The sequence below is a fragment of the Ochotona curzoniae genome, unplaced genomic scaffold (assembly GCF_017591425.1).
Source record: "Ochotona curzoniae isolate NIBS_2020 unplaced genomic scaffold, NIBS_Ocur_1.0 contig_4516, whole genome shotgun sequence".
Classification (NCBI taxonomy): Eukaryota; Metazoa; Chordata; class Mammalia; order Lagomorpha; family Ochotonidae; genus Ochotona; species Ochotona curzoniae.
In genome coordinates this window covers 1,345,322-2,495,481 of record NW_024466313.1, presented here as the reverse complement: position 1 = coordinate 2,495,481, position 1,150,160 = coordinate 1,345,322, and the positions used below count along the sequence as shown (strand labels likewise).

Below are 1,150,160 nucleotides of genomic sequence, written 5' to 3'. Positions count from 1 at the left end.
GCCTCAGTTTCCTCGTTGCTAATCGTCAATTAATCTGCCCCAGCCTCCTCTCCTAACCTCAGCAGGATCTGGCAGGAGAACTGAGCGTTTTGGGGAGATGGGTACCCCATAAATGCAAGCTGTCATTAAAATAAAACATTGGCTCCTGCAACGGGGACCTAATTACAGGACTGCCAGGGGCTTGAGGAGGCTCCCCTGCCCCCCAACAGAAAGTGGGGTCGGGTCTGGGCCTAGATAAGGAGATGCTGGCCGCTGTGGACACAGCCTTTCACCTGCTGTCCCCTGACCCTGGAGGTCTGGGTGCCTCGCTGCTGCCTGGTTGACCAGAAAGGAGTCCCCGTGCATTCAGCCCTCCACAGCTGGGTCTGCCTTCTCCTCTGCTCCTCCAGCATGGGAGGGGAGTTGGGGTGGGATTAATGGGGTGACTTCTAACTTCCAAGGTAAAGAGTACACCCTGCCTCTGCCCTCTAAGTCCCCAGCCCGTCGCCAGCAGGTGCGGCCCAGCGTGTGGCTCCCAGGGGGTCGCTCTGGTACCTGGGGTCTGAGGACAGGCACACCCCCATGTCCCCTCTGTGACCCTATCTGACATGGCCCTGGGTGGCTGTGGAGGGAGAGTGGTCAGCTTCTTCTCTTTTTTTTTTAAGATTTATTCATTTTTATTGGAAAGTCAGATTTATAAGAGAGAGACAGAGAGAAAGATCTTCCATCTGCTGGTTTACTCCCCAGATGGCCACAACTGAGCCAGGAGCCAGGAGCCTCTTCCTGGTCGCCCATGTGTGCACAGGAACCCAAGGACTTGGCCCATCCTCAGCTGCTTTCCCAAGTGTGTTAGCAGGGAGCCAGATCGGAGGCAAGCAGCCGACACATCAACTGGCGTCCATACGGCATCCTGGCAGTTGGAGGTGGAGGATCAGCCAGCTGAGCCAATGTGCCAGCCCTGAGAGCGGTCAGCTCTTGACCTGTGCATGCTGTCCCCACCTGGTGGTCACTGGCTGTCACCTTCCCCAGCATCCGGGTGAACCTGAGTGTTGTTACCCAGTGGCTTCCAGCAGGGCCAGGGTTGTCCTGAGCCTGGCACAGGAGGTGCCAGTGCTGCGGCAAAGGACTGGCCTTTGGCACACGCACACGGGCTGCTCGGGGCTCCTGCAGCCTGCTCCAGGTCCTGGCTTTGGCACACACACACAGGCTGCTTGGGGCTCCTGCAACCTGCTCCAGGTCCTGGCCTTGGCACACCAGCTGCTCAGGACTCCCACAGCCCGTTCCAGGTCCTGGCCCTGGCACACGCACACGGGCTGCTCAGGGCTCCCGCAGCCCGCTCCAGGCCCATGCTTCCTGTTTCTGCTGAGCTGGGGTTGCCTGAGGACGTTGTCCTTGCCTGGGTGTCACAGGTGGTCCCCGGGCTGATTTCTCATGGTGGGGCGTCCTGTATTTGAAGGCCTGTGGGGTGCTCCTACCTCCCCCACTGGGTGCCAGCAGTGGCCCTGTGGTGCTGTGAGTGTGTCTTTGAGAGGTGCCTGCAGGGCTGGGGAGCGAGACTTTTGACTAAGCTGTCAGCAACCCTGAGCTCAGGGACTACAGGTGAGCTGGAAGAATGAGACACAGCCCATGGTGAGGGCAGCTCACCGCTGCTGGGAAGGCCCTGCAGTCCAGAACCCACACCCGGGCTGGCATGTAGCAGGTACACAGGGGTTGGTGCTGTAGCATAGCAGTCTAGCTCTCTATCTGTGGTGCTGGCATCCCATATGGTCCTGGTTTGAGACCCGGTTACTCCACTTGCACTTTCGTATCCTGTTTATGCCCCCAGGAAAGCAGCAGAGGATGGCCCAACTTCTTGGGACCTTGCATCCACATGGGGGACCTGGAAGAAGCTCCCGGCTCCTGGCTTCAGACTGGCCTAGCTCTGGCCACTGTGCAGGATGGAAGTCCCTTTCCGTCCCACCTCTCTGTAACTTTGCTTTTCAAATTAAAGTAGATAAATCTTGAAAACAAAAGTAAAATGCACACTCATGGGGTGTCAGCCAGGGTGCGGTCTGGGACCTTCGGCTCCCAGCCCCACACTGCTGCTGCTGCCCAGGGCGCCTCAGCAGGCCTCTGCTGACCCTGCAGCAGCCTGCCCCCTCCCAGAATGATGCATCCCGTTCTGCTGGATTGGGGCCGAGTGGATCCGTCTCCTTCCCCAGGTTCTGGGCTTTGCCGTGTGGGCGGCGGGCGAGTTCTCCCCTGCCATCTCCCAGGCCTGGGACTTGAACCCTGGTCCCTGAGTGTGCCCGGGGACTGTGAGAAGGGCACCAGTGGCTCTCAATGGTCCCTCCCCCACAGACCCTGCAGGTGCTGCCCTCTGACACGCTCCAGCAGCAGCGGTGACATCTTGTTTTCACCGATGTCCGGGGGGACTTTGGCCTCGCCTTCCACTTTGAGCTTACAACTTGCAGCGGAGTCTGCTGTCAGCCTGACCCGGCTCCCTGCAGAGGTCACCGCAATGATGATGTGATGGTTCTGAGATGGCGTACCTGGCCTGGCTGCTCCCCACCATAGCAGGGCCCAGGGTGAAGGGTGATGGGTGCTGCAGGGTTAAGCCTGCAGCTGGAATTGCCTGCTGCCCCAGTCAGTGCACCTGGCTTGAGTGTTGGCTCTGCTTCCTGCCCAGCTTTCCCGGTCATGCCCACCCTGGCAGCTGGCAGGTGAGGGATCCCTGCCATGCATGTGGGAGACCCGGATGGAGTGCCGGGCTTGACTTTGGCCCAGACCCCCCGCTGTTGTAGACATTTTGGGGGAGGGGTATGAACGCTCTCCAGTTCCATCTCCCACACGGATGTCGCAGCCCAGGTGCTTGAGTCATTGCTGCTGCCTCTCGGGCTCTCTTAGCACGAAGCTGGAGCCAGGGTCTCCGATAGCGATGGGGGCTGAGTTTCTGAGCGTCGCACTGTGCTAAGACACCGGAGTGAGGGAGCTGGTGTTTCCTCTGCAGGTTGGGAGTTACAGCTGGGCCCCTGGTGGAGGCCGGCGGGCTGGGGAAGCAGGTGTAGGGGATCCAGTGGTGATGGGCCAGGAAGCACCGAGGGAAAGCTGGGCCAGGCTAGGCTGAAGAGAGTGCCTTCTGAAGGGAGTCCTCCCGGCAGGCCAGGGCAGACCATCCACACCGTGGGTCCATCCATCACTAAGGTAAGAGAGGAAAGGCCTGCCTCCCCAAAAGGGCCTTGTCTCGGTCCTGGGGCCCCTCTGCGCCTGCCTCCTTTCCGGTGTCTTTGTTCTCCTGGCTCCCAGGTAGGGGTGGAGTGAGCTCATCTCTGCACGAAGCTCACAGCCTTATCAGATCTTCCTCTTGGCTGCTGGCCTGGCCCACGGGGCCGCTGCCCTGCACCTGCCCCTGGCCCCGAGGGGGCCCTCCTCTCTGCCTCCCACTCACAGTCCTAGCAGGGACTCCTCCTGGTCTGCAGTTTGCTGCTGCCAGGGTGGGGGTGCTGTACGGCTGCCTAACCGGTCTCTGAGGCTCCCATGTGACAGGGAAGGACCCAGGTTTCAGCCAGGGTGGTCTCAGCTGACTATAGGAGCTTCAGCGTCCAATTCTGAGTGTGACATCAAGCTTATGAGCAGAGACAGGCATCACAGGGCCCTGGGTGCTGTGCTTGGTGCTAACGGGCACAGAATATTCCCTTAGGGACTTCAGACCCTGGAGGGCCCAGAGAAGGGCTCAGGTTCTGTGGGGGCAGGAGGAGTGGGCCCCACTGGGGCAGCCTCTCTAGCCTGCAGTGTTCCCTGGTGTAGCTAAAGGGATGAGGCTGCTGTGAGCAGAGATGGGAAGCCAGTAAACAGTGGGTGATGGGCGGTAGCATCCATGTCCCTTCTGGCAGACAAACCAGGAGCCAGCTGGGGTCTGGCAGGCATGAGGACTCCTGAGTGTGGGACAGGGGCTGTGCATGGGGCAGGACCATGCGTGGGGCAGAGCTGTGCATGGGGCAAGGATGTGCGTGGGGCAAGGGTGTGCGAAGGGCAAGGGCTGTGTGGGGGGCAGGCCTGTGCATGGGGCAAGGGTGTGCGTGGGGCAAAGGCTGTGTGTGGGGCAGGGCTGTGTGTGGGGCAGGGCTGTGTGTGGGGCAGAGCTGTGCGTGGGGCAGGCTGTGTGTGGGGCAGAGCTGTGCGTGGGGCAGGCTGTGTGTGGGGCAGAGCTGTGCGTGGGGCAGAGCTGTGCGTGGGGCAGGCTGTGTGTGGGGCAGGCCCGTGCGTGGGGCAAAGGTGTGTGTGGGGCAGAGCCGTGCGTGGGGCAGAGCTGTGCATGGGGCAGGCCCGTGCGTGGGGCAAGGGCTATGCGCTGACCACAGGGTAGGGTAGGGCCAGGCGGGGATTTAGTTTGGTTGCTTTCCGTCGGTTTTGAGCACAGAATTCTGTAGGTTTTATGTAGGTGTATGTAGGTGCTGCCCTGCATTCCCCTGGAACCGATGGTGTGCTGAGAGCTGCCCGGTGCTTCTGCTGGGTCACGGGTTTAGAAGTCAATGGCTTGTACCCTAAGCTTTGGTGCCGTGAAAGGGACGCCAAGCAGCCATCGGTCGGATCTGACAGCTTGGGCAAGGGAAGATCTTAACTGGAGCATTTTCAGGTGGGAGGGAATGCACAATGCCCATTTAACCCCTTCCCCATACCTGCTTGCCAAGTGTGCTGGGTACCTCCTGCCCCACCTGCCCAGCCGTGGTACCCACGTGGGGCTGGTAGCAGCTTGCTGCCACCTGGGAGAACCCAGGGCTCAGAGCCCCCGGCATTCCTGTGCTGTTGTGATTGTGTCTGGAACAGGACCTGTCCCCTGGACACATACAGGAATCTCGTCCCCAAGGCACAAGTTCCTGATACTAACAGGATGAGAGCCTCATCCAATGACGGTTGTTTGGAGGCGGGACCTTGGGAAGCCATTAGACCTGGTTGGGTCACTGAAGTGGACCCCAGGGTTGAATCCTGGTGCCTTCCCAAAAGACCCCGCAGCCACAGACAAGAGAGCTCCCTGTGACACCCAGCTCCTGTCAGCTGGAGCCCCATTCTTGCAGGAGGAACTAGCCTGGAGGAAGAGCCATGGGATGGGGGCCCACCCACTTGGGTCATCCTCTATTTTCCCAGGCCGTAGCAGGGAGCTGGAGCAGAAGTGGAACAGCTGGGACATGAACCAGTGTCCGTATGAGATGCTGGCATCATAGGCTGCAGCTTAATCCACCACTACACTGGCCCCTCAAAACTTTTTAATTATTTGAAAGTCAGAATTATGGAGAGAGGGGCCCGGCGGCGTGGCCTAGCGGCTAAAGTCCTCGCCTTGAACGCCCCGGGATCCCATATGGGTGCCGGTTCTAATCCTGGCAGCTCCACTTCCCATCCAGTTCCCTCCTTGTGGCCTGGGAAAGCAGTGGAGGACGGCCCAAGGCTTTGGGACCCTGCACCTGTGTGGGATACCCAGAAGAGGTTCCTGGATCCTGGCTTCAGATTGGCATAGCACCAGCCGTTGCGCTCACTTGGGGAGTGAATCATTGGCTGAAAGACCTTCCTCTCTGTCTCTCCTCCTCTCTGTATATCTAACTTTCCAATAAATAAATAAATCTTAAAAAAAAAAAAAAGAATTATGGAGAGAAAGAGACAGAAAATTTCCATCTGCTGCTCTACTCCTCAAATGGTCCCAATGGCCAGGGCTGGGCCACACTCCATCTGAGTCTCCCACATGGTTGCAGGGGCCCAAGCGATTGGGCCATCCTCCATTGCTTTCCCAGCCCTTAGCAGGGAGCTGGATGGGAAGTGGAGCAGCCGGGACTCAAACTGATGCCACAATTTCCGGCTCTCAAAATATTTTTAAATGTAAAATACAAACCCACCCCATGTTAATGCGCTCATAGGTGCTGGCGCTACCCATCAAGCAGTGGCTACATCTGTCCTTCCCACCTGTCAGCCGGCCAGGGTCTGACCTCCCCACTGGCCGGGAGAAGGGCTGGGGCGGTGGCGCCCACAGACTGTGGGTCCAGGTGGGGCTGGCCACTCTGACAGGCTTGACCCTTGCTTCTCCCTGCCCCTGACTGGCTGGGCCGGGCTCTGTCACCCGTCCTGGCCTGAGATCCAGAAGAACTGGATTCCAGGCTGTGCTGCCGGCTGGGTGAACTTGGGCGAGGAACGCCACCTCCCTGGTTAGTCCTCTTCCTTCACCTGTAAACAGCAGGAAGTGCCTCGGGTCTGGGACCAGCTGCCTGCACTGGACGACTTAACCGGGCATGAGGCATGGCAAGTTCTTTAGCGTGTTTGTGATACATGCAAGTTAGGAAAACACTAAGCGCTGAAGAGGGATGTCTTTCATTTTATTGGAGAGGGAGAGAGAGAGTCAATCTTTAACTCAGTCCCCAGATGCTCCCAGTGAGTGGCCTGAGGCCGGAGCCAGGAGCCCGCGGCTCCAGCCAGGCCTTCCACATGGAAGTGGCAGGGACCGGCTGCCTGAGCCCTCGCTGCTGCCCAAGGTCAGCCTCAACAGCCAGAGTCAGCCTGGACTCAGTCCAGGGTCCTTCAATAGCGGATGTGGCTGTGTTGTTCTAAAAACGGTCTTCTATTTATTTATTTACTAGAAAGGCGGGGGCGAGTGGGAATAGAAAGAGGGAGAGAGAGGGAGAGAGAGAGAGAGAGAGAGGCCTTTCATCTGCTGTTTCTCTCTCCAGATGGTCACAATGGCAGAAGCTGGGCTTGTCCAAAGGCAGGAGCTTCTTCTGGGTCGCCCACGTGGGTGCAGGGACCCGAGGTCTTGAGCCATCTTCCATTGCTTTTCAGGACATAAGCAGGGAGCTGGATGTAAAGTGGAGCAGCTAGGACATGAACTGTTGCCAATCTGAGTTGCTGGCACCACAGGCAGAGGCTTAACAAGCTGCGCCCCCGTGAGTGTCTTCACTGGCGTCTTAGCTGCTAAGCCGCAGGCCTCCCCAAACCCGGTTTCCTAATTCCACTTCCTTCTGTTTGGAAGTGTACTTTCCGTTTCTCAAATGGGAATGTGTGAGAGGGATTTCCGAGGACTGCAGGGAGGAGGTGAGCCATTCTCGGCAGCGGTGGTGACACCCAGGAGGCAGTCCCCTGAGGCGGGGGGCAGCTGGGCTCCCATCACAGCCTGAGCTGTCCCCCTGGCTGCTCGCTGCCCTGCACCTCCATTCCAGGGCTGCACACGACCCAGAACGCAGAGCAAGGTGAGTCAGCCCTGGCGTGGGTATGGGGGTTTTAGATGTCTCCTTCGAACGTGCACGTCGAAGGAGACCTAGACATTGAACCTGGAACCACGGGCCATTCTCACCCAGGGTGAAGGGAACACGAGTGTTGCTTTTGGCTGCCAGGTCACCACTGGGAGGGGGGGAGTCCCACAGGGGGCCTCTCTACTTCCCACCTTGGAGAGGGGAAGGTCGTCACGGGACCCCTCCTGACAACGCCATCCCCCCTGCCCATGGCCAGCCCCGCACTCCTGACAGCCTTGGCACCCTCAGACCCTGTCTGCTGATGTCCAGAGCCTGAGCGGCCGCCCCTGTAATTTGAGCAGAAAACAGGGTGTCCCCCGAGACTGTCCTGGGGGACTCATGTGGGCAGTTGCTCCCCGTCTCTGCGTGCTACTTGGTGGGCGTGGCTTAGCATGTCTATGAGGTGAGGCACCACTTCCGGGCCTACGTGTGGAGTGTGACCTCCGACATGACTGGAAGGTCAAGGGGAACACGTGTGGAGCGTGACCTCCGACATGACTGGAAGGTCAAGGGGAACACATGTGGAGTGTGACCTCCGACATGACTGGAAGGTCAAGGGGAACACGTGTGGAGCGTGACCTCCCACATGACTGGAAGGTCAAGGGGAACACGTGTGGAGCGTGACCTCCCACATGACTGGAAGGTCAAGGGGAACACGTGTGGAGTGTGACCTCCGACATGACTGGAAGGTCAAGGGGAACACGTGTGGAGCGTGACCTCTGACATGACTGGAAGGTCAAGGGGAACACGTGTGGAGCGTGACCTCCGACATGACTGGAAGGTCAAGGGAAATAGACACGTCTTCTAGTCAATTACAGTGTCTGTGGTGGGTGGGGGGCCGCTGGAAGATGCCCTCCTGCCCTCCCCTTCCCTAACTTTTAAAAGTTTTACCTGTACACGTTAAAGCTGACATTCCTCACCAGCTTGTCTCTGGCGGTCCCTCGCCTGAGCCTCGGTGACCTTGGGCTGCTGCCGGGTTGAAACCCCGAGAAGCTCAGACTTGTTCCTTTCAGTGGCTGCTCAGCTCTGGCACCCAGGGAGATCCCGGGGATGCAGGATCCCATGGGTGCCTCGCATCCCGGATCCCACCCTTCAGCAGGCTGGGACGCCTCCTAGAGGAGCCAGGAACATGGATGGGACCGTATAGATTCGGGGCAGCTCGGTGCTAAGGGACCAATTTGGGCCTTTTCACCAGACGGTCTCCTGCTCGCCATCTTAGACTGCCAGGACCTTCTGCTCTGTGTCGATGAGCCCGGGTAGGCAGACTCCTGGTGGCCAGGTCCTCCTGTGTCACTGGGGTAATGGGCACCATGTGGCCAGAACAAGAAGACAGAGGCTGCACGTGGCCTCTGGCCAGGAAGGAGCAGGAGACACAGAGGGCTCAGGACTCGGTCGGCAGGGCTGCAGCTCTGTCAGGTTCAAGGAGCCTCCCCCGAGAGCATGAACTCCAAGTCCAGGCCCTGCAGATGCTTGCCAGGGTTAGGGCTTTGCTCAAATGCAGATTCCGACGCCTGGCTCAGACCTCAACACAAAACTAGGCTCAGGCATCTGCATATTTTATTTTGTTTGTTTTGATTTGAAAAACAGAGTTACAGAGAGATGAAAGAGTTCTTTCTGGTTCACGCTCCACACGGGTTCAACACCTGAAGCTGGGCCAATCTGAAGCCAGGAAGGGTCCAAGCACTTGAGCCATCTTCCACTGCTTTCCCAGGTACCTCAGAGGTGGAGCAGCCGGGGTGCGAACTGGTGTCCATGCGGGATGCCGGCGCCTCAAGCTCCTGGTTCCGATGCTCACAGTGCCTGGGCCACCCTGAGCGGTCCCAGAAAGCTGACGGTGTGGGCCAGGGCCCAGCAGGCAGTGCGAGGGACAGAACCCCTGCGGCTTCTGCACCCCTCTTCCTCCACCTGCCCAGGTGTGGCTGTCGGCACACTCGGGAGGTCTGAGGGCAGAGATTCCAGGTGAGACCTGAGTCACGGTGATGACAATGGCGACAACCCCAGGGGCTTCCTGTGAGATTTCACACGGTGGGAGGGGAGAGGGTGGGGTTCTTGCACCCTGCTTCCTGGCCCAAGGATCTTTATCTGGCACCCCCAGAACCAAGCACGGGGCTGGCAGGATCCACACTGGATGTGTGGGTGGATGAAGGAATGATGGTTGATGGATGAATGGGTGACCGGATCGAGTGAATGCACCATAGATGATACTATGGTTCAACTGAAACTTGATCCCCCGACTCACACAGGAGTTTAGTCCTCTGCGCATTGTTAACAAGGTAGAAACCCAACCCAGCAGTGGCATTTAGCATCAGGTAGCTTAGATCAGCTCTGACCTAGTTAGAGTGGGGCCGCCGTGGTTACATTCTGGTGACTTGGCATGGAGAGAAAGGCACGTGACATGCGTGCTCTTGCCATGATATGATGAAGCCTTGGGGTCCCTCATCACAGCCTAGATCATGATGTTCGGATTTTTGAACCTCCAAAATGAGCCTGCTTTCTCTATGCAATAGCTTGCCTCAGGAATCCTATTATAGTAATGAAAAGCTGGCTAATGTTGAATAAATGGATTGATGGATGGGTGAGTGGGTGGGTGAATGGATGATGGATGGACGGAGTGAATGAATGATGTGTAAAGGATGGAGTGACTGACTGGGTGGGTGAATGGAATGGGGGAAGGATGAATGGTGAGAGGCTAAGGCAGGGGAGTGAGTGCATGGCTGAGGCCCAGACAACTCTCACAGCTCCCCAGGGTCCCAGCAAGGCCTGGTGTCGGAGCTTCCAGCAGCAGCCTGCCAAGAGTGAGGGAGTCTCACGCTGGGAAAGTGTGAGGTGAGAGGAGGAGGGGAGAGAGTGTGGGGGCTGGAAGAGGGGGAACAATAGCAAGGCGTGGGGATGGGAGAAGAGATGAGAGAGCAAGCGGGTGAAGTAAAACCAAGCCTGCAGCTTTGAAGATCTCCCCAATCACGGGCTCAATTACTGCTAATGACAGCTTGGGGCTCCTTGGCGCCTTCCCCCCACTGCCCTCAGGAGCTCAAAGCCTTTTACTGACACAGGGCAGCCGTGTTATTATAATCCCTGCCAGGAGACCCAGAGCGGCCCAGGCACCTGCCAAGACCACAGGTCACCAGGGCAGGGACAGAGCTGGGCATGCACCCTTCCCCACCTCCTCAAGTTCCGGGCCCACCTGCTGATGCCTAAGAATTCCTGAGTGCCTCTCCGCTGCCTGCACGCTGTGAGGTCACAGTTTCCGACTGAGGGTGCTTGGTGACTCTCTCTCCTGGGAGAGGGCCATTTTAGTGTCAGGAGTGGTGGGTGGTTTCCCCTGGGGGCCGGCTCTGCAGAAGAGCAGCCCTGGAGGACCACAGGGCTGGCTCTGGTGCCTTCTGTGCCTCAGTGGTTTCCTCCAGGGGTTCCTTGCTAGTCCCTTCCTCTGCTGGGGGGAGCCCCATGCCCCCCTAGCCTGCCGTGATCACCTCACCCAGGCCCTGGCTGTTCTCTTGGGGTCACAGGCAGAGGCTTCGACCAGGTCGGGATGGAGGTGGGCGTGTTGGCATTCTCCTGGCCTGAGTCAGCGATATAAAGTACCCAATAAAGCAGCTACTGCCGCCCCCTCCAAGTCAGAGGCACTCCCCACACAGCAGCCAAGAATGGGCCAGGCCTACCCTGCTTGAGCGGTACCCTTTGTACCTTTATTGCAATGAGAAAAACGCAGTGCATTCCTGCACTGTGCAGACCCGCACAGGTGGGCGGCGCTAATCACCCAGCCCCCTGGGGCTGTGAGAGCTGCGGTTCCCAGGAGGTGGCGTGGGGGGCGGCCTCCCCATCCTGAACTGAGGCTCAGGCCCCAGAGCAGAGCAAGAGGGTGGAGGAGCAACTCCCCGAGTGCCCCACGCTCATGGCGTTGCTTCTACCCCCAATGGCGCACGCACGTGTCAAACACACTCCACAGACCAGGGATTCCATGGTGGCAGCCTGGCCTTTAACATGTGGCTCCAAGGAGGAAGGACAGTGGCTGGGGCGATCACAAGCGCTTGGTAACTTTCTGGGAGATGGAGGAAGAATGGTTGGTGGGTCAATGGACACAGGATGGAGGTGTACGTGTGTGGGTGGGTGAGTAATGGAGGACGGGTGATGAATGGTGGACGGAGGACTAAATGCTGGCTGTCGGATAGGTAGATGGTGCGTGAATAGATGGAGGGAGGGATAACGGGCGATTGCTGAATGATGGATGATGCATGGACGGAGGACAGATAGACGAGGCCAGATTGGTGGATGCATGGATTGCGGGTAAATGATGGATGGATGGAGGGATGGATGGTTTCTGAGTGATGGTTTGATGCCGGATGGTCAGATACAGGGAGGGATGAACAGAACTTGTGACTATAACAGAGAAGTTTGAGGAACTGGCCAAAATCCCTCCTGTAGCAGGCTGTTTAATGAGACCCCAACCTAGATACGGGGTGTACAGGGAGCAGCACCCTCTTGGCTTCCATCCGGGCATGCGTGAGTGGGCAGCATGACTGAGGCAGGGAAGCTGAGGGTCCAGGCAGTGACCTCCCACGCTGCTCTGCCCTCCCCCGGCAGCGCCAGCAGGTGCCCGGCCCCAGGAGCCTGGCCATCCTTGACTGTTCCTTCCGCTTGCACAGCCCATGGGAGCTGACCACAGTCCCTCCTACGTGTCGCCTGGCTTTACCAGCTGCCAACAAGCTCCTGGAGCTGGGGAAGTCCTCTGCCCTGGTCACTGGTCTGTGTCGGTGGCAAGGGCAGGTGGAGGGCGGCTGGAGTGCTGGACAGGAGCGTGACTGGCGCAGTCCAGCTGGGCTCCAGAACAGCCTCAGTCCCTCCCGCTGCCCAGGGGGCACTGAGTGCTACCCCCTCCAAGCCCTGCATCCGACTCCACACACTGCTGTTGACAGGTGCAGGCGCTGTGTGAACTTAAAGGTCATCTGAGTGTGCCCCCTGCCCAGCTCTCCCATGGAAGTGCTCAGAACCTGGGGAGGTATGGGGTGCTTCAGACAAGGAGAGAAGTGAGGACACAGTTTATACAGCTATCCTGAGTTCCTGTGACTCGGACAATTTCTAGAGGCTCTGTTCTATTTGAAACCGGAACTCAGACTGTTAGCTCCAGGGGAGACCCCTCCCACCAATAGCAGCCATCCACAGCTTCCCACTACATAACTACACAGAGTACAGACTCCCACGGAGCCCAGGTACTAAGCCCAGGGACGTCCTGGGGTCCTGCAGGCAGGTGCTGGGCCGTGAGCAGCCCCTATGGGCAGGGCCCCCCAAGGCCTCCTTGGCTCACCCATCCCAGGAGCGGCTGGGGAATGCCTTGCACTCAGAGACACTCTGTTGGGGACTAACCAGCTTTCTCATGCTCCTTCTGCCCCTGGGGTCACCAACAAAGCTGTTTCCAGGTTGGGGAGCAGCTCCTGCGGGCTGGACCCCGGGTGCCCCCATGGATGTCAGGCCTGGTACTTGAACCATCTGTGGGCTCAGCAATATCTCCTGCCCACAGGTTAGGTCCTGGGTGTACATGGGTATGGCTGCGTTTGGAAGTTGGGGCCTCAGCAGGTGGAAGAATGGGGCACCACTGGACCAGGTGCTGAAGCCCATGAGAACGTGCTGGTCAGAGGTGGCACGGGCCACTCTGGGAGGGCGAGGCTCTGTGAAGGCAGAGCCGGGAAGTGTCACAGGCCCGGCACCCACTGGGCATCTGGAACCGGGCCTTCTGCAGAACAAGCTGATGCCAATGTCACAGTGACTGTGGACTGATGACCTTCTGAACCATGACAGACATCGCTGCCACCTGCCCTGGCTGGTGGCCCTGCTCTTGAGCAGCTGGTAAACTCATGCAGGGCACAGGCAGGAGAGAGCAGTGACAACGCTGGGGCCAGCCTGGGCTCGCCCAGCCTCTGCTGCTGTCTCCCCCTCTCCCTCCGTCCACCCTTCCAGGGGCAGGGCCAGGGAGAAAGAACCCGCACCCACAGGGAGAAGTGCTTCCTGGAAACCACAGCTTGACACACATGTACGAGGTTTCCAGGTGAACAGTCCAACCACTGCAACTTGCATGGGGCTTCGCAAGGGGGATCAATGGCAGGTCAGGGCCTCGTGTGCCAGGCACGGCCAGGGGGATCAATGGCAGGTCACAGCCCCATGTGCCAGGCACGGCCAGGGGGGATCAATGGCAGGTCACAGCCCCGTGTGCCAGGCACGGCCAGGGAGGGGCTGACCCAGCTGGGCGAGGAGGTGGTGTGCAGGCCCACCCGCCCCACAGTAGTGCTTCCCTGCTTTGTGGTTTTTCTGTTCCTTGCAGTCAATGCATTGCCCACAGCACCAGGCACAGGCGCACACAGGGTGCAGCCCCAAGGGGACTTCGGTGCTGGGTACTATTATGACACGCATTTCCTGGGACTTTTTGGAAGTCTATATGCACATATGGAGTTTTATAATTTTTGCACCAGAATGAGTGCACCTCTTAACTCCATTTTTTTCCATTTATAAAATTATATTTTTAACAATCTTTACATAATTAATTAGGGTAAAAAGGTTCAAGGGCTTTAGGAAAGTGGGTAAGACTATTATTTCCACATTGTTTCCTTCATATATCTGAGGCAAAGGGAATACTGAGGGAGAAGCCCCAACCAGTCTCCCACCCATCCCAGGTCCCGGATGTGGGGCATACTCTGAGATCCTTGCTCAAGTGGTTTTGATAGTTCAGTTATGAATCGCTGCCAATTTCGCCACTCCAAGCACGATGAGGCTGTTGAAGAATCCACTGATTGACATAGTCCATCATAGAGTCTCCATTTGCCCCGTATTTCACTGCCAACATATGGCTGAGGTGGTTGATTGACCGGTTTTGTCTTCTGTCTTTTCTTGGTTAGGGTTCTGAGTCCGGCATTTCGGTTGGGGAGATCCCCAAAGAAACTTTGCCTGAGGTGTTCCCAGACCAGATTCTTGTATGTGCTAGCAAGTACAAGGCCCAGCACAGTCCATCGCCCAATCAGTTGGTGGTTGCAATTGCTGGGTTGGTTCTGTTTTCACTCCCGTCTTCCACTGGAACCAATGGGTGTTGCAGTCCAGCCTGGTTCTGCCCAGCACATACTCAGCCCTCGCATAAACCAGTGGGAGCTGCAGCCTTGTTAACTCCATTTTCCCGTAAGTTATTTCCAAATAGATTTGTTATTTGAAAGGCAGAGGGAAGGAGAAAGAGAAAAAGGGAAAGAGAGAGAGCTGTTCTACCTGCTGGTCTCTCCCAAGACACAACAGCTGGAGCAAGGCCAGGCCCAAGCCAGGAGCCCGCAGTTCCAGGCAGATGTGCCCTCCGGGTGGTGGACCCCAGCGTTTGGACCATCATCTGCTGCCCCCCAGGAGGAGAGGCGCCTGGAGCAGAAGCTGGATTGGAAGTAGCCAGGACCTGCCCAGGCACCCAGTCCGAGCGGGGGCATCTCTTGAGGCAGGCAGACCCTTGGCATGCCAGTACTCACCCTGGCTTTCGCGGCACCTGTGTGTTAGAGCTTGTACTGTATATGATGTAGGAGGGACCTCCATCTGTTTTGTTCAACTGTAGCTTGGGTGATCTGTGTCCATGAGCAGCGGGACGGGGCTGGCTTGGGATTCTGCCCACTGCCAATTCGAGGAGAAGCTGGCTTCCACCTCCACCGCAGGTGTGGTGCCACACTGTCACGTAGCAGAAGGGCCAGCGGAAGGGCCAGGGGCGGGCAGCCCACAAGGAAGGCTGAACCCATCTGCTGACACATCCATTCCCGCGAGGGAGGGATGATGTTAAGCGCTCACCAGGGCAGAGTTCCCAGGACTTAATCACCTGCCCCTGGGCCCCGCCTCCCGACACTGTCACACTGGGGACCTCAGCTCCAGCACTGTAACACGGAGCTCACTCAGGCTGCAGCAGCTAGGACACCGTGTCCCAGGCAGAGCACAGATGCTGCTGGTGTAGCACATGGAGTGGATGGATGCGGCTCCTGCCTGGAAGCCCCATCCCTGCTGCTCTATGCTCAGTGGGTCCAGCTCATCTCCAACGACCCACCTGTTCCCTGAAGCCTTCCAGGGTCACCGAACGCCTGTGAACCCACCTTCCCTCACTCCCAGGGCCCTGACTGTATGCGGGAACATGGACCACTCCTCTGGGGGGCGCCTTCTGCCTCTAAGCCGCCAGTTACAGACAGGCGGGCCAGAGACAAGGAGGTCCTACTGCTGACCAGGGCGGGGGATGGGGGTACCCACCTTGGACAGAGGGTCCTAGGGTGTGTGAGGAGACGTCAGTCGCCAGGGAGCGCTGGGGAGTGGGCGGATGCTCCGCAGTCATACGTACAGCTGATGGAGACACCTGCCCGCGTCTGCCCCAGGACTGCGGCACAGGACCACCTGAGCCAGGGAGCAGCCTCGGAGGGGCCATAGAGGCGGGGCTAGCCGGGTGGGGCGTCCCCTGCCTTCCTGTAGGGTGCGTGTTGTTAGACTGAGCTACGTTGAGCTTTTTATTTTTTTGAGTCGAGTTTTTAAGACTTGATTTTTATTTATTCATTTGAAAGACACATAGATAGGAGAGAGGGAGAATTTTCTATCCACTGGTTCACTCTTCAAATGGTTGCGATAGCAGGGCTGGCCCAAGCCGAAGCCAGGAGCCAGGAGCTTCCTCCAGGTCTCCCATGTGGGAGCAGGGGTCCAAGCCCTTGGGCAGCTGTGTTCGCAGGGCATAACCAGGTTGTTGAATCAGGCAAGCTGAGTAGCCGGGGCTGGGAGCGACGCTCTGATGTGCGATGCCAGGATGGTAAGTGTCACAAACAGGCGCCTTTACCGACTTCACACTGTGCCAGCCCCACGCTGGCAGGTAAGTGCTTGTCCAGCTAGAAAAGAGCCTGTCGTTTAACACAGAAGCTGTTTGTCAAAAGTTAGAGTTTCTTAGAGAAGAAAAAAACCCTAATGTAAAACTCTGCAGTTTTGATTTAATTTTCATTGAAATTAAAAATTTAATGCATTGTATTCTCAGAGTTGCAACAACTGTGTGACAATTGCCATCATCCTCATGTTATCTTGATGTTGATACAAAGGGAAAGAGTCAATGTGATTCACGGACAAAATTCCAATAATATAAGGGTCCTCCAACTGTGTGTGTGTGTTTTCTAAAATATTTCTTTATTTTTACTGGAAACGCAGACTCATAAAGAGAGAAGGAAAGACAGATCTTTCATCCACTGGTTCACTCCCCAAATGGCCACAGTGGCTGGAGCTGAGCCAACCCAAAGCCAGGAGCCTCTTCCAGGTCTCCCACGCGGGTGCAGGGTCCCAAGGCTCTGGGTCATTCTCCACTGCTTTCCCAGGACACAAACAGAGAGCTGGATGGGAAGTGGAACAGACGGGACACAAACTGGTGCCCACAAGATGTGCCAGTGCTGCAGGCAGAGGATTAGCCTACAGGGCCCCATACTGGCAACTGTGCATTTTGATTAGTAAATGGTACTGCATTTTCACTGGCTCATCAGTTGTAACTAACTAATCACACTATTATAAGATGATGAGAAGAGGGATGGGGAGTGTGGGGGATCTTTGCTCTGTCTACTGTTTGTCAGCTCAAAACTGTCCTAAAAAAATAAACCTGACTACAGAAAAAGATGGGCAGGCATGGGATGCTGAGGCTGGTCCATGGCCACTTGGAACACCTGCATCCCATGTCGATGTCTTGACTCGAGGCCTGGGAGATGCAGGGGTGGCTCAAGTGCCTGGACCCCTGCTGCCCCGGTGGGAGCTGTGCCCAGAGTTCTGCATTCCTGCTTTGCCTGGCCAGCTCGGGGAGGCTGAGGTGCACCTGCCCTTTCACAGTCAACAGCAAATGATCTCAAACCGGACCCGGGGAACGTCAGTCTCCCATGGTCTGGCCATGCCAGAGAGAGAGGGTCATTAGTGACCCAGCCAAGGGGGCTTGCTGGGCAGGACTGCTGGACACGGCCTGAGGTGGGCATTGTCAGGGTCACTGGAGGGACCCCCCAGACGGCTCCACATCCTTGTCTCGTGCCTGCATGAGTTAGCCACAGCGGCCTGACTGTGCTCAGCTACCTGTCTCGTGAGCTGTGACACACCTCTGAGTGTCATCCTGAGAAGGAGCCCCTCTGTGACTCAGTGCCCACCGAGACAGCCTGGGCTGACCCGCCCCCATCCTGAGTCCAGAGGACAACACATGAAGTTTCCAGAGCCTGAGTCATGCGGCGCCTTCACCTGGGGTGCCAGGAGACCAGGAGCTGAGAGAGCTTGCAGAAGGGGCAGGACAGGGAGGTGGGGAATGGATGGGAGGGACTGACAGAGATGGAGGGGCTGACAGGGTGGAGGGGCTGACAGGATGGAGGGGCTGACAGGATGGAGGGCTGACAGGATGGAGGGCTGACAGGGTGGAGGTCTGACAGGATGGAGGTCTGACAGGATGGAGGGCTGACAGAGATGGAGGGGCTGATAGGATGGAGGGCTGACAGGGTGGAGGGGCTGATGTGGATGGAGGGGCTGACAGAGATGGGAAGGGCTAACAGGATGGAGGGCTGACAGGATGGAGGGCTGACAGGATGGAGGGCTGACAGAGATGGGAAGGGCTGACGGGGATGGAGGGCTGACAGGATGGAGGGGCTGACACATCTCTTTCATTTGTAGTTTTATTGTAAGAGCTAGCTGGGCTTGGCAAGATAGCCTAGTGGCTAAAGTGCTTGCCTTGAATGCACCCAGATCTCATATAGGCCCTGGTTCTAATCCCAGCATCCCCACTTCCCATCCAGCTCCCTACTTGTGATCTGGGAAAGCAGTTGAGAATGGCCAAAGCCTTGGGACCCTGCACCCATGTGGGAGACCCAGAAAAAGTTCCTGGCTTTGGATTGGCTCAGCTCCAGCTGTTGCGGTCGCTTGGGGAGTGAACCTTCAGATAGAAGATCTTCCTTTCTGTCTCTCCTCCTCTCTGCATATTCGCCTTTCCAATAAAATAAATGATTTTTTTTTTAAAAAAGAGCTAGTTGCCTGAGATTGATTTTGTTCAGGACCAGGTGAAGTTGTTGACACCACCAGCATCCCATGTGGGCACCAGTTCATGTCCTGGCTGCTCCACTTCCCATCCAGTTCCCTGCTAATACACCTGGGAAAACCGCAGAAAATGATTTTCAAATAAATACAACTTAATAAAAGAACCGGAATCATAGTATTATTACGTTACCCCACAGTTGCTGCACATAAAAGTAACAGTAAAAGTAAAGTTGTGGGCACTTCACAGGTTGGTGGAAAATGAGATTAAAAGGAAACATTTCGGGCCCGGCACGATGGTGTAGTGGTTAAGGTCCTTACCTTGCACACACCGGGATCCCATATGGTCACGGGTTCTAATCCCTGAGGCCCCGCTTCCCATCCAGCTCCCTGCTTGTGGCCTGGGAGGGCAGTAGAGGACGGCTCAAAGCCTTGGGACCCTGCACCTGCGTGGGAGACCCGGAAGAGATCCTGGCTTCTGGCTTCGGATTGGCTCAGTTCTAGCCATTGTGGCCACTTGGGGAGTGAACCATCAGATGGAAGATCTTCCTCTCTGTCTCTGCTCCTCTCTGTATATTTGCTTTTCCAATAAAAACAAATAAATCTTTTTTTTTAAAAAGGAAATGTTCCAGTTGCAATGACCAGCATGTGCATTAGCTGATTGGGGCTGACAGACTGTGCCAGACCCTGTACTGGCAAGCACACACAAGAATCAGGTCTGGGACCTCAGACAAAGTTTCCTTGGGGTTCCCTCCATGAACTGCTGATCTCAGAATCCCAACCATGAAGAGACTATGTCAGCCAGTGGATTGTGAATACATTTCATCACGATTGGAGCGGTGAGATAGGCAGCAATTCAGAACTGTTGAACTCTCAAAACTGTATGAGCAGGACCCTCGGAGCACGCCGCACACCGGGGACCCGGGCTGGGTGGGAGGCTGGGTGGGGCTTCTCCCTTTGTTTCTCCCCTGATCCCAGATAGAGGGAAAAAATTGATGATATTAGCGTGGAAACAATGGTATTACCCACTTTCCTGTAGTCCTTGACCGTTTGGAGAGTGAACCACCAGATGGAAGATCTTCTACCTGCTGATTCGCTCCCCAAGTGGCCTCCAGGAGCCGGGTGCCTCTTCTGGTTCTCCTGTGCAGGTGCAGGTCCCAAGGCCTTGCTCTCCCAGGCCACAAGCAGGAAGCTGGATGGGAAGTGGGGCTGCCAGGATTACAACTGGTGCCCATAATGGATCTTGGTGCGCAAGAAGTGACAAGTTTAGCCACTAGGCTACCGTGCTGGGTCAACGGGCAGTGGCTTTAAATGGCTGTGCCACAACATTATGCTTGCATTGCATTGTAACTTAAACTGTGCGAACTGTTAACCTGCCTGAACACACATGTCTAAATGTACCCACATATGCATGCATGCTCGCACACGCACACGCATGCCAGATCCTTTTCCACCTCTTCTCCCAGCAGCCATGGCAGGGGAGGCCTACATGCGCCTGCCCTCGGTGGCTGAGAGCAGGTGCAACTTCCGCCTGCCGTGCCAGCCCCTCCAAGGTACCTGGTACCCTCTGAATGCCCATGGTTCCGTTCCTCATCCTGAAGCTGGCAGAGAGCTGAGTCATGTTCTCTCACTGTGCCCTTGGACGACAGGCTTCCTAGTTTAAGCCACACGCCAACCCCGCGAGCCACGACAAAAGCCGCAGGTGTCTTTGCGGCCACCCTGAGCTGCTCAGCAGAACGCTGGGCTTCTGATCCACACCTGACGCGCCTGCAGCGCGGAGCCGCCTGCTCTGCGGACGTGCGGACGAGCGCACCAGCTCCCTGCACCCGGCTGCAGTGCCCGCTCTGTGCCTGCATCCCCCACTGTTGCGCCCCCCACTGGGGCAGGGCCTCAGTGTGCTCCGCACGCCCGTTCCCACCAGTGCGTGTCCATGCAGTGCTTCTCAGCTGCCTGCTCTGACATCAGCGCCCTCCTGCCTGCCAGCCAGCCAGCCAGCCTGCCAGCCACAGAGGCTGCTGGGAGGGGGCCAGGCAGAGCCAGGAGGCCCCAGCCGGGCTGCCCGGGCTTGTTCCCGGCTGAGGCTCCAGCTTCCCACACTGCGTTCCAGGAGCCCCGAGGCCACACTGGCTTCACACATGCCTTGTGTCTCGGCAAGACGTCCTGGGAGAGGGGTGAGAGGGCGACCCCGGAGGCCCTGCGTCCCTGCTGCAGGGATGCCGGCCACCAGGAGGGAGCAGGTGAAGGCTGCGTCGCGCACCACGGCCAGGGCTGCAGTGGGGGTAGACTCTCGGCCAACCACGGTGTCTCGTGCCCCGTCCTGGGTGCCGCCCCGCTGCCCTGTCCTCCCCCGTCATCCCTGGGTGACCCTGGGAGGAAGGGCTTTGAGGATTCAGGGCCTGCAGTGGCCCGAGAACTCAGCACATGCTCTCCTGGAATGCCCGAGGGTGCTGAGCCAGGTACACCGGCCAGAGGTGGGACAAGGTCCCATCGGGTTCACCTCCTGTGCACCTTGAAGCCGTTTGGAGGGCTGACAGCTGCCTTGCTGGGAGCTGGGCGGGAGGCAAAGGTGCAGGCAAGGGGCCGAGGGCCCCACCCTGGAAGAGGCAGCTCTGGTCCCAGCTGCCCATCCGGCACCCAGGTTCCAGCAAACGGGAATCACAAGGACCCCTCCCTTCCTGAGGAGCAGCCACAGGTGCCGCCACCCAGAGACGAGAATGGGGCCCGTCTGCCCATCACACAGGTGCACCGCACCTGCTGCCCAAGCTAGAGGAAGAAAGAGCAGCCCTTGAGTTATCAGCCTGGGGCCTGTGGTGTGCTGGCCACCCCATCTTGCTCCAAGGCTCACCTCAATCCCTTTGGTGCAGGCTGTGCCTCTCCTGGCCAGAGCTCTCCTACCTGCAGCTGGAGCTTTGGACCATGGCTTGGTCGGCTTGGGCTCATCTGCAGGGCTTGTCCAATGAGCAGGTGGTCCTTTTGCTTCTTCTTTCTCCTGTAGGAGCTAGAGGCGCTTGTGGGTTAAGGGGAGAGGAATTACAAAGCTTTAGCCCTCTAACCTGGTTAGGGCAGAGGCAGGAAGAGGCCAGCAGGTCCCATGAGAGGTGACTTCCGGGTCAGGTGCTGGGTACCAGATGACTGTCCAAAAGGCGGGGGACAGGTGGAAATGGTGTGGGTTTTTAAACATATTTTATTTATTTGGAAGACAGATGCCAAGGGGGTGGAGGAGAGAGAGAGAGAGAATCTTCCACTTTCAGGCTGACTCCCTAAGTCGCTGTTCTGGCAACAGCCCAGGTTGGGCCAGGGAGAAGCCGGTCTCCCACGTGGGTGCAGGGGCCCAAGCACTCGGGCCATCCTCTGCTGCTTTCCCAGGAGCATTAGCAGGTAGCTGGGTGGGAAGTGGAGCAGCTGGGACTCAGATCAGCACTCCAGCATGGGATGCCAGCGTGACAGGCGGCAGCTTAACCTGTTGTACCACAGTGGTGCCCTGATCTTGCGAGTTTTAGGAACATGTGACTCTGCTTTTGGAGCCCAAAGTCAAGGCTTGCTTACTTTCTCTGCGGGAGTGGGGCCCCTCACATCCTGGGTTTCTGGCAGAGCCCTGGGGCTGTAGAGAGAAGGGAGGGAGACCTTTTTAAAGGATGGTTTGTAATACAGACTGTGCAAGGCTGAATAAGCAAATACAAACAGACAGCTAGCTCAGAGGAGCCCCTCGGGCTGTCCCAGCAGGACTCCATCCCGGCAAGGGCTGGGGAGAGGGTGGGTCCTCTCCCTGCAGACTACCTGGCCATGTGGGGTTCCTCCAAGACCCTCCTCCACCATGGGCTCACTGTTGCGGGACTCACAGCGTGTGAGAACGGATGTCCAAGAACGCAGCAACGAGACTGCCAGCATTCTCCCCAATTGGTCCCTGAACCCCGCCATGGGTCCAGACCTGCCAAGCCTGCCTGCCCAGGGGTCTGTAGGAGATGCCGCACTGCCACCTGCTGGCGGGAAGCAGCCTCGCCCCGATTCTGCTCGTGTGATGGGCTTGCTGGAATTGGCTGGAGGACACAACCTAACAGTGCATTTAGAGAAAGCCCAGCCTGTCCCCGGCCTAGGGGTGGGGGCGGTGAGCAAGGCTGCACAGGCTGTCTACAACTTGTGCCTGCCAACGTGACCCCAACACCACCTTACCCCCAACAGCAAGTGTACCAGGATCTTCCTGGGGAATCAACACTGGGTCCTTCCAGGACCCCCAAAGCCCGCCACAGCCTCCTGCCACTGGGCGCAGCAAGTGTACCTGTCCCCACCACCTTGGACCCTGAAGATGAACATGCCTGTCCCCCTAGGGAGCGAAGCCAAAGATATCACTGACTTAATTTCATCCCTCATGAAACTTACCATACCAGGTAATTCTGAAAGTTCACAGGAAATTGAATTAAAATAGGTCTGTTTGGGTGCAATTTTTTAAATCTATTTTTAAAAAGATTTAGTTATGTTTATTGGAAAGGCAGGTTTACAGAGAGAAGAAGATACAGAAAGCTCTTCCATCTGCTGGTTCACTCCCCAAGTGACCGCAATGGTCAGAGCTGAGCCGATCTGAAGCCAGGAGCCAGGAGCTTCTTCCAGGTCTCCCAGGTGGGTGCAGGGTGTCAAGGCTTTGGGCCGTCCTCGACTACTTTCCCAGGCTGCAGGCAGCGAGCTAAATGGGAAGTAGAGCAACCAGGACAGGAATCAGTGCCCATACGGGATGCCAGCGTTGCAGATGGAAGCTGCCTACTGGGGCAGGACACCAGCCCCTGAATGCAATTATTTTTGATTTATGCATTTAAGCAGACTTCAGGAAGTTCACAAACCTACATACTTCTTTTAAAAATGCTTTATTTTGATGGATGAGTGACAGAGAGAGAAAACAACATTCCATCCACTGGTCCACTTCCCAAATGGCTGCAGTGGCCAGGATGGACCAGGGCAAAGCCAGGAGCCTGGAACTCAGTCCGGGTCTCCCACAGGGGCAGCAGGGGCCCAAGTGCTCGGGCCATCTTCCTCTGCTTTCCCAGCTGCGTTAGCGGGGAGCTGGGCTGGTGGCGGGCAGCGCCCTGGCCGCATCACACGGGCTCATGGGCTGCCTTTTCATTCCCGGTCTCAAGAGCTGTGAAAGCACCCTTGCGTCAGAGCCCCTGCTGCTCACTGTATCTGACACACGCGCTGTCTAGTTCATGTGCAAGTGCAAGGAGAAGAAGCTGGGGGGTTACTTCCTGCCCCCCCCCATCAAAGATCCACTCTTTCCTCCACCCCGGCTGTCATAACCAGGTCCCACTCATGGGCTGCCTCTCCCCGGGCTGGACCCAGATGTGAGCACCCAGGAAGCGATTCGCTGGCAAACCAACCACAGTGGCCTGAAAGCCAGGGTCTCTCCCCATGGAAGCTGGTACCTCGCAGAGCTGCGAGCAGTGGGGGCCCTGGAATGTCTGCGGGGTGCTGGCGTGTGAGCGCCCCCTGCCTCCAGCGGGAGGAAGCGGCCCAAGCAGCAGAGCCGGATGCCCGAGTGCCTGGGCTGCCCCAAGGTGGCAGCAGGTCCTGTGTCCTGCCCAGCCTCTGCCGACAGGGTCCTTGCCCCTTCCAGCTCTGGCGGCTGCCGGGTTTCCCACTCAGGACCTTCCTCTTGCATGGTCACGTCTCTCCTTGCCTCCTTCTGTAAGGACCCTTGGGGAGACTTTTAGAGCCCATTTGGCGATCCAGGACAAATCAGCACCCTGTCCACCTCCCCGCCAGCAGTCCCACCACACTTTGCCAGCTCCTGTGAGCACCCAAGCACCTCTAGGTTCCAGCAATTAGGATGTGGGTGGCTCTGTGAGGCTGTTAGCCCAGGAGGGATGTGACAACAGGGCTCAGCGATGTACCAGGTGGTGCCTGCCAGGTTTGGGGTACCCCCTGCTTGCCTGCCCCTGGGACACCCAGAGAGGAGCAGGTGAAGACAACACCGTCTGGGGCTCTGGAAGACCTTTTTGTGGGGGAAGGTTCCAGGGGACTGAGGGCAGGCTCTCAGCCCAGAATCCACAACCCTGAGGGCACTTGGGCAGCTGTCCTGGGGCAGACCCCATGGCAGCCTGGCCACTGGACAGCCTCATGTCATCCCCTTGACCCCAGCCATGATGTGAGCTGCACCCAGTGGTGTGCTATTCAGGGTCTCTGCTGTGTGTGGCTGGATGCGGTCTGGTGGCCCTCGCTCCCTGTAGGGCCTGGGCCAGATCCAGCCAGCTCTGCCCCGGCGGCCGCATGGCCCGGCCAGCCTTTCGCCCCCAGCAGAGCTGTTTGTTGTCAGAGTGGCCAACGTCTGGGGTTTGGCAGGGGTCAGTCTGCGCAGATCCTCCCCCACTCCGGGCCCCCCAGTGTGCTCTGCAGGTGTGGCTGCACAGAGAGGCCGTGGACAGGTACCTGCGTGACTGTGGCCAGGGCCTGGGAGGAGGAGGAGGCTGTGGCGGCCTCCCTTAAGCTGTCCAGCAACTGCCTGGGGGGCCACTCCTGCCCAAATTGGGAGGGCCCCATCTTCAGCAGAGCAGCAGTGGAGCTGAACCCTGCCCCACTCCAGCAGCACGCAGCAAATGGCAGCTTATGTCAGCTCCCCTGGCTCCTCTGGTCAGTCCCAAGGTCCTTAAAAATCCACCCCCTACCTCCATTGTGGGAGGAGGAAGGCCCCAGAACCTCTGGAAGGCACAAAGTCTCCAAGAGGAGGCAAAAGTTTATCTCAATTGTTTGCCCAGCCACAGAAGTGGCTCTTTGAAACAAGCCTTGGGGCCACTGTGTCAACAGTGGTTCAGGCTGAGGGTCAATGATTAACGCGTTCCACAAGCAGAGGGGGGCCTCTGGGCTGCTTCGGGAGCGCCTCCACAGCGAGGCGAGGCGGCAGCTGGGCAGCTGGCCGCACTAACATTTTTCCTCTACATGGCGTGAAGGCATGCTGGCTCCCGGCAGCCGCGCCAGCCAAGGAAGGGGCTTGGCTTGTGTGGCCAAGTGATAGCTGGCCACCAATTGTCTGCCTGCCCTGGAAACCTAGGAATTAGAGCCCAAGCTTCTTTCTGAGGATTTAAAAATGTTAGTACTGGTCAGATCCCGCCTTGCTGAGTTTATGGGACGCTCTGCCACCTCCCCGGTCTTTGTGCTGTTAATCAAGTGGCATTGAGTGTCACCTGCGGGAACAGAATATTCCAGGGACAGCACCGCCCTGTTCTGGTTGCCAAGCAACACCCCCTTTGCCAGAGCTGGGCACAAACAGGTTCCGGGAGAGGCCCAAGACAAGTGTTCGTACTTCGGCCTCCCACGGCCCCTCCCTAGGGGCCACCCACACTGGTGACATTGCCGTCCTTTCTTGTCTGAGCCCCAGAGTTTGTGCAAGCGGCTGGTGAAGCCCTCGGATGCGGCCAGGTGTGTGTGACCACCACAGCCTGTCCTGCCAGCCTGCCGCTGAGCCCGCAAGCTCGATGCGGCAGTGGCTGCCTAGATGCTGGGGGCACATAGCCGATGGGCTCCATGCGCTTGGGGGGGGGATGCCAGCTGACAGGCGTCACATAATCAGGGGCTGGCTCATTGTCAACGATTTGCAGTCCAGGGACAAGTGAGGTTGACGTGGGGACAAGAAAGAGAGAGAGCCCTCGGTGCAGGAAGCTCTGTGGGGGATGGAAGATGTGGTCAGCTGTCGGAGTCAGTGCCAGCTCTGCCCTTGGCTGGCAGTGCAAGCCTGGCCAGGCTCAGCTTTCTCTGTTCTTAAAAATCCAGGGATGGGGACAGCGTGATGGCTCCTGCCTGCAAGCACCAGCATCCCATCTGGGCACCGGTTTGAGTCCCGTTTGCTCCACTTCCCATCCAGCTATCTGGGAAAGCAATGGAGAATGGTCCAAGTTCTTGGGACCCTGTACACACATGGGAGACCCGGAATAAGCTCCTGGCTTTGGGCTGGCTCTGCTTCCAGCCATTGTGGCCATCTCGGGGGGGTGAACCAGCAGAGGGATGCTCTCCCCTTCTCTCTCTGTAACTCCTTTCAGATAAAAAAAAATCTGAAAACCCACCCATCCATAACTTAAAAAAAAATACAGTCTCTGTGTGTGGCTATGATCCTTTTTCTTTTAAATGGTTTTTTTTTGTTGTTGTTGTTGGAAAGGCAGATTTACAGAGAGAAGAAGAGACAAAGACCTCAAATGGTCGCAACGGCTGAAGCTGAGCTGATTCAAAACTAGGAGTTTCTTCTGGGTCTTCCACACGGGTGCAAGGTCTCAAGGCTTTGGCCCATCCTCTACTGCTTTCCCAGGCCCCAAGCAGGGAGCTGAATGGGAAATGTGGGCTACTGGGATTAGAACCGGCGCCCACATGCGATCCCGGCACATGGAGCAGCCAGGACACGACCCCGCGCCATATTGGGATGCTGTGCCTTGAGGTGGAGGATTAGTCAGTTGAGCCATCATGCCGGCCCTGGGTCTGTGATTCTTATGTAGTACAGGCACCACAAAGAGAAGCGTTAGTGCAAAGCTGACGCCTCGTCCCACACTCACCTGATGACGCCTGTGTAGAAGAGGAAGTCAGGTCACTGACTTGTCCAGATCAGCCTGGGCAGCTCACACGGAGCTGGTCTGCGTCTCTCCGGTTCCTTCCAACCTACGGCCGCGCTCTGGCCCGTGACAAGTGCGAGCTAGGAAGCTGAGTTTTCCTGGTGAATCCTGTGTTCTTGATCAACTTTTGAAGATTTATTTATTTGGAAGACAGAGTTTCTTAGAGCTAGAAGTTACGTGGTCAGAGGCTGGAGGGCACACTGGAGCAGTGGCGAGGCCCTGGGGTCTGCATCATCTGTCCGCATACCTGTTGCCTGGCTCTGCCACTCGTAATGGAGTCCTTTTGGTCTACCCAGCCTCACGCTGGGGTGCACCTGCGCAGTCCCAGCTCCAGATGGCCAGCTAAGTTGTGTGGTCACTCAGTGTCTGTGCTTGGGACCCAGGGGTGTATCAGTAGTTGACTTGCCCCAGGATCTCTAGGTCCTGCTCTGTGACTGTCCCCTGGGGTTTACTGTAAGCTCCACCTGGCACCTCTTCCGGGGGATATCCCCTGGCACAGCATGCCAGCTGCCCCTGAGGTCACAGCCACGCCGGGCAGTCCCTTCGAAGCATGGGCATCTTCCAAGTCCAGCAGTCTGTGGGGCAGTGGCACAGGGGTGGAAGCCGCAATCCTGGAGGTGGGCGTGGTGGTCCCCAGACACCTGCCAGGTGTTGTGGGAAATGCAAGCTGTGGGCCCTGGGTGGCCCTGGGGGTGTGTGAGGTCCCCTCCCCTAGGCACTGCAAGCTGTGGTCCTTGGGTGGCCCTGGGGGTGTGTGAGGCCCCCTCCCCTAGGCACTGCAAGCTGTGGTCCCTGGGTGGCCCTGGGTGCCCTGGGGTGTGTGAGGCCCCCTCCGCTAGGCACTGTAGGTGTCTCAGCCAGGTCTGCAGCGGCCTGTTGGGGCGCAACAGTGTGAGGTCACCTGTGCAGTGGCCCCATGCGATGCTCTGCAAGGTGTCCCGAGGGGCCAGTACTCTCCTGTCTCATCCAGCAGAAGGTGCAGTGGAACGGTCAGGGCAGGCTTGTGTCCCTGTGACGTGGGTGGAACCCTTCTGCTCCCCGTGCTGTGGGGAGGGCCTCATACCTCCTCTTGGGCCCTGCTCTGTGTTCCCCCTGTCCTGAGCACCCCACTGGGCTGCAGCCAGAGCAGCAGCTGCGCCAGGGGCATGACCATCCTGAGAATGGAGCAGGACTGGCCAGAGCACAGACTGGTGAACCTAAATGCCAGTATTCTCTCCCTCTCTTGGGTTTTTTAGGTGGCACTAATTCTTGCAGTTCTCCCCTTCTCACCTCTACGCACACCCTGAGGCTCGGGGATGGGGGAGCAGGTCCAGAGGGGACCACGACAGCTCTCTCAGTGTGTGTCCCCCACAGCCTTGTGTTATCAGCTCCACAGGACGTCCACGCTGGAGGTGGCCCCCTGGGTCCACTCTGAGACAGGCACAGCCACTTCAAAGCTGCTGAAGTCGCAGCTGAGGCCTCGAGCTGCTGGGCTGGGGGGTGGGCTGGGGGCTCCTGGGCACGCAGTAGCCTTGTCATCCCTGGGAGCGAGCTGGCGGAACCGCAGGTGATGGAGCATCCTGAGAACTGAGGAACCTTGAGGGATGAAATACCGCACGATGAGGCAGTGTGCACAGACGTGGACAGACAAGGTGTCTGCTAAATGGGTCGAGCCTTTCTCCAGCGTGCTAACATCTCGCTTGCCAGAAATCCGTGTGAAAACAGGGGTGTGTGGAGGGGGGAGGCAAGTGTGTGACTGGGTGGGGGCAGCCACCCCTGGGAGCAGAACTGGGTCTGAGCCTGTCGCTAGATGGGATCCACGGTTGTTGCTAAAATAAAGCTATCAGGAACTTAGCAACCTGCAGGATTCTCAAACATTTAATCAAGGGCTCCCGGGGGCGGGGCAGGCCGGCTCCAGCTGGCCCAGCTTGGCTAAGCTGCCAATCGCTCCCCCGGCGGGGTTGTGTCCCAAGCACTGGTTCCAGGAAGTCTGCGAAGATACCCCAACTCTAAGCTTCCGCCCCGCCCCGTCCCTCACCCTTCCGTGGTACTTCCGGAACCTCTGGGTTGGTTGGTTGGTTTGTTTCATGTGACTTCAAAGGGTGTGGACGTGTGGGCACGTGTGTTTGAGTGTGCGCGACAGCCTCAACACCACACATACTGCTCCGAGTGGGCACCTTGCCTTCCCCCCTTCCCTGTGACAGGTGCAGGAGGGCCCTGGCTCAGCCCACATGCCTACAGTCTGCTAACCATCTCTCATAGATGGGAACAGTTCTCTTCCCCCACCCCAGCGCCTGAGACCACACACAGTGCCACCAGCAACGGACAGCATGGGCAGCTACGTCGTCCTTCTGCCAGTGGACTTTTTTTTTTTCAGATTTATTTTATTTTTATTGGAAAGGCAGATATACAGAGAGGAGAGACAGAGAGGAAGATCTTCCATCCAACGGTTCACTCCCCAAGTGACCGCAATGACTGGAGCTGAGCCAATCCGAAGTCAGGAACCAGGAGCTCTTCTGGGTCTCCCACACGGGTGCAGGGTCCCAAGGCTTTGGGCCGTTCTCCACTGCTTTCCCAGGACATAGGCAGGGAGCTGGATGGGAAGCGGGACTGCCAGGATATGAACAGGTGACCACATATGGGATCCCGGTGTGTGCAAGGTGAGGACTTTAACCACCATGCTATTGCGCCGGGCTCACCAGTGTACTTTTTTTTTTTTTTTTTTTAAAGATTTATTTTTATTATTTTTTTTTTATTGGAAAGGCGGATATACAGAGAGGAGATACAGAGAGGAAGATCTTCCGTCCGATGATTCACTCCCCAAGTGAGCGCAACGGGCCGATACTATGCCGATCCGAAGCCAGGAGCCTCTTCCGGGTCTCCCACGCGGGTGCAGGTTCCCAAAGCTTTGGGCCGTCCTCGACTGCTTTCCCAGGCCACAGGCAGGGAGCTGGAAGGGAAGCGGGGCTGCCGGGATTAGAACCGGCGCCCATATGGGATCCCGGGCGTGCAAGGCGAGGACTTAACCACTTGCGCCACCGCGCCGGGCCCCACCAGTGTACTTTTGAGATGCATATCTAACATGTATAGTCCAATGCAACACGCATGTGCATGTATGAATACATATGCATGTAAAAATGCAATTAAAATACATTTATTTTGGCACCTTTTACAAATATTTATTTACTTATTAAAAATTTACTTTCTACTTACTTTGAATGCAGATTTACAGAGGAGAGAGAGATCTTTCATCCGCAGGTTCATTCCTCAAATGGCCGCAGCAGCCAGACTTAGGCCGGACCGAAGCCAGGAGCCCGGAACTTCTTCTGGGTCTCCCATGTGGGTACCAGGTCCCAAGGCTTTGGGCCATCCTCTGCTGCTTTTCCAGGCTGTTAGGCAGGGAGCTGGATGGGAAGTGGAACAGCTGCAACATGAACTAGCACCTGTGTGGGAGGCCAGCGCTGCAGGTGGAGGCTTAACTTGCTACACCGCAGAGCACCGTCTCCCACACAGCATCTCTTCAGTCCGTAGCACACACACCCGTCCACGTCGCGCCTCGCAAGGGGGGCAGAAGGAGGCGCAGGCTGTCCCCAGCACACAGGGCTTCTGCCTTCCCGCTGTGATGCCAGGCTGTCCGCGCTGAGTGCGGGAGGAAGAGGGTGCCACCGGCCTGCTTGGATGTCCAGCCGCCCAGGCTGCCCGTGCCTTGGCTCCACAGAACCTGTGCTGGGCTGCATAGCTGGGCTGTGGTGAGGGAGGACTGCTTCCTTGCTTCCCCCGGCATGTTAGGGTGCCCGCATGGCGACAGGCAGCACCCTTGCAGCTACCCCCAAGAGCCTGCAGAGCCGTTAGGGCTCTGGCCACTGTCCAGGGCAGCGCAGCCGGCATCCCCGCAGCTGCCCTGGGACCCCGTACCACCTGAGGAGGTGGTCAGTGTCTGTTTATCTCCCACACACATCCCTGTCCCGTTCACATGTCCACCCAGCGTGGACCCCTGGCCGTGCCGGGACACTGAGTGCACGTCTCTCCCAGGCGGCCACGGCACAGGTGACAGGAACTCACGGAGCTGCTGGCCACATGGCCTTCCATTGTGACAGCTGCCTGTGGGGGGCAGGGCGTGTCGTCTGAGTGTGTGCTGTGTGCTGTGTGTTGTGTGTGTGTACAGTGAAGGTGTGTGGTGTCTGTGTGTAGTGTGAGTGTGTGTGGTGTGGTGTGTGTGTGCAGTATGACCTATGTTGTGCATGGAATGTGGAGTGTGCAATATACAATGTGTGTGTGTGGTCTGAGTGTGTGCTGTGTGTTGTGTGTGCAGTGAAGGTATGTGGTGTCTGTGTGTAGTGTGAGTGTGTGGTGTGCGTGGAGAGTCATGTGTGCTGTGTGTACTTGCGTCTTGCCACATGCCTTGTCCTGAATGTGTTTGTGGGGGACACCACGCCCCATGTACCGCGAATGGTCTAAAAGCTGCAGTTCAACCCCGAGGCCCGTGTGAGTTTAGCATCACACACCTGCCAGCGCCATGCATTTGTTAACCTCAACACCTGTTGGCATCACATACCTGCTAATACCACACGTGCCTGTTAGCAACATGCGCTTGCTAACATCACACACCCGTGGCACCACAATGCCTGTTAGTGCTACATACCTGTTAGCATCACACACTGGTTAACATCACACATACCTGCTTGCACTACACAACCTGTTGGCGTCACACACACATCTGTTAACCTCGCGCACACACACACGCCTGTTAGCCTCACCTACAGCTAGCTGGATTTCAGGAGCAAAGGGAGCCCCTTCCTCCGGGACCAAAGTGAAGCAACCTTTCCAGGAAGCACTAGTGCCCTGACCCTGCTGCCCGGCTCTGCCCAGCACGTGCACTGAGAATGCCTGTCCTGACCTGGGGAAGCTCACGGCAGGCTGTGAACTGGCTGGTGGAGGGGGACCTTGGCTGCCCGGCTCTGCCCAGTCTCCCACCCTGAGAATCTGCTGTGGAGCTGCACACGAGGACAGAGAAAAGGGTGGGCTGAGAGGACGTGATGAGGGCGCCCCAGGGTGGATGGGCAGAACAGGCCCACTGGGATCCAGTCCCATGTGGGACTTCAAACCCAGACTCGCTGCTGGTGGGCTGGGTGTCTCTGCACCTGCTGCAGGCACCATGTGTATTTGGGGGGGGGGGGGCAGGCTGAGCGTCTGCTGTGAGAGGAGGTGGATAGGTGCTGTGTCCTGCCCCAGGCCCGGCATTTCTGCCCAGGTACATGCTGGCACCTGCAGGACTTGTTGCCCCAGGGTGCGTGCCATGTCTCTGGAATGCAAATATTTGGACCCTGAGTGACAGAGGCCCCCGATTCCTGCTGTGTGTTCTTGCAGAAACCGGAAGGAAAACAGAATGTTTAGTGGATAAAAATAGCCCTGCTCCGTGTCCCCTGAGTGGGTGGGGCCCTCACATAAAACAGCATCAGTAAGGGAGGTGAGTTCATGTTAGAACCAGGGCAAGGTCAAAATGACAAAACTTGGGGTGCCGAGCTTTTGCCGCTCAGACCTCACCCTCACCCCAGTTCCTATGTCTGCACGTGTGGGCTCTGGGACAAACGAAACCAGTGTGGTCCATTCCCAGACACAGTTCGCACATGGCTCAGTAGGGGCAGGGACCTAGCCTAGTCCATCCTGCATCTACCCTGGTCCTCCAGAGCGCCAGATGGTGCTGGAGTCTAGCCCAGCTTGGTGTGTCCAGTCCCAGTCCACACTTGTGCCAGGGAGACTGCAGCCTTATCCAAACCAGAACGCAGCCCCACTCCAGCCCCAGCACTCACCAGTGGGAATCCCAACCCAGCCAGGGTGTCCTCTTAGCTCCCAACTGGGCCTGTTCCCAGCCATAGATCATGCTCATGCCAGTGGTTGCTCTGACCCAGCTTGGCACAGCCGTTCACCTGTCTTGGCCTTTGCCTTCGATGCTGTGGCCTGGCATCCCTGGCTCATGCAGACCAGTAGGTATAAGAACCCAGCTCAGCATGACCTGAAATCCAGCCTGATTTCTATTCCTGCTTGTGAGCTAAGGTTTGCTGGGCCCTGCCTGGTCTTCCCCTTCCATAACCAACCCATTAGCCAACCACTGGAGCCACTATGCCCAGCTTGCCCAACCCCCAGGCCTGGAACGTGTGATCATGAGTGAGAGTTGTGATCTGCTAGGGGAGTTTTCCAAGTTCCCCCACTTGACCCACTCCCAGCCCCTGTTCTACATGCCAGTGGGTGTCAGGCCAGTGCCCTGCACAATCTGCCCTTCCATTTTGGCCTTGTATGAGCTGGTGAATGCTGCAGCCCAGCTCACTCCACCCCCTGTTTAAGGATGCACATTCAGGTGCTGCTGCCTTGACCTGCCCAGACTATTGTTGGTTCCTTTACCTGTGAGTGATGGCACATTCCATGGTCACACCTAGCTTAGCCCATCACCATCCCAGCTCTTGAGCTAACCAGCAGGACTAGCACTTCCACAGGGCTTTGGCTCACACATCCCCCACAGAATATACCCTCGGACATGGTTCTCTCATGTGCTGGCTAATATCTTGGTCCCGCCTAATGTGACCTGTCCCCTGAACCAACATTCCTTCAGGTACTAGGATCTAGCCCTGCTAGACAAGCCCCCAGCCTTAGTTTTTGCATGAACTGGTGCATGGTGGTCAGCATTGTTTAGTGATAACAAGTTCTACACAGAACTCATAAGTGGGCTGGTGTATCAATCTGACCCATACAAATCATTTAGTCCCTCTCCTCCAAACCACCAGGTCTCAGGACCCTCGCTTACCTTCAAGGAGAAGTTACTCTGTTGTTGAGAGTCCCTCAGGGTTGATTCCTAACCCACACGCACAGTGGCCTCAACACGGACCTACCTATGCAGCAATCTCACCCCTCCAAGACCCCAGACCTCACTGCCAGGCAGCCAGCAGGCAGACCCCGGTGCCAATGACTCACTGGCTGCCTGAGCCCAGCTCACCACATGCTCATGGTGCCTGGAGCCAGGGCCCCAAGCATGGAGTCCCACTAGGCCTGGGTCCCTCCAGCAGCCAATTAGTCTGCTGGAAGTTCTCTCAGTGGAAACATTTTTTTAAAAGATTTATTTTACTTTTATTGGAAAGGTGGATATACAGAGTAGAGAGACAGAGAGGAAGATCTTCCGTCCAATGATTCACTACCCAAGTGAGCGCAACGGCCGATGCTATGCCGGTTCGAAGCCAGGAGCCTCTTCTGGGCCTCCGAAGCGGGTGCAGGGTCCCAAAGCTTTGGGCCGTCCTCGGCTGCTTTCCTGGCCCACAGGCAGGGAGCTGGATGGGAAGCGGGTCTGCCTGGATTAGAACCAGCACCCAAATGGGATCCCGGGCGTGCAAGATGAGGACCTTAACCACTACACCATTGTGCCGGGCCCTCAGTGGAAACATTTTTTTTAAAGAGATTTTTATTTATTTATATTGGAAAGTCAGATATACAGAGAGAGAGAGAAGAGACAGAAACAAAGATCTTCCAACTGCTGATTCATTCCTGAAGTGGCAGTAACAGCAGGAGCTGAGCTAATCCAAAGCCAGGAGCTTCTTTTAGGCCTCCCATTCAGATGCAGGGTCCCAAGGCTTTGGGCTATCCTTGACTGCTTTCCCAGGCCACAAGCAGAGTTGGACGGGAAGCAGGACCACCAGGACATGAACTGGTGCCTATAGGGAATCCTGCTGCATGGAAGGCAAAGACTTTAGCCACTAGGCTGCCACACTAGATGCCCAGCAGAAACTTTGAAAGGGAGAAATTTGGAGAAGATTGGAAATTCTGGAACTGAAAAAGAATAACCAACTAAAAAGACATTGAGTGTCTCATACAATATATTAGAAACAGTTAAAGAGAGAATCAGCAAAGTGGAAGATGGGCCAGAAGAAAATATCCAGGGGCACGCGATGAAGAGGAGGTGGGTGTGGTGACAAGATCAGAAATTTAGAAGAGAAGGAAGGATGCACAAAAGCAGTATTTGGGGCCCGGCGCGGTGGCGCAAGTGGTTAAGGTCCTCGCCTTGCACGCCCGGGATCCCATATGGGCGCCGGTTCTATCCCAGCAGCCCCGCTTCCCATCCAGCTCCCTGCCTGTGGCCTGGGAAAGCAGTCGAGGACGGCCCAAAGCTTTGGGACCCTGCACCCATGTGGGAGAACCGGAAGAGGCTCCTGGCTTCAGATCGGCATAGTATCGGCCCGTTGCGCTCACTTGGGGAGTGGGTCATCGGACAGAAGACCTTCCTCTCTGTCTCTCCTCTCTGTATATCCACCTTTCCAATAAAAAAAAATAATAAAAATAAATCTTTAAAAAAAAAAGCAGTATTTGAAGACATAGTCAACAAGAGCTAGTTTATTCCCTGTATTCTATGGAGAAATGAGTCCCTCATTCTTTTTGAGATTTTTTTAGGTGCTTTGGAAGTGCTCAGTAATTGGAGCTGTCACTGTGGAGCAGCACACCTAGCGTCTACCTGCAATGCTGGCACCCTACTGGGCACCGGTTCTGGTCCCAGCTACTCTGCTTCCTCTTCATCTCCATGCTAATGTGCCTAGGAAAGTAGCAGAGGATGGCTCAAGTCCTTGGGCCACTGTCAACCATGGGAGTAAAGACCTGTGCATGTGAGATTGGGACACAGGAGGATGGAAAGCAAGTCAGAACATGCTTATTAATCCCAAGCATGATTCCTGAGTTTGATGAATGGCAGAAGAAAGTTATCTCAGTCACCTGTTCTCTTGACACCTGTTCTGGAACTCTGGGACTAAACATGAATGGTGCTCAAGCAACTGAGAAGAAAACTGAGCTGGCTGTCTGAGAGTTACACTGGGACATAAACATAGCAGAGCAGGCTGTCACCCGGAGTAGCTGTGGCAGGAATGGTGGGATGACCGGATGCTTTCACCTGACTGAATGTGTGAGTGAAGAGACAGAACAAAAGGAAGATCTTAGGCGCAGGTGCTGGCAGGGCTAATGAACGCAACTCCTGGGCAGACTGTGGCTACTCTGTTTGTCCTAAGATTCCATCAACCTCTTCCCTGGTTTAACCCTGGGTCAACATCACCCGGCGTCCTAGGTAGTGTGACCATAGGGGAAAATTCTTCCTTTTGTGACAAGAGTGACTGGCATTCCAGATCAATTCTATCCTGAGTTAACGGTAGCTCAAGTAAAAAGTGCCGTGGGTGCAGCTGCGCTGTGGCCTGTCCGTGGGGCTGGCCTGAGGCTGTAGTTGACGGCAGCTGTCTGGAGGTGAAACACGGTGCTCTGTGAGTGCAGTGCAAGCTTGAGAAAGGACAGGTTCACACTCCGAAGTAGGGTTTCTATCGGGTGTGTGCCGCTCTTGCACCATCAGAAGCTCAGAAACAGTCCTAAGCTGAGCCACTCCGAGCCGGCTACTCCTAACTTCACTGTCCTAAGCTGAGCCACTCCGAGCCGGCTACTCCTAACTTCACTGTACATCGGGCTTCCCACCCCTCACTCAGTTCCAATCCTCCAAGGGCATTAACCTTACCTCCTATATTCTGGAATTTACCATGGAAACGTGTACACCCTTGTATGTCTTCTACTTGATCTTTACAATTGATTTTAAACTGCTGAGGACAAAAACTAGAAACATGGTACATCTGTACTCCCTGGGGAGTGTCACTGTGCTTATAGTCTTATTTCCCAGACTCGGTTGGCATTGGCTGGCATCTGCTGCCGGACAGACTCCTGTGCCGTCTTGCTTCCTGGTGGCTTCTCTCTTGCAGTGTTTTCTGTGGCCATTTATAATTTGGGGGGATGGTTTTGTTATTCCCAGAATACTTTCTGTGGTTTTCTTTCCATAATTTCTTTCATTTATATGTTTTGTGTTTTCCTTTTTGCTTCCTTTTAAAGAAGTAATTGTTTATTTTTAATGGGAGGGCAGATTTACAGGGTGAGAGGGAGAGACAGAGAGAAAGATCTTTCACCCCATCCAAGAGATTGCAAAGGCCAGAACTGAACCAATCCAAAGCCACAAGCTTCCTTTGGGTCTCCCATGTGGGTGGAGGGTCCCAAGGCCTTGGGTCATCCTCTTCTGCTTTCACAGGCTGTAAACATGGAGCTGGATGGGAAGTAGAACAGCTGGGACATGAACCAACACCCATATGGGATCCTTATGCTTGCAAGGAAAGGATTAGCCAATTGAACCATCATCATACCAGGCCCTGTTTTTCATACTTAAAAGTTTTGTCCATTGGGTTCAGTTTTACTAGTACATGATGGTTATCCCTAGCTGCATGTTTGAAGTTGATGGTGCTAAGTGGTGGGTGGCTGAGGTGGTGGAGGGGGTGAGGTGATGGAGGGGGTGAGGTGATGGAGGGGGTGAGGTGGAGGAGGGGGTGAGGTGATAGAGGGGGTGAGGTGGTGGAGGGGGTGAGGTGGTAGAGGGGGTGAGGTGATGGAGGGGGTGAGGTGATGGAGGGGGTGAGGTGATGGAGGGGGTGAGGTGATGGAGGGGGTGAGGTGGTGGAGGGGGTGAGGTGATAGAGGGGGTGAGGTGGTGGAGGGGGTGAGGTGGTAGAGGGGGTGAGGTGATGGAGGGGGTGAGGTGGTGGAGGGGGTGAGGTGGTGGAGGGGGTGAGGTGGTGGAGGGGGTGAGGTGATGGAGGGGGTGAGGTGATGGAGGGGGTGAGGTGGTGGAGGAGGTGAGGTGGTAAAGGGGGTGAGGTGATGGAGGGGGTAAGGTGATGGAGGGGGTGAGGTGGTGGAGGGGGTGAGGTGGTGGAGGAGGTGAGGTGGTGGAGGGGTGAGGTAGTAGAGGGGGTGAGGTGATGGAGGGGGTGAGGTGGTGGAGGGGGTGAGGTGGTGGAGGAGGTGAGGTGGTAAAGGGGGTGAGGTGATGGAGGGGGTAAGGTGATGGAGGGGGTGAGGTGGTGGAGGGGGTGAGGTGGTGGAGGAGGTGAGGTGGTGGAGGAGGTGAGGTGGTGGAGGGGGTGAGGTGGTGGAGGGGGTGAGGTGGTGGAGGGGGTGAGGTGGTGGAGGAGGTGAGGTGGTAAGGGGGTGAGGTGATGGAGGGGGTAGGTGATGGAGGGGGTGAGGTGGTGGAGGGGGTGAGGTGGTGGAGGGGGTGAGGTGATGGAGGGGGTGAGGTGGTGGAGGGGGTGAGGTGGTGGAGGGGGTGAGGTGGTGGAGGGGTGAGGTGATGGAGGGGGTGAGGTGATGGAGGAGGTGAGGTGGTGGAGGGGGTGAGGTGATGGAGGGGGTAAGGTGATGGAGGGGGTAAGGTGATGGAGGGGGTGAGGTGGTGGAGGGGGTGAGGTGGTGGAGGGGTGAGGTGGTGGAGGGGGTGAGGTGGTGGAGGGGTGAGGTGGTAAAGGGGGTGAGGTGGTGGAGGGGGTGAGGTGGTGGAGGGGTGAGGTGGTGGAGGAGGTGAGGTGGTGGAGGGGTGAGGTGGTAAAGGGGGTGAGGTGATGGAGGGGGTGAGGTGGTAACCCTCTCTGACACCCCCACCAGCTCCTCAACTCCTCACCCTTTCCTGTAGCTGAGGGACTTGAGATCTGCTTCCATTCCATCTTCTGGTTTCAGAGAAACAAGTGGTCATGCTAACCCATGGGGCAGGACGACAGGGACACTTCCAGACTGAGGTGGCCTATGGCCCACGGCCAACGGGAAGCGGCAGACGCCAGCTCCACCACCAGGGGCCCAATTCTGCCAACATGGTGGACTGCTGTGTAGCCAGGGTCACGTGGGACCAGGCCAGGCTGACCTCTGTGCACAGCCTGGGCTCAGCCAGGCCCTCCTAGACTCTGTTTGTTATGGAGACATTGAGAAGCTGATAAGAGGCTGCGTTGTTAAAGTTATGGAGTGCTGGAGTGGATGGGAGTGGTGCCCAGGAAGCACCAGAAAACAGCTCCGGGGAGATTTTGTGAGCTTAGTGCTCAGGCAATGAGCTCTCGCTCTGTGCCTATCGGGGTGCTTGGATCCAAGGTCCATGCCCAGCACCGGGGGCATGGGCACTGGGGGAATGCCATGGCGGAGAACAGCTGTGGCAGCCAGGGGCTCATCTTCCAGGGAGTTGACCCAAGTGAACCGGGGACCAGGATCGCACAGGAGCCTGCAGTGTGGTCACGTGCCACGGCTTCACCCAGCAGTGCTACCACCCGGAAGCCCCTAGCTGTCCATCTGTCCACCCCTGGGCGGGGAGACGGTGTGCGCACAGTGGGGTATTGTAGACGGTTAAAAGGAAATGAGCTGCCAGGCTGTAAAGTGTGTGGAGGAACCGCCAATGCCTTTCACTCCGAGAAAAGAGGCCGTTTGAACGGATATAAACTATACGAGAGTGCCTGCATGATTCCCGCGAGAGGGGGAGCTGTGGGGACAGTTAAGATTCGTGTTTGCTGGGTTGAGGGAGTACCCCGCACACAGTAGGAGCAGGTTCTCACAGATGTCACACAGCGCCAACGGCGAGCCTTAGTGTAAACCAGGATACACGGCACCAGGCCTGAGTTTACTGTGAGCTCCAGACTTGGGGTGACATCGGTGACTCACAGTAGGGTCATGGTTTGTGGATGTTGACTGAGTGAGTGTGTGTGAAGATATGGAGGTTGTGGCACATGGCTGTATCTTTTCCTGTGAGCCTGAAACGGTTCCAAAAATGAAAGCTGTGCCATAAAAAGCTACACGAAGGGGCTGGTGCTGGGTGTAGTGGGCTGGCTTCCACCTGTGGCATTGGCATCCCACATGAGTGCTGGTATGAGTCCCGTCTGCTCCACTCACCATCTGCTGGTATGCCTAGAAGAGCAGTGGAGGGTGGTTCAAGTCCTTGGGCCCCTGTCCCCATATGGGAGACCTGGAGGAGGCTCCTGGCTCCTGGCTTCGGAGCAGCTCAGCTTCAGCTGTTGTGGCCACTTGGGGAGTGAACCAACCTCCCTGTCTCTCCTTTTCACTGTGGTCCTGCCTTTCAAATAGAAATAAAATAAGTCTTTAACAAAGTTAAGTCAATCCTATAACCCTAATCCTGGAATTCAGCCTAGAAAAGTAAGAATTCACGTTCAGCGAAAGCCTGAACACCGCCGCTTACAGGAACTCTCATACTGGCTAAACACCGGACGCAGCCCAGCTGTGCTTCAGGAGCTTACAGGGAGCAAAGCACCCTGCTACTCAGCGACAGGAAGAACACGCCGAGCACCCGACCCCACCCAGCAGGGCCAGTCAGAGGCGGGGGCCACTGCTGCGGGATTCCCACTCCAGAAAGTTCTTACAAGACAACAGGATGATGGTTACAGCTGCTAGGGGCTTGGGGACGGGAAAGCAGTGTCTCAGCACAGCCCGGGGAACTTCTAGAAGTCTGGGGAAAATGGCATTGAAAGACACGTTCCTCTTGGTGCAACAAGGCTGAAACCTGTGCACAGCTTTTTTCCTGGTATGTATTTCTATGAAATTAGCTGCTACAGTCACCCCGGAGCCAGGCACCCTACAAACAGGGACAGACAATTCCTGGGGTTCTGGAGCCTGAAAACGCCAATCTGTGAGAAACCCTCAGAATCCCCTGTGAAAATGCATCACCCAGGGACCGTTTGTCTAACTTCATCTCCAAAAGCTGAGTGTCCCCTAACGGCGGAGCTTCGGCCAATCACAGGCAGCGGACTGTTCATGCTCCATCCAGGCAGGCAGGTGCCCTGCGGGAGCCAAGCAGGTGCCCCCTGAGGGCTGGCCCGCTGACCGCGAGAAAACGATCCTCTGAAGTGGAAGCATCAGAGTGGAAAGGTGTCCAGGGGGAGAGAAGGACAGCTGAACCCCCGTATGATTAGTGGCTGGTCTGCAGAGTGTGTGAACTACACCAGGTGCGCCACAGGCAGTCACGTGACTTGAAAATGAGCGATCAAGGGGCAGCCCGCTGACGCGCATTCCGTGTCGGAGCCCCCGCTCCTCTCTGTTCCAGCTTTCTGCTAATGCACTCCTGGGAGGCAGCAGCAGGTGACAGTTCAAGTTTCTGGGTCTGTGTCACCCACCTGGGAGATCCAGATGAAGATGTGGACTCCTAACGTAGACCTGGTCCGGTCCAGGGTGTTGCAGGCATGGGGGAGTGAACCAGAGGATGCGAGATGTCTTTTTGCCTTTCTGCCTGGCCCTGGAGGGTTTCCGCGTATGGGCCAGAGCAGGCAGAGGTGGTCTCTTGGGGGCCCAGACCAGATACAGCCTCCAGCGGAATCCACTGTGCCAAGGTGGGAGGCTAAGGTCAAGGTCACGGGAGAAAGACTTGGTTGTTACTGGGCCTTGGGGCTACAAGCCACACCCTCTCCTCAAGCAACACTAAATTCCTTCCTTCCTTCCTCCCTCCCTCCCTTCCTTCCTTCCTTCCTTCCTTCCTTCCTTCCTTCCTTCCTTCCTTCCTTCCTTCATTTGTTTCGACAGACTCACAGAGACATCTTCCATCGCTGATTCACTCCTCAGGACCACAATGGCCAGAGCTGAGCTAGGCTGAAGTCAGGAGCTAAGGGCTTCTTCGGGATCTCCTGCGTGGGTACAGCCACCCAAGGACTTGCGCCAGCTTCCATTGCTTTCCCAGGTGCGTTAGCATGAAGCTAGATTGGAAGTGGAACAGGTGCACAGCCTTTGACCCAACAATGGCAAACGCGTGCGCAGACACACACACATTTAGCCTACAGGCGGAACTGCTGGGCGTGTGGACTAGGCTAGCCGGGACGAAATACAGCGTTTTGTACATGCCTTGTGTGTTTGTTATCCTTCGGTGTAGGCAAACCATGCGTATGTTTGAAGTTCAGTTGCCAAGCCAGGCACAGGAAGAACAATGACTCTCATGGACTCACAAAAGAACTGAAAGGAGTGGCTGGCCTCCCGACACAAGCACATGATAAGGAAACAGGAAGCCCATTGCCTGGCTTAATTAGTTTGCACTGTGTGTGTGTCAGTTGAAGCATCGCCCTGTGCCCCAGGAAAATGTCACAGTGTTGTGTTTGTGAATTAAAATATCTGCAAGTGATAAAGTCTGTTGGCCAGGTTTCCCCTTTAGGGAGTTTGACTCTGCCTCCTGCCGCTGACCTGGTTCAACCTGTGAGCTCAGCAGCCTGTGCGCACGTGGTGGGTATTCCACACGGCGTGCCACCGTGCCGGCTGAGCGAGAGCCTGGCTTCCCTCCTCTGTTTCTCATCAGAGAGAGAAAGCCGCCGAGTGGAGGCCGTGAGTGGGCACTCTGGCCTCGAGTCCGATGTATTAAGTGTCTCTTGTTTAGCACTTCTGGTTTTTTTTGGTGTTTCTTTGATGTTTTCCAGTGACACGTTTGGATCTAGATTCTTTTTTCACTTTTTCTGGAATCACTCATTCCCTAGGTCTAAGATCTGATAGCGTTCAACATTCTGGAAAATTCCTGGTCGTCATCTTTTTGAATATTATTTTCCTGATCATCTCCTTCTGGAATGTTGACGATCAGATTTTCTCACTCCACCAACCATGCATGGCCGTCCTTGGGTATTTTCTCGGTTGCCGCTGGACAAGTTTCCGGTGCAGGGACCTTTAGTTGATGACCAAGTATGCATGTATATTTTCATCTCTCCCTGAGACTATTGCAGGATTGTAAGGAGGCAGCAACGCCTGGCGTGGATTCCTCGGTGGGGGATGTGTTCCTTAGCCACAGCACATCCATCCAGGATCTCAGAACATGAACGCCGTGCCACCCATGGCCCACCTGCCAGTTCCACCCGTTCCTCGCCAATCCACGTCCAGTCTCACAGTGTGCATGTGCCGTGGTCCTTGGGTGCCCTTGCAATTCTTTGGTCTCTCTCTTAACTCAGTAGGGAGTACCGGGGCCAACGTTCACCAGCTGGGTCTGCCAACACAGGTCCTTGTGACGATGTTCAGGCCGTGCGTTGTTTGTGCATGCGTCAGGCAGTTGGTCCTGGTCAGGGCCACACGACCTTGACTTGTGCTGTCACTGGGGTGAGGACTCATAGTTCTGCCAGGGTGGTGTCTGTAGGTTTCACTGCAATAAACTCTGTCTCCCTCCACCCACGCCTCCTGCGCGGTGCTCAGCAGTGTCCACTGGGGACACCAGGGCACCTGGGCAGTGCTGACATCCTGCCTTTTTTTGGTTTTTTGTTTTTTGTTTTATTTTATGACACAGTTTCATAGGTTCTGGGATTCCCCATGCCCTCCCCCTGGTGAATTCCTCCACATTGCTGCAATAGAACAGTTCATACCCAGTCATGATTCCTTCATTGCAAGCATGTACCAAGCAGAGAGTCCGGCATCTTATTGTCCAGATAAATTCAGCAGTTTCTTAGGGAGGCCATCTCTGGTCTGAAAGCAGAGCTGGCAGAATATCATCCCATCCAATGAAAAGCCACAACATATTATCAACAACAATTTACAACATTATGGAGTTAATTGACATGGTATTGAGTGACCAGTATGTTAGAAAATGCAAGTTCTTAACCACATCCTGTGACTACTTCCTTGACATTTCAATTTTAGTTTATACACAGAACCAGCTGCTCTACACCTTAAAATGGCTATAGGATACTATTCAGCTGTCTCTTGTCTATTTTCATTTTTATATTTATCAGTTTATAGTATTGAATCATAATTTTTACTGAACTTGACAAATTTTAGGATAGTCCAAACTGGCTTTTAATTCTAATAAGACATATGTCAATAGTTGAGGCACAGAACAGTTTTAGGAGGGGTGTGCAGAGAAATCTTCAACACCTCAGTGAGGAGTAACTAATCTTTGTGTCCTGCCTAGTAAGGTATGTGTGAGTCCACGCTGACCATTTCCTGTCTGGTTCTAAGCTTTCTTTATTGGTCTCTGTCCAGAGCGTTCCTGATGAGCGTCCCTTGCAAGAGAGGGTGGGGATCCAATGTTGGAACTAAGTAAGGACCAGGGAAAGCTCCCCTCCTGAGTCCCGAAGGCAGTTTACTGTTCTTCTGTTTCTAAGGACCGCTCAGGGCTCCTGGCTGTTGTTCCGATGACATTAGATCCTGTGAGGAAGAATCTGGGCATCTTCCATCCCACGTGGGAGATCCGAAAGGGAGAGGATGACTGCAGAGTTCTTGGCCTACAAGGGCAGTCCAACTCCCCGTGGTCTCCTTGGCAGTTGGGATATGGCCCTTGGTGCCCGTGCTGATAGTGCTAGGCGAGGAACATCCGGTTTCTTGGTGCACTCATTGACGGTAGCACCCATAGAAGCTCTTTGCTCCGAGCAACATGGCTTGGTGTCACCTATCTCCCTGCTTCCTTTCTCTTTTTGTTGTTTTATTATTTTTATTTGAAAAGCAAAGTGACAATGAAAGAGGAAGAAAGAGGGGTTTTCCGTGCACTGGTTCATCCAAATGGCCACAATGGACAGCGCCAGGCCAGGAGCTTCACCAGGCCTCCCTCGAGGGTGCAGGGACCCAGGTCCTTGGGCCATCCTTGTTGCTTTCCCAGGTGAGTGAGTGGGGAGCTGGAGGGCAAGCGGAGCAGCCAGGAACTGGTGTGAGTAAACTGCTGCCTCACAAATTCCACTCCAAATGCCAGTGTCCCCTGAGGGCTTGGGGCCACATGGGGAGTGAAGCTGGGCTGTCGGTCCTTGGCCCAGGATGCCAGCACAGGCTCAGTGCTCGGGTGTTGGCTCTTGTGTACAGTGGGCTGTGTGTCCTCATCCTGTTGCTGCATGTCCCCTCCTTGGTGGCCTAGAGTCCACAGGGCCCCAGGATACTAGGCGAGAGTGACAGGGCAGCTGTTGGTGGTGGGTGAAGCTGGCTGGCGACATCATGGCTACTCCAAATGGAGCCACTGAGATACACCCGTGCTGTGGGGCACCCCAGGAGCAGCCTGGACACCTCCCCCATGCCTTGGGTGAAGGCTGAGAGTCCTGCTACACCCACCAGCTTCAATCTGCCAGCCCTGCATCCCCGGCCCCTCTGGGATCTGCAAAGGTGGGATGCATGGCCCCAGGGCCCAGCCCAGATGCAGCCATATAGGGGGCTCTGCCAGCACCAGAAGGCAAAGCACTATCTGCCTGACCAGCAGGCCAGGACACACCCTCTGCTCTGCTCCTTCCCGTGTGTCCCAACCCCTGTGCAGGGCTACCTTGGATTTGATTTACCACTTTAGTGCCCAATAAAGCCAACGCAGCTCTAGGTTAGGGTTCAGTGCTGACCCATGTCCAGCTGCCTGTGACGCCAACCAAAGCAGCCTGGACAGGCCACCTCCACCCTCCTGCAGGGGTGCCTGTCCCTGTACTGCTCACTGCCTGGCCCATCCTTAAGCACCTCGGCGATGGCCCTTGCTATTGTCCTCCACCTGGAGGAAAGGGGGCCGCGCCTGGCCTGGTCACTCCTCCCCCTCCCATGGAGGGCTTCTTGGTCCAATTGTTTCTGGTCGTAGTGGACATTAACAGTGGCTGGTGGTCACAGCTGCTGGGGGGTCTGAGTTTAGACCCGAGTCCAGACCCACTGCAGTCAAGACCCTGAGTCCTTGTGCTAAGAGAGGGGTGACCATTCCTGAAGCTTCCTCAAGGTGACCCAGGGAATGCGGGGCGGCCAGCAGAGCCGGATTGCCCAGCCAGAGGTGCCAGGCTGCCCACTGACGGGTGGCATTAGGGGTGGCTAACACGAGGCTTTGCTCCCTGCACACACAATACCATGATGCCACACTGCCATACAACCCAGCAGACAGCAGGCAGGAGCTGACTGGTCCAGCGCCAGACTGGCCCCTGGCTGACACTCTGTCCCTCTTTGACTCTTCCTGTCCCTTCTCCCTGTCTCTCTCCCTCCCAGTACACCCCTCCCTCCCTGGCCCTCCCTGGCCCTCTCTGTGCCCCTCCCCACCTGTCTGGCCCTCTCTGTGCCCCTCCCCACCTGTCCGGCCCTCTCTGTGCCCCCTCCCCACCTGTCTGGCCCTCTCTGTGCCCCTCCCCACCTGTCTGGCCCTCTCTGTGCCCCCTCCCCACCTGTCTGGTCCTCTCTGTGCCCCTCCCCACCTGTCCGGCCCTCTCTGTGCCCCCTCCCCACCTGTCTGGCCCTTTCTGTGCCCCTCCCCACCTGTCCGGCCCTCTCTGTGCCCCCTCCCCACCTGTCTGGCCCTCTCTGTGCCCCTCCCCACCTGTCCAGCCCTCTCTGTGCCCCCTCCCCACCTGTCTGGCCCTCTCTGTGCCCCCTCCCCACCTGTCTGGCCCTCTCTGTGCCCCTCCCCACCTGTCCAGCCCTCTCTGTGCCCCCTCCCCACCTGTCTGGCCCTCTCTGTGCCCCTCCCCACCTGTCCGGCCCTCTCTGTGCCCCCTCCCCACCTGTCTGGCCCTCTCTGTGCCCCCTCCCCACCTGTCTGGCCCTCTCTGTGCCCCCTCCCCACCTGTCTGGCCCTCTATGGGCACTCCCAGCCTCCTGGCTCTTCTCCCTGTGGTTTCTAACTTGCACCTGGGGCAGTCCCTGCTTTCTGGCACCTTAATGCCTTCGGCTTTCCAGAAGCCAGCTGCTGGGCCACCTCCTACCTTCAGCTGAACTTTCTCAGCAGTTAAGAGGAGGGGAAGTTGTGAGGGACTGACACTGTGGTAAGTATCCCACCCGGGAGTAGCCGTGGACTCCACACGTGCGTTCTAAGAAGCAGGTGCAGCCCCCTCTGGCCCGGCTGCCACCCTCCCTGTGGCTGAACGCAGACACACCAGACATGCGATGTGCTGTTGTGATTGTGGAGCAGGCCCCTCCCAGGCAGCCTGTGGACAGTGGGGCTCAGCATTCTCGTGGTCCTGGTCTCGCAGGTCCCTCTGGATAGCCAACCGAGGCTCCCCGAAAGCCCAGCCATACAACGGCTGTCCAGTTGACCGCCATGGCCGGCTCTGCTTTCAGCTCAGAGGTGACTCTCCTGATGGTCTCGGGACAGTTACCTGACCTCCCCCAGCCTTGATTTCTGCATGTGTAAAATGGGTCACCCAAGGCCAGAGAACATGACCTCCCCACACACACAGCAGATACCTGCTTGTGTCCCAAAAGCACAGGAAAGGTGTGTGTGCTTTAAGGGCTCAAGGAGGCCCCGGGAGCCTTGGGGCCTCAAGGCCAGACTCAGCCAAGTTCAACAGCCAAAGGCAGACTGGAACACCCAGGTGGAGGGGCCAGGTGTGCCAGCTGCGAAGGCACGTGTGCTGGAGGCAGGGGGCTCTCCTTACACACGGGCAGGAGTGAGAGCACGGGGCTTGCTCAGCCAGCACAGCTCATGTCACCCTCTCGCCCTGTCTTGGGTGCTCGAATCTGGATGTCAACCAGCTTGTTCTCGAGGGTCTTTCTCGGAGGGGGTTGCTCGTGTCAGTGGAGCCCATGATGGATGCCATCCTCTTTCGCAGATTGGGGCATGCCCTCCCCACCTCTGGGCCCCAGCCCCAGCTTGCCCATGGCACCGAGGGCTCAGGCATGCGAAGGTGGCTGCAAGACAAGCTGGGTCATCTGAGACAGGGGTTACTGATTGTGACTGCCCGGAGGACCTGGGTGTATGTTGTGTTCCCAAAAGGGCTTTGACTTAATTTCCCTGATGTATTCAGTCTATGGTTTGCATAGAGCTTGGGGGAGGGATGTGGGCAGTCTCTGGAGCAGGTTGGGGGGTACATGGAGGGGTGGGGGAAGGGCAAGAGGATGAGACCTTCAGGTGAAGTGGGGTGTGAACAGGTGCAACTGGGAGTGAGTGTGAAGGGTGATTTTGCGGGAGGGATTAGCAAACCCAGGGAGCATGGTGTGCCGTCAGGGCGGGGATCGAGAGGGAGACAGGAAGGTTTGGTCCTGACTCAGCCTGCGGAGGCCGCTTTAAGGAAAGCCTGTGTTTTTATCAACCGAATCAGCAACCAGGAAGCAGCCAGGCATTTGGGGAGCAAACCCTTTGCTCCAGTTTCCAGAAACAAGTGACTCAGGCACCTCGCCGGTCACCCCTTGGAGCCCAAGTGTTCTGCCAAACCCACGCAGGTGTGTGCTAAGCAGGTAAATCCAAGCAGGTGGACCCAAGGTGAAAGCTAGAGGTTTGCTTTGAAGATATTGTAACAGTTACTCTAATGTTCAGATAGAGGGAGACCCCCTGGGGGTGAAGGGAACAGGGTCATTCGTTGGTCAAGACCAAGAGCCCTAGGTCAAGGCCAGGTGTTTTCTCACCACCAGTCTGTTTCCTGTGTCACCTGCTCACTCGGAGGGCATGCAGTGCCTGAGAGGTGTGTGTCCGGGGTAGGACACTCTGGCGGACAAGCAGGGAGACCCCCCCCCCCCCCCCCCCCGGTGCCTTAGCCTGACCGAGTGGCTCAGCACCTGATGAAGGACAGCCGCTGAGAGCGGGTTCCGGCTCGGAGATGAGCATGGTGTACAGTCAAGTAAACCAGGCCCCCGGGGTGCCGCTCTCAAGTGCTCTGAGCAGGAAGCTGTGGTCCTCGCGTGCACGGCGCACACCAAGCGTGAACACAGAGTTGTTTGCTTCAACTTCTCTCTGCAATGCCCCACGGCAGGACAAAGTGCCACATGGCCTGTTTCCCAAAAGTGGCAGGCGTGTCGCGCTGTCTGTCTGTCAGGGGCTGGCTTGGTGGTGCTGTGGATAAAACCCCCACTGATGATGCCAGCATCCCATCTGGGCACAGGTTCTAGTCCTGGCTTCCAGTCTGGCTCCCTGCTCATGTGCCTGGGACAGCAGCGGAAGATGGCCCAAGTGCTTGGGTCCCTGCCGCTCACACGGGAGACCGGCGGGAGTTCCTGACTCGGGTTTCAACCTGGCTTAGCCCCAGGTGTTGTGAGCATGAGCAGGAGTGAACCAGGATAGAAGAACTCTGTCTCTCTGTGTGACTCTTTCAAATAAATAAGTATGTCCTGAATAGTAAAAGCTCTCCAGCCACCTTCCTCTGTGATGCTCCGTCATCTTCCTTCCTCTCCCACCTGGCTGGACGCAGGTGCCGGATCCCCTTAAGGCTTCCCATCCAGGGTCTTCTCTGCCTCCCATTCCCCTTCATCCCCCATCTCATTTCCCTCTGGTTCTTGCAGGTCTCCCTCCCTGCCCTTCCTATTTCAAAGATGCCATGACCCAGAGAGAGGCAGAGGCAGAGACAAGGAGGTCTTCCATCTGCCACGTCTCTCCCCAGATGCCTGCAACACCCAGGACAGGGCCAAGCTGAAACTGGAACTCCCACATACCTGAGCCCTCACTATTTGCTGCCTGCCAGGCTCGGTAGCAAGAAGCTGGACCAGAAGTGCCAAGGTGGCTGGGACTTGAACTTGGCACTCTGCTATAGGATGCAGGCGCCCCAAGCAGGGACTCCACCTGCTACCCCACAATGCCCCCTGTCTTGCCATCCACCTGGAATACAGTACAAGTTCCTGGAGAAAGAAAAGCTTGGAAGGTGGTCTTCTTTAGGAGCCACTTCTTTCTCAGGGTCATTGACTCCTGGATCTCCCCCAGCCTGCGTGCAGTTTGGGTGCACAAGTCCCCTGCGGCCACCAGTTCCCTGTTTCTGGACCTAGGGGGTCTTCTTCAGGCACAGCCATGGGGGGAAGGGAGGAAGAAGGAAACTGGGGTGGGGGGCGCTGCTCCTGGTTGCACACTGGTTTTGAGCAGTGCCAAGGGGTTCTAGGCCTGGGTCTTTCCCTGGTCTCTGCTCTACAGCTCCCTGGCTCTGGGCTCTCTTGTCTCCCGTTGGTCCTTCCAAGTGACTGCGCATCAACCCAGCAGGACAAGCATGCTGACCCAAGGGCCTGTTGGGGAGTGTCGGGAAGAGAGGCAGGTGGAGTGGGCCTGACTGTAAGAGACTGCCAATGTGGAATTGTGACTCAAACATGGTGTCTCTGGGGGCGACCCAGCACAGGCCACTATTCTTGGAACTTTTGGGGGTTCATGGACTGTGACCTGTGGAATGCCAAGACCCAGTCCTTGATGTATCCTTGTCAGTATCAAATTGGGGACAGCGATGAGGCCATGGTACAACTCATGCACTCTCAGGATCACGCCGCCTTCCTGCTGCCAGAACTGTGACCTTGGCCCAAGGGGACCACTCTGACACAGACCCCTTGTGGCAGGTGTGTGTGTGTGTGTGCGTGTGTGTGTGTGTGAGAGAGAGAGAGAGAGAGAGAAGCCCACATCCTCCTGATAAGCAGCAGGTGTATCTGCAGCCTTGTCAGATTTCAGGTCTATTTCCTTCCTAGGAAGGCAGATGATTTGGCCCCGGATGGAGCCATTCCACCTGCTCGGGGTCACACGCACATCCTCCTGGTGGTATTGCTTTGCTGGCAGCGGGCAATAGAATCTGTGCCTAAAGAAGAGAGGCCCTCGGCTCACGGGAAGCTGGTTGGTTCAAAGGTAGCCAGCTCAACAGTGGAGAACTCATGCCCAGGGTGAGACAGAGTGAGTGGGGTTGGGTGGGAAACCTCAGTGCCACGCCTGGTCTTCTCGGTGCTGGGCCTCCAGGAAAGTCAGTGGCCTTTCCAAGCCTCAGTTTCCCCTTTTGTAAAGGGGTGGAGGCAGATCTGAGGAGCCCCCAGCATTGTTACAATCAGCCTCGCTCTCACTATTGCATCTGCTCGTAGGGACCTGGGCCACGACCTCAGGACTGGGTGGCCCTCGCAATGTCAGTTGTCGTCTGCTGTCATCAAGTCCCTGGCAACAAAGCCTCATGAATTACACTTCCGCATGCCTCCTAGCAATCTCTCAGCTGTGTGGGGAGTTTGGGGGCATCAGAGAAGCCATGCAGGCCCTGAGGATGTTGGCCAGAGGGGACAGAGAGACTTGCCTGGGTATCAGGGGAGGGGGCCTTCAGGAGGAGGTGACACAGAAGAGGTGGCTTTCCTCGGGGGCTGGCTTAAAATGCAGATTTTCAGGCCACACCTCAGACTTATTGGGGGCAGGCCTGGCGTGTGTATTTTGTACCCAGCACTCTAATATGAAGCTGGCTTCATGCTTAGGGCTTAGAAGGGACAACCCCAGCTCTCTATTCCAGGTGGATCCCAGGGTCAGTGCTGCTATGCCTTTGGCTGTTGGCTGCCCTCCCTGCCACTGCCACTGCCTGTGTTGGCTGCCTTCTGGATTCTTCCAGGGCTACCCTCTACTTCCCTAGGGCTCTGCAGCTGCTGGGAATGGAAAGGTCAGTGTCAGTGGCATGGGGGAGTCTCACTTGTCCTAGGCTGGCAGCCCCAGCACAGGGGACAGAAAGTGTAGCTAGGAGCTCAGGCCCTTGGACAAAGGTCTCTGGGCTCGGTGGCGGTCCCTTCAGTCCTCCTTATCTCACACGGCCCACCCAGTGCCTGCCCACGGAGTGCTCTTTATTAAATCGTTTTATAGCCACGCACACCACACCGCTGCGGGGAGGGCAGGCTTTCCCCTCTCGGCGGTTAAGGAAATCACCACACCAACAATGAACTGGTTTGTCCAAAGTCCCCGAGGGAAAACACAGTCAAAGTTCCTTCCCCACCCCCCCCTTTTTTTTCTCTCTCCTAAGATTTATTCATCTGTTTGAAAATCAGAGCTACACAGAGAGAGAGAGAGTCAGATCTTCCATCCACTGGTTCACTCCCCAGATGGCCACAATGGCTGGGGCTGGGCCAAACCAACAGCCAAGAGCCTGACCTCCGTCTAGGACTCCCGTATGCTGCAGGAGCCCAGCCCTTGGGCCACCCTCTGCTGCTTGTCCAGCCGCATTAGCAGGGAGCTGGATCAGAAGTGGAGCAGCTGGGGCTCAAACCAGTGTCCACATGGATGGCCTGTATAGCAGGTGCCAGCCCCAACACATTCAGGATTTCTAGGTCACCACCCTGATCCTCCCGTGAGCCGATAGGCTCAGATATGAAATGCAGAAACAGGCCAAGGGGAAATTCAAGAGTATGCAAAAAAAAATTCCCGGCAAGGTGAAGTTAAAATATAAATTGATTTTGTGGCAAAAATAGTGTTTGTGAAACCCAAACAGAGGGTTTTTGTTGGTTTGTTTGTTTGTTTACTGCAATGTATTTTCCCTGAACTTTTTGAAGAATCTTCCTTTTTGTTGGCAACAAAATCAACTTATTTTTCAATTCTGTGTTTCTATGAATTTTTAGAACAGCTTTGGGGTAAATGGGCGATTCTTTTAACTACTGACAATTCTCGACGCAGTTTCAGTTTGGTCTGAAAGAAGCAATTTGGTGACTGTAGGGATTCTGTGATGGTCCCTGGTGGAACCTTCTAGAAGACTCAGCCACCATTGTCTCATGAGGCTCTGGAGGAGTCCTGGTTCCCTCCTCCTTTGTGCTTCCTCTGGTGTTCTTGGCTCAGACAACCCCGAGTTCAGTGGCTCTCGAACTGGGACATCTCGGGTAGGTTTGCAAATAAAACCTCACCTTTATTCACTGGAGCAGAAAACCAGGGAGGGAGGCCCAGGCATTTGTCGTTCAACAGAAATTTCTGGATGACACAAATGCAAATGGCTTGCTAAATGACTAAGAAAAATTCACTGGAGGTGGAATAAACCAAATAAAGTTTGTACTATTCAAAGCCAAGCAATAAAATGGCTTCACAGAAGGCTTGCATCCCGACACAGCCCTTGGGTACACAGCTGAGGTCATTTATGGGCCCGCTGCCCTCGGCAACTCCTCCTGGACTCAGTCCTCTTCTTCCGGAGTCATGAGGTGGAACAGTGATATCAACCCTGGCTGAGCACTGGGTCCACCTGGGGAGATTAAAGGCAGCTGACGCAGGAGTGTGGCCAGGGCACTGGAATCTTCCCAAATTCCTGGGCATGCCTCTGGTGGGCACTCGAGGTTGCATCAAACATCTGGGTGGGCAGCCCTGCAGTCTTTTCAAGTCTGTGGTCTTCACATGGCAGGAAGGGGAGGAAGTAGCTGGCTCCTTGCAGTGTGCACGGCTTTCACGCACACCTCCCAGCCTTCTTGCGGGGGTGCCAGCGGTGCCTGGAGCGGGTTCCCGGCTTGACCTTTGGTGACCTTTGGTGCTCCTCTTCGGGCTTCTTGTTCTGCATTCTGACCATGAGTTTTTTCTTAGTTCTCCTGCTGTTAATTTTGCATTAGGAAAATGGCTTCCATTTTGGACCCCTGCATTGTTTTAAGATCTATTTTTATTGGAAAGGCAGCTTTACAGATAGAAGGAGAGACAACAGAGATTTTCCACCTGCTGCCTCATTCCCTCAAACAGCTGCAATGGCCAGAGCTTGGCCAATATAAAATCAGGAGCCAGGAGCCTCCTCTGGGTCTCCCATGTGAGTGCACGGTCCCAAGCATCCTCTACTGCTTTCCCAGACCATGTACAGGAAGTTGGATGGAAGTGCAGTGGTTGGGACACAGCTGGTGCTGCATGGGATACTGGTACTTGCATGTAGAGCTGAGCCACGGCCCTGGCTCCTGGATCCTTATATTGTGATTTGGATGTTTCCTCAGTCAGTTCTGAAGTTCCTATGCGATGTATCTGTTTCTTTTTATCCTTCACATTACTTATTGTATGGAATACCTTGGTTAACATTTCCATTCTGCCCATTCTCTCTTCGTGCCATCTGAGGGTTCTTCTGATGTGCATTATTTGTCCCAGTATTTAGTGTATTTGCTTTTTTTAATTCAGTGCTTTCGATGTGTATTGCAGAGGCGATGGGATGGCAGGTCCATGTGGGTTACTGCTTAGGTTGGAGAATGCTGGGGAGAGGGGAAGGTGAGTGAGGGAAGTTCCATTCTCCATCCTGCGCCTGGTTGGTGGGGGGAGGGGAAGAAGAGAGGCAACACTGCTCTTTGCTGTCAGACCACACCAGTGCCTCGGGGAGCATGGCCTTTTACGTTGCTTTAGGGACCCCAAGGTGGGAAGAGGGTCCCCAGGATGTTTCTTGAGTGGTCTGGGTTGTTCTGAGCTGTTGTTGACCTCATAGCTCTGGAGGTGAGAGAGGACTTTGAAGTCCTGCTGGCTGTCTTTGTCTACCTCGGTGTGTCCACAGACAGGCATTTGCTGTAGAGCTTGGCCCGAGATACTCAACCCGCTTTTCCCCCCACCTTTTGACGGTGCTTGAAATCTGCTGGATTAGCAGAGCCAGTTGGCTTGTCTTTTGTGTACGACTGGCTATGTTCTCCATCTTTGCGCAGGAGTCAGCGACAGTAGTCCAGTGTTGCAGCACCTGCTTTGAGGCCGGATCATTCATCCATGTGGTGTTCCCTGAGGCCGGGGAGCAGCTGACATGGTTGGATCAGGGAGAGCCCTGCGAACCCTGACTGCACAGGTCCTCACATGTAGGAGGACATTGTGACCCTGGAAGGTCAGCGAGCACAGGTTTGCAGTTCATTGGACAGTATTTGCATGACAACAACCGAATGGCCACCTTTGGTATAAACAGCATGTAAATGAGAACACCTGGTGTAATATACAAAACAAAGGGAATTCCAATCAAGAGAGGGAAACGGTATGGACTCTCAGAGTATAAAGTCTGATGCCCCTAATAAGCTTCCGGCTTTGACCATCAGTCAGGGTCCACGCGTGTTATTATCGGCTCCGTGCACCAAATTCGTCGCTGCGGGACAGCGACAAGTGGCGCCTGAACAGGGACTTGAAAGAAGAAGAGAAAGTGCAGAGGAGACCCCCACAGGAAGTGTGAGTGGGACAATGGGCCAGAAGCAGTGTAGAGCACAGTCGTTTATCTCTCTTATGCAGAATTTTTTAGTGAAAAGTGGAGCAAAGGTAACTAGGCAGCAATTGCGTTCTTATTTCGAGCTTATTGGTGAATATAATCGTTGGTCTCCAGATGAATGGACACTAGAAACTGGACTTAAGAATTTTACTCAGAGAAATGCTGAAAAGGCCGGAAGGATAGAAGATATTCAAGTTAGTTTTTGGATTATATCAGATTTAATTAGAGCTGTTATTATAATTTTAGAAGGGGAATGTGCAAGAAACTCCTCTAAGAGGAGACACCCCCAAAATGTAGCCAAAAAAGAAGTGTTTCATAATTCGGACAAGGAAGAAAAAGGGAACTCTTAAGAGGTCCACCTAACAGGAAAGGCTACCGTAATATTTCTGAAAAAGAAACGTCTCATAGTACAGATGAGGAGGATGGCAAAGAGCACCCTGTGGAGATTTCCCTACCGGTCGCCAACTCCCTGGAGGGGGGCAATTGACTTATGATATGTTAATCGGAGATGGACAGTGGGTTACTACAGAGCAACAGATACTGCTACCTCAAGCTGCACTCATTCATATACGAGACGTAGCATTGTTGGCATGGGAGAAAATTGAAGCTGGGTCTGAATTTGCAGGCAGTTATACAAAAGTCATTCAAGGAGCCAGAGAATCTTATGCTGATTTTGTAAGATGTTTGACAGACTCCATAGAAAAACAAGTTAGAGGAGAAGGCACTAGGAAATTGTTATTAAAGCAACTGGCTTTTGAGAATGCAAACGAGGATTGCCAGGCTGTTATTCGTCCTATAAAAGAAAAGGAAGATCTTTTGGGTTACCTCAAAGCCTGTCCCAACATAGGCACATTTAAACACCATGCCCGCCTAGCAGCACTTGAAACTTTTGCCATTCAAAAGCAAATGAATGCTAAATGTTTTAACTGTGGCATGCCAGGACACCTGAGAAAAAATTGCTGGATGCTTCCTATAACAGTCACTCCCCAGGAATATATCCTAAGTGCCAAAGCGGCCGGCACTGGAAAAAAGAATGTAAATCTGAATTTGATCCTAGTGGCAGACGCCTGTGGCCAGAAGGCTCCTGGAGAAGCCAGCCCCAGGACCCAAAGGAACATCCTATTCAATTTGTGTCTGCAGAAAAGCTTCAAACTTAAAACAACCAGCAAGTAAATCCTGGAGGCTGAAATTCCAATCAATTGTGGTGAATGCATGTTATTCATATAGCACTTTTTCTATACAGCATTGCTTAATCATGTATGCTAATTTTTAAGTACAAGTTTTTATATTAAGTTATGTTCTCTGTCTCATTAAGTTCTTATTGTTTAAAATTAACAAAGTGATGTTCTTGCTTTAAGGAGTATTTGGGTGATGGCATTATATCATTGTAAGGTGAAAGTTTGCTGGTTTTGTGTTAATGTACCCAGGTTGTAACTGCATGTCTTTTGGAATATTTTATAATGCTGAGGACACTGGGATACAAGAAAACTGGGATACAGGCCTTCAGTTTAACTTCTAGATTTCATAATATTGACCAATTTCAAGGTCTTTGTTGTGATAAATGTTTAGCTAACTGATCTCATCTGCATATCCATTGCAACTTTTGGGAAGAAAAGACTGGGCTTTTGTAAATCTTGAGGGTTATTTGGGAAGACATTTTTAAAAAGGAGTGAAATTTTATCGTAATTTTGGTATAGAATTGAACTGTAACACACTGTTAGATTATTTCAAACTATAAGTTAAATTAATGTGTTTGCATGTATTAATGTAATTCTTGTGCTTTTGGCTAGTTATCAAATCTCTCACTGCCTTTAATGTGTCAAGGTTTTGTATTTGTTTTAAAGATATTTGACGTTCTCACATCGATAATCAATTGTAATGTATAATGTGTCATGCTAACTTCGACAACAAATCTTTCAGATATTTTCAGCTACCTTTAAAAAAGCATTTAAGTATTCAAAGGTTTCAAATCCTAGGGCTTCCCTTGGTATTCTTCCGAGGCCTCAAGAATGCCAACGGATCTATCTCCTGTTTCGTGGAGACAGTTGAACAGGCTATTGAATTATATTAAGATTATTGCCAAATGCAAAATGGAGTAAAATTTTATTGTGTCAAAATATTGTATGCTTCCACGGAATTGTGAAGGTTTAAATTTTAGTTTACATGCTTTTAATGATTTAGCTCTAAAGTTGTATCTGGTTGTTAACTATGTATTCTTAGGATGCCTATATTACTGGGAAGACTGAAATTTGCATTTTTAGGTTGATAGAGGGATTTCATAGCGGCGATCAATGTTTTTCACTGAGTTTCTTGGCTCAAGATTATTGATTTAATATCATTTCACTTACAGATTTCTGGTGAACACTACTACTAAGCTTGGTTGAGAATGATATTTTAAGTCTCCAAAAGTGTGTGTGTCTGTGTGTGTGTGCATGCATAATGTGTGTCTTAACATTTTGTCTTTTGTAAAAGTTGTTTAAAATTGTTATCATGTGTTGCTGTTTGTTTAGCAACAAGAGCAGGTGGCCTTGGGATTATGGCAACCTACAGCCACTCCCCAGAGCTTTCTGATAGAATTATAAAATTATCTACATGATTTTAAACTGTTATTAAATCTAATTTACTTTGTCCAACAAAATATGTTTTAAAAGCAGAGGGGGGAATATGCTACCCCTGTGCGTGCATTAATTTGGTCTTATTCACCTTAAATTTTCTTCAGATTTTGCCTTCTAGTGAGCAGCAGCTCTGTGTTACTGGAGGCAGTTTGCAGGCCCAACGCAGATGTCTTTGGTTCGATGGAGGGACCCAGCCACTCACAAGTGTAGAGGTCCTGACTCCTTGCTAACTGTGGGAAGAGGATATGCTTATTTTCCCAGGAACTGAGCTGCAGCCTGTGTGGATGCCTACTTGTAAAGTCTTGGACTCCATTCACTGGAGGAAGCTCCTGCAGTAAGACAGCTTTAAGACCTCATCCTGAAAGATCCATCACCATCAAGGAAATATTGGAGGAGGAAGAAGCCAGACCCCTCCCAATACCAGGTGACATGAGGGGTTCTAAGAGATTGGTGCATCAAGCACAACTGTCCCTGACATGATGTATTTGATAATACAACTGAGTGACTGATACTGTGGAACACTAATAATCTATGGGAAAGGTTATGCTCTTGTCCCTAGAATTTCCTGATAGATCTTCAAAACTGTGGTTTCCCTATGGCTCATCTGACCTTGGAAGTGCAGCAACTCCCTTCAACGCAACGCTGCCCCTGGAGAAGATGGAAGCCCCAGTGGAACTGCATCTAAGAACTGAAAACTAAATTGGTTTAATATTCCTCTTGTTCCACTACAGGTCAGGAGTGCAGAGAAATTCTCCACCTTCTTAGGATGTTTGAGGAAGACTTTAAGTGTAAATTATTATTCATAGATAATAAATTCTCAACTGCCTTAGACATTAGAAAAGCCATATTAATTTGTGGTGGGATCCAAGGATGACTCTGACACCCTCTTAAAGGAGGCTGTGTGTACAGAGCAGGAGGGGATCTCAAGGCGGAGCAGGAGGATAAGAGGAGCTCTCTATCCTAGTCCCAGAGACCCCCGGAGGTCTCCCATGTGCTTTCATTGCAGAAGCAGTGGATGCCTGCCTTATCAAGGAGGACCTTATCCCGACTGCCAAGGGGATTACAAGGAAGGTGAGTGCCCTTGGAGGCCGAGAACTCTGAGGTCAGTCCTTTCCTAGTGAATTTCTCACACGGGATTGATAGGGTCTGGTGACATCGGAACTTCAGCCAGGAGCCCCGGGTGGCACTCAGAGAGAAGTGGACTCAGAGGAGGAGCTTGCTCTAGTTCTTACCTAGCTCCAGCCGTGGTGCCCAGCCCTCTCTTACACCGACCATCAGGGTTGCTTGTGAGCCCCAAAATTATTTTAGATACTAGACACTAATAAAGGTCAGCTAACTGATAATCACCCAACTTGTACCTAACTGATCAGGCTACAGAAAGACATGGATATAGAGTATTTGGAACAGTCAGAACAAAGGCCATTAACTTATAATCGCTCAGCCTGTACTTACTGGTCAGGCTCCCTATTTGCTTTTCATGGACTTTACTAGGTTAGGATATAGAGTTAAATTCTTCCTCATTCACTAGGTTGTTGGAGATTTCCCTGCTCACCTGCCTAACGCTTTTCTATGATTTGGTAGAATTATAAGACTGTTTTGATTATCCTAAATGCATAGAAATCTGTAAAATCACACTTCAATTATATAAATGGCAAGGCTTAAATTGTAAGTTGAGATTCTCTCCAAAACTTTTCATCAACTGTTAATACTAACTGTATAGAAACTGTGAAGTTAAGCTTATACTCAGCTGTTACATATGATGGATGTTAACTGTTCACTGTCCCTGTGCAACTCTGATTTAGGTTAAATTCAAAAACATGTTAGCTTGGAAGACATTATAGCTGTTAATATATATAACATTGTTTCTCCCCATTCTTCTGCTCTTCCAAGAGCATGTTCCCCCAGCTACAAGTTTCAGGCTTAATTTTATAAAACACAGAAGGGGGATTTGTAGGAGGACATTGTGAGCCTGGAAGGTCAGCGAGCACAGGTTTGCAGTTCATTGGACAGTATTTGCATGACAACAACCGAATGGCCACCTTTGGTATAAACAGCATGTAAATGAGAACACCTGGTGTAATATACAAAACAAAGGGAATTCCAATCAAGAGAGGGAAACAGTAGGACTCTCAGAGTATAAGGTCTGATGCCCCTAATAAACTTCGGCTCTGACCATCAGTCAGGGTCCACGCGTGTTATTATCGGCTCCGTGCACCAACTCCCTTGCTGCGGGACAGCGACACTCACACCCGGTTCTTGAGTGTGCTTGTGTGTGCAGCTGCTTTGCCCAGTCTGCCCCCAGCTCCAGTTCCTGCACGTATCAGTGGGTATAGTGGCCTAGTCCGGGAGACCCCTAAGAACTCCCTAACCCCCAGGCCCAGCTCTCACGGGCACTGGCAGATGCTGCAGCCTAGCCGGGGCTGGCCTACCCCCAGTTGGGGCTTACAGTTTCTTACTTGTAAGATTTCTAATCTCCATTTTCGTGGTGTCTTCTTCATCTGTAGCTGTCTGAGCCGGGTTATAACGCCCCATCGTGTGTTTGTTCCCAGTGTGGCCCTTCCTCTGCTTCGGTGAAGACCACACACTGAATGAACGCTGATAATTGCCCTGTTCCATTCTCGGCCACGTGGGGGAATGCTGCTTTACCATCCATCCCTTGCAAGCTACTGCTGACGTTTTCAAGGCAAGTGCTTTTCTCCTGGGCTTCGTGCTTTGGAAGCTGCCGCTGACATTGCTAGTCTCTTGCCCTGGTGTGGCTGGCAGCGGTAGGCTGACAACACCCCTAACTTCCCCCACTTCCTCTGTGAGACTTGCTGTCCTTATCCACAGGTGGGACACTGCCCCTGCTGCCTCTCCGCAGGCTCCTGGTGCACCCGGTACAGCTCGTCTACACACTATTTTGTTTATCTACAATTAATGAATGCAAGATCTAGATAATGCAATGCATAGTGACCGTAAAACAAGCACCTTTAAAGTGGAGGGGCAGCAACTTCAAGTCCAGCCGAGGCAGTCTGGGCTGCCTGCTCCATGGATTTCCACTGGCAGCCTACCTTGCTCCCTTCAGATTCCTGCCCGCCCCCCAGGACGGGCAGGTAGGTTGCGGTTGGATCTGGATGATGGCAAGTGTCTGCAGAAGATGGACAGGGAAGGGGAGGAGGCTGGGTGTCCGTTCTCCCAGCCCTCTCCCTGTCCGGTCCTGGGAAGGCACCTCGCCCACTTTCCAGAGATCCTTAGGGAAGACTGAGATGGGAACAGCTCTTCCCGTTGGTTTATGTTCCAAGCAAATATTACACCTTTCACAAGAGCCATTTCATGGTTGAATTGTCCTACTTCCAACACAGTGTCAGCTGTTAGCGTTCAGTGAGAGAGGAGAGTGAAGCCAGCTCTTTGGAGAAGGCAGAATACTTTACAGAAGGTTGCCCCAACCCCGGCCTCCCTCGCCGCTCCATTGATCTTAATGGGTCACATGTTCATTGCAGAACCAACTCCTCTCCACCACGGAAACACCGTGTTGGTTGGCTTAGACCCTGCCGCTCGGGGCCCAGGACTCAAGGAACCACACCAAGGAACCCGAGCTAGCCATGACGGGTCCCGATTCCCGCTCACAGGGCTGCTGCTCATTGTGGTGAAGGTAAGCAGACCCTGCTGTAAAATCTCCCAGGTCTGTAGCCACTTTTGGGATGTGCAGCAGCCAATCAGTGGTTCTGGGGAGGAGGGGGAAGCAGGTGCAGTGCCAGTGGTCTTCCAGCTGCTGCTTAATCACTACACTCCTTGAGGAGTCGGACATGAAGTTCAGCTGGCACGGGAGCTCCTGCTAGGTCTGCCATGCCTCTCTCCCCTTTTGTTGGGCATACTGAGTTCCTGCGGGAATTTCAATGGTGGCAAAGTAGGCTACAGGCAGTGTGGTGGTGCTGGCTTCTTGCTCAGGATCCGGGGTTCCTGGGGAATTCCTCAGTGGTCAGACCCAACATGGAGATGTTTTCTGCGGAGGGAGACAGTGCTTGTCTGCAGCGGTGAGGGCTGGCTGCACCCTTGCCAGCTCCCTCAGTTGGGTGAATTCACTCAGCAGGAGCGAAACCTCACTTAGCAGAGGGTGGGAAATGGAGAGGCTGGGAGACCAGGGTCCTGGTAGTTCCTGGTGCTGGTATCAGCGGCATGGGCAGGGCCCATCATTTCCACCAAGCTTGGGGAGCACTTGGGGGTTTGCCCTGTTACCTAGCATGCCACAGGAGTTTACCCTTCCGAGTTGTATTAATGAAGTCTTGATGCCCAAGTTTTCTTAGCCTCTAAGTGCCAAGTCTCTCACCAGGACACAAAATGCCTGCTGCCTCCTCACCTGGAGCAGAACTCCGAGAGGGAACGTGGCTGTGGAGACCAGTAAGATCTTGAGTCTCATGAGGCCTTGGCCTGATGGCCAGCCACAGGCTGGGCCCTGCACCTGGATCCCTTCCACACTGCATGTCCATGGTGCAAGCTGACCTGGTACCATCCAGAGCACCACCATCGGGATGAGACAAATGCCACCGCTGACTCATGTCAGGGTGACACCCTTACTTGTGTTTGGTGGCACCAGACCTTGCAGTCATTTGTTTCAAGATGTGTCATATCCTGCCTGAGAACGACTTCCTTCTGCTATCAGAACAACAAAAATGATTTATTTTATCTGAAAAGTGGATTTCCAGAGAGAGGAGAGACAGAGAGGGGCGAGAGAGAGATTTTCTATCCACTGTTCACTCCTCAAATGGCCCACCATGGCTGGAGTGGGGCCAGTCTGAAATCAGGACCCAGGAGCTTCATCTTGGTTTCCCCACGTGGGTGCAGGGACCCAAGGTTTGGGTGTTCCCAGGCACTTTGGCAGGGAGCTGGACTAGAAGTGGAGAAGCCAGGATTTGAACCGGCACCATGTAGGATGCCAGGCCCCCTGGATAAATCTTGATCCAGAGAATAGAGATGTTGAAAAGAAAACGAGAGGGGCTAGAGTGATGGAGCAGCAGGATAACGCTCTGCCCTGCGACGCTGGCATCCCACGGAGTGCCTGCCTGTGTCCTGGCTGCTTCACTTCCAGTCCAGCTCTCTGCTTGTAGCCTGGGAAGGCAGCCTAGAGGGCCCATGTCCTTGGGTCCCTCACCCACATGGAGACCAGGAAGAAGCCCCTGGCTCCCAGCTCAGCTCCAGCCATTGTAGAGTGAACCAGCAGAGAGAACACCTTCTCTCAGTTTTTCTCCCCCAAATCGCCTCCAGACTGGCTTGCTTTTCTTTCAAGTCTCTCATGCGAGAATGCTTCAAAAACTTGCAATTCCAGCTCCCTGCTGACAAACCTGGGGAAAACAGTGGAGATGGCCCACGTGCCTGGCCCCTGCATCCACGGGGGAGACCTGGATGAAGCTCCTGGCTGCCGGCTTTGTCCTGGACCAGCCCTGGCCATTGTGGCCATCTGAGGGTTAACCATTGTATTCAAGATCTCTCTCTCTCTGCGTAACTGATTTTTTTTTTTTTTTTTTTAAGGAAAGTCAGATATACAGAGAGGAGGAGAGACAGAGAGGAAGATCTTTGTCCAATGATTCACTCCCCAAGTGAGTGCAACGGCCGATGCTACGCCGGTCCGAAGTCAGGAGCCAGGAACTTCTTCCAGGTCACCCACACAGGTGCAGAGTCCGAAGCTTTGGGCTGTCCTCGACTGCTTTCCCAGGCCACAAGCAGGGAGCTGGATGGGAAGTAGAGCTGCCGGGATTAGAACTGGCGCCCATATGGGATCCCGGCATTCAAGGCGAGGACTTTAGCTGCTAGGCCACGCCGCCGGGCCCAGACTGATTTTCAAATAAGCAAATGTATTGTGTAAAATCTCATGGAAAATAAAATTAAAGAAAATTTGTTTTGGCACACAAAAAAATGCAATCCTCCCCGTGTCCCTCCTCTGCCAGACACAGGAAGAAGAAAAAGAAAATGTGTAAATAGTGGTGCTGCCCACTCCCCCGGTCCTCGAGCCTTCCCACCCTGATCAACTACATCATCATCAAAAATCAAATTAAAAAAATGGAAATCCGCAGTTTGTTTTTCCCAAGATGCTTTTCCCACGACCTGCAAGACTCCTCAGACTCGAGCGTTTTAATTATTTTTGCACCAAAACAAGCTTTCTTCTTATTTCCATTTCCCCACAAACTCTTTTGAGTCTCCTGCCCTCTCACACTCGCTTTCCAAGTCAGTGTTTTTACAGAGACAAGCTTTCGGTGGGGTTTGCTGTTTGCTTTGCCAGCGGCGGGTCCCGTCTCGGCGAGCCCGGCAGCCTGAAGTGACCCCGCAGGTCTGCGCACGCAGGATGCTCCGTGAGGCCTTGCCATTGAGTGGCTGAAAAGCCGAGATGCTTAACAGGATTGCAAGGTTCCAGAAGGGATGACCTCACCCTCAGAGGGATAGGGTGTTGAAAAAAAAAATGACCCTTTTAAGGACCCTGCAGAAAGCAACGGGTTGTCTGTGTTGTGTAAATTCTAGAGTGAGAACGCAGAGGAAAGTCTTCTACTCTTTTGTAAATCGCACTGACAGCTCAGGATCAGGTGTCAGGGCGGTGGCCTCCTGGGAGGGAGGGAGGGGGTAGGCTGAAAGGGAAGCTCTGGGGAAGCCCAGGCCGGACAGCCAGGCCTGGCGGAGCAGCCGCGGCCCACACCAGGCGAGCTTCAGCGTGTGGGTGGCTTCGCAGTGTGGCCTGGGCAGCTGCACTGGGGGCAGCACTGCTGCTGGCTTCAGCAGACACCGAGGAGTCTGCATCGTTATGATTTTTAAAGATTTATTTATTTATTGGAAACACAGCATGAGAGAGAGAGATCCTTCCATCTGCTGGTTCACTCCCCAACTTCCTCAGGCAGCAGCCAGGAGCCGGACCTCCACCCAGGTCTGCCTGCACGCCGGGCACAGGGATCCAAGCTTCTGCTCTCCCAGGCGCATCAGCAGGGAGTGGCTGGCGAGTGGAGCAGCTGGCACCAGAGCTGGCGCTCGGAGAGGATAATGGCTTGTAAAGTGGTGGCTGCCTCCGGTGCCTCAGCGCCGGCCCCTGTGTCACCGACTTTTTAATGGATTTCTCTCCGGTGGTCCATGCTGCCTGTCATCAGGATGCAAGGCAGGTTCATAAACGCAGGTGATGCTAGCCCTGAGGAGTGGCTGTGAATGCCTGGCGAAATTGCAGCGTGCAAAGTGTGCCTGGTGATGTATCGCTTCATAACCTTTTTCATAGGCTACAATAAACAGCCCCTTGTTGCACAGACACGGACACAAACATGTGCTCACTGTGCGCACGTACATACAACGTGCATGTACACGTGCACACAATGTACCTACATGCATATGTGAGTGGTCTGTATACATGCATGCTCACACAGGCACACGCATGCAGACACAACGCACACACATGATCCATAAGCTTGTGCTCACACCCACCAGGCACACACAAGCACACACAGCTACGTAAGAGTGCTCTTTCTGCCTGCTCACCTGCTGAGGTTCCCACCATGAGAATTCTGGGTGCAGATGGACAGGCATCTGGGGAGCTGCCCGGCCAGGTACAGTGAGCCGGGGGATGGAAGGGACCCCAGCTGTACCTGCAAAGTGGGCAGAGGGCAGACTCAGGGAGCCTAGGATGGGTCTACTCAGAGAGCCGGAGACGGGTCCACTCAGGGAGCCTAGGAGACAGGTCCACTCAGGGAGCCTAGGAGACAGGTCCACTCGGGGAGCCTAGGAGACGGGTCCACTCGGGGAGCCTAGGAGATGGGTCCACTCGGGGAGCCTAGGAGACGGGTCCACTCAGAGAGCCGGAGATGGGTCCACTTGGGAAGCCTAGGAGACGGGAGAGCCGGAGACGGGTCCACTTGGGAAGCCTAGGAGACGGGTCCGCTCGGTAACCATCATTTTCTCCTGCGGACCATCAGTCCACTCGGTGACAATAGCCAAACAAATAGATTTGTCATTGGTGCAGCGGGTTCCTTCAGGAGGTATGGGTCTCAACATGAGCCCGCCTTGGGATTCTCTGGGAGCTTAGAATCTTCCAGAGGCCCTAGGACTAAGTGGCCTAGGAGTTCCTGAATGAAGCTCCCAGCCAGGGCTCGGCAAAGCCCCTTGGTTCTTGAGCAGGGCCAAGGTTGACTGTCACAGCGGGCAGCTTCCTGCCCTGGAGCTCTGGACCCAAATGCACCCAACCATACAAGGTCAGGAGTTCCCGCCTGCTCCAGGGGTGGCGTCTGTACTTTGTAGAACTTCTGAGAAGTTCTAGAAAGACTCTTTTGACCTATGTCTCCACACCTCTGATGCCTCAGGGGTGGAATCCAGCAGATTTAGAATACGCATAGTTTAAATAAAGTGCCCTAACAACATCTAAATGACAACAGCCAGGGTCCAGCAAAAGTCCTGCCAGCCAGGTCTTCCTTTATATGCAGAAATGTCTTGGGCCAGCCGGCAGTCTAGCCTCACCTTACATGTGCCAGTTCATGTTCTGACAAACCTGTTTTCCATCCAGCTCCTTGCCTGTGACCTGGGGAAGCAGTAGAGAATGGCACCACAGCCTTGGGACTCTGCACCTGCATGGGAGACCCAGAGGAGGCTCCTGACTCCTGGCTTTGGATCAGCTCAGCTCCGGCTGTCATGGCCACCTGGGGAATTTTTGTATATCCTTCTCTGTAAATCTGCCTTTCCAATAATAAATAAATAAATATGAAAAAATTCAAACAGATTATGTTCTCCACCAACCTGCACTTGTGGTTCCGGGCAGTTTTATTCAAATAGGACGCTTGTGGCCACGTGTTGAACTCAGTGGGCTAAGCCGCTGCCTGGGCTGCCCCATACTCTACAGGAGTACCAGCTTGAGCCCTGGCTGCTCCGCTTGCCATCCTGGGAGGCAGCAGGTGCTGGCCCTGGTGCTGGGTCCCTACCTATTATGTGTGACACCAGGGGGAGTCCCAGGCTCCAAGCTTCAGCCTGGCCTGCTCCTGTGCTGACATTCCAGGAGTGAACCTGGAGATGGGCGGTTTCTCTCTCTTTTTCTCATTCTGTGTTGGCCAAAGAAAGAAGGAAAGAAAGGAAGGAAGGCAGAAGGGAAGGAAAGGAAGGGAGAGAAGAGAGGAGAAGAAAAAAGGAAAAGAACAGCTAAAGTCCTTGCCTTGCAACCACACGGATCCCATTAGAGCACCAGTTCATATCCTGGCTGCTCTACTTCCCTTCCAGCTGCCTGCTTGTGGCCTGGGAAAAGGCCTTGGGACCCTGCACCCATGTGGGGAGACATGGAAGTGGTGCCTGGCTCCTGGCTTCAGATCGGCTCAGCGCTGGCTGTTGCGGCCACTTGGGCAGTGAACCAGCAGATGGAAGATCTTTGTCTCTGTCTCACCTCTCTGTAAATCCGACTTACCAATAATAATAATAATAATAATAAATTAAAAGAAGAACAAAAGAGGTAGAGAATGGTATGGCAGTGCTCCTGCATGATGTGGGTCCCGTTTTAATAAATCCATCCTGAGCATAAAGTATTTCCAGCTAAAGTCACTCGAACACTGTGACTGCCCTGGACACAGCCCCTGCCCCGAGCTCAGCCCCTGCTTGGAGTCCTGCCTCTGCCCTGAGCCCTAGACCCCAGGCCTACCTCTTGCCTGGGCCCAGCCCCTGCCTTGGGCCCACCCTCTGCCCCTGGTCAAGCCCCTGCCCTGGACCTAGCCCCTGCTCTGGACCCAGCCCCTGCTCTGGACCTAGCCCCTGCCTTGGGCCCACCCTCTGCCCCTGGACCCAGCCCCTGCCCTGGACCCAGCACCTGCCTGGACCCAGCCCCTGCCCTGCAGGTATGAATTGTTTCCCGTGACCTTGGGTCACCTTGGGAGCAGGAGTGGTTGTCATCACAGCAAATCAGATTGTGAGTCTCTAGCCATGCAAAGCCCCTAGTCAGAAACTGGTCATTTCAGGAACAGGCACGGAGTTGTTGGAAGTCTGGGGCCTCTGTATTAAATATTAACAACCTTGAATTTCCCCCAAGGGCTAACAAAAGCCTCTTGCCACCCTTCTACGTTGTGGAAAATGACTCACCTGTTGTGTGCTTGGATGCCAGGCACCCATGCCTTCTACTTGGCTGGGTCAAGGCCAGGCACAGACCTTTCTGTTTAGTCTCAGAAACAATTGGGTAAATGATAGGAACAGTCTGACTATAAGTACTTCACACTTACATTGCTCCAGCAAAACATGACCATAAATAAAAATGGAGCTTTGGGAAATATGGGTTGGAGTACTATTAATAATCTTAATTGTATCCTCAATATTGTTATAGTTTTATCAGAAATTGATGACCCAGAGATAGCTGCAATAATAGACCTCCTTTGCAAGTTATGCTGTGACTTAATAATGGATATAGTGTGTATGTTAGAGTCTTTTAACAAAGGTGACTCCATCTTCCTAAACTACTGGTGAAATGGGGCCTCCTCTCCTACCGCTCCTGTCAAGAGACTCCTAGGCGCACAAGCCCTCCCCTTATCACCTTTGTCAAGAAGCCACCATGTACGTAAGCATGTCATGGTAGAAATGATAAAGAAGAAATAATTGTATACTAATGAATAAGTATGTTTTGAGAATGAATATGCATGTTTTTTAGAATTAAGAAAAAGCAAGTGTTACTGATAGATAACATGTAATAACCAATCAAACATTGTAAACAACTGCCTGTCTTGCCCCTGGATTTGTATATAAACCCATGCATTTGTCCCAGTCACTGAAGCCAGCAGGCTCCCACAAGGCCGGAGCCAAAAGCCCCTGGGCTTCCACTCGAACTTGCAGGCTCCCACGAGGCCGGAGCCAGAGAAGCCAGTAGGCTCCCACGAGACTGGAGCCAAAGGCCCAGCAGACTTCCACGAGACTGAAGTCAAGAGGCACTCTCGGTGGCTTCCCCCATCCTGTTTGGTGTGTGCTTGCCTGAATAAATGCTTGAATACTTGATTGCAAAGCACCCACTCTCGACTCTTGGCATTTGTTCTGGTGACCGGGCTCGGTGTTCGCGACAGTAAACTGCCGGCTCCTGCCTGCCCTCGGAACCAGCAGTTTGTCCATCACACTTGGCTTAAGTGTGTCTCCTCCTCAGGGACCCTGAACTCAGTCACCTTTAGTCTGAGCCCTCAGGCAGTCCCTGTTAGCAGAAGCTGGTCTCCAGGTCAGGCTCCCTTTGGCTGTCCTCCCTCCCACTCAGCCACCACACATCCCCAGACCCATTGGCCATGACAGCTGGGGCTGGGCCGGCTCCAAGCACCGCAAGCCTGGCACTCTATCCCATATGATGATGGAACCTGATCCCTCCAGGGTAAGTGGGTTAGCCGGAAGCTTGAGGAGAAAGTGAAGCTGGGGCTTGGACCCAGGCCCCGATATGGGATGTGGGTGCCGCAAACAGCAGGTTGGCCACTGAGTCAAAATCCTGCCTTTTGACTCAGCTCATTTCATTTTTAAAAGTTTATTTAGGCATGCAAAGCAACAGAGAAGGGAGTAGGAGAGATCCTCCGTCTGCTGGTTCACCTCCTTCATGTCCACCAGGGCTGGGCCAGGCCAAAAGCAGAAGCCAGGAACTTCTAGGCAGGTGGTGGGGACCCAAGTCCTTGATCTGCCACCTGCCGCCTTACAGAGTGTTGGGTCAGAGTGGCCGTGGGCTCAACCAAGCAGTGCCTTGCCTGACTGTCTTAATGCTTTCCTGGAAGATCCATTCTGCTCTCCTGGTGGGCTCGCCCCTCTGTCCTCCAGCACTGGAGCTGGGCCCAGAGCCAGCAGCCCCTGGAGGAACTCAGGCTCCCTGGCTAGCTCCCTTTTCTCCCTGTGGTCCACCTGTCCAGGACAGGTGTGACTTTGACATTCAAGGTCCCCTCCGGCATCCCTGGACTGCCCCAGGCCCAGAAGCACCTGGTTTACTGTGGTATGAATACATTCATTCCAAGTTCTTTCCAAAACTTGTATGCTGGGAACTTGGACTCCAGACTGGGTCTGGGGCAGAGGGCGGGCTTGGTCCCTGAGAGTGGCTCAGGCTAAGCATGGGAGGTGGGTTCCCTACCCTACTCTCGCTCTAGCCCTCACCTGCTCTTCTGCCTTCCATGGGGGGTGGGGTGGAGGAGGGTGACATGGCACAAGGGAGCTGGGGCCTCCCACATTGCGAGCTAGCCTCCTGCTGTTGGTCAGTGACCCCAGCCCCGGGTGTTCTCGGCAGCACCCACATGTGCCCGTTTCTGAGCCTGCAGTGTTTGGCGAGCCTCACGCATTTTGTGTGCTGTGGCTGTGTTTAAGGCCTTCCCTGTTTCTAGGAGCTGTTTTGAGGTTCGTCTGTTGCTTTAGGATCGGTGAAATGGCAGGCTCATCGGCCTGGCCTGGATGCGCACACTGCTCAGGGCAAGCCCGGACTCCGGGCCCCCTCCCAGCTTGTCAGCTGGAGGCTACAACACAACAGCAGGCCCCAGGGCCTTGCAAGGCACCTGTTTGTTGTCACATAGTCCTGGAGGCTAAAGTCCAGATCAAGGGACAGGCAGGGCTGGCTCTGGCAGGGTCCTCCCTCCTGCTCTCCCTCCATACCCCGTGACCTCACCTTGTCTTCCCTCTGTGTCTGTGTCCTAGAAGCTTACTAAAAGGACACCAGTCAGCTTGGATTAGCTGCCCCCTCCCCACGCTCCCATCTGCTCTCTGAAGTTCTTGCCTACAACAGAAGGGGGCTGGGGTCGTGGTGTGGCAGGTGAACTCACCCCCTGCAATGCCAGCGTCCTCTATGCCAGTGCTGGTTCAAGTTCCGGCTAGTCCACTTCCCCTCCAGCTTCCTGTTCACGCACCTTGGAAAACGACAGCTCACGGCTCCCGTGCTTGGGTCCCTGTCACCACACGGCAGACCCGGAGGAGATTTTGGGTTTTGAGTTGAGCTTTGCCCAACTCTGTTAACTACAGTTTGGGGAGTGAACCAGCAGCATCAAACGCCTCTCTCTACCCTCCTTGCTTCTCCCTCTCTCTGTCACTCCGCCTTCAAGTAAAACAAATCTTCAAAAAAATCTAAAACAAATCCAATGCCAGGGGTCTTCTTCAGAAAGCTCCTTTTAAACGCTTATTATGGAATCAAAATTGCATGGATTTCAAATCTGTTTTGCACTGGGGCCGGCATGGTGGGGCAGTGAGCTAAGCCGCCATCTGTAGTGCCAGCAATCCACATGAGCAGAGGTTTGTGTCCCAGCTGCTCCACTGGGACTGGCTGGCTCTGGTCATCTGGGGAGTGAACCAGCAGGTACAAGAGCTTTCACTCTCTCCTTCTCTCTTCTTATCTCTGCCTTTCAAATAAAGATAAATAAATCCTTATTGTTACTTTAACATGTGTTTATCTTTTATTTATTTGAAAGAGTTATAGGGAGAGAGACAGAGAGAAAGAGAGAGACAGAGAATCTTCCATTGGCTGGTTCATCCTCTACACTGCTATAACTGCCAGGCCTGGCACAGGCCAATGCCAGGAGCCAACAGTTTCATCCAGGTCTCCCACTTGGGTGCAGGGACCCAAGTGTAAGCAGCGGCTGGAACACAACACCCCGAAGACTGCCCCCTCCCATCCTGCTTCCCCAGCTCTACTGCAAATCCCCTAGGTCTCAGGGTCCTTAAGGTCCTTTCACAGCTGCCAAGGTCGAAGGGTTGCCTTACTGGATCTACCACTCTCACTTTAAACTTTTACCCCAGCTCCAGAAAGATCTGCAGATCTCCCCACCACACATCTGGATACACCCCAGAAGCCACAGAGATGCTTCCAGAAACACCCCAAAACTGGGCCCTTCATCTAAACCACCCTCGGAGACATGTTCCTACGAGCCCCGGAAGTGTTCCAATGAGTACCCGCCCCCAGCAGTTCTCTGTCCCCAACACCCCCAGAGTCCACAGGTTCCTGCAGACCTTATAGGAGAGTCTCAACTACCCAAACCCACCGGTCTACCTCCCTGGCCCCATCTCTGACCATTGTCTCCCAGGAACTTTCTCTACCTTTTGCTTATATTTCTTACTATAAATCCACACCCTGCCACCCCCACCATCTACTTCCTCTTGCAGTATAACCTTCATCTTTACGAGTGGCCTTGTAGTCGTTGCCCCAACAACTGGACGCTCTGTAACAAGCTCTCCTCCGCGCCCCTTGACCTTGTGTTGGTAGGCTGCTTTTCCACTGTTCACTGCTCGTCCTTCTCCCCCGGGTGACTTCTCCCGAGCCAGCGTCTGGCAGCTTCAGGTGAACAGTAGCAGGGAGGCACAAGGGCCATTGGGAACGTCCATTGCCCTGCAGCGGGCTGCTCCCACGCTGTCTGACTGCCCTTTCCACCCCACGCTGCACCCACAGAGCTACAATCAAGATGCCGATTCGTGCTTCCCCCAGGACCACACCCAGACGGTTTTGTAAGGCCGGGTCTGCCTACGGATATATATGGGGATGCCATCACCTGTCGTGCAAGATTCCCTTTGGGGGAATTGCCACCAAGAAAAAAACCCAGATCTTTTGTCTGTATTACAAAAGATCAAGGGTTTATTATACCAGACCCACGGTGCTCCATGTGGCCCATCCCCCAAGAAGGAGCTTTGTACCTTACCAGCCACAATAAAACTCCTGTTGCAAAAACTTTCATGCTCAGGTAGCTGGTTCCTGATCCTGACCTGGCAGCGGTCATGTCTTCTACCACTTTTTACTCCCATGCTTTCTGCTTTGAATGCCATGAACTCCAAGGAATATAACTCACTCTCACCCCCTGCCTGACACACCTCAAAACCCCTTAGATTACAATGCACTCTCTGAACCTAAAACCCCTTCATCATGGCTTGCTCTTCTTCCCATCCCGTTACAACTCCTAAATTCCACCCAAGCCCTCCTGCCCAGTGCTACTCATTGCTTTATTTGTAGTTCGCTCCAGTGGCCCTCATTGGCAGCCACCCTACCCACTGTAATAACCCCAGGGTTCATTCTTCAGCATTCCAAAGCCATAAACTGTGTCCCCTGTGGGAGCCGGCTCAACTATATTGTCTCCAACCTCACCCCTGCACCATTATGGACCTAGTTCTGGTATAGTGGGTCCATCTTTCCCTCTATTGGCCCTGCTGCCCCACACAGGGGACCCCACATTTCCACCTCAGTACAGACCTGTCCCTTCCTATCTCACTGACAGCCACTCCATCTTCCTGGCCCGGGGTCACTGAGTTGGGCATGCCCCCCTCTTCCCAAGTGACAGATCACAGTCATGGAGTGAGGAGGCCCCCAGGGTCATGTCAGCACCGGCATGCGCTGGGCTAGGTCCGAGGGGTCCTGGTGGGCAACATCCGGGCCAGGGGCTTCCCAGCCAGGCCGCCCTGCCTCCTTGTAGGTCCTCCCCAGCCCAGTGGGGCAGCTAGACAGGCTCTGCCCTCCCCAGTGTAGCCTGGAGCCCAGGCAGGGAGATCAGCTGTTCTTTCTTTTTAAAAATTCAATTTATTTTATGTATTTGATGGTGATTACAGGATTGACCAGGGTGGGAAGGATCAAGGATCAGGGGAAAGTGGGTGAAATAATTGTTTCCTAATTCTCCATTTCTTCTTGCCTCTGGGGGAAGGGGAGCGATGAAGGGGCAAGCCACGCCCAGCCTCCCAAATGTCCCAGTACCCAAGGATGGGGAACCGTCACCCAGTACCAACCCAGGGTCTTGCTGCAGGGCACCGGCCGTTTCCCTTCTTGGGCCTCTGCGCTGTGCATTCTGGAGGAGGACCGTGGAGCAGGAAAGACTCCTCTCCTGGCCAACCTTCAGCAGAGGACTTGACAATGACTCATGCAGGTGGCTGCCGGAGCTGGCGTCCCCCCCACCGCATGGCCCCGGAGGCAGTGGCCTCCCCGTGCAGATGTTGGTAATGGACTTGCATTTTCCTTGTCAGAATTTGAGTGTCCCCATAGCAGCCACCCAAGTACTGGGAAGGTTCATGTCTCTAAGCTGTGACATGGCACCTGCTGCAAGAACTGGATGGACGTGACTGGATTCACTTTGTCTGAACATCTGAGAATTTAGTGTGCCCTTTAAGGCAGCAGGAGCAGGTTCCGTCTGGCACACTTGACGTGCGGCAACCACACACCTTTGGATCCTAGAAGGGGTCAGAGGAGGGCCGTCAGAATCAGCCATGCAAGGTGCTTCAGGGAGGTCCCAGGGCTGTGTGTCCCCACTGCCCCCTGCCCCCTGGTGGGTAACAAGGAAGGAATGCCCCTGTTCTGGGCTGGCCTGAGAACCCTTCTCCCTCCCTCCCTGGATGACCTCCCATCTGTCCCCACTTAGGTACGCCAGTGCTGTGTCCACGGGGCGGCTCGTCCACAGCCGCCGTGGGCTGGACTTGGTGAGAAGTCCCTGGCGTTCAGGTGCTGGGGGTGTGGTCCGCAAGTGGTGGGGGGGGCCCAGGGCTCATGCCCGAGGGAGAAGTGTCTTGGAGTGAGCTGGGCTGTTGCGAAGCAAGGTCACCTGTGCATCTGGCCCCTTTTCCCTGATGGCCACTTGTCTTTGTCTGCCATGCTGTGAGGCAGCTGGGGCCCGCGCTGTCAAGCTGGGTCCATGATTTTGGGCCCTGCTCCTGTTACAGCCCAGGACAAGGCCCCGATTTCCTCTCCTGGGCCGCCTTGCCCCACCTCAGCCAATGGCCTCTAAGCATGGGTTGTGTGAGATGCAGAGGCTCTCCTTGGCCCAGGCTGGAGCCCCCTGTTCATGGCTCTCTCCACTTCCTGATTCAGAGACCTGCTGGCTGGCAGGAATTCCCAAGACGACAAGGAGGCACTCATGTGGGCACTTGCTGTAAGTCTTGGTCTCAGCAAGGCTTCCGTTAAGTCAGTTCTGCTGGAGTGCCCGTCCTGGCCACTTGGGCACCCTGACACCTGCTCAGGGACCTTGGTCGGTGGTGGGTGATCTGCTAGGGTGGCTTAGCCCCCTTCATGGAGGTCCCCTGGTGATTCTCCAACACCAATTCCATCCTGCTCTGCCACCTGGAACCCACACTCCATCTTTGGAGCTGAGCCCCCTCCCAGCTCCTTGGCAGAGCCCAAGGTGGAAGTGGTGTCTACATGGATACCCTGGCTCTGACAGGTGCTGGGAAGCCATGTACCCCATTACCAAGGGCAGCAAGCGTTGCTGGCTCTTGTGCACAGCCTGAAGGCGGGGCAGGTCTATGGGGATCTTACCTGGCCTCCTCCCAGGGCAGCCCCAAGATCTTGCCCTCCCTAACCTTCCCTTCAAAGTGGCCCTTTCCAATCAGCCCAGGACATAAGCCCTGGAGGCTGCACCTTCTCAAGGTTTGCTCAACAATAAACTGTTCTGAGCTTGCAGTGTAGCCAGTAAAACGCATTAGAGGGTACGACAGATGCCCTCCGAGCTCCTGCAGTCGGAAAGCTGGGCTGAGGACCGAGCTGCAGGAGCTGACTCCAGGACAGGCAGCAAGAAGCGGATGAATTCACACTGGCCTAGAAGTAAATTCTTTTCCGGCATGCTGTTTAGAGCCACGAGTGCTGTGGGAACTGGGTCCCAGTCGGGCATGGAGAAGAGAGAGTGGGGTGGGTTACGCTCAGGAGGAGGTTGCTCCTGAGTAGCAGCAGTAACACCAGTATCTGCCATGGTAGTACCAGCACTGGTAATGCCTGGGCACTTGTGACATAGCGGGTTAAGTCTTCACTGTTCACTGTAGTGCCAGCATCCCAAACGAGCAGCAATTTGTGTCCCAGCTGCTCCGCTTACCATCCAGTTCCCTGTTAATATTCCTGGAAAGGTAACTGAGGATGGCCCAAGGGCTTGGACCCCTGCACTCATGTGGCAGACTAAGAGGAAGCTCCTGGCTCCTGGCTTCCACCTGGCCCAGCTCCAGCTGTTGCAGCTGTTTGAGGAGTGAACCAGCAGATACACAGCTCTCTTGTCTTTCTTTCTGTTGCTCTGCCTTTCAAATAAATTAAAAAAAAAAATTCTTTAAAATCAACCTGTCTGTGTGAGGCTTTGTAACACAGAGTGGGGTGCCCTCAGGACAGCAGGCATTGAACCTGGCCCAAGCTAGCCTCTGGTAGCCTGTCCTGAGGGCTGAGCAGCAACAGTGGAGGCAGACAGGAGTGGACAGGCCTTCCACCTTGACGGTCACGGTTGCCCCACGCCCGTCCAACACCCTTGGCCTGCCAGTGCCTCTTGGGTTCCACAGCTAAGGGGCCTGTAGGTTTGGGGTCCCTGGAAACAGACCTCCCACTACAGGGACCCATGGTTATGCCATAGGCCCTGTTCCTGACGCTGACTCAGCCCTAGACACAGCCCTGCAACCCACTGGCTAAGTGACAGAGCCACGTCGCTTCTCCTCCCGATCCTGAGCGTCCTGCACTGTAGAAGGGGGACATGCCAGCTGGGTGTGGTGGGCGTGCCCTGAGAGGCCACTGTCCCGTCCACACGGACGCCGGAGCCCTGCGACCCAGACCGACCATGGAGCACCACACTCGTGTGAGCACCTTGTCCTCGTGTGAGTGGCTGGGATCCGAGCTCCCCGGAGGATGGGCTGGCAGCATGGCGAGTGCACCCAGGGAAGCCTTCCTCTGCCCAGAGCTGTGCAGGGGACGGACCTCCCTCCCTGCCCCTAGGGACCCTCAGGGCAGTGGAGAAGGCCTCCTGCCCGGGGCGGGGTGGGGAGGACAGAGCACTGGGCAGTGCCCACACCCACACAGCTGCCTCTTCACGGAGCCAGTGCCTGCTCCTGCTGCAGGCTCTGTGTCTTTGGGGATGCCAGGCACAGGCAGTGTGGGACCCAAGGCCGGGACTATCCATCCCACCCCAACAGTGGGGTTTAAACAATCACAGTAACACACTCAGAGATTGAGAACAGCTGCCACCTGCTGCTTCACTCCTCAAACGCCCTAAAGCCAACGCCAGCGGCCGGAAGCCCACCTGGCCTCCCATGTGGGGGGCAGGAACCAGACTCCCCAAGTCACCACCTGCGGTCTCCCAGGGTACACCTGAGCGGGCAGCTGGAGAGAGAGCAGAGCTGGGGCTCTGACCGGGGCCGGGTGAACTGACCGTGTCCCCAGCCATGTCCCCACTGCTTCCCAGACCTGCACGTGTCCAAGTCACCGACGTCAGGGATCACACACACGTCATCTTTAATCATGACACCCCCGTGCGTACAGATCAGACGTGCAATGTACCAAAGGCAACGGGGCGGGGGGGAGTACAACGGCGCTTGTATCTTGAGGACCTGGGTTGGGGACAGATCACGGACGCCAGCATGCTGCCAGGGCCCCCGGCTCACTGCCACCCTGCCCATGGCATACTGTGGCCATACAGGGAGGCGTTTGGGCAGCTTCTGGTCTCAGAAGGGGGCAGTGCCTCCTCGGGCCGTGGAATGTTCGGGTGTGGATAGGGACGGCCCTCAGCGTCACTGCCCGTCACCACAGCTCTCCAGGCGGCTGCTCCAGCTGGCACCCCATCCACTCTCCCTCCTCCAGCATGCTACACATGGTATCGGGCAACTTTTTTTTAGCCAATCGAGTGCATAAGATGATTGCACTTTTTTTTTTAAAGATTTATTTTATTTGTATTGCAAAGTGAGATATACAGAGAGGAGAGACAGAGAGGATCTTCCGTCTGATGATTCACTCCCCAAGTGACCACAATGGCCAGTGCTGTGCCCATCCAAAGCCAGGAGCCAGGAGCCTCTTCCAGGTCTCACATGTGGGTGCAGGGTCCCAAGGCTTTGGGCCGTCTTCGACTGCTTTCCCAGGACACAAGCAGGGAGCTGGATGGGAAGCAGGGCTGTAGGGATTAGAACCGGTGCCGATATGGGATCCTGGCACGTTCAAGGCGAGGACTTTAGCCACTAGGCCACGCTGCCGGGCCCGATTGCAGTGGTTTTTTTTTTTTTTTTTTTTGTGATTCAACCTATGTGATGTTACATACAAATAGCCATGTATTTAAAGATTTAGTTATTTGATAGTCAGAGGGAGAGAGATTTTGTGGCTGTTAGCTCTCCCCAAATGGTCACAACGGCCAGAACTGGGCCTGTTCGAAGCCATGATCTAGAGCTTTCTCCAGGTCTCTCACATGGGGACAGGAGCTCAAGTGCTTGGGCCATCCTCCACTGTTTTCCCAGGCACATTAGTAGGGAGCTGGACGGGAAGTGGAGCAGCCGTCCCGTGGGATGCTGGCGCCTCAGTGGGGATGTGGGCTTGCCTTCAGAGCTGCTTTGGCTCAGTGACTCAGTGAGATGGGAGGAGCTTGGTGTCCCAGCAGCCCCTTGCTGCAGCTTTTCCTGGGGAACTCCTCTCATGCGGGCCATAGTTCCCTGGTGAGGGGAAGGCGGCTGCCTGTGGTTCCTGGGACTACTCGCTTCCTCCTTGGAACACAAGCAAAATGGGTTCTAGAAGCTTCTTTAGACCAAGGAAGTCTTGGTGTATATTGTGGCATTGGACCAGCCGACCAAGGCCATGCCACACGGTTCCGCAGGCTGGCCGGTCGAGGAGGCCTGAGCTCACAGGTGGTCAGGGTCTTCTTGTTTCTTCATGCACAGCAGGAAGTACAAGGGCCAGGGCAGGAAGTGCATGGGCAGGGTCAAGGTCACTGCCACCAAAGGCCTCTTAGAAGTCTCACCTCTCAGCCCTGCTGCCTAGAGGACTAAGTTCCCAATGTGTGATATTCAGGACACGCAGGCAAACCACAGCCAGCAAGAACCCAGTCTTGGAGGACCATGGCATCCCCCTGGCTCTTAGGGAGACGCTACAGTGAAAAATGCACCCAACAGTGACCCTCTAATGTGACAGGGACAGCTGGGTCTCAGGGGCGCCAGGACCAGCTACCCCTTCCTCACCCAGACCTACAGCTTACTGCCCAGGGAAATGGAGATCATTATGCTGGGGAATTCACAGAGCCTTGCCTTGCCTTGACACTAAGACCAGGAGAGCCAGAGCATCCGCGTGACCGCTGGAGCTTCAGCTCCCCTGCACCCAGTGGGCTCCCTAACACAAGCTATGTGCATTACTGGGACCGACACATCTAGGAGCTGCAGGGTCCTGCCACTGGCGTCCCAGCCTGGCATCGTGGGAGAGGGGCATTTTCTGCCATCAGCGGATGCGGAAGACGCCCTGGCTTACAGACGGAGTTGCTCAGTGTCTGGACACCAGGTCCAGCGGACAGCAAGGAAGGGCAGGACGTCAGGCAGCCCAAAGGTGGCCCACTCCACCAGAAGGACGCGTGGCCACACGTGATGACGCGCCGACCCTTCAGCTGGGGCCTATGATGTGCGGCTGATCTTGAGGAACCTGGATTGGGAAATCAGTGACAGAACAGTACGGGGAAGAGAAGCACGTGGACGGAGAGACCTTAGAACGAGCAGGAGCCGAGCAGCCACCCGTGTCCTGGGGACGGCCCTCCAAGGGCGACCTCAGCAGCGGGGCGTTAGCCACCAGGAGGGAGGGACGGGATGACCCTGCTGTGGACACCACTCAGCTCTTGCTGTCATCTCCCTAAGGGCTCAGGAATGAAATGGTCTCAGTGACAGCCCAGGTGACTCTCCACAGCTAGGCTGGCCGTGGTCCCCCGGGAGTGTCCAAGGAGCCAGCAGCGGGGAGCCACAGGGCCATCGGAGCCCGGGGGGCCCAGGGGTGACGCTGGATCCTGACCGCCCATCAAGGCAGAGGCAGCGTCCGTCCCTGCTGGAGCAGATCTTGGCTCAGGACACAGACCTGCTGGTGCAGGGCGGTTTCTGCAGGAACTGGCCCGGGGGACCCCAGTGTCACGGCCTTCCCTGTGGCATCGCTGCTGGCCCCGGAAGTCACTGAGGTGACAGGACCCACTGTGCCGGACTGCCTGACCTCACCCTGTTCCTCACTGCCCCGAAGCAGCAGCCGGACACAGCAGGGGATTGGCTGCTCCACGTGGCCCCGCCAGGGACAGCTGGGGGCCTGGTCAGGGGGCCCCTCCAGGACCTGGGGAATCAGATGCTTCCTGCTGACTGAGCTGGGCCAGGATGCCCTGACAACAGGCTGAGCATGACCTATGGGGGCACCTGTGAGGGGCTTCTGCCCCAGGCAGGCCTTCCGACTCACGGAGTGGGGTGAAGCACACCCTCTGCCCCAGCAAGGGAGCCCCCAGACTCCCTTGGCCATCCTTCCTCTCTGCCCTCTGTGCTCCCCACGGGGGTGGGCTCCACCCCTCATGCCAGGGATGCCCCAGCTGGCAGGCCTCCACCCAGAGACTCCTGGAAGCTCAGACAGAGGAGCACTGGGCCTCGAAGGACCTGCACCAGCACGTCTCACGGGCACATGCGCCCAGTGCCACCTGCCTGTCATCCGTGCCTGTGTCTACCCCCGTGGGCTCTGTCTCCCTGGACGACGCTGACCACTGACGTGGGAGCAACGCTGGGTGTTGGGCAGGTTATACGGACAGAGTCACGCGGCACACTGTGTGTGGACATCCTGGCCCCTGGCCACAGGCACCAAGCACGCCCACCAAACGGGAGAGAGCCGCCCCCGCAGTGGCACCTGACCCGCGGTGGAGAGCCGCCCTGAGGTGCTCCCCAGGGAGGACGGCAGCAGAGTTCAGGACACAGGCCAGGCGGAGCATGCCTGGGTCCCCGTGGCCGCTGAGCGCAGAGGGAGAGTGACCCAGGCACAGGCGAGGGGCGAGGCTGCTGGGGGAGAGAAGGTGGGGTTGGGGTGACCTGGGGGTCCAGGCTTGCTCCCTCTTCCATCTGGTCTGAAAGCAGAGCCTGTCAGCTGGCCCACCGGGCAAGGGAAGGAGATGCCCGCCCTCCCTGGCTTCCAGGGTATGCGCTCATGTGAGAATCAGATCAATACGGCAGCCGCCAGGGGGGAATAGCATTGGCCTTGCAGGGACTCCTGCAGAACCCGGAGCCTCAAAGCCAAGGCCAGGGATTCCAGGCTGGGAAAGTCCCTGGGACACGTGGGCGGCGACAGAAATGAGGCACAGTGAGGCTTGGTCTCCAGGTGCTTCACACCCAAAGGAGCAGATTTTGAAGTTGCATTTCCACCAACTTGGGAAGCTCCCTGAAGCATCAGAGCGAATGGCGCGGGGGGTCGAGGACTGGGGACTCTGCAGGGCTGGGAAGCAAATTCAAGGTGGGGAAGGAGTTGAGGGGGTGGAAGCAACCAGGAGCTGCTCACTCCCGTTGCAGTTTGTTTTGTGGGTGCAGTCTGTCCCCACGAGCCTGCAGAGCCTCAGGCAGGGCATGGGGCGCCCTGTACTGGCACAGGCCTAGGTCCCAGAGCCAGACTTCAGGGTGTGTACGTGCTCTGAGCCTGCATAAGAAGACATGGCAAAGGGCCCCTGACCACAGGGTGCCCCCCCACTCCCTCCTGGGCTACCTGCAGGCTGCCCGGAGCCCTTTCAACCCGGATGTGGAAGGAGGCCAAAGGACTTTGGCCCCAAGGACGGAGGAAGCTGGCCCGGGCCATGGCGGGGGGTCCTTGGTGCCTGGAGCTGCGTCCTCCACGCTGCTGCCAGGGCGCCTCTTGGGTCTTCTGCCCAGGCCACAGCAGGTCGGCCACCGTGCCTCCTGAAACTCCTATGGGCCTCAACTGTCGTCCTTCCTCTTTACATCCAATCAGGTATGCGGGGGCGTGGGGACCGGGGACCCACGCTCCTCCCGCCCGCGGAGCAGGGGTGCGACCCGTCCGTGTTTGGGGCCGGGACGCAGCCGGTCCGTGCTTGGGGCCGGAAGCCCTTCGGGGTTGCAGCGCGCTGCGCCGGGCGCGGGCAGGAGCGCGTCCCGGGCTTTCCCTAGGGGAGACTCCTCCTCCCGCCGCCTCCGCCCCGGGCACGGCCCGACCCAGGCCATTCCCTTCCCCCTGCCGCAGGTGACCGGGGACCCGTGCTTGGGGGTGTCTCCCGGAGCCAGCGGACGCCGCCTCCTGAGATTAAAGCAACTGCAGGGGAAGGCCGGGAACCCGGCCCGACCCGGAGCAAAGGAAGACGCGAGCTCCCGAGGAGGCAGAGAAGGAAGGGCAAGGGGCGGGGAGCGCCGGCCAGGAGAGTTGCAGGTAAGTGGCGCGCTGTGCTAGGGCTCCCCCCCGCCCCAGGTGCGGCTATGAGTTTGTGAGGAGACCCTGCGCCTTCACCCCGGGTAGGAAAAGACCCGAGTTCCCCGCCCCCGTGTTGGGTGGGGTCGGGGTCAGCTGTGAGCCCTGGGACGACCGCAGGTGCGTTCGCCCGCGGTGGTTTGGAGCGTGCGGGGCGCTTCGGACCCCTTGGCGCGCGGCTGGCACCCCCAGACACCCTCGTTGGCTTCGCACGGCTGAGCAGGTGGTCCTGCGGGTGGAGTCGCCTGACCGGAGAGTGGCTGCCACCGGGGGTTCGAGTATTAGACGCGGAGCGGCAGGGTTCGTGGTCCGTTTCTTTGTTTCGGGGAAACCTCTGCAAGCCCGGCTGTTACCTGAACTCCGTTGCTCCCGGGTTCCCGGCCGCGGGCGGGAGAAACTGGAAACTCGCTCAGATGTCGGGAACGATACGGCCGGCGCGGCGGGGACCGCGGGGCCAGGCTCCGCAAGCGACCCGACCGGGCGCGGAATGGCCCCGCAGCCTCGGGGAGGCTCTGATAGGGGGTCCCGCAGCCTGGGCGCGGCGGGAGGGGCCGCAGTGATTTCCCGCGGCGTGCGCTCCGTGCGGGAGAACGCCGGCTCCTCGGGCTCCGCATTCCGTCCGCGGGTGGCCGGGCGGCGAGCTTCCTGTCCGAGGCCCCAGGGGCCCAGCTGGAGAGGCACTCTCCGGCTGGTCCGGGAGTGCTTGCGTTCCTGCCCCAGGGACCGAGGGTGCTGGTGGCCACCGGCGCTGCTGGCTCGTGCCGGCGTCTGCGTGCCAGGAGCCCAGGGCGGGCGCGGTGGAGGGGGAGCGCAGGTGCGCTGCTCCGGGGCAGGGTGCGGGGGCCGGCCCAGGTTCCTGGGGGCTGCGAAGGCGGAGGGGCGGGCCTGCGCGGGGAAGGGTCTGGGCGGCTTGTTTGCGAGGGAAAGGAGCGCAGGGAACAGGAGGAGGGCCGGGTGGGCAGGCTCCGGAGAGCCGCGCCGACGCCAAGGCGCAGGAATCTCGGGGCTAAAATGACAGCGCAGCTCGGGGAGGTGTTTGTTAGCACTCGGCTGGTGAAACCGCCCCAGTGGTGGAAAATTACGAGGGCCCCAAACCCTATTCTCAAGGTGCTTGGAAAGCTTAAAAGTGAGTCGAGGATTGTTGATCCAGCGGGGAGGTCTGGGAAGATTTTCCAGGAAGTGAGGATGGCGCCAATCTTCCCTGCCGGCCAGGAGGGGGTTGGGAGCTCATTCAGGCCACCTGGGGACCCTGGGTAGGCGTGCAGGTAGGGTCTGCCTCCAGGCGACGGGAAGGGCTGGCCGACTGGCCGGGCAGGGGTGGCGCGCAGGAACGGGTGGTGGTCCGAAGCTCCTCCTCGGGCCCTGCCTATTGCCTCTTCTCTACCCCTCGGGCTGCTGGGGACCGGGCGGTGAGGGTGGACCTCTCTGACACCAGGTGCAGGACACTGGGCTGCTGGAAGCTGCTGCTCTGGGTCCAGGAATGCCAGCCTGGAAGCCGGGCAGCTTCCCTGGTGGCCACAGCACACTCAGGGTGACTGGCCTGGGACTGCACTGAACCCCATGGGGACCCTAGAGTCGGCTGCTGACGAGTGCCTGGCACCCCGCAGCCCCACCCCTGAGCTCAGGTCACCTTGATTGACGCGGTTTCTTGTCCACCTTGGTATTACAGCCTTTGAAGGTAAAGTGGCCAGCTCTCCTCACCTCTGCACTCGCCCTTCCCGCCTCCCTCCCTCCTCTCCTCTCCCTCTGCCCTCCCTCTCTCCTGCCCTGCCCTCTCCCCTCCTCTCCCCTTCCTTCTCCGCCCCTCTTTCCTCCCCATCCCCTCCCTCCTTTCTCCCCTCCTGAAATCCCCTCCTCCCCCTTCCCTCCTCGCTCTCCTTCCTCCTCTCCTTTTCTTCTCCTCCCTCCCTCTCTCCTTCCACCTGGCATCCAGGCCAGCCCTTGTTGATGCAGCTGATTTGATGATGGGGAAACTGAGGCAGGGAGGTGCTGCCCCAGGTCCCATCACTCAGAAGGACAGGACCCAGGCTGTGGCTCCTAGTCTCCTCTGCTCAGTTCCATGTGGAGCTGACCCCAGTGGCAGAGGCTCCGGGCACACACCCAGTGCAGGGGGCTGTCCCCATCTCACCATGCCTGCCCCACTCTGCACCCAGCGTCAGGAGGGAAGAGGCACCCGGAAGTGGCAGCCTGGAGTCTGGGTTGGTGACTCCTGACCTGGAGTGGGACCCCAGGGCAGTGATGGGGTCCTGGTCCCTGGCTCCCAGAATGGGATCCAGGAATCTGGTCTTGTTTTCTAAGCTTGGTAGGAAACTTTGGGAACCACGGGTCAGGCCTCAGCCTTGGGCACTGAGTGGAAGGAGCAGGTGATTGGGCAACTATGTGGCTGGCCCGTGTTGGTCACCAGAGTCAGGGACAGGTTGGGGAGGGGGGTGTGGAGAAGCCCTCCAGAGCCAGAGCACCGCCCTCCCCCTCTGCCTCTCCCGCTGTGTTCCTGTGTCTTTGGCTCTTTAGCCTCTTCCAGCCCTGGCTCCTGCCAGGGCCCCCCCAGTGTGAGGCCAGCCAGGACCGGTTAGACCTAGGACCTGGGCTGGGGGACGGGTGGACCAGCTTGTGCGGACTGTCCCTAAAGGTTGACTTTGGAGAACCCCCGTGGGACTCCTACTAAAGAGGGCGGGAGCTCAGTCACACAAACAGCCAGCTCTGTGGGGGTCGGGAAGAGAACAGAGCCTGGCACCTGGCTTTGCGTAGGCACTGGGTGGTGGCCAGGAGAGGGCCTGGGACGTGGGGAAGCTGTGTGGAGTGGGCTGCTTCCACCGGGGGCGGGGTGTGAAGGTGTGCCTTGCGTTGTGTGTGGTGAGGACTTTCATTGGAAGGGCATCCCCTGGGAGCAGGTGGGCACTTCCCAGCGTGAGTCGTCCTTGGGGGCAAGCAGAGGGTTGACCTAGCAGACTGTCTCCCAGCTGAGGCTGGAACTGGCAGAGCCCCAGTGTCACCTTCCTTCCAAGGGGTCCTCCTGACCCGTTGCCCAGGGTGACCCGATGGGCATGCAAGCCCCTGGGGTGGCCCCAGATGCGACTTTGGGACGTGGGAGGCCCGTGTCTTCTAGGGCTTCCCTAGGGGTTCATTCTGTCAGGTTCTCAGTGCAGTGACTTTGCCGTAGAGACGTTGCTGATGGTCGGGTGTGTGTGGCTGAGAGGCCATTGTATCTGGGCTCTCTGCCAAGACCTGGCTCTATAATGTGCTGGAGAAATGGTCTCCCCTCGTGAATCAAGCTTTGTTGTTGTTGTTAATTTTTATTTTAAATATTTTTAAAAGGCTAAAGAGATAGCTTCCACTGGCTGGTTCGTTTCCTGAATGTAACAGCTGGCGCTGGCCCAGGCTGAAGCCAGCTGGCCTCTTGTCCCTCTCTGATTTCATCTGACTCCTGCCTGGTCTTTGGAACTCAAAAAATTTAAGCAGTTTTGTGTGATTTTTTTTTTTTTAAAGAAGAGGATCAACCCAACTCCTGCCCTGAAAAGTTTGTCCTGCTTGGGACAATGAGGCATTCAAGCAGAAGGAACTGGGGCGAGGCGGGCAGGGCCTCCTGGGAGGTGTCAGTCCCTCTGGGGAGAACCCTCTGGTGGTGGCAGCAGTCTTCCTCAGGCCCCTGGCTGCGAGATGCTTAGTGCAGGTGCTTGGGCCCCAGGCTTCTAACTGCCAGCTTCCCTTGCTCGTGTGGCGTGCTGGGGCCGCCGCAGGTGGTGGTTTGACCCGTCAAGTCACTCCGTAAGCAGCCGGATTCCGAGATCCCTGGAGGCGAAGGGCAATGGGAAGAGAAACGCAAATGCATCTGCGATGACCTCGCTGTGTGCTGGGCTGCACTTCTGTCCCACGGTGGCACGATGGCACAGTGCCAGGCCATGGGCAGCCAGGTACTGAGCATGGCATCATCCAGGCAGGCGAGGCTGGCTGCACTGCCAAGGGAGGAGCCGGCTGCCACCCAGGAGGGGTTCATCGTGTCAGCCGCCTTTGCTGTTTGTCCCTGGAAGGATGATGCCTCGGGTGCAGAGAAGTGACGAGAGGGAATGTTACCTAGTTGCGCCACCTCCTGTCCATGCAGAAGCCGGCTGGTACTGTCCATTATCTTGGGCAGCTGTGGCAGTGGCCATTTTGCGTAGGAGTGTGACTTCCTGCGTCTTCCTGGACATGTCTGCCTTCGCATCTGAGGCCTCAGGGACCCCTCCTCCTCCCGCTTTCTGTGCCTGCAGAAGATCTCGCATGACTTGAATTCTCTCCCAGAGTGCCCACCGGCCGGTCCCGGGCCCTCGGGGACTTGCGGCTGCTCTTTGTGGGCCCTGGGACGGCTGGATGAGATAGGAGTGTCCAGGCATTGCTCGGGCTCCCTGCCTTCCTCCCTTTCCTGTCTCGGCCCAGGGATCTTGACTGCGCAGCGAGTGTGGGTTCTGAGCGTTGATTCATCCTTCCTTTCAGACGACTCCGCACCCGGGAAAGCTGCCAAGCAGGATAGAATGTTCATTTCCTGAAACTCCAGTGCAACCCGTGTTGGGTGAGGTGGCCAGGGCAGCGGGTGGGAGCAGCCGCCGCGGGCAGAGGCGCTCCAAGGGGCAAGAGCCTTGGCCTGAGGCCGTGCACCTGACGGGGACGGTACCAGTGTCCCTCCGCTAATGACGCAGGCGTGCAGGATTTATCGTGTGGGTCTACTCTCTTCTGTTTCACTCCCCAAATGCCTGCAACGGGGGCGGCTGGGCCAGGAACTCCATCTGGGTCTGCACTGGGGTGCCAGGACCCAAAGCCTCGCTGCGACTCACAGGGTGCACACCAGCAGGAAGCCGGGGTCTGCCTCGGACTGGACCCCGGGTGCTCTTGTGTGGGATGCTAGAGACATGTTGGAAGCCAAACACCTGCTGCCCCAAACCGCGAAACTGCATGCCTTGGTTCTTCTGTCTGTCCGACCATCCACGAAGCGCAAACAAGTGTCCTGGTGAGGCCTTGAGGCCTGCTCGGCGAGGCGTCCCAGAGTGACCAGTGCGGCTCACAGGTGGACCCCGAGCTGGTTGTTGGCTTTGTGAGTCAGTGTGTTGAATGCTTCTGCACTGGCTTTGTTGAGGAGCTGGAGACGTGGCCAGCCTCGGGAGCTGGTGGACTCGCGTGGCGGCTTGGGGACGTGGATGAAATGCGAACGGGCACTGGCCCCTTCTCCCTCAGCCGCTAGCTGGTTAAACATTCCTCAGCTTTGGAATGACTTTTATGTAACTCAAGTTCCCAGAATGGCAGGAGGGGATATGTAGTCTGCAACGATTGGTTTTCTGCTCCCAGTGCTCCTGTGGTGGTTACACCTGCGGAGGGGGAGACAGCACTGCACCAGGAGCCTGGGTCACGGCCACTGGGTCCAGTTGTGGGCGTCATGAGCCTCAGTGCCGTGCCGTGCTGTGCTGCTGGCTGCCACTTGGCACCCCCTGCAGGCCAAGTTGGACAGATGACGGATAGCGAGGCCCTGATCTGTCCAGTGCTGACATCCGCCACACCCCAGGCTCCTCTCCCTCCTTGTTCTTGGGTCTGTGATTAGGTGAGTCCAAGACCCTCTGTTCAAATCCTGTTCAAGTCCATCAGGGAGCCAGAGAAAAGCTCTGAGGATGATCGAGATAAAAAAGTTCTAAACAGACTATCCAAGACCATGACCTTGAACTGGAGTTGATGAGTAAATAGAGGGGCTAGACGGTCCCAAAGCCAAGGGACTGGCACATTTGCTCAACAGGCTTATCTTCCACCTGCAGTGCTGGCATCTCACATGGGCATCGGTTCATGTCCTGGCTGATCCCACTTCTGTTCCAGGCCGCTGCTAGTGGCCTGGGAAAGCAGTGGAGGGTGGACCAAGTCCTTGGTGCCCTGCACTCTCATGGGAGACCCAGAAGAAGTTTCTGGCTTCAGATCGGCTCAGCTTCTGCCACTGTGGTTATTTGGGGAGTGAACCAGAGGGCGGAAGATCTTTCTGTGTGTCTCCTTTTCTCTGTAAATCCGCCTTTCCAATAAAAAGAAATAAATCTTTAAAAAAAGAATAACACTGGAAAATCCAGAGGGACCCGTCTGCTATGAGGCCGTAGGCGACGTGCGGGGTGGTAGTGCGGCACACACACCTGCCCAGGTTCTACAGGGACCAGCATCCACTGCCTTTGCTCATTTCACACCCTCCCTGAATAAGTCATCAACTGAATGGTGTTGGTGGTTGAGACTGGGACTTCTGGAAGGTTCGGTTAGCTGTCTAGGAAGAGGTGCTGCCGGAGCCTGACCTGTGCTGAACCTGGTGGGCTGACAGGCTCCCTGGCGCTGGGTCTGGTCCCTGTGAAGGAAGTCGTAGCGTCCCAGGGAGAGCCTATTTGGGGCACAGCACTTGCAGGCCTGAGCTTGGGGTAGGGGAGGTGTGGGATGGGCAGCCCTTCCCAGGTGGTGGACTTCAAGACTAGGCTCTCCTTGTCACAGCAGTTAAAACTGAACCCCCTCTCCCACCCCCGGGCAAGTCTGGATTCCTTGGGATGTCTGCTATAAATTCCTGGTGCAATACATGTGGCTGTAGGGACTTGAGCAAGCGTATGGAGATGTGTGTTATGACACAAAACGAGGCAAATGCCTGTGCAGGGCTTTCGAAAATAACTTGCACTTAAATAAACCAACGTTTTAATTGCCTCTTCCGCCAGTGTTTTGAAGTGTCCTTTTACTGCCAAGGTCTTAGGTATGCCGAGAGCTGGGAAACGGGGTGAGGTCGAGGGGGAAGCTGCAGCTCGCTCCAGTGCAAGGAACTTTCGCCCGGAATGATTACAATCTTGTCATTCTTTCTCACAGGTCATCTTGAACGGCCGCATGCCTCGCCTTACCTGATGTTGCTGATACGATCAGGATGGCTGTAGACTCGGTGAGTGGTTAATGGTTACCTTGCTGGCTTGCCTGTGTCCTGTGTTGCTCTGGCCTAGCCCCCGGAGCCGACCCCATCACACTCCCCGGGGCCGGGGGCCGGGGACGCCTGGGTCGGGCAGCACAGGGAGGAGCGAGCTTCAGTGGCAACTGCAGGTGGTTGCCATTGCAGTCAGCAGAAGCGGATGATGCCTGCTTGCACCCTGGCATCCTCCCCCCTGCCCAGGGTTGGGCAGGCGCAGGGCTGATGTCCAGGGACAGAGAGAGGGAAGAGGGACCAGAGCTTGCATGGGGCACCAAAGGTGCCAACAGCCTGGGAAAAGCCGGACGGGCGGACCCTCTCTCAGGAGCCTGCCTCCTCGGAAATAGGTCCCATTCTTGGTTCCCCATTCTATCTGACCACTTCCTCCTTCTGAAAATATTAATTTATTTGATTTCTCTGAAAGGCAAAGACAAAGAGCCGGGAGAGCCGAGCAGAAAAGGAGAGAATCTCAGAGCGGCCCCGGTGGCGTAGCGGGATAATCTTTCTTTTTTAAGATTTATTTTATTGGAAAGGCAGATTTACAGAGAGAAAAAGAGAGACAGAGAGAAAGATCTTCTGCCTGCTGATTCACTCCTGACGTGGCTGCAATGGCTGGAGCTGAGCCCATCCAAAGCCAGGAGCCAGGAACTTGCTCTGGGTCTTCCACTTGGATGCAGGATCCCATGACTTTGGCTCATCCCGGCTGCTTTCCCAGGTCACAAACAGGGAGCTGAATGGGAAGTGAAGCAGCCAGGACTCGAACCGGTGCCATATGGGATTCTGGCAGATGCAAGGTGGGGATTTCAGCCACTAGGCCATTGCGCCAAACCCAGCAGGCTAATTGTCTACCTGCAAACGCCAGCATCCCACATGGGCACCAATTCTTATCCTGGCTGCTTCACTTCCTATTCAGTTTCCTATTCAGCTAATCTACCTGGGAGAGCAGCAGAGGACAGCCCAAGGCTTGGTCCCCTGCACCCACCAGGGAGACCTGGAGGAAGCTGTTGGCTCCTGGCTTCGGATACCTCAGCCTCAGCTGTTGTGGTCATTTGGGGAGTGAGCCAGCAGATGGAAGATACTCGCTCTCTCGCCTTCTCTCTGTAAATCTCCCCATCAAATAAACAAAGGAATCTTAACAGAAAGACAGGAGGATCTTCTGTCTGTTGTTGCATTGCCCCCAGATGCCCACCACAGCCAAGGCTGGGCCAGGAGGTGGAAACTTCATCGGGGTCTCGCATGGCCGTGCCTGGGACCCCCATTGGAGGCGTCCCCGGCTCTGTGTGTACGTTAGCAGGAGCTGGAAATGGAACCTCAAACCCTGGTCTTGTGATGTGCCAGGTGGGCATCCAGAGTGGCACCGTCACCTCTGTGCCCCTTACCGCTCACCACACACCCGAAACAAGTTCCGTTAGCAGGGTTTGTGCTCAGAACGAGGTTTTGTAGATCTCACAGGAAAATATGCAGGCACTTTTTTTCCCCACAGAATGCATTTTTCTTGAAGTTTCTGATTTTAGAATTTTGGGGCACCAGGGTGCATTTATCTTTTTTATTTTTAAATTTTTTTATCTTAATTTTTAAAAAGATTTATTTACTGTTACTGGAAAGGCAGATATACAGAGAGGAGAGACAAAGATCTTCCCATCTGCTGGTTCACTCCCCAAGTGGCCGCAGTGGCTGGAGCTGAAACAATCGTAGCCAGAAGCCTGGAGCTTCTTCCGGGTCTCCCACATGGGTGCAGGGTCCCCAAGTTTTGGGCTGTTCTTGACTGCTTTTCCAGGTCACAAGCAGGGGGTTAGTTGGCTAGAAAATGGAGCAGCCGGGATATGAACTGGTGCTTGCTAGGCAAGGATTTATCCACTGAGCCATTGCACCAGGCCCTCCCAAGGAATTAAAAAAAAAAAATTATTTACTTTTGGTTGAAAGATAGGTTTTTACAGAGAAGGAGAGATACAGAGAGAAAGATCTATTTGCTGGTTCACTCCCCACGTGACCACAAAGGCCAGGGTTATGCCGGGCTGAAGCCATAACCATGAGCCACTGTGGGTCTCCCACATGGGTACAGGGCCCCAAGTACTCGAGCCGTTCTCTGCTTTCCCAGGCACATGAGCAGGGAGCTGGGTCACAGGTGGAATAGCCAGGACTTGAACCAGTGCTCCTATGGGATGCTGGCATCTGCAGGCTGCAGCTTAACCCACTGCCCCACGGTGCTACCCTCGTGCTCCTTCTCTGACTCGGCTTGCCTGGAGGCCCGTCGGGAATTCCTGTGCTCAGACTAGCTGCTAGCCTGTGGGAACCTCAGAGGTCAATGAAAGATGGGGCAGAAACGAACTGCACAGGCAGTGGAGAGGGGAGGAGGATCCTAAGCACGGAGCTGGGCCAGGGCTGCTTCCCCGTGTGTGTGTGTGTGTGTGTGTGTGTGTGTGTGTGTGTGTGTGTGTGCGCGCGCGCGCGCGCACGCGTGCACTTGAACCTGAAAACACATTGGAAGGATGAGGCTTGGCTAGAAGTGTGCCAGTCAGGTTAAGCTGCCGCCGGTGATGCCAGCATCACATGTGGGGACTGGTTTGAGTCTCGGCTGTTCCACTTCCAGTCCGGCTCCCTGCTCGCACACCTGGGCAAAGCTTGGATCCTCAAACCCATGTGGGAGACCTGGAAGAAGCTTCTGGCTTCGGCCTGGTCCAGCCCAGGTTGTTGCAGCCATCTGACGAGTAAACCAGTACGTGGGCCATCTTTCTCTCCTTTTGTCGCTGCCTCTCAAATAAATATACAAATCTATAAAAAAGAGAGAGAGAGAAAGGGGAGAGGCCCTGGGTCTCCAGGCCGCCTGCACAGGAGCTCACGTTGTGTGTTCACGGATTTTCTGTTTGCAGCCCCTACGTGGGAACCGTGCCAGGGTCTACTGATCCTGGCTGCCGAGTGTGACCTGTCTGGGAGGGTGTCCACACCTAAGAACCTCAGAAAGTTCATGGCTAATGCGACTGAAAGCTAAATCAGCTGGCGCGAAGAACAGCATTTTCACCATGTGCAAAGCAGCCAGAGCCGGGCCAGGCCGAAGCTCGGAGCCAGGGCTGCACTGGGCTGTCCCGTGTGGGTGGCAGGTGCTTGAGCCATGGCCTGCTGCCCGCTGGGACGTGCGTGAGCAGGGAGCCGGGATTCGGGGTAGAGCCAGGTCCTGATGTCAGACTGTGATGGGCTGGGGTGTCCCAAGCGGTGGCTCACCCAAACGTCTTTCCTGTCTATCTGGCACTGTTTTCCTGCTAAAGTTTGAGCAGTCAGGAACAGAGATGCTGACAGCTGAAGTCACTGGTTACTTTTCACCCAGACCATGCTGCATGATGGCGGTGGGGCGCACTTAGCTGCACACGGTGCCTGTCCATGTCTCGTTGGAAACGTGATGTGGGGTGTGTCTGCCTTCCTGCATGACCTGTCTTCTCTTTCTGTTCGCAGGGGCCAGCCCCAGATGTTGGGCCTTACTACGAAAACCATGGCTACCAACCGGAAAACTTATGTGCCCACCCGCACCCGGTGGCCCCCCAGGCCTACGCCGAGTACCCGACTCAGCACTACCCACCCACGGTCCCACAGTATGCTCCGAAGGTCACCACGCAGGCCACGACACCCGTGGTCCTCAGGAGTTCCAGGTCCCGCTTGCTGTGCTCCGCAAGTAGGCGTCTTTGCACTTGTCTCCCAGGACTGGGTCTGTGGTCTCTGGAGCCATCCCCCACCACCGCCCTGGTCTGCCCTGCCCTCCACCTGCCGGGGTGGTGGGGCCCTGTGAGCTTCTCTGTGCTTCTGGCTTCTGGCGTAGTGGAAGGCGTGGCCATGGCGCCACGCACCCCGCCACTGCGGAGGGCCCTGCCAGCGGCTGCAGGGCCTTCCAGCTGCCCAGCATTCTTCTGTCCCTCTCTCCCTGCCGGGCGCCTTCGCCATCTGACTCTCTTGCCTGCCAGGCTGCTGCCCCTCATGGCTCTCCAGACGCAGCCCCGTGCCCCGTCTCTTGGCTTTTAACTTGGGCAGTTTCCACGCTGCGAGCCCCCTGCTACAGGTAGCATGGGGGGCAGTCAAGCTGAGAGCTTTGCTCCGGCTGTGCTTTTGTGGTACCCCAAGGAAGGCAGGTGTCCATGCCTTGTATGGTTACAGACAAATAAGAAAACAGCTTTTAGCGTGCCGACCTCCAGCTTGTGCCGCGGGAGCCCTGTCTCCCTGCCCAGGCCTGCCACTTCCTCTGCCCCATGGTGGTGCTTCTATGACCCCTCTGGCCACCGCCCTCCTTCCCATGAGGCAGTCTCTCCCCTCTCTTGCCTCCGCCCTGTGCTTCTCTGACCCAGATTGGGGTGGAACTTGGCCTTGGCCTCAGTGCCTGTCCCAGAGGGAAGCTGAGCGGTGCAGGGCCACAGTTCTTGACCGGGGTGCTTTTGACCACAGGGGCAGTTGGCAGTGTCTGGCTGAGCGGTTTCTAACTAGGGTAGGGGACATTTCTGCCATCCCTCCTGTGGGTTAGGGATGCCGCTGGTCCCCTCCACCCCTGCCTGTTAGCCACGCTGGCGTCAGTGGGTGGAGAAATCCCTGTCTTTGTTAGCTGACACCCTGACACGTGACCAAGACTGCCAGCCAAGGGCCCCTCTGCGGTGTGCCCCCCAGGGTGGGCTCCGACTGTGGTGGGCAAGCCTGAGGGCCAGCTGGCGGCCAGTGGGCCTCGCCCCTGTGGAGGAGTGCCTTGTCCGGGACTTCCATCAGGAGTGTCTGCATCCCCATCTGGGGTTTTGCATTTTTAGTTTTTTATTGGAAAGTCAGATTTACAGAGCAAAGGAGAGACAGAGAGGAAGATCTTCCCTCTGCTGGTTCACTCCCTAAATGGCCACAATGGCTGGAGCTGAGCAGATCCAAAGCCAGGAGCCCGGAGCTTCTTCCAGGTCTCCCATGCGGGTGCAGGGTCCCAAGGCTTTGGGCCATCCTCTGCTGCTTTCCCAGGCCGCAGGTAGGGAGCTGGATGGGAAGTGGAGATTCAAGTGGCTATTGCAAGTGGGGCTGGCAAGGTGAGGATTTAGCTCATTTGCAAGGGGCTCAGCCATCCCAGGCAGAGCCGGGCATGTCCTGTGGCACCCTGCTCCACAGGAGAGTCCAGGAGACCCAATTCAATAGCCCAAAGTCAGCAGGCAAGCTGTTACGTGCAATAAAGTTTGTTTCTAATTTCATGTTTTAATTTCATTTTCCCATTTTTTAAAAAAAGATTTATTTATTTTAATTGGGAAGGCAGATGTACAGAGAGATTTTTTATTCACTGGTTCACTCCCCAGATGGCTGCAGTGGCCAGAGCTGATCCAGTTTTAAGCCAGGAGCCAGGAGCTTCTTCTGGGTCTCCCATGTGGGAGACCATCGTTGGGCCATCCTCTGCTGCTTTCCCAGGCCATAAGCAGGGAGCTGGATCAGAAGTGCAGTGGCCAGGATGAGAACTGGTGCCCATATGGGATGCCAGTGGTTGCAGGCAGAGGATTAGCCTGTATGCCATCACCCCAGCTCCTCAAATAAATTTTTAAAAGTAATAACAAAAAAGGCTTTCCAATCTCGTGATGGGGGTGAGTGTTCCTGCACACCCCTTGGTTCTGTTGTCCCGCACGGGGCTCCAACCCTGTGAGTTCTCTGACTAGACGGTAGAAAGGCTCGGTGTGAGGCTCCTGCCCACCACGAGCCGCGGCACGGGTTCTGAGCACAGATGAGGCCACGAGACTGTCGTCCCCACACCTTCACTGCCTGTCCACGACAGGTGTCTCGGGCCAGGGCAGGTGCACCTGCTCCACAGGCACGGCAGGGTGGGAGGGGAACGCGTGACCTCGGGCCGCCCCTGAGCCGCTCTCTCCTCTCTCCCGCAGAGGTCATCTTGGCCGTGGGCGCCGTTCTGGTGGGGGCCGGGCTGATCGCTGGCCTGCTCTGGAACTTCTGTAAGTGTGGGAGCTGGGCAGCCACCTCCAGCTGCACTGTCGTCTTAGGCCTGAACCCCATCTTGCCCTGGGGGCTGGCAGATGTGCAGAGGCCTCTGTGCTTGTCCCAAGCTTTTGCTGTGTCTTGTAGACGCACCTTCTGCAGGTCGGAAGGATGCCAAACTCCAGGCTGTTTCTCTAGCGTTAATATGCACTGCGGGAGATGCAGCTGGAACCTTCCTAGCGTTTGGGGGATGCTGCTAAGAGCCACCAGCTGTGGGATGGACAGGTCCCCCACTTGGCTCTGGATGCCAGATGCAGCAGTGGCTGCTGGGGCCTGGGCAAGCCCTGTCCACGGCACCTGCTGTTGCTGCATTCTGCCTTTTGCCCTCTGCTCTTGGGCATCCCTGAAGTGTCCTGTGTGGCACAGAAGGGGAGCCAGAACCTCACAGGGTCATCCTTTGACCCCTGTGACGCCACCTGCCCCTGCCCCAGATGAAGATGGAGACCCTCCCAGTGGGCCCCATGGCTTCCCCCGCCTGATGGGCGTCTCTCCCTGCCAGTGGAGAACAGGTGCTCTGGAATGGAGTGTGGCTCCTCAGGGATCTGCATCAGCCCCTCCAACTGGTGCGACGGCGTCTTCCACTGCCCCAACGGAGAGGATGAGAACCGCTGTGGTGAGTCAGCCAGGGGCACCCCCAGGGCGGGTGTGACTGGTGCCCTGGACCACCCCCACCCCAAGGCCTTCAGGCCAGCCCTGGGCTCGGGGTGTGTTCTAGCATCCCCCCGGGTGTGGCCAGCCGGCATCTATTTGCTTGCTCGAGTTTGCGCTCCGTGGTGGCACCTTCCCCTCACTCTGCTCCGGTCCTGGTGCCCACTGTTGCACCCTGGGTCTGTGAGTCGGGCTTTCCAGATCTCCCGAGGACCCAGCTTGGTCCTGGCGCCGTTTGTCTTTCTGCATCCGGCTTCCTTCCCGGGCCCTGAAGTCCTCCCGAGTTCCTCTCTTCCCGTGGCTGAGTCAGGCTGCAGCATGTCCCCCCACTTCTGTGGCCCCACCGTGGCAATTTTGCATGCCTGCCTTGGTGGCCGTGGTGCGTGCCGTAGGGCGTGGGGAGTGGGTGGCTCCTGCCAGCAGGGGGTGGGACACCCTGGGCAGTAGGCATTCTATCTGGACCTTTCTGAGGAATCTCTGAACAACCCGCAGCACACCTGTGCTGGCTCCCTTCCCCACCAACGGCACGTTGGGGTTCTCTGCTCCATGCCCTTGCCAGTACTTACTGCTGTTTTTATAACAGCCGATCTAACAGGTATTAGTGATATCTCATTGTGGCTCCTGTCACGTGGGTACCAGGCCCCAAGACCCCTGACCTTCATCTGCTGCCCCCAAGCACACTAGCAGGAAGCTGGAACGGAAGCAGAGCAGCCGGGATTTGAACTGGTGCTCACACGGGCAGTGGCGTTGCAGCTGGCAGCCTAACCGCTGTGCCAGAACTTCTCCAGCTACCTTGGTTGTGGCTTTCACTGCCTTCCCGTCCCTGGCTTGTTTGTCTTTGAAGGACATAGCCAGAGTGGCTGAGACCAAACAGGACTCGGGATGAGCAGCACACCAAGAAATCCCGCCGCCAGAGCTGAGCCCACGGCCCGTGAGCCAGGGTGCTCTGCCCGCTGTGGCAGGGCTCGCGGGCACCCATGCTCACTGAACGGAGGAAAGCGCCATGCCCCGTCCCGAGCTGGCCCGTGCGCTCTGCGCCAGCCTGGAGTTGGCCGCTTCTGCTGGCTCCCCCTGGGGTCAGGTCATCGATGGCCAGGGCGTGGGACACACACTCATGCACACACACTCACTCTCACACTCACACACACGCACTCACATACACACGCACACACACACACTCACGCACACTCACACACACACTCTCACACACTCACACACACATACACACACTCACACACACACTCACACACACACACACACACTCACACAACCTGGCAGGTTCACAACAGAACACTGTCTTTGAAAAATAGACATTTCTCAACTGCAGCATCAGGAGCGCCCCCAGAAACCTCTAGGTGGCCTTCCCGGCCCCCACTGCTAACTCCTCGGGGTTTGACGTAAGACCCACAAACCCGCAGGTGCTGGGGAGACGCAGCGGGCTCCCTCCCGTGACTCACGCGGGGCTCCAGTGCTTCCCTGGCTCTGCCTTGGGGGCGCCATGTCGGGCCCCCGATTTCCTAAGTTAAGCTTCCAGGGTGAAGCAGAGAGTGGCGGAGATCCAGCTGTATTGCCATGCTCCCGTGCCACGTGGCGTGTACCCCAATAGATCAAAGTCTGGGAAGTATAAATGGTGTGGTATGAAAAATGCTGTCTCCCCCACTCTGCCGTCATATGTACACATACATTGCACATCACACACCATGTAACATTGTACATCAGACACACCGTCCACACAACCCACACACGATGCTTTGTATTCCATACCTGCTTACCGCATGCCACACACACAAACCACACACACCACACATGCCACACATGTGAACTGCACATCACACACACACTCCGCATACATATAACACAGATGCGTGTTCACCGCCTGTCTTTGACAGTGCCGAGTCTGCTCCGCCCAGCAGATGTTTCAATAAAGGGAGCAGCGTCCGTTTCTCTTCCCTGACCGACGGCTGTTTCCTGGGGAGCCCTGGGGCTCCTCCCGTGCCATGCCCACAGATGCGCTGTGCACACCGAGCCCTCTGCCCTCTGCATGGGTGTGGTGGCACATGGGGCTCTGGGAGGGGGTACCCCAGGGTGCCCTTGTGGGCCACGGGGCTTCCCGGGGTGCCCAGAGCAGGGCTGCCTCCCCTGTGCGGGCAAGGAGTCTTCCAGCATGTCTTGTTTGTTCACCCGCAGGTGGGCGTTTGGGTCGCTGTGCCGCAGGGAGCTCTCACTTAAACCCCCGTTTTGAATGTTTTTGCATAAAGCAGGCATTTTAATGTATGCCCACAGCCTGGGGCTGGCGTGGCACGAGGACCACGTGGTGTGGGCTGGGGGGAGAGCCACAGAGCCACGCGACACTCACGCAGCGCTTCCCTTCTCGTGCAGTTCGCCTCTATGGTCCGAACTTCATCCTTCAGGTCTATTCATCTCAGAGGAATTCCTGGTACCCCGTGTGCCAAGACGGCTGGAACGAAAACTATGGGCGGGCGGCGTGCCAGGACATGGGCTACAAGTGAGTGCACCGCCACGGCCCCCATCGCCCCCTCTGGCTACCTCCACTTGCCCCAGAAGCACAGGTCTGCCAGCCTGCCCTGCTTGTGGGAATGCCCAGGGTCTCAGGTGCAGGCCTGGGCCTCGCGGCCAGGGTGGAGCCTCTGGCGGTCAAGGGCAGCCTGGCCCAAGCACAAAAACAGCCTTACTGACTGCCACTCCCAGGAGCGCCCTCTGCGGGGAACTCTTAGCACTGCAGGCTGGGTGCCAGGGACCCTCATCTGCTGCTGGTCTTTTTCCCGGAAGGGTCCCAAGGTCATAGTTGTATGTGTGACGTGGTGAGAGACGGGGAGCACAGCCGTGTGTGCCTTCTGGTCTCTTCCTCTTACAAAGGCAGCAGGTTGAACCCTGGGGACTCAGCCTGATTGTCCCCCAGGAAGCCAGAGCCAGGTGAAGGTCTACCCCCTCAGCCCCTGAGTCCCGTACAAGTGTATGCCCAAGCCACAGTCATGGGTGGGGTGGCCTGTGTGACTCCAGGGCATGTCCAGACTGTTCCACATGGGGTCTTTAAAAAGTTTCCTTAGAAATGCATCTTATGAGCCTGGCACAGTAGCCTAGTGGCTAAAGTCTTCTCCTTGAACATGCCGGGATCCCATATGGGCACTGGTTCATATCTGGGCAGCCCCACTACCCATCCAGCTCCCTGTTTGTGGCCTGGGAAAGCAGTCGAAGATGGCCCAAAGCCTTGGGACCCTGCACCTACATGGGAGACCCAGAAGAGGTTCCCGGCTCCTGGCTTTGGAGCAGCTCAGCTCCGGCCGTTGGGGCCGCCTGGGCGGTGAATCAGTAGACCGAAGGTCTTGCCCTCTGTCTTTTCTTGTCCCTGTATATCTGACTTTCCAATAAAAATGCATCTTATGAGATGAGGTATGGATTTCATGCCTTGAATTCTGTTGGTCAAGCTTTTCAAAGTTCTACCATGTGTAGCGGCTTTTGAAGTGAACCCTGCTTGGTCTGATTGCCGTGCTGCACCTTAGCGGGTGAATGATGCAAAAAGCCGTCTGGCCCTCCCTCAGGGTGGATGGCACAGTGGCACCGCCACCCCGCCCCAGCTGGGGGTGGTCAGACACCTGCACCCCTTGTGCGATGCGTGCACACACACATCCCCTACTGTCTTCATTTCTCCTTTTTTTCCTTTTTAAAGAATTGTGTATTTTACTTGAAAGAGCTACAGAGAGAGGAGGGACAGAAAGATCTTTCATCTACTGGTTCACTCCTCGAAATGACTTCCATGGCCAGAGCGGGGCTGCTCTGAAACCAGGAGCTTCTTCCGGGTCTCCTACACAGGTGCAGGGTCCCAAGGCTTTGGGTCATCCTTGATTGCTTTCCCAGGCCACACGCAGGGAACTGGATGGGAAGCGGAACCGCTGAGACTCAAAGCAGCGCCTACATGGGGTGCTGGCCCGGCAGGCAGAGGCTTAGCTTGCTATGCCAGCACATCTCCCCAGCTCCCCCACTATCTTCCTTTCTTTACCCTAACAGACGTTCAGCTCCCGTTGAAGGTCGCTGCGTTGAATCTGTGTGCTTCGGTTTTCCTAAACGCCGAGGTTTCCTCCCTCTGATTCCAGGGAGAAGCCAGGGAATTTGTGATGGCTGGCGGGCTGGCCCCTCGTGGACACAAGGGTTCTGGGTCTTTTCCAGGAGCAGTTTTTATTCTTCCGGTGGGATTGCCGATGACAGCGGGGCCACCAGCTTCATGAAGCTCAACCTGAGTGCCAGCACCGGGGACTTGTATCAGAAGCTCTACCACAGGTTCGTGCCGGGGACCCCGCAGGCGTCCCTGTCCCCGCGCGCTGGCGCCTGGCTGCCCCGGAGGACATTAGGGGCTACCTGGGGCGGGCTTGCTGGCTTTGTTCCTCGCGGAGAGACAGGTGGGTTGGCGCAGCCTCTGCTGCCCACCCCGTCGCTGAAGTGGGATTCGACTCCTTTTCTCTCCAGACCTCAAGGGCATCGGGGCGTATTCTCAGGGTGCCCACAGAGCGCGCCTGCTCTTTCTGGGGGTGCCAGGGCTTTGAGGATTTCCTAGGCACCTGTGCCGGCAGCTGGGGTGTTTGGTCCGTTTTATCCCAGCCATCTTGGGCATCATCGATGCCACGGGAGGGGTGGGTAGATCTGGGGCTTGGGGAGCCAGGGAAGGGTCAGTGGCATGAAGATTCCCTGCACCTGCTCCGCTGAGCTGACTTGCAGCTCTGGGCACGTCCAGTGCGTGTCCCGGGGGGTGGAAATGACCAGGGCTGTCCGTGGGCCTCGGATGGATGGCTGAACTGTTTGGGCAGGAGACCTGCATAGACAGATGTTTGCAGGAGCTTTGCTGCTCCCTGAATGTTTTGTGATGTCACCTGCACAGACTCCTCCCTCATTCTGGGTCCCCATCACTCACCTCAAGGGCATGGCCCTCGGCCCCCTGCCAGCCAGGTGCTGGGTGCCACATTTAGGGGAGGGCAAGCAGCAGACTCCCCACAGCGTTCCACCTGCCCTCTGGCTGGAGACTGGGAGCAGGGTTGCATTCCTGGTGGCTTCTGCCACAGCCTTCTGTCCTGGGAATGCCTCGGGGCTAGCCCTGCAGACACAGGGGACACACTGCCAGGTGCACCTTCCAGACAGCAGGGGCTGGTTCGACTGTCCCAGGAGAGGCTCAACACAGCTGCCTGGGCTCCTGGAAAATGCTGACTGGTTCTTTGTTTTTCTCAGTCACACAAGAAATCCGGAGCCAAGAAAAATCCAGGAGACCCAGAGCGGGGAGGGCTGGGGGGCAGGGAGACTGCGGTCCTTGGCAAGCACCTTGGGAACTCACACGGTGGCTGACGGTTTGAGGAAAGAGGAGAAGGTCATTGTCTGGGCCGCGGGCTCCGGCTGCGCCGCGGGAGGCGTGGGGCTCGGGAGAGCGTGGCTTTACCTACTTTGTGCACAACTTGTTCAGAGTCTTGGAGCTCACTTGGGGTGGCCCCCCCACTCTGAAAGTCAGCTGCACCCCAGATCCTGGTGGTTTCCACAGGGGGATGTCCCTGCTGGATGTAAGGATTCTAGGGAAATGTCCCCTGTTAGCAAGATGTGTTTGCGGGACGTTGTCAGGGCCCTGCAGCCAGAGTCAGCCTGGGATGGCATCTGCCGTCATGCCTATGAGAGGGCTAAGGAGGACTTGGACTTGGGTGGCATGTGAGTGGGCCCAGAATGCAGGGTGGGAAGCATGGGTGGCTGTGGATTTTCTCGAAGGTGCTTAAAGTGGAACCAGTCTCCGCTGCTCCGGAGGAAGACAGCCCGGCCGCGAGGGCTGGCCAGGATGGAGGGTGGCCAAGGCATCATGTTGCAGTCTGGACCAGGGCCCTGTGTGCGAAGGCAGTCCTGATTTTGGGAGTGGGCTGGCCTGGGTCTCGCCCACGCTCATGCCTGCGGTGGTCCGGCTAATTCTCAGGACTGAGGGCACGGGACATGCAGCCGCAGTGGGCAGTGCTGGGCCAGTTCTGGGCGCCACAGGCCTGCTTGTCTTAGGCCGTGCACCACTGGGGTGCAGGTACTGGGGTTTCTTTTCCGTGTTGAGCCTGGGCGGGGGAGCCTGAGCACCTCCCAGGGGTCACTTTGGTTTGATTTGGTGACATTACTTTTTCCTGGAGATATCAGTCACGTGACCCCGGAAGTTTCCTGTGACTTCTGGATAGAGCTACAGATTGCTTTGAGATCCCCAGTGTGCAGAGGGACTTTAAAAAGTTCCTGCAGTGTTGCACAAAGAACATGTTTGTTTTGCCTTAAAGCATTTTTGAGAGGGCTACTGTTGGGCACAGTGCATTAAGCTGCCACTTGTGATGCCAGCTCCGTGGATCAGATGGCTGCTTCCGATCCAGTTGCCTGGGAATATGCCTGGGAAAGCAGTGGAAGGCATTGCAAAGCTTTACAGCCCTGCCACCCATGTGGGAGAGCCAGCTAGATCTCGAGGCTCCTGGTTACGGCCAGGCCCACCTCCAGCTGCTTTCCAAGAGTGAACCAATAGATGGAAGACCCTCCCTCTTTTTTTTCTCTCTCAATCAATACATCTTAAGAATTAAGTTAAGAAAAATATTTTTGGCATCCATGTATGGATTTTTTTTTTCTTTTGTGCATAGAAAAGTTTATTTGTGAAGGGACCAGGTGAGCGGGGAAGGGAAAGCACCTCTGGAGGGGGAGGGAGAGACAGCACAGGTTGGAGGGAGGGTCTTGGGGTTTTAAGTGTTCCCTGATCCCTCCTTGTTGGGTGGGAGCCTACAGGTAAGATGTCCCCTATTGGTGGTCTCTTAACCAGTTAGGAAATGGCCGGGTGGTGCTTGTGCCGCCCACCTGGAGGTGTGGCCACGACCTCAGCAGGCCTGGAAGGTCTCAGACCGCCCTCTTTAAATCCCACCTCCTACTTCCACAGGGGTAAAGGGCATCGGTGTCTTCTGGCTACTTCCTGCTGGAACGGGGCATCGTTTGGGTAAAAGGGCCCTCCAAGGTGCGGGATCCACAGAGAGATGGTCTGGGTCATCCAAGCTACTATGGCAGAAGTTGGTCATACAAGTTTGCATGTTCAAGGCCACCTGGAGTCAGAAGACCCCTAAACGTGAAATGGAGAACACAAGCCAGTTAAGGACACAAGGGTCTGAACAGAACAGACTATTGAATGCCAGCCATGCCCCCTAGGCACTCGCACACTGAGGCATCACTCTGGCCAGCAGGTGCAGTTCTCAGGTGTGATGTGTGGCCCTGTGATACCTTGCATGGATTTTTTCTGTTGTTGGAAAGTCAGATATACAGAGAGAAGGAGAGACAGACAGAAGGATCTTCCATCTGATGATTCACTCCCCAAGTGACTGCAACGGCCGATGCTGTGCCGATCTGAAGCCAAGATCCAGGAATTTCTTCCAGGTCTCCCACACGGGTGCAGGGTCCCAAGGCTTTGAACTGTCCTCAACTGCTTTCCCAGGCTACAAGCAGGGAGCTGGATGGGAAGTGGAGCAGCTGGGATTAGAACTGGTGACCATAAGGGATTGCAGTACGTTCAAGGCGAGGACTTTAGCTGCTAGGCCTCTGCACCGGGCCCACATGGATTTTATAATTCATATTTTCCACAAGCTCTTTGGCTCCTTCTCATATGCACAGATCGGTTTTCCTAAGGACTTACCTTATTTTTGCTGGAAAGATCAGGTTTACAGAGAGAAGGATAGACAGAAAGAGCTTCCATCCACTGGCTCATGCTCCACATGGCTGCAACAGTCAGAGCTGAGCTGGTCTGAAGCCAGGAGCCAGGAGCCTCTTCCGGGTCTCCCACGTGGGTGTAGGGCCCAAGGCTTTGAGCTGTCCTCCATTGTTTTCGTAGGCCATAAGTAGGGAGCTGGGTGGGAAATAGAGCAGCAGAACTTGAACCAGTGTCCACTTGCAGGCGAAGGATTTGCCAGTTGATCCATCGCACTGGCTCCACACCTATTTTGTTTTACATCAAAATGATGTAATGTGTCTTCATGGATATGAAAGCTAGCGTGGCAGTGGGCTTCCTCCTCACTGCCCCCTCCCTGACCTGAGTTAGTACTCCAGAGCGAGAACCCCGTGTCCAAGGTGTTTGGCCCCACAGTTGGTTCTGCTTTGGCGAATTTGCGTGGGCATGATGGGAGCTCGGGGGAAGCGGACACTCCTCTGAAGCTGCACTTCATCCATGGTGCATGTGTGCCTCAGCCACTTCAGCCCGCGCCTGCTGTGTGCACCTGCTGTCTGGGCCCAGAGGTGCCATCCTCTGCTGGTGACAGCACGTTTGCTGCCCACCTAAACAGTGGGGGCGCTGCAGCCTCCAAATTTACAGATGATGGTGTTCAGCCTGTGAGCTTGCTTCATCGCCCCGACGGCCACAGGGAGGCCGAGGGAGTTGTGCAGGGACCCACAGCCCCAGCTGAGCTGGGGTCTGTTCTCTGAATCTGCTCTGCCGTCGGTACTGGCCCCTCCCCAGGAGCTCAGAAGAGTCTGGCATGCCCCGTTGTGATGACTCAGATGTCCCCCCGTTTTTTTTTTTTCCCAGTGAGACCTGCTCCTCCAAGGTGGTGGTGTCGTTGCGCTGTATCCGTAAGTGCCCCCGCCCCCACCCCATGCCCCTTCTTACAGCTCTCACCTGGGGGGTGGCCTGGCCTTCGCAGAAGTGCCCCCTGGGTTTCACCTGCTTCAGAAGCCTGCAGCCATGCAAGGGGGCAGCCTCGGGGACCAGCTGGGCCCTGCTCTTCGCGGCCCCGCAGCCCCAGCCGGAGGCCCTGTCGTGGGTAGGGTCACATTCCTGATCCTGTGGACTTGAAGCTGTGCAGTCCGGGGATGTGGCCACCCCGAGGCCTCGACACAGTGCCTGCAGGCCACGGCTCCCCTGCCATTTCTCTCGAGGCTTTGGGTGGAAGCTGAGACCTGGGTAGTGTCAGGTCTGTGGCTTGCCTTCCAGACCATGGAACAATGGAGAAGGAAAGGGGCGTCTTTTGCCCTACTCTGGGGTCTTGACCAGAGGGCATGCCAGCCCACAGGGTGACTTCTAGTGAGGCCGGGCTGGAAGCATCTCAGGTACCTAGTTGGTGTTGGCATAGCTGTGGAACAAGGGGTGCCGACCCTGCTCCCTGCCCGTACAGCCGTGGCAGGTGGTTTGGGGGTGCACTGAGTGAGCACTCGCTCCCCAGGAGCGACTTGGGGTGCAGAGGGTTCCGTTTTGTCCTGCTCTTTGGGCCCCTTAGCCACCACATCCTCTCCCTCCAGAGCCACCCTGCCTTCCTCTCCTTGTTCCAGAAGCTTCTGGCCTGGGGCTGTAACAGCCCTACTGGGGGCTCCAGGAGCCCCTCCGACCAGGAGACCCCACAGAGCCCCTGAGCAGTGGCCACCCCACCCCTGCACCCCCAGAAGGTGGTGCTGCCCCTTGGGGGGGGGGGCTGTGGCACATCCTCTGCTTCCTTGAGCTGGAACGTGGCCAAAGGGGGGTGAGGGTGGCAGGTGAGAGGGAGCCCCTGGGTGGGTGGGTGGGTTGGACGTGGCACAGGTGATCCCAGCTTCTTCTCTTGTGCCCCCAGAGTGTGGTGTGAAATCCTCCCCCAGCGGCCAGAGCAGGATTGTGGGTGGCACGAGTGCCGTGGCCGGGGAGTGGCCGTGGCAGGTGAGCCTGCATGTGCAGGGCGTCCACGTGTGCGGAGGCTCCATCATCACCCCGCAGTGGATCGTGACGGCTGCCCACTGCCTGGAGGAGTGAGTAGCACTGGGCCCCAGAGGGGATGTGCTGGCTGCCGGCAGGGGGTACTCCTGAGCGGCTCCAGGGGGAGCCCCCGAGTGGCATGTTAGGTCAGGAGGGTGCCTGCTTCACCATGCCCATCCCTGCCTGGCCAAGAGGCGTGGGGGTGGGGGAGGAATGACCGAGGACTTTCCGGCTGCTGCCTCCTCTGCCCCTTGGGGTCCTAGGGTGGGGTGGGGGTGCTAAGGCAGAGCTGCTGGGTTGGGTGGTGGGGCTAAAGCAGGGCTGTCAGGGACCCTGGCTGGGAGATCCTCTGGGGGTCCCTATTTAAGGTCCTGCACCCCCAGTTCTGAGCGCCCTTAGGAACCAGCTCCTCTTAAGAGCCCTTAGTAGAATCCCTGGATTGAGGGGCTACCTTGACTTTGAGGCCGTTCAACAGCACATATTTACTAAGCACCTACTGTGTGACAAGAAATGCTCTGGCTACACCTCCAGAAAAGGGGGAGAAAACTCGGAACAGAAGTGGGGGGCTTCCCGCAGACTGGGTGGAAGCCCACAGGAGTGCGGGGTCTTCAGGGGAGTGAGAAATAGCCAGGCTCGGGGTAAGAGGTGGTGGGGGAGCCAGTCGCCTCCCTTCTGCTGTGTGCTTGCGCAGGGACCTGCCTCCCCACTGGATTTGGGGCCCCCTACTCCCCAGAATGGGCCTCCTGACCGCGTCTGTCCCACAGGCCTCTGAACAGCGCCCGCTACTGGACGGTGTACGCGGGCATCTTGTCTCAGCCTCAGATGCTCTACGGAAGCGGAAACCGAGCAGAGAAAGTGATCTCTCACCCAGACTACGACTCCAAGACCAAGAACAATGACATTGCTCTCATCAAACTGCAGACGCCCCTGACCTTCAGTGGTGTGTGTGGTTCCGCCCGGGCTGGGGGTCTCGGGAGACGCCCCTAGGGAATGCAGGCTGTTCCTTGAGAAATGGCTTGTGGGCGCCAGGTGCTGTGGCCTGTGCGGAATTAGGCAGGCCAGAGTAGTGGCGGCTGTCCTGCCTCTGTCAGTCCCGTCAGCATATCCACCTGTTGGGATGGTCTGCGGATGTTGGCGTCTCAGCTGCACCACTGCCCCTGATGGCAGGGTAGGGTAACCCCCTCACCCTGAAGCCAGTGATTGCATCTGGAACATTCTCCTGCTTCCCAGCTATGACAACCAAGGACATCCAGGCACTGCCCACATCACCTCCATCTTGGTCTGTGGACCGCGTGCATGTGCGCGCACACACACACACACACACACACACTTTTTTCAGACATTCTGAAAGCAAGCTACTTGAAAACAGAATTCAAAGCAGCATGCCTTAGCTTGTTAGACTGGCCCTCCCTGGAGTCACCCAAGGACTTCTAGCTTTGAGTAGAGACAAGCCCCACCCCACACACGGCTGTGATGGGCCACAGGTGTGGATGCACCTGTTCTGGGAATGGGTGCAGTACGCTCCGCAGGCGCCATGCAGGCGCCCTGGCCTGTGAGTGTGTGTGTGTGTGTGTGTGTGTTCCCTGGGCATGCGGCCACCTGGAGAGTGCTTGTTGGGCTCACTCAGACCTCCGGTGATAAGGCGTCCCACTTTCCAGGGGTCTTCTAGGCCGTTAGCAAGAGGGCCTGGCAGGGGCAGAAGGTAGAGCTTTGGGGCATTTGCAGTCAGGGGTCTGGGAGAAAGGGCAGGGTGGAGCCAAGTGGACATGGTGGTCAGGGCTGCAGTGGCCACCACCCGCTCACCCACTGTCATTCCGCTTCTCCAGAAGTGATCCAGCCGGTGTGTCTGCCCAACCCAGGCCTGATGCTGGCGCCCAATCAGGAATGCTGGATCTCCGGATGGGGGGCCACGTACGAGAAAGGTAAGGGCCCCCAGAGGTCCCCGAATACAGAAGTGGGAGGGCAGGGCTTGAGTCCTGGTGCTGTGGCTCTGTGCCTCACCCTTCCCATCTGCTGCCTGGGAAGAACGGGGCCAGCCCTGCCCACTGTCACTCCTGCTGTGGGAGCGATGAGAGCCACGCTGCAGGCAGCAGGGTGACCACAGCTGGGGAAGGATGAGCTTAGAGCTGGCCCCTGGCTCGGCTCACTCATTGCACCCCTCTCCACAGTGCTGTCCCAGTGAGGGAGTCCTGGGGGGAGCCCAGCTCCGCTTCTCTGTGAGACAGGAGGCTTGAAGTAGGGCATGGCATGACTGGCAGCTCAGATGCTGTGATTGACAGCAGGGTGCAGTTGAGGGAGGAAGGCCGGTATAGCAGACAGGATCACAGACTGTCACACTGGCTTCCCAGGATGTGGAGGGGTGCACTAGGAGAGAGCAGGTTCCCAGGGGAGCAGGGTGGGGAGCTCTGCCATGCAATCCTGGCTGTTCCTGAGCCAAGCCAGTGATGGGCGAGCCTTGTGCCGGGAGCTAGATGGGAGATGCAGGAACCAGACAGCCCAGGGAGAGGGGAGAGAGGAGGGGACAGAGGCTTCGCAGGGACATATCCCTGGGAATGGTCCCAGGAGGAGAGAGACACGAAGCGGGGAAGCTGTCCCACAGAACGGGCTGCGGGACAGCTCAGGCCGATTCCAGGATGCTCACGGGTGGGCGGAGCCCCTGCTGGGAGGGATGACTGATCCGCAACAGGGCTCCGTGTTGGGCCGGGCCGTGGGGAGGAGGGAGAAGAACGGGGTGTGCTGTGTGGTCTGGTGGGGGGAAGGGCCCACTTTCTGATCGCTGGACACCCCCCCAGGGAAGACGTCGGACGTGCTGAACGCTGCCCAGGTGCCCCTCATCGAGTCCCGGAAATGCAACAGCAAATACGTCTACAATAACTTGATCACGCCCTCTATGGTCTGTGCTGGCTACCTGGAGGGCAACGTGGACTCCTGCCAGGTAATAGCCTTGGGGCGAGCAGCCAGGGAGCGGTGGCTGCCAGCAGGGAGGGCGGCAGCTGGGGAGGGCAGTGCCAGCAGGGGCGGCTGTGGTGGCAGCAGCCTGTGTGGGGGCCTGGTTCTCTCTCACACGGTTGGGGGCCCTGCTTATTGGAGAGGAGACCTGGCCGGCTGCTTGCTGCTGCATCATTCGGTGGTGGCCTTGTCCCAGTGACCTGTCTCTGCTGGTGGAGCCACGAGACCCCCGCTCCCTGCCCACTGCCCACTGCCCACTGCCCTGTGGGGGGGTGCCCACTCTCCTGCCATGTCCCCCTGACTTGCTGCTCTGGGTAACACCTGCCACGCCCCCAGGGTGACAGTGGCGGACCCCTGGTCACAGAGAAGAACAACATCTGGTGGCTGATTGGGGACACCAGCTGGGGCTCCGGCTGTGCACAAGCTTACAGACCAGGCGTGTATGGGAATGTGACGGTGTTCACAGATTGGATCTACCAACAGATGAGGGTAACACCCCCTGTTCCTGCTGACCCCAGCCCTGGGGCCCTGGGGGCCCCGGAGCCTGAACACATCAGGGTGCAGACAAAGCCTGTCTCCCCTCACACCTGCCCTGGCCCAGTCTCCCAGACTCCCCTGCTCCGATGCCCCCTTCCGCTTGTGCCCATGCCCTGTCCTCGCCACCTGCTGGTGCTGGGCAAAGCAGTGGACACCCCACCTGGACAGGGAAACCTCTTCCATCACTGCCCTGCACATTTGGTGCAGCCTTGGCTAACTCGGTTTACCCGTCCAACCCTGTGGATGAAGGCCCGAGCAGTGGGAAGGGTGGAGATGGTGCCCCCTGCCTGGTGTGGAGGGTCTTGGGACCCTGAGACTCTGGCAAATTGGGGAGTGGGCAGAAAGGAGGTCCCTGGCAGACGGCCAGCCTGGGCTGCCAGGAGCAGTGGCCTGGCCAAGTCAGGGCAGGAGCCGCATTGGAGCCTGCAATAAAGAATGCTCCCCCAGCTGCTGAGGCAGGGGACAATGTGCCCCCAGATGACCGCAGGGCCTTGGTTGTCAAGTGTCCTTGGCTGCAGGAGGGCTCCCAGCCTGCCCGGGAGGACGGGGAGTGTCTATTGGGGCAGGGGGTTCAGGAGCAAGTGCGCCCAGTGCCCGCAGTGCGAGGTGCCACTGTGGGTGGGAAGCAGTAGAGACTTGAGGAATAACGAACTTGAGGGCCAGCTATGGTCCGGGGAAGTCTTGTACCTGCCCTCTCACCCTGTTCGCCAGACTTCCACGGCAGCTGCTGCCTGCCAGGGACCCAGCTGCCCTGGCCACCTCCACGCTGAGCAGTAATTACCCTGCGCTGTGTTCCTCCGCTGCCTGGTTCGCCAGAGCGTCGAGTGAGCCCAGGGAAACAGCCCCACCCATGTCTCATTGCTCAGGAACACACTGTCTCTCTCTCCCTTCCGTGCAGGCCAACAGCTAATCCAGATGGCTTAGCCTTGACATTGCCCGTGCAGAAGCAAGGAGTCGACTCTTCTCCCAGCCTGGTGCATCTGCAGGCGAGCTCCGCCCTGCGCCTTCATTAAACCATGCCCTGTCTGCCTGGCCCTCTCCACGTCCTGTGTGGGCAGCGGCGTCTCTCCCTCACCCCGGGGGTCCTGGGGGTGCGGGGAGTGCAGTGGGCATTCCAGGTCCTTTCTCAGTCCCTGAGGACACGACGGAGCCGTGACCCTTCTGCTGCAGGCAGCCAGAGAGGGACAGGCAGGGACTGCAGGCACCAGGGACAGAGCTGGTCCGTCCTGGTGGCCCTGCCTGACCCCGCAAGGAGACAGAGGGCAGCGGCTCTTCGGCCTGCGGCAGGAGGTGTGGATGAGGCCCTGGGAGCAGAGGGCCAGGGCTGCACAGGGACCCCCGACCCAGCAGTGCAGCCTCCACCTGCGCCCTGGGCGGGGCCGCGTGCAGGGCCGCCCCCTGCCTGCTCCGCGCACCCCCTCCCTGGGAACCCAGGCCCAAGGGGAATGGGGCTCAAGTGCTTTGCTTGATCACTACCTCAGTCTGCGGGGATCCGCCTCCACCTCCCTGCGCATGCAGCCTTGCCAGGCTCATGCCAGGGAGGCCTCTCGCCCGCGGCTGTGCGGAACAGCGGCCCTGGACCCTCCTGTGCCCGCCCCGCGGAGAGTTCTCCCGCCCTGGGTCTCTGGTCTCCAGCTGTGCCGCCCCTGAGCTGTGGAGGCCCACTGTGAAATGTGGGAATAAAGAGTCCGTTCCTTTCCAGCGGTGAAGGCGTCTTTGGGGGCGCCAGGGCTGCTGTGCCTGCCTGGTGGGGCAGGGAGGGCTGAGCTGCACCCACCGAGGTCCTGCGGGCTGTGTCCTGCAGGTGGTGCCTGCGTGAAGGTCCAGACCCCCAGACCCACCTGTCCCTCCCTTGAGACCCTGCTCTCCCTCTGTTCTGCCAGTCCTGAGCCCAGCGTGGGTGCAGGTTCCTGAGGGCAGAGTCACATCCCCAAGCAGCGTCCGAGGGTGCCGAGGGAGGAGGCCCGGTCCTCGTCCTGGACCCTGGCTGTGCCAGGGATTGGGGAGGTGGCACGGGTTGGCCTCCTGAGGTCAGGGGCTGTGATGGTTCTGCAGGAGAGGGAAGACCCACTCCAAGTGGCAGCCCATGCTGCAGCCCTGGTACCCTGCAGCTCCGCTGAGCCCACAGGTTGTGCCATCCCCTGGGCCCGCCTTTGGGTGCAGGGTCTTTGTCAGGCCCCTGACACCCCACTTCCCTGTGTGGTGAGCATGCTGTCGGGGCCCTGCCTGCCTCATTGCAGAGCCAGCCCAGTTCCGGGGCGGGGACACACCCACAGCCCCGACCCTAGCAGCATGAGTGGTGTCCAAGGAGATAGGTGTCCCTGGAGGCCTGGCCCTCACCTTCCCAGGCTGAGGACCCCATTGGCCAGCCTTACACACGGTGTGAGTTTGAGGCTGGCAGTGGTACAACAGGTTATCTGTGACCCCCTATATTCCATATGGGCGGCAGTTTAGCCCTAGCTGCTCCACTTCCCATCTAGCTCCCTGCTTGTAGCCTGGGAGAGTAGCAGAGGATGGCCTAAGAGTTGGATGCCTTCCACCAGCGTGGGAGACCCAAATGGAGTTCCGGGCTCCGGTCTTCAAGCTGGCCTAGTCCTGGTTGTTGTGGCCATTTGGGAAGTGAACTAGCAGGTTCAATGTCTCCCTTTCTCTGTAACTCCTTCAGATCTTAAACGAAGGAGAAGGTGGGTGGGAAAGCCAGGCGCCTGGGCATGGACTGGAATGGGTACTTGTAGTCTTCATGGCAGGAAGAGGTCATTGCCTGAGGCAGGTGGGGCAGGGAGGGAGGTTCCCATGGCAGCTTTGAGAGGGTGCCCGCCGCTAGGAATGGCCTGCCCAGGGCAAGGCTGGAGAGTGTGCCCATGAAGGCAGCCAGTGGACATCACTTTGAGCACCTAGATGTGCTACGAAAGCCCTGGGGTCACACCTGCAGGTGGGCGGTTAGCACAAGGTGGGGCACCGGCACCCTGCTGTGCCTGTGCACTGGCCTCTGCTCTGCTGGGGCTTTCTCTTGCCAACAGATATCTTGTTTTGTCCACGGGTCATGGATAACCAGAGTCCAAGTCAGAAGGGAGCTGGGGCCGGGGGCTATCGGGGAGGGGGCGGTGCTACTGCCTCAGCCCATTGCTGCTGTCACCCACAGGGCTGGCCAGAGTGGGCGAGCCCTCCCCGGCCCTGGAGCACCCAGAGCTTGTCCATGACCTGGATGTCCTGGTGTCAGCATCACCCCCTCCCCGATTCCCTGGGGGCGTGGCTCCTTGCTGACTCCTCCCTGGCCTCAGCATTCCAGCCCTCCCCCCTCCCATTGGCTCCGCCCCCACTCCAGTCCAGCTACTTCACCTGTTCTCCAGCAGGGAGGCGCAGGGAGACGCAGGAGGAGACCCCATCAGCTCTGACTCCACGTGGGTTCCAGGAGGAGCAGGAGGACAGGGAGCCTGTTCTGACCCTCACCGCATCCTGCCTGGCCTGGTAGGAGTCTTGAGGACTCAGCAAGCCCCTTTAGGGCTTGTCAAGGTCACCGTGTGACTCCTGCCTCCCAGGGACCCTAGGGATCCTGGCTCTGCTGGGGCCACGAGTCACCCCCTCCCCTGCTCCCCAGGACAGCCGGGTCCTGCTAGCGGATTCCTTCCCCACTGGCACCACAGCTGCTTCTACTGCCAGCCTACCCACCCCACAGCACACAGGATGGGCAGGGGCACGCCGGCTGGCTGCCGCATGTTTATTATAACCGAGGACGGGTGGGGGCCAGTGGGGGGCTTCCTGCACCTGCAGACCTGGTGCCCTGGGTCAGCCCGGGAACTTGGCGAGCTGGCGCCGGGCCTGGGCCAGCCGTGAGAGCCGCTCCTTGAGGAACCTCCTCTTGGCGCTGGTGTCGCTGCGCTCCTTCAGCAGCCAGCCGCAGGTGTCCTTGTCCTGCAGCAGCTGCAGCATGGCCGTCTGCAGCCGCTGCCCGTAGGTGCGCAGGACGAAGAACTGCACCATCATAGGGATGTAGCTCGAGATGCGCGTGCTAGCCTCCTGGGAGGGAGAGCGCACTGGCATGAGCGGGCACGGGGCTTAGCAGGGGAGAAGGTAGGTGTGGTCAGCGCCCTGGGAGGGAGAGCGCACTGGCATGAGCGGGCACGGGGCTTAGCAGGGGAGAAGGTAGGTGTGGTCAGCGCCCTGGGAGGGAGAGCGCACTGGCATGAGCGGGGCGGGGAGCAGGATGAGGATGGGGAGGTCAGGGGCGGCTCTCCCCACCATGGACTGTGCTGCTCAGGGCAGGGGCGAAAGCACCTTGTGAGGGTCGCAGCAGGCTGCGGGTGACCAGCTGCCTGGGACGTGCCAGACACATGGCTCTTTTTTGGTCCTTGAAGCTGTGCTGCGTGCCCAGTGTGCCTGTTCACACTCTCATGTGTGTGAGCCACCAGGGACTGTGCTACGAGGAGCAGAGGCAGCTGTGCAGCCCTGCGGCCCCTCGCCTGGCTGCACTCGCGCCTGTGACGTGGCCGAGAGCCGCGCTGCCTGCGGTGGCCTCTTGCTGCAGCTCAGGCCTGCTGTGGGGGCTTCCAGACCTCCATTCATAGCCACAGCTCAAGCCCTCAGAGGGCCAGGCTGAGTCATGAGGCATCTGGTCAACCAGATTGCTTCTCTCATGCCTTCCTGAGCCCAGCTGTGCTTCCACCCCACTGTACTGTGGCTGATCCAGGAGCTGGTTCCTGCTGGCTGAGCTGCCCTTGCCAAGTTCCCGTGCACAGGGCTTGCCCAGGACAGTCCCCGGGGGCCCTGGCTCTGCCAGCTCACCTGGTGGTAGGCAAACAGGTGCTCCAAGATTTCGATCACTGCAGACTCCTCTGTAGAGTGGGTTTCAGTGGACTTGTTCTTCTGCAAAGTGGGTTTCTGCGAGCGTTCCTCCGCCTGCTTCTCTCTGACCTTCCTCAGGGCACCCCGGTACACCTGGTCCTGGCAGTAGACCATCTGCTCCATCTGGAAGTTCTGCCGGATGGCCTTCTCCGCCTTCTTCTCCTGCTCTGAGCGGATGTCCTCGATTTTGGCCTGTGGGGACAAGACAGGTGGGCAGGTGTCCTTTGGAGAAAAGCTGGTTGCACAGGGGTGGGCATAGGCACCAGCATGACCAGGGCCCATGTGGATGCTGCTCACAAGCCAAGACTTGGTACCACCCCCTCCTATGCACTGAGGCGGCCTGGCCAACAGGGCAGCCCAGGGACAAGGACGCATGTTAGCCTCCTGCTTGGCTCTGCAGTTGAAAAGCAGAACCCGGGGTTAGCGTGAGGTGGTCACTGGGCACCAGGGCGCCTCAGGCTGCCAGGCTAGGTTCATGGAGGGCTCAAGGAGGGCTCCCCCAGCCCAGAGGATAGATGGGGGCCGGGATTCCCGCTGGCCACAGCTCTGGGTCTGGGCCTCACCTTGGTGGTTTTGTGCAGGTTGAAGAACTCTTGGAAGCTCTTCTCTGAGACCTCTGTGAAGGCTTCCCGTACCAGATCTGAGAGAAGCAGGAGGCATGAGACGTGGGGAGGGGGCAGTGCAGCGGAGAGCCCCTGGCTCCCGGCCCTGACCTTGTGGGGAGAACCCAGGTGCTCCCCGTGCCCTGCCAGGCTGCAGCCTGGACCCCAAGTATGAGGAATTTCCCTGATGAAGATATTTGGCAGTTTCAGGCCATTCGCCTTTCATCATCAAACCTGCACGGCCCAGAGCCACGCGCAGGTCTCAGCGCCCGCACTGTCCAGCTCAGCACACATCCATGGTCCAAGCTTGCTCGGCAGTCAACAGTCACAGGGCTTCCCTTCCCATTCTGCTCCTCAAGGGGTCCCACCTGTCCCATGCTGCTGGCCCTGGGACCTCTTGCCTAAACCTGGCAGGTACACGCGAGGGACCCTCTGGACCTTACGGGGAAACGACTCAGAAAGCTGAGCTCATGTGGCTTCCCCACATTGGCACTGGTACAGACGCCTCATCTGTGAACTTGGATTTGCAGTTTTCTAGCACAAGGCCCTGTGTCCTGCAAACGCTGTTCTGGTATGAATGGTGCTGAGACTTTCAGAGCCTGGAGCCCCAAGCCCCAAGCATGGTGAAGGACCCTGGGAGACGCAGTGGTCTGGGGGCTCAGAAGTTGTGGAAATTCAATTTTCCCTCAAAGCTCCCTGGGAATGCTCATGGGGTTTGCTCGCTCTTCCCATCCTTGGCCCAGTGCTGGGTGCATCTACCATGCTGTGTGCTGAGAGAGCTGAGGAAGTCACAAAGCTATGAAACCTGTCGCTATCCCCTGTCCACGCCACACCCACCTCTCCCCTGTCCACCCCACACCCACCTGTCCCCTGTCCACCCCACACACACCTGTCCCCTGTCCACACCCACCTGTCCCCTGTCCACACCCACCTGTCCCCTGTCCACCCCACACACACCTGTCCTCTGTCCACCCCACACCCACCTCTCCCCTGTCCACACCCACCTGTCCCCCTGTCCACCCCACACCCACCTGTCCCCTGTCCACACCCACCTGTCCCCTGTCCACACACACCTGTCCCCTGTCCACCCCACACACACCTGTCCTGTCCACCCCACACCCACCTGTCCCCTGTCCACACCCACCTGTCTCCTGTCCACACCCACCTGTCCCCTGTCCACCCCACACACACCTGTCCCCTGTCCACCCCACACACACCTGTCCCCTGTCCACACCCACCTGTCTCCTGTCCACACCCACCTGTCCCCTGTCCACACCCACCTGTCACCGTGTGCAGCATGTCCAGCGCCGGCTGCTCCAGGGCTTTGATCTGTTGTTTTATGATGGTCTCGAACGTCCTGAAGTTCACAAACCCTGGCAGCTCTCTGCCGCGGTACTGGTTCTCAAACTTCCAGATCTGTTTGTATACCTCTTTGAAACCTGCAGCAGGAAGAGCGGCCTGGAGTCTTACACAGTCACCTGGCTCCAGGCTCCAGGCCAGCAGCACGGTGGCAAGGAAGCCCAGAATCCAGCCAGTCCAGATTGTATGCCAAGCAGTGCCTGGGGCGAGGGGCAGAGGTAGATTTGCCCCGCATCCCTGGCTGGCCCCAGGCTGGCAGTGCAGTGAGGCACAGTAGTGGAGCAGACTTGGGGCGACCTTGCCTGGGCCCTGCACCGTGGCCTGCAGCCGGGAGCACCCTAACTGCAGGGCACAAAAGGTCAGGGCCTTGGGTGTGTCAAGCCTGTCTCCACTCAGCACAGCAAAGCATTCCACAGTCTTCCTCGCGCTGTTGAAGGGACACGCAACCTTCCCTGGAGCAAGAGGACCCCTGCTTCCCATGCTCACACCCACAGCCAAGGCACACTCTGAAATCCCCTGGGACCCTGAGCACCCGCCTCACTACACACCCCTCATGTTGAGACAGCTGCACCTTCACCGCTACGTGCTCTCTGTGGATTCTTTAAACCATGAAAGCAAGAGTGTCAGAAGTGGACGTCCACTGAGGGTGGACTGGGGAACAGGGGTGTCCCACTGGGTGTCCCTAAGTGTTATCTAGGGAGGGAGCTGCCAGAGATGAAGTGGCTAGAGTTTCCTTAGTCTCTGCCTGTGTGAGAAGCCGCTTAGCTGGTACTATGGCGCAACAAAGGAAAAGAAAGCACACACACACACACACACAGCGCGTGGTCACACCCTCACAAACGCCTGTTCCCAAGAATCTCTGAAGAAATGGCAGCTGCCTGCTTGCTGCCTGTTGAAGGAGCACCCCCACAGTGGGATCAACTGGGAAGGGCCTGCGTGCACAGAACCGACCCCCAGCTTGCCAACAAGATGGGTGCCGGGCGAGAAAACTCGTGTAGGACCCACTAATGTGGGCTCTGGAGTTTCTATGCTTCCTGTATGCAGCCCCTCCCGCCAGCGCGGGGCTGCACACCTCGGGGGGCTGTTACTGCTGGACACGCGTGTTCTGCCGGCAGCATTCCTATAGAACCCGGGGGCAGCTGCGTGTCTGCATTATGGAACCACCGTGAGGAAGCCCACTGCAGCCCTCAGGTGCACTCAGACCTGCCCGCGGCACCTGAGGGCCTAAGGAGGCCGGGCGTGCTGAAGCCGCGTGGCCAGCCCTGTGCAGTCTCTCCCCTTAAGGGCCCCTGACATCAGAGGCATGCTGCCCCTGCCAGGGACAGCAACAGGACGCCTGGGGCTTCTGTGTCTCTTTCTCCTGGGCCCTCCTCACCCCAGCCAACTGGCGCTTGGACTGTGACCAGATGTGCTACTGAAAGCTCACTACATTGTACCCCAATTCCACGGTCAAAAACTGATACGCCAGGACTGGCAGGGTGGTCTAGTGGAAAAAGCCCTCGCCTTGAACGTGCCGGGATCCCATATGCGTGTCAGTCATATCCCGGTGGGCCAGCTTCCCATTGAGCTCCCTGCTTGTGGCCTGGAAGAGCAGTGCAGGATGGCCAAAATTGTGGCCTGTACTGCGTGGGAGACCTGCAAGAGGCTCCTGAGGCAACCCTGTACATTGCAGTCGCTTGGGGAGTGAATCAAAAGACAGAAGATCTTCCTCTCATCTCTCTTCCTCTCTGTATATCAAACTTTGCAATAAAAATAAATAAATCATTAAAAAAAACCCTGACACCCGATGGGCTGAGGCTAGGAGTGGGGTGTCTCTGGGCAGCCTCCAGGTCACAGGGCTCTGCCCTTGCCCACCTGCCCTGCCCTGCCAGAGGCTACCACTAGGCAGTGATCTCGGGGGCAGACATGGAACCCGACCCAGACAGGGATCCGCAGCAGAAGGGAGCTGGCCCTTGCAGGCCGTCCATCGGTCACACCAACCTGGCTCTGGGTCGGCTCCTGAGTGACCACTCACCTTCCTTAAAGTTGTCCTCAATCACAGTGTTCCAGCTGGAGAACTCCTTCCTCAGCTTGGTGAACAGCCGGCTGTCCTTCTCCCCGACCACCTCCTCCCCTTGTACCAGAGCCGTGATGTCCTGATTAAAGGCACTGATTTTCTGCAAGGAGAGAAGACCCAGGATGAGCAGGGGCACCAAGCTTGCACCAGGCTGGTGTGCTTGCAGAGGTGGGGGGGGCTGGGAAGGAGGAGGCGCTGGCCTTAAGCCTGCCCACACACGACCACCCTGCGCTGTGACCGCTCAGGGCCACAGCCAATGAAGGAGACCCTCCTCAGGCAGCCCCGCCTCCTGAGCAACGCCCTCCCTTTCCACTGGCTCTCCAACTAAGAGGGCAGAATGCCATGTGGGCCAGGCCCCGCCCCTCCCCAGCAGGCAGCAGGGCCTTGGGCTCCAGCAGGTGCATGGCTCACGTCTATGAGAAAGACGAGCCTTTCGCTGGAGTCCTCGGGGATGTCCACGCCGTACTTCTGCAGCTCCTCTGTGCATTTGTCGTGATTCTCCTTGATCTTCTGTTCCAACAGCGGCAGGGTTTTCTGTCAAGAGAGAGGGGGAGACCGAACATGTGGGCATGGGCAGCGATGGCGAGCCTGGGTCCTTGTACACAGCCACGCCCTCGCCTGCGAACCCACTCCCAGGGGTGGTCCTGAAGGCCAAGGGCAGGCCAGACTACCCCAGGGCCTGTTCGACTGGAAAAAGCTCCTGCCCCAGGACCAATTCTTTGGAAGTCCTGCAAAGGAAGCCCCAGAGCAATCTAGATCTGGAAACTTCCAGAGCTACAGTGGACCGGGGACTTCCACTCTTGACATCACAGGTCCAGCCCGTGTTGCCCACATCGGCGCCCCCAGTCAGTGGCCATGACTGTGAGCGACTGTGAGGTGTGGCCAAGGGACAGCAGCCAGCCAGGACCGGAACTGGAAAGCAAGCAGGGGCCAGTCTGGGCCTTGTGGCTCCAGTGTAGGGAGGGCAGCTGACTGGCTGCAGGGGCAGGGTGGAGCCCAGCGATGGCCCCACCTCCTGCACATGGGGGTGGGGTCGGGCAGGAGCCCTCACCCCCACCTGGCTCAGTCACATCACCCTGCTGTCCCAGCTCCCTGGACCCCTGCAGGGAGGCTCTGGGTGGCAGGGCAGGGCCCAGGGCACCAGGGCTGCAGGCCTGGCAGCCATCAAGCTCACAAGCCAACAGGAAGCTGGCAGAAGCAGCCCTCACGTTGGGGCGTGTGAGCACCCGGGCCCCCACAGGGAGACTGGTGGCAGACACACAGAGGTGTGGGTCCAGCCGGGCCCTCCCTGACACTGGGACAGCAGTGGGCAACAGACCCCAGCTGCTGAGACAGGGACGCCGGGGGAGGCCCAGGCTGCATGGGGGGCCCACTCTTGTCAAGGAGTGACCTCGGAGCCACCACACCCACAGGCCCGACACCAGCTGCCCAAGACAAGCCCCGTGCCCTCTTGGCTCCATGCTCTGGTCAGCTGAGTCTCTGCTCGCTGGCAGAACCCTGGGCATTGGTATGTCCCAGCATAGCTGGATTGCTGAATCTTGGGGCACCGGCAGAGCCCTTGGTACCAGCCCTTAGTCCCAGGCTGCTTGGGTTCCCTCTCTGATTCCAGGGGCGCCGTGGGCAGACCGCCCCCCAGGTTCTTACACAGATGTGCTCAATCAGCTCCGTGCTCAGTCTCTCGGCCAAGAAGGGCACCGTGGCCCGCCCTTCCTCCAGAAGAACCCTGGGCCAGAACGCAGAGGGACGTCACTGGAGCGAGTGCAGGAGCCAGACCTGCCAGGCTCAGCTGGCACTCAGCTCCACTCTGGACACTGAGGGCAGAGCTGCAGGGCCCTGGGGGATGTCACCCCAGTGTTGACCACAGCCCGGGGCATCCTGAACATGCCCAGAGACACCTGTGGGTCTGCTCTGCTAACACAACTGCCCCCCGTGCTCTGCGTGGCACATGTGTGCAAGGCCACACACACACACGCACACACACCTGCTCTGCTATCACACCTGCCCTTTGCCCCAGGCAGCACATGTGTCTAAAGGCTCTCTCTCTCTCTCTCTCTCTCTTACACCCACCCACACACACTCACAAATATACTCTGCTACTGCTGTGCACCTCGGGCCGGGAGGAGGCACACTGGGCCCAGGTGAGTGCTTGCTGCGGCTACAGGAAAGGCAAAGACGTGCGCCCACTCTGCATGCGTGTACGTCCCGGCTGAGCTCCGGTCAGGCTGGCCCACAGCCCGGGAGCGTGGTGCAGGACGACGGCTCAGGGACAGGAAGCTGGGCACTGGGCATCAGCCTCTGCTCCTGCTGCTACGCGAGTCCTTCACTCACTGCCCAGGACCTTCACATGCACACCCACGCATGCACACAGGAGCACCCTGCAGCCCTGGCTGTGCACAAACACGGGCTGAGACCCCATGAGCCCAGAGCCCCACTCCCACCTGAAGTGTGGGTGATCCTCAAAGAAGGCCTGCTCCCTCTGCAGGGCCTGGGCCAGGCTCAGCCGCTCCTGGATGTCCTGCTGGCCGCGGCACTTGACCACCAGGTAGCCCTTCTTCAGGGGGAACACCAGGTTCCGCACCACGTCCACCACCTTGTCCTCCGTGCCTCTGTCCACCAGGTCAGGCTTCGTCAGGATGCCTGCAGGCGCGCACCTGTGTCAGAGCTGTTCCTGGGCTCGGCGCTGAGGGACGGCCCGGCTGACACCCAGACACCGCCTCCAGGGTTCCTCCCCGCCTTGCTTGTGGGAGATGAGGATCCCAGAGAGCCCAGAGTCCTGCCCTGGGGAGAGAGGCAGGGCTGCCCCTGCAGGCAGCCAGGGCCACATCCCTTCTCCCAGGCCCCTGATGGACAGGTCACTCTGTGTCCCCGTACTGCCCATTCTGACATCAGAGGATGAGTGTCCCCATGTCACTGAGGTCACCCAGGAGCACTGTCGTCCTGTGGACCCCGCGGGCTCCAACCTCAGGTGCACCTGTGCAGTTGACCCCTGCTGGACACAGGGCCCCACCCTCACAGCTCCTAGCCGTTCACCTATGGTCCGGTCCCCGTCGGGGTCCACCTCCTGGGCCATGCTCAGAGCCTCCGTGGTGGCGATGTCCACGTTACTGGGCACCACCACCAGGTTGATGGTCTCCTGCCTCTGGATGTACTTCCGGATGAGCGCCTTGATCTACAGAGAGAGGGCAGTTGTGAACAGGGCCCTGTCAGGCCGGGGAGAGCTCCCGGGCCTGGCTGGGCTCAGGACCAAGGGTGCCCAGGGCAGCACCTGCAGAGACGAGAGCTTGAGGGACCTGCAGGACACAGTGAGGGAGGCTGAGCTTGTGCAGGGACACGTGGCTGAGCCTGCCCACACCACGGGCTGCAGCTAGTGGGAGTTCCTGGACATGCCATATGTCCTACCCAGTGCAAACTCAGGCTCTGCCCCTGGCTCTGTCTGCAGGGAGTCCCTGCTCAATGCCAGCCCTGCAGGGAGGCTCTGCCCGTGGTCAGCCCTTTCTTCATGGAAGCTCTGCCCCAGCCAGCCCTATCTGCGTTGAGGACCCACCCCTGGCCCTGTCTGCAGTGAGGTTATGCCCCTGTTTGGTCTTCACCGAGGCTCAGCCCTGGCTCTGTCAGCAGGGAGGCTCCCTTCCTGTAGCACTGAACCAACAGGTGCCTGAGGCCTTCCCTCTCCACCCAGCCCAGGCACAAGCATCTCACCTGGCATCCAATGTCAGCGGGCTGATCACCCACGGCCACCCGGGTGATGCCGGGGAGGTCAATGAGTGTCAGATCCGGGACGTCTGGGGAGCTGACCTCCAGGTTGATAAGCTCCGCACTGATGCCCAGGCCTTTCCCGGCAATCGTGTCCTGGGCTGAAGAAGAGGCACAGGGGACACTGGAGGCACTCAGAGTGGGGCCAGCTGCTGCTGTGGCCCCTGGTGCAGGGAAGGGCAGGTCGGCAGCACCTCACTCCCCCAGCTGGAGCCTAAGGCCCCAGGACTGCTCCGTGGGCTCCCTGCCTGCAGCCCTGTGTTCTCATGGGCCCCTGTGTCCCTGTCCCCAGTAGGGCAGGGACTTCCTGAGGTCACCTGATCCCACCCATGGCATCCCAAGGCAAGGGGAATCAGGAGCAGGGATGCCCCAGGACACTCAGCAGTGACTGGACAAAAAGGTAGAGGAAGAAAACCCCCAGGGGCTGAGTGTATCCTCCTTGGGTCCCCAGGTGCATTTGGTCCAGGAGAGGAGGGGCCATCTCGGCCGTCCAAGCACCCGAGGGTGGCCCACAGGTGAGGATATGGCACACACTCACCTTTGTTGATCTCCTGTTCCACCTGCGCTGGCTCCAAGATGTCCACCTCCTTATCCTGGTAGCTGACCTTGCCAGTCCACTTGCTTTCCGGTGGCAGCTTCTTCAGCTTCAGCACCAGGGGGCAGCGTGTGACAATGCCTGCAGGGCCAGGCCAGCTCAGCCCTGAGGCTACCCTGGGGCCTCCAACATATATGGCCACCCCTCAGGGGACAGTGACATGGACAACATCCTGGTCACACTGTGCATGACCCATCTGATGTGCATGTCCAGAGCAGCAGGCATCTGCACCACGCAGCTGGGCCTGTTCACTGCCCAGTGTTGCCAGCACCCTTGGGCTGCCGGCACCCTCCCCACACTGCCATCTGCTCAGGACACAAGCCCCTCAACCTGCAGAGTCCCCCAGCAGTCCGCACATTCTCATCTTCCCCCATTGGGAAGGACTGCTCCCACCAGGCCACCTTCCTACTATCCCGAACTGCAAACGCCTTCCTGCCCCAACCCTGTACAGTGCCAGGACTGGCCCAGGACCCAGCGCTGCTGCCTGCCATCCCTGTCTGATATCTTGGCTGTGCAGCCCAAGCACTGTCCCCAGCACAGCCAGTGTTCACCTGCTCAGACGGTGCCCCGTGTCTTGGGGAAGTCACCCACATGCCCGCAGTACCAAGCTGGGGACCCCCAGGAACTGATTCAGCTCTTCCATAAACTGCTGAACACACACTGGCTAGACAAAAATGTGCAGTGTGATGGCATCGCACAAGGAACTGTACCCCTCTAGCCTCCGGTGTGGGAGCCTGAGCCCTAATGTGCCTGCCAGAGCGGTCAGGGCCCTAGACGAGGTCATGAAGGTCAAATGCGGGGAAGAGGGCCAGTCCTACAGCACCGTGAGGACCATGCACTGGAAGTGGTGGGCGGGGACATCAGGGACGCAGTTGCACAGAGCAAAGGCCATGTGAGGGCAAGGTGAGAGGAGGACAGGGGCACGCCAAGGACAAAGCTTGGACACAAGCTGGCCAGGACTGTGAACTTCCCATCGACAGGAATGTGCGAGCGGCTGCTGCCAGGTCCCTGTCTGTGTGAGCTCTGGGGACCCCGAGAGGGAGGAGGGGAATTGTGTTGTCTCACCGCTGCCCCTGGGGAGGGCCACGCCCGACAGAGCCTCCAGCACGGAGCTCTTGCCAGAGCTCTGGTCCCCGATGACGGCGATGGCGGGCAGGGCCAGGTCCTGCTCCACGCCCAGGGCCCGCAGGGAGTCGATGAGGTCGATGCAGGGGCGCACCTTCTGCTCGTACTGCAGGCACAGGTTCTTCTCAGGCCCCTGGAAGAGGAAAAGCAGGAACTTCCATGACAGGTGCAGGTGGCACGCACCAGGTGCCCTGGAAGCAGGTGATGGAAACTCCCCAAGGAGTCACAGAGCAGGAGGAACGAACATCCACGGAGCAATGCTCGAGACCAAACCTCACGAACATAAACCCGAACCCAAGAGGCCCAAGGGACCCCCACCTGGAATCGCAAAGGAACCTGCGACCAGGCACACGGGATCCCACGGCTCAAGGCCAGGCTCAAACACACAACCCGAAGCTCAGCCGTGGGATGCCAGGTTGTAGTGAGAGCTGCGATGCGAGATGGACAGCAGATGCTCACAGAGCTGTGTCAGCTGGGGAGACAGTGGCATGATGCTCACATCTGTAAAGTTCCTGGGAGTCTCAAGGCAGAGAAAGTGCCTTTCAACACGCAGGTGGAGTGTGGAAGAACGAATCCATCTGTGCTGACTTGCAGCCCAGGAAGTGTGAACGGAGACCTACCTGCAGGGAGCAGGAAGCCCACCGAACCGGAATTCACATCTCGGTGGGAGCAAGCAGTGGCCGACTCACCTCCCCAGCACACATGCTCATGGGACAACGGACTGTCTGAACCCAAAGACGAGACGTGGTGGGGTTTCTGACAGGGGAAAAGCCTGCCAAGGCTGTGATGGGAGAACCACGTCTCTGTTGGGTTCTTATTCTGCACGGAACACAATAGGTTGACCTACTCAGTGAGCGACACCTACTATGTGCATGCAAGGTTACATTTAATGAAACCAACCAGGGGAAATGAGATCATCAGGCAAACCTGGTGACCCAAAAGGAGGCAGGAAAACTCACAGAGAGAATGAAGCCCAGAAGAGACAAACTCCTAGGATGACTCGAGCCCAGTTATGGCGCACATGGACTGTGAATGGCCGAAGCGCCCTCAGGTCGCTGCACCGGCTTTGATGACAAACAGGGAGCCAGCAGGACCCGCCATCCCTCGCTGTCCTAAAGCTACGATGACCCACACAGCGTGCTGCCAGTGTAGGCACAGAGAAGCCATGGACCAGAACAGGCATCCCGGAACCCAAGACCACTGGGGGGCGGGGGTGCAAGGTCAGGGCCAGGTGAGTTGCCCAAGTCCTTGAATGTGTGCAGTATCACGTGGAACCTGCCATCTGTGTGGGACGTGAAGGCCCAGCTGAACCAGGTGACCACGCCTTCACACGCGTGAACACGTGGGGCACCCTCTGGGGACCTGGCCAGCAGTCACAGTGGCTCCTCCCCCTCAACATAAGCAACAATCCCAGCCCAGCTTCCTGGTGGAAAGCCAGGCTGCAGACAGCAGCATGAACCCCCGAGCCCTGGCTCGAGTCAGGGCAGACCCCCAGCACCTGGCCCACACGTGGCTCCCAGCAACAAGTTCTGGATTCTGGGGTGCACAGCTCCACGAGCTCTCCGAGGGCTGGAGCAGAGGCTGAGCCGGGGGTGGGCAGCGGCCCTGAGCGCCTCAGACCCAGCCCTGCCTCAGCCGACCACATGCCCCAGAGCCAGGGTGCCTCGCAGCCGGGCAGCTCAGGCCGTCGGCCTGCACTTGGGTCTCAGACAAGGAGAGGACAGGATGCAGGAGGAAGGCGGCCGCACGCTGATGAAGGGGCAGCCCTCAGCAGGACACGCTCGACCTACAGGGACAGCGCCTGCGGAGCGGCCACCTACCCTCGGCTGCTTTTGCTCCGCTGGCTGAGCATCTCCATTGGTCATCACAGCACTGGATTCAGGACCTGAATCAAGATTGGCGGTTCCCTCTCCAGACTGCACCATGGTCTCGCGGTGTCTGCGGTGTTTCCTGCGACTCGTTCAGCTGATCAGAAAGGTGGCATTAGCAACACTGGCACACCCCACCCAGCTCCTGGTCCCCAGCTCATGCACAGCCCAGACACCCCTTGCCCTCCCCACCCCGAGCATGCACTGGGCTCTGGGCACTGCACACTTCCTGCAGGAAGCTCAAGGGCGGGGCGTCCCCACAGCACCCAGTTTACCAGCATCCTGTGCACCTGTTGCACCATCCCCATGCACTGAGTGGTTCACCAGCCCAGGGGGCCTGGGGAGGACCCTGAGGGGCAGGCTCTGGCTCGCAGCCCCACACAGGGCTCAGGGCCTCACCTACCCCTGTATGTGCAGGACACTGAGCCACACAGCAGGCGCCTCTGCCCCAACCCTGTGCCCTCTTCCAGCTCTGCGACCCTGGCTGCTGCAGACCCCACTGCGCGGAAGCTGTGTCCCCTTCCCACAGGCCTGGAGTTCTCTCCCAAGGTCAGGGGCAGGGAGGGGAGCCACTGTCCACGTGCGAGAGGCACTGCCCCTGCAGCCTGGGTCTGGACATCCAACCTGGAACTGTGCAGGCTGCTGCCCAGAGCCCACCTCGGTGCTGCCCACAGAGGCCCTGGGCACCTGGGGTTGTGCCCTTGTGGAGCGCCCTCAGCTCAGCCCATGGGGAACAGGAGGGGTCAGCCCTCCTCCCCTGAACCCTGAAGAGCCCCATGCCTTCCGGCACACTGCCTGCCCTGGTTGAGCCTGAGCCGCCCATCTTGCGGCCTCCCCAGCGTGGTCCCATATGCTTCAGGGGTTCCCTGGGAACCCCCTCCCCGACTGTCATCTCTGCACAGTGCAGTTTGTCAGGGTGCCAGGGTGACCACGGGCACAGACCTGAATGTCCACAGGCGGGCAGGGGGAGCCAGGTCCTCCCTGGAGGCCAGGGGGCTTCCTGGCCAGCAGCTGTGTCCCAAAGCAGAACAAAGCTGCCCTTGGCCATCCAGGAGCCCTCTGGGTAGACACACGGGCCCAGGGCTCCTGGACCCTCTGCTGCAGGAACACCCTCCAGGGAACATTGACCAGGCAGTGACATGGCTGGGGACCCCACTGAGAAAACTGCACCCCATGCCCGTGCCTGGGGCAGCTATGGACCCCCTCTCCCCCTCCATTCAGACTCAGCCAATGGGTCCCTGTCACCCCAGGGCACCCAAGGGGCCCAAGCTGCTGGCTCCTGGCCCCACCCGACTCTGGCCCAGCAGTCGCAGATAATGGACAACAGCCAGCAGAGGAGATATATGTCTGCCAGTCTTTCAACAAATTCGCTAAAATCAAAACCACAATTTTTTTCAATCTACGCTGTACCTGGGAGAATCCCTGAGTATTGCTCATGTTGACCCTGGCTGTAGAGCGGGAACTCCCCAGGTCAGCCCCCCACCTTTCTTGGGGGGAGTTCGGTCCTGCTCCCCCGCACTCTATCCCACATCCTCTACCTGGTGACTGCAGGTTCATGGTGTGGGCGGGGGGGCCCCCTCAGGTGTGTTTTTATGCTCTGCCTTTTTGTAGATGGTTCTGAGACCTGAAGGCAGGGTCAGTGACCCTGGAAACCCACGGACTGCATGTGGGTGGCCCTCGGAGCACATGGACATGCGTAGGAGCCGTCCCTGTCTAGCCCCTCACCCCAGATCCCTTTCCACTCCCTTCCCTTCCAACTTTCCCACCACTCTTCGTGTCACAGAAGGCAGGGGCCAGGCTGGAGTGTGAGGGTCGCCAGCGGCGCACGTCCTTCCCCACCCCTGGCGAAGGTCCCTGGGTCGGCTGGAACTCGCGGCCCCCAGCGGTGAGACTCACCCGTCAGCCCAGCAGCCGGTGCACGGTCTCTGCGCCCCAGTTTTTTATACCGCGGGCCCCCTCCTGGGAGCACAGCTCCGCCTCCTGCTGCTGAGAAACGAATCTAGCCCCCTGGGAGCACAGCTCCGCCTCCTGCTGCTGAGAAACGAATCTAGACCAACTTGTTCCTCAGGGAACAAGAAGGTGGGCAGGCCGAGCGGGAAAACGAAACTTAACTGAAGGGGTGTTTGCCTCTGGAGCTAGGGTGAGCCGGGGTGACCAGACCCTGCAATCGTAACTGCGTGCCAGCTCCACCCTGGCCGCTAGCCCTGGGGGATGCAGTTTCTGGCCGCCCCTGCTGCGAGAGAAGGAAGCCGGCGACAGGAGGAGGTTGGCTGCTGCGGATGCCCGGCTGACATTTTAAGAGAGACGTAACACAGTGGACATTCTGTGTACCTTGCAAGGCTGTGCACAGCCTGACCCAGCACTCATGCAGACCTGACCCAGCAATCAGGTGTTTTGTTGTCCCTTGGGGTGTTGCCTGATTCCCTCTTCGCACAGGAGAGCTGCGTTTTCACCCAGTGCTTGGAAATGTGCTGTGCGCACCTGATTTCCCACCACTTGCACTGTGCTTGTGTAAAAGTACAAAGACTCACTTTGTCGTGCTGTGTCATCCTGCGAGATACCTCGTTGTGTCTGGTGTTTTCAGCTCATGGTAAAGAACCAGGCTGTGGGAATTAGCTGCGCGTAATACTATCATAATAATAATGTATGGACTAGAACTATAGCCTTTTTAAGAGGCAGTCATTGTTATTTTAAAAACGTTAGCTGCCTCCCCCTCCCTCCACAGCACATCCCCTCCCCCTCCCTCCACAGCACATCCCCTCCCCCTTCCTTTGCAATCTCCTTGATATCCCTGGATTTGGCACTCTGTCCTCTCTTGGTGAACACTGGGTGGGGAAGGGGGACACACAGGCTCAGGGTGGGCCTCCCTTCCCTGCTCCGGGGCTGTGGTTGGGGAAGGACACCCCCTTACGAACCAGGGACCCCCACCTCCGTTCTCCTTGGCTCAGCTCAGAGCCACAGGCTCGGCTCTGTCCATAAGATAAGCATAGGTTCCTGTTTACCCTTTAGGCCAAGAGGTCAATGGGCCTACACATAGTATGCAACCGTTATCTTTACATAAAGTTGCCCTGACAGCATGTTGGCCTTGACCAGTCTACCCTATTGTGGAAACTTCCCAACCCCGAAACTTCCTCACTGCCTGCTGCTTAAATGCTGCCTAAGAAAATAAAGTTTTTGGAGCTTGAGCAGGCATCCTGTCTTGCTCCAGTCCTTTTGTGAGTCTCCTGTCCCCCAGTCGTCGGTTCTCTCTGTTAGTTATTTAAAACAGTTAGAGTTCTAGTTCATGTGCATACGATATTACTACACCAGACGCAACAGGGCATCTTAGGAGGTTTATTCCAGCGGGGCAGGAGCGGGGTGGAGGTGGTGCAGAGAAAAATGGGGGGGAAGAGAGGAAGGGAGGCCGAAAGAAGAGAGAGAGAGAGCCGCACCTGGGGGGCCTTTTTGTCTGCAAGGTGTGTGTGTGTGGGGATTGGGATGAGGGCAGGCCCCAGGGGATTGGTGCCTGCAGCTGAATGCCTGGGGATGATTGGTGAGCGGGTGGGGTTGGGGAAGGGGCTGGGAGATGGGGGTGGGATTCTCAGGAGGAATGCCGGGTTACATCTGATTGGTGGATGGCTAGACCTGCGTAAATTTTGTGAGCTGCGAGGAAGAGGAAATGGCGCTGGGTCCAGGGTAGGATATTCGAATAACTCCTTACAATCTCCCAGGTCTCCGTTGAAGACCCCGCGGGCCGGGGCAGCTGGTGCCCAACGTGGGGCCTGGGGCACGGGACCCGCGACGACCGTCCGCCTTTCCACGGCCGTGGACGCTTGGACCGCCGCGAGAGCGTCCCGTGAGTGAAGGTTCGCATAGCCATCGCAGCAGGAACGTCCTGCCTGCATGGCCGACACGCAGGTAAGTCGGCGCCACGCAATAATGGGGCAGGCATTAAAAAAGTATGACTTATTTTTACAGGGCCTCAAAGAGGCCCTCAAGACGCGAGGAGCTAGGTGAGAACATCCAGGTCCTCTGAGGTCTTGGCCACACCTTCAGGTGGGCGGTACCAGCATTGTCCACCCATTTCCTAATTAATCAAGAGATCACCAATGGGGAACATCTCACCCATAGGTTCCCCGCCCAACAAGGAGGGGTCAAGGAAGGCTTAAAACCCCTAGACCCTTCCTCAAACCTTTGGAGTCTCTCTCTCTCCTCTTTTGAGAGCACCCCACCTCCCGGCTTCTCTTCTGGAGGTGCTTCCCCTTCCCTCCCTTCCCTGCTCCCTGGTCCCTTCGCAAATAAACTTTTCTGTTTGCAACAGATTCCCGGCTTTTTATTTCTATACTAAGTTGAGGAAAGAACCCACCGGGCATTTCTGGTAACATATTTTCCCTGGCACACTAGGGTTAAAAAGAAGGATTTAAGAGCATTTTTTGAATTTGTCTCAGATGTTTGCCCCTGGTTTCCCCAGGAAGGGACTGTAGGTGAAAAGGGATGGGGAACAGTGGGAGATGGCTTGAGGGATCATTACAGGTCTTTTGGACCTGAGAGGGTCCCCGCAGTTGCTTTCTCTTGTTGGCATTTAATTAATGAGGTCCTTAGGACTGCTAATCATCCTGCAGAGGTTCAAAAGCGAGTCCAGGAGCGAGAGGAAATCCTGCAGACGGTGTCTCGATCCGCTCCCCCCGTTTGTGGTTCCGTAACTATTGATATCTCCGATAATCTAGAGGATGGACTCGATAAGGGACTGGTAGATTGGAGTAAATCCCCCCAAATCGCCAGTGATCCGGAGCGGCCGGTCCCTTTAAGCCCCCTCCTTGCATTACCCCACCTGGAGCTATGCCTTCTGCCGCTGTTTTGTGCAATCCTGTTCTTAATTCAGAATATGTGTTTGATTGTGTAGAGAAGGCTAAAGTTCAATTGGCCCGGGAGACCGCCTCCCTTTGCGAGGTTCTCCAACCGAAACGTGATCATTTACAATTCCTTAAGGAATTGAGAGAATTGGACTTGAAACTCCAGAGGAAGACTCATTTTGGTAAAGATTTTGCCAAAGGCGCTAAGCCAAAAAAGGTTTTACACGCTTCTCCGGCCACCCGCAGCAAGGTCAGGGCCGCCGTGGGCCTCATGCAGCTGGCAGGGACGATCCTCTCAAGTGGCCGGTGATGCCAATTCTGCATGGTCTCCCGAAGAGGACTCAGATGAGGAGCCCCTCACCAGTCAGATTCTGGGGGAGAGGAGCCCGCGGGGGCGGTGTCCAGACAAAAGTATCGCCCGCTGAATTTGAAACAGTTAAGGGAGCTTAAAGCGGCGGTTAGCGACTACGGCGCCACCGCACCTTACACCTTCACGCGTGGAGAGTCTCGGCGAGCGCTGGTTGATCTGCAATGACTGGTGTTGTTTGGCCCGAGCCGCCTTGAGCTCTGTGGAAGAGTGAATTTGCAGAGAATTGTAGGGAAACGGCCCAGCGTAATGCAGAACGAGCCTCCTCTAAAACCTGGACAGAAAACAAGCTGCTCGGGCAAAGTCCTTATGATACCAATGAGAAACAGGCTGCGGTTCGCCCTGGTCTCTTGGCGCAGACACAAAATGCTGCCCTCAAGGCATGGAGACGCCTGCCCGCTAAGGGTGCCGCCACCACCTCCCTGGCCAAAATCCTCCAGGGTCCTGAGGAGCCTTACAGAGGATTCGTCGGCCGTCTGACCGAAGCGGCCCAACCTCTGTTAGGTGAAGGCGAGACCGATGGTGTCCTTTTAAAATGCCAACCCCGCCTGCCAGGCCGCATTCCTGATTACATTCAGCTGTGTGCAGGCCTGGGTGCCTCTCACGTCAATGGCGTAGCTTTAAAGGATTTTGCTAAAAAGTCACCTGCTAAAACCTGTTATAAATGTAAACAGCCTGGCCATTTTTGCTGTGAGTGTCCCTCCCCCAGGGTGGTTAATCCCTTCCCCTCCCCCAGGGTGGTTAAACCCCTCCCCTCCCCCAGGGTGGCTAAACCCCTCCCCTCCCCCAGGGTGGTTAAACCCCTCCCCTCCCCCAGGGTGGTTAAACCCCTACCTGAGAGAGGCAAACCTTGTGCTAATGAGTGCAGGTCTAAAACAGATGCCCAGGGCAATCCCCTCCCAGTCTGGCAGAGAAACTTGCAGCGGGGCCAGCCCCAGGCCCCTCAGCAGGGACCGACCCTCGGGGCGTCAGGTTTAATCCCCGAGTCTTCTGGTCCCCAATGAGCTGTGGCAAATGGACCTTACTCATTTGAATGAGTTTGGAAAGCTAAAATATATACATGTCACTGTTGACACCTTCAGTGGCTTCAGTTATGCCTCCCTCCAGGCAGGAGAGGCTTCAAAAAATGTCACTGCCCACACCATTGTACAGGTCTCTGCTTCTCGGGCAAGCCCAGGCTCACCAAGACTCATAACGGCCCTGGTTATGTCGGCAAGCGTTTTCAACAATTTTGCTCCTGCCTACAAATTGAACATGTTACTGGGATTCCTTACAACCCGCAGGGCCAGGGCATCGTTGAACGTGCCCACCAAACCCTCAAAAATACCTTGGCTAAATAGAAGGGGGATCTTTACCCCATTCAAGGGGCGCCCAGAAATCTCTTACACCATGCCTTATTTGTCTTGAACTTTTTAACCTTTGATCAGCATGGAAAATCTGCCGCGGATCAGCTCTGGCACCCTGCAACTAATACTTCTCAGGCCACGGTGGTGTGGAGAGAACCCGTACCGGTACATGACAGGGACCTGATCCTGTCCTTATTTGCGGACGAGTTCTGTGTGCCTGTATGACACATGAAGGAGCTGCCAGATGCTACCAGAGCGCCTAGTCATGCAAATTGACAACCCTATAACCCCGCCTCCAGGAAGGGGCAGTGCTTCCCTGAGAGCCATTCTTTGTCTCTTCCAGAATGACGCTCATAGCGCTCCTGATCGCCCTGAAGTGGAAAGAATCAATGGGGGGCCCTGGTCGGCCTCCCGTGCAAACCTTATCTGACCTCTAGGCCCTCCCTGCGCTTGCTCTGGGGGCCACAGGCCACATCTTCCCTCCCACTGCCTTGCAAAAACAGATTGTGGAGAGAAGATTACCTGCATAGAAGCATCTCATGGCCAAAGACCCCAGTGGGTCTGTGTTACTAAGCCAAAATTCTTAATCACTGATACGTGTCCCATAAACTGTAATTATGTAGGACAGATGCATTCTGAATGTTATCAACAGTTTCAAGAATGTCACAGAAACGATAGAGCATTTTTTATTGCTGTACTGCATATGCAGGATCCTGGAAATAAGGATGAGGCGTCCTGCTTGGCGCCTGCAGGGCAACCAGCACGTTGGCCACAGCTGGCCCCGCCGCTGGCCCACAGACCAAGTGAAAGAACTTTTGGCTGAGGAAAAAATACGGGCCTTGGTCCCCAAGGTGGCCTATCACCCCCCTCCAGGACCAGGTCTAAATGTCAACCCACAAAACCCTTGATGTGTTAACTGCCACCCATACTGCCCTGAGTCGTATGAATCCCTTGCTGGCCAAAGATGCTGATTATGCTCGGCCCTGGGCCTTTCCTGGCCCTTAGCGATCCCCCCCCACATAATAATACTGGCTTGACTTTATATCGGGGTTCCTGCATCTTTTCTGTTCCTTGTAAGGTTCAACCTGTAGGTTTTAATACCACATCCTGTTTTTATAGTCCTGGGAGGAGTCCTAGTTTTCATATAGAAATGGGCGATGTTTCCTTTGCCGGTTGTGATGGGGTCATTATGTCACCGGATCTATATGTCTAGGCTCAGATAAAGTTTTCGTGTGTGGTAATAAGGCCTACCCTGCTCTCCCTCGGAATTGCACTGGTCTTTGCGCACCAGCTGCCCTGTTACCTGATGTAAATATATTCCCTGGAGATGCGCCCGTCCCCCTACCGAGCTTTGATACCTTTAACCCCCAGCCTTTCCCTTTGTTCCCACCCTTGTGGGGCTACGCGTTACCGGCGGCCTTGCCTCTGGATTAGCTGGGGTAGGCATGTCAGCTCATCTGTCTCAACAAGTTAGACAAGATATTCAATTAGTCTACGAATCTGTGAAAGATATTCAAGATCAGGTTGATTCCCTTGCAGAGGTCGTGTTACAGAGCAGGGGGGTTAGACCTCCGGCAGATGAGGGAGGCCTCTGGCCTTACAGGAACAATGCTGCTTGTGCGAGACCGAATCCAACAACATCAAGGAAAGCTTCGAAGCGGCGCAGAGAACTGCTTCAGAGCCCTGTATGGGCAGCCTGGGGCGGGACACTGCCATACTTCCTGTGTTGGGACTCCTGTCAGCCTTTTATTGATTGTTTCCTTTGGCCCTTGTATTGTAAATCGTATCACTCCGTTTGTTCGGCAGCAGATCGACTCTGTCAGCTAAACCCACCCAGATTCGTTATCGTTGTTGGCAGATCAGGGCTACGATGAGCCCATAGCTGATTAAGCTCCAGTGCGGGACTCAGACCCATGCCCGCTTGCTCAGTGCAGCGCTGGGCACCGTGGCAGAGGTGCAGGCAGCGCACTGCAGGGGGAAGGCCGCAAGTCCTGCTTCTGAGTCTCCTGAGAGGTAAGCCTGACTGCATAGGGGTTGGTGTCACTCTGAACCACACAGGCAAGAAGACAGCTCTGCCCCTCCTCTCCAAAAGACACCAAGAGCTGCCAGGTGGCGGGGGCAGCCGATCCCTGCGCCCGCGAGAGGAATCGGGTCAATGCCTCCCTCTCCGGTCAAGGCCCACTGCCCCATTCTAGGCGGGCAATATGAAGAAACATCCTGCCTTCAAACAAAATAAAAAGGGAGGAGATGCCGGGGACCAGACAACTGCCGAACAACAGAAGTGACTCCGCTCTATCAGAGCATAGGTTCCTGTATACCAAGTGGTCAGTGGGCCTACACATGGTATGTAACCGTATCTTTATATTGCCCTGGCAACATATCGGCCTTGACCAGTCTACCCTATTGTGGAAACTCCCCACCCCTGGAACTTCCTCACTGCCTGCTGCTTAAATGCTGCCTGAGAAAATAAAGTTTTTGGAGCTTGAGCAGGCATCCTGTCTTGCTCCAGTCCTTTTGTGAGTCTCCTGTCCCCCAGTCGTCGGTTCTCTCCCCAGGTCTCCATTGAAGACCCTGCGGGCTGGGGCACTGGCCCCGTCTGAGCTCCCCTTGCTGGGCAGGGCCCTTTCTCTGGAGGGGCCACCCCATTCCTGAGTGGCCACCCCATTCCTGGAATGGGCAGGCATTTCCCCCAGGATCTCCCCATGGTGCTGCCCGGTCAGGAGGGGCCAGGGCCTTGCGGGGACCTCCCAAGGGGACCTGCACACCCCTGAGGCTCTGCCCCCAACCCCGCAGGAGAAGGATTGATGGGGAGCTTGTGTATACAGAGGCCCCACGTGGGGCACAGCCTCCAGGGTCGTGGGAGAGGAGGCACTAGGAGGCCTGGAACTGGTCCATAGTTCTAAGGCACAGCTCACAGGTTGCACACCTGATCTGATCTGGAAGGAAGCTCCGAGACCCAGCAGAGGGCACCTAGAGCAGCCTTTGCCTTCAGAGCTGGGGTACCCGCAAGGCTGCTGCCACATGTTTGGTCCCCGCCTCTGCCCACCCAGGACATTGAACTGGTCCCTGGAGTGACCCCACAAGCCGGGCATGACCTTCCTAGAAGGGGCGGGAGGTGTGGCCAGGGGGCCGTGCCATGCTGGGAGCCTGCAGGGTCACTCCTGGTCTGTGGCCTTGCGTCACTGCCCCCTGCCCCTTGTGGTGCCCTTCCACTCCAGTTAGGTTTCACTTTCATTTCCCCAGAGCAGTTCCAGTCCAGTGGCTCTAGGCCAGCGTCCAAAGGCCTGACGACCACAGGAGGAAGAGTGTGGGTGGAGGAGGTGGACCTCCCAGGAGGGGGCGGAGCCTGGGAGGTGGAATGCCTGTGGTTAGGGAAACCAGGGTCTGCACTCCCTGGCTGTGGTGCTGCTGGACCCATTGCTAGGCTGAGATGTGCCCACATACCAGGGTGCAGGGTCCCAGGGCTCTGGGCCGTCCTCGACTGCTTCCCCAGGCCACAGCAGGGAGCTGGATGGGAAGTGGGGCTGCCGGAATTAGAACCGGCGCCCATATGGGATCCCGGCACGTTAAAGGCGAGGACTTTAGCCACTAGGCCACCGTGCCGCCAAGCCCCACAATTTAGTTTTAAAGCAAGATTTATTAGAAAAGTTGAGAAAAGAGGCTCCTGTCCTAGTGATGTGAGGGAGGCTCTGAGATAGAAAGGACCCTTGCCTCCTGCCATAGTGGCAGGAGGAAAAGTGAAATGACCCATATTAGTGGTGGGGAAAGCACCTTGTAAAGATTTACTTCCAAGGGGCTCTCCAAGGACATAAGGAAATTCCTGGTACCTCTGGTATCTGGCTTTGGGGCAAAAGACCGGACAGGTGTCAGACACTGGACATTCCTGGCCTCCAGTCCTTCCACGATAAGGGACCAGCCTGAGGCCCTCCCGCACAGTGGCTGGAGATAATGGCTGGTATTTCGGGCGGGGAATTGTCCCTTGGAAGACACTGATGCTCTGATAAATCCAAGACATCATGGGAAAATACCCCAAAAAATATGACTTGGGGACCCAGAATGCCCTAACTGCCTACCACGCAGTCTGACTCCTCACACAGCCCCGTACTGAGTCTCAATGCGGGTTTTGAGGAGAGGTACTTTGTGGCTGGGGTGGGGAGGCACTGCTGTGTCCACCCGGTACTTGGAGTGAGGAGCTCCGGGACCTTCTGGAAATGTCTCCCGATGGGCCAGCTGCCCTCTGGCGCCTCCAGCAGAAGTGAGTCTGTAGGGTTCAGAGACCATAACACGAAGCCTCACTGGCCTACCAGTGCCCTGTGTAAGAGGGACCCAAGGACACAGCCATGCCCGCTCCTCCTGCACACCAGCTCCCTTCCTAGATGCAGACACTGAGCTGCCCTCTGGCTCATGCTGGACGCTGTGGTCCACAGTGAGGCCAAGCACCTACTACTAAGGTGCCGGGTGAGCCAAGCAGCAGGTGCCAGAGCCAGGGGCTGCCCAGAGGGCTCATGGGTGTAGGTGGCTCCCGGAGCCCAACAGGAGCCTAGGGTCACAGAGAGGAGTGGGTGGGCCAACCCACAAGTCCAGTTTCTACTTCCCCACAGGGAGAGAGGACCAGAAGTGCCACACAGTGGCCTTGGCCTTGTTCCTGTCATTCTGGGCCCTCTCCCATGCTGGTCACTGCCAGGTCCGGGTGCTCTGGTGAACAGCCCAGGGACAGCCCTTCTGGCTCTGCAGCGGCCGCACTGAGTGCCCCCTGTGCCTGCCCTTTCCTCATCCTTGCTCCTTGATTCAAAGCCAGGTGCCAAGGCTGGCTCCTACAAATGCCCCCACAGGAAGGATGTGGGGTGGTGGGCTCCTGTGGAGCTCCTGAAGTGTCTAGGCCAGACCAGAGACATCGCATGTGCATCCCAGCACCGTGTGCTTGCGCAGTCGAGGTCAGCTTTGACCGAGACCATGGTCACTGGTTGACCGCCGGGCCAGGAGTCACCGGTTCAGTGCTGGGGGCAGCGGGCAGGTGCTTGTTGGTTATCGCACCCTGGATTCTGGTTCCCACATCCCTGGGTGGAGGCCCTCACCTCCAGGAGCACTGCATGTGGAGTCTGTGGGCTAAGGAGTTGATTAGCGCTCGCTGGGCTGGGCAGGAACTGGGCTTGTGGCTAAAAACGCCTAGACTAATTGGACTCATCTATATGCAATATCCTGGCTAAATTAAGACTTGGAGGAAGGAAGAGTGAGTATATAAGGAGAGGTGAAGGAGCAATAAAGGGAGGCTTCCAGCATCACTGGTCTCCTGTCGGTGCTTCATCCCCAGACCCTCTCCCTGTCCACGTTACTGGCTCTGCTGGCCAGAGCAGCCGGAGCCTTAAAGGAGATGAGTGAGGTGTGGTCAGTTGTAAGGTGGGGGTGGGGTCTCCGAGTGGCGTGGTGTGTCCTGGCAGCCCGTGAATTTAGGGATGCCATCTCTTTAACTATGTGCCTGTCAGGTGCATGTTCAGCGTGCCCCCTTCTGATTAGGGGCCCCTCCTTCCTTGCTCTTTCTGCCTCAAATCCTGCTGAGAGCCCTCCCCTGCCCCGCTCTGATTTCCACCCTGCACCATGCAGGGCCTGTGGCTCTCCATCTCTTTCCACCAAGCCGCAGTCTTAGGGGTCTCTCCTACTTGGATAAAGATGCAGTTTTGTTTTGCCTTTTTCTCTCCTCCAGCACACGTGAATGGCTGTGTGTCCCTCCAGTTCCGACAGCTGTTACAAGAGAATACCTGGAGTGGAGATGAACCTCCCCATTGTCCAGTTCACCCGGAAGAAAAGGGAAGGGCTGTGGGAGGGGTGGTGGCGCAGCGATCCTGGCAGCCAGCTCAGGACAGGTGCCTCCCAGCCTGCGTCTGTGGCTGCACGTGGGCGCCTGGGAGCATCCACCATGGGAGTCCAGCAGGTAATACGCCGCCTGCTGCATGGGTGTCTACCAGGGACTTCTCTGTGGTCAGGAGCCAGGCTGCTGCTTTCCCTGTAGGCACTCCCACCACCTTCCAGGCACACATTCCACCTCCAACCCTGTGACAGGCTAGCGAAGCATAATTTTTATTGTCTGACCTTTGAGAAACAGCACAGCATCGAGAAGAAAACACAGCTACCCGCCCTCCCTACCATGTGGGCCTCTGGTTTGGTGTGAAGTTCCAAGTCCAGTAAAATGCTTTGCCTTGTTAAAATTCCTTTTTGGGATGTCACAGAGGCCCCTGCCATGGGAATTTGGCTGGCAGAGGGAGGGATAGGTGCCTCTAGGGACTGGGAGCCTCCAGGGCTGCAACTGTGGGAGGAGGTTCCCTCTGTATCCCCCTCCATCCCTGAAAGTGACAGCCGAAGCTCCTAAGGTCTGGATGGCAGAGACGGTCCTGGACCATCCCAGCCCCTTACAGCCCTGAGCTGTCATTACATGGCCCCTGTGCTCTGGGAGACTGCCCAGCCCCACGCTGGGCAGTGCCTGTGGCATGAGAACGTGAGGGCAGGAGCCAGTGGCAGATGCAGCTCAGGGTGCTGCCTGGAGGCACCGGGACCCCTTCAGGGTGTCCCCTCTTTGGAGAACTGCCAGAGCCTGCTGCGCGCCTGGCTGAGCCTGTGGATCCTGTCCTTGAGCAGCTGCCGCTTGGTGGCCATCTCGCCGTGCTCCTGCAGCAGCCAGGCACACTTGTCCTTCTCCTGCAGCATCTCCATCATGGTTTTCTGCAGGTAGTCGCCGTTCTCCCAGAGGATGAAGAACTGAACCAGCAGCGGGATCTGGTTGGAAAGACGCTTGCTGGCTTCCTGTGATGAATGAGACCAGGTTAGTGGAGAGTCTTGGCCCCCCGGGTGGGGCGGATGGAGACAGCAACCAGTGACCCTGGGGTTCCCTGGTGAGTCCAGGTGCCTGGGGTGCTGCGAGTGTGCAGGTGGCCCATCAAGCTCATGCTGCCTGCTGGGTGGCAGCCTGCCCCACTCCTCCTGCTGCTCTCCGCAGTGTCCTGGGCCCGCTAGTGGGAGGGAGTGGGGAGAGAGGTGTATACTGCAAACACTCCTGTTGGCACCGGCATCATGGGTGAGGGCAGGTGGCTTGGCAGCTGGACCCCATGGTTACGGCCACTCCACCTGCCCAGTTTGGCTTGGAAAAGGAACCATAGTTGGGTTTCCTCACAATCTTTTTTTCTAATTTTCTCTCTTATTTTTTTTTAAATCTTAATTTAATTAATTTATTTTCCCCCTTCACAATTTAGATTCTGTGTTTTTCTGGGACTGGCACTGTGGCGTATTGGCTCATCCTCCACCTGTGTGCCAGAATCCCATATGGGCGCCAGTTCATGTCCCGGCTGCTCCACTTCTCATCCAGCTCCCTGCCTGTGGCCTAGGAAGGCAGGGGAGGACGGCCCAGCTGCTTGGAGCCCTGCACTCATGTGGGAGAACAGGAGGAAGCTCCTGGCTCCTGATTGGCTCAGCTCAGCTCTAGCCATGGTGGCCATTTGGGGAGTGAACCAGCACATGGAAGATCTGTTTGTTTCTCCTTCTTTCTATAAATCTGCCTTTCAAATAAAAATAAATAAATCTCTGATAACATTTTCTGTGCTTTCCTGTGCAGTCTCACACCTGGGACGGAGCAGAGGGACAGAAAGGGGAGTGGAGGGCACCGGGACCCGGGAAGGAACTCTCCTTCCCTCCAGGGTGGGGACAGGGAGGCTGGCAGTGCTGGGGCTTCCCAGTGCCCAGGAGGCTGATTCCAGCCAGCGTGGCTCACTGCTTCCTGCGACTTGCAGTGCCCCTGGTGTGGTATGAGGTGCTCCAGAGCAGGTGTCGCTGTCACCTTCCCCCACACAGGGGAGCTGAATTCACAGCGGCTCCAAGGTTTCCAGGAAGACTGTGGGTGACGTGGGGTGGGCGGCTGAGAGCACAGCAGGGCGGCTCACCAAGCAATATGCCTCCACATGGGTGGCGATTTCAGTCTTGCAGGAGACGGCAGATGGGTTGCTGGGCGTCCCCAGGATGGCCATGGGGAGGGTCTGTGCTGGCTTCGCCAGGGGCTGAGACGCCTCCTGGCGGACGTCCTGGAGAACCGCGCTGTAGATCTTGTCCTGGCAGTAGATGAGTCCTTCCATGTCAAACTGCAGCCGCACCATGCGCTCTGCCTTCTCCATTTGTACCTCTTTTAAGTTCTTGATCTTGTTCTGGTTGGATGAGAAGGGTGGTGTGTGACAATGGGTGACATGGTGACAGTGGATTCACACACACACACACACACGCGCGGTCATGGCGTGTAACAGCACGCCATTCCTCAATTTCCCAAATCCTTGCCCCCAGGGAGGGGAGACGGTGGACCTTTGGGACGCTGTGATATTGTGCGGGCCCTCATGGTGGTGCCCTTGTGGAAGCAGAAGTCCTGGACAGCGCTCTTGCTTGCTGTCCACCTGTCGAGGACGTGGGAGAAGGTGGCTGCTGTTTCCAAGTCCAGGGACACCCTCACCAGAGCCCAGCCAGGCAGTCCCCAAACTGGGAGGCAGCCCCCAAACTGGGAGGCAGCCCCCTACTGGGGCTGATCCTGCTCTGCAGGTCTGCATGGCAGACTGAATCCACGCCGAAGTTCCTGCCTGCCTGCCTGCCTGCCTGCCTGCCTGCCGGGTCTCACACAGACTTGGGGACTGGAGGCTCAAGGTTGGGGCTTGGAAGAGGTTGAGGAGGAGCACAGCCATGTGACAAAGGGTGTGCAGGGAGGTGGTATGGGCCTTGGTGAGATGAAGGGAAGGAGGCTGTGTGTCCTAGAGGCAGCAGGGATGCAGGTCCCAGAGGAGTGCTGGGCTGGCAGCAGCATCCTGTGGTGCCTCCCAGGCTGGCCAGCCCAGGCAGGCACCAGCCCTGCAGAAGGCCCCAGGGCAGTGAGCCTGCAGATGGGGGAGTCCAGCAGCCAACCAGGGAAGCCCCAAGATTCGAGCAATGCTGACCAGGACACCAGAACCAGTCCCCACCCTGAGTCCCCCGGTACCGTCCAAAACTCCCTTTGTCACTCAGAGCAAGGCCCCGCCCCACAGCTCATGTCAGGCAGGTGGAAGAGGTCAGCGTGTCCCCGTTCTTCTGGCTACTCTGGGAGCTGAAGTCCCCAGCCAGCCTTCGCCCAGCCCACCTGCCGGCCCAAGGGTGGGCAGCAGGCTGTGTCACCCCCAGGCACTTACCTGGACCATCTGATGAAGGTTGAAGAAGTCGTTGAAATGCTTGACAGCCACTTCACAGAAAGCCTGATGGACGATTTCTAACCAAGGTAAGAACAGAACATGGGTGAGATGCAGCAGGACAAAGCCCCACGCAGGGCAGAGCGCCCCAGAGGCAGGGGAAGGGCTGCACCTGGGGCGCCTCCCGCCCTGCCTCCTGCCTTGAGCTCTCGGCAAGGGTGTCACTGGACCATTCCTCCGTGCTCTGCTGGGAGCTGTGCACGGCGAGACGTGGGGCCCGGGCTGCACGGCGAGACGTGGGGCCCAGGCTGCGGGGCCGTCCCCCCCAGCTCCAAGCCTCCCAGGGCCCTGTGAGGCAGGCAGGGGCTCACCGGCGGTTTTGAGGACCACCTGCAGCGCAGGGCTGAGCAGCTGCCTGATGTGCTGCTGTACGATGCTCTCAAAGGTCTTGTAGCTGATGAAGCCAGGAAGCTCCTTCCCCCGGTACTGGCTTTCGTATTTGGAGATTTCTGCCTGGATGCTGTTTTTCGCTGAAATGTAAAAATAAACCTTTCACAAAATGGTCTGCTTCATTCTACAGCGTCTCCCTGCTGACAGCGGGCACGGGCAGACAGCGCCTGGCGGGGCCTGGGCACTGCAGCCGCAGCCCTCACCTGCCCGTCCTCTGCAGCTGAGTTCCTGTGGGAGTGTGCCTTGCTCAGGGACCCTCGGGGAGCTGCACACAGGACTGCAGGGGGAGAGGGGCCACACACACCACACAGCACACACACACAGCATGCACACACAGCACACACATACACACCACACAGCACACACATGCCACACCTCAACACCACATACACTGCACAGCACATACAACAACACACATATATACCACACAGCAGATACCATACACAGCACACAGCACACACTGCACACATAGCACATACAACACACAGGTACCACATACACACCACACAATACACACAGCACAGACCACACATATCACACACAAGCCACACACATAGCACTCACATACACATACCACAAACCACACATACACCACACCACATACACACCATACAAGCCACATACCATAATCCTGCATACCCCTACACACCTCGCATACTACACACTGCACACCACACACACACCCCACATAACAGGTACACACACCACACGATGCTACACACACACACTGCACAGAGCACATGTACCACACCCCCACATACCCCCTCACACAGCACACACACCACACACACACACGCCCCCATCACACACTGCTGGCAACTGGACAGGTGAACTTGTCATTGCCCGGCCAGGCCAAACAGGAAGCTCTTGCGCAGTCTTCAGCCTGTCTCCATGGGATTCAGGGCAACAGGAAGATGTCTGGGCCCCAGGGAACGGCCAGCCACCAGGGCCGCGGGCGAGCATGGAACAAGCCACACTCTGCTGCTGTCTTCCTAACCCTGGCCAGCCTGGTACACCACAGCCGAGACCTCCTCCCAGCATGCTGGGCTCTGCCTGGGGACCACTGCCCAGGAGTGCGGCTGGGAGGACCTGGAGGCTGGGCAGGAGGCAGTAGCCTCCATGGCTGGGATGGGGTGGCTGGGGCCGTCCCCATGCTGCGCTCAGGCCCCACCTTGCTGGATGTTGTCCCCACACTGCACTCATTGGCCTGCAGGAGCCAGGCCCCACCTTGCTGGATGCTGTCCCCACACTGTGCTCAGGCCCCACCTTGCTGGATGCTGTCCCCACACTGCACTCATTGGCCTGCAGGAGCCAGGCCCCACCTTGCTGGATGCTGTCCCCACACTGCGCTCAGGCCCCACAGGAGCAGGAGCCAGGCCCCACCTTGCTGGTTGTTGCTACTCAGCATGCTGTCCCAGGCCTTGAACTCCTCACGGACCTTGTGGTACATGCGTGTCTCCTTGCCTTGTACAAGCTCCTCCGCCTCCACCAACTTCTCAATGTCCTTGTTAAACAACTTGACTTTCTGCAAACGAGATCCAGTTGTCACAGGAGGGGCTGCTAGGGGCTTCTTCCTACTCCACTCTACCACCTTCCTCCCTGGGTGCCCAGGGGCTGGGCAGCTGGGGCAGAATGGGGGCGGTTCCTAGTTCCAACGCAGGCAGGAAAGCTGGGAAGCCCCAACCCTGCCGTGTGTAGGGCCCGTACAAGCAGGGGTGCAAACAGTTGCTCTCCCACAGCCACTTGGCTATTTGCTGCAGCATTGGCAGCCGTCCAAGAGAGGCCCTTTGGAGATGCATTCAATTTCTGGTTCTTTTGAGTCCCAGCTGTGGTGGTCTCTGCAGGGCCGGCTTTGGGCAGCCTCATGCGGCACACACACAGGCGCCAGGAGGTCCTCCAGGTCCTGGGGCCACGGCAGGAGAACTTGGTGCCCCAGGGTCCCCGAGCATCCCAAGGTCATCCGTACCTTAATCAGGAAGAGAATCTTGTCGACCTCCAGCTTGGGGATGTCCTCCCCATACTGGCACAGTTCCTCAGTGGCCTGCTGGTAGCGCTCTCTTATCTGGGTTTCCAACAGCGGCAGGGATCTCTGCACAAAGGGATTGCAGAGGGTGAGACCTGCAGCCAGGAGCGCTGGGGGAGCCCCCATGTGGCATGCCCGGAGGCAGGTATGCGGGTACTCCCAGTGTGAGCACACAGGGGCCGCCCCAGCTCTGGGTTCCTGCTGTTTGAGCTGTGTAGCAGGGTCTGAGGAATGTTCAGGGAAGGCCGGTGCTGTGGTGTATCAGGCTAAGCCTCTACCTGCGGGGTTGGCATCCCACAGGGGCGCTGGTTCAAATCCCAGTTGCTCCATTCCTGATCGAGCTCCTTACTAATGTATTGGGAAGACAGTGGGGATGGCTCAAGTCCCCACACCCACATGCGAGGCGCCGAGGGGCCTCCTGCTCCAGCCTCGGTTGTAGCCACTTGAGGAATCAACCAGTGAAAGATTCTCTGTGTCTCTCTGTAACTCTAACTTCCAAATATTTTGGAGTACCCCACTTCTCAGCAAGGCTCGGGCTGCCAGTTCCTTTCAGTTAATGGGGGTGTGGCTGTGGTGGCCTTTGTGAGATGACTGTCTCACAATGCTCACTTCTCACGGCTTGGGGCTGGGATGGCAGCTTTCACACCAGGAGGCGTTGCAGCCCCAGTCACTGTGCCCATGCCAGTGTGCGCTGTGGGCACCTATGCCAGCTCCACACTAGGGGGCACCCAGGGGCCGGCGGCACACTCACTCTGATGTGCATACTGAGTTCCTTGGTCAGTCTCTTGGCCAGGCAGGGCACCGTGGCTTGCCCGTCTTCCAGGAGGACTCTGAAAACAGAGGCGCGCATGCGTGAGTCGGGGAGGCCGAGCTGGGTGGCGGGGCTTCGTGGGACGGCAGGGATGTTCAGCCCCCGGAGGCTCATGGGTGCCAACAACAAAGCCTGGAGCGAGTGAGAAAGGCAGCAAGACAGCAGGTAGAGAGGGGGCGCGAGTGCACAACCGGGCAGGCCTGGTCTTGGACACCCCATTACATTGGGGCCGGCTTAGTTTGTGCAAATCTGTTCTATGGGGTGCACAAAACGGTGGACACAGCTGTGGACACATCTCTCCATCTCCCAGGGTGTGTCCCCACGGCTAAGCCATGCTCGCTGCATTTCATTCATTGCCATGGGGTCCATCCAATGCTTGCTTTGCCGGGCATCACACCACAGGCTCTGTGAATCTGCATGTGGCATGTGGTCCTGGGAGGGGCAGCCAGGCTCCCAAGAGCACATAGGTAATGGGCAGCAAGTTCACTACCCTAGGCTAATTCACCGTTAGCCTGCTACGTCTCTAGAGAGCAGCGGTGGCTTCTGCCCTCTTACCTGCTCTCATTGTCCAGCCATAGGAGGTTCCCGGAGGAGGTGGGGGAGCGAGCAGTGTGATCCCATATGAGCAGTACCAGGGCCCCCGCCAAGGGCAGTTTCTCGGTAGGGTGATTTCAAGTCAACCGCCACCCATCACTGTGCAGAGGAGTGGGAGGAGAGGGTCCCTCGTGTGCATGGACCACATACGATGGCAAACTCGGGCTGCAGGAAGTTTCCAGATCTTTCTCCAATCTTGTCTGTTTATCATTTGGCCTCCTTCCCTCATCTATGAACATGGGAAGACCTGGGGCTGGTGCCGACTCTCAGTCTGCAATGCTGGCATCCCACATGAGGATGCTTGTTCGAGTCCCGGCTGCTCCACTTCCCATCCAGCTCCCTGCTTAGGGCAGTGGAAGGTGGCTCAAGTCCTTGGGATTCTGAACCCACAGGGCAGACCTAGAAGAAGCTCCTGGCTCTGGATCAACTTATCTCCAACTGTTGTGGCCATTTGGGGAGTGAACAAGACCTCTTTCTCTAAACATTTTCAGGAAAAAAAAAAACCTTTAAAAAAGATATTTCACCTTGAAAAGAAAAGGCCAGGGCTCGGCAGGTGCTCACCTGAAGTATGGATGCGTTTGGAAGAACTGCATTTCTTTCTTGATCGCCTCAGCACAGGTCAGTTCGTTGAGGATCTCCTGCTGGGCCCGGCACCTCACCATCATGTAGCCCTTCTTGAGGTGGTACGTGAGGTTTTGCATCACCTGCAGGATGCCGGTCTCGGTGCCCCTGTCCACGAGATCTGGTTTGGTCAGGACTCCTGTGAGAAGGGCAAAAGGATGCAAGGATAGGCTTGGCTCTGCACCCACAGACGTGGGCACTGCCAGGGCCCTGGGCTCCTGTTGGGGTCAGGCCCCGCCAGGGACCTTCTGTAGCCGGACCCTCCTGTGCTTGCCGGCCAAGCAGCATCTCCAGGCCCCTCTTCTCCCTGTGTTGATTGGAGCCCGCCCACTCAGCCTTGCTCACCTGGTATGTGTGCCAGGCTCTGGGGCAATGGGGACCATGCCAGGGTCAACCACCCAGCAGTTTCCTGGAATACTTACCTGCTCCTGCTGCCAGGGGTTCCTGCGCGGACCCCACCCTGCCCTGGATCCCCTCCCTCCTGGGGTCCCACCTTGCCCGGACCCCCACCCTGTCCTGTACCCCCATCCTCCCCAGGCCGCCCTCCCTCCCCGGACCCCCACCCTGCCCTGTACTCTCTCCCTCTCCGGACTCCCATCCCCCCCGGACCCCATCCTCCCTGGACCCCCATCCTCTGCACCACGTGGGGCTCCTGTTTTGTTCCTGTCCTCCCCACCTTTGTCACCCTCTCTATCACCCCCATTTTGAGTTGAAAGTTTGTATTTCTGAATGTGCAACATTGTGCTTTTAGTTTCTGTGAGAAACCCCAACACCATCTCCTGTCTTGTCTCTCTTCCTACTGGTTGGTGAGATGTGGCCATCTGGTCTACCTCTACCCGGCACTTGGAACCATGGCTGAGCATGCATCTTCATTTCGCTCTAATCACAAGTTGTCTGCTTGTGTAGACCTCAGGACTTCAGCGAGTAGCTGAATTCAGAATGACACTGCCACAGTTACTGGGAACTGCATCTACCGCGTTCACAGGGAGCGAGGGGACCACTGCCTCTCAGTAAGAGTAGGCCTGAGTTTCCACAGAGATGTTAGCAACCACCTGGGCAGGTGGCACTGTCCATCGTGGCTGCCAGGGATGCCCCACCACACCCCCTGATTCCACGCAGCCACAGCAGTGCCCTCGCTCACCTATGGTCCGGTCCCCGTCGGGGTCCACCTCCCGGGCCATGCTCAGCGCCTCCGTGGTGGCGATGTCCACGTTGCAGGGCACCACCACCAGGTTGATGGTCTCCTGCCTCTGGATGTACTTCCGGATGAGCGCCTTGATCTGAGGCGGGAGAAATGCAGTTACGTGCCCCACGTAGTCAGCCAGAGGACGGGGCGTGGTGCGTGGCATCCTAGAACAGGATACCAGTCTAGCTGCCCTGCTGGCCTGCTCCTGCTGCCTCCCTTTCCCTGGTCCCTGAGCCAGGGTGCCACCTCTGGCTGGTTATGAGGACCGACAGGCTCCTCCCAGGGTGCCGGAAGGACTGGGGGCTGCTTCAGCTGGGCCCGCCCTCCCCCTGCCAAATTCCCGAAAGGCTCACCTGCTTGCCAATGTCCTGGGGCTGATTGCCCACGGGCAGCCTGGCTATGCCGGGCAGGTCGATGAGGGTCAGGTCAGGCACCTCGCCCGACGTGATCTCCAGGGAGATGAGCTCATGGCTGATGCCCATGTCGCTGCCAGCGATGATGTCCTGGGCTGCAGAAGCAGGGTGGGGTTGGCGGGCAAGAGCCCAGGGCCTGCTCAGTGATGCATCAGAGCAGGGAGACCCCTGAGGCTGCTCCTGCCAACCCCCCACCCCCCCGCCGGAAGCTAGGGATTTGCAATCTAGGGGTCCCTGGGGCTTCTGTATTGGGGTTGTGTTGGTGAGAGGTCATCTGTATAGAGAGCAGATGCCCCAGAGATTGGCTAAAGACCTCTAAACTTGGACTTGGGAGTGTACTGTTTGGGAAGGCCTTGAGCTGGTGCTCCTTACTGGGGTCTCCTGGGGCATCGCCTGAATGTGGGGGCAGGGACTGGGCAGAGTGGGAGCAGGGAGGGAACCCCAAGGTGCTTAGGGGGCAGTTCCAGCATCTGGGCCAGGCAGCCTGGGGACTGGCAGGGGGTGCCAGGTCCCCCAGCCCACACCATAGGGCTTGACTGTGGACTCCAACAGCAGTGGAAATTTCTGGTACTCAGCTGTGGCTGAGCGCAAGGCCAGTCATCTCCATTCACTCACTGCTTATGGGAATGGGAGTTGCAGAGGCTGCACAGGCAACTGTGGGCTTTGGCTTAGGTAGAAGCAGGGACTGAGGGAGAGAAGTGTGCTCCACCCCAGCTGGCCCAGGGACTACCTGGGAGAGCTTTCCAGAGGAAGACAAGCGAAGATCCAAAGAACCAGAGGCAATAGGCAGGAGGGGCAGAGGAGGTGGGCATGGGTGGGACAAGCCTACAGGGAAGATGGCATGCTCGTTGGCAAGAATGGAAGCCCTGAGCTGGGCAGAAGAGAGTAGAGGCAGCAGGGCCGGGCCAGGGCACTGAGGGAACCCTGGGTATGCAGCGAGGGTGGGACAGCAGGGCTGGGAGAAGTGATGCCAGCAGGGAGGTTGAGCCCTGTCTGGGAGGTGGGTGACCCTCAGGACCCGGGGGCTGCAGATGCCATGAGGGCCCCACCTTTTCGGATCTCTCTCTCCACATGCGAGGGGTCCTTCAGCGTTAGCCGCACTCCCCGGTAGCTGATTGTCCCATTCCAGGCCTGATCCCACGGCTGCTTCTTCATTTTCAGCTCCAGAGGACACCTGGTGATGATTCCTGAGACAGGTCCCCAGCACTCTAAGTCTCCTTTCAGATCAAGCATCTCCTCCTGGCCCTTTTAATTCTGGGCCCAACAGCACCTTACTAAACCTGATCTTTGCTGCTGCAAGAGAGGCCTGGGCGGGGTCTGGCAGGTGCACAGAAGCACAGGTTTCGGGATGTGCTGGGGCCGGCTGGAACCCCTTGACCTCCGACCACTATTGGGGTCGCTGCAGGTTTCAGGCTGGAGCAGCGTTGAGGGGCTCTGAGACCCTCAGGCCTCTGGGTCTGCCTGGGATTGATCCGTGGAGAGCCGGAGTGGAGGGGTCAAGCCTCTCTCTGCAGAGGCCACTCCCCTGGGGAGCCCTCCCCTGCCTGTACCCCTGGGAACCCCTTTGCTAAGCCCTCTGCAGCGTCCACCCTCTCTTCCTTCCCCGTTAACTGTGTTTTCTTTAATGACCAGCGACAGCAGCTTCCCCCTGCACACCCCCTTCAGCGTGTTGGCAGGAGATGCTGTGTCCTGGTCGGAGTCACCCGGCCCAGCAGCTGTGCAAACGGCCAACACGAATGTGTGCACAGAGCTCATGCCTCCTCCAAAACCTGCCAGCTGCACTGTCCCACGGAGCCCACCAAGGGGAGAGACGGGGAGAGGCAAGGACCCTGCCCCTCGCACCCCAAACTCCGCATCCCTGGGGTGCTTTGTGGCTGGCGGGGCTCTGCCACTGGCCTTGGGGTCCCACTGGCCACCGCACGTACCGCTGCCTCTGGGGAGGGCCACGCCCGACAGAGCCTCCAGCACGGAGCTCTTGCCAGAGCTCTGGTCCCCGATGACGGTGATGGCGGGCAGGGCCAGGTCCTGCTCCACGCCCAGGGCCCGCAGGGAGTCGATGAGGTCGATGCAGGGGCGCACCTTCTGCTCGTACACGTTGTACAGGTTGCACTCGGACTCCTGGAGGAGACAGGACACATTGTAGTTGGGAGGGCTGGGACAGGTGGGCACTGCTTGCTGTAGCGGGGGGTGGCGGGGTAGGATGTGCCAGGACGTGGATGGAGGTACATACGAGCACTTCCCTTTGCTCAGGCACTAAGTGGAGGAGGAGTTGAGTGAAGCCAGGCAGGAAGGGGTTCCAAAAGCTCCCAGCTGGAGGAAGGAGATGGGTTGGGCCTGAGGCTGGCACAGCTGGCTGGAGCTGTGCTGGTGGCTGGAGGAGAGCCAGGCACAGAGTAAAAGTCTCCAGGTACTCTCTCTCCCTTGCCTTCTCCGCTGCCATGGCAGGACCCAGCTGAGCTCTGGATGTGAGTGGGGTAGGGGATGCTGGGGCCGGTAGCCATGCAGCGAGAGGGCAGACCTGTGGTTGCATCCCTGTGGTGGGCTTCCTCCCCAGGTGTCCCTTCCCCAACCCACCTTGGCCTTCGGGGTCTGCTGCTCGCTCAAGCTCAGAAAGCTGATGTTTTCAGGGAGGGGAGCAGGGACATTCATTTCCTTCAGCCAGGGTGGGGAAGACTGCACTTCTCTTGACATTGGGACAAACGTCTGGTCCATGGGCCGTAAGAATGTTGTCTCTTGCTCGGGGTGCTGCTGGGAGCGGGGGGAACTGTGCTTCCTTTGCTGTTGGATCCTGTGCAGCTTAGACATTGGCCACGTCTGTGTCACAGCCTCCACTCAGGTCCTCCAACTTCCTCCTGTTGCTCTGCGGACACAGGTGAGAGAGGCCCCATGTCACCTACCTGACTCGGTGCCCCCTCCTTCTCACACACGGAGGAGGGGCTCTTGGTAGCCCCCCAAGCCCAAATGGGCTGTCTACAGGCCCTGGGCAAGATGCTGGGGGCAGTAACTCCGCACTCTCCAGGGACAGCGTCTTGTCCTGGGCCATGGCACCGCTGGGCATTGGCTCCCGGTGGCTCAAAATGGGCAGGAGAACGAAGGGAGTGCCTCTCAGAGCAAGCCACAGCCAGCCTGTGGGCAGTGCCACAGCGGGGCGCAGATGAGCTCTGCCCCTGCACTGCCTCCCTGTAGAGTCCTGGCTACGTGCTGGCCTCCCCAACACCCACAGCTCATGCGACCCGTACCTCAGCTTGCCTTGGCACCTCCCAGGGCCCTGAGCCCCGAGACCACAAGGCAGACTCCTGCTGTGACTCCCACACCCCACCTTGGCACTGCCACCGTGTGAATCTAGAGGGCTAAACGGCACCCCAGCTCCCCACAGGCATGGCTGCTGGACCAGCCATCCTGCTCATGGGTGCTAGGAGGAGGGTGCTTTCCTTGTTCAGAAGTTTGCACGCAGCCTCTTCCGAGGGGTCCTGCTGCCAGCCCCTTCCAGAGGCTCGGCTGTCGCACAGGCACGAGCTGGCTGGGCTCACAGCTACCCCAGACCACAGCTCCATCCCATCCTTGGGCTCAGGAGCAGCTCGGGGTGTGTGGCTCCACCCTAGCCCCCTTCAGTGGCTGACTTCTCCATGAACAGTGAATGTGGCAGTTCCCATGAGCCTTGTGGGCTTTATGGCTTCCTGGCACAACTTAAAGTGTAACCTCCTAGGCCCGGCGGCGTGGCCTAGCAGCTAAAGTTCTCGCCTTGAACACGCTGGGATCCCATATGGGTGCTGGTTCTAATCCCAGCAGCCCTGGTTCCCATCCAGCTCCCTGCTTGTGGCCTGGGAAAGCAGTGGAGGATGGCCCAAAGCCTTGGGACCCTGCACCCGTATGGAAGACCCAGAAGAGGCTCCTGGCTCCTGGCTTTGGATTGGCTCAGTTCTAGCCGTTGCGGCCACTTGGGGAGTGAATCATTGGACAGAAAATCTTCCTCTCCGTCTCTTCTCCTCTCTGTATATCTGCTTTTCCAATAGAAATAAATAAATCTTTTTAAAAATACCAGCTTTTACTACCATATTGTGATTCTGAAATAGTTATTGATATTTAGCAGGGGGTTAGATTATTTTATAGTGGAGACAAAATCATCAATATGAATGTTTCTATCTCAGGAAAACTTTCCTCTTTGGTTTCTGATGACTTATTTATTTGAAAGGCAGAGTTAGAAAGAGAGAGCATGCTCACTTGTGTGTTTAGGTTCACTTCCCAGTGGTCACAATGCCTCAGGCTGGGCCAATCTGAAACTAGGTCGGCCACGTGGGTGCAGGGATCCAAGCACTTGGGCCATCCTCTGCTGCTCTCTGGCGAGCCAGCAGCAGTCCCGGGAGCTGGATGCGCGTGGAACAGGCGGGACTCGAACTGGCACCCTCATGGGTTCTGGTATCACAGGCAGTGGCTCAACCTGCTAGGCCTCAACTGTTTTCTCCTGATCCAGACGGAGTCTGCAGGTCTCAGGCCTGCTGCTCGTTGGTGCCACGACTCTTCAGATGGAAGCTGGAGAAAATGTCCTACGTGTGTCATAGAAAAGACAAATGGCAGAGAAATTTGTGAGATCCGAAGCAGTAGACTTGTGTGTAGTCTGCAGGTCTGCACCGGCAGGAAGGATCTGGAACCTGTCCTCCTCAGTGTAAGATGGACTTTTGCTACCGCCAACGTCCCCTCTCAAGGCGGACAGTGCCCGCCTTCTTCTTATCACACCCTAGACTCCCCTTCCCGATGGAGACGCCTCCCTGAGTCCCTCTCGCTGTCAGCGTAGGACGCAAGAAGCCTCACATCACAGGTGAACTTGTCTTCCTGTGGCTGAACCCTGGAGCAGCCTGGGCCTTGGATTTGGCTGGCGGCTTGTCTCCATGGAGCTGCCGCAAAGCAGAAGTGAATGCCTTAACACCTGCACAGGTGCACAGGGAGACAGGCGGGAGTTGGCGGAGTCGCTCCGAGCCTTCACACGGCCCAGCTCCCTGTGAATCCTGCCTGCCGAGACGCTGTGTGGCTGCGAGGGACTCTGGCAGCCCCAGCGGGCTCTGCTGTGCCACCTGTGTGTGTCACCAAGGACTGGCCAGGGTTCACCTTGGGCATCAGATCTCAGCCTCGGAAGGAAATAGGCAACACCCGCCCCCGAGCTCGTTCTGGCCGCCGGCGTAGGAACAGGGTTGCTGGACGCTGAGACACAAACTCCCGGCATTCCTGGACAAGGCCACGGGGGGTCATGCTGGCCTCACAGGACAGCCCGGGGCTGAGGGGGTGGCCTTCATGTCCCTGGGTCTCTGTAGAAGCAGCCTATACAGGTTGACCACAACTGAGGCAAACCCCAAAACCATTAGTAATAAAGTTGAAGATTTTATCCAAATTCTAACAGCCACTCCAGGCAACTGTCCTGCAGAGTCACCTCACTGGCTTCTGCTAAAAGCTAGTCCCAGCTCTACAGGCACAGGTGCCAGGCTGTGGCCTGCTGCTGTTCCTCATGGGGACTGAGCACTGGGATGCAGACACAGCCGCTCGCGAGGGAAATGGGGACAACATAGACGCATGCACGGACAGGCTCCCCCAGGGTTGGCTCCCAAAGAACGCATGAGGGGCTCTGCTCTGCGCACAGCTCCATTTGCCCCACCTTGTCTGGGCAGAGGTGTGCTCAGCCTGGCCCCAAACCACAGTACACCTGGGGCTTCCTGGCCTCACTGTTGGGGCCTCAGTGCCTCTCCTGTCCCAGGCTCCAGTGATCCCCAAAGGCTTTCCTGGTGCAATTTCGCCAGAAAAGGCAGAGCCGCAGTGGTGTGGTCTTTCATCTCTGCCTGGGATTGCCAACTCAGCCGTCTCGCAAGTTCCTTCTGGCCACAGGGACCCCAGCCCAGCAGGGAGCATGCCCAGGGCTCTGCCCCCACACCCTGTCACCCGTTGCCGTTGGCAATCTTCCAGATAACCTCTTCAGGATGTGCACTCCGAACTTGGAATTTTTTCTCCTGGCTTCAGGAGACCCAGGAGGCCAAGGACTTCTGGAAGCTTCCAGACATCCCCGTGGGACTGTCTGCTCCTGGACCATGGTAGGCGTGGGTGTTGGTGCCTGGCCAGCCCTGGCTACAGAGGGCTGATGCCCAGGTGGGCTCTGGCTGCAGCATGGCCTGCATGAAGCTTGGGGGTTCTGCTGGGTCTGAGCCAAGCTACCATCAAGAAAGTTGGGGGCCTGCAGGCTTGCAGCGATGCCTCCCTGGCAAGGGCAGGAACTGCTCTAAGCCCCGGCAGCCCGGTGCCCTTAGTCTAGCTGGGACTTCGTGAGCAGCTTTCCTACTGGCCGGCCCTATTCGTGGAGGGTGCCCTCCTGGGCTCTGCCCTTGGCACGAGCCTCCTGCTGTTTCCCAAAGGGCCACCCTGCCTGGGGCTCGGCCTCCCACATCTTCTCCACTTCGCAGCCTGGAGACGTTTCAGGTGGAGACGGTGCTTCTGCAGGCCGGCCTCCCGACACCCCTGTCCCCCACCTTCACGCACACACTGCCAGGAGTGCCGCCTTGCACCCTCAGGTCCAGCCGCAGCAGGCTCTGCTGCCATGCTCATTGAAACACTTTCTTCCAGCACTTTCACTGGCACTTTCAGGCGTCCACAAGAGCAGAGGGACCCCGACAGCAATTGTGTGAGATAGGGGCACCATGAGGCTCTGTAAGGTTGGTACAAACAGATGCCACCTCTGGTGAGAGCCATCCCAGCTGGTGTCTCAGGTGGATTTGCTGGCTGAGGGAGCCAGCGCCCTCTGGGATATATCAGGATTCCCATGGCAACTCCCAGGGCTAACCTTGATCTTGCTCCCTGCACTCCCGGGGCAAGGGGAGTTCTATGCGCAATTCAGAATCACTTGACTCCCGCCCCTCCCTGTGGCCATTTCAAATTTCCCCACACCATCTCCCTCATCAAGCAATGAGACGCCTGCAAGCTTGGGTTGTTGGGGCTGGGGCCTGGGCTGCTGGGTAAAATAAAGGGGTGTGTGTGTGAAGGCTGGAGGTGGGTGTGAGCTGGGAGTGGCCTCTGAGAGGAAGACCCCACCCCTTCTCCTCACTGCTGCCACAGAGGCCTGCTGGGTAAGGAAAGCAGGGATTGGGTTGTGTGGCCGGAACCTCTTGAACCCTCCGGACCCTTCGGGTGCAAGAGGCTTCTGGAGGGAGCCTATGTCTGGTAGGCATGTGGGAGCCAGCGACAGGTGCACAGGGTGCACGTGGGCTGCATTTGACTGCCAGGGAATGGATGTTGCGTGGCTCAGGCACAGGGACTGTGCCCCACCCTGCTGGGTGGTCCTGGGAACCCACAGCCCTGCCCTGTGATGTCACCTCCAGTGCTGTGTCTCTGTGCACACATGGGTGTGGGCGGTCACGGGGCCAGCAGAGCCTGCAGGCGGGGACAGGGAGAGGAAGTGGACTAGCAAGGAAGCAGCTTGTGAAACAACAGGATAGAGACCAAGAAAAGCCCAGGGCTGGGGACAGGGTGACTCCTGGGATGGGCAGCGAGGCCTCAGAAAAGGCAAAGCCTGTGGGACTGCCTTCTGCCCCTCCACTTAAACCCTGACCCCTGGAAGCTTGGTGCTAGGTTCAAGGTCAAGGCAGCCAGGAGAGGAGGGAGCTGCCATAGGCTGGCCAGGAGAAGGCTGAGGGAGGAGGAGCCGCAGTTCAGAAAAGCCAGCACCCTGTCTAGGATGGGCCGGCCTTTCTCTAACACGGCTGCTGGAAAGTGCCTGTGAGCTGCAGGAAGCCGGGCTTTAGGTGGGAAGGGCACCTGCAGGCTGCTCTTCATCTCACTGTGCCATCTGAGGGGCAGCCAGAGGTCAGCTGGGCACCTTCCTGCCTCACTGACGCCTTCTTCTGGGTCCCCTTGGCACCATTTCTTTGACCAAACAGCCCCCTTGGGTCCAACAGGTGTTAGCAAAAAATGATCTCTGCTTGCTTCATTTTTACAAAATGTTTTGCATGATTGCTCTTAAAAATGTGCCCACTGAATTATGAATTTTTTTTCACTGGCAAGGGTCTGGCTGTGGCTTCCCTGTCCTAAGGAACCACACAGCCTTCTTCTGCTGAAAGGAAGGGAGACCACCGTCCTACCCAGCCCTGGCTGGGTATGAGGAGGCTCCAGGTCGGTCCCAGTGGGCCAGCGTCTCCTTAGAACTCTCTGGACACAGCTCTCCCTGCATCCCCTCCCCAGCCCTTACTGCATTATTCTGCCATTCTAGCTCCGCAGTGGCTGTTTTCAGAGCCTCCTGAAGCTGGTGTAGAGCCACTCTCTGGGACCCTGGGGTTTCTCTCCCTTGTAGGGGTGGAAGCTATAGGTGTGGGCAGGGGGAGGGGTTGGTTGACATGCCAACAGTGAGTGGCACCTGGAGTGCCTGTGTGGGCAATAGGACGTCAAGTCCTGTGCTGGCTGGAACAGAGTGGGTCTTGGTAGAGACAGTGCCAGGGATGGGGGTAATGAGAGCCACCCCAGCGCTTCTTTGCTTCCCAGGGCACCCAAGGGATCCCTACTTGTCCCCCAACTTCCTTCCAATCTGGATGCCCTGGAGGGGCGAAGCGGTGGAAGCCACATCAGACACCCAAGAGGAAAGTGAAGGGTGGAGCTTGGACGAGAGCAGAGCCCAGCCTGCTCTGTCCCTCCCCTCCCCCTTCTCCTGTCCTGCACAGAGCCCCAACGCCACAGCCCAGGACAGCCATCCTGAGCACTAGCCCTGTTCCCCACACCTCCCGTTGGGCCTCTTTTGGGTCTTTTTGTGCTCCAAGTTCTCCATGTCTCTTCCAGTCCCAGGGACCTTAAGTAGGTCCCGACACCCAAGCCTTGGACCCCATCCTGCTAGATCGCACTGGTCCCACGATCTCTGGGAAGCTGGCAGCTGCCCACACTTGTGTCTCTCTGCCTGGGCAGTGCCTGCAGACTCTGCCAGCCCCAACTGGGGGACACAGGGCAGAGAAGAGCTCAGCCTGGTGACTCATTTCCACCCAGGGCTAGAAAAGGATCAGAACCTACAGGGGCAGGGAAGGGGTTGGGATGCAAGGCACAGTGGCAGAGAGACCACCGTCCCACCCAGCCTGGCCGTGGCCACCAGCAGGCTTGGGGCCAATCCCAGCGGACAAACATCTCCTTAGAACTCTGCAGACACAGTGCTCCCCACACCCTCTTCCCAAGCCCATACTGCTTTGTATTCTTCCTAGTTTCAAAATTTCTGCTTTTATTCTCTAGCTGCCCTGGCTAGCGTCAGGACAGCGACACTCGCTGGGCTGTCTCAGGCCTGGGCCGCGAGGGCAGTCAGAGGCCAGCCCTGGGAAGCACTCTTCAGGACTGCCTCTGTCCAGCCCTGCTGTCTTCCCTGGTCTGCAGGCCGAGGACATGAGCAGTGCCTGGAACAGCGTGGACCTTGGCTCAGGAGCGCCAGGATGAAGGTGGACACGACTCTGCGAAGGTTGGCATAGGCTCGGGGTGAAGACAGAGCCTGCTGCCCACACATCTGGCTCAGCCACGATCGTTCGACTCTCCCCCAAGGATGTGTCCACTCGGCCCCTCAGCAGGGTCCTGCCATTCTGCCTGCTCCTGCTGCAGTCACAGCCCCTTCGGAGGACCGGCTGGTGGGGCTGACTCCCCTCCCCACGTGCACCTGCTGCTCTCCTCTCTGGGATAGTTGGGCTTCCTGGGACACATTGCGGACCCCACAGTCATAGGCCTGTGGCACTGATGTGGGAGAGTAGGGGGCCGCACCCTTCACACAAAGCTCAATGAAAGCTCCCATCCTAGGTCAGGGAGTTGTGGGTGCTGCTGGCAAAGAGGGGAGAGCAGGGAGAGAGGGATGGGAGCGAGGAAGGGGAGCCTGCGGCCCTGCTCCCCCACATCCCGCACACGGACCCTCACCGGGGCCTTGGAAGACCCCCAGAGACCTGGCTCTGAGGGAAGAGCCCTCCCAGGCCCAGATGCTGTCTGGCACTGTGCAGGTGCCCCCTGGTCCCCCACTTGCATCCAGACGCAGGCCTGGGGCTGCCTCTGTCCGGAGCGGCCCCTTCTCTCTGGACGCTGCCTTGGGTGTGCCCTGCTGGAACAGTGACAAGTGCTCATGTTTCTGGCTTCTGCCTCTGTTCCAGGCAGGGTCAGGGCACACTGTGTGTGACTCGGGCACACCTGCTGCTGTCAGCCGCACAGCCCCTCCCCAGGCTGGCCAGCTCTTACCTTTGCAGGCGCAGGATGGATGGAGAACAGTCACCCTCTCCCCTTTCTGGCTTCCTTTATATGGGCTGTGCTGGCCACGCCCTGTTCCCCAGCCTGGTCTCAAGGAAACTGAAACGAAACCAACTATTCCCAGCAGAAGTGAAACACAACTGGTGGTAGGCTCTCGGGTCAGAAGCCCAGGTCGGGGGAGACTGTGGACACAGGGAACTCTGGACTGTCTGGGTGTCCAGTGACGGCCACGCAGCTGCTGAGTGTGTCGGGGGGAGCAGCTGCCCACCCCCTCAGCAGAGACGGGTGTCCATTCCATGCAATTCTTCATGCAAACACACGTTCAGTCCCCGTTTCTGACTGGAGCAGGTGTGGCGCTGCCCCAGCCTGGCAGCCCTGGCGTGCCCTCTGGTGCAGGTCTGAGGTTTGGAGCATTTGTGTCTGCCCTCACACAGGGCTGGGCACGGTCACCCAGCGCCCCCTCCACAGTCAGCAGGTGCCGTCCTGCCGGGACAGAAGGCGGCCCAGGGCCCGCTGCTGTGGGGAGTCAACCAGCGGATGATCTGTCTCTCTCTGTCTCCCTCTTCTGTCTCAGATAAATAAATAAAACTTAGAAGTAATGTGTGCCAAGACTCTACAGAACCAACAAGTATTCCTTGGTTTGCAACAAACCTAACATACACATCAAATATTGATCATTGGACTTGGAGGGAGGTAAGAGTCTCAGACCACTCCAGGGGCGTCCGTCTACACGAGCGTGGCTCGCGCAGGACCTGCTCAGCGCAGCTCCCTGGGGATGCAGCCTTCAATCTGGATCTCCGCCGGCCAGCCTGAGTATCTGTTCTTTGTGTTATCAGAGTGGTTTATCTGCGGGTACAAAGAGAGCCACATTATTCCAGAAGCTCACCCAGCAGCACCTGCTGCATGCCAGCTGTGGGCCAAGTCCCAACAGTGTCATGCCCTGCACCGAGTGTGACCCCAACTGAAGGTGGCTGTCAGCTCTCCTCTTGAGCAGGTGTCCATGTGGCTTTGGAATGTTCTACAGTGATGACCGTTCTGTGAGCTGAGTCAGACCCCAGAGTGGCCTTGCTGAAGCCAGGAACCAGGAACTTCTTCCGGGTCTCTCATGTGGGTGCAGGAACCCTAGCACTTGGGCCATCCTCTGCTGCTTTCCCAGGTACGTTAGCGGGGAGCTGGATTGCAAGTGGATCAGCCAGGACTTGAACCAGCGCCCATATGGGGGTCCTGATGCTGGCTTTAACAGCCACGCCACGGTGTCAGCCACAGCACTGTGATTTGATCAGTGTCATTTGTCAGAAAGCTCTGGAGCTTGGGGCCTGGGAGCTCAGGTAACTCGGTTTTTCCTTTTCCAGACTGTCTATATGCCCCCCCCCCCAGGTTTCCGTCTGAATCTTGGGGAGAGGGTGTCACACGTGGAGAGGAAATGTGTTCACTCTGCAGACCAGTCTGGCGGGGACTGGCGTGTGACGACCTGGATGCTTCTGGCCCAGGACTGTGGAGCCCCTGTTTTCTGCAGGCAGTTTCTGTCCATCTCTTTCCACGACATCTCCCCAAGCCCAGGGTTTTCCTCCTGTGTCTCCTGCAAGTTTATTCTGAAGCGTTTCTGTTCTTTCTTCATGCTATTGCAAATGGCGTTGGTTTCTAGATTTCAGTTATAGGTTGTCCATTGCAAGTAAATAAAAAAAATGATTTTTAGTCATGCTGCTCATCTCCACAACCTTGGCAAGCTTGCTTATGGGTTTAAATACCTTTTAGTGGACTTCTCAGGCAGGCCCCGTTGTGCAACTGCAAGTAGACAAAGCTGGGCTTCCTCCATTCCCCTGTGCTTGAGTTCCGCTTCGTTTCCTGGCCTCAGTGCCCTGGCCGGCCCCTCTGGACACATTCATCCAGCCCTTGATCTTAAAGAGCCAGTCTACTCCCACCATTTGGGGCAGTGTTGGCTGCGGCTGACACCTGTTGGTGGGCTCAGCAAGTTCCCTGGAACTCCCGGCTTGCTGTGCATCTTGAGCGAGAAGTGGTGCTGAGCTTCTCTGTGTCTGTGGAGAGGTTTGCTGAATTTTTGGCTTTGCCCTGTCCCTGCTCCATGGATGGGGTTTTGGATGCTAAACTATCTTGGCCTTCCTGGGACCTAGCTCACCAAGTCCGTGAGCAATACACTTGGGACGGATGGGCAGTAACCCATGGAGATTTTAAGAACCATGATGTGGTTCCACGATGTGGAAGAAAGCGAGACGCCCATTGAGAGGAGAGCTCAGGTGGGGAACAGGGCTGCAGAAGCAGCCTGGAGACTCTGGGTAGGACAGCAGAGGGGGCAGCGAGGCGGGGCGCGCAGAGGGGCATGGGAGAACTGGGGTGCAGCAAATGCTGGAGCCTTGTGGCTCAGGTCCTGCTCCCAGCACTGAAGCTGGGACTGAGGGGTTTGGCTTGGACGCAGACAAGGGTGTCAGCAATAGCCTGCATCACCGAGGACCACACACAGATCACAGTGGAGGTGTGTACAAGTCCTCCTACTGGGCAGAGCTTCACACACACACACACACACACACACACACACACACACACGATGGACCCTCACCCAAGGGGGCCCGGGCATGGGATGCCTCAGGTGGCAGAGCCAGGGATGGCAAAGGCTGGACCTAAACCCAGAGACTTCCCTTAGACATCTTCACCCATTCTTCAGACTCTGCCCTGGTCCAGGGCCATCCTGCCAGTTTCTCCTCCTGGGGTGATCAGGTGGTGTGTTACCTTGCTCTGAGCATGCCCGCCAGCTGGTCCTGGACTCCAGCTCTGGGATCAGCAGGTAGATGGCAGGGAGGTGGAAGGGGGCTGGGCCCACCAAGGACTCGGCCCCGCCAGCCCAGGCAGGTGGTTCTGAGGGGTACTGCAGGCTGGAAGGCCACAATGGGAAGACATCTTGGAGTCCCACGCCATGACATCTGTCCTGAGAGTGCTCACTGGGGCCAGTGCTGCGGACTCAGCAAGCAGCTCGGGTCTCGGCATCGCTTGAGCCAGCATCCTGTGGTGCCCCTTGGCCACAGCAGCCCTCACAACTCTTGCACAAACTGCTCACGCCTGGTTTGGTCCTCTTGTGTAACTCGGGGGAAGGCAGACGTCACAGACGGAGAAGCTGAGCTGCAACCAGCCATGTGGGCATCCCAAATCAGAGTGTTGGTGTGAGTCCCGGCTGTTCCACTTCCCATCCAGTTCCCTGCATGTGGCCTGGGGAAGCAGTGGAGGACGGCCCAGAGCCTTGGGATACTGCACCCACATGGGAGACCTGGAAGAGGCTCCTGGCTCCTGGCTTTGGATCAGCTCAGCAATCACTGAAGGGCCCTATGAGATATCTGGCCATCTTGGTCCTGATTGCCTAGGGACACTGAGTGACTCCCCAGAGCCAGACTGTGGCAAGCCAAGGGTAATTGGGGAACAGCCTGTCATTGCACAGTGGCTGGGGCCTGGGCAGTTACCTGGCAGGGAGGCTGAGGCCTAGAGAGGCTAAAGACCCCATGTCCCAGTGGCGTGCCTGGCTCACCTGGGCCCTTGTGGTGCAGAGTGGCAGGGTCCAGGGAGGCCCCAGGCAGGGCCTTGCTCCCACAAGGTCTTGGCCATGCACAAAGGAGCTGGACATAATGCTTACCACCCAGTGGTCTGGGCCAGGGCCCCAGGGATCACTCCCTGCTCTGTTGCAGCTTTGGGGCCCAGCAACACAGTGGAGAACACGCATGTTTTTAAATGTACTTGAAGTCAGTCAGGGGTCTCTGTGCTCCAAGAGCATCAGCACGGAGGGTCTTGTCCCGGGATCCCAGGCCACCGGGCACAGGGGCCCAGGCGTGTGGCCTGCTCTGGAGTTTACCCTTTCCTAGCTCCTTGTTGGGGGTGATGTGGGTGCCTCCCGTGCTTCCCAGCCTGGCAGCCACAGCCAGGAGGGACTGGGGCCTTGTCCTGGCCAGTGGTCAGAAGTGAGCTGGCCTGCACACTGCAGACACCACACCCTTGGCTCTGTGGTTTGATAGGATTGAGGGCGTCAAACTCACACAAATCCCAAAGTCATGATGACTCAGACACCGAACTTCACCCTTGCCGGTCGCTGTGCTTATACGGATAAAGACCGACCCAGCACCATGGTAACCACGACGACAAGGACAGATGCCTGGAGAGCCGACCTGCCCTTTTCCAAGGGCTCGGCACACTTGTGTTGGCCTCCCACCCAAGGAAGGAGAGGGAGAGCTTGGGAGCTGGCCACGTAGCTGCATGTGGTGGAGAAGTGACCCCAGTGGCCCCAAGAGGTTTGGGGACCTTGAAGCTTCAGTCAAGACCCAGCTCCAAACCTAAGAAAGGGCAGCGAGCATCTTATACCATGCACAGGCAGTTAAAACCATAGCTGTGGCTTCTCCAGTTATCGCCCCAAGTCACAGCCCTGGCTGCTCCACCCCTCCACCTCCCCACCCCTGTAGCCACAGCCCTGGCTGCTCCACCCCTCCACCTCCCCACCCTTGTAGCCACAACCCTGGCTGCCCCACCCCTCCACCTCCCCACCCCTGTAGCCACAGCCTTGGCTACTGCACCCCTCCACCTCCCCACCCCTGCAGCCACAGCCCTGGCTGCTCCATCCTTGCCCTGGGGGACGCGAGACTCACCTTTTCCTGCTGCAGGTCTGCAGGGAGTTGGAAGCCTTTGGCAGCAAGGAACACCCAGCTGGTCCGGAACCGCATGTTCCGGATTTCTCTGCTCCCAAGTGCTTCTATGGCGTCCTTGGCATCTGCCTTCAGCCTGGGGATAACAGGGAAAGTGTGTAGCTGCCTGCCACTGGGACCTGGACTGTGGGTGGGCGCTCCAGCCCAGAGCAAGCCAGGGTCCCAGTGACCACACCTTTTCGGCCATGGGTCCTACAGCACAGAGCTGTTACTCTCACTTCTGCAAAGCCCTGGTGTCTGGGGTGTCACTGCCTCCTTTCACTCCACCCACTCAATCGTCAGCCTCTGCCATCCTGTCAGCTACCTGCGGCATCAGGAGCACAGACAGGGCTGCCTTGCTATGGTCTGAACAGGCAGCATTTAAAACGAGAGCAAATCAAACCATGTTATTGTGAGATAGCTACAATTTAGAGTAAGCCAAAGAAGGAGGGCAGAAAGGAAAAAAAAAGAACATGGTGACATGGTCCCTAAAAGAATTAAATCAGAGTTCTCCAAGGATTCTCAGGCTCTTGGGATGTTCCATGGGAAAAAGAATCTTTGAGCCTGTGCATTTGAGTGATGTCATGGTCAGTGGCATGCACCGTGGAGGGTACAAGCGTGTCATGGAGGGTACAGGTGCACCGTGGAGGGCACAGGTGCACTGTGGAGGGTACAGGTGTACAGTGGAGGGTAGAGGTGTACAGTGGAGGGTACAGGTGTGTCATGGAGGGTACAGGTGCACCGTGGAAGGAACAGGTGTGTCATGGAGGGTACAGGTGCACCGTGGAGGGCACAGGTGCACCATGGAGGGTACAGGTGCACCATGGAGGGCACAGGTGTGCTGTGGAGGGTAGAGGTGCACCGTGGAGGGTACAAGCATGTCATGGAGGGTACAGGTGCACCGTGGAGGGTACAGGTGCACCATGGAGGGCACAGGTGCGCTGTGGAGGGTAGAGGTGCACCATGGAAGGCACAGGTATACTGTGGAGGGCACAGGTGCGCTGTGGAGGGTAGAGGTGCCCCGTGGAAGGCACAGGTGTGTCGTGGAGGGTACAGGTGCACCGTGGAAGGCACAGGTGTGTCGTGGAGGGCACAGGTATACTGTGGAGGACACAGGTGCGCTGTGGAGGGTAGAGGTGCACCGTGGAGGGCACAGGTATACAGTGGAGAAGTCACCTAACTTCCCTGTCCCGGTTCTGAATACTCTCCTGATTTGGCTTCCCTGGACGGGATGTTAGCTTATTCCAGTTCGCGCAGTTGTGGCCTGCTGGCACTGCAGCCTCCGAGTGCTTCCCAGGAAGGGACCTCACTTGGCACTTCTGCCCACTTCCTCCTGATCCCTAGTGCCCCCACCCCCCCTCTCGTCCTGGGGGGTGGGTCGCCCTGCCACTCACCTGCTGCTCCCGTCATCGTGGGTCACCATGAGGAGCAGGGACTTGGCAGGGGCACTCTGGATAAACTTCGTCATGGGTCCTGAGTTATCTGGGGGTGGTGCAAGGCGGTGCTGGGCTCAGTCCTGGGCACTCAGGTCCCCCACGTGGCCGCTGCCTTTGTGATGTGCTCAGCTTCCTACCTGCCCCTACCCTCGTGGCCTCCTCCCTGCAGCCACAAGGGTCCCAGAACTCAGGTTTCACGGGAGCCACCTGAGGTCGCGGCTCACCATGGCACCCGAGGACCATGCCCAGGACAGCCATGGCGCTCAGGGGACAGAGGAGGTGAGGGATGTCAGTCTGTGAATCAAAAGGCTCTAGTCAGTCACTTCTGCCATCACCTGCAAAGAGCTGGACCCTGACGGCAGCTTCCTTAGGACACAGCAGCCTGGCGAGCTCACAGCCGCCCGCAGGCCACATCAGGCCCGGCACAGCTGTGCTTCAGGACAAGACTAAAGGTTCTACTCAAAGCCGCCATCCACCATTCGGCTCGGTCTTTACTGCTGAGCCAGGGGTGGTCGCGGAGGACACAGGTGCAGGCCCGTGTGGGGCGCGGGCACAGGCGCGTCACGTGTGCAGGCCCGTGTGGGGCGCAGGCCCGTGGGAGGCGCGGGCCCGTGTGGGGCGCGGGTCCGTGGAGGGCGCGGGCCCATGGGGGGCGCGGGCGCAGGCCGGTGTGGGGCTCAGGCGCACGCCAGTCAGGGGCATATGGGAGTTTCCCTTGGTTCTATCCATCCTCTCAGGGCACCTGCTGTCAGCCCTGCTCAGTGAGGGTGGGAAACACTAGAGGGGTGGGCAGGAGACAGGGCTGGGGCTCAGAGGGACCTTGAGGGTTGAGAGGGGGCGTGTGGGGGCAGAGAAAGGAGCCTGGGGGGATTCAGAGAGGGGTCCTAGGTAACCTGAAGGATCCATACAAAGACTGAGGGGGCCAGGAAGGTCAGTGAGCACCCTGGAGGACCGCAGGCCTTGAGGGTTTCGTGGGTTCTCTTGCTGGTCAGGCAGCTCTCACATCTGGGGACCTCACATCTGGGGACCTCAGGTGGTTCCTGCTCATTGGATCCGTGAGCTTAAAGGACACAACCTCTCACTCCCAGCCACCGCAGGAAGGAGATCCCAAGGAAAGGTTGAATGAGAAGAGACAGTGCAGAGAAGGCTTTGGCCACAGACCTCACAGTGTCCGTGCAAGGCCGGGCGTGTGTGAGACACACAGCGTGCTCCACGCTCCCTGCCTGCACTCCTGCTGTCTTGGTTTTATGTTTACAACCCACATTGAAGATAGGAAGGAAAGTTTCTTACCACCTGCGTACATGTCGAAATGCTGTGCTGCCTTCATTTTCCCAGTCACATCTGAAAACCAAGGAAGCAAGGATGTAAAAGGAAGTTCACAGATTAAGTTTGTGCCCCATTAGCCCTGTCTCCCTGTAGGAAACACGCATGACATCACAGCCTATCCACACCAAAACATGTGACGTCACAGCCACCTGCCCTTCTCTCCACCAGGACACTGTGACGTCACAGCCACCTGCCCCTTCTCTCCACCAGGACACGTGTGACGTCACAGCCACCTGCCCCTTCTCTCCACCAGGACACTGTGACGTCACAGCCACCTGCCCCTTCCCTCCACCAGGACACTGTGACGTCACAGCCACCTGCCACTTCTCTCTACCAGGACACTGTGACATCACAGCCACCTGCCCCTCCCTCCAACAGGACACTGTGATGTCACAGCCACCTGCCCATTCCCTTCACTATGACACTGTGATGTCACAGCCACCTGCCCCTTCCCTCCACCAGGACACTGTGACGTCACAGCCACCTGCCCCTTCCCTTCACTATGACACTGTGACATCACAGCCACCTGCCCCTTCCCTCCACCAGGACACTGTGACATCACAGCCACCTGCCCCTTCCCTCCACCAGGACACTGTGACATCACAGCCACCTGCCCATTCCCTCCACCAGGACAATGTGACATCACAGCCACTTGCCCCTTCCCTTAATGAAAACCGTGTGCTGTGATGGCTACCTGCTGTTCCATGCTTGACCGGCCTCAATCCCCTCTTCCTTCACCCTTAGGGATGGTACTTCGGGTTCTCAGGTAGGTAACCCCTGTCCCTGCATTCCATGCCTCACAGGCTCTTGCTATCAGCTCTTTCCAAGCCAGCGAGTTGTGTTGGGACCCCAGGGGTGGCTGGTCCTCACTCCTCCAGGGCCCTGGCAGCCCCTTTGTCACCAAGGGATGGTAACGGCTGGTGGTGTCACTGTCTGCTCAGACTCTGGGCCTCTGAGAGCAACCTGAAGTCCCTAACCTTAACCCTAATGGATGGTCTGAATACCGGCCACACCTTCAGGCAGGCGGCACAGGCATTGCCTGGCCATTTCCTAACTGCTTAATAGACCACCAATGAGGAACCTCTTACCTGTAGGTTCCCACCCAACAGGGAGGGGCCGGAAACACTTAAAACCCCAAGACCCTTCCTCAAACCTGTGCTGTCTCTCCCTCCCCCTCTGAGTGGCCCCCACCCCAGGCTCTCTCCTGGGAGGGGCTTCCCTCTCCCCTCTTCGTTCCCCGCTCACCTGTTCTTTTCACAAATAAACTTCTCGGGCCCGGCGCGGTGGCGCAAGTGGTTAAAGGTCCTCGCCTTGCACGCCCGGGATCCCATATGGGCGCCGGTTCTAATCCCGGCAGCCCCGCTTCCCTTCCAGCTCCCTGCCTGTGGCCTGGGAAAGCAGTCGAGGACGGCCCAAAGCTTTGGGAACCTGCATCCGCGTGGGAGACCCGGAAGAGGCTCCTGGCTTCGGCTCGGCATAGTATCGGCCCGTTGCGCTCACTTGGGGAGTGGGTCATCGGACGGAAGACCTTCCTCTCTGTCTCTCCTCTCTGTATATCTGCCTTTCCAATGAAAAAATAATAAAAATAAAATCTTTAAACAAACAAACAAACAAACAAACAAACAAATAAACTTCTCTGCCTGCAACTGATTCCTGGCTGTGTATTTTATATTAAACTGAGGAAAGGACGCGCCGAGCTTCTCTGGTAACAAGATTCAGCCCAGCCCCCACGTCCCTAGGCCTGCTGCCTGGGCGCTAACTCTGTCGGTCCTTTGCTTTCCATTCCAGCCTCTTTCTGTTTCGTTTCCACCCCATCTGTGGGTGCACAAATTGCATAAAAAGTGTGGCCAGAAAGGTTGACACCCAAACATTGGGAGTGCGTTACAAAGCAAACCTCAGGCGGACCCCACGCAAAGGCCTGCCAAGCCCCTCAGGACACCTGTTCTCACTCACAGTCCACGATGGCAATGTTGATCCCTCTGCCCACGTTTCCAGTCTTCTCTCCTATGAGCCTGGGAGAAAACCTGAGTGTCAGTCAAGGGGCGAGGAGCAGCGGTCCAATCAGGGGCCTCTCGGCGGCCTCTCTGCCCCGCCCACCGGCTGCACCTGCTGCGCGGGATCACCATGCCCACCTACCCCGGGCGTCCACCCTCCCCTCACGGACACAGACCCGGTCCTAGCCAGCAGGATGCCAGGCACCGCCTGGGAGAAGCACGCTGCAATCTCAGAACAGCATCGGGGGGTAGCTCTGGGCATTGCTTTTCTGTAGTGAGGACCGAGTCAGCCAGTGACCCTGAGAACCTAAACTCTCCATCCCTCCCTCCCCCCACGGAGCGCCACACCCCAAGACCCTGGCACCCAGCCAGAGCCATTCAGTGCAACTTATCTCCGCAAGAAAGCACCTTATCTCACTCACTGTTTGCTTTTACTTTTACTACAGATTTGTTTATTAGAAGAGTCACACGCAAAGAGAAACAGACAGAGATCTCCCGTCTTGTGGTGCATGTCCTCAGCGGCTGCACTGGAAGCCAGGGTCCCAGAGCTGCTTCGGCTGAGCTGTCAGAGCTTGGACCACCTTCCATTATCTTCCCAGGGACATCAGCAGGGTTGGAAGTGGAACAGCCAGCACATGGATAGGTGAGATGCCACAGAGATGCTGGCGCTGCAGGCAGCTGCTCTACCCTCTACACCACCACGGCGCCAGCCGACCGACTGTTCTCAAACTGGATGATATCACAAGACTGCTCCTGAGAGTTAGGCCCTAAAACCAGAGAGACGGGGTGACTGTGGCAGCCATGGTGATTCTCACTGATGACCATCTGCAGCGTGTGTGTGTGCAGGTGTGTGCGCGCAGGTGTGTGTGTGCAGGTGTGTGCGCGCAGGTGTGTGTGTGCAGGTGTGTGCGTGCAGGTGTGTGTGCGCAGGTGTGTGCGTGCAGGTGTGTGCGTGCAGGTGTGTGTGCAGGTGTGTGCGCGCAGGTGTGTGTGCAGGTGTGTGCGTGCAGGTGTGTGTGTGCAGGTGTGTGCGTGCAGGTGTGTGCGCGCAGGTGTGTGCGTGCAGGTGTGTGCGTGCAGGTGTGTGTGTGCAGGTGTGTGTGCAGGTGTGCGTGCAGGTGTGTGTGTGCAGGTGTGTGTGCAGGCGTGTGTGTGCAGGTGTGTGCGCGCAGGTGTGTGTGCAGGTGTGTGCGTGCAGGTGTGTGTGCAGATGTGCGTGCAGGTGTGTGTGCAGGTGTGTGTGCAGGTGTGTGTGTGCAGGTATGTGCGTGCAGGTGTGTGTGCACAGGTGTGTGCGCGCAGGTGTTTATCTGCACATGCACACACAGGTGTGTGACTTGCTCAAGTTCTGATCGAGTCTGGGTCACGAGGAGGATGTGGGCCATCCTTCCTCCTGTGTGCCTTGGAACAGGAACGCAGCCCCTGAATAGCCTGTCTCGACACATTTATTGAAACTTGCCCACGCACGTGTCCGCTGGGTCCTTTCGCCAGCTCCCCACCATTGGTTATTACTTGCACACTCAGCAGCAATGCATTCCTGAATGATCTTTACCAATTGTGATTCTTGGGCCTAGCACAATGGTTCAGTGGCTAGTCCTTCCCCTGCAAGCACCAGAATCCCATAGGGGCACCAGTTTGTGTCTCAGCAGCCCCACTTCCCATCCAGCTCCCTGCTTGTGGCCTGGGAAAGCAGTCGAGGCCGGCCCAAAGCCTTGGGACCCTGCACCTGCATGGGAGACCAAGAAGCTCCTGGCTCCTGGCTTTGGATCAGCTCAGCTCTGAGTGCTGTGGCCATTTTGGCAGTGAACCAGCAGATGGAAGATCTTTCTCTGTCCATCATTTGTAAATCTGACTTTCCAATAAAAACAAATAAATCCTTTATAAAAACAACCTGTGGTCCTTTTAATTCTTAAAAATAATCCATCTGCTCAGAGGGCAGCAAGCAAAGTGGATTGTTACAATCATCTCTCCTATGATTGGGTCATGTATTTGATAAACAGTAGGATACATGCCAGTTAGGGCTTAATTCTGATTTTTAAAATGTTGTTTCTTTGCATTTAATTTTCAAACATGCAACGCAATGCCCTGGTTCAGAAATTCACAGCATGTATGCAAAGGGCATTCAGCCAGCGCCTCCCTGCGTGTCCACCTCAGCCGGCGCCCCCTTGTGCGTCCAACTCAGCCGGTGCCCCCTTGTGCGCCCACCTCAGCCAGCGCCCCCTTGTGCGCCCACCTCAGCCAGCGCCCCCTTGTGCGCCCACCTCAGCCAGCGCCCCCTTGTGCGCCCACCTCAGCCAGCGCCCCCTTGTGCGCCCACCTCAGCCAGCGCCTCCCTGTGCATCCACCATTCCGCCCCACCTCCTGTTCCTGTCTCCATCACAATTGGTTCTTCCAGTGTTTGTTTTTATGTCAACATACGTGGGATGTTTAAATCCATCCACATCCATGTTGTGCTTTCTGCACACACGTGTAATCGTGATGTGTGCATGTGTATGTGTGGGAACCCACACGCATGCACATGAGTGCACACGTGTCCCCTCTCACACAGGAGCCAGCCAACTCTACACAGCAGTGCGTCTGGCTTCCTTCGCCTCACAAGCTGGAGACGGTTCTGTGGCACTACTAACGTGTGAACGGGATAAAAATACGGCATTGAGCACGGGGAAGGGACCTCAGCGGGGAGTGTGAGCTGGAAATACTGGCCCAAATTCCTGATTTACAGAACACAGCCTTGCTTGGCTCCGTGCCTTGGAAGTACCCCGAGGCAGGAGCCTCCCCCGGGCCCAAGAGTCCCTGCAGCTCCTGACCCTGGTGTCTGCACGCCCAGTGCCTCACAGCATGACTGCAGCGGTGTTCACTGCCTTGAGGGGCTGCTGCTGGGGCTCAGTGTTAAAGCCTCACTTGCAGTTCTGGCTCCCTGGGAAAGTGGCAAAAGATGGCCCATGTGGGAGACCTGCACGGAGCTCCAGGCTCCTGGCTTCAGCCGGGTCCAGCCCTGGCCTTTGTGGCTATTTGGGGAGTGAACCAGTGGATGGAAGTTCTTTCTTTCTCTTCCTTCCTCTCACTGTCACTCTGCCTTTCACAAATAAATCCTTTTTTTTTTTAAGAAAAATATATCAAGTAGTTTTACATCTATGAAAATAAGTTGACTTTACAGTTAAAACAAATTCTCCCAATGATATCTGCAGGCGCCCACAGCTTCCGGGGGAGGGGGCTGGCACTGCCTGTTCAGAGCAGGAGCTGCCGTGCGTGGTGGGGGTGCAGTACCCACCAATACCCACCACAGCTTCACCCCGATGGAGAGACCGCAAAGGGAGATGGGAGAGCAGCTTTAGCCCACCGAGCTGTGGGTTCTGCGACTTGCTGGGCCCCACGCTCAGTGTAAGCCGGAAACAGCTAGCCGAGGCTTGCTCTGGATGAGACTGGGCCAAGTCCACGGGGATCCCAGAGCCCCGACATCTTCCAGGGATCACAGCGCTGGTTCCGGCCGCACGTGTAGGCTCTCAGCCCTTGGTCTGTGATCAGGGGAGTGCAGAGCCCACTGCCTGCCTGCGCTTTCTCCCGAACCGCGGTACTTACAGCTCATCCTCAAAGCAGATCTTAGCATAGTTATCTCTGCCACCCCCGCTGAGCAGCCGGTAGGCGTAGGTATTGGGGGGACACGAGGTCCAGTGGTCACATTTCTGCCTTTTAGGGGCTGGAGCTGTAACGAAATAGGAAGGACATGGTTGTCACACAGCCGGACCCTGGCAACAGCGGTTTTCCCTCCAGCCCCCAAAACTTCCACTCAGCAGCTCTCATGGTGGACGGAGGGGACCTCCGAGGGAAGAGGCGCCCAGCATTCCTGGGGGGCACTGGGAGGTCCCCAGAGACGCCAGCTTGGTGCAACCACTTTTTGTTTCAAATAAGAACCAGAAGTGCTGAGTAGAAACAGTGATTTCAGGAGGTGGGGAGCTGTGGCCCGGGGCTGTTGCTGGAGCTGGCACTGGTGTGCTGGCCACGCACCCCACAGCTCTGCATTTGTGCCCACACAACTCATACCACGCAGTAGCATGCCACAGGCTCACACGACACCACAACTCATAGCACAACACACACACGGACCTTGCCACGCAGCACACCACAGAAACACAACAAGCTACATACAGATCACACGCAACACACAGCCCATGCAAGTTATCAACATACAACACACAGACACGCACGATGTAGCATATTTCACACATCCTGCTCTTCTACCTGACCCCAGGTGCCTCACGGATTCCACAGATTCGAAGAACATTGTTGGGGCCAGTGTTGTGCGCTGTTGGTTAAACCTCGCCTGTGGTGCTGGCATCCCATATGGGCGCCAGACTGCATGCCGGCTGCTTCCATTCTGATCCAGCTCCCTGCTGCTTTCTCTGGGAAAGCCGTGAAAGATGACCCAAGGGCTTGAGCCCCTGCGCCCACACAGGGGACCCAGTTGCTGTGGCCATTTGGAGAATGAACCAGGATGGAGGGTTCTCTTTTTCTCTGTTTCTCCTCTCTCTGTAAATCAGCTTTTCCAATAGAAATAAATACATATTTACAAAAAGGAAGAACATTGTTGCACTGTCCATTCTGCCCCAACTGATCTACAGCTTCAATGCAGTCCCCATCAAAATCCTAATACAGTCTTCCCATAAGAGGAAAAAAAAAATTCTAAAATTTTTAGGGAACCAATAAAGACCCAGAATAGCCAAATAAGTCTTGAGTTTAAAAAAGCAGGGGCCAGCGCAGTGACCTAGTAGCTAAAATCCTCATCTTGCATGTGCCAGGATCCCAGATGGGCACCAGTTTGTGTCCTGACTGTTCCATTTCTCATCTAGCTCCCTACTTGAGGCCTGGGAAAGCAGCAGAGGATGGCTCAACGCCTTGGAACCCTGCACCCGTGTGGGAGACCCAGAAGAAGCTCCTGGCTCCTGGCTTCAGATCAGCGCAGCTCCAGCCATTGTGGCTCACTTGGGGAGTGAACCAGCAGTTGGAAGATCTTTCTGTCTCCTCTCCTCTCTGTAAATCTGACTTTCCAATAGAAATAAATAAACCTTATTTTATTATTATTTTTTTAAAGCAGGCAGCATTATCCTATTTGATTTTAAGCTTTTCACAAAGCTACAACATTGAAAACCTCTTGGCACTACGATACAAACATACAAGTGCGCCCACACACTGCCATGCATCGCCAGCTAAGTGCCAAGGTCACACAACGACCACAGGACAAGCCCTTCAGTAAACTGCACTGGGGAAACATCTCACGCAAAAGCCTGAAATGGATCCTCATCTACACACACACAAACTTCAAATCAAAAGCCGGAAAGCAGAAAACCGGAAATTGCGAAACTACTGAATACACAAACACAAACAGGTGGCAAGCTGCATCTTGTTGGTCTTGGCCGTGAGCCTTGGGAACATGGCTCCCAAAGCATCCGTGTGCCACAGGAGCAAGACCAGACGCGGAAAACCAGCAAGCTTATGCAAACAGGGAAGAGATGAGCTACAGCATGGGTAAAAAGGATTTGCGAACCCGACATCTTAAGGGCCAGCCCGTGAAGTATGCCAGGAACCCAAACAAGCCAAGAACAGGAAGATGAAAAGCCTGATCCAAAATGGGCAAGGCCTGGACAAAGGAGGCATCTTCCCAGAGACGGCATGCCAATGGCCGTGAGGCACTCACAAACAGCACACACCGTGGGGAAGTGCAGGGAAGGCCACCGCAAGGCAGGGCCCATGCCTGTCAGGACGGTTTTTATCAAAGCCACGGATGCTCACAGCAGTTGGTGAGGGTGCGCAGGCAGAGGCACGCTGGCACACAGCTCAAACGGAAGCAGAGCAATCGTTAGGGAACCTGGTGCGAGGTGCCTTGGGAAGTTAAACACAGAACTCTTCCAGGCATCCCACTCGTGTGCCCACCTCCACAGGAGACACAACCCTCCTGTTGAGGCATCACCCACGTGCCCAGGTGCCCGGTGTCATCCACAACCGGCTGTCAGCTGATAAAGGAGCAAAGAACACACAGCACGTGTGTGCACGACAGCACACTATGCATCTTTAAAACGCAGACCCAGGAGCCTCATTCCTGCCACCCACGTGGGAGACCTGGAGGAAGGAGCCCTGGCCACTGTGGCCCTCTGGCGAGCAAACCAGGGCATGGATTTCTCTGTAGTCTAACTTTCCATCTCTGTGTTATTGCGCGTTTAAGAGAAAAAAAACTGTGATCTTGAGAAATATGAAGATAAAAACAAATGAGGTCCCTGGAAGGTCCCCCGGCCTCTCACCCACACCCACCATCTCCTTCCCTCCTCACCTCCTCTGCCCTCACCCCTGCCTGCCAGCTCCTTCTGTGCTTGCCTCCCCCAACCCCTCACCCCTGCCCACCAGATCCTGCCCTGCTTGGCTCTCCAGGCCTCTGATACCAACAGGCTCTGTGAGCCCAGGCAGCACCCTAAAGAGCCTAACCTTGCCTGCTACACTGGCTGCCCAAGGTGGGGTAGTGGCAGCTCCCACACAGATCAGGTGAGGGGAGGAGACCTGGGCTGGACCACTACCTGCTCTGTGTCCCCTCTCTTGCCTGCTCATGGCAATTGCAGGGGTCAGGACTGGGTGGCCAGGGCAGCAGGGCCAGCACAGTCCTGGACAAGAATCTGACTGCCCAGCATGGCCAGCCGGGAAGCCCAGACACTGGTGGCTGGGACGGCCATCATACGGTCCCTAAGCCTCCACCTAGGGGATCAACAGCATGTAGGGGCAGTCACCCGGCCAGGGCCCTGCAGTTGAGGCAGACACCAATGCCTGGGAGCAGGGGTGGGGTGGGGCAAGACCACAGTGACTGGCCAGGAGTGAAGTGTCCTGTGTGTTTTCCCACCTGTTGCCAGCCGCATCTGTATGCACTGGCCACATGCCGTACCCAAAATGGCGCCGGCCGGAGAAGCCACACCTTGGTGCCTGGTGGAGAGTCACGTAGCTTTCGCAGTACTGCGCAGGCACCTAGCGCATGCGCAGTGAGCTGCGGCGTGGCCGGCGCGTGAACACTGGGGACTGACGAATCCAGTCGCCCAGGACCCTGCGTGATCATGACACCGACCTATCATCGGCGGAGGCGGGGCCAGTCAGCACATAAGAGCAGGCAGCCTGCCAGGGTCAGGGCCCTTTCCTCTTCCTCATCTTGGTGTGTACAATAAAGATTACCACAGAAGACTTCACTTGCGTCTGCCTCTTATTGCTGGACGATAGGAGTCATGGGCGCGACACATAAGCCCCAGTGTACTACTTAGGGTGGGTGAGAACACGTGTGGCCCTGTGTGGGCGTGTGGAGCTCCACATAGACACGTGTGGCTCTGTGTGGGTGTGTGGAGCTCCACGTAGACACGTGTGGTTCTGTGTGGGTGTGTGGAGCTCCATGTAGACACGTGTGGTTCTGTGTGGGTGTGTGGAGTTCCACATAGACACGTGTGGCTCTGTGTGGGCGTGTGGAGTTCCACATAGACACGTGTGGCTCTGTGTGGGCGTGTGGAGTTCCACAGACACGTGTGGTTCTGTGTGGGCATGTGGAGTTCCACAGACACGTGTGGTTCTGTGTGGGCGTGTGGAGCTCCATGTAGACACGTGTGGCTCTGTGTGGGCATGTGGAGCTCCATGTAGACACGTGTGGTTCTGTGTGGGTGTGTGGAGCTCCATGTAGACACGTGTGGCTCTGTGTGGGCATGTGGAGTTCCACGTAGACACGTGTGGCTCTGTGTGGGCGTGTGGAGTTCCATGTAGACATGTGTGGCTCTGTGTGGGCGTGTGGAGCTCCATGTAGACACGTGTGGCTCTGTGTGGAGTTACATGTAGACACGTGTGGCTCTGTGTGGACGTGTGGAGCTCCATGTAGACACGTGTGGTTCTGTGTGGAGTTACATGTAGACACGTGTGGCTCTGTGTGGGCGTGTGGAGCTCCACGTAGACACGTGTGGTTCTGTGTGGAGCTCCATGTAGACACGTGTGGCTCTGTGTGGGCGTGTGGAGCTCCACGTAGACACGTGTGGTTCTGTGTGGGCGTGTGGAGCTCCATGTAGACACGTGTGGTTCTGTGTGGGCGTGTGGAGTTCCATGTAGACACGTGTGGTTCTGTGTGGGCATGTGGAGTTCCATGTAGACACGTGTGGTTCTGTGTGGGCGTGTGGAGTTCCACGTAGACACGTGTGGCTCTGTGTGGGCGTGTGGAGTTCCATGTAGACATGTGTGGCTCTGTGTGGGCGTGTGGAGCTCCACGTAGACACGTGTGGTTCTGTGTGGGCGTGTGGAGCTCCATGTAGACACGTGTGGCTCTGTGTGGGCGTGTGGAGCTCCACGTAGACATGTGTGGTTCTGTGTGGAGCTCCACGTAGACACGTGTGGCTCTGTGTGGGCGTGTGGAGTTCCACGTAGACACGTGTGGTTCTGTGTGGGCATGTGGAGCTCCATGTAGACACGTGTAGCTCTGTGTGGAACTCCAGGTGTTCATGTGCAGTTCTGGATGGATGTGAGCAGGTGCATTTGCTGCCCAGGAGGCACCTGCTGGCTCTCATGCGTCCTCCTTACCCTCTGGGGTGAATGGCTGTAGTGACTGCAGGTGGCACAGACAGGCCTGGGATCAGGCAGGGTGCCCGAGGTTGTGCCTTGTGAGAGGGCAAAGGCCACCCAGCCTGGGAGTCGGGAGCAGCGCCAGCATCCTTTGTGGTCCCGTGGGGAGCTGGCTTCTAAGGCCACCCAGGTCCTGGACGCCCAGTCAGAAGGTGACGCAGCTGCACCTATGACTCCCTGCCAGTCCTGCAGAGCTCCTTTCCTGGGAAGGCTGGTGGAAAGGGGTACCACTGGGGGCTGCCAGCTGGTTTGCCACCTGTGTGTATATGTAGTTCTCACCTGGCTGGAGCAAGGTCAGTATGAAGAATTGCAGAAGGCCAGTGGAGTCCCGGCCACAATGCAGAATGGGAAACAGATGGACCATAAACCCATGACGGACAAACAAAAAGCAGTGCCAAGGCTGCTCAGATGAAAGGCACTTAAATGCAGACGGGCACACCCTGGGGTGCCCCTGCCTTGCCCCAGTCCCCACAAAGCCTGAGGGAGCTCCGAGACCCAGGGCTGTGGTGTGTTCATACGCCAAAACTCGGTCCAGTTCGTCCTTGAGGCTGTGTGCAGCATGAATGCCCAAAGTTAGGGCACAGACCCTCCTCGGCCACTGTTCACTGTCCTGAGGGGAGGCTGATGGGCACATGTGGGTATCGCAGACTCCAGGCCTCGGCTCCTGCACCCCATCACAGTGCCCTTGCCAGGCCATCCCAGCTTGGGACCACTGTGGTCCTTCACCTGGCTGCGGTCCTCTGACCCTACGCTGATGTCTGCGGTCCTGGACACTTCACTTCTGCCTCTTCTCCCACTGTGCGGAGTCACCCCCACTTCAGCCTGCCCATTTGATGGCTCAGCCTGGGGCAGGTATTGTGGTGTTGTGGGCCTAAGCCTCTGTCTGCGATGCTATCATGCAGGCTCACTTTCAATCCAGCTTCCTGTTTACGGCCTGGGAAAGCAGCAGGAGATGGCCCAAGTCCTTGGGCCTCTGTGCTGTGGAATCTGGTCACAAAATGGAGTCACTTTGGTTCAGGCCTGCACGAATTTGCTAACCTGTTCTTTATGCATCTGTATAAGAGGCTTTGTCAGCTTCCTGCTCCTTGGGCCAGGTCACAAGGTGTAACACGCCCTGCCAGCAACCCTGAGTTTCACAAATTAATACTGTAAGATTTGTGTTGTACATTGTTCCTCCCCATGGCAGTCTCCTGTGGCTGCCCAACTGCCCTGGTCCCCATGGCTGTAGAACCCACTCCTTTTTTTTTTTTTAAATTACATTGCATTATGTGACAGTTTCATAGGCTCTGGGATTCCCCCAAACCCTTCCCATACCCTCCCCCCATGGTGGATTCCTCCGCCTTGGTGCAGTATTACAGTTCAGAGTCAGTCAAGATTCTTTCATTGCAAGCATAGAGTCCAGAAGCTTATTGTCCAGATAAATCCAATGGTTTCTTGGGGAGATCATCTCTGGTCTGAAGGTAGAGCCGACAGAGTATCATCCCAATCAATTAAAATCCACAACATAACATCAACAACAATTTACAACATTATAGAATTAATTGACATGGTATTGAATAACCAATATGTTAAAAAATGCAAGTTCTTAACCACATCCTGTGACTACTTCATTGACATTTCAATTTTAGTTTATATACAACTGGCTTCTATCCACCTTAAAATGGCTACAGGGTACTATTCAGCTGTCTCATGTCTATTTTCATTTTAGTATTTATCAGTTTATAGTGTTGAAGCATAATTTTGCTGAACTTGTCGGATTTTAGGGTGGTCTAAACTGGCTTATAACTCTAACAAGGCATATGTCAACAGTTGAGGTGCAGACCAGTTTTAGGAGGGGTGTGCAGAGAAATCTTCAATATCTCAGTGAGGAGTAACTAATCTTTGTGTCCTGCCTAGTAAGGTATGTGTGAGTCCACGCTGACTGTTTCCTGTCTGGTTCTAAGCTTTCCTTGCTGTTCTCTGTCGATCTATCCTAGTGTGTGTGTGTGTGTGTGTTGGAAACCCACTCTTTCTAGCAAAGCCCTTCTAACCATCACGTCAGGGTCACTCTGGTGGGAAGGGGAGCTGACCCCGGCAGGCTGGTTCATCTGACTCCTCGATAAACTTGGCTGCTTTGCAGAGTTGTTCAGGCTGCACTTCTTGGGGAGAGGCTCGGGTTGGCTGCAACAGCACCCAGGTGGGAGACTCAGAACTTCCTGGTTGCTAGGTTTGAACTGGCCCAACTCTGCTCATTGCTGCCTGTTGTGGAGTGAAGGAACAGACTGAAGAGCGTGCTTTGTAACTTTGCCTTTCAAATAAAAATTAGGTCAATCCCACCCCTATTCCCCCCCCCCCTTTTTTAAAGTGCTCATCCATGCTTCAGCCACTCAAGTCCCACAGGTTGTTTCTGGTCACTGGCGCCGGGCACTCCCTGTCCACGGATCGGGCACTTGGGACATTTGAAACAAAGGCTTCCCAGCATCTGTGTCACCTGCCCGAGCAAAGAGGAACCCAATTTCCAGAACCAGTGCTGAGAGCGGGGATGGCGGCTCACCCTTGAACTTAATCCAGAGTCAAGGACACCACAGGCTTGCCATCCACACGGGAGCTGGGAGCAGTGGACAGCAGGGCACCTGGGCAGTGGGTGAGGCACCCCCAGAGGTCCTCACTGGTCACAGCAGTGATGTAGCTGTGCTATCCCCAGACTGGTCCTGGGAGCCATGTGTCGCTGCTGCGCCCGGCCATTCCCTCCAGCACGCCCAGCTCCAAGGCCCAAAGAGTCCCCAAGAAGCCACATGTAGCCCCTCAGTGGAGCTTCTAGAAGGAGCCAGGGCTACCTGACACACCTCGGCCACCACCTTTGTTACAGTGCCATGAAAGTACCCCAGTGTGACCCCAACACACAGGTGCCTGGCCCAGCCTAGTGGGAAGCTGGTCACCCCATGAATGAGCCCCCTACAAGGGCTGGTCAGGACAGACCACAGTGTATGGAGACAGGACACTCCATGGGTCTCGCCCTGGCCCTGGACCATGAATAGGTGTGTAAGGGGCAGGTCCCAGGAAAGTCACTGCAAAATCCCACAGAAATAGGAACTAGGCAGCCTAGCCAGTTCCTAGAAAGTTCAGGAAGTTCTTCTTCCTTCTTTTGGTTTTGGCCACAAAAGACTTTATCTGAAAGGCAGTGGCTTTAAGAAACTTTTTTGAATCACTGTGCAGTTTTTAGAACTACCTGTTAACTTTTCTACTTCTCTTCTCTATTCATAGCTGCCAGCCTGGCCATTTGCACGTGTTAAATAGACCCATGTTATCTACACTGGAGCTATATAAACTCCAATACGGGAATAGTTTAAAGGATTTTGAGGGGAAGCCATTCGTTCTGTGATAACAACCTAGTCTTTCCAGGAACTTGGACCATAAAACTGGGAGTAGAATGACTCAGCGCCGTGTAGCCGCAGGAGCCAGGGCAGGCACCCCAGGGACAGGGGCTTCGGCCTTGGGGTCCCGGCCCTGCACCCCCACCTGTGCTTTCTGTGAAACCAGCCCTGGCAGGTGCAGCGGGATCTCAGGTCCCACTCCACCCAAGCTTGCAGACTGCCCCTCTGTGCCCTGCCGAGACTTCAGACCCGCCCTTGTGTTTCAAGGCCCCTGGGCACTGGGCCTTGTTGGATTTCAGGCTCCTGTGCGCACTCGCACACACCCCCTCTCTCGCGCTGGAGCTGTGTCCTGCTCTCGGCCAGCACTGGAAGCTGGACAGCAGGTTCCACCGTGCCCACAGCTCACCTCCTCCAGGCTGGCAGTTGCAAGCACCTCTGCCCACCCACATTGTCCACTCCGAGGTTCTTCTCACAGACGCTCCTCTCTACCTCCCAAGACTTTAAAGGCGACTTTCAAAAAGCTGCTTGGTCCCTGAGAGGCCCCTAGGATGACCCTAGGGTCAGGCTGTGTGTTGGGCCCGCATGAGTATGGACAAGCCACCCTCATCCAGGGCTGGGGCTGCGGAGCCCAGGCCGGCTGTCCCAGGCCACAGCACTCACCTTTGAGGACCGGCTTCTCCCCGATGCTCCGGATGTTGTACACCGCACTGGACAGGGGCGCGTCGGGGATGAGCTCCGCCAGCAGGTACCCCGAGTACCAGGCGCACACGGAGGCGAAGACGAGGAGCAGCACCCTGAAAGCACCTGCAGGCAGACGGCAGAGCACTGCACATGACCCTCCCAGCTTCCCCTGCCTTCCCCTGCCCCAAGGCGGCCTGTGTCGGCCGCACCTCTCGTGGTGGCCAGGAGGGGGCGCACGGGGCAGCCGGCTGCTCTCCAGGGCAAGTTGTGTTGGCTGCTGGTGGCTTGAGTCTGGCACATCCTCCAAAGGAGGAAGGGAAGGGATGGTCAGACCCGGGGGGGGGGCGGTTTGGGGACCCCCCTGGTCAGCCGCAAACGCATGTGGCCTCCAGGCTGTGGCTGGAGGTACACTTGAGACTTTACCGTGTCGGTGGGGGGGTTGGAGGAGCAGACGCCTGGCTGTGGTGGGGGGGTGCCATGACGGCCTGGGGCTGCTGCATACCCAGGGGCTGTCGGAACAGGTGAGAGCTTTGCTCTTCACCCCGGAGCCTCCTCGATGCATGTCCAACCAGCGGGCAGTTCTGGCCCACGGCCTTGTGCCCATGCTCATTCCCAAACTGGACCCCAAGCCCCCCTCTCCCAGCCTGGGGAAGCGCGTGGCTCCTCTGCCCGCTGTGCCTGCATCTCAGCCCCCCACCCCGTGTTTCCAGCACCTGCAGCTCCTGCCCTCCGTGCAACACACACTGCCCCACTTCCTGTGGGCACAGGCTATCCGTACCCCCACCTCCGCGCTCTCTGCCTCCTGGATTTAAAACAAGACGCTTCTTTCTGCTTAACCTGAGGGTTTTAGTTCTATGTCCCCAAGTACACAATTCAACATCACTTTTTTTTCCCTCTTCCGTTTCTTACAAACCTAAGCTCGCTGGAACAATATGCAGGGATGGGAGAGGGGAGACTTGGGGGGCAGGGAGCTGCAGTTCCTAGGGCAGTAGAGGCAGCAAAGGCCGAGAGGACGGGAGGACAGCAGGCCTAGACCCTCTCCTGCAGGCAGCCTGATCCTAGGGTCATCCTAGGGGCTTCTCAGGGACCAAGCGGCTTTTTGAAAGTCGCCTTTTGTCCTCCTCCGCCCAGCCCTGCTCCTGCACAGGTGCCCCTACGTGCCTGAGGCCTGCAATTGCCTGTCCTGCGGGCCAGCTGACAGCCTCAGCGGTACGGAATGCACTCACAGGTCCGGGAAGTCCGCTGTGACAGCTCCCAGCCTCTTCTCAAAAGTAATAAACTCATATGGGTTCACATCCCCCACTGCACCTGTTGCTTGGTCTCCTGCCAGCAGGAGAGCAAAGGCCAGGTCGTCACACGGAGAGCAGTCAACAAGCTGGCCCCTGGGCAGGCGTGTGCCAGCACATACGTGTGGTTGTACATGTGTGTACACGTGTGTCCTGCCCTGATCCCTCTCATACACACAGGGTCTTGGCAAGTCCCTGTTCCTTCCCTGAGAAACAGGAAGAAAGCAAAGTTGAAGCCCATGGTATCAGCCAGGCTCCGGCGGGAGGATCCCTGGAGTCCCAATTCCCCCCAGCCCCGTGCACCCGAACAGGAGCCCACGTCCTTCCCCTCGGTGCCCGCCGCCCTGCAGCACTGGCCACACCCACACCTCTGGAGTGGTGAGGCTGGCAGGGCGAGGGGAAGCAGGTCTTGGGCTCCACCATCATCACTGTCCTGGCCTCGGAGGTTCTTGGGCAGAAGGGCTGGGAAGGGTCACTTCCAGGGAATAAGCAGGTGGGTTGCTTGGTGTCCACATGGAGGGTTCAGGCCCATGGGCGGGAGACACGCTGGGTGGTGCATCCCCGGCCGAAAATCCCCCCTCACCCCGAAAACACCTGTCACGAGCCAGAGTGGCAAGGGCAAAGTCTATTCCTTGATCATGGACAAATCTTTCCCTCTGGAATGACAAGCTCCAAGTGTCCCTGCAAGTCACACACCCAGATAAACACCCATCTGGCAGAAAGGTCCCCACCAGGCAGGGCTGAGCTGGACGACACCAGTGTCACAGGCTGACACTGCTCGGTGTTATCCCAGGGTCATCTGTGCCGGAGCTCTTCGAGGCGACGCAGGAGCAGTGCGGAGCCAGCCTGAAAGTCAGAGCACAACTTGGGGCTCACACATCCCAGTGCCGAGGTCAGTCCGGACGGGTCTCGGGTCCAGCTGCCTGCTCATGTGTGCCGGGAAGCAGCAAGGAGGATGGCTCAGGAGTGTGGGTCTTTGCACCCCCATGGGAGACCTGGCTGGAGTTCTGATTCCTGACTGAGGCCTGGCCCAGCCCCAGTTGTAGTGGGCATTCGTGCAGCCAGTCATTGGGTGGAAGCCAAGATGTCTCTCTCTCTCCCTCTCTGCTCCCTCCTCTCTCGCCCTTCGCCTCCTGTCGCTTTTAGCTAAATAAGATGAAGAGCCGGCAGCTTCAAGCAGGTCTCCCAGGTGGGTGCAGAGGCCCAAGCACTGGGCCGTCCTCCACTGTTCTCCCAGGCACATCAGCAGGGAACTGGATCAGAACTGAAGCAGCAGTATCTTGAGCTAGCACTCCAGTATGGGATGCTGGCACTGTGAGTAGCAGCTTAACCCACTGCACTACAATGCCAGCCCCAAACAACAGTGTTCTAACAGGCCATCTACGGTGTCACCGAATGACCGTCCCCCATGCCCGGGTGCTGTTTGACGGCAAGGAGCCCCTCCCCTGCCTTTCCCCTTTGCAGGCACAAGAGGGAAAAAGACAACACTGCAAGCGTTCGTCCCGGCCAGCTTCCTCCACCTCTGACCCTCCACCTAAAAATACAATTAAAAATTTAAAAAGCACAACTGATTATAACTGGATCATATTAAAAATACCACGAAGACGCCAAGCGGTGCAAAATTTGGTTATAAACACGACACTATTGACGGGACTCTTCGAAGGTTACGCAAGTCTAACACCTTGTATTGCGCGTTATCGGTCATAATTGCTATCATAATGTGAAGGACCCAGAGGCCCAAAGGCGCAAGGTTCCATAAAACCTTTTATGTCCTTCCTACAATTCTGTGCTTCTTCATGATGATGGCTAATAATTTTATGAGTCCAGCCATGACTGTTCCAAATCCCTTGCCTGTTTGAAGTCTTTCTTGTGATGCACAATTTTGCCTTCTCCTCTAAAAACACTTCCAAGACTTCTGAGAAAAATACAGCAGACTCACGGTGCTAAGAGCCGGAAGGGATTCTAATCAATTGGCTGTAACTTTAAAAGCATCTAAAGACTTCTACCTTAAACTTATGAGTAAGGAAAATAAAAGCATCTAAAGACTTGAAGCCAGTTGCCGAAACCGGCTTGCCGTCCTGTCCTGGGATGCGTGCCGTGTTATGCGTGTGCCCGCGTGTGGCCATGTTGATACGCCGTAGCAGCCGCTTCCACTGGCTTGCAGATAACAGGACATTCTGCACACACACCAAATCAAATCAAATCAAACCCAAGCCTGGATTTCAAGGCTTTTGCATTAAAACACACTCGCTTCTTGATCCCACTTTCTGTGAAGTTCTGGAAGCAGCTTTACATACAGATATATATGTATTGCACCAGTTAGCCAATAATCCACAAGTTATTGAAAAGAGTTCATGAATTATTTTTACAGGAAATATAAAAATCTTTCACATACACACAATCAAAGACTAAACTATGGCTTTTCCACATTTGGGAATGGAGCAGGTGGGGTTAGGACACCCTGGCGTGTGGCCATGCCACCATGAGGCTGGTGTGGGCAGAATGCGGTCAGCACCCAGTCTCACACCCTCACTGTAGGACACCTAAGGACCCAGGGGAAAGGGCTGAGATCTTCCAAGGAAGCCAGCAGAACCTTCCATCTGCACATGCACGTGTTTGCATAAGACCGCCCTGCCCAGGAGGGATCAGGAGGGAACAGCCAGAAAAGGTACATGTGACAGAAGCTAGAGCGGGCCATGAGCCGGAACCCAGGACTTTGGGGACTGAGGGCTGCAGATGGCAGGTAAAGGGCAGGGAGAAGGAGCTGGGAGGCTCCGGATACAAGGACAGAGCCAGGAAAGCTGCCTGGCTGAGTGGGTCCCACTGGGTGCTATACACCCATAAAATCACCTAGGCACAACAGGAAACCAAAAACCTCCCAGGAAGACCAGCCCAGTGTATGCACTAACCACTGGTCATCTTTACAGCGCCAGGTAGTTGGGGCATCAATGAGGAGAAAGAGAAATGTGGGGCCACCATCAGCTGCCACTGTCCCCTGGGGCTCTGAGGGGGCTGTCCCACTGTCTGCTACCCCACCCGGGCTTTCTGAGCAGCAGTGCGGCAGAGGGCTCACAGTGCCCAGGCTGACCCTGAGGTGGGGAGCACCAGGTCCTGGCAGGCATAGGCTCCCCACCCCCAGGGAAGGAGGAGGCAGGGAGAGGCACGTCCAGGGACCCGCCTGTGGTTAGCCTGAGGACAGTGTCACAGCCACCATGGCCCCGTGCACCAACCCGAGATGTGGGAGCAGACAGACAGAGTCCCCCAGGAAACCCAGCCTGCTTGTGCACTCTTGATGCCAGCCCTGCTGACAGCCCCAGCCCAGGCTCTGCGTGCGAGGGCCCACAGGGGTGAGGGCTGAGTACTCCAACCCACTCCCACACTCACCAGCAGCCACAGGTCGCATCTTTCAGCCGCTACTCCCCGCCTGCCTGGCCTCCGGTGAGTGCCTCTCAGAGAGCCGGCAGCAGACGCACTAAGACTAGGGCCAGGGCCAGGACACGCCCTGGGGCAGGGCTAGCAGCCAGGCGGGGCGAGGGCGGGCCAGGTGGGTGAGCGTCCGGTTGGGTAATTACCAGGAAGGGACCTAACAGGCTTAAAGGTCACCGGCCAGGGCGGGTGCATGGGGCAGTCAGGCAGCTGTGTGGCGCCGGCAGGTGCTTCTGCTGTGCCCAGGGCGAACACTGCAGACAGAATGCCCCTCCAGTAATGAACCCCCAGCCAGAGGCATCTCAGCACAGGAAGTGGTCACGATGGTAAAGGTAAACGTGGCTTGAGCCTTTCCCATGCCACGGTTGCCACGCCCCAGGACACAGTCCTGAGGCTCTGGCTGCATCCAGCCCAGGCCAGCATCCTGCCTCAGTCATTCTCCTTTCCTGCTGGGGGGTGGGGAGCTTCAGGCACAGTCAGAGCTCTGCAGAGCCCCTGGAGACATGGAAACCAGATGACTGCAAGACCAGGGGCAGGGTCCCCAACCAAGTACATGGCAAACACCCACCTGAGCATGGCAGGGTTCCCAGGATAGCCAGTTATGCTGGGAGAAGGACAGTGTCTCAGAGGATGGCCCTGCTGGCTCCGGCAGCTGTCCTCCGCAGCCACATGAGCTGTGGTGTCCTTGCTGTCCAGCAGCTGTCTCAGTCCCTGATACTCCGCTGTGGCCTCAGCCAAGAAGCCTGGGAACACACATGCACTATGCAGTGTCTTCTTAGTCCTCAGGTCCCTTCCCCACCGCAGAGTCCCTTCCCACCAGAGCCATGCGCTCTGGCCCTGCCATCTTCTGGCCTTTTGGCTCGTGCCCATGCTAATGGCTGGGAAGCGATACCTTGCTGTGGTTTGGAAGGTCATTTTATATTGGTGAAAGAAATGATTCATCAGGAAGTAATTACCATCGTGAACATCTATGCACCAAATTCCAACGCACCTAGCTATGTGAAGCAATTACTTACAGACTTAAGGGGGGACATAGATACGCACACAATAATTGTGGGGGATCTCAACACCCCATTAACACCAATAGACAGATCAACTAAACAAACTCAACAAAGAAACAACAGAGCTCACAGGAACGATAGAATAACTGGCCTTGGTAGACATTTATAGAACTTTTTATCCTAAGGCCACTGATTATACATTCTTCTCAGCGGTGCATGACACCTTCTCCAGGATTGACCACGTGATAGGACACAAAGCAAATCTAAATAACTTCCAAAAGATAGGAATCATATCATGCACCCTCTCAGGCCACCCTGCAATGAAACTGGAAATCAACAGTTCAAAATGTCCCAGGAAATACAGAAACTCTTGGAGGTTGAACAATTTGCTACTAAACGAACAATGGGTCAGAGAAGAAATTAAAGACGAGATCAAAAAATTTATGGAAATGAACGAAAACTCTGATACAACATTCCAAAACTTGTGGGACACCGCCAAAACAGTGCTACGGGGTAAGCTCATTGCAATTGGAGCTCATGTCAAGGACCAAGAAAGGCGCCAAATACAGGAATTAAGCACACACCCCCAGGAATTGGAAAAGCGCAGAAGAGCACCACACACAATAGGAAACAAGAAATCATCAAAGCAAAGGAGGAGATAAACCAAATAGAAACTAAAAAAACTATACACAAAATCAACGAATCAAAAAGCTGTTTTTTGAGAAGATAAACAAAATAGACACCCCACTGGCCCAACTGATAAAGAAAAAACAAGAGAAGGCAAAAATTAACAGCATCAAGGATGAAAAAGGTAACATGACAACAGACATTGCAACCATTAAGAAAACAATTAGAAACTACTACAAAGAACTGTACTCCAATAAGTTAGAGGACCACCAAGAAATGGAAAAGTTCTTAGACTCCCACCACCTACCAAAACTTAGCCAGGAGGCAACAAAACACCTGAACAAACCCATAACCAAAGCAGAGACTCAATCAGTGATTAAAGATCTCCCAACAAAGAAAAGCCCAGGCCCAGACGGTTTCACCACAGAATTCTACAAAACATTCTGAACAGAAGTAACCCCAAACCTCTACAAACTCTTCAAAACAATAGAAAAGGAAGCAACCCTTCCTAACTCATTCTATGAAGCCAATATCACCTTAATCCCAAAACCGGAGAGAACACCAACAGAGAAGGAAACCTACAGACCTATCTCTCTGATGAACATTGATGCTAAGATCCTCAACAAAATCCTAGCCAATAGAATTCAAAAAACATCAGACAGATCATTCATTCAGACAAAGTAGGATTCATCCCTAGAATGCAGGGATGGTTCAACATTTGGAAATCCATAAATGTGATAAACCACATCTAAAAACTGAAAAACAAGAATCACATACTAGTATCAATAGACGCAGAAAAAGCTTTTGACAAAATCCAACACCACTTCATGCCAAAAACCCTAACCAAGGCAGAAGACTGGATAAGAAGCTATGGTTCATCTACTCCATGGAATACCACTCAGCTATTAAAAAAAAACACACAAAAAAACAAGATGCAGTTCTTTGTGGCCAAACGGGCCCAACTGGAAACCATAATGCTAAGGGAAATGAGCCAATCCCAAAAGGATAGATACCACATGTTTGCCTTAATTTAACCTGTAATTTTTTTTGAACCTGTAATTAATACTGTCTCAACCCATGTGTTTTGAAAAATTTAACTTCCATTATTTTTAACATATTGTTTACTCAATACTATATCAATTAACTCCATAACATTGTATATTGTTGCTGATGTTATGTTGGGGCTTTTAATTGATCAGGATTTTACTCTGTTGGCTCTACCTTCAGACCAGAGAAGGTCTCCCCAGGAAGCCGTTGAACTTATCTGGACAATAAGATGCTGGACTCTATGCTGGGTATACACTTGCAATGAAGGCAGCTCAACTGAACTTGAACTGTGGTTACACAACAAGGTGGAGGAATCCACCATGGGGGGAGGGGTGGGGGAAATCCCAGTACCTATAAAACTGTATCACATAATACAATGTTATTAACAATAATAAATAAATGAATAAATAAAGTAATTAACCATAATTCTTATATAATAAACCTATCTTGTGATACGATAATCAACTGTGATTTCACAAACCATAATTGTATCATCATGATAAATTTTGATGTTATAAATCAACACTTCATTGAAATAAAACTTTTATAAACTGCCCCCTCCCCCCTGCAAAAAAAATGAGCTCTTGTTAACTACCTCTGCTTGAACACAAGGGAACAGCGAGCAGCAGCGACCTGCTGAAAACACAAAGCCCCTTCAGCGTGAGGACACAAAAGCCCCAGGGAGGTCACCGTTCTGCAGGGAGCACACCCAAAGGTATGTCTCCCTAACAATGAGCACCGTGAAGCATCTTTTGTTGCTCCTGCTGGCCACGCCTACACTGTCTGCAAAACCTGGGCCCAGTTTTCCCCTGAGTGATGGACTTGTTCCCTTGCAGGAATGTTCGCATGCTGTGGGCAGTAGCTGCTGACATGATACAGGATCTGTGAGTGTCTTTGCACACTCACCGAGTCGAGTGAGCCCTCTGACTCACAGGAGAGCTGAAACTGGAGAGACCCCATATTTCCACACCTCCCGACTTTGCTTACAGGTCGCACGCAGAAGCACCAGCAGACTCAACAGCCCGAAGTTTCACCCTAGAAATGGGATAGCTATAGGCCTTCCACGTGGGCCTGTCCTCATTCAGTGTGTGTGTCTGCTCTCATGTCAGGGTCCCCGCTCACACTTCACCAGGCACATATTAGGTTTCCTGGGGAGCCATTCTTGGCACCAGTGCCATGGCGTCATAGATCGGGTTTCCACTTGTGGTGCCAGCATCCCATGTGAGTGCTGCTCCACTTCTGATTCAGCTCGCTGCTCATGTCTAGAAAAGCAATAGAGGATGATCCAGGTCCTCGGGTGCTACACCCACATGGGAGACCTAGAGGAAGCGCCTGGCTCCTGGCTTCTGGCTTCAGAATAGCTCAGCTCCAGTCATTGCAGCCATCTGGGGAGTGAACCAGCAGATGGAAGATCTCTTTCACTCTGTAACTCTACCTTTCCAATAAAAATAAAATAAAATCTTTAAAGATTGTTTTAAATTTTTATTGGAAAGGTAGATACACAGAGAGGAGGAGACACAGAGAGGAAGATCTTCCGTCTGATGGTTCACTCCCCAAGTAGCCACAACAGCTGGAGCTGAGCTGATCCAAAGCCAGGAGCCAGGAGCTTCTTCTAGGTCTCCCACATGGGTCAGGATCCCAAGGCTTTGGGCCGTCCTCGACTGCTTTCCCAGGCCACAAGCAGGGAGCTGGATGGGAAGTGAGGCTGCCGGGATTAGAACTGGAGCCCATATGGGATCCTGGCGCATGCAAGGAAAGGACTTTAGCTGTTAGGCCACGGCGCCAGATCCCAAATGAAAAATATTTTTTTTAAAGGGCCTATTCTTGTTTCTACTATCAGACCTTGTCTCCTCCGTTGAGGATCATTCGACTAAGAATTCTTTCTGGCCCGTCTGAGACAGGGGGCATAAGACTAGCAGTGAATTCCTGAATCAAGGGGCACGTGCATTCTGGGGTCCAGCAGAACTGCTCACACCACCCTGGTACAAGCCATCCCACCTCACCATCCATCAGCAGCACTGGACAGTTGCCCTGACCATCTTTGTTAATCCTCACAACAGGGATGGTGTCTTGACCACTTTATAAACAGCAACTCATATCATCCAGGGTCAACACAGGAAGACCAGGACAGGGCTCTGGGTTCCCCCCGCCCCTGTGAGTTGGTGTGTTGGCTTGGATCAAACCTGCAGGACACACAGGGTCAGCAGTAGCCATCTCTCACTAGCTGTGGGTCAGCAGTGGCCATCCTGAGTCAGCTGTATGTCAGCAGTGGCTGTCCTGCGCCTGTCATGAATCAGCAATGGCTGCCCCTACCAGCTGCAGATCAGCACGGCCATTCTGAACCAGTTGTAGGTCAGTAGTGGCTGTCCTGCACCAGTCATGGGTCAGCAGTGGCCATCCCACACCAGCTGTGCACAGGTCAGCAATGGGGGTCTTGTGCCTGCTGTAGGGTCAGCAGTGGCCATCCTGAGCCAGCCATGGATCAACAGTGGCCGTCCTGTGCCAGCTGGGAACCTGTGTGTCCAGGTGTCTGAGGAATGCCCTGGCTCTGCCCATCTCAAACCATGACACTGTGTGAAATGCTGGGAACCATAAGTGCTTTAAACTACTTGGATTAGCTTCTTTACAGATGAGTTGATTCTGTTCTTATTACTCATTACCTGTCAGTAATTAAATGTGTGGAACCACCTAGCAATTTCTGGAAATGAACGCTCTCACCCCTCCTCCTGTGACTGCCGTGTCTCCTGGACCTCGCTGCCCGCCCTTCCTGGTTTCTCACTTTCATTTTTCCTGACCTCACTCTCCAGCTCACAAAGCCTACACTTGGCTGTGTTTAATCTGCGTCAGACCTGCTCACGAAGTTTTGGTCTTTTTTGTGACTGCCCTCTCACCTAATTTTTGTTTAATTCTAGGAATTGTACTTGATTCTTTCCCTAGCATGTACAGTATTATTTTTACAACTTCCTGTTTCCTGAAGCCTGCTTTCATTTGTCTGGCCCTGCAGAGGCACAGACACGGAGGGAGAGCCCCCGCTTTGCTCAGTCCCTCCCTACATGCCTGTGACAGTTGGGACTGGGGTCTCAGGGAGCCATCACCACTGTATGCCAGCATCTGTGCTGGCCAGAAGGGGAACTGGGACTGGGGCCAGATAATGGGGGATGGGAGCCTGTGCCTGCAGCCCCAACTGCAGCCACTCAGCCTGTTCGTGGTTGGGGTCTGACTGTAGCGGTAACCCTGGCCCCAGCCCAGGGAGCTAAGAGTGCAAGGCCAGAGAAGGGAATGTCCCCAGGAAACACACATGCATTTGCCCCCAGGAGGCAGTGTAGCCACCACACTGAGGCCATCACTCCAAAAAGAAAGTTCCAGGCCCAGGAAACCCTGGGTACCCTGTTCCAGTGTGAGCAGTGGTGACTGACTTGCCACAGGTCCTGCATGTGTGGTGTTGCTAACCCGGCAGGCTGGCCTCCTGGCGGTTTTGTTAGTCTGTCGGGGTAGAACTGCTGTGGCCTCCTGGCTCGGTCCTAAGTCCTACTGTTTCTTTGTCTTAGGTTGGGAGGTCATGTCAGCTGTGAGCAACGCAATACCTATGTGTGCTGATGTGGTTCCGTGGGAGGGTCCTGCCTGCATACACAGAGTGAATCGACCAGACGTCAGACACCATCACCCTGAGAGATTGCTGTTGGGGAGGGGACACAGCTGAGTCCAGAGGGGACACAGCTGCACCCCAGAGAATAAACCACATCCACTATGTCTGTAAGATCCGCCGAGAATCACGCGCAACTCAGGAATCCACTAATGGACAGTGGATGTGCACAGCTCAGCCTGTTCACCTGGTGGGATACCAGTTGGCAGCCGAAACGAAGGCCGGGATGACCAAGCCCAGCAACATGGCAGCATGTTCATGCAGGCTCACCCTTCGGAGCGGCTGCCCCGGGCAGTGCATGGGGACGGAGGGCAGAGGAGCGGCACAGGGGCAGGCGGCACCTGGCAGAAAGCTCAACTAGACAGGTGTTGCGGCAAGGCTGTTTGTGTTTCCCTGTGGCTGAATCCTATATATAAAAAAAAAAAGTTATAGGGCCACATGCCCTTGGGATTTGTGCACTTTACCCCGTGTAATGATACTTTCTCGTAAGTATGTTATCAAAGATGAAGCAACAGACCGGAGTGACAGCCTAAGCCTTGCGCGCGGCGCCGGCCTCTTGAGTGGGTGCTGCTTCACGACCCGCTGCTCCACTTCGGATCCAGCTCCCTGCTTGTGGGAGAGCAGCATGGCTCCACGCTAGCGCCCCTGACCCACGTGGGAGACCCAGAAGCTCTTGGCTTCAGCTTGGTCCAGCCAACGGGGTGCAAACAGTGACTGCTTGGTGAGTTTGGGCCACAAGATCGAGGAGGCACACACGGTCCCTGAGGTCTGCCCAGGGCCGTCTCCCTGCTCAGCTGCCCACCTGTGTGGGGTCCAGCTCTCTCTACCCTGCCAACTGTAACACTGCCCACAGCTGACTGAACATAACCCAGCTGTCTTCCTCTGAGGACTTGGCAGAGAATTGCCAAAATACAACCTGGTGTCACTCTCCTTGTTAGATACTTGGTTTTGGGAAATCAGCTTTTTCTAAAAAATACAGATGCTAACGGGCAAGGGATATCTCATTGTGTTTGCGCTAACAAAAGCTTTTCAGATGCCTCACAGTCAACAACAGACAGAGCTAGCACGAAGCAACAGCGTGCATCGACCCAGCTCTAGGTTCAGCCCCCCGAGACACCAGCACCCTTTACAAGTCACGGTTCTAGTCCTGGCTGCTCCCCTTCTGATTCAGCTCCATGCTAACGGCCTGGGACAGCAGCAGAGGATGGTCCAAGTGCTTGGGCCCCTGCCCCGCTATGGGAGCCCTGGAGTAAGCTTCTGGCTCGTGGCTCCAGACCAGCTCGGCACCAGCAGCTGTGACCATTTGCAAAGTGAAGCAGTGGGTGGAAGATCCTCTGTGCTACCCTCTCTGGAAATCTGCCTTTCAAATAAAACACACAAATCTTTACAACAACAACAAAACTTATCAAAGAGCCAGAACGGTCTTGAGAATATCAGGAAATTCCACTTCAGATGGCCTGAATGACCAGGCAGACCCACAGACCCACAGACCCACAGCCCAGGCTGCAGTCAGCTAGACCGGACAATTTGGGGCAAGCATGGAGTCCCTGGGTGCTCAGCAGTGAGCCGTGGGACAGGGAGAGGGCTGTGCTTCTCAGAACTGCAGCAGTGTGACACTCAGGAGTGTCCTGCCACAGCAAGCCCCAGTCAGTGGGCCGTTGGACACGGTAGCAGGTGCGCCAAGGCTGTCCTGTGAGGCTGGGGTCAAGTGCAGACCCTGGCTGGGTCAGGACTGAAGTCCTTTGGAATCCCAGAGCATCGTGGGAAGGGCAGAGGAAGGATACTGACTGATTCCACAAAGCATCCCCAGGCCTGCAGGCAGAGGGGGGACCTGCCTGTCTATGGATATTCCAGGGCCCCCGTTGGTGGCTCGGCAGAGAGGACAGCTCCCAACCCGGCTTAATGGCCTCAGCCTCCTGCTCACCCCGCAGCTACTGCACAGCGGGCAGCGAGAGCCAGCCCAGGATCTGCATGGTCTGGGCTCCTGTGCCAGTCCTGGGGATGGAGCAGTAGCACCAGGAGTCCCAGGGAGGAGGATGGGCGCACAGACGGGGACCCCCGGGGAGCCTCGGCCACACAGAGCACAGCAGGGATCCCCCAAAGCTCCTGGGGACCCCGATGAGGCCAGGGGCTGGGCCGGGCATGAGCTCCAGTCTGGAACACAGCCGCAACAAGCCTGGGTGTTTCCAGGTAAGACTGGAAGGCCACAGCCGCCACTGGAGCCAGAAGCCAGCTGTGCAGGACACCTCCGAGCACCATCCTTCTTCTGTGAAGCAGCTGGTGGCAGCCAGAAGTGGGTTAGGAATCCCAGCTGGGCGTGGAAGAGACCCCAGGGGGACTGATGGGGGAGGAGAAGGCCGTGAACCTGGGTGACACGCACGTGTGAGCAGAGCTCCCGAGGGAGGCTAACACAAGGGTCCGTTTGTCTGGAAAGGAGGGTCTCTCGGCAGACTGGGGAAGAGTGTGGAATGCATCGGAACCGTCATCCACAGGATCACGGCCAGTCGCGAAGACGCATGTCACCTTCCTCGTGTGCCTGACCGGTGAGGCAGCTGCGTCACAGAGGCTAACAGGAACCCAGAGCCCTGGCCTGGACCCAGCAGCTCTCCCACCTCCCGCCCCACACCTCTCAGGTGTGAGGTTTTTATCCTGTCTCCTCATGCAACTGAAGGCAAAGCAGGAGGTGTCGAGGCCCTCAGCGGCCAACGGACAGGCCTGCAGGCTTCCCCAGCCTCGCGCACGCCCCTCCCGGCAGCTGCCTGGCTGGGCACACCACGCCTGCAGTGCAAAATGTGTGAGCCACCAGAACAGACACAGGGCATCCTCAAACCTGTTTTCCTGGCTGATTCACCACTCTTTCAAGCAAGCGTAGCCTGCAGCTGACCTCATGGAGCGGGCAGCGGGAGCTGGAGGAGCCTGCTCCTGCCTGTTGCTCTGTCTCCGCCCCCCGACAGCTGGGTGGTCTGTGCTAGCACCTCCACTGTGTGAGGAAGGCTAATGTGGCTCAGGTGAGACTGAAGGGCAGGTTCCTAGACCTACCCTGGATGCCAAAGAGGAGTGCCTTAAGTTGCCGGCGCTGTCATTTTAATGGACCCAGTGTTTTGGTCCTTTACAGGAAATCGTGGGGGGGGCGGGGAGGGAAATCGCTGAACGTCAACATGTTGATTTAGCCAATGGTTACAGAAGGAATCATCCAAGAAAAGCTACATGCCCCTTGTCTTGGAGCAGCCCAGCAGGAAAAGGCAGCTCCTAAAGGCCAGTTCTTGGAAAACATAGCAAAACCTCAACTGTGTAGGTACGAGTCCAAACACGCCATGCGGAAGGCAACGAGGCAGCTCCGCCATTCCCCGGGATTCCTGCGCCGGACTGAGTCCTGAGGTGGTGGCGGCGTCCTTGGCAGGGGCCCAAACAGCCCCCATCAGGACCGAGGGGAGTGGGGGCAGGGAGTGCGTGGAGCACCTTGCCTGCACCAATACCCTGAACCTGCCCCTGGGAGTCCTCACTCCTCTTCAGGCCCAGCCCCGGCTTTCATTCCTGGCTCCTTGCCTGGGCCGCTGGCCGTCAGCCCGCAGCAGGTGGGATGGGCAGTGGGGCAAGCAGGCACCTGCACAGCAAACCGGGAGGTGTGGGACAGTGCAAGGAGGGCACAGCAAACAGGGCGCCCCTCTGCAGGGACAGTGCAAGGAGGGCAGCCTCGCGTGAGAATTGCCAGAGCCCAAAGCGCCGCTTCCCTGGCGTGGCCCCGTGGATCCGCGCCGGGTTGTAGACGGTAACCCGCTGGAGGAGCCGCTGTCTCCCCCGACCCTCACAGTGCGCGCCCACCGCGCCTCGGCTCACCCAGTCGGCGTCTGTCTCTGCGCGCCCAGAGGAGCCGCCGCCGCCACGACCCCGCCATCTGCGCCCCGGGCGCAGCGCCCTCGCACGCACGCGGGCTGGGTCTACGCGGCGGGTAGGCCCAAGGGAAGCAGTCAGGGCCTACATGATCCCTTGTGGCTTGCAAACTCCAGGGGGCGCCCTGGGATCCACCCAAGGTGGAGACGCCCTTCCCTTTGGGTGGTCCTGTGCTCCCTGCCTCCCCCTGTGTCCTGCTGGGTGTGTCTGGTCTTTCCCGTGCGCCCCTCCACCTCCATGTGTCCCATTGGGTTCCGCCCATCTTCCCGAGGCGCACCTCCATCACGTGCTGCGTTGGGTCCCGCCCATTTGCTTCCTTTATCCCTCTCCTTGTGTCAAGAGCCTGTCCTGCGCCTGGTAGTGAGGAAGGAGAGAGACCTGCCCGGGAGGGAGCTGGGAGCCTGGGGTATCCTGGGGTGTCCTGGGGGTATCCCGGGGTGTCCTGGGGTGTCCTGGAGTGTCCTGGGGGTGTCCTGGGGGGTGTCCTGCCTCCCCTTTCACACTTCCTGCCAGCAGGGGGCCCAGACTTGCAGAATCTGTCTCCCACCACCCCCTGTCGATGACCTATGCCAAGGGGTGGGGCCAGCACTCCCAGGCTTGGGGTTTCTATAACAGCACCCCCAGTCCGGATTGATCTATCATAACAAGGTCAGGTTACAAGGGTCAGGAACGGCCCCACCTGCCGCCTGCCGCCTGTAGCCTCGCCTGAGCCTGCAGAGCGGAGGTGTTGTGTGTGTTGGAATGGCACAGCGTTGGCCCTGGGTTAAAGTGGTTTTCTGGGGGCAATGAATACACTGAGCCGGTGGCTTGTAGGGGAGCTGGCTCTGAGCAGGGCGGGGTGCAGGGTCTGGCAGGCGGTGGAGGCCGTGCCTGGCCTCAGCCACTCTTGGTCTCACTTGTTGGCCTCATGATTTTGTGTTACCGGCGACATGCACCCGGCTTGTCCTTCGCAAGGTGATACAGACACACACGCTGTTTCACTGTAACTCAACCTATCAAATAAAAATTAGAAATAAAAATGTTTTAGGCTGAGCAGCCAAGGGCAGGTGACTTCTCGGCTCCTGGAGTTAAAGGTTCCTGGAAGAGGAATTGTAGGATACACTCAAGGGGTGGGGGAGGGCCAGACGGCTTTGATCTTCTGGAAAAGGGGAGGTGATTTCCACCAGTCTGCCCTCCTTGTCGAGTCACACCCTGCGGTGGCCATGACAACAGCAAACCCCAATAGAGGAAGGGTTGTTTTGAGAATCAACTAGGCCAGCACACTGAAATGGGGTAGGAAGGAATTGGGCGGCCTGTGTTTATTCTGACGCCATGTTGGATCCAGCTGATTCCAGTTTCTTCTCTGAGTCTTGGGGCTTTAATCGGCTTCCTGGTGGATGCAGCTGGGCTTGCCACATGTGCTCTCATGAGCAAACATTCAAGGTTGCCCACACAGGAGTGGGTCTTGCACCAGGAATAGCAGTGGGCTTGCAGCACTGTAGTGTAATTGTGTGCTGTCCCCACCTCACCCGCCCCGGGCACATAGCTTGGGCAGGCAGGGTGTCTTCCTCCAGCTTATTTTTTTAGTGGCTTTTTTATTTATTTATTTATTTCAGAGGCAGAGTTATGAGAAGGAGATAGAGGGGAATGGAGGGAGGGAGGGAGAGAAATCTTGCATCCACTGGTTCACTCTCCAAATGAACACAACAGCCAGGTCTGGGCCAGGCTGAAGCCAGGAGCCAGCATCTTCCTCCTGCTCTCAAGTGGGTGTAGGCACCAGATGGGCCATCATCTGCTGTTTTCCCAGGTGCACTAGCAGGGAGCTGGATCAGAAGTGGAGCAGTAGGGACAGGAACCAGTGCCTAAGGGCTGTTGGCATCACAGGTGGTGGCTTTCCTCACTGTGCCCAGCCGGCCCCTTCTCCTGTTATGGGCTAAGGAGCTGATTGGCACTCCTTGGCTGAGCAGTAACAAGAAATGGGCTTGTGGCTAAAAGCACCTGGACTGTTGGGACTCATTGGCATCCTATTATTTGGCTAAAGGACTGGGGGGAAGACTAAAAAAGGAGTACTAAAGGAGTAATAAAGCAGTAATAAGGGGGGCTTTGCTTCCTGGAGACTTCTACCATCACCGGTCTCCTGTCGGTGCTTCATCCCCAGACCCTCTCCGTGTCCATGTTACTGGCTCTGCTGGCTGGAGCATTCTCCCACTTCTGCATTCCACATGGAGCAAACTGCCAGTGCATTTCTGATTGGAAGGAGTTATTCGAATATCCCACCCTGGACTCAGTTCTTCTTCCTCACAGCTCACGAAATTCATGCTAGTCTAGCCATCCACCAATCAGATGTAACCCAGCATTCCTCCTGAGAATCCCACCCCCATCTCCCAGCCCCTTCCCCAACCCCGCCCACTCCCAATCATCCCCAGGCATTCAGCTGCAGGCACCAATCCCCTGGGGCCTGCCCTCATCCCAATCCCCCCTACACACACACCTTGCAGACAAAAAGGCCCCCCAGGTGCGGCCCTCTCTCTCTTCTCCTTCCGGCCTCCCTTCCTCCCTTCTCCCCTCCCTTCCCCTTCCTCCACCCCCCTCCCCACCATTTCTGCCCCGCTGGAATAAACCTAAGATACCTGGTTGCGTCTGGTGTTTTCAGCTCACGGTAAAGAACCAGGTAGTGGGAATTGGCTGTGCGTAATAATATCGTAATATCGTATGAACTAGAACTCAAACTGTTTTAAATAACTAACAAGATTAGTGTGGGGTGCAGTGCGATGCCTGGTGGTGACCCCAAAAATACCTCCCTCGGGAGGCACAGTTGGCCCTTGTTGATCAGTGCTGAGTTGGATAATAAAGGGTGCAAGAAGAACTCGGGAGATTGTCCCGGGACCTGCCTGACCTGGGAGGCTGCTGGAACCTCACGGGGCCCTCGTCCGGCCCTGGCCTTGTGGTTCCTCATATCACCAGGATCCCTAGCTTTCACACAGGGCAGGGCCTGCCTTGCTGGGGTCAAGGTTAACTCAGACTTGCTGTTGTGAGGGTGTGGAGGGGGGGCAGAGGGCAGGACTGCCAGCTGGTACACCTGGGGCTCCTTTCTGGCCTCCCCAAGACAGGTGAGAGCCATGGGACATCCGGCTTTCTGCATTGATGGACGCTGGTGTGGCTGTCTCCAGAAGCTTCCCTCCTTGTGGGAGGCACTCATTTGGTAGCCTGTCTGTCCCAGCAGGATAACCCCCCCCCCCCCCCCCCCCCCGCCCTCGTCCTGCAGGCCCCTGTGTGTGCTGGGCCCACAGGGGCTTTGATTCTGTCCCGCAGAAGCCCCTTGGCCCAGGCAGGACATGCCCTGGCCTCGGGCCTTTGGTCAATATTTGTAGGAAGGCAGCATGAATGGATGAGCAAACAGAGTAGATTCCAACTTGCTTTCTTAGCCCTGAGAGGACCGCCTCTTCCTCCTTCCTCTTGTCAATCTGATTGATTGCGTATTTACCACTTTCTAAAAGGGGACTAGGAGTGGCATGTGGCTCTGAAGGCTAATCAGTCCCTTGTGACGCCAGCACCCCGCCCCCCACCCCATTCCAGCTCCCTGCTGATATGCCGGAGGAAGCAGCAGTGAATGGCCCAAAGGCCTGGGCACCTGCACACACGGGAGACCCAGATGGGATTCCAGGCTCCTGGTCCAGCCCTGGCTGTTGCAGCAAGTAAACTGGAAGATGAAAGATGTCTCACTCATAAGCAAATCTATAAAACTTAAAAAATAAAGCCACTGTGGCTTTCCCAGGAGAGGCCAAGAGGGACACATGCTCTGTCCTGTCGGGGATAGATTCAGTTCCATCTTGTGCCAGGCACGACGGCTCCAGAAGGATCCCTCCGTGCCAGGCACGACCACTGCAGGAGGATCCCTCCGTGCCAGGCACGACCGCTCCAGGAGGATCCCTCCGTGCCAGGCACGACCGCTCCAGAAGGATCCCTCCGTGCCAGGCACGACCGCTCCAGGAGGATCCCTCCGTGCCAGGCACGACGGCTCCAGGAGGATCCCTCCGTGCCAGGCACGACGGCTCCAGGAGCATCCCTCCGTGCCAGGCACGACCGCTCCAGGAGGATCCCTCCGTGCCAGGCACGACCGCTCCAGGAGGATCCCTCCGTGCCAGGCACGACGGCTCCAGGAGGATCCCTCCGTGCCAGGCACGACCGCTCCAGGAGGATCCCTCCGTGCCAGGCACGACCGCTCCAGGAGGATCCCTCTGTGCCAGGCACGACCGCTCCAGGAGGATCCCTCCTTCTATACGAGTTCGTTTCGCCAAGTGTACACACGCATGCGTGCTTTCGCGTATTTAATGGAAGAGTTGACGAGGAGCATTGCTACCTGCCGCGAAACTGTTGAGGGTTGGAACAGAAAGGAGAGCCGGAGGGTGACCTGTCTCATGTGTGGCTGGCAGTGGTAGTGGTGGGGAGGGTGGTCCCACCCATCGCAGCCCACCCCCTTAATAGGGAAGTAAGGGTCAGAGTGCACATCAGTGTTCGCACAGGCCTCAGGGTGGACGAGCGTGAGTCAGCTCTGGGTTGACTGCGCCAGGGGCTAACACAAACACATCGCTGCTCACTGTGGTCACAGCTGCAGCCATCACCCGTGCACGCAGGGGCGGGGTGGACGGGGGCTGATGGGGGACGGATGGAGGTCTCCTTGCCCCTGGGGCTCGGGCCAGTTCTTTCCTATGGAGTGCAGATGTGGCGGGTGGAGAGTGGGGTCTCAAGGAAGGGGCTGCAGGACAGAGGTAGATGGGCAGGGAGAATCACAGAAGGCCAGAAGCTGAAGGTCTCCACTTTAGGATAGCAGGAGGGCTGCCTGGGGGAGGTGAGGCTTGGCCAGGGCCTGAGGGGTGGGAGGCAGTGACCAAACAGGGAGTGTGGTGACAGTGGGGTCTGAGAAGAGCCTGTACTCCCGTGACCTGGCCAACGGGCCCACAGTTTAACAGTATCTCTCAACCTGACACCTGCCCAGGCCTGCAGATTCCGAGCCTGCTTCTGCCAAGGCCAGGGGGAGGTGGGGAGGATCACTGTGCCTGCAGAACCCTGAGAGCTCAGACAGAGCAAACTGCTCCCTGGGGAGCCACGGAGGCTGGGAGGAGCCGGGGAGCAAGCCGCTGACCTTTTCTTTAACAGCTGGCAGCCAGATGTGGGTGGGGGCCTCACACGCCCAGCTCTCCTGCCTGCCCCCCTGCTGGGTGACGATGGGTTAAGCTCTAGATGACTGCAAACGGGACCAGTCACCAGGCTCACTGGTGACTTAGGGCTGTGGCCGAGGGTGCCAGTGGCCATGGGATGTGCCTCCTGCCACAGGCGCTGGGTCACACTGGCCAATGGACACCCATGGCGCCATCAAAAGCACACTGAAGCTCCGATGATAAGACGCGCAGAGGAAGCTAAGCGCCATGCACAACCTGTAACGTGGGGATGACTACAAAAGCTCACTTTTTACAAAAAAGGTTCATTTGTTTGTTTTGAAAGTCAAAATTAGAGACAGAGAGGGCGGGGGTAGGGAGGAGCCTGCCTCTGTGGTTTCACTCCCTAGATGGCTGCAAGGGCCCGCACCGGGAGCCAGGCCAGAGCCAGGAGCCAGGAGCTTCCTTCAGGGCCCCCACATGGGTACAAGGGCCCGAACACCTGGACCCCCCTCCCTGTGCCCTTCCACGTACCAGAAAGCTGGATGGCAAGTAGAGCAGCTAAGACACCAACCAGCTCCCAATAGGATGCTGGCATGGCAGGTGGTGGCTTCACCCACTATACCACGGTGCTCTGTTACCTCTGAGGAGAGGACAAGAAGGCAAGAGAGGGTGCCAGGGAAGGGGCTGCTCTGATGCCTGGCAGCTGCTTTCATGGGGTACGGGCTGGGGCAGACATTGAGTGGGGTTAGTGCATGGCAGGGTTTGTAGGATCCTGGCACTTCCACGTGGAGTTCACTCGTGTTCGTGGCATCTCCTCGTCCCAGATGCCTCATGGGAAACGGGAGCGCTTGATTGACATGCAAGGGGGCGGGTGACAGCGCGAGACAGAAACAGTGGGGAACTCTCCCAGCTCACTTTTTCCCTTTCCGTATTGAGAAGCCCCGCTAGACATCTTCCGGGGCAAAACATCCGGTGAGACACAGAAGCATGGTGCCTCGGGCTCAGGATGGCTCCTGCCCTGGTTGGCACTGGTGCCACCTGCATGGTTAAAGGAATGGGTGGGTGCTGGTTAGGCTTAGTCCAGGATGATGGAGACAGAGTTCAAGGAGGAAATGGGGCACAGGTGAGCAAAGAAACAGTGCATATTTATTTGTGAAAGATTCATTTGGAAGGAAGTGAGAGAGCAACAAGGTCACTCCCCGAGTGAGTGGCCAGGTCCTGAGCCAGGAATTCCATCTGGGTCTCCCCCATGGCGGGCAGGGACCCAAGTGCATGGGCCATCTCTTGCTGCTTTAACAGGGAGCTGGGGCCAATGCTGGGATTTGGCGAAACCACCACACCACCAGTGCCCCCCAACCCCAAGAGTAATTGAAAGGCACACTGCCGTGTTTCGGCCAACTTTCACTGCTCAGAGGAAGGGCGTGGAGGAGGAGCTTCTGGCGGTCTAGCTTGTTGCCTCGCTGTTCAGCGCTTGGGCTTGTGTGCACCTGCCAGGAAGAGCCGGGGTCGCGGGGAATCCATGGTTTTCACTCTTCTTTAGGGGCCAGGTATTGTCCCGGTACAGTTTACCACTGAATCAAGCAATTGTCTCCCTGCACACATTCCTGCCGCGCCTGCTAGGCACCTCGTTTTCTCCAGGTAAGGAGCCTTTGCCCTAGTGAGCCAGCAAGGTTTGGTGACTGTCCTCGATTGTAGGGCTGGTGCCAGCAGGCCAGAGTCCCTGAGCCTGGAATGTGATGAGCAGATGGGCGCCAGCACACACCGGACGGCCCTGTCTGCCGGGCTTGGAATTTCCTGCTGCAGGCTCGGGAGGCCAGGGTCACGCTTACCCTAGGAGTGGCCTAGCCCGCAGAGCAGGTGGCTCCGGGTGGGGGTGGCGAGAGGAACGAGGAATCTGACTCAGAAGTCGCACCACTAGGACCAGCCTGGTGAGGGAGGGGAGCTTGGTGCGGCTTGGCAGGTGCAGCCCCGAGGACTAAGGACCAGTGCAGTGTGGGGAGAGAGGGAGGGAGGAGCCCGGAACAGCTCTATTTTAGAGCCCAGGCTGAGGTGCGGGTGGGGCCAAGAGACAGGACACTGGAACAGGGGGAGATGGGGAGAAACTGAAGCCCCCATGGTGGGGACAGGTGCCAGAGGGACGATGTCCTTGCAAGCTCCCACCATGAGGACTGACCTAGAACGAACCACATAGTTCTGGATCCTAGACCATGTTGCACTGCCAGAAGATTCCAGAAGACACTTCATGTTTCCACAAGAGTCCAGGTACAAACTGTGAGAAAGCAAAAGAGCCACCTCTAGTGGACCTTTCCAAACATCACCCTTCCACGTGGGTTCGAAGAGGAAGCATGTGGGACAATGGTAGAGTTTTAGAAAAGAATGAAGCATAACATGTCGGAATCTATGAAACACAGAGAAGTGGGGAATGTGTACCGAGGCTCAAATCAACGAGACAGAGCAGGGACAGACGAGTGGATCATGGGGCAAGAAGAAACCAAGGAAAGCGAGCAAGGACAAGCGACGGTGGAGACAGAGGCGGGAACCATCTGCACCGGTAAAATAAGTCTTAGCAAGAGAAATCCCAGGCCACTGCTGTGGCCCTGCTGCCTGCGATGCCGGCATCCCACACGGGCGCAGGTTCAAGTCCCGGCTGCTCTGCTTCCCATCCCGCTCCCTGCTCATGGCCCGGGCAAGCAGCAGAGGACGGCCCATTGCTTGGGCCCCTGCACCCACGTGGGAGACCTGCTTGAAGCTCCAGGCTTCAACTGGAACCAGTGAGTGAAAGATCTCTCTGTGTGTGTCCTTCTGTAACTCTCATAAGTGAATAATTTTGATTAAAAATTTTAAATGTTTTATGTTTATTGTGACCATAATATACATTTCAGCCTGCATTTGTGGAAGGAGAGGAGTCTCTACAACGGCTGACCTAAAAGTTGCCGTGGAAAAGCTCGAGCTAGCTGTGACAGTTCTGCAGAGCGAAGGTGACATGACCGAGGCAGCTGTGACGCTACCAGGACAGGGTGCATTCTTCGTCCTGCCAGGCGACTGCTGGACCAACAGAAGAGAACTACACAGGAGAGAGAAAGTCCCAACACTGAAGCAGGTGAGAGACCCTCGCAGCCCAGCGGGCGGGTGAGCCACGGAGTCGACGGCTCGGGAACATCGGAGCAAGACATCCACCGGCTGGCTAAAACCATGACTCATGCCTTGCACGAGCAGTAAAAATTTCAACATCAAAACCAGGGATCTGCTAGAATAAAACGTGAGCGGGTTTCTTTCTTTTTTTTTTTTAAAGATTTATTTTTATTATTTTTTTATTGGAAAAGCGGATATACAGAGAGGAGAGACAGAGAGGAAGATCTTCCATCCGATGATTCACTCCCCAAGTGAGCGCAACGGCCGAAACTATGCCAATCCGAAGCCAGGAGCCTCTTCCGGGTCTCCCACGCAGGTGCAGGGTCCCAAAGCTTTGGGCCGTCCTCCACTGCTTTCCTGGGCCACAGGCAGGGAGCTGGATGGGAAGCAGGGCTGCCGGGATTAGAACTGGTGCCCATATGGGATCCTGGGCGTGCAAGGCGAGGACCTTAACCACTTGCGCCACCGCGCCGGACCCTGAGTGGGTTTCTTTAGAAACTTGGAGAAATCTTTCTCCTCCTGCTGGTTCACTCTCCAGGTGACCTTCATGGCTCAGCACAGCGAGGCCAGGAGCCTGCAGCTACAGCCATCTCCTACGCGGGTGGCAGGGACCCACGCACTGAGCCCTCCTTCACTACTTTCCCAACTGCACTAGCAGAACACTTGATCGAAGTGGAGCAGCCGGGACTTGAACCTGCACTCACCAGGGGTGTCTGCCAGGCAGGTGGCTGCTGAAGCTGCTGAGCTATAGCACTGATCCAGGAAAGCCTTTTTAATAGCTCCGACTCCATTATCCTTATCAAAAAGGCTCAGTAAACTTGAACGTGTGTGTCCACGTGTACTGGAAAAAAATATTACAGAAGATCATCTCCCTGCTTAAAATCGTGTAGCCATGCTGTACTGTGCTTGCTGGGAGCTGGGCGCTGTGCTGGGCACACTTCCGCACAGCTCAGCTGCGGGGCTGGGCTTTCACAGCCCGGGAGCCCCATCATGTGCCACAGCCGCACAGTGACACACCATGGCACCACCACGTGTCCCACACCCTGTGGGGGTGGCCCGTGGAAGCCTTGAATGAACACAGAACCCCCATTCTCCTCAACAAGAAGACATCGCGCTCCGAAGATGCAAATTCTCTTTAAATTCATCTACACATTTTTTTTTTAAAAAGCTATCTTTATTTGAAAGTCAGAATGGGGCAAGGGGAAACAGATGTGTTGGTTCACTCCCAAGTGGCCAAGACAGGCGGGGCTGGGGCAGGCCGAAGCCAAGGGCCCACAGTGATTTTTAGGTCTCCCACATGGGCTCATTAGCAGGGAGCTGGTTCAGAAGTAGGATTCCAAAATAAGCCTCAACAGGACAACTTAAAGAAAAGCATTCAGTAGTGCTAAAGGGCATCTAGAAGAATCAAAAACGGTGGTAAGGGTGACGTTTCCCTGGAGGGATTTGTCATGGCAGAAAGTGTCTGCTCACTTAGCAGGGCGACCACTGTCCGCGGTGGACGCCGGAGGCCCGGTCGGCTCTCCCTTCAAGTCACATTGTTCCTTGTTTCAATTCTGAGCTCGGCTTCTGCCCGCAGCTTCCTGTCAGCACACGCCCCAGGAAATAGTAGGTGGTGGCTCTTTTACAGTTACAATGCAGACCCTAACACCCATGACTTCCTGCGATGCCATTCTTAAATTTGGAGCTTTTATGGGTTGTGTGCATCATAACCAAGAGCAGACATGAAGAATGTCTGTGTCCGGGTTACCTTAAATTGGTGGGAGTGATGGGTGTCAAAAGGTATGCCTGGGCTTAATGCTACGACCTAGCAGGCTAAGCCTCCACCTGCAATGCCAGCATCCCAAATGGGAGTGTCACCTCGAGTCCTGGCTGCTCTGCTTCCCATCCAGCTCTCTGTGAATGTGCCTGGGAAAGCCATGTGGAGTCTCCAGGATTCTGGCTACTGCCTGGGTCAGCCCTGGCCACTGCAATCTTGTGGGGGAGTGAACCAGCAAAGGAAAGCCATGTCTATGTATTATTTATGTAGCTGCATATCCATATATGTATGCATATATATATATGCAGCCTAGCTACAGTGAGTGTAAATTAAAGGAGGGAAAATTCTCTCTCTTTAAAATATTTTTTAAAAGGCCACTTGGGATGAGGTACCCTAATTTGGGGCATTTGCCTGTTCACAGGGTCCCCGGGTCCTGGTGGCAAGGGCTGCTGAGCAGTTTGGCACCAGCTGGGGGAACAGTGTGGCTTGGCCAGTCCTGGGCTCGCCCTGGGCTGAAGATGCTGGCACTGCATGGGGTCCCTGGAGGAACAGAAGCCTCTAGGATTGGCGGACAGACAGGCCAGGGCCACCTGAGTGTCAGGGTCGTCAGGGCTGCCGACACTGCTCGGGAGGTGTGTGTCTGGAGAGATGCTACAAGGACAAGTGTATACTTGGGACGAGGAACACCTGAGCAGGGCAGGCTGTGACGGGCCTTGGCGAAGGGGAACGCGGAGGGTGGCAACAAGGGGGTCGTGTGTTTGCACCACCATCCCTTGCTATGAGGATCACTACCGAGGGTGCCACCAGCCAAGACTGAACACAGCTGAGAGGCAGATGCCCTGGTAGAGGGGGCTGCCGAGCCTCTGTGCCAGGCCACAGTCACATGGCAGTCTCTGCCCGGAAGCCCCAGGCTCACACGATTTGTTGCTGACTGCCCTAGGCTGTGCGGCAGGAATGGGAGAAGTGGGGAAGCTACATTCAATTAGAAAAAGCGGTGAGATTAAAGCGGGGAGGAGATAGCAGCGGCTGCCAGAGGGATACCAGGCTGGCACCCCCATTTGGGCACCTGTTCGAATCCCAGATGCTCTACGTCTGACCCAGTTTCCTGCTGATGGCCTGGGAAAGCAGCAGAGGATGGCCCAAGTGCTTGAGTCTTTGCACCCGTGTGGGAAACACCGTAGAGGCTCCTGGCTCCTGGCTTTAGGCTGACCCAGCTCTGGCTGTTGTGGTCATTTGGAGAGTGAACCAGTGGATAGAAGATCTCTCCTCTCTCTCTCAGTAACTCTACCTTTCAAACAAAAAAGGAAACACATCTTTAAAAAGAAAACAGAGAGGGAGTTGGGGGACCCTGCTCACTTCTTCCCATCAGGCTTTGTCTTCTTGGGGTAGCAACTTTGCCTAGGAGGCGAGAGTCTAGAGTTGCGGCCTCATTCCCACTGCAGGCCAGACAAGCAGGAGGCCGTCACGTGACTGAAGGGAGGAGAAGGGAACTCCTTGATGAACGCCCGAGCCCCGTGTTATCTCCGCCAGGACACCTGCACACTTCCACCCGTGGCCTCTGCCCGCTGTGCCCGTGCCGCCCTAGACCGCCCTTGGTGCTCGGCTCAGGCCCGTCACCCCCTCAGCCTGTGGACGGCCATCTCCGTTGGCCCAGCGCTGGACCACACGCACTCTGCTTTCGGTTCTAGTTCTTTCACGCACAGGACTAGTCTAAAGCAGACTGCGGTGTGTGAGGTTAGTGACCGAGGACACGTAAGGCACTCCCCCCTAGCGCAAAGGAGGGTCCAGGTGTGCTAGGTGCCTTGTCTGGGGGTAGGGGTGACTGTGCCATATCAGCAGGGTGGGCTGCCTTTTGAGGGGGTGGGAATGGTAGGCCTCGGAGGAGGTGAGGGGCTCCTGCAAAAGTGGCAGGCCCGAGATGCCAGCGTTTGAGGAAGTGGGTACTGTCTCCACCCAGCGTATGAGAAAATTGGAGTGCTTTAGGGGAATTGAGATTCCCGTGACAGTCAGCTTCTGACGTAATTACTCATGCCAGTTGGAGTGCCCTGTGTTGGGGTGTGGGGCGTGCCCTGGAGAAGGCCGTACGGTGGCAGGGGCAACTGCCAGGGGGCACTGGGCAGGCCAGGCACAGGCAGGCCTCCTGAGTCCCTCCAGCTGGCAGCACCTAGAGGGCAACCTTGCCCCTGACCTAGACCTGTGGTCTCCTCACATTTCAGGGAACAGCCAAGGCAGCCACACCCATCTGGGTCTTGCCCCATCTGCTCCAACAGGCTCGTCTGTGGGTTTGGAAGGAAAGTAGCAGCGCGCCCAGGCCAGGGGTACTGGTGTGAGCACACGCAGTGCCCTGGGGCCTCTGAGGTTGGTGGTGACCCCACGGCCAGAAGGTGATTTGTGGGTTCAATAACCTCTCAGCTTGGGGTGTAGACATCCAGTGGGGGTGCATCTGTTTTGGGAATGACCTTCCCAAATAGACACCTGTCAAAGTGGACCAGCCTTGTGGTGCAGTGGATTAAGGCACCATCTGTGGTGATGCCCTCCCCTATGGGCACTGGTTCAATTCCCGGAGGCTCCACTTTGGATCCAGCTCCCAGCTAACGTGCCTGGGAAAGCAGCACTTGGCTTCAAGCATCTTCTGCTGCCTCCCAGAGAACATCAACCAGCAGCTAGATCAGAAGAGAGGGCGGGGGTCAATCCTGTGACCCCCTTAAAGACGACTCCTCTGCATCCCTGATAGGGTGGAAACTTTCTTAGCCAGGGAGGGCAGCAGAGCCAGGGCGTTTGCGGGCATTTGGGGGCGTTTGGGGGCAGGGGAGGAGTGGGCCCGAGGATAGGGACCAGATGCCAGGAGGACAGCAAGCAGAGCCTTCTCCCTCCAGAACCTTCCCTCCACCTGCACCTGCACACTTCCAGGGCAGGTGTCCGGCCTGGAGCCAACGGGCTCTCACAGCCCTTGATCCTTTACCAGAGCAACTGGACCTGGCAGTGACCAGCACCGGGGAGGGCCCAGAGTGACAGGAACAAGGCCAAGGCCACTGTGTGGCACATCTGGTCGTTTCTCCCTATGCTGGGAAGTTGAAGCTGAGCTTTGCGGCAGGGCAGTCTACTTCTCTCTGTAAGCCTCAGGCCCAGCTGGACTCTGGAGCCACCACCCCGTGAGCCCCTAGGCCCCTGCTGGGCTCCTACCTGCCATGAATCCCCAGGCAGCCCCAGCCCCACCTACCCTGTGAGAGCCCAGGGCGGCCCTTGGCTCTGGCACCTGCTGCTCCGCTCACCTGGCACCTTAGACGCCAGGGCTCGGTCTCACTGTGGACCACAGCATCCAGCATGAGCCAGCGGGAAGCTCAGTGTCTGTGTCCAGGAAGAGAGGTGGCATGGGTGGGGTACAGAAAGGGAGGGCGTGCTGGCATCGCAGCGCAGGCAGAGCAGGGCATGGTGTCACACCAGCCACCAGGTCACTGCTGACCCCCAGGGAGCCAAGCTGACCGGCTCCTTATAAGCAGGTCTTACCTCCCTCCAAGCCCAGTGAGCAATATTTGATGTGTATGTTAGGTTTGTTGTAAACCAAGGAATATTTGTTGGTTCTGTAGAGTCTTGGCACACATTACTTCTACGTTTTATTTATTTATCGGAGACAGAAGAGGGAGACAGAGAGAGACAGATCATCCGCTGGTTGACTCCCCACAGCAGCGGGCCCTGGGCCGCCTTCTGTCCCAGCAGGACGGCACCTGCTGACTGTGGAGGGGGTGCTGGGTGACCGTGCCCAGCCCTGTGTGAGGGCAGACACAAACGCTCCAAACCTCAGACCTGCACCGGAGGGCACGCCAGGGCTGCCAGGCTGGGGCAGCGCCACACCTGCTCCAGTCGGAAACGGGGACTGAACGTGTGTTTGCATGAAGAATTGCATGGAATGGACACCCGTCTCTGCTGGGGGGTGGGCAGCTGCTCCCCCTGACACACTCAGCAGCTGCCTGGCCGTCACTGGACACCCAGACGTATGTATACACCTGCCCCAGGCCCTGGACGCCCGGACACGCGCACACACCTGCTCCAGCCACTGGATGTGCACATGGATACACACCTGTCCAGGCCCCAGCATGGCAGGTTTAACCCACCCCGACTTCCAGCACATTGTACGAGCAACTCTGATCATGTCCCTGGGTGTGCATAGCCGTAGGCCTGCGGCTAATTCAGTTTCATTTCTGCTAGGAATATTAGGTTTCTTTTCTGCATTTGCTGGAGTCAGCAGGAAAGGCATATAAAAGAAGATGAGGACAGGGTGGTGACTGTTCTCCATCCATCCTTCGCCTGCAAAGGTAAGAGCTGGCCAGCCTGGGGAGGGGCTGTGCGGCTGACAGCAGTAGGTGTGCCCGAGTCACACGCGGTGTGCCCTGACCCTGCCTGGAACAGAGGCAGAAGCCAGAAACATGAGCACTTGTCACTGTTCCAGCAGGGCACACCCAAGGCAGCGTCCAGAGAGAAGGGGCCGCTCCGGGCAGAGGCAGCCCCAGGCTTGCGTCTGGACGCAAGTGGGGGACCTGCACAGTGCCAGACAGCATCTGGGCCTGGGAGGGCTCTTCCCTCAGAGCCAGGTCTCTGGGGGTCTTCCAAGGCCCCGGTGAGGGTCCGTGTGCGGGATGTGGGGGAGCAGGGCCGCAGGCTCCCCTTCCTCGCTCCCATCCCTCTCTCCCTGCTCTCCCCTCTTTGCCAGCAGCACCCACAACTCCCTGACCTAGGATGGGAGCTTTCATTGAGCTTTGTGTGAAGGGTGCGGCCCCCTACTCTCCCACATCAGTGCCACAGGCCTATGACTGTGGGGTCCGCAATGTGTCCCAGGAAGCCCAACTATCCCAGAGAGGAGAGCAGCAGGTGCACGTGGGGAGGGGAGTCAGCCCCACCAGCCGGTCCTCCGAAGGGGCTGTGACTGCAGCAGGAGCAGGCAGAATGGCAGGACCCTGCTGAGGGGCTGAGTGGACGCTGACCCACTGGATTTGGCTTGGAGCCTCCTTGTGGTCACGGCCAGGGCTGGGTAGGACGGTAGGCTGTCTCCCTGTCAGCAGACAGGGGCTGCATGCTTCCTTAGGACAGGAAAGCCACAGCCAGACCCTTGCCAGTGAAATAGATTCCATGAAAGGAAAAGAGTCTTGGTGACTCAATGGACACATTTTAGGAGCAATCATGCCAAAAATTTTGTAAAAATGAAGCAAGCAGAGATCATTTTTTGCTAACACCTGTTGGACCCAAGGGGGCTGTTTGGTCAAAGAAATGGTGCCAAGGGGACCCAGAAGAAGGCGTCAGTGAGGCAGGAAGGTGCCCAGCTGACCTCTGGCTGCCCCTCAGATGGCACAGTGAGATGAAGAGCAGCCTGCAGGTGCCCTTCCCACCTAAAGCCCGGCTTCCTGCAGCTCACAGGCACTTTCCAGCAGCCGTGTTAGAGAAAGGCCGGCCCATCCTAGACAGGGTGCTGGCTTTTCTGAACTGCGGCTCCTCCTCCCTCAGCCTTCTCCTGGCCAGCCTATGGCAGCTCCCTCCTCTCCTGGCTGCCTTGACCTTGAACCTAGCACCAAGCTTCCAGGGGTCAGGGTTTAACCCCGCTTTCTCCCTGGGTTCCCAGACACCTTTTTGAGGCTTTGCTGCCCTTCCCAGGAGTCCTAACCCCCCTTGCCCTGCGCCCACCCCCCAGCTTTTCTTTCTTCCTTTTTATTTTCATTCACAAGCTGTTTCTTCACTGCTTTCACTTCCCTTTCATGTCCAGGATCCATCCACTTCCTGGCACATCCTACCTGCCCTGCTACAGCAAGCAGTGCCCACCTGTCCCAGCCCTCCCAACTGCAATGTGTCCTGTCTCCTCCAGGAGTCCGAGTGCAACCTGTACAACGTGTACGAGCAGAAGGAGCGCCCCTGCATCGACCTCATCGACTCCCTGCGGGCCCTGGGCGTGGAGCAGGACCTGGCCCTGCCCGCCATCACCGTCATCGGGGACCAGAGCTCTGGCAAGAGCTCCGTGCTGGAGGCTCTGTAGGGCGTGGCCCTCCCCAGAGGCAGCGGTACGTGCGGTGGCCAGTGGGAACCCAAGGCCAGCGGCAGAGCCCCGCCAGCCACAAAGCACCCCAGGGATGCGGAGTTTGGGGTGCGAGAGGCAGGGTCCTTGCCTCTCCCCGTCTCTCCCCTTGGTGGGCTCCGTGGGACAGTGCAGCTGGCAGGTTTTGGAGGAAGCATGAGCTCTGTGCACACATTCGTGTTGGCCGTTTGCACAGCTGCTGGGCCGGGTGACTCCGACCAGGACACAGCATCTCCTGCCAACACGCTGAAGGGGGTGTGCAGGGGGAAGCTGCTGTCGCTGGTCATTAAAGAAAACACAGTTAACGGGGAAGGAAGAGAGGGTGGACGCTGCAGAGGGCTTAGCAAAGGGGTTCCCAGGGGTACAGGCAGGGGAGGGCTCCCCAGGGGAGTGGCCTCTGCAGAGAGAGGCTTGACCCCTCCACTCCGGCTCTCCACGGACCAATCCCAGGCAGACGCAGAGGCCTGAGGGTCTCAGAGCCCCTCAACGCTGCTCCAGCCTGAAACCTGCAGCAACCCCAATAGTGGTCGGAGGTCAAGGGGTTCCAGCCGGCCCCAGCAACCTGAGTACCTGCTGGTGCCTGGGATGGGCATTCCTCCTGGAGCACACAGCAGAGATTTGCAGGGCAAAGGTTGCCCGGGATTCCTCCCCACTGGACAAGGGGGCATGGAAGAAGCAGGTACTCAGGACTCCAATCCTGATTAGCTCCATCCCAGGGGTCCCCTCTGCCAGGTGGCACCTCCAGACTCTCCAGCGCCCCCTCCTGGGATTGCACAGCTCCACCCAGACAAAGAGCTTCCTTCTCCCATCCCTGAAATTCCCAGGTGCAGGGAAGCTGGGAAGGCATCCCTGGGTGCTGGCAATCTCCCAGCTTTGCCTTCCCCAAGTCCTATTCCCGGGCAGCCCTGTGGGATCCAAGCAGAGACCCCTGATAGGCCGCAGCCCCAGCATCCCATCGAGGACAGGGACGATGCTGACATGCAGGCTGGCAGTGACTACTCTGAGCCCCGGGGCACTCACTGCAGTGGCAGTTGCATAGACACATTCTGAACTCTGGCCTCCTGTGCACCTGCCAGGTCCCACCCTGCCTCGTCCAGGCTTCCTGCAGCAAGAAGGTTTAACAAGGTGTTGTTGGGCCCAGAATTAAGAAGGCCAGGAAAAGATGCTTGGTGTGAAAGGAGACTTAGAGTGTTGTGAACCTGTTTCAGGAATCATCACCAGGTGTCCTCTAGAGCTGAAAATGAACAGGCAGCCGTGGAATCAAGCATGGGAGACAATCAGCTACCAGGAGAAGCGTGTGACGGTGAAGAAAGAGATCTGGAAAAGTGAGGACAACCCGACTCCTGCAGCCCTTGGCCCTTCATCTGAGGCAAGATGGTCAGCTATCTCCCAGACAAGGCACAGCCTCCCTCCGGGCATCAGCAAAGAAGGGGGGTCGGGCCCCGGGACATTCCAGGAAAAAGGAAGGGGAGCTTGGGGCGGCTTCCCAAAGCCGCAGCAGTGCTCTGGCGCCCCCGGTGGAGAGAGCAGGTCATGCACCCCATCGCTGACCGGTCACTCCTCTTCCTCTGACGCTGGCCGCAGTTCCCGATCTTACCCTGATATCATCCGTGTCACTGGGTTCCAGGAGACATCTGCGTCAGGGGGCAGGGGATGGTCAGGAGCAGCCCGGGGCCGGGGCCGGGGTGGAAGTAGCTGGAAGAGGAATTTCCCCTAAGGGAAGCCAGGGACACCCTCCCCACCCCTGCCATGGGAGCTGGAGCTGCTCCACAATGCTTCCAACCCCACTCCACTTTTAACTCACCTCCAGCCCAGCAGAGCCCCCATCCCTGCACAGCCCCCTGACCCCCGCGCCATTCGCTCTGATGCTTCAGCGAGCTTCCCAAGTTGGTGGAAATGCAACTTCAAAATCTGCTTCTTTGGGTGTGAAGCACCTGGAGACCAAGCCTCACTGTGCCTCATTTCTGTCGCCGCCCACGTGTCCCAGGGACTTTCCCAGCCTGGAATCCCTGGCCTTGGCTTCGAGGCTCCGGGTTCTGCAGGAGTCCCTGCAAGGCCAATGCTGTTCCCCCCTGGCGGCTGCCGTATTGATCTGATTCTCACATGAGCGCATACCCTGGAAGCCAGGGAGGGCGGGCATCTCCTTCCCTTGCCCAGTGGGCCAGCTGACAGGCTCTGCTTTCAGACCAGATGGAAGAGGGAGCAAGCCTGGACCCCCAGGTCACCCCAACCCCACCTTCTCTCCCCCAGCAGCCTCGCCCCTCGCCTGTGCCTGGGTCACTCTCCCTCTGCGCTCAGCGGCCACGGGGACCCAGGCATGCTCCGCCTGGCCTGTGTCCTGAACTCTGCTGCCGTCCTCCCTGGGGAGCACCTCAGGGCGGCTCTCCACCGCGGGTCAGGTGCCACTGCGGGGGCGGCTCTCTCCCGTTTGGTGGGCGTGTTTGGTGCCTGTGGCCAGGGGCCCGGATGTCCACACACAGTGTGCCGCGTGACTCTGTCCGTCTAACCTGCCCAACACCCAGCGTTGCTCCCACGTCAGTGGTCAGCGTCGTCCAGGGAGACAGAGCCCACGGGGGTAGACACAGGCACGGATGACAGGCAGGTGGCACTGGGCACATGTGCCCGTGAGACGTGCTGGTGCAGGTCCTTCAAGGCCCAGTGCTCCTCTGTCTGAGCTTCCAGGAGTCTCTGGGTGGAGGCCTGCCAGCTGGGGCATCCCTGGCATGAGGGGTGGAGCCCACCCCTGTGGGGGGCACAGAGGGCAGAGAGGAAGGATGGCCAAGGGAGTCTGGGGGCTCCCTTGCTGGGGCAGAGGGCGTGCTTCACCCCACTCCGTGAGTCGGAAGGCCGGCCTGGGGCAGAAGCCCCTCACAGGTGCCCCCATAAGTCATGCTCAGCCTGTTGTCAGGGCATCCTGGCCCAGCTCAGTCAGCAGGAAGCATCTGATTCCCCAGGTCCTGGAGGGGCCCCCTGACCAGGCCCCCAGCTGTCCCTGGCGGGGCCACGTGGAACAGCCAATCCCCTGCTGTGTCCGGCTGCTGCTTCGGGGCAGTGAGGAACAGGGTGAGGTCAGGCAGTCCGGCACAGTGGGTCCTGTCACCTCAGTGACTTCCGGGGCCAGCAGCGATGCCACAGGGAAGGCCGTGACACTGGGGTCCCCCAGGGCAATTCCTGCAGAAACCGCCCTGCACCGGCATGTCTGTGTCTAGAGCCAAGGTCTGCTCCAGCAGGGACGGACGCTGCCTCTGCCTTGATGGGCGGTCAGGATCCAGCGTCACCCCTGGGCCCCCCGGGCTCCGATGGCCCTGTGGCTCCCCGCTGCTGGCTCCTTGGACACTCCCGGGGGACCACGGCCAGCCTAGCTGTGGAGAGTCACCTGGGCTGTCACTGAGACCATTTCATTCCTGAGCCCTTAGGGAGATGACAGCAAGAGCTGAGTGGTGTCCACAGCAGGGTCATCCTGTCCCTCCCTCCTGGTGGCTAACGCCCTGCTGCTGAGGTCGCCCTTGGAGGGCCGTCCCCAGGACACAGGTGGCTGCTCGGCTCCTGCTCGTTCTAAGGTCTCTCCGTCCACGTGCTTCTCTTCCCCGGATCCGTTTGATCACCAATTTTCCAGCCATGTCTTGCCAGCTCAGCCACATCCTGAGCCTTCGCAGTCGAGATGTTACTGCCAAAGTACAGGTGACCCGGCCGAGCAGCAAGTCAGGAGAGCTTCAAGGTAGGAACTGAACCCCCAGGGAGGCTGCGTGGATGAAACAGCAGGTGCTTGGCACACCGTACTCGACATGCTGGCCTCAGCCAGGACACCCTGCCAAAGCCGGGGAGCCTGAGCTCACGGTGGACAAGCTGGAGTAAGGAACTCCCGGAAACCCCATGAAGAAGCATAGTTTTGGGTATGTCAGGAGTGACAGGCAGGTCTGCACGGACAAGGTGGGCAGACCCGCTCCTGGCCGTGCTCACAGCATGCACACAGCCTGGCCTGGGCCCCCTCTGCTGCTACAATCATATGAGGCCCTCCCCCAAGGAGTCCCCATTCACACACCTGCCGCCCTGGCCTGAGCCCCGCCCAGACACATCACGTCAGGAGAACGCTGTAGGCTTCTAGGGGAGTCCTGCCGTGACCAGCACACTTACTAAGCTTAAAACACACAGATACTTTTTAAGGAATCTAACAACAAACAAAAAGTAAAGTTTGTGTAAAAACAGCTGGCCAGCACAGAAAAGCTAGAGGGAACTTCTTAGAACATGTAAGTTTCTAGTAGTTGTGGGGAGAATCAAAGATTCTGAGCTGTGACAGTGTGCAAAATTCACATGAAGGGACAGTTATAAGTGGGGGAAAGTGACTAAGTGCGACGAAGAGGAGAGCGCATGAGGCTGGTGCTGTGGCTCAACAGCCTAATCTGCCTCTTAGGAGCCATGTGGCCACCAGTTCAAGGCCTGGCTGTTCCGCTTCCAACCCAGCTCTCTGTGAATGGCCTGGGAAAGCAGCAGAGCATGGCGTAAGTTTTTGGCTTCAGCCATTCTGGCTGTTTGGAGAATGAAGTAGTGGATGGAAGATCTATTTCTGCTTCTCTCCGTCAGTCTGCCTTTGAAATGAAAACAAATTAACCTCCTAAGAGTAAAATGCAGCTACAGGTAATCTACAAGTACAGACACAAATGCTCTTGCAACGACTGGGAGACAAATAGTAGCCAACGAGTGCTCCAACATGTGAGAATTGTGGATGCTGCTCAGGGGACTAAGCTAGCCCAAGGTCCCTGGAGGGGTCATGTGCAACAAGGCAGGGGCTGCCAGGGGCTGGCGAGCAGGTGCCTGGTGGGTGGGCGTGAACATCAGTCTGGGAAGACGAGAGGCTCTGGAGAAGGGCAAGGATGGTGGCCCCCATGCACACATGCAGACAGCCTTGACCTGTGCCTTTAAACGCGGTTTCACGTGAGGGCCTCCAGCTGTGCCACCGACATCCCATAGGAGTGCTGGTTCAAGTCCCGACTGCTCCACTTCTGATCCAGCTCCCTGCCAATGCACCTGGAAAAGTAGCACAGGATGGTTCAAGTCCTTGGGCCTTGCATCCACTCACGTGGAAGACCCAGAAGTCACTCCTACTGCTGGCTTCAGCCCAGTCTGGTTTTGGCCATGGCAGCCATCTGGGGAGTGAGGTGGTGGATGGAGGGTCTCTTTCTCCCTCTCTGTCTCTGACTTTGATTCCCAAATAAATAAATAAATATTTAAAAACAAAGCTACTGCTTGCATGTGCTGTCACACGGGTCTTACTGCAATAAACCACACATGTCATCTCACATACCCCAGAAAGTTGCCCGATACCATGTGTAGCATGCTGGAGGAGGGAGAGTGGATGGGGTGCCAGCTGGAGCAGCCACCTGGAGAGCTGTGGTGACGGGCAGTGACGCTGAGGGCTGGTCCTATCCACACCCGAACATTCCACGGCCCGAGGAGGCACTGCCCCCTTCTGAGACCAGAAGCTGCCCAAACGCCTCCCTGTATGGCCACAGTATGCCATGGGCAGGGTGGCAGCGAGCCGGGGGCCCTGGCAGCATGCTGGCGTCCGTGATCTGTCCCCAACCCAGGTCCTCAAGATACGAGCGCCGTTGTACTCCCCCCCACCCCGTTGCCTTTGGTACATTGCACGTCTGAACTGTACGCACGGGGGTGTCATGATTAAAGATGACGTGTGTGTGATCCCTGACGTCGGTGACTTGGACACGTGCAGGTCTGGGAAGCAGTGGGGACATGGCTGGGGACACGGTCAGTTCACCCGGCCCCGGTCAGAGCCCCAGCTCTGCTCTCTCTCCAGCTGCCCGCTCAGGTGTACCCTGGGAGACCGCAGGTGGTGACTTGGGGAGTCTGGTTCCTGCCCCCCACATGGGAGGCCAGGTGGGCTTCTGGCCGCTGGCGTTGGCCTGCCGGGCCCTGGCTGTTGGGGTGTTTGAGGAGTGAAGCAGCAGGTGGCAGCTGTTCTCAATCTCCCTCTGTGTGTGTGTGTGTTTGTTTATCACAAACCATCGCCCCCATGGTGGAGAGCAGGGTGAGTAAGGGTCAGGGTGACTGCGGAGCAGGGCCCGTGCCTGGTCTTGATCCTTGGCACAGGGCGTGGAGGCCTGGCATCAAGCCTGCAAGTGAGCCATGTTCTAGAATGCAGGACAGCAAGGGGCTTCGTCTTGGAAGTTCTACGTACGAGCAGGAGGGAGCACTGGCTTTGTGAGGTTGGGTGCACTCGGTTCAGAGCCTGGAGTCAGAGCTCGTGTCCCAGAACAGGGCAGAAAACATATAGTGGACAATGACCTGAGCCCCAGGGGACAGGCATCCCGCTTTAGGCCAAGTGTCGCAAGCGCTGGCTGTGTCCCCGGGAACCAGCAGCTGCACAGGGATGGGGGCGCATCTGCTCTGCAGTGCAGGATCCCAACAAGGCAACCTCTGCTGGGGGCTCCAGCTTTACCGGAACAAGGAGCGCAGACCCCAGGGGGGAACCTGACGCACTGGGCTCCATGGTGAACAGAGTGTATGTAAGAGTTTAGAATAACCGCTTGATTCTGCTTCTGTATATTGCTTTCTGCTGAGCAAGAGTAGAGCCATGTGAGAATAACTGTAAAGAAGTCATTTCATGAAGCGAGTAAAAGTTTCAGTTTCCCAGACATGAACAAGGCAGCTGCAAGAATGGAGAAGATAAGGAAGCAAGGCCAATGCAACAAGGCCGATGCAAGAATATGAAAAATAAGAAAGTGAGACAGTTACAGAGAGATAAGAAGTGTGAGAAGGTACCGGGTCACCTAGTCCTAAGACGAGGAATGCAGACTGTCAACAGTTGAGAAAATATACAAAGTTAAGGGACCCCCGGGCTAACTAATCTGATAGTGAGAAATGCTGACTATTATGCAGAGTTTATAATTTTGCCCTATAAAAACTGTTTCAAAATGTTTGTGAGGCGCGCAGAGTCCTGGGTGCCTCCAGAGACTCTGTTGCTCATTCGCGAATGCTCAATAAAATCCTCATGCTTATTGCAGCCTCTGCGTTTGACTTGTGTTGCCAATGACGGTGTGGCTCCCCTCCACGGGGCTGGACTCTCCCCGAGTCTAACATGTAGACCCCAAGGAGGGGACCCTGATGCACTGGGCTCCAGTTTCATGGGGAACAGAGAGCAGACCCCGGAGGGAACCCTGACACACGGGGCTCCATGGTGAACAGAGAGGGCAGACCCCAGGGGGACCCTGAACACACGGGGCTCCATGGTGAACAGAGAGGGCAATCCCTGGGGGAGGGGGGCCTGAACACTGGCATTCTGCCTGGGATCTCCCCCACAGATGCCTCCTTCCCGGAACACCCCCTCCCCTGTCCCCACTCACTGGTTCTGTACAGGCAACACCTCCTTCTCCAACCCTCCCCCATCTCTCTTTCCTGGCAGCTCCGCCTTCTTCCCTGGCTCTGTCCCCTGCTTGCTGCTCCTGCTGCGGTTCTAGAACTGCTCCTGGGAAATGAAAGTGAAACTGAACTTGAGTGAATGGGGACCATGGTGGTGGGCAGAGCTCAGGGACCTGGAATGACCACAGGAGGCTCCAGGACAGCCTAGGACCCCACACGTTCTGGGAAGGTGGTGCCTGCCAGGCCTTCGGGGTCATCCCATGGAGCAGGTCCGTCAGTCCAGCCTGGCAGAATTGGGCCACCATGGGCCTCAGTTGGCCCGTGTGGGGAGTAGCTATGCAGGTTCCCCAGCCCTGGAGGGCGGGGTGTAGGTCATGGTGACTGGGGCGCCTGGAGCTGGATGTCAAGAGAGCTCCATGCCTGGGGCCAAGCTGCACACTCCTAGTCCCTCGGAAGCCGCACTGCCCCTCCACAAGGCACACCTGTCAGCTGAACTCTACAGCCACGCAGGCTCCCGGCTTCAGGCCAGAGGCTGTGCACCCAAAACCTCCTCCCCCAGGATCCTCCCAGTGCTGGGGGCCCCCTTGAGTCCCCCTGTACCCAGGGTCTCCCTCAGGTCCTTTTCATGCGGGGTCACCTTCTCATGCTGTGTAGCAGCACTTCTAGCAGCCAGTGCAGGGTGGGAAGAGCCTGGGGGAGGTCCCTACCCATTCCAGGGAAGGGGCCCCGGGCTCCCACCAGACCACCTCGGCACAGGGTGAGTCCTTCCAGTGAAGGCGCCCTGTCCAACAAGCGGGGCTTAGGCTGGTGGCCTGGGCAGCCCCTCCCCTTCTTTCTTTGCACCACCAATGGCACTGGACTCCCTGCTTAGGGGTTCCCAGAGCTGGGACAGGCTGCGGGCATGGGTAGGCTGGGCAGAGTTCAGTAAGCAGGGAAGGGGGCTATGGCCGCCCATCCAGGGAGGTTAGAGCTCCTGCCTGTCCTAGGAGAGTCCTGGGGACCATCTGCGGGGGTGGCCGCCAGGGTCAAGGAGCCCCTGGGTCTGAGACGGAGCTGCTGCCACTGCCTTCCCACTTTGCCGGCTTGCTTCCCTCCCAGCAGGGTTGGGGCCAGAATCTGCATTTCCCAACAGTGTGCGCTCCCTCCTGCAATGTTCATCCACCGAGTTTCAATTTCGTTTCTCCACAGCTCCCAGGCAGCGGGCCAAACGCTTGTCTGCTGTCTGCCGCCCCAGCCCCGCCCACCCTCCGGTTTTCTGAGGTCTGAGGTTTTTCTGAGGTTTCGTTTCTCAGGGACCTGAGAGGGGCTGACCAAAGAGGCGGATCCAGCACAGCACAACAACAAAACCAAACCAAACCTCAGAGACCTCCAGAACGCACGCAGGGGCTTCGTGGAGTGTCTTGCAGGGATGCCCGCAGGCTGTGGGAGCTTGAGGGGGGCAACCTCCACGAGGGGAGGACGATGTGGCTCTCTGCTCAGCGGTGACCCTCACCCTCCCAGCTGGCCGCGCTGGCAGCCTGCTCACAGTAACACTTGTGAGCCTGTCACTGCCCCGAGCTTGGTCGTAGGGAAACTGGCAGAGCAGCGAGTTGAAAAGGGTCTGGAGGAATGTCTGGGCACCAAGAAAGTTTCCTATCCATACCGCCAGCTGCCGCCCCCCTCCCTGCGCAGCTGTGGGTTTCCAGGTACCCTGGGTCCTCAATGCTCCTGCCTGAGAATCCCAGAAATAACTGCTTAGAATCAGAGCTCACAGAAACGCACCCACGGCCCCGCCCACACCGTGCATCTGCCTGTCCCCAGGTAGAGGATGTGGGATAGAATGGGGGGGAGGGGAGCAGGACCGAACTCCCCCCCAAGAAAGGTGGGGGGCTGACCTGGGGAGTTCCCGCTCTACAGCCAGGGTCAACATGAGCAATACTCAGGGGTACTCCCAGGTACAGCGTAGATTGAAAAAATTGTGGTTTTGATGATTTTAGCAAATTTGTTGAAAGACTGGCAGACATATATCTCCTCTGCTGGCTGTTGTCCATTATCTGCGACTGCTGGGCCAGAGTCGGGTGGGGGACAGGAGCCAGCAGCTTGGGCCCCTTGGGTGCCCTGGGGTGACAGGGACCCATTGGCTGAGTCTGAATGGAGGGGGGGAGGGGGTCCAGAGCTGTCCCAGGCACGGGCATGGGGTGCAGTTTTCTCAGTGGGGTCCCCAGCCATGTCACTGCCTGGTCAGTGTTCCCTGGAGGGTGTTCCTGCAGCAGAGGGTCCAGGAGCCCTGGGCCCGTGTGTCTACCCAGAGGGCTCCTGGATGGCCAAGGGCAGCTTTGTTCTGCTTTGGGACACAGCTGCTGGCCAGGAAGCCCCCTGGCCTCCAGGGAGGACCTGGCTCCCCCTGCCCGCCTGTGGACATTCAGGTCTGTGCCCGTGGTCACCCTGGCACCCTGACAAACTGCACTGTGCAGAGATGACGGTCGGGGAGGGGGTACCCAGGGAACCCCTGAAGCATATGGGACCACGCTGGGGAGGCCGCAAGATGGGCGGCTCAGGCTCAACCAGGGCAGGCAGTGTGCCGGAAGGCATGGGGCTCTTCAGGGTTCAGGGGAGGAGGGCTGACCCCTCCTGTTCCCCATGGGCTGAGCTGAGGGCGCTCCACAAGGGCACAACCCCAGGTGCCCAGGGCCTCTGTGGGCAGCACCGAGGTGGGCTCTGGGCAGCAGCCTGCACAGTTCCAGGTTGGATGTCCAGACCCAGGCTGCAGGGGCAGTGCCTCTCGCACGTGGACAGTGGCTCCCCTCCCTGCCCCTGACCTTGGGAGAGAACTCCAGGCCTGTGGGAAGGGGACACAGCTTCCGCGCAGTGGGGTCTGCAGCAGCCAGGGTCGCAGAGCTGGAAGAGGGCACAGGGTTGGGGCAGAGGCGCCTGCTGTGTGGCTCAGTGTCCTGCACACACAGGGGTAGGTGAGGCCCTGAGCCCTGTGTGGGGCTGCGAGCCAGAGCCTGCCCCTCAGGGTCCTCCCCAGGCCCCCTGGGCTGGTGAACCACTCAGTGCATGGGGATGTGCAACAGGTGCACAGGATGCTGGTAAACTCCTGGGTGCTGTGGGGACGCCCCGCCCCTGAGCTTCCTGCAGGAAGTGTGCAGTGCCCAGAGCCCAGTGCATGCTCGGGGTGGGGAGGGCAAGGGGTGTCTGGGCTGTGCATGAGCTGGGGACCAGGAGCTGGGTGGGGTGTGCCAGTGTTGCTAATGCCACCTTTCTGATCAGCTGAACGAGTCGCAGGAAACACCGCAGACACCGTGAGACCATGGTGCAGTCTGGAGAGGGAACCGCCAATCTTGATTCAGGTCCTGAATCCAGTGCTGTGATGACCAATGGAGATGCTCAGCCAGCGGAGCAAAAGCAGCCGAGGGTAGGTGGCCGCTCCGCAGGCGCCGTCCCGGTAGGTCGAGCGTGTCCTGCTGAGGGCTGCCCCTTCATCAGCGTGCGGCCGCCTTTCTCCTGCATCCTGTCCTCTCCTTGTCTGAGACCCAAGTGCAGGCCGACGGCCTGAGCTGACCGGCTGCGAGGCACCCTGGCTCTGGGGCATGTGGTCGGCTGAGGCAGGGCTGGGTCTGAGGCGCTCAGGGCCGCTGCCCACCCCCGGCTCAGCCTCTGCTCCAGCCCTCGGAGAGCTCGTGGAGCTGTGCACCCCAGAATCCAGAACTTGTTGCTGGGAGCCACGTGTGGGCCAGGTGCTGGGGGTCTGCCCTGACTCGAGCCAGGGCTCGGGGGTTCGTGCTGCTGTCTGCAGCCTGGCTTTCCACCAGGAAGCTGGGCTGGGATTGTTGCTTATGTTGAGGGGGAGGAGCCACTGTGACTGCTGGCCAGGTCCCCAGAGGGTGCCCCACGTATTCACGCGTGTGAAGGCGTGGTCACCTGGTTCAGCTGGGCCTTCACGTCCCACACAGATGGCAGGTTCCACGTGATACTGCACACATTCAAGGACTTGGGCAACTCACCTGGCCCTGACCTTGCACCCCCGCCCCCCAGTGGCCTTGGGTTCCGGGATGCCTGTTCTGGTCCATGGCTTCTCTGTGCCTACACTGGCAGCACGCTGTGTGGGTCATCGTAGCTTTAGGACAGCGAGGGATGGCGGGTCCTGCTGGCTCCCTGTTTGTCATCAAAGCCGGTGCAGCGACCTGAGGGCGCTTCGGCCATTCAGAGTCCATGTGCGCCATAACTGGGCTCGAGTCATCCTAGGAGTTTGTCTCTTCTGGGCTTCATTCTCTCTGTGAGTTTTCCTGCCTCCTTTTGGGTCACCAGGTTTGCCTGATGATCTCATTTCCCCTGGTTGGTTTCATTAAATGTAACCTTGCATGCACATAGTAGGTGTCGCTCACTGAGTAGGTCAACCTATTGTGTTCCGTGCAGAATAAGAACCCAACAGAGACGTGGTTCTCCCATCACAGCCTTGGCAGGCTTTTCCCCTGTCAGAAACCCCACCACGTCTCATCTTTGGGTTCAGACAGTCCGTTGTCCCATGAGCATGTGTGCTGGGGAGGTGAGTCGGCCACTGCTTGCTCCCACCGAGATGTGAATTCCGGTTCAGTGGGCTTCCTGCTCCCTGCAGGTAGGTCTCCGTTCACACTTCCTGGGCTGCAAGTCAGCACAGATGGATTCGTTCTTCCACACTCCACCTGCGTGTTGAAAGGCACTTTCTCTGCCTTGAGACTCCCAGGAACTTTACAGATGTGAGCATCATGCCACTGTCTCCCCAGCTGACACAGCTCTGTGAGCATCTGCTGTCCATCTCGCATCGCAGCTCTCACTACAACCTGGCATCCCACGGCTGAGCTTCGGGTTGTGTGTTTGAGCCTGGCCTTGAGCCGTGGGATCCCGTGTGCCTGGTCGCAGGTTCCTTTGCGATTCCAGGTGGGGGTCCCTTGGGCCTCTTGGGTTCGGGTTTATGTTCGTGAGGTTTGGTCTCGAGCATTGCTCCGTGGATGTTCGTTCCTCCTGCTCTGTGACTCCTTGGGGAGTTTCCATCACCTGCTTCCAGGGCACCTGGTGCGTGCCACCTGCACCTGTCATGGAAGTTCCTGCTTTTCCTCTTCCAGGGGCCTGAGAAGAACCTGTGCCTGCAGTACGAGCAGAAGGTGCGCCCCTGCATCGACCTCATCGACTCCCTGCGGGCCCTGGGCGTGGAGCAGGACCTGGCCCTGCCCGCCATCGCCGTCATCGGGGACCAGAGCTCTGGCAAGAGCTCCGTGCTGGAGGCTCTGTCGGGCGTGGCCCTCCCCAGGGGCAGCGGTGAAACAACACAATTCCCCTCCTCCCTCTCGGGGTCCCCAGAGCTCACACAGACAGGGACCTGGCAGCAGCCGCTCGCACATTCCTGTCGATGGGAAGTTCACAGTCCTGGCCAGCTTGTGTCCAAGCTTTGTCCTTGGCGTGCCCCTGTCCTCCTCTCACCTTGCCCTCACGTGGCCTTTGCTCTGTGCAACTGCGTCCCTGATGTCCCCGCCCACCATTTCCAGTGCATGGTCCTCACGGTGCTGTAGGACTGGCCCTCTTCCCCGCATTTGGCCTTCATGACCTCGTCTAGGGCCCTGACCGCTCTGGCAGGCACATTAGGGCTCAGGCTCCCACACCGGAGGCTACAGGGGTACAGTTCCTTGTGCGGTGCCATCACACTGCACATTTTTGTCTAGCCAGTGTGTGAAGAGCTGAATCAGTTCCTGGGGGTCCCCAGCTTGGTACTGCGGGCATGTGGGTGACTTCCCCAAGACACGGGGCACCGTCTGAGCAGGTGAACACTGGCTGTGCTGGGGACAATGCTTGGGCTGCACAGCCAAGATATCAGACAGGGATGGCAGGCAGCAGCGCCGGGACCTGGGCCAGTCCTGGCACTGTACAGGGTTGGGGCAGGAAGGCGTTTGCAGTTCAGGATAGTAGGAAGGTGGCCTGGTGGGAGCAGCCCTTCCCAATGGGGGAAGATGAGAATGTGCGGACTGCTGGGGGACTCTGCAGGTTGAGGGGCTTGTGTCCTGAGCAGATGGCAGTGTGGGGAGGGTGCCGGCAGCCCAAGGGTGCTGGCAACACTGGGCAGTGAACAGGCCCAGCTGCGTGGTGCAGATGCCTGCTGCTCTGGACATGCACATCAGATGGGTCATGCACAGTGTGACCAGGATGTTGTCCATGTCACTGTCCCCTGAGGGGTGGCCATATATGTTGGAGGCCCCAGGGTAGCCTCAGGGCTGAGCTGGCCTGGCCCTGCAGGCATTGTCACACGCTGCCCCCTGGTGCTGAAGCTGAAGAAGCTGCCACCGGAAAGCAAGTGGACTGGCAAGGTCAGCTACCAGGATAAGGAGGTGGACATCTTGGAGCCAGCGCAGGTGGAACAGGAGATCAACAAAGGTGAGTGTGTGCCATATCCTCACCTGTGGGCCACCCTCGGGTGCTTGGACGGCCGAGATGGCCCCTCCTCTCCTGGACCAAATGCACCTGGGGACCCAAGGAGAATACACTCAGCCCCTGGGGGTTTTCTTCCTCTACCTTTTTGTCCAGTCACTGCTGAGCGTCCTGGGGCATCCCTGCTCCTGATTCCCCTTGCCTTGGGATGCCATGGGTGGGATCAGGTGACCTCAGGAAGTCCCTGCCCTACTGGGGACAGGGACACAGGGGCCCATGAGAACACAGGGCTGCAGGCAGGGAGCCCACAGAGCAGTCCTGGGGCCTTAGGCTCCAGCTGGGGGAGTGAGGTGCTGCCGACCTGCCCTTCCCTGCACCAGGGGCCACAGCAGCAGCTGGCCCCACTCTGAGTGCCTCCAGTGTCCCCTGTGCCTCTTCTTCAGCCCAGGACACGATTGCCGGGAAAGGCCTGGGCATCAGTGCGGAGCTTATCAACCTGGAGGTCAGCTCCCCAGACGTCCCGGATCTGACACTCATTGACCTCCCCGGCATCACCCGGGTGGCCGTGGGTGATCAGCCCACTGACATTGGATGCCAGGTGAGATGCTTGTGCCTGGGCTGGGTGGAGAGGGAAGGCCTCAGGCACCTGTTGGTTCAGTGCTACAGGAAGGGAGCCTCCCTGCTGACAGAGCCAGGGCTGAGCCTCGGTGAAGACCAAACAGGGGCAGAACCTCACTGCAGACAGGGCCAGGGGTGGGTCCTCAACGCAGATAGGGCTGGCTGGGGCAGAGCTTCCATGAAGAAAGGGCTGACCAGGGGCAGAGCCTCCCTGCAGGGCTGGCATTGAGCAGGGACTCCCTGCAGACAGAGCCAGGGGCAGAGCCTGAGTTTGCACTGGGTAGGACATATGGCATGTCCAGGAACTCCCACTAGCTGCAGCCCGTGGTGTGGGCAGGCTCAGCCACGTGTCCCTGCACAAGCTCAGCCTCCCTCACTGTGTCCTGCAGGTCCCTCAAGCTCTCGTCTCTGCAGGTGCTGCCCTGGGCACCCTTGGTCCTGAGCCCAGCCAGGCCCCGGGAGCTCTCCCCGGCCTGACAGGGCCCTGTTCACAACTGCTCTCTCTCTGTAGATCAAGGCGCTCATCCGGAAGTACATCCAGAGGCAGGAGACCATCAACCTGGTGGTGGTGCCCAGTAACGTGGACATCGCCACCACGGAGGCTCTGAGCATGGCCCAGGAGGTGGACCCCAACGGGGACCGGACCATAGGTGAACAGTTGGCAGCTGTGAGGGTGGGGCCCTGTGTCCAGCAGGGGTCAACTGCACAGGTGCACCTGAGGTTGGAGCCCGCGGGGTCCACAGGACGACAGTGCTCCTGGGAGACCTCAGTGACATGGGGACACTCATCCTCTGATGTCAGAATGCGCAGTACGGGGACACAGAGTGACCTGTCCATCAGGGGCCTGGGAGAAGGGTTGTGGCCCTGGCTGCCTGCAGGGGCAGCCCTGCCTCTCTCCCCAGGGCAGGACTCTGGGCTCTCTGGGATCCTCATCTCCCACAAGCAAGGCGGGGAGGAACCCTGGAGGCGGTGTCTGGGTGTCAGCCGGGCCGTCCCTCAGCGCCGAGCCCAGGAACAGCTCTGATACAGGTGCGTGGTTTGCAGGCATCCTGACGAAGCCTGACCTGGTGGACAGAGGCACGGAGGACAAGGTGGTGGACGTGGTGCGGAACCTGGTGCTCCCCCTGAAGAAGGGCTACCTGGTGGTCAAGTGCCGCTGCCAGCAGGACATCCAGGAGCAGCTGAGCCTGGCCCAGGCCCTGCAGAGGGAGCAGGCCTTCTTTGAGGATCACCCACACTTCAGGTGGGAGTGGGGCTCTGGGCTCATGGGGTCTCAGCCCGTGTTTGTGCACAGCCAGAGCTGCAGGGTGCTCCTGTGTGCATGCGTGGGTGTGCATGTGAAGGTCCTGGGCAGTGAGTGAAGGACTCGCGTAGCAGCAGGAGCAGAGGCTGATGCCCAGTGCCCAGCTTCCTGTCCCTGAGCCGTCGTCCTGCACCACGCTCCCGGGCTGTGGGCCAGCCTGACCGGAGCTCAGCCGGGACGTACACGCATGCAGAGTGGGCGCGCGTCTTTGCCTTTCCTGTAGCCGCAGCAAGCACTCACCTGGGCCCAGTGTGCCTCCTCCCGGCCCGAGGTGCACAGCAGTAGCAGAGTATATTTGTGAGTGTGTGTGTGTGTGTGAGAGAGAGAGAGCCCTTAGACACATGTGCTGCCTGGGGCAAAGGGCAGGTGTGATAGCAGAGCAGGTGTGTGTGCGTGTGTGTGTGTGTGGCCTTGCACACATGTGCCACGCAGAGCACGGGGGACAGTTGTGTTAGCAGAGCAGACCCACAGGTGTCTCTGGGCATGTTCAGAACGCCCCGGGCTGTGGTCAACACTGGGGTGACATCCCCCAGGGCCCTGCAGCTCTGCCCTCAGTGTCCAGAGTGGAGCTGAGTGCCAGCTGAGCCTGGCAGGTCTGGCTCCTGCGCTCGCTCCAGTGACGTCCCTCTGCGTTCTGCCCCAGGGTTCTTCTGGAGGAAGGGCGGGCCACGGTGCCCTGCCTGGCCGAGAGACTGAGCACGGAGCTGATTGAGCACATCTGTGTAAGAACCCGGGGGGCGGTCTGCCCACGGCGCCCCTGGACTCAGAGAGGGAACCCAAGTAGCCTGGGCCCAAGGGCTGGTACCAAGGGCTCTGCCGATGCCCCAAGATTCAGCAATCCAGCTATGCTGGGACATACCAATGCCCAGGGTTCTGCCAGCGAGCAGACACTCAGCTGACCAGAGCATGGAGCCAAGAGGGCACGGGGCTTGTCTTGGGCAGCTGGTGTCGGGCCTGTGGGTGTGGTGGCTCCGAGGTCACTCCTTGACAAGAGTGGGCCCCCCATTCAGCCTGGGCCTCCCCCGGCGTCCCTGTCTCAGCAGCTGGGGTCTGTTGCCCACTGCTGTCCCAGTGTCAGGGAGGGCCCGGCTGGACCCACACCTCTGTGTGTCTGCCACCAGTCTCCCTGTGGGGGCCCGGGTGCTCACATGCCCCGACGTGAGGGCAGCTTCTGCCAGCTTCCTGTTGGCTTGTGAGCTTGATGCCTGCCAGGCCTGCAGCCTTGGTGCCCTGGGCCCTGCCCTGCTACCCAGAGCCTCTCTGCAGGGGTCCAGGGAGCTGGGACAGCAGGGTGATGTGACTGAGCCAGGTGGGGGTGAGGGCTCCTGCCCGACCCCACCCCCATGTGCAGGAGGTGGGGCCATCGCTGGGCTCCGCCCTGCCCCTGCAGCCAGTCAGCTGCCCTCCCTGCACTGGAGCCACGAGGCCCAGACTGGCCCCTGCTTGCTTTCCAGTTCCGGTCCTGGCTGGCTGCTGTCCCTTGGCCACACCTCACAGTCGCTCACAGTCATGGCCACTGACTGGGGGCGCCGATGTGGGCAACACGGGCTGGACCTGTGATGTCAAGAGTGGAAGTCCCCGGTCCACTGTATCTCTGGAAGTTTCCAGATCTAGACTGCTCTGGGGCTTCCTTTGCAGGACTTCCAAGGAATTGGTCCTGGGGCTGGAGCTTTTTCCAGTCGAACAGGCCCTGGGGTAGTCTGGCCTGCCCTTGGCCTTCAGGACCACCCCTGGGAGTGGGTTGGCAGGCGAGGGCGTGGCTGTGTACAAGGACCCAGGCTCGCCATCGCTGCCCACGCGCACACATTCGGTCTCCCCCTCTCTCTTGACAGAAAACCCTGCCGCTGTTGGAACAGAAGATCAAGGAGAATCACGACAAATGCACAGAGGAGCTGCAGAAGTACGGCGTGGACATCCCCGAGGACTCCAGTGAACGGCTCGTCTTTCTCACAGCAGTGAGCCATGCACCTGCTGGAGCCCAAGGCCCTGCTGCCTGCTGGGGAGGGGCGGGGCCTGGCCCACATGGCATTCTGCCCTCTTAGTTGGAGAGCCAGTGGAAAGGGAGGGCGTTGCTCGGGAGGCGGGGCTGCCTGAGGAGGGTCTCCTTCATTGGCTGTGGCCCTGAGCAGTCACAGCGCAGGGTGGTCGTGTGTGGGCGGGCTTAAGGCCAGCCCCTCCTCCTTCCCAGTGCCTCCTCCTTCCCAGCCCCCCCCCCACCTCTGCAAGCACACCAGCCTGGTGCAAGCTTGGTGCCCCTGCTCATCCTGGGTCTTCTCTCTTTTTGGCAGAAAATCAATGCCTTTAATCAGGACATCACGGCTCTGGTACAAGGGGAGGAGGTGGTCGGGGAGAAGGACAGCCGGCTGTTCACCAAGCTGAGGAAGGAGTTCTCCAAGTGGAACAGTGTGATTGAGGACAACTTTAAGGAAGGTGAGTGGTCACTCAGGAGCCGACCCAGAGCCAGGTCGGTGTGACCGATGGACGGCCTGCAAGGGCCAGCTCCCTTCTGCTGCGGATCCCTGTCTGGGTCGGGCTCCATGTCTGCCCCCGAGATCACTGCCTAGTGGTAGCCTCCGGCAGGGCAGGGCAGGGCAGGTGGGCAAGGGCAGAGCCCTTTGAACTACTGGGCTCTGGTGAGGGTGTCCTGGGTTTGCTGCACATCTGTGGTGCAGCTCTCGGCCTGGCACCTGCTCTGTGGCACCACTCTGTGGGCCGAGACGCAGATTGGGAAATCCTCCCCTGTACCCAGGGCCTGGTCGGTCTGCAGACCAGACGGGGGTGGATTCTGGGCTTCCTCACTGCTCGTGCTGCTGGCCTGGAGCCTGGAGCCAGGTGACTGTGGACTTGACCCCTCTTTCCTGCTGCAGGGAATGATGAAATACGCAGCCAAATGCAGGTGTTTGAAGACCGACTCCGCGGCAGAGAGCTGCCTGGGTTTGTGAACTTCAGGACGTTCGAGACAATTGTAAAACAACAGATCAAAGCCCTGGAGGAGCCGGCGCTGGACATGCTGCACACGGTGACAGGTGGGTGTGGACAGGGGACAGGTGTGTGTGGGGTGGACAGGGGACAGGTGTGTGTGGGGTGGACAGGGGACAGGTGGGTGTGGACAGGGGACAGGTGGGTGTGGGGTGGACAGGGGACAGGTGGGTGTGGACATGGGACAGGTGGGTGTGGACAGGGGACAGGTGGGTGTGGACAGGGGACAGATGGGTGTGGGGTGGACAGGGGACAGGTGTGTGTGGGGTGGACAGGGGACAGGTGGGTGTGGACAGGGGACAGGTGGGTGTGGGGTGGACAGGGGACAGGTGGGTGTGGACAGGGGACAGGTGGGTGTGGCGTGGACAGGGGACAGGTGTGTGTGGGGTGGACAGGGGACAGGTGGGTGTGGGGTGGACAGGGGACAGGTGGGTGTGGACAGGGGACAAGTGGGTGTGGACAGGGGACAGGTGGGTGTGGACAGGGGACAGGTGGGTGTGGCGTGGACAGGGGACAGGTGGGTGTGGGGTGGACAGGGGACAGGTGGGTGTGGTGTGGACAGGGGACAGGTGGGTGTGGGGTGGACAGGGGACAGGTGGGTGTGGACAGGGGACAGGTGTGTGTGGGGTGGACAGGGGACAGGTGGGTGTGGCGTGGACAGGGGATAGCGACAGGTTTCATAGCTTTGTGACTTCCTCAGCTCTCTCAGCACACAGCATGCTAGATGCACCCAGCACTGGGCCAAGGATGGGATGTAAGAGCAAACCCTGCAGGCATCCCCAGGGAGCTCTGAGGGAAAAGGAGTTATGAAAACTGTGTGGATTTCTGGAATCCCTTTGTGCCCAGACCGTCGTATTTCCCTTGGTCCTGCTCCGTGCCCAAGGGCTGTCAGCATGACTGAGGACCTGCCAAGTCCTGAGCCAGGAGCTGGGGTCCTGGCCGGGGGTGGGGCAGAGGACAGGAACTGTGCCTCTGACACTGCCCTGGCACCTGCGTTGCCTGTGCCCTCTCCCCACGTCTCATGCCTCCTGCGCTTCTCTCAGTTCTGGTGCAGAAAGCCTTCACAGCCGTCTCAGAGAAGAGCTTCCGCGGGTTCTCCAACCTGCACAAAACCACCAAGGTGAGACCCAGCCCAGGACAGGTGTGGTCCCCAGACGCAGACTGTGACTGGCTTATTCCTGAGAGACACCTGCTTGTCATTCCTATCCCCACAGGCCGAAATCGAGGACATCCGCTCAGAGCAGGAGAAGAAGGCGGAGAAGGCCATCCGGCAGAACTTCCAGATGGAGCAGGTGGTCTACTGCCAGGACAAGGTGTACGGGGGTGCCCTGAGGAAGGTCAGAGAGAAGACAGAGGGAAAAAGCTACAGTCCACAAGAACGCATTACAATCAAATCATTAGAAGAGACCACCAAGGCCGAAATGTTGGAGCATCTGATTGCCTACTACCAGGTGAGCCAGCAGAGCTGGGCTGGTGGGTTTCACCTGAGCTCCCTGCTGGGGCCTCCCACCATCTTGTCTGGGAGTGCACCCTCCCAGGGCGCTGACCACACTCCTACCTTCTCCCCTGCTAAGCCCCGTGCCCCCGCTCATGCCAGTGCGCTCTCCCTCCCAGGGCGCTGACCACACTCCTACCTTCTCCCCTGCTAAGCCCCGTGCCCGCTCATGCCAGTGCGCTCTCCCTCCCAGGGCGCTGACCACACTCCTACCTTCTCCCCTGCTAAGCCCCGTGCCCGCTCATGCCAGTGCGCTCTCCCTCCCAGGGCGCTGACCACACTCCTACCTTCTCCCCTGCTAAGCCCCGTGCCCCCGCTCATGCCAGTGCGCTCTCCCTCCCAGGGCGCTGACCACACCTACCTTCTCCCCTGCTAAGCCCCGTGCCCGCTCATGCCAGTGCGCTCTCCCTCCCAGGAGGCTAGCACGCACATCTCGAGCTACATCCCTAAGGTGGTGCAGTTCTTCGTCCTGCGCACCTACGGGGAGCAGCTGCAGACGGCCATGCTGCAGCTGCTGCAGGACAAGGACGCCTGCGACTGGCTGCTACAGGAGCGCAGCGACAGCAGCGCCAAGAGGAGGTTCCTCAAGGAGCGGCTCTCACGGCTGGCCCAGGCCCGGCGCCAGCTCGCCAAGTTCCCGGGCTGACCCAGGGCACCAGGTCTGCAGGTGCAGGAAGCCCCCCACTGGCCCCCACCCGTCCTCGGTTATAATAAACATGCGGCAGCCAGCCGGTGTGCCCCTGCCCATCCTGTGTGCTGTGGGGTGGGTAGGCTGGCAGTAGAAGCAGCTGTGGTGCCAGTGGGGAAGAAACCGCTAGCAGGACCTGGCTGTCCTGGGGAGCAGGGGAGGGGGTGACTCGTGGCCCCAGCTGAGCCAGGATCCCTCAGTGCCTGCTGAGCAGGATGGGCACAATCCAACCGCCTGCGATTCCGTCCCTGGATGCCTGGCTCAGGCTGTGTCTTTCCAAGGCCAAGGGGAACAGCTTGGCTGTTGGTGGGACACTGGAGACAGAAGGGGCACAGGGTGACCCTGACCAGCCTTTAAGGGGCTTACTGAGCCCCCATGGCTCCCTCCAGGCCAGGCAGGTTGGGGTGAGGTCCAGACACAGGCCCACCTTCTCTCTGGCCCCTCCTGGAGCCCGCATGGAGTCAGAGCTGAAGGGGCCTCCCCCTGTGGCTCCCTGCAGGTGGCTGAGAGCAGGTGATGCCGCTGGACTTGGGAAGGTTGAGTCACAGAGCCCTTGTGATGGGGAGGGCTCAGCAGGGAGCACACTGCAGGTGGAAATGCTGGTCTTTCTACCAGGACGTCCAGGTCAGGGTAGACACAGCTCTGGACGCTCCCTGGCAGAGAAGGGCATGGCCTCTCCGGCCAGCCCCGTTTGTGTGACAACAGGGATGGGCTGAGGAGCAGCACTGACCCCCTCCCCCGCGCCAGCCCCTTTCTGACCCACGGACTCTGTGGTCTCTGACCCGTGGGGAGTTGTGCTCCGTAATCTGTGCCAGTGCCGAGATTGCCTGAGGTCCGCACTGCACGTTCTGTCGCTTGCATCTGAGCGCCCTCCCTCCCCCATCCTGCCTGGGAGAGGCAGCCCCGAAAAGTCCCCTTGCATCTCTGGCTCCTGCTGTCTGCCCCCATAGCTCCAGCATGAGGCCAACACCCGTGACGAAGGTCCCAGAACATCAAGGAAGGTGCGCTCAGGGCTGGGCTCCTGGAAGGGGCTGTGCTTGGAGTAGAGCAGGGAGAGGCATGGGCTGAACTGGCCAGATAGAAGCCAGAAGCCCCGTTTCCAAATGTCAGGGTCCTGGTGGTTCCCAGTGCTTCATGAGCGCCTGGGCAGGTGCAGAGGGCACTGGGCGCTGGTGGCCTCGCAGGTCGCTCTGAAGTTCTGACACCTGCTCTGTCCCCCGTCCAGCAAAGCACAGGACAACAGCCACTGGCGCAGGGCACAGTTCCCAGCACTAAGAGCTCCTTCTCCCAGGGACAGGGGTGGAGCTATGTAAGGCCCCGCCCTCTGCAGCAGTGCTATTACACCCCCTGTGGTGCCAGGGCTTTCCATCCAAAGGAAGCCACCTGCCCCCCTCCCTGGGCACCCAGAGGCCTTCAGGGACCATGCTGGCAGCCTCTCTTCTGTCTCTAACCACAGCATGTGTGGGTTGCTAGTCCTGTGCCCTGTCTGGTACCCAGGGAAGATCTTCAGGCAGCAGGGACATGACTCAGCACAGGAAACCTGTGCCCACAGAGCAAGGGCAGGGCCCAGGACTAAACTCCAAGCTGCCTGCCTGTGTCACTGCCCAGGTTGAGGGCCTGCATCTGACTGGGCAGTGGCCCTGGGGTTACCACAAGCAACCTCCTGCTTAGTTGCCCACATGGCCATAACAGCCAGGACTGAGCCAGACCCAGGACAGGAGCCGGGAACTCCACCAGGGTCTCCCACGTGGGTGGCTAGAGGCAAGCACTTGGGCCGTCCTCTGCTGCTCTCCCAGGCCATAAGCAAGGAGCTGAATTCGAGTGGAGCAGCCGGGACTCGAACTGCTGCCCATATGGAATATAGGTGGTCATTGATATTCCAACCTGTTTCATTACTGCAAGCCTCAGACCCACACCGTGTGTAAGGCTGGCCAATGGGGTCCTCAGCCTGGGAAGGTGAGGGCCAGGCCTCCAGGAACACCTGTCTCCTTGGACACCACTCATGCTGCTAGGGTCAGGGTTGTGGGTGTGTCCCCACCCCGGAACTGGGCTGGCTGTGCAATGAGGCAGGCAGGGCCTCGACAGCACCCTCACCACACAGGGAAGTGGGGTGTCAGGGGCCTGACAAAGTCCCTGCACCCAAAGGCGGGCCCAGGGGATGGCACAACCTGTGGGCTCAGCGGAGCTGCAGGGTACCAGGGCTGCAGCATGGGCTGCCACTTGGAGTGGGTCTTCCCTCTCCTGCAGAACCATCACAGCCCATGACCTCAGGAGGCCAACCCGTGCCACCTCCTCAATCCCTGGCACAGCCAGGGTCCAGGACGAGGACCGGGCCTCCTCCCTCGGCACCCTCGGACGCTGCTTGGGGATATGACTCTGCCCTCAGGAACCTGCACCCACGCTGGGCTCAGGACTGGCAGAACAGAGGGAGAGCAGGGTCTCAAGGGAGGGACAGGTGGGTCTGGGGGTCTGGACCTCCACGCAGGCACCACCTGCAGGACACAGCCCGCAGGACCTTGGTGGGTGCAGCTCAGCCCTCCCTGCCCCACCAGGCAGGCACAGCAGCCCTGGCGCCCCCAAAGATGCCTTCACTGCCGGAAAGGAACGGACTCTTTATTCCCACATTTCACAGTGGGCCTCCACAGCTCAGGGGCGGCACAGCTGGAGACCAGAGACCCAGGGCGGGAGAACTCTCCGCGGGGCGGGCACAGGAGGGTCCGGGGCCGCTGTTCCGCACAGCCGCGGACAAGAGGCCTCCCTGGCATGAGCCTGGCAAGGCTGCATGCGCAGGGAGGTGGAGGCGGATCCCGGCAGACTGAGGCTCAAGCAAAGCACCTGAGCCCCATTCCCCTTGGGCCTGGGTTCCCAGGGAGGGGGTGCGCGGAGCAGGCAGGGGGCGGCCCTGCACGCGGCCCCGCCCAGGGCACAGGTGGAGGCTGCACTGCTGGGTCGGGGGTCCCTGTGCAGCCCTGGCCCTCTGCTCCCAGGGCCTCATCCACACCTCCTGCCGCAGGCCGAAGAGCCGCTGCCCTCTGTCTCCTTGCGGGGTCAGGCAGGGCCACCAGGACGGACCAGCTCTGTCCCTGGTGCCTGCAGTCCCTGCCTGTCCCTCTCTGGCTGCCTGCAGCAGAAGGGTCACGGCTCCGTCGTGTCCTCAGGGACTGAGAAAGGACCTGGAATGCCCACTGCACTCCCCGCACCCCCAGGACCCCCGGGTGAGGGAGAGACGCCGCTGCCCACACAGGACGTCTGGAGAGGGCCAGGCAGACGGGGCATGGTTTAATGAAGGCGCAGGGCGGAGCTCGCCTGCAGGTGCACCAGGCTGGGAGAAGAGTGGCCTGTGCGAAAAGGCATTAAGCCCCACTTACGACGTCACTGTCCCTACGGGAGCACCTGTTCCAGGTCCTCTGTCTCCAGCCCTGCTCCCTGTTAATGTGCCTGGGACACACACAGGATAGCCCGGCCTCCTCGGGCCACTGCCACCCACGTGGGAGACCCACAAGGAGCGTCCTGCCTGCAGATTTTCAGCCCGGCCCTGATTTGGCTGTCACAGGCCTGTGGGGTGTGACCCAGAGGGCAGAAGATGCAGCTGCCATTGTGCTCTCTCAAGAGATGAAAATAATAATTAAAAATTCACATTACAAACAAGAAATGCCCCCCCCCCCCCCACGTCAAGGGCAGCGGTGGCTGGACCAGGTGTTCGTGCACCAGGAAGGAAGGAGAAACATGTCATTCTTAGAGTGAGGCAGGGGCCACCTTTCCCCCCTGGACTCACACGAGCCTCACCCTGCAGGGGAGTCGCTGCCCAGTGCGGAGGCCTGGCCAGCCGCTCCGCAGGGGAGGGCGGGCGTGGAGTTGGCCCATAGCACAGCTTGTCCTGGACTCCTGAAACAGGAGCTGTGGTTCCCCCATCACCGTGTTCCAGTCCCGGGCACTGCCAAGGCTCTGCTTACAGCAGGACAGCCTGGACAGGTAAACTGAGTCAGCTGACACAGACCAGGAGCAGGCAGCCTGGCGGTTCAACTGCGAACTGCTTGGAAGCAGAAAACCAGAGCGAAAGCACGACTCAAAGGCGGCACAACACCGCCACCTAATGACAGATGCGTGATTGCGCCGTGGTCAGCAGAATGGGATGCACCTGCCAGCCTGCAGAGTGGAAGCCTGCAGCCACAGCCCCTCTCCCCAGCCCTCTAGGGTGAGCGAGTGTGAGTCCTGGGTCCCTCAGGGATTCTGCCTGGAAGCTGCTTCTTCCTTCCCTGCGGCTGTCACACGGAACGTGTGTGTGGCTGACAGAAGTGGCTTTAAAGGCTGGGGTGGCCGCCGGGCCCTGGCTCTGCAAGGGGCGGCTCAGGGGTACGGGGTGGGGAGGACAGCGGGGTGCACTGAGAGGGGTCGCCAGCGGAGACAGCAGGAGCTCGGCCTGAAGAGGGGGCAGAGCAGGGTCTGTTCCGAGGGCAGACCCCTCCGCACCTGGATCCCTAGGCAGGTTTCTGCTGATGCAAGCTTGCGGTGAGGGTGGCAAGGACCTCGTCCTAGGCCCCCCACGTGCTCATGCTCAGTAGGAGCTGCCCAGTCCCTTGTTTACGGCGGGGAAATGTGCTCACTGGGCTCTCCCCTCCCTCAGCTCCTCGTGTGGTCTCTGGCTTCTTACGCAATCTCTTCTCTTCCCGCCCTGAGCGTGCTGTGTGCTCTGCACTGCAGTGACTGTGACCGGCATATCCCTCTCAGGGTTATCCCAAGGTCATCTGCTTTTTGCCTCTGCGATGGCGGAGATCAGACACCACAGTGTCCCCTTGGAGTCCAGCCTCCTCTCCGTCTCCCTTAGCCAAAGGCGTCCTGGCTCGCCCTCTGCTAGGGACTTCACTGACAAGGTGCGACCCTGCTGAGCTCACAAGCTTGGGGAGTCACTGGCCTCTCCAGTGGACGAGAAGCCCAGTGGCCGCTGCCGTCCTGGAGTGGTCTGGGTAGCGGAATCTGTCACTGCCCAGACCAGCTGGAGTCCACCTGGCCACCCTGAACTCCCTGAAGGGTACAGCGTCACTGACCAATCACAGGAAGGTCACGAGTGCCACTGACCAAGCAGGGACTTGGATGTGGGTTGGTCATGTACCTCTTAGCCCAAAATTCAGTCTGCAAGAACCTTCAGCTTAATTCCTCGGAGTGGGAGCAGGAACTAGGCAGCAGCAGCCCGGCTCCTGGCTCCTGGCTCTCTGCTTTGCAACAAAGGCCTGCTTTCCTCACCTCCCCGATACCAGGGATTGGTTTTCTGCACCTCTGTGAGCTGACCCAGTTTGGGGATTCTGCGATAATGTCCCCAAGCAGTAAGTCCTTGAAAAACCCCACACCCAACGCGTTGGAAGTCTTATCTATTCGCACCAGAATGCTCTGTGCTCATTCAGTGCCGCAGCTCTTAGACTGGCGACACACACGCGTGTGAAATGAGTCTGTTAGGAAGCTGTCGTTCTGAAGGGCATGGAGGTGGTCTGGCCATTGGTCAGCAGTCGCGTGGCCACGTGGAAGACATAGCACGGGTCTCCATCCCAGCACTTCACGGGTGTTCTGGAAATAGAAGGAAATCCTGAAAGAGAGCTAGAGCAGTTGCAGCATGGTGGGGAATGAGTTATGCAGAAAACAAGAACAAAACTCGAAAGCTTGCTCCAGAGGACGGTCGTCTGAGATCTGCAGGAAGCGCATCCCGTGTGGGCAGGGCACAGGATGAACCCGTCCGCTCTGCCCCCGGCACCTGGCACACACGAGCGGCTACACCACCCAGCCTGGGCACCTCTTGTAAGAATGTGCGCCCTTGGGACCAGCGTGTTGGTTCAACTGAGTAATCCTCCCACCTCCAAGCACTGGCGTCCCACATAGGTGCCGGTTCGAATCCCAGGAGCTCCACTTCCCTTCCAGCTCCCTGCTGTGGCCTGGGAAAGCAGCAGAGGATGGCCCAAAGCCTTGGGACCCTGTACCGTGTGGGAGATTCAGAGGAGGCTCCTGGCTCCTGGCTTTGGATAGGCTCAGCTCCAGTTGTTGTGATCACTTGGGGAGTGAACCAACAGACAGAAGATCTGTCTCTCCTCTTCTCTGTAAATCTGACTTTCCAAGAAAAAAAAAATGTTTTACAAATATGTGCAGCCTTACACCTACAATTAGGAAACGAAGCCTGCACTCACTCTCCACTCTCCCTGCTCCTGGCCAAGGCCCTCACCGGGGCCAGAAGGACCCTGTTGCCCACCCTTGCTTAGGCTGCTGGCCAGGTCTGGAAGCCACGGCGTGTGCTCAGCTGACCCTGCCCTGGACGCAGGCTGCCACACGCTCTGCCCAGGTACAGCACTGGGATGCCAGAGGCCGGGGGTCTGGTAGAGGAGCGAGGGCTCAGGGCTGTCCTGCAGAAGGGGACAGGGCCAGGAAGCAGGTGGTGCTGAGACAGGTGGAGTGGCCCATGGGTGGATGTGGTGAGGCTGTGAGGCTGCTTGGACCTAGATCTGACTTCATAAGTTGTGACCTTGAACCTGAGGCCTGCTGACGACCTGGCTTCTCCAGTGTCAATGGATGGATCACCCCAGGATGTTCTCAGCTGGCCGAGACCTTCGGGGCCTGCAGGGGGACAGCAACAACTCCTGTGGATTCTCCTTGCCCTTGGAACTCCTCCAGATTCAGGAAACTGCCAAGTCCACATTAACCATCTCCTGCTCTCTCCGTCCGCGAGGGTGGCCTGGCTGGGCAATGCATGGACTGCTGCCCAGGGGGCACAGGGACACCTGAGCGCAGCATGGTGTTCTCACAGTTTTGGGGCACAGCAACTTCAGGGATAGGAGCAATTTGAGGACTGCCCCATGAACGCACCTCTTCCCACAGCCAAGCCTGCCCGCTGTCAGCTCCAGACTCACCTCCATCCCTCCCAGTGTATTGTCCCAGCTATGCTCTTCAGTCATTGAGTGCCAACGGCCCACCTCGGAACCCCTTCCGCCCCACAGAATGAACACACATCTGTCGTGCAGTTTGCTTGGCACACAAGTCTGGCATCTCTCTTGGCGACGCCCAGCATTTTGCTGTGTTGGATTGCTTTTCTTAAAAACAGAATCTTCATGTCAAGTTCATCCCCTGGATGGTTCTCAAATTGGTTCAGATTGAGTTTGTGCAAAGCACACGGTACTTGGAAGCAAGGATCTGGTTTCCCCTAATAAGGATGTAGCTGTGAAACTCAATTCTTGGGGTTTACAGGACAGATGGTTGGGCAGTGATTCATGCCCGGTGACATCAGGTGGCACCAGGCCAGGACTCAGAACCAAAGTGTGTGTGGTGGCTCCTTCAGGCGAGAGGAACCTAACAGGTGCCAAGCTACGGAGCTGTTAAGTAATCCCTCCTCACCTTCTAAAGGGAAGCCCCCCAGGTGGTACTTCTTTTCTACATCCATTACCGAGCCCCGTGGGGCTGTCGCTGCTGCTTCAGGTTTATTTCCAGTCAATGTCAGACTCTTCTAGAAGCATCTGGAAAAGTCTTCCCAAGTGGAGCGCATTCAGGAAGAACAAACTCCCTGGTTGCTCTGGAAGCGTCTTTTGGTGTTCACATACTATGTTTAATTGCAAGCATCTCTGGTAGGTTGTGAGTTTAACAGCAGCACCCACTGTCCAAAGAGACTGTGTACGCCTCCCGCGAGGCTCCTGGCGACCGGCGTGAGCAGCTGGTGTGGGGCCAGGCAGACAGGTGCAGCCCATCCAGGCCCAAAATGCCAAGTTGTTGTCAGTAGCAGCAGCTGCCCCGTGTTGTTCCCCACAAATGGCAGGTTCCTCTCTGCCTTCTGCACAGTGGCTCCTAGGTGCCAGAGGTCATGGCACTGTCCCAGCACAGCACGGCCAGGGACCCAGGGATGGAAGGAGGATTTACTGCAGCCCCACGCCAGTCTGGCTCCTCTCACGACCTCCCCCCGCAGCGGACTCCATCCCCGCCTCCCATAGCTTTCATTTCATCCCCAACCTCAAACACTGCCAGCAAGAACCTGAGCATTGGCCAGGTTTCTCACAAAGGCCCCGTGCATCTTCCAGGCAAGCATGCATGTTCTTCTGGCGCTTTCCATAGCACATCACTAAGAGCCAAAGGATACCTCGGGAGGCCGCCCGGCACATCTGCAGGGCACAGGTGCATCCGAGGCAGCCCCATCTTCAAGCCCAATAGGCAGCAGAAAGGCATGCTGGGAAAGCATCGCCTAGTCGGTGGTGCTAAGCTGTGCTTTTGTAAGTGAAACCTTTTCCCTCGCATGTCACATCCAATGACATCTGAGATGAAACACAGAAGCCCCAGTTCAGAGCCAGGACTGCACACCCGGTGTGTGTCTCTGCTGAAGGGGACCCCTCCTCCCCTCCGCCCGCCACTGGCACCGGGACGAGGACACACACGCCAAGCCTGCGGCAGGCAGCCCGGAGTTTCAGCGCAGCCTGGGGCACCGGCTGACCCCCTGTGTGCAGCAGCCCACACCGGCAGGATGAGACATGAGTGATCCCGCCCAGATGCCTTCTGAAGCTTTAGTGCAGACCGGGCACGGGCGGCGCCGAGCATCCCAGGGCAGAATCCCCTCCTCTCACTGTGTGCCCTCACCTGCCGTGGCTCTCGGGAGACACATGGGAGGGTCTGGCCGTGGGCCAGGGCAGGAGGGCACACCCTGGGTGTGAGCAGAACAGGAAGCTGGGTCCTACAGAAGCTGCCGTGAGCCCAGAACATGCTCCTGCTGCCGGAGGGGCTCCTGGGTGTGTCGGCAGGAACTGTCCCATCCGCGTCTTTCCAGCTCATCTCAACAGCGATGCGCGCTGAACTTGGCACACCCACGAGGAAAGGGAGATCTGCTCAGATACCCACCTTACAAACACCAGGTCGTAGCAGCCCCCACCCACCTTTGGTGCGGAAAAGGCCTTGAGTAAACACAGCAAGAGGGATGCCCCCAGCTGGGGCTGCCGCTGCCTACTGGCCAAAGGGAGAATGCCCACAGGACAGCAGACAAGAGCTAGAGCTGAGCCCGGGGGGGGGGGCGAGCTTTGGGGGCTTCTGTGCAGAGACCCCTGGGCGTCAGGCATGGAAGCCCAAGCTCCCCCAAGGTCCCAGTGAACCCTGCACGTTCCCCCTCCCGGTAAGCAGGTTGGAGGCATGGGCAGGCAGCCAGCCGTTTGCCGTTTCCCCAGAGACCAGCAACCAACCCGCTTCCAGATCCCAAGTGATTCACCAAAACCTACAACCCAGTTCATGTTTTTCTCACAGAAATATTTCTGGTTAATTCTAAGTAGGTGTGTGTGTCTGGAAGCGACTGGCCCGGCCTTGGAATTCTCTGGGTCCCCATGCGGGCTGGCACCCCACCTCTCTGAGGGCATTCTCTGGGCAGCGGCTGCAGCCAGCCTGCTGCTCATCCCACCCGGGCACAGAGGAAGTGTGCTTCTCCACCAGCTACACCGCAAAGAATGCTGGGTACCGCGGGGGTTATTTCCTCCTATGCCCCACAGGCCTTCGTCCTTGGAGGGGTGTGTGGGCTGCTGGCGGGGAGCGCCGACCCTCGCGTACCTGTCGCCACATCCCACCCCCCTGGACCACTGTGAAGCAGGCAGGCCGAGTCTGGCACAAAGGCAGCTCCAGTGCCAGGAGCACGGAAGCTTCCTGCAGGCTGACGGGTCACACACGATACCTGCTCATCTTTCCAGAAATCAGAGAGAGAGAGAAAGAGAGAGAGAGAGACAGAGGAAATAGTCAAGGCTTTGATTTTTTGGTTTGTTTTGGCTTTTTGGTGACACACCTGGACCATTTGGCATAACCAACCCTATAAAGCCTGAAGCCCAATTCACTCTGTTTTGGTTTAGAAGGTTTTTTTTTTCTTTTTCTTTTATTATTATATTTTTTCCCTTGGAAGTAGGAAAGATGAATCGAAAGCTTTAAAAAAATCAAGAATCAAAATACAGTTGACTCTGGAAGGCAGCAGGGGTAGACTGAGAGTCAAGGGCCGCGCACAGAGCAGGAAGCCCTCCCTGCCCGCGTGCTGGGCCCGTGGCCCACGGCGTGGACATCCCGGAGCCACGCAGTCCAAGGCCGCTCTGGGCCAGGGCACCTCATTTCCAGCGATGCCTGACGAGCGAGGATTCGTCGTTGACCACCTCGGGATCGCGGGCCCCCTGGCGACAGCGCAGCGGCAGCAGCAGCAGGGCGATGAGGGTGAGCAGGATGGCCCCGCACACGCTCATGAGCGCGTACGAGATGAGCCACAGGGTGGGCTCCGGCAGGGCTGGGGCCGGGACGCAGCTGCTGGCCAAGTCGTCCGTCGAGAAAGGCCCGGAGATCTCGGACACCGGGGCACCTGCGACTTCTGAGGAGACACAAGGGGGCAGGATGCTCAGCTGGGCCGGGAGCCATCCACCTGCAGCCTCCCCAGGGACCGGATGGCCACAGAACAGCAGACAGCAGACCCTGGGACCAGGATGGCCCAGGGCTCTGGAAACTCCAGCCAGAGCCAGGAGCCGGCCACCTGCAGCCTCAGGCACAGACAGCCTGGAGCTCCAAACCCCAGCTAGAGTCACTGAAGGAGTGTGCACGGCTGGAGGTCTCAGGCTGCTGTCTTCAGCGATCTAGACCCCCAAACAACGTGGTGCTCAGTATGTGGGTAATGCACAGCAGGGCCTGCCAGGGAGCACCCAAGGCTCCCCAGGAGGCTGTCTGGGGGCACACAGGATGGGGGTGTCGGGCAGGGCCTGCTGGCCCTGCTGTGTGGGCTGCAGTTCCTCAGGGCAGGGGATGAAGGCACAAGGGCTGGCTCCTGCAGGAGCGGCCATGCACCCGCCTGGCTCAGGCCAAGGTCACATTCCACAGATGATTCCACCGCAGGCAGGGTCCTCCTCCAGCCGGACCCACATGCGGAGTTCAGGAAGAGGGGCCCAGAAGACCCTTCCCTGCCCCCGTGTGTCCCACGCAGAACCAGCAGTGATGCCTAAATGCCACGTCTCATGTGTGACATTAGTAGTGACAAAGACACACCCTGTCTGACCCTGGAAGCCCTCTCGCCAGTGAGGGAGCTAAGATGGACTCTTCCAGGCAGGTCTGGGGGCGACCCCCCTCAAGCAGGTCTGGGGGCGACCCGTGGCTCCTCTTGTCCCGGCCTCACTTTCTTCCTTGTCTAACTTCCAAGGGAAACGCACTGGGTCCAAAAACCATAACTAAGATCACGAAGCACTCGAATGTTTTGGACCTAAAGCCAAAAGATCGCACCACCTGCCCAACCAGGCCCTCTTGACTACGCAAAGATAAAACAACGGTGGAATTAACAGCCGCAAAGAACGGCTTCCACGTGAAGGGAAATGGGAGGGGGTGGCCACGGGGCTGATTCCCTGGGCATGTGGCTTTTCTCAGAGCTCCTGCGGAGGGCAGCCCCAGCAGGAGCCGCCCGCACTGGGAACACGAGGACGCTGGCCTCACTGAAGCGGCATCCCCAAGCAGGCAGTGCCATGGTCAGCAAATGGAACACTTCCGCCGGTCAGCACTTTCTGGAAGCCACGATTTCCTGGCATGCAGCCACCTTCATGCATTCACAGGTGGTTATTGCTGGGGTCCGTGTGATGGGTGTGGAAGACAGGAAGGTGTGAAGAGTATTGTTCTGTTGCAGGCAGGGCCGCAAGGAATGTCCCGTTGCATGGCAGGGCCGGGGACGTCTCTACAACCACCTGAATGCACCTCCGCCTCCCTTCGCATGGACACCGGACGACCCCGCTGAGAATTCTGTAATCTATTTAGGCATTGTCTGCCTCTGTGGAGTTAATGTTTACTGCCAGTGTGAGCTTGGAAGTTGATGTTGCTGATACTGTTTTAGCCAAAGGCCTTTCATTATTGCTGCCCCCATTGATCATATACTAATCAAGGGTGTAAAGTCCCCAGGTGTAGTGGGAATCTATTCTTTCCCTCTTTCTTTGATCTTTAGGTCCTTCCTTCTGTGATGCACTTCCTCCCTTAACTGATTCTAGACTAAGCTGCAGAATGAGGATTGTAGTAGGAATGTGTTACTGATTGATATGCACCATCTATTGAACTTCCTAATCAGGGCGCCAGGATGGATAACATCCTGCTTTAGATGAAACAAAGGGCAGAATTGCCCTTGGAAACACCCACTTGACCATGACGTAAAGTCTGAGCCAGAGTTTGACTGGTTCCGTATAAAGTGGACAGCTTTCCTGCATTGTCCACAATGATCATGGAATCCTAGTAGTCCATCTCTCTCTTTCTCTGCGCCTCATCCACGCCCCCTTCTCGAGTTCCGAACTCCGCTGGAGCTGGACTCCGGCAGGTTGTGGTGACTTCTAAGCTGTGGCAGGGGCGGGATGGAGTCCGGGCTGCCCGCTGGCAGAGCCCTGAACCATGGTTGCTGGTACCCGGCAGAAGGGCTCACTTCTCAGAATCCTCAACGATCACCCCCTCTGCTGCTTGGCACAAGGGGCTCCGTGCTGCCCAGAGAACCAGGAACCCGCACAGCAGCTCACCAGCAAGCTGGCGCTGCGCCTGGGCGTGGTCCTGCTCTGTCGTCAGCATAGTAAGTAGGTGCCATGCTTGTCCCTGAGCGTTCTGCCATGGGGGACAGTAATCTTCATGGCACTTGGCTGTCAGCTGTGCTATATATACGTATTTTAAATTAGGCAGATTTACAGAGAGGAGAGACAGAGAGAAAGATCTTCCATCTGCTGGTTCACTCCTCAAATGGCTGCAATGGCAGAGCTGAGTCCATCCAAAGCCAGGAGTTTCTTCCAGTTCTCCATGGGTATGGGGCCCAAGGCTTTTGGCCATCCTCTACTGCTTCCCCGGGTGCTGGATTGAAGTGGAGCAGCTGGGACACAAAGCAGTGCCTATACGGGATATAGGTGCCGTAGGTGGAGGACTGGCCAGGTGAGCCACTGCGGCGGCCCCATCAGCTCAACTATTTTTATGATGAAAACAAAGCAGGCTATGGCCATGTGTGAGGTGTCCCTCGGCGTCCCCTCTGTGGCCATTCAGGCAGCTTCTAATCTTTCCCCCACCATCCCCCCCAGTGGAAGCAGCAGCTTTGTCTCCCCACAGCAGCTGTGCATGACTGGAGGGACGGTCCTTAGCCCGTGGGTTGTAAGGTCTCCAGCCCTCCAGCTATGAGCCGGGCGCTGCTGGGCCACATGCTGGCCATGTGCACTCCCTCTCTGATGGCCACCTCTTGCTCAGGGGTGCGGAAGGCTCCCTGGGATGGCACACACCTGCCCCTTGTCGCAAACATCTTCCCACAGCAGGCTGCTTTTCATTCTGCACAAGGTAAAGTTTTAACCAAGATGGTGTGGGGCTCAGGGGGCACGCAGGTGGAGCTGAGAAGACGGCAGCCCCAATGCACAAAGTGCAGGCAACCACCCAGGATGTCAATCTTCTCGCCCGGAACAACTAAAGTGTTGCACAGGAAAATCTGTTTATGCTTTAAGTCCTCCGGCTTTCAGCAGTGTGTCGTCTACTGCCGTTAAGACGATGACGTTTGTCTCTGGAGTGTTGTTAGGCCTTCCTTGGTCCTACTCGATGTGTATACAGTAACTGTCCTGATACTTAGCTATGAGAAGTCAGGCGCGGTGTTACCAAGCTGGTGGAAGTCAGGCAGAGGGGGACGCCAGCGCCCCCGTGAGCCTGCAGGGACACAGAGCGGGCACTGTGCCTCAGGGCTCGGCATCCAGAGTCCCCCGCTGGTGGCGGAGAAGACTGTGTGGGCCCTGAATGCAAAAGGCCGTTTTGAACCATAAACACTGTGTCTTCCATTTCTGGAGGCCAAGTTCAAGGCACCAGCGGATTCCGTGCCCGGGGACAGTCCCTTCCTGATTCCCACACATCTGTCTGCCATGGTGTCCTCAGGTACCGGGAGAGGTGTGGGGGCTCTCTGGGGTCTCCCTGTGCTAACACACTGGGGTTCAGCTTGCACACGGGCACTCTGGAGGGGTATACACATTTAGCCTGTGATACCAAAGACTACAATTCACAAGTGGGAAGTGGGGTGGGGGCGGGGATGGAGTCCATTGCACCTGAGCAAGGAATGACACATGCTGGCACTGGTGGACAGGGTGTGAAGACAGCCACTGGGCTGGACCCAAGCAGCCAGAGGAATGGGTCCACACACCAAGCTTTTTATGGGTCCCCCACATGGGTGCAGGTGCCCAAAGACCTGGGTCAGCTTTTGCTGCTTTCCCGGGAACATTATCAGGGAGCCAGACTGGATGGGGGACTCCAACTGGAGTCCATATGGGATGCCATGACACCGGCCCACGCGTTAAAATTTTAATTACGTGATTTTTCTGGGTTGTGCCTCAAAAAGTCAAGGCCAGGTGCATAATGAGCGCCTGAGGAAGGTACATCCTTTTACAGAGTGTAAAAATAATAACCGCCAGTTCTCGCGCAAGATCAAGACCAAGTGCTTAGGCTGTGATGCTTTTTTTAGTAGGCGTGGCTTATGTAGACGAATGTTCTGGATTTATGGACGGGGGTCTGCACCGTTTCCTCTGTAGGCACCCTTCAAGCGCTCAGCATCGGGGCCACAGTGGACTCTTCCATAGAGCAGCGATGCCAGCCCGTGGAGGCCCGGCGGTGGCAGCTCTGATTATACGCCCTGTGGGCGGCAGAGGCGAGTCCCCAAAATTCTATTCTTAACACCCAACTTCCCTATTTTTAAATGTGGGCATGTACCAGACGATCTACTTTAAGCCCAAGGCAAGAAAAATTCCCAGCGAAGTGATTGCCACGAGCCACGAGGCATCTCAGGTTGCACAGGCTGCAAGCCACAGAGTTCTGTCTGCAGCCAAACATCTTCAACTCTAAAGAGAGGAAGGGAGGTATTTCGGAACTTGGGCACGCATCCAGAAAGCCAGGACTTGTTGGTTTCAACACTATCCTTTCCCTGCCTACAGGACGCCCGCCCGGGCACCTTGCAGTGCACTCGTCATGTGACACACCCTTGACCCCTGCCTTACCGTCGGACTCTCAGCAGGGGACACGGCAGGTTGAGGAGAGGTAGGGAGGAGTTGGAGGACTTTTCCAAAACACTTCCCCACCTGCTGCCATTCTGGTGGACCCGGCTGGGAAGGGAGCGAAAATGCAGAGCGTGCTTGCTCAGAGAAGGCACTGCAGGGCAAGGCCAGCGCTTCCCCCTGCCCGAGCCCGCAGGCTGAGTCCCCTGGAAGCAGGGCCCGCTGGAGATGAGCTCACAGCAGCAAAGGAGAAGCCAGCAGGAAGCATGCGTGTGTGGAGCAACGAGTAGATGCCACGGCAATGTGAACGCCCTGGGAGCAAAGGACACGGCCACATGTGGTCATGCCAAACCGTGGACACGGCGATGACAAACTGGCTCACTTGGAAACCACCACACAGGCAGAGTGGGGTATTCGTAAGTGAAAAGGAAATGAAAAAACCGGAGCAGGGATTTTTGAAAAAAGAACAACGAGGGGCTGGCATAGCTGCTGCCTGTGGCACCAGTATCTCACACGGGTTCAAGTCCCGGCTGCTCCACTTCCAATCCAACTGCCTGCTAACGGCCGGGGACAGCAGTGGAGGACGGCCCGTGTTGTTGGGCCCTTGAACCCATGTGGGAGACCCAGAAGAAGCGCCTGGCTCCTGGCTCCAGATCAGCTTAGCTCTGGTCATTTGGGCCATTTGGGGAGTGAACCAGCATGTGGAAGGTTTCTCTGTGTCTCTTTTATTTCTCTTTGTTTCTGACTTTTAAGAAAAATTAAAAAGAGAAAAAAGAACAATGAGAGGGAATTCAGACTCTAAGACGCATCAAAGAAGCAGAATAGAAAAAGCAAAATGTCTTCGTTCACTGGGACTTGGTACGCAATGGCCGCGGGAAGGCAGGAAAGACAGATTCCTGCACAGACGTTAGAGGAGCAGCGGGTTAGTCGTCTCAGCGGCAGAAGGTGAATCCACACACTCTAGGGCGAGCTCATTCAAACGCGACACAACTGGAATAAACCACAGAGAACTATTTTACAGGGACGATCACCATTGAAAATGTGACCCAAAACTCAAGAAACTCAAAGCCACAGACTGAAATATTTAAACATACAAAAGTAAGCATTTGCATTCAAAATGCATCATACAGAAGCGAAGTTTTAAAAATGGATGAGGTATGAATCACAGGGCGTCTTCCTCTACACAAATGGTCGCTTGCTCCGTGACACTAAGAGCTGCTGCACATCGTGCCAGAAAACTAAACATCCCACAGGAAAAAAATGGGCGCAAGGTATGAATGGCAGACAGGTTAAAAAAAAATTAAAAGGACAAGTGGCTTCAGATGTAGGAGCGGAAATTCCAGCTCCTTAACAGGAAGTACCACAAGTGGAAGCAACCCTGAGGTCATCGCTGCCACCTGCTGGACTGGCAAGCACCCTGAATGGCTGAGGAGGCCACGCTGGCAAGGCTGCCCACCAGCTCCCCAAGGGACAGGCACAGCCAGGCCCAGGGTCACGGCCTCCGTAAGAGGCAACGAGACAGGATCGACCACAGTCGATCACTCAGCCCTTCCGCTTCCGATAGTCAGGTCGCAAGGTTTACTGCTATTCCTGCGAGTGGACATGTATCAATGACAGCTGTCGTAGCATGCGCTGCTGAAACAATAGATTGGATGCAAGTTTCACGTCCGCCCATAAGCAATCAGTTAAATTAACCGAAGAGCATCTCTGTATAACAGCCCAGGAGTCTAGCAAGCCTTTGAAGTACATGGTCTGATGGCTTCTTAGGCAGTGGGCACTACGTACCCTGTGGTACTTTATGGATGTTATGTGGCCATTTTAATTCCACACAAGACAAAACAGAGGAAGTCCCAGACCCAATAAAGATTATTACAGGATAACAGAGCCAAGCAAACGGGTACATATGAAAAAGTACAAAATAGAATTTCTGGAGATGAAAACAGTCGGTTAAAGTGGAAAACCACTGACTAGACCCAACGAGAGAAGTGGACAGAGCTGAAGCGAGCCCTGGGCCCGGGCAAGATGCAGCTGAGCTACTGGCACAGGGCGCAGCTCAGGTGGGGAGGGTACGGGCAGGGGATGGTCCCGGGGGCTGGGGGCAACCCGGGAACGCTCAGATGAATCTCAGAGGCGAGGCAGAAGAGCCTGGGGGGACGTGTGAGCAGCGGCCACGGCCAAGGTGACAGCTCTAGGACTGATGAAGACAGGTGTAAACCATCACATGCAGACAGCACAAGGGGTCTCGAGCAAGTAGCAAAAAATAACCTACAGCCTGGCACATCATGGCACACCTTCAACACGCGAGCTGCCTCAACGGCAGCCAGAGGGAGGATGGCACAGGGGCCGTGGGCAGGGGACCATAGGCTGGCACCTGCACTCTAAGGCCCCGGCCCTGGCACTGCACGTGTGGAAATGAAGATGCAAAAGATGGAGCAAAACGAATTTAACTTTCCAGGGACTCAGGAGAAAGAAACACTGTGAGACCGCCTTCTCAGTTCCCTAAGCCCGTCGGCGCAACAGCTGCTTGCATTTGCTTGTATACAGTGCCACAAGGCACCCCGAGGTGAACCTAGGCTCACAGGTGTGCAGGGGGCACATGCAGGGGCTGCGCCACGTTATACAGGGACCTGCCAACTTGCATATCTGGGGGCGCATCCCGGACCCACCCCCCACGGACACTGAGGGACCACCGTCTGTCATCTATACCCTCTTCATTGCTAAAACATCTTACAGGTAAAAGCAAGCACTTTTAAAAAGAAGGCAAGCAGGTGGCTGCTCCTTTTAGCCAAGTGCTACAGAGAAGCCCCACGGGCTCCTGCCGCTGCAGCCCCCAGCAAAGCGATTCCTCCAATGGCAGGAGACATGCATCATGTATACCACAGCCCACAGAACCACATGCTTAGGTACCCAGCACTTCAAAATGGGACAGTTGGGAAAAACAGATGAGGAATGGGACAGAAGAGGCCCACGAAGGATGCACAGAGCGGCAGTTGCGCTCTCCCGAGAGGCTCACTCCACAGCAACGTGTTTAGCAGACATTGTGGTACACACACATCACACGTGCTGGGGGGGCTGGGCCAGCTGCTGCCTGGCAGCCCCCACTTTAGGGGATGGGCACTGGGGGCTAGACTGGCCCTAGACCTTAGATTCCCTCGGTTACAAAGCAGTGAGCCACGCAGCAGTGGGCAGAGCAGGATTCCAGGCTGCAAGGTGCAAAGGCCCACCCTGTGAGCGGTCTCCCCTGGTGACGCCCTAACAGGCAGCACGAGCTGCCGCACCCTGTGAGGCGACTGCACAGAGAGGAAACCCATGGATGCTGAATTCTGCTCACCAACGCCGAGTCCCATCCGTCCACACTGAGATTTGAGATCCAGAGACTTAGGCCCGGTTTGGAGATTTCATCTGCAGGAAATCTGAATGGACCAAGTATGGGACTACTGCGAAAAGTCCATGGAAAAGTAGCAGCAAAGGAGAGGTTCATCTTGGTGTCACAGTATGTTGGCACGCAACCACACGCGGCCTCTTCCCACAGCTCACAGAAAACACATCATACAGCTCCCTTCCTGTGAACTTGGCAGTGCTAGCTTCACGCTCCAGTTGAAAAAGAAAGGTTTCCTCTCACTGTTTCCCCTTTACTTTTCTGAGATGCCTGGGTGCGTGGAAATGAGCACAGAGTGGCACCTCCTCGCTCTACTTACCAGGATCCCCAAGCAGAGAGCAGATTCACGGGCTAGGAAGCCACAGCCGCATCTCAGCCACCCTGGACGCCCACGCCGCACGCGCTCCTCCCTGGACGCCCACGCCGCACACGCTCCTCCCTGGACGCCCACACCACACCGCACGCGCTCCTCCCTGGACGCCCACGCCGCACGCGCTCCTCCCTGGACGCCCACGCCGCACACGCTCCTCCCTGGACGCCCACGCCGCACCGCACGCGCTCCTCCCTGGACGCCCACGCCGCACACGCTCCTCCCTGGACGCCCACGCCGCACGCGCTCCTCCCTGGACGCCCACGCCGCACGCGCTCCTCCCTGGACGCCCACGCCGCACGCGCTCCTCCCTGGACGCCCACGCCGCACGCGCTCCTCCCTGGACGCCCACGCCGCACGCGCTCCTCCCTGGACGCCCACGCCGCACGCGCTCCTCCCTGGACGCCCACGCCGCACGCGCTCCTCCCTGGACGCCCACGCCGCACACGCTCCTCCCTGGACGCCCACGCCGCACCGCACGCGCTCCTCCCTGGACGCCCACGCCGCACACGCTCCTCCCTGGACGCCCACGCCGCACGCGCTCCTCCCTGGACGCCCACGCCGCAGCTCCTCCCAGCTGCCCTTTCCCTGCTCCTGGAGCTGAGCTTGGAAGGGGGTCCCGGCTGAGGCTCTCGGGAAGGCCAGCCCAGCTGTGTCCCCTGCCCCACAAATCTACTGCATGTGTAAGCTCTCTCTCCACGCAACCCAGTGGCTTTTCCTTCCACTATTCCACGGCACGGGGATCTGGCATTTCACTGTGAAATCTGGTATTTCTCCCCTAGCTTTCACTTCCATACCCTTGTCCTAAATTTCAAACTTAATTCTTCTTTCTCATACGCATGTTCCCCACCTGCCTTTTGCGATTCCATTCTGTTCCTGGCTCCAAATTCAGGGTACCCTAAGATCCTTCCGGCCTAGTCTGCGGGGCGCACCTGTCCCAGCTAGCACCACTCTCCTCCAGCAATGCACTCCCATGCCCACGTTTAGGATGTGCCCCTTCCTGGCCAGCGCAGCCCAGGAACCAGGCAGACCTCTCCACAGCACGGGTGCCCTTGCCCCAGGCAGCCTTCCCAAGCCCAGGGCTTCCTCGGAAGCCCCGCCCACCTCAGAGCCCGCCCACACCACCCCTTCAAGAACATTCTACAAGGAAAATGGGCTTCATCCAGTGGAACTGGAAGCAGTAATGGGGAGGCATTCACTTATGACTTTGAGGGAACATATGGGCAGTCTATCTTTCTCAATCATTCGGCTTTGACTATCAAAAGAAAAAAAACAAAAAGAAAAACCAAAACCCAGTAACTCCCACCAACGGCTTGCTGCGAGTGGAGTGGGACCATCAGCGAAACGTGCTGAAGGTGCAGGGCCCCGGGTTTATCGAGTGTGTGTTTGCTGTTCCACGCCCTAAGTTTGACATGGGCGGTGACTTGTTTAATCGGCTCAGGAAACTCGGGACCCGTTTTATGGATGGTATTTGGTTACGGATAACAGCCATGAAAGAAGGAATTCAACAGCAATTGATACGTCATCAAGGAACAAGGCACAAAATGAACCAACGTGTGCACTGAGATGAATCAATCAACGGGTCACAGACACACAATGGGAGCTGTGTCCGCCACAAGAGGAACAGATTCTGGCGTGCGGAAAACGGACGGGGCGGGGGCTGCAGGGTCAAAGGAACAAGCCAGGCACGTTTCCTTTCATATGCAGAAGTTCAGCGCGCGCACACACACACACACACACACACACACAGCCAGCCTGAACACAGAATGCCGATTCCAGGCGGCTGGAAGAGCTGAGGGGGAGGCAGAGAGAGGCGGGATGACGGGCACCACCCAGGAGGAGATGGAAAGGATGCAATGCTGACGTCACACAGCGTGGTCAGGGCCTCGGGAGGGACGGCAACCTAAAGTGTGTTTCACAAGCAAACACAAGAAAGGAGGCCCAGAACGTCCAAGGAGAAGTACTGAGCCCCTGGTTCCATCAGCAGACACTGTACGCACACACTGAAACATTGCCCTGGACCCCACACACGTGTACGCTCACAGCTCACTCCAGTAGAGAACACTCCAAGCTAGTGCTCTCCTGCGTGGCTTTCCTGCCAGGAGTCACTCACCCGCACAGGGGCTGGCCGCGAAGCCCACCCGCTTCCGAGCTCGGTCGAAGACCACGTAGAAGCCCTCCATGACGGTGGCACCAATCACCAGCGCGTTCGTGGAGGCGGAGATGCCGAATCGGTAACACTCGTAGTTCAGGCCGGCCCCCATCATGGGCTGAATGTAGAGCTGTCGGGTGAGAAACACTGAGTCAGGCCACGGCACACCATGGCCGAGGGTGCCCGACCCTGTGTGTCACACCATGGCCGAGGGTGCCCCTGACCCTGTGTGTCACACCATGGCCGAGGGTGCCCCTGACCCTGTGTGTCACACCATGGCCGAGGGTGCCCCTGACCCTGTGTGTCACACCATGGCCGAGGGTGTCCCTGACCCTGTGTGTCACACCATGGCCGAGGGTGCCCCTGACCCTGTGTGTCACACCATGGCCGAGGGTGCCCCTGACCCTGTGTGTCACACCATGGCCGAGGGTGCCCCTGACCCTGTGTGTCACACCATGGCCGAGGGTGCCCCTGACCCTGTGTGTCACACCATGGCCGAGGGTGCCCCTGACCCTGTGTGTCACACCATGGCCGAGGGTGCCCCTGACCCTGTGTGTCACACCATGGCCGAGGGTGCCCCTGACCCTGTGTGTCACACCATGGCCGAGGGTGCCCCTGACCCTGTGTGTCACACCATGGCCGAGGGTGCCCCTGACCCTGTGTGTCACACCATGGCCGAGGGTGCCCCTGACCCTGTGTGTCACACCATGGCCGAGGGTGCCCCTGACCCTGTGTGTCACACCATGGCCGAGGGTGTCCCTGACCCTGTGTGTCACACCATGGCCGAGGGTGCCTGCCCCTGACCCTGTGTGTCACACCATGGCCGAGGGTGCCCCTGACCCTGTGTGTCACACCATGGCCGAGGGTGCCCCTGACCCTGTGTGTCACACCATGGCCGAGGGTGCCCCTGACCCTGTGTGTCACACCATGGCCGAGGGTGCCCCTGACCCTGTGTGTCACACCATGGCCGAGGGTGCCCCTGACCCTGTGTGTCACACCATGGCCGAGGGTGCCCCTGACCCTGTGTGTCACACCATGGCCGAGGGTGCCCCTGACCCTGTGTGTCACACCATGGCCGAGGGTGCCCCGACCCTGTGTGTCACACCATGGCCGAGGGTGCCCCTGACCCTGTGTGTCACACCATGGCCGAGGGTGCCCCTGACCCTGTGTGTCACACCATGGCTGAGGGTGCCCTCGACCCTGTGTGATGGGAGGAGCCTCTGGAAAGACACTGGATGGAGACATGGGATCAACATTATGAAAGGGACAGAAACACAATGACACCTGCGGACCACTTATAGCCACACCTGGGTCACATGACGACATACACAGCACACAACACACATACTCCAGGTTGTTAATATGGAGCTCCAGGTCAGTAGTGGGGCTGATGGGAGCAGTCAGGATGCCCGGATGGAGGAAGGAAGGGGGCACTGCATGTGGGGTGGGGTGTAAGATGCAGTGAGGGCCGTGTAGAGACCACCTAGCAGAGGGCTGCTGTAACAGGCCATCAGCACGGGAGGCGGGACGGGCCTGGGATGGCAGGTGGAAGGGCAACAGGGGACGCCACCCTGGGGAACCCCTGACCAGTGGCAGGTGGGGAGGTGAGGACAAAAGCTATGGTTGAAGGAGACTGGCCTAACCGTGATTGTGAAAAGAGGAGAGTGGGGGCTTGGGATGCAGTGACAGTCCCCTGCTGAGGACTCTGGGCTGGCCTGGGACTCGGTGGGCAGCACCGCAGAGGAGATGGGCGCCGGCTCTGAACTGCGACTTTAAGAACCTTGCTTGGATCTTGGCCCTTTCAGACCCTGCTACCAAGTGGGGTTCAGCCTAGCGGCCCCTTGGCCCTGGCTGCCCAATGGGTGGGTGATGGATGCTCTGTACCGCCCCCCCCCGACCATGCACTTGTGGCTGTGTGATGGGTCTGTAACACAGGGGTGTGGCCAGAGCATATGATTCCCCAGGACACACTGCCACGTTTGCAGACTGTGTGCCAAGAGGCAAGCAAGCACAGGCGCCGGCCCGTACCTGCGGCAGGATGGTGAGGCGGAAGGAGCGGCTGGCATTCTCGTCCCGCAGGTAGATGGATATCTTAGGGAAGTATGCCCACGGGCTCTCCGAGTTGGTCCAGCAGGCCAGCTGCGACCCAGTCCAGAAGCCGTCCGAGAACTCCGGGATCTAGACAGAACAAGAGCCTGTGGGCTGCCGGCGCTGGTCCCAGCTGGCCCCTTGCCAGATGCCCCACTGCTACCCACAGTCACGACTGTCACCTTCCCACACTCCGGCCATGGCAGTGATGTCACCCCTTGCTTCACACAGTGGAGACCCCAAAACACAGAGGGAGCAGAGACCTGGCCCAGGACACAGTGGTGAGCCATGAACCTCAGGAAGGAGAACAAATCTTATTTGCAACCCTCAAGCCCCATCCAGGCTCAGCTCTCCCTTCGGATTCCTCGGGCCCAGCAGAGGCCACTGTGGGCTCTCTGCTCTTCCGGAACATTCCTGTTCTCCTCTGGGCCTCCTTGTCCAGGAAGCCCTCCATGACTCCCCCAAGGGTCCCTCTTGGTCTTCCTGCACTGAGTCACACTGCATAGGGGTGACGAACTTGTTTCCGACACTGGACTCTGACCCTCAGATGGCAGAGGGGTCTCTCGCCTGTCCTCATTGATGTCCTCACAGTCAGCATGCAGAGAAACCCAAGATGTATCGGTGGGGAAGAGGGGGAGAGGGGGTTACCAACAGAGATTCCTGCCCCGCCCACCTGGGTGGGGAGGGTGGTGCTGAGGCTGGGAGGGAGCTGAGTTGTGGCTGCCAGAGTGTCCCCATGGACATGTGTGTCTCCTGAGGAGGCTGGGCGTCTCCGGAGCTGCAAGGGACGGGCCTGGGCTGGGTACAGCCCTGAGGGTTCCCAGCAGGGCAGTGGATACGGCAGTGCAGGACAGAGGGGCTTAGGCCCACCCGGAGGAAGAGGCCAGCAAGGGAGACCCCGTGAGGAGGGACACGAGGCAGACGCACGTCCCAGGAGGCGGGCAGCGGATGGCATGGGAGTCGAGGGGCCGACAGGAAGGTGGTCGATGAGATGGACAGAGCGTGGGAGATGTGGGTCCGCCCAGGGACGGCCACATGGTGAGTACTGAGCAGGTGCTGTGTGCTACCCCGCACACCTGCAGGGAGAAGGGGCCTCTTCCCAAAGCCGTCCTGACTGCTCTGCGAGAGTTCTAACACCGGCAGGAATAACTGTTGCTTTTCAAGCTCTTCAGGACCCAAAGGAAGGCATTATTTGATTATTCACATGGCAGAAGACCGTGTGGGGGCTGCTGTGGTGGCACTGCACGGTAACCGTCTTCCGTGGGGCCAGCATCCCATATGGGTGCCAGCTGGAGGCCCGGCTGCTCCACGACCCACCCAGCTCCCTCCTAACGTACCTGGGAAAGCAGCAGAAGATGCCCAAGTGCTTGGGCCCCTGCACCCACGTGGGTGACACAGATGAAGCTCCTGGCTCCTGGCTCCTGGCTCTGGACTGGCCAAGCTCTGATCACAGAGGCCATTTGTGGAATGAACCACTGAATGAAGGATCTCCCTCTACAACCCTGACTTTCAAGTAAAACAAATCTTTAAAAAACAAAATACCGTGAACTTACTACATGACAGCTCCCTTCATCACTGCCAGGTCACACAGCCTTACACAGGGAGCGCCAGGCTCCACAGCCCCGATCCTGGGTGACCCCAGCCCCAGGACTCACCAGAGACGAGCGGGCCACGCCTTCCACCACGGCGTCGAACACCTTCTGCGGCAGGCGCAGCAGCGTGGTGCCACTGTCCACGATGGCCTTGTCTGCGTTGTACTGGAACAGGTGACCCCGAGGGGGAGGGGGCAGTGAGTGACGGCGACATCGCCAGCCCCCGCCCCATCACCGAGGGCCAAGGACAGGGGAGGCGTGAAGGCGGGGGCGGGGGTGATGGTGACATCACAGCCAGCAGCTGGAGAATCTCTCCTTCTGTCTGTAACTCTTTCAAATAAATAATCATTTTCAAAAAGAGGAGTGAAAAATTAGTCACACGGACTGTGCAGTTCCACTCTATTTTCTCACTGGTGGAGACAGCCAGGCAGTTCGTCAAACGGCGTCCCACAGAGGCCACGGGGAGTGAGAGAGCCACGCGCACCCACGTGGCATGGCCAGGCCCGCCCTGCCTGCCACTTTATGCGGCAGAGCGAGCAGAAGGGAGGTGAGTGGGTCTGCACACGGGACCCCAGACCCCCGGAGGCCGGGAGCGCTGGCCACCTGGACCCTGCACCCCACGGGGGATCAGATGTGGTCTAGGTGCCTGGCCCAGCCCCAGTCACGGGGAACGCCTGGGCAGAAAACCAGTGGATGATCTTTCTTACTCTCTGCACCCATACCTTTCAAATAAATAAATCTGGGTTAAAAAAGAAGAAAAAACCCTGAAAACTTTGCAGACAAGGTGGCTTCCCAAAGTGCATGGAAGTGCGCATTACACACAAAGCAGACGCGTGTCAGGCTGGATCTGGCCCGCACTCAAGGCGCCTTTCCTGGGCTAGCTTTGCCTTATCGGGCAAGCGGCTGGAGGCAGTGGAAGGGATGGGAGCCACTGATTTAAATGATCGAGCCGGAGGCTGTGACGTGTCAGGAGGTAGTGCAGCTTCCGGCCTCTTCGGGAGCTGCTGGCTGTGATGTCCGGGGCCAGGCGCACACCGGCAGGGGACACCATGCATACCTCCCTGCAGTCCAGGTTCAGACTCTGCCCTCCGATCTCCAGCTTCAGGATCTCAATCTGGTAGTACCACTCCTCCTTAATCGGGGTATACCAGATGTCCCCTTTGTACAAGCTGGGTTCAATCCCACCTAGGACCTGGAAGAGAAATATTCATGGGTGTCAGAGAACAAGCCTGCAGAGACACACACATGCTACACAGAGTGGTCGAGCTGTAAAGCGTTCCCCGGAGCCAGCGCTGGCACTTTCCTGGGATGCTGAGGGGTTCAGGGAGCGTGTGGCCCTGGGGCTGAGGGTCCCTGCCTTCTTTATCAACACCCTCTGAATGTGGAGTTTCTGCCAGGAAACATCCACTCCCATGCCCCAGGCTACCTTCCTCAGGGGGCAGAACCTGACCCTTGGCAAGGCGGCGGCGGGGGGTCGCTGGGAGCAGGGCCTCAGCCCGGTCTCTGCTCCTGAGTGGGGGGGGTGGTGCTGTGAGCTCCTCCTGTCACCTCCATCACATGTCCAGGGGGACGGGGCTCTCCTGGAGCTGATGACTTTGATCCTGGGTATGCACGCACACACGTGTCAGGAGACAGAGAGGACATGCAAGCTGGCCGTGTCACAGCCATCATCCTGGCCTCCTGGGTTCTCACCTGCCCCCCCCCTCCCTCCTTCCAAAAGACAAAAGGAAAAGTCCTGGGTGGGTGGAGGGGGCATGGCGACACCCAGTGCTGCCCAGGTGTAGAAGCTTCCACAGGAAGTGGCACCAAACCCCACACTTCCTCCATGTGCTGCGACGCCCATCTCCTCCGACCAGCCCCGTGCGTTTGTGATTGTGTGTGTGTCCCCTTTAAGACTAAAAGATACCCACAAGACTACCTCCGTTGGTACCGGCTCCAGCCACGGGCAGGCCCGCCCCACACATCTGCATGGAGAACACATCTGGAATTCTCGCCTGCGCCACCAGGGAGTCGAAGAACGTCTCCAGGGAGCTGGAGGGCTGTGGGAGGGCGACAGAGAGATCACAGGGTCACAACTCGGTGGGGACCAGGAAGATGCCCCGTGCACACCAGGCACCTACACTCCTGGTCTCACTGTCGTGGAGGGCGGACAGGGGAGGGCAAAAGGCCCAGTCTACCATCCCTTGCCTCTCACCTGGCCTCTCCGGCTGCCCTAGCCACACGAGCATCAGAAAAGCATCACGTTCTGTTCAAACCCTAGCTGCACCTGCTCACCTGCCCCGGACAGGCAGGGCGGAGGGCAGGACCGCAGCACAACCCTGTCGTCATACTTCTGAGATGGAAAACATGGGCATGGCCTGGGGCAATGCCTTCTGGAGACAGCATGAGGAGACAGGTACACATGGGGATGGGAGGCAGTGAGGACCACCTCGTGCTGGTGTACGGGGGTCCCGGCTGGGTGAGGAGGAGGCGCCTGCCCCAAGTGAGTGTGTGTTGGAGAAGACAGCCCCACCAGGGCCCTCTGCAGGTGCAGCTCTCAGCTGACACCCGGCCTTAACTCCTTCCCAGCTCACCATCTCCATGGCTACCAGCTATTCGAGCACCTGCGTGTGGGTGGGGCCTCCCAGAAGTTCCTCCTACCGAGTTTGCCTCAGGCCACAGCTTGGGCTGTGAAAGCACGACAGTGTTCCGGAGCATAGAAACGAACCACGGATGCCTTGGGCTTTTCCAGGAGCTGCTGCTGCCCGTGGCATCTCCATGCCTCTCTAGGTGCCATCTCCCATCATGCAAATGGGGGGACAACCCACCCCCATAGTTCATCCCAGACCCTAGACCCAGGATGGAGCTCTCTGGCAAGGGGTGCAGTTCAGCTTGCAGAAAACGTCCCTGCTCTCCAGAAGGACCATGGGCAAGCGTGGCTTGGGAGGGCAGCAGGGCAGGTGTTAGGGGCCTGGAGGAAGCCTTGACAGGCTTGAGTGCAGAGTTGGGCTTGGACACCCGGGAGGGGAAACTGGCGCAGCCAGTCACTGTGCATCGTTAGGAGCTGGTGAAAGCTTCTCCCTGGGCTGCAGGAGCGAGCATGCCACAGGGTCCTGCGACTACTTGTGAGATCCCGAGCCCTAGTAGGGGCAGACCGGGGTACGTGGCAGAGCCCAGCAACAGCCCTATGCATGGTTCACACAGCGATGCCTTGTACTTGGGTCAAGGAGGGAGACAACACAATCACTTGAATGGGACTGGGGTTCCACTGTAGACGCCAGGGAAAAGAATGCTTACTCACACCTCAGCCAACCAAGGGACTCGGCCCCTTGCTTCTCTGAAAACTGGGGGTCACTCAGCCCTACAACGGCAGGGGTGAGCTGGACCAGTCCACATGGAAAGCCCTTGATCTGCCCTGTGACAGCCTCCTTGGGGCTCTGCCCCCTTCATGCCCCAGGGATGTCACTCATAGATACCCAGCGTGCTACTCTCCCCACACCTTGGGGAGACCTCACTCTGGCAGGTGTGTGGGGTCTCACCATGGGGTGCTCCAGGACTGACCAGGGAAGATAACTGTCCATGCCCACCATGAAGTGCGGGCGACCTGCTCCAAGCCCCCACCCTAACAGCTCGGTGGGTCCTGCTCCCAGCCCCAGTCTCCACCCGAAAGATGCTGCTACCGTCTCCTGGATCCCCGGGGGCTGGGGGCTGGGACCCTCACAGATGAAGAGAAGTGTCATGGTGGGAATGTGGACGCAGCCAAGGCAGTGTGCAGCGGCAGAGGTTGTGTGTGTCACCAGTTTCAGATAACTTCGGGCTCTACTTCTGCCTTCCGTAGAATCAGCAGAAAAACAGCCACTCTCACACCTCACACAGAGATCTGTTTTCAAAGGCTGCCCTGTCAGGGACATCTGATCCAGGAATTAAGTGTCCAGTAGTTTGCAAACCTGCACTTCTACCCTCCTAGGAACAGACTCCGGAGGACTCTTGGGGTCCCCCTGGCAATGAAGCCAGACCCTGGGCACTGCTCCCTCTGTCTCCACATCCCCGAGGTGGGGGCAACACAGCTGTGCAAAGACTGCTCCCCAGAAAGCCTGAGCATGGAGTGGACAGACCCCCCCACTCCCAGGCAGCCAAGGGCTGGAGGACTCCCCTCTTCCCCCAAGTCCTCACCTTATTTGGTAATGTCCCTAGGCTGGGACACATGGTCCGGCTTTGTAAGGGAAAGAAAGGCCTCCCTGTGGGTACCAGCGGGGCTGTTCTCCCTGCAAATTCCCTCTGCTGCTGCCACACTGAGCCAGGAAGCCAAGGGCTGACAGCAGGTTCAAGGCTAGCAGGTGGCTTCTCTCTGCCCTCCTCCAAGCAGCCTGGCTTGGAACACCCTGGACACACCCTGGCAGTTGAACCTGCCTGCCACTGGCCACCTTGGAGGGGGAAAGTCACTGGGAGCCTCCCTCCTGGCACACTGCCACTGTTAACTTTGTATCAGACTCAAGAACAAACAGCTGGCCAGCACCCAAGTCACCTCCCTGGTTTGGGAACACCCGGATGCCGAGAGGCAGGGGTCTGCCATCTCTTCTCCAGCTCAGCTCACTGCTACGAGGAGTCGCAGGTGTCTCCTGGGGGGACAAGCAAGCCCCCTGGGGTGGGCACTCTGTGACTCTCCCAGCACTGCTGCTGGTCCCACTGTTGTGCCAACACGGAATTCAGTGCACATGTCTTTGAGTCTTCCCCCGTCGCAGCTCCTAACCGGAGACCATATGCATTGTGATTCAGATGCTGTTAACATTTTAAAGCGACAGATTGAAAATAAGCAAAAACAAAGACATCAATGCTGTGAGTATATTTTACAGAAAGTTGCAAGGACATGTACTGTTTATCCTAAATTTTAAGAGCACTTCAAGGGGGCTGCTGCTGCGGAGGCTGGGTTAAGCAGCCATCTCGGAGGCTGGCATCCCACAGGGGCACTGGCTTGAGCCCCGGCTGCTCCAATCCAGCTCCCTGCTAATGCGCCTGGGAAAGCAGCAGAAGGTGGTCCAGGTTCTTGGACTCCTATACCCACGTGGGGCAACTGGATGGAGCTGCAGACTCCTGGCTGGCCCAGCCCTGGCAAGTGTACCCATTTGGGGAATGATCAAAAAAACAGAAGAGCCCTCTGTCTCTCCCTCTCACACTCTGCCTCTCAAATAAAATCAACAAAGCTCAAAGAAAATGCTTAGAAATAGACTTTCTCACTGTTTCTAACATGAGATCCTCACTGTGCCCAGTGGCAGCCGAGGGCCCACAGGGAAGCCCCTTGGCACCGGGCTCTGGGGACTCAGCCCGGAACTTGGTGGTCCTTACCTTGGCCAGCGTGGCGTAGGCAAGACCGAGTATTCCGTTCCATTTGATCCCCGGCAGAAAAAAATTCTCCGACTCAAAAATCGTGGCGACGTTGACGAGGAGGGACGTGTTGAAGCCCTTCGGGATGGAGACAAGGTCCTCGCCGAGGCTGCCCGTCCAGCTGCCCTGTGTGTACCTCACGGTGACGTCCACGCCCCTGGGGCGGTAAGTGCTGGACCTGCGGGGGAAGGTCTGTGGTCAGGACCCCTGCTCCGAGCCACGGGGCTGGGCGGAGCCCCGCAGCAGCCAGCTGTCTCCAGCACGTGAAGTCGGTGACCGACAACCAGCAGCGTGGATGGTGACAGGCTGACAGCTCCCCAGACGCCATCACGACACACTGACAACAGTGGTTTTCCTGCCACGTGGAACACGCTGCCTTGAGCTTCATCCTCCCACCCGGGCCCGAGTCAAACCCACAAGTCAGATGCTTGGCACGAGGACTTGGGCCTTTGAAGGGTGCAACCAAACTTAAAGACCCGCCTGACTCGGCTGCTGCATGGCGACTCAGGGAGGCGACCGAGCTCATGCCAGCAACGCCCAGGGCTCGGCGTCACACCCACTGAAACTCCCACACTGGATAAAGACCAAGCCCTTCCTCGCAGGCTCCTACAGGGCAGACCTCACACACCTGCTCAGGTGCGAGCTGCAGCGAGCAGGGACAAGGCACACATGACTCCCTGACACTGCATACAGCGAGGACTGGACGAGAGAGAGCCGGGGAAAGAGGGCAGGGCTGGGGACAGCATGACTTGGCTGCGAGGCCTCTTGCAGGACACTTGAGGACTGTGCACGCGGCTCTCTGGGTGACGGAGAACAGAACCCCTGCAGAGTACAATCCTCCCAGGAGCCTCTGACCCCCAAGGGAGTTGCAAGGTTCTTCTGGAAGACAGAAAGGAGCCCACAGAATGCACTCCAGCCCCTGGAAAATCCTCAGGCATGCCAACTACGCAGCTGGAGCTTGCTAGCTTTTCGTGACTATAACAAGATTCCTGAGGCAGGCTGATTTATATAGGAAAGAGGTTTACCGAGCTCACTGGTCCAGAGCTTCTAACCTCATAGGCGGAGCAAGGGAGACAAAGGGAGATTTCTACGCCAATCAGGAAGCCAGAGAGGCTAGGCGGGGCTCTGCCGAGAATGGAGCAGGGTCCCACGAGAAACACCTTCAACCCTACAAGTTGGTACCCCAGGTCTCAGCACCCCCATGGCAGACCAGGCTTGGGGCACAGCCACATCACAGCACCCCCCGACCCCCGAAAGGGACAGTAGTCACTAAAGGGAGTGTCCGATATACTGCTGCCCGCAGGAGCCCCGTCCCCGACTCAGGGCTGAGCCTGTGTCAGGTGTAACCTGGGAAGCCTCCAACACAGGGACACACAGGCCACATGTGTCGGGGCCAGGGAGGAAGCTGCCTCCTCTGAGATCTTAAAGATAAGCATTAAGGGGGCATGACTGAGCAGGACAAGGTCAGGTGTCTGGAAGGTCATGGGGACTGTGGGTAGGCCACCCTTTGGAGGCGATGCAGACACAGAGGCCCTGACACCCAGCTGGGCCTCAGAAAGCTCACCGAAAATACACATTACACAACAGCTACATGGGGCTGGTGCTGCAGCGTGGCACACTAATCCTCTACCTGCAGGGCCAGCATCCCATAGAGGTGCCGGGTCATGTTCTGGCTGCTTATGTCCTAGGAAAGCAGCCGAGGATGGCCCCAATCCCTGGGTCCCTACACCCTCCTGGGAGACCTGGAAGAAGCTCCTGGCTGTGGACCAGCGCAGCTTTGCCTGTCTCCCTGTCTTTCTCTCTCTGTTTAACTCCGACTTTTTAGTAAAAAACCCTGATTTAGCCTCCCCCCAGCACTCACCGGGTCCCTTTTCATCTCCTGAGTCTGCTCCTGAGCACCAGTGAAGGAAAACCAAGAGACTCTTTGCCCCAGCTCCTCCGAGGACTCCTCCCCGGAGCGGAACGGCATTTAACGAGAAACTAGAACCCTCAACTTGCCCACCCGTTGAGCCCAGGGGTCGAGGACTTGCACGCCCCTGGGTCTCTCCCCACACAGCCTCAGAGGCGTTTCCACTGGCAGAAAGGCAGCACATCAGGAAAATGCATGACCTAGTTTCGTTACATAGTAACTAACACCTGGAACATTCCAGAAAAGAGGGCTCAGACAGACTGGCCACTGACGCCAATGATGCCTCATTCCCAAATCAAACAGCCAACGTCCAATTACGGTGACATCAAGCCTGCACGTCCACAGCCCGGGACTGGCATCAGAGGCTGACAAATCCCACAGAAGCCCTATTATAACGGCGATCAGAGCAAACATCACAGGGCAGCCAGCGCAGCTCAGAAAAGAAACCTCTGTCGAGCAGGCAGAAGGGAAGAGAACATTCCCAGGCAGCGACCAGAGCTGACAGCACACCTTGGGCCAAAGCTGGGTGGAGCCTTAGGCAAATCCACAACACGCAACTTACAGAGAATGGAAATGGTCCTATTCTGATGCTTAGAAGGGTGGATCTAACTCCACTACAAGCCCACAAGAGCATGAGGAATGCAGAGAGGAGAGGAGAGAGAGGAAAGGGGGGAGAGGAAGAGAGGAGAGAAAAAGAGGGGGAGGGGGAAGAGAGAGAGAAAGGGGATGGGAAGAGATAGGTCAATGTCAAGTCAAGGAAGTGTTCATCCTGCAAAGTGAATGTGGGAGCCGCGATGCAGTGGACAGGACAGACTGCCGGGGAGCTCATCACCCGACAGCTCAGGAGCTGCCTCCCAGCCTTGCTAGAAAGTTCCCCCGAGCTGTAAGGTGTGCTAGGCTGAGAGGACGGGCAGGGCATCTGGGTAAGTCAAGCAGAGCCGCACCTGCAAAGGCTGGAGGCAGGCGGAATGCGGGAGGCAGAAGTGGCGACGGACGACGCTGACCGTGGAGGGCAGTGTGGGTTTCTCCCTGGACAGCGGTACGTCCTGTCGTTCCTCTCCACTTCACCCCAGAAATGTGAAGCAGATGGGAACCCCAGGAGCGCAGAGCTGACAGAGCATCGCAATGCTCTCGTGGGGTTAGTGGGAGGAATGATAAGCCAGGGCCAAGCCAGGAGGGATGGTACAAAGCCTGTCCTGCTAGAGCCCGAGGGACACACACAGCTCCGTCAATGCAGATGACGCTGTGTCGACAAGTGACAGATGAATTCCACAGAGATGAGACGACACGGCAATGCTGATGGGGACTTTAGCAATGGCATCAGCAGGGCCAAAGGAGCCAGGCTGCAAAGGTACACCTTGACCTGAGGACTCCAGGCGCCAGCCCTGCCCACTGACAGGTGCAATACGACGGCCACCCCACTCCCCGCCATCCTCTACGGTGGCTGTGCTCCCCGCTGCTCCCTGTGTCCGCAGACATGGGACAGGAAGTGACATTCTCAGATTGGGAGCAGGACTGCTGAGTAAGGGACAGTTCCGCTGTGCTCCCAGTGACGGCAGCCAGCACAGGCACAATGCTGGCTGTCCGCTGGGAGAGTTTAGGAAATGCTGGGGTTGCTGGCTGCCCCAAGAGGCTCAGGGGTGTGCAGAAAGAGGCACTGCTTCCTGTCCCACAGGAGAGATCCTCCGTGGACCTCATGCATGCATAATGCGCCCGCTGCTGCCAGGCATCCTGCACGGAGGTTTGACACGCGCTGGATATGAACTGCCGCTGAGGCCGGTGGGGGTGGGCTTGCCAAGATCCTTCATTGTGGAAAGCCTCGTCGGCAGCCCAGGCTGCTCTGAGAGTTGGGGTCTACCTCAATCTGCCTTTGTGTCACTCCCGCCGTCTCCTGGAGCTGTTACTTCCTGGGACAGAGGAGCCAGCTTGGCAGGCCGAACCCTCTCGCTTTGCCCACTGCGTGTTGCCTTCTTCATGCTGCCCTGCACACGGTGTCTCCCTTATCCAGAACGCAGCCATGGCATCCACGCCTCCACAGCAAAGCCCAGGAGGCGGGGCCAGAGGTGGAGGGCTTCCCCAGCTGCCTCTATTACGCTGGCTGGCATTTCCAGAAGCCACCCCCGGCTAGCACTCACTCTTTTATGCACCCCTGCTAAAGCCGCCCTTTATTCTCCGGAACAAATAGCTGAGGATAAGTGAAAGGGGGGGACATGAAAGGGTTTACAGTGTGGAAACCTGGTGTGGCACTTGCAGTCGCTGCACAGTTCATGGCCCTGCCAGGGCACTGCCAGCCGCAGCGTCCTCCAGCTGTTGAGTTGCATTTCACACACACAAGAAGGAGCTGTGAGGTCAAGATGTGCGCGGGACCAGAGATGCTGCAACTCGCACGAGTGACTCCAGATGTGGGCACCTCCAGAGCTGGGGACCCCCACAGCCCTATCCAGGGCTCCCCCAAAGCTGGGAGCCCAGAGTCAAGCTGGGATAGGAACATACTATTCTAGAAAGCTCCATTGGAGCTTTCATTAAGACAAAAAGACTTTATTTATTTGAAAGACATTTATGGAAGAAGCAAGCAGGAGAAAAAGAGACAGAGAAGGGAAGGGAAAGGAGAGAGAAAGGGGAAGGGGAGGGGAGGGAGAGAGGGGAGGGAGGGAGGGAGAGATGTTCCACCCACTAGTCCACCACTTTCTAACTGGTTACAATGTTCAGGGCTGGAACAGGCGGAAGCCAGGAGCTGTCCTCCGCTGCTTTCCTCCGCTGCTTTCCTTAGTGCATAGGAAGCTGGATCGGAAGTGGAGCAGCCAGGACTGGAATCTGTGCTCCCACGCATGCCAGCGTTCCAGAAGTGACTCAGTCTGCTGTACCCCAACTGCAGCACCAGGCTGCACCCCTTTCTCAGAAGCCCAGGGACTCCAGGCTCAGGCCTCAATGCTTTGCAACAGGTGCCTTTCTCCAGGCTCCTCCCACACAAACACCTTCCCGCAGAAACGGCCCCTGGGAGCACAGAACCCTGCTCTCCAGGACGATGCCCAAGTAGTCTTCTGTGTGTTCACCTTGGGAATTGGGGAAGCAGCCCTGGCCCCGGCCCTGCCCACACGGGGCTCTCCCCCCTGCCTCGGCCCGGTCCTGCCCACACGGGGCTCTCCTTTCTGCCTCGGCCCTGCCCACATGGGGCTCTCCTCCCTGCCCACATGGGGCTCTCCTCCCTGCCTCGGTTCCACTTCTACTTCAGCCCTGGAGGAGCTGGAACCAGCCCCAAAGGATCACAGTGCCCCTGCTACCCAGGTTGTCACAGAATGAGCCCAGACTGTCAGTGTGATGCCTGATGCTACAGTGAAAAACGTCCATGTGTGAGCACTAACACGCATGCCAACAGGCACAAAGCAACTGCAAAAAGCTCACGGAGGGCTGGCATTGTCATAGTATGTTAAGCCACCGCCTGCAGTGCTGGCATCCCACATGGGCGCCAGTTCCAGTTTCGGGTGCTCCACTTCCGATCCAGCCCCCTGTTGATGTGGCTGGAAAGCAGCAGAGGACGGCCCAGGTGCTTGGGTCACTGCACCCCCATGCAAGACCTGGAAGAAGCTCCTGGCTCCTGGCTTCAGAATGGCTCAGCTTTGACTGCTGTGGCTATTTGAGGAGTGAATCAGTGAACGGCTGTTTACAGTATTCAGATTACCTTCTAGTCGGGGGAAGATCTCTCTCCCTCTCTCTCCTAACTCTGCCTTTCAAATAAAAATAAATCCTTAAAAAAGAGGACTTATGGGGCCCGGCGTGGTAGCCTAGCAGTTAAAGTCCTCACCTTGCATGTACTGGGATCCCATGTGGGTGCTGGTTCTAATCCCGGTGGCCTCACTTCCCATCCAGATCACTGCTTGTGACCTGGGAAAGCAGTGGAGGACGGCCCAAAGCCTGGGACCCTGCACCCGCGTGCGAGACCTGGCAGAGACTCTGAGCTCCTGGCTTCGGATCGGCACAGCTCCGGCTGTTGCGGCTGCTTGGGGAGTGAATCAATGGACAGGAGATCTTCCTCTGTCTCTCCTCTCCATATATCTGACTTTCCAATAAAAGTAAACAATTTTTTTTTAAAGTGAAGTTCATGAAAAATGGAATTGGAAACAAGTGTATTTTTGGTCCCGAATGAGGAAAAGTCTTGAATGCATGCCAACAACAGGCATTTCCCATGAACTTCTGGAGGATTCCTCACACAGAACCCTTCCGCACGCAACAGCCTCCTGGCTGCTTGGTTCCGCTGCATTCCAAAGTGTGCCCGTTTACACGTGCCCCAAACCCAGCCACACCCACAATGGCCCCGCCATTTACCTGTCCGCCTCAAAGTAGGAATCCACGTAGGGATGCGGGGCCCCTGCCACGGCGAAGTTACTGCTGCCCGTGTCCACGAGAATCTGCAGCTTTCATCGGTCAGGGAGAAAAGAGAACAGCACAGCAGGTCACTGGGGAAGGCCAGGCTCGCGGAGAACGGTCCCTGAACGTCTACGCCCAAGTGTGCCCTGTGACTCCCTTGGGGAGCAGCATCCTGCACCCAGCCCGGCAGGGAGACCTCACCTCCCCGAGCACACACACACACACACACACACTCTGTGCCATAAGGGGGTTCCCTTCTCCAGCCCCAGGGACCTGCTAAGAACCCGTGGGCTTGTGGGGTGGCCCTGGGCACACCTGCTCCCAAGCACCCCCTCTTGAGTCTCCTGGAAGTTTAACTGGTGTGCAATAGAAACATAAGTTCCTCAGTGCCAGAATGGGTGACTCTGGGGCTTCTGGGGTCCCCAAAGGGTCCCCCTTCCCACCTCTTCCTGCCCTGACCCCAGAGGCCATCGCTCTCCGACTTCACCACCCTGCTTTCCTTTTAGGAACATTCCACTGCTGGTCTAGCTTTGGTCTTCAGCCTGGCTTCCTTCGCGCAGCCTGCTGGGGAGGCGCCCACGCACCTGCACCTGCACCTGCGCGCGGGGGCCCCGCCCTCCCTCTCGCAGTCAGTGACCCGTCTGGGCCGTCCCTAGTTTTCGGCCAGGCGATGGCCAAGGGCGTTCTTGGCTAAGTCTGTTTTGAAGCTACGTTCCCATTCCCCAAGGAGCGAAGCTCAGGACATGGGGCAGGTGACCTGCTCCGGGTTTAAGAAGCCACTGAGGCGTCTCCAACACAGTCACACTGCATCACAGGCTGGGAGCCATGTAACCATGCCCTCCCTCAAGTGTGGTGCATAAGAGCAGCTTCCCGTGGCACAGCCTGCATTTCCCTGGGGCCCAACGGCTCCGGGTCGTCACTCTCTCATGACTCCACCTCTCCTGCCTGGCAGACAATGATGCTTGAGAAAACACTGATTCTCATTTACTTGAGAGAGAGAGAGAGAAAGAATATCTTGTGTTTGCTGGGGTATTGCTCTCTAACCCCACAATACCCAGGGCTGGCCAAGGCAAAGCCAGGAACCAGAGCCTTCACCTGGTGTGCCAGGAGGACGGCAGGCCCCAGCACCTGAGCCTGCCCCCGCTGCTCCCAGGGTGCAGCAGTAGGAAGCCTGATCAGAAGCGGAGCACCAGGACTCAACCAGGAGTGTCGCACAGGCGGCTTAACCAGCTGCCCACAACACCCACTCGGAGCAGGCGTTCGCCGTTCACCTTGTTCTGCCCAGCAGGGAGCTCAAGGCCAGCCGTTTACAAAATGAACACGATTTTTAGAGTAAAACACAGAATAGACAGATAAAGCCCATGAGATAAAAACCAAGTTCAAAAACCAACAGATGAGGCCAGCGTTGTGGTGCAGCCGGCTAGGCCACTGCCTGCAGCACTGGCATCGCGTAGGGGTGCGGGTTCAAGTCCCAGCTGCTCCGCTTCCCATCCAGTTTCCTGTTAATGACCTTGGGACAACAGCAGAGGGCAGCCCAAGTCCCGGGCCCCTGCACCCACAGGGAGGCCTCGATGGAATTCCAGGCTCCTGGCTTTGGCGTGGTTCAGCTCTGGTTGTTGTAATCATTTCTGTAGCCAACCAGTGGATGGGAGATCTCTAACTCTGCCTTCCAAAGAAATAATAAATATTTTAAAAAGCATTAGATGAGGAAGGTGAGACAGGTAAGGTTTTCTTTGTCGAAATTATGTTCTTGTATTTATTTGAAAGGTGGGCTCATCCATAGGCCCACCGCAATAAGGCTGGGCCAGCAGGAAGGCAGGTCTCCCACACGCTGGCAGGCACCCAGCCACATCACGCCCACTCGAGCCATCACCAGCTCCTCCCAGGGTGCCTGCTCGTGGGACGTGGAGTCAGGACCTGGGCCTTGAACCCAGGCTCTCTGACACAGGACACGGGGCATTCCTTACAGCATCTTCACCACTGGTCTGGACACCCCCACCCCTGGACAGGCAAGGGTTAACCTTGGATCCTCCCATCAGCACTTGGGAGGCTGTCACTGCCCGGCCTTGCAGGAGGCAGGAGAGGAGGTGAGGAGGTAAGGAGGAGAGGAGGTGAGGGAGGCGAGGAGGCGAGGAGGAGAGGAGACCCCGTTCGCAGCCATTCAGGGTCAACACAGGCTCTTGAGCCACTTGGGCAGTCAGACGCGGCAGCCAGGCCTGGAGCTTTCCCTGTCCACGGAAAGCCACTTGTCCACGCCATGCCACTGCCCAGCGGCGGAGCCTGCGAGAGCTGGCACATGGGAGCCACGACCGTGAGCACTCACCGCTGTCCCCAGGGTGTGTGTCTTAACGTGTCCGGGGGCAGGGTGAAGCGAGAACACTGAAAGAGGAAATGAAGCACAAGGGATGTGTCGGGGGAGACCCAGCGGCCGCAAGGCCTTCGAGGGGGGCTAGAGGATGTGTGTGGTGTGAAAGGCTGCGGTGACACCGGGGTCCCACATGAGCGCCAGTTCGAGTCCCAGCTGCTCCACTTCCATCCAGCTCCCTGCTAAGCAGTGGGGGATGGCCCAAGGCACAAACCCATGCGGGAGACCTGGAAGATCTTGGCTTCACATCAGCTCAGCTTCGGCCACTAAAGTCATTTGGGGAGTGAGCCAGTTTATGGAAGATTCTTCTCTTTCTCTCTCTCTTACACTCTCCCCACTCTAGCCCTGCTTCTCCAAAACAAAAAAGACAAATCTTAAAAGAGAAAGAGAAGTTCTTCGTGCAGGAAATGTTGGGCGCCCTGAAAAAGTATGGGATTGCACAACAGTGAGGGACAGTCATCTGTTGGCCACCAAAGGTCACCAGGAGGGAAAGCCGCGGATTCCGGAGCGGCAGCAGTGCCCACACCCAGGGCCACGCACCAGACGCCACTTCCCAAGCGTTCCTGGCTCTGTAGGCAGCATGCCTAGGAAATGCCAGGGCCTCGGTCTGGGCCGTGCCCACGCGCGGGTGCCTGGCCGGCAGCCCCGGGCACACGGCTGCTCCCATACCCCAAGCCCAGCCGAGCAGGAGCCTCAGTGCTGCTGCCTACAGAGCACAGAGTGGCACCTTCTCAGACGCTTCTCCAGGCTCTTCTTGGCCAGGAATTCCAGCTTGGCTTGGGCAGCTCATCCCACACCCACCGAGGGCTCGCTCACACGCCCTGCCCTGGTAGGCCACAAACGCAGTGACCAACGGGTCCTCTCTGTATGCCTGCTTTCACACGGGTGGCTTCTTCGTGCTGGTCAGGTGCAACCACAACAGACACGTTCAAGAAAATCCCATGCGGAGTCCTGCCTTGGCTAGTGGGCACCAAGCCGGGCATTCTCGAGTCTAGAATCTGAGAAATGACCCCCAGATAAGCACAGGAGGTCAGGGAGGGGCAGGATTGCCTGGGGCCGTGTCTCATCTGAGCAGCAAAGGGAAGCTGGCACTGTAAACGGACATCTCTCACGCCGAATTCTCAGAGAGCGTCAGCCACCTGTGCAAGCGTCTCAAGCTCAAAAGCAAAACCAAGTGATGAGTGTCCCTCTCTCCCTGCGAATGTCACACGACGCTCTTGGAAAGCGACGAGAGCTCAGTAACACTCAGCTGTGGGTTTCTCCCACACACTCGTAAAGTGCTCTGCTGCCTGGAGTCTCCAAAACTACGGCCTGCCTGTTTGGGTTCAAGTTCATGTGCACCTAGGTGCAGGTGCACACACAGATGTACACACACAGGTGTGCACACACAGTGATCCAACTCCTGGGAAAACACTAAAAATACACACCCAGCTCCTAATTCAGAGAAGGTCTCTGCACTTTCAAAGCACAATTTACAAGGTCCTGAAACGCACACGAGGGGCATTAGCCTGGCATGCGAGTGAGGACACAGGGCAACGGCCCGGGAGCGCGGGTCCCCACCAAGCAGCCTCCTGTGGAAGCCACCATTACTGTCCAGTACCCAGCAATGAGCAACAAAAGCCAATTTCCACAGGCCTCAAGGGTCTTCAATTCTGACAGGTGTTGGCTGTCCCTGTTCTAACCCTGCCATCAGCACGGGAGGTCTTGGGCAGCATGGGAGGTGACAGTCAGCGAGGGTGGCCTGACGAGGACGGAGTCCAGGCCTGGGCAGAGGGGAGGAAGTGTGGGGAAGGATGGCAGGTGCTCAAACATCTGCCCTAAAGCTCCGTCCAAGTGACAGAGACGCAGGAGGGCGGGGCGGCAGGATCAGTGACCCCTTTGTTGCCAACTTTAAAAAAAATATCTAACGTTATTTTTATTCAAAATGAAGAGTTCCGGGGGGGGGGAGGACACACAGAGAGATTTTCCATCCACTGGTTCACTCCGAAACACCACAATGGCTGGTGCTGAGCCGATCTGGAGCCAGGAGACCCCTCCAGGTCTCCCACACAGGTGCAGGATCCCAAAGTTTTGGGCCGTCCTCCACTGATTTCCCAGGCAACAAGCAGGGAGCTGGCTGGGAAGTGGAGCAGTCAGGATACAAATCGATGCCCATACGGTATCCTGGCGCTGCAGGCCGAGGCTTAGCCTATCATACCGTGGGCCCTTTAAAAGCAGCAACCCCCCAAATACCCTCCCTGCAGCTCTGGCACCCTCCCTCTTTCACAGCCCCCAGAGTGGGCCACAGCCTGATGAGCCAGGCTCCTGCCAGCCAGGCCAGCTTGCCCAGGACCACAGCGCTGCCTCCCACTCAGTCGGCTCCACATCCCCTCCCTGCACTTCAGCCTCGGCCCTTCTGTGCCTTCCCTGCTGGGTGAGTCCTGCCCCTCCCCCTCTATCCTGGGACTTCAGAGCCCTGGTCCCCCGGGGCTGCTCTGTCCACCTGGGTGTCCTCTCCAGCCAGCAGCCCCAGCACTGGATGTCCTCCAGGGCACCGAAGCCCTTGGGAGCTGCCCTCCTGCACCCCAGCACTGTGCACAGTGCCTGGGTGCTCGGCAGGGGCCCAGGAAGCAGCCTGTGCTTACACCATGCAGAGGTTGCTGCGTGGAATAACCCTAGCCCCTCAGCCTGTGGGCACCCATGCAGCCTGGTGCCTCATCCCTCCTGGAGTCCTCCTGGCTCTGTTCCTTTCCCACAATGCCCCTGACAGCCCACAGCCCACAGGCTCTCACTAATCCCACGCCCCTAAGTGGCGCAAAGCCCGTGAGCTCACCTGGGAGTGGACGCAGCCCATGGCGGCAAACGTGCCGGGAGAGCAGTGGCCAGACCAGCTCTGAGGGTGCGTGGGCAAGGAATCCGCCTCGGTTTCCAGAACCGGCCAGGGCAAGCCAAGTCAGTGAGCAGCCCACGGCTCCATAAATAGCTACAAACTTTCCTCAGGTATGTCCACATGCAGTAGCCCCCTCTTACTGGCGGAGGACACGTTCTGGGACCCCTGCTAGACGCCTGACACTGCAGGGAGTCCCACCCTGTCAGACTGTGCCATTTCCTGGTTGTATGCCCTGGGAAAAAGTCTCATTTGCAGACAAGGCACAGTGATGAGTAAGTTTCAGGCAATGCAACGGAGCAATGGTCACACTGGGAGGGACGGCAGAGTATGCTTTCTCTGTCCCAGGCTCTCCGTGAGCCACTGGCGACTCTTTACTCTCCCACACTCCAGTAACAGAACCTTCCAAAGGTGAGCCCTAAGGGCGCTGTGGTCTGTGCAGGTGCCACCTGCAAGGTACCTGCAGCTGTAAGCATCTTAGCATCGGTACACTGAGGGCCCCTCCTCCCAGCGCTTCCACCCCCAGCCCTTGCCCAGCGCTCCCGCACACAGATCTTAGCGACGGCCTTTCAGGATGATGGTAGCTTGAGAGTGCAGCCCTATGAGTGGCATTAATGCCCAGAGAACTCTGTGGCCCCTTCTGCTACAATGGGACCGTGTGAGGCACTGCCAGCTTTCCCCAAACACCAGACTTTGACCTTGAACCTGTAGCCTTCAAAATGGAGAGAAATGTTTGGTTCAAAAGCCAATTGGTCCTGTATTTTCTTACAGCAGCTGAGATGGACAGAAACCCTAAGACCTTGAAGCCACATGCTCTGTAACTCAGAATGTCCCGAGGAGCCCCACCCTGAACCCCTGCAGGGCAGTGGCTCTGCTGCCTTCTTAGCTCTGAGATTCCTTGCTGCATCTTTCCCAGCAGGTGGAGATAGGAAAAGAAGCAGAGTGTCGGAACAGTGGCTCATGAGCGCGGTTCCTAAGCCCACCAGCCGCCCATCTGCAGGCCCAATCCCGGGGCAGTCACACCTGACCAGGTTCCTGGGGCCCTCTGAGCTCTGTGGCTTTGGAAATGCCATCTCTTTTACCCAAACGCATCTTGCTGGAGAGAGCAAACATCTCTGTCTGCACGCGTTGCTCTACTGCCTGAAACGAGGGCTGTTTAATAAACCGGGAGCAGGGGCTACAGAATGTGGCTAAAGGAATGTGAGAACAGTTTATCCCAGCATGTGCGCAGGCGTGCAGGTGCTGGTGCAAGCGCGGACATGCGGCAGGTGTATCACTTCACGGCTGCTGCCCAGGGTCCTGTAGAGAAACAGGACACACAGACAGGTGGAGGCCCCAGGGCCCGAGGGGGAGAAGAGGCTACGTGCTAGTGCACCAGGCCAGAGGCTCGCTGCAGGAGCCAGGGACATGGGCATGGTTTCCACTGAGAGCTCCTAGCTCTGCCCGCGAGGACCCAGCTCTGCCTGCGAGGACCCAGCTCTGTCCTTGAGCACCCAGCTCTGCCTGCGAGGACCCAGCTCTCCCGCGAGGACCCAGCTCTCCCATGAGGACCCAGCTCTGCCCGCGAGGACCTGGCTCTGCCCACGAGGACCCAGCCTGGCCTGCGAGGACCCAGCTCTGCCCGCGAGGATCCAGCTCTGCCCGCGAGGATCCAGCTCTGCCTGCGAGGACCCAGCTCTGCCCGCGAGGACCTGGCTCTGCCCACGAGGACCCAGCCTGGCCTGCGAGGACCCAGCTCTGCCCGCGAGGACCCAGCTCTCCCGGGAGGACCCAGCATAGCCCAGGAGGACCCAGCTCTGCCTGCGAGGACCCAGCTCTCCCGTGAGGATCCAGCACAGCCCAGGAGGACCCAGCTCTGCCCGCGAGGACCTGGCTCTGCCCACGAGGACCCAGCCTTGCCTGCTAGGACCCAGCCTGGCCTGCTAGGACCCAGCTCTCCTGCGAGGACCCAGCTCTGCCCGCGAGGACCCAGCTCTGCCCACAAGGACCCAGCTCTGCCCACAAGGATCAGCAGCTCTGCCCGCGAGGACCCAGCACAGCCCGCGAGGACCCAACTCTGTCTTCGAGGACCCAGCTCTGCCCGCGAGGACCCAGTTCAGCTCGCGAGGATCAGCCAGCTGCAGAGTGTGACACCGACAGGGCGGCCTTCCGGGCACAGGAAGGGCCTAAGAGGGTGCTCAGAGCAAGCCCTGCATCAGAATCCTGGACCACCAGACTAGGGGAGGGGATTCCTCCATGGAGCTTGGCAACTTCTGCAACAAGCCACCCTGGTTACAGTGTAGAGGACATCTCTAAGGGGACTTGGCAGCCAAGTCTGTGGGTGTGTGGCTTCAAGTCCCTTCTCCCCTGGACACATGCCCTCTGCCACATCTCTCCCTTGCTGCCTCCTGACAGGGTGCCACGCAGGCAGCCATGCCTCCGGGAGGCTCAGAGGAGGGGATGCTGCCATGGACGTGACCATGAGATGGAACACTTGCGAGTGACCTTGTGTGGCCCAGGACCTGGCAGGCAGAATTCTGCCGGGCCGCACATGCTGGCACCTCGGTGCCCTGCCTGTTTGCCTGTTGCCACTTCTGCCCATGACTCTTGTGTCTTCTGCCTTCCTCCCGAATCACAGTGGGTTTGCGCTGAAAGCACAGTGCCTGGTACTTAATAGCGGCCCACTGGATGGATGAATGAGTGATGTAACCATCATGGAGCCATTTTAGCCTAGATCTTGTCATCTCCAGTTGGTCTGGACCCTGGCTGGCTCCCTGCAGGCCTTTGGTGAGGTCCAGGTTCCCATGTGGGGTACTGCCCCCACAAACTCCCCCTTCCCTCTCAATGTCTGTGGCAGCTGCTGTCCCAAGGGGCCGGTTGCTTTGGTGATGGCTGACCCAGCTGGAGACAGGCAGGACTCAAGATGGAGGCAGGGTACACAGCCCAGCCCTTAGGACCCCTCCGCACGTGTGCCCAACCCGCGCCCCACAGGGCTGCAGTGTCGGCTGGCTGCGCTCTGTAAGGAGATGGCCCGTGTTCCTGGAGCTGCGGTCACGGCTAAGTCAAGGGTGGTGAGGGTCGCACAATGCTGGGAATGTATAAAAGCCTGCCAGACAGCTGCGAAGATGGGTGACGAACGACGGGAAGGCTTAGTGCAATAAAGCTGCGATTAGAAAGTTGTCAAAGAACAAAGAAGACTCGCTCCTCTCTCAAAGGAACAACGCCTGACCAGGAAGCAGCTCCCCTCACGTACGGTCAGGAACACTGGGGGTTTCCCTACGTCCTCCCGCCCCGCAGCCCTGGAAGGCCAGGGCCTGCATTTACACTCTTTCCGGCCCAGCAGCAGGTGCCTCAGGATGGGTGCTGTGTTCACTGCCTGGGGACCCTTTGGTGGAGGCCATGGCACAGGGAGAGCAGCCCCTCAGAGAGGAAAGGCCCTCCGCGCCCACAAAGGGGTCTGTGGGCGCCCTCTGTCAACTGCTCGTCTTTCCCGAAGGCTGCCCGGGTTTGTGCCAGCCACAGCCCCAGAACGGCGCCACGTGAGGCAGTCTCTTCTCCCTGCTTCCCCAGATCCCATGGCTGTGAGACTGGCACACAGCTGCCCACCAGTGACCTGCAGGGCCAGGCTGAGAGCGCTCACCGGGCAGCCCAAGCAGCCCCGAAGGCAGGTGTCCCATTGAGGAGCACCTGATCAACAGGTGCTCAGGGCCGTGTTGTCTTGGGAGTCAGGCCTCTTTCCAAGCAGAAACCAAAATGCGCTTGTTTGCACCGGTGACGGCTCACGGGACACCCCCGCCTGTTCCTCGGGTGTCTTTAGAGGCTCAGAGGCCAAGGAGGACAGGACAGCCTTGTGACTCGGGCAATGCCAGGCTTTCGCCGGGTTCCCTGACGCCTCTCGGGTTTTTTGGGCCGCCCACCTGCTGCAGAGCCATCTGTGGACCAAGGGCTGAAGCCCATGCCAGGATATTTGATAAGCCCCCTGAGAGTGTGTCAGGGCTGAGCTGCACACACAGCCACCAACAGCAATGAGCACTCTCCCCCACACAGAACAATCCACATGAGAACCAGGTCAGTAAAGCAAACTTGCAGCTTCATGCCCGTGTCTGGGGACAACAGGGCTGCCTTCCCAAAGGACAGCCAAAGCCACCTCCGGCCCCGCCCAATAACTCATGACACATCGCCCGGGAATGTTTGGAAAGTTCTGGAACTTTCCAAAGGACTTCAAGAGCGGTATGCAAATGTCTTCACTCTCAAGTCATATCTGGCAGCTGGTGCTGTAGCTCAGTGGGTTAATTCACTGAGCCATAAGCACTGGTTTCAGTCCTGGCTGCTCCATTTTGGATCCAAAGCCCTGCGAATGCTCCTGGGAAAGCCACAGAAAATGGTCCAAGTGTCTGGGCCTGGCACCCATGTGGGAGACCTGTGCCAGGCTCCTGGCACCATCCCAGTCCAGCCATGGTACCTGTGGCTGTGTGGTGAGACAAGCAGCAGAGAGAAGATCTCTCCCCACCATCCCTGTCGCTGTCTCTCCTGTCACTCTGCCTTTCAAATAAACAAGAGACACCTTTTCAGAAGATGCATTTGGAATTTTGTGGGATGCTGCCTCGTGCTCCATGGTTGACAACTGCAATGGAGAAGCCGTATCCGAGTTGAACTCAGCCTGGCTCAGCATTCAGATTCAGTCACTGTGTTATAACTGTGGAGAGAGAAGGCTGGCATACATGGCGTGCTGGGCACAGGTGGCTCTTGGACCCCTCCTCGACTTGGGAGTTCATTTTCCCCAAAACGTGGTAACACACACATCGCATAAAATATACCACATTTTTCCAGGTTTATTTATTTATTTGAAAGGAAGAATTATGGATAGCGAAGGAAGGACAGAGAGCTCTCCCATCCGCTGATTAACCCCACAGATGGGCCAGGCAGAAGCCAGGAGCCAGTAGCTTCACCGGGGTCTCCAATGTGGGTGCAGGGGCCCTCGGGCCATCTTCTGCTGCTCCCTTAGGTGCACGTGCAGGGAGTGGGGTCACAAGCGGAACAGCTGGGACTCAAACCAGCTCCTACATGGGTGCAGCTATATGTCAGTGTTACAGGCGGTGGGTAGCGGCGACACCATGGAGCTGGCCCCATACACCGCCCCCTGGGTGCCGCTATACGTCAGTGTTACAGGCGGTGGGTAGCGGCGACACCGTGGAGCTGGCCCCATACACCGCCCCCTGGGTGCCGCTATACATCAGTGTTACAGGCAGTGGGTAGCGGCGACACCATGGAGCTGGCCCCATACACCGCCCCCATGACGTGCAAGTGCTCAGATCTCTAGAACGCTTTTCTTGCAAAACTGCTGCCAGGCCCCTCTGTGCCTTCCCGGCCCCTGGCTATGCATGCGCTCCCCCTAGGGACGAGAACAACTCTGCAGCATCCGCCTGGTTATCGTCCGCCCCACAGGTGTCAGAACCTCATGCTTGTCAGGGCCGAGCGGCAGCCCCTTTGCAGGTCACACTTGGGGCGATTCCTCCCCGCAGGCTGAAATCCCGGCCCCCACACGGATGGTGCAGGACATGGGACTCGGGGTGACTTCGTGCAGGAAGGTGGAGCCCTCACGGACAGGCAAGCCAGCAGTCCACAGCCAGGCCCAGAGCCCTCAACAGAGCCCGACAGGACCAGCAGCTCGGTCTTGAACGTCAGGCTCCTCTAGTGAGCGCTGGTTTTACACTGTAACTTTTTCCATCTAAGGTGGTTCCCACAAGGCTTAGCCACCGAGTTACAAAACTAAGTCACAAGCACTTGGTCTGCCAACACACTTTCATTTATTTATTTTTAAAACTTTTTTAACTGGAAAGGCAAATATACAGAGAGGAAGAGAGACCGAGAGGAAGATCTCTGTCCACTGGTTCACTCCCTGAGTGGCTGCAATGGCCAAAGCAGAGCCGATCCAAAGCCAGGAGCCCTGAGCCTCTTCTGGGTCTGCTTTCCCGGGCCACAAGCAGAGCTGGATGGGAAGCAGGGTCACCAGGATTAGAACCAGGGCCCATATGGGATCCTGGGCATGCAAGGTGAGGACTTTAGCCACCAGGCTATAGCACCAGGCTCCATGAAATACTTTTAAAAAGTGTGTTGAGGGGCCCTGTGTGGTAGCCTAGTGGCTAAAGTTCTCACTTGCATGCACCAGAATCCTGCATGGGTATCAGTTTGTGTTCTGGCTGCCTGAGTCCTTGGGCCCTTGTGGGCTCCTGGGGAAGCAGGGCGTGGACCACAGGACTGAGAGCTGTGCTCTATTTAAAATTGACCTGCAGGCCCAGTGAGATGGCTCAGTAGACTAATTCTCCAATTCTAAGTGCCGGAATCCCAGATAGGCGCTGGTTTGTGTCCCGGCCGCTCCACTTCCCATCCAGCTGTATGGCCTGGGAAAGCAGAGGAGGATGGCTCGAGCCTTGGGCCCTGCACCTGCCAGGGAGACCTGGAGAAGGCTCCTGCCTTCAGACTGGTTTAGCTTCTAACCACTGCAGCATCTGTGGGATGAACCAGCACACAGAGGCTCTCTCCTTCTCTTTGTACATCCGCCTTTCCAATAAAAATGTATCTAAAAAAAAATCAGCACTTCGCCTGGGCCTCTTCAGGGACCTGAGCCTGGAAGGAGCGACTGGGAAAGGCCTGCCCTGCCTCCGCCAGGGCACGCTCCCCAGACCCCCACCCCACCCCGCCTTTGCCCTGCTCCCCTCCCCCTGCTGGACCAGCAGCTGCTTCTGCATGGTTCCTCCAAGGCTTTGAGGTCCTGGAAAACCAAAGGAAAACCACCACAATCAAAGGCAACACCACAGCCCCAGGCCCTTCCACATGGACTCCTCTGTGGAAAAGCATGCTGTGTGGGCTGACCCCTGCACTTCCGGGGTGCCCCCTAGGCATTAAGCAAGAACACCCAGAGGAAAAAGAGGAGCATCTGGTGACATGTGAGGCCTGGCAGGATCCCCGACAAGCAGGTGAGAGCCCCGTGCCCTGTGGCTGACCTGGGCCCAGGCACAGCGGACACAGCCACGGCCAGGCCTGCATCCCTTCCTGGGTGGACGGGCCTCAGTGTCTCCACTTCCTCCCCCTCGAGGCTCCGGGCCGTGCTCGGCCCCCACTCCCTGCCCACGTTGCCAAGGCCAACACTGCTGCCCTGCCTTCCCAGCTGTGGCCTGTTGTGGGGTGCCACACAACTTGTGCTGCTTCTTCCCTTGGCCTCGGACCCCAGGAATCCCAGCCTCCCTCACCTCCACGTTTTGGAGGTATCCCAAGCCCATCGCTGCACTTGGCGTCTTTTCTGCCTAGACCCACTCTACTGGGATTGCATACACTTGTGGGCATCAAAGACCACTCCATGGTGTGGACTCTCCAACCTGGGTGTTCAGAGACCCCTTATGCCCCCCGGACTGAGTCAGCTGCAGCGACAGGAGGGGGCCTCTTGATTGGCGTGTCGACAACCACACCCCTCGTTACTTTCCTTGCAGCCAGAGCCCCTCGGCCAACCTCCCTCCCACCCACAGCCACCATGCCTCCTTGGGGTCCCTGCAACAGGCAAGGACACCTGCTCAGGCCCTTTGCACGGGCTAGAGCACTGTGCCCCATACCTCCCTGCTGCTCCCTTGCTGTAGCAGCCACAAGCACAGACATGAATGACAGGTGCCCACGCTCACAGTCCGCTGTTCACACCCTCCTGTCTTCCACACCTCCCATCACTGTCCACACAGCGTCTGCCTGTCACTTCCATGCAAACGGGCGCTCCCAGAAGGAGGGGCTGCCAGGCACACTGCTCACAGACCAACGTGTGGCGTTGAGTCCCTGGCCGAGCAGGTGCCAAGTGCAAGGCAGAGCTGTGTGAGTGTGGATCACGCGTGCATTATGCTAACTGCCTCATCAAAGCAATAATGTAACCCAGCCCCTAGACCCAGTCTGAACACGGAAAGGAATCTTAGGGTCATGGTCCTGCCCTACCCAGTCAGGACAATCATGCCAGGAATTTACAGGAAAGACAGTCTCCCGCCCGCAGGATGGTGCCACGACCGCCTGTGGATGGCAGGGACCCCACAGGCAGATGAGCAGCCAAGGGCACCCCACGGGACTGTGTGTTATCCAACCCCAGGGGTGAGCCTGGCTCTGTTGGTCCCTGGTGGTGGGAGGGGCACCGCCAGGGCCGCTGCTCAACAGCACCCAGCCGAGGAACTCCACGCCAGGAGGGAGGCCTGGGGACCGATGGCTGACGAGAGGGACCTGGTGGCTTCTGGGTGGTGAACTGCTCCCAGTACCCTCCCACGCCCAGACCCTGGCCACTTCCTTGCAGTCATTCACTCTGCCACCCACGACTCGTGTCCCCCCTATCGTCCAGATGTCTCTCCTGTGGGCGTAGGTGGGCAGGCCGTGCACGTGCTGGGCGCACTGGACATGCAACATCACATCCCGCCTGTACCACCCCACACCAGCAGTGCCTCGGGCTCCCATTCAAAGTCAACATCTGGCCTCTGTCCCTCCTCCCACCACCCAAAAAGCAAATACACATTGGTCACCTGTCGAATCGCCACGATCCAGTTGCAGCAACAGCGTCGGCCCTGCCGTCCCAGCCGACCGCAGCGCAGCCAGAAAATTCCAATCCCTTGCTGACATGAGAGCTGCAATGACGTCACAGTACAAGGTGCCACGTGCAGGTGCGACAATGCCAGCAGCAACACTCCCAGAAGCGGTGGCCACGGTGTGGGTGGGATCTAACACTTGACAGTGGCCTTAAGGATGACGCGACACTACGATTCCAGTGTTTGCCACTGGACACTAGTCATCACCAAAGCCTCCACTTTCCTCTGGTGACTTCAACCGCATGCTGTGTGCTGCAGGCAGCAGCTCACACAGTGCCACCGGGAGGTCTCCCTGCAGCGGCCAGCTCACCCCGTGCAGGCCACACAATGCTCACGTCCCCAAAGACACATCCCCTGGGACGTCTCCTCCTTGCCCAGCCTCACAGGGCTGCCCGGTTCTCCCTGCGGGCCGAGCGTTACATGCGTGGGGCACGGGGGCATGCCTGATCAGGCAGCCCAGACACTTCAGAAACACTCCATCTGTGGGCTGCACACATGAGCTTGCCATTCCCTACGGCACTAGAAACGATACAGAAGCCCACAGTTGACAAAGAATGGGCTTTTCCACGTAGAAAAGCCAGCGCTGCAGTGCAGTGTGTTAAGCTGCCACCAACACTGCATCCACATGAACGCTGCTTTGAGTCCTGGCTGCTCCACTTCCCATCTAGGGCTCTGCTGATACACCTGGGAATCCAGCAGAAGATGGCCCAAGTGCTTGGGCCCCTGCACCCACATGGAGACCCAGATGATGCAGCTCCTGGCTTTAGACTGGCTCAGCTCTGGCTGCTGTAGCCACCTGGGGCGTAAAGTAGCAGATGGAAGATCTCTCTCTCTATCTGCAACTCTTTTAAAACAACTACTAAGTTTTTTCAAAAGAAGATGCACTCTTAGCACCCCAATCCCCCATCCCAGGGGTTAGAACACAAGCGAGGTCATGCGATAACCCAGTCTCTCCCTCAACCACTGCCAACATCCTTTAAAAATGCTGCTTTTGCAAGCTTGGAAAACACGGATTACTTTCGGGAATGGCCACAGTGAACTCTCATTTTATCTCCTCTGCCGCCAAGATAGGTTTCCTCCAGAAAAGCACGAAGCGGCAGACTTAGAGGAAACCTCAGTACCATTTCCTGGCACAAGATTGCTGCCTCTCCCACTCTTAAGATCCCAGGGTGTGCCCATGGGGGCACCTCTCGCTTCCTGGATGCAACAGCACCAGGAGCCAGCAGCCACAACTTAACTCTTCTCTCCCGGAGGAGGCTGCCGGGCTCTGGGATCAATGAGCGGCTGAGACGGAGGGAGCCGAGATGGCGCACATGGCAGCCGCCGGAAGCCTACTCCAGCTAAGTGCTGGGTCTCTGGGACAAACATCCCAGCCCTCTTGGCTTTGAGCACTCAGAAGGGCAGGCGCTGGCGGATCTCAGCTCAAGATAACCAGCAACATAAGACGCCATCCTCTTCCGACGATCCTGCCCCACGTGGATGTGTCTTCTTTGGTGACAAGCAGACCACCTGAACTCTGCTCCCCGGGCTTCTCTTACAGCCAGCCCGAGCGCATGAGAGCCAATCGGCTGCGGGCACTCAGTAGATGCTCGCGACATGACCAGCATCCCGACACACATCTACCGGGGGACCAAGGATTCAGCAGAGGCCGGGGACACAGCCACCCAGCACAATGTGTCCCCGAGCAAGGCCCAGGCCTGGAAGGGAGTCCAGGGAGGGGGACAGATGGGGAGAGAGGCTGAGAAGACGGGGCAGTGCGGGAGGATGGGGATTCCAGCCAGCCCGGGGCTGCCGTGGCAAAGCAACAGAGCTTGGCCTGACCTGGGTACAGCTTCTCCTCCCCTTGCATCCCCTAGGAGTTGGCCCCGAGAGAGGCGGGAGGTGGGGGTGGGGAAGAGGTCCTTATCTCCCCTTCCACTCTTTTTAAGTATTTAAAATATTTATCCACATTTTTTTTTATACTTAAAAGAGCATGACAGAAAGAGCACTCTACCCTCCAAATAGCTGCATCAGCCACGGCTGGTCCAGGAGCCCACGACTATACCTGGGCCCCCACCCCCACGGGTGTAGGGCCAAGCACGGCTGGTCCAGGAGCCTGCAACTCCCCCTGGGGCCCCCACACGGGTGCAGGGCCAAGCACGGCTGGTCCAGGAGCCTGCAACTCCCCCTGGGGCCCCCACACGGGTGCAGGGCCAAGCACGGCTGGTCCAGGAGCCTGTTACTCCCCCTTGGGCCCCCCACACGGGTGCAGGGCCAAGCACTCGGGCCATCCCTTGCTGCCTTCCCAGGTGCCCTAGCAGGGAGCTGGATTGGCTCCCAATTTGAGCGGAGGTGCCAGCCCCATCCCGGGCCTGATGGGGTGATGAAGCTAGGTCCGCATGCCGGGCTGGGGGCAGGGAGACTTGGGAACCAGCTCTTGTCCACCGAGTCCGGTCAGCAGCTTGGGCAGCCCAGCTCTCGGAAACCAGTCTCCCTGGCACAGGATCCAGGAAAACGCCTCTAATCCTTCAGTTATCACAGCTGGAGACCAATAGGTGGTGCCACTTGTACCCAGACACCCGATAAGGAGTTGGCACCGGGCAGGGCCACCCACACAAGCACACACACACACACACAGGAGGACAAAGCAAGTAGGTTCCAGGCAGCACCCTGCTTCCTGGGAAGAGTTCCTGCCAACAATGACAAAAAGTGGGCACTGCTACAAGTCAGGGGAGTGTGAGTCACGGGCTGGTGGGCACGAGGTTGGGGCAGGGCATGGTGGCGGAAGTCGGGCTGTGCCGTCCGGTAAAGCTCCCACACGGAGCTCCCTTCTATTCTGGGGCTGCCAGCAGCAGGCGTGTCCACCACGTCAGCGTCAGGAAGAGGCAGTAGGACAGAGAAACGAATGAGCATCTGCCGGGCATCGCGATGAGGCAGGAGCTGGCCCCAGTGCCGCGACCCAGGCTGGACAGCAGCAGGCAGCCGCCCCTGAAGTCCCAGGAGACCCTCACTCCTAAGAAGGCTGGAATTCTCATAGGTTCCGCATGGGGGAGGACAGAGGTGGGTGAGCTCAGCTCACAGGAACCCGCTCTCCATGGCAGGGATGGGTAGAGGAGAGGTGCCCACAGGCTCCAGGCACAGAGGGCAACACAATGGCATTGACTGGTCAGTGCTCACTGGGCGTATCTGTCGAGGTGGCCCACGGGGACGCCATGGGCTGGGGCGGTGAAGACATGCCAGCAGACAGCAACGCCAGCTAACCTGATTTTCTCACCACTCACTGGATACACACACCCAAGAGTATGTGCAACTCGGAGAACGGAAAGAGAGCTATGCCACTGCTTGTGACGCGCGCACACCACGTGAATGCCAGTTCAAGTCCCAGCTGTTCCACTTCCAATCCAGCTCCCTGCTACTGTGCCTGGGAAAGTATCAGAGGTTGGCCCAAGTGTTTGGGTCCCTGCTCCCCAAGTGGGAGACCCACACGGAGTTCGAGGTTCCTGGCTTCAGCCTGGCCCCACCCCAGCTGTTGTACCCATTTGGGGGAGCGACCCAGAGGATGGAAGAGTCACACTCTTTCCAATGCATGATTAAATATATAAAAGAAAAAACAATCTAAGCATTGTAAGACATGTGTCACATTTAACAAGTCAAGCAGGTTAGCAGAGAAAAATACACCTGCAGGATCAGCCGTCCATCGGAGATGCCGCTGCTGAGCACACACGTGGTCCATGTGGTCAGTCCCGGCCTAACCATGCCTGTGTCTATTTACCCACGCCCACTCCCGACAGCGCCACACGTGGCTTCCATCCGCAAGGACCCACAGAGACCACAGCTTCCCTACTGGGCCCCAGTGTCCTGCCAGCACCATCAGCAAAGTCCTCAGAGGTTCGAGTCCCAGCTGCTTCACTTCCCATCCAGCTCCCTGTTTAGGGCCTGGGAAAGCAGTGAAGGACCCGGGAAAGTCCTTGAGACCCTAAACCCGCGTGGGAGATTCAGAAGCTCCTGGCTTCTATCTGGCACAGTCCTGATCATTACAGGAAGTGAACCAGTGGCTAGAAGGTCTGTGTCTTTCTCTCTTTGTGTGAAAATAAATAAATCTTGAAAGAGAGAAAGAGAGAAAGAAAGAGAGAGAGAGAGAGAGAGAAAGAAAGAAAGAAAGAAGAGACTAACTCCTGACTCTAACCTCCTAGTCGGGCAGGGTGGTAGTTGAAGCCCCCCAGTTCCTGCCCCCGCAGGAGCCCTCCACTACGCTCTGGGCTGCCTCCTCCGGCCACTGCGCCATCTGGGAAGTGAACCAGCAGAAGGAACCTGTCCCCAGCAGCTGCCCTCCCTGTCCTCCTGCCCCTCAAATACAGAAACAAGACCTTCCATCACTGCCTCCCACACCCTGGCAATACTGAGAAGAGGGAAATGGAAAATTGCTTTTTTTGAAAAAAATTCATAATTTCTTAATGTGTTTCCTAAAAGCTTGTGAGGGTGTGTCATGTGGAATATTGTTGGCTGCTAAGTTCAACAGGAAACTACAGACTGAGTGTGGCTCAACAAGGAAGGCTGGATCTTCTGAACAGGGAACTGGCTACGTGTCCCAAGTCACGGGTAACGGGTGCACAGATCCGGGCAACTCGCAGCAGCCACCCTGCTGGCCCTGCTGGCCCTGCTGGCCCTGAAGGCCGAGGCTGGCTGCGCAGGGGGCTTTGAGACACTGGTGGGGAACGTGAACTAAAGGAGAGGGTGGTTTTTCTGAGCGCCACCTCCTCATGCCCCATCTTTGCATTTTCAGCACGGGTGGTCAGGAGGAGGAGAGGGTAGGACGCCGGCCATACTTGCCCCTGTAGCTAGGGAGGCACAAGCTGCCCTGATGGATCCCCACGTAGGGCCCACGGCCCATGAGCTGCCCGGCGAAACGCTCCGGCCACAGGGCCCGGGGTCACCCAGCCACCTGGTGAAAGGTTCCGACCACGGAGTGCAAAGGGCAGAAGGCATTTGTTTCAGTGCAAGACATGGTCACACAACACGGAATACCTCGTCACAGCCGAGAGTGGGCAAGGACTGAGAGCACACTGCTGTGCCTCGTGTGTACACGGCACCGTATTCCCGGCCAGCCTTTGGTTTTTTCACATAAAAAAGTACTACTAGAGGCAGAGAGATCTTCCACCCACCGGCTCACTCGCCAATGGCCATAACGGCAGGAGCTGGACCGGTCTAACGCGGGTGCCAGGAGCTCCATCCGGGTCTCCCACCTAGGTCATCTGCTGCTGCTTTCCCAGGTGCGTCAGCAGAAGGCCTGATCGACAGCAGAGCAGCCAGGACTCAGATCACAGCCCACATGGGATGCTAGCATCACAGTCTGAGGCTTAGTCCATGCCATGGTACCATGCTCCACTCCCCTCACCCCCAGCCAGTCTTTCAATGTTTGTCTTTCAGATACAACATGCAGCCAGGAATGCAACCTCATGGTATGACGCAAAACCACACACTGAGGAAGGCACCGGGTGGGGACAGAAACCACACTGGGTTTCCCCAGAAACAGAACAGCAACTACGACGAGAACAGGGTCGCAGCATCGAAGAACACACAGAAGCAGAGTTCTGCCATCAATGGCAACCTGAAGAGTGGGGGACAGGGGGAGGGGAAAGGGGAGGGAAGAGGGAGAGAGGGAGGGGGAGGGAGAGGGGGAGGGAGAGGGAGAGGGGGAGGGCGGGCAGAGCTGGATGCTGGAGAAAGCAAGCCAGAGGACCCAACGGGAGGAGAGGAGGTCCGAGGCCCGCACTGTAGGCACACACAAGAGCCAGGTAAGATTTCTTTGGGGAATCCCCCAACTGAACTGCTGGACTCAGAACCCCAACCGCAGAGAGAATCATCGGATCTGTGGTCTGATGGTGGAGTGCCTGTGTCACAGCTGGGTCTCCTCAGTGGCTCAAATGGAGCAGTGGACGGCATGCCCAGACGACATGGAGCCTGCACAGGGCAGCCGGTACCATAGCAGAGGAGGAGGACAGAACAAATTGGTCAACGACCCCAGCAAGCATTGACAGCCAGTATCTGGGCGGATGGAGACTCTGGGTTGGACTGTCAGTCAACGGACCTTGGAAGGAGTTCCTTGTCCTTGGTTCAGGAAATCGACAGCATTTCAGAACCACTGAAACCACCTGAGCAGAGCCCTCGGAGCAGTCTCCACACTGGGAACACTGGGATGACATTGGGTGGCCCATCCCCAACCCTGGGTGCTGGGGCGGCTGGGAGGCTGGGTGCAGCGTCTCCCTTATGCCCATCCTTCCCCAGACACAGGAAGAAAAAAAGGAAATTTGGAAACTTTGGTCTCACCCACATTCCCCTACTCCTTGGCCCTTCCCACCCAGATCAACTGTGTAAACATCATCAAAGATTAAAAATAAAAAAAAGAGGAGGTCCAAGAAGAAAGAGCTGGCAGTGACTAGAACATTCCTCAGAACGGGAGGGATGTCTGTGCTGAAAAGACTCCCACATCATCACCAGACCCCCATGGCTAAGGAGTCAGCAGGGAGAAGGGTCAGCTCCTTGCCCTGGGGCAGGCCAGGGCATCTCCCCTCAGCCCTGCTCTCCCTGGGCGGGGCTGACGTGTCCAGGACAGGGTGGAGCCTCGGGACACAGGGACTCCACCCTGGGTACACAGCCCAGCAGGCAGCCTATGGAGACAGGGAGGGCGAGGACCAGGTAACAGAAGCTGCCCCCAGGGGCTGCAGGGTCAAGCTAAAATGCGCACACACACTGCACGGATAATATAATGTTTCTTCGGGACACAGGCGTGTTTCAAGAAGTGCCTCACTGGTTCCCTCATCCTCCTGCACAGGGCAGCCTGCCACATCCCTGGGAGTGGCCTGAAGCCTGCTGCCTCCGCTTCTGCTCACCTGGGCCCCAGGGGAAACTGTTACACCATGCTCAGGGCTGGTGTGTCAACAGATCAGACCAGCTCACTGCATGGGGCGGAGGCTGCAGGATGGAGCTGAGCTGGGAGTGCGCGAGTGTAGGGGGCAAGTGGGGGTGAATGGGAGGTGAATGGGGATGAGCAGGGGTGAGTGGGGCTGGTAATGATGGCCTTGGACATCCTGTGCATGGGCTGGCCCTGATGAAGGTTGCACAGGCAGGTTCGGCTCCCTGTATCCACAGCCTTTCCTTCCAGAATACATTCACACAGCTTCTCCTCTTCCACTTCATGAACATCTTACCTGAATCCTAACGTGGAGCCTGAAACACATATCCACCTTTCTTTATTCTAGAAGCTTCTATTAATTCTTTTAAACTGTTTTGTACAGAACTCGGACACGCACACATCACTGCCATCCCACTGCTGAGGCTGCTGACCGCAGCACCCGCACGCCGTGCCTAACCAGGGGGGATGCTGCCCAGGAGACAGTGAAACCTGGCAGGACATGCTGTGATGCCCAGCGGATGTTTGGGGAACTGCCCTCTGCAGACCTCAGCAACGGGCCGCAGCCGAAAGCTTTTGAATCCCCTGATGTCCGCCTCGCTCAGTGTTCAAAGGAGTTGTGGCGGCGGCTTCTGACCTGCAGTGCCGTCTCCCTGGCACTCCACTTCCACATGTCTCCTACTGCTCAGCACCCTGCACCTCACATCCTCGCCTTCCGGACACAGTTTTAAAGCCCAACACAGTGGCTCTCAAAGGCACCTAATAGAGCCCACTATTTTCTCTTTCATTGCTTGATGTCAGCCTGACCTGGGCCCATTGCGGCCCCGCCACTCCAGTGCACCTGAGCAGAGTGTCCATTTGCAAGCAGCACTCATGGGAATGCACTCCAGCTTGCAACAGGCACAGGTGTGTGATGAACAACCAGCCACCCTCCTGTCTGTGGGGACAGCTGAGGACTAGACTCCCCCTCCCAGAGCAGCTGGACAGGCTCCAGCTGCAACAACTACAGCCTGGTCCATCCCAGGCACTGCCTCGCCCACGGCCCCTGGGACTCCCTCTGAGATAAACCGCCTGGGCTCTGAGGCAGAGGAACCTGACCGGGGCACTGGTGAGAAACGCCCCTGAGGCCTCAGAGGTCTCCCCGACTTCCCCAGCCCTGGGCACTCGCCGGGTGATTTTCCTTTGTAATTCAGATCCCCTCAAAGTATGCCAGTCCCCAACTCCTCGCCCCTCACACACACAGCCTGGAACCAGCGCTGTCCAACATTCCCACACTCTTTGAGAAACGTTTGTCCTAATGGACCCTCACCATATAACACACAGCAGACGAAGGAAGAGCTACACCCATGTGCTCTCACACACAGCCAACGCTCAGGGCGTGGCACAGGGGCCATGCACACACGTGCTCTCATAGCCAATGCTCAGGGCGTGGCACAGGGGACATGCACACACATGCACTCACACACAGCCAACGCTCAGGGCGTGGCACAGGGCCATGCACACTCATGCTCTCACAGCCAACGCTCAGGGAGTGGCACAGGGGCCATGCACACACGTGTTCTCATAGCCAATGCTGAGGGCGTGGCACAGGGGCCATGCACACATGTGCACTTACAGCACAGGCCTGCTCTCCCCTGTGGTGTTGAGCTCCCTGCTTCATCCAGAACACCAACGCCTCCAGCTTCCCAAGGCTCGGTCCTCATCAGGCCAGCCTCAGCTCAGCAGGCCCCCCCAACGCCCAGTCACCCCCAGCAGGGGGATGCCATCGGCTGTCTTGGCAAGCTTTCTAACAAGTCAAGGTTCTAAGAAGACGCAAGGCCGTCTTTGGCTGTTGCACTGAGGGGCTGAGAGTGGGTCCTGGCATAAGGTGGGTGTTTAATAAATGCTGAGTCTAGGTCAAATTGGTTGTCCTCGTTCACGGCCTCCTTAAGCGCCTTAAGGCACCTGGGAAGAAGCATGTGAGGCCAGGAACAGGACAGCAGTGCAACGGGGCCTGCGCGGGGACTGCAGGCTGCCACCTCTCACCGGCGATGTGAAGCACACAGGAGGCTGTGCCAGACTCTGTGCAACTGCCAGGAGGCCACGGGGACCTAATGTGACAGGAAGAGCAGAGGTTCTGCTTGCCTAATGAGAGAGAGAGAAGGAGGGAGGGAGGGAGAAAAGAAAGGAGAGAGGGAGGGAGGGAAGGAGGGAGAGAAAGAGAAAGAGAAAGATCTTATGTCTGCTGGTTTACAATCCACAAATGGTTCAATAGTCAGAGCCGGGCCAGGAACTCCACCCAGCTCTTGCTCACGCGTACTGGCCAGCACCTGCTGCCTCCCGTATGCTAGGTGTGCTAGGGTGGCCAGGCCTTGGCACCATCCCTCCAGTAAGCCTGGGCAAACCAGGTCCTGGGAGTCTGCATGCATTTATGGGCTTATTTTAATATATTTGAGACAGGAAAAGAGATTTTTTTGTATTCATCGGTTAACTTTCCAAATACCCCAAACAGCCAGAGCTGGGCCAAGCTGAAGCCAGGAGCTTGGCTCTGTGCCACCCACCCGCGTGGCAGGGCCATCTTCCACTACCTGCCCAGGGGCTCATTAGCTTAAAGGCGGATCAGAAGCAAGGGTGGGTCTTGAATGTAGGAACGTGATGCCCAGGTGGGGCACGGCCATCCCACCTGCTGCGCCCAAGGCCTGGGTCTGTATTTACCACCAAGTCTGTCGCAAGAGTCTTGGCTAGCTGGTCTGGGAAGGAACAATGCCATGTGCGCCCTCTGGGAAGCGGCCACCGTCCTGTGTTCAGGTAAGGCAGCATCGGAGTGAGGACAGACATCACCCCACGGCAAGTTCCCACACGAGGTACCTGACTGCACAGTCCCCGGGCTTCTAGGAGGGATCCTGGGGTCACTGGGCCAAAAGCCCTGACCGACAAGGAGACACACAGGACAGAAAACTTGTCCTCCAGGAGCTGGCCAATGGCAGATCGGGACCTGGCCGCTGAAGCCCTGTGCAAGCCGCCATGCCACCTGCTTCCCTGTTCATCCCCCGGGGAGGCGGCACGATGCCATGTGAAGGACTTCAGAAGTCCGTGCCTGCTTTGGCTCAGACACTGCCGTCTCTCCAAGGCTTGGGGTGTGGTCCTTAGATCCCTGGAGGGGCTGCTCTGGTCAGCTGGCTCCCCCCGGAGTTGCCAAGGCCAGGGTTTGGCTGATGCCCAGTCCCTCTGCTTCCTCATAACCCTGGAACCTGTGCTAGACCAGCCAGCATCCACTCCAAACCAAATGGCTCACTTTGTTTCCTGGGTGTCTGCACACAGAGTATTTTTCTTTTGAGAGTTTAAAAGCAAAAAGTGACATTTATTATGAAATAGCAATCAGTTAAAAAAAAAATAGCCAACATTCAGTGCGGGACAGAATCAAGCCACAGCCAGTTGCCCACCCTGTGTGTCCTCTCACAGATGGAAGATCCGTGAACTTGGCTTCATACCCAGAGGCTGTGCAGGGCTGTGCAGGGCTGCCCACCTGCCCAGGTATGCTGGGTGCTCCAAGGTGCCCGCTGGAGTTTCTAAGGTATGAATAGATCCAATGTCTGGCCTCGGCTGGACAAGCACTACAGGTGACCAGAAAATGCCCATGGCAGAGGGCAAGGGGCCAAAGACAAGCAGCTGGTCACTTCCAGGTGTGATGGGAGAACCTTAGGTGGGCCGCTCACCAGCACGCAGGGTCACTGCCAGTGAGGATGACACAGGGGTCGGCAGCAGCCATCAACCCAACCCTTGCCCTGGGCAAGCCGCACCTTGGATCCAGGAGCCAAAGGCCGAACTTGCCCTGTTCGGCAGCACACAGACGCAGGGCCAGCCCCACCTATCTGCCAGCTCCACACTCCCCATGCGGGTCCCGCACAGCTGCATGCCTCCAGCACACAGGACAAGCCCCAGTCCTGCTAGCCATCCCATGCTTTCCTTTTTGACTCTCAGAAGGAGGGGCCAGCAAGATTCCAGAAGAAGGAGCAACCAAGAAGAAGTGACGCCCCCTTCCTGCAACTAAAGGAATCAGGAGGAAGAAGAGAGAGGCGCGGCGGAGGTTATGAACGCACCTGTAGACACCTGCTCTGGTCCATGGGTCCAGCTGTGTGTGTACCCTGGCAGGCAGCAGCTGGCTATGTACTGTCCACGTGGGGGACCTGGATGGAGCACCCTGGCCTGTGGCTTTGGTCCAGCCCGCCCTGGCTGCTATGGGCAGGTACAGGGTGAACCAGCAGGCTGGCAAGATGCATTCTCACTCTCCCTTAAATCAATACTTTAAGAAATATATATTTTTATTAGAAAAGCAGATGTAGAGAGAAAAGGAGAGACAGAAAAATCTTCTGTCTGCTTGTTCACTCTCCAAGTAGCCGCAGTGGCCAGAGCTGAGCTAACCTGAAGCCAGGAAACAGGAGCCTTTTCCAGGTCTCCCACGTGGGTGGCAGGGTCCCAAGGCGTTGGGCTGTCCTCAACTGCTTTCCCAGGCCACAAGCAGGGAGCTGGGTGGGAAGTGGAGCTGCCGGGATTAGAACTGGTGCCCATATGGGATCCCGGGCATGCAAGCAAGGTGAGGATTTAGCCACTAAGCCATCTTTAAATGTATCAGTCCAAGCTTACGCACACTGGATCGGTTTATTCCATCTCACCCACGAATCCCAGTACTCACAGAATGAGCGAGTGCAGCCCCACGGCACACAGCCGACTGAGCAGCCACTCTCTATGGTGGGGAAGCCAACAGGGGGCACGGAAATGCAGAAGCCCCCACCCCCAGTGCACTATCTTGCCACGGCTCTTGCTTGGACTGCGCCAACACCACCATCTGCTCATTGCCACTGATGAAAAAAATACACCAGACTTCCAAACTGAAATTATTGGTAATTAAAAGGTGGGAGTGAAAGAGAAGAAAAGAAAAATCTATGTAACTATAAACATCGGTTGAACTTGTGTCCTGACCCCAGCCAGCACTTTCCGTGCAAAGGGGAGGTCTTGCAGTATGGTCAGGACAAGAGGCAGGCAGGGTGCGTGAGAAGGCAGTGCAAAGGTGGAGGTGAGGACTGGAGTGACACAGCCATGAGCCTCCAGGCGTCCTGAAGAGGCAGGAAGGAGCACCCCTCTCCTGCGGGTCCTCAGCAGGGGCAGTTCCCTGCTCAGTGTACTTCCAGCTGCCAGGACCATGAGCTGAGAAACCACCGTTGGCAGGTGCAGGTCCCCTAGGGTGTGGCAACCCTGGCCTTGCACAGCCCAAGGCAGCCAAAGCTCTGGCAGCCAAGGGAGACGGCCAGCACCAGCAGACAACCGGAACTTGCCACCACACGGGCTGGCCCACAGCAAGGAGGCTGTGCTGACTGCTTCCCTGTCCCTCTGAATCACAGCTAACCTACCCCAAAGCCGAAAAAGTGCAAATTCTATCACAAGCCGCAGCGGATCACGCAAAACACCCAGCATGGGGCCCGAGCCCCGCCGGGTGAGCAACAGTATTCTGGCTCCCTGCCTCTGGCTGCTCTGGGCCACCTCCCGGGTCCCTCGTGAACTGTCTGCAGTTCCAGAGCCTTCTATAGTTTTTCTCTGCTCTCGGGAGGGGGAGCCAGGTACACGCCGGCTCAGCCCCCTCCAGTCACATTCCTTCTTTGCCCTGATGGCTTCCCAGCCTCACCTACAGCCAGCATGGTGCCCACAGAATACCCTGGTTGGTTTGTTCTCACCACAAACTCAAACTGCACGTGCTTGGGCCTTAGCTCCAAGGTCAAGTCCTGAAAAATACCTGCATACTAAGGCACCGATGGTCACGCACAGCAGCATGATCAGAGCATGAGCTGAAACAAGCCGTGAGACCGGTGTCCCGCGTCCACATTCTAGGAGCTTGGCTATGTCTCCAGATGGCTGGAGGTGACAGAAACTCTTCCCCACCCAGATCCAAAAGCCTTTCTGAAGCCACTGCACGGTGCAGGCTGGTAGACCTCTCCCCAGCTTCAGGGAGAAGTATGATGTTAGCATGAACGTCCTTTTTTTTAAAAAAATAATGGAAATTGCTGTAATTATAATCACTTTAGAACACCATTATTATTATTAATAAGACCAAATTGCATAGTTCTCGCAGACACTAGCCGGCTGCTTTTGGAAAGGAGTCACCTAATGGTATCACTGAGCAACCCCTGGCTCCATCTCCATGCCAACCTGGGCCTGCTCACCGGCCCACGGGCTCCATGCCTCACGTGGGGCCTTCTGGGCAGACGTCCATGACCCATGCAGGGTCCCAGGGTGGAACAGCGGGCTATGGCCCACTGCACCAGGACCTCCACCTGTTCTTGCTGTAAGGACTGGTGTTAGCTTTGCATGGGGAGCCGGCATGTGTAGCGCCCTGACTCCTGGTCCCCTGCCTCCAGTTCTGTCACGTGCATACTCGGATCCAGTCACTCAGCAGCCGCTTGTCCCCAGCGGTACCCAGCAGAGCGAAGGTGAGCAGTCCAGGGGCCGGCGGGGGAGCAACTGTCTGCCTGGGAGAGCAGAACCTGGCTTCTTCCATCCAGCTCCCAGCTTGCTGCCTGAACTTCCTTGCCCCATGGTCCTGGCAGGTCGTCTGATCCTGCCAAGCTGCATCCCAAGTGCAGATGTGAGCACTCGCCCCGGGGTGGGCAGGTGGTGCCTCCCGGATCTCCCAAGAAGTGTACCCGTGGCCCACGGCACGGTGCTCGCCCTGAATCCAGCCCCTACACGCTGTGATGCTGCCGTAAGCCCAGGAACACCCATGCGTCGTCCATGGCTGGAATGGACAATGCCTCTGTTCTCACCACCTAAGCAATTTTTTATTTGAGTCTTTGGGGAATCAGCTTGGCTAGACTGGAAATAACAACAACAACAACAACAAAATCCATCTGATTTAAAACTTATCGCCTGCAGGTGACCACAGGTGATCCCACTGCCCCAGGCACCAACACTTAAGTTTGCACCTCAGGTGTGGATTCTACATCAGGCCAGGAGGGAGGTGTGTTTGTCCAAGTTCAATCTGTTTTTGTAAAAATCAGTCACCTGGAGACAAGCCAAAGTTGAACTGAGACCTAACCTTGAATGAACTGCTTCTTTGCTTGGCAGTGCTAAAGATGTGAGCATAAGCACTCAATACATTCCTGCTCATTAAATTAATTAAACTTCAGCATTTTAGAGTAAAGGTCAATGAATTAATTTACCAAGGCAAGCTATTACTTACAAAAGCCCCTCCCTCCCCTCAGGAGAGGTACTTCGGCCGCTGGAGGTCTTTCCCTTCCTCAAACAGATGCTTGAATCAGGGACTCGCATCTGACAAAACCTCCTGGACACGGGGGCTTCGAAGGTTCATGGAAAATGCAATTCAAAGACAAGGTGTGGGGCTGCTGTTGTGGCAGCCACAAAGGAGCTGCACTGCCTCCAATCCCGCACCCCCTCTACTGAGCCTGAGAAGGCGGCCGGCCTCCGGGTGGCCCAAGGTGCCGCGCCTGCCAGCCAGGGGCTTCATGGCGGGCCAGCCCTGGCAGGCATGGTAGGCAGCCATGGAAGTGAACCAGCAGACAGAAGCTCCCTGTCACTCTGCCAAAATAAATCTTTAAAAGAAGAAACAGGGCATGTGTGATGTCTCAGGCTTTTTCGAAGCCCCCTATGTCCTCCGGTAGAGAAAATCGCTCCCACTCCAAAACTGGCCTGGGTCTTTATCCGTCAGGGCGCGCGTTCCACACCCCGGCTCACAGCTTACACAGGAGTCACAAGGTCCTCCCCCCGGGCTGGGTTTGCGGTGGGTCAGGAGCACGCCAGGCCTGAGGCCGGCTTGGCTTCTCAGCTGACTCTTTCCCACGCACCCTGCCCTCCCTCCAGCCACCATTCCCCCTTGGGACCCTCACGAGGAGTCCCATGACCAAGCTGAAAGGCAACTGGGATCAAAGTTGGCCGCCACAGCACAGCCTTCTGAAGGTTAGAGAGAGAAAAAAAAAAACCCACCCTAATTAAATAGCTCCAGGACTTGAGTTTCCTTTTTTAAAAGAATTAACAGCTCATGTCTTTCCTCTGAAAGTCTTGAATAATTAGAGTTACACAAAAGTCATGAGTACCTGCTATTTATGGGGGAAAACCGTTGCTGCAGTCTTAAAAACCCAAATGACAACGTTAAAAATAAAAATAAAGTCATCTTTAGTGCGTTCAGCTGAGAAAACCTGACCTCACACGACACCTGGGTTAGAAGCTGGAGGGAGGAGGGGCGGACGAACTCCCCCGAGTCCGAAGACGAGCATGCCCGGGCGAGCACCTGGCTCCTCTCTGCACTGCTCGGCCCCGGATTCCTCCCTGGTTAGCCTGACTGCGCGTCTCACGCCGCACCGCGGAGTTCGAGGCGGGGCACGGCGCTGGCACACGGGGGAGGCTGCGAAGCCCTCTCGGAGACGGGCGCGGGGCGCACGCGTCTCGCTCCTCCCGCAGCCGGCGAGCCACCGGGGACCGGCTGGTTCTTGGCTGAGCTCCCGCCAGCCTGGATGCGCGCCCGCGCCTCTTCGGCCATGAGACAGCATGGGGGTGGGTATCACCTGAGGTGATTCCCCCCGCCAGGACCCGCGGCCTCTCTCCCCAGACCCCGCGGCACCGTCTCCTCCGGGACGGAGGCGCCGCTCGACCCGCGGGGCATCGCGCCAGAGGCAACTTTCGGGTCTCCCCGCGCCGCCCAGCACCTCCCCGGCGAGCTCTCAAGTTCCAAAGCCGGGCGCACAGCCCTGGGTCGCGCCCCAGCTTCCTCGACCTACGTCCCGCTGGCAACTGTGGCGAGGGGGGCAACCCCAACACTACTGGTTCCCAAGAATCCTTCCCCTTACCCAGGAAGGGGCTGGCGAGGGCGCGTCCCCCGACCTACCTTCTGCGGGGGAGTCCCGAGCAGCATCTCCAGGTAGTAGCCGCGGCCGGAGTCGCCCTGCAGGTTGTCCACCATGGCCAAGAAGTTAGCGGCGCCCCCCGCGGGCTCCAGGGCGAGCGCCAGGCCGTCGGCCCGGGGCGCGGCGGGAGTCCCGGGTCGGGGGCTGGGCGCAGCTCCGCCACCCGTGGCCGTAGCCACCCGGAGCGGCAACGTGAAGGGCGCGGGGGCCAGCACCGGGACTGCGCGCAGAAGCCACTGGGCCAGCAGCGGCAGCAGCAGCGCCCGGGCCGGCGCGCCCATGCCCGTGGCGGGGCCCGGAGCGCGCCCTGCCCAGCCCGGCCCGGCTCGCCTCGGCCCGGCCTGGCTCCGTCCGGCTGCGCGGCTCAGCGACTTGGGCGCGCGGGGGCTGCGAGACTGCTGGCTACTGCGCGGCTGCGGGACACGGCGGCGAGCGCATCGGCACCGGCGGCGGCGCAGGCAGGGAGGAGGACCCGGGGGAGGAGGCTCCGAGGAGGCGGAGGCCCGAAGGGGGCGGAGGCGCCGGGACCGCCCCAGCGCGCACAGCCAAGTTGAGCAAGTTCTCCAGCCGCTGCCGCCTCTGCCGGGCGGCGACGCGGAGCACAGGCCCCCGGCCACGCCCCAGCGGCCAAGGTCAGAGCCCCAGAGCACGCACTCCCCACACTCGTGGGGCCAGGACCGCGCCTCTTCCCCGGGAAACTCGAGTCCTGAATTTCCTCGGGACGCGCCCCGCAGGCCGCAGCCAACGGATGTGACGAGGCTCTTTGGATAACAGGGGGAAAGTTTCGGGAAGCCTTAAAGGGGAAGCGAGGGCGCGCCTTTGGGTGCACCCTGGCCGGGCGGGCGCTGCCGGGGTTGACAGGCGCAGAGGGGTCACAAGGTAGCTCTCGCTGGCTCTTCATGGCCCCATCCCGGCGGTTCCGGGCCTCGGGGTAGGGGGACTTTCCCGAGCGCCGATTCTCTCCCTTCTTGCCCCCATGGGGGCTTCTACGTGGAGCCCAGGAGGGTGAGGTTTGACGAAGACACGGGAGCTTTGGGACTCTTGGCCCCCGCGGGCGCAAGGGGCGATTTGGTTACACCTTGCAGTGCCGGCTGGGGAGGCCGACCCGCAGCCAGCCCGGAACCTGGGTGCATGCCTTGCTGCTTGCAGATGCTGTCCACAGCTGCAGCCTCACTTCCCCAGATCTCTGGTCGCCTCTGTAAGTTGCCATCAGGACCCACAATCAGGGCCGTGTCCCCCTGTCTAACTTCTCAGTGGACCTGTCGTTTATAATGATTGAGCTAAGCCACCAAGACCAGCAATGCACGCCCAGAGGGTCCTTCCATTGTAGGTACCCCGCTACCCAGGCGGGAAGCACCAACTGAACCCCACCCCCTTCCTACTGAAAGGAGGAGTAGAAAAACTTGCCTGCTTCCACAACTTTAAAAATAAATCTTTAGAACTTTAAAAAAACAAACCAGGCCTTCTACAAGCTGTGGGGGAGGCAGCCGGGGCTCCTCCCAACTGCAGGGTCTAACTACTGAGGGAGGATGCGGCTTGGGTTGCTGTCTTCCCAAGTGGAGGATGGCATCCTGCTGCTACGCTATGTACTTTTGGATGACTTTAATGGTGAGCTGCAAGTTCCCCAACTTGGAACCAAATCCTTAGCCAGGGCCAGGCAGGCCAGGCACAGGCAGAACCCTGGCTTGCTGGCTTCCCCATAACTGTGTAGTTGTGCCAAAGCTATTACATTCATATCTTCTGATTTCCAATTCAAGGTCATGCTGGGAGCATTTTTTTAAAAAGTGGTTGTTCAGGCTCCCCAGCGTGCAGGTCCTGGAGAAAGCCGACCTCTTAGGAAAGCTCACAGAATCTGGCAGGACGTGGATGAGGCTGCAGGCGTTGTAGGGCCAATATTGGAGATGTTTGTTCTCTCTAATAATTGAAAACCACAGGGAAATCTGTGGAGATGGACTTCTAATGAAGGTCTGTACTCGAAGCTTCTGATTCCAGCCAGGGCAAGTATTCCCACGCGTGTCCTGCAATGAGCCGGGTCGCATTTCCAGTAAATAGTGGCAGACAGTTGTGCGGTGGTGGGGACCTAGGTGACACCGGGCTCTGTCTCCTCTCTGTGCGTGAGGGACCCCAGGGCCGGTTGGGTGTTTGGGAAGGGGCCGTGGTGCTGGTCTCCCCGCTTTTGACCTTCCTTAACCTTGAAAGCTTCTCAGGAGGGCAGTCTCCCTTAGCTTCCTACTGAGCGGCTCAGAGCAAAGGGAGGAGGAAGTGACCCAGGCTCCTGGCTCGCTTGCCTTCTATCCCCCTCTTGTCTGCTCCCCTCCTCTGCCATCTGGTCCACCTCCCGCCACACCTCTGCGTTCAGCTGCAGGCGTTCTGCCTCCTTGTTGGGACCCAAGGTCATCACTGATGGAGGGTGAAGGGTCCCAGGGGTCCCCTCCGGAGCAAAGCCAGAGTGCCTGTAAGTGTGGAGCTCAGCCCTGGGTGCTGGTCTCTGCCTCCCTGGTCTCAGAACCCCTGTTAAAACCCCTGCCTCCCTGGTCTCAGAACCCCTGTTAAAATCCCTGCTTTTCTTGATATGGTCATACAAGTTCACGAGCCCGTGGAATTAGCAGATACGTTTATTTTGGTGTAAATTAATTTTTTTAAACATAGTGTATATTTTTCTGAATTATTTGAAGATCTCTTCTTAGCATGGATTATAAAGGGTTTTTGTTTTTTTTTTTACCAAAAAAATTTAACTTCATTTTTCCATGACCTTTTGGAAGTACCGTCATCTATCTCAAAAAAGACCGAGTTAGAAATTAACATTGGAAACTTGTCACAGTATGACATAATCCATTGAAAAATAACACACGGCCCTGGCATGGTCGCCTAGCGGCTAAAGTCCTCACCTTGGCTGTGCTGGGATCCCATTATGGGTGCTGGATCATGTCCCAGCCGCTCCACTTCCCATCTAGCTCCCTGCCTGTGGCCTGGGAAAGCAGTTGAGGACAGTCCAAAGCCTTGGAACCCTGCACCTACATGGGAGACCTGGAAGCAGCTCCAGGCTCCTGGCTTCAGATAGGCTCAGCTCAGGTCGTTGTGGCCACTTGGGGAATGAGCCGATCCAAAGCCAGCAGCCAAGAGCCTCTTCCAGACTCCCACACGGGTGCAGGGTCCCGGAAAATGAGAACCCGTATTAATGGCGGGGAATGCACCTTTTAAAGGTTTCCCTCAAAGATGTTTCTCCATGAACAAAGAAAATTCCTAGTTTCCATGGCACCTGGCCTTGGGACAAAAGGCCACAGAGGTGCCAGACATAGGACATTCCAGGCCTAGGGCAGATGTGTATTACTTCTTCCTGCTCTCCTTTCAATGATAAAAAGATCGGCCTGAGGCCCTCCCACAATGGCCAGAGGTAGTGGCCGATACTTCAGGTGGGGAATTGATATGCTAATAGCATCCTTGTCCCTTGGAAGAGATGTGCTCTGGTGAATCCAAGACATGGTGGGGAAATTCTCTTTTACTCGGGGACCCAGAATACCCTAACTGCCTACTACCCACTCTAACTCCTCTCTCACTAGGCTACCGTGCTGGGTCCATGAGAATTGTTTTTTAAAAACTGTGAACGAGTGGCATTATTTTTTGTGTATTTACAAAACTCCTTTAGTGTGTAGAGTAAGAAAAGGCCGCAAGATTGCTCTGTATTCTGTTAGGTTTGTTGGGTCCACTCAGCCACTGAAACAGTCGTTACATTCACCAGTCACAGCAACAAAGTTTTATTACAAATGAGAGGCAAGGCAACCGACTGACCGGCCGACCAGCCGGCCGGGACCAGCACCCCTTACCGGAGTGTGGCCCCGAACAGCACACTCACAGGGTTTAATGGGGGCCGTCCACACTAGCCTGCAAGGTGAGGGGAAATACCACACGTCCCCTACCTGTTGGCTGGACAGCCCAGGCCTGCCTCTTCTCTGGTCCAGCAGTTATGGTAACCACCCACTTAACTGCTTGGAGCCGCCTGCGAGATGACCAGACTTGAGCCTTGATTCATCAGAATTGGAGCCCATCAGTGCTAAGGGCCACACAGGCCATCTGGCCTGCAAGCTCACACAGTTTCCTAGTAGCAATGAGCCATGTTTACTCCATTTTGTTTTCGATTCTCGATCCCGAGAGGAGTGAGGGAACATGGTGGCGCCTGTGGAGGAGAAGCGGGCAGAGTGCCCAGCAGAGCAGCCCCGAGAAGCACTCGTCTCTGCACGTGTGTCCTGTGCCACGTGACCTGAGGTGAGCCTTGGTCCCAGGACTGTAGCTCATCAGGTGGCAGGAAGAGCCAGGAAGATCTAGCCTCTCCCACGACCTGCGTGTCTGAGGTGACAAGCACAGCCCCAGGAAAGCTTTCTGATTGTCCTTTTCCACCGGAAATGGTGCTTCTAGACTGTCCAGCAACTTGTCAGAGCCCTTGCTGCTGCCTCTCCCCTCCCCCTTCCATAGGCCTCTTCCCTGCTAACTGCTCCCCCCCCCCCCCCCCGCCCAGGCTCTCTCCGGTTACAGTCCCCCTTCTGGAAAGTGCCGAGTTCTTGCCTGAACTTCCTCCTCCTTGGCTCACTGCTCCCGCTGCAGAACTCTGAGCCCTGCCCCAGGACATTCCTGCCAGCCTGTTGGGAGCATCTGGGGACCCTTGGCGTCCCACGCAGCTGGGGCATCTCTGGACTGGCTCTCCTGAATGGGCTCTGGTGGGGCAGGGCGTCGAGCCTGGGAGAAAATGGGCCACAGGTATGTAGGTTGCAGGTGGTTCACTGCCTGTGGTGGTGAATTGATTTGCAAATTTCAGAATGTTTTCCTGAGGTCTTTTTTAAGACTTAGTTATTTGAAAAGAAGGAGAGCTAGAGAGAAACTTCCATCTGCCTATTCCCTCTCCAAGTGCTGGGGCTGGCCCAGGCTAGAACTGAGCCTGGGACACGAGAGTCTCCCACATGGGGGCAGGGACCATGCATGGGGCCATCTTCCCTTCCTCCCCAGGGACCTTAGCAGGGAGCTGGACCACAAGTGGAGCAGCCGGGACTTGAACCCTCGGTGCTGACATGGGATGTATTTTTTCTTTTTGAAAGAAATCATTGTTTGCTGTCTCCATGAATACATTCTACAACCAACGAACGACCCCAGGATTCTTCCGGATCGCTTCCCTCAGAGGAGCTGCTCTCGTAGAGGGGCCCGAGAGAACCCCGGAACACTTTGTCCTACGGGATGGCACAGGTGCTGTGGTGACATTCAGGGTCCTGCTCTGAGCTCAGGCGAAGCTGGGACAATGCGAACCTCACTCAACACAGTCAGCGCGACGCTCAGACACTTCAGTTATGCCAGAATCTATTAGTTCCTAATGTTCCTTTTAAAAAGTCCATTGTTCATAATATCCTTTTTGAAAGTACATTGATTACCTTTGCAGAATGCTAAGGAACTCATTATTCTTAAAAGCTGTGGGGAAAGGAAGGGGCGAGGAGGGCTTCTTCTTCTCACTTCTGCACAAACAATCCTTCCGTATAAACAAATCCTTGGCGAGGGCAGGCTTCCTGGCACAGACGCACGGGCAGGTGAGGGGAGAAGGGGCGACGGAGTGCTGTGCTTACCGTTTCCCAGCCCATGAATGAGTCCGTGGATGTAGAGACTGGCTGGCTGGTAGCACCACAGAGGGGGCAGGGAGGGAAGAGCAGAGAGGGAGTGTAAGATGGACTTTGGCAGTGCCACCTGTGGACTTCTTGCAAAAACAAAATTAAAAAAATTAAATTTGACTCTGTTTGCCAGCCGACATCCCAAGCGTGGCAAACAACCTTAGGATCAAATCTAACCAGCTGCTTATGGTTGTAAACAAAGTTTTATTGAAACAGCCGTGCCGGTTGGCTTAAGTCAGGGGTGTTATGGTCCACAAACCCAAGATGCCTAACGCCTCTCTCTCTCAGCAAGGGTGCGCCAACCCGTGTGATAGATCAGAGGGGGCCCTGGCTGGATCCTGACTTGGACAAAATAGCAAAATTGGGGGGCAGAAACTGGAACTCTGCTTTGGTGATGTTTGAGTTATGCATGGCATGAGATGCTCCAGTTTTGTGTGTGAGAGGTTGATCTTACCTAGCATAGCCAGGTGTGAACAGAAAAAAAGTTTGATAGTAAAATAAGTGGATGTGGAAGGCTGCTTAGAGCCCTGTTAGTGGCTGCACAGCAGGTCTGTGGAGCAGAATCCCCCAGGGGCAGGGTGGCCCTTTGCCTGGTGAGAGGCAGACCAGCAGCTCCTGGGCCTGGCTTGTAAGCACAGCGCCCTGCTGTGAGTCTCCAGGGGAGCACCTGTTGGGCAGCTGAGGAGGACTGAGCGGCCCAGGAGCTGGGAGCTAGGAGCCCTTTGTTTGCCAGAGGCACAGTGTGTCCTGTGCTGGGCACCCTCCCGTCGGAGGTTGCTCTCTGGTGAGGGGCAGGTGGCAGCTCCACTTCCACCCTTGGAAGGGCTCCAGCTCCCAGGGCTGCAGACAGGAGGCGAGGCCAGGACACCGCTGCCGCTGCTGGGATCCACAAGCAGGTGACCAGGTGGCAAAGCATCCATCATGGGGATGTGGGAGGTGAGCTCTTCCCAGCACAGAGAGAGGCAGTCTGGGACCTCCCAAGTGGCCTGTCTCACTCCGCTGCTGTGCCTGCCACATTCCTCAAGCACGAGTTGAAACACCAGCATCCCATCCAGAAGTGGCCCCAGCCCAGACTCGTCTTGAGCCTCACCCTCTCCCGTGTTCTCTGACCAAAGTGGATACCACGAGCCCAGCTCCGTGTCCACTGGTCTGAGATCACAGACTTTGATAAGACCCGTGGGGGAAGCAGCTCAGCCGGTTGGCCACTATCTCCCTTCCCTCGGCCCGATGCCTCCTGCGCATGACCGGATGCCCGGAGGACACGGGGAAGGGGGGCTCATCTCACACTTCTTTCCGGACCAACCTTCTCTGTGCAGTTCCAGAGGCCTGGATGCAGAAAGCCACGTGCACCTGCAGCATGCACGGGCGTGCTCAGGGAAACCCAGCCACATATCTGCCTGGCTTCAGGCCCTGGCTCCTTATTGGGGTGAACTTACAGTCTGTGGTCTCCCAATTTGGCTTGTTCTCAAGTCAGCCACTTGAAAGCCAGGGACACAGCCAATTGAGGCATACAAGGTGGTTGTTCTTGGTGCCAGGGATGGAAACCATTTCTCTCCCCATCCCAGTTACCGAATGCCTGCAGGTCATCTGACACTCCCCACCCCGCTAATGTCAGGGGAGTCCAGCATGACTTCCTGGGGGAGGAGATTGGGGCGGCAGTGTCCTGGTGGTTGGAGGACACTTCTTGTGGAGGGTGGGGTAATGGTCCTCCAATGATTTCCATGTCTTAATCCATGGAACTAGCCAACAATTAACTTCTATGGCAAAATGGACCTTGGGTGTGTAAGTGCAGGCTTTCATCCTGGCAGGACACCCAGATGGCTGGATGGGCCTAGCCTGATTAACCAGAACCTGGTCCAGCTGTGGTCAGCTGTGTGCGCACAGGAGCAGAGGTGCGATGTGGCTTTGAAGGTGTAGCTTGGTGTCTGGAAAAGTGGCCAGCGGTGGGCTGGGTGAGGGGAGAGCCCCCTGGGAGGAAGCCGACCTGTCCATGCCTGTCAGTCCAGCCAGGCTCTGATCTGGAGATAAACAGAATGCCGTTCCTCTCCTGTCCACTTCTGAGTCTGTGGTCACTCGTTACCACAGCAACAGGAAACCAACACACCACACTGAGGAAGCCGTCACCTGATACCCACTGGAGAGCCAGGTTACTGACCACCCTGGCCCAGAGCGGCTCAGAGAAGGAGGGAGCAGGGTGCAGACAGGCCTCGCCACTGCCACACTCATCCTGCGGTCCGGATTTCTAAGGGCGATGAGCTCTTCTTTCAAATTCACGAAGTCTGAAATGATGGCGGGTGGCATGCCATGGCGTGATGGCACTTTCCTTTGCTTCTGAGCAACAAGGAAAAGCCTGGGTCTTTGTGCCAAAGTGTGTGCAGCTGGGGAGAGAGGCACTGTGCAGAATGCCTGGTGCACAGGCGGGGAGCCACCCAGGAAAAGCCCCCTCACCTCCCCTGGAATCACTCTCCAGGGCTTTAAGCCGGCAACCCCTGGGAAGTAAGGGTGCGCCTTGAGGCCCTACCTTGGCCTAATGCCTTTTATTATTTGTTTGTCTAGGATCTATTTGTCTTTATTGGAAAGTCAAATTTACACAGAGAGGGAGAGACAGAAAGATCTTCCATCCACTGGTTCTCTCCGTAAGTGGCTGCAGTGGCCAGTACTGAGCCAATCTGAAGCCAGGAGCCAGAAACTTCTTCCGGGTCTCCCATGTGGGTGCAGGGTCCTAAGGCTTTGGGTCATCTGCTTCTACTTTCCAAGACCATATACTAGGAGGTGGATCAGCCAGGACACGAACTTGTGCCCATATAGGATTCTGGTGCTTGGAGGTGGAAGATTACTCAGTTGAGCCATCGCTCCAGCCCTCGTCCTAATGCCTTCCTCCCCCACTCTGGCTTGGCTCTCCCATCACACCTGGCACTGTTTGCGTGTCTCATTCAGCATACAGGAGCCATTGGATGAGGCCCCAGTGGGTGGCAGAGAAGCACCTCCGCTGGGACAGCCAGCATCCTTGTGGGATTTGTAGCAACTTCTTAGTTCTCAGAATTACTCAGCATGCTGGCTGAGATAAGCTGTGAGGTGGCGGGCTCCACTGACCCACCCACAGGGCCAGAGGAGCCACCTGCCTCCTGGCATGGCCTACCTTGGCTACTTTCCGATCACCCTCGTGCCTTCCTTTCCTGGCAAGAGTTTGCTGGAAAACAGATTCAACCTGGTGCCTCCAGATGTGTCCCTTCTATAACTGGGGCTGCTCGGAGAAGGGGGCTTTCCTTTCTGTGGATTTCTGAGTTTGTGGAAGGAGGGAGGGGACGAGGAGAGAACCTGAGAGTGGAAGATGCCAATCAAGCTGAGGGCATGAGGGGAGGGGCGAGGAGGGGTGATGATAGGAATCTACAAGCCCCGGCCTCCCAGGAGGACTTGCTCAGCGGGGCTGGGAGCTGCAGGCTGGTCCTGTTTCTGTGGGATGGGAGAGAAGCAACGTGGGCCCCAGAGACCGTCCATGCTGCAAGCTGAGGGCACGGAACCTCTGCGTACCACACACCCTGCCCGGGGGGCCACATCCCTGGCTGTGGCGCAGGCGAAGGCAGGGTTTCCCCAGGCACCCAGCAGCGTTGGCTGTACCTGGCTGCAGGTCCCAGAGCAGATGGCCACAAGGACCACCGGGTGGAAGGCAGCCTGCAGCCCAAACTGGGATGCCAAGGGTGGCGGGGGACTCCAAGCATCAGGGCATGGAGGTCCTCAGGCTTGGCCCATCCCTGACTTGATTGTCTCTGGCCCTCAGAGAACCCCAAAACCCTTAAGACTTCTCCCAGCCCCCACCCTTGCCACACCTGTGCATCACAGCCACAAGGCAATGGGGCTGTCCTATCTCCAGTTCCATTCTCTAATCCACACTCTAATATTTTTGTTTTAGGGAAAATTTTGGAAGTTACTATGTCAAGAAACAAGAACTTTGAATGTTTTAAAGAGTAACTGGGGGCACAGGTAAGGCTGCCACCTGCAATGCCAGCATCCCACCTGGGTACCGGTTCAAGTCCTGGCTGTTCCACTTCCCATCCAGCTGCCCTCTAATGCATCCGCGGAAGCAGAGGAAGATGGCCCAGGTGCTTGAGTCCCTGCACCCACGAGGGAGACCCAGATGAAACCCCTGGCTCCTGGCTTTGGCCCGACCCCGCCTCGGCTGTTGAGGACACCTGGGGAGGGAACCGGTGGGTGAAAGGTGTCTCTGTAACTGTGCCTCTCAAATAAATAAAGCTCTCAAAGGAAAGAAAAATATTTGGAGCTTTAAAACAAAAATAAAAGCATTGTTTTGGAGCAAAAAAAAAAAAAAAAACAAAAAAACACAACCCAGGAGAGAATGGATGGCAGAGGGGACCAGGCTGGTATAATTCCAGGATGGCAGCAGTTGGGGGGACATAAGCGTGAACCCAGATGGAAGGGGTGGTGACAGAAGGGACCCAGGGCACCGTCCCTCTGGTATTCCAGGAGACCAGGAAGAAAGGGCAGGAATGGTGCGGGTGAATCAGGACTTGAAGAAGCAGGACAAACAAGAACTTATGCTTGAGTTGAAGACACATCAGAAATGCTCACTTGACACCAGGAGGGGATTGAGAAGGGCTGAAGGGCCTCGCTGAGCGCTGTGTGTCCCGCTGGCCTGGGAGTCATCCCGGCAGACAATGCCCGCAGGACTCTGTACGGAGCAGAAGAAGATGCAGAATACAGTATCCAACAGCTGCCAGGAAGTTCTTAGGAAGCCAGGGTGCTTCAGAAAGTGCAGGGGCAGCTGGAAGGAGCGGCAGGCCACGTTGGGGCCAGAGTGAAATCAATCAGGAAAGGGACATCTTGGGGCATCTGGTGGCTCTTCCTGCTTCAGCCACATCAATGAATGACAAGGAAGCGTTTGGGGAAGGCGAAGTGAAACAATGGCACATCAGACTGAATCTGAACTGTTGTTACAATGTGTCAGTGAAGACAATGCAACAGTTAAAAGACAAGGTATTCTGGAACAGGGGAACCACAGAGCCACTAAGGATTTTCCAGACTGCACCTGTGATTGGACCAACTGCAAATAGAAAATGTTTGGGAGGAACACGACTCTGCCACTGAGCGTGCACAGACTTTTTTGTCATTATTTTCTAAACAGTGCGGTGTAACAACTGTTGGCGCAGCTCAGCGCTATGCTGGGTGTCCTAACTCTTCCAGGAAAGTTTTGAATTCCACAGGAGAGAGCAGGTGTGGGGGCCCAGTGAGTTAACCTCCCCCCCCCCACCCCACTCAAGCGTCTTGTATCGGAGTGCTTGGCTTGAATCTTGGCTCTTCCTGCCCCTAACTTTCGAGCTTTCTGGAGGCTGCCAGTGATGGCTCAAGTACTCCAGGACACAGAATTCCTGACTCCTGGCCTTAGCCTGGCCCGGCTCCTGCTGTGGCAGGCTCTGGGGGCGGAGGGGAGAGGGTGAACCAGCAGATAGATGATACTTCTTCTGCCTTCTCTTTCCTTCTGGCTTGGCAGTGCAAATAAACACACATTTAAAAAAACAGGATGTGTGTTTTCCTCAGAGGAGGAGTGTGTGGCTTTCGCTGTCTGCAGGCATGCTGGTGCCCGTCCCTGGTGTTGATACCCAGGGTTGCCTGCAGACCCTCACTGGGTATTTGTAAAACTGCAGGATCCCGTAGGTGGATCGCCTCACACGAAGCTGACATGCTGCAGGTGCTAGGCACCAGGTATTATTTTAATGAATAAAAATGATTGTTAAGGATGATGTAACGTGGGTGCAAACATACGTTTAACTCTTAGACATAAGCAGACGTTCTGGGTTGAGCATGTTGACGTTCCTCACCCAGGGTCTTGCCCATGACCCTGCGGAGGGAGGCATCTTCAGAAAGCTCCTGGGGTGAGGGCAGGTTTGGTGGCTAGGATGCCTGTGGAATGCAGAGTGCCTGGGTTCAAATCCTGCTTCCTGCCTGATGTGTGTCCCGCGAGGGAGCAGGTGATAAGCCAAGTACTTGGGCCCTGGCCACCACTCACCTGGGAGACCTGCCTTCAGCCTGGCCTAGCCCCAGGTGCCGTGGGCGCTTGAGAATGAACCAGCACATTCGAGTTCTTTCTCTCTTCAGCAGTATTTGGAGATTATTTCCATTTCAGAAAACGCCCTTTCACTTCTTGGCAGAGAAAGGCTCCACTGTGTCTTTCCAAGGACATGGACACAACCCTGCTTTATCTCGCCAAGGACAATGGCAGCTTCCCCCGCTTGCAGTTGGTGGAGGTGGAGATACGGTCATGAACTTGCCCGCTGCTGGCAGATGTGTTCAGGGTCGCTGACGGCACAGCTGGTGCTAGGGGATTTGGGCTCCGGGCTCAAAGGTCAATGTGGAATGCATGCTCTTGAGTCTCTGCTGGGGCCACAGTGGACCTTGACAGTCCGTGGACATGAGCTGCCAGAGCCTGGGAAGAAACAGTCCAGGGAAGGAACAGTCCCTTGGGAAGCAGATGGGGGCACCCAGCTCTGGTTGGCGTGGACACGCAGCCGGCCCACCTCCCCGCCACAGCACTTGCTGTCTGTAAGAAAGCCCACACATGACCCCTGGCACCATGGCCCCCTCCCTGTCTCCCCTCGAAGCCCCACCCCCTAGTGCATGACTCCACAAGGGACAGCCCTTGGGGCATGCTGTGCGCAGAACCAAGGTGGGCCAGCAGACTGTTGAGCAAAGGCAGGGGGACTAGCAGGGGTCCCAGCCCCCCTTCCTGCCTATGTCCCCAGCCTGGCCTGCCATCTGGGGGACTCTTCTCTGTGTCCCTCCTGTGTTGCTACAACAGTGCGCCGCAGACTGGGCCATCTGCAAAGAAAAGCCATTTCCGGGACTTTGCGGTGAAGGTCAAAGCCATCGCCTGCAGCCCCACCATCTGACATGGCTGTTGGTTTGAGTCCCTGCTGCTCCACTTCCCGTCCAGCTCCCTGCTCATGTACCTGGGAAGGCACTGGACAGTGGTTCAAATGCTTGGACCTGGCTCCTGGCTCCTGGCTTTAGATCAGCTCAGCTCCGGCTGCTGTGGCCATTTGGCCGTGAACCAGCAGACAGAAGAGCTCTCTGTGTCTCCTTCTCTCTGTAAATCTGCCTTTCCAATAAAAAATAAACAGATCCTTTAAAAAGGAAAGAAAAAAAGAAAATCTATCTTCAAGCATGTCTGTGTGTCCCAGTTCTGCAAGCCTGGAAGTGTTGGGGTGGCTACACCAGGGGGAAGAGGTGAGGCAGGGTAAGGACAGCCACAACTGAGACCAGTGTGAGGACAGGAACCTTGTGGGCGTGGTACCCAGGTCTGCTCACTGCTTCCTGGCCCCACCCCTTGAGCGCCAGCCTGCCACCAGGTACCACTGAGTTTGACTCTGACCTCTCTGGCCCAGTGCATCCCTGGTGACCACTCTGGGGTTCAAGGTTACTGCTGTCATGGGCCAGTGTGTGTGAGTGGACAGGGGACCCACAACTCTGCACTCTGTCCGGGCAGCCCCAATCTTACAGCCCCCAGCCCACCTGTCTCCACAGTCTCTTCATGCTTCTGTATTCCTTCCTCCCTTCCTTCCTTCCTCTCTTTCTGCCTTCCTCCTTTTCTCCCTCCCTCCCTCCCTCCCTCCCATCCCTCCCTTCCTTCCTTCCATCCCTTCCAAGTCTTCTGGAGTCCCTGCCTTCTCCCTAAAATGGGATGGCCGAGGCGTGCTGACTTCTCCAGCACAGAGGCTTGTTCTGGTCCAGGATGTTGGAGGTTTGCTGCCCAAGGCGGGGTGGACCTCACTGTTGTAGCCTCCCTGATGGTAGCTTCTTCCAAAGTGGATGGAGCCTCATGGGGTAAGATACAGGGTGTTGTGTGTGTGATCGCTTATAAAACCTCCATGAGTTGCCCGTGGATCCTGAACGCCCTGATCCAAGTTAAGCACCCCGCACAGGCCCTGCCATGAATAGACAAAGCATCCATTCTCTCTCTTTTTGTAAAAGCAGACTTACAGAGATCTTCTGTCCACTGGTTCACTCCCCAAATAGCTGCAGCAGCTGGAGCTGAGCCGATCTGAAGGGAGCTTTTTATAGGTGCAGGGTTCTAAGGCTTGGGGCCATCCTCCACTGCTTTCCCAGGCCTCAAGCAGGGAGCTGGATGGGAAATGGAGCAGCCTGGACACAAACTGGTGCCCATATGGAATGCCAGCTCCTTGAGTTGGAGGCTTAGTTGAGCCATCATGCCTGCCTCTTACGATCCTTCACAGGAGCCTGGGGCCTGAATGTGCAAACACTGGGAGCCCACATCCTGTGGTCCAGGGGCGTCTTCTGCCATGGAGGCTGCCTTATCATGGGACCCCGGGCCAAGCATCCCAGGCAAAGCAGAGCACTTGCGGATGCTGGCAACACTGATTAGGCACCACTGTGTACACAGGTGCAGATGTTCCAGGGAAACCAGGAACAAAGGGCGCATGGCAAGCTTGGAGTCAGGGCCGCATGGGGAAGCTGGTGTCCCTCGCTGAGAGTTTAGGCGGAGAGTATTCTAGGAAATGTCACGTCCTGTATGAATGCAAGTGCTCCCGTGTGCACTCTACCTGCAATGTCACGATACACTTCAACAGGACGATGGACTTGTGACTGTCGTTAAAGGACTACACCACTATAAAATACAGGGGAAATAGTGACGGGAGGATGGAAGGGGAGAGCCGAAGAGGGCAGGCCAGGGCACTGCAATGCCCGGTGGAAGAGAGAGCCCATAGGGGGCAGGCCAGGGCACCGCAATGCCCGGTGGAAGGAGAGAGTCCGGAGGGGGCAGGCCAGGGCACCGCGATGCCCGGTGGAAGGAGAGAGCCCGGAGGGGGCAGGCCAGGGCACCGCGATGCCCAGTGGAGGAGAGAGCCCATAGGGGGCAGGCCAGGGCACCGCGATGCCCGGTGGACTGCTTTGCTGCGTTGTTATCTGCCAGTGCTGACACAGCAGCAGCACCTGGGGCTTAGCTGCCACCCCAGGGCATTCTCTGCCCCTCTCACTATGCACAGCTGAGCGATGGAACCACTTCCAGGCTGTGTTTCTCCCACCAGTCACTTGCAATGGACGCTGTTCTCCCAAGGACACTGCACACGGAGCAGGAGGATGACAGGGCCCCACCCTGTCCACAGAGATGCTGCCCCTCATCGGACACAGTGCATGCCTGCTGTCCACATGCTACACACAGCATACACATGTGTGCAGCAGAACATGCCCACTGTGCACCACACATACAGGTCATGCCACACACGCCATGCACACGCCACATACACACACCACACACACTGTACACAACACATGCATCACACCACACATAACACACACTGTGCTCGCACACACAACACATACACCACAGCACACACTCATGTATACACAGATACCATAGCACACACACACCATACATACAGCACACACTACCACAAGCAGCATAGCATGAACAGGATTGGAGAGGAAGATGATGTGCAATCGAGAAAACAAGAGATGAGACAGACACAAGATAACAACTACAAAAGGCTCGTGGTTCCAGCCTCATATCAAAGTGCTGGGGGTGTCACATGACAGGAAGTGACGTGGCCCCAGCTCTGATGGCCATGCTCCATGTTGCGGCCTGATGACCAGAGGCAGCTGCAGGGCCAAGCACAGCAGTCAGCATGCGACCCTCTCCAGGCACTTCTGTGGCCTTGGGCTGTTGCCCAGCTGCAGCTCCTCCCCACAGGCCTTGACCTTGGCCTCAGACTCTTGCCCACCTCCAGACGGTTGCCCGCCGTTTGACCTTGGTCTTGGGCAATCTGTGAACTCCAGATTCCAGGAATAACCCATCCTGCTCTTCCTTATTAAGTCATGCTGCTATTACTATCATTTTTTAACAAACTGCATGTAGCACACACAACACATACACCACACCACACACACACCTTGCATGCACTGCACACAACACAGGCAGCACACATCCCGACAGCTGACACACACAACACATACACCACACCACACATACACACCTTGCATGCACTACACACAACACAAGCAGCACACACCCCGACACCCACCATGCTACATACATGACACACAACACCACAGACATGCATGTGACTGACGCTGCACACACAGCACATGCCACACAACCTGCATCACACACACACACCTGCATCACACACACACACCTGCATCACACACACACCTGTATCACACACACACACACACACACACGTACGTTGACACTGGCTGTTGGCCAGCCACAGCCATCTGGCCTCCTCCCACACACGGTCCTGCTGTGCTCATTCAGGCTTTCCTTGGACATGACTGCCCTGTGGCACATGGCTGGTCCCTGGCATCCCCTGCCCCACTCTGCTCTGGCTGACTAAGGGCGTCCAGCCTCACTGGCTGGCTCTGTCTACATGGGCTGGTCGGGGGCCGGCCATTCTCCAGGGCACAGACTGTGGTGGGCTGCTGGTGGTCGGTGTTTGCGTGGAGCACCTGCAGCAGGGGTCACTGGGCATCTACTTGGTTTTCTAAGAGACACTGGCAGGTGCTGCTAAAGGCCCCTGGGCTCCTGTCTCTCCCAGCCTCCCCTCTGCACACTGTGCACTCCTGGAGGAGGGGGAGGACAGGGAGGAGGATGGGCGATGGTCGTTCGGAGTCCTCTGGCCTCAGGGAAGATGAATGTCTGTGGCCCACGAGATACCCATGGGTTAACCCCTCCGCTTTTGGTCCCATCCCATCTGAGGGCCCTGGACCCCACACAAGTACAGGTGGTTGCTGCAGCGTATACCGAGGGAGGCTGCGGTCTCCTGAGCGGTGTGTGTGCATGTTTTGGCTTGGCTGGTTGGGTCTTCCTAACACCTTGTTAAAGATGCAGACATTGAGGTACGAACAGCAAGGCAGGAGCCTGACCGGAACCAGTGTGAGCCACAGGGAGGTACAGAAGTGACTGCCCTGATCCACCCATGCCGGCCCCAGGCGCTGGGGGTCATGTGCCCCAGTGGGGGGTAGGGAAGGTCACCTTCCCACAGTGTCCCAGGCATTGTCACTCTCTGGGAAGCATCCCATGTAGCCAGGGATGAGAGAATGATGGGCAGCAGCCACAGGCTCCCACCTGCATTATGGCAGCTGCTCTTGAACTTGCAGGAAATGCCATGTCCAGGACGAGGAAGATGGGGGGTGGATCCACTCTGGGTAAGAATGCATCACACTGGGCACCTGTTACGTCTGCCCTGATAAAGCAGTGCCCGGCCCAGCCTGGTGGTGGTGGTGAACAGGACCCGCCCAGCAGCGAGAGGCCAGCCCTCCCCTAGGTCGCTCCCTCACTCTGCTTGGTTCTGTGCCCCCTGGCTTCCTGGGCAGGCAGGGTCCTTCTCCCTGAACATCGCAGCTGTCACGGCCAGTTGAGCCCTCAGCTGCTGTCCCTCCTTCCGAAGGAGATTTGTGTTTCTGGCTAGAATGTGTTGAAAGCAAATAAATTCATCAGTGAAGAAAGGAAGAAAGGGGAAGACGCGTGCTGGGTGCCTTGCTTCGCGGGGTCAGTGAATCCGTCTTTGTCTGCTCTCACAAGCCCAGGCTTTTATCTCCCGCTCTGGTGGCCGTGCAGGGCCCCCCCGTACCAGGTAATGAAAGGGTTTTGCTCAGGCGTCTGTTCTTTGTTCCCAAGAGGGCATCTTCAGACAAGTGACCGAAGCCCCAGAAACAAGAGGCCCCTTCTTGCAAGGGTCTGGAAACCCCACTGATTTGCTTTGCTCTCTTCCTCTCTGCACCCTGACTCCCACACTCCTGGGAGAGGGGGTGACTGGGCCCATTTTGCCAGCCTTTGTGACTCGCAAAGTCTGCTGGGAGTTGGGCGACTGGGCGCTAGGGCAGCTTTAGTGGCCCCGCCTGGCCCAGAGCTGAGGGAGCCACAGGGTAAGCGCTGCCGTGGCCTCGCCTGCGCTCCTTCCTGCCAGGCTCCGAGGCACGTGGGAAACAGCAGGTGTATCTGCAAACTTCCCCGCCACTCCACCCACCTGCTACTGGAAGCCTCTCTTGCTTGCAGCAGCCAGAATATGGGAGCTTTTGGCAAACCACAGCCCTTCCGGGAACCCCTGGCTCCAAGGTCACAGCTTTGGGGGCAGCGAGGTGAAGCATGAGTGGCCATGCGGACCCCTCGGGGGCACCTAGGTCCTTGTCCGCCTCCCCTGGCTGGGCGTGGGCTGCAGAGGGAGCCAGAGCCACGGAGAGCGGTGTGGACAGCGAGCGGCTTTTGGTGGTTGCTGTCTCACCACGAAGGAGGACCGGGAGAGGCAGGCACAGGTGGCGCTCCAGGAAGCAAAGCCTGTCGGCTGAGCACTGCCTTCGTGAGGCTGGGGCTGCTGGGGGCCCCCTGCCTGGGGGGGGGGTGCAGTGCCAGGTGCAGTGCAAGTCAGGGAGGGACGAGATACCAGCCAAGGCCCCTCCGAGAGCCACTCTGCAGGTGTGCTTGTTCCCCATGCCTATCTGCTTCTATGCTCTGTCACCTCCCTTCCTCCTGCCTTCTTCCCCTCCCCCATTACAAAGGAGTTATTTGTTTTTATTTGAAAGGCAGATTTGCAAAGGACAGACAGTGAGGGGGAGAGAAAGTGCTGGATGGGAAGTGCAGCAGCCGGGACTAGAACCAGAATCCCTAAGGGATACTGGCGCTGCATGCAGAAGATTGGCCTGTTGAGCCACCACACTGCCTTCCCTGGCCTTTACAAAGAGAGATTTTAGTAATTCACTTGAAAGGCAGAGTTACAGACTGAGTGGGAGACACACACACTCATTTGCTAGTTCACTCCCTGAGTCATTGCAACGGCCCAGCCCTTAACGCCAGAGGCTAGAAGCTTCCTCTAGGTCTCCCATGCAGATGGGGGGGAGGGGGGACATAGCCACACTTGCGCCATCTTCCATTGCAATCCCCAGACCATCCTAGGGGAGCTGGATTGAAAGTGGAGCAACTGGGATATGAGCTGGTGCCCATATAGGATGGTGGCTTTGCTCACAGCATCACCTGTTCATGGACTTCAGCAGCTGTGGACTCAGGCCTGGCTCGGCTCTGGTCTCCTAGCTCACTCCCAGCAGTAGGAATGTAGGAGCTGCTTTTCCCAGCTCAGAGAAGGCCACGGTTCAGGAGTCCTTGGATCTTCCTGTAGCCAGCTGGTAAGGGAAATGGGAGAGGCGTGGATTACTGCTACAGAGTGGCACTAAGCTTTCCTGGCAGGTTCCCGGGAAGCCACGAGCTGGTTTACAGCTCCTCGGGCTGCAGCCTTTCTTTTCTTTTCTTTTCTTTTCTTTTCTTTTTTTTTCTTTTCTTTTCTTTTCTTTTTTTTCTTTTCTTTTCTTTTCTTTTCTTTTCTTTTCTTTTCTTTTCTTTCCTTTCCTTTCCTTTTTTTTTTTAAGACTTATTTGTTTTTATTGAGAAAAAAGATATACAGAGAGGAGAGACAGAGAGAAAGATCTTCCATCGATGATTCACCCCCCAAGTGACCGTAATAACTGGTACTGCGCTGATCTGAAGCTGGCAGCCAGGAGCTCTTCCAGGTCTCCCACACGGGTGCAGGATCTCAAGGCTTTGGGCCGTCCTCCACTGCTTTCTGAGGCCACAGCAGGGAGCTGGATGGGAAGTGGAGTTGCCAGGATTAGAACAGGTACCCATATGGGATCCCGGTGTATTCAAGGTGAGGACTTTAGCCACTAGGCTACCGCACCAAGCCCTAGAGCCTTTCTTTGAAGACACAGTGCCAGCGGCTGGCAGAGCCAGGATTCACTTGAGATGGTTAGGCATGTTCCCCAGAAGCCCTTCACTGGCTTCTGGAAGTGGCAGTGGCTGCATCTGGATACAGGAGCACAGCACCTGTCCCCTCCCTCCCAGCCCTCAGCCCCTGACACCTCACACAGGCGTGGTGACATCTGGCATGCGGACACAGTTGGGGTGGCTCCCCTGTCCCTGGCTTGTCCCTGCAAATCTAAACAGGAAAAGAAAGCTGCGAGACTATGTTTCCTGCAGGGTGAGTGAGGGCAGTCACAGGTGCCCGAGGGGGCAGTCTCATGGGCCAACAGCCTCGTGCCTGCCTTTCCCACTTCTGGCCTGGGGCACTGTCTCCTGGGTACTGGGGTAGTGACCAGCACGTGGTGGAAGCCCCAGTCCCGTGTGTGTGTGTGTGTGGTGGGGGGAGCCCTGGGGGTCGGGGTACTGGGCCAAACCAGAAGCCATAGGCGTTGGGGCAGAGAACCCCTGGGCTTGGGGAATGGGGAGGGGCCGGTGGAGGTTTTGCAGGCCCCCTGGTGAGGGGCGGGTCCCTGCTGTCACCTGCTGCTGAGTTCATCCAGAGAAACCAGAAGGACAGGTTCCAGGGCGGGTCCTGTCTACCTGCATCCTGGAGAATTCAGGACAGGAAGCTGTTTTTCTAAATCATAGGTGGGAGCCACAGGAAGGCCAGAAGTCCCGGTAGCTGCCAGATCTGGCATCACTCTGGTGATAGGGCTGTTTCTCCCCCCTCTGGAGCCTCGGTTTCTTTTACTGAGAAATGGGCATGTGGACGAGTGAAAGTGGAGATGCTGTTCAGAGCCAGTGTGGCGCCCGGCGCCTGGCCCTCCAGGTCACCAAGTCTCACTCAGTGAGCTCGCTGCCAGGGCCTCCTCGTCCTGCCTCGTTAACTAAGGAGTGGGCCTGCCCACTGTGAAAGGGTGGTTCACGCCTGCGTTCTGGAGGCAGGAACATGGGGTGCCCTCCCGCCCCCTTGTCCAAGGAGTTAGCCCCCACAGGAGTCGCTGCAAGCAGTGGGGCAGGCCCAGCCTGAGTCGGGGTGGAGCCTCCGCTGGACGAACAGGCTTTTATCCCCACGCAGGGTGGGGGCGGGGTGGGGTGGGTTCCAGGATGGGCAAGTGGTGCTCTCCTGCCCCCCGAGGGACCTCAGGAGCCCTCCCAGCCCGGGTCAGGATGCACGCAGAGACAAGAAAAGCCTGGGTGGTCTCGGCACTAGCGTGGGCAATGCAAAAGTGCCACACAGGGAGGTGCCACGTGATGGGCGAAGACCAGCCCTCCGCCATCTTTATATTACACCTGCAGCTCCCAAAGCCCTGAGCAAACAACCTCCTGCTAAGCCGCCCGCAGCCCTGCATCCGGCCGAAGCAGCGCACCTGGGAGGCTGTTCTCCCCCAGCTTGGTCCTGGGGAAGCCTGGTGGCGCAGGAAGCAGAGCGGCTTTGCATTGCACCACTGCCCAGGCTGTGGGCTGCAGTGCTGGCATCTGTTCATGCCATGTCCTGCACCTGCGACACACAGCTTCTCCCCCATCCCCCAAGAACCTGGGTGGGGCAGGTCCTGGGCTGCTGCGACAGCCAGACCTGGATCTGAGGGCAGAAGCTGGGCCCCTGTGCTCATGTGAGAGAGCACATACATGCCCCTGGCTGGCATCTGACCCCGAGGCGCTGGGGCAGCGGGTGGACCTGCCCTTACCTGGTGGTTCTAAGATGGACTTCCAGGGTGAGGCTTCTAAAGACAGGGCACAGCCAACAGCCACCTTCCCCACACCGAGGCCACCGGCGCTGATGCCTGCCCCTCCCTGGACACACCTGATCTGTTGTTCCACTCTCTGCAAATGGAGAAGTCCTGGTTTGTTTTTCCACATCAAGCAGGAGTGTGCGTGGCCGACAGCTGCGGGGGATAGGTGGGTGTTGACACAGATGGAAACGGACAGAGCAGAGGAGGCACGGCCAGCGCCAGCATCTGGACCTCGTGTTCCTTGCTTTTGCTTATTTGAAAGACGAGTGAGAGAAAGGGCAGGAGGGACAGAGAGAGGAGATATTTTCCATTTGCTGGTTTATTCCCTGAATGGCTACAATGGCCAGGGCTGGGCCATGCCAAAGTCAGGAGACAGACTCTCCCCGGCACCTTAGCAGGGAGCTGGATCAGAAGTGGAGCAGCTGGGACTTGAACTGAGATGAGATGCTGCCGTCCCGGGCAGTGAGCTGACCCTCTGTGTCACAGTGCTGGTCTCCACCCTCAGCTTGCAAACACGCCCGGGAAACACTCCTGATCCTCAAGTGGGTAGTTCCCATCTCCCACCCCACCCCCTCACCTCTCTGCTGGACGTTATTCAGACCAAAGCAGTAGAAAGGGAAGGGAGTTATCTTTAATTTTCTGGAATGCTGAGGACATGTGATATGCCTATGCCTGGCGCACAGGGGCTCTGAGCGTGTGCGTTGATCTCAAGCAGCCAAAAACGTGTCTCCTTGAGAGTCTGCCCTCTATATGGGACGCAAGATGGAAGGTTCTGAAAGTCCTGAATCTAGAACCTTCTGGACACTGTCTTCTAACTCCTTGTCCTTGGTGAAAGCAAGCATTGCCCTGGTCAGCTCCATAGCTACCTGGGCTATGGAGAGGTGAGGGACAGGCTGGCCCAGCCCACGGGAGAAAGGGTGCCAGGGGCTGGTGGAGTACCCAGAGGTGAACTGCAGGCTCTGTTACCTACTGGCTGTGTGGCTTTGAGCAAGTGTGTGCCTCAGTCTCTATTTCTGTAAAATGTCCATGAGAATCCTTCATTCCAACCTGTGTGCCTGGAAGCACGTGCTGGGAGACCCCCAAATCCTGACCCATGCTTGTGACAAATTCGAGGAAACTTCAAAAAGTTCAGGAAGGGGCTAGTACTACGGTGTAGCATGCTATGCTTCCGTCTGTAATATCAATATCCTATGGGACATTGGTTCAAGACCCAGCTGCTCCACTTCCTATCCAATGACTTGCTAATGGCCTGGGAAAGTGGCAGAGGAGGGCTCAAGTGCTTGGGTCCCTGCACTCAAGCGAGAGACCTGGAAGAAACTCCTGGCTCCTAGCTTTGGACTAGTCCGGCTCTGGCTGTTGTGGCTCTCTGGCGAGTGAACCAGCGGTTGGAAGATCTCCCTCGCTCTCCATCTCTCCTTCTTTCTGTAAAACTTTGCCTTTCCTGTAAGAATAAATAAATCTTTACGAATAAAAGTTCATGGTGAAACAACTTCAAGAAAGACTTGTTCTGGCATCAACACCTTGTAACCCGTGTGTGGTTTCTTCACCGTGGCCGCCAGAGACCTGACTGATGCTGTAAGCAGCTGTCTGGGGCAGGGTGGGCAGATGGGCAGGTGTGCGGCCCCTTGGGTGAGGCAGAGTGCTTGCTGGGCACCGTCCACCTGTTCCCCATGGTGTTTCCTGCAGGAGCAGAGCGTCACACACACACACACACACACACACACACACACACGCTCCGTCTTGTGCCAGAACGCCTCTTCTTAGCTCTGAACAAGCAGCTCACGTGGATAAGCAGGGGCCAGCTGGCAGGGACCGCCACTTTGGCAGCCGCTCAGCCCCGTGGGTGGTGGGGACGCGGTTCTCCGTGCCTTCCCACCGTGCCTTCAGCGCTGCCTCACCCTGACTGAGCAACATGGGGCTGAGTGAGGGCCGGCGGCAGATGGCTGGACTCTCCTCTGAGCCAACATCAAAACAGAGGGGGGAGGGGATGAAGACGCTGGCTTTCCCTTTTCAGAGATCTTTGCTTGGCAGACGCCATCTGAAGTGCAGTGGTCATAATGGGATGGGAAGAATGTCTGTCGACTGAAGAATTCCTCATCTCATTTGCAAAACTTTACCTGCAGTTGTCAACGCTGGTGATTCAAGAAGTGTGTGTGTGTGGGGGGGGGGGGGTGAGGAGTGAAAAGGGAGGGTCTGTGACACAGCTGGTAAAACCTGCACTTCCAATGCCAGCATCCCACACGGGAGCTGGTTCACGTTCTGGCTGCTCCACTTCTGCTCCAGCTGCCTGCTAACGCGCCCGGGGAAAGCAGTGAAAGATGGCCCCTGCGCCCACGTGGGAGATCCAGGAGGAATTCCACTCAGTCTAAAAGCACAAGACAAGCCATAGAGGGTGCTGGGTGCTGCGGCCTGTCCACTCCGCCCTCACCCGCCTGCTGGCTGCTGCTGAAGGCCCTTGCTATGTGCTTGGGGAATGAAGCAAGCTCTGGGTTCCAGGCTGGCATGCTCTGCCACCTAGCAGAGATGGCATGCGGGCAGCCCAGGCCCTGGCAGAGGAGCCAGAGGCCGTAGGTACAGGGCACTGGGGTGGGCATGCAGTTAGTGGCCAGGCAGTGGCCTCAGTGCTGAACAGGTGCAGGTCTGCCCGTGCTCCAGTGTTTCAGACCTTGTGGCCAGAGGACAGGTGTGCTGGCACCAGGTGCTGCTGTACCCGCTGCTTGGCACGGAAGACTGGGAAGGCCAGGACCAAGGTGCCTGTGCCTGGTGGGTTGTGGGGGAAGAGGACTCTGTGCTGAGTCATCAGACAGCTGAGGGGTCCAGAGTTTAGAGATTAAGTTTCTGGAAGTTTCCATCTCAGTGAGTTGGCATCCCCTCATGGACCCTGAGTGGAGGGGTCAGAGGCACCCTACCCTGTACCCCGTTCTTCCCCATCCCAGCAGAGCTTTCACGGAGTTTTCACGGCAGGAAGTGGGGGCTCCACTTGCATGGTGTGGAAGAGGGTACGTCCTGCGGGGCTCCACTTGCACGGCGTGGAGAGGGTACGTTCTGTGGGGCTCCACTTGCATGGCGTGGAAGAGGGTACGTCCTGTGGGGCTCTACTTGCACGGCGTGGAAGAGGGTACATCCTGTGGGATTCCCCTGAGCCCTGGAGTCCCGGCCCCACCTGTACCCTGGAGTCCAGCTTGGCTGCCAGTTCCAGAAGCAAGGGGTGTGCCTGCGTGCCAGTCCTGCTCCTGCTCAGGCAGGCCCGTTTGCAGCTTGTCAGGCACACTTAGGCACCGTGGGAGGTGTGGGTGTGCAGGCGCGGTGGTCGTGGAGCTGGAAGATTTGGGCTCTAAGGAGTCCTGGGTTCTTATCCCGGCCTGAGCCAACACAACCCTAGAAGAACTCCAAGCAACAGCACACAACATGTGACAACAGGCCCCGCGCCCAGGGCGGCACTCTGCGGGTGGAAGAGTGTGGAGGGCAGGGCCATGCAAGCCCAGGCTGTCCACAGAGTTAAGATGGAGGTCAGGTCAAGCGCAGGGAGCAAACAGCTCAGCAAGCTGGGGTGATCCAGGACGAGCACCCCGGAAGGGAGGGTGAGCCTGGGGCCTCACGCTCCTCTTGGGGCAGGTGGGATGGACTGTGCAACCCTCACTTGGCTCCTGCCATTCACTTCTGCTCCCTGGTGCTGCCCCCCTCCCACACAGCAGCGCTCCTGGGCTCGCTGCCTGGGGACCCCCGGGGCTCCTGTGTGCTGTCCGCAGCTGCTGTGCCTGCAACAGCCAGGGCTGAGCTGAGTCGAAGCCAGGAGCCAGGAGCTTGCTGGTTTTATGTATCTATTTTATGTGGAAGGCAGGGAGAAGACGCTGCTCTTCCATCCCCCAGTGCCTCTAACAGCCGAGGCTGTCGGTGACAGACCCGAGCACTAGTGTCTTGGTTGATGACAGACTACGATGGTGCCGAAATGTTCTATCAGCTGCCGCCTGAGCGTGTGCAGGGGCACCTATGATATTCTCATAGAGCCAGGCCCTGGGGCGAGGAGGCCGAGCTAGCAAAGGGGTGTGATGCCGAGCGAGTGGGGGTACCACGAGGAGCACGGTGTAGGGAGGTCCTAGGAGGGCACATGTGGATGCTGCAGTCCTGCTCAGAGGCAGGTGGTGGGGGCTGCAGGTGAAGCCACCACTGGGGCGCCCACGGCTTGAGCCCCCGCCTCGCTCCCTCCACTAGTGACCCGGGAGGCAGAGGGTGACAGCTCGGTATTGGGTCCTCGTCACCCACTGGGAGACGTGGATGGGGTTTCTGCTTCTCAGCTGTAGCCTGGCCTGGTCTCGGGGCGGGGGCGGGGCAGGTCAAGGAACTGGTGCGTGGAAGATGAGTCTGCCTTCCACACAAAATAATACTTTTTTTGCGTTGTTTTCAGTTTCTATAAACTCGTCCCCTCCTCCCTCCCTTTGTGCTCCCTTATTATTTTTTTCCCAAATTATTCTGATGGCATATTCATTCACTTCACGGTAATAGCAAGCATAACTTTCTTATATAAAAAGATAGCATGACATAGTAGAGGAAAATGGGAAAAAAATTAACCTAAAATAAAACATGGAAATTTCACTGTTTCTTGGGAGTATAGACACTTGCTGGGTCAATGAAACTTTTTGGAAAGAGGCTCCTGGGCAGCAGGAGGTGGGAGGGCTTCCCAGGGGGAGGGGAAGTGGGGGCGGGGCTAAGATGGAGGCAAGCGGCAGGAATGCAGCTGCTGTGATGCTGGTATGGCACGTGACCCCGGGTCCTGGAGGCGGCCGTGTGTTCCTTAGTCTTACCTTGAAGGCACCTGCTGTGATGCTGGGATGCCACGTGACCCTGGGTCCTGGAGGCGGCCTTGTCTTCCTTACTCTTACCTCGAAGGTGACCAAGTGAGATGTGAGACACCCACCACATTCGGATGGGTGCAGGACCCGCAGGGGAGTGAGGTCTGACCCACCACAGGCCCTCGGGGTCTAACCTTCCTGGGGCCACGCTGTCCTCTTGGGGGCCAAAGGCTGGGCTGACTCCGGAGGTCAGCACCTGGCGCAGACGGATCCCGGGCATGAGGCTGGGCTCCTGGAGGACGCTAAGGGCCAGCAGTTTCTTTTAATTTGGAAACAAATTATTTGAAAGGCAGGCACGAGTGAGAGGTCTTTCATGTGTGGATTCAGTCCCTAAGTAGCTGCACTGGCCAGGCTGGGGCAGGTCAAACGCAGGAACCAGGAGCTCCGTCTGGGTCTCCCTTGAGGGTACAGGTGCCCAAGTGCCGGGGCTACCACCTGCTGGCTCGCCAGGTGTGTTGGCAGGGAGTGGGATTAGAAGTGGAACAGCCAGGACGTGAATTGGCGACCATATGAGGTGCTGATGACAGACTGGCCTCACCCGCTATGCCACAATGCTGCCCCCTCAGTGGCAGCCTTTTTGAAGGACAGACGACAGTCCTGTTTCCTGCCACTTGAGTTTCCTGGGTGAGGCGAGAGGGGAAGAAAAGGACATTCAATACAAATGGCTGCCCAAGCCTCCCTTCTCTCTGGGCTGCTGGAGACCACGGCGGCAGCTCTGAGAGTAATTCATGGGGATGGGGTACGTGGCAACGGTTTGTGCCAGTCTTCCTTCCCTCCCCCATACCCATTTTGCCCAACACAGATGCCCAAAGAGAATGCAGCAGGACCCCCACTAGCTGGACAGCTGCAGGGGCAGCGGTGGATGCCAGAGGTGGAGGCTGTGTCCGGCAGACATGGCCTCAGGGATGGCTGACCAGGGAACTGGCGCCTGTTGAGCGTGGGGTCAAGTTAGCTCTGCATACCAAGCTGTTGCTACAACAGCGGCCTCGGATATAACACGGGTCTGAGGGTGTGGGCGTGGGAACTTGCCCAGAGATGGACACCCAGGACAGGGCACCCCTCACAGGCACTGGGTGTCCTGTGTTCTGGCCTTGGCCGCGGCCTCGGTAGGTGCTTCAGGACACCATCTCTGTCTAAGGGAATGCAAGAAAAAGGGAATGAACACAACACAATGTGAGTCCTGACTTCCATGAGTTAACCTTCTTGAAGATTCAGGAAAAAGAAGGCAGAGAAATCCATTGTGATCTTCTAGAATGTTCTAGAAATGTGTTTGATGTTTTTAGGGCCTGGTGTGGTGGCCTTGTGGCAAAAGTCCTCGCCTTGAACGTGCCGGGATCCCATATAGGTGCCGGTTCTAATCCCGGCAGCTCCCCTTCCCATCCAGCTCCCTGCTTGTGGCCTGGGAAAGCAGTGGAGGACGGCCCGAAGCCTTGGGACCGTGCACCCGCGTGGGAGACCTGGAAGAGCCCCTGGCTCCTGGCTTTGGATTGGCGCAGCATCGGCCGTTGCGGTCAACTGGGGAGTGAACCAGCAGATGGAGGATCTTCCCCTCTGTCTCTCCTCCTCTCTGTATATCCATCTTTCCAATAAAAATAAATAAAGCTTAAAAAAAAAAAGAAATATGTTTGATGTTTTTAAACAAAAGGCTCAATGAGCGTGTATTGTAGAATCCTACTTATACAATGCTAGGTAGTTTATAGAGGATCGAAACATTTAAAAATGGATATATTTTCTTTGATACAAGAATAATGAAATGAATCAGCAAAGTGCCTGGCCCGTGCCTCTCTGTGCTGCAGTGTGCTGTCTGTGGTGGTGACAACTTGGTCCAGGCCACTGCCAGTCATCACCTTGCCCTGAAATGGCCAAGTGGGTAGACCAGTTGCCTGGCTCATTTCTTGTCCCACAGTTTTTGGCCTTAGCTTTTTTTTTTTTTCCTATCCCAAACTCCTAAGAATAAACACTTAAGGAAGTTTAATTAGATTAAGAGGTGAGCAAGATCTTGCCATCATCTTATGGTTTGAATTCCTGGTGGGGGCAAAAAAAAAAAAATTTACACCAAATTTTAGCACAATTCTAGGAAGTTCTAGCAGAGTCTGGCAAATTCTAGACCATTCTAGCACAATGTCCACGTCAGCTCGTACCACCCTTGGCTTGTCCTTCCTCCTCCATCTCTGACCCATCCCAGCTGCACACCAGCACTTCTGGGGGCGTCCTGAACGTCTACCCCATAGTGCCGAGGGCGGCCGTCAGTGTTACACCTGTCTCTCTGCTCCACAAACTTCCCTGGTTACAGGTGCGTGTCCTCAGAGGACGTGGCCAGCAGGTGCTGTCTGGAGCAATCCCCATCAGTGGGAGTTCATCTCCACCCTGGGTCCACAGTCCTGGGCAGGACCCGCTGGGATATGCACCTTGTGGCATCTGAAAGCTGGCATCTGGGTTCCTCACACCACACAGCCATGCAGCTTGGCATGCCCTCTGACCTCAGTCGGCCCCCCAGGCCTGGAGGAAGTATTTCTCCTGCGAGAGTTACCTGCCTCCCAGGGAGACAGCAGACATCGCCTTCTGCCTCCTCAGTGCTATGTCTGCTCGGGTGTCACACCACTTCCTCTGTGTTTGTGGCTGCCTGGGGACAGCACTGTGCCTAAGACACGGACCCTGCAGTCCAGGGGTCTGGGCCTCATCTTGGACCCAGCACCTCCCCACCTGTGGGACTTGGGCAAGGCATCTGACCTTCTCAGGCCCTGCAGCAGTTGTGAGCATTTAAAAATTATTTTATTTATATTTGAAAAATAGAGCCAGAGAGAGAATGAATTTCCCATTTGCTGGTTCACTACCCAAATGGCTGTAGTGGCTGAAGCTGAGCTGATCCAAAACCAGAAGCCAGGAGCCAGCAGCTTCTTCTAGGTCTGCCAGGCAGACGCAGGGTCCCAAGGCTTCGGGCCAACCTCTGCTGCTTTCCCAGGCCACAAGCAGGGAGCTGGGTGGGAAGCAGGGCAGCTGGGACATAAACTAGCACCCGTGGGGTTGCTGGGAGCACAGGCAGTGGCTTAGCCTACTTGCCACAGCACTAGCCCCCAAGCACACAGAGCACTCGCTACGCGTTGGCTTTAAGTTGCTCTCTAAGTGTGCAAGAGGTGTTGCGTCATGAGTGTATGCCTGAGCAGGGTGCACGCTTGCTTTCCTGGAACTGCCAGCATTTGTAGCTGAGCTGGGAATCCTGGGAGCAGGGGACTGTAAGCAGGGGAGAGGTGAGAGGTGTGGCTTCACAAGATGGAACGTGTTCTGAACATGTGAACTTCCATATGAACAGCACACACGGCATATCAAAAGGGCGGGGAACAATGGAATGCAAAGGTGAGGTTTTTGAAGGTGGCTGTTGCAGTGCGCAGGCTAAGCTACTGTTTACAATGCTGGCATCCTTTGGTAGAGTGTTGGTTCGAGTCCCAGCTGCTCCACTCCTGACCCAGCTCCCTGCTGATACACCTGGGAGGGCGGTGGACCCCTGCACCCGCATGGGACTCCAGGATGGAGCTCCGGGCACCTGGTTCCAGCCCAACCTGTACCCGGTTGTTACAGGCATTTGGGAGTGAAATAGCATGTGGTACTTGCTCTCCTTTCTCTTTTGTGCTGATGTATCTTCTAAGTAAATAAGCAATCCCTTTTAAAATGTGTTAATTTTGATGCAAAAAATTGAAATACATGGGCCCGGCGCAGTGGCGCAGTGGTTAAGGTCCTTGCCTTGCACGCCCGGGATTCCATATGGGCGCTAGTTCTAATCTCGGCAGCCCCGCTTCCCTTCCAGCTCCCTGCCTGTGGCCCGGGAAAGCAGTCGAGGACAGCCCAAAGCTTTGGGACTCTGCACCCATGTGGGAGACCCGGAAGAGGCTCCTGGCTTCGGCTCGGCATAGCATCAACCGTTGCGCTCACTTGGGGAGTGAATCATTGGACGGAAGATCTTCCTCTCTGTCTCTCCTCTCTGTATATCCGCCTTTCCAATAAAAAAAAATAATAATAAAAAATAAATCTTCAAAAAAAAAATTGAAATACATGCCTCCCCTTTTTGGTGATGCAAGTGTCAGCTCACCTGACTCCGGAGCTGGGCGCTTCACCTGCAGGTGCAGTTTTTTTTTTTTTTTAAAGATTTATTTATTTATTTTTATTGGGAAGGTAGATTCACAGAGAGGAGGAGAGACAGAAAAAAAAGTTCTTCCATCCACTGATTCACTTCCCAGACAGCCACAATGGCCGGAGCTGAGCCGATCTGAAGCTAGGAGCTTGGAGTTTCTTCCAGGTCTCCCACACAGGTGCAGGGTTCCAAGGCTTTGGGCCATCCTCCACTGCTTTCCCAGGCCACAGGCAGGGAGCTGGATGGGAAGGGGAGCGACTGGGATGTGAATTGGTCCCCATTTGGGTTCCTGGCACGTGCAAGGGGAGGACTTTAGCCACTAGGCTACCACACCAAGATGCCATGCAGTCTAGGTCCCAAAGGGAGTTCCAGGCTTGGTGAGCATCAGGTGGGCGTGGCCCCAGCCCTGCCCAGCCTCATCCCTGTACCTGATTGGTCCCCACATAGACAGGTGAGTTTCTGCCATCGTCCTCTTGAGAAGTAAACTACTGCCTAGGTTATGTCCCTACGTTCCCCTTTTGGAAACAGAACTAGGCTTCGTTAAGACGAAAAGGTCCTCGTATGCCTATTATGAGATGCTGCCCACTCAACGTTGCTTTTTTCAGGACACATTTTTTTTTTTTTTTGGATAGGAGCTAAAATGCACAATCCAGTGAGTGGATACAAGAGGCCTGCATTTTTTTTTTCAGCTTTCTGCTCCATGGCAAGGACCACTGGTGTTTTGCTGCTCAAGGCCATGCCCTGCCCAGACTCCTTCCCCCAGGACACAGCTCTGTGGGGAATGAGATGGTATGCTTGGGTGGGTGTGGAGTAACAGTGACTGTTCTGACCGCATTAGTCAGCTGTCCCTCACGGGGCTTCATTGCAGCCTTGGTCTTTGAGCTGAGATGGAAGAGAACCTACCCATTGTCCTGCTGTGCTGTGGGCAGACAGTGCTGTGTGCTCCAGGACAAGTGAAGGGTGACCCGCACGCACATTCCCACAGCACGCCATCGGCAGGCACCCCGTGGGCTCTATGAGGTTCCCACGGGACGCCATCGGCAGGCACCCCGTGGGCTCTGCGTGGTTCCCACAGGACGCCATCAGCACGCACCCCGTGGGCTCTGCGTGGTTCCCACAGGACGCCATCAGCACGCACCCCGTGGGTTCTGCGTGGTTCCCACAGGCCGCCATCGGCAGGCACCCTGTGGGCTCTGCGTGGTTCCCATGGTTCCCACTGGATGTCGACGGCAGGCACCCCGTGGGCTTTGCGTGGATTCCCACAGGACGCCATCAGCACGCACCCCGTGGGCTCTGCGTGGTTCCCACACAAGGCCGTCTGGGGCTGAAGCTCCAGGCTGGGGTCTGTGCTTGTCTTGTCCCCAGGAGCTCGCTGTGGGGCCAGCTGCTCAGTGGCTCTGGAACAGCTTCTGTAAGAGCCGACGAGCTCGGGAAAGCTGGGGCAGTTTTCTGGGTTGCAGGAAGCTGCTAATGTAGGAGAGTAAGAAAGAAGAGCATGGATGTGTTTTTCTTTTTTTCCCCGATGAAGTCATACAAACAAAATTTGTGCTCGATGCAGCCCTAGCTTTGGAAAACGTGTCATGTGCGGGGGTTGTGGGAGGCGATTTTAATCCCCCCGTTGTTGCTTCCTTTTAAATGTCTCTGCAGATTTTATTAAGGGCATATCATGGAGAGACACATGAATTTGGTGCCTCCTCTTGCAGACAGCTGCCAATCATGTTCAAGAGTGTATTTTTGGTTGGGGTGAAAAGCAAATAGCTATTTCGAAGATAATCGTGTTGGCTGGGCGTGCTCTAATTTCTAGCTAGCATTTAGAATCGATGCTTACTGTGGCTGAATATTAATGACTGGGGACCTTCCCCTCTCCCGGGGGGCAGAGAGACCAGTGGCACGAAAGGACCTCTTTGGGATGCCCGGCGGGCTTGTTACTGCACTTCCTGTGACGCCTCATTGGGAATACGGAGGTGGTCTTTGAGGGATGCCCATTCTGTTTTTTTGATGGGTGTGTTTTGGGGAGAATCAGGGGATTTTCCCCAAAATTGGGGTGGACTGCACTCATCTTCCTCTATTCAGGCTGCCCTCGGCATCGGGGGATGCTCCCACTGAGCCCTCCGTCTCCCCAGCCAGCTGTGCCCGCCCAGAAAGCCAGGCCTACTGGTTTCTTCATTATTCAATGATTCCACAAACCCTGGGTGTCTGGCATGGGTGAGACAGTGGCATGGGACCTCAGCAACGCTCCCACATCGCGGATCTTCCGATCTTCCGTCCCAGCAGATCAGAACCAAGGTGCTGCTCCCTGACAGGTGCGTTTGCATCCATTCCCCAGCAGGTGCATCCACCTGGCTCCCCTCTGGGGCCAGGGCCTGTTCTGACCCAGCTTCCTGACTTCCCGCCACGCAGAGCAGGACACGACGTGGTCACCGCCGTCTGCAGCCTTGGGTGTGCATCGTGTGCGCCTCACCAGTGCACACTCACACTCCCTTCTTCTCTTCATCACAGGCAACCAGGTGGATGTGTTTTGAGGTGTCTTTCAGCAGGAAGATTAAGCCAAGTGTCTCCTGCAGTGTGTGTGTGTCTAACCCTTCCCAGCTTGGCTCCAGCTCTGGCACTCACACTCTGCCCGTGCCCTATGGGCTCTGTTCTGTTTGGCCATCTGTGGATCAGAGTGGACTGAAAGTGCAATGCCAGCTGACAGCAGCCAAGCCTCGCCTGTGTGCACTGCTGTCAGAAAAAAGAGTATCTGGCAGGTGCTCCGGGCAAGCCTGGGGAGGGCGTGGCTATCCCTGAACCCCAACAACGATGGTCTACCCCAGGGCACTAGAGCCTCCCAGTCCCCGCTAGTTCCCAACAACAAGCCTCTGATTCCCCTTGGCCCATTAATACTGCAGCTGAAATTCAAGCCTTTCACTGTGTACCAGCTCACAGGTGGCCACCGTGCATCGATCACTCGGCCTCCTGGACCCGGTCCTCGGGCTTCTCTGGGCGGACAGGTGGGAGCAAGGCGTCCCAAGTGGGTCTTGGGACGAGGGCTGCTGTGTTGAGAGGTTGTGGTGCAGCTGTCTGAGTTCAGGGAGACAATGGGAGACTGGGCAGTGGGTGGAGTCGCAAAGGCTCATTCACGGTGATGGCAGAGGAGGGTCTGTGGTACTGTGCAAGCAAGCCTGGGGTTCCAGCGATGCCCACTGGAAGTTAGAACGCACAAGGGCTTCGGGCCTTGCAGGGGCCAGCAGAGGACAAAGCAGTGGCCAGGCCATTATCCAGGACACCTACAGGGGTGTGGGCTGTGCAGTGAGGCAGGGGCTGGGGGGCTCAGAGTAGGACGCTGCACGACAGCCAGGTTCCCCATCGAGGGAAGCGCGGAGAGGTTGTCACCAGTGGAGGACAGTGGACAGCAAGGAGGGTGTCCTGCTGGGAAGCAGGGAAAGCCGCCGCTGGCTCCTGCGTGTCCCTCCGGCGCCCTCTGCTGTGGAAGTGCAGCATCGCGTCCCGTTTGCGAGCGCCTGGGGGAACCTCCCACGTTAACGCTGGTCCTGGTGGAAAGCTGCCCGACCCTTCCTGTGTGTCTGCGTACCTGTGTGCACACGCCTTTACCGGGGGATGCAGCTGCACGGCCGGGGGCAGACTCCAGGCTCACGCAGCCCAGCTTCCCAGCAAGGTGAACAAGAACAAACACCTGCCACCTGCCACGTGGCCAAGGAACCCCCAGGACACCGTGCTCCGGTCACAAGGACAGACTTTGGTGATCATGCTTAGAGGAGTCACCTCCGCAGAGGCCGACCGTGGAGTGTGGGCTGCCGAGCCCGAGGGGAGTGGGGATGGGGGTCGGTGTGTAATGGGGACTGAATTTCAGTTTGGGAAAATGAGTGCGTGCTGGAGGCAGGTCGAGGCGATGCCGGTGTAGCAAGCATGGCCTCAGCACGGCTGAAGCGCACAGGTGGAGCAGAGAATTCCAAGCTATGTGTGTCTGACCTGGCATTGGGACAGGGCGGCAGCCTTGCAGTGGCGGACGGTTCTTGTCCCGGCTGCCCCACCTCCCATCCAGCTCCCTGTGGCGGGGTGGAAAAGCAGGGGCTCGGGCCTCTGACACGCACGTGGGAGACTTGGAAGCAGCTGCTGGCTCCTGACTTGGTCTGTTGCAGCCACCTGGGAGTGAACCCAAGCGGATGTTCTTGGCATAACTGACTTTCCAAACAAACAAGCAAACAGATACATTGTCTTTCAGAGACACTGAGCTAGGGTGGCCGTGTCTGAGAGCCTCAGTCCGTGTAAAGCTCCCCTGGGGGTGGGCGTGTCTACTCTCCCCAGTTAGCTGTCCCCTGGGGTCTTCTGGAGCTCCGTGGTGTAGCCCGTCGTGAGCAACCAAACGCTGCCAGCTTTGGCTGACGATGTGCTGGAAGCTTAATTCTTCACTCAGTGATGCTGCAGAGGCGTGGCTTAGTCGGAGGTGGGTCAGGCAGGGACCCGGGGCTGTGGAACCATGGTGATGAGTCTTGCCCTGGCAGTGCAGTCTCCATGAGGCCCCTTCCTTCGCCATTTGGGCATCTGAAGGCAGCTAGGCACACACGCTTGGTAGCTTTGAGTAGATAGAGGCCATGTGGGAAGTGATTAACACCTGAGCATGCTGCAATATGCCCCCACCCCAACCCAAGAGTCCGCTGGGTCCCTGCCACCCCCGGAACACAGAGGCCGAGACAGCTGTTCCCTCCTCAATGTGTCTGCAGCACACATTTACCCTGTGGGAGGCTCTGGCTGGGTCGCACATCCCCAGTGTCTGATGGGTCGGAACCATTCTGGGTCGCACGCTTCACGAGGAGCCTGACTGCCATTGTGTCCAGTGCGAGCGAGTTTACACGTGTGGCAGATGTGCTTGGCTATTCAGGAAAGTAGGTGTTCCCAGGGGGTGTGAAAATAGCAGAGACTTGAAATCCTGGAACATTTGGAAGAGACAACGGCCGTGAGGCGCAATCTTGGGTGTCGGCATGATGCCATGGTCTCGAAGCCCAACAAGCGTGACCCATTCTCAGGATGCTGGCAGCACCTTTACGAGATGTCCCGCGTGGCTGCCAGCGCCTCACACACAATCTCCCGGCCCGTTAGTCACTCTCCCTGAGCGCTAGCTGCACGCCGCCTGCTTTGGTTAGTAGAAGTGATGGAAACCACCCTCGCGTATCCTAGCTCTTCCTTCCAGCACACCTGTGGAGCCAGCCCTTGGTGGGATGGAGCGGGTCGTCATCTGCAGATCCTGCGGGGAAGTCAGGGCCCCAGGCTGTGCTGTGTCACACAGGGCAGCGTGTGTGTGTGTGTGTGTGTGTGTGTGTGTGTGTGTAGCCCAGAGGGGGGAGGGCCCAGGGCCCCAGGCTGTGCTGTGTCACACGGGGCAGCGTGTGTGTGGAGCCAGAGGGGGAAGGGCCCAGGGTGCTGGGTGAGGCATGACCAGGGTGCAATCTAGCACCCTTCATGTTTCTCTTCAGACCAGGGGCAGGAATCTCCCATCCTTGTTCAATGATTCCCTTTCCAACCAGTGAGGCCTCTGCTAGGGGTGCTGTGGATCCCTAGTGGACCCAGTATATGTTGTACGGTTATGTGAGTTTGGGAAGGTTAAAGGTCGAATGAAAAACACACGCCACATTCCCAGTGACAGGTGTTCTGGGTGAGGGGAGCAGGTCCAGCGCTGACACAATGGTCTAGCAAGCTAAGCTTCCACCTGTGGCGCTGGCATCTCGTATGGGCACTGGTTCTAATCCCAGCTGCTCCATTTTTGTTCCAACTCCCTGCTTATGGCCTGGGAAAAGTGGCCGAAGATGGCACAATTGCTTGAGACCTTGCCTCGGCCAGGAGCTGGAGCCCGAGGAGGTGGGGGACCCTCCTCCGGCCAGGAGCTGGAGCCCGGGGAGGTGGGGTTCCTTCTCCGGCCAGGAGCTGGAGCTAGGACTTGACACAGCCATGCAGGCCGGGACGTCTTACCTGCAAGGCCGGGTGCGTGCTCGCCCCTTGCCCTCTCTCACCACTATTCTCAGTCTTTGTCGTGAGCTCTGTCTTTTGCCTAGGGTGCCGGGCCCTCCCTCTGCCCATGTCCTGACCCACAAGCCAAGTCCTCTCAGCTGTCTCCCTGGGCAGATCCCCCTCATCCCGGCAGGCTGGCATGGACGTGCTGCCAGCCTCCCATCTTGCGGCACTCTCCATCCAGCCTGCCTCCGCCGTGCTGGCCCCCGGAGGACGCAGCCCCGTTCGGCTGACTGTTCCAGTCCTAGGGCATCTCAGGTGACCGGTGGGCATGGCTCCACAGGGGTCTGTAGGAGGCAAGCGGGACCTGCATGTGCCCCCTCGCCGGCTTAGTCCAACCCAGGCATATAGGATAGCTGCCACGCACAGCATTCGGAGTGACCGCACGTGGCCATCCGGAAGTCGGCCAAGGTCACTAGCTGGACTCCTCACGGGTGCCAGGAGGGCTGCTGGCTGCTCTAGAGAGGGAGAGAGAGAGCGGGGAGTGGGGGGCAGGAGAAACTGCCAAACAACACAGCCCGGCTGCCCGGTTTCAGTCGCTGCCTGTCCCTCGTGGGGGAATGTCAGGTTGTTTCACGTCAGAGCGAGGCTCACCGTGCCCGGCAGGCATGCACACTGCGAAAGGAGGGCAAGGGCTCCGTCCTCAGCACAGTCGCTGTCCTGGGCAGGGCCGGGGCAGGCCGGACCTTGCGGCCTCGCGAAGCAGCTGCTGTGGATCGCTGGGGGCGGTGCGGCTCTGAACGCGGCTGAAGGTTGAATCTGCCTTGGGGGAACCCAAGGTCACGTTGAAGCCTTTTGACGCTGTTGTTTCGCAGCTCCGCTGTCTTGGGCTGCAAGCAGAGACAGGTTCCTTGTTCGTCCTCCCTCTGAGCTTCCCTGTCTGTGAGCTGGGCCAAGCTGTTAGTCACTGTGGCAAGATTCTGGTGAGAACGGCGGGTTTAGGGGCCTGGTGCTATAGCTTAACTGGCTAAATCCTCACCTTGAGTGCAGGGATCGCATATGGACATCTGTTTGTGATCCAGCTGCCCCACTTCCCATCCAGCTCCCTGCCTATCCTGGGAAAGCAGTAGAGGACAGCCCAAAGCCTGGGGACCCTGCATCCACACGGGAGATCTGGAAGAAGCTCCTGGTTCCTGGTTTCAGGTCAGCTGAGCGCTGGCTGTTGTGGTCATTCAGGGAGTGAACCAGCAGATAGAAGATTTTTCTGTCTGTCTCTCCTCCTCTCTGTAAAATCTGATCTGCCTTTTCAATAAATAAATAAATAAATAGGGCCCGGCGCGATAGCGTAGTGGTTAAAGTCCGCCTTGCGTGCGCCAGGATCCCATATGGACGCCGGTTCTAATCCCCACGACCCGGCTTCCCTTCCAGCTCCCTGCTTGTAGCCTGGGAAAGCAGTCGAGGACGGCCCAAAGCCTTGGGACCTTGCACCCACATGGGAGACCTGGAAGAAGCTCCTGGCTTCGGATCGGCGCAGCACCGGCCATCGCAGTCACTTGGGGAGTGAACCATCGGACAGAAGATCTTCCTCTCTGTCTCTCCTCCTCTCTGTATATCCGCCTTCCCAATAAAAATAAATACATCTTTAAAATAAAACTGAAGCACTTAAAAAAAAAATAAATGAATGTTTTCTTTTTTAAGAGTGGGTTTGGTCCTGGAGGCTTTTTGGCCCGCACGGGCGCCTGTAGCCGGGCAGGTGGCTTCCTCGGGCAGGGGAGTTCCGGTGAGGCGTGGGGAGTGCCCGCGTGGAGGTGCGCACTGGTGAGGCGGGAGCAGCATGGGGGCAGCAGGCTGGACTGGACATGGCCTCCACCGGCACGGGGTGCACTGGGGCTGGGGAGCCACAGGGTGGGCTAGACTCCAGCCCCACCGGTACTCCTGAGAGCCAGGCCGGGCTCGGTCTCGACTCCCGCGGAACCACACGAACGCTGTGACTGGGCAGCTCGTTTGGTGCCGCAGCAGAAGAGAACAGAACAAACTGAACAAGCACCCCGATCAGACGGTGATAGCCGAAAATCTCGGTGAATGTAGATTTGAGGATTACGATGTCAGCCAATGCACGTCATCGTCGGGAGGATGACGTCACCGTCGGACCGATGAGTCGTCAGCATTGAGCTACCCAAAGCACCGGGACGGAGCCCTTGGCGTGTGTGCGCACTGAGACCCTGGGTCGAGGTGAGGTGGCGCTTCCACATGCCTGGGTACTGGGACGTTTGGAAAGCCATGTGTGACTTCCCCCTTTGTCTCTCCCCTTCCCCCAGAAATAACAAGGAATAGTAAATTTAGAAAACATGAGTTCACCCAATTTTCCCTAAACCTTGATCCTTCCCACCCTCATCAACCATGTAATCATTAGAGAAATACAATAACAGACTGGATTTAAGACAGCTTGTTCCTTTGAATGGGTTGGTGGCAGGTGCCCTGCTGTGTCTGCGTGGCCATATTCCCACTCTGTGTCCCCCCAGTCCTTCCTGGGAGCAGCCCGGAGTCGCCCAGCATGCGGGAATACACAGGTGTGCCTGCTCTGGGGACCTCTGGACCAGCTGCTTTATTCAACGGTTTTATTGATTTGAAAGGCAGAGTTAGAGAAGGAGAGGGAGAGAGAACCCTTCTATCCACTGGCTCACTCCCCAGATGGCCACAGCGGCCAGAGCTGGGTTTGGACCGGGACCGCTGCTTCCCCAGGCACATTAGCAGGAAAGGGAAGCAGCTGGGACTCGAACTGCCATCTGTAGGGGCTGTCAGTGTTGTAAGTGGTGGTTTCACCCATTGTGCCACCACACCAGAGAGCATCTCAGCTGATGGGCTGTATTACAAATCAAGAGTGGGACAGGATCCAGACCAGCAGGTGCTGTGTTTTTTAATTAGGGGATACGGACTCCTTAAGGATACAGTTGGCCAAGAGCTGACGAAGCAGGCCTGGAAACAGGCTGCTAGGGCCCAGGACTGACTTCGTCATGGTGGACTGGTTACTTAGCCCCTCTGGGCGCTGGCAAGGCCATGGCGTTGACCCCAGGAGGTTGCTATGATGAGGGCCAGTGAACTAATCTAAGGAGAATGCTCAGGCTCATAACCCATGGAGGACGCCGGGTGCTGCATTACCACTGTTGCTCTAAGAGGTGCTGTGGGCATGTCCTGCAGATGGCCTTGGGGCCAGGCACCTTGCTATTGGGTGGCACCTTGCTCCTTGCCATCCTCACTGGGGAGCGGGGCACAGTCCACAGGGCCAGTGCCTGTGCATGTTGATACGTCCAGCAGACTGGTCCAGTCCATCCTGCAACCCATTCATTTCTTTCTTTTTTTTTTTTTTTTTAAGATTTATTTTTATTATTTTTTCATTGGAAAGGCGGATATACAGAGAGGAGAGACAGAGAGGAAGATCTTCCATCCGATGATTCACTCCCCAAGTGAGCGCAACGGGCCGACACTATGCCGATCCAAAGCCAGGAGCCTCTTCCAGGTCTCCCACGCGGGTGCAGGTTCCCAAAGCTTTGGGCCGTCCTCGACTGCTTTCCCAGGCCACAGGCAGGGAGCTGGAAGGGAAGCGGGGCTGCTGGGATTAGAACCGGCGGCCATATGGGATCCCGGGCGTGCAAGGCGAGGACCTTTAACCACTTGCGCCACCGCGCCGGGCCCACCCCATTCATTTCTTGTACACATCAATGGGTGTTGGAGCCCAGCTCAGCTTGACCAACCTCACTGTCCAGCCCACACTCATGCCAGTCGGTGCCAGTGCCTGTCCAGCCAGGTCTGCACCTAGTCCTGATTCCCATGCTCACCAGTGGGAGCTGCAGCCCATCCAAGAGGTGCCCACAGTTTTCCTACTAGGCCCACTCCCAGTCCCGGATCTTGTGATTTTCAGGTGGTTCTGTGGTCTAGCCTGTCAGGACTTGCCCCCAGTCCCAGTACCTGCTGGCCAATGCTGCGGCAGAGCGTGACCAGCCCGTACTTACTCTGGCTCATGCATGCACCAGTGGATATGTGCGCTTAGCCCAGCCTGGCTTCCCCTCTAACCCAGCTCTCACACAGCCACAGGGTTTTGTAGCCCTGCCCAGCCTGGTCTGCCCCCAGTCCCAGCTCTCATGTTCACCAGTAGGAGCAATGGCCCAGCAGGAGAGTCCCTGTGGCCACCCTCCCAGGTTCCTTGTCTCAGGTCTTACGTGTGCTGATGGATGTTGCGCCCCGGTCTGCTATGTCTTACCTTACCTCAGCATTCGGCAGCAGGTGCTGCAGCCTGGCCAGCTATGGTCTGCTCCAAGTCCCAGCCCTGACATGAACTGGCTGGTGTTGAGGCCCAATGGCCTGTCCTGCGCCCCATCCTGGTTCTCACATCTGCCAGTGGGTGTTATGAACTGGCCTAGCCTGGCCCACTCCCAGACCTGACCCACACATATGCTGATGCGTGCTGAAATCTGGCCTGATCTGGAATGCTCCCCGCCTTGGTTCTTGTGCTCACCTGCAGGGACTGTGTCCTGACAGAGAGTTCCCCAAGCTCCTCTATCAGGAAACTTCCCAGTTTCAGATTTTAAGCACAGTGATGGGTTATTGGCCTAGCCTGACTTGGCCCACTTCTCATCCTGGTAGGTACAGTGGCCTTGCCCCACCAGCCCATGCCCATTCCAGCTCTTACTGTTAGGTGCTACAGCCTAGTCCAGCCTGGCCCAAACCCAGACCCAGCTATCACGTGGTTCAGTGGGTGCTGAGACCGAGCCCAGCCTGACCTACACCCACCCTGATACCTGCAAACACTAGTGGGTGCTGGAGCTTAGCCCAGTCTGGCACACCCCAGTACCAGTCTACACCTGCGCAGAGGGATGCTGTAGCCATGCCTGCCTGGATCACCACCCCATTCCAGCTCTTGTGCTGACTAGCAGGAAGCTCAGCTCAGCTGGGGTGTCCCCTTAGTTCCCCAACCAGACCTGCTTCTAGCCACAGAGCTTGCATGTGCCAGAGGTTGCTCTGACCCAGCCCAGCATAACCCATCACCCGGCTTGTCCTTTGCCATCGGATACTGCAGCCTAGCCCTGCCCAGCTTGCTCCCACCCCTGGTTTTCATGCAAACCAGTAAGTATGAAAGCCTAGCCTAGCTCATCAATGCTTGCACCCCATCCTGCCTCCTGTGCATGCCAGTGAGCCACAGTTTGGCCTAGTCCTGCCAGTTTACCCCACCCCCTCCAGAGCCAACCCATATACCTGCCGACAAATGAAGCAGCCCTGGCTGGCATGACCAACACCCAGCCCTGAGTAACATGCTCACCAGTGGGAGCTTTAGCTCACCAGGGAAGTTTCCCAAGTTCCCCCACATTCCCTCTCCAAGACTCAGACTTCACGTGTGCCAGCGGATGTTAGGCCCTTACCCAGCACTGTCTGCTCCACCCAGTGCTGGCCTTTGTGTGCTGGTGGACATTGTGGCCTGGCCCACCCCATACCCAGTTCTTGGGTGCACCTGTGGGTGCTTCAGCCTGGATCAACCCAGCCTGTCCCTAACCCCAGCACCCATGAGTGTTGGTGAGTTCCATGGTCATGCCTAGCTCTGCCCATCACCACTCCCAGCCCTCAAGCATACCAGCTGGTATGGCAGTCACACAGGGCTGAGCCCACAATTCCCCACAGGATCTGTTCCAAGACACAGTTCTCTTGCATGCTGGGTAGTGTCATGACCCAGCCTGACGTGGTCTACCCCCTGCCCCGACCCTCTCTGATGAGTACAGTGGTTGAGCCCTGCCAGGCAGCGCCCCCTACCCCCTGCCAGCCCGGCTTTAATGCCAGTAGGCGGTAGCTGATACCCTGGAAGATCTTCTGGTTTCCCTTCTCCAAACCACCTGGTCTCAGCCCTCTTGGGGCGGGAGGGCCCACCTGAGCCTGCAGGACATGCAGGGCTGGGAGAGGTGAGCATGGAGCAGGATTCAGCCAGGAGCACCTGCCTGGCGTCCCTGACTATAGAAGCGTGTTTTCTTGTGGCGGATTAAGGGTTATGTCCCGGTGTTCCTAGTGAGCCTACGGGTAAGTCACCTTCATGAATACAGTGATTGCACCGAGGTTTGGGCTCCTTGGCAAATCCTTGCAGGATCGAACCTTTCCTTAGATCAAAGGTTGAGGGTAAAGTGGAGTTGAGCATCTTTCTCTTCCTGTTGGTTCTTAAGCAAAAGAATGTTGGTTTGGAATCAGAGAGGCCAGTGCTTGCCGTGTGAGAGAGACTGCAGAGGGAACGCGGTGGGTCTGAACGGTTGAGGGAGGAAGGCGCGCTGTGCCGTGCAGCGCCCAGGTCTGGTTACACGGACTGCATGACAAGTGGCTCTCCCTCACGCCATCCGTCTTAAAGGTACCACAGGTGCAGTTTTCCTACAGTTCACCCCAGATATACTAGGCTCTGTTGGTTTAGTGCATATTGCATTTATACAAAGTGGACTGCAGCTCGCAAGTTCTGCTTTGTGCCTGAAGCATTCTTCCTCAACGAAAATATCCTCTGGATTTTCCCATTTCAGGCAGTACGGGTTTATTTGATTCTTATTCCTGTCTCTGCATCCAGCTAAACTTCCAGCAGAGGCTGGCTTGGCTTATAGTTCTGGAGCGTGGGAGGACCAAGAGGTGCTGGCAGGGGCCTCGGTGCTGTCTTCCTCCTGTCGTGTCGGATGCAGAAGGGCAGGAAAGGCTGGGCAGAGGACAGGCGGAGCTGGGCTTGCCCTGAGACCAAGGCGCTGGTCTGTTTGTGTGGACGGTGCTTTGCAGTGCCTCCCGACCGCGGGAATCGGGTGTTCAGCACGTGTTTCTGAGAGCTCTCGTCCGTCTGCCTTAATCCACCCTTCCCTGAAGAGCCCGTCGGTTCCAACGAAAAGCCACGTTGCAAGAATGGGCCTGGTCTCATCCTTGTTCAGGATGACATTACTGGTAAATAATTTCAGATATTTCATATGAAGTCACTATCAAATTGCTTTTCTGAAGGCCTTGCCTCCCTGACAGAATATTCCAGTACGGGATTTCCCACATTCTTGCTGGAACCAGTACTGTCTGTTTTTCTTCTCTTAAGGAAGAGTAATCATGGTTCATTGTTTGATTTCTTTGTTCCATTGCCCATTTGTATTTACTTATTTTGGCCTTTTGTTTGTATTATTTGATCTTAATTGATGTTTCATTTAAAACATTTATATATTTTGCCATAATATTTGCTTTAATGGTACTTAATTTGTAATATTTGATTTTAATTATATTATCTAATATTTTAAAATTGTTTATTTGAAAAGCAGAGATAGAGAAGAGAGATGAAAGATCTTCTAAGCATTGGTTTAGTTCCCAATGCATTCAACCACGGGCTGGGCCAAGCTGAAGCCAGGAGCCAAGAGCTCCACTGGGGCCTCCCATGGGGGGCAGGAGCAGGAGGGCAGGAGCCAGGAGCTCCACTGGGGCCTCCCACGGGGGGCAGGAGCCAGGAGCTCCACTGGGGCCTCCCACGAAGCACAGGAGCCAGGAGCCAGGAGCTCCATCGGGGCCTCCATGGCGATCCCAAGCTACAGCTTAACCTATAGCACCACAAACCTGCCCTACTTGATAGTATTGAAATTAGGAATGCTTTATTTTATATAATTGAATATCACATTAATAAGTTCTAGAAATAAGTGCAGTTAGCCTCTTATGGGCTTTTTCCACATGGGGTGCTGCAGTGTCTTTGTAGTCATCCTTACTTGAGACTTCCCGATTATGGGGACCCCCAAGATGCTTCTGGTGAGACTGAGGGGCCTTTATTGGAATCAGGCTTTTTGTAGGCAAGGCAGGGGTCTGCAGGTGCTGCCCATCGAGGGAGGCCCTGTGTCAGTGGAAGAACGGGCTGGCTCGTGTCTTCCTGTACATTCCTTCTCCCATGCAAGAGATGTGGCTTAGGATTAAAGCGTTACTTCAAACTCCCAGATAACAAAGAATAAGGAAAACTTATCTGGGGAAAAAAACCCTCAATTTTTACCTCATTTCTTGTTAGCAAACTAGATGAAAGATGGATAAAGATTTTTTTTTTTTACCTTTTAAAATTATTATTATCATTTTATGATACAGTTCCATAGGCCCTGGGATTTCTCTAACCCCCTCCCCAAATTCCTTCCCTCCACCACTGAGTTCCCCTATGTCATTACTATAGTATAGTTCTTCATACACAGTCATATGTCCATCATTGCTGGCAGGGACAATGGCAGAGAGTCCAGCATCCTATTGTCAAGATATAGTAAACAGTTTCATTGAGAGTCCATCTTTGTCTGGAAGTAGACATGAATACTGCATTGTATCCTCACATCTGGATATGTTAGTCTCCATTTCACAGTTACTGTACATCCCCTTAAATGAAAAGCCACAATACAAAATCAACAAGAAGAAGAAAAGAAATTTAAGAGGAAAAGAAGTTAAATAACATGTTATTGAATGACTAAGGTGTAGCTGAGAAATGAAAAACAAATTGAGAACCTTCTTGAGGAAAATGATGCTATTGTATGATTTATGAGTCAGAAGAATTTAATGAAGAAAGTGTTTTGAAGAGATGAAACTAAATTTTAAAAAAAATCCATGAGATATAGTTTCTGCTGATCTTTTTAAGTGAGCTATGTATCCTGTAGGCAACAAACAGTTGGGCTTTGCTTTTTAAATCCAAGCTACTAATCTATGAAGTTTGATTGATGAGTTCAAGCCATTTACACTCAGGGTTAATATAAATAGGTGGTGATTTGTTCCTGTCATTTTAGCAGTGGGTTGTTTGTTGATTTAGTCTCCTGTTGTCATTTTACTGGGATGTTCTTCGCATTTGATTTGGTTTTGGTGGGTGCTATTCCTCTTCTCTGTCAAGAGAACATCTTGAAGTACCATTTGTAGGGCAGGTTTGGAAGAGGCATAGTCTTTTAACTTTTCCTTACTGTGGAAAAATTTTGTTTCATTTTCAAAGACAAAAGAAAACTTTACTGGATACGTTATCCTGGGCTGATAATTTTCTACTTTTAGAATCTGGAATATGTTGCTCCAATTTCTTCTGGTCTGTAGAGTTTCCTGTGAGAGGTCACCTTCAAATTTAACTGGCTTTACATTATATGTCAATTGATTTTTTTCCATGTACACATTTAAAGATCTTTTCCTTATGTTTGACTGAAGAGAGCTTGATGATCATGTGTCTTGGTGAAGATTGCTTTTGTCAACCCTGTTGGGAGTTCTGTGTCCCTCCTGGATCTTGTTTCCAATTCTTTCTCCAGATAAAGGAAATTTTCCTTTATTAGTTCATTGAATACATTTTTTAAGCCCAGCTTCTCTTTCTGCACCTTCTGGGACTCTCAAGACTCTTATATTTCATGTTTTAATAGTGTCTTTCAATTCTTGAATACTTCTTTTGGCCTGAACCAGCTCTGCTTCCAGCTTTTTGTTTACTCCCCCTGATGACAGGAAATATCTTCCAATTCTGAGATTCTTTCTTCTGCTTGTTTCATTCTATTTTGGAGACTCTCCACTGTACTTTTGATTTGCTCCACTGCATTCTTCATTTCTGATATATCAGCTTTCATTTGATTCATTTCCACTGTGACATGTTCCTTACATTTCTTGAACTCCTGTATTATGTACTTCTTGTTGTTGATGAGAAGCTTTATAACAAGTGCTTTGAATTCTGTATCCCCCATCTTCTTGATGTCTTCCTCAGTGAACCCTGAGGTTGACAGAGACTGTTGCTCCTTTGCAGGGGAGTCTTCAGTAATATTCATTGTGCCTGTGTCTTCTCTTTGGCTCTTGCTCATTGTACTTCTAGTTATCAGATTCTTCTTCTTCTTGGGGCAGGTTTCTAAGCTCTGTCACCCACAGGTCTACAATTTGATTTGGCTTATTGCAATTGGTACATGGCTCTTTGTTTGCAGTCACTTGTGCCACTGCCTCCAGCAAGTTCCAGGTCTGGGTTCTTATGTTAGATTTCTACCATGGTCTCTGTAGCCCCAGCCCCTGGCTCACCAGTCTCTATCTCCTGTGATACCGTGCTGAGGCTGCACCGTTGTCTGTACAACCCTTCTCCCACTTCTGGTTGGAGCAGGTCCTAGGATCAGGGAGACAGCAGGTGTCCTATATAACTAGGTTGTTGGTGGTGCTGATCTTGCCAGAAGCTTTTGGCTGTTAGGTCTGAGTGTCACACAGCCTTGTTTTGACTGGTACGATGCCATAGTTGGTACTATTTCCCTTGGGACCAGTGCAACGCACTGAGCTCAGTGAGTGCTCGCTCACTCTTGTCCCTGCGGTCCTTGTGTTTTTCCACACTGTAAAAAATGGTACCTGATGTGCCACTACTAGACTGCTTGATCTGCTGGCCATCACGTCTGAGGACCTCTTGAACCTATCTTGGGTGGTAATGTTTGATGGCACGTTGTTATGGTTCACTGAGCCATAAATGTGTTCACTCCCAGTTCAGTGCATGCGCAGTCCTGTCCCAAAGCCTTTGTCTTCTATACAAAATGGGTCCTGATTCGGCTCCAGAGAGGGACCTGGACTGTGAGGTTTACTCTTTTACCTCACCATCCATCTGAAAACTCTGGCTCTGTCTGTCCCTGGTCAAATCAAACAAACCAGCAAGACAGGCAGTTCTTTGGGCTCGCCTCCTGAGCTCCTGGTGAGCGTCCCTTCCCGCCTTGTTGCTGGTGGAGTTCGGCTGCCATGTGGTTCAGATCGCTTTCACTGAATGCCGCCGGGGTATCGGCCACAGTAACACCACTCCGTTGTGTCCGCTGCTTTCCTGTGTCTGTCAGTCTCCAGATGCCCCTTTCCCTTTGCTCTGTGCTCTCCTATTTCCTGGAATTGCCTTCTCTGCCTCACACTGGCTAAAGTTTCTCCATCTGTTAAACATGTCCTCACCCTATTCTGGATAAAGATTTTAATGGTGAAAAAAAAAATGTCTCAGAGAAGAGCTGGTAGCTGGGTAAGGAGGGAGTCCCGGAGGCAGAGCCACGGTTCTTTATAGCTTTGATGCCAGGGGTCTCCAGACAGGCTGATCTCGGCTGTCACTCCTGTCTTTGGGGGACACCCCTCCCCGGAGTCACCTCCCGAAATGATCATGACATCAGCCATGTGGCAGAGAAAACCCTTCTGATGGGCTGCGTCTCATGCCCTTCAGCTGCTTACCGGAAGGAGACCGGCAGCTTTTACCGTGTTTATGTTTCGGTGGAGGAGAGGTATATTCACTGGAACACCACGGATGGAAGGGTCCACGGGGCAGACTTTGGCCCCAGGTGCACAGCGGAGATGAGAAAGAGCAGCGTGAGTTTGCCAGGGCAAGATCCAACAAAAGGCCATTGTCCTAACCCGCTTGGGGCTCGCCAGTCCTCCGTGGGGAGGGACGTGATCTCTGAGTGTACTCCGCCGCTGTGAACACATCACAAAGTGAGTGGCCAAGTGGGTCATCCCTGGCTTACGCCTTGCTTGGAGTCAGCTGGCGTGTCATCACAGCAGGGTGGCGGACAACTGGGCATTAAAGTGACACTGCCTGATCTTGTGTCCTATGTTCCTTGTTAGCTTCTCCCTGCATCCAGGCCCAGAGGCCCATCTCGGGGCTGTCAGGAAGCCAGGCTCTGTGGACGGGGGCTTCCTCCCTCCAGCATGCCTGCGCTTGCCCGGCGGATGCCCGGGCTGTCGCTGCGGTGTGTGGTTCTACAGTGGACGTCCACTGCCTGTTGCCCCTGCCCCGCCCGCCTGCCTTGTATCTTCAGTCTGCACTCGGATTGTTAACCTGGCAGGATCACAGTCTGGAAGGCAAAAATTGATTTTGCTTTTTAACATTTTTATTATTATTTTTTTTATGATATGGTTCCATAGGCACAAGGAATCCTTTCCCTCTAAGCAGTGAGAGAGGAAGTGAGAGTGGAGCAGGATTTGTGTATTTGAAAGACACAGTGAGAGAGAGAGAGAGAGAGAGAGAGAGAGAATCTTTCATCCACTGGTTTATACCCCAGATGGCCGGAACAAAACAGCCAGGGCTGACAGGCTGTTGGAACCCCACCTGGGTCTCCCATGTGGGTGACAGAAATCCAAGTATGTGGCTGTCCCCTGCTGCCTTCCCAGGCACATTAGCTGGAGGCTGGATCCACAGTGCACTCGAACACCGGCTGCCTGGGTTGCTACTGGTGGCTGCGCCCAGCTGCCCCAGGACCTATCCCGGGAGGCTTGTCTTCATCTTCATCTTCCTAGCCCCTTCTGGCAGCGCCCCTCCCCCCTTCTCTCCAGCCTCGCTCCAGCCCCTCTTGGTGTGTCCTCCATAGTCACGATTCTCGCAGGATAAGCAGCACAGGCTGGGCTTCCCTCTCGTCTCTGTCCCAACTCCAGACAGGAGTCGCCATGCCCGGGGAGGGGTCGTTCTCTGTATGAAGGCTCCCTCCATCGTTCGTGTTGAAGCTGTGAGCAGCTCCCGTCAGAGGTGAGTCCCTTAGGGTGTGGTGAGGCCCTGGGGGCTTGCCCGCAAGAATGCGCTGGGCACTGAGACACAGAGGCCAAGGCAGGCCCTGCCCAGACGCTGCCAGCACCTGCACTCTGGCACTCCAGCCTCCAGCTGTGGGCCAGCAGCCCCTGCTCCTTCTGGGGCACCCAGCAGCTCAGCGGGCTCAAGTTGCTTTGCCTGTGTTCCTTTGGTCACTGGTGGTTTTCCTACCCACCTATGTTTATCCTTCCGTAATTCATTATTCCTGTTTTCATTGAATTCTAATCGTGGGTTTTTTTTTTCCTGTTCATTTACAGGAATATTGATATGTTTTAGCTAGTAGCCCGCTACTGATTTTCTTGATATGGTCCATTTCATACCTCTGGTCTTTCAGTGGCATTCATTACCCAAAGTTTTAGTTTTGCTGCAATTCTACATATAATAAATTAATTCCTGGTTTGCTCTCTTTTGCTTCCTATTTAGAAGTCTCATGTGACTTTTGGGTCCCAAAGACAGTTATCATGTGTTTGCAATGACTTTCAACTTTTGGGCTTTAAGTTGTCTGGAGTTTGGATGTGTGTGTGGGATAAAGCGACTCCACTTCTTGCCAACCATCTCCTCTCTGCTGTGCTTGTAGTTGCCCGGGTTGCCATGCAGCTGGTGCGGGGACCATCTCCGGTCCCTGCATGTTAACCTCGGGCTCGTCCTCCAACACCAAACCACAGCCTCCTCGCTTCCCTTGCAATGCACTTCTCGTGCCCCTCCCACCTCTCCTTTTACTCTTTTAAAAAATATTTATTTTTATTTGAAAAACAGATTTTACAGACAGTGAGAGACAGAGAGAGATCTTGCATCTGCTAGTTTACTCCCCAAATGGTCGCAATGGCTGGTGCTGAGCTAACATGGAACCGGGACCCGGGAGCTTCATCCGAGTCCCCCACAGAAGTTCAGGGGCCCAAGGATTTGGGGCATCTTATGTTTCTTCCCCAGGCCATAAACAAGGAGTTGGTTTGTAAGTGGAGCAGCCAGGATGTGAACCAGTACCCATGTGGAATGCCAGTCCTAGTAGGCCAAGGATTAGCTTGCTATACCACTGCACGGGCCCCTCCCTTTCCTCTTTATTAGCCGATCTCTTAAGCTATTTGTGGCTCTTTATTCTTTTTTGTAGCATTAAAGATTTATGATAAAGTTGATCAAACATGTTGATCAAGATTGCCTTGACTATACAAATTAATTTAAGGGTAACTGGTATGTCTACCACATTAAGTTGAAACAATTGCTGTATCGATTACCATAACAGAATATTAGGAATACTCTAGTTCCCTGGTTCATAGCAGGAACGTGATGCAAATCTTCAGCTTGTTCAAATTGCAGATACCCACTAACGATGTGGACATTTTCAGTGAGGTATCCTACAGTCACTGATAGGCTAGTTTGGGTGAACGAACAGATTTTAATTTACGCATTCTCAGTGGGGGTATTCTCCCTGGGTCCCCCACAGATGCCTGTGGAAACACGTTCCTGGCCGTGCGGTCAGTGGCCCTGCTCCCACAACTAGCCGGAGACTTCAGCGTTTCAGAAGCTCCAGTTAATGTGATTCTGCTGCACCGTGTGGGAGTGGTGAACCGGGCCTGAGTAGGACCATCACATCGTGGTTGTAACCCACAAACCGTTGACCCTCTGGGCACCCCTGCACCCTGGCTTGTCACCATGGCAGGCATCAAGGAGTGAGGTGCTGGGACCAGTGTGTTTGAAGGAAAGAGGCAGGCCATGGGCGCCTCTCTGGTTTTTGCAGCAGCAGGAGGAAGAGCTGGCCAGGGGATGGCCTGAGGTCCATGTGGACTTTGCTTTTATTTATGTTCTGTCTTCATTGCAAACTTTTATTTGAAATTTTCATTCTTTTCCAAGTTCTGTTGCATGTGATTTGTTTTCTCCAGGAGTAACCTGGTGTGAAGTGAAGTGGATGCTCGAAGAGGCCGCCTGCCCTTATGGCTTTGTGTGCCCCAAACCCTACTGGCCTGACAGTCCCAGGAAAAGCATGGCACCGTCAGTTCTTATTGCTGTTTTCTTGGGGGATGTCACAGCTGGAGTTGCCTCCCCACCCCACTGCCAGCGTGCAGTCCTAACCCCCAGGATGTGAGGCTAGGGTTTTGCAAAGGGGTGACTGGGTTAAAATGAATCTCTAACAGTGAGGGTCACTCCGTCATACACAGGAGCAGTCGCTAGGTACCAACCATAAGGGAGGCCTGCGCAGGAAGGCGATCTGCCCACATCTGGATCTCACACTCCTAGCCTGCGGAGCTCTGGCTTTGCCAAGCCATAAGCTGGGAGCTGGATGAGACATGGAGCAGCCAGGACACTAACTGGGGCCCATATGGGATGCTGGCACTTGCAGGGGGAGGATTAGGCAATTGAGTTATTGGCCAGGCCCCTCATCCTCTTGTGTATGCGTGTGTGGGATGGGGTGGGGATTGCCTGTTTCAGAGCTGGGCCATGGAGCTCTTCCTGTGTGGGCCCTAAGTGTGACATACGGAACTCGTCCCCGTGGAGGGGGAAGCAGGCGGCTGGCGGTGTTAACCAACCCCAAACTGTAGGATGTGAAAACAAGCAATTATTTTAGCAGAAAATGAGAGACCAGCTTCGTTTCCTTGTTCTGGGCTTGTTTCTAAACAGCTGAATAATTACTGTCATCTCTTTTAAGATTTCCAGATGGTTTTTAAATTTTTCTGCTTTCTTTAGAATTTCTCAGCCTCTTTACACTTGTCTCGAAGATTGCTATCCAATTTCTAATTGCATCAGCACACTTACAACAAACAATTCTGGGAGCCGCTCGGCTAGCCGCTGGGCTGGGAGGCACAAGGGCTCCTGGCGAGTGCTTGCTTTCTCTAAAGTTTGGCTTATTTGAAAAGCAAAGTTTCAGAGATGCACACAGAGGTATACTGGCTCCTCCCCAAATAGCTGAATGGCCAGAGGTGGGCTTATCCGAAGACAGGAACCAGGAGTTTCTTCTGGGTCTCCCACGTGGGTGCAGGGTCCCAAGGCTTTGGGCCGTCCTTTGCTACTTTTCCAGGCCACAAGCAGGGAGCTGGATCAAAGTGGAGCAGCTGGGATTCGAACCAACGCCCATGTGGGATGCCGTCGCCCCAGGTAGAGGCTTAGCTTACTACACTGTGGGGCTGTTTCAAGAGGATGTGAGGGTTTATAAGATGGGAATGCCAAAGAACGTCTGGATAAACAGTGCGTCTTACACTCTTTCAATCAAAATGGCATTTGAAATCTACCTTGAGACACAATACTATGTGCTTTTTTCCCTTTAACCTAAGGCCAATGGAATGTTTTATTCGTTTGCAGGAAACCTCGATCTTTTCGAGGTTAGAGGTTTCTCCAGTTTCTGCTTTTCCACTTGGAACATTCAGCAAGAGCTTGTCACAAGAGGAGAGGGCACGCGAGGCAGACGTTGTCTGTGGACGCATGTGTCTCTGTCAGCGTGTTGTGGGTCTGGCAGGGGACGGAGATCCCTGGCCTGACACTGCCCCCGCCAGATCTCCTGCTCTGGGGTCTCACTGCAGGACCCCATGCCTGAGCTCCCACGAGGGAAGGATTTGGGAAGGCTTGTTGATAACACTTGGTCTAGCCCTCAGTGACCTCTCTGCTCAGTGCCTTCTTGCTGCCTCTTACCCTCCTTGGTTTCCCGGCTCAGGGTGGCCTGGGACCTGAGGGAAGGCTGGGTTATAAGGAAAGAAGACAGCCTCTTTTTCTCATGGAACTGGCTCAGGCAGGCGGCAGGGCCCGGCACATCCTCAAAGATGATTCCTGAATGAGCAAAATCCTGCCAAGCAGGCAATCCCCAGGGATGCCCTGAGACCGGGGTTCTGTGTGTGGCATCTGAGACTATGGGTGCTGCGTGCTTTGAAGCACAGCTTGGAAGAGGCATTGCTTGTGTAGGTTGGGGCCTGTCGGGGAAACAGGGCTGCCTGGCACCTTTGTGTGGACCTGCACGCAGCAGGTGCATGCCCTCGGGGAGCAAAGAGGCTGGCCCCGACTTTGCTTATGGCTGGCAGCTCCTGTCGAGTAGGCGTGTGTGGCCTGACATTTCCAGCTGCCATGGGCTGTGGGGATGACGGCTGACATGGAGGAGTTCTGGTGCCAGGTAGTGGCCTGCTCGGAGGAGAGGGGGAGGGGGACCAGGACCCAGGAAGTCACCATTCCTAATATTTATTTTCAGAGAACTTTCTAATTGCTTATTTTGAAGGGCAGATTTATAGAGAGAGAAGGAAAAATAGGTAACTTCCTTTACTGGTTTACTCCCCAAAGGACCACAGTGGCTGGACCCAGGCCAGTCTGAAGCCAGGAACCTGGAACTTCTGGTTCCCCACATGGTACAGAGGCCCAAGGACTTGGGCCATCCTCCACTACTTTCAGGGACCCGGATGGGGAGTGGAGCAACTAGGACATGGACCAGTATCCAAACGACAGAGGCTTAACTTGCTATGCTACGGCACTGACCCCGTGTCTGACGTCAGCGGTGCTCCATGGGTGTGTGGGGGTTACCCTGTTCCCCAGAAACAGGTGCATTCACTGAGTAATAACAGGCAAAAAGAGGAGTCGATGAGATGGGAGTATGAGTTGCCTCAATCCGATCATTAGGAATTGTACCCAGATACGGGGGTGTCACACCGTCCCCCAACCCAAATGCCATTAGGATGTTGATTTCCCAGAACCCAAATGCCATTCGTTCTCCTGGGCTTGAAAACCTCTGTTTTCTTTGTAGTGGCTGGTGCCACGCTGATAGAATTCCTGCAGCAGTGGGCTACACTGGGAGGCCCGGGCTTTGATGGGTAGTGTGTGCAGGTGCAACATGCCCGGGTGGGTCTCCCTGATGAGTCACCTTCTGTACCTGTCAGCCGCACTTGGGCGGGGCGGTCGCCCTTCCCCTCCAGCCCAGTGGCCTGACCAGGCTGCAGTCCCCACGACCTACAGTCCTTCCTCCTCCTCCTCCTCACTGCCCTCCTCTCGCAGCAGCTCCTCCCTGCCTCCCCTCCCTTGGAGCACGCCTGGGTGCAGAGAGCATGGGGCAAGCAGGGCGCCCTTTTGTAATTACCCTGGGGCCACTGTCTGGCTTCTGCCTTGGAACCTGGCTCCTGGGCTGAGCTTTCCTAGCATGAACGGGCTCTGGCAGTGACCGTCCGCGGGGTCACCCATGCCCTCTTCTCCTTTATTCTACGCTTCTCCAGTGCCTGCTCCTTTCTCCCCCTCACACCCCTCAAGTCTTGGGAATGGGCTTGCATGGGTCTTTAAGCCTCCCAGAGCTCCACATTTGGGGGTCCTATGGTATCCACATTCTGGGGAGAGTGAAGTAGCAGATGGGGCAGCTGTGGTGGGCACACAACTCCTGCCCCCGTGACAGCACCCTCCTGACTGGGGCCGCCCTTGGGAATTTTCAAAGGGCCAGGGCATATACCAGACGCCCACACCTGGTTTGTAAACACACGGTGCTCTCTGAGTCACCTGCTCTCTCTGGCGCCTGTGTACAGTTGGCGCTCTGCGCCTTCGGGCTCTGCAGCCAATGGCGCTGACCAAGCTAAGATGGAAGATATTTGAACAAAACCAGCACACACTGCACCTGCTAGTTAACTAGTGCTGACGTTGTGGGACAGGCAGAATGTTAGAACTTGCAGGCTGATGTCATGTCATCGCGTGCCGGGGTATGGGCACCGGTAGGTTCCGAGGGACATATAAGTCATATGTATGTCATTGTGATAACACGCGACTTACCATCTTGGCAGCTGTTCTGTGCGTGGTCGAGGGGCCTTGCGCTGGTCCACAGTGATGTGTTGTGGATGTTATTCTTCCCTCTCTCCGCCTGTGACTGGTATTCACTCGTGCTGCCAGCAGAGGGGGCCAGCGGACCTTGCGGAGCCCAGCCTGGCTCTGCACAGTGGGCTGCACCCAGGACGGCAGGTGCTGGAGTGGCTGCAGTCACTGCCCAAGCCCTGCGTTATGCAGAGCTACACTACATCCTGGGTGAACAGAGTCATTCTTTCCTCTCCACTTTGGGCTGCTGGGAAGAAACACCAGAGCTGAACAGGACTCCACTTCCCCTCTGCACCAACGCGGTTTCAAATTCCAGTTCTGAGTGCCTTTGACCTCACTGGGGGAGTTGCAACCTTTGTGGGTGGTGTTCTTAAGTGGATGGGCAGTTCTGGGGTGTCCAGTTCCACTCACAGCAGCGGAGACACCCAAGGGTGCGTTACCTGCCCCGGTGTATCCTTCAGTGTGCTGTAGCTCTTAACAGTGGGATTACCTACAGGTGTTCCTTGCTTTACTGAGAGAAGATAAAGTGGGTCTCTTGGGGACCCTGTTCTGCACAGCCCAGGGCCACGCCCTTGGCATGGAGCGCTTTGTGGCTGCTGGCATCCACACACAGTAAAAACACTGGCAGCAGACTCCTGGAAGCTAACAGAGGAGGCTTAGCTAAAGATGCCAGCTGCTAGAGCCACGGGCGGTCCTTAACAATGACAGCCACCATCCAACACAGGGTACATCGAACAGAGATGACTCAGCTGTTTTTAAACCCCCCAAACCTGGAACTAATTGAGAAGAAAACTGAATTTAAAAGACAAAGTGGAGAAAAGCAAAACCCATGCCCCCAATATCCCTGACCCTTACAAAGCTCTCCTGGAAAACAAATGCTCGCACAGATGTGAAAAAAGAACCTCTGTCTCCTCGACCCTCCCTTTGGACAAGGTCAGAGAAGTCCCAACGTAAAAGCAAGCACAGAGCCCTTTTCCGGCTTGCTCGGGAGCGTCTTTCCTGGGCCCCATCTTGCCGTTTTCTGGGTTGTTTTCTAGGATATCAGCAAACACGCAATGACCTGTGGGAGTCTCTCGGCTTGCTCCCTCTTGCTGCAAGAGAAAGTTGTTTATGCAAATAAGTGCCTCCAGGCTGCCTCTCCCGGCAGGTCCAGTGATGGGGTTAGTGGCATTTCTTTGACCTCCCAGTAGGATAATTAGGCGCTCTTGTTACCAAGCAACAGGAAGTCAGCAGCTCCGGGGCAGAGAGCTCCATGCTGTCACAGTGGCAGCCTGGAGCCTTCTTCTGCAGGGACCAGTCCAGGGGTGGCTGCTGTTGGGAGGCAAGGAGGGACGTGGAACCCCTTGCCACCTCAGCATCCCCCCATCCCCAAAGCTCAGCTGTACCACACAGGCTTGTCTCTTACCTTGGTGGAGTGAGACCATCCATTGTGCTGTAAGGTTCTGAGTGGCACGTTTTGTGACCCAACCCACAGGTTTCCTAAGACAGGGGTGGGGAACATCCAGCCTCCTGTTGTCTGAGGCCTGGGAAATCACTGGGTCCCACCTTGACAAAGCAACCCCAAGTGGGACTCAAAGTTCAATAAATCCATGGCTGAGTAGTTAAGAAAAATTAAAAAAAAATTTATTATTACTTTGGGAGAATCAAGATGGTGGAATAGGGTAAGGATACATTTAAACAGATGGAGAAATATTAGCTAGTGTGAAGCAGAAAGGACACATGCCAGGAGACAGGAGAGGACAGAGCAACAGCAGAGGGTACCTGGAGACTGACAGACACAGGAAAGCAGCGGGCACGACGGTGTGGTGTTGCAGTGACTGATACTCCAAAGCATTCAGCCAGGGGCGATCAGATCCACCAGCAACAAGGTGGGAAGGGATGTTCCCTAGGAGCTCAGGGGTGAGCCCAGACAAAGAACTACTTGTCCTGCTGCTCTGTCTGATTTGACCAGAAACAGAGACAGAAGGGCAGGTCCCAGATGGGTGGTGAGAGAAAAGCAAATTTCACGGTCCAGGCAGTGTCCTAGAGCCGAAGTAGGTGCCATGTCGCTGAAGAAGGCAATGGCTGTGGGGCAGAACTGTGCATGCGCTGAGCCGGGAGTGGACTCTTCTGGCTCAGCAAACTGTAACAACATGGCATCCTACAGGTGCCACCCAAGACAGGTCAGGGTAGCCCTCCGACCTGACGGCCAGCAGATCAAGAACTCTAATGGCATCAGGTACCAAGGAATTTAAGACTACAGGGACAAGAGTGAACTGTGCATGCTCGGAGCTTGGTGAGAACTCACTGAGCTAGGTGCGTTGCACTGGTCCCAAGGGAAATAATACCAACTATGACATCGTACCGGTCAAAATAGGGCTGTGTGGCAAGATCAGCACCACCAACAATCTAGTTATATAGGACACCTGCAGTCTCCCTGATCCTGGGACATGCTCCAACCAGAAGTGGGAGAAGGGTTGTACAGACAACGGTGCAGCCTCAGCACGGTATCACAGGAGGTAGAGACTGGTGAGCCAGGGGCTGGAGCTACAGAGACCATGGTAGAAATCTAACATAAGAACCCAGACCTGGAACTTGCTGGAGGCAGTGGCACAAGTGACTGCACACAAAGAGCCATGTACCAATTGCAATAAGCCAAATCAAATTGTAGACCTGTGGGTGACAGAGCTTAGAAACCTGCCCCAAGAAGAAGAAGAATCTGATAACTAGAAGTACAATGAGCAAGAGCCAAAGAGGAGACACAGGCACAATGAAAGTTACTGAAGACTCCCCTGCAAAGGAGCAACAGTCTCTGTCAACCTCAGGGTTCACTGAGGAAGACATCAAGAAGATGGGGGATACAGAATTCAAAGCACTTGTTATAAAGCTTCTCATCAACAACAAGAAGTACATAATACAGGAGTTCAAGAAATGTAAGGAACATGTCACAGTGGAAATGAATCAAATGAAAGCTGATATATCAGAAATGAAGAATGCAGTGGAGCAAATCAAAAGCACAGTGGAGAGTCTCCAAAATAGAATGAAGCAAGCAGAAGAAAGAATCTCAGAATTGGAAGATATTTCCTGTCATCAGGGGGAGTAAACAAAAAGCTGGAAGCAGAGCTGGATCAGGCCAAAAAAAGTATTCAAGAATTGAAAGACACTATTAAAACATGAAATATAAGAGTCTTGAGAGTCCCAGAAGGTGCAGAAAGAGAAGCTGGGCTTAAAAAAATGTATTCAATGAACTAATAAAGGGAAATTTCCTTTATCTGGAAAAAGAATTGGAAAGCAAGATCCAGGAGGGGCAGAGAACTCCCAACAGGGTTGACAAAAGCAATCTTCACCAAGACACATGATCATCAAGCTCTCTTCAGTCAAACATAAGAAAAAGATCTTTAAATGTGTACATGGAAAAAAAATCAATTGACATATAATGTAAAGCCAATTAAATTTGGAGGTGACCTCTCACAGGAAACTCTACAGACCAGAAGAAAAGAATGGAGGGACATATTCCAGATTCTAAAAGTAGAAAATTATCAGCCCAGGATAACGTATCCAGTGAAGTTTTCTTTTGTCTTTGAAAATGAAACAAAATTTTTCCACAGTAAGGAAAAGTTAAAAGACTATGCCTCTTCCAAACCTGCCCTACAAATGGTACTTCAAGATGTTCTCTTGACAGAGAAGAGGAATAGCACCCACCAAAACCAAATCAAATGCGAAGAACATCCCAGTAAAATGACAACAGGAGACTAAATCAACAAACAACCCACTGCTAAAATGACAGGAACAAATCACCACCTATTTATATTAACCCTGAGTGTAAATGGCTTGAACTCATCAATCAAACTTCATAGATTAGTAGCTTGGATTTAAAAAGCAAAGCCCAACTGTTTGTTGCCTACAGGATACATAGCTCACTTAAAAAGATCAGCAGAAACTATAGAAACTATATCTCATGGATGTTTTTAAAATTTAGTTTCATCTCTTCAAAACACTTTCTTCTTCATTAAATTCTTCTGACTCATAAATCATACAATAGCATCATTTTCCTCAAGAAGGTTCTCAATTTGTTTTTCATTTCTCAGCTTCACATTAGTCATTCAATAACATGCTATTTAACTTCTTTTCCTCTTAAATTTCTTTTCTTCTTCTTGTTGATTTTGTATTTTGACTTTTCATTTTAAGGGGATGTACAGTAACTGTGAAATGGAGACTAACATATCCAGATGTGAGGATGCAATGCAGTATTCATGTCTACTTCCAGACAAAGATGGACTCTCAATGAACCTTTTTACTATATCTTGACAATAGGATGCTGGACTCTCTGCCATTGTCCCTGCCAGCAATGATGGACATATGACTGTGTATGAAGAACTATACTATAGTAATGACATAGGGGAACTCAGTGGTGGAGGGAAGGAATTTGGGGAGGGGGTTAGGGAAATCCCAGGGCCTATGGAACTGTATCATAAAATGATAATAATAAAAAGAAGTAAAATAAAAAAAGCCAAAAAATTATTATTACTTTTAAAGTCAGAATTACACAGAGAGAAAGAGAGCGACCTGCTGGTTCATTCCTCAGGGCTGGGCAAAGTCGAAGCCAGGAGCTAGGAACTTCTCCCATGTGGGTGCAGAGGCCCAAGCCCTGGGCCATCCTCTGCCTCTTTCCCAGGTGCATTAGCAGGGAGCTGGATTGGAAGTGGAGCAGCTGGGGCTTGAACATATGGGATGCCAGAGTCACAGGCAGAGGTTCATTCGCTATACCACAACGCTGGCCCCAGCAGGTCTGATTTTTAAGTTGACTGTTGCAAAGATGAACATGGCCCAGTGTAGAGGCAGGGTTGCCACCACTGCCGTGAATGATGCTGGAACAAGTCTCCTTTCTACCTCTGTTCTTCTCACACAACTCGGCAATTCCGAGCTGGCCAGACCCAGGAAAAACGGACCCATCGTTGTCATCCCAGCATTTCTGTGGGTGACTGGAATCCTCTAGACCTTGAAGGTCAAGTTCAGACATCAGCTGTGGCTGTGCTTGTTAGTGAGATGATGTGGCTGGGAGTGGCTCCTGATTATTTGCAAATAATCTCTGTATTATAAAAATAATTGAAATTGACTTCACCTTTGTATGAGAAAATACCAACATATCTGTGTAGACATGTTTATATTTATGTTGGGTGGAGGTACTTGCTTGAGGAAAAGGAAATTCACAGTGAGTTCACGGGGTTGGAATCATGGGTCGTCGCCGCCTCTCCCCTGGCATCCATCATTGGCACTGGTTTAAGTCCCGGCAGCTCCACTTCCTATCCAGATCCCTGCGTGTGCCTGAGAAAAGCACTGGAAGATGCCCGAAGTGCTTGCGTCCCTGTTACCCATAGAAAGACCTCGGTGAATAGAAAATCTCTAATATTGACTTCCAGATAAAGAAATAAAGACTTAAAAGAAAGGTAAATTTATTTGGCTGCCAAACTTTAGGAAAACCTATGTATAGTTTTTTTTTTTCCAAAACTATCTTATGTCCGTGAATATTTGAAGATGTTTCATATTTGTGAATTTCAATTTTTTTCACTCAAAATCATTTTGTTTATTGAAGGATTTATTTATTTATTTATTTTAAAAGATGTATTTATTTTTATTGCAACATCAGGTTTACAGAGAGGAGGAGAGACAGAGAGAGGAAGATCTTCTGTCCGCTGATCCACTCCTCTAAGTGGTGGCAATGACTGGAGTTGAGCCAATTTGAAGCCAGGAGCCAGGAGCTTCTTCCAGGTCTCCCATGCGAGTGCAGGGTCCCAAGGCTTTGGGCTGTCCTCCACTGCTTTCCCAGGCCACAGACAGGGAGCTGGATGGGAAGTGGGGTTGCTGGGAAATGAACTTGTGCCTATATGGGATCCTGGTGCATATTTCAGGCAAGAACTTTGGTCACTACCCTACTGCCCTGGGCCCTATTTATCTATTTGGAATTCAGAGTCAGAAAGGAGGAGAAAGAGGGGAGAGTGAGAGGGATCTTCCATCCCTTGGTTCACTCCTCACATGGCCACAAAAGTCAGTTCGTCTGGGTCTCCTCCACGGGTGGCCGGAGTGCAAGTGCTTGGCCTATCCACCGCTGCGTGGCATGCAGCAGGCCTCTGGGGAGTTTGGCCATGCGCTCCTGCCAGCTCTTGGGAATGCAGCTTCCAGGTGGGTGGTTGTGGTGGGGCCTACACTCCGGGAACTTCCAGGCCTGGGTGAGAATGCTGCCTTCTGTCCTAGCACAGCCCTGACCTGTGTGCCTGCCACTGGCCAAGGCCTGAACCCTGGCCCCTAGGGAAGACCCGTGTGGGCAGTGTGGGCAGTGTCCCAGTGATGCTGAAGGACGCCGAGTGGCTGGCTGGGGACATTGTCCATGTGTACATCAGGGAAGCGTGGCCTCCTGCCAGCACAGACCCCAGGAAGTGGCAGGCACGGCTGTGGGGTGGGGGCTGGGGGGACGGCCCAATTAATTGCTTCCCTGTCACTGGCCTGGGAGACCTGGATGGGGTCTTGACTCTTGGCTTCACTCTAGCTGAGCCTCAGCCTAGGGGACTTTCTCTCTCTCTCTTTAAGATTTATTTATTGGAAAGTCAGATATACAGAGAGGAGGAGAGACAGAGAGGAAGATCTTCCATCCACTGATTCACTCCTCCCTGCAAAGGCTGAAGCTGCACTGATCTGAGGCCAGGAGCCAGGAGTGTCTTCTGGGTCTCCTACACGGGTGCAGGGTCCCAAGGCCCTGGGCTGTCCTCGACTGCTTTCCCAGGCCACAAGCTGGAAGCTAGATGGGAAACAGGGCCACCAGGATTAGAATCGGTGCTCTTATGGGATCTCAGTGGTTGCAAGGCGAGGACTTTAGCCATTAGCCTTCCATGCGGTACCCTCTAGAGAAGGGGAGACACAGAAAGATCTTCTGCCCACTTGTGCACTCTCCAAATGACTGCAGTGGCTGGAGCTGAGCTGATCCGAAGCCAGGAGCCAGGAGCTTCTTCTAGATCTCCCATGTGGGTGCAGGGTCCCAAGGCTTTGGGCTGTTCTCGACTGCTTTCCCAGGCCTCAAGCAGGGAGCTGGAAGGGAAATGGAGCAGCTGGGACTTGAACTGGCACCCATATGGGGCGCTGGCACTTGTAGAGAGAAGACTAATCAGTAGAGCCATTGTGCCAGCCCCTCTGTCTTTCCGTTTAACAAATCAAGTGAAATTCAGGTCAACGACACTGGGAGGAGTTGCATGATGATTTTTCCCATGTGTCACTGCCCTGGGGCAGATCCCCAAGTTGGCTCAGCACTGAAGTTGGCCACAGCGGCCAGAGTCGCTGCTGAGTGGATCCGTATCCGCACAGATGTGTTAGATACAAAATACTTTCTTGAATGTAGATTTGCAGAAGTTTCATGTTCATTGTTTCAGCCAGAACTGCTTTTGAAAAAGACAAGGAAAGTCAAGTTAGTGTTTGGCCCAAGAACCACGAAGTCTCTCCAAAGAAAAGGGCTTTGACAAGTGGTGGGAGTGCCACGTGTGTAATCTTACCTGTCAGGTGTGTTACGTGTGAGGATGGTAGCGTGATGCCAGGGGTGGTTGGTCCCTGCTCACATTTGCTCAACTGAGAACAGGCGGGAGAAGACAGCTCCCTGCCCTCACGGATTCCAGCATCCTGCAGGAAACGGTGACGGGCTGGGTGTGGGGTGTATATGTGTGTATGTGTGTGGTCTTTGCCTATGTCATGGGTGTATGTGTGTACATGTTCATGTGGGACCCCGGCCCCGAGCTTCAGATCAAGGTCCTGCGCAGAGTGTGGCCATGCGATGGAAGCGGGTCCAGTGGCCCCTGGGCTGTGAATGGTGTCCCTTGGGAAGGGCACACAATTCCAGCTGCTCCTTCCCCCCACGATGCTCTCACTGTGACCCCTGTCGCCCGCATTCACCGCTCTGCCACGCCCACCCACCTCCTCAAGCAGCTGTGAACTCGGTTGTGGAAAACAGGCTGACAAAAGGCCATTGTTCAAAGCCTTTTGGGGGACTGGCCGCATATCAGGCCTTAGAATTCCCAAGCAAATTGCCTGTTTTGATGCAGAATGTATGGGGCCCTCGGCTTCTCAGCTGAGTCACTTGTCCTAACTGTGACATGTGCAAGGACACCCAGTGGCCTGGCCCCCCCTCCCTGGAAGCTGCTCTAAAATAGACCTGAAATAGAAAAAGTTTCCAACTTTTTCTCTGAGGATTGCCGCCGCTGTCTGAGGGGATGGTCCTGTCTCCTTGTGACCTGGCAGGAGGTGGGTGAGGAGGCCTGTGCTGGGGGACCATGTCTGGAAACACGTCTGCGTTTAAGAATCAGTATCTTCAGAAATTGGTGTGTGAAGGCCCTGGTGGTGCTGTATTCACACCAAGGGGTGGAGCACAGGGTAAATATCTTCCTGTTGTGTGCGAACTTGGTAAGTCCAGGTCTATTTTCGAGTACTGCGTTCAAATGTAATTACTATGTTTTCTGTGGGAGTTTTCTGTGTAATTGCCATGTAGTTTATTGCCTGGTAACTGTGCAATTAACTTGTCTCACTTCTCTAAATGGAAAATACTATAATTCTAATACAAATGGCTTGGGTGCTAGTTTTCTCAACTACACTTTAAGAATATCTGTATTTTAAATGCTTTCCACACTTCCTTCTTTCTCTTTCAAATAACAAATTTAGCTTAGTTATTGTTTTCTTTAATTATTTTTTTAGGCCCAGGAAAGGTGAGAGAGTGCGAACGGTTTACCGGGCAGCCCCAGATTATTGTGAGCTCCTGAATGACACGCAAGTATGCTGGGTCCGAGTCTCGGGGGGAGGGCCGCTTGAGGAGCAGCACGAGTCTGAAGCAGACAGATGCACCTGCCTCGACTTTTTCTGAGGGTTTGGGGAAATTTGCAGTGCTGCGTCCTTTTTGTTGCGCGTGAAGCTGAGTATGCCATCAGGGGACTATGTCAGGAGACCTTGCCTCCCGCTGTGCCAGGCGCAGGTGTGGCACAGAGAATGGGTGCCCCTTAAAGATGGGAGTGGGGAAAGCGGGGCACATCCGTCCACAGGCTTCTCCACATTTTCACCTTGTTTCTGCACGCGTGTGTTGGTAGTTTTTTTTAAAAGATTTATTTTTATTATTTTTTTATTGGAAAGGCGGATATACAGAGAGGAGAGACAGAGAAAGATCTTCCGTCCGATGATTCACTCCCCAAGTGAGCGCAACGGGCCGATACTATGCCGATCCGAAGCCAGGAGCCTCTTCCGGGTCTCCCACGCGGGTGCAGGTTCCCAAAGCTTTGGGCCGTCCTCGACTGCTTTCCCAGGCCACAGGCAGGGAGCTGGAAGGGAAGCGGGGCTGCCGGGATTAGAACCGGCGCCCATATGGGATCCCGGGCGTGCAAGGCGAGGACTTTTAACCACTTGCGCCACCGGGCCGGGCCCTGTTGGTAGTTTTGATAGCACTGGGCATGGCCTGCTGAAATGACTTAGGAATTATTTTTCTAAAGATTTGTGTATGGGTTAGAAAGCAAGAGAAGCGAGTGAGTGAGAGGAGGTCTTCTGTCCACCGATCTGCCCCAGATGGCTATAGCAGCCAGACCTGGGCCAGGCTGAATCTGGAAGTTCATCGGGTCTCCACTCTGAGAGGCAGGGCCCAAGCACTTGAGCCATCCTTTGCTGCTTCTCCCGGTGCTCGAGCAGATGAGCTGGGATTCACAGCATCACAGGCACCAGCTTAACTGGTGTGTCACAATGCCGGCCCTTGGTGGATTGTGTTCTAAAAGGAAACCCACTCACCAATCATGTTATGGACTCCAGGGCCAGCCCTCAGCGTTAATCCCAGCTCATCTAATCAAATCGTCTGCCCATCCATCCATCCACCCAGTCAGCCAATGGAATATTGACCGGTCACTTCCTGGGTTTCCACCAATAGGGAATAGCTTACATAGACTGTGTGCCGCTGAGTAACAGTCCTCTGGAGTCACGTGTAGGGAGAGTGTGTGTAGGTCCTAGGCAACATGAGGGATTTGAGCAGCCTCAGAGCTGGTTATCTTTGGGGGATGTAGAGGCCCAGGGGCCGACTGCCTATCTAGGAAGCAGGGTTAAGATCTGCCTGTGCCATGAGCACCTTGGAGTCCCTGTCACAGCTGGTGAGGATGCAGCAAGCAGGCATTGCAATGAGACCACGCACGGGTGCTCTCCCAGGTCCTGGAGATCCTGAGGCGATTGAAACCTGCAAGATCCCAGGCCTCGTGATGCACAAGCCCAAGTGAAGGCTTGTGCCATGATGGCATCTGGCGACGTGGTTCTGCAAGAGGGTGTGGGGAAACCCAGAGCTGTGTCAGCTTCTCAGAGTGTGTACCTCAGTTCTCCGCACCTCCGCAGTCCTGCTGTCTCTCCTCCTCCTGCTGCTGTCTCCCAGCTGCTCCGGTGGCAAGTGCATTCACTCCATCCTTGACACACAGTGCCTCCTTTTGGATTCCACCCTTGGTTTTGGTCACACCTACATCCCCAACAGTGAATTTGCAATGTGAGATGATGCCAGATTGTCTGAGTGGACTCAAAGCCACTCGGGGGACCTGGTAGGAGAGAAACAGGGATTTGGAGCCAGCAACGGGAACTGGAGCAGCTGTCAGAGATGGAGGGGGAGGTATAGGCAGAGGCTGCGGGCCAGGGGAGGCAGGTGGACTTCTGACTCCGGGACACGCAGTGGGAGTAGATCTTCTGGGACCTAGAGGAGCACTGTGCTGAGAGCACCTGCAGCTCCGTCCTGTGAGAGGCACCATGCTTCATGGGTCTTGGTCAGCAGGAGAAAATGGGATGTCATCCATTGACCACCGAAGCTGTGGTCATTTATTCCAGCAGCAGCAGCAGATAAATCAGGCCCCTTTATGGGGATGTTCTGGGTGTGAGGTCCACTTGATTGATCTTTGTGGAGCTCCACCCTGACTTCAGGCTTCTCATCTTGACACAGCAATGGCCAACAGGTGGCATCTGGAGTGTCAGTCGTGCCAGAAGCCACCTGTGCCTCAGAAGTCGCCATGCTGGCCCCAACCGCCGTGCTGGCTTGGCCACGTTCAATGTGGAGGCAGAGCTTCCATGGCACTGTGGCCGCTCAGGAGTGTGGGCTCTGCTCTTATTCCTAGGGGCTGAGGCTTTGACCTTTGGCCTTTGGTGTCTCCCCAGAGGATGATGAGGCAAAGGCCTGTCTTCGTCTAGTTCCAACGGATGCATCCTTACCCTTCGTGATATAGGAATGTGCTTGGAGCTGTCCCAGGAGCGGGGCATGGTGGCAGGGGTGCTGGGCAACGCTCAGTCCTCTGAAGTTGGAAGTTGCCACCCTCCCCTAGGGTGCACGTGCTCATGTGTCGCATGTATGTCCCAGGATAGGGCTGGGATGGCTGCAAGATCAGAGCCACACGTGGGCTGTGGTCGAGCAACAGTCAGAGGGACTTCCTCGAAGCAGGCCAGGAGTGTGGACTTTGTCCTTCCGCTGTTCCTGCCCTTCGTGGCTGGTGAAGAGGAGGCTGAGAGCATTCTGGAACTCCCACAATCCTGCATGCTGAGGATGGGAATTCAGACCTCACCCAGTCTCGGGGCAGCAGCCAAGAGCTGCTCCACTGTGTCCATCAAAGATGATAGCATGGGGATGTGCTGGGGTCAAATTGGCAGGCGTCTCTTCTTAAGCCAAGAAGGCTGGGCTAGGAGCGTGTCCTTCACTGTGGCATGCTTGGCATGAGCTGGTGGGTAAGTGACTGAGAACTGGGGCCCAGCCACAGCGGGAAGCCCCAGCCAGCAGGGAGTCACAAGTTGTCCCATGGTCAGCATGGTGCAAGGCCAGCTGCAGAAGACAATGGTCTGTCAGGGTCCACAGCTTCAGGACAGCCCATCCGTGTGGTCTTCATGCCAACCCTGCTCCTCCTGGGTGTGTACTGCGGGGTCCTACTGCCCCCCCCCCCCCCCCCCCCCCCCCCCCGCCTGTCCTGCATCTAGTAATGTGCTCCCCTCCTGGTAGGCCACCTGCTTTCGCAGATCCTGGTCCTGCTGCCTGTCTGGGAACTCGAGCGCCCCCCAGTGGCTGGTTGAATGTCCACTGCAGGAACAAGCGGTTTGACAAACCACCACCCTAGGACCAAGCCGGCCTCCTGTGTGCTTTTGTTGATCAGGTTTCATTGGAACACACACTCCACTGATGGCTCGCTGCAGGTGCGGGGGTGAGTTGAGGTGGCACCATGACTCACAAGGCCTCATGCAAGAACTCTGACCTTTTGGAGAAAATGAGTGCTGACCCCTGCTCTAAGACACTTCCACCTTCTCTTGGAGGTGCATCTTGGAGCACCTCATGGCAAAGCAATAAGAAGCTTCCGAAGGCTTCCCAATCTGTCATCGGAGATAATCGGTAATGGGATTGGGAATTAACGCCCTCTGCTCCCTTTATCAGGCCACTTGGTCCTTGGATCTTGGTCCCGCGAAGCAGCCTGCTGTGGGCGACCCAGGACACGGCTTCCCGGCCTGAAGGTGCTCCCTGCCTCGGGCGTCTGCTGTGTCTGCCGTTTCCTCCGTGGCTCCTGGGAGGATGAGGTGTGTTAGTGAACTTGTACTTTCTTTCCCTCACGCCCACCTAGGGTGGTAGCAGGGGTGCATAGGTGAAAGTGGGTGTTTCTGGAAGCCATGTGAGGCAAGTGAAGCTGCCCCGGTTACTTGGAAGTTTGGGCTCTTTGGAGAAGGGTGAGAAGAGGCAGCAGGTGCCCAGAGCCCTGAGGTCGTGGGGAGAGGCATAAGAGGGGGTGAGCCCAGGCCACCTAGCATAAAGATCTTCCCTCCTCACTCACTGGGCAAACTTGTGCCACCCACCCAGGGGTTCCCCTGTGGCCTCTTTTGCCTCCAAGGGTCTCTTGTATTTTCAAAGCACTGGAGGTGGTGTGGGACTAGTGCCATGCTGTGGGTTGAGACCACCCTATAAAACACAGGATGGCTCCCACCCTCTCCACCTTCCATCCACACACCCTGCAGCATCACCTGGTCCCCACCTGCTGGTGACCTGACCCTTGAAACAGCCACACACACCTTGTGACCTGAGAAAGACAGAGAGAACTGGGGATGAACCTGCAGGTTTGGTGGGGGCCCTGCGCCGACGGTTGCCTAGAAGGTGGCGGAGCAGTGAAGCGGGACAGCCACGCTCTGTCGTGGGAGAACGGGGAGCAGCATCTTGTCATCACGGGGCCATTATCATCTGAGTGTTTTGGCAGCACGTTGTGCTTTGCGAGGTAATTGCAATCAACGTGTAAGCGAGCTGGTGTTTCTGCTGCATGTCAGGAGAACATGACTAATACTGAGGTGCCAGCTCCGCACGAGTGGCACGCTTGGAAGAAGAGTTGGTGATGCAGTCAGCCACGCTGCTGGGTTGTTCCTCAGGCTCCAAGCTCTCCACTGGCCAAGAACGCCCCTGCGGGGTTCAGGAGCCACAGCAAACCATGCGTGTTGGGTTTGTCATAGGAACGTCCAATCACCCTGGGTCTTAGGAACACTTCCAGTCCAGTAAGGATTCCTGGGAGAGGCCAGGGGAGTCCTGACGGCAGAGAATGTTCTGTCTGAGAACAGTGGCTCATGGAGTTTCTCTTCCTGGTCCATCAGCTGTCCCAACCTGGGTTTAAAATGATCTCATTTTATGTTAGCATTCGCAAGAGTGTCAATTAAAAAATATTTTATTTATCGTTCATTTGAAAGGCAGAGTTAGAGAGAGAAAGAGGGAGACAAACAGAGTTTTCCATCTGCTGGTTCATTCATCCAGTGGCCACAAAGGAGGATCTGACAGCAGGAGCCAGGGGCTTCGTCCAGGTCTCCCCCGTGGATGCAGGGGCCGAAGGACTCCAGCTGTCTTTCACTGCTCTCCCACGTGCATTAGCAGGGAGCTGGATCAGAAGTGGAGCAGCCAGCACTTAAACCCTGCACCCACATGGGATGCTGGCTCTGCAGGAAGCGACTTTATCCCGAGTGTCATACTTTACTCTATTTTTAGTCACTGGATGTACGTGAATGTGCCACTCAGCAGTAACCTGTCCTTGGGATGCTCAGTTCAATAGCGACACTTTCAGAGCATGTTTCATCTTGAGTTGGATTCTTTCTTTGTTGTCTAGTTGCTTCTAGCACAAAGTGGGCAGCCGGGCAGTGTGCATGGGTGTCCAGTGGAACTTGGCAGGATTTTGTTTGGTTGCTGAAGTCTTAACTCCAGTGTCCTGGCCAGGGGCCTGAGCCCTGGCCTCGCTTGGCACCCACACGCTGTATGTAGTTGAAGACCAGCTGGTAGTGATGGGGGCCCTGGTTTGACTTCTGTCTTTCTGGGTCTAGGAACTCAATTCCGTGGGAGCCTGTGGGGCCACCAAGACCTTGGAATGCGCTCACACCTACTGGGCCTGCCCTCAGGCCGGGAGTCTGCAGGCTCAGCTGGGGACACTGCCATCTCTGTCCTTCATCTCCCTGTCCACTGTCCTCCGCCCGCTGTCCACTGTGCCCCATTCTCTGCCCACTGTCCCCCGTTCCTGGCTGTAAACCCCATCGGGCTTTCTTCCAGATGTAGCTGAGGTTTGGCAATGGCGGTGCCATCTTTAGTAGTCCTGGGTCTGTTCAGTTCCTAACTGCTGAGGACTTTATGTCCACACGGAGGGCATACTGCAAAAAGTCCATGGGAAGCTATAGTAAAAGGATACATTTAATTTTGTGCCAAAAATCTTGGAATTCATGCATTTAAACATTTTAAAAATTAGGCCTGGTTTAATAGCTCAACTTGCTAATCCTCCACCTTGTGGCACTGGCATCCCATGTGGGCATTGGATCATGTCCTGGCTGCTCCACATCCCATCCAGCTCCCTGCTTGTGGCCTGGGAAAGCAGTCAAGGACGGCCCAAAGCTTTGGAAAGCCTGCATCCATGTGGAAGACCAAAAGAAGCTCCTGGCTCCTGGCTTGGGATCGGCTTAGCTCCGGTCATTGAGGCCACTTGGGGAGTGAATCAGCAGATGGAAGATCTTTCTCTGTCCCTCCCTCTCTCTGTAACTATGACTTTCCAATAAAAATAAATAAATCCTTATGAATATTTTAAAATTAATTCTTATTTTAGAGACAGTTTTTAAAAGATATGTTTCATTAAGTTTTTTTTTAAATGACACATATGTAATGCTGATTTTTAAGAATTAAAACCTTATGTGTTCATTTCATTTTTCATGAACTTTTCGCTGTGCTCATGGCGGTCAGCCGCCGGAGTATCTCTGTGTTTGCCGTCTCCTCACCCTGCCTTAGGTGTTTTGCTTCTGTTCTCCGGGACGGATCCTAAGCTGGGTGCGAGGGAGGCTGCTGGGACCAAGTGTGCCTTCTGTACCCTGTGCAGCACTTGCTGGGTGCTCATCCTCAAAGACACAAATACACACTGCAAGAGACACACGAAAGACATCCAGAGAGTTCTTCATTCCCAGATGGGATGAGCGCTGTTCACCTGCCACGACCATGGTCGCTTCTCAGAGGGAGGTGTAAGGCTGCAGGTGTAGCCCTCTGTTACCGGCACTTCTGTGCTTTAGACCTTTGCAAAGCTATCCACTTGGTGGATGGAAAGTATTCATTTGCACGCAACTATTTATGCATTTGTTTTAATTGTTAAAAATAGTTATTTTTATTGGAAAGTCAGATATACACAGAGGAGAGACAGAGAGGAAGATCTTTCAACCGCTGATTCACTCCCCAAGCGGCTGCAGTGGCCAGAGCTGAGCCCATCTGAAGCCAATAGCCAGGACCTCCTCCGGCTCTCCCATGTGGCTGCAGGGTCCCACTGTCCTCCACTGCTTTCCCAGGCCACAGGCAGGGAGCTGGATGGGAAATGGAGCTGCCAGGATTAGATCTGGTGCCTGTATGGGATCCCGGCATGCAAGCGAAGGACTTTAGCTGTTAGGCTACTGCACAGGGTCCTATTTTTAATTTTTTAAAAGGATATATTTTCTTTGAAAGACACAGTGACACAGAAAAGGAGAGGAATGGAGAGAGAGAGCTTTTTTGATTCTTTATTTTATGACACAGTTTAATAGGCCCACCCCCGTTGTTCCCTCTAGTCTTTCACTAGGTGTCTTTCGAGGACCCCAGGAGTCCATCACACTGCCGCTGAGCTGTCTCCCAGCGCTGCAGGGCTTACCTGTTGCTTCACTGTGAGACTCCTTGTGCTGCATGTACGGGAATGTACTTCTCTCTTTCTGTCAATGGACATATTTCTTTCTTTCTTTTTTTTTTAAAGATTTATTTTTATTATTTTTTTATTGGAAAGGCGGATATACAGAGAGGAGAGACAGAGAGGAAGATCTTCCGTCCGATGATTCACTCCCCAAATGAGTGCAATGGCCGATGCTATGCCGATCCGAAGCCAGGAGCCTCTTCCGGGTCTCCCACGCGGGTGCAGGGTCCCAAAGCTTTGGGCTGTCCTCGACTGCTTTCCCAGGCCACAGGCAGGGAGCTGGAAGGGAAGCGGGGCTGCCGGGATTAGAACCGGCGCCCATATGGGATCCCGGGCGTGCAAGGCGAGGACCTTAACTACTGTGCCACCGGGCCGGGCCCATATTTATTTCTGCTGCGCCTCCATTATACTCCCCTTAGGTACAGTCCACTATGGGTTGAGACGAAGAAAAATAGATCAAATAGTGAATCTTCATCTCCATGGTGTTGTCGAACTCATAACGGAGGTATCAATGTGATGTGAGGGTGGCACAGGAGTGCCCAGTATCTTCCTGCAGGAGCGAATGCTAGCGTGTGACCTTGTGGTTCAAACGGAGTGCAGTATGGGCTGATCACTGCTGCCCGCAGCTAACAGTAATAGCAGTGATAAGAGGGATATTAACAATCTTGGACGATCACAAGCAATCGGTTTCTCATGAATCATTGATTAATAGGTTGCATCACAAGATCTTATTGCATGTGGTACAGACAGCTAGGAGATGCAGCAGGATACAACTGACAAGTAGAAATTTCAGATTTGACATCATACTATCTTATGTTAAGTTGAACACATGACATCTGACCTTTTGGGACTGTTCATTTCCCTTAGCGTAATGGTCTCCAATTCGGCCCATTTAGCCACGAAGAAATGAATTTCATTTTTTAAAAACAGCTGAGCAGTATTCCCTGGAGTAGATGAGCCGTAGTTTCCTTACCCAGTCTTCTGTTGGTGGGCGTTTCGGTTGCCTCCATGTTCTTGCGACTGTTGATGTGCTGCTGTGAACATGGGGTGCACGTTGGTTTCTCACGTAACAGGTCTTTTGGATCTACTCCTGGAAGTGCTGTTGCTGGGTCATGTGGTAGGTGGATTTCAGTTGTCTGGGTGTTCTCCATACTGATTCCCATAGTGTTTGAGCCTGCAATCCCACGAGCAGTGGGGCAGGGTTCCTTTTCCCCCCACGTCCTCCGCAGCAGGCATTGTTGGGGGTTTGCTGTATGTGAGCCATTCTCACTGGAGTTCGGTGGCATCTCAGTGATGTTTTTATTTGGATGTCCCTTATTGCCAAGGAGCTTGAGCATTTTTATCTGCCTGTTAGCCATTTGGATTTGTTCCTTTGTAAATTGTCTGTCCATTTCCCATTGTCTGTCCATGCCCATTACTTGATGGATTTGTTTGGTTGGTTGTTTTGGGAATCTTTATATATTCTGGAGATAGCCCCGTGTCTCTTGTGTTGTGTGCAAAGATTTTCTCCCATTCTTTGGGTTGCTTTTTTTTTTTTTTTTACTTTGTTGCTTGTTTTTACTTTGTTGCTTGTTTCCTTTGCTGTGCAGAGCTTCTTAGTCTGATGTCGTCCCATTTGTTCATTTTGGTTGTGACTTCCTTTGCTTTTGATGATTTTTCTAGGCAGTCAATGGCTATACCTGTATCTTGCAGAGTATTTGCAAGTTTTTCTTCCAAGAGTTTGATGGTTTCTGGATGTAGGTTTAGATCTTTTATGCATTTAATTTTGATTTTTATTTATGGTGAAAGGTGTGGGTCTAGCTTCTTATTTCTGCAGGCTATCAACCAATTGTCCCAGCACATTTATTGAAGAGACCACTCTTTTCCCCTGGATTATTGTCTGTTTTCTTGTTGAGGATTATTTGGCTGTATCTGTGTGGACTGCCTTCTGCTGCTTCTGTTCTGCTCCATCGGTCTTCCTCTCTTTGTGCCAGTACGAGGCTATTTTGATAACCATCGCCCTATAATATGTCCGAAGGCCTGGGGTGGTGATCCCTGCCGCTAGGCTCTTATTCTTCACGATGGTGCTGGCACTTCGTGTTTCTTTGTGTTTCCAGATGAACTTTTGTATCATTTTTTTCCAGCTCTATGAAGAATGTTCTTTCTAATTTGATTGGAATTGCATTGAATGTATATATTATTTTTGGTCATATGGATATTTTGCTGATATTGATTTTTGCCCATCCAGGAACATGGTATATTTCTCCACTTTTTGATAGAGTTCTCTTACTCCCCAAATAACTGAAACAGCCAGGCTGAAATCAGGAGCTGGAATCTCCACCCAGGTCACCCACGCGGATGGCAGGGGCCCAAGCACTCGGCCCATTGTAAGGCTGCTCTCCCAGGTACTTCAGCAGGGCAGCTGGGACTCGAACCAGCACACACTCATACAGCTGCACCTGCAGAATCTACTTACTGTAATTGTGCAAAGTGATACGGATGCAGTGTCTGTGAGTTGAAAAACATGGTCTTCATGTGATGAAGGGCAGAGCCCAGAGTGAGGCCTCTGTGAGTTCAAGCCCTTCCCTGCACACACGTCCCCTCACCCTGCTTAATTAGGCTCCTGCCCTTCACTGTCCCTTCTGTACAATCAGTTCATAACGGGGGCATCCAAGCTGCTAGTTTAATAATCTAGATAATGACACACTTGGTACAGAATCATCAGTAATAGCTGCATGTTCATAATCCATGCTGTGAGTGTTTTCCTTCTTGGAAACACAAGCATGAATTTCTCCCACCGAGGGCGAGTCCCTACATGCCCTTCGCTTCTTCGTTGTCACTTCCTCCTGCTGCTTTGGAGGCTGGGCACCTGCCTGCCTTCTCTTTGCACACTGTGTGTATAGAGGGAGGGTGTGGAGGAGAAAAGAGAGAGAGAGAAGAGACAGAGAAGAGAGAGATGGAAGGAAGATGGAGAGGGAGAGGAAAGGGAGAGAGAGAGGAAAGGGGGAGAGAGGAAAGGGGGAGCAGACAGAACCAGATTCCTAGTCATTCGTGGGTTCAGGCACCCCGGTTCTTGGAGCAAAACCCTCTCGGGTGGGCTCACTTCCTGGCGTAGTCCTGGGGAGACGCCTCTCTGCTCTGAGGGGTTCTACACGGGTCCTGGGAAGGTTTCCCAGGCTGCCTTGCTACTGGGGCTGCTGCACTCAGAGCCCGGGTCCTGTGGCGAGTGAGGGGTGAAGCAGTGTGCCGTATCCTACCTGTTCTGGCTAGCCCTGGCTGAGGTCCACCCTCCCCCACAGACTGCTTCTGGCCTCCCCACCGCCCCCACCCCCACTCCGCCTGCCCCCTACCCATCCCCCACACTAGTCAATCACCAAGGCCTTAGGAAAGCAGTGGAACTACAGTTAGACGGTTGTCCCACCCAGGCTGGTGTGAAATATTCATTCAACTACATTTCGCTGTCAGCTTTGAGCTTGGAGCACATGCAAGATCTGGGCTGAGCTAAAAATTCCATTTGAAGCTGTTCAGCCACTCGCCGGTGAGCCGGCAACTCCAGTGGCTGGTTTACACATGCCTGGAAGCGAGGTGTGTGTGCTGGGAGGCAGGACTTCACGCAGGAGTGTTCATGGTCCAGAGGCCCTTCTGGGGTGGCGGCTTGTGGCTAGGGCATACACAGCATAAACCCTTCCTGCCTGCCTCTCAGCCTGTGCCCACTTTATGGTTGTTAGCAAACATAACTGTGACGTGAAATTATGGAATTTGGATGGGAATAGGCCATTGAAAGTGGGTCATGAAGTGCACTTGGGCTTGTAGGTTATACTGAGGTCTTAACCAACGCATGTGTCGCATTTTGGAGCGCCTGTGCTCTGTACCTGGCCCTGGCTGCTGGCCGGGGAAGCTGCAGCGGTGGCTCCAAGGGTCCTGCCGTCCAGGTCGAGATTGGAGCTCCTGCCAAGCGTGGATGGAGACGTGCTTTCCCCTGCGACCGTGGCTTGGCCCCAGCCTCGAGGGCTCCATCCGGCCTGCTTCTCTAGACACCAAGGTTGTAATTTTTTCTCTTTTTGTGCCTGAGAATTGAAGCGTTTAGACTGTGAACGGGATGGAGCCTGGAGCCCTGCTAAAGAGGGTGAGGAACAGCAGGTCAGCATTCCAGGGATGTTTGCATTTATGTTGCTAAAGAATTGCAGGAGCAACACAGGACACTTGGAAAGTAGGAAGCATAGAAGGAAGTAGAATAAGTTACACAAAGCTATCTTAAAGCCTGTATTCTTTTAGCTTTACAAAAATACATACTTTCTCTTTCTCTCTCTCTTTTTCTTTTTTTTTTTTTGCAGATTTAGAATAAATTGATTTTTTTTCCCAACAAGCAAAAAATAGTGGACAGAAGTCAGCCAAATAGATCCAAATAAGGACTAATGGAAATTCTGATATTTTGTGTGATAAATACTTATACAAATGAAGGTTTAAGAAGGTCTGGTTAGGTCTAGCACAATGGCTCAATTGGCTAATGCTCCACCTCCAAGCACCAAGATCCCATATGAAGGCTGATTTGTGTCCCATCTGCTCCACTTCCCATCCAGCTCACTGCTTGTGGCCTGGGAAAGCAGTCAAGGACGGCCCAAAGCCTTGGGACCCTGCACCCGTGTGGGAGACTGGAAGAGGCTCCTGCTTCCTGGCTTGGGATTAGCTTAGCTCCGGCAAGTGCAGTCGCTTGTGAAGTGAAGCAGCAGATGGAAGATCTTTCTCTGTCTCTCCTTCTCTCTGTAAATCTGCCTTTCAAATAAAAATAATTAAGTCTTCAAAACAAAACTGAGTCTGGGAGAAATATTACCAACATGGTGATAAAACTGAGAAAGAAAGAGAATTTAAAGCAAGGAAGAGAAAACATATTTGTATTCTGTCGTCTTTGTGAGGGGGAAGTCAGACACGTGCTCCCGTGAAATCCTAGGTACCTAGTTAGTGCTCATAGCTCGTGGATAATAAAAGCATCTCTTCAACTGCACACATGTAACTTCAGTAATTATTTTAAGTGCGAATGATGGGTAAAATGTCACATTTATTTTTTGTATTCTGATTAGTTTCTCAAGCCTGGGCTGTTCCTATCTTGTGTTGGGAATCACTGAGGCCTGGGAAATCAGAAAAAAATTAAAACGATATTAGTGAGTTACTGAGGCAGATACACACACACACACACACACACACACACACACACACACACACACACACACGCTGCTTCCGTTTGCTGGTCCACTCATCCGGCGCCTGCAAGGACACGGGCATGGCTTGGAGTCAGGAGCTCAGGGCGGGTCTCTGCGGGTGGCAGTGACCTTACTGCAGGAACCGCCACCTGCTGCGTCCCAGGAGCTGCACAAACAGTAGGCTACAGCTGGCACAGGGCCTGAGCACTGCACCTGCTAGGCCGGACGCCTGCCTTCGAGGCCCAGGAGTGGAATCACACAGGGGCCAGTGGAAGACTGCTCCAGACTTGAGACTTGGGTCACTGACTCCCAGTGACAAAGCACTTTTCCCTTTCAGTGCTGTCCTCGGCTGCTTCCCTCCTCCTGGGAGCATCCCCCATGTGTACGCCACAGCATGACGTGTCCCAGTCATTTCTGACACGCTGAGGATGCCTTTGTGGAAATGGTCCCTGTCCTCCTGTGCGCTGTGCACCCAGTCTTACCCTGTCAGAGCTGTGTGATCAGGATACATTAAAGAAACCTCACATTCTTATTCCTGACATCTTTAGGCTTAATGAAGGTGAGCGAAGTGACACGGGGGAAGAGCTGTGATATTCTTGAAAGCTATGTCCTGAAATCTTAATGGATCACCAAACCCTTGAGATAAACGGTACGTGAGAAGTTCACGGTGAGTGGTCCAAGTTCTGCTGAGCAGCCGGCCACCTTGCCCCACAGTCCACCCGTGCTTGTCCCCCATTGTCCTAACTGGGTTCGAAGCAGAACAGGCAGGACTCAAACTATAGCATCAACGTGGGATTCCAGAATCACAGGTGATGAGCTAACCCACTGTACTACGATGATGATGTCAAACCTTGGTTACCCTAGCCCGTTGCACCGCAGCCTTGTCCCAAGCCTGGGTTACCATGCATTCTGGGGAGAAGAGGTGGTTGGTAGTAGCAGAGGCTTCAGTATCTCCCAGATGACCTCAGAGCTGCCAGCCACAGCCTGTGCTGCAATGCAACACCACGGCACTGCCCTCTACTCTGACCTAGTGGGGCTGGGGTGCAGGTAGTCTACACAGTAAGCCCGGGGAAGAATGTAGACCAGCGAGCCCTCCCCAAGCTCGTGATTCTTCATGCCGGCCGGGCTTCGGGGCTGTCGCTGTGGCCGCAGCCCGCCTGTCCAGGGCGATGGGCTTGACCCGAGGCCGTGACCATGCAGGGTACTGCCTCCCTGGAGGGCGCTCTCTCTGCATGACCACTTTGGAGAGCCCTGTGTTCAGAGGGAATGATGCCGTGTGTGGGTTATCTCAGGCATGGGCATAATTTCCTGGAAGTGGGATAGAAACGGAGGTCTCTCTGTAATAAACAGAAAGCATCGTGCATAATTTCCCACTGGTCTCTTTTGTTAATTGGGCTCTCATGGCTGAAGCCTTTAATGTCGAGGATGAATGAATAACGGGCTTTTAGGCACAGTCTCGTTTCATTATGCACCAGGACTCAAAACTTAAAGTGAACTATTTTTAGATGGTTCGTGATGATATAAAGGATTGTTTATTGCTGGTAATACAGGAAGCAAATTGCATTTCTGCTTCTGCCAAGCCTCCCCGTGGCGGCTTCTGCGAGCTCTTGTTCTTACTGATTCATTAATTATGTCCCAAAATGACTTGAGTCAACTCTGATCAACTCTGATTAGGCCGAGTGTGGGTCTCAGACACTGTGCTGTGGCCGATCAGGACAGCGGTCCTTAGGGACATGGTGGTAAGTATCTCTCATGGGACCTCCCACTTTGGAGTGAAACACAGCCAGGAGCTGCGTTGTCCCAGGGTCCACCACACCCTCCCCCCAGGCCTGCCCTCTTGCCAGCGTGTCTGTTCTGACCATGTTGCAACATCAGCGGTTTCTTGGCATGTGACGAAATGACATGGAAACCCCCTGGACTGGCTTGTCCTTGCACTAATTCCTAGAAATGGCACTCAGAGATGACTGTGAATGCCACAGCCTTCATCCTGATGGTTTCTGTAAACATCGAATGCATTTTATACAAACACGTGAGGATTTATGTTTTCAGTGAATGGACCAGCATGGACCCAAGGCCACCAAGCACAGCACTGCACCTGGCCCTGGGCTGGGAGCCAGTGAACTCATAATAAAACATGTTTCTGTTTATTCATTGTGGCTGATGGTGGCTGGCGCTGCTTCGGGCACTGAGGGACACAGTGAGCTTGGAGCTGTGTGACTCTGGGATGCTAGCTTGCAGGTAACAGCAGCCTGCTGCATTGAGCCAGGCCAGGAAGTCAGTGAGAACTGGCGGGTGGAGCATTCAGAGGTGTCCAACGAGTGTCCATTGTCATTTGTGCACACAGGTATAGATAGCATGGCCCTTTGTCCCAACCTCCTCAGCCCGGCCTGGATGTGCATGATGTGATGATTGAAACGGGGAGGGCTCTCAGCCCTTCTCCCCTTGGCAGGAACTGTCGCTTCTAGGCCTGTTGAAAGCGGTCTGCTAGGTGTACAGGGAAGATTTCTTGGGGGATGCCCCCTGAAGTAGCAGAGTCAGGAGGGAGGACCTTGGCCAGCACAGTGCAAACCCTGGGGTGGACATTACCCACCTAGAGTCCTGCCCTGCTCTGATGGGCTGCAGAACCCATGTGTTGCTGGCTCTGCCTGCGTGAGTACTGTGGAGGATTCTCCAGGTGCGCGCGTGTGTGCGTGTGCGTTGTGGGGAGGGGTTGATGGTTCAAGTGCCCTCCTACAGACTCCCCAGGGAGTGGTCTGGACAGCACTCTCCCACCCTTGCCCTCCTGCCTTCTGACTCTGGAGGAACTGCCAGGGGTGTGCCAGGCATAGGCTCCTTGGCCTCAGCACCCTTTCAAAAGGTTGGCTGCCACTACAGCTCTTCCTCTTGTGGCAAGGGCCTCCTGCGGTCCCTGTTACCACACAGCGCTAGCTGGAGGAGGAGCTCTGCTTTGGCCCTTGGCCACAAGGAGGAGCTCCTGGTGCCTGAGTCTTCCCAAGCAGGTGGTGCTGGGTGTTGCTCCCCCAGCGTCAGTTCATCCGCTGTGAGTGGACCCTCAGCTCAGGGACAGTGGCGACCCTTCCCCTTGTCTCCTCTTCCCCTCTAAGTGTCCTGCCTAGTCATTCCTTGCTTGTGCAGAAGTTGATCGGCCAGGGGCAGAGGCTGAGGCTTGGCAGCCTTCGAGGGACTCAAGGAGGGGAGTAGCCCCCAGCTATGGTGCGTCTTGAGGCTCTCAGAGACACGTTGGTGGAGCTGGGTGGGCATGCTTGGGCATGTGGCACACTCTGGGAAGTGACGTGCAGGGTGAAGTCTCCTGGGTCCTCGTGCCCCTTTTCATTGTGCCCTGAGCTGCTGGGGCAAAGCCAGTGCAGTTCTGCTGCACATACCAAGGAGCGGCTGGGGGCATCTGTCCCGGATGAAGACTTGGGGTGCAAAGAGCAAGTGTTTTGGCTGTGTGTTCTCTGTGTTGCCTTGAGGGCACAGGTGAGGGGCACAGCTGGTGAGGCCAACACTAACTTGGAGCTGCTTTTCTCCAAAGAGGCCCTGCCAGGAGCGTGAGCCATTTCACCTGGTGGGGACAACACGGAAGGCTGGGCCCACCCCAGCCTCGCATCCTTCGGCCCTGGGGTGGTGCTGTCTCAAGGCCTTTTTGCAGAGCCCAATGCCAAACAATCTTCCTTGTTAGCACTTTTCCAGCTGGTCCAGGGGCTATCCTTGGAGAACCATGGATGATGCAGGAGCCGGGGGTTGGGTTTGGCGCTATTTTTCTCCATGACGAGTAGGAACTTTCTGCCAAGTTGATGAGAAGGCATGGCTTTTCCTGGATCTGGGGAAAGTTCTTATTAGACACTGCCGTGTTGCCCAACGCATTCCCTCCTTTGTTCTTTGGTACAGCCTAAAACTCCCAGCAGAGGTGTGGATCAACTTTCACAGAAATGACGTATCTGACAGGAAATGATGAACCTCGCTTGAGTTGTTCCTGTGACTCATTTTGGTTTGCAAATAAAGTGAAATTGGGAGATCAGCGAAGCCTGGTGTGTGAACAGGTGCTGCCCTCTGCAGTTCAGGCTCCTGCCAGCAGGTGGGGGAGCAGCCAGGATCCCTCCTGGGTGTCTGCTGATCTCCGCACAGGCCTCTCCGCACCATCTCCACCTTCATGCTCGGCTTGCTGCCGGTTCGCGTCCCGGTTCTCCAGCTGTGTTCCCATTCTCCTCTTTCCATTGCCTCTTCACTTTCTCCACTGAGTGACCAGATTTCTTTAAGGTTCATGGCAAATGTTACTGCCTGCAGGAAACTTTGTCCTGTGCCCATGGTGCAGGGCAAATGGCAACTCTTTCTATTGATGATCTATGATAGACACTCCTGCCTTCCTTTCTGATAAAATGTAGCTAATTAGGGCAATAGGACATTTGCTTTGTGAAAGTTCCAGACGAGGGGGAAAGGAAGAAGGAGAAGGAAGGGGAGAGGAAAAAGAAGAAAAGTGAGAGGAGACTTCTAGAGACACGTGACAGGAAAGACATTGGTGCCAAAGAAAGCAGATACAAATACAAATGAATTGACAAGCCTGAATTCTGGCTCACACAGCTTTAGGAATGACCCGAGGGGGCTGGCGCTGTGGCGTTTCAGGCTAAGCCTCCACCTGTGGTGCCGTGTCCTCTATGGCCACCAGTTCATGTCCTGGCTGCTGCACTGCCCATTCATCTCTCTGATAATGTGACTGGGAAGGCAGTGAAGGGTGGCTCACGTCCCTCGGCTCCTGTACCCACAAGGCAGACCCGGGCAATGCTCTTGGCCCAGCTGCAGCCTCTGTGGCCATTTGGAGAGTGCAGCAGCAGATGGAAGCTCTCTGTCTCTCCGTCTCTGGCTGTAAATCTGCCTTTTAAATAGAAACAGATAAATCCCCTAAAGGAGAGATGTGGGCACGCCTGTGCCAGTCCTGCCACTCTGCCTCCTCAGCCTTTTCCTCCAGATCCTGGTGGGTAGTCTCTGTTAGAGAATGCATTTGACTGATAGCCTTGGCTGTTGGTCCTTGGAAACATCCTGGAGTTTCAGGCCCCGCCTGTTTAATGTGACAGCCCCAAGTACAATGGCCTCCGTGGTCTTCTCCTCCTGCTTTGCTGAGGTGTAAGGGACCAGTAAAACAAGCCAGTTAAGGTTTATTTACTCTGTGATGGTTTAGGACATGCCTACCGTCTTCAGGGAGTTGATATGACCATTGTTTCACATCGGTAGTGTTTTCTTGTATGTGTTGAGAATGCTTTGTACATATTTCCCAAGCAAATGCAAGCATGCAGTAGAGTAGTGGCAAGTGGAGTTGAATGAGCTGTCCAGAGCTGATGCACCTTGCAACGGGATTCTGTCCTCTTATCAACATTTTCCCATTTTCTCAACCTTCCCAACCCCTCCCTGTCAACCATAAATTTCTCCCTGCTTCGATGATTAAGCTATGCAAACAGAGGATCATGCCTCATGCCTTTGTGTGTCTAGCTCATTTTACTTATATCCTCCAGAAAACCTTTATGTCTCTTCCAATTCCATCCTCTTTTTGGTTGTTGTTCAGGCTGTGTAATTCACATACACATACAGCCACATGCACAGGCACACACACGTTTTCTCTATCAGTTCACCTGCCAACAAACTCTTAAGTTGCTTCTTTGCGTTGGCTACTGTGAAACACACTGCAATGAATGCGGGAGTGTAAGCATTTCCTGGAAATATCAGCTTCATTTCCTTTGACTACACAGTTGTCAGCCCTTGTCCACAGGACATAATCTTCCACGATCCCCAGTGGATAACAACACACTCTACGCACACCATGCGCTTTCTCCTATCCAGACTTACCCAAGATCATCTTTCTCTCATTTAAAGCAAGCTGCATTTGTGTCTCATTTTATTGATGGCTTCTTTTGTTGTGCAGAACAACTTCAGGTTTGTAATTTTTTTTTTTTAATTTGAAAGGCACAGTGACAGAAAAGAAGAGAGACTCTCCAAATGGCCACAACAGTCAGATTTGTGCCAGCTCAAAGCCAGGAGCCAGGAACTCCATCCAGGTCTCTCACATGTGTGGCAGGGACCCGAGCACCTCAGGCCATCGTCCACTGTCATCCCAGGTGTTAGCAAGAAGCTGGATCAGAAGCGGCGCGGCTGGGACTTGAACTGGCGCTGCTGATCTCAGGTCCAGGTGAGTTTGCCATTGTCCCACCTAGTTACCTTTCTGTTTTGTTGGCTGTGCTTTTGGTGAGTCTTTGCCAGCACCCGTGTCCAGGAGCTGCTTGTCATGCCTTCTCCTGAGTCTTACAGCTTCAAGTCTCCTGTTTAAACCCGGCTTGTTTGAGTTCAATTTTGTGTGTGCTGCAGGGTGAGGGTCTCCTCGCCCTCTTGAGTATGTGGGCGTTTGTTCAACCAGAGGGGTCAGAGGAAGCAGAGTGCTCTTTGCTCATTGTGTGTTCATGCTGTTTTTGCCAAGGATCAGTTGACTGTGCAGGTGCGGGCTCATTTCTTGGTGTTCTGTTGTGTCTGTTTTGATTACTGTTACCTGTTTTGTGTACTTCGAAGTCATGTAGTGTGATACCTCCTCCTTGATTCTACTCAAGATGTTGCTCTGCCTGCTTGGGGTCTTTGATGGTTCTGCATGAAAGGTAGGATTTTGACTTTTGCATTTCTGCAAAGAGTGCTGTTAGAATTTTGGTATGGATTGTGTTGGATTGGTAGATTGCTTTGTGACATAAGGACATTTTAACATTATGAATTTTCTAATCCAGGAATATAAGACATCTTTCAGTTTATATGAGTCCTTCTCAGTTTGTTTTCTCGGCTTTTCAGAGTCTTCACTGTACAAACTTTCTCCTCGCTGCTTAATTCTGTTCTTTCATATTTTATCCTTCTTGATGCTATTTTTTATGGAACTATTTTCCTAATTTCCTTTTGTTAGGGATAGCTGCCTATTAGTGTGGAGAAATGCAGCTGATTCCAGCGTGTGGATTTTATACCCTTCAGCTTGAGTAGAGTTGTTTATCAGTTGTAAGAGTTTTTTGGGGGAAGTCTTTAGGGTTTTCTACAGGTAAGTGCGTGTTGTCTGTACATGGAATGCTCAGTTTTTGGATGTGTTTCCCAGAGCTCATGTGTTGGAACCTTGATGCCCAGGGCAACAGTGTTGAGAGCTGAGACCTTTAAGAACCCTCTCCGCAGGAGTGGGTTAATGTGTGTTCGTTATCTTGAGGATGGCTTTGCTGTGCAACCAGGGCCTGCTAACTCTTCCTCTTGCCTGTGCGTTTCTGCCCCTTGCCCTTCTGCAATGGGGTGACATGACAAGGTCCTCATCAGATAGGGCTACTCAACCTTGGACTTCCCAGCCTCAAGAACCACAAGAAAGACAACTCTTTGCTTTGTAAGATATCCCATCTCTGGTTTTAGCAAAAGCAACACAACCTACCCAAAGGTTCAGAGGCAGTTTAACTGTCTTCTTTTCAAGGTGACTGATTTTTTTTTCTTGTCTGACTGTTCTTGTTAGTATTTACAGAATAATGGTAAATGGAAGTGTTAAAAGTGGGCATCCTGGTTGTGGTTAATGTGGCTTGGGACACTTCCATCCGATTTTGGAGTGCTTGTGGTTGAGTCCCAGCTGTGTTTCCAGCTTCCCACTAATGTCTATCCTGGCAGGGAGGGCGTGATGGTACCAGTACTTGGGTCTCTGCAATTAATCTGGGAGACCTAGCTTGAGTTCTAGCTTCCTGGCACCAGCTTGGTGCTGCCCTCACTGTTATAGGCGTTTGTGAAATGAAACAGTGGCTAGAAAATCTCTGTTTCTCTTATTCTCTGCTGTTCAAACAAGCAAATAAAAATTTGAAAAAGAGCGACACTCTTGTCCTGCTTCTGAGCCGTGTCTCCGTTGGCAGGGAAAGGCTTTCACCATCGCCTGTGATGTTTGTCTTACAGCTTTGCTACGTTGCCGGGCATTCTGCCTCTATCTGATCTGTTGAGAGTTTCCATCTTGAAAAGGTATTTAATGTTGACAATGTTTTTCTGTATCTATTGAGGTGATAAGATTATTTCCAGGTTTTATTCTGTGCATGTGCTAGATCATGCTAAATAATGGTTGCTTTACATGCCAGCGCTAAGTCCCACTTGCTCCTGGTGTCTGATCATCTAACACGCCACTGAGCTCAATTTGCTGGTCATTGAGGGTCTCGCCCGTGTTCATCATGGATACTGACTTGGAAAGCTTTTTCCTCCTAGTGTCTTTCCCTAGTGTAGTTATGAGGGTAAAGCTGGCCTTGTAGAGAAACTACTTTTTTTTTTTTTTAATGTTTCTTTCTTTTAATTGGAAAGGCAGATATCTATACAGAAGGAGAGACAGAAAGAAAGATCTTCCATGTGCTGGTTCATTCACCAAGTGGCCGCAACGGCTGGAGCCGAGCCAATCCAAAGCCAGGAGCTTCTTTCGGGTCTCCCACATGGGTGCAGGGTCCCAAGGTGTTGGGCTCTCTTTCACTGCTTTCCCAGGCCCCAAGCAGGGAGCTGGATGGGAAGTGAAGCCACTAGGACATGAACCAGCATCCATATGGGATCCTGGCACGTGCAACGCAAGGATTTAGTCACTAGGCTATTGCATCAGGTCCATAAGGAATTATTATTTTTTAATTGTTTTATTTACTGGAATGAGAGAGAATTCCCATCTAGTAGTTCATTCTCCAAATGCCTGGACCCAACCCAAATCAGGAGACAGGAACTCAACTCAGATCTCCGTGGATGTGGTAGGAATCGCCCTGATTGAACCTGACTTTCAAGGTGTCAACTCGCAGGAAGTTGGGATGGAGGGCAGAGCTGGGGCTCCAACCCAAGCTCTCCAGTAGGGATGCGGGCACCCCAGGTGGTAACTGCTGAGCCAAAGGCCAGCTCCGGCCTTTCCATCTTGGTCATTTGGCATCTCAGAATATTCCTTTTTGTTTGAGTTGACGTTGCTTGGAATTCACCAAGATTCCTGAATCTGGATGCCTGCCTCTCTCCTGAGATTAGGTGAGTTTTATTGACTAGTTCTTCAAACTTTTTTTTTTTTTCTTATTTCTCTTTCTTCTCCATCTGGAGATCCTATGATGCATATATTGACTCCATGCAGTTTTCATTTTTTTTTCTTTGTATTCCTTTACCTAGTTCATGTTAAGTGATCCTTTTTTGAATTTTCTGATTCTTCTGTATGACTGAATTTTTTGTTGAATTTTTTCCACTTCTGTCAATATCTTTCAACTGTAAGATCTTGTTTTTTTATGGTGTCCATTTCTTTATTATACTTTTCATTTTGTACCTGCTTGGTTTTCTTCTTCTTCTTTTTTTTTAAAGATTTATTTATTTTTATTGGAAAGTCAGATATACAGAGAGGAGAAGAGACAGAGAGGAAGATCCTCCATCTGATGATTCACTCCCCAAGTGAGTGCAATGGCCAATGCTATGCCGATTCAAAGCCAGGATCCAGGAACTTCCTCCGGGTCTCCCACACGGGTGCAGGGTCCCAAAGCTTTGGGCCGTCCTCGACTGCTTTCCCAGGCTACAAGCAGGGAGCTGGATGGGAAGTGGAGCCGCCGGGACTAGAACCGGTGCCCACATGGGATCCCGGCGCATTCAGGGCGAGGACTTTAGCCACTAGGCTAGGCTGCCAGGCCCGACCTGCATGGTTTTCATGCTTTTTTTTCTGGTTATCTAGCTTTTCTTTCTTGCACCTCTTTGGACTTCTTTAAAATTGCTATTTTGATTCCTTTTTGGGCAGGTCCTAGGTGTTCGTTTCTTTGGGTGATAACTGGATCTCTTCTATTTCCTTTGGCAGTACAGAGTCATGCCCACTTGATTCTTTGCGGTCTTTGTAGTCTCGCAAGGATGTCTGCACATTTGAAGGAACAATTCCCTCTTTTTACTTTATGGATTCTTTTGGCAGTTGAGGATGCTCAGCCAGGGCCCTGGGATGACAGGGTTGCTCCCGGGGTCGCTGTAGCAGTGGGTTGGAGCCGGTTTACTCTGCTGCCACTGCGCCCACAGTGAGGTCTTCAGTTGATGGGCTGGCTGTGTGGGGGATGACAAGACGTTATGGGTTCTGCCTGACGTCTTGGATGGCATGGCTGCCCCCAGACCTCGGTTTGTAGGATTGATTCTGTGAAATGGATCTGCTTCAAGGTCTGCACTTGGGATGATGAACGGCAGATCTGCTGCTAGGTTCAGAGACAATTTCAAAATGTCCTGTTGGGTGCCTGGAAGACTGCCTCCCAGTCTTGGGCAGGATTAGCTGCGGATTGTTACAGTGGCTGGAAAGAAGTCATGGGTTTCCTCCATGTGAGGGCTGTGAGCCTAGCTGTAGTTTGTAAGACTCTCGATCCTCCTGACCACAGCTGGGCTCAACTGGACTTAGGTCACAGCTGCTCCAGGATTTGTCACTGGACAAGGTTGATGTCTCCTGCTCCTGGACCCACTGAAGAGAGTGTCCCCCTGTCAGCTCCCTAAGCGGGCCACATTGAGTCTGGACTGAAGCTGGGAGGGGCTGGATACTAAGGTTGGCAGGTGAGTCGCTCAGCGCTGGGCAGGCATGGCTCCTCCCGAGTCCCCTAGGAGGTGGCACAGGACCAAAGCCATTTGGAGCTGGAGCTGAGTCCAGAGCTATTTTCAGGTTTGTAGCAGGCCCACCTGGCCATGGGTCTGCCCTGTTAACATGAACTTGTTGGTCTTGGGCTCCTCCTACTGGATCCTAAAGTTCCCTGAAAGACATTTGCCTGTGGATGGCTGCCAGATTATTCTTGTTATACGAGGACAGGAGTCCTCTGATGCTACCACTCTTCCAGGTCACTCACTGGCCACCATGTTTATGTTTTTCTGCTTCCTGCTCTGCGTTGGGTATAACCCTGCATGAGATGTATAAGGTCAATTCCCTCCCTCAGAGTCATCAGGTTCTCAATGGTCTCACCAGCAGATCCAGAGCTGTTCAAACTAAAGGTTGGTGAGCTGAGTAAATGTTCTCCAAGATGGCAGGCAGTGTTTCGCCCCATAGTTCCTGCCCTGAGGAGTGGATCTGTGTTCAGTGTGTGACTGACCAGGTCTGTTGCACCTTGGACTTGAACCTTCTGTAATGTGATGGATCTGGTGGGTTCTTGCAGCTGTGGATGGGACACTGTAGACCACTTATGAGCTGTAGGGAGCAAGCTTATTCTGGAAAAATGAGGAAATGCCCAGGAGAACGCACATGAGGCTTGCCTCTTTAGTGCACACATATCCAAAGGAAGTCTAAAGTCCCTTTGTAAACACTCCTCTTAGTGCAGAACTAGATTAAAACAATGTCCTGCGTGGAGCTGGATGTGCCAGGCTTATGGCAGAGTCGGTGTGGAAACAAACACTCCAGCCTCCATGCAGGAGACCTGTCTTGCTAACGGCCAGGGCTGTTTCCCGGAACGTCCCCAGTTCAGGGAAAGCACGTGTTGGCACTGTGCGTGAGGAATGCTAGGACAGGTTAACTGCCTGAGATGTTGTCCTTGTGAATAGAAGAGCATTCACATAAGTAGTTTAGTGCTTTTCTTTGCCTTACCAAAAATACGAAAGCCACTCTGTTTTGTTCAGTGAGTTTCCATGGCATCGCGAAGAGGATTTTTTTTTTTTTAACTATAACTGGACTCATCTTTTAACTTCTCGATGCTACTGTTGGTGAGCCGTTTTGAAATGGTCAAGAACATCTACAAATGGATGTTCATCAGTAATTAAGGTGCACTTTGCTGTACAGTTGACTGAATGTCAGCCTGTGTCTGTGTCAGGGACAGGGGTCTGCTGTGTTAGTACTGCTGGAGACAGCTGCTTGTAACATTTTTCAGGATTTTCATTCTAAGGGTTTAGCTTAGAAGTCCAGATGCATCTGTGGCCAGCATCTTGTGCAGGTGGCTTGCAAAGGAAACACTGCAGTGACAATGTTGGCCAAACCCTGAGAGGTTTGCCAAAGATTGGATCCTGGACATTCATGTTGAGTCATGTAGGATTGGACAGTCATGCCCAGCTGATGGTGGTTCTGTAATGTTGTGTGGGATTGGACAGTCATGCCCAGCTGATGGTGGTTCTGTAATGTTGTGTGGGATTGGACAGTCATGCCCAGCCGATGGCAGCTCTGTAACTCTGTTTTATTGGAACACACACTCTGTCTTGCTGCTTCTGTTTCTTAAGTTTTATCAATAGGCATCATAATTTGTGATGGCTGGTGCAAAGCGTGATGGGGCAGGCTGGGCTTTTCACGGGGAGAGTGGACTGAAGAGGGGCCATCTGTCTTTAGGTGGCTGTGGACATTCGGGGGCCTGGGCCAGCGTCCAAGTTCTCACTCTGGCTCTGAGACGTCTTAGAAAGGTGACCTTCAATAGACCATGTCTTCTCTCTGGGACTCCGCTGCTTGTCATCTATATAAGGCAAGGGACAATACTGTGCTCCCAGCAGGCTAACTCACTCAAGGCACTGAGCGTGTGTTTAGATGCACGAGGAATTGCACGCATGCTGGCTTCTGGTTACACTCCTGGTGAGTGAGAATCCCGCAGTGGTCAGTGGAGGAGTGAATGGCCCCTTGCTCACAGGGTGTGTTGGTCAGCAGTGTGGGCTCAGGGCTGAAGCCAGGCTTTTCAAGCTAGAGTTTGGCTGTTGAAGCAGGATTATGTAATCTAGCAAATATGCTTGACACGCTGCCTCGGTGCAGGGACTTGTTGGAGGTCAGAGGTCAAACACCGCCTAGGACGGGTTTGCTCAGCAATGAGCATGCATATCTCGCATCTTTCATGCAATGTTTTCATGCTAATATTGATGGCAAGGTATGTGAACTTGGTAAGAGTCTATTTTAGGATTGAAACCATTCCTTCTATAATGGCTCCCTTAAGTTTTCAGCACCCTAGAGTGGTATTATTTACTTGAAGCCTTATTCAGTTGCAGGCACGTCTATGTACCTCACCCTACACCCTTCAGGAGCGCATGTGTCCTCTGGCTTTCATTTTATTGTATGTATTTATTTGACAGGCGGTTACAGAATAGAGGAGAGAGAGAGAGAGAGAGAGAGAGAGAGAGAGAGAGAGAGAGAGAGAGAGAGAGATTGTTTCTCTTAATTTGGAACCCAAGTGGCCACAATATCTGGGGATAGAATCCGGGAGCCTGCAACTTCATCCAGGTGCCCCAAAGGGGTGGCAAGGGTCCAGGTACTTGGGCCACTTTCTGCTATCTCCCAGGTACATTGGAAGGACGTGCTATTGGAGGTGGACAACCAAAATGGGAACTGTGCTTCTGTGAGATGCCAGCATCCCAGACAGTGGCTGGAACGCCAGCCCTCAGGTGTCTTTTCAGCATCATTTGAAACACACGGTGCTCAGCACAAGCAGACATGGGTGTAAGGCAGAAGTGTCGTCACGGGAAACAGCACATGCGAGGAGAAGTAGAATTAAAGTATTCATTCTGGTTCCCAAATTTTTTAATGAGTGACCAGTTTTTAACGAGACTTTTTGAAAACTCTTAGGATGCTAAGACCAAGTGACTTGAGGGAGTGGGGGTGATGATGTGGTTCCTGCGGGGGAAGGAGGGCCAACTGTGTGTACAGTCTTTGGAGAAGGGGTGTCTCATCCTCCCTCCTGCATGTCAGGTAGCTTTCATGTACTTGGAGTGATCAGCGAGGTAGATAGGAGACCACATGTCCCTTCCCAGATGCCTTCCACAGCCGGGGCCGGCCAGGCTGAAGCTGGGAGCCAGCAGCCTTCATCTGCATCTCCCACGCACATGACAGAGGGCCTAGTAGATGAGGTGTCTCCCTTGGCCTCCCAGGACACATTAGTAGGAAATGGGGTTAGAAGCAGAGCAGCTGGGATTAAAAAATGTGCTACAATTTGTAAAATAGTGCTACAAAGTGGCACACAGGCATCCAAGTAGTGTGTTGACCTGCCTGTTACAAGACCTGCCCCATAACCCTATAATTTTTATCATTGTTTCAGTTCTCGTGGGGACAAACACATAACAGTACTTCCTTGCACGGCCACGCGGCCATGCGACGCTCTTGCAGTGGTTTTCTGTTCTTCCAAAACTAAAGGCTCTCCGTTACATTCTGATTCAAAGCCCCCCAAGCCCTGGCAGCTCTCAGGGTTTCTGACTGCAGTTAGGAGCTTACAAACACCGAGGCAAGCCCAAATCACGTGTCCTAAGTGAGTCACATGGGTTGTTTTATGCATAGTGGAGTGCACGGGCTTGCCTCTGGTTCCACTCCCACTTCCTGTTGTCTGTGAACACTTCCTGTTGCCTGGAAGGCAGCAGTGTTGAAGGCTGAAGTAGTTAGGTTCTTGCTACACAGGGAGCAGAACAGAATTGAGTTCCCACCGTTGGCCCTTCCTGGCTCTGGCTGTTAAGGCATTGCAGGCTGAGTGAGCAGATGGCAGATTCTCTCTCTCTAACACACACACACACATACACCCCTCTTTCAAAATGACTTAAAAAAGTGGAACGATGGGCCTGGTGCAGTAGCCTAGCGGCTAAAGTCCTCGCCTTGCATGCACCAGGATCCCATATGAGCACAGGTTCTGATCCTGGCAACCTCGCTTTCCATCTTCGCTGCTTGTGGCTTGAGAAAGCAACCAAGGACAACCCAAGCCATGGGACCCTGCACCTCATGGGAGACCTGGAAGAGGCTCCTGGTTCCTGGCTTTGGATTGGCTAAGCTTTGGTGTTGTGGCCACTTGGGGAGTGAATCAGCAGATGAAAGATCTTTCTCTCTGTGTCTTTCCTTCTCTCTGTAAATATGCCTTTCCAGTAAAATTAATAGATCTTTAAAAAGAAGTGGAACGGTGACCACTCTGATTATGATGCTGTAGCTTGTGTAAAACTTGCCTGGGTCGCCTTGGGTCTCCATCTGCTGGTTCTCTGGGACGTGCATCTGCTCGTCGCTCAGCAGCTGTCTCAGTGATGACGATGTGGTGTGGACAAGCGTGGGGTCGATCGATCTATCTGAGCTGGTCTTCCTGCCAGCCCTGCAGTGTCATGCTTGAGCGGTTCACCTTCCCAGGATGCACCTGGGTCTCTCACCCGGAGCCAGAAGGAAGAGCACCAAGGTGCCCACGTGTGCCCGATTTATTTATCTAATGAAGGTGCTATGAAAGGGGCCGAGGGCAGGACAGACGTCTCTCTCGGCTATAGACCATGTTTGGCTGCACTGTTCATTCTTAGTCTTTCGTGGGCAACTTCATGGCTCACGTGTGACAGGTATTTCTCAGCATGCACTCGCATGCGTGAATGTGTGTTTTCTCTCTCACTTTAAACGAAGCTTGTGCTCACTTGAGCTGTGAGAACATCCGCTCTGTGGGGGCGGGGTCAAGGGCCCGTGGGGGTGAAGGCGTGTCAGTCAGACAGACTGTTGCTGGCTCCCCGGACTTGTGTTCAGGCAGCTCTTCTGCCAATCACGTGTCCAAAGCCCAGGAGTGGAGGCTGGCCCTTCGGGTCTGCTCAGAGAAGGGCTCGCCGTGAGTAAAAACGTGCTAGGCTCTTTGGAAGGTACTAAGCCCGGCTTCGTAGGAAAACAAGCTCGCTGGGAACGTATTTCCGTGAGAGTAGAAGGTAGTTACAGCTGTGATGTGTTGGAGATTGGTACTAATCTCTTTCTGTGCCCATTTTATGAAGTAAAGCTTCCCATTGGAATGTGTATAGGAAAAAACGTAAGGGATCTGGGCTTTGGCCCTTCCTAGGGTTTCAGTCTTTGGTGAGAATCTGGCTCTATAACCCATGGCTCAGGAATGGAGAGCCCTCTGATTTCTAAAATCCATTGTGAAATCATTTGTTGCTCTGGCAGTTGAGTCTCATTTACCCGGCGCCCTTTCTGCCTCTGAGGCTCACCTGTCACGTGGCTGTGGTGGCTGCTCTTCACTGCTCTCTGCACAGAAGTGAGGAAGCCATGTGACTCCTCGCAGGAGTCGTGCAGCCCTCTGATGCCCAAGGTCTGCCAGGCTCCTTTCTCCCCGTTTCCTTGTCAATCCAGTATTCTCCCTGTAAGAGAATCCAGTCACGCAGTACTAACAATGAGAGGGGGCCGTGCATGACTGAAGAACTCAGCTCTTTTGGAGGGGAGAGGGGCTTGCATTGTTACCTGTGCAGTCCCTAGCACGGGGCAGAGAGGGGTCCAGCAGCGGCCAGTGGCGGGGGTTTCTGCCTCATGTCGACCATTTTAGGACACACTGTGTGGGTGCATGTGTACAATGTTCTGCATGAGTTATTTTCCTAAGTAAGTAGACATTTTCCTTGCAATTACAGTAATTGCAGCTCCAGTCCTCTTTAGCGTCTTCTGGAAAGTGTGCATTTTGTGGAGAAATGATCCAAGAGGCTAATGCTTGCTGGGGCATTGCTTAGCAGGAAGGCAAGCCTTCTGCCATTCCAGTTGTCAGCTCAGCTGGCTACTTTACCAATGAATCTACCCAACAGGCCTGTTTTGTCCTGGTCTGGTAGAGCTCTTGTTTCTCTCCCCTCATCTGCCCTGGGCCATGGTCACTGGACTCCACCTCCCAGGATGCTTGGGTGTTCTGGGCACAGAGGGGCGCCCTTCTAAGACCCACTGTTCCCTTGTCCAGACGCCCGTGCTTCCCGTCTACACTCAGTTCTGTCTGGAACTGGGTACGTCCTCCTACAGTCACTGCTGTGCCCATGGCCCTGCGCCCAGCAGGCACAGGTGCACCAGGACCCGTCCTGCCCCGGTGTGTCTGCACTCACTTTCGTTCCTTTCTTCTCTCACGTTCTCATAATCTTCATGTCTGTGTGATCCTATCCGACAAGTTCAACCAATTGCAAATGGAAAATATTTGAAATGAAATTATGTGTGGCCTGGACACATGCAGACTTTAGTCATTATCCCCAAATAGAATAGCAGAACAACTTTATCTTTTTTTTTTAAAAGATGTATTTGTTTTTATTTGGAAGGCAGAGTTAAAATGAGAGAAGACAGAGGAAGACAAACCATCTAGCAGCTGGTTTATTCCTCAAAAGACCTCAGAGGCAGGAGCTGGGCAAGACTGAGGCCAGAAACTCGGAATTCCATCCTAGTTTCCCACCTGGCTGACAGAGGCCCAAGAATCTGGGCCATCATCTGCTGCCTTCCTGGAAGCACTAACAGGGAGCTGGGTTGGAAGTGGAGCAACTGGGACACGAACTGGTGCCCACATGGTATCCTGGTGCTTGTGAGGGGAGGATTAGCCAATTTAGACACCATGCAGGACCCGAATAAAGAAGTTTTAAACAAAGTTAAATAGGGGAGAAATAAATCCTGCCAGCTTGAAGTTTAACATCTCCTATTAGCATGGCCAGTAACATGAAATTATGTCTTATTCTAGTGAAAATTAGGAAGTACCTTTAACTCTTATTTTTGGGAAACAACATGATTCCCAGTTTCTAGGAGCTTCTCCGTATCCAGGGTCCTTGTGGCCCTCGGGCTGCCTGGGCTAACTAGCCCTGGAAACCAAAGGCTGTTGTCACAGGATCTCATGGCGGTGTTTCCAATGATGGCAATCCTTACAGGTGGGCTGCACATCCCTGTGCGACCCCAAAGCTGGGGTGCGTCTCCAGGGCTCCCACAGCTCACGTCTCTGTACTTGTATGACTTTGGAGCTCAGGGTAAAGCATCGCCACGTTTCCCCCCAGAGCAGCCATCCCGGGGGGAAGAGCAGGGTGTCGTGTTTGCATGAGGAAAGCAGGACAGCGGGCTGCTTTGATGCCCCTCTGAGTATCAGGTGATGTCTCTTATGCTGCCAATTCAGAAACCTCTGGTGGTATTGCTGGTGTGGTCCTTTGCCGTGGCATCAGCCAGTAGTCTGCTTGTATGTTTAAGTTCTTGTCTTTGTCTTAGTAGAGATGCTCACAACATCGCCTAGGCTCAGAAGCTGAAAGAGCTGAAAGCTACAGAACCCGAGTCAGGACAGGAACGGACCTTTAATCCCACAGTCCCTTTGGCATGGGGGACTCTGAGCCTCTCCCCTGAACGGCTTGGTGTTGGAGCCCACTTTGCTAAGCACTGCCAGGTGGGAGCTGGCCCAAGCCCCTCCCCTCAGCACTGCCATGCTACCTTTTCCTAAACCATCCCTCATAGTAGGTGAGACAGACTTGAGCCCTGTCCCCATCCAGTTGTTGGTGACTCATGCTAGGAAAGTCACGCTTACCACAAGAGCCCAAGTTGGTGCATGGCTCCCTGTGTAGGTTGGGCAGCAAACATGCCTGGCATGCTGACACTCGGGGGGTAATGTGCACACCCAAAAGCTTCCACATTTCTGTGTGCCTGGACGGGACCTGAAGAATTATTAAAAATCACAAGACGCAGCAGGTTGAGATATTGTCGAAACCCTAGGACTGAGCGCGTGGTGACCTGACTCTGGTCATGGACACCTGGGTATGGGTCCTGTCTCAGCGTGTGAGGGGCACCTGCCAGCCCCACACAGCCTATTGGGAACTGCAGCTCTTATTAAACCGGGGTGTCCCCACCCTGAAGCCAGCCCTCAGGGTCCTCTCTCCCTCACTTCTTCCTCTCTCAGGGACATTTTTGTTCTTCTCCCCTCCCCTCCTGTATTGAGAACTGCTTTTCATGCGTTCCTTGGTTCTCCAATCACTCCCTGAGGAGACGCTGTGTTACCTGCCTGCGCCAGTCTGAGCTCTCAAGACCACAGGCCTGTCCCTCCCTCCCAGGCGCACCTGGGTGGCCCCTGTAGGACCCGGGAGCACACACCCGTGATGGCTGAGTTGTGTCTTTCTGTATGCAGCTCTAAAGGAGATGAATGGAACTTTGACTTTATACTTGGTTTGTGCGTCAGTTTCTCTAATAGGTAGTATTAGGTCATGGCTGTCTAACTTCCAGCAGATAGCTGGCTATTGGCCACTGGTGGTTAAATAAATACGTATGTAGAAAAGCCAGGAGGAGCTCTTGCAGGATCCCTTGCTTATCTCCCAAGCTTTAATTCTGGATGAACAACAAGAGCCCCTAACTTGGTGACATGGTGGCACAGCACTGGATGAAGGCGCTAGGGCTGGGTGTCTCTCTGTTCATGACCCCTTTGCCACCTGGACAGAAAGGAACTTACTCTGCGACATGCAACCCGATGAGCCAAGTCTCTTGTACTTTTCATGTCACATCCATGTGTGACAAAGCACACTGGAGAACTGTGCTGGGTATCCCTGGGGCAGGCAGAGCGCTGGCGTCTGCAGGAAGCTTGCAGCAACACTCACAGGTCCTGAGGGTCCAAGGGCACCACAGCTCGCTGAGGCTGCGGGGAGCACGTTGCCTTCTGCATACCTTCAGCTCGTCCTCTCTGGTCTGAGGATTTAACCACCCGAACCCAGAGATGCTTTCATCAATTCCTTAAACTCTTTGGGAGAGAGCTCCAGTCGACACCCAAGTGCCCACAGCAGTCAGAGCCGGGCTTGTCTGAAGCCAGGAGCTGGGAACTCCATCTGGGTCTTCCACGTAAGCGGCAGAGACTCAAGCACTAGAACTCTCACTGCATCCCCAGGGTGGGCGTTCGTAGGAAGCTGGAGCCAGGAGTTGAACCTGCACTGCAGGGGAAGGGAGCACGTGAGCCGCCAGGGTTTTTGTAAGGGTATGTGCCACTCTGACCAGCCGCTGGCACTGAGCATGCTCTGAGTAAATGTGGGCTGTCTTAGGGCTTGTAAGAGAAGGGCACGGTCAGCAGCAGCCAGGAGGCTGCCCTCCGCAGGACAGGGTACGAGGAGTTCTTTTTGTCAAGGGCATTTGGAGGTTGCCCTGTAACCCAAGGCGGGCATGTGGATGGGACTGTGTCTCTGGCTGCTTCTGAGGACGGTGGCCCCTAGGAGCTCAGACTTTCCATTTTAATCAGCTGCTGTGGCCAATGAATGACCTATTCTATTGTCTAGTACTGGGACCAAAATTACCCTGACTTGCGATTTTCCTGAAAAAATACCAAAAATGAAATAAAATAAAACTTCCAACCCTCTCTCACCACCACAACTTGCTTAATTTGTAGCCAGAGCTATTTTTTTTTTCTTTTTTAAGACTTATTCATTTTTTGTTGGAAAGACAGGTATACAGAGAGGAGGAGAGACAGAGAGAAAGATTTTCCATCTGCTGATTCACTCCCCAAGTGGCCATATGGTCAGAGCTGAGCTGTCTGAAGCTAGGGGCCAGGCACTTCTTCCAGGTCTTCCACGTGGGTTTGGGGTCCTGAGGCTTTAGGCCATTCTCAAATTGCTTTCCTAGGCCACAAGCAGGAAGCTGGATAGGAAGTGGGGCTGCCAGTATTAGAACCGGTGCCCATATGGGATCCTTGCATTCAAGATGAGGACTTTAGTCACTAGGCTACTGCACTGGGCCACAGAGCTAGGTTTTATACCACTGAGTGTCTGTCAGTGTCCTCTCTGAGGATGGTAGCAGAGCTGAGGACTCCAATGAGAAAGCTTGGTGCAGATAGGAATTGCCTGCCTTTGTATGTAGCTTAGAGATGATTAAAAACACACCAGCGTGGTAGCCTAGTGGCGAAAGTCCTCACCTTGCATCTGCTGTGGTTCATGGCCAGAATGTTCCCTGCTTGTGGGTCCCTGCTTGTCTGCGTCTTAGGGAAGGGACACCTGGTAGACCTAGTGCCAGCGCTTGATTGTTTCGGTTGGCTGCAGCAGATGGATGCCATGCTCCCTGAGGGGGTTGGTCGATGCCTCCTTGCAGAAGGCATTGCCTGTTTCTGTTGGGAGTCAGAGAATAAGAGAAAAGTGTCCATTAGTAGGAAAAGTGCTGCTCTGGGTGAGTCTCTGCGGAGAAGCAGGGGTGCAGCTGCTGGGAAGACCAGCAGGGCTGGGAGAGAGCGGTGGAGGGCGCTACACTCTGCGTGCATGAGCAGGAGCTCACCTCTGGCACTCAGCCAGGGAAATCTGGTGCAGGTGTGTGTCCCACACTGCAGCTCGAGGGATGCTGGGCATCTGGCCTCGGCCAGCACTGACTTCACAAAGCCCAGGGATATCAGGGCTGTCAGGACACCAACACAAAGCACGGAAAGGTCTTCTATATGGAGAGCTTTCATGTTGTCCCTGAAATGCAGACTTAGTGTGCTGGAACCACCACCTCTGTCCCTCGGGATGCAGGCTACCCTTGGATGGGTTGCTTGCCAGGCGAGTGCATTCACTGAGAGCCACCCTTGGATACACTCAACGTTCCATGACTCGCACAGGGCGCAGGTGGACAGTGTGTGACTTGCAGTGGAATGTCCATGCCTGAACTGGGGGGCAACGGCCAAATTCTACTGATTTATCAGTCCCATACCTGATGTTGATGCCTTCAATAAACTGGGTAGCTAGCAATGCCATAATAAGGTACATTTATTATTTTTTTTAAATTTTCACTGCTTTTCTAGTAAGTAAGTCAAACTTGCTTTCTTCTCAGGAGTGGTCCTCCAATGACAGTTTCAGATCACATTTTATTTTGTTCTTTTCTTCCTCTCTGGATTCTATTACAAAGAGAGGAAGTGAATGGAAAGCATATTAGCTTACAAGTACGGAAAGAACAGGAGGGGAGCTGCCAGGGAGTGGTAGCCTTCTACACACTCCCCCAGGATGAAAGGTGGTAGTTAGAGCAGCAATGACAGGGAGGGAGACACCCCCACTCGCATCCAGTAGGATCCAGGGTGGCTCTGACACGCGTTGGCAGGTGGATGTGGGACGCAGGTGGCATTAGGAAGAGCGGAACCCTTCCCACAGCAGGAGCATGGTACACCCCCTGGGCACATGTTCACCCACTGGAGAGAAAGCATTGTTCCCTAAGGAGTCTCAGGGTCTGAGCTGCAGCAGGGTGGTGGTTGACAACCCTGGCATTCTGGATGATACCAAGCTCATAGTCCTGTTAGAAAAACAGGGATAAACAGCAAAATTTTGGGCATTTGGGGTGTGTGTGCAACACAGAGAATAACCAAGATAAACAGATGAAAATGATCCAAGTGGAAATGATTAATTCAGGGCATAAAGCCATCAGTAAAAATCCTAACCCAGCAATGGATGTGATACTATGGAATGCTACACACACACACACGCACGAAATCCTGTCTTTTGCAACAAAATGGAGGCAACTGGAAACCATTATGCTTTGTGGAATGTCAACCTCCAAAAGACAAATAACATAGGTTTTCCCTGATCTATGGTACCTAAAATGTGAGGTACAAAAATAGTAATCTATATGGTTGAAATTGACATTTGAGATGTGATTGGTGTTTACAGTCTTTGAATATACTCTTGAGGAAAAGTGGCCTCCCCCGCTTCTTGCTGAGTTTGTTGAATTCCTTACCTGACGAAGTGTTAAGCCTGCGATTGTGAGTTAACAGGCATCATGCCATTGTAAATGATGGGACGAAAGAAGTCAGGAGGGAGAAGAGCAGGGGCAAGACACCGCTACACTCCTGGGTACGTGGTGGGAAATCCACACTCACGTTTTACCTTATATAAATAAAACAATCTATGAAAAATTTAGTATCCACAGAGGGATTTGAGAAGGTGTAAAATGCATAATAAGTACATTATCGGGATAGCATTTAAAATATTAAGTTAAAAAATTTTGACGATGGCTGTTTAACAATGAAAGCCCAAGAAATGTCTTATGAAACAACAAAATCAAAACGGAGGATAGATAGGTGCAAACCCTAGGAGACAGAAAATATGTACTTGAAAAGTGAACCCACTATTCCCAGAAGTTCCAGAAAAAAAGATCTTAGTGAACACAAGGAGGCTCCTTCTTGAAGGAATATGAGAAAATCCTTTGCTAAGACTGGAGAAGGCACAGGTGACTCTGGCTCCTGGCTTATCGAGAAGGCACAGGTGACTGGTCCTGGCTCCTGGTTTATGGGGAAGGCACGTGTCACTGGTCCTGGCTCCTGGTTTATGGGGAAGGCACGTGTCACTGGTCCTGGCTTCTGGTTTAATGTGTGAGAAAGACAACACTGCAACATTTTGTCATGAAGGTCTTAAATACATGGAGCAGTAAAGGACTTTGAAAGCCAACAGAGGGAGGAATATTGGCTGCAGAATTCTTAGCAGCAGCGTTTAACTTGCAAGACCAGGAGGGATGTTTTCTAATCTGATGCAAATGCGTGACAGATCCTACAAAGATGTGTAGCACAATGACCATCTGCATGAGAGTAGATTGTGAAATAACTCAGGGAAATCGTTGGGACGAAGCAGCCGGAGGACACGTTTCAGTGCAAAGAGGGTGTGCACCAAAAGGTCCTGTAAGAGTAGTTCCCATTCAGTGTGTTGTCTCTGAAACATTAGAGAAAAATTTGCTAGAGCAAAAGCTCTCAGGAAAGATGCAACAGAAAACAGCAGCAATTTAAAAATGTCACTGAAATGCAAGATGAAGCTAAGGCGTTAATAGAGGGCAGGCTTGCAAGATACAGACGCATGCGTAGACACAGACGGACTGGTAAATACTCTGGGAAGAGAGTGAAACTGATGCATGAAAGGAAGTTGATGATTGCATTTCTTTTCCCACGGAGGCATCCTGTTTGTGTGTATGTGCTTCCTGCTAGGAGAAGCATTCCCTCTGTGTTTTCTTCTCTGTGCGCTGGCTGGGGATGTTGGCATGGTGGAACTGACTGGCCTGATGGGAGCAGATTATTCTGCTGTTTGTCTAAATCTTGCAGTTGCATTTCAAATGTGGGGCTGATCTCTCCACACTTGCTTGCCCTACCTGTGTGATGTTCACAATTTTCTCAACTCTGTGATCTTCACTGTCTCCACACTGGTCATCACCACTTTGATTTGCTGTCCCTGTTGGGAACCTGACGGTGACTTGGGAACATGGCCTCGTAAGAGCCCGGCGTGTTGGTCTCTTCTTCCAGCATCATGGGCTCACCATGCTGGATGTCCATCCTGGTGGCAGGCATGGGCACATAATGAATGCCATTGACTTTTATCGTTTAGAGTAAATCTTGATGCCAACCAAAATTATGGTTGCAGAACAAATGTGTATCAGCAAAGGAGCCAAAAGAGATGCAAGCGAGGGAGGGAGATGCAAAGACGGTGAGAAAGGGATATTCCGCAGCTCACTTTGCACACGGAGTCAAGGATGTTGCCTGTAGTGGATTGAGAATGAGATACATTGTATCAATGGTCAGGTTACTTACTGTTTAATTTTTATCTTTCATAATACAGTTCCACAGGCTCAGGGGTTTCCCCTTTCATCCTCTCATCCCTCCCTCTCCCCTCTTGTTTTTCTCTGTATTATACTAGTACAGTCCTTCAGCAGCAGTCACAAGTCCATCATTCTGCTGTTTAAGTGTATCATGACATTGTAGGTATGGACAAGGATAGAAAGCCCAGCATCCTATTGTGAAGGTATATTCAACAACTTCATTGGGAGCCCATCTTTTGTTTGTCAGCAGAGATGCATACTGCAAAGTGTCTTCACTTCTCAGTGTGCTAGTCTCCATCACACAGCTGTAAGAGTTACTTACAAAGGAGCTAAAGCCAGCGAAGCCACTGGGAAGAAAGAAGAAAAAGAGTTTAAGATATCTTTGAGTACTTAGTTACCTTCTCTCACCTAAGAAGGCTGATAAATCATGACCACATTTTAAAAAATCTGAGTTTTCATGTTTGGAGAGGGTAGAATAGTGGCTAATTTTAATAATTAAAGTCACACTGAATTGAGGTGATTAGCAGATAACTATAGAAAACTTAACGTGGTTGCATTCAAGAAAAGCTAAAGCTACCTTGCTGGGCAGCTCTTGGGTTGATAACTCCTGTGACGTGCTCAAAACACCAACACAACACACGGACGTTTCTCTGCTGTAGCACTTCCTTTCTGTTTTTTAGCTTGTGTGTCTGTGTCAGCCTGATTTTGAACTTTCAGCAGAAAGCAAGGCCTTTGCTTTTTTCCTGAAAGATGGGGGCTGCACTGTCTCTTAAGGGACAGTGAGAGTCCCAGCCCAGGGGTCTTCTTCGTTTGGACTTACGTATAAGAAAACTCTGCAAGATTATATTTTTAGAAAAACATAGACCTTTTAAAAACTGTGTGAATACCCTCTTTGACAGTTCTGCTTAGCGCCCCGAGCACTCTTGGAGCTGATTGCTTCCTCAGGGGAAGCAGGGCCACAGTGGCCATCAGGCTCTGCTGCCCAGAGCGTAAGTGACTTCCGGACATTCCCCAGGTACTTTGTGGGACAGCTGGGCCACACCATCCCCTCCCGCAGGGAACGAGCACTTTTGTGCTTGACCTCATCTCTTACCCCTCATGGGTCTGGGCCTTGCTTTTCTGTTTATTTTTACTGGAAAGGAAGATTTACACGAGATGGCGGCCTCAGTGACTGGAGCTGAGCTGATCCACAGCCTGGAGTTTCTTTTGGATCTCTCACGCAGGTGCAGGATCTCAAGGCTTTGGGCTGTCCTCTGCTTTCTTAGGTCACAAGCAAGGAGCAGGATGGGAAGTGGAGCACTTAGGACATGAACCGACATCCTTAAGGGATCCTGGTGCTTGCAAGGTGAGGATTTAGCCACCGAGCCATCGTGCCAGGCCCCTGGGTCTTTCTTTGAGTGTGGTGGTGGTGATGGTGTCTGGGTGTCAGGTATAGTTCCAGGAGATCTCATGTCTTTGTTGTCCTGTCCTGTTATCCTGCATCCTGCAGTGTCTGTGACAGCTAGACTAGGCTGCTCAGCTACGCAGCGTGGAAGATGATGTGACACAGACAAGGGTGTCTTAGATGAGCCAGCCCCCAAGGGATGCCAGGTACCCATGAGCCCATTGGTCCAGCTCCATGCAATCATGAACTCCATAGAGGTCATGTCAGGGGCTGGCGCTTGGTACAGCTCTTTACAGGCGTAGGATGTCTGCCCTTTATACCAGAGCACCCGGGTTCTGATTCCACACGGCTCCTGATCCCAGCTTCCTGCTCATGTTCACCCTGGAAGGAAGCAGGTGACAGCTCAAGGCCTTCGTTCCTTCCAACAGTACGGGAGGTCAGAGCTGAGTTCTTGGTTCAGTCTGACCCGATCCCGCCTGTTACATTTATCTGGGGAGTGGACCAGCAAATGTGTGTGCCTGTGTCCCTATCATCCAGTCTTTCAAATAAAATGAAAGTAAATAATGAGAGAATTAAAACAGCTCTAACAACATCATTGTATGTTATTTTAATCCACTGACTCCTATGAGAATTTGTTCAAGTCAAGAGTTAACTCCTTTCTTCCCAAACCATCTTACTAAAATGAAGCCACATCAATTTCTGTGCATTTTTCTATAGTTAACAATGTCCTTCTATAAGCTTAATTAGGACAACACAAAGAAACAGCATGCATCCTATTGCTTCCTAGTGGGAGATCCCGGGACAAGAGTGGTTTATCTTGAGGTCAACAACTTCTGTGTGGAATTTCACTTTCTCTTTACTGTCACCATCCCCTCCTCACTATGAATGTCACTGCCAAGGACAGCTTTGGAAGTCTGAGACAGGCTGCCTCCAGCCCTCAGCGTTGGAGGTCTGAGACAGGCTGCCTCCAGCCCTCAGCGTTGGAGCTTCCCCATGGCCTGATCACGAAATGACCCAGCAATAACCTACAAGAACACCAATCCAACCTTGAACACAGAGGCACTAAAAGTTGTGTACATAGAGCTGTACCAGTCTGTGACATGGGCACTAATGAAATGGCCAAGGCAAACTGGTCGCATAACCAAGGGAGGCTTATCCAGCCTACAGTATTGGAGGTTTAAGGGCATAGCACTGGGATTGGTTTAATTCTACTAGGGATAGAACCAAGAATTGTTGTATCACTGGCTCGCAGGGACACGTGTGAGGCCAATGAGGTAACCCAGTCCCTGCCAAGGGTACACTCTGAACCACTTGAGGACCCCCACATCATGATCTTAAGCATGTTCCAGTACCCCCACACACAAACTGTATTCAATCATTGCAAACTTTTAGAGTCCAGTTTGATTTAACAACTGTTCATGGGGTAGGTATTTGACATAGGGGTGAACACACTTGCATCCCATCTTGGGGTGCCTGGGTTCGTGTTCCTGCCCTGTACCTGAGTCCAGCTTCCTGCTAAGGTACACCTTGCCCAGCAGCAGGTGCTGGCTCAAGCACTTGACTCTGCACCATTGCTGTAGGATACCCACACCTTTGCCCTTTCCCAGTCCCAGTTGTCATAGGTGTTTGGAGGAGTGATGGACTCTATTAACAAAATAAGTATTTTATTTTTTTCATTTTTATTATTGTTATTTTATGATACAGTTCCACAGGTACTATACTGTATGATACAGTTTCATACCCCCTACCTTGATCTCCCCTTCCCCACTGAGTTCTACCATATCATTACAACAGCATAGTTCTTCAGAAACAGTCCATCACCGTGGGCATTGACAATGGCAGAGTCCAGCATCCCTTTGTCGTGACATATCCCACAGTTCCACGGGCGTCCTTCCTCGATCCAGAAGTAGAGATGCCCACTGCACTGTGTCCTCACATCTGGACATGTCAGTCTCCTCTACACAGTCACTATAAATCACCCCCAAGTGAAAAGCCACAAAACAAAAACAAGATCAACCACAGGAATAAAAAGGAAAGTTACAATGCCCTGAAGTTAAACAATTTGCCACTGGATATGATAGTCTCCATGACACAGTTATTAGACATCCCCTAAAAAGGAAAAGCACTAGTACAAAATCAACAAGAGATGAAGTTAATACCACCATGAAGTTAAATAACATGCCTCTGATTGATTAATGTATAGCTGAGAAATGAAAAAGAAAATCAAGTACCTCCTTGAAGAAAATAATGCTACTGTCTGACCTTTAAGTCAGTGAAGAAATTAAGGAGAAAAATGTGTTTTGAAGAGATGAAACTAAAACCAGAAAACATCAAAATCCATGAGATATAGTTTCTGCTGATCTTTGTTGATGAGCTGTATCCCTTGTACGCAACAAATCGATGGGCTTTGCTTTCTTGATCCAGTCTACTAATCCATGACATTTGATTGATGGATTTAAGCCATTTACATTCAGGGTTGATATAAGTGGTGGCAGGAGCAGGGGAAATGGGAGACGCCAGTGAACAAGCAAAATTAGGAAGCACTTTCACTTGCAGGAGAAGAATAGCTCCTCTTCATGGACCCACACAGGTAATTTGGTCCTGTCATTTAGCAATGGGTTGTTTATTGATTTAGTCTTTTGTTGTTTTACTGGGATGTTCTTTGCATTTGTCCTTGGTTTTGTTGGGTGCTATTCCTCTTCTCTGTCAAGAAAACATCTTTAAGTATCATTTGTAGGGCAGGTTTGGAAGAGGCATATTCTTGTAACTTTTCTTGACTGTGGAAGAATTTTATTTCATTTCCAAGGACAAAGGAAAGTTTTGCTGGGCACATTATTCTGGGTCAACAATTTTTGCTTTTAGAATCTGGAATATGTCTCTCCATTTTCTTTTGGCCTGTAGAGTTTCCTGTGGGAGATCTGTGAGTTTAATTGCCATTCCTCTATATGTCAATTGATGTTTTTCATGTGCACATTTAAAGATCTTTTCCTTATGTTCAGTTGAAGAGAGCTTGATGATCATGTGTCTTGGTGAAGATCACTTTTGATCAAGCCTGTTGGGGGTTCTTTGCCTCTCCTGGATGTTGTTTCCCAATTCTTTCTCCAGATAAAGGAAATTTTCCTTTATTATTTCAATGAATAAATTTTTAAACCTAGCTTTTATTCCTGAACCTTCTAGGACTCCCATAACTCTTATATTTCATCTTTTAATAGTGTCCCTTAATTCTTGAATATTTTCATTTAGCTTGACCAAGCTCTACTACCAGCTTTTTGTTTGTTTCCCCCTGGTGACAGGAAATATCTTCCAATTCTGAGATTCTTTCTTTGGCCTTCTTCATTCTATTATTGAGACTTTCCACTGAATTTTTAATTTGCTCTATTGCACTGTTGATTTTCAATAATTTGGCTCGATTTTATTTTAGTGTTGCTATTTCCTGTGTGACATATTCCTTAAATTCCTTCAAGTGCTTCTTGTTGTTGATAAGAAGCTTTATAACAAGTGTTTTGAATTTTGTATTCCCCGTTTTCTTGGCGTATCCCTCAGTTAACTCTAAGGTTGGCAAAGGCTTTTGCTCCTTTGCAGGGGAGTCTTCAGTAATACTCCTTGTGCTTTGTCTTCTTTTGCTTTGGTCATTGCACTTCCGGTTAGCAGATTCTTCTCCTTGGGGCAGGTTTCTAAGCTGTGTCACCCACAGGTCTACAGTTTGATTTTACGTATTACAGTTGGTACATGGCTCTTGGGGAACTGTCTCCAGCAAGTTCCAGGTCTGGGATCTTATGTTAGATTTCTACCATGGTCTCTGTATCCCCAGCTCCTGGCTCACCATTCTCCACCTCCTGTGATCCCATGCTGTTGTTGCATGTTGTCTGAACAATGTTTCTCCCACTTTCGGTTGGAGCAGGTCCCAGGATTAGGGAGACAGCAGGTGTCCTATGTAGCTAGGTTGTTGGTGGTGCTGATCTTGCTAAAACCCATTGGCCATTAGGTCTGAGAGCCACATGGACTATTTTGACATGTATGATGCTGAAGTCAGTATTATTTTCCCCGTGGGACCAGTGTTATGTACTGAGCTCAGGGAGTTCACTCCCAGCTCAGCACTTGGACAGCTCACTGTTGTCCCTGCAGTCTCAAAATCTTTGCCACACTGCACGAATTGATGCCTCATGTGCAACTGCTAGAGTTCTGGATTTGCTGGTTGTTAGGTCTGGGGATTACCTGGAGCTCTTTTGGGTGGAACCTGTAGGATGCCATGCTGTTGCAATTTCCTGAGCCAGAAATGAGTTCACTCCCAGCTCCGTGCATTTACAGTCCTGTCCCATAGCCATTGTCTCCCTACACAAGCTGGTACCCAATTCGGCTCTACTGGGGGTTGTGGATGTGAAATGCTCCCTGTTCCCTCATCACCCATCTGGGACCTGCTGCTCTGTCTCTGATCTCGGTCAAATCGAACAAACCAGAAGGATAGGCAGTTCTTTGTCTGGGTTCACTTCTGAGCTCCTGCTGAATGTCCCTTCCCACCTTGCTGCTGGTGGAGTTTCTGCTGCTGGTGCAGTTCAGATCACCGCTCACTGAATGCTGCTGTGGTATCTGATCACTACAACACCACACTATTGTCTTTGCTGCTTTCCTGTGTCCATCAATCTTCAGGTACTCCTCTGCCAATGGTCTATCCTTTCCTCTCTCCTGGGATATGCCCTCTCTGCTTCACCCTGGCTAATGTTTCTCCATCTGTTTAAATGTGTTCTCATCCTATTCTGCCATCTTGATTCCCCAGACATGTTTTTAAAAAATCAACTCGATTGCTTAGGAGTGTCCCTGGTATTTATTGGAAGGAGACTGTGTTTTGATCACCATGTGCTGTCCTCAGATTGGGTTCAAATGACCATTTTTCCCCATGTACTAATTTGGAATTGTGTGCCTTTTCCCTCTTCCTTTTCAAGCAATCATGGCACATGTGGCTCTGTTCTGCATAGAGCTTGCAGCCCTGTGCAGCCATGTGGTCACAGCCTGACTTCACCACGTGGCTGTCGCTCTACAGCTGGAGGGTAGCACCTTGTCCTTGCATATGTGCCAACAGACAGGGTCATACAGGTGCGATGGACAACTACCTGCGTCAGCCTGTGCTCCCTGGAAATGTCACAGTCAAGATGGAGACCTGAGGATGGTGATTGTCTAAGTTTGCGTCTCAATTGTTGAATGCAGCCATAACCTGCCTACTGGAGAGACTGGATTTTGCTGTCTCTTTGTATTTGATTTTTCTATGTTGCTTAAATTCCTTTCTCAGCATTCAAGAATGGCTTTTGCTAGGCACAAGGATTATCTTGTTTATGGCATAAAACCCCAGGCCTGTAATTTCGTGTCCCACATGCAGCAGAAGCGGCATGACCACCCAGACCCTTCTTTGACTTCTACATCGGGTTGCAATGGCGGCAGGAGCAGCGGAAGTGGGAGGGGCCGGTAACACAAGTAAAATTAGGAAGCACCTTCATTGCAGGAGCAGGGCAGCTCCTCCTCCTGGACCCACACAGGTCGCATCCACTCTGACAGTAGAAGTGATGCTCTGTCAGTGCTGGCAGAAGCCTGGACCCTGAAGCAGGGGCTGCTTCTGCCATCCCGTCTTTCCTCCCTGCATCCTCACACAGCGGAGGAGGAGGGACGTAGCACACTGCGGAGAGGCCATGCACAGTTGGGGGTCAGCGGACAGTGGCCCTGTTAGACAGGGATCCCACACGGAGGCTGCGGATGTACTTCCACTGTGAATCTGCAGAGTACACACGCTCGCTGTAAGAAGTCGGGAAGTCCCAAGGTGAATCCAAAGCCACACACAGCAGCCAGTCTTCCCAATCCCGTGATTGTCCCTGGAGGTCTTTCTCCTGCCACTGACACGATGCCTCTGCCTACGGTGGCCGTTCCAAGGCTTCTCTGGTACACACACTCCAAGACGGCGCTTCCACTCCGCCATGTCTCTCCAGCACCTGCTTGGCACCTCAGCGTTGTGTTCTGCTGGGGCCCTGACAATTCTCCTGCTCAGCAGCAGGCAGGGCTCTGGCCACAGGGGATATCTGCTCACCACACTGGGCGTGGCATAGGATCCAAATCCACGAAGAATCATTTTCCTGCACTGGGTTTCATAGAGCAAGTTGCCGTGGCATGTCCGTGTATGTGTGGTGCTTTGGGATCATGCAGAATAGAACGAGATACACACGTGAGCACACTGCACACACATACATGTGCGTGCACGCATCATAACACTCGCTGAATACAGGCATACATACACACGCATGTGTACACACACATGCTCTCCTGTGCACACAGAGGACACACAGACACACACACATAAAGGTGTATGCGTGCACATATGTACACAGTGCTCTCATGTACACACACACAGGACACACAGGCATACACCCACACACACAAATGCCACTTCTAGTATCCTAATGAAGAAGACAGACTAGGCAGCCCCCGAGTGGGTGAGGGTGGGGATATGTGGTGGGGAGGAGTCTGCTTTCTCAGAATGGTGTTTCCTCTTGCACTTCCCGCACCTCTGGCTCTCATGGCTGTTCCCTAGCTGACTTGTGCTGTCTGGGACCTGAGGGCGGAGCTAGTGGTGTGAGGGAGGAAGGGGAACCCAGGATGTCATCTTGTGCTTCTTGCCATGGAGACGTCTTGTCACACTTCCCTGGGAATGGAACAGATGAAGGTCAATCAGGATGTCAGCTGACGTCTTGAGCATTGGGATACTCTTAGAGCCGTGGTAATCCATGCACCTGTTGTGCCGCTTGGTCCACTAAACCCGTGATGATATCACTGCAGGAGCCTGGAGGTTTCCATAGCAACTGGAGGGATGCTGTCACAGGAGGACTCTACAGAAGGAAGATAAAGAGGTCATTAGGAGGCAGGAGAACCCTGGAGTTTCCTGCCATGGGAGGGAAACTGGGAAGTTTCCTGATTTCCCGCCACTCCCTGCCCTCCCTCTGTGTTCTTTCTCAACCCTGTGTGGGTTACCCAGAAGTCTTCAGCTGGCTCAGGACCTAGGAAGCATCGCTATTGCAGACCTGTGCATGCCTCACTCCCTGGCCCAGTACTCAGTTTTGCAACCTGAGGACAATTCAAGGCCGTGGAGGGCAAGACTTCATGTTGGCATCAGCACAGGCCCTCCCCCAGGCATGAGTCATCGCTCAGGGTAGTCAAGGAGGCATCTTTGAGAGTTCAGATCTAGCCTTGGGCGCTGGTGACTGTTGAGAACTTCTGGATTGACTCCAAGCTCTGTGATTGACCGGTGCTGCCTGTGATGTGAGCAGGTTAGCCGGAGACTTGCCTGACTCCCGCTGTGACCGCCCAGCCGCTGGGAAGGCTGTGAGTGCAAGGAGCGAAAGACCAGCTCAGCTCAGCGACTGTGATGGCCTGCATAGAAGGGGGTCTTCCCCTCAGTCAGGAAACACGCCTGTATCACTGCATCCCTTGTCAGAGGAAGGGACCTTGAGTCTCAAAACATGAATCTTCCCATCTATACTCAGCTTGATTATTCCTTATTCAAGCCTTTCCCTCTGTGTGTGGTCTTCTTGCTGAGCAAGAGAAACCCAAGGTCCCCCATGTGTACCCACCTGGGCAATTTCCATGGGTCTTTCAGTGGCACAGCTCTCAGTGAACCTGGTTAATCTCTTTAGAAGACGATGAGGCAGGCTGGGCAGAGGCTGCCCGGGTCTTAGTGCTTAATTTATGTCTGTGTTAGAATTTCACACACGTGACATCAGCTGTGTGTCCTCTGGGTCCTCATTTTCCTTCACGAAAGTTTGAAGAATTTTGGAAGCTCTCACATATATCCATGACTTCTTCCCATTTTTCTTTTGGCTGCATTATATGGTAATATGTGTTTGTGCCATGCTGAGTTACACATCCCATTGTTTTAGTCATGTAGATGGTTTCCGGTTCTTGGCTATTACAAACAAATCTGCCTGGGACATTTGTGTAGGGTGGTTGTTGTTGTTTGGACAGCCACTTTTAGGCCCTTTGAGTAATAATTGTGGAATTGTTGGCTTTATGAAACGTGCATGTGCAAGGAGCTGCTGAATTGGTTTTGAAGGAGGTAGAACTGTAGGAAGGTAATTGATTAGTGGAGGATAACAGGAAATCTCACAAGTGTCAAACCACAAGCAGCTGTAATCCTACAGGAAAGCTCTAAGGATACAGGGAAAGGTCACGAGGCAGGGGACCAGCAAAGGTACAGGCCAGGAACCCCCCCAACCCTCCAGCTTTGTAACAGATGGAAGAAGGTGTCTGCCAGAACACACTGTTTACCTACAGAAGCCCCATTCCTGTCAGCATGTAATTCACATCCTGTCCCCAGCCCTCCCTCCTTAGGCCCATGTGACCCTCCGTCTCCAAAGGTCTTTGGTGTTAATAAACTTGGGCTATTGGCCACTGGTCAGTAGTCCATGAGAATCGGCTCAGCACACCACGGACCCTGGGACGGGGAACAGGAATGACTGTTCTCACAGTGGCATAGGAGAGAGGCGAACAGACCGATTTCTTGCCAGTGTTTGATATCATCTTTCTTTCTTTTTAGACATTGTAGTGACTTTCAAGATGCTTAATACATTCACTTAAAATAACTGCGTATGTACTGGCGTCACATTGACACTTCATACGATTGTACAGGGTGCACTGATCCACACAGCAGAGCCCCCTTTTAAAATTCTGCTTATTTTTTATTATCATTTTATGAACAGTTTCATAATTCATGGGATTTCCCTTATCCCCTCCACAAATCCCTCCCCCATCACTGAGTTCCCCTATACATTACTAACATATAGTTCTTCATACACAGTCATATGTCCATCATTGCGGTCATGGACAATGGCAGAGAGTCCAGCATCCTATTGTCAAGATATAGCACGCAGTTTCATTGTGAGTCCATCTTTATCTGGAAGTAGAGATGAATACTGCATTGTATCCTCACATCTGGATAGGATAGTCTCACTTCACAGCCAGTTACTGTACATCCCTTAAAATGAAAAGCCACAATACGAAATCAACAACAGGAAGAAAAATAGAAATTTACAATGCCATGAAGTTAAATAACGTGCTGCTAGATTTGATAGTCTCCATTACACAGTCACTATACATTTCTTTAAATGAAAAGCCACAAAACAAAACCAGAAAGAGAAAAAATAGGACCTTACAAAACCATAAAATTAAATAACAAGCCATTGAATGACTATTGTGTTGCTGAAGAAATGAAAAACAAAATCAAGAACCTTCTTGAAGAAGATGATGCTAATGGACCCAGTGCGGTGGCGTAGTGGTTAAGGTCCTCAGCTTGCACGCACCAGGATCCCATATGGGCCCCGCTTCTCATCCAGCTCCCTACTTGTGGCCTGGGAAGGCAGTCGAGGACGGCCCAAAGCTTTGGGACCCTGCACCTGCGTGGGAGACCCGGAAGAGGCTCCTGGCATCAGATTGGCTCAGCTCCAGCTGTTGCGCTCACTTGGGGAGTGAATCGGATGGAAGAACTTCTCTGTCTCTCCTCCTCTCTGTATATCTGCCTTTTCAATAAAAATAAATCTTAAAAAACAAAAAGAAAAAAAAAAAAGAAAACGATGCCATTGTTTGATCTATGAGTCAGTGAAAAATTTTAATCAGAAGAAACTGTTTTGAAGAGATGAAGATAACAAAAAAAAAATCCATGATATAGTTTCTGCTGACCTTTGTTGGTGAGCTGTATCCGCTGCACGCAACAAATGGATGGGCTTTGTTTCTTGATGTATTCTTCTAATCTATGAAGTTTGATTAATGAGTTTAAGACATTTACATTCAGGGTTAATACAAATATGTAATGATTTGGTCCTGTCATTTTAGCAATGGATTGTTCATTGATTTAGTCTTCTGTTGTTACTTTACTGGGATGTCCTTTCCACTAACCTTTGGTTTTGGTGGGTGCTATTCCTCTTCTCTGTCAAGAAAACACCTTTAAGTATCATTTGTAGGGCAGGTTTGGAAGAGGCATATTCTTGTAACTTTTTCTTAACTGTGGAAGAATTTTATTTCATTTTCAAAGACTAAGGAAAGTTTTGCTGGGTATGTTATCCTGGGCTGACAATTTTTTTCTTTTAGAATCTGGAATATGTCTCTCCATTTTCTTCTGGCCTGAAGAGTTTCCAGTGAGAGGTCTCCTATGAATTTAATTGACTTTCCTTTGTATGTCAATTGATGTTTTTCACATACACATTTAAGGCTCTTTTCCTTATGTTTGTTTGAAGAGAGCTTGATGATCATGTGTCTTGGTGAAGATCACTTTTGATCAAGCCTGTTGGGGGTTCTGTGCCCCTCCTGGATCTTGTTTCCCAATTCTTTCTCCAGATAAGGAATTTTTTTTTTTTATTATTTCAGTGAATACATTTTTAAATTCAGCTTCTCTTTCTGCAATTTCTGGGACTCCTGTCATTCTTATATTTCGTCTTTTAATAGTGTCTTTCAATTCTTGAATACTTTTGTTTTAGCTCGACCCAGCTCTGCTTCCAGCTTTTTGTTTGCTTCCCCCGGTGACAGGACATATCTTCTACTTTTGGCATTCCTTCTCCTGCTGGTTTCATTCTCTTTTGGAGACTCTCCACTGTACTTTTAATTTGCTCCACTGTATTCTTCATTTCTGATATATCAGCTTTCATTTGCTTCATTTCCTGTGTGACATATTCCTTGAATTCCTTGAATGTCTGCTTTACATGCTTCTCGTTGTTGATGAGAAGTTTTATAAAAAATGTTTTGAATTCTGTATCTCCCATTCTGTTGGTGTCTTCCTCAGTGAGCTCTAAGGTTGACAGAGGCTTTTGCTCCTTTGCAGGGGAGTCTTCAGTAATATTCGTTGTACCTGTGTCTCTTCTTTTGCTCTTGCTCATTGTACTTCTGGTTAGCAGATGCAGGTTTCTAACCTGTGTCACCCACAGGTCTACAGTTCGATTTGACTTATTGCAGTTGGTACATGACTCTTTGTTTGCAGTCACTTGTGGAACTCCTTCCTGTGAGTTCCTGGTCTGGAGTCTTATGTTAGATGAGCACCATGGTCTCCGTATCCCCAATTCCTGGCTCACCAATCTCCACCTCCTGTGATCCCATGCTGAGGATGCACCATTGTCTGTACAACACTTTTCCCCCTTCTGGTTGGAGCAGGTCCCAGGATTAGAGAATCAGCAGGTGTCCTATATAATTAGATTGCTGGTGCTGGTGCTGATCTTGCTGGAACTTGTTGGCTGTTAGGCCTGAAGGCCACACAGACCTATTTTGAGTTGTATGATGTTATTTCCCTTGGGACCAGTGCAATGCACTGAGCTCGGCGAGTTCTCACAACCTCAGTACATGTGTGGCTCTCTGTGCAGTGTTGAATTCTTTGCCACATCATATGAAATGGCTCCTGATTTGCCACTACCAGAGTTCTTGATCTACTGGCCGTCAGGCCTGAGAGCTACCTGTACCTGTCTTAGTGGAACCTGTAGGATGCCATTATGTTGCAGTTCACTGAGTCAGAAATTAGATCTCTCCCACTTCAGTGCATGTGCAGTACTGTCCATAGCTTTTGCCTGCTTAAGCAAAATGGCGCCTGATACAGCTTTAGGAGGTGGATTGGGTTGTGAGATCTACTCTGTTCCCGCACTGCCTGTCTGGGATTTGCTGCTCTGTCTGTTCCTGGTCAAATGAAATCCACCAGCAGGACAGGCAGTGTTTGGGCTCACTGCCCGAGCTCCCAGTGGATTTCACACTTCTGGCCTCCTGGGGCCTCTTTCAGTTACTGTCTCCTTGTTTGATGTGACCCTGGTAATTTGGAATAGTGTCATTACATTCTAGTCAGTGACAAGATATTTTGAGCTTGTCCTCTGTATTTCCTGCTTCTGACTTGGAACCAGACAATCCCCAAAGCCAGCTTGGCTCCTTTCACTGGGGAAAAGATGTGGTGGCCACTGGGCTTGGGCACTATATCTGATGCTTTGAGTCTTCCTGATAAAAACACAGAAAACAGACATGGCTATAGTTAGCGTATCTTGCCATGTACCTAGAGTATGGCAGATAGAGGAAGGTGCTTCTAACTGTCCTGGGAGTGCAAGTAAGACAAGCTTATTTTTGTGTTCTCATCCATAGGATGTGTCCTCTGGACCTAGGAACTTCTGCCAATGAGACCCTGGGCAGCGGGGGCCAAGTGTTCTCAGAGGGAGGCCCTGACTATTCCTGGTGCACCTGTTCCTCCTCACCTTATTCTGTCCCCAATGGGGACTATGGGGAGCAGGTTCTGGGGGGGTTCACAGATTAGGCTCTGAGTCAATGGTGCTATCTTATACATCTGTCAACTGGGGCCAGCATTGCGGCATGGCAGATTAAATTTATACCTGTCATTCCAGCATCATTTATGGGTCCCAGTTTGAGTCCTAGCTGCTCCACTTACAGTCTAGCTCCCTGCTGATATGCCTGGGAAGGCAGCAGGGGATGGCTCAAACACTTGGGCCCTGTACTCATGTGGCAGACCTAGAAGAAGCTCCTGGCTTCAGAGTGGCCCAGCTCTGGTCATTACTGCTATCTATGGAGTGAACCAGTGGCTGGAAGATTGTCCGTTCTCTTTTTATAACTTTGCCTTTACAATAAATAAAAAAATTAAATCTTTAGCAAAATGCATCAAATGTACTAAAATTACAATTGTAACAGAAGTTTTTTTTGGGAAAAGAACATGATGATCATCTGGAGGAAGGCTTATCTGTCACCTAGAACACTCGGGAGAGAACGCGGCCCAGAGAGTCACCACTCAGTTCCAGTATGGGCACTGTGAAATTCACCGGTGAAATAGAATAGAAGGTCCAAAGAGAGATTAAGAAACACAAGAACATCGAATTTATGGTAAAAATAGGCTTGACATTTTATTTGGCGAAACTGGCTTCTTTGGAAACGACGTTGGTACAAGTTACCAGCTGTCCATCTGGAAGAAAAGCGTAATGTTAGATCCTTAACGTCAGTGCAAGCCCAAAAATAAGTTGCAGAGGATTTAAAGACATATGTTACAAAAATCACTTAAAATGATCAGAGCCACTGCAAGGCTGAGGCTACCGTCAGTGGTGAACACACACACACACGCATACACGCACACGCGCGCATGCGTGCACACACACATACAGCTACAGATGCCTACGTCAGTGGGGACCAGGGCTAGGAGAACTTGTGGAGGGACATCATCTCTTGAAAACACACTGACAAGTGGCCACTGTGATGGCTCAATTGTCTAATTCTTCCCCTACAAGTGTCAGGATCCCATATGGACGCCAGTTAGTGTCCTGGATGTCCCACTTCCCATTGAGCTCCCTACTAGTGGCTGGGAAACCAACAGAGCATGGGCCAAGTCTTAGAGATCCTGCACTTGTGTGGGAAACCCAGAAAAAGCTCCTGGCTCCTGTCTTTGGATCAGCTCAGCTCTGGCCATCGTGGTCATTTGGGTAATAAATCAATAGATGGAAGATCTTTGTTTCTCTGTCTCTCTGTAAATCTGCTTTCCCAATTAAAAAAAAATAAAAAAATAGACTGACAAGTAATGGAGGATAAGGCATCAGGAAAATGGGCCCAGGAAGCCAATGGGGAGAGGACATGGCCCATTCTCACAGCAGGGCCCAGGGTAAGGAAGCCTGAGGCAGCTGCCAGCTTGGGATCCTTGAAGCTGCTGAAGGGGGCAGGTGTCTCTCTCTTAGTCTACTGGTCCTGTGTGGCCCTGTGGGCTCCCACGTCTGAGAGCCCAGGCTCTGCCTCCTTCAGAGCCCCTCAGATCCCATGGTCCCAGCATGACAGCTTGTTTTGCTGGGTTTTGGCCCCTAGCTTAAGCGCCCAGGCTTGTGTGTGACCCCCAGGGGCTTGTGTCTGGGAGCTCAGTTGCCATGCTGCCACGGTAGATACACGTAGGGGCAGGAGGAGAGCAGAGGTTGGGTCTCCAGGACAGTAGCGGTGGCTTTATGGGAACAGGGGACAGACCTTGCCTGCATTCTGGGATGTTCTGCATGCGGTGTCATGGCTGCAGGCCCACCCCAGTGCTGGGCAGACTCTGGGCTTTGTTCTCAACCTGCCAACATCCAGGACTGGAGCTCCTGCAAGTCTGTGGTCTTCATGAACTGCCCAGCCGTGGACACTTGGCAACAGCACCCAGAAGACGCTCAGTACGCTCCGCGTTTGTGTTTGTAGCTCTTGAAAACAACAGCCTTGTGCTTTATGTTCTGTATTTCTCTCTCTCCACACACACACACACACACACACACACACACACACACACACACTCATGCACACTATCACACGTGTGTGCAAGCATGTGTTTGTACCGGAGACCAGCTCCGGCTGACTTGAGAACTTGCAAAGGACGCGTAGATCAGCGAGGAGATAAGAAGAGGAAAGACGAGGTGGAGGAGGCGTGGACCACTATGGCATGACGCTCATGATGGACAGCTCAGAAAAGTTGCCTTCTTTATGTATATGCAAATCATCACAAGGTTTTGCACAACATCCGACTGTTTCATTTTTACTTCATTATAAAAGAATGATTACAAAATCAATCCTGAAAAACATTATTGTTATTTTACTTCAGAGAAAATATTTTCAGCAAGCTATTACTCATTCAAACCTGCAGTGACCCGGCTGAAGCCAGGAACTCCACAGTTAACAGTGCATGCAGGCACATAGTGACAAGTGGTTTACTTATATCCAAAATCAATTTTCACTAAACACAAACTAACTAATATTACTTAAAATATCGAGAGTACAGAATTAAAAGAAAAGATCATAAAAGCATATAAGATAGATTCTTTATTAAATCTTATAAATCAATCATGCATTAATTACCACCACCTTCACCTGGTGCTGATTCAGTTGTATTTTGTTCTTTTGTTAAAGGGCAGTGAGAGGGATCAGGGCAACTCAGCCTATCTACAGAGGGCCTTTACAATAAACTTCTTTTTATCTTTATAAACTGGTTTCTTTCCCTAAATATGAGTGCCAATATAAGGTAGAAATTTTAAGTCATTTTTGGGGGAAGGTTCACATTTGTTTCCCTTTAGAAAGTGTCCCGTATGCTTTCTGCTTTCCGTGGTGAGAAACCAAAATGCGCCATATCACGTGTTGTAACAGTTTGAGACGCATGTAAACAAACTCTTTGTACCTCCATGATTGCCATCTGTTCCAAGATATTATCAAGCCATTTCTTAAGGAAAACATTACTTATATTAGGGCAAGCTCCAGGACAAAGGTGGGCACATAACTGCATGTTTGGAGACATAGTGGGCTCAATTGTATTATTGTATACTTTTAGCTGTGTGTCATTGCCTTACGTCGCTAAAGATGTTTTTATCATAACATGATTGATCAGTTTGAGGTGTTATATCAGTTACAGGAATCATCTCACATTTGCAGAAAAACAACAACAGCCTCAGGAGAATTCTATGAAACATCAGAGAGGTGATTGAGTGTCTATACAGCGGAGTGAGGCAGCAATGAGATGACCAGAGACATCCTGCTGGGCCTTGCCACACAGCCAGAAACTCCCCGTAGCCTTGCTAACCGAGGGGTGGTGCTCATCACACACCCATGCCTTCCGACCCAACTGCGTGGCTTCCCGCACGTTTGTATACATAGGCACACACAGATGCACATCAGGTTTTAGGTTACCACCCTCCCAGGAATGAAGGTTTGTTGCAGTGGTCTGGAACAAGCAGGCTTTCCTGCCATTTGGGAAGGGGTGAGGTGGGGGCAGCACTCAGCCCCTCCCACTGCCACTGTGCCCTCCACTCCTGGCAGTGCTGGAGGCCCCCACAGGAGCAGTCCCCCAAGAGTCCCAGGGCTCTGGTCTGACTGATTCTTTTAGGAAAAACAAAACAATGCAAAACAAAAATCCAAAACCATTGGCACAAGAAAAAAAGGGGGTTCATTTAAAAAAAGTCTTCTTTTCCTTAGGATAAACTAGCACCATGAGGTGCATTTTTGAAAAAAAAGTTACTTAATTTATTTAAGGCATACTTCTAGAGAGAGTTCTTACATCCACCGTTTCACCCGCCCCCCCCCCCAAGTGATCACAATGGCTGTGGCTGAGTCAGGTCAAAGCCAGGATCTTCATCCGGGTCTCCCATGTGAGCAGCAGGAGCCCTGCCACATGGGTCGTCCTCTTCTGTTTTCCCAGGCGCCTTAGCAGGGAGCTGGATCTGAAGTGGAGCAGACATCACAGAAAATGACTTACCCCACAGCATGGTGGGCCACCCTGAGCTTGGGCCATTATCTACAAACTAACTGTGGCTGTCCTATGGAGCCCAACCATTCTCCCCAGGGACAGGTTGAATGGGGTGGTGTGCTCAACTCTGGCCTTGTGTCTTTCAAGACTGTTCTGCCTATCCTTCATTCTCTGATGGGACGTGCAGGCTTGCGATGCAGACGACAGGCAACTGTTGCTCCATGGTGTTAGTAGCCCCTACCTGCTGCTCAGTGCGTGGGCTCTGCTTGTCTGGCCACCAGACGGTCTCATAGCAATATGCACCACACAGCAGCTTCCTGAGACAAGCTAGGGATGATGTCCTGATGGACATGGGTGAGAACAAAAAGGACCGCAGATTCGGCAGTGCTGTTGGAGGTGGGGCTGGGTGATCGGGGATCCAGGTGACCATTTGGCTTGGGCCCATGCCAGCATCCCAGTAGCCTGATTTGTGGCTTGTGTTGCATTTAAATAAAGTCATGTGCGAGAGCCAGGACCTGCCTGTGCTTGTCCCTGCTCTCTTGGAGTCGGCAATGTGACAGTAAGTGTGCAGGTGTAGCTCCTGCTCTCTCCAAGAGCCCAGAGCTCTCACGCACTGCTGCTGGTAACCACGGTGGCTCTGCTTCCTTTTTTATCTTACCTCACACCTCTGAGGGGATAGCACCTCCTAGGAGAGAGGAGAAGTCAGGTGAGTGGCTCACAGCAAGGCTAGAGTTTGCACCTGACCTTACCTGACTCCCAGGTTAATGCTCATTGGTGGGACAAACTGGAGCTCGGCTGTTGGGAGTCAGCTGGCCTGGGACAGAACCTGGCCATCCATGACTGGCTGGCAGCCCATTCCTCTTGGGGATTCTTTCATCTATTAAACGTGGAGGGCAAAGTGCAACCAAGGACCTGGAACGCCTGATCCCTCAGCACGGAGCCTGGAGTGGCACATGAGAGCATGAGGTAGTCTTATGGCTTCATCTGATCAGATGGACAAGGAAAATTTCTTATTTAGAAATTAAGCTGGTGATTACCAGTTTGCTCAAGACCTGGCATAGGGAGAGGTTCTGGAGGAGGAGCCTGGGAAACTCCTCTGTCGGAACAGAGCCCCTACAGGTGAGCGCAGGAACCACAATATGGAGCAACCCAGACCAGGCCAGAGGAAGATACCCACCATCATACATATAGCATAGGTGGGGGTAGGCCAGGCTGGACCCATTCACATCAACCACGGGCGAATCCAAGCGCCAGCATAGAGTGTGGGTCAGGCCAATTTCGGTCGCAACACATACAAGTGCACATTAAGGAATGCCAAGGTAAGGTGAGCCATACCAAATGTGTTTGCAATGCCCGAACAGCACACGTGAGAACTGGCGGGCGGGGGGTGGGGGTGGGGGAGGAAAGCTGGCAGGGGAATGTGGGCTCCCCTGCTGGACACCCACATCCACTCCCATTGGAAAGCGTGAGTTGGGATGGGGACAGACCAGACCAGGCAGGACTTCAACATCTGTGGGCCTCATGTGAGCTAGATTGGGGAAGGGCTAGATTGGGCTGACTGTTCCTACTGGTGCAAGCCAAAACTAGAGTAGGTGAGGGTTGGTTGGACTTTGCCGCAGATTCAGATGGCAGAGGCTGGCACTGGGGGCTAATTCTGTTAAGTTAAACCCCAGAACCACCTGGAAAGTGTATAATCTGGAAGTTGGAGAGGCCTAGTAGAGAGATAGTAGGCACCTCTCTCATGAGTAACCACTCCCACTGGAGAGCACGAAAACCAGGACAGGGGCAGGGGTGGCTAGAGAGAAAGGTACCTGCCAGTATGTGTGTGGGCTAGATAGTAGGTTGGTTGGGTTGAACTAGGCTCCAATGCCCATTGACAAGTACAAGAGCTAAATGGGATGTGGGACAGACTGAACAAGTCTGCGGTACATATTGACATGCATGGAAACCAGGGTAGGGGCAGGCCTGGTGGGGGCTATGGGGAGTTGCCCCAACCAGGCTGCAGCTCCCACCAGTTTGCGTGAGGATGAGTATGAAGTGGGTAGGATCGAGCTGGACTACAACACCCGTTGGTTCACGGGGAAGACAGGGCTGGAAACAGAACTGACCCAGCAGTCGCAACGACCAGCATGTGCATAAGTTGATTGGGATGATGGACTGTGCCAGACCCTGTACTGGCAAATTCACACAAGAATCAGGTTTGGGATCATCTCAGATGAAGTTTCTTTGGAGATCCCTCCAACTGAACTGCTGATCTCACAACCCCAACCATGAAGAGACTATGTCAGTGGATTCTGAATAAGTTTCATCACGATTGGAACAGCGAGATTGGTAGCAATTCAGACCTGTTGAACTATCAAAACTGCTTGAGCAGGACCCTCGGAGAGTGCCTCACATCAGGACCTGGGATGGGTGGGAGGCTGGGTGGGGCTTTTCCCTTTGTTTCTCCCCTAACCCCAGATACAAGGAAAAAATATTAGTGTAGAAACAATGGTATAACCTACTTTCCTGCAGCCCTTGACCCTTTGTACCCTAATCAACTAAGTGAGATTATTTTTTAAAAAAGTGTATTCCCTAAAAAAAAAAAGATGTCTCCAAAAAAAAAGAAAGAAATTAAGCTGGTGATTAAAAAACCAGATTCCTTTATTTAGTTGGCAGGCAGAGTCTAGAGAGAGAAAGAGAAGGCAAGATGGAGAAAGAGATCTTCCATCCACTGGCTCACTCCCCAAATGACCTTGACGGTCAGGACTGGGCCAACCAAAGCCAGGATCCCAGATCTCCATCCGGGTCTCCCACATGGGTGGGAGGAGCCCATGACCTTGGTTTATGTTCCGTGTCTTTCCAGGGTATTAACAGGGAGCTGGATCAGAAGTCGAGCAGCCGTGATTGGAGCCAGTGTCCTGATAAAGAATAACAGTGTCACAGTGACTCAACTCCTATTCCCCAATGTCCTCCCTGGGAGCAGGACATATTTTAGACAAGTGTTAAACCCAGATCCACGCTGATTTCAGCATTTACCTCTGCTTTTTAAGTAGATTCCAACTGTGCCCAGTGTTTATTCTTCGGGAATGTTCCAGGTCCAGGTCCTACATTTGGACACACGGACCATCCTAGGAGCATCTCCCATTTCCAGCAGATGTCCATGTTGTCTGGCCACAAAGGGATGTCACCATTGGCATGGCCCTCCACCCCTGGGCTCCCAGTGGGCTCATCAGAAGCTTGAGATCATGGGGCAGCTCGGTGTCTTCTGCTGAGGCCTGTTGCTTTCTTGGTGTCGCAAGTCCTCGCAGGACCTCTGACCCCGTGTGGCCACTGCTGCCGACCACAGCTGTGGTCTGCCCAGCAGTTTGTACTGGTATTCACTCTTGGGTAGACACAGGGGTCTGTGGCCAGCAGCTCATGTCATCCCCTCTGCCTTTTCTCACCAGCACTCTTGCGGTCATGGGTCTTGCCCTCCACAGTCCCCGGTTGCCATGTCAACACCTGTCGTTATTGTGGGGGTGCTGTGAGGAACTGAATCACATCCCTCAACCTCCAAGGTAGCTCAGGGTGTGACTGTATTTGAAGAGAGGGCTTGGAAGGGGGTGGCCAAGAGGGAATGAGTCCGTCAGAGTGCATCCTTATCCCATGGGACCACGTCCTAAGGAAAGGAGGCGAGGACACACACATGACGCCCTGACTGCACAGGGAGAAGATGGCCACTACGCCACTGAGAGGTGTGAGATGTGCCACGCCCTTCCGCTCCCCGCGCTGCGAGAGCAAATTCAAGCTGTTCACTTGTTCTGGCAGCCCGGACGGGCACAGTCTGACTACATCTTCTGCTCCGGCAACTGGCTGCCCATGTCTGGGCAATTTCTGAGGATCATGGGCTTGTTTTGACTTAGGGTTCCAGGGACGGGGAGGTCTGTGACAGTGGTCCCAGCATCCCTCCAGGGTCTTGTGCTGTGTCATAACATCGAGGCGTGTGCATTCACAGGTGTGCACAGACGAACACTTGCATACACATTTCAGGCATGTGTGCACACGCCTCTTTAGAGACACTTTCACAAATACAGACACACACATAATGCTCCCTCATCTCACCCAGCACAATTCTCTTCCTCCTTTTCCTTTTAGACTTATTTACTATTATTGGAAGGACAGATTTGTAGAGAGGAGGCCCCAATGGCCAGAGCTGAGCCAATCTGAAGCCAGGAGTCAGGAGCTTCTTCTGGGTCTCCCATGCGGTACAGGGTCCAAAGACCTTGGTCCATCCTCTGTTGGTGTTTCCAGGCCACAAGCAGGAAGCTGGGTTGGAAGTAGAGCAGCTGGGATACGAACTTGTGCTCATATGGGGTGCTGGTGCTTGCAGGTGGAGGATTAGCCAGTTGAGCCATGATGCTGGCTCCTTTTTCTTCCTTTTGGTCACAGTGTAGCTCTCCTGTCAACAGACTACACAGGGGCCAAGCAAGGTAGCCTCGTGGCTGGGGTCCTTGCCTTGCCCGAGTCAGGATCCCATATGAGCACCAGTTCTAATTTGATGGCCCCGCTTCCCATCCAGCTTTCTGCTGGTGGCCTGGGAAGGTGGTCAAGGAGGTCCAAGGCCTTGGGTACCCCACACCTTCATAGGAGACCAGGAAGTGGCTCCTGGCTTTGGATTGGCACAGCTCTGGCGGTTGCAGCCACATGGGGACTGAATCAGCGGATGGAGGATCTTCCTCTCTGTCCTCTTCTCTGTATATCTGACTTTCCAGTAAAGATAAAAAAATAAATGAAAAACCAGGCCACACAGAAAGGCCTCCATTCCCCTGATGGAAATGGAGAGACTTGATGAGGTACCCCAGTGTCCCGCACTTTGCATTCACAGCACCTGCTTAGGTTAGAATGATATGACGTTCCCATCAGCTGCACTGTCTGCCTCTGGCACCCACCCGTGCAGTCTTCCTGGCTGCCGAGTCCATGAGAGGGCGGAGCTCAGAGCAGGGCCTCACCTCGCCACTGGCCGCTGGTGGGCGTCGAGCAGTCACGGTGCCTCTTCCTTCGGAAGTGGACGCTCTGTGGGGGGCTCCCGCCTAATGTTGCTAACTGATATTCATTAGCAGCTGGGAATGAATTTTTAAGTAGTTTGAACTGGAGGACAAGTTCATCACCAGAGGAGCGGAAATTACTCCCTCGTCTTAAATGAGGTCTCTGAAGAACGATTTGGTCTTAGTTCCCTTGACCTTGGGCAATTGCGAATTTTTCTTACATGCAAATGAGATAGCCCAGATATCCTTTTCCTGGCTGTGGCAGGAACACTGGATTGGTCATAAACAAAGGTAACAGGAGGCCCAGGGCTGGTGCAGTGCTAATGGGCTGCAGATTGCAACTGCTTGTGCAGGCGCCGCTGCAGGGGAGAAGGTCTCACTCGGCGTCATCCCGCAGGGGCCCCTCAGAAGGATCAAGCAAAAGGCTTTTAAACAATAACCCATGCATGCATGCCACATTTTCCTACACCAGGATAAACTTACCTTTTACCTCCTTTCCGCCCAAGGACTTTCTGCACTCCTTGCAAGCTGCCCAAAGCCTCGTGGGTCTTCCTGCCTTGCTGAGCGACGCTGCTTGTGAGGTGGGGGTTGGTAACTCAGGGAAGCGCATGACAGTCCGCTGTTTTTGCAGGAGCTGTGACACAAGAGTGTATCCCCAGCTTGGGTGGTTGGAACAGATGCTCCTTGTTGACAATGCCAGTGACTAACTTGGTGTTCAGCACTCATACCTAAAGTTTCCCTGGAACCCAGTCGCTCCCGGTCGTCGCGTTGCCTTATTTCAAGCAGTGGTTCAAGTGTGTCTGCGAGGCTGAACCTGTTCCCAGCAGGTCACTTGTAGGACGTGGTGACACACTCCCTGGGTTTCCATCCTGCACCTGTCAACTGAAGTTTTTTTCCTCCATTTTCTCAGCTCCAAAACAGCTTCTCCTGGGAGCGCCTCCCTGACCCCGTCTAGTCCAGAGCCTCGGTCCACACCTTCTTGTGACCTTTGTGGCTCATGCTCTAGTTCTCCATCCTGACGCTGCCTCCAGTCCACTCTGCTGGGAGTAGAGGGGCATAAAGTTATTCCTTCCTTGGAAGCTGCTGGCTTCACGAGCAAAGGTCCGTGTTGAATTTGTTGCCATGTGTCAGTGAGCCCAGGACAGTGCAGGCACATTTGCAGAGTAATAACTGGTGAGGTTTTCACTCTTGTCCCTGGCAGGGGAAGGAGGCGACTTCACATGTTAGAGAATATCCGTAGAAACCTGCTGATCAGGCATCGAGTGTCCACGCCGTAGGCCACAGGCTGGAGCAGCTCATTACATCCATGGGCTGTAAACCTTCCACTGTGTCCCAGGAAACTCCCCAGGAATCACCAATCAGAAGCGCAGTAGTGAATGCTTTTATTACTGGGTAGTTTTCCCAAATCATGGCATAGGCAGTAGCAAGCTACCCAAATGATGAGTTCTTATGAACCGGGGACCCAGACATTATGATGCAATTCTTACAGATGCAAGAAAAGGCGTGGTGGGATGTGTGATGTCTTTGTCCAGAGCTTGGATTAAAACCTAGATCTATTTGTTGAGTTGTCCCTGAAAGTGAGCAGGGCGCTCTGCGCCGGGCAGAGGTGGGTCTCCACCATGAAATGCTCATTACTGGAGTTTCACACGTGTTGTCCCTGCTGAGGGCTGCAGGGTGGAGCCAGGGGCCTGCAGGCCATGGGCTCTGCGAGGGCTGAGATGGTGCCCCAGCCCCTGCAGCTGCCAACGCAGGCGGCGTGTTTTACTCAGAGCCAGGGATGTGTTTCTAGCACAGCACTGTAAAATCGCATATTTGAATGTATTTTTCTCAAGATTTCTCCTGGGTAACTCTGAAGGGCAAAGTAATTTTGCACCCAAAAGTACACAGGGCTTACTGCAGTGCTTCACAATGGCAGTGTGGTCAGCTGAGCTGCTCGGGGCCGCTGAATTCAGAATGGAGCCAAGGGGTAGTGGGTAATGTGTGCTTTTCCCAAGACCTGGTTATAGACCATGAATGTTGTGTTTGGTAAATGCAATTTTTGATCACCATCAGCTAAAGATGTTGCTCCAACCTGGATGGGAAGCCCTGAGTTTTTCAGACTCTTAAAAGCTACACTGGAGACTGTGGCTTCAGCTACAAGATGTAAAGACCTTGAAAATCGTCCCTTCCGTCATGATCGCAAGGAAAAGCTGAACAAGTTTAAGAGCCAAGAATACCCTCTTCGACCTGCTGGAGGGGCAGGAAGATGCCATCCGCGGAAGTTGCCGGAACCTGGCCTCTGCTTGCAGCTTGTGGATGATGCTCCTGGCGACCTAACGTGCTTGTGAGGTTTACCTCCAGGAATGCGACCAGGTCCTTGCATTACCCTCTGTGTGCTTGGCCGGATGGATGAAGCTCTGAGAGCCTTGCTCCCAAAGTGCACAGGGCTTACTGCCGTGCTTCACAATGGAAATACGGAGAGCTGAGCTGCTGCGGGCCTCTGAATTCAGAATGGAGCCAGGTGGGGTCCCCTCCCTCAAGGGAAAAGGAAAACCTAAGTAACAGTGGCAGAGATGACAGGCCAAGGTCACGGTCCCACCAAACAGGACAGTGCAGCCAAGGTCACGGTCCCACCAAGCAGGACAGTGCAGCCGAGTGGTTTTAGAATGGACTCCCTTGAGGTGTTTTACCAGCACACATAACCAGGTTCCCGCGTGTCAATGGCTCGGAGCTGAAAACCCTGCAAGACAGAGTGAAGAGAGAGTAGCGCTGGAGAACAGCAGTGGAACCAGCACATCAGAGCACAGCTGTTAGATGAGTGTCAGCTCTGACGCCTCCCACCTACGGCAGTCGGCACCTCCTACTTCTTACATTACGGCCAGCTTCCAACACGGATTTACAAGACGTTTTTAGAAGACAAGGACAAAAAAAAAAGTACAGTCTGAAGAAGCTGATTATCCTGCAGCATGAGGGCAAAATTAAAACATGACTAGGAGTCTGGAGTTACCGGGCTGGGGACTGGTCCATGGGCGAGCGGAGGCAGGCCCCTGCCAGCGGAGCGAGGGCTGTGAAGGTGCAACGGAGAGGCAATGCTAGCGAGCAGAGCCGGAGGGACAGACTCAGGGGCCTCTGTGGGCTCCCTGCAAGTCCGCTTGGAGCTTGGCCGTGCACGCCAGTAGAAGCTTCCGTCTGAGATGCAAGAAGGAAAGCAAGCAGCACCTCCAGGGACTGAGGACGGTCTCAAAGACTGCAACACACACACAACTGAGAGAAGAGGAGTGGCAATGAATGAATTAAAGAGCTTCTTTCTCTCTCTGTCTTTTTTTTAAAGATGGAAATCTGTATTTCTGGTTGTAGATTTTTTCCCCCTACAATATGAATTTACTACTATTCTCTCAAAGCTGCTTTCCCTGCATCCAACTGATTTTGATACAAAATTTTCATTTAGATGAAAACATTCGATTTCTCGTGAGACTTCTTCTTTGAGCCAGATATTGTTTAGAAGTTTCTTGTTTAATTTCCAATTGTCTGGGGTAGCAGGGTAGGCGGAGGGTGGAGGGAAGGGCGGGGGCTGATTCCCAGACTTCTATGCTGAATTTCTGCTTTAAAAAATATTGTCATTTGAAAAATATCCTTGAAATTATTTATACTCTTTTTGGTTTTCAAAAAGGGATTTATTTCTGTACCTGAAAGACAGGGTAACTGAGTGTTGAAGGTTGAATGCTTCAGTAGTCCCCCTGGTGCAGTGTTCTAGAAATGTCTATAAAAGCTGTATGGTCACAGAGCTGGACAGTGAGAAGATGGACAGACAGATAGCAGCTAGAGCTCCTGTCTTCTACTTTATCCCCCAGTTGTCCACAACAGCCAGGGCAGGGCCTGGGCTGCTGCCAGGATCCAGGGATTGAATCAAGGTTTCCTAGGTGGGCCCAGGGCCCCAACTCTTTGAGTCATTACCATCCCGGCATCTACGGTGGCAGGAAGCTGGAGTCAAGAGTTAAAGCTGGGGCTCAAGGCCAGGTACCCCAATATTGGCTATGGGAATTTGAAGTGGGGTTCCAATCAATAGGCAAAAGACCTACACTAAGAAGACACACACACACACGCACACACACACACACACACCCCTTTATACATTATATTCAAACTACAGATCTAGAAAAGATCTAGAAAAACCAAAGATCTAGAAAAAAACCAAATACAACCAGAGAGGGGGAAAATGACTTCATGTATAAAGAGACAGAGACAAAACTTACTTATCTATCCAAGAGGGAATAAAGTGGAGTAAAATCCTTAAGGTTTGTAAAGAAAAGAAAGAAATGGGCCACCTAGAATTCTATACCCAGCAAAACTATCCTTCAGAAGTGAAGAGAAATAACGAGTTTTGGACAAACGACAGTGGAGGGACTTCATCGTCAGCAGACAGTTCTCTCCTGGAAGACATGTCAGAAGGAGAGCTTCAAAAGTCATAACAGGACGTGGATCCAGCTGAGTGTAAGTTCCCAAAGGAAGGCAAGTGGGGAGTCCTGATTACACGGGAAGCAGCTTGCTGTTATTTGGAAATGAACTTGGGCTAATTGAAATGCATACTCCAAACCATAGAACAAAACATTTTATAACAACAAATAGAACTGATCTACTAAGAAAGCTGGCAAGATGGGTTCTGTGGAATGTTCAAGTAAAGCTGGATGAGACACAAGTGAGGAAGAAACAACAACAGTAGGAATTACAGCAGAGAGAGACTGCGGCCAGTCTGGCCGACGGGAACACTTCTCTGTCACTGAGCACCTGAACACAGTCGGTTGAATGTAAATATAAGCCAGGGCTTGCCAGAGTGGACTGGGAAAGCCATGCCTCTTACAGAGCCCGAGAGGTTAAACAGAAGGAGGGCGAGAGACACGTTCTTCACCCTAACCAAAAGAAATCTGGAGTTCCTGCGTTGGTTTTAGGCACAGGGATAAGGAACGGCAACACGTGATGACAAAGGAATCCATTCTGCAAAAACTCACCAACATAATGAATGGGTATGAACCCAGCAGGAGAGCATCAAGATGTCTGGCGAATGCTTAAGTCGCTGAAAAGACAAATGTGTTGACAATTGTAATCGGAGACCTCCGTGTGCCCTTGCCAATGATAGGTCTCGCCAGAAAAACAGGGTGGGTGCAGGTGATCTGAACAGCAACACAAACACGTTCTATCTGGGACACATTTGCAGAGTACTTCCCCAAGGTCGGCAGAACACACATCTTCCCAAGACCCCCATCTAACACTTCCCAGGACAGTGGCCCTCAGGGAAGTAAAACCACCTTAAAAGGTGTGTGTTTTTAAAGATTTATTTATTTTTATTGGAACTTCAGATATACAGAGAGGAGGACAGAGGAAGATCTTCCATCCACTGATTCACTCCCCATGTGGCTGCAACAGCCAGAGCTGTGGTGATCCAAAGCCAGGAGCCAGGAGCTTCTTCTGGATTTCTCATGCAGGTGCAGGGTCCTAAGGCTTTGGGCCGTCCTCAACTGCTTTCCCAGGCCACAAGCAGGGAGCTGGATGGGAAGTGGGGCTGTCAGGATTAGAACTGGCACCCATATGGGATCCTGGCACGTGCAAGGCAAGAGCTTTAGCCATTAGGCTACCTTGCTGGGCCCAAAAGTTTAACAAAATGAAATGACTTTGAGTATGTTGTCAGACTACAATGGGGTTCAAGTAAAGACCAATCACAGAAAGTTGGAAAAGTCCCTAAATAACTGAAACTTAAACAGAACACTTCCAAACAGTATGTAGCTCAAAGAAGATGTCTCAGAAGAAATTAAGCATTTAAAAAAAATCTAAATGAAAATGAACTTGCTGTATCAAACATTAGTTGGCTGTGGTAGCAAGAAAAAAAAAAAGCTTTGAGAAAACTTATGGCATTAAAGTCACAGGTTTAAAAGGAGGCAAAGGCTACAATGAAAATCAAGTTTTCAACTTAGCCAGAGAAAGAGGAGCAGTGCAGCTCCAAAGCCAACAGAAGAGAAAGTAACCAATAGGGCAGCCGTCAATGATACAAACCAGAAAGATTGGGAAAAAAGGCAACAAAATCCAAAGCTATTCTATTTTAATAACAATGCATTGATAATTCTCTAGGGAAGACAGAAATGACAAATACTAAAAATGAAAGAAACATGATGACTATTATCATATTGATATGATAAAGGATATCATGGGGAGTGGCATCGTGGCATATCAGACCCAGCCCCTTCCTGCAGCGCTAGAAACCCACATGGGCACCAGTTTGTGACCCGGCTGCTTCATTTCCCATCCAGCTACCTGCTTGTGGCCTGGGAAAGCAGCAGAAGGTGGCCCAAGTCCTGGGAACCTGCACCCATGAGGGAGACCTGGAAGAAGCTCATGGCTTTGGACCAGCTCGGCTCTCATCAGTGAGGCCGTCTGGAGAGTGAGCCAGCAGGTGGGGGAACTGGAGGATCTCTCACTCCGACTCCTTTTCTCTATAAATCTGCCTTGCCTATAGAAGTAAATAATTCATTACAAAAGGGGTACTATGAACTACACCCATAAATCTAATAACCAAGATGGAATGTGCCGTGTTTTTGGGAAAGACATACACTCCATAAATTATACAAAAACAAATAGGAAGGAGAACCAAGATGACAGGATAGGGTAAGGACACATTGAAGCAGATGGAGAAACATTAGCCGGTGTGAAGCAGAGAGGGCACACTCCCCGGGCACCAAGCACGGAGCGAGTTCAGGTCCCTTCCACGCACAAGGCTATTACCATCTACAGTTAGTGGTGAAGATCATAGCAGCTAGGCTGCAGAATTTGGGAAAATTGACCCAAAATGTCCCGTACTTTTCTCTCCCCTAGAGAAACAATGTCTGCATCTTTGCCCTCCAGCTGTTCTGACCTGTGCCAAGACGACACCAACATGTGGTCCCCAGGAGTGGTTTCCGTAGAACACGAGCATGCTCCATTTTCCCAGTTCCGATGGAGGATGAAGACCAGAGGCCAAACCTCGCTGTCCAGTCTGCCTCTTTTCTGAGGTGCTTGATTTCTTCAAAGCTGCCTGCCAGTGCCGTCTCCCGTCCGCCGCCACGGTGCATCTGTACCATGGTGCGCCAATGGGAAGTGTTCCTGTAGAATTCTTTGCAAGCACCAACGAGCATTTTTTCTCCTCGTAAAATTGCCCCCAGGGGATGTGCTGCATGAATATGTAGAGGCTGTTGCCCGAATGTATGGTCTATAACAAACAGAGAAAGACACTTTTGCCTAGCAAAAGGCACCCTTGAGACTTGGAGAGAGAGAGAGTGAGCTGGGATGGAATAAGTCAAGTTCTTCCTAAAATAAGTGAGGGAAACTTAGAGGAAACCCATGCTGGCCTTTCACCATGCAACTGGCCGTTTCCCTCGCACTGGGCCTGTGGTGTCCAGCCCCTTGGCTGGTTAGACCTGGGAGACTTAACAAGAACAGCGAGAGATGCTTTTATTGGCAAGGCTTTTCTTCCTGACCTGCTGTTGGCTTCATCATGGTATCCCAAGGGACACAGTTGGCAGTAACATGCAGCGTGCTGTCATGGGTGGAAATGACAGAATGCGTCCCGTGAGATAGCTCCATTCTTCATGGCTGCGTTAGGAACCTCGGTGTCATCTTAGAGCCTCACTGTCTTCCCTTATGAAGATGGCGGACCACTCTGTATGCTGCAGGCTGCTTCTCCACCCTGGATCCCGAGTGACCCGGCAGTGTCTGGTTACCAGTGGGGCCCTAAGCAGGTTTGAGGGTGTGGGAGAGGCTGGGAAATGGCTCAAGCTTGCATGTGGTAACTGCAGAGCCCACACTCCCTGGGGACTTGACCTGTTCCCCTAGCTGCTTCACAGAGCTGGGACATTGCCAAGCTCGTCTCCGGTTTTGTCACTGAGCCTAAAAAAGGGTTTCCAAAAAGACCCAATCTGTCACCCTCAGGGATCACTCTCTCCCACCCGGAGTGCAGAGCCTGACACATTTTAAAGGCAGAAGGCACTTCAGGGTAATTTGGTAAGGTGGTGTTAGTAGAACTTGTGTCTTCTCATTCCAGTGGTGTGTGTAGAGTGCCTTTGTGTGTTGTGTGTGATCGTGGTAGTGTGTGCTAAGTGTGATGATGTGTGTTTCTGTGTTGTGTCTTCATGTATTTGCAGGTGCTGCTGCATTGTGATATGTGGTACGTGTGTGTGTGATTGGATGGTTGTGCGGTGTGTGTTTGCATGTGCTGCATGCTGCGTGTGTGGCATGTGGTCTTGTTTGTGTGAATGTGTATGCTGTGTGCCTGTATGTGTTGTGTGTGTGTGTCTGTGTGTGTGGTGTGTATGTGCACGTGGCGTATGTTGTCTGTGCGGTGTCTGGTACATGTCTGTGTGATGGTGTCCACGATGTGTATGAATGTGTGTTGTAGTTGCTATGTGTATTGTGTGTATCTGCTGCATGCTGCGTGTGTGCACATTTGTGTGTGTGATTGTGTGGTGTGTGATGTTTTCTGTGTGGGTGTGCGTGCTTTGTGTATGTTATGTATGTTTGAGTGGTGTGAAACTGAAAGGTGTGGCTTTGCAAAGTAGCAAATTTACTGTTAAATTAGACCTAGAACCCAGTGTTTCGGAGTGCAAGGGAATTTCTGTTATTTAGATATTTGCTTCTACACTTAAATTCCAAGATATCAAAATTTATTGTGCAAAATCCATTCATTTGGAACCAAACAGAGGCCTTTCTTCCCTCTTTTCAGGTGCTGCCTGGACCACAAGGGTGAGGGTTCATCTGAAAGCTCTACAGATTGCTTCCTCTCTGGTGGGTGGATGGTAGGAGCTCCCTGTGGCTTGCACCGGTGCTTCTGTCGCCAACAGGGATGGGCTACCTTGCCAGATGCCTGCTCGGTTCTTTTGTCCACGAGAAAGATGGGCTGTTACGTTTTCTGTATAGATTCTTGGAATCTCTTTCAAATGGGTTGGGATAAGATTACTGCATTCCTAGTACCTGTTGGCCCTTTCATTGTATTAGTGGTGTTAATTTCCCTAACTATATCTTCTGTTAGTTTTCATTGAATTTCATGGTACAATAGAAAGTTGGGGTAGGGGATAACACCATTCAGTATTCCAATAGAGACACATCTCATTTACTCACATCTTTCATGATGTCCATATAGAGTCATGGCACATGTCCTGTTCATCTGATCTCTGAAGGTCTTTGATGCCTCGGTTCTTCACTGAGCACACAGAGGGTCCAGCTTCAGGGACACTGAGCCTAGAGCCACCTGCAGGCAAGAGCGTTCACTTTTTAGATTTATCTAAATAAATAAGAGACAGAGAGAAAGCGCTTTCACCCACTCCTCAAGTGGCTACAACGACTGGAGATGAGCTGATCTGAAGCCAGGAGCCAGGATCTTCTTCCGGGTTTGCCGCACAGGTGGGCTATCCTCTGTTGCTTCCCTAGGCTTCAAGCAGGGAGCTGGATGGGAAGTAGAGCAGCCAGGAAATAAGCCAGTGCCCAGGATGGGATCCTGCTGCTTGCAAGGTGAGGATTTAGCCACTGAGCCATCACACCTGACCTGGCAAGAGCACGTCATTCCCAGGAAGCAAAGGAACCAGGTGAAAGCCCACAGTCCCTGATTACTGGAGGGACAGTTTCACATGACCTGTGCCACTCCTCTCTCAATATCTATCAGAGTTGTTGTGAAGGTAAGCGCCAGGGGCCAGTGCCACGGCTCAACAGGCTAAACCTCCAAATTCAAGCACAGCAGCCTAGGTGGATGTGTCCAGAACCTGTGGTTTCCAGAACCATCAAGGCCCCGCAGAAATAAATTCTTTTCCTCTACTTTGCCAGGCTGGTCTCTGTAACCGTACCTCCCAGACTGACTCCTGTAGCCCTAGGCTGCAGAAAGTTTCAGGATCCAGGCTTGTCTTGGGGGATCCCAGTACCAGGTCAGCACCCCCATGTCCAGTCTCCAAAAGCGTACCATGTAGACCTAAGCTCCAGGTTTTCACCCAGCCTCAGATGTTAGGCTAACCCCACCTCAGTGGCTCTATGCTCCAGGCAGCACCCATCAACCTAAACACCAGCCCCACCCAGTGGCTCTATGCCCCAGGCAGCACCCATAACCCCAAGGACCAGCCTCACCCAGTGGCTCTATGCTCAGGCAGCACCCATCAACCTAAGCACCAGCCCCACCCAGTGGCTCTATGCTCCAGGCAGCACCCATATCCCTAAGGACCAGCCTCACCCAGTGGCTTTATGCTCAGGCAGCACCCATAACCCTAAGGACCAGCCTCACCCAGTGGCTTTATGCTCAGGCAGCACCCATAACCCCAAGCACCAGTCTCACCCAGTGGCTTTATGCTCAGGCAGCACCCATCAACCCAAGCATCAGGGATATGCTATCACTCAGTGAGTTCTTGCAGAATTGGGCTCAACACCCATTCAAGGGACAGATCACCAGCTATGGGTCCAGGGTTGAGGCTGCCTCCCGTGGGTTAGGTCCCAGACCCAACCACATGGACTCAGCAAGTGGTCTACCCCAGTGGATCCCAGCTCCAAGTCCAGCCTTGCAGACTCAGGCATCAGACCTGCCTTACTGCTGACCCAAGCACCAGAGCAGCCTATTCAAGCAGGAAAGTAGTAAGCGCAGTCATGGGCCACGCCAGATGTCTTACCCATAACCCGTGGGTGGGACGGATAGGTCTCTCCCACAGTCATTATGGAAAGACTGGAGTTAAGTCTCTGTTTCTTCTTTAGTTAGCGATGTAAGCCAGCAGGAAATACGAAAAATCAAGCACACAGCATTGTCAAAATAGCACAACAGCCCCCCACTAACCAACCCAAGAGACAGGCAGATAGACAAGCTGCTTGACAGAGAACTCAAAAGGAATGTTTTGAGGAAGCTATTACACTTCAGGAAACACAGAGAAATAATTCCGTGAAATCAGGGAAAGAATAAACAACGATGAAAAACTTTACAGAGCAGTGTAAGATCTGCGACTGAAAAACACAATAAACAGCACGGACAGCAGAACAAGAATGCCAGAAAAATAACCTGTGACCTTGAGTGCAGATGATTTTAAATACACAGAGAAGAACAAAGAAACGGAGTGAATGAAGCTCACTGGGGGTCTTGGAACTCACAAAAACAGGAAGTGTTGGAGCACATGAATTGAAAACAAAAGAGAGAAATAAAAGGTTGTACTTAAAAGAAAAAATGATTTATTTATTTGTTTTGAATGTAGAGTTACGGAGAGGGAGAGACAGAGATCTTCCATCTGCTGGTTCACTTCCCGGATGACCGCAATGACTGTGGCTGGGGTGGACCGAAGCAAGGAGCCAGCAGCTTCAGCCGGGTCTCCGGTGACCGGGCCCTGTGCGCTTGGGCCTTCTGCTGCTGCTTTTCTCAGGCGTCAGCAGGAAACTGGGTGGGAAGTGGAGCAGCCAGGACTCGAACACATGCTCGCAGAAGAGGCCAACATCCCAGCAAGACCACGACACCAGCACCAGTAATTTAAAACCTCCAAAACCATAAAGCAAAAACCCTCCAAAGTTGTCCAAATATTTGGGAAGATGCAAATATCTAGAAATAAGAGGATTGAAAGTCTTTAGCCAGATTCAGACCAAATCGACATACCTTTAATCAAACTTGCAAAAAATCAAAGACAAACTGCTGAAAGCAGCCAGAGGAAAGGAGCAAATCACATGCTCAGGGAACTGAAATAGACCCAGTCGCATATTTTAAAAAGAAAGATTTATTTATTATTTTTGTTGGAAAGTTAGATTTGTAGAGAGAAGGAGAGATGGAAAGTTCTTCAATCTGCTGGTCCACTCCCCAATGGCCGCAACAGCCAGAACTGAGCCGGTCTGAATCCAGGAGCCAGGAACTTCTTATGGGTCTCCCACGCTGGTACAGGATCTCAAAGCTTTGGGCTGCCATCCACTGCTTTCCCAGGCCACAAGCAGGCAGCTGGATAGACATGAACCAGTGCCCATAAGGGATCCTGGCACATGCAATGTGAAGATTTAGCCACTAGGCTACTGTGATGGGCCCATCCCAAAAGCGTATAGTTTTTGATAACTATGACTAGGTTTGCTGCAACTATTGACACGTGCCTTGTTAGGTGTTTATGTTGCGGTGGGCTTTCAAGGTGGTGGTAGGTGGGTGCATGTGTACCCAGGGCACAGCTTAGGGGATTGTTTGCATCCTGAGCTGCCAGGCTGTCTACTAGAGTGGTTGTAGAGTTTTTCCTAATCTCAGCGACGGCTCAGCGCTCCCGATACCTTGCTGTCGTAGTTGCCGTTAGTTTATAAAGTGTAGTGACATTTCATCCAACAGGCTCACTTGCCACCTGCAGATTCTGCGCTGGGGTCTCAATTCAAATCTTTTGGCTAGTTTTCAGTTCTTTGTTTTATTTAGAGTTGTAAATATAAGTTGTCTATGTTATATGTTAAATGTATTTCCTTTAGTGTACAGCTTTTGATGTCATACTGGTTTTTAAAAGTATTTTTAAAATAGTGCTTTTATTTTATTTTTCTTGGAATGGTAGGCTACAAGCAGGGACTGGATGGGAAGTGGAGTAGCTGGGACATGAACCAGTGTCCACGTGGGATCTTGGTGCATGCAAGGGGAGGATTTAACCTCTGAGCTATTGCGCCAGGCCCCACTGTTATACTCTTATTTTTTTAGATTTATTTATTTTTATTGAAACTTCAGATATACAAAGAGGAGGAGAGACAGAGAGGAAGACCTTCCATCCTATGGTTCACCCCCCATGTGGCCACAATGGCTGGAGCTGAGCCAATCTGAAGCCAGGAGTCAGGAGTGTCTTCTGGGTCTCCCACATGGGTGCAGGGTCCCAAGGCTTTGGGCTGTCCTCCACTGTTTTCCCAGGCCACAGGCAGGGAGCTGGATGGGAAGTGGAGCTGCTGGGATTAGAACCGGCACCCATATAGGATCCCAGCACTTACAAGGCGAGGACTTTAACTGCGACTTATCGCGCCCGGCCCTTACTGTTATACTCTTAACAGGAAGTTTTGTGGAACAGATTTTAATTTTGGAAAACTGCAAGTGATGCATTTTTCTATCATAGATTGTGTTTTTGTTACTTCATATAAAAACTGGTTTCCAAACCCAGGATCTTGAGATTTTTCTCTTCTAGAAGTTTCATGGCTTTGCAGTACGTCTGGTTTGCCCTGCCCTTGTACATCCTCCTGGAAGCGGAAACCATTGACTAGTATTGATAAAAAAGAAAAGGTAGATTTATTCTTTGACATTGGCTTGTATCTGTAATGCAGGACAGCCACCGCAGGCTCATGGATTGGCTCATTGCACTGGCTGGGTGGACACCCACATATTTATTATTACACTAGCAGGAGTAGAAATCTAATATCTGTATTTCAAAATTCAAAAGATATAGCAAGCTTGCATATATCTACAAATCTTATGGGCATTTAAGGGACTATAGCAAAGACGAATTTAGGATTCATAAGGAGGAACAGACAGCGCAGTTTAAAAGAGAAGCACAATTTTGCATCAAGCAAACAAAAACCGGAGTATCCTGTGGGGCCTCTCAATTAGCCGGGAAAGTTGCTATTTCTTTTAGAAACAACACAAAGAACAGGAAATGTCCAGTGTAGATTCGCAAAGGACTACTTAAGGGTGTGTGAAAAAATGACACTGGGACTGGCAAAAGGGCAGAGCATTCCAGAAATCAAAAAGAAAAAGAAAAACTAACTTGAAAAGAGATCTCAAAATGTTTCCGCTAGGTGGGAAAGGAGACAGCCCCCGTTGTGGACGTGCCCGGCGAGCCTGTGAGTTGTCAAGCATGTGAGAAAACGTGAAGAAAGTGCTGAGTGACTTCAAGGTGCTGGGGCACAAGGAAGACGGAAGCTGGGGGGTGAGCCTTGGACACAAGTGCATCTTTGTTCATTTTGGATGTTCCTTGGGGTTAAAATGTTTGCCTGTTCTGAGGAGGCAGTGGCAGTGAAGGGCAAGGATGGGCTTGCCACTGTCTTGTCCTTCCTTCCTTCCTCCCTCCCTCCCTTCCTTCTTTCCTTCCTTCTTTCCTTCCTTCCTTCCTTCCTTCTCACCATCTCTGCCTTACTTCTTTCCTCCTTCCTTTTCTCTCTTCTTTCCTTCCTCCCGCCCATATTTCCTACTCCCTCCCTTCTTTCTTTCCTTTTTTTCTTTAACCATCACCAAAACCCATAGCACCATGCAGAGCTCTCCCTCTGGCCTGCAACAACTGCATAGAATTGTAGAGAATTGGGTTCCTGACAAAGAGGGGAGCTGGGGAAGACTGAACCTTCGGTATGTGAGATGCAGGCAGCACTGGGGTGAGCTCGTCGGGGCCTGGGCAGGATTGGCCGTAGCAGTGCTCTCTGGGTTGTTACCTTGGGTAGCTCTTGGTCAACACCCTTGTCCATGAGCCTTGTTGTAGAGCTTGGCTCTTGTCTGCTAATGCTTTGGCTTTGCCTGGGAAACCTGCAACTCCAGCTCATCCTGGGTCCTGGAGCGCGAGCTCTGCAGCTGCTCAGGTGGCAGGGGACCCTCCGCTTTGGGAGCCGGGGGAGCAGATCTCTCTGTGAGGCCGCCTGGGATCTGCCCTCGGAGACCTGAGGCTGTTGCCCCTTCCAGCTCTGGCTTTTCCAGGGAAGAAGTTTGGTCAAGCTGGCTCCTCTCCTCGTCTTCCTCTGGCACTGTGATCTTCTGGTGGGTGAGAATGAAGTTTTATAGCACCAAGAATCGGTCCGCAGTGCAGAGTGGGGGAAACCGAAGGCAAAAAAGGAGACCCTGTTCCATGTCAGGTGACCTCTTAATGGAGAGGGGAAACAGGACTGACTTAACATACAGTGGCCTGGGGTCGCCTGGTGCGCACCAAGACTCCGAGTGACAAAGCAACATCTTCTCATGTGCTTCCATGGAGGGTTGTGCTGTCAGTGAGCACAGTCTTGGACCCTGGTGTGGCTTAAAAATCCCAGCCAGACTTCTGGAAGGGTAGGTGAGAGAGAGAGATCAACGCAGGCCTTCATGGCTGTGACCCCACCTCAACGCTGACACCCAGCAGGAAACCTCCCTGCATCTTCTTTCAGAACTAAAGCACTTACAAATCGAAGAAGGTGAAGATCTTACCTGTAGGAAAATTGGCACAATTTCTGATTTTTCCCATCTGCAATGCCAAGCATACAAAATGCACTTGCTCTTTGGGGCAATTTTGCACAGCAGGCATTTTGAATTATTTACAGCTTTCCTTCTCTGCAGCCAGAGGAAACTTAGCATTTTCTACTCCATAATTGTTACACTGCAACACATTCTGAGTGTGTGTGTGTGGGGGGGGAGGAGGTTACTGACATGTATAAAAATCAGACAAGGTGCAAAGAGGACACCAAGACCAGCGGTGTTCTCGCCTTGTGACCACTGGGAACTTTCGTAGAAAAAGACCATCAGGGTTTTGGTTCTAAGAGAAGCCGTAGAGGAGCATTGAACCTGTCTGTGAGCCTGTCTGTGAGCTGGAGAGTTGGGTTGGCTGAGCCATGTCCGGGGGTTGTGCTGTGGGGAGTGGAGCTGGCGGAGCTGCACCCCGGAGACTGTGCCATGGCGAGCCAGGCTGGCGGAGCTGTGTTTTGGGTATTGTGCTGTAGTTATTCAGGCTGGCAGAGCCGTGTCCCAGGGATTGTGCCATGACACAGGCTTGTCTTAGAGGGAAGGCCAGCTGGGAGCACACCCTGGATGAATTTGGTCCTTCCAGTTTCCTGGGCACTTGTGTATGTGAGAACCAAAGACATCGTCCTTCTTCCCTTCTCCAGCCTGAGCTTTCTCAAGCCGCCGATCACTCTCCCTGGGAAGGAGTGGTCCTCTTCAGGTGCCATCAGAGTGAGGTGCCCCAGGCTAGGTGCTGCTGCTGCTAAATCCCGTGCTTCGGCTTTGCGTCTCTGTCTCCTGCCAGCTCAGCTGCAGAGAGTGGAGCCATCAAGGTGGCGTCCTTGAACTTGCAGGGTGTGAGGCCTCAGCTTACGCTGGAGGGAAGGCTGGAAGACCCCTCAGTTCTGTTGGGCACAATGGCAAAGACGATCCCGGTCACAAGCAGGTGCCATGGTGTGCATGAGGGTCTCCTGCCCAAGGCTCACCTCAGGTGAGGGCATAGATAAATACCAATCATGCCGTGTGAGACGTGCAGGTGCACACAGGTAGGAGCAGGAGGCGCATGGCTGGGGCACACCTGGCACTCTGCAGAGGCCTCACACCATCCCATGTCAGGGTGTGACACCTGCTACTCTCCTTCACTGCTTGCCTCTTATATTGCAGTGCTGTGGTTGGTTCCAGAGAGCAGTGGCCGAGTGTGTCACAGCCTGAAGGAGGTCCTCCCGTTTCTGTTCTCCCTGGAAACCCATAGCAGCCTCACTGGCGGCGAGACAAATGCTACAACCCTACCTGATAGGAGAAGAGCTTATCCCGGGAGGCACACTCCTGAATGTCCTTTCATGAGCAGGGCGACTAGACAGACTCCTTGACCGCTCAATCCCACCTGAGCTCTTTCCCCAGACTGTGAGCCCAGAGCGCCTCTTCTACTCTGGGAGTGTTTGTCTTCAACAAGGAAAGTATTTTGTAGTCAGGGCTGAGTGTCAGGGGCACAGCTGGCTGGAGCACAGTGGTGGGGAGCCAGGAGCAGAAGGCATCAGAGTACCTGGAGCATTTGAACTTGAACCTCAAACCCCACCCACCCCAGAGTCAGGAGAAAGCCTCCTGGAGGCTTCAGAAGCAAAGCCACCAGGGGAGCTGGCTGTGAGCCCTGGGCCGCTGGGCTCTCATCAGACGGGGATGGCTGCAGAAGCCGGTCCCTCTAAGTAAGTCGCAGTGGTCTGGGGCTGGCACATTGTGAGCAGAGGCACAAAACGAAGGAGGGACAAGGGCTAGCTCTGCAGGGTGGTGGGAATTTCTATGGAGCTGTCACTGGGGTGAGAGTGTACGAAGGCAACTTAGGCGCGGGTAGCAAGACAGCAAGGCAGCAAGCCAGCTGGGGCCAGAGAGAGGGAGAGAGAGAGACACAGAGACAGAGGAGAGAGGTCTGAGTCACCAGTTCCAGGTCTGTGTGCGGCCATCTACACAGAGGAATCAGAGGGGTCCCTGTCATGAGCGGCAAGGTCAGGAAGTGGGAGTTTTGGCAATGATGCCGTGGAGGAGTGGGTAAAACCACCACCTGTAATGCTGGCATCCCAGCTGGCTGTCAGTTCATGTCCCACTTGTTACACCTGGGAATGCAATGGGAGATGGCCCAGGTGGTTGGGCCCCAAACGAAACTCCAGGCTCTTGGTTTCAGTCTGGCCCAGCCCTGGCTGCTGTGGCCGTCTGGGAAGTGAGCCGGAGGATGGTAGCTCTCTGCTACACTGAGAGTACAAATACGTGCAATGCACACACACATACATAAATACATATTCTGAGAGTACAAATCAATACATACAAACACATAAAGTAATAGAAGATGATTTCTTTCCTCTTTTCCTTCTACTCACAAATGGCCTGAGTGAGGGCTGTTGCTTTACCCTAGGCCCAGGCAGCGGACTCCAAATCCAGTGGTTGGGATGTTCAGAAACCTATCCAGCGGGGTTCTGGGAGAGCCAGGGATGGCGAGAGGAAAGCTGCCTTCCATCCCTGTGGGCAGGCTGGCGGGGGGGTGGGGTGGGGGGAAGCAGTGTCTGCATGACTGCGTCCACATTCCTGACCCTGGGCAAGGAGGAAAATTCGTCCCGTGGCCAGGGCCCCTCTGTGCAGCCGATGCCCATGGGCGGTGACCCGGGGCCCCTCTGTGCGGCCGATGCCCATGGGCGGTGACCCGGGGCCCCTCTGTGCAGCCGATGCCCATGGGCGGTGACCCGGGGCCCCTCTGTGCGGCTGATGCCCATGGGCGGTGACCCGGGGCCCCTCTGCAGCATAAAGGCAAACCTCTTGGGGCATCACTGCTAGGGCCTTCAGAGCTACTGAGACGAACAGCATGGGAAGAAGGTGGTCCTGGCACAGGGGGCTGAGCCCAACCTGCCCTCAGTGAAGGCGCACAATCGGAGTGATCACAGTACCCAGGGTGACAGAGGAAAGATGTGCTTGCAGAGACGAGAGGCAGCAAGTGAGGGGCCAGGGTGGCATGTGGGGTGGCATGTGGGGTGGCATGTGGGGTGGCATGTGGGGTGGCATGTGGGGTGGCATGTGGGGTGGCATGTGGGGTGGCATGTGGGGTGGCATGTGGGGTGCCCGGAGTGAAGACAAGCTGGATGTGCAGCCCCGCCCAGCGTGGGGGAGGACCGCTTTCCTGCCTGGGACTGTCTCCAATACTAAGGTATTTAAGGGAATAGACAAATGGGGGAAATCTTCCTGTAAAATGTTAAAGGAGAACTCTTTTATCAGAGGTAATAAGACAGGTCTCTAGCCAGGGGCTGCAGCAGGCCGGGGGCGCAGGTGACAGGCCCCAACGCAGCGAAGTCCAAGGGCTGGCTGTCATACAGGTCCATCATGATTCACAGCTCCTCCAGCTCCTCCTCCAGCCCTCTGCCCTCCAGCTGTAGGAGCCCCCTGCTTTTAAACAGAAACCCAGGGAACACAGCTTGCTGTTCCACGAGCTTACCCCACACAGAAGGGCCAGCTTTCTTACCTAGAGGACTCGCAGTACACAGCTCGGTCACAGCCACCTCCGTGGCCAGGGAGTGTGCATCTTCTGCCCCCATCAGCTTGAGTTCTTATCCCACAGTGGCTGTCACTGGGAAAAAGAAAAGGTTTATTGTGGTCACCCCTCTGCATGCATGCACTTTCAGTTAATACTTAATTAAATATGTATTTAATTTTCAGAGCAAGATGAGTGTTGTCATGGCCACCTCCCAAGGCTGGACCAAGGCACAGGGACCTCAGTCACTGCAGGCAGTATGCCCGGGACCGTGCGGTGTGTGCCCGGGACAGTGTGGTGTGTGTGCCCGGGACAGTGCGGTGTGTGTGCCCGGGACAGTGCGGTGTGTGTGCCCGGGACAGTGCGGTGTGTGCCCGGGACCGTGTGGTGTGTGCCCGGGACCGTGTGGTGTGTGCCCGGGACCGTGCGGTGTGTGTGCCCGGGACAGTGTGGTGTGTGCCCGGGACCGTGTGGTGTGTGCCCGGGACAGTGCGGTGTGTGTGCCCGGGACAGTGTGGTGTGTGCCCGGGACCGTGTGGTGTGTGCCCGGGACCATGTGGTGTGTGTCTGGGCCCCTGCTGGGAGCGTCCAGCGGCCACCTCACAGTTGCAGCAGATGCTTGCTGATGCTGTGTTTGTACCAGCGCCTGAGTGTGGTGGTGAGACCTCAGGGACAGCCACAAGCCTCTGAAGGGGCCAGCTGGCCCTGCACGTGTCCTCTCTCCCAGCAGCTCTTCAATTCCAGGACATTTTGACTCAGACATTCAGATGCCGCTCTTTGACATCAGGTGGGTCAGGGTGACCCTGCCAATGGGCTAAGTGACTGCTCTCCACATGCCAGACGCTGCCAGCACCGGCGTGCCCAATCGTGTTAATATCCTGTATTTCATTCTGTGTTTGCTGGGAGGTGCTTTTTTTTCTAACAGTGGAAATTTCTGCAATGTCTTCTTTCGTTCCTTGTCCTGAGATCACACTGCTGTTATCAACAGGGAGGCAGCAGATTTGTAGAAGTTTGTTAGAGCAGGAGTTGTTCTAAGGCAGCTCGTGCAGTCACCCCGGCACATGCCTCTTCGCCACTCCCGGGCCACTCCACCAGCTGCACACTGTGTGGGGATGCAGCTGTGAAGCAGGGAGCTGCCACTCACATCCACGCTGAGAGCCGGCTCTGATGCCACAAACTGGCCTTCCTATGTCTTGTCTCCTTGCCCACTCACTAACACATATATTTATTATTGATTTTCAAAGTTTTATCTTATTTATTTGAAAGGCAGAGTTCCAGAGAGAGAGGGAAAGATGGAGAGAGTAAGTTCTGTCTGCTGGTTCACTCCCCAATAGCCTGAACAGCCTGCACCAAACCTGGCCCTAACAGGAGCCGGGAGCTTCATTCAGGTCTCCCAGGCGGGTGCAGGAGCCCAGGCACCTGGGCCTTCCCCTGTTGCTTTTTCAGGTGCACCAGCAGGGAGCTAGATCAGAAGACAAGTGGTCAAGATCAGAATTGGCAATCATAAGGGGTGCCGATAGTGCAGGCAGAGGCTTACACCTAATATGCCATAGTTCCGGGCATGCCATTTCTGTTTACTGCGTCCGAAGGGCAGAGTTCCCACACAGAGCAGGGCTTACAGTGTCTGAGGTTGATTTTCTGGAAAGTTAATTTGCACTTATTTTCCAATGAGAATGTCAAAGTGAAGTCACCAGGTACAATGTTTACCCAGACACATGAGAGCACTTGACATTCTCTTCCAGTTCTCTTCCCCAGCCGGAAGCTCCCTTCCTGGGGGCAGCCCTGGTCAGCAGAATCCTGCAGAGTGTCCAGTGCGTGCATACAGGGCAGGTGTGTGGGGGCATGCGTGTGTGCAGGCAGGGTATTGTCACAGCAGAGATCTTCAGGATATTCATGGGAAAACTATACAAGCACTTAAAAATGTTTTTGGCTCTTTTGATGCCATATCCCACAAAGTGTTTGCAGTACCTCCATCCTGCCCCCAGTAACGTAGATATGATGTAGAGAGACTTATTTCTGTTGGTTCACTTCGTGAGTGACCTCAGCAGTTAGAGCCATATGTGTCAGGCCGGAGGCAGGAGCTTTGCTGCGTCACCTTTGTGCGTGGTAGGAACTGAATCACCTGAGCCGCCACCTGCTGCCTCCCAGGGTGCACGTGAGCAGGAAGTTGGATTCCGGAGCAGAGAGGAGCCAGGACTCCAACCCCAGCACTCTGCCATGGGCTGTGGGCAGCACAAGCCATGTCCTGATTGCTCTGCCTGAAAGTCAGAATCACAGAAAGAGAGAAGGGGAGAAGATAAAGAAAGAGTGAACTTCCATCTGTTGGTTCACTTCCCAGGTAGCCACAGTGGTTGGAGCTGAGCCCATCCAAAGCCAGGAGCCAGGAGCTTTTTCCAGATCTCTTATGCAGATACAGGGTCCCAAGGCTTTGGGCCGTCCTCCACTGCTTTTCCGAGCCATAAGCAGGGAGCTGGATGGCAAGTGGAGCAGCCAGGACACTAACCGGCACCAGAAGTGGAAGATCGGTCTGCCATGCTACAGCACCAACCTCATATAGCTTTTATTTTTGAAAAAAGTTTTAAGAAAATTTTCTGGAAGTGGTTTTGATCTATGGTTTTAATATAGATTCATAATATTCTTTTCTAGATGGCTATCACATTTTCCCATATAAAATATTGTCATAAACTCATGCTGAAGTCTCATGTGTATTTGGACTCTCTGCTCTGTGTTATTTTAGTTGTCTGTGTGTCATGCCATGCAATTTTAATCAGTATAGATTTTTAATTTAACTTAATCATATCTGGACATGTGTTCTTGCATTATATTACTTTTTTGAAAATATTCTCGATGATTCTTTCTTATTTCTTTCCCCATGTGACTTCTGAAATGTATAGTATAATTACAAAAAAATGTTCTGCCTGAGTTTTCTCGCTGTGGCTACATGAGGCTAAGTGTTTGCATCCAAAAACAACATGATTGTTTCTGTTGTTCAGGTCCCCTGTTCGCTCTCTGCAGTGTTTCACTGCTTTCCTCTCGTTTCTTCCCTTCATATGTTGGTATCTAACAGAGTCTAGGAGCATTTGCTCATTGTTTGAATCGAGGTCTAGGCAATTGGTCCCTTTCCCTCTTAAGCCTGGCCTTGGCTATGGGGTCTCTCCAGCCCAACCTTGTGGCAGACTCCGCTTTCCCTACCCCCAGTTCCCATTGAGCCTTTTAGAATGCAGCCTGGCTAAAAGCCTCAGGCTTGACAGTTTGTGTGGAAGAACTGGAATAGAAATCTGGAGCCTAATTCTTGTTTCAAGTAAAATTTGTTACCCAAGAGTGAGTGCCAGAGGGCAAATGTCTACAGTGACTGAGATGTCACAGCAAGTGCAGATATTTTAAACAAAGGAGATGAAACTGCATCGCACAGCATGATGGCTGTGCCGTGGAAGTTGGGACTTAGGCAAAGGCTTCCTGGTTGAAAAGCTGCGTCACCTGCAATAGTTAGATCAGCTGTGACCAGGGAGCCTGGAGTTGTCTTGGCCCTTCCATTCAGGACAGCTGAGGAGGACTGCTAGCCTCGTATTACTGCTACAACAATTCTTCACAAACTTGGTTTTCTCATGGTTCTGAAGATCCAGCCTGGCACAGCTGGATCCTCTGCCTGGGTATAACAAGGTTAAAATCAAGGCCTGGGCTCTTACCTGGGGACTCACATCTTGGCAGCTGCAGTGGGAAGCATCTGTTGCCTTGCTCCCTGTTGGCCAGGGGTCATTCCCAGCTCCCAGAGTCCCTCTGTTGTCCAAGTCAGCTGCGGTATACTGACCATAACTCGTGCTTAAAACCTCTCTGACTTTCTCTTCTGCTATCCTGAAGGGCGTTGGGATTAACTGGACTCACCAAGTATAATCTTGGCCTTTCAAGATCATCTTATCAATAGCCTAATTACATCTACCATGAAGTCCCCTTTGCTTTGTGTTGTAACATTCACTGGCATAACATCTGGGGTCAGAGTGATGGGAACCAAAATGCTGCCTGTGATAATCTGCACTTCATCCCCATGATCCACCCCTCACCTCCCTACGATCCCCAAGAAGTCTCGGGCCACAGTCTTATTGGCTCAGAAATACCAAATCTCACCCTACAAATTGGGTATTAATGAGTAGCTCATTAGGCGAAATTCTTGGGCACAGTTACAGTCACTTGTGAACCTGCACCATGAAAGAGAAAAGCTGCAAAGCTGTATATTGGAGAAAACTCCAACATAGAGGGATGCCACATGCATGAACTCATTGGCACACACATGCATTCACTCCCCCAAATGGCCACAACGGGTTGGGCTGGGCCAGGCCAAAGCCAGGAACCAGGAACTCCATCAAGGTCTCCCAGGTTGGTGGCAAGAGCCTAAATAATTGGGCTACCTTCCATTGCTTTCCCAGGTGCATTAACGGGTAGCTTGCTCAGAACCGGAGCTCATGTGGGATGCTGGTACTCTAGGCAACAATGCCAGCCCTGTCATTTGGTATCTATGTCATTGGTTCCCCTCTGCGCTTGGGGTTGGAGATTCCATAGCCCATAGAATAGTAACAAAGACCCCTTACCTCACAGAACATTCATTTACCCCGAATGCCACATTGTCCTAGAGTGAGGACCCAGTCATATGCCTTTAGATGAGCTAGATCTCAGAGGGCTCACCTGGGATTCACCCACTTGAAGTGTACTGCTCCTGGCAGGTCTCAGAGCTCTTGCCACCTAGAGCTGACATGGTCATGCCATGGATAGAAGAGCGAGGGCACAGGCTGACCCAGGTGAGCTGTGGCGGTCAGCTGAGAGTGGCTCTGCAGTGTCTGGGCCATGGGCCTCAGAAGGAGGCTGTGTTACCCAGAATTCCTTGCACTTTGGTGGGCTGAGGGATTCCCTTGCAAGATAAGCAGCAAATCTAGTCAAATTAGTAGCTCGCCTAGTCTCCAGGAATACCTATTTTCTTAAGGAATTGCCAGCGAGATGTTCTGGGTAGGAAGGAGGCTCACTGGGGTGGAGCGAGGCTTACTTGCCTCTTATGAAGCACAGGTGGTCCCCTTGACCTTTGAGGAGTTGAGAAGTTCAAGGCAACAGGTGCAAGTGATGAGCATCCTCAGAGTGGAGCTTGCTGATGCTGGGTTTGAGCTTGGTGTGCTGGAAGGTGGGGCAGGTCTGCAGGAGGGCTTGACCCTACATGGACTCAACCACAGAACCTCTGCCCATGGAAGTTGCTGCCCATGCCAGGGTAGGGACAGAAGGACAATGGACAGGGGATCCATCGGACTGGAAACAATGCTCCTGAGAGCTTGGGAGGGAGTTGAGCAGGACTGGCTGAGCACTATGGGAGAGCTGGACAAACCTGGGCCAGGTAAGGCACAGGGAGCCACAGCCCACCTATGCTGGAGCCACTGAGCCCTCACCTCTAGGCTGCCATAAGCCACATGTGGCATCAGAGATGGGTTTTCTCCCCATGCAGGAGGCTGAGCTCAAGTCATTGGAGTTTAGTTCCAAGCCTCCCTCCCAGCCCTGGGAATTCCTGGCTGTTTCATGGATTCGTCACTCCCCTCTCCCTCCCCGTCTTCCTGCGGCCTTCTCTTCTTAAATCAGATTCAAGGCCCAGCATCATTCCAAGATGCTCTTATCCTGAGAATCTTAACTTGATGTTATCTGCAAGACCCTAGTTCAAGTCAGGTTCTGAGAACTGAGACTCAGACATATCTTTTGTGAAGCTGCTGGTCAACCTGGTCTGTTTTTCCCGTTTGGCCTTGCTTTCTCTGGGGACAGTATGGCCCTTGAAGGGGTGTAAAGATTTGTTGTCAAAGATACTCCATTGGTTTGTGGACTCCAAAGGGCAGTAGGACCCTATGTGTCTTATCCTTCGGTCTTTAGTGGAGGCCTCCTAGGGGAGTTTGGAGTCATCCTCTGCCCTAGGTGGGAGGCGCTGTGTGGCAGCAGAATTCTGAGGCAGCCTCCGAGGGTCCTGCCTGGTGGAGTGCACCCCATACAGTCCTGTACCCGGCAATGTGGGCAGACTCTGCAGCTGGGCTGATCACATCATGTGGAAAAGACAGAGGTTTGCAGAGGGAATCAAGTGCCAAATCAGGTGACTTTGGGTTAATTGAAAGGGTGACAATCACCAGTTGGTCTGGCATAATCAAGTGAATCTTTTAGGAAAAGCAGTCTCAGGCTGGGCGTGGTCCCATATGGGCGCCGGTTCTAATCCGGTAGCTCCACTTCCCATCCAGCTCCCTGCTTGTGGTCTGGGAAAGCAGTGGAGGATGGCCCAAAGCCTTGGGACCCTGTACCTTTGTGGGAGACCCAGAAAGAAGTTCCTGGCTCCTAGCTTTGGATTGGTGCAACGCCGGCTGTTGCGGCCACTTGGGGAGTGAACCATCGGATGGAAGATCTTCCTCTCTGTCTCTTCTCCTCTCTGTACATCTGCCTTTCCAATAAAATAAATGCTTTAAAAAAGAAAAAGAAAAGAAAAGCAGTCTCTTCCGCAGAGAGCAAGAGTCTGGGTGAGGAAGATTTTCCCACTGTGCTGTGGAGGGGGCTGGGAAGGGCAGGGTTAAATGCTAGGAAATGACATGAAAGTGCGCATCTCGGGCCTTAGAGCCACAGGAAGTGGGTATCTCAGGCCTTAGAGCCACCAGAAGTGGGTATCTCAGGCCTTAGAGCCACCGGAGGTGGGCATCTCGGGCCTTAGAGCCACAGGAAGTGCACATCTCGGGCCTTAGAGCCACCAGAAGTGCGCATCTCGGGCCTTAGAGCCACAGGAAGTGGATCCTCTTAGCAGCTGATATGCCTGATGGGGGACTCTGTGACAATGAAGGGTATCTTCTCTTATTGTATCTTAGCTTTATATTGTATTTTATTAACTTCTTCTCCATGAAAAACACAAGCTGGAAAGGACACTGACTGCCATTTCACTGGGTGAACGAGTGATTCCTTTTGTTTGGTTCATTGCCATTCATTGATGCCTTCCTCTGTGTGCCAAGCTGGGCTGTGTGTGGTCGAAGGCACCGTGTCCCGTGTCCTCAGCTGCTTGCTCTCTGCTTCTCTGCGTCTCACTTCTCTTCCTCTCTGTCTCAGTAGATGACCTTGTGTAGTTTTCTATGTATCACACAGCCTATTATTGGAATCGGCATGAGCTTCTACTTTTCTAAACCAGTAGTAACAACAGCTTTAAAAATCAGAAGAGGCCAAGCTGGTTTAATGTATTAACAGATTAACTTACTAGCCAATTTCCATGTCACCAGATTTTAAATGTCTAATACAAAATGGTCCCATGTGACATGAAAAAAAAAGGAATAGAAAGCTTAGCTATAGTATGCCCATCTATGACCTTAGGAACTTGTTATAAACTCTGTTAAATTTTGAAAGATTGGAATGAATGGTTAGAGAGACATTACAAAAAATTAGTACACAGTTGAACAATGCATCCAGAAAACTAAATAGGGCCTGCTTGCAGTAATGACCCCACCTGTCGCCCATCACCCACACGCCAGTCAACCTTGACAATGGGGACATTGTGTGTTCCTGCGACAGAGGGGATGGTGATATGAAAATTATCCTTGTGTTGCCTTCTGTCAGCCCCGACTTCAAATTGAACCCTTGGAGAATCATCTGGTTAGGTCTGTGCTTTCAAGAAAGCAAGTGCACTTGAAATCTTGTTTTATTTCCTTTTTTTTTTTAATAGACATAATGGCTATGCCAAAACCATGAGGATTAGGTGGAGTTAGCTATAATTTTAGACAAAACACCGTTTCGGGAGAGTTTGCATTGGGAGTTTTTAAAAGTTAAACACACCAGTGTAATGGCAGTGCCTGCTGACTTCCTGGTGACAGATAAATATGGCTTGGAGAGCGCCAGTCCTGGCCGATCACAAAGGGCTTCCGAGGCTAAAGAAAATTATCAGATGCACGCAACACCTGGAAGTTTCTACAGTTATCCACAATGTCTTCTGGCAGACAATGCAACCAGTTCTGGGCAGCACATGACGTCCAGGGGACGGAGGCCACACCCTGCCCAACTGGTGCTCATGCACAAAGGAGGTCACGCAGCCAGGACATCCAGGCTGACACACCTGCTCACGTCGCAGGTGCTGGCATCCATGGGGGAGATGGGTGGGACTGCATGGCGGGGTCAGGCTGCCAACAAACAAGCTTGCTGAAGAATCTGGCATTTCCTTCACTCCAGTCTTCCCCGCCGACCACTCAGTGTCTACGCTTCAGGATGGAGAGTCCTCCTGGCCTCACAGCACCCACCCCAACGTTCTTGCAGGCAGAGATGTTGCAGGTGGCTAAGTCCCTTCCCGTTCTGTTGCTTCCCTTTCTGTCACTCTGCCCACTCAGCTCGGAAAGCTCTGCTCTCTTCCTGAACTGACTGCCTCTTGTGAGGGATCTGCTGTTTTTCTTAGCTGCCATAACACGTTACCCCAAATTCCATGGCTTGAGACGGCTCAACCAGTCCTGGTTCTGGAGGTGGAGACTTGGAAAGGATCCTAAGAGTGCCGAATGGGCAGCTGCCTTCAGGTTAGCAGGTTACCGTCCGCATCTCGCCCGCACTGCCTGACTGGTGGCCACACCTTAGTGTGACTTGGAGCTGCTCCTTGGCTTCTCCCTGCGTCACAGGGTCTCTGTGCTGACAGCGGAGTCATCTCACTGCAGCCATACCAGACAAGGAGGCATGCCTGTGGGTCTGGGGGGTAACGCAAGGGTCTTGTGGAGCGGGGAGACAGGGTTATGTGCACCCCAGGGTCTCACTATGTTCTCCGTCACAGACTGTGTGTGTCTCCCAAGGCGGCAGCTTCCTTCTGTCTGATGCCTAGGGCAGTTGTGCTGGACGGCTGTTAATTACTTGTTCATATTTCCAAGAATTTCCTAGCTCCCACAGTAATCTGTGTTGGCTTCTGGTCTGCCCCCTTAGGTATACTCCCTGTCTCTTCCCTGCTCTACTCGCCCAACACGTTAGGGCTAGCCTCTGGAAATAGGCCTCCTGGCCCCATCTGCTGGTGTCGCTGTGAGCTGAGGTGGTGGAGGGAAGGACAAGGCAGGTGCAGCATCTTTGTGTTGGGTAGAATCCACTTTCTCTCATGGGTCTTTTCCATTCTTCTGAACATTCTTGAACTTCATTCTCCAAACTCTATCCCCTCTATGAACTCACTGGTCAGGGATGAAGTTGAGCATTCCTGGAGAGACTGTGACTGCTAATGATATCAACAGTGACAGTTGGGAAGGACATTACTCCTGGCAGTGAGACACTTGCACCACCTCTGAGGGCCTGGGTTTCACTTCTGGCTCCAGATTCCAGAAAAGGTAGCAGGCCCTGCATCCCACATGGAAGACCTGGATTGACTCTGGCTCTTGGCCTTGGCTGGGTCCAGTCCTGGCCATTGCGGGTATTTGGGCGTGAACTGGTGAATGGGCACTCTCTTTCTCTTCCTTGTGGGCAGAAGAAATGGTTCTCAGCTGTTCACAAATGTGGCACAGGATACAATTGAATGACCTACCCATGATGACACCAGGCAACTGGGAACAGGACGTAGGTCTGTCAGTAGTGGCTGATCCAGACAGATCCAGTAGGATCTCACCTTGATGACCTCTGCAGGGGCTCTCACTTCCAGATGCAAGCGCCATCCCAGCTGCGGGGATTAGGATGCCTGTTTGGGGTAAGTGTAATCTACTCACTGCAGGCTGCTTGATGGACAGGTTCAGGTACCGAGCTGAGCTGGGTGCATTGGGTGATGGGCTGTGGGTTCAGTGGGGGAGCAACGTGACGGGGACTCTGCTGATCCATGGTCGTGAGCACTGAAACCAGTCCCAGCCCTTCGCTTAGAAACAGACGTAAAACGAAATGGCAACCTTTGCCAGCTGCGTGTGTCCTGGGGCCTCCCTTCCCTACACAGGCCCATTTGTTTAGAGTACCCCCATCTACCCAAGGTGCAATCTCTCCCCACACCTCACCTCTGCTCCCTGCTCTCAGCCACCACTCTCCATTCACCCAGTTGTTGACAGTGCCCCGTCTGCCAGATAGGGTCGCTCACATGTCCCAGTCCACCTGAGCTCGACTTGCCCAAACTGAGGCATCCACTCTTCACCCACTCCTCTTTTAAGTTCCTTTATGGCCAATGACCAGTTATTAACCAGAGCTGCAAAGACATCCTTGCCACTTTTTTTTCCCACCTTATAATATCCCTAAATTGTGCTAACTCTATAATCTCTTGTCATGATTGTGGCAACTTCTAAATGATTCCTTGACCCTCAGATGAGCTGCGCTGCAATGCTTGCAGCAGCCTTGGTGAGCTGTCACCAAGGGGCATCTGACTGTGAGACCCTGCTGCTTCAAGTGTCTCTCTGCCTCTGATCAGCCTCTGCCTCCAGCACACACACACACACACACACACACACACACGCACACACACCTCCTATTGTTGCTGACTGGGCACTGCAGAGGCTGGGACTGGCTGATTTCCAGTTCTTACTGCTCAGGGCAGACAGTGTCTACAAGTGCTGAGTCAAGCCTTGCCCTGCCCCCTTTGTTGTAAGTGCTGAGTCAGACCTCGCCTTGCCTGATTTGCTGTAAGTGCTGAGTCATCACTGCCTGGCATCCCTTGTTGTAAGTGCTGTGTCAGAGCCTGCCCAGCCCCCTTGCTGTCCACTGACTGCAGACTTTATCAGGGACACTCTCCCGTGGCTTCACTAGGCCAGGGCCTGCCTGTCGTATGCTAATGATGCACTTGGCAGAGGGAGCACATGACCCTGAATATAGTAATTATCTTTCTCAGATCGCTGTGCCCTCAGCCTTCAACTCTTGTCATTAATATTATAAAATTTCTAAATGATGGGAGCACTTTCAACACTTGTCAGATCCCTAATGGAGGAGCTAGAACAAGCAGTTCAAGCAACTCTTTGATTCTTAAGCCAAGAAGATATAATTTACATAAATGATAGAAAATGCACGTTCTTGACATCAGAGCTGTACAGTTTGGCATGGACTTCACTGTCCGTGGAGGGGTGGGCAAACAATCCACTTTGAAATCCACTGGGGAAACTCACTGACTTATATATCAGTGTGAAGACCGTGGGAGCAGCTGGTCCACCCACGTGCTCAGCATGTGTTGCTGGAGAGAGCAGGATCAGAGCTCGAGAAAGGAATTTCATACAGAAGACAGAGAGTGGCTGCAAGCACGCTGGAGAAGTGTAATGACACACCAGGCAGGCAGCCCAGGAAAGACTTGAGGGCCCTGTCTGCTTTAGTCCTGAAGGTTTTTTTTTTAAAGACTCATTTATTTATTTTAAAGTCAGAAGTACACACCCACACACACACACACATAATCCATATTCCCTCCTTTGGTTGGAAATGGCTAGGATGGCCAGAGCTCATCTGAAGCCAGGAGTTTCTTCCAAGTTTCTCACATGGGTGCTGGGCCTCAGGCACTTAGGTTATCTTCTGCTGCTTTTCTAGGCCATTAGCAGGGAGCTGGATCAAAAGTGGAGCAGCCAGACTTGAAATGGGTTCCCTGTGGGATGCTGGCATTGCAGGTGGCAACTTTAGCACCTGAGCCGTGGTGCCAGGTCCAGTCTAGAGAAGGTTCCCTTGCTCCTGTCTCTCCTTCTGGCATACTGGTGGCTAGAAGGCTTTCCGGGCCTCGATGTGATTGATGCAGTTCCTCCTGGGACTTTGTCAGCAGAGTGTTAGTAGCCTTAGCAGCCTCCTAGCACAGGGCGGGGAGAGTCCCATTTGCTGCCCCTGGGAGAAAACTGGACCCACCAAAAAAGGTTGTTGAGTTTGGGCAAGATTTTGGTATGCAAATCTGGTCTGCCTCTATAGGCATTCTCTTTTTGAATTGCATCAAATCTTCCCTTGTATGTTTTAAAACCACCCACACACACACACACACACACACACACACACACACACACACACACACACACATTTAATGTCCACGTTGCTGCCCAGCACATGGTCTACAGCAGATGAACACAGAGAAACTAGAGACTCGTTAGGGTGATTGAGCCCATGAGGGCTCAGTAGATGGTAGCTCGCAGTGTCGCTGCTGTAGGCGCGTTTCACTCCTGATGCTGACAGCTTCAATGTCCCAGGAAGCTCAGAGTGTGTCTCTGGGAACTGCTCAGCAGCACTGCCATCCCAGGGAGGCCATTTGCCTTGGCACAGATTCCCCATCTTCCCCATTGTGGATAGAAATTGCTTTCTTGCAGAGTCGTCTCCTTGAGTCATTTGTTACCCAACCATGCTGGCACTCACTACCGGACTGAGTGCTGGGTACTGTGTTACTTGCTCAGTGCTGCAGCCAGAGTAGACAATGGAATGCTCCCACTGGAAGTCTCCAAGGGGCAGCCCGCTGACTCTGAGGAAGCTCACATTCATGCCCAGAGCCAGGAGCTCTTACGGGTCTCCCATGTGAATGCAGGGTCCAAAGGCTTTGGGCTATCCTCCACTGCTCTCCCAGACCATAAGCAGGGAGCTGAATGGGAAGTGGAGCAGCTGGGGCAAGAACTGGTGCCTGCATAGGATCCCAGGACTTACAAGGTGAAGATTTAGTCACTGAGCCGTCATGCCAGGCCGCATGCAAGGGTTTAACTCGCTGCACCACGGCGCTGACTTTAGCAACTATTCTTTGATGGCTGCTAACACACCTTTGCTTGTTCAAGAGCATGCCATGTGATGCACACTCCTGTATTGTGGTGTCCTCAGAAGAATGAATGAATGAACAGGGTTGCAATATGTGGGTTGCTGATTTCTTTTTCCAGAATCAACCTCTGCCTTAGGGTCCTTCCTTTTGCAGAGTGGCCAAAGTTTGTTGGCCCATGGTAGGGCCATGACTGGTTATATCCCAATATTATTTCCCTCTACAATGACAGAAGTCCTATGTTCAGCTGAATACATCACATCCTGAAGACATATTGCATGTCCAAGCTTTTCCCGCAGTCAGAGTCTAGCTTAAGGCTCAACTGAGAAATACATTTTGATAAAATGAAAAGAACCAGGAAGGACGGGCTAAAATGCAACCAAACAACAAGAAGAAAGTTAAGCACAGATGATGGCAAAACCATATTAATACAAAAATAGCTATCTTTATCACATTAATAAATGGAACTGAAATTAGACATGTAAGAGAAATATCTTTATCTTATCAAGAGGCTGCTAGAAGTTAGAAAAAGCTTTGTACACAATTAGAATTACAATTACATGTGTACATTAACAATCAAAGAGTGATGACCAAAGAACATCAAATAATTTAGAATTTACAACTCAATGGGAATAAAGCAATAGTGATAACCAATTCAGCAGAAGATAATAAACAAGAAGTAAAACACAGGAGAAAAGCACTATGGAAAGCAGGATGGAAGTAACATTGTAAAACATACCCCAATAAATGTTGGGTTGAATCACATGAAGCTGCTATCTTTTTTTTTGTTGTTGTTTTTAAAATTTATTTATTTTTATTAGAAAGGCAAATTTACAGAGAAGGAGAGAGAGAGAGAGAGAGAAAGCTCTTCCATCTGCTGGTTTACTCCCAAGTTAGCTGCAACAGCTGGCATTGAACCAATCTGAAGCCAGGAGCTAGGAGCCTCTTCCAGGTCTCCCACACAGGCTCGGGGTCTCATGTACTTAGATAATCCTCTCCCAGGCCATAGACAGGGAGCTGTATGGGAAGTGGAGCAACTGGGTCACGAACTGATGCCTGTATGAGATTCCAGCACTTGCTGGGGAAGGATTAGCCATTGGGCCATCATGCTGGGTCCAAGCTGCTCACAAACCCTCTAGGCCACTCTGCACCTGTAGACATCCTGGTACGCCCTCTTCTTGGCCACTTGGTGCAGGTGGATGTGGGAGATGTGTGTGTCTGTACATTTATGTTTTGGATGTTCAGAGTGTAAGTAAACAGAACTAACTATATTTTAGGTCTATCACACATCTGTGTATACATATATCCATCTACGAACAAGATTTTTAAATAAAGTTTTGCTCAGTTAGTTTCCCTAATGGGCCACCAAGCACTTCCTGGGTGACTGCACTGTTTGATCTGGGAGTGGTTTTACCACTATAAGGTGTCTTATGAAACTTAATCACCTGATTATGGCTGACCGTGTCCCTTCTGCAGTTATACGCACTTGTTCCTGACCCATGACCTCAGTTTATCATAAGGAAGGCTATAACTGAATACCTACCTCTACACCAAGGCAGGGTAATGAAAAATGAATGGGCATCCTAAGGAACTCAGAACTATTTTCAACCTGAAGATGCTGCGGGCTGGTAGGAGGGAGAACACAGAGGTATTTTTGCTATGTCTACGTGATAAAGAGGTGCCAAGGGAGAGGCTGTGACATTGGAAATGCATGGATTGGAGAAGACGAGGGAGGTAGAGAAAAAGGAGAGAGGGAGGGAGAAAGAGAGAGAGGAGAGAGAAGAGAGAGAAGAGGGAGAAGTAAAGAGACGTGGAGACAGAGAGAGGGAGAGAAAAGGAGAAACAGGAGAGAGATGGAGACATGAAGAGAGAAGGAGGGAGGGAGAGGCAGAGAATGGAAGAGAGGGACTGGAAAAGGGAGAGAGGTGGAAGGGAAAGGAAAAAGAGAATGAGTTTATGGTGATGTAACACTTAGCTGCGGCTGTCTTCACACAGTAGAAATTGCACCGATTAGTTTTAGTTACTGTGATGCTATCTGGAGCGTGGGGCTAGGCATTCCCTGTTGGGGTGGAATATGAGACAGTGACAAGGAACTCTCCTGGGAGCAGCACAGAAGGGCACCGGGAGATTAGAGGATGGGACTCTCAGATCTGCTTGATTAAAATGAGTGATTCATTCAAACAAGGTGCTGAGGAATGACTTTGGGGGTTCTGTCAGATGCTTGAGGATTGAGGGTCATCTCTCTTTTTGCCTCATCTTCTCTTTATAACTTTGCCTTTCAAATAAAAATGAAATAAATTACTGTTAAGAATAATGTGATGGGAAGCTCCAATGGGGAACTCGCTACATCGATCTGGTCTTGTTGGGAGGACAAGAAAGACCCAGGTCATCTCTGGGCTGTGGAGCAACAGATGAGCCCCACCCCCGCTTGCTCCTTGGGGTGTGGTGGTCTGCTTGCACTGAGACACAGACCTTGATGGATGAATGCACACATCTCTGAGAGGCCTTACCCTTTGCCCCGCCTACACCCACCCAAATTCCCAAGGGCTTCACAGTCAGCAGGCAAGGTGATAGGATGGAAGCAGAAGTTGGCTGCAGGGGTGGCCATGCCTTGCACTTTTGTCTCTGGACATGCTGTAATCTTTCCTAGCTCCCTGCATCACACGGGTTGGTCCTTTCTTTGCCCTCTCTTCCAATAACCCTTTATGAGCCTCCTGGTTCTTGTTGGCCCTTTGGTGGTGCTACAACGCCTCACCCTGTCTACAGCAAGCATAGAGTCTTCCAAAAGGATGTGCGAGTGATCTCTTCCCTTCTTTGGGTGTGGTTTGTCCTCTGAGTGTTTGCATGTGGGAGTCATGGTCCTCAGAGGTGGAGGTTCAATGGGAGGTGAGCCTGGTGGTAGGTTGAGTATTCCTGGAGCCTGGCAGGTCGCTGAAGGCAAGTTCCTCATCAGGGACCATGGCACTTCAGCCTTTTGGCTCACAGTTAAGTGATGTGAGCTCTTTGTCCTCCATGCAGTCTTGCCATGGTGCAATCCTCCAGGACACAGTTTAACTAAAAGGGCCCTCACTGGGGCTGAGCCATGTGTTTGCACCTGTGGGAACTTCCAGCATGCATATGGAGCCCCTTCTGTATGTGATGCATGAGGTATGAAGCGGGATAAGGATGAGCCGTTGCAGGTGCTGCCTGATTTCTTCTCATCCATGGGGAGTGGGGTTGTTTACAGAGGAGGGATGAGGGGTATGGCGATTAGCAGACCCCACTGCTCACAGGACCAGGACCCCGGACTGAGTCAGTACCCAGACAGCCCTCCCTGTGTTTCCTTCTCAGTAAGCCCTCATTTCCTCATTTTTCTGATTTTGTCCAAAAATATTTTTCAATTTTTGTACATATTAATAGCAAATCAGATGATATTTTAAAAGACTAGATATAAAAAAAAAGGTGTTTTGTTTTAATTTAGGTTGCCGCCAAAGTCATACATTTGGCATGGGTCGGGGACAGACCAGGCTGAACCAGTTCATGTCATCCACTGGCAAATCTGAGCACCAGAAGAGTGTGGGTCGAGCCAGGTTCGTTCGCAACAAAAACCAGTGCACATTGTGAAATGCCAAGGTAAGGTGACCCGTACCAGATGTGGCTGCAGTGAGAATCAAGGAGGGAGGGGCGGAGCCGGCAGCGGGAATGTGGAGGGTTCCCCTGTTGCACAGCCACTTCCACTGTTGGACAGCCACAACCCACTGGAGAGCATGGGTTGGCTTGGGGGCAGACCAGACCAGGCAAGGCTACAACACCTGTGGGCCTCAAGTGAACTAGATCAGGGAAAAGCCAGCTTGGGCTGACTATTCCGACTGGTGCAAACAAAAATTAGAGTGGGTGAAGGTTGATTGGGCTTTGCTGCAGCATCAGCTGGCAGGGGCTGGCACTGGGGTCTAAATCTGTCAAATTTAATTACAGAAACACCTGGAGAGTGCATAATCCTGGAGTGGGAGTGGCCAAGAAGGGAAATAGTAGGCACCCTCCCTCTCGGGTTACCACTCCCACTGGAGAGTATGAAAACTAGGACTGGGGCAGGGGTGGCTAGATAGAAAGGCAACCAAGAGTACGTGTGTGGGCTGGATAGTGGAGCTGGTTGGGTTGAACTAGGCATCAATGTCCATTGGCATGTATGAGAACTGAATGGGATGTGGGGCAGATTGGACTAGTCCGCTGCACATACTGGCAAGCACAGAAACCAGGGCAAGGGACAGGCCTGGTGGGGGCTATTGTGGGTCGCTCCGACGAGGCTGCAGCCCTCACTGGTTTGCATGAGGGCCCAGTGTGTGCTGGGCAGAATCAGGCTGGACTGAAACACCCATTGGTTCCAGTGGAAGACAGCGCTGGAAACAGAACAGACCCAGCAATTGTGACCACCAGCTGGTTGGGGTGATGGACTGTGCCGGGCCCTGTACTTCCAAGTATACCCAAGAATCTGGCCTGGGATCACCTCACACAAAGTTTCTTCTGGGATCCCTCCAATTGAACTGACCAACTTAGAACCCATGGTCTACCATGGAGTGCAAGTGCCAGAGCTGAGCCTCCTCAGAGGCTCATACGGAGCAGTGGACAGCATAACCAGCTGCACATGGAGGATATGGCAGTCTATTGGAACCTGCAGAGGACACCTGGCACCACAACAGAGGACAGAACAAATCAATCAACTACCCCAGCATATGTTGGCAGTGAAAAACTGGGCCAACAGAGACTCTAAGGTGGACTATGTCAACCAGTGGGTTCTGCTGTAACTTCGTTGTGCTTGGAGTGGCGAGATTGGCAGCAATTCAGAACTGTTGGACTATCAAAACCACTAGAGCAGGACCCTCGGAGCACGCCCCACATCGGGGACCTGGGGTGGGTGGGAGACTGGGTGGGGCTTCTCCCTTTATCTCTCCCTTTACCCCAAATACAGGAAAAAAATGTGGAAATAGAAGTCTCACCCACTTTCCTGTAGCCCTTGAATCTTTTGCCCTAATTAACTAGGTAAAGATTGTCAGAAATTTAAAAAAAAAATAGGTTGCTGACATAAACAAGGAAGATCCAATTTAGGGCCATTTATCAAATTTGAAAAGTTTCTTAACTTTCTTCTTAATATTTGTATCAGTAATTAAAACAAGTTGGTTTCATTTATCACAGCCATAGAACTAGTGCATGTTGTATTCCTCCAAATAAAACTGGTGAAAAAAAGAAAAGGTAAAATTTCTGAATTTCATGGAGACAGCTCATTAAAAGTGGTTAAAAGAAATTAAGTAGATTCATGATATAATTGGAAAAGAAATATCTTCACAATGTGTCAGATGGATGAGCAAGTGTGTATTTTGCTGGTATAATTTATCTGAAAACTGTTTTGTCATTTAGTTGGTCAATCATTATTTTTTAATTTTTTATTTATTTCAGAGGCACAGACGGAGAACTTCCACTCACTGGTTCGCTTTTCAAATGGTTGTAGCAGCTGCAGCTGAGCTGGGTTCAGGCTGAGAATGGTTGTAGCAGCTGCAGCTGAGCTGGGTTCAGGCTGAGAATGGTTGTAGCAGCTGCAGCTGAGCTGGGTTCAGGCTGAGAATGGTTGTAGCAGCTGCAGCTGAGCTGGGTTTAGGCTGGCAATGGTTGTAGCAGCTGCAGCTGAGCTGGGTTTAGGCTGAGGTTGCGAGCTGGCAACTCACTGCAGGCCTCCTACATGAAGGTAGGAAGCTAAGCAGTTCAGCCATCGCCATTTCCTCTGAGGGTTTACACTGGCAGGAAGCTGGAGTCCCAACAGGAGGTAAGACACACAACACTTTGGTTTTTACTCTGCCCTCTAATATTAGTTTGCATGTACTACATGTATTCCTCATAGTGAAACAATCTTCTGTTTTGCATTTTAAAATATTTGGCAAAATAATTATATATGTAAATATGTATATTTACTATATACATATGTATTTTTACTATTTTCACCATTTTAATTGAAACTGTCCTTCACTGGGGTCATGTGATGGTGCCATTGTCAGCAGCACTTGTCTCCAGAACGTTCATGTTTCCCAGTTGAATTCCTGTGGTGACTGTGGTTTTGGAGCTTGATTCTGTACATAGAGGGGTGTCTCCCTTTGGTAGCCAGCACCATGGCTGAAAGCAGCCTGTTGGTAAGGTATGAACTCCAGGAATCAAGTCACGACCCTTCACCATGTCCTTGGGAAGTCTCCTGGTCTCTGCAACTACCTGCTCATCAGCCCTTGGCAAGTAGCTGTCCAAAGGGTTAATTTCTCTCCTCCTAACTCTTCCTAGTGCTTCTCCAACCTTCTTAAAAGGATGAGGAAATCTTTACAAAGAGCCTGCTGAGGCCACCTGACAGCCCCATGTGATCTTCATTCATCTATCATCTTGCTTAAAAAAAAAAAAGATGCTTTCACCAGGACTCCTCGCCAACCACATGCTGGTTTTAGTTTCCAAGTGTTTGCTCTTAAGCACTCTTACAGACACACAGGTGTCCAACACATCACTTGTCTTCATCAGGAAGATTACAAGGTGCTACTTGTCCTGCTGCAGAATGGGCGATGTGGCATCCCCACCTGTAGAGGCCTGTCAAAGCAGGTGGCCCGGCCTCCAGAACTGTCGCTTGGTGGGGTCCAGCAACCAACTCTGCCCCCTGCCACTGTGTCATGCGTACACCCTCCTCCCTGGATACCCACCGTCCCCCCAACATGCTGGACATTCCCTGGGCTGGCCGTAGACTTTAGGTGACCCAGATGGCCTCCTGGCATATCCATTCCCTGTAGCCTTATTCTTTTCTTAAGATTTATTTATTTGAAAGGCTTACAGATGGAAAGGAGGAGGCACTGAAGGGGGGAGGGAGGGAGGGAGAGAGAAAGAGATCTTCCATACCCAGATTCACATTCCAAGTGGCTACTATGGCCAGGGCTGGGCCAGGCTGAAGTCGGAAGCTTGGAGCTTCTTGCAGATCTCTCACATAAACACAAGAACCCAAGCACTTGGATCATCTTCCGCCACTTTCCCAGTTGCATTAGCAGAGAGCTGGACTGGAAGTGGAAAATCCAGGAACCCTAACCAGCATCCATATGGGATGTTGGCTTTATAGGCAGCAACTTTCATTACTTTGCCACAACTCCTGCCCTACCTAGGCTATCATTTTGTGATGGCAGGATCCCTTCTTAATTGTGTGGCAAGCTCAACCCATCCCTTCTTTTGCAAGTTTGAGTTATCCGGCATTCCTCCTTCTTACCATTATGGACGTTCAGACACCGTCCCTCCCTTCTCCCCAGAGTCCTGGAAACTTGACTTTCAAATTTTTACTAAGCCAGTGTTTACATAACATCTGCCACTTGCCAGGCTTTGAGATAAACTCTTCTAACTCTTACAGAAATCTTTTTATGTAAGCAGTGTTTATTATGTCAGTTTTCAGAAGGACTGATGGTTTTAAAGATTTGTTTAAAAGGCACAGAATGAGAGCAAGAGTGAGCGACTGAGAGAGAGACAGAGAGAGAGAGAGAGAGAGAGAGAGAGAGAGAAATAGAGAATCTTTAATCTGTTTTATTCTCCAAAGTGCACAAAGCCAGGATTGGGGCAGACTGAAGTCAGGAGCTTGGCTCCTCTGGGTCTCCCACTTGGGTGCAGGAACCCAGTGCCGGGGAGTTGGAATTACGAATGGAGCTAGATTTGAGCCCAGGTCCTCCACCATGGGACATGAGCTTCCCAAGTAGGGTCTTAAGGGCTGTGCTGAAAGTCCATTCTGAGGGACTAATTCCAGAAAGATCAAATAACTTGCCCAAGAATGAGGGACATGTGAGTTGGTGCCCTCAGCTGAATTCTCTAGTGTTCACATCTCCCCGACACATCAGATCTTCTCTGGCACTCATGAGAAAAGCCCCTGTTCCTTCTCAAGTCTTCTGAGATGAAGGTTTTAGTGTTGCAGGCAAGTAGGTGATGTTTCTGAAGTTGCCGTTGAAGCCATTGAGCCTTCGATGGAATGCACACACAATGGAAAACAGACACGGAGGGTGGTTTCCTAGTACCTGCCAGGGGTTAGCTGTTTTTCCCATCTCTCCTTGATATATTCACACTTATTTTGTGCATTTTCAAAAAACAAAAAATTCAAGAGTCCTCTGGACTTAGCATGCCAAGAATTATTTCTTCAATTAACTATTTAATTTGAAAAAAAAAAAGAAAAAAGTAAGAGTAAACAGTGTAGGTCCGAAAGAAAGCCGTTTGTGCCACTGCTGGTCGGAACTCACGATGGGAAAGTCTAGCCCGTTCTGCAGTCCCAGTGCGCTCTTAGAACCTTGCTGTTCAAGTGACCGGGACATGCGCCCTGGCTAAGGTGCAGTGACTGAGCACAGGCAGAAGCTACCAGAAGCTCTTTTGACTGCAGGCATCGGGCGTCCTTTCTGAAGAGCTTACCCTAGCTGCTCTCCTGGCTGAGGCATGCCATGCAGTGCCCGTCAGGAGCATCCCTGACAGAGAAGGACGGAAATCCCGATGTCCTGCGAGAGACCCCAGGAAGCTCAAAGAATTTCTGAAATCTGAAACAACAACTCGAGCCTTTCAGTTCTGACACTAACACTGCAGGCAACCGTGACACTTGTCAGCATTTCCTGTGTGTAGCATCAACCACCTAAAACTTTTTATTACTTACGCTCACACACCCAGAGGTCACTCCTACAATTTATTACAGTCTTCCGTTTTCCTTTGTGAGATTTTTAATAAAACGATCCTTCCTGAGTGAAGTTGGCCTGACCTTGGACTTGGCCTGTCGTGGGCTTCCTGGAATACATATGCTTGTTGAAGAGTTTTGTAAACTGTGGTATTTGCTTAGACCACAGTCCCCATGGCGGCTTTTCAAAGTGGCATTATTGCTCCCAATTTACAGATTCTGAAGCTGAACCTGTGGGGTTTCACCAGCACCTCCAGGGTGTGGGAGCCGAGGGCCTCATGGAGATGAGGGAACGTCATAGCTCTGGCCACACTCTGGAGGGAATCCCTTTGTCTCCCGGGCTGGACCCTCTCCGCTGGCATCGTTATCTGTGCAAACCATTTCTGGGAGTAACAGAATAGGACATCTCCAGTATGAGGTTTTGGCTCAGTCTTTTTTACTTGGCCGTGCAGTAGAGTGTCCTGGCATTTTGCTGTGTATGTAGCACACTGCAGAGAGGACCCTCAAGAGTGGTCCACGTGGGTGCCAGAGCATGCATGGGTGTGGGCATTCACCTGTCCACCTTCTCGTGTTTCCCTTCCACCCCTGGTGTTTGTTGCACTCCCACCATTGCTCTGCCATGGGCATCTCTCTTGGCATCCCTTTCCATGGAGAAGCTAGCTTTGTGCCACCCTCACAGCTTTTGGTCTCTGAACGTGGTTCCAAGTTTCCTCTTCTCTCCTCCCTAAAGAGCAAACAGGATTTGCCTTCCGCTATGGGAGAGCTGGCAGTACCCCGTCTAACGAGGTCTGGTACTAGGAATCGGTGACGGAGAGCGGCACGTAGAGGACATGTGCCTCACAAGGTCGGGGACGAGATGTCCAGACTTCCTGTCCACAGTGTTCTTCCTGACAACTGGAGCCATGGGTCACAGTCAAGAGCACCCTGATGATGCACTACATCCACCATGATGAAGACTCCACCTTGCTCCCCAGTGCTGACCACACTCCAGGACCCAGCCCCATGTCTGTCCTTCCTGCTGTCTTCCAGCTCCCTGCAGGCCAGATCATTGCTCCTCTGTGAGCCACACACCCTGCTCATGGCTCTCTAGCAGCAAGCGATTGTCGGGAAGGCAGAAGCCACATTCCTCCCATGTCTGCTCCCAGCCTAGTGGAAGCTCAACACACTCCATGCAAAGTGTCAAAGTGGCAGACCCACCACTGTTCCTTCCTCACTGTAAACACCCTGATTAACAACCCAAACACTCCCAACGTCCTCCCTCCTGCTGAGTGGGTGGCGCGGGCTGTCTTTGTCTCAACCCTTGATCTGAGAGTCTGATGTTAGATCTGTCATCTATACTTGGAGTGTGGTCTCTTTCACAGTGAGTGTTCCATGCCTCCTCCTTGGTCACCTGCTCCTCGAAGGCAGTTTGTTTCCACAATAGAATGGAAATTCCTGGTCAAAGATAACTCCCTTAAGACAAAAATTCTCTCTCTCTTTCTGTGTATGTGATTTTTCTTCTTTTTTATTTTTTAATTATTGTTATCATTTTATGACACCGATCCACAGGCGCTGGGATTCCCCTAACCCCTCCTCAAATCTCCTCCCACCCCATCCCCCACTGATTTCCACTATATTGTTGTTATAGTATAGTTCTTCATAAATAGTCATAAGCCCATCATTGTGGCCTGGACAACAGCAGAGAGTCCAGCATCTGATTGTCAACAGTTTCATTGGGAGTCCATCTCTGATCTAGAAGTAGAGATGTGTACTTCAGTCTATCCTCACATCTGGATAGATGTTACTCCATCACATCTGTCCATTACATAGTTACTATACGTCCCCTTAGAGGAAAAGCCACAATACAAAATCAACAACAGGAAGAAAAATAGGAATTTGCAGTGCCATGAAGAAATGATATGTTACTGAATGTCTAATGTGTCTCTGAAGAAGTGAAAAAGCCCCAACCTTCCACCTAGGTGTTTTATAAATAATGCATTTAGTAGTCACTTTAAGGTCAAGGTGGGAAAAGAGGCTGAGGGATTTCCAAAGTGGAAGCAGTCCATACCAGAGGTGGGACTGGAAATTAGAGCAAGTGACCAGGAAGACCAGGGTCATATCCACTTTGCTCTGATGTCTCGAGTCCTTTGGTGGGAAGTCAAAGATGGAACTCAGTGTCTAGTTGCCTTCATTGTTAGCTGCGTGACCTTGTGCAGGACACTTGGCCTCTCGGGGGCTTGGATAAAAGTTCCTGCAGGGGCTTGGCAGGGATTTGGATGAAGAAGTAAGGGTAAGTGATGTTTGTGGCTGTGCATGGCAGACCTGCCTCAGTACATGGTAACATCTTAACGAAGCGAGGGCTCAATGCTATTTCCAAGTGTCACAAACACGTGTTCTTGATTTATTAGAACTGTAGTCAGTCACCCCTTGGTGTCTGTGGAGGATTAATTTCAGGACCCTCCCTCTGATAACAAAATCTGCAAATGCTCAAATCCCTTCTCTCAATGATGCAATGGTTCACGGAACCAAGGGCCTCCCTCCCCAGTCTCCACATCATCTCCAGATGATGCAGGATCCCAAACACAAAGGAAACACTGTGTAAATAACTGCTGTGCTGTGTGGTCGAGGGAACAGCCATGAGAACAAGCCTGTACGTTTTCAATAAAAGCGCAGTTTTTTTTCTTTTGAATTTCTTTGATCCACAGTTGGTTGGATCCTTACATTCAACCATGAAATCCTGGATACAAACAGCCAACTTATTTTCTACTATTTGAGGTATTTTATTTAACTGCTTTTTAGTGTATTGATTTTTTTTCTTCAAAATTTATTTCAGAGTCAGAGAAAACGTCCATTCTTTGGTTCACATTCCATATGCCTACATTGGTTATGGCTGGACCCCGGTTGGGGGCTGGGGAGCCTGTCCAGGTCCATATGTCTACATTAGTTATTGCTGGACCTGGGTTGGGGGCTAGGAACCCCATGTAGGACCTCCAGGATGACAGCCTCGGTGGTCTGAGCTGCCCCCACCTAGGGTGTACCTGGGGAGCCTGGAACAGCAGCAGCTCTGGGACTTGAACATATGTGCTCCAAGGTAGGTTGTGGGTGCTCCAAGGGGCCAATTTCTCATTGCAAAAGAGATTCCAATGGCTTTGATGTTGTCCTTCATTGCTAGAACAAGGGTCTGCCCTAGACCCTAGTGTGTAGATACAGGAAGCAGGTTTGGGTTAAAATCATAGATCCTAATAGGATGTGGCACTGAGCGATCTAGATATAAGTAGTGATAAACAGACATATACAACCATCTCACTAGTTGGTCTTCACAAGGTGGTTTTCTAGTGTGTGACGTCAAAGCTTGGTAACAATGCCTAATATTTGCTGAGCCAAGCTCTGTGGAGTGTGCTGCTGCAGCTCCATGTGGCTGATCACCATTCAGTGGATGAGGAAGCAGAGAAGGCAAGTCACCCAGCCTGGGTACTTGATGGGCGTTCTGGCCATGTCAGATGACAAGATGGTGCACTAGAAGTTTCTACAAGATGCTGCTGAGTTGGGAGAGACATGTCCGGGTGGAGCTGAGCCGGGAGAGGCATGTCCGGGTGGAGCTGAGCCGGGAGATGCATGTCCGGGTGGAGCTGAGCCGGGAGAGGCATGTCCGGGTCGAGCTGAGCCGGGAGAGGCATGTCCGGGTCGAGCTGAGCCGGGAGAGGCATGTCCGGGTGGAGCTGAGCCGGGAGAGGCATGTCCGGGTGGAGCTGAGCCGGGAGATGCATGTCCGGGTGGAGCTGAGCCGGGAGAGGCATGTCCGGGTCGAGCTGAGCCGGGAGAGGCATGTCCGGGTGGAGCTGAGCCGGGAGAGGCATGTCCGGGTCGAGCTGAGCCGGGAGAGGCATGTCCGGATGGAGTTGAGCCGGGAGAGACATGTCCGGGTGGAGCTGAGCCGGGAGAGGCGTGTCCGGGTCGAGCTGAGCCGGGAGAGACATGTTCGGGTGGAGCTGAGCCGGGAGAGGCATGTCCGGGTGGAGTTGAGCTGGGAGAGACATGTCCGGGTGGAGCTGAGCCGGGAGAGGCATGTCCGGGTGGAGCTGAGCCGGGAGAGGCATGTCCGGGTGCAGCTGAGCCGGGAGAGGAGTGTCTGGACTAGCAGTCGTTTCAAGCTCTGACAGCCTCCTGGACTCTTCCTCGCAGGCTGGTGGGTATCCTTTAGGAACTCCTCTCTGTGCTTCTCCAACAAACCTACACAGGGGCTCCCATGGCCGCTCTTGGGATGTTGGAATAAACCAGAGAAGAGCTTTTTGTCCTCATCTGACATCCCACACCCCCTGCTCTGGTCTGGTTACTTCACACCTACTGTCCTGTTTTAGAAATGAACGCTGGGGCTGGTTCTTTGGCATAGCAGGCTACTCTTCCACCTGTGATACCAGCATCCCATGTGGGTATTGATGGGAGTCCTGGCTGCTCCACTTTTCCAGCTCCCTGCTAATGCACCTGAGAACGCAGCAGAGGATGGCTCAAGTCCTTGGTCCACTGCTCCTACATGGGAGACCAGGAAGAAGCTACTGGTTCTTCGCTTTGGATCAGCTCAGCTCTGTCCATTGAAAGAATGGAAGAATCTTTATCATTGTCTTTCCGCCTTTTTGCTCTATAATCTGTCTTTCAAATTAAAATAAGTTTTTTTTTAAAAAAATGAATGATGAAGATTATTCCATAATCTGTATGTTTGGCTCCCTTGTGTTGTATTCCTGCAGGCAGGTACCTATTCCTGCCCTGCAGGTATCAGTTCATTGGTCCCCCCACAACATAGCTGCTTCCACCCTCCCTTGGTAGGTAGTAAGTTCAAGGTCACCTAGCAGCAGAATCTGAATATGGGTCATGTAAGAGAGTCTTCAAATATCAACCTAGCCTTCATGTGTCACTGATGGGAAGGCAAAATTGTGTGGTTCCCTTGGAAAATAGTCTGTCATTTTCCCCCCAAGGAGTTGGAGTCACCATGTGACTCAGCAGTTTCAGTACCAGGTGTGCAGAGTGATGGAGGCTCAACACATGAATAGCAAGGCAGGAGGCACAGCACCTGCCCACCAGAGGCACAGCACCTGCGCAGAGGCACAGCACCTGCCCACCAGGAGGCATAGCACCTGCCCACCAGAGGCACAGCACCTGCCTAGCAGGAGGCACAAGCACCTGCCCACCAGAGGCACAGCACCTGCCCACCAGAGGCCCAGCAACTGCCCACCAGAGGCACAGCACCTGCCCACCAGGAGGCACAGCACCTGCCCACCTGGAGGCACAGCACCTGCGCAGAGGCACAGCACCTGCCCACCAGGAGGCACAGCACCTGCCCACCAGAGGCACAGCACCTGCGCAGAGGCACAGCACCTGCCCACCAGGAGGCACAGCACCTGCCCACCAGAGGCACAGCACCTGCCCACCAGAGGCATAAGCCATCACTGTGTGCCACAGCATAGTTGCATGCCTGGAGGAGGAAGCAGCGTGTTTGAGGCCAGGCGGACAAGGGTACACAGTGAGAGGTTACTTCTATGAAGTGCCCGGCATGGACACCCCTGTAGGGAGAGAAGGAGACTTGGATGGTGCCTTCTTGGGCCTATAGGGTTGGAAAGAACTAGAAAACGGTTGATGGGTAGCATCAATTCAAGCATTAAAACCATCAGATTTGGCAGGGGTGCCCACCTCTGTGTGTATGTTAACCAGCAGTCTTTACAGCTGAGGCTGCTCAGGTGTGGGGCAGATGCAGTCTGTTCCAGTAATGCCCTGCAGGTCACAGTGAGATGGGTGTGTGACTTAGCACAGCGGGCGATGCCCTTGTCCCTCAGTCCCTCAGTCTGTCGCTGGAGGAGCAGGAAGAGTGACCTGTTGGCCTTTCAGAACTGTTTTGTTCTTGTGGATTCCTTGTTCCAGAGGAATACAGGCTGGACAGATTTTAACCATTCTCTTTCCAATGCTCATTCGTCTTTGGTTCACTGAGGAAACAGACAAGTAGTTGCTCCTGGAACACCATAGAATGATACAAAAAAAAAAATCACCTTAGTATTTGAAAAAAATTCAAGCTTTGGAGATTAAATATTAACAGGCAGAGTGTTCTCTGCAAGTTGCAGGAATCCGACATCATTATAGGCCTTTATGTATTCTTCCAGCCCATGAAACATGTCCTATGCTGTTGACATGGCTGTGGAAAATGGCATCAGTGATGCTATTTGCATTAATTAATGTCCAGGTAGACAGGTTGAGTGACGTGGACAATGGCACTGGTCCCAAGAAGATGCTAAAATCCAGGTGCCAAGATCCTCCCGGCTGCCTGGTCCATTTCAGCCCAGAGCAGACGGCTGCCATCCTCCCATCCTGCCCAACCAGCATCTTACGGATACACACATTATTTTACAGTTTACATGTGAAATTCTGTCTCAAACTCCAGTCTTCAATTTCTCTAGGCATGCACGATTTTAGAAACAAGTTGAGAGAGTTAAAGGGAACTTAAACAATCAGCACCCAGATGTGTCCCTTGAATGTCCTCTGTCCTGTCCCCACTAAAAGCCCGGAGAAGCTACAGCCTGGTCACTTCTCAAGGAAACACAGGATACCAAAGAAAAAGGAGGAGGGGAGTGGTTTGCCCTGAGGCCTGTCTTGTGGCTCATCTTTCATCCTTCATCAAATGAAGGAACTTGGCCACGTGTCATGGTGAGTCTCAATGTGGAAGACAAGTGGGATGGACGCTGACCCCTAGGGGGTAGGGTTGCCTGGAGAGATGGATCCTTGGCTGGAGTGGAGGCCCGGACGTGCCCTCTGCTCCGGCATCCCTGGCAGAGACATCTTGGTTGGGCCTATCCATGTTGTGTCTTGTTCACCTGTGCCCTAGGAGATGATGGTTGAAGCTCTTGTCCAAGATGGTCAGCAGGGAGGCAACTTGTTGATGCTAGTTAGCGACAGATGCACACAGTGGGCATTTCAGCGAGTGGGCTGGGCACTTCTCTGGACTTTCTGAGCATGATCCTGAGCTCAAGGTGGTACATGGTGAGGTGTCAGCCTCTGGTGGCTTCTCTATTGCTGGCCTCCACTCTGGCTATATGGTACCCCTGAGCGTCTCAAGGGCGGTTTCCTTTTCTCTAGTTTTGGGGGATGGGAGAGGCAGTAAGGAGCCTAGTGCTGGCTGAATCTACCAGTCTACCAGGTCCAGGCACTCTCCTGGGAATGCTAACACCTATTTACTCTGCTATAGAGCTGATAAGAGGGACTGCCTCTCGTAATTTGATAACTTAGGGGTGGGAAATTATGATTTAATGCTGAATAATGAAAAGAGACGAAATCTTGAGGATCAACTTCTGTGTTCCTCTCTTAATTCCACAAGCACTAGTTAAGCATCTGAGTAGCCGCCTGCTGATCTTGGGGCAGGAGGGGTTGAGAAAGCCCTCACTTAACAGCAGGTTTCCAGGCAGATTGTGGGTGCTGAGGGCTGGCCCAGCAGGGTCATGAGCCATCAACCAGACAACTTCTATGCAAATTCCATGAAATTGCCGAATTTCATCTTCCTCATCAGTAGGAGTGGAGAGCCATGCTCCCTCACAGGGGGTTTGAGCAAGAAGGTGTTGGAAAGAACAAGGCTGCTGGTGGCTCAGGGAGCGCCTGAAAAGCCTACACGAGCGTTTCAGTTGCTGTAAGCATTTCCAAATGTAGCAGCAGCTACTATGGTAAAGACAAGATCTGCTGTTATACGACCTGAAGCAAGGTCATGAACGCACACCACTGTGGCTAAGGCGGTCGTGGGAAATAGTGCCAGGTGCTTCGGCACCCATGAGACTATGTGACATGATTTGATTTGAATTGCTCTAATTTTTTAAATCAGCCCTTCAAAAGCCTGGCACAATCAGCAAAGTGTCTCTTCTCTGTGTCCTTGCTAGTTCAGGAAGAATTCTCACTTGTCCCAGGAAAGTACCAGTCTGTTAGTAAGGCTGTGCTAAACCCAGGAGATTAGCATTGAGTGGGCACCGCACGGGCCAGGAGCGGATTCACGGACAATGGCGGATGAGGCTCAGATGGAGATGCAGAGCAGGTCGGAAGCCAAGGGCTTGGGTTTTCACTCTGCAAGTGCACATGCTAGGGTTGGTGCTATGGCACAGCGAGCTAAACCATGCTAGTATCCCATACTGAAACACCTGTTCAGGTCCTCGTGCCTCCCCTTCCTATCTGGTTCCATACTGTTGCAACTCAGGAGGCAGTGGAAGATGGCTCGAATAGTTGGACAGTTGCTACTCCTGTGGAAACCAGGATGGAATCTGTGGCTCCTGGCTTTGGATTTGGAGAGTGAAGCAGGGGATGGAACCCCAACCTACCTTCCTTCCTTTCTCTCTGTGTGTATGTGTGCATGTTCTCTTTTCTCACACACTCTGTTTTTCAAATGAATATTAAAAATACATATACAGTGAGCTTTAAATATGATTTAGGTAATAAAATGTCTAACTTACTTAATTTTCAAAGATATTTATCATGTCAAAGACAGAGCTGTAGTGGGGCAGAGTGAGTGAGTGAGAAAGAGCGAGCCTTGCATCTACTCGCTCACTTCCTAAGGAACCACGACAGTCAGACCTAGGCCAGGCTGAAGCCAGGAACTTCATCCACAACTCCCACATGAGTGGCAGGGACCCGGGTATGTTGGCCATCTCCTGTAGCTTTCCCCGGTGCCTGAGCCGGATTGGAGGCAGAGCAGGTGTCCGAAATGGGATGCTGTCATCATCGTAGGCTGTGGCTTCACCTCCTTCACCAAAATGCTGGCTCTTATTTTTAAAAAAGAAATACTTATCTATTTTTATTGGAAAGTCAGATTTGCAGAGAGAAGGAGAGACAAAGAACTTCCATCCATTGATTCACTCCCCAAGTGGCCACAACGGAGCTAGGAGCCAGGAACCAGGAGCCTCTTCCAGGTCTCCCACGCAGGTACAGGGTCCCAAGGCTTTGGGCCGTGCTTGACACTGCTTTCCCAGGCCACAAGCAGAGAGCTGGAAGGGAAGTGGAACAGCCACAGTACAAACTGGCATCCATATGGGATCCTGGCACATGGAAGACAAGGACTTTAGCCACTAGGCTACTGCACTGGGCTTCTGGCTCCTATTTTTAAAAATAAGTAAAAAAATAAATAATGAAATCGTCTTAACCACTAGATCAAAACCTTGTTCTACAATGAGATTTCTTTTTTAAAAAAGTTATTTTATTATTCCATGATATAGTTCCATAGGCTCCAGGATTTCTCTTTCCCCCTCCCCAGATCCCTGCCACTCTTACTAATTCCTCCATGTAATTACAATAGTATAGTCCTTCATAAACAGCCCTAAGTCCATCATTCTGTTATTTAAGTGTATCCTGACATTGTAGGTATGGATAACGGCAGAGTCCAGCATCCTATTGTCAAGATACTTCAACAGTTTCAATGGGAGTTTATCTTTAATTTGGAAGTAGGGGTGCACACTGCATTTTATCCTCACTTCTGTATGTGAGTTTCTACCCCACAGTTACTATATATACCCTGTAAACTAGCACTGGTGCGGGCAGCCATGCGCCTTAACTCCCCTGGGCGGGGGACGTCTGTGTGCCAATGGTGCCAGGCGAAGCCCTCGTGGAGGGTGGGCTTACAGGGGGTCTGGGGGGTGGTGCAGGTTAGGGTGACGGTGACCTAAGGGTTCATGTCTAGGTGAAGAATGCTACTGAGGGACTTCCATAGACAAGGCCAATATATTTGCAGGTAAGCGAGGGGACTGAGACTGGGAGGGCCTTTAAGGGTCAGACCGAAGCCTTAGCACATGTGGGAGACCTGAGCTGGGGTAGTTAGCATTAACCATCTCTGAATATCCTACTCACTGTCACACACTGAGGCTGGGGCTATGGGCCAGCCTGGTGGGTTTAGATCATAGTGCCCACCACGGAGATTCAGAACAGGGATGGCTATGACACTAATCAACATGCAAGAGAATCAGGTCTGGGGACAGAATCTAGGGGTGGGGGTTGTGGGCTAAACCCTGTGGAACTGCAATCTTTGCTGGCACGTTCAAGATCTGTGACTGGGAACAGGTGTGGTTGAGGGCTAAAGGGATTCCCCAGCTGAGTTGGGGACAGTGGTCAGGGATGGACTGCAGTCTTCTTTCTTCAGCATGAGCGGGGACAGGGTCTGGGGCGTGCCAGGCTGAGCCAGACTCCAGCACCTACTGGTAATCATGAGAGGCAAGGTGGGTGTATAAAGGTCTGGGCTAGGTCTCAGCTCCTGCTGAACCATGTGAGGGCTGTGGTTGGGAGTGGACCAGGGGTGGCTGGTCCCAAGAGTTACTCCCAAGAGTAACAACTGGAATGGGTGTGGGCCGGCTGGGCAATGACACTGTACCTGTCAGGACAAGAGGTGGACTAAGTCAGTCTGGGTCAAGGACCTGCTGGTGTGCATGAGATCTGCCACTGGGGGGAGACCTGCTAGAGGAGCTTGGGGAACTCCTTAGTCAGGTTGCAGTCCCTGCAGGAGAGCACATGAACCAAAGCAAGGGGCAGCCCAGACTATGCTAGGTTACTGTACCTGCCAGCATCCACGGGAGTCAGGTCTGGGGCTGGGCCAAGCTGAGTCAGTTCATTACATCCACTGGCAGATCTGAGAACCAGGACAGGGTGCGGACTGGGCCAGGTCAGACCGCAATTTAGCCAGTCCACATTAGGGCAAAGACAGGGTGCTGGCTGGGCCAGGCTTGGCTGTGTCACCCACCAGCATGAGCTAAAAATGGGAGCAGGCTGGACTGTGCCAAGCTGTAACACCCACTGGCAGATACCCAGGTGAGGTGAGCCATGCCAGTGGGTGTTGGGTCCATGAGCTCTGGGGGTGTGTGTTCCAGTGGGGCTTGGCTCTCCTGGCCTGATCCTTGGTCCTGTCTACATGCTGGGTGCCGTGCCTGTGAGCCCCTGGATTGGGGGTCGTCTGGTGTGGCCAGGGTTGCCTGGCCTGGTTCCTTGGGCCCACCAGCGAGAACTGGTCCTCCTCAGTAGAAAAGAGAGCAATGGACGGAAGACCGTGATGCACATGGAGAATACGGCAGCCCACTGGGGCCTGCAGAGGACATCTGGTACCCTAGCAGAGGAAAGAGAACAGAACAAATTAGACAACTACCCCAACCAAGTGATGACAGCCAATATCCGGGTGAATGGAGCTTGTAAGAGCGACTGTGTCAGCTGTTGGACATTGGAAGGGTTTTTTTCATCTTTGAATCAGCAAGATCAACAGCATTTTAGAACTATCAATACCTCCTCGGCAGAATCCTTGGAGTATGCATCATATCAGGACCCCATGGGTTGATATCGGGAGGTTGTTTCCCATCCCTGCGTATCGGGATGGTTGGGAGGCTGGGTATGGCTTCCCCATTTGTGTATTCCCTTCCTCCAGAGACAGGAAGAAAAAATAGAAAATTTGAAGCAGTGGTCACACCTACTTCTCCCTAACCCTTGATCCTTCCCACCATGATCAGCTACGTAAACATCATCAGATTAAGAGAAAATCCATAAAACAAATCAACAAGAGATAAAAATAGAAAATATACAACATGGAGTTAAACAACATGCTACTGAATGACCAATGTGTCGCTGATAAAGTGAAAAACAAAGAGACCTTCCTGAAGCAAACGATGTTATTGTGTGACCTATGAGTCAGTGGGAAATTAGTAAGAAAAACAGAACTCTTTTTTTGAATTAATGAAAATGAAAACAAAAATATCCACCCCCCCCCCGAGATGCAGCAAAAACAGAAATGAAAGGGCTATTGATCTCGTGTTTTGCACGAAGGTTGCCTTATATCAGAGTGAACATATGCTAATTCTCCTTTGGGGACTGGCTTATTTCACTGAGCATAATGGTCTCTAGTTGGGACCATTTGGTTGCAAATGGCAGAATGTCATTTTTTTAATGGCTGAGTAGTATTCCATGGAGTAGATGTACCACAGTTAATCCACTTCTCTTTTGACAGACACCTGGACTGTTTCCATATCATTGCTATTGTAGCTTGTGTTACTATAAATATAGGATAATAGATCCCTTTTTCATATGCAATTTTCATTTCCTTTGAAGTGAGGTAGCTGGATCATGCAGTAGGTCAATTTTCAGTCCCTTAGCACTCTCCATGCTGACTTCCACAGTGGTTGTACTAGCCTGCACTCCCACCAGCAGTGAAGGAGGGTACCTTTCTTCCCACATCCACGCCAGCAGGTGTTGTTAGTAGAGTTCTGACTGTAGGTCAATCTCACTGGAGTTAGGTGGAACCCATGTGGTTTTCACTTGTATTTCAGCTCTGGAACCTGAGCATTTTTTCATTTGTCCATTAGCCATCTGAATTTGTACTTTTAAAAAATGTTCATTTTCTTTGCCCCTTTCTTCACAGGGTTGTTTGTTTTGGCTGTCATTGAGTTTCTGAAGCTTTTTGTAAATCCTGGATATTAGTTCCCTATCTGTTGTGTAGTGTGCAAAGATTTTCTCCCATTTTGTTGATTGCTTTTTCACTTATTTGATCATCTCCTTTGCTGTACAGAAGCTTTTTAGTTTGTGCACTGTGGCATGTGCAGTGAACTTTCAACAATCACCTCGATCTGAAATGGCTGAGAAGTCGTGCAGCGCCTAACGTTAGCTTGGTCAGCCACACACCCAGGACACGGCTTCACGATCTGCTCATGAACACTCCATCGCCTAGCGACATCCTCATGGTGAGGTGGTGGTGTAGGTACCTTCTCCCTGTGTGTTGATGCTGGTATAAACATCCTACATGGCCACCATACAGGGAATACCACGCACAAGTCTGTGTGATACCAGGATCTCCTGCACTACTGGTTTATGTAGGCTATCTATTTGGGCATTGTTTTAGAGTGTACTCTTACTAATCAAAACCTGAAGTTGACAGATTCTTGCAGTTGCTTCTGGAGGCGTCAGGAGCAGCCGTGTTCTCATGGGATGACAGCCGCATGCGTGTCACAGCCCCATGCGTGTCACAGCCCCATGCGTGTCACAGCCCCTGCATTCAGTGCACTGGGGTGTGGAGCCAAAGATAGAGGTGTGATGATCCTACTCTTTCGTAGGTCCAACCACTGCACGTGCGTCTTCGTACTGAACAGCCAGGCAGCTTCAAAGCTAAAAGTCTCTGTCCCCGAATTTTCTGATAGCCTGCACCAATCTACATGTGAGGTAGTCTGTGTCCTCCGGATTTGGGTAATGGCCCTATGTTGTGTTTATTCTACAACAGAATTTCCTGACCACACATTTGGCAGCATGTGGCCCTGTGTCAAGTGACATATGACTCTAATTGTGTGATAACATGGCAACCAGGCATCATTTAGGGTAGTGCATTCCAACTTGACTTTGACCCTCTACCATGTTGCTCACCAGGGCATTTCTAGACTCACGGAAGACTGGAAGCACAAAGCTGGCCCCACAGTGCCTTGTCACAGCATGTCTCATTGAGCAGAAGAGGACCTGTTGGGCCCGAGGGGCAGTAGGTACAGGAACCCTCCCCCCAGGGCCACGCGGGAAGTGCTGAGTCTGAAGGGTGCAGCCAATTCCTGCTCTTGAGCTTAGGCTGGTCCTGTTCAGGAGGCAAAACAGCCTATCTCCTCCTGTGAGACCCCAGCGGGGAAGAGATGGCCAGGAGCCAGGGAGGAACCATTCGTGGAGTGTGGGGACCAGTGAGAAGAGAGATGTGGCAAAGCAACTTCCTGTCAGCAGGTGCCTGGGCATGAAGGGAATGGAGAGAGGAGCCCTGGGACCGTTAGAACCACAGTAGTGGGGAATGAAGAAAGGGTTCATGGACAGAGTGGTGGAGGGGTGTGGCTGTGGCCAGACTGTGGTGGTGGTGGTGGCGACAGATTACTTCCTGCCTTCTGAGTCCCTGCTCATGTAGGTGTGGGCCAGGCTTGCTATACCAAAGCACCAGGCCTGTGGGATGTGTAAGCCGCAGATATTTCCTTCTCATTGTGACAGAGAGGTGGAGATCTTTCATCTGTTGATTAACTCCCCAAATGGCCTCCACAATCATGCCTGAGCCATTCTACAGTCAGGAGCTAGAAGCTTCTTCTGGGTGCCAGAACCTAAGGACTTGGGTCATCTCCTGTGGCTTTCCCAGGCCATCAGCAGGAAGCTGCATCAGAAATGGAACAGCCAGGGCTCAAGCTGATGCCCATACGGAAGAATGCTGGCTACACGGGCAAGACGTAACCTATTACGCCATGGTTCTCTTCAAAGTTCTGAGTGCTCCACCCTCATGACCCGGCACTTCCCGCAGGCCACACTTCTCACTCCTATTGTGTTAGCAGCGAAGCAGAGGTGGGAGGCGGGGCTTGAGCATTCTGACCTGTGCAATGAGGCAGCCAGGAGGGTGAAGTTCATGGAGACACCTGCTGCTGGATGAGACAGACACCATCCGCACACAGCACGGATCTGTCCGGGTTACGAGAGCTCGGTCCTCACCGTGCACTGGACACTGTACATAAAAGCTGGCTGAATGTGCCTTGTCATTCTGCTTCTGAATACTTGGGAAGAGGTCATCCATTGCTGCTCTGCTGAAACGGCCTCCCGTGAGAAAGACTGGGGATTCAGGGAGACACAAACAGTCCCCAGGAAGCAGCAGCCTCGCTCACCAAGACATTTACAGCGGCCCGTCTGCCTTTGATTTCCACGTGCCGTTTCAAACCCACTTGTCAGTTTCTGCAAAGATGTCAACCATATTTTGATAGAGAGCGTAGTAAATCCATATATCAATTTTGGGGGTATTCTTAGCAAATTGTCTTTTGACTGAAATCAATATTTTATGGTTTTCACGGTGTTTTTGCACATTGTTTTACTGGTCTTACTAAGTATTTCTGATGCTGTTATAAGTGGAATTATTTTCTCAGTTTGATTTTTAAGTTGTTCATTAAAATAATGTGGAAATACAATTGACTTTAGGATGTTGATCTTAAATACTCCAACCTTGCCAAAACTGGTTATTAGGTTTAGTAACTCAGTGGTAAATTCCTTAGAATTTAGAGCCATATTTATATAAGATCAATTTATTTTCAAATGGAGGATTTTACAGCTGCCTCTCTAATCTGAAGGTCTTTTATCTCTTTTCTTACCCAATTGCCTGTGGAAAGCTCACATTATCTTATTAAGAACACATGATAATGGTCTTTTTTTCTTTTTTTCCATTTTCTTTATGCTGGAATAAAAGAACATAGCCCTTCGGCATTAGGTATGATACGGGCTTTCCGATCTGGTTTTTCCAGCTACACTGAAAACCATCATCTACTTTCCAAAAAAGTTGGTTGCCTTTTATAGTGGATATGAATTATATTTTTTTGCCAATTATTCCTCTGCATCTATTGAGATTATTGTATGGATTTATTTTTTTTATTCTTCGGAATAAAATTCCAAGTGTTAAACTTGTATTCCTGGTGAAGATTTTTGGTCATGATACGCAATAACTTTTATGCTTTTGCATTCGATAGCTACATTCATAAGAAGCATTGAAGTATAGTTTTGTTTTCCTATTGTATCTTTGCTTAGTTCTAATATCAGATACTCTCCTAATAAAATGGGCTAGGAAAAATTACTTCTTTATAATTTTTGGAAAGTTAGGAAAAATAGGAATATCTTCTCTAAGTGTTGGGTGGGATTTACCAGTGACGCTATCTGGGTCAAAGTAGTTTTTTGTAAACGGTTTTTTAATCTCAGTTCAGCTTCTTTTGCTATAGGTCTACTCATCTTTTCTATTTTCTCCAGAGTCAGTTTTAGTATTTTTCTGTACCATGATTTTTCTCTCAATCCTTTTTGTTAGAACAGAGGTCATTTCTCTTGATTCTTCCCTAATTTTTGTAATTTGAAACTTCTATGTTCTTGGCTAGGTGTATGTGTGCTTATAATGATGGTGCATTTTTGTAAACAGCTGGTGCTTATCATTATAAAATGTCTTTGTTTTGGATGTGTTGCGTCTCATGCTCAGCACAGCTACTCTGCTTCTTCACTGCTGTGTGTCTCTTTCCATTCTTTACTTTGAACCTGTTTACATTTTTGCATCTAAATCATGTTTCCTGGAGATACCATCAGCTGAATCATTTTTTGTTTGCTTCATTCCATCCGGCAACTTTTGCCATCAGTTAAGCGGTTAAATACACTTCCATTTTTAAGTTCTTGTAGTCCATTATACGCATTTGAAGGAGTAGGTCCCCACCATTCTGTTCCTTTTCTCTCTCTTCTTTCTCCTCTTCCCGTTGTGCTCTGATCTCATAGTAATATAGTCCTTCAGCTGTCATCTCAACTCCAGCTTTCTGCTCTACACGTGTGCTGTGACATTGTAGCTTGAAGTAATGATAGAGTCCAGTGTTTGGTTATCAAGGCATATTTAACAGTTATATTGGGGAATAGACATGTGTGCCACCATTATTCTTTGTTTTCCAGTGCTCTGGTCTCATGACACCGTCGGTTTATAAGATTATAAGTGTATATTGGGTTTGTATTTTGGATGAGGTCGTCTCATACTGGACAGAACCTGTGACATTCATCCTTTGCGCTTGGCTTACTTCACCAAGTATAAATGTGTGCACTTGGGAATGCTGTGTTGCAAATGAATTTTTTCTTCTGAATGGCTGAGTGGTATTCCATAGAATAGATGTAACACAATTCCTTTAATCCATTCTCTCCATGGACGTCAATGTTGTCTCCATGCCCTTGCTGTTGTGGATCGTGCTGCTATGGATACAAGGGTGCAGGCCGCTTTCTCATAGGTAGGTATGACTTCTTTTGGATGTATTCTCAGGAACGGGATTGCTGGGTTATACAGCAGATGATTTTCAGTGTCTGAGCACCCTTCGTACTAACTTCCATAGTGGCCGCACAGGCCTATAGTTCCACCACCATGGGAACAGGGCCTCTAAAGATATTATTACTAATGTATTGGATCTACCTGTTTTTTTTTAAAGAATTTATTTTTTAACTTATTAATTATTATTATTATTTTATGATGCAGCCCCAAAGGCCCTGGAATTTCCCTTACCCCCTCCCCAATTCCCCCTTCTACTCCCTACTGGGTTTGCCTATATTATTACGATAATATAGTACTACATAAGCAGTCATATGTCCATCATTGTGGGCATGGACAATGAACAGAGTCCAGCATCCTATTGTCAAGATATAGTAAACAGTTTTATTGGGAGTCCATCTTTGTCTGGATATAGAGATGCACAGTGTATTGTATTATTACATCTGGATATGATAAACCTCCATTACACAGTTATTATACTTAACCTAAAATGAAAAACCACAATACAAAATCAGCAGAAGGAAGAAAACAAAAAATAAATGTAAAATGCCATGAATTTATCAAATAGTAAAGAATTTAATGAGAATGTGTTTTGAGGTGATGAATCTAACAAAAAATATCAAAATCCATGAGATATAGTTTCTGCTGATCTTTGTTGGTGAAATGTGTCTCCTGTAGGCAACAAACTGATAGTTTTTCTTTTTTTTTTTTTTATCCAAACAACTTATCTATGTTTGATTGATGAGTTTAAGCCATTTACATTCAGGGTAAATATGAATGGAAGGTAATTTGGTCCTGTCATTTTAGCAATGGGTTGTTCATTGATTTAGTCTTCTGTTGTTATTTTATTGGGATGTTCTTCACATTTGCCTTGGGTTTTGGTGGGTGCTATTCCTCTTCTCTGTCAAGAGAACATCTTGAAGTATCATTTGTAGGGCAGGTTTGGAAGAGGAATATTCTTGTATCTTTTCTTTACCGTGGAAGAATTTTATTTCATTTTCAAAAAACAAAGGAAAGTTTTGTGGGAACATTATCCTGGGCCGACAATTTTTTGCTTTTAGAATCTGGAATATGTCACTCCATTCTCTTCTGGCATGTAGAGTTTCCTGGGAGAGGTCAGTTGTGAATTTAATTGGCATTCCTTTATACATCAATTGATTTTTTTCACATGCACATTTAAGGGGCTTTTGCTTATGTTCAATTGAAGAGAGCTTAATGATCATGTGTTGTGGTGAAGATCACTTTTGGTCAAGCCTGCTGGGAGTTCTGTGCCCCTCCTGGATGTTGTTTCCCAATTCTTTCTCCAGATTAGGGAAATTTTTCTCATTATTTCATTCAATACACCTTTAATCCCAGCTTCTCTTTCTGCACCTTCTGGGACTCCTATAACTCTTATGTTTGGCCTTTTAATAATGTCTTTAAATTCTTGAATACTTTTTTTTTCAGAGTAATCCAATTCTGCTTCCACCTTTTTGTTTATTTCTCCTGGTGACAGGAAATATCTTCCAGTTCTGAGATTCTTTCTCCTGCTTGCTTCACTCTATTTTGGAGACTCTCCATTGTAGTTTTAATCTGCTCTACTACTATTCTTATACTACTATTCTTAATTTCTGATATATCAGAATCCTAATGTATTCTTAATTTCTGATGTATCAGCTTTCATTTGATTCATTTCCTGTGTGACATATTCCTTAAATTCCTTGAACTCCTGCATGTGCTTCTCATTGTTAATGAGAAGCTTTGTAACCAGTGTTTCAAATTCTGTATCCCCCATTTTCTCGATGTCATCCTCAGTTAATTCTGAGGTTGACAAAGGGTTTTACTCCTTTACAGGGGAGTCTTTGGTAATATTCATTGTGCCTCTGTCTCTTCTTTTGCTCTTGTCATTGCACTTCTGGTTAGCAGAGTCTTGTCCTTAGGCAGGTTTCTAAGCTGTGTCACCCACAGCTCTGCAATTTGAGTTTACTTTATTGTGATTACTATAGCTCTTTGTTTGCAGTCACTTGTGCCACTCCCTCCAGTGAGTTCCAGGTCTGGGTTCTTATGTTAGCTGCCCACCCTGGTCTCTGTAGCCCAGGTTCTGGCTGCCTACTCTCCCTCTGCTGTGATACCATGCTGAGGCTGCACCGTTGTCTGCACAACCTTTCTCCCCTTTCTGATTCGAGCAGTTCCCAGCATTAGAGAGACACCAGGTGTCCTCTATAACTAGGTTGTTAGTGGTGCTGCTCTTGTCAGAATTTGTTAGCGATTAGGTCTGAGGGCCACATGGACCTGTTTTGACCCGTCCAATGCAATAGTTGGTATTATTTTCCTGTGGGACCGGTGCAATGTACTGAGCTCAGTGAGTTCGCTCCCAGCTCAGCACAAGCATATCCCTGCAGCTTTTTTTTTTTTAGATTTATTTGATTTTAATTGCAATGTAAGATATGCAGAGAGGAGAAGACACAGAGAGGAAGATCTTCCATCCGATGATTCCCCAAGTTAGCACAATGGTTAGTGCTGTGCTGATTTAAAGCCAGAAGCCAGGAACTTCCTCTAGGTCTCCCACAAAGGGGCTGGGTCCCAAGGCTTTGGGCCTTCCTCAACTGGTTTCCCAGGCCACAAGCAGTGAGCTGGATGGGAAATGGAGCTGCTGGGATTAGAACCAGTGCCCAGAAGGGATCCTGGTGCATTCAAGGTGAGGACTTTAGCTGTTAGTTCACTATGCCCAGCCCTATCCCTGCAGTCTTAAAGCCTTTGCCACACTGTGCAAAATGGCACCTGGTTGCATTTACTTCTTGAGTTACTGGCCAGTAGGTGTGAGGGCTACTCGGGCCTATCTTGGGTAGAACCTGTAAGATGCCATGTTGTTGCAGTTCACTGAGTCATAGATGAGTTCAATTTCAGGTCAGTGCATGCTTAGTTCTGTCCCTTATCTTTGCCTCTCTGCACGAATTGGTGCCCACTTCGGCTCTAGTGAGCTGGTTGGTCTGTGAAATCCACTCTGTTCCAGCACCACCCATCTGGGATCTGCTGCTCTGTCTCTGCTCCTGGTCAAATCAAACAAACCCTCATGACGGCTAGTTCTTGTCTGGGATTACTTCCTGAGGCCCAGGTGGACACCTCTTTCCCTCTTGTTGATGGTGCAGTTCAGATCACTGCTTGCTGTGGTCTCATCACTGCAACACCACACCGTTGTGCCCGCGGCTTTCCTGTGTCAGTCTCCAGGTGCCCCTCTGCTGTCTTTCTGTCCTCCCCTATTTCCTGGGATGTGCCCTCTTTACTTCATCTTGGCCAATATTTCTTTGTCTGTTTAAATGTATCCTGCCATTTTGATTCTCCTGTTGTTTTACTTTTGGTTTTCTATTTGTCTATATCATTTTTGAACCTCTCTTTCTCATTTACCATGTTTTTTATATTAAGTAAATACTTCCCAATATAAAACTTTATATTTGTATTACTTGATGGCTTTTCACTATACAGTTTTCAGGTATTTTTTCTTAGTGTTCCTTTATGATTTAAAATACACATTTTAACTTATAACATGGTTGATATTTATAGTAAATATAACTTATAGCTAAGTTGAGAGATAGAAAAGGTTATTTCTATGTGGCTCTATTCCTTCCTCTTTTATTAGTGTGAGGTGTTTAATATTAACCTTTTCATTGAGAATGTCTAATTTTCATTTCTTTATGTGGATTTTATTAGTAATTTCAATAATTCCATTTACTTAATAAAAGTTTTTTCCCACCTAGCTCCTTTGTGTTATTCATGTAAAAAATATTAGTTTTATTAATTATTGGTCCAGTAACAGACTCATATTCATATTGTTCATATTAGTATATGAATATTAGTATACTAATATTAGTATATTAGTATATGCAAATGCACTTTATATATATATATGTTTTGAATTTTTGAATTATGTGATACAATTTTATATAGATTTTGATTTTCCCCCAAACTTCCACCCCCCAGACAGATTTTCTTCATTTTACTACAATGGTATTGTCATTCATGAGGAATCATAATTCCGTAAGTCTCTTATTGAAGTGTAACCTGACATTGCTGGCACAGACAATGTCAGACAGTCCAGCATCCCATTGTCTACACATGGCCAACAGTTTCATTGGGAATCCATCTTTCATCTGGAAGCAGGGATGCACGTTGCATCATACCCCCACATCCGGATATGGTAGACCCCACTATTCCATCACTACACATTTTCATAATTGAGAAGCCAAGAAACAAGGTCAAAAACTTGTATGAGAACAACAACCTCAACAACAATGACAATGACAACAAAAACAATAGATTACAGCACAATGAAAAAATGCACCACTGAGTAACCAACACATGGATGACAAAAAGGAAACATAAAAGTCTCTTGGGAAAAATGATGCCACCGTATGATCCATGAGCCAGCAATGAATCTGACAAGAGAAAAGAAAGCATTTGGCATAAATAAAACCGAAATTAAAAAAATCAAAACACTTGGGATGCAGCCAAAAAAAAAAAGTATAGATTAGATTAATGAAGTTACACTTTCCATGTTGGTTTCCTTATATAAGAGAGAACATATGGTATTTGTTCTTTTGTGATTGACTCATTTCACTGAGCATTGAGACCGCCTGGTGTAAATAGTATAATTTCATTCTTCTTAATAGCTGAATAATATTCCATGGAGTAGATGTACCACAGTTTCCTTGGATGCACATCTGGATTGTTTCCATGTCTTTGCTATTGTAGAATGTGCTGCTGTAAATACAGGATTACAGATCCCTTTCTCATATGCTGATCTCATTTCTATTGGGTATATTCCTAGGAGTGGGATAGCTGGGTCATATGGCAGATTAATTTGCAATTCTCCAAGCACTCTCCATACTGATTTCCACAGTGGTTGTACTAGCCTACACTCCCACCAGTAGTGAAGGAGGGAGCCTTTCTTCCCACATCCATGCCAGCAGGTGGTGTTGGTTGAGTTCTGAATGTAGGTCAGTCTCTCTGGAGTTAGGTGGTACGTCAATGTGGTTTTCATTTGTGTCTCTCTAATGGCTAGGGAGCCTGAGCATCTTCTCATATGTCTGCTAGCCATTTGAATCTGTTCTTTTGAAAAATGTTTGTTCATTTCCTTTGCCCATTTTGTTACAGGTGGTTTTTTTGTTTGTTTTGTTTTGTTTTTGTCCCTGGGTTTTTGAAGCTCTTTGTAAATCCTGGATATTAGTCCCCTATCTGTTGTGTAGTGTGCAAATTTTTTCTCCTATTCTGTTGGTTGCCTCTTCACATTGTTAACTGTTTCCTTTCCTGTACGGAAGCTTTTTAGTTTGATGTCCCATTTGTTCATTTTGGCTTTGACTGCCTTTGCTTTTGGCGTCTTTTCTAAGAAGATTTTCCCTGTTCCTATATGTTGGAGTGTGCTTCCTATGTTTTCCTTTAATAGTTTGATGGTTTCTGAGTGTAGATTTAGGTCCTTGATTCATTTACAGCTGATTTTCATATAATGTGACAGGTGTGGGTCTTGCTTCTTAATTCTGCAAGCTGCTATCCAGTTGTCCCAATAGCATTTGTCAAACAGACCAGGATTATACTTGGATTGTTTTCAGTTTTCTTGTCAAAGAACAACTACACTTTCAATCAACCAAGAGAAAAAAGTAGAAGAAATATACAATTACCTTGTCTTAAAATCAAAGTCATACTTATCATCATAGCAGCACATTTTGTGTAAATTGCTGACAGGTGCCACCTGCTTTCAGTCTGAAGCAACTCCTTCAGTATTTACAGTAGGGTTGGCCCTTCCAGGGACTAACGTCATTTTTTTCTCCCTCTTTGAAAGCCAGTCGTGGATGTGAGATTTTTGTCATTCTGCGTGCCATCCACTGTTTTTGCATTGTTTCTGACATAAAGTCAGATCTTCACATCGTCTGTGCTGCCTTGAGTGTCCCAGGTTGGTTTTCTTTTGGTGTGTGTGAGACTGTGGCCTGTGGCACTCGCTGTTACGCCTACGTGTTTGGACTTGGGTTCCTGCGTGTGCTGACTTGCATTCTTTGAGTTTCTGGTGCGTGTTCCAGTTTTCCTTAATAATGTAGCGTCTCCAGCTATTGCGCCTTTGTGTGCTGTGTGCCCCACTGCCCTCATGTGCTGCTCTCATGGTGGTTGTGCTCACTGTACTGACAGATGCTCCACTTGTCTTCTTGCATTTTTCTCTCTTGTTCTTCAGGTTTTATCATCGTAATCAGCTTTGTTTCGGACCTGCTCATTATTTTTCTGACAGTGCGTGTCAGGTCTCGGGATGCCTAGTGCAATGTGCATTTTGTTTAGTGTACTTTCTAATTCCACAGCTTTCTGTCGGTTTTCTTTTGTACTTTCCACTTCTTTGGTTATATTTCTATTTGATAAGACATTGTAAGCACACAGTTCTTTAATTGATTAATTATAAATGATTAATTGTAGTTCCTGGAGAGTTTTTTGATTTTGAGTGGTATCCATGTCTTGTCTACTGGCATTTTGAGCTGACAAAAATAGTTACTATTGCTTAGCATTTTGTAAGATTTCCTGTGGATGAGTCACTCTTTGCTGTCTCATTGCTTCATATAACAGCTTTGTCCTGCTTTTTTGTTTGTTTGTTTTCCTGAAACATAAAGCAACCCTGTGTACCAGCCCTTACGCTGAGGTTTTTTGGAATATTTGCTTGTTTCCATCTGATCATGGCTCAGCTGCCTCAGTGAAGTCCTCTTCCTCTGTAAGCTCCCATGGTTGGTATTTCCTTCACAGGGTACAGGCCTGGGCATGTAGTCACCCTGGCATCACCCCTCCCCAACCCCTGGCTCCTGCTGCCCTGGGCAGGAGAGCAGTGTTAGCTCTGTTGGCTTGGGCTGCCTCTGTGGGTATGTTAGTCTCTCCCACTTCTTGCTAACTGATGGCTCTACTGTTTTTGACAATGCCCCGGGGCATAACGAGCTGCATAGTTTAGGGCAATTAGAGTCCGGTGCCTTTAAGGGAGGAGTTATGAAGCTAGACTTGTGAGGCTTGCTTTGAGTCCAGGATGACTCTCGCTTTATTGCTGGTTTTTGTGGCTTGCTCCTTTCGAATTCCAATTGTCTCCCATTCATTTATTTATATCATGACACTATGAAGGTACTTCACCAGTTGTGGAAAAGAAAAAGAAAACCTTATTTGGATGCAAAATAATTGAAATCCATGGGTAATTTTCTTTTTGCATAATACATAGTATCCGTATTATTTTTGAGGGACCCTGGTATTGGTCTCGCTATAATTGTTCACACCCCAAGTCTGCATTGCCTGTGACCACGTCCCGCAGCTTCAACTGCTCTGTGCTGGGTTCCAGACAGTGGGAACAGAGGCCAGCTGCTCCTAGAATGCCCCTCGACCTGCGGGTGGGTGCTCACGAGGGTTGGTGGCCGCCGATAGTCTCACCTAGCTACTCTTCATGCTGCATTACTTGGATTTTTGGGGTTATTTTAATTCTTATTATTTTATTCTGTTTATTTTGCTGTATTTTACTTTATTGTTATTGTATTATATTTTGCCTATTATTTTTCTTTAGATTTAAATTTTTTTCTCAAATTTGGTGTAGGATTGCATAGTTTATCAGAGTTACTATGAAGCCAATGTCTTCTTTCCTATTTTTTTTTTTTCCTCTAGAGAAAACCACTTTCAGCTCTTTAATTAACCTTGCAATGATCTTGTTTGGAAATGACAAGATAACAATCGCAATCTTTTGTAAGCAAATATAAGCCAGCTTTATTAATTCCCAGGATAACAGGTGGAGACGGAGTTCCCATGGCCCATGCACGCTTGAGCTTTGGCCTTAACTCTTTGAGGCTAGTTGGGTATTCACTAGCCCCAGACACCTGCTGATATTTCTGGTATCTGAGTGTTTCTGAGCAGTAACAGCACTCTAGGTGGAGCCGCACACTGCAATGCCACTTGGCCTGTTCGTGTCTGATGCTTCTTTCTGCTGTCTGCGTTTGCATGGCCTCCTATGGCTTTGTTGCTAATTCCATGCTCTTCCTCCATGTGATTTTCCTCTCTGTGTATTCTCATGTACAGGTGGCGCCTCACCCCTATCTGTTCGGCACGTCACCCCAATCTCCGAACGCGTCTCTGCAGGATCTCCGGCCACGCACTCAGGGCTGGCTGTGCGTGCTCCTGGAAGCCCATTCCTCTCTGCCTTGTTTTCTAAATCTCCTGCTTTCTCTTTATTAGTCTCCAGTGTCATCTTAGTGGCTCTCATCCTTTAATTACTCCCTGAAAAAGGGCTTAGGATTGATGATTTTTTTTGACAACTTGTATTATAAAAATGCATTTATTCTAATTATTAAGAGTTGGGCGTGTGATTCCAGGTTGGAAATACATTTACTTGTAGGTTGGAATGATTTGGTCTTCCGTGTCCTAGATTCCAATATGCTGTGCGGATTATCAATCCTTCCAATTGAACTTGAACTGACATTTGTTTTCGCCTGTTTTTCTGTGTATTTGGAGGGTTCCTTCAGTTCAGAAAGTTATGACTTTATGTGGAGAAAGTTTCTTGGGTTTTGTTCTTTAATATCTCTCTTCCCTCTGAGTGGTATCTTCTCTCCTGCCACAAATCCCTCCACGTGGTTGTCAGCATCCGTGGACTGTCACTGTACAGTCTCAAACTACTTTGTGTATCCAGTTTTCCTTCTTTAAAGTCTTGCTTTATTTTCTGGGCACGTATGTCTTTTGCCTCTTTGACTCTATTTTAAAATTCTACCTCATGTTCTTAATTTCTAAAAGCTTGCTTTTCCATTGTTCCTTTAAAACATAATGAATTCATTTTTATAGATGCACTGTGGTTGATACAATTTTACAGATGCATTTAGTTGATTAGCCAGTTAAATGCTTCTCTAACACTGACAATACTAACCCTATTTGATATTCCCTTGTCCTCATAAAGCCCGATTTTGTTGAAAAAGGTTATTTATGAAGAACACGACATTCCTTGTTGATGTCATGGTAATGAGCCATTGCTATATTTACTTAAATATTACCCATAGGAGTAAATTGGATAATGGCTGCTAAATGTGAGATTTCAACACCTAATTACTTTTTATTCGTAACAGGTTAGGGGGCGAACAGAAATTAGAAAGCAGTCCGCTGTGTCTGGCTCCTTTTCCCCCTGCACTGCGAGGCACTCCCTCCCGGGGTTGCGTTGGCCTGGCTTCCCTGCCTGCCTCCCGGTGAGCAGCAGAGATGGACTCTGTGACCACATCTGGCCTCTCTCGTATTGGGCAAGTGCCTGGCCACCAGCAGCACGTTCTTTGTGGACTCTTCATTCTGAGTGGTTAGTTCAGATCAGATTGCTATCACAGGCTCATCTCATTCAAGTCTGAGTAAGAAAGAACTGGCGAGACCTGGGGATTTAGTCTGCCTCACTCGTCCTGTCTGCTCGTCGGCGAGTACACGGCAGTATTTCCCTGCAGGTTTTCAGCCATCTCCTTCAAGACCAAGCGGGTTGAGAGGGAGAACCATTTTGTATCCACCTCCTCTTGTGGCTGATCATAGAAACGGTCCTGCAGAACAAAAGGTCGGGTGAGGGCTCTTGGTGGGAGATGCGAATTGTAACAAGTGGAATGGCTCAGGAAGGCAGCTCTGCTGCTGGAAGATGCCTTGGTACGCCACTATCAAAAGCAGGAGGAGGAGAGGGCATTTGAATCAGCTTCTTCTGCCCGCAGGGCAAGGATGGGGGTTAACTAACTGGAAGAAAAGCCGTCCAGCCTGAATGCTCGCTTTCGCGGCTTTTGACCGAGGCCCATGTTCTGGTGGCCAGTATTCCGACTGAGAAATTCCGAGTTGGAAAGATAGGCAGACCTCAAATGATGCGCTGATTGTTTTTGGTCCATTGAGCCAAATGCACTAATAACATCCTTTAGGTTTGACTCTCAGCTGGAATGACAGTCATGGTTTCTTACTGTTGCGTGGGACCTCAGCTGCTCGAATGGGAAGTGAGCATTTAGCCTAGTGGTGGAGATGTTTGGTTAAATGCCTAGGTCCATACCAGACTGCCTGGGTTCAATGCGGGCAGCTCTGCACCTGTTGACTACAACTTCCTGCTGCTGCAGACCTGGGGAGGCGGTGGTGGTGACTCAAGCAATTGGGTTTTGGAGTTTTGGGTTTTTGGGTTTCTCCCACGTGGGAGACATGGGTTCAGTGCCCGGCTCCAGTTTCTCTCTGACCATTGGGGGTTTTCAGGGGACTGACCAGTGGATGAGAGATCTGTCTCTATGCCTATTTCTGTCTCTCTCCCTCTCTCCTTTCAAATAAATAAAAATAAAATGTATTTTTAACAAGTAGGCTGTACGAGTTAGAATAGGAGGAACTGCCTCTAAGAACTGAAAAACTAAATTTGTTTAATATTCCTCTTGTTCCACTACAGCTCAGGAATGCAGAGAAATTCTCCACTTCCTCAGAATGTTTGAGGAAGACTTTAAGTGTTATTATTCATAGATAACAAATTCTTATCAGCCTTAGACATTAGAAAAGTCATAGAAATGTGTGGTGGGATCCAAGAACCACCCTGACACCCTCTTAAAGGAGGTTGCATGCACAGAGCAGGAGGGGATCTCAGGGTGGAACAGGAGGACAAGAGGAGGTTTGTATCCTAGCCCCGGGGACCCCCGCAGGCCTCCCAAGCGCTTTCGCCACAGAAGCAGTGGATACTTCATGGAGGATTGTCAGTAAGGACACTGAGAACCGTATCCTGACTGCCTAGGAGATCACAGGGAATGTGAATGGCTGAGAACTATGAGGTCAGCCATTTCCAATTGGATCCCCCACACGTGATGGTAGCAGCCCCAAACCCTCTCATAGGATCTGGTGACACTGGAACTACAGCCAGGAGCCCCAGGTGGCACTCAGAGATCAAAGGATTGTAAATTTCCTTCTGGACTCAGGAGATCTTTCTCTGGTCCTTATCTATTTCAGCCTTGGCTCCCAGGCCTCTCCCACACTGACCATCAGGGTTGCTTGTGAGCCCTAAAATCATCCCAGACAGAGACTAATAAAGGTCAGCTGGTTGAGAATCACTCAGCTTGTACCTTACTGATCAGGCTTCCTATTTGGCTTTTCAGATAGACAGAGAGACACACTGATATAGAAGGTCTGGAACAGCCAGGGAAAGGTCAACTAGCCTATAATCGCTCAGCTGCACTTGCTGGTCAGGCTCCCTATTTGCTTCTCCCGGACTTTACTAGTTAGGATGTGGAGTTCTTCTTACTCACTAGGTTGTTGGGGATTTCCCTGCTCACCTGCCTAAAACTTTTCTATTCTTCAATTGTTAAAATGCAAAGTTCTTTAACACCGAGCTTAATCACTATATACTGTAAAGTTTAAATTGTGACTTAAGATTCTCCCCCAAAATCTTTATCAGTTTAGGACTGTTGATGCTAACAAGGTGTAACTGCAGAGAAACTTTGATGTTCAGTTTGTACTCAGCTGTTAGATATGATGGATGTTAATGTTGATCCTTTCACTGTTGCTGTGCCACTCTGATTAAGGTTAAACTCAAAAACATGTTAGCTTGGGAGAAAAAAAAGTGTTTACAGCAGCCGGTTGTGTATATACTAAAATTGAGATGCCAAGGAAGTAGTTACAGGATGTGGTTAAGAACTTGGATTTTCTAACATATTGGTCACTCAATACCATGTTAATTAACTTCATGATGTTGTTAATTTCCATGTTTCTTCCTGTTGTTGAAGTTGTGTAGTGACATCTCATTGGAGGGGATGATATTCTGCCAGCTCTACTTTCAGACCAACGATGGTCTCCCAATGAAACTGTTGAATTTATCTGAACAATAAGATGCTGGACTCTCCGCATGGTCCATGCCCGCAGTGAAGGAATCATGACTGGTTATGAACTGTACTACTGTAACAATGTGGAGGAATTCAACACAAGGGGAGGGTGTGGGCAGGGGCTGGGGGAATCCCAGAGCCTATGAAACCGTGCCATAAAATGATACATATAAAACAAAAAGAATAGGAGGAATATAAAAGTGAGGCGACACCTGCACAAAGGCAGCCATGCAGGTTATTTGTGCTTATTTCTCATGATTTGATACTTACATGAGGCATTCAGTAAGTATTGATCGATTGAGGAGGGTGTTAGGACAAAGCACTTGGGCATCGTGGCTCATAAAACACACTCAAAGCCTTGCTGCCCTTTCTAGGCAGGGTGAAGCCTGCAGGGGTGCGTTTCCCACTGTCCTGCCCGCTCGGAATTGGGGCAGGCAGCAGATGTGTGTCCGTTTCCGGGGCACCTGTCTTGTTTGACCATGTGCAGACTTGTAGCAAATCTTGCCTTGTGCTGCAACTTGTGAATGAAGAACAAAACTCAGCCATGTTATGGACAGTCCTGCCTCTAGCCTTGCAAATAGCGTGCAGCATTGTCCAGTGTGGCTGTAGACACAGACAGAAACGTCCTATGTCCTCATGGGCCAATGTGCGGCCACGAGTGTCAGAAATACTGGTGGTGCCACCAAGGAGCAAGTTTCACCTCAATGAAATCATCTCGACATGTAAAGATCTCATGTGGTTATGAGCTGACATGTTGCAGAGTACAGCCATGTATGCAATACCTTCTTAAGTTCATTGGCATAGTCTATGCTAATAATTTGACTTTAAGAAATGCAGCTACGTGTAGTAAAACACGAAAGTATGTATTTGGACAATGGCAGAGAGTCCAGCATCCTGTTGTCAAGAGATATTTAGCAGTTTCATTGGGAGTCCAGCTTTGAGGTAGAGATGTACTTACATAGCAGAATGATGGACTTACGACTGATTATGAAGGGCTAAACTATTGTACTAACATAGGAGAATTTAGAGATGGAGTAAGGAAAATCCCAGAGCTCATGGAACTATATCATGAAATAATAAAATAAGCAAATTTAAAAAAGAAAGCATACATTTGAAAATACCACCTCAAGGACGTATACATGTTTCCTCTTTCCTACTTCAGTTTCTAGCGTGTGATGCAACTAGAGATAACAGCTTCCCCAGACCCTAAGCAGGGAGCTGGGTGGGGAGTGGAGCAGCTGAGACAAGAACTGGTGCCCATATGGGCTCCTAGTGCATGCAAGGTGAGCATTTAGCCACTAGGCTATCACACCAGGCCCTGTTGGTTCATTCTTTAAATGTCTGCAATAGCCAGGGCTGGGCCAGAGCTGGGGCCAGGAGCCAGGAGCACAATCTGGATTGCCTCCATGGGAGGGAGAGATCTGACTATGCGTTCCTCTGTGGGGTGCAGACACCCTAACCTGTAGGCTAGGCACTTACCTCTGTTGGCCCACGTTAGTGGCTGCACGGTACCCCACCAGCCAGCTGCACTGTTACGCCCTGAATCGGCCCCTGCTGGGGGATCTTGGTTGTCTACCCCCAGTTGCTGCTGTGGACATTAGAAAGTGACCATTTAGCCACTTCAGTCTTTGCCTAAACACGTGTGGCTGGCATTGTCTATGATAGTAGATGACCCGAGAGGAGAAATCACAGACAACGCCAAGATGTGATCCCTTCAGGACTTTATACGTTCTCTTCTTCAAAGTACTCTGAGAAATGCGCATATTTGTGTCTTCACACGCTGAGCACCATGAGGACAGTGAGTGTCATGGGAAAAGGACTGGTGTCAGTTCTGTCCCCTTGTGGCCACTGCCCCAGGCCGTAGCAGGGGCCAGTCGGGCTCCGCTGAGTGTGGAGGTACCCAGGTTGGAGTCATGTTGTTCACCTGCTTTGAGAAGGATGTGCTGAAGATGGGACAGGCTAGCTACCCACCTTCGCTCCAGGTGGCTAGGTTATTGCTCATTCCCACAATTTAATGTTCAGGTTCTAGTTATTTCATATCCATCTCCAGAGCGATATCTATTATCACTGCTGAAGAAGCAGTAATGATATAAGATACAATATGGACAAATACTGAGTCACCCTTCAAGATTTTTCTCAAAATGTGTGAGCATCCCATGGAATTGGGTCTCAAGACATCATTGCTCAGCCTTGGGTTTGGGACCCTGACTTAGTTGCTCCCAAGGAACCTTGGTCAGTTAAGGAGTCTTTGCCCTTGGCCTTCCTAATGCATGCCATACTTCTGCAAGGTCATGGCCATGTACAGTGGCTAAGATAGTCAAGTGGGCTTGGAACCTGGCCTTCTCCATCTCTCCTCATAGCTTCCTCTTCAACCACAGCCTTCCATTGCCCATAAACAAGTCTCCATTGCTCTGAGACACCCCCACTGACAGTCCCAGTTCTTGGGGAACCCAGGACACAGGCTCCTCTTCCTCCTATCACGTCCTCTGTTCTCACTTGCCATCCCTAGTGGGGTGGGGGGCACTTTTGACTTCTGAGTCCTTTTCCTGCTGTGGCTCAGCCCTGTGTGGGACAGCAGGTAAGTGACCATGACAACTCTGTGGTGGGTCCACTTCACTTGACCATGGGGAGGCCATGTAGCTGGTCGTGAATGACTTCTGAGTGTAGTGGTGAGGGCATTTCTGGGAGAAGTCAGCCATTGAGCTGGTGGGCCAAAGAAAGCCAATGGGGTCTCCCCAGCACAGGGAGGGTTGTCTTCCTCATCTGGCTCGATGAGGCTCTGCCTACAGCAAAGACGCAGAGTGAGATGCATTTGATCCCTGTTTGGGCCAGCACCTCCATCTTCTGCCCTCAGACGCCTTGGTTCTCAGCTGTTTAGAGCAGATTGGGCTCTATTTCATCAGCTCTGGCTTTCAGACCTAAGCATGACACAGTCCAGCTTTCCAGGGACTCTAGCTGCAGGTGGTAGAGATGGAACTTGTCACTCTGCATAGTCATGGGAGGCTGCACCTTACATTTCATCCCAGTCTCTATCTCTACATACCATACTGATGGATTCACATACAGATCCTACCGTGGGAGACATCTTTCTTCAGAAATCCCTGAGTAACACAAGCATGTGTCTTTGCTTAGGGATTTCCATCAATGTGTTGGACTCTTATCCATCACAGTTCTGATATAGTGAGAGTTGAGAGTGAAGAGTCTGTCCAACAAACTGCTTGAGAACCCTCAGGAGCATGTGGAAGACACGGAGGAAAAAGAGCAGACCTTACGGGGAGAATAGACCTGTGCACCTGCACTTGTGTAGGAAGTGGGGTTCCCTGCTCTATAAATGTGCAACAAGGTTTCAACCAGGCATGGCCCATGGCATCTGCAAAGGAGCCAAGAATTAGGGATTGGCACAGTGGTGCTACAAATTGAACTACCATCTGTAGTACCAGCAGTTTCATGCCTTGTCTGCTCTACGTCTGACGCAGCTCACTGGTCCAGTATTTTGGGAAAAGGAGAAGGTGGCCCCATTCCTTGGGCTCCTGTACCTACATGGGAGACCACAGAAAACTCCTGGCTCCTGGCTTCAGCCTGGCCCAGCCCTGGTTATTGTGGCCATTTGGAAAGGATTAAGCTGATGGACAAAAGACGTCTCTCTCCCCATCCCCTCTCCTCTGTGTGTGTGCGAGCATATCTACATTTGTCTCTCTAACTCTCAAATAAATAAATCTTTAAAAATATATTGACACTTAATTCCAACAGGTACATGGATACTTGAGACCTTGTTTCATTGTATTATGGCACATAAGCAGTCAATTTCAATAGCTCAGTGTATTTATTGCCTTTTAGTTTGATCATATATGTTATTGTTAAGGAAATTTAAAAGCCCCAAGAGCCTAAAGATTAGAAAAAAAATTCTGATATTTTACTACACGGACAACTGCTGTTACTGTTTGCATTGTAACAGTTTTAGTTTAGAGAATCAAGATTATAAAGTAGGGTAAGGACACATTTAAATAGATGGAAAAATATGACCAGTGTGAAATAGAGATGGCATATTCCAGGAAAAAGGAGAGGACAGAAAGAGAGCAGAGGGGCACCTGGAGACTGACATACATAGGAAAGCAGCAGACACAATGGTGTGGTGTTGCAGTAATGGATACCACAGTGGCTTTCAGTGAACAGTGATCTGAACTGCACCGGAAGCCGGAACTCCACCAGCAATCAGGTGGGAAGGGGAGTTCAACCCGGGAGCTCAGGAGGTGGACCCAGACAAAGAACTGCCCATCCTGCTGGTTTGTTTGATTTGACCAGAGACAGAAGGCAAGTCTCAGACTGGTGGTGCAGTAACGGGGTGGATTTCACAGCCCAATCTGCCCCCCAGAGTCAACTTGGGTATCATTTTGTGTAGGGTGGCAAAGGCTTTGGGACAGGACTATGCCTGCACTGACCTGGGAGTGAACTAATTTCTGGCTCTGTGAATTGCAACAGCATGACATGCTGCAGGTTCTATCCAAGATAGGTCTGAGTAACCCTCAGACCTAATGGCCAGTAAATCAAGAAGTCTAGAAGTGGCACACCAAGGCCATTTTGTGCAGTGTGTAAAGCTTTAAGACTTCAGGGATAATAGTGAGCTGTGCTTGTGCTGAGCTGGGCGAACTCACTGAGCTCAGTACATTGCACCGGTCCCACAGGAAAATAATACCAACTATTGCATTGGACGGGTCAAAACGGGTCCATGTGGCCCTCAGACCTAATGGCCAACAAATTCTGATAAGAGCAGCACCACTAGCAACCTAGCTATAGAGGACACCTGGTGTCTCTCTAATGCTGGGAACTGCTCGAATCAGAAAGGGGAGAAAGGTTGTGCAGACAACGGTGCAGCCTCAGCACGGTATCACAGCAGAGGGAGAGTAGGCAGCCAGAAGCTGGGCTACAGAGACCATGGTGGGCAGCTAACATAAGAACCCAGACCTGGAACTCACTGGAGGGAGTGGCACAAGTGACTGCAAACAAAGAGCTATAGTAATCACAATAAAGTAAACTCAAATTGCAGAGCTGTGGGTGACACAGCTTAGAAACCTGCCTAAGGACAAGACTCTGCTAACCAGAAGTGCAATGACAAGAGCAAAAGAAGAGACAGAGGCACAAAGCTTTGACCAACCTCAGAATTAACTGAGGATGACATCGAGAAGATGGGGGATACAGAATTTGAAACACTGGTTACAAAGCTTCTCATCAACAATGAGAAGCACATGCAGGAGTTCAAGGAATTTAAGGAATCTGTCACACAGGAAATGAATCGAATGAAAGCTGATACATCAGAAATTAAGAATACATTAGGATTCTGATATATCAGAAATTAAGAATACTAGTATAAGAATAGTAGTAGAGCAGATTAGAACTACAATGGAGAGTCTCCAAAATAGAGTGAAGCAAGCAGGAGAAAGAATCTCAGAACTGGAAGATATTTCCTGTCACCAGGAGAAATAAACAAAAAGGTGGAAGCAGAATTGGATTACTCTGAAAAAGTATTCAAGAGTTTAAAGACATTATTAAAAGACCAAACATAAGAGTTATAGGATTCCCAGAAGGTGCAGAAAGAGAAGTTGGGATTAAAGGTGTATTGAATGAAATAATGAGAAAAATTTCCCTAATCTAGAGAAAGGATTGGGAAACAACATCCAGGAGGGACACAGAACTCCCAACAGGCTTGACCAAAAGTGATCTTCACCATGATACATGATCATCAAGCTCTTTTCAATTGAACATAAGGAAAAGCCCCTTAAATGTGCATGTGAACAAAAATCAACTGATGTATAAAGGAATGCCAATTAAACTCACAGCTGACCTCTCCCAGGAAACTCTACAGGCCAGAAGAGAATGGAGTGACATATTCCAGATTCTAAAAACAAAAAATTGTCGGCCCAGGATAACATACCCACAAAACTTTCCTTTTTCTTTGAAAATGAAATAAAATTCTTCCACAGTCAAGTTACAAGAATATTCCTCTTCCAAACCTGCCCTACAAATGATACTTCAAGATGTTCTCTTGACAGAGAAGAGGAAGGGTTACCCAATGTAACCAAGGGCAAATGTGAAGAACATCCCAGTAAAATGACAGCAGAAGACAAAACCAACGAACAACCCATTGCTAAATGACAGGACCCAATTACCTTCCATTCATATCAACCCTGAATATAAATGGATTAAATTCATCAATCAAATGCATAGATACGTAGGCTGGGTTACAAAAGAAAAACTATCAGTTTGTTGCCTACAGGAGACATATCTCCCCAACAAGGATCAGCGGAAACTATATCATGGACTTTGATTTTTTTTTGTTAGTTTCATCACTTCCAAACATTTTATTCTCTAAATTCTTCAATGACTCATATATCATACAGTAACATTTTCTTCAAGAAGGTTCTTGATTTTCTTTTTCATTTCTTCAGAGACACATTAGTCATTCAGTAGCATGTTATTTTTTTTGAAATATTTATTTACTTTATTGGAAAGGCAGATACACAGAGAGGAGGAGAGACAGAGAGGAAGATTTTCTTTCTGCTGGTTCACTCCCCAAGTGGCCACAGTGGCTGGAGCTAAGCCAATCCGAGGCCAGGAACCAGGAGATTTTTCCGGGTCTCCCGTGCAGGTGCAGCGTCCCAAGGCCTTGGGCCATCCTCGAGTGCTTTCCCAGGTCACAGGCAGGGAGCTGGATGGGAAGTGGGACTGCCGGGATTACAACCAGTGCCCATATGGGCTCCCCATGCAATCAAGGCGAGGGCTTTAACTGCTGAGCTATCACACCAGGCCCTCAGTAGTATGTTATTTAACTTCATGGCATTTTACTTTCTTTCTTTCTTCATGTTTTGATTTTGTTTTGTGGTTTTCATTTAAGGCGATGTACAGTAACTGTGTAATGGAGACTAACATATCCAGATGTGAGGATACAATGCAGTATGCATCTCTACTTCCAGACAAAGATGGATTCCCAGTGAAACTGTTTACTATATCTTGACAATAGGATGCTGGACTCTCTGCCATTGTCCATGCCCGCAATGATGGACATATGACTGTGTATGAAGAACTATACTAGAGTAATGATACCGGGGAACTCATTAGGGAGGTGGAGGGGCATTGGGGAAGTGGGTAAGGGAACTCTCAGGGTCTATGAAACTGTAGCACAAAATGATAATAATAATAAGCAAGTTAAAAACCTATTATTTATATACATGCTATTCTTTTATCTTTTTGCTATTTTCTCTCATATTTCTCCCTTTCTTGCCGTCTTACTTCAGTCACATGACAATTTTTGGTATGCAGGCTTTTCCATGTTTGCTTCGCAGACACTCTCAAACGCGGAGACTGAAGCTGGTTGAAACCATGAGGCTGGCATTCAGTCCTGGCCTGCAGAGCCCCAGCTCCTTGGCCGTCACCTGCTGCTCCAAGGGTGGCATTGGTGCAACCCGGATGGGAGGCAGAGCCAGGACCCCGACCCAAGCACTGCAGTGTGGACTGCAGGCCTCCTACGTAGGTTTCTAACTGATGCACAGACACCCGTTCCTTATGATGACTTATGCTCAGATAACTGCTTATTCTAAAACTTATATGCATCCCTCAGGATGGGACAATCACATGGCCTTCCTTACCCTCCCTTCCCTCTTTCTCATCCTTCCCTTCTTTCTTCATCTCATCCCTCAACAAGCCACATTCTGGCAGAGATCACAATCGCAGGTGTGGAGTGTGATTTAATTTTTCTCAGTATTATAGGTGCCTGACACTGAGCTTGCTAAATTGAAGGGTCGGTACTTTTGGTGGTGGTGGAGACTGTAGTCTTTTTCTTTTTTTTAAGATTTATTCATTTTTCATTGGAAAGGCAGATCTACAGAGAGAAAGATCTTCTGATCGCTGACTTATCTCTAAAAGGTTTTTATTTTTATTATTTTTTTTATTGGAAAGGCAGATATACAGAGAGGAGAGAGAGAGAGGAAGATCTTCCGTCCGATGAGTCACTCCCCAAGTGAGCGCAATGGCTGATGCTATGCTGATCCGAAGCCAGGAGCCTCTTCCAGGTCTCCCACATAGGTGCAGGGTCCCAAGGCTTTGGGCCGTCCTCGACTGCTTTCCCGGGCCACAGGCAGGGAGCTGGAAGGGAAGAGGGGGCTGCCGGGATAGAACTGGCGCCCATATGGGATCCCGGGCGTGCAAGGCGAGGACCTTAACCACTTGCGCCACCACGCTGGGCCCGCTGACTTATCTCACAAGTGGCCGCAATAGTCAGAGCTGAGCCGATCCATAGCCAGGATCCAGGAGCCTCCTCTGGATCTTTCATGCTGGTGCAGGGTCCCAAGGCTTTGGGTTATTCCTAGCTGTCTTTCCGGGCTACAAGCAGGGAGCAGGATGGGAAGTGGAGCAGCTGTGACCACGTTGGTTGCTGTAGAAGCCCGCGATGGCTGTCTCTCCCAGGCATGTCCCCTCCAAGCAGGGCTGCTGTGGGAAAGGAGAGGGGCATGGGGGAGCCAGAGCAAGCCGGCATCTGGGAACCAAAGACTCCGTTATAGCATTGGAACAGGATCCCTATGAAAGGTAAACCTCATGGCAGCAGTTCTCCGAGTGTGGTCCCTGGACTGGGAATGAGAAGGTTGGCACTGTCTGGAAATGTCGAGGACATTCAGATCCTCGGTCCCAACCTGATGTGCAGCATCAGGGTCCTGGTGTGGCCGCATGCTGCTTGGCAGGCCTACAGGTTCTTGGACACTGCTCAAGTCTGAGAACCCCTGGCTGACGCTTCCAAAGTTTTGAGGACTTCCAAAAGAATTGAGGACTTCTTCCATAAAAGCCTGACTAAGGATAACTGTAATTGCCAGGAGACCCCAGTAAAATCAGGAAATCAAGTTCCTTGTCCAGTGCACGGACAGGTGCATGTGCATCAGCTTGGGCTAGGGGGTGGGAGCGACCCCGGTAATCGTCCTGGTGGCAGCCTTCGTGGTAAAGACAGACAGGAAGTCTAGGGGCTCAGCCTCTGCTAGAAACGCTGGCCTCCCCAGTGCAGTGCTGCCCTGCATCCCGCCTACTCTGCTGCCAGTCCAGCCCCTTGCCATTAGTCCTGGGAAAGCAGCAGACAGCAGCTCAAGTGCTTGAGTTGCCTCTATCCACAGGGGAGACCAGACTGGGGGTGTTCCCAGCTCCTGGCTTCGGCCTAACTCAGTTCTGGCCACTGCAGCCATTTTCAAAAAAGAGATTACCTTTTGTTGGAAAGGCAGATCAGATTTATGGAGAAAAGGAGAGACAGATAAAAATTTATGTACTGATCTGAAGCTAGGAGCCAGGAGCTTCTTCCGAGTCTCCCACATAGGTGCAGGAATCTAAGGCTTTGGGCCGTCCTCCGCTGCCTTCCCAGGCCATAAGCAAGTAATTGGGTGGGAAATGGAGCAGCTAGGAAAAGAACCTGTGTCAATATGTGACCCGGCACTTGGAGGTGTAGGATTAGCAAGTTGAGCTATTGCACCAAACCCCTGTATTCATGTTTTTAAATAGATGCCATCAAGGTAAGGAAGTTGACCTAGCCGTCCAGTGTCACCTGCAGTGTCTGGGAGTGTGCTTTCTGCCCGCATCGTCAGTATTCACATTTGCCCCCTTTGTGGTGATGGGGGGAAGACAGAATGCGAGTGTCCACGTTACTCCTTTAATTGAGTGGGTGGGCACCTGCCCTCCCAAGGGCTGTGGGTGACTGGGTGGGCACCTTTCCTCCCAAGGGCTGTGGGTGACTGGGTGGGCACCTTTCCTCCCGAGGGCTGTGAGCAGGTGGGCACCTGCCCTCCTGAGGGCTGTGGGTGACTGGGTGGGCACCTGCCCTCCCGGGTGCTGTGGGTGAGTGCCTTCCCAGCTGGCCCAGCAGCTTTGTTTGCTTTCCTGGACGGGCCAGGCCAGATCCTGCACCTGTCATTTTTAGGCTTTGATTACACGAAGCCCTTCTGCTGTCGCTAAGTGCTGAGCGTGCCGCTCTGTCCGTTCCCTCAGCATGTGTCTTGCCCTTTGAGCGTATTCTGCCGTTCAGAGAATACTTTTTTCACCCCCAAATTATGTCATTTCTCAAGCCATTAAAATGTGGCTTGTGCCGATCCCAAGGAAACCCCTGGATAGTTCAGTCTTTATTCCTCCCACCAACTTCTTTCTCGCTGCCTTGGCCCATCTCGCCTCTGACTCCAGCTCTTGCTTCTTACCTCCAGCCGTAAACGTGCCCGCATAGCCAGCTGGTAGGGTAGGCTGTAGCCTCACATGCGCTGGGCCCTCTGCTCCCTGTCTGCCACCTTTGTTCCGGGCACCGGGCAGATGTTTGTATCTATCTTATAGACCTGTCCTTAGAAGTTACAGATGATGCCACCTGTGCAGGTCACCAGCTCAATCCTGTGCCATGCCCTGGCCATAATCAGTGTGTCCTCCAGGCTCAGGCCATGTGGTGTGGTAGAGCCCTTTGTCCTCACTGTCCACTGGCCCCCTGCCCAGGGACCCCAGGCATCCTTGAAGAGCCTCATCAGGCTCCTTTCTGAGCTTCCCACTGAGTGTTCCCCTATTCTTCTGACACCCCAAGGGCAGTGTGAGTCCTCTTCCCACACACCACCAGTCTGGCCCTAAACCCAAGGACACTTTCTGCATCTCTGAGCTTGGGGAACCTGTCCTGGGAGCCCTGCCCCAGACCCCCCAGGAACAGGAGGGGACAGTTGGCAGCCCTCGTGTCTTTGGGCCCAGGGTAGGTACTGCCTTACTGGCTGCCTGCTCACCACCCCGTGCAACTGCTCATGCTTGGCTCGCCCTTCCATGAATCCTGAGGGGCTGCCAGTGTCAGCAACGCCTCCCCATGCTGTTGGCGGTGGCTTCACTTTGAAGAGCTCTCTGCTTCCAAAATGAATTTGCCACAAACTCCACATTGACCCATCCTCGTGTTCCAAATCCCCAGACAGAGTGCCTGTCTCCACTGAAACAACAGCCAGTCAGAGCGCCCATCAGCAAGCTGCCTGCCCAGCGCTGATAAAAGAAATATTTATTCTGATGAAATGTTTATGCAAGCCGATTTGACATCTAAGAGGTTCTGTTTTTACTTCCCTTCCTTCGGGATGTCCCTTTTTAGCACTCCAAGTCTGTATCTCTTGGGACATGATGTAGAGGAGGGTGCTTGCCTTGCAGGCAGCTTCCCTGGAAAGCCCAGGCCTTTGGTCTCTGCACTGGGTAGACGCTGAGCATGCACAGCGTGTGGGGCCTAGTCCTTAGTGCAAAAGGACAGCAGCCACAAAGAGACCAGGTTCAGCTTTCCTACAGGTGAGCATGCCAAGGCATACGCATGTTTATAAGCCAGCCCTGACCTGGACAGGGTTGAAAGTGCACCTAGCACAGGAGGAAGGTGGGTCAGGGAGGGCTCACCTTGGCTTCAGGGGTGATGACAGTGGAGGAAGAGGGGTCTGTGCTGGAGGAGCGTGAAGTAACCTAGACATGGACAAAGGCCTACAGAGCATGTCGACAAAGAGACGCATGCAGACACGCACACACCTACATGTACACGGAACACACAGAGCACAGACACATGAAGGCACACAGAGAGAGCATGTAGACACAGACACACACACTATACACATACAGAATACATGGACATATGAAGACCCACAGCATATATACACGCAGAGCACAGAGGTGCACAGACACAGTGAGAGAAATGCTCACAATCCATGCACACACTGTTCTCTGTCACTCTGGGCAGAGCTACTTCCCAGAGATTCTGCCATCCTCTCAACGCCCTTCGACAAGAAGAGCCGATGTTAGGATGAGCGCATTGTCTGAAAAGAAGCTGAAGCTCCAGGACACAGTCTGAGCTCCATCTGTCCCAGTGTCCAGGCTCACTGTGCTGGCCTCTGAGGCACGCGGTGCAAATGAGTGCTGGGCAAGGCTGTAGCATCCTCATCCAAGCCTCAGGAGGCCCTTCCACGTCCTAGCCCTTTAGGGTCCAGATTCTCAGGGCCTGTTGTGGGTTGAGTGCTGCTCCCTTCAACCCCATAGGATAAACTGAACTCTTAACCCATGGCACCTGGAATGGAAGCTTATGTGGATGGAGGCAGAATGCAGGTTGTTGATGGAATAGCTAACGAGTCACATAGGGGTAGGGTGAGTCCAGAGTTCAGTGAGTGAATGCTGATGCTAAGAGAGCAGAGGGACATGGCCACGCTAGGCGGCCATCAAGCAGGCTCTGTGGAGACAGAAGCAGAGAGACCAGTGATGCCACCACAAGTCGTGGGACATGGAGGAAGCCAGGGTGAGGCCAGGAAGGGTTCTTCCTGACAGGTCTAAGTACTTCACATCTCAGAGCACCTTGGCTTTGGGTCTTTATCTTGCAGAGCTGCAAGGCTGAATGTTGCTGTCATTTCAAACCACCCAGTTTGCTACCCTTTGTTCAGGAAGCCCCGGGGAAGCAGCGCAGGTAATTCTTGTCTGGGTGAGACGAGCCTTCCCATCATGGTGACCCTTTTGCCTACCCACCCCTCCCTCACCCCAGTCTACCAGCGCCCCTTGCTTCAGAGACGTCACCCGCATTCCTCCCTCAGGACACAGGGCGACCAGGTGGCAGGGGAACTCAGGTTTAGCACCAGCAGAGTGACTCTATCTCTCTTCCACTGACGGTTGACCCAGAGCTTCAGGGAGATGGAGAGAGGATGGGCGAGGCCATGTGGGATTCAATCAGAGGATGCAGGGGAACTGAGCACCGCTCTCCTCCAGAATGCAAAAGCCTCCCACTGGGTGCTGTGGGGTAGTGGGCAGGGACCTTGCCTGGGGTGTCAGCCTCCCCGCTGGGTGCTGTGGGGTAGTGGGTGGGGCCCTTGCCTGGGGTGTCAGTCTCCCCCCTGGGTGCTGTGGGGTAATGGGCAGGGCCCTTGCCTGGGGTGTCAGCCTCCCCGCTGGGTGCTGTGGGGTAGTGGGTGGGGCCCTTGCCTGGGGTGTCAGCCTCCCCGCTGGGTGCTGTGGGGTAGTGGGTGGGGCCCTTGCCTGGGGTGTCAGTCTCCCCCCTGGGTGCTGTGGGGTAATGGGCAGGGACCTTGCCTGGGGTGTCAGCCTCCCCCCTGGGTGCTGTGGGGTAGTGGGTGGGGCCCTTGCCTGGGGTGTCAGCCTCCCCCCTTGGGGCTGTGGGGTAGTGGGTGGGGCCCTTGCCTGGGGTGTCAGCCTCCCCACTGGGTGCTGTGGGGGTAGTGAGTGGGGCCCTTGCCTGGGGTGTCAGCCTCCCCGCTGGGTGCTGTGGGGTAGTGGGTGGGGCCCTTGCCTGGGGTGTCAGTCTCCTGCTGGGTGCTGTGGGGTAGTGGGTAGAGCCCTTGCCTGGGGTGTGAGCCTCCCACATGGGCAGGCGTTTGCCCCATTTCTGATCCAGCTCCTGCTAACGTGCCTGGGAAAGCAGTGGAAGATGTCGCAAGTGCTTGGGTCCCTGTGGAGACCCAGAAGAATCTCCTGGCTTCAGAACAGTCTAACTCCGACTCTCAGAGTCATTTGAGGAGCGGACCAACAGATGGAGAATTCACTGTCTCATCTCTCTAACTCTTGCTTTTAAATAAACAAATGAGTCTTTTTAAAAATCCAAAGCAACAACAACAAGGAAATACAAACGCCAAATGTCAGATTTTTAAAAAAATGTATATTTTTGGTTGATGATATCTACTACATGACCCAGCCATGTGTCTCCTGGGCTTTTACAGAAAAAGGAAATGAAATTGGCATTTGAGTGATCCGTACCCCCGTGTTTATAGCAGCTCATCATGATATAAGCCATGGAATCAGCTGATGACTGAATAAAGAACATGTGGTATAGACATTCTACAGAATATTACACAGCCGTAAAAAGGAAGGAAATCCTGTCCTTTGGAACAAAATGGATGCAGCTGGGAATTATTACACGTAAAGAAACAGCCCAGTCTCATACGGACATATACCGCGCGGTTTGTATGGCAGTTAATAAAGATTGGAATGAAATGGTCACTTTGGGATATGATTGCTGTTTGATCCTGTGCAGGGATTGTGCTGTTCCTGCTTTTTACTGGTGAATATTGCTATTAACGGTAAATGAATCCCGTGGATATAGGGTGAATTAAAGTCATGATGTCTTTGTAAAAACTGATGAGGAGAGAGGGGAGGGAGAGGGTGTTGGGGAGGGGCAGAGGAGTCGGAAAAGCGTGGGTTCTCTTGGACTGCGCTTATGAAATACACAGAATCTGATCTGTTCATATTAATACATGTTCACTATGGAATTAATTCACAGATATTTATAATTCATAAAAGGCTCCATATTAACATTTTATAAAATGTTATTTATTAAAATAAGCTTTATTTTAATCAATTTATTAAAGTGAAAAAGTAAAATATTGTTTATTAAAATATGTATTTTTATTTGAAAGGTGTAGAGTGAGAAGGAGATAAGCAGAGAGATCTTGTACTTGTCATTTCACTCCCCAGTGGCCACAGTGGCCTCAGGTGGGCTGGTCCAAAGCCAGAATCCAGAAGCTTCTTCTGGGTCTCCCATGTGAATGTAGGAGCCCAATTATCTGCTGCTTTCCCAGACTGTCAGTAGGGAGCTGGATCAGAAGTGGATCATCCACCAGCTGTTGGCAACTGGCTAGACTGAATTGTACCTAGGTACGTGTTATAAGGCTGGGAGGGAAGCAGCCAGTGGATGGTTAGTCTTTCGGGCATGGTTAATGCCAAATTTGTGTTAACTATACTAGTATGCCAGCATAATTGCCTGTTCTTTTCTTTTTTCTTAGGGCATGTGTGGAAGGCATTGAGAGCTGGTGTGGGAGGCATGGAGTGCTGGCTGGGACCTGCCGCCCACAGTCCCAGGGTTGGGGTGTTGCAGACTGTCTGGGGAAGAGGACTTGAGGACGGGTTGGAGTGGGATCAGCTGAGGGCATGTTTGACAGGGGAGGAATAACTTCCGGGGTCTTCCACAGACTGAACCACTGCACTTGCAGGTAGGTGAAGGAGCCAATATGGAGTCGATGGTGGTGGGGGAGGCAGGAAATTGGAGGGCAAATCTTGGTGCCAAGGCATCTATCCACCCACATGGGAGATCTGGGCAGGGCTAAATAGATTTGCCAATTGCCCACTGGGCAAAAGCTAGGGCTTGGAGGCATGCCTGGCTGGGCTAGGCCAAAGTAGTTATGCATGGTTGGGCCACATCAGGCCCACAGCACCCACCAGAATGTGAGAGAACTGGTTATGGGGGCAGATTCTGCAGGGGACTGGTGAACTAGATGAGTGTGTGCGTGTGTGTGTGTGTGTGTGTGTGTGTGTGTGTGTGTGTGTGTGTGTGTATATGTGTGTGTGTGTGCAGGGCAGATACTGTAGGGAACTGTGGGCTTGTCCACATGAGGACTGCAGCACCTGCTGGCTTAGTGGAGAGCTGAGGGTGATGATGGGCTAAGCCATGCTGGACTATGGAACTCACCTGACACTCATAGGAGCCAGGCTGGGAGAGGGCTGGCCTGGACCAGGCTGCAGCACCATTGGCACATGTAAAGGCCAGACCTGAGGAAAAAGCACCTGCCTGCATGTGTGAGATCCATGGCTGGGAGGGGGCCTGTTGGGAACTGCTGGGGAACATAGTAGCGGGACTGGGGGTGGGCCAATCTAGGCAAGGCTACAGCACTTATCTGCATTGGTGTGGGCCAGGTCCGGGGCAGGCTAGGCTGGATCAGGCAACAGCACTCACTGGCATGCAGGAGAGCCAGGGCAGAGTATGGTCCACTCCTGGCTGGGCTAGGGTGCAACACCCATCAGAGAGCTAAGACTGCGAGTGGCCAATGCCTGACTGGGTTGAAGCATGCACCAGCACATGCAGGATCCTGAGGTGGGAACAGGTCTGGTAGGGGAACTCTGGGGACTCTTCTGATAGGCTACAGCTCCCACTGGTGAGTATGAGAACTAGGGCTGGTGGAAGACCAGGGCAGGCAGGACTGTAGCGCCCATGGACATATATGAATCGGGTCTGGGGAAATGGGCCAGGCTGGGTCAGTCCTCAGCACACACTTGTGTGAACAAGAGCCAGAACAGGGACAGACCAGGCTGGGTTGGACCCCAACTCCTGCCAGGCAGGTAGACCAGGCCAAGGCTGACCCAGGCTTCAGTACCTGCTGATAAATGCCAAGACTGGGGGTGAGGTGTATCAAACTGGACTGCTTCCCCTATCAGGCTTGCCCTCACTGGCCAGCATGGTGCCAATCTGGGTACAGGCCAGACTGGGCTAGCGTGCAGCACTCGCTAGCAAGTGCCAGGACTAGATATGAGTCATATTAGGCTAGACTGCAGTAACCCCTGGCAGGCACAAGATCTGGGGCTAGTAGTCGGGTTGGTAAGGGAATTGTGAACACTCGCCTGTGGGGCTACATGAGAGCTAGGGCCATGGTTGTGCCAGCTTGATCAAAACAGCAACACCCAATCGCATATGTGTGGCCCAGGTCTATCTGGGATGGATTGGGCTGAGCTCAGCTTCCGCACCCATGGGTGCACACAAGAGCCAGATGAGATATGGGATGGAGTAGGCTAGGCAGTAGCACATGCGACATATGAAAAACCGGGACTGGGGGTGGTCTGGTTAGCATTATTGGGGTCACCCTTAGTAGGCCATAGCATTTGCTGGTGTGTGTGAAAACTGGGCCTGTGGCAGGCTGGGCTGGGCTAGGCCGCAATACCCATCAGTTTGCATGAGCGATGGTGCTGGGGTGGAACTGACCAAGCAGCTGCATCCAACAGTAGAACATTAGCTGGTGCAGGTGACAGGGTGACTCACCCTGCACTGGCTGGCATACACAAGAGTCGAGTCTGAGGTCCCTCAGGTAAGTTTTCTTGGGGGAGCTCCCTAGCTAGATGGTTGGACTCAGATCCTGGCCACAGGGAAAAACACAATATATGTGGTCCAACCTTGAAATGAAGGTGTTGGGACTGGGCCTACTCAGTTGCTGATGCCTGTGCAGTAGACAGCATGCTCATATGCATATGGTGGACAAGACAGCCAGCTCACCTAGGCCAACAGAGGACGCCGAAAGCCTAATTAGAGGTTGGAAAACAAAGCAGTTCCTGGCCAAGGACTGGCCAAGGCCCTGTGGATGGGCTAAGGTGGACTTGGTCAGCCAATAGACCTTGAAAGATTTTCCCAACACTGGTGCAATGAAGCCAACAATCTCTCAAATAACACCTTTGGAACACTGACCCACACTGGGGTCTCTAAGGCTTCGTCAAATGATCCTATCCCCGGGTGTTGATGCAATTTAACAGCAAGGAGCGGTCGTCTCTCCGTCTCCCTCCGCACTCTGATTAGAGGCCCATTTGGGTGTGCATCCCTCTCAACTATGCAAATAATATTAAAGTAAAATAATATTAAATTAATCCAAATTAAATTAATGGAGCAGCAGAGATTCGAATCCGTGCTCATATGGGATGTGCCACAGGCAGAGGCTTAGCCTGATATGCCAGAGTCAGCATCAATCTCTCTTCAAGGCCTAGCCTGGCTTGGACCTGACTGGAGTGGAAAATGGAGCCAGGTCTTAATCCCAGGTAGTCTCAGTGGGGACGGGGATGCAGCCGAACCAAGTGGCATCTTAACCAGCGATTAAACTTCTAAATGCCGTTGTCTAGTGTGTTGTGTAAATACAGCTGAAGACACACCACTGGACCTTCCAGGCTGTGGCAGGTGCATAGATACATAACCACAGGACACTCACTTGATGGGCAGAACCAGTGTACTGTCCCAGTGTTCCCCTGGTCCCACTGTCATAAGGGCTTGCCCTTGAGATCAACTGCCATGTGCATATATTTAAAACAGTATCACTTCCAAACCAATGTTTTCTCAGTCTGTGGGGCAATGGGACAGTTGCTTAAAGCTCTGGACCCTGCAGCATCCTGCATCTTGCTGATACTTCCAAAGAGAGTAGCAGCTGTCCACTTCCTCTCCATGGTCTCCTGGGCCCAGGTCAGCCTCTGTCCTCGCAGTAGGGGACATGAACACGGCGTTCTGCCATTAGCTGTCACCCCAGATGGGAGCCTGGGCCTATGTGCAGCGAGGATCGAGAGTGGGCAGGTGCTGTACGGGACATCAGAGAAGGGCCTCATCCCATGCCCACTGTGCCATAGCATGGTCTGCAAGGGACTTGAATTTGGCCCATCTAGGATCCAGGCACCCAGAGCATCCCAGAATGGAGGCTATAATCCCTTTGGGGTGGGGGGTCCCCTGACTTCTGTTGGGGCAGTGGTCCATGGAAAAGGGAGACTGGCTTCTCCAGTCCCCCAACCCTGGCTATACAGAGAGCATGGGTCCAAGCGGAGGGACAGGAAATGACCCACGGACATGGGCTACTAAATCTGCGAGGGTACCTGATAGGGTCCTGGCACTGTGAGGGGCTGAGTGCATGCCAAGAGCAGGTGGCATTCAGTAACAGATCAAACCTTGATGGGAGGACTGGGAGCGGGGTGGAGAGACGGAAACAAAGGAAGAGGCTTTCCATTTCAGTACTTGGGCGCCTTTTCTGCACTGAGAAAAAAGGACCCTCCATTTTCATTTTACGCTTGTAACCAGTTCTGTTCCCAAACCCAGTCACTGCACCACGGTGAGACTGTGCTACAAGTGTGCGCGGCTGTGGATACCATGGGCGCGGGGTGCTGACCCCTGTGACGAGCCTTTGGCACTCAAGGTCAAGCTGAGCCTCACAGTGGTCAGGTGTGCAGTGAGCAGTGAGTGAACCGAATGAACGAGAAGTCTTCCTGGCTAGAGGCAGGAAGGGAGGCATCAGGCCCGCGGTGCCCGGCTTTCTGGAAGGCAGCGCCCAGTGCAGGCACAGCCGGAGGCCCCCGAGTGTGGCTCAGTGGGGCAGGATGCAGGCTGAGTGGGCGGCGGCATGCGATGCCCCACAGCTGCAGAGCCAGGGCAGCCCGCAGCCTCCGGGGCTGAGCTGACCCCTGCTAGCACACAGGGCCTGGCCATCTTGTGCCCAAGCCTGGTAAAGCACCATTTTGTTTCTGCCTCACCATTTGCTCTTCCTGTGTGTACAGCGAGCCGCCTCAGGTGCACCGACTTTCCTTTTTGGATCTGGAGAGGCACCTGCATGTCATGAAGAGAAGATGGTCCATCTCCCAGGAAAACAGGACCCTGTGTCCCCCCCACACAAGCCCTGCACCCCTCTTCCCCCCAGGGGGTCTTCCACAGGGATGCCCTCAGTCCTGGTGACTGTGGTTCTGCATAGCGCTGGCCTAGGATTGGGGATTTTCTGTGAATATTCCCATGATCTCAAGGGTCATGCAGGATGTGCAGCACAGGTTACCATGTTGGCTTCTCACAGGAATGTGGCAGGGGTGGCCCGTTCGGGATGACTCGAATTATCAGTTATTTTCATCTGCTTTAATCATTTCGGGCACCCTTCAGAGAGCAACATTAGAATTTGCTCATGTTTGTATTCCACCAGGTCCTAGAGCTAATTAAAAATTAGCCCATGAAATCACCAAGATCTTTCTGGTAGCAGCCAGAATGTGGTGACAGCATTTCCCTTTAGGCAAATGAACTGGACTTTTTTTTTTTCTCCGAGGGTAAATACGGAATCTGAATCCAGCGGCACACATGTCATTAAAATTGCGAACGTTTCATGGTCACCTCTGTTTGCCTGGCAACCTTCCGGAATGGTCACCCCTGGCCACGTCTTATTAGCAACCGGCAAGAAAATAACTAAAAATAATCGGCTGCTGAAATGATTATTTAAGCCTCTAAGAAATTCATCCCGATGACTGTGCGTGACTGTGTGGTGGCTGCGCTCTCGCCGGTCCTGCCTCCAGTTCGGCGGCTGCGTTCAGACTGCAGAGCGCCCCAGCGGCCAGAGGCAGGGGAGGGGTCCCCGCTCGCCTCCGCGCTCGGCTCGGCCCCGGGGCTCGCAGGCAGGGAAGGTTAGCAGAGGAATCCATGTGATCAAGGCCGGAGCCCAGGAAAGATGAGCCTGCCCGCCCGCCTGCTGCCTGGATGTGGAGGGTGAGGGCTGGCGCACGCGAGGCCGCTGGCTGCGCATTCGGGGCGCCGGGTGCCCGGGATGAGCTCACGCCCGCGTCTGCGGCTCTCTGCACCTGCCGACCTGCCGGCGGCCCCCTGAGCTGACGGCGCACCTGGGCTCTGGCCGCAGCGGCGGGCGCGGCGCCCGGGAGCAGGTGTGCAAGGAGCGCAGCCCTCGCCCCGGAGCCCGGCCGCGCCGCGTGCCTGGGCGGCTCGGCGGCGGCGGCAGCAGCGGCGGCGGGCGGGCGGGCTGCGGCCCCCGGGCAGGTGGCGAGTGGCGAGCGGCGAGCGGAGCCGGGCCGGGCGGAGCGCGGGGGGCGAGGCCGGCGCGTCGCTCGCGGGAGGCCGGGGAGCGGCAGGGGCATGTGGATACTGGCCCTCTCCTTGTTCCAGAGCTTCGCGAATGGTGAGCCTTTCGGTTTGTGATGAATTTCATTTCTTGTCATTGATCCGTGTGTGTGTGTGTGTGTGTGTGTGTGTGTGTGAGCGCGCGCGGTGGGGGTGTGGGGTAGATTGGATGCAAAGATGAATCTGCTTCCCTTTTTAATTCTTCATGCTTTTCTATATGTATATATTTAATATTATTACTAATTAAAAAAAATCTCCGGGTGAGGAGAGGCAGCGATGAAGAGAGGCCGGGGGAGAAATTGCTCTGTAATCGTTGGCAGACGCTTACCTAGCCAAGTGACGGCTCGGAGCCTCACTCCAGCACGGGAGAGCTACCTTATGCGGAGGAAGGCGGTCTGGTAAAAGCAGGAGAGACAGGAAACAGACTTGGAATATCACAGCCTGAACAGGGACGTACCCAAGCACAGGCAGGTGGAAGGGCAATTAAGAGTCTTCTCAGATTCAAAGCTTTTACAAGCCAGGTGCTTTAATTCTGCTAACTGATGGTGCTCCGACACCAAAGCAGGCTTTAAGGAATCTCTCTCTTTCTATGTCCTCCCACCCCGTGTTACTACGTATCCCTCACAGCCGTGCGTGTAAAAATATGCACCGAGAAGCATTACATCATCTTGAAATGTTGACGAATTAAACACACACATGTACACACACGCACGCACACACCTGTGTGGTTGTACAAATGAAATCAGGCAGGGTTCTGAATCTAGCATTCCCTACCCCACACCCAGCCAGTTGCTGTGTTTGGCTAGGCTCTTTTCCTGGGTGTTTGGAAAGCTCTTGCTCTCCACCAAGTCACACGCAATTAGTGAGTGAGGCTGCACCTTCGCCTGCCTGTCGTCGCGTAAATATGAACTCGCAGGTGTGAATGGCTGGCTCTCGTGTGCGGGTCAGAGGAAGCTGTCGTCTGGCAAGGCCGGGGAGTAGCTGCAGCTTCAATTCCTCACTTCAGAACGCGCATCTGCATAGAACCTAGAACCTGCCGCTGGTTAGAATTAAACCACGCAGCTGACTCCTTTCCCCGGGAGAAGGAGAGACTGAGCAAGTGAGCGAGAGAACGCAGAGCACAGAGGAAATTTGGCTCATGTGAGAACATACAGCAGGAGCAGGGGGATTTTCCTGGAAGCCTCGGAGGGGAGCTCAGGGTGCTTGTCACACATAGCAACGCGCTGCTTTTGCCAGCCAGCAGGTGCTTCTGGAATTAGCATCCAGCAGGCCAGAGGGGATGCCTACATGTTCTTCTTCTTTTAAATAAATTGATGTGGAAGCAAAAGCAGACCTGATAGCAGGAGCTCCCCAAACCCACGTTAGGACAGCAAGGTTGCTCTCTCTTCTGCAATGTAACAGTGTCGGCAACTTTGATTTGGAAAGCATTGCTCCAGGGGGTGGTGCTCTGTCCTGCCCTCTTCCCAGGTGCAGAGGGTGGGGAGAGGGGCTGATGTGCTCTGGGGAGTCAGGGGTGAGGTGCCAGGGGACGGCAGGCCTTGTGCAGCTCTGCTAACATGGACCATGGACAAACGCTTCTGAATGAATCCCAGGGCCATAGACCTCCAACGGCTGGTTCGCCCATCAGCCGAGCCCATCATCTGGGCTCCTTGGCAAGGCCCTGGTTACGGAGATGCGTGATGCTGGGAAGGATGATGGCGTGGGGAAGTCTGTGCTTACGGGTTCAGGCATCTGGTACCTGACTTGCAGCTGAAGCTGGAAATGGCAGGCATGCCGAGGGGGCTTCATGACACAGGAGGCCATCATGCAGGCAGGCTGGACAGTATGTGTGTGTTTTGTTTTGTTTTTTGAATCAGCGTTTCATAACTAAAATAATCTCAGGGCTGACTGATCCATGGGATGGCGACAGCACTGTGGAAAACCCACAACTCTGCTCGAAGAAGGAAGCAGACGCAGGGGTGAACGTGCTCGGATGTGCGTCTTCCCTTCTTTTTGCAGCTCTCCTGGTCCTGTGCTAATCCCATCGCCATGATGACTGCTCTCATGCACAGAGGGCCAGGAGGGATCCGGACAGCACCTTGCCCTGCTGTGTGATTTGATCCTAGGAGCCGGAGAAGGCTGTGAGCTGATCTCACAGAAAAATGGCCCTCTCTTTACAGGAGGGAATATTAAAAAAAAATCTTGACGGTGGAACTTTGGGGTCTTGTGTATTTTATTTCTATCGGAGGGGGAGTGGAGGTGGAACTTTAAGGAGCTTTTCAAGGCATGCTGTTCAGGCCAGATGTAAGGTGCGTCCAATCAGACAGGAGCCCCGTTTGGCTTGCCTCTGCCCGTGCATGCCAGCGTGTTTCCAGGGCCATGAGTGTGAATGCCCCTGCCTCTCGGAGTGAGACAAGCACAGGAGGACATTTTCCTTTTGGTCAGTGGCCATTGTGTTTGGGTCTGCCTTCTTCTTCTTTAATGCTACACAGGTGTGAGAAGAGATGATTTGATCCTAAAATACATTGATTGGTACTAGGCCTCGGAGATCTAAATGGCTGATCTAGACGGTGATGCCGTTGAGCATGGTGGCGGCAGCGACAAGGCCACAGGGGTGTACATCTCAACAGTAGACACTATGGCCTTTGTGCGGTTGTAGAATGTGTGCTGATGTCTTCCTGCAGCTGGGCCAGGAGGCGGGAGCAGGCCCTCTGTGAGTTAAACCCTTGAATGAATGACTTCACCTGCCAAGGGGGAGGACTGGTGCTTCCAAGCACCTGACATGTTCCGCAGAGCTCTGCCAAGGCCCAGCCCAGCACAGGGAGCAGGGGCGCACGTGTGCACAGGCACACACGCGCACACGGCGCCCAGTGTCTCCCAGGCAGCCTGCTGCACTCCGTGGCATCACAGTCTCACCATGGCGAGCCCAGCAAGCATGCTGCAGCTGAACATTCTGCTGAAAAGCACGGCGGGGCCTCCAGATAAACTGAATGATGCCTCGGCTGTACAGGTGCTGGGGGTCACACATTTTGTTGGCATGCTGACATCTCTGATTCTTGCACACACACACCTCTGACAGCCGTCTTAGAACCCTGGGATTCTGAGCTTTGCTGAACCCTGCTCCCAGCAGGCGTAGGTGTCCAGGTGACTAGAGGGGGCAGGGTGATAAGAGTGAGACCAGCGGGGGGTAGAAGAGGAGCCGGACATGAAGCCCCTTTGGGCACCATCAGTTCACTGGACAGCATGTCACAGCCACACACTCGGTCCTTGGGTTCAGTGTCGAAGAGGCTCCATTAAGCGTAAGGGTCCCTTGTAGGCTCAGCAGATGACTGTGTATTTAGTTCAAAGAAAATGTGGGTGAGAGCAGAGCACACGGCTGGGCGACTCATTCCAGGCCTCGCTTGCGTCTCCCCTCTCGCCCTCCTCCACGGTGATGGAGCAGATGGGGATGCTACGCTGGGATTGCAGAGTTCATCCACGAGCCTGCGCCTCTGTGCTCGAGCTGCGGGCCCCTACAAGATGCCCTCTGTAGAAGGATGAAATGTCAGCCAGACCTTTCCTAAATGCCAGCTGATCCCGCTCCACTTCTTGGTTCTCTCCTCGGCCACTTGGTTCTGACCACAGTCCGCTGCTGCCGTGGGGAGCAATGAGTCACCAAGCCCACATCGGTGCAACGCAGCACACTGGGAGGGGAGATGGTGTTGGCTAAGAAGACAGAATGCCGATTTAAGTGTCTGTGTTTCTGGACCTCCTTGCACCCGTCAAAGGATTTTATTGTTGATGTAGGTGGAGTCAGGGGCATGAGGTGTTTTGAAACGTGCATGAAGACTTGCTATGGGGAAGATTTTTTACAAAGACCTGGGAATACCATAGGGGATAGGTCATTTTCATATGTAAAATAAAGTAAAGGCTTTCTCCAGTGTTTACACAAGCCTACGGCATCTGCAAGGGGTTAGAGGAGCTGGATGTGAAGGGGGGAGATGGTGGATGGACCCACCAGGAATCGATTGGAGGCGGGGCTGAGAGAACATACTTCGTCTGAAACATGCATGCCCATTTCCTGCTTTCCCTGCGTGTGTCTGGCCCACCCAGTCCCGCAGCCTAGGGAGCCTGGATGGTGGCATAAGGCTTTCTCTTGGCTGAGGTGCGTGCTGGGCCCTGGTGCCTACCCAGTGCTGTCAGCCTGGGAGATTGAGAGCTGGCGCTACCTGCATGTCAATTGTGTCCCCGCGGTAGGACACTAGTGGGCGGCAGACCTCTCCCGACTGGTGCAGCAGCCATGGGCAGAGCAGGCAAGGAACGCTGCGCAGGCTGACTGGGGGCGGGGGGGGCTTCCTGCAAAGCCACTTGCTCGGCTTACTCCAGCTCACTGCAGCCGCACTCCTGTGACAGGGCAGCGTTGCCAAGGGTGCTGCAGCCAGGCAGGGGCCCGCAGTCTTGTGTTTGCCACTGTGCAAAGACAGGAAAGGTTTGCAGCAGGATTGAGGAAGCTAGAAGGCACTCAGAAAGGCACAGGAGGTGTGTGCTCTGGAGGAGGGGAGGGAGCAGGCTGGTAGGTCTGTAAATCCATTTGCATCCTGCCTTCCAAACCAACCAGGGAGCCCAGGCTGGCATGGCTGGCACAGCTGGCGTGTGTGTTTGTGTGAGAGTGTGTGTGTGTGTGTGTCTGTGTGTACTCCTTGGAGGTGGCATCTCTGCGCCTGATTGGCTGACCTTCCAATGTCATTCCGGGAGCCACTGCTTCGGCCTGCTGATGGTGACAGGGGTGACGCTGGCGTACTCCACCCGCTCTTTTCCTCTGCAGCCCATCAATCTCCCGCAGGCAGCTGCCTGTGCAAGGCTTGCTCCAGCGACTGGGACTGGGAGCCCCCCCAGCTGCCCCTCTTCCCCAGGCAAATTGGGGCAGCACCTGTTCCTCTGCCAGGGTTGTTAACTCTTCATGTGCCAAAGAGCCAGGCATAGGCATTCTCATTTTATTCTCTTTCTGCCCTTACCCCGTCTGCGATTTATTTCTTCTTTAATGTTTTAAACATGGAGGAAGATTCAAGTAGCATCTCTTGATGCATGTGAGATGAAGATGGGGGAGGGGAAGACCCCAGCAGCCCCAGGCTACATGCTGCATGCACTTGGTGCTCATCCTCCACCAAGATGCAGGGGAAGCCCCACCCACGGAGCAGGTGCAGAGCACTGGGCTTGGGTTTGGAGCTCAGGATGCTCAGGAGGACTGGATCCTGAGAGCTACTTCCTGCCATGACACCGTGACCTCTCCCTTAGCTGGTATTCAGTTCACCACCCCCCAGCATCAGCTAGTGACACGGCTGGCTGAGGTGCAGGTGATGCTGGGTCGTGTGGGACATGGAGTGGGTGGGAGCACGTGCCCCCAGTCTGGTGGAAGGAATGGGTGAGACCATGCACAGATCCCCTCCCCCACCCCGTTGCCTAAATCCCTTCTCTCTGTTCCTAGCTTTGTCTCTCAGCTGTGTTTGACAGTCTTGCTCTTCTTGCACCCAGACCCTTACTGTGGATGTGGAAACCACTGAGTAACACTGTGTATATGTGAGCTGCTGCGTGGCTCCTCACCTGTGGCCCCTCCCGTGTTCGCACACATTGACCCTACGGCTGCTGAGTGTTTACGTTCTAGAAACACCCGTGGACATTGTGTGCATCGGGAGCATGTGGGGGGCGGCATCGTGGTCACCCGGACTGACTTCATTGTTTTAGGTGTTGTTCTTAGGGGGCTAGATGGGGCCAAGCATCCCAGACGAATGTTCCATTGGTAACAGTGCATCCTTCACGTCCGGCTGTGCACTGACAAGTGGCAAGATTTAACATCCCCGAAGTTTACTACCCCTCTCCATTCCAGAAGCCAGGCAGAAACATCAAGCTGGAACCCAGGTGTCCCCTGTGGAATTCAGAAAGTGCCCCTCCTGCAACAAGACGGCGCAACAAAGCTTGCCTGAAACCTTGAGCATTTGTACAAAGTCACCTGTTGTCTCCCTAAGCGCCCTAAGGGCTTACAGCTTCCTTTCTGATTTTGTAGCAAAACTGAATGGAAAGTTATCTTCCTCAGAGTTTATGAGCAAACGAGTGTCGCGATCATGATGGAAATTTCTACCGGTATTCCAATACAAAGATCTGATCAGGTTCTCAGGGCTCCCAACTGTTCCACAGCTACGTTTGTTCATGCTGATCAATTCTGATATTGAAATCCTCCAATTGAGATGATTTTCTTAAAAAAAAAAGATTTATGAATTTTTATTGGAAAGTCAGATATAAAAAGAGGAGGAGAGACAGAGATGAAGATCTTCTGTCTGCCAATTCACTCCCCAAGCAGCTGCAATGGCTGGAGTTGAGCTGATCCAAAGCCCGGAGCCTGGAGCTTCTTCCAGGTCTCCCCCGCGGGTGCAGGGTCCCAAAGCTTTGGGCCGTCCTCTACTGCTTTTCCAGGCCACAAGGAGGGAGCTGGATGGGAAGTGGGGCCGCCAGGACATGAACTGGCGCCCTTGTGGGATCCTGGTGTATACAAGATGAGAACTTAAGCCACTAGGCTACTGTACTGGGTCCAAGTTGACTTTTGACTTTTGACCTCCAAGTTGCCCTAAATCATGTGACTTCATAGTATAGTTCAACAGGTAGGAGGTGAACGAGAACTAGAAGAAATGTGACAGGAGAAGAAAGTGGTTTCTGAGCAGAGAGACAGGGTGACCGGGACTAATGCATCTTGCCTACATCCTTATTTAAGTTATTTTTTTATGCAGAAGACAGTGAGTAAGATTTAAGAGTGAGCAAGCAGTCCTATTTATAGAAAGTCATTTCTAAATGCAGCGATAAAGCAGCATAAGAAAGGACTGGTAATACAAGATATCACCTCTGTAGTACGTGCTAGTATATGTAACAGCATCACTTTGGACTCTGTAGAATATTCTAGAAATGCTCTCAAACATGTTAGGGAAGTTGGGTGAGGAAACCGATACATGTGTTCTTAGGAGACAGTGTAGGTGGGTGTGTGCATGGGTGTGTGCATGGGCCTGGAGGTGAAGGGAGCAGACTGCAGCTGCCGTGTCGTTCTGCGTATTTCCCCAGCAGTTGACGTTGCGTGCATGTTGAGTGTGGAGCTATTCCCGAGAGAAGGGCTTGCACTTAGGGTCTGGAGTTCCCCATATTCACCTGTTCTTAAAATCTGGAGTTTTGGGTTGTGATCTGGGTGCTTCTTGTTGGTTACTCGTACTGGGATAGAGGACCCTGACTCCAGCCGTGTGACTGTCGTCCTTGGAGGCAGGAGACCTTCGAGGCTCTTTTTTGTATTAAATTATATTTATCAGTTGAGATCACGGATATTTTTTCTTCTTTGATCGTCTTAGTTCATTTTGCATAATAGCCCCCACCCCAGGTTCCCTACATATAAAGAATTTTCAAAATAAAGAAAAAAATGGAATGATCTTCTTTCCAAGGACCATGTCAGTTTTTTACCACATGTCGGCATTCCCAGTTTAAAGAGGGCCTGGTTATCAGTTCACTGCAGAGTCACTGACTTCCCACAGAGCCTCTGCTGGGCCAGATTTGCCCAGGTGTGACACTGTGTAACGCACTGGCCTTCGCTGGATTGGTCTGCGACCAGTATCCCCAGACACTGAAACAGGAGAAGGTCGAGATTTGAACAAGTTAGTGACTGATTTTGATTCTTATAAGCCTGAGCTCTTCAGGTGAAAAAGAAGAGGTGAAAAAGTAGTTGTGTCTCAGCTTTTGACAACATTTACATTTTTTTGCACCGTGCAGGTCAGTTGCCAGGTGGTTGGATTGACGACTGTTGGTTACCTCTGCAGGACAGTGATGACCTGATGACCTGGAGTCTGTGACCGCAAGATCACCACACAGGTCGGGTCTTAGCTGCTGTCAGCATGCACAGGAACAGCTCCCCACTAGGAGCCCACCTCTGAAAGGGTGATTGCATTGGAGACTCACATCATTGATTCCTCCTCCTGATACTGTGCGAAACATTGATTCTTCCAGAGTCCTGACTTTTTCATTCATCACATGAGCGGTAAGGTGATGAAGAAAGTCCTGTGCTTCTACTGTAAGACAAAGAAGAGTCCATGTGCAGCTGATGGAGGGCACGGCAGCTCTATGTACATTCAAACCTACTCCTTGCTCTTTCTATGCAAACATGATTTCTCTGTACAAAGCTACACTGCACAACTGCTTGAGTTTGAATCAACACTTTTCCATAAGAGAACCTCAAGTTTGATTTATTTGCTCTTTAAGGATCCCATTGGGTGGCTGTTCCCCATTCCTGGTTTCTGATGCAGTTAGGATGCTGGGTGTAGCTTCTCACCCTCCCCCTCTCCCCCAAATACAGGAAGAAGAAAAAGACAACTGGAAACAATGGTCTTGTCCACTTTCTCCAATTCTTTGACCCTTCCCACCCCAATTAGCTGTATGGGCATGCATACTTCTCAGTTATGTAAATATGATAAACGAAAACTGAAACAACAAAAGAGCCCCCCCCCCCGTGCCATCAATGGGTCTTGGGTTCCCAGAAGGCGCTGAAAGCCCCAGTCCCAGAAGGCTTAATTCCAGAGTTGCATTCATGACTGTTAGTTATTTAAGAGTGTAAGAGTTCTAGTTTTAGGTTATACGATATTAAGATACTTTACGCGCAGCTAATTCTCGCAACCTGGTTCTTTACCGTGAGCTGAAAACACCAGACGCAACGACGTATCTTAGGAAGTTTATTCCAGCGGGGCAGGAATAGGGGAAGGGGAAGGAGGGGGAAGGGAGGTAAGAAGGAGGAGAGGGAGAGCAGGGGAGAGGAACCAAGGAGAGAGCAAGAGCAAGAGCAAGAGAGAGCAAGAGAGAGAGAGAGAGAACCGAGTGGGGCAGGAACAGGGGAAGGGGAGGGAAGGGAGGAAGAGCAGGGGAGAGGAACCAAGGAGAGGAAGAGAGAGAGCAAAAAGGGGCGAACCGCACCTGGGGGCCTTTTTTGTCTGCCAGGTGTGGGGGGCGGGGATTGGGAGGGATTGAGGTCAAGGCCCCAGGGGATTGGTGCCTGCAGGTGAATGCCTGGGGATGATTGGTGAGTGGGCGGGGTTGGGGAAGGGGCTGGGAGATTGGGGTGGGATTCTCAGGTGGAATGCCAGGTTACATCTGATTGGTGGATGGCTGGACTGGCGCGAATTCCGTGAGCAGTGAGGAAGAAGAAATGGCGCAGGGTCCAGGGTGGGATATTGGAATAAGTCCTTACATTCCTCCCTTTTGTTATATATAAAGGAAGAGGGGCATTGTTCTCTATGGCTTCTAGGAGCTGTTTTCTCTTGGCAGTGGTTGCAGCCTGGTGGGAGGAATGGGAGATGGACGAACGCTTCCAGTCCTGCAAAAGAAACTTGTTAATGGTTTGATTAGAAAAAAAAATTTTTACATTTCAGTGGATGGGAATGGAGGGAAGGGTTATTAAGAGTCCCTTGGAAAAGCTGGCTTGAGTTCATTTTCTCTTAGCCAGGCCTTGTTATACTGGATTCTTCATTACTCCTGAACGGTCAGTGCAGACAAAGTAGCTTCACCAGGAACCAGAGACCCTGACTGCCTATCATACTATCTAACTCCTCACATTTCCAAACAGGAGTGAACAGGGATAACGGGACGACGACCGCTCTAGCTTCTTCGAGCTGAAAGGGGGCATTGAGCAACTGTAGCAGTAGGGGGGTTCTAGAGGTTCCTGGTAGAAGGTAGAAGTCATCAGATGTCTGAAGTACTACTGCCTGGCACTTGAAGGCTTCTCTTTCTTGGTCTAGATAACAAAACATATTAGAATTATAATCTTTCCCAACTTAGCAGGTCAGGAGTTCAGTTAGAAACCCAGATGGAATGCTTGGGCTTTCAAGCTTAGATATAAAAGAATTGTCCGGTTTCAACCTTTGTTAGAGGAAACATTACATTAGATTAAAACAATGGACTAGATTTATATTAGGTTTAACTAAACTATTTCATATCCCAAATTTTGAAACATACCCAATGAATGCAATGGAACACATGAAACCTTTTCGGTTGTATAAAATTGTTATCTGAAACAATGAAAGGATTAGTATGTGGCATCAGAACATACAGATAAATGCAAGCCAACTTCCATTTGGAAATGCTATAGTAGTTTTGCATCTAGCTAGGGAACGGGCAAGTGCTTGATTTTTCTAAACAATTATACTTTACCAATCATTATAAGCCCTAAGAGTCTCAGGAAGACATCTAGCCTAGAACATAAAGCACAGCACTTAAAACATTCTGGTACGAGACCTACTGGTCACATTGTAGATGGCACAAGATTTTAACTATTTAGTATTCCAACAAGATTTTACAGAACTTTACACACTTTAAGGCAGAGGCAAGCAATCTACTAACTTACAGGCTAACAAGCATGTACTAGCAATTGAGGAACATAAGAATCTTAAGCGGATGAGCTGAGAAATCCAAAATAACTTGGCAAATAAGCAAGACACGAAGTCTACCTTACAACAGTTCAGGGGTCCTACCTCAGTGAAGTCTAGTAAAACTGAAGAGCGAGATGGCAAATATGCCTATCAGCAGCCTGGTCATTGACGCAGGCTGAACAGTTACAGGTTAACTAACTTTTCCCTCAAAATGGCTTCTTTTCTGAGCTTCTAGATTACTCTGTCACCTAAGCTAATTTGGGGCTTCTGAGAGACCCTGATGGTCACTGTAAGAGAGGGAAGAAGCCAAAGCTAGCTAGGATACAGAAGGCAGTGTCCATATGGAAACTTACAGTTTTCCCTTCCACTGTGAGAACCACCCGTGACTCTTGGGTGCTGTTCTGTGGTGTCACCGAAGTCCGTGGATGGCCTTGAGCCTGTGCAGGTTCCAGGGCTGCTTCCGTCCCATGTGGGAGATCCAATGGGAAATGACTGACCTGAAGTACTTGGCCTTCAGGGGCAGTCACATCTCCAGTGACCTCCTTGGTAGCTGGGACATGGCCCTGGGTGTCCTTTCTGATGATTCTTCGCGAAGTGTCCATTGCTTCTGCAATGAAGAGCACTTGGGAGGCCTCCGGGGGTCTCACTGGAACCAGGAGCACACACCTCTCTCATCCTGCTCTGCCATGGGATCCCCTCCTGGTCTTTAAGGTAAAAGACCATAGTGACCTCTTTAAGAGGATATCAGGGTATGTTCAGGTCCCATTTGTAAGTTTCTAAAGTTCTGTCCTAACATCCAGGGTAGTTAAGAATCTAGCATCTATACAGCACCTATTCTCTTCTGTATAGGATCTAATGGAATATACTCAGTCATTCCTCAAGCATTCTAAGTTGGAGGATTTCTCTGTGGCCCTAATCTCAAGGAATTATTTACAAAATTAAGAGATTTAACTTAGCAATTCTCATGTATAAGTCAATTAGAATAGGTTACATAGCTTGCCAAGTAAACATGTTCATGTATATCAATTAACATACATTATAAAACAAAACAGCTTTTGTAACAGCCTTTGAAAAACAAGTTTAAAGTTTCAAAATGCTTTAAAGTTATCAGTTTAAAGTTACCAGTTATTTAGAATTATATCTTGCTCTCAGAAACCCAAATTAAAGATGCTTTCAGTTGGAACCTATAGCTTACTGTTTAACTTTAGCTCTATCTGCAATGGATGCAATAGTATCTATTGGAACCTAGAAACAAACATTAGCATCTATTTACTTCACATTACATTAAGTTACAGAACAAGTTGCACTTTTTTCTTTTCCCCTTTTTTTAAAAGGAAAGGCTAAATCACTTATCTCTTACTCCACCCCTCTCTGCTAAGGGGTGGGAGGGAAAGCTACAGAAATGTAGGCCCTTAGGGTGTTTGGATGTGGTCAAGACAAAAGAAACTGGGAGAGCAAGTTAGGCTAAGGGCTAAAACAGAAAAGTTCTAAACAGGAAATCTTTGCTTCCCAGTGGGGAGCAAATGGAGACCTTCAAACAGTGGGGGATGGCAGGGAGAGAAAAGGCAAGATGGCAGACAGAGAGAGTGGGGGTCGACTGCACATGGAAGATAAGATGGCGGTTGCACGTGGCACCAGAACCCTGGAAGAGGGCACTGGGGTTTCCTACTTCATGGCTAGAAAACTACGGAAAAGACAGACAGAAAGCCGAGAGTGAAGAGGAATGAGACTTCCCCCGATTTTTCCGAATGCATGCAGCAATGAGCTAGGTTCCGAAAGATGTCCGGATCCGAAATGCCATTAACTGGCCACTTGAAGGAGTTAGCTAGGGAATAGTGGGGCCAATCCACATCACAGAGGCGTATTAAAGTTTTAGGTAACAAGCCAATTAAAGGGTGTCTAAATTTGCTAGAAGACAGCCCAAAGGGGTGTTGGGAGGAACTGGCGATGAAGAAATAGCTCCCATTATTACAACTCAGGACTGATTACCATGGTGGACCCAGTGGTCCGTAAAAGCGACCCAGTGGTCAGGAAAAGACGGCTCTCGTAGAAGGTCGTCACCCCCTACGTAAGGGACGAGCCAGGTCCCCAAACACCGCCTGTATCCGAAGTCATTAACAGCCCAGTGGCCCGACTTGGAGGTACAGGGGGGCCCCCAGAGTGACCCAGTGGTCGGGGGACTTCCGCCCAGTGGCTAAGAGACACGGCACCCGGCTGGGGTTTACCATGGTGGACCCAGTGGTCCGTAAAAACGACCCAGTGGTCAGACCCAGTGGTCAGGAAAAGACGGCTCTCGTAGAAGGTCGTCACCCCCTATGTAAGGGACGAGCCAGGTCCCCAAACACCGCCTGTATCCGAAGTTGTTAACAGCCCAGTGGCCCGACTCGGAGGTACAGGGGGGCCCCCAGAGTGACCCAGTGGTCGGGGGACTTCAGCCCAGTGGCTTAGAGACACGGCACTCGGCCGGGGTTTACAGAACCGGTCTCCCAAAAACTCCCAGAAGTGGAAAATCAGACCTATTCAGAGGAGCACAAATATGCCAAGCCAAACCCAAAACTCCAAGGGCTGAGGAAGGCAACCCTATTTACAACAGTGTATGCATGCAACAACGTGGCATTCGGAAAGATGGGGAATACCTTGTGTGCTCCGCGTGGAGATGGAGTACCAGGGAGCATGCGTCTGGGCAACGTTGCTGCTGGATGGATGCAGATGCCAGCACGGTCAAGTTAGATGAACTCAGGAACGTGGAGGTAGAGAATTCTGGAACCAGCAGGCGAAATCAGGAACAGGCCGTTGGAGATGAATTCACGAACCAGCAGGCAGATGGAGACGGATTCTGATGGCTGCTGACGAGTCTCGGTGGCGCAGATGAAGACAGTTAACACTGATCACAGTTCTCACGGTTCGGGTCCCGGTAGTGGCCAAAGGCCCAAAGGCCACGTCACCAAGTGCCGGGGGAAACCGACCGGTCACGGCACCAAATGTTAGTTATTTAAAAGAGTGTAAGAGTTCTAGTTTTAGGTAACAGGATATTAAGATACTTTACGCGCAGCTAATTCTCGCAACCTGGTTCTTTACCGTGAGCTGAAAACACCAGACACAACAACATATCTTAGGAAGTTTATTCCAGCGGGGCAGGAATAGGGGAAGGGGAAGGAGGGGGAAGGGAGGTAAGAAGGAGGAGAGGGAGAGCAGGGGAGAGGAACCAAGGAGAGAGCAAGAGCAAGAGCAAGAGAGAGCAAGAGAGAGAGAGAGAACCGAGTGGGGCAGGAACAGGGGAAGGGGAGGGAAGGGAGGAAGAGCAGGGGAGAGGAACCAAGGAGAGGAAGAGAGAGAGCAAAAAGGGGCGAACCGCACCTGGGGGCCTTTTTTGTCTGCCAGGTGTGGGGGGGGCGGGGATTGGGAGGGATTGAGGTCAAGGCCCCAGGGGATTGGTGCCTGCAAGTGAATGCCTGGGGATGATTGGCGAGTGGGCGGGTTTGGGGAAGGGGCTGGGAGATTGGGGGTGGGATTCTCAGGTGGAATGCCAGGTTACATCTGATTGGTGGATGGCTGGACTGGCGCGAATTCCGTGAGCAGTGAGGAAGAAGAAATGGCGCAGGGTCCAGGGTGGAATATTGGAATAAGTCCTTACAATAACATCAGCTGTTGAGTTTTTAATAACTGGTGCGTAGCTGCCAGGGTGGAAATCACACTGCTTTTGTAATATGACTTGTGAGGCTTCGTGAATGAGCAGAAGATAAACTACAATGACAGCGACAAGCGGATCTGCCAGCAAAGGGAAAATCTTAACCCTCAGGGAAGCACTGGCATGCTTTATCATACTGGGGCTAGTTGCTGCGAAAGGGTGGCTGTGTGTCCATTTCATTGGCTGGTGAGCAGGGAATGTCTCAGAAACAGAGTAACTCACAGAAGTGGTCTGATCTGGCAAGCCAAGGGACCTGAGCCAGGAGCAGAAAGTGCATAGGATAGGTGATTGCCAAATGTGTGTTACGATGTGCCGGTGTAAGCTTTTCGTGATTGACTGAGAATCTCCTGGTCTGGCTATTTTTCTCAGAATCTACATAGGATTCTTTGACCTATCTTGCTATTTGTTTGGGGTCATTCGCTTTGGCCAGTGGCTGGCTGGTTCTTCTGGATCTCTTGGAAGCTCTCATCACCATTCGCACCATTCAGGATCCCCAGTCACAAAAGACCCTTCCCTACTTCTATCATCCCCTGGCCAGGGATGGGAGGCTTAGCACCTGCTGGTGTCTTTTGTGGTGTCAGATTTGCACTGCCCATGGGAACAAAGGTTCCCAGGGAGCCCACGAATCAAGGAAGAGGCTGTGTTGGCTCCTTCACACACCCCTCGGTGCAGGGGAAGAGGAGTGTGAGGGTGGGGAGGGAGGCACTTTCACCTGTGCTCCAGTGAATACCCTTCTGTCTAGCCCTTCCCTGGGAGGATCAGGAATGTGGCAGCTCAAAGCCCATGTGTGCTGGGCCAGAGAGAAGGAAGGAAGGCAATGAGGACACGTGGCTATGGTCTGAAAAATCTCCCCAAAGGCTGTGAATTTGGGAGGGATCTTTGTTATTCCTCGTCTACAGCAGGTGACTCCCAAATTGTGGTTCACATAGTTCATTACATAGTTTCCTAACCTTAACTCTGACGCCACGTTGTGTGCATGGCCAGGATCCTTGCATTATCAACACATGCCTTTGGATATTAATCCACGTGGTCCAGGATCCAGGGTTCGCAAGACATACTTGGGAAGGGACTGATATGGGGGATCAGATACTAAAAGGGACTGGCCCTGTGGCACAATGGGTAAAGCCTGCACTACCAGCATCTCATATGGGCACTACTTTGAGTCCCAGCTGTTCCATTTCAAATCCTGTTCCCTGCTTTCTGTGGTGAAGTGGCAGAAGATGACCTAAGTGCAGGGGCCCCTGGGTCTTTGTGGGAGACCTGGATGAAGCTGCTGGCTGTGGCTTGGCCTCGCCCTGGTTGAGGCAGCCATCTGGGGAAATGGCCAGCGGATGGAAGAGCTCTCTCTTTGCTTGCTCTTTTCTCTCTATAACTCTGCCTCTCAAATACGAACAAGCCATATATGCAGCAGTAAGAGAGCCAACCAAGGCAAGGTTCAGCTACATCTTCAATACACTGTAAGGGAGTTCTCTACTGGTCACTGAGTTATAAGACATTCAGGACCAGGGCTTTATGAATACTCTGAGGATTTGAGCAAGCTTGGAGAGACTTGCTGATGGAGTTAGCAATGGGGAAAACAGAGCCCAGGATGGTGTAGCCCTACAGTTGGCATTCCCCAGGTGGAAGCTGAGAGCATCAGAATCTACATGGTGGCATGTTTCTGTCATGTTATTTCGTCTAGTTTGGGCACGTTTGAATGCAGGGTTGTCGATGGCATGGGTTTTGCTGATGGGCCTGATGTTACTGATGTTGTTGCAATGACCCCTTCTCTGTGGAGGTCAGGGCCCTCACAACTGGTCCCCAGATTGCTAGTGGGAAACTAGCACTGGGTTGTGCTATTAAGCAAATGTAAGAAGGGAGTTGGGAGAGAATGTACGAGACCATCACCACATTGGATTAAAAGGCGTCTGGGGTCATCTTCTCCACTGGCTTTTCCTGGCTTCTGTGGCTGTCCTTTAGGCCAATGGCCACAAATGGGCTACAATTCTCAAAGTATGTGTCACGATGCTAAGGCATCAGCACAGGGGAAGATGGCTGGTAAGGACATACATGCATTTTAGACCACAGAGATGACCAATTAAAGATGGCTATTAGAGGCAGAATAATTCTTTCCAAATATGGTGCCTTTGATTTTTGAGTAAAAATAGACTTGAATATGTGCTGGGCAGAGGCCTAAATGCAGAACCTTAAAAATATCTTTTATGTGTCCCGCGATCTGATTTTAGATAATATTAAAAATAACTCTCCGTCCCAGGCATCTTAAACCAGGTTGATGGCACCGCCCTTTAGCGGTTTTATTGTGATTCATTCTTGAGCATGATCCTGCGGAGCAAAGGCAGGACAGCCGCGGGAGGCTGAGGAGCCACAATTCCTGCTTACTCATCGCTACAGAAATTAGGGTGGACTCTTTCTTCACAATAATAGGCTCCTATAGCTCTCTTCCGTTATAAAGGGGCGAGCGCTATATGAAGAAGTCACAAGTTCTGCTCAGGGGTTTGCTGGCAGAAGATTCTGGTTTTAAACAGCTCACGCCTGCTCTCTGGCTGGGGAGCTCTCACTATCTGCCTGGCGGAGCACGCGCTGTTCTCTTCCCCACATCTTCTGGCCAGCCTTTCGCGTTTCTCCCCCACGAGAAAGGCCAGACCTGTTTTCATCACCAGGTTTCATAACCTACCAAGGCCCTATGAGTAACTGTCAATGAGAGACGCTTGGTGCAAAAGAAAGATGAGGGATGGTGTGACTCAGGAGCCATTCCCTTCATTCCCCACTCTTCCCAGGATGCATTTCTTGCACCCTTCAAGAGGTGTTGAGTGTTTCCCCTTGGGGATGTTCCTAGCGGGCCTCCTATAGGAAGAGCTGCCACTAGGAACTGTGGTACTAGGAGTGATTGTTGTTGGGCTGTGTCAGAAAGACATGGTTTGATTATCTGTAAGAATTACCTGTGCCACAAGCTCATCTTCTCTCTCCATCTTGGAGACTATGAGTAAATGTCAGTGCTTACTTGCACACTAAGAGAAGTGTGGGAAGACAACGCTGTGTCCCCAGGTCCATAGAAATCCTTCCCTGTTGCTGCCCTCATACTATGCAATAACCATAGAGGCAACTCACATGAATGGGGCACCTACCATGTGGGCCACCCGTGAGAGTCCTGTGATGCTTGCCAGGGATGGGGGATGCGTGTGGTCCTAATCGTAGGTGACACGCCTTGCTTGCTGTTGGATAGGAGGTAGAATATTTTGTGCACAGTGTTTCCTGCAGCACTGGAGGCTGGGAGGCAGGTGTTGTTGCTATCTCTGTTGCAAAGAAGGTGGACTGAAACCAGTTGTCAATGGTTACAGTGGCTAAGCGGGAGAATGAGTCTCAAGCTCCCACGGACCCTCACCCACGCAAGTGGCTGAGCATCGGCAGCCTTAGAAGCCCAGCCTGGGAAGCTGTGGCTTTGAGAAGCTGAGGCTTTGAAAAGCTGATTGTTGGTTGGCCTGCGGTCAGGTGGTGACTAACTGAGGGCTGCCCCGGGACCTGGTTCATCTGCTGTCACAGTCATTGCTTTCTCCACATTGAACCTTCCTCAGCCCTTCTAAATAAAGCCACGTTTCCTCAGTTCAACTTTTTAAACTGAAAGTGACCGCATAAGTTTGCTTTAGAGTTGAGACATAAAGAGTGGTTTGGGGCAGGTTGGGGCAAATGAAATATTGATGTTGAAAAATCAGTGAATGGGACCAGTGTTGTGACATAGGCTGTTAAGTCACTGTGACAGCAACACCCCATGTGGGTGCTGGCTTCTGTCCCAGTGGCTCTCCTCCTGGTCTAGTTCCCTGCTAATGACCTGGGAAAAGCAGTGGAAGTGCAGGTGCTGCAGCCCCTGCCACGTGGGGAACTTGGACAAAGCTCTTGGTTGTAGCCTGGCCTGTTGCTGGCTGTTGCGTAGTCCTGGAGAGTTTGCACCAGCAGATGGAAGCTCTCTCTCTCTCTGTAACTCTGGCTTTCAAAATAGAGAAATAAATCTTTAAAAGCCAGTGAATAAACATGGAAAATGCATTAGATTTTGCCGGTCTATTTACTGAAGCTGAGTAGGAGGCAGGCTACTTGTCCTTTCCCCATGGCAGGATGGACACATCCCACCATCTTATGCTCTATGATTAAGGGTGAAGTTGAGTGAGAGAGAACAGTACACTGTTGCTATAGGCGGGATCTTTCACCACCTCCCCAGGTTAGATTTGCTCTTATTTGACCATCAATTTTTAAATGCCAAAAAATATGTTTGAACTGCTAGGTAGGAAATAAAATTCGAGATGAGTTTTGTATCCAATGGGGAATCTTGTGAAAAAAGTCTCGAACCAGTCTTGCTAATCCAAGTCCAACTCTTACGGCAGCTGGATTATTCCGGAAAGTCAGTGGAAGACACATATTGTGAAGCTTTTAGACATCTTGGGAGGGAACTTTCATAGCGAGTGAGCCTGTCTTCTGTGGGGTTGTGGTGAACACTCTGTGGGTGGGGACTTGGCCTGTGGATCCCACCGGGAGGATTGCCTTTAGCCCAGTTCCTTGGTTTGTCATCATTATAGCAAGTGCTAGAGAGGGGCTTCCTAAACAGCAAGAGAAATTATTGTGGCTCGTGGTTTCAGGCTCTGCAGTTGAACCACGTGAGGGCCCATTGGTCCGGTGTTTTATGAGGGTGATGGATGGCAGAGTGGGTGCAGAGGACAGATCTCACGTTGAGCCAAGAAGCAGAGGAAGGAGCTGGGCCTAACTAAGTCTGCCATCCTCACCTCCCCTTGGTAGGATTTATTTATCTATTTGAGTTGCAATGAGAAAGAGAAACACACACACACAGGTCTTAACATCCCCTGCTTCACTCCCCAGATAACTGGAAACACCCAGGGCTGAACCAGGCCCAAACCAGAGCCTGGAAGTCCATCCGTGCCCCAGATACTTGGCAGCCTCTCAGTGCATTTTCTAGGCCCTTAGCAGGAAGCTGGATTAGAGGTGGAGCTTTAGGAGCACAATCTGGGTGGCAGGGGCTCAACCGCTGAGCCATGGTATACTGCCCTCAAGGTACACTTCAGCAGGAAACTGGAATCAGGTGCAGAGGTGTCCCAAACTGATACAGGATGCAGACACCCCAAGGGGCGGCACAACTACTGTCCCGAACACCTACCCTTCTGCCAAAACTCAGGGTTTACAACCAACTCTTTTAGAGCAACATCCTTTTGAAGGCAAGCCCTGAATGACCTGGAAATCTCCCACTGGGTTCCCCTTCTAGATGCCATGGTTAGATCAGACCTCTGTCCTTTGTTAACCACTAACGTGTAACTTTGGGAGCCAACTTATGCATGGACTATTAGGAAATACTCCAGCTACATCTGAACCATGACACCTGTTCCAGCCACGCTTTCCAAGGCTTGAGTCCTCGTGCCAGAGTGGGTCTGGTTGTGGAGAAACTTAAGATACTCAGTTCCTTCTCTGCTGGCTAATCAAGCTGAAGTGTGCAGTCATGATGCCACCTACGGGTGAAGCCACAATTACTCATATCTGTGGGGCTGTCATGTCTGAGGAATTGTTCTGTGTGCTTTTTTTATTTTAAAAAAGATTTATTTATTTGTTGGAAAGGCAGATATACAAAAGAGGAGGAGAGACAGAGAGGAAGATTTTCCATCCGATGATTCACTCCCCAAGTGAGAGCAATGGTCGATGCTATGCTGATCCAAAGCCAGGATGCAGAAACTTCTTCCAGTATCTCATATGGGTGCAGGTCCCAAAGCTTTGGGCCATCCTCGACTGCTTTCCCAGGCCACAAGCAGGGAGCTGGATGGGAAGCGGAGCTGCCGGGATTAGAACTGGTGCCCATATGGGGTCCCGGCGTGCTCAAGGCGAGGACTTTAGCCTCTAGGCCACACTTCTGGGCCCGTTCTGTGTGCTTTTAAAAATCATCTCACCTAATCTCCAGGCTAGTCGTTGAGATGTTTCCTCGAATGCTCCTCATTTTATGCCCGGAGAAGCCTAGGCTTACAGAGAAGTCTCTTTCCCGCTGTCCGTCACATACCCAGCTAAGAGTGGAGGCAGGTAGGGCTTAAACCTGCAATCTGATTATTGAAACCCTGTGCTGGACTTCCATGCTCTATTCACTTATGGCGATCCTGCTATTTAGGCGTACATCCTATTTTAAATGAGTATGCTTCTCTGGAGAACTGGAGATATTAAGTTATGTCAGTGCTTTGGAATGGGCTCATCCATATTGCTTTCTCAAGTGTTTCTGTTAGAAGATGCTGGGACAATGTAGCAATTTGGGCATAGTTTTTGGGTCTCAGGGTTTTGTTTGCTGGCTTGAATTACAGAATCCCTAGAGTCTTAGCTCAGCAGAGACGCCGCATATTCCATGCCACTAAGTACCCGATCCATTCTACCCCACAGTGTGCCAGCAGTGGGATTAAAAATTTGGTAGATGATTCTAGCAGGCAGGAACCTGTGCTGTTCTTCAGTCCTTGTCCAGTGCAACTCTTGGCATCTAGCATTGCGACATTGTTGCCTTTGACCTGTCTCATCAGGTATTCTTGCCTTCCTTGAGATCCTGTGTCTCAGAGACTTAAGGATGCTGACACTGAACTTACCAGGGGCTGCCCATGCCTGCACCAGAACAGACAGGTATGACTGGGGAGAGAGGCAGAGGGAACCTACACATGTTGGTGTTCCAGCTGGCCTCATTTCCAGTATGGTCCACACCTCAAGGAGGGCTCTTGGCTCTGCCTTCTTTCCCAGTTCACTGCCCGGGTTGAGTCCTGCTTTTGAGGGGAGGACCTTGTAGCTTGCCTACCCAGACCTCAGCCTCACCTTCCCTTTCCATACTGTCAGGGACCTCGTTTTATTTACTTAGAAAAATCAGCTAAATGGTAGAATATCCTTGACATGCACACACAAGCTCAATGCTTTGTTCCATCGGCACATGTCCTGCTCACCTCACCCCCTGGGTGAAGGAAGGACTTGGTTATAGGGAAGGAGACACACCTGTCCCTGGATAGATGTGAACATGGCATCATTTCAGTCTTGTTTTCTCAGGGTGAAAGGACATGAGCCAGGTCAGCTGGCAGCCGGAGCCTGTTCCTCAGGGTAAGAGAAGGGATGCTTGGCCACTTCAGCCATGAGAGAGGGGCAGGGGAGAATAGGAAATTGCTGGAGACTACAGTTTTCCCGACTTCAACGCAGTGCAAGCTGAAGAGTCTTGGGTTCAGGTCTTGCAACACTGCACCTGTGTGTGGTACCTGCGGTCCTGTGTTGGTGGAAGGGCTGACCTCGCCCCATCCCCCTTGAGGAACGTATCCTTGCATTTGGGATCATGCCCTCAGTGTCTCCTCTGGCTCGGCTGTCACTCTGTGTGGTCTCCAGGGCTGAGACACACCCACTGCTGTGTTGTGCTTCCTCACCTGCCTCTTTTCCCAGGCCTCAGTTCCTTGTTCCTATGTACTCTGGGACGTCTGTGGATGATGATAAGGTGGCAGGGTGCTGCCGGTCATGTGGGAGGACTGGATGGAGGCCCTGATTCCTGGTCTCAGCTTGGCCTTGGCCTGGCTGTTGTGAGCATTTCAGAAGTCAACGACTGGCTAGAAGAGATCTGTTTCTCTGCCTTTTAAATAATATAATAATAATAATAACTATGGCTTTCTACTGAAATGCGAGTCTTTATTTTAAAACATTTTCAAACTCTCTCCTTTCTGTAGCAGAATTTCCAGCTGTTTCTCCGTGCTCCGGTTCCCATGTCACCTGTTGCCCGCCTGCGTTGGGCCTCGTCCTTCACTCACGGCTCAGAGCAGAAGCTTCAGGGTCATCTCTGATGACTCACTGTTCTCACATCCGGATGACTGCATCTGACCATTTCTTGCCCTGCTACCTCAATCCCAGCTGTTCTCTCTTGCCAGGATGGTGGTAACCATTGGTTAGCTGCTTCTGCTCTTACCCCACACTCTTACCCTTGGTGGATTTCCACCAGTGGCCAGACGGATTGGCTTGAGTTGTAAATTCCGACCATCAATTTTCTGTTCATGGCCTGTAAGCACCCTGAAAGGGAACCGGGATTCCTCCTGCAGCCCAGATGAGACGTCCCCCATGGCACAGCTTAGCTGACCACACCTCATTCCCTTTCTCCAGCCATACTGGCGTCTTGGTATTTCTTCAACTCACTGAGTTTGTTCCCAGATCAACAACCTTCTCTCAGTTCTGGCTGTTGCCTGGGCCCTTGTCATGCTGGGCCTTGGTGCTCCATTCTGTTCTCTGTCCATGGAACTCCTCCTAAGAGCAACACCCCTGGACCATTTGGTCTAAAGGGATCATTCATCATGACAGCCATGACTGCTTGGATGGACACAGTCAGTTTTGATTTATTATCCACCTCCCTCTGTTGCAGGAATCCAGACCTTGTCTGCTGCTCCCACCTCTGCATCTGGTAACCCAGATGAGCATCTGACAGAGGGTAGACACCTGGGAAGGTTCACTGATTGAATAATTACAGCAGCGAATGCTGCGTTTGGGGCCTGACATCACTGCTTCCCTCCATTCTGCTTTATTTCTGATTCAGACATGGCATCTTCCTAGAGGACACGAGTTGTTTCACTTGGAAGATCTGAACGTGAAAGGTCAGAAAGTGTGATCCCATTACACAGGTGCAACAGTAAAAGTAGCCAACTTTAAACAGTCTTAAATCTGTGCTATTTCAGAAATTCTATGTAGATTTTGAGAAATATAAAGCTTTTTGGTTCAAAAACTGGCTGTTTACTGTACACCTACTGCATACATTCACCCATGAGATCAGGACCGAGGGATTTTGTTTGGCTCATTGCAGTATCTGCAGTTGCTGGAACAAGAGTGCTCTGTTAAATGAATCAATGAAGGGAAACCCCTAGCCCAGGGACTAAATAAGAAATAAGACTATTCCATCTTTTATAGCTCATGGCAATGTCCCAAGAACACAGGGTGTTGCTAGGATCCGAACAGGTCCCCAGAAAGCTTGTGTATTGGAAACCGAATCCGTAGCTCCCGGTGTCAGTACTGTTTGGAGGCATGACCATTGCAAGATGACTGGGCAGACACGAGGTCCATGTGCTGTAGGGGAAGAGGAAGAGACACTGAGCTAGCATACCTGCTCTGCTGCCTCGTGGGGTCCTTTGCCACATCAGGATGCAGCAGAAGAAACCAGAAGCAGAGCAGATGCCAGCTCTACGCTCTTGCACTTCCCAGCTTCCGAGACAATGAGAACTAACCCTGTGTTGTTAGCAGTTGTGCAGTCTCAGGTGTCCAGTTATGGTAACTGAAAGCAGAATGGGTCAGGCATGCTCACAGCTTGGAAAGCTGTACTTACCAATGATCCCATGAGGGACATGCTGAGGCCGTTCAGGTCGCACTTGGCTGCATTTTTGCAGCTTGAAGATCTGTGGTCTTCCTCTCTTGAGGAGCTCTCTCTGCTCTTTCCCATGGCTCAGATGGCCATTAGCCTGCTCTGGCATTAAGATCTTTTTAAATAGTTGTGAACTTCTTCTTAAACATAATGCTATTATACAATTAGTATACTATTACGATGTGAGCGTGGCTCTTACATGCTTTAGGGAGACAAAAAGCAGGAAGTCACTTATTTTATTATGGTATTTGCTTTCCTGGAGTAGTTAGAACTCAAATCCACAGTATGTCTGAGGTGTGTGCATATCTTTAGGGAAGCAGAGGCTTCTGACCAGCCTGTTTAAAAAGAGAATTCACAGGCTGGCTTTCAGACAAGCAGGCATGGGATGCCAGCATCTCATCTCCAGAATGCCTCGTTTTGAATCCCTTCAGCTCTTCCAATGCAGCTCCTTGCCAATATTCTGGGGAGCCAGCAGAGCATGGCCCAGGTGCTGGAGTCCATGCCACCTATGGGGGAGACCCAGGCGGAGCTGCTTGCCCCTGGCTCTGGCTTGGGCCTAGTTCTAGTGATTGCAGGCGCTTGGGGAGTCAGCCAGCAGATGGAAGGTCACCCTCTCAGTTCTGCCTGTCCCTCTGTCACCCTGCCTCTCAATAAATATTTTAAAAAGTACAAACTAAAGTGTGACTTTGAAGGAAGTCTATGTGTTTGATTGGGAAAGGTGAGTGATGTAAGGATTGGCAGAAGTGGTGGCAAGGAGAGGAAGTTCCCAGCGTGGAGGGGGAAGTGTGCAGTTCACTGCCCCTGGGCAGTCTTAGGGGGACTACCATGTAAAACTGTAGCAGGAAGCAGATCATGCAGGGATTGGAATTGAAGTTCAAGTTGGATTGAAAACTTCCGTGCTGATGTCAAGACCGGCACTTGAGTCACCGCTGCTGTGTTTGGCTGCGGTGTGCAAGAAACTTGGCAGAACAGAGAGAATTGGTGGAAAGGTAACCAAGCAGCAAGCTGGGGTCTGGGAGCTGCAGGGAGATGCTAGTGGTTGACTGGCTGCAGAGGGGAGGAAGCAGGGAGCTCGGTGGGCTGGGCAGCCAGTGAAGTCAGGTGAGCGATCCCTGGCGGCTGTGTGAACCTAGTGGCAAGCCAATGGGGGTGGACACTCGCATGGTTCCTTGCTGCCTGCGCTACTGCTTGAGTCCGTTATAAAATGGAGACTTTGTGAAATTTGTGGAATCATGGGTAGGGGTTTGAGAGCCTCTGGGAAGGGCCATCCTGTTGCTTATTATCACAGAGTAACTCAAGGGATGGCAAAAGCTGCCTGCAGCGTGAGCAAGGCGGAGGACATGCCCTTAGCCAGTAGCTAACTTCCATCAACTAACAATCTGATTTTTTCTAGTTTTGCATTTCTCTTGAAAATAAAGCATATTGGCAGGGTAAGTCTGAGTCAGGTTTTTCTGTGTCAATCACCATCTGTTCTTTGATAGATACGTGAATGGAAAAAAATTTTAAATATTTATTTTTACTGGAAAGGCAGAGTTACAAGAGAGAAAAAGAGAAACAGAGAGAGGTTTTCTATTCAGTGTATCCCTCCCCAAACGGCCACAGTAGCCAGAGGTTGGTTGGTCTGAAGCCAGGAGCCTGAAACTTCTTCCAGGTCTCTCAGTTGGGTGCAGGGTCCTCTGAACTTGGGAACTATCTTCTGCTGCTTTCCCAGGCACATTAAGGGAGCCAGATTGGAAGTGGAGCAGCTGGGACTTGAACTGGTGGCCATGTAGGCCGCCAGCACCGTAGGCAGTCACTTTGCCTACTACACCCCAGGACTGGCCCCAGTGTATGAAATTTTGGTTTCTTTTGGATTCCATAATCATCGACAAAAGAAGGAATGAAGAGCTGGCATCGACGTTTAACTCAGTGCGTGCTGCGTTTCCATCACCACATACCTGGGATTTGGTGCTTTATACGGAAACCAGACTTATTTTGCTGGGATGGGAGTAGGCAAGTCCAAGGCCGGGTGGCTGCATCCGTTCAGCCTTCTGATGAGGGTCCCCGAGCTGTGTGACCGTGTGGGGGATGGCAGCACACGCGTGAGCTCACGTGAGATGGAGCTTGTGTGGGGAGGAAGGACAGAGCAGCCTGAGATGAGCAAGTGGCACCTGCTTTGTAACGACCCATTGTGGGGAGAATCAAGCCAGTTTCTAGGCAGCTGAGCCACTGGAGCCCAACTCTGAAGAGGAAGCTTCTCTTGAACCCCCTGCCTCTTTCAGTGGTTCAGCCAGCTCAGCACCATGCCCCTAGGGACCCAGCTTCTAGCACGGGGGGCCTCTGGGGACAGCCTTCTGCCACACACTGTCCCTAAACCAACCTGGAGACCTCCTTGTGTCAGATGTCATCCGCAGAACTTCCATCTTCCCTCCCTCTGTATTGTGCTAAATGAAAGATACACATGCACAGTGATGGTCTTCGACCCGGGCTCATGGCACACAGCTACTAAAGCCCTTGGTGACAGCAGTGCTGTGAACATGCCAGCGAGGAGGCTGAGGGCTGGAGGCCCTGAAAGCAGCTATAGGACAGGGTCCGGCCACCAGAGATAAGATGGGCTTTCAGGGTTAGGACTTGGACCCAGCCTTTGGAGGATAGGGAAACTGGAGATTGAGTTGATCCCCGTGGTCAAGGATGCGATGGGTGACACCGAGAGGATGATGGAGCCTCCATAAAACCCCACAGGGACCGTGTTCAGACAGCTTCCAGCTTGGTTCGGGGGCAGAGGGACAGGGGAGTGTGCCCCAGACCGGGAACGGGCCCCCGACATCAGGTCCATTTCTCAGCTGACTGCTGACCCGCATCTTTGGAAATAAACTGCTCAGGGGATGTCTGTGTTGCCCAGAGTTCTGCAAACTCTCCTGGAAATTCAGTGGATGCCAAGCAGAGCTGGTGGAGGCCCCATGTATTCCTGGTGAGCTGGAAATACAGGTGACAGCCTACGGCATGCGTTTGGCCCAGGACAGTATGGTGGATCTAAGCCTTAAATCTGTGAGATCTGAGTCTCTCTTCAGGTGGACAGTTCAGAATGGACACTTGCAGCTGCCCGCTATTGGAGAAGTGCCCTGAGTGTGTGGGGGCAGAACTCCACTTCCAGTCACAGAAGTGTTCTATGTTGCCTGTCTGCTGTGTGTCCTGAGATGAAGTACTATTTTACAACACGTGGTTTCCAACAGCCCTCTGCCTTCCTACTTATGGATGAAGAGTTTGTCTCACAGGTGGGAGCTAAGGTCAGAAGTAAAGGGGCACACACAAACCCGTGCCTGGCACCAGGCCTGGGGCCCTGGCATTGCTCGAAGCGTGATGACACACAAAGTTAGCAGTGTTACAGCTGACTGGGAAGGCCAGGGCACACCTCCCGGGGTACTGTCGCAGAGGGAGGGGCTGAGCTGAAAATATTTATCTGCTATTTTTTTTAAGTTTTATTTATTTATTGGAAATCAGATACACAGAGAGAAAGATCTTCCATCCGATGATTCACTCCCCAAGTGAGTGCAACGGCCGATGCTATGTCGATCTGAAGCCAGGATCCAGGAACTTCTTCTGGGTCTCCCACATGGATGCAGGGTCCCAAAGCCTTGGGCCGTCCTCGACTGCTTTCCCGGGCCACAAGCAGAGAGCTGGATGGGAGTGGAGCTGCCGGGATTAGAACCGGCGCCCATGTGGGATCCTGGGGCGTTCAAGGCGAGGACTTTAGCCAGTATTCCACGCCACTGGGTCCATATCTGCTATTGTTAAAAAGATTTATTTATAATATTTATTTAAAAGTGAGGGAGAGGGTGGTAGAACAGGAGGGAGGAAGGAAGGGAGGGAAAGAGAGAGAGAATCTTCTATCTGCAGGTTCACTACACAAATGATTACAATAGCTGAGGTTGGTCCAGGCTGAAACCAGGAGCAAGCAATTTTATCTAAATTTCTCATGTGGTGGTAGAGCCCCGACACTCAAGTTACTGTGCTCCACTTTTGATTCGGACATATTAGCAAGGAGCAGGATTAGAAGCGGAGCGGCCAGGCTCCAAACAGTGCCCACACGGGCTGCTGGTGTGGCAGGGAACAGCTCTACAGACGGTGCTGCAACAAGGATCCCTATTGGTACAATGTTCATGCTCACTTGGAATATGGAAGAAGATAAAGAAAATGTGACCATGATATCCGTTCCCTTGGGAAATCACGGTGCAGACAATACAAGAGAACAAAGTATCTTTTTTTAAAAAGAGTTATTTATTTTTATCACAAAGTCAGATATACAGAGAGTAGGAGAGACGGAGAGGAAGATTTTCTGTCCGATGATTCACTCCCTAAGTGACTGCAACGGCTGGTGCTGTGCCGATCCAAAGCCAGGAGCCAGGAACTTCCTCCAGGCCTCCCAAGCAGGCGCAGGGTCCCAAGGCTTTCGATTGCTTTCCCAGGCCACAAGCAGAGAGCTGGATGGGAAGTAGAGCTGCTGGGATTAGAACTGGCATCCATATGGGATCCCTGTGCATTCAAGGTGAGGACTTTACCTACTAAGCCATGCCGCTGGGCCCAGAGACCAAAATATCTTAAAAACCAAAGTACTGCAAGCTAAGCCATAAGCTGAAGGTAAGTCAGCTGAATGTGGGTTTGCCTAAGCGTCTGCACATGTCTGCATGTGTCTTTATGGGATATGTGTGTTGGGAGTGTGGGTTTCCATGTATCTGTGATTGTGGTGTGTGTCCGTGGTGTGTTTGTTGTGTCTATGGAATGTGCATGTGTGTAGAGAGAGGCATGCATGTGCGTGTTAAACATGTGGAGTATGTACATGTGTGTATTTGTGTGGTGTGTTTGTTGTGTCTGTGGGATACACGTGTGTTATATGAATGTGTGTTGTCCCTATGGGACGTGTCCGTGTATGTGTGTATGTGGGCCCGGCCCCCTGTGACTGCAGCAGTTTCAGAGCACAGGCTGTGCTGGAGAGGTGGAGGCGGCCCATGGGAGCACCCTCACTCAGACGTTGTGGAATATGGAGAGGTGATTTTGACAAAATCTAGAAGGTGATTCAAGAAACGGGGGAGACTCCCTGCTGCACTGGGGTGTCCACGCTTGCCGTGGTAGAGGATGGGCGGCTTGTGAGCATGCAGGCCGCTGTCATGATTCTCAGTCGATGATCACGCACGCGGTGGAGAGGCTGCAGCGGATGGGTGGAACAAAGCTAGCGCTCCATCTGGAGGTCACGGATGCCCAGGGGAGCAGAGGCCCTACGCCCAGGGCCGCGTTGGGTTCTTCACCCAAAGTCCAGTTCCCCGGTTTTCTCTTTGTTTTCTCTCATAGATGTGTCATTCAACTGCAAGTTAACATTTGTGTTTTTTTGTTGACAAATGCCTGTGGCCCTTACCTCGCAAACCAGGTGCTTTTTATGTTTCTGACCCCATGAATAAACCCCAGCGTAATCCTCTTCCCACCTGCTTCCATTCCTTACTCTGTAAGACCAAGGCCTCAGAGAGTCCTGGAACCATGGACAGCCGATGAAGAAAGAACCCTGGGTGACCACCTCCCATTTGTTGGCGAGACAAGGGGAAAGGGTGGGCCAAAAGTACCCTGACTTCCTTAATCAGACAGCAGGACTTGGATGGGGCTGGCACCCGAACCTGGCTGATCTGCCTGCCAGCTCAGTTGGTTTCCATCATGGCAGTGTGGGAGAAGCTAGGAACTGGTGCATGTGTTACAGCACGTCAATTTGTCATACAACGAGGTCACTTCCAAAAGCTCATGATGGAGTCTTGGTGCAGTGAGTTAAGTTGCTGCCTTAGGTGCTGGCACAGTGGGCTCCAGTTCAGGTCCTGGCTGCTCAGCTTCTGTCCCAGCTGCCTGCTTGGTAGAAGAGTAGCTGAAGCAGCTCCCGTAGTTGGGCGAGTGACACCCACATGGGGCTGTGGACAGAGTTCCATGCTCCTGGCTTCAGTCTGGAGAGCCCCAGGCCTTGCCCGTATCCACAGAGTGAACCAGTGCATGAAAGATCATTCTGTCTTCGTTTTTTTTCTCTTTCTCTCCCTCTTTATGCTTCCGTCTCTCAAATAATAATAATAATAAATAAATTCCTTTTTAAAAAAAAGTTTCTGCACAGCTAGAATGAAAAGGTTAATATGATGCAAAGATTTCTTGAACTCCATGCCTAGCTTTGTCCTCATGCACATTTTCCAAGAACTTTGTTTAGCTGTAGCATGATGGTGCCCAGCAGCTCAGCTCTCAGTGACACAAGGCCGGCTGGCTGAGATGAGTTCTCTGTTCTAGCAAGTTGTGCAGCTGGAAGCTCATGGGATGTCCTGTCATGTCCCTGATCTGAGGCTTGGCGGATGCTCACATGGGCTGCCAGTACAATCGTGTAGTGGGTGACCGGCCTTCACTGCTCTCCCTTGTCCCCAGTGCCTTTCTGTGTGTGAACCCAGGAAGATACGCCAACGGCCAGTCTGGCTCCCGTGGGAGAGGCCCATGCTCCATGGAAACTTCCCCTCCCTAGTGCCACCCAGCACAGCCGTGCTTTCGGGCTATCTGTGCTCAATTATAGTAAAATGTTAAATTAGCTGAAAGAGAATCTTTTCTGGTCGCTTGAGCCTGCCTTTTAGACTCCATTAATCATTCAATCATTAACTCATTTACATTAACCCTTTCTAACCAGGCCTAGAGCCTTCAGCTTTGTGCCTTTGTTGCCCAGCCCACTGTCACTGGGAGGAGCAGGTGGCTGCCGCAGCCACCTGCCTGGGGCTTCTGGGAGCTCCTCTCTGGCTCCTCCCACTGTTGCCACAGGAAGCCTGGCATTTGTTTGCTTCTTTGTGTTTTAGATGTGGCAGAATTCTTTCTTAGGCAGTTCCCTTGTGGCCCTTTGAAAGTAACCCAGCCTCGTTCCAAAGAAATATCTGGTTTCGGTTCATTTGTGGTTCAATCATTATTTAAGTTTAGTATTACGTTAGATTTTTGCCACATCTTGCACAAATCTGTTTCAGAGCAAAGATGATTTTTATGAAACATGAGTTAATCACATTGAATTAAAAAAGAACAGCCTTCAGGGCCACCTGCAATGCTACTATTCTTCGAGTGTAGCTTAGTGTCCTAGCTCTCCACCTCTGACCCAGCGTCCTGCTAACAACCTGGGGAAAGCAGCAGAGAAGGGCCCCTGGCAGCCCATAGGGACCTGACCGAAGCCCCTGGCTCCTGCCTTTGGCCTGGGCCAGCCCCAGCCACTGCAGCCCTCTGAACAGTGAACTCTCTCCTCCCTCTGTATCTCTGTGTTCCTCCCTCTCCAAAACTCTTTATAATAAATATTCAAAGATCTTTATTTAAAAAAAGATGAAGAGAAATTTTCCACCCACCAGTCTACTCCCAGATGCCTGTAATAACCCAGGCTGGGCCAGGCCGGAAGCCTAAATGTAGGCCAGGCTACCCCTGGATGGGCCTGGACTCCTGGTCCATCGCCTGCTGCCTCCCAGGTGAGCATTCACATCGGATTTGGAATCAGGAGTGGGGCTGGTCCTTTATCCAGGCACTCCCATGTTAAACAGGCTTCAAGCATCCCAAGCAGCATGTGACCCACCACACCCAACACCTGCCTCAAGGATAAAAAAATCTGTCTGTTGCTCTCCCTCCTTGAACCCCACTTGGGGGAGTAGCAGCTTGCGTGAAGTTAAGAATTTACTGGCAAGCCTTCAGGTCATTAGCCTTCCTGAGTGTAGATAGGTCTACTGGTATGAAGCATGGGGCCGCCCTCATAGTGACTTTGTCAGAGTTGTCAAAGGAAGCGATGCACTGTGGGGTGTGCTGTGCCTGCGCCGTGCTCTGGGTAGCCTCCTCGGCCTGTTCTGCTCTGCTCAGCCTGGGAGCTGCATCCCCAGCAGGCTGCAAGTTATGAAGTGTGCAGCCTCATGCTTCCTCTACCTTCTTCTCGCTCATCTAAATGATGACAAATTGCCTTGCTGAAAATTTGAAAGTCCCTAAATGGCATTTTTGTCAAACCCTTTAGAACAAAATGCTTACTCGGAGAGATTCTTTTTTTTTTTTAATCTTGAGAGACGAGGTGGTGGGGAGCAGGCCTAATTATTATGCATCATGACATAATGCATTATGCATCATGCTTGCTTTTCTGCTTTTAAACACTTGTTATGGATGATGAGTCTAATTTAAATGGACAAACAGGGTGCGCTCCAGCACATTGTCCTGTAATGTCATCTCCGGCAGGATGGGGTCGGAGTCGCGGCCACCTCCCCTGGGACCCTTGCCATGCACATTTGAATGATGACATTTTGGGGGTTTCCAATGAGGGGCATCACCTTGGATCGTAAGTGCCTTGAAAGCAGTGTGTTCCAGGGACCAACATGCAATCTGCTGTTCACCTACGCTTCCTCCCTTCTCCCTCCTGGTATGTGTGTGGAATCAAATCTTATAACGCGAGAGGAGTGCAGAAGAGGGAAAGTGTGGGTGTGGGAGGGAAGCCGGAGCTGTCAAATTGTTAAGACAAATGGGGCTGGGAGAATCCTAATTAAACCTGAAATTGCTTAGAAACAGGAAGTGTGTATTCCTGATGGTTGGCACCTGAAAAAAAAAATCTAATGTTCTGCATATCTTTAACTAAGGATAACCCATTATTTGGTTGTGTGAGGTTTCAATCCTCACCTACTGAGTGGGTGTGCACGGTGATTCTCCAGTGCTCTGAATTCACCTGTGAGCTGCAGCGTCAGATGCAGAGGAGTTTAAAGAGGAGCAGAACTGGAGACCAAAGGTAGAGGTGTGCTTTTCATTCTCTTCTCCTGATGTTCATCTATTCAACTCTCCGAAATGTTGTTTAGCTGAGGAGTGAACAGGGCATGTATCCTCAGGACTCCAGAAGACATCTCTGCGGTGCTGCTTTAATAGTAACAGTACAATAAGAATAATCACAGGGTGGTCCCTGGGAGTCTGAGTCTGGGACGGTGAGGAAGAACTCTCCTGCATGTGGTGGCCAAGTTGCCCTGTCCTGTAGGTGCACCTCTTGGTTGTTGGCCACCAGCCACCTGCTTCCTCTTTGTTGAATTCTGTTTGGGGGTGGGGTAGTGCTTACTGCACCCTGAAGACTTGCACTCAACATCGCCTGGCTCAGGAGATGGTGAAGGACAAGCCATTACCTTTGGCAGGTCTGTGCCCAAGCTGCGGATCAGACCAGTCCTCTTTGCACGGCACTTTAGCTTCCATTTGCTTTTGAAGAATAAGTAACTCTAGATCCCTCACCCTTTCATCAGACTTCTTCTTTTCCCTTCCATCTTGGCAGTGGCTCCATGATTGATTGGACGAAGTGATTGCCTGGGCTCTGGATCTGCACCTTTATGTCTGGCCACGTGTGTCTGGTTCAGGGATCTTCTGAATCTTCTCTGCCAAGGAGGGGGACAATGACAGAAGGTTCTAGTGCAATCTACAAATGCCTTGACACTAGCCATCTTCCCGGGTCCTTCTCAGAGTAACCTCTCTGCGTGGACACGTGAGCAGACGAAGCCCCAGGAGACTTGAGAACATTGCTAGAGGTCATGAAAGGTGACCTTCAGCTTGAAGCCCCAGTGGCAGGACAATATCCATAAGAATCCGTGAAAGCTGTCTCATCTCTCCCCTCTCATTTTGGCCATCTGGTCAGATGACCATCATACGGCTAATGACACCTTGGAAAAAACAGCATGCCCTAGGTGTCTGTCACACTGTCACAATTTCATATGGAAAAACCAAGATAATTGCATCTGCCCTTGAAGATGGCTGTGTTCATGACGTAGAAGAGGTGTGATTGGCATTGGAGAGTTCAGCCTTTTCGTTTTTCTCATAGACGTTGGTGCCGGTTCTCTCATGGTCAGCGGATGGTTCTTGTGTTGCTGGGAGGGAGTAGCTTGCTTTGAAGGATTATCTGTGTCCACCCATGCAGTAGGACTCAGCATGGACCTGGAGGAAATAAGAGCACTTGGGAGGAGAGCCTTTTATGCTGGGGTGTCCTGTTGGTTCTTGCCAATACTAGGGAAATGAATGCATGTTAGGCCCTCATGGTTTATCACAGCATTGCCTGAGGTTACTCCATTTTGTTCTTTTTCTGGCAAAAAGGAATGCATGGAATGTACCAGTCTGAAGAGTGTGGGTGGGGAGGAAGGATCTGTGCCCAGGCCCTGGACCGTCAGCTTGGACAGCCTCCTCCTGCCACAGTGCTGTAGCATGGAGCCCACTCTTTCTCAGAAGGTGATCGCTTTGGTCAGAGGGTCTGGTATGTGGCTGCTCCCATGTGGTCGATTGAACTTGTAATTTGCCCTCGCAGTTTTAGGTGTTGTCATGATTTCTCAAATTGCTATTTTTTATTTTATTTTATTTGTATCTTTGTGAATGAGATTTTGAATCCACAGGCCTTCAGTGTATTTTCCTTTGTTATCAAACAGTGAAAGGTGGACTGGAACCCCTGGTGTTTGTGACCTGGTGAGTGTCCTTGCCAGAATGACTACCTAGAACATTCTAAGTGTTTCCGTTCATGCCTGCAACGGGAAGGCTGTGGCTCCAAGCCAGCCTCAATGTTTCATCTTAATTTCTATCATGTCCATGTCTCTCTTCCTCCAAGCTTGAATAAGAATCTTCTGACTTCCCTGGTGTCAGTGCGAACACTGGTGAACCTCTGGAATGTTAAGCATTGAGAGAAGTTTCTAAAGGGCTTACGACAGTTGCATGGGACATGCAGCCACATAGGGAGTCTGTGGGTCACTGGGGGGGTGACACAGTTAGCAGGACCAGCTCCTCGTGGAGGGCACAGCTGAAGGTCCATCTCAGCACACTGCAATGGTGCCATGTGCATGAGCTTTCCTCAGCGTCTTGGCTCCCTGCCTCCTCCTGGGCATTCCACAGTTTCTTGGCTACAGCAGTGAACTGCGGCTCTGTCTATGACTACTGGCTAGTTGGGAATCACCAAGGAAACTTGGGAGATGGGGCCTACCTCACACCCATGCCTTTGGGGGCCACAGTCATTTAGACCGATGACAGTATATTTGCTCTCATAGTTTCCCAGTACTACCCTGGTCTTTAGGACCAAGAGAAATGCAAGCAAAGCAGCTCCTGCCTCTGGTGGAGTCACAGGGGCTTTCATGTGTGCTGTTTCCATCACCTGCTTTGAACTCCTAAGTGTCATTAGGATGCATCTTCATGCATATGAGCCGTTTTTGACTCCTCCCACTTTCTGCTCTCCTCTCATTCCTTTGGTCATCATGAAAAGCTGAATCTCTCTAAAGACAATGTTGACACTCATTTTGCATCTGGCCTATCCACTGAGCGACCGCCCATCAGTCAACTCCCACCTCGATGCTTTCCCTTCCCTAACAACGGGGTATTGCCAAATCCAGGGTGATCCTCAGTCCTCACAGCAGTTTCCACACAGGAGACCAGCTCTTCCTAATTGAAGCCTTTTCTTTGTCCTTTCGACTTCTCACCTTCTCCTGTTTCTCCAGCATTAGTCTCAGACTCCTCCACCAGGCAGTGCACGGTCTCACAGGGCCGGAAGTTTTGAAAGCTCTACCCCTGCTCTTGTGCACCCTGTGCCATTTTTCAGGATGAGGACAGCATATATCCAACTTAGCTTGACTCAGAGCTTCAAAACCAAGTTTCATTGTATCCACTGGAAGCTCCCAGTCCCCACCAGGCCCCACTTGTTCCTTCAGTACCCTACAGATGCCACACCAAGTCAGTGTAACAATTGCCCCAGCTCTCCATGCAGACAGGAGAGGAGGCAGGAGGCAATGCATGGGTCATGCAGCCCTAGGTGGCCACCAGGGAATGAGAGCGGCTGCTTGTGTGACAGAGGACACCAAGACCACTGCAGTCTTAGGGAGACTTCTTTCAGATGCTCCAGTGTGAGGATGCTGTTGTCTTTGGGCTGAGCACCTGCAGGACAAGTTCAAGTGCAGGCTTGAGAAGAGGCATGCTGCGAGGGCAGATGAGAGCATTTCTGGTCACCTGATGTGTAATACTTTCTGGCATTACTTCCTGATCTGTTTTGGTTGCTTCTTTCTCCCTTGGAGAGCATGCCACTCTCCATGTATTCAACCAATGTTTACCGGAAATCTCTAGGTCTTTCCGTGTTCTGTTACTCTTCTCCTCTGGTCAACTCTTCTCTGTAATACTGGGCACTAGGGGTAGAGAGGGTATAGTTTCATCACTGGAGTATATTCATGCCTCAAGTGGAAACATAGTGACATAGTATGATCACAAGCAGGGAGAACAGCCAGGACGGTAGCCCATGTCGGACTTACAAGGTTCCAGGGAAGCCTCCCATCTCTGCCTCCTCAATGGGTGAATCGCATTTGTTTATAAGATACTTTTTCTTCCTGGTTCACATTGGTGAACATGGAGGAATAAATAAGTTAATGGAAACTCAATGAGTATTTCAGTGTGAAGTCAAAATTTGTTATTGGCTGATTAAAACATTCAAAAAAGAAGTGGCACTCCTTGAAATGCAGAAAATGGATGCAAAACCAAGGTCCTGGCTGCTTCATGTCAGTCTGTGTTCAGAGCGACACGAGCAGGTGGTGTTTTTTTTCTCCTGGGCTCTGTGCTCTGGAATAAGGCACAGTGGGAGCAGACCCTTCTCTTCCCCCATTGATGCCCATGAGCCAGACTTTTGGGAACTTTGACAAGGACACGCTGTGCCTTCCAGGTAACCTGATGTGTGGGTGACTTTGGTCGGCTCTACTTGTCCAGGGACTGAGATGCCTCCACCATGATGCATCGGTAACCATCCTTGAACAAGGTTTCTGCTCATTCATTCATACAAACAAGAAAACTAGAGGTTGGGAAAGTTCGAGCTGGGGTGGCCTGTTCATGATGGGGGCTGAGCCGTGGCCACCAAAGCTTGCAGCTCCATCCACGCTCTCTTGACCATCAGAGATTATCCATCCATCCTGCATTCTTGCTTAGTCTACAGATGGCTTCCCATAAACCCATGGCCCTTTTCAGTGAATCTCATGAAACAGTGACCAATGTGAATGTCCTCGGTATGAGATTTTCCCCCTGAAAGCCTTCCTAGGCACAGTCTTGGGAGTGTAGCAGGCGCAACCTTCTAGCCACCCTAGAAACATTTGTCAAGGTTAATGACCGAGCTTGCTCAGCACTGAAGCTGTGTTAGTCAGTCATTCTGCAAGGAGGTGCCCGTGGCATCCATGCTCAGATACAAAGCTGTTCCATCTGTCAACATTGTCCTTAAGTTCAGCTCTGTGGACAGTAGTCAGACGAGGCCCACAGAGGCCCACAGAGAAGCCCACAGCCACCCTGGTATTACAGAGTGGTGCTGGTAGACACTGCCCCATGGAGCCAGCACTATGTGCATTGTTGATCGCTGGCTCAAAGACTAGCTTGCCTAGTCCTTAGCTAAATGTCATGTGTGTTTATCACGTCTGTATGTCCTTGCACTTTTTCTGGACAATTGGCTGTGAGAGTTGCTTGCAAGGAGCCATCTCAGGGGAGAGTTTTTCTAGACCTTTCTGGAAAGTTTTATTATTTTGGTGCCTTGGAAAATGCCTTCTTCCCCCATTGGAGGTCAATTTTGTAAAAAAAATTATGTGACGGTCATTGCAGGGAAGGGGCTTGGCAGGGAACATAACAAAGATGGAAATGCTGATTGCCAAGAAGCCTGGGGTCTTACAGGCCACACAGATGCAGAGGAAGGAGCGAAGCATGGGGTCTTACAGGGGACACAGATGCAGAGGAAGGAGCGAAGCATGGGGTCTTACAGGGGACACAGATGCAGAGGAAGGAGTGAAGCATGGGGTCTTACAGGCCACACAGATAATAGTCCACTACAGATAATAGTCAAGCAAACATCACCCAGTGCAGACCAAAGGCACTTCTGAGTTCCAGCTGTAACTGCTTCCTGGCATAGATAAATAACGTATATGCACAGATGCCCCGGGGTTGGTAAAGAAGGAAGAGGATGTGAACTCAGACACTTGTCCCTTCTCAGCTTTCTCTTCACACTCTGGTTTATTGCCCTTTTCTCTTCTTGTGTCTTGGCAGAGCTTGCCTTTTTATGATTCTCCATTTACTGTACTTTTCTGCTTCACTTGCAAGGCACTCTCTTTCCTTGAAAGATATCTCTTCTCCCCTCCCCCTTCTCTCCCCTCCTCCTTCTCTCCCCTCCCCCTTCTCTCCCCTCCCCCTGCTCTCTCCTCCCTGTGCTCTCTCTTCCCCTCTCCTCTCCTCTCCTCTCCTCTGCTCTCCTCTCCTCCCCTCTCCTCCCCTCTCCTCCCCTCCCCTCCCCTCTCCTCTCCTCTCCTCTCCTCTCCTCTCCTCCCCTCCCCTCCTCCCCTCCCCTTTTCTCTTCTCCCCTTCCCTCCTCTCCCCTCCTCTCCCCTCCTCTCCCCTCCTCCCTTCTCCTCCCCTCCCCTCCCCTCTCCTTTCTTCTCAATCTTTTTGTTGTCAGGTGTATCAGTGAACAAAGGATTTCCCCCTCTTGATGTGTTGGTGAAACGCTGGGGTATTGTGTTCACTTCTGAGACATGAATGGGACCCTGGAGTGGACAGATTTCCATGGAGAGCAGAGAGGATGACTGTCCCCCAGAGGGACAGAAAGGCAGGAGGACCAGGATCTTGCAACTTGGTTTATGGCACTTGATTGGGTAATCAAAGGCCCAAGGTACAGGGTCTGCCTCCCTAGTGACCATCTGAGGCTCAAGAGGCTGCTCTGGCCAGCTTCACTGGGATCACAGTTTGAAGGACGAAGGTGTTTTTCTCACAGAGAAAAAATTTGAAGACCATACAGCTAAGGTGGTCTGCCAGCAGCAAAGTTCAATAGTAATAAACCACTGATCAAATATTTATAGTGCTTTTCACCATCTATTACCTTAGGTCTCTCTGAAAGATTAATTTCTCCTGATGATGGAACTGATGGAGAACCAGCCCTTGGATCCATCTGTACATATCATTGCGTTTACATATTTTTTTTTTGGAGGGGGGAAGCTGGCTGATGACTGTTGAAATGAAGGATGAGTTTTGAATACCTCTAGGATTTGGAAATAAATAATGTCACTTTTTGCCCAAAGTCATCTGAAGCTATTTGGAAAGCCATTCTATATTTACAATGTAAGAATTAGGATGAAACTTCAAACCATAATCAGATACCTGCCCAGGAAACAGAAGTCTTCTGGTTCATGTGCATTCATTCAGCATTTCCAGTGTTCCAGGCACTGGGGGTTTGGGGGAACCCTGAGTGATCCTTGCCCTTGAGGAGCTGGCATTAAAGGGACAGAAAATGATGTCAGCATTTCAAGTGTATCCTGTGGGAGCACTCAATGAGGGCTTAACCTCTCCTTGGCCCAGGCAGGGCAGGGCTAGCTTTGGTTGTGCAAAGTACTCCAAGGAGGTGAAGATATGACTTGCCTGAGACCTTTGCAACATGACCAAGAGAGGACAGAGCTAGCAGGGCTGGGCTGTAGAGGACAAGTGTCCGTGAGGCAGGATCCCAGTGGGCAACAAGACATTTCAGGTTAGACAGCAACGTGAGCACTTTTGGAGAGGATGATGATGGTGGTTTGAGCTGGGTGTGTGGACTGCAGGAAGGAGCGTTGCGACACTGGGTTCTGATGGGAGATCTGACACTGTCCTAAATCCAGAGAGGTGAGGGATGATGAGGTTGCCTCTACATCCCGAAGCAGGAGACACTCTTGGTTGATGTTTGCAGGGAGCTAATGAGATCCATCAGGGAGTGCGCCAGAGGATAAACACGTGATTCCAGTCTCCCTTCAAACTTGTTGTCTCATGGCTCCCACTTCCCTATCCCACAAGGGTCCAAGGGCATACATACATAAGCAGCCCATTGGTGAAATCAGGAATAGCCAATCTCATGGACCAGAGAACATGAAGAACAGCAGAAAGGATCCTCCTGTAGAGAGGAGAGAGACCGAGAGCTGGGGAGGCAGGCAGCGATGGCTTACATTGAGAGTTAGGTTTTCTCAAAGGTCTCTGGGCAGTCACTGAGCCATGCAAGCAGGACATGGTGTGATCACATTGTTAAAGGGAGACAGTGAAGTAGCAAAGTAGGGAATGGGTTTGAGGGGCACAAGAACAAACTCTGGAAGGTCACTGAGAAGGTCGTTATGGCTCTTGAGGGGTTGGAGAAAATGGAGGGAAATTCAAGAGATTCAGGAGAGAGTTCAGGATGTGAGTTGGGCGTGCCGCTCACTGAGGTGGAAATCACTGTGATTAGGGCAGGGAGGAAGGAGGCTGTCTGGGTTACCTGGGGTCTGCAATGCCTGTGGACACGATTGGATTCCAGTTGTAGGTGTTTCTGGAGTATAGGCGCCTGGTCCAGTAAAGGAGGGTACTGGTAAGGACTGAGCAGGTCTGGTGGAGGTCCCCGAGGAGCAGATGTCATCTGAGAAGAGATGAAGGCCTGGGGTGAATCCTAAATGTACCAACATTTCAGGACTGGGCAAAGCTGACTCAGGAAGGAAGCATACGAAGGAAGGTCATGAATAACAGACCAGCAAGATGGGGTGGGAAGTGGGTGAGGATGGGTTGTGGAACCATGGGCAAATGGAGCCTGTCCAGAGGTTTGCAGGGAAGGGAGAGGTCTGTAGTGGACACAGGGATGATAGGGGCAGAGAGGGTCGTGCTCGCAGGTGGGGGTGGGTTTTCAAGGGGAGAATCAGTGGTGATGAGCAGGGCTGGGTACAGGCAGATGGGCACCATCGGTACAGAAAGGCTGGAATGAGCCTGCCAAATTCTCAGCTTGCCCTGACCTTATCATTCCGGAGTTCTGTCACCCTCTAGAGAAGGACCATTGCATCCTGAAAGGTAACTTATAGACTTGGGACTCACCTGCCCCTGAGCCAGACAGTATCAGCCAGGCCAGGCCTGCAGCAACAGGACACCTGCTATCCCTCACCCTGTGGACAGGCTCACCATTCTCACTTGTCTGCACTAGTGACTGTGCAGTCTTGTGGGCACAGACTCTAAGCTGTTAGCTCTAGGTGATGAGCTTGTGCGGCAAAGGGGAGGGCAGCATGTGGAGGCCTAAGGTTACACAGCAGGGCTGCAGACAGGTTCTGCGTCTTTTTCGGGGTGCCTGAGTCACCTCCATAGATTGCTTCAGTTGTGGTTGTTAAGATGTTTTTCCTGCTTCAGGTGGAGGAGGTGGCCTCTGCACGCCCCTGAGGCTGAGTGACATCTTCTTGTCTCACTGACTGCTTGGCAAAGAGAGGTTCTGAGAACATCAAAGGCATCGTTTGCATTTGGGAAGGGAAAGCCAGCGATCACATCTGTATCTGCCATATGGCAGATGCTCTGTAATTGTCTTTAAAAAGCATGTGAGTTTTCAGCTGTGCAGCGCTTCTTGGGGCCTGAGGGGAAAGTGCGAGGGGCGCTGCTTTCCCTCCTAGAAACCTGCTTCTCTGACTCACCTCCAGCTCAGTGCATTGGAAGGGAATCCAACAGCTTTTCATTTCTATAAAATGCCAGCACATGCAAATCCCAGGGCTGCTCTCTGATTGGGAGCCCTGCAGATGGGACGCTGCCTCTGGAGCCCTGGAGTTTGGGCAGAATAATGCCACTGCATACCCAGGATGGCCATGCACCTGTTTTCCCTAGGGCAAAGGAGTTTGGCAGGCAATAACCATGGGATATCTGTGCCACCATAAGCCCAGGGAACCTTGCAAGAGAGGAGATCAGAGGGCAGTGATGATGGGAAGTTGGGGTGATGGGGGAAGGGCGGCGAGCCAAACAATGCAGGGTTTGTCAGACAAGGAAACACGTTGGTTTTGGATGTGGGTTGGACTTGGGCTTGTGGCCTCTAGAACAGCAGACAACCACATTTGTGCTGTTTGAAGTCATGGAATCTGTGGTTACAACATCAACAGGAAACTAAGCGCCGAAGGGTGGCTTCTTGTGTGGTTTCTGCTTGCGTTTCCCTGGTCTGTTTTCTGCTGGAATTTGTGTTACTGGTTTTCCCGCCCAAGGGAAGTCTTGCCGGCCATCAGCTCCCGTCAACTTGGGGCACCATGCTCATGCATCCGTTTCTGCCCGTGGGCCGTGTGCATCCTCAGTGGAGAGATGCAGTCCAGTGCAAGGCCCCTGTGTCCGATCCCCTAATCCCGCTCACCCCAGAAGTCTGCAGCTGTTCTGACAAGAGAGCCTCTGAAGTTGCCAACAGAGGTGCTCAATTAAGAAAATGACATTTAAAGGTTTTTCTGGTTCAACCTTGTTCCTCACATATGTGCGTTTGCATTATCTGTTGCAAACATAGAGCATGGTGTCTAAAAATGACTGTGTGAGGTAAGAATATTTGCCCAAAATAAAGCAGCCTACTTTTGAAAGTAAAACATTGAGAAGGTTTAGGCTAGAGTTTCCTAAGTTTGACAATGGAATTTTCTACCTTATTTATACTGCATAACTTGATGTAAGTTGCTCTACTTAAATCTTTAATTTTTGCAATGTTTATCATTTAAAATTTTTTTCATTTATAGAAAGGGAACAAATGTCCTATATTTCATACATACAGGCCTATGAGCATCATGAGACTTTCCCCTATTTTCCCTTCTTCCCTCCCTCCCTTCCTCTTTTTCTTACGTTAATTTTTACAATGACATGCTTCATTCTATGATCTCAAGTTCAGTCTCCACTAAATGAAAGATCAGCAGGCAGTGAGCAGAAAAAGCATGGTTCCTCAAGAGAGTAGATAACCAAACCTCAAAATGTCAATTTCACTATCAGACACTGACTGAAAAAGCGTAGTGAGTAGGTAGTGTGTAACACACTGAAAGCACACAGGCTGGCAAAACGACACAGAAAACTTATGAGCAAATGCGTGTCACCCTACAGTGTAGAGACGGGCGTTTAACATTTTGCTGTGTCGCTTGTAAGATGTTTGCAATGAGATGCTTGTGTAATATTTTTCTTGCTTCATCAACATCTACCCATATCGGCACAAGTTCTTCTATGTGCTCGTAGTGTACTGTTGTGTTACACTGTGTGCCTTCCACTGTTTGGTCTTTGTACATTTGGGTTTTGCTGCAGAATTTTAACCTTGCTGGTTTGCACAGTCTGTATGATGCCTGTGCGTGGGCTTTGCTCATTTCTTGTGTAGCGTGCTGTATGAAAATCAGACTTGCAAGTTTTATTTTGGGTTGCTTTTGTATGTTAAGGATATGTTATTTTTTGAGCAGATATGTACAAATTTTGAAGGCCGTTGTTTTTTTAATTTTGTTTTGATTTTTTTCCATATAGAAATGTTCTTAAATCTTATGTCATTTAAGCTGTTTCCATTTTTTTTTTCAATGTGTGGTGATGTTTGCTGGCTCCTCTTCTTCCACACTGATGGCTCACTGCATTTGAACTATCTTCCCTTTTAGATGAGGTGCACATGTTCCCCGTCCTATCTTAATAGTTCCCGTCCCCCTTGGCATATATTTGACCCTAAATATCCTGCTGACTAATTTGATAGCTTGCCTGTGTGACTTCACTTTCAGCAGCTGTAACTGAGTTAAATACACACAAGGACAGGGTTATGTGAATCTATGAATGCACACATGCTTACTTTATGAGTTGAAGAACTAAAAACAAAAAAGTTTGTATCTAATGACGGACTTCTTTTTTTTTTTTGCCTCAGATGTTACATAATCCTATTTCTCATGGTTTGGGAATGTCTCCAGCATTAGCAAAATCACCTGATAAATATGGAAAAAAAAAAACCAGATTCTTTCTTTTCATTGTTTTAACGTTTGAAGGAAAAGAAAAAATGTAGGAAAAAAAAAAAAGAAAAAAAGAAAAACCCACAAGCTGAACAAGCTCCTGGAATTTCTCCATTCAGCTCTTTCTCTGCTTATGTTCCAAACAATTGTATAAAAGCAATCCCAAACAAATGTTTACGGTGGCTGCACTCTGAAATACTGATAATAAATTCTGCATAACAAGTGCACTCTTTCCCACGGCTGTCTGCATTTAAAGTATACATTTTGCAGTAATTTTGATGACTTCATTTGGAAGTAGTTCTTAACAGACATTGTGGAAATATCTCATGTCATGAATTTATTCATAAACCAGCCTGTCAAAACCCCTTCCCACTCTCTAGGGTGATTGGGTCTCTGATGTGGGTAGCTGGCCCGCCCGTGTTGCCTGCCATCTTGGGGGATCATGAGTTGGTTCTCTTTTTTCCTGGATTTCTGGATGAGTGCCATTGGGCTTTAGGACTGTAGGGGACGAGAGGGCATGGCACTGTGTCAGCTTCCTGGAAGTGCTGTCATCCTCCTCCAATTGGGAAAATAAGTGATGTCTGGTAAGCTATGGTGTTTCTTGTGGTCAATGCCATTTGTTAAAAAGAATGCTGATCCAATATCAGAATCTTGGTATACAAAAGAACATATATGAACAGCCTCCTAACAGGTTTTAATATGCAACTGTTTAGTAAACAGGCCACTTGGTTGTTTTGGTATAGCCAGCACTGAGGTGTGTGCTCCACCATCAGAATATTACTTGGTGGCCTGAGCAAGGGCTAAAAGCTTTATGATAGTAATATGATAGCTACAACTTGGCTTACCTCCCTGATCTCAAAGAGACAAGGAAAGTAAGCCAAAACTCTTGTCTCTCCAATGTGGATATTGGAATGGGGGGAGGGGTTTTCTTTCCAACTCTAATTCATGTCTCTTTGGTCTTGCCTGTTGGTGGGGTGGGCATCCATGCTGATGGGTTAAATCCACTCTTACGCTGGAGTGTGAACATTCATCTCTGGAGATTTGGTTGAAATGCAGGTTCTAGAGTGGGGGCTTCCACATGGTGATCACAGTATTGGTGGGCCATGAACCACAGTGAGAACGACACTGATTCCAGCAGCAGAAAGGAGCAAGCCAAGGGCCTCGTCTGATAGGAGGGCATGTACAGAACATGGCAGAAGAGCAGGATGGGTGCAGGTGCAGGCTCTGAGTGTGGACTCTGGCCTTACTATTGTGAGGACTCATGCAGGACCAGCCATCCCTATGGTCTGCATTGCCACTGACTAATAACGATTTCTTTTATATTCACACTGAGTGTCAGTTCTGTGTGTTCATTCTGCGACACACAGTGAAGGCAGTCTTATCTGGGCCATGCTGCTTTCCCTGCATTTAGTCAGATTCTTCAAGAGCTAATAAAACTTCAACTCTTGTTATTAAAGACTGTATCTACTCCTTTGCTGTTGGCTGCAGCAAGTCATGTGGCACGCCTGAAATCAATGAGAGAAAGACGTATAGACTCCTCCCATGTGCAGCAGGTGCAGAGGTAGCACCCTTCGCCTTGTCCAGCAGCTCTGTGTTCCTGTTATTGTCACAGGACTGTTATGAGCAACGAAGAAACTAAAATGGATGGTACATGGCAACTGACACATGTGAGAGGTCTTCTGAAAGTTCCTGGGAAATTTGTATCATGCAACCAAAAAAGATACATGAGTTTCAAAACAATTTCATTTACATCGTGAACCTTTGCATGTAATCTCCCAGGAATATCTGTAACCATAGTGATAGCTGCTCCTGCTCTCCTCCCTCACCCTGAGGGATGGGTACACCTGGGATGCTGAGGCCTGCTCTCTCCACTCACCTGCAGGATGGGTGCACCTGGGAAGCTGAGGCAAATTCCTCTGTCTGCCATCACAGTATGCAGAACACACTGAGGTACTAGGTACTCAACAGACAGAAGGCCTGAGGCTTTCTGATCACCTAAGCGTGTACCTGCAACTCTAGATGGCTAGATTACTATACAGGCTGTTGCTTAATCTTGCACAGTAGTTTCCTCTTTTCTGTGGGTTTGGCCTCCATGCCAGGTCACTTGCTTTCTTTTGTTTATTCCTTGAAAGTTATTCTGTAGCCTGCTATTTGATCATCTATTTTATAGATACTCGATGATTACTCAGAGTAGGCCGAGAAACAGAGAAACCCGTCAAGTATGGTTTCTGGTGAATGGAGGGTGATGGATGAGTGACATACGCAAGTCCTCCATTTGTATGATCTGTTGGTGCGTGAAGGGCATCGGTAGAATCCAGCCTGAGTAGGAGGGCATCTTGGAAGCTTGCAGCTGTTGGTGAGCTCACAGAATCATCCTCACTTGTGGGCAGGTTATGGGGGTAATATGCTGGCTGTAAGGATCATCAGCAACCAGGGACTTAGGTAAAGTGAATGGGGTATTGACATCTGGGCTTACGGGACAGGACGATAATGAATGACCGTGGGGCTTTGGTGCTGGGCCAGAGACACTGCAAACAGGCAAAGAGTCCTGGTGAGGGAGGGGGGAAGGCAATCAAAAGCATGAACAGAGATTTTGGAAAACGGGGATCAGATAATCTATAAACCACCGGGCTGCTCAGCCTGTTGAAGTCCACAAGTTGTGATAACACAGTCGTGGTGTGGAAAAGAGTGTGTATAGACCCAGAGAGTGAAGTCTTATCAGCAAAATGGTTCACCTTGGCAGGTTGACACCCCTGGCTGCCCAGTTTGACTATTTGCCATTCTTGTTTTGGGGCAGTGTGTGGGAAACAGAATTAATGCAATAGATTTCAGTGTGTTTCAAACTGATGCTGTACAAGTCCCCCGGGACTGACAAGACACAAGCGTGGTGGAAGACGGCAATCGTTGCTTTGGTTACCTAATGATAGCAACAATCTTTGAATCACACACACGCTGCATTTGCCTCTCTAGGCAGCAAGGGGAAAAAGCGAATTAATTATAAATAAGATGAATAAATAATTTAAATATATCATTTATTGCCTCTTTATTGCTCAACACTTGAAAAATTATTTCAATTAGAAACTTAAACTTGGTTTGATAGACGAGAGGAGCATGCAGCCCAAGATAAATGTAAATCTCTTTGTGATATAAAAATTTGATTTTGCTGTATGAGCTCTATTAAAAAGAAATTAATAATCTCCAGGAAAAAAAAAGAGGTGGCACCAAGAAAGGCTTGCCTTTTCCCACAGCTATTGCTTATGTTAAGAGGCAAATTCAATAAGCTTATTAGAGAGATAACTTAAAAAATCCAAAACCACAGTATGCTAACTACTAAGCCCACAAACAACAAAATTAATCGGCATCCACTTCTCTGGATTTCATCGTAAAATCATAGATTGGGTGAGCTACTTACTTTTCTCCTGACTTTAATTTTCCTCCATGTCCCAGAAATGCTTCCTTATCTGCATGTGTGTTTCCTTCATATAAAAATGGCAGTGCACGTTCCATCGGGTTGCACCTGCAAGGGGAGGGACTCATCTGGCGGAAGCCATGCTGGACCTTGTCCAAGACAAGAGTGTCCTGGGAGGTCTGATCGATTTCCACATACCCATGATCTGGTGCAGAGTGTTTGTTTTCCTCTAACCTCCCCCACCGCCAGACTGGCACATGATAGCCCTACTACTGCCTGTTCAGTTGCCACCCTCCCTGTGTTTCCCTAGAATGCATATGCTGACACTCTCCCTTCCGAAGTTGGTATACTTGGAGATAGAGTCTTTAAGAAACTAATAAAGTGGAGTTATGAGAATGTATTCCAGAATACAACTGGTATTCTTATAAGAATTAGAACACCAATACATGCTGCCTGAGACCATGGGAGGACACAGGGAGACTGGCCATCTATCAGCGAGTTAAGACACTGGTCCTATTCCTGAAACTAAGGATGTAAGGCCTCCTTACCTGGGTCTATTCAGTGACCTGTGGGAAGCACCTGTAGTACAGCTTTAGGGCACTGGTCTCTTCAGGATCAGGACCATGTAAGGGGATCACACTTGTTAGCCTGATGCTTATCTACTTATTAGCACTCGGACAAGAAATACTTTAACTATCAGCACTGGCCCCAAGATAGGACTTCTGTTCATCTGTTTTGTAAGAGAAGCTCATCACTATAGAAAACATGTGGAAGGCAAAACCCAACTTCCCATTCGAGGCAGATGTGTTCAAGGGCATGTCATAATCAACTGCCAAGATTAACTTATCAATTGCTTTTCTCATTCTGCAACATAGCTTAAGACTAAACCTTTAAAAGACTGATGTTCTACTTGGCAATAAGAATTTAAGTCTAGAATTTCTACTTGAAAATATTAATATGTTCATGCCACTACTGGCACATGGTTGCCCCTCCAGTAGAAATAGCTATAAAATAAGACTAACGAGCTATGAGAAGAGCTTACTGTAAATTCTTCATCTTATTATTTGGAACAATATGAGGATGTTACATGTTGGAAGGCCACGGATGGAGCAGGTGAGCTTGATAACATTTCAAGAAGACAGAGAAGCTTGGTGTGTGTGTGGGGTGGGGAGGCTTTAGAGAGAAGGAGAGAGGAAACTGAGAGTAGACACCAAAGGAATGAGCTGTTTCCCAGAGTGATGCAAATCCTAGTGCTTTGTCTCCAGAAGTTGGGGATGGGGGGGAAACAGTAGTCCAAGTGCACTGGCTGCGATGAAATATTGAAGGAACTGTGCTGTTCCGCCAGTAACTGGACAAAGTTCTCTAATCACAGCAGCTGCTTGAGTGTGACCCGACAAGCTTCCCCAGTCATTGAAATGCCACTCATAATGCAAGGAAGAGACTGGCTTCTCAACTCCATTTCTTGAAGCTAAATGTCTGTTGCTAGAACAATGGTTATCTCCACAACACTCATGGGGAGCAGGCCTGGGCTCTTCTGCATCAGCAGGTTCCACTTTGTAATTTTCAGCTAGAGCTCAGCCTCGGTCCAAGAAGAAAATGTCTTTTTTCTTTTAACTGCATCGGAGGTAAGTCACAATCCAGGAGCCTCAACCCCGTCAGTGGAAAATGCCTCCAGAGTGTGGGTGTTGACCTCCCCCAAGCTTCTCACGCTAGTCGTTTCTCATAAAAACCAACTAAGTGCACGTTATCTTGGCTTGACGGAAGCCACACTGATCTCGATGAGCTGCTTTGGTCTCTTCAAGGGAATTATTTTCAGGCTGCTTGGAATGGGCTAGAGCTACGTAAGTTGTTTCCCAGAAGACATTCGAATGCCTGTTGTTCTATCATCTTGTTGCTTGGCATCACTTAAACAGGCAACTGAGATCAGTTGGCCATTGAACAGTGTAGTTGTGTGTGTGTTCATGTAAGAATGCTGCTTTACATGTAATAAAGCTTCAAAGATGTTTGATATTCCATAGGATATGGCACAAGAAACAAATACAAATCTATTTTATGTTGTAGGGACTACTTAAGAAATCAGAAGTAAATATCCCACTCAGAGGGGTTGTTTCACCCAGAAGGCACACTTGATGCTTCAGGAGATGGGCAGGGCGCCTTCACCTCACCAGCTCCGGTTTTGGCTGGTGAGAGCAAGACAAGCTCTCGTGTATTCTCACATCAATGTGAGATGGATTTCTACCACTTTGAAGCAGCTTTGGTGCAGAAGGAAACAGCGTGCAATGCTCTGACATGAACCTCTGAAGTAGCCCTACTAGTGGTAGTTGCCATAGTTACTGGCGCAACAGACAATGAAGTCTGGGGACTGATGTTGTGGCACAGTGAGTTAAGCCAGTGCTTACAATGCTGGCATCCTATATGGTGTTGGTTTGGGTTCCAGCTGCTTGGCTCTGATCCCAAGTACTTGAGCCTCTGCCTTCCATTGTGGGAGACTCCAGGCGGAGTTATAGACTCCTGGCTTCAGCCTGACCCATCTCTGATCATTGTGGACACTTGGGGTAGTGAATCAGTGGATGGAAAATCTCTCTGTTTTTCAAAGAACATCCCATCCCCACCTCCACCCCCTACAAAAGCTCTGAAAAGAATGAAATCTCAAAAAGTGTAATTCTAGTTCTTAGGAACTGAAGCCTCTGTCTGCAATGTCCTCATCCCGTAGGTGCCCTGGCTCAGGTCAGCTTCTCCACTTGCAACCCCAGTTCTCTGCTAATGGCTTGGGAAAAGCACAGAAGATGACCCACATGGGGGACACAGATGAAGCTCCTGACCCCAGCTTGGCCCAGCACTGGTCACTTGGGGAATGACCAGTGGGTGGAAAATCTCTCTGTCTCAACCCTTTTGTAACTCTACCTTTCCAATATAAAATATTATTAAACAATAAGTAATACAGTGATCTCAGATGAAAAGCAAATGAAGGGAAATGATCTCATGGAGGCTGTGTGTTGTTTCCACTTTGCGTGGGATTGCCACGCTAAGGTATTTTCTCTAGGGAAGCTACAGAAATGAAGGTGCTTTAATGCAACTCTCAAATGCTGTAACCCAAAGGAAAACCAACTTCCCTTACAAGCAAAATAAATAAGGACAGGCAGGCCAGATCCCATTTGCCCACATTTCCATAGCTGTTATGTTCTTGCATGTTAAAAAAAAAATGTGTCATGGTTAAACATTTCTATTCTGAGCACAAAAATCCAGTTTTTGAAATAAAAAAAAAGTTCAGATTTCCAGGTGTGATGTTCCCTTTGTGAATGGTATGAATTCACTTCAGAATGGAATGGGTTCAGTTCCTTGTACATATTTGGGGAACACTTGGGACAGAGATGAGGGGAGTGGAGGCCATTTTTGATCCTGGTGTTAATTCATGTGGGAGTTACATAGTCAGTAGAGCCTTTTTGTAAATAAAATAAAATCTAAACTGTGGCAACTTGAACACTCAGAAGAAGGATTCTCCTTCCAGGGCATACAATGTGGTGTCCATCATTTTGTGGTTTCTTTTCCTGCTTTAGTTTTGTGGTTAGTGGTCATTTTGAATTGATTTCCTTAGTTTAAAAAAAAATAAGGAAGGGATAAAGAAGTCCACATTGCTGTCTGATTGTTCCCTCATATCTTCCAGATGTGACCTTGAATTATTATTCTCATATTCCTTAAGTCGTATTAATGAATAGATTATTGTATCAGAATATATAAAATAATTGATGGAAATTGAAGTAAAAGATACATTTATTTTGATGCAAAAACTGTTTTCAATTCCACGGGGTAGTTTTTCTCACACTGTGCATGATGTGTGAGCTTTCTGAAGATCCTTCATCTTCCAGTGGCTGCCGGTGTTGGATGGCTGTTCATTATGGCTGGAGCTCACTGTTGGTGGATGTTGTGACTGGAAATGGAAAGAATCCTGTACTGCTTGGGACTAAATTCCTACAAAGAAGGCTGAATGGGATGGATAAACAGATGTGAAGATGAGTAAGCTGTGATGGGGGTGTGAAGATGAGCCCCCATTCCATAGTTGAGCAAGATGACCTCATGTGCTGTTGGGATAATGAGGAAGATGAGGCTCTACTTGAGAGGGGGTGCCGGAGTGTGTAAATCAGAAGCCTGCTCCGAGCAAGAGGCAGAGCCCTGGGAACCAGCTCTTGAGTGATGGTGAGGGACACTGCTGTCTTGCTTTAATTATGACTCATCCCATGAGGTCAAGTGTGACTGTTCCACTCGTGATATCAGAATGGTGCTCAAAACGTCTTAGAATTTGGAGCACTGGAGATAGCCTATTGTTTTTTTTTTTAATTAGCTTAACCTGTAATCCAGAGGTATGCAAAATGTTAGAATTGTGGTAGCATATGAGAACATTATTTCCTTTCGTTTGAAAAAGATCCAGAAGGAGAAGAGGTTGGGGAGGCAGAGGAGAGAGAGAGAGAGAGAGAGAGAGAGAAAGAGAGACGGAGAGAGAGAAATCTCCCATCTACTTGTCCACTCTTCAAACCACAATGGCCCAAACTGGAGCAGGCCAAAACCAAGACCAGAAGCTGCATCCAGGCCTCTTGACGGGTAGCAGGAAGTGTGTGCGTCATGTTCTGTTGCCTTCCTAGGCGCAGGGAACCACAGAGGAACTAGAGCAGCTGCACCTCCGACCGATGCACCACAACACAGCACTATTCCTGTGTGCCATTTGCTGACTGTTTCTGCCTGTTAGAAGTCTTCACAGATGTACTCAGATCAGAGTGCTGACCGCTAAGTTATCGTGCCTTGAGGAGCACCAGGAACACGGTGTGTCAGAAAGACATTTTTCCATGAGGGAAATCCTGGGAAGCGAACTTGGATAAATTCAGTACCTTCTCTTACAACCGCCCAAGTACTCCGCATGGAGTGCCTTCTCGTTCCCTCCTGGGGCCAATAGGCAACCCGTGGAGAAACCTGCAATGAGGCTTCTGGCAGACTTCCCACTGGGATGGTGCAAGCCCCCAAAATGATCTATGGCTGCAGACAAATCGCTTTGCTCAGATGTGAATTTATTTTCACTTTAATTGTATTGGCCTCTACTTCTATAAAAAAAAATGTTCATGCAGAGCTGTTTGGCTTATTCGGAAACATTTAGACTTTATGAGCTAGTAGACTAAATGGTGCATTTTAAGTGGGTATGCAAGGCATCGAATCAATAAACTGTGCCTGGGTAGGCCTGGTCCAGGGTGACCGTTGTTTTAGCCCAGGCATACTGCTGTGACGGAATATTGTAGAGCGAGGGCCATAGAGTCTTTTTTTTCCTTATGGTTCTGGAGGGTGGAAGTCCAAATTCAAACTGCTGGAGGATTCTCCATCTGGGCAGGGCTGGCTTCTCTGCTGGTAGGGGGTTGGCTTCTCCCTGCATCATTGTGTCACAGAGGGACCCCACACAGAGTCACTTTGATAAGGATATTCATCTCACTCCCAGGGTCTACTCTGCTTTAGTTATCTCTCAGGGTTGCCACCTCCTAATGCCATTGAATCGAGGGTTAGGAGCTCTACATAGGAATTCTGGGAGGGTGTGCATATTTGATTCATTGCAAAAATGACCATGGAAAGGTGACTCTAGTGTTGACTGATTCCTAGATATTAATACAAAGCATACGTTGTATATTCTCTATTAACATGTTTCACGGGAGTCACTCTTTCAAAAGCTTGTTTTCTTTTGCTTAACCCCCACATTTTTTTTTTACATATTTATTAGATCAGATGCAGCAGCATTGAATTTGATCTTTCCACCCTTTAAAAGCTATGAGGTCAAAATAAATAAATAAATAAATAAATAATAGAAGCTATGAGGCAGAAGAAAGAAGGAGTTGCAGCTTTGCCAGCTGCTCTGGGAGGTGTCTCCAGGCTGAGGTTTTTGGAGAACGATGGAGCAGTCAGTTTGGGCAGCTTGGCAGCATCAGTCATTTGGTTTCAGTAAGTTGGTGCTGTGGAAGTGGCAAAGACGGCTTAATGCAATTTCATGGGTGACATCAAATATTAAAAGTCTCAGCAAACTGGGTATTGGGTCCGCCACTCCGGTGTTCCACCACTCCGGTGTCCCGCCGCTCCGGTGTCCCGCCGCTCCGGTGTTCTGCACTGTGATGCAGGAGGCTCGGTTACTGTACTCTGTGCACCTGTGGCCTTGTGGCCTTGTCTCTCGCTTTGGAAAGGATGTTCCCAGGAAAGTTCCATGAAAAAGAGATCAAGCCATGGAGCGTATCTTGTATTTGCCTCCATTTGAAGCACCTGCTCTTCTGCTCCTGTCTGGAGTGAAGTGCCCCTCCAAGCCTGGCCCCAGGCTCCCATGGCTGATGTTTCACAAACTCGCGCAGCACTGCACCCAGAGCAGCAAAGCCACATGCGCAGCATCCCACTTTGCCACGTTTTGTTTCACAAGGCCACGGGCCAGCTTTGCCACGGCAAACAGCTGTGTTACTGCAAGTACAAAGATTGCAGGGTTGTTATAGCAGTCTCATGGACTGCCGATGGCCATGACTGGAAGGTCAGTGGCTTCTCCTCCTTTGTGCTAAGCCGGCACTGAACTCCGTGTAAACCACCTCCCTTCAGTGAAGTCATAACCTGCGCGTGTGGCTGTCTGACCGGCTCTGCAATCTCTGACCCCTTCTCTAGAATATTGCTCTTGAAATGGAACCACTGTTCCCGTGCCCCCTGACTGCATTGCTCTGACTGCAGGATAGATGACAACACAAGTAAGTACATTCGCCATCTCCCAACAGGTCATGGCCTGAGTTCCAGGGTCTGAATTTTTCTGATGTGAAGGTGATGGAGCAATGAAAGCAATCATGCCAAAGAATCACCTGCCCTAATTCTCAACAATGCATTATGCCAGAATGGGAGGAAAGGCATCTGCCTGAAAGAGAAGTAATTCTTAACACGAAATTTTATTTAATTAATAAATACACATCTTATTCCCAATCAGTGCAAAATAGGAAACATTTTAAAAATATTTAAATCATACTTGCTTTCTCTTAGAATTCTGTAATCTAGGGGCCCGGCGCAGTGGCGCAAGAGGTTAAAGGTCCTCACCTTGCATGCCCGGGATCCCATATGGGCGCCAGTTCTAATCCCGGCAGCCCCGCTTCCCTTCCAGCTCCCTGCCTGTGGCCTGGGAAAGCAGTCCAGGACGGCCCAAAGCTTTGGGAACCTGCACCCGCGTGGGAGACCCGGAAGAGGCTCCTGGCTTCGGATTGGCATAGCATCGACCCGTTGCGCTCACTTGGGGAGTGAATCATCGGACGGAAGATCTTCCTCTCTGTCTCTCCTCTCTGTACATCCGCCTTTCAAATAATAAAAATAAATCTTTAAAAAAAAAGAATTCTGTAATCTAGGGAGATACACAGGATGGTATCTAATCATGACAAAGGAACTCTAATGATGATTCAATCTGGAATAGCTATTAGGGCAGGCAAAAGCCACTTACAGCTGGTTGATGAAGAAATAGTTCTTGCTGTGGCACCTTTGGATGTCGGGTTGGAGAGCAGGCTGGGATGTGTGACAGGTGTTTTTAGTGGAGGGAAAGGTAAGGTAGATGCAGTGGAGTACCCATTTCCGTGGCTCGAAGTGGTGCAGACCAGCGCAGGCTCACGGTCCGGCTAGGGTGGTTTCTGTGCAATGGGCAGCCACAGTTTGCAATGAAGATGCTAACTTGTGATGGCATGTGCTAACTGCTACTCCGATGCATTGCGTGGCAGTCATTGAACAGTAAGCACGTGGTAAATCCTTTCAAAATGGGAAAGTGTTAGTGCTGAATTTCAACACTGATGATAATTTAAGCAGCAAATATTTGTTTTGCTTTTTGCATGACTCACCTGAAATGAGGTCGCAGAAACCTTCAAGTGTTGATGTCATATTTAGTAGAGCTACAGAAATATTCCATGGATTCCGTTGTGCTGGGCCTGCCACTAAAAGGGCTGCAGCTGAGTGCCTTAGACAACGGGAGTTCATTTTCCCACAACATGAGGCGGAGAGTTTGCTCTTAGGGTGTGATGGGGTTACCTTCATCCTGTAGCTACTCCCGTCGGCTTGCGACAACGCTTTCTCCTTATCAATGTCTTCACGTGCGTCCCCCTCTCTGTATGTCAGAGTTCTCATCACGACTTCTTACAAGGACACAGTCTAATTGGGTTAGGGCCCAGCCCCATGACCTCATTTTACCATCATCACCTCTTTAAAGGTGCCGTCTCCAAATGGCCCACTGGGAATTAGGGCTCAGCTGTAGGAATTTGGGAAGGACACAAGTCAGCCCATGTTCCTGTTCTATGTCTAAAGGCTTTCCATGCCTGCAGTGTTAAAGCAGGACTCTAAGTCAGCACCATGAAGAAGTGATTAGACTAAGGGACTTTAAATTCTGTTGCTTTGGGCTGTGACTTGTCTGTCAAGTTCAAAGCAGTTATGTTAGCACAAGGTCTTCCCTGCCCAGGTCGCAGCCTGATTACACCTAGGGCTTCATTTTCCAAGGTAGCATGCTCACCTCTGCTATTTCTCCCTTCGGTGGAACCTTAAGAGGGACACGAGGAGGAAGGAGCAGGCCTGCTTTGCCATCCCGGCTGGAGATCCTGGCGCAAGCACCTTCTCTAACCTTGCTGGGGACTTCACTGTTTGGTCCTAATGGTGCCTACCAAAACCCTCTTTGGTTCTTTCTGGGAAACAGCCCCATCCAAGAGCCTTTTGTGGATAAACCAACTTGTTATGTGCTCCAGTCACACATTTGAGTTTTCTTCTTCCTTTGCTTCTTCAAGTCACCTTAACTCTTCAATTTTCTTTCCAAGGAAGAGGAAGGAACGGCCTGCCTCAGCCCACCACTTGTCCTCAAGGTGGAACCTGTTGCTTGGCTTTTCACTAAGCTGAAAGTCCATTTTCCAGTTTCAGTCTTTGCAGGAAGGGGAGCCAACTACTTGAATGATTCTGGTGCTTTTCTTTTCTGGATTGGCTCCAAGGGCGACAAAGGGAAAATGCTTCATCTTCCCATCCTCAGGTAGACATCAACAGATGGGAAATTCGATCTGTTCCTTCTCTGCTGTTTCTTCTCTGAATGTGTCTGGTATAAATGGTATGTTAGACAGACTTTAACTAAGGCTCCTGACTTGCTGCGTCAGAAATACAGATGGGCATGTGGCTTTTCTCCAGGAAAGACTGGCCTGAATTAGTCAGTAGTGCATGATTAGCCATTAGATGGCCCAACCTGGGCTGCAAGTGAATGGCAAATTATCTGATAAGCTGTACACAGAGATTTACCCACACAAATCTTTACCTCTTGTTATGAAATGCATTATGAATTTTAAAATATGAACCAAAAGTTTCTAGAAAAATGTTTGGATTTAAAAAAAATCTTGTAATGGTAGAATTCAAAATGGAAAGTTCCAACAAGGCTTCTGCTTGGAATCTTCTATGGAATCATAGAAGATTCTGCATGATAATTCTATGCTCACAGCTGCTCTATAAGATATCTCATTCCCATCAGAGTGAGGACATCTGTGTGCACCAGGACCGAGCAAATGACAAGCAGGTACATAGAATCTTGCCGATTTTAACCTTATTTACATCTACCTAAAGTGCGTCCTTATACTTTCCTGTGCACATATAGCAGCGATCTGGAAGAATTCACATGAATTTATATGTAACTGTTGCTCAAAGTGTTTTCTCTTCATTCTTGAGGTTGACAGCATAACCCAAACTCTTACTGTATAATTATACCTTCTGTACCTTTAAATGTGTTGAGCACTAAAAAAGGAAACTATCATTTTCTCCCAAACTGAGTGAGTTGTGATAGCTGCTAGTAGCAAGTTTGGGTCCGTCCATGCATGTTGGGCACAGTGCGAACCAAGGACTAATTCTGGGAAGATCAGGTTCCCAGTAGTGATTCCAAGGTGGAGAGGGGGAGCTTGGTGTCCTTGCAGGCCTCTAGCTCTCAGAGCAGTCTCCAGTATTCTCAGCTCACATTCTGTGGCCTCACAGAGTTGAATAATCACTCCAACTCCTGCTGCTAAAAGCAAGCTCTCCTGAGATCTTATTTCCCCAGGGTTCTCTTCTTCCTCTGAATCAGGCCTGTGTTTTTCTTAAGCTCTTCCCCCTTTCGGTGCCTTCAATGGGGTCTCAATGCGTAGAGCACATGTTTAGCAGTTTCCTTTCTAAATGCCCAATCTTCTTTTCAGTGTCTTATGGCTCCTGGTTGGAAGGATTGGTTTCAGATTCCTGCTCATTGATGCTTACTGCTTTCCCCTCCCCGTCACAGGGCCACCTATGGAAACCCAAGGACCTATTCGTCTGGAGCATGCATATCCAAGAATCCAAGTGCTCTCAAGTACACCATGTTTTCCTTTTTAAAAATGATTGAGGTGGCCACTCCCAACATTTCCATTTGCAGTTTGATAAAGAGTTGGTGGTTAACAGAAGCAAGCACTGGTATTAAATAAGATGTGTCTATCAGGAGTTCCATTCATAGTGCCAGTGTGGCAGCTGGCAGTCCCTTAACTTGGGGCTAAAAACACAGGATTCAGATCTTTGGAAAGAAAGTGAACCTGGACACAATTTGAAGGCAGGATCTCCTGGGTGTGAACTGCGTGACTTGTCTAGCTCTGTTGCCTTGACTTTCAGTATGACAGCATCCGTGATTGTGACTTGTGACAACTGAAAAAGATTGCATGCATATAGCACTGTTTAATAATGATGGGATCACAGGAATGCACACGCACCTGCACCTTCGATGCGTCCATGAGCTGTCTTTGCTTCTTCTCACAGGCACTTAGGCATATATGTCAGCCATTATTGTTGACTTACCATGATTCCTACTGGTCTCTCACCTCTGCTTGTGCCACCCTGGCCACCAGTACATTTGTTCTCTTCCTGTACCACGTGCAGGGAGGTCTTTACAGCCTTTAGATCTCGGATACAGACCCTTACTGCCTCCGAAGACCCCTCTCAGCAGCTCACTGTTCTGTTTTCCTCCTAATATCTTTTTGTTGTTGTTGTTTTTAGTTTGCAAAGCAGGATTTATTTAGGAAAAAGGGAAGAAGGCTCCTGGCATGGTGGTAGGAGGGGGGCTCCATGAGTCCCCAAGGAAAAACCTCAGATCATCTTCCACAGTGGCTGGAGGAAGGAACAAATCAAGGGCGATGGTGGAGGTGGTGTCTTTTAAACCCCATCTCAAAGGAATTTCTCCAAGAACAAAGGAAAGCATTTGTTCTCAATAGCACCTGGCTCTAAAACAAGAAGCCTCAGAATGGTGGGGTCGGTTAAATTCCTCATTCCCTTCTAATGATAAGCTGATCCTTCAGGCACTATCTCCTTGACAGTGACTCAGAGATGAGGTTGTATTGAGTCACTTCTTGATGGTGAATGGATGTAGTTCTCTCAAATCACTGTTGTTGGGCAGTACATATCCTTGCGCTTTCCCTTCTCAGCTTAGAGGGCAGGTCCAGGGACACAAGGACTTTGTCTATCTCCTTCCCCATTGTACACTGCAATAGGTTCTGCATTTGGTACCTGTGCAATGAGCACTTGGTGGGAACATTTTATAAATGTCTTAGCAACATCAATGGCAACAGTTTCTGGTGGGAGATTTGACAACCTATACTGAAAAACGATCAACACTGGCCTCTGCTTGATCAGGTTATTTCTTTTTCAGATTTTATCCATGAGTGTGGTGTTGTGGGATGCGAGCGTGATCACACTAGACATGTCTAAGGTTTATGAAGTAGTTTTTATTAACCAAGCTTGGTGACAACAGGGCCCACTAGAAATAGCAAATCACAAGCCCATATGGCAATTCAATCAATCATAATCCAATCAATCATAACCCCAAGAGGAACAAGTGGTCATCACCCAAGTCCATCCGTTAAGCTGAAGACCTGTGTCCCAGCTTCCCCAACAATAAAAGTTATTCTAAGAGTCATGCAACGAATAACCTGGGCATACTTTCAAAGGTGCAGACATTCACCTTTCCCTGGCTTCTCTGCCCACATTCCACTACTTCCAGTCCTCATCTCTCCTGGAACTCCCAACAACACACAAACCAGAAATACAAAGCATCCTAACATTGCTATCGTCATTGTCCCATCTAAGCTGAAAACAGAAGGTGAGGAATGCAGAGACATAGGAGCCATCTCAGGGGATACCTGTCCTGGGGAGGCCAAGAGTCCAGTGCCAGAGCAACAGGAGCACATGACCCAGAGAGTGAGCCGCTCCCTGCCATAGGCCTTTAAAGGGGCTTCAGAGGGGAGTGGTTACACAACAATGCAATACCGCCCCTCTCAGGTGATAGGTGAGAGTCACAGGTGGGCAGGAGGGGGCTTCCAGGTGGTGCTGGGAAGTGGCTTCCAAGCTCGAGATCCTGAACCAGCTGACTACCTCACTGCACGTGGCTGAGTGTCTTCCAAAGCTGTTCTTCAGGAGTGTACAGTCACTCCCCAAGCTCCTGTGATCTCACCCTGACACTCAGCTCTTCCTTCTCTCTGTCCTTTGCCCTGTGCTCCGGTCAAGGTCACCTTTTGTTCCCTGTTTTAGAAATCTTATTAAAATGATTATGGTCCAACAATTAAAGTCTAATCTAACAGGAAAGAATAGTTGGTAGTATCTAGACTACATTCAAGTGTCCTCCACTTCTATCATGATCATTGATCTATGGAACATATTCTGCTGCTTTTTTTTTTTTTAACTTTTGTCACATTGTTGCACACTTACACTGTCACCTTTTTTGATGAGTTTTCTCTTTGTGGTAACTGACATTCAGGGTATCAGAAAAGCAAATACAAACAGGTGACACTGCTATTTTCAGATTTGATTGTTTATGGCCTTTGTGTATACCCTAGGGAGGTAGTGGTTTTCCTTCTTGCTGCCTATTGAATTCTTTGCTTATGGAGGGTTCAGCTTGCGATTACAAAGCCAACTGAAAGAACGCCATTGCAAAAAATTGAAAAACAAATAAGGAAGGAAGGAAGAGGAGGATGGATGGGAGAAGGATGGAGGGTAGGGAGAGAAATATCATTATGCTCCTAAAACTGAATATATTACATAGGTGAAATTTGTTACCTTTAAAGTACAAAAATTTTAAACATTTCTTGCCCAACCCTTTTAGGATTTGTGTTTTATTCAACTAATGATATCTGCAAATTTTGCCAAGTAGAGTTCAGCTGACAAAAATACTCAGTAAAGCAATTACCTAACAACACTCCTCCATGAAAACAAGTCAAATAGAAAAACAAAAATCAAGTATAATCTTGGAGCATTTTGATTACAACCACCCAACCCAAGACCAACATGTTGTTGGTGCTTTGTATACTTCTGTTTTTCTCTTTTCAATACCAAGATAGAAGGTTTTATTTTAACGGTGCCTTATTCACATAGCTTGTTTTGAATTGTTTATAGTTTTATATTTTCATTCATTCATTCCTACTTGGATCTCAGACCATCATTTGGGACACTATTGCTTTCTCTTGGAAAACATCCTTTACAATCTCATTATTTCAGCTTTCTTGATTGTAAAATCTGCTTTTGTTATATCTGAATGCCCTTGTTTTACCCTTCCAATGGGAGGCTATCTGGCTGGGCAGGTGTTTCCACATCCATGTTATTTGCCATTGTGTGTAGTGATTGGATGGCAACTGTTTCCCTTTAAGGATTGCAAGAGCAATGCTGTGCAGTACAAACGTGGAGTCAGCTTGCACTTTGGGTTTGGAATGTTGCCCTTGTTTCAGGCTAGTGATGTGTGTTAGGATTTTTTTCATGATGTTGAGTACCAGCACTTGTGGCTCCCAACAACCCGGTGAGCCTGCTTTGCAGGATAGTCTCCTACTGAGCTGTGAAGTTGGGTACACTCAGTATAGCAAATGCGTTTCCTACTCATGGTGAGTTTGTTGGGCTGTAAGCCCCTTTGTAAGTTAAAGAGCAGCTGTTCTTCGGTAGGACATGGCCTTGTGGCTTTTGTTGCTGCTGTTGCATGCTCTGCTGGCCATTAGGTTGTCCCTTTTTGCAGGTGATTTGTCTTTCTGCCCAGCTCATTCAAGATCACTTTGTTGCTGATGTTCTGTAACTTGATGAAAATGTGTTTAGATGTGGATTTGTTTTTATACGTCTTACTTTCATTAATCTTTGTATATGGCATTGCATATTTTGGATTTTTAATCCACATTTTTTTTTAATTGTTGCTTACATTGTATTATGTAGTACAGTTTTATAGGCGCTGGGGATTCCCCCCACCCCTCCCATACCCCTCCCCCCATGGTGGATTCCTCCACCTTGTTGCATAACCATAGTTCAAGTTCAGTTGAGATTCATTGCTTGCAAACACATGCCTAGCATAAAGTTCAGCGTCTTATTGTCCAGATAAGTTCAGTGGCCTCTTGGGGAGACCTTCTATGGTCTGAAGATAGGTCTAACAGAGTAAAGATCCAGTCAGTTAAAAGCCCCAACGAGGCCTCAGTATCAATATACAACATTATGGAATTAATTGACATAGTATTGGGTAAACAATATGTTAAAAATAATGCAAGTTCCATTCTTCGAAACATCTGGGTTGAGACAGTATCAATGACAGGTTCAAAAAATAACAAACAACCATACAAAAATTACAGGTTAAATCAAGGCAAACATGTGGTATCTAATCTTTTGGGATTCACTCATTTCCCTTAGCATTATAGTTTCCAGTTGTGCCCATTTAGCCACAAAGAACTGCATTTTGTTTTTTTTAATAGCTGAGTAGTATTCCATGGAGTAGATGAACCAAAGCTTTCTTATCCAATCTTAATCCACATTTTCTGACAGTTCTGTAATAAATCATTAAGCATTATTTTCTTTTTATTAGTTTTTAAAAAAAATTACTTATATATTTTATTATTTCATGATATGGTTCCATAGGCTCCAGGATTTCCTTTGCTCCCCCACCCCATGCTCTCTCCAGTAATTTCTTCCATTTCATTATGATAGTATAGTCCCCGTAGATGAGAAGCCACAAGACAAAATCAACAACAGAGAGAAAAATAGAAAATGTACAACATGAAGTAAAATAACACGCTACTGAGTAAACATGTGCCGAAGAAATGAAAAGAAAATCAAAAACCTTCCTGAAGCAAATGATGTTATTGTGTGACTTATGAGTCAGTGAAGAAATTAATAAGAAAAACAGAAACTTTTTTGAATGAATGAAAATAAAAAGAAAAATATAAAACCCCCTGAGATGTGGCACAAACAGAAATGAAAGGGCTATTGATCTTGCACTTTGCATGAAGGTTGCCTTATATCAGAAAGAACGTATGATAGTTGTCCTTTTGGCATGAACTTGTTTCGCTGACCATACTTGTCTCTAGTTGGGACCATTTGGTTGCAAATGGCAGAGTCTCATTCTTTTTAATGGCTGAGTAGTATTCCATGGAGTTGATGTACCACAGTTTCTTTATCCAGTCCTCTTTTGATGGGCATCTGAGTTGTTTTGTAGTCTCTGCTGTTGTAGCATTTGCTGCTGTAAATATAAATTAGAGATCCCTTTCTCATATGTAGATTTCATTTCCTTTGGCTATATTCCCAGAAGTGGGATAGCTGGGTCATACGGCAGGTCAATTTTCAGTTCTCTAAGCACTCTCCATGCTGACTTCCATGGTGGTTGCACTAGCCTGCACTCCCACCAGCAGTGAAGGAGGGTACCTTTCTTCCCACATCCACGCCAGCAGGTGTTGTTAGTAGAGTTCTGACTGTAGGTCAATCTCACTGGAGTTAGGTGGAACCTCAATATGGTTTTCATTTGTATTTCCCTGACAGCTCTGGAACCTGAGCATTTTTCATATGTCTGTTAGCCATCTGAATTTGTGCTTTTGTAAAATAAGTGTTCATTTTCTTTGCCCCTTTCTTCACAGCGTTGTTTGTTTTACTGTCATTGAGTTTCTGAAGCTTTTTGTAAATCCTGGATATGAGGCCCCTATCAGTTGTGTAGTGTGCAGAGATTTCCTCCAATTGCTTTGGCTGTTTTTTCACTTATTTGATCATCTCCTTTGCTGTACAGATGCTTTTTAGTTTGATGTAGTTCCATGTGTTTATTTTAGCTTTGATTGGTTCTACGTTTGGTGACTTTTCTAAGAAGTCTTTACCAATCCCAATATCTTGGAAAATGCTTATTATGTTTTTCTCTAATAGTTGGATGGTTTCTGGGTGCACATTTAGGTCCTTGATTGATTTGGAGCTAATTTTTGCATAAGATGACAGGAGTGGGTCTTGCTTCTTACCTCTGCACACTGCTATCCAGTTGTCCCAACAGCATTTGTTGAAGAGACCAGATTTTTCACTTTTCTTGTCAAAGGTTAGTTGGCTATTCATGTGTGGCCTTCTGTCTGGTGTTTTTATTCCGTTCCATTGACCTTCTCTGTTTCTGTACCAGTACCAGACTGTTCTGATGACCACTGCTCTGTAGCATGTCTTGAGGTTTAGAATGATGATTCCTCCAGCTTGATGTTTATTCTTCGGGATCTCTTTGGATGTTTGTGATTTCTTGTGTTTCCAGATGAACTTTTGTGTCATCTTTTCTATTTCTGAGAACAGTGTTGTTGAGATCTTAGTTGGAGTTGCATTGAATCTGCATATTCCTTTTGGTAATATGGACATCATTTTTCTTAAAAATATTTCCATATTTTAATTTTCCTGAGAGTCCTTTAAAATACATATTTTGTTTTCTAATCTTATTATTTTAATTAGATTTTTTTTTCATTTGAAAGCCAGAACTAGAGAGAGAAGGGAAGGAGGGAGAAAGAGAGAGATGTATCATCCATCGGTTCACTCCCCAGAGAGCTGCAACGGCCAAGCCTGGACCAGGAAGAAGCCCAAACCTTCGTTTAGGTTTCTCACAAGGGTAGCAGAAATGAAAGCACATTGTCAATGAGCATGCTGCTTTTTTCTGGCCATTATCAGGGTACTGGATGGGGAGCAGATTAGCTGAAACACAAACCAGCACCCGCACGGGATGCCAGGGTTGCAGGCGGCAGTTTTGCCTGTTACACCGCAACATTAACTCCTGATGCTACATTCTTCACTGCCCTTAATGTCTCTTTCACAATCTCCATCACTCTTCTGTGACTGTCTTACAGAGAGGTTGTCTTTTGGAATATTTGATGGTGATGATTTCGTCTTGCGTTTTCTGAGTTGTGTCTGTGGACCTTAGCTTTCCTCTTGGTATCTGAGCTTTCCATCAATACCTGCTGGCTGTTGCTTGTCTGGGTAAATGACTGCATGGAAACAAAGGCAAAAACCTGGAAGCACTGTGGATAGTCATTGGTGCTGTGAGGCATCCTGTGGACTGAATGTTTATGTCCAGTCAAAATTTATGTAGTCAAGGCTAATCCCCAGTGTGGTTGTCTTAAGAGGTGGCAACCTTTGTAGGCAATTACATCACCAGTGCAGATCCAGCATGAATGGGAGCCTTGTCCTTATGAGGCACCCAAAGGGGCTCCTTGGCCTGGACATCCTGTGAGGACACAGGAAAAGACACCGTCTATGAGGTAGGGCTCCTTGGGGTGGGCGGCCTGTGAGGACACAGCAGGAAGACACCATCTGTGAGGTAGGGCTTCCACTACATATCAAGACTCCTGGTGCTTTGATCTTGGACTTGCAGCCCCCAACACTGTGAAAAATCAATGTTTATAGCCTATCTAGTCCACAGTGCTGATGGCACAGTGGTCTGGGTGATGTTCTGAGAGGATCTCTGTGCTGATTCTGTTGCTGACAGCTCTGCTCAGTCCCATCCACCAGCGTAACTGCTATAAGGAAATGATGACATGTCGTGGGGCTAACCACTTGATTCCTTAGCTTTAATTGAGTAAATAGATGCTTAAGTGAATGAAAGATGGACCTGAGATGGCTTGTTCTATCTTAGGTGTTTCCTTTTTGAGGATATTCAGAAGGTCTGGGTTGAGCCTGTTGAGTAATCATGGCAAGATATTTAATTAAAATGAATCAGACTCATGTGAGACAGGCAATTTAAATCATGATTGATATGTCTTCTGGTAAAAATATGCCTTATATGTCTACTGATGTTTCACATTGGCATAGAATCTGATGCTTTTCTCATATTACGGCCAGCTTTACCCTAATAATAAAGTTAGGATATTCTGTAGCTCATTTGAATGAATTAGAGTAAGAGTGAGTTGTATCACAGGATTATACAGGATGTATCAGGCATGGCGTACTGAATCCTTAACCCCATGGCCAGGTATCACGGGTGAAAAGACACTGTGGACCAGCTGGACCTTTGGAAAAGCAGGAATGGGCAGGCAGCTCAAGCTTCCACGAAGTCTTGGAGACCGCGTGGTCCCGTTGACTGTGTGTGCTGTCCCTAGGTATTTGTTCCTCGTCTTGTAAATGCTACTTGGGTTCTTGGCATGCTCATGTCTCTCCCTCGTCTTTCTCTGCGACTTCCGCTATGAACTATGCTTGCTCTTTCCCTTTGTCACATTAGTGCTCTTTTGCTCTGTGTTTTCCAATAAAATCTCACAGAGAAAGAAAAAAAAATGAGTCTTATTGTGATTGAGTAATAGGCTGGTTGTGCTGTCCAAAGCCATGCTGGGAACTGTCCCCTTGCTGCTGAACAGTATCTCAGCTGGCACTTTCCCCATGTCCCTGGCAGGGAGGGCTCGACCTGATTTCAGCTTCCTCTGGGACCGATGGCTTCCTTCCCAGCACAGAGATGCACCTGAACCCAATCTGCCATGGATCCCCAAGGCTCCCTGACACTGGGCATCTGGTCTCCCCAAACAACTGCTGGCAACAGCTGGCATATGCCCGACCTCCCAACCCCCGCCAGTGCCTGGTGCCCCAGGGGCCTGATCACTCTTTTGCTTACAAAACCACTCTCACTTTTGCATTATAACATCAGAAAATAAGAGGGGCATATCATCTCTGGACTTCACATCTGTACTGCCGGCCCACAACCGCGCTTTGACCCCAGATGCCTTTTGTGGGATCAGAGGAAGGTTCAGAGACCTGTATGTTCTCTTGGCAATTTCTGTAAGCACTTGGTGACGTTAAGTGGAAACAGGGTCTCTGCGGAGGAGCTCTGGAGTAGTGTCCTGTGGTGTTTGTGTCTGGGTTCTGGGTCAATGGAGAGGGGAGCACCCTGCATCAGGAAGTAGCATTGGTAGGTATAAGACAATTGTCTAGGTGAGTCAGTGAAGTCGAGCTGAGAGGCAGTGGTAGCTAACATTTATGCAGCAGGGAAACTAGGCATGACCGCTCGGGCTGGGGTCTCCATGTGAAGCTACCAACAGCAACTGTTTTTCCATCCAAACCCTGTGAGCTTTTCCAGGCTGAGATGTATGATGAACCACAAATACAAGAGATATTCCTTCTGGCACTGGTGACACCAGAAAAGGGTGCTGTGCTCCATACCATGTCAGATGTCCGTCATCCTTCCATCCCTTGCGAGTGAGCAGGGGAAGGGCATGTGGGCCAGAGGGCAGCCGGGTGTCTGGCCATGAGTGCTCCCTAAGATAGGAGCTGCACAGGTGTGCCGGGCTCCTGTTGAGGCAGTCAAGGCAGGTCTCAGGATGAGCAGAGCCCCATGTAGAACCACAAATGGAGGCAGGTGTAGGACAACTTCCTGAACCTGGGACTAAGTGAAATCACTAAGAGTTGTCTTGTGCATCTACTGCCAGCAGGACACCTCTCCACTGAAGTAGGAATTGGGTTTGCATTGGCGTCACTGGGCCATTTTATCAACTTAAGTAATGATGACGTATCAATCCCCATCCATCTTGCGAGTTTCTCTGTATCTGGAGCAAAAGGGACGATTCTGCTTTTATGGCCTATTTCACATTAACACTGCCACATTTTATGAAATCACAAAAAATTCGCATAAAGATTACATCATAAACCCCAGTCTCCATTGTGTGCAACATGTGCATTCTCACTGGAAATAAAACCTGCATGAAAAGTTAACTGGTGACTCCAGTTTGGGTGCCCAACTGCGTACCTACTTGGAATGTCTTTCTAAATCAGTGCAGGATTTGAGGCGGTGGCAGTTGCATCACAAATCAAACAAACTAGCTCCAGAATTTTATCTGAAGTCACTGAGAATAAAAAGCAGGTTGTGCATGGCCCCTCAGATACAGACAGAGGAAGCAGAGCAACCCATTCCAATGCCTACCTCAGGGCAGCTGGGTCAGTGCGGGGCCTTGTCTCACACCGAGCTGAAGGCAGGCTGCCCTGGTCGCAGTGCTGGCAGTTAGTGCGCACTAGTGCACCTTTTGCAGGAGCCCCAAATTCAGGAGAAGTTTCCAAACCACAGTCTTCCTGGAGGCCCCAGCACTGCCTGCCATAGGACTCCCTCAACCTCATTGTGACCTCAACAGGAGTCAAGCCCGTGGCTTGCAGAACCCAGCCTGGAGCCTGCCTGACCCAAGGCGCTTAGAGAAGCTCCTGCCCTTAAGATACCTCTGTTCCCTTGGATGCTCAGTGCCCTGGGGTGGTTGTTGCATCTCCCAGCCCTCCCTCATCTGCCCCAGGCCTTTCACCTATTGTACCCCACAGGGCCCTTTGGAGACAGCCAGGCTGGGAGCTGCATTGATGAACTTCACCAAATGGCCTTGTGTTTACCACAGTCCCCTTGAAGGCTCCATTCCCTTCCAGCTACCTCAGATCTGCTGTGAGATCCCAGGATAAAAGACAGCCCAAGACCCCCTGTGCTGCTCAGGCCCATCAATACCTCTTTCGATTCTGCATTTCATTTGCACAGTTAACATGCCCTGGTGTTTTTAGCTCCTAGAAAACTTCACTTTGAAGGAAAGGTTGTGACTATTTCTGGGGTTGAAGTTTCGTTTCTCTTGCCCGCGATGTGGTTTGGACTACTTGCTTAACCTCTCCTTGGCTCAGTCATCTGGAAAGTGGGAACAGCCTCCTGGAGGCCCGTGCTGAGGAGGAAGTGGACTCACAGTGGTGTCTGCCCAGTGGCAGGTGCTCAGGGTTGGTTCCATTTCCTTTGCTTCAGCTCCCAGCTCTGCAGCAACCTGCAAACTGTTGTATGCCTAAAGCAGTGACTGGGACAGCCTGTGTTCTGGGTTTTGTGGAGAAAATGCAATTAAACAAGCTCTGGTAGATGCATTCCAAGGTCATCCCAAGGTCAGACTGGATTTGAATACCTGTGTCCTGGTTTATAAATTTCTCAGACATTGGAATTGAAACGTTGAACACCAAATTTAGAATCGGCAACCCACCTCTTGCTTCTGTGATCCTAATAAGAATGTTGAGTTTAATCAGGGAACAGATTCTGCATTTGGTTTTGATAGTTCAATAAGAATAAAGAGAAACTGAAAACTGGAAGGAAATAGTTTCTTTTTAGAAATGTGAAAGGCCATTTCCTGTTTTGTCTGGGGCAGAATGGAAGAGTAATTGCATAACAACTCTGCTATCTCAGAAGATCATGGATGTAGCTTAGATGTTCCTAGATGCTAGCACTGGTGTAAAAGTGAAGTTAGTCCATAGCACTTGCCCTGGACAGTGAGTTTTTTCAGACAATCAGGATAGGGTAGAGTTCTGCAGTGGCTCCGAGAGTGTGGTCTGCACCCTGAATCCAGCAGGCATAGTGCGGGTGTATGGCCAATGGGCAGCTGGGTGAGTGGACGGCATGTTTGTGCAGGAAGCCCCAGGTTTGGGGTAGCTCTGGCTAAGCTGACCTAGTGGCATTCCCACTGCAGGCAGCCATAGCAATCAGACCTCCCCAGGGGAGCAGCGGGACTGGCTCAGCCGACACAGCAGGTTCCTGCAACAGTTGGGCATATGGGGCGAATGTAGAAGCTCACAATCACAGCTATTTGAAAGGAGAGTGCAGAGTTTGGTCAATGAAAGACGTGGTTATTGCTGAGAGCAGGGAGCAGGCACCCTGGTGAGGCAGGAAGCTCCACCTTTCCAGCATGGAGCCCAGGAGGCACAACTTGCATTTTCATTCTCTGTGTAGATGTCTGTGATGACATCAGGGTGCTGGCCACACTCACCTACTGTTCCTGAGCTCACACACTCATCTCCTCTTGCCCCCGAGGGTACAACACTGCAGGCTGGTCTCCATCTGTGAGTCTGGGCTGGGGCTCCCACACTCCTTGCCAAGAATGTAGTCTGCAGTGTTTACTGTGTTCCAGTATCTTTTCCAGAAAGCCTGCGTCTAGGTATTCAAAAGAGGAAGAGTGCTCTAAAACCTTATTTGAAAGACAGCATTACAGGGAGGTATCAATATCTTTCATCTGCTGCTTCATTCCCCAAATGGCTGCAATGGCTCAAGCTGAGCTGATCCGAAAGCCAGGAGCCAAGAGTTTCTTCAGGGTTTCCCACATGGGTACAGGGGCCCAAGCACTTGGGCCATCCTTCACTGCTTTCTTTAGCCCATAAATAGGGAGCTGGATTAGAAGTGGAGCAGCCAGGACTTGAACTGGTGCCATATGGGGTACCAGCAATGCAGGCTGCATGTGGCTTAACCCTCTAGGTCACAAAACTGATCCCGAGGAAAAGAAACAGGGTTGGGGGAGCAAGTAGTTTGTCACAAAGACAGAAGCATCGTGCTTTCTTCTATGTGCTCCTTTCTATAAGCATTTGGCACTAGCCATGGCCACTTAGAGTCTCAGGAGTGAGAAAGGGCTGAACAAGGGCCTGGGTGACGGCCGGAGGAGGTTAGGCAGGCAGGGGCCTGGGTGACGGCGGGGGGAGGGCAGGCTTCAGCAGGTGCATCTGAGTAGACAGCCCCTACCACCTTGCCCTGCCATCACAGGAGGCCTTGACATCCACATCATTGTCGGCCTGAACCTCAACCTCACAGCCTAAGGGCCTCCACCTCCTTGCCTTGCTGGAGCAGCATCTGTCCCGGTCACTGCTGGTGCTGGTTGCCAGCACCCTCCCCATGTTGCTAAGGAGGCCTGCTTTCACCTTGACCTCCTTCCATGTTGAGCAGCCCACGTGTTGGAGCTTCCTGGGACACAGGCTTCTCCGAAGTGGCTTGAGAAAGGCTGCCCTGGGTGTTCCCCAAGCCTGCCTGGCACCTGGATGTCAAGATTGTGTTGGATGAGAATCAACCAAGGCTGTATCACAGATGTTGGCACCTCTAGGCGTGGCCCCGTGGCTGTGCTCTGTGGGGATTGCTGGGAGCCACAGAGGGTATGGTGTGCAACAGTGGAGGACAGTGGTGCTGCTGGAAGCAGTGGACGAGCTAAGGCAGAAACACGCACGAAAACGTGGGGGCATGCATGTTGTGATGCTGTTCCCCGAATGATGTCACCAGAACATGGGCACTGGTGGCGGCTCTGAGCTGAGGGTGCACTCTGGGGTGACCTTGACTGACTCAGTGACGCCATCGCAGCCTGTGCTCTGCTCAGCCCAGGTGGTGTCTACAGCCTGCTTTCTCCTGGTGTGCCCGGTCACCAGCAGGGGATTTTGTGATTTTCCACTTCCTCATTCTGTTTTTTTATCCTTGGTTATGATTCTTTTTATCCCGGTTACTAAATTTCTGCTTATGTAGCAAAAATAAAATGCTATGTGTCCCTTAGTGAGACTACACATGCACACACACATGCACATGTGTACAGCCATGAAACACATTCACACACGTGAATCCACACACCAGAACACACTTCTATGGTACAAATACACATGCACACAAGATACAGAGCACACACAAGCCCTCACCTCACATATACACAGACACACAGACAGGCACATTCACAGACACAGAGACACATGCAGAGGCACTTACACACACTCACGGACACACAAGCACACCCAGAGGGCCACACACAGGCATGCACACGCCCGCTCACACACACCCGTACACGCAGAGAAAGAGATGATGGTGACCACGTGTAAAGCGCCATGATTGGCAGCACTGGCCTTGTCAGGGGACACCAACCATGCACCGGGCAGCTCATCCTGTCAATTAGCTGTGATGCCCGGGACCAAGCATGAGCAGGGCTGGAGCTAATAGCCGGCCATCGTTTGCACCTGACACCCCGTGGGGAGCTGTTGGGAGGCTGCTAGCCGTCAGCCAGGGTGGTGGTCTTGAGCAGCACTGATTTCAGTCCCATTTTATCTCCCATTCCAATGACATGTCACCTGAAAGGCCACCCTGTCCGGGCTGGAAATGACAGAGGTGTGGCATGAAGGCACAGGAAGCATGGAGACTCCTCCTGCCAGCACTTCCCTGGTGCATTGGCTGTGTGCGCTACTCTCAGGACCTGGACTCAGCCTGTCACATCCACAGGCCCAGCTCTGTCTCTCTCTCGCAGGCTGAATAGCTGCATGGGAAAGCAGCTCCAGGAGGAGCATAGCCAGGGGTGGCTCCCGGTACAGACCAGGTTGCTTTCCTGCAGTGCAGTGCAGTGCAGCTAGTAGCTGCTAGCATCGTGGTGAGCACGCTCTCTTCCTCTTTCCCTTGCTCTGCTCCCTATCCATGGGTTGTATACATTCCCAGTGGAGTAGCCTTCCTTTTAAAAGGTTTTGCAGCTGCTGTTTTGTTATTATTTTTTTCAATAAACTAATTGTCATTTGAAGGTTTGAGCTATGTCTGTCTTGGTAGCAGACATTTCCTTGTGGAATGTGGGATGCATCGGAAATGACCTAGTTTATACCTGACATGAAACCCAAGAGTTGATGCTCACTGCAGCTCCGTGTCGCTCAACGTCTCCCTTTATTGCCTGTCACCCGCCATTACACATCAGACGGTGACACATCAGTTCTTCTGTTTCCGGTGTGCATTTTGGTTTTGGATCTACCTGCATGTACTTACCAAATGCATACAAAAATGAAAGGTTAGCTCTTGCATCTTTCTTCAAGGAGGGGAGTGAAAATGAAGGGTAAGGATTCCAGCTGATTTGGCCCTAATGGTTCGTTATTTTTAATGAAGCCGCAGACTGACTGGCCGGACTTCCCCACTGTAGATCTAATTAGTCTTTCTCCCACCCCCACCCCTTGCTGGCTGTCGGAGCCGAGGAGGGAAACGGCGGCAATTTGAAACCTTGTTAGAAATTTATGAAGTGCTAAAATGTTTTATTCCCAGAGGCTGCCTCGCCAGCTGTCACCGGAGCACATGGCTGCCTGCCTCCCTGCTCAAGCGCTTGTTGGGGGAAGAGCGGAGGGGCTGTGGTGGGCGATAGGAGGGAGCCCCTGCCAGAGTGCAGAGCTGGGGAAGACCTTGTGGGCTCATCAATCTGACTGCGCAGGTCCCGTGGTGCAGTGGGTGAGCAGCCTGTGTTACCGGGACACGCTCGTGTGCAGTGGGAGGATGTGCCCATGGCTATGGCCCCTTACGGCCTTCAGTAGGAGATGCAGGCAGTGCCATGTGAGGGGTGGCTGTGTGAGTGGAAATTAAACAAACAAATGTCTGTTTTGTGGATGGAGTCTGGCAGGTAATTAGTTTATTTTTAGCAAAATGTCCCTGGAGGAACATGGGGAGAAAACCCCTCTTCACTTCCATCCATCTTATCAGAAGGTGATAGCAACTGGGAAAGCCAGAGGAGGCTCCTCCCCCGCCATCTGCCCCAGTGGCTGCTGGCTGCTCAGGAGCCTCTGCTTTCTTACTCAAGGGACTATGCTTGTTCCCTGAGGCCATCAGGGGCCTGGGCTTGGCAGCTCCTTGGGGGCACATTTGCACCCACTCCTGGAAAGCATACTTCTGCTTTGCCAACACATCCTGTTTTCCTGTCCTCACATCCCTTTCTATGTCAATGATAAAAAGCCCGGGGTCCTTAACTGGCCTCTGACTGCTGGGTTCTCCAGCAGGGCTGCAGTCTGCACTTGGGCTTAGCAACCCAGGACAGCAGCCTGTCATTGCTAACTGGTGACTTCCCAGATCACATCCTCCGTTCTTCTTTGCCCTCCCCTCTGCACTTGGCTCCCTTCCCTACCTACAATTCCTGAAATGACCCCCCAGGCAAATGACTTTCATATGAATTCTTGGCTCCCAGTCTTCCTCCAGGGAGTCCAAAGGCAGGCAGGTTTACTATGTCCCAAATGTTGCTTGTTTTGCCCCATTCGTAGGGGAGTCTCTGTTCCTGGGAGTGGATTCCAGAGGAGGTTGTGGTCCTGGTTCAGGCTAGGGTCCTGTGTGTGAGCAAACACAAGCAGGTGTTTGTCGCGCCCACGTGTCTTACCGCCCAGCAGTAAGAGGCAGACGCGAGTGAAGCCTTCTGCGGTAAAGTTTATTGCGCGCACAAAGATGAGGAAGAGGAAAGGGGGCCCCAACCCCGGCAGGCTTTCTACTCTTATGTGCTGACCGGCCCCGCCTCCGCCGATGATAGGTCGGCGTCATGATCACGCAGGGTCCTGGGCGACCGGATTCGTCAGTCCCCAGTGTTCACGTGCCGGCCACGCCACAGCTCACTGCGCATGCCCTAGGTGCCTGCGCAGTACCGCGAAGGCTACGTGACTTCCACCACGCACGAAGGTGTGGCTTCTCCGGCCAGCGCCATTTTAGACACAGCATGTGGCCAGTGCATACAGATGCGGCTTGCAACATCTCTCCCCTTCTTATACAATAGAAGAAATAAGCTGGTATGGGCCTGTCTTAGGTTGTAGACTCAAGGCGCACGATCCGTCATAGGGAGGCTGCGTAGCTTGACGTAGTCCCTGTCTTAGACCGATAATTGTCTGGGTCTATCTTACCCGTCATGGGCTACAACCGCGGTGGTTGTAAAGAGCAATGTCTCGACAAGGCAGTTATAAGAGTGACTACCCTCTCGCGTGCAATGGATAAGTCCTGCGAGGTGCAAGGGCTAGTCAGGTGCATCATGCTCGAACTCAGTGCAATGCCATAATGGCCTGAGGTGCAGGAGCCATGATGTCCATGCTCTTAACTAAACCCGTTGAAGCATGCTCAACCATACCATGGGGGAGTCACCATACTGCATGGCTAATAGGGCTTGATGTATTGCCACACGATCTCGCTGAGTGCGGCGTCTCAGACGACACAGGCAAAAAAGGCATAAGGCACAGCCTGCACACAAGAGCAGAATCAGCACAACCACTCCCACCCATTCCTTAATATGGGAAGTGATGTTCCAAATCCAAGTGGCCAGGGTTTCAGCAACAACAGGATCCACCCGTGTAAAATTAATCTGGACAATGGCAATTCACAACTCAGACTGTGGAATATCAAATTCTCTCGTCCAATTTCCTAAAAGATAAGAAGAAAGCTGGCAAGAAAGATTAGCAGCCGTTGAAACATTTTGAAAAGGAATAGAAGTAATACATAAACCTTGACACTAAAATTCTCAGGAAATGCTTGAAAACAAAGCGCGTCCTGTAGGGGGAATAAAAAATTACTCACACTCTCCTTAATATCATCATAAGGGAGAAAAGGTAAATCCAAAGAAGAAAAAATCAAGGAAACACTCGGGCTGAGTAGGCGACCGGTAAGGGTCGTGGAAAAACACTCAGAACTCCTCATCGTGGCTCAGCAATCACGGTCCTCACAAGCGCCATACAGACCCTTAGTTGCACCATCAGCCATGTTTGCACTGGGCGGGGCACCATTGTCCTGTGGGATTGTAGGAGGAGTTTCTGATTGCGGGGTTGCATGAATCTTCCCCAAGTCAGATCCTCGTGCAAGTGCTCCAGCGGTTGCAGAAATGTCAGAAGGCGGTGATGGACAGGAACCAGTCAATCGAGCTGGAACCCAAACCGGAACTGGGGCGTCCTGTGGAAACACACAAATGGCTCCTCGAGCCTGCCTAATAACTGGGTCTGGGCCCTTCCATTTGGACTCCAGAATATCCTTCCACTTGACCCAAGATTGCTCTTGCACCGTGTTGAGGGAATGACGATCTGCAGCACTGAGGCCTTGCTCATCCAGCTGTAAAAAATTGATGGTGAAGAGAGCCAGGGCTAGAGTGGCCCGAGGGCTCTGACTGGCGAGGCCAAGTGATTCCCAGGTGGTTTTTTGTTTTTGTAACAATTCCTTAATAGAGCGATGAGCACGTTCGATTATCCCCTGACCTTGTGGATTATAAGGGATGCCAGTCACTAATTTGACACTCATTTTCTGCATTACACGTGCCACAAAATCAGCAAAGGGCTCATCCGGCTCCTGTTTAACCTGTGTGATGCCCAATTTCTCTTGCCCTTTAAGTGAAAGGGCCTTCCATGCCTTTATAGCTGCAGTAGAAATTTGGGTATATACTGGCCATGGATATCTATCCAAAAGCTCCTGCCATAATCCCTTCCAATTTAGATATGATCCCATATTAGGGAGAACAGCCTTCACCACAAATTGCCAATCAGAGGGAGTCATATTCATTCCCCCCATACGTTCTAACAGGGACAAAGTATAATTGGCGTGAAGACCATATTGCTTTACAGACATGGCCAATTCTCGCACTAATGCTGCATCTACCTGTCTGTAAACTCTTTCCCTTTCTTCTTCTAAGACGGGGAACATATTTTGAAGTTCCCGGCGTGTGGCTGGATCAATGAGGGAGGAGCCGGCGCCACAACTCATGGGCGGGGCAGATGGCTTCACAGCAGGAGGAGCCATTAGTGAAATGGCTCCAGAGCCCTGAGGCCATGGGCTGAGCATGGCCGGCGCAGTAGCACCGCCATTCTCTTTCTTCTCCTTTTCTGATCCTCCTCTGTCTCCTGCGGGTTGTTTGCGTTCTAAGCGCCTATCCCGCTTGTACCCTTCCTCTGCGTCAGACGTCTCCGAACTTGATGAGGAAGATACTGCTTTCAATTTCACCTCTATTTTTTGCTTCAAACCGGTTCTCCTCTCCCGCTCTGTTTCTGAGAGACTATCCTGGGCAGACTGAAGGGCTTTGTCACTCTCTCTGACCGCTCCCTTACGGAGGGCATAAACCCTCTGCAAAAATTTCACCAGAGAGATCCGTGCGCCCATGTCTATAACCAGAAGCGGTGGTTCCTATACCTCCGATTTATGCTCCTAGTCACCCGAAAGTTCTCCCTCTCAGAGCTCCTTACCTGTCTTATGGCCGCAGTTCTGACTCCGTCCCGTTTGAAACGGGAGGCCCCCTCCAGGTCCCGGGTTTCGGGCACCAGTTGTCGCGCCCACGTGTCTTATTGTCCCGCAATAAGACGCAGACGCGAGTGAAGTCTTCTGCGGTAAAGTTTATTGCGCGCACAAAGATGAGGAAGAGGAAGGGGGCCCCAACCCCGGCAGGCTTTCTACTCTTATGTGCTGACTGGCCCCGCCTCCGCCGATGATAGGTCGGCGTCATGATCACGCAGGGTCCTGGGCGACCGGATTCGTCAGTCCCCAGTGTTCACGTGCCGGCCACGCCACAGCTCACTGCGCATGCCCTAGGTGCCTGCGCAGTACCGCGAAGGCTACGTGACTTCCACCACGCACGAAGGTGTGGCTTCTCCGGCCAGCGCCATTTTAGACACAGCATGTGGCCAGTGCATACAGATGCGGCTTGCAACAGGTGTTGGGGGGAATCAGGGCTCAAAGAGTAGCAGTGCCAACACATGCCTGGAGCATGGCTCCAATGTGGGTGTTGATAAGAGTGGGGTGCAGATTGGGGAGACATTGGCCTTACCAACATCTGACTGGGGAGGAGGAGCAAGTCTGAGGACACAAAAGGCCCTGCCACCATTCCTTTCCATTTTGGTTATGACTACACTAGTGGATTTGCTGCTAAGAGCCTTGGGACAGCTGCTTTGGATTGCAGATGGAGTTTGTAAATGTAGAGAGGTTAAGGAACAAGTTCAAGGTCATAACACAGGCTAGCTTAGGAGCCCTGAACAGTGCTTGGTAACGTGTGCTATGGTCAGTTCCACAGCAGCCAAAGGTTGGACTGTGTTTGGCTTCATTCGTTCTACAAAGTTTCACTTTTTGCTTTTTCATTTCTTGATTCTCCCAAGTGTCCTGTGTGCTCCATTTGGGATGAGTCTACGGCACTAATGCTGCAGCGAAGAAAGCTAAATCAGACGTTGAAGATGACCCTACTCATCGTGAGGTTGTTTAAAAGCGATTACTGCCATTACTGGCAAGTTCTACCTCAGGCAACTTGCATAGTAATGCGCACCTAATAATCCAATTAGTCTGGAAATGGATTAGTCTATTTCTTGACCAGTGCAAGTGGTTTGAATGCCGTGCCTCATGGGTCTAAGATTGGGTCCATTTGTTTCATTTTAAGTAGAACATCTACACATCCCCTTCATTTATATTCTGACTTTCTTAACTATGACATGTAACTTTTTGTGTTCTATCATTATTTCTGTATTCTTAAGAGGGTGCTTCAAGGTGTTCTTGAAGAGTGGAATTAAAAGATAAATTTATGTTTGTGTGAAACATTTTTGAAAAAAAATTTTTAGTAATATGTATTGTCTATGGGTTTTTGAAGTTCCCTGGAATTTGGTGTCCTTGGAATAGTTGTACTGGACTGACTGCTCATGTGCAAACAGAAGTTCCATGGGCTGAGATTATTTTCCAGACACTAGTAGACCACAGATGCCTTCTGATACACTGAATTTAATGAATCTTTGTAGATACTTCTGTTTCTGTTCCCTGCTAATGTGTACCATGGTAGGCAACAGGCAGTGGCTCAAGAACTTAGCCCTACCGCCCTACTGAAATACTCGGGTGTTTCTGTTCATGGCTGTAGCCTGGCTCAACCCCTAGTTGTTTTGAGGAAAACTACATTCATTATATAATCTCCGGTTCATCAGACATGGCCCACACAGAGCAGCACAGACAAGCTGGTGCCCAAAGGCCATGGGTCCTGGGCTTAAAAGATGGAAGCGAAGGATTGTCGCCCACTTGGCTCTGCCGTCCACTCCCAGCGAAGCTGAAGGACCAGTTGTAGCATTCCAGGTGTAGGTTACTCAGCCACATGTTGATGTGGGATCATATTTTATCCCATTGTTTGGCATCTACTACTGCGTTCATCCCTCTAGCAGATATTCATGGGGTATAACACAGCGCACTGTGCACCATATAGGAAAGTTCTGGCTGCCAACGGACTGCAGGTGCACATGCCAGGGTGTCTCTAAATGATGTCATAGTGTATGTTACAGCAGGAGAGGATGCTCGTACCATGATGCCACTGGCTGAGGACACCTGGCTCAGAGTGCAGTCCCATCAGAAGGACACATCCTTGTCACTTCTGGAAGATTCCCTGACTAACCTCCTCCTTCCACTTCCTCCTTGCTAGAGCCTTGTCCATTCAGGGGTTTCCTTTTGTCTGGGTTCTTATCTCATTGTATAACAGCATTTTTAAACTGCTTACATTGTTACTTCAAATCATTTGTTGAGATTGTTAGATGTCAGCGTTGTCATGGTTTATGTTCCTAAGGAAATAAATTTAAAAAATTATTTTTTAAGAGATTTAATCATTTACATGAAAGAGAGAGGAGAGAGAATGAGACAGAGTAAGTGTTTATCCGTGGTTCACTCCCCCAAGTGCACATAGAAGCTAGGGGTTGGGCCAGGTCAAAACCGTGAACTCAGAACTTTTGTCTTTCACATGGGTAGCAAAGTCAAGTTCTTGAGCCACTGCATGACACTTCTCGCAGTGCACGTCACCAGGGAATTGATTGGAAGCAGGGAATAGCTGGGACTGAATCGGGTGCTCTGATATGGAACACAAATGGTCCACAAGCTCCTTCATTCGCTGAACCTAATGAAGGACAGACAAGATCGTCTCCATCTCTTGCTGTGCTGTCCACCAGGGACGGTCACATTTCCCCAAGCCTCCCAGGAGAGAGCCCAGCATGGCCGAGTGAGGCCACAGCAGGAGCTGGTTTGGAGAAAGGAGAGGACGCAAGGGAAAGAAAGGCCTCTAGATGAAGGCTTCTGGGACCTGTTCTCCTTCCAGGGCACCAGCCCTTGGGCCTCTAAGTGACAGCCCACATGCAACAAAGGTACTTCTGCAGTTCCCTTGTTCGGCTAGCAGGAATTTGGGTTGTCAGTCTTTCTTATATTTTGTTCCTACCTCTCACTAATTCAGCTGTAATCTGCATTTTCCATTTAACTAATGAGATTGAACTTCATTGTATGTGTGTGTGTACATCTTGTGCTTCCTGCACTGTGAAATGCCTCATGGAGTCCTGAACTATTTCCCTTTGGGATCATGTTTTTTTTTTTTATTCCCCCAGTAGGATTTCCCCTTGTAGTCTTCATACTAACGTTTTGTGGATATATTGTTCTAGCAAATTCAGATAACAAAGTTCGTGTCTTACGTTTCACCTTTTTGTTGTGTTGCTTGATGAATAAGCGATAATAACCTTGTAATTTTTATTAGTTTTTATCTCTTAAGAAGTGATTTCCTACCACACACACACTTCAGGTCTCCATCCCTTCACCGGTCGGTCTCTATTCCACCACCCTACTGGTCATCTTGGCACTTGAGCGTTCTTGCAAGAGTGAGAGGACATGGTTACTTTTATTTTTGTTGGGTTTGCTTTAGACCTATTGAACAATAGACTGGATGATAGGCATTTTTGGCTTCAAAGTGAAATCTTGGGGGACGATATAGCCAGTTCTTTCGGTCAAGACCCAGTGGGAAATCCAGAGCCCATTGGGTCTGATAGAAACATGGGATGTGAGGGTGCTTGAACAAGTTTCTGGAAAGACTGAATTGAAGGATGAGTTTGTGTGGATGCCCAGAGTTTTGAAGGCTTTGTGCAGACTGTCTTTGTAGTGGGTAGCTCTTTTGTGTCTTGAGCTGTTTTCGTTGTTTTGAAGCAACATTTTATGTCCATCTGCAATAGTAATTTTTATACAAATTGGATTTTTTTTCCTTTTTAGTATGAATACTTCTTCATTACATCTTTGGGGGAGTCTAATTCAACAGTGCTAGCAGGTCAACCTTTTCTATTATGTCAGTGTAGGGGAAAAGTACAGAAAATGAGAATGTTTTCTGGAACCTTCTAAAGGCTTGTTTTGTTCCAGGGGACAGATCCATTTGACAGGTCTGGAGTGGGGTAAGAGGACATGATTGTGACAAATGGCAATTCAGCTATAGCAGAGATAGTGCCAGGAGTTGATGATGCAGAAATAAGGTTCGGGCAAGATGACAAGAGCTTGGGGAGTCTGTTAGTGGCATTTTGCCATGTGACTGCCTCATAAGTACCAGGTAGATGCCACAGAAACTGGGCCTGTGGCATAACCCTATGCTCAGAAGTGGCTGGGCTGCCAATGCCGTGCACACTGCATCCCTGTGGAAATGGGTGACCCAGACACTCTGCTTTCAGAACACAAAGGTCATTCAAGGCAAACCTACTAAACCCTGCTTAGAGGTGAACTGCACAACTCAAGGCAAATGCATTTCTTAGAGACAATGTCAGTTTGTGTGGTGCAAGGTGCCTTCGAAAAATCATACATGTGTCTTTCTGAATACTGCTGCTTACCCACTGGGTGATCTGGAGGACACACTTAACATGTTTCGTCAATTTATTTCCCTCTCTTTGAAATGAAAATGACCTTGAAGATGTTGATCACAGCAAAGACAATGGTGATGATGATTGCAGCGATGGTGTTGACAGCGATGGCATCTGTAGCCATGATGGTAACCATGGAAACAGTGATGATGTCACACCTCTATGATTGATATGAGGATGGACTTTGAAGCAAATCAAGAACCCAGCCCAGATCCCAATACACTAAATGGGGTTTATGCAGTTACAGCTGCCCTTAACCTTCTCCTACCAATCAGCTTGGTGTGGTAGGTGCTCTTTGACTATGCACAAGGGTATCAGTTTCCTATTGCTGCCGTCACAAACATTCACAAACTTCATTGACTTAATACACACTTGTCAAAGGGCAAATGCCAGAGTCTCTGGACTGAAATCAGTCCTGGTGGGCTCTGTGAGAGAGGAAGGATGCTTTCAAACATGGTGCTGGGAAGCCTGGAGATCCATATACAAATGAGGAAAATTGGACTCTGTTTTACACCATTCACAAAAATCCACGCAAACAGATTAAAGCATTAGGTGTAGGATTGGGACCAAAAGCCTCCTAGAAAAAAACATCAAAAGGAATCTCAATGGTAATGACGTCATGGTTATGAGACCCAAAACACAGGCAGTAAAGCAGAAATGGATGAGTGGGCCCACTCTATAAAGTGTGGACACTTGATATTTTGGGAATTAATTCAGCTAAAAAAAAAGATATCAAACTCAACAAAGCCTTATACCAAATAATGTCTCTCTCTAGTGAATAGAAAGGTTGCACATAATGATATGGCAAGAAATCAGGGCCTGCCATGGTAGCCTGGCAGCTAAAGTCCTCGCCTTGCATGTGCTGGGATTGTATATGAGTGCTAGTTTTAATTCTGGTGGCCCCACTTCCCGTCCAGCTCCCTGCTTGTGGCCTGGGAAGGCAGTTGAGGAAGGCCCAAGGTCTTGGGACCCTGCACCCACATGAGAGAACCAGAAGAAGCTCCTGGCTCCTGGCTCCAGCCATTGTGGCCACCGGGGGAGTGAAATCAATGGAAGGAAGATCTTCCTCTCTCTCCTCCTCTCTGTATATCTGCCTTTCCAATAAAAATAAATAAATCTTAAAAAAAATGTCATTGTCCTTGGCCCTGTGCCTGGATGAAATGCCGGCTCTTGGAACTTGCAAATTCAGCATCTCAAGGCTCCATGATCACCCTGGGCTTCAAATTCAGATGTGGGGTGTCACCGACCTGCAGCGACACTACCTACGAGGCACACTCTTGAGGGTCTGGGAAAACAGGAACCGCAACTGGACCCCTTATTGCCAAAAGCGGCTGCTTTTATACCCTTTCTCTGCTGCTTTTCTGCTTTTCTCCCTGCCTTTCTTCCCGAAGGTCTTAGCTTTTGTACCCCTTCTCTGCTGCCCAGTTCTTCTCCCCGGCCGTCCTATTGCTTTAGTGGCTGCTTTTATACAGCTCTCCACCAATCACATCTCCCCGTGGGTCCACTTGGCGCTACCTGATAGGCCAGTAGCAATGACATAATCGCAGCAAGGGCATCAGCCTATCCCTGTGGCTTCCTGTTTACCTGCTGGCCAGACCAACCCCGCCTCTTGGCCTGGGCCAGCCGCCATCCTGCCACAGCCTTTGCTATTCCTGGGAGCGGCTCCGGTACCCTGCTCCGCACAGTGGGGTGTGGCCATACATGTTGGATAGGAAGATGTGTGGGACTTCCATGCAAGTTGTGAAGTGTACACCCTATCTGACTGTACGTGGTGGACTTCTGATGCTCTCCATGCTGAAAACTCCAGCAGGGGTGTGGGGTGTGGTCCTTGCATGCCTGTATCCTCAGCTCCTCCTGCAGTGCCTTTAGGAGACAACCAAAGCATGGATGCACAGTACATGAGCCACCAAGTATGGTTTCTGTGTGGTGATTTCTGTCACTGTGATTGAAGCCTTGTTCCCTAGGGGCCATGGACGCTTTCAGAGATGGAAGCAGGAGAGAGGTTCTTGAGTCATTGAGGGCGTGAAGCAATCCTGGTGGACCCCTTGAGTTCTTCCCAGGAGGTTGTCATGAGAGGCGCCAGCCTGCTCCTCCCAGCTCTCTCCCAGACCTCTGGTTTGTGACATGCTAGCTCCTCTGCTTTTGCTTCACCATCTGCCCTTTGCCATGGGATCCTCAACAGTGTTGACTCGGTGCAGGTGCCATGCCCTTGATTCACCCTCGCCTGCTAGGGTCAGCTGCAAGGCTGGGAGAGCTGAGCAGTGCAGCCCTGGTCTGGTGCTTCTCAGAGCAGTGGCCATCAGCCTCAGTGCCTTGCAGGCCTGTTAGAATCACCTGGGGCAGAATTGTCCCTACCCTGTTGACTGAGCTCCTGATTATGGATTTTCTGTGTTAGAAGTAGTTGAGGTGAGTCTCCTGTACGTCCAGGCAGCTGTGGCCTGTGATGTTCTAACAGCCTCACACATTGCCTTCAGCTGGAAGGCTCCTTAGCACGCAGCTGGTTTGCTGGTTCCATTAGTCTCTAGTTGGAGGCTGGAGCTGTGGATCTGGGACCATGCTTTGTGACCTGTGCTCTGAAGGTAATACAGTTCTTCAGTGTGCTCAGAGACAGGACAGCTGGAACTTTCTGGAACACCGTGTGTACTCACATGTTTTAAATAGGCAGAAATGATGCTAACACTCTGCTAACACACATGAATTTTGTAATTTGTTTCCTTCTTCCTAGCAAAAATGTGCAGGAAGGCATTTTGTTTAGATTCAATTATTAATGAGAGGAAAGAGAGAGAGAGAGACTGGCTCACACCCCACATGACCCCAACAGCCAGAGCCCGTCTTGGTTTTCCTCTGGTGTGGCAGGGGTTCTACTTCTTGGGCCAGCCCCTGGTGCTTTTACAGGTGCATTAGCCGGGATTGGAAGTGGGGTAGCAGGGTCCTGAGGCAGCACTGAAGTGAGATGCCAGCATTGCAGGCAGTGACTTTAGTGCTATGCCACAATGCTGGCTCCAGGTGGGCATTTTTCCTCTTGAGTGTTTTTGCTGACAAGCTGGAGAGCCATGGAGGTAAACTGTGCTGCCTCAGTGGTATTTGAATGAAGAGCGTGTGGCAGACTCTTGCACCGAGGGACACTGGGGACCAGCTGTGCTGTTTTGTCTACTCTGACTTGAGCTGATGTCTGTACCAGGGTCTTGCCCTGCCCTACAACTAAATTCTGTGTCAGCAGAAGAGCCCCTGCCCGCTGCCTGGTTCATGGGCTTGTCTGAGATCTCTGGGGTTGATGGACTTTGGCTTGGGAAATGACCGCTGTTGTAGATTGTGTCTGTGTCATCCTAACCTCTGGATACATGCACTGGGACCTTGGCCAAATGCAGCAGATCTATTCAGGGCTGGGCCATTTGTCTTGAAGCCCCCTGGCCATGTTCAAAGTCACCTTTCTAAGGCTTCCTTCCCCACCCTCCACCTCCTTACCATGGTTCTCAGTGCCTCAAAGGTCTTGACTCCACCCGCTTGGGCCCATTACATATGCGTTATGTGCTTTGAAATTGTCAGTTTTTGAAATGTAGCAGGGCACAACAGATGCCGAAAATGATGGTTTCAAAGCAAATCCCACTCCAGTATCAGCAAGACTGGCTGCTCTGTGCTTGCTTGGGTTTGAAGGAGGGCCTCGTTAGTTCCCCAGTCTCATGTGTGGGAAATTGCTGGGGAGCCCCCCATCCTCACAGTGTGATCACGGAATGCTAGGTAGTATCCTGACGTTCTTGCCTGGGCTGCCACTGGTGGTTTGTCGCAGAAGGACAGAATTTGAGTTTTTAGTGTTCTGGCCGAGCCATTCATCTGCTGGTCTTCAGCTGTTGGCATACTGGTGATGCCTGGGTTGACCAGGTGCTGGTGACGCCTGGGTTGACCAGGCTCAGCACTAACTGGGTATTTTATTCTTTATTTGAAAGACAATAGCAAGGAGAGAAAGAGAGACAGAGAGACAGACCGATTGTCCATCTGCTTGTCCACTCCTCAGATGGCTGCAATGATCAGCGCTGGGTTGGACTGAAGACATGAGCCAGGAGCTTCTTCCAGGTCTCCTACATTAGTGAGGGGCCCAATGCTTGGATCATCCTCAGTTGCTTTCCTAGGTATATTAGCAGGGAACTGGACCAGAAGTGGAGTAGGCAGGACTTGAACTGGCACTCATATGGGATGCTAGCACTTCAGGCAGAAGCATAGCCTGCTGTGCCACAGCACCAGCCCCCTAACTGTGGTGTGGAAAGCTCAGGTCTCAAAGCCAGAAGAAGCCCTCAGTAGCTCATGGCTTTCTTCATCCTCACTGGAGCTGTCAGTTGCCTCTCTTGACATTTTCTGAGCTTGTTTTTAGCAACAATGCCAGCAGTGGGGGATCTTCTGCCCTCACACCGACAGTGCCTGGTGTACTGGGTTTTCAGAGCTAGGAAAGGTGAGTGGTCGGTTTCAGTTAAACACTAGCAGGGAGTAGCAACACCTGCCTCAGTGGAAGTAAGCCTTTGTGAAAAAGACTAAATGTTGGAAATCAACCTTGCAAACTGAGGACTAACAAAGGTACTCCTGACCCTCATCTTCCCCTGAGCCAAGATCTCCTTGGCTGGAGGAAGTAGATCTGTCAGTTTTTTGTTTTGTTTGTAAGATTTTTTTACATGCACTGGGACCTTGGCCAAATGCAGCAGATCTATTCAGGGCTGGGCCATTTGTCTTGAAGCCCCCTGGACATGTTCAAAGTCACCTTTGTGTGCATAACTCAAAAGAGTTATGCACACATAGAGTGAGAAGGAGAGACAGAGAGAGAGATCTTCGATTCACTGGGTCACTCCACAAATGGCTACAGTGACCCGAGCTGGACAGGTCTGAAGCCAGGAGCCAGGATCTTCTTCCAGCTCCTGCATAGCTGCAGGGACCCAAGTCCTTGGGCCATCTTGTGTTGCTTTCCAGGGCCATTAGCAGGAAGCTTGATTGGAAGTGGAGCAACTAGGAGATGAATAGATGCACATATGGGGTGTCAGTACTAAAGGTAGATTAGCCTGAAATGCTGATGTGCTGGCCCCCAATTCTGCGATTTTAGTGACCTTGGAAAATAAATGCCATATGCTGAAGTTTTGAGCTCCAGGAATGTAGCACGTGGTTGTGCCTAGACATGGGTCTTCAGAGAAAAAAAATATCAGTAAGGGTGGCTCCAGACCAATAGGGCTAGTATGCTGAGGAGAGCAGGAGGGGAGAACAGGAGGGGAGAACATGTGAGGATCCTGGGAGAGGAGGCTGCCTGCAGACCCCAGAGTGAGACCGTGGGAGGAAGCACCTCAGCTGATTACTGGACATCGGTGTTCAGAGCAGGACATCATAGGATTCCTGTGGTTGGGGTCTCTGCCTGTGGCACTCTGCTTTTGCAGCAGATGAAGTCGCTCATTATACTGACAGCAAGAGAGACCAGTTGTTGCAAGCATCTCTTTCTAACACCAGGGTCTCTCCAGCATGCTGCCCTTCTCAAGTGTGGAACTTTCTCATTGATCGGGGAGAAGGGTGTGCCCAGAAGCATGATGGCTGCAGGATTCTGTTCCTCTCTTTTGTTGTCCCCTGCTCAGGGCTGGATGCCTTTTCCTGGCACCTCTGTCCATGGCTGTTGATGGCTGAGATGCAGACAGGTGAGCAGAAGGGGGAAGGAGATGCTGCCTGCCTATCAGCCTGGGAGCAAGGGAGTGCCTCCCCGGGGGTTCCTGGGAAAAGAGTAACTGGGCACTCACTGAGACAGCCCGCTTCCCCAGAGCCCAGGCTCCCATTCCATCCTTACTGTTACCCGCCAGCACCCTGCATGGTAGTAAGTCTTCCTGCTGGACCAGCTTCTCCTATGGGTACTGGTTGGAGTCTTGGCTACTCCACTTCTGATTCAGCTCCCTACTAGTGGCTGGGAAAAGCAGTGGAAAGGGCGCAAGGCCTTGGGCCCCTGGACCCGCATGGAAAACTAGGATGACACTGTTGCCTTCCGATTTCAGACAAGCTCAGCTCCAGAACTGTGGCTGTTTGGGGAGTGAATCAGCACATGGAAGATCTCCCTCTGTCTCTCCTCTGTGTGTAACTGCCTTTCAAAGAAAAATAAATGAATCTTTTAAAGAATTTTAGCAGTTTATTTCAGAATAAATTTAAATTTGTCAAACAAAAATTGTGAGGGAGTAATACAAAGAATTCTCCTAAAACCCTCACCCCTTGACCCCTATTAACACCTTGTTAGTATCTTCTATAACTTAGCTGTTAACACAATTTTGTTGCTGGCATTGCTCTTGCATTTAAGAAATATTTACATTTTTTAGATTTATGAAGTATGTGTTTTATGAATATTTTCTTTCAGGGCATAGCTTGTCTTCTCTTTTCTATTTTGTTAATTTTGAAAATGGGCTTATAAACGTTGCACATATTTATGCAGCATAATGCAATGTTTCAACACGTATACACTGTGCAATGTTCGAGTCAGGGTGCATTACATGTTTCCTCATTATATGTGTTTTTTCATAATTTCTTTTCTATTGTGTTTTTAAACTCTTTTGTTATTTTCCATGATATGTTGTTTTAAGGAAAGGATTCCTCCCCGCTCCGGTTCCACGTCTCACAATGTCCCTCTGTATTACATTAGTGTAGTTCTTTAGCAACAGTTAGCAGTCTAACATTCTGCTGTTTAAGTGCATCATGGCCTTGTAGGTATAGATAAAGGTAGAAAATCTAGTATTGTACTGTCAGGGTATATTCAACTGTTCCACTGCAAGTCCTCCTTTTATTTCGGAGTAGAGATGCATACTGCAATATTTCTTCACTTTCCACTATGCTAGTCTCCATTATACAGTTCATCTATGAAAATATAAGTATATACATATTCATCTATGTATTTGTTTTGTATTTTGCCTTAATTCAGACAGAACATATAATCTTTGTCTTTTTGGGATTGGCTTGTTTCACTGAGCATGATAGTCAAGAGTTGGGCCCATTTTTGTTACAAATGGCAGAAGTCTATGCCTTTTAATGGCTGAGTAGTATTCCATAGAGTAGACATGCCACAGTTCCTTTATCCATTCCCATTTTGATGGGCATCTGGGTTGTTACCTGGCCTTCACAACTGACTGTACATTGTGCTGCTATAAATGTAAGGTTGTAGGTTGCTGTCTCATTTGCATTTTTCACTTCATTTGGATATACTCCTAGGAGTGAAATAACTGGGTCTTAAGGCAAATCAATTTTCAGTTCTTTTAGCACTGTCTGTACTGACTTCCATAGTGGTTTCATTAGCCTACAATCCCACCAACAGCGAAGGAGGGTTCCTTTCTCCCCACGTCCATACCAGCAGGTGTTGTTGGTAGAGTTCTGAATGTGGACCCTGCTCACTGGAATTAGGTGGAACCTCAATGTAGTTTTTATTTGCATTTCCCTGACAGCTCTGGAGCCTCAGCATTTTTCACTGTCTTTTAGCCATTTGAATTTCTTTTGAAAAAGGCCTGTTCATTTCTTTTATCCCTTTAAAGATTTATTTATTTTTATTGGAAATGCAGATTCAGAAAGAGAAAGAGAGACAGAAAGATTTTGCATCCAGTGGTTCACTCCTCAAATGACCACAATGTCTGGAATTGAGCTGATCTGAAGCCAGGAGCTTCTTCCAGGTCTCCCACGTGGGTGCAGCATCCCAAGACTTTGGGTCATCCTGCACCGCTTTCCCAGGGTCTAAGTATGGAGCTGGATGGAAAATAGAATAGCTGGGCATGAAATGGCATCCATATGGGATCCTGGCATGTACAAGGTACAGGATTAACCAATCAAGCCACTGCCAGGCCCTCCTTCATCCATTTTTAAACAGGATTCTTAAGCCATTGCCAGGCCCTCCTTCATCCATTTTTTAACAGGATTCTTTGTTGTTGAGTTTCTCAAGTTCTTGGTAAATTCTGGATGCTATTCCTCATCAGTTGTGAAGTGTGCAAAGATTTTTCTCCCATTCTGTTAGATGCCTTTTTATTTTGTTGATGGTTTCCTTTGCTGTACAGAAGCTTCTTAGTTTGGTGTAGTCCTATTTGTTTATTCTGTTCTTGACTACCTTTGCTTTTGGTGACTTTTCTAACAAGTCTTCAGCAATTCCTATATCTTATATAAAGGGCTTCCTATATTTTCCTCCTTTACTTTGATGGTTTCTGGGTGCAGATTTAGGTCCTTGATCTGTTTAGAACTGCTTTTGGATAAGGTGAGGTGGGTGGGGGAATCTTGTTTCTTATTTCAACAAGTAAATATCCAATTGTCCCAATAGTATTTGTTGAAGACACTAACATTTTACTCTGGATTACATGTGTGGACTCATCCCTGGGGTTTCTATTCTGTTCCATTGATCATTTTCTTTGGTTTTATATCAGTACCAGACTATTTTTTTTTATTACTATTGCTGTATAGTACGTCTTGAAATCTGGAATTGTGATTCTTCCAGTTTTATTTTTATTTTTCAAAATAGCTGTGGCCATTTGTGATCTCCTGTTTTTCCAAATGAATTTTATATCAACTTTTCTGTTTCTGAGAATGTTTTTGGGAGTTTGGATTGGGATTGCCTTGAAAATGTGTATGCCTTTTGTTAAATGGATATTTTGATGATGTTAATAAGATCTGCCCAGGATCATGGGTAAACTTCTCTGTCTTCGAATATCTTCTTCTATTTCTGGATTTGTCATTTTCATCATAGCATTCTGCCATGTCTTTGGCTAGGTTTATTCTAAGGTATTTAAGTTTCTTTTCTGCTATTTGAAAGGAATTGTTTGTACAAGTTCTTACTCAGCCATGGAGCTGTGTATACTTGGACGGAGCTTCTAAAGCCAGGGCTGTGGAACTTCATCTGAGTCTCTCATGTAGGTGGCAGAGACCTAAACATTTATCATCCGCTCCCTCCCAGGGTACAATAGTAGAGAGTTCTGGATCAGAACTGGAGCAAGTGGGATTCAAATTGGTACTCTTAAATTGTGCGACTATGTCCACCCCTCTCCTTAGAATGGGACGAGTGACTTCCAGATAAGATTATTGTTGCCGGGGTTTGATGTTTCCGGGATACAATGCCGTAAAGTTTCTTAGCATGGTGGGGGAGGGCAGCTAGTTAGATGCTGCTCATCCATGTAACAGGCTGTGAGCAGCAGGAATTTGAGTGGCAAGTTGCAGCCTCTTTTAGGATCTTGATACTTGCTACCAAGTGGCCTGCTGAAAGCAAGGAGAGTCTTTCTACTCCGAGGTAGTGTGTGGCTTTTCTTGCATGACTCCAAGTTCTATACGTTCCTTCACTCCTTGTATTTCCTCTTGTTGGCTTTGTCTGCTTGCTCATGTATCCCTTCAGTCAAGTTGAGTTCATTCAACCAGTAGGCAAGAAAGATGAATTCCTTTGCCATTTATTTATGGATGTTTACCAATTTTAAGAATTGGTTTATGAAGAGTGGGCTTGTTTGAGTTTCAAACCAGTGAGCACTTCTGTTTGGTGTCATAGATGCAGGTGAAGATTGTTAGAACTGCAGACTCATTCACTTTGTCTAGTGTCTTCCAGTGGTTTGTCATGATTTTCTAACTTTAAACAGGAGATGCCATTTGGAGCCCAAGAAGGTGGAGCTGCCAGAGGCTGGGGGAGCAGAGACGGCATACACAAGGGTATTTGAGATGGATTCAAAGACAAATTCATGATGGTGTAGAAGATTTTTGAAATCCACACATGCAGGGGGTCTTTAGAGAGTTCGTGGAAAACCCCGAGAAAGATAAGCTGTGAGGGGAATGCACATATGTGCTGTACCAAATCCTTTGCTTCATTTTTCCATGAACTTGGGAAGTATGCCTGTATTAATAACCAGGAAACCACCTTCCAGAGTTTGCCCTTCCACCTGCTATTTATAGGGAAACCAGAAAGCCATTCGACAGAAGGGTGTGGAGAATCAGAGCACTCAATCTGGGTTGTGACTGCAGAGGTGGATGGAGCTTTCAGTGGGGTATCTTTGAGAGGATGCAGCCATAAAGGCAGGTGCCCGCTCACCCTGCGAGAACTCAGTCATGGGCTCCATGCCTATAGTAAGTGCAGTCGTCCAAGCCAGGCCCTGCGTTCTCTCTGCAGACTTGGCAGAGCACCCAGCTCTGACCAGCTGCCTCTTACGTCACCCCTTCAAGGCGGCTATTGACCATTTACACAGCCCTCTTCCAGGCTTCACCCGGGGGAGCCCTGCAGCTGGGCTGTTCATCCCTGGGTAATGGTTTCCTTGCATCTCCAAGCAAGAATTCAGGTTCTGTGGGGGCAGTCACTGCTCCCCAGATAATCCCTAGTCAGTGCTAATCTCCTTCAGCCTACAGTGGATTCATCTTCTTGTCTTTCATTCTACATCAGCGTCTACAGTATTTTGAATTAAGACCTTTCGCTTCTGATGGGTTTGAAGGCACCTGATGGTGAGGTTTTAGTGATACTAATGAGACATCTTGGTTTCTTGCTTACATCTGGGGTCAATTAACAAAAGAGACATGCAGAGAGACAAATCGACAGGCATGCATCCAACCCAAATATATTAAAACCACATAATAGTTTCAATAGATGCAGAAAAAGCTTTCGACAAAATCCAACACCTCTTCATGCTAAAAACTCTAGCCAAAGTAGGCATAGATGGGAAAATCCACAACATAATCAAAGCAATTTATGAAAAACCCAACGCCAGTATCATACTGAATGGAGAAAAGCTAGAACCCTTCCCACTGAGATCTGGAACAAGACAAGGGTGCCCGCTATCACCACTGCTATTCAACATAGTCTTAGAGGTACTTACAGAAGCCATAAGACAAGAAAAAGAAATCAAAGGCATACGTATAGGAAACGAAGAAGTCAAGCTTTCACTATATGCAGATGACATAATCCTATACATAGAAAAACCAGGAGACTCGATACAGAAACTGCTAGAACTTATACGAGAGTTTGGCAGAGTGGCGGGGTACAAAATTAATGAATGAAAATCAACAGCCATAGTGTACGCAAATAACACCAAGATGGAAGAAGATCTAACCAACAGGATACCATTCAAAATAGCAGAGAGAAGTATGAAGTATTTGGGAATACATCTAACCAAAAGCGTAGGAGACCTATTCGAAGAAAACTACAAACTATTTAAAAAGGAAATTGAACAAGACTTCAAAAGATGGAATAACACCCTGTGCTCCTGGATAGGCAAAATCAATATCATTAAAATGTCTATACTACCACAAGCAATATACATTTTCAACGCAATTCCAATCAAATTGCCCAAAACATTCTTCATGGAACTGAATACAATGATTCAAAAGTTCATCTGGAAACACAAAAAACCACGAATAGCTAGAACCATCCTGAAAAATAAGAAGTTAGCAGGGGGAATCACAATCCCGGACCTCTGGACATACTATAGAGCAGTGGTTATCAAAACAGCCTGGTACTGGCACAAAGACAGAAAAGAAGATCAATGGAATAGAATAGAAGCACCAAAAGGGAACCCACACAGATACAGCCAATTAATCTTTGACAAAAAGACCAATGACAGTTCAAGCAAGTGGGAAGGCCTCTTTAGTAAATGTTGTTGGGACAACTGGCTGATAGCCTGTAGAAACAAAAAGATAGACCCACATCTATCACCATACACTAAGATCCAATCTACATGGATAAAAGACCTAAACCTACATCCAGAAACCTTCAAACTCTTGCAAGAAAATGTAGGAAATACCCTGCAAGACCTAGGAGTAGGTCCCGACTTTCTAAGAAGGACACCAAAAGCAATAGCAGTTGAGAACAGAATAAACAAATGGGACCTCATCAAACCAAGAAGCTTCTGTACAGCAAGGGAAACAATCAACAAAGTAAAAAAGCAACCCACAGAGTGGGAGAAGATCTTTGCACACGATATAGGCGATAGGGGGCTAATTTCCAGGATATACAAAGAACTTCAAAACAACCAAAAAACCAAAACAAACAAGCCACTCAAGAAATGGGCACAGGAAATGGGCAAACATTTCACAAAGGAACAAGTCCAAATGGCAAACAAACATATGAAAAAATGTTCCAGCTCCCTAGCAATAAGGGAAATCCAAATTAAAACATCAATGAGGTACCACCTAACACCAGTAAGATTGGCCCACATAAACAAGAACACCAACGACGCTTGCTGGCGAGGATGCGGGGAAAAGGGAACCCTACTCCATTGCTGGTGGAGCTGCAAATTGGTACAGCCTTTATGGAAATCAGTCTGGAGAACACTCAAACAACTCAAAATCTGCATACCATATGACCCAGCAATAGCACTCCTAGGAATATATCCAAAACACCTGTTTCACGACAAACCAACATGCATCCCTATGTTCATTGCAGCACAATCAGTAATTGCAAAAACATGGAAGCAACCGAAATGCCCATCAGCAGAAGATTGGATAAGAAAGCTTTGGTTCATCTACTCCATGGAATACTACTCAGCTATTAAAAAAAACAAAATGCAGTTCTTTGTGGCTAAATGGGCCCAACTGGAAACTATAATGCTAAGGGAAATGAGTGAATACCAAAAGGTTAGATACCACATGTTTGCCTTGATTTAACCTGTAATTTTTTGTTTGGTTGTTTGTTATTTTTTGAACCTGTCATTGATACTGTCTCAACCCAGATGTTTCGAAGAATGGAACTTGCATTATTTTTAACATATTGTTTACCCAATACTATGTCAATTAATTCCATAATGTTGTATAATGATACTGAGGTTTTGTTGGGGCTTTTAACTGACTGGATCTTTACTCTGTTAGACCTATCTTCAGACCAGAGAAGGTCTCCCCAAGAGGCCACTGAACTTATCTGGACAATAAGACGCTGAACTTTATGCTAGGCATGTGTTTGCAAGGAATGAATCTCAACTGAACTTGAACTATGGTTATGCAACAAGGTGGAGGAATCCACCATGGGGGGAGGGGTATGGGAGGGGTGGGGGGAATCCCCAGCGCCTATAAAACTGTACTACATAATACAATGTAAGCAACAGTAAAAAAATATATATATTTAATATATATTAAAATATATATTAAAACATATTAAAAAATTTGGTCTGGGATTGAGATGCTGATGAGTGGCAACAGTGGCCTTCCCATACTGACCCCAGGACCAGAAACAGCTGGGTCCCTAAAGCCCTTCCTCTCTCCACAGGCAGGCCTTGTCACTTAAGACAGGGACGCTTGTGCAGTCTAGCAAACGCCAGTGAGATGGCAGAGGAGAAGGGGGTGATCCTCTTGTCAAACACCTCTCCAGTAAGTTACTCATAACGAACAGGAAGAAAGGGTCTACAACTTCAGGAGTTCTGTGTAATGCAAGGTGATTGTTTTAAGATGTATTCGTTTCTTTATCTGAAAGGCAGAGTTACGGTAGGGAGACAGGGGAAGAGAGAGATCTTCCATTGTCAGGTTCAATTCCCAAATGGTCATTATAGCCAGGGCAAAGGTAATAGCCAGAATTTTTAAGTGGGTTTCCCATGTGGGTTCCAGAGATCTAAGCACTTGGACCATTTTCTACTGTTCTCCTGGGAGCATTAGCAGGAAGCTGAATGGGAAGCAGAGCAACTGGGCAAGAACCACTAACAAATGGGATTCCTGTGTCACAGGCAGTGGCTTAATTGGCTGTACTCTACCAAAGGGGGTCTCTACTGTGGCACACTGGATTCTTTGGGTTGGGTGGCACTTTCCAGCAGGAACCATCCTGTGTGCTCCAGGATGTAGACTCCACCCTGCCCTATGCTCGTTGGGTGCCAGGCGTCTCCTGAACCCAGGGCTGATAAGAACCCGTTTTGCAGACATGACCCTAAATTGCCACCACCGTGGGAAATCCCTATTCTCTAAGGTAGAGTCTGCAAAGGAAGAGAAGGTGAGAGTAGGAAACTGAACTATATAAATGAAAGGCAGGCAGCTTTCCCCTCAAAGGCGCTCCTCAGATCCCACCAATCAGAATCCAGCTCCTTTATCCTTCCAGGCTCCCATCTCTCCACCACCCTTCTCTGTGCGTGCAGCACCTGCAGACCGCATGGGAAGACGGCAACAGCTACCTGGCTCTGTCTGTGATGATTCCTTTTAAATAAAGATTTTACAAAGGAAAGGGAGAAGCAGGAATTGGGACATAGACCACCTACAGAAGGAAGACCTTGCAAGGACATGGGGAGGAGACAAGCAGACGCTGTCTGCAAGCCCACAGGGAGGCCTCCAGGAGAACCAAGTTACCTTCACCTTGAGCCTGGACTTTGAGCCCCAGGACTGTGAGTCAGGAATAGTCTCTTGCCTAAGTCCTCCAGTCTCCAGGATTTTGTAATGGAAGCCTCAGTGTGGGGAGCGAGGTGCCAGGAGCCAACCCCACAGGTATGATAGGCGTGGCAGGATGGCAGCAGGCTGAGGGCCAGGAGGTGGGGTTGGTCCCGCCAGTCGGCAAACAGAAGGTCACGGGGATAGGCTGATGCCCTCACTGCCATTATGTCATTGCTACTGGCCTATCAGGTAGCGCCCAGTGGACCCACGGGGAGAAGTGATTGGTGGAGAGCTGTATATAAGCAGTCCGCTTTCGGCAATAAAGGGTCTTGTTTGTTCGTCTATTCGGGTGTTTGTTCGGGTGTTCGTGTGTTCGTCTGTTCATGTGTTCGTCTGTTCGGGTGTTTGTTCGTCTGTTCAGGTGTTCGTCTGTTCATGTGTTCGTGTGTTCGTCTGTTCATGTGTTCGTCTGTTCGTGTGTTCGTCTGTTCATCTGTTTGGGTGTTTGGGTGTTCGTCTGTTTGTTCGTCTGTTCGGGTGTTCGTCTGTTCAGGTGTTTGTCGGTTCGTGTGTTCGGTTGTTTGTTCGTCTGTTCGGGTGTTCGTCAGTTTGTGTGTTCGTCTGTTCGTGTGTTCGTCTGTTCATCTGTTCGGGTGTTCGTGTGTTCGTGTGTTCGGGTGTTTGTTCGTGTGTTCGTGTGTTCATCTGTTCGTGTGCTCATCTGTTCGGGTGTTCGTCTGTTCGGGTGTTCGTCTGTTCGTGTGTTTGTGTGTTTGTGTGTTCGAGTGTTCGTGTGTTCGTCTGTTCGTCTGTTCATCTGTTCATCTGTTCATGTGTTCGGGTGTTCGTCTGTTCGTGTGTTCGTGTGTTCGGGTGTTCGTGTGTTCGTCTGTTCATCTGTTCGTGTGTTCGGGTGTTCGTGTGTTCGTGTGTTCGTCTGTTCGTCTGTTCATCTGTTCATCTGTTCGTGTGTTCGGGTGTTCGTGTGTTCGTGTGTTCGTGTGTTCGGGTGTTCGTGTGTTCGTCTGTTCGTCTGTTCGTCTGTTCATCTGTTCGTGTGTTCGGGTGTTCGGGTGTTCGTGTGTTCGTCTGTTCGGTCATTCGTTCGTTCGTTTGTTCGTTCATAGTGTTCCGGTTGCGGTGGTGGTTCCTGTTTTTCCAGACCCTCGAAAGTGTGCTCGTTATTTAGTGTCACAGCGGGACGGCCGACAACTGGTGGCCTGCACGGGGCATTTTCAGGCCAAGAACGGGGAAAAGCGGCAGAGAGGGGTACAAAAGTGGTACAGAAGCAGTAAGACCTACCTACGGGGAGTTCCCAGCCTGCGCTGGCGTAAGTGTATGGAGTAAAAGTTATTTTATTTTCACCTTCGAGGTGGTGGTTTTAGCCCTAAGAGGTGGTGGTTTTAACCCTAAGAGGTGGTGGTTTTAGCCCTAAGAGGTGATGGTTTTAGCCCTAAGAGGTGGTGGTTTTAGCCCTAAGAGGTGGTGGTTTTAGCCCTAAGAGGTGGTGGTTTTAGCCCTAAGAGGTGGTGGTTTTAGCCCTAAGAGGTGATGGTTTTAGCCCTAAGAGGTGGTGGTTTTAGCCCTAAGAGGTGATGGTTTTAGCCCTAAGAGGTGATGGTTTTAGCCCTAAGAGGTGATGGTTTTAGCCCTAAGAGGCAGGTCAGCCCGAAGAGGCGGTGATAATAGCCCGAAGAGGCTATTTTAACCCTAAGAGGCAGTGGTTCTTTGTTTCTGAGAGGCAGCAGGATTGTGCTCCCTCTTATTCCCTCACATGGGGTCTGAGGTTTCACGCCTGGAGGGGCCGTTAAGGGGTTGTTAAAGGCGAATGGTACTCCCCTTCAATCGGTCACTGCCCGTGCATTTTTAAGGACCGTAGAACAGATGAGTCCGTGGTTCTTAGAAGAAGGCCTCCTTACCTTCCGTCAGTGGGAACAGCTGTGGGACCTGAGGCGAGCCAATAACCAACAGCCTCTTCCCCGGGGAGTCTATCCGGAATCTCATCCGGACGTGTATTACCTCCCAGAGGTCTGGGGTGCGGGCGCAGCTAAAAGCAGGAGAAAGGAGGCTGGGAAGCAGAGGGAGGATTATCTATGCAAGGAGGAAGTCGATTCTGACTCCCAGCAAGGAAGTGATAGTGAGAAAAGGGAACTCAGGGCAGGAGCTGGAACGGCACTTTTTGAGGCTGCAAATGGTGCCGTCCGCCCCTCTCCCCCTGCTGGCTGCTAACCCCATCGGGTCATGCTGCCATGGGGCATGTGTCTGCAGTGCCAATGCCCCACGGGGATGAAAGGAAGCTATGTCTTCCTCCTCTGTGTTTCCAGTTCTAGAGGACCAAAATCAATAGAGATATTATCAGCCTATAGATTTTAAGATGATAAAACAGCTGAAAGAGGCAGTCACGTCCTATTGACCCCAAGCCATTCTTATGATAGCATTATTGGAGACCCTTACCACCCGGCTCGTGCCACCCTTTCTGGTGGTCAGTGTTTAAATTGGAAGGTGGCATACTGAGAGTTTTGTTCAGACACTGCGCGGCGTAGTGCTGCTGCAGGAAACCCCCAGTGGCATTTAGAGATGCTTACTGGTTCCGGCCCTTACACAGGGCAAGCCAATCAGCTTCAATATCCTCCTGCGGGGTATCTTCAAGTAAGTGCAGCTGCCACTAAAGCATGGAAAACGCTTTCAGGCAATGGGGATTTACAGGGAAGCCTCTCCAAAGTTACTCAAGGAGCCAATGAGCCAGATGCTGATTTTGTAGCTAGACTTATTCAAACTGCCTCGAGAATTTGGGGAGGTGGAGCCAGCAACGCCTTTGGTAAAGCAGTTAGCTTATGAACAGGCTAATAAATGGTGCCAGGAGGCAATAAAGCCGTGGAAGGGTGAAGATCTCTCCACCTATCTTAAGGTCTGTCGGGACATAAATGGCCGTTGTTGAAGCACAGGTGATGGCTGTGGCCATTACCCAAGGCCTTAGAGGGGAAGGGGCCCCACGGAGAAGTGGACCTAACAGTGCAATAGGTGTGGCCAAGGAGGGCACTTCAAGAGGGAGTGTCCTGAGGGAACAGCCCCCGGTATGTGTCTGAGATGCAGCAAAGGAAAGCACTGGCTGAGTGAGTGTCGGTTGATCAGATGTACGGCTGAAAACCCACTGCCTCCAAGAAACGGGGCATGGGGCCCAAAGCCTCGGGGCCCTCAAATATACGTTTTTTTTTTTTTAATTTTTAAACTTTTTAATTTAATTTAATTTTTTAAATTTTAATAATCTTAGTTGATTAGGGTACAAAGGGTCAAGGGCTACAGGGTGAAAGTGGGTAATATCATTGTTTCCACACTAATATAATCATTTTTCCCTGTATCTAGGGTTAGGGGAGTAACAAAGGGAAAAGCCCCACCCAACCTCCCACCCATCCCCGATCCCCAACATGAGGCGCTCTCCAAGGGTCCTGCTCAAACTGTTTTGATAGTTCATCAGTTCTGGATTGCTGCCAATCTCACCATCCCAACCGCAATGAAACCTATTCAGAGTCCACTGGCTGACAGTCTCTTGATGGTTGGGGTTCCAAGATCAGCAGTTCAGTTGGAGGAATATCCAAAGAAACTTCATCTGAGATGATCCCAGATCTGATTCTTGTGTGAGTTTGCTAGTACAGACTCCAACACCGTTTGTCACACCAGTCAGCTTATGCACATGCTGGTGGTTGCGACTGCTGGGTCAGTTCTGTTTCCAGCCCTGTCTTCCTCGTGAACCAACGGGTGTTGTAGTCCAGCTCGATCCTACCCACTTCACACTCAGTCTTCATGCAAACCAGTTGGAGCTGCAGCCTAGTTGGGGTGACTCCCCCAAACCCCAGCAGTTCTGCCCCCTCCCCTGGTTCCCATGCATGTCAGTGTGTACCACATACGGGGTTTTTCAACGATCAATTCAAGTTGTGCCGTGGACACATTACCTGTTGAACCCCCGGCCTCACAAATGAGAGGAAGTGCGGGTTTGGACCTCTTTGCCTCCGCCAGAGCAGTATTAACTCCATCCCCTCTGCGGCCCGGGATTTAGTTCTGCCCGGGAAGGTGGGACCAGTGCTCAGACGTAGCTCATCTGCGTTAAAAGGGCTGCATATTATTCCTGGAGTTATTGACCCCGATTATACTGGTACTATTCATATCCTTGCCTCTTCCCCTTGAGGAATAGCAGTTATTTCCCCTGGAGACAGGATCGCTCAATTATTAGTTCTGCCCAGTGAGCATGAACAGTTTCCAGCTAGGGAGAGAGTGAGGGGCACTAAGGGATGAGGCTGTACTGGACAAGAGTTTGCGATGCTTACCTTGAATTTGCAAGATAGACCCATGACCACCCTAGTTATAGAGGGCAGAGAGTTCAGCGGATTATTAGATACTGGGGCAGATAAGAGCATTATTACTTACACTGATTGGCCGGAAGACTGGCAGCTTCAGCAGGCAGAGCAGACACTCAGAGGCCTCGGGATAGCCGCCAATCCAGATCCAAGTGCGGCTATCTTAAAATGGAGGGATAGAGAAGGACATGGTGGTATATTTCAGCCTTGTGTACTGTCTCATTTGCCCTAACCTGTGGGACCGAGAAGTGATGGCACACATGGGGTTATGTTTGACTTCTGATATCCCACATGCTAACCCAAAGCAAATGAAATGATGTTAGTCCGAGGACATGTCTGGGGAAAAGGATTGGGAAAACAAGGTCAGGGCAGGATAACCCCAGTACAGTCCAACCTCCAAAGAGGCAGGCAGGGTCTGGGTTTTCATTAGGGGCCCCTGAAGTGATTAAAATTAAGTGAAAATCTGATAATCCAGTTTGGGTCCTGCAGTGGCCCCTATCCAGAGAAAAACTGGAGGCGGCCTAGACCTTAGTCAAGGAACAATTGGAAGCTGGTCATATTCAACCCCACACTTCAGGGACCCTTCCATGGGACCCTCTCCCCACTGCCTGCACCTGAACTGTCATGTCTCAGTGCTCTTGCTCCACCTTCTCTTTCATGGCACCTGTCAGTGGAGGGGATGGGATTTTGCTCATGTCATTGCCATCATTGCTGCGGTTGCCTTTCCCATGTTGAAGGCACTACGGCAAGTATGACGTGTCAAGGTTAAAGCAGTCCAGTTCCTTGTGGCTACAGAGTTTGTGTGTGAGCTTGACCTGGATGCATTTCTGAAGTTTCATACTCATGGCATTCATTACTTGCTGAAGTGCAGAGTTACTGCTCTGATCTGTTTCCAGTTTTCCAGTTTGCATTTTAAAGACATGATTTGAAAGTAATTTATTTTTTAATATGGGGAGTTAGTTCAAACATGTGAGCATTTAAGTAGTTCTTATCACAATGACTTGGGGCTGAGTGTTTAGTTTATATTGGCCAAATTATTTTCAGCTGCTGACAGAATCACCTCATTGTATTTTCTAGTAATTTCCATGTTGGCCTTTAGAAATCCCCATGACAGCTTCACACACAGTACTGTATGCATGATAAGCAAATGGCCATGGGCCTGGTACAATGGCCCAATTGGCTAATTCCTCCTTTCAAGCACTGAGACCCTATATGGGTGCCAATTCATGTCCTGGCTGCCCCATTTCCCATTCAGTTGCCAGCTTGTGGCCTGGGAAAGCAGCAACAGATGGCCCAAATCCCTGAGACTCTATACCCACATAGGAAACCTGAAAGAGGCTCCTGGCTCCTTTGAACATGTCCAGCCTGAAGTGTCTGTGACTCAGCAAATCAATTTATAAGTGATGGGAAACTCAGAGTCCATGGATCCCCACTAGGCATGCCCTCTTGCCAATGGTGGCCCCCAACATCAGTGCCATCTTTCATCACAGATGGGGGCCTTGAGGAGGCCTTTGGCAGAAACTGATCTGCCAGAGTCACATTTTCTGGTTTGGGTGTTTCCATCCCAGGCTGAGTTTTAATTCTGGGAAGACAATTTGGGAATGTAGAGAATTAGAATTTTCTAGAACAAAAAGAGACGGAGGTTTAAATGCTGTCACCAGAGACATTGTGTCAGCAGAGCTCACTTTATTTTTGTGCAGCTGTCATTTGAGGACATGCCTGTCGAGGCTCAACCTCTCTAAATGGAAGAGACTTTTAGAAAGAAAGTGGCTTTGCAGCTCTTCCAAAGGCACCACATGGTGCCTTGGCATGGACAGAATGCGGAAGGATTTTTTTTTAAGTGCTTATTTTACAATAATGCTTAGATCAAGGGTGTTCAATTCTGGGATCTTAAGCTTTAAGGGACTTTGTGTGCTTCTTCTCAGATGATATCCTTTGAGAGTGCAATTTCACAGAGGGTTCTGTGTCCAAACCCAGTCCCTCTTTGGTTAACTTCCTGACCCCTAAGCCCAACACTGGGAGAGTTCAAAGTTCATGTGGGCTTTCACCCCTGACGTAAGAGCCATCATGGCTGCCTGGGACACGGCTTTTAAACCAGGTTCTGGGCTGTGAGTCTTTTATCGTCAGTGCTAGCTGTTCCTTCAGACCACAAACAAGGCCAGGAGGATGAGTTTCCAGCTGAACTGTGAAACACGGCTGTGAGGTAGTGATTCAAGATTCTCACAAGAAGTGCTGGGCTCCAACACTGGGCGTGTTGGAGCTCGTTCCACACAGCCTTACACAGTGTAGCAATGCACTTGGTGGTGCTTCCGTGGTAGAAATGAGACTAGCACTTTAGTAAGTGGAGATTAGAACAATGCCCTTTGGAGAGTTCCTGCCACTAAGCAAAGAACAGGAAGGCCCACTCTGTACTGCACAGACCTCAAAATATGGAGTCCTGAGTAACAAATCTCCTCCCCTCCCTGGGGTCTCTCTTCCCACCTAGTGCAGTCTGTAGCAATAAAAAGCTCAGGTGATGGAATCAGACAGGGGTAGGTGAAAATGCCCAGGCAAGGCTTCAATGCCCTATACATATGAGCAGCATTACAAGTCATTTCTAAATGAATAATTCATCTGAGAATGTTCCACATCAGGGACATTAATTTCTTGATGCCTTATTGAGTTTGGTCTAAAAGTTATGCATACAGAAAGTATTTATTGAGATTTTACTATGTGACAGAAAGTGTTCTGGGCATGGGATACATCACAGAAAATCAACAGACACATCTCCTGTTTAGGGCCTGGACTTTTAGGGTGGCTGTTGAGATGGACATTTTAGCAAATGTAGCACATCTGGGTGTCAACACAAAGCAGGTACACAGGGCATGTGCTTCAGCTGGGCTGGTCGGAGGCTGCAGTGGGGACACAGGGTGAGCAGGGCATGCCTCGTGGAGAAGGAGGTGGAGCAGGGAGACTGAGAGCAAAGGAGCAAGCCTGATGGCTCCTGGAAACAGGGACTTGGCAAAGGTGACTGGCAGGCCACATGGAAGGATGCATGGTGGGAGTGGAGTCAGCACAGGAGGGGAGTAGGAGAAGCCATCCCAGAAGTTAGGAGAGAGACTCCTGGCATCTTTGGCTGATGGGTTAGAGTGTGTGTGAGAGCCAGGGGAGCACCCAGCGACACCCATGGGGCACCGTGTGGTGGCGGCTGGGATGAGGCAGGGGGCAGAGGAGATGGCATGTTTGGAAGGTGCAGCCATCGGACATCCTGCTGAGGCAGATGCGAGGCTGGAGGGGGGCAGAGCCACGTGGAGCCACGTGAGGAGTTGTGGGGACTGGGGGCGTCCTGTGGCACTCAGATTACGCGTGACTGGTTCATGGTTAGAACGGCCTGGGTGTGTGCTTGGGTGTCTCCTGCACTCACACCGGTGGGAAAGAACCATGTCTGTGACAGGAGGGTAAGACAAGTTCAGGGAGGCTGCGGGTGGGAACCCAGACATAACTAAGTGGACTGGGAGGTCAGGGCAGCCATATACCAGGGCGGTAGTCAGCAGAGTTCCTTTTTGGGCTCTGTGTGTTTGAATCTCCTCAGGTTGCCTCTGCAGGTGAGTTCCACAGCCTGGGGGTGTCGTCAGGCTCCATGCCAACTGCGGGGGTGTCTGTCTGTGACATGGGGAAGGAAGGAGCAGGAACTGCGATATGGACCACGTGGGAGGAAGCAGGCTCCTGGATACACACCCTTCTCTAGGCTTTGCTGTCTGTGGTTTCCTTGTTAAGCTGTGCCTTCTAGTGTTTAGGTCCATATTTGTAAATGCTCCATGTGGATGGGAATGCTTAATCTTTTGCTCTGCATATGAATTCATTTTTAAAAACAGGTTTATTTATTTTTATTGCAGAGTCAGATAACAGAGAGGAAGCGACAGAGAGGAAGATATTCCACCTGTTGACTCACTCCCCAAGTTGCCCCAGAGGCCAGAACTGTGCCAATCTGAAGCCAGGAGCCTGGACTCTCCTTCAGGCTCCCACGTGCGTGCAGGGTCCCAAGACCTTGGGCCGTTCTCAACTGCACTGTCAGGCTACAAGCAGGGAGCTGGATGGGAAGTGGGGTCCATATGGGATCTCAGCACATGCAAGACGAGGATTTTAGCTGCTAGACTGCCGCGCTGGGCCTAGATTAATTTATATTTTTGAAGGTACATTTATATTACTTGATAAATCCCAGGGTGAGATTAGACACAGAAAGAGAGAGCTCCTCCGTGGATTGTTTTGCTCACCATATGGTCACCACAGCCAGAGCTGGGCTGGTTGGAGCTGGGAGCCAGAGGTTTCCTCCAGTCTCCCATGTGAGTGCAAGGCCATCCTTTGCTGATTTGCTGGGCTGTTAGCAGGAAGCTGGGTTAGATGCAGAGCAAGCAGAACATGAAGCAGCATCAGTATGGGATGCTGGGGCCACAGGTGCAAGATCAACTTGCAATGCCACAGTTCCAGCTCTAGATATGGCATTCACTTAATGTTATTGGTGCTAAATGTTCTGCTCTTCTATTTTTTCCATATGATACTTCCCTGTGGGGGTTAAGTCAATATTGAGGGTTTACATTATTATGGCTGTGTAAATATTAGCTACAGTGGAGCTAGAAAGTATACAGAGAGACCTTTCCTATCAATTCGGGCTTTGTTTTTCCCTAAGATTAATCAACATTCACTTTCCGCTGCATGTGTTACCAGTCCCTCTCTGCCAAAACACCTGACTCTCCAGCAGGACTCAGGATTCCTCTGGCTACGCCGGTCTGTCCTGGATACCTCTCTCTGGGGGAACCCTCTGGCCGCAGTCTGAAGGAGTTTCCACTACAGGTTGACACCCCTGGCATAATGATATTCACAACCCCTTGGGATGTTCGCTTTGTCTCTCACCTTCCTTGGCACCACTGCTTCCCGAGTGGTACCCACTCCTATCCCTTGGTTTGTTGCGCTTTTGCTCATCTTCTGGCAGTCTTCTGAAAAACAGAACATGAGAGGTAAACATTCTAACTGTGCACTATCGAAGTGTGTCAGGTTACATCGCATGACTCACTGGGCGTGGAACCCTAGGCCAGGACGTGGCGTTCTCTGGGTGCACAGATGCTCTGAGGGGAAGCCCCTTGGCCCCACACTTCCTCGATCAGAACTGGATGGCCAGTATTAACCACGAGAAACCCACACCTCAAGTGATGACACCCTTCTCCTCAAACAAACCAAAAAAAACCATTGCCTTGTCTGTGTGCTAAAAACTTGTGCGAGCAGGAACATCTATTGTAACACTGTTGCAAGCTAAGGTACTTATATTCCTGCAAAAGTTTAAAGTCACATAAATGAGCTGTATCCTGATGATACAGGATCACCAGGCTGGGGTGGGGCAGGTGACGAGGAAGTGCACATGGCAGTGCTGTCCACTGAGTCCGGTGTAGCGTTCCCCGGGGTTGTGTGGAAAAGTACAGCATGAGCTCAGGCTTGGAGCCCAGGTGAGGCTCTTCCCATCGGGACTTTGCAGATGGTAGACAGTGCCTGGTAACCCCAGCCTGCACACTAAAGTTCGCTAGAATGGCAGCGACAGAATTTGCATCTATCTCTAAGGACTCAGAGGAGGATGATGGTGCCAGGAGACACCAAGAGCCGTGGAGCCTGGCCTGTGGTTTCACATCCTCGGCAAAGCCAGAGGAAGCAAGGAGCAGGTGCTGCGTTCAGGCCAGGTCAGCTTGCAGCTGCCGTGCCCAGAGCCCGTCCAACTCAAAAGATCATTGTCCCTGATGACTTAGGGCGCATTCACAGTTTTGACAATGGTCATTCATTTCCTCAAGAAGAGAGAAATTACTCGAAAAATGAGGTTTGTCTCCATCCTTGGGGCAGGGCCAATCGGAGAGTGGAAAGGCAGTGAGGAGAGTACAGTGGTAGTGAAAGAGAACGATGCTTAATGCTTTCCTTGGTCAGTGTGATGAACTAACAAGACTGTGTATTTTTGTCATCCAGTTGCAGTGCTATCACTAATACAGCTATAAGTTTAATCACTGAACTTGGATTTTACACTTCTCGGTTGTGCTGCCATTGCAATCTCTGGCTATAACTCGTCTTGTTCTCTGGATGATGTAGTTGGCTCCTGTTAATATCATCATCCCTGTTGGCGGTCTTATTTTGCTGGTACTTTGTGATTTAGTTGGTTGCTTGTTGCCATGCTTGGGGAGAGGCAATTCTGTGTCTCCCCCCTTTCTCCAAGCTGTTGCCTTTTCATGTACAGGAAGCAGTTCTGTCCATATTACGGTGATGCTGTCTTTAGCACTTGCTTATTTCAGCTGGTTTTCTTCATGCGTACTTTGGCACAGGAAGGTGCACTCATCCCTGTTTGTCCTTAGTCTGCCTGCGTGTGCTTCCGGCTCTTAGGGAGTCGCTTCCCCCGGTCTGGCTCAGTCAGGTGTGCGGCTGTTTGTGATTGAAATTCCCACGGTGTCCCTGGTGTCCCTCACCCTTCAAATGGCCACTTAGTGCCCTTTCGAAACTTGGAGCTCCGCTGTCAACACTAGAACATAGCAGACTATTCACATTCATCTGTGACAGAGTCTGAGGATGCATGTTTAGTGATGTTAATGAGGGGGATTTCCTTCCAAGGAAGGGGCTTTTCCACCGGAGGCAATATTCTCTTCCATTACTGAGAGAACCATTCCAGGGAAGGGGCCACAAATAAAGGTAGACAATTTTTGGAGGGTAAAACCCCAACTTTTTTTTTTCTCCAGAAGTTTGTAAAATGCATAGCAAAAATTGAGTTCTGTGTTTCCACGCTGCAAAATCTGCGCAAATAAGGCGTGAAAAGCACACCCTTCCAGTAAGCAGCTGAAGCCTCAGGAACGTGTGCTGCGAATGTCCCTTCCTCAGCATTCAACTCTGTGAGCTTCTGAAAGCAAGCGATGGAATTTGCATTGTAGCAGAAGATTACGTGAAGTACAAACCAAGCACTATCCTTTGAAAGGCATCTCTTTAGTTGAATACGTAATCTTTGACTTTTATCTTTATTTTTAAAATATGTATTTATTTATTTGAAGGCAGAGTTAGAGGAAAAGGGGTCTGTCTGCCATTCACTGACTCATCACTCATATGGCTGCAATGGCCAGAGCTGGGCCAGGCCAAAGCCAGGAGCCTGGAGCTCCATCCGGGTCTCCCAAGTTAGTGGTGGGGAGCCAAGCACTTGGACCGTGCTCCCCTACCTTCCCAGAAGCAGAAGGAGAGGCTGGATCAGATGTGGGATGTCTGAGACCTGAACCAGTGCCCACATGAAATGCCAATGTTACAGGTAGTGTGTTAGCTTATTGCACTACAACAGCAACCCCAAAGTTGTCCTTCTAATGTTTACTCATCAAATAGAACCTTGAGGGCTTCTGCGTTATGCTTGTCAAATCTCTAGACACCCAGAATGGGCCCTTGTAGCAGGTTGCCTCTTCCAGATTACTGCACAGTGGGGGACACCCTCCCAACAGCCATGAATGAAAGCACAGATGACTCGGAAGGCGGACATGGGGTCTGTCCCAGCAGGTGGGAGCCAGGGAGAAGCCAGCAGCCAAGGGATCCATGTTCAAGCTGAGAGTCAGGGAAGAGGTGGGAAATAATCAGGCAGAGTGTGGTGCCTTGCCCTGTCTTCTTTCACCATGACAGGACGCCTGGAACAGTTATAAAGGACGTGGATTTGTCGAGCTCTGAGTTCTGGAGCAAGTAGCTATTCCTGGTGCTATGGGTGCAGAGGGCAGGGAAGCACAAGGATGAGCAGGTGTGTGCAGAAGAGCTCTATTCTCATGGCTACCCACTTTCCCCATCACTGACCCAGTCTGCAAAGAGCCAAATCTGTCCTGCTCAGGGACCTACTTGCTTCCCAACTGCTCCCTTCCATCCAGTGCTGCAATGTTGAGAACTGGCGGTAACCATGTTCAACTCACAGCAGGTGTGAAGTGTTCCAGCCCGGGGTCTCACGCAGGTGCAGGCTCTGGGTTGGGAGTGGTGGTGGAGGTGGTCTGTGTGTATGTGTGTCTGTGTGTGTGTGTGTGGCAGGTGCAGGCTCTGGGATGGTGGTGGTGGGTGTGAGACAGGTGCAGGCTCTGGGTTGGGAGTGGTGGGTGTGGTGGTGGTGAGTGTGAGACAGGTGCAGGCTCTGGGATGGTGGTGGTGGGTGTGAGACAGGTGCAGGCTCTGGGATGGTGGTGGTGGGTGTGAGACAGGTGCAGGCTCTAGGATGGTGGTGGTGGGTGTGAGACAGGTGCAGGCTCTGGGATGGTGGTGGTGGGTGTAAGACAGGTGTAGGCTCTGGGATGGTGGTGGTGGGTGTGGGACAGGTGCAGGCTCTGGGATGGTGGTGGTGGGTGTGGGACAGGTGTAGGCTCTGGGTTGGGAGTGGTGGAGGTGGTGTGTGGGTGAGACAGGTGTAGGCTCTTGGTTGGGAGTGGTGATGGTGGTGGTGGTGGTGGGTGTGAGACAGGTGCAGGCTCTGGTTTTGGAGTGGTGGAGGTGGTGGTGTGGCAGGTGCAGGCTCTGTGTTGGGAGTGGTGGAGGTGGTGGTGGTGGTGGGTGTGAGACAGGTGCAGGCTCTGGGTTGGGAGTGGTGGAGGTGGTGGTGGTGGTGGGTGTGAGAAAGGTGCATGCTCTGGCTTGGGAGTGGTGATGGTGGTGGTGGTGGTGGGTGTGAGACAGGTGCAGGCTCTGGGTTGGGAGTGGTGGTGGAGGTGGTCTGTGTGTATGTGTGTCTGTGTGTGTGTGGCAGGTGCAGGCTCTGGGTTGGGAGTGGTGATGGTGGTGGTGGTTGTGGGTGTGAGACAGGTGCAGGCTCTGGGTTGGGAGTGGTGGTGGAGGTGGTGGAGGTGGTGTGTGGGTGAGACAGGTGCAGGCTCTGGGTTGGGAGTGGTGATGGTGGTGGTGGGTGTGAGACAGGTGCAGGCTCTGGGTTGGTAGTGGTGGTGGAGGTGGTCTGTGTGTATGTGTGTCTCTGTGTGTGTGTGTGTGGCAGGTGCAGGCTCTGGGATGGTGGTGGTGGGTGTGAGACAGGTGCAGGCTCTGGGTTGGGAGTGGTGGGTGTGGTGGTGGTGAGTTTGAGACAGGTGCAGGCTCTGGGATGGTGGTGGTGGGTGTGAGACAGGTGCACACTCTGGGTTGGGAGTGGTGGTGGAGGTGGTCTGTGTATGTGTGTCTGTGTGTGTGTGGCAGGTGCAGACTCTGGGTTGGGAGTGGTGATGGTGGTGGTGGTGGGTGTGAGACAGGTGCAGGCTCTGGGATGGTGGTAGTGGGTGTGAGACAGATGCAGGCTCTGGGTTGGGAGTGGTGATGGTGGTGGTGGTGGGTGTGAGACAGGTGCAGGCTCTAGGATGGTGGTGGTGTGTGTGAGACAGGTGCAGGCTCTGGGATGGTGGTGGTGGGTGTGAGACAGGTGCAGGCTCTGGGATGGTGGTGGTGGGTGTGAGACAGATGTAGGCTCTGGGATGGTGGTGGTGGGTGTGGGACAGGTGTAGGCTCTGGGTTGGGAGTGGTGGAGGTGGTGGAGGTGGTGTGTGGGTGAGACAGGTGTAGGCTCTTGGTTGGGAGTGGTGATGGTGGTGGTGGTGTGTGGGTGTGAGACAGGTGCAGGCTCTGGTTTGGGAGTGGTGGAGGTGGTGGTGTGGCAGGTGCAGGCTCTGGATTGGGAGTGCTGGAGGTCGTGGTGGTGGGTGTGAGACAGGTGCAGGCTCTAGGTTGGGAGTGGTGGTGTGTGGTGTGAGACAGGTGCAGGCTCTGGGTTGGGAGTGGTGGAGGTGGTCTGTGTGTATGTGTGTCTGTGTGTGTGTGGCAGGTGCAGGCTCTGGGTTGGGAGTGGTGATGTTGGGGCTGGATGTGAGACAGGTGCAGGCTCTGGGATGGTGGTGGTGGGTGTGAGACAGGTGCAGGCTCTGGGTTGGGAGTGGTGGTGGAGGTGGTTTGTGTGTATGTGTGTGGTGTGTGGGTGTGAGACAGATGCAGGCTCTGGGTTGGGAGTGTTGGTGGAGGTGGTCTGTGTGTATGTGTGTCTGTGTGTGTGTGGCAGGTGCAGGCTCTGGGTTGGGAGTGGTGATGGTGGTGGTGGGTGTGAGACAGGTGCAGGCTCTGGGTTGGGAGTGTTGGTGGAGGTGGTCTGTGTGTATGTGTGTCTGTGTGTGTGTGGCAGGTGCAGGCTCTGGGTTGGGAGTGGTGATGGTGGTGGTGGGTGTGAGACAGGTGCAGGCTCTGGGTTGGGAGTGGTGGTGGAGGTGGTCTGTGTGTATGTGTGTCTGTGTGTGTGTGGCAGGTGCAGGCTCTGGGTTGGGAGTGGTGATGGTGGTGGTGGGTGTGAGACAGGTGCAGGCTCTGGGTTGGGAGTGGTGGTGGAGGTGGTCTGTGTGTATGTGTGTCTGTGTGTGTGTGGCAGGTGCAGGCTCTGGGTTGGGAGTGTTGGTGGAGGTGGTCTGTGTGTATGTGTGTCTGTGTGTGTGTGGCAGGTGCAGGCTCTGGGTTGGGAGTGGTGATGGTGGTGGTGGTTGTGGGTGTGAGACAGGTGCAGGCTCTGGGTTGGGAGTGGTGGTGGTGGGTATGAGACAGGTGCAGGCTCTGGGTTGGGGGTGGTGGTGGAGATGGTATGTGTGTGTGTGGCAGGTGCAGGCTCTGGGTTGGGAGTGGTGGTGGTGGTAGTGGTGTGTGGGTGTGAGACAGGTGCAGGCTCTGGGTTGGGAGTGGTGGAGGTGGTGTGTGGGTGAGACAGGTGCAGGCTCTGGTTTGGGAGTGGTGGAGGTGGTGGTGGTGGCAGGTGCAGGCTCTGGGTTGGGAGTGGTGATGGTGGTGGTGGTGGTGGGTGTGAGACAGGTGCAGGCTCTGGGATGGTGGTGGTGGGTGTGAGACAGGTGCAGGCTCTGGGTTGGGAGTGGTGGAGGTGGTGGTGGTGGTGGGTGTGAGACAGTTGCAGGCTCTGGGTTGGGAGTGGTGGGTGTGGTGGTGGAGGTGGTGTGTGGGTGAGACAGGTGTAGGCTCTGGGTTGGGAGTGGTGGTGGAGATGGTATGTTTGTGTGTGGCAGGTGCAGGCTCTCGATTCGGGGTGGTGGTGGAAGTGTGTGGTGGTGGTGGTATGTGTGTGGCAGGTGCAGGCTCTGGGTTGGGAGTGGTGATGGTGGTGGTGGTGGTGGTGTGTGGGTATGAGACAGGTGCAGGCTCTGGGTTGGGAGTGGTGGAGGTGGTGTGTGGGTGAGACAGGTGCAGGCTCTGGGTTGGGAGTGGTGGTGTGTGGTGTGTGGTGTGTTCGTCCCCATCCCTGAGCCCTGGAGAGCAAGGCTTTCAGTTTCTAGTCTCACCTCGTTTCCCGCAGATCTGTCACGGACCTTGCATGCATGGATGTTGAAGATTGCTGCACGCACTTCATTGTCATTAGGGAATTACCAGTTATCACTTACCGTAATTTTTCTACTGAAGTCTGATTTTTTTCCGATTTTTAAAAAATTATTGAGATAGCATTTTTATTTTACATGACGAAGACCTGGTGTTCTGTCAAATAAAGAGATCCAGAAATCAGAAGTACAAAGGAGCTAGAAACAATAGCCAGATGAAAAGATGTCAATTTCATGCGCATACAGTACATTTTAAAATAGTCCGGGTCATTAAAACTGTAGCCATTCCTTTGGCAAAGATTTAAAACAAGGTGTGATGAAGGCCTGGGTGTGCAGCAACGCTGACACAGAGGCAGTTCGCTTTGTTTTGTTTCTTCATTTTTGCTCGCACAGGTGAGGCGAGCACGCAGCGTTGGTCTCACCATGTCCGTCTCGTTCCGCTTAGCGTTGTGGCTCCTAGTTTGCAATCTATGATAATGGGATTACTCATGCTTTCTAAGCAGTATTAGCATGATCCACTTTTCTTTTTCCTTATAATTTACCAAGTTTTTTTTTCACATTTAAAACAGATTTTTTCCTGGATAGCAACTGATTGGATCTTGCTTTTTATCCAGTCTGACAATTTCTGCTTTTTCAAATTGGAGCGTCGAAGCTGTTCTTGTTTACGGGATCATCAGTGTAGTCGGATTTGTATTTGCCGTCTTGCTAATGACTCCCTGCTCGTTTCATCTCTTCATTTTCCCCTTTGCTGCTGCGTTTTGAGTTAATGGAGTACTTTAAAATGATTGCTGTATCTATATTAAGGACTTGATATCTAATTTTTTGTGTGTTTTACCTGTTTTTGGTAATGCTATGAATGATTGCCTCGGGGATTACATCTTTCAAGTCACATGGCCTGCTTTCAAATAATATCCCGTTTGATTTACGGTAGGAAAACAACGCAATGGTAGAACCTGATTTCTCTTCTCCCTCTTGCCTTTTTTAAAATATTTATTTTTATTGGAAAGGCAGATATACAGAGAGGAGGAGAGAGAGGTAGGCCTTCCGTCCACTCCTCAAGTGGCTACAATGGCCAGAGCTGAGCCAATCCGAGGCCAGGAGCCAGGAGCTTCTTCCGGGTCTCCCATGTGAGGGCAGGGTACCAGGGTTTTGGGCCATGCTTGACTGTTTTCCCAGGCCACAGGCAGGGAGCTGGATGGGAAGTAGGGATGCTGGGATTAGAACTAGTTTGCATAAGGGATCCTGGCACATGCAAGGCGAGGACTTTAGCCACTAGGCTACTGCACCGGGTCCTTATTTGTTTTTTTAGAAAAAGAATGTTTGGGGGCAGGTATGATGGTGTAATGGGTTAGACTACCATCTGAAATGCTTGCATCCCATATAGGTGCTGGTTTGGTTCTTGCCTTAACTGCTCCGTTTCCAATCCCTCTCCCTGCTTATGGCTTGGAAAAAGCAGCAGGAGATGGCTCAAGTGTTTGGGTCCCTACAACTGGGGTGAGGGTCCTTGCCGCTGGCTTCAGCCTGCCTTGGCACTGGTCAATATGGCAATCTGGGGAGCGAGCCAACAGATAGAAGATCTCTCTCCCTCTCTCTTCAACTCTGAGTCGGACTATGAATCAATCCTTAAAAAGAATAATGCTTTGAATTATTCTCTGTGTTATCTTTTGCCTTGAGTTCTGTTATTCATTTCTCCTGTTAGTTTTATTTACCTTTACAATTTCAGCTACCCATATTTATGAGCTGTAGTACGATCATCTGATGCACGTGCTCACGGTGTGAATATCAGATTAGGTTAGGTAGAACTGCCAGCCAGTCACACACTTACTGATTCCGTTGTGGAGTGTGGTTGTCCTCGTCATGTCTCACTTGCACTCCCCCATCTTCCTAAGCATTTAAAAATTTTTTCCAATGGCAACTTAATGCTTATGGGGTACAATGTGTCATGCCTGTATTTTAACAATGATTGTGTGTGGTACAATGGGATATTTTGATAAATGTATGGGATCTGTCCTCATTGGCTCGGAAGAATCAGCGTTTCTCTGTGCTGGTCGCGCTCACTGCTTTGTGACTGGAGCCTGGGAGCCCCTCCGCCCTGCCCTCTCAAGGCGGTCAGCAGGTGTGGTCGTGTGTGTGACACTAGCAGCTTGTTCCTTGTCTGCTGTGTGTGGAACCCGTTCCCCAGCCTCCCTCGGAGCCCCCCAACAAGCCCCAGGCTGGAGGAGTGAGCACCCCAGGTTCGGGTAACTGAACTTTGGCTTTCACACATGGGGGACGACATGGGCGTGGCTTACTTCGCTTGCACCCTGTCCACGACCTCCACCGTGTTGCCTGTGAGCTCATCTCCCCTTCTATTAATTCAACGTTTGTTCCTTCTGTACCTTTTTTTTTGAGTTTTTTTTTTTTAATAATGATGGGATGCACTCCACTTCTGCTGAGAAATATGCTGTTAGTCTCAATCTTATTTCTCCACGCAATGTGTGTCTCATTAAATCCAGCTGCCTTTAAGGGGTTTTTTCTTTGTGATTTCGTTTGAGGGATTGTGACGTGTCATGTAAAGGGTTTCTTCATATTTGGGGAGGAAGTATCCACTGAATGATTGAGTTAGGAGATTCATGGTTCAAAATGCTTTATCACATCCTCTTTCAGAATTCCAGTTGTGTGTATATTAAGCAACTCATAACGCTCCGCATGCCATTGTTTTTAAACCACTTTTCTTTTGTAGTAAGTGTGCTTTCTGCTGTTCTTCCCTCTGATAACTACCTCGGCGGTCTAATTCAGTAGAGTTAGCTCGTAATTCCTTCGGTAGAAAGTGATTCTCCATTTTATCTGTATTTTAAGCCCTCATAGTTCCTCTCTGGCTACTCCCTGTCTCACCCACAGGCTCCTCCTCCCTCCTGCAGGTTCCTCCTTCCTCCTGCCGCCTTGAGCATCTGGGGAGAATGTTGGCTGCTCTGATGTCCGTGTGCTCATTCATTTCTCATGTCAGTGAATTACCTTCAGATCATGTCATATTCCTGATTGTCCTTAGTTTTGTATTGGAAGCACTTTACATTATTGACTGTTGCAGCTGGCTCCTTTCTGCTGATGGGTGTAGCGGTTGGCCATCCAGTGAAGCTGCTTGGAAGCGGTTGGATTTCTTCAAGGAATCCTTTTCAAGTGTGTTTCCTATTAATTTGGCCACCGCTGCTGTGATGGTACACTTCTGGGTGCTCCTTCTGGTGCCTCATCTCTTGGGATTTGTTTCTTCCTTGACTGGCTGGAACATGAACTGTGGCCTCCCCATGTGAGCTTCTAGGGTTTTCCACCTGCTCCGTTCTGGTGAGCCTTGGCTTTTGTGGGTGATTTGCTCGCAAGCACAGGGATGCCAGCGCAAGAAAGGGGGTAGCTTCAGCGGGTGCATCTCGTCTGCTTGGCAGATCCGAGCCGCTGTGCCCTCCCCACCTCGGCCTTTGTCTCGTGTGTCTGGAATTCCACCAAGCACATTCAAGCTGCTTTATCTGCAATGATCATGGCAACTCCCAGGAAATCGTGGCACTCCTGGGACCCACACTGTGAGAGGGAACGTCCTGTCCCTGTTTGCTTTCTGATGGTTATTGTGCAATGCGAGAAGGCAATTTCATGTTTCTAAGTTCTGCATCACTGTGGAGTTGAATCCTCCAATCAAATTGATTTAAGATCTTGGTGCACGTGCAGCACACACACACGTGTTCTGTACAGTGCAGTATTTTAACATGTCCACACGCACCATTGGCTCTGGACCCGACAATCGATGGTGTCAGAGTTAAATGAGCACTTGCTGTGTCATATGAGTGTATTTTTATAGCCTGACTTGGAACTTACTCACAGAAGCCTGCGTGCTCACCGAGCTGAATGAGACCCTTGGCCATCTAGCTTCAGATACGCTGAATTTCTGAGCGTTCATTCCAATAGAAAGCTCAAGGTTACACTTTCTCAGGGTATTTACCTAAGGCTGACTTATGTTCTTTCACATTCGAGAAGGCCTTGGTGCTTCCTGGTAATGAGCTTACCCTCTTGTGTAGCCCCATACAATCAATACAGGTGTCTCAGGTCCCCATGGAATCTTCATCCAAAATGAATCGCTCTGATCTCTGCATTCAGCTGCCCTTCTCAGTCCTCACATTTGCTGACCCGGCGGAAGAAGCCCGTGTCGCTGGCGGCCAGTGCTGGACAGCTCCAAACGCTGCCCTTTTGTTCCCAGGACTGCGTTTCCCCCAGGGTCTGGGTCACCCAGCTCTTCACTTTCCCTGCCTCTCCCAGGTGGTTCATGCTTTCCTCAGTTCTCAGAGCTCTTTTACAGTTTTAAGTAAATATAAAATCTGAGCAGGTCACTGTGTGCGTGTCACAGCTCAATGTCATTTCCATTAGCCAAGCACACAGGTGCATTTGGCACACAGACCAGAAAACAAAACAAAACAAAATAAAACAAAAAACAAGCTTAGGTTAGATGCGCTTGGATGCTCCTCCCTATGCATTATTCCAACTCTTTACAACACGTCATTTTGTCATTTTTCCTCATTTTTAAGGTTGATGAAGATGATATAGCACAGTGTAGACTCCCTGTAAGTCATTTTGTTCATTCTCATTATGGAGCCATCCTGTGGGTAAGTACACCATGGTAGACCAGCTTTACTGTGCATCGATATCTGGGCCGACCCTAGGCTTCGTGTGGACAGAGTTACTACTCTAACTCTTGGCAGTGTGTGTGTGTGTGTGTGTGTGAGCTGAACACCTGAGCCACAGAATGTGCAGCCTCTGCAGCTCCTGGCAGCTTCCCTCAATGGCTCCAGCAACTTCTACCTGTCGCGTGCAAGGATCCCGGTGCTCCGTGTCTTTGAGACACTCAAGGTGTATTTTCATTTTAGTGACTCTGAGGTGTGTAGTGTGTAATGCGTAACTCTCGTGGTAGTGTCCTTTTCTTCTGATGAGTGGTGACGCCGGGGGGACCTGTTCATGAACTTTTTGATCACTTGGACATCGCCTGGTATGACGTAACTACCGACATTTTCTGCCCCCTTAATGGTATTTTTTGTTTTCTACTGAAACGGAGGAGTTCAATATACGTGTTGGGAACAGGTCTCTGTTGAAGGTCTTTTCCCCGCCTTAGCAATTTTACCTATCCTTGAAGCCCCATAGCTGGTTCTTCTTTTTGTCATTCTTTTAACTTTTTCTTAGGATAGCTTTGAGTGAATCCCAGCTTTCTAAAACCAACCTTATTGATGTGTGATTTGCATATCATGAAACAAATCCATCTGAGAAGCGTGCAGCTCGGTGTTTTGTGCTTCCGCACACGCGTGTAACCCTCATCACAGTCAACTTGAGCACCTTGCCGTCAGCTCACAAAGAAGTCCTGTGTGTTGTGGCTGTCCCTCTCCTACCGCTTGTGCCCACACACCCACCTTCCGTCCCTGGTATTTCCGTCCTGAGCAGCTTTTGTATGCACCCGGTCACCCGGGTGGTCCCACGGGCTGGCCTTTCCCGCCTGGTGCAGCTCTGCTGAGGACGCCCACGCTGCAGCACCCCTGGGTGAGGCCGTCCTGCTGTGTTTGTTTACATGTGGCTGTTACAGTGACGCTGCCTGATGTCTGTGTGGTCTTGTGTTCCCAGGGCTCTGGCGTGTGTCTAGCCATGGGGCATCTGCTTGCTGGCAGGATAACACCCAGCATGGCTCACGACCGAGATTTTCCTGGTATGATATGCGAGATGTTTATGCCCAGACATCAGCAGCCCTCATGCCCTGGTGGTCAGTGTGCGTGAGCTCATGTTGTACGGGCATGACAATAGGTCCTTCCTGGGTGCTAGGCCAGCATTTGCAGGTAGGTGGGCTTCAAGAAATGGAAGCTGCCCTCTGCAGTCCTGTGCCAGCTTGGGCTTTGCACTCAAGCTGCCATTGCCCAACACCTTCTGCTTCTCTTCTGACTCTAACAGCTCTGGGTCTGGACGTCGTCCACGCCTTCTGCGGGAATGGGCTTGCCTTTCCTCCCGTGGGCAGTGCTCCCTGTCCCCCCAGAGTGGGCTGATTTCTCCATCAGCCCTGCATCTGTAGTGTACTGTGAGTAGTTATGTCCCGACAGTCAGCAGAGTGAACTGTGGCTGATCTCTGTCCTGCAGCGGCGTTCTCTCCACGGTGGTGTTCTAGTCTTCCAGACCTGTATTGTTGGGATGTGATGTAGACCTGGTGTATAGCAGGTGCTCAGCCAATGCTCAGCCAATGCATGACCGAGTGATGTGTCACTCATCACTCACCCCCTTTTTTACCCTTCCATGATTGTGAGTTTAAAGCAAATTCATATATTAATTTGTTTTTCCGTTTTTGTGCAGCATTCTCCTTTGTCACTGGAGCCTTGGCTAGTCCATCTGTTATTATGATACAAAATATTGGGAAGTCTGCAACTGAAGGGAGGGTCAAAAATGCCTCCAAAACTCACTTCATGTTTGTTCTGTGGGGAGTTTATGCTGTGAATTTCCTTGCAATATTTTACCAATGTTTTCCTTCCTTTCTACTGTTAAAGTGCAGCTATTTCTAAGGAACGTCTCACACACACACACACACACACACACACTCACAGAGTCACACAGAGATGTGTGTGCCCCCACGGAGGGGCACAGAAGTGAGTGAACTTATGCTTTCCACAGAATGAGGTTGTTTGATTGCGGCAGATGGATGGGTCCTTGACTGGAAGAAACAAAGCTGTTGGCATACAGTTTTCCTTTTGCCGGTGGCCATCTGATGTGTGTCTTATAGAAGGAGCTTATGTTGCAGGATTAAACTCACGGGTGGGAAGGGAAAAAACTGACATGAAATGCCTTCCAAAAGCATAAGGGGAAGTGATAGGAATCCCCTGAGGCTCTCTTATCTTTTTAACAACCCAGATTAAATATTTATTTATGATCTTTTCCTGTAGTCATTTACATAACTCCACAAATCAATCCTTAAAAAAACAATTTTTAACATTTATTTATTTTATGTATTTGTAACGTAGAGAAAGATAAAGAGAGAGAAAGATCTCCCATCCGCTGATGATGTCCCGGAAGTGTGTAGTAGCCAGGGCTGGCCAGGCTCAGTTCAAGTCTCCCCTGTAGTGTACGTGTTGCCAAAGTGGGCGCTCACGTCTCCCATGTGGGCAGCAGTGACCCCAGTACCTGAGCCATCTCCTGCCACCTGCTAGGGTGCACACCAGGAAGCTAGAATTGGGAACCAAGCCAGGATGCAAATTCCACCTCTTGAACTTGAGCTGTCAGCGTCCCACTCCGTGGCTTGAGAGCTAAGCCAGGAGCCTGCTCTTGCGTGTGAATTACAGTCAACAATCCTACATGCCGCGAAGCAGTATCTCAGGCGAATTGCTGTGGCTTAGGCAGGGTCTGTTTCCTCGGGGCTCAAGAGTGTGTTCCCAGTGTGGTGGCATTGAGGTAGTAGCAGTTTTCCAAAGGGGGTCTTGGTGTGGGGTGATTAGGTCACAGGGCTCAGCCACAGGGATGGATGAATGCTGCTAGGCCTCTCGGAGCCAAATTAATTCCTATAGCAATGGGTTATGTATGGGGATGGCATTATGGCATAGCAGGTAAAGCTGCCACTGAGATGCCATTTATAGGTGCCAGTCTACGTCCTGGCTGCTCTACTGCCCATCCAACTCCATGCTAATTGTCTGGAAAGTAGCAGAAGGGGGCCTGTGTGGGCCCCTCCTCCCATGTGGGAGACCCAGAAGAAGCTCCTGCTCTGGGCTTCAGCCTAGCCCAGGCCTGGATGCTGCAACCATCTAGAGAAGGAGCCGGCAGACAGACCACTGGTCTCCCTGTTGCTCCCTCTCTGTTAACTCTGAATTTCAAATAAATATGTAAATATTTTAAAAAATAAACAAAAAAGGATGGTTTAAGTGACCTTGGCACCTCGCCCCAGAGCTTCATTCTGCTTGCTGGCCCTGATTCTCTGCTTTGTTAACTGTTTGTGGTCGTGAGGACAGAGACAGCCGAGAATTCCCGTCGGCTGGCTCACTCCCCAAATGCCTACCAGAGGCTGACACTGTGGTCGGGAACTCAGTGCAGGTCTCCCAGGGGTGATGGGACTCAGCCACTTGCATCATCATTGCGGCCTCCAGGTGTGCATTCACAGAAACCAGACTTAAACCCGTGCCTTGGTGTGGGTGAGGCTGTAGCTGCTAGTCTCAAAGGCTGCTTTGCCTCCCCTGGGGTCCAGGCAGGAGGGACCTCACCAGATGCCCGCGCTCGCAAGTCAGGGGCAGAGGCAGCCTTGTTCTCCGTCAAGTTCCTTGCTGTGGATGTGTTATAACCAAAGACTAAGTTGCACATATTCACGTTTTCAAAATTGGCATTTAAAAAATTTACTTATTTATTTATCTGAAAGGCAGAGCTAGAGTCTCTCTCTTTCTCTCCCACCCCCCTTCTCTCTCTCTCTCTCTCTCTCTCTCTCACACACACACACACACACACTGAGAGAGATCTTGCATCTACTGATTCAGTGCCACAAAATAGACTCAATGGCTAGAGCTGGGCTGATCAGAAGCCAGGCGCCAGGAGCTTCTTTTGAGTCTCCATGTGAGTGCATTGTGCTTCCTCAGACATATAAGCAGGGAGCTGGGTGGGAAGTAGAGCAGCTGGGACTTGAACCGGTGCCCATATGGGATGTCAGTACTGCAGCTACTGGCCTTGCACACTATGCCACAATGCCTGCCTCACCTTGAATATTCTTAACAAGCTACTTTTAGGATAATAGAGAATAAATTCAAATATGACCAAGTTTTATGTAGTTCAAATTACCTGCCTTCGAGTTAACAGAGGCGTAATGTGGAGTTAATTAGCCTCACAGGGTGACAGTTGCTTCATTTCTGCAGTGCTTGGGGTAGTGTTGGCTTCTTGGAAAGCTCAGACGTGAAGTTACAGTGCTTGCCTAAGCAGCTTTATTAGGGGCATAACCTGCCGCATTGAACTGTTACCTGTGCATCTGATAAGAACTGATTTTTTATTTAGCAACAGTTTTCATCTTCTGATTTATGAACCAATATAAAGACTGTAGTTAGGATCAAGAGAAAAAACAGTACTCCTTGTAAGATTTACCGTTTTGAAGAAATACATTCTTTCTCTTCAATTTCTGACCAACGGCCTTCACCTCCCAGCTCAGCCTTGCCAGTCTTGTGTCTTGTGATTGGGGAAGACCAAGAGGAAGAGGATGCTTCAGGCAAGAAATATCAGAGGGAGGTTGGATGCCATGATGTGTCCTTCTGGAGTAAAGGCAGCCATAGTGTGAAACTAGCACTGGGTGTGAACAACTCTCTCCAGTTCTGTTGACTGTAGCCAGGGGAAACTGGGAGTTGTGCAAAGTCATGGGCGGGTAGAGGAAAGGAGTGGAAGGGATGGAGCCGCTCTGCTGGTTACGAGACCACGGCCTCCCAAGCCATCCCCTTGCAATTCCTCCACTGTTGGGATGGACTAGCACCCGGGCTTACCCGTGGCTGCTCACCGTGCCGCTGACTCAGCAAGAGGTAGTGCTGGAACACAGCTCCGCTTTCCCCAACTTAATACTTTTTTGTGTTTTGTGTCTGTTTTATTTACTTTTCGTAGTTTTCTGGGGGATGTCCAAGGGGTATTATTAGGTGCTTTTCAATGACTCGACTGGACTAGGATAGAAGTGAATTCATTGAGAAGCACCAGGTCGCAGAGGTGTGCTGGAGCAGAATCAGTCGGGTTGGCGTCACATGTTGGGCTCCTGGGGTGGGATGCTCAGAGGTAGGACTGCTCCCTGTGGGTTCTCAGGACAGGAAGTGAGGAAGGCCTGACAGCCAGAGAAAGGAGCTGGTCTTCAGTCCAGCAGCAACAGTTACACAGGGCTCAGCTGCCAGGCCCCTTGCAGGTTACTCCAAATGGACACGAGGGGCCAGGCACTGGGCCTGCTTGGAGTGGTCAGTCTTGGGGCTGAGCTGACCCCGGTGCACAGCCCAGCAGAAGCCATGTCCAGCAGCGAGGGCGGGGAAGTTCACAGGTGATGATGGATGTCGATCCAGCTTCCATCCACTCCCACCCGGCCTCCACAAAGTTCCCCGAAGCTCTGCTAGTGGCAGAAGGGGGACCAGCCCCTCTTTCCTGCTCCTGTAGGAGATTAACTCTGGTTATCCACAAAGCCTCTTTCTTCCCAGTCTTTGACACCTCTCCCAGCCCCAGCACCGAGCATCAGCCACAGACCCAGGCTCCATGACACCTCTCCCAGCCCCAGCACCGAGCGGCAGCCACAGACCCAGGCTCCATGCCACCTGCTCAGATGAGGGACACTACTTTGATTCTAAAGAGAAAAAACTGTAAATCACAGAAAACTCCACTGGAAAGCCTAATTTGGTGCAGTACACTAAGCCACCACTTGCAAGGCTGCATTCCATAGGATCGCTGGTTCAAGTTGTGGCTACCCTGTGTCCCAGCCAGCTCCCTGCTGATGTGCCTGGAAAGGAGCCCAAGATGGCCAAAGAGCTTAGGCCCTTGCCACTCGTGTGTGAGACTTGCATGGAGTCTCTGCATCCTGGCTTTGGTCTGGCCCAGCCCCTGGCTCTGCAGGTATTTGTTGAATGAAACACAGGTGGAAGACTTCCCATCCCTTTGTCTTTCCCTTTCTCACCATTACTCTGCCTTTCAGTTAAATAAATGTATCTTTTTTTTTTTTTAAATAAGAGTGGAATTTGGTTTCTACTTTCTAGCCATGTGTGCTTGGTGCACGGCACAGTTCTGCAGCACCGTGTTGCCTTCTGCAGTAGAACGTGGTTGAACCCAGCAGAGCCGTCTCCCCAGCAGTGAGTCACCCTTCGGGGCTCACGGCATGGCCCGGAGCACAGCAGGTGCTCCCTAAATGTTCTCATCTGTGGGCTGCTCCTCTGTTGAGGAAACATGCAACTGGGCAAGTACCTGCCTTCCAAAAGGCACAGATAAGCACAGACAGCTGGGTAGTGGATCTTGAGTGTATTTATATATTTTGTTTCGTGTTTTTGGGTGCTCCCAGTTAAGTTTCACTTATCCCCATGAGCAGTTCTCCTGAGGGTTTGTTAGTGAAATATGAACACTCAGCAAATGAAGTAGAAAGTCGAATATGCATGTGAGCAGGTTTGTAGACAGCTTATTTGTAGGAGTGAAAGCAGGAAAAGAGGATTATACAATAAGATCAGGAAAAAAGCTTAGAAAATCAGATGATATAAAATACGCACACTAATATTGACTTGCGGAGACTCTACAAAAGGCTGGAACTAGGTACGTGATAGAATGAGCTAGTCCATCGTGAGGGTGTCATGTGGGTGTAGACACCTCCATACAGCAGTACTTCCACAGGTGAGGCGTGGAGGAAGGTAGACCAGAAAAGAAAATGGGGACATCAACAGAGTCTGAAGGCAAGTGGAACTGGGGATGGTTTTGTCAAAAATTCTCTTTGGTTTCCAGCAAAGCTGCACTATTGTCTTGATGCTTTCTTAAATAGACATAATGTTTATTATTATTATTATTAATGTATGTGGCATGTTGAAAGACAGAGTGAGTTCCTAAGCCCTAATTTATTCGCTGCCACTCCTGGGGCATTGCAGCCAGGAGCAGTGACCTCCGTTCGGATCTCCCACATGAGATTCAGGGACCCAGGGACTTGTGCCATCACCCGGTGCCTGCAGAGGTAGACAGCTGTAATGAGGAGTGAGAACTGGACGAGGAACCTGGGCATTCCGCTGTGGGAAAGAGCCTGCTTGCTGGGCCCAGTAATGCCGCCCATGTTATCATTTGGTGAAAAGTTGCAGCTAGTTACATTGAACAGAGTCCTCCATTTACCTAATAACCATAGCAATCGAATCAAGCAACTTGATTTGGTACTTTCTGCAAGTATAAGATGGAAAGTTACGTGCTGGAGCCCCAGGGCAGGGATTAACAATGTGGCTTCCGTCATCATGGGCATGTATCTTGGCAGGAAGACGGATGACAGAAGAATACAAAACACTTCAGAAAGCGTCCAGGCATGGTCAGTACCGGGGGACCGCCGGGCTGGGGCAGACACTATTAGAAGTGAGGATCCAGGAGAACGTCTGTGTGTCCCGAAACAGGAAGTGTGGGTGGCATCTGGCAGAACCAGCCTCTGGCCGCGTGTGCTTTTGAACAGTGTTGAACTGTGGACTGGGTCTCCATTGTTTAAACTGCTAGCGGGCAGAAACGCTTCAGAGTTCAGATATTCTAAGACTGGGATGTCTTGGGGATGCGACCCAAGTCTCCACACGAAATTCATTTGTGTTTTGTAGACACTGTATGCCCACACCTTACAGGTACTTTACATGCTGTTTTAAAATTATTTTTGTTTATACTTATGGTAGATTTGTTTTCTTGGTGTCATGTCAGTGACTACAATGTTTTTAAACTATGTGTTAGTTCCTTGTCAACCAAATCAATACACATTATATACTGCTGGTGTTCTAATGATTTCCTGATGATTTTAACATGTATGTTACATGAATGAAATTGGAATCACTTTCGTCCTTATTCATGTATTTTGTGTTACCCTCTGCCAATTATCCCTGCTCAACTATACTTTTATATTTATTTGGTGAACTCTTCATTTAGTGGAGCCAGTAAAGCTAGAATATAAGCAAAATTGAAAATGGAGTATCTCAAAAAAAGCCTGGAAATTAAGAATTCTATTTTAACCCCAGTACAGCATACTATGATATTATAAAATCCATTTCAGTAACCCCTTAGATTAAAAATAAATAAATGAAACTTCAGAGTTGGTGAGACTTCTGATCTGGGTGGTCAGGGATTCGCAACTTGTATTTCATGCAGTTGGACCTGATGGTTGTTGCACAGGGCCCGGCGACGCCTGCCGGGCGGAGGGCGCATCACACTCACCGCTTCCTGTCTTGTCTTCTAGTTTTCAGTGAAGACCTACACTCCAGCCTCTACTTTGTCAATGCATCTCTGCAAGAGGTAGTGTTCGCGAGCACCTCGGGGACCCTGGTGCCCTGCCCGGCCGCAGGCATCCCTCCTGTGACTCTCCGATGGTACCTCGCCACAGGCGAGGAGATTTATGATGTGCCCGGGATCCGCCACGTCCACCCCAACGGCAGTCTCCACATCTTCCCCTTCCCGCCTTCCAGCTTTAGTACCTTAATCCACGATAATACTTACTACTGCACAGCTGAAAATCCTTCAGGGAAAATTAGAAGTCAGGATGTCCACATCAAGGCTGGTGAGTACGCGCGTGTACGGGGCGACCTTGGCGCCTGCTGGGGAGTGGGGGCCGTGACAGCGCCACCCCACTGAGGATGGGGGTAGCTCTGACCCTATCAATGGTCCCTGCTCACTCCATGTGTGTCTTTGGAGAGTGTTGAAACCATTGCTTGTTTAGATTTCAGCTGGCCCTCCGATGGGGAACCAAACTTCAAAAGCAGTGATTATCAAGTTGGTTTCATTCTCAGTGACACATGGGTCTGGTTTTGATGTCCTGTCCATGTTCAAAGGTATCGCATCATTATTTTGCCTGATGGATTTTCTTTTTTTTAAAGATTTATTTATTTTTATTACAAAGTCAGATATACAGAGAGGAGGAGAGACAGAGAGGAAGATCTTCCGTCCGATGATTCACTCCCCAAGTGAGTGCAACAGCCGATGCTATGCTGATCTGATGCCAGGATCCAGGAACTTATTCTGGGTATCCCACACAGGTGCAGGGTCCCAAGGCTTTGGGCCATGCTCGAGTGCTTTCCCAGGCCACAGGCAGGGAGCTGGATGGGAAGTGGAGCTGCCGGGATTAGAACTAGCGCCCATAAGGAATCCCAGCGGGTTCAAGGCAAGGACTTTAGCCACTAAGCCACACCGCCAGGCCCGCCTGATGGATTTTCAACTCAAGCTAACTGCATTTCTATCAGCCCCTCTAACCCCACCAACTCCTACTCATCCTTCTCCACCCCACCTTAGGGAGGTGGGAAAGGAGAAAGAAAACGATACTTGGTTGATCCGGAATAAATGTCTACTATTAGAGAAAGCAAAGTAAGGTTATAATTTTTACTTCCCCAACAAAAAGCAAAAAACAAACAAACAAACCCACAGAACTATTTTCACTCTGTTACACATTACTCAAATATTATCAAGACTTAAATCCCAAATTGGATATGGTCTTCTTAGCAACTTGCCATAGCTTGTTAAACAGCCACCGCTCCAAGTCCACCCAGGAAAACCACCTGAGACACACAGGGATCCAAGGCTGTAGACACAGACGAATGGCTACCACTCTACGGAGTTTATACAACCCTCACAACAACTACATTCCGGATAGCAAGCAGGATTTTACTGTTTTCTTTTAAAAATTGATTTAATTGTTTGAAAGAAAGACTTACACACACACACACACACACACACACACACACACACACACACACACACTGATTTTCCACCTGCTGATTCACTCCCCAAACGGCAACAACAGCCAGGAGGCTGAGCTAGGTCAAGACTGGAGCCTGGAAGTCCATCTGGGTCTCCCATGTGGATGTCAGTGGCCTGGGCATTTGAGAGTTGCATAGGAAATAGAGCAGCTGTGAATTCACCTGGCACTCATGTGGGATGCTGGCATCATAAACTGAGGCTTCACACACTGTGCTCGATGCCAGCCCCAGGGACTTTAAATGTTGAAGTCTAAAAAATACTGGAATAGACTGGAATCCTTGGGTAGGCTGACAATCAGTGATGACATGGCACAGAGACTTTGACTTGACTGTTTGCTGTGCACCAGGTAGCTGGAGGAGCTTTGTAATAATTCCCAGAGGAAGTGAGAGGGTGTTAGTGGAATACATCACAACATGAGAAAATCTGAGAAAATGAGCTGTTTCTGCATTCCTGAGTATGATCTTTTTGATACAAGCCATCACAGCAGTCTATGACTCAGTCTGTCTCCTCGTCATTTTCCCAACTGTATTTTGATTTCCATGACATGTTCATGAATTCCAAGCCTGGCACAGAATGCACTAAAGAAAGGAGAAAAAACTGATTTCAATCAAGAGATTAAAATTGATATGTCAAATCATTAAAGCAAATGTAATTTGGATCTGGATCTCCACACCTGACAAATACAACTATAGAGTAGATGCTTCGTGCTTGGCAGGCTGAAAATTTTAATGATTTGTTACAAAAAACATATTAACGATCAACAAAGCACTTACAGAGAAACCTAGATCTGTATATACCAACCCACCTTTTTTTTTTTAAAACCATTTTGAGTTTCCTGTCAGATAGAGGAATTAAATGCTTCCTCCTGTTCCCACTGCTGCTTTTAAATTGGGTCCCAAGATGGACTGAATGATGCTGAGCATTTTGGAGGGACGAATGTTGCGTTCTACCACCTGGCATTTCTGCCACCTGCCTCCTGCTTCACAGATGTACTGTTGTTGACCTGCTGCTGTTGTTGACTTGGGGAAACCCATTAAATGGGACTCAGAACACACACAAGCAAGCTCTCAGTTTGCACTTATAAGAGCAGTTTAAAAAGTTCATGGAAATTGAGGTTGAAAACTAAGTTTATCTTGGTTCAAAGACAGGTGCAATCTATGCAGATTCTTCCCATACTGAAGGTTCCTTGCTGGACAACCATAGTGACCAATGACCGTTCTGTCAGTTATTTTGATTTTCTATTACATATACATTGTGGTCATAATAATCTTGCAGATACTTGCTTTACCTTAAAACCTGAATTTTCCATGGCTACGAAGATAAACTAGTGCAGAAGCAGTTGGTTATTCAGTAGGGAAGGTGAGGGACAAATGCGGGGTACATTTCAGGTTTTATGTGAAATGAGTGAGACAGGCTGCTGGTATAGCAGCTAAGACATGGGTTAAGATGTATGAATCCTTTATCAGAGTTGCTGGGTTCGATTCCCAGCTCTGTGCCTCACTCTGCTTGCAAGCTAATGTGGACCCCAGGGATCTTTGGATGATGTCTCCAATGGTTGAACGTCTGCCACCCACGAGGGAAGCTAGGGTCTTTGTGGGCACTTGGAAGGTGAGCTGGTAGGTGGAGTAGCTGGTTGCCTTCCTACCTCCCGTCCTTCCTCACTCTCCTTTCTCTGTATATGTGTGTCTTTCTGGCTCTCACACAAATGAACAAACCAACAAAGACTAAAGGAAAAAAAACTTAATAGAAAACAGAAACAGAATTAGAAGATACGTTTTCTACAAAAACTTCAAGTACCCAGAAGAACAATTCAGTGCCGATTTGCGTCTCTGCACTGAGTCAGGGCATGCTCTTGCCTCTCAGGCCCTCCTACGTGTCTGCATGTCCCTCTGGACTGGTATCAACATTTTCTTGGAACAGTCCATTAAGTAAAATGGCTTCATAGTATTTTCCCTTTAGTAGCACGAAGTATTGTTTTTAAAAGATTTATTTTATTTTTATTGGAAAGGCGGATATACAGAGAGGAGAGACAAAGAGGAAGATCTTCCGTCCAATTATTCACTCCCCAAGTGAGCGCAATGGCTGATGCTATGCCGCTCCGATGCCAGGAGCCTCTTCCAGGTCTCCTACATGGGTGCAGGGTCCCAAAGCTTTGGGCCGTCCTCAACTGCTTTCCTGGGCCACAGGCAGGGAGCTGGATGGGAAGCGGGGCTGCCAGGATTAGAACCGGAGCCCATATGGGATCCCGGGCGTGCAAGGTGAGGACCTTAACCACTGCGCCATCGCACCGGGCCCACGAAGTATTCTTCTTACCCATTTCCACCAGTTTTGACCTATGTCTGGGTGCCAGCAATGGAAGGAAGGTTCTCCCATAGCAACAGTCTTTGTTCAGCTGTAAAAGGCTTTCTTGCCCTTCCAAATCTGCGAACCCAGCTGCAGGTGCAAGCAGCAAGGGCTGATACCATGCTGCATTTGTTCCTCAGCCGCAGGCTGTCAGCTGGGGGCACTGGGGGCAGGCCAGAACATTCCTGGTGTCGCTTCCTTCTTAACCAACTGCACCCAGCAACATTTGATCACATCAGCTCATGGAGGCTAAGACAGAGTAGCAGGTTCTTTTTCTGTTAAACCACCTCCGAACAGAGCAAGATGAAGGCTAGGAAACAGCTGTTTTCAACCTTGGACTTCAGGCTGAGAAGGAAAAAGTTCCTTTGAATAACTTTGAGCAACAGCAGGTTGAGTTTGTACCTGTACCTCCAGCTTCTTACTGAAGGGCACCAGAGTCGGAGCACGTATTTGTCCACAAGTTTCAGACACAATTGCCCAGACGAGGGCTGTGAAAGGACAGGGACGATGCCTCTCTCCTCTGAGCACCTGCCAAAGGTTGGGGTGGGGCCAGGAAGGAGACTGCTGTTCCACTCAGGTGTTTGACGTGGGTGGTAGGAACTGGAGCGTCCAGGCCATCATCAGCTGCCTTGCAGGTACATCAGCGGGGAGCTGTATTAGCAGTGCAGAGTAACCCAGACTCAAACCAGACTCCTTGATGGTGGGGTCCACATGCAGTAGCTTAGCATGCTATGTCACAACACCCACTGCTATATTATTTATGTTCACTTTCTAAAATTAAAATTTTGTATTTATATAAGGTAAAGATTTCATGCATTTATATTTTTTAAAGATTCAGTTATTTTTATTGCAAAGTCAGATATACACAGAAGAGGAGAGACAAAGAAGATCTTCCATTTGATGATTCACTCCCCAAATGACCGCAGTGGCCAATGCTGTGCTGATCCAAAGCCGGGAGCCTCTTCTGGGTCTTCCTTGTGGGTATAGGGTCCCAGGGCTTGGGGCCATCCTTGACTGATTTTCCAGGCCACAAGCAGGGAGTTGGATAGGAAGCAGGGCTGTCAGGATTAGAACTAGTGCCCATATGGCATCCTGGCACGGTCAAGGCGAGGATTTTAGCCACTAGGCCATTGCGCTGGACCCTGTGTACTTCTTATATACTTAGATTATATAAGATAATAATCTGGGAAGCCCTACAGTAAGCAGAAACAAATTATACCTGATGGCAGCTGGAATCTGCTCCAAGGAAAGAGTGAAGGAGTTGGCAACTCTGTGACAGAATAAGTCAGAATTTTTAAAACTGCAAATCCTTTCAAAGATGGTTGACTATTAATTTATTTTAAATACATGGAGTTAAAATGTATGACCAAAGTAGCATTAATCCCTAAAGGCATAAAGTATAATATTCATGAGTTTGTTTTACTATACGAACTTGTGTGATGTTATTCCCTGTATGTGATGACAAATGCCAGAAGTGTACTGTAAACCCAAGAGAGCTATTGAAGCCACAAAATGGAGAGTTGTAACTAATAAGCCAATTATTAAAAACACCCAAAGCAAGTAAGTACAAGAAAAAGGAAGCTAAGATTAGGTAATGAAATAGAAATCAAATAACAAGATGACAAACGCAAACCTCACCCTGTTTATGTTAAATACTTACGCTGCATTCATCTGAACTAAAAGGGAGGGATGTCCAGATTAGATTCACATTACCTACAAGAAAAATCATTTAAACATGAAGACACAAATAGATTAAAGATGAACCAATGGGGGAGAAACACCATGGCCAGCAAAGCAAATTAGGCCAATCAAAGCAAAATATTGAAAGAAAGCTGAAATACCTGTCATAGTCCCCAACACATTCATTGTTAATGAAACAAACATGACAGTTTAAGTATTTATGCCTCTTAACAGCTGAAACAGACGAACCTTTGGTTGAAGCTTTCAGTACGCCTCTTCTAACGTCTGCCAGGAAGGAGCAGGGAGGGTGAAGCGCTCGTGCGTGACACCGTCAACCAACGTGGCTAAGGGGTTTGCGACAACGTTCCGTCCACAGGAACACGCTTCTGGGACACACAGACATTTGCCAGCATGGACTCTGTTCTGGGCAGCAAAGCAATCTTAGGCAGATTCTTAAAAATCCAAGTACGTTCTTGATGACAATAGAAATGAAATTAAATGAGACATCACTAACAATAGCATTTCTGGAACTTCCCATGTCTCCAAGTAAACAGCATATTTCTCTACCATTTCTGTATCCAAGATAAAGAAGATGGGAAAAGGAAATGTACTAGAGAAGAAAATATAAAGTTGCTGGAAATGAATTAAATGCAAAATGACATAATTTTAAGGATAGCTACTATGTCACCGAAGCTGTATTTAAGGGGTGAATTTTCACTTCTCAAAGCTCATACTAGGAAAGACAAAATTCCTCAACTGGTTGTCATATCTTCCATCTTAAAACAAGAAGATATGATTTAAAAAATAATAAGAAAATGAAAAAGATTGATATGGAAATCAATAAATCATGGCAAAGTAAAAGTCAGATATTCAGAAATAACAACTGGGTAACATTGCTACAGGAAGATGAGCCAAAGAGGAAAACGAGAGACGTCAAACACATATCCTCATGGGGATGAGCTGCACCGCTGAGCTGTCCGCAGATATTGGAACAGTGATGTTAAGAGAAAGCCTATGTCAGGAAGACCCACAACCGAGGTGAAATGAAACATCTTAAAATAAATTCATAAAGCGAACACATTTCATCCACAGGAACACGCTGTATTTCACAATACAGATCCCAGTGCGTTGTGGTCCTGCCCCCCATCTTCCCTCCTGCCCACTGAAAAATGAAATATGAAATACCAAAACCCACTCAAGAAGGAATAAGAAAAAGGAAGACCCTCACAGCTATGACCAAATTTGATTTGTAGATAAAAACTTTCCCACAACTACTAAGATCAACTACCTTCATTGTTGAGGTTTTTTTTTTTTTTTTTTAAATTGTTTTAAATTTTTACTGGAAAATCAGATGTACCAAGAGGAGGAGAGACAAAGAGGAAGATTGTCCTTCTGCTGATTCACTCCTCAAGTGGCCTCAATGAACAGAGCTGAGCTGATCTGAAGCCAGGAGCCAGGAGCTTCTTTTGGGTCTCCCATGTGGGTACAGTGTCCCAAGGCTTTGAACTGTCCTCAACTGTTTTGCCAGGCTACAAGCAGGGAGCTGGATGGGAAGTGGAGCAGCCAGGACATGATCCAACACTTAAATGGGATCCTGATGCATGCAAGGCGAGGACTTTAGCCACTAGGCTTATGCGCTGGGCCCAACTATTGGGTTTTACTGAACATTTCAGAAGAAGCAAGAGTCCAAGCATTTTTTCCAGAGTATTGAGCAATCCAGAAGAATGGGCAAATTGTTTATTGTAATCAGGATTACTTCATGCTAAATTATTTGAGGCATTACCGGAAAAGAAAACTGCAAGCAAATGCCTCCTGTGTCTGTAGGTGTAAATATTGTTGAAAGATAATACGTCATGACTATGTAGGGTCTGTTTCCAGAATGAACTGTTAGTTGCACATCTGTTGCATCACAATCTAAGTCATCATTTTATTTTGAAAGTAACCATGTGATCATTCCCACCTGTGCAGAAAAGCTTTGATAGCCCTGGCTTTGTGGTAAATTCCTCCTGTGACGCCAGCATCCCATATGGGCACTGCTTCATTGCGCGGTAGGTCCACTTCCTAGCTGGCTTCTCCTGCTGCATCTGGGAAAGCAGTGGAAGATGGCTCAAATGCTTGGGCTCGTGCTATCCACGTGGGAGACCTGGGAAAGAACTCCTGGATCTTGGCTTCAGCCTAGCTCATCCCTGGCCATTGCAACCATCTGGAGAATGAACCAGCACATGCAAGATTCTCTCTTTTTGTCTCTCTCTTTTTCTCCTTGGCTTAAAATTAATAATTAATTAATTAAGTAGTTAACCTGAAAAACAGAGAAAATCCAATATCCACTGCAATGATAATTTAAAAATCGCTCCGGAAACTAGGAACAATTTCCTCAAACTGATGAAAATGTGACTTCAGCAGCATCCTACTTAGTGGTGAATGCTTTTCCCACGGCTGAGGAGGAATACCACTTCCATTCTACACGCGTGGGAGCGTCTTGCCAGAGCAACCTAAGAAAAAGGAGGGTAAAGCTACCTGGATTTGTAAGCAACATGTCCATGCGACTTCATAGGACACAACCATCAATGAACAAAATCCAATGACTCCGCAGAGAAAGTTACTGGAAATAATAAACCTCTCATAATTGCCATGTGCAAGACACACACACACACACAGGAGTAATAGGAAGGCATTTTTGAAAACATTAATAGAACAGAATCAAAAACCAAGAACGACTCTGGAACAAATCCAGCCACACAAGCAAAGCACTTGTGCACTGAGGACAGAATGTTGCTGAGAAAAGCGAGCGGAGCTGTGAATCCAAGAAGAAACGTACTCTTCTGTTTTGAGTTGGAGGAATCGGCCTTTTTAAGATGGCGGTGCTCCTGAACATGCTGGAAAGACGCAGCACCAGCCTGCTGCACGGGGCCCTTTTCAAATAAACAAAAGCAAACTGATGACTCAGTTCTAAAACGGAGCTAGGATAGCCAGAACACCCTTGAAAAATAGAAATAGTGGTTTGGGATGGCTCGCATAGCCCAGCTTCAGTATTGACAACTCCAATAATTATAAATACTAGCATATAACATAATATTATGTAGTTTAGAAGTAGCATACATATCTAAACAGCTAAAAACCACACAAATTCACAGTGTACAAAAATTCAGTGGATAAAGAATGGCTGCATCAACAGATAATGCCAAAAAAATTTACATATCCATGTGTGAAAAGTGAGCTTTATTCTGTACTTTGTTTCATATTTGAAAATCAACTCAAAATGAACCATGGAGCTACATGCAACTATACTACTTACAATTTAAAACTATACTTACAATTGTACTACTTACAACTCAAACCTATAAAACTTCTTATAGAAAAATGGAAAGAAGTCCTTGTATTTCTGAGTTATGTAAAGACTCCAAAATCACACCAAAATGACGCTTCCTCTGTGGTCTTTTGCCCCATACAAGGGCCTGGTTCTCTCTGAGTCCTGCCATTGTAGGTCCCTTTTCTTATGATTTGCACAAATCTTGTGCATCTACTTAAGGAAGGCTCATGCGGTTGTTCCAGACACTGTTGGAAGCCCTTGAATCTGAAGCCCTGGATTTGTGCTGGCTACTAGGATCTCAGGTCTGTGCCTCCAGAGGTTTGCTGAGGCGTGTACTAGACCTGCTTCATGCAGATTCAAGTGGGAAACTCCTGGGGAATCTGCCCCTCTCCCCACGAACCCACCCCGGGGCCCTCCCTGGGCCAATGACACCTGTTGGGACAGCGCAAATCCCCACCTGCTCTGCCTGGACGCAGAACAAACTCTCAGGCGTATGAGCTCTCCCTGGGCGCAAGCGGGGCTGGGCTTGGCTGAAATCCCAACCTCACACAAATGCTTCCCTTCAGCACCCCACTTCTGGCCGGCTCTCAGAGCATCTCCTGGGATTCCCCTCCTTAGTCAGTGGCCTGAACTCAACTCCTCCTCTTGGAGGTCTGTTTCTGGGACGAGTCCAATTTGTAACATGAGCCATCAGCTTAGGTGGTGCTGTATCTTGGAGTGCAGATACTAACCAAATTTAAAGTGTATTCTGTCCTGTGTCTTAGGTTTCTAGCCCAGTGCCTATTGGAATAATTCATGGTGGTTGGATGTAGAATGGGGAGTCTGCCCAGTCTCTTGGGAGGCTGTGATACCAAGAAACTTAACTTCCTTTTGACAAGTCCATCTAGGTAGATGGCAGTGTGGCCTTCTGCCCCGAGAAAAAAAGGACTTTGCTAGAAATACGGAGACCTCTAGTGAAAATCCATAATTTACATGCCTCTTTGTAACCTGTTCCCAACCTGCTGGTGTGATCTCAGCTCTCCCTCAAGAGTTGTTCATGCTGGTGTTTTCCTATACAAAGTCAGCTCTCCCCTGGGCATAATGATGCTATTTCTGAGATCAGACTTGTGGGCACCCTGAGTTATTGCCCAGGAGACTTCCTACCAGAAGTGTGGAATTGCTCCCTGGAGCTTTCCCTCATGCTGCGCAGCCAGTCCAGTCAGTGATGGAGGTGTCACAATCAGATGCAGCTTGAAAAGTCCTTTTTAGATGAGAATGTAAAGTTCTCTGGGCCAGAGTGGTAGTATGTCAGACTCACTTGCCTGCACTGCCAGCAGCGTAAATGGGTGTGGTTCATGTCCCAGCTACTCCAATTATGACCCAGCTCTCTGCTTATGGTCTGAGTAAAGCAGCAGCAGACAATGACCCAAATCCTAAGGCCCTGCACCCTCGTGGGACACTTAGAAGAGGCTCCTGGCTCCTACCTTTGGATCAGCTCAGCTCCAGGTGCTGTGGCCATCTGGAGAGTGAACCACTCTCTGGTTCTGGAGAGCTGGCTCTGCTTCTGATTCCAGCTTCCTGCTAATACGCATTCCTGGAGGCAGCAGATGGTGGCTAAAGTAGCTGGGTCCCTACCAACTCCATGTGAGACCTTGACTGAGTTCTGGGCTCCTGTCTTTAGCCTGGTCCAGCTGCAGCTACTGCATGCTTTTGGGGGATGAAACAAAAGATGGGAGCTACTCTATCAGTGTTCTCTACTTTTAAAGTAAAATAAATATGTAAAAGATGAATAAATATAGATAGATACATCGATTGATAGATAATAGATACTGCCCCATTCATGGTGACTTTTAGGGGTTTGATAAACTGTTTTCAGTTATATCCTTGATTTTAATGTAGAATGTTTATGTATTATTAATGGATATATATGTATATGTGGAATGATGAAAAACATGAAATGTACATGTTTTACCTTTATTTCTCTAACAAGTATATATTTTTTACAGCTCATATATTTGTATTTGCACGTGACACTGTACTTTTAAAAGTTCATGAGAAAATGAAATTGAAAAATACGTCTATTTGGGTACCAACATTTTTGAAAGGCCTCTGAAAAGTTCATGGAAAATGCATTTTATGACAAAAACCAGAATGACTTGACAGCATTCCTAGCTTTGAATTCCCTTCTCCATGAACTTTTCTACGACTCTCCTCAGCTGTCAGCACCTGTCTCACCCAGATCCCCTTGCTGTCTTGCAGTTTTACGGGAGCCCTATACAGTCCGTGTGGAGGACCAGAAAACCATGAGAGGCAATGTCGCGGTCTTCAAGTGCATTATCCCCTCCTCGGTGGAGGCATACATCACTGTCGTCTCATGGGAGAAAGACACTGTCTCACTTGTCTCAGGTAGGCTTTGCGTGGCCGGTGAGCAGGTGCGCGGCTCAGCTTCCAAGCAGGTTTAACAGATGGCCTTGAGTCTCCCTGAGCTGTCTGATCTGTGGATCCCGTGTCATCCAACAACCTGCTGGAAGGGTTTCACGGAATCCTGCAGTGGCACAGCTCAGATTTTCTGCGGTGAATTGATGGATGCTTAGAAATTACTTTCTTGCACCAGCCATTAGGTTGGCCTTTATGAGGGAATTGTAGTTTTGTTTCTGCCAATAGAAACAGCAGTAGCGGCACTGCACCTGGCAGAGACCTCAGGGATGCACGTGTGATTGGTAATCTGAAGCTAAGATCTGGAAAGTGGATACACTGATTTCATCATCTTGTATCTCTAACTTCTTTCTTGGACTCCTGTTAAGAATGTTGGTTTTGGCATTGATGTATATATTTGTGCACCAATCATTGTTTGGTTGATTGCAATGCCAAGAAATGAACCACTGAATATTGTGAGAGTTGGGGGTCTTGACTACTCATGGCGTTGCGGGGATCCCTATGTGGTGTGATCCACCTGCCGACGGCTCTGCCCACATGAGCTCGGTCCTCCTGTTTTGCACTTCCTTGGATGGTGTTTGCTGATTTATCCAAAAATGAGTTGGCTGCTGTGGGAAAAGAACCATGAGGAGTGTAGGTCCATATCCTAATGTAAGAAAGAGGTCGTCTCCTTTCTGACCAATTTGCATGGATATGGTCATGACTGTGTGCTCACACACAGCATACATGATAAGAAACTCTTGACTCATACCAACATTTTCTCAATTTACAGGGAGACTTGGTTTTAACCCCTCAAGAAAACATGATGGCATTGGCTTTTCAGCTCGCTGTTAGCCATAGAACATGGATTACTATTCAGTGAGGATCAGAAGCCATTTTGAGGTCCATACTAAAATGGACATATTTTATCTTGATGCTGTTCCAGGGAACCAAGCTACAATGGCAGTTTCTGTTTCTGAGTGTCTTTTTTTTAAAACAGAGAATTCAAAATCCCTCACACTTGAGTGAACAATAAACTTTCTCTGCTGTAATGTTGATTAGTCATTATCGTTTGTTAGCTTAGGGTTTTGGAAAATGCTGAGCTTAATGATTGCAGTGATCAGGGTCGAGGCTCATCCCACTTGCTCATTGGCTTCCTGATCTCAGCCATGCCTCTGTAGGATCCTTTCGGTTTCCTGAATGGCAGGTGGGCAGATTCTGTGACAGTCCTCCTGCAGAGCCCAGAGTCAGAAAAGCACCGTTGAGTTTAGAAGACATGGGGTTATGAATCGTGAACAGGAGGCATTGGGTGTGTGTCTCCTTCCAGTCTCCCACACTGGGGGACCAAGACAGGGTGAGCCTCTCCCATTGATGAAATTGATACCCGAATTCAGGTCTGCCTGGGCACAGAAATAACACCTGGACCAGTGATGATCTGCCTGGGAGGGTTTCCATGTGGAGGTGAGACATGGCGCTTCGCCTGTGTTTCATTGGCCATGTCTGCCATTCAGCAGGACCCATTCCTGGAAGGCTAAGAGCTGGAAACACGCATGTGTAAGGGAAATGCCTGCCACGGAGTGTCCCACCTCTCGTGTGCTGTGTGTGTCCTGTCTCCTGCACATCTCTGACTCATGGTGTGTTTTTGTCATCTGTGTGAGTGGATATGGTATTTGATCTCTAAAGAGTAGGTGGAGCTAGAGGCCAGAAGGCAGGGTTCAGGTGCTGCTGATGAGGACTGGACTGGAGCTTCCTGTCTTCCTTGCTTCCCTCCTTCCTTCTTCCCGCTTTCCTTCCCTCCTTGTCTCTAACATTTAAAATGTATTTACTGTATTAGTAGATTTATGGAATACAGTGTGGCACCTCGATTTTATTTTTCAGGATTTGTCACACACACACACACACACACACACACACACACACACACACACGTGTGGAGAGAGACTCCAAAGCAGGGAGAGAGAAAGAGAGAGAGAGAGGTGAGTTTTCTATGCACTGCTGGTTCACTTCCCAGATAGCTGTAACAGGCAGGGCAGGGCCACACTGGAGCTAGGAACCTGGGCCTTTATCTAGGTCTCTGCATGGATAGCAGAGTTCAAGCCCATGACTGGCCTATCTTCTGCTGCTTTCCCTGGTCAGGTTAGCAGGAGGCATAATTGGAAGTGGAACAGCCAGGGTGTGAACTGGTGCCAGTATGTGATGCCGGATTCATAGACGGTGACCTACCTAATGTGCTGCACTACCATGGGCCCTTCCAGTTCAAATTTGAAGGAAGTGATACAGAGCAGGATGCAATTTTCTTTTCTCAAAGTGCCCCTGCAGAAACAAACAAACAAACAAACAAAAACCAGTGTCCAGGTATTTATCTCCTAGAAGAGGACAGCAGCAGAAGTTTTTAGCTATTTGGAAGTCAGGCATTGGGAGAATCAGGGGAGAGAGGGCAGGAGGCAGGGCGGGGCAGAGTCCATACACAGGTACTAAAAGCAGAGCCTTGTGAACCTGTAAAGAAGCTGATGTTGCAGGGACAGGTACTTGGCCCAGCAGTTAGGTGCTGCTTGGGACGAATGCCCCCATTTGTGGGTGCTTCCAGTTCCAGCTGCCTGCTTTTAATGCACACTGGGGAAGCAAGAGCTTCTCTGCCCCCTTGGGAGACATGGGCTGGGTTCTGGAGCTCCTGGCTTCTGTCTGCCCCAACCAGCTCTGGTGAGTGTTTGGGGAGGTGAAGCACCAGATGGACGTGTTCTGTGTGTCTCCTTCTCTGGGTCTCTTCTTCTCTTTCTGCTTTTCAAATAAATTTAATTAATACATTTAAAAAAACCTGGCAGATGACAATAGGATTCCAAAGGAAAGGTGTGATCTGCCAGTAGGGCGTCTGGAAGTTAGCCTGAGACTCTGTCCTCAGAGCCGGACCTCCATTGCACTCTGGAGGAGGTCACGGCGTCACAGGGATTGGCACAGTGCTGCGAGACATGGGAGACAAGGAACAGGCCGGCTTCAGGTTATTCCTCATGGGGAAGGCTCCATTTCTCTCCAGTGACCAGGACAGGACACGCCAGGGGCAAGAGTAGCTACGGGGTGGGGAGAGGGGAAGCTGGAGTTCCTGTCATCTTCATCCAAGGGACTGGGCAGCTGGAGAAGTCATAGTGGGGTCCTCAGTCACCCGGGATCATGTTGAACAGCTCCAGGAAGGTGGCTTTTCTGAATTAGCACCAAGCCCAAGAGGGGGTCTTGAGTGCTGGAGGGACAGTGGATGATCTGAAAAGAAGCAGGGGTTTCCATGTTATCAACAACCCAGAGCATCTCCCTTCCCCCATAATGCTCTGAGCTAGTTCACATTCAGCACCTGGTGTGGTCGCTAGCTCAGTGCCCCCTTCTTGGGATGACCTTGTCATCCCAGCCTGCCATGAAGCCAGTAGGACTATTTGTCCCCCGGGGGACATTCCTCCTTGGTTCTGAACACTTCTTTGGTGGCCAAATTCTTCCTATGGAGAAAAATGATGGACTAAGCCAGGGCTGACCAAAGCCTGGGGAGGTCTCTTGCACAGGGAGCTGGGGGTGGTGGCAGTGTAGACAGGGTAGGGATCTTGGAAAGCTGGGTCAGATAGTAGCCATGGGAGTAGGTCAGCTATGGCTCCAGTTCCCAGTGCCAGCCTGGCATCTCGTCTCTGTTTTCTTCTGATAAAATTTTGAGAATCTCACCAGGGGATTCGCTACATTAACATCAAAGACGCAGCCCATGGGTAACTGGATTTGGGAAATGGATAAAACGAACACTGCTATTCCCAGGGAAACGGTCTCTGTCCCTGACAGTGGCCTGACTTGGCTGTTCCAGGCATTCCTGTCTCAGTGACACTAGCAGGGAGGAGTGAATTGCCAGGGAACCCTGAGCTGCTGGATCAATGAGTTCTAGTCCAAGTAGGCTGATCTGCTCTCTGAATATTGGGGAAAAGGGAGCTGATTTCTGTCTGCATTGAGTGTTGAAGGACACAGACCTAGTGTGCTCTGTTTGGGGGTGGGCATCGCTGATCACACAGAGCCTGGGATTTGAGGGACACCCCCTGCCCCCACTGAGCCAATCACAGAGCCTTGGTCCCTAGCAGGCAGTGGATAGGCTGCTCCAGGACTGCCATGAGAAGGAAGGAGCCAAGCTGCAGGAGGATGTGGCCTCAGGCAGGAGGAGGCTCTCTAAGGCCAGCCTTGCATTCCAGCAAGGGGAAGACAGTTAACGGGTACGCTGGATTGGGTAAGGCTCTGCTTAAGCACACTCCGACAAAGCAGACCCAAGTGGGAGCCCTTCCTTTTTCGCAGAAGAGAGAGTCTCGGTGTGGCCCCGTGGGATGCAATGGCTGCCGGCTCTGTGGGGAGGCGCTCCTGCCTGCCCAGGCTCTCTGGGGCTTTGGTTTCACTGTCACTCACTGAGCTGTTCCAGAACCTTCTGCTGCCTCTCTGCTTGTGATGCCAGCCCAGTTCTGGCTTCCATGTGCTTAAGAGTTAAAAGAACAAGATCAGCCTTAAGTTTATACAGGACACCAACCCAACCACACCTGCCAAGTTAACCTGGGATCTGAAAGCCGCCCTAGAGTCATGGAATCAGAGAAGCAGCTCTTGAACGTTCCCTTGTCTAAGAGTGTGAAAGGGGCATTTTCACACCTGTTTATCTCTGTCATCTTCTGACCTTTCATTGATCAGTACACCTGATTTCAAGCTCAGGTGGTTAGATGACATATGCTGTACATTAACTGTGACACATCCATGGCATAGCAAGAGAATCTGACACAGGGTTAGGGAAGGTAGACAGTGCCACCTGATTGTGCTGTGATCTGAGGGGTGAGATGGCTGAGGAGGCATGCCACATTGAGGAAAGACCTGCTGGATTCCTTAAACCATGTATGGTCAGAAGCTTGCCTCTTGCATCCAGGTTGAGAGCTCACTGAGTTGGTATGAAGTGTTACTGCACTGCTGCTGGTTGAGGTCCTGCATCAGGCAGGGCCGTGCTGGGTGTGTGTGAAGGCACTCGGGAGAGCCAGGGACATCTATGGGTCATTGGCCTGCAGAGAGAAGAGAATCGTGGCTCTCAGGTGTGTGTTGTGGCATAGGGCCCCAGAAAGTTCTGACTTTAACTTCCAAAAGATTCAAAGAGGGGAACAGACAGGTAGAGATAGCTGTGACCATGTGGATCTCTTATAAAGGGAAGCAGCAACGGTAGCCTAGAGAATCTCAGGAGAGGCGTGTGTGTGGTGTCCGCACATGTGTGAGTGTGCTGTATGCGTGTGCATGTGTCTGGTACTGTGTGTGAGTGCCTATGTCTATACATGTCCAGTGTGTGTGTATCCATGAGTGTGTGGAACGTGCAATTGTGTGTAGGTATGTGATGTATGCAGGTGTGTTGTAAGCACAGGTGTATGTGGCATGTGATCCATGCTGTGGTCTCTGTATATGTATAGCACACACACGCTTGTAGTTATCTATAAACCCTGTGTGCTGTGAAGGTGATGGGCCAGGAAGCCAGGCTAAAACAAATGACAGCAGGGCTAGATTTGTCCTCAGGAGCACAGCTTTCCTTCCTCTTTTAGGTTTTTTGCTACCACTCCCTGTGTCCATGAACCCCACAGGTCCCTACTCCATTCTGGGAGTAAAAGACCAAGATGCTGACATTTCAAATGCATGTGCCATTCCTTAAACCAGTTCCTGTCCAAGCTACCTTTCTGCCATCTTAAGTTCACCTTTACAAAGGTACCAAGAGGCCCCTCACCCTGGCCTTACCCTGCTCTGGATTCAGGGATTGGCTGGGAGGCTTCACAAGACCCAGGGTGGAGGCGTTTCACAGTGAAAGGACCTGGGGCCCACCCAGTGACAGGGAATGGTACATTAGGTGCAGCTCAGAGGAGGCCCAGCTTGGGCTCCCATCATCCTGTCCCTCAAGGACTGTGCAGGATGCTCCCTTGTCCCCAACCACCTGTAACAGACAGACAACATTGTCCATCTGGGGTACTCAGGGAGATTTGGGCCCGGGGTTCTCATGGAGGAAGGTGAGGGGCAGAGGCTCTGCTTGGGGAAGCACCCTCTGCCTGGCACATAGCCAAATTCCAGACCCTCAGAGAGAATGGAGCTCCTTGTGTAAACTGTGGTTTGCACAGCGAATGTGGCATGGACCCTTCCCACTGGGCAGTTCCCAGCAAAGGGGTGACCTTGCCGTCCTGACTTTACCCTGCAGGACTCTCAGATGTGGGACTGTTAACTCTACGCAGTGCAGATTGTTCTGTGCTGGGACTTCATGTATTTTTTTTTCATGCATTCAGTGAATATTCTTTGAGTCATCCCATCACCAAATGCTGGAGAAAGCAAGTGAGTAAGAGCCTGAGCTTTAGGGAACATATTGCCTCGTATCCAGACACCCCAACCTTGGGGTGGCCTCTCTCCGAGTCATCGCAGTGTCTATAAACGCTGCTCCACTTTGAGGTAAAGTCTGTGTTTAGCCCTGAAGGTCCTTCTTCCCGTTCTCCTTTCTCTCTGGTGTTCATGCATTTTTAGTCATGGGAGACAGGTGGCCAGTCATGTCTGTGGGATTTTATGTGGAGCCCAGCATATTCTCTGGCCTGTTATTGATCCATGAGTTTCCCTTTAGACGAGTTTCAAACCATCACAGGATCACTCTCAACATAACAGGTGGCAGTGGTGACAAGTGCGCCATCTGCATCCTCATGAGAACATCCACAGTGCCAACACTGGGCGTTGCAAACCAGGGCCTACACAGGAACTGTGCTGTGGTGTTGGAAAAAAATACACTCAGGACTTAGACATGTAATTTTGATTCACAATAGCTGATTGGCTACTTGTAGAGTGAATCCACACTGTGCTGCTTGCTCCTCACTGGCCTGGAGCTAGTGCAGGAAAGCCATCATGTGTGTCAGTGGCAGGAGTTCCAGAAAGGCAGCCAGGAGGCAGAGCTGCCGTGGAGGCTGTTGACGCTCTGTGGCCTTGCTTCAGAAGGACCCCCATCTGGGTGGCCACCACCAAGAGTCCTCCACTGCCGGCTCCAACAAGGCAGGCGCCACAGACGCCGCAGTGACAACGTGAGTGGGCTGGTTTTCATGGCCCTTCACGGTCCCCGTTTTCCCACGGGTCCTGAGGAGTCCTCGCTGTGTCGCCAACGACGTTGCTCCCCAAGCATTGCCTTGCCAGCCTCCTGCATCCTCTGGCAGCATGCCTCCTGTTGGGAGTGAGAGCAGCTCTCCCCGGGCCCTCTCCTGTCCCAGGCTCTGCCCTGCGCTTGCTTCCCTCGCAGGAGGGCTTTTTCCCTCCCGTGGAATCTCCCATCACAGGGCTACCATGAGTGTTTTTGTACACATTTCCTATTTGATCACATGTTTCAATTTTTGCTGGTAAGACATATTTGAGCATCACTTTAAACAAAAACATGTGGATTCAGAAAGCGTATTTTTGGCTCATTTTTTCCCCCGTTACATCAGACTGTTTTAAAAATAAAGTCAGGTTTTGTTTTTTTTTTTTTTTTTAGATCTTACAACAGTGAGCAGTGCTGTGATCATGTTTCCCCTCCCCCATACGTGTCTGGTACCTCGTGTCATTGGTTCTCTGGTGCTGCAGTCAACATCTGTTTATTTCTTGTGACACAGGTGCTCCAGTCCCCAAATTTTAACAAAAAATTGTGCCAATGTTCATACTGTAAGCTGGCTTTGTTCTTTTGTCTTTTCCCTTCCCTTCCCTTCCCTTCCCTTCCCTTCCTTTCCCTTCCCTTCCCTTCCCTTCCCTTCCCTTCCCTTCCCTTCCCTTCCCTTCCCTTCCCTTCCCTTCCCTTCCCTTCCCTTCCCTTCCCTTCCCTTCCCTTCCCTTCCCTTCCCTTCCCTTCCCTTCCTTTCCCTTCCCTTCCCTTCCCCTTTTTCTCTCCCTCTTATTCTTTCTCAGTATACATATCGAGAGAATAAACCATCTTGACTGCTATTCTTCGCTTTGTGGCTTGGGCCCTGTCCCTCTCACACTCTTGACTTGAATTTACTGTGTGAGGGTAGATTCCAAGGATCCCTTGTGATCCACTTTTTCTATTGGTTTTCTTCTTTCTTCAGCTACTGGCAGAACAAAATGTCACATGGTGTGTGGTGCCTGTTGGCAGGGTGCTGAGGGGCTCCTGGCCTGGCTCTCAGGCAGTACCTCCTTGCTGTGCCTCCACGTGTCTTTCTTTCAGCTCCTTGCTGACAAGGCCCCTGATTCTATCCATTGAGAGCTCACCCTTATGGCCTCACTTAACCTTGCTTGCTTCCTTACTCAAGTGCAGTACATGAGCGCTCAGGGCTTAAGCGGATAGCTTGGGCAGGGCTTAGGTCAGCTCGGAGCAGTCACCCTCTGTTCACGTCCACACAACGACCCTGCCTGCTTGGCCTTTCCGCTTGTTGCAGATTATTATACTCTTGTCTTGGGTTTCTGTCTTTTACCACCCGATCTACTTCTATGCACTTTCTCTGTGGGTCACCCTACCCGACCTCCCACGTCATCTGTGCCCAGTCCACCTAAGCCTTGCACCTGCCTGCTCTCCTGGCTAGTCCACTCAGCATCCTGGCACCGTACGGCCCAGCAGAACTCAGCTTCCTTCACAGCCACATGTGAACTCGCCTTTGTGTTCTTTCACACACTGAGTATCTTCAGATAATAGAAATTTATTTTTATCACAGTTCTGGATCCCCAAAGTCCAAAATGAAGGTGAAGCCAGGGTTATGTTGACTCTGAGAGCACTGGGGAGGATTTAGCTCATACCCCTTCCCAGCTCCTGGCCTGTGTCCTCACTGCTTGGTGCTCTTAGCTGTGTCATCTGCTGTCTTCTTTCATCGTCACGGACCTTCCTCCTTCTGTGTGTCTTTGTGTATTTCCCTATAAAGACACCAGTCATGTTGGATTAAGGACAGCCATGTTCCAGTATGATCTCATGTCAGCCCATCACATCTTCAATGACCCCCTTGCCAAATACCCTCACATTCGGAGGTTCTGGGAAGGAAACTGCTGTGGGTGGGAGGGACATTATTCAACTCACAACCGTAACTAGTCTGACATGCTCTTTCTATTTTTCTGATGCCCTCTCACACATGTTTTTAGCTAGATAACTCCTGCTTGACACAGAGCAAACAACTGGTAAACGTTTATAGGAGTTTCTTAAACAGTAATGATTTTTAAAGGAAAAGAAACAAAAAGTGGAAAGTCATCAGTGCAACGAGAAATGCCCATGCCCGCTCCCTCCCCCTGCTGTCCTTCAGCCCATACGCACCTGCCTTAGCCCTGCAGCTGGCAGCCACACCATCAGCTGCCTCTTCCGCAGCTGTGGGGCTGCCCTTGTGTCAGCCTGGGCTGGGAGCCAGGATCAAGATGATCCAGGGCCAAGACACCAGGGGCTGCACAGAAACATCCTGGCTTGAATTTTTCAGGTCACAGGAGCATAAACTCCCTTTCTGAGTCTAAGTTCTGTAGCTTGTCAAGTCCACGTGTTTCATTGTTCCCCGAGCAAACTTTCTGGAATACACCACATTAGTACTACTACAGGCTGCTGCAGGAAGCGTGGGCTGATACCCCCCCACACACTCACGGCTGTGGACAGACATTGTGATGTCAGGGGCAGTGGATCGTGTGGACTTTGAGTCATGTGTTCCCTTCCCCTAAAGGAAAACGAGGAAGGGGGTGTAAGTGAAAAAGTGAAGAATGACTTCCCAAGTGATCAGTGGCCTAACATTTTTTGTGCATTAAAAATGTTTTCTCAAAAAGGATCCCATGTCCCCAAATCTGTTGCAAATAAGCAGCCATTGTGCTGCCTGAACTATCACAGATGTCGTTTGGATATGATCTGGCTATTCGTTCCGGCAGATGTTCAAACCCCAAAGTCCCGTGGGTTGGTGGTCCTGGGAGGGAGGGAGCTGGATCCGGCTGCAGGGTTAGGAGAGTGGAAGCAGGGACAGAAGTGAGCCCACTGGAAGATGCTCAGATCAATGAGAGAGTGACCTCAGAAGGCACTTTTCTAGAAAAGGTTGGTTAGAAAAGTCACGTTAGGCTCAGCTGCTCGCAATGGTTTGAGGTTAGGCTGCTCCACTTCTGGTCCAGATCCTGCTGATGTTTCTGGGAAAGCAGTAAAGAACAGGACTCATGCTTGGCTTCTGAGAGCCTCAAGGAAGAAGCGTGGCTGCTGGCTTCAGCCTGGCCCAGCCCTGCCCATTGCCACCGTGCAGGGAGTGAGGCGATCAATGGAAGGTCTCTCCGCTTCTCCTTTCACTTTCTCTCCCTGTCTCTGACATCTTTGCAAACACTTCATCAGAAGTAGCTTCCCTCGGGTATTTCGATTATAGTGACAGAAAGCTGGCTGATAAAATCGCTTGGGCTTGGAACTTGCGTGGCTGAACCCTGTGTGGAGTGTTCTGTAAGCAGAGTGGTATTGTTCAGCATCTGGGAGTGCAGCAGACTCACTGAGGGTTGGCTTGCTGGCAGTGGCTTTCCTGAGCAATAGCCTGTCTCAGTCTGGCACACAGTGCCCTGCTCTGGAATGTGGTTGGGCTGTCCTTGATGGGGAAGCATGTGAGTGGTGGCAGTACAGAGGCAGGTTTAGGGGTTCCAGTGGACCCGGAACTTTCAGGCAGAATGGTTTCAGGCTTCTGTTTGTCTTCCACTCTGTCAACAGTCAGCATGTGGCTTTGGATTTGAATAGAGAGACATGATTTGGAGGCCCAAACACTTCTCAGAGCCCCCTGACAGTTTGTTATCAATCTCTGTGTTTCCATGTGTGTATGCATGTGTTTAATAGAGGTGAGAATTACTGAAGTTGGAATATCAGATGGAAAAATGGTCTTCATGAATCTTCTGTCGTAGCCAGTCCCAGGTGTGTATATAGGCATGCATCTACTGAGCTGGCAGGAACTAGAGAGGACCCTGAAGCTGGTGCTGAGGCCTACCCTGAGACCCAGCACATGGCGTGCTGTAGGACCTGGGATTGGCCCCATAGCCATGTGCCAATTTCTTCACCTGCCAAATGGAAACTAGTTTACCTAGCATTCTGTGAGTTTTCTCTAGCATTCCACGCGTGGCTGTAGACAGAGCGCGTGACACGGGGCTTGACGTAAGTGCCAGCCTTTGTGGATAGTCATCTTCTTATCCTGGAAACTGGAAGGGTGGGATACAATGGCAGACATCTGTGTGGTGTGTCTCAGGGAGCCCACAGCACCCCATTTAAGAAGAGGTGCTGAATGCCATGTGCTGACATGGCTGTATGCACTGCCCAAATGCTGTGATTTGAGTACAAAAACACAAGCGTGTTACGCACCTCTTCCCTACCCAGTCAGACGACGTTAAACAACAAGCAGAAATAAGGGACCTTAGGGTTGGCTTAAACACCCTAAGAAAGGTCAGCATGCATATTGGAGGAAAAGGCAAGGGCTTATGTTAAACTGCTTGGGAGACCTTGAGGTCATCAAAATAGCCAGCAACTACTTAGTACCCAAACTCCAGCTTCTTTTCTAGTGACTTTATAGCAGCTCCACTTCACAGATAAGAAAATCAAGGCATAAAGCATTTCAGTCATTTACCCCAGGTTCTCTTCCGGTTATCGATTGAAAGTTCTCTCTATAGAAGATAATGTTTCTTCTTTTTTTAAAAAAAAACATTCAGCTTTCTAGAGGGCATAAACACACAGGAACGACAAATCCTGCCAACGGAATGGCATGGTGGTTATCACAGCCAGGACTCCTGACACTGAACACTGTGTCAAGCACAAACACGCTGCAAGTATAAGAGCCAAGCTGGAGTTAACCTTCAGGGTACTGGCCCATTGGGAGCATTTTGCTGTGGTGTGAGGACCATATGGAGAATAAAATTCTAAAACTAGAGAAACTAGAAATGAAATGATGTCATCTAAGGTAAAAAATGATAGAGTTCAATTTCACTTAAAATCATCCCTTTACATAAAACCATCCCTTCTCATTCACCTCAAAGATGGCCTGATAGCACCCTTCACCCAGCCGGAGCTCAGTGTGTATCCACTGATGAGTTGTTATATTATTCATTGATCTGAGACAAAGCAAGCACCCATCTGCTTGTTCTTTCCCCACCTGCCTACAATGGCCTACAGCCAGAAGCTAGAGACGCAGTTCTCACCCAGTGCCTTGAGCCATCATTGCTGATTCAGGGCACCAGTAGTCAGGAACTGCAGTGAGCTTGAACCTGGGCACTTTGACTCAGGATGCAGAGATCTTAAAGGCCAGACTCTTGGAGCGAATTTTAAAGGATCAACATTTGGATCCAAATGATGGTGCCATTTGCTTTGACATTATTCTCAATGCTTTTAGAATACTCAATACTTTTACTTTTCTCCTACTTCTCTGCAACATGCTATTCTAACAGGCCCTCCTCCTGGTACAGTGTCCCGGGAGGCGAATCAGAGACAAGTCAGGATTTCTCAGCTGACTTCTGCACAGGGCTGACCTCAGGAATCAGCGTGTTCCAGACTCACAAGCCGAGGATGCCTGTGTTCATTTGATGGCATGGTTTTCTCATGTTCTCCTTATGATTTTTACGTGGCATCGCCTGTGAGCACACATGTGCATAGTGTAGCACAGGTTCTTGGAAGCCCTTATGTCCCATGAGCTGCGTCTGCATGCCATGGCATGCCCGTGATCTTCACCTGCATACCATGCTGCTTCCTGAACTGTTGTACCTGCAGCTGAATCACTGTCCTAGAGCTTTGCATTTTCTGCATGATCATGAGAGCCCATGCTACATGTCCAGCATTTGAGTGAGCGAGCGTGCGTGCGGCCGCATGCTATGTCAGACATTGGCCAGGCCATTTCAGCAGGTCATCTCCCAGTGCTGTATGGCTTTGCATGGTTGTGCATGTCCTTAGGACATGGACAGTTCTGGGGAGGCTCCACATGGTGAGTGGGCAGCAGGAGCCCACACCAAGGCACCCCACCAGAACCCAGATGTGAGGGGGAGCATTCCACAGAGTCCTCTGATTTCATCCCAGGACCCACATTTGCTCTTGAACATTTGCTTGTCTGATGAGGAAAGGAGTCCAGAGGGTTCAAGTCAGGAAGCAATGCCAGAGTAAGGACTCGAACTCTAGACTGTGCTGGGCTGCATTTGTGCTGCTCATTGCTTGCTGTTTAAAATATCTTCATGATATTGGAGGGAGTGATACTGCAGCCCATTGAGCTAAGCTTCTGCCTATGGTGCCGGAATCCTGTATCGGAGCACTGGTTTGAGTCCCAAGTCCTGGCTGCTTCTCTTCCAATTCCACTCCTTGTTAATGTACCTGGGAAAGCGGTGGAAGGCCCCAGAGTGTTTGAAACCCTGGCAGCCATGTGGAAGCTCTGGGCAGAGCCCCAGGACCTTGGATTTGGCCTACTCATCTCCACACGCTGTGATCATTTGGAGAGACCTCTCCCTCTGTCTCTCCCCTTCGCTCGGCCACTCTTCTTTTCTAATAAATAAGTAAATGCTTGAGAGGCTTCACTGCTTCCAGGTCAGTGTTTACTATGAAGAAGCCATTGCTTTACAGGTGGCTGTTGTGTGTGCTATGGGCTGCTGTAAAGGGTGAGACTCAGGCACGCCGGTTCTGACTTACACACAGGGCACAGGTTCATCATAACAAAGGAACTACAAATGCTAACTGGCTTTATTTCAAACAAGCTCACTGAAAGCTGCCCTTCCCGAGATGCATCACTTTGAGATAGACTTGTAATGCTGAGTGGCACTTTAATGTCAAATATCTAAAGTGTGTCGTGTGTCTGGAAACATATACCTGTCGTTTCTGAAGGAAAAGAAAAGCAAAACTTTATGACCTATTCTGTTTGGGCTGCTGTAGAACCAATGACCATAGACCAAGTGGCTTGGAAACGAGAGACATTTATCTCTCCCAGTTGTGATGACTGGACATTCTATGAGCATGTGCTGAGTCTATATCAGGGCCATTTTGCTGCTTGCTTGTGGCTGTCCAGCCATCGCCACCCATGGTACAGAGGCCGAGAGTCTCTGAGAAGGCTCAATCCCACACACGACAGCTCCAACTTGATGAGCCAATCCCCTCCCAAAGACACCACCCACTCACTTGCTCACACACCGTCACACTGGGGATTAGGTTCCAGGGCATAAGTGTTGGGGTCCCCAAAGGGAGATAATCGCTGACAGATGAACGTATCCTGGGGCGATGATCAGGCATGTGTTGAGATGACAATGAAAGCTCTGAGGACCCAGCACATCAATTATTTGCATGATGTCACACATCTGTACCTTCGCGCCTGCATCCCTCCTTCTCCCAACCCAGATTAACCTGGTGCTCCTGCTGCAGACGCCTCGGTGGCAGAAGCTGGAAGCATGTGTCACTTTGGCCTACATCGCCTGTTGAAGTCTTCATCCTCATCCTTGAATCCTCTCTTACTTGTCCTTGCTTCCTTTGTTCCTTTTTTCTACATACATTTTTTTTGTGTCCTTCTCTGCCCATTGCGTCATTTTATTATCTTTTACTACAATTGTTCTTGTACCAGGAAATGTAAAGGGCTTTTACAAAAGGCCTTCATTAAGTCATTTTCAGGCTAGGGATGATATTAGGAAAGAAAGGCCATGCTGTGTCCCCTCCCCCTAATTAGATGGTGGAATTTTTAGCTCTTGGCATTGCTATCCCTTTGAATTGAAACCCTATCATTGAGAAAGCCACATGAGTTTGAAATTGAGGAGGGCTGTTTCCCAAAAGGGAATGCCACCAGGCTGGGTCCCTCCGTGCAGAGCCAGAGTGCAAGGCCTGGGTGTGTGGGGCCCGTTTTCACAGCTACTGCTCCCAAGTGACTTGTATGTCATTATTCTAGAATGTACTATTTTCAAATTCTTTTTTAAGAATTATTTCTTTGTTACTTGGAAGTCAGAGTTACAAAGAAATAGAGAGGATGGGGAAGAAGAGAGGGAGAGAGAAAGCTTCCTTCTGCAGCATCACTCTCACCAGCTGGTCGCGATGGCCAGGGAGGGTTGGCTCAGAGTTCCCTGTAGGTTCGTGGTCCCAAGGCCTTAGGCCATTAGCAGGGAGCTGGAGCAGTGACGGAGCAGCTGGGATGTCCGCTGGTGCTGACAGAGGATGCAGCACTACAGGGAAACATTGGCGTGACGAGCCACTGTACTAGCCCCGAAGATTTTCAAAATTTAAAATTTTCAACATCTTAAAGATTTAGAATTTTTATGTTAAAAATGATACAAGAGAATTTGTGGAAGACAGAATTTAAAATGATACACACTATAGCTATCTAAGTCCCCATCTTTGAGGGGGCCCCACTTCTCTCTCTCCTGCTGAAGTCTACACATTTCCTCACCTTCTAAGCAATGGGAAGGAAGCCGATGTTCGCCAGATCCTTGCATTTCTTGCTGCATTTTCTACCGTCTGTCGCCAGCTGATCAGGGTGGCAATGCTGCTGCCGGCTGGGCTGTCCCACAGTTCCTGTGAAGCCGTATGTCCATTTCGGATTCAAGACAAGTCTGATGGTGGCTTGGTCGGGAAGCTTCATGCTTGCATGTCCAGGCCATGTGGAGTGTGGCTTGACTTTTCTGCATCACTTGGTCTCTGTTTACTGACTGTGGTTTGTGCGTGTCAAAGGCAAAACAAAAATGTCTCTTTCTTACTTTCTCAAAGCATCATCATGTTAAATTGTTTTTATAATGAGAACTTTTGTTAGAGCTTTTGTACAACATGGAGAAGCATTTTCTTTCTAGGGAGATTGGTGCAGGTGGAGGACTAATTTTATGTGTTTGAATATATATTTTTGTCCCTCCACCACAAATGAGCTCATCAGTGTTATGTCTGTTTGCGGGTGATGGGAAGATAGCATGCATCTCTCGTTGTTTCTGTTTTAAATTCTGGGTGTAAACAGAAGCTGCTTCTTGCTAATGGTGTCTGTTAACACGTGTGTGCCCTCATAAAATGAGCCTACAGAAGGAGATGGAGGAACTGCAACCCTGGCTTAGGATGCTTCTATTTGGAAGGGTCAGTGACCTTGAGATGACAGCATCGGTATCATTTTTTTTAAAAAAAGATTTATTTCATCTTTCTGAAACAAAATGACAGAGAACAGGGTGAGGGAGAGAGAATCTTCCATCTGTTGGTTTACTTCCCAAATGTCTGCACGTCCAGGGTCTGGGTCAGGCTGAGGCCAGGAGCCTGGGGCTCCATCTGGGTTTCCTAAGTGACAGGCAGACGTCCAGTCACTTGAATTGTCTTCTGTCGCCTGCCAGTTGCCCTAGCGGGATAGGAAGCTGAGCAGCTGGGACTCAAATCAGCACTCCAACTTGGAATGCTGGCCTCAGGTGCTACCCTACCTGTGCTAAACATTTGCAGCCCATGTGTGATGACAGAAAGAGACAGTCAAGGTAAGTGAGAGTAGCGGCCTACGCAACGGTTTGGTTCAGTTCCCTTCAAACACCATGATCTTACAGGTGATGCAAAATCTGGCTTTATGGCAAGTCTCATTGACTTGCTTATATTGTTTGTGATATGATATGATGTTGTATGCGATTGGAATATAAAAACCCACAGAAACACAGCCATCCAAAATGCTTTTCTTATGGTCTGCTTTTGACTCATTTATCTTCAGGTTCAAATCCTTTCCCTAAGGAATTGGGCGGGATAGATACTATGCAGGGGGGCTGTGACTTGCGGCCAGTCACAGAGGACTCCTCCAGAAGGGGCTGCATATCAGAGGGAAGGGAAAGGACAACAAAGAAACCCGATGCATACATTGCATCCCAATTGCCCATGATTCTCCCTGACAGCTGATGATTAATTCAAAGATTTATTGATTTTCCCCCCCTCCCCTTCTCAGCTCAAGCCTGCTGACCCGGTTTTGTTGACAGGTTTGTGAGGATCAGACTGATCCGCCAGATGAAAGCCTGCTACCAGAGGATTCCCCACGGTCTGGAGCAAATATTTTATACTGAGTCTTTATCCGCAGTAACAAAGCACCTGGGAGACACACATCCATGCACTGTGCAGGCTGTGAGGTCAAGGCACGGATGCCAGCTTCACACATCAGCACTGCAAATTGTTTTCATCAGCATGTACTTTGCATGCATATATGCGCTCAGGCTAGGGTGGAGTCTGTCTTTCTTGCTCTTAGCAATAGACCTTAACTCACACTTTGTGTTTTGTTTTTTCTTACAAAACACCTTTATGATGTTGGAATTTTGCTTCCAAATGTGGGAGATGGAGCTGAGCGAAAACAGACCATGCGAGATACAGTGAGGCGTCTCTCAGAGAGGCTGGAAATCTTTTCCCATGAAAGGATGAGGGGGATCGCCATGGTTGTGATCACGCTATGGTTTACTGGGACCATTCACGCACTTGGTTAGACACGGGCAGTCGGCACCCCATCAGGACAGGCCTAGGCTGATTAAGAATGTCACCTTTGAAAAATTAATGCCTTATTAAGTGAAGTCTTGTTTTCCTGCTGGGCGTGAGGCCTGAAGGTCTGGGACAGGATTAGAGATGTGAAGAATGGGGGTTCTTAGAGGCAAGTCAGCCTCCGCTTTGGGTGAGGCCTTTCCGGGGCCTCAGAGGGCATGCTCATGACCAGCATGTCCCAAACCGTGTCTGTGGCACAAGTCAGAAAGTGGATTCTGGTTCAGATGTGTGTGTGTGTGTGTGTGTGTGTTTAAGCTTGATGAAACATTGATGGTAATTTCACTGAATTTGTAAACTGATTTGGGGATCAAATACCTTTTAAGAAATAATCACACAGCAACAGTTTGGTTCTAGGTACCATGAGTTCTAAAATGGCAGCCAATTTTATTTCTTTCAATTATTTGCTTGATTAATTAATATTCGTTTTTGTTTCGTCTTTCCACATCTCGCCCATGTTGGGTCTGTTTTAAGCTGTGGGCTGGTGATTAGGGGTTGCATATGTTAAATGTTTTCATAGGAACAAACATCCATTCCAGGTGGAAAGGTACTAGGAATTCTGTTGTTGCAGAATCAGGTGTACTTTGATTCTGTTTTTATTGGATTCTAATTCCATTTGATACCCTTGGGGCCATTTATCCTATCCTTGCTACTATAAAACCACCATGGCCTGATCCGGAGGGGTCAGGTGGAGGAAAGATGGAGCGAAGGGTGTGAGCACAGGTGGGCTAGCATGAGTCCTCAGTGGGCTGAGGCTGCGCAGGTGCGAGGGGTGGGCAGGGCTAGCTATGCAGGAAGGGGATTGTTGCATGCTGGGAGATGGACAGGACAGTGTGTCTGGGTGAAGACAGTGGCAAAGAGGGGCAGACGCACCATTGGTCAGGCAGTGAGGACACTGTGGATGAGAGGATGTGATTGGGAAGGAGTATCAGGAGAGGCTGCTATGGTTTGCCTACTGTTTGAATTCTTCTCCAAAGTTTCATGTTTGCAGTTTGTTTCCTAGGGTGGTGGAATTGGGAGGGGTAGGCCCTTGAAGAGGTGTGGCCTATCCGGGGGCGGTTGCCCAGGCAGAGGATTAACAGCCCTCCAGGGGCACTTGGGTTCCACTGTGACTGAAAAATTCTGAGATCTGTCGCTGCACACCCACTGCTGCCATAACCTGTGGCCTGTGCCAGGGCTGTGCGGGCACTTAGCCTCTACATCCGGACGCTAAATCACTGCTTTTCCTCCTGATAGCTTCTCCCAGGTATTCCATTAAAGCCACAAAATGCTGAGTAGCAGAGAAATGTGTCTGCTGACAGTTATGTATGAGCCAAAATCACAGAAAGTGACTCAGCATTTTAACTTGAGTGATTTGGTGCTCGGTATTTCTGTTAGTAGGTGGAGGAATTCTCTTCTGATCAATCAAAAAGTAATTAACTAGTAACAGGCAAAGCCTAAATGTAAGAACTCTGTGACCATGTGTGAGTGTAAGGTTTGTGTGTGATGGAGAATGTTTAAATGTACAATGTGTGTGTGATGGGGTGTGTGGTGTGGGCGTGTGCTCATGCGATATGTGTTGCGTGCATCTGTGGGGCATGAATGTGGTATTTGTGTGTGGTATGCGAGTGTTGAGTGTATGAATGTAGTGGTGTGTGTACTTACTGAGTGATGGTGATATTTGTGTGTGTGACGTGAATGTGTAGCGTGTGGTGTGCAAGTGTGTATAATATGTGAGTGTGATGGTGTGTGCATGTGCTGGTATGTGTTCATGCATGTGTGATGGTGTGTGTGTGGTGTGCACTGTGATATATGAGTTTGGTGTGGTACAGAGTGTATAGTGTATGCATATGATGGTATGTGCCGTGTGTGAATGTGATGGTGTGGCACGTGTTGTATGGGTGTGAGACACAGGAATGTGGGGTGTGTGTGTGTGTGTGTGTGAGAGAGACACAGCCTGTGGTTCCTGCCCTTTGCCTCATCAAGCTGCTTCCTGTTACGCCCTTGTTGGCTGCGCTGAAGGCCTGACCGCCAATGGGATGTGTATAGCTCAGGGTACCAAGGGCAGCTCGGAGGTGACCAAAGCCGAGGCTGCATGTGTGGGTCTACGGCAGGAGGATGGGGTCTTTCCAGCAGGTGCAGGAACCGCCTGAGAGCTGGGACTGTGCCCACTGTGAGGCTGAGGAAGAGGATGAGTGGCACATTCACCTGAAACCAAAGTGGCTGTGATGTCGTTTTGGGATGCCTGCCGGTTGGTGTGGGAAAGCCATCCCTGGGTGGCGGTTTTTGGTGAGGCCTCTCGGGCTCTGCTGTGTGACCCCAGGGTCCTGGCACTCTGCTCTCTGGCAGTGTTCAGCATCCACAGTGCTCTGGGTGGTCCGCCTGTGATTCCTCTGTGTAAGTTTAGGCTGTCTTTCTATTCTTTCTCCCAGACAGGTCCCTTAGCTTTTGCTTCTTTGGAAGCAGTACTTCCAACTTGCATTCATAAGTTCTAAGGTTGCTAAACTTTGGATCACTTCCTTGCTGTCTTCGATCCCTCTGCCTCTCTCCAAACATCCCTTTGCTCAGCACAGTGCCTGCATTTTCTTTGAAAGTCCTTCAGTGAGGACAATGAGTGTGTATGTCCCTTGAAGACACATTCAAAGACGCCAGTTGGTCCCTCTGCAGAGAGGTTGAGTGGATGTGCTTCCGCTAGAACTCGGGGGGTAATTTTGTCTTCTACCTGAACCTTAGCTGTCCCACTGCGGACCTGCTCACGTTCTGAGCTCCCACCTGTGACTCTGGAAGCATCTTCTCATCATAAATGTGTTGCAGCATCAAGAGTGGAAACAATCCCCCAAATATCCCAAATGTCAGAAGAAAAGTGGGTAAAGGTGCAGAGTGGGAGCTAGGGCCCACTGTGGTGGCCTCGTGGCTAACGACCTCACCTTGCATGTGCTGGGATCCCATATGGGCACTGGTTCCTGTCCTGGCTGCTCCAGTTTCCTTCCAGCTCCCTGCTTGTGGCCTAAGAAAGCAGTTGAGGATGGCTCAAAGCCTTGGGACCCTGCATCCATGTTAGAGACCCGAAAGAAGCTCCTGGCTCCTGGCTTTAGATCTTTCTTTCTTTCTCTCTGTATATCTGTCTTTCCAATAAAATTGATAAATCTTAAAGATGGAATATATAATGGAATATATTTCAGCCTTAACGAACAGGGAATCATGAAACATGCTGGAGTATTGATGAATCTTGAAATGCTATGCTAAGTGAATGAGTCATTCATCAAAGGGCGATACTGGAATGGTGCTACTTCTAGAAGGCATGAGGCTAGTCAGACACGCAAAGACAGGAAACAGAACAGTGGTTTCCAGGGAATACAAGGAAAAGGGAATGGAGAATTGCTATTTGATAGATCCACAATTTAATTTTGCATGTCCTAAAGTGGAATTATGGTGATGGCTTGACAGTGACACGAATATGAATACTACTTAATAGGACTCTAAAAACAGTTAAGGTGATGAATTTCTTATTATGTATAGCTTATCATAACTGAAATTTGAATAATAAATATTTTGTATTTTCCCCTCTAAGTAAGTTAATAGGAGAAGTAATAGTATTTCTAAAGACCAAGATGAATTTTTAAATTTCAATACTTCTCTGTTTCAAACCATTGAAAGGCATCATAAGAATTGTTTTTGTTTTAGTATTTGAAAGAATGTGGTTGGTGAGATTGATTTTAGATTTTTTTAAAGAGACTTATGGGCCCTGCACAGTTAGCCTAGTGGCTAAAGTCCTCGCCTTGCATGCCCCAGGATCCCATATGGGTGTCGGTTCTAATCCCAGCAGCTCCACTTCCCATCCAGCTCTCTGTTTGTGGCCTGGGAAAGTGGTCAAGGAGTGCCTAAAGCCTTAAGAACCTGTGCCTGTATGGGAGACCTGGAAAAGCTCCTGGTTCCTGGCTTCAGATTGGTTCAGTTCTGGCCCCTTGAAGAGTGAACCAGCGGACAGAGAATCTTTTTCTATCTCTCCTCCTCTCTGTATATCTGATCTACCAATAAAAAAAAAAATACATCTTTTTTTTAAAATCATAGCTATATGTTGAAAAAAGTCAACCCTTATAAAACGTGAAATCAGTTAGCTGTGGACTTGGGCATGCTGCCAGGGACAGGTGCTGTGGCACACAGGGCAAGCTTCCATCTGGGATGTTCACACTGCATAGCACGGTGCTGCTTCGAGTCTTAGCTCTTCTGCTTTCTAACCAGTTCCTCCGTAATGCACATGAGAAGGAGCAGGTGATGGCTAAAGTGCTTGGGGCCCTTGCACAGATGTGGGAGAACTAGGTGGAGCTCCTGGCTCCTGAAGCGTGGCCCAGCCCCAAACATTGCAGTCATTGGGGGAGTGAATCAGTAGATGGAAGATCAGTGTGTGTGTGTGTGTGTGTGTGTGTGTGTGTGTGTGTGGTATTCTGCCTTTCAAGTACATAGATACATCTTTTTAAATTTATGATAAAATTTAGAAAACATTATGATAGCCATTGATGGTAATAATTCCCCAGATTGAATCTTTCTTCACTTTGTAGTGCCTGGATGCCAGACGGCAGAGATGTGAGTACAGGCAAGCATTGCACCTGTACTGCTGATGTTGGAGGAGTAGCCCAAGTACCGTATGTAGTCACTGTGCAGACCTGAACTCTATGCACACGAAGAGCGCGTGTGGATGATCTGCCATACAAACCACTCTGGGAACCTGTGGCTGGCACAGGCCCAGTCTCCTCAACCACTCAGGGCTCCTACACAGAGCAGCTTTCCATGTGCCCGATGATCCCAAGACTATTCAATTGTGAGCTCCCAGCTCCTGAGAACTTTCTGGGCATCCATCATTAAAGCTGATCCTACGGACAGCATGCTGGAAGGTCAAGTAATGTAGCATTTGTCCTGCTGTGTCCAAATGAATGAACAGGTGGTTGTGCCCTACTCAGTCTCTCAACTACACAGCAACTATTTGGTAAACACCTCTTATGTGCTTCTCCATGCTTGTCTTCACAAGGATAACATGTATGCGAGCAGTGTACCATCTGTGGTGTGTGGGTGGAGGTGAGAGTCAGGGAGGGGAGTGGTACCACTGTTTCCCAGCTGTATCCTGTGTACCCTCCACCACACATGGTTGTATTGGTCTTACCCTCTGATTATCTTTTTTCCCCCCCAAACACCATCTTTCAGTAGCATTGTCCTAAAGAAAGCAGTGTTGTCCCCAGGCAGTTCCAGTTGGTCTACATTGTAGTACCTATCATCGCATCACCCTTGGATTCGCAAATGATACAGCATGGTGCCCAGTTGTTGCAAACCTTGGGGCCATTCAAGCCTCATTATGCCATCTCCCAGAGTAGTGTTTCCCAAACTGGTGTTTGCACGTGTAGCACTTCAGAATGATGTGAAAATGGAGATCCCACTGAGAAGTTCAGGATGGACCCGAGTCTGAGTCTGCTGGTCCAGGGCTGCACTGTGATGGGAGAACCTCAGTTTTGTTGAAAATGACCATCACCTTACAGATCCTCCTTGAAATCCTTGAGTGCTCTGGACTTGGATCCCCACATCTGGATTTTGTAAAGCTCTCCAAGGGTGTTGGGTGTGCTCCCAGCATCAGAGACCAAAGCCCTGGCCAAGTACACCTGCCAATGCCTGTTGGTGCATAGGGCTGGATGCTCTGTGTGCATGACCAGTGTCTTGTGGCTGGGAACAAGGGCTGGGGAAATTGTAGGAAGAGCCCAGAGCATAGATCTGGTACCAGGAATATATTTGCTGAGTGAGTAGCAGAAATGACTGAACTTTTCCAGACATTGCAGACTACACTGAACAACTTGATTCCAGGGCCACCATTCTTGAACTTGAATATCCCTAACAATGCTGTCCATGCAATGACAGAGTTCATGGAGGAACAAGGGGTCTCATACTCTTAAACAAAAATTGGGGGAATATTAGAAACAATCCCCTAAAAACTTGTGTCTATTTGGGGCAGAGAAGATGGGAACCAAGCAACAGTGAAGATGGGTGAATAAGAAGAAAGAGGCACAGCGTCATTTTTGTGGTATAACAAGTTAAGCCAGTACCTGAAAGCCAGCTTCTCTTAAAGGAACTTATTTGAGCCCCAGCTGCTCCATTTGCAGTTCAGCTCCATGCGGATGTACATGGCAAAGCAGCAGAGAATGGCTCGAGCGCTTGGGTCCCTGTGACCCTCATGGTAGACCAAGATGGAGGTCCAGACTCCTGGCTTAGGTCCAGCCCAGTCTTGGCCACTGCAGCCATTTAGAGCGCAAATCAGCAGAAGGAATATCTCTGTGTTCTTGTCTCTCCCTCTCACTAATCAAATAAGAGGCACAAACTGCAGGTAGCTTTTGTGAAACTGAAGTCAGAGAGCCACAGGGCAGAAGACACTGCAAGTGTGTGGTTTCAGCAAATATTCAACAAATCAACCATGCTCATTTTGCAATAGCATATTCAGATGAGGTCAGACTCCAAACCTTCAAGCTGCGTCTTGAGGAGAACAGCTTTCTCTCTCCCATGCCGTCCTTTTCCTTGAACCCGTGCTTGGCTCTTGTGAACACAATGGCCTACTTGTGTGGGCAGAAGTGGAGAGGAGGTGTACTCCTTTAGCCGAATCAAAGATGTTCTGTTGGTTTGCGCTCTCTGTCTCAGAGAGAGAGAGAGAGAGAGAGAGAGAGAGAGAGAGGCTTTGCTGAGGATGGGACTAACAGGGGCTTCATTTTCATGATCATTTCAGCAAGGCAAGATTGGGGAGGTCTTTCTCGGTGGGACTGAGCATGATGTTGGCTGCTTGTGTCGCTGCACAGGCACAGGTACGTCTGTCCACGAGGCCAATTGCTGAAAACACGTGCTGTCTGCCATGTGTGCAGGCGGATTCCAGGCAGGGGTGTCTTCTGGGGGTGCACATGGGTATCAGTTTATGCTCCCCTGGCACAGGGCAGAGAGAGCACATGAGCACCTTAGAACTCCTACAAGAGTACTCACTCCCACCACGGCCACATTGTGGGGAGTGGGCTTTGACACAGGGATCTGGGAGAGATGTGAACAGCCAGTCCCTGACTCCCTTGTTGCCCTAAAGAGCTTTAGAAGGGGTAGATGAGCTGCCGTCGCAGGGCTGGGGCACAGCACTGCAGATGCCTGGTGTTGCTCTGAGCCGCAGACAGGAAGCCGCATCACTTGGAGCCAAGCAAGCATGGTGCTCTTACAGGGCTAATCTCACATGTGAGGACACCGGGTCCAGCACGGTGGTATAGTGGGTAAATCCGTTGCCTACAGTGCCAGTATTCCACATGGATGCTGGCTCAAGTCCTGGCTGCTCCACTCCACTCCAGCTCCCTGCTCATGTACTTGGGAAAGCAGTAGAGGATGGCCCATCTGTTTGGGATGCTACACCCACATGGGAGACCTGGCAGGAGCTCCTGACTCCCAGGTTCAGAGCGGCTCAGCTCTGGTTATAGCAGCCATTTAGAGAATGAACTGGCAGTGGGATCTCTGTCTCTTTTTAATCTGACATTCATGTAAGATCAATAAATATTTTTAAAAATACTCAGAGCTTTGTGTAGACCTTGAGAATGGGTCCCAACTATTAAGGTAGTCAGATCATCTTTTTGTTTTTTTAATCAGCCCAAACTTCTCTAAAGCAAGAAAAAGTAATTAAAACAATGCTCATTTATACTAAGGTCCGTTTTTTTTTTTTTTAAAGATTTATTTATTGGAAAGTCAGATATACAGAGAGGAGGAGAGACAGAGAGGAAGATCCTCCATCCAATGGTTCACCCCCAAAGCAGCCTGAATGGTAGGAGCCAGAAGCTCTTCTGGATCTCCCACATGGGTGCAGGGTCCCAAAGCTTTAGGCTGTCTTCCACTGCTTTCCCAGGCCACAGGCAGGGAGCTGAATGGGGAGCGGGGCTGCTGGAATTAGAACTGGCACCCATATGAGATTCTGGCGCATGCAAGGTGAGGAATTTAACTACTATGCTATCATGTTAGGCCCGGTCAGTTTGTTTTTTACCCCTGACAAGATAGTCAGCTGGTATCTGTGTTTGATTTTGCTAGGAAATTTTTCAAGTAGAGGCGTTGCCTGTTCTCTTTCTTCCTTTTCCCCATACTGGGCCTGGGAAAATGGTAGCATCTTCCAAGGTCGTCTTTGTTGCTAGGTGTGTCCATGCGAACAGACAAAGCACACACGATGATAATAAGTCTGGTGATTACAATCTAACATAGAGAACATGTGTGCGTGTTATCTCGTCCATCTGCTTTCTCTGCATCATCTTGTTTGCTAGAGAGAACTGAACTTCTATTCACATTTTTCTCCACTTGTTTTCAAAAGTGTTGCTATGGAGTGGTGCATCAGTGAACCCTAAGGGGACTGCTTGATGTATTTTGTTTAAAGATGTATTTAATTTTATTGGAAAGGCAGATATACAGAGAGGAGGAGAGACAGAGAGGAAGAGCTTCTGTCCGATGATTCACTCTCTAAGTAGCCACAATGGCTGGAGCTGAGCCAATCTAAAGCCAGGAGCCAGGAACCTCCTCTAGGTCTCCCACAGGCGGTGCAGAGTCCCAAGGCTTTGGGCCATCCTCGACTGCTTTCCCAAGTCACAAGCAGGGAGCTGGAAGGGAAGTGGAGCTGCTGGGATTAGAACTAGTGCCCATATGGGATCCCGGTACGCTCGAGGCGAGGACTTTAGCTGCTATGCCATCACGCCAGGCCCATGCTTGATGTATTTTTAAAATGCATGCACAGTCGGGAGCCACCTGCATGCAGTTTCTCTGATATTTCTTAGAAGTCATTGCTGAGGACATCTGCCCTTGTGGCTACAGAATGGCACAGGTGCATGCTCTGCTTCCTAAGATTTCAGTGTCAAGCACTGGGGGGTCTGGGCAACCCATGTGAGCAGAGTCCAGAAGGGATTCTCACTCAGGCTCAGACTAAACTGAGCTAAGGGCTTAGCCCGAGGAGAAGGTAGTGATGTTGGTTCTTGATGGGTTTTCCTTAGCGGAGAGCAGGCTGTTTCCCATCATTTCCTGAGAGGTGTGTCTCCTTGTTCCTTGAGGTGCTGTTGTCATTCTTTTGATTTGACTGCAAGTTGTTTCCTGGATGCTGTCATTGTCAAGGTTTGAATGGCAGTGGTAGTCTCCTGTCCGCAAGCACTGCATGCTCTCAGTCCCTTATCCAAGCTCTGGAGGCCACATGTGTTTCAGACTCACTCAGATTTACCCGGAGCCCCTCTGTGCCCTCTCTGTGCCCTCTGTACTCTCTGTGCCCACTGTGTGCCCTCTGTACTCTGTGCCCACTGTGTGCCCTCTGTACCCTCTGTGCCCTCTGTACCTTCTGTGTGCCCTCTGTGCCCTCTCTGTGCCCTCTGTACCTCCTGTGCCCTCTGTGTGCCCTCTGTGTCCTCTGTACCCCCTGTGCCCTCTGTGTGCCTTCTGTGCCCTCTGTACCATCTGTGTGCCCACTGTGCCCTCTGTGCCCTCTATGCCCTCTGTACTCTGTGCCCACTGTGTGCCCTCTGTGCCCTTACTGTGCCCTATGTGCCCTCTGTGCTCTCCGTGCCCACTGTGTGCCTTCTGTGCCCTCTGTGCTCTCTGTGCCCTCTGTACCCTCTGCCCTCTGTGCCTGCTGTGTCCTCTGTGCCCTCTGTGTGTGCCCTCTGTGTGCCCTCTGTGTACCCGCTGTGCCCTCTCAGCCCTCTGTGCCCTCTGTACCCTCTGTGTGCCCGCTGTGTCTTCTGTGTTCTCCATGTCCTTTGTGCCCTCTCTGTGCCCTTGGTGCTCTCTGTGCCCTCTGTACCTTCTGTGTGCCCTTGGTGCCCTCTGTACCCTCTGTGTGCCCTCTCAGCCCTCTGTATCCTCTGTGTGCCCTCTGTGCCCTCTGTATCCTCTGTGTACCCTCTGTGCCCTCTGTACCTTCTGTGTGCCCTGTGTGCCCTCTGTGTGCCCACTGTGCCCTCTCAGCCCTCTGTGCCTGCTGTACCCTCTGTGCCCTTGATGCCCTCTGTGTACCCTTTGTGTACCCTCTGTGCCCTCTGTACCCTCTGCATGCCCTCTGTGTACCCTCTGTACCCTCTGTGCCCTCTGTATGCCCTCTGTGCCCTCCCAGGGATGGTGAGTATCCACAGCAGTGCCCTCGCACCTCCATCCACGGAGCCTGTGGTTGACTCATCTTGGGGTCATTTGGGATTTGGGAATTGTGGATAAGGGATGCCAGAAGAGTACTGATGTTTCTGCTATGAGGTTGCACATCCATGCCCTTCCTGGCCAGTCCACAGCATCACCCTCTGCTTCCTTGTCTTTATTCCCAGTTTCTTCTTTCTCCTCTCCCGTCATTTCTGTAGGTGTGAAATGAAGGAAGACTGTCCTCCAGCACTTCGGTTTTCACGTTGCTCAGATCAGTACTGCAGTCATTTCTGTCCCTCCCTGTTGCTGCTGGCAACTACAGTGGCTTCAGATCCTGAGAGCTTCATGTGTGCCACCAGGTGCCTTGAAGATGTAGTGGGGTGTGGTTGTGCAGTCCTGGACAGGGACCCCAGCCCTCTGGGGATCACTGCAGCTGGGGCAGTCCCCCACATCAGACAGTAGCTGCTGTTGTCATGTTGACAATGACCAATTCACGCTTAATGGTTTTGAAACATTTGAAATGCACTGGGTGTTGGCTTACCTGGGAGCTCTCTGGCAATATCTGTGTGATCCTATCATTCATCACGGATGCCATCCTGACCTCAGCTTGCCATGTTGCACTGCCATGTGTGACCCTGGGGGATCCTCACACTGCCCTGTGAGCTGCTGGCAGCCTGAACGTGACAATAGGGCACAGGCACAGAGAAGAGAGACTTGTGTGAACATGAGTGCTAGGGGCGGGGATGAGACAGGAACTGGTGCATTCACTGAGCGTAGCAGCACACAGGAGAATCTGAAGGGGTGAGGGAGGAAACAGGTGAGGATCTGCCCATGCTTGCACATTGTAACCCTCTTGAAGTTCCTCCAATGCTGAGAAACATGAACACATAGCTAATGTGAGAAGGCCCTAGGCAGGACCCAATGAGGGTGGTATCTCCCAGGGTCCTCCTGTCCCCGGTGGCTAAAGGGCCACCTCTGTCTTATTTTAGTCGCTCTCCCACCTGCCCCCAAAGGTGCACTTGGTCCTTACCCCGATGACTGCAGGGGCTTGAGGCTGCAGCCTAGGTGGGCTGGTGAGCAGAACACACAGGCGTGAATGCAGTCTGCACCCCCCTGCCTCCTGGTCTCAGCGGCTCCCGATGGAATCACCTCTGGACTCATGTCTTAAACTTGTGGCTGAGTTTGGAGAATCTGGTTGGTGATGAGCCTATTTGGCTGCCACCTTTTGAGTCTGGGTGAACAGAAATTTCTCTCGATCTGTTTGTTTTTCTGCCACCCCTCCTCCCCGACCAGTGCTTTTCTGCTCAGACCGTAGGCGTGTCCCAGCGGGACCGCAGTCTCCTTGTTCACATTTCAGACTTGAAAGTGCTATTCGCACACAGCCCTAGTTTACAGATTGGCAATTTTGCTATAATTAAGCTTCATGAATATGAAGATTTTCATCAAATCCCAAGGACTGCCCATGGTGAGGATTTGCGTTGCATTGCTGGGATTCCTTCTCTCTGCTTGCAGGATGTGACCTCCTGTGTGTGTGTGTGTGTGTGTGTGTGTGTGTGTGTGTGTGTGTGTATGTGTGGTGTCAGGGCAGCTCTGTGGCTCCCACTGAGTGTGCACCATGTCCTAGGTCATATTTAAGTCATGGCAGAAGTGGACTGAAACAGATGCTTTTCCAAAGGGTTTAACAAACAAGATCAGTGCCTTCATGAATCTGAGGCTCAGAAGCGACTCAGGAATTGTAGGGAACTGGCAGAAAGTGCCATTTACACGGTTGTCATCCTTACGATGTCTTCTGCCATGACTGGTTTAGTGGAGGCAAAATCTCACCACGTGGCAACCTAGAAGGTCCTGACATGGCGCCTCTGCCAGGAGGGACCCTGTGGGTGACAGTCCATTGTCCCCAAACCCTGTGCCCTGACCTGTTCGCAGTAGCGTGCATGCATTCCTTCCTGGTGTGCATCAGGACCTCAGCAGAAACCTTTGGGGAAATGTGTTTTCTGCCAAGTGTCTTTTGGATATTTAAAGCATCATTTATGGATATACAAAATGATGAGCCTAAAAAGTTGCCTACTTTTAGATTTGTTGAATTTTGAGCCCTGCCTGCAGCTGGTTTGGCAGGGCCAGCCCAGGTGATTTTGTGGGTGCTGCACACCCTGGTGGGGACAGCACCAGAAAACTTGACTGGGCCAACTGACAGCCATGAAGCAGTCTCTTCTGAACTAGAGGTCACTGTTGGCTGTACACTTATAAATAGATAATCCTTAATCATTCAAAACTCCAAATTCTGCTTCTACTGGAGATGCTCAACCTCCCCATCTCACATGTCCAAGATCCTCCCTCGAATGGGTTTCTTTATTGGTCCTCTAGCCTGCTAGAAATTCTCTCCACCAGCAAATGGAAATATGTCACTGTGTTGTGAGTCCCCACCATGTTAGTGTAACCTTGGTGCTTCCTCGTCCCACGGCTACATTGCAGAAGATGTCTTCCTGCCCGCCACTGTTATTTCCTGCATTGCGTTAGGGTTTGTCGCCAGAGAAGGAGTGCTTCCACATAGTTCCCTGGCTCCCCTGTTCTCAGCTGAATATAGATGCCCCAACTTGGTTCATTTCCTTTTTGCTTGCAGTGTGAAAGGCATTTGAGCCAGCCCCCCGATGTGGCTTTTAACTCCTTTTCTGTTTTTAAAAGGAATTGCACTCTGGTTTATTTGAGTTTATTGCCTGTGAAAATGGCCTTGGTAATTAGGCCAACAGAGACTCACATCTTAAGGACTAATTATTGATGTATTCCTTATGTCAGTCCAAAGAAGGCCCTGGGGATAATGGATTAAACTGAACACCTCTGGCCTGGGACTGTCCACTGCTCGTGATCCTGCAGGCTTGAACCCACCCAAGATCATACTGCACTGATGTCACCCACTTGGGCATGGTTCCTAACGATGGGCAGACAACAGTAGAGCCTATGGTTCCCTCTCGCACCCAGCAGTTCATCCTTGTAATGGAAGATGTGAAAATTCCTTCCAAACACTTGAATAAGCACAGATCTTAATTAAAAAACACGTTTGACAGACATCACACAGATGGGGGGCCTATACTGCGTCAAGGGGTTTATCCCGAGTGGTGCTCCATATGCAGTTGGTTCTTCATTATTTTCTTGTCTAGTGAATGAGTGGATATATCCTCAACTTGTATTTAGTCTAGTTAAAGCGTGCGCTCCGTGCCAGAGCTGGGATTCTCTGGATTTCTGTCTCTCGCGTCCCTTGCCATCGGGTTCAGACGAGCAGGCATCATCTTTTCTGTCCTGGTGTCACATGTAATTAAACTCCAGCTGTTCAGCTACCAGCATCAAGGACAGCGAGGAAGATGCATTCTATTACTGCGACTCACTATCTTGAGATAGAAGCCAGTGTGAGTGTGACACAGGAATGGGGTGCTGGTGAACAGGAATGGGGTGCTGGTGAACAGGGATAGGGTGCTGGTGAACAGGGATGGGGTGCTGGTGAACAGGAATGGGGTGCTGGTGAACAGGGATAGGGTGCTGGTGAACAGGAATGATGTGCTGGTGAACAGGAATGAGGTGCTGGTGAACAGGGATGGGGTGCTGGTGAACAGGGATGGGGTGCTGGTGAACAGGGATAGGGTGCTGGTGAACAGGAATGAGGTGCTGGTGAACAGGGATGGGGTGCTGGTGAACAGGAATGAGGTGCTGGTGGAACAGGGATGGGGTGCTGGTGAACAGGAATGGGGTGCTGGTGAACAGGAATGGGGTGCTGGTGAACAGGGATGGGGTGCTGGTGAACAGGAATGGGGTGCTGGTGAACAGGGATGGGGTGCTGGTGAACAGGAATGGGGTGCTGGTGAAGCTGATAATATTAATAAACCTCCCCTTGCTCTTTCTTCTGAGGAGAACGCAGCCAGCTTGTGCAGGCAGAGCTTTCTTTGCTGAAGCATCGGATAGTGCATCAGGGCTTTTTCCCTTGCCAATTTGAGGCCAGAGTGTAGAAGTGACACACGCAGCTTCTTTGACAGTGCAGCTATTAGTGGAGCAAGTGACAATAGCTTTCGCTCCGCACAACAGGTCTCGGCTATGAGGTTTACAGAAAAAGAGAGAGATGAACGTTTTTCACATTAGGATTTTCAGGAGATTAGCGAGAAACCTGTAGATCATTAGCATTTGTGTGTGAAAACAGAAGTTCCAAGAAAGAGAGGAAGTCATTTTGAAAGGTGACAGAAAGGAGAACTGCAATGGGAACAGCTGGGCCTTGAGCTCCTTAGAGTGCTGTGTCTTCTGTGTTGGACTTCAACACCAGATATGATGGTAGGAAGGTGTGGGAAGTGATTCAGGCATGAGTGCTCCATCCCAGGAATGGGATCAGTACTTCTACAGAAGAGGTGGAGGGGAGCACACCTAGCTGTCTTTGCCCTTTACCGTGTAAACTTTGAGCCCAGCATGGTGGCCTAATGGTTAAAGTCCTTGCCTTGCATACCCAGGATCCCATATGGGCAGTGGTTCTAATCCTTGTGGTCCCTGCTTCCCATCCAGTTCCCTGCTTGTGGCCTGGGAGGGTAGTTGAAGATGGCCCAAGGCCTTGAGACCCTGCACTCACATGGGAAACCTGGAAGAGGCTCCTGGACTCGGATTCGGATTGGTTGACTTCGGCCATTGTGGCCGCTTGGGGAGTGAATTATTGGGTGGAAGATGATCTTCTCTTTCTCCTCTTCTCTATATATCTGATTTTCCAATAAAAAAATTAATGAATCTGCATAAAAAAGAGCAGTCTAGGGGTAGAGAAAACTGGCTCAGATGGACAAAGGCTCCAGGACGTGGACTTCTGGGGCCCAGAGCTTGCTGCTGAGGAATACAAGTAATTTGAAGTGATCCGTCCTTAGAATCTGCCTTTTCCTTGAAAGAATTCCACTAGATGACAGCTATAGCCACAGAGAGCACTGCATTCTGGGGGAGAGCAGCTGTATCCTCTTGTTCCATCCCTAGTTGGAGGAAATCCTCTCCCAGAAGCTCCCAGCAGGTGTCTGCTTTCCTCGCATGGGCTAACACGGGGCACGTATCCACCTCTCTGCTCAGCACTGGCAGAAGAGACTGGTCTTGGTCAGTTTAACTGTACTTATTTCTGTCCAAACAGCATCAATGTATTTCTTGTTTAGTTTATACATTGCTGTGGGATAGAGGACACGTGAGTACTGCTGATATTATGTGGGAAGTGAGCTCCTAAAAGAGCAGAGAACCATTGTCTTTCAATGATTAAGTGCCCCAAGTTGTACTGGGGTGAGGTGACTTCACGGGGATGTTCAGGTGGCTAGAAGCCAGTAACGGCCTATAGGTGAATTAGTCGAGAGTGGAAACTTCTGATGGCACGGAAGATAAGAAAATACTCAGAATCAAGGTGCCTTTGTGATGGGTATGGAGAGTCAGCAGAGTGGTCCCCAGGGGTCACACTGAAGCCCACACGAGACTCAAAGTAGACGTGCTGTTGAACCAAAGAAGAACTCATAGGAAAAAGAAATAAACAATGAAGTCCTACCTTTATTGGTGTAGATTTCATTGCCTCCTGCTTCACAAATGTGCTCAGAAACTTACCCATGACCTCAGTCCCATGTGGGCTGAAACACTGGGATTCAGTTCTTCTGGAGAAGCTGGGGGCAGCTGGTTCAGTTGCCACTTGGGATGCTTGCATCTCATATTGGAACACTTGGGATCCAATCCTGCTTCTGCTTCCAGTTCATTGTCCCAGTGATGCATGTCCTGGACAGCAATGGCTGATGAAGGCGCATGAATGTGGCTCCCTGCTGGGGACCCAGTGGGAGTTCAAGGGTCCTAGCCACAGCTGGGCCCAGTTCTAGTTGTTGAGTACATTCAAGGAATGAATCAGAAGGTAGAAAAAATCGCTCTCTCTTTTTCTCTTTTATTTGTCTCACTTTTTCACTCTGCTTTTCAAATGTATTGATAATCTTTAAAAATACAGCTCTTGCCATGGTTAACTCTGTGTTGGAGCTTTTCTGCCCCTGGAACCTGGGCCTGGGCTTGGTTTACGTGCCTTGAACCTGAGAACTAGAGACCTGAGCTGCCAGACCCTTATCCTATGTTTCTCTTAATTACCCCAAAGATGCAGCACTGGTGCAACTGGTGAACCTGCTCCCTCTCCTGGAAGGGCTAAGATCTTGGCCCCATCTTCTGCTTCATCCACCTTCCAGTCAGCCCCTTCCCTCTTCCTTGCCCCTCTCACATTCCAGCTCACCCGGGATGCCTCTGGGCTGGTACAGATGAAAGATTGTACCTGGGGGTGGGGAAGGGGATGATTTAGTCACCATGAGTGTATTGCCATCCGTCGCTGACTGAGCAGTGTGATTTTCTCTATCTCCTTCTCTCTCTCACTCCAGGAGGCATGGATGTGTGGTTAGAGAACTTATAATTACTGACTTAGGTTGTGCGATTTGAGTATTATCCATGAGAATTTGTACTGTGAAGAAGCTTAGGGTCTTCTTCCCGTTTTCCACAATCCCATTCTTATTACTACAACGATGTGAACTTTATCGTAGTTGGGCCAGGTTTTTTTTCCACTTCTTTTTCTTGTTTCCTTACATGTTACACACTTTGGTTCTCTGAATAATGAGAATCTGTTTCCTTTGATCTGTGTGGTGTACCCTGCCCACTCCAATTCCTTACTTGATATTTTCAATGTGAAAGAGGCACGGGCAGATCATCCAGGAACATCTGAGTGGTAGAAATCACTTGACGATGCTATGTGCCTTATTTTTCATGCCACATTTTATTTTATATCACTAAGCCCTAGGGTCTCCAGCTCATCAACTGAAGATTAGCTGTCACCTACTCTTGTCTGGTGAGTTTGGAGTACCAGAAAGAATATTTTTGAATGTACATCATTTCTCTAGTTGAACATAATTTTTATTTTAACTTTACCATTGGTGCTGCCTTAAGCTGTGCTAGCAGTTTTTCCAGTTGGGGCAGAGGAAGCAGGCCTTGGACTGTGGTCTGTCTAACAAAATTTCTGAGAGGTTGCTCAGTGTTATTTGGTTGTAATAAAGACTTGTGTCAGAATAGCCATAATTCATCAAAGTATAAGAAATCAGCACGCAGAATATCATGTGACCAGCACACTTCTTTTAGTGATTGTTGGAATAATTACGTTCTGGGCTATATGTACTTCCACTTGCCCCCTCCCCCAGTATCTTCCTTTTGAACTGTGGCTTTATCTGTCTTCTCCCTTCACTGGTGGGACCTCAGGGTAGTGGATTCTTACCCTGGCCCCTTCCTCTGGGGGGTTGTCTCTATAGTTAGCCCAGCTAGTTTTATGGGCCACAGTACTTGTGTTGTTTCATCAGGTGCTGTCCACTCTGTATGCATTATACTTTATCGATAAATAGCTTTCAGTGTGTAAGACAATTTAAATGATTGAAATTCTCCCTGCAGCTCACTAAGTGTCTTTTAGTTTTAACATTCCCTTCTGCTAAGTTGGGATGAATTTAGAAGTGAATGGGGGGCCCATCGCGGTGGCGCAAGTGGTTAAAGGTCCTCGCCTTGCACGCCCAGGATCCCATGTGGGCGCCGGTTCTAATCCTGGCAGCCCCGCTTCCCTTCCAGCTCCCTGCCTGTGGCCTGGGAAAGCAGTCGAGGATGGCCCAAAGCTTTGGGACCCTGCACCCACGTGGGAGACCCAGAAGAGGCTCCTGGCTTCGGATCGGCATAGTATCGGCCCGTTGCGCTCACTTGGGGAGTGAATCATCGGACGGAAGATCTTCCTCTGTTTCTCCTCTCTGTATATCCGCCTTTCCAATGAAAATAATAAAAATAAAATCTTTAAAAAAAAAAAGAAGTGAATTGGGTGAACCAATTGTGGAGTAGCATATAGAGTGTATAACACACATGGTCTGACCTCTCCCCAGCAAATATGACAGGTGTTGCAAATGACGCTCATCTCCTCTTCGTGGAGGACTGAATCGCACGTGTAGAACACAAGACAGAGAACCCTTGTATTCCTGCAGATTCGTGTGAGGGGTGGACATGAGCTGCTGCTTCACGAATGCCTAAACATGGAGGATGTTAGAGCGCTGTATTTACTTGTTGACTACAATCAATTAATATCCTCTCCAATGTTATCTTTTTGTGCCATCACCTCTTAAAACATGGCAGGCTCTTGTTCGCTGATTCACATTGTTCCTTGACAGGGACTTTAGAGCTGGTGATTGCACCTTGGCGACTTTCTGAATGTCAATGCCATGTAATTAAACCACCAAAACTATGAGAAATGATGTTGAGCAGTATTCCTCTGCCCACGTATGTATTTTTTTTTAGTTGTCATGGCTTGGGGGACATCAAGCAACCACTACAGAAGGAAGAGGGAGGACCTGCTGAGGGGGAAATGTGAGAAGAAAGTGTATGAATTCTTCATGAGAACAGGCAATGTACTATTAACAAGGAAAACACCCCGATTGTGACAGCTCCTGGTACGTGCTTCTGTGGCCATCATCTGAAGCTGAAACTCAAGGCAGGGTCCCTTTTGTGTGTGTATACTCGTATCCTTACTTGTTACATGTAATTCAAGGGTCTGAGTGCCTAGTTTATTTGCTCAGAAGTAACGTTTAAAGCCATACAGCTGTATTGTGAACATGCGTTTTTGAGGATGAGCACTGCTGTACCTCATTAGCTGTGAATTATGGGTCGTAGTGTTCAGTGCTGCTTCACATTGCAGATTCACTAATGAGCATCCTAACTGCGCATCAATCACTAGAATCTTTCCAAAAACACCAGCTAAAGTGAGACATGTCATAAAATCATCTGAGTTTGGTTTTTTATTCTTGTTAGAATGGGCCCATTCATCTATCTAACTGTCATCCATCCTTCAGCCCTTCCCTTCCTCCCTCGCTCTCTCCCTTTCCCCACTCGTCAATTCATCCCTCCAATTACCCACACATCCTCCTCCTTCTCCATTTATCCATTTGTCTCTACCCAGCCACCTTTCTTCCTCCCTTCCTTCCTTGCATTCATACACCTAACAAACGAACCAACCAGAATGTATCTACTTCAAGCCATCCAATTACAGAGCAGAAGCACCTGCCCTTGACTGAAGTAACCAAGCAGATTAGCCCTCAGCTATCCCTAGTAGCTGTGCCCTCAGTAAAGCACCAGCAGGTGTCCTCCGGTGTAGTCTCTTCTGAGAACCTCAGGGGAGCACAGTGAGCCAAGCAGGATCGGTGACTTCAATTCGCCCAGGGTTCCCTATATTTATTTGACTATGATGCCCAAATGTTTAATAAAAAAATCCCCGGTGATAACAGTTCACTCACTTGTATATTGTCTCTACAATGTTGAGAAAATAATGCAGAGAGATTTCTGGCCCCTTTTTGAAGTTGGGTGAGTCCTCCAAAATAGTGGATGCTAAGAAAAACATCTGGAGTCTTCAGATGGCAGAGCCATGTCCACCCTGCCCGTGTGTAACACAAGGTCAGCTTCACCTTTCCCCTTTTTTTTTTTTTGGTAAAATGTCTTTATCATGTGAGGACTTACAATGCAACTATGTGCTGTGAAAAATTACTGGTAACAGTGGCTTAATTCTCAAGGGCCAACTACTGTAGACTTTAAAGGTTTGATTAACCAGGGACTACCGGTCTCTGGGGGAACTCATTTTCAAATAAACCCACTGAATTGGAAGCCACGTCTAAGAAGTCAGAAGCCTTCAGGCTGTTTTCTCTAGATCATCTCTAGATATTTACAATCAGTTTAAATCTCTTGTTTATATATCCAAAAGTAGGAAAAGGTAAGCTTCTTGTAAGAAAATATTTATTTGGAAGGCAGAATGACCATGAGGGGAAAAAAATGAAAATAAAAGAGGGAGGGAGTGATGGAGGGAGGGAAGGAGGGAGCCTGGGCCAGGCTGAAGCCAGGGTCCAGGAGCTCCATGAGGGGTCACACACAGGAGCGGGTACCCAGGTATCTTATCTGACAGTCATCCACTGCCATCACAGGTGTATCAACAGGTGGCTGGATAGGAATTAGTGCAGCTGGGATTCAAACCAGCAGTTACATGGGAGGCTGGCGTCTCCTTGCTCCATAGCGCTGGCCCCAGGAAGCTGCTTTTGGTGGTCAGTGGTCTTTGATGACCGAAGAAAGCCTCTCACAGGCTGGTAGGTTTATTCCCGTTTCTTGTTCTTCACCACCACCACAGTGGGCCAGGTTACATGGTCTGTTTGTGTCCTCTGGAAGGGGAGGTTTCTAACCTGCTCACATACTGCTACAGATTCAGTGTGTAGGATTTCCTCAGCTTATTTTTCATGTGCAGCCCTTGCAGTGTTTCTGTGGTGGTGGTGTATACACAGTGTATGAGTGATGCATGCTGTGTGTGGGGTATGTGTTTGTGTGCTGTGAGTGCAAGCTGCGTGTGTGTGTCTGGTATGTAGAGGATATGTATGCATGCGCAGTATGTGATATATGTGGGTGGTATGTGTGGCTGCATACATGTGATCGGAAATGTGTGTGCTGTGTGTGGAGTGTGTGGTATATGTGTGCGATGGATGTGAATGCAGTGCAAGTAGGGGCGTGTATATGAAGTATAGTATGTATGTGTGTGATTGTGTGTGAATGTGGTATGTTTAGGGGTATGTATGTGAAGTGTAAGGTGTATGCGTGGTGTACATGTGTGAGTGCGATGCCTGAGGTTGTATCTGTATGGTGTGTGTTAGGTATCTGTGATGTGTCACATGTGTGGGTGGCCGCCAGGAGGCAGGGCAGAGCAAGGTGCAGCTCTTGGATGCTGTCATTCTTCCCAGCCCCATCCTTCCTCTAGACACGTAATGCAGATCCCCAAGGCTGCGTGAGCTCATGTGCAGTTGAAATGTGTTGCATACGACCTCTGCCTCTGCAACTGCTTCTGCACTCTGCTTTCCATGCTGCCTGTCCCCCCATGCCTCCCAGATGTCACCCCTCACTCTCCATACTCAAGTTTCGTCATGACCATCCAGACCCAGCCGACTGTTCTCGGAGCTTTCATCACACTCCCTGCTTGCTGTGCCACATTTTGCAATATGGTTGTACATAATTGCAAACAGAGCTGGCCATGCTGTGCCTCCTAACCCTGGGTGAAGGGTGCCTGTGGTTCTGGGAAGGGACAGTGAGGGTCTCATCTTTGACCAGAGGAAGCTCCCAGAGCACTGAGTGCTGCTGCAGGGTGAGGTGTGAGCAGCAGGCTGTGCAGTCTTCCTCTGGGTTGGGTAGGTGGCAGCTGCAGCATCTGCTAGGATGCTCCCCACTCCTGCTCAAGTCTCCCTCCTGCTTCTTCACACGTTGGCCCCCCTTTTGTGACTGCTACGAGGCAGTTTTCTACACACACACATACCTGCTTTTCAGCTTCCATGCCGGTGGAAGCACGCATGGAGGCTCGTTAAAGGAACTAATCAATTCCATGCTTTGCGCCAGCTCAGCAGATCCCGCACAGGCAGGGCCATTAGCGAGTGCGTGTATTAACACATGGCATTTCCACAAATCAATATGGAGTCCATGTAGAACAAGGAGTCACCCCCACCCCTGCCTTCTCCCATTAAGGAAAATGGATGCCCCAAACAACTTTTCGGATTTCCAAAGATGCGTTTTGGGCAGGGGAAAGCAGGGCTGTTTGTTGTGTTTAAATCCTACTTTCCTGGGGGTTCATGTGAACTGCATTGGATTTTGTTTCTCATGGTATTTTGAAATCATACTGTGGTTAATCATGATGCAGACACATGTAAACACACACACACACACACACACACACACCCAGCACTGTTGAGAACCGCACAAATCAAATGGGGGCTGCGTGAGATGGCAGACAAGGAAGTGATTGGAAATAGATAACGATTTTCAGTGTTAACTAAGACCCACACTCATGGCGTGGCAATTCCCTATGTGCTCATTTGTCATCCAGATGTCTTTTAAAATCATGTAGTTGGCTAGCCCACATCAATTACATATTGACCATAGCGGCTAAAAATGTGGTTGCTAAACATGCATTCGAGTGTGTTCCATTTTTGCTATCCATGCCCCTCACACATTCATACTTTGTTAATTACTGACCTGTAACTGCCATGATGTGGACCCGGATGTCACTTGCAGTGAAGTGCTCCTGAGGCCAATCGCACTGGGAAACTCAGTGTCTTTATTCTGCAGGACAGCACATAATGAGAGGAAATTTTGCAGTGACGGAAGATGTAGACATGCATTCCTCAAAGCCCTGCCAACCGTGGCAAGCTCACACTTCTGTATTATTCAGTTCAGGCTGACCCTGTACACAGCGCCTGAGAGCCTCCGAAGCTACGGTATGCAGCATGCGTGCAAGCTGCCCAGGGGGCTTGGACTTGGCCGCATTCTTGGTTGACACGGGAGTTCCTGGCTGAGAGGCAATCACAGGACCAACGCTCCTTACAGTCTTAGCAAGGTTCTCAGGCTTTCCATGGGCTCTGAAATGAGAGCTCTGTCACTGTGCAATGTGGAGAACGGCTTCCTTCTATTTTTAAAAAAAGACCCACCATCCATGGTTTTCATATTTTTGTAGCCTATAATTACTCTTAATCAAAGTACAACAAACAGTAAACAGTAAAAAATGAAATAAACGTGGTGACAGTTTGCCAATAACGTGGAGAGCGCATTCCATCTGTCTGGCCGCGAGTGAAATGGGTGTCATTACTGCTCATTTTCCCCATAATTGCTGAGTTATTAGTTTAAAGCTTACACACGACTGGTGAACAGTGAGTACAGCTCATTCCCTAATTACAGCCCTGTACTGCCACTCTTGAAATCAGGAAATGCAAGAACCGAGGAAAAGATCTGCTCCCGTGGAACTGTGGCTGTCTAGCCAACTTGAACGTCTTCAACTCTGACTTTGCTTGCCACCAAATATTCAACCCCAGTGCCCAGTACCGTGTCTGTGTTCCAGTTTATTTTTAGGCTTACAGTCTTGAGTCCATGTCCAACGGTGAACTCTTAAGATCAGTTGTGCTGGCAACGACAGAAGCACACATCCGCTTGGAGCTGTGCGTGAGGAAGGTGTGCAAAGCTCCCTTGTATCTAGACTCTGTTGAATGTGAAGCTTGTCTCTAGCTCAGGACCCTATGTGGGCAATGAACACATGCAAGTACAGATTCTGTACCTGGACAAATGCAGAAAAAAAACAAAACCAAAACTCCCTTGGACAATGTTATTTGTTCTACATCAGAGTCTCTGAGCCTTGAGGCAAATACCGCTGTAGCTTGCTTATTCTTCCATTATGTTGGTTTGTTTCTGAAGTGTATCTAAGAAAGAATAAGTTCTATTTTGTTCTCCCGGTGTGTGACTGTTGTTGCTTAGAGCTGATTTGCCTGGGTTCGTTGTGCAAAGACCCTGTGGTTTGGTTTTAACGGGGAGCTCAAGTCCCTGTGTGTGGATGGCGTCAGTGATGAGAGGGCTCCAGGGCGGAATTTGCTGTGTGCCTCTCATCTGGGACCACTGAAGAAACAGCCTGTGTACAGAGCTTCAGATTCGTGCTGGCTGTGAGAACCCTGGGTGTTAGTGCTCGAAGAGGTGATTTTTTAAAAAATTTTTTGACAAGTCATTAGAGGAAAGGAGACAATGCAACCATAGCAGGTGAGGTTCCTGTTGCTGCTCTTGCTGGAAGGGAGGCTGAGGTCTGTACTGCAGACACTGCCCGGAGAAGCTGAGGGTCAGCGGGGCAGTGTGCATGCTCCTTCAGAGCCTGAGCAGGGAGAGGGGCCCTGGGTGATGGTTAGCGCACCCAACACTCTCCCCTTCCTAGCTGCAGAAGCACCAAATCCAGTGCTGACTTTCTTCCCATCCTTTCTCTCTTTTAGAGGGAGACAATTTAACCTCCTGGTTGAGATAAGCTGGTGAAAATGCGGCAATGTATTTTCAAGATCTTCATTCTCAGCCCTGGAGAAGGGCAGCAGCCCAGCCCCTTTGGAGCTCTGTGCCAGTGTCTTTGCTGGCCAGGTCACGTGGGTGTTCTGCATAATCCTTTGGTTGTGCTCAGCAGCTGGGGAGCAGAGATAGCAGTGCTGGGCTTTATGGCTTTCAAACCGTGCTGATACTTCACCCCAGAGCAGAGAAATGAGATGAGTATTTGCATAATCTATGTACAGTCGCTGAGGTTTCTGCCAATCTTCTTATCATGTTAAGAAAAATCTATTAAGAAAATATTAGAACAGAACATGTATTTCTCTTCAGAGAATCTTTTTGCCTCTGTCTCTGAGTCCTGGAGAGCTTTTCTTTTCTTTCTTTCTTTTTTTTTTTGAAGAATTGGCTTTGTTTCTATCTTTCCTATTGAGCCTCCAGCACATGTTTAGATCCATTCCTTTGACTTGAAAGCTGACTTCAGATCTATCAGTCAAACGTTTATGGGAAAAGCTCCTTGGTAAATTGAAGTTGTGAACACTGCAGTCTCTTAACTCCTGGAACTGAAAACTCGGAGGCAACCTGGAATTCCTGGTGTGCTTTCATTCAAGGCTAATTTCCTCCATTTGCTTCTGAAAGACATTCTGGTGTACTTAGGTCCTGTACTTGACATGGGTGCTCCTGGGTCCTCTACCAACATACATGCTACACATTCGCAGGCACACACACACAGTCACAAAGACATACACAGAGTTACACAGACAGACACAGACATGGACACACACACACACACACACAGCTCCCAAAATAATAAACCCTCTCTCCAGCTCTCCGTCGCTGAGCCTGGCTGTTCAGCCTGCCCTCCCTGCTCTCCCTTCCTGGTACATGATTTTCGTGAGCTCCTCCACACGTCTTCCTTTGAGTCTCTGGCAGTCTGTATTATTCGGCTGGAGCTTTCTTCTTCTTGAGCTTCTCCACAACCGTTTGATTTTGTGACTCAGTGGCCCTCACATGACTGGCTCTGCACTGGCAGCTAGTGCCACTGGAGGCCCTCTTTTTGTCTGCACAGAAGCCTCTCCCTCCCCAGTTCCCCTCCATCTCTCTTCCTTTTGTCTTTCTCACTTTCCCTTTCTTATTTCTGTTATCAGGATTCCCTGTACCCCTTCATCCTTCAACTATGATCTCTGTACTCATTTTTGCACTCATTTTTTTTCCCTCCGGAGATTATGCCAGGTGCTGCTCCTGGCATAGGGAAGACAAAGGAAGTGAGGAATCTGCTTCCTGTCTCCGCAGACCTCTGTACAAGGCAGCTGCTATTCACATGACACGGAAAATAGGGTATGTCTGTGATCAGTGTGAAGGACAAAAATCAAGGCAATGTGCTGGGAGTCTGTCAATGGTAAACATTTCACATAGGGTGGCCAACAGACATTTTCTTGATGGGGGACATCCAAACAGACCACGAACCAGATGCTGGGGAGATGTGTGAGCATGCTCCTATTGGGAGAAAGGGCTTTATAAGACAGCCTGTGAGTACAACTGTGGAGAATGAGTTCCATTACATTTTTCCAGGAGGAGCTGAAGTGGGGAAGGTGGGAAAGGGGAGTCAGTGCCACAGATAGGAATTCCTTCTCTGGGCAGAGAAGAGCTGGGATCAGCTCCCTGTGTTGTCAGCAGTTTACATGAACATGCACGGGTAGACCAAGAAAGGTCATGAACTTGGCCTTCTTCCCAATGTGCTACCTGAATGCTTGCAAGGTTCTTAAATTGAACACATTAGCACTCCTTAGAGATGCTCTGTTTTTGCATCTTCAGAACCTTTGTAAGGGACATCTGCCAATACACTTCTGCATACAGCGCTGCCATGTATCATTTTGCTTTTCCTCTAAAGTAAGTCTGTGTTCCTGGGACGAGAAAGCAGAACAGCAAAGGTGTGCTCCTCCATGGAGACGCACGTACCTGTGCTATCAGTATGCTTCCCTGCAGCTTACTCAGATCCAAGCCTCTTGGCGCACTGAACTGGCTCCCTGTGGGTTTTCTCCACTTATTCCCCACCCAAGTATCCTTAGCTGGCAGTCCCGTAATGCCCTCAGTTTACAGCTAATCCCTAAAATTTTCTCCCAAAGTTCATTATCTGGATGAAAAATTCCACATGTCATACATGCTGAGGACATGGCTGAAAATAAATTCAATGAAGTTAATGCCTTCCTCTCTCATAGGCTTTCTTACACATATATTTAGATTTGGATATTTTTCACGTTCCTCATTGTCTGTTTGATCGGTGAATTTATTCGTATGCTATTGGCCAATAGCAGAATTTCCAGGATGCGTTGATGAGAAGCGAGGGCTGGTTGGGATTATGCGTGCCAGTCTTCACTGACCCCTGGATGGCCAAACCAAGAGAAGAGATGTGAGAGTGAGTCTTGCCGTCTGATCTTGCAGAGCCGGTACCTGCCTCCCAGGACCACACCCACTTAATACACATATTCTGTATTCCTTCATGGCCTCATGGTAGAAGACATAGAAAACATGAGTTCTTCGTCTGTTACAATGGCTAAATCCTCACTTTACAAGCACTGGGGTCCCAGGTAGGCACTGGTTGGTGTCCCAGCTGCTCCACTTCCCATCCAGGCCCTGATTGTTGCCTGGAAAAGCAGGAGAGGATGATCTAAAGCCTTGGGACTCTGTACTTGTGTGGGAGACCTGGAAGAAGCTCCTGGCTCTCAGCTTTGGAATAGTCCAGGTCTGCCAGTTGCAGCCATTTGGGAAGTGAACCAGCGGATAGTTTCTTTCTGTCTCTCTTTTTCTGATCTGCCTTTCTGATAAAAATAACTTAAATTTTTATAAAAAGGAGCCATCGGTTCACACTTGCACTGTTTCCTCCTGAAACCCAAGAATCACGCTCAGAGTTGGAATCTCCTAAAGCGGCTGGCACAGAGCATGGCGTTTCCTGATGAGGACGCTGCAAATGGGGAGAACAGGCTGGAGGGCGTTCAGTAAAGGAGGTGTTGGTTTGCAAATCAGTGCAGATCGAGGAATATGCTACGACCGTGAAATGGGTCTGCAACACCTTCCCTGCTGCCTTGTAAACCCTCTGTGAAGGAACCCCTCTTAGTGTGAATACCAAGGAAGTGCAATGCCTGTGAACACCTGAAGTGATCCGAATGTTTAGACCTACGGTGTCTTGCTGTGCAAAGGAGGTTCAGTCCTCCTAAAGGGCTCTCACATGCATGGTCACATCCTTTGCACAGTCCTAGTGCTCCTGGGCTTCATGTGCAATACTGTGGTGTGTCCCCTCCATCCTGAAACTTCAGTCCGCAATAAGAAGACCACAGGAAGCTCAGGTGCAGAAAGGAAGAGCGAGGGGGCAGCAACTGCAGTTCCACTGGATGATGCGAAGCCATCATGTGAAGTCATGCTCCAAATATGCAAAATGTGCCCCTCCGTTTGGGACTCAGTGTCTGCTCACTAGTGGCGATTGTCAGCGTTTGTGGAGCACAAAGCACAGTCCAGGTACGTCAGCTATGCAGTCAGGCACAGCCTGGTACTGGCACAGTCCGCCGGCTGCCTGTGATCAGTGAATTCCCATCGGAGGCGGTTTTCTTCATTACCTCTTCCCTCCTATTTCTGAAAGGGCTGCAGAGTCGCGAGTGCATGGCTGAGCGCAGACATGAGCAGCTGCGCTCCAGAAGCCAGCGCAGCTCCTTGGGGCCCCAAGGATGGTTGTGTGCTGTCCGGGCTAATTGAGACTCACTGGTTCAGGTGCTGGAGCTTGTGTTCTCTCAATGTGGCAACACAAGAAGGTAGTGTTACCAGTACTGTCCCAGCCCACAAGGAAAGCACTGATACCCCCCATTTAGGAGCTCAGTCATGGAGTGCAGTGTTGTGGCATAGCCTGTTAAGCACACGCTTCCCATGTGGGTCGTAGCAGAAGCTGGTCCAAGACCCTGGCCAGGTTCTTCCTCTCTGATCTCCCTAGTGTGGGTAGCTTTCTTGTCCTGATTGGCCTAATGGTACATAGCCTTTAATGCTTCCTTCACTTGGTTACATGGTGATCTCCCAGCCTGCACCTGCTGTGGACTCACTGGTGCCCCACAGTCTTCTCTCCTTACCTCTGGTTACTGTAGGTTATTTGCCTTCATGCATTGGTCCATTCAACAGATACAGAGTTGTCAGTGTAGACCAGGCAGTGAACTAGATGCTAGGAAAGCAAAGATCATCAACAACTGAAACATATATGCTCCCTGTCTTCAGTCATGTGTCTTTCTTCCTAGCTGGACTAGGAGTTACTTGAGGACAGCCATAATGGAAGTATCAGGTGAAGGGAATGTGGTTTTGTTGGTGCTGTTTATGTGAAGACAAAGAACCTGCTTGTATGCAGACCACAGTGACCCAATGGAGAACAACACGCGGGGGGTGAGGACATAAGATGGGGAGAAGGATGATAGAAATGAAGTCTCTTAGAGGACATGGAGAGGGGGTTCCACGTCCTGGCCAGGCTGTGCCCTGGGGCGTGGCTAGGAGCAGGTGCAGGGCTGAGCCAGTTCTGTTCCAAGAAGAGGTGTGTGGGTAAGGTTGCCTAAGGGCTTCTAAGAAGGAGGGTAGAGGGGTGAAGCTCGGAAGTGGGTCTCCGGGGATGGAGAGGATCCTGGAGACACAGAGCAGCAGTCTCGGTGCCCAGCAACACCTTCTGCAGACTGGCATTATAGTCCAGGGTCCTACTTGTTCCAGCACAGTGTGGGGCAGTGTTCTCCTCCAGTTCCTGGGGTCCTTTACTTTCCTTTGCAAAATATGGACAAGTTGGTCTCCTGGTGTATATCTTGTCTCCATGTTGTACGACTGTTACTGCAGGTCTTACGTCTGTGGAATTTTGTGAAGCAAGTATGGCGTTTGTCTTGACCATTCCTTCCCCTTTCCTGAATCACATGAAAAGTCATCTAAAACAAGATGGATAGCCAAGGACGAAAGATTTCAATTAAGAACTACCATCCATCCATACATGTTAAACTTGAATGTAAATGGCTTAAGCTCAATCAAATGTCATAGATTAATAGACTGGATTAAAAAACAAAACCTGTCTATTTATTGTCTAGAAGAGACACACTTTACCAACATAAATCAGCGGAAACTATATCGCATGGATTTTGTTGTGTTCTGTTAGTGTCATCTCTTCGAAACACTTTCTTCTGATTAAATCATTCAATGACTTGTAGATCATACAGTAGCATCATTTTCTTCAAGAAGGTTCTTGATTTTCAGCTCTTCAGCTACACGTTAGGTATTTTGTAGCATGTTATTTAACTTCATGGTGTGGTTAATTTCTTTTTTCTCCCTGATGTTGATTCTGTTTTGTGGCTTTTCATTTAAGGGGATGTATAGTAGCTGTGTAATGGAGACTGTCATATCTAGTAACATGTCATTTAACTTCTTGGCATCATAAATTTCTATTTTTCTTTTTATTGTTGATTTTGTATTATGACTTTTCATTTAAGGGGATGTACAGTAGCTGTGAAATGGAGACTAACATCCAGATGTGAGGATACAATGCAGTATGCATTTCTGCTTCCAGACAAAGATGGAGTCCCAATGAAACTATGTGCTATATCTTGACATTAGGATGCTGGACTCTCTGCCATTGTCCATGCCCGTAATGATGGACATATGACTGTGTATGAAGAACTATGTTTTAGTAATGATATAGAGGAACTAGGTGGGGGGAGGAAGAGAGGGAATTGGGGCTGGGATAAGGGAAATACCAGGAGCTATGGAACTGTATCATAAAATGATAATAATAATAATAATAAAATGTTTAAAAAAAAGTTACTTAGCTTCCAGATGCCTGTGTGAGGATGCTTAGCAAACTTCAAGGAAAGGGGGATTAAAAGGTAGAGCTATTCTGCTGCAAATCCATTGTCAAGATACCCCCCCCTTTTTTTTCACCGTCTGCTTGTTTTCCATGAGTTTTTAAAGATCCTTGGTATGTGAGATGGTGGATATGTTCATTTACACAGAACATCGGGCTGCAAAGTTCAAATACGAACAATAATGTTTATCAAACATAAAAAGAGCAAGTGACTTCTAGCTAGAAAGAAGGCAAGCTCCAGCATCTTGCTGGGGATCTTCCTTCCTGAGCTGGGGGAATATTCTTCTAGAGATGTTTGTGTAAGGCCTGTCTGAAAAAAAGGATCTGTCACTGTCTTGGAGCTGTATTCATCCGTTTCCTCCTTGCTTCCCGTTGCCACAAACAGATGCATAGAAGGTCAGTGGGGTTTGATTTTGTTTGAACCCAATGTCATGGGTTATAATGTCAGAGAAATGGGAGAGCAGGAGAGGACAGAAGCCCAGCCACAGGAGGCTCACCTCCACAGGGATCCTGCAAGCAACATATAGTTTCCCAGGGAATATACCAGAAACCTGTCCTGCCCACGAAGTGTCTGCTGGAAGGCAGGGTCCTGCATTGAGCTGTGTAGGGTGCAGCATGACTGACCCAGACCTGGGGAAGGTGCTGGAACTTCTAGTTTGATGACCCTTTAAAAACAAAAACTCAACAGAGCAACAAGACCTGTTGTCCTTGGGCTGACATGAATTGTTTCTGGAAAGAAGAAAGCCACCTGAACTCATTCCCTTTGCATCTGTCCTCAGCGGGAGCAGCTTCTCTCTGAGAGGGGCCCCCTGGACCCCATGGTGTAGAAACAAACACAGTCCCTGTATTTATTTAGCCTCCACTCAGGACAATGGAAAAGTATTCCCCATGCTTCCAAAGAAGCTCCTTGCGTATCACCATCACCTTTCTGTCACCAAAGATACTTCCTTGAAATGAAAATGGGATGAGCGTCAGATCAGTAGCGTGTAGCTGCCAGGCAATCACTTTGATCCAATGTGGAATGCATTTGTTAAAATGAGGCTTTATTGACTTTTAGCTTGCTTTTTCGCTGTTTGGATCATTTGTACATATGCGCATCAGACTTTCTGCTACATCAAAGTGATTAATAAGTTCACCGCACTCTGGAAATGGCACACCAAGCAAAGGGACGTGGTTCTAGAAAGAATTCTGTCATTTAGTCTCTGGTATCAAAGCTGTTTTTCATGCTTTCTCTCTACATGGCTTCAAAAGATGGTATGCAATCTTCAAGGAAGGAGTCATTCTGAGTCCACCTCCAAAATTCCTTCTATGTAGATGTTTCCTGGAAAAACAGGCCCTGCACAGAGTGACTTATATGCACATCTGTCCTACTGGAAGGAAGCCATTTTACTTTAATTATTTAATGTGTGAAATCTGTGGGTGGCATTAGCTTCCAGGAGAGAGTTAATAAGATGTGATGTATGTGAAAATGGCCAGTAATTTATATATACATTCACATTTGCTTTGGTAGCTTCTTTATTAGGCTTGATTCTACAACAAGGAGCAAGCACATTCTACTAGCCTTTAATGATGATTCCATTTATTACATTCTTATTATTCTACATACTGGGTACAGGCATGTTAGCTTTAAGAGCTTGTAATTCTAGATTTTTCTTTTTGAGGCTGGCTCTGTGACAAGTACTAGCATCAGAACAGCTGGGGTGGGTCCAGTTCTGTCCACAAGTTGAAGCAGCCCAACTTTGACCCTGTGGGGTCTACACAAGGCACCTGTCAAACCCAACCCCCAAACTTGCCCTCCAAGGTGTTAGATCAGCACCACTCATGGACCGTCCCCTGCTAACAGACAAATGAGCCCGTGGTCAACATTCCATGAGGGAGCTGGGAATGTTCAGAGTGCTTTGGGGATAAAAACAGAAACATGAATTCATCAGTAATTTTGGAATGAATTAGTCAATAAAGGCAAAACTGGGTTTTCTTTGGGAATGATGTGTGATGGGCAGAGAATTCAATCAGATCTTTGATGAGGTAAAGCCAAATTTCAGCATCTATCAGTTTCCCAACGATCTACACCAACCAGTTGTAAAATAGCTCACAAACAAGGCGAGCCTAGATTTTAGCCAGCCTGATTTTGCAGTGAACCCACATTTTGTGCACACCTCCAGCAGCATGCCTGACTATGAGGTGGGAGAGGAACCTTAACTCTCGATGCAGGAGCTCAAGCATTTGAGCTGTCCTAAAGTGCTTTTCCCAGGTCATTTGCATGGTGTTGGAGCGGAAGTGTAGCAGCCAGGACTTGAACTGGTGCCCTGTGGGATAGTGACATCGCTGGATGTAGTTTTACCTGATATGCCACAATGCCAGCCCCAAAGCAGGCTTCTTTCACTTATCACAGTAGTTTTGAGATTTTTTCCTGATGTGGATATACAAGCATAAATGGAGTCATATTCTTCTGTTTTTATGATTGAGTTATCGCTGGGTCTGAAAGTTCCTTTAAAGAACTTCTTGGAGCCCATGTTGTGGTTAATCTGTCACCTTTCACGCCAGTGTCCATTGTGGGTTCTGGTAAGAGTCACAGCTGCTCCACTTTTGATTCAATGCCCTGCTCATGTTTCTGGGAAAGCAACAAAAGGTGACCTAAATAGTTGGACCCCTGCACCCACATGGGAGACCTGTATGGCATTACAGCCCCCTGGACTGAGCCTGATTCAGGCCGTTTCACCATTTGGGGTGTGAACAAAAGATTCTTATTCTCTCTTTCTCCACCCTTCTCTTCTATCTCTCTCACTTTCTCCCTTCTTTTTCTCCCCGCTTTCTCATCTTCCTCCCCGACTCTGCCTATACCTCTGCTATTGAAATAAATTAATAAATCTTTCCAAACAGGCAAAGTGCACTTCTTCAGTCTTGGCATGGATTTTATACAAATGAAGCTTGCTTTTCCAGAAACAGTAAGAAGCTCAATGACTAACAATGTGCTTAGCAGTGATGCTTATGGAAACACAGCACCTTGATTTCTTACTTCAATGAAATATTTTGCATCAATCCCACACGGCTCTGAATTCAGGAGATAGGCTGAGCCTACGCAATAGAGATCTAGCACTTCCTGTTCCCTTTGAATATTCACTTTTTAAAAAAGGCTATCATATTAGCAAAGTCCCCAGTTAGGTTTCAAATTGGGTTGGTGCTGTTTTTGTTTGGTTGGCATCAGAATGCCCTCCCCTGGCTGGAGAGTGGTCTGCCCCGTGGGTGCCCATGAGCTACAGAGAAGATGCAGAAGCCGACCCGTGGAGCCTGAGTTCCCCAGGTCCGCGCAGCCTGCCTGAATGCCAACCTAGGCGCTTCTAATTCAGCTGTCCTCACCTGGGAGTCACACGACAATATCAGCAGATCCTTAGAACTGTCACACTCGGGAGTGGAATCCTTGTGCTTAATGCGCACAGAACATAGATTCTGCATGTTACACAAAGTGTCCCCACCACAAAGAGCTATTTTGTGCCAAGTGTGTACCATGCCAAGGTCGGGCAATTCTCTTACAGTAGTTGGGAGGTCAGAGGTCTAGACAGGAACCCTGAGGCCTGCTCCCACTTCAGTCTACTGGATGTCCAGGGAATGGCAGTAGAGCAATGATAGGCTCAAGTGTCCAGTGCTGGTGACCGTGGCAGCTGGGGAGGCTGCCTGTGGCCTCTGCCGTGTAGCAACCATAGCAGCAGCATGTCCTCTGCTTTTCTTTGTCATGGCTCTTGACTTCCCTCTGTTTTTTTAAAAGATATATTGATTTTTATTGGAAAGGCAGATCTACAGAGAGCAGGAGAGACAGAGAAAGACCTTCCGTCTGCTGGTTCACTGCCCAAATGGCTGCAACAGCTGATGTTGAGCCGATCTGAAACCAAGAGCCAGGAGCCTCTTCCAGGTCTCCCATGTGGGTTCAGGGTCCCAAGCGTTTGGACCATCCTCTACTGTTTTGCCAGGCCACAACCAGGGAGCTGGATGGGAAGTGGGGCAGCCGAGACATGGACTGGCACACATACGGGATCCCAGTGCATGCAAACTGAGGATTTAGCCACTGATTGAGCTATCGTGCTGAGCCTACCTCTTGCTTGTGTGTTCTCTGATATGCTAGAAGTTCTCTCAGGACCCAGATTCAGTTAGTGACATTGACATGAATAGGAGATACATCAGGAAAAGTGGGTCAGGAGCTCAGTAGCAGCTTCCAATCTCATCCAGGGTCATCCAAGTGTTGCTCAGGGTATTCCTCACCCTCCAGTGGTGACAACATGGACTTGAGTGAAGGGTCTCAGGCCAGCGACCACAGTTGGAGTGTCTGAGACCAGAGCCTTACTAGGGGGCTGGACACATGGGTCCTGACAGCTAGAATGAAAGTGGGTGACCACCACAAATGATGCTGCTGGCACAATGCAACCTGCATCAGCTTGTGCAGCATGTAACAGGGCATCCCATGAACAACACGAACCCATGAACTCATTCCCCAGGAGCAGGCCAAGGGTCTGTGTGCAAGCAGCCCGCTGAGGAGCTCCCTGAGGTCGTTGGAATGTCCCCAGTGAGTCACCAGGACACGTCCTGCTGCTGCAGCCAGTCTGGTTTCTCCCTGGTTGCAGCTAGGAAGTGGCTCCGACACAGTGTAACTGAGGAACAGCTGAGTCCACTTTTCTGCTTCTCACTGATGGTGTGTGTGTGTGTGTGTGTGCACTCACACATAATTTCAAACCATCAGCTTCATTTACATCAGAAAGTGTAAATTTCAAAGCCTCATTGCAGACTACACATGAATCAATAGGAAGCCTGACAAGGAGTTGTTTTTTTGTTTGTTTGTTTCCAAGAACCTTTTAAACACACAATTTTAATAGTTTCTTTTGCTTCTTGATTGCTCCCTGCACCCAGAAGGAGCACAAAGCCCTTGGTCATGCCATGTATCAGGCGACTGTGGACACTCCCTTTTTGCTTGGGAGTGACATTGTTACGTGTCTTGGGACACTCCATAGGCCCAGTGTTTCTGAGGATCCAGAACAGATCCCAACATTGGGTAGCAGTCCAGGAGCCCCCCCTCCGTGCAGCTGCACCCTAAGACATTCAGACTGTCTTCTGGCCTACAAAGGCACACCTGTGTGTTCATTAAATAAGGCATAGGAAGAGAGGGCTAGAACAATGGCATGGGTATGCTGTAATGAAGTTATGCACCTGTGACCGCTTTCAAATTGCTATCATGCTGAATTCGCCATTCCTTTGGGAGAATGTGAGACCATGCATAAAGGAAGCATGTCTGAGTTCTTTCTCCGGCACACCCCATATTGCAGCATCTCTGCTCTTGCACTTGCTGCGGTAATTGGCCTGACAAGCCACATAGCTCTCAGTGGCTAAGAAGTGAACAGTAAGTATGGCGTGGGTACACTGGGCAGGGGGAGGCTTCACCTCCTGGGCAGGATAGAAAAGGGGATTCGTCGTACTTCTCAGAATACCACATAACTTAAGTTAGGTATTTTTAAAACTTTTTGGAATATTTTGAGACTCTGGTTGATGATAGCAAAGTGATGCCCTGGGTTAGAAATGGCTGTATAAGCACTCAGCATTCCGCGGCTCGGTGTTAAATGGTACTGATGGGCTCAGGGACGTGTGGCTGTATTATCTCGCTTTACTACGGCCTTCCTCTCTCTCTTTCAGGGCAATTGCAGGCAATGGTGAGGGGCTGCTCTTACAGCAGTCCCTTTGTTGTCTGTCTTTTCTGAACTTCACATTTATGAAAATACATAGAAATGTGAATTTGACAATGAAAGTTAACAATAATTCCTTCGTTTAGAAAAAAAAATACTGGTAACCTTTAACGAGTAATGTCCACATTTAAGGCACACACATACCCACAAACGCAGGCACGCACACTCAGACACACACACAGACATCAACACACACATTCCCACAAACGCAGGCACGCACACTCAGACACCCACACAGACATTAACACACACATACCCACAAACGCAGGCACGCACACTCAGACACCCACACACACATACCCACAAACACAGGCCTGCACACTCAGACACCCACACAGACATCAACACACACATACCCACAAACGCAGGCACGCACACTCAGACACACACACAGACATCAACACACACATACCCACAAACGCAGGCACGCACACTCAGACACACACACATACCCACAAACGCAGGCACGCACACTCAGACACACACACAGACATCAACACACACATGCATACGTGAAGATTGTACATACAGATACACACGTGCATACCCACATATGAACATAGACACACAGGCAGTTGGGGTCATTCTCCACAGAATTGCTCCTAAATCCAGCCTGGTAGTCCATGAGTTTGCTGGTATCAGTGGTTCTGATTTGTCTAAAAATAATTAAAGCTTTGTGTTTGTAAATACTGCTTCATGACGATTAAAATCATTCAGATAAATAAGGGGTAACCAGAGACCCTTCAAAGCCTGGCAGGTGCTTTTTTATCCATCAGAGTGTCCACCTACTCAAATTCCCCCATAACATAAAGAGCAAGACAAAACCCGCCAAGCCCTCCACAGAGGCCTGGCCATGGGGAGCCACGGGGCACTTGAAACCTTCACCTGGAAGCTGGTCCTTCGGGTTGCAGATCTGGCTCCCATGGGATGCTAGGAGAGGGCTCAGCGGGGCTGGGTCTGTGGCTGGCACAGAGTCAGGACTGCCCTCCTGCTCCCACTGTCCCTTGCAGCAGAACTAACCCCTGGTGTCGAGGACCCAAAGACTCTGTCTCTTGGTGTACAGGGAAAAAATTTTTGTTCCCCAACTTTTGATGCACTCCCGCTCATTCCTTTTCTAATTGTCTCTGTATTTGTTAAATGCACGATAATGAATTCTGACAAACAATCAGCAAATGGGTTCCGGGTGATGCGCTTCATTTTAATTGGCCTGCCTGTTTCTTCTTGGCTGCTAAATCACAGCCCATCAGCATGCGATTCCCTGCGGTGAGCGGCTAATAATATGCCCAGGTGCAGCCAATTTCACTTCCTCTTGAGGAAATAATAGCTACGGATCCCCCAAATGTGAAGCGGCAAAGTGGGCGGTAATTGCGCCTCTCAGTGGTACTAGGTACTTAGAGGAAGTTTTACATCCGGGACTCGATTCCAACAATTTCCCTTCAACAATGTGATTACTGGGCATTTGCCATTGTCTTCATGACACCCATTTCCTGCAAACAGAAGACCCTCACAGATTCAATGAAAGTGAAATGTGCTTTCAAAACCACAAGTGATTGTGATGAGTCTGCATTGCTCTGATGAGTTGAAAACAATGATCTTCAACTAAGGCTCCATAGTCCTTTTTTAGTGACTTCTGAGAAATCTCATATTGAATTTTACCTTCAGCTTCCTTAAGAGTTAGGGCTACATGGGCCAGCATTGTGGTATAGCAGGTTAAGGAGTTGGTTGTAATACTTAAGAGCACTGGTTTGAGTCCCAGCCACTCCACTTCAGATTCAGCTCCTTGCTAATGCACCTGGGTGAGTGGCAGATGATGGGCCAACTACTTGTGCCTTTACCTGGGTGCAGTTCCTGGCTCTTGACTTTGGCTAGGCCAAGTTCTCACTGATACAGCTATTTGGGGAGTGAACAAACAGAGAGAAAGCATCTTTTTATTTTTATCTGTCCCTGTATGTCACTCCACCTTTCAGGTATATAAAATCAACTTTTACAACAAAGAATTAGTAATACAAAACTAAATGATAGGCAAAGGTGAAAACATCATAGATAAATGACCCAACAATACAACTGCACCATCTGGGTATATTTTAAAGAAGGGAGGCTGTGTGGGCTCATGGTTCTGGCCCACAGTGGCATCCATTTGGCTGGCAGAATGAGGAGGAAGCCCAGGGCAGCTAAACTGGCCTGTGCAGCAAGGCTACCCTCAAGATAACTGTGTAAATGTGTTGAGGCATTCATGGGGTCAGGGCCCTCTTAGAGCTTCTCACTTAGTCCCAAAACATGAATCTAGTGAGTATCCTAAGGGTAAAATGCATACCCTGTTCCCAATACCTGAATCAGAAAAAAAAAAAAAAGTAAATTGCCTGGTTAATATTTCCTGTGAATTACATATTGAAGAGATAATAGTTTTGACAGAATGCTTATTGAACTGTATTATAAAAATTTATTTCACCTGTTTATTTTTACATTTCTAACACAAGCCTTTGGAAATCAAAATCACATATACAGACCTTACATATACCTTATACTGCTTAACCATTTTTTTGAAGGCAGAGTTGCACAAAGAGAGAGAGAAAGAGAGACAAAGAGATCTTCCACCATCTTCTAGAATGGCCACAATGACCCACAATGACCCAGCCCAAGGCTAGGAGCCAGGAGCTTCTTCTGAGTCTCCTATGTGAGTGCAGGGTCCCAAGACTTTGGGCCGTCCTCCACTGCCTTCCCAGGCCACAGGCAGGGAGCTGGGTGGGAAGTGGAGCAGCCGGGACACAAATGGGCCCCTTATGGGGTGCCAGTGCTGTCGATGCCATCCTTTTCCACTCCTGGACTGAAGTTATTCTCACTGGGCTGTTTCTTAGTTTGCTTTCTTTCCTTCAAGTGCTTGGTTTACTGAAGAGATGAACCCAAGGCAGCCTGGAGCTTCAGCCCTTGGGCAAGGGTGGGTGGAGGGTCTGAGTGGCTGGCTTCAGGGGAAGGACTCCTCACTGTGTGGTCAGCAAAGCACGCTACCACTCAGCAGCTCTTGCAACAGCTGCCATGGACATGGTCATTTTGTCCTTTGCACCAACGGGGTTGGGGATGGATAGTTTCTCACAAAGCATTTGGAATTTCTCAATGGGAAGAACAAAAGACATTGGGGACTGCATCTTTGCTCTCCTGGACACTGTCCTGTGCTCCATTTTTGCTTCAACAGTGCTTTATCCTGTGGCTCCCAGAGCCTGGGAAGTAGCTTGTGTCTCCAGATTGCAGAACGGCAGCCTCTTGCAAACTCCCCTCCTGCAGACGGGGACATCTTTGTTGCACTGCTGTCAGAGTCACCTGGGAGAAAGGGCACTGAATCATAAAAATTTTCACCAAGCTCAGGGCAACTTCTAATGTACTTACCTGCCCATCCCAGAGCCAGGTTTCTCAAGCAGGGCCAGCCCACAGCCCTGCCATTGCCAGGGCTGGCATCCAATCAGGGCCATATTACTATCGGGCATGTCCCTTTGACACACGTTGTTCCTTTACTGTTAGTATTTTCCAATGGTGTCATTGCCCTTGCCTCAACAACAGGGTCCTGGCAGTTATCCTGTCTCAGGGTATCTTTGCTCATGAAGTCCTTCGCCCCTTCCTATTGTGTGATTAGAAGTCACAATGCATCATGCTTTTCTACACACAGAGAGAAGCTCAGCGTTTCTCATGAGCATAAATCTTCATTTTCATCTAAGCTATCAATCACAAAGAACCTTAATCCCAGTATCTTCACACAAGCAAAGAAGGAAGCCATACAGAACACAAGCAAAAGTTTTATAACACCAATTTTGTTTGATTGCTTTTTCTGATCCTGAAAATTCCATACAATGTACACATTTGAACTCTTTCTAGACCTAATGGGCAAAAAAGGACACCCAACAAAAATTGACTTAAACACCTAGTGCAGTTTATTCAATCAAGACATTTTGCCTAAAAAGAACAGATGTATTACATAAGATATGTATATGTGGCAGTCAGAAGCAGTAATCATTTTTTTTAAAGATTGATTTATTTTTATTGCAAAGGCAGATAAACAGAGAGATTAAAGAAGAGACAGGAAGATCTTCCATCTGCTGGTCCACTTGCAACAGCTGGAGTTGAGCCAGTCTGAAGCCAGGAGCCAGGTGCTTCTTCCAGGTCTCCCATGTGTGTTCAGGGTCCCAAGGCTTTGGGCCACCTTCTACTGCTTTCCCAGGGTACAGGCAGGGAGCTAGGTGGGAAGTGGAGCAGCCAGGATATGAATTGGTACCCATATAGGATCCTGGTTTATGCAAGAAGTACTCATCTTACATTTAGAGAGAGTTAGATAGTCTCATATTGTTATAACAAAATTATTAAATTGTTTAATAGAATTATGAAGGTAAAATTCTTAATACGTGAAGTTATTATTTTTAATTTCCCTACAAATCAGTCAATATTTCCTAAATTGTGACAGTTATATTTTCTGGCAGAATTCAAGAGTTGTCTTTTGAGGATGGGCTTTCATGATCAACAAGCTTAAAAACAAAACAAACAAACAAATGAAAAACCCTCAGAGGAGACCGCTTGCCAAACCATGGGAGAGAAGAACCGGGGGTTTCAAAGGTTTGTGGAAATCTGCAGTAAGGTTAGGTTCCTCTCGGTGCCAAAAGTCTGGAATTCATGCACTGTGGTGCCGTGAGCTAAGCCAGTGCTTGCTGTGCCAGCATTTCATAGCAGCTGCCCCTTTGGAGACCCAGCTGCTCCACTTCCAGTGGATGATGGCCTGGGAACTCTCTGTCCTCCACCAGGAAGTTCCTGGCTGGCTGGAGTTCCTGTCTCCCGGCACTGGCCCAGCCCATCCCTAGTTACGGCAGACTTTGGAGAGGTAACCAGGGGTGGGAACATCTGTTTCTCTCATTTTTTCCTCTTCCTATTACTCTGCTTTCAGATAAATATAATAAAGAACAAAGCGATATGTGGGAATAGTTCTTTTCAACATAAGTATTTCCCTAAACATTTTTGAAGGACATTTGTGTGCATTTATTTCATTAGTTTGTATAAAAATTATCACGTACCCTCAGAAATACGCTGAAGGATTCATATCTGCTTAATTCAAACTTGTTTTGACAGAGACAACTTAGTTTGAATCTTATGTCCACTTGTTTTTTGTTTAGAATGCCATTTTAGAAACTCTTGCAACACACCGTGTTTCTTTTTTTTTTTTAAAGATTTATTTTATTTTTATTGGAAAGGCAGATATACAGAGAGGAGAGACAGAGAGGAAGATCTTCCGTCCGATGATTCACTCCCCAAGTGAGCGCAACAGCTGATGCTATACCGATCCGAAGCCAGGAGCCTCTTCCGGGTCTCCCATGCGAGTGCAGGGTCCCAAAGCTTTGGGCCGTCCTCGACTGCTTTCCCAGGCCTCAAGCAGTGAGCTGGAAGGGAAGTGGAGCTGCTGAGATTAGAACTAGTGCCCATATGGGATCCCGGGCGTGCAAGGCAAGGACCTTAACCACTGCGCCATCGCACCGGGCCCACACCATGTTTCTGACACCTAAGAGATTGTTTTCTCTTTGGGTTGTCTCCCCAGCACATCCGGCCCTTGATCTCAACTTTTGATGATGGCATTTAATCACAGAGTATTCTGCTGTTCCTTCCAACTGAAAAAATATTTTTGAAGCACCTGTTTTTATGCAATCATGTGCATAAGAAGTATCTCTATGACCTTGCAATACTATAACCAAAACATGTGAGAAAATATGATGTCATGGAGTTTCCAAAGGAAATCTTTGCGTGGCTGTTAATATGATCATACCTATTTCACCGTTAGGTGTTTCTTACCTTTGGTGTGGTGCCTAGAGATGTTTCTTGTGTGTGTGTGTTTAATGACTTATTTAATTTTATTGGAAAGGCAGATCTACAGAGAGCAGGAGAGACAGAAAGATCTTCCATCCACTGGCTCACTCCCCAACTGGCTGCAACAGCCAGAACCGAGCCCATCTGAAGCCAGGAGCCTCTTCCAGGTCTCTCACGTGGGTGCAGGGCCCCAAGCCTTTGGGCCGTCCTCTACTGCTTTCTTAGACCACAGGCAGGGAGCTGGAAGGGAGGTGGAGCAGCTGGAACATGAGAATTGAGCCACTGAGTCTTTGCACCAGTTCCACCCGTGCGTTTTGAAAGACTGAGTCCCAAGATGTAGTGGAAGAGCCATGAGGAGTGCCAGCTCAGAACAGTCCTGAACTCGCTCAGTGGAAACTTCTGCCCTCCTCTCTGGCCTTCACTCAGCCCCTGCAGAGTCCTTGACCCTCCTCCAGCTGGCATGGGGCATGTGGAAGGAGACTTGTCAGTATGAGGCTGTTGCCACAACTCAATTATTCTCTTTTGACCAAGAAAAGATTTAGCGTTTCTCTCCAGGGAGCTGAAGTACCTGGAAGGATGTGACTTTTTTTCCTGGAACAATTCAGGATTATGAGGAATATAAGTTGACTCTGAGTAGCTGGAAGGACGTTTTTACATTCCGTGTTCTGCGAACTGCCGGGGCTGATTGGAGTGTTTATCTCGCTGTGACTGCACAGCACACGCGTAATTATGATTGTTTTATTGGTTCTTTGCTGATGAAGCGAAATATGATTATGCTCTTTGAAAAAAATAGAAAAACTGTGAAAGTAGTTGATTTTAAAATGCTTCAGAATGTGAACCTGCAGATTGTTAATAGCGTCTGAGGCAGAAAGTGACTCAGCGGGAGGCCTGAACACAAAGCCAGTGCTCAGCCGTGATTCCTGCTTTTACACTTGAAGGGAGCTAGGAGCTGACTCAGGAAAGTGGGCATTGAAGAAGATCAGACCAGCTCCTTCTGCCGAGCGTGGGGAATCTCCTGGGGCATGGCGGGAGCTTCTGTTTTACACAGGTGCAAGAGTTCTTGAGATTAAAGTGGGGAAGGAGGAGCCACCCCCAGACCGTGGCTACTGTCGTCCATCTGGTTGGCCTTTAGGGTCTTGGCAGGACCGGGCACTGATGAGAACACGAAGGGACACTGCTCCAGATATCCCAGCCTGACTCCTCCAACCCACGAGGCACCAAAGAGAGTCCTTCAGGGTGTAACAGGAAGAAGGGTTTGGCTTGAGTGGGAAAATCTAAACGGAACCTCTACAGTTGTGTCGTGTGGGCCTGTTTTGGTTTCTTCGCTTGAGCCTATACAGATTGCGCGAAGCAGCACCACCCTCTGGAAGCAGAAGTGGGTGGTGGAGGAAGACCGAGTGCTTGGGGATAGAAATGAAAGTGTTTGTGGATCCCAGTCTCATGGATCAATCTTGGGTGCTGCATATATCCGGAGTCTCCATTTGCTTTCTCTGTGGCAAGACAGGGCAATTACGGGGGTTGAGGTGCTGAGGAGGTCTTTGTAAGCCCACACTTGAGGAGCTGGACGGATGGCATTGTGTCTTTCACAAAGTATAAAGCAGGGTCTGGGAATCTTGCTCGGACGGTCTGCATAAATTTTGCCCTTTCAGCTTTCTTACTGTTCTGTGCTGGGTCAGAGACCCAGGAAAGGCTGTTTCTCTTCTGTCACTTCTGTAATGGTCAGAACAGGAGAGTGGCTTCTATACTGCCCTTCATGTGGACTAGGCTTCCTGGTTTTATGGCTGTATTTGGGTCAGCCCATCTTTCAGAGTGCACCCTGCTGGGAGTCGGTGTCTATATTTGCTTGGCCCTCCTATTGCCACTGGGTTCTTCTTAGTTTGATGAGGCTGTGGTTGTTGTACCACATCCACTGTCATCCTTCTGCCTTGAAAGCAATTAAAGCAGCAAGTACTGCCAGCTGCTGCAAACCATGCCAAAGAAAAAGCCAGTTCCTTCCCAAACCTAGATAAGGTAGGCAGGTGAGAGCACTGGAAGCTAATGCTGGGCAGCACCCGGGAGCACAACACAGAAGATGTTTAAAGAGGAGGGAGGAGAGGACAGCGTTGGCAGGGGCTCGGTTCAGAGAAAGTCTACACACATTAACAGCAAGGAGGATAGGATGAATGATAGTAATTTGAAACATATTTAATCAACCTCAATATTTGTTGAGGCTTGAGGACTAGATCAAAGAAATCACAGGACAAGGTATCCCAATGTGTCAGACTGGTGGCTTTCAGGTGTGTATGTGTGTGTGTGTGTAAGGTTTACACACTCTTAAAGGTTTCTCTAAAGTGAAAAAAATGAGATGTCGCTATAAGATGTGTTAGTGTTTCCAAAGACTTTGCGAGTGGTGGGAACAGGAAAGAAGAGACAATCCTCAGGGCTGCCCCTTCAGCGGCCCTGCTGATGAAGCTGAGAAGGAATCCGACAGCTCTGGGGAAGAACGGGGGAGAAGGTGCTGCTTGATTTAGGGCCTTTGAGCATCCCCATAGAGGAAACAATGGCTCATTGGACACAGAGGGCAAGAACAGAGAAGCAAGTGAAAGAATTCTAGCCAGTCAAGGTGGGCAAAGAGAGACATTGCTACCAACCTGAACAGAAGAAAAAGACTTGCTGGGCAGGCTCCTGTGTGCACATGCACCCCCGGGACTTCCATCTGGCAGTGTCTGCGTGGATCTGCACAATGTGGAGTGTGAGCTCTCACGTGGAGGATGGAGCTGTGGCCTCGAAGGAAGCCACGGATGACTCCAGATGGCTCAGACATTCTAGAATATCTGTCTAGAGTGTCATTTCCCCAACTATCATGTTCTGGAAAGAAACCCTTGCTTCTGCTATTGCCTAGAGCCAACAGTGAAAGATCTGGGGCCACAATGTTTTGAAGAAATAAGAAGAAATGAGGCAAAGTAAGTGTCTGTTAACAGATAAATGGACTTACCAGAAGAAGCAACCGATGAGGGCAAGCCTCTTGATTTGGTCCTCAGGCAGCTCTGCTGGCTGTCTCCTGGCTGGCTTACCCAGAGAGACAGTGATGGATGGTGAGTACTGCCTAGTACGCAGGCTCTTGAGTAAGATGGAGGATAGTGATTGTTGAGCAGCAAGTGCTTTGTGGAGAAAGCATACCTGCACTATTCATAGCCGGAGCATGGGCGTGTGTGGAGGGAGTGGTTTCATCTCAGAGTGGTATGTAACAGCAGATGGGTGGTTACTGTAAGGGGGCACCCATTCTGATGAAGTGAATCTGTCTTCCTTTCTCATAAGCAGGTGGAAATTTCCTGGAATATAGCTATGCCTCTTTTTGATCCTGTGATGTCTGTATGTCTCCTGCCATAGTGGTTGATACATGTGTCATTTGCTATACAAATGTGTTACGGTGAGGGCATAAAGGGCGGTAGGTCAGTCTGTGTCATCTCTGGTCTCTTACATGGGGACAAATCTGGTCCAGAGCTCTTACAGGCTTAAGAGAACAGGAACCACCGCAGGAGCACAGCTGTGCCTGGTGCCTCCGGTTCCTAGACCCGTTGCTGTGTAGACACTCTGTTCTTGGGGAAAATATCTCTGCGTAGCACACCATCGCATCTGTGGATGCTCCCACTGTTTAAAAATGCATTTTCAATAATGGCTAACATTTAAATTTTTAAACGTGACATACAACCTGCATTTCTAGCTGATCTTGAAAAGCTGTACATCTGGTGGATTTACTGGTTCCCAACTGGCCACACTAGCAGCGGCCTCCGTGATCTCCATTCCGGTTCACCAATGTCCCCAACAGCCACTTGTGCCCTGAACAGTCACAGCTTCCATCTGTGATCACGTAGATACCTATTTCCTCATAGTAACTCGGAAGCATTTGATGATTAATGTACTCACATACCTATACAAAGCATAGTATTTGTCTCATGATAGAGTAAACTACAGCATGTTTTATGGAAAAATGTATTTAATATCCAAGTAAATAATATTTTGCTTTTAAAAAACCTCATTTAATTTTGCTCAAGTTCACTAAATCTTGATCCCCTGATGGTATTTCTAATTTGTGGTCTTTGATCTTAAGTGGGGGTCAGGAAACTAGGGTTCATAGACCACGCTTGGTCCACCACTGATTTATAAATAAAGTTTTATTGGCACATAGCCATAGCTGCTCTTACGTATTTGATAATAGCACACTCAAATTGCTATAATAGGGCCTGTGTATCTCAAAGCACCAAAATATTTGCTATTTGACCCCCTTTTCAGTTGGCTGAATTCCATTTTTAGCAAGAATTCATGGCCTCACAAGAAGAAACAAATGCGAATAAACTAAAAAGCGTTGACTCTCTTTAGATCTCTCAGAAGGCTGAGGTCACAGGGTGGATTGTCTCTGAAATCTAGAGAGACAGACAGTGGCAGCCAAGGTCAACTGGCTGAAGCCAGTGATTGGCAGGAACTTTTAAATGGTGACTTGGCGGAACTGTGAGATCGTGAATTGCTTATACATTAAAATTTCCTGAAGGGCTCCATACTTTCCTGGGAATTACACCTAGAAAACAAGATTCCCTGAATGTTCTAAGCTTTGGAAGTGGAGAAGCTAGAATCTGAACCCTTAGCAAAGTCCTGTCCTCACAGGTGAACCTTACTAGTCCAGAGAAAGGGCACTTAGCTGGTCACAGGCTGTTCTGGTTTTCCAGCCTCGTGTACAGTATACAGAGTGGGAGCAGCATCACAGTCCTTACTCAGATGCAGGTGGGCCTTAAGAGTTAGTTACAAAGCTTCGTCCTGCCCAACACCTCACCTGCCCGAGGCACAGCCAAATGCACGGCAGCGGAAAGAACTCAAGTTGCAACGTCTATCAGAGAAAGTTCAAACTCAGCTGCCCCATTCCCGATCCAGCCCCCTACCTGGGCACCTGGGAAAATATGCAAAATTAATCAGACACCACCACACAGTGAATACCAAAACGCTCCATGAATACCATGCTAGGTTGGTGCTTGAAAGTGCACACCTAAGCACGTGACATCCAAGCTACGGCAAATCAAAATAAAACCCCAAATGCTATAGGATGGCAGGAGAAAACCCACTTTACATGAAGAGGAACAGAGGCAAAAATCGTACTGACTTTTTGCCACAAAACACACCAGCAAGAGGCAGAAATAAACCATGCGTTGAAAGAAAACACTATTACTGACATAGAGTTCTTAATTCAATGCAGTGTTTCTCCAAAAGTAAGTGAGAAATCAAGATTTTCTCCAGTACATGTTGAGAGAATTGATCACCAGTAAACTGACTTGTAACCCATGTTAAAAGTATTTGTTGGAACCGATGTCATGGCACAGTGGGTTAAGCCATTCTCTGAAACATTGGCATCACATAAAAGCATCAGTTCAAGTTCTCAGTGTTCCACTTCCAACCAGTTCCCTCTGAATGCACTTGTGAAAAACAGTGGAGGATACTGGAAGTCCTTGGGCCCTGCCTCCATACAGGAGACTAGATGAAGCTCGTAGGTCCTGACTTCAGCCCAGCTCCCCCAGTTCCAGTCACTGCGGCCATGTGGGAAGCTGAACGATCACTCTGTCTCATCTTCTCTCTCATCTCTTCTCCTTCCCTCTCCTCTATCTCCCCTCTATCTCTCCTTCCCTTCCACTCTGTTTCTCCCTCACTCTGTAACTGCATTTTTAAAAGATGTGTTTATTTTTATTGCAAAGTCAAATATTAAACAGAGAGGAGGAGAGACAGAGAGAAAGATCTTCCATCTGCTGATTCACTCCCCAAGTGACCACAACGACCAGAGCTATGCTGATCTGAAGCCAGGAGCCTGGAACCTACTCAGGGTCTCCCAAGCAGGTGCAGTGTCCCAAGGCTTTAGACTGTCCTTGACTGCTTTCCCAGGCCAAAATCAGGAAACTGGATGGGAAGCGGGTCCGCTGGGATTCAAACTGGCACACATATGGGATCCTGGTGTGTTCAAGGCAAGGACTTTAGCTGTTAGGCCACCACCACGCTGGGCCTAACTTTGCATTTTAAATAGATATGTAAATCTTTAAGGAAAATTCATTTGTTAAGAGAGGAGGAGGAGGATGTAGGTCAGAAATGTAAGTTTGCATGAGGAAAGTGGACTATGGCACTAGGAATGAAGTGATGAGGGAATGACACTTGCAAAGAGAAATAAACAAATTCCACTGTTATAATTAGACACTGCCGTCCATATCTAAAACAAAATGAGAACCAGCAGACACCAAAGGGAGCTGATGTAACAAAACCATAAAAGGCTGAATCTGATAGACATTTATAGAATACTTCAGCAGCAAAAGAACAATAGAGGTTACTTTCACATTCACATGAAACGTTCACCAAGACTCTATTCGGGGCCGTAACAGACACGCTAAAATCATAGAACTCAAACAAAATGTTATCCCAGCTAAGGATTAAACAAGACTGAAATTAAATAACAGAAAAATAGCTCGGAGGGTAAAAACATACTTCCAAACAATACATGAGTTGAATCATAGGTTTTGAAACATACTTAAAAATATATTGAACTGAATGAAAATGAAAAGACAAGTTATCAAAATGTGTGGGTGTAATGAAGATATCACTTAATTGGAGCTCGTTGAACTTAACAGGAAAACATTATAAAATCCAGGCATCCAGGCCCGGTGCAGTGGCCTAGTGGCTAAGGTCCTCGCCTCGAAAGTGCCAGCATCCCACATGGGCACCGGTTCTAATCCTGGCGGCCCCACTTCCCACTCAGCTCCCTGCCTGTGGCCGGGGAAAGCAGTGGAGGACGGCCCAAAACCTTGGGACCATAGGGAGACCTAGAAGAGGCTCTGGGCTCCTGGCTTCGGATTGGCTCAACTCCAGCCATTGCAGCCGCTTGGGGAGTGAACTATCGGACAGAAGATCTGTCCTCCTCTCTGTTTTCTGACTTTGCGATAAAAGTAAAATAAATATTTGAAAAAAATCCAGGCATCCATCTTAGGAAACAAGCAAGAAAAAAGGTGAAGTATAAGCCTAAAGCAAACAGAAAAAACAATGCAAATTAGATCAGATAGTAACTGAACCGAAGGTAGGAAGCCAGTAGATAAAATCAGCAAAACTAAAGTCTGTCTGAAAACATCGAGATGATTGGTAAACTTCAATGTAACTACTAAGATACAAGGAAAAGGAAAATTGCTAACATCAAAAGTGAAAAGAGCTAATCATTTATGATCCCATGAACACTAGCAGGTAATAAGAAAAGGAAGATAAGGTTATGAACAACCTCCTCCCTCCCCCTCCCTCCCTCCTCCCTCCCCCTCCCTCCCTCCTCCCTCCTCCCTCCCTCTCCCTCCTCCCTCCTCCCTCCCTCTCCCTCCTCCCTCCTCCCTCCACCTCCCTCCCTCTCCCTCCTCCCTCCTCCCTCCCTCTCCCTCCTCCCTCCTCCCTCCCTCTCCCTCCTCCCTCCTCCCTCCCTCTCCCTCCTCCCTCCACCTCCCTCCCTCTCCCTCCTCCCTCCTCCCTCCACCTCCCTCCCTCTCCCTCCTCCCTCCTCCCTCCCTCTCCCTCCTCCCTCCTCCCTCCCTCTCCCTCCTCCCTCCTCCCTCCTCCCTCCTCCCTCCTCCCTCCCTCCTCCTCCCTCCCTCCTCCCTCCCCCCTCCCTCCCTCCTCCCTCCTCCCTCTCCCTCCTCCCTCTCCCTCCTCCCTCCCCCTCCCTCCCTCTCCCTCCTCCCTCCCCCTCCCTCCCTCTCCCTCCTCCCTCCTCCCTCCCTCCTCCCTCCCTCCCTCCTCCCTCCCTCTCCCTCCTCCCTCCTCCCTCCTCCCTCCACCTCCCTCTTCCCTCCTCCCTCCTCCCTCTCCCTCCTCCCTCCCCTTCCCTCCCTCTCCCTCCTCCCTCCCCCTCCCTCCCTCTCCCTCCTCCCTCCTCCCTCTCTCCTCCCTCCTCCTTCCTCCTTCCCTCCTCCCTCCCCCTCCCTCCCCCCCCCCTCCCTCCACCTCCCCCTCCTCCCTCCTCCCTCCTCCCTCCCTCCTCCCTCCTCCCTCTTCCCTCTACCTCCCTCCTCCCTCCCTCTTCCCTCCCTCCTCCCTCCCTCCATCTCCTCCCTCCTCCCTTCCTCCCCCCTCTCCCTCCTCCCTCCTCCCTCCTCCCTCCCTCTCCCTCCACCCCCCTCCCTCCTCCCTCCTCCCTCCTCCCTCTCCCTCCTCCCTCCCCCTCCCTCCCCCTCCCTCTCCCTCCTCCCTCCTCCCTCCCTCCCTCCTCCCTCCCTCCTCCCTCCCTCTCCCTCCTCCCTCCTCCCTCCTCCCTCCCCCTCCTCCCTCCACCTCCCTCTTCCCTCCTCCCTCCTCCCTCCCCCTCCTTCCCCCTCCCTCCTCCCTCCTCCCTCTCTTCTCCCTCCTCCCTCCCTCCTCCCTCCTCCCTCCCTCCTCCCTCCCCCTCCCTCCCCCCTCCCTCCCTCCATCTCCCCCTCCTCCCTCCTTCCATCTCCCCCCTCCCTCCTCCCTCCTCCCTCTTCCCTCCTCCCTCCCTCCCTCTTCCCTCCCTCCTCCCTCCTCCCTCCCTCCTCCCTCCCTCCTCCCTTCCTCCCCCGTGTCTCCCTTCTCCCTCCCTCTCTCCCTTCTTTCCTTCCTCCTGTCATCTCTTCTGTTCTTTCCTTCTTATCTTTCTTGTAAATCATTTTTTGAAAACATGGCATTGTCAGAATTCTATTTTCCACATAATATTCAGAGATTTTTCAGTTGGATCCTGATAATTGGACCTGAAGTGTGTGCTTGAATTCAGTGCCTCATAGTTTTCTGTTTATAAATATTGTTTCTAATCTGGTTGCCAAGGAGGTGATGAATTTAACCTTAAGTTGAGTTGGTAAAATAAATCTTGAAAACTTTCCTCTCAAATAAGTAGATATTTCATTTAAAAATTACCCATAAAATTTACACTTCACGGAGATTAAGGTAAACAAGTCAAGTGTTACTTTTTATTTAGTTTAGGGAGATTTCACAGCAAAGGTATTCTCTTATTATCTTATATGTATTCATTTATATCAGGGCACTTGAAAGCGTATGTGCAACTAAAATTTTGAGAGATAAGTTGATTTTAGTGCAAGAAGGAAATTTCTGAGGTGCTCATCAACATAGTCCAATTGCTCTGCAGAGCTAACTCGTGCCAAGTTCTAGGATTGAAAACATGGCTATATTACTTTATGATGAAAATGGGTTTTCAGGAAAAATATGGAAAATCTCATTTTCAGCTAAGAGAGATGTGCTTTCACTCTGCGTGGTAGAGGGAACTGCTGCTTTCACAGTTGGAGTCCTTGGTGTAACTGGATGGGGATGGCTCTTCAGTCCGACAGGTGTGCAACATCTTACTGCACATGAGCTAATGTGCTTGTCCATTCAACTGCTCAGTCGCTGCACTGCGCTTGTCACGAGCTAGGTTCAGATTGAGATTTGTTTTGGAGAAGAGGCAGCTCTTGGGTCATACCAGTATTAGGAACAACTGGTGTGGATTGACAGGTGTGAAAGCAAAGAAAATGAGGGTGTGGAAGTAAGAGGGGAACACCAAGGGAGGTGTGGCCGGTGCTGTCCGAGCTGGGCAGGTGTCAGAAGGCGCTGGTTGAGAAAGGGCGTCCAGTCATCACTTCATCCCAATCTGCTCTTCCCATACAAAGCCCCCGGAACTGGGGACAGGAGTGGGAAGCATTCCTAAGCAATAACTCTTTAGTCTCATCTCTCCCCGGGGAAGTCTGGGACAGGGGACAGTCGTTCTGTGCAGTCAGCCTGGGACCAGGTTCTCATCCTACTTGGACCTTTTATTAATCAGTGATCTCAGACAAAATGTAATTGCTTATACTGATTCGGTGGAGTCGTCTTTCCCCAGAGAGTTAAAACCACATGATGCCTTCAGGTCATTTCAAATAAAGTTGCAGTACTGAAGTTTTGGTCAGAGGAAGGCAGGAATTGGAGGGCTGAGTGGTGAAGGGTAAGTTTGGTCAGAGGAAGGCAGGGAATTGGAGGGCTGAGTGGTGAAGGGTAAGTTTGGTCAGAGGAAGGCAGGAATTGGAGGGCTGAGTGGTGAAGGGTAAGTTTGGTCAGAGGAAGGCAGGGAATTGGAGGGCTGAGTGGTGAAGGGTAAGTTTGGTCAGAGGAAGGCAGGGAATTGGAGGGCTGAGTGGTGAAGGGTAAGTTTGGTCAGAGGAAGGCAGGGAATTGGAGGGCTGAGTGGTGAAGGGTAAGTTTGGTCAGAGGAAGGCAGGGAATTGGAGGGCTGACTGTGGTCAGAGGAAGGCAGGGAATTGGAGGGCTGAGTGGTGAAGGGTCCAAGTTAGGACATAAGGGTAGAAGTTTAACTTTATCTCATTAGTCAGTGATTTCAACAAGGGTTGACTGCACAGATGTTAGGCAACTAAGGCTCAGGAGGTTTTCATTAGAATCTCGGGACAGCAAGCAACTCCATTAAGTGTCAAACACACCCTGGGGCTTAACCCAACTGGTGTCTAAGGCAGCACTCAACCCTAGCTTGGGACACTTAGTTCTGAAATCCCGATTTTGAGCTTTTCTCCAGGAACTATCGTTGCTGTTCATACATTTAAATTTGTCATATATGTTTTGCTTTCTATGGCTTCAAGTTCCACTTTGATTTTAATGGTAAGGGTCTTGGGTTATTTTCTAGGAACTTTTCCTTCAGCTTGGAGTCAGCAATAAGCATGGAGGTCTACATCTTCATGGAGCTGATAATTGATGAGAGAAGGGAATAAGTCACGTTGCATTTGTATGCAGGCTCCACATTCACAGGGTTGACTGAACAAGGATTAAAAATATCCTAAAATAAATCTGTTATAAATGTCTACAAACTTTTTCTTTATTTCTTCCCTAAACAAGAAACAGAGAAGCTGTTTACAACTATTATGACTTAAAGTACAAGGAGGGTATGCGTAGGCAAAGAGTCCAGCTTTGCCTAGAAGGGCTTGACCATCCAAAGAGCCCTGGAACCCGTTCCCTGTGGACACTGAGAGAACCCTTATGTGAGCCCAGGGAGACTGACCATTGTGGTGGAAGACAGCAGCATGGGCAGCATGTGGTGACAGGAAGGGTCCTCTGAGGGCTCTGGGAACAAGTGACAGTTCTGTCAAGCCCAGAGTGAGAAGGAAGCAGCCAGGAAGAAGAACGGCATGGGTTTACATGCCCAGAGGCAGGGAGGGGTAGGGTGATTTGGAAAGACAGGAAGGAGGGATGGCTCAGAGCAACCAGCGAGAAGGGACTGCGTAGTGCAGTAATGGTCAGGAGAGGTGGATTCCAGCTGGACCGTGCAGGCCACGAGGAGGCCCTTGCATGCACTTCAGCAGCAGCACCCAGGCTTGGCTGTCCATTCGGGTCTCTGTCACTCCTTAGGGGTGTTAGGAAGAGCCACATGGCCGTACAGCCATGAGATACATCCTGGATGCTTGGCTGACAGAGCTCCTTTTTCAGCTTCTGGGATTTCCTGCTCCTTGACTTATCCTTTACAAAATGCCCTGCCTTCTAGAACGAGCTAGAGGCAAGCTTCAGGGAGCAGTTACATCTTCAGAATGAATTACTTCCCAGGAAACTATGATATTTTATTTATGCAAAACTAAGTTTTGAAAATCATATTTTGCTTTTTTGAATATATATATTAGTATTTGAAAGACAGAGCTCAGAGAGAAGGCAAGACAGAGAAATTTTTCATCTACTGGTTCACTTCCCAAATGGCCACGATGACCAGGCTTAAGGCAGATACTGAGAACTGCCTGGGTCCCTCCCATGGATAGAGGGGCCCGAGCGCTTGGGCCATCTTCTGCTATGTTCCCAGCTGTACTTAGCACGGAGCTGGATCTGAAGTGGAGCAGCTAGGACTCAAACTGGTACAACTTGCTTGTACAGCTTGTCAGAACCATAGGGTCTTATTTACTCACATCACACTTTTAAAAACAAACAACTTTTGGAAAAACATTAGGAAGTGGGCAAAGTTGGAAAACTCTCTGGAATGACATTCAAAGTCCAAAAGGCATCGCAGACATTTTCTTTTAAACCAGGCAAAGTCGCCTTTTTGTTTGAATCTCCTTCAATCATCTGCACTTCCATTTAACAATCGCCTGCTCCTTGAGGCTGTCTCCTGGTCTCTGGCTGCCTCCCACATCACTGCCCATTTGCTCATTCTTTCTGAAGAGCTGCCACTACCTGCAGTGGCAAGATGCCAATCGCCAGTTTCTTCGCTCATCTGCTCCAGACAGGGAGTGCTCAGGAGGGGACGCCCTGGAGCTAAGTCATGAGGAAAAATGGGTGTTTTTGGGAGTGCCACTGTCCACCTCCTGTTGATGTGCTATAACTACTTTGGGGAAAGCTGCAGGTTCAGTTTCCACCAGCTAGATGATAAACTGAGGCCTTTGCCCCACTCCTGGGCTCGGTTTTTCCCTTTGGACAGGAAGCTGGTATCCCTTTGGGTCTATTTTTCAGATACAACAGGGCTTTGATTTCAGGTGGGCTTCCTGGGAATGTGGCAGACACAGCCTCCTCCAGTCCACAGCTGGAAGCACAGCTTCTTCTGTCAATTAAATGCTGATAAAGAGGAGTTTTCTGTGTTTACATTTATTTCTCCATTCTTGCAGAACCTAGAGGGGAAGGGATGTACTGCTTTGAAATACTGGATTTAGAGGGAAGGAGAGCCAGGTCATTTATACAGGATTTTGACAGCATTTCGCAGGCCTAGGCTATCAGTCAATAAAGGAGTGCAGAATGTCTGTAATTTTGCAGGCCGTTTGTACTAAGTTCAGGGACAAGAATGGCTTTAAAGCAGTTATAACGCAGGCGCTTTAATTCACCATTTTCCCACAACTGGAAAATGTCCTCTACAACACCAGGCCTGCGTTGACAAGGAGTCTGTGTGTTCGGTCCTCTTCTATCCTAAAAGGATGGTGATCTTTTCAGTTTGGTTGGTGGAAAACTATGCATTAAACGTTACATTCTACACCAACGGCTGTCAAAGGATAGAGACTGTATTTTGAACGTGAGAGCTGTAGGGCAGCTTGCTGCTGCTTCTTCATTGATCATTCCCATAGCAGGGGCGGCCGGGAGTGACTTGTTGATAGATTGCCTTTTTCACAGGCTGAAAATGACGCTGGGTAGAGCAGAGGGACACAGCACTGGTACACCACCTGAAATCATTCACATGGATTCTCCTGTAAAAATGCAGACTGCAGTTCCTAATTATTAACTGGGGAAAGCAACTCCTGCCAAGAAAGCTAAGGGATAATGACGATTGATTGCAATTTTGTTGCCTTTACTGTCAAAGTTTCATTTTGTTTTCTGTGAGAGGCAACTTTTCCTTCTTTGCCCTTGCTCAGTATAATTTCCTTTGTTCTTATTCAGTCATGCTGTTAGACATTGGTCTACATATGACCACGACAAAGCCAGCGGCAACACACAGGAAGATCTTTGTTGATATCTTTTTCACCTAGGTCGTGGAACAATGACAAACGAGACTCTTCACAAGCTTTCCTTGCCACAGTTATTTCTGTTACATGATTACCAGCTTCCACTTTGCTGAGGACTCATGCTTTGTCGTTATTTTTAATGACTTTATAGTTAAACAAAAGTAAAAATGCGGGCCTCACGTTTTCAGCCCAGAGAGCCGATCGCTCCTGAGATGTCTGTGTCACCACAGGTCTTCTGTATCCCTGATGCCTTTGACTTGCTGCGTTCATTGATGCTTGCAGATATCCACCTTCAGTTCCTGTTGAGATGAATTGTGGAGATATTCCTCTCCTTTAAAGATGTGCTGATCGGTGTTGCAAACAAAGCTCATGAACTTGCTTTCCCTGAACACAGGATCCAATGAGGGGTTTTCCAAATAGTCCACGAACTATCTTAAAACATGGATTGTGAAAAAAATCATGTGTGGAGTTCAAAAATGTTTGCATCAAAGCAGACTGATCTTCTCATTTCATTTCCAAGAACTTTTGGAAGTGCCTTGGTCTATGGTCTCACGAGAACAGGAGACACAATTTTCAGAGGATAGGATTGAGGTTCAGATGGGCTCTGCCTTGACCTGAAGTGGACAAGTGGCTTGCATAGGTCCCTTGTGAAAGTTTGGGTTGCACAGCTAGCTCATGACTGCGATGAGTGATGCCTGATTGCTGAGCTTTCATTGACTGGCTGGATACCAGGTCGTTTGCTTGCCAGGTAGGGCGCAGAAGAAGGAAAAGACTTCCATCTGTGCTTTTAAATGCCAAATCCTCAGCACCCATCTGCATTTTGGCTTCTTCTTGGATCAATTTTTCAGAGCTCTGCAGCTTTGCAACTCCCCACATCCAGTTGTAGGCAAGCAGGAGAAAACAAATCCCATGGAGTCGCATCACGTGGGCATCAATGCGCCAGGAGCCGCCCTTTGTGCTCCACAATCAAATGATTGACAGTCGGCAACGATCCAAACCCGGGCTCACAGACGCAGCGGAAATCTCAAGAGAAGGTGGCACGGATTTCTTAAACCAAATGCAAATACGTGTTGAACTTCTAACTCCAATTCACTACCAAAGACGTTGGGAGTTCATCAAAAGAAGAGTTCTGGTTACAAGTCAGGAAATGTTGATTTTCAATAAAATGTCATATTCCAGTTGGAGTAGAATGCATCTTTAGCATATATAGATATAAAAGCTCATAATTCTTTTAATAAGGGTTGCACATGCATGAGAAGGTGAGGCAGCATTCCACTGGTTCTCAGGAAGGTTGTTTCAAACAGGGATCTTTGTGTAAGCTCTTCTGCCCTTTTGGCCCAGCTGTGGCTGTCAGTGTCCGCTTCAAGCCAGTCAGGAATGCAGAATCCCCAGCCCTGCGCCAGACCTCCTGGGTCAGATCTGCATTTTAAGGGAGAGCCACAAGGGGGCCAGTGTTGGGTTATGGCACCTTAAGCTCCTGCTCACCTGGCCGCCATCCCACCTAGGATGCTTGTTGGAGTCTCAGCTGCTCCCATTCCAGTCCAGCTTTCTGCTAATGACTTGGGAGGGCAGTGGAAGGTGGCCAAGTCCTCGGGACCCTGCTGCCAGTGATTGGAGACCTGGACAGAGTCCCAGGCCCCTGGCTTTAGCCTCCTCCAGGCCCAGTTGTTGTGACACTTGGAGACTGAAACAACAGATTCTCTCCCTCTCTTTCTCTGCTACTCTGCCTTTAAAAACAAAGATAGATATATATCCACAAAGTGCTAAAAGCTAAGACAAGTTAACTTTAATAAATTTAGTAAAGTTCATGTGTCAAGAGCCAGCCAGCCTCCTGGACCTAAATGGTGTGGAATGTCCTAGAACTGCCTGATGTGGTGCATATATAACCACAGAAGCAGGAAGTGATGAGTAGAGACCGCCTGCTTGGTGCAGTTCAGGGTTTGCCTTATATGGGCATCATTTGGCATCCTGCAGCCCGGGAATGGCTGACAGTCTGGCTGCTGTGACTGGCTGAGGCTGAGTGGCTTGGTTACCATGGTGAATGCTCAGGTTAGGTTACAACTTGCTTGTATATCAAGCTGGGTTGCAATTCAGAGAGGCCACTTCCTGCCTTTTTTTTTTTCTCTCTCAAGTGCAAGGGCCAGTTGAGGCCAAATTTATTTTGATTTAATCAGCAATTGTTATGCAACTGAACTTTGAGGAGCTCAAGGCGTTAGTCTCTGCCCTTGGTACCAAAGCGGGACCAGATTGCTGATGCTCCATCTTTGGAGCAATATTCTAAATCTTGATCAACTTTCCCTCTGGGTCTTAAATGAGCAAGGCCCCCTCCTTTCATCAGCTACACTGCTAATAGCTCATTTTCTCTCTAGCTTTAAATAAGGGGAAAAATTTCTCTGAAGTTATCTGTGTGCCTTGCTTGGTGTAGCACTTTTGTCCTTAAACACACACACACACACTTTTTTCAGTCTCTGTCCTGTTTTTTTTTTCTTTTTAACATCTTAGAGCATGTCCTCATGGAGCTGACAGGCTCTGTCTCTAATCTTTGCCATCATTCTATTTGTGTTCTTACACTCATGGGTGTCCAGGATTACCAAGGTAGATCTCTTTATTTTTTGTTTTTGTTTTATTGATTACCTTGCATTATGTGACACAGTTTTATAGGCACTGGGATTCCCCCCACCCCTCCCCAAAACCCGCCCCCCCCAATGGTGGATTCTTCCACCTTGTTGCATTACCACAGTTCAAATTCAGTTGAGATTCTTTCCTTGCAAGCATCTACAAAGCATAGAGTCCAGCATCTTATTGTCCAGATAAGTTCAACAGTTTCTTATCTGTTATCATCTCTAGTCTGAAGGTAGAGCTGACAGAGTATCATGCCAATCAATTAAAAGCCCCGACATTACATCCGTAACAATTTATAACGTAATGGAATTAGTTGACATGGTATTGTATAACCAGCATGTTAAAAGAGAGAGAGAGAAAAAAAAGAGTGCAAGTTTTGAACCACATCCTATGACTTCTACATTGACATTACAATTATTAGTTTATATACAACTGGGTTCTATACACCTTAAAATGGCTATAGATTACTATTCAGCTGTCTCATGTCTATTTTAATCTTAGTATTTAGCAATTTATAGTGTTGAAGCATGATTTTGCAGAACCTGACTGTTTTTTGGGTAGTCTAACTCTAAATTCTAACAGGACATATGTCAACAGTTTAGGTGAACAGTTTTAGGAGGGGTGTGCAGAGAAATCTTCAATACCCTAGTGAGGAGTAACTAATCTTTGTGTCCCACCCAGTGAGTTATAAATGCATTCCCACTGCCCGTTTCCTGTTTCTAAGCTTTCAAGGTAGATCTCTGATAAGTGCAAATTTGTAGTTCCTCCCGCCAGAACACCCCTGGAGACCCACCCTAGGGAGTAGCACCGATGAGGGATGCTCTGGGCTGTGTGGTGTTCACCCTCCGGGCAGCCTGTTCACCTGACTTGCTGAGCCTTCCTTTGCTGCGGGAGATCTGGGTATGGAAGGAGAGTGGTTCCACTGCAGCACACATGACCATGACCGCCTGGCTTTGGTCCTTCCGTTCTGCAGTTCTTCCTCAGATTCTAGATCTCTGCTTTTCTGGCATGCTGCACCTGCCACTGACACTTCTGAGGACAGATTTGATGCCATTGCATATCATTCTGAAAACCCCCAGCTTTATGCCGTGTGCCAGTGCCCAGATATCCTTCCCTTGATGTGCATGCGGGTTCACGAGATACTCCTGTGTGCTGCTCAGTTAACACCCAGGCCCCTCAGTGAGCCCTGCTCAGGCTTGCATGCCGGGGTGATGGATGCCCTGGCTGAGCTGTGCCCATGCCCACTCCTGGCAGAGGGCTTGCATTTTCACGGGAGGAATGCCAAGCTTTTCTTCCTTTTCTTCCCAGTTTTTCCATGCCAGGCCGGGAAGGCAGGAATCAATCAGATTGCAGGGTTTCTCTGGCTGGAAGGTAGAGATTCTTCTCTCCTGCTTTTTCTGGAATTTTGCTTTAATTTTGCTAAGTTTTGCTTTAATTTTGCCTGAATTTCCAGTAATCTTACCTTTCAAATTGCAGTCACTTTGATCCTCGGCTGTCTTGCTGGGCTGTGTTTCTGTGTGTGAAATGAACTTTAGTTTTCAGAGGATACCAAGAGTCCACACATCCCCTCTGTGGTGGCCAGCATTGCCCACCAGAATGGCACAACCATTACCACCAAGGAATCTGGAAGGACTCAACAGTGATTACCCAGGTCCACAAGTCACATGGAGACACACGTTCTACCCTGTCCATTCTGTGGGACTGGACACATTTGTAATGGTGCAGACCCGCCGTGACTCTGTCACTCTCCACTTCCAAGCCCTGGCAACCACAGAGATGTGCATCTGTATTATTATTGTTGTTGTTATTTTTAATGGTCTCCACAGTATTCCCTTCCATTCCCTTCCCCAGAGTGTTGCATTGTTCTGATCATACAGCATGAAAGGCTTTCCAGATTGGCTTCTCTCACTTAAGAAGATGCATTTACACTTCCTCCACGTTTTACTCACAGCTTTACTAACTTTATTTTTATACCTAAGCTTAGAGCAAAGCCCATGGTCCAACTCTAAGAGGCTTACAGCCTTGAACGCACAGACCCACTGTGCTGACCTTGCCCCAGGAATTCCCAGCCTGTACCTTTGTGTCTGGGCCACAGCTGCCCATGGATGGATTTCAGAATGTCATGTGAGGTTGGCCATCAGGATCTGATGCTGCTGGGGCATACTTACAGGGGGCTGATTTTTCTTCACGAATGGGGTGACTTTCTTCCACATACAAGAAATCGTTGCTCCCACCCCTACTGACTGTGTCAATGGGTTTCACAACAATGGGCTCAGTAGACTGAGACCAAAGTTGAAAGCTTTTCCGGGATTCAGCTGTGCCATCTGTGGCACAAGGTGGGCTGACTGGAATGTTTCGCAACATGCCTTCCAGGTCTGTGAGAATTCCTTAGTTGTGTATGTACGCGGTCACACCCCTTCAACTCCCTGCTGTGTCTATCCAATTATTTGGGTTTCCCTTAAAGTTTGGAAAGATGTACAGAGTTGCTTGGGAACAGTTTACCAGCTGAAAGGGAATTCACATTTTTTCAAGACAGGAGACGTCTCTCCGCTCCCTGAGGTCCTCTCTGTCCTCTCCTGCCCACCCCTCACTGCTGGCTGGAAGAGGGTCCCTGATCAGGAGTGGTGGAGGAAAACTGGGCAGCTCATAGTCCATTCGCCTTGCCGGGACACAGCTTCTCGTCCACGGGCTCACCTCTGGCCTTTAGTTCTGAAAGCAGGCAAAGCATACCCAGACATGGAATTAACCGGAATACAATTCAACCTGGATTGTCAGTAGACTCTAGGGTTCGAACGGTGGACGGTGTACCTGCCTGGAGTCATTTGTCAGCTATGTTTACTTTTCCTGACTCTGCCTTTTGGGAAATCCAGCACTAATCTTAAAAACTTTTCTGATTTTTTTAAAATACATATTTGTTTAGGTTCTGAAATGATCTTTCTTCCATAGTTCCTACAGAGCCAGTCATTCTATTTTGTGCTTTTATGATAAGTTTAATTCACTTCTCTCAGGGAGTCCTGTCTCCGACTAGCTCTTCCACATGCTGGCTGTCTTTCCCATTGCTGAGCTATCAGTGAGCGGTTCCCGTCGTCTTTGGAACATGATGCCTTGGCCTTTCCTGCTCTGTCTGGCTAGGAGGAGGGTTTGACACGGGAGCAGGGTACTCTGCTTCAGGCAGTGACATTCTCCTCATGAGGCAATGTTCAGCTGCTATCGAACATTTGTATGTGAGTTTACCTGCTAACAAACTGGGCCCGATGCAATACCGTAGCAGTTTAAGACCTCGCCTTGAATGCGCTGGGATTCCATATGGGCGATGATTCTAATCCCAGCTGCCCTGCTTCTCATCCAGCTCCCTGCCTATGGCCTGGGAAAGCAGTCAAGGATGGCTCAAAGCTCCTGGCTCCTGGCTTCGGATTGTGGCCACTTGGGGAGTGAACCACTGAATGGAAGATCTTCCTCTCTCTCTGTCTCTCCTTCTCTCTGTATATCTGCCTCTCTAATAAAAATAAATAAATCTTTTAAAAATAAAACAACGACAACAAAACCAAGGTGTATGTCTCCCAGATCTTGTTGTTACATGCCTGGTGCAGGTATGGGATCCCGGTGACTGGAAATGCCATGGGGCGCTTTTTGTTTGAGGCTGTGTCTTTCTACATTGTGGTCCTTCCTCCTGAGTCTAGGGTTGCATTTAGTATACACATATTTCGGTGAGCACTTAAGATGACATCCCAAAACCCCTTTCTAGAACTCTCACTATGGCATTTCAGGCTGATCATCTGCCTGTGGCGCTCTCATCTCACATGGGTGCCAGTTCAAGTCCTGGCTTCTGATCCTATGCCCTGCAAATGCTCTAGGAAAGCAGCGTAGAATGACCAGCACACCGAGCCCTGCACCCACATGGGAGACCCGAAAGAAGCTTCCAGCTTCTAACTTCAGACCCCCTCAGCTCTGGTCGTTGTGGCCATTTGTGGAATGAACCAGCGGGCAGACAATCTGTGTCAGTCCTTCTCTCTAACACTTTCAGTTAAAATAAATCTTTTTAAGTCCTTTCTGAGAATTTTCATAAAGGTTGCGTGTTTGCTGTGGTGTTTCTAGCACCTGACCTGGGGATGCTTTGTTCTTGTATCTTCTGGCTCAGATGGTTGTTAAGTGTCTGCGAATGTGTGTTTGTGGATCCGCCATGCCTGTGTTTCTTTGTGTGTTTGTGGATCCGCCATGCCTGTGTTTCTTTGTGTGTTTGTGGATCTGCCATGCTTGTGTTTCTTTGTGTATTTTGCCCCATTGAGGTACTAAGCTGAGCATCTTGGTGCATCCTGGGAATGCAGGTGCTTTTGAATAAATACTTCGTGAATAATAGGCATTCTCTACTTAAACACGGTTGTAATAGTTTACCTTTCCCTCTTTGCCATCTGATATGAAGATTTGGATTTAAATCTTAAATCATGGCTGTATGTACAGAAGGAGTAATTATCAAATGAGTTACTCACAGGTTTTATTGCATATGATCCCCAGGGTTCAGGGGGTTTCATCAGGGACCATTAGACACCAGGCTTTAGAACCATAATCTTAAACCACAGAATTGCATTTATCTGAAGTAATTACCTTGTGATTTAACCACTCTTCCCTAGCATTTGCTAATCTCAGCAGCATATGGGATCAGGGAATTAAACATAAGAAGCAGATTCAGTAAATTACATTTCACAGTAATACTTTGCGGCTAGCATTGGACTCTGGAAGTAAAGATAGATTTGAATGAGTTATTCGCTTTTTCTTTTTTTTTTAAGGAAAACAAAAATACATTCTCCCTATACAAAGATGCCCTTGTTGGAAAATGCTGTGTAGATTTCAAAGAGAGAAGAGTAATACTTATTATCAGCTGTGAGTCAGCCGCGTTAGTGCTGTCTCACCAGCTGAGATCTGATGTTCCTGGAACATGGGGGTGACAGGTGTGCAGGAGGACCTGGATCCTCACCTGGCAGGTTGGATTCCTAACCCAGCTCCTGCACATGCACACCTGGGAGGTCACGAGCTTTGGAAGATGATAAACATGGACTTGAAATCTGACTTGCTCCCTGCCTGCTTGGGTCAACTGAGACGCCTACAGTTTAGTATTCCAGAGCCTTCCCTGCCTCACCTGTAAGACAGGGATGAGTGTGCTCATGGCACAGGTGTTACAGAGAAGACTCAGGTTAAAGTGCACACTTCCAGTCCAGAGCTCTGCACATAGCTGACAGTGACTCATGTACCTGCGGCACCTGGGATGGGCAGATGGTGCCCTCTGGGGGTCATGACTGACCTGGGGCTTCCTGTCCTGCCCCAGGGATAGCAGGGCACTGCCTCAGCTTCTGCAGGAGGACCACGGTGCTTCCTCCCTTCTTGAAAGCAAGGAGCCTTACAATTTAACAGAGCTTAAATAACCAAATGCTACGTTTTCATCAGTCCTATTCACCACGTGTCTTGCTGAAAAGTCTTTAATCTTTTAAAGCATCAGTTTTGCTTCCTTATGCTTTTCTACTCTTGTGTCTTTCAATTTTTTTTCCTATTTCCTTAAACTTTACTTACTCTTCCAGATTATTGAAGATGAGCTAAGTTTTTAAGTCTTCCTACTTTTGAGAAAGAAATGCTTAGAAAGCTAAGAAGTTCTGTCTTTTCTTGCTGAATATGTATTTATCCATCTATTTGAAAGAGTTACACAGAGAGGGAGGGTCAGAGAGAGAGAGAGAGAGAGAGAGAGAGTGACAGAGAGAGAGAGAGAGAGAGAGAGAAAGAGAGACAGAGAGAGAGAGAGAGAGAGAGAGAGAGATTGATTGATTGTTGGTTCATTCCTCAAATGGTTGCAACAGCCAGAGATGGGCCAGCCCAAATCCAGGAGCTAGGAGCTTCTTCCTGGTCTCCCATGTGGTCAGGGGCCCAAGCATTTAAAATTATCCTGTCTTTATCAATAATGTTTGATAGTATTTGTTACTTTTGTTGCTTCTATATGGTCTATGATGTAAATTTCCTTTTAAAAAATCTATTTCCAGCCCTGTGTGATCTAGGCCATTGCCCCAAATCTGGATTTTTTTCAATTTCTATCTCTTCAAATATTGTTTCTTCCTTTGTTCTTCCATCTTCCAAGTTAAAGGAGTATTGGGATGTATGATTCGTTTCTCCACATCTTCTTCCTTTCCTATAGCTCAACTCTTCTTCACTGATGATCTTGTGGTGTTAATTTACATAGTGGAGTGGTGCTCTGTTATTTTGCACCAACACTGTGTTTAAGTATCTTGTCACGTGTCTTGTCATGTGTGAACCCCTGTGGATCTAAGCGTTGTCGCACCTCACGCTCTGGGATCAGCACCTGCTCCCATGTTTTCTTCAAGAGTCCACAGCACAAATGCTAGAACAGTGGAATCCTTGGTATGTGTGTGTTTGCATCTTTGGGAGGCAACCACAGAGAGACTTCCCTGCACACAGCCAGCTTGTTGAGCTTCCGGCTGCATCCATCTGCACTGTGTTCCCAGCATCTGAGGCTTTCTCTTTCCCTGTACTCACGCGCCCTTGCAAATATTTTATTTTCAACTTTTGATAGATAAAATCTGTATAGTGATATCTCATTTTGTGGGTGTTTTTCTTGCTTCCTTTGATTTTAGGATTCTTTTCTATCTATTTGAACTTTGTGTATGATCTCTTGTGGAAATTATCCATTTGCAAACTACGCCTTATGTTCCTTTTGCGGTTTCTGTCCTTTGATTTTTGATTTTTTAGCAGTTCCATATATATTCTAAATATTAAAGTGTGTTGATTTTAAACATTAAAGATAATCTTGCATTTGGTCACTCATTAATTTTGCCCACTATCTCCTGTACTAAACAGAATCTCATAATTTTTTTTCTGTTTATTCATTTGAAAAGCAGAGAAAGGGAGAAAAAGGCATAGAGAGAGAGAGAGATCGAGACCGACCAACCTGCTGTATGCTGGCACGCCCCTCAGTGGCCCCAGTGGTTAGAGCTGGTCCAAGCTGAAGCTGAGAGTCCAAAGCTCCACGTGGTCTTCCATGACTGCTCAAGCCATCACTGCCCCCATCAGCAAGAAGCTAGAGTCAGAAATGGGATTCAGACCCAAACCCCCTGCTACTAATAGGGCACATGCATGCTGAGCAGCTTTGTGCATGCTGTGCCACAACCTGACCCCAAAGATGCACTTCAGTGACTTTTGGAGTTAGAAGTCCGTGTGCCTTTGTGCTCAGCAACGATGGCTCTTCTGCGTCATGTAAAGCGACTCCAGAGGGCTCTTGTGCTCCTGCGACTGGGGCCCATCCTCCACCAGGATACAGCCTCTCTCTAGTTCTGACAGCACAGTTTAGTTTTACTCATTAAGGATGTTGTCATCACAATCGAGTTGCATGCATTCCTTTTCTCAGCAAAATCCTTCGGACCCTCAAGGGAGTTGTTAACAGTTTCAGAAGTTGGGTAGTGTTTATTTAAAATTTTTTTTTCCTATTGTTCTCTAGCCAGATGCTTGGGCTATTTTTAGTACCTGACTAATATGGAAAAGGTTGGATGGAACTTCTTGCAGAGGTGCCTGTATGCACATCTATTACCATTTCTCCTAGCTAAATTCTAGGGATAAGGTTGCATGTTAAACCTAATGAGAAACTTCAGAAATCTGCTGTTAAACCCCTGCTAGCCGTTTGTGATGGTTCTTATGACCTCGTGCTCTCCGAATGCCACCCCTGGCAGTGTTTCACCTTTAACCATCCCAGTGTGTATGAAGTGATAGTTTTATTAACATATCAATTTGCATTTTTCTGATGACAATGGGCACTCCTGTGCTTGCTGGACACAGTGTCTTCCTTTGTGCCATGATTTGCCTAGTTTTGGAGGAAGGGGGTTGTTTGTCTTCTGATCACTGAGTTGCAAGAGTTCTTTATGTATTTTGCACATGAATCATTTTGTCAGGTGTAAAATTTGGTTCCAACTGGCAGGCTGTCTTAACGAAACGCTTCAATTTGCTAAGTGGTTGTGATGAAGTCCAATTCTTTGATTTGTTTTTCTTTTTTTCTGTTAGTGGCTTGGTGTCTGTCATATCTTTGGTTATCACAAAATCTCAAAGACCTCCTGTGCTATCCTTCAGAAGATCCATGCTTGACATTCATATCTTAAACTCCATCTCAAGTTCCACTTTTTTTCCTTCTGTCAACCTGAATCACGTAGTGTTGCTGGGAGAGACTCTCCTCTCCTTTAATAGAATTTGCATATTGGTTTTAAAAATTAGTTATTTCCATGTGTGTCTTTCTGTTGCATTCCATTGATCTATTATTGTCATACCAGCACCCCACCGTAGTACATGGTTGAATGCTCATCAAAGGTGAATAAAGGTTATATGAGAGTAGATACAGCTCCAAATGGGAGGAGTAAGCGGCTATGCCTGGGAATAAAGCAATCGCAGGCTCTTGCTAAATTTGTGGAGTGCTAGTTTTGAGCCAACAATCTTTAAGATAAAATCATTACTGTTAGTTTTCCGTTAATGTCTTGCATGATTTGGAATGTTGCCATGGTAGGAATATGTTGATGGTTTTATTGAAATAAATCTGTTTTTCTTGTGTAGTGGAAAAAAAGAGAGCTATAGTTCCTTGTTGTTAGACATAAAGGGAAAATAATCAACACTTCAGCATTATGTATAGTATTATTTGTATATTTTCCAAAGAGGCCTTTTATCTGATTTCATAATGTCCCTTCTGTTCTTGTTTTTTTGAGGACTTTATTATAAAATGGGAGTGAATGTCACCAAATATGTGGTTTTACTTTGCATGCATTGAGATGGTCATATGGACTTTCTCGTTTATTATGTTTGAGTAATGAATCGTTTTAATTAATTTTTGATGTTAGGCCAGCTCTGCATTCTGAGATAAACTTGACTTGTGATGTGTTAGTGTAAGGCTCATAGCATCCCTGGAAAGTATGATCTTAACAGGCAGTTATCTCTTTATAATGTGTTGATTATACTTTAATACTGCATGAAAAAACCTCTGAACATGATCATGAAGGAGGTGGCTCTGTATTTTATGGGACTTTTGTAAGGGGTTGGTGTCATTTCTTCTTAAATGGCAATGTATGATCTTAGCTTTTCTCCCCTCATTCTTTTTCTATTTTTATGGGAAGGCTTTTGATTTAAATTCCAGTTTTCTTCCTTCCTTCCTTTCTTCCTTTCTTTCTTTCTTTTTTTCTTTCTTTTTTTCTTTCTTTCTTTTTCTTTCTTTCTTTCTTTTTCTTTCTTTCTCTCTTTCTTTCTCAATCTATCTTTCTTTTTCTCTCTCTTTCTCATGCAGGTAAGCCCATCTAGATTTGCCATTTCTTCCTGTGTCAATTGCCATGAACATGTGTTTTGCAGGGATATCTCCATATAAGTTTCAAATCTATCACCGAAACAGGCAGCATTGTAGTCCAGTTGGATCACACATTGAGAACCCCACTCTCTCATTAAATAGCTAGTATCTGTGATATTGCTAATAATAAAATCTGCACAAGTGCTGCCTCTTCTGCATCCCTGCTGGGGCCGGGGGGAATGTTCCATCTCCTTCCTTCGATGGTTTTGTTAGAGGTGTCTCCATTTTATTAATATTTTCAGAAAACCAGCCTCTCACTTTGTAGATATTCTGACATGTTTGTCCCCTTTATTTTGTCTTCTCTGTGTTATGTTCTTTCTTCAACTTCAGCTTACTTTGTTCTTTTTATAGTTGGCCAAAGTGTAAGCTTTTTAAAAAAATTTTTGCAGCTTATTCTTTTTTCAATTTGAGCAAGCAACAAAAATCCCAACTCTTTTCTCAGCTCTGCTTCCTACACACTGATGTGTCATGTTTTCATTGTCACTGAGCCCAAAATTTTTCCTGTCTATCTTTGAGGTTTTCCTGTAAGCCATCATCTAGTTAGAAATGTGTCATTTTTCAAATATTTGGGTACATTTTTTAAAATGCCTTCTTATTATTGATCTCGATTTTAACAAAAATTTCTGTCAAGGAATATACTTTGTATGAGCTTTCCAAAAGCTTCATTTGAAGGGTACAGACAGAAAATGAAAGATTCAGTCTTTGACTCAAGAGTTTGCAAAAAATGATGGTGGCTTAATTGGCTAATCCTCCCCGTGCAAGCACTGGGATTCCATGTGTTTGCCAGTTTTTGTCCTGGATGCTCCATTTCCCATCCAGCACCCTGCTGATGGCCTGGGAAAGCAGTACAGGATGGCCCAAACCTTGGAATTCTGCACCCATATGGGAGATCCAGAAGAAGCTCTGGGCTCCTGGCTTCGTCCATCTTCTGCTGCTTTTTCAAGACTGTTAATAGGGAGCTAGACTGGACGTGGAGCAGCTAGGCTACAAACCTGGCACCCGTTTGGGATGCTGTGCTGCAGGAGACTTTATCTGCTGTGCTATGATACCGACCTTAAATGTTAATTAAAAATGAAAGCCTTCAGTTCCATCATTTGTTACATTATTTTGAAGCTCTTTTACAAGATGTATGCAATTTTAGGGTTATTATTTATTCTTGAATATTACTCGTTGTCTCTAATGTAACATTAACTTTGAATTGTACCCTGATGCTAACACAGCATCCCGGATTTATGGTGCATGTTGATTGCAGGGTATTGTCAGCTTCTTATTTTCAACCATTTATTTCTAAGCATGTCTCTTGAAAAGTTCTATATCCTTATCTCTTAAAAATTTGGCTTGTCGGTGTTTAGTCCATTTATATTTAATGTAATTATCAGCACAATTGTGTTTGTCTTTGATCTTGATATTTGTCTCATTTTCACATTCCCTGCCTTATTGTGTTTGATCAAGTAATTACTTAGCTTTATAAACTTTGTAAGTATATTTTTAGGGTTTGCTGGAAATGATGGTATGTATCTTCAGTTCATTGCAATGTCACGGTCTATTATATTAAACTCTTGGAAGCATTTGACAGCTGTAGACCTACGGCCCTTCCTCTTCCTCTCGTCTGTTTTTACCCTTACTACCAAGGAGTTCCCAAAAAGCTCACGGAAAATTCATACTTTCAAAAAAGAAAGAAGAAAGCTATGCATGTGTGTCACATGTTTTTTCACCAGAATAAACTCACGCTAATTCAACGTTCTATGAACATCTTCAGTACCCTCGCATTCTGTGAAATGTGTTGTTGCCAATATGACTTAAACTATTAATTCTATAGTATTACACTGATATCTGAATGTGTATTTATAAAGATGCACACAGCCATTCATATAAAACATTAGAAATTTGGGCTCTTTATTTTTGCCACATATTAAAATTTTAATGGTTTTACATTTCTTCTTATAGACTTGGTATTTTCTTTGATATCGTATTTTCTAACACAAAGTCCTTTAAGAATTGAAGCATCTTTTTAGTATTTTAAGTATCTTTACATCCTGAAGGTTTTTTTTTTAAAGATTTTATTGTAGCCCAGATTTTCCAGCTAGAAAAATCTCTGAGTGCTTTTCTAAAAATTCCTCTGTATTTTTAATTCTATATTGGCAAGTTGGATTTGTTCAGCATCCCAGACATTGTACTCCGCTGTTAAAAAGTCAGCCATTGTCCTTGTCATGCTCTCTTTCCTGTAACATGGGCTGTACTTCTGGCTACTTCCAAGATTTTCTTTCAGTTTAAGTTGTTTAGAGTTTGTCTCTGATAGGCCTAGCTGTGATCAATGAGTTTTAAATAAGCTATCATATGGTTTGCTGACCTTGGATGACTATACTTTAAAATAGTATAGATTATTTTACACTGTGGTTTCTCAACTAGCTCTCTTTCTTCTGGGACTCCAAGCACACTGTATCATCATACACAATACACAGTGTTTAGTGTAAATATTATTGTGCCTGCTAACTGCAAAATCGTGCACATTAGCACAGGAACATAGCAGTGTTGGAAACAGTAGTAGGTTGGTAAAATTGCAATCAGCCTTCAGACTTTGGGTTACAAGTGAATACTAGGAGTAAGTGTAGAGACCATCAGTGCCTAGTACAGATGTGAAGTTGGTGAAGCTGTTTGATGGTGCTGTTGCTTTTCCCACTAGATGACAATACTTCAAGTGAGATTTGTACTGCAGCTCTCTTTGGGCTCTCCTGAAGAGCCAGCTGTGCCTGGCATGAAGACACAGGTCCTGATTGCTTGCTTTCACTTTGCCACTTTGGATCCTTCTGGCTCCTCCGTTTAGCTAGTCTGTTAGCCTGCTTTAGGTTTCATGGAGTCTTGTCTCTACCATCTCCTGTTATAAAGCCCCTCCAATGACTTCTTTCTCCTTGGGACCCTTCCATGACAGGACGCACTTCTGTTTGATTTTTGCTTCCACTGTTTCCATCTCTACTGTGACTCTCACTCTGTTGCCAGTACTTCATGTCCAAGTCTGAGTCATCCTTGAGGACCTCGAGGCATCTGGGCCTTTCGCATGCTGACTTTGATTCACTGTGTCTTCCTCTGGCAAAGGTCTCTCACCTCCATGCTGTTCCATGTGTCTTGTGCTTTGTCATTTCATGCTAAACATTGTGTTGCGTTGCAGTGAGGGATGCACAGCTGTCGGGAAACACTTACCTTTTGGTCAGGCTGGTGGTGCCTGGTGAGTCAATGTGACCTGTGGGTGGGCTCAGCGTGGGCCTAGTTGCAAAGCTTTTTCCCAGTGGACTCAGTTCCCCATAGACATCACCTGCTGTGGCAGTGGGATCAAGCACTCTGCCTTCACAGGCACTTGGGCTTTGAGCACGCACCCAACTCAGGGCATCTCTGTGTATGTGACAGGCCAACCACTAGCCTTCCAAACCCTGGGTGAGCTCGTCCAGCTCTGGCAGTTCGTTCGCATCTGGAAAGTCCTCTCATCTCTCTAGATGAGTCCTGGACACTTATACCTGATTTTATACCTGCCCTCTGCCCTTGGCAACCACTGCAGTGTGCTTGGTGAATATCCAACCATGCTTGTGGAAAATCATGTTTTTTACCTTTCTCCTAGCTTTTTCTGTGTATTTTGTTCAATAAATTTATCTTTGGCTCCGGACCTTCCAACCTTAATATTTCTTTTACTATTAATTGAATGTTCTCTGTGTTATTTTTATATTTCAGATGTATCTCTTGTGCTGATGATATCTTAAATGCAGTTTGTAAAAAATAATGACATCATAAAATAACACATAGAAAGTAAGTAGGGGGAAAATCCAAAGTTTCACAAAACTTAACCTAAGCTAGTCATTTTTCATTGATACCGAGCTTAAATCTATGGAAAATATAAAGCAAAGAAGCCACACAGACTCAAATCAGGGTTGCCTGCAAGGCGGGTGCCTCGTGGTTTCTCTGTGAGAGACTCATGGACTTGTGTGTGTGAAGGGTGGGCAGGAGCGCTGCAGGAGGACTCTCTGGGGAAGCTGACTGTGAATTTCTGCTGGAGCGTTGACCTCACAGTCTGCACCTCAGCAGGTGTGGTCATTATTTAACTGCTGCACCATGGCAGCCAGAGCAATACCCTGATGACATCCCCCCAAACCAGGACCTGGACCCTCGACTGCTCAGCTGTCTTCCCTGAGACATCTTCCAGCTCTCGCTGGCTGCTGCTTTGAGCCTGCTCTGTCTTCAGGATCCTGTCTGGAAAGCTGCTTTTCAGCTCCTGTTGCAATTATTCTAAGATGTAATTGAGGGTCTTGACCCCGTTTCCTTAAAGTTGCCAATGGTAGCTTTGGCCTTCCATGCAGCTGGTCTGGGGGTGATGGTGTTGGTACCCATGGAGGATAAAGTTTGCTTCCCTTTAATTTTTCAGTCAAATGATGTCAGTGGAACCAGTTGAGATGTCTGTGTTGGTTTGTGTGTCTCCTGTTTGGTTAGGGTGTAAGAAACATGATTCTATCCCTCACGCGTCAATGTGGATAACATGTTGCTATAGCTTCATGGTCAGTGTCATCTCTTCCCATGTCAGCATGTGTTACACATTCCTAAATAGATGATTTCTCGGGGGGTGGGTGGGCGTGACTACCTCAAATTTTTCAAAATGCATAAATGACTTTCCCATCATTTCCACTCAAAATTCACCACCACCAATTTGATGCTTGCTCCAACTTCAGTTTTAGCAGGACTCCTACAACCCTTAGGGCTCTGTTTGAACTGATGTCCATCTTAGTGTCTTACACTATACCCAACTCAGTCACATTACAACAAGCTTACTTTTGTGCAAAATGTGAATTGCATGCATCCCTTTCCCACAAGGCTTTTGAGGAGGATTCAGGTGGCTGTGGTGCAGGGTGAGTGTACCATCCAGGATCCATGCTAGGAGCAGAATCAAGGAGAGGTATCCATGTTGCCTCGGACAATTGCTGTAGCAAGGAGCTGGTAGTTACTTAGCTCACGATACATGTAGCTGGGGAGCCTGGTGCCAGTATGGTGCCTGTGTCTGCTCTGCTCCCATTGAGCACATTTTTGCTGCATCACAGATGGGAGAGAACATCACAAGGCATGGACAAGACAGAACATCCAGAGGGAACCTGCTGCGGAACAAAGCCCTTCCTCTGAAAGCCCATTAATCCATGCATCTTATTGGCTCTGTTGCTATGGTGATCTCTCACCTTGTGCCAGAGCTACACGTGGTCTCTTCATAAAGGTCATGGGAAAGCTCCACAGAGCCTTCACGACTCGTGTACCTTCCTGAAGATGTACTGTGCAACATTGCCACCTTGGGACCCAACATCCAGCATGTGAGATGTTGGGACACATCAACCCTTGGTGTCTGAGTGTGTATCAGGAGGACAGGCCGGAACTCTAGGCGAAGGGCCTGGATCCACGTTCACGTGCAGGGTTGCCTCTTCCCTAGGGAAACCTCCGTTTTCTTGTTAAAGCCTTTCAGCTAGATGAGGTCCTCCCAGCTTACCGAAAGTCATGCCCTTTACTGAAACGATTGTCAAGGTAGGCTGGATTTACAGGACACCAGCCAAGGAGCACCTAGATCCCCATATCCATGAGGTACAGCAGTGTATTTTGGGGAATAAATTTTAAGGACAAAAATTAGTGAAAGCAAGGAGGTGCAAGGTTATGGTCTCTCCCTTGGGCACAGAGAGGCAGAGTCAGTACATGCCTTGGCATAGGAGCATAGGCAGTCCCTGTGGGTGCCCAGCTGCCTGGCACCTGCTGAGCCCGAGGCCCAGGGCAAGGGTTGGGCCCTGCAGTTTGCTGTAACAAGCGTCGTTTGGATGTAGCCCCTCCTGCCAGCAGAGGATGAGGCAGACTGGGGGGATAGGGATGCTTCTTGCAGAGGCTCGCTGCCGGGGCGTCCCTAGGTGCGCTTTTAAGGACCTTCACCCCACCGATGCACTAAAGTACTTCTGGAACTTTATGTTCATGTTCATTGGACGTGAACAGAAGCTCTTGGTTTTCAGTGTGAGTTTATCATCCATTTCTGTTTTGTTTTCTACCGGACCATATTTGTCTACCGACATTTTACAATGTGGCTGAAGGCTGAGTATCTGTCATTCAAACATGTAGAATCCCAAATACTCCAAAATCCAAAACTTTTTGAGTGCCAGTCATGAACAAGTGGAAAATTCTACACCACGCATCTGTGCCATGCACGAAACTTAAATATAACATCTAAAATTATCTCTGGGCTATTTCTATAAGATGTATGTGAATTTCACATTCACATTGAGTCCCATTCCTAAGATTGGATTATGTATGTACAAATATTCAAGAATTGGGGGAAAAAAAAGTGAAATCTTGTCCCAAGCAGTGCAGGCAAGGGATGGCCAGCCTGTGCCTTAGCTTTGCAGTGTCAAGTCATAAACTACAGTCATTCTAGCTAAACGAGGAGCCCATCGTCCATGAGAGAGAAAGTTCCACCATCTGTGTTGCTCTCGTTCTTGGGGCTCCTCTGCAGTGGGTAGCCGGGAGTGTCTGGCTGGAGGAGTTCTGGGCAACAACAGAGGCCACACCCCATTGTGTGACTTCTCTTTGTGGAAAATTGGATACTTTGTATGTTCAGAAGTGATAAATACTAATCTACATCTCTTTTCAAGTAGTGCAGCTCACCCTGAGAGGAAAAGGTATATTTCAGTCATATCCAAATTTACATGTGCTTTAGTGAGGATACCCCAATGTCTTTTTCAAAGAAAATTTATTTGAAAGAGTTGCAGAGAGGAGGGGAGTGTCCATGCACTGGTTAACTCCCAGATGACAGCAATGGCCAGTGTTGGGTCAGTTGGAAGTCAGGAGCTTCTTCTGGGTTTCCCATGTGGGTGACAGAAGTCTTGGGCTCTGGCCAAGGTCTGATGCATTTTCTAAGGCAATAGCAGGGAATTGGATTGAAAGTGGAGCAGCCAGGACATGAACTGGCATCCACACGGTATCTTGGCATTGAAGATGGTTGTTTTACTCACTATGCCACAATGTAGGTCCCACCCAGTAACTTTTCTTTGCCCCTTTTTTCTTGATAGGAAATTCCAGTTGTAGAGAATGTAAATTAGAGACTGCTGTGCAGACAACAACCAGACAGAGGAAGGGGAGGAAGATGCTGATGGCATCTGTCCACATGGGGGACAGGGAGCTGTGACTGGCACATGTGTTTGTTGGAACCTCCCCTTGCAGCATGGGATCAGGAGTAAGCAGGTGCTTGCTCCTGTTGGGTGTACTCTGCAGACCCAGAGGTGCTGAGTGCAAACACGCATCTCCCACTCTTCATTTGCAGGACAGGAATAGCTCATGACGAATTTGGGAAATAAATTGCACTTTAAATGTGTTGGGTGGCCTAGGGAACATTAGTTGTGGGTCACTTGTCTCTGAAGGCAATAGCATCAGGTTGCTCCAGGAGCACAGAGATATTTTCCCTTTCTTGCATGGGGCCTGACAGCAGCCTGCTGCTCAACACCTTGCTGGCCAGCCTCTGCCACTAAGAGGCCTGAGTAGTCACAAGGAGACCCTGGGGCAGGGGATGCCTTACTGGGCTGCTCCAACTCCGCTCATCTCCCCGTTCCCTTCCTGGAGCCTTTCTCTCACTCATCATCCCCGCTTTCTTCTGCTGATTGCAGAACTGTGGCCCTTACCCGACAATAAGCACAAGAGGATTCTGTCCCATTCAGCAGGAAAGCCAGGGCAGAGCTTCACATGTGCAGATGTGAGACCCCGTACAGAGCTCCTGACTCAGGAGACCTGGGAGACCATGAATGCTGCAAATCAAGGTCTGGCATTGGGAAGCAGAGGACCAGGAACAGACCTGCACTGCCTCCATGGGTTGGTGATGAACCCACTCAACCTCTCAGCCTCTACTTGTTTTGTTTCTCTAAAATGAGCATGAGAGGGTTTGCATCAGTAAAGAGCAATGCCAGGAGTTCCCACTAGCCCAGAATCTGCCTTCCTGCTTGACAATGCTCCCTACCTTGAAGTATGCTGATAGCCTGCAGTTCATCAGTAGCCTCAAACATACCGGCTTCTTGCCTGGCCTTCAGCTTCCTGGAACCAATTATGAAGGATGGGATGTGAGTAGATCGACAGGGGTCCATCTTTTTAGCAATGGTCACTCTATTTTCATTCTTAAATACCCAGTTTATATAGCAGTCAGGTACTTGAACTATGCAGCAGGGATGAAATGGGTGCAAACCACGCATTCTTAAAAGCCCAGTGGCATCTTTGCTCTGATGATGGCTTACAGACTTCTCATCTCCGCAGACCTGTGCATGGTCTTTGAAGTCTGCTGAAACTTGGCCAGGTGACTCACCAGTCTGTTTCAGCAGGTCTGGAATCCCAGGTCTCCTGAAGTCCCACAGTGCCTCCATCAGAGCTGAAACAGGAAGTCTTCCTGGGTTTCTGGAACTCCCTGTGTCAGCCTCACTCTACTGTAACTGCACTATCATTTTTGTTGCTGTTGTTTTAAAGACTTCTCCATTTACTCAAAACTCAGCAGAGAGAGAGTTTACGACCCCTTGTTCATTCTATAGGTAGCTGCAATGGCCAGGGTTGGTCAGTCCCAAGCCAGGAACCAGAAACTTTACCTGGGTCTCCCATGTGGGTGGCAGGGGCTCAAACACTTGGGTCTTCTGCTGCTTTTCTCAGTCATTATGTGGTATCTGAATCAGAAATGGAGCAGCCAGGACATGAATGGGTGCCCATGTGGGATGTTGGGATCACGGGCAGTGCTTTATCCATGTGCCACAATCGTGCCGCACAACTGTCCTTTGAGGATATACAAGAGCTCACACTCGGTGAGTATCCATCAGGAATCAGACATGGAACCTGTGTTTTCACATGCTTCTTCTAATCAGCGATGGTGGCTGTCCCATCTGCAGAGCTAGATATAGGGAATGCAGTAGAGTGGATCAGAGCGACCTTTTTGTGGGAGACAGGCCTAGCATGAGATGAATAAGGGGCTTGATGCCATCCCTGGTCCCAAGTCCATGTCCTGAAACAGGACAAATAGAGGTCAACTAGCTCCTGGCAAAGTGGATAAAGAGACAGAGTTGAGAAGCGTGAACCAAGTAAATGGGGCAATCCTGGTCTGCACTCCAGCTTCTCTATATGCAGCCCCCTACGTTAATCAGATTGATTCTCTGACATCTGCCAGACTTCAATGAGGCCAATGCATCACTATTTACGTTTCTATCCCTCGTGGCAAACTCCAGGCCTTATAATCTCTTCTCTGCTCAGCCACCATAAAATACTTCCTTTTCCACGGCAGCTGCATACATTCCTCTAACACGGGTTTCAGGGACAGAAATCTGCCTGGTGTTGTGTGACGATTTCCTTTTCCACATTCAGGAAGCCTGGCCACGTATATTTATTGTTGTACTTGTTGCATGCTTGATGTTTCTAACCAGGGCAGGGGATAGGAGTTCCCTTGAAGGACAGATAGCTGCAGGTCAAGGATTCCCTTGTCTTCTTGCTGTGACTGGGCCCTCCACACAAAGTCAGCTTTTTCACTGTCCTTCTATTTCTCCAATGAGACCTGCTGTTCTTAAGAGCCTGATCTTGCAGCACCTGATACCCCATGGATGCTATGCCGGTGGCCATCATTCTGTGTTGCCCAGGGTGTAAAGACAAGAAGGAGATGCCCGTCATCCAGGTTGGTTGACTTTGTATGCTCTGAACCCTGGGATAGAGAGCAGTGACTGTGCCCGTGTATTTTCCTTTCACAGTCTTGTCAAAGCTGCAGTAATTGGGGAGAATTGGTGAACTTCTGTGTTGTTTCGCATTGCTTCTCTGCAGTGGATTGCCTGAGCTCGCCATCTCTGCTGGAGTGAAACAGGGTGACGAGTTGCCCTGAGTCAGCATGGTGGAAGGGGTTCACTAGTGTGTGTGTGACTGACAGTGCAAAAATCTGGAGAGACTGGGAGAGTGGAAGCCTGTGGGTGCTCTTAGTGGTAAATCAGTGATCTTTCTGGGCAGTGGGCTCACGGCTGCTCCTGGGAGGGCTTCTCTAGGGGGTCAGCCCAGCTGCTGAGTTCTGCCATGGCTTTGTTGCAGCCACTTTCTTCTGTCTGCCAGCTTCCAGAATGTGGTCACCAAAGTCCCACCGCTGCCATCATCCCTGGTCCCTTCTCTACAAAAACACCAGGAGCAGTTAGACTCTGTGTGTGCACCAGGGTCAGTGACGACCAGTCCCTGCTTCCCTTTTAGGATCGTGGAGCTGACCTGGGGTGGCATTACTGTGGAATCAAACCCACGGAGCAGCTCTCTCAGACTCTGACCCAGTGTGGGGGCACCCCGGTTGAGATGGGTATCATTTTGTGTAATTACGTTCAATTGCTCGCTCCATCTCTGATCACTTCCTAACGAGCTGTTATTTTCAGAGGGAGTGGAAAGCGAGGTTCAGGACAAGATGTGCATGCAGGGGAGATCAACAACAGAGCGGCTGGGAGCCAGCAGGCTCAGGAAAGGAAAACTCACTGTTTTTTCCCCAAAGACCACAACAGCCAGGGGTGGGCAGAATCTGGAGCTTGAGAGCTCAGAACTCCATCCAGGTCTCCCCTGGGGGTGACAGGGACCGACCACTTGGGCCATGGGGGCTCCCCCCCCAGCGTGTGCTGGAATGACAAGCTAAGGTGGAACTAGAACTCAGTCATTGCCAAATCAGATGCATGCTTCTTAACCAGAGGCATGGTTGCTAGGTTAAAGTTCTGCCCCAAAGTCACTGTTAAAAATAATAACATAAAAGGTGAATTGAGGAGTTTAAAATGGGAAATAGAGCCAGGTGTTATCTACAAGCTTGGGAGCCAGGCTCCCCTGTATTTTTGCCTCTGCTTTCCCTCAGTGATTTTAGTGACTCCTACACTGTCTGTGTGCAAACTGAGACTGGTATGTCCGCTTGTCCTTGTCACTGCTGTGATTCATGACGGCATATCATTGGGACATCTGAGACCTAAACTAAGCAGGGAGAGAGGTGGGTGGAGAGAGAAGGAGTGAGGTGGAGAGGGGGAAGAGAGAGAGAGAGAAGGGAGTGTGAAGACCATAATATCAACCCCATGCACCCCATGTTTTCTCAACATGGGGGTTACTTAAAGAAAAGCCAGCTGATGTAGAGCAAATGCTAAAGGCCACCCTGTAAATGGTCTCAACTGGCAAGCCTGGAAGCAGCAGCCAGTTGCCATGGAAACAGGGTTTAGTAGAAACTGACTTCAAGAAAAGCAAATGTCCTGCAGGTGAGGACGGGGTAGCTGGCTACCAGAGGGCACTGGTGACTGCATATTTACTCTGGATTCTGGAGTTTGCAGACTGGTAGTTCTTGTGGGTACTCAGGCGCCGGTCCACAGATGTGGGGGTGGAGCCCAGCATCTTCTCCCTTCAGAGTCTCTGCATGTGACTTTCCATGGCTCCCCAGTGCCTGTTTCCGCAGGGCGCGTGTTCCAGGGTTGCTTGTGGATGCTTGACTGTGGAGAGAATTGAGTTCTGTGCAGACTCTCTCCGGCACATGCATTCCCACAGCTAGCTTTAACTTATATGTTAGGTACAGTCAGAAATGAATACCCATGTGAGTGTATTTATCGCTCTGGTAGTCCAGAGCCTCAGTGTCATCCCCGTGAATAAAGTAGACTTGGACAAATTATGTTTCTTCAGTTTTTTTTCTCATACTAGGCAGACTTCAAACACCTGTGTCTGTACCTGGTTTGGCACAGGGCTGACTTAGCATCAAGGTTCCTGGGATGTCTACAAGAATAAGGGTTATGAAAGCTGGAGTTGGCCAGGAATTTCTGGACCATATTCTCCCACTTCCCACCTGGTTCACAAGAACTTGTTCTACTCAGGTGCCTGTGTCCAACCCCCACAGGTTTATGGTGGGGCGTGCCTGTGGCTTCCCTAAGCATGCTACGTTTTTTCTCTGGTATCTCCTGCTGGGAGGGGAATTGGGTCTAAGTGTCAGGTGTGTTAAACGAGATATTAAGAGACCTCTTTCTTCTGGGGCCTGCTGTGCTGCTGCAGTGACTTTAGGCCTGCTCTGTTTACAATGCCCGCCTCCCATCTGAGCACCAGCTGCTCTGCTTCTGCTTAAGCAGAAGCTCCCTGCTAATGTGTCTTGGAAAACAGTGAAAGATGGGACAAGCATCCAGGCCCCTGCACACCTATGGGAGACCCGGCTGAAATTCCTGGCTCCTGGCTTTACCCTGATTCAGCCACCGCTGTTGGGGCCATTTGTAGAATAAATCAGCCAATGGAAAATCTCTATGTCTCTTTTTCTTTCTCTTTGTAACTACCTTTCAAGTAAATAAATAAATATGCAAACCGCCAATTTTAAAAGCACTTAAGCAATCCTTATAGCAGGTAATAAAGTGTTCAAGAGTCTTTGTACTACCACATCTCAATACGCCTTGAGGGAAGACGGCTTCCATTCATTCCTTTGATGCTTCCTACAGATCTCCATAGGGAAAAAACAGATCCACTCACAGTGCCATCCACAATTCACAGCAACACAATTTTTAAAAAAGATTCATTTATTTTCATTTATTTATATTGGAAATGCAGATTTGCAGAGAGAGAAAGATCTTTCATCCACTAGTTCACTCCCCAAGTGGCCGCAATTGCCAGAGCTGAGCTGATCCAAAGCCAGCAGCCAGGAGCTTGTCCCAGGTCTCCGACACAGGTGCAGGGTCCCAGAGCTTTGGGCCGTCCTTGACTGCTTCCCTAAGTACATTAGCAGGGACCTGGCTGGGAAATGGAGCAGCCAGGAACACAAACTGGTGTGCATGTGGGAAGCCCGCCCTTGAAGATGGAGAATTAACATATTGTGCTACAGTGCCAGCTCCCAAACAAAGTAATTTTAATGTTGAATTTTGATTCATCTTTCTCATCCTGTTAACTTGACTAATTTGTCAAACAAGCCACAGGAGAAATAAAGAAATGTAATAACAACAAAAATGAATATTCTCTACGATTCCCAAATCTATTAGCTTCCGTAATTCCAATTTGGTTTCAGTCATACATGGTAGGCAGAAAATAAATACTTCTCTAGGTCCTATGTTGAGACAGGAAAGGGGTAACAAAACTCTGTCAGTCCTAAGACAGAATCAAAAGGAAAGAACGTGGATTTGAGATTGTGTTCCTCCAAGAGCCACAGCAAAGAGAGAGAGGCTTGCTACAGCCCTGGGTTTCTCATCCCAGGCAAATCACCCACAGAGAAAACGTGGAGACAAAATTCCGAGCAGGGAGCACGTGCGAGTGGAAGTATGGGCGCGTGCTGCCTCAACACCCAGGCTGGATTTCTCCACGTGGGCCAGCTTGCACCTCACGTGTGAAGTCCCAACCCTACAGAGGGTCTTTTCTCCCGGGGAAGGCAGAGAAGGCAGCTGGACGAAACTGCCTGCAGTGAGGCCGGTCCTCCCTCCTGCTCGCGAGGGGAGTGGGGACCTCGGCCAGGACGCCAAGGAAGCAGGATGGTGCACAGTGCGCACCAGGGCAGGGGCCTCCCAGTCTGCGTGTGCCAGCTCTACTCTCCACACACACACACCACACGAGATGCACACATCATACATAGTCACACACCTCACACATACCCCACACATGAGAAATACACATAGCACGCAGTCACGCACACATCCCACACTTGCACCACATATGAGAAGCATGCATCGCAGTCATACATGCAATCCTTCCTCACACTGCCTATGCACACCTCAAATAAACACGGAACACACACATTACACACAACACTCACATGCATACTCCGTACACACACGCCATATACAGCAAACACACATCTCACACATTCACACACACAGCCATACACAAAACATGTATTGCACAGAACAAATACGTAACACATACCAAGCACCATGCACAGTACCATTCCAGATGTACATATCACACACCACACAGAACAAGCACACATCACACAGTCGTGTGTACATGCACCTGACACTACATACATGCAAATGTAAGCTCACACACACCACATACATGACAATATTCTATCTCTGGCTCACTCAGTAGGTGGTTGCAATTTCTTGTTCCTTTTTTTAAAAGATTTATTTTTATTGGAAAGGCAGATTTGCAGAGAAAAGGAAAGACAGAAAGGTCTTCCATCCACCAATTGGCCACAGCTAAACCAACCTGAAGCCAGGAGCCAGGAGCTTCTTCCAGGTCTCCCACACAGGTACAGGGTCCCAAGGCTTTGGGGCGTCCTTGACTGCTTTCCCAGGCCACAGGCAGGGAGCTGGGTGGGAAGGGCTACATCCTCATCCCCTAATCCTAGCTTTTAATTTCATTTTCCACAAAGTTTTTGAAGTGCCCTTTTGTACACTTGTATATTGTTTTTGTAGATTTACATACTGCTATCGATTTTTTAAGGGATACATGGGTGTTTGACATATAAGCATACTTATAAGCAGTGATTTATACTTGATTTTTATTATTTTAAATGCTATCTCTGGGCCTGGCACCATGGCGTAGTAGGCTTTGCTTTTATTTGTGGTGCCAGCATTCCATACGGGCACCAGTTCAAGTCCTGGCTGCACCTCCTCTAATGTAGCTCTCTGCTGATGGTCTGGGAAAGCAGCAGAGGATGATTGGCTCATTGATTAAAGTTTCCTATGGGCCTACCTGCAGCGCCAGAGTTGGAGACACAGAGCAGCTGCGCTGGGCGTCCTGCGAGCGTAGCGAACCACACACACGCTCTACGGACATCATAAGTGCCTCCAGTTGAGGAATCTGGATACAGTGGATGGAGATAGACTCTGGTCTATGGCATGGAAACTAGTGACTCTGGCTTTAAAATTAGATAATTATGAGTAAAAGTATTGTATTTTAAGAAGGCTAAGCTTGCAAATGTATAAGTTGTCATGAGGCACTGAGGCATATGGGTAATCTGTTCAGTCTAGCGGTTGATAAACTCAATTATAGTAGAAGCTGCAAAGTACACATGTGGGGGGGGTGTATGGGGGGGCATTGCTGGGGCGGGTTAAGCGTGGGTGGGTATGGTGTGAGAATGCTTGTAATGCCTGTTGAAGTGAGGTTGTTACTTAAGCACTATGATGAAAAGCAGAGGGAGAGTATTTGCGGCGCGAGTCGGTGGGGCTTGAGGGGGTAGTTTATACTCTCACCACAAACAGCTCCTACGACGCAGGTTGAAGTGGTGCTAGAGTGCCAGGGCATTAACAGTAGGTGTCTAACTGTGAGTGTGCTCGTGTCTAGGAGTGGCCCCCTGTGCCCTAAACCTAGGTGTGTACAATGAGTGGGAATCCGGCTAGTCTTATGGCCATTGGATCGGTAGAGGTCTGTGCAGGTGATCTGCAGGCCTGGTGTTAAAGTGGGATTCATCTCATCGCCCAAAAGTGCCAGGGATTCCTGGAAAGTCCTGGTGGGCACTGAGGAAGGTGCTTTGGTGTCTGCCTTCCTCTCGCACTGCCCTGAAGTCGGGGACTTTGACCTGCCAAAGGAGTGAGTGGGTCTTTGTCTCAGCTTTGCCTCCTTGCACCCCATGTCTTTGTGAAGGTTTCCAATTTAAACTTAGAGCTCCCTTGTCAGGTTCCCTTGGGAGAAGTTTGCTTTCTGGAACCCAGCAGATGATTTGTCAGAGGAGAATCAGGCCACCCTATAATCGGCGCTGTTTCATGTACGGAATAAAAAGACTTGTGCCTCCTTCTTGGGTCTACCGGCGGGCTCGTAAATCTGCTGTCTTCTGGCATCCTCCTGAAGGACATTCTTCCTGGCAGTGTCAACAATAATGAAGGGTTAAAGTCACGTGCAATGGCCATAAAATCACTAGGATGCTCTCTGAAAAGCAATGAAAACATGGCAAAAATAATTGCACAGTCTCACCATTTATTGAGGGGGGAAGTTTGTCTCCTTTGCTTTTTAGAATATTTATTTATTTATGACTTTGAAGGGCAAAGTGGGTGAGATACACATGTGCTAATTGACTCCCCTCTGGCTACAACATCGGGCTTGGGGCAGGCTGCAGCCAGGAGCCAAGATCTCCATCCAGGTCTCACACGTGGTGGCAAGTGCCCGGGTACTGGGCTCATCTTCCACTACCTCCCCAGGCCTGCAAACAGGGAGCGGGATGCAAAGTGAGCTGAACTTCCGCTGCAACAGGGGATACGACACAGGAACTGCAGGAGAGATGGAGAGATCTGTCAGTGAGTCTACTGTCCAAACAGCTGCAATGGCTGCACTTGAACTGCTGCAAAGTCAAGAACTAGGAACGTTTCCTGGTTCTTTCACCTGGGCACAGGCTCCTGAGGACTCAGACCATCCTCTCGTGCCTTTTCAGGCCACAAGCAGGGAGCTGGATCAGAAGTGAACCAGACAAAACTTGAACTGGCACTCACATGGGATGCCAGTGCTGCAGGTAGAGTTCTGGCATGCTATGCCACTGTGCCAGCTCCAGTCTAAAATGAAATATATATTCACTTAAATGAAATTATATATATATATATATATATATATTCTATTATCAGAATGAAAATTTAAAAATTGTCAAAGTGTCCTGCTTTTATGCTTAGAATAATTGTCTTGTATGGGGAAGTAAAATTAATATGTCATCTTCTATAATTAAATAGGCGATGATGTAAGTCTAACATCAAAATTTCTTTTTGATTCTTTCCTTAATATCATTTAAAAGAAAAGTCCTACTGCAATTGAATCTTGGTACTAAGCTGATTTCAGAGGCCAATGAACAGGATCTTGATAACTCAGCTCCTTAGAGATGAACAAGAAGGATGGTTATGATTCCTAAGTACTTATTAAAACACTGAAAAGATGCATCTGGAACAGACTACAGCAAGACCTGTGTGCTTGGTACACTTGAGCCATGTGCTTGTCTGCCCTGAGCAGGTGCCATCTCAGGAAGATGTGCCAGGACATCCTGGGGTAGCAGCATAACCTGCTTGAGTTATTTTGGCTGTATAGGACAACATTGCCAGAATATGGAATTCAGCAATGCAAATGTTAACGTCTGTGAGGCGAACCTGCATGGGATTACATGGTCTTACTGTGCCTGGCTGGTTTTACCTGGCATAATGACCTCCAGTTCCATCCATGTGGTTGCAAACGACTTATCATTTTGTTTTTCTGGCTGAATACTCTTCCCTGTGTTTGTGGAGCCCACCTTCTTCATGCCTTGATCAAGAGATGCACAGGTGTCTCCATGGCTTGGCTGCTTGTAAATACAGGGGAGAATAGAGGACTCTTGGCCATACCAACGCCCGGTCCTCTGGGCATGTCTCAGTAACAGAAGTACTGCATCATGCGGTAGTTATCTTAGTTTTGCCAGGAGCCTTCACACTGTACAGAGTACGTTATAGTTCACACTTGCATTTCTCCAATGAGCAAGGATGCTGACTGCTCTTTCACATGGTTGTTGCCCATCTAAATGCCTTCCTTGGAGAAGGAAGTCCGCTTAGGTCTACTGCACAATTCAAAACCAGATTGTTTGGGGCTGATACAATAACTCAACTGACCAATCCTCTACTCTGCAGGACCAGCATCCCATATGGTTGCCAGTTTAATTCTGGGCTGCTCCACTTCCCTTCCAGCTCCCTGTTTGTGGCCTGGGAGAGTGGCAGAGAACGGCCCAAAGCCCCGGGACCCCATACCCACACAGGAGTCCTGGGAGAAGCTCTTGGCTCCTGGCTTCGGATGGGCTCAGCTCTGGCCATTGAGTCTGTCTGGGGAGTAAACCAGAAGATGGAAGATTTTTCTAACTCCTCCCTGTAAATCTGCCATTCCAATAAAATTTTTAAAAATGAAAATAAATAAAAGTAGACTATTTTCTGTCTTGCTACTGAGTTGTTTGCTTCCCTCATACATTCTCCCTTGTCAAGCGTAACTTGTAAATGGTTTCTCCAAATCTGTGGTTGCCCTCCACTCTGTTTATGGTTCTCTCTGTGGCTGATCCTGCGTCTTTGTCATCGGTTTGGACTGCTCTGCTTTTGGAGCCTGATCCAAGACAGAAATCACCGTTCCGGCCAGTTCTTGAGTGTTTCCTTGTGATTTCCTCTAACAGTCTCCGAGTTTCCAGACTTCTGTGTAGGTCTTCCATCCGTTTTGGGCTCTTTGCTGCGAGAGGAGGGAAAGAGCAGCCAGTTTCCATCCTGTGCTCTAGGAGGTCAGGCCTCCCCCCAACCCCCCGCCCCCCGCATCATTTCCTGAACAGGTGCCTTCCCCAGTGCATGTTTGCTGCACTGTCATCCAAACCCAGCTGGCTGCAGCGGTTCGTTGATAGAACCTGTTCTGTTCCATTGATCTGTGTGTCTGTTTTTAAAATTATTTACTTTTATTGGAAAGGCAGATTTACAGAGAGAAATAGAGTCAGAGGAAGATCTTCTATCACTCCCCAAATGGTTGCAACGGAGTTTAGCTGATCCAAAACCAGGAGCCAGGAGCTTCTTCTGGGTTTCCCATATGGGTGCATGGACCCAAGGACTTGAGCCATCTTCTGCTGCTTTCCCAAGCTGTAAGCAGTAAGCTGTATTATTATTTTTTATTTGAAAGGCATAGTTTACAGAAAGGAGGAAAAACAATGAGAATTCTTTATCCACTGGTTCACTCCGCAAATGGCTGAAACGGCCAGGGCTGGGCGTGGAAGGAGCCTGGAGGCCATGGCTAGAAGGTCTCCCATGCTGATGTTCCAGGCATGTTAGCAAGGAGCTACACGGGAGGTAGAGCAGCTAGGACTCGAACCGGTGTCCACATGGAATACCAGCACTGCAGTCAGAGATCTGGCTTGCAATCCCACAGTGCCGACTGATTTTCCCGAGCAGCATTTGGCTCTTACAGATCTTGGTTAGAAAAGAGAGAAAGTTGGTTCGGAAGCAGTTAATGGTTTTGTTTATATTTGGCACTTCAGTGAGTTTATAGAGAAAGAATTAGAAAATCATTTTAATGTGATGCAATACATTTTGAAATATATACATAGCTTTCTTGGAAGTTACGTTTTCTACAGAAATTTACGTGTGTGTGTGTGTGTGTGTGTGTGCGCGCGCACGTGCACCTGATCTTACTTGCTTACCAAATAGTAAAAGAAGAAAGAAATATCTCCTTTTTCTAGTTTGTGTTGTGAGGCAGGGGCCATCTCAGACTCCAGGATGCAGTCCTCCTCTGTGACCACTACCCCTTGCCAACCGTCCCCCGGGCGTGCTGCTGTTGTGCCATCTCAGCCGGAAGCAAGGGATGCCCACCTTAGAGCAAAAAAGGGAGCCCCTGAGAACGCACATCTCAGCCTCACTCAAATATGTGAACCGGATGGCATGCGGCTTTCCACAAGTCGGCCGGAAGTGTGACTTCTACTCCTTGTATTTTCAGATTCCTCCAATAGAGAGTAGGAGGCTTTGTCTTCTAATCCGAGCTGATTGCCAAATGATTTGTTGTCTTACAATTAAGTGCAGATGGTTTTGAGCAGTAATCAGATAAACAAACATGCTTAGTGATGGTTCAATTTCCGGGTTGGATTTGTATCCTAATCCTGAACTGAAACAAAATGAGGATGCTGCCTCCAGATGCTCCTTAATGTTTCTGTCCCACACGGAGCATCAAGAATAATGCCCCTTACTATGTGCAGTGAAGAGAAAGCTTTCCAAGGGCACGCCATGCGATGGTTGTCTTCATGCTGCTGATCTAGCACACATCAGAGGGAGATTGCTTCATAAAGGTAGATAAAGAGGGAAAAATGCAGGAAAATTGTATCAGTGCCAATTTTCTTAGATTAAAAAAATAAACAAGACTCTCCCCAGATATGGTCAGCTGTGTTCAGTTCAAATGCAATTTGAGATGTGGACCCCATGCAAAGTAGAGGAGACGGTTAACTTTGGCAAGCAGCCTTGGACTGGGATTATTAAATTGTGTGTGGTTGAAGAAGGTAGAGTTTTGGTGTTTTGATATATGTATTTTTAGATTCATTTATTTATTTGAAAGGTAAAAAGTGATAGAGAAAGAGAGAGAGAGAGATCCTATCTGTTCTGGCTCATTCTTCGATTGGGTGCAGTAGTCAGAACTGGACCAGGCCAGACCCAGGAGCCTGGAACTGAGTCTGGAACTCCTAGGTGGGTGGCAGGGCTCCAGGCATTTGTATCATCTGCTGCTGCTTTCCCAAGCACATTGGCAGGACACCACAAGGGTGGGCCTGATTTAAAACCAATCACCCATTAGATATGAATCTAGAAGTCAGAGCAAGAGACGACTCCATGAGATGGGGGCCACATAGCAGCGGATGGAGGCAGCTTACAAGGAGCAGGGGCAGGTGGTTGCTGATGCTGTGCCAGCCTACCCTAAATCCACAAGGGGCTGGGCTTCTGCCAGCAAGAATGAGCAAGTCAGCAGACTTTGCCTACTGATGAGTCCAGCCTTTTGGGACGGTGAGCATGAATCCAGTCTTCCTGTGCACACAGTGGTAAACCACAGTGAGAGCTGCATTGCTTGAGTTGTCATGTCCATGGGGACTTGGTTCATAGCAGTACAAGACGTGCACCCAGGCACCTTAGCCATCTGGCAGGCCATCGTATATGTCTGTTTATCAACTGCTTTGTCTCAGAGCTGCCCCCTCCTCTCAACCATATTACAATAACCATGCTCTGGGACGCCATTGGGTGTTGTGGTTCGGAAGCTTTAGGAATGCCCACATCCGATAGCCAAGGATCTGAGTTGAAGTTGTCCCTCTGCTTCTGTTTCCAGCTGGCTGCTGGTGTTCACTGGGGAGACAGCAACAGGGATGGCTCAGGTGCTTGGATATCAGCTCCCAGTGTGGGAAGCCAAGCTCCAGTTCCCATCCCTGGCTTTGGCGTGGCTTGGTCCAGTCCAGCTCTGGCTGCATGGGCATGTGGAGAGTGAACGAGCAGATGCTGGTCTCTGTCCTCCCCTCTTTTGGTGTTTCTCTTCCTCTCACATCAACACATCGGAATCAACTACATGTAGAGTCAGTTCGATTCAGACACAAACACATTTAAAGGACTTTTGTGGCTTGGTCACATGATGACCCAGCTGGGGGTGCATAACTCAGGTTCAGGCTTTAATCTCCAAGGAAATGACTGCAGAATCTTCTGGAATGAAAACATACTTCCATGACCTATTTGGAGCTCCATGCTTGCCTTAGGAATCTTCTGCTAAACTTGTTTTAGTTGCAAATTGAATGTGTGCATCTTTAACTTCTCTCAAAGCAAGAAGATAAATGGAGTTGTTCATATTTTATATTATTTTGACTTTCCCCTGAGTTTTGTGAATGCAATGGATTTGAATTCTTTAGATCGCTCTCAGATGAAAATTTAACATGTGCTGTTCTTTGCCTATTAACCTGTCTTTTGAAAGACAGTAGGTACCCCAAAGTTGGGGCTGTGGTATTTTGGAAAAAGGAGCTGATTAGGAAGTAGAGAAGGTGTCACCTTGGCTTTTCAAATGCATTCCATTCAACTTGTAAAGCTGAGCGGGGAGTTACAGAGTGGTGACCTCCTTTGTTTTTTAAAATAGATTTAGTTACTTAAAAGCCAGAAAGAGAGAGAGGGAGACAGAGAAAGAGAGAAGGGGATCTTTCATCCACTGGTTCCTTCTCCAAATGGCTGTTCTGGTTAGAGTTGCGCTGGCCTGAATCTGGGAGCCGGGATCTTCTTCCAGGTCTCCCATGTGGGTACAGGGACTCAAGGGTTTGGGTCATCTGCATCTGTTTTCCCAGACCTTTAACAGGGAGTTGGATCAGAAGTAGAGCAGCTGTATAGGATACTCTCAGCACCAGAGCAGGTGGGGTGTTGTGCTGCTCTGCTAGCACCAGGTTCCCTCCTCAACTGCAGAGAGCTTGCTCCCTGCTGCTATTGCCAAATTAAAACAACCAGAACAAAGTTTGGAGGTAAAGGAAGAAAATATCCAATCTGTCAACAGATGAGGGGGTAGCAGACATCCATCTCAAGTACTTCTGTCCAGCTGCCTGAAGATTTTGGGGGTTTTTAAAGAGGTGGCCAGGAAGTAGTGGGCAGGACTAAGGGGATGAGATGCAGGCTAAAGATAAGCCAGCTGCACTTGGCCTTCACCAGGCACAGAGGCCTTCTCTATGTCAGGCGCCCACTGTCTGTGAGAGAAGCAGAGCTAAAAAGCAAGGCATGTGCACATAGGCCCGGTCAGGGTGGGAAGGCAGCAGTGCATCCTGAGCCCTCCCTGCAGCTCCCAGAGCCAAGTGGGCAGGGTGGGAAGGCAGCAGTGCGTCCTGAGCCCTCCCTGCAGCTCCCAGAGCCAAGTGGGCAGGGTGGGAAGGCGGCAGTGCAGCCTGAGCCCTCCCCGCATCTCCCAGAGCCAAGTGAGCTGCAGGCAGTGGTACCTATTATACCCGGACGTGGGATTCCTACCTGCGCTTCCACACCCCCAAAACAGAACTCCTGCAAATGGTGCTGGCCACCAGCAAGTCAGCCACTGGGAAGCTGAGAATCTCATGTGTCCTGTGACTAGACTCCCATAAAGCTGCCACTCCCACTCCCTCAATCCAGCGAGCTTAAGCAGGTGGATTGTAGCCAGAAGATGGGGGCTCGTGGTTTCTATAGAACGTGCATTCAAGGTATTGTCTGGAGGACTCCATTCCAATCTGTGGGAGCCAGAATTAAATGGCCGCATTCATAAAATTGGAGCTTGCATTTACTAAAGACTTCTTTCTTGAAAATTCAGAAGAGGAAACACAAGTTCACCTCATTTGTCTATGGCCTTACGTATTTTGTAAATATTGGCGTGCCTGTTTTCTACTCTTGATTTTCTGTGGGCAATGAACAGCTCTGGGGTTCTCAATTGCTCATGGCTCATTACCAGTCACCTCCCATGTCACCACTGAGCAGGGAATCAGAGGAGGGAGCCTAAGCAGGGGCTGGGTTAGCATTTACTTACTTAGTTAAAGATCATCGCCAGGCAGAACCCCCTTGGGAGGAGTCCATGGCTCATTGGGCCCCATGGGGAGGGCGGTAATTAAACTCCGAAGGCAGCCCTGATGTTCTGCTAAAAGCTTGTCTTTAAATAGTAATACACTCGCCTTGTAAAGTGGTAGGCCCTCGGGTGGCTGTTGACACAGTGTGCAGAGCTGGCACTTTTTTCTCTAAAAGTCAAATTGGAGAAACTGTTAGGAGCTCATCTGCATAAAGCAATATGATTCTGCCTGAGGGTGCAGGCAGTGGGGAGTGATTAACCAACCGACTCTCTCTCTGCTCCAACGCAGCAGCTCTGCGAACACACCACTTGTCACGGCAAAATTGGAGGCACCATATGCCAGGCTGACGACATGCGAGAAGGAGTTTCTAGGAGGCCCAGTCTGTGGGCGCCCTGTTGTGTCTGCTGCCTCATTCCTCTAGCCTCATTATTCCAGGGATGGAGGATGGAGGCTCCTTGGAAGGACATGGAAGCTTTGGGTACCCTGCTTCCTGCTGCCCCAGCCAGGAGTGACCACTGTGCAATGGGGTCCCCTGCCCCTTCCCCCTCCAGTCCCTTTGGTAAGTGCACAAATATCCCTGCAGGGTGCATCTTCCTCCTTCGAGCCTCTTCCGCCTTGAAAGCATACTTTGTGCCCCAAGTCTTAGATTTTCTGAGCTCCATTAATTATGCATGTGTCTCTTGCTTCTGTGTATAAGCAGTGCATTAAAGTTTTAACCTTGAAGAGGATGATTTTCATGTGGCCTGACAGCTGAATCCCAGGGCTTAGGGCACAAGAAGGTTGTGTAAAGCTTTTGAGGAATTTGTTTTCCAGGGCTTGGGGGGATGGGTTGGGATGCAAGCAACTTGGATTCTGATAAGCGCCGTCATGTCATCACACTTCACTCTTGGTCATGGGTTTGGGGACCCTTCCTGCTGCAGGCACTGGGGCAGGGAAGAGAAGATTGGGCAGGTGCCATGTTGGACCACCATCTTAGGATGTGGTCATTTTCTCCCTGTTGCTATTCTTCTGGGAAGTGAGATGGGCCACTGAGAGCTCTGGTAAAACCCTGTACCTCACTGGTACACACAGGAACTGGACTTGGCAGGACTGCGATGTTCAGGCAGTAGAGAGCTTGGCGTGCACCTGTTGGATTCTAATGTTCAGGACACATTAGCTCCCACTTTCTGGGGGGAGAGCAACCATGTGCAATGCTGCCGGTTCATCCAGCAATTTAGCGACTTCAGTGTAGTTTGCATGCAAGTGGTCTGTTGGTCTGTAGAACAATCCAGGTCATTGACTTCCTTTAGGACTGTGTCAGACAGGTGTCTCAGAGAGCTAATGGTGCATCAGGGAGAGCAGCACACTCTGGCCAGTGGACCCACAGAGCAGCAGTGGACTCAGACTCACAGCTCGTTCCTGGGATCCTTTCTGGGTGAAGATCAGCATGGAGCAAGATGACATTGTTCTGCCCTGAGCATTGGAAGACTTGATTCTAGCTACAGTGTGTCAGTCTTTACTCTGGGAATTACACATCTTTGCTTTTTTTGAGTCTTCCTCACCTACATGAGAGACCTGAGGGTCTTCATGTATTAGCTGTTGGAACCAAGTACCCCAGAGGGGGTGGCTTTGCAGCGATAATGGCTTCTCACAGCTCCGAGGGGGGGGGGGGGGCTGGAAGTTGGAGACTCTTGGAGTCTCTGTTTTGTGAGTCCCTTTTCTCTGGACTTCAGATACCATCTTCACACCGTTCTCTCCAGAGGTAGAGAGCAGAGAAAACAAGGAAGCAGGTTCCCATGCATGTCTTCGGAGCATGAACTCTATTCTTAAGAGCCTGTGTTAAGAGCACCTAATCAACTCCCACAGCCCCAGCTCCTGCTACAGCCACCCTGGAGGTTAGTGTTATGATGGGGCTATCTATTAGGGAATGCTAGCTCTCTTTGCATTGAGCAGCGAGCACCCCATGAAAACCACCGATTTACCTCCTACGCTCTGTGGGAGCAGGCACCAGCCTCCAGGTGTGTCCTTGTGACACTTTCAAGTCTAGGTCCATTCTCTTGTTAAAGTTTCAGAATTGAGGTGAATGAGTCCATAGACAGCATTTGCATTTCTTTTTATTTGATTATTGAAATTGAATGTTCATTTTTGGAAATTTCTGTTTTGGCTAATCCAATGCATTTAGCAAAACCAGTCAATGAGAGAGAACACATGGGTATATGGTCTCAGTGAAAAACTAAGCAAAAGGCCAGGTGTTTCTGGGAAAGGTGCCCTGTGCTGATGCCTCAGGCCGCCTGTGCCTCCTTCCCTCCCTCCCCCGTCTGCAACACTCACCTCCCACCCTTCTCGAGCCCTCCTACACGCACAACCTCATGCATGAGTGTCAGCATCACAGCCTAGTCCCCAGTGACTTCTCTGATTATAAAATATGGGAATGAAGGCCATTAGCCACACGCCCTTCTGGTGTGCTATGACATCCACTAGGTCCAAAGCAAATAGGAATGAAGTTACCTTCACCGACGACTTGCTATGACATCTGGAGCAGGCAGTGTTGCTGAATAGGGGGATATTTCCTTCAGGTCTGGGTAGACACCGAGGTACTGGGAAAAACAGTCCATTCTCAAGGATAATATTATGATTTCACATATGGATGTCCACTTTAGTAGATTTCATAGCATCACGTCTTTCAAAAGTTGGCCTTTCTCTTCATACCCTCATGGGTTTACACATGTGTGTGCAGATGGGCATATACATAAAGGTGTATATTAAGCATTCTTAAAAATTTTTGTCTTTGGAAAAGTCTCTATGCATTTAATGAGGGAGAAATGCCCAGTTTGTGGTGGGGACTAGGCCACGAGGTGGCACAGATGAGAGCACGCGGGAAAAGCTGAGGTGTAACTGCTCTCTGAAAGTGCTGGCATTGATGTTTTGCAACTTATTTTTATGTGCTTAGAGTATTTATTCTCTACTGCTTTTTGCCACATGCCTTATTTATCTATTTATTTATTTTTGTAAACTTGCCTTCCACAGGGGTCTTCTTTTTCAGAGACACAAAGGCTGGCATAAGTGTTGTAGCAATGTCACTTAGACCGTTATGATGTGAATTGCTATTTTCTGATTGGAAACTTTCCGTTGTTTCCTGTAATAGGCAGAAAATGCAGGAGGGCGAACAACACAATGGCCTATAAAAAAACAATCATTACTACTTTGTGTGTAGAAAGGTCACCCTTTAGCCATATCATATTGATTTATAACCAACATTTTTCCTAGCACATTTATGGTTTTGTTATTACATCTGGTCTTTGAATATTGATGTCACTTGTGTTGGGAAGATGTCTCCTCTCCATAGTGAGCTGGTGGACCCCGTGGTATTTATGATGAAGGGCAGGGTCAAAACAGACTGCAGGGGACCCAAGAGGCACAGGCTGGAATAGAAAGGACGGAAGATGCTCTCAAGGTACTTGGACACAAAACTCAGGAACTGCAAGGGGAAGGGCGTGACAGTCAGACCCTGTCTTTCCATAAATGCTTGCTGTTTGCCAGTCTTGCTCTGATTGGACAGTTAAAGATGTTGTATCCTGGAAAGTGTTATTTCTTGGCTCCCCTACAGAGAAAGCCTCAACAGTGACAAGGGCACAGAAAGGGAAGACAGCACAGTGTGGTTTTCCAGAGGCCTGGAGTCCACCCTGGAAAGGGCAGAGGAGGGCATTGCCAGGAGTATCTGTGTGTGTGTGTGTGTGTGAAGAGCGTGAATCCTGTGTGAGGTGTGAGTGCAAGATTGGCTCCACCTGGACAAGCAGTGGATCTGCGCATTACCTTCTGAGAACCTAGCAGATGCTTAGTGCATGGTTAGTAAATGAGTTCAGGAACGTAGAATTTTTGCTTTCCTTTCTTTGTGCACCTGTTGGAGAGGTGAACAGAATCAAATGTCCAAGGAAAGGCCATGCAGACCTGAGAGCTGATGATCAATGTTTGTCAGGAAATCAGAACTCTTCCAAGTGCATTGGGAATGGAGGAGGCCTGGAACTAGAGTAACCCTAAAATTAACGGAGCTCAAGCTCAACCCATCTACAGCAAGTTACCTGCTCTGAAGCTGCAGGTGCTGGGAGTGCTAGGAAATGTCTGTTGTTGTGTTTTTCTTCCACAACAGAAATGTGAAATATTTGTTGTGGAGAAATGGAAAAGTGACTTTTTGTTAGTGAAGCCATAGGACGAATGAAGCCCATCAGTAGTATTCTCATACAGAGAACATGTTTTAACCCAAAAGGCAATGACTAACCTATATTTTCAAAAAATTCAGAAATTCTTTCTCGGTTGACCTATGGCAATACCCAGTCTCACCACTTGAGAAGCAGAGAAAACCCGGGGGCAGCACGAGAATGCACCCTTGGCTCCAGCTCTGTCACCAACAGCAGGTGACTGCATCTTAACCACAGCTCCCCTCTCTCATTCTGTTTCGATTTGCAAAACAGTTTATGCTTGAAATTGCCTTTAAAAAAATATATATTTTTTTTCTGAAATAAGATCTCTGGGGCAATCCCAGCTTCTGTGATCCGTCATCTCAGAGCTGTCCTAGTTGCCTGCATGTGGAGTGCAGCCCTCTAGCTGCTCTGAGCCTCATGTACCTCCCAAGGACCCCAAGGCTTTTCTGGAAAGCCTCGGGCTGTGTGTGACCCTTTAGGCTCCTTCCTGGCCCCAAGTCCAGACCTTTAAACAGTCTGTGGCAGGCTTGCCTTTTGTTACCTGCAGTGCTAGTCTTTCTTTTAGCTTAGACTGGGATTTAGCTTAATGCTGTAGTTCTTCTCATCCTCCACTAGTTGGCCTTGTCTAAGGAAGACAAAGAGGTAGATCTTACCCTTTGAAGAATTCATCAGAGTAAGGACCACTGTCTTGTGTCTCCTCCTTTGTGTCAGGAGCCACAAGGTCCCAGCTGGAAACAGCACTCTCATGATTTTAATAGCAAGTGACTTAATGTTGCCAAATGGGTGACATTTGGAGAAGAAGAAACCAAAATAATTAAAATTATAAAACAATCGTTTCTGAATTCACAAGTTTGCCAGTAGAGAAAGTGCAGATACCATGGAACAAATATTGATTTTATGCTGAAAAAATGCTCTCTTTTAAGTCTGAGCCAATTTCATTCAGTGCTAAGACAAAAAACACAGAATTGTTCGAGAAAGATGAAGTGTCTCCTGGGAATAATATAATGCTCAGACGCTGCCTGGTTTGGTGGCGTATGTCACAAGGTGTTGGTTTGGGGAAAGTAGTGCCTTGTGGGTGCAGCCCAAAGCTGTGACCTAGCGCCTAAAGTCCTCGCCTTGAACACGCCAGGATCCCATATGGGCATAAGTTCTAATCCTGTTTTCCATCCAGCTCCCTGCTTGTGGCTTGGGAAAGCAGTGGAGGATGACCAAAGCCTTGGGATTCTGCAGCCATGTGGGACCCCTAGAGGAGCTCCTGGCTGCTGGCTTTGGGTTGGCACAGCCTTGGCCGTTGTGGTCACTTAGGGAGTAAATAATTGAATGAAAGATCTTCCTCTCTGTCTCTCCTCCTCTATATATCTGACTTTGCAATAAAAAATGGATAAATACATATATTTTTTAAAAAGACTGTTCTAAAGGAGCAGCCCAGAATGGGAGTGAGGCCTCACTGCACGGGACTCCTTATGGAAGGGCCTGATTGCTCCTGTCTCGACTGCAAGCAGGGAACACGCAGTCTTCTGGTGAAGGAATAGAAGGGCTCTCAGATGCATGGCTGAGGTGGAGTGCTATTCACCTGCTGCTCGGGGCAGCTCTGCCTGACCTTGGCCTCAAAGAGACGCTGCCCCTGCTGGCTCCTGTCCTGGCTCTGCACCTGACCCACCCCGTGCTGCTCCACATGCGAAGCAGCCAGATTTGGAGGTGGGGTGGGAGGGTCTGTCTCTGCTCTAATTTTCTCTAGACTTGTTGCCCTAACAGTGGGATTTGGATGTGATATTTCAAGCGCCAGCGGGAGCGCTGTTGAGTAGAAAGACAAATCATGAATGTTGTTCAAAGTGTTTCAGGGCTAAGAGACTACAGGTGTCGCTGGGGCTCACAGTTATTTCTCAGCTCCCACAGTGGGGTCTCCTGACAACGTGGTGTGGCATCCGAAACGTTGGCAAGTAGCGGAGCATTCTGATTCTGGGAGCCTTGAGCAGGGGGTAGTCACTGGTGGCACAGTCCCAGACCAGGGTTGCATTTACAAATGCTGGGTCCATCACGACCATTTCAGCATTCCTGTATATATGGTGAAGTTCAGAAAGCCTTGCTGTAATTCTGTGCTGTGAATCCATCCAGCAACTCTGTGTGTGTCATGGTGTTGTATCCCTGCTCCGTGTGTGTGTCCTTAGGTTTGGAAACTCAGCTGGTACAGTTTTGGGAAACCTCTGAGTTATCTGGTTTGGCACAACCTTCATAAAGGCCTCACTCATCTCTTCCTTAAATTAAAGCTTGTTTCTCAATCTGCATCTTGAAATGATCAGAACCCTTTGGACCATGTGTAAGTTACCTCCTCCACACATGCTCAACACTTCAAGATGGTTTATCTTCTTTTTTTTGATGTTTGATGTTCATAGTGGAAGAAATGTATTTATTGCTGATCAGTCCAGATCAGCCCATGATCCTGTTTACATATTTTTTGAAAACCAAATGGACTTTGATTGACTATCTTTTCAGTGACTGTGTACAATGATTCTGCTTGTCCCTCTGAGAGGGTGATGTTGGGAAGGTTGGGAGAGCCCAAAGAGATGGTTGTGTCTCTTAATCTGGAGCCAGAGAATTCTGGAGGATTCTGGAGAGTTCCAGGCCCTCTGTACAGTTTCACTAACCAAAAACAAGATGGATGCATACCACAGAACTTTGAATTCTCCCAGAGATCTTTGGAACTAAGGGGCTTATATCTGAAACCCAATGAGCCCTGTGTCAGGCTAGGGTCTCTACTGAGGGGACGTGATTTAGGATTGGGGTGAGTGTGGGGGTTGGGAGCAGGGGTGTGATTTAGGGTTGGGGTGAGTGTGGGGGTTGGGAGCAGGGGTGTGATTCAGGATTGGGGTGAGTGTTGGGGTTGGGAGCAGGGACGTGATTTAGGGTTGGGGTGAGTGTGGGGGTTGGGAGCAGGGGTGTGATTTAGGGTTGGGGTGAGTGTGGGGGTTGGGAGCAGGGACGTGATTCAACCCAATCAGCATCCCAGGCAAGTGGATCTTTTCCTCCAAAGTCACTGAGATCCTGGTTGACCTTCTCTGAACAACAAGTTTCATTGCAAATATTTTTTGAGTTTGGTCAGTTCACCTGTCTGGAAGTCTGCCTTTAGCCGCTTGGCCCCAGTAAGACCCCTCGTGCAGGTTCTCCTACTAGTTGGTCCAACTGTCTCCAGTGTCACCCCCACCAACTCTTAATGTATCACGTACAAGAGAACCTCAAAACATTCACGCAAAACCAAATTCGAAGGTAAATTTATTTTGGCACAAACAAGTTTAGAGTCATATATATGGGGCATCTTCAAAAGAGTCTAAGACATTGGGTACTATATAAATACTATCATGTATGAATTTCAAACATTTTTATAGCAAAATACATTCTTTTTAAAGAAAGTTTAGAGAGAAAGAGAGGGAGAGAGAGGAAGAGGTTGACAAACAATGGAGAGAGAACCCTCCCACTCACCGATTCACTTTCCAAATACCTTCACTGGCCAGAGATGGGCCAGACCAAAGCCAGGGGTCCAGGTCTCAATCCAGATCCACACATGAGTGACAGGGGCCTGCTACCTCCCATTGTCAGCCTTATCAGAGAGTTGAAGCAGGGAGCAGAGATGGGACTCAAATCCAGGCACTCATATGGGATGTGGTGTCCGAAGCAAAAATGCAGGCATCCCAAGTGGCATGTTACCCAGTGGGCCAAACGCCTGCCCCTAAACTCATCTTTGAATTCTGTTTATCCGTGAGTGAATTGAAGTCCACTCCTAATTATTTGCCTGTTTTCCCTATAGGACTTTGAGTTTGTCCAGGGCAAAGGTTGACTCCCATCCATCCCTGCATCCTCATGCACCTCGGAAAGCACCTGGGTCCCGGGAAATACTAAGCTGACAGTGTTGAGACACAAGATGGATGTCATTTTAAGGAAGGCATTCTTATTTCTAAACTTGAGTTTGCACAGTATTGTTGAAACCAGCAGCTTGGCTTTTGACATCATCAAACATCATGGATCTTACTTCATGAGTAGGAAATGCAGAATGAAGATTAAAAGGAACCAGAATGCAAGGAGAGGCAACAGGGCGGGCGTTGGCCAGAATCTCAGCCTACCCTGTCACCTGGGGACCTCACCAACAATTCTCATAGGTTTGCTTGGCATTTTGGCTGCAGGCATAATTTTGGGAAAGCTCTTTTCCTGCGTTTTGACAGAGCATTGATAAGGATGAAATGAACATTTTGTTTTTGCCACTGTTCAAGCTCTTTCTGTATGTTTTCATTTTACTCTCCTTTGCAACAGGAAGTGTTACTGTTTACATCTTTTTGAGTGATTGCACTGTTAGCTCTGACTACCTTTGGGAAACGGAGTCAAGCTCAGGGATGTTCACCCTTTCCCCCCAATCTGGACCACCTCATGGTCCTTTGTTACACCTCTCCAGATCAGAGCCGTCCTCACTGCTATGGTGGCCCCAAGGGAAAGGGGCTGCTGGGAGAGATATCAATGGTCACTTCTGACTCAGTGTTATGCCACATGTGCTCTCTTTAGCAGAGAGTGATAAATAATCAAGTAAGGCATAAAAAAATGGTAAGGGCTAATTTCTTTCTCCAAATATTGAATAGTACAATCATCGGATCTTAAAAATACCATCACTTTTGTCATTGTCCTGAAGAACAGGCAAGACACATTCTCCTTGAGAAGATCATGTTCAAGACAGCAGTTCATGAAATAGGTTCATGCCAATGAGTGCCAGCTGATAAATGCCACCACCCAGTGGATGACACCAGAGCCCTGGGGAGGTGCCTGCAGGGGCTGCAAGCTGCCACACGGAGCTGCCGCTGCATGTATCACGCCTGGTCTGCTCACAGCGCTGGGCTGCCCTTCAGCTATGCGCAAATCATGTGCATTTTCTACTTGGTCTGCCTCTTTCCTCTTTTTTTTTTTCATATCTAGGGAAAGCAAACCCTTGACTTTCTTCTGAACTGTCACAGATGACATTTACTTTTTTCCCCAGCAGAAATGATTCAAAATAATTAATATCCGAGAATATCGACTTTACACCGCTGCCTTGCTCCTGGAGAAAATTCCAAGGTTAGAAAATGTCAAAAGGAATCTGAATTAATTTTGCCACCTGGGGTCACATTTTCTATTCTGCTTATAAAAGTCAATTTTCATACAAAAAAACCTTTCTCATACTATAACTTGGGAATATCCTAATTTCAGCAGATGAAAAGTATATGGTTGCCTATTTACATTTTTGATTATTATGCAGAACATATTATTTTGCTTTTACTTTCTTTCATAAACTGCTGGTCTTCTATGGAAATGACATGTATACTTATTCACTCAGATTTGTTTTAAAATAAATATTATTCTACAATGTAACTATACTGCTCAGTGTTCAGGAACAGAATACTTACTTAAAAAAATAAGACCACAAGAAAAACTCATATCATGGAGTGAACTTCTAAGTAGCTGGACTATTCGAGGATCACATAACATCACGTAGATGGGTCAAACAACTTTGTTTTCAAACCTGAGTGGATGATGGAAGAGATTAAAGGGAAGATAGGTGGGTGGATGGATATGTGGATGGATGGTTGGATGGTTGGATGGATGTGTGGGTGGATGAATGGGTGGATGGATAGATGGTTGGATAGATGGATGGATGGATGGATGGATGGATGTGTGGGTGGATGAATGGGTGGATGGATGGATAGATGGATGGATAGATGGATGGATGGATGATGGATGGATGGATGGATGGATGGATGGATGGATGGATGGATGGATGTTTGGATAGATGGATGGATGGATGGATGGATGGATGTTTGGATAGATGGATGGATGGATGGATGTGTGGGTGGATGAATGGGTGGATGGATGGATAGATGGATGGATAGATGGATGGATAGATGGATGGATGGATGATGGATGGATGGATGGATGGATGGATGTATGTTTGGATAGATGGATGGATGGATGGATGGATGGATGTGTGGGTGGATGAATGGGTGGATGGATGGATAGATGGATGGATAGATGGATGGATGGATGATGGATGGATGGATGGATGGATGGATAGATGGATGTGTGGGTGGATGGATGGATAGATGGATGGATGGATGATGGATGGACGGACGGATGGACGGATGGATGGATGGATGGGTGGGTGGGTGAATGGGTGGATGGATGGATAGATGGATGGATAGATGGATGGATGGATGGATAGATGGATGGATGGATGGATGGATAGATGGATGGATGTGTGGGTGGATGGATGGATAGATGGATAGATGGATGATGGATGGATGGACGGATGGACGGATGGATGGATGGATGGGTGGGTGGGTGAATGGGTGGATGTATGTATGTATGTATATATGGATGGATAGATAGGTGAGTATATGTGTGGGTGTTGGAGAAAGGGAAAAACATGTGTGTTCAGTTTCTTTAACAATAATGTAGGTTACATTTTATGTTTTAGGTCTTTGATTATGAAGCCAGAGAAAGGAACATTTTTCCTGAGTATTTGAAAGACAGAGCTACAGAGAAAGAGAAATGGAGACAGAGTTCTGTCATCTGCTGGTTCACTCCCCAAATGGCTGCAATGGTCAGAGCTGGGCCAGGCAAAAGAAAGGGACAGGAGCATTTTCTGGTTCTCCCTGGTGGGTACAGGGGCCCATATAACTGGGCCATCCTCTACTGCCTTCCAAGGTGCATTAACAGGGAGTTGGATTTGAAAGGAGGCAGCTAGGACTTGAATCAACACCATATAGGATGCCGTTACTGCAGGCAGTGGTTTTGCATGCTATGCCACATTGCCAGTCTGGAAACATATTTTTGGATTGTTTAAAATACTCTTGATAAGTTCATAGCATGATCTAAAAAGAATTGGTTTTTAACTTTTATTATTGCATTAGAGAATGCCTGGGGCATGGTAGGTTAAGCCACTGTTGAGAGTGCTTGCATACCTTGGCATGCCTGGACAGACCACAGGCGAGGGGTTTGACCCTTTGAAGTCAGATGGTGAGATACTGTTTACTGTTTTACAATATCCTGAAATAACCACAGAAGCCCAGCTCCCCTTTCACTCAGCTTCCCTGCTCTGGCTGACCAGCTCCACCAGGGAGAGATTTTCCCCAATGAGGTGGAATAAATCCAACACATTGATATTCTGCCTTTCAGCATGCGTGTGAGGCCAGACATTGGTCTGAGAGAGTGAGGCAGTATCAGTTAAGAATCTCATGAGGCCCTTGCATTCTGCTGAGATGCCACCATGCACACTCAGTTCTGGTCACAACACCTCCCGGAAGTGTCTACGCACACACTCCACCCAGGGTCATTCTGTGTGCTGGGGTCCCTGCCAGGAGCCCTCTTCCCCCAGGTAACTGTCAGCTCACTCTCTTTTCCTTTGGATTTTGGCTTCTTTGCCTCACTCTCAATGCAGTTGTGAACATCATACATGAATCGTGATGTACTTCAAATGATCCCCCATGCCCTTTGTTTCTGGCTTTCTTTTTGTACTTGAGACGCCAAGTTCCCCATTCTTCTTTGGGCTCCATGTGACGTTGCACACAGCCAGGAAGCATGGGTGCCACATGGAAGAGAAGCAGTGATCAGAAGAGATTTACCCCTGCTCTGAACAGACTCCCTGAGAGGCTGCCTGGATAAGCCAGGACACTGCTCTGCACTGGGGTGGGACGTGGACACGCTGGTCTGTATGTCAGGAATGAGCCCAGCTGCTTGTGGAGGAGCTGTGAGTGTGCTTCGTGTAGGAGAGCAGAACAGGACTTCTGGCATGTCAGCACCAGACAGGACTTCTGACAGGAGTGGTGCCCTGAGACCTAGGGGAGACCTCAGTGGGCTATCAGTTGATGCTGATGTTCCCCCTAGATTTCTAGGTGCAGAGGATACTGCCTCTCAGTATAGGAAAACATATACTCCTGGGGCATCCCAGTATCAAATGGAGAGTGTTTTTATCTATGTGGCTGACTGTAACCAGAGTCAGATGTGGGTAGTCAGATCTGGGATGGTACACAGAAGGGACCCAGTTTGGGCTTTTGTATAAAAGCAGTGAGAGGGACCACTTGACATCAGAGCTTCCAATAGATGCCTTGTAGGCTATTGGTTAACTAGGCAAGTTGTTTTAAAAGCACTTTAAAATATTTATTAATTCTTTCATTTATGAGACAGAGTTCTCTCATTTGCTGGTTTACTCCCCAAATACCTGCAGCAGCCGTGGCTGAATCCAGGAAACTAGGAACTCAATCCAAGTCTCCATATGGATGGCAGGGACACAACCACTTGAACCATTACTGTTCCCTCCCGGAATGTGTGTTACGAGATGATGGAGTTAGGGCCCAGACTCAGGTATCGATCCCAGGCATGCCGATGTGAATGCCCACTCCCCTAAAACCTTCTTGAACTCAGCACCTTTGCTTACCAACAAAAGGCAGACAGAGAAGAGAGAGTTGGCCAAGTTCATGCATGATGTTTCCATTCTGGAACAGAAAAAAAATGTTCTAGAAAGATTTTGCACCTGAAAGGGTGTTTCTCTGTGCAGAGTTTGTGATTTCCCTCCGTCCGTCTGGGGCAGCGTGGAGCTGAACCAGAAAACTGCTGAGAAATGCACACGGGACAACCACAAGCCATGTTGGTTCTTCCTGTTTGGTCCAACTCTTAAAATAAATAGCACCCTCTAACTTAAAACAATATGTCTGTAACATAGAAATTGTTCTAAGCGTTCCCAGGACCCGGATAAAGTCTCCAGGCTGCTCGTAAGTTTTATTGCCTTCAATAGAGGGTTTTTCTAGGTTAATAAATGTTCTTGGTTTGGTTTTTCCAACAGAGGAGGAAGAAAAAGGAAGTGTCAGACTAACAGATGGCCAAGTGTTACTCAATTTTCTTTTAAAGTTTTGTAATGAAAAATAGAATTCCTCCAGAAGGAATGGGGAAGTCCTGAAGGTGGCTTTGACTATGAAGGGTCTAGGAGAAGTTGGTAGAAAACACATGTTGCCAAAAAAAAAAAAAAGAAAGAAAAAGCACATGGATTTCAAAATTCTTGTGCCAAGATAAATTTATCAACTCATCTTTTAATTCCATTCTCCATGAATTTTTTAAAAAGTACATTCATGGGTCCAGCGTGGTGGCTTAGCAGTTAATGTCCTCACTTTGAATGCACCAGGATCCCGTGTGGGTACCAGTTCTAATCCCAGTAGCCCCACTTCCCATCCAGCTCCCTGCTTGTGGCCTGGGAAAGCAGTCTAAGATAGTCCAAAGCCTTGGGATTCTGTACCCACATAGGAAACTCAGAAGAGGCTTGGAAACCTGGCCTCTGATTGGTTCAGCTCCGGCCTTTGTAGCTGATTGGGGGGTAAATCATCAGATCGAAGATCTTCCTCTCTGTCTCTCCTCCTCTCTGTATATCTAATTTTCCAATAAAAATAAGTTTTTGTTTTTTTAAAAGCAGATTCATGCTCTTCCAAACTCAGGGATGTGTCTATGATCTGCCCGTGGTCTTCCACCTGGAAATCTCAGGGGCGTGTGTCTGCAGTCGGATGAGCGTGCAGGTGGGAGCTGCTGTGAAGAGGGCCTAGCTGCAGCATCACTGCTGTCACTGGGATGGGGTGTAGACCTGGGAGGTGCTCAGGACCAAATCCCCAGGAGGTCCTCGATGTTTTGAGTGGCGTGTTCTAACGACCCACAGCGGTGTGGGTCAGGCTATGCAGCTGATCATAATGTAAATGCAAATCCTGCCTAAAGGGAAATCTGTGTTATGGTCATCAGAAGCTCCCACGTTCTGGGAGAACATGTGAATCTAGTAAGGATGGGCCCGGCCTCCCTGTCATTGACAGTGTGGTCAGAGCTCTCCCACTGTAGACACTGTCCACAGTGGACGTTGTGCTTGCTTTGAGAAACAGGAGGAGGTAAAAATGGAAAGTTTGACATAAACAAGAATAAAATACATCCTAATTCCTGCTTGGAAGAATTCTCTGCCTGCGACTTACACAGCTGAGTATTGCCACACACACAATCTCTCCTCCATGATTCTCACACCGGAGAGCCTGATTTAACGTGACTCACTGGGCCAACTGAGCAAGAAACAAGGGCATTCCAAGGCTCCTACAGCGGAGGAGGAGAGCGAGGGCATCCTTCCACCTGTGAGCCTGGGGAGCTGACTATTCTGAAAGACGAGGCCTCTGTGTGCACAGTCCACCAGCCACGTGAGACAAATGGTGCCAGGGAAGTCACAGACAGGACGAGTCCAACAGAGGCAATCCCCTTTGTGTTCATGGCAGAGCAGCTTCCACTACACATGAGGAATGCTATAGGCCAGCGCTGTTCCAGAAATCCGGACGATGCTCTGCCTGCTCTGCCTATAGAACCATCGGGATGCGTCCTCTTTGGCATAACATGATCGTGCAGTGCAGGGATGAATGCCGCGGAAGGATCCCATCTTGGGGGTCAACTTCTACTTTTGTCTTTAAATGAACGGGCTGAGTCTCTTCTATCTCTTATACCTTATTTGAGCCACTCAAGGGGAAGAGGAAAATTCTGACATGTAAGGGACTTCCTCTTCCATTGGGCTCAGGGCTAGGTTGTGCCTGTGCCTACACTGTGAAGCCCATTGTGAAGCTAAACATGGCTCGATTTGTAAAGATATTATCAAGATTTTGATATAGGGATAGTGCTCATGTCCCGAATGCCGAGGGGTGTGTGCAGGGGTGTCTCGATGATTATTATCTTGGTTCAGAAAAGGTAAATACGCCCTGAGAAGCCACCGGCTTAACAGCTTAGAAAAGTCAACGTTTTAGGGACGGGCACTGTGATGTGCTGGGTGTCAGTTTCAGTCTCTGTTACTCCACTCCCAGTCCGGCTCTCTGTTAATGTGCCTGGGAAAGCAGTGCAGGATGGTCTAGTGCTTCAGCCCCTGTGCCCATGTGGGAGACCTGAAGAAGCTCCTGGCTCCTGGCTTCTTCCCAGCCTAGCTCCAGCCATTGTAGCTCCTAGGAAGTGAACTAGGGGATGGACAGTCTTTCGCTTTCCACATCCCTCTTTCCATAACTGTGCCTTTCAAATGAATAAAGCAATCTTTAAACTCAAGAAAATCACCTTTTTATACTCAGGAAGTTGTTATCAGCAGTGTCTCATTTATCCAAGTAATTTTGTTTCATGTTCGTTTTGAGACCTGTCATTCAAAGACCGTATGGTGTGGTGGACGGTGGTGTGTCGTTTACTCAGCGCTTGTACCAACTGCCAGTCCTGGCATATCTAGCTGGTCTGCTCGTGATCCAAGTCCTGCCCACTGCCAACAGGGTCATCCCTGACTTTTACTTTACCCCCTTGATCATATGTGATCATATGCGTATATTTGCCAGAAGATAAACCTGTAGTAAAGAAAACCCACTTTGGGAGTACAGCATTGTGTAAAAACACACGGAGAATGAGCACACTTTGTTTTAAAGTAATGATGAATAGGGGAATAGCTGAGCAGGTTGTCAAGAAAAGAGGTTAATTTGGGATCAAGGTTTCAGGGGTCTCCTGCCGCCTGGCTTGTTTGAAGTGTCAGGACCATGTGGCAAGGAACATGGAGCACAGGGACCGTCTTCTCCATCTGCCCTTTTCAGCCACTGATGGGGGACCCTAATGCCTGGGTCCAACCAGTCTGCCTCCCTGGAGCCTCGCCTGTAAGAGACATCATTACATCATCTTTGTACCATTAACATAGGATTTTGGAGACTACACTGCCTGTTTTGGGGAGCAAACCATATTCCAAACATAGCGATGAATTTCTCTGAGAGTTCACTAGCACGTGAGTCATATCAGCAATGTGTATTTAAAATAATGCACTTGGATTTCACAGGGGACTGTGAGCTTTGAAAGCAAACATTACATAAGGAACGTTGCCCTTCACTCATTTTAATATAAAAGCTTTTCCTGAAGCTAAGAAGTCAGCCTTAAGCAGAAAATTCAAGCAAAGCATGAATGAATGAGTGTCACAGTTTGGATTCTGGGTTTAGCTGGAACATTGTACTGTTTCTGTCTTAGTATAGACAGTGCTGGAAAGTGGTGACTCACGCTACAATGTTTGTGTCTGAATGCAAACATTTAAGATGATAGGTGGCAATGATTCCCTATTGCTGAAAATCTGAAAGCAGAATCAAATGGTTTGAATTCCTTTATCTATCGCAAAATTGGTGGAGAGACTAAAAAATGAAAACCTAGAAAAAGAAAAGGAAAGCCCTTATGCCTAATTTGCCAACAAACCAGTAATCAAAATGTTGCTGTCACTTGGTTACTTTTTACTTTTTCAAATTTTAGAATTTTATTGCAATTACATTGAAAATGATATGCTTAAAATAAAAGTTAATTTTGGCAAAATTTCCCTTGAGGTTTGTAGCTTTAAGTTGCACACAATCTGTATTTTCTCAAGGTACCACAGCACTACCGATATGGTCTTGCAATATACATTGCACCATTTTTTTTTATGGACCAAATTTCTGTCATCAAATCAAACTCACACGCTCAGTGAAGGAGGTCTTGAGACACTGTCCTTTGATCAATTCAGCATCTACCATTGTGCTTAGTGAAATAAGCCAATCCCCAAACAGGCAAATAGAGCTTTCCCTAATTTATAGTTATTACTGGGCAAAGAACCAGAAACACAGTAAGGTGTATGAATGAGACAGACCACTTGAGGTTGTGTTACTGGTTACAGACTTTTCCTATAGTCTAGAGGATTTCTGCCTATACTTGCTCTATTCTCTATTTAGTGGGGGATTAGGCTTGTGACTGTAAAGACAATTGGAAGTATATCATTGTAAAATTTAAAATAAGAATAAGAGGAGGAGGAAGAGTAGGGTAGGAAATATCATTACGTATGAAATGTGTCCCCTCTCTAGAAAAATACACAATTAGGTAATTTCTGAAGTGTTCAGTTACTTTTAAACGTTAACCCTTTAGGGATCTCCCATGGGAGAGTTGTGTTACTTCTCCACGGGCAGCACCATTTGTGGACATGAAGCCTTCCTCAGGTCTTGGTTTGTCAGTGCCTGCTTGAGGCTGTCTGTGCTATATGTCATCTCGCCGTGAAGCCAACTACTTGCTTGCTCTTGGTGTCTGCTCTTCATCAGATGTTTGTAGGGGCTTGATTTGCTGAGTACATGCCCATGTGTCCCTCACACATTGCTTCTTACCTGAGTACCAGGCCACTGCCCACTCTGCATCACACACTGGTCTCAGTTCATGGGCTGAGACTAGGGAGCAAAGCAGTCATTTCCACTTCCAACATTTGACACCCAATCCTGCAAACATTTGGTCAAAACCCAATTTACTGTAGAAACATAGCTTTCTGAAAAGAAAATTTACCTTGTTTAGAACCAACTATATATATTGGCTGATCATTTTATGTTTTCCTTTTTAAAAAGGATTTATTTATTTAAAAGGCAGCGAGAGAGAGAGAGAGAGAGAATATCTTCTATTTGCTACAATTCCCAGAGTTGGCCACAATCAGGAACCATGTATTTCATTGGGTCTCCCACATGGTTGCAGGTGCCCAAGTACTTGGGCCATCTTCCACTGCTTTCCCAGGCACATTCGCAAGGAGCTGGATTGCAACTGGAGCAACCAAGACTTGAACCAGCTCTTGTATGATATACTGGTCTTGCAGGTGGCAGCTTAACCCCTTACACCACAGTACCCCTAATCTTGTCACCTACTATGTTCTTTTTAAGGGAAAATGTGTCTCGCGCATGTGCAAGAATTCATAAAGTGTAGGTTAAAACTGTCATCATGAAGAGTTCCCCAGCTTCAAGTTGAACGAACTGAAACTCTAAGAGACACCGGGACTCAGATTTAGTTATCAATATTTGTTGTTTGAAAAGGAGGAGAAATCAAATTAATGAGGGTATTTAAAAGTACATTGCATTCTTATTAAATATATTTTGTAGGATCTGAACTTGATGATCATGAACATCAAATCTTCCTTCCCCGTTGAACAAAATGAGCTATAATCAAGTGGAACAAATTGCATCGCTATTACCCCATCATGTCGAATTGAGCCATCGTGTGCTCTCAGGGCTGGGCTGCTAGCTTCGCGCCTCTCCCAAGACAACAGCATGCATGTCATTCCTGCGGTGCGAATCCACATTTTGTACACCAGCTGCTTGGGCTTGCCCCTTGCATTCATGTCAACCTGGCTCTCACCCTGCCAGAATGGCTGCTTACATCTGCTCGTGTTCTAAGGCTTCATGACCTCAACACGTTCAAGTTTCAGCCACAGTGACACTTTGTGTTAGGTGATGGCACTGAGAGGAGGGCTCCCTGTGCATTTGGAGAGTTGACCAGAAGCTGTCCTAAACTGCTCCCACCTCCATGTCCTACTCCTGTTGTGGCCATCAAGCGTGTCTCCAATGTAACCAGATGTCCTCTGGATAGCCCCTGGTTGAGAATTCCTGTTCTGTATACAGTGGGTATGATGCCATGATTGTGAAACCACAGGGAAATGCTCAAAATGATATCTGTACAGTCACTTAAGCTTGTTCTAAATTGGGAGGGGTTGAGAGACAGAAAGAGAGGCAGAGAGAGAGAGAGAGAGAGAGAGAGAGAGAGAGAAAGGAGATAGAGGTCTTCTATCCACTGGTTCATTCCTTAAATGACTCCAGGTCTGGGGATGGGCTAGGCCCAAACTAGGGGCCAGGAGCTTCCTCTGAGCTTCCCGTGTGAGTGCAGTGGCCCAAGCTTGTGAGACATCTTTGATTGCTTTCCCAGGTGTGTTGGCAGGGAGCTGCATCAGAAGTGAAGAATCTGGGACTTGAACCAGCACTCACATTGGATGCCAACACACATATCCAGGAAGAGTAAAGTAAACTAGAAGGGTGGTTTTCTCCCTGAATTCTAGATTTCTGATCATCAGGATGCTGCTGAGATTTCTGCTCAATATTCCACAAAATGACATTCCACAGGAGTTTGGGATCATGGATAAATCCAGCAATGCCTCCTTAGAAAATGCTTCCATGATGATTTTTGAGGCTCTCTAACAGGTAGATTGTCATCTCTTAGCAGACAAACTTGTTCCATGAGCAAACATGAAGCAGGGCAATTTTCCTCTAGCATCTGGAGTTTCATGCAAGTGATAAGGGTACAAGGGAGATGTTCTTTCATACCTCAAGTCCTTTAGAAGGAAGGTCCTGTTAGGATCCTGTTGGATGGGGGTCCTGGTCATTCAGGCTGTATTCAGGAACATTCGCTATCAAAAAGTCAGCTTCCTCTACTTGGTCCCTGGTACTCCTGGACACATCCTCCCCTGGCATTGGCTGGCAGCATCTCTGTGAATGGAGAGTCTGCAGGTGTCAGCAGAGCTCGAGCACACTCTTTGAAACCATGGACTTGCAGGTGGTTAGCCTGGATGCCCACACCCTGGCCCAAGTCCAGAGCAGGCAGCAGCAGCAGCAGGCGTCCTGTGAGCATAGGAAAGAAAGCAGGATCCTTGCAGCCAGAGACCTTTGTGGTCAAGAGTGTGTGGCTTCCACATGCCCTTGACCTTCCGTAGCATGATTTGTGCCAGCTGAGGGGCTGAGTACTCACAACCTACACCCAGAGCTGCAAAGAAGGGCTGAAGCGTTTGCTTTCTTTCCTCTCTTGGTTTCTGAGTGCTCGCTCTTTGCAACTGCACATCCGTCATGGTCATCTCTCTCATGTTCTACATGGAAAGGCCGTGCAGACGCTGCTGCTAACAGCATGGTTGATGGCATCTCGGGGCTATGAGAACAGGGAGCCGGGAGCACATCTAGGTCTGCACACAGGAAGCCTAGGCACCAAAGGCCCTGACACTGTTCCTTGGTGGATCTCCGAAGAACACACACACACACACACACACCTGGATTTGGCTCCTGTCAAGTGGAAACTATTTCAAGGTGAACCTCAACCATGCGTGTAAATCCCAGCAGAAAAATCAAGTCAAATCTCCCTCACCCTGCAGGGCACTGCAGAGAGTCCCTCCCGTCCGCATTTTCTCCCTGGCATTGGAGTTGTGCTTTTTTTTTTTTCTTCCTTTCTGACCCCTGCCTAGTTGCAGAGAGAGATGGCTTTTGACAGAACCAGGAAGAGTTGTTCCGTTTCCATGGCGATGTCAATTCACATTCTGCAGGTACACTGGCTGCCACTTAGGCCACTGACTTAAATGCAGGCTCCGGAAGGCTCCGTGTGCCACTGTGCTGGGCTGAAAATAACTTGGCATGCCACGGCTTCTCACAGCCCCGTGCAGAGAGGCATTAAGCCGAATGGATGCCAACTGTCATCTCCATTCGGTCCGCCTGCCAAGCAAGAGGTGCGGAGAGGGGATGGGGGCAGGGCGTGCGGTCTGCCTCCATCCTTTCCTTTGCTGAACGGAACGTGAAATATACTCTCTCTGACTCACCCCAGGGGCACCGGATCATTTGTCTTTCAGCACAAGTATTATAATTACATAGTTTAGAGTTGAAATTAATTAGCATTGGGGAAAGCAGTGATAAAATCAAGCAGTTATTAAAAATTAATTTCAAGAGAAGTCACTTTGGAGAGACTTGGTTTTCTTTTGAATGATTTTCTTTGACTCCTTTCCCTGCCCACTTCCCACACACACCTTGCCATGGAGAGAGACAAAAGGACAACATCCTTGATGCCTTAACCTTGTGTGTTAGACTGAGATCCCAATTCAATGGCACAGAGGCTGAACATCCCTAGAAATAAACTGAGAGAGAGGTTAATGCATGAATGTTATCACTGCCAAATCAGAGTCAAGTACAGTCCTTTAAAACTATAGATCCTGTGTGTGAACGCCAGGGTCAGAGCCCTTAGTGCTATGAGGCATATCACCAATCTAGCTGGTCCACAGAACACTGAATAATCGGCAAACACCATCCACGTGAGGACTAGGAACCTCAAGGTGGCCAAGAATGGAGAAGACACAGATTCACTCACCCCTCTCCCAGGCCCCTGCTTTGTTCCGGGCAGCATAGAAGGTTTCAGATCACAAGGAACCAGGAGTGTGTTTTCCAGTTAGACTCACCACACTACAAGGTCAGGGTCCTTCAAATCAAAGACACATTTAGAATTTTTGATTTCTGATGCCCATCACTGTTGCAGTGCTGTAACTTAGGTTGCCGGCACTCCTGGAAGGTTGTGGAGAACTGCTCAGGAGGCGAGAGGCATCCCGGGTGTGGCTTGTCCTTGCCCTGCTCTGCAGCACAGGTCGTAGTAACAGTTACTATGAAAGTGCAGCGAACTGTTACCCTGTTACCGAGCAGAGACCAAAAGGAAAATGTTGCAGATTGCTGTAACAATGTCCTTTAGGCTGCCTTTTTCTTTTTTTCAAAATGGTAAGTTTAAAGTAACACAGTATGTAGCTTTTGATGAGAAGATGTCTTTCAGATTTGCCAAGGCATGGTGTAAGACTTGAGGAGTGGCATTGCTTAAAAGAAGTCAGTTGCTTCCAGCACAAGATTTCAGAACAGCAGTTTCCTTTTTATTCTGAGAACCGGAGAAGTGTGGACTCAATGAATCTTGACGTTAAATTCTAATGAAGAGCCGGTTTTTGAAGGAAAAACAAAAGCTCCACCCCCTTTTCTTGTAAATACCACATCACACTCTTTCCCTCCAGCCCTCCCAAGCCACACACCCTGGGTGCTGTGACCCAACTGGCCCATCTGTCTGAGTTAGAGCTGTAGCCTTCGGAGGGAACAGGTGGGGACTTGAAGAACGCACGGGAACGGATGGAGTCTTTTGATAAACCTATGCCAGTGATGATGTAGTAGCTGTGATTAGTTAATATGCATTATACATCTCTACTAGTACAAGACAGAAAGTAAGAGCGAGAAAGAGCAAGTTCTGCTGCAGGGGGCATGTGTGCATGCTGGGACCATTTCTCTTCAAAGGAACTTAAGTCTTTCTTATTTAAATGGATGCCAGCATTTTTTCATCTTGAAACCATTAGAGAGAGCAACAGGCCAGTAGGATGTATGATCAGCAACCTGAGGGACTGCCATGGATTGAAACCTGTCCATTTGCTGCGCCATCGGAAGGGAAGACAGAGATGCAAAGATGCCAAGGTTTTTCTGAACCGGGAGATAAGCTGTTATGTTTAAAGAGTGCTAAATTGGAGCTGGCGCATTTCCTACAAATCCTGAATCATAGGCGTGAGCAATGTTTAAAGAGCAGTAAGGGCAAGCAGCAGCACAGCCCTGTTCCTTTTCCCTGGCTCCAGGAGCACTGCTGTCTCCCTAAGCCGATGGAGACCCAGGGAGAACTAAGGGGATTCGGGATTTGTGAAGGGAGCACAAAGGATGCCTGGGAAACAATTAAGGAACAGAAGCATGGCTTGCCACGTTTTCCTAGGCTTCGCAGGTGCTTGCTACTGGGTTTCTAGAGTTATTGGGTGAAGAGGGTGTTGAGGCAAACTTACAGAGAGAAGGTGAGATAGAGAGGAAGAACCTCCATCTGCTGGTCCACTCTGTAATAGCCATAATGGCTGGAATGAACCAATCCGCAGCCTGGAGGCAGGAGTTTCTTCTGGATCTCCCACGTGGATGCATGCCACAGCGCCTGTCATCCTCCACTGTTTTCCCAGGCCGTAAGCAGGAAGCGAGATCCCAAGTGGAGCAGCAGGTGGCTGGGAGGCTGGCTGTGGCTTCTCCCTTCTCTCCCCCCTTCTCCCAGATGCAGGAAGAAAAAGAAAATGTGGAAACAATGGTCTAACCCACCTCCCCCTAATTCTTGACCCTTCCCACTGGTATCAACTAAAACTGTAAAAAATACAATTTAAAAAAATAGTAAAGAATTGGAGCAGCTGGGGCACACTGTTGCCCATATGGGGTGCTGGCACTGCAGGGGGAGGATTAGCTGGCTATGCCAACCTGCTGGCTCCAGAGGTGACTTCTGAAGTCTCAGTCTCTCACTTTCAAAAACATTCAATGGAAACTTCCAGATCGAAGCAATAACTATCTTTTAAAATAACTGTGATTACAGGACACGGTTAAAGTTCTTCTGCTTTGTTTATTACTGTTAATCTCTACCATGCCTAATTTATAAATTGAATTTTGTCACAGATGTGTGTGTATAGGAAACAATATTAGGGGTCATCCCAGTCTTAAAGATCCTCAAAGAATGCATCCCCCAGGGGTAAGTAAGGAGGCAGGGTGCAGGAGTATGGTGGAAAACCAAAACAGAAGAGCAGGGGCTGGAAAGGTGGCAGCAGAGCGCAGGAGGAGTCCTGAACCAGGCAGACAAAAGGCAGGCATACAGGACAACAGAAAGGGTTCCTGGAGTAAAGGGTGAAGGAGCGTCCTGCGAGACACACAAGCGGGACTCCTCAGAGAGAGAGACCCGGGGACCTGGGACTTGGTGGTCCCCTCCTGCAGTGGTGGACATGGCCATCAGAGGCGCAGCTGTGCTGCTGCTGGGTCCACAGCGAGACCCTCCCCAACATGAGCAAGGGTGTTTAAAGCACCTTGTCCTTCACAGCCTGGAGACCACACGGTGCACATTCACATGCAAGATGAACAGCGCAGTAACATTTCAAGACTTTGTGCAAGGGTGAATGGGCAACACTTGCCGTCAAGGATTAAGAATCCTTGGGAAGTGGAGCCCAACATAAGAACACTCGGTCCTCTGTGTGTCCCTGGCGACAGAAGGAGAGAGTGATGTGTCAGAGGTGTGGGGAAAGACCACAAAGAAACACTCCTTCTCTGTGTCTCGGGCACCGTGGAGTCCAGGACATGCCCAGAGCTCCGGGGTTTCTGACACCTGGAATGACTTCATCCGGCAGTGGACCCACCTGTCCCTGCACGTGGAGTCCCCACTGGTGGCCCAGAGCAGGTGTGCAGTAAGGCTGTGAGAACTGATGCACAGCAAGGAAGACAGATGTGGAGAGAGATGGGCCTGTCCTGGGTGAGAGAGGCGTGGTGTTTCTTCGCATTGTTTTCCCTGGCTCCTGTTGAGTGGGAAGGACAGCACTGCTTCTGTGTGGATTCTCTTCTGCAACCACGTATCCAGATCTGCTACAGCAGCTATGCAACCGATATTGCTCTCTGTTCTCAGCTTGGGGAATTCTTCCTGCACACACACCGTCTTCCCAGAAACCAGACCATAAACGTACTACTTCCTAGACCAATGAGGAGGTGGCGTGAGTATGGGCAGAGAGACAAAGGGTCTGTTTCATTGGAAACGAGAAGTGCAGCCTGATTCAATCAAGGAAACATAGAATTCAGACTCATGGAATGGGGGGATAGAAGGAAATCCCAGGGGTCCAATTCTGTTTGAATCAGGCTTCTAGCTCAGAAAACTTGTCCCTTGGAGAAGTAATGACCTTTAACCAAGGTCACATTCACCTGGAATATTTCTGTAAGTTAGTGTCATACAAGGAAATTTATGTGTTGTGCAATAGGTGCTCTCCTGGGTAACTAAAACTGCGTAACTAATGGAATGATGTACATGAAGCCAAATTCCTTGCACTTTCAACTGCAGGCTTTCCACACCTTTGCTTCCGCTGTGCGTTCTTGGGGGTTACTGGGAAATTTCTCTCTAGAAACTGAAGATGTCGTAGCATCGGTTGTGCTCCCTCCTCTTCCTCAGGCGTCAATGAGAACATACCAGAACACGTGCTGCCAGGCAATTTACCACGAACACAATCACACACATGATAAAATGTTATTATCGTCCCAATGCATCCAATTTCTGCCGTTAATGCATGTGCTCAATGTCAGGATGTATTGCCTTTTTCAAAAGGCACAGAATTTATGGAAAGCTTGAACTACAGAATAAACAATGTGCTTATTCTCAAACATGAATTTCTTTTATTCCAAAGCATAAACAGGCAGGATGCTAACATATTGGGCAACTTATGATATTAAAATTCAGGTACGTATTTACTCCTCCCAAAAGGATTTATTACAAGGTAACCACCATTCAAATCTCCCTACACAGCTGGAACACTTTGTCATAAAATGCAGGTTGTCCCCTCAATGTGGTTGCCTTTTGTTGAAACACAGGCTGGGTACAGTTTATTTTATATTGGGCTTAGCTTTGCTCATCAGTGATCTTTTTTTTTTTTTTTTGAGTGTTTGGAGGGAGATAATATTGGAATCTTTCAGAAAAAAACAATGATTTCTATCATTTCTCATAGCAGTTCATTTCTGTTTTCTGTTTGTTTTACTTTACACCACACACATTTTTATCAGGTCACAGCGTTTTGCTTGGTGTTCGTTACGCTTGCGTCCTCTGGGTGACTTGCCCTGCTGTACTAGAAATGAAGCTCCGAGTATTAGAAAGACCCGCTCCTTCAGGCTGAACGGATGCCACTGGCGTTTGCACGAGAGCTGAGTAAGCACAGTCTTTTGGGGAAACCAGGGTCAGCTCCTGGCTGCACAAGAGGGCAGCAAAGCAGAGGAGAGCTGTCCCCTTCCTACGCCTGGGGCCATAAGCAAGTCCCTGGACTGCCATGTGCTGGACAGGTCCTCTTGGCTCTTTGTCCAGTGTGGGAGGGAATGGCATTGGAAAATGGCCCAATGCCGTATAGAGACTGGGAAGTAGTAGAGACATCAGCTTGGGTGTTTGTGCTTGCTCTCCATACCACTTTTGAATTGCCTAGTGTTTGGTTTTCCCAGAACCTATGACTGCAAATGGCTGTGCTTTTAGAACCAAAGCCCCCACAAAACTTCATTCTCCTGCGTAACACACTACCCCCACTGGACTGACACCAACCCCCAAACATCGGTGCGAAAAATGTCCAGCTCTTCAGTGAGCACGTTGTGCCGTCGTAACAGGTGTATCTGACGCGTCCCATATGGGGCAGGGTGCCCACATCCAGGTGTTCGTACCACCTCCCTGATGCTCAGGCCCCAAGTGATTAGGCAGAGGTGCAGCATTTTGTCTTTATGCTTTTTTATCAAAATGCTTTTCTAAATATTTCTATCAAAATATTTAAGTGCCAAATGATTCAGCGGATTTCCAATTAAAATTGACCTAAGGTTTGAGATCTTTTGCCATGACTTATTGCTAAGTTATTCTAATGATCGAAAACAGACTCTCGGATTCTTCACCTTCTCTTTTGAGTTACAGGAAGTGGCCAGTGCTCACTTAGCATGGGGAAGCAGCTTGGGGCCCACGGGTTCCAGCCCGGTAACTTCATACTTGGTTGATTTATTTTCCCAAAATTACAAAATCAGTGGCTGCTGCTTTCACAAATGAAATAATTCAGAATGATGAATGCCCCGTGTTCTCTGCTCCCTTCCTTGCATCTCTGTGGGAGCTGCGTCCCTTCCTGTCCCTATAAGCACATCAGACTTGCTCTCTCTCTTGTTTAAATGTAAGGCGGGGAAAGACGCATCTATGTTTTCCCACAACTGCATTCTCCGATGCCTGCAGCCTCAGGTCTCGGAGGGCCAGGCTGTAGTGCTTCAGGAGGACAACTGTGCAGGAGCCAAGGACATAGGCAGGAAAGGGCAGTAGAAGATTCAGAGAGAGTGGCTGAGGTCCCTGTGGCCCAAGGGCAGACACTAAAAATACAAAATGTGCATTACAAGTGCGAGATGCCCCTGCTATGGAAGTGAGGAAGAGTGAAGTTGTGTTGGCCTTCATCTACCAGATGGAAGAGCTGTGTTGTAAGGTGCTGTACTCAGCCATTTGATGAAACTAGACCTCGGCATTTAGTCCTTGCTTTTGTCATTTCAATACAACAAAATTGGCACTCAATTCAGGGTGTGGTTTATATGACAAAATGTGTCATGTTTTTGGTAATGTTTGAGTAATAATAGGAGAAAAAAATGACTAGTTCTCCCTGCTTTGGTTACCAGCAAAGCAATATACATCTTTTCTTTGGAAGTTCACATTTTAATCACACAATAAATAAGCCATCCATTTTTAGTTCCAAGATAGGCATGAATCCATGAAACAATTTTTAAAAATTCTCCTTCCTGGGGCCCGGCGCGGTGGCGCAAGTGGTTAAGGTCCTCGCCTTGCACGCCCGGGATCCCATGTGGGCGCCGGTTCTATCCCAGCAGCCCCGCTTCCCTTCCAGCTCCCTGCCTGTGGCCTGGGAAAGCTGTTGAGGACAGCCCAAAGCTTTGGGACCCTGCATCCGCGTGGGAGACCCGAAGAGGCTCCTGGCTTCGGATCGGCATAGCACTGGCCGTTGCGCTCACTTGGGGAGTGAATCATCGGACGGAAGATCTTCCTCTCTGTCTCTCCTCTCTGTATATCTGCCTTTCCAATAAAAAAAAAATTCTCCATCCTGGATCATCCGGTGAGTCCAGGAGTTTCTGCTTGAACTCAAGCCTTTGTATTATCCTGAAACACCTGTTCTTTCTAGATGTAACTTGCCTTTAGCTATGTATATCGAGTTGGCATTTTTTGATTGCTTATTATTCAGTTTGAAAGACCTATTGACAGAGAGAAAAGGAGATGGAGGTGTTCTCTCTGCTGGTTCCTGCCTCCAAATGGCCAGAGCAGCCAGTACAAAGCCGGGATCCAGCAACTCCACTTTGGTCTCCCACATGGGTGACTGGTGTCTGAGTCCTTGGGGTCCCTTCTACTGCCTTCCTAGAGAGAAGACATTAGTAGGGATCTGGAGTGGCTGGAAGTCAATGGACTGTCCAATATTGGATACCAGCAATGCAAGCAGTAGGTTAAACTCCTGTGCTATAATGCCCGTCTTTCAACCTTGCCACAATATATTTATTTCAATATCTATTTTATTTATTGGAAAGGACAGAGAGGGAGAGGGGGAGAAAGAGATTGAGATCTCTGATCTACTAGCCTGTATTGGTCAGGGTTGGACCCGGCAGAAACCAGGAGCCCGGAACAAGGCCAAGGACTCAGGACTCCCCCTCAGTTCCTCGAGCCAGCAACATTTGCTTCCCAGTGTGCACATCAGAGGGGCCGAGGACTCAGGAGGGGAGTCAGGAGCTAAACCCAGCCCCTGCAGCAAGAGCTGTGTGCATCCCAAGGCGTCCTAACCGCAGAGCCAGGTGCCTGCCCTCAGACGGTGACATGTTGCGGAGCCAACAGTGTGGGGAGGGTAGCGAGCCCCTTCTGAGCTGCTGCTTGGCTTCAGTCATTGATTCTCCAATCCTGTTAACCTCTTTCTGGGAAAATATTGGAGCCACTTGATTGTCCCAGTTATGCCAAAAGAAGCAGATACGAGATAAAAACTACCTTGCATTCCTCCATCTTTCCCCCAGCACAGCCGGGGCAGAGAAGAGGGCAGCAGCTTCCACTAATATTTACTTATTTACAAGTACAGTCCCAGACAGCGGTGGGTATGAAAGCTTCAGACAGTATGTGCATTCTTCCAAAGATTTATTTTATTTTTATCGGAAAGTCAGACATACAGAGGAGGAGAGACAGAGAGGAAGATCTTCCATCTCTTGGTTCATTCCCCAAGCAACTGCAACAGCCAGAGCGACACTGACCAAAAACCAGGAGCTAGGAGTCTCTTCCAGGCCTCCCACATGGGTGCAGGGTCCCAAGGCTTGAGGCCTTCCTTGACTACTTTCCCAGGCCACAAGCAGAGAACTAGATGGGAAGTGGGGCAGCCAGGTTAGAACCAGAACCTGTATGTGATCCCAGCATGTGCAAAGCAAGGGCTTTAGCCTCTAGACTACTGCTCAGGAGCCAGTATGTACATTCTTAACTGCTTGTCTGGAAGCCCACAAGGTGACTGGGGTAGCCACAGCAGCACTCAGGCCTGTGGTGGTGAGGATGGGATGGGGAGTGAGCACTCAGGCCCGTGGTGGTGAGGATGGGATGGGGAGTGAGCACTCAGGCCCATGGTGGTGAGGATGGGGAGTGAGCACTCAGGCCCATGGTGGTGAGGATGGGGAGTGAGCACTCAGGCCCGTGGTGGTGAGGATGGGGAGTGAGCACTCAGGCCCATGGTGGTGAGGATGGGGAGTGAGCCTGCTCCTTTGTCTTTGCAGTGAAGAATAGCTCACTACAAGGTCAGGTATTCTGTCGTCTTCGTGAGCAAGCTTCTCTTTTAAACAAATCTCCAGGAAAGCACGAGGCAGAATTTTCTATGCAAACTCTGCTTGGCAGCGGTGACTCCCCTTCTGGTTGGGCTTCTGATGCTGGCACCATTTTGGAATGAGGGAGACCTAAGAATGGTGGCGTTGAGTGTCTCCCATAGAGTCACACTCAGTTTAATTAGCATGTTTCCAGCAAAGTGTCAAAAGTCAAGAATGTCATTATCCATGCACATGGGTGGGCTGGATCTGGGAGGGCAGTGGGACATAGAGCCAGGACATCCACATGGAGCAGCATGTGCACAGCTCCCAAATGCTTTCCCATACGTGCACAGTCTGCTTGGTGTATTTGCTAGAAGGTTCTGAAGACTACCTGTACCTTAGCAACGGCTTGCTCACCTCAGAACCTGACAGTCTCTGTGGATGGGTGGGGAAATGGAGGACCGTTAAGTGTTTGTGCTGGGGCGAGAGCTCACTGTAGCACTGTCCTCACGGTGTGCCCTGGAATTCCATCCGGCAGTACTGCCTTCAGCAACAAGCAGTCCTCCAGGGACTGAAGGAGCTTGAGATGGCATTTTTTCCAAGAATGCACCAGATCTTGATACTCTGACTGTTGTGAACCACTTCTATGGGGTCTCTAGACATTCCTGTTCTCATCACATACTGAACAAAATGATCAAAAAATGGACAGCAGTCTTTAGCAGGGAACAACACTTGGTCTGCGTGGTTGTTAACTCAGTTCTCAGTGCTTTTCTTTGCAAACGACAGTGGTAGAAAACTGACCCTTGCACAAGCTCCACTGGGTGTCCCTGATAGCTTGCGTCCTCCTGTCCTCTCGGAGTGATGGGTCCTGGTGCATATCCGCTAGTCTTCCCAAGGCAGCCTCAAAGCACTCATGCATGCGAGGTGGGTAGCTGGGCAGCGTGGTACAATGGCAACCCTCACACAGAACCATCAGTAAGCATTCACCTGCCAGGTGGTGACACCGCTGTCCTCAATGGCATCTTCTGAGTGGTGAGACCAGAGTTGGTATCACAGTGTCCCTGATTCTTATTTCTCAAATATTAAAGAGTTTTTATGGTAATGAAATCATACATTTTGTTTTTCCTGTGGGTGATTTAAAAGCAGCAGAAAACAAACCCTAGGAAGAAAATTGCATCCCATTGCAACTTCCAGCCTCCCCTGGAGCCCAGTGTAGATGAGCAGCCTTGGGAAATCTGTACCTTGGGGGTCCTGAGCCTGTTCTTGGTTGATGGTGTGTGTTGTGCAAGTCCTTCCTTCACCTACCTAGTTTTCTTGCTTTGCTATATAAAACTGGCATCATGCCATACTGATTATTTCAAACTTATTCCGTGGACAGGTCTGAGAATCCCAAATCTGACGAGTTTTAGGATTTTGAAATTTTGCTGAGGCTTCAGACACACCGAGTCATGATGACTCAGCACAAAGTGGCTTCTGCCCCAGCATCCCATCTGCCCAGGTGCTGCAGCACTCCCCAGGGCTGCTTGTCATTCTCCTAGGAACACTGCAAACACGCCGAAGTGTCACTCCCATTGTTAGTGCCGAGTCATTGTGAATCTCAGTGAATTTTACGGCTTTGAGGTGAGAGTAAGTTTTATTTTGAGATGAATTTTCAAAGTCTCTTTGGTCAGGGACTCTCACAAGATGAACATTGAGTTGACATCTAATTGGTAAGTTACTGCTTCACCTTGTTAACTCCTGTTTCTTGGGGCAGATTTTCTAGGAGAGAAAATGTGCTAGCATTCTTGGGAGAGGAATCAGCATGGTTGACATCTTTTCATTGTCAACTTCCTCTACCAGAAAAAGAGGAAACTTCCATGGAAGATTCAAGAAAAGTCATTTATTAGCTAAGCCTCATTACCTGTGGGATGGATGGTTGTTGCCATGTGCCATGAAGGGGGCCATGTGTCATTTGCACATGTGCACCTGAGCAGATCTGGAAGCATCGCTGAAGCCAAGCCAGGTCCTGGGTCACCTGTTAGGATGGAGAATATACAAGATCATTTCAGCTAGAATGAGGAAGAAACGGAGCGGTGCTGAATATAACTTTAGAACCCCAAAGTAAGAGATGTGTTAATTCAGGAATGACAGAGCTGAGCCCATCTCTTCCTTGTTTCTTATTTAACAGTTCCCAGGGACATTAAAAAAAAAAAAAACCACAAGTAGATTTCTGCTTTCTTTAGGGCAGCCAGTCTAGACCTCCACGGCTTTTGTATCCCATTTATGCAGACCTCCGGCTGGCAACATTTCAACAGTTGTGTTCACCTTGGTCAGATCTTGCCCCGTGTGGCCACAGGCTCTTGGCTGATGTTGAACTTCAAGGGGCCAGCAGATGGTAGCCTAAACAGCTCTCCTTTGTGCCAGGCCACTGTTTCCTGGAACCTCTCAGATCACTGCCTCAGGACTAGTCTGGTCTTGACCTTTGTGCCAGGCCACTGTTTCCTGGAACCTCTCAGATCACTGCCTCAGGGCTAGTCTGGTCTTGACCTTTGCTGCAGGTTCAAGTTCATCTTGCCCCAAATTCAAATTTGTTCAAGTTCTAACCCTTGTGTCTCTGAGTGTCAGTTATTTGGGAATGAGGCTGTTGCAGAGATAATTGAGTAGAATGAGGTCTTATCAGAAATGAGTGACTGCCACATGCACTTACAAGGAACACCCCAAGGATCAGGGTCCTGCAGTCACACACAAACTATCCTTCTAAGCTTTTGCACAGCCCTGCAGTCTCCGCTCTGGAATGCTGTTCCACCTGCCCAGTCTGCAGTTCTGGCCATGGTGTCCCGAGTAACTAACTTCACTCTTTCTGCCTGCTCCTGCCAAAGGCAGCCAAGGTGCTCACCCAGCGTTGGCACCAGCCAGGTGTCTGATTCTATAGCTGATTCTGGCATCTTTATCCATCACTGTACTTGTCTGGGTCCAAGTGTTATTTGCCTGCTAATTGAAAAAAATTGAGCTCATCTCAAATCTTTTTATTTAGCTACCCCTACAGGCAACAGAACAGAAAAGCCTGCAGGGTTTGAGATTTGCCCCAAGCAGCTCACTGCCAACTTAAAACACTTGTAATATCTATATGAAGTACTGAAAATTCAAATTCATGTGATTTATTTTTGTCCTTTGCCAAATATCAAATAAGTGTTGACACTGCTCAGTAAGTAATCTTGAAGCATTTGCAGTATGAACACACACTCACACCAAGGACTCCTGCTCTCTGATACCTTGCCCTGAGTACTCCACTGGCATGAGAACCACGTGGCAGTGTTATTGCGTCCCCTCCAGCTGTAGCTGTAGAACTATAGGGTAGCTCCATATATCACTAAAGACCTGGTTAGTCGGAGCTGACACCCGTCCGACCCTCCCCCACCCCATGACGCTGATCTTGTGACCACAACAGGTGCACTGACTGAAGGAGCTAGCTCTACACTGAAGGATCCACCACAACATGTGTGACCAGTGTATTTTTGTGCCCCTGTGTCTGCCAAGAGGCTCTTCAGCACGGTATCTTAGCCACAGAAAATGGCTTAAGAGACCCTCAGATGTTGTGTGCTGAAACTGATGATGGGAGTTTGGTAGAGAACCTAAAACCAGGGTCTGTGTCCTCCACCACTGCCTGTCTTCTCTACGGCAGAAATTTGTGACCCTTAGAGCTATGAGGGACAGCAGCCCTTGGGGATGGGTCAACTCCGTGATCCTCAGCCTTGCATGAAACCTTGGGAACCTGGCAATTTCTCTCACCTGTGAACATTCAGACAGCGAACTGTCACGGTCTACTGTGAAGACTAAAACTAATAGGTATTAAATATTTCCAAAGTGTACACTGATGAATAGATCTGGTGAATTTATGAATACATCCAAAGGGTGTTGGTGGAGCTACTGATGATGCTAGAGAGCCTGAACAATGTCGGTTTATTTCATGCTGTACGTAAACGGAGTGAGATGCAGAGAACAGAGGCCTCAAGATGTCAGTGACGCTGAATATTTTCAGGGAAATTAAGAGTCATGGCACATGAAAACCTGAAGGGACCTAGTGGGCTGTAGATACAGAGATCAATGGATGTTAAATTCAGGGATCCAGAGCGGCGATATTCAGGGGGGCCTTGTTGGCGAAACACCAGGACTCATCAGTGAGGTGCCAGAGGATGCTGGCACTCATTAAGGGCAGAATCAAATGCAGGCAGGCTAGATGGTCTGACCAGCTGTCAACATGGCCAGCTTTTGATCATGTGGCACTCAGCTTCAACATAATTTGATTTTAACTTCTTTAAAAAATGAAGGAAGGAAGGAGAGAGAGGCCTTAGCTGATTTGAAAATGTAAAAGGGAATTCTTTAAGAATAGCTACTTGCAAAGTCAGCTGGCGACTACCACCACCAGAGCTTGAGGGAAAAAATGCATAACGTGGATCACCAGGGGGTGAGGATTAGGCATCTGTTTGGAGACTGTCTACACGTGCTGGGAGATGCACAGTAGACACTGGTATATGGCAGGAGACAAAATCCAAAAGGACACAATTTGCTAGCTTCATAGAATTTGCATTCTGCAGTCGAGAAGACAGACCAGTAATTAGTATTCAGGAGGCAGTGGCCAGTGCCAGAAGAAAAGAAACGTAATAATGAGGGCCAAAGGGCAGGAAGTGGTGAGGGTGATGGTCTCCAGGAAGACCACTGGAGAGCATGAATGAGCCCCGTGGAAATGGGAAGAGGGAGAGGGAGGAGCAGGTGCACAGCCCTGCCCTGGCCATCTGTGTGGACAACTGGGGCCCAGCGAGTGGTCAGTGTGGTCGGAAAAGAGCAGCAAGGAAGAAGGAAGACCAGTCACAGATGGTCTCAATGAGATATCAAAGCAGAATATTCTCAATGGGAACAAGCATTTATATCAGATGAATGAAGCTAGGAAGTGTGCTTTTCAGAGAGGGAGGAGCCAAGGATTAAAGTGAGAAAGGAAGTAAAAACGTGAAACTCATGGGACCAGGAAGTATTATATAGTACAGGCACAGACACCTGTCAGAAGCTCCTGGTTCTTAAACTTCTGGAGCAAAGCAGCAATTTTGAACAGAGAAATAGGGCTGTCAGGATAATTTTATATTAAAATGACTTTGAAACATTTTATTTATTTGAAATGCATTTCAAACCCATTTCACAGGATGAGAAATGGAGAACGAAAGGAGAAAGCTCTTCTACCCATTGGTCCACTCCCCAGTGTGGCCACAGCAGCTGGTGTTGGTCCTAGCCAGGGTCAGGGACCCAGCACTGCCTACAGGTCTTCACACAGGTGTCAAGTATGTGGTCCATCTTCCTCTGCTTTCCCAGATACATTAATAGGGAGCTGAACAGCAGATAGGTTGGCACTCCCATGTGGCATGATGGCATTGCAAGGAGTGGCTTAACCCGTGGATCACAATGCAAAACTCGAATTCCTGCAAGAATAAATTTTAGTATACATGTATCTCACAGGCTGTATGGGAGATATTGAAAATTCTCCATTTTATTGAAATTCAGATTTAGCTGATGTCCTGCATTTGTTTTAGCAAAATCTGAGGCTTCCATGTGGCTCATTCTCTGCAGGCCAGCCGTACAAGGAGGGTCACATCGGCCATAGCAGAGGGAGTGAGGAGTCAGTGCATCTGACATGCTCTTTGACTTTGCTCCAAGAGCAGTCTGCTATTGCATGCTTGCCATGGCCTGCTGCTCCACACCAGGCCACGGTGTACTGTGTCCACCCTGCTCTCAGCTCCAGGAGCTCTCTGCATCAATGGGATCCCTGCTCACAAGGCTTCCTGTTTGGTTCAGCCAATGAGAGGCGATTCATTTTATTGCACCTGCTCTAAAACCACTCTCACCATTAACCCTCCAGGGATGGAACAGCTTTGAGCTGCTATTAGCTCTTGGGCAGCACACCAGCTTTGTCCTGTGTCCCTTTATTAAATTTTTCTCAAATGATTGGGCTTGCCTGAACCATCTCTCCCCTGCTGACACTTTAATGGACTAAAGGATAGGAGATAGTTACCCAAAGCCAAGGGTGCAATCTTTGTCCACAAAAGGGTGAATTAGAAAGAAAAAATCAAGAAGGAGGATTTGGGAAGGAAATGACTAAGTTGGCATTCTGACTGTGCCGTTCCAGCTATGGGTTCTTGAGGGTCACTGAATCTCTCTCATACAGTGGATGCGTACCGCTCAAAGGTGTCCGGAAGAATTCATTGAAACACAAGTTTTAATCAACTGAAAGAATTGTTTAAAATGACTTGCAGAGATAAACAATTTATTGATGGAATGCCTACATCCACGATAAAATAAAACTATAAATCCAGCTTTTAAATCCTGTGTGTTCAAAGTGGTTTCATTGGGAAATGCAGAAATGAAACTGTTGAGCAGGTGTTTAGTAACTGTTCAGGGAAAAGGCAGAAAACCCTCCTTGTGTCTTTCCTTTATCTTTCTTGCCCACATCCATGCTGCCCTCCTCATTCATCAGGTTGGAGTGATCCCTTCTCAGGAGTCATTCCCACACTGCCAGCTCCAAATTTTGGCTGAGTCCTTTCTTTGCAGTTGGCAGAGTTGCGAAAATAGAACTACAGAATGGGCAGGCGTTGTATCATAACAGGTTAAACTCCTGCTTGTGACACAGGCAAGACACACTGGTGCTGGTTGCTGTGTCTGCGGCTCTGCTTCCAATCCAGCTCCCTGTGGATACACCTGGAAAAGCAGTGCAAGATGGCCCAATAGCTTGGAAACTTGACACCACCTGGGACATACACAAAGAGTTCTAGGCTCCTAGCTTTGGCCTGGCCCAACCCTGGCTATTTTTGCCATTTGGAGAGTGAACCAGCAGATGAGAGATCTTTTACTATCTATTCCTTGTACTTCAGCTCCACCAAGCTATGGGCTCAACCTCCAGCACAGGGATCCTTGGTGGTAGGGATGGGCTGTGTGTGTATGGGGGGGGAGGGGACACACTCAAATCATTGCAGTTTCTCTGGAGGACAAGTGTGCTAGGTTGAATTTTTGCTTTTGAACTCAGTCGGTTTGTCCTTCCATGGAGAAGTAGCTAGACTTTAAATGGTGTCTGATCAAGATGACTTGAGAGATTAGTCCAAGGGCAAGGAAATCATCTCTAAGAATGTGTTGGGGTAATAATGAAATGAAGCCATTTCCTTTCCACTGCCCAGCTGCATTTCTGCTGCTTGATAGAGATTTCCCAGCTGTGGTCCCCGAGCTGAGCTCTCACTGGCCTGGCATCCTTAGTGGAATAGTTTGATCTTGACTCTCTTATTTGGGTAGTTGGACACCTGCCTCTTTGAGAGTATGGTTGTGTTGTTCTGCTTTCTGCATTCAGAAGAGAATTGAAAGCTAATTTTTATCCAGCAAATACAGCAGGACCCAGTTACCTCTGCTTCAAAGCAGTAAGCTCATGATGCGAAAGAGAATGTAGGAAATGAATGAATCAACCAACAGTTGTTATGGGGACCAAAGACTCCCTTCTTGTAGCCCCATGAATCAATAGTGAGGGGCTCCACAGAGAACTTCCTGGACACTGACCAGCACTTAACACAGCGTTGCTCATGTAGAAACTGGGGTGTAGAGAGGCAGGTCCCTGCTCCGGGTGGAGCCCAATGAGCACGTGTCTGCTGTGTGCTGCTAGGTACTGCTCAACGTGTGGAGCATAGAAACATGAGCACATATTCAGAGTCAACACTAAGAGCATGGAAGACTGCTGTGTGAGAAGAGAGCGTGTGTGTGACCTGGGGTCTTAAGCCCAGGACTAGCCACATGAGCATCACATGACAGAAGAGCAGGCACGTGCACCCACCCTGGACCCCAGGTGCCTCTGATCCTCCCCGAATGCCCATAGGATTCACATGTGCACTGGCTTGAGAAGCTCTGTTGAGGTGTATAAGACCTGAACGGTGTATGCATGGCAGTCTCACCTGCCACCCATCCACTTGTGTTTTAAGACTCTGGCTTGCTCCCTGTGAACGGCAGAACCATCTTTTGTTCCCTGGGTTGGAAACAAGGCTATTTCCCTAGAAGCCACCCAACCCACCCTCAAGCAACTCTATTCACTGCCCCCTGAGTCTTCTCGAAGCTGTGGGCTCAGTGCCCAACCCCTGGTTCTCCCATATCACTTTGCGTTGGCTCCTAAGTCTGCACGCTGGCTGGCTGCCTTCCAGTGGACTCCCTGCCCGGTACTCAAGGCTCACTTGGCTTGAATTAAAATCTGCTCATGCTGCTTTGTTCTTGGGAATGCTGAAGTCAATCACACCCCTCGGGGGCAAGTCCATGCAGCTTCATGGAGCTCCCAGGTGTCCTGGGCTGTCCTTGCCCTTGAATGTCCCTCCTGCTGCACCCAAGCATTCAAGGCAGAGGGCACTGCGTGGGTCAGCGGTGTCTCCACAGGCCTGTATGCTCACCCTCTTCTCTCCTGCAGGGAGGTCTGGCCCAAGTGAAAGGCTGAATTTGAATAAGGTGTCTTTGTGCCCTAGACCCTGCCTCTCCAGCATGCACCCCTCCTCACGGTTTCATTGCTTTGGTATCAGGTGCATCTGATTGCTTTGCTTACTGGTACTCACAGCCTGTTAGGAGCAGAAGTTGAGGGCAGATGTGGTCACACACAAGTACAGAAGCAAGCACAGAGTCCCCCAAGCCTGGGGGCCAGGCACCGAGCAAGGAGCAGAGCGTGAGCCGCAAGAGCCCTGCAGCGGGCACAGATGCCCTACAAATGTCCACTCTGATCTCTCTTTGTCGCAAGCCCGGTATGGTAATGGGAGTGGACTATGGTGACCGCAGGCTCATGCTGCTCGGGGAACCGAGAAGCAGGCAAGGACGCTCAGCTGACTTCCTGGAAGGCCTGCTTACTCTGGAGGAAAACTCAAGGCAGAGGTCTTGGTTCTGCAATGCTGCTACCTGATAGGTCAGGCTAACATGAAAATGTTAAAACAGCACCTTTTGGGCCCGGCGCGGTGGCGCAAGTGGTTAAGTCCTCGCCTTGCAACCCCGGGATCCCATATGGGCGCCGGTTCTAATCCCGGCAGCCCCGCTTCCCTTCCAGCTCCCTGCTTGTGGCCTGGGAAAGCAGTGGAGGACGGCCCAAAGCTTTGGGAACCTGCACCCGTGCGGGAGACCCGGAAGAGGCTCCTGGCTTCGGATCGGCATAGTATCGGCCCGTTGCGCTCACTTGGGGAGTGAATCATCGGACGGAAGATCTTCCTCTCTCTCTCTCTCCTCTCTCTGTATATCCGCCTTTCCAATGAAAAAATAATAAAAATAAATCTTTAAAAAAAAAAAAAAAAAAAAAAAAAAAACCAGCACCTTTCACGGTGACAGGGCCCTGGGATGCTGCGAGGCTGGGACCCTGGAGGTCATAAGTAACTTGCTGGAATGGGCATAGTTTCTTTCCTTCTTTAACGATTTACTTATTTTTATTATGAAGGACGAATTACAGAGAGGGAAAGACATACACACACAGATCTTCCATCCAGTGATTCATTCCCCAAATGGCTGCAATGGCCAGAACTTGGCCAATCCATAGCAAGGAATAAGGAACTTCATCCAGATTTCCTACATGAGTGCAGGAACCCAAGCACATGGACCATCCTCTGATCTTTTCCCAAATCATTAGAAGGGAGCTGGATTGGAAGTGAAGTGACTAGGACTCCCACCAACACCCACGTGGGATGTCAGCTCAACAGGTGGGGGCGTAACATGATATGCCATAGCCCCCCCCCCCCCCGTGATCTTTATTTCTTCTTTTTCCTTTTTCACCTTCTCTTCTTCCCCCTTCCTCCTATCTTGCATTTATCAAGGAGTAATTACTTTGTGATAGGATGAGGTAACAGCCCCCACAATTAGAGTGCAAAGTCTAGGGTCACCTGCAGAAGATGGAACGGTTGAGAGGAAAGGAGTCTGAGATGACAGCCATGCAAGCAGTGGGCAGGTCCTCTCGCTGGTCACGGCAGGCCTGGCCGCAGTCAGGGCGCACGTCGGGCCTCAGCCACTGTGTCAGCTCCTGCTGATATTTAAGTGGGCCATGGGCCTCAGGTGTGACCTTAGGATCTGTGTGCCAAAAGGAACTGTTCTCCTGGCAGTATTTTATCTTTGCTACCCCAAGTTTGTAGGACATACTCTTATAAACAGAATAAAGCAAAAGGCAGGATTGGAATAAGGTCCTGGTTTAAAACAAAACAAACTTTAAACAGTGGCGTTCAGAATTAATGTTGATTCCCCAAAGCTAAGTTTCAAGCTCAGTAGATGTGGAAGGTGAGTGAGAGCAGACATTTGGCACACACGTGGCTTCCTTAAATAGATCAGGGGAAATGTGCATTAACTTTTAATGTTTTTCCACAAACTGCCTGAAGTATCTTCATTATGTGTGTTAGTGTAAAATAATGGATAATATATGATAAATGTATTTGTGTTTCTTACACTTAATTGCATGTAATTATACGTTTAAAATTTTAAATTCAATATTCAACTATAAATCATTCATAATTGGGTCCTTGGATGGATGGAAGCATACCCCCTCCCAGTCTCATTCTCTTTCTCTCTTTCTCTTTCTGTCACTCAAATTAATAAGCAAAAATTTTAAGTAGACTCTTGCTAATTTAGCATTAGCACTTTGTGCTTATCTGGCAGAGCACATGTGTGTCTCTGTTCCTACTAAGCTAAATGCCATCGTGAACTTCTGATGATGGAAAAATTAAGAATCAAAACTCATGATTTTTAAAACATTAGTAATTGCTAATGTTTCATCAGATTTTGTGCAATGCCTTTTGCTGACATGGTGCATATGTGTTTAAGATGCAAGTCAGATGTATTTTTTAAAAATTACAAGCTCAACACCACGACTCAGCCTTAATTCCCTTTGCACAATTAGGCAGGCTCTGTGTCATTAGCCTGTCTGGTAGTGTTCTGCGTATTATCACCTCATTTGCAAGCAGGGTTCTTCCAGAAGGAGTGGCTTTGCTATTTCAACCTCATCTTTGCCCATCTGCACCTTGGCAAGAGTGGAGGCAGACAAAGCACTAAGAATTGTAAAGTGTCTTGATGGAATTCTGGGGAGCATTGCAGGAGGTGCACAGAGGATATAAACAGAAGAAATGAAAATTTCTGTTGGCCAAGTCTGCATCCCTAGCTGGAGCCCAACCCCTGGGGATATGTGTTCCCTTTTGCTCTAATTCCTGTTGAAATGTTGCCAGAGATGGTAAAAATGTCGAGATTTCTCTGGTCTTGGGTCTTCGAACCGACATCGTTTTCCATTAGCCCAATTTCAAAAACATACATTCTTTTTATCATCATCATTTTTATTATTTTTTTAAAAAACTATTTTTATTGGAAAGGCAGATTTACAGAGAGGAGAGACAAAGAGAAAATTCTTCCATCTGCTGTTTCACTCTGCAAGTGGCTGCAGCAGCCAAAGATAAGCTGATCTGAAGCCAGGAGCCAAAGCATCTTCAGGGTCTCCCAAGCAGGTGCACTGTTCCAAGGCCGTGGGCCGTCCTCTGCTGCTTTCCCAGGCCACAGCAGGGAGCTGGATGGGAAGTGAAGCAGCTGGGACACAAACCGATGCCTTTATGGGAACTTGGCCCGTGCAGGGTAAAGACTTTAGCCACTAAACTACTGTGCCAGGCCTAACATGCAATTCTTTCAAGCAACAGCTATGTTGTCCTGATAAAAATTGGAAGGGAATGACGGAAGTGCCCAGTGTGAATTATCTACATGTGACAAAAGCAGTCATTTGATTTGTTATGCTGGGTTTTCAGCATGTGCGATTAAATGGTCCAGGGAAAGCATCTCAAGGATGTTAGACTGATGCAGACGCTAATCAGCAGGTACTCACCATTGATGGGCACATCAACTACTCTGATTTGACCAGTACACCTTGCATTCATTTCTTTAAACAAACGCTCTGTACCCATTAATAGCTGCAATAGTGGGTGCAGCAGAAATGGTGAAGGAGATGAAATGCATCAGAGACTGGATGTGATCTCCACACATGGAACATGTGGACTGAATGACCACTCTGTGTCTTCGAAGATTTATTTATGATTAAAATAATATGCTTTTCTTTCCTTAAGAAAGGCATGCCCAGTTACATACCTACCTGGTCTTGCTGGGGAGTGAGGAATTATCCACAGGAAGGTGGAACATGAAGCATTGGATGTCAGGAATGTGGAAAGTAATTGGAACCCTTACAAAGCCAGAGTGGAATGAACGACTAAGATCTGAATATGCCAGAATGAGTAACTAAGACTTCAACTGAACAGGCTGATCATTTTGAATGCGAAGGTCAGCTCTTGCATTAACAAGCACATTGGTCATGCAGCTGAGGAAAGCAAGATTCATAGGACAGCTGGACTTAGACAAAGGGCATCGAAGCCCATTGTCATCACCGTGGGGACACCTGTCGAGTTCTAGGGGAAGCCCCTCCCTCGCCCAGTGCCTTTGCACTGGATGAGATGTTTGATATGAGAAGGAATCTCACCGGTCCACTTAGAGTGACCAAGTCCAGCCCTGCAGCATCTCACACCCTCAGCCTGTGTCCTGTGTCCTTCTCAAGGGCACTGCTCAGAACATCAGCCCCTACAGCAAGGTGGATTTTGAAGTCTTCAATCCAGAGGACACTCGAGAGTGACCCAGAGGGGCTGACTCAAGTGCTAACACACCCTGAGAAATGAAAGGTTGGCATAAATTGTGCATGCAAGGTGGAAGGAGGGATGCAGAGCATCTCGCTGCCAGGGAGACTTGTGCGGGTGCCCTTCAGAATTTAGGGCAGGTGCGGCAGCAGTGAGCTAATCGATTACTTAGGAGAGACTGAAGTGACCTTGAGGGACAGCAGAGGCCTTTTGAAGGTCACTCAGCCGGGTACTGGGTCCACCTGCTCTGCATGTGGGAACCAGCCTGAGGCGAGCTTCCTTGTAGGAAGCCTCAGCAGGAGTGTTAAGAGCAGCCTTCCCCAACCTCCACCTCTGTTGGATGTGGGCTTCCCTCTCCCAGCCCGCGCGCGCGCGCGCGCACACACACACACACACACACACGCTGCTCACACAGGCCTTGGGGTCATCATTATTTATGATGTCTGGGGACCACTGCCGTCCTCCGTGCTGCCTGTGATTAATGATAATGTGCAAACCTGGGGTCATTTGCTGACATGTTAGATCTCTGCAAGGCAGGGAATGGAAGCAGCATTTTTCAAACTCTCCTCTGCCGAGCCCCAGGAGGTGGAAGGCGAGGGCGGTGCTGCCTGTGGCGGCTGCTCCATTTTTAGCTGTGCTATGTGTTTTACTTGTTTATCATTCCTGTTAAGAGCACTAGAAGAAGTAAAAGTAATCACTGTTCACAAAAAAAAGGGGGTGGGGGAGAAAATGATGGAATGAAAAATGGAATGTTATATGTTGTAAAGGAACATTTTCTGGAATCTTCTAGGACTCGGGGTGTGTGTGTGTGTGTGTGTGTGTGTGTGTGTGTGTGTGTGTGTGTGTGTACTGATATCTCACTTGGGATGGCTTGAACAACAGGGACTCCACGTTTTCCAGCTCATGGTAGCAGCAGTGCTGGGTTCTCCTGAGGCGTCACTCCTTGATTTGCGAATGGTTACATCACCCTGTGTCCCACAAGATCACCAATGTGTGTAGGGGGCGCCTGGGTATGTGTGTGTTGGGGGTGGTTGAGTATGTGTGGGGGGCGGTCGGGTGTGAGGGGGGTTCCCCTAAACTGTTCTTATAAGGACAGTGATCACATTGGATGGGAACCCCCCCATATCTTGAGTTCATTTCTGTTCCACCTTCCAAATGTACACATTCCACAGTACAGAGAATTAAGGCTTGCACATAGGGATGGTGGTAGGGCACAATTCATTGCACAACAGCCTTTCAAATAGTTATCACTGCGTGTTCCGGATCACATGACATCCACACGAGCTTTGTTATGTACTGCCCATTGCCCCATCCCGAGCCCTCCAGGCTCATTGTGCTTACGGTGACATTGACACGAGATGTCTCCTAAGGAGGCAGAGGTGGCGATCTCCTAGCAGGCAGGAAGGAGCGGCTGTCTTCAGGCGAGGCCATTACTTAGCTTCCTCTGCATTTTGTAGTGACCTGTTACTACCCAGAGCTGTGTTACCCAGCACCAGCATGTGTCTCATTGTATTGGATGTGCACATTTGCTGTGTCCCAAAAGCAATGGGCTGCTGTCACATGTCCACAGGTCGTTCTGTTTTCTACGTCAGACCAGCTCTGGTTATGTTCATAACAAGTTCCTGGATGGAGCTTGTAACTCCTGGCAGGGAACCTGAGTGAACCAGCTGTAGTTCTATTGGCTCTGCCAGTTGGACGAACTGGCCCTCCAGGGCCTCAGAACTGTATTGACGCCCCTGCCCAAATAAATCAGTGCTCCATACAGACTGTACCATTGGCTGGGGGTCTAACAAACTCAGGGCCCATGGATTGGGGTGCCCCTTTTGACCTGCATAACGCACGACTGGCAGCACACTGCCACATTTATGCTAATAAGCCCTGGGAAATCACGCACTTTTTCTGTGTCTTTCATGGGGCCAGACGCCAGCCGAGTATGGGGAACTTTGCGTTCCAGGGGAAAGGGGAGCAGAAGACACATCGTGTAGCTGCGCTAACGCATGGGTACTTGTGGTGCTTTTCTTAGTTAACTCAAAAAATGTAAATTAAGGCCAGCTCATTGACTCAACTGGCTAATCTTCCACCTCTAAGCACTGCATCCCAGATGGGAGCTGGTTCATGTCCTGGCTACTCCATTTGCCATCCAGATCCCTGTTAACGGTCTGGAAAGCAGTCGAGGATGGCCCAAAGCTTTGGGACCCTGCACCTACGTGGGAGACCTGGAGGAAGCTCCTGGCTCCTGTTTGGATCAGCTCAGCTCTGGCCATTGAGGCCACCTGGGGAGTGAACCAGTGGATGGACAGTCTTTCTCTCTGTATTTTCTTCTCTCTGTAAATCTGCCTTTCCAGTAAAAATGAATAAATCTTTAAAAACATTTTAAATAAACCACTCCCTCCAAAACAAACATGATGTGAAACAAAACAAACTGCCCATGTGTTAGAAATTGAGCTCTCTGAAATATCACCTTAGACCTCTAAGCTCCTATACACTGTTTTTGGTAATTAAAAATTCAACATAAAATTATTCCAAAGGAAGGTTTTATCATTTGTTGTTGGCTTACTCCCCCTCTCCCCCCTTAGGAAACACTGTATCTTCAATGGTAAGATGCATGTGGATCTTTTTGTAAATGAAACAGTCTAGAATTTATATATTGACCGATTAAAAGATAATTCATTCTCGGGAGTTTTCTTTAACTTTTTTTAAAGGCTTCACTTCAGGGTTATTTTAGTAGATCTAAAATATCGTTCAATCTGAAAAAGGCTTTGCACTCATCTTGTCAGGGACACACGTGCAGTTCTGCAATGGAATCTTGTGTTCTAAATTTAAGAATTAAAGGAGGAAACATCTGTATTCTACATCTGTACATGGAAACCCTCATCTGTTTGACATTTGGAAATGACTTAGTGCACCTGAATGCCGCCACAAGGGGATGGAGCGTCCAGAACAGGCTGCAGGCTGACCCAAAGACTGGACACGTACCGTGGGATTTGTCAGGTGGCCAGTGGCTTTGCCGTCTTCCTCACTGGCTCGGGGGAACGGTGACTCTAAAGATGGCAGCTGAGTGGGAGTGAGAAACAAGACTCCCAGAGCTTATACTGGCTCCAAACTCATGCATGGCCTTGGGTCAATTTTCCCACCAACAAAATAAGTAAAAACTATTAATACCTTTTTTTAAGAAAAATCACAGAAAGTGATTATCATGGAAGCACTATGCATGGATTTCCAAACTTTCATCAAAATAAATGTATCTTTTCATTTTGTGTTTCACTTCTCACAAGCTTTTTGAAGTTCCTTCCAGATCCTCAACTAATCAGGTTGCTGGGAAGTATTAAATTCTTTTATCCTGGCTACACACTTAGCACCGAATTGGGACCCTACAGCCAGTCCATTTAGGATTCTGACTGTTACTGTCTTGAAATTACTGAATAGGGGCAGGAAACTGGTGCAGAAGTGAAAGCTCTCCATTGGCATGTGGGCAGTTGCATATTGGAGTGCCCATGTTTCAGTCCCGGCTCGACCCTCTGACCCAGCATCCTGCTGACAGGGGCAATGGCAGGCACCAGGGATGACGCAGACGATCAGGTCTTGGCCACCTGTGTTGGAGAGTCCAGTGTAATTACTGGTTCCCAGCCTCAACCTGGCCTAGCCCTGGCTGTTGCCAGCACTTAGGAAGAGGAGGGCTATTTCCTCGCACACTCTCTCTCTCTGTTTCAAACACATATCCCTGCAAGTATACATAAAATAAAAGCGCTAAGTTAACTCACTGCACCCGAAATGCACCCTAAAGCAGAAGTCTATGCTGGCTCTGCTCAGTTAGTGGCCAGACAAGGGTTCTTGAATGTCCCCAGAGGCCCCCAACTGGTGATGTATATTCAGTGACAAATAGTTTTCTTTTTGCAGCTACGTCTGACATGACCAAACCTATATTTTATGTTGATGTTTATAGTTGCTTTGCTTTATTGTGGGTTGTTCATGTAAAAACAAATGAGAAAGGCACTACAAAAATTCAGAGAATGGCAGTGATTGTTAAAAAGTGAGAACTCCAGAATTGTAGCACATTGGGTTAAGGCACCTGCTGCGATCTTGGCATACCATGTGGAAACTAGTTCAAGTCTCAGCTGTTCACTTCTGATTCAACTCCCTGCTAATGGACCTGGAAAGAAGCAGAAGATGGCCCTCGTGTCAGAGCCCCTGATGCCCACATGGGAGACAAGGATGCAGGGCAAGAATCCCTGGGGAGATTAACTCTGTGACAGTCTCCAAGCCTCAATGGCTGAGGAACCAGAAGGGCTGGGGTTTGTGTCCTTGCTCCATCAGTGGTCATGTGAATGATCAGGTGGGCTCTGAGAAATGGGGGTGTTCAGTCAACCTTTCCTTGCTCAGCCTCTGCAGACTTCCCATGCTTGTCGTGGTTCCAGCTTTTGAAGCTGTTTATGTGTGAGTATGTTTTTATATACAAATGCCTACACACAAATACCGCCCCCCCACACACATATCCATGTGTTAGCTGTCCTGTCCAGTCCTTACCTATAGGCACTTGAGTTTACTGCCTGATTTCCAAGACTAGAGCTTGCATTTCTGGCCAGTTCCTAGTACTTAACCCCAACACACTCCCATCTCGGACAAACTATTCCTTTCCCTTCCCTCTTCCCTACCGTGGAACTTCACCCACTGATGCACTTCTGATCTTTCCCCTCATATTCCCTTTTACAAAGATTGTGATGAAAGTCTCAGCATTAGTGTGTTTTCTTTAGTAATTAGATCATGCATTTTACAGTATGCTATCACTGAACAAATGACTCCCAAAATACATCAAGTTGTTCAATTCTGTTGGTCCTTATTTTATCGTTGCCACTACTAAGCATATCGCCTTTATTTTTATCATTTTCAATTTTATAGGAAAATTAGTTTCCTGTCATCATTCATACTTTTAAATATATGCCTTCAAGGAGCTCTGTATGCATTTCAGGAGATAGAGCATTCTATAGTCAGTTAGAAAATTCGATATAAATATAGACAAGCAAAACATAAAATTTTGAATAAGTGTATGGATGAAGAGCAATTAGATACTAATTTTTGCAGGTGAAATTGTGTGTCATGTGTGCATAGTTATTTTTAAGGAGATAAAGTATTGGGATTAAGAAACAAAGATGAATCTTACTGTTTATAAAGATCTTCTGTTGTGCACGTGTATCAGGAAGAATGTATTTTTAAATTTGATTGTTGTTCCTGTAAATCTCCTTTATTTTATTCGTTGTTTAAATACAGATAAGGAACCACTGACCAAAATATGGGAGCCCTCTGGTGGCCACAGTACCTTCATATACACACTAATTTTTTTTCTCCTTTGGTTGAATTCTAGATTCTTTTAAAGTTCCTAAAAATTATAGGCTCAAATACACACACACACACACACACACACACACACACACACACACACACACACACACGAACACATGAACCAAGTTAACTAGTTAAAAAGAAAAAAAAACATTTAGGTGTAACTGCATTAAATAAAAGATAGATCCTCTTAATTATTCTTGGAATTCAGCAGAAATCCAGTCTGTAGTGCACAGAGGAATGACAGTATATTTGAAATGCTCAAGGATATGATCAAGCAACTCAAAAGCAAGAGATTAGTGTTAATGTTAGGAAAGCGGGAGGTAGCTATCTTCAAGGGCCAGACTGCTGTCTTTGTAATAAGAGGCCAAGCCTCGCCTGGCCAGTGAGGGCTAAGATAGACAAAGCTTCAAGTTCAACCAGTCAATAATAGCTTGTACAAAACATGGACTGTGTCTGAAGTGCAGGATGGGCACGTGCTGGTCCATGGCCTTGGAGGAGTCTGTGGGCTCCTAGATGGGATCTGACTGCATGCGCCCTTCTTGCCTTGCAACCCTAGAATCTGGAGGTCAGCGAGTAGTAGGCCTGTGTGACCTCTGAGGACACTGTGGGGACAGTGAGTGTCAGCGCCTGAGGTCTGGGTCTGCGTGGAGCACCCTTTGAGTCCCAGAGTCAGTAGCGGCATCCTCGTTGTAGGGTGGAGTCAGAAGTGACTCTAGTTCCGCCATCACTGCTTGGTGACTTGTGAGCAGTGGCCTTGGAATTGCACTTGTGAGTTCATGGACAGACTCTGGGGTGTTTCGGGGTAGCAGCTCCATTTCTGCCACACATATGACCATGTCTGAATGTTTTATAATCTGGAAAGTTTACAATCATGATAAGGTCACCCCAAATAGCATGAGAGGCTCCAGTTTTATTCCTATGCTTAAAACAAATGTAAAATGTTGACAGTCTAACTGAATATACATAGCTTTAATACCATGTGTTTATAATCAGATTGTTAGCACAAGGGATTCCTGCTCCTTCCTTAAATATCTTAAGGGTTAGCCACAGTGGAAATTTGAAGAGAGTGTGTCGTTTTCTTCCCAAGAGGGCATGGGATCGGAGACCTCACCTTGTGATTTTTCATGGGTTGCTGTGTGTGCATGCGTGCAGGTGACTCCACCTGCCTGGTGCCACAGGCTGCTCACCATTAAAGGTGCCTTGCTGTGTATTTCTGTATCACACCTCCCATAGGCATTTCCAGAGATGTTTATGTTGATCCCTGAAAGGTGAGAATGAGCCATTCGTGAGAAGCAGCAGAGCTGAGCATGCTGGGTAGACAGCAAAGCTGGTGTAGAAACCCTGAAGAGGAAAATGCATGTCATGCCACCAAGAAAGGAGCATACATTCAAAGCCATGTGTGGGCTGGACATACAGACGGGAGAAGATGATGACGAGAGAAGGAAGCCAGACCAGGATTCTGAGGAATCTGGCATTAAGGCGCAGAGAGAAGCCTCGCTGATGCATTTTCATTTACTTGTTTACAACATGTTGGTGGACAGTCAATTAGAGAGGTTGCAGGGATGGAAGTAGAGGGTGCAGGCTAACTTGGAACTCCATGAGGGCTGGAGAGAAGTGAGGGGAAGTGGGATGGGCAGGATGACCTGATGCCATTGGTGCTGAGGGTGAAGAAGCAGGCTCATGATAGTTCCTGCTATCTCTTGACTTGAGCTGAGAAGCGTCTGGAAGCCCACTGTCGTGTCATGTGGGGAGGGCAGCATGAGGAATCGGGGACCAAGGTGCAGATGGGGAAATGAGTTCAGCCATTCCTGCCTTGCTCTGCTGTTCTCCACCCCGGCTCGTCTCACCTTCAAGGGTGCTACACCGCTAACTTGTTTATCTTCTTTCTGGTGTCTAGTTAGCCCTCTCCTTCCTGGTACAAAGTAAGACCAGAATGTCCCTAATGCATCCTCTACAGTGCTGGCCTTGTTAAGCAAGAAATTGGGTGTGGGGCTTAGATATTCTGGAGGTGGGAGTAGCAGTAGTTTGGTATAAAATGGGCTGAGATTGGGTCTACAAGGAAAGGGAATTTCCCTAAAGGAATTTCCTAAAGAGGAATTTCAGCAAATTCACTGAAGAGACTGAGGGGAAAGAGTTTGGTGATTGGCTAGGTGAGCATGTGTTTGGTGCAACATAGGTGCTCTGGGATGATCCAAATGAGCTCAACAGGAGGACACCAAGGCACTGGAAATAGTGACTATTGGGCTTTTGGCTGTGTCGTGTCTACCGATAATGATTTATTGAAACTAAGCATTCAGCATTAATTTTTAAAAAGTGCTTTTGGAAATTCCCACATAACTCTTTATTTGGAAGCCATTATCAAGTAAGTGGGTAATAATGTATAGGCACTGGGTCCTGTAAATGTTGATTAACAGCATTTTGGTAATCCTAGGAAATATATTACTAATCTCATTTATCAGGCTGACTGGTATGAAACTTCTGTTTTCTGTATCAGATTTGGGCTAATGAGGCAGTTCCAAATGGTTCCTCTTTGTAGCCATCTTGACAGCAGAAATATGTCAATGAAGAAAGAGTAGCATCAAACACGACCATGGAATGAACGCATGGTGACAACCCCTTGGACCCCGTGGAATAAGACGTGACTCCAAATGTCCTTTAACAGCATTGTTGATCAATGACTTTTTCAGAAACCACTGAGGGGAATGATGCCTTCTGCTGCTCCCCACATCTGTGGCTCTTAGCTGGGTTGTATATCAGGACCATCCTGGAGGGCTACTCAAGCTGTCACCCAGCCACGTGAATCATGAGGACTGTGCTGGAGCTCAGGAAGCTACATATTTTAATCTTCCCCAGGTGACTTTGATATGTCAAGATGGAAAACCATGCTTCTAAGCTAGTGCTGTCATGCTTTTTTATATTTCTGGGTCACCTGGGGTTCTTTATGGCCAACACTACCTTCCCCACAGAGCATTGTCCTATACTTGGTCAAGGTGTTGGAACTTTGTGAAAGATTCTCTACTAATTGTGACATGGGACAGAAGTCTGGAAGCCCTTCTAGGTATAAAACAAGAGCGATGGTGAAGACGATGCTGCTCACAAGCACTTGGAAGGTTTGTAGGCCGCACTAAGCACCACACCATCTCCAGCTTCAGCCAAGAACTTGCTGTTCCAGCCTGTGTTCAGGTGACAGTGCTGCCGCAGTCTGAGAATGACAGTCACTGTGCTGGGCTCTGACAGCAGCCATGGGGTTCTTGTTTGCAGCTGGTGTAACTGGGACCTCATGTACTTCCTGCATGAAATCTCACGTAATCCCACAGAAAAGACTTCCTAGAACAAAGACATGCCTCACTGCCCTCTTCTCTCCTTGCAAACACTCTTCTGTCCTTATCTGCTTTATCAGTCCCTGTCTCTGTTTTTGAAAAATTAGCATAAACCTAAGTGGCTGAAATAAGACAGAGATGGACTCTTACAGCCTTGGCAAGGTCAGAAGTCCATGGATTAGTGTCCGCCCTGGTCTAAAGGCAAGATATGGTCAGGGCTCTGCTCTGGGCTCCAGGGTAGGCCTGTGTCCTTGCACCTGCTTGCTGCTTTGGCCAGCATGTTTCCTTGGCTTTTGGCCCCTTCTCTCTTCCAAGCCAGCCACAGCTGGTTAAGGTTCATGTGGCATTATTGTGACATTGATGTCTACTTTAGAGACATTTAAAAATGTTATTTATTTGAAGGGCTGAATTATATATAGAGAGGGAGAGATAAAGACAGAGAGAGAAAAATAAAGAGAGGAAGAGAAAGAGAGAGAGAACTATTTGATCGGTGATTCATTCTCCAAACACTTGCAATGGCTGGAGCGGCTGGTCCCAGGCCGCAGCCAGGATCTATTTCCCTGTCTGCTGTGTAGGTGTAGGAACCCAAGCACTTGAGCCATCCTCCCTCTACTGATTTTTCCAGGTCGTTAGTGTGGAACTGGATCAGAAGCGGAACAGTCGGAATTCGGCTGGCATGCATATGGGATGCCAATGTCACAGGCAGTGTCTTTAGCCACTTTCACAGTGTCAGTTCCAGAGAATTCTTTTAATTACTGAATAATCCAGGCTTCTCACCTACTTCGAAGTCAGCTAAGTAGCAGCCTTAATTCTGCTTTGCCATGAAAATCCAATGTATTCATAAGTAATGGGGCATAATGGAGTGGAGTGTGCCAGTCACACCTGCTTCCAGACACAGGTCACTGTGTTCTATCACTGACAAAGCCAGCTTTGTAACCTTTCTAAACTCCTGTGACCCAGGAAATTTAAAGTGCCTACCCCAGAGAGGTAAGATAGGAATATATATATTTGGCTTGACTACTAATGCAAACCTGTGTCAGATCCTAGTAGTCATATTAGAAAATGAGTTATTATTGTTACACCTGTTAGCATTTTCCGTCTTAATGGAGTGATGTGGCTCTACCTGCATGACTTGTTCTTCACTTCTTGGGCAAAACGCTGGTACCACCTCCTTGGGTCTCCTTCCAGAGCCTTTAGAGGAATACAAACATCCACATGTGTGTCATTTGTACATGTGATCGAGTATTGCAGCTTTGTGAATGAAGCTTCCGTCTGTGTTAGCTTCCTCACGCTAACAGCTGTGTCCTTTCTGTATTACGAGTGTGCTGGACTGACCTAGCCAGTTTTTAACTGACGCAGAGTTAGTGTTCAACGCTTCTGCAGTTACAATCAGGGCTGTGACACACTATCTTACAAATCAGCACGTGTGCACATGTGACTACATAACTATTACGTCAAAGTAAAATAGGAATCTTCTGAATCAAAGATGATATGCGCGTTGCAATCTGATTGATGCTGCCAAGTTTGTCTTTACGTGTCTTCGATCGTTTTCAATGCCATGTGTGTTTTATAGACACTTGGCGGATTCGTGTCATCGAGCGTTTTGATTTCCGCCAGTCCAACAGATACGGACAGTATTTCCTGGGTTGGATTGCTTTTTCTGTGGCTGTGAATGAAGCAAGCATCTTTGAATATATCTCCTAACATTCATACTCCTTTTTCAATTAACTTCTGGTCTATATCTCTCATCCGTCCTGTGAGAGGTATTTTTTAAGGATTAATGAATATGATTTAGTCACAGTTAAAGGAAAGATATTTTCTGTGATGTGAGTAACAAAAAGATGTTCACTTACGTTGCTTGTTTTTGGAAATCGATTTACAGACACATTTTGTTTTTGAGGCATTTAATTTCTTTTTTTTTTTTAGGATTTATTTTATTTTTATTGGAAAGGCAGATATACAGAGAGGAGGAGAAACAGAGAGAAAGATCTTCTGTCTGATGGTTCACTCCCCAAGCAGCCCCAGCAGCTGGAGCTGAGACGATCCAAAGCCAGGGGCCTGGGATGTCCTCAGCATCTCCCACTCAGCTGCAGGGTCCCAAGGCTTTGGGCCGTCCTAGACTGCTTTCCCAGGCCACAAGCAGGGAGCTGGATGGGAAGCGGGACTACTGTTGGTTCCCATATGGGATCCTGGTGCATTCAAGGTGAGTATTTTAACCGCTAAGCTATTGCACCGGGCCTGAGTGTTTTTATTTCTAAATTGTTTAATGGAAATGCAGTTTTGTGTCATACATCCTTGTCTTAGGTGTGTAAGAAGAAATTTCCCAGATTTCCTTTAATAATTACATATGCAATCTTTCTTCTTTATATCTCTGAGAGCTGCACAAATAGCTGCAACCACTTGGGGTGGGCCAGGCTGCAGAGACCCAAATACTACAACATTAGCAGGAAGCTGGATGGGAGGTGGAGCAGCCGGCACGCCTGTGGGAGGCCTGCATTGCAGGCTATTATTTCAGCTGCTGTGCCATAATGCCAGTCCTACCCAATATTGCTGTTGGTATAGCAATATTGCCTGCTAACATTTTACATGCATTGTCTTTCTGATTCCTCCTTTCTGTTCCATTCCCGTGTCTCTTTATGCCTCTGTGCTACAGACGTAAAATCTGTTGAAGAAAGTGACGCATCTCTTTCTGCCTATTTATTCTTTCTTGGGCATTTTTTTTTTGCTAGTTACTTCTGCATATTTGTTTTGTCAATGGTCTGAAATGCATGGACACTTGCCCTTTGGAGATTTCTGAGTGTTCCTATCCTTCACAGAGGTCCTCTTGTGGACCAGAGACGCCATTCCACGTGCATGCGTGTGGTTCTTACCCTTTTTGAACAAGATCTCAGCTTCAGGCCGTAGTTATTTCCACATATTTCAGCAACCTATTTCTGGTACTTTCTGTTCTGTGACTTCACAGAATTCTATTTACATTGTAATAGTTTTTCAATTGATTCTCATGAATTTTTCATTTATGCAATTATATTGTGTGCAAATAATGATAATTTCCCTCTTCTTTTTAATATGCATAATTTTAATTTCCTTCTCTTATCAGTCTGTGTGTGATCGCATTTAATTTTGTTACTATCTATTATTTATTCCTCATTCTTGCTTCTAATTTCATTTTGTTCTTGGTTAAGTTTAGCCAGCAATTTATCTATTTGATTATTTTAAAACTTTAGATTTATTTAATGATTCTCTCATGAGTCTCTATTGTCTATTGCATTCATTCTTTATATTTTTATTACCTCCTTTTGATTTGGTTTCTCTAACAGCTCTGATATTTGTTTCCTAATGTGTTGAGTCTTGGGTTTGTTCTTCATTCATTTGCTCCTTTTGCTTTGTTTGATGGATCCTTTTATTTATTATTTTTTGCTTTTAAGTTGGTTGTGTGCCTCTTGTTATCATTCTTTCTTATTATCTGTATAGCACTATAGCATTTCTTCTGACCATTATTTTTGCAGAACACATAGATTTGACATATGAACTTTGACATATGAACTTTGCCCATTCACATGATCTTCTAGAGGTTTTCAAATCTCTATTCTGGTTTCCCTTGTGGTTCAAGAGTTAGGGTTCTGTTAAATTATTGTGTTGAAATCTGAAAATAGTCACCTGTAAAACTTTAGGGAACTTTACCTCTGGACCCAATATATCTTCAAGATTGGCAATCTGTGCTTTGGGTTCTGGAAAGGAAAATGGATGAGCTGACTTCAAGTTATAGGATGAAATGAACTAGAAATAACTATTGCTAATTAATTGCCTTGTTTAAGCCTTTCTCATTTTTTGCTTTAAGACACATTAAATTATATAGACAGACAAATAGGTAAATGGTAAGTGAAAGGGATTGAAGGGAAAAGACAGGGAAAAAGAAGAGTTTCGAATCTTTATGACTAATATTCTTGGGGAGGAGAATCAGGTAACTGAATTAAAAGTTTGAAAATATTATTTTAAAAATAATATAAAACATCAGTATAAGAAGACAGTGGATATGCAAATGAAAATGTTCTCACAGTGTCCTGAGAAATCTGATAATAAATACACAAACAAGAAAGTTATATAATGTATTTTATTTTAATGGACTTTCTTAAATACAGGAACACTTTATATTAAGGTTCAAAAAAGTAAAGCAAATTGAAGTAGAATTATACTGATGTCAGAGTTTTCACAGTAACATTTCTCATGTACATATAATAAAATGATATCTCCAAAACACTCAAGGGAATAAAATACTCTTCCAGGCTAAAATGTCATTCCTTTGTAAGACCATATTTTTAAGTGTATTCATTAGTAACAGTTCTAATTGCTGGGAAATCTTCCTGAGAGTTAGCCAAAAGAATTAAGCAGTAGAGAAAATGGGAGCAGCACTGACAGTGAACACTAGTCAGCAGTATGTCTGGGAGGGACTCGAGGCTGCTGCTACCACCAATCCCTTTTGAAATACACCAGGAACTAAGGGATCAATGACTGCATATCTCAATGACAGAAACAATGTCCCAAATGGTGTTGGTAGAATTGAAGTGATGACAACGTGTGGTCACCTTGCATCTGTTTTTCTGCACATTTAAGAATTTTGGTAAGGATGAAAAATGCATCACAGATTCAGAGCTCTCCATTTTTATTCCACTCTAGGATTTGGTATTTAAAACAACAATGGGGATTACAAAACATAAATCAATTGGAAATTTAGAATTGCTCTAACCAGTAAGTACTTCTAGAAAGGAGAGGTAAGAGAAGGTGCAGAGATATCTCCAATCATGGACCAGCCATCCGTCTTTAACGGTGATAATTTCAACATCATGCATGTTAATATCAGAAGGACTAATAGAAATACGACCAGTTAAGACTGAAGAGGGTCGTGGTCAGGACACTTCAAACTTTCATCCCTCTTCAAGGTGGCCACTTGATACTGTCTGTAGAAAAAGAATCAAGTATATGTATGAGAGATTTTCAGAAAGCTCTTGGAAAATGTGTTGTAAAGAATTGTGCGTAAATTTAAAAATGTTTGCATCAAAATTCAGTAGTCTTTTAATTCCATTTCCTCATGTATATTCTTTTTGTTTTGGCTTATTTTTTCTAACTTGGTCTTTCCTGTTCTCAGCAGTGACTGCTTTGCTTGAGTTGGTCACAACAGGGCCGTCAGATTGCATTCTGTGGCTTGTTGTTGTTGTTGTTTTTTTCTTTTTTCCTGTGATATGACAGTTTATAGTCCTGCTGGTCTGCATTCAGTCTCCAGTGGGCTATTGGTTTTATTAACATTGCGTGCATTCATGGCCACGGACTTGGCTGAAATTAGCTACCTGCGCTTTCTGGCTGGTTGAATATTGCTGGTCATTGGTTTATGAAGCTTTTTCTTCATTGTTTTTCCCGGCCTTGTCTGGTATTGTATTCACATCAAGCCCATGCTGGAAGGTGTGGAAAGTGTTTTTACCTCTTGAGGGAACACCTGCTTGGGTTGGCACTTGAAGGGCTTGTCGGGGACGGAGGCATCATTAGTGCAGAAGACACACCTGCTGTGACTGGCAGTGTCCCCGAGGCACTGCACTGCTGTGCAATGCAGGCAACAGAGGCCAGGGCGCTAGAGGCTGTGCCTGCTGCAGACCTCCTCACACGTTTCCTGTAGCAATGAGGACAGAGTTGGTCCAGCTCTGCCTTCCCTGCTGTTCTCTGGTGGCCATGACTGCGCCAGGCCGAAGCCAGGAGCATAGAGCTTCTTCTGTGTCTGCCACGTGCTGCAGGGTTTCAAGCAGTTGGGTCATTCTCTGCTCTTTTCCAGGCACATTAGCAAGGTGCTGGATTGGATGTGAAGCAGCTGTTCTTGAACTGGCACCCAAGTGGGATGCTGGCACTGCAGGTAGCTGCTTGTGCCTGCGATGCCACAGCATTGGCACTGCCTAACAAGTTCTGGAGAAGCCCTCCCTGCTGTCCCATCGCACGGGCATGTGACCACACTTGGGGATCAGCTGAGCTGTGGGGAATTAGCATCTCAGTGTAGCTTCCCGCTTTTCCATGATCGCTCCCTTCGTTCTCGTTTTATGTCCCCTGCTCCAGGAAGCTCATTTGAGTTTACGAATCTCTCTGTTCTTTTATTTGAGACAAATACTCTTCGAGCCTGCTGATGGATGCTTCCTGTTTGCAAAGATCATCCTAGCAGAATTCTTTGCTTGCTCCACATCGTGTCTTTTAAGTTCCTGTATTGCTTTATCTGTTTCATTCATAGATACTTTAAATGTAAGAGCAACAGATCAATGAAAATCAAGTGCTCCAGAGTAGTCTTGCCAGCAAAGTTCTGTGTGCACAGCCCCACTGCATCCTTTTGACAATCCCTCCGAGGGGGTATTGTTATCTTCCCATTGCAGATGGCGAGAAATTCAGATGGATCACAGGCTGGGCTGAGCTCCCATGCTCACACACGGCTGAGCTGAGGCTGGCAGCCTCATTGTGTCATGACGCCGTCTCTAAGAACTGGGAAGGGTCCTGAATGGGAAAACAGTCCCCGAATACGAGGGAAGCATTGACATTTGGAATAGATTAGCAAAAATAGAAAATTGCCCTTATTTATCAAGAGCCGACTTTGCCATGGTGACACCCCACCTAATTGGCTCATATATATCCTTCTGTTTCAGGGTACAGTTCTGCTCATTAGTATGCAGTTCCCTTGCTCCTAACTGCGCATGGATCAGGGGATGCATGGGTGGATTGCTTTCTCCCACTGGACCCCGTTGGAGACTAGAGTGACTTCTGTGTGGTGTGGGTATCAATGAGCAGCTCACGCCAAGCCTTTGCCACCAACCCCGTACCGTACCTAATGCCTGACGGAAGCCCTTGCTGGCCCAAGGAGCACAGCTTTTACTGCTTCCTTACATCATGCCAGCAATCACTTCATTCCCTGGTCATTTTGGTTGCGGTAATTTCACAGGAGGGCAAGGGCTGTGTGCTCCTGACCCGATCAGTGCTTACAGCATTTTAGGTTGCCGTATAAATGCTTGTTAATTGAGTGTTCTCTGTTCTTGAGTGTCTCTTAATTGAGTGTTAGAGCTGTCACACTGGTGATGATTTACTTCAGCCCTCATCATGAGCTGCACCACCGCGTGTTTATCATGACTAGTTCTAACCAAGATCCGGATGCATCATTATGCTTTCACCCTGAAGTGCTGGCTTAGTACCTGGGCTGTGGTCCCCGGGAAACTTGAGGAGAGATGGGGAGGCAGATGAAGCATCGTGAGGCATTCCTGAGATATGCACAGGAAAGCAACCATCTTGTGATGGAAGGCATTTTCTTCATTGAGGATATAAAATTGGTTGCTAGTTGCAGTGCCGTGTCTTCAGAATTGCATCTGTCAGCTTGTCAGTGTGACCTTTGCAAGAGTAACGTGCCACGGACTTTCATGTCAGACTAAAGACAGCCACTGTGTTTTCAGTAATTTCCTCATTCTTGGCGTTGCAAGAGGAGATGCCGAGCAGCGTAGCACACATGAATCCCGCCAGTTCAGAATGCACAGCGCAAGGCTGCACCTCAGGCTTTGTTTTGAGCACTGTAGATCTGAGTGCACGTACACGCACACATAAAAATATACATAAACTCTGCCTTTTAAAGCAGAGAGACTCATGTTTCTCTCTAGCAGCAGAAAAGGAAAAATCAGAAACAGCAAGTCGGATGAATGTCATTTTGAATGTCATCCGAATTGAATATGGAATTATCTCATCATATTTGATTCAGTAACTAATACATAAACTACTAATTCTAGCCCAGGCAGCATTTTGCAGATTTCCCCCAGTTTCCTATACAGAACATAATTCTTGGCACGAGTCCTAGATCAAGCTTTCTCTGCAGCTGGATTGCTACGCGTTAGCCTTGGTAGGGAATTGGCTGTATTGCACACTGAAAGAAGGGGAAAAATTCTGACATTCCCAGAATCTTCTTCTTGACTGCTAAGGAATTCTTAAAAAACCTAATGCTCTGTCCTGCAAGTGTTCCACTGTCTGCTAGAACATGCATACCACGTGTGTGCTCCATGCAAACAAAACATAAGCATTGACTGTTTCCCAACAGGTCCTTAATACATGCTAGAACTGGAATTCATTGTCCAATATTAAAAGCTGCCATAAAAAAACTTTATGCAATATCACTCTTGATTAATATTAACACTTCCCTTAATACCGTTGTCTTTTAGAATATGGGGTTAGGTGTGGGGGCAAATTCCAGGGCCCTTGCAGACCACAACCCAACAGGTGCACAAGTCCCTTCCATTAAACAGTTGGATGTGCATAGAACTGTCAGGCCGCCCATGTTGAAGTCACCTTTGGCTTGCTCAGACTAGTGACATGTTGCCATTGCAGAAACAGCTGTTATAATGTATTGTTTAGAAAACGATAAGGCAGAGCATGTTTGTACATGTTCAGTCCAAGGTAGGTGTTTCAGGGATATTTTTGACCCCACAGACGTGCATAATGGCAGTGTTTGGAACGTGTTCATGTCTGTTTGCACAGGTCTTCCCAAGCAACTTGTGTAAGATAGGCATTGTTCAGAAATTCACTCTCTGACGCATTCCTGGATTTTGCCATGCATCCCTCTCCTTGGCATTTGCATTTAGTTCTGTGTTGACTCACAGGATGCACTTTATCCAGTTTTCATTATCATGATTTTAGGGATACGAGGTAGAGTATAAATTTCTGAGCGTCTCTTGGTCTTGGAAGCTCCTCGTATTTCTGCGTCATGGGGAAGTGGCAGTGCTGTTGACTGAGCAGGTACCTCGCTATCCTAACCAGTGTTGTCACTCCGTGTCGAATATTCCACTGGCGTTAGGAATCCCAAGAGGTTCTATTATGCACACATCACGTCGCTTCCCTGAGAGTCTAAGCACAATGATTTGACTTATTTGTATACTCCCATGCAGTCCGGAATGTGTTCTGGAAACAGTTCTGACTAAATTACTATCATTATTGTGCTTTGCCACGCTGATGTTTGATGCAATTGAGAAAGCAATTTTAATTTAATTTATTCTGACAAGTGTATGTGGCTGGTTCAGACTTCCTAAGATCCGAGTCACATACACACTCAGTCACATGTGAGCCTCGGAATGCGCCGCATGGGTCCTGGAAGCAAGAAACGCTCAATTAGCTCACATGTTTGATGTGGAAATCCCTCCACCATCCCGAATCTGTTGCCTTTCATATACTGCTAGTGTAGCCCCACTTAACTCTATAAAGATTTATGTTTGTTTCAAAAGGAAGGGATGTCTGAGCTGGTAAAAATGTCATGGGGCGCTGGCCTACAATAGTAAGAACGTTCCTTTCATGCAATTCAGCCTGCTTTCTTCTCTAAACCCCGTGCCTAGTCATCTCTCACATTCTTCAGACACTGAGAGGAGACACAAACTCCAATTGAGTGGCAACACTGAAGGATGAGGTGCAGAGCCCATCGAGGATTTGCTGGTTACCCACCTCTTAACCCCAATGTACCAAACAGAAAACTCGCAAAGTGACTGATTAACCTCGTCTTAAAGGACTAGGCTTCTAGGTCTTCCTCCCACCCAGTGATGTGGTCAGATCTAAAAAAGGAAGTCGGATGACACCCCAAGAAGTTTAGATAGTAGATACTATTGAAATGCTAAGCAACGATGAATCATTGCTGCTAATTTTTCATATGAATTCCTTTACTAAGCAGACTCCTCATCACTGCCTTTGTAAGATAAAATGATGTTTGTAATTAAAAAGCAACCATAGCAAAACATGCCCTCCCAATGTGCTTGGTAAACAGCTAACAGAAGTGGCAGGTCCGGCGAGCCCTGGTGACGTCAGGACGCCTAACATCCAACAATATTCTGTCACAATTTGCAAGAAAGTTTCATTCCTGATTGGAAACCTAGAGGAAAGGTGGGGAATCATTCAGACACTTAGTTGTCCAGGAAAGTCATGTGAAATCATTAGAGAGAGCTTGGGGGCTCAGTGCCTCTATAGATTCTTTAGATTCTTTCATTTTTTTTTAGGATTTTTTAAAAAAATTATTGGAAAGGCAGATACGGAGAAAGGAGGAAAGATAGAGAGGAAGATCTTCCAAACAATGATTCACTCCCCAAGTAGCTGTAATGGCTGGATGTATGTGAATCCAAAGGCAGGAGCCAGGAGCTTCTTCCAGGTCCCCCATGTGGGTGCAGGATTCCAAGGCTTTGGGCTGTCCTCAACTGCTTTCCCAGGCCACAAGCAGGGAACTGGATGGGAAGTGGAGCCACCAGCACATAAATCAGTGCCTGCATGGGATGCTGGAACCACAGTTGGAGAATTAGCCTGAAGTACAACCACACTAGGCCCAAGCATTTCAGTTCTTACTTGGTTTATAAAAATTTTGTCATAATGCAGTTTGGCTAGTAGATTATTAGCTATTTTACTGCAATAAAGCAGTGTAGCATATATCCCCTGAATCGTAAAACAAAGCAAAAACAACAACAATAAGACCATGTGGTTACCTTTTGCTCATGGATGCGCTGCTCAGTGGGTAGCAGGCTTCAGCTGGCCTGAGCTGGGCTTGTTCACCAGGTACAGGCGAAAGTCAGATCATTTCCGCTGGATGGTTTCCTTGGAACAGTAGGTGAGCAGCACTGTCCTCAGGGAAGATCACAGCAGTGGCAGCCACAAGGAAAGCCACACACGCACATTCATAGCTTTTGTCCCAGAGACTTAACTCAAGTGCCCTGGTTGCAGGTCCCAGGCTGAAGCTAAAATCAGTAGCCCTACAAGGTGCATGTGCCCTGCTGTGGGGGCGGGCCAAGGGAGAGAACGGTGAAGGGTAGACCACAGTTCACCATCCCGAGTCCTTCTGCATCCTCCTGGGAGGCCGCTTTGATGTATCACAAACTTGAGAAAGCCAAGAGTAACCCCTGTTGATATTGACCAGAAAGAATAAAAGAAAAAAAGGCAGCCTTCCCCACTCCCCACCACCACTGTGTGCCATATCCCATGGCAAGGCAAGTGTCATTCTGTACATAGGATCTTAAAATTGAAAAGAACTTGAGCTGTTATCTTGTCTACTTCCTTGTAAGCACTGTGGCATGTGGTCCATAAGGGTCATGGGCCATTGTGTGGCAGGACAGAGCCCGGACCCCATGGCCTCACATTCCAAGTCCTAGACCAATTCCACCTGCCAAGGAAGTTTCTTATCCATCAGAGGCTGGCTTTGCTGTGTAGTGAGGGGAGCCAGGTCATAGCTTCAAGGTCAGACCTGGCAGGGCTCAAGGTCAGGCTGAGCCTTGTGCAACTGTAAGGTTCAAGTGTTGCTGTGGGTCAAGTTACAGAATTTGAATAACCCAGGGACCCAGTCTGCGAGGCTCTTCGTGTTGGGTGTGACCTTCGGTGAGTTGTTTAATCTTTCTGGGCCTCAGGTCCTTATTCACAGAACAGAGACAGTGGTCGTGGGATGCTTCAGGCTTGCCTGTTCCAGGAACTTGGAGCAGTATGGCTCCTGTTATTGCGCTTTGTCATTTATTATCATGTAGCACCTCTGTGACTGTGAGCACCCTGGTGGCAGGCAGACTTTGTGTTCTCGAAGCTTCCTGGGAGTTCTTACAGTGAAAGATCTCTACTTGAGAAGGGACCTAAATGTGCCGTCACACTCTGCACATCCCTTGAAAGAAAGCCACCTATAGATATGACTCAAGTAGACATTGGACTTCACTTTATGAATTTTAGCTTTTTCAGGAATTCTAAATCCAAATTCTAACCTTTTAGTCTAATGTAATTCATTTCCTCTGTCTAATGCATTTTATTACACAATGTATCTGCAATGAGCTCAGCACACCATTTCCCCAAATTCAGTCACAACTCAGAACACACACACACACACACACACACACACACACACACACACACACACACACTTATACAGGGCTAAATACATCTGGAAAACCACTTAGACCCTTCCTACAAATCCAGCATTTACCAATTTATTTTATTTTATTTTTCCTGGAAAACCATATTTGCAGAGAGAAGGGGAGACAGAGAGAAAGGCCTTCCATCCACTGGTTGACTCGCCAAATGGCCTCAATAAACAGAGCTTAGCTGAGCTAATCTGAAGGTAGGAGCCAGGAGCTTCCTCCAGGTCTCCCATGTGGACACAGGGTCATAAGGTCTTGGGGCATCCTCTGTTGCCTTCCCCGGACACAAACAGGGAGCTGGATGGGAAGTGAAGTAGCTGGGATATGCACTTGCACTCATGTGGGATGCTCATCTTGGAGGTGGTGGATTAGCCAGTTGAGCCATTGCAACAGCCCCTACCAGAACTTCTTATACACATGAGTGGAGTCATGAAAACTGGATTCTATAGCTGGGCAAGGGACAACCTCAGTGCTGGCCTCATAGGTGTGTGAGAGTGCAATCACACAAGCGCCTTGCACTTACACAGCACGGTCCCTTCCTAATGTTTTAAAAGTGGTTGCACAACTTACTTTGCACTGGGCCCCCCAGTTTAGTAGCTCTTCCTGATAACCTTGTCACACCCCTAGTGTTCTGCCAAATATGGGCTCTGGTGACACCCTTGTGTCTGTTTCCTTAGATTTGGGTCAATAAAGGAGATACTTGGGGGAGTATGCAATCTACATCGACTGTGAAAAACACACAGCAGATTTTCTACTGCATGTCGAAGCATACCCCACTAGATGCCAGCATGAACCCCAGCAGTGAGATGCCTGGCCAAATAGAATTCAACTCAGTCTAACTTAGGGAACCAAAATTCCAGATTCTTTCCCCACAGATCTGTGGTAAAGCCCTTTTCCTGGAAAACATGAGTAACAGGCAATTTGTGTGACAAAGCATTTCAGACAGCAATCTCATGCAATTGACCTTTACATCCAAGTCCTGCTTTTAGATGAGCAGTGAATAACTTTCGTTGATACAGATATATCCGGAGTGGTTTTGGAACCAGAACACTGGAACCATTCCGCAGATCCATAGGATGGAATTGAGAATCTAGAATGGACAACTAATGATAGGCAAAGACACACAAATGTTCCCATGGAGGATACACGGTCTTGTTTTCAACAAGTGATGTGGGAGAAAATGAATATATGTAAAATACAAATCCATAAAAGGTATGTCCTGTATAATCCCAGTGCAATCAGATCCCACTTACAGAATTACAGATTGAAAGTTTCAAGTACACTAATTCATCTAGCCACTAGAGTGTAGTTCAACCCAGCTAGTGAAGTGAACGAAGACTTGACCCCACGTTCTTCGTGTATGATTTAGTCTGGCTACAATGAAGCCAGGCCACCGTCTCCCCTGCCACTTCTTAGCACAGCCATCTCATCCAAGCTTCTCCGTGATGAGATCCCTTCTGTAATCTTGGTGTTTGGCCACCCCCGAGATGTCCCATTGTTGAAAACCTTCCAGAGCAATGGAATGGGATAGGGGAGAAGTGCCCATCTTCAGTGCCCTTTCATCTTCCCAGCAAACTCTCCTCCATTTTCTTCTCACCCAATTCTACAAACTCAGCTGTGACTCCAGACACAGCCCCAAGGGGAATGTGGTCCATGGCAGCCTAAGCAGGTTTTGTACATAGGGAAGTGGTGGCGCCCCCTGTAGGTCTTTGTGTCCTGTCTAATCAGGCATTTCCCATGATACCCAGTGTATTGCTGATGATCAATTAAAGTTTACTGGAGATAATAGATAATTATGCAAATCCAAAAATCCTTTTAGTTTGCATACAGAAGACATGTTGGAATTGCTTTTTGTAATTACAGTTGAGGTATTCTGCATTCTTTCAATTCTTCCCTCTTGATGGCATGATTAGGCAAAATGTTCCCCTTGTTTTCCCAGCGTGATGCTGCCTCAGAAGGAGAGATCACTGCAGAGTCTGCCCCCCCCCCCTCGCCCAGCAGCCATCCCACAGCTAGCAGAGTCCAGGCAGGGTTCGGATAGACTGAGTTCTGCCAATATTATTTCCAGAATAAAACAAAGCAGTGGGTTTCTCAAGGTCAGTGTTGGTTTAAAACGTGGTTCCCCGGGATGCCGATTTTCCTCCCTCCCCATTGCTGCATCTGGAGCATCCTGATACCTGTGGAGCCTGCACCCTTTCTCCTGCTCAGGGGCTGCACCCACAGCCTCCCTGACGGCTTGGTGTGGCCTGGGCTCTAGAGGATAGGTGTGTGGCCACACACTGCACAGCTTCTACAGTATTGTGGAGACCCAGGCAGGAGCTGGAAAAGGCAGAGTTTTGAATCAGACACCAGATCTAGATGCTGCCCAAGCCCTGGACTTCTTCCAGGTACGCTCATATGGCTTACATTTGAGCCACCTTAGGGACATTATCCAATTTTGATCACATCATCCACCTTCAGGAGACATTGTCTACCTCTGATGACATCATCCCTTAAAGATGGTGATGTAAGCCTCAGGGGACAAGGTCTAGTTCTGGGTAGCAGTAGTGACTCTGGGCAATAATGTCCACCTTGGGTGATGTCATGGACACTCAGTAATAATGTCCACCTCAGGCGATATCCTGGACACTCAGTAATAATGTCTGCCTCAGGTGATGTCATTGGCTCTGTGTGATACTGTCCAGCCTGGATGACATCATCCACCCAAGTTGAAGCTGTCAGGTTGTTTTGTCCATGAAGATGGGTCTTGCAGGTGCCACTAGCAGGTGTGTCTCTGTGGTGTGAAGGAACCACAGGTCCCTGGACCTTTGCTGTCCTGCCGGTGGTGTCCGATGACAGGAGCATGGCTTCCAGGAGAGATGAGATCTCCTGTAGAGGTGGCAGGGGTAGGGGGCAGCCAGGCTTCTCCACTGTCCCCATGCACCTGGGGCAGTGGGGGTTGGTGCCCATCTCACTTCTGATGAACACATCTGTGAAAGAGAAAAGTGGCTCCTTTCTTTTTTGCTATCCCTGCAAATTGCTGATAACGCGAAACAAGGAGGGCTGAAATGTCACCTGTCAGAGGCGGGAAGTACGCAGCAGGGAGGTGGCTACAACAGCAGGCTCAGGCAGAATGGGGTGACAGGAGGCCCCTGGGAGCCCTTCAGGGCTTCTGTTTTACTCTGCCTGCTCAGAGTTCTCTCTTTCCAGCCTCCTTGTGGGAAGAGGATTTTTTGGGTTTTTTTTCTGTGTCAAGGTGAGAGTTCTGCGTTGCCCCCGTGGAAGGTGGAATGTGTCCAGGCCAGGATCTCTTGGGGGTGATGAGGCACAGGTGCTCAGGTGTGGTCAGCGTGAGGGTCTGTCGATGTGGGGATTTCCTAGGTTAATGGAGTGGGCTCTACACGCAGTCCCCAGGGGAACCAGAGGGCTTTGTGGCGAGATGTTGTAGGGATAGAAGCAGAAGGAAATGTATTAAAAACAACAAAACAGTTATGCTTAGTAAAATAAGCCAATTCCCCAGAGACAAGTGTCCTGTTTTCCCCAATCTGTGATAACTAATGCACAAAGTACAAAAAAACACAGCCTGTAGGTGTGAGAGTCACATCCTAGGCTTTAATTATGATGTACAGCCTTGCTTACACGCTCAGGAATGGATGCTGCTTGTTTTGCCTTGCTTTTGTTTTTTGTCCTTTTTATGATTTCCTGCCTGCCATGCATTGGTATCTGTACCTCATGCAGGGCTCAACCCGTGAATGCAAAGTGAAAGAAAATGTGCTATCATAGTTAGGCGAACAGAGGGGAGAAGGAGGAGGCTGGAATGTCACTAAGCTCCCAAATCTGTATTGTTATGTATGTGAAATTTGTCCACTTTATCTAAATAAAAAAAAAGAAGTGGAGTGGCTGATATTTGAACAGGCACTCATGTGGGAGGTTGGCATTGGCCCACAGTGTTGGCCCCTGAACAATCACCTTGACTCACAGACAAGGATATCCCCAAGTTAGAGCTGGTGGAGCTCCTGGGTGACTGGGGGATGACTTATCTATGGATTTCAGAAGAAAGACAAACTTTAACATTGTGTTAAAATATGTAGCTTTCTCATCCTGACCTTAAAAATGTGTGTGAATGTGTATGTGTGGGTGCTTGTATGTATGTGCACGTATGTCTGCAAGCACATGTGTGTATGTGTGCACCCGTGTGCATGTGCATATTTGTTTATGCACACGTGTGTGCTTGTGTGTGGATAGGGTTTTATATGTGGATGTGATGTGTACTTGTGCAGCATATGTGCAAATATGTGTGTATGTGTGTTTGAGTGTATATGCATGTGTGTATACCTATATATTTATACACGTCCAGTGAATTCTGGCTGTTAAGAAAACACTGCGATGTGTGTGTGCACGTGCTGGGCCATCTTCTGCTGACTTTCAGGTGGACTAGCAGGGAGCCTCGTTGGGAATGCTTCAGCTCGAATCTCAACTGGTGCCTGCTGCACGACGATGCTGGCCCTTGTAACCAAAATATCATATTACCATGTGACCTCAGAGGAAAGTTATTGAATTGTAAAAGGAACTGACAGTTTTTAAATTTTTGTAACATACTGTTTGGAAGTCACCTGTAGCTATTAGAGTAATAGCTGTGCATCAGGATAAAGTGTTAGCTCTGGCACCGGGAACAGCCCTCCAGGTGTGTGTGTCCTGGCTGAACGTTGCTCCTTTTGGTGGGAACAGCAGTCCTTTTGGGTCAGGATGCCCTCTCATGATCTCATTTAACCAGGTTACCTCTGAAGACACCGTGTTATGAATAACAGTACAACGTGAGGGAATAGATGTCCAAAAGTTTTGCAGGGAGTAGTAGTTGAGATTACATTAGGGAGAGAGAGAGAAAAAGAGAGAGAGAGAAGTATATTCTATACCAGGTCTGGGTGTCCAGGTATTTTGAAATTTCAAAATCGAACCTTCTTAGAAAAAGTCATTATTTTTATAGTACTTTATTTCCTAAAGAGGAAGCAGTGATATTTGTGATGTATACAAAGAGAAATGGACAATGGGAAAGAAGTGAAGTTAAAAGCAGGTGTGCTATGTTTCTGTAAGGTTGTAACCAGCAGCGTCTCGTCTGCACCCTACCCGGAAGCCTACACCCTTGGCCTCTGCTCCCTGAGACTGGCAGCAGGTGCATTTAGAAGTGTCTGCATTAGCTTTATTTTACCACTGATGCCATCCCAGACCAACCTGCCTGTTCTCAGGTGTGAATCTGGCAGGATCCTGAGCCACAGCTAAAGATGGAGGAGGATTGACTGAGATGGGCAGATTTCAGTGCCCTGAGCTGGTCCAGTTGTTCCAGAAACTCCTTCTCCACCCTCAAATGACCTCTTCGGCTTAAGTGTTTGATTTGGGCCCAACTCTTTTGGAGTGTTTAGGCATTAAGCTGAGGCCCAACCCATTTTTAAAGAGTTGATTTTTGAACAAACAGCAGTGGGGCAGCTCTAGGCTAGCTCCAGCGAGGTCAAAGGTGGTGGAACTTCAACAGCATGGACAGGAGAGTCAGGCAGAGGCCCGTGGCTGGAGCCTTGTGTACTTGACCTCATGAAAAGACCCTAGTTACACAATTCTAAGTTTTCTGACTTCTACTGTATTGCACTTAGGCTCTGCTTTATTTAAAATCAGCATTTAGAAGATATGGCTCAAGTTCAGGTTCACTGTGTCTGCAGTTCTTTCAAGGTTAAAGTCACTTGTGAGATCTGACTTTTTTTCCTCCTTTTTTCTGCTCAGGGAGTCTTCAGGCTTGGTCTTCATTTTAATGTTTCCTGTGGGTAAGAAATCAGTTGCTAATGAGTAACTTGTTTTTCTTTAACTTGCGCTTGTTAAGAAAACCTGTGCCCGCTCTTGATGGTAAGAATGTTCCACAGTAGTCGGCATGAGTGGTTGATACCCATGGCTGAGAAATGCATTCCACCACCGGGCCAAGTCGGGAAAGGGGAAATACAGTCCCTCCCACGCCCTCTGGATGGTGGGCGCTGTGAATGGCCACGGATACAGGGAGGAACAGTGGAACTCTGGGTTGCCAGGGTGACATGTCAGTCTGTCAACACTTCGGGCTCCAGCAGTGACAAATGGTACTTATTACATCAGGACCGATTCGCCGGATTCTGCTCAGATAAAGATACTTAACCTTTATGGATAAAACTGTGTCGTTGTAATTACTGAGTAAAGACCTTATTAGGCTTCAATGTTTTATGTCTATAGACACATATTTTATTGAAGCCTGTTACATATTCTATGGCCAGCATATTTCAGAGTGGGATTTTTCTACAAGACATTTACTTATTGGAAAAACCTGCTGTGAGGAGATTTTAGTGGTGTGATGGGTTCATTGGGGGAAGGGGTGGGACTGTGATTCTTGAAAGCTGTTGTAGGAAATCCTGAAAATCAGCTTGTTCCACATCTCCTTCCGTGCATCTCATGCTCTGCTCAGGAGATGGGAGTGCTTGGGGCTTTCTTGGCACCCGCATCTCTGCCTTCACCTTCAATGGCGTCTGCTGTGAACCTGCGAGTGTCTGCACTTTTTCTTGAGACTCTCCCGCAAAGTGGATCAAGGCTTACTTGGCAAACCTCATGTTAGCTAATTTTTTCTTCAAGGACATGATTCCCCAATGCAATGACATTCTGAGGTCCTGGAGCTTAGGACATGATCCCTTGCATTTGGGGAGACACAATTCCTCCACACAGCAGCCATACTCAGCTCAAATTCCATCTGCCTGTTGCTCTTCCAGTTCTCCCATGGTCTTCTCTTTCCATGCAAGTCCTAACGTGCGACTTCATTCACTCAGTCCTCCTTAAGATTTCGGCTGTTTCCATCTTTAGCTAACACAGGGGCCACCTTTCATGAATATGAGTGCGATCATTTCCCATTCTTGCAACTTTAGAAACTTGTGCACTGGCTAAGGGACAAGCAGGAAATCCCAGGAGGACCCATCACACGTGGACCCTTCTTCCACGCTCCCACCTGTAGGTACTCCTGGGAAATGGAATTATAAGATGTCTGCTTTGGGTCCAGAATAAAATAAGATCCAGGCATCAAGAGGAAAAGGTGGGGATTGTGGGAGGGGAGAGGCGGGAAGCTGTGCATGGGTTTCCATTATTTCCCCACTCACTCAAATTGTCTTCTACTTTCATTTTCTGTGAACTTTACCATTTGCTGTTTAAGGTGTGCAGGCACTTGGTTCAACATAGCTTGATTTTCCTGATCTTCATTAAGTGTGAAATCTCTTATTACGTTATATACGATAATTTACACGAAGGGATTCTGGTTGTTTTCTACTCTGCTCAGAAACACAGCATGGTTAAAAAAATGTTATGATTATTCATGTTTCTTCAGTTTCCTGACTCTTATTACCTTCGAGTGAAAAGATTAAATTACACATGAAACACCACATATTAGCATGAAATAAAAGATGAAATGAATGTGAATACATTCACTGAACTTTTTACAACTTGACAATGGTCTGAAAAACATAATTTCAGGAAATTTCCTGTCTTGGAGCTGTCGTATAGGAGATGAAAACGTGGATGTCAGGTTACAGGTGTTACCAGCTGCCTCGACCAAAGTGACGTGTGTCACCTCATCGGGTGACAAGGTCTGAAGGAATCTGTATCCCACACTTGCGGCCTGAGAAGTTCTTGAATTCTGAAATGATAGCGCCTTTTAGGTGCCAAAAGTTCGTTGAAGAATGATGTTTTGTTAGAATGTGTGTTATCCTCTCCCCCTTCCTGAGAAGATCCTGGGTTGAGTCTGAAAACATCGTGCTCCAGGAGCCAGCCGCTAGAGAGAACTGTGACCCCACAGCTCACCACCGCGGGATGGGAAATCCTGTGACTTTCTTTTAAGATAGTCCACAAAGCTGTTCCTTTATTTTTTTTAATTTTTGTGACTCCCTCGGCCTTCATGTCAGTCTCCGTAATTTTCCTGTCAAACCGCTGAGACAGCCAAAATGTCAGTTTTCATTTTGATGTTACTTTATCTTGAGATGTACAAATATATCACTCGCATTATCATATTGTTTGCTTATTTTTACTAGATGGAGGGAAATGTCTGTTTAGTTTTACATGTTCACCCAACAGCGGGCACCTACCAGGAACAGGGCCTAGTACCAAGGTCTTGATAAATGGTTGATTGCAAACCTCCCTCTTCATGGACCTATGAACTTCGTCTGAACTCCTGGTGTTATGGGGGAGACAGGAGGAGGTGGGCGCACACAAGACAGGCAGGACTGGTGCAGGTTGGGTTGTCAGAAGGCAGCACATACTGAGAGAAGGCTGAGCCCTACGGGACAGGTGCAAAGCGGCGTTCCATAGACTATGGAGTGTTGAAGAGAATCATCTAGCTGAGTGTCACGTTGGAGAGAAGCGTTTTCCTGAATGATTGATGGGTCTGGGTTGTCGAGGGCCTCTCAGGTCTGAACCAGAAGGCTGAATAGAATGCCGTGTGCTGGAATATGCCCACTTGTTTTCCACTTAGAAAAACAAAGCTGAGATATAAAACACACACGTTTTTACTGAGCATGGGGACTTCGTAACCAAGATGTGTGACGTATTTGTGCCCTCTAGGGAGGTGGTGAGGGCTGTGTATGGGAGTGTGGGAGTTTGGGAAGGAAGTTAGGAGAGAGGAGCTTGGAGAGGGCCTCCCAGTGTGTCTCACGTGCCTGCTGTCCTGTGTGTGCAACTTGTGTCCTGCCAAAGGTTAGGTCGTCAGCATATCAGCTGTCCAGTTACAGGGATGGGGGTGCTTGTCCAGGAGGGCCATCGCCCCATCCAAGCCTGGGTGTTCGTCCTTGCCTCCTCACCCACGCCCCAGCTGCACCTTGCCCCTTGCAGACATCTGGTCTTCTGCAGTTTCTTGTGCAGCGACCTTCAATACCGGCAAGGCTCTTGGCTTTCCCCATCTTTTCATCGTGTCCTTCTCACACACACCTGGAGCTTCTTTCTTCAGCTGTGCCTGCAATCTGGAGAGTTGAATAGCTGTGTCACCACCTTCTGGATAATTCTATTAAGGACAGTGCAGATCGCACAGATTGGCCGGTTTGCATTGTTATTTTACTCTCCAACGTGAACCCACTCATCTGCACCCTTCCTTATTTTATAATAACTATTATAAAATTGCAACGACCTTGTTTAACCACAGCTACGGTCACTGGAAGCATCAGTCTCTCTCATGTTAGCCCTTCCTTGGGATCTCACACTTGCACATTTCCTGAGTAACATGTGCCAGCCATGTCTGAGTCAAATTCTCAGTGTTTTTCCTCTTGGATTGTTCCCACCTTTGGTTCTCAGTTGTGTGGGTTTTTTGGTATGCTTTTTTCTGGAAGAGTGTTTAAGCAGATTTGCTAAATCGTGCTGCATGTAGCCATGGATGTATTTTATGAAGTGTGAGAACATTTTCTTCAGTTTTTCATGAATCTCTATATGCAAGCCAAAGGCCAGCTATTAGACGCTGCTTCTTTGCTTCCTGCTATGTCTTGATAAATCTCTTTGCTTCTCAGGCCGGGAGACTTCCTGCTGTTAGCAAAAAGCTTTGTAGCCCGAGGCAGGGTCGTCTTGGCAGGAGAGTGAACTGCTCAAGACCGTCTGTGCGTTTTGATGATGATAATCTGTGATTTTCCAAAACCTGCCTCCCTAGCGATCTGGAGAATTTTATTTTGAACTATAGATTACACCCCGTGTTGGTTTAGGGAAAAAAATTTAATCTTTCATGAGTAGCATTAAAGAAAAGGGTAAACTACATGGTATATGTCTTCCAAGCCTGTTTCATTCGATGTTGTTTCAGATGTTCTCCAAGTCCAAATTTCCTTACACATTTTAGGATCAGCTTCTCAGTAGTTTGCTAAGATTATTATTGAGATTCTGCTGAATCCATGATAAATGTAGGGCTAATAATCCTTTAAACAGTGACTGAGACTGATTCACTCACTCATATTTTGTAGACTTTTTAGTTCATATGTTGTACACCTTTAAAAAGTTACCTAGACATAATTTGCCCTATAGTGAACAGTGTGTTTTTATGTTAAATTTTTTGATTGTTGTTAATATATAAAGACACACTTGTAATTTTTGATAAATAGATTATATGAAGTTAGCACATTCAGTTTTTAATCCTGGTACTTTTCTCTACTAAATTATTACTGGCTCATTGGATAGAGACAAGTGTGTGTGTGTCGTACTGCTTGCTTTATAAACTGCATCCATTTCCCCCTTCGTTTATCCCCCGGCTGAGCTCTGTGGAGCAGGGCTGCAGGGATGTGGAGCAGGGCTGCAGGGATGTGGAGCAGGGCTGCAGGGATGTGGAGCAGTGCTGCAGGGATGTGGAGCAGTGCTGCAGGGATGTGCTGCGGCAGGCAGTCTTGCCGCTGATTCTATGCAGAAGGCAGCTTGGATTCCTGACCTATCTCATCCATCAGAGTTGAATTTCATCAGTCATCTCTCATTCTTTGCTTGGTTTTTGCATGTGCTGAGATGATCACATGCGTTTTCTTCTTGAACTTGAGGGTCCTTGTGGGTTTTCTTTAGAAAGCTATGAAGACACAACACATTCAGCAAATATGTTGGTGTAACACATGCGGCAATAGGAGCAGGAGTGAGTGGGGAGAGCCAGCTGACCACTGTGCACCGCTGACCACTGTGACAGAAAGATGGAAGGATGGAAGGTCCTCTGGCTGCAGTGCTTCTGAAAGATCTGACAGGCCAATGGGAACCCTGAGGAAGACGTTGAGACGTGTGTGTAACCAGCAGAAGCTACCCACCCTATCACCTCTCCCTTTCCAGTCTTCCTCAGGGAAGAGCCTTCTGACGCTGGTGTAGTCGGCAATCAGGAATGTGCCATCGGATGCCCTCTGCTGCGTGGCAGCCCCAGCCCACGCTGCAGGGCACACCCTGTTAAATACCACCTTCTCTTCCCAGCATGGATCTCACTCCATTGTGCTGTATATGCCATTGGGAAGAATTTCTTAGTGTATTTTTTCTCTTGATTGCTTTTGGAGTAATTCTCACGCCATGAATGAGAGATCGTCTCCTACTGATCTACTTACTAGAAGGTTGATACAAATTGTGTTCTTTTTCTTCTTTTTCTTTTAATGTGGATGAAATTCATAGTGAAATTATCTTTGGGTGGTTTTTGGTGAAATCATAAATTCAGCTACCTTAGTGGTTACAGGTTTATTTAAATCATCTGTTTCATACCTTGTGAGTATTGGTCCTTTGTGAATTTTTCAGAAACAGGTGCATTTCAAGTAAGAAGTTTAATTTATGAGCATGTTAACCCGATAGCAGAGAGGTCTGTACTGATAGCTTCCAGATCGTTGCTAACACTGCTGATTGACATCTTTCTCTCATTTTGTCAATCTCATTACAATTGACAAGTTTTAAATATTTTTAAAAATATTTTTTTTCAAAGAATGACAAAGGGAGGATAAGACAGAAAATCTTGCGTTTACCAGTTTAACACCCAGATGATCAAGAGCCTGGAATTTCATCCTGGTTTCCTGTATGGGAATAGGGTCTTACACACCTGTTTGCTTTCCTGGGAATATTAGCAGGGAGCTGGGCCAGAAGCAAGGTAGGACCAGAGTGGAACTCAAACCAGCACTCTTGTATGCCAGACTGAAATCATAGCAACAGTATAACACAGTTCACTGTGATGCCAAACCCATCAATCTTATTTGGCATATATGTTTTATCAGTGATATTTACTTTTAACTACATTGAGCTTTGCTTACATGTTTTTTGTCCTTTTTATTACCCTTTTAACTACCTTCCGACATGGTATGCATTCCTGTTCCTGTGAAGCTAATATGCAAAGGGAGCAGTTTCAGTGTTGCGGCTTTGCTCGTAATCCTTGTTTGTTTCTTTCACAGGGAATCTAGCTGCATCTGGTCTTTCTCAATCACACAACAAGTTCTCCTTTGTAATTGAAATAGACTGTAATGAATGTGATTCTTAACATTTATTTTTATTTTTTATTATTTTCTTAAATACTTATTAATTTTGATTGGAAAGGCAGACGTAGAAAGGAGGAGGGACAGAGAGGAAGATCTTCCATCTGACGGCTCATTCCCCACGCAGCTGCAGTAGCCAGACCTGAGCCAATCTGAAGCCATTTTGAGTTGAAATCTTCTATTTTGCTACACATTTTCTATGTGTCCTAATTTCTTGTCATTTTTTAGAGTAGATATTTTATTAACTGCATAAAATGTATAAAATGTCATTCTGTCATTTCCTGATTCCATTGATTATAGATATTTGCTTGTTGGCTATTTTTCTATAATTTTGCATATATGTTTAACTCATGATGTTCCATCTTCAAGTAATATTATCAGTTGGCACAAGCCTAGCCAGCAAGTTGTGGCAATAGGTTTTCATTTCTTCCCTCCAGAATTCTACATTTAGTTTCTGTATATAAAGTCTTCATTGTTAAAATAATTCTCTTTTAAATGTGCTGTGAATCTGATGATGGAACTGTGTGTATCTTGCCACACATTTCCCTCCCACTTCATTCTTCTAGGTTCAAGTCTGTAGCTGCAGCTGGAGTTTTCCCAGTGGATGTTCTCTCTTTCTTATATAAATATGATTTATTTATTTTTGTTGGAAAATCAGATTACAAAGTGGAATAGAGACAGAGAAGAAGATCTTTCATCCAATGATTCACTCCCCAAGTGGCCGCAATGGCCAGAGCTGAGCCGATCTGAAATCAGGAGCCTGGAACCTCCTCTGGGTCTCCCACACAGGTGCAGGATCCCAAGGTTTTAGGATTTCCTTGACTGCCTTCCCAGGCCACAAGCAGGGAGGTAGATGGGAAGCACGGCTGCCGGGACTAGAACCAGTGCCCATATGGGATCCTGGCGCATACAAGACAAGGACTGTGGCCACTAGGCTACTGCACTGGACCTTTTTATTATATTTTTTACTGGATATATATTTCTGCATGGGCAGAGTTGCCTCTAGAGCTTTGTAGATGATTATTCTAGTGCTTCATCAGTCAGCTGACCCTCATTTTGGTGTAGTGTTACTCTGACTTGCCTCAATATTTTCTCAGTCCCCCATGTTTACCAAGTCAGTACGGTTGTACCTTAGTATTGTCTCTGTATTTCCTAGGTTTCGAATCCTTCTTGGCTCCAGCAAACTGAGAGCTATTTCTTTCACTATTTCCTGCAGCCGGAGTTCCTCTCTGCCTCAAGTGCACATGCTCAGGTGGCGGGCACGTCTTGTTTCTGGTTGTGTGTTCTGTTTTCTTTTTGGCCTAAATTCCTTTTGGTGAACTTCACCGTCTGCACCTTGCCCGGTAAACTCTTACTTGCCCAATCCCAACCAGTGGTGATTTCTTATTTCACATTTTGTGTCTCTCACCTCCTGAAGTTTTACTTGAGTCCAGCTCTAGATTCCATGTTGAATTTCATCCATCTGTAATTGTTTTGGTTTCTGATGTTGTGGAATCTCTCATCTGCGTCATTGCCTCCAATTCCTCAGCCAGCTATGGCCCACCTTGAGCTGTTGCACAGGCAGCCCAGGATTCGACAGGGTTTTTGTCTAGAACTGATGTGCATCTTCCGAAAGGTGACATGAACAGACACCTGTGGTCCCTGCTTGGTCCCCATGTGGCCACTGTTTCATGGCCTGTGGAAATAAACTATTCCCAAATCTGCATAAACCCCAGTGATTGAGTGTTCTGCTGTTCACTCCTGGTGCTTCCTGGCCGGCCTTGGACGCTCTGACCTTCTTATCTACAGTTCATGTTTGTCAAGACATCAAGGCAGCTCTGCACAACTCTGCATCTTTCTGTGTGTCTCCCTGACAACAGCATCCTCCTCTGGTGTTTCCCCTGTACATTCCGTCGCCCTGGCATTTCAGTTCAGAACTCTGTGCTCAGACGGGCGACCACAGTGCTGCCCGACTTGGGGAGTGCCCAGCAAGCATGGGGCCGGAAAACGGAGATGACCTTTTCCTTATCCTTGGGCTCAATGTGCATCTATAAATCCCTGTTTCCTGGACTCTGGTTGTGTTTCAAGCTTTTTACCTCAGAGGATAGATTTGGGGCTTGATATAGCACTGGCCATTAAGCGATTTCACTTTTCAAATATCTGAGTGTTCTGCTGTAGAAGCCTCCCGTACTCAGGAACTGAAAGGACCTGTCATTTGTGACATTTTTGTGCGAGTGAATGGTGGCTGAATGGCGTCCCTGTCTAGCCTTCAGCTGGGGCAGCTCACCTGGCCATGCTTAAGGTGTTTGGGGCCTCACTCCTCTTCCATGGGCTTTCTCTTTTGTACAGAGGACTTGGTCTCCAGATCTCACTCTGTGTGGTCTCTATGTCCAGTGGGAGGGCCTTGAATTCTCCATGGATGCCAAGTTCCACCTGAGCATGAGTACGAAGGGCACCTGCCCCTCCAATCTGGTTTCTGGTAGATGGTATCACAGAGAGGCTTGGTGTGTCAGGGACCTTTAATTTTTTTCTACTTTACATCTTTTATTTAGTTGGAAAATAAAATTCCATATATTTGTGGCATACAACATGACATTTTGACAGATGTGCACATTGGAAAATCACTTAAATCTAGTTAGTACATCTTTTCATTATCTTCAAACCCTTTTTATGTTAATAGTATTTAAAGTCCATTCAGCCATTTTCTGATACATAATGTTATCGCTAATATTATTAAAGAGTTATCCATTTTTATTTGAAAGCAGATTTACAGGGCCCAGAGCTATAGCTCACTGGCTAAATTCTCATTTTGTAAGCACCGGGATTCCATATGGGTGCCAGTTCAGGTCCCAGCTGCCCCACTTCCCACTCAGCTCCCTGCGTGAGGCCTGAGAAAGCAATAGAGATAGTTCAGAGCCTCAGGCCCCTGCACCTGTGTGGGAGAAGGAGCCTGTGACTCCTTCCCTGGGATCGGCTCAGCTCCAATCCAGTGCAGCCGCTCGGGGAGTGAACCAGCAGATGGGAGATCCTTTCCTCACGTTCTCCTTCTCTCTGTAAATCTGCCTTTTCAATAAAGATAAGTAAATTTTTAGAAACAAAGAAGATTTATGGAGAGAAGGCTAGAAACACAGAGAGTTCTTCCATCTTCTGGTTCATTCTACAAATAGCTACAATGGCCAGAGCTGAGCTGATCCAAAGCTGAAGCCAGGAGCCGAGAGCCTCTTCCAGGTTTGCCACATGGCTGCAGGGTCCCGAGGCTTTGGGTCATCGTCTGCTGCTTTACTAGGCATATTTTCAGGGAGCTGGATGGGAAGTGAAGCAGCTGGGACACAAACTGGTGTCCATATAAAATGCCAGCACTACAGGCCGCGGATTAGCTTGAGCAGCAATTTGCTTTGTTAAGTAGGCTCACGGGCATTGCATTTATTCTTCCTGATTAACAGAAAATGCACATTGTTTGCCGCACCTCTCTCCAGTCTCCCACTCCCCAGCTCAATTCTGCTCTTATAATTTTGGTGGCTTTAGACCCCAAACAAATTAGATCACAGGCTAGTTACCTTGCAGAGCTGGGGTTAGTCCAAATGGCACAGTACCTGCCAGGTTCAGTCATGTCGTGGCACATGGAAAAGCCCCTTTTGAAGCAATGGCGTCCTCTTGTTTATGAACCACAGCTGCTTGACCCGTTCATTCAGTGAAAGACAGGCAGGCTCTTGCCCTGTTGTGGCGATGGTGGATCATGCTGCCAAGCCCACAGCAATGCGACATTCCCTTGATCACTCTTCTCACCTCCATTGGATTTAGACCCAGTGATGGGGCGCATGTGTCATTTGAGGATTCTGATTTCAGTTTGCTGTTTGCATCCCCACCGCCGCATGCAGGGGCCCACTCTTCTTCACGGTCTTGGCAACAGGGAGCTTGCATCTTGTTGGTAACAGGCCTTCTAACAGGCGACATTGTGGTCTTTGGCATTCCGGCACTGTTGGGAGATGGCAAGAATGTTTTCGTTTGTTTCCTGGCACTTGTATGCCATCTTTTGAGACTTGTCCATTCAGATCCTTCACTGATTTTTAAATCAGGTTATTTTTGTTTTTGTTTTCTTACTTTCTTGTTGTTTTAAATATTTGTTTATTCAAAAGGCAGAATTGCAGAAAAAGAGAGAGAAGGAGGGAAGGAGGATGGCAGGGGAGACAGAGACAGAGAGAGAAGAATCTCCAACCTATTGGTTTAGTCCAAATGGCTGCAACAGAGGGCTTTGGGCCAGGTCAGCCACGAGCAAGGAGTTTCATAGTGTTGTTTCCCAGTCGTGCAAGGGCTCAAGCACTTGGGCTACCAGCTGCTCTTTTCCCAGGCCATAAGCAGGGAGCCGGAAACAAAGCGAAGCAGGTGAGACTCAATTGACACCCATGGTTGCTGGCGTTGCAGGTGATGGCTTTACCTGCTGTGGGTTTTGTTTACATTTTTTGATTATTATGTTATTTGGGATCTTTATACATTTTGGATATTGGCCCCTTGTCGGATGTGTGATTTGTCAGTATTTTGTCCCATCTTGTGTGTCTTTTCTCTGCTTTACAATACCGAAGCTTTTTGGTTTGATGCAATCCTGTGTGGTTAATTTTTTTTTCTTTTGTTACATGGGCCCTTGGGTGATGAACCAACAATCCCCCAGACCAACATGCTTTTATGTTGGGGATTGCTTCTTCTATTGGTCACTATCACTTATCCTAAGCTACGCCAGGAATTATCCTCCTGGATCTTGAGAAGTAGCACGACTTCCAAGCTTAAACAACAAGCACACACAGTAGTAAGATCCCCGCCTGACCGCACAGCGTGGACGCAGAGCTCCTGTGCCTGGCACTCTCAGATTGTCAGTGCCACTGAGAGTGGACGCTGTCCCACCCCTCCGTGCATCCTTGCACCAGGCCCTTGATCCTTGGCTGTATCCCATTCTTCTTCGAGGTTCCACACGTACACAAGCCCTGTTATAAAGAAGTCAGATGTTTGCTGAATAGAATGAAAATGCTCAGCTTTCACAATGCAGATGTTGGATAGGACCACACTAAACCACCTGCTCAGTAAATGACCCCACTCGACTGCTTTTTCCTACCCCATGGATCTCAGCTGCTCAGACTTATCACTCTGGTGTGCTTGAGTGAGAAAAGTAATTTTCAGGTTCCACCATGATCTTCCTTGGGTCACACTTCTCAATCTGTGGGAAGAGGGCTGCTCATCAACTACTGTGGCTCAGTAGGTTCATTGCAGGGGATGAAGCAAGGCTCTTCTTGAGCCACTGTTGAAGCAGTCTTTTGTTCAATGAATTAATTCTGATATATAAAATAAGGGTGTCTAGCTGCCTGAAGTGTGCCTGTAGACCTCACATATCAGTTTTGTAAATGCAAATAAAGCAGTGGAGATTAGACGTGTGATTGGATGAGAGGGACCTGGCTCCAGCCACAAGGGGCCATAGCTTTCACGCTCGTGGTTCTATTCCCAGTCCCCAGCCCAAAGGCAGGTGGAAGAGGGAACCTGCTTGCTGAATGGCGTTTCAGCAGGGCTAGAGAATTCTGAGGAAAAGGACTAAAATTTGGAAGCTTCTCTGTGCTTATTGTACTTAAATCAAGTGCCCTTCATAGAGAATATTTCTAAAGACATGCAGCAGGTGCCTGGAGAATATGCAATGCCTGAAGGGATGTGCACTGTGTAGAAGAGACGCCACGTTGCCAAGGAAACCTCTTTAGCCTCATGCTTAACCTTTAGTCTTGCATCCTCAAGAGGCTGCAGGCATACACAATGGCTTCTAACTGCTAAGAGACTGGGTCCCAGGAGGCCATTTGCAAAATGTTATTCTAAAGTCATGAACTTCCTTGAAAAACCTTCCATGCCACAGATCCCCCAGCGTCTCTTGCTTTATAGATTCTCGATGATTCTCCCAAGCTTTGCGACTCGACACTTTGCTTTTGCCCTTTTGATGCATCTGTGGGGTAGCTTGTAGATGTGCAGTGTTTGTGGGTGCAGTGGGGGGAGGACAGCATTCCATCCACACCACAGAGAAACTCTCAGCTGCAAAGGGCTGTGTTACAGACTTGTACTTGGAGAAGAGGGGGATTGTAGCAGACATAAATTGCGTACAAGAGAAGCAGTGAGGAGGTCCAGCTCAAGCGTCTTGTGTTTATGTTCCTGAGAGAATTCGAGTGAGCAGTAGGGTTGTGCTTGAGCCAGTGTGCAACACAGTTACCTAGCTCAAGCGTGCTGTACCGAGATGGTGATGATGGTGGTTGATATGCTACCTGACATGCCTGGTTTTCATTCAATTTCCAAAATGTTTTACTAGTCACGTTTTCTGTGCACTTGGTAGGTGAGTGTCCTGCATGTAGGTATCCATCAGCTAAGCATCCTTGAAGAGCTTGATGACAGCCACTCTTCAGGTCTTCCTTTCACATTGTAGGCTCAAATGGCTCTTGGCTTAATTTTGTCATTGCTGTTGTGATGCTGCAATCCGAGGCTCTGGTTGTAATGAAAGTGCCTCTGTGTTTAATGTGTGTTGATGATAACCGTCAGCCTGCCAAAACACCTGTGTAGCATAAGGTCACACAGGGCATCATGTGTTAAACTACGAGTCTGATGTTTAGGATACTCGGTTCCAGAGAAAATTCTGGTGAGTCCCATCTTGTTCTTTACCCAGTGTGGGTCATCCTCAAAGAGTTCATGCAGAATGTATACTATGAAAAAAAAATCCATGGAGGTTTAAATGTTTTTGCACCTAAATAAATTTACCCTTAATTCTATTTTATTTCTCACATGTCTTTTGAAATTCCTTCATAGGTTTACTAACCTCTTGAACGTTAGCATTTTGTTTGGTATTTTGTTCATGTTGGAATACAGAGGATTGCAGCCAGCACTTTCCTTTGTGGCATGTGAAAGGCCCTCTGGAGGTGTGAAAGGACAACATTGGTAATTGTGTTCTTCCAGAAGACTCTGCACCATGGACCACCTCTTTGTTAAGTGGCTGCCATGTCAGCTATGGTACTTGCTGGGAATGACAGGGCTGCTAAAGGACATATCTGCTTTAAGTGTCTGCTGGAGGAGGTGGGCAGATAACCAAATAGACCATGGTGGGTATGCATGGGCTAAAGAAAGAGAGGGGAGAGGCATAATTTGTCTTCCACAGTTTCTCAAATGCATTAACTCATTTTCTCCATTTGTATCCCCCAAGTGATGTGAAGGTTTAATTCATTGTTAGTTGCTGCAGTTTAGCATTATGTTAAAATAGTCTTCAACATTCAAAAGCCAACAAAAGTATACATGAGACCCCGTCTTCCTTCAAACTCCAAATTTTACGTGCTTGAGTTAGTTGAACTTGCTCCTTTAGAAATAAGAATTTTTCCTTCTAGAAAGGATTATTACAAACAAATGAACAAAGGCAAATCCAGTGTTGAGATATGTCTCATTTTCCCGTTTTTGATTCAGTTAACCTACAAGGAGTTATATCCCACCAAAATTTAGATAAAGAAAAGCTGTATCATTTGGAATGTGCATATTTTTTACCCTCGTTGCAAAATAGTCTTTTCTTCATTTAGAAATTATCTCATTTCTGGGCTCTCCCTAAGTTTGCTCTTTTCCTAAACAGATGCTTTTTGCAATAATCCAAGTTGCTAAAATCTCTAAGTGCCTCTAAAGGAATCAAAAGTCATCTGTCTCAGAAAGAATGCATTTTGTATGACCATTCAGAAATCACAAAAGTCCCCATCAACCCACCAAGGATTTCAAATGAAAAACATTTGATTCTTTAGTAGCGACAGGTGTATTCTAAGCATACAGACACATTGCCCATAAAAATGGATAAAATAGTTGCATCCATTCCTTCTTTCTTCATTCTTTTTTTTCTTTGTCTCCCCTCCCTCTCCTCTTCATTCCCCTTTTCTTTCTTGAAGTGCAGAGTGAAACAAAATAACAGAAGGTTGTTGCTGTTGCTTTTCAAAGAAGTGTGGAATGGATTCTTCACAGAGTCTGTTATTGAAATGGTATTTTATACAGAATCCCCGATGAGAAACAGACACAGGGCCGGCATCGTGTCACAGCAGATCCAGCTCTGCTGGTGACGCTGACAGTCCACACCTGAGTGCTAAGCCTCATCTTTGTTCTTCTCCATTTTCACCTCCCTCTCCTTCGTCCTCTGCTTTACACATGCAAGGCAAAGACTTTAGCCATTAGGCTACTGCACTGGGCCTGCCATTCTGCTTCTAACCCAGCATCCAGCTAATGTGCCTGGACAGTGGCAGGTGATAATCCATGCACTCAGTCCTTGGAATTTCTGACTCCTGGATTCAGTCCAGCCCAGATTTGGCTGCTGTGGCCATTAAGGGAGGAACCCAGGTGATGGAGCATCTCACTCTCTCTCATGAACATCCTGCATTTCAAATAGAAAAAAGCAGGTGCAGTGCATCTGCTGTGACTGAAGCAGGCATGGCAGGCCAGCCCACCGCCAACCGTCCAGGTCCCAGCTGCAGAGGTGCCTTCTGCCAGGGCCTTGTAGGTCTTACAATGTTCATTCTCAGTACTCCTTTTTGCATTCTTAAAGATAATCAAGGAATCTTTAATCACTTCTAGCTATTAATATTTGGTATTATAGAGATTTTCAATATTTATTTCTTTTTATTTGAAAGGCACATTTTACAGAGGGAAGGAGAGACAGAGAGAGAAGGTATTTCATTTGCCTGTCCGTTGCCCAAATGATTGCATTGGCTAGAGCTGAGCTGATCCAAAGCTGGGAGGACCTTCTTTCAAGTCACGTAGACTTGCATGAATCCAAGGACTTGAGCTGTCCTCTGCTGTTTCCTCAGACCGGAAGATGAGGGCTGGGTCAGAAGTAAAACAGTGGGAAGAACCAGCGACCATATGGGTTGCACACACCAGAGGCAGGGGATTAGTCTACCTGCCACATCACTGGTCTGAGATAATTAAAATATATTTTCAAATATTTTTGAAACAAGTGAATGGAAAAAATTCACATTTTCCAAACTTTTTTTTTGGTTAAAAGCGTAATACTATTCCTATAAATATGTATTAAGGTTTGCCTTTTTAGAAGACTGATTTTCACTTACATGTCTGCGTTTTATCTCTTGTAGCTTGTATTTTTAGTTGAAGTAAATCAAGACAAATTGATTTCCCTCTAATGTGTAGTAAGAAAAGAGATGGATGAGTAATTTTTTAGATAATTATGATTATTCTTCTGTGCTTATTTATTTTGAAAAATATTATTTATGTACTTATTTATTTTAGTTGGGAGAGAGTGTATGCGCTTCCATTTACTGGTTCACTCCTCCCGTGTTTGCAACAGCTGACTGGGAAAGGGGCACAGCTGGGAGCCAAGCACTCAGTCCAGCTCTCACACGGCAGAGGGCCGGGGCATTTCAAGTGAAGTATGTTGTCCACTAAAGCACCTGCCTTGGAAACACAACAACATGCATGAGATGTCACTTGCTCCCATCCCATGTACATTTTTTTAAAATTAATTTTCCTGTTAATATTGTTTACCTGATTGAGAGGGATGCATGCTCACGTGGGCCTCTGAATAGGGTGGGGAAGGTCAGGGATGGAAGAAGGTGGGTGGGAAAAATGCATCCTTTTATTTATTTATCTTTTCTTGTGTGTCCGCGAGGAGAGGGAGGTTGCTGCTTCTTACTGTCAGGCTACATGAGCACCCTGGGGTGAGGGCTGGTTGTTTGGTGATGCCTCAGAGATGACAGCCTAGAAATGTGGAAGAGCATTTCTGAGGGTGTTATTTGAGTGGTTTGGATTGTCCTGATATGTTGTCAGCTTCATTGCAGCAGGATTGAAAACATCTTTCCAAGTTCTGTTGGCTGAAAAATCCCACCTTAGTGTATCCACAGACCCAGGAACATGTTGCAAAGTTTGGCCAGCAGAATTGTCCAGCCCATTCTGTTTTTGCAAACCCCAGCTTCTGCTGCGACTTAGCCTGGCCCAGCTCACATTCTGTCTGGCTCTTGTGCACACCCATGAGTGCTGTGACTTGGCTCAGTTCACCCAACCCCAGCCTGGTCCTCATGTGTGTTGACAGGTGCCACCTCCTTATTCAGCCTGGCTTGCTCTCAGCCCTGGTTCTTGTGCTTACCAGTGGTAGGTGCAGGTAGCAGGGGGTTTCCCAGTTTCCTTGCCAGGTGTGCTCCCTGCCCCCGATCCTGCACCTGCTAGGTCTACTGCAGTCAAGCCTCCTATGATTTGTACTCAGATAGGCACCTGCCAGCTGATGTTATGGCCTAGCCTGGCTGGCCTGCACCCATGTGGCTCCCATGTACTTCTCAATTGCTCATCCTTATCACTCAGCTGAAATTACCACTTCATAATTCAAAACATCTTTGTTTTGGGGATCATACTTGTTACAGCAGCTATAAATGAGCATTAAATCTGATCTAACTAAATTTAGCTAATTCCCCAAGTTAGAAATTTTCTGAAAAGTTTAAAAGGTTGCAAAAACAAGAGTTTATCTAATATTTGTAATATCAGTGAAGTTTTGTTGCTGAACTGCTTGTCGTTAGAATAGCCTCTTAATATACTTTTGGGAAGCCAAATGTGTAATTTTTAATTAGAGCCATCAAATTCTCTGAAAAGCCAATCTGTAAGATCATGAGTGGTACCTTGGTCAGGAATGTGAGTGGCATACGGGCTCTGTTCTGAAGGGTCCACTTGTGGGCCAGTCATTGCCCCTTTTCCTACCTGCTAATGTCTGCACGCAGGCCCAGAGAGAGCTCTGGGCATCAGACCTCACCTTTAACTGCTGAGGGATGTGGAAGAGCCCCAGTAGGAAGTAGGTTGTAAGAGCTTGGGGTAACATGGCAGGTGCCCAAGCCAAATGACTAGAAGGTGACTGCCAATATCCTCCGATCCATCGCTTTTCCCCAGAGCAAAACAGGAAACAAAACAGAAGAGATTTGAAATGAACAAGGAGACTGACTCTTGTAAAGTTGTTCTAATATCCACTTTCTTTGTCTTCATTTAGAGAAAGAGGAAGTAATATTCAGGTCTCGATATTTGTGAAATTTTAAAGCTTTTGTGATTTGAGAAAAAGAAATAGCAAACACAAAATTCCTTGCAGACAGGCACAGAACAGGCCCAGGAAGATCTGAATTTTCTTCCACTGGTTGTAACTAATTTCAGTGCTCTGGGAAAAACAGAAGCACCCTCAGCTCGTGTTCAGCTCCAGTGTCCTGATCTCCGGGCAGGGAAAACACACTTTGTTTTAAAGCTGAGTACCAAAGCTGCTGACATTTTTGCACCAACCACCACCCCTGCTCCAACAAACCTGGAAGGCAAGGAAAAAATTGACCTGACCTTTGGACAGAGAAATTACTTGTCTTCAGTTTGAAGTGAAAAAGGAATGTCCCCAGATATCTGCTTCTTCAGTTAAATTATTTTTAGAGTTGGCTGGGAAAGAAAAGGGTGGAAGAAGCCCAAATATAATAAGTAATAATTTCTTTTGGAATTAGGGTTTTCATTAAAGTCTTGCAAAGCTTTTTGCAAATGAAGTCATCTAAATTCGGTGTACTCGTGTCAACTCTCACAGCAGGGGTTGTCTGATTATCTAATTTGTCCATATAAAGTGACCTAACTGGTCCTTTCCTTTGTTTTAACCTTTCCTTAAGATTTATTTGTTGCACGCTCATGATCCTGAGAGTCCCTCATGTTAAAATTCCTCCTGTATGCAGGACCATCCCTCTCTCGATGCCGACCTGCTTGGGTGCCCTTAGTTTCAGAGGAATCTGAGTTTTGCCTGGTGTGACTCTGGTCCTGCCATTTTTTAGTGCTGAAAAACCCCACTCTCTTATGTAACATCAGCTCATCTTTCAAAAACTCAGCCTAAAACACTCCCACCTCCTTCTGCCTCCATCCTTAGTTACTCCTGATCACGTGTGGAGTTTGTGTCATTCCATGAGGCATCCCTACCTTTGTAAGGTTCACTTGCCTGGACTGGGAAGCAAAACTTGCTTTTCAGATGGCTTTGCTGCCAGGGCTCAGAAAGTAGAAAGGAAGCAGTAAGAGTGGGTGCATGCTCAACAGCACCCCACTATTCCGGTCTCTGCTCCCTAGTTTAATTTACCTGTGCCCCTACACCCCAAAATACTAAATCAAACAATGCGAGGTGTTGTGCTGAGTCTGAGGAGCTCTCACACTGTCCTGCTCTGAGTGCCTGGAATATGGCCCTTCAGTGTATCCACAGTGCATAGAGAATGCAGGTGTTTACCACTTGTATCTGAGCATGACCCATTAGTGTTTCCACAGTGCACAGGCTTTGGTCACTTGTACCTTGGACATGGGTTCTCAGAGTATCCACCGTGCACAGACCATGCACATGTTGGCCACTTGTACCTAAAACATGGCCCGTTAGTGTGTCTGCACTGCACAGACCATGAACATGTTGGCCACTTAGGGGCTATCCTGGTGATCCAGTAGGCTGTTGTAGCACCATAATGTTTGTGTTCTATTTGCTTTTGCACTATTTTAATTAATAATGGAGCCAACACACAAGGAATAGTGACACTCGTCATTTGGATATTTAAAAGAGAGGCTATAAAATAAAAAAGGTCTGAGTTATTCAGTTAATAGAGAGAAAAAGACATTGGTAAGTGCTGAAGTTGCTGAGATCTATATTATGATAAAATATTCTGAGCAAGACCACATTCACAAAATATCCACTACACCATATTGCTGTAACAGCTCTGTTTCTATTGCTATTGCTCTTTATCTCTATTGTACCTAACTTACACATTAAATTATATCTCTTATAAATTAAATTAGATACGTCTCAACAGAAAGATACAGAATCTGTATGGGCATATAGGCATATAGTATCATCTGTACTAGCAGCATCCACTGGGTCTTGGGCTGTTTTCTCGGCAGATAAGTGGGGGTGATTGCAGAGAGCTGGGAACCTGTGGGGTCGTGTTGGTTCAGATTCTGCCCATGTTACCTTGACTGTGTGAAAGTCATAGGATATGAGGAAAGAGTGTCACTTTGGTCCTCGCATTCTATACCCTTCCACATCCCTCCTCTAACTCACAGAGATGCTGAGAGGAGAGGAAAAAGGTGAAAACCCTTGGAGGGTATTGTTCATTAACAGTCATTACTCCTTTATCTCTGGGTTGTTGGTGTTGCAAATCCACTGCTGTCATTGTATTAAACCACTCAACAGCTCTATCGTAAAATTCATTCTTAAATCACTCCAAGTCATCGATTACACATTTTTTGAAAGATACTTATTTTTTATTTGTGATTTTTGGAGAAGAGAGACACAAAGATGACTGTGTGCTGATTCATTCCCCAAATGTTCACAACCACCCGAGTTGATCATTCTGTGAACACTGCTCACATCTGAAGCCAGAGCCAGGTCTGCCACGTGGGTGCAGGGGCCAAGCCTTTGAGCCGTTCACTGCTGCCTTCCCAGGGCGTAACCACGGGGCTGGATCGAAGTTGAGCAGCTAGACTGCAACTGGTGCCCAGATGGGATGCTGGCACACAGAGTGTTAGTCTCATTGGCACCATCCTCTCTCCGTCCACTCCCTTTTAAGTGTCACTTTGACCCCAGAAACTTCACTTTAGGGGACTGTATTAAAAAAATATAATTAGAGTGAAAGGTAAACATTTATATTGTAAGTATGTTTTATTTCAATATAAGAATGGACTATCAGAAGCACCCAAAATAGGTAGGTTAATTAAATTGTTGTCACCCAATGAACTATTATATAGTATTAGGAGGATGTATTTAAACTTTATAATGAGAGGAAATCTGCCATGATTTAGCAACATGCATGGAACATCCATTAAGCATACACATCTCATAGAAACGTCAGATAGCCTGAATGCAAAGCCATCAAAATTACAACATAACCCCAGTCATCCAAATGTGCACAGGATTGTCCCTTGGTGACCAGGTGTCCCACAGATGCTTAAGTGTGCTATGCAAACTGATGCAGTCATTTTGTATAATCGAGGCCTACCTCCCTAGAGTGCAGGTCATGTTTCCATGCTGTGTAAATAGTTATCATGAAGTATTGCTTGGGGGGAATGACAAGAGAAAAGTCTGCTTGTTCCAGACAGCCGTCAAAGTCCCGACCGTACAGCTTCTGTCATCGTAGCACAGCATTGCTGCTCATGGGTGGGTTCATGTGTAATTCTCAAATAAGAAGGGCCCACTACACATGGACAAGGTGAAGAAGTACAGAAGGAAGCATGTTGAAATGTCACTACTGATATTCATCATCATTGGTGATGGAATTACGAAGGATTCATAACACTTTATTATATGGCTTCTTTATTCAGATTTTTCACACTGTGTCTGTATTTGTAATCGCAGAAGTGTCAAGTAAGCAGTACCATGAAGTTAGAATGTAGATTTATTATTTGCCTTGATTTTTAAAATATGTTTTAAACATGTACATTTCATAGTGTTCTCGAGATAGTTTTCTGAGCCAGCGTTGTGTTACGACACCAGTTCTAACCCAGCTCATTGCTAATGTGCCTGTGCAATAAACAAAGGATGACTCCAACACCTCAAGTACGGGCCACCCAGGTGAGAGACCAGATGGACTTGAAGGCTCCTGGCTTTGGCATGGCTCAGCCCTAGCTGTTGTAACTACTTCCCTTCCCTGCCCTTCCCTTTTCCCTCCTCCCTCTCTTCCCTTCTCTGCGTCTCTTCCCTTCCCTCCTCTCTCCCTTTCTATCTCCTCCTCCCTCATTCTTACCTTCCATTCAAGGAGGCTTAATGTTCTCAGTCCTGAATCTGACTCAGAGGACCGTGTGTTTGGGACGAGGTGCTCTTACCCTTGGCGTGAAGGAAGCAAGCTGTCAGTGATGTTTGACTCACCCTGATTATCACCCATGAACACATTAGTCATCGCCTGGCTCTTTCACATGTGTTCACAGAGATAACAGATACAATTTCATGGTTCAGAATGAACCTAGGGTTGATGATACCTACAGCCCTCAAGCTCCGTCGTGTTGACGGTGCATCCGGTTGCCTTTTTGCCTGTGTCATGGTTGTTAAGGTCCTGCTGGGTCGTACATCTGCTCTGATGTTGCATCCTTTGTGGGAAGTTTCATTTCAGCTGTATCCCATAGAGCTTTGTGGGTCAGAGGCAAGAGCTCAGTGTTAGGCGCAGGTCCGGAGGTGTGCCACAATGTGCATGGGGCCGTTCTTCTCACTGAGTCACAGACGCACAACCCAAACCTCATCCTGCAAATGGGGCATTTAAGAATCAGTTCTAGCCATCATTGTCACCTAAAGGCATATTTATGGCCTATCTTGATCAAGTTCAGGTATACTTATATTTTCCACGTTTAATTTTGTTACTTGCTTAGAAAATAGTTACAATTAATGTTGTATGGAAGATTGTAATCTACTCTTATGTCATTAATATTTCAAAATATGTTTTATTTTAGGAAGACTCCGGACTGCAGATAAAATTTTGATTTATCATCCAAGGGTTGTTTTATTGGTGTTTTATTTTTTCGAGTCTCTGTCAATCACACTTGGACAGCAAGTGATTTTTAGAAGTCTTAATGAATATGTGGCAATATTACTTACAGACACTGATTTTGTTGAAGTACTAATGGGATTGCTTGTTCAGCAAATATTAAGAATTCACATTCAGAAATGCCTTTCCTTTACCCAAATTTGAAGTGAGATATTTAAGAAATCTGTTGGGCGTTTGACAATGTGATACAGAAGAGCCAGGGTTACAATGAGCAAACTGAGGAAGGACAGGTCCAGGCACTGTCCTTTAAAAGGCATGCCTTAGGCAGGCGTTTCTGGAGAGGTGTAAGTTCACGTAGAATGAGATTCCCCTTCTGTGAGGCCCTGGGGGAGGGGTTGTCTTTGTTGGAAGTAAGTAAGGAGCCACACTCCCTTTCACCCCACGTGAGCATGTGTCACATCCCAACTCTTAGCGTATGCAAATCCTATCAACACAGGATTCTGAAAATGGCATTCTGCAGTACACAGTTCCTCACAATTTTGCAATAAGGAATATCCCACAAAAGCAGTGTGGGAAGTCACTTCTCTGAGATTTGTAAGTCAGTGTTTATTGAGTGGACATGCCTGGTGCGATGTGCAGACATTCACTTGGGCTAGCTCGTTAGGAACCTGCAGGTGGACATGTCACTTCATTGACATCATACTCACTCTTAAACCTGCCTGACGTAAAGCCCAATGGTGAGGCAGACAACTGCAAAGAGGAATAGATCAGCGTGGGGTCGACAAAATAGAACGTGCTTCACCACAAAGAAATGCTAGAATTCTTGATCGCTGCACTTCTACATTATTTTCAAGCATGTTTTTCCCTTACATTAGATTGAACTGAGGCTTCCTCTGCCTTCTCAGCGACCTCCAGTCTTCACAATTGGTACTGGAAATCATGATGGTTTTATCTCAAACAAGAGATGGGCAAATTGTACTAAGAGTCAGCCTCTCTCAAGAAATCTATATTTCTCATTTATGTGCTAGCAGGCTTTTAAAAACGATTCACTTTATTTATTTGAAAGGAAGAATTAAGAGGGTTGAGACAGAGACTGGGCGAGAGGGAGAGAGATCTTCCACTCATTGGTTTACTCTCAAATGGCTGCCAGGACTGGGTCTGGGCCAGGCAAAGCCAGGAGCCAAATACCCCAACCAGATCGCTCATGTGAGTGGCAGGGGCTCAAGCATTTGGAACATCTTCCTTTGCTTTCCCAGGCACATTAGCAGGGAGCCAGATCAGAAGTGGAGCAGCCAGTACTTGAACCTGTGTTCTAATATGCCATGCCACTATCATAGGTAGGGCTTAACCACCCGAGCTGTGAGTCCAGCCTCAGCACTGGCAGACTTTTAAACATAAACTTGGTTTCTTAATAGGAATGTTTTGAATGAGCAAAACACACCTGCTCATAGTAATAAACCTGTGCTTATGAACTTGTGGCAGTGTAGCTGGTAGAGTTCTGGGAAGTGAATTTTACACAACCGTTACCTCTGATATGAAATGTGGCATGCCTTGGAAATTTCTCTTCATATTCAAGCTACTCCAATGGTTGAACCTCCCCCAACCTTTACAAAGAGCTGTAGTTCTCTTCTCCTTGTTCTAGCTTATTTCTTTGAGAGATAGGCAGAGAATGAGCAGCTTGGAGATACTGCTGTGGATTTGTTTGTGTTCCACATGGTGAGGTCCTAAGCCCCTGAGAGCTTAAAATGTGACTGTGTTTGGAGATGCAAGATGCAGAAGTGATCAGACAGGAGTCGGTTGGGCCTGAATTCAATAGGACTGCTGTTCGTGCAGGGTATAGACATAGAACAGACATGACCTCATGAAAGGAGAGGCAGAGATGGGTCTGATGTGGCCACAAGCCAAGGACCACTGAGAGTCCTAAGGTGCCGGAACATTCAACCAAGGATCTTTCCTTAGGGACTTTGGAATAATCCAGGCCCTGGGCATGATGTGATTTCACAGCCTGACCTCCAGAATGAAGACAATTTGCTGTTCCGATGTTTGAACCACTCACTCGGCAGCCGCAGTCCTGAGCAAGGGCTGCAGATGACTACTGGGAGGCGAATGTCAAGTCAGCTGCCCAGCGAGCATCGGCTTCTTGCAGGGAGTCATTCACCTGTCTTTCTGTGCCTGCCATTTTGAAGCAGACAACGAACCCTCTGCGGTTGAATCCATTAGAAGTTTTTGCTGGCTGACCGCTGCCTGATAAACCCCCAGGTTTTGTACTTGGTGTGATGGAGACAAAAGAGTGAGAAGTCATTTTTGAGTAAACATGTAGATTCGGCTCTGTGTCCTGGGGAGCAGGTTGGACTTCCAGCACACGGGAAGATGTGCAAGAGGGGTGAGCAGAGACTGGGTGATGCAGAGCTAAACTGACACTCCTCTCTGTGCCACAAGCAGATCACACAACCCTTTCTCCCAGAGATCTTAAGAATTAACCATCAACAGGTCACCCATGGCTGCCAAGAACGTGGCATGGTGCCCCAAAGGGGGACACCCACACCTTTGGCTCTCGAGCTACTGTCTGCCCTCTCGTGGTGCGTGTTCACTCTGACTGGATCTTTTCCTGCTGTTCTGTGCATTCTCTCTCACTTCTGCAACCTCTCAAAACCTTTATTCTCAGGTGTTATTTTTTTTTCTACTGTATCTTTTTACCTAACAGATGTGTGTGATGATCATTGAATAGAAAAAATGAAGGTAGAAAATGTCAAGCAGCATACACAAAGAAGGTTTTGGGGGTGTCCTTACCCATCTGGCCGTTGCAACAAGCTGTACCAACAAGCTGTACCTTTCATTCATTCAGTTCCATTTAATGCAGATCTCTGTTGTGTTTTAGGTTCAGTGGAGAACCTATTTGGGGAATTTAATAAAGAATTGTAAAGCGTATCTGCATGGAATAAAGCCTTGGCTCTGTAAAGGAAATTCACTTTTGATTTTTGTATAATCTGTTGTGGCATATGCTAAACATGCTGCAAATCTTTAGATTAATCCAGAAAAAATCAGAGTCAGAGATTTTTTTAAAAAAATAACATTAGCTTTTTTTTTAATAGCCCTCATTTTTGCTATTTCTCTTCATAAAATATCACTTATTGCAAAGGATATTCTCTAATGAAAATTTAATATCCAGAAATGAAAGAAAGATGGCTTCAATGCTAGACATTTATAATGGCTTTATTATATCCTCGCTCAAATGACAAGTTGGAGTTTCCTCAGCATGACATGAGAATAATTTATCAGAAGCTATCAAAATGAGTAAAATGTACGTTGGAAAAACCCTTTTGTACTCTCTCACAAGAAGAGAACAAATTATCTTAACACACCAGGGATTTTTTTATTCATCTCCTACGAGGAATTTGCTGCTTTTATTAAACACATGTTGCCTTGCACTGAGGGTAATGTAAACTTAGCCTATTGTCTTCGCCAGGATCTGAATGGCACAGAAGGGGCTACCCTGAGCACTGTAATTACTCTGAGATTAGTAATACAAGATGATATCAAACAAATGTGTTCTACATGAAATTCATAAACAACGTCTAAGTGGAAAAATGCGGGGGAAAAACAGGAAGTGCATTGAAGACAAGCCATTTGCCTGTGAACGTGTTCCACTTGGCTTCGGTGGGATGGGACACCATTCCCAAGAGATCTGGTTGGTCATGCTGAGGGTTTGCAAAGATTTTCTTGGAACATGGCCTCTCAGCATTGCGGCTGGAGCATCCTGCAATGGCTTGGATCTCTGTGGATGTCCTAGGAAGGTTGAATGAGTAAGCATGGGAGCCTCATGTATGCTGCCCAGCACAATGTCTGCCTTCTCAACGCGGCCGGTGGAGGCCGGGAGGACCAGTACCGGGGGAGGTGGAATGTGAGGGTCAGCAGCACCCAAGTACTAAAGGGATGGTTTTACCTCTGAGCAACAAGCTGGTCCCATGGAGAACGCAGGACTCAGACTTTCCAGCTCCAAGGACCTCCTTCCCGTCTTGCAGGCTCTCTACATATACTGAGTTTTAAATATAATAAGATAATATAATTTATATAATAAAAGTATATATAGTTTACCATTATACTGTTTTATAGGTCTAGGGGTTCTTCTCCCTCTCGCCTTTGCCCCCTCCCTCTCCATCCACATTCTGCCCCCATTGTTATTCCTCAAATTATCACAGTAGTGTGATCTCTTTGTAACAGTTCCAAGATTGACTTTCAGTTATTTAAATGTATCATGATGTAGTAGCTACAAGGAGAGATAGGCTATCCAGTGTCATGCTGTGCAGCTGCATTTACATGTTTCAAAATGGGAGTCCTACTTTTACTTGGGAGTACATACGTGTACTTTAGTGTGGCTTTACTTCCCAGTGTGCTGGTTTCTGTTGGCATTCGATTACTTATGCAAGTATTTATTTTCTATATGCTGAGGTTGTATACCCATTACTTTCATTTTCATTTTTTTAAAGATTTATGGATTTGTTTATTTACCTACTTATTTATTTTGGAAAGGCAGATTTACAGAAAAAAAGAGACAGAGTAAAATCTACCATACTCTGGTTCTTCCCCAAGTGTCTGCAACAGCTGGAGCTGAGCCGATCTGAAGCCAGGAGCCAGGGTCTTCTTCCGGGTCTCCCATGTGGGTGCAGGGTCCCAAGACTTTGGGGTGTCTTTTATTGCTTTCCAGGCCACAGGCAGGGAGGGGGAATGGAAGTGGAGGATGCAGGATACAGACTGGAGCCCATATAGGATCCTGGCACATGCAAAGCAAAGGTTGAGCCACTAGGCTACCGCTCCAGACTGTTTTCAGATTTGTCATTACTATTGCTTCACACAGTTTGCTTGGGGTCACACAGCCATGTTGATGTCTGTGCTCAGCTTTGCTTCTGCAATGCTAGCTCCTTTCCCAAACTTCATCTTATTGATTTGGCGGTAAGCCTGCTATGAACGGGCACTATCAGTTCCTATCAGTTCTGGGGCAGATTTGGAACCGTTGCTTCTATGCCAGGCTTCTCCTTTCTCCTTCTAGAACTGCATTTAGCCCCTAAATCTGCTCCACCTTCCTATCATCTCTCAACTTCCTTCCGTGTTCATGTGTTTTATGCATTTTTAGGCAAGATCTTAGGTAATGTCTTCAGTTTCCCATTCAGTAATTTTCTGCAACTGCACCTAACCTAAATACCAGGAGTTGTGTGGTTCATTTCTACATATTCTATTCAATCTTGAATTTATCTGCCCTTAATAACTGAACTTTTATTTCTTTTATTTTTAAAAGGTTTATTTATTTTACTTGAGAGTCACAGGTGGGCTGGACCCAAGCTGGGAGCCAGAAGCTTCTTGTGGGTCTCCCGCATGGGTGCAGGGACCAAAGCAGTTGGGCCATCCTCTGCTGCTTTCCCAAGCCATCAGCAGTGAGCAGGTTTGGAAGTGGAGTGACTGGGACTCAAACCTGTCCCTGTATGGAGTGCTGGTGCTGCAGGCAAAGTATTAGCTTGCTACACCACCATGCCGGCCCCTCTTTTATTTTTCATTTCATGTTAAAGCTGCGCAAACACTTAAAATAGTCATGGTGCCATGGTAAGGAATGTTGGCATGTACCTGTGCAAAACCTTTGGAATCATTGGGCCTGGCTCTGCAAGGCAGCCACGGGCAGGATTCAGTAGTCGGCAAACCCAAAACAGCTCATTTTCAAGTTGATAATTTGGCCCACGTATGATGCTCTAAGACCCAGTGGCCCTTGGCAGAGGAAGGGTTCCCTGCTTTTGCGTCGGAATGCAGTCATTCCATGACCACTCCTGCCAACTCTCCATTATATAAGAAGTGGTTCCCTAGATCACTCAGCGGCCTTGCACTGGGAGCTTAGCGTTGGGTGAGCAGAGTTGAGTGTGGGCTGACGGCCATCCCTCTGGGCCTCCTCATCTCTGTCAGATGGTCTGAGACGGGTCACTGGATGATGGTTTCCAAGGTGAGGCTCATGGGCCTCCGCAGGTGGCATCCATTCCGGCCTCCTGCCTGGCAAGGCCGTGACTGTGACTAGATTCACCCCCTACTCAAAGATTAGCTTGGGACCGGGGGCATGGTGACCGACTTGGAGCGTCTCTTCTGCCCCTGGCCCAGGTCTGATGTTTTAGGGAGTTCGTAGCCTTCTGCAGAGATCTCCTGAGCTTGTGTGAGACTAAAACCGTCCTTTTTCTTCATTGCTGTTAGAGTGTCTTCCTCAAAGCACAAAGGTGTCCGGGAACCAGCGGCTTCCGTGAGCTATCCGCCCCAGGAATTCCCTCTAACTTTGGCTGCAGGCCACCAGGGATTTCCATTCCGCAGTAGACCTAAGTGGATATTTGCTCGGCTTTTGTAGCGTGTCTACATTTATCATACCCGCAGGGCTTTCAAACGTTGTCTTTGGCAGAGTCAGAAATGAACGTCACTACACCTCACAACTGATCCACCCAATGATCTGAATAAGAAATAGAATTCCAAATAACCCACCACAGCATACTTTTTCAAAAGTATTTATTTATTTACCCCACAGAGAAAAGCTGGTAGAGAGAACTCTTGTCTCTTGGCGCACATCCCGATGGCCCACAGTGGCCGGAGCTGAGGCGAAGACTCACTCCACGATAGGACCATGCTGAGGCAGCCCTGCTGCTGGAGTCGGGAGAGGAGCCAGCATAGGAGCCTGATACGAGTGTGTGTGTGGACGTTGGGCTCCCTAGGATGCATATTTCGCAATGGAAATACCAACACGTAATGCTAGGAGGGATTTTGTTTCAATTTCATAAAAGAAAGTTCCTTGGGTAGCTGTATGAGAAAAAAAAAATTTAGAAAATAATGAATCGGTGTGGAGTACAAGGGGAGGGGGAGGATAAATCACCACTCCTGCTTTCAATTGAGAGATAATCTGACATAATATCATGGAAACATACAATTGTTCTTCTATCACAACCCAAGAAGAGGAAACACAGGAAATAGAGATTGATGAAGCATGTGGTTCGGGAGGATGGCTGACGCAGTGAGTGGCACAGGAGTGCCGGGAGCAAGTACCACACTCGTCTCTGTCATCCTTCCGCTCTGCCCCCTGCCCGGGGTCTGTGCAGTGACACCCTCCAGTCCAAGTGAGCGTGCCTCAGTTTGACCAGCAGCGGGTACTGGGCATGGTGCAGGGACTGGGCATGCATGGCCTCCGTAGAGCAAGTCCTCAGCCACCTGCCTGCACCTCATCCCAGGGCAGCTCTCCGCAGGTGTGTGTTCAGGAAACAAGAACCGCCTTCTGTCATGGCAACTGCCTCCCTTGAGGATTCAGCAGAGAGAGCTAATGGAGGAAGCCGCTCAGGGCACCAGCATCCTACCTGGTAGCGCCTGGGTTTGAATCACAGGGTCTTCCACAGCCCCACTAATGCCTGCCGTGGAAGACAATGGTGAGGGTTCAGCTAGGTGGGTCCCGGCCTCCCAGTTGGTAAACCCGAACTGAGCTGTTGGCTTTGATTCTGGCCCAGCCTTAGGTATTGCAAGCATTGGGGGAGTGAAAAAAATGGATAGGAAAATTCTCTCTGTCTCTCTTTCTCTCTTTCTCACATACATACATAAGTGAATTAATTTTAAAAACTAAGTCTCAGATCCTGACAATATATGGAGCAATCTAACACCTTGTATGTGTTTCCTTTTAATTTATAGAAGTTATAAAACCTAGCAAGAGTTATTTTGCAATGAAAACTAAATATAAATATTTTATCTAGATTTTCATCTTTTTTCAAATGGTTTATTTCATTTTTAGTTACCTTTGAGGTAGCCCAAGGCACAATGAAACAGAAGCATGGTGTGAGGATCAGTTGGGCTGTATTAAATTGCATCCAGTGCAATTAATGGGGCGTGATATTGCTTGGCCATAGCAAGGCACATGAGCAGCCTAGGATGGCCTCAGGCTAGAACCAACAGCACCTGCTGTTATCTGTCAGAGACAGTGGCCGTGCTTTAAAGTACTGAGGCTGACACGCTGCAGAGCCACCACCTGGTACCATAGCTGTGATCGCTTTGTCCTCGATGTTGTACACTGGTGATTTTTTTTCATTACTTAGATTAATCCGACTTCTTCTTTTGGATAAATATATAGTAATTTTTTTCAGTGTATATCCTGTCTTGAAGAAAGACAAACCTCGTATAGATGTAGGAGGGGAATCAAGAGACCTCCAAGATGAGTATACAGGGAGGAACACAAAGTCTGCAAGCAGTGTGGAATCATCACTCACCGGGTCACATACACAACCCAGTGTGTGTCCAGGCAAGCCCGAGAGGAGTCACACAGAGCCTCCTGGGGCCGTGACACTCCACCGCACAACCAGCGCACTCCTGGGGACATGGCCGTGACACTTCACCGCACAACCAGCGCACTCCTGGGGACATGACACTTCACCACACAACCAGTGCACTCCTGGGGACATGGCCGTGACACTTCACCGCACAACCAGTGCACTCCTGGGGCCGTGACACTCCACCGCACAACCAGCGCACTCCTGGGGACATGGCCGTGACACTTCACCGCACAACCAGCGCACTCCTGGGGACATGACACTTCACCACACAAGCAGTGCACTCCTGGGGACATGGCCGTGACACTTCACCACACAACCAGTGCACTCCTGGGGACATGGCCGTGACACTTCACCGCACAAGCAGTGCACTCCTGGGGACATGGCCGTGACACTCCACCGCACAAGCAGTGCACTCCTGGGGACATGGCCGTGACACTTCACCGCACAAGCAGTGCACTCCTGGGGACAGTCTTGGGGGGATCCCACCTGTGTGCCTGGGACATCTTGTTAAAGTTTGTATAAAACAGGCTTCTGTTTCCTTGGCGTTCAGCAGCAGATCAGTATGCTCATTGATTCCTTTCTTTGACAAACAACGCATAAATAGCTATTCCATATGTGCTTTGTACTGTCTTGGAGGCTAGAGCTGCTTCAATGAGAAAAAGAAAAATAAAATAAAACTAGAAAAACCCATGTCTTGATTGAACTTCTGTGGCAATTTAGCATAAGTTGTACGATAGAGCCTGTATCTCCATTAAAATAAGTGAACTAGCTCTCTCCATGTTAACATATCTCTGTAAGATACTGAGAAAACATCATGTTGGGTAAAAAATACAATTTTTGCAAGATGAATAGTAAGTTGTTTCAGTAAATTTGAGAAAATAAATAAAACACTAAACAATAAAGTGTGTTTTATGGATGTGTGTGTGTGTGTGTGTGTGTGTGTGTGTGTGTGTGTGTGTAGAAGCAGAAATGTAAGCTGGGACTAGGCAACTTCATTTCTGATAATGGTCACTTCTTAGGATAAAATGACAAGATAAGGGAAAGAGCAAAGAGGGATATAACTTTATTATTATTATTATTAAGACAGGTAAAGCCGGGCCCGGCGCGGTGGCGCAAGTGGTTAAGTCCTCGCCTAGCACGCCCGGGATCCCATATGGGCGCCGGTTCTAATCCCAGCAGCCCCGCTTCCCTTCCAGCTCCCTGCCTGTGGCCCGGGAAAGCAGTCGAGGACGGCCCAAAGCTTTGGGAACCTGCACCCGCGTGGGAGACCTGGAGGAGGCTCCTGGCTTCGGATTGGCATAGCATCGGCCCGTTGCGCTCACTTGGGGAGTGAATCATCGGATGGAAGATCTTCCTCTCTGTCTCTCCTCTCTGTATATCCGCCTTTCCAATAAAAAATAATAAAAATAAATCTTTAAAAAAAAAAAAGACAGGTAAAGCCAATAAGGTAATGAGCATGTCACCAGCGGCCGCTTCTGACACGTGAGGGCAGATGCGCCGAGAGATGGTCCTTATGCACCTGTGGATGCAGTGTGTGCTCACAGCAGAGTTTGAGCATGGGACGGAAGGAGAGGTGGAGGAAGGGACGGGAGGGAAGAAATGAAGTCTCAGGGACGCCACACGCTCCCGGTGGCTTTCCCTTGCTTTGCTCTTCCCTCCATTGACGAGGTAGCCCACCTCTGCTGGGCAGCATCATCGATGCCCTGCTTCAAGTGCGTGCACTGCCTTTTGGGCTGTCGCCGTTGCTGAACATCACCTGCACAAGCATTTATTTTACTCTCTTAAACACATCTTGTTTACTTAAGCGATGTAATCTTAAATAATATTTGCATTGTTGCTCTTAAATAGAAAATTATTATAACTAGCAAAAAATGTGCGTGTGTGTGTATGTGTGTGTGTGTGTGTGTGTGTGTGAGATGTAATGGAGATAGAACAATGCTCAAGTCTCAGCAGATACAATTGTTGGCAAGGTTTCTGAACAGGTGACCAATGGCCTTCACTCAACCAAAGTGATAGAAGCCGAACCACGGTTAGAGGGGCTGTCGAGATGTCTCAGAGCCACAAGCTCAGTGGGGGATGGTAGCTGGGGCAGGCAGGGCATTGAGGGAGGCAGAAGCTCCACGGGCTCAGTTTGTAATCTTGGAAGGATTCTGAGGGACAGATACTGTGATTTGGGGAAGCAATGCTTCCTCTGGTTTTGCTGTCATTTCTCTGCAGCCTCTCCCGTCCCCACGCCGCCCGTGCCTGCATCACAGATGTGTTGATTTTCACTCCCTTGACCTTATGTAGGATTTTACTGTGGCGGGGATGGTTAGCACTTTGATTTGATGTTCTGTATCTTTTTTCCCTGTAACTGGGAGGTGGCCGTTAGCTTACCTTGAACTCAGGACTTCCTGTCCATATGGTAGATGATTCATGCCTCTTTTTAAAATTTTATAATACAATCCCGTAGGCTCTGGCATCCCCTTGACCCTCAATCACCCCCCTCACACACACACTGATTTCCCCCGTATTATTACAGTAGTATAGTTCTTTATAAACAGTCACTATTCTATTATTTAAGTGTATCTTGACGTTGTAGGAGTGGACAATGGCAGAGAGTCCAGCATCCTATTGTCCAGATGTTTCTTTGAGAGTTCACCTTTTACCCGGAAGTAGAGATGCACCTTGTGTTATATCTTCACATCTGGGTGTGATAGTCTCCACTGCACAGTTGCTGTACATCCCCTTAAATGAAAAGCCATAAAACAAAATCAACAACAGGAAAAGAAATAGAAAACTTGCAACAACATGAAGTTAAACAACGTTCTACTGAATAAGCAATATGTTGCTGAAGAAATACCAAAGAAAATAAAAACCTTGAAGACGGCAATGCCACTGGATGAGCTATGTGTCACTGAAGAAATTAGTAAGAAAAAAACTTTTTTGAAGAAATCAACATAAAAACAAAACTGTCAGAATCCATGCGATGTAACAAAAACAGTATCAGAAAGGACATTTATAATGTCTTCCCCCCTCGTCGTCCCCTGTGCTTTGTATTAAAACAGTCCATCAGGTAGTCTTGACTCCAGCTTTCTGCTCTTTTCGTGGGTCATGACGCTGTTGGCAAGGGTACTGGTAATATTCTGTCATCTAGGTATACTTAGAAGCTTCTACTTTTAGAAACTTCTGTCGACGTTATCTGATTCCTGGTCTGGTCTCCGTAACATCCTGCGTTTGTGAGATTACATCTGTATGTTCACCTTACCTTGTGTGTTGCATTTGTGATGGAGGTTGTCTTAGAGTGAACATATATTTGTCCTTTGTGGATTGGCTCATTTCACTGTGCATGATGGTCTCTATTTTGGGACCATTTGGTTGAAACAGTAAAAGTTCATTCCTTTTAATAGCTAAGTAGCGTTCCATAGAATAGATGCACCACCGTGTCTCTAACCAGTCCTCCCTCAATGGGTTATCAATGCGTTACAGAAGCTGCTGGCCCACCAAGGACAAGGGGGTATGCTAGATCTGGAGAATTTGTGCAGGAGAATTTCTGTGTGTCCTGGAAGCCTACAACAAATGTTTGGAGAGGGTGTGTGGGGCTAAGAGTGAAGTGTGATTGGGGCTGCAGTGATGTGGATGGCTCAGGACATTCATTAGGATCCTTTAGATGGCTTAACGTAACATCAAAATGAAAGCAGAATCTAAGGACGTTGAACAACAGTGCACCACAGAGGTCAGTTTTCTTCTCTGTAACTCCTGCCATAAAGGCAGTCACATGTGTGGCCTCAAGAGCAAGCTCTGAGAAGCTCAAAAACACCAGCTGTTATGCCTTTGGAGCCTGGATGTGCTCGGATGTGATGGCCAGGTCCTAGAAGAACATCGCAGTCTCTTGCACATTGGTTGTGGCTCTTCAGTCATCATTGGATCTGACTCACAACAAAAAATCCTGTTGAAAAGAGCAGTTTGTCTTGGGACTCAGCCCGCACACATAAATGTATGTCCACCCTCAATACTATGGATGTACCACTGAGCCAAAACAACTCCTTCACTGAGCCAAAATAAAACCTTCACAAAACTTACATATCCCGCCCACTTGATGCACACAGATGCTTTGGGTGAACTTCTATTTTATTTTGAAAAGCAAAGTTACAATCCATGAAATTGATTTTATGACCCATCCATAGGTTGCTACTCATGATGGGGAAAACCATTACCCTGTAAGGTTGAGCGACCACAGAGCAGGGTCTGTTTTCTTGCTTTATGATGATTGTTTTTCTAAATTCTTTTCCATCAGCGTGCGTCATCTCCCTCAGACAAGCACACTCTACAATTCACTCTCTGTTTCTCTAATAAGCTCAGTGTTTGCTTTTTGATTCCATGTGGGTCAGTGACTTAGATTGTGGGTGGAACCAACCTGCTCAGCTCTCCCTCAATCTCCCCGATTTTAACGTGCTGTTTTAGAAACAGCACAAGCTTACACAGCCGCGTCTGGGACAAATAATCCACAGGGTCTTGGGTTCCTTCCCAGGCTCAGATCAGACATTTTTGGACCAGTGCTGTGGGCTACGGCATTGGCTTCCTCTGTGGGAGCCAGTTTGGGGCCCAGCTGCTCTGCATCTGATCCAGCTGCTTGTTAACACACCTGGGAAAGCAGCAGACAGTATCCAAGTATGCTGCTTAGAAATGCAGGCGCTCGAGCTCCTGTGACCCACTGTCAGACGGGGATGAAACTCCTGGTTTCTATCTAGGCCATTGTGTCATTTTAATTGAACCAGTGAGTAGATATTCCTTTCTCTCTCTCTCTCTTTCTCTTTCTCTCCCTCCCTCCCTCTGTGTCTTCTCAACTCTAAATCTGAAATAAGGAAACAAATTTCTTTTCTAATAAAGCACATTTTTGGGACAGCGAATAATGGTGGTGCATGTTTATCGATATTTTGTAACACAATCTAGGAAACATACGTAATGGCATTCTTTTTCTGTTTATTCATCTCCTAAAGGCTGGTTTGTTGTTGTTGTTGTTGTCTTCTTACCTTGTCTACTTGTCTACCAAGGGTTACTCCCCTGAATCCAAAACAAGGTAACCATGGCAGGCTCCACCTCGCCCCAACGCCGCTGCTTTCCAGCAGGGGATCCCGCTTGGCCATCCACTTCTTTGAGCCTGGAAGTCCCCTTCATCTTCATTGTCTTTGTTTTATTGCAGTTTCCGGTGGATCTTCTGCCTTGACAATTACATTTTCAATATGCATCTTATTTCCTTCCTTGAAAGCACCAGTTTTTCCACTTTCATGCCCTCCCTCTCACCTTGTTCCTAGGCCTGGTTTTCCCAAGGATAACAGCTTCTTGTCTTTGCATCCATGCCACAACTGGCAAGGCAGCTTACTCTCCCTATCTAAGCAGTGCACATCTTCACCGTCTCGGCCAACTCCACGCTCTCAGCGTGCTGCTCACGGCTGTTTGTTGGCTCTGATTGTCTCTGGTAACTCATTCCCCAAAGTGCCACATGACAACCAGAACTGAACTAATCTCAAGGTGGGAATTAGAAGCTTCTTCTCTGACTCCCACATGGTTGCAGGGACCCAAGGACCTGCGACCTCCTCTGCTGCTTTCCTGGATGATTAGCAGGGAATTGGATCAGAAGTGGAGTAGCTGGGACATGAGACAGCACCCATGTAGGATGCTGGTGCCACAGACAGGAGATTAGCTTGCTATGCCACTGTGCTGGCCCTATACAAATGAACACTTAAGACTTTGACACAATGAGATGTTCATCCAACAGTGTATTTCTTGCATCATGCCACTGTGGTTAAGTGGCGCCTGTCTTGTCTCTTCCTAGAGAGCCCTGGCCAAAAATGGTCTCACTCATCGTATAAATGAATAAGTACAACTTAAGATTTTTTAAGCTCCTCTGGTTCTTCTTTTTAATAATCCTGAAAATAGTTCCTTTGAAGATCAAATTACATTCCGAGGATGTGTTCTTTTAAATAAGCAGAAATCCAACTAGAGCAAAGATTAATGAGAGGCGCAGCTATCTCCAGATGCAGAGTCTGATCATTAACAAACGGAGATGGGTAATTAGGTAGCTGGCTGGAACACCGTGTGCAGGCTTGAGTTAGTCATTTAGGACTGAGTCTCGCCTAATAGCAAGAGAATTTCACCAAGAGATTTTTATTTACACAAGAAAAATATCTTTATGAGACTGCTTTGAGAGAATTTAAACATTTATGTGCCAAACTTATCAAGTTCAGCCTGGGTTTTCTGGCTTAGTCCTCCCGGCCTGATGTGGGTAAGGCTATGTCATCGTTTCTGCCCGACCGATTTTACTCCAGGTCCAAACAGGGACCTCTCACATACAACTAGCCCCAGTACAATGTGGGAGAAGTGAAAGGAGGAGGATTCCGTGTCCTTCCTATGACACCTTACGTTACTGACCCTGTCATGTATGTACATCTTCAATTGCCAAATGAAGTGCCACAGGGCCAGATGGAAGGGAAGTGGCAGGGAAGTGAGGCCGATCGGGGCAGCCCTCAAGATGCTGTTGTGCGGAAGGGCAGTACTGACACATGCGAGCCAAGTGGTTGGCCGTGATGCTGGGTGCTGTGGGGAGTTACCTGGCTAGCTGAGGAAGATAAAGGCCTGGGCTATGTGGTGGGTTTCTTTTGTACAGTATGAGGTCCTGAGACAAGAGGTTTTATCAAGATCAGGATGAGTGTTGGAGGCACTCTGATGGACTAGAGCAAGCACTGCTGTCCCCTGCACACCCTTAATCCATTTGTGACTTCAAATGCCTCCACCCTAAAATCTTCAGATCTCACTCTCTCTGTTGTTCACATATGTGCACCAATTCATGAGCTCGTACACTCCCTGCCTTTGGTACAAAACGTTATGTATCATCCCATTGTGTCTTTCTACAAAGAACACGCAGATCTACCTTTCTGCTTTTAAATGTCTGAAAAATATAGATGCATCCTAATGTATGTATTTATTTATTCCTTTGTTGGCATTTTGTTTATATAAATATATGTATAAATATAACGATTTATATAAATCTGTATAAATACAAAGATATGTATGTTTATATACATATAATAATCTTCAAGCAACACTGCAGTGTGTTTTGGGCACATATATCAATCATTCTACATCAGAATGGCTTCTTAGGAGGGAGACTTTCACATGCCAACAGGATTGAAAGGTGTGCAGGTGTGCAATTTCCACATTTGAACCAGAAGACGACTGCCTTCCCGCATACACATGCCTGCCACCTGCTGTTCATTGCTCCCATCCTTGTCAAGACTCCATCTTATCAAAAACTTCATGTTTCCTCTAATCTCCTAGATGAATATGCCACCTCAATTTAATTTGCAGTGATTTGAAAAAGTTCTAAATAAATTTTGTCCAGCAGTTAATGAACATGGAATTAATTTCTTTTACAGAAAATTGATGTCTTTTCAGTATCAAATGATCTGCACTAGAATTGATATGCCTATTAATTATCCCAGTTCCATGAAGCTACTTGGTAATGAGTTAGAGTTCCTTAGGTCCATGTTGCACCAGCTTAGCTATCTGAGGCTAGATAGTTGCATTCTTGCTGGACCAAAAGGAGATTTTATCATATTTTATGACAGATAACAGCTGTCTTTCATAGACACTTACACAGATGGCCCCAAGAAGAACTATTGCTCTGTAGTGCAGAAGGAGGACCTGAGCCACTCTGGGTTACTCAAGTTCTCAAGGTTGGGCTGATGGAGCTGAGACTGTCCTCATTGTGGGTTGGGATGGCCCTCTCGTCTCCAGCCTGTCTGAATTCCCTATTGATTTGCAATCTCCTTTGCTCCCCTATTCCTTTGCTGTGTCCTTGAATGGCCCTTATCATCCTTATTTACCCTCCTTAGCAAACTGTGGGCGTCAAGTCCCAAAAGGGTCCCTCTTGCACAGGCACATTTGCCTCCCCAGGGTTCTGCCTCCAGCTTGTGAGCCAGCAGGTACTGTCTGCAAGTTGGCACAGCCCCGTGTGAACTGGAGTCTCTCCATGAACAGGCTGCTGCTTTCCTCCTTGACACTGTGAATGTCCCCAGGGTTCCATAGATCCCTGAAGCTTGGCCTGAGCTTCTCCTTAATCAAACTCAAGCAACCCTTCCCTTGAAATGTGTCTGTACTCCCTGCCTTGACTCTACTTCCCCTGTTCCTTCACATGCCCCAGGCCATGCCATCTCATGAAAGGCTGGTACCCAGACCTGGGAAGGTGGTGGAACAAAGCACCTGCTTGGAGCCAAGTGGTTTAGGTATCAACCTGGCTTAGATACTTCTAGTTACAGCAGCAGGGCCAACCTGCTCTCTGTTTATCCATTTTCCCATCAGAATGGGAATCACAATATCTTCCTTGCAGGGTCCTTGTGAGAACTAGATGGGTCCAATAGCCACAGTTGTCAAGGCAGCCCTGGTCATTACCAAACCCCTATATTTACTGGCTCTGATTAGGGCTACCAATAGTATTCCAATGGCTTAGTCCATTTGTACAAGAATGCCAATCATATTGAATAAGGGACCCACCCAATCCCGGAACAGCCTTGCCTTAACTCAAAATCATGTTGTGGCAACAACTCTGGTCTTGTAACAGGTGCTCCTGTGTTTCCTTCTTCCTAACCTGCAGCTGAATAAAGAGAGATTGACCATTCGAGTCATGGTATATGTTTCTTTTTCTACTATCATTTTGCTTAATATCAAAAGTGTTAAAAAAAACTATTTTGGTATTTTGGACCTGACATGATGGCTTAGTGTCTAAATCCTCACCATGCAAGCGCCGGAGCCTCATATAGAAACCAGTCTGTGTTCAAGCAGCTCTACTTCCCATCCCGCTCCCTACTTGTGGCCTGGGAATACAGTGGAGGATGGTCCAAAGCCTTGGGTCTCTTCACTTGTGTGGGAGACCTGGAGGAAGCTCCTGGCTCCAGGCTTTGGATCAGCTCAGCTCTGGAAATTGCAGCCACTTGGGAGTGTATCAGTGGATGAAAGAGCTTTCTGTATGTCCTCTCCATGAATCTGATCTGCCTTTCCAACAAAGATAAATAAACCTTTAAAATCTTGGGTATTCATTGAAGGGTTCATCTTGTATCTCAGACTGCATACTTACATCTCAATGTGATGTTCACCTCGTTTCTCAGAACTGTCATGCTTTGGGGAGAGCCTTTTTGCAGCATGGCTGTTAACAGGAGGTGGCAGGACCAGCTGAAGGAGGCTTCACTGTGTTGTGCTAGTATTTGGCATCCTACTAGCATAGCCATATGTTTGTAAATGTTTATGTATTTATTTTTATCTACTTGAAAGCAGCAGAGAGCCAGGAAACAAAGACACAGAGAAAAAGAGAGATCTTCCACTTGCAGGCTTGTTCCCAAAGTGACCACAGTATTTGGCACTGGGCAAGCTGAGTCCAGACGCCTGGAGCTCCAGCAAGGGCTCCCACTTGAGTGGCAGGAAACCAAGCCTTTTTCTGTTACCTCTTGCAATGCTTAGCAGGGAGCTGCATGGCAAGCAGAGCAGCTGGGATGGGAATCAGCCCTCCAAGTGGAAGGTGAGCATCTCAAGCCAGAAACTAACTTGCTGTACCACAAAGACACCTGCTCAACCCTCTTCCACCAAAAATTTTATTCCTTGAATAACCATTAAATCAGTTCAGGTAGCAATGGCAAAAACAAATATATTCTTGTGACTAAGTGGAAAGTTAAATAGGCTTTAAAAATCTCCCTGAAAATAACATTGCCCTATTAAAGATCTAACAGCCCTGTTACACAGCAAAAAAAAAAAAAAAAGCATAATGGAAGAGCAATTAACATCAAGTTGTAAAACATGTTCATTTGCATATAGAATATTAAAGTCATCCCTAAAGGGGAAATAGCCCCTTTCATGTATTAGACATGAGGAACTATCATGTTGAATCATGAAAAGAGATATTTTAGCTTATGTTCACTCTATTCAGATCTGGGAGGAGAAATTTTGAATGTAAGCCATGATAGGCTATTTCTTCTTTTGTTTTCCGAAAGCATAGCCAAGTATCATTCTATACAATGGAAATGGAGGAATGGATAAGAAAAAGCAAGTCCCTACTACTCTAGGTGAACGAGAGAAATGTTACATGATATGCATGCACACATACACTCAAGATTATTTCACATTGAGAAACATAGAACTAAGACTATTGATGAGCCTCCATGAATGTGGTTCGTAGGGACTGATATTATTAGAAAGTTAAGCATGAAACACAGCCTCTCCCTGCGGTAGGATCCTATTCTACAGGCCCCTTGTCTCTATCAACACCCGGTTGACACTTCACTCTGCCACTCCCCTCTAATTTCCACTCCAACACTTTTTCTGCTAAATGAAATTGCTTCTCAAATGCAAACTAATGAGTGAGTCCTGTAAAAAAAAATCTTTAAAAATAGAATTCCAAGATATTTATTTTGTTGTAAAATTTTTTTAAATCTATGTATATGACAATCTCCAAAATGTTCATGGAATGTACCCTTTAAGAATGGCACATTGGGTCCATGAGCCCTGGGGACAGAGGGGGCTGGAGTGGGCCAGGTCATCTAACTGGGGTCCCTGGCCTACCTGCATGGTGAGGGCTGGGTCCATGAGTCCCAGGGGTGAAGGGTCTAGCAGAATCTTGGTCGCCTGACCTAGGCCCTTAATCCGCCTATACAGTTGGTGCTGGGTCTCAGCACTGGGGGTGGAGGTTCTGGCAGGGTCTTGGTTGCCTGACATGGGTCATTGGCCCACTTGTACAGTGGGTGTTGGGTCCATGAGACTTAGGGGTGGGTGGTCTGGTGGAGCCTGGATCCCCTAGCTTAGGTCCTTGGCCTACCTGTGAGAACTGGTCCTTCTTAGTGGAAAATATGGAGTAGTGGACAGCTGGCTCAGATCCACAGGGTGGATATAACAACCCAGTGAACTCTACAGGGGACCTCTGAACCATCCCAGAGGAAGGAGGACAGAAAAATTAGACAGCTACCCAAGCCAAACAATGACAGCAAATATCTGGGCGAATTGAGACTTTGAGGTTGACTATATCAGCCGATGGACATTGAAGGGGTTCCCTCATCCTTGGATCAGTGAGATCCACAGCATTTCAGAACCATCAAAGCCACCTGGGCAGAACCCTTGGGGTGTGTGCCACATTGGGACCCTTGGTTGATATCAGGTGACCATTCCACATCCCTGAGTACTGGAGCAGTTGGGAGGCTGGGTGTGGCTTCTCCCTTTATCTATCCCCTGCCCCTGCCCCAACACAACAAGAAGCAGAAAATCTGTAAACAGTCATGATACCCTCTTTTCCCTAACCCTGGATCCTTGGATCCATCCCACTCTGATCGACTATGTTATCATCACCTAAGATTAAAAATAAATTAAAAATAAGAATGACTCATGCTTGGAGATATATATATACATATATACATATATATATATATATTTTTTTTTTTACCAAGATAAACATGTCTTTTCATCTCACTTTTCATCAGACTTACTGCTGCGTCCTCATGTGTGTCCGTCGACTATTCCTTGACTGTTAGGCAGCTTTCTATACCATCAACCAAAAATGTCTGATTGGGTATGAACTTTTAAAATTTGTTCTATGGACATTTTAATTGGAAAAAAATCACAATTGTATAAAACTCTTGGGATAACATGTATATATGCCTCGTTTGTGTGTGTGTGTGTGTATGAAGCAGCTAAAATATACCCATCAGCCCACAAAGCTCTTCTCAGTGATGAGATATTTGAAGTGTAAATGACGTGTTATTCTTGACCGTGGTCACCCTGCTGGGCTCGAGGTGTGTGACTACTGTGCCACAGCAGCTGCTGTTGTCATCAATGACAGGATGAAGACACCCGTCCCTCAGCATCTCTCCCAGAGGAAGAAGCCTGTATTTTGGGGGTGGTGTGATGTGACCAAGGGTGCACAGGTGGAAGTGGCACTGGCCATTGTAGGGTTCATATCCACTAGATTTCGATTCCCAATATAATTTAAAAAAAAAATGGAGCAAACTTTTGGAGTGAGCCTGTTCTTCCTCACACTAGGAAAAGATGCTTGAACTTGATTCTTAATAGGAAGAGGAAAGAATAGCCGTGTAGCTCAAACAAGCATATTAGTGATGGACACTTTAGCATATGAAGCTAATCTTATCAGATGAATACACCAAGATGGATGCAGGATTAGAAATAAATATTGATTTTTCTCTAATGTATTGGCGGTTTTCTTCACCTGGGAGAGATTAAAAATAAAGGCTCTTCTCCCTGTCCTGGAGAAGATTTGCATCTGTTTAGTGAGCAAGCTGCCTGACAACCAGGCCTGTGACCCCTTCCTCTGGGCGTTCCTGAGCCTGTAGCATCGTCAGATGCACCCCTCGCTTCTACAAGTCTTCTGCTCACTGTGACAGCTAGTACCTTCTGGAATTAGCTGTGGCTTCTCTCAGAGGTCACACATGTCTGCTTCCTCCAGCTCACATCTTGAAGTCTGGACTTTGTGCTGCAAGTTCAGCCACACAAATTTTTAGAACTGTTTGTGGTTTAACCTCAGCCACTGACACAGCTGAGCTCTTTTTCATTGTGTAAGCTTCGCCAAGCATTGTGACAATGAAGAGAATACACATGTGGAGCAACTCTCGGGAGCATCCTGGTGACATTCTCCTATCAGGCAGGGCCCCTTCACTGAGGCGGCTCTCTATGTTCTAATAGAAATATCCTGCCAGCCTCCGTGCTGAGCTTCACCCAGCAGGTTGGACTTGTACCAAACGGGTTACTCCAGTACCACTAGCATGCTGGCTTGTGATAACTGATGTTGGAGAGCCACCATCATACTTAGCTTTTAAGCGCTCTATTCCCAGTTTACATAAGTTTATAGCAGTGTGCTGCTTCTGCTTTCAGTGTATTGAAACCACACATTAGAGCCAGTGGTGAGAAGTCGCTGCTGACAGCGTGGTGTTAAAGCAGGAATCGGGAAAGCTCCTGGACACAGGCCTAGGGACCCGAGCACCTGGCAGTCTGAGGCTGCCAAGACGTGCCGAGACAGCTTCTGATGTCCACCCCCCACCAACACACACCTGGCAGAACTGAACCGCCTAGCTCAAACAACATCCACAGCCATGACCCTGCGTCAATGCACTCCCCACTCTTCAGTATGTTGAACGTGAAAATTATGAACTGTGTTTTAGGAAGGTCTTCATCTAAAATGTTAGTAATTTTTCCAGAAAGAAATTTTATTATCAGAAAGTCAGATTTACAGAAAGAAGAATATACAGAGAAAAAAAATGTTTTCATCCACTGGTTTACTCCCCAAGTGGCTGCAATGGCTGGAGCTGAGCCAGTCTGAAACCAGGAGCCAGGAGCTTATTCTGGGCCTCCCACTAATGTGCAAGGTCCCAAGACTTTGGGCCATCCTCTACTTCTTTGCCAGGTCACAGTCAGGGAGCTGGATGGGAAATGGAGCAGCCAGGATAGAACCAGTAACCATATGGGATCCTGGTGGATGCAAGTCAAGAATTTAGCTACTAGGCTATCATGTCAGGCTCTTTCTAGAAGACCATTCTACCTGTGTGTAGTTGTCTGCTACCAGAAAGTTTTTGAGTTGTCAGGACTGTGTGTGTGTGTGTGTGTGTGTGTGAGAGAGAGAGAGAGAGAGAGAGAGAGAGAGAGAGAGAGAGAGAGACGAGACTCCCAATAATTCCTAATTAAAACAAGCAAACTCATGTTTCAGTTTAATCAAGAGAAAGCAAGCAAACGCACTTGTGGTTTTTTGGCGTGTTTCCGAGAGAGACGATCCGTTCTGGGAGGCTCGTGGGGTGTTTTCTGGATTTTTGATTTAGATATTGTGTACTTGCACGAAAATGCTTCAAATTCAGTTGAACATTCATACTTTTACAACAGAGAAATTTGCAATCCGGAGTTTAACAGGGCGCCCCCCTGGCAGTGGCTGGCCCTGCTTCTTCTCCTCTTCTCCGCCTCCGCTTCCTCCTCCTCCTCCTTCCTCTGTAATATACAATGTTGCATGCACATTCCACAGAACCCACACTTAGAATCTTGGATGTTGGTCTTTCCCAAGCTGGCAGTAACTGGATGGTGATGATGACCTTCAGGTCTTTGTCTACCACAAGATGAAGTACAACTCATCTATAGTACAACCAAGCTGTGATGCACATCAGGCTAGGTGCGTCTGATGCACTTTTGACCTAAACTCGGTTCAATTCCTGATGTGTTTATCTGGCTGTAACCTCGCAGCAAGCCCAAAGCAGCATCTGTGTTCCCTCCGGATGTCACCTGCTAAGTGCAAGTTGACCATGCATGAAAATTGTAAGTTAGCTACACACCACTCACATATTCTAAGATAAATGCATGAGCTAAATGATTTATGAGATTAGAGTTGCTAAGTATGTGTTTGCTGTGTTAATATACTTACAACTTGTGATTTGGACTGGTTAGAAAAGTATGCAACTTGGGCCCTTAAATAACACACACACACACACACACACACACACACACACACACACACACACACACACAACTTGGCTTTATCTGTGAATGAGATTTTTCCAGACAAAAACCATCGCTCATGGACTTGGTGTGTGTGGCTGAGTTGCTTCTGTTCTATGTTAACCAAGCTCCCCCGACTTTCCCTCTGTTCCAGGATCTAGATTTCTCATCACATCCACGGGAGCCTTGTATATTAAAGATGTACAGAATGAAGATGGATTGTATAACTACCGCTGTATCACACGGCACAGATACACCGCTGAGACGAGGCAGAGTAACAGCGCTCGACTTTTTGTATCAGGTAAGACAGCTCACGATGGGCACACGTGTCTCTGCCACTGCTCACACAATGTCTCAGGGTTTTTCCCATGGTGTTTTAGCAATTGTAAAGATTTTTTGAGCAACATTTATATAAATACAGATACCCTGAGCATAGGTATTTCATGTTTTATAAAACTCCCAGTGAGATTTTTCCTCTGTAATCCACATTTCCTTGCCATGTGTATGCATGTGGTTTGTCCCTGGCAATCCTGGCCCGTGTTGTCAGGCCTGGCTCTGGAGAACCGCAGCGTTACATGGAGCGTACCCTCGTTCACGTAGGGTGCCTACTCGTGTGTGGGACTCAGCCACATTTACCTCGAAAGCAACCTATGCCCGCCAACTTCTGGCAGCAATTATCCTCATGTGAGGGCACTCGGGAACCAGCCACACATCTGGTAAGGGTGGCAGGTGTGTGCTTCCCCTTATGGGTTCACACTTTGGGAAAATAGCGACATTTCCTGGGATCCCTACACTTTAGGAGCTCCCTGTCGTCCCACCGCGAGGCCATCCAGTCACGCTCATATGTTAGTCTTTCAGGGAGTAATTTGGGAGTGTCAAACCATCAGGTCAGAACTAGAGAATGAAACTGGAAACACATACCTTGGCCCTCGCAGATTAAGAATGTAAACTGGTTCCATGTGGCATACATCTTATTTGACCACAATGGTGAGATGGGATTGAACAAAGGTGATTTGCTTTCTATTTTTAGGGAGAATCTAATTTTTATGTGCCATGTTACTTTTGGGGAAGAGCTACTAAAGAGTTGTTTAACATGTGATAGCAAAATATCTTTGCTTGTGCACCCACTCAGTGTCCTTGAGGGTACTCTATTACAATTCGTTTTCCCCATTTGCAGGTTCACAGTAGCTAAAGTCAGCTCGTCCATCAAGGTCCAACACAAAACAAGTTAGAATTAAATGATTGTTCTCTCGGAAGTTGTAAACCTTTTCCTTTATCTGTTCCTTTTCATGCCAGTTGCCATGTTTTCCTTTATTGAAAAATTGTTTTATAGAATGAATGGCACCTGTTGTCTTAATCCAGGTAGAATTGATGACAGTGCAATGTTCCACTTATGATATTCTAGAAAAGGTCTTATTTGCATTGAAGAGGAAGCTCTTAAAGGCAATGTTGAGACAAGAAAGGAGACTTGTGGGGGTCATGTTGGTGTAAGATTAACTTGGGTATTTTAAAAAATCAGTAAACAAGCCCTTCTATATCCAGATTTGAATTAAAGGAAAATGGTCAGGGAGCCCATATTTCTCTTTTGAGTGATCTTGCTTATCTCAAGTCATAAAATGCTGATTTCACATTTAGCCCTTAGGATGGGAAAGGAGAATGTCTGTTTTGGAATGAGTCACTGTTTTCTGAATGGACAGTCATATTGGAGCAGTGGTCAGCATGGAAGCTACCAGAGTCCCTCGGTTGCAAAGGGAGACATGAGGGGCAGCAGAGTGCTGCACCCTGAGACACCTACAGAAGAGCATCCACAGAGCTCAGGTGCAGGTGAAGACAAGGGGAGGGCAAGGACCCACGGCCACACACGTTATGGAAGAGGTCAGAGGACGGTCTGTTGTATGTGGTGGTGAATTACTTGTGAGATTTGAGTAAATATTTAAAACATTGATTTGACTTATTTGAAAGGTTGAAAGGCAGAGCTAGACACACACACACACACACACACACACACACACACACACACACACACACACACACTATTTTGTGGTTCATTTTCCAAACGGCAGTAATGGCCAAGGTTGAACCAGGCCTAAGCCAGGAACTGAGAGCTTCTATCAGGTTTCCTGTGTTTGAACCATCCTCTGCTGCTTTTCCAGCTTTGTTAACAGGGAGTTGTTTCAGAAGTAGAGCATCCTGGACTTAGGCTAGTGCTACAAGTGGTGGCTTACACTGCCATGCCACCATGCTGGCTCTAATTTTTAGTAAATGTTAACAAGGAGGCCAAGGGAGACACTTGCTCAGGCTTCAGAGAACGCACACCCCAAGTGTAGACTCTGTTGGAAGATGCTTGCTTTTGAAGGCAAAGATAGGTGAATGTCATTTCAATTAGATTTCAAGCTGTCTACAAATACATAGAAAGAGTTTGGGTGATGGTGGGGCCATGCTAGCAACATGGCCATTCATGGTCCTAAACTCCCTTTGAAATTGGAACAGATAACATAGGATAGCTAAGAGAAAGCCAGTGTGGGGGCACAGAGAGTTCCTCTGCACCTGCAATGCCAGCACATCATACGGGAGTGCTAGTTTCAGTCTTGGATACTCCACCTGCTATTTCACTTCCTATAATGCAACCAGGGAAGCAGCAGATGATGGCCCAAGGACTTGGGTCCCTGGCACCTGTGTGTGAGACCTGGAGGGAGAGTCAGGCTCTTGGCTTGGCTTCTGTGTCCATTTGGAAACTTCATCTCTCTCTTTCTCTCTCACACTCTGCTTTTCACATAAACAAATCTTAAAAAAAAAAAATAGAAGGCATGTGAAAGTAGATAGCATTTTCCATAAACATAAGTGGTAGGAATTCCCAGAAATTGATGAAGCAGTGGAGCAGCCTGTGGGACTGATGTGGGGACTAGACCTGAAGGACTCGGCACTTGCTTATCCGTGCGTGGAGAGCTGGAGCGCGTCTTAGGCTGCTCGTGGCACTTGGGGAGGACTGAAGGAGCCTGGGCTGGAAATGAGAGCGCAGAGACCACGAAGGTCCTTTGTGCTGGTCACACACTAGTGTTAGTCTGTGTCCTTGAAGATCACAGACATGTTCAGAAACACGGTTCCCTTTGAGAACCGTGACCCAGCCCGTGTCTGCTGTGTGAGGGCACTTAGAAGAGTCTGTGGGAAAAATGGAATTAAAGCAGAAGCTTTTTTAGATGGAAAACATCTTGTGATGTGTGCATAGTTTCTTTTTCATGATACACATTTTTCCAAGAACATTTTGAAAATTCCCTATGTGGATTTCAAAAATTTTGTTCTAAAATACATTTTTTTTATATTTTGAAGATTTATTTATTTATTTTAATTTGAAAGGAATAGTTATAGCAAAAGAAGGAAAGAGAGAGATATCTTCCATCTGCTGTTTTACTCTCCAGATGGCCACGATGGCTGGAGCTAAGCTGATCTGAACTCAGGAACCAGGAGCTTCTTCTGAATCTCCCATGTGGGTGGCAGTGACCCCAGCCTTAGGCTGTCCTCTGCTGCTTTCCTAGGCCATGAACAGAAAGCCAGATCAGAAATGGACCAGCTGGGACTCAAACCACCACCCACGTGGAATGTTGGCACCATCAGCAGGGGCTTAACCTGTCATAGTGCCTGCCCAAGTTGTTTCTTTTGTTTTGAAATTTTAGCTCCTACGTATAAGGGAGAACTCCTATTTGTGTTTCTGTATCTGGCTTAATTTCACTGAATGCGATATCCTCAAGTTTCATACTTTCACTGCAAATGACAGGATTCCCCTTGTTTTAATAGCTGAATGATCCCGTTGTGTGCATAGACCACATTCTCTGTCTATTCATTGATGAGTGGCACCTTGATTGATTTTGTATTGTGACCATTGTGAAGAGTGCTTTTATAAGCATGTTGGAACAGGTGTCATTTTAATATCATGAGTTGGTATAAGTGGTGGCATCTTGGATGAGACCCCAAAAACACAAGCAACAAAAACAAAGCTATGCAAATAAGAGTGTATCAATTTCAGAAGATTCTGCACAGCAAAGAAAGAGATCAATAAAGAGAGTTCCAAGAGAATGGAAGAAATGATTTGCAAGCTCCCTGACAAAGGATTCATAGACCAGCAACTCAAGAAACCTGACAGCGAAAACAATACAACGCGTCAAGTTAGGAAATGTGCAAATGACCTGAAGAGACAGTTCTAAAAAGAATAAATACAAATAGGCAACAGATATTTGAAACAAAATTGCTCAATGTCGATAATCTTCATGGAAATGTATGTCACATCCACCGGGAGATATGCCCCCACCTGGGTCAGAATGACCAGTACCCTCAAACTGGAGAGCCACAATGGTGGGGAGTGTTGAGGAAGGGGAATCTGCAGTGAAGGTGGAAATGTAAACTGGCAGAGCCACCATGGAGAACAGTGTGGAGTTGCCACTGGACCCAGCAAGGCCACCACTGCGGGTACGCCCACCATGGAAGTATCTTTGTAGTTCCAATAAAACAGGTGGATGCAGTTACTCAATTTTCCTTCTTCTCAATTGGCATTTTGAGTTTAGTCATGTGGGTTGGTAAGCCAACATGCTTGTCTCCTTTTAACTGGTTAGTCCATAAGCAGCTAACTCATTCATCTCACGTACTAAAAACAAGGCTGGGAGCTCATTTGGCAGCTTTAAGATCACCTGGGACCCAGAGCTGATCACTCTGACCTGTCGTTGTTGTGTTGGATTCCCTTTCTGCAGAGTCACACGTGACGGCTGAAGTCCCTGACTTTACAGCCACATTTCAGGTGGTAGGAGGGAGAAAGAGGGAAAAAAAAAAAAAAACGTGAAAATGTCCCTCATAATGAAGTCGACAAACTTAACGTAGCCTTTTCTAGTTATTCGCGTATTTTCTCCCACTATGTCTCAGTTTATTTTTTTCAGCTTTATCTGGGTATATTTGACACATGAAAATTACATATATTCAAGTTGTACAATGTGATGTTTTGGTATACAAGTACATGTACTTTATGAAATGATTACCACAATCAAACCAAATAGCATACCCATCACTCCACCCTAACATTTTGTGTGTTGGAGTGTGTGGTGAGAATATTTAAGATCTACTTTCATTGCAAACTTCAAGATACAATTCAGTATTATTATTTTTATTATTTTTTTATTGGAAAGGTGGATATACAGAGAGGAGAGACAGAGAGGAAGATCTTCCATCCGATGATTCACTCCCCAAGTGAGCGCAGCGATACTATGCCGGTCCGAAGCCAGGAGCCTCTTCCGGGTCTCCCACGCGGGTGCAGGGTCCCAAAGCTTTGGGCCGTCCTCGACTGCTTTCCCAGGCCACAGGCAGGGAGCTGGAAGGGAAGCGGGGCACCCGGGATAGAACCGGTGCCCATATCCTGGGCGTGCAAGGCGAGGACCTTAACCATTGTGCCACCGCGCCGGGCCCCTAATTCAGTATTATTAACTACAGTCTCTGTGATCTGCATGAAATCTCCGGAACTAATAAACTGTATGACTGGAACCGTGTGCCTTTCAGCTCACCACAGAGTCCATGAATCCCTCTCCTGGATGTATACCCCAAGGAGATGAACTCAGTAAGATTTCAAAAACATACCTGTCTTCTCATGTCGTTGCAGCACTAGTCACCGTAGCCGAGATATGGGAACAGCATAAATTTTTGTCAGCAAATGAATAGATAAAAAATGCGATGTGCTTCTGTGTGTACAATATATGTGTGTGTACAAATATATGTGTGTGCATATACTGTGATCACACACATGTATCAACATACATGCACACAAACGTATGTGTGCAGGCATATTATCTATGTGCATACAAGTGTGCTTTGTATATATGTGTTTATATGTATTATGCTTGCACATATACATGTCTACGCGTATATATGTTGATATCTGTGCATGTATGTATTCATGTGTGTGCATATATAAAGGAACATTTTTTCAGCCTTAATAAAGAAGGAAATTCTTCCATCGTGACTTCATGGATAAACCTGGAGATCATTATGCAGACTGGAGCAACAAAGATACAGAACAACAGTTGAACTCCTAGAGGCAAAGAATCAATGAGGGTTTCCAGCAACTTAGAGCTGAGATCAATGGAGACATCAACTCTGTACAAAGTTCCCTGTGGTCTCACTTGCTGGGGTTAATGGAACGTGGAGCATCCGTTCTCTGCTGTCAGGTCCGCTGAGGGTTGGTAAGAAGAGCCACGGTGCTTTGCCAGCTGAGGACCTGGGAGAGATCTCAGGAGCAGGGAACCACATGCAGCGCCCCAGTTGCTGGTGGAGAACAGTGTGAGCGTGCACGCTTGTAGCTTGGTGCAGTTTTTAAACAAATTGGAAGGAGCATGGAATTGCCATTGAACTTCCCATTCATCGTCCAGTTGCTGGTTACTGCTTAATTCTTCATGATAACACAGAGCTCATTCCCCCGGGACCTCACTTCCTCCACACGCACTTCCAGGCCGCTGAGCTGAGTCGTTCCCTCGGATTCCATTCCTGAGACTCTATCACCCTTTTCTTCCTAGAGCTCAGGAATATAATAGAGGCTAGAAGTCAGTCAGAAGCACAGCAAATTACACACCATTGCTTCCTAAAAAGAGGGTAGGGTTGAAGTGATACCTGCAAAGTTCCTCTACTGTTTCTTTGCTTCTTTTATGTTTTAAAATGTTTTGGCACATTATCTTCAAGTGTAGACATTATGTAAATACACATGCGTCACAGTGTTTATGAATGCAACATCTGAACATTTTTATATGCCATGTATACATATAACTTCCACATGTTTATAGCTTCCATAAATATGAGAAAACATGATGTTTGTCTTTTTGAATTTGGCTTACTTCAGTTAGCATAATGATCTATGGTTTCAGCCATTTTGTTATAAATGTCCAGATGTCATTCTATTTTATGGCTCAGTAATAGTCTCGTTGCTGGTCTTTATTCCTTTACCTCACCTAAAATGTCATGACTGAAAGTCCGGTCCTTGTCAGTGGTGCCAAATGAGAACAAGCTTTGAGGATAAGGGAAAGAGGAAGCTGAATCCATCCATGAGTGAGGATGGGAGCAGACTTGGGTTCTCAAGAATTATCTGCTTGGTAGAGTAAGCTGGGGAGTTCTAAGGAGTGTAGGGCGGGAGTCTGGGCTGCCAAGAATGTGGCTAGTGACAAGTCAGGAGTAGACGGTCCATGGGGAAGCTGGCAGTGGTTCTACCCACAGGACATACCTGGCATCAATGCAGTTCTGTGAGAACCCCACTGAAGAGCCAGCAGCTACAAAGAAGTAATGTGGCTGAAATCTGAAAGAAGCAGAGTGTCCTGAACATTCTGTTGTCAGACCCCCAGTCCTCTGTGCTGGCCAGCAAGGGCTGATAGTTTTTCAAGGCCAGTTTCTGGAATTCGCAAGCCAGACACTCTAGTCCAGGGATGGGGAGCACCCAGCCTGCTGCAGGCTACTTAAGGTCAGTAAAATCATGTGTTCTTGCCCTGCCCAAATAACTGCAGCTGGGATCTGAAATTCCACAATTCTGTATCAGGCTAAATTTTAAGTTAATAATTTTGAATGGCCTATAAATGATGGTATAAACATGCAAACACACAGGGAAAGAGTAAATCCCCCACCATCCCTTGCTCTAGTTATTCCTAAGGCCATCAAGACGTGAGAACGGAAAGAAAGGTGCAATCCATGCAGTTACAAATTCATCTCCTGGGAACCATCCCTGAAGACCTTCACACTCCTCACTCTCTCTACTCCCCCCAAGCACCCCATTCCCTCTCCTTGTTATGCAACCCCACGTTGTTTCCTCCACCGCACTTAGTAAAGTTATTGTATTTGCATACTTGTGCATGGCCTGGCTCCATTCACACCTCCCCAAAGACTGAACACTCTGGGAGGCATCATCTTCTCTGAAGTGTCTACCATGCCAAACTCCATGCTGATCCTGAACTTGGGAATCAAAAGATACTTGTGAAATGCATCAACAAAGGACTTGCAAAGTCACCAACTTGGTGGAAAACCCTGGAGAGATGACATTCTCCCATTTTAGGAAAGGGTCTCTGATACGCCGTCCCTCTGAAAGCCACTGTCTGATGTTCCAGGTTTTGAGAATGTGCATTTGAATCCATTAAATACAAGGTTCTGGATATTATAGCTATTGAGTAGGAATTGCAAGAAGACATATCCAACTTTGCATAAATGATAAGCAGAAGGCATGTCTGTGAGTAGGGTGTCTTCTGTCCACACTCAAAATCTCAATGATGTGTGTCAAGAGCTGATGTGAGGGGTCTTAGGTGTATTTGGAGCCCAGTGATCCTACAAGACAGTGTCAGTTCTTCATTTCTGCCTCTAAGAGCCTCTGTTTCCTCTGCAGACCCAACGAATTCAGCCCCATCCATACTGGATGGGTTTGACCATCGCAAAGCCATGGCAGGGCAGCGTGTGGAGCTGCCTTGCAAAGCGCTTGGGCACCCTGAGCCAGATTACCGCTGGCTGAAGGACAACATGCCCCTGGAACTTTCTGGAAGGTTCCAGAAGACCATAACTGGACTGCTCATTGAAAACACCCGGCCATCAGACTCAGGCAGCTACGTGTGTGAAGTGTCCAACAGATATGGAACTGCTAAGGTGATAGGCCGCCTGTACGTGAAACGTAAGTTGGGTGGTCACTCATGATGGTCAGTGAGGCTGGCCTCTACACTTGAGCTCCTGTTATGACTTTGCCACTCTCTGTAGTCCCTGCACTGATCTCACAAGAGTCCTCTGAAATCAATCTTACCCACACTTTGCAGAGGGGGAAGTTGTTGCTCTGAGAAATTGCACGAGGTAATGCATCTGTAAAGTATTAGCTGTGTGATTTGGCTTTGGATCTGCCTGATGCCCTACACTTTGAGGTTTCCATTCGGTGACAGGACTTCGACATTTCCAAAGCAATATCAGCTTTTGAATTCAGGATGGCCAGCCTCTGTGAAGACAGAGGGCCAAGGCAGGGCTGTTCTTTTCAGTACCAAGTTGCTAGCCAATCATAGTGGCTAGCCATGGCCTATTTCCAGAAAAAAATTCAAATTCTTGAATGGGACTATTACCAGCAGAAATACAGACCCCCTGGTGATCCAAATGTTGGATTTAGAAGCAGTATTATACATTATAGTTCAAGTGCAATGGACGTAATTCATCTTCAGCTGATTCTTAGAGCTGTCTGTAGAGATATGCTAAGAAGGATGAGGAAGGCAGACTTGGAAGGGGGACAGTTGTGAGTCTGAGGGGCGGGGAGGAAAGAGCGTACTCTAGTCAAGCTCCCTCAGTCATACTCACATGGAGAACAACTCCAAGTGGTTTATCCATGAGAACCTAGCCAGTGTGCCATCGCTGCTGGTCAGTGGTCATCCAGGATGATCTTAGCTCACGTTAAGAACTGTGATTGTGCAAGTGCGTGTGTGTGCATTTGTGTGTGTGCGTGTGTGTGTTTGCACGCACATGTGTGTGTTCCCCTCATCCATGAGCTGTTTTTGGAACTGCCTCTTCGGCGTTATTCACAGTTCAGGCTGCCTTCCTACAGCTTCAGTCCAAGAGAACACATTTAGATTAAACACCCAGATGCCCAACTGGATCCAGCTGTCTAGCTGAAGACCTTCAAATGTCATCCCAACATGCTTAGGCTGTGCTTAGAGGGAACTGAAAGGTAGCATTCACATGCATGAAGCTCATGAAGAGGTTTGAGGAAGAAATGATTTGGCAGTGAATAGCCAGGAAGGTTATCACCAGGTAACCATTCCCGTAAGCCCAGAATGTCTCCTGGGTCCCTATGTCCTGGGGAAACAAGGTCTTAAAATAGCATTGAAGGCTCCTTAAGCCAACCTGTGTGGTCACATTTGCCAATGTTCCAGTTCAGAAAAGTTACTCCTGCCAAATCTCGCTTCTTCCCAATTCCCCTCTATGTCCGTTCTGCACTTGGATTCAATGCCTGTTGCTCCCTGCACGTAGAAACACATCTGATCCTTAGCTACCTAAAACTTCCCATCTCACTTGATCCATGACATGCTCCCCAATCCCTGTTGTCATATACGCAAAGGCTCATTTTGTTTTATTTCCCTCTGTTAGGCATTTATCACTATCTACGTTGTAAAAGTTCTCTGTGGAAATGCCTGAGTTACAGCTGTGCTTGCTCTCATGGTTGTAATCTTTGCCATGTCTGGAGACCTTCTCCAGTGCCTCTCACACGTTGCCTCCTTCCCTTCTGACTAGATGGGACTTTGCTTTTCTGTTCCAGGCTTTCTTCTTCAGATGGAAAGTATTTGGTTGGGTTTCAAGCTCTGAACTCTGCTCTTTGGGCTCTTCCATTTTAGTGTTTTCATTTCTGTGGCTTCAGGTTCTTTCCTTAATCTCCATTTTTTGCCTTGTTGGCTTCCCTCCTAAGTCTCAGAATGGCCTATCTTTCAATTTTATAGCAGGTGACCAGTTATGTTAAAAGCAGGGTAGGATAGCACACAACATCCCAAACATTCTCCTCCTTCTAAATGGCTCTTCTTCCTTATATATGCATCCAGCTAATTACAAATACCAACTTTAAATATTGGATCCTTGGCCCATCCTATCTATATACAAGTCCTTGCCTAAACATATATTTAACTGTAGCACTCACTTACTAAGCATTCTTTTTTTTTTCTAATGTATTTATTTTTATTTGAAAGACAGAATTACAGAGAGAAGGACACATACACACACACACAAAATCTTGTATCTGCTAATTTACTCACCAAATGGCTACACAGCTAGAGTGGGACCAGCGTGAAGATAGGGGTCAGAACATTTTTATGGGTCTCCCAAATGAAGATCCAAGTCCTTGGGTTATCCTCCACTGCTTTCTCAGGCAATAAGCAGGGAACTGGTTCAAAATTGGAACAACTGGGATTTAAACCAGTAGCCACATGAAATGCTGGTGTTGCAGATGGGGGATTAGCTTGCAATACCATGGTGCTGGCCCCTAGGCTTTCTTGAATGTCTGCTCCACGCTCTTTACATTCTTGCCCATGACAGCACTTACAGTTTGTCTCCCTCTGTTCTCTCTCAGGGACATTCTATTGCATCCAAACTGAATCAGAGGCTCTTCCCCTGACATGGCTGTGCTTATTCCCTCTTTCACATGGTTTCTATGCTCTGAGAAGCACTCCTTCATCCTAGTTTTTATCAGCTCTCTGCATGCTGATAGCTAAGGATGCTCCTGGTTTGCATGTGACCCCTGCCCCACCTAAGATATGCCTGTCCCAGCCCCTTCTTCCTCTGCCTGGTTGCTAGGAACACTTTCATGAGAACCAAAGACCAAAGGGTCTGGACCCAAATACATCAGTGTGGTTTGATGAGATGTCAGGAATAACTACAGCTAAATTCTGTTTTTGGTCATTCACCTGTTGGATGCTTTAGGCTATTTAATTTGAACAACTGTTTCTTTCTTGGTAAAGTGGAGGTGGTAACACATCCAAGAGTACTGTAGAAAGATTTATTTACATTATAAAAAGTGTTTGGCGATTTAATGTGCATGCTAGTTGCAACACATATCATTCATTTTTTCCTTCCTGTGAGCCTAATCCTACCCAACAACATGGAGATATTCATTAAATTGTACTTGATATTGAATTAAGTTAATCACATTGAAACACCAGAAGTTAAGGATGGGAATATCATCCCTGTCCAACTCCTTTACTACATCTCAAGGAAAAATTCTGTTTTATGGTCATAGATTCTAATATCAACTTATATTTTCACAGCTGTGTAAAATATATGGGCTTAATTGGACCACACATAGCATTTGAGGTTGTATGCATATGTCTGTGTGTGAGTGTGTGTGTGAATGACCCAGGGCAAACTGATCAATGCTTCCTTGGAATAAGGCAAGCAGAATTTGTGTATTCAGGGCACTTACAGTTCTATTGAAAACCAACATATTGTATTTCTTGTTGTCACTGGGTGAATACCATCATCCTCACATATACTCAGTGATAAAACAGCCCGACCAGCACCATCCTACTAGATACACAGAGAAGCAAGAGCAATCAAGCATCTCAATGGGTGCATTTCTAGAATAATCCCCAATGTGAGACCCGGATAAAGCATGTGTGTGTTGGTGTGCTTGCCTTGCCGAAAGCCTAGGACAGTGTTCCAATGCGTTCTGTGCATATGACGATCTTGCCTTACATCTCTCTTGTCCACATCTCTAGAGCCTCTGAAAGCCACCATCAGTCCCCGGAAGGTTAAGAGCAGCGTGGGGAGCCAGGTCTCCTTATCCTGCCGCGTGACAGGGGCTGAGGACCAGGAACTCTCTTGGTACCGCAATGGCGAAATTCTCAATCCTGGCAAAAACGTGAGGATCACGGGGATCAACCACGAAAACCTTATCATGGATCACATGGTCAAGAGTGACGGTGGCGCTTACCAGTGCTTCGTGAGAAGAGATAAGCTGTCGGCTCAGGACTATGTGCAGGTGGTCCTGGAAGGTCAGTATGTCTTGGTGGAGGGCTGTGGCGGAAAGCAACCCAAACCCACAGCACCAAGGAAAGTGGAAGAAAGGATGGAGCAGAGCTGATAACTGATGGCTTTAGGATTTCTGTCTGCCCAGCTGCCTGACAGCCCCAATAGCTTTAGACTCACTTGGACCAATAAGAAAAGCATACTGATGAGGATGAAATGTTAAGTAGCAAACACACAGACCTTTGGGTGTTTAACAACACTTGTGAAGACATAAACCTCAGACACTGGAACTTGGCATTTTCTTGGAGATTCATTGAGCCCTCCAGGTCAAGGCTTTGTCAGGTCTGGTTCGGTACCTGGTGCAGGATGTATTTGCAAGGTATTGAACAGGATCTCTGCCCACTTGCGCCGGTAGCATCCCATGCCACATGGTAACCATCAAAGATGTCCTCAGCTGCTGCCTGGTGTTATGGGTGACCCTGAGAAGTGAGGTTAGAAGCAGTAGCACAGAATCCCAGCCTCGTGCTTGGAGGAATGACACGTAGCATCCAGTTGGCCCCAGTGGAGTCCAAATGTTCATACACGATATGTGGGCGGGAGAGTAATGAGGATTTACTCTGCGGTATAGTATGTCTTGGGTGTGTTTTATTGTTAGTGTTCCTTAACTGGTGATCATATATTTAAAGCTCTGAGTTTAGTCATGAGCCAGAAAAAAGAAATTATCCAGGCAATGCTGAAACAAAGTGCTTATTTACCCCTGGATCGTTACAGTCGCTTGCATCCGTGCCTTCTGTGTCTTTCCTCTGCCTTGCTTGTGATTTAAAATTCATCTGCTATCGTCAATTGAGTCAAATAATGAAACAATTTTCCTAGAGCCAGGAGATAGAATAAAATTCATTTTATATGAATTTGGGTTAAAATGTGATATGATACTAAAAGATATTTCTATGACTGCTTTTTAAACCTCACCTGATTTTTAAGAAGGCTCCAGCTTAGAAGTGAGATCTGGATTTTGATTTGAGCATTTCATCTCAGCGAGTGACTTTGTAAAGCAGAGATGAAGTTAACCCAAGACATGGCCCTCATATTAAATGCCCGGCACAGTAATTAAGTGCACAAAGTAATCAATTTGTACAGAGCCAGAGGGTCGCTCATGATGCCCCGTGGTACTTTCATAGGCCCTATTTTTAGATTCTTCATAGGAAAAGGAGTGATTACCTGTCTAGGCCTCCATTACCTTGGCAACCATCTCACGTGACCACGGAGACCTAAAGAGCATATTGATAATCCATAATGATGTCAAAGGAGTTCAGCTTGTCAGAGAGTGACAGCAAGAAAGATTTCAAAGATACACTCAGGTCTCCCTGGGAAAATAGTATCTGCTTTCATCTCCCAAAAAGCCATCACTGGAACAAAAAAAGGGGGCAGGGGGAGCATGCCCAACACACTCACCGGTCTGTTTGTCGCATGTCAGCTTCCATTCAGGACAGAGGCTTCATTTTATTTCTTTTTCTTCTGAGAGATGACAGCACTAATGTAGCAAAAGAGAGAAGAAATGGAATTACACATGCCTGCCTTGTACCTGCTTTAAAATGGTGCCTAACTAGGAACCTCTGGGGAAGCTTCCTGTGGCTCCCACTGAGATGGCTGTGGATGGTAGTAACATGACAGAAACGCAGGACACCAAGAACAGGAAGTGACCGTGGACTGAAAGAATGGAGAATCTGGGAGATTCTCCTGCAAGGTTAAGAAAATCAGACTTTAATCATACAGGCTTCAACTATAAATATGAAAAAAGTACTGAGAAGTGTTCAAAAATGATTCGGAGTACTCATGCTGCTAGATTTAAACAAACTAGCTGTGTAGCACAAGGGAACATAACAGCCCAGAAACGTGGGCACACACTAGAATGAAGTGCTGACTTTTAGAAAGACACGACATTCAACTGCTAACCAAATAGCACGGACACAACGCAACACATATGTAGCAAAAAAGGTGAGCCTCCATCCTGATTTCGTGTGTTATATGATCCTTAATTTCATGTAAATTATAGACTCATGTGTAAAATGGGAAACACTAAAGTCTCTAAACTGAAAAAAAAAGTTTTTTTCAGGATTTAAGGGAAAGCAAAGATTTCTTAGAACATGGAAAGAACTGAATTTCAAAGACAAAGACACCATTAAAAAAATGAGAAGATGTCCACAGACTGGGCAAAAAGATTTTATGTACACGTATATGCACAAATAAATAGCATATGTGACACGTATCTGACATAGTTCACAAATAAATACATACACTTAGTAAAACAGCTCATAATTGTGTCCAACCATTAGAAGCTGGTTGTTTATTTGTCTCCACATGCCTAAATTACATCTACAAACCAATGACAAAAGGAAAACAGACTCATATAAAAATGAGCCCAAAATTCAACCAGACACTACTCATAAAGAAACAAACCTGCAGTTATTTTTGTCAAAATGGCATAGCTGGTATCAAACCACATAGAATTACGAGCCAATTCTGATTTTAGCAACTGGCTTCCAAATTCCTCTTCAAAGTTGTCAAATTCAAGAAATACAAAGGAGACCAAAGAATATCACAGAGGCAAAGAAACTAAAATGGCTAAGGAAATGTAAGACGTGATGCTGATTTCTTTGAGGTGTGGTCAGTGGCATTCTTGGTCAGTGGGAAGAATTTTGCTAGAGGAGAGCATGTTTAGGAGTGGGGCTAGTTTCCTGAATATGCACATCCTGAATTTACTAACCATCCAGTGGCCGGGATAGCAGATGCTCCTGCATGGGGGGAGGGGTGCGCAATCTCTTCTCAATATGTATTGGAAGTTCAAGAGCAGACAACATTAACTGCTGGACGTGGAAATTCAAATGGCAGCTCTTTGTAGTGAATCAGCCACCAAACGTAGCCCTACAGGAAGTGTTTTAACTTGCACACCGTGCTGGTTACAAAGGTGTTTCCACTGGATGAAACTCACGCACACCCTCAAGATCTGTACTTTCCACTATGTGGACAGCTTACCTACTTAAAAACAAAAGATAAAGGAAGAACGTTTTTCTAAACAGATTAAAAAACACTTATGCTTTCAGTGCTGAGTACAGAAATCAATACAGGCAAATTTTCAGCTAGGTGCATCCCACAGAAGCTGTGCGTTATACGAGCAAGCAGTTGCTAGTTTGAATAGGTGATTATCGGCAGAGAAGAGTGCAGGCTGTGTCCGCACAGTGTGAAAGGCCCGGTCAGATGAGCTGGAGGGATAACAGGAGCTGGAGAAAGGAGGCAGGAGCCCCACCATGTGTAGAGTTCCAGCTGAGCACAGGGGCGTCAAGGTTTGGAGCTGATGCAGAACACGTCCGTTAGGGCACGGGGAGCTCTTCGTGGTCTCCTGTCTCCATGAACTTGCGGGACATCCTCAGAGTCCTGTGTTGCTCCTTTCACAATTCTATATTTTCCGGGTTTCAACCATGGAGAAATAAGTATCTATCTAACAAAAATGTAAGTTAAAATTCTTTAATCATTAGCTCCATTAGAACACAAGTCCTTTGATACAGCATAAAACAATAGTTTAAAAAATGAAGCAAAAAAAAAAAAAATGCCAGGCACCAACAAAGTTTATTACCAGGCTTAGAAATGCCATGTGGTCATGTTATGTCAAAATGACCCACTCACCTTGGAAAACTCATCCTGAGGCCGATTTGTACATCTGAGTGGTGGCCTTTGGATAACCCATCCTAGCTTTGTTTGCCATAGCTTTTCTTTATTACATTTACTTTTCTAAATGGAAAGATATGTTTTGAAAAGAAGGTATGTGATTATAATGATTATAATGAAATAAAAGGAGTATATGTGTATATAGAAAAGTAACAGAAAGGACCAATTTGAACTTTGCTAAACTCATTGGGAAGTTCTCTACAATTAAGACCCCAATTTACCTGAGACAGGTCTGCTTCGTGTCTCATCTCTTGACACAATCAACAGTAGCATCATTGTCACTCTCGGCAGCCTCCCAGGTTGGGAAGTAATATGGTAACCAACTTAAAATTGCATCATCCTGAGGTATTCCCATGCGCTCAAGGTTTGTAGTGGAAAGATGAGCTCACCAGTGCCTCAGCAACTCCCTTCACAACGATTCCCTCACCACAGTTCCCTTGTGAGAAGTCCCTAACTCATTGGAGGTCTGTACAAAGCTAGCATGACACGGAGGGAGGTGAAGGCTTCTGTGTGGATGACTTTGGGCAGAAGAGAGCCCGCGGCCACTGCCAGTGTTTAACTCAGGCTTCTGAGTCACACTCCTGTCCTTCTGATGGAAACAGTCAAGGAATGCATGGTGATGGCTGGAAGCCTGCCAGGATGGTGCATCTTTGCTTCCATGGGATGTCTAATACTATGTCGGCCTCCTAGCCATGAAGGGAATGCACTCGGAAGTTGTTTGACTGTAAATGCCACTTGCACCTGTTCACATGTTTCCCTGCAGATGGAACTCCCAAGATTATTTCTGCCTTCAGTGAAAAAGTGGTGAGTCCAGCAGAACCTGTGTCCCTCATGTGCAACGTGAAGGGAACACCACTGCCCACGATCACGTGGACCCTGGATGACGACCCGATCCTCAAGGGCGGCAGCCACCGCATCAGCCAGATGATCACGTCCGAGGGGAATGTGGTCAGCTACCTGAACATCTCCAGCTCGCAGGTGCGGGACGGGGGTGTGTACCGCTGCACGGCCAACAACTCGGCGGGAGTCGTCCTCTACCAGGCTCGAATAAACGTAAGAGGTGCTTGTCAGATCAGCTCCTCCGAAACACACATACCTCATTGTAGCGGACAAGGGGGTGCTGCATGCCCCGGGCTGAGGCTTGGAATGCCCAGATGGACCAGCTGTTGCTTCCCAGTTCCTGCCCTCTCCTTCCGACTCGGGAATGGCGCTGACGGGGCTGGTGTCGGACATGGCACTTGGGTTTCTGTAGTCAGCTTGTTCTCCTGTATCACTCTTAGACGTGCCCTCTTAGCTTCCCTCTCCCGGTTTCCACTCTGCATGGCCCTTCCTCTCTCCTTTCCTTCTGTTTGATTCCATCCATGGTAAACCCTCCTGTCCATGGGATTTAACTTGCATTCATAGTGCAACATGGCATAACCTCCATCCTCACCATCTCTTTTAGAGGGAGAGCTAAGCAATTGCTCAATTGCTTTTTGTGTCTCCACCACAAAAGAGCATGCTTGTTCAGTGTAGACTAGTTACATTGCGTGGACCAAACTGCCTTTTCTCTTGTATTTCCAATGATGTCTTGAAAGTGGTTGATAAAGTGTCTAACACCAATTCTATTCCTTCATGAGTAATAAAAGCGTTTCTTAGCACAAGAAGCCAAATGTAGTCAAAAAATGTTTTTAAATGAAAAAGAGGTGCTTCCATGAAAATCAAAATTGATCTTTTTCAACTCAAGCAGAAGTGTCCCTGTGTCCCTACACGTGACGTACCCTTAAATTATTTTCAAGAGTTTTTTTGTGTCTCTCTAGGGCCTGCAAGCATTCGACCAATGAAAAACATCACGGCAATAGCAGGCCGGGACACCTATATTCACTGCCGAGTGATTGGCTATCCCTATTACTCCATCAAATGGTACAAGAACTCCAATCTGCTCCCTTTCAACCACCGCCAGGTGGCCTTTGAGAACAATGGAACTCTGAAACTCTCCGATGTGCAAAAGGAAGTTGACGAGGGAGAGTACACGTGCAACGTGTTGGTTCAGCCACAGCTCTCGACCAGCCAGAGCGTCCACGTGACGGTGAAAGGTAAGCTCCACTCTCCTCCGTGTTGCCCAGAGGATACGGAACCCGGGAATCTGCACCTGTCCGGCAGGAGAATCACAGAGACTGCGGAGTGCCAGTGCATTGCATGTCCTCCTCAGCTCAATCCTCAGGGCGCTTGTAGCTGAGCGTGGTGTGTGTTGCTCTTGTTAACATAAGAAAAAATATCAAATTTTGCCTTCTGTCAGATAAGCTAAAAACACATGTCTCGCTTTCCCAAACAAGTCTTAAAAGGTGAGTGATTTCAGAACCCAGCTGGGATTTTTCATAATTAATTGAATCTTTTTTAACATTAACATATCACTTAAGAATTTTCTCAAATAATCATAAACTCCTGGGTAAATCACAGCTGCAACAGCTGCATAAAACTTCATCTTGTGGTGGTGTTATTCTCTCGCCCATCGTTGGCGGAACATCTGCTTCATGCCAAAGACCACTGAGGAAGGTGGTGAGGAAGGAGCCAGACTCGTCCTTGTCGTTACTCAGCTCCCGTGCAGTCAGGAGAAACAATCAATAAACAATAAGCAGATGAGATGAGACAGATCAGGAGCACGATGCAGAGCCGCACGTGGACAGGGTATTCAGATGAGCCACAACAGGCAATCACAGGAGTCCTAGGCACTTCTCACTTTTAGAATTCATGCATCCACGTGCTGCGAGAGCAAACGTCCTGTTCTTCCTACATGTGCGTCTGTGACGTGATAAATTGGTCATTGGAAAATGATTGGTTCACTGAGTTTCACGGACCTTCCCAATAGAGACATGTGTCATTCATTCATGCTCAAAATGTCATACTCCTATCCCCAGAACGGAGACGCACACCCTACGTTCTCAAAATGTCACGTTCGTTGAGCTAATCACAAGAGTCCATGGATTGCTAAACTGTCAAGCTCATGGTGGCATATGAGTTTCCTGAAATTCTGTTTTTCACTCAAAAGCTCAAAGTTGGTCATCGACAACAAATGTTGTCGTTTGTGATCCTGGGAGCAGGAGACTCATGTCTCTATGACACGTGTAGGCAGCTGCTCCAGAAAGAGCCGGTGAACCCGCAGCTGCTCCAACACACAGACCTCCACCTAGAGAAGGCCCTGCTCTGTCAGAAGCAGCTCCAGCACGAGCTGTCTTCTTCCGATTCTGTTATGCTGAATACGGAACAGCAACGAAGACATCAGTAATGATGTCATGATGTAACAAATTGCTATGGTGGAGGAGTGCTCGAAACTGGCCATTTTGTTGTCACGACTACGATAAGTCCTAAAGACCCTAACAGTGTCTCCCACGGTGGATTTTGCACCAGTAGTGTGAATTTCTCAGCACAGTGAGAAAAAGACCATCTTAATATTACAACGAAATTGTTTCTCTTCTGGCAATCTCCCTAAAATGGTCTCGTGGCACCCCATGGGTCTGTGAACCTGCGTTTTGAAAACACCCAACAGCAGCTGGCTGTGACGTCTCAGTAGTTAGATCCTCGCCTTGAACGTGCAGTTCTGATATGGGTGCCGATTCATGTCCCAGCTCCCTGCTTGTGGCCTGGGGAAGCAGTCGAGGACAGCCCAGAACCTTGGGAGCAGGCACCCATGTGGGAGACCAGGAAGAAGCTTCTGACTCCTGGCTTCAGAGCAGCTCAGCCCTGGCTGTCGTGGCCATTTAGGGAGTGAACCAGTAGATGGAAAATCTTCCTCTCTGTCTTTCTGTCTGTCTGTAAAATCTGCATTTCCAAGGAAAAAAAAAACTTTTAAAAAAAGAGAAAATACCCAACTGGTGCTGAAAACTCGATTTGTTTTTGGTTATTTAGTTACTATGAATGATGCATCAGTTGAACTTCCTAATGCATTATCCTTTAGGCACTCTGAAGATGATTTACCTCCAGAAAAAACGAAGAAGTGTGACCATTAGACGAAAGTGTTTATATTCTTAATGCAAATTTTAGGAGACATATTTAAACGAAGCCCATTAGAGTAACTTATCTTATTCTTAAAATTTGCCAGATCAACATAAACTTCCTTTTTACAAAAGTTATGATTTGAAGTGATGAAAACCAACTTAAATGAACTATATCCACAAAGAAGGTGGATTGGTTCTTTTAACGAATAGATTCACAATTTTCAAAAGGCAATTTAATCATCAGTTTTAATTTTTTTAGGAGCTTCTTTTATGCATATCTAATACAATAAAGACTTTTCAGGTTGTCTACAAAGAGTTCCCACAATAAAGAATGGGGATATGTTTTCATGGGTATCTCATGATGGTTGTTAGTGGGAGGTGCCTGGAAATGAGCCCAAGCATTGCTGGAATTGGGGGTTTGTGGATCTCAAGGGGTGATCAGGAAATGCTGCCTTGGGAAATTGAGATGTGGGCTGAAACAAAGAGGATGCAGGTAGCAGGTATGTATCTGTGAGAATGTGCCGATCAGGGTTGCAGATGTAGAAGCTGGTATGGATGGAGCCCAGAGACAATGGGGACGCTAGCAGGAGAGGAGGCAGGAGGAACAGGATCCAGGAGCTATCACGATTGGAGATACTCCTGTAAGTGTGACAAGGAAGTCACATAATCTGACTTCGACATTTTAGGGCAAGATAGATAGGGAGAAACAGAAAGAGATCTTTCATCTGCTGGTTCACGCCTCCTCGTGGCTACCATTGCCTGAGCTGCTGCAGGCTGAAGCAAGAAGCACTGAGAAGCATGGAACTGCACCTGAGTCTCCCACCTTGGTAAAAAGGGCCCAGGTGCTTGGGCCATTGTCCACGGCTTCTACAGATGCTTTAGTAGGGAGGTGGCTGGTGAGTGGAGAGGCTGAAAGGCAAACTGGCACTCCACTATAGGGTGCTGGCATCCCAAGTGGTGGTTTACCAAGCAGACCTCAATGAAAATTACACCAAACATATAAAACCAGAGCCTTCTAGATAGGCTACCTCTTTTGCTGACCTCATGCCTTGAGTCTATCATGCGCTGATGAAGCCTTGGTTGGAAAAGCCTGACAACAGATTTCCAGAAACTGCTCAGACTTGCTCAGAATAGGCGTGGTCCCATCATTACATGTGAATTAATCGTCTGTGCACCCATCTTGGCAGGCGAGAGTACCCATCCTTTTTGTTGATCATAATTCAGAAGTCATTTTGTTCTATGAAACATTTTCTAAACTAGAATGCAATTGATGGCTCTCTATAATATGGCAGGCTAGCTCATCTTACTTTCATTTAATTTCATCTTCCCTGCATTGTCAAATATATTGAAGCTGGAAATGCCTGTCTAGAGCGTATCTGATGCGTGAGAGTGACTTCTCATGCCTGTGTGTGACCCGAGGGCATCCTTCCACTATTGTCATGCCACCCACGCCTGGAAAGGGGTCAGCAGGCACTCAGCCCCACATACCATTTATATTTTCAGTTTGAGCTGATGTCTCATTTTCAATATAGCAACAGTTACACATCATAAACAATGTTAGCGTTTTCTCAGATGTTGAAGGTTTTTCAACACTGACTTTTGACTGCTCACATCTGCTTTTTAAAATGTTTGAAGTAGAATTTATAAATAAAAAAGTCACACTTTGGTGGTCAGGACTTTGGTCATTGAGGCTTTCAAAAGGGTCATGTTGACTTTTTTCCAATTACAGGGAATCAGGAGAAGATAAGGAATCAGCTAAACCACTGGAAAGTACTGAAAACTTGACCCTTTGTGGAGCGAGGTTGAAAGGCAGTCTTGCTTGTTTTATTCATATAGATGTAGCTTCATTACTATCCTTATTAGGCTACTCAGTGGGTATTTTATTCAGGTAATTTTGACAAGCAGTTAAGAGCCTCCAAACTGGAGTTCCTTGGGAGGTAGAAGCAGACACACTTGGATCAAATGAAAACGCTGCAAGTGTGAAGCCAAACGTTCTTATCTCATTCTCATTAAGGTCTCCTTAACACTGAGTATAGTGGTGTGTGTGTGTGAGTGTGTGTGTGCCTGCAGGAATACGTGAGTGTAGAGTGTGTGGAAATGTGTGTGAGTACAGAAATGTATGTGTGTGTGTGTGTGTGTGTGCGTGTAGGAGTGTGTGAATACAGGCATGCATGAGTGTAGGAACATGTGAGTGTGGAGTGTGTGTGAGTGTGGAAATGTGTGAGTATAGAGTGTGTGTATGTGAATATAGGAGTGTGTGTAAGTGAAGTGTATTTTGTGAGTGTGTCAGTGGTATGTGCAAGTATCTATGTGTGTGCATGAGTATGTGTGAATGTGTCAGTCGTGTGTGCAAGCATTCGTGTGTGTGTGTGTGTGTGCTTAGCTGATGCTTCAACACACTGCTATTTACATCTTTATGTATATCAGTCACAGCTCTTATGCTTATTTTGTAACATATTCTTGGAAATTTTAAAATGAAATTCTCAAAGATTGATATCAACAGCATGCTAATTATTTGTAGTAGTTGAAACTTAAGCTCTGCAATAAATCTGACAGACCAGAAGTGCAATTTTTCTGCCTTTAAGTGTATAGACAGAGATGAAAGTCAAAATCTCCTCTTTCACTTTATTTCAATTTAACAAGCGATTTCACGCTTAACACATTTCAAAGCATTTTCTTTCCTATTTTTGGTGCCACATTTGAACTTCACAGTGCCTAATTGAGTGTTCTAATTGCTGGGGACCAATGCTGCCAGGAAAGTTAATTGGTTGTGAGATAAAAATGTCACCCTCTATTTATATTTATATTGAACTTTATAGTTTACAAAACACATTCCTTCGTGTCACCTTAATTAGTCCTCATAGTGACTCTGCGATGTAGATGGAACATAACCAGAGAAACAGAACAAAGGTGACTTGGAGAAAGCCGTGCAGTGATGTATTCAAGAATCAAATGCAGGTCGTCTGAGACAAACCTGAGTAAAGGAATTCATTTTGGAATGGGAAGCTGGGGAGGACAAGAGGTAAAGACAGACAGCCAGGAAGAAAGCTATTAAAAAAATGGAGAAATTGTTTAGAAAGTCAGGCAGAAGAGAAACAACAGCTAGCTGAAATCGGGAAAACAAGGAGATCAATTAGTGAAAGAAAATAAAGGGTTCTATTTGGAGAAAGAGAGCAAATCAACAAATGCATTTCCAGAAGCTCCATTAGGATGATGGAGAGGCTGAGAAGGGTGCCCTGGACGGAGGGGCTCAGTCACAGCTCGTGAAAGGCAGGATTTGGAATTCACTGGATCCAGACCAGGGAATTTTAAAGCACGGGTTTGAGGGAGAAGGTTGTATTAGTATTGGAAGAAAGTTGACCCTGAAAGAAGATATGCATCTAGGAAGGTATCCTGGCTGCAGCTAGTTGTCAACCGCTGGCTCTCCTCTGCTGTCAGGACATCTCACTGCACGGCTGTGACACAGCCGGATGGGAGAGCCTTCCACTCAAAGGGCCTGGCTTACAGCGTGGGTGGGAATGGAACCTTCTATTGATGGTCCTGGTGACTAGCAGCGTCTGACCCAGGGGAAGATGCAGCTCCTTCCCGACATGGCCTCCTTAGCTGTTCTCTCCAGGGCAGCCTCAGCTCCCACCCTGCTCCCAACTGGCATGGATCAGAAGCCAGTGTCTTTGTCTCAGGTCACTGCAGCTTGCTCTACTCTCCCTTCTGAGCTGTGCTGCACCTGGAATCACAAGTTTGTTCAGAGAAAGCACAGATGCTGGGAGTAGTGGTCGTCTTTTAGATTTGATTACTCTGCGCAATGATTAGTGCAGGATCACATTTGCTGGTGGTGTTCATGTGTACCCCTCAACTATGCAGATCTACAAACAGCTTCACGTTGATTTTTCAAACTATGTTTTGAGGAATGCATTAAGTTCCTGTTAAGAATAGCCTAAGAGGAAAGTAGCTCTCAGGGAAGACTCCCCTTTTAGGGAGTGATGGTTTCCAGTAGGAATTTCAATTCTCTTTGTGGGTTTTATACCCTATAATGATGAAAAGAAGACTCCTGAACCTAGAAGCTTCCCTGTCACAGCTTACCAGACCACCTAAGAAAGTGTTCCTGTTTAAAGAGGCTTGCAGGGCTGTTTTTCCTCACACGTCCTGTCCTGCTGGGGAAGTCAGGATATCACGGGAGCCCAGAGCCTGGTTGCAGTGCCCTCGCACAGGCGATTATAATAGAGCGATTATAATCAATCCTTCACCTATTCCAAAAAGAAAGCCAGTCCCTTCCTTGAAGGAAATGATCTGCCTAAGAATTCATGAGAAATGTCTTAAATTTATTTCCCTTAACTCAAGGTGAATAGAAGACTGTGTTAGCATCTTTTGTAATGTCTAAGAATGCATTTTTTGTGTTAAGTTGAAATTGAAATTATGGTGAAAGTTCATGTTTCACGATGCTATTTGTGCTTAGTAAACACGGGAGCCTTACAGGTGACGGGAAAATCCTTTGGCAGGGTTAGTAATAATGATCTCGTAATATTGTGTAGAAAAACATCAGCTCTCTGGTTTTCAAAAGCTTACAATAGGATCTTTTCTGTGGATTGGCACAAAATAAAAATAATTGTCCAAGCATATGAATTCAACAAAAATATGTGGTCTATGTATATATTTGGCATAATATTTATACTATAGTTATCTATAAATATGTATGCCTATATAGATATAAAATGCATGCATTTGTTAGAACGCGCATACATTTATGTTACTGTATTCATAGGCATACATAGCTAAGTATAATATATGCTTGTATTTATGCAGGTTATAAGAATCTATTATAAAATCTTAGGGGATAAAGAACTTGAAGTTCCTGGAGAAAACTCCATTGTGCTCTGGGATTGCACTCTACCTTTTTTGTTGTTTAAATGTGAGAGGCAAAGGGGCAGACAGAACTCCCATCTGCCGATTCACCTCCCGAATGTCCACATTGGTTGAGACTGGCTACAGTGAGGCTGAGAGCTGAGAACTCAATCCAGGCTGTGGTGGCAGGAAGCTAATCACTTGAGCCATTCCTGCTGCCTGCCCGGGTTTGCAACAGCAGGAACCTGGAGTCAGGAGCTGGATGTGGGGCTTGAACCTACGTGTTCTGGTATAGGTACTGGCAACTTAGCTGGCAGCCTAACCACTGTGTCACATGTCCACCCCACTACCCATAGTTTTTCTAGACTCTGCCCATCTGGTCTGCAGTGGGTCTCAGAGCTCAATGTTCCTACAAGCCGGTCTGATCAGTCAGTTCCACCTGCTGAGGACACAGATTGTCTCTCTCTAGTGCGAACTTCTTTCGGGTCCACTTATGCCCTCCAGCTGTCAGTTATGTATAACAGCGAGGCACTGTCTTGGCTAACCATCTCTCACATCCCCTATTTGTTGAAGTATTCTGTATACAACGGAGTCTCGCAGCTCACCTGCACTGTGAAGGGGTGTGCCTTACCTACCCTCGGAGAAACAGAGCCTTCGGGGCATGTCCTAATGTCCTGAAAAGGAGAAATTTCAATGTCCCCTCCAGTCATGCGGGTGGGATTTTGTTGTCACATGTGTTCCATGTAGAACCATAGTCTTGAACCTAAAACAAAACCCCCAAAGATTTTTGCTACACTAATCATCAGTCTACACAAGAGCCTGATTTCATTTTAACTTGGCTCTAAAGAAAATAATCATCCATCACTTTGATATCAATCCTCCATGTCTCCTAAACATGTACTAAATCTGCAAAGAGATTTATTTATTTATTTTATTGCATTTCATTTTATGACATCTTTCACAGGCTCCTGGGTTATCCCAACCCCTCCCCATACCCTCTCCCCATGGTGGATTTCTCCACCTTGTTGCAGTATTACAGTTCAAATCCAGTCATAATTCTTTCATTGCAAGCATGTACCTTGCACAGAGTCCAGCATCTTATTGTTCAGATCAATTCAACAGTTTCTTGGGGAGACCATCTCTGGTCTAAAAGCAGAGCTGGCAGAATATACTTCCGACCAATTAAAAGCCATAACATAACATCAGCAACAGTTTACAACATTATGGAGTTAATTGACATGGTATTGAGTGACCGATATATTAGAAAATGCAAGTTCTTAACCACATCCTATGACTACTTCATTGACATTTCAATTTTAGTTTATATACAACCGGCTTCTGTCTGCCTTAAAATGGCTACAGGGTACTATTCAGCATTTAATCTACTTTATGTGCACTTAATGTATTTAAGTCTGTGTTCTGGCCTTTACTTAGGTCTCCCTCTCTATCTGAACGGGACTCAGTGCCTCTGATAGTTCATTTTCTCTATCAACCTGACTGTTCATGGCAGATCCAGATTAAGGTATCAATATAGAGAGAGAGTAGAGGGAGGGTAGAAGCTCCTAGGTTTGCCTCTAGCTCCTTGACGATGCACAAATGCTACTGTGAATACCCTGTAGGTGTGCCCCCGAATAATATTACTGTTACTACAGATATAGTGATAAACTTGTTAGATCGTATCGATTCACTTAATTTCATTAGGGATCGCATTGCCACTCTCCAAAATTCCACTGCTGTTTCATGAGCCCTCCAGCCATGCATCGGAAGCCACGATAGTCTCAGAGTCTTGGTCTGGATAATCTATTTATGTGAATGAAAACACTTTTCTTGTCATCTTGTCTTTCACTGTATTTCCCATTTCCTCACCTGCTGCTTTTCTGTAACCTTTTGATTAGGATGTTGTTTGGACTCTGTGCTCTTTTTTTTTTTACATTTTATATTTTATTATTATTATTACTATTATTATCATTTTATGATACAGTTTCATAGGCTCCTGGTATTCCCTTATCCCTGCCCCAATTCCCCCACCACCACCTAGTTCCTCTATATCATTTCTAAAGTATAGTTCTTCATACACATGAACTCTGTGTTGTATGTATGTGCAATTTGTGTTGAACACATAGATGTTTGCTTTAATTTTATATCAAGAGTTATTTATCTATATTATTTCCTGTTTTCTATGTTCTCTCTCATGCCCTATTCTCTTTTGAGTTTGCTCTAGAATCAAATACTAATGAGCTAACCATTCATCCTGATCACGTGAACTGATCATCATATGTTGCCATTATTTTTCAATGAACAAGAATTTCATTGTGAGACTCTTCAATTCAGGCAACCAATGGCTTGATTTTTCTTTGAGCTAGTTGCATTGTCTAGTCTATTTGTTGCTATAGTCTTGGGAACCCTTGTTTTGTAGGCCTGTTCCAAAATGACGAAAAATTACATACCTGTAAGATTTCATTCTAAGCTTCATTTGGAAAATTAGAGCACATACTTCTGGATGCCAGCTTTTTGGAATCCTCATCAAGAAGAAACTGAGACCAGAGAGGTGGGGACTTTTCCAGGGACACATGGCAGGCCAAGGAGGCAGCAGGGCTACATGCAGTCGTAGGTTGCTTAGTGGTGGGATCCATTGGGGAAATGTGACATTTGGGTGATCTTTCCATCACTGAGCCAGCGCCACAGTGTTCTCCTTTTTTCTTTAATTTTTTTTAGGTTTATTTATTTTTATTGTAAAGGCAGATTTAGGGAGAGAAGGAAAGAAAGATCTTGCAACTGCTTTTTCACTCCCCAGATGGCTACAAGGGATAGAGCTAAGCTAATCTGAAGCCAGGATCCAGGAGCTTCTTCTGGATCTGCCACTTGGGTGCAGGGTCCCAAGGCTTTGGGCCGTCCTCAACTGCTTTCCAGGCCACAAGCAGGGAGCCGGGTGGGAAGTGGAGCAGCTAGTATGTGAATTGGTGCCTATATGCAGTCTTGGTGCTTACAAGGGGAGGATTAGCCAGTTGAGCCATCACACTGAACCCTGTCCCCCCAGAGTGTTTTTATACAAACCAGGATGGCTACCATGTGGCTAGACTATACATTATATTGTTATGGAACTACCATTGCAGATGAAGTCTGTCCTTGACCAAAATACCTTCATGTAATACATGATATTACATTTGTTTTCACAGATATATAGTAATATGAACATTATATGGGTGTTCATTGTATGCTCCTTAAGTTCATAGAAAAATGAAAACATTCAGTTTTGAGGCAAGCCTTTGGTCAGTGAGTTAAGGCACCAGTAAGTCATTGGCCTCCCATATCAGAGTACGTGGTTTAATTCCAGGCTGTGGTCTTGATTCCAGCTTCCTGCTGCTGTGTGGTAGTTCATGTGGGTTTTTCCCTACCTTTCAGACAAGAGACCAAGATTAAGATCCTAGATTCCAGCTTTGGCCTTGCCCATCCTGGCTCTATATTAGCATTATGTCTGCAAATGGGAACTTGTTCCCCATGCTACCCCCTCTCTCTCTCTCTCTGTAGATATTGCAAATAAATAATGAAAATAAAGCTTGGAAATCCATGAATAGTTATTTTGACAAAACACACATTTCCATCAACTTCTTGAAGATCCTTTTCTCTAAAGATTTACCTTTCATTGGTGTAGCTGCCATTACTTAATAATATGGTTTACTCATTTTGTCAATAATACCATTCCCCAATACATGTAGAGATAACTTACTTGATGCATAGCTTTGTTGAAATATGGCAACTACCTTTTTATGTGCCTGTCACTGCTGTGATCTAATTCCAGCACCTTTAAGAAGGCAGTCATTTTAGGTCAGTTGCAATTACTAGCCAAGCCAATCAAGTGAGATGATCTTTTGTGTCTCAAAGCTGCGGAAGATGTTCTTCAAGTAAGTAGTCCTCTTTACTAGCAATCATTATTAGCAAGCTCATTGGGAAACAGCGTGCTGAGTTTTAAGATGAATGGGACTGTACGATCCTCACAGAGATCATCCTCTCTGCGTTTGCTCCCATCCATAGAAACACAAGAGACGTCACGGCAGCCCATCTGGGTGAGACCTCCCAGATGGAGTACCACAGGTGCTGGACATCACGACGACTCAAATGGCTTTCATTCACTGGGAGAGAGGCAGGCTACCCTGGGTTAGCCAGAAAGCAGAAAGCTAACCCCTTGTGTTACCAAGCCTTCTGTAGAAACCGTCAGAAAAGTCACTTGAGTTTTAATGGATTCCAAATTTGCTCATCAGTTTAAACTGGTATAGGAACCCTACTAGACTCAAAGTGATCCAATTATTGCTCTAAAACACCTTCCTTTAAAAACTGCTTGTGCCTGAAACAAGACACGCCCATCCCTCTTCCCCTAACCCACCCAACACACACACACCCTCCAATTCTGTATATATAAAGTTTTGAGTCCAGCATTGGGCTGTCAATGTTATACAAGAACCATTTTTGCTTCCTAGTCTTTTGGAAGAAAACAGGTGTTTAGCCTCCTGGTTAAACATATGCACCTTGCACTTGGTCTCAATTCCTATCCTCGCTCCCAATCGCAGCCTCCCACTAGTGTAGACTCTGCAAAGGCAGTGGTAATGGATTAAGCAGTCTGAGTTTGGGATATAGGCAATGTTTTAGGAAATTTATATGGTGCAAGTCTAGCCAAATATGCTTCAAAACCTTTCTGCAAAATATCTGCTAAGGCAGAGTCTCCACATGGGCTCTGGAGTAGCTTATCCTAAAAATAAGCATGCTCTGATTCTAATTTTCAAGCACAATTTGAAGTACTATCTTAAGCTGGATTGCTGCGTAATCAAAGATGTGTGTGTGTGTGTGTGTTTTAATATAAGAATAACAGTTGTGAGCTAGGTTTGAATGTCTTAATAAAAGTGGATGAGAGTGTTTTCAACAAAGAAACCACATGGAAGACATATGGGGAGATAAGTGGGTGAGGTAGAGTGGGCTGCTGGGAGTGGGAGGGGGCATTTGGGGAGTGGACTGGGCGAGGTAGAGTGGGCCACTGGGAGTGTGAGGGGAGTGGACTGGGCGAGGTAGAGTGGGCCACTGGGAGTGTGAGGGGAGTGGACTGGGCGAGGTAGAGTGGGCCACTGGGAGTGGGAGGGGAGTGGACTGGGCGAGGTAGAGTGGGCCGCTGGGAGTGGGAGGGGAGTGGACTGGGCGAGGTAGAGTGGGCCACTGGGAGTGGGAGGGGAGTGGACTGGGCGAGGTAGAGTGGGCCACTGGGAGTGGGAGGGGAGTGGACTGGGCGAGGTAGAGTGGGCCGCTGGGAGTGGGAGGGGAGTGGACTGGGCGAGGTAGAGTGGGCCGCTGGGAGTGGGAGGGGAATGGACTGGGCGAGGTAGAGTGGGCTGCTGGGAGTGGGAGGGGGCATTTGGGGAGTGGACTGGGCGAGGTAGAGTGGGCCGCTGGGAGTGGGAGGGGAAATGTAGCTGCAGCAACACTCTGATCTCTCTAAGTTGATCATGGCTATCAGAGCCAGGAATGAGAGTTGGGGGTGAAGGTCAGATGAAGGAGAAAGATGATACATGGGGTTTGCAGTTTGAGATGCTTCAGGCACATTAAGACCTGGTAGGTATGAAGCTTAAGTTGTCATTAGAAATACAGATAAGGGAAAGAACAGCATATAACTGGTAGAGCCAAGGGGTAGATGGGAGGAGAATGATGGAAGAGGGAAGGAGAAAGCTGGGCCAGGCTGGACACCGAGGAACGGTGATGTCAAGTCTGAATAGAACAGAGCGAACCTGTCCACAGAAGTTGCCCATCTAGTTATTGAAGGCTCCCAATCACTTATGATTTGCTGTGTAATTCTTCAAATGAGGTATCCCTGTTTGTTTTGCCATGGGAATCTATGAACTCTCATATATTCTTTCATGGTAGTCATCTGTCTTTGAGATACCACTGCGATTCTGGCATCCCATATGAGCACTGATTCGAATCCCGCCACTCCGTTTCCAACCCAGCTCCCTGGTGGTGTATCTGAGAAAGCACCAGAAAATGACCCAAGTCCTTGGACCCCGTCATCCACACGGGTATCCAGGATGCAATTTCTGTCTTCCGTCTGTCTATGCTTTAGTCTTCATGACCATTTGAGGAATAATACAGTGGATCGAAGGTGTGTGTGTGAGTGTGTGTGTGTGTGATGTCTCCCTCTCTGTAGCTCTGCCTTTCAAATACATAAATCTTCTAAACACACTTCCATAAGCAAGCATAGAAGGTGACAACAGTTAATACACATGAGACTTTATTAGTGGCCCATTTAATTAACATAGAGATCATTTCAAATCATGTTTACCACACACATATTACAGAATTTGAGTCTAATAATGAAAATAAGAAACCTGCCCAAGGTTGCCTTGGCCATATTGGAATCTTTGTTGAGTAAAATAAGGACAATGCATTGTTATAGGGAGGCGACATGTGTTAAGAAACACCACTACAAAATGAAACAGTCCAGCCTGCTGTTAACAATCACAACATTATCTGGGAAAAGGTATGCTTTATCACCGCAGTATCTACAATAGAGGTGTTCCTATATCGGTCAGTCAAAAGTCCCTGGATGCTGACTGATGCTGTTCATTTAGAGTAAGAATTAAGAAATTTGGGCTCTATGATTTTGTCATTACGATGCCTATTTTCAAAAAGCTAAAATATAGGTGTGGTGAGGATGTGAAGAAAAACCAAGCCTTGTGCACTATTGGTGGACAAGTCAATTGGAACAGCTACTACTGAAATCAATATGGAAGTTCCTCAACAAATTAAAATAGAACAACCATGATTCAGCAATCGCTGCAGGACTATGTGTCCATGAGAAATTAAATGAACGTGTTGCATTTATTTCTACACTCCATTTATTGCAGTATAATGCGCAGTATCCAAGTTATGGGAATATTGACAGCGTCTATGACATACGATGGACCAACAAAGTTTCTTTTTACTTGTAAACAGTTCAAGTCCCTGCAATTTCAGAAATTAGGGAAAATACAGGAGATTTGGCCAAGCTGTTTTCTTTCTGTCTGTGGGCGGTAGTGTTGGTGGAGAATGTTTCTGTGTAATTTGGACTGTGGCCAGAGCCCAGCAATCCCTGCAGACAAGAGAGGAAGATGTGCATTGAGTGTGCTTTATGCTGGCCATGTCACAGGAAGCTCTCTGCCAGCTCTGCTAGGAGCTGTGTGCCACTGTCACCGTCTTGCACAGACAGAAGTGGATATACGAACACAAAGAAATTCAGCCAAGATGACACCACCACTTACCCAAATTTGACCAGCTCATGAGTTTTCCACATGGCCCACTCCTTTTTTGAGAAGAATGTGACCACTGCACAGCTTCTGAGGATGAAACGTGCTTTTGCCTGGTTTCTCCGCGTTGTGAAGGGTTTGCAATGAGCACGCATCTGTATTGACAGTAGGCCAAGTTCAATGGTTCTAGCCTGTCACTGTGAGGAAGGAAACACAGAATCCTAATGATGAGTGATGTCTAGTGGGTGTGTACACTTCCTACAGCATGGCTGTATCAAAATCAGACACATCTCAAGTGTGGAATTTTGGATCCAGTAGATGTCTGGGATTTTACTGTCAACAAGATGGAGAGGATTTGCTTTATGTAGGGAATATAAGGGACCCGATAATCAGTGTGTCTCTGTTCCATCCAGCAGGACAGTCAACGGGGGTCGCAACCAACCTAGGAGAGAATGGGGGACAAGAGACACAAAGAATGGACAGCAAGACAAGATGTCTGATCAAGCTGTCAGTTTATTGATTTTAATTGAGAATTTTTATATTCTTCAATAACCAAGGCTCAGGGAGGAAAGGAGAAACTGGGATTCAAGCCATGGTCTCAAGACCGATTGTTCTTGAGCAGCCACCATATTAACGATAGTAACCAGCATATCAACAGTAGCATAGGTAATCAGTAACAAGATGTCAGCAGGTACAGCATAAATCACATTCTGAAACAGTTGCTAGAAACAATTGAAGCTAAGCGTGTGATTAGTTTCATAACTTCTTTCCCAAGCATCTAGCCAGCTGGGGGTTTTCCACTGGCCCATAGTTCTATATTCAAAATGGCTTCAGTGTGGCTACAGTACACGGCTCCTGACATGTCTCAAACAGGGACTTTCCCCTACCCCAAATCTTGAGAAGAGGTTGTTCATCATCTGGCTCAACCTTCAGTATTGTATATTGTAGATGTAAAATATAGGGCTTTGAATGCTCTAAAAATATGTAAGCATTTTATGCGGCAGATGTGTGACTCTTAGCTGAAACAAGTCCCTGCGGTGCCGTGTGGGCTGTGTTCCTGGGTCTGCTCTGCATCATTTATTCTTAGTTCCTCACCCCTATGGAGCCCTGAATCAAATCTGTGATGTTTGTGCCTTCGCTAGCCAACATCTATTGTCAGAGCATTCATTGGAGGCATGCTTTTTGGTTTGCATCATTGTTGCTTTGTGCCAAAAGTTATTGAAATACTTCCGTGATTGTAATTTTCTTCTGTAGAACTCAATAAGCCAATGGACTATGAATATTTTGGAGTTCTGTGAGCATAAGGTTCTGTTTCAGATTTGTATTTTCTTAAAGATTTACATTTATTGCAAAGTCAGATATACACAAAGAAGAGGAGAGACAGAGAGGAAGATCTTCCATCTGATGGTTCACTCTCCAAGTGACTGCAACAACCAGAGCTGCATCAATCTGAAGCCGGGAGCCATGAGCTCCTCTGTATCTCCCACGTGGGTGCAGGGTCTCAAGGCTTTGTGCCATCCTCTACTGCTTTTCCAGGCCACAGGCAGGGAGCTGGATGGGAATCGGGACTGCCGAGATTAGAACTGGCGCCCATATGGGATCCCAGTGCTTGCAAGGTGAGGACTTTAGCTGCTAGTTCATTACGCTGGACCCTTCAATTTGTTCTCCATTCTTATTCCTCTGTAGTTATTTCTGGTCATTGTTCTTGAAAAACAGGTTGTCCATACACCTCCTTTCTCTTCTGTGTTCTTTTGTGGACTTTTAGAAAGATTTATTTATTTGTATTTGAAAGGAAGATTTGAAATAGATAGAGAGAGGTCTTGCATCTGCTGATTCATTCCCCAAATGACTGCAATGGCCAAAACTGAGCTGATCTGAGGCCAGGAGCCAGGAGCTTCTTTTAGGTCTTTCACATGGGTAGAGAGGCCTAGATACTTGGGCCATCTTCTGTCTCCTTTCTCAGCCCACAAGCATAGAGCTGGATCAGAAGTGAAGCAGCCAGGACTTGAACTGTTATTCAGAAGACTTTCCAGCATCACAGGTAGATGATTAATGTGTAATGCCACCCCTATGGTCCCATGAGGGCCATTCGTATATGTAAGAATTAGTAACAAGCTGAATCCTGTATTTTATTATTATTATTATTCAGCTAGGTCAGAGCACATATTGTCTTGATACAATGAATGAAAACTCATTCCCTATGAGTTGGTCTTCCCTGTTGTAACCCATGGAGATTGAGTCCTGTCTCTTGCCCACCTTTCAACCTTTCAAGCTAATGCTTTTTTTCTCCTCTTAAAGACTTGTGAAGAAGAGTCAGTGCTATGAAACTGACTCAGTTGCAGGTTCAGGTCTATGAACTGCTGTGCCCAACTCATTCATAACCCAAGGAGTTCTCTTTATTTTACCCATAAGGAAGCTGAGACCTACAGAGGTGTCAGGTAGCTACAGTAAGTAGCACAGCTGGACTTAAATGCAGGGAGCACGGCCTCAAAGTTCCTATCTTAGATAAATGGTCTGCAGCTCAGATAACAAGCACCAAGCTTGCAGGAAGTGTCAGGACACTGACAACCAGGATTTTATGTGGAAGAAACCAGAAAAGACATGCAATGTTTCTAAATGAAGCATAAAGTAGGTTAATTGTGAATATTATTTATGTTGATAGTAAAGTTTCTCACCACCTAGGGTAGGACTTAAATATGAGCATCTTTAGCACAACATGGCACTTGGCACAACAAACTGCCACTGTGGTCTAATGCACCTGTACTTGACCTCATCCAGGCACCAGTGTGGGAATTGTACATCCCACTGCGAGCTCTTCTGTTCTGAGTATCAGGTTAGCTACGTAAAATCCGGAACTCAGTTCACAGGGAGACCCTGCCTTTATTTCAGTGTGGACTTTGCTTATTGCAAAAAGTTTTAAATTTTTTTTTTCCTGATGAGACCTGTCTTGGGCCACTTGCATACTCTGGGTCTTCTATTTTGGGCTGTGTTTACAGTTCTGGGTTGAGGCTCCCCCATGCTGTTGAGAGCAGACAGTTGTAGCAAGAATGATATAAAATAATAATAATGCTGCATCTAGCTTCTGGGGCAATGCATTGCCTGGTACTAGGCGTGAAGAATCCGCTGGGCAGGGACTGGGGCACCCAGTCCATCGCTGTGTGTCCAGCAGCCTGTCCGTCGCTGTGTGTCCTGCACCCTGTTCATGGCTGTGTGTCTAGTAGCCTGCCGTTGCTGTGTGTCCAGCAGCCTGTCCGTCGCTGTGTGTCCTGCACCCTGTTCATGGCTGTGTGTCCAACACATGTTGTGCATACTCAGGACTCCATAAGCAGTTATTAATTGAATAAACAAATGGCTTTTTTCATATTTTCAGCTAATCCCTTACACATTTCTGGAGTTTGTAGTTAAAATCTATAGATGACAGATTGTATCACCATCTTGATATAGAACAACTTTGTTATGTAAAATCGCCCGTGTGATGCTTGTCTTTTTATTAGGTTACAATGCATTAGTGTTTACGTGCACTCTAGTCATTCCTGAGTCTGTGAATAAAAATAATTATTTTTTTCAAAAAGAGCCATATATGCACACATGACTAACAAGATCTCAACGTGCAGGCTGTGATAGCTGGAAAGACAGGGTTTGAGCACCCCGGATGTCAGCTAGCTTGAAGGCCCAGGGCACAGGACATCCTTGAGGATCGGCATCTTCTTTGACAAAGTGAGGCTCTTGATAATGACCACGCTGGGGCGCTGCCAGAAGAGCACATCAACCACTTGACCACCAGCCACAGGCAGAACTCACACTCAGCTCTTCTGGCTCTGTTTTAGCTCATGCATGTGTGTTCCTAATTCCCTGGGAAGCCATCTAGGAAGGCACTGAGGAGGATTGGCCCTGAGGCAAGAGGGACAAAGAGGACCCATCAGAGAAGGAATTCCTAGGCTGAGCTTAGAGGTGTCTGTGGCTGGCCAAGCTTGACCTGGCCCTCATCTGCAACACAGCTCCACAACTCAGACTACTTGCCTCGAAGCAGCTCATGATTCATAGTTCTACACTTGGAATGTGTAACATCGAGGGTTTAAGAATAAAACTGCCTGGTGAGAAAATTAGCAGGGTGAGGAAATGAATTATAACAATAGATTTGGGTCTCATTTAAAGGTGTAGGGCAAGTCTAGGAGTGTAATTGAATACATTTGTAGAAAAGCCAAATGTAAAAGTTTGTTTTGGTCTAAACTTTGTTGAAATCCATGCATAACTTTTTTTGTAAAACAATTTTTGCAACTTTTAAACATTATTTATTGTAATAGAATAAGCTGATCTTTTTTTTTAGTTATATTTATTTATTGGGAAGGCAAAATTCAAGAGAGAAAGAGAATGAGAGAGAGATTCCACTGGTAATCCCCTCTTCATATGGCTGCAGTGGCTAGAGCTGGGCCAGGCGGAGGCAAGGCTCTGAGAATTCCGTCACATCTTCCATGTAGGTGGCAAGGGCGCATAGTAATTTTCCCAGGTAGATTAGCAAGGAGCTGGGTCAGAAGTAGAACAACCAGGACTGGAACCAATGCTCTTATGAGCTACTGGGATTGCAATTGAAACCTTAATCCACTGTGCCACCCCAGCCCTCCATCTTTGAATTCTATTTTCCACACTCTTTTAAAATCCCTTCATAGTTTCAAGGTGTGATATGGATGGAAGGGGGACTAGGAATCGGGGTGCTAAAAAAAAATCTAATGGCTAATTAGCTACTCCACTGCCAATAGCTTTTAAGCAAAAACCAAACCCAGATTCCTTTTACAAAGTATTTAGACTGCCAAGTACAGAATCCGAAATATCTTTGTTCACAAATGTTAAATTAAAAAAATTGATTTTGAACTACGCCAGCTGAGGCAGAGCTGCGGCAGTATAAATCAGGCCAGGTTTTTCATTGAGAATGATGGGGAAACCTGAGTAACAGCAGCACGTTGCTCACACAGATCTGCGCTCAGGGCTTCTCTCCATCACCGAGCGCTGCGTGTAACAGTGGAAGGAGAACTTGGGCACAGTCCCTGATCATCTGTCCTGTGTAACCTTTCCTTGCAGTCCCACCCTTCATCCAGCCCTTCGAGTTCCCGAGATTCTCCATCGGGCAGCGGGTCTTCATCCCCTGTGTGGTGGTCTCCGGGGACCTGCCCATCACCATCACTTGGCAGAAGGACGGCCGGCCAATCCCAGCGAGCCTCGGGGTAACCATTGACAACATCGACTTCACCAGCTCCCTGAGGATCTCCAACCTGTCCCTGATGCATAACGGAAACTACACGTGCATCGCCCGGAACGAGGCCGCCGCTGTGGAGCACCAGAGCCAGCTCATCGTGAGAGGTGAGGGCAGGGCGGCAGGGAGGGAGCGTGGCGGGGGAGAGCTGAGCAAGACTGGATCCATACCATGCTGCGATGGAAACCAGCCATCAATGAACCCCAAGGTTTAATCTGAAGCAGTGTTTGTGCACTAAAGAAGTGTGTGAGTGAACAGGAGGGAGGTGTGGTATTTATTTCATGAGCTTCTATCCCTAACCAGTTATTTTCAAAGGACCAAAATCCATGCTTGTTTTTCACTATTTACTGGATGGTAGCTAACATATTCCTTATCATTTAGATTGCTGGTCTTTTAGAAGAGTGTTAGTCATGTGAGTGCATGGATGTTTTTGCAAAGAGCCATGGGATAAAATTGAAATTGCTTTGTAGATTCGTTTTAGTTTGAGAAATGCTGTTTTTGTACCCAATTTTTTTCTGAATCACATTGAATCTACTTTTAAGTTGGGAAGTGATTGTAGCATTATAAAAATAAGGAGAGGATGGCAGTACAGACAGGAAAAATGAACGTAAGATAGGCAGTCTGACTTGTAGGACATATCAGCACTGCAACACATGTGCAACCGAGTGTGCGTCTTTTTTCCAAAGCTTTATTCAGGTTCCCTCATTCTCACTCGGCTCTCCTGTGGAACAAACAGCTGATCCACCTGTGTTTTCTGTGGTGTTATATCTGTCCCCATGTGTATGCTGTGATTCTCTGAGACTCCAAGAGGAGCAAGAACCAACCCTCCAAGGCAACATTCATCCGTGTTGCCAAACTGACCACACGGGTGTGCCTGACCTGGGTTCCTAATTCCCCAGCGCTGGGCCTTTGTGGAATCATGGGGGTGACTGCCGCTGACTTGAGGAGGTGGGTAGACTAGGACAGAGTCCTTGGGAGTGACAGCTGCCACGTCCGCCTCAGCCACCCTTGCTGCCCTGTCTTCTTCTCTGAGTGAAAAGGAATGAGTTGCCTACCGCTTGCCAATAAAAGAGAGGCACACCCAAAATCTGACTTTGTATTTCTGAAAAGGAAGAAAAAACAATGCACAGTGGGTCAGTAAGAAAACTGACTAGAGACCCTCTCTTTTGTCCTTGTACTTTGGGGTCCAAGGATTAGGGTCCTTGATGTTGTCCCCCTTTTTAAGAGGTACATAAAAAAGAGAGCCAACCTGCCAGGCCTCTCACCTGCTTTCTTGGTAGCACACTTTTCTGTAGCACTGTCTGAGACAGGGCAGGCCATCCTTCGGCCAGGCTTTGACATGGTCTGCTCTGAAGGATTCAGGTCAGGGGATGCAAAGGTGAGATCCAAACACACAGGGACTTTCCTTGTATCGCTTGCTCATGCAGGAGAGGCAGCCGGATCTGGTTCTGACCAAGAGGAAGATCAGATACTCGAACAAGGATCTTCACTGGGATGACATGGCTGATGACAATCTGAGCAGTGGCCCCCTGCATCCACCTGTTTTTCACAGCAAGCCACTCATTAGGGGAAATAGTCCAGGAGCAGAAAAAGTGCTTCACAAACAAGGCCAGTTTACCCACCATGTGCAGCCATGAGGAGCTGATGTCGGCAGCTGTAGCTCCTATGGGAACTCTCCTGGGTGGCTGAAGGAAACATGGAAATGAGTTTTCAGATGCCAACCCAGACCAAGCCAGCCACACTAAGTGACTACTGTGGTATAGCCGTTCACACATATCTTGGGAATTATTCATTTCTTCCCTTTCCTCTCCCTCTTCCTCCTTCCTTTGATTGCTTTTGTTTCTTGGTTTCTCAATGTGATTCTCCAGTTGTGCTGGACATCAGAATTGTAGGGGAGCCTGAACACAGTCCTGATTTCCAAGCTACAAACCACACTAATGAAATAACTGTCTTCATAGGTGGGCCCTGGGCAGCAGTGGGCCCTGGGCAGCAGTGGGCCCTGGACAACAGGGATTGTAAAATCTTCAGGACACTTTTACTGCATAGCAAAGCTTCAGCCATGCTATCTTCATCTCTTGAATATGCAGCTATTATAAAAATCTGGGTTTTTTTCTTTTTTCCTAAATATAAAGAGGCCATTAGCCAGGGCAACTTTGTGGCTTGATTTATCTCTTTAATTCCCACTCTAGCAGCTGTGAGAAGCATGGACTGAGCTGGAAGGCTGAGGCTGTGGTTACGCGGCTGTTTCAGCTCAGGCAGAGAAAAATGCCTTGCATGGAGGTAGCAGAAGTGAGGCAAAAAGTAGTGGGATCTGCAATGTGTCAGTCAGTTAAGGAGAGGAAATGTGTTTACAGAGTGAATGCTGTCCCCGGGAGGAAGTTGTATCCTGAATGATTGCAATGGTCAGAGCTGAGTTGATCTGAAGGCAGGAACCAGGAGCTTCATCCAGGTCTTCCACGTGGGTGCAGGGTCTTAAGGCTTTGGACCATCCTCTACTGCTTTTCCAGGCCACAAGCAGGGAGCTGGATGGGACATGGAGCAGTGGGGACACAGTGCAGCAACTATATGGGAACCCAGTGGATGCAAGATGAAGATTTAAACAATAGGGTATTGTGCCAGGCCCAGAAATAGATTTTTATATTATCAAAAATTTTGCTGTAACTGGAGACAGTGAAATGGAGAGGAAGTTGAAAATGGCAAAGGGAATTGGGAAGGTGTTATTTTAAGGCTGAGTGTCTCCATCCTGTTTCTCTGCCTATGAGAATAAACTATCAGGAAGGGCATACCGTATGCCACGGAGAGGAGACATCAGCACAGCCCCAATGTCTGTGAGCTAGAGGATTACACCAGTGGAACACATTCAGAGGAATCCAAGGGCCCAGCTGGGGCTTCAGAAGATAGAATGATTGGAAAATTGGCCATTGTGGAAGACATGCTTTAGATTAAATAAGTGGAAAAACAAATTGTATCTAATGGAGCTATTATACAGCAATTGGGATGTGATTTATCCTTGTATAAAACTGAACAAAAAGCTTGTGAAAAATTGTTTTCCATCAGTGATTAAGATCCTTAAGAAGGGAAGTACGTGAGGTCAGCTCCAAATTTATTGACTTCCACATGGATCACTTTCCAAACTTCAGCCAAGGATTGCAGAGCCCAAGTGGATGTGGCTTATACTTCTGGATGTAAAACAGAGCTGCCAGCGTGGTAGGTGTAACTACAGAGTACACTGGAGAGGGGGGAGGAGTGGAGACATCTCTAGAAATGTGTCATTCAGGAATCCTTTACAGCAAGCAGCGGGACTTGATGCTTCACAGCATAGGTGAAATTGCACTAGTGCTGGCAGAAATTGCACCTGGCAGGATGTGTTGGAGTTCTGTCAAGCTAGCACAAAGAACCTGGGAGAGTCAGCTGAACTCTTGGATAGGGATTATCCAGCACAGGAGGAAGGGCTGCCTTAGATCAGCCCTAAAAGAAGACCAAAGATACTCCCAACAAGATGAAATTTCTCCAACAGTAAACTTGTTATATGCAAGAACAGCACTGGACACTCTGAGGGGAGAGAAATACAGACCCTCAACAGCACAGCAAATCTAATAAATATTAGTAGATACGAGAAGTGAGGAAATATGAACCATGAGCATAAGGGAACAGAAATAATTAAATTGACCAATAGAGAGATACCGAAGTTAGGCAAGTTCTAAAGCAGCTGTTATAAAGGTTTTTTAAAAGTCAAAGAGACAAACGTGAGGTTTAAACACACAGGGAATTCAAGGAGAGGCATTCAAAATAGTGTTATTAAAGAACCAATGGGCTGGCATTGTGGTGCACCAAGTTAACCTGCCATCTGCAATGCTAATATCTTTCATGCACATTGGTCCAGTCCTGCCTGCACCTCTTCTGATCCAGCTCCCAGTTGACATGCCTGGTAAGGTAGAGGAAGGGGACCCACATGGAGAGGCCCTGATCCCACTCCCATGTGAGAGACCCGCAGGAGGCTTCAGGCTCCCACCTTCTAATTAGCTTAGTCTCAAACATGAATATTTGGAGAGGAAACCAGCAGATGGAAGATTTCTCCTCTCTCTCCCTCTCTTGGTAACTCTGCCTTTCAAATAAATAGATAAACCTTTTAAAAACAGGAAAAGAAAAAACAAGATCAAAAGAAAAATCTAAATCTGTAAAATTCAGTACCTGAAATAAGAAATTTATTAGATCCATGTAATCAGCAACTGAACATTGCAGAAGGAAGAATTCTTAAATTTAGAGAGACAGCAAGAGAAAGTTTTACATATAGAGAGGATCCTAACAGTTGGTAAGTGCAGCTGTCCGAGACCTGGAGTAGTATCGGGTCATCCCACATGGGCCCAGGCAGAGTTTCAGAAAAAGAACATAGATTTGATTCACAATGGCTGAGAAATTTCCATTTAGACTCAAACAATGAAGCCCAAGAATACGCAGAAGGGCACCACACCATAGTCAGATTGTCACAGACTAGCAAAAGGGGCAGGGGCTCTGGCATAGCAGACCAAGTCACTCAGTACAATGCCGGCATCTGGAATGGGCACCTGTTTGTGTGCTAGTTTCTCCACTGATGATCCAGCTCCATGCTAATGGCCTGGAAGAGCAGTGGACAGATGCTTGAGCCCCTGCCACCCATGTGAGAGACCCAGATGAAGGCCCTGGCTCCTGGCTTCAGCCCAGCTCAGCCAGGTAGGGGACAAACTAGTAGATGGAAGACATTTTTCTTTGTGTTTCTCCCTATATCTCTAAACTCTGACTTTCAAATAAACCTTTAGAACAAGAAACTAGCGATAAAACGTTTCTATTAAAATCACCCGGAGATATGAAGAAGTGAAGAAAATGTTGGATAATTTTTCAGACACACGGGGAGCTAGAAGAGAATGAAACAGCATCTTTAAGGTGCAAAAGACTCACCAGTAAAGGACACTACAGCTAGCAAAGTGCATTCACATATTCTTTGAAAATGAAGATATTTTATTTAAAAAATGATTTATTTGGGCCCGGTGCGATGGCGCAGTGGTTAAGGTCCTCGCCTTGCACGCCCGGGATCCCATATGGGTGCCGTTTCTAATCCTGGCGGCCCCACTTCCCATCCAGCTCCCTGCATGTGGCCCGGGAAAGCAGTCGAAGACGGCCCAAAGCTTTGGGACCCTGCACCCGTGTGGGAGACCCGGAAGAGGCTCCTGGCTTCGGATTGGCTGCTCTAGCTGTAGCAGCCCCCTGGGGAGTGAATCATCGGACAGAAGATCTTCCTCTCTGTCTCTCCTCTCTATATATCCGCCTTTCCAATAAAAATAAATCTTTAATAAAAAAAGATTTATTTATTTATTTGAAAGTCAAAGTTACACAGAGAGAAAGCAGAGAGAGAGAGAGAGAGAAAGAGAGAGAGAGAGAGAGAGAGAAAGAGAGAGAGAGAGAGACTCCTTCCACCACTTCACATCCCAATGGCCGCAGCACCTGGATCTGGGCCAGACCTGGGCCTGTTCAAAACCATAATCCAGGAGCTTCTTCTGGACTCCCTTATGGATGCAAGGGCCCAAGCACTTGGTCCATTTCCCACTGCTTGGTCAGGAACATTGTCAGGGAGCAGAATTGGAAGTGGAGCAGTCTAGACTTGAACCAGTGCTTTGCTGAGAGTTTGGTCCAGCAGGCAACAGCTTTACTACAACTCAGTTCCAGGCTGTAAGTCATTTTTAGAAAAGCACAAGTTGAAATATTGAAAATATATTCTAATACAATAAAATGTTAGGCTGTTAAAAGAATTACTCCAGATACAAATTTCCATGTAAAAAGAAAATACATTTCTTTGAATATAAAAAATTATTGCTAAACAAATAAGGTATTTCATTCTCATTTTCATTTAAAATGCTTAGATATTTAAAAGAATATTAATGTGTCATACAACTTATAGAAGCAAAATTCACAAGTGTTAAAGTGAAAAGCACTGGAGGGAAAAGAACAGAATTTTGCCATTCTGCGACTGTATAAAAATTATACATGAAAATATACAGTGTATTTGATCATATGAATTAAAATATAAATATGTGTAATGTAAGCACTAGAACAATTATAAAAGGCAAAACCAAGAAAAACAAAACAGAATAATAACAAGTGTGCAATTAGCCATGTTAAAGTGTAGAAAAAGGGAAAAGGTTTAAAAAGGGGAAGGACAAAGAGATGGTGAAACATGAACAGAATTATCAATATTTATAAGTATAAATGGAATAAATATACAAAGAAAAAGAAATGGTCACTCTTAATAAAATATGAAATATTAAGAATATCCTACATATGATGCATGCACATTTAAATATGCTAAATGCAATATTTAAATCATAAAATCTTGAAAGATTATATACATATTTAAGAAAATCAGCCTCAGCACCGGGAGGGTTAGGGTGAACAACTTGGCCAATGTTATCATGATCAATTTGTTGCTTTTGTCACAAGGCACAAAAAGCTTACTTTTAATACAAACAGTGCAAAATCTTTTTTTTTAATTGATTACATTGCATTATGTGACACAGTTTTATAGGCACTGGGATTCCCCCCTCCCCTCCCCAAAACCCACCCCCCCAGTGGTGGATTCTTCCACCTTGTTGCATTACCACAGTTCAAACTCAGTTGAGATTCTTTCCTTGCAAGCATCTACAAAGCATAGAGTCCAGTATCTTATTGTCCAGATAAGTTCAACAGTTTCTTGGGGAGACCATCTCTAGTCTGAAGGTAGAGCTGACAAAGTATCATGTCAATCAATTAAAAGCCCCGACATTGCATCCGTAACAATTTATAACATAATGGAATTAGTTGACATGGTATTGTATAGCCAGCATGTTAAAAGAGAGAGAGAGAAAAAAAGAGTGCAAGTTCTGAACCACATCCTATGACTTGTACATTGACATTTCAATCATTAGTTTATATACAACCGGGTTCTATACACCTTAAAATGGCTATAGATTACTATTTAGCTGTCTCATGTCTATTTTAATTTTAATATTTAGCAGTTTATAGTGTTGAAGCATGATTTTGCAGAACCTGGCTGTTTTTCGGGTAGTCTAACTCTATAACTCCAGCAAGACATAAGTCAACATTTTAGGTGAATAGTTCTAGGAGGGGTGTGCAGAGAAATCTTCAATACCCTAGTGAGGAGTAACTAATCTTTGTGTCCCACCCAGTGAGTTATAAGTGCATCCCCACTGCCCATTTCCTGTTTCTAAGCTTTCCTTACTGTTTTCTATCTATTCTAGTTTTTTTGTTTGTTTGTTTATTTGTTTATTTGTTAGTTTGTTTTGAGGGGTTTCTGGAGCGACTCTGATGGTCATTACGAGAGGGAGTGGGGACCCAAAGTTGGCACCAGGCAAGAACCAGAGAAAGCTCCTCTCCCTAGTCATGAAGGAAGTTTACTGTTCTTCTGTTTCTGCGGACCACTCAGTGCTCCTGGTTGTCATTCTGATGACCTTGGATCCTGCAAGGCAGGATTTGGGCCTCTTCCATCCCATGTGGGAGATCCAAATGGAGGTGGGTGACCTCAGAGTTCTTGACCTCCGAAGGCACTCCAATTCCCCGTGGTCTCCTTGGCGTTTGGGATGTAGTCCTTGGAGCTCGTACTGATAGTCCTTGGTGAGGATCTAGGAGTCTTCAGGGTTGGGATACAAGCCTCCTCCTGTCTGCCTGCTCCACTCTGGGGTCCCCCCGCCACTCAAAGAGTGCAAAATCTAATAAAACAGAAATGAAAAAGACAAATGACAGTGACAACCAGCAAGCTCAACAGTTCTTTCTCAGTAACTGATGTAATGAGTAAATAGGAAACCAGTAGGAATGGAGAAGACTTGAGCCACAATATGCAGGATAGTTCTGGAATGTTCTACCCAACAACTGCAGGACACATGTTGGTCTTCTGGCCATCTGAATGGTAAGAGAGTAGGTTTGTGCTGTTTGAAGCCACCAAGTTTTCTGGAACTGTTACAGCCCCCATGGAAAACTAATATAAACACAGACATCACAAGACCTCCTAAAGACAATGGTTAAAAGGATAACAAAGGTATATAATTTATGCAAATGCATTTTATAATTTAGATCCAAATTCAAAAATTTCAAAATTCAAAGTATCAAAATAGATATAATAGAAAATCTGATCATCCCAATGTCAAAGAAATTAGAAAGGACAGATAGCGTATGCTGTCTCTGATATAGGGCAACTCTCATGCAAAATACAAAACAAATAAATATATTGGTAAACATGTATATTCATATATTCTCATAGATGAACTGTATAACGGAGACTAGCATAGCAGGAAGTTAAGATGTATTTCAGTAGGCGTCTCTGCTGAAGGAAAGGAGGAGTTCCAATGAGACGGTTAAACATGCCTTGACAACATAATACTGGATTTCTACCTTTGTCTCAATCTGAAATGACGTGATGCATACAAGTAACAGCTGTCCAACTTGTACCTGCTACTAAAGGACGATACTACTGTAATAATAGAGGGACAAATGGGGGAAGGAGGACCGAGAGAAGGAGTAGAAAATATCTACACTTACAAAAACTTACCATAGAAATAATAATATAAAAGAAAGTGAAAACAAAAACGTTTCCTATTAAAATGTCTCAGTGAGGGTGATTTGAACGTCTCAAAGTGGCAGTGAGGACCCCCAGCGTAGCTCAGCGTCTGGACCCCTTGCCTGACCCAGTGTGGACATTTATTAGCTGTGTGGTCTGGGAGACGTCTGAATCTCTCTTGCTCAGTATTCTTACTCATAAAATAGAGCCCTACTTAGCAGGTGTTTTCTGTCGATTACGTGTTTATCACAGGATGCCATGAGTAGTGACACACCCTCCCCTCTTTTCTCTCTTTCCTTCTGTCCCTCTGCCCTGCTCTCTCTTCCTTCCTTCCTTTCGTTTTTATACACACGACCTTGGAACATGAATGAGCATGCATTCTATACAACAGGCTGTGCGATAACCAAAGGGTTATCAAAAAGATAAAAGTATGGTAAGTTTTTTAATAAATTACACACACAGGTGATACAGTGCTTGAGTAGAGGTGATAACTAAGAAATTTTTTAAAAATACATTTAAGCTAAGATATACAGCAAATAATATGATAGAAATGGAATTTGGAAGCCCAATTCCTAGTTATCTCATACAGCAATCTTAGGGCCTTCAGTTATTGTAAAACTGTGCCTTTTCAATAGGTCACTAGGAAGATTAACAAAGACTAATTAAAAAAAAAAGGCTCTTTCATAAGGAAAATTTCACAAGCAAACAAAAGAAAAACTCCCTGATCCACAATTGATGTGACAGTGGACCCAAGGTCACACTCTGACTGTGGTCTCAGTGAAGCTGTTTTGAAGAAAGGTGTTGCACTTAACGACATTCTGCCAAAGGCTCCTGTTGTTGATGGGGACACTGTGCAAGCCGTGATTCCCATCTGTGGTTCTGAAGGAGGCAACCTGCCTGTGCCTCTGTCCATCTTACAGTGCAGCACCTGGTGCTGATTTTAGCGGTGAGCTGTCGCATCAAAAGACCTTCCACGAGCCTTCCAGTGACAGGAAAAACAGATTCCAGGCTCACTGTTTAATGGCTCATAGGCTATGACCTTCTGAAACACCTACTGGGGAGTGTCATGGCGGCCAACCAGACACCGATTCCTGCTTCACCAAGCTCAAATTCTAGCCAAAGGTAGAGATGATGGGCAAACCATATCAGGAGTCTGCTAAAGTACTGTGAGAGATAGCACCTGTTTGGAGGGTTGAGAGGGCTTGGAATGGGAATGGTTTTACACATCTGATGGATAGGGCAAGTCTTTCTGAAAAGGTATGTAAGCAGACACTTAGCCCAAGTGAAGAATGAGCCTGCGGTAAGAAGTGAGTTTTATTTTATTTTTTTTTATTATTATTGTTGCTTACATTGTATTATGTAGTACAGCTCCATAGGCGCTGGGGATTCCCCCCACCCCTCCCACACCCCTCCCCCCATGGTGGATTCCTCCACCTTGTTGCATAACCATAGATCAAGTTCAGTTGAGATTCATTGCTTGCAAACACATGCCTAGCATAAAGTTCCGTGTCCTATTGTCCAGATAAGTTCAGTGGCCTCTTGGGGAGACCTTCTATGGTCTGAAGATAGGTCTAACAGAGTAAAGATCCGGTCAGTTAAAAGCCCCAACAAGGCCTCAGTATCATTATACAACATTATGGAATTAATTGACATAGTATTGGGTAAACAATATGTTAAAAATAATGCAAGTTCCATTCTTCGAAACATCTGGGTTGAGACAGTATCAATGACAGGTTCAAAAAATAACAAACAACCAAACAAAAATTACACGTTAAATCAAGGCAAACATGTGGTATCTAATCTTTTGGGATTCACTCATTTCCCTTAGCATTATAGTTTCCAGTTGTGCCCATTTAGCCACAAAGAACTGCATTTTGTTTTTTTTAATAGCTGAGTAGTATTCCATGGAGTAGATGAACCAAAGCTTTCTTATCCAATCTTCTGCTGATGGGCATTTCGGTTGCTTCCATGTTTTTGCAATTACTGATTGTGCTGCAATGAACATAGGGATGCATGTTGGTTTGTCGTAAAACAGGTGTTTTGGATATATTCCTAGGAGTGCTATTGCTGGGTCATATGGTATGCAGATTTTGAGTTGTTTGAGTGTTCTCCAGACTGATTTCCATAGAGGCTGTACCAATTTGCAGCTCCACCAGCAGTGGAGTAGGGTTCCCTTTTCCCCGCATCCTCGCCAGCAAGCGTCGTTGGTGTTCTTGTTTATGTGGGCCAATCTTGCTGGTGTTAGGTGGTACCTCATCGATGTTTTAATTTGGATTTCCCTTATTGCTAGGGAGCTGGAACATTTTTTCATATGTTTGTTTGCCATTTGGATTTGTTCCTTTGTGAAATGTTTGCCCATTTCCCGTGCCCATTTCTTAAGTGGCTTGTTCGTTTTGGTTTTTTGGTTGTTTTGAAGTTCTTTGTATATCCTGGAAATTAGCCCCCTATCGCCTATATCGTGTGCAAAGATCTTCTCCCACTCTGTGGGTTGCTTTTTTACTTTGTTGATTGTTTCCCTTGCTGTACAGAAGCTTCTTAGTTTGATGAGGTCCCATTTGTTTATTCTGTTCTCAACTGCTATTGCTTTTGGTGTCCTTCTTAGAAAGTTGGGACCTACTCCTAGGTCTTGCAGGGTATTTCCTACATTTTCTTGCAAGAGTTTGAAGGTTTCTGGATGTAGGTTTAGGTCTTTTATCCATGTAGATTGGATCTTGGTGTATGGTGATAGATGTGGGTCTATCTTTTTGTTTCTACAGGCTATCAGCCAGTTGTCCCAACAACATTTACTAAAGAGGCCTTCCCACTTGCTTGAGTTGTCATTGGTCTTTTTGTCAAAGATTAATTGGTTGTATTTGTGTGGGTTCCCTTTTGGAGCTTCTATTCTATTCCATTGATCTTCCTTTCTGTCTTTGTGCCAGTACCAGGCTGTTTTGATAACCACTGCTCTATAGTATGTCCAGAGGTCCGGGATTGTGATTCCCCCTGCTAACTTCTTATTTTTCAGGATGGTTCTAGCTATTCGTGGTTTTTTGTGTTTCCAGATGAACTTTTGAATCATTGTATCCAGTTCCGTGAAGAATGTTTTGGGCAATTTGATTGGAATTGCATTGAAAATGTATATTGCTTGTGGCAGTATAGACATTTTAATGATATTGATTTTGCCTATCCAGGAGCACGGGATGTTGTTCCATCTTTTGAGGTTTTGTTCAATTTCCTTTTTAAATAGTTTGTAGTTTTCTTCGAATAGGTCTCCTACGCTTTTGGTTAGATTTATTCCCAAATACTTCATACTTCTCTCAGCTATTTTGAATGGTATCCTGTTGGTTAGATTTTCTTCCATCTTGGTGTTATTTGCGTACACTATGGCTGTTGATTTTCGTTCCTTAATTTTGTACCCCGCCACTCTGCCAAACTCTCGTATAAGTTCTAGCAGTTTCTGTATTGAGTCTCCTGGTTTTTCTATGTATAGGATTATGTCATCTGCATATAGTGAAAGCTTGACTTCTTCGTTTCCTATATGTATGCCTTTGATTTCTTTTTCTTGTCTTACGGCCTCTGCAAGTACCTCTAGGACTATGTTGAATAGCAGTGGTGATAGCGGGCACCCTTGTCTTGTTCCAGATCGCAGTGGGAAGGGTTCTAGCTTTTCTCCATTCAGTATGATACTGGCGTTGGGTTTTTCATAAATTGCTTTGATTATGTTGTGGATTTTCCCGTCTATGCCTACTTTGGCTAGAGTTTTTAGCATGAAGAGGTGTTGGATTTTGTCGAAGGCTTTTTCTGCATCTATTGAAACTATTATGTGGTTCTTGTTTTGCAGTTTTTGGATATGGTTTATAACATTTATGGATTTCCGAATATTGAACCATCCCTGCATTCCAGGGATGAATCCTACTTGATCCGGATGAATGATCTGTCTGATGATTTTTTGAATTCTATTGGCTAGGATTTTGTTCAGAATTTTAGCATCAATGTTCATCAGAGAAATAGGTCTGTAGTTTTCCTTCTCTGATGGTTCTCTGTCCGGTTTTGGGATTAAGGTGATGTTGGCTTCATAGAATGAGTTTGGGAGGGTTGCTTCCTCCTCTATTGTTTTGAAGAGCTTGTAGAGGATTGGGGTTAGTTCTGTTCGGAATGTTTTGTAGAATTCTGTAGTGAAGCCATCTGGGCCTGGGCTTTTTTTCGTTGGGAGATCCTTGATGACTGTTTCAATCTCTACCTCGGTTATGGGTTTATTTAATTCTGCAGTTGCCTCCGGACTGAGTTTTGGTAGGTGGTGGGAGTCCAAGAACTTTTCTATTTCTTGGTGGTCCTCAAATTTGTGGGAGTACAGTTCTTTGTAGTAATTTCTAATTATTTTCTTAATGATTGCAGTGTCTGTTGTTATGTTGCCTTTTTCATCTTTAATGCTATTGATTCTCACTTTCTCTTGTTTTTTTTTTTTGGTCAATCGGGCCAGTGGAGTGTCTATTTTGTTTATTTTCTCAAAAAACCAACTTTTTGATTTGTTGATTTTATGTATAGTTTTTTTGATTTCTATTTGGTTTATCTCCTCCCTTGTTTTGATGATTTCTTGTTTCCTATTGTGCGTGGGACTCTTCTGCTGCTGTTTTTCCAGATCCTGGAGGTGTGAGGTTAGTTCCTGTATTTGGCGTCTTTCTTGGGCCTTGACATGCGCTCCGATTGCGATGAATCTACCTCGTAGCACTGCTTTGGCAGTGTCCCACAAGTTTTGGAATGTTGTATCAGAGTTTTCATTGGTTTCCATAAATTTTTTGATCTCATCTTTAATTTCTTCTCTGACCCATTGTTCGTTTAATAGCATATTGTTCAATTTCCAAGAGTGCCTATACTTCCTGGGGAGTTTTGAGTTGTTGATTTCCAGTTTCATCCCGTGGTAGTCTGAGAGGGTACATGGTATGATACTAATGTTTTGGAAGTTGTTTAGATTCGCTTTATGTCCTATCATGTGGTCGATTCTGGAGAAGGTGCCATGCACCGCTGAGAAGAAGGTATAGTCTGTGGCCTTAGGATAAAAAGTTCTATATATGTCTACTAAGTCCAGTTGTTCTATTGTTTGTGTGAGCTCTGTTGTTTCTTTGTTGAGTTTTTGTTTCGTAGACCGGTCCATTGTTGTTAGAGGTGTGTTGAGATCGCCTACAAGAATTGTGCGGGTGTCTATGTCTTCCCTTAAGTCTGTAAGTAATTGCTTTACGTAAGTAGGTGCATTAAGATTCGGTGCATAAACATTAATGATGGTGATTGCTTCTTGATGGATCTTTCCTTTCACCAGTATAAAATGGCCTTCCCTGTCTCTTTTGATGTTAGTTAGAATGAAATCTATCTCGTCTGAAATTAGGATAGCTACCCCAGCTTTTTTTTCTCGTCTATTGGCGTGAAATATCTTTTTCCATCCCTTCACTTTCAGTTTCTTTGCATCCTTTCTGGTTAGATGCGTTTCTTGTAGGCAACAGATGGTTGGGTCTTGTTTGATGATCCATTCTATTAATCTCTGTCTTTTGATTGGTGAATTTAGACCATTTGTGTTGAGAGTTAAAATTGAGAGGTTGCAATTTTGTCCTGCCATGTGATTGTGTTGTGTGTGTGTTGTTGCCTATGTAATTGTCTTGTTCGTGTGGCCTTTAGTTTGGAGACCTTCTTATTTGCCAACTTTGTTTGTGATTTGCCTCCTTTTTGTCCGGGACTAGCGCATTTCTAAGGAGACTTTGCAGAGCTGGTTTTGTGTAGACATATTCTTCTAGTTTTTCTTTGCTATTGAAGTATCTGATTTCGTTCTCATATACAAATGAGATCTTTGCTGGGTAGATTATTTTTGGTTGACAGTTGTTTTGTTTCAGGACTTGGAAGATCTTTGTCCATTCTCTCCTTGCTTGTAGGGTCTCTTCGGAGAAGTCAGCAGTGATTCTGATGGGTTTTCCCCTGTATGTGATCTTTTCTCTACTTCGTACTTGTCTCAGGATTCCTTCTTTGTCTTCATTGGAGTAGAACTTGAGCACCGTGTGTCTGGGTGAAGATCTCTTTGGATCATATCTGTTGGGAGTTCTCTGTCCATCCTGTATGCGGGGTGGATTCGTGTTCCAAGTGTTTTGGAAGTTTTCCTGTATAATTTCATCAAGCACTGCTTGCATCCCAGATTCTCTTTCTACTCCCTCGGGGAGGCCGATGATCCGAATATTCAATTTTCTAAGGTAATCTTTCATCTCTTGCATCATTTTATTAGTTTTGCTGAGGTTTGTCTCCAGCTGTTTAATTCGCTGGACACCTTCATTTTGTGTGTCTTCTGTGTCAGAGATCCTTTCCTCTGCCGCATTTATTCTGTTGATGAGGCTTTCAATCTTATTATCTTGGGCATCCAGTTTGGTTTTGATTTGTTGTATTTCGGTGATTATGCGGTTCTGGAAGTCTTCCAGCTTTGTGTCCACGTCTCTGAGAAATTTTAGCATTATTTTCATCAATTCCTTTGCTGGTAACACGTCCATGTCTTCATCTCGTATCGTCGATATTGATAATGGCTTTTGGCCCTTGTTTGGTGGGGTGCTGGCTCTTTCATCTGGAGCACAACTCTTTCTGGTGGTTTTTCCCATTGCGTTGGTGTATTCTGGTGGGGCAAATGGACCCGTGTGTTGAGGGGCCGTCAGGTGCTTTCCTGTAGAGATTGGAGCCTGCAGGCGTGGTGTTGCCAGGCGTGGTAGTTTTCAAGGCACCGTTGGTGCGTTCTCAGGGCCCGGGGCTGTAGAGCACCACCTTGGGGGCCCAGTGGATTCCAGGCACACTCTGGGCACCTCTTCTACAGGTGTGACACCCCAGGGCGTGGAGGGATGGAGGCGCTCTCTGGGTGTGCCCCCTGCACGGGAATCCACAGGGCTTAGAAGGTTTTATGTGCTTTCTCCCTGCGTTCTCCGTGTCAGGGACTGCAGGGTCTTTCAGAGCCCACCTGGTGCGTCTCCCACACACGGGACTGTGGGTGAGGCACTTTCCAGGCGTGGCTCTTGTGCAGTGAATCCACCACTCGTGGTGTGTGGGTGTTCAGAGCCCCTGCTCCCGTGTGGCTCCCCCACACAGGCCCTTAGCGGAGGAGTGGCCCAGGCGCCCTGTTATAATGACTTCACGGCAGGTTCGCACCGTGTGAGTATGGTGCTGGAGTTTTCAGAGCTCTCCTGGTGGGTCGCCCACACTCAGAACTGCAGGGTGGGAGGCGAGGAGTGAGCAGTTCACTCTATGGGAGTGGTACCTGCGTGTCAGGGACACACAGCGCTACACTTCCCAAGTCTCAGAGGTCTCCTGACACCTGACACCTGCGCCTCGGAGGCGGCTGCTGCAGGCGGGGCCGCCCAGTCCTGCTCGGTGCAGCGTTCAGAGTCCTCCCGGTCCTCCACCAGGCGGGGTGTGGGGGACTCCAGACCCTTGCCAGCTGTCTCTGCGCACCGAGACGCACTGGCCCCCTCAGCGCAAGAACAACCGAGGCGCCTTCCCGGGGCCCCTTCAGCCACCAACACGACTGAGCGTAGTTCCCAAGGCCAAGACCGGACAGTTTCAGGCTGCCTGCCCCGCGATCTCAGAGGCTGTAACCTCAGCAGGGGTCGAGGAATGTGAAGGCTGCCCCGTCAACCCCCCCCCCCCCCTGCTCACCAAACGTCCGGCCGCCGCTGTTGAGGGCCTCCCGCCGGGGACGATCCCCCTGATCTCCCCGCCTCCGAGCTGGCCGCGTCTCCCGTCAGGCCGTTTTCAAAAGTGACTCAGCAGGTCTGGCGTGGGATGTCGGTTTCTCTGCCTTTGCCCTGCTCCGTTTTCGTTGTTCTTCCGAGTTGTGTGGATCTTTTTGGCTCCACACTGTCCCAGGGAGCTTCACGGACCTCTCCCTGCGGTTCCCTGCTGTTCCTCTTTGCTGCTTCTGTAGCGTTCTATCCCTCTCTCACTAGACGCTCACTCACAGCCTTCCTCCTACGTCGGCCATCTTCCTCCCCTCCAGAAGTGAGTTTTAAACAGAGAGAAAAACACACAGACTCTGGATCAGGAAGGCTTTTGTGTATTCAAAGATAGCAATAAGACTGGTGTATTCACTGTTGTGTAAGATGGCATGGGACCCCAAAGGATGAGCAAAAGGCAGGGACCTATTCTCTCAGTGGTAGGAAAACATTGAATGTTAGTGTCCAGTGGCCTACATGGAAGCCCATGTAGATTCTGACCACTCACCATCTATAGTACAAGCCATCAAGTGGAGAATGGGAGTATTTATCTCAATGCCTCCCCACCACCCTGCAGATGATAGTTTCCAGATTATTTTGCCTTATTTAAAAGTGAATTCCTGCCCCACCTCATTCATTGCTAGGAAAACTCTTATGTCCACAGAAACTTAAAAACCAACGATTCCAACAATAAAACACTGTGCTACATCTCAGGAGAGAAGCCTGCTTGTCCCATTAGAAACTTACTGTCCCTGACTTAATAACAACAATTAAATAGATAATTAAACAGATCAAGCCAAAGATCTCTGAATTTTAAACAAACCTAATTTAAGGCAACGCTGGAAGCAAACTTTCTCCAAGAAACTCCTTGGAGGCTGAAGATAGCCTATGTGGTCCCCGTGACAGGAGTTGAGTATTTGAGAATGAATAAATAATGTAGACTATAAATATTTACAGCACTCATGTTTCCTTCGGGGAGAGAAAAGACTGCTGGGTAATTGTGCATGTAATTGTGTAATTGTGACTCAGAGAAATGTGTGGGAAATGACTTCCATTGCCTCTAGAGAATGTGCTGTAACTATTGGTTGAAGCCATTTCTCCATCTCCTTAATCACTCCTCACTCCCTATGGGAAGAAGCACTCCATTGGAAAACCAACTATTTTTGCAAGTATGCTTATTATAAATCACTGAAGTGTTGTAACAAATAAGAAGTCACTATGTAAATATATTAAGAATGGAAACAGTAACCTTAGAGAATTACACACCCAGACCACACTCAGGAGGTGGCCCAGATGCACGTCCCTCCATTGCAGCTGTGGATCTCAGGTAACTCTCTGTTGGCCTCTCTCAGATGATGCTTCTGCTAATCTCGTCTTGTTAAAGAACAACACTGGGGTTGTGGGAGGGCCCCTGTTCGGAGTTATGCTCTGTTTTTCTATTCTGTAAACCTGTGGGATTTGTGCCATTTAATGACTTACCCATTCAACAAGGGCATTCTGGAGCCTCTCTGCTTTAGCAGTGAAACATGTCCTGGGAGAAAGGAATGGTTCTCACTCTCCTGGCTTCATGTGGAATATGGGCAATTGAACATGCAATGCCAGACCTGGGTGAAACAGGTTAGCACAGAACAAGAATAGGATCAGAGAAGCACCAATCACAGCCACAGCATCAGGAGAGCATCCCAGGCCAAGTGGGCTTTTCAGCTGAGAGGTTGGCAATCAGAGGGAGGGAAGCAGGTTGGTGATCCAATGACAAGAGTAACCCAGAGTCTGGAGAAGAGCCGAGAGTTTAGGATCATGGAGGGTAAAACCTGCAAGAGGGGAATGGGAAGAGATGAAACTAGTGATCAAGAAGTCAAGTCACTAGAAGCCTTCAAAATATTGCAGGAGTCTGGATTATGCCAGCGGAATGTGGGAACACATGACAGTGTGTATGGGAGGGTCCACATGGTCTAGAAGGATCCATTAGAGTACTACGCAGAGAATGGATTCTGGTGGCACAATGGGGACTTGGGGGTCTTTTTGAGAAATCCACATGGAGACTGTATTTAGTGTGTCCTAACTTGTGCTCCCTTGAGAACTGATTGTGAAGGTCAAAGTTGCCTACAGATCACTTATCTAGGATCTAATTTCTCAATCTCAGAATAACAGAATTGGAAGAAATTTGATCATGAAGGGGGGGCACTGTAAGCAGTGCTTTCATGACTGAATTACTGCTATAAGACAGCCAGGGCTTCTTCATTCCTGCAGAGAGCAGCCAGGGGCATCCCACAGAACAGTGGGTTTCAAAGTAGGATGGATCCCACAGCATAATTCTGGGTCAAAGTTCCTGTGGAGCAGACTCAGAGGTGGGTGCTTATGTCAGCTCTCCAGGTGGTCCTGAGGCTGCTAATGTGTGAGAAGCACAGCCATGACGCCTGCTTTGAGATGTCCCACTGGGTTGTGGGATAGAAAAGCAGAGTTGTTGTACCTGACTCCTCTCCTTCATTGACGGACAGTTGTATTCTGTTTCTGGATTGCACTAGTGACAATGAGAAACGATTCCTGATGACAGAGAATAGTTGAGACATTGAAGAAAGAGGGGAGGAGGGTGAGGGAGGGAAGAAGGGAGCCCACTTTAACTCTGCTTGGTACAATATCCAAGCAAATAGTGTGGAGCTGTCCTGCCTCGTGGTGCTGAAACCCACGTGTGTCCAGAATATGAGGACAGAGGTAAGAGAACTAAAGATTGTGTGATAGGTTTTCAAGGAAAGCTCATCAACACTCAATACCATGAGATGCAATCGCAGGATAGGAGTGATCCTTCTAACGGACTTGGATGAAACAAGCACCATTTTGGAGGCTTGAGTCTGTTATGAAATGTCTAGTTATCTGTGAGACTTGGTGGCCTATACATAAAGGAAAGATGAAAGCCATCAGCATGGTGAGAATAGGCTACAACACTCGGGAGGTACATTGAGTAAAAGGTGAACCGGGTTAAAGAAGAGACCCTGAGAAGCGAGAGTGCTTAGCAGTAGGAAATCCTTTCTAATAAGCAAGAAAAATAAGAATTATCTTTCAGAGAATTCTAGGAGGGGGCAAAGGAGGTGACCCATTGTACCTGCAACACACTGGGTACTCGGCAATTGTTCACTTTTATTACTGAATGACTCAGCGGGGGAATCCTGCTTTACTCAGAACAATATCTTTGCAGGAAAAAAAAAAAAACTACTTCTGCATCGGGCAATAGTCAATTCTTTCACAAAGAGCCTCACCACCTTTAATAAACTGTCATTCACTTAAGAATAGAGACTTTTCTGTCCCTAGAGATATTCACTATTCTCAGTGCTTAGAGGATATGAAAATGGCAAATTAAGCATGGATTCTTTGGTGGTTTTTTTTTTAATCCTCTGAATTTTCAGTCTTATCTGGTATTAATTATATTTCAGTGTGATAGCAAACCCCAAAGGTCTTATATCTTAGTTTCTACGTGGGCCAGGAAAATGTACTTTGTTAACAAACTTCTCCCAGTGATCCACTTCCTCTACCCTTGCCAGACAAAATTCAAGGCATGCGTGATGATGCCGGCACAGGATATGAGTGGATTTTGTCTCGGGTATACTTGACTTGGTAGAAGCATTGCTCCTAAGTGCAGAACTATTCTGCCAACTCCAAAGTTTATTCTGACAAAAATAATCTATTCAACTGCTGACACATGGTAAGAACCCCCTTGGATGCTGGAGTTCTTGACAGTCTTCTGTCAAATTTTTAAAGGGAAATTGTCTGATCTAGAGCTCTTTCTCTTACAGAAGGTGTCAGAATTGGCTAACTCAGTAACATTTTTCAAGGTGATCTCAACTTGCATGACATACAAATTTAAGCCAAATAACTGAGCTAACCATTAGTCCCTGAGTCTTACCAGAGTTCAGCAGTTCACTTGATTCTGAAGCTTCTTAGACTTTCATGTGGATGTGGACCAATGTGGGTCTCTGAAGAGGTAAATATCTAAAGGAAGGAACATTTGTACTTGGCTTCTCACCTCCCTGTCTGGGACAGATTCCAGCAGTGACACAGCAGAACCAATAAAATCATTTAGGGGTCATTTCCATCACTATGACCTCATAGTTAGATGTCAGCAGATATTCCTCACACACATGTCTTACATCAGTTTAAGTTACATCACTTTGGATTTGAACCAAACTGAGGGAATCAATTAGAGCAGCTTGCATATTGGACAGGCAATCACTTGTTCTGATTGGGACATACTGAGTATAGAATGTAGTTGCCTGAAAATTTGCTTTTCATAGCAGGAAAATTGATTCTGACACGATTTTGCAAACTTTGCAATCTACCTTCTGTGTAATATCTATCAGTTTTCCTAGAAATAACATCAGCATAAAAGCCCATCCCTTATTATTTTCTTTTAAGTATATTTGAATTATATTGAATATGTATGCCTAAGAACAGCAACTACATTCAATAGAACTAGTTACCAGGTAAGCAACATCCCAGGGACTCATTGGATGTGTGAATTACATATTTCATTTTCAATCTGAGAACTTTGCTCATTAGAGGTTTGTCAAATCCAGATCCATTTACATTTACTGAATTGACCCTTACTCCCCACCCCTTAGTGCCTCCCAACCGCTGTCCTGAAGACTTTTTCATCTCAGTTCTTTCGAATGTTACACTAGCCCTAGGAAATCAGGAGTGTAATGATTCCCAGTTTGCACATAAGGAAAATGAGGCCAAGAGACACTTCATAACTTGCAGAAGATTATTCTGCAGGAAGTGGTGGAACTAGAGGCCAAGGGAGGCGTTGGCCCTCATCTCTCTGTGCCTAGAATGCCCATGTGTAACACTTTCTATAAAAAACTGGGATGGAAAATTAGAAGCAATTTCTTCTCCAGAAACATAGCAGTGGCTCCCTCTGCAGCTACTTTCTGCAAATGCCATAGTATTCGCCCCTCCTTGATTATTTTTATGGCCAAACTGACTTTCACGATGGCTCTTACCTGTTTTCACATGATTCTCAATTCCTTTCTGATTCAGAACCAAACTTTCCCCAGAGTGCATTATGTACGGTAGTTGCAGTAGCCCTCTGTTGGCAGTCAACAGCCCCACACTTCTATCTCATAACAGAGAATTCCAGATATTACAAGGCAGGCAATGTTAGCCTTATCAAAAACTATTGAGAGGGAAGAGAGAGCATTGATTGGCTGAGGATGTAATATATGGGAATGTGGTCTATCTCCTCTTGGATAATCTGCTGCTGCCTGTTCAAGTCCCCATAATGTAGTTCTAATGTGTACTGGCAAAGACCCAGGGTTTACAACTGCTTCAGAAGTCTCCCTTTCTGGAATGTGTGTCTTCTCTTTAAGACCTGAAGACTCTTGAGGTTATTGTAGCTGATGTCAAAGTAAGTGCTTCCTGTTGGCAGGTGCATTTTGTTTAGAAATAGATCTTGGCACCTGACAAAGTTCCCCGGATGAGCAGTTACTTAATCTCCCAGGTGTGTCAGGTGCACTGTAAGTTCTTCATGCCCCCTAACTTCAACTGGTCTTTGTCATCGTGCTCCTTTGGCTTGGAATGGTACTGTAATCAGGAATGAAGGTTTTTTGTGTCCTTGTCAGATATCTGGAAAGACTCCAATGCCATGCAATGTTCAGCATTGCTTTTACAAAGTACCTGTTAATTCTTCTTTATGTCCAATAAGAGGAAAAATAGACGTTAAGTGCTTTTGAACAGTTTGTACCTGACAGAAATACTTGTCCTTGATAATCACTACTTGACGAACAAACATATGTTTAATTTGTTCTTTCCGTGGTGATGGTGATTCTATTTTCCCTTAATTGAACTTCTGAAGATCTCAGCGAACACAAATCAGACGCAAATGTCACATTGCCCTGGTTTAATCAAACGCCACACTCCAGGGGCAAGCTTTCCCCCCAATACAAAGACATTTCCCTTTACCATTGGTGAGGGGAAGAACAGTTGTGAACACCAACTGCAACCACTGGTTCCCTACGTATGGTACTGACTACCCTACATTTCAAGCATTTCGTGGAAAAATAACATTAAAAATTGAGTTTGTTTTGTTACAAAAAATGTTTGAAATCCTCACATGATTTTTTTCTCACAATACACATTTCGTGCAACTTATGAAGTTCCCACCCTCCCTGAAGTGTCCTTGACAGTTTTTAGTTTGTTGCAGTTACTCTGGTTCTTAAAGTCACAGCTCACATGGATTGTGATAACTTCTCTCGTTGCAGTGCCTCCCAAGTTCGTGGTTCAACCTCGGGACCAGGATGGGATTTATGGCAAAGCTGTCATCCTCAATTGCTCAGCTGAGGGTTATCCTGTACCCACCATTGTGTGGAAATTCTCTAAAGGTAAGGGGTCACAGGGGGAACTTGAGATCTTTGCTTAAATGCTTCAGGTCCTTCCAGAGATGTGCACGCAAGTGGACACCTCATCCTATCTCACATAAATCCATGCCCCCAAAATGGACCAATGGCCATCCACCCCAGTGCCTTTGGTCACACCGGGGCAGCATTTGCTAACTAACTTCTACTTGAAGGAGCAACCGGGGAAGCAGCTTATCCTGATGGGTTCATCCAGCACCTGGGCAACTGAGTGTGTGCCCACTTGTTGTGGATAGCCAGGGTCTGCTTCAAAGTCATAGTATGTGGAGGTGTGACTGCGTCAAAACTACGCCCTGTTGGAAAACTATTTCCCAATATTTAATTGTAAGTGATATAATAATTGAATAAAGTTAGTTACCTAGTTACGTTGGAATATATAAGTTGCGTATCTTCCTGTAGGATCTTGTTAGAGACAAGCACATCCTGTCTAACGGTCCCATTCGGAGTGGCTGATATTTCCAAGTTCTACTCCTAGCCACGCTTCTACTTTGCAGGCAGAGGAGAATCGACATGTCTTCAAATGATGCTGCAACAGAAAATAAACAGTAACATGAACATGCGCACTAATGCTGGAACCATAAACACTCAGGACATTGATGTCTTCTTTAGCAAAGTTTTCTTAACTGTATTTGCAAATATATTTGAAGTTCTTCTTTTCCTCATGTATGCATCTTTCTTTTTAAATATTTACTTTACTTTATGTATGTGAAGAGAGGGAGAGAGAGAAAGTTTTCCATGTACTTGTTCACTCCCCAAAGACAGTAAGGGGAAAGGCTGAGTCAGGTCGAATCCAAGAAGCTGCAGTTTGATTTAGGCATTCCACCCGAGTGTCAGCAGTGCAGATACAAAGGCCACCTTCTGCTGCTCTCCCAGGCACATTAGCAGGGAACTAAACTGAAGTGGAGCAGGTAAGATTCCTTTCCGCCTGGGATGCCAATGTTACAGGCAGTGGCTTAACCCACTGTGCCACAACACAGCTGTGGTATCTTAACATATTAATTTATTCATCAGACAGTTTCAGAAAAAAAAATGAGAGGAAAAAATTTTGAAAGCGCTGAAAATGAGAGATCTTCAAAAGATATCTTCATGAAAAAAATTGCAAATGATAAACAAAACTATACATAAATTTCAAAAGTTGTCTTGCATAAAAATAAGCTTATTTTTTGGTTTAATTTTTCCCAAAACTTTGTAAACTCCCTATACTGGTGATGTTCACCAATCATCATGTTTTTTTCCCCTAAAAAATATGAATTATTTGTATATTTACTTGTTACAAACTACCATATTTGTTTCTCTCTTTAAAATAAGATTTATTTTGAAAGTCACATTTACAAAAAGAGAAGAGGAAACAGGAGGAGCTCTTCCATTCACCGGTTCACTCCCCAGAGGGCTGCAGTGTCCAGGTCCGAGCTAAGCCGAGTCCAGGAGCCGGCAGCCTCATCTGAGCATCCCTCATATGGCAAGGATCCAAACACTTGGGCTGCCTTGTAATGTGTTTCCCAAATGATTCCTGTTTGTACTGTGAACATTTTCCTTGGCACTTATTTTCTTTCAAGCCACTTTTAATGTGCACTGTTATGTGGTTTGGCCCATTTCCAGTTCTGCTCAGTGTAAACACTATGACATTGAGTATCTTTGTGAATTTCTCTTTATCCTAATGTTTATTTGTTTATTAGAAAGGGAGGGAGGGAGGGGGAGAGAGACAGACAGACAGACAGAGACCAAGAGAGAGCTCTCTTTCACTCCTGTTTCACTAGCCGGTGTCCATATTGGTAGGTAGGAGTTGGGCTGGGGAGGTCTGAGCGTTTGGAATTCAATCCAGGCCTTCCCAGACATTGCGGTCAACCCTGCTGCCTCCCAGTGTCTGTGTTAGAAGGAACATAAGTGAGGAGCCAAAGCAAAGCAGGGGACCCAGGCGCCTCAATGTGTAATGTGGACATCTTCAGTGATATCTTAGCGACTAAGCCAAAAGTGCTCATCCCAATATTTTGTTTTTGAAAGTTCAGTCCCAGGGTGTAACTAGAATGGCCACATGTTGGGCTGCAGTTCTGCCTTGATCAAGGGCACTTTGGCCATCAACAGGATGGAAGTATGGAAGTGTTCCTGCTCCCTTGCCCACTACACTATCCTTATTTTTAATCTGATAAGTGAAAATATATGACTATATTTGCATATCTGTTTTACTAGTGGTATGTAAAATACTATGTTCTATTTGGTTATTCCAGTCTCCCTCTTGGGGAAGGTTTGATCGATACCATTTTCACACTCACCGCTCTACCTTCCGTTCTGCACACAGGTTAACTCCTCCTGTGTCTGGCATGGATATTACAGACATACGATCCCTTCCTTCCCACCCATGACTTGCAAGTTAAGTTTACAGCAGTTTTTGTATCTGTTAAATCATCAAAGAAAAAAACAGAACTGATTAAAGCAAGTTTGAAATAAGTTACATTTCCCCAAATAGCATCAGTCACAGGTAACCAAAGATAATCATTAGATGGGAAAAACAAAAACTTTTTCCCAGCCTTTCAGGCAATTACGTACCCGTATATACACAAAGATAATCCTAAACGTTTTGGTCATACGCTTGATCTGGGCTTACTGTTACATCCTTGTCAGTCACCAAGATGTTATGCTGCAACTGTGAATATGTTGATGTTGAATTCATGTGAATACACCATCAAGCGTATTCTGCCTTAACTTAGGTTCATTTCAGCAATAGGAACCCACAGGTCTTGTTTATACTTGCAGGTAGAGCCTGGACATAGATAATAGATAGCCCAGGGTTATTTTATTTTATTTTAGATTAACATTGAATAATTATAGATACACAAACATGTACACACACGTGGGCTATTTCAATACTTGCATGTCTTGTGTTATGATCAAACCAGTCTTTGGTTCTTTCTCTGCCTGAAAGAATCATCATTTCTTTGCAATTAGAGCATTTAAGATGATTCCCACTGGCTGTTTTGAAATATACGGTAGGTTGTTACAGCAGACGAGAGTCAACGATAACTAAAGTACAACGATAACTGGAACCAGTGTAAAGTCACTACTTGCAGTGCCAGCATCCCATATACACGCTGGTTCGAGTCCCGGCTTGTTCCACTTCTGATCCAGCTCCCTGCTAATGCACCTAGGAAAGCAGTGGAGGCTGGCTCTAGAAGACCTGGAAGTAGCCCCTGGCTCCTGACTTCAGCCCAACCCAGCTCTGGCCACTGAGGCTATTTGGGGAGTGAAGCAGTGAATGAGAGACATCTCCCTCTGTTTACTCTGCCTTCCAAGTAAACAAATCGTTTTAAAGGAACTTGAGACATTTGAATCTGTAATTTTGTACCTGTTGGTTGACATTTCTCTCTCACATCCCTACTCTCTCCTCAGCCTCCAGGAACCATTTTTCTACTCTCCACATCTATAGGATTCACTTTTTAATTTTTCAAACAATTATTTCAAAAAGAGAGAGAGCAAGCATACATATGCTAGTTCACTCCTCAAATGTCCAAAGCAAGCAAGGCTGAGCGCGTCCAAAACTGGGAGCCAGGGGCACAATCCGAGCCTCCCAGGTGGGTGGCTAGGCCCAGATATTTAAGCCTTCAGCAATACCTCTCATGGTGTTATCACAAGAAGCCTGAAAGGAGAACCCATGCCCTCCAATATGGGATGGCATATCCCACACGATAGTTTGACCACTGCGCCAAACACCTGCCCCACACGTCGCATGCTTAGACTCTACCTGGATGACAGCATGCGCCCAGCCTACTTCACCCACGTTGTGTCCTGCAGCCTCAGGGAAGTCATCACCAACGATAGGACCTCCTTGGTGTCTTAGCTAGCCCTCCTGAGTCATCACAGAAACAAACGTCTGTCTGGAGAAGAGTTCTGTTCCTCTTAGCATGTGTGCACATCCTCAGCAGGTGACCTCTGAGTGGCCCTGGCAACTCTCACATTAGCATGACAAGATGAAGAGAAAGGGAGGGCTGCCTTATCTCCAGAGGCAGCTCCTTACAGAGAGCTTTCAGAAGTGAGCCACAACTAATTCTTTCAAGGACTCCCTGGCTCTCTGACCAGCTCACTCTTAGCCCTAAGCAGGTTTCATGCTGTGCTGTGGCTAAGCACACTGCCCTCAGAGTCCAGCTGGTGCTTGTTCAGCAGGCAGTGGGAAGATGGTCCTTGGCAGGTGGGTGTCTCCACTGTGATTGTTTCTGCCAGTGTCTCTCAGGAAAATGGCATAATGATTTGGAGCTCATGGATGCATCCAGAAAAAGCGATTGCATTGTACAAGTATCTGATTCTTCATTTAACCCTGCTTCTCTAACTTTAAAATTCACGTCAGGTCCAGAGGAGCTCCTGTCCCAGCTCAGATGCTGCACACCTCCCATGTTGACACAGGTGTCACTCTCAGCAGTAACCCACGTCTTCGAGGTGCAGCCATGGTTCTACTTTCTGCACACACCTCTGCTCGGTCTACACTGTTCTTCGGCTGTGTACCCCTCTTAGCGCTTAGCTGTTTCCTAACTTCACAATAAATAGAGTTGACATTTTTCCACATTTCTTTCCCCCGTTGTCGTCTGTAAGCTTCACAGAAAGAATACCAGTTTATGCTTCCACTTCCAAATCAGAAATTCCTTTGTTTTTATACAAAGCTTCATTAAGTGTAGACGACATTACAGTAGAAAAAGGGCATGAAAGATCATCAAAGAGAAGACAGTATGAGTAGCAGTTTTGGCTTTATCGTCGCACAAATATTACCTAGCTTGCATGAACTGCAGCTTTCTCATAAGTGAGATGGATAAAATAAGGGGATTAATATGATGCTTTAGAAAGAGACTTCGTAGAAGGCAGTATTTAAAGTGCCCAGCACATAGCAATTAGTCAATGCAGATTAGCTGTTATCACAGTCATCATATTAATGTCTTAATTGTTGACTGCTATGATTAACCAGTGTTTCCCAAACCATTGAATAAGTAACTAACTTTTTCTAATTAAAAAAAAAAAAAGCACAACTGGTGCTGTAGAGTGGTCCTGCTTTAGCATCACTCAGACATAGCAGTTATTTTTCTGCTTCTGACACTTTTAAATATCTTGCAAGACACTTATGTCCTTCACTATTTTTATTCTTCAAAAACAGCTTTATTTCCTCATAAATGTTTTTTGTCAGCTTCTTTCAAACTAGTGTTGGGTTGAACTTCTCACATTCCAAAGCGTTATTCTGGAAAACGTGGAGGTTTGTGATAAACATGTGAGGCACCACGGTGGTGGCAGTGGGGGAGTGGCTTTGGCACCTTTGGGCTATTGAGTCTTACCTGCCAATACCCAATCTTTCCAATTGTTCAAATCATTTTTATGCTCGTTAGCAATGGCATTGCTTCCTTTCATTTGGTCTGCAGTGGTGAACCATGGTGAATGTTCATTAGCCACTGACTAGAGTTTAATCTGCTCTTTCTGCCACTGTTGACCAGTTGTCTGCATCTTCTCTCCCAGAAAAGAAGTTATGTTGAGTTCTGGGCAGCTCCTGTTTCCTGCCCTCTCTAGGATGTAACAGAAGATCCAGTTACACTGTGATCTTTCAGTGTCCTGCCTGTTGCTCTGTAAGTTGGCTTTCTCCATGTCCATTTCCTTCTGTTCTTATTGCTCTTGGTCTCTTCATGCAAAATCCTAGTTTCCTAATCTCCTCTTCTGGGGTCTCCACATGACCTGCTAATGTTTGGTGTGTAAATAGTTTATCCAAAATCCCCCTCTTCTGCTTGATGTCCATCTGCCTACAGAAAGCTCAAGTCATGGAATCTTTATAGAAGCCAACAGGAGCTTGATTTTATTCCTAAGAAATCTGTAAGAATAAAGCCAGATACACCAATAATCCATTTCCAGGCAAGGTGACCTATTCCAGATAGAAATAGAGGTTGTTCTCCGCACACCAGGCCAAACATCTCAGGTGACCTTCGCTGGCGTTTCCATAGAACACCGCGTATTTGTGCTGCCTACACCTTTTCTCTCAGTGACAAGGTTAGCTGCGATTGTTCTCAAAACACATGTCTCACAATATCAAGAGCACTGCATGGAAAGGATGAGCTCAAATGCCTCAAGTAGGTTAATTCTAAGATCTGTGTTCTTCCAACATCAGTTGCTGACTTCCTTGGTGAGACCACACCAGCTCAGTAGTCAAAAGATGGTTCACATTGAAAATCACTTGTTGCCTGTTCAAAGGACAGCGCTGGACTGGAATAAATGGCCAATCACTCCCTTATGTGAGAGTTTCCAGAGAGGCAGGGAGTTTCATATTAAAACAACTCTGTATGAAATGGGGGCAGAGGACCCAGAAGGATGCCCCTTGTTTCTCTGGTCCTCCACATTCTGATTCCTTAATCTTTCTGCCTGAATTCCTGAAGGTTGGACTCTGCCCCCAGCCTTGAACTTGGGTGTTCCTGGGTTAAATGTCCAAGTATTTAGTCTCTCTTCCCCCCCCCCCCAAAATGTATTTACTTCATTTATTTGGAAGGGGAACACAGAGAATCTTGAATTTACTGGTTCACTTTCCACATGGCTGCAATGGCCTAGGCTGTAACACAGTAAACCAAAGAATTCCATCCAAGTCTGCTATGAGAGTGCGGGGGACCCAAGCACTTGTACCATCTTCAGGTGTGTTCCCAGGCCAGTTAGCAGGGAACTGGATTGTAAGTGGAGCAGCCAGGACGTGAACTGGTATTTTCAGGGAAGGCTGCCATTCCTGTGCCATGACACTAAGCCCTTTGGTAATTCTATTCAAGAAATTCAATCTAAATTGTCAAATAAGTTATCATATTTTAGTATTATTCTTTTAATGAGTGATTGACTCATTATAGTTGTTCATTATTTACATATTATTCTTTTTGCCTTATTCAGTTCAGCTAGAGTTATTTCTATATTGTCATTTATTTGCATATTGTTCTTTTCAAGAAATAGCTTTTGGGTTTGCTAGAATTCTGTAACTTTGGTTCCATTTTCTGTTTCATTGATTTCAAGGATTATTAATTTTTTTCTTTTCCTTATCCTATCCTTGGATTTAATTTGTGCTCTAACTGCTTCTTAAGGTAGATGCTTAGGTCACTGACTTGTGAGTTTTTAAAAAGTTGAATATAAGCATTTAGTGCTCAGACTTCCATCTAAGCTTTTAGCTGCATCTCAACAGTTTATCTCTTGGAATTTTCCATTTTCATTTGGTTCAAAATATTTTGTTCTAACATCTCTGGTATTCTCTTTGACTCATGAGTTCTGCTAAACCCTTGTGTCATTTAATTTTCAAATGTTTATCACTTTTTCATGATATATTAATGGCATTTGTTTTTTAAATTATGTATTTATTTATTTATATATAGACAGAATGTCCTTCACTTCCGGTTTAGTCCTCCAGTGCACACAGCAGCTGAGTCTCCCACATGGGTGTTAGGAATTCAACAACGTGCGCTAGCACCAGCCACTTCCTAGGGTGTATCCGGGTAGAAAGTTGGAATGTGAAGCATATCTGGAAGTCAAGTCCAGGCATTCCCAAGCAGCATCCTAACCACTGTACCGAAGACTCGTCCCTGTTTGTTTTGCTGTGGAACTGAAATATACACCGTGATCTTTGTATAAAGGTCTTGAAATTTATTATCATGATGGATTCTCTTTGGGCCAACTGCCTCAGTCCACTCTGGCAGCTTCTACAACATGGCATTGGTGTAAGCAGCAAACACTTGTCTCCAAGAGTTCTGGATACTCAGTCTGAGATGATCAGTTTCTTGGGGATGAGCTGCAAGTTCTTCTTGTGTCCCCACAGAGCTGAGAGAGGATGCTCCATAGCGTGGCTCCATAGGGTGCCTTTTGTAGGGACACTGATCCCGTTCACATGGACCTAAAATTCCAACACCGTAAGTGTTAGGGTCGGATGGGCAGTATATAGATATTTGGCCCATTGCAGTACTTGCTCCCTAGGCACTTGTAACTAGGATGCATTCTGCCACTTCTGTGTGTTAAGTTCTATTAAAGGCCAATTCAGCCAAATTTAGTGATATTAATGACTTCTTTGTTTAAAATAATTGAGGCTACAATTGCACACTGTCAGGATAGCTGGTGCTATTTTGGCAGCTTTGGGATAAACTTTTCTCTAGGTTTTCAGTCTCTTTTCACTTTAGATGCTTCCTGTTCATCTAATTGTTCCCTGTGTTGCATCCAGGCTGCTTGTATGACTTTTCATTGTTAAATATTACCTTCATCGTTTCTGGCTTATTTGCCTAGTTTTCTCTTTTTAATAGCTTCTTCATTTCATCTGAATCCTTCCATCTGTCCACACAGACAGCCCGTTAGAGTAAATCTGTTCCTCAACATTCAAGCCACTTTGGATTCTGCTCTGTTGATTGCTTCATCTATTATGTTTTGCTATTACATTTTTTTCTTCTTGGCAGTCATCATTTTGCATGGAATTTTGACCACTGTGTTTGTCTTGGATTGAACAAGGCTTGGTTCCCCAAATTCACATCTAATCTATGTGAACTTCACAGCTAATGGTTGGTGTGTTGGGGGGCTAAGGGGCAGCAGATGGCGAGTGAACCCAGTGGGATGTCTGAAGTTCATTGGGAACTTGCCCTTGGAAGGTAGTTCTCGTGAGTGGGCTGGTTATTTTTTTAAAGATTTATTTATTTTTATTGGAAAGGCAGATACACAGAGAGGAGATACAGAGAAAAAAGATACAGTGAGAGACAATCCTCGTCTGTTTCTCTGCCTAGGAGGCCCACTTGCCCTGTGCCGCAGGTGGGTCAGCTGTATAGCTCAGGCTCCTTTTAGGACTTTCAACTCATCAGGAATAAGTTTACCTTGATCTTGGCTTCAACTTCTTCACTCATTCAAAGTATGATTAGCAATTTCTTTGTGTGTTGTTGTTTTCATCCACAGAACGGACGTAGCATCCCACCCACCCCTCTGCCCCCGCCGCCCAACTTTCTACAGCCCTAGTGGAAGTGAAGCCATTGAGTTTGTTAATTCTGGTTTCTCTATGCCCTGTCCCCTTCCCAGCAGTTCTGTTCTGTAGGATCCTGCTTGTTGCTCACTGGGAAAGGTCCCTTTAGATGAGTTTCCAATGTCCTTTGTCTCTTCATGGGGCGCAGATCCTGCTGCTAAAATACTTGAAACAGAAACAAGGCAAGAGAAAGCACAGCCTTTGTCTTGACCACGTGAACCCCAGTGGGACCAGCAAGGACATGGTCAGCTCTGGGTGGGAGACAGCAGGGGGAGTGTCTTCCCTTTGGTGTCCTTGGATGCCATGTCCTAGATTGCCTAAATGGTGAACGTGGAGATGACCAATCTACTCAGTTCCTCTGTTAGGTCTGGGGCCAAGGAACCAGCATTTTCTTTCTAGAACACACCCTGGTCTCTCATGTGGATGGCACTCTGGGAAGATCAAAGGATCCCCCCACCTGAAGGCTTAGCTTTCAACTCCCCAGACTTCCAGGCTCCAGTCAGAAACATGGGGCTCCTTGGGAGAGCCTTCCAACTCTGGGTCCTGCACCTGGCTCCAACAATGCTCCCAGGAGAAGGCAGGCAGTGTGGCACATTAATCCCACCTACCACATTTCCGGGCATCTCTCAGAACATCAACTAAAGTGTTTTCTTCACCAAGTTTCCTGCAGCTGATGTCACATTAGGACCATAGCCCAGCATAGCTGTGTCAGTCTCCTTCCATTCATGCTTTCCCAGGAAAGTGGTGTCTAGGTGCAATGACCCAGCTTATTATTTACATTAATTTCTATTCACAGTGAGTCAGGCTTCTAGCCAAAATAAAACCATACTTAGGTGAGTGCTCTGCAGCATCTGTGCTTTCTTGGCAGTGTCAGATGCCTGTAGTAAGTGAGGACTTCAAATGCCATGTCCCCAGAGCACACACTGTTTCCATTCTAAGTCCTTTGGAATAGAGGGACATTATGAAGTGTCACAAGAGACACTACTGCTCTGATCATTCTACTGTGATCTCTTTGAATATTTATCATCTGCTTGACACTCATGAAATTTGACTTTTTGTGTAGAAATAGTCTGTAAGCTCTCGTTGTTTTATCTGAGTTTGAAGCACTGTCATTTTCAAATATGTACTCCTCTCCATCAGCAAGAACGAAGAAAACCCTGAGGCTCGTCATCTTTGTTAGTCTCAGTGAACCTGCGTTCCTGGTCTCCCTCCATGGCTCTTCATATTTACATCACACCTGCTCTTTCTTATCCTGTCCTAGGTGCTGGGGTGCCCCAGTTCCAGCCAATTGCCCTCAACGGCCGGATCCAGGTGCTCAGCAATGGGTCCCTGCTGATCAAGCACGTGGTGGAAGAAGACAGCGGTTACTACCTGTGCAAGGTCAGCAACGATGTGGGCGCGGATGTCAGCAAGTCCATGTACCTGACGGTGAAAAGTAAGAAGGAATGCTTTTATTTCACTTTACTGGCCTTTTGGGGGTGTGTTTGATTTCCCCGTGCCTGTGCATACCTGTTTAGATTTTAAAGCTAAGTATACAGCAGAAGGAGGTGTTCAAACATCCAGTCAGTGGTTGATGGCCCAGTGGTTGATTCCCCAGTCTGTGGTCTAGTGCCATGTGCATTCTTGTGGGCAACTTGTCATCCCTACCACCCTGAGCACAGGCTGTGGGTAAGCAGAAAGGGATGTGATTGTTCTCAGCATCCATGTTTCTAGCCTGTTCATTTTACTGTGGGAAAGCCCAGTGTCTAACCTCACACACGTTCTCTAAGGAGGCTTATTTGCATGCATTTGATTATTCTTAAGCTACCTTGCTTTCCTGTTTAACACTGTTCATACAGCCAGGCACCTGAGCCCTTGATACCAAAACCAGACAGCTGTAAGTGTGTAGCAATCTGCTTAGGGGTCTTTCATGTCTACCTCATAGGAACAGTCACCTTGTAATAAAACCCTGCTTTCACGGAGCTCACTGAACTACTAAGAGAAGAGCGTGAAGTGGCCTAGCTCTCACAGAGTTCTGCTCATTGGCCAACAAGTGTGTGGCCAGCTAACCACAAGTGGGTTGTGCATCCGTAGGGATTTCTGCTGGCGGGATTGTGAGTTTCTCATTGCAAGACTTGGTCCTCCTAATCAACTGCTTCTTCTGTAAAGTTTAATGATGCTTTGATAACTTGGAAAGAATTGTATTTAGAACAACATTGCTGATGTGCATGTGTGTGTTGAGAGGAGGTGATGTTTAAAGACTAGCTACACAAAACCTACATTCCAACCCAATTCACTGAGAGTTTATTTTAGGCAGTGCACATTTTTTAATAGAACAATGGAAGTACTCAACTATTTACTAAATCTTCATGTTGGCTAACAGATGAAAGTCCTCACATGAAATAGGGGTAGTTTTGACACGTGCTTTATGAATATTCATTGCCTAATTTTTGACATCTAAATTCAGTGATGTGAAGGAACTGAATTGCAGGAATCTGAAAACAAACCATGGTGCTGTTCAAAACCACAACTGAAATGATACCTTTAAAAAATATAAATAAAAAAAATATATAAGGCAACCCAACATGTGAGGACCCTTGCTGACCAGTCTTATTTCATCTTTCCCTAGAGAGAACAGTTTGTACACGTGTTTTAATAGAGTTGAAATTTATAAAGCATTGTTCCATTTTACAAATGTTGTCTGGCACAATTTCTGCAAGCTCTTATGAAGGCAGTAAATGCAGGGAAGGATGTGTCTAAGAGCTTGCGCTGTAGAAAAGGTGAGAACGAGGAAGAAGGCTCACATGTGCCAAGGACAGGTGCAGCGTAACCTGCCCTGCATGGGATGCTTAGGGAAGCTTCTTGGGTGGGGACAGGGATGGGAGATTTTCCCACATCTCTTCAGACCTTGGCATGGGGTGTGAGCAGAACTCTGCAGGAAGTTTGTGAACTGTCTCTTGGGGCACTGAGCGTCTCTAAGTAGAATGCCTCTCCAATGGAAACCACTCCTGCTCTTAGAGAACTCAGAACCCAAAGAGGAGGATGCAGCTTCCATTCACAGTGGATCCCGTGGCCGCCTTCTGTTAGCCGGGATGTCTGTCTGTCTCCCCCCACCCTCCCAAATCCTGCTCTGACACCCTAAATTCAGTGAAGATGCTCTTAGAGTGGTCTTTGGAGGTGGCTAGGTCACGAGGGCATTGTCTCAAGCATGCGTGGGCACAGCAACAAGCTGGTAGCTTGCTACCTGCAAGAAACCCTCACCTCACCAGAGTTCAACCATGCTGTGTCCTGCTCCTGAACTTCCAGCTCCCAGGGCTGAGAGAACAAAGTAGTGACCGTTGATAAACCTCCATGTGTGTAGTGTTTGCCACCTGAGTGGGTGAGGGTGCCATGAAGACTCAAGCAGGGACATTTGTAGAGGCTGGGTTTGTGAGATGGAGAGGCATGGACAGAACAGGCATGAAGCAAGAAGGACTGTGCAGTGCATGGGGGAAAGCAAAGGGGAAAACACTTAGCGTGATCACCTTTCTAAGAGAAATGCGTCCCATTGCAGACCAGATTTTGGCTTCATTCAAACCTTGCAAACTATTCAGAAAGGTGAATTGGAGTAAGCCGGTGTTGCCAGTTCTTAATGACATGCGGTTAGTTTTAAAAACCATTTTGACTCCAAGCTTCTGGTATTTTTAATCCTTAAAAACCAGAATATCCCAACTGTAGAGATGAGTAAATCATTCAAGAAAGATATCTAGAAGTCTGGAGACAGAACCCACAGCAGGGAACATTCTTTTTATTCAAATAACACCTTTTAAAGATGACAGCAATTAAGAAGGGTAGACATAACTTCTGCTGGTTTCTCATAGGTTGGTTTGCCCAGACTGTTGAGTGTGTGAAAGTGGACACAGGGGCTGTACACATGACTGGGGCGGGGGGACTCTGCCACCTGCTGTGTAGCTGTTTCACCAAGGAAATTGGGAGGCAGTGGTGGAGGGTGGCTGGGGTCCTGGTCTGGCTGAGGAGCACCTGAGCGTCAAGTATGTGGTCTGGTCTATGGCAGTGAGGTTATACCTTGCAGGAGCTGACTGTGAAGACCCCATGACTGCCACTGGGACCAGCACTGGGGTTCACTGATGTTCTCCATCTCTGATCTGGCAAGTGTTCTTTCTGCTGTCCAAGAGTGTCATCTTGAGATGAAGCGTTTTCACCACATTCACCCACCACAAACACACCTACTCTTAGAGTCAGCAACGAGGAGGACAGGAGCCAGCAGGGAGCTGTCACATGTGTGCCAACTTGTCAGACAAGGCCATGATCAGCAAGGCAGGGAATATCCCTCCTGCAAACCCTTCCAGCCAGCAGGGTGCTTTCCCTGCCTCTGTCTCGACTGAACTCACTACTAGTTTAACCTTTATTGGAAATCAGCCAAGAATGGGGACTGAGTCATTCAACAACATGTAGAGATCTTGGTAGAAAGGGCAATGGGAATGACCTCTGGTGCTGGCCTGGACTGTCAGAGCTTTGGGCTCCAAGCCATGCTCTTTTCCCCCATACCACGGACCACTGGGGCTGTGAGACCCATCAGCAAGCAATGAATAAAGTTCCCAAGAGCTGTTGGACTCTCTCACAAGGGAGGCCCTCCTGGAGTTTCCTTCAAAACCAACTCCGCATCCTTGGTTCCCTGATTGCCTGCTGCTGGCCGATCCAATCTATGGTGTGGTTTTGCAGGAGCTCTGATTTCCCTAGGAATACACAATTCACCACGGAGCCAGCAACTCTTCCTTTGTCAGGTCCTTTCTGATCCAGCCTGCGGCCTCTGAGAGCCCTGCTTATCAAACTGCAGCAGGCACCTCCCTGTGGAACCAGTCATTCTTGCAGGAATCTGATGAGCTCCTGGCCCTGAAGCATTCTGCAGGCTTCCTCCCATCCCCAGTTGCAGCCTCTGCAGGTGGCCAGGGTTCTGTGCTGTTACAGTGTGTGTATACATGTGTGTACACATGCGTGTCTGTGCACCAGCCCCCCTCCACTTTGCTCACACAGTTCTCAAGCTCCTGGCTCCTTCTGAAACATTCCTCATGGAGTGAGCTGATGGTCAGCCCTACCACTGCTTGGCTTACACGGTCAGGGCTGGGGGACCTTGTTTCTGCCCAGGGCTGATGGAATATTTATAGCATTATTCATGGACACTCGTCAGCTTAACAATGAGCCTGCTGTAGATCTACTGAATTTCCAGTGCTGCCTGTGGTTGCCTTGGCAAGGCAGAACCACATCATTTCTCAGGGATTTTGTGGCTCATGAGCTGAATGTTCCTCAATCCTTCTAAAAAATCCGTATTTTTCCTGCAAGTTCCCTTTAACCTCTAACCCTCATCGTCCTCACCCTCTGCCACTGGGACCCTAGTGTTCCACGCCAATGATGTCAAGCTCCTGTCCTCCTTCTCCAGTGCTCTATGGAGCCTCTGGGGCCTTCCATGGACATGCTGCCCAGCTACCCACAGGAGCTCCCTTGTCACTGACTGTATCCCGTCACCTGCTTGGTAGTAGTCATTGTGCCTGTATACTCAAGAAAATAATTGGTCAACCATTATGAAGCAAGTTTCCTGGGAGAAGGATACACAGATAGGTGAGTGGCATAAGGTCTGGCAGAGAATTGAATCAAGTCAGCAACCTTACACACACTTACTTGGAAAGAACGTTCCAGCAAGTAGATAAGCTTGAAGAGGATACTGGCTTTGTTTGGGAGCAGCACTGATGTGACTGTGTGTGTGTGTGTGTGTGTGTGTGTGTGTATGCACACAGAGTCCAGACTGTATGGTGTTGGCTCTGGAGAGGTCAGGCTATCCATGCTTTGTCTTTGCTGCATCCACGGGTCATTTAGTTCTTTTTCAGTGTTTTGTTCTACATACGTTTGAAACTACGTAGCTGAATCCAGCAGCTTTCCTTTAGAGCTTTGAGCCATTCCTGCAAAGTGAGTCTTTATCCGAAGAATGCAAAGGTTCCTTGTGCTCTTTAGTCCTGGGGGAATGTATTGTAATGAAACGGTGAGCACAAGCTTATAGCTTTTCTGTAAATGGTTGACCAGTTCTCCTAACATCCCTTGTTGGTCTATCCAATCTCTAATTTTTTTGAGGCATCATTTTAAACAAGGAACACATATTTAAGGAAATAGGCTCTGAAATAAACTTCTAGGTTAGCTTTGGAACTTTCTCGCTGTGTACCTCAGGTGAAAGCATGAGGCTTCTCTGTTCTTTGATGATTTAGTACCCAGGTTACCTGCCAGGTCCGCTGTAGTGCTTAAATGAGCTGGTGGGAGAACATAAACTTCCCAGAATCAAGGACTGAGTTTGGTGCCTTGCTCACATCAAGTATAGAAATCAAACCAAAACAAATTGCTGACATAGAAATAAGAGCCCAGAATAAACATTCTTAAAAGACAATATCAGAGTGAATCTTTGTATAATGAATAGTGAGGTCATTGCTTGCTAGGAGTCACATGAAAAAGAAAAAAAACAAGCATAATTTACAGTAGAAAAACAAATGAGTTGGAATGTATAAATTGTATTTATTTATTGTTTAAAAGGCAGAGAGAAGAGAGAGGTGTGGAGATAGGGAGAGAACTGGGAAGAGTTGGAGAGGGATAGAGAGGAATAGAGAGAAATTTGGTCGGGTGGTTCACTCCCGAGATGGCTGCAATAGCCTTGCCAAAGAGAGATTTGGGCAGGGATCCAGGAGCTCCGCTCAGGCGTCTCACCGGCCGATAGACCCCCAGCACTGGGGTCGTCACCTGTTGCCCCGCAGGGGGATGAGCAGGAGCTGGGTGTGACGCAGAGGAGGCGGAATTCCAACCAGCATGCTGACATGGGTGCTGGTATCACAAACAGCAACCTAACATCACCAGCCCACGAACACAGCTTTTTGCATCCACAAAATGAAGATGGTGTATGTGGGTGTCATGAGAAAATATTTGTAGGCCGTATGTCCAACAGAGGATTTCTAGCCACACATATTAAAACTCAGCAAGAAAAATTTTGAAATGGACAAAGAGTTGCTTTAAATGCATTTATTCTGGAGTCAGAGAGCTAGAGAGTGCATTCCTCAGATGCCTACACCAGCTGTGGCTGAGCTGCATGGAAGCCAGATGCCTGATCTAACCCAGGTGTGCTGTGCCGTTGGCAGGGGACACCATTCCTTAAGCATTGCTGCCTCCTGCTTCTTCCACTGCTGTGATCAGGAGCCAGGACCGGAGTCCAACCCAGGTACTAGGAAGTAGGATGCTGGTGTCTTAACCTGCACACACCTGCCTGGAGAAGACACATTTCTAGCAAAGGTATCCAAAGAGCCACTGAGTGCCGATGAAGCGGATTGTTGGTTATCAGAGATATGCAAATCAAAGCCACACGAGGATAGCATTTCCCGCTTCCTAGGAAGCATCCGGAGTAGAACCCGCACCCCTTTGCCGTGATCCTCTCTCTCACCTACAGAAGGCTTTCATGCAGCGTACTGTTCCTCCACTTAGGATCTGGACATGTTCATGTTCACCTGTCCTACAGAATTCTGAATTCTCCATGTCGCATAGTATCAATACTGTGCTTTCTTTTTTATCGATATAGACTGAGCTCAATTTCTAAATGATTTCGTACCATTAGACTCTTGATTATTTTGGATTATTTTTGCATCTTTAACAGCCTCACAATGAAACAGGCAGCGGAAAGGCAGTTCCAGGAGGTATTAGAATCCATTTGAACAGCCACCATCCAGCTCTTATATTTAATCAGGCAGATGTTTGCGGAGCTTCTGTAGTGTGCCAGGCACAGGGCTAGCCACAGATGTTAAGCATCTGAACTGGAAATTCCAAACCACTGCCCACCCAGGTCATCTTTGTCAGTCACCCAGTCACAAACCTGCCAAGAAACGTGCTGGGTTGGTGCTTTAGCATGAAGAAGGCCCCCCAGTGAGCAGGTGTTGCCTCCTGGGAAGGATGTTGGACTTGCCTGCTGGACACTACTAGAGAAATGCACTCTCCTCCAGAGACAAAGCTCTAATGCCAACGTGGCACACTTTAGCGTTTGATTCAGACCAGCCATTTCCGGAAAATCCAAACAAAACTGAGTCTGAAAATGCTTTGCGGTGTGAGTCTGTGGCCCTTTACTATGGGCCTGGACAAAGAGCACCAAACAGGTTTGGCTGAAAGCCTGTAGACAGTGCAGCAAGGGGAGGCAGATTTCTTGTGTGATGGGGAGGGGCCCTCCATGATCATAAAAACCACTGTGAATGATCTATTGCCAGGACAGTGGTCACCACCACCGCACCACAGCCAACCCCAGGCTGTGTTGCCCTTGGGTGGAAGACAGGGGACAAGGGTATGGTGATGAAAAGAAAGTGCTACTTGGGGGCCCAGGATTATCCTTAAAATCACGTGAGGACACCACTGAGGAGCCGCCTTTGATCGCATGCCATGGCAAACCGTTGCTGTAAGCTGTAAAAACTGGGGCTGAAATCATTCAAGAGGATTCATTTTGCTCATACAATCCTATGCCCTACAGCAGTCTCTGTAAAGGCGTGTGTCGAGAGAGGACAGCACAGCCCTACTGGTGCCTGACAGTGATGTGTGCCTGACGAGGGCGTGCTCAGCAGTCATCCTCATTTCCTCCCTTCTGTTATTTAACCTGTGATGTATTGCCTTATTAGAGTAGTTAAATATCGCCAACTTTACATCATAGTGTGCAAGTCCCGGAACATTTGGGGGACAAGTGAACATCAACCAAGGACTTTGTACACTGTTCTAGGGACGGGACAGCTGTTTATAGCTATGTCATGGTGAGGGAAAATACAACTTTATTATTATCTTTATTTGGACGTTAAATTTAGTGGAAGAATTCATGTGGATAATAGCTTGATGATGGGTAGATCTGTGCACTTTAGTTTTGTTGTTTGGTTGGTCTGTGCGGCTGGGCATGGTGCCTCTAATCCTAGAACCCTGAAATTGGAAATACTCCAAAACCCGAAACCTTTGGGATGCTGACATGATGCCAGAAGTGGGAACGTCGGTCAGAACATGTGTGTGTGCTGCAAGTGCTTCATGTTAGCTTCAAGTGTGCTTACAAGTGAGCATACATAAGATACCTCATTGTATCTGTAAAAATATTCCAGAAATCAAAAAAAAAAATTCTGAAATCTGCACGCCCACCCCAAATTTCTGTGTCTAAGCATTTCAGATAAAGGGTACTCAATTTTAAAATCACTTGTAAGCAACTTTCTTAATTTTTTTTTTAAAGATTTACTTTTTATTGCAAAGGCAGATATATAGAGAGAAAGAGATACAGAGAGAAAGATCTTCCATCTGCTGGTTCTATCTCCAAGTAGCCATAATGGCTGGAGCTGAGCCAATCAGAAGCCAAAAATCAGGAACTTGTTCCATGTCTCCCACGTGGGTATGGCAACACGATGCTTTAGGCTGTCCTCAACTGCTTTTCCAGGCCACAAGCAGGGAGCTGGATAGGAAGTGGAGTAGCTGGGACATGAACTGGTGCCCATACAAGATCCTGGCAGATACAAGGTGAAGACTTAGTAGGTTATCATCCCAGGACAAACTCTTTTGTTGTCGTTGTTAAAAAAAGACATATTTTTTAGAAAGTCAAATTTGTGATAAAAGGAGAGACAAAGATCTTCCATCCACTAATTCACTCCCCAGGTGGGCACAACGGCTGGAGCTGAGCTTATCTGAAGCTAGGATCTTCTGGGTTTCCTATGTTGGTGTAGTGTTCCAAGGCTTTGGGTCATTCTTCTACTGCTTCCCCAGACCACTAGCAGGGAGCTGGAAGGGAAATGGAGCAGCTGGTACACAAACTGGCACCCATATGGGATCCTGGCAGATGCAAGGTAAGGATTTAGCCACTGAGCCATCACGCCAGGCCCCAATAAGCAACCTCCACTGCATAGTGCTTTTAGTCAGGTCAAGTTGCATATTCTTGCCCCATTAAGTAGAACGTAGGTATCTTTGGGCCTGCTTCATTCTATCCTTCTGCTTGGGTTTAGGGAAAAGATTCATGGAATTCCCCCTTCCCTCTCTTGGTTGTTTTACAAACTGGTGTGGTGGGGTTGGGGGTGCAGACCCTAGGGTGATGACGGTGAGTGGCACACCGTGACAAGTGTTGTGTAGGACTCTGGTCCTGGATGCGCAATTTGGTCCTCAGCCTGGGAACCCAGCAGTCAAGTCTGGGAGAGTAGCAGCAAGAAATCCTGATGAGCACTCAATTGCATTTCTTTGGCCTCTTAGTTGACCCTGTATAGTAAAATGTGTTTTCAGAATGTCACATTCACACCTGCTCCCAGAACTTTTTCAAATTCTCCCCTGAGTCCAGCATGTAAAGACAGTGTTTGAAGAGAGAACTAGTAGTGGACTTTGTCTTAGCTCTTCTACCTATGAGAAGTATAAGGGGCAAAGGCGTGAGCCGATAGTGCCCCCTTTGGCATGAATAACATCCTTGTGATATGGTGCTGTCTATAGCTGACAAGAAAGAAGCCAAGAATCCAACAGACTTTGCATACACATCTCCGGGCCCTTGACCATGTCTCCCCTAGCCTAGGCCCTCAGGCACTCCTCATAGAGGCACTCCTCTTCGTTGTCTATGGCTTTGGAGCAAATTAGCAGAGATGTGAGAGCTTCAAAAGGCACCAGTTAGAGCCTTGCAGTTGCCTGGGTCAGGAGTCCAGGTATGGACTACCTCCTACCTTCACTGTCTCCTGGGGTGTCAGGCATAGAGAAGGATCTGCTTCTGTTTTGGGGTGAGCTGTCGGCAGGATTCAGTCCTGCATGGGCCCTGCCCAGCTGTTGCAAGGTGTCACTGCGTGGGCACTGAGCTGATGTTCTGTGTCTTATCACTCCTGGAACTGGCCCAATCAGCAGGGTGCACTGCCAAGAAGGATGGGGTCTTGGAGGCGTCACGTGCTGCCAGCCCACGCTCGCTCACTCACTCACTCCTCGCCAACATAGCTCATCATGGATGTGGTAGTTAATTACTTCCGGCAGCCTTCGTGCACAGCAGATGTCAAGAATCCTTCAAATGTTCTCATTAGCAGAGAGGCCGAGAGCGTCAGCCTGGCCCCAGTGCAGCCCCGCAGCCGTCACTGAGCCATCCCTGGCACTTCAAGGGGATTGTGATGTGAGCACTGCCCTTTTGCTGATTGGCAGCAGAGATAAAAGGAGGCCGTGGTGATGCCACCTGGGGATTCAGAAGTTCTGGGGCGATCCTTCATGAGGAAATGAAAAATGGCCGTGTTTCCACTGTATGAGCAGCCCATCCATCACAGGCGTTCATTGCAAGTATGAGATTTTAAAACAATTATAAATGAGCCACCGAAGATGTAGCAAACGCACTTAGAAGTCTTATTCCCAACTTGTTGCGCAGTATCCGTATAAACCTTCCATTCTTTCCCCCCAACATGTCCTCACGGACAGCCGTCCTCTCCTGCCCTTTTTGTATGCTCCTAATCCTAGCTTTCAGATGCTGTGTGGAGTCAGCCTGTCCTGAGCCCATGATAGCCCTACCCACTTTTTCACAGGTCTCTCTACAAATCTGAGTTTTGCAATTTTTACATCCAGCCAAGCACCTGGGATGTCTTGGGTTTCCATTACCCAGAACACGAAGTCCAGATTATCGGGAGTGAAATTTGCAGCAGACGGTGGCTCAGAAAATCAGTGGAGGGATTCCAACTTCCCTTTCAATTTTGTTTAAAAGCGTGTGCACGCACACACACACACACCTCACACCTACTGCTTCAATTTCTAAATGCCTACAACAGCTGGGGCTGGGTCAAGCAGAAGCCTGGAACCTGTTCACATTCTGAATCACCCACGTGGGTGGCCAGAACCAAACACTCAAGGTGTCAGGCACTGCCTCCCTTCAGAGGAGTGTATTAGCAGATAGCTGGATTCAAAGGCAGAGCTTGGTCACAAACCCATATGGGCTGATGGGGTATCATACCATAGGCATCTTAGCTGTGGCACCAAACACCTGTCCATCAGATTTGCTTTCTAACAGCCCCATCCAGGCCTCATGTTGTATCAAAGGTGGGGAGAGAGGGTACCTGCCCTTTGGGACAGTGTCCAGTGTCCTGGCTTGTGTAAGTCACTTCTGCACCTGTATAGGTGGAGATGTGTTCCTGTAGGGAGGTGTGCAGGTGGGAATATCGGCAGAAGTCACCCAAGTCCTCAACCATGTGAATTCCTGGCTAATGTTCCAGGATATGGTAAAGGAATGGGGCTGACCCTTCCACTTTCCTTTCTGTTTGCACAAGCCAAGCACCTGGGACAGATCCTAAAATCTTGAAAAGGCTTCAAGCATGTTAGGAGGGGAGTGGGTACTATTTGACCCTAAGGAGCCTCACACCCCCACTCCAGGCAACTGTTTCTCACCATGCTGCTACTGAATCTGGGAGGGCAAAGCAAGCTCTAGGAGCTGTTTGCTGCCTCTGCGGATGAGGACCACAGCTTCTGTGAAAGTCTTTGACTTTAACGGTCCATCGGGCAATCCTACCTAGACAGGTGGCAGCCACAAGGAAGGAGCAAGTACTGATACGTCCTTGGAAGTTGCAGCAAAGCTCCTTTGATGGTGGTGCTCGTGGTCTCTCCTAGTTCCTCCTCAACAGCAGACCACAGTGGAGCATGAGGGTACAACTGAGGCCAGGAGTAGAGGCAGGGAGCCCTGGAGGCCAGGGGCAGCAGATTCCCTACAACTGGTCCAGCCCTACACAATGGGCAGAAGTGACATGGTCTTGCTAGATCCATGCCAAGACAGACTCCCAAGCCTGTTTTGCAGGTTGTCATGGCAGGGCTGCACTTCCCGGTTTTATGTAAGATGCTGATTTTTGTCTGTTCTGCCCCAGGCTTCTGAACGTACATGAGCTTTGTCCCCTTTGAGATCCCAAAGGGGCTTTTCTCCCTCTCCCGCCTGTGCAGGTACCCCTCCAGGAGCATGGCCTCAGAGAGGAAGAGGCTGATGCCTGAAGCCCCAGGTGGCCCTTAGGCCTCACACAGAAGAGAACAGCCGGGCGGCTCCAGCTCTGCCCTGCCCCATTCCTCCCAACACCACTATTCCTCTGTGTTTATCTTGGAATATCTGCTTCATAAAAACGCAAGACAAGCACAAAGACTTGAGAGAATGATTAGACAATGTTCGACCACAGCACAATTGAGAGTGTTAATAACAGCCGGGCTGGGGCCAGGATGATTAAAGGTGAGGGAAATTACACCACAGTGAGCCAATGGTCAATTTCCCTACAGCTGCAGGCCAGCTCATAAACAGCCTCCCCTGAGGTTGCAGCAGGCATTTTGCATTCTTCCTGTCATCAATGGCTATGTGTTCTGAGTGTGAGGTTTAGGGCATCCTAGGGGTCTAAGAAGGCAAGGAGGCAACCATTTAAAAGTAGAAAAGGCATTATTGAAGACAGGATGCCATAGCAGGTGAAGTAAGATCACACTTGGACAGTGAGCCGAGGTCTGAGAAGGAACGCGTCCCTCATGTACCTGCAAGCGATGGGCAAAAGCCTGTTCATGCTCTTTGTGGGGAGGGCATCATGCAAGTGTCAGAGATCCACTGTGGCACCATGTGTTTGAATGGGAAGAAGACCCCATTGGCAGGTGTTGTTCATCTTTTAAAAGATTATTTATTATTTTGTAATACGGTTCCAAAGGCTCTGGGATTTCCCTGACCTCCTCCCCAAGTCACCCCCACACTGATTTCCTCTAAATCATAACAATACTGTGGTTCTTCATAAACAGTTCAAAGTCCATCATTGTGGGCCTGGCTGATGGCAGAGAGTCCAACATTCTAATGCCAAGACGTAGTGAACAATCTCATTGGGAGTCCATCTTTGTCTGGAAGTAGAGATGCATACTGCATTGTATCCTCACATCTGGATATGATAGTCTCTATTACAGTTACTGTATACATCCCCTTAAATGAAAAGATGTAAAACAAAATCAACAAGAAGAAAACTAGACAATTTATAGCAACATGAAGTTATATAACATGTCACTGAATGACCAATGTGTCACTGAAGAAACAAAGAAGAAAATCAAGAACCTTCTTGAAGCAAAGGATGCTAATGTGTGACCTATGAGTCAGTGAAGGAAAAGTCCCCATTTCCCAATGCATGTTCCCACCAGTTCAGGACTTTATAGGCCAGCGGGCAGTTGTAAGAGCCAGAGGTAACTATCAAAGACAGATGTTGAGGAGACATGGCATGGGCAAAGGAGCTGAGTGTCAGTGGGCATGAGCAATGAGGAAGGAAGGCTAAGAGGACCCATGCCAGTTAGCATAGAAGGAGGAGTGAAGCTTCAGCTTTGCATACCCCTAGTCCTCAGCAGATTTGAACAGAGTCCTTTATTTCCCACCCACCCACTCACTGTGTCAACTGTAGGACAGGTGGCATGGATTGGAGATGTCTCTAGGTCCCAAGCTGATGTCACAGGCACCACCTCTAAGTTGTCACTATGTCATAAAAAATGTTCTGGAAAGTTACATCATTAACAAATAGTTGATCTAGTCTAGAAATCACACCTGTCACTTCTCATGGTTCATTAGCTGTAGGTCATGCACATTGCCTCTGCCTGCAGGGCGTTGGCTGGAAGTCACATATATCACAAATAGTCACAGCTGAAGGGCTGGAGCTAGTCACGTGGTCCCTACTCAACCACAGAAGACCAGGAAGAACAGGTCCCCCAGATGCCCTGAAGATGGAGGACCGGGAAACGTGTGCCAAGCAGAAGTCATGATCACTGCTAAGCCTGAGTGCTTTACTTTTTATCCTGAACATTCACTCTTCATTCCTTTGTTCAGAAATATGTCCATTGAACCAGTGCTTTAAATTCAATGATTGCAACAAGTCTTACTTAATCTCGGCTAGAATTATTAGAGTCTGTAAACCGAATTGCACCTACTTGGTTTGACAGTCACCCAGCGAGAAGGGCAGCTGTGACTCCTGTCACAGACACCTTCCTTCCAGGGAGGCAGAAGGACACTCAGTGGGTGTTTTGTAGTGGAGCGGGCATGGGAGCTGCATTAGGAGATTACACAGAAGTGGACATTAGGCAGAGCAGGAAGGGCAATGAGAGAGGATGACCGCATCCCACAGGGGAGTGCTGGTGTTGGAAACCTGGTCCTGTCTGTAGGTCCAGTTTCCTGCCAACACAGACCCTGGGAGGTTTGAGTTGCTGCCACCATGAATGTGAGCACTGGGTAGAGTCCCCAGCCCCAACTTTGGCCCAGCCCAGCCCCAGTCAGTGCAGGCAGGTCAGGGGTGAGCCAGTTCAGAGGAGTTCTTCTCTGTCTCTTTCTATCTACATCTATTCCAAAAATGGATAAATAAATATTTCTGAATTTTCATATAAAAGCTGGAAATACAACTTCAACAAGCAGAAGTAAGGGGGAGGTTGGGGGGGAAGTTTCTTCCTTGGAAACAGATGAATAAAATCTAGAAGCTGGAACACAGAGGTACTGTAAATAAAGGGTGCACGCAATTTATTCTTGACTATAAAACTTGTTGGCTACTATTCAAGGCAAAGAAGATATATGATCTGAGAAATGCTTATGGAAAAGCAATAACATCTGTCTACATGCGCAATAAGTTAGGATGCTGATTGGAACAGAAAAGGAGAGAACCTGCTGGCCAGGTAGGGTGATGGGGTGGCTACAGCAATAATATGGACAGTAAAGAGGAGAGAATGACCTATACAAACAGGAAACGAAAGGACAGATGGGTTGGGCAGGTGGAAATGGCACCAGGTCCAGTGTGGGATATTCAAATAACTCCTTACATTCCTCCCTTTTGTTATATATAAAGGAAAAGGGGCATTGTTCTCTACGGCTTCTTCAAGCTGAGTTTTCTCTTGGCAGTGCTTGCAGCCTGGTGGGAGGAATGGGAGATGGAGGGACACTCCTAGTCCTGCGAAAGAAACTGGCTAATGGTTTGATTAGAAAAAAAAAATTTACATTTGAGTGGATGACACAGGAATGGGGGAGGGTTATTAAGAGTCCTTTTGCGAAGGTGGCTTGAGTTCTTTTTCTCTTAGCCAGGCCTTCTTGTGCTTCAGTCATTGGTTCTTCATTACTCCTGAATGGTCAACGTAGACAAGGTAGCTTCACCAGGAACCAGAGACCCTGGCTTCCTATCATCCCATCTAACTCCTCACATTTCCCAAGGAGTGAACCCCAACTGCTCTTAGGGGCAAAGGGACAGCCACCACTCTGGCTGCAGTGAGCTGAAAGGGGGCGTTGTTGAGTAACTGCAGCAGTAGGGGCTTCTACAGGTTCCTGGTAGAAGGTGGACCTCATCAGGTGTCTGAAGTACTGCCTGGCACTTGAAGGCTTCTCTTTGTTGAAGTCTAGATAACAAAACATAACACAGCTATAATCTTTCCAACCTAACAGGTCATGAGTTCAGTTAGAAACCCAGTTGGAATACTTGGGCTTTCAAGCTTAGACATAAAAGAATTGTTAGGTTTCAACTTTTGTCAGGGTAAACATTAGTTTAAAACTATGGACTGAATTTATATCAGTTTAAGTTAACACCTTAAAGTCCCAAATTTTGAAACATACCCAATGAATGCAATGGAACACATGAAACCTTTCGAGTTGTATGAAATTGTTATCTGTAACAATGAAAGGATTAGTATGTGGCATCAAATATAAACTCATCCCAGGACAGGTAAATGACTAACTTTGACAATTATTGCATTTGACGTTTGAAAATGCTATAGTAGTTTTGCATCTAGGTAGGAAATGGGCAAGTATTAAATTTAACAATTATACTTTACCAATTGTTGCAAGCCCTAAAAGTTTCAGACATCTAGCCTGGAATTCCATCTGGGTCTCCTACAAAGGTCACACCACTTGAACTATCAACTACGGACTCACAGTGTGTATATCATCAGGGTCTCCCACATAGTACCAGCCGTCCCCCACAGCGGCTGTTTGGGGGAGCACATTTCACCAGTTGGTGGCTACATCCCCACCTTGGTTCTGCTCCATGCTGGGAATTCCATATGAAACAGTGCCACCTGCTGCCTGTCCGGGGGACATGGTTTCTGGAAATGTAGACAGGCAACATGGGCAGCCAGCTTCAAGTTCAGAACCATCTTTAGACTATGCAATTTGTTCAGTATTTAGGTGTACAGGTCAAAACAAATGTTTATTTCTGCCTGTGGTTTTCTATCCTGAATAGAGTACTTGATTATAGATAGGGCTGCATTCCACTTCATCACATGGTGCTTTTAAGCAAAATTACTCCTGAACTATGGAAAACTTGCCAGTGCAACACTAAGCTTTTTTCCCTCCATCCGATTGATGACAAAGGCAAACGAGAGAGCTTTTGGCCTTTCGGCCTAATGGTGATCACTCCTCGTGTTGGGAAGATGGCTCTGATCTTTTTTCTGATGCATCACCATTAGATTTGCTTTCAGTGGAACGTAATTGAGGGAGCTAGGAGTGAGGAGACCCTGAGGACGGGAAGACAAGATGTGCTTTGAAGGGGAAGCAGTGTTTGACCTTCAGCAATGTGGTCTCCCAATGGCCCTTGATGACTACTTTCTATTCCCCTTTCTTTGGCCGACCTTTCTCAAGGACAGTGTTTAGAGCATTCAGAAAGAGCCCTGTATACAGACCTACAGGGAAAGGTTTTGTAGACGTAATTACTGCACTATTGTAGCATTCTTCAAATTTTAAAAAAATGTAGATGACTTCATATTTTTGAAAACTCAATACTTTCCTCTCTCCTTTTCTTGCTACCCAAGGTGAAGGTTGATTTTTTCGCACACAGTTCCCAGAAACAAAAGGCAACTGTGAGGCTCCTTGGGGTCTCGTAGATTTCGTTGATGCAGAACAACGTAAAATTTACACTCTGCTGATTTTGGTCTCTTAGGTATAGCCTATTGTAGGTTCTCCTATTGCACAGGCTGTTAAATTATTCTGAACTCTGCTACATTTTTCACGGAGGATAGAGCCACACAAACAGGGACAGAGTGGGTAGTGGTTGCACTCAGAAGGTTTATCCTGTGATGCGACATGATGCTCTGGGTCCAGATTGCACTTGGCATTCACCAGCCACCTCCTATATTGGGCTTCCACATTAAACCTTAGGGAAAACGTCAAGGTAGCACTCAGGGCATAGAGGGTAACCTCAGGAACTCACGTCCACTCAAAGACTGCTGAATGGACACACGTATAAATACACCTAGAAAGAATGGAGGGACCACAGGCTACAGGAAGGTGTGTGAGGAGTGCGGCAATGGAGTGGATCGAGAATGTCACATAAGAACAGGGAATAAAGACAGAGCAGGAGGTAGCAAGGTGTCCCCAGCCATGGTCCTGGAAGTTTGAACAGGCAGTGGTTTTACCAGATATACCACAGCACCTGCTCCCCCAAATTCCACACCATCTTGTATCAAGATTACCAAGTATGACCGAGCACATGATAGCTTCCATCACTAACTCCTTACATAAGCCAAGCCCAGCAGAGACAGCCTCCCTGGTGGATGTGACCATGACGCCTATTTCACAGATGAGACAACTAGCTCTGAAATGCCAAGAGCGACAGAGCTAACGTCAAGACTGTGCAGAGCCAAAGCCCTCAATTCTCATCATTTCAGTCTACCTCAGCTAGAAGCACTAGGTCATCCCAAGGCATAACTCCCCGTGTAACCGAGGAAGGTAAGCTGTGTTGTCATCCTAACATTGTATCACTCTGAGAACACAGGCACCTTGTTCTGCCATAGAATCAAAGAGCTTCTTGCTGCAAGCCTGTTGAGAGGCTTCAGCCTGGGACTTGAGGTTGTTGGTGCAACACAGGCAGACTGGGGACTTGTATTCCTCACCTGAGGCTGCCATATGTCAGCACAGCTGGGAGATACCCAAATACACCAAGGCCGCTCTGTAGATGGAAGTGGCCCACAGTGCTGAAGCTGACCGCCTGACCCTCCTCAGTTCCAAGATTCACTTCCAGGTGGTGGGGCAGGACTGGTCCCTGTCTACCAAGGCTAAATCCGCTCTCTCCATTTCCAGGACACTCACCATACAAAGAGGGGAGGTTGCAGAAGGACCAGCAGCTATATGCAATTCAAGTGACAAATTTGATCTTATGTAGCAACTTTAAAAGGAATTTTAAGGGATATTTTGGGCCAATGCTTAGTCAAAACAGTATATGAGGAGCTCATTTTAATCTTTGTATATTAAGCTATATTTATAAGTGACATATATTCAGTTTTTATTTTAAGTAGTTTAATTATCTAAGTAGCAGGGTTTTCTGGTTATCCTAGGCACTAATATAAATAGATTCAGCATAAATAAATTCAGCTACTCTTGATTTATTACTCTTTCCATGCCTGCCTAACTTCAGTAAGACTTGTTCTTTGTCCCTAGTCTCCATCAGTTCCTCTGTTCTGCCTGCACCTTCAGATTAATCATGTGGTTGGAGCATCAGTGTGGTCACTGCCACACACTCTGCTGTGGACAGCAGCCCCTGGGCTTCCTTCTCTGAGCCATCTCTGTACTCACTTTCTCTGATGCTGCTCAGAGCTGGAAGATGTGAATCCAGTGAGGATCCAGGGTATGCTTGGCAGAGTGTGCGTCCACAGGGAGACTGACCTCGTGGGCTGAGCTTCCTTGATAGACTGGAAGCCCCCGTGGAGAAATTACCTGGCTTCAATTTTGCAAACATCTCTACTCTGTGGCAGGCTCACCATGTTAGAGCTTGTCACCTGGGGCTGTTGTCCCAGAGCCTCTAGATTCAGAATATTTTTGAAGATTTTTTTTAATTGTATGTATTTCAAAGGCATGGTCACAGAGAAAGGAGAGACATCATCTTGTATCTGCTGGTACACTCCACAAGTGGCTGTAACAAACCGAGTTGGGCCCAGACCAAAACCAGAGCTAGGAGCTTCTGGGTCTCCCACATGGATACAAGGTCCCAAACATTTGGCCATGTTCTGTTACATTCCCAGGCCATTAGCAAAGAGCTGGCTCAGAAATAGAGCAGCCAGAACTTGTGCGATGTTGGCATTGCAGGTGGCATCTTACCCCAGCATGTCAAAACACCAGCTCTTGGGGTATCAGTCAGTTAGTGGTGGGGCTGCCCACAGGGTGAGCTGCTTGGTTTGACTCTATTTGTTCTGTCCCATTGTGTTTGAATTCTTTCCATAAGTCCTCTGTGTCTTCAGAGGTTTGATGACAAAAGGAATGCACTACCCTAGCGCACAAGAGCCGTCCTGTCTGACCCAGAGTTCCAGTCTCAAATCTGCTCACACAGAAGTGGTGAGATCCCAGTCATCAAGCATGATCTCTGTAAAAATCAGAGCCACCACATGGGGAAGAGGATTTATGACAAATATTTAGATGACCCCTGGGCTAGAAGACAAGCGCTGACCACCTAAAATGCCAAGAGTCATGTCCAGACTCCAGTATTCTTCCCATGGACCATGATAGAAAGAGTCTCCAGTTTCCACTTTCAGCTCAGACACTTGAAGAACTTTTGAGATGTACCTCTCATTCTTAAGAAAAAGCTGAGAATCCTGAAAATCAGCAACTCTTGTAGGATCCAACAGTTCACTAGGACCACAGAGAAAAGCCACTTCCCTGAAACACAGGGAGGGAGGTCACCCCATCACCCCAGGGGGTCTGGGAGAAAGTGGGAGAGAGAGAGAGAGAGAGAGAGAGAGAGAGAGAGAGAGAGAGAAACAGAGAGCAGCTGAAATCTCTCTGCTTGGACTGAAAGCTGGTGGAATCCTACAGGGGCAAGGCTCTTCAAGGAGGGTTTCTGTGGCTTATTGGAGCTTCTGTGTGGACTTGAGCAAGAGTGAAGAGTTTTACGGACCATATCTTTTGGAGGGCCTTGCGCTTTCAGCAGCCTTCCCTCCAGGAGCACCACCAGTTTCTCCAGGGTGCTGATGGGAAAATGCTCCTCTTGTGCCTCTGACAGAACAATCACATAGTCATGGTGAATGCTGCCCTGAATCTTCTCTCTGACAACAGTCTACGCTTCGTGGAAACAGACTTTACTAGCAATAAGTCCCGAAACCTGTGAACCACCTATGGGAAAGAAATTCCTTCCCACTCCACTTCTCTCTAAACTTTCTAATACAAGCAGGCAAATAATCATAATAGTTGCAGACAACAAGGCACAGAACTTCCAAGAACTAGATGGCAAATGGTGCAGAGGTGGAAAGCAGAGATGGGAGGAACACAGTTCCCCCAAAAGGCAAGCCCCCAAAACACTGAAATTCATTATATCATAACCACACAGGAACTGAACAAGAAGCCAATAATTGAAAGACAGCTTGAAAATCCCCCAGTACTTTCAAATTAACTAACATAGCGTGCTACTAAGCATCCCCTGGGTCAAAGCAAACACATCAAGAAAAATTGAATAATATTTTGAACGAGGTGAATATTAACATAAAGCATATTAAAACTGTAGGATGCAACAAAAGCTGAACTTACAGTGAAACTCAAAGCAATAAATACCTGGATTAAAAAAAAAAAGTGGGGGGGGGCAGGGCAGATCTTGAATGCAACTAAGCCTCTTCTTTAAGAAACTAGAGAACAAAATGAGAGTGTTAAAAAGATGATACCTTAATTCATTGTCACTGGATTGGATTGTTTGGATGGGATGAGTTAACTCCAAAAGTCAAACAGATAGACTGAATAGTCCTAAATGTATTCAGTAAATTGAATTAATAATTTAACCCCCCACCTTGGTTTCTGATATCATTTACCAATACCTCAAATCAAAATTCTGTAGGAAGAAGGCTAGTTCTAGGATTAATGTGGAATATACAGTATGAATCTGGAACTTCTTACAATGTCAGGGGAAAAGATGCACAAAGAGGAATGGATAAAAGGGAGGACAGAAGAAAGGGAGGAAGCCATAGCATCCATGCTACATTCGTGGCCCATGGGTAGGTGACAACCGAGCTTCCCCAGGACAAATCTGAAACAATTTAACATGCTGAACACCACAACCAGTAAGGAATATTAGAATAAATACCCATTAGTTCATTCTAAGACAAACGGATGACTGAATAAATAAGTCACTAAGGGACAATAAACAAGCATGCTGATGGACAGAATTCCAAGTAATCATGTAGTTATATTATCAAAGATGTAAAGCGTCTGTTTGTTTCTTTCCTGCACGTGGGCTCTGCATGATGATCTTCCAAAAGGGACAAGGGAAACATGGCAGGTGCCACACCAGCCAGACATTCAGGGCCAACTCCACTAGAGAAAGCTACACCCGAGGAGTGTGTGAGAGGTTGAGGTAAGAATGGTCCTTCACCTGTGATTCTCCCTTCAGAAAAGAGCAGTTTTACTTCACCTGAATCATGAGAAAGGCATCAGAGAACTTCCAGTTGCCAGAGACCAGCTCTGGCTGATTTAGGAGCTACCAAAGGATGCGTGGATTGGCAAGACCAGAAGAGACATGGACCACTAGGATGAGCTTGTATTGGACAACTCAGAAAAGTTGCCTTGTTTATTTATACAGAAATCATCACAAGCTTTTGCACAGCATCCAATTGTTTCATTTTTACTTCATGGTCAAAAATACAAAAACAATCCTAAAAACATAATTAGTATTTTACTTCAAGAAAGCATTCTCAGCAAACCATTACTCATTCAAACCTGCAGTCTACTCCCAAGGTAGACAGGGATGGAGACCCAACCAGGGAGCTACTCCTGGCTACTCGCATGAAACGGAGAGGACAAAGGCAGGGGTGCTGGAGAGAGAGTGAGGATGGACAAAGCCATGTCCAGCAAAGGACATTTCCCTGGGGGAAAGTCTAGCTGTGAATCTGGCCCTGACATTAGTAAACTTCCAGTAGACTTTAAGCCTTGGATGCATATCAATACAAAGTTTGAACTTGTAATTTTTCCCAGTTATATCCAATAGTGCTTCCTAAATATTTGGTTGCTGGGAAATCCTTTACATTCTTTAAAACACACTGAGCATCCAAAAAGGCTTCATTTCCCTAGTTTATACCCAACAGTATTTGCTGTGTTAGGGATTGGAAATGTTTTTTAAATCTCAAATTACAACCTTACAACATACGTAACAGTACTTAGCTAGATTTCTGAAACAATGAAAAATGCAGTGGGAAGAGATGCATTAGTCTGCAATATCATAGATCTCTTCCACATCCGTGTTCTGGCTGGACCTTGTGTTGCTTTGGATGTGTTGTTCTAGTTGACATACAGAGAGGAACTATATGAAGATGCAGCTGAGTGGAGCAGACGTAAGCCCTGGGCTACTCAGCTTTTCGTTGCTGCCGCAAGACGGTTAAGCTGATCTGCCTGGAATACAGGTCTGTTTACAACCTGGGGGAGTCACAGGTCCAGGTCCAGTGGCACCGTCTGTTGACTTTGGAGTCAGCATCCTTTGCTCGCACCAAACTCCTACTTTGGATCAGCCATCTAAATGGGTGATACTAGGAGGGATGCTCAGAATATTTCCTGATTTTATGGCTCCTTTCTCAGGGACTCCAGACATCTGTGGATCATACCTGAGGAGATTGGATACAGAGTTGTGCTGGGGTTACTTTACATATGTGCAGGTACATGTTCTGTACAGGCACAACTTGTAATGTATAGATTTGCCACGTGTAGGCACCTCTCTGTGCACCAATCTGGACAAATTCTGTAGGTATAATACATAGACATGCCCTGTAAACATTTAGACGTGTGTGTATGTGTGGTGTGTGTGTAATATTTAGACCTCCCTGTTATCCATGGGGATTTTTTTTCAGAGCCCATCTTGAAAAAACTCAAATAAAATTCACATTTTTACATGGAATTTGCACATATCCTCTCACATCCTATAAATCACCTGTATATTGCCTAAACACTTAGTGCAATGAAAATGCTGAGTTAATGTCTGTAGTTGGGTGCAGCATATAGCCTAGCGGTCAAGACTTTGTGTTCCACACTGGAGTACCTGGGTTTGATTCCCAGCTCTGGCTCCTATCTCAAGGTTTCTGCTAATGCTCACCCTGAGAGGTAGCAGTAATTAATGGCTTCTCTGGTGGAGTTCCTGCATCAAGCATCAGAGACCTGCATCTAGTTCCTGGCTCCTGTCTTCAGCCAGATTAACCACTTGTTATTGCAGGCATCTGGGGAGTCACCCAGAAGACGGAGACTCTGTTCCTCCCTCATCATCTTCCTCTTCCTCTCTCTCCTTTCTCCCCCCTCCCTCCCTCTTCTCTCTTTCCCCCTCACTTTCTCTTCTTCATCGCCATGTTCCTCTTCCTCCTGCTCACACCCTCCCACTCTCCTCCTTCCATTCCTTTCTCCGTCCCTCTCCGTCTTGCTCTCACAGTCTCCCAAATATACTTTCTAAAATGGAAATAGTTACCAAGCTGAATTGTTAATAGAAAAGCAAAAGAAAAATGGCTGTGAGTTCAGCACAGGCACAATTTTGCTTCAAGGATTTTCAATCCATGCTAGCGTGGACTTATCGATGTAGAGGGCTGGTTGTATATGTATATATATGGCGTTCTTCAAAAATTTCATGAGAAATGTATATTATAGAAGAAGTATGCATGGATTTTAAGAAAACTACTTATTTGAATACGGAGAGAGGAATAAACAGAGAAAGAATCACTCCACCTGTTATTTATTCACTTCCCGATGGTCGCAATAGCAGCAACTAGGCCCGGCCACAACCAGGAGCCTGAAACTCCATCCTGGCCTCCCAGATGGTGGCAGGTACCCAAGCACGTGGGCCATCTTCCACTGCCTTCCCAGATGCACTAAGAGGGAGCTGGATTGGAAGTGGAGCAGCTGGGACTTGAATCGCTGCTCACCTAGGAGGCAGGTGTCCCAGACAGTGGACCAATGTGCTGCACCACAGTACTTTAAGGCTCTGTTTTATCAAGAGATAAGGTGATTTGTAGTAGACCATGTGTGAACATCTCTAAGCCTGTTCCTTCATTCTTATGCTTTGTTTTGCCCAAAAGATAATAAATTTAAATTTTAAAAACAAGCATTGATGGAGAGAGTTTGAAAAATACATGGTGGAAATAGCTTTTCCTGGAGCCCAACAACAGCCAGGATGAACTGGAGCAGGCTAATGGCCGTCTTTGGAATTGATGACAGGGCAGGTGTGGGAGTGAAGCCTGCTGTCCTTCCTCCAGCTCGGCTGTGGACCACAGGCACCTCTTCCAGAGCAGGGGAAGAAGCAGGGCCCTATCCCTGTCTCCTTGGTCACAGCTTGACAATACACTCTCCTGGGGAGAATGTGCTGGGGAGTTCACAATGCTTCCCCAGCACATTCTCATTGCTGTGAAATTATGGGGAGCTTTTAAAAGATTGTGGCGTGTGGGCTGAGCATCCCTGATATAATTCTGAAATCTCTGAGCACCGATATGACACGGCAAATTCTACAGGAACAAATTCCACAGCTCGCTGCATGTGGAGAGTTGCGCTCAGACTGCATGAACCAGGTGTTTGAAAAGCATAAATGAATTTTTGTTTAGGCTTGAATCTCATCCCCAAGGTATCTGATTATGCAGGTGTTCTTAAAAAAAAATCCCAAATCTGAAATGTTTTCGTCCTCAAGCTTTCAGATAAGGAGGGTTAAAACTGTAGTAAAACTCATCATATCAGAATTCACACAGCGTAAAATTCCTCTAAAATCTATTTATGTCTCATGTAGGAAAATGATTTTAATTCAAAAGTAGAATTGGCTAAGTTCCCGCCTGACTGTGTGATGTCCTGATCTGAAAATCCAAGCTAAGGATATGCTTACAAATACACAGAGATTCAGACGATACAAAGGAATTAACCCAGAAAATATTTTGTTGTACGCTGAATTTTGCTAGTTTCTTTTATATTTTACTTATTTTGTTTTTTTACATTTTACTTATTTTATATCCTACTTCCAGATTTTGTATTCACGTTGTTTTCCTATGTGACAAAAAGGCAGAGAGACACAAACAGGGAAAGAGACAAAGACCTCCCACAAATGAGGTCACTTTCCAAAAGCTAGCAAAATGGGTCTGGGATGGGATCTTAGTCTAGATCTGTGACTCGGGCTTCAGAAACCTGGACACTTAAAGCTGTCACTTGTACCCTCAAAAGTGCCCTCGCACAAAGCTGAAATCGAGAGGGGGTTTGGGGTTCTAAGTCAGGGATGCCCGTGCAGATTAGAGTCCCAACGAGAATCTTCACCACTACCACAAGCATCTGCATCAGTCCCCATATTCCAATTGAACAACTCTTGATTCTTGCCTTGTGTGTTTACTAATAGCCACTGTGTTAGCTCAGCGGTGAGAAAGAGCTGCTGCACACGGATACCGGCTCCCTCTGCAGTGGACACAGGATGTCCATTTTTTCCCCAACACCTGTTCTGAGATTCTAGAAAGAACACTGGGCGCAAAGGCAAAGTTGTGTTTCCCAGTATCCGACAACATCACCAAAAAATAAGATGGACTCTCAACTGGCAAACGGTTGTAGGAAGCCTTCACTTAGAAGCTCAGATGTGGGCTGCTGAGAGTTCAGAAATTCCAGTTTTCTGGGTCTCTCCCTCACACAGGATGACTTTCTGCAAGTTTTCCTTTTGTTGGTGCTTAAAACTAATCCACCTGCAATCTTCTGGGCACTTCTGTGGAGGGAAAGAATATTGCTGTCTGAACCTTCCAAAAGCTTTCAGAAACAAAAATGTGTGTGTATGTAACAAAACAAACCACGATGGAGTTCAACATACTGGCATCCATGTTCATGTTCAAAGGATAAGTTGTTCAGGAAGCAAAATGCTAAGAAAAATTGAACTGAATTTTACCATTTATTGACCATTGGCTTTACAAGTAAGTGTGAAGAAAGGAAAGCTAATGATAAAGAATGTTGGCACAGATCCACAGAAGTGTGAATCACAATATGCTATCTGATGGGGTAGTGACATTTCAGCCAGGCAACTGACAACCTACTTCCAAAGCCGTAAATATGTTCACTCCTTCTGATCAAGTAATTTCATCCTTAGTTGTCCATACCAAAGAAGGCAAAAGTGTAGACCACCACCCACTGGTGCACACTGAAGCTAAGGCTGGGGGCCTACCTGGCAGGACTAGATTACAAAACCTGCCAATGAGAGTTGGAACAAGGGACAGGAAATGTTAGCCTGGGCCATGACGCTAAACAGCATGGGAGAGAACCAGGGACTGGGAGGCAGATTCTGTGAGGGGTATATGGGCTTACTCCTATGGAACTGCTATGTCTGCTGGCTTGCTCAAAAGCTAGGGGTGGTGATGGTCTGAGCTAGTCATGACCGTGGAACCCCAAGACACTCACAGGTACTGGGGTTGGCAACGGGCTGGGTTGGTCCAGGCTGCAGCACCCTCAGGTACACCCAAGAATATGGTGTGTGGCTGGCCAGACCACAACATCTACTAGCTCATACAAAGGCCTATGCAGAGGGGGCAGACTATATCAGGTAAGGGCCTAGAACCTACCATCTGCCTGGTACATAAATGAGTGTGTGGGACTCCAAGCCTGGCCTACCAGCACAGCTCACTAGCATGGGTCCTTGGGGCCTCTTCCCCATTCGCCCTTGGGACTAACACAAACACAACTCCCAGGGCCTGCTCTGACAGCCCTGGTGTGCACTCCCAGACCCTAGGAAGAGAGTGCAGCCATTGGCAGCTCCATCTCGACAAGTTCCAGGTTGTGTACTGAAGCGTTTATACACATGGGGTGATGTTCAACACTTATCATTTTATCATTCCTTCATGTTAACTTGTTCAAAATGCTCTCTCTCACACTCTCTCCCATCTCTCTCACCATTGCTAACGATTGTACAGCTGAATAGAACTTCTCTCTCCAACCTAACTCTAACTTTGTTCTTGTTACTCAACTCCCTCCCTGCTCTCTGTTTCCCATACTCTCCCTACCCATTCCATTCTCACCTCCTTTGAGGTCCACTCTTTTTTATAAGAGTCTACACGTGGCAAGAGCATATGGTGCTGGGCTTTCTGCTTTTTGTATTATTTCACTTCATCTGATGACCTCTATGCAGTTCCATCCCTGTTGTCACAGTGACAGGATTTTCTTCTGTTCTGATAGGTGAATAACTCTCCACTGTGTAGGTAATTCACATTTTTGTTTTTACGCATTCATTACTGCAGGAGCATTTGGGCTGTTTCTATTTCTTGGCTATCATGACAAAGGCTTAATAAACATGAGAGGGCAGCTGTGCTTTCCATGGATGTCATTCTCCTTGGATCTGTGCCCAGCAGCAAGAGTGCAGGATCCCGTGGGAGTCTAGTTTTAGTTTTGTGGAAACTTCCACGTAACTTTCCCCAGTAATGGGACTAGTTTACACACCCACCCAACAACAGTGTGCGAAGGGTTCCTTTCCCTCAAATCCCCACCAGTCAATCTGACTGGAGTGAGTTGACATCCCATTGTGATTTTGATGTGCATATTCCTGATGACCAAAGATGTTGAAATTGTTTTTTTCCACATACCCTTTTGGCATTGATAGGTCTTTTCTTCAAATAAAACATCTGTTTAGATGTGCTGTCCATTTTGATCGCTTCTCGGCCTTTTGGCTATGATCAAGTGTAGATGTATTGCCCATTTTAAAATCAGATTTTAAAATTTTTCTGGTTATAATCTTTTGTCAGATAAGAAGTGGAGATGTTTTTCTTGCATTCTGCAGACTGTCTCTTGGCACTGTGTATGACTTCCTGCACTTTCTATCACAGCAGTTCTGAGAAGAGGCTCTCTTCCAGACTGTCACGTGGGTGTCAGGGCTGCATGAGAGAAATTGGCCCACTGGTTACTTCCTAGTGTGAGAGTGGGATCAGCAATTCTGCCCCATTTTTCAGATCTAGCAATATTTGTTTTTCCTGTAAGGGAAATAAAACTGAAAATAAGATATGTGACAATGTAAGGGCGCTTGTAGTCTATGCTTGCAAGTGTCTCTCGCCTGTGCCATCATTCTAACAGGGCAGCAGCTCCACGCTGAAGCTAAGGCTTCCCGCCTTGCTGTCTGTGCCTGTTCCAGTCAGCTGCAGGAGTGTCCTTCCTGGCCCCACTGTAGTTGTCATTTGTGCAGCTCTGTGAGGTTGGTATTGTCTGCCTGATGCAATACTCACTGTGTTAGGATTGACTGACTCGGGTGACCTCATCCATGGGTGCAGCGTCTAGTGCTAAGCGGTGTTCTGATGTGGTTCTGCCTGCTGTAGCTCTCACCTTTGTGCTGACTATAGATTAATCGGAGGTGTTGACTATAGATACCCACATCGCTCAGTCTCTGATTTCCAGAAAGATGCTGAAATTGGCAGCCCTTGCCTCCAGACAGGTTTAAAAGCTTTGTGGGGAGCAACTGATTTCATATAAATTTCATTAAAAATAGATCATATTTTTGATAGGAGGCCCAAGGAAATGATTACATGTCTTGACTTGCTTATCACATTTTTCCCAGAGGAAAATGGACATGAAATACATTTTTATGCTGGCAGTGAATCTTGAGTAAGCAAGGAAGTTTTTATAAAAGGAAAACATGAGCAGCTTTTTCAAAATGTATAAATAAACAGTTGCAATTTATCATTGATTTTCGGTCTGCTTGGTCATGCAGGAACTCCCTGACTTCAATATGAGCAGCACAGCGTCATCCTCTTTGTAGATTCTACGCTATATTTGGTCCACACTTGTTTTTAAAGATTATTTTTCACATATTTTGAATGATAATGTGACACAGAGGGAGAGAAAGAGATCTTCACCATGCTGGATCACTTCTCAAAAGGCCACGCTTGAGCCCTGCGCAACAATGCAGTGTTTAAAGTCCTCGCCTTGAACGCACTAGGATCCCATATGGGTGCCGGTTCTAGTCCCAGCAGCCCCACTTCCCACCCAGCTCCCTGCTAGTGGCCTGGGAAAGCAGTCTAAGATAGTCCAAAGCCTTGGGACCCTGCACCCATGTAGGAGACTAGAAAAAGCTCCTGGCTTCTGCCTTTGGATTGGCACAGCACCAGCCATTGCGGCTGCTTGGGGAGTGAACCATTGGACGGAAGATCTTCCTCTCTGTCTCTCCTCCTCTGTATATCTGCCTTCCCAATAAAAATAAATCTTTTTTAAAAAGCCACATTATGATTGGGCCAGCCAGGTTGAAACTAACAATCTAGAACTCTGCCTGGGTGTTTCATGTTGTGGTAGGGGCCAAAACACTTGGACCATCTTCTACTGCTTTTCCAAGCACATTAATAGGGAGCTGGGTCAAAAATACAGCAGTTGGGGCACGAATTTGGCGCCAATGTAGCATGTTGCCATTGTAAAATATGACTTAATTAATGTGATACAGTGCTCGCCCCCACACCCAAACTTAATATTTCACCTGAGCTACATATGCCATTTTTCAATCCTCACCTCAGTACTCCTGTGGGAAGTGTGTCCTAGATCATAGGTTGCATTCCTACAAGTACTTTATTCTTTCTCCAAAACTGGCAGGTGACTGTGCTGCACTAGAGCAAAGCTTTAATCTAGCAAAGGAGGCAGGAGAATCAACAACCTGAACCCACACGGGCAGAAAGAGAAGGCAGGCCTTGTTGCCGTGCCTGTATGCCCAGATGTCACTCCCTGCCTGTTGGCTCTCTCCATATGTTGGCTAGTTTACTGCCCGTCTGAAGGAGGCTCCAAGAGCAGCTGCTCCAGTTATCTACTGGAGAGCCCATCCCCAGTTCAATGCTTGACATGGTTGCTGCGATCAAACGAGAAATTAGGTGGCCAAGTTACCTAAAAGACCAGGAGCACTCATGCATATCTTGCAGATTAATGTGTGCCTGTTGGTGGAGGCCAAGCAAAAGCTTAGAGGAGGGTTGAAGCTCATGAGCAAAATCATAAAACCTGGGTGGCTCTGGGGGCAGTGGACAAAGCAAAGCAGGGCTCTGGCAGCTCCCAGGAGAAAGACAGATGAGGGAGGCATGAGACACACACAGCCAGGAGCATGGTCCACCCCAATCTCTATTATAGACTTAAATCTCAGCAAATGCAGATAATGGTGCAGAAATTAGAATGCAGGGTATAGGATATTGGCATAGTCCTTCATTCAGGACTTGAAATGCTGGCATTCCATAATTAGAGTGCCTGGATAGGAGTCTTAGCTACTCCGGCTTACTGCTAATGAGAGGTGCCAGCTGTTGGGTCAAGTCCTTGGATACCTGCACGGGACACCCGGATTGAATTGTGTGACTTTGGCCCGGCCCAGCCCGGGCTGTTATAGGCATGTGGGGAGTGAACCAGTGGATGGAAGGTCTCTTTCTGTCTGTTTGCTTGTTTCCATCTTTGTATTTATTAAAATGAAAAAAATTCTAAAAATGTCTAAGTTTATTTTTTTAAAAAATAGAATACAGGTTAATTAAGCAGCTATTTGAGGAGGGGAGCTTAATTAACAGTAGTTTAGCCAAGATAAGAGCATCTCTCCAATTCAAGTGATGCAGTAAAGATGAGAAGATGCAGAACCAGAGGTTTTTGCCTCCAGCAGAGGGAGGGAGCCTGCCCTGCTTTGGACCGCCTTTGTCCTATGCTCGGGGTATCAGCAAATCCCTACAGGCAAAGGCCAAGACCCCAAGCCTTAAAAGGGCTGCTTCATGGAGCCTGCTGTGACTCTGCTAATGACCATGAAGAGGACCCACCCTCCCGCTGTCTTCCATTCATTTTGCACTCACTCTCCTCCATCTCCCAGCCAGCCACCCAGGGTTTCTTAGCTGAATAAGCATCAGGTGGAGCCGCACCAGACTGCGAGCTCAACTAGTCACACGGTATTCCTTCTGCCCTCATTGTTTCTTATTTTATCTGTGCTGTGGAGGGACAGACATGCACGTACACAGGCCCACTCTTGGCTGATGTGGCTGGATACAGACGCATATGCCAGGTGTTGCGTCTTTAGAAACTAGGATAAAAATAAGATCAACTGGTGGCAAGTTCAGAGCCGTGTCGAATGCTGCATCGCTCACATAAACATCCTTGCACTCCTGAAACCATCACCTGGTGCTAACTCTGTGTGTGTTCAGGATGGTAGGGGCCAGAAGGAGGGAGGGTAAACCTCCATGCTGTGTCTTACTATCCAATGCTTCTAGAAGGAGTCACAAAGCACCTTGGACTCTTTGGTGCACAAAATAAATAAAAATACGCAATAGGGGCAAAATATCCAGAACCACGGTTATCATGAAATAAAATTTCTGATGTTACTTAAAGTGTCTTGGAATCCAACCCAGAATGCCAATGATTGGGGCTCCTTCAAGCCTTGTTTCCTGGTTCACTGCCTCTTCCCCCTGGTGCTGCCCCGATTGTCTGAGCAATTTGACTTCATTAGAATCGTTGGGGAAATAAATGACACTGATTTGCCTTTAGGATCCTGGAGGGACTCACAGAAGGCTCTCCTGCACTGAAAGTAGCATCCTTGGGGTGGGCCTTGGCCTAGGTGAGAGGACCACCTGTATGTCCCAGGGGACCTCCTCCTGGGTGTTCTTGGCTCTGCTGATTCCAGACTCCTGCTAATGCAGACCCTGGGGACAACCCCAGTGGTTCCAGCATCTGACTTCTTGCCATCCGTAGAGGAGACCTGAGTGGCGTTCCTAGCTCCCAGCTTCAGCCCTGACCAGCGTAGGTGTTTGAGGAATGAGCCGGAAGCTGGGATCTCTCTAATAGATGATAGTTTTTAACGACTAAGAATTGACATCCCTGCTGTTGACTTTCAGAAAGTCTGTGGATATTTGTTTTGAAAGGCTCCGGTGCTAGTAAACAGTTCCAATGAATTAGATACATTTTGTCACTGTGACACTCCCTCCTAGAGATGGAGTGCATTCTGTGATACCAAGGGCTGTGGCTGCCATCTGCTCCCAGGAGTACATGAAGGGCAACGTTGACTGCTCTGTTTAGGAGCTGGGCCTGTGCCTTTCATTTGGGTCTGCCTTCAACTTACCCAAATATGCAAGATGACTTGTGGGAAGTCAAGCCTCATCCCGCACCCTGCCCTTAGACAGGGGAGCCAGATTCTGGCCATAATTGTGGTATTTAATAGCTATGGTCATGTTGTCTGCCCTGTCTTGTGTTATGCTGCGGGTCCCTTGTCAATCTGACCCAATTGCTTGGCATCATTTGGCAGCACTGCCTCTGTCTGGGAGGAGCAGGGACAGCCCAGTCTTGCCTCTCTTTGCTCTTTTGCTTTCAAGCCTTCATCCAGACTCCTTTACAGGCTGATCACAGGCCAATCGCACTGCACTGGGACCAGTCAATGCCTTTGAAGTGAAATTGGGAGTTGTGGGCCCCTTTGAGCATGAGGGGATGGCTATCAATTTCTGCTGTAGAAAGTCACGTGCAGACCCCGGGGACTCAGGCTGGGGGAAGAGGACCTTCAGAAAGCTCATGCAAAATGCATATAGCGAATGAAACTGCAAGGACTTCAATTTCTTCCAGGCAAAAGCAACTTCGCTTTTCAATCCATTTTTTCCATGAACTTCTTGAAGTGTGTGTGTGTGTGTGTGTGTGTCCCACATCAGTCACCTGAGTTTTGTCCATGGCCATCTATGAACCCTGACTGCAAATTCATGCTCTAAAGTGAATATTTATGCCCTAGGCCTGCCCGGGGCTGTTTCATAAGCCTTGTCTCTCTAGTTTCCAGGGCCACTCATCTTTGCATCCATGTATTTTCTCCTCTGGTAGATAAAACTGGAGAGAAGTGAAGACGGGCTCTCTTGCAGTCCTGTCAGAGAAGGAGGTGTTGATGTGAATTGCATTTAATGCAAGTATCTGTGTGCATAGTACACTTTTGAATACAGGTGATGGACGGCAGAAAGAAAGCTTAAACTCTGAATGTCCAGATTCTCCTTGGCTTGCAGTACCTGAGATCCGCGTGGAGGATGAAAATGTTCTAAGTGGAAAATGCATCAAGTCCCACCAGCTTCTCTAACATCCCACCCAACACAGCATGCTGCAGAGTGTCATTTGGTGGCACGCATGCATGTGGGGCAGACTGAATAAGATCAGAAATCGAGGGTGGGATTTTTTAAAAATATGTTTATTTGTTTTTATTGCAAAGTCAGATATACAGAGAGGAGGAGAGACAGAGAGGAAGATCTTCCATCTGATAATTCAATTCCCAAGTGGCAGCAATGACCAGAGCTATGCTGATTCGAAGCCAAGAGCTTCTTCCAGGTCTCCCACACAGGTGCAGGAACCCAAGGCTTTGGGCCCTCCTTGACTGCTTTCCCAGGCCACAAGCAGGGAGCTGGATAGGAAATGGGGCTGCTGGGATTAGAACCGGCGCCCATATAGAATTCCAGTGTGTTCAAAGTGAGGACTTTAACCCATAGGCCACTGCGCTGGGCCCTTGAGGGTGGAATTTAAGGTTCAACTGAATGTGCATTAAGTTTCACAAAGTTGAAACGCTGTAAATGGAAACATTGAACATTGGGAACTATCTGCATTGCCTAGGAACTGAGGGTTGATTTTAAGAAAGAAAGTTCTCGAAGCATGAATTCATGTTCTAAAGGACAAAACTGTGCCTGTCATCAGTGCATGACACATCAAGCTGGCAGCCATGCCAGTTGGTCGTGAGCCTTGGGCATAGCCATGGGGTAGGAAACACACTGCTCCCACACATCTAGTTCATGCGGAAGTCAGGTGTAGTCCTGTGTACACCTGTGGAAGTCAGGTGTAGACTCCAAGGAAGTCATTCCCCAGGAATGTGCAACAGCCTGTTTTGTAAGTGCTGTGTTCTTTACAGAACTTTTTGCACCAGTAAATACCTTTCCAGGTAGCTTCTTTCTGCAGAGAGTATAAGATCTGACTTCTTTCCTAAATGCCAGAGAGAGTAAAGAGGGAGTGAGAGAGAGAAGTGGGAACGAGGAAAGGAGGGAAGAAGGGAGAAGGGCAGGAAGAGCTGAATGAGTTACATCTGGTATTTGAGATGCCAGTTGGCATGTCCACATCACACACACGAGAAGCCTGGGTTGAGTTCTCAACTCCCAACTTGAGTCCCCACAAGCACTGTGGGCAGTTGGAGAATGAACTGGTGAGTAGAAAAACCTTTCTTCTTATCCTTCTCTGCTTTTCTCCTTTCTAAGAAAAAAAATAGGTAAACATAAGCCTTGAGTCACAGGATGGTGACACTCACCTATGAGGACATACAGATGTTAATTATCCAGGCTTTCTTTCCATATGAACAAAGCAGGTCCTGGGAAAAGATCAAGCTGCATATAGAAGAGTTGATAGGAAAAGCTGGCAAACTGGATGTGGATTTATGCTGTTACTCATTCCTATCACAGCAGTGCCCAAGAAACAGCTGAAGCTTTTGGGGATGCTACTGATTGGCCCATGAATACTGCTACATTTAAACACTTCAATGACCTCAGTTACTATCCAAACAGATGGGGGCTGAGCTTGGCCTGTTGTGATGGGAAGGCCTCACTGGGGGGTCTCACCAACTAGAACCTTTCCAATAGCAGGAGAATCAAACAGTTTGATTGGATGGAGATAATGAAGCATTAGCCTCAGAGGAGGCACTGGTCCTGATATCTCTTGCCCCAGTGCTCTGTGGAGATGATGGGGTTGACATTATACTGTTAGAAGGATGAGGAGAAGAAGAGCAAACTACTTCATTAAGTCTCTGTAAGGTGCATATATAAGACCATGGTGTTCATTGGTAAAGAATTTACCACTGTTCATTGGTAAAGAATTCAAATTCAGAGGGCCTCAGTGACTGAGTGGCTCCAAAGAACAATGGCTGCTCTGTGGAACTCAGTGCGTGACACCTGTGTGGTAAGAAGCCTTTGGGGAGAAAGTGGCAAGCGAAGGTATGACCAGGGAACTGCTGATACTCAAAGGCAGGTAAGGGGAGCTTTCATTGAAGCCAAATGCCATTCTTGGGAGAAAGTCTTGCTGCAAGCAGATAAGGTGGTCCCATATAATCTTAAAAGATTTTACGTTTTTATTTGAAGGGGAGAATCACAGAAAGGATGGACCGATAGAAAGAGGGAGAAATCTTCCATCCACTGGGTCACTCCCCAAGTGGCCGTGATGGCTGGAGTTGAACCAGTGTGAACCCAAGAGCCATGAACTTCTTCTGGGTTTCCCCTGTGTGTACAGGTGCCCAAGGACTCCTGATGTTCTCAGCTGCTTTTCCATGCTGTAAGCAGGGCACTGGACAGAAAATGGAGCAGCTGGGACTCAAGCCAATGTCTAAATGGAATGCTGGTGTTGCAGGGAGAGGGTTAATGTTGAGAGGGTTAATGTTCTATGGCATGGTGCCAACCCCAGGGGTCCCCATATTGATCACATGGCCAATGATAATCCATACCAGAGAGAGCTTCACATGCTTGCCATGGCAGCCACATGCTGGAGAGTCTGCTCAAATGCCAGATACTACCAAAGAAACAAAAATTTATTTCAGTTTATCCCTCTCTGCTTTTAGCAGATCAAACAGACCAGAAAACACAAGAGTAGAGAAGACTGATTACTGAATCAGTAATGTTAACACAATGGCAAAGCAGCAAAGACAGAAAAAACCTCCATGTCAGAATACAGAAATCAAATCAAATACATCTTTCATTCTATGTTCTTGGACTATAAAGATGAACAATGGGTGTTTGATTTCTGCTTAGAATTCTTAAGTGCATTGTCTCTAGCTTTGTGTTCAAATCAAATACTGTGGTCTGCCTCACCTTCAGCCTCTCTCAGCTGGGCATTTACTCAGCAAACAACAGGGAAGGGACCTTCAGAAACTCACGCTTGCCAACCTGTGCTACACCTCTAGGATGCTCTCCTGCCCCATCACCCTTGCTTCTCTCTTCTCTGCAGGAATAGTTCCAGAGCGTCAGCCTTCGATGTGCAGGCATGTGTCATTAAGACATGATCCTTGACCTCAAGGAGCACACCTCCTGAAAAGAAAGAATGAGGCTAGAATAGCCATGCACATTCACTGGACAAAGGACAGCAATGTGTACATGCTAGGTGAGCCCCACAGGCATAGGGCTCTGTGAACTTAGAACTCATTGCTGGCTCTAGGGCTATTCAAGCCATCCCCAGATATATAAATGAATTTACACATTAAAAATAAAATAGCTCGCTGTAGAATTTTGAGAACAGTGAAAAATTATGCCATGAAGACTGATGTTGTGGCATGATAGGTTAGGCCACCTCCTACTGGGCCAGCAACCCATATGGGTACTGAGTTGAGTCCAAGTTGCTCCACTTCTGATCCAGCTCCCCAGTATTGGCCTGGGTAAGCAGTGGGAAATGGCCCAAGTGCTCAGGACCCTGCACCCATCTGGGAAACCCAGAGAAAGCATTGCTCTTGGCTTCAGCCTAACCCAACCCTAATGGTGAATTCAACCATTGGATGGAAGATTCTCTCTTTCTCTCCCACCCCCAACTGTACCTTTCAAATACATTTAAAAAAAACTGAACAGGAAGCTATTATGCCATGTGCTGACAAAGGAGAAATTGGATCATTTATCCATACTGGACGCCAGGTAATTGAGGCCATTATGGAAGATGGTTGGACAACTTCTTGTAAAGCTAACCGTGCACTTAGCAGGTAGTCCAGTGCTTATACTCTTTGAAACTTCTGTATACACACCTGTGCACACATACACACAGGAGCACACACATGCATGTGTACAAACAGCTGCACAAATACACATAAGCACATATAAACATACACACAGAATACATGACTCAAGCGCACTGTCATATATGCACAAACATGTATACATACCTAACACATATATACATGCCTATATTTGCACACATGCACACAAGCCATTCATCAACACACATACATCCATTGAGACGTGTGCACACCCACATCACCTATACATACATATAAAGACATAAATACCAAGAACATACAGACACAATCACACATGCATATATAAAATATATAAACATATGCAGTGACCTAAACACACATGTACTTATCCATACATAGTTTTATATATATTAACATGCACACATACACTTACACTAAAAAAAAATCCTGGCTTAGAAATGGCCATAGCAGTTTTAATCAGAATTGTCCTGATTCTGAAGAAACAATCCAGCTTATCAACAGATACACATTTGGAAAAATCTCTGGCCCATCTACACAATGAAATATAATACCTTGGTCAGAAGGAAATAAACTACTGGTATCTGGAAACACATGGATGAGCCCAAAAGGCATCGTGCCTGATGACACAAGTCTGTCTGCATAATATTCTCAGAGATGGAGAACCGGTCAGTGGTTATCTAGGAACAGGACGCTGTGGGGGTGGTGAGACCAAGGGGCAGCAGCAGGGGCCTCTTCAGGGGATGATACAGGTATGGAGGTGTTGCTCGAGGGCACTGAGGACCCCGTGCTGTGTTGGCACCTTCCTGTGAGTTGTCCAGTTGGTCCAGATGGGCATGTGTGGTAGATGTGATATGGACTTTCAAGTGTTCTGGGAGTCCAGAAAAGAGGAGTAACCTTGGAGAAGTGAGGTGATGTTGAGACCAATGCTGAGGATGAGTAGAATTGGGACTGGAGTAATGGAGATGGCATTCAGATAGGAAAAGCACATCCGGCCAGTTGTTCCAGAAAGGGAAGGATGAGGTTCCCACAGTGTAAACTCCTGATGGGGAGCGGGCTTGGCAGGAGCAGTGGAGGGGCCCAACTGGTGTGTTCTGAAGCGGAGATTGAATGTTCCCATGAAGGAGTTAGCTGGTAACAGTGTCCTAGACCTCAGCTGTCTTTCATCTTCAGCAGCGGAAATGGAACTTGCTGAAGACAGCAGGAAGCCTTCATAAATGGCAAGTGGCAATGCCAGCCTGCATGTGACATTCTAGGAGGCTGAGTCCAGTGCTCATCTAGAAGAGCCTGGTATGGGAAGGGACTAACAGCTGGATGGCCACACGACCACACAGCTCCCTGTCAGGCATCCCGCTTTGGGTTGGAACTGAGCTGACCATTCCAGGACTGGTTTAAAAGGTTCTGTGACTGTGGTCTGCCAGAGCAGGCATCTGGAAGCCCCGCTGGGATGTAGGGGGGAGGAGAAAGAGGAATTTGGAAGAATGGAGCCACACTACAAGTTGCCTTGTCCAAGGGCTGGTGTTACTCTGTCCCTCCACACAGCCTTGTGACCAGGACATCAAAGGGACATGAATAGTCCAGCAGAAACCAGCAAGGGTAAGCAGGGAGGGGGAGAGGATGGACAGGTGTGCCAGCCCGTGAATAAGTTTACTTCAGAAAGTTCCTGCAGGATGAAATGAAAAGGCATTTCCGCTGATCCCACCTGTTTTTCAGGTTTACATGTTGCGTTTACATATCACATGCAAGTTCCACAACCTTTGGGAAGACCAATCTGTGAATGAATTTCCAACATTGTGCGCCCCCCCCGCCCAAATAAATGCATTGTCTCATTCTGCTTTCCATAAACCTTGTGAAGTGGCCTCTTCTGTGTAGACACATACCATCCAGAGCCTGGAAAGTAAGCAGCAGCTCCCTGTTTCCCAGGTCATCTTCTTCCCACTGTCTTTTGGTTCAGAGATTGACACCTGAGAGATAGGGTATACTTCACCTGCTGCGACCACTCCTGCTGCTACCACCACTCCAACTTCCTTAACAAACTGCTGCCCCAGCCCTCGTCACAGAGAAGCAGACACATTTGGTCAACCATGGCAACCAGCTCCAAGATGAGTGGAAAACCCCTCACTTTCCAGGTGGCTACCAGCAGTCTCTGGAAACCCAGAGAGCCCGCCCTCTCCAATGAATGCTGATTGCCAGGACCCCCTGGCTGAGTTGTCAGTACAGACATCACAATGCCCCAGACCTCATCTTGCGGAGTTCATCTGAAGGGCTCTCTCCTTTGGTCTTATCACTGGCAGGAATTCATTCCCTCTCCCTGGAGAATAGGGTCTCCTATTTTAGTTCACTGTGTAATTGTTTTGAGAGAGGGAGTCAGGGAGGCAGAGCTGATTAGCTGGCAACCCCAGCTGCCTGTCCTCATTGGGAGCTACTTGGGATTTTACGTGGGTAGAAGTCCTGTTAGGAAATCTTTCTCTATCTCTTTTTAAACAAGGTGTATGCATTAATTTGAAAGGCAAGGTTACAGGAGGAAAGGGGGGGGGGGAGAGAGAGAGAAATCTTCCCTCTGCTGGCTTGTTCCTTAAGTCAACATGGCAGTCAGCACAGGCAGAGGCTGAGGTGAGGAACCAGGAACTCCACGTGGGTCTCTTAGGTGGGTGACAGGAGCCAACACAACCCGTCCTCTACTGCCGCTCAGGATGCGTTGGCAGGGAGCTGCGACTCAAACTGGGATGCAGTATAGCGTACAGGTGTCCCGAGCAGCGGCTCACCCCATTTAGCACAGTGCCCAACTCCAAGTTTTAGTGTTTATGCCATCGAGTTAGGCAACATCTTGTTGTGGCAGATCTAACAAACTTTTACAGATATATTTATGAAACTCTAAGTATAATTTTGAGTGTTTTATTGGCTGATTAATATTCCACTCTCTTTCTTAAAGATTTGTTTGAAAGTAAGAATTACAAAGAGGGATGGATAGAGAGAGAGAGACAAACAGAGATCTTCTATCCACTGGTTCACTCCCTAAATGGTCACTATTCCAGGGATGGGCCAGGCTGAAGTCAGGAGCTGGGAGCTCCACGCAGGTCGCCCAAGTGGGTGACAGGAGCCCAAGCACTTGGACCATACTCTGCTGCTTCTCAAGTACGTGGGCAGGGAGCTGGATGAGAAATAGAGCAGCTTGTGTTTTAACCCATGCTCTATGGATGCCAGCATCTTAGGAGGTGGTTTTACCTGCCATATCACGATGTCAGCCCCAATATTGCACTCCATAGTTGTATGGTTATTTAACTAAACTTCAAAATAAACAGTGTGCCTAAATATTTCTGTATCAAAGTGGTTACAATGGACAAACTTACACATAAACTGTGTAAGCACATGGTAACACATTGCCAAGGATAAAGTAGAGATAATTACAAGATAAAAGATGAGTCAAAACCCAGCATTGTGGCATAATGCCCGCATAATAGCATCACATACGATGCCAGTTCAAGTCTCTGCTGCTCCACTTTCAATCCAGCTCTCTGTTAGTGCCCTGGGAAACCTGTGGAAGATGGCCCAGGGGCTTGGACCCCAGTCACCTAGGTGGGAGACCAGGATGCAGTTCCTGGCTCTTGGCTGCAGCCTCCCTTGTAACTGGCTGTTGTGGACATTTGAAGAGTAAGAAGATGGAAGATCTCTCTCACAATCTCTCTTTTTCTCTCCTCTCTCCCTCCTCCTTCATAACACCCTCTCTTCAAAATAAATAAATCTTTAAAAATAAGAGAGATGCAACACTTTTTTGAAACACTTGGTCAAACTGCCTTCCCCAAAGTTGGACCAACTAGAGTTTCTACATGATAGAATGGGGAGCCACTGTCCCGACCTCCTGCCAAGCGTGGTGTTTTCAGTATGTAACTATTCTGCTTTGGCAAGCAAAATGATCATTGAATTTCATAATGAAAGGAGTTGAGTATCTTCACATTTCCTTGTCAAAATTCCCAGTTGTTTAGAAATGGCAATCTGTATGCTTTATCACTTTTTTTAAACTGTCTTGCTTCTCTTAATGTTTAAATACTCCCGTTCTCACATATTCATCTCATCTTTCTGCTGCAGTGTTTCTCCCACTTGCCACGTTTCTGTTTCTTTCATTGGCATGGGTCTGCTCTGGCCTTGTCATTCAGAATTCATCGCCGTTTGCCTGTGAGAGCTCCCAGGTGTCAGCTTTATGGGCTCTGACCTGAGTAGCCACACAACTTCCTACTTTTCCTGAGAGTATTGACCTGCTTTTCTCTAACAACCTTTTGCCAATCTCTGGAGAAAAACAAGGCAGACAGATATTTGATACATGTTATATTTGGAATTATTTCTGATAAGCAGGGTTTGTGCTTTTAATTATTATTGCTCTAATACAGCCAAATGACTGTGCTCTAGTGGGTCCTGTGGGCTGACTGATACTGGGTGTCACCCACTCTTCCAGCCAGTGGGTCTCAGCTGCCACTCCCACTGCCTGCGGGGAATGCAAACTTCACATCCATCCCCAAACCTGCCAATCAACCACCAAGGCAGGGCCAATCTGCCTTCCAAATGACTCAGGTGTATGGTCTGTTTCTGGGAACTCTGCACTGGCTGTTGCAAGCAGATCTGCCCAGTGCACACCTGCTCGCTGACTTCTCATGCTTTCTTCTCAAGCACTTTCTCTCCTGTGCTAGTCACCAGGGACACGCCTGAGAGACTGAAAGTGTTTGAGTGGCAGTCCAGTTCCCACTTACCCACAAAGCTGCAGTTGCCTGGGCGCATTGGCATCACTTCCCCATAAAGCAGGTGGATTTCAGAAAGATGCAGTAGAGTATGGGTTAAACATGTCTGAGTCCCTGCTCCCTCCTGGGAGGAAGCATGTGCTGCCCCAGCAGCAAGAAACCTCTAATGCCAGATGCCTCCATGTCACATACAAAAGATGGAATAATAACAATTAAAAAAAAAAAAAACCTGCAGTGCCCACGGCCTAGCCTTCCATCAGGAGGGGGAAGCAATGCAAGGATCTCTGTTCATAAAAAGCTACACGTGATGCTGTTAAACATCAGTTAATGTCCTTGAATGCTTTGAGATGTTCTACTGTTTCCTGTCCTGCTGTGTATGTGTGTGTGAGTGTGTGTGTGTGAACAGAATTGCAAACTATATACATCCATAAGGACCAAAACCATGAAAACTATAAGGGAAATATTTTTGATGCTTCTACAGGTCGATTTTTAATAATGTGTATTTACTTGAAAAGTAGAAACATCTCAGCCATGGGCTCACTCCCCAGATGGCAACCACAGGCAGTGGGATGGGCCAGGACAAAGCTGAAGCCAGAAACTCAACCCAGGTCTCTCCCGACTCAAGCCACTATGACTGCTTCTCAGGGCTGGCATCTGTAGGAAGCTGGAGTTTGGGGCAGGAACCTGGAATCCAATCTAGGTACCCCAATATGAGATGCAAGCATGTTGGCCAGCATCTTAACCACCAGGTTCATTTCTCGCCCATGGTCGTTTAGGGTGACTCTTCACATGGGGACCTGGTACCTTGAAGCTTGTAGCTCTGCATTCATGATTGTGCTGTTGGCACGAAGGAACAGTGAAGCAGAGCCACCAAGATTGCAGTATGCACTTGTGGAAGCCAGAGCTTTCTAGCAGCCCATGGATTTCTCCACCTGGAGCTGCTCATCTCCCCTTCCAGAGCATGTGAGATCTAAAGTCCCAGAGCCTCCCAGTCATGAAATACCTCCTGATGACCCGTGTGTGTGCCAAGGACCCCTCATCCCCTACCCATTCTTCCTTTGGAGGTGCACCAAGTGACAGAGCTAGAAGACAGAGAAGGTGTTTAGGCTTAAATATCTTGCAAGTGCTCAGTGAAGCCACTTACTGATTTTTGTCCCTGGATGTGAAGTTCACCAACTACATCACAAAGCAAGAAAAAGCCCTGGTTTTAGGTGTGTGTGTCCATGCTAGTGTGCATGGCTTTTAGGGGTGTGTGTGTGCGAGTGTGTGCATGCGATGTGTGTGTGAGAGTGGGTGTGGTTTGCATGTGTTTGCTTGCTCATCCTCACATCCTAAAAGACTTCCTTCTCATAGCATTGTTACTGCTACAGTTCAGTACATGAGGAGAATTCTCCCTACCTTGAATTATGAAAGAAGAGGCAGCCAGCTCTGACTCATCCAGGCTCCTACCTGCTCAGGCTGGTTGAAGCATGTGTCTTGCACTCTTAAGAGCTCTGTACTCCCAAATCCAAAATGGACTCGCAATGAGACTGTAGAATACATTTGACAAAAGGATGGTGGACTCTCTACAATTGTCCATACCTCCAATGTCAGGATGGAATTGGAACAGTAGAATGATGGACATGTGACTGTTGCTGAATGACTATCCTGTTATAATAATATAGGGGGGAAACGGTGGGGAAATGGGAAATTGTGAGAGGAGGGGAAAAGCTTGAGCCTCTGAAGCTGTATTATATAAAAAATAAATTAACAAATTAGCTTTCAAAAAGAGAAATGGTCTTCTGTTTGCTGATCCTCCGGCATTACTTTTTGTCTGTGCAGCCTCTCTGTAGTGGGATGTAGGTAAGATTATACAGGTCATCTGACCTTCTTCTTTTGGAGACACAAAGCTCTCGATAAGAAATAAATGTATCATTGCATATTTGCTTTCTAATATATGCTATTAAAATGTATGTCATCTTGGATTTCATACAACGTTTGAGAGAAAAATGTTCAGATCATTCAAGTGCGTTGGTGGCCCAGGAGTGACCTCCGTGCCTTTAGCACACACCCACCTGGCTGTGAGCATTCACAGCCATTCACACACGTGCAGTGTGCACTCATAGCCAGTTGCATTGTGGGACATGCATGCAGCTGCCCGCATGCTTGCCGCAGAACACTCATGCGCATACACACACGTGCACCAGACACATGCAGGCCCTTCTGTCAACCTGTGACCATCATGAATGGGCACATCCCTCAAAATCTCCTTGGAAAGCAACAAGACCCTCCTTTCGTTCCTATCCTGACAAATTCGCACAAGATAGCACTAAAAACACTTGCTGTTTCATTTTTAAAATCCATATTGCCAAGTTCCTAGGTGATGTTGCAGATAGATACATCATATTATTTATCAAATTCATTAATATTTTATTTAGAGCCTACCTTGTCAAGTTTACTTTTGAGCATGTTTTATTTATGCCTTGAGTTTTATAAAAATGGCACTACTTATCCAAACTGCCAAAATCATTAAAATCCTGTCGTACTAACACTATTTGTTATTCCCTCATAATCCTTGGCACGTTCCACAGAGAGAGAAATAGAGTCTTGATGTATCATAGAATCTACTTGGGAAACCAAATTATACTTATAAATATTAGCTAGGCAAAAATTAATCTATTTGATTGCCATTCCACTGTCTAATGGACTGGCTATGTTCGGGATGAATATTCTTAATCCCCAAATCTGAAGTCCTAAGGACCCTGATAATTCAAACTCTTCCATACACCAACTTTATACCAACATATGGAAAATTCCCCCACACTGAAGCCCATGCAATGCATTGCAGCTGAACTCAGGAACACTAAAATACTCAAGGAAATTGGCTTCACACTATGGTAATACGGTATTTATGAGGCGTCCATGAACTTCAGGTTTAGACTTGGGTCTACGAGGGAACCTTCCAGAATCTAAAGGAACGTGCATTACCTATGGTCCCAAACCTTCTAGAACTAGACATCCATTGTGTGGTTCCGCAGCTGTTCTCTGTGTGTGCATGTGCCTGCATGTGTGTGCATGTATTTCTTCATGACGAACAGCCATAGCCAGAAAGCTGCTCCTCAGAAACACAGGATCAGGCTTTGTGTGTCCATCCCTGAGCAGCTTAGAAACTGCTGCTTTGGTTTCCATGGAAACTGATAGCCTTCTGAGAACCGTATACTTGAACTTGAGTATTTTGTAACAGCCAAGGTGGCTGGAGGAGAAAGCACTTCCATGGTCGCACATGGGATTCTGGGCTAGCCTCAGGTGCTTCCACTGCACTGTTATTGGTCTGATGTCTGTCCTTCCCACTGGTGACCCAAGTATCCTGTGACATAATTTGGAGTGGCATATCAAGAGGAAGAACTGAAGGAAAGGGAGGGAGGACCCGAGAAAGAATCCATAGTTTCTGTGATCTGATCAGCGGGTGATAAATTTCCCCTTCCGCCATCTTTTACCCACCACTCCAATCTCCAAGTGGCTCCATGTGGGAGGGGAACTGTACTGGATTCCAGGACTCATGATGGGATCCATTGAATAAACAGTCCACAATTGCATTTTCTAATTAGTACCCAAGATATCAGACACTCAATTTCTGATAAGGACACAGACTTTTGCCCTTCAATCTTTCATTATTATTATTGTCATTATTATTATTTACTATCACTGCTGGCAGGCAAGAAATCAAAGTTCACTCACAGCCTCCTCGTTTTCTACCTAATTATTAGCAAATTATCTTATTATGTAAAATACAGTATGTTTATGACCATACAGGACATAAGTAGTAGGAAGAAATGACTTCCCTATTAACTATGCAAATTCAAGGAAAATATTATTTGGAATATCTTTAGGTTAATAATCATTCTTGTTATGCAAAATCAATCAACTTATTTCAGGAACTTGGTTTGAAACAAACTTCAGCATGAGCACAACAGGAATGTTCCTCCTCTCACGGCAGAGTCTAGCCAGCCTGCCAGGTAATGGGGTTGATGTCATCTTCTTTAAAACTCACATCACACACAGCCTCCCCTAGCCTGGAAACGTGTGTTTGATTAATGGTTATAATCAGAGTAACTTCATTATGTAAGCATAATAACCTAGCTGAGAGGATATTTTGGTATGTGCTAAGAACTTATTAATTCCTAGCTGGAGAAATCATTTCCTTTATAGGGATTAGAGCTTCCCAGTAGGCATCCCCGCTTGCTGCAACTTTTATGAACAATAAGTATTTGGATAGGAAGCATTTTTTTTAACACTGCTAGAGTGAAAATTGCAGTTGGTGTTTGCGCGGGGACTTCCTTCCGACACGCTCAGTGGGGTCCACCAACATAATCTCATTCATCCTCCTCACGACTTTAGGAGACTGCAGAGTTCGTTGTTTTCCCAGATGAGGACAAGGAAGGACACTGAGAGGCCGACCCCGGCGGGGACATGCTGCTTGGTTTTTGAGCAGCTGCAGACGAAGCAGAAACACAATTGCAACATCTTGTCCCTAGCAAAGTCCTGCAGATGTTCCAAGGAACAGCTGCACATCTGCTATCACAGAAGCGAGGCAACTGTCCGTCTACATGCGATGAAGCACTGTTAGGGCTTCCATAAGGTGGGGATGATGCTATGTGATACAACATGGCTGGAACCTGTGGACATTATGCTGCATGAAATGAGCCGTGCATCAAGGAGTAATTCCCGCTGCGCTCCTCCATCATGGAGCTCCTGATACAAGCAGGATCCTAGAAGCAGAGAGCATCAGGCAGCTCGCCAGGAAGTCAGGCAGAGGGAGGCACTGGAGGCTGAGACGACACTGGGGTTGGTGTTTAATGAATACCAAGTTTCAGTTTAGGAAGGTGAAGAGTTCTTAGACATGGATCGCAGTGCAGGCAGTGCCACGACCTAGATGTCCTTACTGAAGTGGAATCCTATGGTCAACTGTATGCTGTGTACATTTCAGCCAGCCCCCACAGCCACCAATGAAGACCGTTCAGAGAGCAAACTAGTACTTGGTAGCTGAAAAATGCCCCTGGTGTTCCTGGACTGCTCCAGGTAAGTTAAGGATCAGGCATGGCGGAAGGAGAAGTTGTTGAGGTGTTGTTGGAGAGGGAACTGGCCCCGTCTACCAAGAAGGTTTGCTTCTGTAAGTACAGTCCTGGTGGCAAGTGACTGATGGAGAAGATGGCCAGCCCTCTTCCGTTTTCAAGAGTGCGGTCATGGGGGGTCAGCACTGTGCCTTAGCATAGAAAGCTGCCACCTGAGACATCAACATTCCATGTAGACACTGATTGAGTCCTGGCTGCTCCACTCCCAATTTAGCTCCCTGCTCATGGCCTGGGAGAGCAGCATAAAATGGCTCAAGTACTTGGGCCGCTGTACCCACACAGGAGACCTGGAAGAAGCTCCTGGTTCCTGGTTTCCGATCTGGCTCAGCTCTGCTGGCCATTGCAGCCATCCAGGGAGTGGAGCAGCAGATGTAAGAATTCACAATTTTCTCTGTCTCTCTCTTTCCCTTTTCCCTCTTCCATCCTCCCCCCAACCCCTGCTTAACTCTGCCTTTTGAATAAATAAATAAAACCTTGAAAAATAAATCTGTCATGAGGAGGAACAAAGTCACACCCTAGACCAAGGACCCACATCCTGTGACCTCACAGGTCTTTGAAATTCTGCTTTGAGAATGAATTCTCATATGCCATAGGAGCAAATCCTGAATGCATGAGCCACCATGCTTGTGTCATCCTGCCTCCCTGACATAGGCATCAGCCATCTACTGTCCCACTGTGAGGTCCTTAGGCCTCTCCTTTCTTGCACCCCTCAGCAAAGGCTGTGGTCCTCCACTCCACAGGGCCTGTCAGTGTCAAGATAACAGCACCATGAAGCTTGCAAAAATATCCCAGTTATGTGGGTCTCCAGGTAACAGGAAATCATGCATCAACCTGGGAGAGTCTTGACTCCATGTTCCCACCCTGGCCCAGGATTGCATGTCAGCCCCAGCCCCACTAGCCTGAGGGCACAGCAGCATTAGTGTCCAGGTGCCTGCGAGAATCTCAACTTCCCCATCCACTTTCCCATACCTGAAGATGGAGACAGCGAGAGATCAAAGGAGAAGGAAGTTGATGCTCTAGCGCTTGCATCACACCTTTCTTCTGCTTTCAGAGCAAAGAGCAGCACATGTCTCACTTTGCTTTGGATTCAGAACATTGGATGTACTCCCTAGTCAGCATCATTCCACATGTGAGGGTGCTTCCAAAAGTCTGTGCGAAGAAGGGTTTAGAAGACATGTCTTTCAATGCGAAACTTCCTCAAGTTCACGTATACAAGGGGGTCTTTGAAAAATGCAGGGAAAATGCTAATCAGAAAACTATGCACAGATTTCAAAAAGTAAGCTTATCTGTAAATTCAGTTTCTTCACAAGATTTCTGAAGTGCTGTCAGACACAATCTGCCCGAAGGAGAGATTCTGGCATGAAGTCATGGGGGTGTTAAGGAAAGGAGGGGATCCTCACAGAATGGGCCCAGGTGCTTCTGGGAACACTCTGGACTCAGGGACAGAGCAAGGCCATGCATTGCCTCTGTTCTCAGGGGTCCTGTGCCCTCTGGGCCAACCCTGGCCTCCTCCACTCAGGTAAAGCAATGATGACACTGTGACCTTGTGACAAGAAAGCTTCGCTCCCCTCCCAGGTATTGCATGCACTCATCCTTTTCTCTCAGCCTTGAATGAAGCTAGGAATCTTCTCTCCTGAAATCACATATCTTGCTGGGAGATGGTATATGTAAAAGTGACCTGAAACTTGAAAGGATGTAGGCAGCAAGTGCCTCTTACACTTAGTGTGATGTGAACTTTGACCTGCTTAGCTTCTTGAGGGGAAAAACAACACAAAGCAAAACAAGGAAATGGAAGGTTAACCATCCTGGAGATCAACAGAGATAACTTGGTGGTCCTTGCTTTGACAGTGACACTGCAGCTTTAAGACCTCACTAGATACAATCTTGGTTAGGGCTGTGTGTCAGAGGGAGGTGTGAAGAGGGCAGGTCTATTATTTGCTAGTCCTCAGCACTGCACTTCTCAGAAACAAGGGGAAGGGGAGAAGATGTCAAGTATGAAATTAGTCCAACAAGGGTTTTATGTCTTTCTTTGAACCATAGGCATCTGTTAATACAAATTTAAGTTCAATGAATCTACTAAAAATGCTATTTCTACATCTCTCCTGTGTACCTATGGCATCATTGAGAATGGCACTTAAAGTGGGCCATGTCTACACCTATCTGTCGCCTCCATCTCATGTGGATTAACGGCATGCACGGTGTGTGAAAGTGTTCCAAGGATACAGTAGCTGTGGATGTCACTGTGGGAATGTCAGAGAGAGAGAAGGAAAGCCGGAGGAAAGGGATGTGAGAGAGGGAAAGGGCAAATGACAAGACAGGCAGGATGAAGAGAGGGGGAACTGAGAAGGACCTTGGCGATCAGGTGAGCGAACTGGTTCAGTGCAGGCTACATGCCAGGCTCACTGAGAGACCACAATCATCCTGAGTCAGCTGAGAACACTGAGGCCACAGCAGCTGAGGCTCCTGCCCAAGGGCAGCCACGTGAAGCTGGACACAAGCCCCTGTTCCACCTCCCCAGTCCTGTCTGCAGTCCTGAGGGAGCAGTCCCCCACCTAGGACGCACTGGGGCACCCATGAGCACCCTCCACCCGCAAGCAGAAGAGGCACCTGTTCTAGGACCTGGGCTTTGACACACTGGCTCATGATAACTTAAAAAGAGAGCACCAGAACTCGTGTGTCATGTATATTCAGTTTGATTCAATGCGTGAAGATGTTGATTGTGGAATCCAGGCACTATAGAAACAGTCAAAATTATGCCAGCTTCTACTAGGTTTTGAAAGTATCTTTAAGGGGCCCAGCAGGCTAGGACACTGCATACTATGTCAACATCCCATGTCAGAGCACAGATTGGAGTCCCAGCCACTCTTTTTCTGCCCCCAGCTCCCGGATAATGTACTTATAAGGTGGCAGAACTATAGCTCAAGTACTTGGGAGCCACTGCCACCCATGGGGGAGGCCCAGATGGAATTCTGGGCTCCTGGCTTCAGCCTGGCCCAGCGCTGTCTGTGGTAGCCATTTGGGGAATGAACTCTGTCACTCTCAGGGTCCTCCCACTGCCGTGTGTGTGTGTGTGTGTGTGTGTGTGTGTGTGTGTGTGTGTGCGTGCGCACACACCTCTCTTTATCATTCTGCTTTCCTTAAACAGGCTTAGCACGGTTATATTAGACTCTGTAACCCAGCGGGAACGGGAAAGCTCAATGCTCAGGGATGGTTTCCTCGTGTGCTGTTCAATTTGGGGTTTGTGAGTTCATGACGAGCCGAGCTTCATCCGGGAGAAGCCTCGTGGGTTTACCTGATGTCAATCCTTCCAGATTACGTTAACGTCCCGTGGCTGGATTTCTTGGGCCTCTGGCCTTTCCACATCCTCCTGTGGTCATGACTCTCGTTCTTTGTCTTACCCTCTCATAGCCACAGAATGCAGGTTTAGAGGTATTCATTGTATGCTGTTCAGAGTCTAAGTGGTTTACAGCATGGAGTGGGGGTCTTATATCACCATCGCCAACAATAGCAGCTTCCGACTAAGTTTTGAAGTGTTGGAGAAGATATTTGAGAAGCTTCTGAAATACATGTTTGCATTCTCTCAGTCAACAGAGATCAGTAGAAGCTATAGCTGCCTTCCATAGCTATGGGAGACCAGCAGGTTTGAGGTGTCCTCATAAGGTCCGCAGGGTTTATAATCACTGTGGTAGATGACCATGGCAAGAAATGATTGCAAGCATTGGTTAGTAATGGTAAGCTAGCTAATGTTGAACATTTCCTCTCTGGGGTCAGAAATTATGATTAGAAATGTTAGCAATCGCAGTAGGAGAAGCAAAATTCTCAAGGTTGATTCTCCTCCCCTGACTAATCAGCAGGTGAGGTCATTCCCAGGGTGTTCTGAAGGTCATGGTCAAATCCAGTGACTCACGTCTGCCCCCAGCAGGATATGAAGAGCACAACATCCTGTGGCCACAGACAGAGCAGCAGTGTGTCTTTCCTGTGCTCCTTGAGTCTAGCTCTATTTTTTCCTAGCCCTTCACTTTATCTTGCTCACAAAGCTGGTCCAGCAGTTTCCTGGAATGCATTTTATTTGCACAAGACATCTCCTCCCGCTCAAGTGCACGGAGTGTCGTGGTGGGGAAGCGAGAGCCCTGCCCTGCTGAGCAGCTGTTTCCTCCTCTGCTCTTCCAGTCCCTGCGATGATCACGTCCTATCCCAACACCACCCTGGCCACTCAGGGGCAGAAGAAGGAGATGAGCTGCACCGCCCACGGTGAGAAGCCCATCATTGTCCGCTGGGAGAAGGAGGACAGGATCATCAACCCCGAAATGGCCCGCTACCTCGTGTCCACCAAGGAGGCCGGGGAGGAGGTGATCTCCACGCTGCAGGTAACAGTGGGACGAACGTGAGGGCGTGCAGCACGCTCCACGGGGAGGGCGAGTGCCTGCCTGCACAGCAGCGGGTGTGAGCGGGCGATAAACAGCTGATGGGCTGTTGGAACTTACTTAGGAAGCACTCATCTCCCCCTTCACGCATTCACCGAGATGACTGCACGTCCTTCGCAAACACGCTTCATCTCAAGTGTTATCAGGAGTTAAATTAGTATGAACATGGCAGGGAACCTAGCTGTAACATAATAAAAAAGAAGAAATAAGTTGTTGTAATCACAGTAATTCCTAAAGGATGACAACATATGCTGTGTGCATGGTTCAGCCTCCTATAAAAAGAAGCATTTGATGGGCCTTGGGACAAAAATTTTGTAGGGAGAATTATTTTGCTTCTTAGGAAAAAAAAAAAACTCTAATGTTAAAAAATATATATCTGTCCTGAGTACCGAATCAGAGAAGCTAACAGAAGAGTGTAGTTTGCCCGTGAGTTTTAGCATTCCTGGGGCTGGGTTAACTGAGAGGAGGAAAGGACGGTGCAGCACACAACATCTGGGGTCCCCTCAGCGGGGCACACCCCTGGAGGCTGTCTGTAGCATGGCCATGCAGGGGGCCGTGCAGGGTGGGACCCAGACTGCAGTGCCCTTATCTCAATGTCGTGCAGGGAGGGGTTGCAAGATTCCCTGGGCATATCAGATTCACAGATGCCCAAGCCCCCCACACAGAAAAGCCCAGCTCTGGGGCGGAACCCACCAGCCATTCTGTTCACTTGGTACCTGCTCTAATTTACATACAATGCCTACCACTATGTTAACATGGCTGAAAAGGTTGGTTGCCCATTCTGTTTCTAGGATGGACAAAAGTCCATGCATATTCATGAGGCACAGTTTTTTCCCCAAATACTTTCGATCATTGTCTGATTGAATTGCCAGAGGCCAATCCTGTGGATGCCAGGACCCACTGTACTTGTAGATCTGGTTTCTTAGACAGCCTGGCCCATATTTCTCCAACATGAAAAAGCAAAATGTGCCACCCTGGTCTCAGGGTGTGGTGTACTGACACACAGACCCTGGGTGTCCATGCTTTCCATCTGCATGTTCTTGGTGGGAGTGAGGGAATTACACTCAGGGCAGGGGTGCCTGTGTGTGACTGTGTGACGCCAGTTACTGTGCATATCTGTGTGTGTGTGTCTGTGTATATATGTGTGCACTTGTGTGTCTCCGTGTGCCTGTGTCTGCGTGTATATCTATATGCCTCTGTGTTTGTGTGTATGTGTAGGTCTGATTGAAAGCCAGTGTGTATGTTTGTGTAACTCTCTCTGTTTGCCATTGACTGTGTATGTTACCTATATATGTATCTGCGTGTGTATGTGTTATGGGTTTCCGTGTGTTTGTGTCTGTACGTGTGCATCTTCTGTGTGTACCTGTGTGTGTATCTGCGTGTGTGTATGTGTTGTGGGTTTCCATGTGTTTGTGTCTGTTCGTATGCATCTTGTGTATGCGTCTGGGGATTTGTGCAGGAGCACTCGGGTTATTTTGGAGAAGTATAAGAGTGGAGAGAAAATTCTGCAGCCCCAAACCGTTTCAGTTGCTCCTGATGCCATGTTGCTCAGAGAGAGGAATTTCTTTCTGCTTCACACACAGATCTTGCCAACTGTGAGAGAAGACTCTGGCTTCTTCTCCTGCCATGCTATCAATTCGTATGGGGAAGACCGTGGAATCATCCAACTCACAGTGCAAGGTAGGAAGAAGCAGCCCTGGAGAAAGGTATTAGAGCCATTTCCTGCAGGAAGTGCAGCCTCAGATACCAGGGCGCTGATCATGCCATCTCGTCACACTTTCTCATCTCAGGAAAGGGTGGATATACATGGAGTGTGTGAACCCATATTATTCAGAGCCTCAGATTCCATCCAAGTGCAGCCCTCGAATTCAGGGGCAAAACCTCTAAGAGACAGAGGCAGATGGCAGATCAGTGGCCTGGTGTGAGTGAAGGGATCTAAACATGCGATGGTCAGTTCCCAAAGAGCTCAATATGGGTCCTTGTGTGCTTTCACCAGGAAGCCGTGTGGCAGCAGGGCAGTGTCCCCTCTGGGTCTGGCCTGGTTCTATCCATGCCGGTCATCTTCTAGAATCTGATCATAAAAACAAGCTGCGCCCGTGCTCACTTGTCATGTGCAGTGACCCTGCCTTTCTGTTCCTGGCACAGAGCCCCCAGACCCACCCGAGATTGAGATCAAAGACGTGAAAGCACGCACCATCACACTCAGGTGGACCATGGGCTTTGACGGCAACAGCCCCATCACGGGCTACGACATTGAGTGTAAAAACAAATCAGGTAAGTCCCAGATGTCTGCCTGCTGCTCTGTCTTCTCTCCTGATCCTCTCACCTATGAGAGAACACCTTGATTCCTGGGCACTAGGTGGGCTGGGGGGATGACTCGCTGTCCCTGCTCCCCCACTGACCTCAACACCAACCGCAGCCAGGAGCAGTGTAGGGTTCTGCTGAGCTTACCCTCCCTGGTTCTCCTGGGTCAGCTGGGACCTCAGCTCTGCTTCCCACTAGCCTCTCGTTGGCCCATTGACTTGTGGAAAGTGGCTGACTAAACCTTTTCTGCTCTGCCTGTCCTCCTTCCCCTGTGGACAAAGGCACTAGCACAAAGCCTGCATGACGTCTTCGGGAGGAGCCACATGCCAGGATTTGTGCAGATTAGAGCCATGCTCTCCAGTGACAAGCACCGAATTTGCAGCCTCTCCCAGGGATGGGCAGGGATTGAACAAAGCCAGGTCACAGACACAGACACCTATACCCAGGGGACGCTCCCCCATGCGTGAAATGCGCCCAGCCTTCAGGTCAGGTGTACCCAACAACGTCTTCCGGAGGCAGCCCTACAATCACTTTGAACTTCATGATCCACTGGTCTTGGGCAGAATCCCATCACCGTGGCCCCTGTTGGTGAAAGTCATGAGGAATGAGAGCCCTGTCAGCAAGGGGGCAGGGTGTAATACAACTCTTGGAGACCACAAATCCTTACACTCTTGCTTTCTGGGCACTGCACATTACTGTCAATTACACTATGGTGACCTATTTAGTATCCTTTGAGCTGAGCTGTAGTAACAAATCAGCCTCAAGGCAGCCAGAAGAGACAGGTCAAGAGCGGAGAAAAATTTCTGTAAGAACAGGCCAGGGGCAGCAGCAGGGAGCAGTGGAGGTGGGACAGCTGAGAGGAGGGAAGGGATGGCCAGGAAGGAATTGGGGACAGCAGTATTTGGGGATTAAGAATACGCATCAGATCAGGGATTCAGAGTGAGGGAAAACAGCTGAGATTTGCTCAAATGCACAGAAGAGGTGGCTTTGTCCAGTGGGCTACAAGCAGAAACCCATAATGGGTGTTGTGCACACACAAGCCCAGAGCAAGCCTTCCATGAGATGCCATGTGGCTCTGGGCTGCACTTGCCATCAGGAAATGACAGGGACCTGGATGAGCGTGGCCAAGGGCCAGAGGGATGCTTTGGCTTTGTTCTAAAGAAGTAGGTCAGGATGCAGCCTAAGAAGTTCTGGGGCTCAGGTCTTACAGAGAATGCTGTTGAGGTACAAAGCAGGCACATGGGGGTGGCCTGGAAATGGTGCCCATCATGAGAGTTCAGGGGAGACACAGATGAGCATGGTGAAGGAGCCTGTACAAACCCCCAGAGGGCAGGGAGGACCCTGGAAGTCCCATTGGCCGAGCTCTGGCTGCAGGACTGCAGCTGTGCTTGCTTGTGGCTTTGGCTCTTATAGGGAAGCAGATCTTATAGGGAAGCAGCTCGGACTCTGCTGTTTTGGGGAGGACCCAGTTAGTGCTGAGCTGTCAGACCTGGGAGAGCCCTGAGTCCAGCTGTTTTCTTCGCCTGCACACTCCCCTTCCTTCTACCAGCTCACCTGCAATTTGGAAGGCTCTCACTTCCATGCTGCTCCCTGACTGATATGCCCCTGTTTCTTGGACTACAAAATCTCCCCAGTCCCTAGGACTCCTTCTCAAGCCCTCCCATGGCTTCATCTCTCCTCACACCTGCAGGATGTCCACAGGTGTTATTGCCTCCATGTATATATGATTCTTAATGTATTAATTAAGTTCCTGATGCTGTCTGTTCCTAGTAAGTTCTCTCTCATCACTGTATCTATCCTTATCTCTTAATATAATTGATGAGTACAATCAAGAAAGGAACATTTAAAAAACACTTATTTATTTGAAAGGAATTATTACATTAGGGGAAAGAGAGATCTCATTCATTTATTGGTTCATTCCCCAAATGATCACAAGGGACCAGACTTGTGCAGGATGAAATCCACAGATCCTCCCACACCCCAAAAGCCATCCAGGTCTCCCGTGTGGGTGGCAGGGGCCCAAGAACTCAGGCCAGTCCATGCTGCTCTCTCAGGAGCGTTAGCAGAAGCAACCTGAACTCCAACTAGCGCTCCCATAGAAAGCTGTTTCATGTGCTGCATTATGATGGCGTTCCCAGGAAGAGGATATTTTAAAAACGCTTGGCTCATTACCTGTCATGGTCAGCATCGTAGAAGTGGGAGCATGCAGCTGCTCTCGAACATGAAGCCACCTCTCGTTAACCCCCCGTTCAAACTGCCATGTCTATCAGTTCATCCTCCTACTGTCCCATAAATTCCCTCAAACCAGGGACTCTGAAGCTGTGTGTCCTTGAGTCAGCAGCTCCTAGCGCATTGACTGGCAGATGAACAGGCTATCATCGACGTATCGTGTTGGACATCTCTGCGATTAGAGCTCAACCCTCCTTCACACACCAGAGCACAGCTGAGACTGAGAGAGAAGTGTCCATCCTCATATTCTCTGCTTCAACCAGGATCCCAAGAGCTCTGACATGTTCTTTCCTCTTCCGAGCTGTGGTCCCTGTTTGACCCTAAGGATAGTTGTCCCTGAAGGGGAAGAAGACAGAGAAAAATGAACTTTCTCTGAGTCCAGGTGCCAACTTGATGTATCTGGTCCTTCTCTGAGCCACCTCTGTGTTATTAAACCATTGTGTATTCCTGCCTCCAGAACCTTCCATCACCCTTACTTGCTCTGGTCTTTGACTTCTAATGGGAGTTTCTTCACTTCCATCTCCCCTCCTACGTTAGCCCTTGATGATTGGCTGTCCTTCAGCCAGCGCAGTGGAACTCACTAGCCATGCCAGCTGTGATTAGCTTCCTGGGCATTCCTACCAGGGGCTGTTTAGGTCTGCAGAGGCGGGAGAGGGACTGTGTAGTCCTTATCCCCTGGCATCCCTGTCCCCTCTGGGCAGACCCACAGAGTCCTGCCTACCATCCTGCTAAATGTCTCTGACAAATATTTTCCATCCCAAGTGTAAGCCTGGCCCTGTGCATCCCCCTGGCCTTATTTCCTACAAGCTTGTGAGTGTGGCACTAATTCTTTTTTAAAAGATGTATTTATTTCTTGTTGAAAGTCAAAGATATTGAGATAGGAATAGAGATGGTTCACTTCCACAAATGGACATGTTGGCCAGGGTTCAGACCTGGGCTGATCTGAAGCTGGAAGCCAATAGCAAGGAGCTTGATTGGAAGTGGAGCAACTTTCACTTGAACCAGTGCTTACATGGGATGCCAACACCTCAGGCAAAGTAGTAGCCCAGTTCCCTACCACATAGGCCCTGTGGTACTGATTCTTGAAGCTACATCCTGCAGGACCTGGGCTTCCTCTTCATGTTGTAAACATCTTCAGAAGCTCTCTCTTTGTGGGACAAGGCTGACATGAGATTTCCAAGTCAGTCCTTGCTGGAAACTTTCTCTCCATTGTTTGTCCCCCATTCAGCCACTCTCTTCTTCTCTTTCATCACTGGATTTTGATCCCAAATCTTCTGTTCCTACACGAAGTTCTTGCACTTCTGATCTTCTTTTAACTGCAGTATTCTCAGCTTCTGTGATTCATTATGCCCTAAGATGGCAGCATTCAAAACCGGTCTTTGAGTCATGTTTTGGGTCCTCAAGTTCAAAACAATCTCAACTCTACACAATAGCACCTAACTTTTCAAACTCATCACTGAAGGATAAAGTGATTAGCACTCTGCCCAAGATTTACAGGCCCCTGGATTTGCTGTTTATGGATTCAGCTATTAAATGTATGATGTTGTCTACCATGCTCCAGGCCCCGTGTTAGTGCAATATCATGAGCAAATGAATAGATACAACACTGAGTATGGCAAGTGCAGCAGGAGACATGGGCCATCCACCAAAAATTCATGAGTATAATGGACACCACAGATAGGGGCACTGGGAGGAGGGGATGCAGGTCCATTAGTCTTTCCAGAAGCCCACACCACCTTCCGACCATGTGTCCTGTGACAGCAGCTGCCCAGACTGGATGTAAGAAGTCCTGATTGACATGCTGACCCTGGGTTCAAATCCTAAACACACCATGTTCACGCTGGCATGGATTTTCAATGATGACTCTTCACACCTGTGGTTGGAAAACAATTCCTGCTATCAGGATTGGAAGTGAACTGATTTCAAAGACTGTAGCTGAGAAATGCATGGTTATTCAGGGTTCTAATGGATGTGGAAATGGGCGTACGTGGCCTTGTCTCAGCATTATCCCTCAACAATGTCACGTGCATAGAGATTTCCTGGTGCATAGACAGCATTCCAGTGCTGGCTACACTGTGGGTCATCTGGGGACTCTGTGGGAGTGCTAACATGTGCCATATCCCACTGCAGTGGCCTAAGTTTCTCCAACTGCATTCGTCCTCCATGACTCTCCCTGTCACCCACTCCCTGAACCCAGTTCACCTGAAGTCCCGGTCCCCCTGCAGCGTGGATAACGGGTGTGTGACATCTTGTCCCCTCTGATGGCCAACACTGCCAGAGTAATGGGAACATTGCATTGAGTATTCATGCGGGGGTGTGATTGGCTTTCCTTCTTTCTTTTTGTTTTTAATTCCTACTTGTGAAGTTTTCCATGGCAGAGGAAAAAAACTCATGTCTCTATTTCTTCTTTTTTGAAAAAACAAAACCCCAAAAGACTCCTGGGATTCTGCTCAGAGAACCAAAGATGTTTCCCCTCAGCTGAACTCGGCCACCATCATTGATATCCACCCTTCCTCCACCTACAGCATCCGCATGTACGCCAAGAACCGGATTGGCAAGAGCGATCCCAGCAATGAGCTCACCATCACCGCGGACGAGGCAGGTATGTGCCACCAGGCAGAGGACTCAGGTGCTTAAATGCAGGGTGGGACTGGTGACTGCAGCAAGAGAGGGTCTTGGATGCACCCTCTGCATAGTTCTGTGCCCTACCAAACACAGTGGCAGCAGCATTTAACCTCCTGCTTGGAGGATTTGGTTCAAAGTTCTCACATCTGAGTCTCACATCCAAGGGCAACAGCCTGGTAAGAGTAGTAGCACTGTGAGATTTTATAATTCTGCCATCTGGATGTGTGACAAGCAAGCTGCCTGGACAACTATGAGTGTGTTTCTGCCCTAGACTCCATGAAGCCCAAGTGTGGGAGGGAGACAAATAGCTCACCCAAGGGCACACAGGGGAAGGAGGGAGGTGCACTCTGCTGTTCTTTACGATGAAATGTGCTCGTGTTTTCCTGTTCCAAAATATATATATATATACTGTGGAGCATCTCCCACACAGTGTTGAAAGTATACAAGAGACCAAAAAGCAAAAGGCATGGCAGGGTCCACCAACCTCCTGCCTAGAGCTGACCTAAAGCCATGCAGTTGGAAGCTAGCATGCTGTGTTGTTCCTCACGCTCACATGCACACATGGTTGCAGTATGCTCACACATACCCATGCACACCAGCATGTGTTGGACACGTTGGATAACACCATGGCCCTCTTGTGGTTATGGGGAGAAACTGGCTGCTGCATTGAGCAGAAAGGCTGTGGTCAGTGGGTGCTGACTGGCCACCCAGTTGCTGGCTGGAATGGAGAAAACCCCCAAGGGGAACGGTAAGGACCCTGGCTCCTTCCTCGGAGGGTCCAGTCCCAAACCTTCCTTCATACCTTTGTTTTGTTGCTGACTCTTATAGTGGGATGGCTGTTCCTTATGTGGTAGATCTGGAAACTTAGTTTCAGATCCATTTCTTCCTCAAGACAGGGCCCTCCCATCATCCCCAGGAGAAAAATTTGAAGTTTGTGTCAACCCTCAGTTGGGGGTGCGCTTGCCTTTCTGCCGCCTCCTTCTGCTACCCTCATCAAAGCTGTTACCAACAGACCCCTGAACGGCCTTGCTCCTTAAAAATCCCTGCTGCTGAGACCTTTCTGCTATTCTAAACACTACTGTGACAAGCAACCTGCATCTTTCTTCATTCCCAGCTGATTTCCTTATGTTTTGTTTCAAGACGTAGGGCTACTGGGTCCAATCTAATGTAGCTTGCTAACCCCCGGGGTGTGTGGTCAGAGCTGCCCTCCAGACCACAGGCACCTGCAGAGCTGTCCTTCTTGAATTTACACACGGATGTCCAGTTCTTGAGGCTGGAAGACGGCAACTCCTGAAATCTGTTTGCAAGGCTGGAGGTCAGAGAGCTGTGAAAACAAAAGATTTCCTTCCCTTGACCCCTCATATCTATATTTAATTATCTCGGAGAAAGATTTTTCAAGATCATGAAGCACTTTACATTTTTTTTCATAAATAAGTGGGAAATGAGTATCAATAGGTTCCTGCCAAAGCTGAATGTTCTTTAAATATTTGCTTAAACCAACCACTCAACTTGTACAATTTTGCCATTGCTGGGTGGTTAGGGACAACTCAAGTTACACCCTCAGCCTGCTCCTCTCCATCCCTTTTCTAAGCTCATGCTGCCCTTGTCAGGCACTTCTGTATTTATGGCAGTGGCATCTGCAGCCACATCCCCAATGGCCACTGTATTTACTGTTGGTTTCCTCTCCTGCATGGCCTCACCTGCAGAGCTCAGTTGCCATGGCAGCGTCTCTCTCCCCAGCCAGGAGGCCAGGTGAGAAGCACGGGGCCAGGTCCCTGCACGGGGCAACTGCCTGGCATCTGCACAGAGACAGGCAGGCAGATGCCACTTCTTCAGGTCTCCTGCTGCCTCTTGGATTGTAGTGGGTTGCTAGCAGCAGGCCCTCAAACACATTTCATAGTCAGGCAAACTGAGGGAAAAGCAAGGAGGGGAGCTGACTAGAGCCCAGCAGACTGCAAAATAGAGCACGTCTCAGGGTCAGTGCAGAGCTGTCTGTGAGGGGCATGGGTTGGGGTGCAATAGTCCTACAGTAAACTCCTTTCCTTAGCACTGCTCCTGCGGCCGCTGCTGCTCCTGGCATCAAGGTCCAAAGACACATCCTTCTAGGAGTCACCCTAAAATGATCTTTCTCTGCTCTTCCCCTTCCTCATGGCTTCCTCCCAAGCATTGAGAATCCTGGGAAGGAAGCTTCTGGAAGCTGCAGACCCACTCATTGTCCCCAGCACCCGGGGACGCCTCTCAGCACTCCTTGGTGAGGAAGTGAAGCTGTGAGGTGCTTGGGCCTGGGGCTCCTCGTACTGCCCCTAGCCTGCCCTGTGGCCCCATCATCGCTGCCCAGCTGAGCCCCCACACCTTTGCCCTTGGGCTTCTTCTCCCATTTAAAAGGCCTGCCAAGCTCCAGATCTCCTTTCCTGTGCTCTTCCTTGGAAAGCCAAGATGCCCACCCATCGCTGTGTGCTGCTCCCCTGTCCCCTGAGTAGGGTTGGTACTCCCTTGCTCAGGGCTGGTACCTTCAGACAGCGATGCTGGGACATGGCCTTGTCTCTGCTGGCCATGCTGCTGCCCCTCAATCTCAGGGATTCTGTCTCCTTGTTGTATCTGGCATAGGAAGGTTGTGTGTATGTGTGTGGGGGGTGGATATTGAGAAGCAGTTGGAAGGGTTGCCTTGGGAATGGGCGTAACAGGGAGCATGTGTATATGCAGATGTCTACATGGAAGTGCGCAGGTGGGTTATGCGGGCGTGTGTGTCCGCATTGTTAAGAGTGTGTGAGCATGTGTTGTGAATATATGTGCAGACAAGCGTGTAGGTGCTTATGTGGGTTTGTCTGTCAGAGTGTGAGAGAGTGGGTATATGACCGAATGTTCATGTCTGCTCTATATTCCTGTGTTGAAACTCCGTCCACACTGCGTTGGTCTTGAGAGCTTCTGGAGTGGTTAGATCATGAGGAGGGCCACCTCGAGGGTGGGATCAGAGCACCCTCATGCAACAGGCCCTGGGAGAAGCTTCTCCACTGTGTGGAACATGAGTCCAGCACCCAGTGCACACAGTCTATAGCTTGATCTTTGACTCCCAGACTTACTCCTATAAGTCGCAGATCTCCATTGCTTGTCAGCCCCCCGCTTAGAACACTTTGGGAGAACAGCCAGCCTGGAGCCCAGGACCAGGGCTTCCTGAGGAAAAGTAGAAAAGGGTGAAGGGAGGATTGGGAAGCATCAGAGAGAGGCTGGCTTTGCAAGCACTGCTGGAAGCCAGGCTTCCCTAACACAGACCAGTGGTCTGATCATGAGCTGCCAGTCCAGGGCATCACAGGCCTGGAGCTGTGTTGGTCAGAGCGGGCCTGCTGCAGTGCACATCTGGTCAGTTAGCTGGCAATGGAGAAATCCTGGTGTTTCAGCTCAAAATCTAAGCTTTGGTCAGCTGAACAACAGGGGTCATGTGGCCGTGAACCCCCAGCTAGCCAGAATACCCACCTTCCTTTCAAAGTGATGACAACAAACTAGAGCCTGTGGGCTGAGGCTCACACACGAATCTCTAACAGAAGAGTTGGTACATCTTACAAAGGAAAGATAACAGGGACCAGGCGTGTATTCTCTTGCCCCTCGTTTGTGTTGGTCTTGCATCATGTGATCTGAGGTTTGGGTTCTGCTGCCTCACTGTAAATCTTCCTGGCACAGGAGTCATTGCCATTTAAATAGCACCTCTCCCTAATGCTGGAAAACCGCGTTGTCCTAACTCTGAGTTTGCTTCTGTGTGAACAGGCACAGAATCTGATTATTCCTCTTTAATACACTGGACCTCAGAGGACAGCCATTTAGCAAAGATCACAGCCTTTGGCCTGATCTATTCAACTGCCTCTAACTCTACTTCACCCCCAAAAGAAAAGGAAGTAGAGACACTGTCAGAGTTAGCAAGATCAGCTCTTAATGGACCACAGTGTGTCTGATGTGTCAGGACACAGCTGACCCATGCCAAAGACCAGTGTCCCCATTAGCAACTCACTCAGAGGTCACCTGTCACTTAGTGCCTTGGGATTGAGTTTGGGGTGGCTGATCTAAGCATCGTTTTCATGATGAATCTGCAAATAGAATGTGGAGTTTTAGTTATATGAGAGTGCATTGAAAAAAAAAAAACACTGAATTTTTATGGACTACCAGAGGATGTTGGGTATGGATTACGGGTGGACCATGACATGGAGTTGTTGGGTTTTGAAATGGCTTGTCTGCCCTGAAGAACTTCCTATGTGTACTGGGCTGGAGCTGAGGGAGAGGGGATGCAGTGTGTAGCTTAAGGATTAAGAGACACGGCCTGCTTATGACTGTTTTTGAAGGACTATACTATTGTAATAATATAGGGAAAACAGTAAGGGGAGGGGTCTTGTAAAGGGTGGAGGGGAAGTTTCAGAGCCTATGGAACTGTATCATAAAATAAAAAAGTAAACAGTAAGGTAAATTTTATTTTAAAAATTAAAAACAGAGAGAGAATGGCATGGCCATAAAGTTAGCAGTTTCCAAACGATAGTGTGACATCAGTATGGAATCCGTCACACAGCAGAGTTAGCTGCACGCTGTCCTTCTAGGAAGAAACTCCAGGCTAGCCCCCATGGAACTAAGCTGCCTTTGTCTCACTTCACCTTCGCTTGCTGGAAACTTCCATTCCAGAATGTTACAGAACTCTTCTGGAATGTTCTCCCTGCCCTCTCTCACCATTTTCAAGTCTTTGCATATAATCTTCTGCATAAGTCATATCCAGATAAACCTTTAATAAGTCAACCTACTACCCACTCTGGCAAACTTGGTCTCTCCTCCTTTTCTGGAAAGAGCGCATGTCAGCATCCAATTCTCCATGTGACTCATTGCTGTATTCTGTTCATGATGCCTATGGCACCTTCCAACAGGGACAGGGATTGCTGACTGTCTTGCTCACAGTGAGGCCCTAGACACCTGCTACAGTGTGTGGCACATGAAAGCTAAATTCATAATTAAGTAAATGGACTGCTTTTAAAAAAATCATTATTCAGTGAATTCAGTCTAGTCCCATTAGGGGAAAGCTATTATCTTGCTTTTCTTTCTTTCATCTTCTTTTTCTTTTTCTTGTTTTGTTTTGTTTTACTATCCACTGTCTCAGACACTTGTGTCCAATATAGAGACGATGCTTCTCATCTCTTTTCAACACATTTTTTCTTTTCTTTTTTTTAAAATTCCTGACCAACTTGCACGCTGTTAGGGGGCTCAGTATGGTGGTTCAAAGGAAAATCCAGCAGACATGATTAAATCAAGCATTCAGCTTCCCTACCTCCCTACCCATCCCCCATGTTGGGTGCCAGCTCCTCCCATCCATCCCCCATGTTGGGTGCCAGCTCCTCCCATCCATCCCCCATGTTGGGGGCCAGCTCCTCCCATCCATCCCCCATGTTGGGGGCCAGCTCCTCCCATCCATCTCCCATGTTGGGGGCCAGCTCCTCCCATCCATCCCCCATGTTGGGGGCCAGCTCTTCCCACCCATCCCCCCATGTTGAGGGCCAGCTCCTCCCACCCATCCCTCATGTTGGGGGCCAGCTCTTCTCCTCCAGTTTTCTCTCCATAAACATTACCCTTCAATGTGACAGTGAGCCCTAGGTGCCAAACTGTGCAGGAACCACTGCAAATTGCATATTGGAATCCTTTATCAAACCTCCCTCCAGCCTTTGCTTCACCCTTCCCACTCTCTAGTAGTCACCATTCTGAATTCCAATCAAGTGCTTTTTTTTTAAGTTAAAAAAACTTCTACATATGAATGGAAATGTGTAGGGTTTCCTTATGGTGTTCAGGACCTAGGATATGGCAGACCTTCCACAGATTCCTCAATAAGGAAAAGAGAGATAGAAATTTAGGAATTGCTTCCCTCATGGAGATGCCTGGACCCAGTCCAATGAATGATGAGGCCACAGGACTCTGGCTGAAGCCCAGTCATGCACACATGGAGAGGGAGAACTGTGGAAGCAGAGCGGAGGACTGAGTGAGGGCTCCAGACAGGAACTCTTGAGTGGTGGGCCTGGGGAGAAAAAACTGCAAGAAGCATAGACCCACTTCTGCCCTGGGCCAGGAGCTCTTGGGTTTCCTTAGAGACTGGTCCTGGCTGGGACTCAGGGTGTGTTTGGGAGTGGGCAGTGGCACAGAAACTTGAGCAGAAAGACAGGGTTCTGCCAGGGAGCTGAAGGTGAGAAGCTTACGATGTGTTCTGGGCTGACTCCCCCTTGAAAGTGGTAAATTTGAGGCCAGGGTTCATGTTTATGAATCACATAGGAACTGCTAGCTCAGAGGCTGGGCGACAGCCATGGAACCAGGCGAGAGAATGTGAGAACACCAACAAGAATGATGACACTGGGAACAGCCTGTGTGGACGAAGCAAGACAGGGAGCGAGGGCTCAGGAGAGGACACAGAGCCACCCCTCTCCTCCCCATCCCCTCTTCCCTTCATATCCACATCACTAAAGACAAATAGATCATCTTTCTCAGGAAGATGGCTTCGTCTCTTAAAATTTATCTTTACCATTCTCTATCAGAGACACCAGCCCCGGGACCTATGGGACTCACCTGCCCCATCTTCCCTCCAGGACGGGGCAGCTCTGAGTACCTTTTTCTCCTTGAATCTCAACACAGCATCTCTTTTCCCTGCTAGCAGTTCTTGCTCCTACCCTCTTCCAGTAAATCTGTTATCTCATACCATAATAGAATCTTGCACAAGCCTAAGGCTTTGCAGGCCGACTCTTCTGAGCTCAGCCCTTCCTGAGCCACTTGAGAAAGCCAGCATTACATCCGTAAATGACACCTCCAGGAGCCACTATAGACAGAATTTGGTTTCTGTTGCACTGCTTCCTAATCTACCCCCTTAGTTGCTCAACTTTGAGTTTGAATAATCAAATCATCAAAGATGCGATGAGGAGGTAGCCAATAGAGACACCCAAGACTCATTTCTCCAAAGAGCAAACCGACACGAGGATCCTGTTTATGTAGGAAAGCAAGCAGCTCTGCCCCAAGCGTGGGAGCATCTGTGCGGAAAGTATGTGTAGGCTCCTTACTGCTCTGGAAGTCCTGTCTAACGTACCTGTGGGTTTTTGGTCCTTGCAGCTCCCGACGGTCCACCTCAGGAAGTCCACCTGGAACCCATCTCATCTCAGAGCATCAGGGTCACCTGGAAGGTGAGCAAAGCCAGCCCTTGTACTCCTGATACATTCCTCACGGTGTCATCTCTGTGTTCCTGCCAAGACACTATCGTTGTAGTCCACACAATTAGATTGCAAGCCCTTTACTTAAAATCCGGCGCAGTCTCATGTTGCAGTATACATTGTGAGAGAGAATTGTGCTTGGGCAGTTTCGTCATTGTTGTAAACATAAGAGAATGCACTGACACCAGCTAAGGTGGTGATGGCAACATGGGGCATTAGAATCAGGGGGATCACCATTGTAGACATGGTCCACTGTTGACCAGACCATTGTGGCGTGACTCATGACTGTATTTATATTTTAATGTGTTTATGCCAGTTTCAGTGTCTGCAGAGGATAGTGGTATCTGTGTCTGCTTTTTTTAATGATTGGAATCTTGGCTGAGAACTTAACTACTGGCACCCATACACACAATACAGAGCTGACACCTCCACTCTCCAGCTTCAGTGGGGAAGGCTTCTGTCTTTCTTACATGTCCAGTGCCAACATGGCAGAGGGAGAAGACCAACATGTGCCTCAAGAAAGCCAATGAACTTCCTGCCCTGAAACAGGGACCTTGAATCAGCCTCTCCCAGGGCAGGGCAGAGCATGGCTGCAGGTGTAGAGTGGCTGCTGCTCAGTGGCGTGTGTGTGTGTGTATGTTTGGTGTTTGTGCCCCCTGCACCTGGGAGAGGAAGCAAGCTTTATCTGTAGAGTAGACAACAGCATCCCAAAGTACATTGATCCTTTGGCAGACGTGGTGTTCATAGCAAACTTGCTCCATGAAGGAAGCATGTCAATTTACATTTGAATATAAACCACCCCAAGGCAGACCTTGGGCACATCGTTCTCTCACGGATCTTTAAGTCAGTGGGTGAAGCTGCTTTGAGGATCAGACGCTATCTTAGATGCTGGAATTGGGTCAAAGCTGTCACGTTGCATTACTGCCCCAGTTCTGGGTTCATCTCGCTGTCCTGACTTCTTTCCTCACTCTCTTCATTGCGTTCTTACTTAGAGAGGAAGGGGGTCAACACGCATAGTAGGTCTTCGAATCACTCACGCTGTAACCACTTCGGACCTCATCCAGAACAACCGTCTGCTCCTTCTCTAACAGCACATCCTCCAGACAGTGGCCAAAGCCTGCGACAGAAGTGGATTTTTTTTCTTTGGATGGATACTGCCTTTAGTATTAACCCAGGTCAGCACAATAAGCCCCTTGGGTCAGCGCTCTTCTCCCCTGACCAATGAGTCCTGCTTCCAGCCGGCAGTGCTTTGCTACACACACAGTGCAGAATGAAAAGGATGAGCCAAGATGGAGTCTGCCTTGGGGAGCATAGCACTGCCTGTGTGCATCGCACATACTGCATCGCAAAGGCACTCAGCAAGCCCTTCCCCCTGCTCTCCAGCCATGTTCTAAAGGCTGGCTAGCTAAGTGCGCATTCTTGCAATTTGCCACTGAAAGAGAACAGGCATCAGCATGGCCTCAAATGCATCTGAGGCATCTGTGCACACAGCTTCTAGCTCCGATCGTAAACAGAGGAAATCTGTCAGGCCTGAAGAGGCTCTGTCATCTGCTCTGCAGAAATGAGCTGCATGAGTCAGCAAGTTGCAATTCAAGTTCTTCCTAGTATCAGTGGATGGGCATATAGGCTGTTAAAATGGAGCCTGGCTTTCCTTGGATTAGGACTGAGTGTGATATTTGCTTAGGAACGATGTGGCTTAGCACAGAGTGCCAGCGTGACTTGGTCACCTCACCCGCTGGCGTGAGCCTATGACCTCACACACTTAGCTCAACACTGTCTCTTCCTTGGCCTTGTCATGTCACTTTGCTTTGTCTGTGTAATGATCATGTAAAGAATGCTGTTGATACATCCAAAATGCATGCTATTATGCAAAGTTGAAAACATGTGCTACTTGGGGTTTAAATGTCCTTGTTTGTCAGAACGTGCATTTTGTCTTTGGAGACCCACAAGGGAAGGGAAAGAAGGAAGGATCCAAGACGAAGGAGGAGATTCATCTTAGCAAGGCAGGGTGGGAATTCTGGGAGCACACGTGAGAACCATCAGAAGCAGGACACACACTCTGAGGAGAGATAGAGGAAGAGAGAATGGCGCTGTGGAAAGCAGTGTTGGAGCCTCGAAGCCTCTGGAGTGCGTGGAACACTCCAGTGATGGGAGATAGAATCAGATGCACCTGCCGCTCTCCAAGCCAAGCCGCAGTGACAACACTTTTCATTGAACAAAACAAGAGACTTTCCCATTTGAAAGATCTCAGATCTAAACATGCTCACATCTAACAGGCGTTGGTCGTAGCTTACCAACTGCAGACCAGCCCTGCAAGTATTAATGCAAGATGAAGACCCAGAGAGAGCTCTTAAATGCCTTGGCATGAGGAAAATACAAACAGAGTAGCGCTGTAATGGGAATTCAAGAGGTAGTGGAAGGGGAGGTGGGTGGAGCCTGCACTTGATGGCAGGTCACAAGTTGCCAGGCTACCACGCTGGGCCCAACCTTGCTTTTATTTCATTTAGATCGCTTCCACCTCCTCCCTTTGCAGCCTTGGGAAAGGACCCAGGATATTGCAAAAGTAGCCCCAGAGGCCCCGTGGAGCTGTGGTGTTTCCTGGCTGGGGTTCCTGGGACAGCTGTCATGACAAGCATTTGCTCTCCCCCAGTTTAGTACATGGGGGAGCCTAGCTTTAGAGGAACTTGCCCAAGATCCCCAGGCTCACGGCTCAGATTGAAAACCCTTACTCACGCCAGCCTGTTTGACCACCTGGGTTACAGGCAACAAATCAGCTGAAGAAAACGACAGGTGGAGATTTTAGCTGGTACTCAGTAACATTCACTGAGTCTGAATACCCTTTAGTTATCAGCCCTACCTCATATTGTAAGTTTTGCACAACTCCTTTGAGTGTAGGGAAGAAAGGCAAGATGCATGTTTATTTTTGCCTGCACTCAGTTTATTTCCAGACTGTAGCCTTCACATCTTCCAAGTTATGTTAACCTGGAGTCGTAGGATGACAATGTCTTTTCCTCTGTAAACCGGAATTCAAAAGGTGATTTTTTTTTCTCGAGTAAGCGTTTACTTTTAAAATTGTTTTGTTATTGTCTGTGATATAGTTTGGTTGGTACAGGAGTCCCCGCCTTTCCCTCCTCCCGCTCCGCCCTGCCCCTGCCTTGGTATTGTCACAGCAGTACAGTCCTCCAGCCACAGTTCCAAATCCAGCGTTCTCCTGCCCACGGGCGCGGAGGCATTGTAGGCCTAGGCAAAGGCAGAAAGGGTGACTGTTTTTTTTTTTAATATTTTACTTATTTCTTATTTATCAGCTTTAATCCTCAACCATGAATACTTTCAAAGTTTGAGTTTGCTTTTATGAACAAATCTATTAGTTCTAGTGTTGGTTTTACATCAGCTTTACGAAGACCCCACGGCCCACAGATAAGTCCGGAGTGGCAGCCATTTTCTGATGAGTGAGCCTGGCCTTGGCCCCTGTAACAAGCAGAGGGAAGCAGGCATGATTGCAGAATCTCTGGTCATTGTCTAGAGGAGGATTGCTCTCTCAGCTTCTTCATGGGACCAACATATATTGGCACCTCGAGGGCTGAGGGCATCCCCGGGGACTCACAATTCCCTCAGTGTCAAAGATATTTGCTGCATAAAAACATGGAGTGTTTGTTCCTCTGAAATTTTAGGTTATAGGGAACCTTTCACAAGACGATACTTTTTTTTTAAGAACTTTAAATTCCTCAGAAACCCTCTTAACCACATTCACATTTGGTATTTTTAATTATGTATTTGTTCGAAAGACAGACAGATAGAACTGCCACCTACTGCTTCATTTCTCAAATGTCTTCAAGGGTTAAAGCTTAGTAAGGCCACTAACTGAATCAAGGTCTACATGTGGATGATAGGAGCCCAGCTACTGGGCTGTCAGCACTGTCTCCCCAGCTCTGCATTACTTGGAGTCAGGAGCCAGAGCCGGACACTCCGAGGTGGGATGTTGATGTCTAACTACTAATCCAGTTGCCAACTCCCATTTCATGTGTTTGTATAACATGGGTTGGCCCTTCCACAGAACCATTCATTGCCTCTTGCTCCATTGGAAGTGTAGTCTGCATTTCTCTCCATAGTTCTGGTGGACTAGCACTCTTCATTAGCCACGGGTTGGCCTTCTTCAAGTACTGACCCAGAACACACTTACCGGCTTCTGCAGAATGTCCCACCTAGGAAGGCAGTCCTCTTGGTGTGTAGTGCCAAAGTACTAGCCGCCTTTCAAAGGCCATGATGCCACCAGGAGTTTGAGTTTCAAGATTGATACTCAGAAATGCTGGAAGGAAATGTTGGCTGAAGATGCATTCCCTGATTCAAAAATCAGTGGAGAAGGCTGTGTCTCTGTAGCTAACTGACCCTGGTGGGATGTGACTTGAACCTGCACTAGGGATTCGAGCTCACACCACCTGCAGTCATGAAGCTGGCGATCCTTTAAATGGGCACATAGGAGCTGGGCTCAACAGCAGATTTTTTACTTGTTTTTTTTAATTAATTAATTTATTTTTCACATTATTATTGCTATCATTTTACGATACAGTTCCATATTCCCTTATCCCCTCCCCAATTCCCTCCCCCCCCAGTTCCTTTATATCTTTACTAACATACAGTTCTTCATACTTAGTCATATGTTCATCATTGCGGGCATGGACAATGGCAGAGAGTCCAGAATCCTATTGTCAAAATATAATATAAACAATTTCACTGTAAGTCCATCTTTGTCTGGAAACAGAGATGCCGACCACACTGCATCCTCACATCTGGTTGTTAGTCTCCATTACATAACTACTGTACATTCCCTTAAATGAAAAGTCATGATACAAAATCAACAATAGAAAGAAAAATAGAAATTTACAATGCCATGAAGTGAAATGACATGTTACTAGATATGACAGTCTCCATTACACAACTACTATACATCCCCTTAAATGAAGAGCCACAAAACAAAATCAACTTCCGGGAGAAAAAATAAATTAACAACACCAAGAAGTTAAACAACATGCTATTAAATGTCTAACGTGTAGCTGAAGAAGTGAAAATCAAGAACCTTCTTGAAGAAAATGATGCCACTGTATGATCTTTGAGTCATTGAATGATTTAATCAGAAGAAAGTGTTTCGAAGAGATGAAACCAACAGAAAACAACAAAACCCATGTGATTTAGTTTCTGCTGATCTTTGTTGGAGTGTGTTTCCTCCTGACAATAAACAGATGGGTTTTGTTTTTTAATCCAGCCTACTAATCTATGATGTTTGATTGAGCTTAAGCATTTACATTTGGAGTTAAATATACATAGGTGGTACTTTGGTCCTGGAATTTTAGGAATGGGTTGTTCATTGATTTAGTCTTCTGTTGTCATTTTACTGGGATGTTCTTCCCGTTTGCCTTTGGTTTTGGTGGGTGCTATTCCTCTTCTCTGTCAAGAGAACATCTTGAATTATCATTTGTAGAGCAGGTTTGGAAGAGGCAAATTCTTTTAGCTTTTCTTTACTCTGGAACAATTTTGTTTCATTTTCAAAGATGAAAGAAAGCTTTGCAGGGTATGTTATTTTAGGCCGACAATTTTTTTCCTTTAGAATCTGGAATATGTCACTCCATTCTCTTCTTGCCTGTAGAGTTTCCTGTGAGAGATCTCCTGTGAGCTTAATTGGCCTTCCTTTATATGTCAATTGATGTTTTTCACATGCACATTTAAGGATCTTTTCCTTATGTTCAATTGAAGAGAGCTTGGTAATCATATGTCTTGGTGAAGATCGCTTTTGATCAAGCCTGTTGGGAGTTCTGTCCCTCCTGGATGTTGTTTCCCAATTCTTTCTCCAGATTAGGGAGATTTTCCTTTATTAATTCATTAAATACATTTGCAAACTCAGCTTCTCTTTCTGCACCTTCCGGGACTCCCATAACTCTTATATTTGGCCTCTTAATAGTGTCTTTCAATTCTTGAATACTTTTTTTGGCCTGATCCAGCTCTGCTTCCAGCTTTTTGTTTGCTTTCCCCTGGTGACAGGAGATATCGGCCAATTCTGAGATTTTTTCTTCCGCTTGCTTCATTCTATTTTGGAGACTCTCCACTGTACTTGTAAATTGCTCTACTGTGTTCTTAATTTCTGATATTCCAGTCTTGATTTGCTTTACTGCTTCCTTAAATTCTTTGAACTCTTGCATTAACTTCTCATTTTTGACCAGAATCTTTAAAATGAGTCTTATGGATTCTGTGTCCCCCATTTTCTCAATGTCTTCCTCAGTGAACTCTGAGGTTGGCATAGGGTTTTGCTCCTTTGCAGGGGAGTGTTGGGTAATATTCATTGTGTCTTTGTCTCTTCTTTTGCTCTTGATCATTGTACTTCTGGTTAGCAGAGTCTTCTCCTTGGGGCAGGTTTCTTAGCTGTGTGACCCACAAGTCTACAATGCGATTTTACTTATTGCAGTTGGTACACAACTTTTTGCTTGCAGCCACTTGTGCCACAACCTCCAGCGAGTTCCAGGTCTGGCTTCTTATTTCAGATATCCACCGTGGTCTCCACAGCCCAGCTCTTGGCTCACCACTCTCCACCTCCTGTGATACCGTGCTAAGGCTGCACTATTGTCTCTGCAACCTTTCTCCCTCTTCTGATCAGAGTGGGTTCCAGGATTAAAGAGACACCAGGTGTACTATCTAGTTAGGTTGTTGGTGGCGCTGATCTTGTCAGAACTTGTTGGATGTTAGGTCTGGGTGCCGCACGGACCTATTTTGACCCGTACAATGCCACAGTCGGTATTATTTTCCTGCGTGACCTCAGCGAATTCTCACGAGCTCAGCACATACACAGTTCACTGTTGTCCCCTGCAGTCCCAAAGCTATTGCCACGGTGCGCAAAATGGCACCCAACATGCTACCACAACAGTTCTTGATCTGCTGGCTGTCAGATCCGAGGGTTACCCAGACCTGCCCTGGGTGGAACCCGTAGAATGCCACATTGTTGCAGTTCACCGAGTCAGAAATGAGCTCACTCCCTCTCAGAGCATGCTCAGTCCTTTCCCTTGCCCTTTCCTTCTTAGGCAAAATGGCTAACAATTCAGCTCTAGGAGCTGACTGGGCTGTGAAACCCTCGCTGTTCTCGCACTGCCCACCTGGGATCTGCTGCTCTGTCTCTGTTTCTGGTCAAATCAAACGGACCAGCAGGACAGACAGTTCCCCGTCTGGGTTCACCTCCCAAGCTCCCAGTGAAAGTCCCTTCCCACCGAGTTGCTGGTGGAGTTCTGGCTGCTGGTGGAGTTTAGATCACCGTGCTGGAATATCATTCACTGCAACACCACACCGCTGTGCCCGCTGCTTTCCTGTGTCTGTCAGTCTCCAGGTACCCCTCTGCTGTTGTTCTGTCCTTTCGTATTTCCTGAAATATGAACTCTCTGCTTCATTCTGGTTAAATGCTTCTCCGTCTGTTTAAACGTGTCCTTACCCTATTCCACCATCTTGATTCCCAACAGTAAATATTTAACAGCAAGCATTTTCAGTTGTCTGTGTCATGTCTTAGGTTCTAAAGAAAATATAAACTAATTGCCAAAACTAAAGAGACATGGGTTTAACTTGACATAGGCTCTTCAAAAAGTTCATGGACAAAAAAGTTTAAAAAAATCTACCTAGGCGCATCGAATCTTTGCACCACAATCAGCTTCCATTTCTCTTCATCTTTCATGGACTTTCGCAATCCCCTTGTATTATCAGACATGCAAATAAGAGTGCTGAATAGGAGACATGAAATTACAGCCATTAGCAGAATATGTCGCATGTGCGTTCATGGCAGGCTGAGTTCTGTATTTGTACATCTACATCATGCTTTTCAAACGGATTAGGCTCTAACATTGCAACATTAGAACAAAAAATTGCTTGTGGTCAAAACAGGATTGGAAACAATTTAAGCTGTATGTTCAATGTGCCCTATAATTTTAATTATGGAAATTCAACAAGTGTACATATCCACATAGATATTCGTGTATAAAGTATTCAAGAACACTCATATGTAATGTTAATGGTGAAAATGGATATATAAAATATAACTTGGCAATATTTTATCATATTATGCATAAAGGACTAACATGTTGAAAAATTAGCATATGTCAAGTATGTCTACAAGAACATTGTGTGTAATAACATATTTTTTAAAAAGGTTTACTTTTATTGGAAAGGTAAATTTACAGAGAGAAGGAGAGACAGAGAGAAAGATCTTTCATAGGCTGGTTCACTCCCAAGATGACTGCAATGGCTGGAGCTGAGCTGATCTGAAGCCAGGAACCAGGAGGTTCTTGTGGGTCTCCCACACGGGTGCAGGGTTCCAAGATTTGGGGGCATCCTCTATTGCTCTCCCAGCTCATAAGCAGGTTTCTGGATGAGAATTGGAGCAGCTGGGCTAGAAACTGGCATCCATGTGGGATCACAGCATGTGCAAGGTGAAAACTAAGCCACCAAGCCATCACACTGGGCCCAACACAATAGTTAAGTCAGGAAAATTAGCTACTATTCTCACCATGAGACCTAACACATGATCTTGAGCAAGTCCCTCTCTTTATCATTGCTGAAACTTGAGCCTTTTTCTCCATCCCCGATGCCCTGTCCTCTGCCATAGACAAACACCAGCATGCTTTGGCATTACACTGGACTTGGTGAGCTTGCTAGGTGATGGGAATGCACATGTAGGGAGGCCCCTGGATACTGCTCCTGGCTTTGATGCCCTCATGGCATGCTGAGACCCTCAATGAATCCAGTCGGCACTGCCCTTGAAGATGACAGCTTTACTCAGGGAGTGTAAATACTGCACAATTTGCCTAAAAAAAAAAACAGAGAGATTATTTTAAATAATCCAATAGGGTGATCTGATAATTTTGCTAGGTCTCATAAGTGCTGACTCAATTTTTATAGCAAATAATGTGGAGATTGTGTTAAAGTAAGCATGGCATTAAACATTATTGGAAGCAAATATGTAAATAAGGACTATGTCAAGTGATTGATTTTTTTTAAGAGGAAAGATATAACCAGATATTTATTTTTCTTTTGATGGTTTTTATTGGTCTTACCATGAAAAAAATAAGGAAAGTACAAACAATTATAAGTAAGGTCAAGAGAATAAGCAACCTATTTTTCAAGTACTAGTATAGGACTATAGAATTAGCTATAAATAACTAATTTTAAAAAATGTTATTGTTTTATGACACAGTTGAATAAGCACTGAGGTCTCCCCTCCACCTCCCCACATTTCTCCCTCCCCACACTTCTCCCCTCCAGTCTCACAATGCGTATCTTCTGTGCATTTTCACAAGTCTATCATGCTGCCACTGAGCTGTCTCCCATCAATGTAGATTATCAGTCCTTTTGTTGTGGGTCTGTCCTTGCAGTGCAAACATGAGGACTTACTTCTCTCTGGTCCCACCTATGAACATGTTCATTTCCACTACACTTCCATAATGTATCCGCTTGAGTACAGTCCATCATGGGGAGGAAGAAAATAGCGAGCCTTCATCCACATGAAGTTAATGAACGTATAACAAAGATATCGATGTGAAGCTAGGGTGGTGAAAAACAGCGTCCCATATCTTCATGTAGGAATAAATGTCAGTCCCAAGGCCCTAGTGAAGGTGCAGTGAGGACCAGACCCTCGTTATTTACAGGCAGCAGCAATGACAGTGATAAAAGGGACATTGACAATCTCAGGTGATTACAGTCAGTCTCTTATGGATGATTGATTAATGAATTACATCACAAGCTCTTATTACAAAAGGTACAAATAGTTAGGAACTGCAATAAGACAGAATTCACAGGGGAAATCCTTAGATTTGCCATCATATTATCTTATATGAGAGCAAACATGATATCTTACCTTTTGAGGTGGACTCATTTCTCTTAGCATAATGGTCTCCAGTTTGGCTCATTTGGCCACAAACAATTGCATTTCATTTTTTAATACAGCTGAGTAATATTCCATAGACTAGATGAAACAGTTTCTTTATCCAGTCCTCCGTCAGTGGGCGTTGAGGCTGCTTCTATGTTTTTGTGACTATTGAATATGCTGCAGCGAACATTGGGGAGCATGTTGCTTTCTCGTGTAACAACTCTTTTGAATATATTGCTAGAAGTGGCATTGCTGGGTCATATGGTAGGTGGATCTTCAGTTGTGTAAGTATTTTCCATGCTGTCTTTCACAGTGGTTGCACCTGCCTGCAATCCCACCAACAGTGGAGCAGTGTTCCTTTTTGCCCCATAACCTCGCCAGCAGCTGTTGTTGGTAGTTTTCTGCATGTGGGCCATTTTTACTGGCGTTAAGTGGAACCTCAGTGTTGTTTTTATTTGAATTTCCATTACTGCCAGGGAGCTTAAGTAGCATGCAGGAAGCCATCTTGTCAATGACATACTCAGCATTTCGGAAAAGTCAGATGAGGTAAGCACGTTTGTCACTGAACAGAAATGTAGAATAAAAAATGAAAACATGTATCCAGTCAGGATCTTCATGTACATCAAATGGTATCATGGAAATGTGTCCAAAGGCAAGGAGAAAAATAGTACATTATTTTCCCATGTAAACTGGGCTGCCCAAGGCCTGTTGAACAAAGGACTCTGGCCAGGACGGTGTGAGTGAAGTGTCCGTGTCCATCCAGTTCCCACAGATGGTCAGGGTGACACAGGCTGGGCAGAAAATTACAATGTGTGCTTTCCAATTCATTTCCCTAATTCAGGCGCATTTAGCTTGCCGCACTGCAACAGAATCAGCTAGCTCTAGGTCAAGATGGCTTTGTGCAGGTTTTTAATGACTAAGCTGCTCTTCGTATCAAGAGCTCTGAAAGCTAATTTTAAAGCCTTCAGTTCTTGTGATGGATTCTTCCTGTTAGGATGGCCCTTTGAAATTTTCAAATTGAGACAGAAAATAAAAGATCTTTGTGCTTTCAGTAATCACAGGCACGTAGGGAAGAAAGCAATATTACCTTTCCATAGGATATAATCTTCCTTGTTGTCCCCGCTGGTGACAATCTAAGTTTAGAAACCGGGTTCCAAGGCAGGTGTTGGGCTTAGTGGGTAAGACGCCCATCAGGACACCTGCAGCAGATGTCAGAGCTCCTGAGGTTAGCGCCGACTCTGGGCTGCTCTCCCAGCTTCCTGGGGAAGTGTTTGATTCAGGGAAGATGTTGTGTTGCTCCCATGGGTCTCACAGAAGGATCACCCTGGATCTCCCTTGGGCTGGATGGACACACACACACACACACCAGTAAAGAGCCAGAGTGTTCCCTTGGTCTGCATGCCTCTGGCATGATCCTGGCACAGCAGACTGAGTCCCCTGCAGGGTTGTTTCTCTATGCTCCACCCTAAAGACCTGTCCGTGTGGGTCAGTGCTCTGAGATTCTTTTAACTTGGGCTGACGCCTCCTGTTACCCTGATGTAGACAAGAGACCATGTAAATAGCTCTATAAGAGAAATGTCTTCCTGCCTGTTAATCACAACCGTGGAGACCAGGGCAAGAGAACATACCTGTGACCTTGATTACTGATGACATAATTTGTCGTCTTCTGATGATGAAGCACAAGTTGGTGATGGTTACCATGCAACCAGGGGAAGGTGGAGCTTGCTTTGAGCCCAACCTCAGGCTGCAGCCCGAAAGGATGGAATTCTGACGGGCACCTGAAGCTGTGAATTTATCGTAGAACCAATAAGGGGCACAAACCCATATCCCCCCTCCAGGTAAGAGCTGGAGAGACCCCCGTTTTGACCACATGTCAAGGGGAGCTTAAAAACCCCCTTGCACATCTCTTCCAGGCTTTTCCGACCTCTGTGGCTCATTGTGTCTTTCTGCCACACGGGAAAGTGAAGCCTTCGACAGCAGTTCCCTGAAATAAAGCCATTTAAATTCTTGTTTGGCTAATATATCCCTAACAGTTAGAACCTGCCTATCTAACTTAAACTATCAAACGGTGAGCCCAAACAGTGGCCCTCCTCAGACTCACCTTGGAGATTCCTCACATCCTTCATACCCACCATAGTCCCTACCCCTGTATCCCAACTCTTCAATTCAACCTTAAGTGTTGATTCAACCCACAGCACAGTCCCATGGGTGGGTGGGGGTATATAAAGAGCTAGAGTAATATCTTAGGGTTTTGGAGTCTGTCTGGTCTCTGTCTTAACAACTATGTTATCACCGCAGTAATGTAGCCAGTGTTAAGACTCTGGCTAAAGTTTCCATATCACACATTGCCAGTTCCTGCTAAGACTAAGGTTCCCGTATCACACATTCCCGGTGTCTGTGTGAGATTCCTGAGTCCAGTTCCCTGTTAACGCAGATCCCTGGGCAGTAGCAGTGCTGGCTCAGGTCATTGGTTTCCTGCCTTCCCTGTGATGACCTAAACTGAGTCCCCACCTACTGCTTTCGGCCCCAACCCAGCTGCAGCCATTGCAGCATTCGGGGAGTGAACCAGTGGATGGAGGGTTTTTCTCAGTCTCTCTGAAAATAAACTCTTTCCTACCCCTTGATTGACAGTCACTTTGGGGAAGGAAGTCATGTGGAGAGACATGACTTGCTTACAAGATCCATGCTCTAGACACCGTGTTGAATAGAGTGCAGGTCTCCAGAGTGACAAGGAGGAGAAACTCCTTTATGACAATGAGATTTCTTTCCCCAGTGGTGCTTCCTCACTCACAGCGCTCCATCCAGAGACGGGGTTCCTTTGGGACTTGGTGGGGCAAATGCTCAGGCAATGAACAGGACCTCAAATGCCTAACAGTATTGTTTACATTTGTTCCCGTTTGTCCTCCATACAAAGAGACAAAGGAAGGGGATTTGTTAGCCTGAAGAATAGGGGGACCTGGCAACAGGTGCTTTTGAATCAGATAGTCCTTGCTACGAGAGGCCAGTCCAAAATCATTCAGTGACCTCCCTCCAAGGCAGGTGACAGTGGTGCACAACAGTGCCCTCTACAGGGCTTTTGTTAAAGATCATTTTATTTGTCTGTTTATTATTGGAGAGACGGAGAGAGAGGGAAAGAGAGAGAGAAAGGAGAAAGAGAGAGAGATCTTCTATCACCTGTTTCAGTCCCCAAAAGGCCGTAACAGCCAGAGTAAAGCTGAGCAGAACCTGGGAACCAAGTGCGCCCTTGGGGTCTCCCACATGAGTGCAGAGACCCAGAGACTTGGAGCGTTCTCTGCTGCCTTTCCAGGTGATGAGCAAGCAGATGAATTGGAAGTAGAGCAACCAGGACTAGAAGCGGCACCCATTTGGGATTCTGGTGCCACAAGGTGGCGGATTCACATGTTGAAACACCACGCTGGCCCCGCCTGCAAGGCTTGTTGAAGCACAGATCATGAGCCCGCTCCCAGAACCACCACCTTGTTCTGGACTCAGAAAGTCTGAGTGGGGGCAGGGCTGGATCTTGGCTCTCCAACAACTCCCCAGATGCTGCAGATGCTGCAGGCAGGAGTGCCACACTCTGAGAAGCACTCCTACAGATGCTGTGCGGTTGGCTCTGAATTGTGCTTTCTTATGGAGTGTGAAGGGATACTGCATGGCACGTGTACCACATGTGACAATCAAATCAGGCTTGTTAGCATTGTCACGTCCTAAGCACATAAAACAGTTTGAATGAATACATAGTAATTATGCTTTCTGTTGAGTTTTTCCTCTAGCTTTACCAATGCTCCCACCATTCCCTACCCCTGCCCCACAAAATGTGTCACCGGAGGGTCACTCCGAACTGCACTCCCTTCCTGGGCCACCTCTTGTCCTCTCACCTGAGCACAGCTATGTGGGCCGGCTGCTTTGCCTATAATGCTGTGTCCTCTTCAGCCCAGCTGCTTACCCTGCAGGCTCAGAGGAAGCATCCCTTCGTCTGACAAGCCCTCTGCCCCAGTGGGAAAGGCGTCGCCTTCTTCTACCCTTTCCATAATCTGCTGAGCAAATATTCTGCCTGGAGAGCATCACTCTGCTCCTTTTGCTGAGTCATGAGTGGGCTCTGTTATTGCTGAGTCATGGATGAGGGTTCTGTTATTGCTGAGTCATGGATGGGGGCTCTGTTATTGCTGAGTCATGGGCAGGCTCTGGTCTTATTGCTGAGTAGTGGTAGAGGTTCTATGATTGCTGAGTCACATGTAGGGGCCCTGACCTTATTGCTGAGTCACAGATAGGGGCCCTGTTCTTATTGTTGAGTCATGGGTGGCTTCTGTTATTGCTGAGTTATGGGTGTGGCCCTGACCTTATGCCGAGTCACAGGTAGGGGCCCTGTTCTTGTTGCCGAGTCACAGCAAGGATCCCCAAGGTCTGGGGCTTTGTATAGAAAGGTTCCCAAGTCACGTGTGTCTGCGGCAGGCTCCCCATTCACTGTACAACTGATAGCTGCTTGTGCGGCTCAGCAGGCCAGGGCACCTGCGAGACTAGGACTGCCGACCACGCTCAGACCGTAATGAGGACAGGGGGACATTTTAAGTGACTCTGGAGGACTCACAAGGAAAAATTCATTTTTCCGTGAAGTCGCCCTGCATGTCCCCATGAGGCAAGCTGCTGCGGAACTCTACCGTGAGAACCACAGCGGCTGCCCTACACTGGCGGACCCTGCACATCCAGTCCCTCTGTTTGCAATGAGTGGGGTAGGGAGTGTGCTGGGAGCAGGCTGGAAGGTGCTTGGCAGATGGTCCTCCTCAGAGGTGCCTGTGCTAAGTGCTCAGCTCCATGGATCGCGCTGTGAGCATTTGCACAGCCCTGCCTTCTCTCTGCCGTAGAAGGGCAATGTCCCTGCCACAAGCAGCTTGCTGGCTGGTTCGGAAGGACACAAAAGGCAGTCCCTGGCAAGCCGTGCAAATAGATGGATGTGGTGTTCCTGTTGTCATGGAGACCAAAAGAGAAGGTTTCTTAGAGGAAGTGGGGGTTGGGAGGGATTCAGGGCCTGGAGACAGGGAAGGAGGAATGCAGGCCGGTATGGAGGAAGGCAAAGCAGCCAGCATCATTCCTGGCCCAGAGCAGAGGGAGTGGAGGGGCCTGCTGCAGCCCGGGAAGGACAGCTGGGACATGTGAAATGCAGTTGTGACCAGCAGGGACCTACTGCCCTTGGAACTGTGGTGTGTTCACAGGCATTTGAGAAAAGGTAAAAAACAAATGTCCATTTAGGAAAGCAGTCTGTTCCTGATGTTTTGCAATGTAGAAAAGGGACTGGTTTTGTTGAAGTTTTGGACACCTGATGAAAGAGAGCTCTTAACGTTTTCTTCCCATTCATTTATTTGTCCGAAGTCCCCCTGGATTGTGTGTTAACAGGCTGCCAGGACATACCTGCTGTGAATCTGTGCGTACTTTACGATAACTTGCAGCCCCACTGAAGAAGGGACCCAACTTTTCAAAAGATTTTTCTTTGAAATTTATTTGAAAAACAGAGTGGAAAGAGAGAGAGAGGAAGAAAAAGAGAGAGGTTTTCTGTCTGCTGGCTTATTCCTCAAATATTGGCAATAGTCAGTGCTGAACCAAGATGCCAGGAGCCTGGAACTCCACCCAGGTCCCCCACGTGAATGGCACTTGGACCACCACCTGCTGCTTTGCCAGGTATGCTGGCAGCAGGCTGGATCTGAAGCAGCGCAGACAGTACTTGTACAGGCTCTGTAATACAGGAAGCTGCTGTGCAAGTGGTGGCTTGCCCGGCCGTTCCACAGCACTGACTCATTTGGAACCCTTTTGAGATGGGGAAAAAAATGAACAATGTTGTGCAAATAAACTAGCTGTCTTCCCAGAGCATGGCCCAGTGCACCCAGTGCTGGTGTGCAGCCGGCTGTCCACCTGCACCCACACGGCAGAGACCTCCCAAAGGGCTGCTGAGGGCTCCTCCTCTGTGGACACTGAGCCAGGCCTCTGTCCATCAGCGATGTCACAGGCCTGGGTCCATCCTTTCTGCTTTTATACTCCTGATGCAACCCAATAATGAAGCTGTAGCAGCCACCATTCAGACTCAGCGCTTGTGTTCAATCTCACATACAAGGAGGCTTCAAGACAGTTCATGCCAGACAAAGCTGCAATCCATGCCTTCAGGCGATGCCTTGCGTGTCTGGAGAACGTGGGCTGTGCGCAAGCCGTGGAGGAAGCAATAGAAGGGCCAAGGGTCCCCATCTGTGAGTGTCTTTGGGTTTTGCAAGCTCAGCAGCAAGTCCTCAGGAGCCAGACACTGAACAGGGAATGAGGGCCGCTGGGGAATTGGAAGCTGTGAGTTCATGCTGATTTTATGGTGGTTCCGTGAGGAGAACGAGGAAGCAGAGGCTCTGGACATAAGCCTTGGGGCACAACTGGATGCTGAGCTGGTTGTGGGTTGGTAGTGGAAAGTAAGAAGGGTGTGAGGTGTGTCAGGGGGCTGGAGGTGCAGGCCCCTCTAGATGGGAAGGAAAGGCAGGTCAAGAGGCCTACGATGGTCTGGAATAATGGGTGACTATGTAACACCAACCCACAACAGGACCAGCTGTGGAGGTGGGGTTCATGGTCAAGGTAGTTTCTCAGGAAATTGGTCTTCTCTAATGTGCTATCAGGCTCCTCAAGTGAGGGGAGATAGTAAAAAAAAAATATGGGTATAGGGCCCGGTGGTGTGGCCTAGCGGCTAAAGTCCTCGCCTTGAACGTGCTGGGATCCCACATGGGTGCCGATTCTAATCCCAGCAGCTCCACTTCCCATCCAGCTCCCTGCTTGAGGCCTGGGAAAACAGTTGAGGACAGCCCAAAGCCTTGGGACCCTGCACCCGTGGGAGACCCAGAAGAAGTTCCTGGATCCTGGCTTCGGATCTGCATAGCATCGGCCATTGCACTCACTTGGGGAGTGAATCATCAGACGAAAGATGTTCCTCTCTGTCTCTCCTCCTTTCTGTATATCTGACTTTCCAATAAAAATAAATCTTTAAAAAAATATATGGGTATGGAACCACAGGAGGGGATTTATTAGGAAAATTGGCTCATGTGGTTGTAGCATCCCACAGCAGGTGGCCTGCGAGCGGCAGAGCCTGGGGTGCCAGCAACATGGCCCCACCCGAGGCCAGTGGCCTCAGAAGGAGGGATGCTTTGAAGACTGAACGCCTGACTGCCTGAGGGGGCCTGCAGTTCTCATGTCCAAGGTGAGGGCGGGGCAGGGCTGGAGCCCATTTGAGACCACAGAGAGTGACAGAACCACCAGCCCGCTGTGTTTATTCTCCTCAGAGTCCCGGCTGATCCACGGTGCCTGCTCTCACGGAGGCCGAGTCTTCGCACCTGCTCTGCGTAGGTGCACCAGCTGACTTTGTATGGAAACAGCCTCACAGGCACGCCTCAGATAGGGCTTCTCCGAGTTTTTAGGTGTTCCTTATTTCAGTCCAGTGGATGTGTAAAATTAACCATTCCATCCAATATCATGCAAGCCATACTTGAGATGTCTCAAGCTCCTACCGTGTCCTTGCTGCCCCAACATCAATTTAGTCACTTCGTTTTAGGAAAGTTGGTCATCTGTTTTGATCCATTTTAGCAGTTGTTCTTCAAGGGCAAAGCTTCAGAACAGCACTCTAAAGGTGCGTTTTCCCTTCCGATGTCCTCTGTATGCCCAGCCGGTCATCTCCCTGTATTCTAGACATGTGTTTTCAGCAGAAATTTAAAAAACTATCATCCAGAGCAATTTTTCAAGTAAAGGGTGTTATTATGCACTGACTGGCGGAAGGGGGCAGGAAGCTGACTGCTGGACAAGTGGACACCTGCTTCTCTTTGGACACGCCCCAGCCGCACCCTGCCAAGGCTGTGCACTTGCTACGTGGGAGCAACAGTGAGCCTACAGCATCAGCTGCTGACACCTGAGCCAGGGCCCCGGACGTTACACACACCTGTATACAGAATTGCTAGGAGATTTCATTGTTTCTTTTTAATATCCCTCTCAGGATTTATTTAAACATGCCCCAAAATTCAAACACAGGTCTAATGACTTCTGGAACTTGAATTTTGTCTACATATCTTGCTGGGTGCAAGAACCTTTGCTTGCTTCTATGCATAAAATATCATATTTTTCTCTTCCTGCTACCTACCAAGTTTTTCTTTGATTGGAAATGCTTTCTCTAGGTTAACTTTCCAAACCTAATTAGCAAGCTTTACAGAAGGGAGAAGACCTACTCAGGGCTCTCAGAGTGGCTAAAACTAAATCCAACTTTAAAAACTGGGTTAGTAAACAGTTCCAACTAAAGACCATTATGCTCGGTGAAAGAAATCAATCCCCAAAGGACAAATACCGTGTGCTCAATCTCTAATAAGGCAACCTTAATGCAAATTATAAGATCAATAATGGCAATGAAACAATGATAACAAGCCCGATGTCTGGGTTGTTGTGAGAGGGCAGGACGTGGTGTCCGTGCAGGCCCTGTCACAATGATGGGAAACAACTTGTATTCCACAGTGGTGGTGCTAAGGGTGCTGATGGTGCCACGGATGCTCGGGCTGGGCTAGCGATGGAGGTGTGTGTTGCTGTGAGGACAATATCAGGGTAGAGAGGTAAAGTGATGGTGTTAGTTCAGGGTGGTGGGAATGAAGTTTGGACCCCTGAGAGCCGTGTTGGTGATCATGTGTTAGAGGTGACCGGGATGTGGGTCGTGCAGATGCTGGTGGTGCTGGCTGTAGTGGGTGACTCAGAAGTGATGGTGCCGGTGGTAATGTTGGCAGTCACGATGACAGAGATGCTCTTCTGGGTGATGGCGGAGATGGTGTCGAGGCAGTGGTGGGGGCATGGAGGTGACAGTGATAATGATGGTGATGGTGGTGGTGAAGGTGGTGGAGATGGTGGGAGTGGCAGTGTTGGTGCTGATTGTGGTGGGTGTTTGGAGGTGGTCATGGTGATAATGGTGGTGGCAGTTGGGGAGGTGACAATTCAGAGGTGGTGACAATGACTAGGAACCAGTAAGAAATCATGCTCTTTTTTTTTTAAGATTTATTTATTTTTATTGAAAAGGCAGAAATACAGAGAGGAGGAGAGAAAGAGAGGAAGATCTCCAGTCCAACGGTTTACTCCCCAAGCAGCTGCAACAGCTGGAGCTGAGCCAATCCGAAGCCAGGAACCTCTTCCAGGACACCTACAGGGGCATGGAGTCCCAAAGCTTTGGGCCACCCTTGACTGCTTTCCCAAACAGGGAGCTGGATGGGAAGTGGAGCTGCCAGGATTAGAACCGGCACCCATATGGGATCCCAGCACGTTCAAGATGAGGACTTTAGCTGCTATGCTATCACACTGGGCTCAATCATGTTCTAATTTAAAATGGAAGATAACCTAGAGACCACCTTAACACACTGGCATACTACTTTTTATTTTTTTAGAGAAATTGCTGTATTGAAACACAAGTAGGATTGCTTTCAGTTGCTGATTCAGTTGCATTTAGGACGTTGTCCCCCACCACCCACAGAGAAACCTTGAGGCCACAAGCAGTCGCTTTACCTGAGAGCCAACACACTGTTTAGAACACGACCCTGCTGCTGGCGCGTCCTTACAGAGCCCCTGAAGTAGGTCCAGTTCTTACCAGCCAGCTCTGCGGTGTCGCTTGGTAGAGGCCTTTCTCAGGGGCCCATAGAGGCTCACTCCAATCCCCCTGCATGGTCAAAACCAAACAGTGATTCTCTGTGGCACAGAGGAGCTGCCCTCGCCTCTGGGCTCTTCCTGTGCCGGTTTTCAGCATGGGAAACATGGGTCATATCTAATTCTGTGCTGTTCCCCAGTACCTGAGACAACACCTGCCCAAGAGAGATGAACTCGGTAGGTGTCTTCGGAAGGGAACATGATGGTCAGTCTTGCTGTGACATTATTGGTTCCCATGGCAATGCCACACACACAGTCTGTCTTGTGAAACCAAGTTACCCAGGGTAGTGTGGCAGGTAATAAGGAACACAGATTTGAGTTCCAGACAGGATACGTGCCCTGATGGAACTCTTCCCCTCTGATTTCAATGGCCAAAAACTGGACTGTTATAGTTATACTATGTCATAGGCACCTCTGTATGGATTTAAAAAAAAAAAAAACAGGGAAGAGAGATGTTGGGGGCACTGTTGGGGGCACTGTTGGTCCACTGTTGGGGGCACGTACTGGGGGTCTCAGAATATGGGGGAGAGGAGCGGCATGCATCAGCCTGTGACTAACACTACTACTAATACACTTGTTGCTCCAGTTATTTGGCCCTCTTGCTGTTTTCCAAAGCTGTTGTGGATGTTTGAACTGTGGTCCTCCTCCGAGATTTTTCTATTATGTTCCTTTCTTTCCTGTTCAGGCTCCCAAGAAACATTTGCAAAATGGGATCATCCGTGGCTACCAAATAGGTTACCGGGAGTACAGCACTGGGGGCAACTTCCAGTTCAACATCATCAGCATCGACACCACTGGGGACAGCGAGGTCTACACCCTGGATAACCTCAACAAGTTCACCCAGTACGGCCTGGTGGTGCAGGCCTGCAACCGGGCCGGCACTGGACCTTCTTCTCAGGAAATTATCACCACCACCCTGGAGGATGGTAGGTCCTGTGGCCAGCCAGGGAGGGCACTCTGAGCCCCTCACAGCTCCTGGCAGTCCAGCCCCCTGCTGGTTCTGCAGGGACAGAGACCTCCCCGGGCCAGGGTTTCCCACAGGAAAGCTTCCCTGAACCTCCCACCAACTTCTTGCTTCATTCCCGCCCTGGCCAGGCTGCACTGCAAAGCTAGGCGCTTTCCTTGCTGCAACCCTTCCCACTGATTTCAAGACCCAGAACTGGGCTTTCTCCGATGGAAATCCAAAGTCAATTGCTGCAGCAGACCAAGAATGCAGAAACACACTCTGCTAAGAATTTCCCTAAATAAATGTGAAGAAGTGTATTTATGTTTTGTTTGTCAGTGTTGGAGTTATTATTATTATTTAAATCTTTTAGTGATTGCTTTCTGTTTCCATCTATTCTGTGATACAGCAAGCCAGCCAGTTGCCTGGGTCTTTGGAGCAGATCTTGCAAGGAGCAAGCGCCCTCTAGTGACTGGAATGAGCTAATTTCTCTTTCCATGAAGACCCAGAAAACCACTCAGAAGTTAAATGTTGGGCAGTGGTTGAAAATAGAGAAAGAACCCTCCTGTCCAGAGACACCATACTTCATACAAAGAGATACATTGTGTGGTTAACTGCAGCAATAGGTGACAGGTGTAAGCTGTGACTTCTCCATTGGTTACTTGAGCACAGGTTTGAGGACTTACAGTGGCGATTTGTGGCAATTTTAACAGGAGAAGAAAGAACTCTTAGATACACAGATACTGAAAGAAGAGAATTTTTTCTTTCTTTCTAATCTTCGTGGTAGCTATTTGGTTTTCTCATCAGGATACGTGTTTTGGTTAAATGTTGCACCCTCTCCTAGCTCCCTTAATCAGGTTTGCCTTGGATCAGTTTTCTGAACACAGTCAGTTTGTTAAGGAAATGAACTTGCAGCTGTGAGCACACCTTAAACTCGCAACTGTGAACACCCATCAGGCAATTGTGATCCCGTGCAAGAAGGGCAGGCGGGCCCCCAGTTGAAGTTAGGGATAAGTGAAGCAATTCCATCAGAGAGAGAGAGAGAAAGAGAGAGAGAGAGAGAGAGAGAGAGAGAGAGAGAGAATGGAGTCTAACATGTCTTCCCAAGACAAAAGCATTAACCCGAAGGACGCAGCTTACTGAGTTGTCGTATAATTCGTATATGGAAGTGACACTTTTCATTTGAGTTTGGAATGCAGATTTTGTTCCTTTTTCTTTTGCTAACTCATAGACATGTGCTGCTTCTTCAAAATGACTTTGCTAAAACAAAGCAAAGCACTCATGACGATCACACATTCTGCTTGTTCCTTCGCAGTGCCCAGTTACCCTCCTGAAAATGTTCAAGCCATAGCAACATCGCCAGAAAGCATATCCATCTCCTGGTCCACGCTGTCCAAGGAAGCCTTGAATGGGATCCTGCAGGGCTTCCGAGTCATTTACTGGGCCAACCTCATGGACGGAGGTAAGAGGCTCCAGCACCACTGGATGCATGGTGGGAACGGCAGACCCCACTACTAACAGGAGATTCAGAGTGTGGCAGGCACCTCTTTACCAGCTGGTGGTCCTCTCTGTTCTGTGACCTCCCAGCCAACACCTTAACAGGGACACACAAGCTGCTTATTAAAATATCATCTAGCTTTCAGAAAGCTCCTTGGAGGCTTGGGAATGGAACACCAGGGCCAGTGCAGTGTGGGTGTACCGTCCTACATCTGAGTTTCCATGTCAGCCTCCAACCTTGACCTCTGTGTCGAATGTTCTATGTGATCTGTGTCCTAAAGCACTGGCCTCCTCCTGCTCCAACAGGGGGGTAAGGGCTCAGGTACTGAACGTGGAGGGTGGGTCCAACAGGAGCTCAGGCTTTCCCTTGCGAAGAGTGCTATGAATCTCCCACCCTTTATGTCTCTTCTCCCATCTTTCTCTGTGTCTATGTGACCTGCTGTGTGTGTGTTTCTCTTGATGGGCCAAGGCTGTGAATACGGACCCCACACAAGTGGTGCTAGGATTGGGACCAGAAGTTACTGCAGGAGATGTCTCATTGGCTTTGTTGCTAGACTGTGTGTGTGTGGGTGGAGGGAGGGGTGCAGGTCGAGGGCATAAGCCCAGCAGTGTTGTTAGGCTGCAACCTGTGACAGGTTGTATCCACTCACTGCCACAGGCATCTTCTCCGGGCCCCTGTATCCCGTCCCTTCCCCATCATCTGTCTGAGCTGAACATGCCTTGCTGGTCAGACTCTGATCAGGGGCTGGTTCCATGACGAGCACCCCTGGGAATTTGGGTAACAGAAAGGTACTTCACAAAATTCATGGAAAATGAATTTAAAAGGAAAATTGATTTTGTCATAACACGCATTTAAAACACATATGTAGAGTTTTAATAACAGGCATTTCAAAAGATTTATTTATTGTAAAGATGAGAGAGAGATCTTCCATCTTCTGTTTCATTCCCCAGATGGTTGCAATGGCCAGGGCTGGGCCAGGCCAAAGTCAGGAGCCAGGATCTTCATCTGTACCTCCTTCCAACACCTAAGCCATCTGCTGCTGCCTTCCCATGCCTTTAACAGGGAGCTGGACTGGAAGTAGAGCAGCTAGGATACAAACTGGCACCCACATGGAATGGGATAGTGCAAGCAGCAACTCCGTGTGTGGTGCCACCACTCAAGCCCACTTCCTGAACTTTCTGAAGCATACCTGAGGGTCCAAGACTCCCTGGGTCTCCTCAGAACCACCCCACCTTCTCTGGCAAGCATGTCCCTGCCCCCAGCTAGGTCAACAAAACAAAGAGATCTTCAGACACTTTCACCATTGGTCATACATTAAAATAAGACATGCTTGCGAAGTAAGGTCATTGATTGGGTCAGTTCTGGTGTTTGGACCTTCGCTGTGTGTGCCCTGAACTAGCCTTGTCTCTCAAGACTCATGGCCAGCCCATAGCACCTCACTGGGAGGTGTTCTAGAAAAATCCACGCCCTTGGCTTCTTGACCGGCACTTTGAAATTGGGTCTGTGTTGAGCTCCAGGGAGAGAGGAAGGATGAGACTTGTCCTGTTGGCCAGGCCAGGGGCCAGGGACGCGGGGCAGTAGTGGAGAAGTGCAGTCCAGTGGACGCTCACGCTGAAGCGGATGATGTTGCGGCAATGTTTCTTGCCAGGGAAAAGCTTTACACACACTTTGGTGGGAGGAGCAATGAACATTTGCACAGGTCCCCTGTTGTTCACAGCATACGCTCAGCCAGCACTGCGTGGGTTCTCTCTGGTGTTACTTCTCATCTTGAAGTCACAGAGCCACAGCCTCCAGCACACTTGCTCCACAGTCCTGTCCCAGCTCTCCCTGGAAAGTTTCAAAAATCCCATGCTTGCTGTTCTTCCATGTTTTCACACTCCCTCTATTTCCCAATGATGCTTCTCGCATGTGAATATGCTAAGCAAACAATGATTTACAAAGTGGTTGGCTATCCACATGGCTTTTAAACACATGCTCAATCACGTAATTAGGTCAAAGGGACGCGGTTCCTCTGGGAACCCCCTCCTTCCTCCCTTCCTCCCTTCATTCCCTCCTTCATTCCTTCCTTCCGTCCTTTCTTTCTTTTTTATTTTTCATGATGCATTTTCATAGGCTCAGGTATTTTCACTTCTCCCTCCCCAATTCCGCTCCTCTTCATCATTTCCCACTATATAATTACAATACTATAGTCCTTTTCTAAACACTGGCACCATGCTGGACTCTGCAGAAGCCGCCCAGCCCAGGTCACTCTTCAAGCCACCCTCCTGGCCCTGGAATCTCCCACAGCTAAGCTTCCTGCCCAGAGAAACATTCTCCCACCATCAGCTCCCCAGGTGCCCAACTCAGAGGCAGGTGATGGGTCCAGGCTGCTTCTCTGAGCCACATGCAGCCTTGTCCTCCTGTCTGCTTATAGCTGTTGCTGTACCCAGGTTCCCCTAGGACAGGGGTAATGACCCTTGGCCACCCACCTGTTGGCCCAGTTTTCTCCTTGATGTTCTGTCCAGTTTGGCCAAAATAAAGATGAAAAAATAATCCTGCAGTCATCATATGCACAACAGTCTCTGAACGGCTTTGCAATAAAGCAAAGCTCAGCCTGAGGAAGCAGAGGCCAATGGTGCCACTCAGTCTGGCCAGACTGGCAGCTCCCATTTCTGCCTCTGTCCACTTTTTATGTCCCAGTTAGTGCCCTATGCACTGCGCCCCTGTGCTGGACTCCTCTGGACTTGGAAAGGTGTTAGTCCTCTCTCCCTCAGCTTTCTCCTATGTACAACGAATGCATCGTAGAAGCTGTAGGTTTGTGGTGCTGGTCACGGGAGTTAATATCTGTGCATCGGACAGTGCTGCTGGCCCCTGAGTAAGCATGATGGGCTTGACAGCTGTTTTTGCTGAGGCCAAGGAGAGCCAGAGAGACCAGCACATGGTTCTCAGTGTTCCCAACATGGACAAATCCAAACGTAACTTTGTTTTTAATGACCACCCCCTCAAACAATGCCCCTTGCACCACTGTCTGGTACCTGTGACACAGACATGATAGATAAATCGCCGTTTAACCTTCCTCCAACCCCCAAACTTGCTCCAACTCTGGCCATGCAGGTGATTCACGGGGTGACACGGCCATGTACTCACCACATCATGTGTAAGTTTTCTCAGGTCACCTTGTATATTCCTCCAACAGTAAGACAGTGTCATGTTGCACCTGTGAATATTATTAGAGGAGCATTTTTAGCTAACTCCAAGTTTCTGACATGCCAAAGTCACTTCAGCTGTACTGCCAGGGGAGTTCACTCCAGGTAATCAAAGACATTTGCTGCACTACCCAGCTCAGCTCACCTGCATTCTTTCCTTATTTAAACATTTTGTTTCAATTTTCAGCTTTTATGAAGATATCATAATATATATATAGCATGTATTTAGCATACACACTTGATGTTTCAGTATGGGTACCTATTGAGAAAGGACCAACAACCCAAGGCCAATTAATTCATCCATCACTTCTTGAAGTTCCCATTTTGTTCTCCCCTTCCCTTTCCGCCCACTGAGGACACGAAGTTTCAGTTAGGCAAAGTGAGTTGTGGAGACCTACTGCACCAAGTGGTGTCTGCAACTAACAGTGCAATACCTCAAGTTTTCCAAGAAAGTAGATCTTAGCTCTGGTCCTTGAGATGAAGCTGGGTACTTAAAAATGCAGATATGCTAAGCACACTTTTTTAAGGAACACAAGCAGCCTGACCTGCAGAAGTTCCAACAGAGTGAATCCACGGAGAGAATAATGTGGGTCCAAGGCTAACCATGTGGGGGTGGCAGGGCAATGCCTGCTGGGCAGCTGACGGGGCTGCCATGATCAGAAGCTGTGCTGTGACTCTGAATGGGGAGTGCATTGCTTTGTTTTCCATAAAGGCTGTGCACCACCACTCCGAGTGACTTCAGGGCAGGATGGATGGGTGGATGGCAGAGGCAATGTGGACACATGAGTCCTGGCTGACTTGCTAATGGGATTGTGTTTTCTCGTTTTATCCTCCAGAGCTGGGTGAGATTAAGAATGTCACCACTGTGCAGCCTTCCCTGGAGCTGGACGGGCTGGAGAAGTATACCAACTACAGCATCCAGGTGTTGGCTTTTACTCGCGCTGGGGATGGGGTCAGGAGCGAGCAGATCTTCACCCGGACCAAGGAGGATGGTGAGCAATGGGGCGGGCCCTGGGGGCAAGGCTCAGCCCCCAATCCAGATCCTAAGAGGCATACGGGGACCCCTGCAAGAACCACCCTCAGGAGGCAGCATCAGAAACACTGAAGCCTTAGCCTTCAGCTCCCAACCAGGGTACTGGTGACTCTGCTCCTGTGCCCACATCTGCTACCTTTCCAGAACTAGCCTGGACTGTCTGACCATGCACTTCCCATGCTGCCTTTTCCGGCTTAGCCAGGGTCTCTCTAGCTCCTTGTAATGTTTCTTCCTTTTGGCCAACTGTCCTTTTGTCCCATTGCTTCTCTTGCATTCTGTTAGAACAATGTCAGTGTCACTTTAGCTACTGATAAAAGCTCTCATTAAATCTACCGCGGCACTTGAAAAGCATATATAAGTCTAAGCCATATGATGCTGTAGTTACTGAATCCCTTGAGAATAAGACCTTGATTTGAGAATTCTGAATTATTTTTTTCTAAATCTCCCATAAATGTAAGACCTAGTAATATTTCTCAGTTACGGTTTGTTGTATGTTCTACCCTTAACTTTTACTGTTCCTAGCAACTTGGATTTGGTTAGCCAAAAAATTATGTATGTATTTATACATATATATATACATATATACACATACATATATAAGCCCAAAGTAATTAGTTTTTGCATGAATTTCAGAAGTTGTAGGGGCTTCTCTGAGCCTGCCTAAGGAGGAAGCTACTGTCTGACAAATAATACAGCAGTGGCGTGCTAAGCAGCCTCCACCCTAGTACAGGCAGGAGCACCTGACGTCAAATAGACACATGGATGCGACCTCGCTATTGGAGCACAGAGCTCTGCCAGGGGCATCAGAGTCCTGCCAGTCTGGCCCTGTCATGTCTTGGTTCTGAGGAACTGGGTGAGGACCACAGCGTAATGCTTACCAACTGCTGGTCACCTCCCACTTCTGTGACTATGCCACTTTCCCACCACTTAGAATATCAAACGGGCTGTCTTTTCCTTTTTACCTGTTCTGTGAGAAGCAAAGCTAGGGAACCACATACGCCTGAAGATCAATATGGGATCGTCTCTTCCATTCTCAAACCATGATCTAGAGTGGACCTTCCTGCCCCTCACCCTCTGCTGTCTGTTGTCCAGGCCAACCTGCTCCCCTGAGCACAGCTGTGTGTCACCTCTCATACAGCTGCCTGGCCACAGTCCTTGCACCATCATAACCATATACAAGCTGTTCTTACTAACCTAATGTTTCTAGAAGACGCAGGTCATTCTCTGTGGGAATATGCATCAGTCAACCATTTCTGCTATGGAAAAAAAAATAGATTCTTTAGGGCAAGTGAGATCACAATGCGACATCTTTCAGAAGCCACATCTTGACAGATGTATCTGTAAAGCTAAGTTCTGAGTGAAGCTGGTCGCAGTGCCCGTGGATAAGGAGCTGCATGAAGACAGGCTATCTTCTGCTGCCCCCGGGACTGTGTGTGTCTCCACCATTCCTTTGAGAACGGGTACTCCTTACAAGGAAAGTCGCTGTAAACAGACTACACCAAGCCAACGTATTGATAACTGAAGGGCATCACACACAGCTGGACGCCTCCTGACACTCAGCATTGAGTGTCCTTCAGAGCGAGGGCAGGCTGCTCATTTGTGTTGCTAAGCAGGAATGCAAATGTCAGTGCAATTACCATTTAGAAAGCCAATTGATCAGCAGCATACCTTCTGACACCCACATCTTTCAGAAGAATGCTCAAAAACTCACCAGAGGAGACTTTTCAAGAGTTCTTATCGACTAGCAGTTTTGGATCAATTTTTAATTAATTCTTCAGTCTTAGAAATTGCAGAGTTCTATCTGCAGACTTGACCCCAAGGCACAAAGTCTAATGCGTCGATGCATTATTCCATGCCTTGGGTTGAGTGTCAGGACTGTGTGGACATGGGATTGATTCTAGGAGTGTGTGCCGTATGCACCAGGTTCCCCAAGGAAGGGGTGAGGAAGCCCACTCGTGCAGAACTGACCGCCAGTATTTATTTGGAATAAATCAGCATTTTCTGATGGAAATGGAACAGAGATTGGATGGGAGGAAAGAAAAAATAGTCTAATAACAAGCCTCTCTAAATGTATGTGGAAAATGTACTATTAGAGAAAGTGTGTGAGAAAGGGTGACAGCCACGTTTGTGGACTCAGTATCTACTAGGAATGAATACTTTTTCAGTGGATTTATTTAAAGGAATGCAATTTTATGTCAGTTTGAATGAAGAGACAAAAGAGCATCATCATAGAAGAAATGCTTCGCCAATAATAAACGATGACCACTCCTGTGTACGCGTCTATATATCCCATCACCTTGAGCTTTGCCTTGTGTTGTCTCTTCTATGAAATTGTAGGGCAAATCCTAATAAAATAACGATCATCAACAGTGATGACGTTTCTCTCATTTAGGCACTGTCAGAGGTGCTGCTTGAAGTGTTGGCGTGTGTTGGCTTAGGAGCAAGTGAAGAACGGTCAATGTGTTAGATTGATAAGAACCTGAACCTGTTCTCCCTGAGCTCTTCCGGAGCCCTCTGCCTCGAGGGCCTGGGTTCTTCATTCTGTTGCTGGGTCCCTGACCATCGCAAGAGGGAAACAGAATCACTGGTGAAGAGGAGAGTTGACTTCTGCAGGAATAATTTATGACGGAGATATGGACAGAGAGCGTGTCTCTTAGGCCTTTAAGAATTTTTCAGTCTTTAAGGATTTGGCGGGGGGGGTCTCAGATTGCTGGGTGTATTTTCAGTCCCATGGACACATATCAGATACACAAAGTCAGTCTTGGGTCTTTGGAGATGATCTTGGGACCTGTGAAGATCGTTTGGGTTTCCCATGATTTCTCCAACTAGAACTTTCACAACCACAAAAGATTGCTTGTAGGTTATCTTGCTCGACTTCAGTTTTGCACAAGACAGTCAATCCTTACTTCTAAGAACTTGTGACGTCCTGATGTCATTGTGTTTGCTGAAGCCCTAGTCTGAGCAAACCCATGAGAGAGAGAGAGAGAGAGAGGGAGTAGTGAGAGAGAAACTGAGTATAATCTATCAATGTTCAGTCGCTTTTTTCTTTCTGTAGGTACAAGGCAATTTCACCCTTCATTTCTTTATGCAGAAGTAAATGTTGAATCGTTGAATGTGTGTAGACAGAAACAGGACACATTTGCCGAGTCCCTCTGTGTACACATAGTCCCACAAGGCATCGTGTAAGAAGGAGACAGCCAGAGCCTCATCCGTGATCTCTGCTGCACCCCCCCCCCCCATTAGTTCGTGAGTTCTCTAGTAAGACATCTGAAATTGGAGCTAAGAGTCAGTGAAAAGCTGCCAGACACCCGGCTGGCCGTGAGCACTCTGAGTAGCCTACGTTAAGCTTACACGTGCCCTTGAAGACAAGTCCCTCTCTGCAGATCCTACAGGGAATGGGTTGTATCCATGTGTGTGTGACCACCTGGAGGGCTGCCTTTGCTAGACCTGAAGACATCTTCCTTCAATCGCCTTTCGTAAGGGGCTGTTTTGAGTGGGGTAGTAGGCAGACCCGCAGTGTTACAGGTAGAGATAACCTATGAGAGATTCCACCCTATGACTCTGAATAAACAATAAGCTTTTCGTTCCTCAAATGGGGTTCCCACAGGTCTGCAGAGTTCCCGAGTGGGCTCAGAGAAGTCCAGCAGGGACCCCATGCTCAAATCCACCTGGACTTCACTTAGAGCCGTCACTTCCCTCAAGTTGTATGTTGGTTTTGTACCTGATGTTTTGGCTAAGGGAGCACTCTATTCATAGAGAATGTTTAAAAACCATTGTTCCAGTGAGAACACAGGCAGGAGTATTAGAGAAGAGAGGGTTGGATAGCATTGCTCAGCATGATAGTAACGACAAATGTGGGTGTATCCACCCCAATACCGAGCTTGGCAGTACACAGCTCATGAGAGGCCACTGTGGAATTTGGGCTTTGGATGGATTTGGCTACCATGGTAGGCCACACACACGGAAGTATGTACCTGCTTATGGGTGATCACCAAGACAAGAAAAGTAATGAGGAAAAGGTGGAGCTTACTGTAGCATCTCTTGAATGTCTAGTCAGTTTTGTGATTGTCAAATCAAGGTGATATTTTTTTCATTATACCTACTTCGATGTTTTACAATCGGCCAATTTAATAAGGGGCTCAGTGTGTATTCATTTTTTGTGCCATATAACAGCTTCACACCATACACCCATGTCATCTCACCAGGGCCTGACAGAAGGAGGTCAGATGTGGAATAGCTGGGTGCTCTACTTGAGCTTTCCTGATTGGTGCTGATGGATTGGCTGGGGCTGTGATCTCAACTGAGATCAGCGTCTGTGCCCAAGTCCATTGCTTGTTGGCAGGATTGTTTGTTGGGGTAGTGGAGCTGAAGTCATCAGCTCACAGAAGCCATGTATGTATGTTCCTGTCGTGTGTGTGTGTGTGTGTGTGTGTGTGTGTGTGTGTGTGCGGCAGTTTGGGCTTCCACAGTCAATGGGAGAGTGTTTCTTCGGTCTCACACCCCATGATCTCTGTCTCTAATCTTGGCTCCCCTTGACGAGATCCAGTTGATGAGGCCAACCCCACCCAGGAAAAGAGAGAAGGCTCCATATAGCTGACTGACTGCTGGCCCCTTCAGTTCCAGGTCCTCCGGCGGGCGTGAAGGCAGCTGCAGCCTCGGCCTCCATGGTGTTTGTGTCGTGGCTGCCACCTCTGAAGCTGAACGGCATCATCCGGAAGTACACGGTGTTCTGCTCACACCCGTACCCCACAGTAAGTTGGAGAAGGACCCACTCTGGCCTCTAGCTGGGGTGAGGTTGGCCAGGGCTGCGGGGTCCTGGGGACCATGCTGTTCCATGTTCTTCTCCTCCTTGGGTCTTCCCAAAGTTGTTTTTACCCCCCTATGTTCCCAGTTGTCTGCACAAAGCAGAGGCCCTCATTTGTGTCTCATTGGGAATGCCACCCTGTGTCATTAGCAGGGACACAATTGTAGAGAATGACTGTTTAGGTAATGGCTTCCCCCTGCACTGCCAGCCAGCCGGCTTCTCTCAAAAGCCAACCCACAGCCCTTTGTGGTGCCTTAATTGATAGTTGCTGGACAGCACCTATTGATTTTACTGTTGGACCCATCAAAACACACACCATGCCCCTCCCTCCCCACCCACCACTGTGCTCGCTCCCACCTGCACACCGCCATCTGCCTTCCCTGCCCTCCCACCATGGGGAAGAGCAGCGGGCAATAAGGAACAAAACTTTTCAGATCCAGGAGTCAGCCCCAGTTCCCATGGAGAACAGAGCATCACCGGTTCCAAATGCCATGTTTTCTGTTCACTCATATTCCTGCTGAATCATATTTATAAAGCAAAAGTCTTTCAGAGATCACATAGAACAACATAATGAAGATGGAAAACAGCAGCTAGCCTGTCCACATCGACGATGTCTTCACATTTGAAGCAGATGCGGCTGTGTGTCTGTGTCATCTCTGGTGCCCCCCAGCTCTGGGCATAGAACCAGGGTGTGTGTTCATTCTGCAAGTGTTTGTGGAATGAATACATAAATCAGTCTTGCTTTTGTAATGGCAAAATGCACGTGATCTTAAAGATTGCCACCATGGTAACTGAAAGTGCACTGTGCTCAAACGCTGGGTCCGTTTCCAGCTCCAGCTTCCCACTGATCCAGAGAGGCAGCAGGGGATGGTTCAAGCACTTAGGCCCCTGTTACTCCCACAGGGGGTCTTGATGGAGTTCTGGGCTCTTGGCTCTGGTCAGCCCAGACGTGTGTACTGGCATGTGAACAGTGAACCGGTAGTTCGAAGGTCTCTCTCTTCTCTGTCCATGTCTTGATCTCTGTCCCCATGACTTTCTGATGAAAATAAATACATATCCAAGAACGGGCGTGGTTTGGAGGTGTTGGTTCAATCACAACCATCGCCACTTCCCACTCCTAGAAATGGAAACTGTGTCCCCACTAAACACAGGCATCTTCTCTCTCCAGCCACAGCAATGACTTTCTGTCTGGGAATTGGGCTCTCCTGGGCATCCCATGCCTTTTCCTGACTGGCTTATTTCATTGAGCATAATGTCCTCAATGTCAGTCATCTTGCCGTAGTGTGTGTTCGGGTGTGTCCTCCTTAAGGATGTATAGCATTGATGAACTCATTCATTCATCAACTCTTGGGTTAAAAAGACCCATTATCTCATGTCCAGAGTCCACAGGGAACCCCAAGGCCCAGGGCACCCTGATAGTGAGTACTGATGGTGCACAGGTGAGCAGGTGCACAGGTGAGCAGGTGCACAGATGAGCAGGAGCGCCATCTGCTGGGGATGTGGGGTTGTTGCTCCACCACATTTATCAACAGTGGCCTTTGGAGCAAAGATGTGTGTGTGTGGTGATCTCACACTGAGAGGTGGACAGGATTTTCCCAGGATCCACACTACCTCTTCCTGCTCAAACTGTGGTCGCCCTTGAACCACGCATGAGCTTGGCAGAAGTGATAGCCACGCCGTCAAGCCAGCCAGAGAGAAGGCGGGAGAGAAAGCTGGATTTCTCCTGATCGTACTGCGGCTCAGCCCACCCAGCGCCCCACTGTACATCTGCAACCACGTAACAGACATTACAGTGGTTCAGGCACTGACGCTCACACCGAGCCCTGTTGTGGGGGCAGCATCCATTGATCTGTTGACAAGGAGGTCCTGGAACCCCAACGCTCTCCTCCACGTCCAACACCTAAAACTCCAGGCCCATATTTTTCATAAAAATTGATGCCATGAGGAGCCAAGTTCAGAAGGAATTAACATGTCTTTCTGCAGGGGTCAGTATTTGTGAATAAAAGAGAGATTTTTGTTTTAATCTTTATTCCTCCACCACCACCACCATTTTATTCTTAAGTAGCTTTTCTGAGCACTGTGCCTTTCGGCTGTGTGTTGAAATGAACACCAGGGGGCAGCATACGTTTTCTGTATTATCCCGGCTCAGGCGTCTGACTTCTTGGTTTGAAATGATTTCATCCTGAATCTGGAGCGTGGGGAGGGGGGTAAATCAGGACACGCGATGCCCTACAATTTGATCTGCTTTCCGAGTGTCCTTCAGTAACCTCCTTGCCAAGAACTAGTCACGTCTCCCTCCCTTGCGAGGCACTTGGCTCAAAGATACTTTTTTTTCCTCATAGGTAAAATACGTTGTCTTACCATTGGCTTGTATGTCTGCGTGTTCTCGACAGCTGAGTAAGACATTAAAATGTGAAACTTCCTGTTGTTGAGCAGGTCACATTTATCGTAAACTTATGCGAAGGCTGATTATCTAAATCTTTTTCAGGTCCCATGTGGGCAGCAAGGAGGTTCAGACAGCAAAAATCTCAAAGCCCTTTTGATGTCACTGCTATCTGTGGATTCTGTCTCTTAATTGCAATATATGCTGATCGATGATCAGATCACACCTGGGCTGAGACAAAGACGACGCCTGGGACCGGTGCTGTGGAGTAAGGCCAGGCTTCCGCCTGAGGCACCGGTCCATGTCCCGGCTGCTCCACTTCCCATCCAGCTCCCTGCTTACGGCCTGGGAGAGCAGTGGAGGACGGCTGGAGTCCTTGGGACCCTGAGCCTGCATGGAAGACCTGGGAGGCTGCTGCTCTGGGTCACTCAGCTCTGGCTGCTGTGACCATTTGGGGAGCAAACCAGCCGATGTAAAATCCTTCTGTTTCTCTTTGGGTTATTCTGCCTTTCAAATAAAAATAAAATACATAAAAGATAATCCAAAGAAGCAAGATCACTTTTCCTTCTGAATGTTTCACAGTCTAAGAAATATGACATGTAAGCAGGTGAAACAAGCCAGCACAGATTTCCACTAATGAGGAACAAAATCAGAGCGTGTGGATCAGCTCCGACAGGGGCCGATTTCCCAGCCAGATGACAGCGCCGTTGCTTCCTGCACAGCAGAGGAGCTGGGAACGTTATGGGCGGCCAGTGAGAGCACAGTCACCCTCCCCTCCAGCACCTGGGTGTGAGCGACTCAGCTTTCCCACAAGTGTCCCCAAGCATGAACTCAGCCTTGTCCAGGAAGCCAGGAATGTGCCTGTGCCTGGGACAAAAACCTTCCATCCGGGGAAGTGGGTGTGCACTTCCTGGCAGTCCTCCCAGCCTGTGACCCATATAGGACAGGGTGAGGATGAGCCTGAGGCATCCGAGGCCCCACATTGCAAGACAGAAAGACATAGAAGTGTGTGGGATCGGGCACATGGACTGGCAGTCACCAAGGGGCTCCTGGGGCTGTAGAACTCCACGCTCTCCTCCCCAGCTCCTCTTGGCAGACCACGCTGTTTCAAGCCTTGCCTTTGGGTCTGGGCTTCCACTGCCCCCGTTATCTCCCTCTGCCCCTGCCAGGGGTCCTCCTGCCTGTCACCATTTACCCAGAGTCTGAAGTTACAGCGTTTGCATTTTTGTCTCTGTCCTGATGACTTTAGGGAACACAGCATCCTCACATTGTCAGCATCAGAGCCTTCAGCGAGATGCCCCCCCACCCCCTGAGCACTAGGGCTCTGAGGTTCCCAGCACACAGTCCATCCTGGTCCCACCCTTCTCTTCCATTTCCTAGCTCGACCAAGGGTCTAAACACAGGACCTTAAGTTCTACTGAAAACCCTCAGCATCACCTCCGGCTCTCCTCTTCCCTCTCTACTTCTTACCTTTTCTCTCACCAAAACCTACCTGCATCCATTTATTCTAGAAATGTAAAGGAGCATCCGTAAGTGCATGAGGAAATGAGATCATTTTTCATTTGGCATCATGGTGAAGCTGCCTTTAGGATGCCCATGTCCTGAGCTGGAGTACGTGGGATCCAGTCCCACCCCTTTCCAACCCAGCCTCCTGCCAGGGCACACCCAAGAGGCAGCAGGTGGTGAGTGCCTGACTCGCTGCTGGTTCCTGGCTTCAGCCTGGTGCAGCCCTGGTCTTTGTGGCTAATTGACAAGTGAACGAGCTGATGGGAAACCCCTCTCTGTCTTTTAAACAATGTGAAAACTTAATTTTGAAAAAAGTTATTTGCTATGATGCAAAAGCAGTTTGAATCATGCATGGTTTCTTCAATAAGACACAGGTTTCAGAAACTTTTTGAAGACCTCTCATGCAAGGGTTTCAAAAATCTTTGAATTTTGTCAAAATGAACACCTCTTTTTAAAAAGTCCGTTTCTGTATTTGAGAGACACAGATAAAGACCAATAGATTGAAAATGCCCTTAACAGCTAATGCTGGGCCAAGGTGGAAGCCAGGAACTAGGGCCTCATCGGGCTTCCCCCAAGTGGGTGATGGCCATCGGAGCAGCCATCACTGCCTCCCAGGGCCTCAGTGGGCGTCCCCCAAGTGAGTGATGGCCATCGGAGCAGCCACCACTGCCTCCCAGGGCCTCAGTGGGCTTCCCCCAAGTGGGTGATGGTCATCGGAGCAGCCACCACTGCCTCCCAGGGCCTCAGTGGGTGTCCCCCAAGTGGGCGATGGCCATCGGAGCAGCCACCACTGCCTCCCAGGGCCTCAGTGGGCGTCCCCCAAGTGGGCAGTGGTCATCAGAGCAGCCATCACTGCCTCCCAGGGCCTCAGTGGGCGTCCCCCAAGTGGGCGATGGCCATCGGAGCAGCCACCACTGCCTCCCAGGGTGAGTCTGCGTTGGCAGGAGGCTGAAGTCAGGAGTCAGAGCCAGGTATCTAACCTGGATCCTCTTTGATAGAATGCCTGCTCCCTGAGCTGACGCTTTATTTCAACTTTCAGTCACATGCAACACTCATCTCTCAAGCACCGAGGCTGACTAGGAACTGGGGCAGGACAGTCTTTGGAGCACAGGAAGTCAACCTATAAGAGGTCCCAGTGCATTCTCCTCCTCCCGCCCTCTCGTCTTCTGTCCCATACCCAGTGTCATTGGCCTGGTCCTCACCCAGGAAAGCAAAATGAAGCAAACCTTCCCATTGTCCACATCACTGTCATGCTTGCTCCTTCCAGGTCTGTATCTGAGCACGTCACACCCCTGTCTGTCCCTTGGGTGATTGGACTGAGCTGGATTGCCACAGTCTAGCTCCGGTCACACTCCAGTGGCCCTCTCCTGCCCAGTATCTAAGCCACGCTGGCCATGTCTCAGAAGTGTGTGCCTGCACGTGCGTAGCCTGTGAGTGTCCTCCTTCTTGCCTGCCTCTGTGCAAGCGCATATGCTGATGAATCCACGTGTGTGTGAGCATGCATGTTGCGTTGCATATGCATGTGTGTGTTTTCCTATCCTGCCTTATATATACAAATATATTTTCTTTAAAGCTCAACTTAAATACCATGTATCTTTATTCTGCCATTTTAAAAAATTTCATTTTTATCTGGAAGATTTGAAAGGCATAGTCACAGAAAGAAGGGACAGGGAGAGAAGACTTTCACCTGCTGGTTCACTCCCAAGAGACCTGTAATGGCTGGAGTTGAGTCAATCCAAAGCCAGGAGCTCCCAGTGTCCCACATGGGTGCAAGGACTTGAGACATCCTTCGCTGCTTTCTTGGGGTATAAGCAGGGAACTGGATCAGAAGTTGAGCCACCAGAACAGGTACCCACATGGGTTGCTGCTACCACAGGTGGAGGCTTAACTTATCATGTTGTGATGCTAGCCCTTATTCTGCCATTTTAATCACAAGCTAAATCCAGTCCCTATAGGCTAAATGCATTTATGTGTTTTAACTTTGTCATGATCTACAATAGGGCATGTTATTAAGTCAATCCCATATACATACAACAAAATACATAAGCAAAACAGACTTGTCATGCGTGACAACCTTTGCTGTCTTCTCCCACTGAGTTGCTCCTGTTCCGTTTTATTTTCAAGTGAGGACCATGTCCACTCAGTTGCCTTACTGACCCACAGTTTACAAAGTGCTGTTTGGTGCCAGTTCTTACTGATGATTGTCTATGCAGGAGAGGTTATTGCTGTCATCTTCTCTCAATGAGATAACTAAAGTCAGTGTGGCGTGGGCGGGATCTGCAGCTTTGTGGAGGAAGATGACATCTGAACCGACCACTGAGCCTGGATCTCAGCTCCTGGCCCTGGGAGCTCCCTGGGGATCCAGCCCTAGCCTGCCTCCATGCTTCCAATGAGGGAGTCGTATTCTCTTGCGTTGTGTTTGCTCATGGGTAGTTCAGTCCTGCCATAGGGAACAGTAATCTTGCATTGTGTTTCATCAGGGGAAGTTTGGTCCCTGCCAAGACTTGTGCAGGAACCTTGGTTGGTTACTGTGATGCACACCCCCTTTTCCCCCGAATCTGGCGTTATGCTGACATGGTGGGCATTGCATTAACCCTATGAATGTGACTGTGAGTTCCCTGTGAGAGGTTCAACTGTCGATGAGGTTGCTGTTTAATTAGGCAGGAAACCGTGTCATAGAAAGATTTGCATTCTGATACAGGATATCAGCAGGTCAGGTGCTATATTAATGCTCCAACCCCAAGTTTGTTGCTTAGAACTTTAAAATGTCCATCTTCTCTCACTGACCCAGCCAATGAGCACTCAGTCACTCTTAATGTTCAGTTTTCTTTTTCCTGATACCATGGGTGTCATTAAACGTCACCGAGCAAAGCCCTCCAGTTGCCGTCATGGCCTGTGGCATTGGGCTTTCTGGTCCTGAGCCCAGCCTCGTAATGGTCACAGCAAGGGAAGCAGGGCCATTTCTGTACGAAGACACAGAGACTCTTGGGAGGCCTGGTCTCCACGCTGCTTGCTCCATGTGCCAGATAAACTGACCAGAGCTCTGCTTTGGGGTGGCTTCCTTTACAGCAAGCAGCTGAACGGGCCTCGTCATTGCTTATAGCTTCACAAGCATTGCCTTCCAAAATTGTACAAAATGTGGGGTTTTTTAGGCTGTCAGAAATGTGAGCAGAGGGCCCAGAATTGTCCCACCCAGCCTCTACTCTCCCACCCCCAGATAAGAGAAGTGCATTGGTACTAGCTGGTGGGCCAACCTTGGTGGGGCCAATGCCACTCAGAATTTGTGGTTTGGATTATTCTGCTTTTGGTGTCATATGTTCTGTGGGTTTGGATAACTGTGCAATGTCAGGGAACCACTGTCACAGTGGCACATGAAGCAGCTTTATTGCCCTAACAAATCTTCCTTTACACTCTTCATACATTGGGACTAATTCCATTGCATTTACTGGTAGAAATGCATCTGACACAGGAGGGAAAATCCTTCTCATTGCGTCTCTCCATCCTCCTTCCCTTTCTACCTGTTGGCATCCACTGATGTCTGTACTGCTCCATGGTTTGGCTAAAGTTCCTTTTGGATAATTATGTTTGGGAGCACTTTAAGGATTCTAGCTTCGAAAACATCTTTGATGTGGTCTGGCACAGACATGTGCTACTGAAGGAAATATGCTGGCTTCCAGTCCTTTTGTTGTGTGGGTTACAGCACTGGAATAGCTTTTTCCCAGTACTGTCACTTGTTTTCATTTTGAGGCTAGTCTTTCTAATTGTTCTATTATGAGAAGCTCCGTAGTGCAGAGCTAGCTCTTGGTGGTGGATTTCTTAAAGAGGTGACAGCAATCAAGGGCATGAACAATGCACCTTGGACAACTGGGTCATTAATGTGACAGGAAGGATGGTGGGGCAGGGAGTGGGCAACGGGCGTGTCCTTGTGCCCATCTGGCCAGCTGGACAGTGTCCCTTTTCCATACAAAGGGTCAGGAGTAGCTTCCCTTCATGATATCTCCTTAATTCACTTGTAAAAGACTATAGCTATGATGGTTATATGTAAAATATTAGAAGATAAAGTGCTTTATGTGTGAGAAGCTTGTTAGAAAGTGCTTACTCATCCTCTACAGCACTAGAGCAGCTACAGTGACCTTAGCGGCATGCAGAGGATAATGCTAAAATCAACTGAAATAAGAGACCTGGCTCCCACGTGCCGTCCTTTCCACCTGCACCACCTGCCCAGCCTGTGTCCTAACAGGATCACCTTCTGGGGATAACAATATGAAATGAAATGGACATTGGATCAAATGCATTATGCATAGGGTTTTTTTTTTTAATTTTAAGTGGAACCACTTAACTGCTTCATCCTTCGTAGACTTTAATTCACTTCTCTGCCACTGAACAGGGTGGTTTATGTGTTGTACAAATCTCATCTCCGTTTCATTAGAAGAGAAGCCCACCTTGTTTATTCTGCTATGAGGGAGTTGTTTCAATCACCATTGTAACCATTCTGTCTACAAAATCAGAGCATTCAAGTTTTTTTTTTTTAACTGCACACTCAAAATTAGATATCAAAGCTTTTAAAAACACCATAATTCTTTAATAGAATTCATTTTTAATTAAAACATTAATTGAAATTTTTTTAAATAAAATTCTTTTTATGCTATCAGGATGAGTAATTTGTTCTGAGCAGCCTGTGAATTTGTAGTTATTTTCTACACATTATTTTGTATGGTGTTCACATCACTTCTAGGTCATTATTGAACTTACTTAATACAACATGCATTTTTAATATTTTCTTTAAATATTTACTTATTGGAAAGAAAGAGAAAGATGAAGAATGAGAGGAAAGGAAGGAAAATGGAAATAAAAGGAGAGAGATGTTCTCTTTCATGGTTCCCTTTCCAAATGACTGCAACAGCCCCAGGCCAGATCCAAACCAGGAACTTAGAACTCTACTGGGTATCCCTTATCGGTGACAGGAAGTCACACATTAGGGCCACACTCTGTTGCTTTCCTGGACACGTGTTCAAGGAGCTGGATCAGAAGCAAAGTAGCCAGGACTCCAATCAGCACTGCAGTATGCCAACCTCATAAGCCTGAGCTTCAATCATAGTGCGACAGTGCCAGCCCCAGCAAGCATCTCTTTGGTCCAGTCCCATTCCTGGTGTGGTAGGCACTGACTGCCTGCAATGCTCCGGACTGAGTAGGATCCTTGTGAGATTCACAGAGCAAAGGGCAGTCAGGGCCCCCAGTGGGAGTCCAGACCCAGTGGAGAGAGGCAGTGATGCCTGCAAGAACCTCACATAGGGTGGAATGAACAGACAGCCAGGAAAGACAGGGCAGCCATAGCCCCTCATGCAGAGGCTATGAAAAGACTCTCCAAGTTCATCTATTGAGCTAAACAAGGTGAGGGCTTTGGAAATGAATTTGGTAATTACTGAGTAAAGATTGAGAGTTCTAGAAATTCCCAGAGTATTTGAAATGCTTCATGGTAGCCAATTCCATCACATTGATTTGCCAAGGCCTTACGTATGAAAGAAATTATTGTAATGCCAAAAGGCAGGAGTCATCATGCAGAAAAAATAGGTCTGAGGACACTTAAACTTCTTCTTTTGTACTTTTTCCTTCTTAACATTTATTTTATTTGTCTGAAAGCCAGAGTGACAGAAACAGAGACATCATCTATCTTCTGGTTAGCTTCTTAAATGACTGTGATGGCCAGAACTGTACCAGGCTGAAGCCAGAAGCTAGAAACTCCATTCGGGTCTGTCACATGAGCAACAGAGATCCAAGCCCTTGGGCCTTTTCCCACTGCTTTCTAAGATGCATTAGCAGTGAGCTGGATTGGAAATGGAGCAGCCCTGGCATGCCCATATGAGATGCGAACACTATAGGTGGAGTTACACAAGGAAGGGATGAGCTTTCTGCCAGTCCTTGCTCTTTGGGTGAGGTCACTGTTCAGGCTGTTAGATATTCACAGTTGTACCCAGGAAACCTGAAACTTTACCCCAGATGGCAGAGCACTTGGCACGTGACCAGCCTACAGTCGATGCCTTCAGATCCACAGCATCCACTGCATTTTCCATTCTGGATATACCTTGGGGGAGGTAAATGTGTCAAAACACTTACAAAGCATTGCTGCAGGTCTATTTTTAAAGCAAATGCCTGAGGTTTTTGCTTGTTTTGCTAGATAGTCATCTGTGTCCTCAACTACGGCAGGGGTAGTTTTACAAAGGGAATTCAAACCGGTCAAAAACGTATTGTACATGATGTTTAGTTAATCTCCTGGTTGTCAGGTTGTGATTATTTCTTATTCTTTGGGGGAAGGAATTTACCTTATAGTCTATGCACCAGACCTCGGCAGAATACTACATGTCGTGCTGACACCTTTCACATAGATTTTCTCACCACAGGCCAAAGTAGAGATGGAGATACAGCGGGTGCATATGGCCAACTCTGGCATCCCATCACTCCCCATCATGGGCCTTCACATTCCTAAGGCAGCAATCATAAAGCCCCGTTAAGATCCATAAGCATGCCATTTCAGTACAGTATTTGCCATGACTAGCTTTATATTCAACAACTGAGTCTCTCTCCAAGAACATTCTGCAAGATCCTTGTCCCATGCCATGAGCCAGGGACGCCCTTGGTCCTGTCACTCCACTTTCTTCTCTGATATACCACAAAAGAAGCAACATGTCTGCCTCCTAGGGCTATGTCAATGCAAAGGTGATTGATTAATAATAAACGTTAGATTTGTTCTGGTCTTTGAGTCGGGGACAAAGAGCAGGGTTTTTCTCAGGTGGCTAACAGAAATCGGTAACAGGTGCAGAATTCTTGGCAGCCCCAGTCCTCACAAATCCTATTTATTCCTTCAAATAGTTAGTCCAACCTTATCTGTCCAGTCATCATTAATTCACACGTCACCTAGAGTGGCTAACCACCGTACTTCAATCCCAAGGAGTTGAAAATCTGCTAGATGAAAACAAAATATTCAGATACTTAAGTATTTAGATCTCCACCCAAATATCTTTCAGGTGTCCTCACAAATGTCCCCTTTTCACGTATCTGGCTCCTTAATACCCCAGAAATAGCGAGGTTGAGTTTGCCTTGCTTTGTGCTTCCATGTTTGATCTCGAGCCCTGGGGAGGGAAGCTCCACTTTGTTTCTTTACCCATTCTTGTTAAATGCTTCCAAGTCTTTGATGTAGCAACCCAGCTAAAAGAAGCAGGAGCAACACAGAAATAAGAGCCAGTTCCTGTCATTGAACGTTCCCCACATTTGGAAGAGCTTTATGCGTAATGTGGAAAACTAGCGAGTCAGCTCACCATCTATTAGACTGCTGTGTTTGAAAATCTGGTGAACAATGATTGAAATGTAAATAGAGCCACTGTTGTTATAATTTGAATGATACTGAATGGGACATTTGTGCAACGAAGCAATATTTCCCATTCCCTTCTCAGAGCAATCGTTCTTGGCTGAGGATTAAGGAGAGGGATTTAATCAAATCTGTTTGCTCCACTACTGCTGAATGTACTTCTAAATATTTGCTTGATCCCTTGTAGCTCATTTTTTGTTGTTGCTGTTCTATCTGTCACCCCTTTTTAAAACAGCTCATAGTGGTGGAATCATGCACCATTCTCATGGGGAGAGTCTATTTAGAATAAAGATCACGTAATTTCAACGCGCCCCTCAATGGGACACATCTGATGCCAGAGATTAGCTCCTTCTCCAGGGTCCGTGTGAGAGTGTCCCTTCCTTGCCCCCTCCTCCCAACTACGGAATAACACAAGTCCCAGTCCCACCTTGTCCCCTGCAGCGGCCCAGGTTCCCCCTGCCTCCACAGCTAGCCTGCCCAGGAAGCAATTTCTTAGCTCTGTGTACCAAAGACCACAAGCTCTGTGCATGGCTTCCTTGGAGCTCATGACCCCAAGAAAATGCACACAGACATCACGGTGAAGAAAAGTCCTGTTTCTGACTCAGCATCTTAGGGACTCCTGGCATGAGTGATTGGCAAAATATCAGAACCAACAAATCCTGCGCAGGTGACCTCACATCTCTGTTTGGAGAAACAACAGTGGCATCTTTAGAAGCATATGTCCTTTAAGGCAGTGGATGAAACTTGAAGAAGACAAGAAAAGCCGCATCTGACACCCGGTCACAAGCATTACTAAGAAAGGGAACTCCTTGATTGTCACTTCCCTCTTGCCCTTCTCCTAAGATTGGGAGCCTGATGTCACTTAATGGCCGTTATCAAAGGAACAAACACTGGTGTCAGAGGGTGGAGGCCACAACACAAAGCTTACCGGATCAGCAGCAGGAACTATCAAACGGCTTGACCCGGAGTTTCCTTTCCAGTCTATGAAACAAACCACCATTTCAACAGGAAGAAATGTTCCTAAACAGGTCATTTTTACCATCATTCTCATTTAATATTCTGCATAAAGACTGAACAAATATTCACAAACATCACATGTTATTCTTTAATTTTATTTATTTTAGATTCATGCTGCATGCTATAATCAAATAAGATGCACATTTTGAGTGTAATCATCCACCAATTACACCTTCCAGTTTTTACCTAAAAGCTGAGTATGCAACGCAGAAGATCCTTATTCGATCAACATGTTTTAGGGCCTTCTTGGTGCTTCATGTGCACTGAGAGCAATTGGTATAGTTTGCCAATCACTAAGCTTTGTAAAATTAGTTTGGCAGCCACGTTGCAGGGAACATTGCAAAATGCAAGCGCATGTAATATTGGGATTGTTTCCTCAGCTTGCCAGGAATCAAATTCCCTCTGATCTGGAGCAATCTCTTTTCCCATAATACTCTGCAGACAGGTCAGGAGATCCGGGGGGTGGAGTGCGGGGAGCGGTGGGAGGAGCAGGTGGCATACAGAGGCACAGCCCCGCACAGGCAGCTGCTAAAGGCAGTTGCACATCTGTCTGAGGGATCTGTAGTCTCCCTTTAATCGTCCGACACTGAAATCCTACAAGTTAGGCTTTTAGCAGTGGCGATGCTCTGACCTTATTCTCATCGGCTAAGCATGGGGTCTTGGTTTTGATGATTAAGATAAATCTTGGGCTTCTGCTATTCACATGGAAGCCCCGGATTGAATTCTGTGCTCCCGGTTTCAGCCGGCTGCCATCCTGCTTGGAGAAGGCACTGGGGGAGTGGAGATATGTATACATACATTGGCAGTATGAGATTCAGTGAGCAGCGGCTCTAAAACGGAATTGAACCATTGCTCTGCCCCTGTGTGGCATTCTGACTTCAGCGACTCACCCTCTGAACTTGAGTTTTTCATCTCTAATGTGGATCTATGCCAACCCCATCTATTCCACATGACTTACTAAGGATGAATTATGACCTGTGTTGTCTTTCCATCCTCTTTTGTTTGAAGTTTGTTAACTTGAAAGACAGAATTATGAAAGAGAGAGAGAGAGAAATCTTCCATCTGGAGGTTCAAGCCACAAAATGTTACAACAGCCAAGTCTAGACCAGGCCGAAGCCAGAAGCTGGGAGCTCCATCTAGGTCTTCCACTTGGGGGGTCAACTTCCACAGCTTTCCCAGGTACTTTAGTAAGAAACTAGATGAGAAATGGAGCAGCCAGAACATGAACTGGCCCTCATATGGAATGCCAGCATTGTCAGCAGGTGGTTTAATCCACTAATCCACAATGCCAATTCTTCTCCACTAGTTTTGTTTTATGTCCTTTTCTGAAAGGATTTATTTATTTTCACTAAAAACACAGATTTAGAGAGAAGGAGAGAAAGATCTTCCATTCACTACTTCACTCCTCAAATGGCTGTTAGCAGCCAAGGTTAAGCTATCCTGAAATCTAGAGCCAGGAGCTTCTTCTGGGTGTCCCACGTGGGTACAAGGTCCCAAGGCTTTGGGTTGTCCCCAGCTGGATCAGAAGTGGGGCAGTCAGGTCGTGAATCAGCAGCCATATGGGATGTCAGAGCTGCAAGCTAGAGGATTGGCCATTTGAGCCATTGCACAAGCCCTGGTTTGTAGACTTTGAAGCTTTATCATTGGACAAATAAATGTCCATGGCTGGTGCTTGTTCACTGTGATCTAGCCCTTTCTTCTGTGACACTGGAAATCCTTTCTCGTAAATGCTTTTTGCCTGATAGAGGTGCTCCAGCTTGGTTTCAATTGAGGTATCAGGAAATGCCTTTCATATCTTTTTATTTTTAACCTACTCATTCTCTTGTATTTGAAATATACTTTTTATAAATGGCATATAGTTAAATATTGTTTTTTTTTAATTGGTTTTCTCTGGTCCTTGCCACTCCTGACATGAAGGCTGCATGCCAGCTGTCTTTACCACCTCATATGTACTTTTTCTATATTTTTTCATTTTGTATTGTTATTTTATGATACAGTTCCATAGGCTCAGAGGTTTCTTTTACCCATCCCCCCCAATTGCCTCACTCCACACCAATTTCCCCTATATTATTATAACACTATAATTCTTCATAAATAGTCATAAGTCCATCATTGTGGGCATGGACAATGGCAGAGAGTCCACCATCCTGTTGTCAAGATATATTTAACATCTTCATTGGGAGTCCATCTTTGATCTGGAAGTAGAGATGCATACTGCATTGTATCCTCACATCTGGATATGACAGTCTCATTACACAGTTACTATACATACCTTAAATGAAAAGCCACAAAACAAAATCAGTAACAGGAAAAAAAATAGAAATGTACAATGTCAAGGAGTTAAAAAAAAAAAAAAACATGCTCCTGAAGGACTAATGTGTTTCTGAAGAAATGAAGAGGAAAGTCGAGAACCGTTTTGGAGAAAATGTTGCTATTGTATGACCTATGAGTCAGTGAGGAATTTAATATGAGGAAAAAACAGCTTTGAAGAAATGAAACTAAAAACAAAAACTTCAAAATCCATGAGATTTGGTTTCCAGTGATCTTTGTTGGTGAGATGTGTCTCCTGCAGGCAATAGATAGATGGATTTTGTTTTTTTGATTGAGGAATAACATCAAATCCACAGCTGACCCCTCACAGGAAACTCTGCCGGCCAGAAGAGAATGGAGCGACATATTCCAGATTCTAAGGGGAAAAATCCATTGGCCCAGAATAACATACCCAGCAAAGCTTCCCTTTGTCTTTGGAAATGAAATAAAACTCTCCCACAGTCAAGAAAAGCTCAAAGAATATGCCTCTTCCAAACCTGCCATTGCTAAAATGACAGGACTGAATTACCACCTGTTCGTGTTCACGCTGAACGTAAATGTCTTAAACTCATCAAACAGCATAGATTATTGTTTTAATATGAAAGTGAGCTATCTTTGCCTTGAATGATGATATTTAGACTATTTACACTTGATTTTATTGTTCAGATAATTTGGTTTGACTGCAGCTTCATTAGCTGGGCTTTCTTGTGGTGGTTTCCCTTGTTACGCTTGTTGTCTTGTTTGATTAGCTGTGTATTTTTGATATTACATGTCCATTTTTTTAGTCTGATGTCTTATTCTGTATTTTATAGTTAGAGTGGGTTCTTTAGAATTGGTAACTTACAGTTTTAACTTGGAACCATCTTACTCTCACTTGGTTACACCTCACGTATGGTATAAGAATCATAGAATAGTATCCTTCAAGTTTTTCTTCCATTTGTACTATGGTTGTCATGCACATTAGTTTTAAAGTTGTTCATAAATGATAAGGGAACTCTCCCATGTTTATCTATGTAGATTGCATTTTTAATCCTTTCCATTCTTTCGTCTGGACTCTTTCTATCTACCTAAAAGAAGCCAGCAATATTTCTGCGTGGATTTGCTGCTGACCAATCCTTCCAGCTTTTGTAAATCTGAAAAATGCTTTATTCACTTCCTTTTGGGAGTGTGCCTGTTGGATGTGCAGCCTGGGGTTGGAGGGTGCTTTCTTTAGGACTGCAGACACCACGGTGTATTCCTGCTTGGATTGTCCTTGACATGAGGTCTGCTGTTACCTTTTTTCTCTGCCCCTCCTATAGACCATGTCCTCCTCTGGCTGCTTTTAAAGTTGAGCAGTTTGGCTGTCAGGTACCTTAGTGTGATTTTCTTAATGATTTTGTAGCTGGGAGTTTCTTGATCAGTTTTTGACCCTGTGCATCTAGAGTTTTCATAAAATCTGCAAAGTTTGCAGACACTGTCTCTCCAAATACCTTTTTTCTTGTCCTATCTCTCCTCTCTTTTCGTGTCTCCAATAATACATATGTTAAGTTGCTTGAAATTATCTTTTTTTTAATTTTACTTGTTATTATTTTCATTTTTTGATACAGCTCCATAGGCCCTGGGATTTCCCTTATCCTCTCTCCAATTACTTCCCCCCCTCACTGGGTTCCCCTATATTATTACTATAACATAGTTCTTAATGAACAGTCATAAGTCTTTCATCGTAGGCATGGACAATAGCAGAGAGTCCAGCATCCTATTGTCAAGATATAGTGAACAGTTTCATTGGGAGTCCATCTATGATCTGGAAGTAGAAATACATACTGCATTGTATCTTCACATCTGGATATGATAGTCTTCATTAGACACTTAGACACAGTTATTGTACACAGCTCCTTAAATGAAAAGCCACAATACAAAATCAACAACAGGAAGAAAAATAGAAATGTACAATGCCATGAAGTTAAATAACATGATACTAGATATAATAGTCTATATTACACAGTTACTATACATCCACTTAAATGAAAAGCCACAAAACAAAATCACCAACAGGAAGAAAAAAGAAATTAAAAACACCATAAAGTTAAATAGCATGCTACTGAATGGCTAATGTGTCACTGAAGAATTGAAAAAGAAAATCAAGAACCTTCTTGAAGAAAATGATGCTCTGTATGATCTATGAGTCAGTGAAGAATTTAATGAGAAGAAAGTGTTTTGAAGAGATGCAACTAACAAAATAAAACTAAAAATCCAAGAGATACGGTTTCTACTGATCTTTGTTGGTGAGATATGTCTCCTGTATGCAACAATAGATGGGTTTTGTTTTTTTAATCCAGTCTACTAATCTCTGATGTTTGGTTGATGAATTTAAGCCATTTCCACTCAGAGTTAATATGTATGGGTGGTAATTTGAAATTATGTTTTTGAAAAATAATATGTTTTAATCTGTGTCAAGTTCATTAATATTTATTTATACAGTGTTTTGTTAAATAGCTCATTGTGTGTTCTTTTAAAATCTTATACATACAGTTATGTTCCAAATTTCCTGAATCTTTTCATGCCATACCTATGTCCGTTCCATTTTTTTAACATGGGACCAGTACTAAGGCATAGTGGGTTAAGCCGTAACCTGTGAGTGACAGTGTGAGTCCCAGCTGCTCCACTTCTGATCCAGTTCTCTGCAATGAACCTGAAAAAGCAGTGGGGGATGGGCTAAGTGCTTGAGCCTTTACCCCCATGTGGGAAATCTGGCTCCCGGCTTCAGCCTGGCTCAGCCCTCAGCATTACAGCTGGTTGGGAGTGAAGCAACAAATGGCAGATCTCTATTTCTGTCTCTCCTTCACTCTGTGTAATTCAACCTTTCAAATAAATGAATAAGTCTTTTTAAAAATTTGAATATACGCCAATATAATACAGTTATGAGTGTATTGATAATAATTCTATTTCTCTTGGTTTTGTAAGTCCAGTATCTAAGTCAATTATGGGTCAATCTGTTGATTAGAATGACTTTGTTTTTATAGGTCATATTGTCCCAAGTTTTTTTGGCATTCATGTAATATTTTGAAACTGGTTGATTAAGATATAACTCACATATACCAACATTCACACCTCTGAAGATTGCAGGTCAATGGCATAGCATATTCACAGGGTTGTGCATAACTCGCCTGTCCAGCTGACAACATTTTCATCACCCAGAAAAAGCCCACACTCATCGACAGCCACCCCCAAGCGCCCCTTGGCTGACCTGCCCTTCACAACCATTACTCTGCTTTCTTTCCTTATGAGTGTGCACTCATGATCATTTCACGTGCAGGAAATAATAAATGCATGCTTGATTATTTCTCACTTGTCATGAGGCTTTCAAAATAAGTGTAAGGTATGATACATCATCCCCTTCCAAGGTTGGATAATACTCCACAGTTTGAGCCCAACTCATCCGGTCTAGTCATTCACCAGTTGAGGGATACTTGGGTTATGCATGCCTGGAAAAAAACTTTATTGGATGCCAAACACGGTTGACTTTAGCTCTTGGGAGTGCTGGGAACTTTAACTGCTCTGAGTATTTTTGGTCTTTCTTATAGAATGTGGTAAGTTCCCTTCATCATCATTTGATGTTTCTGAGTTTTGCTGATAAGATTGTGTGTGGTTTGTTGGTTTGTTTGTTTGTTTGTTTTTGCAAGATTAGAGTAGTGCTCAGTTTGGGGCTAATTACTCCCCACCCTTGAGGTGAGATCTGATTGGGTTATCCCACAGGCACAGGTACCTGTTACTCTTCCCAGGCCAGGAAACGCTGTGCACTGAGACCTGTGAACTTCCGGGGGGGTGTTCCTTTCCTGGCGTCAGGTCCTTTCTGGACGCGTAAGCTCAGGTCAGCTCAGGTCAGCTCACCCAGATTCCCAGCAATGTCTTCAAGTAGGCCTCTTATTCCCGTAATTGTCTTCATTGGTTCCAGCTGTTTTAAGTTTCTTAGTGCTTCCTCTGAGTGTCACAGGGGCTGCTGAACCCCCTGTGGTTTCCTTTCTTTGTGTCATGGCCTGAAAACTCTCATAAAAACATAAAACTCCGCAGTGGCAAAATTGACTTTTTATTTCTCATCTTCCATGTGCTGCAGATGCAACATGCCCCTGAGAGCATCATGTCATTTATTTTGCATCTCCCTGTGTCATTTCGTGCGGGAAGGTCAGTCTGACTCTTGTTTCTCCAGCACAGCTGCGGACAGAAACACTGTGACACGTGACGTAAAGATGGCAGCCCTGCTGTCGGCCAGCAGGGCGCTGCAGGGAGGCGTGTGAGCCATCAGTCACCGACACTTAGCCGTGACATTTCACATTGCAATTTCTACCTTTTAATGATGGTTAATATGTCAATACCCATTCCTTTAGGAAATCCACGTGTGCCGATTGCTTCTTTGAATGTGGGAACGTTTATGTCTCCTCTCACAGGTGATCAGCGAGTTTGAAGCCTCCCCTGACTCATTTTCCTACAGAATCCCCAACCTGAGTCGGAACCGTCAGTACAGCGTCTGGGTGGTGGCTGTCACGTCGGCAGGAAGAGGGAACAGCAGTGAAATCATCACGGTAGAGCCGTTAGCCAAAGGTGAGCCACCGGAAGGCTCTCGCTGTTCTGCTGTTACTCGGCCACTTTCAATGCTCTGTTCTCTCTGTAATAGAACTAACCATGCCCTGAAAATCAGGTAAACCAGAATATCACATTTCAGGCCAAGAAATCGAGCAGCTGTCAGCTGGCTCTGGGTGTTCATGCCAGTGAGAAAGCAGCTGTGGCATTAAGAACGAGGGACTCCCGGTGTGGGTAGAGACCATCATATGTGTCCCCCCAAGGATGGTCTACTTTCACCATAATCAGTTCTGAAAGAGAAATATTCATGTTGTGTTCTGCGGAATGTGGAGCCGACCAAATGTAAAAAAAAAATTGTTAACCACACATCTATGGGCAGAATGCTGTCAACAGTACCCTCACGTAGCGGTGGAAAATTGGAGTCACCAAAGAAAAATAGCCTCCTAAAAATGAATATGACAGCTTTTCAGGTGGATGCTAGATCGGTCCCTAAAAAAACACAGATGGGCCCAAGATATCCTGCTGGCAAATTACCTCCAGCCAGGGATCCCAGGCCCCTGAATGAGCTCTCAGGGTGAAGCCATTTCTGTGTGTTGCAGTTTCAGGCCAGCAGGTAATGCCTGCTGATCTTGAGTGAGGAATCCTAGCAAAGTATTAATAGCATGACCTCTGAGAGCCTGAAAGAGAAAAATAAACATCCCAAGATTCCAATTTTACCTCCAGGAGTTCTTGATAATATACTTGGTGATGTGGTAACTGGGGAAAAAAAAATAGGCAGAATCAAATAACAGGAGAAAAGAATTATGTTCCATTTTGAACATAAATACAAGAAGTAAACAACTCTATGGTTGGTAAAGAAAAAAAATTGATGGAGTTTTTTGGTCTGTTGTATCCTTCAGGCATCTTTACCCCCCTAACATTGAGAAAATAGTGAACATCGGGGAAAATTTTGGAAACAAGGACTGCACCATAGGATGAAAGCAAACACAAAGCATTTTGTGGGGTTCACCATAGCTTTGCTTCCCTGCACCCTCGTGCTTTCAATGTTCCGTCTCCTGGCCTCATCAGGAATGGCCTGGCTACTTCAGGGAGCTGTGACTCACTCAGAACGGGTACAACTAAAAACCGGCTACTTCCAATGAGTAGGCATTTTCTGGGGAGATGAAATGGCATTAGGTTATTTTGTAAATCATTTTGAGTGTCTGTGGTGCCAAGTGTATTTTGAAACATCCTGGGAAAATGGAATTAAAAGATAGCTATTTCTGGCACAAAGTGATTTTGAAATCCATGCATAAGGTTTTTATAATAGGCATTTGCTGTGAGATCTTGAAGTTCCGCTTTTTGTCAGGCACCAGGTTAGGAGCATAGGGTGTTTAGTCAAGGAAGTCTGATGGTTGAAGCAAACAGCTCCTCCATCTTAGTCCAACACGGTGTTCTGGCCAAGTGGCTCCCTCCACATGGTGACTCAGAGATCCAGGCAATCCTACCTTATGAGTTTGCAAATCTCATTTCCCTCTCTTCCAGCCCCATCAATGGGCAAAGAACTTAATGACGGTAGGGAAAGTTTCTGTGGGTAGAGCTGGAAGTGCCCGCATGGTATACTCACGTATCATCACAGAACCAGGCCATGGCTCCGGGAAGTACAATCAGGCTGAGCATCCTGAATCTGGATTTGTTCAGCACAGAGTGTTCTCTTGTAAGGATGATCTAACCCAACGTGTCAACAGTCTTCCCTCACAGAGCTATGGTTTGCTGGAAAATCAGCTGGTCCACAACATCACAAAGCTGTATGCTCTGGTGCACACTGAATTCAGTGCTATAAAGAAATAGTGTGAGAGGAGCTCATGAAGAGGTCAGAGGTGGAAGGGTGTGGCCACGGAGAGATGAGGCAGTGTGCAACAGGCAGTGCTGCTGAAGGAAAGAAGCAAAGCCAGAGAATTTATCTGGGGAGGCAGAGATGCTGGGGCCAGGGCAGCATCCCAGAGCAGGTGCTTGGCTGTGCTGAACTTGTAACCTGCCAGGGACTTTCTTTATACTCAAAGTGACATGGGGTGACATGGGGTGACACTGCAGGATTATAGGCTGAGCGAGGAGATATCTGATGCTCTGTGTGTGTGTGTGTGTGTGTGTGTGTGTGATGAACTTTAGATTTTAAGATTTTAGATTTACAGACAAATTCTGAAGACATTTCAGAGTTGCCATTTATCTCCCACCTTGTTACTTTCATCACTGACACCTTAAGCGTGCGCTGGCTATGATTGATGGTGGGTGGGCTACTTGGGACCACCCTGGTCTTATTCCTGAACAGACTTCAGAGGTAAGTGTAGGCAATGCAGGAGACCAACGAGAGGTTGAACTGCCATTGTGACCAGCTTGGAGCAGCTAAGGGAACTGAAATGCAGTGGAGTGTAAAGTGAGCTGTGCGTGTGTGACTGAGAGCACTCATTGGAAGGAGTTGGCGCCTGCAAGAGACACTGACTGCTGAAGAAGATGTGGAGGAAGCAGCTTCTGAAACAGGAGCTGTGGCCTTGGAGCAGATTCGGCCCAAGGTGATGAGAGCCATCGTTTTGGAGTTGATCACAGTGGGGCTTGTTCTGCCCTTCAAGAGATGTCTGGCAGGAGGGAGCCACATGGAGCGGTCAGCATCTGGCTGTGTCTAACATGTGGGGATGTGAAGAGGATCACTCAGAAGCCAGAGAGACTGAGGGTCCAGGATGGATCCTGCACAGTTGAGGAGGGGCAGGCAAAGAGAAAGGGGCGAGGCCAGCAAAGAGAGGATCCACACAGAATTTACTGGGGGCTCAGAACAGATCTAAGGTCGGGGTGGGGTCAGCTGAGGCAGTTTCTGCAGAAAGGTCAAGTGTAGACAAATGCCCCTGTTCTTGTTCTGTGGAGCACTGTGCTGGACTTGTGACAGAAGCTCCAGTGGGCTGGGAGGACCAGGCGGTAGTGAGTTTGGGAAAGTCAGAAAGGAAGTGGGAGGTGAGGAAGCAGCGGATATACTTCCGCTTTGACACATACGTCATGTTTGTCTACAAAGGATGGAGGAACAAGGAAGCTGGAGGCAGAACAAGGTCTGGTCCCAGGAAAGTTCTGATTTTCTTGGTGTCCTGAGGTCCACTATCAAGGCAAGTTTGCATGGTTAATGGAGACTCCAGTGGAGAGGATGGGGTTGGTTACCAGAGAGTGGACAACCTCAGGGCTGTGAGAAGCGAAGCATGATGGCCGAGGATCTGGTAGCAGGAGCAGCAGGGGCAGAGTGTCCTGTGTCCTTTCTCTGCCAGCTCTGAGGCATCTGGGGATGGTGGGGGGAGGAACAAACCTTGGCAAGGGGAAGGACAGGAAGGTGGCAGGTGAATCACTGAAGGAGGGTGTCCTGGCAGGAAGTGCCAACAGCATAGCCAGAAGGGCACAGTGGCTGCTAATGGCTCAGCAGTGTGGATTTTTCCAGAACTGTTTAGCTCCTGATTCTTGTGCCCAAGGATCTGCATCTGGAGTGGGGGTTGCTCTGGGTGGAGTTGTTTCTGTAGCAGTCATCTCTGTGAAGATCCAGATAGGAACAGAAATTATAGAGCAAATGGTTTATTCTAGAAGGAAGATATACCTCTGAGCCCAGGGCACTTGTTTTAGGTTGCTTTGCAGTTTGGCACAGACCAAGGTAGGTCTTCAGTTACCTGAGGGCAGGTAGCAGAATCCAAATCGCAGACTGAGATAGAAGGTGAGGGTTGGCACTCTGTTGGAGAGAGCGGCAGGATGGAGCTGTGGAAACAGCAGTGCTGTGGATGGGCACCAGCCTGGGAAGGAGGCCACAGCGAGGAGGTGACAGAGGCATCACTGGCCGTAGCCAGGAGCTGGGCCACCTGGCTGAGGACAGTGCAGGATCAGGTGGGACGTCCAGGGGGCAGGTGCAGCATGGCTTCCTTTCTGCATCAGCTGAGATGCTTGTTAGACAACAGGCTCCACGAGGCACCTTTAGAACCAATGAATCACTGAGGCCAGGGTGGGAATCACCCAGTTAACAAAGACTGCAACAGGATTGGTTTGCCCGACATTAGTGACTACGGTCTGTACCAGGATGGCTTCCTAATGAGCTGACCCTCTTGCCTTCTCTGGAATTCCAGAGCTTTCCTTGAGAGCATGCTCCCTAGCCTCTTAGTCCTCAAGCCTGAGTGTTCAAACGTCCCAGTGCTGGCCCACCTTCATCTCCCACGTGTGTGCATCTCTGCATCCCCAGCTCCCACGGTGGTGCCTGAAGTGGGTTAGCCAAAATAGTGGAAGGAGATAGGCTCTGGCTGCTGCCAATCTCCCCAACCCCTGAAGAAGGTGTCTGACGCATGGCAAGATTTGGGCAAATTGATTTTTCCTTTGTGTCTGGTGGCTTCTGTGACTTGGCTCCAAGAGAAAGCACCAGAAACCTACCACCACTGTCCCCCTTGGTCTTCAGGGAGGCCCTTTTGAGGAAGGTTCCCCTGAACATCTTCCTCCCTCTCCTGGGGCTGCCCATGTTCCAGGTATGTCCAGGCACCTGGACATCTAGATCACTGGCCTCAGCCAGTGTCTCTTCCATGGAGACCACTCTGAAACGCTCCTCTTCCTTAGAGCTTGTGCAGAAGATGCAGCTAGAACAAGACCACAAAATTGCTAAGTTGGTGCCCTGGTACTTCTTCCTGTCTCTGGCTCTTTCTGCTTTATGTTGTCTACTTTCTTAGGTATTAAAAGCATATTTTAATGCACAGTTCTTGTGTTAAGATAGATGGTTTCATAAAGTCTCCTGAAAAAATAATTGGCCTCATAGAAAACACAGCTTGGAGTTGCATGGCTTATGAATCCCCACATATTTCATCTGGACTCCCCATGTTAAGTCAATAGCAGAAAAATAATGCTACACTGGGGGTTTTCAGGCATCTGTATGTTCTTGAAGTAAAAATCCGTTTTAATCCCAATACCAGAGGAGTGTTGACGGCTGTGATGCTAGGGCTTCGTGTGGGGTGTTGGGAGATTGTTGTGCAGAGGTCACCTAGGAGGTCACGTGGGCCTCCGGTTGGACAGGCTGGGGGGAGTGACCAGGCTTGTGCTCTGTTTGGTCTCCAGCCCCTGCCCGAATACTCACCTTCAGTGGGACGGTGACTACTCCATGGATGAAGGACATTGTCCTGCCTTGCAAGGCTGTTGGCGACCCTTCTCCTGCAGTAAAATGGATGAAAGACAGGTAACCAGTTACCCACCCCGTGTCGTTAAGGAAACCCTTCTACTTACTGCAGGAACTGCCCAGTGCAAGGTCTAGCAATGCCCTAATGTGTTCATCCACATGTGTTCATGGAAACTCAAGGAATCTTACTGTCAGCACTGAGAGCAGACATGTCAGCTTCATCCAGCGCCAGCAGGGTCTGATCTTTCAGGTCAATCCTCCAAACACTCAGAGCCTGGAAATTCCTAAGAGCATCTTGCAGAAAAGACCATCTAAGCAATAATCACTGGGAAATTTGTTGTCTCTTATTACATTAAGTGTGATTGTCACAAAGTTATTGTGTCACAATGGCACCTCTCTCTTCTCCCTCAGAGACAGGGAGCCACCAATCTTAGCTCCAGGACTGCTTTTCTGAACTCAGTTGTAATTGTTTCAGTAATAGCAAACTAAGATAGATGGAAGAAAGTAAATGAAATGGATTCTGTCCATCTAACTTTCTAAATGACTTTCTCTGTTCAGGGGATGAAATTGGGTTGAGAAACCACTTACCAGAACAGAGATTTGCCGTAATGGATTCAGAAGAATACCTTTCAAACATGAGCATTTAAAACATAGAAATCATTGAAATTATTAGCTTGGTCCAGTAACCATTTTTCTCGCTGTCTTTAAGACCAGTTAATCCAAAGAAAATATGTAAGCTCCGGAGGCAAAGTTGACTTTCTACCATGTAAGGTGGTGACCCCAGATGGCTAGACAATCTGCCACCAGTGATTGGCTGTGTACCCAGGAAACAGGGCTTTGTATGCTTTTTAAAGGTTTATTTATTGATTTTAAAAGCAGAGAGAAACAGAAAGAAAAGAGAGAGAAGAAGAAAGTGATAGTTTCTAGCCCAAAGAGCTAGAACGTCGGGGGCTGGGCCCAGCCAAAACCAGGATCCCAAAACTTCATCCAGGTCTGCCACATGAGTGATGGTGACCTCTTCAGCTACATTCCCAGGTGCATTTGCAGGGAGCTGCAACTGGCAGCAGGACAGCCAAGACTCAGATCAGCACCCACATGGAACACCAGTGTGCCAGGCAGTGGCTTAACCTGATATGCCGCAGCACTGGCCCAAGGAAACTGTTTCTTATCAACATAAACTTATCACCATAGCCCATTTGTGTGTGTGTGTGTGTGTGTGTGTGTGTGTGTGTGTGTGTGTGTCAAGTTTAGACTTTGTAAGTCTTTACTTAAGATTATCAGTGATCCCAAAAATCCATTTCCCCTCTAGGATTTGGCCAAAATCACCTTTCTGTACTCAGAAGGAATCCCTAGATGAGCAGAAAAAGGGGGTTCTCCAGGGCCCCCATGGTTTAGTGCCAGGGACAGGGTATTCACTGGTAGGTGTCACGGGCAGAATCCAGACCCAGGCCCACCACCTCTGCTTCCCAAGTCACCCTTTCTACAAAGCAAGCACTCGGCTACCTTGCCCTTTCTGTCCTTCCTCCTCGTGGCAGGGCTTGCTGAGCTTCCCCAGGCGGTGGTCCCTGCCAGGAGTCTCATGCTCTTCAGCCGGTGGGGGTTGTAATTCCTTTAATCTGTGCATTCTTCTTCCTGTGAGGCAGTAACGGGACACCCAGCCTGGTGACGATTGATGGGCGTCGGGGCCTCTTCAGCAATGGCAGCTTCATCATCCGCACGGTCAAGGCCGAGGACTCTGGCTACTACAGCTGCGTTGCCAACAACAACTGGGGCTCGGATGAAATCATCCTCAACTTGCAAGTGCAAGGTAGGGAACCCAGGGGCTCTTCTCACACGCGGGGTTTCAATGCCAAGATGAAAAACAATATGCACCAAGAATTCATGAGTATTTCCATATTACCAAAAACCTCCATGTTTGTTTGGAAAAGCAGAATTAAGCTCCTCAAAGACAATAAAAGGCATTCACAACCTCAGAGATAATGCTAGGCTACAATACATTTTTTGCATATATAATACCCAGTCTCATTTTTTCTTTTTATAAGCATATCACAAACGCTTCTTGATCTCTCTGCTAGCTGCACTGTTTAGCCTATATATGTACAAGTGCAACCCAGAAAACACAAGTGAAAAATAAGCCTAAATCATGATTTTTAAACATAAGTCAATTTTTCTATGCAATGTATAGAAAAAGACGCTGCCTGAAACTCTAAGGTTATTGCTGCAATATGTAACTGTACAGTTATTACAACGTGTTTAGTTGGTTCTGGATGTACACCGAACAGACATTACAATTTAAGAAGATTGTCAGTAGATTTGGGTGTAAAAATCCCCAACAGCCATTATTTGGGTTCATATGTGGACGTAGCACGCTATTTAATTACAAGAGAAATCCAAGAATCCGCTTCTTGCGATTTAGGTGTTGTCATGTTAATAAGTTGCAGCAAATAAAAATAAAATCAATGGTGTCCCCAAGGAGGGGAGAGCAGAGGCAGAAGTATATTTTATGAAACACTGTGAATTGATCTTGAGTTTCTACTTAATTGGAGCCAGGAGGATTCCAGGGCGTTGTGGAAGATGGATTCTTCCTGACGACTCTAAACAGGTTCATTTTCCAGACCTTTGGATCAATCGATGATGCTTGGGCGTTTGACAAGCATCTCTCTCTAGTCTAATTCTGAATGTCTGTGAGACCCGAGTCCGTGCACAATTATGCTATACCCTGCTTGTTTAGGGGGAACAAGTTTTCAGCAGAGCTTGTGCTGAAGTTGGGTTCACGTCCTGCGACTCAGTGGGGCAGCCTTTGACTTTAGAACTGAGTGTGTGTGTGTGTGTGTGTGTGTGTGTTGAGCATGTGTGAAAGTGTATGCACAATGCTGTGAGTGTATGTATATGTGTGGGTATGATGTATGTGAGTATATGTATGTGTGAGAATATATGGATGTGTGAGAATGTGTGTGCACGTGTGACGGTATGTATGTGTGACGGTGTGTATGTGACTCTGTGTGTGTGTTTGTGTGTGTGTGTGTGTGCGTATGCATGAATAAGTACTTGTTGCTTCTCAGAGAAAGGACTAAAATGTGGAAATGTTTGTGGTTTCTTTTCCTGCTAGCTGCTTCTCCCTCTCCCCACTTCTCCAGCAGCTAAATGGGTGCCATTTATCTTCTCACTTGAACTTGATGCTTTAAATTCAGAGCAGTATAATGCACGTGTCTTAACGAGGTTTACGAAAGATTGCAGATAGTTGAGAACAACTCGGAAATGTGTGAGGAAATGAGTTAGATTTATCTCCAAGTAGAAATGTGGAATTTTCCTTAAATAATAGATTCATTCTGTTCTATCTCTTTGCCCAGGATATCAATGAGACAGACATTTTGACAGATGTGAATTGCATATTTTGGCAACCTAAAACACTTATTTAATAAATGGCTGCTAAAAATGATTTGGTAAATGACTGTTACGGGAGATTAAATATATGAAACACTAATTCTTGTTTTCTAAAATCTGTTTCCTTCCTAGTCCCACCAGATCAGCCTCGGCTTACGGTATCCAAAACCACAGCCTCCTCCATCACCCTCTCCTGGCTACCTGGGGACAACGGGGGCAGCTCTATCAGAGGTAAAAAAAAAAAATGTAACTTGTCTACAAGCCCCTAAGTGACACATGTTTTCCCCTAAAAGTGCACAGGATAATTAAATCCGCAATCACGTAGGCAAGGAATGAAACATCTCTTTTTATGCTAAACACAAACCGTTGGTCTGGGAATCCCATTCACAAAACGTGGCTGGTGCATCTGGTGTGAGTGAAACGATGCTGGACAGCCAGGAGGGACACACTACCAAGTTCAGCTTGAAGACGTCCATGAAGCTCCCAGGACTCCATGGTCTCTACCCATACGGTGGGGCAGTGGCTGCCCTTAAATCCCCAACTCAGAGTGAGGCCTCCAGAAATGGACACAGGCAGCAGTAAGCAGAAATGCCCCAGGAGGAAGTGCTAAAGCTAGCAAGTTGCCATCAGTGTTGAAGTGGCCTCGGGTCTCGGAGCCAGGTCCCACTTGGATGGTGACAGATGGGGCCAGGATGTGGGAGATCTTTCCCGTTGGTGGAAGGATCTTAGCCAGAGCTCTGTTCTTCTTAAGCTAACAGCATCAGCCCAGGGCTGTGGCCCATCTGCTCTCCAGAGCAGACACCAAGCCACTTAATGTCCATTCCCCACTGACCAATTAATTCAGCTTTTACAAGGCAATAAAGGAAAGTGGTTTTAATTTCACCACAAGATCAGCAACACTGCGTGGCAACAGTGTCAGGTGCAGTCCGTGAGGACCCTTCTCCCAGCCTGGGTCAGATTCCCCAGCAGCAGAAGCAGCTAAAATGCTCTCTCCTAAGATGCATGAATCCCACCTCCCTTTCCTCACGCAGCTGTCAGCTACCTCCCATTGGACAGCACTTAATGCTGGCCCTGCCCTGTCTGTTTCCTGAAGGTTACATCTTGCAATATTCTGAAGACAACAGTGAGCAGTGGGGCAGTTTTCCCATCAGCCCCAGCGAGCGCTCCTACCGTTTGGAAAACCTGAAATGTGGAACCTGGTACAAGTTCACACTCACCGCCCAGAATGGAGTGGGCCCAGGACGCATCAGTGAAATCATAGAAGCGAAGACGCTAGGTAAAGGTATGTAGGCATTTGTTTCCGTCTGAGTTGTGGTTCTGGCAAAACACAGAGGCTGGGTGTCTTCTTGAGGGAAGGCTTCCTCTGGCTCATGCTTACGGAAGCTGGAAGGTCTGAGTTCTTGAAGACAGACCTGGTGCTATGGCCTCACCACCAGGGAGCAGTGGGCACAGTGTGTGCAGGAGGGCCTAGACCTGTGGGTGGCCTCACCTGTTCTTGTCATGGATCTTGTCCCTGGAGACCATATCCAATCCCAAGAGAAGAGTGGAAACCCCGTGACCCAATCACCTTCCACCAGTCTCTGTGTTTTAAACATCCCCTCCCGTTTACTGCGAGCAGGAGACCAAGCCTCCAGCACCGGACACCAGGCACAAGCTACAGTCAAGCCATGGTGCTTTCATCGTCTCTGTTTGTGTATTTGAATCTTATCCCACAATAAGTTTGTCCGTGGTCCAGCCTGGTGAGAGATGGCCCATTCTACACAGCATTCTAGTTCTCTTTTATTGCTACTATTGTTTCATTTTTTTTTTTCTTTTGAAAACCAAAGATGGAGTACACATCTAGCCTAGACGTTAAGATGTACACCCCCCACATCAGAGTTTCTGGGTTTGAATCCTCATGCTAGTGGCTGACGTCAGCTTCCTGCTGATGGTGACCCTGGCGGCTGCAGGTGATGGCTCACATCCTTGGATCGCTGCCCCACCACATGGGAGACCTGGGTTGAGGTCCCGGATCCTGGCTTCAGCCCATCCCAGTCACCATGGGCATTTTGGGAATTGAACCAGCAGAGAGAAGCTCTGCTCTACAGCTTGCTCACTCACTCTTTCTCTACTACTGCTCAAATACATGAACAAGAGAAAATATGAGCACTGGTGGCAACAGAGAGCGCCAACATTTTGCAGCCATGCAATGTGACCTTTGCCCTTTCACCCATTTGGGGGCTACCTTCCCCATTAATTGCCCCCATGCTTCCATCTGTCCATGATTTCTACTTTGCCTCCTAGTTTTCATGGTTTGGATGAGCACAGAATGAGGGTAGATTGTTAGTGCATCAGTGTGAATTGGGTTTCTAACCTTAGATGTTGACGTTGAAGAGAATGAACCCAAGGGAAATGACATGGAGTAGTGCCATTGGCTGCCTGTGAATGCAGGGAGAGGGAAGGTATGGAATGCAGCTCCATGGAGGGCAGCCAGGAGTGGACACAAGTCTTTGCAGGATTTCCTCCCACCTGTATCTTATCAGGGATGGCAGTAGACTCAAGTGGGAAGAGATCAGCCAATGGGATAGCAAGATCTGGTGTTTAGACATGGATAACATGGGATAGGAGTTCAAATTATAGAGATTGATGAGTGCAGAATTATACCTGTGAGGTCCTTGTGGTCCTGTACCAAGAGTCTGGGTAGTGACAAATTCTTGCTGATACTTTCCCAATGCCAAATCTGTCTTCTTTAAAGTCAGGTTGCCCCAGATAGGACTGGAAATGGCCTAACCCAGTTCCTGCAGCAGGTGAACCATTGAAGGAACCCTGTGTACACAATCATACACAAGCATATTGTTCTTCAGAGAATTCTCTGAACTCTGTAGCCATTGGGGTCCAAAAAAGACCATTGGCACATCAGGCCTCCATCTCTAGTGATGAAGCTGTGAGTGGCCTGTGAGCCCAATGTGGGCTAGGTGGAGATAGCTCCTGGACACGTGACCTGTTCTTACACATGCTGCTTGTCCACTCTCCATAGAGCCCCAGTTCTCCAAGGAGCAAGAGCTCTTTGCCAGCATCAACACCACGCGCGTGAGGCTGAACCTCATCGGCTGGAATGATGGTGGCTGCCCCATCACCTCCTTCACGCTCGAGTACAGGCCCTTCGGGACTACGGCATGGACCACGGCTCAGCGCACCTCCCTCTCCAAGTCCTACATATTGTATGACCTGCAGGAAGCCACGTGGTATGAGCTGCAGATGAGGGTGTGCAACAGCGCCGGCTGTGCGGAGAAGCAAGCCAACTTCGCCACGCTCAACTACGACGGCAGTAAGCTGTGGCCTGTGGCCCTCCTGTTGTGGGTGTGCATGTGGCCCTAAGGCATCCCCCACAGACGCTTCACATTCAGGCTTGTCGAGTTTGACCACTGCCCTCAGAGCCCCTTAAGCTTGGGGTCCAGCGGTCAGCTCCCTGAGAGCTGACCCATTGCTGTGTGTCCAGGCCTCAGTGACTGAGGTCAGGGGAACCTCAGTGGGGCTTGTTGGTGCAGGAGTGACTTCTTAGGGCTGAGAACTCTTGTCTGTGTGGCTTTTGTGATCTCCCAGCCCACCGCAATCTCCATAACAACTTTCTCTGGTTCTTACTAAGCCTTTGTAAAACACGTGCAGAAATAGTTTTGCAAGCAAAAGGAGCTCACGCTAGTCTCTGAGCAAAAGCAGGAACCCTGGCAGACATGGGATGATGCCATGCAACCTTATAGGGCACCTCTACTCACATGCACAACCTGCCATGTACAGCCTCAAAGTTAGGTGAGACATCTATTGACAGTAACTTGACCTAAAAGATCTAAATTCTTACTCTTTTTTATTATTGATATTTGAACACATGCTCAGGAAGGCTGAAAGGATGCCGCTCAGTGTCAGCTACAGAGCCCTTAGTAGCACCTTGATGCTGACTTCCGCAGTCTAGACATGACTGTGCCTATGAAAGAGCAGGGCCAGGGCCAAGGGCTAAAATCACCAGGGAAACAATAAAAGTAGTTCCTCAGAATGATGTGAGAGCCAGTCTGGTTCCTACAGAGAAACTTTCCGTTCATCCCCCCAGAGATGTGGCTGGACTTGAATGAGTCCATCAAGGATGTGTGTAACAGAACCAACACCCAAACGCCTCACTCCTGCCCCCATTCCTCATCTGCCGTGTGTTTTTCTTTTTGTTAATGCTCCAGTAGGGACTTGCTGGGGTGCATTGCATGGCAGCCCTTTGAGATGGCCTTGAACATCAGGGTCCTCAAAAATGACCAAGGAGCTCATGGCGGGAGGCAGCCTGGGAGGCTCCCCTGGTCATCTTCTCCCAGAGGGTCCTTGATGGCCCGGAGCACAAGCACATTTTGCGCACTGCCCTCCATCTTCCATCTCAGGCCAGGTCTTCACTGAGCCCTCCTCAGCCACAGCCACACCTGTTTCCAGCAGTTCCCACCTGGATCCTACCCAGGAGGTGGGGATCTACATACAGGACACTTCAGGTGTTGGCTGAGGCACCTGGGGCCCTTTCCACAGCTGGGACTAACCTAGGCGGCCCCTGGGGGAGCCAGGATTCCCCTTTGTAGCTGATGCATCTCCTGCACCACCACCTCTGACTTTTAGGCCCCCGTCATGAACTCTGGACTTCACCCAAAGGCGACCCCACCACAAAGCATCGCACATGGGCAAATAAGCTGCCCTTAAGTTTTCCCTTAATGTAGTTCAGTTCCCTCTTCTTGGCAAATGACGGACATGGACCGTTACCAAACACTTGGCTTAGCATCAAAGGGCCGACCAAAGCCTGCTGTTAATACGAGCACGTTGGAGTATGAAGTCTGTTCTGTTGGTGGCACATTCCCACCGTGGCCTGTACTGAAGGTGCCCGAGCAGTGGGCTTCAATGTGCTCGCTGTTGATAGGCTACAGCTAATAATTTAATTAGAAGCTGCTCATGCATAAAATTGGAAACCGTGCTTTTATCTTCCAAAGCACACAGCCGATTTCAAAAACATTCATCTTCTCAGAAAAACAAAAAATCACTTTATTCAGGATTACAAATTTAGGGGGGTGGGAGGAAAGTCCTGCAAGCTACCTTGAATTTCTTGAAATCAGAAACAGTTTCATGGCATTAAGAGATAAGGATGCATATTTATGAATTCCTTAAGGGAAGGCCGCAGAGTTCTCGGGCTGCTCTCCTGGATGTAGTGCTTTAATATCTCTTTTGTCCTATCTGCCTGAAGAATGGTGTTCATTTGGGAAAAACAGATCTCCCTGTTAAGCCTTGTCTTATCCTGATAGCTTTCAAACTCTTGCATGTGTCTCTTTCTCCCACCCTTCCCTAAGGGTTCTCCTTATCCGTAGGATGGGTTGGTTTGACACGCCTCTCTCCGGGGGTGCCCCTCAAGGTCCTCTTCCTTGGGGATCAGAGTCCCTGTAACTTCACCAAGTTGGAAGAAGGCTGTCCCAGCCTCAGCCAAGACCTCAGCAGACACCAGGTTTTATTATCCTTGCTCTACTTACTAAAAACAGGATAAAAAAAGCCCCCCCCCCCTTTTTTTTTGCTGGTGGGGGAAATTTCATATTTTTTTGTTATTTTTCCTAAAGCGCTGGCTTTCTGGCCCTTGTTTTAGAAGGGAAGAAAGAGACAGAGCGTCTTACATAAGAAGGGATGGCAGAAGACAGGCCCCATAAACCGTGGGTGTCTGTTTAGATCTCTGTATGCAACCTCTGCAGAGAAGGTAGCTTAAAATAGCTCACAGTCCATTCTGTTTTGGTGTTTCCTTTATAACCCTAAGTATTCTTCCTCTCCTAGCCTCATTTAGCAATGCCTGGCCAATGTGTAGCCAACTTCAGGGACCCAGGTGGAGCCCCTTTGAGAAGCTGTCTAGAGCTCTTATGTCCTGAAACAAGAGGGTCTGTTCATGGGTGGAAACAGAGAAGCATGTCCCCACACATGCAGTACAAGGATGGACTCACAGATAATCTCCTACATTATTGGGAGGCAGTGTGATCACTTCTGAGGGTATTCTTTTAGGCCTCCCATGTGGCTGCAGGGGCCCAAGCACTTGGGCCATTCTCTGCCTCTTTCCCAGGCCACTAGCCAGGGGCTGGATGGGAACTGGAACAGCCGGGACTAGAACTAGTGCCCATATAAGGTGTCAGTTCTGCAGGTGGAGGATTTCCGTGCTGTGCCACTGTGCCATCCCATAAGAGGAGTTATGTAAAGCAGATTGGGTCGCACTGCTGGGATCACAGGACTTTGAAAGGGGACTTAAGCTTGTTTAAGCCAGAGTGGAACAATTCGCCCTGCAGATCCTTCTTTCAGCCTAGCCTATCCCTTCTGTGATGTGCAATTTTTCAAACAGCCTCCATCGTCATTGAAGGAAGGGTGGCAGTCAAGAGGACACTTAAGTCTGCAAAAACCAAGTCCCTTTCGAAAGGCGTGCCCTGGAGGAAGGTCACAGTTGGGGCCAAGGGAGGGCAGGTATCGGGTCCTGGAGAAAGAGTAGTCCCCATCCTTCATCGCCTCCAACACCTACGGATATCACACACCTGTAACACATCATCCAGGTCATCATCTCTGCCCTGCTAACAGCACGGCCCTCCTTCCAGGTACCATCCCTCCGCTCATCAAGTCTGTGGTCCAGAGTGAGGAAGGGCTGAGCACCAACGAAGGGCTCAAGATGCTGGTCGCCATCTCCTGCATCCTGGTTGGGGTCTTGCTGCTGTTTGTGCTTCTGCTTGTGGTACGCAGGAGGCGGCGGGAGCAGAGGCTGAAGAGGCTCAGAGGTAAGCTCAAGGCCCCTGCTGCCCGCTCATGCTCCTTGTTTCACTATTAATGGAAGAACCAGCCCCAGAGCAACACAGCTGCGCCCTCTGCAAGCCCCATCCCCCAACAGCCCAATCCTGCCTCATTGCCATCGCCAGACTTAGAGCCTCGGAGAAAAGCAATAAAACCAGCTCCCTCCTCAATCCATCAGAAGCGTGCAAAAGCCCAGCTCTCCCACGTCCCTTAAATCCTAGCTATTGGTACACGGAGAAAATTAATTTCTCATGGACTTCAGCCCCACTTTCTTTAATTTTCAGTGGTCCGGGCAAGGCCACCAATGATGGCTTTCTTTGAAAAGAGCTACCAGGTTAGCTGGGAAAATGAGAATTATGTTATTGCCTGGAAGCAGAAATTGAGAGCTTATGATGTAGTTCACGCAGAGCCAGAAAACACGTACTCTCCAAATTAGAAAGCTGAGCTGAAGCCTGTGTAAGAGTTTCCCTCTAAAGAGGGAAAAATAATGGAAAATGGAGAACTCAGGCCAGATGAGACCCCAGTGATCACAAAGTGTCACAGCTCTGTGTGGCTTTGTCCCTAGCTTCTGGCCGAGGGCCCCGCCCTGCAAAGTAGGGATGAGGAGTTCTTTTCAAAAGGCAACTCTGTCTGAGACCTGTCCAGATGTCCTCACACTTCACACGTGAGGCTGCCTGTACAAGAAGGATTGTGGGTGTGTGCAGTCTTGTGTCTGTAGAGTGACACGGCATCCCGTATATGACTCAGTTACATCAAAGAGCCCTGAAGCATCCCTATGATATTCCCAAGCTTTCTGATGGACCGCCTCCGTCAGTCATAGCCATGGCCATGATCCAGTTAGAGCAGCAGAGTGTGCAGTGTTGCATGAGCACACGTTACTGTCAGTTTGCGTTCAGTCTGCCGTTAGATGCAGACACGTGGTGCACACTGCCCTCTGTCCATGCATTAGAAGAGGCCTTCCGCCTCACTTGTAGACGAGTTGTTGAACTTCCTGAGTTGTTTTTTTTTCTAAATCACAGCCACCAACAATCTTCCACTCTTGCAGATGCTACTTGAGCTACTAGATCCCAAGCCCTGTGCCAAGCGCTTGAGGTATTCCGAGAGGGAAGGGAGAGTGTTATGCCTGGAGTAGGAAGTTGAGTCACAGGCCCCCACCAGTGAAAGAACCAAACTCATGACTGCTAAAATCAGGTTTCCAACAAACCATACATAAGTACCAAAGAGGGAGAGATGAATTCCATTTGGGGCAGGAGAGGAGGTGCCAGCATGAGCTAAATCAAATACCACTCCTAAGATAGATGCTGCAAAGTTCAGGATCAGTCAAACCACGTGAGAATCTGTGAATGAGTCTTCATCATTACACTACAAAAAGGAAACTTCTGGAACTTTTTCATGGAAAGCTGAGTCCAAAGACCTGGACATTGCTATTGAGGGACCAGCATGCTCTGTCCCTGTTGTGTTTAGACAACTATGTCAGACTAGTTGCATTCAAAAACCTAAAATGATGCATGTTACCTAAAACCATCAGTAAAAATGGTTAACAATTCCTGTGCCACTACAAGGTGGGCAACGCATGAGTTAAACATCTGGATAAGTCTTCCCTGCGAATCTACCTCCTGGACAAAATGCATTTTTTCTTTTTTTTCCCCCTTGATTCCTATTGCTACATTTCCTTCCCAGTCACTGCCTTATTTCCCCTACTCTACTTACATCTTGAGCTCTCAGCCTTACTGTCCCTGGCGAGGGACACTTGGCAGCTGTAGGTGCGTTGACTGTCACAGTATGATGGAAGACCCCTGCATCCTCATCTTCATCCTTAGGAGCTCAAGTCTGTTACTGCTTGGTAAGGACTAGATACAGGGAACATTCCAGGACCGGCATTTTTTGGTTGCTGTTGACATCTCTACCTTGAGCCATAAATGTTTTGTAGCCATCATTCCCATCAAAGAGGAAAGCCTTTCATTCCCTGAAAAAGCTTTTGTTCTCTGTGTGCTGCAGAGGTTGATAGAGCCCACACTGGTGGGTCAGTGAAGCTGGCAGCAAGCAGGATGTATTCCCCACAGACACAGAGCAGGAAAGAATTCGAGAGAATTAGCTGTGCTGTGCTGTAGAGGTGTCTACAGTCTGGCATCGTGAACCTCCTCAGTACCTCCTTGAATCAAGAATCGCACAGAGGGCAGCACGGACACAAATCATCATTTACTAACAACCCATCCTGATATGAACTCCCTGGAGCACATCCAATTCGACTAATCGGTGATTATCTGCCATGAGCCAGATGTAACGGTGTTTAAAACCAACAACATCGTTTTGGAGGTTTTTTTTTAAATTGACAGACAGGCAGAATGACAGGAACGAAGTGGGGAGAGTGGACCAGAGGAAGCGATCCTGCACAGGCACAATTCACTCCCCCAAGTGGTCATTTCAGGGTGAGACCAGGCTGAAGCCAGGAGCCTAGAGTTTCATCTGAGTCTCCCATGGAGGTAGCAAGGGCCCAAGCACACAGACGATCTTCTGCTGCTTTCCCAGGTACGTGAGCAGGAAACGGGACCAGCAGTGACGCAGGCAGGACTTCCACCAACAGTGGTGTCAGAGGCAGAGGCTTGACCCACTGTACCACCGTGTTGCTCCCGTACAGAAACTATTGTTATTAACCATTTAAATTTCTATTTGAGCACAAGGATTGAGTAAGTCCTGGAAATAATAAAAGCTGTTGACGTCCCTGTCACTGCACCATGGCAGGTGACAGACCACCAGACATGGGTCAAGAGTTCCAAAGCACAGGCTAAACTCTGGGAAGTCTGTGGGTCTTGAAGAAACACCACGAGAGTTGTCGATGCTGAATATATGGTGCTCGCCCAAGAAGATGGCCTTTAGCCCCACAGGACCCTGAAGTGTGCATGAATGACACAAACTATTTTGAACTCAATCCCACAAGGAAATTGCAGTCACAGAGCTTAAATAGGTGTCTTCTATTAAATTTCCAGGATTCATTAGCAAGAATCACTCAAATGTGACCTGACCCACATCCAGCCTGGATTAGAGCCTCAGTTCAGTTATCTTCACAGAGTCCACAGAGAGCAGCTTCACACTGTATTTTATTTTTCAAATAAGGACATTATTTCTAGGAAAATGTCAGTGTCATCTGAACAGCCAGCCATCTGCACAAATCGGAAGTGGAAATAGGAACATTGGAGTCGTGGAGAAGTAGCATAGAGGGCTCTCATGGGTGTTTGGACAGGTCACCCACCGACTGTTGACCTTGTTTATGACCTTGTTTGATTGCTAGAAATAACTCAAATATCTTGAACTGGAGTACATTTTATTGTGTAGACCAGCAACCTACTTAGGCGACTGCAATATAATGCTCTTTTATGTGAAATTAAAAAAAAAAGTTAAAGAAAATGAGACTCCAATTTAGTCAACCTATATTCCTCCTTTCTGAGCACTTGACTAATTTTAGAGCCTAAGTGACCTATTAAAGTCTAAATTACCTGTAAGTGCCACATTTAGAAAAAAAAAAATCTCTAACCTTACCCAGGAGTTCAGAATCCACAACTTTTGCTTTCCAGGATGCCCTGATTTCCTCACCCGCTCCCCCAATATGTAGGCCCTTGGAAGTGAAAGGTTATAGCGTGTGTTATCCTGGCCAGACCCAACATCCCAGTGTCCTCAGCCAGATTAAAAATATCTAGCTCTCATGCCAGGTGACCAACACCATCATTCCTAAGAGATGTCACCTTCAGTCGGAGTTGACCCAAGACAGAGAACGACTACATTGGTTCTCATCAGTGTGGGTCATGTGGTAGCACCAAGCCAAACATAGCAAGATTTCAGCTAGGCTCAAAACAATCCAGAGGCCCCTCTTAACATGTCTAAGCTTAAACATGCTTTGATGTAGATAAACGCTACAAAGATGAAGCATCCCAGGAGCCCATTCCCCAAGTGAGTCTAGACTCAGGGTTCCACACAGCACAGTGTAAAGGATTGATTAAAGGATTGCCTGGGAGGGGTCTTGTTTGTTTAATTTCTTTTTTCTGAGCTCTAAAAATGTGGCTTCTGCATTGTAAAGGAACCAAACATTTTTGTAATTTGTAAAAACAAACCAACTTGAACTTGACTAATCTAAAGCTGGAATGTGCATCTGGAGGTCCATTGTAAAAATGCATTCACAGTTCATTTGAAGGGTCCTCAAAAGTGTATGGAGGTGTGTTTTGTGGTGGGGAAAAACTAAACTTTTAAAATTTTAACTAAAATCACCCCATCTTTAATGAGATTTTTCTTGGAGCTCCACTGCCCCCAGAGAGAGATTTGTGTTCTTAAGTGGGATGCTAAAAGGAAAAGATCAAAAATCGCCTGAATCTGTGCTCAGCCCCTTTGATTTAGGGAAATTAGCAAACCACAAGCCATTTGCAATTGCAAGTCTCAAGTAGGGCATCACCTAGAAATTACAGCGCATGAGGAGTAGCTGGGAAAATTAAATAATTTAACCTGAAAAAGAAAGCTGAGGTCAAGCAAGGGGAGAACCTTCAAGAACATTCACCACTTTTGTCCAAGTGTCCCAGAACAGGGTTATCATTATGTATGGATGGATATTCCAGCAGGGGATTTCAGCTGCAAGGAAAGAACGTGTTGGTCAAGCAAATAGTGTGGCTTCCCTGTCCCTCTAACACTAGGCTGTGTCAGAAGAGGAAGAGGAGGGGATCAAAAGAGACATGGAAATGGGAGTCTCAATGTCAAGTGGGGAAGGATGTCTTGGATGTGTGTGCACAAGTCCATGGAGCTAAGACCTGGGCCACGACCTCATCTGGTGGGGGCAGGGTGAGGCTGCAGAAAACAAGGTGCAACTCCCTGGGCTGTGGGGACCAGGGACTGCCTTGCCAGACGTCTGTGCAGAAAGTGGGGATTGCAAGGATCTCAGAGAGAGGGTGAGAGTCAGCAGGGTGAGACCCAGAGGATGGCAGGGAGGGGCACGGAAGTCTCCCCTCCTCCAGAATGGTCAGTGTGATCCAAGCACAGTCAATGCAGTAGGGTGTGGGTCAGATCTCCATGCACTGCCGGAGATTAGAGAAAGATAGGCTTGCAAGCACCCAAGATTTGAGCTAGTAGGGCCTGAGGGACACCGAGATGGGTGAGACAAGTCATGTTGCAGGTAGAAGTCAAGCACAGAGGTAAGAAGGATATCCCCGGATATGAGGAAACAGCATGAATGCTTGCACGGGAGGCCAGACAGAGCCTATTCTGGAATCTGTCTAGGATCCCCAGATTCTCCCTTCACCCTAAACCACAGCACGTCTGGAATGAGTCTGTCACCTTCTCTTTGGGCTCTCCTGAGTGAACATGAGCAACATAGCCTGACACCAGCTGCACCAGGTGCCAGCTGTCCTGCTGCTGTCCTGTGCTCAGCTTCCTAGCCCTGCCTCTGGGGCTGCTTTATACCATTCCTGCATGGCCCAGTGAGTGCAGGCTGGCTGCAAGGCCCTGCATATCCGAAGGGACTCTGATCTTTACAGATCACATTTCTTCCTGGTGCAGTGTCCCCTTCATAGCCTCACACCTGGACCTGTGTAAAGTCCCAGCACCCAGCCTGCTCAGCCTGGAGGACACTTCCAGCACCATATGCATCTCTACATTGCCCTCCTTCCTCACCTCCCGTACAAGGCATAGACAAAGCTTTCTGCCAATGGCCAGGAACACAAAGTCACATTTCCCTAGCTTCTTCCCTTCCAGATCCTCTCTGCAGTGGTGCCCTGGCCTCACCCCTGTCTGGTCAGAGGAACTGATTCCCAGCTCTGCAAGGAGCTCACCATCCCAATGCTTGCACAGTGTTTGCATGGAGCATACTACCTGCTCCCAGCTATCCCTGTGTTCTTTCCAGCATGAGCTAGCCTGATTGTCTTGGTCAAACCTGCTCAGCAGCTCACCTGTGTGTTCCTGGGCAGCCGACTCATACCAGAGACGTTGAAGACAGTCAAGAACTGGAAGCACATGTGCTTGGCTATGGGAAGCAGGGTGCTAAAGCCACGCCTGGGATTGGGAAGGGCTGTTGTAAGATGGCGGCTGGCCCAGGGCCAGGAGGCGGGGTTAGTCTTGCCAGCAGGTAAACAGGAAGTCACAGGGATAGGCTAATGCCCCCGCTGTGATTATGTCATTGCTACTGGCCTATCAGATAGTGCCAAGTGGACCCACAGGGAGAAGTGATTGGTGGAGAATGATAGAAAAGTAGCCAGCAAAAGCTAGGCGGCAGACAGAATGGATGGACGGACAATGACGAAGGCGGTCAGAGGGACGGACGGGGAGATTAAAACAGAATAGACAGATGGACGACTAAGAGAGACAGGAACAGAACGACAGACAGACGATGAGAAAGACGGAGAGACTATGACGGAAAAGACGAGATGGGGAGAAGGGCGGGAAGAAGGGTGGCGGAGAAAGGGCTAGAAAAGAGGGATACAGACAGAAGCAGTAAAAGCAGTATGGAGAGACGGGACAAGAACGGAGAAATGCAGCAGAAAGTACGGGAAGAAATATGGGAAGAAGGGCGGTGGCGACATCAAGAGGGCTGGAGAAGCGGGGAGGAAAGCTTAGACCAATGGGGACAGGAGCAGTGGAAATAAGGATTTAAACGCAACTGTTTCTGGCAGTGAGGGTTCCGGCTTTTCCCGGACCCTCAAGAGCGTGACTCATCGTTTTAGTGTCGCTGCTGGGCGGCTTTTCTCACCTGTCTGCTGAATGTGCTGGACTTCAGTGTCCTCATTTTTTAAATGGATGCAGTAATGTCCTGACAGAAACTTGGGAACCCAGTCCAGTTATTCTGTGCTACCTTGCCCAGTGTAGACGCCTACTGCGTGCTCAGTGGCCACTCCATGTACCCTGCAGAAAGATTCCACTGTATGTGTCAGGAGGTGCTGACCAGAGGCCAGCGATGGAGCAGGAGCAGACAGGAAGGATGCAGGTGGGCCATGGGAGGAAGTAGAAAGTGCTGAGTTGTCCCCAGTACGAACCGCAGGGAAACGTTACCGCCTGGGTTGCCTTCCCTCTTTCTCAGTGCGTGGTACTAACTCCCACTAATGAATCCAGCTTCTGGCATTCATATACATATTGTGTGTGTGACAGAAGACACTCTATTTACTTTGCTTTTGCACATGAATACAAAGATGTGAACTGGTAAATGAAATGGTCTTTGGCTTTCTTTGCTTCAGCACATGGGTGGAGTAGATGGAGCCTGTTGCATCTTCCCAGCCTCCATCTGTGCACAAAATGGGGACCCTGTGTAGAAGCTGACAGCAGAGATTGAGCACAGCTGGCTCAAAGAACAGAGCTAGGGGTTCCCCAGGGCGCCGGCCTCCATGGGGTTCCACTGTGACCATCCAGCTGCCTGACAATTGCACGCAGCTCCCCCACATGCTGTGGATGACATTTAAATGTCAGCAACCAAAGAATGAGACCAGTATGCTCCAACCCTTGCATTTGCCTACTCAGGCCAGCTGCAGCCAGCCGAGTCCAGCTTCGTGGTGTTCTGTGTGTGGCACAGCGTGTTCACATCAAGATGTTTTAGAGAGAAAGGAGAGAAAGGCAACAAGAAGCTCTCTGTGTGAAGAAAGAAACCATTCATTTCAACCAGAAGGGGAAAAATGTGTTAAAAAAAATTATATTTTAAGAAAAATGAGAACTTCAAAACAGTGGTAAACAACAGCCTCAATAGTTCCGTTTCTGAGTTTGAAATAAACACTGGGTTTCTGAAAACAGTGACAGGTCCTATATAACACTGTATCCTAAAGTGGTCTACTGTGCTATAGCTGTTAAAGTCTGATATTTGGAAACGAAAGAAGTGGGTTTGTACCTCCTAAAACGAATTGCTTTTAAAATGCTGCTTTTCTGTCTACTTGAAAATATAATTGTTTTTTTCTGGAAGTGACAAATTAATTGGGTGGTAATAAAACTTTGAAAGACGTCTGAGAATTTTACAGCCATAAGATAGTCATAGAATTTTTTTGTAATAAAAAGAATATATAAAAGAACCTCATGTAGAATATATAAGGAACCCAAGACATTGTAGGCTGCTAACAGTGACCTTGGGTACAGTTACATTTAAGAATGGCTGTTGTCATTTGACTGTAAACTGTCACAAATGTCTACATGAATGCAATGAGTTGTATCATGCACTAACGCTAACTTTCTTTTCCCCAGATGCAAAGAGTTTGGCTGAAATGCTTATGAGGTAAGAATATGACCTAGCATCCCAGATGCCAAACAAATTCTGATTCACTTTCACATGTAGTTCATATTTATAGCCAAATATTAATGTAACACCTAATTGCATGTATATATTTATATATATTATATATATGACTTATGTACTTTTATGCATGCCATCAATCATTGCCTTATTGGCTACACCCAATCAATAGAATGTTTCTTCCATCAGCTTGGGAACAAAGAGATACTTTCTAACCCAATAGCTTTAGTGTTGCTTCCACCCAAATATACTACCTCTAGAGTCAAGCCTTCCTTCTAGCAGAGTTAGCTGAATTAGAAGAGAACTACACGGGGAATGTGTGATGGGCCATGTTCTTCAAAGACTGTGGACTGCTCAGGGAATATGCTTGTCCTCAACCTGCTTGTCACCATCAGTCCCCACCAGTGGAGGTCCAGTCCCACAAGTCACAGCCTGCATGGCACCGTCAGTCCCCACCAGTGGAGGCCCAGTCCCACAAGTCACAGCCTGCATGATTTCTTCATTGTGTCAGCATTGTCCAGTCCTTGAGGTGCTCCATTCATAATTCCTGGGCAGGTTAACGAACAGTGGTCATTGAGTAAATGAGGAAATATTGATGACTGTATAACACACAAGGGTATGCCTCACAGCTCGACCCTCAAATGTCCACAGAACTTGGATAAACAAAGAAGTGAATGTAAGAGCTGATTCCTTCTCTGTTCTGAAACTCTATTTGCTACCCAGCCCCTCTCCTTCAAACATTTATGCCATTCAACCTGGACATCTCAGATACTAAGCTTTACCCATGTGGCTAACCTAGCTTGCCTATAACACGATTTTAATATTCATGATATGAGTCAATTATGAATAATGATTACATGAAAAGTGAGAGAGGAAAACCAGTATAGGAATAAGGAAGATAGCAAACTTGAAGTGGCCGTCTTAGGATGATCTGTGTGCAAAAGGATACTGGGCTGTAGAGTTTCTTCCTCATTCCTCTACACATATGAAATTAATACTTTATTGTTATTCACAAATATCCCAATCCCCAGGGCAGAGGACTTGTGTGCCACCAACATCTCCTCAACACACTATGGTACATAAGTGAAATGATGGCATGGAGAAATCTTTGCATATTTGTTAGGCATTAGGTGAACACTGGAAACTTGAGTAAGCCTGGGAAGAGGGCAGCCAAGCCTGGGCTTTGGAAGGCAGTGTTGGTAAGGACGTCGTTGCTGGGAATGAAAGACCTGTTTGGAATTGTCTAGCTTTGGAATTCTTTCAGCATTCCGTGCAGGGTGTCCTGTAGACAGGTGTCCAGGAGCCCCAAGGAGAGGCAGAGAGATGCAGGTGGCTCATAGAGTACCTCCTGCAGGGTGACTATGTAAATCATAATGGGTCAAACTGAATGTGAGAAGATTAAGAATATCCGCACACATTGCCTTGAACCTGTGCTCTTGTAAAAGCCCATGCGTACTTGAAAAGCAAATATGAAGCTATTTTTTCTAGTCACACATATCTTAACCAGGCACAGAGGAGTTATGTTGAGTAAGTCTGACAGCATATCAGAGGTTAAAAAGCAAACAAAACAGTAACCAGAGCCCCTTTGCAATGGTTGATCTACCTCATAAAAGAAGTTCTCTTCACATATGGATTCATTGATGACATTTTAAATGAGGAGATCTCATGTAAGATCCAGCTTCCCGATTTATCTTGCACAGCTCTGGCCACATTGGACAGGGACCGGGTGCTGAAGTTCCAGGAACCCAATTCACTTCCTCTGTAGCCTGAGTGTGACAACAACAGCACCTGCCCCGCTCCACCTCCCTTGTCACTAATCTGTACCCCCATGGTCTCCCAGAGAGCATCTCAGCCTTTGATTCTTTGGTCCACATGTGATTCTCCCAGCCCCTTGCTCCCACCTTGCCTAACAGTCTCTGCTGTCCACTGCCAAAAGCTGGGAAACTGCTGTCTTTTGATGTGTTCAGCACTTGCTCATGGAAGTTCATCTGCTTCCTCCCAGTGCTCTGGAACGCACCCCTGTCCCTTCCCATTAGCCTCAAGCATGACACTAGCAAGCACATTCTTTATTAGCCAGGCAATTATTGTGCTTGAAAAACCACCTGTTAATAGAAACAGGCATTGAAGATGGGCCTCCCAGTTGATGGCTGCCAACATGAAATCAGAGATGCTGAAACCAGTAATCACAACACCACAGACAGTGACCGCAGGTGGACATGCTGGGAAAGAAAGAGAATTTCCAAGTCCCTCAAATACATGGTTCACCTTGGTGTTGATTCAGAAAGGAAAGCAAAGCTTTTCATCATGAAGGGTGGCTTCCATCTCCTGGGTGCTGTATGCGCAAGTAAGCAAAGTCCTTGTCAATGGAAGAACCAGAGGCAAAATTCACTTTCAGCATCCCATGTTTTGGCTGTAGCTCAGGAAGGCTTGATTATTCATGTCCACTGGCACTGCGAATACTGAATGCTGTGTCTAATTTTGCTGCCGGTCTCACTGGCAAGCTGAGGACCTGGTCCTAGGCTCCTGTGAATATCCTTGCGTTTCTGATTTGGAAAACTGGTTTTATTACTCTGCATGCTGCTAGCCCCATCCAAAAATAAACACTCAAAATTATTCTCAGCTTTGCCATTCTGTGTGCTATGTGAATGAAAGTCATTTTCCAAAGATATTTCTGTATATTTCAGCAGAATTAATTGGCACAGTCCTGGGATGTAGATCAACTCCCAGAACCGACACAGCCCACCTATACCACCAGTCCACTCAGGTTGAGACTGGCTAACTCTTTAGGAACAAAACTGCACATGGCATAAGCAGGGAAATGTTGAAATGGAGAGATTAAACTAGTTTAGTTATTTTGACATCATATTTTTATATACACATAATAAAAAATATTCAACTGTCACCATGACACATGACCATAACAAACCTACGATGACGAAAAAAAATCCTGCATAAAAAGCCTGGAGGACAGTGGATGCTGCCTCCATACTCCTTACTATTTTGCCAAACTTTAAAGGAAATGGGAAGATTTTGAAGAGTTGCAGTGCGTGGCCAGTGATCCCTTGGTTAATGCACCCCGTTAACTCTCTTGGGGTCTCCCCATCACCATCACTTTATCAGATGGCAAGTGAGTGATCCAAGATGAGATCTTAATTATTAGCAAGCGTTTAACAGGTCCTGTAACACTTGTTTAAAAAATACCACATAATTTGGCTTTTGTGAAAACACTCAGAATCCTTCTTTGATTTTCATTGAGGCTTCTTCAAACAACATTTCTGCTTTGTAAAGATTTGCTGTCCTAAAGATCAATTGTCGTAACTGTTGAGGACCATCATTCCTGTAACCACCAGTCACTCAAGGCAGCAATAAGTAGGAACCTAGGTTGCAGCGGCTCACTTAGCATGGAGACAACCTTGTTGACCTAGAGCCCTGCCTCTGGGAAACCTTACTGGGTCAATACTATACCCCCAAGTGATACAACTCGTTGAAGAATTGCTTATTGAGTGTCTCTCCATATTGCTCTAAATTGCAGGGGCATTTAAGGAACAAAATAGGTGAACATATCCTTATGGGGAATGTATTTCAGGGAGAGACACAAATAGTGACCAAATCAACCAAATTGGTGAAGTGTGTACTGAAGACTAGTGAGTGCAAGGGAGACAAATTGTAACAGAGAAAAGAGAATGCGTGAGGCACTCCCATGGTAGAGCAGCCAGGCCACATGGCAAACAGCATCTGAGCCAAATCTTCTATAATAAAGGATAGAGCATGCACCAAGTTTTTAAATTTTCCTTTTATTGAAAGTCACAGAGACAGATGGAGAGAGATCTTCCATCTTCTGGTTCACTCCTCACATGTCCACAACAGCCAGACAGAAGCCAGGAGCCCAGAACTCCATGTGGGTCTTTGCATGTGGGTGGCAGGGACCCAAATATTGAGACATCAACCACTGCCTCCAAGGGACGTGTTAGCATTAGGTTAGACCAGAAACAGTAGCTGGGACATAATGTGAAACGTACAGTCCCAAGTGACATTTGCTGCCCCGAATGTTTAGCTCTGAGTCGAGTTTTTGCATGAAAGCAGGGAGCCAGAAGGGTGAGTATCTTAGATTCTAAGCAACAGGAACAGCTAATGCAAATGGGCAGGAAAACTTAGCTCCCAGACTCCAAGGATTTGGGGGCCATTTTTCTTGTTTTCCAGTTGCACAGTTCTTGGAGGAGAGGGGAGACTTTTCCTTCAGCCTTAGCTGTCTTTGTGCATAGAACTCAATCACATTCTGAGTCCTTGCCCCAGTTCCTGTGGTTCACAGCAGTCAGCTTGAGTCTGCCATCGGTCCACTGGTAGACCCTTTGGTGCTGTCAGGAAAGCCTGCACTCAGAGCCCAGGGCGGCTTCCTGGAATAGCCGCCAACTGCCTCATGACTATTCATGAGGAGCAGAAGGAACTAGCTAGCACTGCTATTTTTGGTATAAGGACAAGCTCAAGTCCCCCATGACGTTTCTAAACAGATCTTTCAGATATTCGCAGAGGAGTGACGCCCATATGTTTTGGTGGAAATTGAGCAGATGTAGACCAAGTGTGGTTCACTCTGTACAGACGTTCTCTCTCTTCACTAACGAAAGGAATCATCCATTCAGAAGGCAGTGTGCAAGAGGCCATGTGGAATGTCAGGCTGGGCTCTGTAGGTTTAGCATGACCTGGGTTCAAAACCCAGTGTGTTCATTGTACAGGGCAGGAAATCTAGGGCGAGGTCAAGTTGCAAGGCAGAACGCGGGCACTTTTCAGAGGCTGTCTTTATCGTGGCATGTTTTGTTTATACTCAGAGAGACTGCATAAACTTCAGCAGGCACATGTTTAGGGAGGTCCTTGAGCAAACTTGACCTTGGAGTTGTTCAGGTTCCTTGCTGTCAGTGAAAGATTTGAGGAGGGAGAGCAGGAGGGGGAGAGGAGAGCTTTCCAGCGAATTCTTGATTGGAGGGAAAAGCCCGTTAGAAGCAGCAACAAACACCTGCTTGCTTCTTCTCCATGGAGAGTCACTAACCCACAGCCAAACTTCCCCAAGTGAAGCACCTTCCAGAAGTCTTTCTCAAAACGGAGTTTGACAAGGACAGAGAGTGGGGAGCAGGACTTGTGAAAAGCACGGGTAACTCACAGAGTAACTCAGCCAAAAGAGCTGCTTCTTTAGAAGGATTTTCAGTAAATGTTAGTTTAATGTCTGGTAAATTCTTATAATGACTTATAAAGCAAACAGCCATGCTTCTAACAGAGACGGCTCGTGTAGGCCTTTATATTGGCTCTCTTAGATTTTTGTGAAACGTGCAATTTCTTTTAACTGCACACTGAACAGAATATGATTAGGCCATGCCGTTTTACTACCTTTTTTCATTTACTTTTAGAGAACAGCTCGCTCTGAGAGTAATTTTCTGGTACACAAATTTTGAGATACAATTATTATAGTAATTACTTTTTTTTTTCCTATTCTAAAATGCACTCTAGTTAGGGAAACTAACGAGGTTTGTGATGTGTTACTGGAACAAATAGAAAATGACACCAGATCTAAATACAGAGCCATTAGTAAAATCCCCTTACAGTGAACAACTGGGACACCAGCTTCCTCTGTCGCCGTTGGAATATCTCTTGGCTGGTAAATGAAAATGCTGTCGCTTCTAAATGTGTTTCTCCTTTCTTTCATTTGGCTTTCACACAAGAAACTTCATGTTTCTAAAGGAAATGTCCTCAAGTTGATGGATCTAAAACCACTCTCTCTCGACCACTTGTACTTTCAGTTTCTTTCCAGTCTGCTCAAATTGAAGATTAATAAATACTATTATCAAATGCTTCCTCCTCCCCACCCTCACAGTGCACATGCGCCCCAATACAGTAAGTCAAGCTGGAGTACAGGTGCATGTTAGTATAATGGGATACTGCACTGCACCTGCTCACACAGCCTCTCTCTCGTTTCTAGTAAAAACACCCGGACATCGGACACCCTGAGCAAGCAACAGCAGACTCTAAGAATGCACATCGACATACCCAGGGCTCAGCTCCTGATTGAAGAAAGAGACACAATGGAGACCATTGGTGAGGAATCCTGGTTGCCACCAAACACAGTGTGGCTTCAACCGCAGCCCCACCTTCTCAGCCCAAACCCTGGGCATGGGATAGGCAGTGAATATGTATCAGTTGTTGCCTAGGACAAGAGGGTTTGATCCCTGGTTCACTTTAGGATTTTCCTGAGGAGGCTGTTGATGCTGCCCGCCTAAGAACTTCCCGTGGCCAGAAGGCCTGCACACGGCAGGCTAGTCCTGGAGGCCCACTCTGTGCCCAGCTCTCAAGCTTTGCAAGCAAGGCTGGCCTTCATGAAGTAAACTTTTCTTTGCAGTTCTGACCCATGTCAGCCTGTCTGTGCTCATTGACCTATGGTGCCAGCCGGTGTGGGTTTTTTACTGCAGGCTTGGAAACTTCCCGAGTCCCCCGCCAGAGGAGATTTCTGCTGGGAGTCTCTAACCTATTCCAGAAGCTCTTTCTGTGCCTTGACTATACCAATCAGCAAAAGGGGCAGAGTCTCAAAGCCAAGATCACACAGATAGGAGCAGAAGCAGGGACTCCCCACTCAGGTCCCCTGCACCCCCGATGATGGGCTGTCCTTGCCCCCTCCCTGTCTCCACCCAGAAGCCACTTCCAATTCCTGTTCTCTCAGACTTCCTGGTCACCATGGAGACCAGGTCTGGGGCAGACTCCATGACCTCAGTCTTGTTAAGCTTCAAGGCTTTTGCTTATGGTGGGGGAGGGGCTGTGTCTGCTGATGTTTGGTAGGAAGGCAACCCTTTACAGTAGACCCAACTGCCTGCCTCCGGGCAGGTAGCCGCAGAGACATCAGCAGGAGCCCTGTCCTTGCCCCAGTCCTCCCCAAGCACCACCCAGACGCCAGGACCCCATGGCTCTTCAGCACCGAGGCGTGGACTGTGCTTGCTATGGTCATGTTTGACCTAGCCCCACTTAGAGAAAGCTCAATCCAGGCACGTATGCTTCATCCAACCGATGTCAGTTAAGTGCTATAGGGGAGACACTGCTTGTCACGGAAACTGCCACATGTTCACGTGGTCTGGGAGGAGAGGATGGCTGGTGCCTGCTCCTCTGTGTGCAGGGGCTGCCGTCTTTGCTTCTGGGGCAGAGCCCTGGTGCTTGCCACAGCACCACCCCACACTGTCACACGCCAGGCTTCTTGCAGACCTCCTGGCAGCCCGTCACCTTGTTCTCTGCCAAGAAATTTTATTCTAACTTCAAGAGGCCTTCTTTGCCTGCCAGAGCCTGAGGAATTACATTGTGTATGACTCGCTCTGTCCAGAGCCTTTTTTGGGCACAGAAATCTTGCCGTGTTGCTTATGGCTTTCCCGTCATTGTTCCGGAGGTGAGCCGCACGCGTGTGCACGCACACACACATACAGGCACTGTAGCAGGTCCCTCCTTATGCACAGATGCAGGAGCCTCATCCAGGGGCTGTGGCCTTGAACAGTTATGAGAAACAACAAACAAACAAAGCAAAAATACTATAGCTCCTAAGTTTTCTTGCATTGAAAAAAGTCTTCTTAAGAAAGTGTGGAAAATATCACACTGAAGTCAGGATAATTCCAAATCATGCCTGCAGCCCAAGCTGCTGCTCCTTATTCACACATTCAGATGCTCTGACTCCATCTGAACCCTGGGCCCCTGCCTCTCCCACCTTCAAGCGCCTATGCCCACAGGACTTTGGAATCCATCTGACAAGTGAGTCATTTCAGAAGAAGGCAGGTAAAGCCCGCACCTGAAGGGTGGCTGCTCCAAAAGGAAAGCAGAGGGGGGTTGGCATGTCCCACAGAGCGGACTCTCTGCTTCTTGCGCCTAGCGGCACCTGCTGAGCTCCGGGCAGACAGCCGCGGGGGTTGTTGTGTTTCCCAGCAGTCAAAGGAACTTCCCACCCTTGCCACCCTTCCCTTCCCTTCCCTTCCCTTCCCTTCCCTTCCCTTCCCTTCCCTTCCCTCCCCTCCCTTCCCTTCCCTTCCCTTCCCTTCCCTTCCCTTCCCTTCCCTTCCCTTCCCTTCCCTTCCCTTCCCCTCCCCTCCCCTCCCTTCCCTTCCCTTCCCTTCCCTTCCCTTCCCTTCCCTTCCCTTCCCTTCCCTTCCCTTCCCTTCCCTTTCCTCCCCTCCCCTCCCCTCCCCTTGTCTCTGCTTCCCTTCATCTTCTCTCTTTCCTTCCTTCATTCCCTTCCACTCCAAAGGCCAACCTGTATGCAACTGCTTCTATTTCTAACCCTTTGGAGTAACAAGACCACAGTGCCTGAATTTGTAGTCACTGGAATTGCGTTGTGGGAGGCTGCTATTATTGTTGTCGCTAACAATAACACAAGTGCCTGGGGAGAGAAGAGGCCGGGCAGCCGTCCAAAGGGGGTAACCGTGTTTGGCTCTCTCTCCCTGCTGCTCTGCAGATGATCGCTCCACAGTCCTGTTGACAGATGCTGACTTCGGAGAGGCTGCAAAACAGAAGTCCCTGACGGTGACTCACACGGTCCATTACCAATCTGTGTCTCAGGCCACGGGGCCCCTCGTGGACGTTTCGGATGCCCGGCCAGGAACCAGTAAGTGGTCAGCAATGCTAAGAATGTGTGGATATCACCAACCCAGAAACTATATTCACACAAAATAGATTTAATTGGGGTAGTCAAGTTTTCTTGCTTAATCTTGGCTGTTATTTTAATGGTGTCACTTGTGGCCAGTAAAGCTTGGCACTGCTTTGCTTTGACAAGCGCTAGAATTTCCAGGGCGATTGAACTTGTTTTGTTCAGACAACCTAGCAGAAGAGGAAACAAGATAGCATGTGAATGTGTCTGCTAATACCAGGCTAGAAAGGTGATGCCATTGAGGTTATTTCTGTAGCAACCCTGAAAGAGACCTACTCATAAATTAAATAGCAGAGACCCAGTTTCAAAGCCGAGAATCCTGAGGCTCTGAGATCTGAGGTGAACAGCCCTTAGCTGGTACACGTCATCAAGAAGGAAGAACTAGAGTCAGCTGCAGGTTCCTCTGTTCTCCAAGCCTGTATTTCATCTCCTGGACATAGTCTGAGCAACAAGATCCTTCTGACCAGTGTAGACAGTTTCTTGAGTTTAGTCACTAACGTGTTTACCCGTTGACTACGGAAAATAATGGCTGCAGTGAAACTCAACTCCCCACCCCTAATACATAACTAGAACTTTACTAGATATTTCTTCATAATCAAAATTGCTTCTAATTCTCCTTAAAGACTGAAAAATTATTATCTTGATTAATATCATTTTACAAGTTTTGATGTCTGGCTTTTAAATCTCTAATCGCTCACTTTGTAAAACCTGCCATTCCTGGTGTGTTATTAGAAAATGCATGCTCCTTTACGTGTTCCTCAATCCCCACTTGTGAGGCATTTGTGAAATGCAGTGAGCTTCCTAATTGCTGACTACACTGTGCTCTACAGGGAACAATTCAAACAGGTAACTGAGACACAGAGGGAAAACTAACACCTTCCAGAACATTCTAAGGAAGTCTTTAAATTCCTCTCCTGTATCTCCCTTTACCTCCATTCTTCTTTAATGACATCAGTCCCTTCTGAAGGCACAAGAGGAGTGAGAATTCATGTTGTAAAGGAATGCTTCTCTTTAGCCATTGGCTCATCTGTTGTGCTGGCCTGGGGTGACTCCCAGCTTACTGTGATAAATTCTGAGACCTTTTTGATGTTAAAGCCAGGCAAATATTTAGACCCTGAAGGGGTTGGCTTTGGTGTTTCTTTAGCCCAGTGATCACAGAAGTTGTTGGACAGCAATAAGCGTGTATAAAACAAGCAGAGATCATGGGACAGGTGCCCCAGGTACATTGCTAGCTGTCTGTGCACAACAGAATCACACAGGCTCCACCCCAGCCATTCCAGGGCGTTGGCCAGCCCTGGCATCTGTGTGATTAGCAATATCCTGGTTGTTCTTATGCTGTTTGGAGTTTCATGGAGAGATTATTCCAGGTAATAGAAGGGTACTCTGGGAGTGCAGGAGGAAGAGACCACTGTGCCCCCGTGCCCTTAGCACAAGCATGGCTTGCCATGCTCACAGCACACAAATTCCTCCTGAAAAGCAACCTAAGTTTTCTCCACTGGATCAGTGTTGAAGGAGCTGGGAAATGCACAAAGTCCAGTTGTCAATAAGTAAGTAGGAGAAGAAACAGTGACACAAAAGTACTAGGAACATTGAGAACGCACAGGCCATCAGCTCTGGAATAGTGTGGAGGTTGCTTTGAAGGCACTGAGCCTGGAGAGACATGAATCTGCTGTGCGTGTAGAAACTAGACCAGAGAAAGGCAAATGTTAGGACAGGATGCGTGTGGATGGGGTTGGATGTGGGTCCCATGGCTGTAGGGTTGTAAGCATGGTTCACGGAGGTTAGAGAATTAGTTCAGTGAGTATCCAAAATACTTAGTGAAGGGTTCTTGATCTTGAAGGGCTCAGTATTTGGTGATGAGGGACTCCCACAGTGAGATGCGTGAAGATGTTATGTCATTCCAACAGGGAACTCAGTAAGTTCTAGACAAAAATAGAATACTGGAAGTGGGGCCTGTGGGAGGAGGTGCATTGGATCTGGGTTCCTTGGGAGGGAGGAGGAGTACCAACTACACCAGGGAGCCTGAACTCAGCTCAGGGCAAAGTAGGAGAAGACTACTAGACCAGGAGGGAGGAGGGAGGCCCTGAGCTATTCACAACAGGATGGAAGGGGTCCGGGAATGCAATGCTGCCTAGATTGCCTTGGCTTCAGAAGGCTACCCAAGACACAGTCACACCTCTGCCTTTCTCCATGAGAGCTCCAGAAGCACTCCCAAGGGTGCACGCCCCACCCAAACCCATGGGGATGGTACAGCTTAGAGCCATGTGTCTCTTCCTATGGCAGGAAACTTGATCCAGTCATGTTTACTAACATCAGGTAAACCTCCCGAATTCATGCAGTGGTCTCTGGCTCCCCCTGTGCCCTGGGAATGAGGCCCCTTGCTCTCCATGTGTACAGCATTGCTTTTGGTAAAAGATCTTTGAGTTCATCTTTTCATTAAGTGTCCCCCAAAACTATAGTGTGAAAAAAGCTGACAACATTCTGTTTTTAACTTACCTTATAGTGCTAGGTATTTAAATATATATATAATATATAAATATAAATATGATATAGATGATATGTTATATAATGTCTATTTAAATATATAATATATGATTTAATTAATATAAATTATATATATAATGTAGGTAGATATTCAACATTCCCCAAGGATCTTACGTACTTTGTGGACTAACATGTAATTGTTACATTTGTATGAGTGGATGGCTGTCCCTCCAGCAGGCTCTGAAGCTTTCTAGAACTGATTCTCTGTGTTGCTTCTTGCTCCCTTGGCCTAGCTGGGACATCTGTATTAACTCAGTCCATGGGGCAGATTCTTTTTACATCCATTTCAAGCATTTACAGAGATTCATCTGTACAGTCAGACTTTTGTATCCTTTGGCTTCTCATCCATGGATTCAACCAACCATAAGTTCAAAAAGGTCTGGGCATCGCATTGTGTCCATCCTGGACATGTTGAGACTTTGTTTCATGCCATTGTTCCCTAAGAAGTTATTTGCACAGCATTGTATTGGATTAGGTGTAAGTAAGCTAGATATGATTCAAGCACGTAGGAGGATAGGTAAGAGTTCTACGTAAGTGCTGTGCCAATTTATATCAGGGACTTGACTGTCCTTGGATTTGGGTGTCCACAAGTTACCAGAACCAATCCATGTATAGTATCAAGCGACTCCTCTGTTTTTCTCGACTACACAAGACAATACTGTTATTGTCCGCAAGACATTCTTAGGACTGTGCTGCCATTGCAAGAATTCTTCATTTTTTAGAAGAGCATCTGGAATAAGTTGTTTGTTCACAGCATTGGTTGCATTGTAGAAGTTACGTTTCCAAACATTCTATTAGCTTGCTAAAGAGTTACAACACATTCTTATCATGAGGCTGGGAGGAATCGTAATGATTGTCTGTTTATCTCTTTCAATGTGTGAAAATATATCCCAGGGCTGTGCCTGCTGCGCTGTGCACATCCCTGTCGCAGCTGTGGTTTGTGGCATATTTGAAAAGTAGAAATCTCCTCATGTTCCAATCCCCAAGGGCAATCACACTGACTGACCCACAGTAGGTCTTCAGTAAATACATTCCAGTATTGACAAGCAACAAACTCTAGAGTCAAAACAGAGGGAATGGAAAGTAGAGGATGTTTGGCAACTCAGGCAGGACTTGAACCATAAGTTTCATTCCTACCTCTGCTATCTATTTCCAGAGATATCCAATTAGCTGAGGGCTAGCTGGGTGCTCACAACCAAAAGATGTACCCTACATCTGAAGCTCTGTACCTCTCACCCTTCATAAGGACTTAACACAAGATCTTCCTCCCCGCCACCTGTCACCCCCAGGAAACTTTTGATCAAGTTTTCTACTTGGGAAATCTACAAGGGTATGAACACATGGGAAATAATAAGTATTAGCCTTGACCTGGTTTCTTTTGGTCATTTTTACCCCAAAGACATACATCCATGCATTCATCCATTCTGTTGTGCAGAGGATTCAGACATAGATGATATAATCACCCCTTGATGTCCACGAGGAATTAGTTTCAGGAAACCCTCAGATAGAAAATCTGTGGATAATAAAGTTTCTCATATAAAATGACACAGTGTTTGCCTAGGGGCCTGGTACATCCTCTTGCCTACATGACATCATCTCTAGATTACTTGTAATACCAAATGCAGTGTAGCTGTTGGGGGATTTTTGCTATCCCAGTGATGAGGGAAAATGTCTGTGCGTGCTGTTTGCAAGGTTTGGGTGGCTGCGTCCTTGAGAATGAAGCCCGCAGGTGTAAAGACACGGGTACACAGTGCTGAACAGGGATATGAAGAGGGCACAGCTGTCGCTGCTCTTCACTTCCTCTCACATCTCAGGCATTTTCTAGTAGGTAGTGGGGTGGCCGTCTTTGTGCGAAATCCCCTAAATTGAATGTTCGGCTTTCCTGACTTACCCACCTGACCTCCAGCCGCCACCATCCCGCCACGTTCAGGTTCTGCAGCATCATGACCAGTGTCTGCGGCTCAGAGTCATGGGATAGTGTGGAATAGTATGGTGCCGAGAGCCTCCCTGGCACACAGGTGCTGAAGCACGCTAGTCTCACTCAAGACACATAGCCACCTTGAATGTGGGTGGTGATGTCACCAAGTGTCAGGGATAAAAAAACTGTGCCTATCTGATGAAACTGACCAGAATCACGCATCCAGTGAGTAGGCAAAGTAGACTTTAAGCCAGACAGCCTAACTCAACACTCAACCCACTCTGTGTTGCTGGTAAGATGATGCTACCTAAGCCTACGTAGGGACTGAAGAATTCACTTCTCCCTCTCGCTCTCACACACACGCACACACACACACACACCTGCATAGCTATGAATATGTATGCAGTTGTCTCTTTCCATCCATGGATTTAGCCAACCACAGACAGAAGATATTTGGGGCATGATGGTGGTGAAATTGCAGCTGTACTGAGCACGCGCAGATTTTGTTTTTTTCCTATGAGTAGTTCTGAAACAGTAGAGTGGAATAACTATTTACAAAACCTTGATATTGTATTAGGTTTATTATACGTTATATAATAGTGATTTAAATCATCCCTATAGGTTCTATGTGAGTACTGTAGCACCATGTAGAAGGGATTGGAGCACCCAAGGAGAAGCCTCACAATCGCTGTCCTTAGGTGGTGAGGAGCAGCTGTGCCTGTATGAGTAGCTTACAGCTTGAGTCTTACTGGTGACACTCTGCTCTTGGATGTGGTAGCAGAGGGAACAACTGACATACATGAGGCAGATCCTGTGGTGTAGCATGTGGCAGGGACTTGATGAAGCTCGCTAGTTAATGAGGAGATGTTCAAACACACCAGTGTTGTCCTCCATATGAGACAACCAGTGAATTCATCATGCAAGTTTGAAGTCTCAGCATCTATGAGATGTGAACACCAAGAGTAGGGGAAAAACACAGATTAGTGCTGTGACCACACTACCCCAGCATGTTTCATAACCCTGTTATCCACAAAATCCCCTCTTATCCCAAATGCCAGATAATTAAAATAATCTGATTCAGTGGGCAGGAGTTTAATTCAGATGCAGACCAGTGTTGAAAAGCCAAGAGCTGTTTTGATAACTTCCCCTCTAACTCATTGGCTGTTCAGCAAGCAAGATACTTAATCACCGAGTTTTATTTCTGTTAGAAACTTAACTAAATACTTTCCATACAGAAGCAGTACATTCCATCTCTTATCTCCTCAATGGATTAGCTAAAACATCATACAGAGGGAGCTTTGGAGTGGAATCCAAGGCCGACTTTTCTGCAAGCTACTACCCTGAAGCAAGGCTCACTTCAGGCATAAAATAACGGCTCCAGAAACCTGATTCTAGAAGAAGAGGGCCCACTGGCCCCATTTCTACACCAAGATGCCCAGTGAAGGCAAGACAAGACTGAGGGCTGTGGTCCAGGAAGGCAATATTGTGGTCTGCATTTCCAACATTATCAGGCTAGACAAGTTACTCTCATGTAGGAAACACTGAACACGATTGTGTTGAGAAGAGCGCTGGCTTGAGCAGAGCTGCTGGCAGGTGTGACTACCTCTTGGGATTTTCCGAACAGGGTATTCTTGGTGAGGAAAGGGGCAGTGAGAGTAAGGACTCCTACCCCACCTCCGAGGAGCAAGACCAGGCCAGGCAGCACAAGCAAAGATCTAACTGTGTGTCTAATGTATGTCCGGGCCAGGGGCAGAGCACAACTCCCACCTAGCACCAATTCCAGGACTAAACCCGCTTACAATCATCTGTAGCTATAGTTGCAAGGAACTTAGAGAAGAATAAAAATGAGAATCCTGAAAAGTTATGTAAGGGACTGAGTAATTTTGGGGAAAGGATTCATTAGCATTTAAATAACGAGCTCCACTTCTTTAAGCCCCACTCATCAGGTCGCTAGTGCCTGGGAGACAGCCTGCTCCCCATGACGCTGTTATTCTGTCTCGTGGAGGACCTCTCTCTGAGCTTTCCAGTGGCACAGCACCATCATCATGCACAACTTGTTATGTCCAGAGAGCCGAGCGCTGTCTGTTCATTTACATTCCAATCAAGGCCAAGAAAAAAACAATCTCCGAATAAAGTCCCCTGTGGAATTTTTGCAAGTAAGGGATGAGATGTGTCTTAAAATCAATGCCCCAGGGAATGTACACCAAGACTGAGTCTTTGGATGACACAGGAAATCTTAAAATATTATCGATTTTGTTGCCATTTTAACGGTCCTTCCCACTATCATGGAATGATGGATGAGGCTCAAAGTCCAGTAACTCAAAACTTGCAAAGAGGAAATCTTCCACTTACAAAGAGAACTCTCCCATCACCTGTCAGGATCAGGCCCTTCTAACCCAACATGAATATATAACTAAGCCATTGCCCCTGGGACATCATTCTGGAAAACTTCGATTGCTAGGATGAAGTCATGTACACCCAATTTACAGGGGATGTCTGAACTGACTGTCACTTAGCAGCTGGCTTTTCTCTGAGCTTTGCCTCTATCAAATCCTTTAGGAAACTGCTTGCCAGGGAATATGGCAAGGGGCCAGAGGCAGATTCTGGCCTGTGTCCTGCAGAGACAACTAGACTCCTGAGAGTAAGTCTCAAAGTGCTTGCAACCGTGTCTCTTGGATCGGCACTATCCCTTGGCTCCGTGTGTACTAAGCAGTGAAGACAAACTGCGATGTTTAGAAGTGGCCAGGCGCTCTTGACATAGCAGCATCACACTCCTCCTGGGAAGCAGAGAATTCAGATGGAGAATCTCCATCTGGGACCTTAAGGAACCTTCAGGCCAGAGTGCCCAAATAACCATTCCAAGTGACTGGACTTCTTTGTTCTTCCACAAGATTCCAGAAAAGATAAGATGGTGGTCCCCTTCAGGGTCCAACATACCTCGATCTTGGCATTTGCTTTTCCCAGTTTACCTTAAAAGCCAACCTGAAACCCCAGCCTGCTTATCACCTTGCTGTCTTTGAGTCTAGAATTATGGAAAATGAAGCCCATTTGGCCTCGGGCAGTGCCTCCGATGATCTGTGTTTTTGACGACAGCACATTCAGGAAATCTGTGCACTGTTTTTTACCTAGTACTCCGAGTCTTATTTGTTGATTTGAACCATTTAATTGGGGACATGAGTAACCACATGCAAAGGGTTGAGAGAATGTTAAGACAAAAAAAATGTCTGTTCCCTGCATTGTAGTAGCTGGTAGTGCAGTTCAATGATGAAACAGTCATGATCATTGCAATGAGTGACTCCAAGGGCATTAACCTGGAGCTCTTGGTGTTCAGAGTACCACAACCTGGGTGGCATAAAAATACCAGCTTATTGTCTCACTGTTCCACAAGACCAGAATGAAGGTGTACCCAAGGCCATGCTCGTGGGGAGCCTGCAAGGGGCCCTCCCTCCTGGCTTCTGACAATTGGGCAGCAAGCCTTGGCACGCCATGGCTGGCAGTTAAAGCTGTCATGTGCTCTCTCCTCCTGTGTCTGTATTATAATCTCATCTTGTCAGGACACAAATTAGGTTTAATTAGCATGACCTCCTACGAACTAGTCACCCTTGCAGTCCCCCTGACCGTGGATACAACCACGACTCTAAGCTCCTGGTTTTGGGACACAGGAATCAGCCCCCACGGCAGCTCAGGGGTAGAACTCCAGGCAGGTAGTCGCAGGGAGAGACGTAACACCCAGATCATCCCTCCCTTTGCAGAAGACCATGATTCTCAGCAAATTTAAACCACCTGTACCAGGTCACAAGGTTGCATGGCTAGGAGTTCTGACTGCAAATAGAATGTTTTCTCCAGCAGGACTTCTCCAATGCCTAAGTAACCCAGCAGTGCTTCAGAGCGTTAGAGACAGGAAGTGTGCTCCAGGGAGGAGAGGTCAAGAGAGAAGGCAAAGGAGGAAGTGTTGTCCTACCCGTGGTCCTCCCCTCCATATCCCAGCCCCAACCAAGTTCACCTGGGGCACAGACAGACACGGTTCTTGGGTCTCCACAGATCCCACCACCAGGAGGAATGCCAAGGCAGGACCCACTGCCAGGAATCGGTACGCCAGCCAGTGGACCCTCAACAGACCACACCCCACCATCTCAGCACACACCCTTACCACAGACTGGAGGCTGCCCACCCCCAGGGCTACAGGATCCGTGGACAAGGAGAGCGACAGCTACAGTGTCAGCCCCTCACAAGACACAGGTATGACCCTGGGGAGCCGCGTGGCCTGCCTTGCCGTGGCCCACGTGAGGGCTCACCTGGGCACTGGGTGGGTATGGGTCAAGAGGAGTCAGAACTTCCCTGCTGCATCCTCTTTCTCTATTGAAGGTCACTTCCAAATGGTCAAGCCAGTATTTTTGTTATTGTTTTTAAATCTGAAGGACAGAGCTACAGAGTACGAGGAGAGGGAGACAGAGAGAGGATCTTCCATCTAATGATTCACTCCCCAGATGCAGACATCCAGAGCAGGGCCAATCCAAAGCCAGCAGCCAGGGGCTTCTTTTTGGTCTGCCACGTGAGTGCAGGGACTGAAGTCCTGGGTCATTTTTCCAGCCGTTAGTAATAGGCTAAGGGAATTAGAGCAGCTGGGACTTGAACTGGCTAACATATCGAATGCTGGCACTGCAGGCCACTGCTTTATTTGCTATGCCACAAGGCCGGTCCCCATGTTGGTTCATACTAGAGCCTTTGTAGCATTCCCTGTGCACACACGTCTCAGTGCATGCTGGGAACCAGGAGGCACAATGCACTGCACAGAGGTTGCTCCCAGACCTGTGCTGCTATCTCCTTCCCATTCCTATCCCCACTAGAATAAAGGCAGGCATCTACCATTTTGCACCCACATGAAATGATTGCAATAATTGCCGCTTACGTTCCAAGGGCGTCTGACCCACTCTCATCATCGGGATTAAGATGTTGCACTTGACGTTAGGTGATGAGGTCACAGCACCCCTCAGGGCAACACAGGCTGATCCCCTGACGATGAACAGAGTCAATTCCAAGGCAAGTCATCTTGCCTGGCATCAGCCACCAGGATTTCACTTCTCAGAGAAGACAACACCTAAGAATAGCACTGGGCCGCCCGCCTCCCTCTCTTAAATTTTGAAAAGAAATTATATCTGTGCCTAATAGCTGCAGGAAATTTTAATACTCATTTTCTTTTGTTCTGATGAAGTACTTCAAAAACAACGTTCCCAAGGCAGCACATCCCGCAAATTCATTTTTCTGACAATCACAGCTCTGTAAAGCATGCCAGACTTGCTCAGAGCTGGCGTCCGAACTTTTTATTTCTTTGAAATGCAGAGGATTCTTTGCCCAGAACATTGTGGCCCAGTTCCAAGGCCACAGGTCCCAGACTTTGTCCTGGCTGCTTCGCATCCCCACAAATGGTAGCAGTCACAAAGGATGAAGTTTCCAGGGGCTGGGGGACACCTCTGCCTGGTAGGTGATCTCTATGCAGAGTGGCATCTTTGTATCCTGGCATGGTCATGTCTCCCTTCCTAAGTGAAGGTCAGGGAAAACTCACTGGAGCCAATTAGAGTCTGCGTGGTCCAGGAGTCTCAGGTCAGAGCAGGGAGTGGAGCACAGTGCCACTTATGCACACTGCACCCCCAAGTGTGTTTGCAGTAAAGGCGGAATTTGTCCAGGAGGTTGCCTTAGCTCTTTATGCAAATACCCCAGGCTAGGAATCTCTAACTACAGAGGTTCAATTGAAACACAGGTTGGCTGTGCTGAATTGGCTGCGAGTTAGGGATATGGCTTCAGAATGACAGTGACAGGGTCAGCCTCGGGTGCAGTGGGTTAAGCCCCAGTTGTGGCTCTGACATTCCGTATGAACATCAGTTGGAGGCCCGGCCACTCCACTTCCAATGAAATTCTCTTCCAATGAAGGGAGCAAAAGACGGCCTAAGCGCTTGGGCTCTTGCCACCCACATGGGAGGCCAGCTTGGATTCCCTGGCTCCTGGCTGCAGCCTGGTCCATCCCAAGCTGTTGCAGCCATTTGGTGAATGAATCAGCAAATGGAAAATCTCTCCTTTTCTCTTTCTCTCTTCCCCTGTTTGCACAGACTAAATCCATAAAAAGTGAATGACAGAGCAACCTCCTCTGATAGAGACGACTCCTACCAAAAAGAAATGGCTGCACACCTCAGGGGACATGGATGACATAGCTTACCGTGAGGACTCACTCCTCTCACTTTCTCATTCTCTCACTGTAGATCGAGCAAGAAGCAGCATGGTCTCCACAGAAAGTGCCTCCTCCACGTATGAAGAACTGGCCAGGGCCTATGAGCACGCCAAAATGGAAGAGCAGTTGAGGCACGCCAAGTTCACCATCACAGAGTGCTTCATATCAGACACGTCATCTGAACAGTTGACGGCAGGGACAAATGAGTACACGGACAGTCTGACCTCCAGCACCCCTTCAGAGTCGGGCATCTGCAGGTTTACTGCGTCTCCCCCCAAACCTCAGGATGGAGGACGGGTGATGAACATGGCAGTTCCAAAGGCACATCGGCCAGGTGAGCGGCAGTGGGTGGATTGCGGTGGTAGGGGAGGGTGTCTTCTGGGGTCACACTTGTCCATCCTGGGAGCCTAGCTCCATGGTGCCCAGCCTGGGGGGTGTTCTGTTAGTGGCTGTCATGTGGTGAATGCACCAGTGGTTTCTCGCCATTGGAAACTGTGAGCTGCCTTTGCATGTGTATAATAAAGTGCCTGACGCTGTGGAGGTCTGGGAAGAAAAGAGGTGTGTGCAGCCCGCTGCCCTGGAGACTCAGGAGTGTAGGCTGGCATCCATTCAGCTGTGGGGGGTGTGCCTTGAGGCAGATGGCACTGCAACCACAGAGGAAACCAGCTCACCCTGTGATCACTTGGGGTGATCCTTCCAAAGAGAAAGCCCACCACAGCTAACCTCAACCTTTTGAAGGTCCTGTTCTCTTACTAGCAGTCACCAGGTGCCCACCCAGGAAACTTTAGGGAACACACTTGAGTCCTACCCAACCCCAGGCATGCACACACACAGCGCCAGCTCTGCCACACTCTGCTCAAGAGTCACAGAGCCCTTGGCACTCAGGCCTAAGAGAAGCCTGGGTGAGAAGAAACGTGAGAGGTATTCTCCTTGAGCTGCCATCCTGAGGGTTTGGCAAAGGGGACAGCTGCCACCAGGAGCCGGTGTGTGCATCTTGATTTCACTGAGCTATGGAAGGTAGAAGATCCTGGAAGAGGTCAGGTCAGCCAGTGGTTTGGTCTTGAACTTGAGCAGCTGTGATTGTATTGCGTTTGGGAGTGACAGCTGCAGTCTCATGCCTGCAGAGGCTGGACTAGAAGGTACACGAATGGGAGCAGGGGCAAGGTGTGATGGAGAACGAGGACAATGACATTCACGGACAACTAAGGGAAGAAGAATCAGCAAGCTCCTGTCAGCTGACCTCAGGTGGAAATGGGGGTCTGCTCTGAACGTAGGTTTGACAAGAAGCCAGAACTGCTGGTTTGATATAGAAACTCAACTTTTGATATTGGCTTTGAGATTTGCAAATAAAACTGACTTGTGGCAGACATGTCCGGTCTTCTGAAGAATCACTGCGTCTTTTGCACCCTGAAACAGCTGCCAAGGCCTTCCTTCGTGTACTGGCCTATCCAGTGTGGCAGAACCCACTTGTGTTTCTTGTTTTATTCATTTCCTGAACTGCTATCCCAGTTCTATTTCAGAATCATTTATATTCGCTCATGTATCATTACAATCCCCTTGGGTTTTATGGCAGAAGGCCCAGCTGAAATGTGTCTTAAAAATGCATAAAATATGTACACTAAGAATCATCTGTGCAGTAGCTCATGTCCCATGCCAGTCTACAATAAAGAATGATGACTTCATTTATTTCCATTCTGTCTGCCTCCCAATGGCGAAGGACGAGTTGTTATCTGGGGGTGTTTTGATTTCAAGTATTTTTCTTCCATTTTTGCAAGGCAAACGCGCAAGAAATGCAGGGGAAATGCTAGGGTTTTTGTGGTGGCTCATCAGCCTGAAGGAAGCCGGGAAAAGAAAAAGTGAGTTTGCGGCATGAGGTTTAGGTTTGCTAGGTTTCCGTTGTGGCATCTGTGAGACTGGCATCCCTTGGGAGCCTTGAGGTGGCTGGGTGCCAGGTGCGTGAAGCATCATGCAGAATCCATGGTTAGCAGAGAAAGTGCCCAAGAACTGGAATCTTCTCTGTGTGAGTGTCAGAATCCCTAAGAGGCTCCCTTGTTCTTGCACTTTCTCTCAGGGGCTCTTCAAATTCTATAAGAGCTCGCTTCCTTCCTGTACTGCTCGCTTCCATCAGCTTTAGCTAAACAGACTTAGGCCATCAGCTGAGCTTCCGTTAGATGACCATACCGTTTGTGCTTTTAAAGAGTGACAGGTTTGAGGTCTCCTGAGGGATGACACGTTGCTCCTTGTGTTGGATCAGTATGGTTAGAAAGTTCAAACTTGGTCCCAGGCATTGTCCTCTGGATCAACGTTGGTAGCTGAGAAATTCCCAACAAAGTCATGCCTGCCTTAATGCATTCTTTAGATGACAAAAATTGATTTTGTATCTCTGGAGAGAAATGATTCCTTTAATCAATGTTTGTCCCAATGTTCACACATTGTTTGGTGCCCTCCAAGATTCTCGAATATTTAGTAGGCTTTAGGAAGATATCTCACCATGTACAAGCTGTTCTGTTGCCCCATTGTCTGCAACACTGTGCAAGATTGCAATTTGTTATCCTGCTGACTTCAGCGTGTGTCAAACTAGCAGCTCCTGGAGGTGTGCTTGGAAGCCAAACCCTTTGCCCCTCTCGGCTACAGACCGCACTGGTTGTGATCTGTTTCATCATCAGCTCAAGTGTCTCAGGATGAGCTCTTCTTTTTGGGAATTCTTTTCCTCACCTTGCCTTTTCTTTCGTCTCTTCATTCATAGAAAACAGGATCTTATGCTTTTAAATTTTCGCACATCAGGATAAAGTGATATGTACTTGGTCCGAGTATGGCCAAGTTATCTTCACATATGTTACACAAGGGTTATTTCTAAATGAAATAGGGATAGTGCATTTATACACACAACACTGTCTGACGTGTGGTATGTTCTTCCTAGTATTGAATGACTGTGCCGATGCCAAGATGGACCTATTGAGGAGAGTATTTCAACTACTAAAAATCATTGGTTACCTACAAGGAGATGCACAGGCGATGTGGCATGGGGTAAAGCTGCTACCTGTAGCACTGACACCCCATGGAAGTGCTGGTTTAACTCAGATGCTCCACTTCTGATCCAGCTCCCTTCTAATGTCCCTGGGAAAACAGCAGAAGATGGCCCAAAGTGTTTGAAGCTCTGTCACCCACCTGAAAGGCCTGGATGGAATTTCAGTTTCCTGCCTTCATCCTGGCCCAGCCCTTAGCCATTATAGCTACTGGGGGATTGTTTCTGTAAATGGTCCCTTTCTTCAGTCTCTCTCTCTGCACTAAATAAATAAATAAACATTTTTTTAAAATAGAAGAGGACTGAATCAGCTTTCCAGCATGGCTTTAAAGAAGTGAATTATTTTTTTTTATTTTTTAAAACATTCATTTATCAATTTCAGAGGCAGAGAGACTGTGAGAGAGGGAAAAATAAAGAGATGGAGAGAGTTCTCTGTCTATTGGCTCAATTCCCACGTGGCTGCAACAGCCTACCGTGGGTCAGCCCAAAGCCAGGAAATCCAGCCAGGACTCCCACATGAGTACTCAGACCATCTTTGTTGTTTTCTCAAACGCATGAACAGGGAGTTGGGTGGGAGGTAGAGTGTCCGGGACTGGAACAAGTACTCATGCGGGATGCCGGAGTCCCAGGCAGCAGCTCAACCTTTCTGGTCCTGAGCAAAGCAAACTGGAATCTTCCCTTGAGAAGTGGTGCTGCCTTCTGAAACACAAGTCTCTACGCACAAGGTGGGCTGAGAATCCAGCTTGAAGTCTTCAATAATATCCTATTGTTGAAATTGGTGCGATCTTAGGGCTGGTACATTTTAAACAAAAGGCTAAAATCGTTGGTTTTGTTTTCTTCCTTAAGAGAGGACTGTTTCGGTGTTTCAAACAAGCCTGTTCCCATGAGCTACAGAGTTCCCTGGGTTTCTCTCTTCTTCTAGGTCTTGGCTTACACTCCCTTGCTTGGTTTCAGGTAGCTCTCTGAACCAGATGCTAGCATTCTTGAATTACTGCTGCTGCTTTATTCATGATGTTTACCCTAGACAATCAAGAGATGCCCCTGCATGTAGCTACTTCAATCAGTTGAACCCTTCAAACGCACAGCCTGATCCGGCCTGGCCCACTAACAGTAGGGGCAGTCGCGTTAGATCACAGTGCCTACATGCAGCAGGCTCCAGCTTTAAGGTGTGTGCCTCCGTGCCTCCTTTCAGGAATGCGTGTGAGGTTTCCCAGCTGGAAATGGCCATTGCCAGTTGCCAGTATATTGAGTCATCGTGGAACCAGCTATTGGAAGGATGTGTTGGATTTTACTTTTAGGAGCCAGTCATCTCCTGTGTCACTTCCTGCCATCTGTGTTTAGTGGGTGTAGACAGTAGGAGGCGGTGCCCGTGGCCCCGAGTCCTCACCTGGAAGAGTCGGGAGAGTCAACCTCTATAAAGACTTGCGTGGCAATGACACATGCCAGCCTGCTCGTTCTCAGCTCTCTCTTTTTAATCTGCATGGCTCACAGTGTGACCATGAAATCACAAATTATGAAAACCATTTAAAAGTTATTTATTTTTATCAGAGAGACAGAGAGAGATCTTCTATCCACTGGCTTAGTCTCCAAGTTGCTGCATTAGCCAGAGCTGAACCAATCCAAAGCCAGGAGCTAGGAGCTTCTTCTGGGTCACCTACATGGGTGCAGAAGCCCAGGTGCTTGGCCCATCCTCCACTGCTTTCCCACGTGCATGTGCAAGGAGCGGGTCAGGAATCAAGCAGCCATGACAGGAAGCAGCACCCATATGGATCCCAGTGCTGGCAGGTGAAGGTCACCGCACTGGCCCTAGATTAGGAAAGTCTTCACTGCCAAGTAATCCTCCATTCCCAACCTCATGCTCCCAGCATGACAACTGGGGCCTTGAGCTCTGCTGCAGCAGGTGGCCTGGCTCAGACTCCTGCTGCTGCCACAGTGCCGGGGCTTCACCCTTCAGTGCTCCAAGCAGCTGTGGGTTTCCTTCTCCTCCTCCATGCTCTGCTCTTCTTTGCCCATCACAAAAGCTCCACCTTGAGATTTCTATGATGAATGTTATTCTAAGAACTGGTTTTCCAGTCCAAATTTTGTGGATGCCTAAGTATGCAGCTGCTCCTGGGCACACATGTCACTGCACACACATGTTTGAGCACACTGAGTTGCTCTGGCCTCCACCCTTCTCATTCTCAGGCTTGCTTTGACTGACATTTATTCATGACCACTAAACAAGTGGGCCTGGTCGGGGAGCTAGGGAGTTTGGTGCCAGGCAAGGCTCAGCTTTAAGAACTCCGCATTTCCTGAAGGTGAACAGACATCTCTACCTGATCCACTAGCACAGTTTCAGCTGCTGGCCAGAGCCAGGGAGAGCTATAAATCAGAGAAGACGAGATAATTCTAGTGCTTTGGGTGATGCGAAGCTTCTAGCAAGCAGTGAGAGGTACATAATGGGATGGAGAAATCCCGTGAAAGATGCTAAAGGGTGGAGGTCCCTGCTGGGGGACAATAAAAGCCTGGGGTTGGAATGAGCTTGGCATCACCAATGCAGATTCGGAGTTCCCTGGTAACAGCCAGGCACATCCAGACTTCAGATGTTTCCACTTCAAGTTAGAGGAGAAGTTGGAGCCCCCAAGAAGCCTCTGTTATGGCAGTTGCCACCTGCTCTGTACATTCAAATCTTTGGATGCAGTTATCTGAAAAATCTGATCATCCTGATATGCGTTTTCATATCAGGACTCATTTTGAGGGTTTCAAAGCTCCTTGCTTACAATAATAGCTCAGCATCTATGTCTGCAGGGTCCTTCGCTGCTACTTCCAACCTCTGGTTTCAGGAGGTACCTCCTGTAGCCCAGACTTCCAGCCTCCCCAGTGAGCAGGCTCGTTACACAGTCACTGTGTCCAGAGCTGTGTGCTGGTCCTTTCCTTTGACTTCCAAGCCCATCTACATCTCACTGCTTTCCATAGTCGGTTTGTTGGCGAGCCCTGGCGGACTGGTGCTTTCAAGACAGGCAAGAAGGCACCAGTGTCCTGCCACGCCGCTAGAAGGAGGCTCCCAGGCTCCATGATTTGCAAGCTGCAAGTAGAGTGGCTCACCACCATGAGCAGAGACCCCTACACTGCAGACAGGCCCGGGGAAAAACAGATACACATATGATGCTCATTTGTCCAGTCTGTATTAAACAAATGTTGATTGGATATTTTCTGTATGAAAAGATACTGGGCATGATCTTAAGAGCAAAGTGCAGAAACCGTAAATAAACATTTCTCACAGTCTCCTCTGTTGACCAGAAAGATGTGCGATATTAAAAATTATTGAAAAAGGGTCCGAAAACCTGACACAAGCAAATCTCAAGAATGTCCAAGGAAGGAGACAAAATTCAGCTGTGGGAGATAGGTATTCCTACACACACACACACACTCACACCCAGCCTCTGGAAATGTGAAATGCTGTGACTGTCCAGTGCAATGTGAAGGACGAGGGGCTAGTCCTTCATGGGGGACACATCTTCTGATGTTACCCTGTATTAGGTTTGTGCTACTGTCCCATCGTAATGCATCCTACATCCCAGAGCAGGGAGACGCAGGCCATTATTTCAACATGTTGTGGCATAGTGAGCTAAGCCACCACCTGTAGAGTCAGCATTTCCCTATGATTACCAGTTCAAGTCCTGGCTGCCCCACCAGTTCCCTGCCACTGTGCCTGGTGAAGCAGTGGATGATATCCACTTGCTCGGGACCCTGCCCCCTCCACTTGGGAGACCCCACTGAGGTTCCAGGCTCCTGGCCTCAGCCTAACCTAGCACTGGCTCTCGTGCCATCTGGAGAATGAATGAGCAAGTGGAAGTACTCTCTCTCTAACTCTGCCTTTCAGATAATTTTTAAAGTAGAGGTAAGGGAAAAGAGAGCCACCCCTGGCATGTACCTCCCCCTCACACACACCATTCTCATGCACTCCGAAGGACCAGCCCTACTCGTTGGTGAGCCTGACCCTACTCTCCAGCCCCGTCTCTGACCTCCTACCTCTCTGTGCAGTGTGTCTGGATCTCATTCCCTTCTAACGCAGTTTCTCTGCTGCAACAAGGCAAGATGTGCAGGGATGGTGTGTACTTGAGCTAGGTCTTTATGCAGAGCAAGTACCAGTCCCCAGCCCAGATCTAGTTGGGGAGTGGAGGTGGTTTCTGCATGTGGTATCCGAGGTGCTGGGTCCCTTTTGGAACCTCATGGATCCTCCCTGCTCTGTGCTCCAAAAATCTTTTGCAAATGAGCTTTAGACTAGCATGAATAGCGAGGAGATTTTTGTCTTGCTATAACAGCTGCTTTATTTCAGTAGAACCATTAGCTGCAACCAACTCAAAACCCGACTTTGTACCTTGGGGTAGTTTTCAAAAATTCGTCAGCAAGTAAGACGGCCACAGTATTGATGAGTTCTGAAAAATGCATGAAGCCTTCACCGTACAAGCCAGGAATGGTAATACGGCCTTGTACACAGACCTCTGATATCAATCTCACATTATTTATTTAGGACTTTTCCTGGTTGCTGTTCGGGAAGGAAGATTCATTTACAGGTTTTCATTACTGTGGTGCAGCATCAATATTAAAGCCAGAAAGTGTGAGATCCATGCTGCCTGGAGTGTAGGCAGGCTCCGTGCTCCCTTGGTGATGGGCTCTCTGGAGCTGGGTTACGGTTGAAGTCATATCTCTGAGGATCTTACTGAAGCTCAAGGCAGACATCCTTTGCTGCTTAGGTTTGCATCAGCATGTGCCTCTATCTGAGTGTGAATATCAAACCTGGTTAGAAATGGATCATGGTGCTTTTCGTGTGTTCCTAGAGGATAATCATGTCTTCAGAGATGGTCACTCACCATCATTTCATGTGGCATTGGGAAAGTACGTGCCTGAGTTTATGGTCCCCAACTCATCACATCTGTATGGCAAGAGAAGAAGGCTACTCCAGAGCCGAGCAATTTGTAGCCCCCAGAAATACGTGCATGTGTCCCATACTTATCCCAAAATTCCCAATACAAATGCACCTAACCAGCATCACGGGCCGCATGACTCAGAGTACAGGCTAGACTCTCATGTAGGATTGGGGCCCCTCGTGTGGACTTGGGGCCTTTCGTGTGGGTTGGGTCCCCCATTGGGCTTGGGTCCCCTTCCTGTGGGCTTGGGCCCCCCACATGTAGGCTTGGGTCCCTTCCTGTGGCTTGGGGCTGCTTCATGTAGGCTCCCAGACTACCTGGAGACAGACCTAGGTTTCCACACACAACCCCCAACTCTCTGTCTAGTGTTCTTCACATCTGGTTCATCTCCTTCTCACCTGGAGCAGTTGGACAAAGACCCTGGGATGTTTGCCTTTGGAGCAGAGTTCCCTTGGACCTATCTCCTGTGCTCCTCTGTGAAAGACTCAGGTTAAAACTCCCAAGAACTGCTATTCTGAGGCTAAGGACTGCAAGTCCTTATTCTGGTTGAACTCACCATTTTCTGAGAAGAAAGAGCCACTTGGAACTTAGAATCAACTAAACTAGACTTTCGTATCAACAGCACCAGCAATAATAGAGGCAATATAATTCTCTGCTGTGTGGGCCATTCTGGCCTCAAAGGGTGTTGAACAGCAGCCTTAACGTCTGACCAATCAAGGCCAGTGACCAATCAATGTCGCTAGCATGCAACAAAGAGTGTCTCCAGGCACTGCCGCATCCCCACTACAGCCAAGGAGCAAAATCACCCTAGGTTGAGAATGATGGTTTCTGTCCACCAAGAGGGCAAGAACCACTGTCTGTGGGTTTGTTAATGGAATTAACATCAGCTACAGATTTTCTAAATCGATTCCTTCTGGTTCTATTACAATATCGATCGAGCCATCCTTCTTCCTGAGCTGAAGTTCATTGAAACTTCAGGTGCTCATCAGACTCAGTTAAGGAGGTGTGCTCTCTGCTTTTCAGCTCCACTCAGGCCGAATCCAGCAATGTTCACACCATCAGGCAGACAGCCTGGCTTGTTTTCACCATCTGTGGAGGCTTCAGCATTGAGCACCCATCTGCTGACAGATGTCAGGCAGCAGGCAGGTTCAGTACCATTTCAGGACTGGTGGGTGAGGAGGTGCCAATGACAGCAGCATGCAAAGGTTGTTAAAGCTGGGGTGAGATCAGCTCTGATTCAGGTAATCTGAACTTCCAGAGTCATGAGGGGCCTTGAAGGTCCCCGGGGCGAGGGATGAGAAATGCAGCATTATGTCAAATAAGGCAGAGACATGCACTAATGGCTGGATTGTGCTCCCTTGAGAAGGGTGGCAAAGCAGCCGCCTGGCTTACCTCTGGCAGGGCTGTGGGTTGCAGCTGGTGATTTACGGGGAGGGCACAGCATGTCTGGAAGCTTTCAGAGAGAGGTGTGATCAGTAATATCCTGACCCCTTTCTGGAGTCCTCTGCCACCCTCCTAGGGCCCAGTTGGCATTCAGTTACTCTCCACCTCCTGTTCTCCACACAGGACTTGTCCTCGCCAACACTCGCTGCTCTAGGGACTGGTGGCTTCATGTTTCTTTCCTCTGCTTATTTCAGGGTGTGTGTGTGACTCTGTGTGTGTGTCCACGCGTGCACAGGTTACAAACCAATACATTGTATATGAGGTTCAAAGAAAAATCAAGACAGTTTGGGAGGAACAGCAGAGATTTGTGAAGTTAGAGGCAGGGGCTGAGTTAGAATCCAAACCTGCTGCGGGCGTTTTATAGGCAGGAAAGAAGAGCGTGCATGCAGCAGCGTGTGCTGGGGTGGACAGGAGCAGGGCTGAGCAAGTTCAGTGGTTGGAAACTGACACAAATCAGAATGGTCATAAATGTTGCAAGTCCTTTGAAATATCCCAGGAAGGAGTGGCTGGGCAGATGCCCCTGGAGGCAGACCAGGGTGTGCTGTCCTTGGTGGAAGGCTGTGGTTCTGCAGTGTCTGTGTAAGTCACTACCAGGCAGCCATGCGGAAGGACTGTCTCAGTCTTGCGGCTTTATTGTTGCTTGTTAGGACTGACACAGGTGACCCCATGTTGATTTTGACAGCACTCACAGAGTTTGCTGATTCTCTCTCTCTCTCACTCTCTCTATTCTCCTTCTTTTTCTCTTAGTACATCTGCTTTGTCTCCATTTCCTTGACCTGCCCCATTTCAGCTTCATCCACTCTGCATTCCATTCTATCTCAGAACCAAGCTCAGCCTTGCCAAGCACGTCTTTTCCTAAGGGGTGTCAACCACCTTTGTTCTCCCTTCTGGCACTTCTGTGACCAAGGGGCTGGGCCCTTAGGAGCAAGCCTAGAGACTCCTGAAACCTAAAGCTTAGTAAATGGGTCTCAACTCCCAAAGACCCTGGTGGGGGCTCTCTTAGTTTCTATAACTCACGCTTGCACTCGTCTGAGCTTGGGAAGGAGCTCAGTGGCGTTAGCTAACTGGGAGCAAGCTAGAAGCTAAGGGAGCAAAGCAGGATACAGATGCCACAGGCTTTGCCTTTTGATCTCAAACATGTGTCCATCCAGTCTAAGGCCTGAGCATGCTGTAATGCAGCCAGGACTGAGACTCTACTGCCTTGCAAGGGGTTAACAAGCCCTGTGCAATCAGAAGGGAGTTGCCGAGGCAGACCTATCCCCAGATCCATTACGATGTGCTGATGTGCTGCTGGTGTGCTGTGCCAGGTGTGTAGGGCTGAGTTGGGTCTTACAAACAGCATGAGGCATCCATGACCTACATTTTAAAATATCTGTGCAGTTAAATGGATTCCACATTGTCTCAAATATTTGGACAACATGATTGAAGATTATATTAGCTGTGTAAATAAAAAAGAACATTTCAATGATTTTTTTATTTAACTTTTTAAGAGTAAAGACAAACATTCCCTTTCAGGAAAATAGATATACAAAAATGCACACATTGTAAAATTAGCCAAAGTAGCCTTATAATTCACAAAATCATGCTTTCATGACTAAGTCCCAAAAGGGAAAATTCGCATGTTCACTGAATAAAAAAACGAGGTTAAATCATTCTCATGATGTTTGAGAAATGTTTCAGTCTAAAATTTTAATCTTTTCATCTTTTAGGAACAAAGTAGATGCATGTGATATATTATTCTTATATCATAAAATTGGATATTAGTCTGTAATATTAAGTATTTCATAGTAGTTTATAATTTTAGATATTAGTCTGTAATATTTGAACCATCGCCACCATTTGTCCTAAACGAAACTGAGGATGCACCAAACGAAACAAATCTCTGTTGTAAGAATGTCAAATTATGCCACTTCTTTCTAGAAATTATTTTCAAATTAATGCTTTATTTATTTTCTTGAGGGAGCATATGTTTAATGATGTAGTCAAGGGCTGAGTGACTTCACGAGGTGAATAAAACCATGTACAATAACTCTTCATAGTCCAGATGGGATTAGGCAATGGCTATAGCACACAACCAAAAAAAGGATATTTGACTTATATCAGATAAATGTTAAAATAGTTATGGAATCATTAAGGCTATAGCATGTAACACGTGTGGTAGCGTGTAAAATATAGTAGTATAAATTTAGTCATATTTCCATATAGAGTAGTACACCATTTATATAGCAGGATTAGTATACAGTGGATAATTCCTATCGATGATAAAGTTTGACAAAATACTATTTGCAGCAAATCTGATATATAAAGGCATTTGTTTTTCTTTTGATTTTTTAAAATTTCAGCTGCACTGTGTAAGGGAAAACGTGTGGTGTTTGTCTCTGTGTCCGATTTGTTTTATTCGATGTGGTGTTCTCCAGCTGATGTCATCGCTTTCTACACGGATGTCACGGCCAAGTCACGGTCAAGGCATTAATTATCAGGATTTCCCTTTGATCCAAGTCACCATGTGAAATCAACATTGAATTAGAGTGCCTTTGTATGGCTGAGGTCATCTGAGCACGCTCCCTGCTGCAATTGTTAATGAGATCATATAATTACTCATCATCGCCTAATAGGATAAAGACATCCAGAAAATGTCAATGGGAAAACGCTAAGTGGGTTCTAGAATCATAAATACCAAGTGGCCTGACAAGGTAATACAAGGACATAGAAGTTATTCAGATACCAAAAAAACCCCAAGAGTAATATCACCATCTCTCTTACAGAGGGGAAATTTCTTAAGGAGCAGCGTTTGAACACATTCTGGTGTTCTTTTCTGTCATATAAGATGCAGCTTTCAGCACCTGTCTTGGTTTTATTTATTTCTGGTCCTCCCACACCATTCAGTGTCTCTCTCCAACTTACCCGGTGATTCTCTTTCACTGCAAAACTCAAAGACAGGCCCCAGGTCCTGGGCTTGAAATCGCTGCCTCAGCCCTCACCTCCCACATCCGATTGCCAACACAGCCCACTCGTGGCAGCTCTTGCTTGATCCCAGCAAATTTGCCATCCTCCACCCAGTGTCACCCAAGCCTGAGGGCCCACAGGGAGGGGATGAGAGCAGCTTGATGGACTGTCCTGAGCTTACAGGAAACAAAGGAAAATGAGAAATGTTTTGAAGTAAAAGAAACAGGAATGTTCTGTTATTTTAGATTCCAGCTGTGCTAGAGACGTGCTAAGAAGGGGAAAGGCGCACTGGATTTCAGCTCTTGGATATCACCAATCTCATTAAACAAACCCATTATCTTTTTTAAGCTTTTTTATTTAGTATTTATTATCGTTTCTTGATACAGTTCCATAAGCTCCTGGGATTTCCCTTACCCCCTCCTCAATTCCCCCCACACACCTAGTTCCTCTATATCATTACTATAGTATAGTTCTTCATACACAGTCATATGTCCATCATTGCGGGCATGGACAATGGCAGAGAGTCCAGCATCCTATTGTCAAGATGTAGTAAACAGTTTCATTGTAAGTCCATCTTTGTCTGCAAGTAGAGATGCGTACTGCATTGTATCCTCACATCTGAATATGTTAGTCTCCATTTTACAGCTACTGTACATCACCTTAAATGAAAAGTTATAATACAAAATCAACAACAGAAACAAAAAGAGAAATTTACAATGCCATGAAGTCAAATAACATGTTATTAGATATGACAGTCTCCATTACACAGCTACTATACATCCCCTTAAATGAAAAACCACAAAACAAAATCACCAACAGGAAGAAAAAAAATTAACAACATCATGAAGTTAAATAACATGCTACTGAATGACTAATGTGTCGCTGAAGAAATGAAAAAGAAAATCAAGAACCTTCTTGAAGAAAATGATGTTACTGTATGATCTATGAGTCAATGAATAATTTAATCAGAAAAAACTGTTTTGAAGAGATGAAACTAACAAAACCAGAAACATCAAAATCTATGAGATATAGTTTCTGCTGATTTTTGTTGGTGAAATGTGTTTCTTCAAACAAAAAATAGATGGGTTTTGTTTTTTAATCCAGTCTACTAATCTTGACATTTAATTGAGTTCAAGCCATTTACATTCAGCGTTAATATGTATGGGTGATAATTTGGTCTATTTGGACTATTCATTGATTTAGTCTTCTGTTGTCATTTTACTAGGATGTTTTTCACATTTGCCTTTGGTTTTGTTGGGTGCTATTCCTCTTCTCTGTCAAGAGAATATCTTGAAGTATCCTTTGTAGGGCAGGTTTGGAAGAGGCAAATTCTTTCAACTTTTCTTTACCGTGGAAGAATTTTATTTCATTTTCAAAGACAAAAGAAAGCTTTTCTGGGTACGTTATCCTAGGCCGACAGTTTTTTTTCTTTTAGAATCTGGAATATGTCTCTCCATTCTCTTCTGGCCTGTAGAGTTTCCTGTGAGAGATCTCCTGTGAGTTTAATTGGCATTCCTTTATATGTCAATTGTTTTTTTCACATGCACATTTAAGGATCTTTTCCTTATGTTCAATTGAAGAGAGCTTGATAATCATGTGTTGTGGTGAAGATCGCTTTTGATCAAGCCTGCTGGGAGTTCTGTGCCCCTCCTGGATGTTGTTTCCCAATTCTTTCTCCAGATTAGGGAAATTTTCCTTTATTATTTCATTAAATATATTTGTAAAATCAGTTTCTCTTTCTGCATCTTCTGGGACACTCATAACTCTTATATTGGTCTCTTGATAGTGTCTTTCAATTCTTGCACACTTTTTTGGCCTGATCCAGCTCTGCTTCCAGCTTTTTGTTTGCTTCCCCCTGATGACAGGAAATATCTTCCAATTCTGAGATTCTTTCCTCTGCTTGCTTCATTCTATTTTGGAGACTCTCCACTGTACTTTTAATTTGCTCTACTGTGTTCTTAATTTCTGATATATCAGCCTTGATTTCCTTTATTGCTATTTCTTGTGTTATATATTCCTTAAATTCTTTGAACTCTTGTATGTGCTTCTCATTGTTAGTCAGAAGCTTTATAACAAGTGTTTTGAATTCTGTATCCTCTATTTTCTGGAAGTCTTCCTCAGTGAACTCTGAAGTTGGCAAAGGGTTTTGCTCCTTTGCAGGGGAGTTTTCAGTAATATTTATTGTCTCAGTAATATTCCTGTCTCTTCTTTTGCTCTTGGTCATTGTACTTCTGGTTAGCAGAGTCTTCTGCCTGGGGCAGGTTTCTAAGCTGTGTCACCCACAGGTCTACAGTTCAATTTTACTAATTGCAATTGGTACACAGCTCTTTGCTTGCAGCCAATTGTGCCACTCCCTCCAGCAAGTTTCAGGTCTGGCTTCTTATGTTTGATTTCCACAAATAACTCCGTAGCCCCAACTCCTGGCTCACCACTCTCCACCTCCTGTGATATCATGCTGAGGTTGCACTGCTGTCTCTGCAACCTTTCTCCCACTTCTGGCTGGAGCAGGTCCCAGGATTAGGGAGACACCAGGTGTCCTATATAGCCAAGTTGTTGGTGGCGGTGATCTTGCTGGAACCTGTTGGCCGTCAGGTCTGGGTACCACATGGACCTGTTTTGACCCGTACAATGCCACAGTCAGTATTATTTTCCTGTGGGACCAGTGCAATCCACGGAACTCAGTGAGTTCTCATGAGCTCAGCACATACACAGTTCATTGTTGTCCCCTGCAGTCCTAAAACTTTTACCACACTGTACAAAATGGTGCCTGATGTGCCACTACTAGAGTTCTTGATCTGCTGGCCGTCAGGTCTGAGGGATACCCAGACCTGTCTTGGGTGGAACCTGTAGAATACCACATTGCTGCAATTCACTGAGTCAGAAATGAATTCACTCCCAGCTCAGCGGATACTCAGTCCTTTTTCTTGCCTTTGCTTCTTTATGCAAAATGGTGCCCAATTCGGCTCTAGGAAGCTGACTGGGATGTGAAATCCACCCTGTTCTCATACTGCCCATCTGGGATCTGCAGCTCTGTCTCTGCTCCTGGTCAAATCTAATAGATCAGCAGGGGGTTCTTTGTGTGGGTTCACCTCCCAAGCTCCCAGAGAAAATCCCTTCCCACCTGGTTACTGGTGGAGTACAGATCGCCATTCGCTGAATGCCGTTGGAGTATCAGTCACTGCAACACCACACCGTTGTTTTCACTGCTTTTCTGTGTCTGTCAGTCTCCAGGTACCCCTCTGCTGTTGTTCTGTCCTCTCCGATTTCCTGGAATATGTCCTCTCTGCTTCATCCTGATTAAATGTTTCTCCATCGATTTAAATGTGTCCTTACCCTATTCCGCCATCTTGATTCCTCCAAACCCATTATCTTTTGCCACCAAAATATGCACTCACAGTTCATGGTTCCATTGTGCGCTGTTTCCTGAGCTTAAAACCTGGAAGGAACATTCTTGAATCTTCCTTCACTTTCAGTAGCCCAATCTGGTATCAATCCTGAAGACATCTTCCTTGAGCCACCCTCATAAAACTCTCTCATCCCATAGCTGCCCCTCAGCTCACACCATCACATCTCTCACCTGCAGGTTCTGCCCTCCCACCTGGTGTTATGTAGGAGGCTCCAAGACTGCTCATCCCCAGCTCCTGCTGCACGCAGGACTTCTGAGCTGGCATGCCATGTGGTACAGGAGTTGCTCAGCCCTCGACCTCCTGCACACATCCAACTTGCTGCACATATACCCTTATCTACTTGTATTCTGCAGTAACAGAGAGGGGAGCCCTGAGTTACAGAAGAAGCATCAATAGTATGAGACCCTCAGCGATTCCAAGGCAGGGTCACCCAGCTGGATTTGTGTGATGCATGCACTGTGTTCATGCACTGTGGGAGGGTAATGGGGTGGGAAGAATTGGGACTGCAGGCAGGCAAATGGGAATTCCCTGAGCTGGAGAAACCCCTGCCCGCATGGCAGCAGTGGTCAGGAGAAGGCCAGGAGGCTGGTCACTGGCTCAGCAGTCGGGTGGGCAGTGGTGCAGGTGTTGACCCACAAACAGCCCCGGCAGCAATCGCTATTGATGAAGGAGGAGACCTGGCACGCTGGGAAACCGAGTGAGAAGGAAGCAGAAAGACTGATGCTCTGCTATCGGCCAGCCTTACAGACCTGTGCCCAGACAGGCCAGAGATGCACAGGCCGAGCAGCTGGCGACACCTGCAAGAGGACATCTGCTGTGTTGTCTTCGCCTGAGCCCATTCTCAAAGGCTGTAACTGCATGGCTGGCCCAGACCACGCGGCTTACAGGCTGAGGTCACACAGCTTGCTGAATCACCAAGACGAGAACCAGCTCTTGGTTGTTCCTTCTTACTGCCCCTCGCTCCATGTTCTCAAGCTTGTGGCTCTCCCAGCACGTGCAGTGCCACATGTGGTCTAATCTGCCACAGGTTGCCCCCAGTGGACATGGTTGTCTTTGCTGTATATGTTTCTTTGGTTTTCAGTCTTTTGAAGGTTTTTATTCCCTGCATTTTTCAGGTGGATGCATGTCAAAAAACAAGAGGCGATGTGCCGTGGAGAAGCCAGCACCTCATGCCCAGTAGTGCAAAGAGTGCACAGAGGGTCCCGCCTGCCTTTGTGGCCCATGCTGATGCCACCTCTGGAAAGATGTGCCTGCAAGCAGTGGCATTCCTGTCGCCATGCTCTGCGTGCATGCTTGAGTGAGTGAAGAAGCTAACGCATGCTCTGTGCTTTCTTCACAGGTGACCTTATCCATCTGCCTCCATACCTTAGAATGGACTTCTTGTTAAACCGAAGTGGTCCGGGCACCAGCAGGGACCTGAGTTTAGGACAAGCATGCTTGGAACCTCAGAAAAGTCGGACCCTGAAGCGCCCCACGGTCCTCGAGCCCATCCCGATGGAGGCCTCCTCCGCCACGTCCTCCACGAGAGAGGGACAGTCGTGGCAGCAGGGGGCCGTGGCCACATTACCTCAGCGGGAAGGGGCTGAGCTGGGACAGGCAGCTAAAATGAGCAGCTCCCAGGAATCGCTGCTCGACTCTCGGGGCCACTTGAAAGGAAACAACCCATACGCCAAGTCGTACACCCTGGTATAGCAGACAGCATGACTGCGGCGCCGTTGTAAATACGATTTAAACCATTCAATCAAAGCTACCTTTTTTTTACGGAATTCCAATATTTATAATGAAAGAAAATTGCCAAAATATATTAAAAAAAAAAAAGAGAGAGAGAGAGAGAGGAAAAAAAAAATACTGAGACCACAGACAGTGCAAGGACTGTCGTGCTTTTTTTTTCTGTCTGAGTGTGAGTTCCACCCGTCTGGGCATCTGGTTTTTTGGGAAAGAAGTCCAGTTTTATGACCTTCACAGGCTACTGTATTTTTACTGATTTTCTACAAAGTGCATGGGGGACCTAATTAAACCTTCTGGCTAGAGAGTCCGACCACACAAGAGTCAAGCAAGAAAACGGAAGAGGGGGGCATCAGTCTATGTGTGGATTTCAAAGGAACCTTGGTTTGGGGGCAGGGGCAGGCAGCTTCAGTCACGTTCGCACACCTTTCTTTCCCGTTAGAAACTGGCTCCTCGGGTTGAACTTCTGTTGTTAATTAGGATGAGTGCTGACAGTGAAGGGGCGCGGGGGGGGGACCGATTTCATTCTCTCTTTGGTTTATTTTTTAATTTAACGAGACACTCTTTGCATTTTGTCTAAGCGGAAATAAAAGAGAAAAGGTCATGTGTCTTTATTTCAACATCTCCTTCTCTTGTCGCTTGCCAACGGCTGTGGCCGGGTCCCGCTCCCCGTGGGCGGCAGGAGCCAGAGGATCCTGGTACTTTGAACTCCTTGGATGGTGCTGGGAGGAGCCGAGAAAGGACAGCTCCTGTCCACAGGCTGGAGACGACCACAGGGATTGGCCTCCAGCACAGCCGAGGGCTGGCCGGAGTGGCCCTGACACCGCCGGTCCCTAAAACTGCTGCTGCTTTCCTAAACAAAGCTTGATTGCAACAAGGCCACGTGACTACTTGTGTATCACATGGGTCCATTTGCATATCACGTGGCTCTGCTTGCATATTGCCTGGTTGTAAGACCCACAAAAGAAAATAATGCCTGCCACTGCTCTGGAGGTCCACACTCAGTCCCATCTGGCTCAAGAAAGGAGGACAACCAGGCCCCCTTCACTGGAACTGGCATCTAGACTTGCAATAAGCCATCTGCATATCCAAGGGCATTTCAAAACATTCATGGAGAACAGAATTAAAAGGCGTTCACTTGGGGGCAAGTTTTTGTTTGTTTATCTTTTTTTTTTTTCCTGGCGTGTTTTCCCTTAAGCTTTTGAGGACTCCTATGTACACAGTCCGCAGCCACCTCTTCTGCCCAGAGCCGCACTAGTGCAAAGTAGGGGATGTTCCTCCGTAGTCTCAAGTGGCCACCGTCCTTCCTCTCGTCTGGTGACTTACTGAGGGCTTGTGCTAACAGAGCCTGCTCATCCACAGTACGAACTGCCTTCTCCCCCCAGGCCCCTCGCACAGTGCATTCCTCCCATGGCAGTGTGGTGGACCCCAGCTTCACGTCCCCAGGAGGTTGGGAGGACACAGTCTCCATGTCAAGAGTTCTGGCATTAACACCTGTGGCTGCTGCACCTCCCAGGTTAAAGCAACAGAGAACACCAGGCCTTCCCACCGTCCACGTTCTCGGCAGATTCGCCTGCAGGCCAGCAGCGGACACCAATCTTAGCTGTGACACCGAGTCTCAGACATGTACACAGCTTTCTTCCCTCCCAGCAGCTCTCGCTCCTCCTGTTTCTGCTCATCCCCTCCCACCTTCCATGCATTTATTTTCTGGGTAGACCATGGAGTTCCGTGACATAAGACATGACACATGGCCTCGGAGGACCTGCTGGCTGAAACACTAGACAAGTTCATGAACATGAGATGCGGCTCTTTCCCTTGTCACAGTGGCTGAAGTGAGCCATGTCAGTACTATCTTGCTCCTACCTTCTTAAGCCGTTTTTGTTGTTGTTGCTGTTTATCATGCAAAAGAAATGAAAGATTACTTTTTTTGCATCAGTCTAAAATGTTCCTATCTCCCAAATTTAGAAACTCACTTCTTTCATAATTTTTCCTTCAAGTCATACAAAAATTCAAAATCTGCATTCAAGTCTGTCTCTGGCATGAATTGCCTTCCAGAGAGCTCCCTCTGAAACATTCATTCAAAGGGATCAGCTTGCAAGCATTGTGTCGGGCAGCTGGCCTGCTGGCCTCTCAGTGGCCTCGTGTTACTGTCTGTGCAGGTGCCCAAGATCCAGACCGCAGTGCTGCTGCATGTTAGAATGATCGCTGTTGACCCTGGCAGTGAGTTTTCCTCTGAACCTCCACCTGCTCGTCATCTCGTTTGTCTGGGGAAGGCCATCCAGGGAGCCCCGGCTTGTAAACAGATTATCTTAGAATGCTGAAACCCAGAAATAATTCCTGGTCTCTTCACCAGCAACTGCAGAGAAAGAGGCAATAGCGACTGGGTCCGCAGCTGGGGCTACCTCCTTAGTATCTGTCTGGCTTGCCATGTGATAAATTCCACTTTCTGAAGTGAGCAAGGTGGTCCCTGAATACACAGCCCCAGTACCTGCAACCTCCGCTTAACACACCTATCTGCACAACCACTGTCTTGCTGTTCCCTCCACCATGGCTGCCAGGAAGAGAAGACGCCGGAAGGTGGAGGTGTGGAATGCTGAAGTAGTGGGGTAGTGTGCAGCTCGTCACAAGCTAGACCCACCCATTGTACTTAGACCCCTTCTATGGGAAACACCCGATTCCATTCTGGAACACAAAAAAATGCCCTGTTCCTTAAATTCCTTGTCAAAAAAGTGTTAGATCCCCACACACAGCCCCTCTGATCTGGGTTGTGGTCGCTGAGTCACTCATCGAACCAAAGTTCTGTGCAGAGTTTGAGGAAGCTTGGAGGTCTTTTACTTTTTCCAGAACATACAAAACTGTTTACAGCTGTGGCTCACTGCCTCTCAGGACTGGCTCGAGACTGGGAATCCAAGAGCCAGGCCTGAGAAAGGCTGAAAGGAACATAAGGGGATGTCCATATTTTAATCTCCTGAAGAATGTGCCCTAGCAATACCCTGGTTCTCAGCAGAGGCCCTGGGAAGAACAACCACCACCAGCAGTCCAGGGTCCTCGTTCATCCTGCAGGTCACTCTGACCTTGCAAACACAGATGTCCCAATCCCTAATGAAACCTTAACTCAGATCTGTGTACCAAATGCGTCTCTTTGCTTGGATGCTTGCTCGCTTGCAGAGAAAGCAGATAAAGGCAGAGCCCCTGAGCAACGCAAGGACTGGTAGAGTCACTGACAAGTCAGGACCGTGATATGGTCAGACAGCAGCTCTGGACAGAACACCGAGGGACCTCAGCCTGCCCTGGGTGACCTGGGGGTTGTAAGCATGAGTGTGGCCGGAGGGAGGCAGTACCACATGGCCGCTTGCATTGATGCACTTCCTGTAGGAAGCCTCAATCTGGGTTTCTCTTCCTGGCATAACAGCAAGCCTTGGGGTTAGAGAGAGTGCTTCCCCAATGGGAAAAGGTTAAGCTGTTTGCTGATCACGGGAGTAGGAAGAACTTCTACCTCTGAGGCAAAGGCTGGGCAAGTGTTTTAGCCATGTCCTGCCCAGACATGAGCATGCTGGCTCCATACCCTCCCTAATTCCAATAATCTGGGTGGTCCAGAGACCAGCTATTTCAGCTCCTCCATCCTCCGCCCCAGGGAGGCCCTCCACAAACACCTGTTTCATCCCCTAGGCTAGCCTCCCAGCACCCGCGCCTAACTCTCAGTCCATTCTCTTACTTCCTGCTAACTCTACCATTCATTGTTTTGTAATTGCCATTGTCCATTATCTGCCATCTGGAATGGCAAGGATATAACACTTGGCATTCTTTCCTTGCATATCCAGTCCCTAGAACAGTGTGTAGTAGCCATCCTACAACTGCTTATTAAATAGATGAAATTGATGTATGGGCTTTCCTAAGCTGGGAACTCCTTCGCTGAATCAAAACTTTCTGTGGCACACAGCAGCCACCTGCACCTCGCTGCATCTTCCCTGGTGTGGGGAATGGTGAGAACTGACTCTCCTGCTGCTTGCTCAGCTGTAACTGAAGGCTGCTTTTCAGACCAAGGAGGCACCATGCAGCTGCAGCAAGCCATTTCAATTAAAAAAACACACACACACAGAAAAGCCCTCAGTTTCGCCACAGCTGCTGGCAAAGCAGGGTCCACATGGACAACTCCAGCGCCAGCCCGCACTCCCCAGAAGCATCAGCTGCAGCTTGGACCTCAGGCCGTGAGCCATTCACGGGGCTTCCGCCACTTGTGAATGCTGGTTCTCTTTCTCTGCCTTCTCAATCTCTCTTCCAAATAGATCAATGTTAAAACTTGGGTGGCGAGGGGGAAGGACGTGGTGTTCATGAAAATGGGTGTCTGTTCCAAGTCTCAGGTCAAGCTTTGCCAAGCCCAAAAGGCCTTGATCTGCCAGCAATTTCAAGCCCCCTCCATGTAGAAAAGGTGATGCTCCCCAGCCTTCGCTTGCTGTCTGTCCTGAGAGGGCCATGCCCTGCCTTTGGGGTGAAAGGCATCTGGGATGTGTACATTGGGTAGGAGAGATATCTAGAAGGGACCTTAGGCTCAAACTGTCTCCTGGACAGGCAAGGGCCACAGCATTGGTGATTTCCCAGTATGCTGTGTGTTGACCCGAGGATGATGCTCTCCAATGCTGAACTCAGTGTTGGCTCATTTTTCTGTTAGAGACTAGGTGACATCTCCTTGGGGCTTGTTTGGAGCCGTATTTCAGTAGTCTGTGAAAAGAGTGCTGCAAGTTTCCAGAACTGGAACAACAAAGGTCTTATAAAGGAAGGCACAGCACCTGAGAAAGAGGGATGCTGGCGAGGGGTCCTGACTGACAGACAGCAACAGCCCTTGCCCTCTGGAGCAGCGCAATTCTGTCCATGACCTCTGCCCACACCAAAACATAGATACCACACATCCTAACAGCTGCAGCCACGGCCTGCAACCCAAGCAGGAGGTGGTTCTGTCCTGGCCCAGTCTCAAGAATGAACTCTCTGCACACACAAAGGGAAAGAGCCAGATGTTAGATTAGCTTGTGATTCCTTAGTCCAATCTCTTACCTGTTCCCTTAACCATTCATCCCTGGGATGAGACGACAGCCTTGTCTCATTGTAACTTCTGCTGATCTTTCCCAGTTGATTCTCTTTCAAAGCTCATTCTGGATCCCTAAGGCGAGAGCAAGGTACTGCTGTGCCCAGTAGGAAGAGGATTCCTTGCACTGGCCCCAGAATAACAGCAATGCATGCAGAAATGATACATTCTCAATGCCAGTGAGCTAACAGAAAACTCTGGGATCCACCCTTGTCCGTTCAGCTGCCTCATGTGCCCATTCGCCAGAGTGTGAGAATTGCATTTGTTGAATGATGCAGCCCATAGAAGGGTTGAGAGTTGGCCAGGCACATCCAGCTGCAAAAACTAAGAACTAACTGCACTAAGAGGCTGTGCTCAGGCACCTGCTCCTTCATCCATTCATGGCACAAACCCATGCAAGGACTTGTGGTTAGGACACCTGCAAACAACAGATGGGTCCAGAAGGTCTTTAAGCCTTTCTGACTCAGCAAGGAAATAACTTTTCTCAGTATCAATCTCACGGGAAAACTATTTGAGCCCCTTCAAAATGTGTGTGTGTGTGTGTGTGTGTGTGTGTGTGTGTGGTGTGAAGGACAAGATGGAAGACTACATGTCATTTGTTTCTTAATACCCTTACCCTGTAGCAAAAATATCAGCTGAAATTAGTAAATACCGTGTTTGAAGAATGTTTAGGAAGTGAATGCCAGGGTGCTGCTCTGCGGTGGAACGTGAAAAGGATGCTCAATGACCGTGAGCCCTAGAGTAGGCAGAGGTTAAGCTCTGCAGCAAACTCCTACATCCAGCTAGTGGTTTGCTGTTTGCTCGCTGTCCTGGAGGGGAAAGGAAGATTATGGGATGAACTGAAGAGGGGCTGGTTTCAGGACCTGAAGACTTATTATGTGTCACAGAGAAACGCATGGTGTTGAAAATGATAATATCAGATCTTCCCTTGCCCCATCTAAGCAAGAGCCACTCTGTAGGCAGGGCTCCATTTGAACCTCAGGGTTGGTGCAGCTCTAGGTCTGTGCTGATGTCCTTAGAGTGGGTGCAGTTGCTTCTGTTGGTAGAAAAGATGCTGACCTGCCCGGTGTGAGCAACCTAGCCTCTCCCCCTGGCCAAGGCCACTGCTCCTGGCTGGACCCAGCAGGGCCAGTAGGTCTTTCTCATTTCCCGGCTCTGCACGTGGATTCTAAGGCTGAGACTGAGACCAGCCCCTGTGAGACATGCTGTGTGGTGGGGCCATCCTCTCACCCTCAGTCAGCTCTCTGCACTCTGGATCCAACCTCCTGTCTACAGCCATACCACCCTGAACGCACCTGATCTCGTCTGGATCCAACCTCCTCCCTGACTTACAGGCTCTCCCCCACCCTGAATTTCATCTTATGTTCTCATATTAAAACAGGTAAGGAGCCAATGTGGTGCGATGGTTGAAGCTGGAATGCCATGTCATAACGCTGACTGGGGCCCCAGCTTTTGATTCAGCTTCCTGTTAACTTCCCTGGGGAAGAAGCAGAGAATGACCTGAGTCTCCGAATCCCTGTAGCTCCCACGGGAGACCCCGAAAGAATTTCTGGATCCTGGTTTCAACCTGGTCCTGCCCCAACCATTGCTCAGCCCCTCTCCTGGAGGAAAAACTGGCAGGATACTGCGGATGCTGGCACACTTCTCGGGGGAGGGGGGAAGCTTGCTTCATCTGATTGACAGGTGTGGGTGCTGGGCGAATCACCTGGGGTTTGGAAGCCGCCGAGAAGGGAAGATGGTTTGGTTCCTTCAGCAGGGCTGGGCTCAGCCAGGAAGCATCCAATTTTAGCTCTGTCTTTGATGACAGAATCCTTGTGGGTTTATTACCTAATGAGGATTTACATTGGGACTAGCAGTGAGGGCTTTCAAGGATAGAAGGCAGGCTATTTATAGGTGTTAGGATCCATGCAGAACCTTAGCACACTTCCAGAAGTTGCAGTGTGGCTTCCTTTTAAGGTTCCTTTGTGGTTCCCTTCTTTGTGACTGATGGGCTCTCCAGGCTCCCTGCTAAGGTCAGTCTAATATTTCTAACACCTGGAGCAAGAGATTGTTGACTTGGGCTCAGCACACTATTTCAAAGGAGAGCCAGGAAGAGTTTACTTCACTCCAAGTTATATGAGCTCATCTCTGCACCAAAAATAATATGAAAAAAAAAATAAAAAAGGAACGGACTTCATCCAAAGCTCCCATTCTGAGACCTTGAGCAGCAGAGTGGCTGTGGTTTGGGTATGGTTTCTCCTGGCATGGGTGGGATGTGGAAAGCTTCCCATAGTGTGGCAGAGTTGAAGTGTCAGGATCTTAAACAGGTTTGACCTAGTTCGTTCTCTCTCTCTCTCTCTCTCTCTCTCTCTCTCTCTCTCTCTCTCTTCACCCTCCCACTGGCTTCCCATTGGAGTTGTGATCTCTAGCTGCACATGTTCTCCTACCATTACTGTCTGTCATGATGCGATTCAATCAAGAGTTAAGCCAGGGCACCACCAGGAACCTCCAAAAGTGTACTAAATGAACATCTTCCTCTTCATAAGCAGCCTGACTCACAAAGATCATTACACTATCTCAGAGCAGCCTAACACAAGGGTATTTTTTTTTTGAGGCAGTTAATATTGCTACTTAACAAAGTGACTCAGATTGTCTCTCTGTAGTCATCCCAAAAGTGTCGGCACTGACACCCTCAGGGCACCAGCCCTGCAGGAAATGTGACGTATAGCGGGTAAGAGCACGGGGTCAGAGGGCAGGACTGAGAGCTGGGCCAACCCTTACATAAGCTTTTCACTTTAGGTAAGTCACTCCCTATGTGCTAATCTCCTCACGCATAAAGAAAAAAATTTTTTAACTATAGTAATTCATTTTAGGAATACTGTGAGCACAAAATCAGCGTCTAAGATGCTTAGGTCATTGCCAGCAACATAATAGATCCTCAACAAATGTTGATAATAGCTCTTCCTTTACATACACTTATTTGAGACCTTGTGATTGCATTCAAATATTTAACCATGCAGTCCCTCCTGTGAGCCAGTTTGTTTTACATAGCTAATGATATTGACATATATACTTAAGGAGGAGGATGAAGAGGGATGAAGGAGGAAAGCAGGCAATGAAAGCCACTTATTAAAAGATTTCTTCCCAAAACGTGTAGGTGATAACACTTACGGCTTACGCTTCAAGAGATGTTGGATTATCACCCTAGAAGAAACACGTTTAATGCCAGGTCACTAGAAGTGCTCTCATTTCTTATTTTAATAGATGTAATAAAAGGAAGTCCTTGTTTCTGAAGTGCTCCACCTTTTTTTGTTTTTAAAATAAATTTATTTATTATTTTATGATTAGGTTCCATAGGCTCTGGAAGTTTCCATCCCTATTCCCCAAACTTCCACCCCATCACTGACTCCCCCATATCATTACAATATCGTCTTTCATAATAAGTCTGAAGTCCATCTGTTATCTAAGTGTATCCTGACATTTTAAGTATGCACAATGGCAGAGAGTCCAGTATCCTGCTGTCAAGATATAGTGAGCAGCTTCGTTGGGAGTCCATCTTTGATTTGAAAGTGGAGATGCATAATGCATTGTTTCTTCACATCTGGATATGGTAGTCTCTGTTACAGTTACCATACATCCCCCCAAAATGAAAAACCATAAAATAAAGTCAACAACAGGAAGAAAAAAAAATGAAAAATTAACAACATGAACACAGCTTGGCCGCTCCAGCGCCGAGTGGGAGGGTGACTGAGAACAGGCACGTGGCCGTAGCCCCTTGAAGCAGTCCCTGCAGATCGCTGTTTGCCTGGGTTTCTTCAACGCATCATTTCCTTCTTCTTCCTGAGTCCTTCAGGAGGGGACAGGAGATCAGGAGGGAGGGCTCACACTCACCCCAGGACAGGGCACCTGGGCTGATGCTTCTGTCTTTGGGTATTCTGAAGTCTGTGATCCCGACCATGGCTCTTGTGCAACATGACCTGATGTTCACTGTGCAGGACATTGAGGTCTTCACTGGGCTCCTCTAGCTTCATGCCGTCCTGAGCAATGGTCATTCGCCTCCCCAGGTCCCCAGGCCCCAGCCTCGGACCAGGAGACTCCCAGGCTTCTTTGAGGATTCTTCTAACCTCTCTGTGTTTAATTCTTGCCTCCCGAGAGGACATAGGAGTGGAGGCTTTCCAGTCAACTCCCAGCTGCTCTGTTCCAGCCTAGCTGCTCCATGAGCACCTGCTTGCTGAACTCCACTTTTTTCCTAAAACCCTTTGCATGGGTTTGCAAAGCTTTCCTTCCAACTCTCTATGTTCGGCACTAGAAGTCTGCTTGCTGAAACTCACAGATCTTTTTGTGTCTCAAAGAAGGACAGCTCTTGTCAGTCAAAAAAAAAAAATCATGTGGTTTTTGGACTGTTATCTTTACAGCGGATTTCAAGAGCCTGCTTTAAAAGAGCTCAAAAGTCCAACAGTCAGGAACTTGACCTTTCCTTCAGACAGGATCATCCTTTAAGAGCTGGAGGACTGGGGGCATCCTGAATGCTGGTAGAAGTATGGGAAGCCAGGCAGGGAGAAAGCAAGATCCTCAGCTACATGCAGCCACGGACACCCATTAGGTTCCCCGGAAGACAGGTAGCGGTCTGGATACCAGGACCTCTGTGCAGGGGGTCTTTACCAATGCGTTCTCATTCAGATACGATCCCAGTCACTTCGGGTGGTCCCTAACACAATGACAACTGGTGTCTTGAGAACAAGAGAGGAGACGCACAAGAAAGACAGCGATGTGGTAATGAAGACAGTGACTGGAGAAATGCAAATATAAGCTGAGGAATGCCAGCTGGGAGCTAAAAGTAGCAAGAAAGATGGAAAGGTAGCCCAACGAACAGGTGCTCTCAGACTCCCAGCCTCTAAAACTGTGAGACTCAGGGTCTGTTGTGTTTCAGCTAGGCAGTGGATGTGGCTTGTGACAATAGCCCTAGGGAACTGACACCATGACCTAGAGAAGGGACTGTGACCACCATGAGGTGACAACCCACCCTCCCTCTCTTCTGCTAACAGACTTCAAGTAGGAAAGCATGTTAGTAACCTTGACATCAACTAGGTGAACTCCTGCTCCTTCTTGGTTTACTCAAGATAGGACACTTGAGGTCAGATCTTTCCAGATTCAAGAACAGTAGGATCCAAGGACTCCAACAAGTATTGCCAGCAACATGCTGCAGCACCACTTCCCGTCCCAGTCAACCCTTCCATGTAGTCTGTTGATTCTGTGCTTTGGTGTCTTCCTCTGGATTGCTTCCCATCAGGACTCCTCCTTTTTCCTCATTCAGTCAATGATCAATCAATCCACTTTTCCCCTAAAATCTTGTTCAGCAGGAGGCCACATTGCTTAGGGCTGAAAGCACAGACCATCCAGCCAAGCTCCGTGCCGCCTCCCAGCCCCAAGCTCTTGCAAGTTCTAGCAACTTCTCTGGCTCTGTTGCCTCGTGTGTAAAATGAGGATAATAAAATGAGTGGCATTCCAGCATACGTTTGAGAGTTGAGTTCATAGACACTAACTGCATGCTATTCGGTGAGTTCATATAATTGTGTGTATATACTGTATACATTTTAAATATATATTAAAATGGTTAAATATATATGTTGTGTGCATGTATAGATGTATGTATATATATTAAATGAAAGGAACATGTGTTTTCCCCCACTCAGCTTGCTTGTTCTGCATCTCCCTCCTCTTCCTACTCTTCGCAGGGTCCTGAAGGGCGTCATGATGTGTGTACCTCCTCACCTCTCCCCACCACCAGACCTTCTCCCGTTGGAAGAGGCTGATCACTGCTCCAGTTTCAAAGCAAAATCATGAGGTCACTTGGAAAGGAAGCAGAAAGATGTGAAGTTCTGACAAGCTAGAGTTTTTCTTTAAGCTCTCGCCCAAGGAAAAGATGAAAATATTTTTAATGGACTTGCTTCTCTTAAAGAGAAAACACTGTGATCAAGGCCAAAAGAGAAAGCAGAAATGGAAAAGGAGGCACGTGGGAGGAAGAGGTCTCATAGGAGGCAAGGTGAACGTGCTGCCACAAGGAAGAGGGACAAAAGAACATTGAGACAGTTGGGGCATTGAGGTCATGGACACAGGAAGGCCCACAATGGACATGCTTGCCCCTGAGAAAGTGAGAGCATCTATGCACAAGTAAGCCATAGAGAAGGGCGGACCATCCCTCAGCCGGGGTGGACACCAACGTGATGGTGGATGCCCCAGAGGAGGCCACCACCTACGGCTGCCAAACACACTCAGTCTCATTCTTGCAGAGAGACTGCTCTGTTAGTCTCTGAAATAAATGATCCCTCTCTGAAGTGATGGGGAAAGGTAGAAGAGTCTATGAGTGGCTGCGCTTACAGAAACCAAGGACATTGCATGTCTGCTCCCTGCAGAAATGGGACCTCCGGGAGACAGTTAAGTCACCTTTCCAGCGGGCCAGGTGAAGGCTGGAAAACTGCACCTGCTGCCCAAATAGGCCCTCTCCTCATCACACGAAATCTTGCAGATTCTGTTGTCTCTTCCACCTGGTTCAGTGTCTGTTCATCTGTGTTAACTTATGCATCTACAGATGAAATTCATGGGAGGGGCGTTGTTTGGCCTACCAGTTAAGATGATGGTTGGAACGCCTATGTCCCACTTAGGAATGTCTGGCTTCAACACCAAGCACAAGCATCCAATTCCAAGTGGGCCCCAACACTGGTGCAAATAGGACAAGACATGGACGGAGCTCCTGGCTCCCAGCTTCCACCTGCCCCAGTCTCAAGCATTACAGGCATTTGGGAAGTGAATCGTCTGACGTCAGTGCTCTCTCTTAATGTTTCTCCTATTCCCCTCAAAATAAAATCAATAGTTTTTAAATATTCATGGAAATGTGTAGTAGAAAAATACTACATATATTTCAAAACTGCATTCAAGTAAACTTTTAAATTTCATTTTCCATGTACTTTTAGAAGTCTGCATGTGTGTGTGTAGTGTGTGACCAAGATTTGACCCTACATAATCATAGGAGTAGAGTTAGCCATTCCTGCAAGGCTACCATCTTTCTGTCTTAAATTTTATAAGGGAGACATCAGGGAATGGAGATTCATTTTGAACCAAGGACAGCCACAGGAAATATTTGCCAAAGACAGAACCAGAACCCAGGAGAACGAACAGCAACATGGGTGGTGCCTGTTTTGAACAATTCTTTCACTCTGCTGGTGATGGAGGGAATCCCACCTTAGTGGCAGCAGGAAGATGGAGCACAGGCAGCCGCACTGTGAGTGACAGATTGCAGCCACAGGGCTACACAGGGATGTACTCACGGGCCCCCCAGGAGCTGAAGGATCGTGCTGGCTGCCTATGCTTCACTTTCAAGAGCATGGGCCAATGTCCCACGTCCAACCCTGACACAGTCCTGTGCAAGGGAGCAGATTCTGTGTAGTGCAGCCAGTTCAGTGCGGCGAGGTCACCACTGAATTCCAACCCCTGCGTTTCTTCCAGGCCCAGCCTCCAAGGGGAAAGACTCCTGATTAACTCAGAGGAACTTGGTGCCTTTCTCTTCTGAACTCCAGAACACTCACTCCTCCAATGGTGTCTTTCTTTTGTGCAGATGATAACTGCTTGTATTCCATTGCATTCCCCCAAATATGACAATGTAGCCACTACAGGCCAGACTTTCTGAGTTCTAATAATGATAATGTAGCCACTGCAGGCCAGGCTTTCCATAGATGACCTCTCATCTTCGCAGGGCTCCACAGAGGAGGTGTTTTTCTCTCTTTTGCCTAGGCTTGAAGACTTGAGATAGAGAGAGGAGAGAACCCCACCTTAGAAGATGAAAGTGTGAGTCCAACCCAAACTTTTCAGGCTGATACCTGCTCCTCACGCCTTCAGCTGCCTCCGCGCCAGGGGTTGTGATTTACCTGTGACATCCAGGTAAACGTGTTCTGCAGCCTGGACAGGATGAGGGCCACTCTGCATCTAATCACATCTGTTTCCTGCGTGTGACACAAGCAACTCATTTTTACAAGGACCAGGAATGTGTGGTTAATCCTCAACACACCAGGCCCTCCCTAGGCACATGGGCCTCTCCCTGCTGGAGACAGAGTGCATGACACGTGTTCAGTCTGAGCACACAGACCATGCCCAGGTTCCTCACTATGCTCTGTGTATGCACACCTCATTTTCCATCAGAAGTCATGTCCCCAAGGTCACGGACTTCTAAGGGATGGGAGCTGGAACTCTAGGCAAAGAGAATGCCTCACCTCCGTCTTCCTTGCTGCTCGTACTCCTGATCCCCCTCACAGGGGAGAGAGCAACCTTCCTCCTCTTACTTCATTTCCTGCTGAGCTGCACCTCATATCTCATTACCCCTCTCCCCCAAGACACCTCAGAACTCACCTGCCATTAGCCCCAGTGCTGTGCACTCCGCACCCCAAACTCTTATTCCTGTCTCTTCCCGCCTATCCCTGCAGCCCCTGCCCTGGCCAGGCACCCATTCTCCCATAAGAATGTTGTTCCCAAGCAGTCCCTGAGGACTCCAATGAGTCTCCTCTATCCCCTTCTATGTGATCCTGTGGAATCTGTCTTCCTGAGGCAGCAGCAAGTTGATCAACTAACCCTTCCTTTAACATCTGTGGGTGACTTCCTGTTACCACTGGCCATGACACTCAATGTCCCTCCAGTCTGGCTCTGTCCATGGCTCAAACTGCACTCTGACTGCTATTTGCAGCAGTAACTCCAGCACATTACACCATTCTGTGTTCCTTGCACATTTGCAGGGTCTCAGCTTGCATGGGGGATGCTTGCCTGTGTCTATCTCTTGCCCAGTTTCACACTCCCTCCAGCTGTTGCTCACCTCTGGAGCAGATGCTCCAAAGGGGACAGAATAGCCAATGTAGAGTAGGTGCTGATCATGGGCCGGGCGCCCAGCATGATTTCCTGTAACCCCAGTCCCATCTCCAACCACAGCTGTCCAGAAAGGCCATCTTCGCAGTCCAGATGCTAAAACATAGACAGAGTGGGAGGACTGTGCCACCTTCCTCAAGGCTCCTGATGAGTGACAGACGCTTGGATCATACCCCATGGGCCCAGATTCCTCTTCCTGCTTTGTTCCCTGAGCCGGCAACACAAGGCTTTGCACAGGAGGCTGGAGGGGGCTGGTGACAGGAGGTTGTGCTTGGGGACCCTGAGCCAAACAAGAAGCTGCTTGTGAGGGACCTTTGAAGACTCAGTGAGGGAGCACTTTCAGGATCTGAGTCACAGGAGTTATCCAGTTGGGTCAGGGCCAGCTACAAACCCTGGGTCTGCTCAGACTGAACATGGATCAAAGCAGGAAGGGGTGCGTGTTTGGCCTGGTGGTTAAACTGCAGCCTGAGATGCCCAGATGCTATAGCAGAGGGCATGGACCCAGGTCTTAGTCCTGATGTCCATCCCAGGATGGATGTTATGGATATGCGCTACAGCCCAACTGGTTGGGTCCCTGCCACTTGCGAGGAAGATGTGGACAGAGTGGCTAAGTCTCAGTTTCAGCTCAAACAGGCTCTGGATGCTGCAGACTCCTGTGGAGTAAACCAGTAGACATGAGATCTTGCTCGCCCTCTCCCTCTCTCTCATGTGCACATACTTTGCCTTCTCAGTAAATAAATACTGAAGAAGAAAATTAACACCTCTGTGAACAAGGATTGATGCCACCTGTTTCACGAGTATACAAGATGAACAGGAAACGCATATCAATTTTCTTGAGCAAGGAAAACACTCCACACCTGTGCCATGAACATGGGGCTGATGCACATTAAAAACGGTGCTTCCTTGTGGCAGGAGGGTCCACCCAGCTCGCGGCTTCCAAGGGACCAGTTGTCTTTGCAAAGAGACTTTTCCCAGACCCAAGTCCTATTGGTCAGAGAGAGCAGGTTCTTAAGATGCCTTATTTACATAAAAACACACTCGATGTTGTCAATATTTAAAGTTCTTCCTTCACATGCCCCGAGTGAGGAAAGTTCACCCTCACTGGCAAGCAATGAGGATTTTTAACTTTTTCATTTTAACTTTTTACTAGTTTTTAACAGATTCAATGCATTTTGTACATACAATACTAGGAACGAATAGTTCTTCTCTCCCTCCCACCCTTTTTCCTCCTTTTCTTTTTTTTTTTTTTTGTATTTTTTTCAGATAACATATTTTAAATCTGCACAAAAAAAATCCAATACATCACCTAACAGTAAGTTTAACAAAGAAAAAGCAAAAAAAATCCAGTTTGGTGGGAATACAGGCAACATTAATAATGATTGAATAATGATTGAATGGGAAAATGGCCATTTCACCCACATACAGTAAATTATAAAGTAATTACAGATCATTAAAACCATGGTAGTATAACACACTTAACGATTGGTTTGACAAAAGCATAAAACAAAGTTTTGCAAAGCTGTATTTGCAGATAAGTAACGCCAGAGCTGCCACTAATGACTCTCGAGGAACTGGAGTTGATATTTTCAGCCAAAGGGTGCTCTTGGACTCGGGCCCAAATGAGCAATTCGTGAAACATGGAGACTTGCTTTGCTCAAATGTTTCCAACCTAATGAGGAATTTTTTAAGAAAATGTTTTTCCAGTGTTTCCCCCATAGGGCCTTGGATTGATTAAACTCTTTTAAGAAGCTGTCATGCCTTCTGCTTGTTCTCCTACGACTCTCGTGTTCAACGATGGCTCTCTGCCCCAGGATCCCCGGGTCAGGTGATTCCGTGTGACCGGGTTCCCTGAGTGTAAACAGGGGCTGAGACTGGAGGGAAGGCAGAACAGCAGTTCACAGACCCCAGTGAGAATGACATCTTAGATAATGACATGATTCTGCCCACATCTTTTCATTCATGGTCGGGGTAACATGCAAAACCATCACACTTTCTTACCTTTGCATCTATAAGTGAGCACTTGTTTGTTGCTTGTCTGGAAAACGCACAAAACCACACAACTGCTGGTTTTTTGGCACACGTGTACGCCAACAAGTGGACGCGAAGTCATCAAACAGCAGCAGCCTCCTTGTCCCCACCCCCAGCTCGGGTTGTGCTGCAGGATGGGGATCACTGGCCATTCAGCGCCTGACTCCATCCTCCGTGTAAACAAGTCCCGGCGAAGCCATGGGTAAACACTGGGAGGCCAGCTAAACTGACCACAGACGTGCAGTCTCAGGAACAGAGGCAGGGCTGCAAAGATCCTCTGCCCTACTATTTTTGTTCATTTCTCCCATTCACATGTTTAATGGTGGCAAACTGCAGACACATTTCCCTGGGGTGAGCCCCCTTTCAACCCTTGCTGCAACCCCTTATTTGATCCTTTGCAGGTCAAGCCTGCAAAGAGACTCATCTGGAAAAATAAATGGCAGTGGACCCATGGAGCCCACCCCTATCTGGCCCCCAGCCCCAGGGCATTCCTGGCATCCCACGCTGTCCAGGACAACATTTCAGGACAACAGTAGATCCTAAAAAGCTCATCAAAGGACAATCACTCTAAGCATTCCCAGAAGATGGGCATTGGAATACATCCACTAACACTGCAGTGACAGATGTCTCCAAATTTGGTCAACCTAGAAAGAGTGTGGTTAGAAGCTGGAACACAAGGCCAAGAGTCAGAGATGCTGGCCTGTTCCGGTCTCCTGGATGAGTCATGATGCATCCATCGTCTCGTTATCCTGTCAGACTGCAGGAGGCTAACACCACAGCGTCAAACTCCCCATGTTATCCCACAAGCAAATTATCATGACGGGTCTCTGAAATTTAAGCAGACATGTTGGAGCCAATAGTAAGGGGACTGGAGTGGCTCAGACACGGGGGCATTTTCCAAACATTTGATTTATCACAGATCTCACACCTTGGGGACCAGCATGGAGGCTAACACTCTGCATGCAGCACTGACATCCCATACAGGCACCTGGTTGTGACCTGGTTGCTCCACTTCCCACCCACCCCCCTGCTTACGGGCTGGGAAACAGCAGAAGATGGATGAAGGCCTTGGGTCTCTGCAATCACATGGCAGACCCAGAGGATGCTCTGTCTCTGGGTTTCAGACGGACTCAGCTCCAGAAGTTGCAGCCATCTGGGGAATGAAACAGCAGACAGATGTCTCTCACTCGCACTCTCTCCTTCTCGCTCTTGCTCTATCTATCTCTCCTTGCCTCTGTAAATCTGCCTTTAAAATAAAAATAAATAAACAAATATAAAATAAGAAATCCCACATTTGTGTTTCAAGGGAGCAGACACCAAGGGGAAAGTGGCTATGATCATCGCACTGGCCGCCCCCCACTTGCTAACATCAAACCTCTTCCCAGCCCCGCCACATCCTTCACTCGGTCAAATTCCAACATGACGTGTTCCCAGATCAGGACAAATGGCATCTACAAGCCCTCAATCATTCCTTCCACTAGGATGGCTGTCCTCTTAGGCAACTAGGAGAAAAATCATAAGGCAGCAAGTCCGTGTCACTGATCTACTTTGCTATTGTTGCACTCGCTTAGTGCTTACTCTGCAAAGAACCACCTTGACCTCTAGTACATTCTCATGTTTATACTTCTATGTCATGAAATAGCCCTAGTAAAGAGATGTCATCAACATCACAGTCACAGATGAGCAAGCGGAAGCAGGACAGGGGAAGGAAGCTGCATGGGGCCCCAGAGCCATGAATTCAATCCAGTGGTGGCTCCAGGGCCAATCCCTCCTGACGGCTGGGCTACCCAGCCTCTGGCCACTGGACTTGCTGGGCTCTGACAGTGCCACTGCTGCTCCACACAGGACTCAACATTCAACTGGGGAACCTGGAGGAAACAGAAAAAAGGCCCGCAGGGCAGGAGCACTTACCAACCAAAATCCCCCTCTTAGGTGGCACAGCTAGGTCTCCAAGTTAAAATGCTAACAAAGCCAGCACCCAACACAGGCCAGGCCTTATCTTGGCCTTTTTTCCAGCATAGTGGAAAGTCAGACCTCCAGCAGGCCAGCATTCATAGGCTCAAGTTGGCTCTCTTCCCATCACAAACTCCAACGTGCACCGAGAACCTTGAGAGTTTCAGTGGGGAACTGGTACTGGCAACCCTCCTCCTGCTGCCTCCTTCACCCCTTCAGTCTTGAATGTTGACCTACACCTGGCTGGAGCAGGTGAGGCAGCTGCTCCAGGTTGCAGACCTAGACAACAAGCATAGCAGACAGATCAAACTTGCTTCGGCACAGCCAGACTAAAGACCCTCCCTCCTCCCCAGGAGCACAGATGAAAGGGATGTGCTCAGGATATCTGGAGGTCAAGTGTATGCATAATCTAGAATTTCTGGGAGAAGTATAAAACAAATTAAACATCCCAGAAAATGTGGGAGTACCTATCATGAAGCATTAAGGGTTTTCATTAATTAATTCCAGAGCCAAAATTAAAATGCTGCCACTGAGGGGAGGTGAAGTGACTCATTAAATAAGTAGGATTTGAGACTAACCGTGGAGAAGTGGCATATGAGAAGGGTCTCAACAGGGTGGCGAGAGTTGATCCCTCAGGCCAGCACAGGGCTTCTCCCAGTGGAGCCCACTACTTAAAAGCCTGGCACCTCTCAACCATTGCTTGGTAGAGATCATGAACTCAGGGGATAAACACAGAGCTCCTAAAACATGAGTGTGGCAAAGCTTGGAGAAATGGGCTTCTGCACCACCCATCTGCCGCCAACCTCCCCGTCTCAGGCTGAGTCAGCAGACTCATGGTGGGGCCTAAGAATCTGTACTGTGAAGAGCTGCCATTGCTGGCCTGGGCACATCACTTTGACAACCACTGCTTCACAGAACAGTAGCAGGAGATAGAGGAACAGGATGAAGATGTCCACAGGGCACCTGTGAGCAGGTGCACAGGTAATCTGGTGGATCTTAGCTTTCATTTCTCCCCCATGCCACACGTCTGTCCTTCTCTCTAGTAGATGCCCAATGTGCAGGAGCTGTCATGCTGCTGGGGTTCAGGAGTCTTCCTGAGCCTCAAATTCCACATCTCACGTCAATTAGCTAACTAACGTGTGAAGTGCTGAGTCCAGAGCCTGCTCCTAATGCAACTGAGGTCCATTATTATCCTCAATAACTGCTGTTCACAAATTAGGACCAGGCACATCAGCTGGGAAGGCCGTGGGAGCCCTCAGGCAGTATTTCACCCCAAAGCACAACGCACAGTCCCCTGAAGAGACCATGCCATGACTACGACAGCACATGCACTCTGCTCCAGAAAACCCTGCCGTTACCATACCAGAGATCAGCTAAATTCTCAATCCAGAAACCCTGAATGGGCTCCAGGGCCATGACAAGGAATCTCGGTACTCTGCTATCACCTGTATTCAGGAGCAAATAGAATTTAAGACTTAGTCGCCAGAGCATGCATTGGTATAGACTTATGAGATCACTGTCTCCATCTCCCCAGCTCCCCGTACACAAGTCCCAACCCCCAGAGCCTCACAATGTGACCCTTACCTAGAAAGAGGCTCCCTGCAATGCAATCAGTTCCAGTCAGGTCATGCCGGAGCAGTTTAACCCAACTGATGAACCAATGAGAAATGTGGTTCAGACACAGATAGGCATGTAGGGTGATGCCGTGGAAGATAAAGGTGGAGTTCAGGTGATGATTTACACTATTCAAGAAAGCCAAGCTGACATCACACCAGACTTGAGGAGGGAGGAAGAGTTCCTCTCCTCCCTGGATCTCCATTCAGACCCAATTCTGTTGCCACTGTGTTCTGCTGATGCTGTCTCCCCAGACCCCAAGGCTAGACCAACGTCATTCGTTTCAGCCACTACCTCATGGTGGTGCTCCATTGCAGGAACCTAGCAGACAAGGCTCTAATGACCAAGAGGGGCCCTTTTATCATCTTTGTGTATTCAGCGTTGCCTGAGAGCAAAGAGGGCCAGGGGAAGAACGTGGCAATGTGGGTAATCGCTCCCAGGTCTCTGCCTGTTACCTGCTGGGTGGGGCTCACAGCTTACCTGCCCATGACCTGAAACACAGCTTCCAGCCCTATACATGGAATGTGACCTCTAACATGACTAGACGGTCAAGGGAAACAGATGTGCCTTATAGTCAATTATAGTGTCTTTGACGGGTGGGGCCCTGCTGGAAGACACTCTCCTGTCCTCACCTTCCTTAACCTTTAAAATTTCTAACTTGTGCATGATAAAGCTGACATTCCTCACCAGCTTGTCTCTGATGGTCCTTCAGCTGAAGAACACCATCGCCTCAACCTCGGTGACCTCGGAGTCCACTGCCAAGGCTAAACCCAGGGATGGCAGCCCAAAAGTCAGATGAGTTTATCTGGAAAAGGTGAAAGTCATGAAGGGAGCTTTCTGGAAGGCAGTTGGGTGAGGAGCAAAAGAAGAAAGACAATGCAGAAAAGAAGGATGCAGCAGGAAGGCCAAGACACGCTGGAAGAGGACATCAAGAAAGGCCTGCCCAGTGCTGTGTGTGTGTCCTTCTCGTCTGATCCAAGGACAGTCAGTGACATCATCAGGATTCACAGGGTTGAAACGAGGTCGAATTGTGACAGTGTGTGTGTGTGAATGAAGGTGAGCTGCTGTGCACACGTGTGCTTGCACGTGAGAACCTCCGTATGAGGCCAGTTCTTGCCAAGAACACAGGCACAAAGCAGCTCCACTCTCCATCTAGGCAGCATTTTTTCAGCTTCTTGCTTGGTCTTCTTTTGGTGCAAGAGTTTCGGAAGTCAACACCTTTGGTTGCAACTCTGACCAGAGGAATGAAGAAAACACTCAACAGACAAAAGGAGAGGAACTGGTTGGTGGCTTCCGTGAGAGATCAAAGGGAGACAGTGCACTGGAGCCTCAGGTTTACTCAAAGAGTAATGTCCCCATGAGCCACAAATTGATAGAGAGAAGAGGCCGTTATTAGGTGCCTGAACATCTTTGCTTTTCTGAATATTCATTTCATTTATTTGAAAATCAGAGTGACAGAGAAGGAGGGAGGATCATGAGAGAGAATGGGAAAAGGAGATAGATAGGGGGAAGAGTATCTTCCATCTGCTGATTCATTCCCTAGACGACCACAACAGTTTTTAAAATCAACAGCAACATTCTATAGATTTTTTTGAAAGTCAGAGTAACAGAAAGATAAAGTGAGCCAAAGGGAGAGATCTTCCAACCAAGAGTTCACTCCCCAAATGTCCACACATCAGCCGGGACTGAGCCAGACCTAAGCCAGGAGCCAGGAACTCTGTCCAGATCTCCCACAGGGGTGGCAGGGATCCAAACACTTGAGCCATCCTCAGCTGCTTTTGTAGGTACCTTAAGCAGGAGCTGGATCAGAAGTGGAGCAGCCAGGACTCAAATCAGCCCTCCAGTAGGGGATCATGGCATTGCAGGCAGCAGCTTAACCCTGGGAGCACTGCCCCTGGGAACTTTGAGAGATCCAGATGCTTCCAGAACCAAGGGGAAGCTGTGCATCAGAGTTAAGGGATACAGTGAGACGCCTTTCCTGGAGCAGAAGCCCAAGCAGCAGTCACACAATCAGCACTTGCAGTGCTAGGCAGAAAAAGCGGAATTTTAACAGGTGACAAAGAAGAGAACAAGAGAGAGAGAAAATGAGAATGTGGACGAGAAAGAGCAGGGAAAAGAGGACAGGGACAAGTAGAAGAGAGGTGGGGGAGGGATGAGGAGAGAGACTGTAAGTGAGATGACAAATAGGAACCAGGAGAGTGAAGTGTGTCAACAGCCAAGGCAGAGTTTCTAAAGAAAGGAACTAAAAAGGTTAAAAATCAACTCAAAATCCAAGCGGGAGAAATACCCACTGGATACAGCCATGTGGGGACTCTTGGGAAAGTTGACTTTGAGTCAAATGGAGATGCAGAAGCCAGTAGGAGGTGGGTTGAGATGTGAGTGATGTGTGGCTATAATATCCAAAGTGGCCCAAACATTGTGGGAGAGCTCGGCTTCTTTGCCTTGTTCAAATGAGCATGATTCCATGATACAGAGCAGGCAGAGCAAAGCCAACCCTGATTTGAGTTTCAAAACCTTCCCAGATGGTGTGAGGCGTTTCCCACTGTAACCATTTTGGTCTGTTTGCCAGGTAGATTGTTGGGCAGGCAGAGGTAGCCCCACCACAGCCTCAATCTCCTTCCCTCCACAGCCATTCTTGGGATTAAGAAGAGATTTGATGTACCAGTGGAGGAAGAAGCCAGGAAACACAGGACACTGTGGAAGGAGCTTTTGGTGAGAAGGGGGGCCACACACTACGTACACAGGGATGACTGTTAAGGGAAGCTTTTGTTCCAAGATGTGAGGGCTTGAACCTTGTCAACCAGACCATGGCGAGTCAGGAGTAGAGAGAAGATTCAGGATGGGCTGGGGGCAAAGTTGACCCACACTATCTGTCAAAGAGGCTGTCCCGTATCCCTCAACACATGCTAGGGGTACCAGACTTTTGTCTGTTGGATGCTAGAGAGATCTCAGTGTGGACTCTGTCCCATCAGGATGAAATCGCAATATGTGAATGCATGGGATACTGTAAAACAACCAAATCATCATTCAAGACACTACTGGACTGCACAGGAATGCTGGCTCGGAAAGGTCAGCTGTTGCCGAATATTGAGTCAGTATACAGTGAGACAGCGGGGAGGCTGTGAAGCATTCCAACTTGAGTCTTCCACAGGGCTGGCTGAAGCTTCTCTTGTAAGTGAATCTCAGACCTATGTCTCTTCTGTTCACATTGACTCCTTTCTCTCCCCTCCAAGTGCAGTGACCAAGAACACCTTCCAAGACAAGATTCCTGGGATAATGCGTCCCCCAGAATTCCTGAGTTGCACTTGATCGCTAAGGTGCTGGGGCTGGAAGGTGGAGTCCTCAAGGAACCAATGAGGTCAGGAGGATGGAGTCCACATGAATAGGACTCATGTACCTGTAAAGGTGATTCCTCAAAATTTACTCATGCCATCTAATAGGTGAAGACATAGGAACATGGCTTCTATGAATCAGGAAGAGGCTCTCGGGTGGATGTCCTATTTGTGATTTAAACCTTTGGAGGTAGCTCTATGTTATACTGGATAAAGCTACTGCCTATGGCACAGGCATCCTGTTTGGTACCATTTTGAGTCATGGCTGTTCTGTTTCAGATCCAGCTCCTGCTAATATACCCTACCAGTGTGCCTAGAATAACCGAGGCTCCTGGGTTCCTTCACACACGTGGGAGACCTGAAGAAGCTCCTGGCTGCTGACTTTCGATCAGCTCAACTCCGTCATTGTGGAATCTGGGGAGTGAACCATCAGATGTAAAACTTCTCTCACTTTCTTTGTGTGCCTCATCCTCTAACTCATCATTTCAAATACATAGATAGACGATAGTTAGATAGATAGATAGATAGATAGATGGATAGATAGATAATTTTTTCAAAACCACACAACTTTACATAGAAGGCCTGCATCCTTTACTGAGCTCCTGTGTTCAAGTCCCATCTCCCACACACTTGAGTCTCTAACCAACCACATGGGTGAAGAGGATTGAGATCTTAGGCTCCTGGATTCAGTCTGACTCAACCGAGGTCATTGCAACCATTTAGGGAGTAACCAGTGCATGAAAGATCTCTGGTTCTTTCACATAAAACGAAAATGCACTCTTAAAAATTATTTTAAGAAGATGCCCTCATCGAGTCATTCAATGATTTCATCTTGAACTTTGACCTTGCAGAACTCTGAACAATGAATCTCTATTGCTGAGAAATTATACAGTTTGGGGCCACTTTTATATCAACGTAAACATAACCAAGACAGGTGTGCTGGCTGGAACATCTTCAGTTGCTAAATTCTAATTCCTTGAATAGGGGACCAGCTTGCTGAAGTGGAATAGAATGCGACCATACACTCTGCTTACAGCATTCTTCTTGTTTCAGAAGTTTGGATACAAGTAAGAACTGGAAAGATGACACTAACTCCTGAAGGAACGTTGGAAGAGGAACATCAGAGACAGAAGTGGAGATAGTGAGACATCACTCATAAAAATGGCCTCAGCACGTCTCTGCCGTGTACCATGGCAAGGTCAGGCGCTGCGGAGGTGGGGACTGGGGTAGTGGCCCAGCTCTCCCAGATTCACAGGTTATGGGCTTTCACAATCCGAGAGCAGGAGGAAGCTTGGACATTCCAGTGCTTCCCTCTTTGCCTGCAGCTGTTCCTGTGAAGAATACTGAGGAACTCACATACTGGCCACCAGCGGTCAGTAAGAGCACTAGGACCTAACATGGGCTGGGAGTGGCCAGAAGCTGTCAGAAGTCACCAGAAGCCAACAGAAGCCGCCAGAAGACTTTCTGAGGAGGAGCAAAGAATATGTTTTGTCACACCTGAGGGAGGGAGCTGGTCTACCCTGTGGGAGAGGTGGCACTGTGAATGACGTGTTTAAGGATTAGAGATTCAATCCTGTCCTTCCTGTTCACACAGGTTTTCATGTTTGGCATTGAGTTTTAGCTACGGAGGTGCATGGAGTGCCCTGATGAGTGTCCTAGGTTCTCCTTCAGAACCAATGGGGCACCCAGTTTTGGGGGTGTGCTGGTGGCTGAAACAGAAGAGGAGTCCAGTTCAGAGAACTGTCTTTCATAAGGGTGGGCCCCTCCCAGGGAAACCTGCGCCCAGGGGTGGTTGCAAAGGCCAAGTTGCCTGAAGCAGTCACCTCAGGCATGTGTCCAGCTCCAGGATTCCCTGAGATTGTGAGGGTGCACCCCCTGCCTCAGCCATTCTCACTCCTGTGCCCATCTCTGCCTCGAGCCCGTACCCCGAGAGCACACCGAACGATACCTTTCCCAGCTAGCTTCATGGTGAGAAACAGAAGGGAGGAGACTAGGGCAGGGCTAGGGAATCCGGTGTGTATGGAGCACAGGTGACAGTAGAGAGTGGTAGGAGGGAAGGACGTGGCCAGGTGGGTAATCCTCTTCCTGAGGCTGGGGGAGAGGAAGCAGGGCAATGGAATAACCACCCACAGTTACTGAGGACCAACAGCAGGTGGTGCAGAGTGACATTCTCCTGCTTATGAGCCACTCAGGTCCCTCCTCTCTCAGTGTGCTTTCCCAGGGCTCACTCAGCGGCCTGAGCTGCAGCTCACGGACTGGGCTGGGCCCGTCTGGAACTGGCAGGACAGCACCAGAGCTGCCACATCTCCACTGGAGGGGGTTCCGCTGGTGATACAGTGCTGAGCATAGCTGCCCTCCACATGGTGAGAAGCAGGTGGAGGGTGGGTTGTGCTCTGAGTGACTGTCCCAACACCTTTCTGCTCCCTTCTCACTCTTGTGTCCTTCCCGAAACAGGTTTGGGGTACATTAACTCTGTCTGCCTCCCTGCGGCCTGAGAACTCTGAGAGACTTAGAGAGTTATGGCTGTCTAGAGAGGAATTCCTATGCCATTCATCAGCTCAGACCTCCCTTAATACGTATTCCCCATCCAACCATCTCTGTAACAACACAGCCACAGCATGTAAGATTGATCCAACAGAGGCTGCCGGGGATATGGCACACAGAAGGACCCAGCTCAGGCACCTGCCAGAAAAATGGGGCAGGGGGAGGATTTGCAAAGGTCAGAGCCCATGCAGAGCAGAAGCTGGGCTGGGTGGGACCTGGAATGGGAGTGATCAAAGCAGGAGCTGTGGACACTGTCAACAAGTAAAGCAGCAATGCACTGTCAACAAAGTAAGCAGTGGCTTTCTTTGTCACATTAAGTCCTTTGTTCAGTAGTCAGATTGCACCTCATGAACCAAGCTCAAGACCCCCAGAGGCACACAGAATACCTGAGACAAGGGAGGTAGGAAACAAGGAGCTTGGTTTAGGCTAATGGGTCTGGAGGATCACTGTGTTACTTCGCTGTGGGGTTAGAGGCTGGCAATGAGTGCTGTCGCATAATAGGTGAAACCTTTGTAGGTGGTGCTAGCATCCCATATGGGCACTGGTTCAAGTCCAGGCTGCTCCACTTCTGATCCAGCTCCTAGATAATGGTCTGAGAAAGCAGTAGAGGATGGCCCAAGTGCTTGGGACACTACACCCACATGTGAGACCCACAAGAAGCTCCAGGATCCTGAATATGGACTGTCCTAGTTCCAGTTACTGTGCCCATTTGGAGAATGAACCAGCAAGTAGAAGGTCTCTCACTGACTCTCCTTTTCTCTCTTTGCCTTTCAATAAACAAATCTCAAAAAAAAAAACAAAAACATAGAGGCTGGTAATGGCTCCTGTGACACAGGGTGCTGCAAGGAAGATAGAAATGAACCAGGGTCCTTTTGTGGGCCGAGATGGGAGTGTGGTGGCTCTCAGCATTTGAGGTTGGATTAGAACCTCATGTCCAGCACCTATGAGCCATCACTTGGTGCTCACCAATCTCACTACACATCCAGTTCTTGCTGTTTCCAAGATGGGAGAAACCAACAGGTGACCCTTCAGAAAATGATGTAACAGAATAAAATTAAAGATTACCTACTATGTGGGAAGAGGGTCCCCCTGGACCACTTGGAAAATGTGCTTAAGATCTGGGGCCTGTGTTGTGGGGCAGAGGGTTAAATTGCCCTTGCAAGACCAGCTACTCATATAGACAGCAGTTCCAGTTTTCAATATTGGGCTTCCAAACCAGCTCCCTGTTAAGGCAGCAGAAGATGGTCCAAGTACCTGGGTTTTTGACACCTGTATGAGACACCTAGCTGGAGCTCCAGGCTCTGTCTTTAGCTTGGTCCAACCCTGGTCATTCATCACAGCCATGAGGGGGTGGACTAACTAATGGGAGACCTTTTCCTCTCCTCTCCATCAGACTATTAAATAAATACATCTTCTTTAGATGGGAAAATATGATTAAAATCTACTTACTCTCACCAAGAAAATGCTCACCCTCTCTCTCTCACACACACACACTTCTATTAAACTTTCTTGTCACTGTGGCTATCCCTGAATTCTACAAAGTGCCCACAAATCCAGGCTACGGGCCCAGTGTCCCCGCAGGGATTCCCCAGGCCTTGGGCTGGGTTTTCTGAGAACACAGTCTGAGCAGTGACCTGGGCAACCATGCAAGCTCCTGAACTGGAACAACCTCCCTGGAGGATGAGAGGAGAGAAGCAGATGAGCTGGCTGGGGGTGGGAGTGGGAAGGGCAACCTGGAGACCATGTGCAGGCTCTAAGCTGGCGAGATGAGTCTACTGAGCAAAGATGAAAACCTGAGCCCTGACGCCAGGGTGCTGGGTGCAGCCTCGAACCACTCATAATTCAATTCCAGCTGGGAAACATCTCAGGTCCATAAACCCACAGAATCAAGCTTTCGTGCAGCCATTTCCAATTTTACCAAATGACTTTTCACCATTAAATCCTTATGCTATCTAGAGACTCAAGGTTTTTCTAGCTAGTTGTTGCAGCTATTCAATTCAAATTTTGTCCCTTTGTGTCCTCTCTGAAAACTGTGTTTCCCAAACCCAAATCATGGTGCATATTTAGACGTAAGATTATTTTTATGACTTATGAATATATTTATGAGAAGTTTAACAGGCATGTAAAAATAGCAGTGGTGTATATTTAACGAATTGACTTTATTGAAAAGAGCAAAATGAGATGAATTTTGGAAAATCCCACGCATATGACATTCATTTTTGGGGATATCCCACTGGGTACCACTGGTGGGCAGCATGGTGGCTCAGTATACCAGTTTGTCTGCCTGTCCATGGGCTGGCTTCAGAGAACTACAGGGAAGGAAGGGAGGGGAGGGGAAAGAAAGGAGGAAGGAAGGAAGAGAGGAAGGGAAAGAAAGGCAGGGAAGAAAGAAAATAAGCAAGAAAGGAAAGAGAGAAAGAAGATGGGAGGGAGGGAGGAAGGGGTAGGAAGAAGGGAAGGAAAGGGCTTGAGGCAGAAGAGGTGGAGGCTTCTGAGTTGCTTCTGACCCCTCTGTGCTGGGGGCTGGGAACTTGCTGTCACCAAGGCCCAGGGTGCTTGCTTGTCTGGCTCCTGACTTTGGCAGCCAATGGCTGGGAACATTTGGGGCATGAATCCTAGAAGTGGAAGTTCCTCTTTCTCTCATTCCCCATGTGTGTTTCTATCTCTCTCGAAGAAATATTTTGGGGAAAAGAAAAACCTCTCTCCTCCCCCAATATTGTTTAATGCTTTATACTAACAACATGTGAGCTACATGAAGATCCCACTCCATATGCTTACTTAACAAATCAGTATTTATCTGTAAAACTGTGTCACATAATGCAATGTAAGCAATATTTATCGGCCACTGTGTGCAGGCAGTGAGAATGTGACTGTGAGCAACGATTACGCACGTAGCACAGATGTCCCAGCACGTGAAGCTGTATTTGTGACACACACCCAACTGGGACTGGCTGTGGCACTGGTGGCCATGCGTTTCAGAGGAAGAGGACTTCTAGGAAACCATATGGGTCATTTGTATTTACTGATCCCAAAGTTGTCCATTGGCAGGCAAGACTGACCTGTATGCATTTGTGTTTTCTGAGGGAAACCTGCTGGGAGCTGGTTACTTGGCTAGCATAGATAAGCTGTGTTTCCACACAGAGAAAGCTCCAGTTTCCATTCAACTCCTACGACACTGCCTGTTCTCTTCTTGGGTTTCTGTGAAGGTGTTTGAAGTACCTTTGCATGTTCAGTCGCTAGAGGAGGGCCCGTCGTCTTAAGGGAGGATTATGCAGACACACATCCCGAAAACAGGGAGGAGCTTTGTCCACCAGCTCAGGTGGGAGGGCCCAGAGGCCCAGGGCCCAGGAGGAATCCCAGGTTTGGGAGAAGCAGGCTTGGGACTCAATGCAAATGCTTGGTTAGAAGGAAAACCAAATAGCAACAAATGCTCTCAGCCAAACCACAATTTTCTGGAGGGTTCTCTGAACAGACACCATCGCTGCTGAGAGAAAGCTGGCCTTGTTAAACCACACCGTTTGCTGTCCTGTTTGATGATTGGGCAAGAAATGGGCCATCCTTTTTTTTTTTTTTCTTTCTTGAGAATGCTTCATTGTTACCTATTTCAACTATAAGGGGATTTGGGAGGGCGTGGGGGGACCCACTAACATTATCACCCAATTAGTCTGCACATTTTGAAACTGGCATATTTAATTAAGCCCGGGGCCATCTGCTCTGTTTTCCACATTAGTGACTTAGAAGAGTCACAGTGGAGACCTCGTTCTGCTCTCAAGGACCTAGTTCAAAGAATGCAAGAATTCAACTCTTCCTGCTTGGCCTAAAGTTGATATACTCAGCTTCTTTTTGTGAACCAAGTATCAGTAAATGGAAAACAGAACACTTAATGGTTAGGAGCAAGTTTGGAAGACATCCAGGCACTTCACAGATGCAAGGAGAGGAGGCTGGGTCCCTGGCTCAGGTGAAAGAAACAAGAAACCGGACAGCTCTCTCCAATTTCCTAAGCGGATGTGGTAATTTGCTTCTTATAGTCAAGGACCAATGTAAATTAGTTGCCTATGACAACAGCCGGGCTTTGGAATTAATTCTTGATTACTCTGTACTTGGTTCCTCCACAGAAAATACCAACTAACATAAATATTCAAATGGCAGCACAGACCATTAAAACTCCATTTGGTCAACAAACAGAACCCTGGATGATTGGGGGAACCAGCTGCTTTTAGGTAGGTAGCATCAACAACAGAAACTTCTAGATGTGCAAAGTGTGTCCTTGAAAAGACTGGATTGTATCCCACTGCTGGAAATTTGGCTGTCAGGCTGGAAATGTAATCTCCATTTCTTCCAGATTTCCCAGGACTATGAGGCTCCTGAACTATATTAAAAAATTCCAGCTTTGTGAGAGCAACCATCGGAACCCGGACCAAACTGTTTACCAAGATTTAATAGAGTGGTCACATGGAGGCGGGCAGGGGCCGCCAGGGTGTTCCTCTGAATCTGCCAAGATTTTTATAGCTGCCAAAAAAAAAAAAAAAAAAAAACCAACCTCTGTCAACAAAACTCGAGCTGCAGAAGCCCTGAAGGAAATTCCCAGCCTGGCAGAGAGTGGAGAAGCAAAGTGGAAAAGACAAGTCCAGCTCGGAAATCTCCAGAGAAAGGGTAGAGAGCACCCAAGCGAATCGTGTGCTGGCTGCGCCCACCCATTGCTTTTCACTTTGTGGCTAAGGGGAGAATGGTCTGCCTTGTTCTTAAGAGGCACCTGCTCTGGGAGAGTGGGCAGGAATGTCAAAGACACACACCACGCCCGTGCGTTCCCAGCCCCACCAGCCTTCCACTTCCTGCAACGCCTGCCACTAAATGAGTATGTTCTTAAGAAAAAGCATTCCCAAAGTCATTAAGACACAGCTTTTTTGTCTCTTTTAGAGCTGTGGACAGCGAGCGTGTTTTGGTACATGTTCCAGGTCCTCCGGGGACCCCGTGAGTGTTCCTGCGAGGGAGGGACAGGCCCGTGGTCTCAAGAACTCAGACTGGCGCAGGCAGGTAACACAGCGTCTCCTCAGGGAGTGATTGGACAACCAAGGAACGCATGAAAAGCAGTTCTCAATATAGGAGGGGAGGGGAGAGGAACAAATATGTTCCTGAGAGAGGAAGAAGTGAGGGAGAGAGGACCCTGAGGGCTGGCTTCAGGGTGGGACACCCTGGTTTAATGAGAACCGCAGTTCCCAGTAGGCTGTGTGGGGCTGGCAGGTGTCCCTCACACGCTGAGACAGGACCTGCACCCGGGTCAAAAATTCTCTGATCACTACACCCCAGGGCTGTTTCCAAAAGTGCCTCAATGTGCTGTGTCCTGTGATTTTCAAGCTACCCAGGTGTTCATTCTGACACGTCAAAGGAGCTAGCCCCGTGCCCACTGTGGGGAGGCCCGGAGACGCCAGGCTCCGCTGGAGGCTCTACCTGTTGTTTGCTTGCTCCTAGTTTATGCCATAGGCACCGCTTGGCAGATGAAGACCAATGCAAAGACAGGAGTAAAAAGGAACCTTTGGGGTGGACGTTTGTCACAGCATCTTAGGTCACCTTGAAGGACATCCACATCCTGTGTAGAAGTGTTTGGCTCAAGTCCTGGCTCCTGCACTCCCGATCCGTTGTTCTGCTGATGTACACCCCGGAATGCAGCAGCTGATGGCTGAAGTATCTGGGTTGCCGCCATCCTGCGGGAGACTTTGATGGGGTCCCAGGCTCTTGACCTTGGTATGACCCATTCTTGACAGCTGCAGGCATTTGGGAAGCAAACCAGCAAATAGATCTCTCTCTCTCTTTCTCCCACCTTCAAACAAAAGCAAAATAAACATTTATGTTTTTAAATGATTTTGCTGGTAATTGAACTTCAGTTAGTCTTACTCCAAATACAAAGTTCTCTCTCCCTCTTTCTTTACCAAATATATTCAATTGTCCTGAAAAAAAAAGATAATAGAATTGTGGTGTTGCCATCTACTTGTTTCTAATTAGGGAAGACAGTGTCCATGGAAATGAGTATTTAACACATGAAGTCTGTGGTAATATGGAAACTGAAATGATTTGTTGCCTCCTGGCCTCCTCCAGCTCAGCATCCCTTGGCCACCTCTCACTCTATCTGTCCAATAGGAAGTCAGATACTATCCCTCGCCTCACCAGCCCACAGCTCCGATTCCTTCTGCCGCACCCATTCCTTGTGCACTGTCACCAGTCCCGTTCCAAGGCCCAGGGATTCGGCCCCTAATCCCAGAATCTCCTACACCCCACTTCAGGATCTACCTGAAATTTGAATGTAGAGTCTGAAATTAGGGGATTGAAGGACATGCAGAAGGAAGTAAACGGCAAGACCAACATACATCTGTTTCCAAAGTCTTTCCTCAACAGCACCTGCACATTCTAAATTAGTGGTGCTGCTCATAAAATATTGATCCCAATGCATTTTCCCCTTGTACGTTAAGAAATTCTTTAACCCTCCATCACGCCCAGGTTCCCTACACTGCTGTGCACCCATTTTGCGGGGCTGTGGCTGCCTCCAGGGGACTCACTGCTGCCTTTGAAGTGCCATCCAGCTCTTCTTGCTGATGGCAAGCGTCAGGTGCTAACCTGCATGTGGCACACGGAAGGACATGGATATTCCAGAGACTTGGGGTGTTTCCTAACAGGTGATACAACAGACATTCTCGAAACCCTCCTCTTTCTCTCCTCAGCAGTGGGTTCCTTCCTCCCCTACCACCTTTCCCAAGTCGGTCACACCCTCTCTCTCCCTCGGTCCTACTGGCCTCAATCCCTTTCCCTGCCTGGCAGCCCCAGTGCTCACGGTACACAGACCCGGTGCCTTCACCCTGTTGCACACACCCTGTCTTCATCCAGTGTCCTGGATGTCCATGTGGACTCTGTCCCAATATACCTGAAGGATTTACCCTATAGGATTTATGTCAAGCCAAGGTTAGTGTTCCGCGGAAGGATGGAGGGATTTGCGAGCTTTTTAACGGGAGGGAAAAGCACAGGTAAATAGGAAGCGGTCCCCGTCTCAGCCATCCCCACCTTCCTCGCTCCTCGCACAGACTCACAACCACTAGCTAAGGTAGATTCCAAACCCCTCCTGGTGGCCGGCGGCACCTGTCCTGCTCTGCCTATTCTGTCCTGTCCCCCTAGACTCCACTTTCCAAAGGACTCCTGGCTCCAGGACTTGTGACAGCATCCAGCATGGAAGAGGCACCGACGCAGACAGCACTCCCACTGTGAGCAGAGCAATCTATCAACTAGAGGCTGAGCACCGATGCACAAGCTGAGACTCCGAGAAGGAAGTTTCTCAGTCATAGAGAGAAAGCCCCCTAGGTGAGTCTGCCTGCTGCCATGGCCTGCTGCTTCCACTACTGGTGACAATGGCCTCCATCTCAAGCAAGAGTCTTTCTGCGGATCTTGATGCTGCTTTACAAAGTGGGCTTTGTGGTTTCCTCCTGAACTCACAGGGAACGTCACAGAGGAACTTCACAACTTCCAGACACAAGCCTCACTCTGGGGCCCGCTGTGTCCTAACTGTAGGTTAGGACATAAATAAAATATATAGATTATAAATTTATAACAAGACATAAAGTGAAATATTACTTGTTGAATATGATGGCTACTGGGGATTGAAGTTACGTTTTTGCAAAAATTGCAAAAAAAAAAGGAAGGATGGAAGGAAAGGAATGACGGGAGGGGGTGAATTCTGAATATCTTCTCAGATTTGTATGAAATCCACTATGTTTACATAAATGACACATTTTTCAAAGTGGCTTATTGTGCATTTCCTTGATACCCGATACAGGAGGCAGCCACGAACCACAAGTTTCCCAGCCAAAGCACGCGCCTCACCAGGGAGCAGCCATGGGTCCTTTTAAAACATGAAGCAGCGCTTTCAAATTCCCTGACAACATGTGAAATTACCCAGACCAGTCACATCTTTCTGCTGGAACTACATCTTTCTTCCCTGCAAAACCTGCCCCCTCGAGTCCCTGCTGTGTCCTGAGTGTGCCTGCACAGCATGCTGCCCTTCTGGACTGTGCATGGGCACAGCACAAAACCCTGGTCAGACTCAACTTCCCCATGATAGATACTGTGTGTTCAGTCATCCCAGAAGGCAGAGCAGGAACTCCTCCTCACCAGCAGGTGAACAGAAGGCAAGCAAAGCAGTGGGGAAGACCAGGTGATAGAGGCAAAAAAAAAAAAAGTAAAGATTCAAGAGACGTAGCAAAGACATAGTATCCTTCACTGATGACTGTGCTATGCTGAGCACCTGTCACATGCCAATCACTGCGAATGGGAGCAAAGACTCAACAGCGAGAGAGTCCTGTCGTCACATGACATCACTCTGCTGATGGAAACAATAAACAAGAAATCGGTAATTATAAACCTTGAGATCTAGATCTCAGCAGAACCCTCCACCCCTGCCCACTGCCATCCAATCCCAGATGCTAAAGGAGGATGCCCAGTTAAAAAGACAGAACTGGGCCTGGTGCAGTGGCCCAATGGCTAAAGTCGCTGCCTTGCATGCGTCGGGATCCCATATGGATGCCAGTTCTAATCCTGGCAACCACACTGCCATTGTGGCAACTTGAGGAATGAATTAGCTGATGGAAGATCTTCCTCTCTTTTTCTCCTTCTCTCTGTATATCTGACCTTAAAAAAATAAAATAAAATGTTAAAAAAGAAAAGACAGAACCACAGAAGACTGGTGTGACTTCTAATGGGCCAGTAGGTTTTGTTGCTGGTATTGGGAGCAGAGAGACTCCAGAAGGAGTGAACTGGGGGGAAGCTGGGTTCTTCTCCCCTGCTATGCTCTGAATCTGGTTTGTGTTACCCCAAAGCTTCTTGTATCAGGACCTTGGTTCCCAGGGTGGAAAAGATACTGGGGAATAATTACAGGAAGCCTACTTGAGGCACGGCTGGCATCGTCTTTGAGTTCTTACAGGCAGGTAGCTATAAAAGGAGCAAGTCCAGCCCCTCCCATCCTCACCCTGTTCTGGATAGGAGGTGAACCTGAGTGTTTGCTCAAACTCAGGCTTCTACAACTACAAAACATCATGATGTGACACAGCTGAGGTGCCGGGCCCCCATCCAAGCTGAGCCCAGGCCAACAACATGCCCTGAACCTCCAAGAAGGTAGGCTGAATAAACCTGGGTTTCATCATGAGTACCTGTGCCCTGCAGCCCGTTGGAGTGATCCAAAGCCTGCTCACACTGGCACACCCTTGGGTGACCCCTTCCCTGAGTTCAGCCAGGTGTTGCTTTGTTCTGTCTTCTGTCTGCAAACCTTACTCTGCCCATCAGCAATGCCCATCCCCTTCCTTCCCATGCCTCCCATTTGCTGTGGACTCTTGCTTTACCATGTGCTCTAGTCACCCCTCAATGAAGGACCCTCCCAGCCTGTCAGAACCCCCAGCAGAGCCACCTGTGCGTCCACAGTGGAAGTCTACCCGTGTGGTCTAAGGAACAAGAAGTAGTCATTCCTGACCACAGGAATTCCCACATCAATCCTTTAGAAACTCCAATTAACATGATTGGAGACTAACTCATTTGGACTTAGATTAGCCTTACTTTAAGGGAGAAATTGTATGAGTGATGCTTTGGTTTGAATATGCACCCCAAAGACATGTGTTGGAAATAGGATACAGTATTGGGTGGTGGGGACTCACAGGCAGTGTTAGGTCCTGGAGGCTCCACACTCAGGATTGGAAGAATGCCAAGGAGAAGCTCATGGAGAGGTAGGGACAGGTCTTGTCTGGAGCCTTGGACCTTGGATCTCTGACATCCTTTTTGGTGGATGAATGTGTGAGCTCAGCACTGTGCAGTAGCAAAGCAATCCTCTGCCAGCAATGCTGGCATTCCATATGGCACCACTTTGTGTCCTGGCTGTTCCACTTCCAATCTGGCTCCCTGTTAATGGCCTGGGAAAGCAACTGAAGGTATTTGAGCTGCTGCCACCCACAGCGCTCCTGGCTCCTGGCTTTGACCTGCCTTTGGCCATTGCTACATTCTGGGAAGTGAATCAGTAGGTGGAAGATCTCTCTCCACAACCCCCATAACTCTGTCTTTAAATAAATAAGTAAATCTTAACAAGAGAGAAATGCATCTCATGTAAATCTTTTGGTCTTTGGTGGCAGCGCTGGGAGGCTCCTGTGTGGAGCGAGAAGGCAATTCTGCCTTCTTCCCATTGACTCCTGAGGAGACCATTGCACAGCACAACACAAACCCTGTGGATCTTGAATATTCTTGTTGTTTTAGAAGGTGGACATTAAAATAGGGATTCTTAAAAGCTTAAAAGACTCAGAGCCAAGTAACATGAATTTATAGGAACAAGATCTCATGCAGGCACTGGTAAGAGACGCCCAGAGCTCAGGGTGCAGCTCTGGGGGGCATGAAGAGGGGGTAGGAGGCACCTACAAAAGCCACTTACACACAAACACAATAAGGCAAATTAACCTAAACTCAAAACTGTAGCTCTTGAGTTCGTTCGGGGCTGGGCGAATGTGCCTGTTTTATGGCCCCATGGTTCCTAGGAGCCACACAGCTCATGCATCTTTAATATGCAGCTGTGGCGCTGAGTGCAGAGCAGGTGCCCCGAGAGACATTCATGGGGGCTGTTGGTAGATTTTTCTGAGCAAAAGTCCAGGAACACAGATCCTCTCCTTCCATGCCGCTGTGATGGGAACCCACTGCACAAGTTCAGCTCACTGGACATGTTGTTGATCCAGAACATCTACAGAAGCTGGATGAAACAACTTAGAGCAGCAGCTGTGTGCTTCCAGCACAAAGTGGAAAACATGCTGAGTAGCCACGCCTTCCTTCAGTCTGAAGTTAACTGTGTGCTCTAGAAGAGAGTCAGGACCTGGCTGAGGCCTCCAGGGGCAGCAGAAGTTTGAGTAGAGGGATGGGAACACTGCGAGGCATTGCTGTTCCCTGCCTCAGCAGAGGGTTACCAAGAAGTGACCCCTCTCCTAGAGCAGGAAGTACCTGATTCTGAGTGGACTCCCAACTTCAGGGAGCATGAGCCGTAAATTCCACAGCTCCTGTTTTCTGGCCATCCAAACTCACTTACTCCTGGAATCCCAGGAGTCAGGCTTCTCCAAGACGTGGGTGTAAAGGACAGTTTCTAGAAGTCCTACCCATTTTTTATCCATAGTCTATTGGATACAAATGCACACGATGCAAGGGAAGAAGAAATCTGAGTCCTTGCATAGCTGTCAGTGATTGACAGGGCTAGGGCATTCTCCATCAAGGCAGATACTAGGAAATTGGCTCATAGACATGGCTGTACTGGAGTGGCAGTGACCAGGGTAGAGAATAGAAAGGACACAGGCAATGTGTGAGATGGGTTTGGCCAAGGGATGGAAAGGAACTCGACATGTACATGGTCAACACCTTCAGACCCCTAAACCATCCTGTGTTGACCTTGGTCTCACCCCAGGATACACATTCCCTTGCATTCATGTTTATGTTCCAGAAAGACTCAGCACAGGAGACAGCTCCCAGAGAACCCGTGGCCACGGCTGAATCCTGGCTGCAATGACTCTCACCATCAGTGTGTCTTCGCTCTGGGAACTCGTCCTTAAGCCTTTGTGCATCTTGGAAGCTGATCAGTTTCCCATGGCAGAGGCCCTGCTCCCCAGAGAATTAAACATCTCTGTCAACATCCCCTAGATACTGGGCAGGGCAAGGATGTCAAGAGGGGGAAGATTCTCTCCTCCCAAAAGGGAAGACCCCACCGCTGGGAAAAAGAAATCACTGCATCCAACTCTACGTGAATATTGGTTTGACAAGTTAACTTGGAACTTGGTTTTTCAGAGGCGCTTGGTGAACCATCAATTAAAAGGTCATGGGCTCTGAGCTGTGCCAGGCTGTAGCAAATGTCTCCACTTAAAAGATTTTCTCAGCATTTAGAATATTTTGTTTGGCCCAGATAAAAGCTACTTGGGAACATGAAGGTCAGAGTTTCTGCGATTCATCTTTTAAAAGCAGGCATTCTGGGAGCCTCTTCAATGAAGCAATCCGGAACAGTCTATGGAGAAGAAAAGCCCTTCAAATGGCAAGGGATGCAAAGGCAGCTTAAAAAAGACCCCCCCCCCCCAAATTACTTTCGAGCAGAGTCCCCCTTGATCATGACGGGAATATCTATTCCCATTTGATCCTCGCTTATGCCTAACAGCGGTTGTTTTCCAGGCACCTACAGGATGCCATGCACTTTCACCTGCATGCTCTCCAGTCTTCATAGCAATTCCAGGAAGTTGATGTTGCTTGCCCCTCTCATGTTGCAGAAAAAAAAAATATGAGGCAGAGAGACGCAGATTTACCTAAAAGCTTGAAATCAGACTCTTCCCCTCCCAGACTCCAGGCCCAGTGGGCACAGGACGTCTCACTAAACACAGGCACCATTCTCACGAGCTGAAATTGGCACCAATGTTAGCTGCTCAGCCTCCAGAAACTAGATACCAATAGAGAACATTTTTTTTTCCAGAGTAAAAATAAGTCTTTGGCCTCAAGGAGCTCAAAACCCTTTGGAAGAATAGAGCTCCCCATTGCTCTCAGAGCCATCTTCTCTATCATTTGAATGAACAGCAGTGTTAGGAGCCAGTGCTGGGACGATAGCAAGTTGATCAAAGATGGTTGACACAGAGTTGGTTCGCAGGTTTTAGCACGGGCATGGACTGGAGTCCAGCCTTCACTGCAAAACAGCTTTCCCATGTTAAAATCAGGGTGATGGGAATAAGGGTCTCAGTGTTCATTCCACGCTCTTGCCTGCAGAGGGATGGGGATACAACAGGGGCACAAGTGCACTGCACAAGCCAGAGCAGGATTTATTTAAAAGTGAACATGCTTTCACACAGAGCTGTTTCCATCAGGAGTGGGACCAGGAGCTGCTTAGGAGAGAGCACGGCACAGGGAGGCCAGAGAAGGACCCAAGCAAAAGGACAAAAGGTCAAAGGCAAAAGGGTATTTGCAAGTGCAGCAGTCACTTTCATAGGATGGGACATGCAAACAAGGTGGAGTATGGGCTGGGTCTAGTGTGTACAGCTGTCGAGGAGTTTCATAGTGCCTCCACGTGAAGCCTAACTTTCAAGCCACCATCATGGCACCCACTGATTCTTGGTCTTGGTTGAGACACAGGTGCATGTTGGGAATGTGAACATACAGGCTTGACAACGAAGGGATGAAGTTACAACATGGAGCTGTGCAGAAATTATGAGAACCGATCTCTCAGCTCATTTGTAACTACCTAATCTTACAGACTTTTCCCGGATCAGTATTTATAGTAGCAGTCTGCTGCAGCAACTATGAGAATTAAATGCCTTAATTTCTAAGAGAACGTGCGTTGAAAACGGTAAGCTCAGGGCCCAAAGTATGGTTATTTAATAAATACCAGTTACTTCTACTGCAGGTGTCACCATTAAAGATTCATCCATTTGGCCTTGTGAATCATGATCTATCTGAGCCCACAGTACAAATAAAAACAGTTGTACAAAACAAGACATCAGACCTGCTCTTAGCCATAACCACTTCATCACATATTGGCTGATCTCCAGCAAAAAAATAAGACCTTCTTTTCTCTGCTCTCCATGACAGAGCAAAGGGCAACTCCAGAAAAGAAACTGGGATGATAAAAGAAGCAGATGGGAAAAGGTTTGACAACACAGGGTAGTAGATGCTGAGTCCCAGGTTGTCTGCCTCATGCTACTGCCAAAGATACCCCAAGGAATAATCACTTAATGGTTTTTTGTTTTTGCATTATATCACTTGATATTTTGAATACTCATCATTTGTTCATTTTATCCAAAAAGCAGAAATGTTCCATCTGCTAGTTCACTCCCCAAACGCCCACAGTAACTGGGGCGGAGGCATGCCCAAAACAGGAACAGAGAACTGAATCTTGGTCTACCACATGAGTGGCAGGGACCCAAGTTCCCAGACCATCATCCACTGCCTTCCCAGGTTCATGAACAGAAAGTTGGCCCAGAAGTAGAGTAGCCAAGGCTACAACTGATGCTCTAATACTGGATGCCAGCACTGCGATGTTGGCCCCGAATGATAGGCTTTGTCTGGGTAACTGGGACCCAAGTATTTAAGCTATTCCTGCTGAATCTGAAGATGCGCAGAAGCAGGAAGCCTGAAGTGGACAGCAGAGAAGGCCTCTAGTGGGCACTCCAGGATGGGACATTAATGGCCCAAGCCACAGCTTAACCTCAGCACTCAGTCTGGTACTCATTCAGCCCTGCCTATTTTTAAAATCTGCTCCATTCTATATCGTTCATAGTGATAATACTAAAATAACATCATGACATCCTTAGCCAGCGTTTGTTATAAGTTCTGCTAAGCTCCATGTAAATTCTGTTTGCCTTAAGATCACACTGATTTTTTTTTCCAAACTATGTTTGCTCAATTATAGCATATCAGTGAAATTAGATCATGGAGTTATTCAACAGGATTCCTAACAATGTTGTTTGCACTGTGGGGACAAGTATAACCCCAAATGTGTATATCATAGTTGAAGCCCAAATAGTAAATCCAGCATGAAGCCATGTGGGCATGTGTCCCTTGAGGCAATAGTGGATAGCTGTTCTTGGAACCAATCAGGAGTTGACCCAAGGATGTCAGGATGCTTGGAAAATTTATCACATGGCTGCCACTCAGACATCATGCCTTCTGTGTGTGGCCATAGCATCATTAGTGACGTCCAATCCGACCTGCCTTTGGTGCCATTCCTACTCCATTCCTGTTTTGAAACAGCTCAAGATTCATACAATAAGGGTGTCTTCCAATGCCAGTTTTTCCTATGGTTCAACTTCTTCAGCCCTCTCTTGAGTTCTGGAGACTTCTAGAATATTTGTGCTTCAGTTGTCAGAGGTGGCTTCTGCATTCAAACTACAGCTTTCTTCTGTGGTCTCATCTACAATATACCCCCACCCCTCCAAGACCAGGAACCAAAAGGATGTGGTAATGCTACAAAGGGATTTATGCCATGGATGAGGGCCCTTCTCTGCCTCAGGGACCATTTTACAGGCGCATCTGCATGATTAATACATATTCACCATCCCACAAACGGTACCAAGAGCTTCCTCTCCTCTACCAGTTATCTAACACAGCAAGTCTTTGAAGAAAGACAGAGCTTGAAATTTATGCAGGTCTTAATCAGCAATTAAAAGATATGCTGAGTTTCACAGAACCAGCTCTTTCTGAGATAAAGCGGGAAGCTCATCCAATGACACACAGGACTCACTGCAATTACAAGGCAGCCTCAGCCTCAATTTACGCATCAAAAGGTCTAGCATTCAAAGGATAGTGATGATAATTGATCTATGTGACCAAAAGGTAGGGTTTGGTTTTAAAACCAAACTGCTGAAAAGGATATGAAAATAGAAACCCAAATTTATTAAGCCCTTGGTCTTAGTACTGTTAGAAAAAAAAAAAAAGTTTTAACTATCATAAACAACAGTGCCAGCCAGAGATTACTCAGAAATTTATGTCCTTCTTTGAAGAAATTAATGCTTATAATACATCCTATCCTATCTCCGGCATTCATCAGTTTGTGGAACCCTTGGAAATTTCCTCCAGTTGCATGTGACAAAAGTGAACTGCATTACAGATGCTGAATCCCAGGCTGCAAGGGACACAGTGTCGTATTCCCCAGGCCAAGTTCACCAACTGGCATCCTCACCCCAAAGGCAATGGTGCTTAAGGCAGAGGTTTTGAGATGGGATTCGTGCACTGGGAGTTAGGGTCAGATCCTGACCCCATAACCCCACCCCTCACCACAAGGAAAACATAGTTTCCAAATTAAGGAAATATATCCCCAGCAACCGCCACATCTGTCCTGCTGACTCCTTCTCCAGAACTTAAAAAAAAAAAGCCTCCATTTTCTAAGCCATGCCCTCTTTGATATCTTGCTGCCCCTGATACAGACATGGGTAAATGAAAGACAAGAGGAACAAGACAGAGATGTTGGGGCTGGAGCGAGACTCTGGTCCCTGAGCAGGTGGCTCATATGCAGGCTATTCAGGCACAGCATCTCTGTGACAGCCTTGGCGCTTCACGCCCAGGGACCTCTTTGGGGTCCAGCAGGAACTGGGCCATCACAAGATCCCCTTCCCTAAGGAATGAAATGCAGAACCAGGAGGTGACAAATAGCATCCAAATCTTGCTGAAGAAATTATGGTTTTAAAGAGCCACAGAAAATATGATTTATGCCCCAAGTAGTAGATCTAGAAAACCAAGGGATACAGTGAAAGTTGGGCTTATGGTCCTTTGGGAAAACTTGCACGTGTCTTAGAGCAGGGTAGTGAGGTAGAATCAAGACAGTGCAACAGTCAGGGAGCGGCATCAGCACACGTGCTCTGCTGATCCCAGGCTCCCCAGGAGAGATGCTGTTAATCCCACATGTCAACTTGCTAAGCCACAGTCCCTAGCACTGTGGGCACACACCAGTTTAGCCATCACCGTGACAGTGTCGTGTAGCTCCGGACAAAGTTAAAGCACTGAACTTGGAGTAGTGCAGGTGATCCTCCAGCGGATGACCTTAACAGAAAAGACTGAAGTTTCCCAGAGAGAAATGGATTCTCAAGGCTGTGTCATAAAGGGATCCTGAACCTGCTGCCTCCCTGGACACACGTTCAGGACACATCAACTCCTTGTTTTGCTGAATTTTTGGTCTAGTACTTCTCCTGGGAATTTTGACCTTGCCAGCCTCCACAATAGCGTGAGCCAATTCCTTAACATAAAGGTCTATGTGTAGATGTAGACGCAAAGAGGTGGAGATTGGATACACAGATAACACGTACAAATAGAGGCAGGGATGTGCAGAAGTGTACGCATTGCCCGTTGGTCTTGTTTCTCTGCGGTACACTCATTGATGCAAGACGGAAGTGGCCACTCCGCACAGAGGGAATCTTGGTGCTGTTAGAGGAGAGGGGATCCGTGTTTGCTTTCCCAACCAGGGCTGACTCTGCACCTTTCTGGGTGGCACAGTGCAGGAGAGGGGAGAGCAGGCTGTGTCAGCCCCACACGATCTCCTGGGGAATGTCCGCTCCTTGCTGATAATGCCGCAGTGGATGCTGAGGGGACATGAGGAGCTCTAAAAGCTCCAGCTCAGGTCCAACTAGATGTGAAAAGGTCGGGTAACCCAAGGAATCCTGCAAATAAGAATGAGCCTGACACCTGCCATGCTTTGAATATGTTCCCTGAAACTTGATCTTCAAAGGTGAAGGCTTTGAGAATTAATTAGAATTAAATGAGTTTGTGAGAGTGGAGCCCATGACAGGATCGGTGCTTTTGCAAAAAGTGGAAGAGCAGCAAGCATTGTGCGACAGAGCGCTAAGTTGCTGTTTGCAATGCCAGCATACCATTCAGGAACACTGCTCTACTTCCCATGCAGCATTCCTGCTAACGTGCCCGCAAAGGCCATAGATGATGGCCTAAGTGCATGGACTCTGTCACTCACATGGGAGACCCAGATGAGCTCCTGGCTTGACCTGCAGCCATTCAGAGTGAGCCAGCAGCTGGAAGAGCTCTCCCTTCTTGTGCCTCTCCCTTTCTCTGTCACTCTGCTTTGTCAAAAGGTAAAGGACTTTTTTTTTTTTTAATTTGAAGAAGAGAAACCCCAGTTGGCACATTCGTTGGGTCCTCATGGGATGACCCCTGTGGTAAAAAAAAAAAAAAAAGCAGCAAATGAATCTTCCCCAGATGAAAGCCCCACTTGAACACTATGGGCGCTCACAGGAGACCCTGAACTTCCAGGGAAGACTTTGAGTTGTGTGGACAGAAGTTT

At 50.0% G+C, this 1,150,160-nt stretch overlaps 7 protein-coding genes and 1 pseudogene across 8 annotated transcripts; 4 read left to right on the top strand and 4 right to left on the bottom strand.

Moving 5' to 3' along the window:
- The first annotated feature begins 80,935 nt into the window (after nucleotides 1–80,935).
- On the top strand, nucleotides 80,936–111,026 carry TMPRSS2 (transmembrane serine protease 2). The gene is made up of 15 exons (XM_040986601.1): nucleotides 80,936–80,982; nucleotides 87,859–87,928; nucleotides 91,397–91,613; nucleotides 93,820–93,888; nucleotides 94,431–94,544; nucleotides 96,959–97,085; nucleotides 98,765–98,875; nucleotides 103,140–103,183; nucleotides 104,158–104,329; nucleotides 105,041–105,216; nucleotides 106,103–106,198; nucleotides 107,069–107,211; nucleotides 107,562–107,714; nucleotides 108,487–108,586; nucleotides 110,905–111,026. Exons 2-15 carry the CDS (start codon nucleotides 87,914–87,916, stop codon nucleotides 111,024–111,026), a joined length of 1,659 nt encoding a protein of 552 aa, XP_040842535.1. The 5' UTR covers nucleotides 80,936–80,982; nucleotides 87,859–87,913.
- Nucleotides 111,027–111,466: 440 nt separating this feature from the next.
- On the bottom strand, nucleotides 111,467–125,879 carry LOC121160665 (interferon-induced GTP-binding protein Mx1-like). Its single transcript, XM_040986643.1, has 14 exons — nucleotides 125,859–125,879; nucleotides 123,915–124,059; nucleotides 122,035–122,227; nucleotides 120,913–121,050; nucleotides 120,321–120,475; nucleotides 119,652–119,790; nucleotides 119,060–119,258; nucleotides 118,266–118,344; nucleotides 117,033–117,155; nucleotides 116,580–116,721; nucleotides 114,487–114,645; nucleotides 113,168–113,244; nucleotides 112,545–112,796; nucleotides 111,467–111,779 (listed from the first exon to the last, which is right to left on the bottom strand). Exons 2-14 carry the CDS (start codon nucleotides 124,017–124,019, stop codon nucleotides 111,549–111,551), a joined length of 1,992 nt encoding a protein of 663 aa, XP_040842577.1. The 5' UTR covers nucleotides 124,020–124,059; nucleotides 125,859–125,879; the 3' UTR covers nucleotides 111,467–111,548.
- A 10,687-nt stretch (nucleotides 125,880–136,566) lies between these two features.
- LOC121160663 (interferon-induced GTP-binding protein Mx2-like) lies at nucleotides 136,567–148,998 on the bottom strand. Its single transcript, XM_040986642.1, has 13 exons — nucleotides 148,359–148,998; nucleotides 147,710–147,902; nucleotides 146,834–146,971; nucleotides 145,725–145,879; nucleotides 145,327–145,465; nucleotides 144,126–144,324; nucleotides 142,911–142,989; nucleotides 142,103–142,225; nucleotides 141,520–141,661; nucleotides 140,058–140,216; nucleotides 139,690–139,766; nucleotides 138,433–138,690; nucleotides 136,567–137,302 (listed from the first exon to the last, which is right to left on the bottom strand). The coding sequence occupies exons 1-13, from the start codon at nucleotides 148,587–148,589 to the stop codon at nucleotides 137,060–137,062; spliced, it is 2,136 nt and encodes a 711-aa protein (XP_040842576.1). The 5' UTR covers nucleotides 148,590–148,998; the 3' UTR covers nucleotides 136,567–137,059.
- Nucleotides 148,999–156,448: 7,450 nt separating this feature from the next.
- FAM3B (FAM3 metabolism regulating signaling molecule B) lies at nucleotides 156,449–182,776 on the bottom strand. Its single transcript, XM_040986648.1, has 8 exons — nucleotides 182,758–182,776; nucleotides 178,067–178,210; nucleotides 169,014–169,137; nucleotides 165,394–165,452; nucleotides 163,405–163,455; nucleotides 162,073–162,160; nucleotides 160,643–160,775; nucleotides 156,449–156,851 (listed from the first exon to the last, which is right to left on the bottom strand). The coding sequence occupies exons 1-8, from the start codon at nucleotides 182,774–182,776 to the stop codon at nucleotides 156,762–156,764; spliced, it is 708 nt and encodes a 235-aa protein (XP_040842582.1). The 3' UTR covers nucleotides 156,449–156,761.
- A 36,970-nt stretch (nucleotides 182,777–219,746) lies between these two features.
- LOC121160666 (interferon-induced GTP-binding protein Mx1-like) lies at nucleotides 219,747–229,967 on the top strand. Its single transcript, XM_040986644.1, has 13 exons — nucleotides 219,747–219,863; nucleotides 221,551–221,743; nucleotides 222,713–222,850; nucleotides 223,288–223,442; nucleotides 223,974–224,112; nucleotides 224,507–224,705; nucleotides 225,409–225,487; nucleotides 226,598–226,720; nucleotides 227,054–227,195; nucleotides 227,633–227,791; nucleotides 228,788–228,864; nucleotides 228,959–229,195; nucleotides 229,655–229,967. Exons 1-13 carry the CDS (start codon nucleotides 219,759–219,761, stop codon nucleotides 229,883–229,885), a joined length of 1,977 nt encoding a protein of 658 aa, XP_040842578.1. The 5' UTR covers nucleotides 219,747–219,758; the 3' UTR covers nucleotides 229,886–229,967.
- Nucleotides 229,968–239,773: 9,806 nt separating this feature from the next.
- Nucleotides 239,774–296,004, bottom strand: BACE2 (beta-secretase 2). Of its 2 annotated transcripts, XM_040986645.1 has the most exons (9): nucleotides 295,687–296,004; nucleotides 266,074–266,162; nucleotides 259,803–260,019; nucleotides 256,391–256,519; nucleotides 255,538–255,672; nucleotides 254,544–254,645; nucleotides 252,829–252,978; nucleotides 250,762–250,930; nucleotides 239,774–240,263 (listed from the first exon to the last, which is right to left on the bottom strand). In XM_040986645.1, the coding sequence occupies exons 1-9, from the start codon at nucleotides 295,984–295,986 to the stop codon at nucleotides 240,010–240,012; spliced, it is 1,545 nt and encodes a 514-aa protein (XP_040842579.1). In that variant the 5' UTR covers nucleotides 295,987–296,004; the 3' UTR covers nucleotides 239,774–240,009. The 2 variants fall into 2 exon arrangements, with proteins under 2 accessions (XP_040842579.1, XP_040842581.1); XM_040986647.1 differs by lacking the exon at nucleotides 252,829–252,978.
- Nucleotides 296,005–506,638: 210,634 nt separating this feature from the next.
- Nucleotides 506,639–1,107,537, top strand: DSCAM (DS cell adhesion molecule). The gene is made up of 33 exons (XM_040986640.1): nucleotides 506,639–507,151; nucleotides 629,947–630,264; nucleotides 641,029–641,175; nucleotides 861,170–861,316; nucleotides 869,402–869,680; nucleotides 873,243–873,518; nucleotides 877,979–878,275; nucleotides 879,015–879,290; nucleotides 898,367–898,645; nucleotides 921,077–921,196; nucleotides 931,462–931,635; nucleotides 981,771–981,967; nucleotides 983,608–983,704; nucleotides 984,170–984,298; nucleotides 988,992–989,159; nucleotides 996,290–996,360; nucleotides 1,016,640–1,016,880; nucleotides 1,018,213–1,018,359; nucleotides 1,022,417–1,022,572; nucleotides 1,027,231–1,027,364; nucleotides 1,046,421–1,046,574; nucleotides 1,051,645–1,051,762; nucleotides 1,053,346–1,053,509; nucleotides 1,055,219–1,055,317; nucleotides 1,056,180–1,056,368; nucleotides 1,058,103–1,058,393; nucleotides 1,061,695–1,061,871; nucleotides 1,070,075–1,070,105; nucleotides 1,076,089–1,076,204; nucleotides 1,078,588–1,078,737; nucleotides 1,087,283–1,087,480; nucleotides 1,089,496–1,089,798; nucleotides 1,106,535–1,107,537. Exons 1-33 carry the CDS (start codon nucleotides 507,109–507,111, stop codon nucleotides 1,106,885–1,106,887), a joined length of 6,039 nt encoding a protein of 2,012 aa, XP_040842574.1. The 5' UTR covers nucleotides 506,639–507,108; the 3' UTR covers nucleotides 1,106,888–1,107,537.
- On the top strand, nucleotides 958,741–958,887 carry LOC121160735 (annotated as a pseudogene).
- Nucleotides 1,107,538–1,150,160: the final 42,623 nt, after the last annotated feature.

Excerpts from the sequence above, each read along its gene's own strand:
- LOC121160665 (XM_040986643.1), bottom strand. The coding sequence starts at position 124,019 with ATGGTGCAGTCTGGAGAGGGAACCGCCAATCTTGATTCAGGTCCTGAA. Across the intron at positions 119,791-120,320 it reads CCGCTGACATTGGATGCCAG|ATCAAGGCGCTCATCCGGAA; the intron begins GTGAGATGCTTG and ends CTCTCTCTGTAG. Across the intron at positions 116,722-117,032 it reads GGCTCGTCTTTCTCATAGAC|AAAATCAGTGCCTTTAATCA; the intron begins GTGAGCCATGCA and ends CTCTCCTTGCAG.
- DSCAM (XM_040986640.1), top strand. The coding sequence starts at position 507,109 with ATGTGGATACTGGCCCTCTCCTTGTTCCAGAGCTTCGCGAATG. Across the intron at positions 921,197-931,461 it reads TGTGTGGAAATTCTCTAAAG|GTGCTGGGGTGCCCCAGTTC; the intron begins GTAAGGGGTCAC and ends ATCCTGTCCTAG. Across the intron at positions 1,018,360-1,022,416 it reads GGCCAACCTCATGGACGGAG|AGCTGGGTGAGATTAAGAAT; the intron begins GTAAGAGGCTCC and ends TTTATCCTCCAG.
- LOC121160663 (XM_040986642.1), bottom strand. The coding sequence starts at position 148,589 with ATGTCTAAGCTGCACAGGATCCAACAGCAAAGGAAGCACAGTTCCCCC. Across the intron at positions 145,880-146,833 it reads GGAGAGAGAGATCCGAAAAG|CCCAGGACATCATCGCTGGC; the intron begins GTGGGGCCCTCA and ends CTGCTTCTGCAG. Across the intron at positions 141,662-142,102 it reads AGATTCTCTTCCTGATTAAG|AAAGTCAAGTTGTTTAACAA; the intron begins GTACGGATGACC and ends TCTCGTTTGCAG.
- TMPRSS2 (XM_040986601.1), top strand. Across the intron at positions 104,330-105,040 it reads GCTGCCCACTGCCTGGAGGA|GCCTCTGAACAGCGCCCGCT; the intron begins GTGAGTAGCACT and ends TCTGTCCCACAG. Across the intron at positions 105,217-106,102 it reads GACGCCCCTGACCTTCAGTG|AAGTGATCCAGCCGGTGTGT; the intron begins GTGTGTGTGGTT and ends CCGCTTCTCCAG.
- BACE2 (XM_040986645.1), bottom strand. The coding sequence starts at position 295,986 with ATGGGCGCGCCGGCCCGGGCGCTGCTGCTGCCGCTGCTGGCCCAGTGG. Across the intron at positions 250,931-252,828 it reads GCCTCACCATCCTGCCGCAG|CTCTACATTCAGCCCATGAT; the intron begins GTACGGGCCGGC and ends CTCACCCGACAG. Across the intron at positions 240,264-250,761 it reads CGCGGCCAGCCCCTGTGCGG|AAGTCGCAGGTGCCCCGGTG; the intron begins GTGAGTGACTCC and ends GTGTCTCCTCAG.
- LOC121160666 (XM_040986644.1), top strand. The coding sequence starts at position 219,759 with ATGGTGCAGTCTGGAGAGGGAACCGCCAATCTTGATTCAGGTCCTGAA. Across the intron at positions 224,706-225,408 it reads GAGGATCACCCACACTTCAG|GGTTCTTCTGGAGGAAGGGC; the intron begins GTGGGAGTGGGG and ends GTTCTGCCCCAG. Across the intron at positions 228,865-228,958 it reads ACCTGCACAAAACCACCAAG|GCCGAAATCGAGGACATCCG; the intron begins GTGAGACCCAGC and ends CTATCCCCACAG.
- FAM3B (XM_040986648.1), bottom strand. Across the intron at positions 163,456-165,393 it reads CAACATTGCCATCGTGGACT|ATGTGACTGGGAAAATGAAG; the intron begins GTGAGTGAGAAC and ends CTTGGTTTTCAG. Across the intron at positions 156,852-160,642 it reads CAGACCTGCAGCAGGAAAAG|ATAAACCACTCTGATAACAC; the intron begins GTGAGTCTCGCG and ends TTGTACCCGCAG.